This window comes from Triturus cristatus, chromosome 11 (genome assembly GCF_964204655.1).
Source record: "Triturus cristatus chromosome 11, aTriCri1.1, whole genome shotgun sequence".
NCBI lineage: Eukaryota > Metazoa > Chordata > Amphibia > Caudata > Salamandridae > Triturus > Triturus cristatus.
Window position 1 is genome coordinate 1,053,447,022 of NC_140594.1, and position 1,153,433 is coordinate 1,054,600,454.

At 45.1% G+C, this 1,153,433-nt stretch overlaps 2 protein-coding genes and 1 pseudogene across 5 annotated transcripts; 2 read left to right on the top strand and 1 right to left on the bottom strand.

Moving 5' to 3' along the window:
• Positions 1-1,759: 1,759 nt before the first annotated feature.
• On the top strand, positions 1,760-115,460 carry DCUN1D1 (defective in cullin neddylation 1 domain containing 1). Of its 2 annotated transcripts, none has more exons than XM_085635360.1 (7): positions 1,760-1,897; positions 21,667-21,883; positions 51,051-51,219; positions 62,081-62,211; positions 67,626-67,708; positions 88,812-88,908; positions 111,181-115,460. In XM_085635360.1, exons 1-7 carry the CDS (start codon positions 1,895-1,897, stop codon positions 111,258-111,260), a joined length of 780 nt encoding a protein of 259 aa, XP_085491486.1. In that variant the 5' UTR covers positions 1,760-1,894; the 3' UTR covers positions 111,261-115,460. The 2 variants fall into 2 exon arrangements, with proteins under 2 accessions (XP_085491486.1, XP_085491487.1); XM_085635361.1 differs by lacking the exon at positions 1,760-1,897 and adding an exon at positions 11,736-11,857 and having other exon boundaries at positions 111,181-114,618.
• An 85,241-nt stretch (positions 115,461-200,701) lies between these two features.
• On the top strand, positions 200,702-216,272 carry LOC146785975 (uncharacterized; annotated as a pseudogene).
• Positions 216,273-230,392: 14,120 nt separating this feature from the next.
• Positions 230,393-676,399, bottom strand: ATP11B (ATPase phospholipid transporting 11B (putative)). Of its 3 annotated transcripts, XM_085635368.1 has the most exons (31): positions 676,145-676,399; positions 594,994-595,110; positions 577,420-577,509; positions 567,417-567,497; positions 542,275-542,382; positions 542,034-542,162; positions 532,842-532,945; positions 524,480-524,527; positions 521,247-521,311; positions 512,000-512,081; positions 507,321-507,471; positions 503,429-503,626; positions 496,947-497,105; positions 495,123-495,298; positions 470,212-470,280; positions 462,632-462,705; positions 462,440-462,543; positions 456,172-456,353; positions 443,801-444,004; positions 435,156-435,309; positions 426,898-427,000; positions 424,806-424,951; positions 403,761-403,820; positions 390,166-390,293; positions 373,456-373,594; positions 351,751-351,816; positions 349,214-349,317; positions 340,049-340,214; positions 329,740-329,825; positions 296,306-296,439; positions 230,393-232,127 (listed from the first exon to the last, which is right to left on the bottom strand). In XM_085635368.1, exons 1-30 carry the CDS (start codon positions 676,169-676,171, stop codon positions 296,337-296,339), a joined length of 3,423 nt encoding a protein of 1,140 aa, XP_085491494.1. In that variant the 5' UTR covers positions 676,172-676,399; the 3' UTR covers positions 230,393-232,127; positions 296,306-296,336. The 3 variants fall into 3 exon arrangements, with proteins under 3 accessions (XP_085491494.1, XP_085491493.1, XP_085491492.1); XM_085635367.1 differs by lacking the exon at positions 329,740-329,825; XM_085635366.1 differs by lacking the exons at positions 230,393-232,127; positions 329,740-329,825 and having other exon boundaries at positions 296,078-296,439.
• Positions 676,400-1,153,433: the final 477,034 nt, after the last annotated feature.

The window sequence follows — 1,153,433 nt, forward strand, 5'->3', positions numbered from 1 at the left end:
CGTTAGGTGGGGAGTCAAGGCAATCTAGTTAAGATTTCCTGACAGGAGGTATGAACACATGTTGAACCTTACACCAACACTCTTACATCAGCATTCCCACAAACATTTCCGTTTTATTGTCAGGAAAGCTTTAAAAGCAGTTTGCTGAAACTGTCCGTATTACTGCAATGGATCACATGGTGCACAGTGGAACATTAAAAGACACAGGCAATTAGATCTGACATCCGTGGTCTGGTATTTCCCCAAATATTTTGCCTTCATACTGGCTGTTTTGGTGAATTCGTTCTTTGTTGGCTTTAGGACTGTGCACACTTTACCAATTCTAACCACTACTAAATTAGTGGAGTGGATGTGGTCCGTCGGCTAGACAGCCAACTTTCGTGCTGGAAACCAGGGTTCGAGCCTCGGGGTCGCGTCCACATCCTGTGATTCTGGGCAAATCACTTAATCTCCCCGTGCCTGAATGTGTAACGTAACCAGTGCTCATGTAAAACACTCCAATACCTTAAGGTCGAGTTCGCGCTATATAAAATCTGCACAAAAAAATAAATAAATTGCTCATGTTCTCTCCTTCAAAGATGGTAACATTGCCTTACACCTAATTAGCAGATTTAATTTACTTGTAAGTCCCTAGAAAAGTGGTACTACCTTTACTCATGATCTGCAGTACTCATTGTGCCACCCCACTAAAATGGATATCACTCAGGCCTGCTACTGCAGCCTTCAGAGCAGTTTTAACTGCCATTTCAACCGGGAAAAATAAACCCTTTGCCAGCCTTAGACCTGTCCTTTTTAATGAATATTAGTCACCCTAAGGTAGGCGCTATAGGCACATAGGGCATTGTGCATAGTATTTAACAAGCATTTGCAATGCAATAGGTTTCGCATTAACAAGAGTTTGAGCTATTGGCACTGTAGATGACAATGCCTTTTATTTGTGTTTTCAAACCTGCAAGTGGTGTGTAAACACGCACTTTGTACTTATAGTGGTTGCCTGTGAGACGCACTCTTTTCCTCCAGCCTTGCTTCTCATAAGCAAGGACTGTAAGTACAAAGTGTGTGTTTACGCCCCGCTTGCAGCTTTTCAAAACATATAAATAAACAGCACTATCAACTACAATGCCAATAGCTCAAACTCTCTCAAATGCGAGACCTATTGCAGTGCAAATGCTTGTTTTAAAATATATTTACAACACGAGCCCACACACAGCCACAAAACCGACAAACCACACCACCCAACCAACCCACACACTTACCTGTCAGACTTGCCCACCTGGCGCTGCCAGGTGGCCTCTAAAGGCCAACCTGACATTGACGTGGAATACAAACCAAATAATATAAGCCTGTCAATAAACCAGATACATTTAAACTATAATATACAGCTGTCAATTTACTTTTATATTACTTGGCATTCTCAGATGCGTCCATAAAATTAACTTTTTGTCCTGATTTTTTATTTAACCTTGTCCTGAATTTTTAGTCACTCCCCAGAATTTGCCTTCGTGCCAGGAGGTCACCGTAGTTGAAGATTTTATATTGACTCTCCCGGTGGACTTTTTGATTAAATGCAGGGAATTATAATATTTTTGTTTTTGTTGCAGTGTTCACAGGCTGCCTGGGTGGAAGAGTCGCCTGGAAGCACTGCTGTCTCCCCAGAAGGCGCCCGGTGCTGCTGTCAGCTCTGCCTCATATAATGTTTCCCACTCCAGGCGGCTGCTGTGCCGCGCTCTATCCCTTCCCCCGGTCCGGCACGGTTTGCCGGCAGGCCTGTGGTACACAGTGCGCATGAGCGAGAGCCGGAAGAGGCACCGCCGCCGAGAGAGAGGGAGCACTGCCCGTCTCAGCAGCTACCCGAGCCGGGGTGGAGGTGGAGGAGAGGAGGCCGCACAGCAACATGGTGAGTGCCCGCCGCCATGTCCACCCGCTGCCGGCCCCAACGGGCCGCGCGGGGGAGGCCTAGAGCAGGAGGGATGCATAGGAGCCATCAGCAGGGGGAAGAGATTCACTGCGACACACCGGCGGCCTCGGCTAGGCCCTCAGCGCTGGATGCAGACGCCGGGGAGGGCGGAGAGATGGGGGGCTGGGGCACTGGGTCCACCTGCTCGGAAGCACACTGTTTTCAAGGGGGAGCAGGTAGGGGCATCGTACCCCCACCCCCTCCCAGTCGAGAGGGGAGATGCCCCATCCATGCTGCACTGCAGAGGCGGGTTGTTGTTATTCATTCACCAGAGAGGTGGTTGTTGAGTCTCTCATCTTTAACGCAGAAGGGTTGCTTGCCCCCTGCCCTAGAGAAGACTGCCAGCGCTCCTCACCACCGTCTCTGCAGCAGGCCACGATTCTCCTAATGCTGACAATTAGGACAACAAACCCACTGTACAAGTTACCAGGTAACTCCGCATGTCACCCCGGACAGGGTGTTCTACTCCTTGTGTTTAGTTTAATGCATTGCCTTCTGGGAGTTGTAGTCCTTCATTTGATCCAGTTGTACTAACGTTTCCGAAAATAACGAATTGTATAAGAAGAGCACAGGACTCTTAACATTGCTGTTTGGTGACCTGGACACATCTGGTAACCTTACCACTGCGTAATATTATAAAAGCCATAAGCCCACTAAAATGGGACTGTACCATGCTCCTGTTATGGGCTGCCTCTGACCCATTTTATGAGTACCCGCGTCTATTAGTATGGATTTTTCAGCCAACAAAGCCTTGCATTCTGTGGGTTGTAATGCTGATATTTCCATAACAAGTATGAAGAGGCAGTACCCAGCAGGCAATATGTTTCTGGATAAAAAGCTAAGACTGGTTCAAGGTGGCCCATGTGACAAAGGATCAGTGCGCAGCTATATTTCCATTTCATACGGGTGCAGTTTGCTCCTTGCCTACGACTGCAAAGTGGTGCGGCCTAGTAACTACCGCAAAAAGGTAGTAAATCATACTGCCCAAGAGAGGAGCTAAGGGAGTCTCTCCATGTCACACACCACAGAAGGGAAACTGCTAGTGCCTCCCTCTACAGAAAGGAGAAGAGGCTGCTTCATGTGTCTCTCCACTGAAGAAGTGGAACGCACCTGTCTCTCACCACAGATGAATGGTACATGATTTCTCTCATATATTAAGGGAGTAGCCTTCAGTCTTCTCCCCAGACCCTCCCTGGGGTCTAACCCACACCCCCTAGTGCAGAAGTCAAGGATACTTCCATGCGTTTCACCTCAGATTCTGCCGGAGCTACAACAATATTTTATGTCCTAGGTCGACTGCCACATGCACATGTGGGTGGGCCCAGCGTTCCCTACTCAGGGGGTTTGGTCCTGTTATTCATGCCAGAAGGTACACCCATCAAGGCTTGGCTCGCACCTAACCATGAAAGGGGTTACAACACTCATTCAGATTGTAATGCTCGTTCCCTGCCTTCTTCCATGCACTACCAAATGAGACTGGTAAGGCACATACCCACCAACACAGAAGTGTAGGGGCCCTGCCTTCATACCAGTGTAATAGAGAACTGTCACGTCGTTTTCACATTAAGACTGGCCAAGCTCAACGTTGGCAGAGGAGGGCTTACCCGACCCACTCACCAGAGAGGGCCTTTGCTACCCCATACTCCTCACTAGGTGCTACTGTAACTCACACACCACCATCCAGTCCATATGCTCTTGTGTGAGACCTAGCAAAAACAAAGTTGACCATTTTTGTAATCAAACGGTGGTCAAAACAGCTTTTCATAATTTGTGTAATATGATGCAATGGAAATCTATTAGTATTTACTACCCGTCCTGTTTAGGGATCTGCTACTCATCATCTTTGAACCATTATCTCTAATGGGGTGTTCCAGGGTCCCGCTAAACCTGGGAGATGCTATATAACAACAATTAGTTCTGTAGGGAAAAGTACAATTTCTTTCAAGCTAGGTTGTTCTTATCCTGATTACATAGGATATACCAATGAATGGTGAGACACATATATTATTATAAACAACACAAAAGCACTGACACAAAAAAGTACTTTTCTCGGTGTATTAATCATATATCGTAGAGACACATAAATGCTACATATCACAAACAGGACTGTTATGCAACATAAACATAAAGTGAGGTCATACGAAATAACTGCGCTTATATGAATAATAATGATGTATAACAAACAATTGACAATGTACAGAAAACACAATCGCTCAATGGGGTGTCCGTTTATACGTCTTTAGTGTGCTCCAACATATATCCTCAATTCCTGGCGGTAGATATGTAAGATATCGGTACGGAACACCTTTTCGTATCGTCGACGTTTCGACCATCTCAACAAAGTGTGTTTGTGAAAAACATCACAACGGGTCTTCCTCAGGAGTAGAAAGTGTAAATACAGCCTGGTCATAATAGGAACATCATGTTGCTTGATGCTGGGCTCGAAGAAAAAAACTCCTCTACGTGGTGAAGAGGTGTGTAAAGGATCAAGCATATCCTAGATCAGAGAGGTTCCTAAAAAGGAACCTCTTGGAAAGAAATCGTGCAAATTCAGATTTCTTTCAAGGTAATGAATCCAATCTGAAAGGCTTTATACTTATTAGGCCCAATAAGGAGGTTTCTTTTGTCAGCTGAAAACCACGGAGATCCACAAAGTATTCTCTTGTTAACTTTCACAAGGGCAGAGTGAATGAATCCGTCTACTGCCTCGGACTGCCACATCCCCACTGAAAAGCGTTTTATATACCACTCATCATCTTTGGGCACTTACTATAACCTCATCCCTAGGTCCGCTACAGTTTCTTTTATGAAGCCCTGCTCCTTTCATTTCCACTTGTCATTTGGGTGCAGAATCGTTGAGCGGCCTGCCCTTACTTGGCTCAAGGTCTTTAAAGCCACACTTTCTTGTGACTTGTCATGCCACCTCCCACCCATCAATCAGACCTTTGATCATACAACAATTTAAATCCTTCCCTTTTGAACAGACCCTCTCGGTCCTCTTTCCCGCCCAGATGACCCTCATTGGATCTGTCCTGTGCCAAAACTATAGTAGAAGCATGAATAAGGCTCAGGCGCAGACTACGTTTCCCTACAAGTACACATATACATAGAATTCCATGGTTCTTGTTTGGAACTGAGGCAAGACCAGGAGAGACTGTGTAGGACTGTTTGCTCCTGGTTTTGCTTTTTCAGTCTGTCTGCTTTGTCTGGGTTTCATCAATCCAGGAACATGCAGCGCTTCAGCCCACCCTCCCCAATACAGTCTGTACTGGAGGGCCAGGTAGACTCCTCAGTTTCTCAGCTGACAGACTTCTAGGCAGCAGACAAACCCTCTACTCTCTAGTAAAAATGGTAGACTTCAGGTGAAGTTCCCTCACCACTAGGAGACTGGTTGTCAGGCAGAGACGAGTCCTGGTCACGCAGCAGTCCTTCGAGGACTATATGGAGCTCTCCCTTCCTTGATCATTTAGAACTTGGTCCTGGCACATTTTCTATACAGGGGATGTGATTTCATTGTCTCATACTCTCAAACCACTTTGAAGCGATTCTCTTTACAGTGTCGTCGGGCTCCTCTCCCGGCACATACTTTGTGTAAAGTAGTGCCTCTCACAGTACATAAACTGGGGCTGCAGCACTCATAGCATAGGCTCAATAAACATTAACATTTATGTACCTTACCTGTCGTCAGCCTCTCTGAAGTAGGAGTTGGGGATAGCCAGACGGGCAGGCCTGACCTAGAAACTTCCTCACCTTGCACAACCGAAACTGAAGTCCCACATATCACCCGTACCATCTGCCAAATGGCAGTTATCAGAAATAATTATTCAGCTGCCCTTGCTAAGAAAGTCTTCATGGAATTTCTAAAAAGTAGCTGTGTGTCTGTCCTCACTTCAGTGTTTGGCCTGGCATCTTCCAGTCACCAGAATTCAAGTAGTACACTTCCACAGTTGGAGGAAGCTGTCCTCTTCCTCCATCTTTACTGTGGTAAATACTGCATATGTGCTAAATTCATACTACACATGTACTCAACATGCACGCGCATGATGTCAGCGCAAGTGTTTGGGGTTTCATGTAACAGCGGAACTTTACTCAAATGGTGCCAATAAACCCCGACCAGTTCAGTTCAGTTACTTTATTCGGATAAAACATAAACATGAAAGGACAAAAAACGCACAGTAATCAATAAAACCCAAAAAAGTTCATAATGCTCATAAAAAAGATATATATAAAAAAAACAAGTACAGTACATAGTAATAAAAATATTATTTATACAGTGAACATAGTTTTATGTCTGCGGGCAGCAGTTGTCAGAAAAGTACCCACATGGAATACTAATTCATCAGCTTCCCAGTTAAGTGGAGTCCCATTCGCGTCTCTATAATGGACTGATGAATACCTTTTAAAAAGAGGAAGTAAAAAAAAAATAGCGCATTGTATGCAAAACTTGCAGAAGAATGAAAAGTGTAATGTGGTTTGACCTGAACGACCATCACATGGGCATGGCACAAGATCCAGGTTAGTATGGAAACTAAGAGGAAAACATAATAGATACTTCACAGTGCCTGCCCTAAAGCGAAAAAGGAGACCCCACTCCAAACGGCCCATAGGTTTAATCAGGTAACTGGCCGGATGTTGATCATTCTCGATGGTCATAAAGGTAGCTACAGTAGATTTCTTAGACTCTTTCGAGTCTATCCTTCCTATAATACATATATAGGGCCTCCCGAAGGTCCTTTTTAGATACCGTGTCTTAGCTCATGTGGGCTATCACAAATAAGTTCATAATTGATCCTGCAAAAGTAGATCTCAGCTAGCTATGGAGTATCCATACCTTTTTCACAATTGAAGCAGTCTATTATATTTTCTCTTGTAAGGGACACCACCATATTTTTCCATATGGCTAGCCAAAATAGAGTGGGACGGGTCCTAATGTAATCTTCAATGTAATGTAAATTTAATTCACTATGACAAACGTATTGGGATGTGGAGATTGGGGATCCCAGGAGTTTTCAACAAAACCTGTTCTCATGCTGAATATTACTACATTTGGAGGTGCCCCATATCTCGGTGCCATAAGTTGCCGTAGGTGTGCACTGAGATTTAAAAAAAAAAAATTTGATGGCTAAAATAGTCCCGACCTCCTTGGTTGGGGAAGGCTAAGTATCATGTTGATTGTATTAGAAAACTTGTTCCTGCAATATACAATATGATCAGTCCATGAACCATTAGCAGCAAAAACCAGCCCCAAATAGTGAAAAGTGCTAGTGCATTGTAAACTCTGGTTGCCCACGGCAATAACATTTAAAGCGTGCTTTCTCGGGCCACAGGCCATTATAAAAGATTTTTAAAATAAGTACATAAGTCTAAAGAGGCCATAAAATGCACAAAGTCCCACGCTAAGAGACACAAGGCATTAGGTGTCCTGCCCATTAGGACCGCGTCATTGGCATATAACAGGGCTGGGAGTATATGGCCATTAATTATTGGGACGTCTTTAGTAAGCACTGTTAAAGAGGTGTGCAAGTTATTAATGTATAAAATAAAAGGGCCAACACACACCCCAGCCTGACCCCATATTAAAACACCAATATCATTAGAAACCTCCCCATGCATGTTTTTTCTGATCCTGGCTTTTAAATCTCTATGTAGATATGCTAAAAATTGTACTAATGCATCATCCATGCCATATTCTAAAAAGATAGACCATAGACAGGACCGGTTAACATAATCAAAAGCAGAGGTCAAACCCATAAAAGCCAAGTATATTGGTGACCGCTGGGTAATTGTATACTTCCCAATTATTAAGTTAAGGTTGAGGCATTGTTCGATAGCACTCGCGTTGTTCCTGAAACCAAATTGTGAAGGATGCCGGATGGAGTTCTCCTCAGCCCAGATTTTGATCTTGTTATGTAAGACCCTTCCTAAAATTTTCAAATATCCGTTAGGCCATTCTAAAACTATGATTACAAGTTCCTCATGTATTGGTGCCCTTCAAAATTATTTATTGAATGTGATAAGTAATGCCAAATACAATATTCCTTGTTAAAATGGAGAACGACATGCAGATTTTTTAGCGTTCCATCACACACTCCGCATGTCTTTTGTAATTACTTGGCTATTTTCACCCAGTACATTTCAGCAGATTTGAACTGCCAACATTTATACGGTGAAAAATCTGACTGTTGTATTTTATCATCCGTCTCATAATTCTAAAACCTGTTCAAACAAGAGTTTGCACAGGCGTTGGAATTTAATGAGGCTTTTGAAATCGAGGCCTTACTACGTCCAGGTAAGAATCGATAAAAGTTCGACTTGTGTAATTTAATGCTTTGAGTATATAGTTGGATTCTGTGGTTTTTATTTTTTTATTTTTATCTGAGGAGTCTCTTAAATTTGGGAGAGAGAGTGAATCTCTGTTGCGTATGTGATGATTATTAGTTCCAAAACCTTGAAATTTTGCAGAGATAAAGCACTTGTGGATATTTTCTTAACCCCTTCAGTGCCCCGCCCTTTCCCCGCCCTGTGCCGGGCGTTGCATTAGCGGGCGGGGTTCATGACGAGATAGTCTCGTCATGGGCACAGCGCAACTGCGCTCCATGACGAGACCATCTCGTCATGGGCACTGAAGGAGTTAAACATGGTATATTACGAGTCCTAGCACTATTTTACTTGTCAATTGTCTACAACCACCACACGTTGTAAGCATGTGTGCTAGGTAATAGAGTTCATATAAAGTTCTTTAAAGTTGATGGTACCTGTCTGGTAGGTGCTGTGCATTTTAATTGGCAGCAATTTGAGGAGTGTCATTACTGATGTCATGTGCTCGAAATGTTCAGGTCTGGAGAGAAGTCTAACTGTATAGTATGACTCCTTTGAGAGGAACGAGACAAATTTTAGGAAGACCAGTGAGGAATGAGTTACAGTACTTTGTGTGCGATATTACCATGGCCTGAACAGTATGCTGTACGTCTACTCTCGGTATACATGGTGAACGTGCCTAATAATCTTAATTTAGCTGTTTGCATTTCTGGCCAGGGATTTTATGAGAGAATTTCATTTGTGGTAACCCATCGCCTAAACGTTTAACATACAGGCTAACGAGTGAAGACCTAATCTTGTCTCACCAAATGGGACAGGCAGAGGTTTGCAAAGAGTTCATCCAGCCTTTACAATTTGGACTTGTGTCTGAATCGCTCCATCAAAACCAATATATTCCTCAAGTAATGGTAGGAGGATGTTTTTTTTTTTGTTAAAGTATTTTATTGATTTTTCCAACCGTCACATCAATAATTCACGGGTACACACAGTAACATCGTGTATGATGCCCAATCGGCAATGCACATATCGGGAGAAACCATTGTTCAACTTTTACTACCCTAACCCCATCCCCTGCCTCCCTCTCTACCCCCCCCCCCTTGTCAGCGTGCCCGCACAAACCCCTGTTACATGTAGCCATTAGGCAGCCCAAGGTCTAAACCCACCGAACCCAAAGCAATGAAAAAGACATCAGCAATAATCGCAGAGGGCCTGAACTCCATGTCCCCCGCTATGTACACTTCCCGCTCCGACCCCAATCCCCCCAGCACTCCTCAATACATTGTGCAGCCACAGATCCCTCCCAAGTATGCTCAAGTGGCCTCATCCGGCGCAGTCTCCCCAGCGGTTCCAGAAGGCCCCTCCCCGGGTTCCACAATCCGGTCAACTTCTAAGGGATCCCTGTCCACCTCATCCACCTCCTCCAGAGAGCGGAGCCCCTCCACCAACGCTCCCCACGCCCTTGCCGCATCCAGCGCCTTATTATCCGCCCGCCGGGCCAGCTGCAGCCGAAGCATCCCTTCGCTCCCCACCCAAGACAAGAAACTCGCCGTCCACCTCCGAAAGCTCGGCCCAGCCTGTGTCTTCCAGTGCATGGTAAGCTCCCTCTTCGCCATAATCAACCCCAAGTCATAGAACTTGCTCGTAATTTTAGTACTGGGAGTGTGCGGAAACCAAAGCAGGAGGCAAGTACCCATCTCCACATCCAGCTCACGCCCAGTCACTCGGTTCAGACACGCTACCACATCCGTCCAATAAGAGCCCAATCCCAGACAAAACCAAAACATATGACCGAAATCGGCCCCTTCCGCTCTGCACCGCGGGCATAATGAGTGGGAACCTCCAAAGTAGCGCAAAATTTTTACCGGAGTTAAGTAAGCCCTGTGAAGCGTGAAAAATTGAACCAATTGAAATCTAGCTTTGCGTGTGCCCTTCCAGGCCCGTCGCAGCAGCTGCGGCCAGGTCGTCTCAGGGATGGGCCTACCAAGATCTCCCTCCCATTTACCCCGCAAGGCATCCAAAGGTATAAGCTTCTCTGTATACAATCGCCTATAGAGACAGGTTAATGGTAGGAGGATGTTGTGGTCTGTAGTAATGAATGCAGAGAAGATGCCGACAATCACTAGGAGACATGCTGTCCCCTTCCTCATGCTGCCGAAAAGTTTTCTGTTTTCCTGATCGGAGTTCTTTCGGTTCTGTGATCTAGATAAAACTCTCATATTTACATATCGCAGGTACCTGGAAATTGCCTCATAATTAGTGACATGTCCCAACACTACTATCACAGGGACATATCCACATTTGCCATAAAAATCAGTAAGTAGGCTGCAATGCCCTGAAATGTTTGAGTTGTCTTGGCTAATAGCAATAGTGGTTAGTGGCCTCGATCTGGCTTTATTTGACCCCTCTCAAGACTACTATGTTCTTCCACTACCAATTCCTTTTTTTATTTTAACATATAAGGTTTCATCATGACTGGCACTGTATTAACAGGTGATCTTTTGAAATCCAGATCCTGTGAACAATTTACTCACAGGTTTTGCCTAACAGTTTTAAATCTATGCATTGTCCAGGCCACCTCAGTTTTCTCGTTGATTTCTGACTTTGAAGTTATAATGCCCCTTCTCTCTTTATTCCTCAGCTTAGTTCTTCAGGCAGTGGATTGCCCGCATCAATCTCCAGCTAATAATTCACGCCAGCAGTTAACTTTTTAGCACACCTTCAATTCATTGGGTGTTCCAAAAAAAAAAAAGAAGAAGATTGTGAATGAGGCCCGTGTGTTTACCTTGTTTGGTACCTTGAACCTGTTGTTTCATACCCGTGAGTCACTTTCTCTCACGTTTGTGTGTCCAATAAATGGCGCTTACCTACAGTGTTCATCACTGATAAGTAAGGTTAATGCATGAAACACATGAAGGCTTGCTTCCGTGAGTTAGGGGCAATACTAGGTGGTGGGTGTCAGGGAGAGGTGTGTTGTGACACTTTATTTTTGCCAATCCTATTATTTTTTTTATTTTTTTTGTGATGAGATGGGTATTTTTATTCGCAGTCACTGAAAAATAAATTGAACGCAGGAAACTGTTTAAAATGTAAAGTGGTTCAAATAAGGACGTAATTGTCGATTCAAGCAAGGAATTGTCCGGTCTCGATAGGTGAGCTGACCCAATTTACATTCCAAAATCTGGGCGCAGTGGATTTCTAAAGGCTTAAAATGCGTATTCTTCGCATAAAAGGATCCTGCCTCCTAAAATGGGACAGTTGTCAGATGTATGTCTGTCTCGCTCGCGGGCATACCCGTCCCTACAAACTTGCTAATGTGTCACTAAAGCTCCTGACTTCAAGCGACAGAGCAAATATTGAGCAGTGACACTGCAGTTCAAACGAGGATACAACCCTGCGTTAAAAGATAACATTTTAGTGCAAGTGAAGGGTCGTTCTGGGTCTAAATGTAACATGGGTGTCCTCAATCCTTCACTGCTAGTGCCTTGGTGAGAGGGCTTCGGAGCTGTTACACGAACTGGCTATCAAAATGCAACTTAAATGTGCTGAAGCGAACCTTTTTTTGTGGATGTCAACCTGCATTCAGTGAGTAGTAGCCATCAGCTTACTGCAAATGTTATTTCCGCGGTGAAAGGATATATCTGAGCTTCAATAATGAGCCTCGCTACTTGCATTTGGTTGAAAATATAACGTAGTCTACAAATATTCTGCCTTGAGTTTGGGGTTGAAATTTTGCGTCACATTTTTAAAGTCGAGTGATTGTAAAACGTAACATTTGTGCAGTGCAGTTGTCTTATGTGCTCCCAATCCATAGTACCAATTGATCGACAAGAATTGAGTTGTATGGTTCTCACAGGTGCCTGTAGGCAATGAAGAATTAATTAAAAACAAGCAATATGACATGTGTCCTAACAGGTGAAAGTGAAGCTAGTGGCATAATACCTGAAGGTGTCTACTTTTAAACCTTAATCAGACATACCCATATGACATCAGTCACATTTTTTTCCAGGCTTTAAGCTGTGAGTGTTTGTTTTTATTTTTTAAATTCCCATAGAGTAACAAATATAATATAAATTTGTTTTGTGCACAATTTGAATTGGTATGGCATCGCAGCACTTTTGGTAATCTGGATCTGACTTTCCAAATGAATCAAAAGTTACCTTTGCAAGTAAAGTCTGATTCAGCTACTGAAGATGTGCTATGAGTAGAGTGAAAGGGTATTAATCTCTGTTAGGTGGATGTGTCATCTTCATTGCGTTGTTGGAGAATATTCTTGATGTTTGGCTGAAACCAGAGAGCTCCACCGAATTGTTGCTGCATCATCTAATACTGAAGGCATACCCGTTGCCCAATAGAAATGTGCGAAAGGCAGGTGGTGAATGTGAGAGCTGTTGGATAGCATTATAGCCAATTAATGGTTTATGTGGGCTGTATTGGATGTATGTTAAGTGTTGCCGTAGTGTATTCCCTTGTGTGATTGTGGATGTCCTGTCTAACATGCCCCGTTTGTTCCCGTGTGTATCCATGCCCAGAGTGGTTTGAAAATTGGATTAAAGCTGGAAACCATCCAAGCAAGGAAGTGATGTGAGAAGTGGGCTAAAGCCAGTGGGCATTTACCACGAAAGTAATGCTGTTAAGGTAAAAGTATGCATCTATGAGAGGAGAAAGTGGGGAAGCCGTGGAGAATGGCAGAGCAATATCAGGGAATCCCTGGAGCAGAGGGAGTCAGAACTGATGGAAGTAAGTGAACTTGCAATTTAAGAGTATAGAAATTCCAGTGATTGGTGTTCCTGAAAGTCTTTTGAACCTTAATTATGAGGGGAAACCTGTATCTTTCAGAATTCACACCATTGACCAAGATCTTATTGATCACCGGAACCAGATGGCGGGGATTGAATTTGGTCTTCTGCAGCAAGGGGCTCAGAAGTAAAAATTTGGCACTTTTTGTTTGAGCCACTGCCAGTTTCCTGTGGAATCTGGGGCTCTGTCCTGTATTCTTTATTTATTAATTTTTTTTTTTTTAATTTTTTTTTTTTTTTTTTTACAATTGCGTTCTGTAGGTGATCACTGGCCTTAGTTTCCAGGGTGAACGACATGCTGAGGATACACTCACCTTTTGGACCTTCCTAGAGAATCTAATGTCGCAGAGGTCACTGACAGCATGGAGTACAGCACTTAATGGAGGACATTTAGCTTCACCTTAATGTTGAAATAATTGGGTTATTGCTTGTTCTTTAACTTTTCTTGACCTAGCACTGGTCTAGGTTGTTGACCTGCTAACTTGGGTAACATTCCTTGCTTTCTCCTTCCTCTGTACAGTCTTTCAGCAATCTAGGTGTGGTCCAAGATAGATACCTATGTATTAGACATTTGGCCTCTTGGACCATTTCCAAGGTGGGACATGTCTTGGAGAGGGATCCTATTTACCTGCTGGTGCAAGCAGTGGTGTTCTGTAAGTTTCTAGCCGGTTTACCTTTGTACTGAAATATGTAAGCTAAGCGTATGATGCAGTTCCAGGCAGTAAAATCGTGAGCCTCTAGATTGGCTTATCTGTGGTAGGATACAATACTACCTTTTGTCATTCGTCTTGAGTGCGAGCTAAGAGATGTGCTAGTTTAACTTGAGTCTTGAGAATTTGGTTGCGCAGCACATGTAGTGGTGATGTTCAATTGATGTTTTGTGATGTGGCGGATGTGATACATGGCAGTGTGGTGGTTGCCTGTACTGGAGGTGAACCAACAGAGCAGAATCTATAGGCATCTTTGAGTACGCACTGATCATCTAGTACTAACTTATTGCCTCTTCCTCCACTAACGACGCTCTGTCATCACACACCGGCCATTTCCCTTCCTGTTATTGAGATGTACTCTAAGTCAATTGGTTATCCTCCTCTTCTCCCACACCATGACACTGCAGGATTCCCCCACACTAGTGCCTGTACCCCCAAATAGACTATTCGAGGGCTTAGCCAGGCTGCTGGAAACATTACATGCATGTTGGTCTTGCCTGTCAAAGTTGTACACTAATATCAGTACAAATACTAAGCAGGGTACCAGTACATAGCAAGGCCAAAGGCAATTTTTTTTTCCAGTGCAGGAAGTGCTTAATGCTGTTGTACAGTCACTCTTGATCAGCGTGTGGCTTGGCAACGAATGGTACTGAGGGCTGCGGTTGCGAGATCAAGTCGCACAAAAGACTGCTAACACCTTGGACAAGACTCTGCTGCTGAATCCTGTGTCGAGGGCTCACCCCCATCTACATAGTGCATCCTATCCTTCTCAGGCCTGGACAGCTCTACCCAAGCCACACATGCACAGCACTGATGTGCCTTACCATCAGAGTGCCAAGAACTAGTGGGCTTGCTTTCTGTGTGGAAAACACTGGCTTAACAGTGGTGCAATTAATGCATAAGTAGTCACAGCATTGCCTATGGAGCGTACAGACAATGACCAAATTGTTTTTATGTGCACTTTTCTTAATGCATATTTGAAACCTTACATGTCCAGCACACTATTAGAAGAAAAATATGTGTGAGAGAACCTAGTTATGGAGTTTTATGGCTCTAAGAATCGTAACCGAATTAGTGCGATTTCCCCATGTATGTCTAATATCTCATTTCCAGAGGTGTATCCTCAGACTCGTCATTTTCTTTCACATCATGTCTTCTAGATTTTAAACTGTATTTTGGAAAAAGGGCATTTTCAGCCTTTTCTTTTTTATGATTTGTTTTAGGGTTGCCTCTGTGAATATTACAAAGCAGCATTCACATTCCAAATGATGAAATGGGCGCTACCTTAGAACGCATCAAGAACCATACTCTGCACGTTCAGTGAATGTTGCAAGTGGTGCCCATATTTGTGGGAAAATAGTCTAGTAGGTTTGCAAGGTCCACTGTTAAGGACACCGTGCATCACTGAGTATCTGGGATGTCTGCTTCCTGCTCCTGATGCAGCCAACCTGATATTTCAAGAAGATAGGGGTTAGCAGGCATGTAATAAGTTGCTGCAAGTCACAGCTACATAAATGCCATTACTTAAAGACACTGCATTTTTTAAATATAACGTATTGGTATTTTATTACAAGCATTTAATTCTAAGCGACATTACAAAAGACATGGTTTGCTTCACAAATTGTATATAAGCAGTCTTGCTGATGAATGGAATATTCGTCGTAGTATGAGACCGTCTAGGTGAAGCAATGCACCTGCCAATAATGTCTGGAAAATAGAAACCAAACAACCAAAAACCTGTAACATGCTACATCTTGTAGCTGGGGGAGGGAGAAAGCGGAGTCTTAACAGACAGGGGGAGATAATCTGTGGGGCAGCAGGGATAGTCATTTTAGAAGCAGGATGTCAGATAGGGCGAAGCACAGCCGAACCTGGGAGGTCGCACAAGTGCAGTTTCTCATGGGTGCGCCAGTGGGAATATGAGTGAGGGCAGAGGGGCATGCTTCAGAGGGGTGTCCCCTGCCGGCTTGCTCAGAGGGAGCCGGCACATTCCAGCTGCTTTTTCAAGGTGGTGGAGAGTATCGTCCCTGAAAAGGTCCTGAAAGGCCACCAGTAATGCATCTCAACTCTGCACAAAGGACACTTTCGCAGTCCCCTGGCTGCCTCCCGCAGCAGTGCAAGGTGTTCATGTCTAGCCCAAACTATAACTGATTGCCGCCAAACAACTACCTGGGGTGGCGCAGGTGACTTCTAATGCTTGGTCACTAAGTACTTAGCTAACATTAAGGCAAGGTCTAAGAGGCGGGCTTTGAGTTTTTGTTTCTGAGAGCAGCAAAAGAGTCCTAATGCTCAGACCTCCCACTTGTGGAGAGCAGTGTTGCCTGTAAAGCGGCCAAGATATGAGATGACTGCTTGCCAGTAATACGAAAGGGATGAACTGGTCCATAGCATGTGGAGCACATTGGCATCATGCAAGTGACCGCATGGGTAGCAGGCCAGTGCATCTGCGAAATACTTATTCGGTTTAGCTGGGGTAAAGTAGGTCCTATGGAGGAGGAAAAATTGAAGGAGTTTGACCCCACCATTTCTGGACACCTGAGCAAGGTAATCCAGAACGGAAGTCCACTCTTTCTCTGAGAGAGCCCTGCCAATTTCTGCCTCCCACTTAGTCTTCAAGCCAGATTGGGGAACCTCTGTGTGTTCGCCAAAGCCTCTTGCTAGCCAATAGATGAAGTGTCTACCCTGTCCCAGAATATGTAGGTATTAGAGAACAGTATGCTGTGGCAGCTCCTCCATGTTCATGCCCCAGTCCGAGCGAAGCACTCTTCATCGGGGCATTGTACGTGAGGAAATGACCTGCAGTTATATTGTATTAGTTAGCTTTCTTTGCAAAGGTTAGGAGGGCCTCACCATGAAAGATCTCCAAGAGAAGTCAACCTTGCCTCCATCCAGTGACGTTGGGATGGAGCAGCCAGTGTGCTGTCAAGCGGAAAAGAGGAGCTGCTGGTGCATAGGAGCGGTCGAGGCCAAGAACTGCATTCCTCCGAAAGCATGCATACGTCACACTAGGGAAACGGGAGTGGAGCGATCGAGCCACACCATCAGGTAAGAAGAGTACCTGTGCCGTTTTAAGGATCAACGACAGCCACAGTGTAGTCGTGTCTATGAGATGGAGCTCAACAAGCCAGCGACAAATGCATTGCAGCTGGAATGCTAGATAATATTGCTCGAAGTTCCAGGCTCCCAGTCACACCATATCAGTTGGGCCCCACAGCTTTGCCAGTGCTACCTGGTAGCGGCCATTGCCCCCAAACTATTTCACCCAGAAGGGCACACAATGTGCGGAATAAGGACCAAGGAAGGAGTAGAGGTAAGTTAGAAAAATAGTATAAGAGCCAGGGCAGCACGATCATTTTCGAAGGAGCCACCCTGATGTATAGAGACAATACATTTGCATGCACACATCGCCTGTTGCTGAGATCTGTGTACAACTTGCATTGCATAGTTTGACACAACCCTGATGGGATGCAACCGGCTGATCAGTTTGTGGTGATAACATTTTGTGGCAAGACCACTGCATAGAGTGCACGCTAGTCTAGAAAATGTGAATTTGGTGCCAGATAAGAACTCCTAGGCCCCTCCTGAGGTACCTATTTCTACCTGCCCTTGAGATGCAGGCACTACATGGTCTCTAGTTTTTCTCCACTCATTCAGTACTGTTGGACTTGTGTGTTTTTCTTGTGCCTGCATTTCTGGAATTTGCAAAAGCGATTGCTTCTTTTTGCTACTCTGGTTGTGGTCTGTTTTTGTTATAGCTCAGCCTCTTTCACTAGTTGTGACCTGCATGCTTGCTGACAAAAATACTGTTGCGCCTGAAGCTCTTTCACTTGCTGTGTTTCGGATCCTAAATAAAGCACTCCTACCCGCCTACCTACATGGCTGATATTGACCAAGCTGTTGACCTGAGCCTCAGTTTCACCCAGGAGCTAGGCCAGATATTTCATTTTTAGGTCTGGTAGCCAAGACCTCTTGATTTTACTAAAATCATATGTTAAATATGCTTACTTATATCCACTTTCAACCGGCCCACTTCTTCGGGTAATTTGTTATTGTCATTCATATTTTTCTTCCACCCACTGCAGCGTACATCTTGGGCAGTAGGCCATCTCCCTTCAGCCATTGGCACACTTCACTGTAACGGCATTCTGCTATTCCACAAGGAACACATCCACACTCAGTAGTTCCCTTAAGTGCCAGGGATTACTATGACCCAAAAAGTTTTTGCTTTTAGCCAAGTTTTTTTTTTTAGATTGATGAGGGTCCAGCATCTTTCTCAGCAATAGGATTTTGCAATAACCATGACTCAACAAAAGCAGTTGAGTTTTCTCATAAATTCACACCATGTGTATACGTCAATGAAACCTTAGTCACCATTGTTGCACATACTCAACAAAAGCATTGACCAATACAAAATGCAAGCAGACCTGTTGGCCTTACCAGTGCTTGTGAGGTTTGGCTTTATGAATACTGCAAAGCGCTATTGATACATGCCAAAACCTAATGCCAGTGATACCTAAACTGGGCTTGATGCCTTTGCAGTTTGTTCATCTGTCAGCATAATTATTTAGGAACGGACATGTGCTTTGAACTTTGTTCTTTGTTTATTACTTTCCATTTTCATTGGTTTGGCGATGCTGGAAAATACATTTGGTCTCACTGAATCTCTCAAATCGTGGAGTGCATTGGCTCACTGCAGCAAGGGTCCTTCAACAATCCGCTATCATCATTCATATGTCGCATTGCATTATTTTATTGCACTGTGCTATTCGTGGCTGCAGTGTGATAAATGAAAATACTTTCGAATATTACCTTAAAAAGCTTTTCTTTGTTTAGAGTTGGGCAAGAGGGAACCTATTTTGAAGTCTACCACTGAGGCGTACTTAATGTTCGATCACAACGTCCTGCCAAGTTAGTCCACTGAAGAATTTACCCGACGTGTTCTTCACGCTGGCAAAGTAGAATTTCCTAAATTCTTCTCCTTTTGGATTTTTACTTTTAGCCACTTGGTTTTACTTGACTTACATTGATAGATATGGGGCTATGTGCAATAAATAATTATACCAAAGCACGCATCCAAGCAAGGTCCAAAGCTTATATAAAAAGTCCAGAAATCCTCAGTAGATTGAGTAATCAAAAAAAGTTGAGTAGACAAAAACGTATCGGCTGCCTATGATCAATATATGTTCCTTCCTACCTATATTCTATGGATTTGATGTTCGTCGGGAAGATTACAAGAATAAAAAGACTTCTGATTACTTCATTCTACTGAGGATTTTTGGACTTTTTATATACTCTTTGGACCTTACTTGGATTTGTGCTTTGGTATAATTATTGCAAGGTTACAGTTCTAAAGCTGGTGTTCTAGGACAATTACTTCTCCCTTGGATGGCAGGGTGGTCATACCATGTGAGCACCAGCTAGCAAAAACTTGTGCTCATTTACTACTTTGCCGCTTCATGTTGGTATCCATACGGATGTGTGAACATAAGCCATAGCCACCATTGCATTTGTAGATATGGGGCTACTTCCTTTCTGCACTTCCTTCCCTGAGGTTTTGTACATGGATCTCTTGATAGAAAATAACAAATTCACCCTAATTTGGAAATGTTCTCTGCTTCCTAATCAATTTTTTTTTTCTTTTCCTCTCTCAAAGGCTGAATTCTCCTGATTTATCACTTTTTCTATTTTATCATTACAATATTTGTAGCTGGTCCTAGAGTCTGAGGAGTCGTAAAGGTTAGCGTTAGTAATTGTTTTACCTCTCCGGGTCTTGAAGGCATAACCACTTTATGACCGCATGCCCTCAATGTGGGTGTACAACTTATAGCTCCTAAGGTCAGTGCTCTGTGTGGGTTGATGTCCAGCTGTTATTGTGATATGAACTCCAAAATAACTTCTTTTTATTGGTATACTTCATTTGAGAAAGGAAGTTTCCATCAGAAGAGGGTAGTTCTGCTGTTCATGAGGGGACCATTTGTCATATAATACAGAATAAACCAATATAAAATGCACATGGCTAGTAGTCTTTTACATTTAAACACAAAGTCCAACACATTCATTCATAGAAAACGGCTAACAACATTATTTTATTCAGTAAACAAATTAATGATTAGGTACTGATTATAGGCATGTGCTAAATGTTTTTGCCTACATGGGGCTTGACAGCCATTTTCAAACCATCCATCATGGCATCTCCTATAGCCTTTCCTACTGCATACCTTGTTCCCTTATGCTCCGCTTTGAAAATGGACAGGATTACTTTCCATCTAATATAGATCAAGTGTGTTCAATAGTTGGGCTCTAACTCTTTTCTTATGTTCAATGTATCCTTTATAAAACAGAATGAATTCTTATTTCCCTAAGTGTTACATTTGTGCTTAAGAGCGTCTCTCAATAGTTTGCAGCCTCTAAATGTAATGAAAAAATCACAGCAGGTATGAAGTTACTCCTTTGATTTGCTTTGTAATATGTATGTTCCTTCTCTCCATTGGATCAGAATTTGAGATCTAGTTATGTCTACTCTGTAGCAGTTCTATCTAGACTTGGGCAGTCTACCAGTTGAATTGCAGTGCCCTTGCCAAAAACACTTATCTTTGCTGAGGTTAAAATTAACAGTCAATGGCTAAAATAGTTATTAACTTGGTTCACATTTCTTTTGGTGTCCGATATTAAAGCTGTATCATCAGCAAATAACTGTGATTCAGTGTAAAATTATTTAACATTTCTGGTTCTTGCATAACAGCTGGACTGCAGTGTTTACCAGAGACTCCTCTACCTGTGCTGCCATAATCGGACTAATTCTCTACCTCTTCCTGGCCACAGACAGGACTGCGAGAATGAGAAAGTGTAGCTCAGCCCATCATATCATGTGCTTGGGCAAAATTCAAACTATTTGTGCCATTTCTACTTCATTTTTTGTATTGAAATGCTGCCTGTGGCAATTGAAATGCTAAATTCTTCCCAGTAAGAGGCAAAAGGTTTATTTCTCAAACCCTACTTGCGGTTAGTGTTCTGTTTGCAATCTAGCTAATTTACTCCTAATGGCTATATATATATATCTCCTTAGAGAATTCCTTCCACTCAAGGTCTGACAATGTGTTACTTCTGTAACTTAAATTACTTTGTGTCTATAAAAGAGAAAGATTTGTTCATATATTCATAGGATGTGCCCAAATATCTAATGTCCTACTTTATTGTCTGTTACCCTCGTAGTTTTCCTTTGGCTATGGCTCTGCTGCGGCTCCGTGCCCGACCTATGTTGTATAAAACTGCCACAAAAATGTCCTTTTATTGCACCCGAGATGTACACATCCAAAGTCTATGGTAATGTGTGGTCTACAAAGGGAGTTTGAGATTGCCAGAAATCCAAAATTGTCATCAGAGATATTGCTACAGTAATCTGACTCGATTCACTTTCTCAGCTTCCTGGTGTTGTGCGGTCCTACATGTGAGGTTGGTTTAGGGTATCTTGTTTGTGGCATATCCACTTGTTGCTGCTTACTGGTTGTAACCATTGCTCCACGTACTTGTCCTTCTTCAGGGCTTCGCATCCCATGCTCAAAAGTTGACACACACATCCCACTGTGACTTCCTTTGTAAAATATTTTCGTCTCTCAACCGTTTACTTGGAGAATTTGTATGCTATTCTATACAGTTTCTGCTTATTTACTGATGCTCCGAATGTGAAATAAAAATTCTGAAAATTGTCTATAAAGGTATGTTTAAACAATATTCTATGGAAGAGCCTCCAGAACAAAAGTAATAGTTTAGAATTTTGGAATGTTTGCTAGCCTAAAGTTCATAAAATAATTTTTTTTAGGCGATGAGGAAAAAAATAATTTAACTTTTTTGTAACTGTATCTTTATCTTATTCTGATTCTACTAGAACAAGTTGAAGTCGTCACAGAAGGATAAAGTACGTCAGTTTATGGTTTTCACACAATCAAGCGAGAAAACTGCAGTATGTTGTTTGTCACAGAACGACTGGAAGTTGGATGTTGCCACAGACAATTTTTTTCAGAATCCAGAACTTTATGTACGTGACAGCAGTAAAGGAACACTGGACAGGAAAAAGTTAGAACAGCTATACCACCGATACAAAGGTGAGTGCAGTGAATTTCTCAATTTGTTGCTTAGATCGTTGGTGGCCTTGTTTAATGGAAGCAAGACACAATAGCATGGCCCTTTAAAACATACTCAAAATTCATAAAAATGCAACTTGGTAAGGGGAATAGGTTTGAGGCATTCTGGTTTGTAGTATTCATGAATAGCAAACCATTATAACTTTTAGAAGTACATCTGAGACCTGAAAATTAAAACAGATTGGCAAAGGCAATTGGTCTCGCCTGTATGCAAGAGCTATTGGCTTGGCCAATATGTTTTAGCCATGTTGTGCACCAGAGTGGCTGCTGTTCAGCATGGTTAAAAGTTAGTGGGGTAAAGGAGAGCAGCATGGAGTGTCATTAAGTGGAGTGTTATGGAGTGGCATAGAGAGTTGTGTAGTGTCATGGCGTGGTGTATAGTGTTGTGGAGTGTTGTGGAGAGAGTAGCATGTTGTGAGTGTAAGGGAGTAGAGTAGAGTATCATAGTGGAGTGGCATTGAGTGGTGTAGAACACAGTGGAGTGGCGTAGAGGTTGTTGCATACTGTGGTTGAGTACAGTGGAGTAGATTGCCATTAAGTGGCATAGAGTGGAATAATATAGGAGAGTGGAGTAGAGTAGAGTATTGTAAAGTTGAGTGGCGTGGATTGGCATAGAGGGAGTTGCGTAGAGTATCATAGAGTGTTGTGGAGTATAGTTTAATTGAGTAGAGCATCATAGAGAGTAGTTTTGTGGATGGCCTTGAGTGAAGTGGCATAACGTACAGTGGTACAGAGTAGATTGGCGTAGACTGAATTGGTTTTGAGTAAAGTGGTGTAGACCGCACCGAGTGCACTGACGTAGAGTGGCATGTAGAATGGCGTATGGCACAGTGGTGTATTGTGCAGTGGCCTAGAGTAGATTGTTTCAAAGTAGAGTGAAGTGGAGTGGTGCAGGTTGGAGTGCAGAGGTGTAGAGTAGATTGCAGTAGCATGGAGTGCGGTGGTGCAGAATAGATTAGAGTGGCATAAAGTGGAGTGATGTGGAGTGTAGTGGTGTTGAGAGCATTGGTGTATAGCCCAGTGGCATAGAGTGGAACAGCAGAGTGCAGTGGCATAGAGTAGATTTTCAGAGTAGACTGAAGTATAGTGGAGTGGTGCTGGGTACAGCAGTGGTGTGGTTTTGAGTACAGAATAGAGTGGCATAGTGTGGAGTCGTGCATAGTAGAGTGGAATGACCTAGACAGTGCAGTGGCGAAGTGCAGTAGTGCATAGAAGAGTGGTGTAGAGTAGAGAGGCATAAAGGGCAGTGCCATAGTGCTGTGGTGCATAGTAGATTGGAGTAGATTGACACAGAGTGCATTGGTGATAGTGCATTGGCTGTGTGCGCGGTGGTGTAGAGTGTAGCGGCACAGAGTGGCGAAGATTAGAGTGGCGTAGAGTGCAGTGTTGCAGAGTAGAGCGTCAGGGTGCAGTAGTGTATAGTGCATTAGTTTACAGTGCAGTGGCGTAGAGTGTAGTGACATACAGTGCAGTGATGCAGAGTAGATTGGCATGCAGTGGTTTTGACTAAATTGGTGTAGGGTGCATGGGTTTTGAGTTGAGTTGTGTAGAGTGGAGTGGCGGAGAATGGAGTGGTGTAGAGTGCAGTGGTGCACAGTAGATCGATGTAAGGTGTAGTGGTGTAGAGTGGTGCAGACTAGAGTGCAGTGTAGAATGGTATAGAGTTCAGTGGTGTAGGGTGCAGTGGCATAGGGTAGATTGTCTCGAAGTGGTGCACGATAGAGGATAGTGATGTAGAGTGGAGTGGTACAGAGTAGAGTGCAGTGTGGTAGAGTGGCGTGGAGTAACATTGAGAGCAGTGGTACATAGAGTGGTGTGGAGTAGAGAGCATTGACATAGTGGAGTGGTGCAGAGAAGAGTGAAATGACGCAGTGTGAAGTGCTGCAGAGTAGAGTGGAGGAGGGTAAAGTGGAGTATGCATGTTGTGGTAGCATGCTGCCATTACAGACCACACATCTTCAATTGAAATGACCATTACATTTGCACAGACATACAGTTTTACTGATGAAAGTATACAGCACATAAAGTATAATGCGTGGATAAGTAATCACCTCACCTCGTGTATTGATTTGTCTTGATCATATTAAAATATTTGTTACCATCACACTTCATATTTACCCAAAAACTTGCTTCATTTGTGCTGTCCAAATTCTGATATATTCTGAAATATCTCCACAGTTCCTTTTAACTACATTTAAATTTTGTTATGTACTTAAAAATTATCGTACTGCCTGCATCATTGTCACATAAATCCTCTCACTTTGAAGTTAAAGAAAGAAAAGTAAACGCCAAGCACCATGGAAGACAGAGCCTGACATTTGACCTCTGATTTTGACTGCATAGCAAATCTGACAATATAAGAACACAATTTAAACGCCTGTTTACAGAAATCCAGTACTAGTGGAAGACTACATCAAATAATGTTTGGGCAAGGGAATGGTCCAACTCAAGCTGGCCAGCCTAAAACACACACAGCCAGCATATAGAAAGCAGGCAAATGTGAGTTACAAACCATAGAGCCAATGGTAGGCAATGGGCAGAATGCATTCCCCGGCAAGCTTTCCGAATGTCTGCATCGTTGGCAAACCAGACAGCTGTGCTTTCTGGTAGGCTTCGACCCAAAAAACTGTTTAACCCTTTTATTGCCGATGTGTGGGCATGGTGCGTGGTTGAAGATGTTACATTCTGTTTTTTTTTTCTTTCAGAAATGTCAATGTGGTTCAAACACATTTAACTATTTTACCATCTGTAATATTTGGGTTGCATTTGCCTAGCTCCTCGTACCCTTAACTGACAGGTAGCATGCCACTGAGTTGGGCTGCTTCTGATGGAAGAATGTGTACCCATCTTGTTGCCTTTATGGGTAGTCTTTTGATACAATATGTGAGCCTTGAGTGACGGTAGGCTTAATGCATTTGATGATAGAGTATGGATGGCTAGAAAGTGGAGGAGTATGGATGGCTAGAAAGTGGAGGAGTACAGTGTAGCTTATGTGGAGAGTGGTTTGGTGTTGTGTGTGTGTGTGTAAATGTGGTAGAGGTTGCTCAAAACTATGTTGCTGTGCATAAGTGTAAGATAAAGTATGACAATGGGTGCGGTCATGTACACAGATGTATACCATCTTGGAAGTGAAATATATCCTAAGGTTTCAAATGCTTTGAATATGAGGCATAAAATATGCCAATGGTGAAGGATGTTTCCATGGACGTACGGTCCTAATTAAGTTTAGTATATACTCTGGAGTTCACGCAGCAGAGAAGGAACCCATAGGATTTGGCTACCGGCTGTGCTATATACTCTGATAGGTCCACAATAGCGTGATAGAGGATCACCCATTATACAACCAGTTATGGTACTTGCTCTAAGAAGTTCAGCCAGGGTGACCATAAACAACCAATACATAAACCATTATACTACCATTTATAGGATATCCTTTGAGGTGTCCTCGCAGGAGTAGCATAGGATCAACTTGTTTAATGTGCACTATACAGTTTGTGTCTATGCTCTCCAGCTCCACACAGGAGTACATGAGGAGCAACCCATGGGAATGGCTGTGATACAAGCTATACACGGTGATAGTCCAACTAATATTGCTACAGGAACAGCCATTCTATAACCAGCCGTGCATTATCCCCCTGAGTTGTCCACTAAGGAGGAGTTTGGTGCAACCCAAAAGATTGTAAAATACTATGACTGCAGTGAGAATGGGATTGTGACTAATACTGTAGACCGATTACAGCAATAGAAAGGGATTGACAAGAGGATGGCATCAACGTAGGCAATATGGGATTCTGGCCCAAGCCCACTCCAGGCTCTATGAGCCCCGAACAAGGAGGTCACCATATAAAGTTGCCACAGGATTACATCCCTAAAGTTTCTGCACTCTACCTGGATTCCTGGAAGAAGAATTTAAAGTAGGCTGTAGGGGAGGGGCAGACGCCAGGTGGGGCCGGGCTGTAAACAGAAGGTAAACTACAATAGACCATGAAATCTCAATAGTTTCAGGAGTCGAGGGCATTCAATTAAAAAGACTTGAGAGGTAAAGTATACAGTATACAAACCACACACAAGCAGCAAGGTCACTGCATTTGAAGGTAGCACTGCCAAAAAATCACTACTTTATGGCACCAGTTGCACTAAACTATTTTTGGGACATGATACAGACCAAATGGTTATAATGAGCCCTGACAGCAGTTGGCTCGACAAATGTGACTCATTGCATACTATGTAGTTCAATCTTTCAGCAAACCTAAAAAACATTTGTTTGCACATAGAATATGCCGGCATTCGTGAAGCCAGTAGATCTGGCTTTAATGTGCTCATGTTTGCAAACACAGGTGTACCAAATGCTGTTTGCATGCATTAGCAGAAGCCTACATTATCATCGGCTGTTAGTAGGTGTTTCAATATTAAATTACAATTATGGTGTAGAGTACCTTTGATATACATTTGATATTTCATAACTGATGCATTACTGTTACTAGCACAATTGGATTAATTGTTTCTATAAAGATACTAGATTTACAGAAGAACGACCAAGGCAATTTATTGTCCATGCTTCTCCAACGAGTAGCTCGTGAGCTACTGTTAGCTCTCAAGCTACCTGTGAGTAGTCTCGTGTGCAGCCAATCCCATTAAATAAGAAGCTTTTACTTGTTTAAATTAATATGCGTATAACAACATTGAAAAGTGTGTATTCAAGATGAAAATGGGTGTATTTTCAGAACTGAGCTGATGGCTGAATTTCCAAAATATATTTGATCAATCATGCAGCGTTGAGGAGACTTAAAATTTATATTTTTGGGGCATTGCAGCTATGGCGTTATATATTACCCAGCAGAGGCATTCCAAAATGACAAACTCTTTTTTTAAAAAACAATTAGTGCTGTAACCCTTCCTCATAAACTGAGGTGAACACTGCTGGTAATTTTGCATATGATGGCCACTAATGTAATCTTGTCTGATATGGTCCAGATTACATCAGTAATAATATTAGTAGCTCTGGGTGATTTTCACTGAACATAATTAACTCTCATTAAAGTAAAGGTTGGAGACTCCTGAATATCTATGATCCCGTTACTCATAGAATCACCACATTGGAAAAAGGACCACAATGGCACAAAGAGTGACTGACCTTGATGAAGTGTAGTGCACAATCTAATCTTGGGAATAAAGCAGGGCCAAGCTAAACTAACGAGAAAGATCACCAAGAGAAGTGTGTAAATACTGGACAATATGTGAGGTGTAATTTTGAAGGAAATTATATTTTAAAAAACAAATTCACCTAAAAAATTATTTTCTTTAGAAAGAACCCGATTTTTTTTTTTTTTTTTTTTTTTTTTTTAAATCGTTCTTGGTTTCTGGTGTATATCAGCATAGCATTAGGCATGTAGTGAAAGCCGCACAACTGATCATTTCTGCAGTGCATATCGTAATGGCGGAGCTACATGAAAACTCTGCAGAGTTCCATGGGCGGAAATCTGTGCAGCGCACTGATTTTTAGCACCAGGAGCTTGTTCTGCGCTGCAAAATCGGAGCGAATGACACCTAGCTGCGTGCCAGATGCCGCTGCTTCTTTGCTGCTGCTCGAGTAGATTTTGTACTTGAGCGACATCGTTCTCACAGCGAATGGTCGCAGCCGCCTGTGTTGAGAATTCCTGCCAGGTCCCCTCCTAATAGCACCCGAAAATAACTCTAGGGGACGCTAATTCTCACTCACCAACTTCCTGTTGGCAAGCCACAATCAATCAGGGGTTTATATAGCGCGCTACTCACCCGTGAGGGTCTCAAGGCGCTGTGGGGGGGGGGGGGGGCAGCTCCAGATCATTCGAAGAGCCGGGTCTTGAGGTCCTACCTGAACGTGTGCAGGGTCAGGGAGCATCTGATGTTAACCGGGAGCTCGTTCCAGGTTCTGGCTGCGATGTGGGAAAAAGCTCTCCCGCCGGTTCTGTTCCTGCGGATGCGGGGGACCTCTGCCAGGGTGAGGTCGTGGAGCGGAGGTTCCTCATGAGTACGTGAAAAGATACTATTTCGTTGAGGTATTTGGGTCCGATGTTGTGGAGGGACTTGTGGGTGAGGAGTTTGAAGGTGACCCTCTTCTCGACGGGGAGCCAGTGGAGGCCTCTTAGATGATGGGTCATATGCTCATGGCGCGGTGTCCCGAGGAAGAGTCTGGCTGCGGCATTGTGAATGGTCTGGAGTCTGTGCATAAGAGTTTTGTTGATTCCGGTGTAGAGGGCGTTTCGTATTCCAGTCTGCTGGTAATGAGTGTGTGGGTGACGGTCCTTCTGCAGTTGGCAGGGATCCACTTGAAGGTCTTACGGAGGATGCAAAGGGAGTTAAAACTGGTGGAGGTGATGGCGTTGATCTGGCGGTTCATAGAGAGGGAGGAGTCGAGGATGATGTCGAGGTTTCGAGCGTGGTCTGTAGAGGTGGGTTGACTCCAGAGGGCGGAGGGTCACTAGGTGTTGTCCCAGGCGGAGGTGCAGGGGCCGAGGATGAGGACCTCGGCCTTCACCGAGTTGAGCTTTAGGCAGCTGTCCTTCATCCAGGCTGCCACGTTCTTCATACCTTCCTGGAAATAGAGTCTGGTGTCTTCGGGATTCTTCGTGAGCGAGAGGTTGAGCTGGGTGTCGTCGGTGTAGGATACGATGCTGAGCCCATGCTGTCTGACGATGGCGGCGAGGGGGGCCATGTAGATGTTGAAGAGCGTGGGGCTGAGTGATGATCCCTGGGGTACTCCGCAGTTGATTTCCGTGGGTTTGGAGAGGAAGGGAGGGAGTCTGATCCTCTGGGTTCTGCCGGAGAGGAAGGATTGGATCCAGTCGAGGGCGGGTCCTTGTATTCCCGTGTCGTGCAGTCTAGCTACGAGAGTGCGATGAGAGACGGTGTCGAAGGCTGCGGAGACGTCTAGCAGGTTAAGGGCTGCGGTGTTCCCTGGTCAAGTAGCATGCGGATGTCGCCGGTGGCGGTGAGGAGGGCTGTCTCAGTGCTGTGGTTGCTGCGGAATCCAGACTGGGAGGCGTCCAGGCTGGAGTTCTCTTCTATGAAGGCGGTCAGCTGAGTGTTTACGAGTCTCTTGGCGACTTTGGCCGCAATCGGGAGGAGAGAGATGGGCCGGTGGTTTTTCAGGTCCGTTGGGTCGGCTAATGGTTTTTTGAGGAGGGGTTTAACCTCTGCCCGTTTCCAGTCGTCTGGGCAGATGCCTGATCTGAGGGAGGCGTTGATGGTGCGCCCCAGTTCGGGTGCGATGGCGGTGGCGCCCCCGTGGAAGATGTGTGGTGGGCAGGGGTCCGTTTGGGCTCCTGAGTGTGTTTTCTTCATGGTCGCCTTGATGAGTTCGACTGTAGCGGGATCCTAGGACGTGATGGTCGGCTTGTCGGCGGTAGTGAGTAGGGGGGTAGTGCTAGTCGTTGGTTCGCTGAAGTTGTCGTAGAGGGCCTTGATCTTCTGATGGAAGTAGGAGCTGAGCTTGTTGCAGAGTTCCTTGGAAGGTGTGACGTCCGTGGCTTTGCAGGCGGGTTTTGCGAACTGCTGTATGACGTTGAACAGTTCCTTGGCATTGGTCGCGTTGGTCTGGACTTTGTCTCTTATGAAGGTCCGTTTGGTGTCTCTTATGTGCTGGTGGTATTCCTTCAGGGCGCTCTTGTGGTTGTTCCGTGGTTTTCAGGCTTCGCCAGGTTTTCTCTAGGCGTCTGCAGGAGCGTCTGGCTTCTTGAAGTTCTGTGGTGAACCAGGCGGCTTTTAGCGGGTGTTGTTTGGTGGGGTGGAGGGGTGCAAGCTTGTCGGCGCAGCGGGAGATCCATCGGTGAAATTCTATGGCAGTGGCGTTGGTTTCTGTTGTGGCGATTGGGGGGGGGGGGGTGTGACGGAGGGTGGTGCTTAGGTGCTCCTCTGTGACTTTGCTCCAGTTCCGTCGTTACGGGCGTTGAGCGGGCTTGGGCGCGCTGGTGGTGTTGAAGGTGAAGTGGACGCAGTGGTGGTCAGTCCAGATGGGTTAGGAGGTGTGGCGGAAGCGGATGTTGGTTCCTCCCGCGAAGATGGGGTAGAGGGTGTGGCCCGAACTGTGGTTGGGCGTGTTGACTAGTTGCTTCAGTCTGAAGTTGGCGAGGTGGTCGAGGAGAGTGGTGGAGTCGGGGTCGTTGCTGAGGTGGAAGTTCAGGTCACCGAGTAGAATGTAGTCCGTAGAGGTGACGGCGTGGGGTACGGCGAGCTCGGCGATGGTAGTTGCATGGTGGGTGCAAGGTCCTGGCGGTCTGCAGATGAGGGTGCCTCGTAGCATGGTCCTGGGGCTAGTCTGGATCTGGAAGTGGAGGTGTTCTGTGTTGGAGTGGGGCTCACTCGTGCTGGAAGTGGAGAGGCGTAGGGGGATCTTGTGAGCGATGGCTAGTCCTCCTGGCTGTTGTGGACTGTCCTTTCGCTGGATCTTGTAGCCTTCAGGGATGGCAGTGGCGAGGTCGGCATCGGAGGTGGCGTTGGTCCAGGTTTCAGTGAAGAAGGCGACGCGTGAGAAAAAAACTCTGCCACGCAGCGTTTGGTGGAACTAAACTCTGCAAACTCCACGCGTAGCGGAATTTATCGCTCATTTCTAATCCTAATGAAAGGAAGTGTTTAAGATTAGACATTAAGTGCCAGAGACTTCTCCAAAACAACTTAGTTAAGATACGGCAATATGTCCATAATACTTGAACTATTGTCCAACAAACCAATGGCTTTTAGATGTTTATTTTTCAAAAGTATAAAAATGCATAGAATAAATATTTTTTACGCCATAAATATATTCATTGTATAAACCTACTATAAGTCAGAGACCTATATAAAGATATTTAACACCTAATATATTGAAGAGCACCACCAACAACACTCTGAAAAAATAACAACATCTTGTACATTGAGCAACTAACAAGACGTGGAGGTTTATTACAATACAGAAACACAAAAACCAGCGAACGATAAACAATCGTAACGGACAGAGAAAAAACAAAAACCAGCAAACAATACTCAATGTATTCGGAATCACTCGAATATTCAATAATACACATTTCAGCAGAAAAAGGCGTTTTTTTTTTATATACGTCTCTTCCTGTCCAGGAGGTGAGGATTGCCAGAAGAGGAATGAGTGTAATATGATTTTTCCTTTTGTAGGAAGCAACTATTTAATCCTTTATATATGTAGATATCACTCATGAGAGAGGTTGATAAATGTTCTCTCTTCCAGTTATTCCAGCTCGTTCCTATAGATCACCCTCGGGCTCCTTGTGTGAGTCCTTGTGGTGGTTCAGCATTCAGCTGTAATGCCAATCACCCAACCGGTGGAGAAAAGGAGCTCCGTGAGGCTTTGGGTGATTGGCGTTACAGCTGAATGCTGAACCACCACGAGGACTCACACAAGGAGCGAGGAACGAGCTGGTACGTGAGGCCATGGCTCAATAAGGTCCCCGAATGAAACTCTAAGAAGTGTCCCTGACGTGTGCCAAGCGACTGTATTTGCCCTGACGAAATCGCTACAAACACATTTGGCGATGACACCTGTTGGCACTACATAATGGTATGCATATTAAGCAACCTTTTTAAGCTTTGAATTGGGTGCACATCTAAGGAAGAATAAAGTTTGAACCTATAGAGGGTGCATCTGCTTCATTTTTTACTTTCATTATTTATCCTCACTATTCAGTCGTACTTTGGTATGTGATTTCTTCACCACTTACCTTCACATTTTTGGGTCTATCTTTGTGAACACTTTGTTTAATATTTTTAGGAGCGTGATGGCAACCGATGATGACAAGAGTGGGCAGAGCTGATGAGTACCAATCAGCAGGCTCAATTGATGTTGCGCACGTGAGGTGCCATCATGCCTCGCTCACATTTTTTCTTACACACATTTTTTCTTACACACATTTTTTTCCAACACACATTTTTCCATAACTGGAAAAATACCCGGTGTATTTTACATGAGCCCTTACACCGTGAGGCTCATTGGGGAGACTGCCTGAAGTAAAATCCTTTATAAATCAAAAACTGAAGGTGGCTAGCTTGTTGGTGACTACCTCAGATTTGAAATACGGGAAGTACAAGATACCTAAAGTGATAGGGCTTGAACCACAGCTTATGGCCATTATACCTTCTAAGACCTAGGCCTGTGTAGATAAATATTGATTGAGAGGAGGGCGATCTAGGTCTTTCTCCCTCTGTAGCTCCTTATTGTGTGCATGACACTGGCTGCAGACATGCTTCCAAAAGCCTCCAAGGTGTCCGATGGGTTTGCTGCACTCTCGGCAGATTGCAAACGCACGATTTCACTGGGTTATGATCTCTGTGCACGCTTACCTTAATAGAGAAGTCTGAAATAGAAGTGTAAAAAGGCATAGATACAAGAAAAAAAATCAGTCACACCATCTCCCAGAAATGGTGGGGGCGACGTCTGTTTTGTCCGGGGTCATCTTGTTCATAGCAGACATTAAGTCAAACTCATGCAAAATAGCATTGAAGGGTATGTTCCAGGTGCAGTCCGGAATGGCGCACACATCCCATATCTTTAACCCCCCAATGCCCGAGATTCCCTCACATATGAACACTGTTATAAGGTGGTTAGAACAGTACTTCTTGCGCTGGGTCATGTTCCTCAGTAAGGAACCCAACCGTGTATTATATGCTTCTGTCGAGCAGGCTATTGCGCTGTAAAATTTTAAAGCAATAGCCTGCTCGTCCCGCTAGATAATGACATCGCCAGTAAAGTAGGAGAAATGTGGGGCAGCATAACGGAGCTGCCTAGAACTGCTAAAGAGACAAAAGTTACTGGACCCCCCTTGGCTCTTCCTGAGATAGGGAGTAGCTTACACAAAGAAAGTTTTATAACCGTCCAAATTAAATCTATTTTCAACAGCCCATGTCTCCTAGAGGCAGATCACATCAAAGCCTCTTACAAAAAGCACCAAATCTGGGTCATCAAACTTTCTCACAAGCCCTGCAATATTCCATGAAACAAACTTGTACCCCTTACAGTCTTAACCTGAACCCAAAGGCCCAACCAAACACTGTAATGAAGGGACATCTGACTCGGGCGGACCGACACCCAGTCCATCGCAACATTCTAATGAAATCAGGGGCGCAAACCTTTTAGATGTACTTATACCTGGAATTGCCTGTTGCTGGCTCCTGTAAACCACATTTGAGGACCACCCCAGGGTATTTCCAAGTAAAAGCAATGGGTGGATCAAAAGCCTGTAAAAAATAACCCAGTGGAAGTACCACAATGGCCGAGTTACGACCTATGTGGTTGAGTTGCGCGGCCTTACCTAAGATGCTAGTTACCACGAAAGGGCTGTTAAAATTAATATTAAGCAAAACCAAAGGGGGATGATGGACGGAGTGTTGAACAATGCAAGCACTCACTCCCAGTCAACTGATCTGGGTTTAATCCATCATCATTTTTTAGCTTACTCCGCCACCCCAGTTCAGACATGGCAATATGCAAATCAGTCTGAACCTGTGCCTCATGGGAACAGTCCAGCCCGAACTGCCAAGCCATGTCTTCCCTGGACCGGAAACAAGCATCCTGGGACCGGTTTCTGGCTAATCAGCCATCATCAGCCAGGCTAGCTTGAACCCAGTGGCCAAGTGAGCAAGGGACCCACGTCTGGCCATACCCTGCCAACTTAGGGCAAACAAAGCAAAACCAAAGTGGGATGATGGACAGAGTGTTGAACAATGCAAGCACTCACCCCCAGTCAACTGATCTGGATTTAATCTAACATCATTCTTTAGCTCACTCCGCCACCCCAGTTCAGACATGGCCATATGCAAATCAGTCTCCGTCCCAGTCTTTCTTGGCACTACCCAACTAATGATGATCTACGCAGCATGATGATATGGCTTTCTACCTGCGACCCTGAGCCAATGTTTAAGTTTGACCAATGGACAACTTTGTTCTTCAGTAGGTCAAAGTCTTCCTTTGCACCCGGGGCAAGTCAAGGGACGTTGGCTAAAACCACTACAAGTGGAGTTGACTCTGGTGGCAGGTGTACAGTACACAGTCTCTGGGTAGAGTTGCTAGATTCCTCTGAATGAATCCCACCCAGCCTTCCGGTAGAATCCTGTTAGACCCGCCTGCTTCAGATCCTAAGTTCTAGTACTGCTTGAGATGTGAGGAACCCCCAACATTACGAGTAACTGGCAGGGTCGATGTTAATGTCCTGTTCAGTGATGGAGTCGATGTAGATGAACATGCTGAAGGCACTTGATGGCACATACGCTGAGTTACCACTGCAGACACAGGCTTAGATAAGAGCTTGCAGCCAAGCTCCTGCACATTGCGGCAAGTTCAAGGAGGCCGACCGCTGGGGCCGGAAGACAAGTGGGCAGTACTGTAAGGTCACCTTGCAGTAAAGTGGTCTGCTTGTTCAGATTGTTTTCAATCGCAGAAGCATGGTGTAAAATGGGTTCTCGTTTAAGATCCAGGGTTGATAGTAAGGCTATCTTAAGAGCGTCAAACAAACCCATCATGTCCAGGCTGGGCTCTGTTGAGGAATCTAGGGAATTAGGGTGCGAACCAATGCATTTTAACTCTTCTCATGACCCCCTATCGAAGGGCACTTCCTCTTTGCTCTTACTCCCTTCACCACTCTAGGGCCCACCCCTGGGCTACGAACACTGTCCGAGGTGCTGATGACTGAGCGCTGTCCTGTTGAAAAGGAGTTGGGGAGGACAGGCATGCACCCCCAATCAAGGCTGGTGCCACATCTGCAGGGCCAGCAGGGGAAACTTGTTCCAGGGATGCTAGTCGTAAGGGCACAGGGGAACTCTGAATGGGGAGAGGTATGGGAGATCAGGATAGTCGACGAGTAGCCAGCTCAATTTCCTAATCCAGGACCCCTACGGCTGGTTGCAAGAAAGCGTCCATAGTAGGCATGGTGTTCACAGGCTCCTTGGCAGGAAATCCCCTCAGGCCTACGTCTCCCCATAATAGCAACCCAAGCGACTCTGAAAAATGGCCCAACTGTGCAGGCTCTTCACTGGCTCCCAGTCAAACATCGGGCGCAATTTAAAGCCCTTTGTACGGTCTACAAGGCCCTAAAGGGAGCAGGCCCGAATACTTGAAACAGCGGTTTCAATTGTATATTCCCAGATTAACCTTGCGCTCCATGGCAGCAAAACAAGTGATTGTTCCCCCAGTTAAAAAAGCTAGCTGGGGTGGCGGGAGTTTCACTACATGTGCTGCAAAAGCTTGGAACAATCTACCGTTCCACCTCAGAAATGCAACCGAGCTCCTCTCCTTCAGGAAAGGGCTGAAAACCTGGTTATTTACGCCATAGTTATTCACTCAACAGTAACTATTTTGGCTGTGCTCAGCGCCAGGACACCTTAGGGTAACAGTCGCGCTTTAGAAATCATATTAACATAACATAACTGTGTCCAACAATCTATGCCGTTGAGAAATTAAGTAGTTCCCAAAAGAAAGAATGGCCACTAGGGTGGCAGTAAATCAGAAGCTGTATACAGCAGCACTGAGAGATAACTGGTAGGCAAGAAGGAAGATAAGACTCAGGTCACGGCTCCCACCAGTTCACACACAGAGCCGAGCGTGCTCCTGAACCAAGTAAAAAAAGGGCTGGTACCTGCGCCGGAATGCCTACTATGAGCCCAAGACCCGGATCGTCCAGGAGATAATCCTAATGTGGCTTGCTCCAGCAATGCTAAAGGAGCTCCTGCTCTCAAGTTGTTTTAGAGGATGTCCATGACAAAGGACGACCAACGGCCAATAACCCAGGTCCCAAAATACAGAAAAACAAGAGGGTGACCAGCTCAGCCTCCTCCGGTCTCTGATGGGCATGGATGGGCCCACCCTTAGCCCGGGCTTTGCCCAGGCAGGGGGAAGTGATCAGCCCCTTTACAGCACGGTGTGGATCAGCTGGGTGCAGGCTCCTCCTCCTTCCGCCTGAACAGTCAGTCAAAAAGTCCTTTATTGTTTTTTTCCTAACCATAAAGCTCAATAAATAAAATATACTTTTGTCACATTAAAATCTTCAAAAGACAAAGTTTGAAAGTAGTATAATTCCCGTAAAAGTAGTTAATGTTACATTTACTATATTCGAAATGTTTTAAACTGTCCTTTATAAGGCCCTTTTGGCTATGATGAGTCCGCTTTTTGGAGGAGGATAACTAATTTGTATGAAAAGTTTTACCCCTCGGCAGGTTAAGATGTTTGATATGTCCTCCATTCAGTGGATTACGGCTTGCCTGCAGGTGCGAATACATAATTCATTAAAAATTGGTTTTAGGAGTGTCCTTCTTGAGTCCTTAACTATGGGGCATACACACATCAAGTGGCTTATGGATTCATTATGGTATCCACATAAGCAACAGTTTGCATTTTGATTTTTCCCTTTCCAAGTTGATAGCAAGTCCTTCGAGTCGTGTGCTCCTAATCGATACTGGATAAACCTCATTTTTAACTCGCTGTGCTAATAAATAGGCTTGTGGTTTAAGATGTGAGTAGGAGTTTATTACTGTCCAAGCATGTTGTCGTTTAACCAATGTGTTTTTTTGTCTTCATGGAAGAACAATTTCTCTGCAGTATCATTGCAGACCCTATTAAATCCTGCCTTGTCCACCTTGCTGTGCCATACCTCTTGGATGCCTAGTTCTGCCATGGCTGTTCTCAGGTATTCACCCCATGTATTCAATAATTTCTGGTCGAGCTGGGTCTTGATTTCTGCCCAGCATAAGCTGTTCCAAGGATCCAGTTTTTGAGGATCGAAACTTCCAACATAATTTCACGAAGATGTTCTTTCTCTGATATTTCTGGTTGCGGAGTCCGAATTCTAAACGGGTCTGTGCAGGAGACGCAGCTTTAGGAAGACCGAAAACAGCTTTTATACACCTTGGTCTGGAGCTCCTTTAGAATTTCAGTTTCCCGGCCACACCATATTTCCAAGCTGTATGTCAAGAATGGTAATATTTGCGCTGCCATCACTTTCAACTGGTGACTGTAGGAGGGGCAGCTCCATTTCTTTTCCAGCAGTTTATATGCAAAGATTAATGATTGGGCTTTTGCTCTCATTTCCCTTTTCTGATCCCTGAATGACATGCGTCGGCCCAGCCTGATTCCCAAGTATTTATGTGGGCCAATCTTTTCTACTTGTTCACCCGTTGCATACTATTTAAGTTTGCTTGACTGGGTGTCCACTAAACGCACCACCTTTGTTTTCTTATTGTTTAGCTCCAACCCTTGCTGGTCAAGGTAGTTTGTCAGATTGTTGATGACTCTTTGTAGACCGATTGGAGTTTGGCTCAGAACCACTATGTCGTCTGCGTATTGAAGGTATGTTATTGGCAAATTAAATAAACTCCGTGCCAAAACGCAGCCCTGTTTCAGGCAATGTTTGGTGTATATCTTGGCTGACACTCTACTGCCGGCTCCAACTTTCACCTTGGCCCAAGTGTCACTATGTAAAGCTACAATGGCATTGATTAGTTGTCGTTGTAGTTAGTGTGTTGGATCCATTGTTGCTAAGGAATTGTGAGTCTCCTTCCGATTGCATACTTTCCTGTAAATGGGAGCTGGAGGTTGTTACGCTAGTACCTTCTCTTGAGGTACTTCTAATTCCATAATCATCTTCAAGTTCTTGTTGTTTTGGGTGTTGTTTTGGGTGGTGTTGTACAATTTGTGGATGTGTTGTTTCAATATGTCTTCACTTATACCTGCGATTTGATGCTGTCTCGGTCCCTTTGTTAGATTGTTTATTATTCCCCAAAATTCACTGCTGTTTGGCAGTTTGCTCGTCCAGAGTAATTTCCCCCAGAGGTTTTCTTTATGTTCCTTTTTGCCTCCCTGCATTTGTCCTTGTATTTCTTCCTTATTTCTATGATTTTGCTTTTGTCCATGGTTATTCCTTTCCTTGCTGCTGCGGCCTGGGTTCTCGCCTCTCTTACAATTTTTCTTTTCTGGTCGCGCAGCAAAATGTTGTACCATGGTTCATTCCTTGTTCCTTGGGTTCCTCTGGCGTACTAGATTTCCTGGGAATTTTTTTAGTAGGATATTTCCTAGTTTTGTTAAAGTTGTTGCTCGCTCCGGGACCCTGTGTTTTTTGCATATTCATAAATGTCATCCAGGATTTGTTTTGTGTTTGTTCCACGCCACTTTAGTTTTCTTAGATTGTATATCATTTCAGTTAGGACCATTGCATTTCTTTTCTAAAGCAAATTGATGTTTATTACCAAATCTTGCGGAAGGTGGTCACTTTCCGGGTGGGGGCAAATATGAAATGCTTCAACCGTGTGGAGAAGTTCCTTGCTGACAAAAGTGTAGTCTACGGTCGATTTGCCTTTTGCTGCTCAAAAAAACAATAATGGCTGCCGGTCTGTCACCCTTTGTTTCCATTCAGAATTGGTAAGCCTAGGGCTTCCAGGTCTTGTCTTAGCTCCTAGGCCTCTGGCTTGCGTTGATTCTTTCTCTTATTCTGGGTGCTCCTTATGAAGTTGATCTCGAAGTCCCCTGAGATTATTATTTCACAGTGTTGATGGGTGGTTTGCAGCATCAGGTTTACCAGACTGATCGATTTTTCCTTCTTCCATTTTTTATCGGGGGTGGATGTATACGTTTATAATCATTAACTGCCAGGACTTTGTATGTATAGGATGTTTAAACACGAGTTTCAAAACTTGCAACCAATTTTCTCCCACATCTAGCTCTTCTGATATCCAATTAAATTTTATGATGTCATATATTGACAGCCCCTCCCCCCACTCTACCCCATTGGGTGCCCGTGGTTGGAAAATCTTTCCGCCAGTACATGATGTTCTTCATAACCTGTAATTGAATTTGATGTCAAGTTCCATGTTTCTTGCAATAAAACTAAATCGAAACTTTGTTAAAAGGATAGAGTCTCCTGGTCTTGGCCCATTTCTGTACATCCGTGAACGTTCCATGAACTGATCTTAATGCCATCATGCTTCATATGAGCTGGGACAAGCCCCTTTAGTTTTGTCCCTTTGGTTCCCCGTGCTTTCATTTGGTCCGTTGTAGACTCCGGATCTTGGGCACCCATGACCTGTCCTGATAGTCTTCTATCTGTTGTTTAGATCGCAATAGGCTTGGACTAGGTTCTCTCTGGTTTTGGACCGGTTTTTGCAGTGTGTTTGGTGTAGTGTTTCTTGCTCCCCATAGGAAAGATTTTGGACCCTTTACTGTAGCTTGTTCTGTATTTGATGCCTCTGTTTTTTGTAGTAAAGGATACGGGTATTTGGCGCGTTTGCGATGCTTTAAAGTTATGTCCCAGGCTTCGAATACAGGTCTTGTTGAGTAGATCTGGTCCACCACTCCGTTGGAAGTCCAGGTTGTTAGGGTTGCCTCTAGTTCAGGTCTATTTTCAGTTTGCTGGAATTCTACTGCTAAAAGATCTCTTAAAACAGTCTTAGTAAGTTGCCCCTGTTTAATGTATCCAGTCTCCCCTTCGTTGGGTACACTGGCACAAATATCAATTTTGATGAGATCATTGCAATGTAGCTTGAATGATTTGTTGCTTGGTTTGCACTTATTACATTATTAACGTTTTCATTATCCGTATAACTTGTTTGGCCTGTTTTTTTTCTTGGGAGGCCCTATCTTGGATAAGGATGTTGAATTTACCCTCCTTTGTGGTTTCACGAGCCGGGCTTCCTGCTTTGCGTCTGGTTCCTGCCCGTGAGTGCTCTTGCCTTTTTGGTTTTTCAGTGGGTAATTAACAGACCCGGCCTTGTTAATAATGACTTTTATTGGGTTTCTTTTGGCCTGTTCCATTAATGTTTGGTTGCCTGGCGTTTTTATTATTGGTGTTACTACCTCTATATCCTGTTTTATTGTCTGTTCATCATTTTTAGGTCGAGCCTGACCCAGCGCTTGCGCTGGTCTGGCGGACACCTTATGTAAGGAGGGCTTCAAATAATGCTACCGCCGGCTACAGCATGCAGTGCATGTGCACGTGCTCGCACTGCAGGCTGTGGCCGGCGGTAGCATTTTTCCCCCCAGCTTTTTTCTTTGTAAAGAAATAGGTGCTTGATTCTGTTTCTTTACCTTTGGTATAATCGCAGCACCGGCGCTTTACTTTTAATGTTTAAAATAAAGCGCCGGTGCCGCGATTATAGCAAAAGAAATAGAAACAAGCATCTATTTCTTTACAAAGAACAAGCATTGGCATAGCCAATAGGTCTCGCTTTTGGGACCTTTATAAGTATTTATTTATGCAGCACAATTTCTTTGGTGCAACAACAACTGTTGCATGGCTAAACACTTTCAAGGTCTCAAAGGCGAGACCTATTGGCTATGCCAATGCTTGTTATGTTTGTGCTTGGAACCACTTTTTCTTGAATTATTTCACTGTATCCAGTTAGAACTGGAACTGAAAGTTCCTTTGAATTTGAAGTTGACCCGCATATTTTGTGTTTGTTTTTTATCTCTGGCCTTGATCTTCGGGTTTCAAGCTTTGCGTTTCCTTGTTCTTTCCTATGTTTTCTTATATTGGTTTCTATGTTTTGTTTTCTCGGTTTATTTCTATTTACTTGATCGGATGAACTTGGTAATGATTTATTTGAGGTGACCGTGAGGTTTTGTATGTTTAACCCTGGACTAAGAGTGTCCATTGTTGTTTCTGTTTTATTTGTATTTCTTGAGTTGTTATGGACTGTTTAAAAAAAAAAAATAATAATAATTTAAATATCTTTTTATTCATTTTTGAAACAAAAAGGAAACGAACAATCGGCATTTGCATTGACTTAAAAAGCAGACATGGTTGAATATGGCAGTTCATTAAGGTTACAGAATTTTACATGGGAGTCAGCACTGCAATATATCAACTATTTACAGAGACATTGGTTCATCATCAGGAGGAACAGTAGGTGCAACACAGATATCTCCCCTATATGAGTTCCACTTGGCCCAAACTCGAGACCATTTCTGAGGGCAACCCCGTGCCACATACAGTCTTCTCCCGGAACATGCACCAGTCCATATTACGCTTCCACATTGTGGTAGTCGGGGGCGCTGACCCTCCCCATAATTGAGCAATGTCCCTCTTGGCCACCGTGGCACCAAGCGTGACCCACAGCTTCTCTGCTCCTACCAAGTCTGTGAGCTCCCACACATTAAGCAAACATCTTTTGACCTCAGGGCTAACGTGTTTGTGCAGGACTTCACTCATGACACTATGGATTCCTTTCCAATATCCCTGGATGTATTCACATTCCCAAAGAATATGCATGAATGTGGCCACCTGTCCACAATGATGCCTACAGTTTATACTGTCACCACGCCCCATACGGGCCAACTGCGGCCCTGTAATATAAATTCTATGAAATTTTTCAGTTTTATCCAGCGGAGACGTGCAGAGATCGCTACCTCTTTGGGGGAGGCCACCGCTTCTATCCAGTCTTCGTCATCTAATAAGAGGCCGTCTGCCTCCCATGACTCGCGCAATTTAACTAGGGGATCTGGTGCGTTGTTGACAAGTTTCTTATAGGTCAAGGAGATGGCTTTCTGAGGGAGAAGCCCGTCCAGTAACCTATCTTCCAGTGGGGAGGAATCAGGGTGGGTGGACCCCTCACTAATGGCGGTGGTCAGGGCATGACGGATCTGGAGATAGCGGAAAAACTCTTTATCCGCAAGTTCATAGTGTTGTTTCAGCTGGTCAAAACTGAGCACTCGACCCTTCACCCACCCGAGAAATGCCAATGAGGTCCCACTTATTGAAGCCTTTAGAGGAGTGAAGACCACCCAGCTGAGCTGTGTCCCACTGGGGGGTTGGAAGTGTCAATCTACGCTCCCATCCTAAACTTTTGTTAACTACATGCCACACCTGGACCGAGTGGGACGTTGGCCCAGTCAGGTGCAGGGTCTTAGGATTAGAATAAAGGGCTCGGTTGTTTGATCCGCCCGGTAGTAGCCATCTATCCATGGCATATCCGGATCTCCAAGGGTCCGATACATATCCTGGTTGATGGAAGCGAGGTGGGCAGCCCAGTAATATTTTTTTTATGTCGGGAAGGCTAATACACCCATCATACCAATTGAAGGTTAACCTATGGAGCGCAATTCTGGGTCTCCCGTCCCATAGAAGCTGCCTCTGTAGGCCTTCAATCTCTCTAAAGTAAAGCGCTGGGACTGGAACTGGGTAGTTCTGAAGGGCATAAAGGAAACTGGGAAGGGACATCATCTTAAAGAGAGCGGCACTCCCGAGCAGCGAGAGTGGAAGTGCCCTCCAGGCGGCAACATCACGTCGCAGGCGCTGCAGGGGCGGGAGCAGGTTTGTCGTACTGGAGCCGGGCGTCAGCTGTGACATAAATCCCCAAATATTGGAAACCATCGGACACTACTTGTATAGGAAGGGACGGGGTCCCGCCAGACAGGACATAGAGGAGAGATTTCCCCCAGTTGGTAGAGTAGCCCGAGAATCTACCGAAGGATGTAAAGATGTCTAAGACACATCCGAGCGATTTGGTGGGGGAAGCCAAATAAAGCAGAATGTCATCTGTGTAAAGGGAGATGAGATCCTTCAAATCCGCCGACCAACTCAAACCTCTAACAAACAAATCACGCCGGTTCCAGGTGGCCAGAGGCTCCAAGGATAGGGCAAAGAGCAGGGGCGACAATGGGCATCCCTGCCTAGTGCCCTGACCGAGAATGAAGGACCCAGATCGTTTGTTGTTAACCATGAGATGAACTGCGGGCCTAATCCGAATTTAGAAAGTACTGCAAAGGTAGGGCCATTCAATGGTGTCAAAGGCCATCGAAGCATCCAAAGATAAAATGACGGCATCCTCCTGTATAGTGCCGGCCCGCTCTATCACCCCATGGACACGTCTCAGATTTAGAGCAGTGTTGCGATGGGGCATAAAGCCTGACTGATCGGGGTGCACAAGGGAACCAAGCACTCGTGATAGGCAGGTGACTAGAAGTTTAGCAAGTATTTTGGGTTCGGCATTAATCAGGGAGATGGGTCGATAAGATGTGCACCTGTCCTTCGGGATGACTACTATCGACGCCAGCCATTGGTCGGGCGGCAGCTCTCCCGTCTCTCTGTCCTCGAACATGGCACGCAGATGCGGGGCCAACCTGTCTGGACACATTTTGTAAAGCTCAGTGGGCACCCATTAGGCACCGCCGCCTTACCCGGTCTAAGAGCCCTGATTGCTTGCGCAATTTCGTCATTGGTCATGGCGCTGTCTAAGTAGCTTCGATCATCTTCCGATAGGGACGAGAGTCTGCCTCCCTGAGGGATGACTGTGACTTGTACACTGCTGTGTAATGTGCAGCAAATTCGTCGGCGATAAGAACCGGGTCTGTGACCCTCACACCCGAGTCGGTCTGGAGTTCAGGCCCCAGGCGGCTAGCACACTCCCTCTTATCCCGCCAGGCGAGTAGTTTCCCAGCTTTGTCCCCCCCATTTATACACTCTACCGTCTCTCTCTTTACCCCAGGACTTGGCACGCTCAGTGGCAAGAGACTTATATTCATCCATTTTTAATCGCAAAAGATGTTCAGCGTCAGGTGTACCCTCCCTCCTCACTTCCGCCTCCAGGCGTATCACATCCCTTTCAACTGCCTCAACTGCCTCGAGCTCCTTGGAGTTCTCCTTCTGGATCCCAGCCACCAGAGAGGGCAGCCCCCCGAACGACTGACTTAAACGCCGCCCAAAGCATCTGAGGGGAATCCACCGAACCCAGATTCTCACAAAAATGATCAATCGCCTTCTGTAGTTCTCCCAAAACCAGTTTGGGCCACATCGGGGAGTGGTCAGATATGCCTCTCGCCAGATGGCGGACCTCATGTAAATAGAGTAGTTCAGAGGCAGGCAAGAGCAAATAGTCCATGCTAGAGGAGCTATGATGGGCTCCAGAGAAGAAAGTGTATTGCAAGTCCCCAGGGGGAAGGCCCTCCAGGCATCAGATAGGCCGAATGCCTCGATGAAGTCAGGAAGCCAACTATGGGAGGGCCCCATAGCACGTGGGGGCCGACGATCCAACTCCCCAGATGATACAGCGTTGAAGTCACCTCCCACCAGGAGAAGGCCCTCTGACAAAGAAAGGAGTAAAGTGCCAAGATCCGTAAATGTTTGAGCCTGCAGTCCTGGAGGGATAAATACTGATACCAGGGTCACTGTTCTCCCCTCCCCCTCCCACTGACCAGTGAGTGCAACATACCTCCCACGTTCATCAGCATGCGTAGATTGGGGTGAGAAGGGAAAGGAAGTTTTAGCCATAATGCCTACTCCCCGAGACCCACTAGTAAATCCCGAGTGGGCTATGAGCCTGTATCCCCATCTGTTCAGGACTTTACACATATTTCCAACCAGATGCGTTTCCTGAAGGAGGACCACGTCTGGTGAGTGCCATTTAATATACTGTAGAACTACAGTGCGTTTTACCTTGTCTCCCAGCCCATTGACGTTCCAACTAAGTAAAGTGAAACTTTTGTCCCAGTGTGGTACCATGGTGAAGTGCTAGAGTGGGGTCGTATCCCATGACCCCAAGTAAAGATGACACCATATCCAAAGCCATGAGCATCATTAAAGCTGATAAAACAACAAAGAACAACCCCATCCCCCCAACCCCGGTTCCAACTCCTCCTCCCCCCCCCCCCCCCCCCCCCCCCCCCACGCCCTACCTCACAGGCAAAAACCAGCCCAACAACAAACTGCGCAGAGTGCCTGTCGCCCCAAGAACACCAACACAAATTAAATGTGGGTAATAAGGACCCCGCCCGCCCGACCACCCCCCACTCCCCCACAAAAGAAAAGAGAACACAGTGCATTATCCCTTATCAAGGAGACCACTCCTGGGCACCATTATAGGATATACATTCAGTAGTGCCAGTATGCCCAGGTCTACGGTGGAGTACCTCCCGCATGTCCCACAGTCAGTCCCTCTCGAGCACATGTGAGCCCCATCATATAGTTAGACTACTTTCAGGCTTTGAGGAGAATCGCATCATTTGATGAAGAGAAAGACCAAGTCCAATCTCCTTCTTTTATAGTTTCTTGGGTACTGTTTTTCCCAGGAGTGACTTTTTCTAGAGGTCCTTTCTTGTCTTGATTATTGTTACTTGCCGCAGCCTTAGTTGAGTCTGATGGGAGTCACTCTAGTGCACCTGTGCAAATATTTTTATCAGTCCCCTTTGGAGGAGTTCCCCTTCTAGGGCAGGCTTCCCTGCACTTGCCTCTTGGCTAGGTTTCCGAGTATGAGGGGTACTTTCATTTGATTTAGCTAATTTGGCTTGTGGTTTTGAGATTCCTTGTGTCTGTGGACTTGCTTTTCCTGATTTATTAGAATTCTAGGACTTGGCAGACCGGGAGCTTCATCTTATGAGGCGTATATAGCAGCCATTGGGTCCTTTGAAAAGTACAATTTCTGTTTTCCTTTTTTCCCCCCGGGGTGCTGAGACACGTCTCTCTTTTTGCCTAGTTGTTTTCTTTTTTTTAACTTGAGGTGGGGGTGAGATCCTTTGAAAGTGCACTTTTCCTGGCAGATTTTCCCCGATCTCATTCTCACTCACTTCTGTTTTATTTGATGTTTGACAGACTGGTCTGCTGCCTTCGCTTTCTTTTTGGGGCAAGTGATGGAATGTAGGTAAGACCTTAGATGTCCAACTTATATACTCACTTCTTCCCACGCTTTCCCCGACTTACTCTGATTCTATTACACTTCACTCAGGTGGCCAGTAGCTTTCTTAGGCAATGTGAGTTGGTGAGAGTCGGTGCTCCAAAGCTGCCTGAGACGGCCGTCAAAGAACCTATGGACTGGGTAGGCAGCGATACTGCTGCCTTTCCTGCTTTGCTGTCCCTTACTGAAGATCGAGAGGCCACCCTTCAGCATGCAAAAGATTAGGTGGCTGGGGCTTGGACCAGGACTTGGCTTAAGCTGAAGTGTGAATTTTGGCAGGAAATGGCCACACGCTTGCTGCTTAGTTGAAAAAATGGCAGTATTGGTTGCGTTCCTAATAAGTGCACCGAGTTCGCAAGCCGCACCGTCCTAAAGGCGGCCGCTTCCACAAAAATCTGGCAGTGACCGCAGAAACCTCCTGCCCTCTTACTTCCTGATCTCGGCTCTGCGGGCGGGCGGACTGCGCTGATGAGCTATAGCGGCGGCTAACCTGTGCTGTAAGCTGGGGTGCTGCAAATGGCCAACGTCCAACGCGGGAGGGAGGGTTGTGGTGCCTCAAAAAACGGAGCACTCTGCCCGACCCGGGTATGCTGCTACAATCTGCTGCACACCAGCTCTGGAGCGCTTACGCTCACCGCTCCCTCCGACTCTGCTCCGGCGTGTTTAGGGTGTTGATGGATACTGAACCCCAAAGCCCAGCGTACAAGGCTGCTGCCGTACCCTTGTGATATCGGGTGCCGGCCCGGGCTAGTCTGTAGGAACTAAGCACCCCCTCTCCGCCTCAGACCCGATGGCTCCGCTCCTCCGCTTTGTCGTCTCGTCCGCTTCCGACCAATGGTTGAGGATATGCCACCGAAACTCGGATAGCCTAAATAGCGAGTCCCTCTCCATCACAGACAGCAACGGAGCCTCCAAATACAAAAATAACGCCCCACGCGAAGTTATCGGCACCTTTCTATCGCAGCGTGGGTCAGCTCGGTTCAGGCGCCTCCTCCTTCTGCCTGAACAGCGAGTACTTTACCACCACAGACTGCAACAGAGCCTTCAAATACAAAAATAACATCCCTTTACAAAAGCAATATACCGTTGGGTTCACTAGACTCTTCTAGTCATGGGGATAGATAGGATTTGTAGGTTTATCAGGAACCCGAGGTACCCAAAGCCAACAACCGAGCACCCCCTTACAATCTTTTTTCATTGTGCACGGAGTATACAGCAATTCATATCATAAATTAAGAAGTGAAAAATGCATATGAAGGAAACCTATGTATTTATGAAATGTATACCAGATGCTTCGTTTAGGAGCAGTGGTTATTTGTACATCTCTGAATTTCTTGGTACCCATATTAGCACACTGGCTTACATTTGGAAGGCACAAATGAAGGGGAATTCAATTGGTAATAACAAATGTTCTACATTTTGTGTTCACACGTGTCTCCCGATTTAAAATCGTTCCTCACTTGTTTGTGTCGGCCTAGTGCCCCTGATAAGTAAGGGTCCAAAACGCAAACATGGACACATCACATTTTTCAACTGAAAGCTGATCTTTTTTTCCACATTGTGGTTAGCTGTGGATTTTGGATCTTAGCTCGGACGATGCTTGGGAAACCTAGCAAACCTGCAAATTTTTTAAATGTGGTGGGGTGCCTTGCATGGCTGTCGCCAGGTGTGCTTATTGAGTAGTCCTTGCAAACCTCAAACTTTGGCTAAAACCCCACATTTTCCTCATTTCTGTGAGCAAATCATCTTTGGGGAGCCACGAATTACTTACCACCAGCATTCCCCCATGTCTCACACATTTTCCTTGTATTTCCATGACATAAACTTCCATGCAGGGATCCACAAAATTCCAACCACCCAGTGTCCCCTCATTTGTCCTGATACTCTTTCTCTGTCTCTTTCTCTTTTTCTCTTTCTTTCTTGATCTCCTTTCCCCCTCTCCCTCTCTTTTTTCTCTTTCTTTCTCCCTCTCCCTTTCTCTTCTCTCTTTTTCGTTCTTTAGTTCTTTCACGTTCTCTTTTCTCTTTTTCTTTGTTTTTCGTTCTCTTTTGTCTTTCTAAATTCTTTTTCTTTTGTTATCTTTCTCTTTCGTTCCCTCTTTCTTTCTCTCGTTCTTTCTCTTTCTTTCTCTCGTTCTTTCTTTCTTTTTCCTCTTCCTCTCGTTCTTTCTCTCTCTCTCTGTCTCCCTAAATACCCGGTTCTCTGTATAGCTTTCTCACCAGTGATTCTCTATGCACAAGGTAAGGGAGGTGCTTTGCAGCCTTTCTTATTTGCACTCTGAAGCACAAACAATGCCTCTGTCAGAGGCGCATTCAAAAGATAACCAATCCTGCCTCCTCCTCCCTTCCATCTTGAACCGTGCAATTCAGGATGGCCTTGCAGTGTTAATCACTTCACATAGTTTTCAGGACACCCGAATGGAAGATTAGTCTCTGTTGCACTTTTGTTACTTATGTTAGCTGGACTGCTGTTAACTTGCTGCTAAAATAAGATCAAGGTCTCACACATCTGTTAGCTAGCATCTCCATTATGAATTTAGTTCTCTAGGCCTTATGTGTACGTGCTCTAGAAAAACACCCTCCTGTTAGAATTCAGTTAGGCATAGTTTATATGTAACGTGTATTACCAGGAAAACATGGATGTGCGTGCAATTTACCTGACCTACACAGAACATCTCTGGGGTTCATGGTAAGTTATTGCTTCCAGTGAGAAGTTCTTCAGTTATATGCCCAAAGCATTCTTGAAATGTGCAGCAGTAGTTGCTGCATACCTTGGTAGGAGGCAGATTGTTATACATCCAATCTTGGGTAACTGGCTACTAAAGGCCATCTGCTACTGAAATTCATGCAAGATTTCCAAGTACCAACTACCACTCTCAGAATCTACGTCTCCACATAATTTACTTCCCTTTTAGTATAGAGGATCCAGTATTTGGGAGCTGTAATGGATGCAGGTAAAGTTGAGAAATAATTTAAAAGTAATTATCTTTCTTCAAGCCCTTCATGCAACGACTTTGCCTCTGTTCTCTATTGTTTGTTTATGTTGCTTCCTGTGTATTCATTGCACCCTACGCATGTTTACAACATGAGAACCCTGTTTCTTGACACTAGTGGTTCTCTTGAGTACACTGTCAGAATACTGATAGGATAATAAATTGAAGCGGTGTACAGCATCTGTCATCCTTTCCACTCTGTCAGGAGAACATGATGGAATGCCATCCCAACCGCCCTTATAAGATTATTCTTACCGCATAAATATCTTTATTCTTCTTACATTAATATCCAATTTTTTTGTGACTGCAAAAAGCTGATGCAGAGACCTTGTTTACTCAACGAAAGGGAATGCCATTTTAATTAATATGGTGAAAGATCATTCGCTTTCATTCTTTTACACTTACACCTCAGACAATCCTCATGCATATGTCAGACCATCACCAATTCCCAAGTAAAACTTGTTTTTCTTTTTCCCTGCTCTATTACTTGAACTCATTGGATTAGCGAAATACTGGTAATATGTTCTCATAAGAATAGGGTTACGTGAACAGTGACCTTCTTATTTTTTCAGATGTGATATACAATTTTCATGTAATCAGTCTGTCTCCTGGTCAGTCTTCCTTCCAAATTCATATCCTCCAGAAGAAAGGTACCTTCATGTACTGTATTTAAAAAGAGCCCTTTGTTGTTGCTCAACGAAACTAAAGAGTGTATGTAACTGTCTAACTATAGTGCTATCTTTACAGGCTTAGTAACATCAGACCGTCTATAGTATGATGAATTCTAGCTCGTATAAATATGCACATGTATTTATTTGTTTGGAAGGATTTTGAAAGGCACAAATTCTCATCTGAATCTTAAGGCACATCAGGGAAAATGTGATAGTAACAGTGGCAACATATTATTAGGTTTTAACATTTTCAGGAGAAAAAATAAATCTTTTGTAGCATTATAGACATATCCATGTTTTTCCTCTTGAATTAAGGTTCTTCCAGGCAGGTCCAGAATACATTACACGCAAGGAAAGACTGCTATTACAGCAAATATATTGTAATTCTTTATAGAATCTTCATGGAGATCAGTCTATACATGGGACAAACACTGCTGTTTGGACTTAGGCGCTGGAGCAGACACCCAAGGACAGCAAGTTTTTCCACGAAATCTGCTGGGTTAATTTTTGGTTTATCTTTTGCATAGTCTCTATCATAATGTTCCCTGGATTTTTCTCACCTTCAATTCTAAAGAGGTACCCAATCAGTTGTATTCAGCATTTATGAATCTCAAGGAATATCCCACGATTGAGAAATAAATGTTACTTACGTTCCTCCATCTTCATAGAATTCCTAAATAAGGATTCTGCCTTTCCTTTAAGTCCAACATAATGGACCTTTGAGTCTTAAGTTTAATATCCTGCTGCATGCAAAATGAACCGCCTTTCAAAGTTTCAGCATTTGGTCCTTTTCAGTCTTTGCTTGTTAAAAATGTATTTAATTTTTTTTTAACAAGGTGTTAATTCCTTTTAATGCCTGAATAGGTTTTTAAGTGTCGATGTTTTCTTCAAAAAGTGTTCTGAAAACCAGTACATAAAGAGACATTGAGTGCTTATGAATTCAACTGAAATTCCCCTCACATTTCTCTGTTGTGTAGCTGGTTTGCTTTCTTCCAAAACCTAATGATGTTGACTGTTTGAGTAGTGCATACCCTAGATGCAAATGTTGCTGTACTTCTTAATTTGCCCGAGGTTCCTTTTCTTTGTAATTGTGAACAAACTGCTATTGATCTCTGAACTGGTTATTTTCTGATGGTCTGTGGCATTCACGATTTAATGAACGTCTGCGCATTGTTATTGTGCATGATTAATATGTGCAACAGCACTTCCTTATTAAAACTAGAACGGTAGCTTAGTTACATATTAGGAGTAGCCCTATGTCACTGCCTGCCTACTCCTATTTTGCTCCCACCTATTACCAACTTTGTGCAGGAAGGTGACAGTTTGGGATTTTGAGGAGTCTGAATCAAATGGGTAGATTATTGAGGTCGGGGTTATTGTGTGCTCCTCCTGCCCATCTGTGTAAAATCCCAGTTATCCTCCTCATAGGCCCATGCTAAGAACATTGGAATACAAGGAAGGCTACACTGTCCATGAGACGTGGGCACTTGTGGCTTGAGTCCATAATATGTTGAAGAACACTTAACAGACTAATGGCAGAAGGCATTAGTACTTCATTTTCAACCAACTTTTAAGAAAATATATTTTAAAATCCTTTAGGAACGGACTCCCCAAATTCTTCTTTGTTACCCTTTAAGGCATGTTTTTAAAATGTGTACATGGGTATCTTTGTGTCGTGTTCCTGCCTTTTGCACCGATTGTCCAGTAATATGGTACCTTGCGTACAGATTTTCTGTCCCTCTTCTCAGTTGTGTTCAGCTAACCTGCCCTGATGCATTCTCCTCATGCAAGCTGCTTTAAAAAAATGTTATTGTACTGTTTATCTGTTTTTTTGTAGATCCCCATGATGAGAATAAAATAGGAATAGATGGAATCCAACAGTTTTGTGACGACTTGACACTTGATCCGGCTAGCGTCAGTGTTCTTATTATTGCTTGGAAGTTCAAGGCAGCAACACAATGTGAGTTCTCAAAGCAAGAATTCCTTGACGGAATGACAGAGCTTGGGTGAGTATCCAATCAAAATAGATAGTTGGCCTAGTAAGACTGAATAAATACTATGCAGCACCATTTTTTGACTTGTAAATAAAATAAATCTTAGTCAATGCCCAACTTTTACAGTTAGAACAAATGCTTCACAGCATGTTCTTTATAATTAGGACTACTTTTGTAAAATTCTAAAATGTCAGTTGGTTCGTTAGTTACTTTGGTATTGTAGTGGACTTACATTAATGTGATTTGTATTTTCTTTACCTCTTCTACTATTGCTTTGTTTTGCTTTCATGATGAGTAAATTTGGGCACCAAGTTTGAAGATATATTGTTTCAAGGGCACCTAGTCAGAGAGACCGCATAGTGTCCCTTCACTTATACTCAAACCTTTTGAGTATTTTTCAAATGTATCACATTCAACAGCAAGAGTAGTGAAATGGAAAAGTTGGCTGGCATCAAAATTGAATTTCTTGTAACATTTCAGAAATTTGTTTTAATTTCACACCTGAGCTTTTTAATGAATGCGTGTGTGCACCTACATATGTCTTTGGACTCTTTGCAGTCGGTTTGCTAGTTCTTGGTTTGAGGTCTTGCTCATTCTTTTGTTTTGCAACCAAAAGGATTTTCCTGAACTTTTTTTTTTTTTTTTATTCTCTAGAATTCAGGGGAAACCTGTTTTTTTGCAAAAATCTGCTTTAGTGTCAAGAGCCTAAATGCCTGTGGTTGGAGAATAAGGGCCTGTGACGCACTAGAAGCCATCACGAGTGCCCAATATGGCGAGTGGTTAAAACAAAATAGTAAAACGCTGAGACCCAGTTGCACTGTGTGATTGTTCTTCTATCTCTTATTATTCTAAATGTTAACGTTTGAGGAGCATGGTAAAGAAGATTTGATTACTTAAACTTTCACTATTCCTTTTTTGATGAGTGCAAGCTGAGTGACATCTGCTTCTTCCTTTCATCTGCAACTGCAAATTGAATTTGTGCTTGGTGATGGTCCTTGTTTTCCTTTAGATGAAAAAACTGGGTCTTTTCCTACGGCATGCTGACTCAGGTACTGAACCGCTTTCTGGCCTGATTCCTCACAGAGGGAATTGATAGAGTTTACACTACTACCTTCCATTGGCCTGATCTGTTTCAAGAGGGAACAGACATTGCACTTTCGTGCCGGAGCTCTGCCAGTAGTTTTGCATGGTTACTTTGGACTGCAGAAGTTGGTTTGCATTGCCTAGACTCCATCAACTGCTGTTGAAGTATTTTCCGGTGTCATGTAATGCCTTTAGAAAAAGCGATTACTGGCTCAGCATCATGCTCATAACGCTCCTGTCTTGTAATAGCTAGTGTCTATGGCCTTTTTTCCTTCAGTTTCTCAAACAAAACAAGAGTAACCCTCTACGTCCATGCGAACTGGGTATTAAGTTACAGCTTACAAGTGTTCACATGGAACTTATTTAGAAACTATTTTGTTTCGTCACAGATTCTGATTCGGTGTTGATTTAATCAAAGGAAAGATTGACAAAAGTCAAATAAGACGTGTCTGCCATACGGTATTATAAAGAGAAAAAAAACACATTCTCAAAACAAAAATTCTAAGGTAGCCCAATTATCTTTCCATGAATTCAGCTGAACTGGATTATATAATATACATATATCATGTATCTAGGAGAAGGAAAGTATGCAATAAAAAAAATATATATTTGACTCTGTACATGTTTTTTTACGACGCAGAAAAAAATGAGTGAGTAGTGTTTTGAAGAATAGAATTAGAGATCTAGAAACCCCAAGTAAAAGTAAGCATACCCAGACATATAGAAATATGTGACAAAGTGACTTAAAATTTGAGATCAGGTTATTGGTATATACAAGGATGTCTAATTCTAATTTCTTAATCCATGAAAGATCAGCCAGATTGTTCTCCGGTGTTCTCGTTGTTAGACTATCCTATAATAGTGCCAATTGCGTTTCAAACCTACTTGGAATGAGAGGGCCTCATCAGGACAGAGTTGACGTGGGGACTGCAGATTGCGTTGTTATTAGAACTCTCTCCAGAATAGTTACAGATAATTATCATAGCTATGGGGCTACTAAGATTGGAATGAGTGGCTTACTTAGAAGTGGACTGTTTCCTTGTGCACAGAGTAAGAACTATACGTCAGGAGGTCCTTAATACTGATCTTCCCTCATGTAGTATGAATGCCTAAGGGGGAAGGAGGGTATTGTGTATAATTCATAGTTAACAGTTAAGGGTTATAATTGTAAGGATTCCGATTCGAAACTCACTGTGAGATAATGTCCACAGACCCCGGTACATTTATGTTGCAAAGTTCAAGTATGGAATCATTTCAAGGGAATCCGGTTATTGGTTCTCCTTTTTTGTAAACCGTTAATGCCTTTGGAGAAGAGAGAGCGAAATTGGTAGCATCACTTCTGCTGATATACTTGCAGGCACAAGCAGTTATGGGAGTCAAAGGGGGGCTAATCATTTTTAGGGACTTACCGTAGGTAGTGGGTAATCCCTCTTTGCTGCCCCATTTATTTTATGGGCCCATCGGACGGAGGAAAAGGTGTGTACTCTGGATGTCAGTGACACCTGTACTCCCGTGATTCGTGCTTTTTTTCTACCGCATTTTTCCTCCGACCTCACTCACGTGACACGCAAGTACACGAGTGGAGGCATCAGACAGCGGGGCATCGGTAACCTGTTGGGATAGTGACAGGGTGTGTAAGGATTATGCGCTTACCCACAGAGTGTCGAGGATTCTTTCTGAGACCAAGTGCGGTCATCGCAAATAGTAAATTCATTATTTGGAATCATCCCTATTTGATTAATAGAGAATATTGATAGTATGCACATTATTCAATATCGGCAGGAGTAATGAATGTATCTGAGAATTTTCTCAATCAGAAGTATCTTATTTGATATCGTATGTGGAACTGAACAGATACAGCATTGAAGACCTACATATGTACAGTAAGTGACCAGTACAAGGCTGGTTCACTGATGTTTCTGAACAACACATTTGTGCATTTGAGACGCATTTGAACCAGCATGTATCAATGCACACACATTTAAGAATGTATAGATAAATATGTAAGTATTGGTACAATTAGTAACCAATCAAAATGTTTTTGATCAACACATTAGTGCATTTTGGACATATTTTAGAACAGCATGTAGCTATGAACAAATATTAGTACAATTAGTGACTCTTCGAAGACAATTAAAGGACAATTCTATGAACATTTCTCAATCAATTTTTTTACATTTCGAACACCTTAAAAAGGACATGGATATGCATTAGTATAATTAGTGATTATTGCAAAACAATTCTGATGACATGACTAGACAAACAATTTCTACATCTTAAAACATGATTACTGGTCTCATTATTATGTCAGGAGACCCAGATGTTTCCTATTAAAGTATTTCTCATTTGTTAGTCAACATTATTAAGGTAGGTACACAGACATTAGTGCAGTTAGTGACATTGATAACAATATAAGGCAAGGGAGGTTGCATATCTTATGTGCACAGGATATTAAGGTTCCTTCGTAGTGCAAACTCAGGGGCCTTCTTCTATGTGAAGAAGTGGGATCTGAACAATTTTCGTAGTTAGTTACTCTAAGTGACAAACTTTTGCCATTCTTCTATTGTGTTTAGGCCCTATCTGATCAAATTATCGGTCTATCCATTTGCACTCCAAGCTCTGTGGGATAAATGTGAGATCACCACATCTAGGTGGAACAATAACCTTCTCAGTGATTTGCCACCGCAGATCTTCGGCCACATGTTTCTTCTCTGTTCTCCTCCCTGAGCCCCACTCTTTTTTAATGTTTACATGTCCCCACTAGCACAGATAGTTGCCCCTTTTGGAATCCAACTGGTCACCTACGCAGATGACACCCAGCTCATTGTGGCCCTGAATCAGGAAGAGCAGTCATCTACCAATCTCTGCTCATGTCTTAAAGAAGTTACCAGCTGGATGAGCTTCTCTCACCTTAAGCTTAATGGTGATAAAACCAAGCTCATGCTGCTGGGAAATCAAGCAAGCTTCAATCCCAACAATTCATGGCCACCATGTATGGGGCCGCACCATTACCCAAACAGGAAATAAAAAGCTTGGGCATATGGCTTGACCATGACCTCACTTTTAGAACCCAAGCAAGAAAAATGGCCGCCACTTGCTATGGTATGCTTCGCACCTTACGGAAAGTACTCTCTCTTCTGCCTGCCCATTCAAGAAAGCTTGTGGTTCAAGCACTCGTCCTTTCCAGGTTGGACTATGGCAATGCCCTTTATCTGGGCGCGCCTAGATCAGTCATTTCCAAACTTCGGGTTGTCCAAAATTCAGTTGCCAGGCTACTCACAGGCATTCATAACCGCTGCTCAGCCAAGCCTGCCCTGAAGACACTCCATTGGCTTCCAATACAAGAGAGAATACACTTTAAGACCCTTTGTATCGCACACAAAATCCTTCATAACAAAGGCCCTCCCATCATCAAAAACTTAATGAAACCTTACAAAGCCACCAGAAGTCTCCGCTCAGACCAACTTCATCTAGCGGAGGTCCCCAGAATCAGAAGGGCTCGGTCAGGAGGCCGACTTCTTTCCTACAACGCCTCGAGACTCTGGAATACCCTTCCTCTCTCCACTCATAGGGAAGCTAATCATCTGTCATTCCGAAAACAACTGAAGACCTGGCTATTTCCATAACCCCGCCTTCTCCTTGACTCGTATCCGCAGCGCTGGGATGCCTCCGGGTAGCCATGCGCTATATAAGCATATTTTTCATTTCATTTAATTTCTGTTTGTGTTGAGCTAGTAGAGCAGTTTCACCTTGGCACGTTATGCGGCTTCTATGTTGGCCGATTCATGCCTTTACTGGTTGTGATGTCTGACCAATGTATATCAGGTTACATGGACGCCAGATGCAATAAATTATATTTGTGGAAGTGCAGATGGTGTGTTGCTGCAGAGTAATTTTTAGATCTCCATGTGTGAAATCCTTTGTGGTGTTGGTATACTGGCAGGCGATACAATTACCATATTTGTAGTGACCCTTGATGGTTGGAAGGCCCCATATTTCTTGTATGGTATTGCTGTGTTTGGAAACATAGGTGTTGGAATGTATTAAGTGGTCTCTAATGTTTTCCCTTTCGTATAAGCAAAAAGGGAAGTTCTTGGAAAATACTCATGGTATTCAAGACCGGCCAATGGCGCTTGATAGTATTGGCAGTTTTGGTAGTGTGTGGACAGAAGGTGGTAACACAGGTAGTCTTATCACACAAGCTCTTTTGTTTTTAGTATTTCTTCTCTGGAGCTATACCATTCTCTTTTCATGGAAGTCTTTATAAGTCTCTTGGGACACCCTCTTTCTCAAATTTGCAACTGAGAATAGACCCTTCATTAAAGAAGTTCTCTTTTTGAGAACAATTCCTGCGTAACCTAAGAAATAGGCCTTAGGGAAGTACGTCCTTTAGCATCCGTGGGTGAAAACTGTCATATTGTACTAATGTATCTCGTTCCGTCAGCTTCCTATAGAGACTAACAATTAGATGATCTTTGTTTTTGATTTTCAGGTCTAGGAACGGGATGCGCTCTCTGTTTATGTAATATGTACATTTCAAGAATGGCTGGATTGTATTGAGATATTGGACAAACTGATGCAGCATGTCTTCAGGTCCTTTCCAGATAATAAAAATGGTGTATATGTATTGTTTCTAACACTTGGAAGGGGTTGGTTAATGTGTTGATAAAATCAGACATAAAATGGCCAACAGAGATTAGCTAAGTTGGGAGCAAAAATTGCTCCCATTGAACTTCCAGAACATTGTTGGTAGTGCGCAGAGTCAAACAAAGTAATTCGTTGTCAAGGCAATTTCTAGAAGGTCTGTGATGAATGTCGTGGGGACACGAAAAGGTGCAGGACGTTGGTCCAGAAAACGTCTTTTCACCTTAAATGCTTTGGTTGTAAGGAATGTTAGTGTAAAGAGACTTGATGTCCAGTGTCACTAGTATCTCTTCAGAAGGGTCATCCTCCAAGCCCTCAATTAAATTAATCCTGTATGAGCTGTCTCGAAAGTATGTGTCTAGTAGTGGCACATAATCTTTGAAGGTGTTTATGTATGAGAAGAAACGTATAGCCGAAGATCTGCAGTGACCAATAACAGTGGCTATTATCCCACCTAGGGGTGAAGATCTCACATTTATCCTACAGAGCTGGAGTGCACATGGATAGACAAATGTAATTTGATCAGACCGGGCCTAAACACAATGGAAGAATGGCACAAGTTTGTCACTCTGAGTAACTAACTACGTAAATTGTTCAGATCCCACTTCACATAGGAGAAGGCCCCTGGTTTGCACTACCAATGGGACCTTAATATCCTGTGTACATAAGATATTTAATCTCCCTTGCCTGATATTGTTATCAAGGTCACTAACTGCACTAATGTCTGTGTACCTACTTTAATAATGTTGACTAACAAATGAGAAATACTTCAATAGCAAACATCTGGGTCTCCTGATATAACAATGAGACCAGTAATCATGTTTGTTTAAGATGTAGAAATTGTTTGTCTAGTCATGTCATCAGAATTGTTTTGCAATGATTACGAACTATACTAATGAGTATACATGTCCTTTTTTAGGTCTCGCCTGAGCCAGCGCATGCGCTGCTCTGGCGAGACATTTAGTGAGTGAGCTTTAAAAAGCTGGCCACAGCTTTTTGTGTGGCCTAGAACGTGCGGTTACGCGCACAGTTACGAGCAGGGCGCCATCTGGCTTTCCTCTCTCGTCATGGCTCATTAAGTACATCACTCGCGGGCACCCTTACAGCCCGCGATCACTTTCACTTTTTGTCGGCCGCGTCACTTTCACGGCCGCGCGGCCAATGCTTGTTTTCATTTTGCTGCTGCTATATACCATTTAGAAAAAGCATTTAGCTTTTTGCCAGTGCTGAGGCAAAACCAATAAGTCAAAAAAAGTTAGACCTATTAGCTTCTCTCATGTTTGTTCATGTATCGAGCAAGTGAATTTCCTGTGTTTGGGATAAAGTCTCACCTCATGCGCGGAGTAACAGTAAGGCCGACAAGGCGCTGTAGTGTCTACACTAGGCTTCTTTTGAGGTGAATACACTTTGTTAGCCTGTTGGTCTTTTTCTGTCATCATTCTCTGTGTATCAAGTCTGACACGCTCCCCTTGCAGGCGCACGGTGTGTGTGCGCTCAATATGTGACACACAAAATGTTGTAATGAGATACAAATGGGATGCTGATATGATTCACTGGAACGTGAGCGAGGGCTGGTTCTAAGAAATCAATAGTGGCGTTGTGGTTACTGGGCTGTTAATGAGTTAACTTACCTGTTCCTGTAAGAGTTTTGCCTGGGAGCCGATGAATATGCCCTCCCCTTCCTACATGCCAGGCCTGCTACCCTTCATTCTCACCAGGATCTGTCGGACACTTAAAGAGCCTGTCACCGATTTCTTAGGAGTGGTGCCGGCGGTGTTGGCTGCCTGAGTGGGGTGGATGTGGCTCCCTGGTGATATGGAGTTGGCGCGTCTGGGTCGCTGATGTAGTTCAACAGACAGCTGTGCTCGAGACAGCCCCCGGCGCTGCGCTCCAAGGGAGATGAGAGTTCGATGTTCCCTCTGCGTGCTGTTTGCTTCTCACTGGCACAGCGGCATGTGAACAGCAAGTAGGCTGGGCATTGTTGATAAAAGCACCCATGCTTTTATGTGGGAATGACAGAACACAGAACGGGGGCTCCCTATGTGTTTCATTTACATCATAATGTCCAGCTGTGGAGTGCCACGCTGGTGCAATGGCAGATTGAAACGTGTCAGCTGATTAGAGCCTCGCTGTTTTTTGTGCACACAAGAATAGTTGGGCGCGCCATTATATTTTTCAGTTGCCAGGAATGAACGATTCCGGGACCCGATAAGACTAATAGGTTTGGCCTGAATCACCCTAGATTGCCAAATAGCAACCAACTGAGTAAATTAATTCCATTTACATTAACTTTGTGTAGATGGATCTTATGAAGTTATTTGGAAAATCTGCCATGGATACAGCAATCTCGATCCATGTAGGGCTTCTATACCCTAGACAGAACAGCATGCTTTCCATGTTCAGGGTTAATCTAGAAAATATTTCATATAAGTTGCTAAGTCAGTAGTTCCAGATGAAATTGTCACTGTGGCAGAGGTAGGTGAAAACCTGCATTAGTACTTCAGTGTTGCATGTTTCTGCTGCAATATTTATAATTTTTTAAGTTTCAATGTGCAGCAGTGTGAGTTGAGAAGGATATCCATGATAATAAAAGTTTTTCATGCATTCAAAAACCTAGATGTAATTGTAAATGGTATTTATATAGCGCTTCCTACTCCTGACGGTGCGTTGCAGCGCTTTGCGGCAAGTAGAACACTACTTCAGAACCCAAGATCAGAGGTTATTAGTAGATTAGTAAAAAAAATTATTTGTGCATTAGTTGTGATAGGTTTGTGCTCTTGTTTTCTTGTGTGCTTAGTAGAGTTTGGAGTAGGGATAGAATGATGAGAATAATTTTGGAAGGGGAAGTAGTAAGTTGTTTTTGTAAGAAGTGGCTGTGTGCACTTGTTAGTTGGGTGAGTGACATGGCTAAACAAGCATTATCATAGCCAATAGGTCTCGCCTTGGGGACCTTATAAGTGTTTAGCCATGCAATGGTTCATGTTGTTGCACCAAGGATATTTTGCTGCATAACTAACTACTTATAAGGTCCCAAAAGCGAGACCTATTGGCTATGCAAATGCTTGTTAATGTGTTTGACATGTGAATAATTGATTGAGAAATGTCTGTACAGTTGTCTTGGAAGAGTCACTAATTGTACTAATTAGTGTGTGCATAGCTACATGCTGTTCTAAAATATGCCCAAAATGCACTGATGTGTTGGTCAAAAATATTTTGAATTGTTACTAATTGTACCAATGCTAACATAAACGCCTTAAATGTGTGTGCATTGATACATGCTGGTTCAAATATGTGTCTCAAGTGCACAAATGTGTTGTTCAGAAATATCGGTGATACAGCCTTGTACTGGTCACTAATTGTACTAATACTAATGTGCATATGTATGTCTTTTAATGCTGTTTCCGTTCAGTTCCACATATGATATCAAATAAGAGATACTTCTGATAGAGAAAATTCTCAGATACATTAATTACTTCTGCCAATATTGAATAATGTGCATACTATCAATATTCTCTATTAATCAAATCTGGATAATTCCAATTAATGAATTTACCATTTGCGATGACCATACTTGGTCTCAACACTGTTGGTGCGTGCATAATCCGTACACACCCTGTCACTGTCCCAACGGGTTACCGGTCTAGTGGCTGATGCCCCGCCGTCTGACGCCTTCACTCGCATATCATAAAAGCGAGGTCGGAGGTCAAATGCGCTAGACAGAAAATAGCATGAATCACAGGAGTATGGGTGTCACTGACATCCTGAGTACACACCCGTTTCTCCGTCCTAGAGCCACATAAAATAATTGGGCCAGCCAACAGGGACTATATACTACCTACTTTGAGTCAATAAATAAGATTAGCTACTTTGACTCACACAATTGCTTGTGCCTGCAAGTATATCGGCTGAAGCGATACTATCACTTCCGCTCTCTCTTCTCCAAAGGCATCAAAGGTTTATAAAAAAAAAAAAAAGGCTAACCGATATCCTGGTTCCCTTCGAATGATTCCATACTTGAACTTTACTACATACATGTACCAGGGGCTGGGGACATTATCCCACGGTGATTTTCGAAATGGAATCCTTATAATTATAACCTTTAACTGTTCTATGAATTACACACAAAAATACTCTCATTCCCCATTAGGCATTTATACTACATGAGGGAGGATCAGTATCCACGACCTCCTGATGTATAGTTCTTATTCTGTGCACAAGAAGGGAAGTACAATCCACTTCGAGGTATGCCACTAATTGCAATCTTAGTAGCCCCTTAGCTATAATTTTCAGCTGTATCTATTCTGGAGAGAGTTCTAATAACAACCCAATTTGTAGTCCCCAGGTCAGCTCTGTCCTGATGAGACCCTCTCATCCCAAGTAGTGTTGCAAACATCGTCGTCACTATTATAGGATAGTCCAACTACGAGAACACCAGGTAACAATCTGGCTGATCTTTCATAGATTAAGAAATTAGAATTCAGACATCCTTGTATGTACCAATAACCTGTTCTCAAATTTTAAGTCACTTTATTGGCCCATATTTCTATGTCTGGTTATGGTTACTTTTACTGGGGTTTCTATATCTCTAATACTATTCTTCAAAACACCACTCACTCATTTTTTTCTGCATTGTAAAAAAACACATGTGCAGAGTTGAATATATTTTTTTTTACTGCATATTCGTCTTCTCCTAGATACATGATCTGAATAAATATATGACCCAGTTTGCCTGAACTGAGGTCATGGAAAGATAAAAATATGGCTATGTTATCGTATATTTTGTTTTGAGAATGTTTTTTTTTTTCCTCTTTATAATACCGTACGGCAGACATGTCTTATTTGACTTTTGTTTATCTTTCCTTCAATTAAATCAACACGGAATCTGCGGCGAAATAAAATTGTTTCTAGATAAGTTCCATGTGAACACTTGTGAGCTTTGTTTTCCTTCAGGCCTTTGGTTTTGCACTTTTGTTGTATTTTAATAGGAACATTCAGTATGCCATGTGTTTTAAGTGCCTTCAATTGAAAAACGCGTACTCCTACAATGTCACTTGTTGGAGTACTTCTATTTCACACACAGATTGTACAGGGAGTATTCCTGTGGTGCTCGACAGCAACTTAAATGTCCATTTTGATTTTTATACAGATGTGACAGCATAGAGAAATTAAAGGCACAGCTTCCAAAAATGGAACAGGAATTAAAAGAGCAGGGGAGGTTCAAGGATTTTTACCAGTTTACATTCAACTTTGCAAAGAATCCAGGTCAGAAAGGTTTAGGTATGTATTTTTGGCAATTTTTATCTACTACAAACTATTTTAAAATGATACACTTGCTTTTACTTTCCTCACACTACATATGCTGTTAATCAAGCACAATAAAATGTAATCGTACTTTTAATGCCATGTTGACTGGTGAATATCAATTCTTCTTTTTTTTTTACAGGAAAGCTATTTTATATTCTTATTGCTATTAAGGATTGTTCTTTTGATAAAATGTCTTCTCAAGGAATGTAAAATAAGGAACAAGTTTAGCTTTTCAACAAATACCATTAAATTCACTCTGCAGTGTATTATCTTTTCGAACGTACATTAAAGTTCCTCTGGTCTGTGACATTTTCAAAAAGTGTTATGTTTATTTTCAATGAAGTCCTAAACCAGTTGCTGCTCTAGCCTCCTCATCCCTGCATATTGATTGAAGTCTAATAACTAGTTATCAATTTCTTGCAGTCTGTCGTACGCCATATGTTTTTGGCAGTCAACACTTTTATCTTTTACAGTATGGTCATAAACTATATTCCAAAGCTGAATCGAGTGCTGCCAGTATCACATCGGAGGCAGAAGTACCTTTTTATGAGCTGTGTCAGTTGCAATCGGGTACAGTGCACCTATTACAGCTAATGCGTCATCCCAGGGCAGACGGAGCCTCACTTAACCTGGGGTAAATCAGTTAAAGGCTAAGCGTCTGTTTGTAGCAGATCAGTCTTCAACAATGCAGGCACCGCTCCTACACATCATATGGAGGACAGAGTCCCCATATTTGCAGGAACGTGCACTGACTGTACCTTCTTGGAGAGGGGCTGGGAGGTTCAATGAACCAACTTTCTCCCCTTTTTAAGGGGCTTTCAGTCAGTGCGCCTTCTTGCTGCCTCTGTGCCCACATCCATATGGCACAGGCACAGAGGGTTTCCCTTAGCTAGGATCCCATGCTAATGAGGTAACGTCCTCTTAAGAGAGCGCCAGAACTTTGTGCAATGGTGCTATCTGTGTCATAGAAGTGGCTGGACAAGCCTCTGTGGCCCCTTTAATACTACATTTCCCATCTGGCACAAAATACTACCACACTCACCTGTTGAGTCCCTGGGGCACTGTATGTAAAACTGCTCCAGATCTTCTTTGACCCATTGTTCCAGGAATTTATTGGACCAAATTCCTACAGCACCCACCCTTTGATCTCCCCACCCACGAAAGGGAGATGGCATTTACCTCATAGCATATTGTAATAAATCTGTTTCTGAAATCCTAGATGCTTGACTGATGAAGATTTTGATCCGTAGCATCCAGTTGCTACTGGACTGAAATTGCAACAGTGCTGGCCTCTGTCAACCCTTTTATTTCAGAATGTGTCCGTGGCCTGCATCAGTATTCTTTATTCGATCTGCATTCACGGATTTGGTTGACTACTTCCCATGGCGACCAGTAGGAATCAAGGACAATGCAAAAATATGCTCACAGGATCTCGAAGGACTGTACTTCAAACATTTCCTAATGAAATAAGTCCACACATCTTCAAATACTGGAGTTGTTTCCATCAAAAGATAACCCCCGATTGTCTCCACTAAATGAGTTTGTTTTTTATTATCTGCAATTATGAGACTGCACTTTTGTTCCCTTTCACTTTTTGTGCTACCTTGCTAAAAGTCTCTCACTTACAAAGGTTACCTTTTATTTTTTTTGTTGCAGTTTTATATACCGCGAGGTATTTGAGTGCTCTTCATGGGTACCAGTTACATTACACAATTCATAAGTTTTAGGTCTCGCCTAGCGTTGCAGCCCATGCGTAGCTCGCTCGGTGAGACCTAAAGTGAGAGAGGATATTTCAGAAGGGGACTTGAAGCCCTGCCCATCATTTTCATTGGGTCGCGACAGCGTTTATGCTAAACTCTGGCTTCCCATTGAAAATGATGTTTTTGGGCCACTACCCTTTCTCCCTTTAGTCCGGCCCATCCGGACTGGCTCGGCTGCTGCATGGCTGTCGTGAAGCACTTTCTTATCCTTAGGGGGGGCCACCTGTTTCAAATTAGCATGACCTTAGCGCTGCCATGCTAATTAGAAACAGATGGGCCCCCCTAAAGATAAGAAAGTCTGCAGGAACTACCCCCCTCCCCCCCAACTCGGGAGAGCGCATGATGTCACTACTTCGGGGCGTGCACCACAGTGGTGAGTAAATTGCAGGGGCGTGCACGCTAAAGTTGCGTGTTCTTGTGAAAACGAAGAGTCGCTGGGTACAAGATGCTGCCTTGATTTACGTATATGTGGCGACCATCTTGAAGAGAGAACATAAGTAGTGACATCAAAAGTGAGATATATAAAAACAGGAAGTCATATATAAGCCATTCTATTTACGAAACAAAATGTGAACAAAACTATTGAGGAAAGGTGTAACAGCAAAAACACAAGTTAGAATGTCAATTTGCTCCCCATTTACTAAATTCTGCTAAAATGTGCACCCCTTCCTTCCCGCGCGCAGCCCTGCCGCCCAAGGATGCGCCTCTCAGGCTGGCATCGGCGGCTGTCTCGGCTGGGCATGCGCTGGGTGATGGCGCAGGGTACACGCACCAGCAGGGCCTGTGTTAATGCACAAAGCCAAGTGTTTCTGCCTCTCCCGTGCTCCCTCCGCTCACAACAAACAGCGGCAGCCTGCTGCTGTGTAACCCAAGCACGGCCATTGTTCTCCAAGGGCTGGCTATATTTGACTCACGGTGGGAGCGCCATTCCACACGTGCCCCGCATTGCTGGCACAGAGGCCAGGGTAGTCCTGCACCTTAGCTCCCAAAGCCTCCACCCCCTGAATACGGACAGTAAATACCTGACATGCACCTTTCGCGGGCTCTACTTAAAACCTCTTGGTATCTTTTGTAGAAAGTATTCTACTTGTTTATATAAAGAGCAAAATAGTTAAGTGACCAGTTGGGGCAAATTAATGACCGACCTAAGATATTAAATATTAACAAGGGAAGGTGGGTTTGCGAATACAACTGAAAGGCGTGTGAGGACTTGAATAATAATCCTCTCTATATACATAGCGGCCCAAGCTATCCTTCTATCACTTGTAAGCACCGTGAACAAGTATTTCTTTTACCCAATTTGAAAAACCAATTTTTTGCAAAATGAGAAGGTAGCTGGCATTGAAGGGGAGGGGCGATAATTATGATGTGTTTCATTGTACATGTGTGGTTCTGCAGTATTTGTGTGGATGGGTGGTCAGACGCGGTAATGAGCTGTGATAAAAATAAGCCTCAGTGTATGGTGTGCGACGCATTCTTACTCCGCTGTCTTCGGAGTAGCGCCTCGGCATGTAGCGCCAGATGACTCCGAGCAGCGCCTCTCATTAGCCTCCATTCACTGACATCATTGGTACAAAGTGCGCAGGTTGGCAGCACAGCATGCGCCCGGGCCAGGGACTCGCAAACCTCGACTGTCCGTGTAAAAGGGGGGTTGTACATGAGTGAAAAGCATGGAGTCCGTGGGGGAAGGGTTTGCGGGGAGAGGGGGGACGTGGGGGCTCCGAGGAAAAGCAATAGGTGTTGCCTTTGGTATTGTAAATAACAATGGCTTTTAATTTTTTTAAAGGCATTGCCATTTACAATGCCATTAGCTCCAAAATTCGCAGTTGCGAGACCTATTGCTTAAATGCTTGTTTGGTTTTGGGCACAGTGATAAAATGATTTGCCCAGGATTGCTTCTTACTTAGGCCAGGTCCAGGCAGCTGCTAAGTGTTTTTTTTTTTTCTTACTTACCTCATCCGGTTGAGGCTGTGGACACGGTTGAGGCTGTGGGGTATGTCTGGACTGAAGGGAAGTTTCTTCAACTTTAAATTTTAAGCAGACGAATGTACCACCTTCCCTCCACTTCTGAGTCTGCTGGCTGGCAAATAATCACTGGAGCGTAATGTCGTACTGCATTCACTGCAGCACGGGAAGCAGACACCTCATACCGTGCAGTGTACAAGGCTCAATTTCTCTCCTTCCTGCCTGGAACCTCTACCCCACCCTTTCCCATCTCGTCACAGGGTGGGACCCATGGGATCCCACCCCCTGTGACAAGTTGGGAAAGGGTGTAATGACTATGCTTTCCACTCCCTGATTGACATGAAGCCCCAACGCAACAGGGCTTCAGTCTAATATTCCTGGGACTCCTTTTAATCCCATGTCATCATGAGTGGAGAAAGGCCCTCAACTATTTCTTTGCCGAGCTGCTGACCTCACAGGCCTCAGGGCTGTGTGATAGTCAGCCAGGCAAATACTCTAGATTTTGGGTCTGTAGTTCTAGTGAATGCCAGCATCACTGAAACAAAAACACAGTGAGTGGCACTGTGCAGCAGGAGGCAGCCTCGGACCCTAGCAAGACAAAGTGTGTACATGTGATTTTCCTTTTTCTTTTCTTTTTTTCTTTTTTTTTAATACCCTTAAGGATTTCTTTCATTTTTGACATGTCCGGGGGGGTGAAAGTAAAGGGGGCGGTGCCCTGACGCCCTCAAAAAGAAACCGCCACTGCTAAAAACCTTTCACTGAATCATTGGAGGCAAGAATTAAATTCCAATTTGTGCTCTCCTTGTAAAGAGCGTGCTGTAGCACAGGCATAGACTACTTCTAAAAATTTGTGCTACTCAAAAGACTGGCCATATTTCTAATTTAATCAACATCTACCTTAATCCACCTGAATCTTTCAAGCAGCATTCAGATGGCAAATATGGAAGCAGAACTTTGAATAATGGATATTTTAATCATAAATAGTGTTTAGTACAGATGCTCCATTTTAAAGCATCGTATGTGATGTACTTTTTTCACACAGGTGAACTCACAACCTAACAAATACACTGAATCTCTGCAGGCAACCATAGTTTTCAAAACAACTTGTAGACCTTCTTGAATTACACACTTGGGATATGGAATGTGCTCCCTTTTCGCAGTGCTTCAAAAACCTATCCAGATCCACCTTGTTACATTCCTCCTTTCACCCACACACCTTTTACTTTCAGAACCCTTACATCCCTCTTCCTCCACTTAATATACAATCTATTGATTTTCGAACACCCAACACTGTTATGAAACCTTGCTCAATGAGCACTTATTCCTTGCTGTTAATGTACAGTGACCCTGATACAGTATGAGCAAGAAGGTATTCATTAGTTATGTTTCCTAAATCAAAGATTCAATGCCAAACTGTTCTTGACATTGTATATTTGCTTTTCTATACTATCTGAGTTCTTAATGGATTGTAATTAAACTATCCCTGTTTTGTAATGTTCACTTGCTTTAATTCAGGATTATGCATTTGCTATTCCATTAACGGAGTAGTATGGAAAGCTAACCGCACAAGTTAAGGTGATAAGTTTTCAAACAATTGAACATACTATCTTCTTATTTCTTGTTTTACGTATTTTGTTCGTGTGATACTTTTATGTTTTGCAGATTTAGAAATGGCCATTGCCTACTGGAATTTAGTACTTAATGGAAGGTTCAAATTCCTCGATTTATGGAACAAATTTTTGCTGGTAAGTTTAAATCATATGCTCCGTTTTGCTTTTATTTGGTTATTTAACTCTAAATTTCTCTAGCTTTTTGTACCCATTTAGTTGTTGGTGTTGTATGATATTTTGTCCTCCTGCAACAGCTTGTTGAAGTTATAAGGCAAAATACCTTGTCGATGTAGGCACTAAGTGCCACCATCTATTACTTATTTAGAACAGCAGTATAGGGTATATGGATTCTTACTTCATTGGAGGTGAACACTTTTACATTACAGGCAAGAACTTGAAATATTGCCAGCTGTTAACCTTTATTTTACTTGCCTTTTGCATTTTAAAGTAGTCTTTTGCATAAAACATTAATATCTCTCCTTTCGTTTAAAGAAAACTTACTGCCTTTTTCAGCTATCCTCTACTGGTGTACAAGTCGCTGTTCATGTACCTTTTCTGCTTGTACTTGTGATTTTCCTGATAGTATCTCTCAAGGCAACTGGAAACAAGAAATCATTTAGTGCCCAAGTTACTGAACTTTTCTGTTTGGCTTGTTACATCATATAATTTGGGTATTTACATTTACTGCAACGGTATAGACATGCTAATAAATGCTAGACCTGCTACAACGCAATTGCAGTGGTGACACTTGCACCTATAGAAACTTCTATACCAGATGTACTGTAGAGGGTAGTAAAGTAAGTATTGATAGTTAATAAATATGATTACAATTTACAAATCTATAGTAAAATCACAAGTTAATTAACTAAAAATACAGTGACAAACACACAGTGTAACTAGGGTACATATTGTTACAGCAAGTTACTCAGCTGGATTCTTGTGGAATATGATTTATTATAAAAAATGTTTATCAAAACCCAAAACGGAAATAAAAAATTCAAAATTCATCACTTAAATATCCATTTGATCAGTAAGCGTCTCTGCACTCTATTCAGTACAAATGCAAAGAAAATGACATAAAAACTTGATCGTCTGATACGGAAACTAAAACATGTTAATTTAAGTATGCACCATTCCTTTTGTTTCATATGGATGACAAACTAAGTTCACTCTAGAGCAAAATGAAACCGATCAAAATCAACAACTACAGATATAATGCCTACTCATGCATAGTGCTTCGAATATACACCTGTATCGTATTCCATTAGTCATATGTCAAGAGGGTTACCTTGTTCATTACCGTAATAAGAAATTACGCACCTTGAGGTTTTAAAGAGCGAGGTTGATAAATGTAAGCACCCTTCATCATAATTATGGATTCTTACCACTCAATACAAATTTGTATCTGTTCATAGTCGGAGTCCTGCCTTATTCAGGAAGAGTTTCATCCAATGCATCCTTTCGATGTCCACCTGATGAGGCGCACAAAATGAGTTAAACATATTTTGTGTGATTTACATAACAGACAACTTTTTTTAGAGGCTAGCAAACGAACACAGAACAGCTTACATTCGCTAACGGATCTAGAGTAACCCTAATCTGGTAAACGTGCTTTACTGGGGCAGGTTTTACATGAACCTGGAGATCCATCTGCCCGAGTCAGCTAATACCCAGAGTATATCCTAGATCAGTATTCCCAGAATTTGTCTTCTTCATTTTAAAATATTTGTTTTGCCTTGTCTCTTCCTTAAACCATGGATAAGGAATACCACTTTGCCACCTGAGCCAAATCTAAGCCCATCTGGGCGATATTTAGACAATGCCAACCAGAATTGTGAATATTTTCTTTTCCACTTTAATTTTGTTGCGTACAAGTCCTTAAATAGATTGAGGTGCAGCAGTACACACTCTAAAGTATGTCTTGAGAAATAGGGTCTTACTAGCCCAGGAATAACTACAGAGCTTAAACTCTAGGCTAGCCTTGTACTGGTTTTGAGGAAGACACAGAGTGATCAAAAAGCTGATCACTGCACCCTACAAGCTACGTTTAGAACATCCTAGAAAAAGCATCCAACACATATGTTGATTGTAGTTCAAGTCAAATTGATACTACGGAGAGAACCAGTGCAGCAGTGGGGCCAATACTTTAATTTGTAATCTCATAAGAACTAAGATGGAGAGATTCTTTTTTTTGTCATAGTTATGATGTTGACTTTCCACGCACTAGATCTTGAGATGGTTCTCTGTGAGTGAGTTATTGATCTACATGCTATTTATGAACCAATCAACAACTTTGCCCTAGTTATAAACTTACAGTACTTTGTGAGCACTGTTACATGGAGATATGTTTGGTACCAACATTCGGAAATGCTTCCAATGTTCTCTACCTAGTTCTGGATTCTATAAATTACAAGCATTGGCATAGCCAATAGGTCTTGCCTTTGGGACCTTATAAGTGTTTCGCCATGCATCAGTTAATGTTGTTGCAGTAAGGATATTGTGCTGCATAACTAAATACTTATAAGGTCCCAAAGGCGAGACCTATTGGCTATGCTAATGCTTGTTCCTTCTTGTGTTAGTCTCCCTCCCTCTCCTCTTCTGTCTTTCCTTATGTCGTCTTCCTCACAACTGAGTTGTGGTAGACATGAAAATAGACTACTGCAGCGGTCTCTTTAAATTTTTTTTTTTTTTTTTTTAATGAAACACTGGTATACCTTGCCTATGAAAACATACTATTTTAATTGAACAGTTATTCTGTCTCTGAGACATGTCTCAAAAATGAAGCTTCATCAGTTTGAATTTGTCAGGATGGCTTGCTTTATTTTCAAAATGTTACCTCATGATGGAATTTCCTTTGGCACGCTCCGCCATACTGGCCTCCTGAAAAACAGAACCAATAGGAGCTGTCAGTCACGCTGCTGACAGATTCCGAACAAACAAACGTGAATTCTTCACTTCGGTCTTTGCCCGTGCGTCATGACAGCGGCCTGCCTTTCTCACACCTGGCATTTCAACACTCCTAGTTATCTTACTCAAGAGCCGCCTAAGGTTAGAGGCTCATACAACCTGTGATGCAAAAAAAAAAAAAACAACTCTCCACTCCTTGTTTAAAGAAGAACGTACACTGATTCCTCCTGAGTAACATACCCAGAATCTGGAATGCTCTTTTTCATCGTGTGAGGATCTTTCTATTCCGATATTCTTACCTCGAGTAATAAGGTATTCCTTGATACACACCTTCCTGTTACTGTAGGTTCATGTCTTTCTTTTAAGTGTCTCTTGAGCTACCGCACTCCCCTTACCTTATATTACCTCTGTTAGGTTTCTCTGTACTGGTTATGAACGTACCTGGTCCAATCCTGTGTATACTAACAATCTTTAAACACGGTAACACTGTCAGTTGTGTAAGAACATCCTTTAACAGGTTGCACTGTACTCAGCACTCAGGAAACATTTAGGAAAATTACGTTTCACCCTCTCAAACAGTTATCATGCTGAGTACAATTGTTTAAATATTCCTGTTCGTTGTATTTCGTGATTCCTCACTATTTCTCTGTATGTAACCGTCTTGTTGACATCGTTAACTGTCCTTGTAAAATAACGACTAATGTGCCTGAAATGTTTCCACAGCCAATGGATAATTGACTTTTTGGTTGTTCTATACAGTAAAGCGCCCTGAAACCTGGATAGTTGAAATTTGCGAAACTTAAAACAATATAACATATCCTAGCTGTTTACCCTACTACCTTGGTGTCTAGAATCCATCTGTACAGGCTGAGCAACGAAACGCCGACCTCAACAAATCTTAGCATTGGAACAGATAATACATGGCAGCATCACTCGCGGCCCGTTCTCACGAGCATGAACATGCACAACCCACAGAATGCTTTAAGATAGTCACCTCATTGTTGTGCCTTTGTATGCAGAAGCCAGGTTAACAAGCAAAGGGGGCCGTGACGGTGGCAACGGATGAGGAAAGCCCTCGAGTGGTACGCGCACGCTTGGGAGAGCGAGCAGCCCATCTGTTTTCAATTATCGCGCCCGCGTCTGGGCACGATAATTGAAAACCGATGTGGCCCGTGCGCGTAACCGCAAGCCTTAGGCCGTGGGCGGTTACAGTGGCTGTGGAAGGCGGGACATGTGCCCGCCTTTACCCAATTGCGTGCTGTCTTTTTTTTTAAAAAGACGCACGCAAAGGGCAATGAAAATAATGCTGAAAAATCCACACAAGCATGAGCCTCTGAAAAGTGGAGTTCAGCTGCAAGAGGCCGTATCCTTAGAGCAGCACATGCGCTCTGCGCTAAGGCTCGACCTAAAAAAGCAGTGTTGTTAAAACCCTCACCTGCTTCACACCTTAATTGATAACAATCTTTAACACCTCCCTTTCCATAGCCCCATCTCTTTGTATAAGGACTGTAAAAGGCACAAAACAAAGATGGGGAAATAGTCTGATCATTTCACGTTTTCGATGATGGGGCCTTCTGCTACCCAACAAGAGACTTCTGCAATCTTTAAAGCAAACCTAGATCTGGACTTTTAGTGTGGTCAAAACAGTGTACTCTTAGTCAAAGGGATGCATGGTAGGAGATTTGCCCTCCTGTGTCCAGTCTTCCTGTTTAGCTGATAAAACAACAGCACGCATCTTAGCTTCGTTGCACAAAATGTCAGTCCGGTGGTAGTTGCTCAGATCTGAAGGTTTACCTGTTTTTAGGACCGTTAACAGTATGGAACCCCTGCATGACTGCAGAGTAAAAGCTGTTTGGAAACTCAAGATAAATATTGACGGAACAGCTCAGCTACTATATAGCCTTCTCGTTAAACAGTCTGGCAGGCAGGCCATTTGGACCTTGCATCCCAGTGAATCAACACTTTCGATCAGTTGTTCTACTCTATTAACTGGAGCAGTGGCTTTATAAAATTTGTGTTAACTCCTCCACTTATCCACTTCATTCGTTACATCTCGAGCTTATAGCTCAATACACTTAGTTTGCAGCCTTATGGGGAATTTTGTTAAGCTTGATAATATGGGCAATATTCCACTTTTAGCTCTTGTGACTTTCCTGGAATATCGGATAAGAAACCGATATGCAATCTAGAACATCCTGGCGAAAATGGGATACATTAAAACCAGTCTGCAGAGTAAAGCTCAAATTGTTTAAATCGTGCAAATAATTATGGAATTGTTCCCTCGGATAATTTTTTCCATGATCTACAGTAGAACTACTAGGAATGTCCCAAGGCCCATTCAGGCATTCTAATGCATTCTTTAGTGAAAGATTTTGAATTTAAATGATCAAAACCGCCAGGTAGTTCTGTTCAGTATTGCTACACTCTTATAATCAAACTTAAAATATGTATAAGGTGACCAATTATATATATATTTTTATTTGCATAATAGCTTAATACTAAGAACGGTCTGCGAGCCATTTTAACATCTCCTATTCTAACCAGGATCTCTGAGCACAAATAATATCGGATTAGAAAAAGTTCTGCTCAGCAATCTTTGTAATTCAGCTACCTTCCAAGAAAGCAATTTCATTCTGACATTAAAGAGCAAAAAAACATGTACCATTGTGTGGTACCTTCCTCTCCGTTAATTCTTCTGGCTACCATGCGTGACATAATAGAATGTATGACGCTATAGAAGGTTGAGATGTCATAGTGTTGTGATCTGAAGTGTAGCAGTTGGAGCTGTTCTGGGGGAGAGGTTGGATGGGATCTTCAATGGAGAATAAAGCTATCTTCAAATCTACTTTGACGTGAGCCTGCATCTTAGATATCACACATTGTTCTTACTCACACAACTAGGAAGTTTACTTACTTGTGGACTCTAATTCTGCACTGCACTCCAGTTGCCTCCCTCCTATAGTTGTCATTGAAGGATTGACAACCTTAATTAGCATTACAAAGTATTCAAAAAAGAGATGAATGTAAAGTTTTTATTTATTTAAAGTTTCATGAAACATTACAAATGCAAACATCACTTCATCAAGACGACTTGACCTATCGATTGGCATGAAGAATATTTCAAAAGAGTACATCCATTTACACAAGTACCAAATAAATTGGCAAATAAATGATACAGGTCCAGCTGAGGTCTCGGAGGTACAATAATTTCCCAACATGCCCACGAAAGTCGCAAGAAAGTCAGATAGATATGCCTCGAATGAGCAGCCCAACAGATCATGAGGTAGTCGACCATTCAACTGCGGTACAGGAGTAAAGCAAGTCTTAATCAGGGTTTAGCTGCAATAAACAGGACCGCGGGGTCCCAAAAATTGCGTGGTTTAGTAGCAATACCATAATGGGAGTGATTTGAAAAGCATGGTCTGTCATGTAGCTCAGCAAGTATCTGATTCCAAAACTTGGCTACCTACGAACAGGCCCATGCCAGATGATAAAAATCTGCTCCCCAAGCACCACATCTCTTCCATTTGGCATCATCATTCTAGAAATAACGTGTGAGGACTACTAACGTGTGAGGACTACAGGGGAGAGATACGCCCTATGTAGAAATTTATAATTAATTAATTAACCAATAATTACCGCTGGGGGACACCTCCTTGGTTGGTAGACAACAAAATTGCCATTGCTCATCCGAGATGTCCTGAAATTGATCACCCTCCCATGCCAAGTGAGCCCTAGAAGACACCATAATCAGGCAATCCAACACTGCAGTGTATAATCTTGTAATGAGTTTAAAGGGCTGTGGGTTATATCCAATAATGCCCACTCCGGCGGCTCTTTTGGAAATTTAGTCAAAAGGTGGCGGCCTTCATGGGAGATTTTACCATAAATGAGGACGTCTAGTATGGTTGTAGGAAAGTCGCCCAGATAGTCTTGGTAGGTTTTAAACGTATGTGCCGTGAATAAATCGCCCAGCATTTTAATGTGCTTCTTCTCAGGAAACATCACTGTTACTGGCGCACAGTGTAGTCGCAGGAGGTGACAATGCTGAATGGCTATCAGTTGAAGTGTATGGTACTGGAACATTCCATAAAGAAAGCGACCTATTCCAGGACCTCATAGTACACAGCGCTGTATGAATCTCCTTAGATGGTCTTGGAAGCATCACAAATGGGACCGCAGGGACTGGGGTGGGGGAGACCAAGCCCCGCTCAGGAACAACATGGGGGCATGTCGACTATTATGGAACCAGTGATGGATGAATTGCACCTGCGCCACCAAATAATAGAACTTAAAGTGGGGAGCCGCAACCCCACCCCCCTCCCCCGTCCCCAATGATATGGGAGCTGCAGCGTGTGCAGCCCAATCTGTGGCTGTCACCCAGCCCATGCCAGCTTAATCATAAGGGAGCGCAGTTGAGCAGAAAATGCCTTATTATTTTGAAACAAATAGGCAGAACAACCATTTTCAGCAGAGCCACCCTGCCCGCCCATGAAAGCGGCAGGTTAATCCAACGTTCGACTTGGGATTGCAGGATCTCCATGTAGTGCCCATAGTAGGCTCATAAGGGTGGGGATATCCATGTATACCCAGATACCTAATTGGCGCGGTTTGCCATTCGAACTGAAAGGGCATATTAGGTCTAGTGGCAGCTTTTGTATGGGGAACCGTGGTAGATCCGAAGACCAGACCAACGACCAACCTCCACAATTTCCCCAATAAATTATCTGTGGGGGTTTTTAACTAAAAGCATCATCGGCGTACATGGATAGCAGCGTATATCTAAATCCCATAACCCCCGTCTACAATGGAACTCATGCAGAGCGCATGTCTTGGGCTCCACTGTGAGAGGAAAAGAGAAGAGGTGTCAGGCGACATCCATACCGCGTCCCTCGTGCAATCATAAGCAGCTCAGATAAACCACTATTTGAGGGCAGTCCGGCTGAAGGTGCGGTATACAGTAGCTGCCCACATTTTACTAAGGTACCATCCATTCCAATTCTGGGCAATTCTTTCAGCAAGAAAGGCCATTCGACATTATCAAATGGCTTGGTGGCATCGGAAAGGGGCTTGCAGAGGAGCTCTCGTTCCGCCTAGTCCAGCCACGCCAAGATCAGTCTGTCGAGGTAGGCAGTCACATCAGCGGGAGTCACCAACGACAGCGATATGTATAACTGCTGGTGAAAAGTGACAAATTCCTTTTGGATATTCGCCGGGTCAAATGTCATGGGTCCCACAGAGGTAGTTACCTTATGAACGTGATTAGCAGCCCACTTAGGCTTAATCAATACAGCCAGAGTGTGCCCGGCCTTTCACCCTACCCACATTTCCGAGCCTGGGAATGTTTACTCAGAAAGTTCACTTCCCCATCAGCCTCATTTTGAAATTCAAGTAGGAGAGCACACATTTGGCCTATAGCTATTTTTAATACCACCGGGGAGTGGTCATGCAACATTCTGGGTAGATGCCGGATACTCTCCGTCCACTCCACCACATCCTGCGATATCACCCAGAAATCGAGTCATGAACAGGCGTCATGCACTGTTGAAGATGGAAGTATTCCAGAGTCTGGCCATACAGCGAGCCCCACAGGTCAGAGAGGTCAAATTGCATCATAGCGTCTAGAAAAGCCGCACAGCCCTGATGACCCGTCTCTCATGGCGGCCCTAACAGTCCAGCTCAATATACAGGACAAGATAATGGTTCCCCATGCCCCCTCCCCCGATAATTGTGCAAGGGTCAATGGACAAGCATTGCTTGAGCACCGATTGAAAAAAGTCAGGGCCATCCACATTGGGACCATATGTATTCACAAATGCAACGTGCGTAGTCTCAATCAGTTGCTGTACCAATAAATCTCGACCTTCGAGATCCACTAGTGTCTTAAGGTGACGAAATGGTACCTGCTTTCGTACAATGATGGCAACTTCTATAGAATAGGAGGAATAAGAGTAAAAGTACTGGTGAGGCCCCAAGAAGTAAGGAACCTCTGTTCCCTACAGGGCAACAAATGTGTCTCCTGCAAACACATTATATCAACCTTATGGTGGTTGAGGTAGGCAAGAACCGGTCATACGTTTCGGGATTTTTTAAGACCTCAGCCATTCTAAGGGACAAATCGTATTACCTGTCCATAGTGGTTATGTGTGTGCACCATAAAATAAAGGAAAAACAGTACTAATACGATTTTGAGTGCCAACCCCATGCCAAAGTGCTGCATGGATCTGTTGTAATATTGAACAACCCATTCAACCACTCCCCCCCCCCCCCCCCCCCACCCTCCCACCCCCCCCTCACACCAGGACTCAAACTCCTAGTGATACCCCCAAACCTTGTAAACAAAAGGACAAAGTATAACCGGAATCAACAATGGGCATTTTAGCAAGAAGGCAAATGCTGCAGGGTTTTTGGTGAAGATGTTCAGTTTCCCTTTCCAGGAAAAACGCAATTTAGCTGGATATAGCATGGCATACGTGATGTCACGCTCCCATAGTTTCTTTTTAACCGGAAGAAACTTTCTGTAAGCTTCTTTCACAGTTTGTGTAACATCAGGAAAAAAGATAAGGCGCATTCACTCATGGCAAATCTTTTTGCCTCACGAGCCAAAGGAACACCTTATCCCTGTCCCTGTAGTATAAAAACTCAACAATGACTGGCCTCAGAGGTGCACCAGGAATCGGCTGAAAAGCTAAGGACTGGTGCGTCCACTCAATAACAATGGACTTGGAGACACGATGCACGCTAAGCTGAGTTAGAAGCAGTAGTTAGGTCTTGCCCAGGCAGCGCATGCGCTATTTTTTTCGAGACCTGCTGTATTCAGATTGAGCTTCAAGCGCCACTCATCTACCACCAATGTATTTTTAATGGCTCATTTGACCTGTATTTTGGAAATGCTTTTTTTTCATTGGTTAATTTGTTTAGCAGTCCCTCCTTAGTAACTTCCTTTCTCCTGTTGTAACCTCCCATGAGGACTGCCCCTGTTACATGTGTTCTTGCTTTGTATGTTCTATTTACAGTTTGTGAGTGCTGTTATGTTACTGACTTTTTCATAGCTGGTGTTGCAGACGCGACCTTCTGTACCGCTTCCGCAAACCGGCCCTGGCGTCTAACTGCACGTCACGCTGCACAGGTGATAAACCTGTTGCAAGCACTTTTGTTAATACGTTTTTCTCACTTCACCAACCGTAATGCATTCACTGCGCCCGCTCCCGAGTCTCTACTGACTTGTGCATGGTCAGCCGGTCAGAGTATCCGTTTCTAACTTTGCGGAACCGGCGCTTGCAGACAAAGGAATCTCCCGCTGGCCTCCCCCTCAACCCCCCACCATCCTCGCAAGCCCAAATCACCAATGAAGAGCTTTAGCTGTGGGTTGTAGTCCAGCAGCGCCACTTGAGAACCCTCCTCTGAGTGGCCCCAACTAGCAGTGATGCTGCTGTTAAGCCGACGCAGGCGAAGCCAGCCCCCATCTGCACTACCGTCCCGCAGAGTAAGTGGGAGGCTGCGCTATGTGCCACCTCTCCCCCGGGTGATCACAGGGCTTTTCTCTACTACGGTGTAAATGCCAGGTGAGGCAAAGGCAGCGCCTCATGCTCCTTCATCTCGGTGGGGCTTTGCGCATTCTCACAGCGTGCTTCAGAGCATCTGTGCACGAAATACAAACCATCTCCCTAGTATCCAGAACACGACGAGCATCTCATTCTGTGCTGCCTCATTCCCTCTAACCCTGGATGCTCTGGGGGTCGTTTCACATATTTTTTTCAGTGCCCAGTTTGACTGCTTGTTTGACTCTTCCCTGCCAGGACATATTTTTTCCTCTCTGTTTGAAAGCGTGTTTTTTTTTTTTTTTTGTTCTTAGCTTCCTTCTCTAGGAAGAGTACAGTAGCAGAAGATATTTGCTGTTATGAGGGTTTTGAACTCTGTGTCTTGCACAAAGTACACATCTTAATGAGAGCAGTCCGAACCACATCAATTAATTCAGCACCCACCACCTCTTACTCGCCCAAGGTACATCTGCATTACTTCATGAACATGATGGCCTGTGGGATACCAGTCTTAACCAACCAGATCAAAACAGGAGGCAAGTGGTGTGTTCGTAGCTGTGTCAACTACAGCCGTGATCAAAGTGTAAGAGCGCTTTATGGACCGCATGACACTTACGCAGGGCCACTGGAATAATGCGATTCTGCAGCTGCAGTGTTTTTTGCATAATTATCGATTTGCCACATTATCCATAATATGCAGATTTTTTTTTTTTTTTTTAAAGTTTTGAAAACCTTTATTTGAAACAGTACGGTACACAGCAAAGAGCCTACAACCCAGCGGGCCGGCCGCGAAAAACACATTTGGATGCATATCTGATCACACAGCCCCATGCCGTCAACCCGGAGGTACGGCGGCGTTCATAATATGCAGATTTGAACAAAACTCTTTCCTGCTCATACGGATCAAGAGATAATAAACACGAGTTGCACTGTGGAAGGCCCTTTCCGTATAATTTAGTCAACCCTGTTGCATAATTTGGTCCTCCCAGTGCGCATAATTCCAGTGCCCATGCTCCTATGCAGCAAGATTTGTACTTACCACCATAGAGTGTAGCAGAGGCTAACTATATAGCACAATTCATATAATGCAGAAGGTGGGGTACATACAGGTCATTTGATACTTAAGGAGTTACTCGTAACAGGTTGTGAGGCCACTTTTTCGTTCCTGAGACTTCCAGTGGTTACTGGATACTGTGCTTGATCTTGCTTCATTTCAGTTCTAGCACTCCATAACCATGCATCTGCAGGCCTTCTCCTCTCCACTCCCGGCACTCGAACCACCCTGTTCCTTGCTACTGCATTTTTGATGGCACTGCTGTGTTGGAAAACAAAAAAAAAAGTCTGTTTTTCTGCATTTCTATTTTCTACACCCCTCCCAACATCCTCGCCTCTGCCCAGTGTCAGTACGTTTGTGTGTTGTTTCCATCTGGTGTCCGGGCCTCCCAGACACCCTTCACAGCACGTCTGATGCTCTTTTGGTGCTTATTAAATGTTATCACATATGCAAACATATTAAATGTGTAAATTTGAGAAAGAAAGGTAACATTGAACAACATAAGTAAAAATCATTGTCATTTACAACGCCAATAGCTCTAACTTTTACAAATGCGAGACCGATTGCATTGCAAATGCTTATTCTATGTGGCATTCTGTGTGCTACATTGTTGTGGATTCAGGGATGCCAAGGATGCAGACATTATTTCTCCTTGACCTAGCTTCTAAGCCCTCCCCCTTCAATTGTACTCTACGCAGCTCCCCTTCAGCTCCTCTATGGTTTTTGCTTGCTTTATATGCGCATCCTCTACATCAGAAATATGCTGCTACAGCAGATAGTCTCAGGTGTTGCTCATCCATTCAGTCCTTCATGTCATCCATGCATCTGGTGAGGGTATATAATTTGTAATCCATGGTCGAGAGGCTCGTTCGCATCTCCAGCTGAAACGCTTTAATGTTGAATCACTCTCCAGCATTTGGTCATTGGATGTCACTGGCAATCATGACTGCCTCAAAAGTAAGGCACTGTTGTTTCGCATCCGATTTGCCCATGTTCATAGGTATAAAGGCAGACACTCAGAATGCGTAGGGCAGAATGAGGACAGGGGACATCCCAACTGAGTAGGCCTCAGACGATGTAGTCCATGCTCACGCAACTGATTGTAACCCCATCTTGGTGCACCACCACTTCATGAGAGACACCAATGGGGTGAATCAACTGCAGCACTTATACAGGGCGCCGCACCATCTGCGCCCAAACAGCAGGCCCAAAGGATGGCGCGAAAGTGAAGCCACCCGGGTGTAGACCAGCATGAAAAGGTCAGAAGCAGCTCATATACTGGTGCAGAGATGAAACAACAAGCCAGGTCTTACTGCACATTGACAGCCGCTATGACTGGCATCTGGCTCGTTGGGGTAGATAGGGCTTATCCAGATCTATTGGTGAAACTGCATAGTACTTAGCCCACGACCAGCGACAGCATGGGCGCACAGTCATCACTGGTGTACCCGGCCGGTTCCACACTCCCCAGCAGCAACCCATCTATGCTTGAAAGATGCATCCAAACTATAGAAAACAATGTTTTCATTGCTTGCTCAACTTTTAACGTCCTTCGCTGCTTTTGCCTTTGCAATTGGTGGTTATATATAAAGCCGCTGGCATTGGGAAAGCTCATAGAGGCCATCTTAATGGAGAGGAGCAGCACTGTAAAAATACAATGGGACAACATCCAGGATTTCACCAAAGGTCCCGTCTGGCATTTGGCATTCCATGGACGAGCACTGAGGGGGAGGTTGTCAGGGGAGAGACAAGGTAAGGAAAACATCCATGGCATCATCGAGACTATCGTCCAACACCTGGCATGCCACTAATGTGCATCTAGTGTAAGGACGGGAGTGTAGAAATGGGGTGAGTCGGGTTGTGAATAAAAGTAAAGAGCCCAGGCACACTCTGCAAACCAAGACATGCAGTCCCATTAATTGCTAAACAGGAAATGAAAGAAACTGAAAAAGTAGTGCTGTGCAGTCAACAGTGGAAGCCTACACTCTAGCTAATCAAAAGCAAACAAACTGTTTGTCCAAGAATTGTGAGGATAATCACCAATTAATAGTAGGTAGCGGAGATTGACAAAGACATCTAACCATAAGTAAGGGCTGTGTGTAGCACTAAAATGCTGTCTGTAACATACAGTAGAGCTGGTCTGTAGCGAGACCTCCTAAATGGTAAAGATGACGTTTTTCTTGGTTTTTGTTATAGGGACCTTTGGAGAATTCCCAGCCATCAAACTGTGTTCTAAATGTAGTTTTTGTGTGTAATTTAGTATGTCGCCCTAAGTTGGATGGGTATGCCCAGACGTGGGTCCTGTGCACACTGTGTCACTGGAACTTAGCTGTACCCGACTGATGAGCCCATAACTAGAGTGAAAATGGTCCTGGGTTGCGTGTTCCGGTTCAGGGAGGACCTGGCATGGCCATTTTGGATGTACTATTCCAGTAGGAGCAGGCTCAAGACTGATTTGCATAGAGCAGAGTCCAAACTGAAGTGACCTGGTGTGCAACATAACGATGGATTGGGATGCGGCCTGAGTAATTAGCAATGGCTGAGATTAATTCAAGCATTCCATCCAACACTTTTATTTGTATACCTAAATGTAGGTCTGCTTGCATAATGTGTGCTCCCTTTGATCCATTGCAAAAATGCTAATAAGTCCACTTTCAAGTGGGTTTCTTAAATATTGATCACTCAGTTCAGCTGGTCAGTGTATTACAGAACATTACTTACCTGCAGGAGTGGTTTTGTGGCTTCTGTCAGTTGTAGATTTAAACCAATAAACTCAACACCCCTGTAAGGTGAAGGAGTAGCCAATAAGCATTTATTTACACCACACAACTCCCCGTAGGTATTTGACAGTTTTTGATGAATGTCAATTAGTACTGATTTACATCATGGAACGCAGTCACCTTCTTTGTTGTAGAGATATAACTGCATTTAGCTGAATACATTTTTTTTACTGCAATTAAAGGAAATAGTTGAGCAGGTTTTGATGCATAAGTAATGGTTGACAATGGGTGACTGTCACTTTATAATTATTAAAGCTATGGGTTTTGTAGGAATACGCACAGCCACTTTATTAACAAATAAGACACTAGGTGTTTAGGAATCTCTGATGAAAAATGAATACTGTTTAAGTAGGCAAACTTGTTTATATGGTTGATCAGGCTATTTATATCTTGTTATGTATGGGTTTAATCAGTGCAACTTTAATAAAACTGAAGATGTGATCATAATCCAGATACAAAGATAAAATAGAAATAAGTATAGTCATTTATGAAGATGCATTAAATAGAAATGGGAGAATAGATGTGCCAGACTGAGAAGAGAATGTTGTGTGGTATGCCAACAGTTGCACCTAAGCATGTTTAAAAAAATTAATTGTGTTAAGTGAAGATACTGTTCTATTTTTATTTTTTTTATTAAAAGGTATTGTGTATCCAAAGAGAGCAGAGTAGTCTTTTTTAAAATATTTTTTTATGGGATGTTTTTTTTAAATTTAAAGCAAGCATTGGCAAAGCCAGTAGGTCTCACTTGCGACCATTATATTTGCACAGACGTTATAGTTTTACTGATAAAACAATATAGTGCATAAACGATAATGTGTGGAAATGGCATCACATAGTGATTAATCGTATCAAAATATTTGTTTCCAGCATACTTCAGAATTATTTTTAAAAATGTGCTTCTGTAGTGCTTTCCTAGTTCTGATATATTCTGAAATAGTTGCACGGTTCATTTACAGACATTTAGATTTTGTTGTGTACTAGAGTAAAATAACTTTGTTCAGCCTTCCTCCAGTACACCCTACTACCCAGCTTGATTGTCACATAAATCCTCTCACTTTAAAGTCGGAGAAAGAAAAGTAAACACCAAGCTCCCTCGAAAGACAGAGCCTGACATTTGACCTCTGTCTTTGATTACACAGCAAATGTGACTAGAGCAAAATGTAACAGCCTGTTTACAGAAAGCGAGTACTCATGGAAGAATACAGTAAACAGGCTATGCTCCACAGGAGGGACAAAGACCTACTGGACTGCCTAAAACAAATAAGGCCAGCAAATAGAAAGCAAGCAACTGTGAGTTACAAAACGCAAAGCCAATGGTAAGCAATGGGCAAAATACATTCCCAGGGAGGCTTTCTAAATGTCCCCAAGAAGTCTTTGCAAACCAGTCAGCTGCTGGTAGTCTGGTAGAATTCAACTGTAAAAAAAAAAAAAAACTCTCCACCCATGGAAAGATGACATCAATCCAGAGGGCTTTTTCGCATTGTATTGACATAATGTGCCTTTCAAGATGCACGCATGGTAGATACTCTCAATTTTCAATGACTGAAACACAATTTACCAATACAAGCCCAATTAGTAGACCAGATTTGTGTATCTTGTATAAATTCATAATAAATACAGGCTAAAAGATTGCTGTTACCAGTTTTACAGAATACTGAAATGGATATACTCAAATAACATCAATAGGGAAACAGACCATTCAACCATACCTCACGACTACTGTGTTGGAATGAATTACTTTTATCCAATGAAATGTGTTCCAACTATGCAAAGAGTTGGAAGTTAAAATGACCCACTCTATTAATTGACTGAAAGCTGTGAAACAACTCAAACAAATCTCGGCTCATACAGATAACCATATTAATAATGATCCTGGCTGCCCTGAGTCTTTTGGACTACTTATAGCAGGGTTTAATCAAGGCAGTAATAGAAGAAATAATGAGCCGGCCAAAAGGGCTAAAGAAATGCTTTCCTTTGCTGCCATGAGGTAGTGACAACTGTAGTGAAGTATTTGGAATGGAGGAAAAGGCTTCAAACCTATTAACCGAGGAGGGTTGAACAACTACAAAAAGAATAGCAAAAAGCAGGAAATGTATTAAAGTGGCTAGTGGTGAAGCTGAACCACAAAGTAAGGATGAATCTAAAAGTGCTAGTTTATGAAATGTGTGTAGTGATCAGAACCCAAAGCAAAACAAGACAGACGAAATCCAAAGGAAATCAAGCTAAGCACTCGAGTGGTTTGAGATAAGGAGCTGAACCTTCATAAGCAAATGAAGATTCAGAAATTAACCATGCAGGAATATATGTTGCTAGATTGAGCTAAACTTTATGCTATCTTTGCCGTGACATCTGTAGTAAGTGGACGCTTTTTCCAATTCAATCATAAAAGCTAACACATCCAAACTGATGGCGGAATACGAAGGGGAAAGTCACGGTCGCGAGCATCTCATCTCAGCGCCGTAAGGAATTCCCTGATTTTCGCTCATTTAACTGTGGGCCCTGTCCTGTGTTTTTTTTTTTATCGCCATTGTGCTTTTATCTGCTACTCTGTTTTAATACAGTACTGGGCCATCCTGGGAGTTGTGCTATTGCAGAGCGGGGGTTGGTTGTTTAAAAAAGAAAACTGTATGTGGATTGACTCACCTGATTGAATTCTGTGTGCAGTCTCTGCTTCCGCGGTCCAACGCCGGCTTCTAGCCGTTTGATTGGAGGGAAGCGGACACCCCTTTCTTGCGGCCAATCACCACCTCGCTTGAGTATTTCCGGTTGCGAGACCGGAACCGAGCCCCTCCCGCGCCCGGCCAGCTATTTTAATTCATGCTGGGCCGGACGCGCGCAGCGGGCGCGCCGCCGGCATGCCGAAGGCGCGCCAAAAGCAAACCCGTCTGCGCCCGTCCGCGCCAAAGACATGACAAGGGCCGGGAATGCTGCCAGAGTACAGCCAAAGTGGGTATACAGTTCTGAGGAATTAAAAATGTTCAACGACGAGACGCAAGTGTCAAGTTGCCCCGGAAAAATTATGAGGGGGCTGTTCCTGCTATAAGTCCAGACATGATTTTCTCCTAGGCCCAACCATACTAATAAATAAGATAAGTCTACCTATCACAACACACAAAGCCACGATGCAAGGAGGCCTAATTAATGCTAGATCACTCAGCAAACATTGTCAAGATGTTAGGGACTTAATACTGGATCAGCAACTCGATTTTTTTATTTATTACAGAATCTTGGCTGAAAGAGTGGTGCAATCCGGATATAGCCATTGCACTCCCATCTAATTACAAAATTCATAGGAAGGATAGATTAGATGGCAGAGGTGGTGGCCTGGCCATCATTCTACGCGATTCACTGTCTTGCTCCACCTTGGACCTTGTCTCCATTAAGGGTGCTGAAAGCTTAGGCTTCTGTATCTCCCTTGATGCTTCATTGTCATTTTCAGGTGTCTTGATTTATCGGCCTCCAGGGCAAAGTTCCACCTTTACAGACTCGCTGGGAGACTCCTTAAGCCAGCTACTTCTCAGATACGCTAACTTTACGATGCTTGGTGATTTCAATGCCCATTTGGAATCTAGATGCTCACCAGGAGCAGACAATTTTCTTCAAACTATAGACCTCTTTACTTTTAAACAACTTGTAGAGCTCCCAACCCATCAGGCGGGTCATATTCTTGATGGGGTCTGTTCCAATTTTGCTGCACTCACGGTGAACCCCCCTATCCCGCTGATCTGGTCAGATCATTCTTTGATTCCACTCACAATTGGGATTTCGCACAAAGGGTGGTCGGATCCACCTCCCCCCGACTCCAAACCCAGACGCCAATGAGCCAAATTAATGAATGATCCTAAGCTAACTACCTATGCACAGACATGTATACCGGATTTAACAGGAAACCCCGAGCGAGACTCGTGCTGTCTCCAAACCTGGCTCTCAACCGTATGCAATGACCTAGCTCCATTAGAGAAACATGACAAAGAAAACAAAAACTCAGAAGGCACCATGGTTTACACTTGATTGAGCATCCAAGCATTGCCAGTGTAAGCAACAAGAACGCAAATGGAAAAGGTCATATAACTGCGATGAGAGAATAGCTTACAAAAAAAGCAGGAAACTCTATCATGACCATATTAAAATTGCAAAAAAAGAATACTACTAAGGAAATAATGGAGACGAATCTAGACCAAAAGGCAATCTTTAAGATTATAAAATCCTTTACTAATCCTAAAGGATTACAGAAAGAGCTACCCCCCTCACAAACCCTGTGCAATGACATTTCAAATTACTTTGAAGACAAGATTCTCAGAATTCAAAAGAATTTTCCTACTACCCCTACTAACAGAGTCCAGAGACTCTGCCCCCTGCCACGCCGCTCACTGTATCACGACCTTTAAACCTGTACCACTTGAATTAACCTTTGAGACCATCATGACCTGCAAATCAGGATCCTCATTAGACGCTTGCCCCCCCATGATCCTACACAAACTTATTGACAAAGTCAACCCGGTTATAAATCAAATTGTCAACTCCTCACTAAGTACGCGTATTGTTCCAGACGATTCGAAGCTCGCCCTGGTCAAACCTCTCAAAAAGAAGCAGAATATTGATTCCTCGGTTCTTTCTAATATCCGGCCCATTTCACTGCTCCCTGTACTGGGTAAAATCACGGAGAAATTTGTGTATAAAGAACTCTCAAGATTCATTGAATCTGCTAATATTCTTCATTTTCAACAATCAGGCTTCCGTCCTAGGCACTCAACAGAATCTGCCCTTCTGGAGGTCACGGAGGCATTAAAAACTCTAGCAGACGGGGTAGGAAAGCAGTCCTGATTTTACTTGATCTATCGGCCGCGTTCGATACTATCTCACACGACATCCTCTTGAAGAGACTCGAACGCGGCGGCATCTCAGGCACCGCTTTAGAATGGATTAAATCATTCTTAACCAACCGTAGACAAACCGTATCCTTAGGCCCCTTTCTTTCAACAGAGAAAATCATAACAGGAGTCCCTCAGGGCTCCTCTTTAAGCCCTCTGTTATTCAATATTTATATGCCCCCCCCCCCCCCCCCCCCCCCAGATATGGTCAAACCTAGGTGTCCAATTTGATTCCGCACTGTCTTTTCTCCCTCACGCGTTATCCACAGCAGGGACCTGCATTAGCTTAATAAGATCATTAAAGAAATTCTTTGATCTGATCCCATTTGCGGCGAAGAAATCAGTAGTAGTGGCCTTAATTCTCTCGCGCTTGGATTACTGCAATAGCCTCTTTGCAGGGGCTAATAAAACTACAATAAAAAGACTACAAGTGGTCCAAAACGCTGCAGCGCGCCTTGTTCTGAGACTCCCACGCAGAGCATCTGCCTCCGCTGCGCTTAAAACCCTGCATTGACTTCCAATGCATAAGAGAATCCTCTTTAAGATTCTTTTAATTACCCATAGAGCCATGCGCAGGGCAGGACCTAGGTACCTCTCAGCACGATTCTCCCCTTATACCACCATCAGGACTCTCAGATCATCCACAGCCAATCTCCTGAGACCACCCACCTTTAAACGAACCACAAAGGGAGGTAAAACTGCTGCCTTCCTGGGGTCTAAACCCTGGAACGCACTTCCGATCAATTTAAGACTACAGGAATCGGAACCCCTTTTTAGGAAGGCACTTCAAACATGGATATATAATATTCCCGATGTCCACTGCTTTGTTAATCTAAACAGATCTCATGCGGAATCCCCATTGGACCCTCCTCTTCCTCGATTCATTACCACCAGGATGCTCCTCGCGGAGTGACAGTTTGTGCTTAATAAATGCATATTTACATATTTACTTACATTACATGTCACTCGTTCCAAGAGGTGCACAGGCTTTTTTTTGTAGTCCTTTGTTGATCACCTCATCCTTGTGATAGTGTGAATTACCTATGCAAATGCCAAGGGCTGATTATCTCAGCTAGCAAGGTGCTGAACAGTTACGGCAAGTTTAGTCACTATCAGAATATTGTGCACTACCCTCGGTTTCCTGTGATTTGTTATTATTCTATGTTACTCATACCAATGGCCAAAAAAGCCATCTCTAGTCGTGCAAGCTCAAGCAGTTGACTACAGAGCAGCTTCTGCTCATTATGTTGCTGTAGAGGAACATGCCTCTGAAGTTAGAATTATTTCCTCTATTGCTCTACACTTGCAGGCTCATATGTATTAGCCTCTCAAGCCTGCAACATTAAAGCTGTTGGCTGTCACTGTGATCATACAGGCTCTTCTCTGTGACACAAGACCTCCACCAGTTGCTCTAAACTTGCAGTCTCGCACCCTGTATAGAAGGATAGCAGACTAACCACTACTCTACTCTTGGGCGTGCTACTATTCCCCTTGTCTACATCTCCACGGAGCTCACATACTTCTTTTCAGACACCATCTCACCGTTTGATGTTGATCGTTGCTCCTTGTCCACCCCTCTCACTCTCTGTGCTTCTAAAAATCAAAGGTAATCCATTTTCATCCATTGGTATTGTATTAATGCGGTTTTCTTACTATTGTTATAACTGTTAAAAACACAAAGTAGTCCTGGGTCTAGCAGCAGTGATTTCAAATTTGTAACCCCTTCACCGGCCAAATCCACTATTATTGCCAAAGATGTATTATTTAGTCAATATGAGTTCTAATATTCCTGAATTTATTAGTATAGTGTAGGGAGCAGGGTGCTGGCAATATAAACCACTGAGATGTAGTAGCTAATATTTGTTTTGTATAATTGTAGTTGTTACCTATTGAATCTCTACCAAACATCTTAGCATGCAGTAGGAAATAAATTGTTTCAAAATGACTCCTTTTGTAAATGTGATCCTTGTAAACGTGTTTAAATTTGTTTTGCTGTGCCGTTCATTGTTGGTCAGATTGTAATCGGGACTTACAAGTTAATTGTCTTCCTGTTTATGTTTTGGGCTAAAAATAATTTATTTTTAGGAACATCATAAAAGATCCATACCCAAAGATACGTGGAATCTTCTTTTAGACTTCAGTACGATGATAGCAGACGACATGTCTAACTATGACGAAGAAGGTAGGATTTTTCGACTATCAGTCTTTTTATGTTTTGCACCCTGGGTTTTGACAATTGTTAAAAGGATTCAAACTAAAATCATGAGTTTTTATGTTTGTTTTACATTCAAAGAGCCTTGATGACAGTAATTTATCTTCATATCTCTTATTTTCAAAAGTAATACAGTTTGAGATCTGCAATAATGTGCAATCAAGGTAGGTAGAGATTTGCTATCAGCACATGCTGCATCTTGTGGCATTGGTTTGTTTTTACATGGATCCATGCAAGTTAATACTTTATGTATGTCGTTGAATCCGTAATAGTTGCAGCTGATTTGTGGAAAAAATATAATTGGAGCCATATTTCAATATGCCCTCTGGAATCTGAGGCCTGGTCAACCAAGTAGCAGGAAAATATCTATGCAGCAAGATCCTTATTAAAAACCGCCATAACTTTATTTATGGAAACATTTCTAGTTACCAATACTGCCTTGTAGTGTTTGATACCAATTTGACTTTGGAAGCTGAAGTGAGGACACCATCCATATGTCCATGAGCTCACTTTCCTTTCCCATCAAGTTCGGGACGTGTGCTGCACAATGCAGCAGATCAATGGGCATGGGCTGGAACAGAGTCAGTGTGCTACCTGGGTACTGCAAGAGATGGCAACCATGTCCTGCATGGTGCCAGACTGAATGACCATGTACTTTGTCACTGGGCACTCGAAAACTGGTTGGGGAGTGTCGGGCATGCTTGTGGCACTTTCATTAAGCTCAATGGGCTGCTGCACTCTTGGCCCAGCCCTCAGTAGTTCTGTGAGAGAGATAATTGCAGGCCCTCTGACGTACAATATCTTCTAAAAGCCTTGTGTTCAAGGTTTGGTAATGGTGAGACCGGTTTGGTAAATTGATATGGTGTAGATTGGGAGAGGCAACCACCGCTTTACTGATCAAATTACAAAAAAAGAAATAAGTACAGCAGTACCCTGGCCTTTACAAAGTAATCCTTTTTGTTAACCGCATTTTACCTGGATGCCTGGAATACTAACTAGACCATTTTATGAAAATACCCAAGAAAACTCCTGTGATATCAAGTGAGAAATAATGAAAAGTCCTCCTTTCTGCCATATGTTATCTGTCCCTAGCAGCATAACACTAGGTCAGATACCGAATGAAGGAATACACTCCCTTCACTAAGGACAGCTTTTGAGCAGGAAAAATAGAAAGATGGAAATCAAAAGATTTCTGTGCGCTTCATTGGAGGAAGGAGAGGAACCAGTCTCCTCCCATGATCAGTGTGGTCCAGGCACTAATTATAGGACTTTGTCGGTGGTGCAGGCTACCATAAAATACAGAAATAAAGGAAATTGTAATAAAGACATAAACAAGTGGGAGAGAGACTCATAACTTTTACCATTCAGCATTGGAGGTGAGAAGGTGCAGAGGGTGTTGCGAATAGAGGATACCTTGAAATCACATACCATGAACTATTAGAGGTAATGGTAAAATAATGCTTGGCATGTGGTTAAATTAACCAAATTAAAAGATCAATCCCACCCAAAGGGTTATGCAATTTGGATCTTCTCAAAGAAACACAGCAAAGTACTACTAGGAGTTATTCTTTGAAAAATGTATTTCGACCCAATTTGCTATTGAGCCATCACCATGAGATATTTATTACCATGTACAGAGTGCTTCACACCCATTTACAAAAGCTCCTCCTTGTATTCATAAAAAAAAAAAAAAAGTTTCAAGGGTTGTAGAAGATAACTGTGATGTACAACTGTATGTAAACATTAATTTTTAAAAAAATAACCATTCCATAATGCAGGATATAGTACATATATTATTTTATACATAGGTTGGATATTATTTTTTAACAAAAATCTCAAAAACAAAATTACATTTAAAAAAACCTTTGAAATTCACTGAAAAAACCATAGGTTTCACACACGTTATAGTTAGGAATTAGCATTTAAAAAACCTTGCAAATTCACTGAAAAAACCATAGGTTTCACACATGTTATAGTTAGCAGGACATTTCACTCGTGAAAAACCAATGAAAATTCCCCCGTTATAGTTAGTGCAGGCAACTATAACTCACGAGACCGCAATCCTCTGCTGATGACGTCAGACATTACATCACTGATGACATATGTGTTTTTCTGGAAAAAAAATATTTGTAATATATGTATAGCTAAAAATTAATGGAAGAAGACGTGGGTAAATAAGTGTCTAAATACAGTGATGTAATATCTGACATCATCAGCAGAGGATTGCGGTCGCGTGAGTTATAGTTGCCTGCACTAACTATAACGGGGGAATTTCATTGGTTTTTCACGAGTGAACTGTCCTGCTAACTATAACATGTGTGAAACCTATGGTTTTTTCAGTGAATTTGCAAGGTTTTTTAAATGCTAATTCCTAACTATAACGTGTGTGAAACCTATGGTTTTTTTCAGTGAATACTATAGATATGTAGGCCTTTTACTAACTGGGATATTGCAGAGAATGAAGCCGCGCAACAGACCACAACCACATTTTTACCTCCTGATTTACTGAGCTAAGCAAAATATGAGTTATATCTGAAACAAACAAACAAAATATTACGAACCGCCATTACGAATTGTAAAAGCCTTGAGGAAGCCCTGGCCCTAATGACCATGTAAGGGCGAAACACATGTCGGCTGTCAAAAATCATATACTGAATATTGTAACATCTTGAAAAAAATTATGAAAATCATGAATAAAAGTATAACAGAAAATTATAATCCGAGACCTTTAAGTATTCTTAATGTATCAGTATTGAATAAGTAAAAAAAAATGCACTCATATACCTCAAACTATAGATATGTATGTTTAATTGTTTTTAATGTTCAGTCCTAATATGTCCAATTTCTGGACAGTCTGTATGTGTATCCACCAAAACTGCTGCTTTCCTGTGCAGCGTTTGATAATGTTCTTTTGTTGCCCATAAACAAATAAATAGGTTTTAAGAATATGGCCGGGTTACAGGTAGATCAGGGCTGACTAGTAAAAGGAGTGGAGATGTTTAAGACTTCAGTGGATGGGCAGTGAATTGGGCGGTGGAGAGCTCAAACACACTGCAGGTTCAGCATGAGAAAGCTGATATAATTCCAGCTGCGAAGTAGAGCTGCACATTTGCAGCACAGGGTGAGGTAGTGGAATTGAACCCCGTAATCTAATGCACACATCAGGGTTAGAACAAGTGTTAACTAACTGAAAATGTTCGATTGGAGGGACTCCAGTCATGGTAAGGGAAGGCTTTTCTTTTCCTCAAAGATAGACTAATAAGTGGAAATAGGCTTTTTAAAAACATGATTCAATACAGAAGCATGCCTAAGTCTGTGAGATCTGTTCAGCTGTACGGTGCTTATGTATAAGATTAATATCTCTGTGGAACAGGAGTTGGAATGAAGCAAATTCATTACATCTGCATCTTGAGCAAAGCTCATCTGTAAAATTTGGCCCACGTTTTCTTAGCTTCCTTACTGCTCCAAACTTTGTTCTCACTTGGTTGCTATTGGGGGGGGGGGGGTGATAGCTGAATTGGAGAGAAAAGCATGGATGTTGCACAATAAAATGGTAAACTACATGATTAGGAAAAATAATGATTTTTAGATTTCTGAAGGTGTAATCAATATGCAGATGCCAAGGTCCTTGAAATGGCAGATTTAAATTCTATTTACATCTGCTATACTTTATTCCACATACGCTGGGAAAATGTAATGGTGGAATTAGATCCGAACTTCCACAAGTGTAAAGACAAGTAAACTTTGTGCACGTAATGGCACTGTCCACCTGTGGTTAAATTTTGGAGCAGAACTTTAGATCTTCTAAGAAGTGCATAAGAGAGAGACTCTCCTGGAACCATGGTTATATGTATTGGGCATTTTCTAAAAATGTATAATACTATTATTGGTACTAGCAAAAAGATTGGTTGTGAACTGGAAGGATCCTCTGAATTTAAAGCTGTGGGAAGAAAGTAATCAAATAGAATGAGATGCGAGACGTGAAAGAGCCTTAGCAGCGGAACTGTATTCTTTGAAACATTCTGCATACATTTGTGGCATCTTTTTTCTTTTAAAAGTTTTATTCAATTGTTTCATAGCAACCATGAAACCCCAATCAAGAACTCCAATAAATTTCATTATTTAAAAAAGAAAAGTTAAAAACATCCATATAACAAGTTTTAAAAGATCATCAAAACAAATGGCATTTAAAAACACACTTTTGAAGAGCACACCAAAGGACTAGATAACGTTTGTAAAAAATAAAGTGTGGGTTTGTGCTAATAAAAAGAATATGATTTTAAAACTGGCAGAAATTTACAATTAAGAGATGCATACTATTTACAAAAGAAAATAAAGTGCACGAGTCTGAGTGAAAATCTCGTCTCTGGGACAAATTAGGATAGATGCTGAATCTTATTACTTTTTTTTTTTAATATATATTTTTATTAACATTTATCCGACCATGTTAACCATGCACTCATGACAGCATTAACAAAAAGGCAAATACTTTTAAGTCGCATGTAATACACTTAAGGAGACATGCAACACATCTTAATCTATTAAGGATACGGTCCCAGTGAAAACTTGACATAAATTCACTTCAAACATTGGTCGGATATATACAATTGTAGCTCCTGACATCAACCCCCAACATTGTAAACTGCAGCCCTCCCCTCCTCCCCCCCCCCCCCCCCCTCCCCCTGGGGTCACACGTGAGAAAAAGTTCCTTATATCGGAGGGCACTAGAGTCCATATCGTAGGCTCCTAATATATTCGCGGTCCAGAGGTTGCACCTCATCTACTCCCCCTCTCCTGATCCACCACTGTTGTTCCGTGTGTGCTCAGTTGCTTGTGAGGTGGGGTCCTCTGCATTAGACATTTCTGAAATCATAATATACCACAACCTCGCATCATCCTCCAATTTATCGTCCTGTCTAACATGCCGCATTCGTATTAACTCCTCTGTGGCCCACTCACGCGGGTCTTCTACCTTGGGGGGCTGTGAGTGCATCCAACTAATCGCATTCCTTCTTTTAGCCAACACTAGGCCCAGCTGGGTGAACTGTCGATGTCGAGTGAGTTTCTTACCTTTGGAGCTGGGAAGAAGTCCCAGAAGTACCACTCTAATGGAGTGAGACACTGACCATCCCGAGATCCTTCTCAGGCGTTCCAATATCATCCCCCAGAACAGTCACAGTGAAGAACAATTCCAAATCATATGCAAGAATTGGGCGTCTAAATGACCACACCTGGGGCAGCTAGCAGGACTGTCCGGATATATTTTCTGCAGTACGTGTGGAGTGAGGTATGTTTGATGAACAATATTAAATTGGGTGAGCTTGAATCTCACATTGGAACTAATTAGCTTAACCCCCTCGTGCACGTTTTTCCATTCTGAGTCTGTCAGAGGCACCTCGAGCAGCCCATCCTGTCTGGCCTGAACCGGGAGCGGGTCCGCGGCTAGGTCTCCTCGTAGCGCCCTGTATATGTGTGACACCAGTCTACGGCTCCCGTCAATGATAGAAGGACCTGTATAGTGGCAACAGTCGGAGGCTCCTCTGGAAACATTGGCCACAAATCTCGAGCTATCGCCGAGATTTTCGCTTATTGGAGGTGATAGGATAGGATACAGTTTTATATAGCGCACGAATGCCTTGGCGTCTTGGCGCTGGCATACATAGAGGGCGATGTAATCCTCAAATACGATCCTCTTGAAAAAGCCGTGTCTTTAACAGTTTTCTGAAAGCTCGGTGGTTTTGTGTAGATTTTAAGGAATAGGGAAGCTTATTCCAAAGTCCAGCGGCACGAACTGAAAAAGCTCTGCCGCCCCATCTAACTTTCCTGATCCGATTAATCTTGAGACTACGAGTGCTAGACCTTAGCACACGGCCAGAGGTATAGGGGATGAATAGTTTCTGAATATCTGAACATCCTTGGCACCACCTCCAAAAACGGCCTTATGTACTAGGCATATAGACTTAGTCTATGCGCTGTTGGACAGGGAGCCAATGTAATGCAGTGATTCCCCCTGAGATCGATTGATCTCTTGGGACATCCAGTAATAGCCTCGCCGCGGCATTCTGGAAAGTCTGCAACCTCCTTATCTGCGTCTTATTTATCCCTAGCAGTAAGGTGTTGCAGTAGTCCAGTCTGGATAGCACAAGACCAACTACAACAGCTTTGCGCATTTCTGAGTTAATGAAAGGGAAAATCTTACGTAATGTCCTTATCAGAAAGGAGCAGGATGATGCAAGGCTGTTAACGTGAGCTGAAAAATTTAGCTGGTTGTCAAACAGCATGCCCAGATTTCTCACTTTGGGCACGGGGCAGGGACACTCCCCAGCCCCTACCGGCCACCAGGATCTGTTCCACAGGGGACTGCCATGACCAAACTCAATAATCTCGGTTTTCTCGGTGTTAATCTTCAGGAAGCTCTCCTGCATCCAACTCATAATTTCAGACAGGCAGCTATGGAATTTAAGAGCCATGTCAGGTGATTGTTTAACCGCGGAAATTATGAGCTGGGAATCATCAGCGTAAGAGACTATCGTGAGGTCATGCTTCCTGATAAGTTTTGCCAGGGGAGTCACATAAATGTTGAACAGCCTAGGTGATAATGCTGAGCCCTGCGGAACACCACACGGCAGATGGAAGCTGTCCGACTGTAACCCATCCCATAGCAGACTTTGCTCCCTCTCTGCCAGAAAAGAAGAGAGAAGGGACAGTGCAGTCCCCCGAATGCCGATTTCCTGAAGCCTTTGAATCAACACCGCATGGTTTACGGTGTCGAAGGATGCCGACAAATCCAGCATCACTAAGATTGCCTTGCCTCCCTTGTCCACAATGTTACGAATTTCCTCTGCTGCCACAAGAAGTGCTGACTCCGTGGAGTGTTGTGCACGAAAACCGTGTGGAGTTGAGTCCAGTAGATTATGGGTACTTAGGTATTCTGTCAGGGATCTGTTTAGCTCCCTCTCCATGATTTTGGCTGCAAAAGGCAGAGTGGCGATTGGACGGTAATTCTTTAGTATAAGGGGGTCCAGTGAGGGTTTTTTTAATAGAGGTCTAATAGTTGCAATCTTCCAGCTTAAAGGGTATCTACCGGACTCAATTACCTGGTTAATTAGAAGGGATAGTTCTCCAGAAATCAGGTCTGCAGCAAGATGCATAACGGCAGGGGGGCAGGGATCTTTGGGTGAACCTGATTTAGTTAGAGTAACCAATCTGCAAGTTTCCTCTCTCGTAATGAGAGGGAAATTGCTAAGGCCAGGATGGCTCTCCATGGTGGTTGTCAGCAACTGCCTCTGACTGTCTGACCCAGGGTGCAGATTCATGAAATCCTTATAAATTACCTGCACCTTGTCTTGAAAGAACAGGGCAAGCTTCTGACATGTTTCTTGGTCTGGCCGATAAGTATTGTCCAAAGGAGGCTTAGAGAGAGCAGTAATTGTCTTAAAAAGCTCCTTGGCTAAATTCCCTGCGTCTTTGATCTTAGTCTCGTAAAATGCACTTTTTAGCTGCTATTATTGCATCTCTGTATGCTGATAGGGCATGATTGTACCTGACCTTGCCATCAGCACTATACTCCACTCTCCAAAGGCGCTCAGCCCTCTTGCATGTACTCTTCAAAACCTTAAGTTTCCTATTATACCAGGGAGCAGATGGTTTAATCCTCCTCGTGCCAAGCAACTTGTATAAACAGGTACTGTCCCCTGCCCAAGTCAAACTCCGCCTCCGACTCCTCCATAGTGAGGAACCGCTGTCCCACATACGGGTCACCCATCGTACAGCTGCCCCCATCTGTGCATTTGGTAATCGCCATAGTACGACTCATGTGTTTAAACTGTACCACTGCCCACAGCGGGGCCTCCGGGGCATATGGCGCTCGTTTCACCGCAGTTTTAATTGCGATCTCCCAAACTGTGGCCACATGCCTTATAATATAGTGGAATCTAACGGCACCCCCGATCCCATCATGAGAATGCTGAATCCTATTAACCAAGAGAACAAGCATTTGCAATGCAATGGGTCTCGCCTTTACGAGAGTTTGAGCTATTGACATTGCACATAACAATTCCTTTTATTTTTCGTTTCGTTTTTAAAACATAAATAAAAGGCAGTGTCATTTACAATGCCAATAGCTTCAACTTGCGTAAATGCGAGACCTATTGAATTGCAAATGCTTGTTATTTTAATTATGGTTATTATATGTGTTTTCCGACTGTGTGGGGAGCCTGCCTCGGCCATCGCGCACATGCCCACCTCCATCCTTCCCACCAGCAGACTTGGAACGTTTGTCCTGAGTCAGATGCGATGTGTGTTGAAGTGGGTGATATCAGCGCTGCTGAGCTCACCGCCGGGGGGAGTTGGGGGCTGGCGGAGGGCCTGCCTTGCGCACTCCGGCTGGGATACTTCAGGGATCTGTTCTCTCTCAGGCAAAACCGCCCGAGTGAGTCCTGCACGTTTTTAACTTGCATGGTGTGTTGGTCGGAGGCAGCGCCCCCTCCCACAAAGCGATTCCTGGTCCTTCACTGTGCAAAATGTAAAGACCCCTCCATGCTACTCCCAGCATGTACACCTAGCTGCAGCATAAAGACCAACCAATGTCTGCCTTTATTAACTCTTTCTGCCCTGCCGTCCCTAGCTCAGATTTAAACACTATTGTGCTCAGAAAAGCAGATTGAAAACTCAGGATTGGGCAAGGGCTGAGAGCCGAAGGTGTGGCGTAACGGCTAGAGACGCCTACTTTGGAGCTGGCGATCCAAAATTCAGTCTCTTCATCAACTCAACAGCCTGCGATTCTGGGCAAATCACGTAACCACCCCGTGCCTAGTAACAGTGCCTAGAACAGTCTTTCTTCTCGTTCCTCTTCCCCTCTCCTCTCTTTTCATTCCCCCTGTTTTTTGCCCTTTCTGTTTCCCTGCTACTCTCTCTCATACCCACATTTTGTCCCTTTTCTCTATCTTTTGCTCCCCAGGACACAGGTCTACCACAGGCAGTGGGCTTCTCATTTCCCCTCATCCAGGGTGTCCAGTCCCCCCTCGCACCCACCCATCCACGCCAAGGCCGCTCTGGTAAGAGGAGCCCCTGCCTCTGTTCGCTAATGAGTGAGTCAGGAGGAGGCCCCGCCCCGGCCTGTCTACCTGAGTCCTCGGTCCCGTCCTTGTCCGTGGATCGGGATTCCAGCCATACCTACCGCCTCCTTGACTTCTGAACCCTACTGGGAACCTGCTGGCGCCAGCTCCATCAACCCACTGCTTGTGGTTAGGAAGAGGAGAAACACTTGGATGGCAGAGGGGCCCGGAGGCTTCAAGGAGGCTGCCTGCAGCTTCAATGGCACCTCCGGCCCTGCGGGGGTGGGCGCGGCTTTACAATATGTCTATATAATGGTGCGTGTCTGCTTGTTGTATGTATGTGTGTGTGTGTGTGTGTGAGTATTTTCATGTTTATGTACATACATAGAATAGGTGCGTGCTCATATATGTTGGTATGTGATAGAGAGATGTATATAGGGTATATGTGTGTGTGTGTGTGTGTGTATGTATGTGTATATATATATATGTGTGTGTGTGTGTGTGTGTGTGTATATATATATATATATATATATATATATATATATACATACAGATTCACAAACATATAGACATGGATGTTTATTGTATGTTTCTAAAATATGTCTGGTGCACTAGCATTGCGTATAAAAGACGTGTGTTTGCATTCTATTTAAGTGTATTGCTTGTAGCCATGTACACGCGCACACGTATATATTTTGATGAGCGCCATATGCTGTCAAATGCTAAGCTATAAATGAATGTAAAAAGGCAAAGCATCGCATTTAAACAATATTTACAGGGGCTAATTAACATATACGGAGAAATGTCTAATGAAACACTAGAATGATGGGGAAAACAGAGATGACCAAATAAATGTTTTGTAGCACATTCATTGAAGCCATGTAAGGAAACACATCTTCAAATCAGCAAATTGTATAATGTTCGTGTTTTCAGCTCCTAACTAACACACAGTGGACCAAAAGCGCTCATCTTCAGCAAGGCGACCTCGGCATTATGTGAACTATATATTGCTTAGTCCGCGGCAGTGTGTCCTTGTATGTGTATATGTGCGTGTGTTCACCAGATGCAAGGACATTCGCGTTTACTTCTCTAGGTTCGAGGGTCTGCGCGAGCACTGTGCCCTCTTTTTTTTATTACCGCCTTTGATGCGTTGGTTACATTCAATTTATTGGCGCCTATTAATTTTTAATCACAGAGACCTGCGGACGGAGTCGTGGAGAACGTTCGGGCTCAAAGGCTCCGTAGAGACCACTACAGGGGTGCGCCACACACTCTTCCAGCCGTTCAACTGCTTCAGAAGGCGAAGCTTTTCCGGTAAACACTGGGACCTGCTCACCTGGAATAGTGAGGCGGGGTACGTGATGTGGCTTTGCCGCCATTTGGGAACTCTGGAATCACCGTCTCTAGTCTCGGCGTCGGCTGAACATCTTGTGATTCTGGGCAAACCACTTAATCTCCCCGTGCCTAAAACCCTTGTTTAATGTATTTGGTGCTCACGCTCCAATACCTCCGGGGCAAGTTTGCTCTAAATAAAACTACAAAACAAACTAAAAATGGGAGCAAAAAAAATGCAGTACTGCCCACGTTTATCGTACCACCTACTTTGCTTCAGTGGAGACGCGTAGAAATAGTCACGACTGCTTAGCCTTGGGATCTCGCGTACAAAGAAAATCTAGAACACGCGCGAGGATTGGGCAATCGCCAGGGAAACACCGGCGAAATATATGGGGAGTGAATGTGATAAAACAAGGAGAAAAATGCACCCCTTTCAAGCCAGGCTTTGAATAATATCATAGCATACAGCATACATCATTTTGTCGCTCTTTTGCGCTAAGAGTAGGGATTGACTCAATTTGGGCACTATATAAACTGAAATGAAAAAAAATAATCACTTACTGACCTAGGACGAACTGATTATTGACTGACTCACTAACATTCCTGTCTGACTACCCAAATGTGAAATGAAATGAAATGAATGAAAAAAATATTTGATTAAGCGCACTGCGGCCAAGCGGCTTCCTGGCGCTGGTAGCAAGAGCAACAGTCACAGAAACAGCCCGAAGGAGTTAGCCGGAGTACGCCTGAGAGAACAGAAAAGTTTTCAAAGATTTACGAAAATGGGAGTAAATGGGAATGGATCGCATGGACAGGGGAAGGCTATTCCAGAAACGGGGGGCCAAAACAGAAAAGCGTGTGCCTCCAGTTCTGGTTTTGCGGAAACGGGGGACATTAAGAAGAGCCAAAGAAGAAGAGCGGAGAGTACGAGCCGGGATGTGAGAAGAAATAAGGTAACATATGAATGCAGGGGCAGATCGAGCAAGGGCCAAGAAAACCAGACAACCCATTTTGAAGAGAGATCGCTGAAGGACAGGGAGCCAGTGAAGAGACCTGAGAACGGGAGTGATATGATGGGTTTTGGGAAGGTGAAGAATGAGACGGGCGGCCTGGTTCTGAATAGCTTGCAAGCGGCGTGATTCGTAGGCTGGAATGCCCACGTACAAGCTATTCCCGTAATCAAGACGGGAGGTAATCAGAGCCGTGATGATGATTTTGAGTGCATCTGAGGAAAAGAAGCGGGAGATCTTTCGAATAAGCCGAAGGGATAGAAAACAAGAGGAAACAACAGAGCTGATTTGTGCATGCATGGAGAGATCATGACTGACCTGAATACCCAGAGTTCTGACTGTAGAGACGGGAGTGGGAAGAGGGCCAAAAAGCAGAAGACCAAGGACTGGAAGAGCCGCCCGTCAGGACCAACTCGGTCTTGTCCGGGTTAAGCTTGAGATGGTTAGAGCTCATCCAATCCGAGATAAAGACCAAAGTAGAGCGAAATTTAGAAAAAGACAGAGGTGAGGAGGAAAGATCAAAGACAAGCTGGAGGTCGTCGGCATAGTTATACACGGAGACCCCCTGAGCAAGAAGAGCGGAGATAAGAGGGTAAATGTATAGATTAAATAGCAGAGGAGAAAGAGAGGAGCCTTGGGGAACACCACAGGAAACCAAGCGGGGGGGAGCAGAGAAGCCAGACAAGTGGACAGCCTGAGAGCGGCCAGAGAGAAAAGAGGCAAGCCAAGAGAAAGCAAGGCCCCGAATACCCGCCGCGCTGACACGGTCAAGAAGGATGGAATGGTCGACCGTGTCAAACGCAGCGGATAGATCAAGGAGAACCAGGGCTTGAGGAAGAGAGGAATCAGCCTTAGCTTTCAGCTCATCGAGGACAGCCAAAACCACTGACTCAGTGGAGTGGCCTCGACGGAAACCTGCCTGATGAGAGGCCAGGACATGGTTCTCCTCAATGTAAGCAGAGAGGCAAGAGGTGACATAGCTCTCTAAGACCTTGCCAAGATAGGGAAGAAGGGAAATAGGCCTGAAATTAGAGGGAAGTGAAGGGTCAAGGCCAGGTTTTTTTAAAATGGGCAGAACAATAGCGGATTTGAAGAAAGAGGGGACTAAGCCCAAGGCAAGAGAAGCATTGAGGAAAGAAAGAGGGGGAGAGGGACAATTAGTAAATAGAGCTCTTAAAATCCGGGCCGGTGCGCAGTCGGCTGGAGAGCCTGACTTGATCTTAGCGAGCAAAGTAAGAAATGTGTCCAAAGAAATAGGGGGAAAAGAATCAAAAGAAGAAGAAAGAACCGAAAAAGAGGAGGTAGGGGTAGGGGGAGAGAGCAGGGGGATGTTAGGTTTAATCTTAATGATCTTCTCGATGAAGAATTCATTAAGCGAAGAGCAGAGGTCTTGAGAAGGGATAGGGGTGGAGTTGGTACGATTCGAGAAAGCCAGATCTTTGACCAAGGAGAAAATCTCCTTGGATTTATTGGCAGAGAGAGCCACTTTCTCAGAAAAGTAATTTGTTTTGGCCAGGAGAACGGCCCGCTTATATTCCAGGAGGAGATGTTTATATTGGGCCCGAAGAACGGGGCAGTAATTTCGTCTCCAATGACGCTCAGAGCGTCTCAGATCTAATTTCAACGCTTTGAGCTCGGTGTTAAACCACTTATGAGCGTCATAGGGACGAACGGCCTTAGTTTTCCCAAGCGGGGCGACCTGGTCGCAAGAGGAGGACAGCCAGGTGTTAAGCGCTTCAGCTTGGGAGTCCAAAGAGAGTTCAGAAAGATCAGGAGTAGAAGAAACAAGAGAGAGAGAAAGAGAGTTGAGATCGACCCGGTTCCAGTTTCGAACAACAAGGTTTTTGGGTAGGGAGGGCCTGTCGGGAGCACCAAGAGTGATGGAAAAAGAAATAAGAGAGTGATCAGACCAGGTGCAAGGAGAAATGCTAGGGGGAGAGAGCGTACAACTTAAAGACCAAATCTGGTCAAGTGTATGACCCTGAACATGGGTAGGGCCAGCAACATGGGGATGAAAATTAAGACACTGAAGAGTAGCCGAGAAATCCTTGGAGGACAAGTCCTCCTTAGCGTCACCCGGCCAGAAATTAAAGTCCCACCATAAAGGAGAACCGAGGAATTGTTAACCACAAGTGTTGCAAGGAGTTCCTGAAGGGTGGCAACGAACAGGGGCATGTGCTGGGGAGGGCGGTACATAAGGACAACCGTGAGAGGAGCAGGGAGGTTAAGTGAACGAGCAACCAGAAAATCCACATTGGGTATAGGTGAGTGAGGGAGAAGCTGAAACTGTAAGCTGGAACGAACTATCATGGCCACACCGCCACCCATCTTGCCGTCAGGGCGATCCGACCGGAGGGCGTAATAGGAGGAGGGGAGAATGGCCAGGACGTCAGGAAGAGAGTCGGACGAGAACCAAGTTTCAGTAAGAAAAAGAAAATCAGGGGACTCAGTGTGCAAAAGGTTAAATAATTCCAATTGATGTTTCACAGCTGACCGAGTGTTAATTAAAAGAGCAGAGGCAGAATTGGGAGAGATGGAAACAGACGAAGGAGAGGGATCTAGCAAAGGGGGGGGGGTCTGAGACTAAGATGCCAAGCGAGTCCAAGTGTAGCAGCAGTGAGGGTGCAAGAGGCCGAGCAAGTTTACAGGAGTGCAGTTGAGCGGAGGTGTACACCTGCAAAGAGGCAGAGTCCATGGCCCCTGGTCCCGGCCAGTCACGGACGGGCGCAGACGGGCTTAACTTAGGCGCAACTTCGGCGCGCCTTCGTCGCGCCCGCTGCGCTCGTCCGCTTCGCTGCCGAGGAAAAAGGGGCATGTTATAGGCGCCAATGACAGTAACCGGGCGTGGCAGGGGGTGGAGAGACCAAGAGACTGCACCGCCAACCCCAGAGCGTCCAAGATGGCGAGCTCACCCACCCCGCTCCAGTGACCAGCCGGCAAAGGAGGAGAGCGAGGAGCGGAAGGCGCTCGGGAGTGCAGGCAGGTAGGAAAGTGCAGATCTTGTTTTTAAAAAAGCGCAGAGTCCACAGCGCTGGCAGAGAGACTGCCAAGGTTCCGTTTAAAAATGAAGCTGGAGGCAGGCGTTGCTCCCGGAGTCGCGTCGGGAGGTCAGGGGCGTCAATCAAGCTGGCCGAAAGGGTCGCCAGGCAACAGATATACCAGCCAGGGGGGGAGGGACCAAGAGACTGCACCGCCAACCCCAGAGCGTCCAAGATGGCGAGCTCACCCACCCCGCTCCAGTGACCAGCCGGCAAAGGAGGAGAGCGAGGAGCGGAAGGCGCTCGGGAGTGCAGGCAGGTAGGAAAGTGCAGAACTTGTTTTTAAAAAACGCAGAGTCCACAGCGCTGGCAGAGAGACTGCCAAGGTTCCGTTTAAAAATGAAGCTGGAGGCAGGCGTTGCTCCCGGAGTCGCGTCGGGAGGTCAGGGACGTCAATCAAGCTGAATGTCTCACTCACTCCTCCATCCCGCTGCTCACCATTGCCCTGTTCATTAATTCCAATGCACAGTATTTTGCCAGGGATCGCGGCTTTTTTCTGCCGTCCCACTTGGACGGCCTTGCTTGCTAAAAGGTTTGTTATCTTTATGGGGCCATGTGTTTGGCCCCATAAAGATAACAAACCTTTTGCGACTAACTTAATTCAGGCGAGCCTGTCCAAGTGGGATGGCTCAAAAAGCCGAGCAAATACGTCACAACAAGCTCTTTTCCAATGGATCGCCACCGTTTACCATAAACGGTGACGCTGGTCAATGGAAAAGAGGGGCGGGGCGGGGCTTAAAGCCCCTCAAAGAAAATACCCTTAAACATTCCATCTCGCCAGAGAGACTGCGCATGCGCGCAGCCTACGCCAGGCAAGACCTAAAAAGCGCTTGATGGTACCTAACCAAAATTTGGTAAGCAATGATCTTTCCCACGAGTTTTTCACAGGATCAATATAGGTTTCCACACCTTCACAAATTTGAATCCTAAATAGTTCCTGCTAATTGCTTTTTTGTATTCTTCGTCTTTTCGTTTTGTCCCACAGAAAGACATAAATAGTAATGCGACTGTATCGCATAACAATCAAATGTGCATCACAAGCTGGCTTAACTGGGCTCCGTGCCAATGTTATAGGCGCTTATTCAAGTTAACAGCATGTTCTGCACAAGCACATATCCTTTTGGTGTTTAATCTGGTTCGTGAAAACTATGCATTATACGCTAGCTTTTTATCTTTGTGCTCCAAACTTGCAATAGCTGACCAGGGATCACTAAATAAACTCTTGTGGGATATTAAACAGGATCCGAAATTGAACTCCTATAAGCTTATCCAGGTAGCCACAGACCATCTGAGTGCTAGAGACCTCTTGAAGATTGCTCTGCCCCCGAAAAGTTGCTGATGAAGCAAGTGAGGCTCTTATCAGCTTATGAGGACTTATGTTCCATTAATAGGAAGAAGCACGCTGACCTGAAAATTGTTTTTATGTCAACCAGTGACTCTTCCTGTGTACTTATCACTTCCTATAAACTTTACAGTCAAGTTTGAGACTTGGCTTAATACCACTCAATGCATATAAGTGCAGACACCAGACTGGCACCTCGGACGTTTCATGTACGGGCTGTAGTTTTAATCCGGAGTCACTTTTACCCTTTACTTCATGTCTGTGCTCTTTTCTACCCTCACTTGGACAACATTATATTTTTCCAATTTTCAGGCATTTGAGTGTCAGGGCCTGCAATACAGCTGTAATTGAATGCTTAAATGGTGACTCATGCCAATTGACGGCAAGATTTATTAAGTTCATGACAGTTGCCTCATCTTGCTTAAAAATGTCACACCTTTAAAGCAAAGCTTTGAATCCAATGGTTGGCAAGTGTTCCTCTGAGATGGTCCAGGTGGCCCTACGGTTAATTGGGACTGGCACTTCTTGCACTTTAACTGTGGTATATGTAGGATAAGGGTCTTTTCTTTTCTGTAGGCTGTTTTGCATTTACATTTGTTTTACAGGCACATGCATCAACCATTTTTGCGAGCGCAAATGGTGCGATTCGCAAAAAATGGCCGTTTGCGCCCACAAAAAGGGCTTTTGCGATGCATCAAGGTTAAAGGCACTCGCAATTTTTAAGAATTCACAATTAATTGCGATTTCTCAAATTGCGATTGCATTTAACGAATCTCAATCTCCCATTCATTCCTATGGTCCTGTAGGCCCATATGAATGAATGGACAGCCATTCCTTAATTGCGAGTCGCAATTAAGGATTGTTTAGGAATCGCTATTTTATATCAATTCCTACATGCATAGGCTTTTGCGAGTCCTTAATTGCGATTATTTAATAATCGCAATTAAGGACTTGCAATATCCTACCTTGATGCATGTGCCCCTAAGTCTCCCTGCGATCTCCTGCAATTGCTAGAATGAATGTTTTTTATTTTGGTGCTATTATTATCATGCGAAAATGTGTTTTTTCTTGTGCAAGGTATTTTTTTTTAATCAGCATGATAGTCTTTTAATATCTTTGTGCTCTTTTTTTTCATTGTTTGCTATGATTTTTAATTCATCGTGCAATCATATTAAGCTCAGAACTTGATAAAACTCCTCTGGTTGAGCTAAAGGGTTCAGTATGCACACCCCGATGCATACGTCATGATAGAAGTCGCCCCACTCTGAATAGCACATAAAAAATCACAAGGGGTTCAGGTAGGCCCATGTGCAACAAAATATCCCATAGCTTTGATCAGTTGACACAGTCGAAAGCGCTACTGAAATCCATAAAAGAGTTATACCGTTCATTTTTTAGCTGTAGTATACTTTTGAATAATTATGTGCAAGTCCAGATATTGCTATTGGGTTCCCAACCCTGCTGTAAATTCAAACTGCACCATATTAATCACATTGTTCTTTTTAACCCAGGCCTCAATTATATGAATAATAATGCCCCCAACTGTCTTAGCCTCTGAATCGATTAAAGAGATTTACATACAACACTTAGGGTCTCGTTTATTACCTTTTTTTAGGTCTCGGCTGGCGAAAGTAGCACGCATGCGCTGCTCTCGTCATACGAGAGCTTCTTGGAATCAATCTAGATTCCAAAGCCCTCGGAGGCTGAGTTGAAGCCCCACCCATCTTCCTCATTGGCTGGCGTTATCTGCTATGCAAAACGCTGGCTTCTGTAAAGGAGGCTTATTAGTCCATCCTTGTGCCGCCTTGTCTCCTTTTGGCCCCGCCCACCGGGATTCGATCTCTCACTTGCGGCGTGACACACGCTGCTTCATTAGCTGGGACGCACTGTTTTTCACACAATGCCGACAGCTTGTTGTTGAAGGGCAGTCAAACCGATCCTGAGTAATATGATCCATGTCCCGTAAAACCAGAAGTGGCTGCTGACCCGAGGGCATGCTTTCTCTTACTTGTTAATTATACGAAATAGGTAGGTGACTTCTATAAGTTCCTGGGACAATAATGAATTTATTTATAAAATGCACCCCGTTAACTTTACATAGAAGGAGCAGAACTGAGCACCATCCTCTGCACGGCTCAGTGTAACTCCTCCCCTTTTACTGCTTTACGTAGTCCTGCAGCTCATCAGGTTTCTTCCGGGCACGGGATCTTTCCCTTATGTGGGCTGAGCTCTTTGGATCCCCACCCGTTAAGGATTTGTATACAACCAGTGTTTTACCCGACATGTTCCATGGGGAAATGGATTAGTGGTGTTTTTTTGTGACCTTGTTTTACTCGAGGGACCCGACTCTAAAGCAAACGTACCCCTCAAGGCACCGCAGCCCGTTCTCGGGATCAAGCGAGGCGCTTTCCGAAGATGTGTGCCAAATGAGGCATTGCGGCGTCTGGCACCGCAGTCCCATAAAGGGACTCGGATGAACTCCAAGCCCCCCTCCACCGCCAGAACAGTCTGCAAGAGATTTAAAAAAATATATACAGACAAGCACTTTTCGGCTCAGCAATCGGCAGTTTCATTAATGCCTCTCTCGGACAAGGAGACAGAAATTAATTTTGCAAAAAATAACAACGAGCTCTGAAGCTGCAGGGGCCATGCTTCAACCCCCTCCCTGGAAGTCACCAGGAGCAGGGCCTAGCGCCCACGGGGGCCTGGCTGGGCACTACGGGGCGGGTGTCAAGGCGCTTAGGCACGCCTAGAAGCAGTTCTGTGGGATGCTTCTGTGAAGCGCTGCTGAGAAGGGACTTTGGATGCTTCTGGGCAGGGGGGTGTGTAACATGCATTGTTAAGAACAACGTCCTATAAAGTGCTTCTCTCGACTTCTCGGCGCCTGTCTGAAACCTGCCGATCTGTCACCAGAGGAGTTACCTCAACATAGTTTCCCCTGGGCTCCTGTTGGTCGCCAGGTGTCTTCTTGAGGCGGCTTGTTGCATCCCTCGGACCCACGGAGAGCAGGTACCGTCCTCTCTGTTTCTCTTTGGTGCTGTGTGGGGTCCAGTCCTGCATGACCCCTCGACCCTTCTGTCATAAACCCCAGTCTTGACTTACCTGCTCCTGTCATGTTTCGCTCTTTCTTTTTTTTCTGCTGATTCTGGTTATGTTTGATTCCTTCTGACAGTTTTGCTTTCCTTTGTTCTGGCCCCTGGGGTGGTGTTAAAGGGTCTGAGGCCCCGAGATACACGACTGAGCCTATCATGTGCCCAGGGACTGTGGTCCGGGGCAAGCAGCCCTTCTTACCTGCCCCTTCAAGGTCACGACCTCCCACATGTGACGTGTTGTTATAGGCCTCAAAGGCGCTCATCCACAGGCGCAGCGCTTAGCCGGCCCCCGGCAGCTTCCAGGCACTGGGAGGACAGGTCCCTTCTCCCAGCAGCTCTTGCAATATGTCTCCCCCCCCCCCTCCCCCGTCTCTGCACTCGTTAACAAATCACTTGCTTTGGAATCGGGTAACAGGTCACCTGTGTAATCCTGGCACCTTCATTTGGCCAGACTTTTGTGATCTTGGGCAAGTTACTTTTCAAGACGGCTTCTTCGCTCCTCAAGATGGTTTGTAACATGTGGGGTTTTAAGTCCAGAAAATTCCGCTGCAGCCCCTGAGTGAACCACGGACTGATCGCCTGTGGTGCTGCGCACTCTCCCCCCTCCCGTCTTCGTGCCCCCACACAGAGCTACCATTCATATGGCCCTGTGAGATGATCCCGTCTGGGGTGTGTGAGTACAAACCACATCCACACAGATACATACACCCCCACCCCTCTGCTCTCCCCTCGGTGGGGCACAGGGTTTCTCGCCACTCTTTTCGAGTGGTCATGTGATGGGGTTTGGGGGTAAGAAGGTGGCTAAAGGCTTTCGTTTCATTACAGTCCATAACAACTGCATCCCTGTGCGCTCCCCAAAATCTAACCTCTGCTGCAGACCACCAGCGACCAACCCCTCAGCGCCTGCCACAGACCAGCCCCCAACCACTCTAAACCCCTGCCGCAGACCACCAGGGACCAACCCCTGCCTACCCCTTAGCCCCTGCCACAGACCAGTCACCAACCACTCTAAACCTCTGCCACAGACCAACAACCAACTCCTGCCTCAGACCAACAGCCAGCCCCTCAGCACCTGCCACAGCCCAGCCACCAACCTCTCTAAACCCCTGCCGCAGACCACCAGGGACCAATCCCTGCCGCAGACCACCAGCCAGCCCCTGCCGCAGACCAACATCTCTAAACCCCTGCCGCAGACCGACAACCAACCCCTGCCGCAGACCACCAGCCAGCCCCTGCCACATACCAGCCACCAACCACTCTAAACCCCTGCTGCAGATCAACAACCAACCCCTGCCGCAGACCACCAACCCCTGAGCCCCTGCCACAGACCAGCCACCAACCTCTCTAAACCCCTGCTGCAGACCAACAACCAACCCCTGCCACAGACCACCAGCCAACCCCTCAGCGCCTGCCACAGACCAACCTCTCTAAATCCCTGCTGCAGACCACCAACCAACCCCTCAGCCACTGCCACAGACCACCAACCAACCTCTCTAACCCCCTTGCTGCAGACCACCAATCAACCCCTCAGTCCCTGCCCCAGACCAGCCACCAACCTCTCTAAACCTCTGCTGTAGACTAGTCACCAACCCCTCGGCCCCTGCCACCGACCAGCCACTAACCTCAATGGTGATGGCAGGGCAAGCTTCCCTGGCACCTCATCGCCTGGCATTAGAGCCACTGTTAAAGGATACTACTGAGGCCTGCAGGGGTAGAGTAGGGCTCCCTACCTCGCCCCACAGAGGGAGGCTACAGGCCAATCAGAGGCAGATACCCCCCTCATCACCCCCAGCTCTCCAGGCATCAAGAGTGGCGGGGTCAGGTCAGGTCAGTGCAGCGCAAAAACATAACTCGCTTTATACTAGCAGTTTACAAACCGCACTAAAAAAAGAAACCCCAAACAGCTGATGCTGTGGGTTGAAGCTGCACAGTATTGGATTGCCGTGTATGTAGCGCCTTCTGTCCCCTGCAATGCATCAGGGGGCTTCAGCGGAGTAGCTCTCTACTCTGGCACCTGGTGTTGGTGGTTAATTCACTGGTTATCAGTTTTAGTCTTGAGATCTCCATGTGTGCTGGCCAAGCTGAGGGAGGTGATGTGGCCTAACGGCCAGAGCTGCCGTCCTTGGCTCTGGGGAACCAGATTCGTGTCTCTGCGTCGGCTCAGCACCCTGTGATTCTGGGCAAATCACTTAATGTCCCCGTGCATACCAAAAATGAATGTGTCCTTGTGTAACGTAACTGATGCTCGTGTAAAGCGCTCTGATACCTTCGGGTCAAGTTTGCGCTATATAATGTGCAGAAAAAAAAGCATTAAAAATGCAATAGGTCTCGCCTTTCATTACGTTAAAGCCATTTGCTTTGCTATACAATACCATAAGTTAAAGCCATTTGCTTTGCTAAATCTAAGGCGAGACCTATTGCATTTTCAATGCTGGTTATAAATAGGGACGATGATAGCTGCCTGCCATGAAGTAGAAATACAGTTATTCATGGCAGCCTTCAAAACATTATCTATGATTAGCCTTTAAAATTCAATGTTCGATTCATATAGTTCCATGGGAACCCCACCAGGTCCCGAGGCCTTAAAAGATGGAGCAGCATTGATGGCATTAACAGCCTCTTCAAGTGGAAAAATTAATGTTTAGATATTATAGGGACATCCCGCGTAGCGGCGCGCCATCTATACTAAAAGAGTAAATGTGGCTTAAGTGCTTCACCCAGCCATCTGCACTAATGCCTATTGTCATTTGATGTATCACATCCACTTTTTTTTGCCATTCACCATTTTCCAGAAAACTCCAGAATCTTTGACTTTACAAGCCTTGGTGACGTTTTGCCAGGTTTCTTCCTTAATTTCTGCTTTTCGTTCCCTGATAGCTGACTCATAAATGGCTCTAGCTGTGACGATATTAGCCTGATTTCTAGCGAAGCCGTTTGGGGTAGGACGCAGCATATTATCTATTCTAAATTTATTTGATACTTGGAGAGGCGCTTTTTTTGATTGAGGAGTGACTTGGAAGAGCTTTTTTAATTTAAGTATTGTACGAGTTCCATAAATTGATTGTTATGCTAAACCAACTAGGTAATAGGGGTATTCTATAATATACTGTGATTGCTCCAAGTAGACCATTGAATGTTGTTGCGTGGGTCATTGTGTTATGCAACTGATAATCTAGGGAACAACCATAATGGATGTATATCTAGTTATACATCTGCTGGCATTCTTAGTTTGAGTTTATTTGTTTTATTTGTTAAAAAGTAAAGATTTATCATAGCACGTTAAAGTATTTACTGTACAATAATCTTTAAAATGATTTGGATAGCAACTGCTTTATTTTGACTTTTATTTGTTTTTGTTTTTTCTTCCAGGAGCATGGCCGGTTCTTATTGATGACTTTGTGGAATTTGCACGCCCTCAGATAGCAGGGACAAAAAGTACAACAGTGTAGCACTAAAGAACCTTGTAGAATGTACATAGCCTGTACAAAAATAAATACAACCGATAATTGCACAGTCAATTTATGCTGGCTGGATTGAACTGAAGAGCATTGAATCCTCTTAGTGAGGGTTGAGGCAAACCTTGCGGATGCATCTTAGACCATATCATATTTAACTCAACCAACATTGCTTTGGACTGTGACTCTTCCTTTAGGGCTGGACCTCTGACAGTCGTTTTCTAATATGGTGGATCTCATCTTATGTCTGTGGATCATCTTTGCTAATTTTCTCATAAGTTGTGGACTCTGCGCCTGATTTATTTGGAAGTTTTTCATTTTTTGGTATGAAGCACAAGGTGTCCTCCTCAATGAAAAAAGTTGTTCAACACCAATTCAGATCAAGACAACCAACATGTTTAAAAAAAAATACTCCAGAAATATTTGATTTGGGTTGGTTACAGAGACTTTACCGAGGGCTGTTCTGGAAATATTGACATTTGTTTTTGTTCCGATTAAAAGTCTTGGGTAAATTTCAGTTCATTTCCAAATGTAGTTCACAAATCTGATTAATTTCATTGCAGTAACCTGTTACAAACAAGGATGCAGTTGTTAATACAGCCCTGTGCCTATCATATTAATCATACACCATTCAGATTCAGTTGTCTGCTCATAATGAACTGTGAAAATGTGTTTACGTAAATTTTAATGTGCAGTGAAATCCAAGTTGTTAGTTGATAGTGAAGAGCAGTCACTTGAAAATACTAAAGTTATTTCTTGACTGATATTCCAGTGCCTGTGACTTAAAGAGGAACTGGAATTTTGTTTCTTATTGCCACACAATGTTTTCAAATAAAAAGTAATCCCTATATATAAATATAAGTAGATGGGAATTCTAATTGAAATTCAGTTTTAAAGTGGTGGCATGGCTTGTGCATCTATTGCCACTGACTCTGATATTAATTTGATTAAGTTGTTGCACAGTATTTTCTATTTCTGCAACACTATGCACTGAAATTTGCAATTGTATGACCTTAGAAGTTATATTTTTTTTGTGCAGCAAGCTAGAAATGAAAGGAGGAAAAAACTGTTTCCCTCCCACATTATATGGTTTTTACACCTTTTCCAATGTATGTACGTTAACATGGGCACATTTTACTTGTTTTCAAGTTTTCTTGGTTGTGCATTTTATAGTTCTGGTTCTTTTTACCAGATACAACACAATTCTGGCTGGAAATATAGATACTGATTTTAGTTATTGAATTAAAATTAACAAAGGAACATCACTTTCCTTGGCCAATATAAAAAAAAGATGTTGACATGTTGATTTCCAGAATAACTGACGAACTTAGAGACCTAAGCCATTCCTCCTTGAAAACAGCTATACCGTGTATATTTTATTTGACCCATTAGATTCTATTGTGAACAGGTTAATGAATGGATTACAAAGGTTCCCAATTTTCTTTTTTTCAAATTGCAAGAATCTGGTCCTGCCATCTATAACCATGGCTCTCTGCATTAATTGGTTAGTGGAACAGGTTAAAATGACCAACTCTAAAATCCAGCTAATACTTTTTATTTAAACAAAATGTTCCACTGATCCTTCTTGTTAATAAGCACTTTAGTTTCCGCTGAATTTTTATCTTCTTTTCTTCTAAATGGAACTCTTTTTGAGTGGGTTGAAGCCCCTGTATGTGTGAGTATTTTGGTTTTTAAAAAACCAGATTTGCTTACCTATCAAACAACCCACTTCAAAAAATGTGGGGGGGAAATTAAGACATTTTCTATTAAGAAATTCTTTGTATCTAGAGTCTGCCATCCCTGTTGATATGGGGGAAATTTGTCTTTGAAAGGGAATGGATTGTTACATTGAACTGTGCTAGCACTCACCCAGAACATGGATTCCAATGTACACAAATGTCTGTGTACAAAGTAGGGAATACAAAGGACTCCATAGGTGGGGCAGAGTATTGGTATGGCTTGAGAGGAGTTGTTCGCTTGCTCCCCACTCTTTTTAACACACTTATGTGTGTGCTGGTCTTATGCCTTGAGCTCTCAGTGTACAATGAAATACCTTGGTGCACAAAGGGAGACCTGTAGATTGTCCTGGAATATCCAGTTGATGCTGCTTTATAGAGTGAGGTTTGTTGGATTACCTTACCTTGATATCGCACAGACTAAGCTCTGTGGGAACCAACACATAATCAGCCCTGCACTGTTTCATACTTAGGGTAATTAACTATTATTGGCCTGGGGGTGAAGCATTGTACATGCTGAACGTAATACAGGCATGCAGGAGTGAGTATGTAATATAGACGTTTTCTCCCTAACTCTAGTTCCCTCAGCGAACTCCTTTAATTCAAATTTGAAATTCATGTTCATTTAAATGGAAATATCTGTTTGTCCCCATTTTAAAAACTGTCCTTGATTTCTTTTTCCCTGCACTACACTTCCTGATCATTTGCAGATGAAAATAGGCTGACAGGGCCGATTGTGTGCAACAGATCATAAAATGCTTCACAAAGCATTTAATGATCTCATTGATAAAAAGATGAAAGAGGGTTGTGTTTCAAAGTCCACTGTTTTCTAATTACTTTCTTTTATTATAAACTGGAAGGATACTTTAGCACTTCTGGTTTGCTTGACTTCAGCCTAGGAAGAAAGCCTTCATTGGTAAAAGACGTACAGTACACCACAGCTCATTTCTGTAGATTCAAGTGCTGTGTGGATCCAGGATTGTCAACCTGGCTAGGATGCCCATGCTAAGAAGAGGTCTATATTTCAATTAAAAAGTGGCCTTTAGCTGTGAGCAATATAATTTGGTCTGTTATGTTGTGCAGAGTCCCCATACTCTTAGTGCAAAGTATAAATATTTGCTTAATAATTGAAAGTGTATCACTCTCCGGACACAAAATTGAGGCCTCCACTCTCAAGAACAAGAATGCTAATGACTTGCATGATGCAAAACAAGATTATCATTTGATACTTTACCTTGTTCACATTACCCAAGGAAAAATTAGAAAATTCAGCCAAACAGCCTGAAAATGTTCTCTTAAATATTTGTATTCATCAAAGCATTTCAGACATGGTTCATAATTTTGGTAGTTTAGGAAAGCAAAGTATTTTTGGGGGGATCGCCGAGACATCAATAATTCGCTAAAAAATGTGTAGCTGTTTGCCAACCAAGTTAATCTTTCATAAAGTTCTATTCCAGTTCAAATTGCCCAGGTTGTGTTAAAAACCAGGATGTAACTTAAAGTGAATCATGCAAACGGATGCATATTCCTATTAATTCACATCCTAGGTTTGTGACTTATTTTCTGACAATAAGTAACCAATGGCAATTCTTTAAAACAAAAAAAAAAATAACAAAGTATAGCTGCTCGTGAATGAGATATTATTTTTTTCCATTGGCCATGTGCAATTAACTAAACATTACAAGCATTATTTTTAAGGTCTTTGGCACAGTCTTGATTTGTCAAAAGCTCTACAAATAGGTCTTCAATAAATATCGAACTGTTGTTTTAGCTCTTGTAAACTTTGTGTTATACCAAAACCAATTTCATCAGTGTCAACTCATGTTTTGTATTTCACGATCTGATTAGTAAGATTATATTTGTCTAAACAGATTTAAAAATCCTTCAGTGAACACCCAAGCTACTGGAAATGGCTACGCCAAATAAAAAAAAACTGTTTTGCTGCTTTTACCTTCTTTTATATTCTTTCTGGGGTTTATTGTAAATATGAATCGTGACTTGAATTAAACCTCTTTGCGATGTTTCCTCTGTACTAAAGGTTTTAAGTTGTTATACATTCTTATTATTTGAGATGAACTAGTAGGTTTGCCAGTTTGATTCGACATGAAGTCTAACTTCTATTTTTACTATAATGCAACTTTTTTCCTTTGCAAGTCTAGTACTGGTCAGTGGCCTATTGCCTTGATTATTTGAAAGAATTCTGTAAATTGAGAACTAGTGTCACTATCAGTTCGGTACTACATGTTATAATTACTGTGTAATTATAAAAATGTTATATGAAGACCATAAGTGAAGGGTAAGAGTTATTGTGACATGCTTGTAGCTTAAAGTTTTAACATAAAAGCAAGAGTAATTGACTGGTAGAAGATGAAATATTAATTTAACGTGGTGTGGTTTATTCTGCGGATAACGGCCTGGTTACAGGGAATATTTTGTGTTTATAAAGTGCTCAAATGTTTGGATGTGTGTTATTCACTTATTTATCTTTTCTTTGAGATTTCAAGCAAAATACACAGTCCACCTGGATTCATGAAAGTCCTTAGTATCCGTGGCCCTCTTAAGGGTTTTTATTTTTAAGCTGTACACAAAGGTGCAGGACATGTTTGCCAAATATCAAGAACGATGGGTGAATATATATATATATATGTATAAATATATAAATAAAAAGTGGTTTGTATTCTGTGTTTGTTTGTGTTTTTTAATGATAAAATGTGTTCAAAATGAGGAGTGCCCAGGAAAGAAAATGGGTTTGATCAAGAAAATAATTGGTTTAAATCAATAATCACCTGCATATCTACGGAAATTTAACTGTAATTTCCCTCAGATCCCTGTCATACTACCAAAAGAGGCAATAAAGTTTCAGTTCAATTGCCACGACTAAGCCTTTTCATGCAGTGTTTTAATGTGTATGCATATTTTATTCGGAGTTTTTTAATAAAAAATGTATCTAAAATATACAACCTAAGCATACTTTTTTTACTACAGTATCTCACTTGACACTTAAAGAAGTATTGTATTTGGATAAGCTGTCTTGTATCAATAGACGTGTAATCCACTGATGCTCAGTGGTACTCGATTTAATGAGTCTTGAGGATTTATCAAAAAAATCTGTGTATTTAAGTGTGTATATATATATATATTTCCACTATGCCTTTTCGTGTGTCTTAAAAGGCAATCTTGAGCCCGACTCAGTAAGCGTGAATTATTTAATTCTAAAATGGCAAACAAACGCCTGACTCGTTTACCGTGACCAAGGTGCGGGTGCACCGAAACACGTCGGGCGTTTGTTTGCCATTTTATAAATAAATAATTCACGCTTACGGAGTTGGGCTCAAGATTGCTTTTTAAGACACACGAAAAGGCATAGTGGAAATTTTGATGAGGATCGCTACCTCGCTTGAGCCCACCACCGAGAAAGCAGCAGGGAGACCAGCGAACTGTGTTTGAATATATCTATATATATATATATCATATATATATGTGATTAGTAGCATGTGTGGCTATTGATACACATGCTCTGCGTCCACCATGGTCCACAATGCAGCAGAACATGGGCTCCACCTGTTATTTTTTTCTTCCCCCACTGGGCTTGGACATTTGAGAATGCAGCTGTGGGACTGCCAGATTCTTCCGTGAGAGCTACTCTCCCTTCGAACCTCTTGACTTGAAAAAGCGTCCGTGCACGCAAAGAGATTGCCCTGCGAGGCTTGGGATTCTTCGCCAACAGACTCCGCTCATTAGCCTTCGATGCACTGCCCCTTTGGTGCTTTGGCCTTCGTGCGACCCTCGAACAGTTTTGGGTAACATCTTGGAGAAGGCATGTTGGGCAAAGGTATAGCACGTACACCCTTTTCAGTTTTGCCCCAGCGTGTAACACCAAGTATCTCTGGAGCAAAAAGAAGATCATCCGCAATCTGTGCATGCCTTTCACCAATCCACTTTGAAATCTCTTCTGACGCCTACCATAACTTCCCCTGCAAGAAGAACCTCTTCTATCAGACAAAACAGTGGTGAGCTCACCACATGATGCAGAGGCAGGTTTCCTCCAAGACTCCCGATCTCTTTAGACCTGAAGACCTGCTTGGTGCCGGAGAGGAGTATTCCTGGCCCATCTGGCATCCTGGTGGCCTGAGGAGGTGTGACTCCTGAAGCCCTGTTCTCATAAACTTCCAAGGCAGACAAAGATGAGCAAGAGCTCATGTTGAAGTAGGCGCTTACCCTGGGCCTAAAGACCATGTCAATTCCCTGAGCTTAATCATCACCTCAGGCGCCGCAAAGTCAGTCTCAACCCCCCAAAAGGCCTTCCAACAGAGGTCGAGCACTGCTTTTTAGGAAGGCCAAAAAGGAACAAACCTTCGGTACTGAGAGACCTTGAACAATACCCAAAAAACCATAGTCAAAGGCCACTGAGCAGTGTTGCTCTGAGACACCGCCTCAACCCCAATGCCCCGAAAAAGGTCCACTTCCTACTGAAGTTGATGCCAAAAACTGTGTAGCCCCTGGCATTCAAAGCAACACCACACGTCACCATCCAAAAATCCCACCAGTCCCCTCCACAATTTTGAGAGCAGACACTATTCAGGGCTCCATCTTCTGGAACCTTTCCGATAGCCTGGAAGCAAATCAGAAGGAACTTTTGATCTATTCAGACACTGGCAAGACCCTTGCCACATTCCCGGCACCCAGGACTCATTTTAATTCTGAAGAAACGCAGGCTGGCCTTCAAAGAAAAAAACAGGTTTCTAGTCCTCCACACCACCTGCTCCAAAGGTTGTTGCAGACTTTGCTACAAGCCCTCCACCTGTCCCACTTCTCCTACAGCACCTCTCCAACCCCCACGTTTCACGAGCCTAAGGACACTGACTCAAACACTGGTAGCCCTAACTGCCTACTACATCAATACGATGAACCCTCTATGTCTTGGGTTGGAGAAGACACTTAAGAAAGCCCTGTGGCTGATCCCCTGTAAGATCCGGACTTTGAACGTTATCCTGCTATGACCGCTCCTCCTAATGATACCATCACCTATGCAGTCATTCAAGCGGCTGCCTAGCACCACAAAGTTTAAATGCATATGGTGCAGGGTAAGGATGACTTTCAGGATGGAGAGGACAGTTCAGTACACTCTTGCCCAACCCCCAGTCTTGAAGGGCATGTTGAATTCAGCCATAGGCAACTTTAAGGAGCCTATTAAAGCCAGAGTTCTAAGAACTTGTGTTGAAAAGAAATGTAAGCCTGCTCCTGACAACCCTATCTATATCCATGTCATAGTTCCTACTGAAACTCTGGTAGTGCATACAGCATGCTGCAGGACCTCAGCACAGGCTGAGGTACTTCTTGCCTCAGTGGGTATGCTGCTGTACACAATATATATTGTCTCAAATTCGACAGCAAGCTGTCCAACATTCCTCCCTGCCACCACATCTGCAGGTGGTTGTTAAAGAGGTCCAAGAACTGCTTTCCAAGAGTGCCCCCACACTGATGAGGCAAAGTAGTGTACTCCTGTTACTTCCTCATCCCAAAAGGATGGATATCTCCGGCTGATCCTAGATGTCCAACCATTCATCCCCCAAACACTTAAACATGGTCACCCTGCAGAACATCATCCTGCTGCTTTGTCAAGGCTCAACTCTTGATTTGAAAGATGTGTACTTTCACATCCACGCAACATACAACCAGTACTTTTGCTTATGTTAGGTGGACCACACTACCAGTTCAAGGTGTTACTGTTTGGAGCCACTACAACTCCATGGGTGTTCATAAAGTGCCATGGAGTAGTGGCCACACACCTGTTCAGAAATACCGTACACGTCTCTACATGCCAGATTGGCTGATCAAGAGCAGCAGTTGACAATACCTAGCACAGTGTTAGACATCTGTGTCCTTACTCCACAGGTTAGGTTTCACCATCAAGAAAGCCCATCTCCAGCCCCAGCAGAGACTTATCCATTCCTAAGCTCTGTCCTATGAAAATTATAACTTGGCGAACAGAGGGTGATGGCATTTCAACAGCCACTGCCTGTTTTTCAGACATGATGGTCTTATGCATTGCAGTAGTGCTACCCACCAGGTTGTATATGCAATTGCTACAGCAGTGCCTTGTAAGGCAATAATCACAGGTGTAAGGGCACTGGAAAGCTTTAATGCTGGTAACTGCCAGGGCTTGGTAATCTCTGATATGGTGGAACAGCAACAGCCCTTTGCTCGGCAGACCGTTTCAAAGACCCTCTTGCACAGGTGACCATTACAACCCATGTGTCCCCCATGGGCTAGAGAGCTCACCTCAAAGACATAACCTTACAAGACAGTCAACAGCTCCCTACCAGGAGCTTCGAACCAACTACCTGGAAGTTCTAGCCAAATAACTCTTCAAATTAATTTGAGGCAAAACATTCATCATAAAGACAGACAACTTGACTGCTGTGTATTACATCCTAAAGCAGGGGGGGGCTCAACTCCCACTGCTCTTGGTCAAGAGATCTGACACAGTGCAATCTGCAATAACTCGCCTGCTGTTGGAACATTTGCCAGGGGTGGAGAACAAAATCTGAGACCAGCTCAACAGGACGCATCAAGTCCACAAGTGAGAACTCCTCTCACAAGTCTGCTGCAAGTACTTCCGTAGGTGGGGAACCGCAACCATTTACTTTTTCCCCACTCCCGAAAGTGCATTATGCCAAAACCTCATTGCCATGTACCTGCAACCACAGTCCATCCTCGATACACTATGGGTAAACCTTGTGAGGGATATTACCTATACTTTCCCTCCTCTCCCCGCATACATATTTATGAAGATGAGGCAAGTGTCCATGACCCTCATCGTAGTAGCACACTAACTTGGGCAAGACAGCCATGATACTTGCTCCTGGACTTGTCAATCGGCCATCCCACATGAAGCTCCTGCTTCAGTCGGACCTTATCATTCCGCATTATGGCCAACCCAGGCACCTAAATCTAGCAGAGTGGTTTCAGAGATCCTTGAGTTTGGCTACCTCAAACTTCCAGAAGACTGTATGCTCATTCTTTCAGAGGCACCCAAATCCTCTGCTTGTGTTTGTTAAGCAGCTAAATGCAGGAGATTAAAGCACTCTAAACCTTTTAAGGTATTTGTTCAGGAAATTGTCTGCTACACATATTATACAAGGCAAGCCTTGCTTACACTTCCATATGCCTACACCCAACAGCAGTTGCAGCATACTTGCAAAACAGGTAACACTCAACCCTTTTCAAATAATCTATTAATACATTTTCATGGAGGGCCTCAAAAAGGTAAAAAACACCACAGACCCATGTGAAACTTTAATGTGGTTCTGACATGACTCAAGGGTCCACCATCAGAACCACTGCACTGCTGTGACTTACAGTTTCTGTCCCAGAAAGTGGCTTTTCTAGTAGTAGTCCCCTCTCTGATGTATTAGCATACCCCATGCTATTACAATAGAAGAAGCATTTATTTAGGTTCAGGAGTACATTGTGTTGCTTCGGACCAGACACAAGTACGTGCCAAAGGTTGTCTCACCTATTCGCATGATCAAAACCATTCCGCTGCCTTCCTTCCTGCAATCAGGGTCTGTGGCTGAAAAGGCTTTTTGCACCTTGGATACTAAGAAGGTGCTCATGTATTACATTGACATACCTCAGTCATTTTGTAAGTCTAAACAATTTTTTGTAGCCTTTGCCAAACCCTAGAGGGCCATCCCATCTTTAAATCTGGCATTGCAAGATGGCTTGTCAAGTGCATCTAAATTTGTTAAGCTAAAGCCAAACACCTACTCCTTGTGCCCATCCACACACATGCAAAAAAGAGTTATAGTGTGGCTTTCCTGGGTAACCTCCTTTTAACTGATACCTGTTCACCAAGCACAACTGTGGATGTTCTTGCCCATCAACAGGTTTAGTTGGCCAAGCTTTCTGCTCGTCAGCTACCGAGTTTGGCAATAATTGCTTTTAAAGCCAGTGCAAAGCATTTGTATCTACAAACACACAGGCTAACAAACGGAATAGGTTACTTACCCTGTAACCATCTGTTCGTAGTGTGTTTTGCTGTAGATTAACATGTGCCCATCCATCTCTCAGGAAGCCCATGATCACAGATGTTCCGCTTTATTCTTTCCCTTTACAGTTCACAGAATGTTCTAAACGACACTACTCACACACTGAGTAGAGAACAATCTGAGTTGAACTTATGTCCTCCTTTCAAATAAAGGAAGTTTCTAATGCCCATGCCCAGGAGTATGCAGAGCATATGAATCTAAAGCCCTATACACTATAAACTGATGATTAGAGCTCAAGTAAAGCTGCACAGTTATATTCTCTGTATGTATATGTGTGTGTGTATATATATATATCTCCACATATCCACAACTTGTTGCTCCTTATGGAACTCCCGGACACATGAGAAGTGGCACGCATGCCAGCAGAGCATACCGGTTATAAATAATTCCACAAAGCACATTAGGCAGGCTCGGGTTACAGCCAGGTCCACACCAAATTGTTAGCAGGAAACTGTTTATTCACATAACGTGTTTCGGCTGCCCAGCAGCCTTGGTCACACATATATATATATATATATATATATATATATATATATATATAGAGAGAGAGAGAGAACACAATAGTGAATGCCACTGTGCAGTTATATTTAGGTCAGAGAAGAGTGTTTTTTGTTTTGCTAATAACTTTGGCACCTTTTGACAAATCTCCACAATACTTTCCACAAACGGGGCCCCAAAACGTTTTCCCATACTACATTTTTGGAAGCGATTCGGAAAAAGCACAATTGCACTAGAGTTGGCAGAGGGTTGGAACTTTACTCAGGTTTTTTTTTTAATGTATGTAAATCTGTTCATCTGTCTTAGAGAAATTAGCTTTTAAAATATAGTGATATCAGGACAGTTGGGCCCTGTGGAGTCCTGCCGTACTGCAAATAAAAAAAAAAACAATGGAGCGATTTATATGGCTAATTGTTGTTTCTGTCCTGTTGGTTGTTTTAGTCACGCAGTACCAGGCGAACTGATTGGCTGGCCACAACATGAAGAGAAATATGTTTTCCTCCATTACAGAGCACATGGACTCTGTCCCCATGTCCTGAACTTGTTTAAAGAGGAACTGTGAATGTGAGGCATATATATATACACACATATGAGAGGGGGTCTTCTAGAGCCCTGAAGAAGCAGTAGGAGGCCGTGAAACACGTTGGCTCTTGCGCTACTGTATAATAATCATTCTTGAACAAAAACTGGCTCGATCACTACTGTTCAGTGATCTAATTTTGAATAAAACCTGAAGAGGTCTTTGATCTAATTGGTGGTTTAATAAAAACAAAGTGTGAACTGTAGCGCAAAGATTTAATTATGCACAGATGGATTGGAGTAACTTTTATTGTTTGTATTAATGTTGGTTAAGGGTGGACACACTTTTGAAAAGTTATTGAATCATGTTCATGCTGAGGTGCTTTTATATTTATATGTAAATAAGAGAGAAATTGAAAACAGTTTTTTATTAGGAGAAATATTTTTTTTTACCATTGATGTGTGTAAGAAATGTAATTGCTCTGTAGACATTAATGAGATCAGCAATTTAATAAACCTTGAATCCTGATTAAAAACAGTGTTTGGTTATTATTTACCTTACTGATATGTGTCTGTTAAATACTTAATCTGACATAGAATTTTAAGAAACTCGCTTTACTTCTTTTCTATACATTAGCCAATGAAAAAGCATACACTACCAAGCCCTACATGCAACTCCTGTAGAATGTAAAAGTACCCTAAACATATTCCTGACATGAGCAGAATGTTGTGCACCATTATAACAATGCTCGCAATCCTAATGCTTCTAGAACCATTTCTATGTGAGTCACCCTAAAATTATTATTATTATGTGGACTTATAAAATATTCACTTTATAACTCTCCAGAATATATAGAAATTGTCTATAACACTACTTGGCAACTCTTTAACGTCTGTATGTACACAGACCTATTGCTAGTAGAAGCTTTAGATTTTCTCACATATTTTCGGTATTAGAGCTTTAAGTTAAGGCAAAACCTGTGTGAAATTTTACGACTACAACTCATGCTAGTTGCGCTTAGTCTGTACCTTACCTTAATGAGCTACTGCTTACAACTTAAACTTTCCTGGTTGCTGAAGTGTTCACTGTATAACATTTATCATACTGAATGATACTTGTGTCCAGTACTACAGTTTCTGAGAGGCAGTAGCATGGATTAGTTAATCTGTGATGTCATCAATGATGTAATTTAAGATTATCAGTGATGTCGTTAATGATGCCTTTTGAGGTCATGACTAATGTAATATTTGTTAGGTCATAAACCGTACTTGGTTTGAGCGTGAGTTATAGTTAACTCACTGAACTATATCTGGTGAATTTCACTGTTTTGTAAATTGATAGTTTATTACAACACTTACATCACTCTTTGACCAAGGTACTGAAATATGTACAACCAGAGCCCACTGAAGATCAGTTCAATTTATTATTTTATTAATGACCTGTTAAAAAGAATTCTGGCCTATAGATACACATTTTAAAAAAAAAAAAGAAGCAGAGAACTCTGAGTAGTTCCAAAGTTTAGGTCGAGAGCAGCTCCTGTAAAGAACACTAGCGACACACTGAATTTGCTTGCCTTTGCATCTTTTTTGTATCATTATGTGACACTCTAAGCCTGAAAGGTTATTGTTTTGATTTATACTAGGTGCTCCCTTGTTCTCGGCAAAGCTATAATGATAGCGAAACACGTATCGGGGGTTGCTTTTATTCATTCCAGGTTGGCTTGGATGGTATTTTACCAATGCAAAGATGTAATACTCAGCCCGGAATGATAAAAGGCATTTGCCATTTTACAGCTCTACGTGGATGGCACTGTGTTAATCCTATGCCTAAAGACTTGATGTAGAACTGGCAAAAGACTTGGGGGCATATCAGCAAGGGCTGGCGATAATTATCGCTCAGCGCGCTTAGTGCGAGGATAATTATCGCCGGTTAGCGCTGAATTTTATCGCTGAGATAGCGTGCTATCAGCAACGCTTATCTCAAAAGCGATAAAATTCCAGGCGCAAGCTGCCAAATGTGCGATTATCGCTGGAAATCCAATGATAATCGCACAACGTTTGGCGATAGCTTGCTGATAGGGCAGGGCAGACTTAATCATGATATCCACCTTCCATTGGATATTATGGCTAAGTCAACCTAAAAGCAGGCATAAGGAAAGTAGCGATAACCGCGATTAGTGCTACTTTTCTTATCGCTATGCTTGTTAGCGTGCCCAGTGATAATTGGAGAAATGTCGGCTAGCGGCATTTCTCCAGTTATTTTGGGACGGAACACACACTTTGCATCTCATTAGAGATGCAAAGCGGGCCGATGTTGTGACGGGCGCTAAGTCAGCAAAACACGCGATAGCGTGTCTTTGCTGATAAGGCGATGACATTATTGCCGCTTTTCGCCTGAAAATGGACGCAAAAGCTGCGATAATTTCATTGCGCCGCCTTGTTGATATGCCCCCTTGTCTCTTCCTAGCTCAGTGTGGATAGCACTGTGATAATCCTATGCCTATGGTGGAAAGGTGTGGTGCAGCGGCCAGGGCAGCTGACTTGGGAGCACAGGGTTCACGGTTCGAACCCCGGCTCCGGCTGCAGCTCAGCACCATGTGACTCTGGACAATAGCTCAATTAATTTCCATGACGGCCCCCAGCACCTTGAGACCGGTAAGGGTGAGTAGTTTGCGCTTTACAAATATGGATTTACATTTATGCCTAAAAACGTTGCTAGGAAAACAGACATTTGAGGTGAACTAATTCAGCGTGTTGCTGGTTTTGTAGGGTGCGCTATACAGGAGCTGCTTCACCCTCATTTTGGGACTACACTTAGTTCTGAGCTTTTTTTTGCATAATCTATGTGGCACTCCAAGTCTGAAAGGGTATTGTTGATATAATAATATCCTAGTGGCTCTTGCCACTAGGTAGTTATAGTTGGGTCTGATTTTCCATAAACTGAGCATTTTTTGTTTTGCTAATAACTTTGGCCCTGTTGGATAAATCTTCACAAAACGTTTCCAAAAATAAGTTCATCCACCACATCTCCTTTCAGGAAAGTTTCGGGGTGATCCGTCAAGCGGGGGTTAAGAAAAAGTGGGGGATGTAGGAAGCTGGCCCTTTATATAAGGTACCAAAAAGAGGTATATTGTATAGAGAGTCCTGGTATCCATTATGAGTAGATGGGGGCTTGCTTTACCAATCCCAAGGTGCTCTTTTTGTGGTAGTGTGGTTGAGCAGCCTTTGGCTTATCAAGGAGTGTTAAAAATGTGTTGGATACACACAGTCAATAAATGATACACACGCACTCGATAAGGTGATCCACACCAATTTAGAAACATAGCATCTATTTTAATATATTTTTAGACACCAAGAACTTTATTATTGGGTAATTTTAAAAATATCAGTTTTAAAGAAAACTGGTAAATGCACTTGTATTCTCTCTAATGTGGTAATGTTATCCTATGAGAAAAAACCACCCACACTGCATATGGGTACTTAGCAGAGACTCACAGGACCACTCTTCTGGAGTTAAGGTAAGTATGGAGCAAAGTCCAGGGCAGTACCAACAGATCACCTTGGTAGGCTCTGGGGCATCCAAGTGCAGAGGTGCTTTACAGCGTCAGGTGCCCCGTTGATTTCAATGGGAAATTGTTCTGGGAAAAATAGGCTGCATCCTGGGACTGGGTGCCAGTCCAGTTGAACCCACAGGGGGGGGGGGGGCTCTGTCTTTGAGAAACTCTGGCATGTAGGGGCAAAGTCAGTCCACTTCTTAGGCCGTAGGGCTCGGATGCAGTGGTGTCTTTAGGCGTTGGGTCTGTGCTCAGGAGACACTCGCCGTTGAGGAGGCCTGCACAAGCAGGCTGCTGGCGGTGATTTGAAGTCCAGTCTGGCAAACCCAAGGTGGGGTTCGACTCTGAAGGGTCTCGGGTCCTCATTGGCCCACTTCGACACGGGTTGGTGGGCACAGGTCCAGTGATGGTTTCCCGTGTTGGGTTGTCGTGGTCTGGAGTCCTCGCGGTTATTTTTGGGTGCCTGCAGGGTGTAGGTAAGTGGCTCTACTACTCCACAGGAGATGTTGGTTGCTTTTTGTAGTGCTGGCAGTCCTCCCAGGCTTTTGGAGGTAGGCCAGCTGCAGGAAGAGTAGTCTTTGGTTCAATTGTCAGGGACAGCAGGGATGGCGCCAAGTCAGTTGCTGCTCCTCAGTTCTTGCTCCTCACGGCTGTTTGGAGTCCTCCTTAGGTCGACAGAATCTACCTTCCTTGTTTCAGGGGCACCCCATAATATTAGATTTAGTGACGTTAAGGGAAGTGAAGAGTGGTAGCCAATGGACATTTTACCCTTGGGGTCACTACACACTCTTTATTACCACTTCTTGTGAGAAGTGGGCATAACATTGTTCCAGAGTTCCTATTTCTACCATCCCCAAGTTGGCGGAATTTTCCTAAGGGTGGAGGTACATCAGGTAGCTCACCTTAGGGGTTTGACTAGCCTGGTAGTGCACCACTCCTCCTGTATATCTAATTTCCTGCCTATCCTGGAGATAAACGGGGGCAGGGGGTTGTCCTCTCACCTGTCTGGGGAAGCTGTGGTCGCATATCAAAGGTGGTGGCCAAATATCTGAAGCCTCTTTCCTTGATATGCTGATTACTTAGCTGTCCTGCTTTGAGGAGGTGACACCACCTCTGGCCTGAGCAGGCATTGTTTCTGCCCTCAGAATGTAGGCTCTCACCTTCAGGGGTTCAGAAATTTGTCTGTGGTGGCAGGCTGGTCTACACCAGTCAGCCAGCACACTAGAGGTTGGTAGATTTTCAGGGGGTACCCCTAAGGTACGCTCTGGTCCATGTATTAATAAATCCACCACTGGAATCAGTGTGGGTTTATTATTACAAGATGTTTGATACTAAGTACCACAAATTTCAGTGAAGCCATCATGTAGCTGGGAAACTCGTTTGTACTTAAAATGGCGTATGTTCACTTTTGATATTTAAGAATTGACTTGGACATCACAGGGGCATATTTGCTGATGCAGATATACCCACTCATATAGTTTAGTGCTCCCTGCCTTACGACTGTAAGGCCTGATCTAGGAGTGGATTATCTATACTGCATGCAGTGTCTACAAGCATGGCACACAGGGATGTGTTGAAGCAAAAATTGCAGCAACACTGTGCTGCTTAACCAATCGCACAGCTTCAAAAGAAATAGCTTGCAAACTTTTCACGATTCCAATTCTTTTTAATTCTTGAATTTTCACAGTTCATTCAACTTGACTGGTTTAGTTCACGATAAAACTCCCATAGCTTCACACAAGGTGGTTGTGCCAATCCAGGCCTCTTACCATCTTGCGTACGGGACATGTAATTCATGCAGCACGTTATAATTTTCTAAATCCCAATGCATTTCGGGCCCTCTTGTTTGGCCCTTCTTCAGGGGTAGCTGTTAAAATTTAAACACAACATAAAGACCCAAATTAATCTTCCATAATGCAACATAGTAATATTCTTAAACACATATGCATTCTCTAGTGATGTTATCCATGTTTTGCCCTATCCAACAACCCGCATTCTCTTAATAGCGTTCAAACCCTCCCGAGAGCTTACTGCACGCAATAACTTACCCCCCTCCGTCCTCGATATTAAACCTGCCTATATATCCGCGTCGCTCAGTAAACAATCAATCCTCCCTCTTACTGTCTGTAAGCACTTATTGACAAACGTTTCTTACATTCCTGCAGCCAGACTTTATGTAATGTACCCGAGCCCAGTATCCAAGCAGTTTAACCAAATAATCTCCCATTATTCCGTTTTAGCTAATTTACCTGCTGATATTTCATTGCTATTCACGTCCTCTTTATATACACCTCTCTTTGCGGACCATTTCAACCAAATGCTCAAATGTCTCTACATGCGCGATTTTAAACTATTCATCTGGCGCCAAAACCGTCAATCACAGCTGCTTAGTCAACCTTAACTGCATCCAATAAAAGACCGCAAATCCGTCCAATCCGTTACGCTCCGTTCCCAACTCCTCCCTCATTTCCACTCTGCCTGCAATTCCCACAAACCCACAGGGATGTGTGGTGTGCCGTGTCGTGTTTTCACTTCTGTCTGCGCCAAGACAGGCAGCTTGCAATGGCAATCTGCACGAGTTGGAAGAAGGGTCCCTTAGGGTGACACAATACATGCTGCAGCCCTTAGGGATCCTGTGTAGTACCCATGCCATGGGTACTCGAGGTAGCATTTACTAGGGACCTATATGGATTCTAAAGTTATGGTCTATTGGTGGAACAATTGTACAGTTTTTAGGGATAGACATCTGGCACTGGGGACCTGGATAGCAGGAACCCAGTGCGCTTCTGTCAAAATTACAATAGGTGGGGGTGAGATTGTCATAACTATTTCCTATAGGGTATCCCAAAACATAACCTCCCCATGCATTTTCCAAAGACTTCTTTAAGACAGGTTCTATCAAAAACTGCTGAACGGAATTACACCAAATTCAGCATGAGGCTAGATCTTGGTCTACATATTGTACTTTTGTATATCTTGTGTTAATCCGTTCAGTAGGTTTTGAGATATTAAGGTAAATAATAATTGTATATTTTGGCATTCGGGTTTGCATGAGTCCCGAGAGGATACAAAATCAAAAATGGAGCCCTGTGATTGGTCGAGAAGCTTGTTTTTCCCTGTGAGCCTTCATGCTCTCACTGGAGCTCCACGAGAGCGAGTGTCCTTATTTGCTGGCTGTTGGAATTTTAGAAATGAATTGGCCGCCTTTACTGTGAAAAGTTGGAGGTGTTGTGCAAATGAAGGGAAAAAACTATATATAGGGGCAGCAGAAAGGCATGTTGTACCCCTAGATTTAGAGAGTAGATGTGTAAGGGATAACTACTGTGAAGATAATAAATGTACATTGTTTTAAGTCATTTTTATGATCTTGCAGATCTCTCACAGGATCGCGAATAAAGAGAAGTAGTACATGAGTTCTCAACACACTTTATTAGTAGGAATACATATTGTGGCCCTTGTTTTTGAGAGTGAGTGTATAAGATTTAAGTACTGTGATGAGTAGATGGTTAATTCTTATTTAAAAAAAAAAAAAAAATTACAATCTTGTGAGACTCGCTGGATCGTGAAAAGTAGAAGGGAGTAGGTGATCTTGGAATATACTGTAGTATGCCCACATGCTATGGTGGAAAGGAGTCTTACTGGAGATGGTCTTTATCAGAGTCTACTATTTACGCCATCAGCTTTGTAAGAGTTGTGAGTAGAGTATAGTCTCTTTACACACCCTACAGTGCACACCCTTTATCAGAGAGAGGGGTGTTAGCAGAGATGCCAGTCTCTCTCCACACACCGTCATCTGTGAGAGAGGTCTGAAAGGAGGACACAGTCCACGCACGCACCTTAATATGCACACGCCATTATATGCACACCTGTCATCCGTAATAGTGGTCTGGGCGGAGAGGCCAGTCCCTCCCTATTCCCTACTATGCATACCCATTATCCGAGCGGGAGATCTGCCTGGAGGGGGCAGTCGCTCTTTACTCCCTACTACGCACACAAATCATCTCAGAGAGAGGTCTCAGCGGAGAAGCCCATCTCGCTTTCCACACCCTACTACGCACACCTGTTATCTGAGAGAGAAGTCTGTAAAGAGAGGCTAGTCCATGTACACATCCAACTAAGCGCACCTGCCATCTGAGAGAGGTCTCGGCGGAGATGCCAGTCATTCTCTCCAAACCCTACTATGCACACCCATCACCTGAGAGAGAGGTCTGACAGGAGATGCCAGTCCATGTACGCACCCTAATATGCACACCCATCACCTGAGAGAGAGGTCTGACAGGAGATGCCAGTCCATGTACGCACCCTACTATGCACACCCATCACCTGAGAGAGAGGTCTGACAGGAGATGCCAGTCCATGTACGCACCCTAATATGCACACCCATCACCTGAAAGAGAGGTATGACCGGAAAGGGCAGTCAATCTCCACTCACTACTATGCATAATCATCATCTGAGAGAGGTCGCAACGGCGAGGTCTGCTTTTCTTTCCACCCCGTCACCTGAGAAAGAGGTCTGGAAGGAGAGAGCAGTATATATATGTGTATATATATGTATATATATATATATATATATATATATATATACACACCCCTATACACATATACACACACCTGTTATCTGAGATCTGAAAGTAGAGGGCAGTCTATCCATACAGTCCACTGTGGTCTGGAAGGAGAGACCTGTCACACCCCACACCTTTCTATGCACACCCATCATTTGAGAGAGATCTGACTGGAGAGGGCAGTCCCTCCCCCACATACTACTACACACATCCGTCATCTCGATGTCTAAAAGGAGAGGCCAGTCCAAGCACACACCTTACTACACTAACCTGTCATCTGAGAGAGGTCTGATAGGAAAGGCCAGTCCATGTACACTGCCTAATATGCACACCTATCATCTGAGAGAGAGGTCTGTTTTTTCATTTACCATCCAATTAACTTGTCGCTTAATGAGCCTTAACCATGCATCATGTATCCCCGACAGTAATGTAAGAAATTGTACCACTTGCACAAAACTTGAGTAGTCCTTCAACTACCGATTCTCTAATCCTTTGTAGAAAGTCTCAAATATTCCTCTGAATACCTTCATAAGTACATTCAACCATATACATCACAGAGAGCTGATCTCAGCTAAATTATGAAATGCTACCTCCATATGAATCTCCAGTTGTAGAGTATAGTAAATAATTAGTTACTTTTTTTAAGTATTTGTTTAAAAAAATGGTATTGCTAGAACTTGGCATAATCTTAATACACAGTAAGAAAAAGTCTGTTTCTTCTGTACATCAGTTAAAAAAGTTACTAGATCAAACATGTTCCCAAATTCTAGTCTGGTCGAAAGTCCATCACGCATAGCGTCTCCTTCAGGACACTGCAACTTTAAAGTCTTAGGTATTCCTTGGTATCACCTTATGAGTTTAAACCAATTACTGCGAACACCGTGGTTTGCAATTAATGGTGTTAACTCACAAAGGTGTAATCGAACAATTGTCTGTCTCAGAATTGAGGAATGATACTCACTATTTCCTCGTGCCTAAGGAAAATGGGTCCTCCAACCTATTCTTGACCTCAAGCTGTTGAACACCTATTTGAGGAAGGACCTGTTTACACATGCTCACTCTGGCGCATATTCTATGAGAATTCTGTATTGTGTCCCTGGCCTGCAGGATGCTTATTTTCATATACCCGTCCTTTAATCCAGCAGACCCTACTCGCAGTTCACAATGGGGTCAATTTGCCATGCTTCCTTATTGCCTGACTTGGATCTATCCGATGTTCACAGATCATCTACTAAGCAGGTGGGGGGATAATCTATTCCTGTACCTTTAGAACAGACTACTTAAGGCAGGCTTTCCAGTTAGTCATAGACCACGTTTGAACTGTGGCCGTCCTTTTATCAGGAGTGGCCTGTACAGGTAAGATCGGTGGGGAAGTGGGGTGGGGGATTTGAAGTGCGACGACTAGGAAAACATATGTGATTTAATTTACCCTCGTCATCGTATGTCGAATTACCCGGCGCTCCGCCTCACCACTCTTACCTGCACGGGCTGCTCCTGCCTTTTAACTGCCCTGTCATTTTCCTTAACTGCACACCTGGCCCCATGCAGAGGATTCCCTTCATAAGGGTGATCCTGGACACAGTGTCTTTCAAGTACTTTCCATTGCCACAGAGGGTCTGAGACATTTAAAATATGATCACCATGTTCCGGGCTCTATCCAGGTCTTGGTGAAGTTAATTCTATGGCTTATTTGGCTCCCAGCTTTGCATGTTCTCCTTGTCCCTTGATTGCACTGCTGGGCGCTACATTTGAACCTCATGTTTCAGTGGACTCCGCATTAAGGCTACCTGGCCGCTTTCAACCAGATCTCACAGGAGAGAGCTCAGGGACTGTTGTAGTGGCACCCCACAAGGCCTCACAATTGTAACAGACTAGTTGCTGCTGGGTTGAGGGCATCTGGGAGAGTTTAGGATCTGAGGCCCCTGGTTTCCAGTGGAGTGTCCGCTCCAAATCAGTCTGTAGTAGCTTTGCATAATCAGGCTGGCTCTAAAAGTCTTCTTGTGGACCATCAGGGGAAGCTGGTGAAAGTCCTTATGGTCAATACAATTACCATGTTATATTGAAACAGGGCAGCGCGGGGCGGTGGATCCTGTGCCAGGAGGCATTGCACATTTAGAAGTACATGGATCAGAAGCATATCTTTCTGGTGACCCCTATTGTGGTGGGGTCCCTGAAAAGCAGGGCATACGTTGGTTACTGGAACATGAGTGGTATCTTTATCCCGACATTGCACAGGGCATCTTTGTACTGTGGGGCATGCCCTGGCTACATCTGTTCGCTGTTATCAGGAACATGCAGTGTCAAAGCAAGTGCACACTGGAGTTTCCGCCAGGAAAGTCACTGGGGGAACGCATTGCGATTACGAAGGTACACTGGCCTTCTGTATGCATTGCCACTGTTCCCTCTCCTACTTCAAGCTCTGAGGAAAGTCAGGAGAGACTGGACCCAAGCCATTCTAAGTGCTCCAGACTGGGCCAAGAGAGAATGGAACCAAGAGATTTTGGGCCTGAGCATTTGTCCACTGTTCCGGCTACCTTGACAGGAACTCCTGTCTCAACAATGGTGGCGGGATATGCACCCACATCTCTGCAACCAACACCTCCATGCGTGGACAATGATCGGGAACGGAAGAGCACTATTACATTTCTGCTAGAGGGAGTAGATATTATCCTTGCAGCTGGACGTCCTTCAATGAAATTCATTTATGCTGGATTTTGGAAATGTTTGTGACCTGGTATGGGATACGGCATCTTGATTCTCTGTAGACCAAACATTCTGATGTGTTTTTATCCCTGGTTTAGCAAGGCCTTGCAGAGGGCACAGTTAGAGGCTGTAGGTCTGCTATTTTGTGTTTACCAGATCAACCTTTCCTTTTAAAATCAATGTAGTCCTCATGTTCCTTAAGTGCTCATTCTTTGACCGCATAGTTGCTCCTTACGGCTACTAACAATAAAAATAGTCTTCCTCATGGAAGTCACTTCTGCACACCAAGTGAAAGAACTGCAGGCGCTGATGATATACTCTCACTACAACACATTCTCTCCATACAAGTTGGTGCTAAGAGTTTGGGTATTCTTCCTTCTAAAAGTGGTATCGCCTTTTTATCTCGGGCAATCAATCACTTTACCAGGCCATTTCTGTGTGCCATATCCCTTGAAAAAGGAGAGGATTCATTAGCTTGACCATGAAAAGAACTTTGAGTTTTTACATTGAGCAAAAAAGTGAAAACCATATGGACTTGGACCAAGTGCCCAGAAGGACATAAGTGAGGGCTTCATTAAAGGGCAAAAGAGGTTTGGAGGTAGAAGCCGCAGGCTGAAGCACCTCTGTCAGGAGGTTAGTTCTAACTGACTGGCACCGAATAGAGCTCGAGGCCAAGGACCTCGGCTACCCTTCTCACCACCACCGCATAGGAAGCTCCCTCCTCCATAGCCACAGTAGGGGGAGAAAGCAAGCCAGTGTCAGGGGAAGGGTCCAAACCACTGGCCTCTCCTAGGTCCATCCGCCAGTCAATGGGGTCTTCAAGCTGGTCTGTCAAAGGGTTCAGCTGCCCCATTTAGTCCTCTTCACCACCTCCTGGCATAAAATCAACACCGGGACAAAAGTCCCTTCCAGCATCAGAGCCGACGTCTATCCGGCTCTATGTCCTCTGCGGGGGTGAGGACGTAGACGATGCCGGCCGGGGGCACTGTTGGCACTGGCAGTGTCACCACCGCGATCGATGTCAGGGAAGGTCCAGTGGATCGAATGACTTCGATCCGGATCTGCTAACGGATCCATGGGAGCCCTCCGGATTCGGGGTCGCACTGCTGGCGTTGAAGGCCGGTGGACCCCAACCAACTCCGTGGGACTCAATGGTGCACCAGTAGAGCCGGGCTGATCAAAAATGAGGAGCAGGGCACCATTACTTTTTTGAATCTGGGCAAGAGACACTCCGGCTCCAGGAAAAGCAGGGAGGCATGGAGGCGTCTCGGAAAGAGCCTCCAGGGACGGAGGCTCAGAGCAACGAAGCTCAGTGTCGCGTCAGCCGACTGACAGGGTTAAGTCGAAGAACACCTGTGCTTCTTCAACTTCTTCTAACCTGATCGCCTTGAGGAGTTTGAATGGGATGAGAAGTACGAGCTCTGCGACCATTCTTGGGATCTTCCTCGGACACAGGAGTGACGCAGAGCCGAGCGCTGGGCCTCCAACAGCTTTCGGAATCACTCCCGCAAAGCCTTCGGATTCATGGCTGGCACTTGGAGCACGACTTCGAGTCGTGGTCGCGCTCCAAGCACCAGAGGCATACGAGGTGCGGATCGGTCACGGACTTCATCTGACAACCGGATCTGCAGGGCTTGAAACCAGTTCTACGTTGGGAAATCCTTGAAGCACCAGGAGTCCGAGACTCAGAAAAAAATCTTGACAAAAGTCAAAAAAGGGTAAGCCAAAAAATGGCTAAGGGGTAGATCTCTCTAGATCTGCGCTTAAGCTGGCATGGAAAAAGAAAGAACTGACGTCAGCACAAACAGGTGGTGTCTATATAGGTCTGGTAATGTCATTTCCGGTGCGCAAAATGCTAACGGCGGACTCGGAGCTGGCTGAAACCGCCTACCGAAACTTGGGGGTACTGCTGATAAAAAAAATCTCCAGCTCCAGACTGACGCCTGGGGGAAATTCAAAAGGTAAGGAATCTACAACTAGAAGTCTCTATCAGATAGTTAAGTATGCAGAGAGGGCAGTATTGAGCGTTAGGTCCTGCAATACTTTTTGGTCCTCATCTGAAACCCTCTACTTTTTGGGAGGTACTGCTCTGGTATCTATTTAAAGGCTAGGAATCTGTGGTGAAAAGTGTCCATCAGCAGAACAAGTTACTTACCATCAAGTAATTCTCTTTCTGATGGATACTCTATCTAACCGCTGATTACTCACCCCCCACTAGCATCCCTGTTCTGTGGAGTTGACACATGGTGCATCATAAAAAGTTCCAAAATTAGATATCGGCACATAGTCATTGTCAATTTCCTAGGTTGTTCTAGGTCTGAGGGTGCAGAAGTGGCATAATTGAAGAATGATGTCAGCATGTAGTAATGGTGTCTATATGGAGCTGCCCTCTACCTCTTCTTGGGAGTGTAAGATCACCACAGAGCCATAAGGTGCCACCTAGCTGCATGTGGGAGGTATTGCTGGTAGAATTCTCCAGATACAGTGTGGCACCTGAGACATTCTAAAGTAGATTAATCTGTGATTAAATATAGTATCAACAAAAAGAGAATAGTTGAAGGTAAGTATCTTTATATACACGCTATAGCTGGGAAAACAATTGCAGCCGAATATATCCACACATTTATTTGTACAGTGAAAAAAAACACATTTTGTGTTATTTCCACAGTGCAGGGAAAGGAGCACAGAAAAACACTGTTTACTTTCTCACAGATTGCATGTTTCAATGACTTTGCACACTGCAACAATTCTTCTAATAGCTGGAAGGTCTCTTCAATGTGATTTAATATTAATGCAAACATTTAACCACTTACATCCTGGCTTTTTAAAAAAAACAACCTTTTTGTAAGTAAATAGAAATGGAAATTGCCATGGCATTAACAACCATTAACCATATTTGCAGATGTACAGAGTGTAATATGATATTTATTTATAGCCTCCCATGAGTCAAAGCCGTCTCTCCATACTCACCCGTCGTAATAAATAAATTCCACTCTGTACCTCTTCACATACATTATATGTATGTTTATATATATATATATTTATATATATATACACACACTTGTTTTTTCACTCTATACTATGCTACTATTAGACAGATTAAGTGGAAAAAACATGCAACTGAAAGGGGTCTATTTTCTGCAGATACTGCGATTGAGGCTTTCATCTACGCTTTCTTGAGCCAAAAAGAATTACCAAATGTTTGAGTTTAATTTTTCTTCAACCTTTCATACCGTGTGGTCTAGCTTGACAGTGCAGCTGGCACTAGACAATTTTGTGAGTATCACTAGAGAGGGGCTTTGGCCCCGCCCCCATGTTGGAGTCAGGAGTACATATTTTGATTGGGCAGAAGTTGAGTGATTCCACAAAAAAACACGCTTGCCCTCCAAACAGCTATGATCATTTTATTTAATTATACAGCTGCCTGATCTTGAACTTTCAGGGGCACAAACAGGACATTGGAATGCTGTAAAAGTGTCTTCAATAACTTATTATGTTTTTCTCTGGCGGAATAGATGAGAGGAGGACAGTCATTAACCTACATGGATTTTTGGATCTGACTCGTGTTATGGGAAATGTGAAATCATCATGCAACAGTATAAAGCATCACTCAGCTATACGTGATGAAAGAACAGTGCAGGCCAAAAACTCATGCTGATGAGAGAAAGGTGAAGAGTTCAATTGAAAGTTGAACGCATCACCTGCAAGGTTGCTGTTAAAGGAAAACTTGTGTTTGGCAAGCTTGAGGGAATTTATGACCTTAGCACAGAGGCACGTATTAAACAAGTCCTAGTGAAACAAGAATGCGATTGAAGAGTAGGAGATTGAAGTAGCCAAGAACACACAGAATCTGATAAGAGGTTTTAGGAGCAAAATGATAAAGCACACACACTAATAATAATAATACAATGACCACAAATACGCATGCATTGAAAAGTAGAATACTTCATTTTGTTAAGAATTGTTAGACCTGGGGGCGTGGCTAACCGAGCACCTCTGTGGGTGGCCCAAAGTCAAGCAGGTGGAGCAGTCCGTGCCGATGCACCGTCAGGACCAGATCTCCGCCGCCCTGTGTGGTCTCCCTCGTTGCCCGGCTCGACTGACTCTCCTGCCCAGAGGGTACGCTGCTGGACTTTGTGTGGACAGGACCCTGACTTGGTGCCCGTGGGTGTGGGCGGGCCCGGGACCCCATATCGGCCGCAGAACCGAGCGGCGGGGTGCCTGCAATGGATCCTCTGCCGCCCTGGTGCATACGGCTGGGCTGTTCTTGTCCTCGAGCCTGCGTTGGCGTGATGGGGGGCCCTCCCTGCCCCACTGCTGCGCCCTGATTTCTTTCTCTCCCTTCCGCCCCCCCCCAGGACACATTAACACTTGCGGACCTCCTGTTGGGGCTTTCGGCCGCTTGCCCCAGGTGGCACCTGTTCTGCTGTATGTGAGGGCTCGTTGGTTTACAATTGAGGCGCTGAGCGGTGAGGGCCTTCCCCCCCATGCAGTCCCACCAGGATTCTTGGCTCTGGAGGTGGGGCGACTTGGTGACTGGGTGAAAAGAACTGGGGCTCCGGCCATTGGGGCCCTGCCGGCGGTCCTGGCCTCCAGTCATCTCACCGTCCACCCTCTCCCCCGTCAGGGTCCCACTTTGTCCGGGGCAGAGGAGTCGGCCGCGTGCATCGGGCGGCGGAGATCTGGTCCTGACGGTGCATCGGCACGGACTGCTCCACCTGCTTGAATTCGGGCCACCCACAGAGGTGCGTGGGTTGCCCACTGTGGGACTCACCTGCAGGGGGCCCGGGTGCTACGGCTCTCAGAGGTGCTATCATGGGCAGGACGGACAGGTCATCGAAGGATCCTGCCACCCAAACCAAAATGGACCATTTCACTACCTTGGAGGCGGGCGCTCCTGGGGGGGCAGCGGAAGAGGAGACGCCGCCCTCAGCAGAGTTATCTACCATCCTGCAAGCCATCCATGCTTCGCAAACCTCGGTGGAGGGGAACATCGCAGAGGAGCGTGTGGACATGACTCTTATCCGGCTAGACCTCCATAATGCCAACGTCTGGATCAAACAAAACGAATCCCGTATCTCAACCATTGAAGATGACGTCCAGCAACTCAAGGGGCAGGTTGCCCGTCTTCAATCTCACGCTCAGGAGCTGCACCGCCAGGCAGAAGACGCAGAGAATAGGTCCCGGCACAACAACCTTCGCCTGGTGGGTTTCCTGGAGGGGGCGGAGCAGGGCCGCACAGCGGACTTTCTGGAGAAATGGCTCAGATCATGGGTCCCTGAGGGTTCGCTCTCCCCCTGGTTCGTGAATGAGCAGGCCCATCGGTCCCTGGCTCCGAAGCCTCCCCGGTTGGGGCCCCTGACCTATCATAATGCGGGTCCTTAACTTCAAAGAGCGGGACGTCATCCTGTCGGAAGCCCGCAAACAGCAAAAGCTCTTGTACGAAAATCGCACCATCATGATTTTCCCGGATTATACCCGTGAGGTTCAGGGCCAGCGCCGCTCCTTTGATGATGTGAAACAAAAGCTGAGGGCGCTCAATATCCAATATCGTCTTCTCTACCCGGCACGCCTGTGAGTGGTGTTCGCCAATAAGACCTTGTTCTTCGACAGTCCAGCTGAGGCCTGGACCTGGGCGACGGAGGAACGCCCGTTGCACACTGATGATCGAGCCCCGCGGCAGGAAGGGGCCGGGGGTGGTCTGGCTCACCTCCCACCCCCCGCTCTCCAGCCTCAACGAAACCACTCCCGCAGGCGCCGTGGACGGAGACAGACATGTTCAGACTCTCCACCCAGCCGCCCCCTTCAACCAACACTACTCTCTGATGAACCATCACCTGGGAGACGCTCTGGGTCATCTGACCATTTGGCTCCTGGGGACGCTTTGCCCCGTCCTTCCTTGCAGGTTCCCCCGGACACAGACCTCTCATGCAGCCCAATGCTTGCGAAAGACCCTGTTTGAAGTCGTCTCTGCCTGCCGGGCCTGGCTCCGCAGCCGAAGGGCATATCTAGTCCAATCTTATTCCTTTCTTTCTGATGGTTCGTTTAAAGCAAATCCTGAAATGAGGAGGGGTCCTCTACGCTTTCCCATTACCAAGCATTTTAGTTTGGTTGTTCACTCTTTGGCTTGTTGTTTGGGCGACAGATGCTTCCGTTCCTGAAGTGTAGGGTGGGGGTGGGGGGGCGGGATCGTTGTCCTGAGTTTTCTTCCCAGTTTTGTGTTTCTTTATGTCTCTTAGTTCGAACTCACCAGCATTCATGCAGCACCTTGACATACACCCGACGCGACAGACAGACTGGATCTCCCCCTTCAGGCTTGTAGTTCCATTGACAACCCAAGTACCATGTTTGACACGCCATTAATAAATGGCCGCCTGCGTATCATGTCTTGGAACGTTAATGGCCTCCTGGACCGCCTTAAACGAAAGGCTGTCCTCAAGTACGCGCAGCGCTCTGGGGTGGACATTTTACTTCTACAAGAAACCCACCTGCTGGGTAATCACTGTCCCTTCCTAACGCATTATGGCTATGACAGAGTGTGGCACTCTGGGTTTACCAGGGGTTCCTGGGGGGTGGAAATCCTAGTAAGACGCTCCCTTCCTCTGGTGACTGTTCAAACGACCCTTGACGCTCAGTGCACTTTCGTGGCCATTAGTGGCACAATAAATGGCAACCCGCTCAACCTGGTGTCCCTTTATTCTCCCCCCTCGATGCTGACGACGACTTTAGCTAAGTCTGTTGAGCTCCTGGCGTCACTGCCCCCCGGCCCGACATTCCTTGGGGGCGACTTTAATGCGGTCTCATCACCAGACCTCGACACGACAGGCCCCGCCATCCCCAGGTAGAATTGCGCAGACCAAGCAGCTGTGGTCTTGGTCTGCCTCACTAGGTATGTGCGACGCCTGGCGACTGTGGCATCCCCACGCTAGACAATTTACACACACCTCAGCGGCACACCATACACAGGCACGCATTTATGCCATTTTCGTTCCGTCGACGGACTGTCTTCTGATTCAGGACGTCTTGCTTCTTCCGTGAGGTATCTCTGACCACTCGCCAGTGCCGATTCGTGCGGGCCCCCTCCCGCCTCAGTCCGACAAACATGGAGGTTAAATGCCTGGTTTCTTCACATCAAAGAATTTAGGAAGGTGGTGGGGGTGGAGCTCAAACAGTACTTTCTCTCCAACGAGGGCTCTGTGTCCTCTCCGGGCACTCTGTGGGAGGCGGGTAAGGCCACGATTAGGGGGGTCGCTAAGGGCCAACTCAAGCCCCAGCGACAAACCCAGCTGGAACAGATTACCTCGCGAGAGGCGCAGGCCCTGCGCCTCGAACGTGCTGCAGCCCGGTCCCCAGATGCTTCCGATATGAGACTTCTGACCCGGCTCCGGTTGTAGATCAGTTGTCGCTGGATGCAGCTAAACTCCTTTGGCGCTCCTCCGTGGCCAGGGTATATGGCTGGGGCTACAAGAATGGCGCACTCCTTCACCGCCTGGCTACGTATCCAAGGGCGAACCGTATAATCCCTGAGATAGTGGCACCGGATGGGTTACAGTGCCGTGCCCCATTGGAAATGGCGCAGGCCTTTGCGGCCTACTACCACAGGCTATATGAGGCCCGGGCCCCAACCTTATCCCTCACGACCTGATGGACGGAGAGGGTGGCCGCCTCCCACGTATAGATGCCGCCGTCCAAGCCGACCTGGACCGTCCCATTTCCCGTGAGGAAATTGGAGACGCAATCGCTCTTGTTTCTTCTGGCAAAACTCCGGGCCCTGACAGCCTTCCTCAGGAATATTACACCCACTATCGGAATGTTCTCATCCCTCATCTAGAAGCGATGTTTCGCGAAGCCGTGGAGAAGGGTTCCTTTCCTCAAGAAACGGACATAGCCACCATTGTGGTCCTTCCGAAATCCCAGTCCCCTTCGCCGCAGTGTGCAGACTACCGCCCCATCTCCCTAATCAACACTGAGGTCAAACTATTCGCCACCCTCCTTGCTCAGCGACTCAAACCCCATCTGTCTGCTTTGGTCCACCCCGACCAATGTGGGTTTATGCCCTCCCGAGACACCCGACACTGTCTCCTCAGACTGCACTCCGCCTTGGCCCATCGCCACCTCCTCACTCCTTACCTCGCGCTTCTCCTGGTGGACTTCGAGAAGGCCTTCGACTCGGTGGACTGGGGCTTCCTTCAAGATGTTCTCGACATGATGGGACTTGGTCCCCGCTTTTGGGCCATGGTCAAGGTTCTGTATGCCCTCCCGAGGGCTCGCGTCCTAGTTACCGGGGTCCCGTCGGAGCCCTTCTCGGTCTGCAGGGGAACGAGGCAGGGTTGTCCCCTTTCCCCCCTGCTTTTTGCTTTAGTGATGGAGCCTTTGTCATCCTTGATGCGGTCTTGCGACCGGATGCGGGGATGGGAATGGCCCAGCGTTGAACCGGATAAAATCGCCCTTTACATGGATGGCGTTCTCATCTACTTGGCAGACCCTGCCCGGTCGGGTCCCCATGGTCTTCGTATCTTGCAGTCCTTCGAGCAGGCCTCCGGCCTACTTTTGAATCCCAACAAATCGGTCCTGGGTCCCTTACACCTCTCTCGAGAATGCTTTGACTGGCAGTCCGAAATACCTCTATGCTGTCAATCATTCAAATATTTGGGGATCTGGGTGACCCTGCTGCCCGAACTCAGCTGGGCCCTTAATGTCACTCCTCTGGTGAAGCGAGCCAAGGCGGATCTCCAGCGGTGGCAGTCGTTGCCCCTCAATCCCATGGGGAGGTGGCACTTTTCAAAATGATGGTGCTCCCCCGCTTCCTTTATATGCTCCAGAATACCCCTATGTGTTTTCCTAGGGCCTGGTTCTCTGAACTTGATGGCGTAACCAGTAAGTTCCTATGGGGGAAAGGTAGGTCCAGATTAGCACTCAGTACCTGCAGGATCCCCTCGTTTGACGGGGGTTTGGGGATGACTCACCTCTACTATTTAGCCACGCGACTCCTCTCCGTACACAACTGGTTTAATGGGGGGTGGTCCGACCCGGCCTACAGGCTTGAGCTGGGGGAGATGGGCCTCGACAGAATACATTCCTTTCTCTACGGGACCCCGATTCCAACCCGTCTTCCGGAGGTGACGCGTTCCGTGTTATTGGCCTGGCGGGCTGCACTGCGGCACACCAACAGGACACATACACTGACCTGGTGTACGCCCCTGTGGCGTTGGACCTGGCTCAAGGAGGTATCCGGGCTTCGGGCCTCGAGGCCTGGGACCTCGTAGGCATCACACAGCTTGGGGACGTTTGGGCGGGGGATCATATGCGCTCCTTTGAAGATCTCCAAACCAGGTACTCGCTGCATCACTTGCAATTCTTTCGCTACCTCCAGCTGCGGCATGCCATCCACTCACACCTAGCGACAGGCACACGATTGCCTGACCATAGCCCACCTGACGCACAGATTATGTTTGGGGACCTGGGGAAGGGTGGTATTTCCCGTATTTACCGCCGACTTCCTTGGACCGACTGCGGACACAATGGGAGGACTGGGTGGGCACCCTTGAAGAAGAGGACTGGCGACATGCCTTTATGGCCCCTAGAACGGTCACCGCCTCTGCTAGGCTGCGCTTAGTGCAACTCTATTATCTACATGCTGCATATCTCACCCCTGTACGTCTTCATCACGCAGGACTTAGCCCGTCCTCAGTCTGTACCAGGTGTGGCCAAGATCCCGCTGACTTCCTACACATGGTGTGGGCCTGTCCCCTCCTGGCAGGATTCTGGAAGGGCATAGAGGATGAGCTCTCCGAGGTTCTGGGGTGGGGGGGGTTCCACATGACCCTAAGCACACGATCCTGGGCATCACTGATGGGTTGGATGGGTCGCAAAATGAAAAACTGTTTTTCAATACGGCCATGGTGGTAGCCAAAAGGGATATTGCAGCCTCATGGAAGTGTCCTGATCCCCCTACCGTGGGGCGTTGGCGGAGTGGGGTGGGGTGGACTGGTACGCCACACAGGAGAAAGTTATGTACGCAGTACGTGGTTGCCCCAAGAGATACCGTAGAGTTTGGGGGGAGAGGTCTAATCACGAGGGGCTTAATTGGTTCCATCGTATCTTTGCTTCATTAATGTCTGTATGCTGGGTGGTGGGATTCTGTGACTGTAATTCTCGATCATTGAAATATGGTGTGATTTGGCTGGTGCATTCCTTCTGTAAAATGAATAAAAACTTGTTTATAAAAAAAAAAAAGAATTGTTAGACCTGCAATAAAGGATGTATAGTATATTAGGTTAAAGTTTAAGGTCATAGGGTCACAGGTGGCATGATGATTTTCCATAACTAATATATAACTATGTTGTGATTCATTGTTTGACGTTTGTAATGAATCATTTTCTAACTTTGTATAAAAGAAGCTGCCTGTGAAGCAGCAGATTGAGACCGGCTGTTTACTTGTATGGATTTGCCACTCTCCCTGTCGCGACAGTATAGAGCAGTCTTTACATTGCCAAAAGTAGTCTGTCGTTTTCTTTATTCTTGAGTTACCCTGCTGCAGTTGGCGAGCCAGACCTGGAGTCCCTCTTGCCCTCAGTTGACTGCTGACACTGGGATACAGCCTGACCCTGCTGCATAGATCATTGCGCCTCTTTGATGAGGTGAGCAGACATGTTGTCTAAAGTTCTGCCTATTCAGCGGGGAATAGGATCCGGGGTATGCTGCCTTTTAAAGGTGAGGACAATGCAGACTACGTTCCATGTTTTTTTGTATATATTGCGTGACATCTCTTTTGGCAATGGTAAATATAGATGTAGATATAATAGGTATAAGGATATAAGAGACATAAGGATATTGCATGCAAGATTCTGTAAATGTGTTGCACAATATCAGGAAAGGCGCTGCGTAACTGGTTAACTTGTTATTCCCAATATAAGGCTGGTAATGATCAATGTGGGTAATTCGGAGTTGGGGGATCCAATATGTGTTCCAATGTGGACATAGAGGGACAGCTGGCACTAAACTTTACCTCCAAGTATGATCTGAACACTCTAATTACTATGCTGGACCTAATGTCCAAAAGCCATTTAATGGTCAGCAAAACGCATGGTTTAAAAGGTTATCCTCTCTAAGCACGGAGGGAAGTGACCAGTGGTTGCCAGTTGCATTTACCGTTTGGAGTTAGAAAAAGTATTATTAATATTTAGAAGTAGTTGAAGTGGTTCTAGTTTTTAAATATGCTGATGGTGAATGCATGTGTACATATGAATTGAAATGCGGCCACAGGGTGATGGTGATGTGTAATGTTGTTGCATAATGCAATTGTAATGGATACTGTTTAATATATGATTGACAAGATACAATTGTTGAATTTTCTTGTTTATGAAGACTAGTATAAAGTTTTAAAGGAGGAGTAATATTTGACAAGACTGATAAAAATGAAAACTGTAGAAATGTTAGAAATATGAGTGATCATGGAGACTCCCTTAGAGCACCTGCAAAAAAAACTTTCCAAGCAATTGGAGATAATTACAAAAATATTGCCAGGAATGGTTTAAAGTTGCACAGAAATGCACGTATCACTGGCCAAAGGAAAGGACATTTGACAATAAAATAATAGAGCATATTATCATGCATCTTATAAGGAAATATACAGGAGCCGAACTGCAGAAGCGAGAAGCCACTTTTAACTTACGGCAAGTCTTTTGTGACAAGTCTAAGTACTCCCCGAAAGTTGATACTCCTAGTTCTCCATCTGCTTCCCCACCCCCATATTATCCTATGGGCACTTTTCCCAAGGTACCTGGCATTTAGCCACTGGCACAGCTACAGGAAGCTGCAGTGGGATTTGAGAACCCTGAAGTTGAGACCCCTCAACAATCTCCAAAAGTAATTCCTAATGTCGCCCCACAGATGTCCAAAGCACATGAGCACTCCCAGACAGCACGTAAAGGTGGGTGACTCCCACTTTTCAGGACACCTACAAGCTCAGTTTACACTGCATTTAGATTCAGCCTCTCCCCAGGAGGACAGAGATGAAGAGCAAGTTCCAGGAGAGAATGATGAGTAGTCACTTGCTTCATCAGAAACATTGCATTTGTTGCAGAGAAGAAACACACCAGGAAGGGTAGTTAGGAAGAGAATGTGTACCCGCAGCGAAGAGTAGTTGATGATACTAGAGGGAGTGACTATGTGAATAGGACTGCTATTATGGCGTGGTAGCCAGTATCCCAAGAAAGAAATAGGACTGAAGATAATCTATCACCTTGGGAGAAGGAGAAAGGGAATGTAATAGTTTCACCAGAAAGTGTTCAGGAATTGTTGTCACGAAGTGAGGATAGGGGATATGCGAGAGAAGAAAGGAGACAAGGATATTGTGATCACATTTCAGGACAAATTCAGGGAAATTATGGGAGGTTGGCAAAAGAATAGAGTCCATACATAGGCATGTAGAGAATATGGGTGAGATACTTAGATCCCCAAAGGCTGGACACTCAACTTATGATATTAGTACTCAGAAAAGGCCCCTAAATGATCTTGATCACACAAAAAGTGCAAGGGGATTGCCCACTAGCCTTTATATTATAAAAGGAGCGCAGAATATGTTCTCTAAAACTAGGAAACTCCAAGCAACAGAGCTTGAGGTATTGCGGTTCCAGGGAACACATGGCCAGCCAGACCCAAGAATGGGATGTCGTGATGCTATTAGAGGATTGACTATATGCTAGATCAGCGCAGCACAGATTTCAATGCTAGTGAGATAGTTGTGAGGGAGAAAATAGTTTGTACAGTGTTGTACCTTATGTGGATAATTCGATAGAATGGACTGAATGTTTAGCTCCATGGCTACGAGAAGGATCCTTTGATCCCCACAATATGGCGAGTGCTGAGGATTATATTCTTTATGCTGAGGGAGATCCAGACTAGGATTATCCCTGTAGGTGGAAACGTTTGCGCATGTGGCAAAACTATGCCAGATAACATCCTGCCATTCCCATATATCAGATGTCCCTGATACGCAAGGTTCCTGGGGCACCTCATTATATTCCTTGGCCACAAATGGCCAAGGAGAATCTCAAAATAATTTTACCGCCGCTTACAGAGGGAGCAGGGAAATGGATTAGGGCTTTTGAAAAGCAAACTCCAGGCATCACCTTGGCTGTAGGAGACATACTGAGTATGCTTAGCTCTCTCATAGGAGATGAAACAAACACTTTCAGAAAGCTCGAGTGAGAAATGTTGTCCTCACAGACTAGATATGATGGATCCCCCTTTAACTTGGTTAGGGACAGTAGTTTGGGATCAGCTGAGAAACATGTATCCTGACAGGCCAGACATTGGATCCCTCATGGCTCAATCAATGCATCCAAATGAGGACCCTACTCAGTTTCTTAGTAGACTGAAGGGAAAATGGACACAAGTAGGTCAGGGTTGGGAAGTAACGGGAGGAAATGACGTGTTATTTTACAACGTAGTAAAGAAAGGGTTACCCTCTGAGGTGTAAGATATTCTAGACAACATAGTGGCATTGGACGCCAACCCCTGGATAGAGATACAGGCACACATAATCCATTTTTGTAAGAAAAAGCAAGAGAAAGAAACAAACAGGAGGTGACAGATAAAGCTGTAGCCAAGTTAAAACAGCACAAATTGGCAAAGAAAGTAGCAGTGGAAGGAGCTGTAGTAGCAGCCACCACTCAAATGACAGCAATGTCTGTGGAATCGACCAACTATTGATGATGATAATTCCAAGAAAACCGATGTAGTCTTTCAGGATGACATACCGTTGAGGACAGTGATGGAAGCAAGGACGCACACACCAGGTAGAGCTTTTGATTCTGTTAGGGAAGCAGATCTGTCCCAAGTACACTTTGTGGAATAAGGGTCCCCATGATGTACGCCTTATCTGTTCTGCTACACCATTCAGAATTACATTAAAGGAAGTTGCCATCTTACCTAGAGAGAGGCAGTATCCTCTTTCCAAAGAAGCAGATGAGGGCATTGCCCCTAATACACAGGCATTCCTAGAACAAGGAGTAATTTATCCTGGAGTTTCTCCTTGTAATATCCCAATTTACCAGATTAAGAAGTCCGAATTGTTCCTGCCCCTTCTATCATTTTGACAAATATTCCTCAGGATGCTAAATATTTCTCTGTTAGAGATCTGAAGAATACCTTTTTTGGCAACCCTCTTCATCCAAACTGCCTTCTCCTATCTCAGGACTCAGCATTTGTATTCTCATTTGCCTCACGGTATTGTGGGTCCCCCTAGCAAAAATGATTTGCCAAATTTCCAGTGTGACAGTTATTCTTGCAGTATGTCAATGACATACCAATTTGCAGTCCTACAGAGCATCAGTTTAGGAAAGATACAAAGTCCAGTATTGTCAGGAGTAAGTCCATTATTTAGGACAATTACTGTCAGCTTCTGGTATATGATTAACCCCTGAAAGAGCAGCATCCATACGTCAAATGACTGACCCAGAAACTGTTAAAGGAATGCAGAAGTTTCTTGGTCTCTGTAATTATGTGAGACAATGGGTTTTTGATTACAGCACCCTAATAGAGCCTTTGTTAGCTTCTATCAAACAAACAAAAGACAGAAATGACCAGATAACCTGGATACCAGAGATGAGGGAGACTTTTCAGAAATTGAAAACTGAGATAACAAATGCTCCAGTTTTGGGAACTCATGATTATACCAAGGAGTTTGATCTATTTTGCACTGCAATGGTCAAGGGATGAAAGCTGTCCTTACGCAGAAATATCATTTAGGACACAAACCCATTTCATACTTTAGTGGACAGTTGGATTCAGTGATGTGAGGATATCATCCTTGCGAGCAAGCTCATACCACTGCACCCTTTGCAGTGTAGAAGAGAACCCCCATTGTTATGGGCACACCTTTATCGCTCTATACAGAGCATGCAGTATTTGCCATCATTCAGAAGGCTAAGACTACTCTAACTACACAGAGTGCGTCAAGATATGAGGTGATCCGGTCACTACCGACCTCTGAATGTGTGGAGTGTCATATGGTAAATCCTGCAACCTTCTTTGCACATCCCATATTAGATTCTGAAGATGATGCGCATGACTGCACTTGTATTCCTTTAAAAAAAAAAAAATTACATTTACCCAGCAATTTATCATTTAACACAGCAGACATTTCAATAGATAGTACAAAATAATTAACCACATCATCAAAATCAAACAATATTTAAACTGACCCCTCTAACCTTGCCACCTTGATCCCGCTCGGACATATAATTGATCATTAGAAAAACATACTGCACCCTGTGCACAACATTAGTTCGCAGTTCTAAGTCTTAAGTGCAGGTGCTTATTCTAAAACCAAAGAAATTCCATCATCCAGAGGTGCCAGGACCTATAATACCCAGGGATCTCAACTTTCCTATAAGTAAATCAACCAAATCATCAATACAAATAAGTCCATACAATCCAGATTCATGATCGGACCATCAGCGTAATAGCAGCAGTCAGAAACAAAACCAGTATAGAACACCAGCCCATACTATCGGCATATAATTCATAAACAGCGGCAACAATAAATACCCCCCCCCCAGCGGACAGTTGAGATAGTCATAGTGCCACAAATGCTAAAAAAAAACCAGTAGGTTCTTAATCAAGATCTAAAAATACATATACTTTTTCTAAAGCATAAAGTGCAGAATCATAGCAGCACAGGTATCCTTGCGTAAAAACAGCATTTCCATCACCCACTGAATGCCAATGGATTTATAAAGTGAAAATGCATAGTGAAGTTAGCAAACAAAAAGCAGTAATATTTTTAATAAAACATATGCCATACAGTATCAGAAACCAGTAATCAAAAGAGATGGGAGAGATTAGACAGGGCAGTTACAAAAGAGCAAATGAGGGTCAGGAGTATCACATAAGTCACCACCTTTGTTGCCCCCCCACCACTTCACTTCTCCCCTGCTGACCCTTCCATCCAAGTAGTAACTGGGGCCATAACCCCCATCGCTGTTTCTCGTGCCCTTTGCATTTATACAGGGAGATTTCCATATAATAGATTGCTAACAATCTTGACCTCCACATTAAAAATGCTGGGGGGTCCTGATTTAGTCATTCTGTCGCGATGCATAGGCAAACAACTGTCATAGCAACAAATAATAAATATGCTTCTCGCCTTAGTACATCATTGTCCTTGGTGCTGTCAAGCACACTTAAAATCATCAGCGCATAGATCATTCGAACCTGCCCACTGATAATTATCCCCCAAAAACTTCCAATCTCCTGCAAAAAATACATATAGTTGGGGCATAAAAAAGACATAAGAGTGATCTCAGCATGTTCAGAACCACACCTATTGCAATTGCCTCCAAACCTGCCACCACACTTTGCTACCTTTGCCGGGGTGTGATATAAATTAAAGATCATCTTAAAGTGCTGGCTTTTAAAAATAGCCGTCAGCAGCACCCTACTAACGAGATCTAATGATTTCCTGGATATAAAGCCCCTCCACACCACACCTAGCCTCCCATTTCACATTTTGGTGCTCTATATCATCTGGTAAGCCTTGTATCAATAGATTGAGCCAACCCTATCCTTCCACCTTATTGCCTCGACTTAGGGGATCCTCACAACTGCCTTTGCACCCTTTATGTTTTTAAAAAGAAAGTCTTGCAGCTGAAGAAATGTAAAACAATCCCCCCTGTCCAATCCAAAAATCTCTTGCTGCTCAATAAAGGAGCAGAGTCAGCCATCAGAATACAGGTCCTCCAAAACTGTGAGACCGTTCTGCGCTCACCTAACCATAATTGCATCCTGAAATACAGATGGCAGAACTGACGGAGCTATCATAGGTGTACACAAGGGTTCAAGATTGTTTATTGTTTCAGTTAGTTAAAACCACTACAAAACAATTTCTATAATAAAACTACAGTAAAAAGTTTGTTTTTGTATAACGCCTAAAAAATCATTAAAAAATCTTTTGTTTGACAATTATTAACACTGAAAATTGTATGGAAATCTTATAATTCAGTTAATTAGTTTCTTAGTAAAATACAGATATTTTCTGGGTGCATTATTAATAAGTCCGAAACCTTGATGAACTCGTAGTGTGCTTTTGTCTTATTCATCATTGTATCCCAGAAACAGGTGAAACTCAGGGCCGGTCAGTCTTGTTTGATGTTAGAGAACAATAATTTTTTAATGCTTGCGTGCGTATGGAAAATAACTTTATTAGTTTACAGTTTGGTGTAACGTCTGTTGGGTCCAAAGCCGCTATAATTGCAGATCTACACGTCCTTATACCTCTGGTATTCATGGCTTGTTTTAATAAAGAGATTCTCGCTTGTGATAATTTGGGGCATATGCAGACTAAGTGAACAAAATCCTCTTTACTACATATTCTGCATTCTTTCGGGCCTTTGTGGACCCATGTTGGCTGATCGGTGTACACAAGTTATTCTTGGGGATACCCAACGTCCGCTTGACCTGACCAGACCTCATATGCTGATTTTAAAATCTTGAATCTAGTTTTCTTATAGTAGCTAAGTTCCACATTTTTAACAAGACATCTTTTAGCTTCACTCCCCAAAATCAGCTCATATTGTTGGAGTTTCTGCCAAGTTGACCCCACCTGAACCCAATATCCCTATGTGTTGCAACATGCATGCCCAGTAGTAAAAAGTAAAATTGGGGACCGACAATCCACCACGCTACCTCAGCAGAATCATATTTGGCTGCCCTTGGCCTCCGATGTCCCCAGAGAAAGCTAAAACATGCACTTTGTAGGTTGGTTAGCCTAAATGTACTAATTTCTAACAGGACAGTCCAAAAGATATATAGCACCTTCGGCAAGATAGTCGACTACCAAAGAAGGTATGACTGTCACAATCCCCACAATGGGGGCAAATATACATAACATCCTGGATGGAGGGGGGGCTCTATACCTCAGAATCCAGCAAGAGAATTAGACGCAGCTGGCAAATTGATTGAGAGTGCTCTACAACGTCATCAAATGTCCTCCGTGGCTCCAGTCTAAGGCATACTTGGATCATTTGAATTGGACTGATGAGGAGAACCAGGAGCTAGCTGGTGGGCGCTCTAGGGGAAATTTGCTGGGCCGTGTGCTAAATGATATAAGTAGCCTGGATGGAAGAAGAGGATCCCCACCTCTTGAGGCAGGCACTGATGTTACCGGCACAGTCAGGAAGAAAAGGGCACCACAGAAAGAAAAGTCTAAGGCGGAAGCAAAAGGACTTTTCTGGGATTATTCTATTCTGAATCAGCAATCAAGTGAAACCCTGGGGTCTAATCTGAAATTTACAAAATGTAAAAAATTACAAAATGTAAAAAAATTACAAAATGTAAAAAACTGCTATATCATTGGTGGATCAAAGGATCCCAAGTACACAAGTGAAACACCGCCTGGGGGCAATAATGGGCATATCCCTTAAAAGGACGAAATCCCTCACTCACCAGAGGTGACATGCTTCATCATTGGGATTCTCCATCCCAGAGGAAACCACTAGTTCCTCTGGGGGCTACAACTCCCTCACTGTGAGGGAGGAGCTCACAGATGTTTTGTTGTTCAAATAAGTGGGATGTACCAAATCCACAATGGCGAGCTAATAGTATAAGTGAGAGCGCAGCGCAGAAAATATTTTTGTTATTTATTTGGTTTCCTCTGGGATGGAGAATCCCAATGATGAAGCATGTCACCTCTGGTGAGTGAGGGATTTCGTCCTTTTAAGGGATATGCCCATTATTGCCCCTAGGCGGTGTTTCACTTGTGTACTTGGGATCCTTTGATCCACCAATGATATAGCAGTATTTTACATTTTGTAATTTTTTTACATTTTGTAATTTTTTACATTTTGTAAATTTTAGATTAGACCCCAGGGTTTCACTTGATTGTTGATTCAGTTTTTTGGGGGGGAACAAACCCTGTGTGGTCTTCATAAATATTCTCCCTCAGACCCCCTGGTTGTTAACCTCTTCGACGCCGATGACGGAACGGTTCCGTCATGCACGTCGGTTGGGCTGTGCTTATGACGGAACCGTTCCGTCATGGCCCCGCCTGCGCTCAAAACTTTCAGCACCGCGCGGGAATCCGCGCAGCGCTGAAGAGGTTAAACCATTATTTGTATTTTGATAATTATTCTATTCTGCCCTGCTTGGAGGGGGACGCCACTCACGGGACCTCGGAGGCGCCATCACTTGAGTCAATCTACCAGAGCATAATGGCGCACTGTGAAGAAACACCAGCAGAAAGCCGCAAAAATCAGTCTGCCTGCTGCAAACGGCAAGGTGCCATTCATCGGGTCGCTAAGGCCTGCTCCGAAACTTCTGAAAGGATGGAGGAAGTCGAGAACAGGATTTTGATGCTAGAAAGTGAGTCACTGATGCAAAGGAAAGCAGCAGAAACCCCGGAGGTGCAAATGGTGTTGATATCCAGTGGAAACTGGAAGATTTTGAAAACAAACTCAGACAAAACAATCTTAGAGTTCTGGGTATCCCCGAAGGACTGGAGGCAGGTGTCTGTAAATACATTAAGGGGGTCTTTAGGTAAGCCTTCCTGGAACTCTCTCACTGGAATTGGGATGTAGAGGTCTGGCCGGCGCATAGGTTCCCATGGAGCCCATACTGTTTGCAGCCACTGTTGCCACCAGTCCGCGGGAAGCAAGTGTGCTTTCAAACCCGCCACCGATTATACATCACTTTGGGGGCAGGAACCACCTCAGTCAGCATTCCCGCATCGCCTGGGGGCAGGAACTACAGCTCCCAGGTAGCCTTGCGGCAAGGACGCCGTGGACAAACCCGCTTCGCGCCAGTAGGCACTTTTAAGCTGGCCGGGGGTCTCACAGCGCGGGCGTGCCCGGTCAAAACACGGGACAAGGGCAGACCCATCTGCGCCCGTCAGCGGTCTGCAGAGGCCGGGCTGGCCTACCCCTCTTTCATGAAGAAACCATCATCAATAAGCGCAAACCCTGTGCTCTAATGACATCATAAAGTCAAAAGCAAAAGTACCCTGAAACTGTGCCTCTATTATATCCTACCTGACAACTGCCGTGGGAGCTATAACAACTGAGATCCATAATGTTGAGGCGCAGCTGCGTTTGGGAAATGAGATAGCCTTTAGCAATATCCCCCCTTTAGCAGCTCCATGTAACGTAATCCCAGGAATAGACACTGTTGTTGACCCTGCAATGGGGGTTTGTGACTCTACTCGTGCCAATCAATCTTTATCAAACTCACATCAGGAACAACTGCCAGAAGACTGTGGAAGTCCGGAAATGAATGCTCTTATGGCACTGATCACAGCCCCTTACAAGAAAAGGATGAATAAAGGTCTAAAGCTGGGGCCCAATTCAAAGGAACTGGCAACCCAGGAGGGGTTTGGGAGACATTTGACCACGGAGGAGCGTCCACTCTCTCATCCCAATAAAACAACCACAGACTTAATTTTATCTCATATTGATACACTTTTTGGGACACTCAGGGAAGAGCTAATTAACTGTGTGAAATTTGGGGCAGATGGTATAATGAAGAAATTGTCCAGCATAGAGAGGAAGCTGGGTGGTTTGGCAGGTTCTAATGCTACGGCCAGAAAGAAGGGTGAAAAAGGCACGCAACGTGAATCATCCATTACCCATAACACACAACATACCCATAAGGTGACTCCTTTGGAGGAAGATTGTCCCAGTACCTCACAATCAGGGCCCCGGAAATCCAATAAGCTCACCTCAGGGAGTAAAACTGGTACCAGACAGCTGGACAGTAAAGGAATTCAAGGGAGGCCTGAAACCACGCTTATGGCTGGATCGGGCAAATTAGATATACAAGTGTCTGCTAAACAAGACAGGCTTCACCTACCTCCCAGGGCCACGCCATTGGTAACGGTCTTAATAGGGGTGCCCCCCTCTCAAGAAAAATACCATTGAACCACTGAAGAGCTTATACGCAAAGCCAAATTTTGGTGTAAAACACACTCTGAGGGGGGTGTTTAAAGCATCTTCATATATCATAATGGTTAGTCGGGTAGGATGGGTTGGTTACCGCCCACAACAAAAAGACGGAGATTGTGTTGTCATTAATTTTGATCCCCCAGACGTAGCGGTCTGGCTCTTTCAGGGGAACCAACACTGTGGCCCAGGTGGAATCACGGCATTGTCATTGGGCTTTTTCTATCCCCCAGAAATGGTCGAGTGGGCTAAAAACCCGACTGCTCTATTAAGACAAACCCCAGGATAAGGAAGTCATGAGTTGGGTGCTAGAATTAAGACCAGTGGTGGTTATCCCCCTCAGACGAGGATGAGCATGCATCCCATAGTCCACTCACCTTTGGTGGATGTCACAAGAGCAAGGGCCACTGATAGTAGGATGAATTTAGTAAACACATTTATTCCATTGAGCCAGCTGGATAGTAATGACTGACCAACCAATTGTTCCCTCATACATAGGCAGGAAACTGGTAGCTGCAAGGATCACAGAATTAACTCGACCAGAGGAGATGGGTCAAGCAGGGTAGTGCAAGCCAAAATACTTAGCTGGAATATAGCAGGGCTAAGAAATAAAATGGATGATGTTATGTGGAGTGGTCTATTAAGGGAGCATAATGTGATTGGGCTTCAAGAATCATGGGAAACTGATAATATTATCTGGCTGGATGGTTACACAACTTATTTTGAACCTGCAAGGCCATCTATAGCTGGTAGGCCAAAAGGCGGATTAATAACCCTTATCTTTCTAAAGGTTACAGGCAACCATTGTCAACTGGATTCTGGGTCAGTGAATTGTTAAGCGGTTGACATCATGCCTATTAACACATGCAAGGTATTAATTGTTCATGTTTATAACTCATTTGACAGAACCTCTACAAATGAACATCTGTATAGTCTCAATTGTTTTTTGGAGTCTTATAAGGAAAAACAAGTCACACCTTATTCGGTTATTATTTTAGGAGATTTTAATATACACTTATGTCCAAAGAACTGCCATGTTACTGATCATTTCGAACATTCACAACAAGGGGAATTCTTAGAGGATACTCTAGTGAAATTTGGTCTATTGTAGCCCAATAATTTGTGTGGTAAGGATGATATCCCATCTTTTAAGGGAAGGGGAAAGAACTCCTCCATTGACAATATTTTTATCAATACTGCTTTGGAACCCGATGTCATAGCATATACGGCTATATGGTCACAGTTTAGTGATCATAACCCTATACATCGTATATTGGCAGGGGGAATTAGGATCAACCCTGTGCTCTACGTTAGCCATTAAAGCAAAAGATCAGGGTCGTAGATTAAGTGGTGTAAGGTAATTCTGGACGAGCTTTGTAATGATCTAGTCAATAATGTGGGAATGGAGATAGATCTCTGTTTAGATGACATGATAAGGGATAACAAGATCCTTACAGCTTATGTAGAAATATGTAATCAGGTGGCTAGAGCACTTACATATACGTGTAAGGAACTCCCTAATAGAGGAGAGAGGTGGTTTGACCACAATTGTACAGTTGCCCATCAAAAGCTGTTGGATGCTGTAAAACAAACCACAAGAAAAACTTTCTATAGCTACCCTTAGTAAAATATATAAGTTAGCCATACACACATGTAAATTTGAAATCAAACATGAGGCATGGAACGATTTACTGTCCATTGATGTAATCGGGAACAGTGCCAAGTTTTGGGACATTGTTAATAAACCATTTTTCTCAGATACCAATGATAGCCCACTGGAATGTAATATCCCAGAGGAGGAGTGGTTTAACCATTTCAAACATATATATGGTGATCAGGGGGACCATGGACCCTCAGGTATATCATATGTAGTTGAGAATTATACTTTGGTCTTTACGGATAAAGAAGTAGCTGTGGCAGTCGTTCAAATGTCAAGTAATAAAGCTCCGGGACAGGATGGTGTCCCGTCTGACCTTTTTAAAACCAATGTAACATTATGGTCTAGACTATTGGCTAACGTTTTTAATATGGCCTGTAAATTTGGCCTGCCAAGATCATGGTCCCAGTCAGTTATAGTCCCAGTCTTCAAAAAGGGGAATAGAGGAGACCCACGATGCTATAGGCCAATCTCACTTATAGATTCTGCAGTGAAAGTATTAGAAAGAGTGGTCCTAGGCCAACTCACTGATTGGATAAATGACACTAATATACTCTTAAATTTACAATATGGGTTTAGGAAATGGAGAGGTACCACGGACTAGTGTTTAAACTTGCTTTTGCTGGCCGGGAAGTATACGATTGCGAAGAAAGAGACGTTTTATTTGGCGTTCATGGATGTTTCCTCGGCTTTTGACCAAGTAAATAGATCCAAAAAATGGGGATTGCTATTAAAATTAGGAGTGGATAAGAATATTTTAAATTTCCTGGCTGACCTACATCGGGACCGAACAGCTACAGTGAGATTTGATCAAAAGGGCATCCTTACGCAAGGCATCTGCATAATAAAGGGAGTCAGACAGGGATGCTTTTAAGCCCCACTAATATTTACTTTATATATCAACAATCTTGATTCAGTTTTAGTGGGAGCTAGTATGGACATCCTGCATGTGGGGGAGCGGTTAATTCCAGCGCTCCTATATGCGTATGATGCTGCCATACTACCTAGAATAGCGATTGGCCTGCAGCGCCTTTTAACTACCTTTGCCGATTTTATGAGATCATTGGATCTAGATGTGAATTTTTCTTAATCTCACACTATGATTATGGGTCTTAAGTCCAGAAAAACGATAATGCACTATTGTGAAGGAAATGTGATATCAAGGGTTACATCATTTACATATCTAGGTGTTTTATTCGATGAAAGGGGTACGTGGGTACCCCAAATGAAAGCAAAAAGAAATGTAATGGCCAGATCTACCTTGGCGGTCCTGGACTTTGCACGTAGATTAGGGGCAAAGCCAATGCACGCAATGTTAAATATATATAAGGCCATATCAAATTATGGCTGGCATATGGGGATATGGAGAAATCCAAATAGTGGAAAATACATTTTCAAGAAATCTGCTATCTGTGCCACAATCAACATCTTCCTATAAAATCCACCAAGAGGCGGAGTCAAGATGGCGGAGTGAGCAGACGTGCTGCTCGAGTGCTCCCGCCAGCGATCGCTCAAGCACCGGTCCGAGGACCGTCATCGGTGAACGCAGGGCAGTGCCCGAGAGCAGGAGCGACTCCGTGCTCGTCGCGAGCGACTGGGGGCCGGTTCTGGACCCAGTACGGTTGGCTGTGGGGACGTTGGAGGCGCAGTCGGAGCTCGACATCCAGCCGAGGCCTAGGGTCGCCTGGAGGCGGGGCCCTGGATTGGTGACGCCAGCCGAAGGGGAAGAAGCGGTAACCGGAGAAGACAGAGAGGCAGCCGGAACAGAGGCAGAGTCGGCGGTGCGGAGGCGCCAGAGGAGTGCTCCTGCCGCGGAACCAGTGAAGTAGCGGGCCCGGAGCAGTGGAAGTCGTGGCGCGGGGCTCACGGAGCAGCGGCGGGGAGCGAGGACGCTGTCCACAGCGAAGGCCGGGCCGGTGAGTGCACCCCTTTCTTCCCATTCCCCCCCCCCCCGCACGCGCCGACACCCCTACGGAACGGTGGCACTGACCTCTGGGGGGGGATTGGTTGATTGGGGGCCGGCGGACAAGTCACTCCTGCAACTGAGGCGGGGGCAGTGGAGAGACGGAGACAGTAGGCACACCGCTTGAGGAGGGCCAGGCCTGTGCGCGGAGAGGACCGGGAGGAAGGCCCCACTGCAACTAGAGGAGTGGACCGAGGAGCTTCGAGGGGACGCACCGGCGCCACGCCAGAGGAGTGCTCCCGCCGCGGAACCAGTGAAGTAGCGGGCCCGGAGCAGTGGAAGTGGTGGCGCGGGGCTTGCGGAGCAGCGGCGGGGAGCGAGGACGCTGTCAATAGCGAAGGCCGGGTCGGTGAGTGTACCCCTTTCCTTCCTTTCCCCCCCGCACTCGCCGACAGCCCCACGACACGGTGGCGCTGACTTCTTGGGGAGCATTGGTTGACTGGGGGCCGGCGGACAGGTCACCCCGGCAGCTGAGGCGGGGGCAGCAGAGAGACGGAGACAGTAGGCACGCCGCTTGAGGAGGGCCCGGCCTATCCGCGGAGAACTCCGGGGGAAGGGCTCCATTGCAACTGGAGGAGCGGGACGAGGAGCTTCGAGGGGGCATATCGGCGCCGTGACGATGGAGGCCGAGGGACTGACCTCAGCGGGTGATCCCGCTGGGAGGCTGGCCTGATAGTGAAAGTGGGCCCACACAACAACAGGACCAGCAAGGGCGCACCAGCTACCGGAACCACACAATCAGAACGAGACGGTGGAGGCTGGCGCTGTTGCCGCGTGCTCCGACGCCCACCCCAATAGCATCGTTGCCCGCAAGGTCACGGTGGGTAAGGATCCACCTCCCAGGCCCACTCGGCTCCTGAAGACCGACATCCCACCACGATTCGGTGGATTGGGCCGTGTGGCGCCTGCTGCGGGACAGAGGTAATGGACCCCAGAGTGGTTCCCGTGACCCGGACAGAGTAGGCTACGCCCACAGCTAAGTAGAGGCAGGGCAGGTCGATAAAAGAATTGTTTGGCCAGGGTCCGGCCGGTCAGATGGCTTCTGGGGTGGAGGCTGGTGCCTCCGGAGGAGCGGCGGCGGAGGGAGGTGAACCGGAACCCGTTACCAGGGCGTTCCTTGAATCTATGTTCGGCACATTGAGGGAGGACATTCGCACACTCAAGCAGGAATTCACCTCGGAAATGAAGGAGGTTCGTCGCAATGTGGATTCTATTGGTGAGAAGGTAGCGGATTTGGAAGGCAAGGGCGATGGTCGAGATGTGGAGATCTCGGAGCTGCAGCAGGAGATCATCCGGCTCCATGATCAACAAGTAGACCTCCAAACCCACCTAGAGGACATGGAAAACCGTTCCCGTCGTCACAATATTCGGATTAGGGGAGTGAAAGTGGATGAGGTGTCGAAAGATCTGTTCACCTACTCACAGAAGCTCTTTAATCACATTCTGGGCAACCCGCCTGAGACTGAGATCCGAATAGATCGCGCGCACAGAGTGGGCCCTCCAAGGGCGCCGACGGCTTTCCCGTCGGACATCCTAGTGTGTGTCCAGGACTATCGCACTAAAGAAACCATCCTTCAGAAAGCACGCTGTTCCAATTGCGTTCCTTGTCGCAGGCGTGTGCGATCCTGGGTCTTGATCTTCCAGATGGGGAGACCAAAGGGGAGTCTTACGCTGCGGGGCCTGAGAAATCCAGGGCTCAGTGGCGCCAACAGAGCTGCAGGCGTCGCTCCAAGAAGCCTCCGGCGGCGGCCATAGCAGAGGGCAGGAGATCCGCTCTGGAGGCCGCCTCCACTGGATTAGCATGTCCTGAACCGGTCTGACTCTGTACAGATAGCTACCTGCCAGCTGCATCCTGTATCCTCAGAAGTGGATCGTTGGCGGGAGGGGGGCTCCCGTTCCACAGTGGAAGATCTCACCCAGATGTTTTTTCACCGATCACTGACGAGTGATGGACTAAGAGTTCTTTGTAATGGTTGCGAGTTGTTTTTGATAATGTGTTGTTGGGGGTTTGTTGGGGGAGGGATCCCGATGCTCCGCGTTCATCCTCTTTGTACAACTCAAAAGTCTGATGATGTCCGCACATGTCCCCGGCGACCGTCGGACGCATTGACAGGGGTGGCGCCGAGGGGCGCCCACTTATGGTTGCAGGAGAGGAGGGATCATGCACATGCCTGACATCACACTTAAAGTTCTTACCCTTAATGTGAGGGGCCTTAATAATCCTGTGAAGCGTAGGGCTGTTTTGTCCTGTCTGGAAAACTCCCAGGCGGATCTGTGCCTTTTACAGGAAACCCACTTATTGCTGAGGGATTGCCACCGTCTTAAGTCCCGAAAATTCCCAACACAGTTATTCTCTTCTGCCGCTAGTAAGACGGAGGGAGTAGCGATACTGGTGGCTCAGAAGTTCCGGGGGGAAGTCCTTCACAGAGTGGCCGAGATCCGGGGAAGATTACTGGTCTTCCGCTTTGCCTTGGGGGGTCAGACATTTACGGTTGGTTCCCTATATGCCCCAAATGAAGACCAGGAACGATTTCTGCGATCCGCTCTGGTAGAGGCTACTGCCAGGACGGACCGTAATATTGTTCTAGAGGGGGACTTGAATCTTGTGTTTGACAATAGCAGGGACAGGTCCAGTCAACGCACCCATCACAAAGGGGCATTATCAGCGGAAGGGATTGCACACATGCGGGACCTGGGGCTCTGTGACTTGTGGCGCAGCTTTCACCCTCACTCGAGGGAATATTCATTCTACCCCAACGCCCATAAGACATACGCTCGACTGGATCATTTTTTAGCCTCTGACTCGATCCACACAATCACGAGGACGGTGGAGATTGGAGTAGCGGCCTTGTCGGACCATGCGCCGGTTTTGGCCACTCTTGCCCTTCCGCCCACATCCCGACCAGCCAGGGTTTGGCGACTTAGAGACACTCTCCTACATCGACCAGACGTTGTCCGACATATACATCAAGCTATAGACGACTACACTTTAAACAATGCAAACTCCGACACCACACTGGCAATACATTGGGCGGCCATGAAAACTGTAATCCGGGGGGAATTTATAGCTTTGTCAGCGGCGGATAACAGAGAACGCGGACTTAAGCAGGACGATCTCACACAGCGCACCCGGGAATTAGAGCAGATGCACCAGAGAACAGGAGCCCCGAGGGTGTGGCGACAGCTTAAAGCCGTGCGTCACCAGCTAGCAGCGTTGGATCAGGACAGGGCGGAATTTGCGGCATTGCGGCTGAAGCATGCATATTACACCGAGGGGGATAAATGCGATCGTTTCCTTGCTCACAAATTGCGGGAAGTACATCAGCGGCGGGGGGTCAAGGCTATCGCCCGACCGGATGGAACCATGTGTCCGAGGATGGGGCTATAGCGGAGACGTTCCATGACTTCTACACAACTCTTTATGCAGGAGATTCACTGGACAGCTCGGAGGGGGCGGCCTTTCTTGATTCCGTTACTTTACCTACATTGACTACGGAGCAAGCTGACCACTTAGATGGGGAAATCTGGCAGGAGGAGGTCATAGCAGCTATATCTCGTCTCAAACTGGGGAAGGCGCCCGGTCCAGACGGCTTCTCCGCGACTTTTTATAAGACGTATTGCGCCGTGCTTGCCCCAATCCTTACCTGGTTGTTTAACTCCTTTGCCACACAAGGGGCGATACACAGGGATCTCCTGGAAGCCTCTATAGCGGTGATTCCCAAACCTGGGAAGGATGGATCCCGTTGTGGATCGTACCGCCCAATCTCCCTCCTTAACATAGACCTCAAATTATACACAGGGATTCTAGCAGCCCGTCTTGGTCCTTATATGGCTGGCCTCATTGATCCGGATCAAGCTGGGTTCATCCCGGAACGACAAACGGCAGACAACACCAAAAGAGTTCTGCACCTCATAGAGAAAGCTACTCGGGTGACGGGCGAGTACATGCTGTTGGCCATTGACGCCGAAAAGGCATTTGACCGAGTACATTGGCCATATTTGGAACAGGTGTTGGAGAAGGTCGGGATGGGGGAACGGTTTCGCACGTACATATTTAATTGCTATAAATTTCCCACTGCGACGGTTAGGGTGAATGGCCACACTTCCTCCCGATTCCATATTGAAAGAGGCACTAGACAGGGGTGTCCCTTATCCCCCCTTCTTTTCGCCCTCTATATGGAGCCCTTAGCTCAAAGAATGCGGCAAAAAAGAGAGGAGGAGCCTAGCGCGCAACCAAGATGGCCGCGTAGGTGCGAGGCTCCCGAGGACCTCCGCGACCTCCTGAATTAATCCTGGCGATATCCTGTCCTTGTTGAGGGGACTGTGTTGGGGAACCGGAGCTGAGGCGCCACCCGTTTTTTGGGCTCGAATCGGACCCCGGACGCCGGTGGGAGCATCGATCGAAGGTTGTGGCCTTCTCCTCGCCGGCCCCCCGGATTGGAGTAGTGGGGCGATCCGGGGACAAAGTGAATAACAGCGGCGAACGGGGCTGGGCGACTGGCGTACCCCGCACTTTCACTTTCGCTTTTGCGCCCTCCTAGCTCTCAAGCGGGGTCGGACTGCGGAGCGGGGTGTGGTGGTGTGGCCTTGTCCAGGAGCCCGGCTGACCCACCGGCGGTGGGTTGACCCGCGGTTCGGTGGTCGCCCCTGCCCCCCCCCCTGGCACCCGTGACCTGGTATAGCGGCCCGTTTGGGGTGCTTGGCACGACGGTGGAAGAGCCAGCATGTCCACCAAACAAGATGGCGACCGGGCGAAGGTGAAGACGACCCGCCGTGGCACGGCGCACCAGGCCAACAGTATGGACCGCTACACGCTCCAGAAGGGTTCTCCGGAGACATCGCGTGCATCCCCGGTGGGCCCGACGGAGGCATCCGCTCATCCGGTGGATCTGACCCTCCGGGACGTCATGGGCGCCATCGCAGAGATGAAGGCCTCGGTGGACCAGCGTTTCGACACCTTAGCGCAAAAAATAGACTCGGTCCTGGTGGATGTGAGCCTTGTGAGGGCAGACTTGTCCAAAACAAACGACCGAGTCGACTCCCTGGCCCACACCACAACGAGCCTCACGACAGACGTGGTGGCCCTCCAGAAGGAGGTGCGCCGGCTTGGCCAGGCGAGCGCCCTGATGGACCGGCGACTGGAGGACTCCGAGGGTCGGGCCCGGAGGAATAATGTCCGTATTGTGGGGGTGCCGGAGGGACGAGAGGCGGAGGCGGCGGATCTTTTCGTGGAAGAGTTGATCCTGACCCATCTCCAGCCCCGGGGGCTGAGTAAGCTTTTTGCGGTGGAGCGTGCTCACCGGGTCCCCGGGGGCAGACCTAAGACTGGTGCCCCGCCGCGGCCTCTCATTGCCCGGATTTTTAATTTCCGGGACAGAGATGCTATCCTCCAGACCTCCAGACAACAGGGACCGGTCAAGCTTGACAACATGGAGGTACATTTCTACCCAGACTTTACCCCGGCGGTCCAGAAGCAGCGGCAGAGCTTTCTTGGTGTTAAACGTCGCCTAAGGGACCTGAACCTCAAGTACTCAATGCTCTTTCCAGCTAAGCTGAGGGTAGAGGTGGATGGTCGCACGCACTTCTTCGACCGGCCCGAGGCGGCTGGGGACTGGCTGGACACTCTGCCTGGAGATCGGGGCCGGGGGGGCGGGGGGGGCGCGGCTGGCGAGGAGGGCCCGCCGGAGCAGAATTGAGGGGTGACTGCATAGGCCTTGCTCTGGACGTTGTTCCTTCACCATTTATCGATTGCGTATTTTCCCCTCCTATGGAGGTCGTGCGGGGTCTGTTGGGGGCTTCCCTCCTCCTCTGGGGGACTAGTTAGTATTTTAGCTATGGGGCGACAGGCACACTGCACTTTGGGGGGGCTGTCTGGGCTCATGCAGGGGTGCAGGGAGGGGGGAGTTTTGTTGGGACCGGGGGGTGGGGGGGGGTGTTGTTTGTTAGCACCGCAGGGCAAACCCGCTACTATGTTGTTGTTTTTAGGATGCTCGATGGGGGACGACCGATTGTTTCGACGCATGATGGGGGGTAGGGATTTGGCTGTGTTGTCATGGAATGTTAGCGGCCTGGGGGATAGGATTAAGCGTGGTGTGGTCCTGCAGTACTTAAAACGTATTTCACCAGATGTTGTCTTCCTGCAGGAGACGCACCTTATAGGTAACTCCTTTCATGCAATGAACCGGCGGGGATATCGTTTGGCGGCCCATTCTGGCTTCACCTCGGGCTCGCGCGGGGTGGGGTGGGTATTATGATCAAGAACTCGCTCCCGTTGGAGATTGATGAGGTGCGCCATGATGAGAGGGGACGCTACACGGTTCTGGTGGGAAGAATGGAGGGTAGAGTGTTTATCTTTATATCAGTGTACGTCCCGCCTGGGTTACAAGCCACCACATTTGCGGACCTGGGGCGCCTCCTTCTGGACCTTCCGAGTGGCCTGCTGGTGGTTGGAGGGGATTTTAATGCGGTAGCCTCTGGGTCTATGGATCGCCATCCCCCTAGGGACCTCCCCCGGGCACAGGCGTGGCTGCCCGGCCTTCTGGATACGCTGGGCCTGGTGGATTGCTGGCGATTAAAGCATCCTGTATTGCGACAGTACACCTTCCACTCGGGTGCCCATGGTAGCCTCTCGCGGCTTGATTACATCCTTGTCCCGGCGGCCCACGCAGGGAGGGTGGGGGAGGTGCGCTATCTGGCGCGGGGTATCTCAGACCACTCCCCATTGTTGTTGCATCTCGATGTCCTCCCGAGGGGGGATGGCAGGGTGGCCCCAATCAATACATGGTATTTGCGCGACCCCACCATTCGTGCTGATTTGATCAAATCCCTACAGCGATATTTCGATGATAATGTGGGGTCGGTCTCATCGGCCATCTCCCTGTGGGAGGCTTTCAAGGTAGTCCTTAGAGGGGAGGCCCTCTCCTTTATCTCTCATGCCCGGCGGCGCGAGCGGGAGGAGGTGACCCGGGTAGAGGCCGAGATTGCAGAACTGGAGGGTGACCTGGGAAGCGGGGTAACAGACGACAAGTTGCATGTTCTACACCTAAAGCAGGCGGCCTATCGGGCCCTCGTCACGGAGGCGGCCAGGGGCCTCAGTAGAGAGCAGCAGGGGCGATTGTATGATGTGGGTGATAAGGCTGGCAAATTGATTGCGTGGTTGGATAAGAGGGAGAGAGCGAGCCGTGTGGTGCCTTTGATTGAGAGTGTTGATGGTGCGTGTGTCACTGAGCCGGAAGCCATTGTCTCCTGCTTCGCGGATTATTTCCGCGAAGTCTACTCCCCGGTTTCCCCCTGCTCGGAGGCAGACTCCCATGCCCTGCTTCGGGACATCGCACTGCCCTCCCTAACGGTGGAGGACAGGGATTCGCTGGACGCCCCTCCCACCTCGGACGAAATTGCCTTGGCTATTCGCTCGGTTGCATCCGGCAAGGCCATGGGCCCCAACGGTATTCCCATCGAGCTCTACAAGCTACGCCCGGATGTGTTGGCGCCCCACCTGCGCGGGATGTTCCTGGCGGCCCACTCGCGGGGTTCCCTCCCGCCGGACCAGCGTCTAGCCACAATTGTGGTGATCCACAAGGAGGGGAGGCCCCGTGAACGGGTCACATCCTATAGGCCGATTTCGCTTTTGAACGCGGAGCCCAAAATCCTCGCCAAGGTGTTGGCCAACAGGTTGGTTGGCGTGGTGGGCGATTTGGTCCACCAAGACCAATCTGGCTTTATACCGCACCGCAACACGGCGCTCAATCTGCGGCGCTTGCACGGGGTGCTCGCGCGTGTCCCATTTGTGCGGGAGCCGGCCATCTTGGCGTCCTTGGACGCCACCATGGCGTTTGATACGCTTGAATGGCCATACATCTGGGCGATGCTGGCAAAATTCGGGTTTGGCCCGGGTTTCATTAGCTGGGTCAAATTGCTATATTCGGGCCCATTGGCGCAGGTGGTAGTGAATGGGCGAGTCTCGGCCCCATTCGCGCTGGGGAGGGGTACGCGACAGGGCTGCCCCCTGTCGCCTCTCCTGTTTGCCCTGGCTCTGGAGCCCCTGGCGGAGTGGCTGCGGTGGCACCCTTCTATCCGTGGTCTCCGCTGGACCCCCGAGCATGAGGACCGTGTGTCCCTCTATGCTGACGATATCCTTCTGTATCTCGCCTCCCCGCGTAAATCACTGATCGTCCTGGTTGATGTTTTGCGTTCATTCGGTCGCAACTCAGGCCTGGTCATCAACTGGGCGAAATCCTGTGTATATGTGCTTTCCGGGGAGGCTCCGGCCTTACCACGGGACTGTCCGATCCAGATTGCCTCCCAAGGTTTTCGGTACCTGGGTATCTATATCACTCTTGACCCGGAGGCCCGCTATGAGCGGAATTTGTTACCCCCCCTCCGGCGTTTGAGGGAGGACGTGGTGCGCTGGCGGCGTTTGCCGCTCTCGCCGCTCGGCCGAGCGGCCTTGTTTAAAATGATGTCCCTGCCACGCTTCCTCTACGCCCTCCAGAATACTATGGACTTGGTCCCGGCACGCTATTTCCGTGAGGTGGAGGGCCTCCAGCGGCGCCTGTTCTGGGACGGGAGGCCGCGCATTGCTCTGGCTAAATTGACGCTCCCGTGGTACGATGGGGGGGTCGCCCTCCCTGACATTAAACGGTATTACTGGGCCTCCCAACTAGCTGCAATTAATCATGGCCTTTACGGGCCCGCCTTGAACCCGGCATTTGAGATGGATAAGATGCTCCTGCCCGGTGGCGATTACAATCGAGCGCTCTACGCGGGCGCGCCCGACTCCCGTTTGACGGGACCGACGCGTGTCATGGTGCGTGTCTGGCACGCGGCTAATGCAGCTATGGGGTGGAAGGACCGTTTGACCCGGGCGTCACCGCTGTATGCGTCTGAGAGGTTGGGCTCCCTGTGGACGTCGAAGGGCTTCGAGAAGTGGGACACGATCGGAATCAGCACGGTGGGAGATCTCTGGACGAGGGGGGGATTCAAAACTTTTGAGACGCTGCAGGCGGAGTTCCAGCTGCAGGGCAGTGAGTACTTTCGGTACCTACAGGTCCGCCATGCGCTGGGCTCCGTCTTCCCGGATGTCGCATCCATTCCGGAGTCTTCCCCCCTGGAGGACAGAGTCCTAGATGGCCATGTCCCGGACAGCACGATCTCCCTCATATACAAAAAACTGATCAACGATAGATCGTGCCTGCTGACTAATCTCCGCGAGGCTTGGGTTGCCGACGGGCTGGAGCTGGACGATGAGGATTGGATTTCCGCGGTGGCCTCTCCGAAAGAGGTGGCCATCCCGGCTCGCCTTCGTTTCGTCCAGCTCAAGATCCTTCACCGGGTTTACGTGACGGGGCCAAGGCTTCTGCGTATGGGTTTTGCTGGTGACGGAATGTGTAAGCGTGGCTGTGGTGCGTTGGCGACTTTCATGCATATACTGTGGGAGTGCCCGAAGGTGGAGCGATTCTGGCGTGGTGTGCATGAGGTCCTGCGTGTGGTGACGCGTGTTGCGCTGCTGCCTGAAGCGAGGAGATGCTTGCTGAATGTATGGGAACCGAATGACTATTCGGTCCCGCAGACGCGGTGGGTGACTCTGGGATACATGATAGCCAAGCGCGACATTGCTCAATTGTGGGGATCCCAGAGGCCCCCTGCGGTGTCGGCCTGGAAAGAGCATATGGATTGGTGTATGTTTCGTGAAAAGGTGGTGTATGTGGCGAGAGGTAAGCCTGGGGCGTGGGTGAAACTCTGGGGCCCCTGGAACGCCTACCGCGGGGGTATTTGTGAGCCACCACTGCTACCGGCTGCCTCGCCTGCTCCGTCTCCCTAGACGGCCCCCCTCCCTCAGCCGCGGGCGCGCGGTCCCCCAGTCCCTGATCTATTCCCATTCCCCTCTCCAGAGTTCTGCTGCTGGTTTGGATCCCCCACTTATGGAGCACGTGCTGTTATTTTGGATTGCGGGTTGTCTTGCGGGTGTGGTTTTTTGGTGTTGTTTTGTTTCAAGAAAAGGGAACCGTACTGTGGGCTTGGAGCTGTGTGGCCTGCACCATTGATTACTCCTGTTTCACTGCTCTGCACTGCCTAGAGACTTTTACTGTATGTGTGCAATATGTTTTTTGTCATTCTAGCGGCCGGCCGGATGGTTGTAGGCCCATACCTGTAACTTTTACGAACTGCAATAAACGGTTTCAAAAAAAAAAAAAAGAAAAAAAAAAAAAAAAAAAAAGAATGCGGCAAAACCCGGAAGTGCGGGGGATTAAATTCGGGGGGTTTACCCACACTATTAGCTTATATGCAGACGACGTGCTGATATCGCTCATCGAGCCGAGATCCGCGTTGCCGGCGTGTTTGGCAGAATTGGATGCCTTTGCCCGAGTTGCGGGATTCAAGGTGAACACTGATAAGTTATGGCCCTCGATCTGTCCGTGTCAGGACCTACACGGGATTATTTACAGTCTGTACTCCCCATCCAGTGGGCAACAGACACGATCCCCTACTTGGGGATTCAGTTGGCTCCCTCTCTCCCAGCGGTAGTTGAGGTCAACTATACTATTTTGCGTGGGAAAATCCGCCGGGAACTGGGCCGATGGAAACATTACCCCCTGTCATGGCTGGGTAGAGTGGCGGCGGTAAAAATGACCATTCTGCCGCAGATTCTCTATCTCTTCCATGCTGGGGGGTCCTGATTTAGTCATTCTGTCGTGATGCATAGGCAAACAACTGTCATAGCAACAAATAATAAATATGCTTCTCGCCTTAGTACATCATTGTCCTCGGTGCTGTCAAGCACACTTAAAATCATCAGCACATAGATCATTCGAACCTGCCCACTGATAATTATCCCCAAAAAACTTCCAATCTCCTGCAAAAAATACATATAGTTGTGCATAAAAAAGACATAAGAGTGATCTCAGCATGTTCAGAACCACACCTATTGCAATTGCCTCCAAACCTGCCACCCCACTTTGCTACCTTCGCCGGGGTGTGATATAAATTAAAGATCATCTTAAAGTGCTGGCTTTTAATAATAGCCGTCAGCAGCACCCTACTAACGAGATCTAATGATTTCCTGGATATAAAGCCCCTCCACACCACACCTAGCCTCCCATTTCACATTTTGGTGCTCTATATCATCTGGTAAGCCTTGTATCAATAGATTGAGCCACCCTATCCTTCCACCTTATTGCCTCGACTTAGGGGATCCTCACAACTGCCTTTGCACCCTTTATGTTTTTAAAAAGAAAGTCTTGCAGCTGAAGAAATGTAAAACAATCCCCCCTGTCCAATCCAAAAATCTCTTGCTGCTCAATAAAGGAGCAGAGTCAGCCATCAGAATACAGGTCCTCCAAAACTGTGAGACCGTTCTGCGCTCACCTAACCATAATTGCATCCTGAAATACAGATGGCAGAACTGACGGAGCTATCATAGGTGTACACAAGGGTTCAAGATTGTTTATTGTTTCAGTTAGTTAAAACCACTACAATACAATTTCTATAATAAAACTACAGTAAAAAGTTTGTTTTTGTATAACGCCTAAAAAATCATTAAAAAATCTTTTGTTTGACAATTATTAACACTTAAAATTGTATGGAAATCTTATAATTCAGTTAATTAGTTTCTTAGTAAAATACAGATATTTTCTGGGTGCATTATTAATAAGTCCGAAACCTTGATGAACTCTTAGTGTGCTTTTGTCTTATTCACCATTGTATCCCAGAAACAGGTGAAACTCAGGGCCGGTCAGTCTTGTTTGATGTTAGAGAACAATAATTTTTTAATGCTTGCGTGCGTATGGAAAATAACTTTATTAGTTTACTGTTCGGTGTAACGTCTGTTGGGTCCAAAGCCGCTATAATTGCAGATCTACACGTCCTTATACCTCTGGTATTCATGGCTTGTTTTAATAAAGAGATTCTCGCTTGTGATAATTTGGGGCATATGCAGACTAAGTGAACAAAATCCTCTTTACTACATATTCTGCATTCTTTCGGGCCTTTGTGGACCCATGTTGGCTGATCGGTGTACACAAGTTATTCTTGGGGATACCCAACGTCCGCTTGACCTGACCAGACCTCATATGCTGATTTTAAAATCTTGAATCTAGTTTTCTTATAGTAGCTAAGTTCCACTTTTTTAACAAGACATCTTTTAGCTTCACTCTCCAAAATCAGCTCATATTGTTGGAGTTTCTGCCAAGTTGACCCCACCTGAACCCAATATCCCTATGTGTTGCAACATGCATGCCCAGTATTAAAATGTAAAATTGGGGACCGACAATCCACCACGCTACCTCAGCAGAATCATATTTGGCTGCCCTTGGCCTCCGATGTCCCCAGAGAAAGCTAAAACATGCACTTTGTAGGTTGGTTAGCCTAAATGTACTAATTTCTAACAGGACAGTCCAAAAGATATATAGCACCTTCGGCAAGATAGTCGACTACCAAAGAAGGTATGACTGTCACAATCCCCACAATGGGGGCAAATATACATAACATCCTGGATGGAGGGGGGGGGGCTCTATACCTCAGAATCCAGCAACAGAATTAGACGCAGCTGGCAAATTGATTGAGAGTGCTCTACAACGTCATCAAATGTCCTCCGTGGCTCCAGTCTAAGGCATACTTGGATCATTTGAATTGGACTGATGAGGAGAACCAGGAGCTAGCTGGTGGGCGCTCTAGGGGAAATTCGCTGGGCCGTGTGCTAAATGATATAAGTAGCCTGGATGGAAGAAGAGGATCCCCACCTCTTGAGGCAGGCACTGATGTTACCGGCACAGTCAGGAAGAAAAGGGCACCACAGAAAGAAAAGTCTAAGGCGGAAGCAAAAGGACTTTTCTGGGATTATTCTATTCTGCCCTGCTTGGAGGGGGACGCCGCTCACGGGACCTCGGAGGCGCCATCACTTGAGTCAATCTACCAGAGCATAATGGCGCACTGTGAAGAAACACCGGCAGAAAGCCGCAAAAATCAGTCTGCCTGCTGCAAACGGCAAGGTGCCATTCATCGGGTCGCTAACACCTGCTCCGAAACATCTGAAAGGATGGAGGAAGTCGAGAACAGGATTTTGATGCTAGAAAGTGAGTCACTGATGCAAAGGAAAGCAGCAGAAACCCCGGAGGTGCAAATGGTGTTGATATCCAGTGGAAACTGGAAGATTTTGAAAACAAACTCAGACAAAACAATCTTAGAGTTCTGGGTATCCCCGAAGGACTGGAGGCAGATGTCTGTAAATACATTAAGGGGGTCTTTAGGTAAGCCTTCCTGGAACTCTCTCACTGGAATTGGGATGTAGAGGTCTGGCCAGCGCATAGGTTCCCATGGAGCCCATACTGTTTGCAGCCACTGTTGCCACCAGTCCGCGGGAAGCAAGTGTGCTTTCAAACCCGCTACCGATTATACATCACTTTGGGGGCAGGAACCACCACCGTCAGCATTCCCGCATCGCCTGGGGGCAGGAACTACAGCTCCCAGGTAGCCTTGCGGCAAGGACGCCGTGGACAAACCCGCTTCGCGCCAGTAGGCACTTTTAAGCTGGCCGGGGCTCTCACAGCGCGGGCGTGCCCGGTCAAAACACGGGACAAGGGCAGACCCATCTGCGCCCGTCAGCGGTCTGCAGAGGCCGGGCTGGCCTACCCCTCTTTCATGAAGAAACCCTCATCAGTAAGCGCAAACCCCGTGCTCTAATGACATCATAAAGTCAAAAGCAAAAGTACCCTGAAACTGTGCCTCTATTATATCCTACCTAACAACTGCCGTGGGAGCTATAACAACTGAGATCCATAATGTTGAGGCGCAGCTGCGTTTGGGAAATGAGATAGCCTTTAGCAATATCCCCCCTTTAGCAGCTCCATGTAACGTAATCCCAGGAATAGACACTGTTGTTGACCCTGCAATGGGGGTTTTTGACTCTACTCGTGCCAATCAATCTTTATCAAACTCACATCAGGAACAACTGCCAGAAGACTGTGGAAGTCCGGAAATGAATGCTCTTATGGCACTGATCACAGCCCCTTACAAGAAAAGGATGAATAAAGGTCTAAAGCTGGGGCCCAATTCAAAGGAACTGGCAACCCAGGAGGGGTTTGGGAGACATTTGACCACGGAGGAGCGTCCACTCTCTCATCCCAATAAAACAACCACAGACTTAATTTTATCTCATATTGATACACTTTTTGGGACACTCAGGGAAGAGCTAATTAACTGTGTGAAATTTGGGGTAGATGGTATAATGAAGAAATTGTCCAGCATAGAGAGGAAGCTGGGTGGTTTGGCAGGTTCTAATGCTACGGCCAGAAAGAAAGGTGAAAAAGGCATGCAACTTGAATCATCCATTACCCATAACACACAACATACCCATAAGGTGACTCCTTTGGAGGAAGATTGTCCCAGTACCTCACAATCAGGGCCCCGGAAATCCAATAAGCTCACCTCAGGGAGTAAAACTGGTACCAGACAGCTGGACAGTAAAGGAATTCAAGGGAGGCCTGAAACCACGCTTATGGCTGGATCGGGCAAATTAGATATACGAGTGTCTGCTAAACAAGACAGGCTTCACCTACCTCCCAGGGCCACGCCATTGGTAACGGTCTTAATGGGGGTGCCCCCCTATCAAGAAAAATACCATTGAACCACTGAAGAGCTTATACGCAAAGCCAAATTTTGGTGTAAAACACACTCTGAGGGGGGTGTTTAAAGCATCTTCATATATCATAATGGTTAGTCGGGTAGGATGGGTTGGTTACCGCCCACAACAAAAAGACGGAGATTGTGTTGTCATTAATTTTGATCCCCCAGACGTAGCGGTCTGGCTCTTTCAGGAGAACCAACACTGTGGCCCAGGTGGAATCACGGCATTGTCATTGGGCTTTTTCTATCCCCCAGAAATGGTCGAGTGGGCCAAAAACCCAACTGCTCTATTAAGACAAACCCCAGGATAAGGAAGTCATGAGTTGGGTGCTAGAATTAAGACCAGTGGTGGTTATCCCCCTCAGACGAGGATGAGCATGCATCCCATAGTCCACTCACCTTTGGTGGATGTCACAAGAGCAAGGGCCACTGATAGTAGGATGAAATTAGTAAACACATTTATTCCATTGAGCCAGCTGGATAGTAATGACTGACCAACCAATTGTTTCCTCATACATAGGCAGGAAACTGGTAGATGCAAGGATCACAGAATTAACTCGACCAGAGGAGATGGGTCAAGCAGGGTAGTGCAAGCCAAAATACTTAGCTGGAATATAGCAGGGCTAAGAAATAAAATGGATGATGTTATGTGGAGTGGTCTATTAAGGGAGCATAATGTGATTGGGCTTCAAGAATCATGGGAAACTGATAATATTATCTGGCTGGATGGTTACACAACTTATTTTGAACCTGCAAGGCCATCTATAGCTGGTAGGCCAAAAGGCGGATTAATAACCCTTATCTTTCTAAAGGTTACAGGCAACCATTGTCAACTGGATTCTGGGTCAGTGAATTGTTAAGCGGTTGACATCATGCCTATTAACACATGCAAGGTATTAATTGTTCATGTTTATAACTCATTTGACAGAACCTCTACAAATGAACATCTGTATAGTCTCAATTGTTTTTTGGAGTCTTATAAGGAAAAACAAGTCACACCTTATTCGGTTATTATTTTAGGAGATTTTAATATACACTTATGTCCAAAGAACTGCCATGTTACTGATCATTTCGAACATTCACAACAAGGGGAATTCTTAGAGGATACTCTAGTGAAATTTGGTCTATTGTAGCCCAATAATTTGTGTGGTAAGGATGATATCCCATCTTTTGAGGGAACGGGAAAGAACTCCTCCATTGACTATATTTTTATCAATACTGCTTTGGAATCCGATGTCATAGCATATACGGCTATATGGTCACAGTTTAGTGATCATAACCCTATACATCGTATATTGGCAGGGGGAATTGGGATCAACCCTGTGCTCTACGTTAGCCATTAAAGCAAAAGATCAGGGTCGTAGATTAAGTGGTGTAAGGTCATTCTGGACGAGCTTTGTAATGATCTAGTCAATAATGTGGGAATGGAGATAGATCTCTGTTTAGATGACATGATAAGGGATAACAAGATCCTTACAGCTTATGTAGAAATATGTAATCAGGTGGCTAGAGCACTTACATATACGTGTAAGGAACTCCCTAATAGAGGAGAGAGGTGGTTTGACCACAATTGTACAGTTGCCCATCAAAATCTGTTGGATGCTGTAAAACAAACCACAAGAAAAACTTTCTATAGCTACCCTTAGTAAAATATATAAGTTAGCCATACACACATGTAAATTTGAAATCAAACATGAGGCATGGAACGATTTACTGTCCATTGATGTAATCGGGAACAGTGCCAAGTTTTGGGACATTGTTAATAAACCATTTTTCTCAGATACCAATGATAGCCCACTCGAATGTAATATCCCAGAGGAGGAGTGGTTTAACCATTTCAAACATATATATGGTGATCAGGGGGACCATGGACCCTCAGGTATATCATATGTAGTTGAGAATTATACTTTGGTCTTTACGGATAAAGAAGTAGCTGTGGCAGTCGTTCAAATGTCAAGTAATAAAGCTCCGGGACAGGATGGTGTCCCGTCTGACCTTTTTAAAACCAATGTAACATTATGGTCTAGACTATTGGCTAACGTTTTTAATATGGCCTGTAAATTTGGCCTGCCAAGATCATGGTCCCAGTCAGTTATAGTCCCAGTCTTCAAAAAGGGGAATAGAGGAGACCCACGATGCTATAGGCCAATCTCACTTATAGATTCTGCAGTGAAAGTATTAGAAAGAGTGGTCCTAGGCAAACTCACTGATTGGATAAATGACACTAATATACTCTTAAATTTACAATATGGGTTTAGGAAATGGAGCGGTACCACGGACTAGTGTTTAAACTTGCTTTTGCTGGCCTGGAAGTATACGATTGCGAAGAAAGAGACGTTTTATTTGGCGTTCATGGATGTTTCCTCGGCTTTTGACCAAGTAAATAGATCCAAAAAATGGGGATTGCTATTAAAATTAGGAGTGGATAAGAATATTGTAAATTTCCTGGCTGACCTACATCGGGACCGAACAGCTACAGTGAGATTTGATCAAAAGGGCATCCTTACGCAAGGCATCTGCATAATAAAGGGAGTCAGACAGGGATGCTTTTAAGCCCCACTAATATTTACTTTATATATCAACAATCTTGATTCAGTTTTAGTGGGAGCTAGTATGGACATCCTGCATGTGGGGGAGCGGTTAATTCCAGCACTCCTATATGCGTATGATGCCGCCATACTACCTAGAACAGCGATTGGCCTGCAGCGCCTTTTAACTACCTTTGCCGATTTTATGAGATCATTGGATCTAGATGTGAATTTTTCTTAATCTCACACTATGATTATGGGTCTTAAGTCCAGAAAAACGATAATGCACTATTGTGAAGGAAATGTGATAAAGGGTTACATCATTTACATATCTAGGTGTTTTATTCGATGAAAGGGGTGCGTGGGTACCCCAAATGAAAGCAAAAAGAAATGTAATGGCCAGATCTACCTTGGCGGTCCTGGACTTTGCACGTAGATTAGGGGCAAAGCCAATGCACGCAATGTTAAATATATATAAGGCCATATCAAATTATGGCTGGCATATGGGGATATGGAGAAATCCAAATAGTGGAAAATACATTTTCAAGAAATCTGCTATCTGTGCCACCATCAACATCTTCCTATAAAATCCACCAAGAGGCGGAGTCAAGATGGCGGAGTGAGCAGACGTGCTGCTCGAGTGCTCCCGCCAGCGATCGCTCAAGCACCGGTCCGAGGACCGTCATCGGTGAACGCAGGGCAGAGCCCGAGAGCAGGAACGACTCCGTGCTCGTCGCGAGCGACTGGGGGCCGGTTCTGGACCCAGTACGGTTGGCTGTGGGGACGTTGGATGTGCAGTCGGAGCTCGACATCCAGCCGAGGCCTAGGGTCGCCGGGAGGCGGGGCCCTGGATTGGTGACGCCAGCCGAAGGGGAAGAAGCGGTAACCGGAGAAGACAGAGAGGCAGCCGGAACAGAGGCAGAGTCGGCGGTGCGGAGGCGCCAGAGGAGTGCTCCCGCCGCGGAACCAGTGAAGTAGTGTTGGGGGAGGGATCCCGATGCTCCGCGTTCACCCTCTTTGTACAACTCAAAAGTCTGATGATGTCCGCACATGTCCCCGGCGACCGTCGGACGCATTGACAGGGGTGGCACCGAGGGGCGCCCACTTATGGTTGCAGGAGAGGAGGGATCATGCACATGCCTGACATCACACTTACAGTTCTTACCCTTAATGTGAGGGGCCTTAATAATCCTGTGAAGCGTAGGGCTGTTTTGTCCTGTCTGGAAAACTCCCAGGCGGATCTGTGCCTTTTACAGGAAACCCACTTATTGCTGAGGGATTGCCACCGTCTTAAGTCCCGAAAATTCCCAACACAGTTATTCTCTTCTGCCGCAAGTAAGACGGCGGGAGTAGCGATACTGGTGGCTCAGAAGTTCCGGGGGGAAGTCCTTCACAGAGTGGCCGAGATCCGGGGAAGATTACTGGTCTTCCGCTTTGCCTTGGGGGGTCAGACATTTACGGTTGGTTCCCTATATGCCCCGAATGAAGACCAGGAACGATTTCTGCGATCCGCTCTGGTAGAGGCTACTGCCAGGACGGACCGTAATATTGTTCTAGAGGGGGACTTGAATCTTGTGTTTGACAATAGCAGGGACAGGTCCAGTCAACGCACCCATCACAAAGGGGCATTATCAGCGGAAGGGATTGCACATATGCGGGACCTGGGGCTCTGTGACTTGTGGCGCAGCTTTCACCCTCACTCGAGGGAATATTCATTCTACCCCAACGCCCATAAGACATACGCTCGACTGGATCATTTTTTAGCCTCTGACTCGATCCACACAATCACGAGGACGGTGGAGATTGGAGTAGTGGCCTTGTCGGACCATGCGCCGGTTTTGGCCACTCTTGCCCTGCCGCCCACATCCCGACCAGCCAGGGTTTGGCGACTTAGAGACACTCTCCTACATCGACCAGACGTTGTCCGACATATACGTCAAGCCATAGACGACTACACTTTACACAATGCAAACTCCGACACCACACTGGCAATACATTGGGCGGCCATGAAAACTGTAATCCAGGGGGAATTTATAGCTTTGTCGGCGGCGGACAACAGAGAACGCGGACTTAAGCAGGACGATCTCACACAGTGCACCCGGGAATTAGAGCAGATGCACTAGAGAACAGTAGCCCCGAGGGTGTGGCGACAGCTTAAAGCCGTGCGTCACCAGCCAGCAGCATTGGATCAGGACAGGGCGGAATTTGCGGCATTGCGGCTGAAGCATGCATATTACACCGAGGGGGATACATGCGATCGTTTCGTTGCTCACAAATTGCGGGAAGTACATCAGCGGCGGGGGGTCAAGGCTATCGCCCGACCGGATGGAACCATGTGTCCGAGGATGGGGCTATAGCGGAGACGTTCCATGACTTCTACGCAACTCTTTATGCAGGAGATTCACTGGACAGCTCGGAGGGGGCGGCCTTTCTTGATTCCGTTACTTTACCTACATTGACTACGGAGCAAGCTGACCACTTAGATGGGGAAATCTGGCAGGAGGAGGTCATAGCAGCTATATCTCGTCGCAAACTGGGGAAGGCGCCCGGTCCAGACGGCTTCTCCGCGACTTTTTATAAGACGTATTGCGCCGTGCTTGCCCCAATCCTTACCCGGTTGTTTAACTCCTTTGCCACACAAGGGGCGATACACAGGGATCTCCTGGAAGCCTCTATAGCGGTGATTCCCAAACCTGGGAAGGATGGATCCCGTTGTGGATCGTACCGCCCAATCTCCCTCCTTAACATAGACCTCAAATTATACATAGGGATTCTAGCAGCCCGTCTTGGTCCTTATATGGCTGGCCTCATTGATCTGGATCAAGCTGGGTTCATCCCGGAACGACAAACGGCAGACAACACCAAAAGAGTTCTGCACCTCATAGAGAAAGCTACTCGGGTGACGGGCGAGTACATGCTGTTGGCCATTGACGCCGAAAAGGCATTTGACCGAGTACATTGGCCATATTTGGAACAGGTGTTGGAGAAGGTCGGGATGGGGGAACGGTTTCGCACGTACATATTTAATTGCTATAAATTTCCCACTGCGACGGTTAGGGTGAATGGCCACACTTCCTCCCGATTCCATATTGAAAGAGGCACTAGACAGGGGTGTCCCTTATCCCCCCTTCTTTTCGCCCTCTATATGGAGCCCTTAGCTCAAAGAATGCGGCAAAACCCGGAAGTGAGGGGGATTAAATTCGGGGGGTTTACCCACACTATCAGCTTATATGCAGACGACGTGCTGATATCGCTCATCGAGCCGAGATCCGCGTTGCCGGCGTGTTTGGCAGAATTGGATGCCTTTGCCCGAGTTGCGGGATTCAAGGTGAACACTGATAAGTTATGGCCCTCGATCTGTCCTTGTCAGGACCTACACGGGATTATTTACAGTCTGTACTCCCCATCCAGTGGGCAACAGACACGATCCCCTACTTGGGGATTCAGTTGGCTCCCTCTCTCCCAGCGGTAGTTGAGGTCAACTATACTATTTTGCGCGGGAAAATCCGCCGGGAACTGGGCCGATGGAAACATTACCCCCTGTCATGGCTGGGTAGAGTGGCGGCGGTAAAAATGACCATTCTGCCGCAGATTCTCTATCTCTTCCGCACCATACCTTTGCGACCGCCAGCCGACTGGATTCGCCGGACCCAATCCGAGCTGGCCCAATTCATTTGGAACGGCTGGAAACCACGCATGAGACGGGCCTTGGCAGTGCTCACTCCAGAATTCGGGGGACTGGGCGTCCTGGATCTTTATCTCTACTCCCAGGCGGCACAGTTACGTTATCTGGTGTAGTAGAGTAGGTGGGAATCCGAGAACCACTGGCAGTTCCAAGATCAGGCGGTGCCGGCCCGCCCCTTGCAGGACATACCGTTCCTGCGGAGGCCTCACAGACCTCCTAATCTATATGCCTCATACATCACTCGAGTCCCCTTAGAGGTGTGGGATGCCACTAATGCTAAACATGACCTTACAACCTTTCCATCCCCGTTAACGCCACTGATAGACAACCCCGACTTTGTCCCGGGGATGGACAAGGCGGCTTTCTCAAACTGGGAAACAGCAGGGTGCCGGTTTTTGTATCATGTCTATGGCCCGGAAGGGGTTTACTCAAATGAAGCAGGAGTATGGGTTTCAGGAGGCAGAGAGACATCGGTACTTTCAGGTGAGGCACTGGGCGCTCCAACCACAGATCCGCGCCGGGGCAGACAGGAGATTTTCCTCCTATGAAAGATGGCTTCTCACGCGTACGTCCGATCGGAAACTCATATCGGACCTTTATAAGACACTACAGTTGTTACATGCACACAATTACAACCCCAGCAGAGAAAGGTGGGAACGGGAGTTGGGTAGAGTTCTAACACACAAAGAATGGGAAGACATATACTATAAAGCCAGGCATTCAGCGTATCACATGGGGCTCACGGAGACACTCACAAAGATAGCGACATACTGGTACTATACCCCGGAGCGCTTACACGACATGGACCATACCCAAGAAGCGACATGCTGGCACGGATGTGGCCAAGTGGGCAGCCTAGTGCATCTACTCTGGGAGTGCGCACACATTCAACCATACTGGACACAGGTGTTGGATGAGGTGGATAAGCACTTCGAGACGGAGATACCACGCTTTCCGCATACGTCCTATTGGGTCTTCCTAATCCCTTGACCTACCCATTGAAATCCCGTAGAGGGCGGCAGATCGCCATAGCATTGGGGTCTGCGACACAAAACATTTTAACACATTGGCGCACCCCCACGCCCCCAGCCTTCACAGGCTGGTTATAACGCCTGTGGTATGTCTTGGGGATGGAGAAGCTGGCGCTCACCATGGCAGGGGAGGGAACTAAATACGGGGAGCTATGGCGACCATTCCCTTCGATGTTGGCCACTGAATTCCGTGAAGTTACATGCCCCAGATATTTAAGGCTGCTACGCCTCGCGGAGGTGGATCAGGCTGGGGGTTAGAGGCATGGTCAGGGGGCCCATATATAGCTTAGAGGGGAGACGCGGGCGGGGGGGGATGTTTTATTGTTTATTTTTGTATATTATTGCACTGCGGGCTATCTACAGTTAAGACATATATACAGTCACCGCTTTTTGGTGGTATTCATATCGCATCACATGTCCACAGCTCTTTGTATGTGGTGGTGTCTCTTGGTTTTGTAAATTTAATAAAAAATATTGAAACCATAAAATCCACCAAGAAACCGGCATAGGTTTTGTGTCAGATTTATTTGGAATGGCACCTTTACTCAAATGGATAGCTATTTGGATAAACCCAGAGCTGGGAATGAACCGCAAAATTATTTGCGATGGCCTAGCACTAGATCGAGCAAGTAGCATCCCCTGGTTGAGCTATGTGAAAAGGCTTGCAACACAATTAGGAAGGCCTGAGTTATTTAACTCCCCAGATAAACTCTTGAAAGCAGTTGGAAAGAGAGGCCAGGGAATTGACAAAACCATCGGTACGAGCACATCAATTGTTAACAACTACGTGCGCAATTGCACCCTATTTAAATGTAGTAACCAACCAGCATCGCCTTTTCCTTTCAGTGAGGTTTAGATGTAATCAGTTGCACTTATTACTCGCTGAACCAAAGGGATGGAAAAAGATTGAGGACCTGGGTGCTTGTATATGTGATCATTTCTCTACCCAGAACTCGTTGCACTCTATTCTACAAGCATTTTTTGCATATTCGGAAACGGTTTATTTTACCGATCTTAAGGTGCAAAGGATTTGTACAGGCTAGGTCCGCTTTGATATACTTGCAAATGTTGACCAATGTCTGGGAAATGTTTAATATAGCTAGCTTTTTAACAGCAGCTGTCAGATTAAGGAATAAGAGAGGGATAATTATGAACTAGAACTTGTTACTCATTTTTAGGTCTCGCCTGGCGAACGCAGCGCGAAGCGCTGTCGCCAGCGAGATCTATTGTTACTGACTTGCCTCGGAAGTGGGACAGGAGATGGGCACGCGCATGGTCTCGGCGGATTTGAGTTGGTGTACGCGCTTTCAGCCACGCGGCGTGCACATCTCCTGTCTCTCTTCCCTCAGCAAGTCAGTATCCAGTTTCACTTTCTTCCTCATTAGTGTCTGTGAACGCTCATACATAGGCCCCAGCATTCAGTGACTCACATCAGCGTTTGCTTAGTTGACTGTTTTCGCCACGTTAATTTGCCTCTTGCGTTGCTACATAATTAGCATAGCTCCAAACACATTTTTACTCGTATTTACCCATTTGCGCTCTCCTACTAACACTAATATTTAAATATAGTCTATACTCCCCTGCAACCTAGCACTTACTCTATCTGCAATACATAAACACTACACTACCAACGCGGTTACTACGCCATACCTTTTCTCTTCTTACAACATTCAATCCTTTTACTTTAGCATTCTTACAACTATTTCATCATGCTAGGATTCTACGCTCCTCTTAATGTAATAATCTTTTAAGGTACTTACAGTTAGCAGCATTTAAAATAGCCTCGCTACGAGTTTCCGTGTGCCCATCCAGCTAACGTTTCCATTGTGCCTGTGTATAAACGAAAGCAAAATGCTCCCAGCAGCAATGTGCATGAGCACGCTAGCAAGGTCGTATCACGTGATATTTTTTTTTCCCAACTAGCATACGTTCAGCATGACGAACAGTTTTAAGATAAATGTTAGTTGTTATTAAAAATACTCTATAAATAAAGATATATTTTATATATTGCTTTTACGATGTTGCTCTTTCAGCAACGCACTAATTATATGCATATTTGAACACATATTGTAAACACGTGTATACGTGTTTAAAGTCTTTACTTAAAAGTGATAAACCATAACACAAAAGCATTAAACAAGCTTTTACAATGCAAAAATCTCGGCATTGGTAAACTTACAGCTATTACCTTGCTCATAACATTATTTTTGCTTATGTTTTTTTTTTAAATTCATTTTCAAAAACGTACATAGCTATCAACATTACACTGTGCATTAAAAAAATAAATGTGTAATATTTACCTTATTATTAAAAAGTTTTCGTAACACCTACTATTCAACAAAAACTGATTAAAATGCAAAAAAAATAATTAAAAATGCTTACTGTTTTTACACATACTTTGCATAATATTTTTTTTAAAAGGGCTTAAATTACAATGTGTATTAATATAACCAAATAATTATTAATGTTATAACAGAAAATGCATGTTTACCAAATAAATTTAAAAACCTATATTCTTAAGATATGCATTATTAAAACAAAAAATTAGCTGCGCAGCTCACACTGATGCACGCCTCACACTGCTGCACGCCTCACACTACTGCACGCCACATACTGCTACACGCCACACACTGCTGCACGCCACACTGCTGCATGTCACTGCACAAAACACACTACTGCATGCCACACACTGCTGCACACCTCACACTACAGCACACCACACAATAATGCACACTCTGCTGCATTACACACTGCTGCACGCCTCACAATGCTGCACCCTTAACTGCTGCACGCCACACACTGCTGCACGCCACACACTGCTGCACACCTCACACTGCTACACGCCTCACACTGCTACACGCCTCACACTGCTACACGCCTCACACTGCTGCACAACGCACACTGCTGCACATCGCACAATGCTACACAAAACGCTACTGCACAACACACACTACTGCACACCGCACCCTGATGCACGTCACACACTGCTGCACACTGCTGAAATACTCATTGCTGCATGCTGCACGCTACACACTGCTGCACGCCACACACTGCTGCACGCCACACACTACTACACACCACACAATGTTGCACATCACACACTGCTACACTCCATACACTGCTTTTATGCAAGTTTATGCTACTGACATTGTAAAAGACAATGCCTATTTACAATGCCAATAGCTCAAACTCTATCATTGCGAGACCTATTGCATTGCAAATGCTTGTTTAAATAGTTTTAATGAAGCATAACATGAACTTTTTGTATATTGATGATTAAGTTGTATGTTTCTTTGATCTTGTTGGTGCTTGTGCTACACCAGTGTCTTTTATTTCTTTTTATGTAGTATACTTTTATGGTTTTAACTAACCGAATAAAGTGAATTTGACTGACTGACTGGCATAGGTTCCCCTTTAGGCAAAACTCCTGGGCTATACTGGAAGGTATGAAGCCCAGGGCAATATTAATCTCCCTTGGCAACTTTCTGCTGCATCAGGCAATCTCAGATGTGCCACGCCCAGATCGGAAAAATTCAGCTGAGGGTGTGTACTTTCTTTGTGAGGCTGGACTTTTGGCACTTTACGGTTGAGAGGAGGTGGCGTCTTCACCAATTGATACAACCCTTTCAATATAAGAGAGTGCAGGCCTATTTAATGAATCCGGTCAAGCTTAAAGTGGTGTGGCATGATAAGTTTCATTATTCTATGTCTGAAATTAAGGCAAAGGAATTTTTGAAGTGCTTAAAAGCAAGCTTGGATGCCTAAGCCTGGCTACAGTGTACTAGGTACACTGTACTTTGATGGTTTCTCAGGTTGCTCTTATGAAATCTTGTTTTGAAGGATTATCTATAATGTTTGTTCGTGGTTACACATATGTATGAAGGAACTCCTTTTTCATTGGGACTTAGATGTGCATTAGGATAATAGGGGCTCAGTGTGTGTGGGGTCAAATAACAAGAACAAGCGGAACCGATCGCCGCCCTAGGTATTTCGGACCTGGTCTCCCTTACAAACTGCAAGCGGAGATCCATACGGCGTTCTAAATCCAGAGGATTAACTACCTCTCTACTCAAGTAACCAAAAACGGAGTTACTGTGAGTACCTCATCACAACACTCACAGCACACTTTAGGGTGTGTGCTGATACTTACACTTGGCCTATATATTATTTTTACGCCCATTCACCAAAATTATTTTTCTTCAATTTTGGCTGGTCCTGACGAAAGCCTCTAGAACTATGTTGAAGGCTGAAACTAGTTGACCTTAGTTTCTAGGGATACAAGGAAAATAACATTCCTTATTATATCCCCCCTACCTTTTTTACATTAGTCCTGGGACCCTTATAATTAAAGTTTTTTCATAGGGCATTTCCCAGAGACTTTTTAACTCTTAATCACTTCACATATAGCACTCCACTCACTGCTCATAACCCTGCTCCGCTGTATCTCAGGCGTTGTAGCACAACTGGAATGTGCTAGACAATCCAGTTGGGCCCCGATGATGAAGCATGCCACCTACTAGGTAGGTGGGTGAGGGGTTTCTTACACAGCAGTTGTGCTCTCCTTCCTTTCACGTTGTTTTCAACAATCTCAGCGAAAAAGTTTGCTTTGAGTCATGAAACTTGTCCATTTTGTTTGATCATATTGTTCTGGGGAAGAGGACAAGTTTTCCTTTTCCTCGCTCTCTTGTTGTTCTCATTTGTCAAATAACCATCAACAAACCTGGTTGGTCCAACAGTTTTCAGGAGGGGCAGGGGAAGTGTGGGGTGGGAGGCAGAGGGGGAAGGGAACTGGAAGTTAGGGTTTCTGGATGGGAGTTATGGTGAAAAGAAGGAATCTCATGATTGAGTATCACAGCAGACAGATCCAACTAAAAGGCAAAGATCTGGGGAGCATTGATGAAGTAAATGTTCTATCAGAACAGCAGCAGGAAACAGGTGTATTGGCACATCCCCCCTCTTCTTTTTTCCCTTTGGCATATCAGATATCAGAATACCATTGATCATGGGCAAATAACCGATCCAGTGACCTCTCATTCCTGGCCTATGAACCCAATCTGGGGGTAAAGGATTCACACACAAAAAAACTACTACACTAGGTGGACAAGTGTTTTATTCTTAAAAATCCTAAATCTACGACCATCTGAAACCATTCTACAGTAGTAGGACGACCTGTATCTTCGTTCATGTTATCTCATTCTTAATATCCTGCCTATATAAAATCTCTGCTGAAGAGTCTATTTTGTGGCATTGACTAAAAAAGCGCTACTTTAACACGTGTTAGTTGTATTTGGGCCGTAATCCTACACAAGTAGAGATGCAAAAGGCATAAAGCTGTGCTTAGAGGTACTTCTTTAGTTCAATGTAGCCTATTGGACCCTGTGACATGAGGAATTAAAGAGCAGAAGAAACATGATTCATTGGTACTTTCTGAACCTATGTCTGACATACGTTGATACCACACACTGATAAACTGGTATGAACATTAAGGAACATGTTAACATGAATAGAGAGTTCTCTTCACAGGTGTATAATTTTAGAACTCAAAGACATGTTGCTATAGGAGAGCACTGATAAAAAAAATTGTATTAAGAGCTGAAAAAGGAAAACAAAAATAAAAAACTTTCATGCAGTTTTTCAAAAAAAATTCCAGACAGGTGTATTTTTGCGATGAAAATCTTCTTACGCCTCTTGTTCCATTTACATTGTCTATGATGTTTGCCGTGATGCTGGATTCAGACTAATATCAGATATATAGTCCCTGCCGTAGCCGCACATATAGGAACATCTCTAGCGGTGTAGGTTGTATGGCACCAAAGAATTGGGCGGATGTGCAAAAGGTCCCATTACAGAACAGAGCTCCCCAAGTCTGTTTGTGAACACGGGCGCATAGCTGCCGAAAACCTTTCTCCTGCAGCAGCGATAGTTCAGGGTGGTATGTCAGGGGCAAGGCCGCTGAATAGATATACGGCGCTCCTACGACCCTCATAATGTAGTGCCATGCCCTTATCGTACTCGTTATTGTTGAGAGCTCCACACTACGAGGGCGGGGTTGTTCATAAATCACTCCGTCCAGGGGTATCGGGTCAGCCAACCAGTGCTCCGCCGCCACCTGCGGCATGCAAGCTGGCGGGTTCACCCAGTAGTATATGTAATGGGCCTGGGCACATGCATGATACAATTCAAAGTCCGGGATATCAAAGCCTCCTTGCGCTACAGGCCTCGTAAGTGTCGCCCACTGGACCCTCGGCTTCGTGCCGCCCCAGAATAGGCGCGCTAGTTCAGACTGCAACGTTTTAAAAAAGGCACGTCCTGGGTGATAGGGGAGGTTTAGGAACAAATATAAAAATTGCGGCAATATCACCATCTTAATCAACGAAGCCCTACCCGCCATTGATAGCGGCAGGGTGATCCATCGTGTAATAGTGGAGGTAAGCCGGCTCACAACCGTGCCATAGTTGACACAGATCATTTCCTCCCTATCTCCAGAAATCCGGATCCCCAAATATCTCAGATCCGTGTCACACCATGTTAGCGGGTAGTCGAGGGGGAATTTGTGAACCGCCGGCGTCAGGGGCCATAGCTGCGACTTCTCCCAATTTATGGAGATTCCAGAAAGTTTCCCAATTACTATGAATTCGCGCAGCAGCGGGTTCAGATTACTTTGAGGGTCTCCAACATACAGTGTCAGATCGTCAGCATAGAGCGAGATTAGTATTTGTCTCAGAGAGCATCGAAGCGCTTTTGAACAGTGTGCGGAGGTTATGGGAGATCGCCCTCCCAGGGATAAATCCTGCCTGGTCTGGCAGCACCAGTTTGTCAATCAAAAGGAGTACTCTGTTTGCAATAAGCTTCGCCAATATTTTAGTGTCACAGTTCAGGAGCGACAAGGGTCTATAAGAATCACAGAGCGTGGGCTCCTTGCCTGGTTTCAGTATAGATATGATCAAAGTCTCTCTCATTGAGGGGGGGAGCAGCCCTGCCTCCAAGGATTCCCCTCACACCTCCCGCAGGACTGGAGCCATGATATCTGTATATTCTTTATAGAACCCGGGAGGAAGGCCGAAGAGGCCCGGCGTTTTGCCAGACTTCTGCTGCATGATGGCCTCCCGTATTTCATCCAGTTCGAACGGGGCACACAGGAACTCACGGTGATGATCCTCCAACCATCCCAGTGCAACTTCCCCTAGGAAAGGTTCAAGCTCCAGACTATCCCTGCACTGTGTAGCGTACAATTTAGTATAGTGATCTATGAATGCGGCCTGTATGTCTGCTGTGTTCCTATGCGCATCCCCTGTCCCACCCAGTATCTCGAGAATAGAGGTGGAGCCCTTGGGTTTTCTGATCATATCCGCTAGCATTCTCCCTGGGCGCTCCTTTTCTCCGTATCTCCGGGCCTGCCAATGTTTTCCCATAAACCTTGCCTCACGGTTCGCCTCGGCTATATACTCCGATAATTGCACTCTAAATTCGCTTGAAGCCTGTCCTCCATCTCCCTCCGACATGCGCATCTCTAGCGCCCTCAGTTCCTCTTCCAGTTTATGGAGTTGTCTCCTAATGTCCCGAAGTACACCGAAACTTTTGGAAATACACACCCCTCTAATTGTGACCATATTGTGGCTATCGACTCTACTGAGCCCCTGTTTCTCTGGAAGAAGCTTTGGATCTCTTCCTCTAGTTCCACACGGAATACCTCATCCAACAAGGCCGCAGGCTGTAGGCGCCAGATAGGACGCGACCCTCCACCTCCTAGTATATCAATCAGTAAATGCACTGGCGAATGATCAGAGTATGTGCGCGCTAAATGGCTCACTCCCTCAATGCACGGACCCAGGCCTCTTGATGTGAAGCAGTATTTAAGTCTAGCCCATGACGGCCCTCCCGCCGTAAAATGTGTACCTTCCCTATGCTGCGGGTGTCTGTGTCTCCATGTATCTATGAGCCCGCCCTCCGCCAAAATGTCCCGCAACATTGCCTGCGAGCGAGTGTAATGACGTGACTGTGCCCTGGACCTATCCATCTGGGGATCTAAGGCCACATTAAAATCCCCTCCCCAGATGATATGCGTGGTACCCAATGCCACTACTTTCCCCCAGAGGACTGAGAAAAAGTCAGGCGCATCTACATTCGGTCCGTAACAGCGGACCAATGTAATCGTATCATTTCCCAACCTCCCCCAAACTATGGCATACCTTCCTTGTGGGTCTATCACCTCCCCCTGGGGCTGGAAGGGCACATGTCGTTTAATAAGAATGGCCACCCCTCGGGCATAAGAGGAGTAAGAGGCAAAGAGACGGTATGTTGCCCACTTACTAGCAAATAAAGTAGGGCGCTGTGGGGTAAAGTGGGTCTCCTGCAAAACAACCACGCCAATGTGAGGACGGTCCAAATAGGACAGTATCTGTCTTCTTTTCCTGGGGTCTCCCAGCCCTCTCACATTCCAGGACATAACTCCCATACATTTATTCCGCGTCATGTTGCCCTATCTGGGTAGAAGTGATGTATAGGTCTATCCGTGTAGCTGTCAACGTGTTGCCGGTATCTGTTTTCGTGTATCCTGACCTTGCGCTCCGTATCCTTGCTATACATTTGTAACGTAAGCCCCTCAACTGCCCCCCTCCCTCCACCCACTGAAACATCCCAATCATGCCAGTATAGTAAGCCCCTCCCGCCTCCCCTTCCCATGTATGCCTCCGCAACTCGGCCAGTAGGCCGTCCATAGTGAGGCTAACCAAAAGAAACAGACAGCAGGGGTTCTCCCAGGTGGGGGCTTACCACCAGGCGACGGCAAGCAACACTTACTCCCCCCAGGGGCGCGAGGCGACTCTCCGCACCCCCCAGAGGCAGCAAGGGTGCCCGGTGTGTTCCATGCATGCTCCATTAGGCCAATTACATACTATCTCGTATAACTATAGGACATGTTGACAGAGGGTCCATAGTCACTTTCGGGTCTGCCCACCGTGGCCAGAGTTGCCACTTCCTTTCTTCGCAGTCATTCAATGTCCGATGTGGTAGGTGTCCTTGATTCATCAGCAGAGCGGGGCGTTTTACTACGTCGTTTCACCTGATTCAAGTATTCCTCCGCTTGTTGCGGCCTGGTGAAAAACATATGCCGCCCCTGATGGGTGACTCTCAGGCGTGCCGGGTAGAGCAAGGCGTAGTCAATTTGCGCCTGTCGCAATTTCTGTTTCACGGGGAGGAATCGCCGTCTATCCTCCTGCACCGCTGCGGTGAAGTCCGGATAAATAGTAAAACTTATACCTTCATAGTTTAATTGTTTCTTCTCCCTCGCCACCTTAAGGGCAACATCTCGGTCGCGGTAGTTAAGGAGGCAGGCTATTATAGGTCGGGGCGTGCTTCCCACCGGGGGCCTGGGACCCAGAGAGCGGTGCGCTCTTTCCACTACGAACTGAGGGGACAGTACCTCCACCCCCACCACCGCCAGCAACAGTTTTTCTACATACAGCTCCATCTTGCCCATATTTGTGTTTTCCGGTATGCCTATGAGGCGAAGGTTGTTGCGTCTGCTCCTCGCCTCCATGTCCTCATTCTTGGCGGCAATCACTTTCAACAGCTTATCCATCTGGGTTATTGTTTTTTGCATATGTGTGGCGGTGTCTTCCGAGTCCGATATGCGTTTTTCCACTTCCTTGATCCTATCTTCATGACCGTCTATTTTGCGCACTATATTGTCCATCCTCGTAGTCATATCGTCCATTTTGGTTGCGATTGTCGCTATGCCCTGTCGCACTTCCAATAGGATAGTTTTCATATCATTATCCGATTCAGTTTGTGTCGCTCGGGTTCCCGCCGCGGCAGCTTTGTCTTCGCCCTCCGGGACTGCCTTGGAGCTCTTCTTGGTCTCAAATGGAAGCCGCGATTGTCGCGCATCCGTCTTCCCCATCCTGCGCTGGCAGCGATGAATATTTTCTATTGCCTCTGAGCGCTCGCTAGGCAGCCTCTCCCCGTATCAGCCCCCGCACCCAGGCTGGGCGGTGCTCACTTTCTTCCCCACTATCTGTGGCTTCGTTCAGTATGTCTTCGCCTTGGCGGGCCACGGCTGGGTGTCCGCTCAGCCAGGCCGCGTCTCTTCCCCGTAGCGCCGCCGCCCTCACAGGCATCCGCAGTAGCCCTCCACCAGTCGCATTGGCCCCTCTCCTCCAGTCACCAACGGTCTACTACGGGTCTTCTTTCTTGAGTATTTAGCAGTACTAGTTTCCTTCCAGGTTCGTGTCACCTAGCAGCCAGCGCACCCTTATCCTGCAATCAATGAGTCTGCAAGCGAGGTTCCAGATTATCTCTCCAGGCCTTTCTCTCCCGGACTCCCCGAGCCACAGGAGCCCTCCGACTCTGTCCCCAGGCTCCCATATAGTCTCAGGCCACACAGCACATCACCATACGACAGGGTTTTCTTACCGCTACCGCTGCGGTGCTGCGTCACATGGGCGAGTCGCTCCTCACCGGCAGGTCCCGTCGCCTCAAGTAGCGCGGCCAGGGGGGGGCCTCTGCCGGTACCGGGGGTCACAGTTCTGGTTGTGCTCACAAAGTCCGTCTTCCAAGCCGCTCCCTCAGTGGCCCTGCATTCTGGCCTCTCGCGCTTCCAGGTGCCTGTTACGCGCCCCGTCCAGCTCACCGAGGTCCACGCCCGAGCTGCAGCCCAGCCCCCGCTTCCACCGTCTCTAGTACCTCCACAATCATCGGCAAGACGTTGCTCAATATCGTGGTGCGCCGCCACCTCCGTCAGTACCCTCACTCCGCTAGGAGAGCGATTCAAGGCGAGGGGTCACAGCCTCCGCCTCGGCTCCGAGACCAGCAGGGCCCTCTCTCCTCGTGGGCGCCACGCCCTCGCGTAGGCCTGCTCTCCCCAGTCGCGGCCTCCGGCAGGACATGCCTCCTCTCCGGTCCGGTTTCAATCGCCGCTCACTGCCTGTCCGCTGCTTCGCCACTGCCCCAACTTCCACCGGAGACTCAGGGGCCCTCTAGCTTGCCTTCCCCCTCAGTCTTGTCACCGCGTTGGCATGTAGGTAGGATGATTTGTCGGATAATAAGCACCGCGCTGCGGGAGCTTCACCTAGAGGCAGCCATTCCGCACTTGCGCCACATAGCGGCGCCCGGTTTACCTGTAGATAGTTGCCTAAATATTAGGTCATCCCCTGACTGAGAGCATCCTGTCTTCCCACAACAGTTTCTCACATGGTGGAGCAGCTTCATGCAATTCTCTGGGATGTAAACACGCAGTCTCAGAATAATGAGGCATGACATTATCTGTCTTAGGGCTAGATTCAGGGGGCAAGGCAGTCTGAGCCACCAAAACAGGGACATATTGTGAACATGATGGCACAGTTGGGGGTGTGCACCTAGCTGCATCTTTAGCTACTCAGTCTGCTAGTGCAATTTCCTGAGACACAAAGTTCTGCCCATTTGTATGTGATGCACATTTCACAACTTCCACTGAATGTGCATCTATTAGAGCATCTAGGAGGTTCCTATGCATACCAGGACTTCTTTCTGACTTAAGGAAACCGCTCATACCCCATCTAATAATACTGGAATGTACAGTGATAGTCACATAAGCTGAATCTGAATACATTGTGATGACTTTCCCTCCTCCTTGCTTAAGAGTCGCTATCAATGCTATCAATTCTACTGCTTGTGCAGAACAATGTGCTGGTGGTGTTAACTGCTCTACTATGTGGAGTGTATCAGAAGAATCATGCTGTTGTGCTGTGACTACTGCTGCACCTGTGTGTCTTACTCCTATATTTTGGTCAACAGTAGAAGAACCATCAACAAAATAGACAATGCTACCCGGTATAGGATCCTCTGTTGCTTGACTAGATTCATTAGGAATGTAAGTTGTTCATTTTCAGCACATTGCACCCTCCAAATAGTGACAGGTGTCAATAGTTCATTCTATCCAGATCTTGCTTAATTTTGCCTAGCAGTGATTCCACATTTAATTCCACTAGCTTGTCTAGGCTACTGTAAGTTTAACTCCAAGGTACATTGCATCAGCCACTACCCCAGGGTCATTAGATCCCACTCTCTCAGTGCATAATACTTGGATTTTGCCCTCATTTGGCTTATACCCCGAGAATGCCCCAATGTGCGTAGCTAGATCTTTAATTTTGGGAAGTGCTACTGAGGGGTCGGAAGCAATCACTGATGTCATCCACGTATGCAAGGACCTTATATTCCACCTGACTGGCTGTAACAGGTTTAATGCGCAAGTTTCTCCCCAATTTTCATATGACGGGGTCAATAACAAGGGTGAACATGGGCAGCCCTGCCTAGTACCTCTTGAAATTCGTATAGGACCAGACTCCTTCCCGATTATACCTACATTAGCCCTCGGTATCTTATACAGTGCCTTAGTGGTCTGGATAAAGCTGTTGCCAAAGCTTTCCCACTCGAGCACCGCCCACAGAAAACCTTATGACACATGGTTGAAAGCCTTCTCAGCATCTAATAAGACTAAAACCAGTGGTGACTTATAGGCTTCTGCCATGTCCAACAAGTAATAACCTTTTTGATGTGGTCAGCCGTGCCACGGCCAAGAATAAAGCTGTATTGCCAAGATGAAACTAGTGGCGAAATAACCCTCCCTAACCTATTTGCCAATACTTTGGCATATAGCTTCCTATCACAATTTATTTAGGAGATTGACCTATAAGAGCCAGGAAGCAGTGCCGGCTTGCCTTTTGTTTAACACAATTATATTAATAGTCTCCCAGGATAGTGGGATTGTCCCAGTTTGTGCGTGAAAAAATATTTGTAGCATACCCTGTCGAAGCTCTCCGAAGAAGGCTCTAAACAATTCCCGTGGGAGGTTATGGGCAGTGGCTAAGGACTTTATTGCCTCGTCAATCTTTTCCAGAGTTATTAGCACATTCAAAATGAACTTCCTCATTCAATTTGACCCTGTCTAGGCCTGTAAAAAAGTGTTCATACCTGTCTGCCGAAGGTTCAACCTCCTCGATATAGAGAGCTTCGTAGAAGTCCTTAAAAACCCTCCGAATGCCAGACGGTGACTGATTGGTCTGCCCTGATCCTTTATAGCAGATATCCCATTTTCAATCACCTTCTGTCTAATCCGTTTGGCCAATAGCCGCCTGGTACTCTACAAATTCATAGCAATGTGACCTATACTGATGAAATTTAGCCAGCACCTCAGTACCAAAGTGTCAGTTGATTTTAATATTGCTATCTCTTGCTGGAATTCCTGCACATCCAACCCCTTCGGTAACCTCTGGGTACGTTTCTCATCAGCTAAGGACAACTGATTATACAGGTAGTCCAGTCCAGTGGGCTCATAGCACGTCCCACTATACACAACACTGTTTTTACCCTTTCCCATGCTCCAAACAGAATAAAGTTTTAGTTGAAGTGGCATGAGGACTCTCTATTTTAACCAATTCGCTCCACTTGAACGCCCTCACTTTTTTCAATTTATGATCACTACTGAAATAACCAGTGGTTCCCTCCTGGTGGAGGAAGCATAAGAGAAACCCAATGATGATGCTGTCACGTATATGACTATGGCGGAGAATCAAGATATACCACCTATCGACCTGTCTACGTGAATGAGGGTTTTCTAAGACAGATACAACTCCTGAACCCTGGTAGCAGGTACAAGTGATCCAACTATTTGTTACATCATCATTGAAGGAAAAGAACTGCAGAGTATTAAGGGACAAGTCATGGAATGACATTTCCTAAGAGTGTTGGTTGTTTAATGATTCGCAGCTTTTCTTTGGGCGCATTCTGCCGTTTGTTCAGGCTAAGTCAACAGCTCGATGGCTCCAGAAAACTCGATGGAGGCTCCTTGGTGATGGATTAAAACCATGATCTCTTGACTTGGTAAGAGTATTCTGCATCATTCAGAAACTCTGTCCATCACCACCCCCTTTTTCCCAAATCGGCTCCTTAAGTGCATCAATACTACAAAAGATGGATTTGATGCCATAAAGAAAATGCTGCGTGCTATGAGAATAATAATAATTAGGGCTCCTGGTTTCATGGTTTTTTTTTTTTTTTTTTTAACCTTGCCTTCTGTATTTATCTATATTAATTTTTTGGTTATTTTATCTGTATTTATTAATTTTGTTGTGTTTTGCGTATACATGAAGTTGTAAAACTGTACATTTCCATATTTATTTAACTGATAGACTCGTGCTCATACTTTGATGTCTGTCGTGTTTTAGATATTTAAGCTGCAAGTTATTACATAGCAATGCATCCACTGGTAAATACTAGCATTATACCACAAATGTATATTGACACATGCCGTTATTTAAAGAAATTTCATCCTGTTTTTTAATTTCCCAAGCTATCCATCTGCTCAGCCTTTGGGCTATAATTCATGAAAGGCAGCACGGAGAGTCACTTAAAAGCAGCAACATTTTCTGTATTTATCCACTTTTAAAAATAAATGCAAGCACATTGTTTTCTGTCTGTATTTATCTGTAAAAATCCGTAAAAACGGAAATTGGGAGCCTTAATGATAATACAGCACCGTTATTTACTTGACCTTATGACAGCCGTGCAAGGAAGGGTATGTGCTAAGATAAGAACTGCTTGCTGTACTTTTATCTCAGCAAATGATGCAGACATGGAACTTTGTCAGAGGCTATATAGTTTTACACATTTTGCAAAAAAGAATTTAAAAAAGCAGATGCAGGCAGTGCCCCAGAAAATCAAGTCAGTGAGTGGATGTCCCTGCTGCCATCCTGGATGTCAGGACTTTTGGGAGCCTTGTTGCCAACTATTGTGGCTCTAATAACATTTTATTGTGTTATATGATTAGTCCTAGCATGTTGTAAAAGGATAGGTACAAAGGCAGGAGGGATGTTTCCAGTTAGGACACCAACAGAAGTAATAGATTCTCAGGGCATTATATATCATCTAGTGCCAAGTGTAGACCAAGATTTAGCTCTGTTAGTTTAAATATCAACTAGAGGGGGGAATGTTATGGGAAATGTGAAACCATGACGCAACAGCAGAAAGCATCACACAGCTATACGTGATGAAAGAACAGTGCAGGCCAAAAACCTGTGCTTATGAGAGAGTGGTGAAGCGTTCACTTGAAAGTAGAATGAATGACCTACAAAGATGTAGTTAAAGGAAAACTCGAGTTTTACAAGATTGAGGGAATTTATGGCCTTAGCACACAGGCACGTATCCTGCAGCCCTAGGTAAACAAAAATATTATTGGAAATGATTGGAGAATAGGAGTAGGTTATTGAATTAGCCAAGAACACACAGAATCTGATAAGAGGTCTTAGGAGCACAATGATAAAGCGCACACACCAATAAATATACATTTACCACAAATACACACACATTCAAATGTAGAAGACTACTTAGTTTGTTAAGTATTGTTAGACCTGCAATAAAGGATGTGTAGTGAAATTGGTTAAAGTTTAGGGTCACAGGTGGCATGATGTTTTTTCCATAAATAATGTATAAGTGTGTAGTGATTCATTGTTTGATGTTTTGTAATAAGGTGTTGTCTAATTTGTATAAATGCCTGTGAAGCAGCAGATTAAGACCAGCTGTTTACTTGTGTGGACTTGCAACTCTCTCTGTTGCAACAGTAAAGCGCTGTTTACATAGCCAAGAGGAGTATGTCTATTCCTTTAGTCTTAAGTTACCCTGCAACAGATGACCGTACAACTGTCACCCGATCTTTTCACCTCTATCAATGTTCTTCTACAGTGCTTTGCTTCCACACAAATACATATCCATTCCCATGCAATCTACTTGTAATGCTTCACAGTACCATACAACAGTCCTTTAAAGCCAGACCTATTGACATTACCAATGCATGTTTTTGGAATGTGTCCTATTTAGTTTGGATTGTATTGATATTGTAGTACAGTCATTAACAATGGGGATTAAGGTTTTATCTACATTTTACCTTTATTTGTTTACCCTCGGGCCATGTCCTTGTGCTCTGTCTCCTCGTTTACATATTTTTACTTATTCCTCTTCATTTAGAGAAACCATTTCTGTGTGCTCCCACAAATTGTCATCTCTGTACCACCCCTGCAGGGAAATAGACCTCAAGCCTAGGAAGGAGGACTAGAACAACTCTAAATCCTTTTTTTATATATATTTTTTTTTTAGCAGAGTTTTATATAGCGCAAATTTGACCCGAATCCAATCAGGTATCAGAGCGCTTTACATAGCACCAGTTATGTTACATGAGGACACATTCATTTTGTTTTGTTAGGCACGGGGAGATTAAGTGATTTGCCCAGAATCACAGGAGGTTCAGCGACGTTACCGAGACTCGAACCCCGTTCCCCCAGGTCCGAGGCCAACTCCTCTCCCATCTTTTGTCAGTAGCCCCGTTTGAGAGTGAACCTCCTCTGCAGTGTGCGCTCTTTAGGAAAGTCTTACTTTTTTCTCCAACAGATCTGACCTGTGGGAAGAATCATCGGGGCATTACGCTTACATTTAGATTACCAGGGCCACCTTCATGGCTCGATATGGATAGTGTGTGGTTTGCACACTGCTTCAGCTGCCTGTCTTTTCAGTGGAACCAGTACCTCAGTAATGGCACACTACCCCGAGCATTGAATTGACTGATGAATAGCGCTAGAGATGCTTCCGTCCATATTTAGGGGGGTCTCCTGCTGCCCATTGAGGCCTCCCTCTCTGGAAGCTGCTCTGGTCAGTCATTGAAAACCAGCGTCCCTCAAAGTGTCAGACCCCTGCAACCAGCTTGTCACCTTGGCCAATTATCCCCAGATGCAGCGCTCAGCCCTAGCAGTTAGATATGTTTGCTTTACGGAAGCTAAGAGTGCTTTGGAATTGTTCACGTGACTGGAACTATGAGGGCATGCCTGGAGTCTTCCGGATCCTGGTAGGACGCTCTAGTGAGGGGACGTCTCGTGCCTCACCTTGTACTGCTTCCCATTTCCTTGCGCTCAATGCGCTCTGTTGAGGCTTTAGAAGCTGTGCACAGGGGTGTGGTGTAGAACCCTTCAGGGGGCCCCCATTCAGCCCAAGTCCAATTAATATCTGTGTGATATAGCCAATGTTCCCTCAAATTTCTTACCAATGTGTGCGGCAGTGCCAGATCTCTGTGCGCTGCATCCAATGCTATGTGCACCAAGCATGTGAGCGCAGCACACAAGTATATAAATCTGTGGCAATTACCACTCAAAACTTTTGCTGACAATGAGAACGTTTGCAAGTGCATTTGACACATATAGCTCTATTTAACCGGTCTAAAGACAATTTTGCAATGTGGATACAGACCATCATTGCATGAATAGTTTACTCTAGTTACACGTATACCCCCAATTCCCTATCAGTTGGGTGGATGGGGGCATAGAGGAGACAGTATATGGCCTGAAAGTGTGTATACATACATTGAGCATGACTGTAGGAGAAGGTGAGTGAGGGGGAGAGAGAGTGTCCCAGAAAATGTTAGTCAGCGCCTATATATTCAATGGAAATATAGTAATGCCACATTATGTGCTGTAAAAAAGCCGATGTGTCGGGTTGACTAAACTATGCAGCAAAAATAGGCAGATTATGTGGCATAATACAGCACATTTTTTTCATAGTACCAGATAATTATTTTATAATTTTGTTATACTTGGTAATCCAGTCTTGGCAATGATTTCACCTAATTGGTGCCAGTTCCTTACCGAATACAGAAATAAGCAACTGAAAGATGCCCAGCTCACCTTTGTGAAGGGCGTTCTGTGGACGCAAACACAGGTCATGTTTTTAGTAACTTTTGGTGCGTTTGAGCTACAAACCGTTTTTGGGGTTTAAATTTGCAGAATATGTGGCAGATGATGGATTATGTGGAAAATCCATAATTATGCAAAAGAAAAAAGCAGTGGCCGCAGAATCGCATAATTCCAGTGGCCCTTGCAATACCTGTGGTAACGGAGCCATCCGGCCCGTTCTGCTACGCAGGTCACGCACCCACGCACCCGGAGGGCGGGCACGCCCGAAGGCATAAATAAACGGGCGCAAGACCGCTCGTGGTCTTTGGCCCACACCAGTAACCCTGACTGCTGTGTCCCTTCCTTGTTAGCGGCGCCTACCCCCACTAGGCCTGCCCCATCCCTGTATTTCACATTGGCGACGAGAGCGGAGCCCACCCGCGCATCGCCTCTCCTGTGTACCTGCATCGAGGCGATCCGGCTGGCTGGCGGTGTTCCGGGCAGTCCGCGGAGGCGGAGCACTACGAGCCTCTACACGCGCGCCCTCGCGCTGGCTGTCTGGGCCGCTCCTGACGATCCGGAGCCCTGCGGGGAAACCCTCGTCCCGCCCACTGCCGGTAAGCTCGCCCCGGAGGGGGAAATCGACCCTCACGAGCCCGGCCGATGTCTGAGTGGGGAGGGGAGTGCCCTTAAATGGTCTGATGTGCAAGGCCCCCGCCTGCTTTGGAAAGTGCGCGCGAGGGAGGAAAGCTGCAGGGGCGTCCTCGGCAGTGCCTGCCTGGACGCTGAATCTGCCTGGAAGGAAGCAGCCAGTGGTCTCGCCTGCGCGTAGCAACAGCCAGGCAGCTCCACTCATCCCAAGCGGGGGAGGAGAGTGACAGTGGTCTCGCCCAGAGAGCGGACCTGCAGCCACGGCCAGTGAGGTGGGTGGTGACGAAGAGGTGCAGCAAGCATGACCACCCCTACCAACAGCGGAGGAGGCACCGTGCAACCGCCACAGCAGCGGGCCGCGCAGCCAGCGCCCGCCGCGCCTGGACATGGAGCGGTAGCCCCGCTGCCCCCGTTTAGCGAGCTTTCGGACCCCTCTACGGCGGCAGTGCGATGGCGCTCATGGATCGGACGGTTGGAGCACTACTTTGTTGGGGTGCGGGAGACGGATGACACAGTCAAGAGGTCCCTCCTCGTGTGCTACGGTGGCGAAGAGCTGTACGACCTCTTTGAGACCCTACCAGACAGAGGGAACGCCAACGACTATGCGGGCGCCATAAGGGCCCTAAATCGCCATTTTGACCCCCAGACGAACCCCGACTTCGAGTGGTTCAAGCTCCGCCAGGCGCGACAAGAGGAAACGGAAAGCATAGACGTCTTCTATGCCCGCCTTCGCAAACTCTCGCTATCATGCGAGCTACCGGACCAGAGAGCAGAGATTCGGGCGCAGCTTATCCAGGGTTGCCGGTCGGTCCCGTTGCGGCGCCTCATCCTACGGCAGCCAGGCATCTCCCTGGATGAGATCTTGATCCTGGGCCGGTCCCACGAGCTATCCAATGCACGGGCGGACGCGATGGAAGCAGCCCTCAACCGGCCGGCTGCGGCCCCGAAAGCGCCTGCAGTCAAGGAGGAGAGAGTGGATGTACTGCAGAGGTGACCGACCCAGCAGCGCGGAGCCACGAGGGCCCCCCAGAGGGATGCCTGCGGCAACTGCGGCCTAGATCACCCGCCTGGCGGAAGGTGCATCGCGAGAGGACAGACTTGTCTGAAGTGTGGACGGGCGAACCATTTCGCGAAGGTCTGCAGAGGCGGAAGAGTGCGCAGCAGTGCTGGGGGCACGCGAGGTGCAGCGGCGAGTGTGCGCCAACTGACGGAAGAATCCGCCGCCCAGAGAGACACCACCAAGACGGAATTCGAGGGCGAGGCGGAGGATGACGAAGTGTTCTTCGTCTCGTTTGTTGGCAGGGAAGGCACGAGGCGCAGGCCGCCGCCCATGTGTGACATCACGGTGGCCAGGTCTCCGGTGAGCGCTCTCATCAACACTGGGGCGTCGGTGAACGTAATGGATAGCTGCCAGTATGAGAGACTGTCGCCACGACCACCCCTGAGACCCTCCAAGGCCCATATCTTCACATATGACAGTGACAAGCCGCTGTCCCTGCGAGGGGTGATCGAAGTTGAAGTCGTTAGTGACGGCAGGAAGTTGGCCACGACGTTCCACGTGGCGGAAGGAAAGCGGGGCACCCTGCTGAGCTGTCACACCGCCGAAGATCTGGCGCTGGTGTTTTTCGCGAACCAGGTGCATGACCTGCACGCCAGGGAGATGTTGAAGGACTTTCCCATGCTGTTCCGAGGTCTAGGATGCCTGCGCGGGAAACAGTTCAAACTGCACGTGGACCCGACGGTCCGGCCCATGGCGCTCCGGCACCGGAGAATACCATTCCTCCTGAGACCACGAGTGGAGGAGGAGTTGAAGAAGTTGGAGGACCTGGGGGTGATCGAAAAGGTATCGGGCCCCACCCCGTGGGTGTCCCCCCTAGTTGTGGCGCCCAAACCCAAGCAGCCAGGCGCCATCCGCTTGTGCGTCGACATGCGCCTCCCGAACAAGGCAGTGAAGCGCGAAAGACACCTCACACCCACCATGGACGATATTGTGGCTGACCTCAACGGCGCACAGTGGTTCACAAAACTGGATCTCAACGCAGGATACCATCAGCTCGAACTCCACCCGGACAGCCGCAACATCACCACTTTCTCCACCCACGTTGGCCTACGGAGGTACAAGCGGCTGAGTTTTGGGATCTCGTCAGCTGCTGAGGTGTTCCAAAATGCCATACGGGAAACTCTCTCTGGACTCCAGGGAGTCATCAACTTGAGCGACGATATATTGGTGTTCTCGAAGACTTTGGAAGAGCATCATCGGCATCTTCGAGACACGCTGCAGCGGCTGGCGGACAGTGGCCTCACCCTGCACGAGGCCAAGTGCTCCTTCTACCAGGAGTCGGTCGAGTTCTTCGGCTACGTCTTCTCCAGGGAAGGCTTGAGAGTCGATCCGAAGAAGGCGGAAGCGATCCGAGCAGCCCCGAGGCCCACATCCGCCACCGAGGTCAGGAGTTTTCTAGGGATGGCAACATACTGTGGACGCTTTATTCCCAACCTTGCGTCCTTGTCGGAGCCGCTCCGGCTCCTCACGAAGAGCGGCCAGCCCTGGACCTGGGCAGCGAAGGAAGATCTAGCATTCCAGGCGGTCAAGGACGCGCTCATCGACGACAAGGTCATGGCGTACTTCAGACCACAACGGCGAACAGAGGTGGTGGTGGACGCGAGCCCCGTCGGGCTGGGTGCAGTCCTGATGCAGGAAACGGAAGCAAGGGAGTGGGTCCCTACCGCATATGCCAGCAGGGCCTTGACGGCCACGGAAATGCGGTATGAGCAAATTGAGCGAGAGGCGCTGGCCATCAAGTGGGCCTGCCAGCATTTTCATCTCTACCTGTACGGTCATGACTTCCGGGTGGTCACCGACCACATGCCCCTTGTCCCGCTCTTCGCCGGCACTGCACGGCTGAGCCCACCGCGGATCGAGAGATAGGCAGTTCAGCTGCAAGCCTACAGGTTCGAGGTTGTCTTCCGGCCCGGGGCCAATAACCCGGCGGACTTTCTGTCAAGACACCCGGGGCCAGCCCAATTGGGCCCCGATCCGTCGGATGCGAGCGGCATGGAAGAGTTCGTCCGGATGGTGTCGCAAGCGGCGTGCCCGGTGGCACTCACGCTGGAAGACATTGGCAAAGCTACGGAGCTGGACGAGTGCCTCGTCAAGGTGAAGCGCACGCTGGTGAACCGCAATTGGCGGAACTTCCTGGATGGGGTGCAAGCCCTCACTGAAGACGAGAGAGTTTTTCGGCAGCAGGTGTGGAAGGCGCAGAGTGAGCTCAGCGAGGGGCCACAGGGAGTTGTCATGAGAGGGGCCTCACTCGTCATTCCGAGGAGTCTCCAAGGAGAGGTGGTTCGTTTGGCTCACCAAGGGCATCAAGGCGTCTCCAAGACCAAGGCCAGGCTGCGGAGCAAAGTGTGGTTCCCTCGGATGGATGCCATGGTTGAGGAAGTCGTCCGCAACTGTCACTCGTGCAACATCACCGGGGGCGAGCCGGCACCACATCCGGTGATCACAGAAGACCCGTGTCTAGAACCCTGGTCCAAGCTGTGTGTGGACTTTGGATCTTTCCCTGACGGGCGACACACCTTGGTGGTAGTGGATTCGCACTCCAAATTCCCGTTGGTGGAAGTGGTATCATCCACAGCGTTCAGCCAGGTGAGAGCGGCACTGGACTGCATATTCGCCATGATGGGCCTGCCGGAGGAAGTCCGGTCGGACAATGGGCCGCCTTTTCAAGGAAGAGAGTTCCAAGAATACCTGGCAGCCCGAGGAGTCCGGCACAGGAAGATCACCCCGCAATGGCCCCAGGCCAACGGAGAGGTAGAACGGTTTATGCGCACGATGAACCGGGCGCTGAGGATAGGAGTGGACCAAGGGGAAGATGCGGATCAATGCCTCTCACAGTTTCTCAGCGCGTACCGCCGGACACCCCACTGTACCACTCGGTGCGCGCCTGCGCACCTCTTATTCAAGAAGGCCCCCAGAGACAACATCCCGGCGAGTCAGGTGTGGCAGCCTCGACCGCTGGACCAAGGGGCGGCTCAAGACAGAAGGTGGACCTCCAATGAGAACGCCAATCGGGCTAGGAGGGCCCAGGCGAAGAGTCTCTAGGTGGGGGACAAGGTCATCATGAAAGACCGTTATCCAAACTGGAAGTATCGCACCCCGTTTGAACCGGAAGTGTGGGAGGTAGTCAGGGTGCAGGGCACCATGGTGTCGGTCCAGAGAGGAACACGGGCAGTGACCCGAAACACGTCCTGGTTCAAGCAAGTCACCACGGCCCCACCAGAGACTGACCCGCAGGAGGAGGAACTGGAGGCCGGAGAAGGGGGTAGCTCACCAGGGGGGCAGGCGAGCCCACAGCGGAGCACGCCCCCACCGCCTGGCGTGGAAGAACGAGAGAATGGGTCCTCTGAAGGTGCGGTGGTGCCCAGTGGAAATGGAACCTGTGGGACCGGACGAGGAGACGTCCCCAGGAGTCAGCAGTATGGCCTCCGGCCGAATCCGGCCCCTAATCAGAGACTGAGGGACTTTGCGTGGTGTGCGCAAGAGCCGAACTGTTCCGTAGCGAGTGATCTCTATATCTGAAAGATTGGAGGGATGTGGTAACGGAGCCATCCGGCCCGTTCTGCTACGCAGGTCACGCACCCACGCACCCGGAGGGCGGGCACGCCCGAAGGCATAAATAAACGGGCGCAAGACCGCTCGTGGTCTTTGGCCCACATCAGAAACCCTGACTGCTGTGTCCCTTCATTGTTAGCGGCGCCTACCCCCACTAGGCCTGCCCCATCCCTGTATTTCACAATACCTTCTATTTCGGATGCTGCTTTGTACCATGTGCTTGTGCACGCCCACCCTGCACAGTTTCAGCCTAGTGATTCTTGTGTAACCGAATAGTGTGTTAAAGGAAGAGAAGGGAAGCACACAGATGTAGAGCAGTAGAAGTCTATGCTTTGAGTCTTACAGTACAGCTGTGTATTTCATAGCTCCCGCGGAAAAGTAGAGTGCCCGACATGGATGGCGATGGGACAGAAGTGATAGCGACAACTATTAAATAAACACATGGCATTTTTTTTGTGCAGCGCACATTCTGAATGCAAGTATTTGGAAATGCTTTCATTTGTGATAATGAACAAACAGGATACTATTATGTGCCCAGTATCACATACTTTGGTCAAACGTGGATTACTCCTAGATTTCCCAGTTGCACACTGCAATTCTGCCACCACATTTATTTTTGGGCACTTTTACATAACGCAAACCTCGGGCAGTTTTTACCAGTGCTTACATTGATGTCCTTATTTGTTGGTCTTTTCTCCCAAAAAAGGACTTGCAGCAAAATGCATCAGTGCATTATGTTACTAGGCAAGATTCCCTTTAAAGACTGGCTTTAAAAACACCCACTAAACCGTTTCAGTGCCAACCCTTGGATATCTCGGCACTGGCCACTGGCCCCTGGCCCACATGGAGTCAATATTTCGTTCTTGCAGACTGCAATCGGGGGCTTACTGACTGCTTAGGAACAAGGGGGTGGGAGGGCAGAGAACCTGGCCTGCACTGGGGGAACCGGATTAGTCTGTACAGTGGAGCACGTTCTAAAATGTAAGTAGAAAGCACCTCCGATCTAAAATGCGAACAGGTGAACTATACCAAGGGTTTACAAACCATTAACAATAATCACAGTTTGTTTCCTGTGGCATGCCCGAGCCAGCGCGCACATTACTAACTGTGCAGACTCACTGAAATGTAAAAGAGACATTTCTGGTGAATCCGTGCAGGCCCTCCGCCCTTAAGACACGAAAAGTAAATATCTATAATCCGGGCTCTGCTTATGATATTCAAAAGGCCCATGGCAAGACTAATCTGCACGTGGGCTGTAACTGCTGCTCCACCATGCGTTGTATGTAATAACCCTGGGTGGAGTTCGCGGAGTTGCGCTACCTGAAACTCCGCGAAGTGAGAAAAAAAAACTCTTGTACGCTATGCGGAGCTCCGCAAGCAGCAGAGTGCGATAGAAAAATGCAGTTCGCTGTGATTTTCAGTGCCGGATGCTTGTCCACACTGTGCATTCATCGCGAACGGCAACATGCACAGCGCAAGCAGGCGCTCCTTTCCGTTCTGCCGCTCGAGTAGATTTTTACTCAAGCGGCAGCTTCTCAATGCGTGCGGTTGCAAGCATATGCGACCACTTGCAATGAGAAACCTGACCCGCCCGTGTTGAGAAATCTCACCGGGAGGTTTATTTTCCACGCTCGTGCTCACCAATTTGATGTTTACAATCGCGAACGAGGAAAAATCTCGCTGGGAGGTGGATTTTCCTCGCTCACGCTCGCCAACATGACGTTGACGAACACGAGCGAGGAAAAAATCTCCACCTCGCGTAGAGAAATCTCGCCGGGAGGTTTATTTTCCACACTCGCACTCGCCAACTTGATGATGACGATCGCGAATGAGGAAAAATCTCGCCGGAAGTTGGATTTTCCTCGCCAACATGACGTTGATGAATGCGAGCGCTATGCGGAGTTGAGTTTTTCGGAACTCCGCAAAACGCTGAAAACTACGCAAACTCTGCGAGCGGAGCGGAGTTCACCGCCCAGGCTTAGTATGTAACTGCGCACTGCACTTGACCATCAACAAAAAGACCGACTGATCATGGCCCTCGCATTTTAAAGAGTCTTATCCTCTTGTGAAGCAGTGATGTGCGGCATTGCATGAATGAGTGTGTGCGCGCTTGGAAAAAGGTACTGTATGCACGCACAGAGAACAGTAGATATAGTGAACTCAGTGGCACAGTCTTCGTATTTCTGCAGGGGGGCTGCGGTAAGGACTATAACTAGCGCTCCTTTGTGAGTCATAGAAGGTTCTAAGGAGGAATCGGACTGTGGGCTTCAAGGGAGGGCTAGTTAGCCAGTTTTTAGGTTTTTTTTTTGCAGTTTTTTATGGCGCGAACTCGACCCGAAGGTATTGGAGCGCTTTGCATGAGCACCAGTTACAATACACAAGGACACATTCATTTTTGGTAGGCATGGGGAGAATAAGTGATTTACCCAGAATCACAGGATGTGGAGTCCAGTTGGCTTGGAGCTGTAGATGTGGCAAGAATAAACCTACGAAGATACTTCTTTCAGGTATGTCTCACTTTATTTCACTGGCGACAAGCGGAAGTCTGCCACAACATGCTGACGGGAGAGTTCTTCTGTTAAATCAAGTGACCAGAGGAGATTGCGTCCTGTTTCTTCTAAAAATTTTTGAAGGATTTCCGGAGGCTCTCTAGGGGGGAAGGTAACACAGGATACTTTATTCATCTAGCTGTATCTTGAGTTACCCTTTTCATTCCTCCTGTGCACTTTCAAGATGGCGCCCGAGCAGCATTAAGAACGGATGAATCCAAAAGCATCAGTCTTGTTTGTATTTCGGTTCTTTTTCAACACTGTATTTCAAACACCAAACACCGCAATCACTGCTACACGCAAGAGATTGAGTACAGGCACATTCAGCGTCTTAAGAAGGTAAGATTCTTCCTTGTGATATAGGGAAAAAGAGGATGCATTTTGTGCAAACACACACAGAGTTAAGGCCTGCAACTTCTATGCAGAAGTTCCAAGTTAAAAGCAGCTTTAGGCCTCAGTAGAAATACAGGCCCAGGCCTCTGAATGAGAAATAGGTCAGAAGATGCATGTTACAGGGACAATGAGTTTAGCTGAACTTATCAGGTCACACAGTTTGTTGAAAGGTCAGGAAATGGCCTGCAGTCACAAAGATAAGCTACTGCATGAAGCGTAGATCATATCTTCTTCCAGACTCGGGAAACCAGTAGTGTTTTAAATGTTGGAACTACAAAAACTACAAACCACAAGCCCATCTGTTAGTGAGCCTGAGCTGGAAGGTGTCAATCATGTCTTTTGCAATCGTGTTATTAATGCATATATCAAGCACGCACATAGGATGGACTGGCCCAGATGCAAGTCTTGCCCCTGCTCATAAGTCGCTTCAGTTAAAAACCACGTCACACTTACACAATGCTAGGCATGATGGATGAAACCACAGGTCAAGGGCCGGTAAGCATGGCCAAAAAGAGTTAGGCAAAAATATAACCACTTGCTTCACAGGAAAACAGATGTGTGTAAAAAGTAACGTATGAGAACAGGAAAACCACCGAGGAGGTTTCCACCAATATGAGATGCGAGGGCCATGTGGCCCAGCCCCATATCTATGTGTTTTGTTTTCAGGAAATTCTTGTAAACTGCTGATTTTAACCCCTTCAGTGCCCATGACGAGATAGTCTCATCATGGAGCGCGGTTGCGCTGTGCCCATGACGAGACTATCTCGTCATGAACCCCGCCCGCTAATGAAACGCCCGGCACAGGGCGTGGAAAGGGCGGGGCACTGAAGAGGTTAATCTACTCATTTGTGACATAAATCCTATGCTTGTAACTTTTTTCTCTTGTGGTTTTAGCGTATATAAGCCACTGCTTTTGAACTGTTCGTTGGACATCAGACTCCAGTCTCTGCTGAGCCTGGCTGATCTCCCCAGTTGATTAATGCATTAAACCATAATGTATTGCCAACCTGCTCCTGTGTTATTCATACAGAGATCTTTTTCCTTCAACATCGTGGTGAGAAAGCCAGGAGATCCACTTCTTGCGCTTGCCACACCCTGGGTACCGCCTGTCCTTATGGAAATGGTTTTGCGCAACTAAAAGAAGGTAAGAAGACGCCGGTTAGAAAGGTCTTCCCATTTCTCTAGGACAGGTGGGGCTTGGGAGTTGGCATTCTTCAAAGGTGAGAACAGTGCGAAGGCCGTCCCTTATACCTCACAGGTAGCATGTTGACAGTAGAATGTGTCTTATGGTATTATTTTTTTTATTATTAATGTTTCTACGTGGGGAAATGCATGCATGATTGTGTACGGACATAATAACAAGGACTAGAGCTCCGGTGGTAAGTCCGGAAGGTACTAGGGGACCTGGCTAAAAGGGCCAGAAGTGGTCAGGAAAGAGTAGGACTTTAAGCTGGACAGCCAGCGTACGTTCTGACATTGTGGCAAAGAACCAGGTGAAAAACAGGTGTTCATTGGAACTGTATTCTGAATAAGAACAGAACAATTCAAGTCATCTCAGACTTTAAGTCTGAAAGCCACAGTTTGTAGTTACAGGCAGTGAAGCATATCCTCCTTGTGAGTTCGGGAGAAGCGACCAGCTGCAGCAGTAGTAGTAGGTTTTGCCCTAGTATAGTAGTAGTTTTGCCCTGGTATGAAGTATTTGTAGTTTGTGCTGTTTATACTTAGGATTTCTAAATTGTGTGAAATACTGTAGAATTTTAGGAAAAGGATGGTTTCTTTAGGCAAATATCTCAATGGCGCACAGGTACCCAACCACAACTGATTCCCAAATTAATCATGCATTTTTATAACGGTCTCCCTGTGGCCCTTTCTAACGGTACAGACCCTGGTTGGCCAGCAATCCCAACACCATTAGATAACACTTTAATGTCAGAGGTTTGTGAGCACCTAGCTATTGATTATACATCACCACTGGGTCTCCTAACAACATACATTGATGTGACAGTAAAACGCCTATCAGATAACTAAAAAGATCAGTCCCAAAGGATTAAACACAAAGACAGTGTCGAACAAGTTACTTACCTTCGGTAACGATGTATCTGTAAGAAACATAAGTTAGTTAGATTCCTCACCTTAGAATATCCCCAGGCGTCAGACTGGATCCGGAAGATTTTTCGTCAGCAATACCCCTTGCGCGTCGCTAGGCGTCGTCTGCGGCTCCGCGTCCGTCGTCGGCGTCGTGCGCCGGGATGACGTCGGAGTACTTAGACGCCGCCCTCGCGCGCTGACGTCAGTTCTTGTACATAGCCTTCCGCGCCAGGAACGCAGAGCCATGCAAAGACCGACACTGGTGCCAAAAATAAAATCTAGGGGCCTGAAAAGGATAACCTTAACCCTAGATGTCAGTTCGCAGAACGGGGAGGATGGGTGGGTCGGTGAGGAATCTAACTAACTAATGTTTCTTACAGATACATCGTTACCGAAGGTAAGTAACTTGTTCATCTGAAAGAAACACGTTAGTTAGATTCCTCACCTTAGAATAGATACCCAAGCAATACCATCCCCGGTGGTGGGTCTGCGAACCAAGATCACACCAGAAAGTCCTGGAGGACAGAACGGCCAAAGAAGCCATCCCTCCGGACTTGGCTGTCAAGGCAATAATGCCTGGCAAACGTGTGTAGCGAAGCCCACGTCGCCGCCTGACAGATGTCCTGCAAAGGGACTCCCCGTCCCAAGGCAGTAGTAGCCGCCGTGGCCCGAGTAGAATGGGCGCGCAGCCCAACAGGAGGGTCTTTTTTAGCCAAGGAATAGCAAATTTTTATACACAAAACGACCCACCGAGAGATGGTCCGTTTGTGCACAGCTTTCCCCTTCTTAGCGCCCACGTACCCAACAAAAAGCTGGTCGTCCACCCGGAACTGTTTTGTGCGGTCCAGATAAAAGGAGAGCGCACGTTTTGGGTCCAGACGGTGGAGCCTCTCTTCCTCTTTGGAAGGATGCGGAGGCGGAAAGAAGGTGGGCAAGGTGACAGACTGCCCAAGGTGAAATGGAGTCACCACTTTAGGAAGAAAGGAGGGACGAGGCCGAAGGACAACCTTGTCCGGATGAACAGATAGAAAAGGAGGCTTTGAAGATAAAGCCTGGAGCTCACTCACCCGTCTAGCCAAGGTGATGGCTACCAGAAAAGCAGTCTTTAGAGTTAGAAGACGAAGAGGGCAATTGTGAAGAGGCTCGAAGGGAGCGCACATCAGGAATGTCAATACCAGATTCAAGTCCCACTGAGGCATTACAAAAGGGACAGGAGGGAACGTGTGTGTAATGCCTTTGAGAAAGCGTGTAACCACAGGGGACTTGAAAAGAGAAGGCTGATCAGGAAGCCGCAAGAAGGCGGAGATGGCAGCAAGATAACCTTTCAGGGTGCCCAGGGCAGAGCCCTGCCGGGCCAGAGAAAGAAGGAAGAGGAGAACCTCAGAAAGAGGGGCGGAAAGGGGATCCACAGCCTTTGCTGTGCACCATGCCACAAATTTGTTCCACCGGCAGGCGTATACCGACTTTGTGGAGGGACGCCTGGCTGCCAGAATGATATCACAGACTTCAGGAGGCAAGTCAAATGGCATCAACTGCCGCCGCTCAATCTCCACGCATGGAGGTGGAGGCTGGACAGGTTCGGGTGGAGGACCGTCCCCTGCTGCTGCGACAGAAGATCCTCCCGAAGGGGCAGACGTATCGGGGGATCGGTCAACAGACTGAGTAGCTCGGGATACCAGTATCTTCGTGCCCAATCCGGAGCCACCAAGATGACTTGGGCCCGGTCGTGCCTGATCTTCTTCAGCACTCTGGGCAGAAGTGGTATAGGCGGAAAGGCGTACAACAGACCGCAACTCCACTCGTGACGAAAAGCGTCGCCGAGCGAGTGCCGCCTTGGAAATTCCAACGCGCAGAACTGCTGACATTGCGCGTTCTCCTCGGTGGCGAATAGATCTAACCAAGGCTCTCCCCACTGCTGAAAGAGGCCTTGCGCCACTTCGGAGTGCAGACGCCATTCGTGATCCATCATGCACCGGCGGCTGAGTTCGTCTGCTCTGGCGTTCAGAGAGCCCGCCAGATGTTGAACCACCAGGGTGACGCCCTGGTGTTCCAGCCATGTCCAGAGGCGCAGAGCCTCCTGACAAAGGGTCCACGACCCCACCCCGCCCTGTTTGTTGCAGTACCACATGGCGGTGGTGTTGTCCGTGAACACCTGCACGACACTTCCCCTGACAGAGGGAAGGAAGGCTTTCAGTGCAAGCCGGATCGCTCTCAACTCCAACAGGTTGATGTGGAGACGAGACTCCGCCGGAGACCAGAGGCCTCTGATCTCCGCCTCTCCCATATGGCCACCCCATCCCAGGAGGGACGCATCCGTCACTACGACATGCTCTGGTTGGGGAAGGGAGAGGCTCTTGCCCTTGACCCACTCGCGGTCCGTGAGCCACCACTGCAACTGCTGTGCAGTGCCCTCCGAGATCAAGACATGGTCGGACAGGTTGCCGTGATGCTGGGCCCACTGAAACTTCAGGTCCCACTGCAGAGCCCGCATGCGCCGCCTGGCGTGATGCACTAGTAGGATGCAGGAGGCCATCAGCCCCAGAAGCCGCAACACTAGCCTGACCGAAACCCGGGATAGAGGCCGAAAGATGGGAATCAGGGCCCGTATATCCCGGACCCGCTGTTCCGGTGGATGGACCCGGAACTGCGCCGAATCGAGAACCGCTCCGATGAAGAGGAGCTTCTGAGAGGGACTCAAGTGTGACTTTGGCACGTTGATGGAAAACCCCAGCAAATGCAGGAGATCCGCCGTAGTCTGGAGGTGGGAGACGACTGCCTGGGGCGAGCCCGCCTTCAACAACCAGTCGTCGAGATAGGGGAAGACTGGAACCCCTGATCTGCGCAGATGAGCTGCGACCACCGCCATCACTTTCGTGAACACCCGAGGGGCACTGGTGAGGCCGAAGGGGAGCACGGTAAACTGAAAGTGCTCTTGGCCCACCGTGAACCGCAGGTAACGCCGGTGGGCCGGCAGGACGGGGATATGGAAATATGCGTCCTGCAAGTCCAACGCTACCATCCAGTCTCCAGGGTCTAGGGCAGCTAAAACCTGAGCCAACGTTAGCATCTTGAACCTTTCCTTTCGGAGGAAGGCATTGACGTTCCGGAGGTCCAAGATAGGGCGTAGGCCCCCCTTGCCCTTCTTGGGAACCAGAAAGTAGTGGGAATAACAACCACGACCTACTTCTGGACTCGGAACGCGCTCGACGGCCCCCTTGGCCAAGAGAGCCGAAACTTCCTCGCGGAGAAGATGCAAATGATCCCCCGAGATACGGTGGTGCTGCGGTGGCATGGCTGGAGGGGTCGTCTCGAAGGGGAGGGAGTAGCCCCTTCGGACGATTTGCAGCACCCACCTGTCCGATGTTATGGACCGCCAGTGGAGCAGGTGATGGCGAACTCTGCCGCCCACTGGCGTGGTATGGGCCTGAAAGCTCGGACTAGGAGGGCTTCGAGGCGGATGCTGCAGGGGTGGAAGTGGGCTGACCACGTCGGCCTCCATTTCCGCCACGGCGGAAGCCACGTCCGCGACCGCGCGCAGGTTGGTTCTGCGGCTGGTGGCTTTGCGGACGTGAGGAGGCGCCCCTTCCTTGGCCACGAAAGGGGCGAAAAGCGGAGGTGTGCGCCCGCGGAGCCGAGAGGCCCAAGGACTTGGCCGTAGCCCGGGAGTCCTTAAAGCGGTTCAGCGCACTGTCCGCCTTCTCACCAAACAGGCGAGTGCCATCAAAGGGCATGTCCATGAGGGTGGTCTGGACATCCCCGGAAAATGACGTGGACCGCATCCAGGCGTGGCGGCGGAGCGCCACCGTGGATGAAATCGCCCGACCCAGCGAGTCCGTGGTGTCAAGCCCACATCGTATGGCGTGCCGTGCTGCATCCCTCCCATCGGCCAAAGCCTGGGTAAGACGCGTCCGGACCTCCTCCGGACACAGGGGCAGCACGTCCTCCACCGTATCCCACAGGGAATGGGAATAACGGTCCAAGAGACAGGCGGTATTTAAGGACCGCAGGCCCAAACTAAGGGACGAAAACAGTTTCTTGCCAAACTGCTCGAGTCTCTTGGAATCCCGGTCCGGCGGAGCGGTCGGGAAGGAGGATTGGGAGGTAGAGGCCTGGATAACCAGACTCTCGGGGGTGGGGTGTTGGGACAGGAAACTGGGGTCGCCCGGAGCAGGGCGGTGGCGCCTGGCAACGTTCCTATCCACAGGAGGAACTGTGGAGGGCTTGGACCAGGTGCCCTGCAGAACGTCAGTGAGGGCCTCGTTGAACGGCAGCAGAGGCTCAGTGGAGCTTGCTGAGGTTTGAAGCACCTCAGTGAGGATGTTAGTCCTCACAGCCACGGCAGGCAACTCGAGCCCAAGGGCCTCGGCCGCCTTGCGCAGCACCACAGAAAATGCTGCACCCTCCTCCGAAGCCACGGTCGGAGGAGAAGTGAATCCAGTGTCTGGCGAGGTGTCCAACCCACTGGCCTCCCCCAGTTCATCTGCCCAGTCCTGAGAAAGCTGTGACTGAACAGCCAGAGGGTCCTCGAACCCCTCCCAGTCGCCCCCTTCTTCCGATTCCTGATAAACAGGAGGAATGATCGGAACCGGATTGTAGAGATGGTAGGACTCAAGCGGCGTCGGATGCGGCGTCGGTCGACGCCGTGCCGGCGCCGGGTCCGGATGAGGGCTAAACTGGGGTGTCGGCGTCAAAGGCGTCGGCGGCGCCGGTGACGGCGTCGGTGGTTCAGGCGTCGGCGCCGGTGGAGGAGTGACTAGGTCAACCGGCGTCGACTGGGGCCCAGGCATGGGCCCCGCGGGGACCTGCGGCGTCGAGACCGGAGTCGTCGACGGCGCCGGGGCCGGAGCCGCCGGCACGCGAGGTCGCCCAGTCGAGTCCGCGGGGCCCGAAGGCGCGCCAGCGGGCGTCGACGGCGGGGCCAGGCTCCTCATGGCCGAGAGGAAGGCACTGATCTCCGCCGGCGCCGCGTCAGCCCCAGGGACCGGAAGGTATGGGGGCGGACGCGGCACCTGCGGCTCCGCCGGAGCCGCGGGGGTGGAACCACCCTGACCCTCGGCCGAGTCGCGCGACCGGCGAGGGGAGTCCGAAGAGCGATGTCGCCTCTTGGACTTCTTTGAGCGTTTGGACTTACCCGACGACTTGGAGCCGGACGAGCGATGGCGTCGGCTAGGGCTCCGCGAGCGATCCTTGGACCTCCTCCTGGACCGGGATCGCGCACGACGCGGAGCCGAGTGGCGAAGCTCGAGAAGCTTGCGGGACCGCTCCCGCCTAGCCTTCGAAGTCAGGGCCTGACAGTCGTTGCACGACTCCGCGTCGTGGTCGGGGCCTAAGCAGTAGAGGCACCGGCGGTGGTGATCGGTCACCGACATCAGTCGATGACAATCCTCGCAAGCCTTGAACCCAGGCATCCTACCGGCACCAGATGTCGACAGACAAGGATCAAAAATGATCAAAAAAGATTTAGTCAAAAAAGACTAAAAGGGGTAGCTCTCCCGGATCTGCGCTTACTGGCGCGGAAAAAAGAAGAACTGACGTCAGCGCGCGAGGGCGGCGTCTAAGTACTCCGACGACGTCATCCCGGCGCACGACGCCGACGACGGACGCGGAGCCGCAGACGACGCCTAGCGACGCGCAAGGGGTATTGCTGACGAAAAATCTTCCGGATCCAGTCTGACGCCTGGGGATATTCTAAGGTGAGGAATCTAACTAACGTGTTTCTTTCAGATCTCCACATTACAGTGATTAAGAGTAGCGTACAGCAATCTCATGAACCCCACTACAAATACTGATGCTATCAATTATTATCCCTATAGTCAAACCTTAGGGCCTCCAGATTGGAGCCTAGAAGAACTATCAAATAGTATAGATGAGGACCTAAATAGCTATTATCAAGATACACATACCATAGAAGAAATAACAGATAGACTTGATAGGGACGTCCTTAATTTTCTTGCAGGCGATTCTGAACAGGACCTTTCCACACTTAAGATATTGGAAGTGGTTTTGAATTCTACAAAACCTATTGCAGTGGTTCACCCCACTGTGAGACACACCCCCGAAGGCCCCTCAAGAAATTAACTCATCACCTATGTGAGTACAAGGTGAAAAAGCCTGAATTAAATCTACCAGAATACCCCACGAGGTAGATAAGGGTATCAGGTGGAAAGTATAATAGAACTGAAAATAAGTAATATCATTAGGAAGAGTGAACATTTATAACAGTTACGCCTAAAAAATAAGACTAAACAGGGGCCAAGTGCACCACATAAATAATGGGGACCCCTTTAGAACACATGGTCAAGGTGTTCCCTGGTGACAAGAACAAAATAGAGAAATATTGTAAGGAGTGGCATAAGGCAACATCAAAATTTGAACATGCATGGCCTGAATGTCGCTCATTTGACAACATAATGTTAGATCATATAGCCACCCTTTTACAAAGCAAATATAATGGGAAGAAATTAGAAAAAAGGAAGATCATCTTAGATCAGTGGAAGGTATTTTGTGAAACACACGAAAAGGAGGATGAGATTAGGCACCAGTCCTCTCCTTCAGCTCCTCCACCCCCGTACCGAGGCACATGCAAGTTTAAACATTGCATAGGTACAGGGCATGTATACAATGCAGGCTAATACATCAAACACACCTCCCATCTGCCTGCTGTAGGATATTCAGATTCTGATTGTAGCCCACCATCAGAATCATCTTCCAAACACAGTGATTATGTCTGGCTAACGCCACCTCCAAGAATGGCTAGCACACCTTCGTAGATGTCAGGAGGAGATAACAATAAATATGTAGGAACAGTGGATGCTACCTTTACACTTCATTTAGAAGATGAAACTGCACCTACCGAGAAATATAAAAGTGAAGGTCAGCACCCAAAATTAGATTCAAAGGACACACAGAGAGGAGGTGTAACTAGGAAAATAGTCAGCGGTCCAAGGAATTCAAGCCCCGAGAGTGAGAGGAGGATAGGAAAGTTAGCCTTTACACCAAAAATACCTCCTGCAGAACGCTGGAGGCTGATAGAGAAGGATGGCGATAACAAGTGGGTCAAGATAAGGGAAAATGGACAGATGGACACAAGAACAACCTGGGGAAAAAGAGGAGGTGCCCTTGTGGCATCGGAAGACACTAGACAGGTCACAAATGATGGCACACCAAAGCTCGGAGGACTTGCTCCGTGCACATAACCTCTTAGGTGAAGAAGACATGAGGTCAGACAGATCCTACATAGGTTCAGATGGGGCGTTACAGAGCATGTTAAAAGAATGTCCATCATTAATGCCTATGATAGAGAACAGTCACGATTTGCCTGTGAGGGGGAGACACCAACAGGGGTGCTGAGGCCTTACAGAGGAGACAGCGAGAGTTAAACAGATTGAGATTTGATGGAATTCATGCACGCCCTTATGAGAAGCAGGGGGCATTTAACATGACGGGAAGAATGACATTGAGAAAAGACACAGCACGCCTACTCCCTGTGTGCCCAGGCAGGGACCTGGCACCCAATGAAAAAGTGGCTCAACAAGAACAGAGTTAGTACAATGTTGTCCCTTTTACTGACAATCTAGCAGGTTGGACAGAGGGACTAACACCACAATGACACCATGGTCACAAGATGGTTCTTTTGAGCCACGAGACATGGCAAATGCGGAGATGTGCATCCTTCACGGCATTGGGGATACTGAGTGGGATTATCCTTATATGAAGGACAACCTGCGAATATGGCAAAGATATGCCAGACAGTATGACTCACGTCACCCTACTGGACATAGGGACACGGTCCTGTCTCAACTGCCCTTAATATTTAAAGGTTCAGGGTCGCCCCAATACATACCATGGCCCCAGATGGATAAAGGAAATCTTAAAAAACAGTTGCCACCACTTGCTGAAGGGGCCGGGAAATGGATGGCTGCTTTTGAAAAACACACAGCAGGGATACCCCTTGCAATAGACGACATCAAAAGTTTATTAAGCTTATAGGAGATAAAAACAGATACACTGTTCATAAAAGCAGGAGTAAAGGACGTGACATTGACTAATTCAAAATGTGATGGGGCACACTCCAACAAAGTATGGGGAGTTGTTTGGATACAACTAAGACAAATGTACCCATATAGGCCAGACATTGGATCTCTCATGGCACAGACAACGCAGCCAGATGAAGACCCAGCACAATTCCTAAGCAGAATGGAAGAGAAATGGACACAGGAGGTAGGGGAGAAATGGGATGTGACTGGACAAAATGCAATACTGTTCTATAACATAGTGAAGAAGGGATTACCAGGTGAAGTGCAGGACAAACTAGACAACATAGTAGCCTTAGAAGCCAAACCATGGACTGAGATACAGGCTCACATGATACATTATCGTAAAAGGAGACAGGACAGGGAAATTAGTGAGAAAGATACAATTGAGAAAGCAGCAGCTAAATTAGTACAACAGAAACTAGCAAAGAGGACAGAGGGAGGAACTGCCACTGCGGCTACCCAGATGGCCGCTGTGTCTTTGGGCGTGCCACCTGTAAACACCACTTTGCAACCCCAACAATTTGCCCCCAGATTTAATAGCAGGAATGGGAAAGGAGTGCGAGGAAGGTTTGGGACAAATAGGCAAAACATATTCAGGGGCGGGCAAACATGCCACTACTGTAACACGCCAGGACATTTAATTAAAGAATGTAGGACCAAAAAGAACAACGAACAGGCAGGGTAATATATGGTCAACAAATGTTACCACCTGGTCGCACTGTGGCACAGCCTGCCATGAGCCCCCAAGTGATATATCTTCTACAGCCCCAAATGCAGCCTCAACAACAGTCCCAGCCCCAACAGGTGCAACAACACGTGCCCCAAATGCAGTATGGGCAGCAACAGGCAGTGCAGCCCACTGTACACCAGGCCTTACAAGGTGGGGTAACGGTCAGAGGAGGAAACCCCTTTCAGCAAAATTATGTGGGAGGATATGCTCAATGAAGGTGCCCATGGAGTAGTCTCATGTGTCCAGTACTATCGATAACTCACAGGCCAGACAAGGAACCCACTGTGACGGTAGTCATAAATGACAGGGAATACAGCTTTCTCATTGATACTGGGGCCACTAGGTCCTGTATCTGTGAGAGTGGACTCCCACTGTCAAATTAATCCATGGACACACAGGGGTTCTCCGGGGAAGTGATGAGGGTTCCATTCACCAAACCTGTGGAGATGGAGATAGGGGGGAGTTACGTTAACAGCAGTCTCTTATTCTCCCCCACGGCCCCAGCAAACTTGTTAGGACGTGATCTTATGGCAAAATTAAACAGGTCCATCCACTTTGAGGAGGATGGGACAATGGTTTGCTCAACACCAGGAATGTCTCGCACACGTATCATGACAGCGGTTACTCTCCACCCACATGGTGACTGAACCAGAGCTAGGCCTATAGACATCCCAGCCTTGACTAGAGCAGTGTATACCATCATAGCAGAAACACCAGAACTAAAAGGAAAGCTAGTTGAATTGCCAAGGAACTTTCTGTTCCGCCGCCAGAGCCCCTGGTCAGAAAAGCTGAATTCTGAAGTGTCAGGTAAAGATCTCATACTGGAGGTGGAAGCTGTGGAGATATCTTCCACCTGGGGGATGGTGATGGCCAGTGATTACACCTGTACAATGTGGGCCTGTGTCATCTTTCATGACCCCAATATAAAAGTAAGATGCATCAGATGACCAGTTGTTTACTGATGACCACACAAGATCAGTGTAAGTTTTTCCAAGACAGTATTCCATTGCGTAATACGCTTGAAACAAGCTCTGCAATACCAAAGGCTGTTTCTGGTCCTAGTAAGGACAATGACCTTGCGCAGGTACCCTCAGATTTGTGGACAAAAGGCCCCCACGATGTGGGCCTCGTCTGCACAGCAGTCCTATTCAGAATAACCTTGAAGGAAGGAGCAATACTACCAAGGGTAAGGCAATGCCCTCTATCCAAGAAGCAGAGGAGGGCATTGCCCCAGTTATACAGGCATTGGTAGAGCAGGGAGTCATATACCCAGGTGTATCCCCCTGCAACACCCAGATTTATCCTGTCAGGAAGGCCAAGGGTAATTCATGGCGAATGATTCAAGACCTGGGCCCCCTTAATGACATAGTGATACTGGAATTCCCTGTAGTACCTGGCCCTTCCGTTATCCTGACTATCGGACCCAAAGATGCCAAGTACTTCTCAATCATAGACTTGAAAAATGCATTCTTTAGCATTCTACTACACCCAGATAGTCAATATTTGACTGCATTCACATTTCGTGGCTTCCAGTACCTCCATTCTCGTTTACTTCAGGGGTACTGTGAGTCCCCTAGTGTCTTCAACAGAGCAGTCAAGAATAACCTCTCAAATTTTCAAAGTGACAGCACAATACTGCAGTATGTCGATGACTTACTAATTTGTAGTGCCACAGAAGAACAGTGCAGAAAAGACACTGTCTCTGCTTTTCACCCTCGCCCAACAAGGCTACAAAGTAGACAGAGACAAATTACAATATTGCCAGGAAGAAGTCCATTATTTGGGACAATTGCTATCGGCCTCAGGTCGCCGAGTTACACCTGAAAGAGCAGCATTAATTAGACAGATGACAGCCTGAGACAGTAAAGGGAATGCAAAAATATTTGGGCCGATGCAACTATTTCAGACAATGGGTTTTTGACTATAGAACCCTGATAGTCCCTTTGCTCGCAGCCATCAAACAGGCAAAGACACAGAAAGACAGAATAACATGGACTGCAGAAAATGCAAGAAACATTTCACAAATTAAAGACAGATAACGAATGCACCAGTGTTAGGAACACCAGACTACACTAAAGAGTTTTTCCTTTTTTGCCACTGTAATGGACAGGTGATGACGGCTGACCTCACCCAAAAGTATCCTTTAGGCCACAAACCAATTGGGTACTTTAGTGGCCTACTTGATCCTGTTATGAAAGGCAATTACCCCTGCGAGCAAGCCTTGGCAACAGCAGCCTTTGCGGTTGAGAAAAGCGCCCACATTGTCATGGGTTCACCTCTGATGCTGTGTGCAGAACATGCAGTGTTTGCAATAATTTAGAAGGCTAAGACGACACTAACAAAACAGAGTATGAGGCTATGAGATAATTTTATCACTACCATCTCTCAAGGTAGTCAAGTGTCATACAGTCAACCCTGCTACTTTCTTTGCATCCCCTATTGAAGGTGAAGATAGTGACCCCCATGACTGTGCAACATATATTCCAGATGAGTGTAACCAAGCAAGAGAAGGCCCCATTCCAGGTAGCGTTGTATATTTTGTAGATGGATCTTCCACTAGAGCAGGACACAGGAATACGACATACAGGGGCAGCAGTGGTCAGATCTATGCAGTATGATTCTTCAGATACTTTGCAGATAACTTTGCCATCCCATTATTCTGCTCAAGCTGCTGAGCTAGTAGCACTGGTGGCAGCCCTTAAACAGGGTGAAGGTGAAACAATTACAGTGTATTTGGATTCCACCTACGTCACAACAACAGTGCATTCCAGCATTATGCGGTGGAGCAGACGGGGATTCCTGAAATCCGATGGAAGCCCTGTCATGCATCGCCCTCTTTTAAAAGACCTGATTGTAGCTCTAGCTCTACCACATGCAGCCGCTGTAGTAAAATGCGCTGCTCACACCAATTCTCAAGACTTTGTGTCCCGTGGAAATGCCTTGGCTGATTGGGCAGCCTAGGAAGCCGGCAAACTCCCCCTAACCAATGTACCTGCCACAATTCTATTAACGACTGACACAGCAGCTAGCGACACAGATGCATCTTATGATCCCCTGGACCCTTCTAGGCATTATACAGAAACAGCTCACCTACATCTAAGAGAGATACAGGAAAATGCTCCAGACCATGAAAAGCAGTTGTGGAAATCTAGGGGATGCACACAGACAGGTACAGATTTAATATACAGACAGATATCCACAGGGAAGCCTGTCATGCCCCAAGCGCTACTACTTATAGCCTTGAACCAGCAACATTTTCCATCACACACTGCCAGAGACAACATGTCCCTCCAGATAAGCCAGGATTGGTTTGTTCCCAACTTACATGAGATGATCACAATGTACTTATACACATGCACCGTGTGTCAGCAGTACTCCCCAAATCTCACCTTCAAGGTAATAGCTTCTACAATACCCCTACCACAAGGACCCTTCTAGTTGCACATTGTTGATATGATTGACAGATGCAACCGTTACCTGTATCTCAGTTGTAGTCTGTCCATTTTCAAGGTGGATCGAAGCAGGCACTTGTGTGCACTGTGATGCCAAGTCTGCTGCCACTTTTCTAATCTGTGAGGTTATACCGAGATGGGAAATTCCCGAAGGGATCAGATCCGACAATGGCACACACTTTGTGAATAACCTCTTTTCCCATCTTACCACCTTGCTAGGAATAACACACAGGCTCTCATCAGCTTATCTCCCTCAAAGTAATGGTATTGTGGAGCGCCTTAATGGCCTCCGCAAGAACAAATGGAGTAAACTGTGTGTCACCTTGAAAAAGAACTGGTTGTACTGTCTCCCATTAGAATTATTTGCTCTCAGAAATAGCCCAGGGTCAGATCACCATTTGACCCCACACCAAATAGTGACTGGGAGGCTGATGAGTACATTTGTGCCCCCAAATAGACACAAGTTGCAAACCGAAAGTGCACCTGAAGTTGTTCAAACTGAAATGTCTGACTATATTGCACAGCTAACAAAAGCCGCAAAGTTCTTCCCTAAACAGGTCACCCAGGCAGCAGATCAGCGTGCCAACGCACTTCCAGCAGATAACCAAAGACCACCTTTGCCAGTTGGAACTCTAGTGTACACAAATAACTTCATCCGTACCTGGAAGGACAGCAAATTCAACTGACCCTTCCCAGTAACTCACAGCACAGCTACTGCGGTGAAAGTACAAGAACATAAGCCATGGTACCATCTGAGGGACATTCGCCTGGCGCCAACCTTGACATCTATCCTTTCGGACACCAAGCAGGAAAAGGGAGGAGAACAGGAGAAGCAACCGGAGTAAAGCCTCCCTCCAAAGCTTCAGCTTCAACAGACACTTATTTTAAGTTATGTACTATTCTTTTATTTTTCCTCCTCGGTGCGTTAATATTGATGACGATAGCCCTAGTCTATTTCGATTTTCTCTCTACATTAGATATTATGCACATGCGTAGAAGTGTTGAAAATGATACGGATAATCACCCTCTCCACAATGCTCTGCTTGAAAATAGTTGGTACCAGCACGTGCATTGTATAGGCCAATCTACAACGAATACCAGTTGTTATGTATGCTCCCTTATTCCCCATGCCACTGCGGTAGATAGATTGCATCACCCCAAGGAGGTACCGCCGAATGTTACGCACGGTCTTTTGCACCTCTTTTTATGTAGAATAAAAGCGCAGCTACAACCAATGAATGTTAGTCCGGCAACATACGGAGTCAATACAACCTTATTTGACACCACCCCTGGGATCCTACAAATTCTGACAGAAAATGAAGACATAGTGAAGGCAGTATCAAGAATGAAGAAAGCAGGGCAGAAAAGAAACTATGCAGTTTGGGAAAAATGGATATTACAGCGGGGCTTTTTATGAAAGTCTAATCCATCATCCGAATGTAGTAACTATTCAGCCAAACCTCTGCCCCCTGATTGCGCAGCTAGGCCAGTACTCAATGTTACAGGATCAGTATTTGTCAATGATAAATGGCACACTGGTGCCACATTCATATGTAGAGCTATATCATTGTGGAATGGCATTAAATCAAATAACCCTTTAAAATTTGATAAGGTAGTAGGACAATGTCAGCAAATATGGGATGCAAACATACAGAGATATACCTGGACAGGAACTAACACATACCCTAGGGCAGCAATAAAATTAACACAGTTTTCTCTTTGTTTTAGAGGAAATGGGACAGTAAACCGCAACTGCAGTACCACTGTGGACAACTCCGACATGCAGGGGGGCACCGCCAGCCTGATGGACCACTTTTGGCAGTGTGGGGCCCAGCTCCACCTATGCGCCCTGGTCACACTGCACACCCCCTCCCTGGTGATACCAGGAGTGGATATGAAGACATTGCACTACCATCTCATGAGCGGTCCAACGACCCTGCTGCATCACCATGTGAAGAAACGATATGCTGAGTACTTTGGCACCACAACCTGGAAAGATGTTCCGCAAGAATACAGACTTTTTAATGATACCCAGCTATTCTTTGGCAGCATTATACCATTGTTTCAGGCGAAAGCAACCGCCCGCTAGCTCCAGATCACAAGATGGGAGCTAATGAAGGCCATATATGCCACGGAAGATGGCTTCAATACCATAAAGGAAGAACTACGTTCCCTTGGATTAATGGTGATGCAGCATAGATACATTCTAGATTTAATGACGGCCATGGAGGGGGTGTGTGTGCAAGAAGATTGGATCCGCCTGCTGCACGTATGTGCCAGCCAATGATGCAGACAATGGGACATTGACCGGGGCCATTCAGACATTGCATGACTCCACAAGAAGATGGTCGAAGAGGGGGGTGCTCCGGATGAGTGGTTCAAGGGTTGGTTCGATTGGGTGCCTCCTGGATGTTGGGGTTATTCAAGGCCTTGTTGCCTCTAATTGTTGTATTGCTTTTGATGTGCCTTGTATTTCAGGTGATACCAGCCTGTTGCAAAAAGATGACAGCTAACGTGGGAGAAGCATTATTGGTCAGGAAAAGCACGACAGATGTCTTAGAACAGAGTGTTATATATGAGATGTCCTTTGAGTATGGGAGATTAGGAGAAGTAGTAGTTGAAGAATCAACTAGAGGGGGGAATGATATAGTGAAAAAGAGGATACATTTTGTACACACACACACACACACACACACACACACACACACACACACACACACACACACACACACACACACACACACACACACACACACACACACACACACACACACACACACACACACACACACACACACACACACACACACACACACACACACACACACACACACACACACACACACACACACACACACACACACACACACACACACACACACACACGGCCTGCAACTTCTATGCAGAAGTTCCAAGGTAAAAGCAGCTTTAGGCCTCAGTAGAAATACAGGTCCAGGCCTCTGCACGAGAAATAGAATTTGAATCATGTATCAACCTATCAGGTTCAATGTCCAATTAGTCCATTGTCCGATCCGGTCAGCTCGGTTGAAAACCCGCCTTCCCTTCCGTATTCAGTTCCCTCTCTGGTCCGCTATTTCAATTGACCAATTCAGAAGTCACTATTTTCAAACGGACGTTAAGACTAGCTTTTTCCTTCCATCCACCAATCCGAGTACTTGTTCACCTGTTCCCTCTCTCATCTGCTACTTCAGTACATTCCCCTTCGCCTTTTCTGTTAACTCAAGTTCCATTCGCCTATTACCTCATGAATACTTGACATGTTAACCAATCCTGATAGGTTTATACATGATTCAAATACGGGTGAGTCAGTGGAGTTGGGTTACGGCGGGATTTCCGAGACTGACAGCGAATGACGATTGGCGCTTAGACTTCGATAACGGTGAGACTATGCGGGTCGAGCGGGGATTTTTAGAAAGAAATGGAAGCAAGATTTGGGGTGGATTTTGGTGAATGTTATTCTGTTTATTATAGTAAACCTGGTCTACCAACAGTATCCAAATGAAATATATCAGCAATTTATGAAGCACGATCGAGGGTAAAGAATAAAATTGATGTGGACAACCTAAAGAAGAGTAATTAACGGTATGTGGGTGTTCACTTTGAGTTCAAATAAACTAAAATTGCATAGGTGATATTGGAATAATTATTAATTTTATCAAATTAGGAAGAATGATGATAATCGTATAATGATGAGAAGATATCAGCGGACCATTAATTAATATTGCTGATTCTGTCACAATAATAAGGTACTTGATATTGAATATTGAGCTACAGGTTTTATGCGTAATACGAAAGATTCCTAAACATTAAAGAATGAGAGGGTAATGACTGATACATTCGGGGGTATAGACACCTAGACCATGTTTATAATTATACTCTATACTTTGCAGAGTTAAAAGAACTATTCCCGCCGTCTTAAAATTCTGAGATAAGAATCTAGATGTGAAATGATAAATATTGGTACGTAGTTTTCAATTTGACACTATAGCTTAATAAATTGGGTGAGTTGTTATTCCAACCATAATCTGTTTTTACCAATTAAAAAAAAGAAGGTGGATCTATTGATAATAAGAGGTCTTGAGCATTGGATGTACAACCACTGACCATCACAAATAGAAGGTACAATCTATAATAGAGCAATGGGGTAGCATTGCAAGTAAATGGATATGATTGATATGCTCCTTTCGTTGTATATAATTTTACTTCTTTGTCTTGTGGTTTTAGCGTATATAAGACACTGCTTTTGAACTGTTCATTGGACATCAGACTCCAGTCTCTGCTGAGCCTGGCTGATCTCCCCAGCTGATTAATGCATTAAACCATATTGTATTGTCAACCTGCACCTGTGTTATTCTTACAGAGATCTTTTCCCTTCAACACTTGATACGCTCGGTATTTAGAGTTATCTAAATAGTAGGTATGTATATGCCTCAGACAGTGTTGTTCACTATCTTTCAGGAACAGCGTCTATTAATTTATGTGTTTTGATTATTCCTGGACACAAGGGGTTTTCCTTGACTAAAAAAATCTAAAGGCATCATTTCCCATTCGTTTTCACCTAGTTCCAATATGACCGCCAGCAACTTTTGAATAATATTTAATTTCAACAATTATTACCTTGTAGGCTACATCTTTGGAATAAGTACATATGAAGATTGTTCCTATAAGCACATATAGTCCTATTATTCCAAGTAAGTAGCTGCCCTTCGATTATTTAAGACTAGTAATGTCATTCATTGGGTGTTATTTGGCGAGCACGCTTATACGACACATTAGGACCAGGAAACCTTTTAAGACTTCTTTATCTTTTCTCCATATCACAGCTTTTAACTAATGAGTATCCCTCCAGCTGATGAGGTGATGGTACTATTCTTTATCTTTGTGAGCACCTCTCCACAACGTCATCCGTTAAAACATGCACAGCAATCACAAGTGCAAAAGCACCTCCTTCCTGTATATTTTTGTATAATTAAACAAGAACATCTATTGATTGTTTTTACAGTGGCCCCGGAAATGCATTGAGCATTCATTAAAACTTCATGAGAAAACCTTGTTTTTTGTTAAATAAGAAAATATGTAATGTTTTTCTTATTCGCTTATGTTGGAGGCATAGAATACATTAATGTATGACTTTTCTAAGATTGATTATTTGAAAGGGTGACTCACAGGAGTGGAAAGTCACTTCAATAATAAAAAATATATTGGAATATTTTCTTTGTTCAAGCATTATTATTTAAAACAGGACAAAGTTTGTTGGATTTATATGACCTTCTACACTTGTCATAGCAACAAAAAAAATAACTGAACCATGGAGCGTTCCTTATCTTTATTGTCTGTCCTCTGTCCTGTAAAGACAATTGTATGCCTGATCAACTTGCAAAGTTGTTATTCTTTTTTACCAGCAGTGGTAGAATACTGTCACGCACGATGTTGGTGAGCCCAGGGTATCAGGAATGCCTAGGTACTTCGAGTTGTGTGGGACCATAAACTGATATGTTTGTAACAGAACAGATGGGTAGAGATTCTGGTTTAGACCAATTAATGCAGTTGCAGAGGACAGAATTAGGGCCATCACATATGAGACAGAATCTGCTGGGTTCAACAATATCAGGAGGACAGTACAACAAAATCTTGTAAAATTCTGCAGCTGTCACAATACGATGCACCATGGGCAACTGGTGGATTCTGGTTGCCAGGCGCTCATGATTCACAATGAATACTAGAGAGGTAAGGTTCAAGTAGTAGAGCCATCAGATTTTGTTTAGGAAGCCCTTTAGTAGGCATTATTCCTATGAGATGGGCCAGTGAGATTCAGGTGTTTTGTTGTATCAAATAATTTACAAAGTTTTCAAAGACAAAGTGGTAGAAAGGGCGCGTTCAAAATTAATCACCACAATTGCTACTGATTTTCAAATTAACTGTAATATTTTTTGTTTATTTATTTTCTGTTTGTATATCACTTACCCAACCCCAGGGTATTGTATTGCCTTACAGGAGTAAAAATAACAATTCACTTGGAAGTCAAATAGTTTGGTACAGCAGAGAAAATCATTGATTAAGCACCACTTTATTAACTGTTTTCTTTGCAAACCCCAAAACACCCATAGAATTGTTTTTGATTTCCCTTAACTTAATAATTCTGACAACCGAGCTGGCAGCTTGTGGTGTTTGGCCCTTGTATCTGGGAGTAAGCTTTATTCCCACATGGTACAAGTAGGTTCATTGCTTCCTTTGTTATTAACACTCAAACAAATCTCTGCGTGGGAGAAGCACAGCTTACTCTATATAAACATAGCTTCCAATACAACTCCCCCTCTTACAAATCTTAGCATGACGCATGAGCACTGAATATGTTCACAAAATGGCCCTTGATCCTTCTGTATGAAGGGATGCAATAGGCATAGCTTTTCCACCATCACAAAGTAAACCTAAGAACAGGAGTGTTGGGTATAGATTGGGATTGCATTGATTCTGGAAGCATCCAAGACTGCTTTTATTTTTTTTCTTAGACCGACCACTTCTTGTAGCAGCCTACCATGGTCATACTTCAAAGCGCCTCCTCTCACAGATATCACCGATATACTCTCAACCATCCCTAAAGCAAACTAAAATGAAGATGATGTTCTACTCTTGTGCTTCATCAAAGCCTCACTGGAGGCACTCTTTTAACCCTGCTCACCATTATCCATATCTCTCTCACTAAAGGCATCTTCTCAGAATCTCTCAAGACAGGCCAGCTACTCCCACTACAGAAGAAATCAACACTAGCCCCCTCATGACTTTAACAAATACAAGCAAATCATTCACATAACCTTAATTGGCCAAAAAAGCATTCTATGGTCAACAATTCAAGCTCACATAAATGCCATCCATACCCTGCACAACTATGAATGTGGCTCTAGATCATGCTGAAGCATGGAGACAGCTATCTTACAAAGCATATACTGTGCCTCTCTGACAATAAAGATAACATCTGCTTCCTAATATAGCTAGATCTTTCGGTTGTTTTCAACATAGTAAATCATCCCCCATCATTTAATTCTATTTTTTTAGTTTTTCAAATTCTTTTTATTGAGGCAGTCTATTGGTGCAACATGACATAGCAGGAGAATGACAACATAACATGCATATCAGAATCTACAAAAAGCAATATGTACATATCAATCCGGGTGTGAGGCCACTGTAAAGTGCAGAATGAGTTTGAGGTGAAGGTTAAGATGCATTTGACCCCTTTGATGAGAGCAAGAATGCGTGTATGCTGTGCGATCTGGGCTAAGGGTTGGAAGGGGTGTAGTGGCTCATCTAATCATTTGCTCGTACAGGTACCTCTAAAATCATGAACTCATGGTAAGGACGGTGAAACATGGCATCAACCATCACATCCTCATTCATATACTGAAATCTTGAATGTGATTCACCAGAAACATCCTTCGCCTTATTCTCCTTATACCTATCTGACACCAGTTCATTCAGGTATGCACATCCAGGTCGTAGAAGAACCCTTTCACCAAAAGAGTTCCCCAAAGATCCATCTTGTTCCCAATCATCTTCAACCTCTATGTCGAGCCTTGGGCGCTATTCAACAATAATAGCATCAATACACACAGCTACTTGAAAGTATCCTCTGGTCCAGACATCTAATGCCTCAACTCATCCTTGCACCCCACCCAGGTTGGAGTTGCAGGACAGACCTGAAGCTTAATCCCACCAACATAGAATTCCTGTTATTTGCCAAGAACAACAAGTAACAACTAGTCTAATGACATGGACCTTGACAGATTTAAACTCCAGTTTAGACCTAATGACAAGTCACTTGGATTCATACTGGACACATCTCACCATCAAGGAAAACATTTCAAAGAAAGCAAAGGTGGCCTAGTACCAGCTCTCACTACTGAAAGAAAAAAAAGGTGAAACAGTTCATCCCATAAAGTGGCATAGAAACTGCTGTTCAAGCCATTTGTGATCTGACATCTGGATGGGAGCAATGTCCTGCTTCAAGGCCTTCTAGACTCCACGCTTTCCCCACCCCTTCTAAGTGTTAAAGAGGAGTTTACAAATAAACAATATTTGGAAAGATGAAGCAATTTTAAGTTGGGATGAATTTAGGTTTTTAAAGCAAGATCAACCCACATTACCAGTGTTTTATATGATACCGAAGGTGCATAAAAATATAACAGCACCCCAGGGAGACACAAACACACATATATATACCAAGGAGCAGTGCTTTCTGGGATATGAAGTACCATTTTGGACTACATTGGTTAAAAGATCATGTGACCTGGGGTCAGAACTTACCTTCCAATGAGGGCAATGCAGGACACTTATAAGGCGAGGGTGGAGTTATATCGCGGTAGCAGCAGCATCTGAGGAAGGCTACTAATGCCGAAATGCATCATGCTTTGCTGTCTCCATTAAACGGCTCCCGAAGGTTTCCCCGTGTGGCCTCTTTCCTTTCTCATTCGGAGGGGTGTTTCGTCTGTATTCTACTCGCGCACATGCCAGAGGTGCGCAAGAGGCCCCGTTCTACCCAGCGGCAGGAGAGTTGCTGGCACCAGCTGTTTCAGCTTTTCTTTCCTTTGAGGTATCGAATTACTCCTGCCCGCCTCGAATGTTGGTGAACCTACGGACCACTGCCAGGTGCAGCTCGTGACTGCACGAGGAGCCGCAATTACTATATTGGTGACTCATGGCCCAGCGGACGCCTATACTGGAAGCTGGATCGTTAAGGGGACCCAAGGGAGCCTGAGGTCTTTATTTTACCGGGACACTCCATTTGAATTGCCACGCCTTTCCCCTGAACAGAGATCCCTTTTCCACGCAACATCCACCAAGGAGCAGTGCTTTCTGGGATATGAAGTACCATTTTGGACTACATTGGTTAAAAGATCATGTGACCTGGGGTCAGAACTTACCTTCCAATGAGGGCAATGCAGGACACTTATAAGGCGAGGGTGGAGTTATATCGCGGTAGCAGCAGCATCTGAGGAAGGCTACTAATGCCGAAATGCATCATGCTTTGCTGTCTCCATTAAACGGCTCCCGAAGGTTTCCCCGTGTGGCCTCTTTCCTTTCTCATTCGGAGGGGTGTTTCGTCTATATATATATACATATATAGACATACATACACACACATATATAGGTGAATGTGTTACTGCTCAAATATATATATATATATTATATACACACACTTATGTATAAATATGTGTGCAAATCTGTGTGAATATATATATACACACACATTTTTGGGGGGAACCCACCAACCCCCCTTTTGAAATCCTTACCTCCCTTTACCTCAACCCAGCCCTAAACACTAAAAGCACCCTTACCTCCCTTTACCTCTCCCCAGCCTTTAACCCTAAAATCTCCCTTGCTTTATTATACACCCTTACCCACCTCTTAACCCTAAAATCAACATAATCTGCATTACCTCTAACCACCCTGAACCCGAAAATTGCCTTTACCTCTCTCTACCACCCAATGAAACCTGAAATCACCCTTACCTCCCTTTACCCCTTTCTGCAACTAAACAATTAATTTCTATAACAAAAAAAATACTTACTGGTTTGATAAAGAACTGCAGGGTGAAGGTACAAAAACTTACCTGCATGGTACATACCTGCGTGGTGGAGGATTCATGGTAAAGGCTGTTTCCTTGCAATGTCAAGGTTCAAGATCTATTTCACACCAGATTTATATACCCGGGATTACATGAATAACAAAAGTATTTTCTCAAACCAATGGCTGGTTTGTGAAAAACAGTTACGATCTCAGATGCCATCTACCTCCCCTGACACTACTAATGTAGGTTTTAGACTTTACATATCGTGTAGAAAGATTGATGCAATTTAAAAAAACAAATTGTATAATTTGTATTGAGGTAATGACATTTTTTGTACTGGCCAGTGGAGCCTTTTCAAACAAAATAAATCAGAGGCCAGAGTGCAGTTGGTTATGTAGGAGAACAGGATCCTGTGCTACAAATTTCATGTTGTCCAAGTATTCCGGCATATGAAGACAGAGTGGCTAAGGGTTATTGGAGAATTTTAAATTGGCGTTAAGTTGATAAAAAAAAAATAAACATGGATTGAAAAATGTGACCCTCCCATTGAACCGCTATTGAGCTGGAGAAGTGGAACCCGTGAGACAGGTAGTGTATCAGCGATATATAACCTTTCAATCCTGTCCCATACAAGTAAAAATTCCCATAAGTACGCTCTCATTTCCATTTTAGGTCTGGCATTTTTACTTTTTGATTTGACTAAAACCTTACATATAGGAGATTTCAGCCAGCTTTTGTCATCCATTGGTCTGTTACTGTGTCATTCACACAATTCTTCCACCCGCTACATCATACAAAATGATGCACTAAGTCAGTGTACTTCAACCATTGGCTAATTATTCTGCTCTTTCACAACACTGTAGTTCCCTTCAGTGCCAGGGATTAGTATAGCAATGTGTGCTTTTTGAGACCCAAAAAATACTTTTGCTAGTAGCCAATAGTGTTTTTTTTGTTTTTGTTTAAAGATTGACGAGGGCTTGACAGCTTCTTCAACAATAATGTTTTGCAAAAACTATGACAAGACAAAGCAAGTACTGACAACCAACTCCTGAACTATGCACAGGTCCCAATTTGCAGTGGTTACAGTGGAAACAGGACGTAGGCTAGCAGGTGGAATTGTTCATTGCTAATAGAGAAGAATTACATCTGCATACTTCATATTATGTTAAGAGGTTTGAATAAAGCTATGACGCCTTTTTAATTGTTGCTATAGACACTCAAGTAGTCCACTGTAGGTGGGAATGTGAAATAGAGGATTCATGTTCTATTGGTGTACATAAAACATGAAATCTAAACCAAATCACGTGCAATTTCCATTTATTTCAGTTTTCATTATAAAGCATCAACAGCACAGGTTATGTGGATAGTTTCCATAAACCTGTACATAAACATTTAAAAAGATGAGGTCCTTTCTTCGGTGTGCAGCTTAAATATGGTAAAACAAAGAATATTACAGAGTAAAATTAACAGAACAAGACAATTTAAAATACATTCCATCCTTTTTACTAGTCAGATGTAATCTGTCACATGTTTAACAATGATTGTTTTTAATTTAGAAATATTACCCAACACAAAAGTGCCGATCGCAAATAATTACATTTTCTGCATTTCACAATCATAAATTTAGCTGCACATAGTGAGCTAATTCAGAAGGGAGCTTATGAAAAAGTTGCATAATATTTAGGACACCACAATCGGTCCCTTTCATAGAAATCAAATGGCTTTCCAGTTTAATACATCCCCCTGTGACTACAGAACAAGTTGCATCTCATGTACTTAGTGGTGAAAGCTATATATTGAAAGGTATCTATGTAATGCAGTCATGAACCTCCAATAAATGCAAATTTATAAACTTGGCGGCCATACAAAAGAAACCTTTCAATGGGTTTTGTTACCCACGTATCAAATATACCACAGTACTATATCAGAATAAGATATGATTATGTTATTGCATAATGGAGACTACGCAAGAGTCTTTCTGAGCTATTGTTTGAAGTAACACAAAGAAGATAATCATACAGTTCCTAACTGTGTTATTCAATACTGTAGTAGGAGCATAAATAAGGTGTTATCCTTGTCTATATGCCGTCACTTGAAAAATAAATGAATAGCTCACTTTTAAAAAGAACATTGGGAGATTGTGTGGTTCAGGATTACAACAGTAAAATCCATTAATGCTGATGACAGCCATCCCTGTGAAGTATACAAGCACTGTGCTCAACACTAATGGCACAGATAGAAAATGGAAAAAAGAAAATGATAGTAACAAATTGGAACAAAAAAATCATACAAGTTGAATAAAGAACCTGACATTGAAAGAAGGCAATTGTGATCTTGTGGTTTTCACATCTAATCACATGCAAATCAATAATAACATTTACTGTTAGAGCTGATCCGCAAGGCACAAAGTGAATGATATAAACTGGAAATTCAATCGGGTAGAGAATATAAAATAGTCGTTAACATGAACTTTTGCTAGAAATCTATGGTAAAAAAAATATTTTTATAGGTGAACTTTCAAGTTAGCTAGATGCGCTGTAGAATGTAAACATGTTTTGCAATATTAATTTCCCTTTTTCTCTTGCCATTGAAGTAGTGCACAGGGAACGGTCTGCACTTTCCAAAACAGGGGTGCAACCCTTTAAATTACAAGAAAGTGCACTAGTGGCAGAATTTGGAATCTGTACAGGTTCCATAAATATTTCATTGACAGTTATCATGAAAAGGAAATGGGTAGCGTAGAAAAGGGCATCTGTATAATCAATAAATTAGGTATCATATTAACAATGTAACAAATATTTCTTTAAACCAGCAATTAAGGTTTCTTTTCAAACATAATATTAAAGTTCATCTGTGAGGCTTTTTCGATATAACCAATTTTACAGACCACTTGTACTTCATTGCCCATAAAATACTGTTGTGAGCAGATATTGAATGAAAGCCTTGAATCCTGTTAGCAGGCGGGCGATTCCATTGTGGAAAGAGTCAAGATGCTTCTGTCATTGGTATAGAAGGGATCAGTGTCACTCCACGATCTACAGAAACAAAGAAATAGTTTGACTGACTACAACCAAGACAGACATAATGAATAAAGAAACATTTGAATTTTTCATATAAAAAATAGTCTTCTATTTCAAGTGCATAATTGAGCTTAAATTGATCACACAGGAGATATAATAGATTTAATCAGCAAATATCACTAATAACTGTCTCCCCCTCTGACTTTTGAAAACCCAATTGAAAATCGAAAAAAGTAAAGAAAATCTTTTGCTCTTTAACTCCCTAACACACAAGGTAAATAGCAGCTAAAAGCTAGTTCCTTGTATTTATTTTGCTTCTTAAGATATAGTTTCCAGGGCCATAGGTACCAGTTCCTATGCCCAAAGACAGAAAGTGCCATAGAGACGAAATGCCCCCTAGGAGACTTAGGAGGTTCTGTTTTTTTCAGCAGCCGACTCCCCTTCCATCTTTAAAAACATCAACACACTAAAACCAAAAAAAGAGGAGGTTTGGGTAAGTGCCCTTTAGGCATTGGCTCATTTGGGTCAGGACTTTTCGGCAACTGCTTGATGAAAGTGTTGTGTTAAAATAGAAGAAACTGTCCACTGCCCGGTATACTCAAGTCAACCTGTTACCTCTCTGAAGCATCAGGAGCACAAACAAAACAAGACATTTGAGGCTCCAAAATTAGTATACAGGGTTGAACTGGTAAGAGGCAATTTTATCAATTCCATTTATTAAAAGGCTCAACTTAATGATTTTTTCATGTATTTTTCCGTTCTTAGTAGAATTAAAGTATCAAAACAAATCAATGTAACTCTTGACCAGTTGTCACAGTTCTTGTTTAAACTGCAGTGATTTAGAAGCTCAATAGATAAAGATGTTGACCAATCAAAGATTGTAGCCAGCACGTTTCACAGCTCTCAGGCTGCTTTTTCAAGGGCCAGTTGGTTAGTAGCAAACCGATTATAGGTACAGAAGTTTCAATTGGACATTCTAATAAATGGGTTTATCTGTAGTCCTCCTATATAACCTTCAAATGACATCATTACACACAATTAAAAACTAGACCCACGATACAGTCCCAGCAAAAGTTTCCCTCTATTCCTTTGACATCCAGGACTTTCACATATTTAAGTTCCTTTAGCAACCAGGTTGTGCATATAGGGATCATATCATGAGTCTCTCCCATCAAGTTATGTGATATGTTATGTTTATCAAATGAATTTAGAAGATATTTACATTACAGAACAGTGTATTCTGCTAAGAATATTATAAAGGGTGGTTCTATACAACTTTGGGTATGCCATCCCAATGCCTTGCTGCTGTGCTTTAAAAAAAATAATCAGTTTTTTAAAGATTTTTGGGGGATAAACATTAAAGTTAAGGATGTTGATTGTTGCCAATGGGTTCTTTCTCAAACTCGCAATTTACTTCTTGAGGAATTTCCATTGGTCACTAGCTTCCTGTTATACCTTTGTTGGACAGGGATTTCCCTAATCAGAATGCTGTATGAAAGTAATATCTGTAATGCTCATTGTATCTTAATCAATAGCCCATATTACCATCAAGAATCAGGATATGGTGACTTAGAATTTTGTTCTAAGTGTTGCTCAACAAGTGTTTGTGCTTTATTTTATTAAACCATTTTTTTTTAATTAGGAGCAAGACAAACCCTGAACGTATTTTAGGTATTACGTTATTATAGACTTAGATTGCACTTGCAAAATGACAATAGGATTCGGTTAAATTATCTGGGGTACTGAGCACTTTCATCGCATGCATCAATATAAAGATCCAGGCATAATGGACAAATGTGACACTAAATAAATTCCAATAAATTATTGAAGATGTTTTAGCCATGTGTTGTGTATTATGGTATTATGAGTATTGATTCCTTTCTAAATTGCTCATTTTCAAGGTTCAGAATATATCATCAGTTTAGTTCAACAGTGAACATCCACACTTATCACAAGATACAGAGCAAAATAATCACTTATTGATCAAAACAAAAGGCCTTTTGCACTCTGAACAAATCCCTTAGATATACGGATTGCAGGTTTATTTTTATACAAAAAGAAGAATCACAATTGAGAAAGCTTTTGAGACCTGCACAGATTTTACATATGTGTTTGTGTTTATCATCATACTGAAAATAGAGTTATTTCAAAAGGCTTGCTTTGTTTCACGCCACAGGACAATTTTTGTCTGCTACTTCTCAGGTCTGTTGGACAAAGTGTTCTTCTGTAAACTTATAATGTAATTTTGCCATCTCAGGATGAGACTACTTTTTGTGTTCCTGGATGGTCTGTGGACCAAAACATCTAAACTTTGGGAGAAGAAATATAAAAAATCATGGTCGCTAAGAACACCATGCCATAAATGCAGTGGTGGATGCCACTGCAAAACATGATACATGATTGGATATAACTCTAATCAGTTGTCTAAAGTGCTCCTCATCCCATCAATGCTGGGATGAGGAGACGGCACAGATTTATTTTTCAGTTTAAGCCTACAGGACACACGGTAACAGACATTTCACAACCCAGTATGCATCATGCTTGGTTCGTCAAGACTATCTACCTATGAACAATGTTGGAATTATAATATTACCATATTAAGGATTACAAGCTCCACATTATGAAACATTTATTAAATTTTTTTTCAACTCAGCAGCAATGAAATAATGGCATCTTATACAACAGACTATGCCCTAATAGAAAATCCAATCTAATGGCTACTCAAACATCTTTTATTGCTGTTCGATTCTCAGCAAAGAACCACAGCCTAATCGCCCTATTACTTTTTATAAATTAAATGTATTCTTTATGCTATGGTATAGAGTATTTTGTTTTCCGTTACAACTCATATTTCTCTCGTTTGTGTGAGCCATATCCTTTACATTTACTTTTCAACTGTAGTATTTGGTTTAAACCTCTTGTGGCACAAATATTTTACCCATTCCAATCTTGCCATGTATAGAATGTTATTTCAATACCATGCACCTGCGTTAATTTCACCACTCACCAACCCCATATGGTAGTCCGAAGTTGCATTTGTTAATGTGCACTGGCCTCTTGCCTTACAACAAATCACTATGTATCCTGGAGACATTCCATACAGTTCACTTGTCTTCCGGTCCGCAGTCATCAGCACAATGGTGTTTCAACAAGTGGATGGTCTACCTTCAGAAAATTGCAATTCTGGCTCAAAAGTTTATCAGCCTTGTTTGAATCACACCAATCTAATACATTTTGTGGATGGGGTTTATGGCAGCTTAAAGATATTGCATGGGACTCTGCTATTAAGTAACTCAGTTGCTTCATTTTATGGTTGATAGCACCTCCTGTCTCCTCAGACTCACATCAGAAGCCAGTCTAAATGTAGACTGTCCAGAATCTCCAGCCTGGCCTTAGAGACAATTGGTGAGATTGTATCCCTTCTTTCATCCTCTAGGCAGACCATTTTCTCCTGCATTTCTGCCACGGTTCTCTGAAAAGAGTTGGAGTGCTCCACCTTCGAAGAACCATCTCTTACACAGACCACTTTATCATGATGGCAAAGCAGGTGGTTAGACCACAACGATGTCTGGACTGTTTTCGATTCAAAACTGATCATTTGATTGGAGTGCACATCAATTGGGAGGGCAGGAGTGCACACCGTGGCAATCTACTACAGGATGAAGTGTGCCTACCTAGAAAATATTCATGCAAACTCTAATGAGCTCCTGGGGAGCGAATGCGTTAATTGCAATCCTGTAGCTTATATGAAGAGATTTCACCCAAAAGTAAAACATTCTGATAAATTCTTTGAATGCATTCTAAAACAGAGTGTTCCTGAACCAGATTGTCATGTCAGTGAAGCTGGTTCCTGTTTGATAGACCATTTAGGTGAAGTACGCAGCCTCCTAACTTTTGGTGAGATGGACATCCTTTTGGCCTGATTCATCACCTTACTGGCTCCCCCTTTGCTTGCGGAGCAGTTGTCTGGATTTGGGAAACCTCCTGGCTCTCTACTCCAGTTTCCACCCTAAACCAGATGGTGCAGAGTTCCACCTCTTCTTTGGAAGATGGTGGAAATCTATACTTGTAACGGCATGGTAGTGACTACAGTACACTGAAAAAACACTCGGACAACATGCAAACTGAGCAATGCCCAAACCAAGATGGCCTCCATCGTACAGAAAAACTGTCATGACCGAAACCTCAAGCTATTGTTAGTGCACGGCCCATGATCTCTTGAGTCTTCAAATGGTCAGGACTTGTAGCAGGATTCTGTGCAACTAAGTAACTAGCTCTGGACTACTTCGTCCAGAAGGCTCTGCATTTTACAAATCGTGAAACATCATTACATTAATCTCTGCCTACAAAGAGTGTGCTCTGCCGTGCTGCACCTCTAACCTGTGGCAGTGAATAACCCACTAGAATTTCTTTGATCACTGTTCATTTGGTTTTGAACAGAGACCTGAAGAATCTTCAGTGCACAATAACCTCATTTGTAGCCTGTGTGACCTGTTCTACATCCTGTGCCCCACCAGAGGATTTTCTGCCTGCAGTAATGCATGCTGGCTGGTACCTTCAAGACCCAACCTCTCTTGTATCTGGGATGAATACTTGGGCACGTTTGTTTACACCCCTATATCTACCCCTGAAAGCTTAAGCCTGCTACAGAGTGCTCTGGAACTAGTTAGAAATGTTCCATCAGTTCCTTTAGATTTATCTCCCAGATCTAGGGATCAGTGTTCAAATTGCATGCCCTGCTTTAGGAAACCACAATTTCCTTTTCTGGTGAGTGTGGTACCGCTGTGGCATAGGTCTTTACTATTTTGTGACTGAAGTAATGAGTGGAAGGAGGACTATTGACCTCAATCAGAGGGTTGCCCTATGAATGTGTCAGCTTGATTCAAACAACCATTTCAGATATAGCATGCATGGAGTGACTCCATAGGGTATGGATAAAGGCAGTATGAGATGCCGGATTGCTTAGGCAAAAGTGGGTGCATTTTGCACTTGGTAGATCTGCCTTTCTTCTCAAGCTGATGGAAACTTGCCATTCTGAGGAGAAGGTGTTTGCTGGTTGGGTGCACCCTCTTCTCATCACCCCTGGTTCCCCAGCCTTATTTTCTAGAATAAAACACACAATTTTCAACAAGTCCCCTGGTGAGACCTGCAAATACTGAAAACCAAGTGTAGGTGTTTTCTGAGAATGAAAGCAGAAGGAGGTCCACCAGGGCGGACTGGACCTCCTGTTTGACTCGGTGCAGGAGGGAGTTCTTAAATAAAATACTACTGGACAAAGGCGGGATCCAGATTTGTGAATTTAAAAATATCTAACAGTTCCCCAGCCGGTAGCCTTTATTAAGTGGGGACCGCAAGTAAGGTTCTAAACAGGTGGATGGTGAGGGGCAATGACTCACACAATCTCAATAGCAAGGCCAACATGCTACAATTCACTATTCGTAGGACTCTAATAACCTATTAGATGTCAGACTACTTCCTTTTTTAATGGTCCATATTTACATGTGGGTCGCATTGAGACTGGAAGCCTACACATCCCTACTTGTTTAGGTAAACCATCTATCAAATATGAACTTGTTTCCCTTGAATCTGTGGAAGATGTTCCCTCCCTGCTAGCCTCTCTGCTCTCAAACTTAAAATATGGATCACATCCTTCAGTGAGAGGACTACAAGGGGTTGAATATCATGTCTTTCTGACATGCTCCTGAGGTCTCCAAAGGGGCATGTTTGACCAGGGTCACTCGTGGCCAGGATAATAGGGTGAGTGCTACCAACAGCATATAAGAGGGGGTGAGAGAAGTGAAGACAGGGAAGTACACCAGATCACTTAGGTGAATATAGAACAAATCCCACTCTTTAGACCAGGTGTTCAAACCTCACCCAGAAACATGTGTGAGAAACTAGTTATATGTATGATACCATCAAACCCAGAAAGCGCACAACTGATCTGTTGGAGTGGGGCTGGTTTCTCTGCAAACCTAGTTACTATCAGCTGATCATGGTCCATCCATTCTAGAGGCTGGAATGCCAGAAGCTTATATATTTTTAGCACTGTCCCAATAAACTGTTTGAGAGGGTTTCAACAAGGATTATGTCTCGGACTGAAAAATCTAGATTGAGCAAAATGGTGATGGTAAACACATCTTTCTCTTAGGAGAGATCTAGAGAAGAGGCCTTCACAACCCCGTTGCCCAGTTTGAGGTACAGCCGAATTCCCAGGTGGTGGAAATGACTCACTAAAGCAACCGTTACTTAAATAAAAAATTTGGGTGCAAAGACAAATGTGAAGGGACAAACTACGAACAAAAAATTGCCATCTCTTATTGCAAATTGCAGGCTATTTTTGCCCCCATAGGCAATCGGCATGCACAAGTATGTATCTTGGAAATTAAAGTTACTAGCCAAGCTTGTGACTACAAGTCCTGCAGAACAAGATGGGAACTGCAATGAAATTAAGAGTATTAGGGAAGGTTTGGATGCACGCACACGCGCCGGCAATACCATTAGATCTACTGCTATCTGGTATTACATAAAACAAACACAGCATTTTAATTTCCGAATTCGCTGAGGAGGCCTAAACAAGCTGAAACCTATCTGGGGTATCTTGTGTTCCAGTTGAGAGAGGACGTGATCTGTTATGTTATGTTACTCGTATTCATAGATCGCACATTCACCGGAACTTTTTCTTGGTGCTTAGGTAACAGACGTAATGTGGGCTACTCAACAGTGCCTAGTCATATGATTGTTTAAAAAGCCAAGTTTGAAGTAGTTACCTGAATCTTTTGTAGCTGGGGGTGGCTCTTATCTCTGGGGGTACGGTGTTCCAGATGCTGGGGGCAAAGACTGGAAATCTGGAACCACCAATTTTCTTCTTTTTAAATGTGGGGATGGTAAGAAGGTTCATGTGGCTTGATCCTAGATTTCGGTTGGAAATGTATTGAGGGATTAGGGCTGATATGAATGCTGGGTTTCTGCCATGAAGGGTTTAAAAATAATGCATCCCGTCTTGAAGACGGTCCTTTGTTCTATAGAAGGGGTCTCCAACCTTTTCTGTAGTGATAGCTACTTCTGATCAGTGAAAATCATTGTGAGCTACAGAAGGCTAAGCAACTTGCACCTTGTTACCAGACACCCTCACGTCCAGCCTAATTGACTTTAAGTCTAATGTCCTGCGAGCCAGATACTATGGTTTAAACAAAATAATTTGACTAAGGGCACAATGACAAGACTGCCATGTGTGTCAGTGAGAGCATGGTCTTTGAGGATGTATGAACATGTGTGCGTATGAATGGAATAAATGTGTATGGGTGACTGAGAGCCTACATCATATGTACTTGTGGCACTGGAATACCTTTTGTCGTATGTGGCACAGTTACATGTAGAATACAAATATATAACCATTTTTTTAAACGGGTGAAAACGTTCTGCAAAGATGTTCATGATAAGGAACATTTTTTGCACTTAAAATTTCTCCCACTTAAAATAATGGCTGTATTTTTCAGTTATAAATATGGCACTGTGTCTACTAGCCACTGGGAACAACATGCCTCCGGTTTGTAAAGGTGACACTTTGAAATGGGAAAAAATGTACCATTTAAAAGCATTCAGAAACATCATTTTGTTCCCACACTCCAATATTGAGTTGACAATGACTTATTTAAGAGTTAAATGCCTCAGTCCTTCAGCTCTGTGCCCAGGGTCATAAATCTTACTCCAGCAATGCTCATTATCAGACCCTGCTATCTGCATTCTGAAGATAATGTAAAATAGACACATCCTTCCCTTAACTTTAAAAGGAAAATGTGACCCTTTGCTTTTATAAAAATAAACTTAAGGCTGTGAGCTACTCTGAAGGTGTCAATGAGCTACTGGTGGTTCACGCTCGACTGGTTGTAGACACCGGTACTATTGGAAGCCAGTGTAATTGCCTCTTCAGAGGGGGTATGTGGCAGTATCTGGCTGATGGAAGATTAATCTGGCTGTTTGGTTTGGGCCAGTTGGAGTCTGAGATTGAGGCCTTTGAGGAGACCATAATAGAGAGAGTGAGCGTAGTCGATTCTTGAAATGACCAAGGACAACACTACTTGGACACATTTTCCTAATTCTTCATAGCTGCAAGAAACATGTGGAAGTGACTGCTCCGAGCTCAGATCTAGCAACAAACTGGCAAATTCATAGACCTGGTAGTACAGGTCCAGCAATACCAGAAGCCATTCAAGCCGACAAAACACAGGCTATAACACAAAGGGAAGGAGAGAGCATGCTATTTTGTCCAGACTACATCTCGAAAGGCCGCTTTGACATTTTAAACAGAGGCAATATTTTGAAGAGAAAGGGGTGGGAGCACACGGTTTCACCTCCCAGCACAGTTTGCCCCTTAGCATTATGGTATATGTGAGTGGTACTGTCAACTGAGAGGATTTTGGCAGCATTTCCAGCAACCCCAGATGATTTTTCTTTGCTTTCTACAACTGCTGCTCTCTACTGATGAAGGGCTGAACCCAGAAACAAGTGTCTAGAGATATACAGCAATGTCTGCACCAACTTTGGTGAAAAACTACAGCTAATTTTCAAGTAAGCACTACTTTTGTACTGCATTTACCAGGATGCAAAGGGGCGAACTGTGCTTGGATGTGATGCAGTGGGCTCCCAACCCCCTTTCTGTTCAAAGGGCTCCCTTGAGCCAGCAAGCTGACGAGCTTTGGAGATGCACCTGTGTGCCTGTGAGTGGTACTGTCACCTGAGAGGATTTTGGCAGCATTTCCAGCAACCCCAGATGATTTTTCTTTGCTTTCTACAACTGCTGTTCTCTACTGATGAAGGGCTGAACCCAGAAACATGTGTCTAGAGATATACAGCAATGTCTGCACCAACTTTGGTGAAAAACTACAGCTATTTTTCTAGTAAGCACTACTTTTGTACTGCATTTACCAGGATACAAAGGGGCGAACTGTGTCGGGCTGTGTGGCAGTGCGCTCCCAACCCCCATTCAATATTTTGAAGCTTTGTCGCCTGATCCCCTCCCTGGGGAAATGTATCAACAAAGGACATCTTAGCAAATGAGTTGCTAAGCCCCGGTCCAGGGAATACTAGCGAGCACATCAGTCACCTGGGGCTTTGAAAAACTGGCACAGAAGGTAATGAAGGATGTGGAAAGTTTTAAGAACTGGGGCATCTCAATATCTGTTCAAGACTACTGGGTACCCCCTTCCACTTGAACGAACTTACAGCGAAGAACCCAGGTCAAGCACAACGACAAGAAGAGTTTATTCAGTCATGAGGAACGTCGTAAGTAAATCTGCGGGACAGATCATCAATCTGGCTAGAAAAATCACCCCAACATTCTCTCAACACAAGAGAATCTAAACAGAATGGAGTTGGTTAGCAGGTACACTAAATAGGACTAGGAAGCTGCCATAAGAAGGAAAATCTAATAGTACGCAGGCTGATAATTCACAAGGAATATGCTCCTGGAACATAAACTGGCTTGCTAGCAAATTGGACTATCCACAGACCATGCGGTATCTATGCACCTTTCATATGATTCTTTTGCAGGAGAGCTGGGTGCTGGAAACTGTTACTGGAGGGCTTATCAAACTTTCACTCTGGCAACTGAAGCCCTAAAACATGGGCATCGAAAAGTGTCTCTCGCAATTTATCTATCAGCATCTGCTGAAATGGAGGGCAAAAAACTTGAGGGCAAACATGAGGGTCTACAATTTGTGGAACTGGCCCTAAAAACATCCGACGGTCTCCTTCTCTCCACTGTAATAGTGAATGTTCACATTCACCCTAGGAAAAAAGTAAGATTGGTGTTTTCAACAACCCTGAGGGAAAAGCTTATGAACCTCAAAACTAAGCGAGAAAACATCTCTCTCATAGTCTCAGGAGATTTTAACATGTGTATGATGGGAGCTGCACTACCTAACGAAGTTTTGACAGCACAAGACCAGTATTGGGGCATACATCACCAAGAAAGCCTAAAACGGCATAAAAAAAGACAAAGGCCAGCTGTTACTAGGGAACCGGGAGAGTCTTGGGTCTAGGGTCCCGAACGGTCATTTTGCCAGTGACAAACCCCGGGGCATTCACATTACTCTAAAGCAGAAGCATCCCTGATAGACTACACCTTGTTGGATGTACCTCTAATGCAACATGTAATCTCGTTTACGCTTGAAGAGAAGATAGACGGCGATCACCATCCACAGGAGATAGTTTTATCAATCACCCTAGGAGAACATGAGCCCTCAGCTAATCAGGAGACTACATCTTACATAATTAGCAATAAGAGGATAAAATGGACGTCCACCTCCTTGCAAAATCTTATTCAAGGTGCAAAGAAATTACTCCACAAGTCAAACGTAACGCAGGATCCCTTGAGGAGCTGGGAAAACTTCACAGCTGAATACGCAGGACTTTTTACAACAACAGAGGCCATTCGACGTGAAGGACACCGGTATAAAGACCCCCTTCATGGTACCTTGAGGAGAAATCACCACAATAAGGGAATAACAAGGTGGGTAAACCAGCTCTGGAGAGTACTGACGAAAGCCCAGAGTGATTTGAACCTCTAGTACGACTTAAGGAAGGAAAATCAAATTAAAAAAAAAAACAGAATGATTAATTCTGGGCAAAATTTCTTTGTGACGTAAAAAGAAACAACTTGGCCAACATTTGGTGGACAGTGAATATCAGTAACAACCCTATGCCGAGGGTGGCAAGTTCCGACATCTCGGAAGCATCCTGGGCCAGCTTCCTAACCGCACACTTTAACCTGATGGGTACAAGTCACTTAAAGAGAGTATCACATTAATCTCCAGGACCATAATGAATAACTTCAAATCAAATGCCTCAGCTTGCATCTCATGTAAGCACCACGATCTGTGATGAAGGACTTGAATGGCTGAACAGGGATGAAGAACAATATACAAGGATAAATAAAGCAGTAGGCCCAAATACAACCTCAAAAACAAGTGCTACCTTGAGTCCTGAATCCTTTCACTACCTGGAAATCCAGAGACTACCTGGAAATCCAGAGAGAACTTACATTATCAACTAGTGCACAGAACACCCAGAAGAACATTTCCAAAGGGTTCTGAGAAGGGGCCCGCCCCAAATGGGTTAGTTGCAGCAATCTTTAGGGAAGAACCATCTGAGAGGGCAAAATAATTAGAGCCACTCTTCAATTTTGCCTTAGCCAGCGGTAGAGACCCCGCCTCATGGAATGGCTTGGTGATCTCACCAATATTGTTAGGGGTAGGGGGGAGAGACAAAACCAAGCCAGAGAACTACCGCTAAGTGGCATTAATTGACAATGAAGCAAAATACTTTGCAGTTCTGGAGGAACTGCTGACGTCACAATCCCACGAAAACAGACTCGATTTACCAAACAGGGTCTACAACCAAAATCATGGCCCTTTCCCTGCTAAGTGACTTCGCAATGTCTTATAAACAGCCTGTCAACCTATGTTTTATAGACTATAAATCTGCATTTGACCAGGTAAGCCGCAGCAAATTACGGTCAAAACTTGTGGATTGGAACACGCCTGGTGGCCTTCTAAGGGCACTACAAATGTTGCATAAAGACACATGGATAAGGATCAGATTGGGGTACAACTCCTGTTTGTCCAGGCATATACCAACAACTGAAGAATTAAAACAGGGCTGTGTGATGGCCCGGACTCTTTAATTTGTTCCTCTCCGATCTCCCACCCTTATTAAACAAAGTTAACAGCCACACACCAAAATTGGGAGATCTTATGATATAAAATCTGCTGTATGAAGGGACTTAATTCTAGCCAGCAGGACACAAGTGGGGGTGCAACGTCTCCTGAACACAACTTTGGAGGACTCCAACAATAATGGGCTGTCTATTAATATGAAAAAGACCCAACCACTTACATTCCTAAGGAAAAAGTTGAAAAACCACAAATGGTACCTGGGTAGCAAAAATGTGGAATCAACTAATGTGTACAAATATCTAAGAGTTCTCTTTAATCCTAACGGGAGATTTGCAGCTCAAATGAAGGAAATCAAAAGTAAAGGTAAAGCACTTGGAGCTGGCTTGGGCTTGCTGCATAGGAAGGTGAAGGGTTCTTCGCTCTGTCCAATCCTTCAGGTGGCACAAGCCAAAATCCACTCCACGTTAGCCTAAGGGAGTGAGGCCCTGAGGAGCCAGGACAGCACTGCGCTGGCATCCAGAGTTTCAAAAATCTTCACGGCTGTTTTCAATCTGCATCCCCTGCAGAAACCAGATTGGAGTTCGGCTTAGTAAAACAAACCTTGGGCAGACAGGCGTCTATTGTGAGCTGCTGGCAAAGCCTCAAGCTTGCCAAGGAGGGCTCCTTGGGCTATTATCTCTAGCTGTAAATACAAGGGAGGGATAGATCACCCATGAGAGCTTTCCTCCTATGGCACTTACCACCCTGCACCTCTCATCCGCTTGGGCCCTAAACCTGTGCCGCAGCGAGCTGACAATAATAATAAAATCAAATACCAAAGTATTGTCCCTTTTGGAGGACAACCAGTCGCTGGCAAGACAGAACCATGGGTGGCGAACTCTTTAATTATATGAAGCTATCCCCCTCAAGGTGATCTAGCAACACCGTGCAGCATCCACACAAAGCAGCAGTATCTATAATACCGACTGGGGATAATGCCAGTATCAGTACATTACCCGCCTTGGCGAAGAAAGATATATAGGGAACAGTACAGGCTCTGCGATGAAGCGCTTGAGGAAATCATTCATGTGCTGTGTCTCTGCAAAGCCACCCTAGATGAACGCCAGAAAATCCTTTACAAAGAGTTCATCAAGAGAGGGATACAATCACGTAGAGAGGTTGTTGTTGCGTGTTTCAATTCTTCAGACCTCAGACTTAACTGTGCACTGGTAAAATTTCTCAGGATTGTGGGGAAAAGGGTAATAGCCGTAGCACGCAAAAGAGCAGACATGGTCTAGTTAGCAAGATACGGCATGGCTGTTGGGGCCCTAATAGAGGAGACATGCGGGGTCTTACACTTTCACACTGTGGTGGTAGAATTGTGATGCAGTAAGGAGGCCTGGCAAGTAGGACGCAGTGTAGCCACAGGCACCGATTAGCATAACTAAAGGGGAGACACGCAGAGACACTAACAACTTTGACACATTTCTGCACTTCATCCTAATGATCTCAAGGAGACACTACACTCTTTGGGAGATGGTCAGAGGCACAAATACACTTTAGTCAACCACTCCCCCATAGCATGTCTCCCTCAAAGGCAGTCTCTGTTAGGACCTGGTCTCCATCACTACTAGAACGAACTCACACAGTTAGTGTAGCCAGTCACTACACACTCCCTTATATCTCAGCATTTAAGCCTTGGTGAATCGTCAGGAAGCTTTGTTGAAAAATGTTGGTTCTATTTGGCTCTTATTCCGTGTATATGGGCAGGATAAGCATCTTGAATTTTGTCTATAAGAATTGAATTTTTAATTGGAAACTCACCTACTGTTATGTTTATTTAAAAAATAAGCAAACGGAAGACTAGAAGTTTTAATGTTGAACAAGATGAATTTTATAGAATCATGAATTTTTTGTACTACAATGGTTTTAATTACCTAAGCAATTAAACTATACTTAGTATTTTATTAGATACAAGGTGAATTTTGTTTGCATTATGATCTTTGAGGAGGTGGGTATATACTTTCTTATAGTCAGGTGAGTAATGGCTCCGCCATTTGCATTCAGCTCTGAAACGTTCAACTTTGGCTGATCTCAGTTCCTCAATAAAACATTTGGATGCCTCGCGGCGTCTGACCTGTTTAGATTTGAGGAGGGGCATGCGTATTGCTGGCTACTGTTAGCCATTTAGTGATTGCTTCCTCGTGCCAGTCTATGCTCACGGGGTGATTAGGAAGGGTGCTGACCAATGAATCGCAGAAGGAGTTCTGGTCAACTTAGGACCAGTTTCTGGATAGAATTCCAGGGCAGGGAAAAGGTTTTGGGTGAGCTAAGCCCCTAAGTGAACATTTGATAAGATAGTGATCACACCATGTACACGGAGAGACCGAGAGATTGGCTAAGGCTAGATTAGTGGACCAGGCCTGGTCATGTGTGTGGCCCTTGATATGGGTGGGTAAGAAAATGTGTTGCTCAAAGTTAAGGCTGCTAAGCAATTTCACTAAATCTGTAGAAGATTGCTCTCTGGTGTGATCATTAGCTCAATAGTTGAGTTCACTGATTAATAGAATGTTGGCATTGTCGATATCTAAGGGAAATAGTGACTCTGAGAAGTTGTGCGAACTACTGCATATGTCCTGGGGGTCTGTACATGAAAATGCAGGTCAAGGGGGAGATAGGTTAATCAAGTTAGATCACCCATCGCTAGAAGATCAAATGAGGTGAGTTTTGTGGCGCTAAGCGGTTTCTTTATTACTGTTGCTACGCCTCCCCCTTTTTTGCCTTCAAGTCTGTTACTTTGAAGTATGAAGTAACCTACTGGAAAGGCAGCCAAGATATCAGAGGAGGATTCCTCCGTTAACCATGTTTCGGTTAAAAATAAAATGTAGGGAATTCGGCATCGAGTAGAGGGTATATTTCGAGCTGATGTTTGGCCATGGAACGAGTGTTAAGATAAGTAATCGTTAGTTGGTTGATGTTTACCTTTGTAGGGTTAGGACAAGAGTCCCTGACTGGCAGTACAGTAGAGGATTCAGTAGGTTTAATCACATCTGACACAAAGATATTATGATTTGCTAGCCCTAGATTACCTAGTTTTGAATGATAGGAGAGGGGGGTCCACTTTATAGCTTACAGAGTGGAGGTGTCTGATATCCTCTGAGGAGTAGGTGAGCTTTTGGGCATAATGGCAGCCCTTGGTCCCGGACTGGCACAGATGGGCTTGCCTTTGAGGGGATAACATTGTTACATCTACAGCCGGCGCGTATGCGCCACTGCCTCCATTAGGTGTCCGGGGAGCTCTAGCAGGCTCCTCCTGGCAAAATGCTGATTGGTTACCCCTGGGCCAATCAGCAGTCAGTAGCTGACACTAATTCAATAAACAGTTTAGCACTGTGCAGGTAAAAACATCAATTGCAACAAATTAGGAACTGGCTACGACAATTTTTAAAGGTATAGCTGTATTACTTCTGAGTAGCAACTGTATGAGGAGATCGCAGCATTACATCAGGGGTGGGCGCATCCGCTCTGCAGCCTCCATTAAGTTTCTGGGGAGCTCTAACAGGCTCCTCCTGGCACAGCGAGGATTGGTTACTCCAGGCCAATCAGCAGTCAGTAGTGCAGCAAGGCTGACACAAATTCAATAAACAGTATGCAGCCAGAGGAATTCCCAGTGCTTCAGTTCAATGTAAGCATTTCCATTCATCGCTACTGTGCTGCTATCACACTAAACAATAAGCCGGAGGTCTACCTTTGAAAGCAATGTCTGGGTCTAAAAGCTAGGTACTTGGCAACTCAGTGAGTTCATAGTTGTACCAGGTTCCTGAATCTCCAAGGACAGCAGCCATATTTATTACAAGGATTTTCTGACTGTGTTTGAGCCACACAGGTTCCCACACAGGTTCCAGAGAGCTATGCTGTCACTGGTGGCAGGATCCAGATCCTAGACAATGTAAAACACCGACTAGCAAGAACAAAGTTCTAATAATTAGGTCTCGCTTTTAGGTGTCTGTTGTGGAAAGAGCTCTTGCCTATCATATTGAAAATGAAAGTGGGCATAAATCCATCCCAATACTTACTACTGGTTGGATTTCTTGTCACTCGTTTGCTTGCGCCTCATTATACGGCTTTCCTTTCTTTTCTTGTGTTTGTCCACCACACAGTTCATAGCTTCCTTACCATCATTTTGTTTAGATGACTTGTATCCTTTCACTGCTCACAATCAGGGAACTACTTTTTCTTTCAGAAATGCATGGGAGTTCGTCCGTGTTCTGGCTCTCTTATATGCTGCTTACCCCTCAAATACCAACTTGGCCCTTGTTCCAGTATTGATCGCTCCACTCAGCACATAACTTGCTTCTCCCACACCTCCTTAACCAGATTTTTTAGGCCAATTACGTTTTGGTAATTCCGGTCACCCCTCCCTTAAGCTTAGTCATTGCTCACCCATAAATCCACTCAGTTGTTATGGTACCACTTTATTTTTTAAATCTGAACTGGATCGCTATACAATTCCTCTAGCTGCCTTATGGTGGTGGAGTGAGCCGCCAAGATGCAGGTAGAACCATGGAAGCTTGAAGGAAAATAAATACTTTGTCACATTGGGCATACTCGAATAGGCTTCTGATTAAAGTGGTGGGGGCTGCGGTTGATGTAAGTCCTCATTAAACTTTCACGCTGTTGCGATTCACGTTGCTACACTCCGGTCTGCTTTGAAGGGAGCAGTCACAGTCAGGGGTTTGGCTTCCATTGATGCAGCAGGTGCAGTTGCACCAGGGCCCAATGTAGCTTGATTATTGCTGTATTTTATAATTCAAACAGCCACCAGGTAAGCCCTTTTCCTTCCTGGCACTAGGGTCCATGACACACTTGCAACACTACCTGTAGCTGTGGCTGGTCAATGAAGGGAATTGTGCTACTATTTAAAGAAAGAAAATAGGCACATTCTCCTCGTTACTTTGTGCACAAGAGCAGGCTTGTACCTGCGCTGACTCTAAGGAAACGTTACAGCTTTTATGCTTGGGGACTTTCAGTTAGCCCACTTCATCCATCGGTCTGTTATGCCATTCACTTTTTTCTTCCCCTCACCACAGGATAAAACATAGAACAATGGTTCAGCCCACTTCAGTCACTGGCTTGCTTCACTGTAAGCGACAGCATTTTGTGCTTTCACAAAGATCACTCCACACACAAAGTAGTTCCCTTCAGTGCCACCCAAAAATAAATTTGTTTTTAACCATTTCATTCGGCAGCTCCCCAACTAAAGTTTTACAAAAACCATCACAAAACATTAATTGACAAGGCCAAAGACTGGCAAACTGTACCAGTTCTACTGGTTTTGCCAAATCTTGTTTCTTTTACTTTCTGGAACAGCTTTGTGTATCCCTGCTTCTTTACATTTTTAACAGATACCTGTGTTTGTTGTTCATTTCTTGTCCATTGTCTATTCTCTGAATTGCACTCTGATGAAGCAACATTGTTATTTTGAGAGTAGCGAAGCACGTGTTGGCTTCAGTTTTACACGAGAATGATTTTTTAGACATCAGCTCTTCAGGAGTTAATATCATTAAAAACTGGAGTTAAAAAAAAGTACTTAGTTCAAATGATTCATTGTGTCTTATTCATGAATGGAAACTTCTGAACTGGACTTCAACATCAAACTGACTCTTTGCATTTCACTCAGCCATGTCTCCCCAACATGCACTCCACTACTTGAAATGTCAGCTGTGCATTACATTAATACCACAGTCTAGCTGCCATCTTTTTTAAAGCTATAGCTCAGATTTGCGATTAAGCTAGAGCTGGGGTATGCAACCTTTTCTGTAGTGACAGCTACTTCTGACCAGTGAAAATCATTGTGAGCTACTGAAGGCTAAGTAACTTGCGCATTGTTACTAGACACCCTCAGGTTCAGCTTCATTGACTTTAACCCTAATATCCATAGAGCCAGATACTTTGGTTTGAACAAAATACTTCGACTAGGGGCACTATGACAGGACTGCCGTGTGTGTGTGTGTGTGTGTGGTCTTCAGGTATGTATGTACATGTGTGTGTATGAATGGGAAAAATGCGTATGGGTGATCGAGAGCCTATGTTTTATGTACTTGTATCAACTTATTAAAGGTGTTCACATTGAACTCATTTTTTACAACAATTTGTTACTGTCACAGAAAATTTCTGTGTAGAATATAATTAAACAAGAAAATCTTTTTAGTTGTAAAACAGAACACATCTGACGTAACTGAATTAAAGAACAACTTCTATAGCGTAATCATTGCAGTCATAAAACTCAATTCAGCCAAACTAAGTTATTTATTTTTTGTTATATTACAAAAATGTAGTTAATGTCGACAACGTTTCAACCCTGCTTGACACATGAGGGTCTCATCAGGACTTAAATGACCTGGGGACAAAGGACAGAGGACAACCAGGGATTTCTTTATGTATCCTGGAGAGGTATTGTTTTTACAGGGAGACCAGACTTAGAAGGAACATCTTGGTATCCTTCATCCCCAGGTCAATTCAGTCCTGATGAGACATACGTATCATCAGTTCTGGTTTACAGAATAACTATTTCTAGACACACGTACCACCCAACCCCCGAGACAGCTCAGTCAAACATTTAGTCAATGCATAGCACATGAGCATAATGAAGTCTGAGATCTCAGTGAGAGGCTGTCATCAACTTTACTGAAGCAATAATTGGGAACAGACATCAGGGCAGGCCTTGCTTAGAAACGTCCTTACTTGGAACAGCAGAAACTGCAATCCAACCCTCGTCCCTACCATCCACTAAACGACAGTGCTCAAAAAGAATTATTCGGTACAAAAGGGGGTGGTGATAGACGGAGCATCAGAACTAATCAAACACTCACACCCAGTCAACAGATCTGGGTTTGATCCATCACCGTTCTTTAGCCCACTCTGCCACCCCAGTTCAGACATGGCCATATGCAAATCAGTCTGACCCTGTGCCTCATGGGAACAGTCCAGCCCGAACTGCCAAGCCATGCCTTCCCTGGACCGGAAACAAGCTTCCTAGGACCGGTTTCTGGCATTTCAGCCTTCTTCAGCCAGGCTTGCTTGAATCAAGTGGCAAAGTGAGCAAGGGACTCACGTCTGAGCATACCCTGCCAACTTATGGCGAACAAAACGGTACAAAAGGGGGTGGTGATAGACGGAGCATCAGAACTAATCAAACACTCACACCCAGTCAACAGATCTGGGTTTGATCCATCACCGTTCTTTAACCCACTCTGCCACCCCAGTTCAGACATGGCCATATGCAAATCAGTCTGACCCTGTGCCTCATGGGAACAGTCCAGCCCGAACTGCCAAGCCATGCCTTCCCTGGACCGGAAACAAGCTTCCTAGGACCGGTTTCTGGCATTTCAGACGTCTGAACTGGGGTGGCAGAGTGGGCTAAAGAACGGTGATGGATCAAACCCAGATCTGTTGACTGGGTGTGAGTGTCTGATTGGTTCTGATGCTCCGTCCATTGCCACCCCCTTTTGTACCAAAAAGAATTATTCAGCAGCGTCCTGCTAAAAAAACTCCTCATGGTATTTCTAAAGGTAGTCCTGTCACTATGCTCCCACACTTCAGGGTTTGGATTGCCTACCTCCAGGCTTATCAATCACAGACAATGCCCTGTTTGGGGAAGCTGCCCCCATCCTCCATCCAGTGTCATTCTATTTCAAGGAACACCCAATACGGATCCCACTATTTTCACATACACAGTCAAGCATTCAGACACGCGTGCACACACACACATGAAGTTCTGCTACCATAAAGGTATGACCCACTCACTGTACATACACCGGCTCAACATGCACAAAGTAGGTCATCGTAAGGGGCTGGCTCCACACATAATAGCGAAACTTTACATGAGAGGGGTCAGAAGACCATACTCTCACTGACTCAGAGAAAAAGGTCCGGTCACACTATAATCATAACACGTACACCCACCACAGTTTTATGTGATGCTCCCATGAGAGAGACAATAGTCTGCTGTTGTCTTTAGGGACAAGCTTGATGCACCCCTCCAGGTCCCAGAACAGGTCTTAGGTCTTACATTGTCAGGGAGAGACCTAGGCGCCTGCGCTCACGTTACATTATTATGCTAAGACCAAAATAAAAGTCAGGATACCAGATTCACATGCAGATAGACACCCAATGCAAGGGTACATGCATATTCACCACATAGGTGACATTCCTGTTCAAACACAAACTAATCACATGGCATTTTGAAAACCTCTGAAAAACACCAGATAATCAAATATGTTCTTCAGATGGACTTGTGTTCCTGACTTTCTGGAGTCCAGAGAGATAAATGGCATTGCCCAAGCAGCATATGAAGGAATTCGTTCTGCTGGGCAAGGGTCTGTAGGTGAACCACAGACATTTACCCTACACCTGGCAGTCACACTGGGCATACCTGGGCATTCAGGACTAATCCTTGATCTCGTGAAAGACTCCTAGAACAAGAGTGGCAGCGTGGGAAGGCAAACAGAAATTTCCACAACCAGCTAAGAATGAGTGTATCCTGAAGACTGAGGCCTCAAGGTGATGGTGAATTACAAATGTATGTATACGGTCAACCCCATGCCTTCAAGATGAGATTAAAGGTTCTATATAGTCTTCTAAGATTGTCCATGCACAGGATCTGAATTCCTGAAATGTAGAATAAGAGGTTGTGCGGGAAACGGTCATGTCTGACATCTCAGTTTGCAATTAGCTGAATGGAATCCAGTGTTTACTTCCAGTTGTTTAAGTTCAAGAGGGTTGTGCTATTCATATGATCATTTTTAAGATTGTTTTAAGGCAAGGACAACATTTACTTTTAGCAATTTAGAAGGATATAGCTGACTGTTCCTTAAAGTGCTTATGAATAGGTCCCCTCAGTGGGTTTAATGAGTGACCTCCTAGGAGTCGTGTCTCATTGAGAAAATTAGTCGTTGATGGTAGAAAGGGCAAACCACCGGAAAATTGGAAGCATGTGCCCATCACGATAATAAAAGAATGAAAGATGGATTGAGCAAGACAGGCTTGGTCTGATGGTCCACTACCCGATACCAGGGAACCACCTGATATGTAGTCTGGAAATGGGTGCACTGATTTGTGAATCATTAAGAATCAAAGGCCTCTGAAACCATTAAGTGGTCTTTAAGCTTTGCTTACGGGATGAATGTATAGTCTTCCTTACAGACAACAGTAGTGCAGTAACTAGGATGGCTGCTATGAAGTCACTCTTCTGGGATGGTATGCAAAAGGATGTCAAACAGTTCTTAGAAAATCGGGGAGTGAAAGGAGTCTGAAAAATTACAGCAAAGCAGAATGCAGCCAGCTTATAAGAAGGTGCCAAGACCAGACAGATATCCAGGCTATGGTGGCAACCGACCTCAAGCGGTCTCAAATGGCAGGCATGAGAGGGGAGCAGGGTGAAGCTTGGTAAATACTTCTGGAGCAGCATTCAGGCCAAAGAGTAGCATCTTCCACTCAAAATCATAAACCCTCTTAAGTATTATTTTCACAAAAGCTATACATGTTAAACGGCTGTTAGTACTGTACTTATGCTACAGCTAGTACCTTAAATGTCAGAAGAGGGAGGGAACAGATTAAGCTTACACAGATAGGCCCTTTTTTGTAGTCCTCTGAAACCAGTGGTGGTAAAAACACTTCCCCATTTTGAGGAAATTGGAAGCTTCTGACCCATCTGGAGATGTTGAATGAGACAGAGGTATGCTTGATTACATACTAAACAGTTGTTTATAATCTAACACACCAAAGAGTCTTGTGTGGTCAGAATCCAATGATGAAAGTGGAAGAAAAACCTTTTGTCACCATTGATGGAGTGGCATGAGATTCCTGTGTTGGAACATCACACAAGCATAGCACCGACTGACTGGGAGTCAGTGAGTTGTCAGACTTCATATTCTTCTTGCTCCATGAAGACGACTGGAAGGAGAAGATACTGGCTGGAGGTTCGGAGAAAGGGAGCCAATGTCAGAGGTCATCAAGTTTCGTCCTGTGTAGTGGGAAGAGAAGTCCCTTGACAGTTTGCTTGTGGCAGGAACTGATGTGGCAAAAGTCATGCAGCAACCTTTGTTGGCAAGGAAACGGTGGCACTGCCTAAAGATGTTAAAATCTAAGCTTGGACTGCATTTCCCAAGGTGACTTGAAAGCGGCCATCTTGGAAGGGGTCTTGCTATTAATAGTGTCCTTCCCCTTAAGACTGTGCATTCAGAATTCAACTGCCTCTCTATTGAAATGCAGTGTTGGAGTTCGTGTTGGAGAGTTTGGCAGTCAGTCCATTGAGATGGCTGGACTGCTCTCACAAGAAAAGAGATGTTAAAACCAGTCTTCAGAAAATCCTAGATAGTTGAGAGGCATCCCAAGTTATCTAAATCTGTTGAAAATGCACTTGTTGAAATAGTTAGCTAAATAAAGTATTCAGGAAAGAAACTATCTCGGTGTCACAACCTTGTTTACAAGAAACAAAACTGCCACTTAATTTAGAACTTTAAAGAAAGGTCAAACACATTGACATTTTGTAATGAAGTGGAAACTTTTGGAAGCAACTGAAAAGGACCTTAACAAGGAAAGATTTTCATTTTTTTTTTTAACACTTAATGCCTCAACAATTCGATTTTGTGTGAAATGCTATTATTGTATTTTCTTTTAAAATACTCCAATTTCCAAAGTCTCTGGAAAACGACAAAAAAACTGATAATCAGAGGAACACCCACCACGCCAATTTCCAGTATGTGCTTGTTCTTAGAACCTTAAGATAAAAGTTAGTTCTACACTTTAACTCTTTATGTACAGTTTTCATTTCTGAAGAGGTATATAGAAAAACCCCTAACATTTCTTCCGCAAAAGTACAAGGGATCAAGTATCGAATAACTATGAAGTGAACAGAGTTTTATTGATTAACAGACATTTACTGTAGAGTGAGAGAGAGGAGAGTGTTATTTTAATTTATTACGTGCATGAATCACCCCAAGAAGGGTATCTCGGCGCAAATTCCAGGTAGAAAGTAACACAGATAGACTAGGTTAGTCTTAAGCACTTTCCTGAATTGGAGAGGATCCTTGTAGATTCAGATTTGGAGAGGCAGCTTATACCTAAAAAACGGGGCTAGGAAATAAACCAACCTCCCCCTGACTGGGACTTTCTGACCCTAGGAACTTTGTCGCAAAATCTTAAAAGTCTTGAGGGGGAGTAGTGAGAAAGCTTTGAAGACAGATATGTAGGTCCTTTACCAAATAGAGCTTTCTGAGTTAAACAGGAGACCTTAAAGATAATTCTGTTTCTCACCGGTAGCCAGTGTAATGCATGCAAAAGAGGAGAAGATGCGGATCCAGAAGGGAGATTGCAAATGAGTCAGGCGGAGGTGTTCTGTATCAACTGAAGTTAAGATAGCAAGGTCTCGTTTGCTGAGGCCAAGAGCGCATTACTATAACCAGATGGCTGATGACCAATGCCTAGATCAAAGTGTTCCTTGCTGCAAGTGGTAATAGAGGAAAGGTTCTTCTCAGCAAACACATCATGTGGAAGCATGAGACTACAATGGACAAAACCTGTTCTTTCATGGTAAGAGATTGATCCACCCGGACTCCCAAGTTTTTTTAAACTACTAGTTTAGGTGAAGGGGCCATACCAAGTTCTGGGGGGCACCAATCAGGCTTCCAGAGCTGTTTGGCCTTCCCAAACAGCATAATCTTCGTTTTTACAGCATTTAACTGGAAACAGTTTTCAGTCATTCGGGTAGCAATTGCCTTCATCCAGACAGAAAAAGATTCTTTCGTTTTTACCAGATTTTTGTCTAGGGAGATTAGGAGCTGTGTATCGACTGTGTATGATAGAATATCAAAGCCAAAGGCGCTGAAAATTTTGACAAGGGGCAACATAAATGTCAAAAAGTGTAGGGCTGAGGCATGAGCCCTGGGGTACCCCCTGTCCAGTGTCATGGTACAAGTACTTATAGGAACCCAGAATAACCATTTGAGTCCCGTTGGAAAGGAAATCAGCAAGCCATTGTAACACTGTTCTGTGAATACTTATCTCATGCAGCCTACCAAGTAACCTAGGATGAGATACAGAGATACAGTATAAAATGCTGTGGACACATCCAGCAGCATCAGCATAGATGGTATATTGGCATTGAGAGATCAGCTGATGTGGTCAGTGTCCGCTACCAGGGCTGTCTCTGTACTGTAGGATGTTCCGAAGCTGTACTGTGGTGAATCTAAAATTCTATTAGCCAACAGATATTCCATAAATTCTTTATATGCTTCTCCAATAGCTTCCTCAGTAAAGGGATCGGCGAGATGGTTCAATAAATGGCAAGAATGGTCGAGGTCAAGTTTGCCTTTTTTTTTTTTTTAATAGCTCTGATCTGAAAATTCCAGTCCGCTGGACTATTTCCTGTATTGATACATAAATTAAATTGGGAACAAATTGTAGGAGCAGGCTGATTGGAAAGGTCTTCCAAATTTCAGGGCGGGCAGACATCTAAGGGAGAGCCTGACTTAGCTGAAACAAGGATTTTCTGAATTGTCTCTGGTGTAGGCTGGCAGCACAATTAGGGGGAAGTGCACACAAATCGAGCTCCTCACAAGCCTGATCAAGTGGTCTGGAGAAAATCTGATAAATCATTTTGATTCTGTCTTCAAAATGGTTAGCTGAAGAATCAGAGTGTTTGTGAAGCATTTATTTCTTGGGAGCATGCATCAGGATTTATAAAAGTATTTAGCACTTTAAAAAGAGCTTTTGAAGAATTTTTGGCCTTTGCAATTTGGTTTGATATAAACAGTTTGCAGGCTTTCTTGATGTTCCAATGGTACAGGTTTAAGGATACTCTGTAAGTGTCCTTGTCCATTAGATTATTAGTCTGACGCCACCATCTTTCTAACCTCTTACAGGAGGCTTTCTCTGGTTAAAATTCTGTCGAGTACCAAGGCGTATGGGCTCTATGTATCAGATTGTCGTAAGGTTTGAGAGGGGCTATTTTATCAAAAGCAGAATTCAGAGCTCTGTTGTAGTTAGAAAGTGCTTGATCTACGTCGAAGTCATCTGAAGGGACAAACTTCAGCTCCTTGTTCCACAGAATCTGGGGTAATTTTCCACCACTGTCTAGACTTTTTTTGTGTGTTCATTTTTCCTGTCACGTTGTGCTTAGGAATCTGAAAACAGATGAGTGAGTGATCTGTCCAGAGTAAAGGTTCAGGCAGTTTCTAAGTTAATTGTGTAATGTTAGTGAAAATTAGGTCCAGAGTATGGCCTGCGACATGAGTTGATCCGTTAACTTGCAAGCGTGATGGCTGGTAGCGTGCTAGAACTTAACCAGGTTTCCCTGGGGAAACCAACCTCAGGTGATGAGGAAAATGGGTCCCAGAGTTCTACTGAATGTTTAGGCAGAGACCGAACGTTGACTAGAAAACTCAAAGCTTTTATGAGCAGACGTGTCCACTAAAGAGGGAATTGTTTGTCGATCTATTGGAGCAGCAGCCATTGGATGTTTATGGTCACTTCTTGGCCCTGAGGGCTTGTTGGTTCCTACAGAGGTCACAGAAGAGCAATGGAATCTACACTTTAGGCCGGCAACAGGGCCTTCTAATTGAACTGGAAAGATAGTATTACACCTGAGATCTGAAGGAGCATTTGCTCTATGTAAGTTATCTATTTTACGCAAAGTTTCAGAGGAATAAACAGATCTTAGAGGGTAACTGAACTCTGATGGTAAAGAAACAGGGGCCCTGGCGACGGCTGGGCGCAGACAGGCTTGCTTTTGGCGTGTGTGCCCGCTGCACGTTGATGCGGCCATCAGCTTGATATAGCCAGCTGAAGTGATGTAAGCGGCGCAGCTAGACTGCTGACTAATGCTCACTCAAGGCAAACAGGAAATGTAAGCTGAAAAGGCTTCCTCCACACAAACTGTGCAAGCCGCGGTGGAACAGGAAGCAAGGCGACGCAAGTGAACCCCCCCCCCCCCCCCCACCCCCCGGCAGCTAATAAGGAATTAAAACAATGATATTAATCATTGTGATCACCTCTTACAGGTCTTCCCCAACACACTTTTCCTTTATGGGTCTCACCTGAAACTGCAAGTTATGTTCAGTCAGTAATCTGAAGATGGGCTCTTGTGAGCCTTAAAACAACCCGGATGCTGATCAACGAGCCTTCTGATCAAGAGGGTTTAAAAGAGTCATGAAGTTTGAAACCAGAGTGGATTACCGGACAAGGACGTGTTATGCTTGGAGGTCTCTTTTGCATTTCATCCAACTCTTTGTTGCTTACATCTCACCTTTTTGTTAAAGGGAGGGAATTCTGCATTAACTTCTGAGTAACCAACACAGTAGAAGTCTTATAACCATAAAGGCTTTTTTTAGCTTCTTGCCTTGCCTTTTGGTTAAAGGGAAGCCTATCTGCCCCAACTTCTGAGTAATCAACTCAGGAGAATTCCTTAAGATGAAACAGTTTAAGGGTTTCTGGTTCCTTTTCATAGATGAATTCCCTTCCAATTTGATACACTCTTCCTGATGTTGTTTGAGTCACATCAGCAGAGATCAACTAAGGAAAGTTAGAAGTGTTTCTTTAAATGAGACAACCTTCATGATAGCTGGAGTAAAAAGTGAAATATATTAGTGAGCGTGTAATTGATGTTAGGAATTTTAGGGAGAAAGGACACAGGCTAGAGAAGTTTAGCAGACTGCAGCTTGAAATACACTTAATCATATGGAGATGTTGACATATCACAAGACCATTTGTACTTTGAAGGCTCATATTAGTGGAACTAACAGCTGAACTTAAAACATTTCAGGGATCCTGGCCTAGGATCCAAGAAGTAAGCATTCTATTTGAGTGAATGATAATAACAAAGGTAACCACATAATCAGACTATTATACTGCATTGCTATTCATGACTCCTAAGTACAAAGAGATACATGATGGAAGGAGTTTAGCTTTAAGATGTACAACTATTCAAAAGTGTATGAAATGACTCATTATGTACTCATTACATGTACAATTAATAGAATTATATAATGCTTACAGACCAGGCCTTCACCAAGACACGTATGAAGTAGTGCTACTTGAGCGAGAGGTGTCAGCTGTATCCTAAAAGCTCAGTTGTATTTGAAGACAATCTGCTGATTTACATGATGATTTCACATACTGTGAAACTACACCCCACAAACGAACCAACATTTAACTGTAACCTAATGATATAAGGCTGTATGACGTTTAGTAGCCCAATTGAATATACCAGTTCTCAAATGGGGGGGTGGAGTATATCTTGCATAAGTCACTTCATGTGAGGAGCTTGTGGCATATTTAATATTCCTAAAAGGCTATAGAGGACTGTGACAGATGTTTGCTGACTCATTCCAAAATGGTGGATTACGATTTAAGGAAATCCAATTCAGTGGCAGGTACTAAAGTGAAAGAAATTGTGGTATGCACATACTACGCTTTGAAGACCTCTTTTTTGGACAAATGATCAATTTGATGTTTACGAGTTGGATTTTCCACGGTTTCATCAACCTTAATTTTCAAAGAAATTCACAGTCCACTAATGATCTTAGTATGTCCATTAGAGAGGATTTATAATCTCTAATGAGTGCATTTTTTAAGATGCCAGACAAAGGTTTTCAAGTATTTAATTAATGATTTAGCCTCAATAAGTAACTAAAATTGAATTTCTTTATTTTTTCACCAACATAAATGCAACCTGTGAGAGTGAGCAGCTAATGAAGGACTTGGAGTCACCAAAAGAATAGAAATTTAACTTCGCATTTTACGATAACAGATCCAGGCACATCTCTCTTCAGGAACCTCTGGTACTCAAGTCTGCATAAGAACTTAGCAATGTGATTGACCAGAATCTTAGATGTGATCATTCTGATTATCAGCAAGAGTAGGATAAGGTTGAAGGTCTCTCAAGAAGGTACTGGTGGGGTGTTGAGGATGAAGGTGGACACCATAGATCCAATCAACAGTTGAGGCTCCAGTTGCAATATGCACTCCTGCAGTTCGTCCACTGTTGTGATTGGCAAGGAAGCTGCAGAACTGCTGCAGTTGTGAAGGCTCAGTCAGCTGACAACCCATAGAGAATCTGAAGGCCCAACTGCTAGTTCTTTGCTTTAAGAATCACTCAATGTTGAGTCTTTGGCAACAATAGTGGATCAGAAAGAAACTAAAAATAATACAAAGAATGCCTGGGTAGTATGAAGAGTGATAACAAATGCAAAGCGATCTGTTCCCCAGGCTTTGCCAGTGTAATAGACAGGAGAGTGAAATAAGAGCCAACCAACTATTCTGCCTGATCCAGACGTTAATGTTACTGATCTAGAAATGAAGGATTTTTTCCCTTAGCCACAGAGCTGGATGCCCAGGAGTGAAATCCACAATGTGTTCAAGATGCCATCGCGATTCATTCAGCATGGGAGAAACAGCAGTAAAGCAGTAAGAGCTGAAAATGTGTGGCTTTTCTTTTCTTGTGGTATCCCAAGTAGGCATTTGAAATCAACAGAATGGTATGCACAACAAACCGAAATTTCCTATTGAGAAAACAAAGGAAAAGCCAATTCCATTGGTGAAGACTAGACTCGTCAGGAGCATTCACCTTCCTGAGTGTGTAACGTTCAGTCAAGAAGACGCAGTAGGAAACTTCTTCAGGGTAAATTATCCAGAAAGAGCCTCCGAGTGCTAACCCCTGCTGTATATGGAGAACTGCCTTCCTGACTCCCTAAAAACTTTAAGTGCTAGTTTTTTTCTGTTACTAGCACTAGTTTGCTTTGTGTCGTACTATTTCCTGGTTGGGGTTAGAGAGCAGGGGTGGGACGAGTGCTGGAATGATGTGGCTTCGTTTTTTGATGGTGTCCCAAGTGATCATTTGAAACTGTGAGAAGAGAATAGGAACTATGCTTTCGCAATATGGTGGCTCAAGCTATCCAATGGAAACACATTTTAACTTGACTTGTACTATTTGGAAATCCAGAAGGATTGCAGCAAACCCATTAGCGACAGAAGAATTAACAGGAGCATTGATTTCCATGAGGTGCGCAACATCAGTTGTGATGGGGAGCTGCAATAAATGTTCAGAGGAATTCATTTAGTAAGTCTCCAATTGAGTGCCATATCCCGTGGGATATCCACAACTTACTTCCCAACACCGTGAAAATTTGCAAAGGTGGCTGCTCCTTTGTTAAAAATCTAGTTTGGCTTCTGCTCTGCCATTTTGGCGTTCCAGCTTACTCAGAGTCTCCGAAATCAGATGTGGTTATTTTTAGTTTTTACTCTACAACAGAGCGTTATGTAAGGAGGCTAACGTGTTAAAGTACTATATGAAAACATGTGGAACAAGTTATTAAGATTGTAGTTAACAAAATGTTCTGGGGAATTTTGATGGGGCATAATAAAATGTCTATCCTTGCATATTTCAATGCCCTTATTCACTTGTTGAAATAACGAAGTGATATTTCAGTGGTAATTTTTAGAAAAAATAACAAAAAAAGATGCACGAGTTGTGAGGTAGGAATACCTCATATTGCTATTTTGTGGATTTCTTAGTACACTAGACAGCAGATTTATATAGTAATATGTAATATGCATGAAAAGAGATGCAGCATTATAGAGAAAGCTACTGCTGCCAATTAGCAGGCAGACGTTTATAGGGAGATTATTTAATCACACATTGCATTGTGATTTCCTTCCTAGCTGTGTTACTTTGGAAGGATTCAAATAGTTTTCTTCACAAATGCAGAAACATGAACGGAAGAAACTTAGTTCCATATAGAGATATGGATGCCTGTAGTATTAATGTGCTATGAGTGATAACAGTTACCCTTGTAGTCCTGTTGCATATGCATCACATGCTGATTGGATGGTTTAAGAGAAGTGATTTTAGAATCCTGAAGCTCCTTGCTAGTTGAGGGTTGGTTGCGGAAAGAGTGGGATACTTTCTGGGGTTGCTAATCAGGTTTTCCTCCCTAGTCATTCACTGCGAGATTACTGTGTAAACCCCTCCTCAGTGTAGAACTAGCCCCCTTTCAATCATTACACCACTGCACTGATGTCAGGAGAGAGGTAGACCGTGGGAAATCTCCAGGGCCCAGGAGACATCAACAAGAAAACAGAAATAAGGGAACTCCGGTAGGACGGTGTAAGAAAGTGCCCTCTTTTTGCCTGGCTACCCCCACTTTTTTCCAAACTGCTGATGTACTTTAACTGAGTGTGCAGGGGTTCCTCCCAACTGGTACCCAGGGCCTATGTTCTTTTCCTGAAACTGCATTAAGACAAAACCCAATTGCCACTCTTTGGCCACAGGGCAGTCCCTTGTAAATGGTACCACAGGTACCAAGGGCACTGTGGCCAGGGGAGGCCTCTAAGGGCTACAGCACTGATTGTGCCACCCTTAGAGGCCCTGTACCTTCACACAGACACACTGCCATTGCAGGCTGCGTGTTTTGGTGCAGAACAAAGTGAAAAGTCGACATGGCACACACCCCTGTGTGCCATGCCTACAACCCACTGCCCTGGCATAGGTCAGCCACCCCTCTAGCTGGGTGCACTATACGAGTGGTGAGGGTACAGGTGCATGAGCCCTGTACCCCTACAGTGTCTAAGTCAATTCTTAAGACATTGCAAGTGCAGTACTGCCATTAAGAGTATGTGGTGCTGGGAGATTGTCATTACGAACTCCACAGTACCATAATGGCTTTACTGAAAACTGGGAAGATTGGTATCAACCTTCTCAGCACATTAAACCCACACTGATGTCAGTGTGGGATTTAATGAAAAAAGCACTCAGAGGGCATCTTAGAGATGCCCCCTAAAATACGACCTAACACTAGTGTCTTGGCTGAGTGGCTGCCTGCCAGCTGCCACCACCAGACACGTTTGTGGACCCCTGGGCCGAGATCCTGCTGCTCTCGGGGGCCTGACACAATGCACATCCTGGGACGAGGTGCCAAGCCTCCTCCCCCAGGATGGGCAGGGTCCACGAAGGGGTAACTTCAAAGGCTTGTCGCCTTTGTGAGCTACCCCAGCCCTTTGCTGCTCCCAGCAACTGGCTCCCACCAGTTCTGACCCCCCACTTTGGGCGGGAGAATCGGCGGGAAAACCAAGTGAGGAAGGGAGGTGTGCCTACCTTTGCCAACCCCACCACTTGGGTGGGGGAGGCGATGTGAAGCACAACTCTCAGTCTACGTCATCTTGCAGATAGGGGGACCCAGCCAACCAGAGAGAGGCATATGCCCCCCTCCCACTGGTGGGTGGCATAATAGGGGGTGTACTTACCCCAAGGAAGGGACCCATTGGTCCCAACCTTTACCTACCAGTAACGTCCCTAAATCTAGTATTTAAGGACAATCCGAACCTTGCCCCCTCAGACAACAGACCAGAAGAAAAGAAGGACCGAAGAAGCCGTACTGAAACTAAGAGGAGGATGCCCACTGACTTGGCCCCAGCCGTACCGGCCTGTCCGCACCACAAACCTGCTCCAGTGAAATCCCGGTGTGCCCTGCAGCCAGCAGCTTCAAGAACTGCCCTTCCTTCCAAACCCAAGACTTTGTCTCCCGTGAGCTCTGGATTTGCTCACCAACAGACTCTGGCCCCAGCCAAAACCGTGAGTCTGCACCACTCTGCACCCAACGCCTACAGTCCGAGTGGCCCAACATCACAAAGAGGTCTCCCCGGCGAGCCTGACCCGCGATCTGGTGATCTCTGACCTGCCTCGGCTCTCCAAACGATGCCTGTAGTCTTCCTGGAGAACCCCCACAATCGCAACCGGAGGTGGTAAGAAAACCCAACGCCTAAAGACGTCCCATGGCCTTGGGTGGATCAACCGACTGTGTCCCAACATCCCAACTTACCTCTTCCACCGGTGGTCACCTCCAGAAGATCTTCGTCCCTGAGCCTGCAGTCTTTGGTGCAACCGGAGAATCCCCGTTGAAAACAGGGCACCAGATGCTAAAACAGCCCCCTGAACCCAGCCGCCCCTGCGGGTGTACTTTGGGTGCTAATTCGGATCCCTCTTTGCCCACAAACTTGTGGCCTGCTCGTGAGCAGCCACCAACCGGAGGCCCCCTATCCCCCATTGGATAACATTGGGCCTGAGCACTCTGCACCCGGCCGCCCAAGTACCGCTGAGGGTGTTTCAAGGGTGCATCCGTGACCATAGGGGAACCCTGGTTCTAACATCAGAATACCAACTCCCACAAACAAGTACTTACCTTGAAACAGACAACCACATTTGTTCCCATAGGACTGCATTGACAGCTTTCTTGTGAAAATTGTTGTGTGGAGTTGTTTTTGTACGAGAATATGAAAAACTGCAAATATTTAAAAGTGCTTTACTTACCATTTCTCTAGGAAATGTCCCAGTGCGATATCTAGGCATATCACACTGAGTAGAAAAAGTAATCAGAAAAGTAATCAAAAGTAATCTAACTAATTTCCACTGTATTGAAAGTATTTACAAATCTGTAAAACGTCATTTTCATTCAGCATTCTTGTATTGGTCAACCTGCCTTGAAACGTGTCATTTACACTTACCTGCTCCAGGCTTGATTGGTTCTAGAAAATAAATATAACTAAATAATATTTGTATACAAACAAATTGGTCTGAGTTCAGTCTTTGAGTGTGTGACATGTCTTGCCTGAGTGTGTACAACAAATGCTTAACACTACCCTCTGATAAAGCCTTACTGCTCGTCCACACTACCACAAATAGAGAGTAAGGTGCTATCTACTTTTACCTCTGCCCACCTTTGGGGTTCCACTGGACTCTGTGCACACTATACCTCATTTTGGTATTGTATATACACAGAGCCAGCTTCCTACAGACAGCTGTTGGACTGAAATGATAAACGGGAGATTGCATCTCAAAAGATAATCAAGTGGTCTAGGAGGGTCATGAAGTCTGCAAATACAGTAGCTAAACAAAACTGGTTGATATCCCATGAAGGTCCCATCTAAGTAGAACCAGCACCATTTCACGGCTTGCATCACCCATGGGATTAAAAGAATCACCATCGGCACTAACTTATGAGTAGCCCACTCAGAAGAATTCCTTGAGCTAAAAACGGCCTATTTAAGGGTTTCTGGTTGCTTTTTAGGTCGGGCCTAGCATTGCAGCGCATGCGCTGCTCACTTTGCGAGGCATGCTGTAGTAGGGTATGTTTTAGAAGTGGTGTGGAAGCCCTGCCCATATTTTTCAGTGGCTGGCGTCATCGTCCATGGTTAATGCTGGCTTCCGATTGATAATGAGGCTTTTAGTCCGTCCTCGTTATCGCCCTGTCTCCTTTTGTGACCGCCCATCAGGACTGGATCTTTTAATTGTGGAGTTACACTGCCTCCTTCATTAGTCGGTAAGCACTATTTTTTTTTTTCATTCAGCTTTGCAAATGCTTGTTTCAAAGATTGGATGGGTGGCGCTTTTAGCCCTGGACCTTGCTGTTCATACTCTGCCAGAAGTATCGCATGTCGAGGATAGGGCCACTCCGCCATCACTTGGGTAGTCATGTTCACTGATGACCGTTAGCTTCTGACCCAGAGTGCGTGGCCTGTTGACAGTACATGCATATGCAGACGAGTCAAATTGGACAATAGTCAACAAGGCTGGAGTCAACGACTGAGTTGTTTAATGATGGGTCCTGTTTCGCAGCTGGTGGTTTTCACGCCTCGTGCCAGTTCTGTCAGTGCAGGGATAAACCGAGGCTTAGGAAACATGAGGGCCAGATCCCTGTTAGATTCCTGCTCGGACGGCGAACAAAAGCTGCTTTTCTTCCCGTTGTATGTTTTTTTTTCCCCCAGTGTCGAGGGCCAAGCCCTTCTTCCATTTTCGGCCACTGCATGTAGGCGCCCGTTCAGGTTGAAGTGACGAGGAGGGAAGGAGGCAGGCGCAAAGGGTGATCGTGGACAACTGTGACATAATGTTACTGCAGTACATTGCAGATGGGGAGAGGGCCCTGCGGGGAGGGCAGTACGTCCTTGGCTAGAGACCTGTAAACGTGTCATCAGCCGGGCACCTTTTTTTTTTTTTGGGCAGAAAGAGAAAATCGTGCGTCTTCACACTAGGGGTTTTGCAGTTGACACAGCCCTACATCCTACCGGGAGTGATAAAATAAATTACTACTTAAAGGGTCTTGAAACCCACGCCTCAATATGAACTGGAACTTGAAGGCTTGACTTCTGGTTGCGGCTTCGACACGCAACCAGACTCTTCTTATTTTCAGGTGAGCACTTAAGCTCCCTCTGCTTACAACTATCAAATCATATGTAGTGTACGTGTGCAGTGATAAAAGTGTCACGCAAACAGGTGAAAATAACAACATAATGTCTACAATCTTGATTTCTTTTCTAAATGCTACTGATGCACAGCGGTTCCGTCTCTCACACGTCATCACCCACCATACAGATGTGCTGTATTACACATACACTCATAGTTGAGCGAGCTAGGCGCTTTACGCTTTTGTCGTGTTTCACGAGGTAGCCGTGAGTTGAAGCTTTGAATAACCAGGTCAGCCTTTCAAAGCTAACTTGAGTACTGCTAAAGTGAGTAATAGTAACACTTGGTGTTTACAGTACTGTGAAGTGGCAATTTTGTGTTAACAATAACTATAACAAGCATTTGCAATGCAATAGGTCTTGCATTTACACGAGTTTCAGCTATTGGCATTGTAAATGACAATGTCTTTTATTTATGTTTTAAAAACTAAAACAAAAATCAAAGGCATTGTTATTTGCAATGTCAATCGCTGAAACTCGCATAAATGCAAGACCTATTGCATTGCAAATGCTTGTTACAAATAAATCCACTTCCAGTGGTAAATCCCCTGATGATGTTTCAGCCAGATGGAGACCAATATGACTCATGATTATGAAATTTATTTTATGAGGTGTAAACCTTCACAGGTTCAAAAGAAAGAGGAAACAGAGGGTGAAGGGGTTTACCAAGGCTTTGGCAATCAAGGGTGGAATGCCCTGCACCCTGTTACAATTCTGAACACAGGCAATGATACACCTATAAGGAAAAGGCTTGGAAATCCACCTGCCAAGGTTGTGGCCTCAGTATATTACAAAAAGCCTCTTGGAATTTCTGACTGACCTAGTTCACTCAAGATAAAGGTTTGCCAAAACCCAGGCACAAACATGGGTTCAGGAAATATGATAGACGGCAGGATTACTGATCAATACAGAAAAGCTGATCGGTCTTTCGGCAGTTGAGTGGGAGGATATCTGTTATTATTATCCTTTGTTAGGCGCAACGTATCATCCCCAAGGGGATCTCTCGGCGCCGCAGTATCAGACAACAATTAGCAAAGCAATGTCAGGTTAGAGATTGAAAAGCCAGGAAGTTTTCTAAACTGAATTAAGTTGGTGCGGGAGTGAATGTATAACGGCAGCTGGTTCCAATGGTGGGGGGACCAAGAAAAAAAGGAGCGACCGCTAAATATGGTTTTATGCATCTGTTTTGGGCATAGTAATAACTGGTCACTAGATCTAAGCAGCCAGGTGGGAGTAAAAGGCTGTAGTTTATTTTTCAGATCGCATGATCCCCCTCCATGCAGGGATTTAAAGACCGGACATAAGCGCTTAAATAGAGCACGTTTTTTTACGGCAGCCAGTAAAGGAGGCGCAATATAGGTTCAGATGGTGAGAGTGGAGGAAGATTGAGGGAAAGGCGCACCGCTTTATTCTGCACCACCTGAAACCTAGAAAAAAGGCCTTCATTCATACCAACCATTAGGGAATTACCATAATCCAGGCGGCTCACTATCAGAGCCTGGGTCAGGGATTTTCTGGCAGAAAGAGGGATCCAAGGAAACACCTTCCTAAGCATGCGCATCAGGCCAAAACACGTGCCCGATATGCTTTGAACATGCTAATCCAGGGATAAGCCATCATGCAATAGGACACCTAGATTTTTCATGCATTTTTTAGGAGTCGGGTGGTCCCAATTCTGGGGGCTTTTCCTAACTAGAGAATCTCAGACTTGTTTGTGTTGAGCTGGAGGAAATTCTCAGTCGTCCATGCAGCAATCTTTAGCATACAATTTTTAAATTTGGCCCTAGTGAGAGTAGGATTAGTGTCCATAGTGATTATCAATTGCGCATCATCAGCATAGGAGATGTCGAAACCACATGATCTGATGAGCTTTGCCAGAGAGGATAAATAAATGTTAAAAAGAGTGAGACTAAGAATCGATCCCTGAGGCACCCGTTCGTCTAGGATCATGGACTTTGCGGTAAAAGAATCCAACTGCACTACATGCATTCCTTCTGATAGAAAATTTTCCAACCATTTTAACGCGTTCTCGCAGATACCAAACTCCCTCAGTTTTTAGGTCTCGGCTAGCGAAGGCTGCGCTTGCGCAGTCTCGCTCGCGAGATTTAATGACTTTGAGTGACTTTGAGAAGAGGGGCTTGCACCCGCCCCTCTTCTCTCCTGTTCTCCATTGGCTGGCCTTTTAAATGCAGGCCAGCCACTGGAGAAGAGGTCCAGTCACTCCGTTGAAGCCCCGTCCTTTTCGGATCGGGGGGCGTGTTTTTTGCGAGAAGTCTCAGGGAGGAGACAACAGCAAAACACGCCCCCCAATCCGAAAAGGACACTCCCTTTCTCCGAGGCATTTTCTGCTGTGCCTCGGAGAAAGGCGGTGGTGTCCCGGCGTTGCTCCCTCACCTGATCTCCTTGTTTTCTCCCTCTTTACAGACTGCGATGAAAAAACATCCCGGCCCGTAGTAGCGCGAGATGTTTTCCCCTTTGTTCTCCGTGCGCTACTCACGCTTTGTTGGATCAGATCCTGTCAACATTACTGTATGAATTGAGAGATGTCGGTTGCTGCCACTCACCTGTTGTGAATGCATGTTCCTGGCTTTTAGAGACTCCTCCCTCCAGCCGCGGTCTATATATAGTGCATTGATTGTCCTGGGACCTGCAGCGAGGTCTTCGAACGGGTCAGAGTATACGGGGGAGATTGCGTCAGCAAGCTGGAATCCAGCGACCGGGGCGAGGGGAAAGGCGGTGAAAATGAAAGTAACCCTACAAGACATCTTTGCATTTGCACAGAGCTCGCCTTTATTTCTCTACTTGGGGTGTACACTTCCTTTAGAAATAAGTCTATTCCGCATCTTAAGCACGCGTCGATCTGACCATGGCTCGGGGTCATCGGCAAACTATGCCGTATGTGGCATGTCACAGACTGGGGGGTGGAAGGCGGCGGTGAGCTCTGAAACATGGCAGCATATCATGCCGGAAAACAGTCACGGGTCTGCTGTGGCCTAGGCTGCCCAGTGTTTCGGAAAGGAACGAAGCATTTCAGTGGGTTTCCGAGTCTGTAATGTGCCACTGTGCCAGTGTACTTCGCATCCAGGGAATGTTGGTGACTCGCCGGCCATTTTTTGTACGAGCTTGCGTAGCATTATTTGCATTCCAAAGTATCGGATTTATACAGCCACAGCTCGCTGAACTTTCTTGAAAAGAGCGACTCGTTGCTGTGAGTGACCGGATGTCTGTTTCACAACCGACTTAGCATTCTAAGAAATTGTGAGACACCACAAGTCACCAGAACTGTTATTTCCTAATTTATTTTCCATTAGCGAAAAAAGCAAAACAGTAAGGTGAGTCACAGCAATACACTACTTTTTTGGGCTGCAATTCTGCTTATCTAGCACCCTGAGGAGGGACACGCATGTTTAAATACAGGGTGATGTTCAGCTCAGTGTAAAGGCCGCTTGAGAGAAATGCTGTGTTGACCAGGGCGGCACTTAGAAATAACGACATATTTCATTGACGCTAATGCCCGCCTCAGGGTGGCACTAAAAGCACTATTTTTTATTTTTTTTCTCGTGCACCCTACTGCATGCCACTGTTATAGCACGGGGCGATCCCCGAACCCTGTAATGCCCCGGTTTCGTGACCCGGGAACTGAGGGAGGCTCTCCCAGCAGAGTGTGGGTTCTGTCATGAGGGGGTGATGTCCACGCGCCACTGATCGATCCTCCCCTGACAAACCACCATTCACTCCATCGATCAGCCCTCGGCTGCAGATTATTGGCAGTCGGGAACTAATGGGGTGTGCGTGAGGCTTTCCCCTCTCCATCGACGCTTCTATTAGTCCTGTCGGCGCCGCACAATGGATGGGAGCTTTGGGATCCCCTAAGGGAGCGCCTCAGAACGCTGATGTGGGGGGAGGGGCCACTAGACGATGCAAAGGCCCAGTTGTACGGACTCGTGGCCGGCTTCGCGGCGCTGTTCCAAGCTTCAGGTGCTCTGTGGTCTCAGTGCCCGGCTGCTAGCTCCTGACCTGTCTCATGGCCTGTGTGCACGAGTTCATGTGTCTGTATGTCTGTTGGCCTGTCTGCATGAGTGCATGTGGCTATATGTCTGTTGCCCTGTCTGTAGGAGCCTGATGGCCGGTCTCCATGAGTGCATGTGTCTGTTGGTCTGTCTGCAGGCGCCTCTTAGCATATGTTTGTGTGTCTATTTGTCTGTGTGTATGGGCGAGGTAGGTATGTTTGCCTGTACGCATGAGTGTGTCTGTCGGGTCGTCCTTTGGACCTGCTGGTGTTTGCGCATGGTTCCTGGAGTTTGCACCTGTGCATGCATGTGTGCTTTACATATGAGCGTGCGCAGCCTGCATGTCAGTGCGCGTGCACGCGCATTGCCGTTCTCGGACGCTTGCCCTGCGCTGCCTGGCTCAGCCAATGACATCATCTCCAGGCCGCTGACGGCTTTGGTGCGCTGCGCAGTCCCCTGGGGCCCTACCTAAGGCCGGGGCCCTTCTCCTGTCCAATCAGCGTCGGCTCAGCCTTAGGATGACGGCCAGGTCAGTGGCCCCAGCTTCCGTCGGACACAGAGGCCTGAAGCCTCGGCTTAGCCCGTCCTGAGAGCGTTGGCCCGGATCAGCGGCCCGAGGGGCTTGGAGCCGCGCTGCAATTACTGAGGCGAGCCGCAGCCCTCGATCTGAGTAACCAGCAGTTTCTTGCCGGGGAAGGCTCCCAAAAAACAAAACTGGTTCCTCACCACGTCTGGCCTGCAAAGGGGTTAATTTTCTGTGCTTCTTTCCTCAGCTCAGTGCTCACCCTGACTTGACTGTCTGTTGCTACGATGGTAGTGGTGTACTTGAAGGGGATGGCTGGATAATTATTACAATTCCGAGCCTCCGAGTTTTCACTAGCCTTCTGTGTACCATTTCGATGTTTGCAGTTTGCGTGTGAAGTATAAAAATAAATAAAAGCTGTGGAGAAATTATCTACGTTAGTCTGTAAAAAGAACAAAAACATTAGCAAGGCTTGTGATTAGGTCATAATGCTTGAAAGTGCATTCCTCTGCTCTGCCTATAAGTGCAGATTAATCCACAGCCAGTAATGGCTCCTACATTATTTTGTTATAGTTATAGCTTGTGCGCAGAGCTGGAAGTGCGGCCCCACATAGATAGAGCGGGGAGGGGAGGGTTTATGCGGAGGCACAGTTCTCATCTGAGTGCCATGGAGCGAGGGGCGGAGAACCCGAAAGAAGCTTAGCACAAGCATTTTTTTTTAAGTCACGACCCTTCCTGCAATCAGTGCCCCAGGGCCGGTGCTCCGTTTGCCGCATAGCTGTGACTGCTGCCCCCAGATCTTAAGAGATTGGCACTGAGATGTGAGGTGATAAATTAGCAACCAACGCTTGTTTTACCTAGCGTCTTATGCGATTGGTGATGGTATGTTACTGAATAATTACAAAATGCGCGAGATGCCAGATCCGTATGTGTGTCCGAGCTCCGCGATAACAAGGCACAACAAGCATTTACAATGCAACGGTCTCGGCATTGTTAAAGTTAGAGCTATTGTCATTGCTCATGACAATGCCGTTTCTTTACATGTTTTAAAAACATAAACAAAAATAATGTCATGAGCAATGCCAATAGCTCTAACTTTACCAATGCCGAGACCATTGCATTGTAAATGCTTGTTTAACTAGAATCTGATGGGAGATGGTATCAAAAGCTGCTGATAAATCTAGGAGCAGAAAAGCTGGGGCCCCTTGTCTAGAGCTAGCTTGATTGTGTCTGTGACTTCGGTTAAGGTTGATTATGTGCTATGAGAGGCACGGACGCCCGACTGAGAGGGATCTAGCGGTGTGTAAGCCTCTAAATAGGATGTCACTTGGTGATTCACCAGTGACTCCCGAGATTTTGGGGAAGAAGGGTAGTAGTGAGATGGGTCTGTAATTCCACATATCCATAGGATCGGCTGAAGAATTTTTAAGAATGGGTCTGATTCGTGCCGTCTTCCATTTCAGGGGAGGGTGGCTATCTTTAATGAGAGGTTACAGATGTCTGTGATAGGGGCTGTCAGAACAGAGGCCAGAGAGGTGATAACATGTGGGGGGGGTGGGGGGGGGATGGGAGGGGGCAGATCCAAAGGGGAACCTGCTTTAATCTTATTTAGCAGGGCCTGCACTTGGTCAGGTGTTACTGAGTTAAAAAGTTCTAGAGTAGGAGGATTAGGCTCTGTCTTAACTGCAACGAGATCGCAAGATCGCTTTAATTCATTATTATTGAATGATCTATAGATCGTATTAATCTTCTGTTCGAAATGATCTGCAAGATTATCACAGAGCCTTTGAGATAAAGGGGTTGAGGGGCTGTCTACACTTAGATTCCTAAATTCTTTGAGAATTTTGAAAAGCTCTTTTGAAAAGTTTTTTGCTGCGCTAATTTGGTCCTCCAAGTGGAATCTTCTAGCAGTATTACAATTTTGTAGATATATCCCGAATGCAGTTTTGTAGGTAAGTTTATTCTCTTCCAGTTTAGATTCCTCCATTTCCGTTCCCACTTTCTGCATGCAGATTTGTCCTTCTTTAAGGTTTCGGTGTACCAGGGTACTGGAGAGTTTTTCTTATGGATCTTACATAATTTCATAGAAGCAATGTTAGTCCCTTTTTCCTTTTGAATTGAAAAACATATGCAGGTTTTGTCAAAGGAGACTGCTTCTTGTATTGCCGCCTCACAATCCAACTGATAAAAATCACTTTCATGGCTTTGCTAAATGTTACCAGATGCCATCAGCTGAATCAGCTTATGAGCCAATACTAACAATACAAAGTTTAAAAACCAAATTGGGAGAGGCATTTTAATGAAGGATACAAGTGCAAGAACCCTTCAAATAAATAATTACTCGTCTCCAGTACGGATTAGTAAATTGATGCTGTATGTTCCTGTTGACAGTCAATCTTCAGAAATATTCCCGGGAGTTAGATACAATTCAGAAACTTATTCAAGCAATATTCACAAGCTGATGTCAGACCAATTTCTGTCATGGTGCTATCAAAATGCCACTGAATACAACTATGCAGCTAAAGACATTTTTTATCCCAGCAATGGGCACTAGGTGACGCCAGAGCAGTTTCAATAAAGGAGCTGCAAAGGTGTCACTAGATGCGACTGTTCAACTGTTATGATGTCCCATTTCATTCCCCCACCTTAGAGGCTCACAGAAAAGGACGGAGCTAGAGAATTAAAAGAGGAAAAACATTGATTGAAAAATCATATCTGTCATTACTCTGAGAAAGGAAACTGGTTGGTAAATTATATACCAGAACTTTGTTTCTAAAAGTATTAACTAAATCTAATGGAAACTTCGTCTAGCAGATAATCCAGATTTGGAATGACTCCCTAACCAGCAAACCTAATGGAGACCGTCTCAATGGAACGATTAGCAGAAGGGTGCAAGTGGCATAGAACAACAAGCTTTAGCAAAGTCAATCTGTTTTGGGAATAAAAGGTTGAGCTACAAGCCTTACCCAATGGTTTTCACCAAGCGCAGAAAATGCAAGTGTCAAAATACAAGTGCATGCATTGATGGAAATATTACAATGGTTTCTATTAAAGAAACCCATTCTAAGATGGCTGCCAATGTGCATTCATTGATCGAGGTGCGTGTGCAGGTTTTGTGGAAAAGTGTTTGCTGTGAGTCGTGCATCAAGACGGTCTGGCAGCTATTTTAAATTTCCTGTTCTAACATGGTGAACGGCCATGACAGAATGGTAAATGAAAATGCTAAAATAAGTGAATAGGAAGAATGTGAAAGTAAAAAAAAAAAAACACTTTCCAGCTGCCTGAAATAAAAGTGTGAGAGAAAGAGAGAGAGAGAAAACATACTTGCACGAATTGCTGAACAAAATAAAAAAGTCCCTTAAGTATGCAGTTGAAGGATATGACTCCTACAATCTGAATACTGTGCGACTCAAATGCTCATGGACGAGAATATGAAGGAAAGTCATTGAATCAGGAGCAGACAACTGAGAATGATACAGCTATCCAACCATAAGCAAGGGCCAACCCAAAGCCTAGTGCAAGTATGTGTGAAGTACTAGAAGAACAAGTTACTTGCCTTCGGTAACGATGTATCTGTAAGAAACATTAGTTAGATTCCTCACCTTAGAATATCCCCAGGCGTCAGACTGGATCCGGAAGATTTTCGTCAGCAATACCCCTTGCGCGTCGCTAGGTGTCGTCTGCGGCTCCGCGTCCGTTGTCGGCGTCGTGCGCCGGAATGACGTCGGAGTACTTAGACGCCGCCCTCGCGCGCTGACGTCAGTTCATGTACATAGCCTTCCGCGCCAGGAACGCAGAGCCATGCAAGAGACAGACACTGGTGCCAAAAAATTCTAGGGCCCTGAAAGGGATAGCCTTAACCCTAGATGTCAGTTCGCAGAACAGGGAGGATGGGTGGGTCGGTGAGGAATCTAACTAACTAATGTTTCTTACAGATACATCGTTACCGAAGGTAAGTAACTTGTTCATCTGAAAGAAACACGTTAGTTAGATTCGTCACCTTAGAATAAATACCCAAGCAATACCAACCCCGGTGGTGGGTCTGCGAACCAAGATCACACCAGAAAGTCCTGGAGGACAGAACGGCCAAAGAAGCCATCCCTCCGGACTTGGCTGTCTAGGCAATAATGCCTGGCAAACGTGTGCAGCGAAGCCCACGTTGCCGCCTGACAGATGTCCTGCAAAGGGTCTCCCCGTCCCAAAGCAGTAGTAGCCGCTGTGGCCCGAGTAGAATGGGCGCGCAGCCCAACAGGCGGTTCCTTTTTTGCCAAGGAATAACAGATTTTTATACACAAAACGACCCACCGGGAGATGGTCAGTTTGTGTACAGCTTTGCCCTTCTTTGCACCCACGTAGCCAACGAAAAGCTGGTCGTCCACTCGGAACTGGTTAGTGCGGTCCAAATAAAAGGTGAGCGCACGTTTTGGATCCAGACGGTGGAGCCGCTCTTCCTCTTTGGAAGGATGCGGAGGCGGAAAGAAGGTGGGCAAGGTGACAGATTGCCCAAGATGAAAGGGGGTCACCACTTTCGGTAGAAAGGAAGGACGAGGCCGAATGACAACCTTGTCCGGATGAACAGATAGAAAAGGAGGCTTGGACGATAGAGCCTGGAGCTCACTCACCCGTCTAGCCGAGGTGATGGCTACCAGGAAAGCAGTCTTAAGAGTTAGAAGACGAAGAGGACAATTGTGAAGAGGCTCAAAGGGAGCGCACATCAGGAATGTCAAGACAAGACTCAAGTCCCACTGAGGCATTACGAAAGGGACAGGAGGGAACGTGTGAGTAATGCCTTTAAGAAAGCGTGACTACAGGGGACTTGAAAAGAGAGGGCTGATCTGGAAGCCGTAAGAAGGCAGAGAGAGCAGCAAGATAACCTTTCAAGGTGCCCAGGGCAGAGCCCTGCCGGGCCAAAGAAAGAAGAAAGAGGAGAACCTCAGAAAGAGGGAAGGAGAGGGGATCCACAGCCTTTGCTGTGCACCATGCCACAAATTTGTTCCACCGGCAGGCGTATACCGTCTTTGTAGAGGGACGCCTAGCAGCCAGAATGATATCACAAACTTCAGGAGGCAAGTCAAATGGCATCAACTGCCGCCGCTCAATCTCCACACATGGAGGTGGAGGCTGGACAGGTTCGGGTGGAGGACCGTCCCCTGCTGCTGCGACAGAAGATCCTCCCGAAGGGGCAGACGTATCGGAGGATCGGTCAACATACTGAGTAGCTCGGGATACCAGTACCTTCGTGCCCAATCCGGAGCCACCAAGATGACTTGGGCCCAGTCGCGCCTGATCTTCAGCACTCTGGGCAGAAGTGGTATAGGCGGAAAGGCGTACAACAGACCGCAACTCCACTAGCGACGATAAGCGTCGCCGAGCGAGTGCCGCCTTGGAAATTCCAACGCGCAGAACTGCTGACATTGCGCGTTCTCGTCGGTGGCGAATAGATCTAACCAAGGCTCTCCCCACTGCTGAAAGAGACCTTGCGCCACTTCGGAGTTCAGACGCCATTCGTGATCCATCATGCACCGGCGGCTGAGTTCGTCTGCTCTGGCGTTCAGAGAGCCCGCCAGATGTTGAACCACCAGGGTGACGCCCTGGTGTTCCAGCCATGTCCAGAGGCGCAGAGCCTCCTGACAAAGGGTCCATGACCCCACCCCGCCCTGTTTGTTGCAATACCCCATGGCGGTGGTGTTGTCCGTGAACACCTGCACGACACTTCCCCGGACAGAGGGAAGGAAGGCTTTCAGTGCAAGTCGGATCGCTCGCAGCTCCAACAAGTTGATGTGGAGGCGAGACTCTGCCGGAGACCAGAGGCCTCTGATCTCCGCCTCTCCCATATGGCCACCCCATCCCAGGAGGGACCCATCCGTCACTACGACATGCTCCGGTAGGGGTAGGGAGAGGCTCTTGCCCGTGACCCAATCGCGGTCCGTGAGCCACCACTGCAACTGCTGTGCAGTGCCCTCCGAGATCAAGACATGGTCGGACAGGTTGCCGTGATGCTGGGCCCACTGAAACTTCAGGTCCCACTGCAGAGCCCGCATGCGCCGCCTGGCGTGATGCACTAGTAGGATGCAGGAGGCCATCAGCCCCAGAAGCCGCAACACTAGCCTGACCGAAACCCAGGATAGAGGCCGAAAGATGGGAAGCAGGGCCTGTATATCCCGGACCAGCTGCTCCGGTGGATGGACCCGGAACTGCGCCGAATCGAGAACCGCTCCGATGAAGAGGAGCTTCTGAGAGGGGCTCAGGTGTGACTTCGGCACGTTGATGGAAAATCCCAGCAAATGCAGGAGATCCGCTGTAGTCTGGAGGTGGGAGACGACTGCCTGGGGCGAGCCCGCCTTCAACAACCAGTCGTCGAGATAGGGGAAGACTGGAACCCCTGATCTGCGCAGATGAGCTGCGACCACCGCCATCACTTTCGTGAACACCCGAGGGGCACTGGTAAGGCCGAAGGGGAGCACGGTGAACTGAAAGTGCTCCTGACCCACCGTGAACCGCAGGTAACGCCGGTGGGCCGGCAGGACGGGGATGTGGAAATATGCGTCCTGCAAGTCCAACGCTACCATCCAGTCTCCAGGGTCTAGGGCAGCTAGAACCTGAGCCAAAGTCAACATTTTGAACCGTTCCTTCCGGAGGAAGGCATTGACATTCCGGAGGTCCAAGATAGGGCGTAGGCCCCCTTTGCCCTTCTTGGGAACCAGAAAGTAGTGGGAATAACAACCACGACCTACTTCTGGGCTCGGAATGCGCTCGACGGCCCCCTTGGCCAAGAGGGCCGAAACTTCCTCGTGGAGAAGATTCAAATGATCCCCCGAGATACGGTGGTGCTGCGGTGGCATGGCTGGAGGGGAGGGAGTAGCCCCTTCGGACGATTTGCAGCACCCACCTGTCCGACGTGATGGAACGCCAGTGGAGCAGGTGATGGCGAACTCTGCCGCCCACTGGCGTGGAATGGGCCTGAAAGCTCGGACTAGGAAGGCTTTGAGGCGGATGCTGCCGGGGTGGATGTGGACTGACCGCGTCGTCCTCCGGTACCGCCTCGGTGGAAACCACGTCCGCGACCGCGTGCAGGCTGGTTCTGCGGCCGGTGGCTAGGCGGACGTGAGGAGGTGCCCCTTCCTTGGCCACGAAAGGAGCGAAAAGCGGAAGTTTGTGGCCGCGGGGCCGAGAGGCCCAAGGACGTGGCCGTAGCCCGGGAGTCCTTGAAGCGAGCCAGCGCACTGTCCGCTTTGTCACCAAAAAGGCGAGCGCCATCAAAAGGCATGTCCATGAGGGTGCTCTGGACATCCCCTGAAAAAGACGTGGACCGCAGCCAGGCGTGACGTCGAAGCGCCACCGTGGTAGAAATCGCCCTACCCAGCGAGTCCGTAGTGTCGAGTCCACATCGGATTGCATGGCGCGCTGCATCTCTCCCATCGGCCAGGGCCGAGGAAAGCCGCGCCCGGGCCTCCTCCGGGCACAGTGGCAGCACGTCCTCCACCGCATCCCACAGAGAGTGGGAATAACGGTCCAAGAGACAGGCGGTGTTCAAAGACCGCAGGCCCAAACTGAGCGAAGAGAACAGCTTCTTACCAAACTGTTCCAGTCTCTTGGAATCCCGGTCCGGAGGAGCGGACGGGAAGGAGGATTGGGAGGTAGAGGCCTGGATAACCAGACTCTCGGGGTGGGGTGTTGGGACAGAAAACTGGGGTCGCCCGGAGCAGGGCGGTGGTGCCTGGCAACGTTCCTATCCACAGGAGGGACTGTGGAGGGCTTGGACCAGGTGCCCTGCAGAACGTCAGTGAGGGCCTCATTGAATGGCAGCAGAGGCTCAGTGGAGCATGCGGCAGACTGAAGCACCTCAGTGAGGATGTTAGTCCTCACAGCCACGGCAGGCAGCTCAAGCCCAAGGGCTTCGGCCGCCTTGCGCAGCACCACAGAAAAGGCTGCACCCTCCTCCGAAGCCACAGTCGGAGGAGAGATGAATCCAGTGTCCGGAGAGGTATCCAACCCACTGGCCTCCCCCAGTTCATCTGCCCAGTCCTGTGCAAGTTGGCTCTGAAGGGCCATAGGGTCATCAGACCCCTCCCAGTCGCCCCCGTCATCCGATTCCTGGTAAACAGGAGGAATGATCGGAGCCGGTCGATAGACAATATGTGTCTCTAGCGGCGTCGGATGCGGCGTCGGGTGGCGCCGCATCGGCGTTGGGACCGGACAGGGGCTGAACCGGGGATCGACGTCGACCGGAGCCGGCGTCGGGGGTGGTATCGGTGTCGGCGCCGGCGGAGGAGGCGTAACGAGCTCGACCGGCGTCCCAGGCTCGGGTCCCTCGGGGACCTGCGGCGTCGGGGCCGGAGCCTCCAACGGCGCCGGGGCCGGAGCCGCCGGCATGCGAGGTCGCCCAGTCGAGTCCGCGGGGCCCGAAGGCGCGCCAGCGGGCGTCGACGGCGGGGCCAGGCTTTCCATGGCCGAGAGGAAGGCACTGACCTCCGCCGGCGTCGCGTCAGTCGCAGGGACCGTCGGGTATGGGGACTTGCGCGGCTCCTGCGGAGCCGCGGGGGTGGAACCACCCGGACCCTCGGCCGAGTCGCGCGAGCGGCGAGGGGAGTCCGAAGAGCGGTGTCGCTTCTTGGACTTCTTGGAGTGCCTCGACTTACCCGAAGACTTCGAGCCAGACGAGTGACGATGTCGAGTGCGTCTCAGCGACCGATCCTTGGACCTCCTCCTGGACCGGGATCGAGAGCGACGCGGAGCCGAGTGGCGAAGCTCGAGAAGCTTGCGGGACCGCTCCGGCCTAGCTTTCGAGGTCAGGGCCATACACTCGGAGCACGACACCGCGTCGTGGTCGAGGCCCAAGCAGTACAGGCACCGGCGGTGATGATCGGTCACCGACATCAGTCGTTGACAGTCGTCGCAGGCCTTGAAACCAGGCATCCTACCGGCACCAGAGTCGAGAATTGACCAAAAAGAGTCAAAAAAGTTAGTCAAAAATTGACCAAAGGGGTAGCTCTCCCGGATCTGCGCTTACTGGCGTGGAAAAAAGAAGAACTGACGTCAGCGCACGAGGGCGGCGTCTAAGTACTCCGACGACGTCATTCCGGCGCACGACGCCGACGACGGACGCGGAGCCGCAGACGACGCCTAGCGACACGCAAGGGGTATTGCTGACGAAAAATCTTCCGGATCCAGTCTGACGCCTGGGGATATTCTAAGGTGAGGAATCTAACTAACGTGTTTCTTTCAGATACAATAGGTGTGCCTACACAAAGCTGAAAAAGTTTGCAACTGAGCCCTAAAATCAGTCCTCCAAATGTGGCCTCACTTTCAACATAAGTAACAAGCAAGAAATATTTAGTGATGACCAGATGGAAGTAGATATCTGAGAAGGAAACAAATTAGATGAGGACAGAAGTAATCCTCCTTCAGCGTACCATGCGCTCAGAGGCCTCAGAGACAGTCATTGTATTCACATAGCAAAGCCTTACACACGGCAGGATTCAACTTGACATTTGTGCATGGCCTTTGCCCAAGTGAATTCTATGAACAGCTGTTCACCAAAACTGAAGGTGCTACATATGTCAACATAGTGGAAATGCTCGCTAGACCCATAAAGATAAGCAGGTGGAGAAAAGCATGCCTAACATGCAACACTACAGAGTGCACCTATGGATCGCTCACATTTTGGACAGACATAGCTGCATTCAAAAATGGAATGGCTCTAAGAGAGCCCCAATAATAAGTGACAGAAATTCAAATGAAGGTGTGAACTGGAAAAGCAAACCAATTGTGGTGGCATAGTAGCATAGAGAGATATTTAACAGTGTTTTTAGGAACTGTAGAAAAAGCGGTATTCTGAAGCATGTACCTCACTTCCGAGAATGATGAATTTATTTTTATTTATTTATAGCATTTGTAAAGCGCTCTGCAACCCTACGGGCATCCTGGCGCTGTGTACATATAGCTGAAAACGCTGTGCATCAGGGGCAGAAGGGATATCTTTTGATTCTGGATAGTTAGATTTTAGGGAAAAGCCATGTTTTCACCTTTTTTCGGAAGGCCATCAGTTCATCTGTTTTCCTGATGTCAATAGGTAGTCTATTCCACAGATGAGCTGCCGCTATGCTGAAAGCTCTGCCACCACAGGTGGCTTTCCTGATCCTGGGTATACTATTGAGATTAGAAGAGGAGGATCGAAGGGACCGAGTGGGTTCATACCACTTAAATTGGAATGGGTGAAACCTCAACCATGCTAACCTTCACTATATCAAGGCTGAGCCGCAAAGAAAAGGCTGATATTTAGAATGACTGGGACTCTCCTTGAGAAGAAGTTAACAGCATGGTCAGAGTAACAGGAAAATCTTTTCCAGTGGTATGTCTAGATAGATTTAGCAGGTGCATGCTTAGCTACCTTGACCATGTCAGTCACATCTGAAAGAGGCCACCCCACTAAGGTATGCTTTTCAGCCTATATGCATGCAGTGTTACGGCCTTTATATGCTGTCAACACCCATCCATTGCACAGTATATCTGACCTTAACAGAAACAGAACTCAATTGAAGCTAGAAGAAGCTAAAAGCAGATATCCCTTGAGTGGCCCAGTGCTATTAAGATCATGACTGCATTGATCACACTAGAGAAAGAATTGAAAACAGAATGCATAATGCAGGCTCAAGTGTTAGACTAATGGGAATCCTTCCCCAAGTAAGACATTGAGTGGGAATTCCCATTAACAAAATTGTGGTCAGCTGCTGACATGCAAGTTCGATGTTTGGTGTTCCCTAAGGGGAGCAAATACTCTTCACTGCCTTTTCTTTAAGCTCCTACTGGGTGGAAAAGCCTGTCAGCCTGTTCAGAATTTCCACCTGAGCTTTGTCCAGCAAGCTAGATGAGTCCTAATCAACTAGATGTTGTAACCATTCTCCCAATTCCACAGAATCAGGTTCAATTACAAAGAAGCCAACATCTCCCCTCTTGTGACAGTGAATCACTATAGTCTTACGAGTGGAACCACACTGTGCTGCACCAAAAGAATGGAACCTTCCAGGATCAGCAAGACCATTCAGACAGTTGGGAGATTAATATAATAAGGGAAAGTACAATCTGCTAAGAGGCTGCCCTAACAAAGAGATGGGTATCTGACCACTGTGACCTGGGAACATGGCTGAGAGAGTGCAGGTTGTCTTCCAAGTTCAATGGAAGTCCACAAACAAGTCCAACGACACGGATGTCAAGCCCCCCTCCTCAGTTCCAGAAAGTGAGACCTCCATGACAACACCCTAGATTACTGCGGTGGAGGCTAAGGAATCAAGAAATGACTGAGCTGTGCTAACCATGGTGGGGAGGTAGCAGGCTGTTGATATGCTTTAGCTGCTCACTTGAGACAGTCCCAGTGCACATGTTCTGTGGAGGCAGCCTCTGCTATAACTTCCTACCAAACCCACTGGCCCTAATCTATAGCAATTGGAAGGTTCTCAAAGGAACGGCAGCACTAATGGGGTTGAGTTACATACTTTGCTTGAACTTTACGACCTGTCAGCCTGTGATCGAAAGAGTTTGTGGCTTGGAAAGAAATATCCAGCAAGTATTTAACATTCTGAATGATCTCTCAGCTATTCTTGTGAGACCCTATCATTACAACACCTGCATCTAAGGATCATGCAGTTACATCCACAAAAACCAAAGTTGAGTGGAATGTGTGCCTGGACATTACATGTAATCAGTTGTCAGTTTCTCAAAGGATGGCTGCAGGTTTTGCAGAAGATAGTTTATGACCATCTTCCGCAAAGCATGGGAAATCCTGTTGAGGTGACACTGCCAGACATTCAGCAGTAAAGACTTTAAGGTCCTTGGTATTCAGATTTTCAACGTTCTGTTCAGGAACAACTGGTACTAACAGTTTTTTTGGGTTCCTGGTTGAGGCCTGAACCACCTAGGTAAGGTGTACTCTGAGGAAGTTGAGGCTCAGAGGACAAAAATGCAGTTGTATACTGCGAAGGCAGATGAGGGTTTCTATCATATGAGCAAGATGATAGAACCTTGGCTTCACTAAAATGATGTAAAGCCTCCAGTTGCTGACTGGATGAAGACAAGACATCCATTATGACATACATTTTCATTTTAGCTGTGGTGAGGGGTGTGCCTAGTACAGCCATGCTACCACTAAAGAAACCACCATGGCACAGGAGGATAACCCTTTCAATTGGGCTGAATAAGGGACTGGATACTGACTGAGAGGTAAGCAGACCGTTTGCATTTTGTAGGTAACAACCTATCATTATTAAGGTGCGATATGGGTGGAATCCATGCTATCTCTGAAGGTGGTAATAATCCTATTCTGCTCCCTCATCAATTTGTACCAAATTCAGCAGGTCTTCACAAGCCAACGTAAATGCTAGATCATGTATTGTGATCTCACATCTTCTGCCTTAAAAGAGGAGTGTGAAGTGAAGCAAGTGTGCAGTTTCTTTTTTATTTGAGCTGTCAGTAGAGTGAAGGTTGAATTGCGAGGGGAACGGTTTCTTCATTTGTCTTGGAGCAGTACTCGGAATCTTATAGTCGGCTGGAATGGGCTACTGCTACTCCTGCTCTGTAGATCAAATGCAGGGGGCTTGCATTAAGAAGGGTTTGCCTACCTAGGATCACCCCCTATGAGTTGCAGCCTGAGAGGATCAGCCCTGATCAGTGAGGCATCTGAAGATAGGCTGTGGCCGGGTCTTCCAAGGACCCTACCCAAACACTTGACACCTCGATGGCACTTTTGTATAGCTCATGATCGAGAGGTGATGGTTCAGGCAATGAAGGCTGCATGGGAAACTGTAAAAGGATCCATGAAGGTGGCATGTGAAAGGGGAAGGTGGTAGTAAAAAAAGTAGGCAGACTTGCAGGCACAGGCTGCCTGAGAAAATCAAGGGTGATACCTGCCAGCCACAAAAGGGCAGGCTATCAGAAAAGATCATTGTAAAGCAGGATCCAAGGATCTGTATTCTCAAAAGCGACAGAAAAGGTCTGCCATATGGCCCTGAAAGGAGACACGGCCGGCAATTTACTGAAGAGGAATGCAGATTTCCCCACAAGTAAAGCTGGTTCCAATCTCTTGTACCTACAATAGTAATTCTTCATATCAATGACATCTGTGAATGTTGCTATGTTCCCATTTCTGCTTTTCTGCATGCTGCCTGAATGATGGTAAGAGCTTGAGCGTATAAGGTTTAAGAAAATAACGATTCTTCAGTTTCTGTGGGGTAATTGGGTACCTACAAGCTTTCTGTAATGTGGGGAAAAATCCAGCGCAGCCACCACAGGAAAAAATGGCCTTAATGACCACTGGCCTCCACGCAAGGACTGGCCAGAACATGGAACACTTAAACAAATTCATCAAGAAGATGGTGTGCCCTATTTGGGTGTCTCAGTGGAATTGGGAATAATATGTGTAACATGGGTTCAGGTATGGTCTTGGAGTAGAGCATTCATGGCTCCAGAAGAACAACTGTGGTGGTGTTAGAATATGTAAAAACGTAAAGCAGGCAAACAGTTAGGCCATACATGTATTGGGTTGAGTTAGAACCAACCTTGTTGTGGACAAAGCAGGAATATGTCACATACTGACTCAAAGTTCCAAGACTTTTGATGGGTCTCTATAGAAAAAGAGATCACAGATACCAGTGATCTAAGTAAGGAGGAGGCCTTTCTGCATTGGAGGAGCCTGTGGTTTGCATATGTTCGACACATGCGAAAAGGTTTTTTCAATTTGTTTAAAACAAACTGCACAAAGCACATGTGCAAGGTATATTGACATCTCAAAACATTCTGTGCATAACTGACTGTGTCAGGTTCCAAAAATGGCAACTAACTGGATCAGCATTCTTTAAATCCACAGACTTGAAGTAATGAGCCAGATCACATTAATAACATGCAAGGACGTAGGTGGGGGGGGAGGGGGAAGAAAAACCCTCTTGTTGCACAAAGCAGTAAGATGGCAGAGCAAAAGGGCTGCGCAAGCTGGGTCACGTGAACTGAAGGAAAATAGTTTCACCTCCTCAAGCAAAGAGGACGGACTGAGATTTGGGGTAGGCAGTGGATGCTATTTCTTTCTATGCTTTGTAACAGGAGGATTCCCAATAAGCCAGGAGGATGGGTGCAGGGATGAAAAAGAAAATCTCTCGATGGGTCATTCTTTGCAATAAAACTTGTTATTCCTTGGCGAAAAAGGAACCTCCAGTGGGGTTGCGCGCCCATTCCACCAGGGCGAAGGCAGCCACAACTGCTTAGGGTCGTGCAGTCCCCCTTCATGATATCTGCCAGGCAGCCACGTTGGCTTCTTTGCACACGTTCACTAAACATTACTGCCTGAACAGCCAAGTCCGGAGAAACAGCCGCTCCGTTCTTCAGGACTTCCTGATGTGAACTTCGTTCGCAGACCCACATCCGGGGTTGGTATTGCTGGGGTATCTATTCTAGGGTAAGGAATCCATAACTAATAGTCTCAGATGAACAAGTTACTTACTTTCGGTAACAACATATCTGTAAATGACATATATTAGTTATGATTCTTACCGCTCCACCCATCCTCCCCGTTCTGCAAACTGACTTCTAGAGTAAGGGACTCCCTTTCAGGGTCCTAGTTTTATGCACAAGTGGTCAGTGTCTTGCATGGCTCTGCGCTTCTGTCATGGAACGTTGTTTAAGGAACTGACATCAGTGCGCAGGGGCGGCGTCTAAGTAGATACCGCAACATCATTTCAGCGATCACGACGCCAATGACAAATGTGGAGTCGACTGACGCCACCTACAGACACGCAGGGGTACTGCTGAAGAAAAAAATTCTCCGGATCCAGTTTGACGCCTGGGAGTAATTCTAAGGTAAGGAATAAATAACTAATAGTCTCTTTCAGATATATACATACACACACATGCGCACACACACCATATATATTATTAACTGGCGGTCACCAGTAGATAGTTATAGTTAGGACCGTGTTTCCATAGGAAATCTCAAAATTCTCTTTTGAATAACTTTGGCGCCGGTTGACGAATCCTCGCAAATTTTTCAAAACTAATGGGGCGCTCCGCTCAGCTCCTACCCTGAAAGTCTCGGGGTGATTCGTCAAGCGGGGGCTAAGAAAAAAGGGGGGTCCCAAACCGCGTTTTCCCCATGCATTTTTCCACAGGACCTTTAGTCGAAGGTACAGCCCGAACGGCTGAACAGAATTGCTTGAAATTTGGCAAAGAGGTAGTCCTCAGGTCAGGCATGTGCCTTTTGCATATATGGTGTCAATCTGTTCAGTACTTCCTGAGAAAATTGCATTTAAATGCACATAAATATCTATAAGCGTGCAACGTGCGCGAGTGTAATTCTGATTGGTGGTTACATGTCAGTCAACATTCGAATCAGTCGAAATCAGGAAGTGTCGGCCGCCATTTTGAGTGTGACAGTGAAAAAGAAAGGTGGAAAACGTGAAAAGGGGGCAGGGTAGAGAGTTCCTGACCCCCTAGCCTTTGTCAGGGGGTCCCTGAAGGACCCCGAAGGGTGAAAAAAACATTTTATTCTTTTTTCAAAAAAAACGCGGGGTGCGCGCACCGTGAAAAGTCTTAAAAAAACATTTTAAACGAGCCATTCCATATTACAGGATACAGTCAATCTATAACTATATATATAGGTAGCTTATTGTAAAATAAATATATAAAAAATATAATAAAACATACATAACTTAGCATTTAAAAAACCTTACAAATTCACTTAAAAAACCATAGGTTTCACACATGTTATAGTTAGCTGGACATTTCACTCGTAAAAAACCATTGAAATTCCCCCGTTATAGTTAGTTCAGATAACTATAACTCGCGCGACCGCCACTCTATCACAAGGATGATGTCATGAGTGATGCCATGAGTGATGCCACTGACCATGTCATGAGTGATGCAATATGTGACGTCATCAGCAGTGGATTGCGGGCGCGCGAGTTATAGTTATCTGAACTAACTATAACGGGGGAATTCCAATGGTTTTTTACGAGTGAAATGTCCAGCTAACTATGACATGTGTGAAACCTATGGTTTTTTAAGTGAATATATATATATATATATATATATATATATATATATATATATACATATATATATATATATATATATATATATCACTCTTTCCTCAATTGTCCTGCCACAGTGGGAGCACTTTCTCGGTCGGTGCCCGCGTCGAGACCAGGACAAAGTCTCGCAAATTAATTTCTTCACAAAAAATAAAGGAGCGGCACTCCTCTTGGTGATGATGTTGTTTTATTTCAAGTCGTGTTTTTTCTTCCTACGCGTTTCGAACCGTAGTTCCTGATCACGGCAGTGTGTTAATGCCGTGATCAGGAACTACGGTTCGAAATGCGTAGGGAGAACAAACACGACTTGAAATAAAACAACATCATCACCAAGAGGAGTGCCGCGCCTTTATTTTTTGTGAAGAAAAAATATATATACACAAACAAATCTATACATGCACACACACACATATATATATATATATATATATATATATAAGTCCAACGCCTCCTCCAACTCAGGAAAAAGCACAGCACACTCCGGAATTCGAGGCAAGGACTTTATTGAAATAAAATGCGCGTAGTGCAGCAGTCCCAACAAACGCTAAGGCAGACGCGTTTCAAGCCTCCAATGGCTCTCATCAGTGCCTGTTCATGGGTCTTCGCGCTCTCTGTGGTGTTCAACGAGGAGCAGGTGAGTTGAAAACCGCTCCCCTTTGTGATGTCATTACCTTCTCCTCCAATGGGTGACTCACGCTTTCAGCCTGCCTGACTGAAGCATGCTGGTACATGCAGTCCTGAGGGGTGTTTGTTCTTAACAGAAACACTCCACCATCAAGTGATGTCCCAAAATACTGGATCAGGGCCACACTCCAGATCAAGAGCCCTGCAGGATGACCAAAAGCCTTACACCCGACTCCTTATTCAGGCGAAAATATCACCTCCTCTCTCCCCAAATGCAGTGTATCACACCATGTAGGCAGTCAAAACTGGTCGGGGGGGCTCCGTGTTTTTGCAGTTCGTGCAATGATTCCAAGAGAGTTGCTGGTCTTAACATGGTGCAGCAGACCGAGAGGGTGTGCTGTTAGTCAGCGACCTGCTGCTGACAAAACATGAGTCCAACGCCTCCTCCAACTCAGGAAAAAGCACAGCACACTCCGGAATTCGAGGCAAGGACTTTATTGAAATAAAATGCGCGTAGTGCAGCAGTCCCAACAAACGCCAAGGCAGACGAGTTTCAAGCCTCCAATGGCTCTCATCAGCGCCTGTTCCTGGGTCTTCGCGCTCTCTGTGGTGTTCAACGAGGAGCAGGTGAGTTGAAAACCGCTCCCCTTTGTGATGTCATTACCTTCTCCCTCAATTGGTGACTCGCGCTTTCAGCCTGCCTGACTGAAGCATGCTGGTACATGCAGTCCTGAGGGGTGTTTGTTCAGTAACAGAAACTCCACCATCAAGTGATGTCCCAAAATACTGGATCAGGGCCACACTCCAGATCAAGAGCCCTGCAGGATGACCAAAAGCCTTACACCCGACTCCTTATTCAGGCGAAAATATCATATATATACACACACACAAATATACACACACATTTTATTTTTCACTGGAAAAAATAACAAAGGTTACATGGACGGTATAATTAGGCTCAGATTTTACACACACAAAACCACAGAAATTCAGCAGTTATTGTTATCTCAAGTAACCGTAACGCATGCCCACGCCAGGCACAGTTTTCTCATCAAGAATTTTACGGCAAATCTTTCAGAGATATTATCAATGCTGTCACAGAAGATATGAGTGACATAATATGTGGGGTAATTAGCAGTCAATGGCGAGGGCCTGAGTTATATTGCATACATACACATATATATATATATATACACACACACACACACACACACACACACACACACACACACACACACACACTTTATTTTACAGAAAAAAAACAATTACAGGGATGGTATAGCTAGGCTCAGATTTTACACACACAAACCCATAGAAATTCAGCAATTGTTATCATGCCCATGCCTTTTCTAATCAATTTCACAGCAAATGTTGCAGATATATTATCAATGCTGTCAAAGAAGATGTCATGAGTGATGCAATATGTGGGGTAATTAGCAGTGAATGGCGTGGGCTTGAGTTATATATGCATACATATATATATGCATACATACACATTAATGCATACACACATATATACACTCACTTTTTTTTTACTGAAAAAAACCTAAGGTTACAGGGACGGTATAGTTAGGCTCAGATTTTACACACACTAAACCATAGAAATCCTGCAGTTATTGTTATCTCAAGTAACTATAATTCATGCCCCCGCCAGGCACAGTATTCTCATCAATAATTTCAATGCAAATGTTGCAGTGATATTTTCAATGATTTCATAGAAGATGTCATGAGTGATGTAATGTGTGGGGTAATTAGTTATAGGTGCCTTAGGGCACAAGCTGTAGTTACTTGAGATAACTAACTGCTGAATTTCTATAGGTTTGTGTATGTACACTCTGAACTTAACTTTAACAAACGTGTAACCTTTGGTTTTTACCCAGAGAATTTGTATGGATGTTTAATGCTATTTCCTAGCTATAAAGTCCCAGCAACTTGAGTGTGTGAGTGGTTGTGAGAGTTTTGTGTGGGTATGATGCATGTGTGAATGACTGTGTGGTTTTGAGAGTGTGAGTGGCTGTATGAGAGTGTAAGTGGCTGTATGGGTTTGGGAGTGGGTGTGCGAGTGTATAAGAGGGTGTGTGAAATTGTGTGGGTCTGTGCGTGGTTTTGAGGGTCTGGGAGAGTAAATGGTTGTGTGGGTGATTAAATGAGTGTGTGAGTAGGTGTTTGGTTCTGTGAGTGAGTATATTTTTTTTTAATTGGGGTCTGGATCCGCAGCTCCAGCGGAATCAGACTGAATCTTAGATTCTGCAGATCCTCACATAAAGAAAAAAAAAAAAAGGTTTTTGGACAATTTCTTGCACTTAAGGGGTCCCTCTCAGAACCCTTCATTGGTCACTTCTCTCCTGATCCCTTCTATCACTTTTGAACTTTATTTTCCCCTCTGGGAACAGAGTCCCGATGAACCAAATGCCAGACCCAAATTTCCTGCCATGTTGCGGCCAGCCAATCAATCACAGAACTGCTGTTTGCACATGGATTCACGAATTTGAGGAGGATCCGCGTCCCTAAATATAAAAATTTGGATTTCAGTTAATATCTACAAAACTACTGAATGGATTTACACCATATCACAAAAAAGTTGCTTTCTCGACCAAGATCTACCTTTCTACCAAATTTGGTGTAGTTCCATTCAGAGGTTCCCGCTGTGGTTGTGTCTAAATACCCTATAGGAATTAACATTGGAAACACACTTTTTCTCAGCCCCCGCTTGACGATCACCCTGAAACTTTCCATGCACAACTACAATGAGCGGCACACTTTTTTGGGAAAAGTGTGTGAAGAGTTGTTAAATGGTGCAAAGATATAGGCAAGTCATAAAACGCTTTTCCTATGGAAATTAGATCCTAACTATAACTCCCTACAGGCGAATATGATTATATATATAATTGGTTGCATGAAGAGACTGATATTGATATGAAACTACTCCTATTTTAAGATTAAACACCATTTATCCAAGGCAAATCTGATACTTCTCAATATTGAACATCCAATAAATTGAACAAGTTACTTACCTTTGGGAACACTCTTTTTGGTGGATACTCTCATTGCAGATTCCTAACAGCTTGTATATCAATAGGTTAGACTGAACCTAGAATTTTTCATAGCAATTATTCCTGCAAACTAACAGGTGGTGCCACCAGACATAGCGGCTTTCTCACACTTCCTTCAGAAGTAACAGGGGAATATATATATATATATATATATATATATATATATATATATATATATATATATATAAAACGACATTGACAAAGGCTTCTACACCGAAACGCGTCTGTCGGTACGGGGGGGGGGGGTTGGGGGGGAGGCAGAGTAGGGACGAGTCTGCACAATAAAGAAAACACCATGAATTGACCCGCAAGTGCGTCCTTTTGTGGCTTCTATTGAGCTGCCGTCGAGAAAAATATATATATCCCCTGCATGACTGCCGTAACTTTGTCTTGAGCCTTTCTGTGCCCTCAGGCTTGGATCAATCATGTAATATAATAGATGACAATGTACCAAATCTAACTTGGGACCTTGTTACAATCCTAGGAGTCCAAGCTAAAGAACAGGGAGGAGGTAGGAAAGTGAGAAATCTACACTTAGATAATGTATCCCGCAGAGAGAGCATTATGAAAGATTAAGTTGCTGTTTTTTCTTGTTGCTATTTTAGAAACGTATAGTTCACTCCTCTACGTTCTTTTTACTCTCAAGGGTACATAACCCTCTCCTACGCCTTTGTCTACACAACTACACACATCTCTCTTCTTCTATTCCTCTCTTTTCCTCCCTTTTTAATTCTTTTAAACCTTTTAATCTCTTAAAGCCAGAAATAGGAATGGAACATCTGTTTTTGTATTTAAATTATTTATACAATTCTCTTTCCTTTTGTAAGAAAACGGTCATCTTTTAATAATCATGAATTAGATTGTGAGAACTTTTTTAACTGCCATGGTACTTTACCATTAGTGTTGTGAGGAAAAATGGCAACCACTAATAGCCAAGGTCTGCAACAAGAACGGGGGTTAGCAGTCTAGTCTATTTTTAATTGAAACAAACAAGGGATCGGTTGCGCTATGTCACTTTAAATAGATGTTTTAGACGGCAGGACTTTATGGTCCAGTTTAAGGCAGTCGCTGAAACGCGTTGACCGTCCATTATCGCACTTATGGTGTACTAAATAAAGCACTTTTTGGATTGAAATACCTGTGGACTCTCTCTGGTGCTGTGGAGACTCTTGTCGAATGGTGGATTGGTGAGGAGTTTGGTTGAAGATATATATATATCCCCTGCATGACTGACGTAATTTTGACTTGAGCCTTTCTGTGCCCTCAGGCTTGGACCTAGGAGTCCAAGCTAAAGAACAGGGAGGAGGTAGGCAAGTGAGAAATCTACAGTTAGATAATGTATCCGGCAGAGAGAGCATTATGAAAGATTAAGTTGCTGGTTTTTCTGACAAACGATTAAGTGCAGATTGCTCACCTCCTAAATCAATACTAAAGCAGCACCTCTCAAAAGGTGGAAGGTCTGAGGAGTGAACTAATACTAGGAAGTCCAGCAAAACCGAGTGGGCAAAATGGTCCACCCCTTGGACTAGAATGTCAAGGCAATGGTGTCTGGTGAAAGTGTTTACACAACCCCATGCAGGAAATTGACAGATGTCGAGTATTTTAACACCCTTAGTCCACACCACTGTAGGATACCATGTTTTTAATGAATAGGACAATTCACCTGGACAGGGTTCAGTTCTGCACTGCATTTGACCTCATAGAATCGAAAAGGCCACAGTTAGCTGGTCACACATAAGGGACTCACTGGTGTGCTCAATGTAAAAGTTTAAAGCTCTTTTCGCATTAAGACCCCATTTGTGGTCCACTAACTGCCGTCTGCTAAATTCACCCACCCTGGTGTTCAGTGAGACTGCTAAATGATTGGCTACAAAGGAGATCTCCAGAAGGCCCAGTCCTTTGCAAAGATGCAACACCTCGACACAAGGCCCCAAAACGTCTCACACCCCACTTCTTGCAGTACCACATGGTGCTTGTGTTGTCAGTTAAGACCTAAACCAGCTTCCCCTGGCTGGATGGAAGCAAGGCCTTCAGAGCCCACTATGTGGCCTGATGCTCCAGAAGAATGTCTTGGAGCTTCCCCTATGCTGAATTGTCACTTTTCCCAGAGTACCGCCCTGACCCAGAAACAATGCATCCAGCTCTACTGTGAACGTTGGATGTGGTAGAGACAACAGTGTGCCACAAGACAAATTGGTGTCCACCTACCACCACTGAAATTCCTGGGTTGTTTATGAGATGCAGACATTGTACAAAAGGTCACACAGTGCTGTGCTCATTGAAGGTGGAGATTACACTGCAAGGCTTGCAATTGCCAGCAAGCATTTGAAACCAACAAGATGCAAGAATGAGGCCAAGAGTCTAAGAAGCCTCTGAAACATCAGCATCAGAACCAAGAAATGAGTGAAAAACATTGGTGTGTAAGCAGGAATGTCCTGAACTCGCTGTGGGGGCAGGAAGGACTTGAAATGCACCGTGTCTTAGATGGCCCCTAAGAAGGAAATCCTCTGTACAGGCATCAGGTGAGACTTTCAGCTCCCTGAAGGAAATACCACAAGACAAATGAAAGGAAACCGTAGTTAAGCGGCGGACTGCGGAAAGTTGGCAGTATGATGTGCTGATGTTTGAGTGTAAGCAAGTATGAGGAGAAGGGGTATGGATGTGAAGGGCAGGTCATAACCTATCTGATCAATCTACAACACCCACTGATCTGATGTTCTAGTGCTACAGCTGAACAGGAAGAAACAAATGATTCCCCCTAACAACCATGTGTGATCATGGGAAGGGTAAGTCAAAGTGGCTTGGCTGCAGTTGTGGCAGGCAAGGGGGAAGATGAAGACTGCTGTCCTTCAGAGTCCATGACCCGTGCTCCCACCACATCCTCTTGAGCTGCTTAAAAGAGTGCTGAAAGAAAATAACCGATGTAATTGTGCAGGGGTAATGCCTATAAAAGGCTCAAGGTCATCAATTCCGGAGGCAGTGTGAGGAGGCCCTTGAGTCTGATGGCGACACCTAGCGCATGAGGAACTGCTTTGTAACAGTCTAGACCAAGTATAGCACCTGGTGATATTAAAAATATGGAGGAACCTGCGATTAGAAGTATCCATCTGAAAAAATATATATGACTGTTTTTCAGGACTAAGATATGTTCTAAATCAAGATCTTAGGTTTGTACAAGAATACGGACCTTCAACTTTTATAGTTTGATGAACTAGTAATTGAACATAGAAGTTTCTATAATTCTCTATGTAATAATTTCAAAGCAATCTTTTTGATCAACAAGATCTCAACGTCATTAGAAGGTGGTGCAGTTTTTTTTAATTCATTTTAAAACAAATGATACTTCGTTTTTATCTAAAATATATTGAAATGTCAACCACATTTTTATAACAAAACAAAAATATAAGCAGATGTAAAACTCTACATAAATTCTTAGCCGTGTCGGTTCCATAAACTATGCTAAAGCAATCTTAAACAGGAGAAGACAGTCTAAAGTCCCATGAGAGTATATAAAATAGAGCAGCAATTATCATGGAAACCTCTACAAAGCCCTTCAAGTAGCACCAAGGAATTGCATATCATTTGTTCTGCTTTGGAATAGATTTTACCACATGACAAAATTATTCTGTTATGAATGATTTTAAAATTAAAATGACCCTACTGTGACATGCAATGGATACCTGAGAAATACAGTTTGAAGGAAGCAATTTGATTCTGCCCCATATCACGCTGAACATTAAAAAACATAATGACTGGGTAAAAAATGTGGTTAAAAAAACTTTACCGAGTGCGCTAGCTGGTTGTTTAAGCAAATGGCAACATTTTTTGGGGTTATGAATTGAGGCTGCATTATTTCTACAGTTATTACAATCTCCCTCTATTCAACAGCAACTTTAACAAGGACAGTCCCAAAATTACACATCTGTTGATATTGCTTGGAGCAATTACACAAGTAAGTTATTTGCCTGTACACATTGCTCTCTCTTTGAAAGAATCCAAGTATAATAATACTTTTCAGAGACTGCATCAGCTTTTTAAGTGAGCAAAGATGCTTGTGAGAAAAATTTAAAAGGTGAAAATGTTTTACCGTTTAGAGGACTCTGGACGATTACAAATAATGGGCTAATTGTGAACATTAGTTCAAGGGCAATGATCCTCTTGGTGACCAAAACAAACAAAGAAAACTATGAACGTGTGACTAGTCTTGTAAGGATTTACACAATGCACACTGGAATCTGAACCTTGTCCACAAAAAACATCATCAATTAACAATAGCAAATATTGGGGTGAAAAACACAACAGTTAAAAGTACAAATTACATATGAGAGACTCATTTGCAAAACACTGATTTGGTAAATGTAAAAGATGCTGTTATCAATAAAAATGACATTATATGTAAACATGCCATTTGTCAATAAATGGCATTTACAAAATAACGTCATTCAGAAATATAACCCCACTTTTCTAGCTATCAATAAACACAGTAATAATGTGTGACTTCTTTATACAAGCCTTTTGTATCGAAAGAAGCGACATTAATGAATTTACTAGCCAGGATATTGGGAAACTCATATCACAGAAATAAAAAAATTCTTAAGCAAAGTTAGAACAAAGGACAATGATTAGACCCACAAGCCATTGACAAATTACCTTGAAATTTAAATGTACCACATACAAAGGTGTACATCAAAATAGGCAAAAGTACAATTGAAAAGGCATAATTGATTCACCTGCATTTATATTTTAAAAGTAAGAAAGATGTCACATTCTTCATTTGACAATTTATAAAGCCATTATCTTAAATCCTTTTAAGGGGATGAAAATAATATATATTTCAAAACACAACATAATGAATAAGAATGCAATATCTTTCAGAAAAAAGATGGAAAGCATGATGAACAGAAGGTTTAGTTGTCCCCACAAAAAATGGCAATATGTGACTAGGGAGACTACTAACTTCACAAATATGTTTGAAATCAGCTAGTAGACTCAGGCTTGTGGTGCCTACACCAATAATCATGTACTAGCTATTCTAGAAATTTGACCTCTCAAACCAGCCAAGTTTATTTTTTCAGTTTTCAAAAGAAGATCATCAGATATAGATTCTATAAGCCGGCATGAATTTTAGAAAAATGAGCGGGATGTCAATATGTAATGATATTTTGTGCCTTATCAAGCTATGTTTATTCCAGGGCATTTATTGTTTAAAGTACTATGAATAACAGGATTGGTTTCTTTTTAGAAAACTGGCATGATCAACAAGAAAAGGGAAAAAAGGAAATGTAAGTAGTCTAGAATATATAAATAGAGGAACCAAAATAAACCCATCCTTAGCAAAAGTTGAGAAACAGATCACATACTTTGGGCCCTGATATAAACAATGCTAAGACACAGACTTACATAACTTCCCATTGGGTGATATATGCATTTCTTTGCAGAAGAAAACAGGCACCCATATTGTAGAATGCCTTTTATGGGGGACAAAATAAACTTTTTGCACATCTCAGATAGAAGCAAAGCCCACATAAGTTCAAGTCAGAGAACATGCAAAAAATATCTGAAGATAAGTCGATTTAACTTTACAGAAAATCTAATCCAATGTTGGGAAATCAAAAGGCTCACCATGAAAGAAATACTATAGCACAGTAGCAGCGCAAAGACAGATGTAAAACCCATAAAGGAATCAATTTTATCCAAGACTAGATAAATTGTATGAGAGAGTTTAAACATCCCGAAAATCAAGAAGAAAAGTAAAGTCCCTTTTAGTCTGTTCTTTTTCTCTGCTTTCACCGAAAACAGTTCCAGAAATGATTGTTGCGAAATCAACCGCAAGAAAGAACAGGTTTTGTGATTTCCAAAAGCATTTCTTGCAATTAGGTTAATAGACATCTACAGCTGTAGGTTCATCATTTTCCAGTTTATAGGAGAATCGTCTGCAGCAAACGTTATTTAGAGAAATTCCACACCTGTTGACTCGGATTGGACTACATCTTCCCATTACTCGTTCCAACATTCTTCGAGCAGGTGCGCACGCTGTTTCCCCACCTGAGAAGCAGCACATGGAGTCCAAGCAGTTGATACCTGAACTTGCCTCAGTAAGCTGGAAAAAAAATGGAGCTATTAGAATACATGAAGACACAACAACTATGTAAAGAAAAGAATGAATACCAAGTTCAAAAATGACATTGTTATGTGTGCAAAACTTTTGCCAGTTTGAAACAAACTAATCTTGAAATGTGTGGTCCGATATGTAGAACCACAACTTGAGTCACAAGAGACAAACAATGAAAAACAAATATAAGGGAACATGCAGCATGCGGGAAGGTTGGAATGAATGTTGGTTGAAGTAGCTAAATGATGAGCTAGTTTCTTTTGGGTCCTGCAACTTTGACGTCAGATGGACTATAGTATTTATCTTAACTTGCAAGACAATTGTAGCATCTTGGGACTTGTGGACATCTGCTTCAATATGGGAACCTATGTGTGATATGGAAGTTTACAGGGGCCTAAACTTTTTTTTTTATTAGGTGAAATATTATTTCTACCATCAGAGAGGAATTTCTGTACATAATATTCACTTAGAAACACACTTAAAGTAGCATAGTTACCAATTAAAACGCAGGACCACTGAAATTCACAAGTTATGGCTAGCTCCGCAACTCAAAACTCAAATAATAGCCATGCACATCATAACTCGCATATCAAATGGAATGCTCATAACCACCCCCTTTGTGTGTGACAGATACAATTATAAATGTTGTAAATAATGCTACATATACAATTACACATCCTATCACCTTCAAGACTATGAAACGCTACCATAAATATCTTATTATTTAATGGTTTGAGGAAGTGTTATTTAATTATGTTCTGCTTTTAAGTGTGTAACCTATTGGTATAAATGTTTTAAGTTCATAAGCACTGCATTTTGTGTGCAAGTTATGGTTTGCTAAGTATTATATTGACCAAACTGCCCCAGGATGAATTCTGACATAATACTCCCATTTAGTGCAGGTAAAGCTGAGTTGCATCACATGGTTAATGTGGTCATTTCTTCTTGTGGCTCTTAGTCAGCTCATTCCAGAGTAAGGTGAAGAGCATAAATTATCTGGATATTGTTTAATTCATTGTCTAATCTGTAATCTTTATTTTTTCTCCAAAGAAAATAAAATTAGAAACGCTCATCCTCTTCTGAGGTTTATGGAGGGGTCAGCATTATAGTCAATGAGATCTTCTGATAAAATCACTATTAGAAGAAATGTAGAACAGACTCTCGGGATAAGATCTTGTCAGGAAGGAAAAGGATGTACGGTGGTTGAACCCAGAGAGCTTGCAATTCTCAAACCCTTCAAGTTGAAGTAATGGTTGAAAAAGCATAATTTCCAAAAAAGGTAATTCTTTGGTACATAAATGAAACAGTTCAACTGGATTCCAACAAAAAAGGAGTTTGCCATGCCACTTCTGTTCACCCCTTCAACCTGGCAAACAAAACACTCAAAGCCCTGTAGTGAATGAGTACTTTCCCTTGTCAGGTTAGGATGGAATGCTCTTGGTACATAGTATAAAACAGAAGTGGCATTTGAAACACTCCCAAAAACTACCTGTTACTGTTGAACAGGTCCACAGAAACCGGTGTGCAGAAACGCAAGCACTGGCTGCGCCTATACTGGTCGAAAAGACTATCCTACTTGTGAGCAATTCAAAAACACTATGAACTGCATCTGCGAGAATACAATTGGAGAACCAGTGCCAACTTTCTGGCAGTAAACCCTCCTCCCTTTGTGAATAGCACAGTCGAGTGCCAGATCGATGGAGACTGTTGTTGCTGTACTCTTAAAAAAGGAAGCATGATGTAAAGTACATTCGGACAACAGAATACCAGAAAAGGTTTTGCCTAAGAGAACAATTGTGCTTGGAATCCAAACACAGAATGCAAAATGTGAAGGCGATCAGATACCACTTACATTTTTGGTAGGGTCTAACGCTTAAGGTCTTCACAGTACGTGTCTGGATCTCAAAAATAACACTTACACTATGTGTAAAGTAGTTAAATCTTTTGTCATCAGCAGCTGGCACCTTTGTGACACCACTGACCTTGGTATGACTATTACTAAATATTTTCCAAATCGAATCTCATAACTGGGGATAATTCACAGATCAGGAACATGAAGAAAGAGTTATTCATCAAAAAAAATGTATGTGGACTAATATTTGAAACTCCACTAAAGAGTAGTTTTGGCTGACTGACACTCTGGTAAAAGCTGCATTAAAAACTTTTTCTTCCTGTCGCACTGTAAAAAAAAATCCTGACTCATATCCCAAGTCTCCAAACATCTGTTCACTGCTCTTTCTATAAAGCTTTGTGCTGTATATACATACTTGTACGAAGAAAAAAAGGAGATATGGCCCTGTCTAGCACACCTTAAACCAGGAGTCTTTAAAAGTATCCCTAGGGAAAAATTTAGGACGTGTCCTCAACCCTGAGGAAAAATATGATTCCATTTGAAAATAAATGTTGCAACTCCAGTAAAGAACAAAAATGTTCCAAAGTATATGCCTATGATGACAAACTACAGAGAAAGAGAAGGGTCACATTTAAGAGGTGGCATTTGAGCCTTGGGTGTCACTTTTTCCAGAACAAAATCAATAGATAATGGGAAGAGGTCATGTAGAGGACATGAGCAACAGAATAGGAAATTAAGGTGGAAAGAGGACAAACCAAGGAGCTTATTCTGTCCTTTTGGTACCCTGTTTTTTATGTCACTTCTTTAGTCTGTATTCCACCACTTCCTTCAATTTGCTTTTTCTCCATTCCACAGCAATGCAACAGGCCAGAAACTATCTTCTAAGGATACCCATTTATTTTTTTGCAAGGGCCAAGTTCTTTGTTCTGGCACCTCTTCTTTGTCTTCCTCTCTATAGCTCTGCTAGCCATCCCAACTGCTCTGTCTGGAACACCGTCTCTTAGGCTTCTTTTTGTGCCTGACATGCCAATCTATTTTTGCTTGTTGGGCCTATCAGCCCCTCTGTTTCTTGGGACCACTACAGCCTTGGGCGTTTGGGACTCACAGAGCCTCTGTTCCTTAGCACTGCCAAGGCCCATGCTTGGACCATTAGGGGTTCTATTCTGGCCTCCAATCTCTTAGGACACCCTTCTACTAACCCAGTTTGACTTCTGGCGTCGCTATTTAATCTTGTTTTGTTGCTATGCTATACATTGCTCTGTTTGCCTCCACTCTTTATGCCCTACCCAGACTCTGCTTGGCCACTCTGAATGCCATTTCCCTCTCCTGCCCCTTATGTTTCTCCCTCTTGTATGCCCTTATAGCCATAGGTGTAGCACTCTTTCAAAGGCATGTGTGTGCTGTCATGGTAACTACATATGAATGACTCCTTTTCTTGCTTCAGCCTTGCACGAATAATATATTGCTGCATGGCTTCCTGGATACAAAAAGTCAATACTTGCAGAAATATGCACTGGACTGCACAGCAACATGAAATAAAGAACAATTGTCTGCAAAGTGAGCTTGGCGAGATATGATGTAGCTCACAGAACAAACCTACAGAGCATACAGCTTTACAGAAACCATTAGTTAAAACTATCTGCCTGTAGCTTCTCTGTCACCCAAAGAAATGTCAGTCACTGGCCCACAACATTTTCCAGACACACATTCTAGGTAAAGAATGAATGACAGAAGTGAATATAATTTTATATATAAAGTTAGATAATTAAAATTAGTCCCCTTACAAGTTAACTATTTAAGAAACATTGACATCATTCGGCATGGATTTCTCAGACCCAAAACATTTGCTGTGCTAGTCATGAACCTAAAAAAATAATATTGGGACTATTTTATGGAGTAAAGGAAGGGTTGCTTACCTCTAGCAACAATGGACCTGGAGAATACCAAGTCCTCTTGCAGATTCCCCACCTTATGAATATTCTCATGCACCAAACTGTATCAGAAAACCTTCTCTAGTAATAGGGCTCTGGTCTGGCAAGTGGGGCCATGCAACTCCAGAAGTAGCGCCACCCGCCGATAAGTGACAGCCACAATCATATATATGTGGCACTATCTGTCAGGCTCTTATTTTTTAGTGCCCATCTGAGGCGTACAGAGAGGAATCGAAATAGCTTAATGACCACAGACAATAAAACAAGTAACAAGTTTGACACCTTGAAACCTTTTTAAGAATGGCACTATTTCAGAAGGGATATAGGGAGGGCAGTGAAGAATCTGCAGGAAGACCTAGTATTTCTGAGAAATGTTGTTACAGAAGGTAAGCTACTTTTCCTTAGGGTGGATTCTTTTGCCTGCTGATTCCACACCTAATGAATGCCTAACGGGAGGTGGAACGGAGTTGTGCAGACCAACCGAGGAAAGCATGCAAAGTATCCATCACTTCTTATTTGAGCCACCAGGCAAAAATGCTTGGTAAAGGTATCCAATAAAGAACAAGTGGCCTCCCAGCAAATATCAGCCACCTTGGCACTCCTGGTCTGTGCATTCATTGCTGCCATGAGCTTCAGAGAGTCTCTAGAACACCGACCAAAGGTTTATCTTGAACACATTTTAACAGATCGTAATGTAAAGATTGACATATAGTGAAACAGTATGCTTGGTCACATATCAGCCTTTCTTAGCCACCCCCCCAAAGAAAAGCTGTTAATGCTCCGATCTTGTCGGAATGATGTGGTATGAGACAAAGCTGCTAGGATCTCAATTGTGCAACTGTCCCCCTCCATGTAAGGGTGAGGAGGTGGAAAGAAAACTGAAAAGTGTAATAGCCTGACTTAAGTGAAATGTATAACCACCATTAGAAGAAAGGAAGGGAAAGTACACAGAACAAGTTTACTTGGTTAGAATACTGTAAACATTGGCTGGATTGAGGAAGCCTTCAACTCGCCCCAACGTGTGGGGCGAATGAACACATTACGTACCTTCAGTAATACTGTTTCTGATAAAGACTAACCACAGATTCCTCACCTTTGAATTCTCCCCCAGGCGTTAGACTGGATTCGGAAAATCTTTAGCAGTACCGGTGTGTGCTGCCAGGTGACTCCAATAGCTCTGACCAGACGTAATTCGGCACGGAATGTGATGTTTGTGCCACCCATACGCACTGATATCAGTTAATTTTTCAACACTTCCGCTCCAGCAGACGTGGACCTAATCAGATTGGTCAAGTTCAGTGTGCAGATTTCTAGGTTGGGATCTTTTAAGTAAAGAGACCAGTTCACGGAACAAAGAGGTGAGAGGGTCGGTAAGGAATTTGTGATTAGATACAGCCTCTATCAATATTAGCGTTACCGAAGGCAAGTAATTGCTTTTCTGATATAGACTTTTGACCGCAGTTTCCTCACCATTGTAATAGATACCAAAGCAATATCTCCTATGCCGAGGGTCTGTGAAGTGGCTCTGACCAGAAAGTCCTGAAGAACTAAGCAGATAAAGTTCCCTTCTAAGAAGACTTGGTTGTCCAGACAATAATGCTTTGTCTGCGTTTGAAGGGATGCCCACGTCTTTGACTGGCAATGTCCAGAACTGGCACCCCGCAAGCGAATGCAGTGGTAACAGCCTTGGCTCTGGTGGAATGAGCCTTCAAGTCTTCAGGGGGATATTTTTTGGCCGGTACGTAAAAGATCTTAAAACTGAGCACGATCCAGCGCAAGATGGTCCTTTTCCTCACAGACATGCCATTTTCTGCTCCAGTGAACCCAAAAAAGAACTGTTCACCCACCCAATGGTCTAAGGAACAATTAATGTAGAAGCCAAGGCTTTTTTCAGATCCATTCAGTGAAGTTATTCGTCATTAACGGGGTGAGGCGCACAAAGAACGCCGGAAGGGTGATGTAACATGATAGGGAGTCACTACCTTTGGAAGAAAGGATGCTCGTGTCCATAGAGCCATTTTGTCTGGGTAAATGGTGGTGTAATGCAGGTTGACAGACAAAGCCTGTAACTTGCTCACCCAGACACGTTAGTCATGGTGACAAGGAATACTGTCTTGAGAGAACGGAGCCGAAGAGAGCAACTGTGGAGAGGCCCAAAAGACGCATACATGTGGAAGGCGAGGACTAAATTTAAGTCACATTGAAGCATAACTCAGAGAAGGGGGAAACCTGCTTTTACTCTTTGACGAATCATATCACAACAGGTGATTTAAATAACTGCTCAACTGGCAGCCGTAAAAAGGGCAAAAGAGCAGATAGATACCATTAAATGGTGCAAAGCAAGGCCTTGCTGGGCGAAGAACAAAAACAGAACTTCAGACAGTTTGGAGTTTAGTGGTCCAATCTGCTTAACAGCGCAGACGGCCAAAAATGTATTCCAATGGTTGGCGTATACAGATTTGGTTGAAGGACGCCTTGCTGGCAGGATGACACCCAGAACTTTGGATTAAATGTTGAAAGCAATCAACAGTCGCCACTCAATTTCCAAGCATGGAGGTGTAGATTGTGCAGGTTTGGTGCAAAACCCTGCCCTGCCGCTCAGACAGGAGGTCCTCTGAAGGGGTAGTCTGCCCAGAGGACAGATGCTCATGCCCAGGAGTTTGGGATATTATAGTCTCTGTGCCCAATCTGAGGCCACGAGGATGACTTGGGCCTGGTCGGTCCCAATCTTCTTCAGAACTCTGGACAGGAAAGGTATCATCTGGAAGGTGTACAGGAATCCAGAACGCGTCTCAGAGCGGGAGATGCCTGGGAAACTTCAGCCTGCAAAAGTGCTGACATTGTGCTATGTCATATCATTAATGAATGTCTATATTTCATTTGTTTTAGTGGAATGGATGAGAATAATTTTTTTCTTAATTTCACCAATGTAAAGGGAGGGCTCGGAACGGGAGCGAGATTGTCATGACAAAGCAGCCAGAAGCGCTGAACACAGCAGAAGATGCCCAAGAGTTGAAGGCTGTGATGCTGAATGCCTGCCAAGGGCTGTGATCGACCGTGTGAAAGGTGACAACTTCCAAGGATACTGTTTACTTTGAATAAAGAATGTTTAAATGTAACTTTTGTAAATTTTATGTGAAAGAACTGAGAATCAGACTATGGGAAAGGAAGGGGAACAATAGTATAGTCAGAATGCAAGTGAAGTCACCGTGGTGTGACATCCCGCCACCCAGAAATCAAGCAATCCCTTGTCAAGCTTCATGAAAATTTGCAACTAATGTGGGATAGACATGTAGGTTTTAAACTATAATTGGGGTGTCTTTAGGGGTGTGGTTTTGAACTTAGGCCGCCATAGGAGAAAACGGGAGATACATCGCTGTCCGTCAGTTTTGTGCAGAAAGGCCTAGCTGTTTCTATCCTGACCTATTTCCTGACTGAATCCTTGTGTTTCCTGAATACCTTTTGGGGAACCTCCACCATCTCCTGGGTCCAGGGGTGGTTTTCCTACAGACAGATAGGTTTGTATTTAGCCTATGTCGTTCTCAGCATTAATGTATTTATCTCTGAATCTTTTGTCTCTCCACCCATCCACTCCGTCAACAATATATTGAATGCATTATTTTTAGATGAACCTGTTGTTTCTTCATCTATCTCTCCGTTTGGTATTATACTGTTTCGCATAATCATTTTGCTGAACCCTTATGTCCCTTACTCTATCCACTCCTTCAATTGCATAATGTCATTGTATTGATGAGTCTAACATGAAGCTGCGTTATTTCTCTGATCGTGAGGCTCGATGTTTGTTATTGTGACCTGATGTATATGAGCAGTTACTTAAATTTCTGAGATAAAACTCACTTATTAACCTTACCGAGAGTCAGTGGTTATTTTTACAGATGTTTAGCGAGTTAGTGTCTTATCATTACCATCAACTACTCAACTAATTAGTCCATCGACCAAGTAGAGGAAGAGTTGATATTAATATTAGGTATTTAAATAAAATGTTCAAGGAGATTTATATGAGAAATAAGAAATTAATTAAACAAATTAAACCAGCACATCAGGGATTCTGGGTGAATGTGTATGGGCCATTGTAGTGGTTTGTGGAGTGTCGATCCCTGATCGCTTTTTAGTATTGGCGCTGGATCAATTTCTTGGTAGCAGAGGATGGTTTTAATTATTGATTAGTTTGGTGAGGATTATTGATTATACGTTATTAACACAAAGGGTTAGTGTCATGTTCTACGTTGTCTAGAACTCCAGGTACGGAGATACCTGAGGAATCCAGGGAAGGAATCTGCTGGAAGTAGACAGAAGAAGAGTGTGGTAAAGAAATCACACTGCAGAAGTACTTTGTCTGTTGAAATAATGCTTAAAAGCTACGGAGGGCTGTAGGTGTTATATCTAGGGAAATTCGAGTGAGAGTAGAGTGTTTGAATAGTGAAGGGTTTACTTCCGAAATTCTAGCCTTATTTCCTGGAAAATAGCAAGACTCCTTTTCACACCAAAAAGTCCTATTGTGAAATCTTGGTTTTATCCCTAGAAAAGTAATAGTTCTCCTGAATCTTGTCTGAAGGGTAAAAATAACACTGGTCGCTATTAGGACTCGTAGTAAGAAAAATCTTTTTAAGAGTGAAAACTCTCTTTACTTAGCGGAACAGACAAGGTAGCACTGCTTTATTTTGTCACTAATAGAATTTTGATTAAGGAAAATCCAGAAAAATATTGCCGTAAACTTTTGTAAAGGGAGGGTCAGTAGAAGGAGTAATTCTGATGTCAGAAAAAGCCGCGGTGACATTGGTCAGGCTGTGGGCGTGCACTGTATGGTAATTGGTTGGTGTGAGATGCGCTAGTATTGGTTAAGACTTTGCTTACGTAGCAGTGTTGTGATTAGTTGGTTGATGTGAGATGCGCTGGTATAGGACAAAAGTTAACCAATAGAGTGAGTAGAATTACGGGAAGATAGTTTTTTTTGTTTATACACAAGACCCATTAGTGGGGGAAGTCAGAAAATGAAGTTAATAAAGAAATTTAATAATTTTTTCAAGAAGGACAAAGCAACTGTGACTACAGAGGGAATACCGAGTCCGCCTCCAAAAACGCCTGCTTCTTCTATGATGTTAGAACACACGTGTATGTGGTTGGAAAATTGGATTGAGTACAAAAAAGGTGATGGTGTTTTAGCTTTTCCGCAACATGGTACATTTAATGTGAGGATATTACAAAATTTGAGGAACCAAATGAATTCCTTAGTCCCAAATCCTAGATTGACTCAGTATGAAGCATTAGAAGAATGGGAAGTGGAAGCATTTAAAAACGAAAAATACAGAATTGGTAATAGAGGTTACAGAAGTATGATGTTCAGATACCCCTTTGAGAGTCGAGATGAAAAATTAAAAAGATGGAGAAAAGCTGTCGTAACGGAAGGATTACACCCAGTTTTAACAGTTGAGGAGCAGACTGGAAGTAAATGTAAAGGAAAAAGTAACCATTTAGAGACTCCAAGTATAAGAGGTGATATGAATGATTTTGACGATGATGAACTAATAGAAGTAATCATGAATAAAAAACCTCTGCCATATGAGGAAAATTTAGGGGTTGTGACTCCAAGTGCCCCGCAATTGGGAACCCCGTTGACTCCGCAAGTTACAGATGTAGCAAAAGTAATGAGAAAGAACGAAGCAAAAATGTTGAATAAGGCCAGATTAGAACAGGTTCAGAAATTGAATCAGCTGAATTTGAATGCAGAAGCATTGACGGTACGGTAACCATTGGACCTGTAGTACCGTTGTATAGAAAGACAGAATGTAACTAAGGCTCATGCATTAGTAGCAGCGTTAGGAGCAGTGCAAGTGGTAATGAACAGGCAAATGTGAACAACGCTTTGTTAGATCTTCCGATTAATGAGCTGATAACTGAAACCCCACAGAGAAATGTTCAATTTGACCACCCAGAAGAATAGAACGAAATGATACTTCAATACCAGGGAGTTCTACATGTCCCTCACCGGAAGAGTTAAACAATTGGATAAAAGAAATGACAAATCCAAAACCACAAACAGAGTATAAATGAGAGCCAGTTAAAGGTTGACTTGGAAGAGGTGATTATTGGAACATTAAGCCCAGAGAGATTAGGAAACTATTGTGAGGAAGAATTTTTTGTTTTTGTGTAAAAGTATTACCTGGAGAGCAAAGAATTTACATGAAAAGATATCCGCAGCTGCCAGCGAGTAAGTAGTAGATCTAGAAAAATCAAAGGTGTTGCAAAAATCATACAGATTGGCTTTTACTGATAAGGACTTAGAAAGTTTGAATGCTTCAGGAAAAAGGTTACAGATAATGAATATTCTGAAGAAACAGGGAGCTGTAGATAGTTGGAAAGTTATATGGTATCTAAAAGGAAGGACGATGCAGCAAATAAAGGAGCGACTGTTTCCTGTGAAAGAAACTGAACCGATTGAAAGGGTGTGTCCAATGAGAGAGGTACCAGGTGGTGGATATGTACATGTTCCATGGTCAAGACAGGATATATTGTCTTTTACAAATGATTTTCCCAGGTTGAGAAAGAAACCGGTTGAATGGTATAAACAGGTAGATAGGTTTGTTAAGGTGTCGAAAGTTTTGTTAAAGGATTTAGATGGTTTCTTTGATATTGTTGTTCCCGCTGATTTATGGACAGAATGTAAGATTACTGTTGATTGGCCAAAAGAGGAATACCATAGGGATCCTAAAACAGGTGCACCAGCAGAAGAAGTAATGAAAAAGTATAATCAGATAATCACTTTCTTAACAGGGAAAATCTCTCCAAAAGAAACAGATTGGGTTAAGATTGACAGAATTACCCAGGAACCGAAAGAGTCAGTTCATGCTTACTATGAACGACTGCTTAACGTTTTTAAACAGTATAGTGGGTTTGAAAATATTGGAGATAAAGATATGGGACATTTTGTGTATCGCTTTGTGTTCAGATTAAGGCCGGAGATTAGCAACATGATTCAACAGCATTTCATTTGCTGGCAGAGAAAGACAGTGGATGAAATCCTACGATATGCAAAGTATTGTAGTAATGAGATTGACAGTAAACATAAAAAGTTAAAGCAGGAAATGATGTGGGCACAAGTAAAGGTAGCCGAACAAGAAGAAAACCGTAATAGTCAAACAAATGGACAGAGTCAGAATGGGAAAAATTTCAGTGGTGGTAAGGGAAAAATGAGTAAGGAAGAAGCTATGAATACATTTCCTGGTCATGTGTGCGGAAAATTTGGACATTGGAGGAATGAGTGTAGAACTGCTAAAAAGAATAATGGGGGAAATCAAAATTTAATTTCACAGATGCAGAATGAGGTGGGTGTAAATCTACAGCAGCAGCAGATAGTTACGCAACAGTTACAAGTGCCACTAGCTCCCAATTCGAGTAATGTGAATGCTCAGGTGAAAAGGTACAATGCGATCACCGGATATAACGGAGGAGACCCGATTGCTAAGAATCAAGGTGTGAGTAAGCAGTAATGGATCTTGTACCTCAGATGGAATTGCATTTCAGACCCCAGATGAGTTTAAGATGATGCTAGAGAAGCAAGGGACAGAAGTGAATGAGTTGTTTTCGCTTCTCACTGAAAATAATCTGCCTGAAGAATTAAAAAGTACAGTGAAACAAGATGTGTGGGATTTTTCAGGAAAAGAGATTGGTTTGATGACAAGAGTACATCCAATTCAGTTAACAGTGAAGAATGGCGATGTGTAACCAAACACACCACAATACAAAATGAGTCCAGAACTATTTGCAGGAGTTGTTCCAGTAATTGATCAAATGATTGAACAGGGAATTGTAAAAGAAATATTGAGCAGTCCTTGTAATTCGCCATTCATAGGTATCAAAAAGCCTAATGGGAAGTACAGGATAGTGAAGGATCTGCACAAAATAAATAAAATTGTAGTGTCCTGTTGTCAAGTAGTACCAAATCCAGCAGTGATTCTTTACCAAATTCCTTGTGATGCAGAATGGTACACAGTGATTGATTTGTGTCAAGCATTCTTTTCAATTCCTTTGCATCCGGATAGCCAGTATTTATTTGCTTTCTGGTTCGGAGACCGTGTTCTGGCATGGTGTTGAGTCCCTCAATCTTTAATCAGATCTTGAAAAAATGTTGAGACTTTAGTTATGCAAGGAAATTCGGTTTTGGTTCAGTACATTGATGACCTACTGGTGGCAACAAAGACACAAGAGGCATGGGTCACGGACACAATTGCCTTATTGAACCTACTTGCGGACAGAGGACACAATGTGTCCCCAGCAAAACTACAATTTTGCAAACAGGAAGTACAGTACCTTGGACACAGAATAGAAAAGGGAGTTAGAAAAGTAACCCCAGAAAGAATATGTGCGATCAAACAAATGTATCCACCCAAAACTCAGAAAGAGGTGCAAATGTTTTAGGGAATGGTTGGATATTGTCGCCAGTGGACATGTAGTTTCTCACTGATTACAAAACCCTTACAGAAATTGACTCAAAAGGATGTGAAAGATCCGATTGTTTTGGATGATGAAGCTATGGATGCTTTCATAAAATTGAGAAGTAGTCTTTGTAGAGCACCTGCCCTGGGAATGCCAGACTATACAAAAGAATTTGCATTGTACTGTTGTGAGAGAGATGGATGTGCACTCTCAGTCCTAACTAAGAAACATGGAATGGCACGACGTCCTGTAGCATACTTTTCTGCTACTTTGGATATAATGGCTGCGGCATTGCCAGGATGTTTGAAAGCAGTAGCAGTTACTTGCATGAGTCTGGAGCAGAGTGAACCGATTGTGATGGGTTATCCTGTCAAGGTGTATGTGCCACATTCTGTTGAGATTCTTTTGACCCGCACTAGGACCCATCACCTTACCTCTAGTTGGCTGACTAAGTATGAAAGAGTAATTGTGGGTGCTGAAAATGTGACTGTGGTCAGGTGTACAACTGTGAACCCAGCGACTCTATTGCCAAATTCACGCTGTGAGGAAGTGAAAGAGGAAGCTGATCATGATTGTCTGGATGTGACAGAGTTATGCACGAAGCCTAGGCCAGACATTGAAGAAACAGCCCTTTGGAAGATTCATTTTGCAAATTGTTTGTTGATGGGTCATGTTTGAGAAATGAAAGAGGTGAATTACGCTCTGCCTATGCTATTTGTACTTTAGAAGGAGTCATTGAAGCATCCTGTCTTAAAGGAGTAAACTCCGCCCAGATAGCTGAGCTGATAGCTCTATCTAGAGCATGTAAAGTTGCCAAAAGTCAGAAAGTGACCATTTTCACAGTCAGTATGGATTCGGAATAGTGCATGATTTCGGTCAGCTATGAATGCAAAGGGGATTTCTGACTTCTTCAGGTTCCCCCATTTGAAACGGTAAAATTGTGAAAGAATTATTGGATGCTTTACAATTGCCCAAAAGAACTGCAGTAGTCAAATGTACGGCACATCACTCAGGAGATGATTATGTGACGAGAGGCAATAGATACGCAGACCAAATTGCACGTTATTGTGCACAAAACACAATGGCCTTAAACAGATCAACTGAACAAGAAAATACCGAATGCCATCTTATGTTTATAACTCCAACAACATTAGAAACTTGGGATGAGGTAAGGCAGATGCAGGAAGAGGCAAGTGATGAGGAAAAGGAACATTGGAAACTTTTACGCTGTAGAAAGAGTAGATGATGAGCTGTGGGTGTACCAGGACGACAGACCAGTCTTGTCAGACTCTTTGCTTTCTCACATGGCCAGGGTGTACCATGGACATGCACATATTGGAAGAGACGCAATGATCAGACACTTCAAGCAGACATGGTATAATTCGAAGTTCAGGGCCATTGCAGAGAGTCTTTGCCAGAGGTGCCTCATATGTCAGCAGCGAAATCCAGGGAGGAAGACAGTTGTAAGTAGAGGACAAATTTGGAGGGCAGGAGGTCCATTTACCCGACTCCAACTCTATTTCATTGAGCTTCCCCCTTGCAATGGGCTGAAGTAGGTCTTACTCATTGTATGCTTATTCTCTCGCTGGGTAGAAGCCTACCCCACGAGAAGAAACGACAGCCTTACAGTAGCCAAACTACTGTTGAGAGAACTGATCCCTAGGTTTGGAATCCCAGTCACTTTGGAAACAGACAGAGGAACTCATTTTAATAATGAAGTAATTCAACTGATCTGTGCAGCATTTAAAATTGAACAGAAGCTGCATTATGCCTATTGACCAGAAGCCTCTGGAGTGGTCGAGCAAATTAATGGCACTGTTAAATCCAGGTTTGGCAAAGTATGTGCATCCACTTCACTGAAATGGCCTGACGCTTTACCCCTTGTGCTGATGAGTCTGAGAAGCATCCCTGACAGAAAGACTGGATTGAGTCCACATGAAATCCTCATGGGAAGGGCAATGAGACAGGCATATGTATCAGTGAACAAATTGATGAGTATATCCGATGATCTGTTGCTTGACTATTGCAGAGTATAGGCTGAACTGGTAAATTCTGTGTCCCACCAGGTTGGAGAAGATGCCACAACAATACATCAAAATCAAGCTCATGATCGGAGTCCTGGTGAGTGGGTCAACGTCAAGAAACACATAAGAAAATCGTGTTTAGACCCCAGGTGGTACGGACCTCATCAAATCATTACGGACCTCATCAAATCATCCTGGTAACGACAACGGCAGTCAAGTGTGCTGGCTTGCCAAACTGGATTCACACGAGTCACACCGAACGGACCCTAGATCCACCTGAAAGACCGAAAAAGCCACAGCCCGAAAATCAAAAACAAAGGTCAGTGGTGTGAAGCTGATGAATCTAGAGTGACAGATTCTGACGAACTTACGGATGGAGAACAGCCAAGCACAAGTCCAGTAAAGTGGACAAAGGATTCTAGGGTACCAAAGACTGTCGTTGAAATAGAAGAAAGTGAGTTCACTGACGATCCAGAAGAAAGTGAACTTCCAGCTGAACCGGAGACTGTTGTCAAAACAGGAGAGGGTGAGTTCACTGCTGATCCAGAAGAAAGTGAATTTCCAGGCGAACCTGAAATAGGTGAAAATATATTAGAACCAAAAGACAGTGAGTTCACAGTCGAAAGGGAAGTTATTGTAGGACCAGCAGAACCTGAAGAAACTGAAAAACCAGAAGAAAATCAGACAGTGGAAAGGGCAAACAAAATAACTTGTGAACCAGATGTAGAAGATGAAAATGAGGTCAAAGCAAAGAAACCAAGGAAAGGTGATAGCTTGCCAAGTGGAGTGAAAAGGTTAAAATACACTCTTGTGAAGAGAAGATTAAGTAAAAGACCAGAACAAAGTAATGTGATTACAAGTTAAACAGATCAAGAAGAGTCGGGGGAAGAATCAGTGCGAAAAACAAGAAGAGTAAGAATTCCAAGTAGAAAATACAGGGCACCTGAGTGGACTTACGTGATTTTGGAAGAATTGTAAAGTCCAGATCCAAGAGAAGGGAATGAAAATTCTGACACTGAGCAGGTTGATGAAAGCAAACTTAGACCTCCTTAAAGAACTGTGACAAAATTAAGAAGAAACCGTGGCGATTTAAAGACAATGAAATAAATATTCAAAGCAGACCAAAGAAAAGAAATAAAAGAAGGGGGTAAAGAAGAAAGCCTTGATGAGAAGGATTACACTACTAATATTTTTTTTCCTTTTAAAATTTTTTAAGAGGTATAGATAGATTTTTATATTTTATATAGAAACAAAAATGGCTGACGCAGAAGTGACTGAACTTCCAAAACCTAGTTTAAAACATAGGTGTATTAAAGCTTGCTTATGTAGTGTCTTGTTCTTAACATTTATGTGGATATTACTAACTGTTGTTCTACCTATTCTAATGGTAACTGACAAAAGAAACAATACTAATGATATAACAAGTGAAAGGATGAATGAAGTCAATAACGAAACTCCAAATACTAAAATAGTACCCTTTGATGGAAGCATTCATCATGATAAATCAATCAGTGATTTCTCGATAAATGTTTTCACCAAGTTACCATGAATGTGAGTGACTTATGTGTGTATGCAGCTGCCTTCGTCTGTCTCGGAGGGAGTAACTTCTCACCACCTTCCATTAACCTATGGTGTGTCTTGTAGTATACTTACCAGCTTATTCTATGTAACGGGGAAACTGGAATACCACTAATCTAATATAGACTTAGTATTTTCTGAAATTCCTGTCATTAAGGAACTGAATAAGGTATTTAGTGCTAAGAATTCACTAAAACTTGAGACAGAGTGCGCCAATCTACCACCATGGGACTTTAGGGAAGGAAATTATGAAAAAGGTGAAGGATACGCTGCAATGTCTCTGTACTGGTCACAGAAAGGGAAGATTTGTCTGTTTAGAACTAAGACAAATTACAATAACTACTTTATTGGTTCAAGTGAATGTGAGCATACCTTTCAAAATTACTGGAGGTTGGGGATTGAAAGGTGGAACTGATCCTGTTTTTTCGCGGATTTATTATGTGTGTGGCAAGAAAGCATTTTATAGGTTGCCTGCACATTGGTAGGGAAGTTGTTATTTTGCTATTATCTTTTCAAAGGTGTATCACATGGACCAGAGCAAACACAAATTGAATGAAATAGAGCAAGGACTAACACGCAACGAAAGAGCACGTTTCTCAGAAATAGTAGGTGATATTTGTGGTGCACTGATACCCTCAGTTGGAGTCGTTCTGAACTCTCACAAAATTCGAAAGTTATACACAGTAGTTGATCTGTTAACTACAGATACTACTGGTGGGGTTTTAATGATGTACAGAAATGGTTGCAATCAGACCAATGGTTTTACAAAATCGATTTGCCCTTGAAATCTTATTAGCAAAAGAGGGTGGAGTCTGTGGAATGTTGAAAGTCCAACATTGCTGCACTTATATCCCAGACAAAAATAAAGAGATTGAGGGATATATAAAGAATATTACTAAATTACATACAGATTTGACCCAACAGGAGGTTGACGGTGTTTGGGAGAGACTTGGTAAAGGTTTCTCCTCATTAAGTAATTGGTTGTCTACTTTTGGAAGTAGTTTATTAGGGAAAATAATAATGCCAATAGTTTCAATAGTAAGAATTGCTTTAGTAATAATAACTGCATATGAATGTTGTAAGAAGGAAAGAGAAAGAAATAGAAGTAAAGAATGAAAGAAGAGCAAGAAACAGAAAAAGAGAAGAGATAGAGTTAGAAGAGTTGAAAGGAGAGTACTATGATTTAATGAAAGGTTTAAATGAAGGTACCATAAAAAGAGAGAATAATACTGAGTTTTAAAAATTGAAATGAAGATGGTACTCGGTATGATAGGTATTTTCAATAAGCCATCAGAGGGGAGAATTGATGGAGCAGGGTTTCGCAAAGTGCTCGGATCGAGCAGGGTGCTCGGAGAGAGTACCCCCATAATATGTACTAACAGTAATTAGAAATAGTGAACTAATGTGCACCACACAAACACGAGGGAATTGCTTTGTGCATGCCTGTAATAACACGTAAATGAATAATTTGTAATATTTTTGTGGTTTGGACAAATAAACAAAGAAGTTGTATGAGTAGGCCGCGTGCACATCAGTGTTTTGCACGTGGCATCTTGCTTTTAAAAAGTTAATCATTAATGCCGCTTTGCATTAAGCTTATGCTAGGTAAGATCAATGTGGAAGTAGTGCAAGGTGGGTGGTAAACAGTGAGGGTTGCTATGTCATATGATTAATGGATGTCTACATTTCATTCGTTTAAGTGGATTGGATGAGAATCAATTTTTCCTTAATTTGACCAATGTTAAGGGAGGGCTCGAAATGGGAGCGAGACTGTCATGACAAAGCAGCCAGAATTGCTGAACACAGCAGAAGATGCCTAAGAGTTGAATGTCGTGATGCTGAATGCCTGCCAAGGGCTGTGATCGACCATGTGAAAGGTGACAACTTCTACGGATGCTGTTTAATTTGAATAAAGAATGTTTAAATGTAACTTATGTAAATTTTATGTGAAAGAACTGAGAGTCACCTATAGGAAAGGAAGGAGAGCAATAGGATAGTCAGAATGTAAGTGATGTCACCGTGGTGACACATCTCGCCCTCCAGAAATCAAGCAATCCCTTGTCAAGCTTCATGAAAATTTGCAACTAATGAGGGACGGACATGTAGGTTTTAGACTATAATTAGGGGTGTGGTTTTGAACTTAGGCTGCCAGGAGAGAAGAGGGGAGATGTGTCACTGTCCATCGGTTTTGTGCAGAGAGGCCTAGCTGTTTCTATCCTGACCTATTTCCTGACCGAATCCTTGTGTTTCCGGATTACCTTTTGGGGAACCTCCATCATCTCCTGGGTCCAGGGGAGGTTTTCCTACAGACGGATAGGTTTGTATTTAGCCTATGTCGTTCTCAGCATTAATGTATTTATCTCTGAATCTTTTGTCTCGCCACCCATCCACTCCGTCAACAATATATTGAATGCATTATTTTTAGATGAACCTCTTGTTTCTTCATCTATCCCTCCGTTGGGTATTAAACTGTTTGGCATAATCATTTTGCTGAACCCTTATGTCTCTTACTCTTTCCACTCTTTCAATTGCATAATGTCATTGTATTGATGAGTCTAACATGAATTTGCGTTATTTCTCTGATCGTGAGGCTCGATGTTTGTTATTGTGCCCTGATGTATATGAGCATTTACTTAAATTTCTGAGATAAAACTCACTAATTAACCTTACCGAGAGTCGGTGCTTATTTTTACAGATGTTTAGTGAGTAGAGTCTTATTACCACCAACTACTCAACTAATTGGTCCATCGACCAAGTAGAGTAAGAGTTGATATCAATATTAGTTATTTAAGCACCTATGACGATGTTAAAGAGAAACTTCGTGGCCTGGGTCTCCGGTATGGTCTCCTCTCGCCCGGCCCGCCTCCGGGTCGTCTTCCAGGACAAGACCTTCTTCTTTGATACACCCACCCCCCCCCCCCCCCCCCCCAAGAGGCCTGGACCTGGCTCATTGAGAAGCGCCCTCTTCAGGCGCGTCCGGACTTCCCCTCCCGGCGGCGGTGGCCCACGGCACTCCCAACCATCTCTTCCTAAACCTCAGAAACGCCGCAATCGCTCCTGCAAGAAGAACGGCCGGCAGGGAGGGGCCTCGCTATCCCCGGTGGCGAGGTCTTTTAGCCTGCCTGGTTCCTTCGGGGGGGTTCAGGCCCAATTCCGATCCCATCTGCAACGCTGCGGCCCTCCCTGTCTGACTCTAACCTATCCCGGAGCCCGGTGCGTCACGGATCTGCCGACGATGATGCTGACCGACTCCTGCGGCCCATCTGAGTGGGTCCAAGTCTGTTCCCAATCGTTCCTTGCAGCTGTTAACCTTGATGTATCCGTATGTATGGAGGGGTCCCACCTTCGCCAAGACTCTGCTTGACTTGTTGGTTTGTTGGGTACCCTGAGTAACTTGTGCTCGCTTCTTGGGGCCCTCACGGATACGCTCACATCCTGCTAAGCATTCTAGCTTAATATCTTCCCTTTTCGTTGACACAGGCTGAGACGGATACACAAGGCCGCTACGTGGCCCTGTCCGGCAAGATCGAGGAGCATCTTATTAATCTCCTAAGTGTATATGTTCCTCCCGCCACGCTGCCATCCACCCTCTGACACCTTATGAGCGTTTTTTCCTCTTTCCTGCCTGGGTTGGCGGTTGTTGGGGCGAGTTTAACGCGGTCATGCATCCACCGCACGACACATCCGGTGCTCACTCTGCGTCCTGTCTATCCTCCGCTAAGCGACTCTCTGATTGGTCCTCTGCCCTGGGTCTCTGCGACGATTGGAGGTTGTGGAATCCTCACCGGGACCAGTACACCCACACCGCGGCAGCCCATCGCACCCACTCTCGTATTGATCTGTTCTTGGTGCCAGCCACCGACTGCCAATTGGTGTCGGGGGCGGATATTCTTGCACGCGACATCTCGGATCATTCCCCGGTCTCCCTTCATCTCGGGACCTGGGGGCGTCCGTACGACCTGCCGTATGAATGCTTGGTTCTTGCAGGACGAGGACTTCGTCGAAGCTCTCGAACAGGAGCTGCTGCAATACTTCCTCATCAACACAGGCTCGGTCGACCTCGACGGCCACATTGTGGGAGGCTGGCAAGGCAACGATGCAGGGAGTGGCTAGAGGCTTGGTTTAAGCACGTAGCGCGGCTCGGGCCGCCCGCCTAGTGAAGCTGGAGGCCCATACTGCACTGATGAAGGCGGCCCAGGCCACTGCTGATACTCCTGACTCCTCCCGGCAACTTGCTTTAATACGCGAGGAAATTAGTCAGGTTTCCTTGAACTCTGCCAAAATGCTTTGACGTTCATCGGTTGCACGCGTGAATGGCTGGGGTGATAAAAATGGCAAATTGCTCCATAACTTAATTTCGTACCCCAAGGCGGACCGTGTCATCCCGGAGGTCTGCGATGCAGCCAGCCGTCACCATTCCACTTCGAGTGCCATTGCTCAGGCCTTTGCAGGGTACTACGCCAAGCTGTATGCTGCCGGGTCTCCTGCAGAATCTCTAGCGGCGGTGCTGTCTGAGACCGGGACCCGGCTGCCCCGCCTCCCCCAAGACGTCTCCCAAACCCTAGATCTTCCCCTTTCCCCAGAGGAGATTCATGGGGCCATTTCACTCCTACACTCGGGCAGGACGCCTGGGCCGGATGGGTACCCGCAAGAATACTACGCAACCTATAGAGACCTTCTGGTCCCACACCTGATGGCGCTGTTCCAGCACGTGGTGGACACGGGGTCTTTTCCCCCCGAAACGCATGTGGCCACCATAGTGGTTCTCTCGAAGACACAACCGCCCTCCCTTGCCTGTGCGGACTACCGCCCCATTTCCCTCATCAATACCGAGGTGAAACTCTTCGCTACCATCCTGGCTCAGTGGGTCCGCCCCCACTTACACACCCTGTTCCACCCGGAGTGGTTTTATGCCCGCCCGAGGCACTCGGCACTGCATACGTCGTCTCCATCTCGCCCTTGCGCACCGCCACCTCCTCACCCCGTACCTGGCCTTGCTTTTCATTGATTTTGAGAAAGCGTTTGGCACGGTTGCTTGGGGATATTTGGAGGACTTGCTGGAGTTGATGGGGTTCGGCCTTCCGTTCCGGCGCCTCGTCCGCGTCCTTTACTCCAGTCCCTCGGCGAGGGTCCCGATAATTGGGGTGCTCTTGGAGAAATTTCCCATCCGGAGGGGCACTCGCCAGGGATGCCCACTCTCGCCGCTCTTGTTCACGCTGGCGATGGAGCCCTTGGCATATCTTGTACGCCAAGACTGCGGCATCCGTGGGTGGGCTTGGGACCCTTATCGGGTCGACAAGATCTGTCTCTACGCAGACGACGTTCTTCTTTTTCCTGCGGAGCCGGAGAGCTCCGGCCCGCGTTGTCTGGCGGTCCTCTCCGCATTTGTGCGGGTCTCGGGCCTGCGGCTCAATCCGGCGAAATCCACCCTGGTGCCTCTCCACCCATCGCGGGACCGCTTTGATTGGCAGACGAACATCCCTCTGCGCAGGCTGTCCTTCAAATATTTGGGTGTGTGGCTCGCCTTACTCCCGGAACTCGAATGGGCCTTAAACATTACGCCCCTGATCAACAAGACAAAAGCGGACCTTCAGAAGTGGCAGTCCCTCCCGCTTAATCCCTTGGCAGGAGTGCCCTCTTTAAAATGACGGTTCTTGTATATTTTACAAAATGTCTCCCTTCATCGTCCGGGGAGCTGGTTCCTCACCCGGTTTCTCTGGGGGGGCGGGTGGGAGACCGCAAATGTACCTGGCGCATTGCTGTATACCTCCCTATGACGGAGGCATGGGAGTCACCAATCTCCACCTTTACTATCTGGCCATGAGACTCATTGTGATCCATGATTGGTTCGCGGGCGGCTGGTCCTACCCAGGGAAACAGGTGGAGCTTCGCTCGATGGAGTTCCCTCAACTCCAGGCTTACTTATATGGAGCCCCTATACCCCAGGAACCCCCCCCCCCCCCCAGTCACCAGGACAGTTTTCTTGGCTTGGCGCACGGCGTTGCGCCACACGAAGTGGGACCGGAAACTCACTAGACAGACGCCTCTGTGGTGTGGTACGTGGCTGCGGGAGACCTCGTCTCTTTCGGACTTTAACCGATGGGACAGCATCGGGATCTCGCTTCTCAGCGACGTCTGAGTGGGAGACCACATCAGATCCTTTGCGGACTTGCAGCAGCGATTCTCCCTCCACCCCTCTCAAGTATACAAATACTTGCAACTTAGACATGCGCTCCGCGTACACATTCCGTCTCCCATCTCCCTCCACGAAATCAGTCCTCTAGAAGTTCAGGTGATGATGGGGAATTTGGGTAGAGGAGGGGTGTCTCGGATCTACCGCTCATTGGTGAATAATGGTCCCGCATCTTTAGACTCACTGCGTGCCCGCTGGGAGGGGTGGTTGGGCCCCTTGGAGGACGCAGACTGGAGGGACGCCCTTATGTCCCCAAAAACGCTGACAACCTCCCCTAAGCTGAGGTTAGTCCAACTCGATTACTTGCACGTGGCATACCTCACCCCTGGGCGTCTCTACAGTGCCCCCCTGCGGTCCTCCCCCAATTGCGCACGATGCGATCACACTCCTGCAGACTTCTACCACATGGTCTGGCTATGTTCGGTCCTGCAAGCGTTTTGGGCAGGGGTAGAGTTGGAACTTACACTGACCCTGGGGTGGGAGGTCCCACACGACCCGGCGCGCTTGCTCCAGGGGGTGTTTGACGGCTTAGACGGTTCCCGAGCAGATAAGCGCTTTCTCAGAACAGCGGTGGCAAAGCCAGACATTACGGCACTCTGGTCTCAGGCCAAGCCTCCTAGCGTCAGGCGGTGGAAACAGGGAGTTGACTGGTGTGGGACCCAAGAGGAATCCCTCTTTGAAGCCCGCGGTTGCCCTGAACGTTTTCAGAAGGTGTGGGGCAAATGGTTCTACCTAGTTCCCTAAGGGAGTTGCAGATGTGTAGGCTCCATGTACCTTACAGGCATTACTTTACCCTGCAGTATGCCTTATGCTCCCTTGTCCCGAGTTGTGTGGCTGTAGACACTCGTCATAATGTATTTGATTCTGCTACTAATGTATTGTTTTGGTGTGTTTTTAACTCAATAAAATTGATTATCAAAAAAATATTAGTTATTTAAATAAAATGTTCAAGGAGATTTATATGAGAAATAAGAAATGAATGGAACAAATTGACCCCAGCGCACCAGGGATTCTGGGTGAATTTGTTGGCCCATTGTAGTGATTTAAGGAGTATCGATCCCTGATCGATTTTTGGTATTGGCGCTGTATCAAGTGTAACTGGAGGCAGCTGGCATTCACTGAACAAAACACCAAACTTGTAGAGGAGAAAACACTCTTGCTAAAGGCTTCTATTTTCTTTGATTCCCTGTTCGGAGGAACAGAGGGAAAACAGTTTGGGTTCACTCTACTGGCCAAAGCCTACACCACAAGAATTTGAGGAGTGGGTTACTAGGTGAGTAAGGCAGGGTTGCCTGAAACAAGGCAATCTGATCTTGTATGGGTAGACCTGAACAAAAACATCTGTAAGGGCCTCATTAAACTGTAACAGAGGCTCAGAGCTCATCTGCCAAAGGTTGCATAACCTCTGTCAGTATATTAGTTTTAACCTCCTGAGTGGGAAGGTGGAGATAAAGTACCTCCACCATCCTTCGCATAACTACAGCGAAGGAGGCATAGTCTTCATTAGCAGGTGCTGGTGGACAAACTAGACCAAATCTGGGGAAGTATCCAATCCACTGGTGGGCTGGTAATCGTCGCATCAGTTATCCTCCAGGTACGATTTGGCAATCTCATACCCAACATCTTAGCCCCGCTTGTCTGAAAAGGTCATGAAGGACCTGAGACCTTCTGGAAGGAAAAGGAACTGTGTCTAAATCAAAAGGATGATAGAGGGGTTGCACATGAGACTAACGTAGCGCACAGTCTCAGTTGAGGCAGTGCAGTCTCGACACCGACCAGAGCTGTGGATTGGCCATTGTGTCCAGAGTTGATAGCCCCTGCATCAGTGAATCGTGTTCCGGTGTAGGTCATGGAACCTGGGAGGGAACTAGAACCATAGCCAAAAATTAGTCGGAGCCTTGAACAGATCTAGAAGGCCTGATTGGCCCGGAGGGTGGGCCCTCTTTTGGGAGGCTTCTCGGCTCTTGGGCCTTAAGGTGCGCCAGTCTGTAATGTGCAGAAAAAGGCATCTCTAAATTCTTCAGTTTGTAGCGGGGTCAATGATGGACCCAGAAATTATAGCTACTGCGGGACCATGGCCAGAATTGACTCTGGAATGGACTAACTTCGGGAGCGTGACCTCGAGGCAAAATGACTCACACTTTCTAAGGGGTCCGAGAGTGGTACGGCCGGGCTAAGTCCAGCTTGGACTTCTTGCACTTCTTTTTCAAACTCCCTGAGGACTTGGGGAAGGAAAGGATCACTCACATGAGAGACCTCAGGAGCGGGACCTACATTTTGACCTCGATCGATCCTGGTGTGTGGCCTTGCAGTGCTTGAAGAGGTTAGCTTCTTAATCCTGAAGGGCTAATTGGGTGCATCAATGCTCACTCACTGCTGGTCTTGGCGTCTTGATCTGACCACAGGCAATCCAAATGTGGGTCAGTCACAGTCTTTGTTTGCGACATTACCCAAAGGGTTTAAACTCTGTAGATTTGGAGGTCACATTTTCCTTAAGCACTAAAGCACTAAACTCTGAAAATTTAGAACTAGAAAAACTCTTGAAGAGATGTGGGGTAGGTCTGAATCAGAGTCTGATGGCATGGAAGAAAGGAACTGATGTCGGCGCATTGGTGGAGCCTATATAGGCCTGTGCAAGTGACACCTGGCGAGGAGCAACGTTTGTGTCACATATCGACATGTAGAGGTACAAAAGGTGAGGAATCTTTGGTAAAAGTCTCCATCAGAAAAATCGTCTTCAGAAAGACTGTCATGTGGGTCAAAATACAAATATAACAATTGTATTGGCTTAAATGGTGTTGCCGCAAGAAAAGTCAAATCTAAGTTTAAGTCCAAATGCAGAACAACAAAAGACATGTGTGGAAACACATACAGAAAGCCTTTCAAGAAACAAGCTACCTATGGCATTCTGAATAAGGAAGGTAGGTCAGGGGCATAAAAAATGCAGACAACGCAGTAAAGTGCCCCTTCACAGTAGAAACTGCCAAATCCACTTGAGCAAGGAACAATGCAGAAAGTCAAATATATGAACTCAAACAGTGTTCAAGCCTGGATCCTGGCACAGAGGCAAACTTGTCCTAGAACACAGACTTGTCAGCCAGTTTTCAAGCCGTTGAGATAACATTCACTAGCTCTGGTGGTAAGCTGAAAGCTTCTATACAGCTCTGCTCTATCTACCCACATGTAGACTAAAAGCCAGAGGAATGGGGCAGAAGGTCGACCATCCTGCAGTGAAAGCGCATCTACTCTGCACAGGAGAAAGAGAAGGCAGAATACAGGGGTCCAAAAGATCGGTGTACCAAATCCACCTTATAATTATTATTAGCTGCGTGCATACTCTTGCGCTTTCTGCAGAACCCATCTCAAGAGGACGGTAGTCCCCAGAGAAAATCATGATGACATGTACAGGGTGAAGAAATGGACTGATGCAGGGAAGCCTAAAATGGGAGAAGATCACTCTAGTCACATTGGGGTCTAGCTCCCATTCATGATCTTCCAGAGACAGTACTCAAGGCGTTCACCTGCGTATACAGAGTGGCCCACAGATGATCTGCCCCCAGATTAAATAGTCATTCAGAACCCACAGCCTCAAACGCAAGACCTCCCAGCACAGGGTCTAGGATCCCACACATCTCTGTCTGTTGAGGTAGTGTACAGCTGTAGTATTGTCTAGAAGACCCTACACAACCCTGCTCAAGAAGGAACGCTTTCATTACTAAGGGAACAGCACAATTCCTGCACATTGATGTGAAGTCGTCGTGTGATGGTGCCCAAAGGCCTCGCGCTGTCAAGTCTCCCAGAAAAGCGTGCCACCCCGACAAGGAGGCTTCCCTGACAACTGTAGCCTGTGGCTTCGAAGAACAAATGGGAGGACGAACCCTGAGGTCGTAGAGCACATTTACCAAACGAGGTCTGCAAGAACTGAGTGAAGGATCTACCACGAGCTGAAAGGCTCCGCTGATGCTGAAACACTGCCATCTGACGGGCACAAACCAGTTTCGGGGAATATGCCTTCACCAGCCAATCCTCCATGCACAGAAATACCTGGATTCCTGACCTTTTGAAGGAAGCTGCCACCTCAGGTAACGCCAAAATGAAGATTGCAGAGCGGTCTTAAGAATAAAAAGCATGTTGGGACAGAGTTAATAGTTGGAAGGATTGGCACAGGGCAACATGCATTGTGGGAATCCAGAGACTCACTCAGTCCAGAATGGTCAGGGTCAGGAGCACCTGACTTGGGGACAGAGTCTTGAATTTTAAAAAATTGAGTGCCTGAAGTCTAGTATGGACCCTATGCCTTGGTGTTTTCTGTGACAAGATAGCAGAGGGAATATAATCATGTGCCACTCACCTCTATGGGCACCAATCACTTGTATGCTCCTTTGGCAGCAAAGCTAGGACTTCCACCTCCAAGAACAAGGAGGGGGTTGTAGTTCGCTTCCTCGTGGATTAGAGATGTTCTGGAGGAGGAGAAAATAAGGGGGGGAATATCTCTTCTTGATCAACGGAGTCAAATGGTTAAAAAAGAAGAGAGATCCTCCTGCCAATAGGAACCAATGGTGGAGGTAGGACAAATCAAAGTGGCTTTGAAATAACAGAATCAGTGGAAGGAGGAGGAGGAGGAGGTGAGTGGAATTGTTTCTGAAGTCTCCAAGATCCACCTTTCCAGTGAAAGTAGTGGAAGAATTGCTACGTCGTTTGGCTGGGAAGGTTTCTGCTGTCAGGGACGTTGTCCGCCAGAAAGCCCGAAAGAGACTGTTTTGCTTTTGGAACACCTTTGCCATGGCTCCAGGAAGTTCAATGTAGAATGTCTGATCTTGGAGTGCTCCAAGGAGGAACCTGCTTTACAGTGCATCAAATGGCATATCCATTAGGGCAGTCTTGACACCTGCAAATAATTCAGTGAGGAGAATGCAGGCATGCCTGTATAGGTAAAATAGTGGGCCTAGTGTAGGTGGAGTGTACTCCACAATTCGGAATCTGTTTTGAAATGCCAAGAATGTATTCAACCAGTTTAGAAAATGGGCCTTTTTCGTGATACAGAAAGCTGATTGCAGCCAGCATCATCATTTTCCTGCAGGGCTTTGGCACACTTGTCCAAGAAGGCATCTGGTATTGGGAATGTGTAGGGAAAGTGCCCGAAAGAAAAACATATTGCCCCAAAGAGTAAAGGTGGTAGGAGTTGCGGTCTAGTGGTGCTGTAGGAAAGACGTTGGGATTCAGTTTCACTGAAGATGCTTTAATCTCCAAGTTCTTTGGAGACTTTTGTATAAGAAGGTGCAGACCTGTTCGACCGGGCGAACAGCCTGTAAACAGCAAACCCAAAATGTGTTTTTACAGGTACCCAACAATAGTTCCAGTAGAACCTTGTTAAAAGGTAAAAGAGGTTCCCAAGTTGCCATAGATAGCTACAGAATTTCTTTAGGAATGCTCCGCAGAATGTAAGGGAAATTGAAGCATGCAAGAGCTTTATGCACACAGCCCATGAATGAGCAAACTTCCTGAAAGAAGGGGCCTGAAGGATAGAGAATTACCATCATAGCCCTGGAACCATGGGCATTCTGTAGGTCTAAAGACTAGCATTTGTATGATAAGAGGCCAGGAGGTGATCAGCCTTCACGTTATCTTCCTCTGTGCATAGAAACCCCAGGTTTAGCATATCAAGCGCATCAGACTCTGTACCAAACTGCACGAGAATCTCTGGGCCCCGAGTAGAGTGTCATTTTCAAAGGAAGCTTTTACCTTCCGTCTACCTACTCCCAAGGCCATCTTCCAATTGAGAGTGCGGAGAGTCTGGCAGCTTCAGGTCCAGAGCCGCTGGAATAGCTGTCCCAAAGGCAGGCAGAAGGGGCCCCAAATGAGCTGGGGTGACCCTGAAAGGGTCCATCATGCCTGGCAAAAAAGCTTTTATTTGAGAAGCATAGACGGATAGGGCTGGGAATTTCAGTCAATGTTTCTTAAGAACCAAAACTGGCTACAAAGAAGAGGAATACGCTGTCATCATGGAATGGAGTCACAGATTTTATATTTTTTCAGCGATGAAGAAGGGGACCGGTCTTATCCATGGTGTTTCTTGTGAGAGGACCATTTGAGGAGGGCTTCCTGTCAGGAGACTTAACTGGCTGTGGGAGAGAACGACTGCAGGGGGCATCCACACAGGTCAAAGAACAACATGGCTTCCTGCTCTCTGATCGCCTTCACATGCATGAACACTCCGTTGTCACATATTGAGGAATCCTGGTCAGACCCCAGGTACCACATAAATGTATTGTGGGAATCAGTAGGGATATTGGATGACAAATGTAGGAGAAAACTTTAAGAAATGAGATTCAACCTAATTTGCTGAATAAGCATTGGTTGAAAAATTTGGCAAAATCTAAGAAATGCTTCAGAACCATGCGGATAAGACACAGGAAAAAAAGGAACTGAAGCTAGCACACGAGACAGCACCTTATGTATGCCAGTGTTGTCACTTCCTGGTCTGATGGAGCATTACCTGGAGTGCTGGAGAGTGGTGCTAAAAAAAAAGTTTCCAGATACACTCTACACCTATGGATACTCAGAAACTGAGCAATCTGCTGGAAGAAGATTCCATCTGAAACAGACCCTTGGTATAAGAAACATTCACTTGCAAACCTATAAGGCAGTGATACTTAACATTTTGACATATGGGGCCCCTCAATGAATTCCAGCCTGTGCAATTTCTACAATTTGAACTTCAAAACAATAGATAAAAATACAGCAACAAGTATACTTCAAATACACAAATTATGAAATATTGCATTTAATTCAAGAATAGAAAAACAAAATCTAAATTTTCACTTAATTTGAAGGTTGGAGCCTTTCAAAATGTGCTGTTATTTCTAAAACAGGCCTATTACTTTGCTTTGAAACTCTTAATGCATGCTCTTTTTTGTCAGCACATTCCAGTTCTTCAGTTAAGGCCACCAATCACCCATACTAGATACAGTGTGCCCCACTAGCGCGCCTCTCATGAATCTAGCTCCACTAATATTATGTCATCTTACCAACACTGTGGACCCCCTGAGTAGGTGTCACAGACCCCCTAAATAGGTGTTGCAGACACCCTGAGATCTATGGACCAGAGGCTAAGAACTGCTGCTATAAGGTCCTATCAACTCTTGAACAGCAAGCACAATTTTACATGACTGTGGAAATCTTTGTTAGTAATTGATGTTATCGTGACAGCCAAAAATGCTAATGTTTCACAGAAAGTAATGGTCACATATTTCACAAAATAGCACGTCACAAAACATACATATTAATAAAAAAATGTTACATGAAAAGATGGTTATAACGATTATTTCAACATCATGTTGCATGTGGTTTTTACTTAACCCACAAAACATGAGGTTTATAGATGAGAACATGACAAAGTGTTTGTACTCTGGGTGCACTACCTAGTGTATACAAGTACTGTCCAGTTGGCTGGAAGCATCAGCTAGCAATTGCCTATTGTCATCCCCTCTGTGCCTGTTTTCAGCAGAGTCACATGCTGAGCTGACTGCACCTTTATCCTTGTCCATCTGGAAGGACAGAAAAGTAAAATCTCATAACACACCACTCCAAAAACCACACTTGCACAAGCCCCTTTACAGCACAATCATTAATATCATTAGACGTTTGAATGCGAATTTGCAAGGCCAAACTAAAATTACTTACATTTTTTTCTAAAATGTAAAAATTAAAGGCACTTTGTCGTGCAGTGCTCTACGCACAGACTTCCACCACACAATCTCTCCAAGTTTGATAAGTTGATCTTTAGTACAAAAATAAAAAACCCAAGTAGTAACACAGTCTCCCTTAACAGCATGGACTCCCACGTCTTGGTATTTGAATCAAAACTAGATACTGTTATTTTTTACTTTTCATTTGAAAGGCTTGATTATTTTCTCAGAAGCAGAGTATGGTTAAACATTTTGAGTAGTGAAAAGATAATGGCTTCAAAAATACTATGTCTCATGAGCAGTTTTTAGGATTGTGAGTGGACAGGAGTGATCTTCAAAATCAACAAGTCGATATGAAGTCTGAAGCCAATGGGATCTCAAACAATGAAACCTACTCTGCTTATTGCACAGAAGCCAAAATCCCAGCACAGTAGCACTTAATTGTATTTATATCAAGAAAGCCCCTAGCCAGAGACACATCAAATACCAGGATTTTTAGAGGGGGAGAAATGGGACTCTATACTGACTGACATTGTGATAACTTGTACTATTTGAAAGAATAAAGTGTCTTAGTGGAAGATTTCAAAGAATGACTAATTACTTCTGCCGCACCTTCTGTGAGTAACTTGTCTGAAAATCGTCCTCTCGGACTCCAAATCTATATGCATCAAATCTTTTGATTGGATTGCAGAACGTTACTACTCTACTGAAGCTGCAGACCCACTCTTTTCGATGGGTATGACACAAGTCGAAAGTGGAGTTCTACGAAGTCTGATTGTTACCATGTCCTCTGCTGGTTTGACTGAAGCCAAATTGTCTGACGGAACTTCAGCTTGCATAGAACATGGGGGAGGGAACACAGTGAAACAAAATGTCATATCAGATTGATTCAGAGAGGGTGAATAATTCTTGCACTAATGATTTACTCTAGCAAGAGATTTACTTGGGGAGGCTACTTAAACAGCAAAGGTCTTGAGGGATAACTCTAACATAGTCTTCTACTAGTGGCTGGTTTCGATCAACCTACTAAAGTAGTGCGATTATCTCACTGTTTACTGCTAAATAAGCTGCAGGCAGAAAAACGACGACTGAATACCCAGAATTAAAACTCCAAGGGTTAGGCATAAACAAGCCTCAACCCACACCACAATCTACAATTTTGCTGATGAAGTGAACGGTGTTTCTAATCTGTGAGGATCTACATCTTTGAGTGTTCTCCATTGAGGTCAGAATGAACGTCATTGGCAAGGGACTAATTCTGATTATTAAGCGAGTGTGGGTCGCCAACACCTTCTGTAGGAAAGCTAACTATAACAGATGATCTTTGAGTTAAGTTCATGGTTCCATGAATTGGGTAGCTTTCTCTCAAAGCTAGTCCCACCAAGACCTCAGTTCCGAATAAAGGCCCCTCATTTGGAAGCCGCTTGGGTAACAAGGGAGACGCAAAACATAGGTTCTCTGCATACAGTGAGAGACATGTCATCCTTGAGCAACACAACAGCTAGAAGAGGGTTGTTAAAGAGATGCACACACCCTCTGTTTGGAGGGACACCCTTTATTTTAGAGGGAAGACATAACTTCAATTGTATCCAAAACTGATCAAATATGAGCTGTAAGTTTATTAACAATATGAAGGAAAATTTAGCAAAATCCGTTAAAAAAACAAGTGCAAACAAATAGCGGTGTTACCGCAGCTCTTCCTTTCACATTAAATGGGTACTAATCCTGAGAAATAGGCTGTATATTTCAGAATATTAAAATTCCTGGAGTGCTGGAGATACAGAAGAAATAGAAGACCGTTTAAAAGCCTCCAGTCTCAAAATACGGAGTGAGAAGGACAGGGTTTATCATGACTTCAAGGAAAAAGAGAGCGCAATGACAACTGGCTATAAACAAAGAGAATGTAAACTTGTAATAACGCATTTCGACCAATTACACTGCGCTGGCTGGAGCTGGTGAGGATCAGAGCAAGGGGTTCCTACTTTTAAAAACACATAGGTCATTTTATGAGGGAGGAAGAAGCACGACAGTCGGAGACCATGCCAGTACAAGAGTATGCAAGACTCTGTAGGAGAGTGAAGTGCACGCAAGCTCTAGAATCCCAAAATCACACACATAGTGTGTTCATAAAATGACTGAATTGCCACAAGGATGTGCATTACATGGAAGAAAACACTGCTCTTTCCTCAAGAGCCAAGGTTTGAGCTGGCCATGTCTGCTGGGAGTTTTGTGCTTCAGGTCAACACTGCACTGTCATTTGAGACAAAGCCACTGTTTGCTGAGGATTCAAATTCGTTTTATAGTCACCTTAGGAGACAAAACTGACTGGAGACAGACAAATCATTCCAGACATCTTCCTTAACATTTTAATGCAAGTATCTTCCTTGGCTACACCATATTATTTCTGATGAACGTGAGATTTTGACACAAGCCTCTAAGCACACACAGTAGCGTGACCCAAGTTAGGAAGTGTGTACTTTTCTTTGTTGTTACTGACAGAAGAAATTAAATCAAGATCTAGCCCCTTCGCCTTCCCTATACCTCATGGAAATACCTCTAGTCCATCTTTTGGTTAGCAGTGGGATCTGTGTTGGAATGTGGGGAGTCTGATCACATTCTGTGAGACTGCTGACCAGCGGTGCTGGCCATGAAGACCTTTCCATGCTAACCCACATTTTCCTGCATATTTTTATATTCAAAGTACAATTAGAGACAGACTCCAGACTTACAATAGAGAAAGCGCTCAACTGAGCCGTGTGGTATGTAAGGTCTGCAACAGCAAACTTATTCAGCAACTTAAACAAGCAATAAAATACCCCCAAAACGTTTTGGGGAAATAATTACTCATCTAGGAAGCAGAGTAATATATCCTAATCATGGATCACAGCAAAATTTAGTTGTCATAATTGCATCCTTTGATTTCTCGACCCAAATTAGGATATTAGTAAAAAAAATGAGCATAATGATGCCTACCTAGTTCCTCTTTTTAAAAATATTTGAAAAAGTGGAACAAAAATATTGACAAACATACAAACATGTAGAGAACATTTAACATTTCTGTAAAAATAATGTACTTCAATAGTAGGTGGTCTCCCAAGTGTGCAAGGTAAGGTCTAAAGACTGAGCAACAATGAGGAAAACTAGACTTTAAAATAATGATACCCAAGATAAACCTGATACCACTTAGAATAATCAAATTGGCAACAAGCATTGAAAACAATGTTCACATTTATAAGGCACATTAAAGGCAGAAGCCTTTCGGACCATGCTTCCTAGTGTATTGCCAATATATTAAATTTGCTGCAAAAAGCATTTTTTTCAGTTACAAATTAAATATCATGCTGAAGATTTAATCAAATTTAAAAGTTAATGCATGCTATCCCTTTCAAAATGGTTTCCGGGAAATGTAGTCCAAGCAAAAAGCCATACATTCTTCTTAAGTATGATGCAAACATATAGTTCCCCATCTCCTCTCCTTTGAATTCATGCCTCTGTATACCCCTCTTCATGCTGGTTAGTGAACCTTCAGCATGCATAGGTTTACGAAGAGGTGCTCCGCCTACTCTACCTAATTTTGTTTAGTTGATTCCTTGCCCTTGACATTGGCTGCAGTGCGATGTACTCGTCACTTAAAGCAACTCTGTTGAAATACATCTACAAGTGGACAGAAAAGGGATGGAAGACACGGGGGTCAGCAGGTAGACAAGTTTTAGAGAGTCAATTACAGACATCAAAAATACTTTGCAAAGACATTAAATTAGATGGAGGATTATATTTCATAAACATAAGTAATTTGATTACATCCATTGGCAAGTACACATTCACACAAATGGATACATGGGTTTAAAAAGAATAGGTCAAACCACACGGCACACTTCCAGAAGGATGGTTTGCTTTAACAGGAATCTATTTCTTCTGCCCCCAACTTCATCCCCACTTGCACACCTCATGAAAAAATATGACTCCGTTGTATTTGTCTTGCCAGGGAAAGATAGATCTCCAAGGAACACTAACCAATGTGGAGGGTGACATACACAGGGGCTCACATAATTCTATAGTGTGCATGCACTGTAGATCAGTGTAGCAACAATACGTTCTCAAAAGCAATGCTAATCCTTCTGGCTAGTCTCATAATGCTTCATCTAGAGTATGTTTGTGTTGCTGTCCTGGAATGTTGAAGCTCCTACTTTAGTCAAAGAATAACAGATAAAACAAGAAAGCTTGTAACAGTGGAAAGGTCTGAGCAAAACATTCGATTTGGTCCTACAGTTTACAGCAGTTCCAATTCCATTAACTAGAGTGACTGTAAAGTACCATGGGTGACCAGAGTAACTTTACTAACTGGGAAGATATTAAGAAAATTACTCTGTACCACCTCTGATACTAATGTAAACCTCATGCACGTTAATGTTATCAGAGACAAAACTGAGTCCTAATGATAGTTACTTTAGTCTTATGAGTATATGCATGCTTTGCAGGCTATGTACAGTGAACTGGGAAGCTTAGTTTACTTTGTTAAGAGTGTGGAACAGGAGTGGAACCACCATTTTCTAACAGATCAGTTAATTGGATGGTGTCATCACCACAGCTTTTCCACATATGCAACACATTAACCAGAAACAAAAGGTGGAAGGTACAATGAGCAACACTACCTGTGAGTGAGTAGTCTGACTATTGTTGACCAGAGTCAAGAAATTACTTTCAGTGGGAAAAAACATGCACCTCTTTGCATGGCCTGTGTTCCAGACAGACAGTGTGAGTCGGTCAATGAATACCTGCACCTTACAACTGTAATCACAACAAGTTCAGTCAGTTCCATCTTCTTCAATTGAATGGTGCTGAAAAAATATACCTATCGTGGATTTGATCTCTAAATGCTCAGAACACAACTTCACACATTTCAAGTGGCCAAAAACTGGAAAGTGGAGCATGATAAAAGCAGATAAGTATTTGAACAGAAACAGTGGTAGAAGAGAGGGTAGATGGGGCAAACTCTGCTCCGTGGAGCTCCAACAGACTGCCCACCTTGGGCCTGTTGCCATGTGCATGCCTAAAGCGGCATGTATTGTGACTGGGATGTGCCTGGACAAGCAAGGGACCTAGTAGACCAATATGAGTATCCATGGAAGGAGTTTTTGGAAGCTGTCCCTGCTTGTGAGCAAGGATTAGCAAGATGCACCTCTTCTGTAGTGATAGTGTATAGGTGACAGGGAGCACATTGGCGAATCCAGTTCCAGGACATGCCACTTCTTTGTAGAGGGTGCCATTGTGGAAAGGATCCCAGATCAGCAAATTCTGGACAGCGAACTAATCAGGCTCAGCTGAGAGTTGGAGGCAGCGGAGCAGTTAAGTGTGAAGTTGGTAAACTACTTAATGGAAGTGAACTTGTGGCGATAGGATAACCAGTGTAGAGAATGTGGTCGATGGTGCCATGCATCCAATAACAGCCTAGAGCCATTCTTGTAAATAAGTCCTCAGACCTCTGCTCAAAACAGATGGCAAATTTAAAGCGTGGTGGACTTGTTCTTGTTTCAGATCTTACCTTCCTCTTTGCGAAGGAAACCCAGGCTAAACTGACAGCATAATGAGAAATTAAAGAGAGGTACCACTTAACTGTGCCAAAAGCAAAACATTGTTGGCCAAGGGACAGAACAAACAACAAAACACCAGAAAGCCTGGCCTGGCGGTGGTCTATCTGCTGTGCAACACACAAAACCACACATGTATCCCAAAAACAGGCTTATACAGTTTTCGTCGAGGGATGCATTGCTGCCAAGATTACATCAACCACTTCTTAAGGAAGGTGAAAGGTGTTCAGTTCTCGCAGCTCAATCTCCAAGCATGAAAGTGGAGATTGCGGGGGCTGGCTGCAGAATCTTGCCTCCATGCAGCAGCAGCAGATCCTCTGGGAGGAGAAGTCTGATAGGAGGACAGATGCTCATGCCCAGGAGCTCTCAACACAAAACTCTGTGCCCAATCCAGGACCACCAGGATGACTTGGGCCTTATCGGTCCTGATCTTCAGAACTCTGTATCCATTGGAAGGCAAACAGAAGCCCCGAGACCCCCCTTCGGCAGAACACAGCTCCAAGTGAGAGACACCTTGGAAATTTGAACATGCGTAAAAGTGCTGTCCTTGTGCATTCTGTGTGGTGGTGGGAAAACTGAGTCAGGGTTCTCCACTCTTGTGGAAAAGGCCATGCGCCACCTCTGAATATATCTACCATTCATGGTCTGCAAAAGTGATGACGGTTTAGTGTGTCCACTCGTTCAGGAAGTCCGCCAACTGGTTTATCACCCGAAAAATTCCTTAGCGATCTAGCCACGTTCAGTGATGCAAAGCCTCCTGACTCAGTTTCCAGAAACCCACCCCGTCCTGCTTGAGCCAGAAGCAAAGAATCAGTCACCACTGTGAACTCTGGGTGGGATAAGGAGAAGGTATGCAGCTGACCCAACTGCAGTCCCGCAGCCCCCACTGCAGATTATTTGCAGCCCCCCCCCCCCCCCCCCCCTGGAAATATCTCCCTGGTGCTGTGCCCACTAGAACTTTAGATCCCACTTCAGAGCCCGCATATGCAGTATGCGGTGTTTTACCAGCAAGAGACAGGAGACCATCAGTACCAGCAGCCTCAGTCATGCTCAGTGAGGTCCAGGACAGAGGATGAAACATAGGGATCAAACCCAACATTTCCTGGACACTCCACTCTGGGAAATAGGTGCGCAACTGCACAGTATACAGAATGGCTTTGAGAAAGGGGCGAGACAGCGAAGGAGTCCGGTGTGAATTCAGCACATTCATAGTGAACCTCATAGATGTCAGAAGATTCCGCGTATTCTGGAGGTAGTTGAGGACTACCACTAGAGTGAGGTCAAGGTAGGGGAAGATTTGAACACCAAACCTCCGAAGACGTGCTGCTACCACCACCACGTTTGTAATTACCCGCCTGCCATTGGTAAGGCCAAGAGGGAGTACAGCAAACAGCAGTAAACGCCAGTGGGACTGCAGGATGGGGGTGAGGAAATAAAAATCCAGCAGGTCCAGTGCTACCATCCAGTCTCCAGGGTCAAGATGAGACCAGCCCTGGGCCAGGGTGAGCATTTTGAACTTCCCTTTCTGCAGAAATGCATTGAGAGGGTGAAGGTCTAAAATAGGATGGAGAACCTTGTCTTTTTTTTGGCAGCAGGAACTAATGAGAATAATAACCACAAACAACTTCTAGTGCCGGTGCCCTCTCTTTGACCAAAATAGCCTGTACTTCCTGCTGCAAGAGTACATGGGAGTGTCCCATCAGTGAATCTGGGGACAGTATGTGGCGAGGTCCTGAGAAATGGCAAAACGTAACCCCACTGAACAATTTGCAGGACCCACTTGTCTGAAGTTACAGCCTGCCACCCTGGCAGAAAGTGACAGATCCCGCCTCCGACAAGGCAGCAGTGCGTCATCGAAGGCACGCTAAAGAGGTTTTGGCAGGGAGGAGTGGAAGCTGGGGGAAGACATGAGACTGGGATGCCTTGTCCTGTGGGTATCACGGCCACAAAAAGACCAGGGTGATTAATGCACCTACAGGGCTAGACATGGCCACGGAGAGGGTGAAACTGCTTGTCCGGAGGAACGGAAAGGCCCAGGGAGTGTGCTGTGGCCCTGCTATCTTTGAAGAGTTCCAGGGTACAGTCCGCTTTATCCCAAAAAAGTCAGGAACCTTCAAATGTGATGTCCATGATACTGGCTTGAAAGTCTCCCAAAACAGCAGTGGACCATATCCAGGCATGACTGTGAATAGCCACACTGGTGCCATAGCCCAGCCAAGGGAATTAGTGGCATCCAGCCCACAGCAGATGGTGAACTTGGCTACATCAAAACCATCTTTCATAGCCTACCAAAGAATGGCCCAGGCTTCTTCCAGATCCATGGGCAATACTTGGCCAGAGTCGAACAAAACATGAAAGTAGCTGCCTAAAAGGCAACTGGCAGTCAATAGGTGAACGGCCAAACTCTCAGAAGAAAAGACCCACTTACCAAAAGTATCTATCCTCCTTGATGCCCTGTCAGGGGTAGTAGTGGGAAAGTAGTGTGGGTTTACACCACAAAGCTTGCAGGAGTAGGGTGCTGGGCGAGGAAAGCTGGATCGCCCAGTGCAGGACTATGGCTTCCGGCTTTGCACAGGTGGAACTGAGCGAGGTTTGTCAAAGGTACAGAGTATCAGTACGAGCCTCATTGGATAGGGGCTCATAACTCAACGGAGGGGAGGGGGAGGGGGACTAGTTAAATGTCTGGGGAGGTATCCAAACTACTGCAATCTAGAAGGTCATTGTACAGTTATCCTCTAGGTAAGGCTGGGTAATCTCATCCTTCGCATGATAGCCCCCATTATCATAGTCTGTTCTCAATAAATCATGAACGACCTGAGCCAGACCAGAAGGTAGAAGCACTTCACTGGAATCAGAAGGGTGCCAAAAAGACTGCGGCTCTGGTAAAGGAGAACATGGCCTCTTTTAGTTTAGTGTTGTCCCTGCGTCGGGCAGCATTATGGGTTGGTCGTTGTCATCCGAAGTCGATGGAGCCGGGCTCAATGGATCACATTCGGATGAGAGTTGTGGCGCCGGGGAGGAACCGGTACCTAACTTGGTCCAGAGCCCTGAGCAGATTTTGAGGGTTCAACTGGCACAGAGGGTAGTCCTGCAGGCGGAAGCCCAGATGGGAGGCCTCTCAGCCCCTCGGGCCCACAGGCCTGTGATAGGGAGATAAGTGTTCAAAGTTGCTGCAGCACCCTGTCCTGTTGCATAGACAGGAGGTCCTCCCAAAGTGGTAGCCTGATAGGAGGACAGATGCTCATACTCTTAAGTTTCTGGTACCAGCCTCATTGATCATCCAAATTTCCCCATATTGGGCCAGTCCCAATGTGGGGGAAATTAGGATGATCTGAACATACTTTTTCACCTTGTTCCGAACTTGCGACAAGAGAGGTAGTGGTGGGAAGGTATTCAGGAGCCCTTTGTTCCATTCTGGCTGGAATGAGCCTTCCAACAAGTGCTCTTGTGGATACTCCAACGCACAAATTTGTTGACATTGCAAGTTTGCCCATGGCGAAAAAATCTGGCTAGGGCTCTCCCCATTTGTCAAAAACACCATATACAGACTCGGGATGTAGATGACACTCGTGAACTTCCATACGATGTCTGTTTAGAAACATTCTAGTGCTCCAACCATCTCCAGAAGGGCAGGTCACAATGATGGCATTCTGCCCTGCTTGTTGCAGTACTACATGGAAGCGTAAAAGCCTGCAAGGGGAGCACAGCAAACTGAAAATGCTCCTACCTCGTATCGAACTGTAGGTAATGCGCGAGGGACTGCAGGACAAAATGGGCACTCTGCAAGTCCAATGACATCATCCTGTATGCCGGGTCCAGTATATGAAGATCTGAGGTAAAGTGAACAATTAGAATTTGTCCTTACACAGAAAGATATTCAAGAGTCAAAGGTCCAACATAGGTTTGAGGTCCACAATCTTTTTTGGAGTGAGGAAATTACAGGGGAAAAAACCCTGCTTTTCTCCAAATCTGGTTCCTGCTCTAAGGCACCATTAGAGACAACAGGTTTTACACCAGTAGCAGGATGTATAAATGCTTCTTCGAACTTGACTCTGGTGTAGAATGAATGTTTGGTGCGGAGGAGAGAAAAAGTAAGGCGTAGCCCTTTTGAACAATCTGCAAGGCCCATCTTTCAGACATGACGGATCGCCATGCTTGGAAGATAAGTTAAATCCTGCCACTCACTGATTGGGCATGAGCAGCTGAGGACAAACTAAAGTGGTTTGTTGGCCATTGTAGCAGGGGGAACAGCAACTGGAGGGCTGCTGCGCTATCTGCAGATTCCACTTCCAAAGCCCTGAAGCAGTGAGGCTGTGGCTGCCTATATACCAGCCTCTGGAGCAGCAACTAAATTTGAGGAGCTGGTGGGGAAATTGCTTGGCAGTGGTCAAGCATCACAAGGAATGCACGATAGCTCTACTATATTTAAATTACTCTTCGATGCGGTGAGACCCATAAAACTGCATGCTCATTGCATGAGTGTACATCGACAGACAATCTGGCTGAGTTTATCCAGGCGTGTGTGCAAAGCACAACACTGGTCCCAAATGCCCTGGCAATGCAGCGTGTGGTACTGAAGCCTCTGTGGACAGCTTACTTAGCTGCTCCCTGCCAGTCATGGATCGCTTGAGCTAAAGAGGGCCTAGGGTCCAAGACCTGAAAACAAAATATCGCTGCCATATCCCATTGGCCATGTTTCAAAGGCTAGTATGACCAAAAACTCTGCATTTATGGATCTCATTCCCAGGTTGACAGAAGAAAACATTCACTTACCAAAAGGCATACATTTTTTGGGATCCTCTATACAGTGAACTTATTGGAAATGATCTAGGATTCAACTTACTGGTGGAAGCCGATTTCTTTCATTGAGGGCCTATGTGGCCAGTTATGCCACCCCCTTTTGTACCGCTATGCTGTGTTTCAAGGCAGGTCTATTCCCCAATGGTCTTTGAAATCATGGTATTAGCCATAATCAGTATAATGAGAGGGGGGGGGGGGTGGAGATAGCCAACCCAGCACCATCATCAATAACCTTAGGTGCACCATGTACTAGAACAGGACCAGTCAGACCTAAAAAGAAAATGGAGTCTCTGTTGCTAGTTATGTCAAAGGCAATGGATTACAGTTAGGTTGCATCACAAATGTCCGAAAGTTGAACATTTTGTGGCATGATATTGGACGAGCTTGATGCCATTTCGGGATTGGATTTGTGTGCCAGTGGAAGCTTTGGGCGACAGGGACCAGTGAGGCTCTCTGGATCTGATGGGAGACCTGTACAGAGTTGGCAGAGGTCCGCTAACGGATCCCAAAGGGACAGAGTACCAGAAAAGGACCCACAGGTGGTAACCAGAGTGGAGGCCCCTGTGGGTCTGTGGCCGCCAAAGGTGCACCAAAGGGAGCCACAAGCACACTAAATATTTACAGCATAGCCTCTTTGAAGGCCTCCAGTTGCCGCATAGTTTACGATGGCCCACGGAACCCAGGGCACATTGGAACTTAGAAATCAATTTCATGGCTGGTGACCTCAAGGAAGTGAGACTAAAATCTTGACACCCTTGTGCCTTCTACTTGGAGTCAATTATTTCATTAATAACATTTGTTCCGCTAAATAGCCATAAAGGTTTTACAAGAAAAAAAACTTTACAAAAAACCATAGCATGCATTATCTTATAAACATTCCTACTAGATAAAAACCTGAATATTCCAGAGATCCTCAGAGATCTTCAAACTCAAAATAATCCAATTAGCGGCTAGACCCTACAATTTGTTTTTTTCAAAGAGAAACTTCAAAAATAATAATAATAAAAAAAAGGTTTAATACACCGCAAAATCAGCTGTTAATAAATATCTAGTTGTTTATATCCCCTCCTGATATGACCAGCCCTGGTCATGACATATGTCTAGTGTTGCAAATTGTTGTAGAAAAACCACCCTGCTTTATAATGTCTGATAAATGGTGTGAAATTTGGAGCAAATAAAATGCCGCCCTTGGTGCAGAATATAATGTGCAAAACAGCAGAAGTGGGTAGTGCTTTGTCTGGAAACATGATCACATACATTTTGGTAAATCCAGAAACCAGGTTCTCTGTACCAGAAAAGCAAACAAAAAGTGCACAGTGCTCAAGAGCAGGCAAGTAAAATAAAGTAAATGAGTACTATTTGGAATTAAGACTAAATATAGATCAATTCCCACAGAAGTGGATACATCTGCATACTTTACAACTGTTTCCACGTAAAGGTATTTTTTCCTGCCGCAGGCTTGCACGAAATTATAGTACAATTGTGTCACCATTTCCTTGCAGCTGGGGACAACCGATTTGGGAGCTAAAAACCTTTCTGGTAATCACAACTACTTACAAGTCTTTCTCACATAGGCGAGACATGGAATCCGCTCCCTATTATCAAGAGCAAGGCAATCACTAAGAAATGTCCTCACCAAACTGGCCTCCGGTTCACACCAACTATTTATCCAGAGTAACAAAGGTGCTAAACCAATAAGATCTTCTGAGTAGTCTAACCATAGTTCATTATGGCAGATAAAGGTCACTTTGCTTACAGGGACTGAAAATAATCTACAGATAAATCCATTCTCAGTATGCTGCACAATGTCAGCGTGACTATACCCCCACACACCCACTCCATATGTTCCCACTGAAATAGAATCGCTCGTATAGGATTGCTACCATTTCTCTTATTGGTTTTTGGAGTAGTGATGAATGGTCTTAATGATCAATTAAAAAACCTTCCAGTTGGATAACAAAGAGCACTTGAAAGCCAGGAAAATAGGATTTGCTCTTCAGACTCGATATAAAGTAACCCAAGCAAACAACATCAGAAAGTTATGGAGCAGAAGAAAATGTAACATGTTTCTGTTTTGGTAGCGAAAAGCGAGACTGTATTACTATTTGTATAGCACTTTTCATACCGCCTGTGAGGCCTAAAGTGTGGATAAGGGTTGCATAGCTAAAAGGCCACTGCAAGAGAGGGTGTGGGCATTACAACAGTGATTAATTAATTTTCATACTTATTTTGAAAACATTCTTGGGTGCTCTATTTAGAGAACTTGCCTGTCAAGGATATTTGATGAAAAGGTCATTGAAGAAAATGTAAGCGCTTAACATGATAAAGAGAACATTATGCTTGGCAATACTTAAAGAATATTTTGCAATGAACCCAAATATTACATTCCTAATTAACAAGAAAGAATGAGAAAAATAGCAAAGCAACTACCAATTAATATGGACACACATTTACCCAAACAAGACTAATTTTGCAGGCCACTGAAGTAATAAAAACTGCAGCATAAACAAAAGGTTCTCAATCGTCCTATTGCCATAAGTGTCACATGCTAAAATCTCCTCTTACCCCAACATATGTGGGGCCATAACTTGAAAACTGTTACATAACTTGAAGTTGGTAACTGAAATTGTCGTAGAGACTATGTTCATGGCATTTAGGTTTCCCTTACTTTACCCTGCTAGATTATAGACTGAAGGAGGATGCCATCCAGCAGATGACCGTGGCAACTGAGTCTCTGCGACCTGGTCATCTTTAGAGGACTGATCTCCAACCTCACATTGAAAGCTTTGAACACCTCAAGACTAAAGCTGCATTTAAAGTTGTTTAAAAGACAAAACATTCAAACTAAAGAATAATGAACTGTGTGCGTTTATTCCTTTGAGTGCAGAACAGCAACTCCGAGCTTTAGATTAAACAAATAGATATTTTTTCATTTTTGCATTTAGAAGAATGTATAGTAGAGATGACTTGACAATTTAAAACTGCAATCAACAGATTGCACTATCGAGCAAATGCACTGCGTCTCCTTTCTAGATGACTGGGAATGCTGAAAAAGACCCTGTAACACTAAGACTTCAAATAGAAAATATACAAAAGTGCCCTTGCTTAAGCTGCAGATTTCTTACAAAAAGAAAGCACAGCTGGTCAAATCATGCTGTCTAACAGTCTAAATATAGGTGTATTTAAAATCCTTGCAATTATGTCTGGGATTTGTGTTTTTTTTAAATAGTACATTTCAAAGAATACCTACTGCCACAGTATTGTGTGTATTCATTTAATACGACTATTTATCGAGCATGATTATAAACATGTCAACCATAGTACCATTTTTCACCGGTATAAAGCAATTTTGTCCAACCTTAATGACTATTATTTTAATAGATGAAGTAAAATGCTGCAATAGAATCAGAAGAAAGTTGAAGACATATTTGAGTATAATTTGATATATCCAAATACATTGCTCATTAAACTTAACTAAGTTTAGGTTACCTGTGCCTTTTCTGTATTTGAAGGTAGCAGATTCCTGTAAATCACTTTCTTCACAACATCAAAAAACAGACATGTGGTGACTATTAAGATGATGGCAAACCAAGCTGAACCACTCGAAAGCAGCTGAACAAACACAAAGTACATGTCCTGTGTGTGGAGAAAAGGCCTGCAAATAATAAAGGCATTTTAGAACCTTAAACAAAGAATGCTAACATAGAATTTCTTTCATAGATCACTAAATTGTTTCATACATAAAGACTTATCAACAATCACAAGATAGACCTAAATTTTGAAAGGTAAATTGACATATCGTATCACAATAAAAACCACCCGACAATGCAACAAACTCTGGGAGCATAGAAGACAAAAACAGGATGAGAAGCTGCTTACAGATTATTGTACAATAGTACATATGCAAGGGAAAACAATCAATGATAAGACAGGCACATCTATTCCTATTTCTCTCCCCTATTTGGCTAGATTTGACAATATAGGAACACCTTGTTCTTTACCAGATCTCTTGAGAATGTCTCTGGTGCTGTCCAGGTGGAATATCAAAATGCCTCCCAGGAGAACAGAGAAAGGAGTGGAACAAACATCCTGTCAGCTGAAATAACAGCACTGATGGTGGTGACCCTACATCGGACCTAGGAGGAGGGCTAAAGCAGCCTAGTGACAGGTGGGCACATAGGTGGATAGTGTGAACTCTGGGCACATAGGTGGATAGTGTGAACTCTGGTTAAAAGGCAGTGCAGAACCACAGACCCCCAGAAGATTTGGACAAGCAAAGCGGAGGACGACAGAGGTGGAAGGAGAGCACAGCCAACACCCCCAAAGTCAGTCGAATAAGGATCTGGAGCTCCACAAAACAGCCAGGAGGCCCACCTAAGAGACATGGCCGGGAGAATTTAAATTCTTCTACGACAATACTCTTAATAAAATATCGGACCAGTCACCCACAAGACTTTTGCCCCGACTGTACAATCAGGTGCTGAATGCATTATCGATATACAGCAGAGGTGCACAAAATAGATGGGAGAATGATTTGGGAATAAACATCATATATGCCCTGTGGTTGTACTATTGCATGCAAACTAAGGAAATCTCCTTCATTGGGCATCAATGATTAACACATTGCAAATACATTCACAGATGGTACAACATGCCACTAGGACTCGGCAAAATGATTCTGGAGGTTGAGTATGACTGTAGACTATTGAAGCCCTGCAGCAGATTTTCAACACTGGGCAAGATGTCCAGACACCGAGAATTACAGGTTCGATTGTCAGACATAATTAATATTGAAATGATGCATACCCCTTTGCTGGCGCAGCTGGGGTATATAAAAGATGTGTCGAAATCTGGCTGGAAGTTTAAAGCTTTGCTATGTTAAAAGAAAGTTATCACATAGATGGGACACAGGACAGTGATCTAGTAGCATGCACTCTTAAAACAGAGGTGAAAGTCTTGTTGCTCCCTCGCCTGTCTACATCCAAGGAGATATAGGGTCCTTGGCACTCATATCTTTCAGGAGAGGGAGCACGTGCCAACCACTGGTTCATCCTGAACATGAGCAAATAAATCATTGTAGTGGTTGGCGGTGTGTCACACCGAGGCATAGCACATAATTAGACAAAGAAGGTAGGAAATGGTAGTTGTAGTAGTCTTGATACTTACAGACATAGCTGCTATATGTCAGATCAGGCCAACGCACCACACTAAGAGATGGAAATGTATACGAACATTGATGTCCCTAGCATTTATGTAATTTACTGCATTGTTGGACACTGTTGGTTTCTCTGTAACATCTTTCTCCTTGTTTTTCTGCTTAGCTATTGTATAATGTCTTACAAAATAAAGTTTAAAAAAATCCAAGTTTTGGTTATAGCATCACCCAGACAGGTTCTCTGGTGATAAAAGATTGCCCACGGATATTTAACAAAGAAATAGACCGATACATTATACTGTTCTATAAAGGGTCTACTACTGAAGCGGGAAGGATAGCCCTAAAAACTGTCTAAAAACTATTATGTGTATTTTGAAGATGTATATAAAGATTAGGCACTGTGACACCATCAATTGATGCTCCCTTTGAGATTTTTTTGTTCTGTGAACAAAACAATAAAAATATATATTTTGGTTTAAAAAAATACACTGACTGATTCCCCAAAATATTTTGAACTTAATGCATAATTTTTTTTCTCATATAGGCTAAGTTATATTTAATAAAAAAGCTATTCCTTTAAGTGATTCCTTTCTGACTACAATACTTTATAGACTGGCGTCGATGGAGCAATTTAATTCTTTACAACTAAATCATGAACCACTTTTTCATCAAGTCATTTCCAGCTTATAACTCAATTCCAAAGCACATCAATGCAAACCCCATCTATTGAGAGGTCGCCATTTTAAACAAAATCGACAAAACATTTTATATTTTGCAGCTGAATTAATAGAATGACCGCTAACTCAACACGGAGTGCCTGGATAACAATACAGGGTGGAAATTCAGGGCTCTTTTCATACACTTGCCTTCAAGTTGACTGAAATTAAACTGGAAGCCTAGCATAATAGCTGCACATGCATATAATGCAAGCAGAACAATGTTGGCTTTAAATGCCCCCAAGTTGTTAAACTGTACAGAATTTCTCACCGACACAGATAAAGAGCACCTTCCCATTCTTTTTTCGCTGCTGGGATTAAAGCTTGTGTCTTTTGAATGTTAATTGTCAAATTGACTGTAGAATACCAAACAGTCAAGTGATGCTGAAACTTGATTCGAGATATATTGAATCTCATTAGGGCCTCAGCATACAACACATTTTATAATGACAAAATGAACCTTGGAGAGAATCTGTGGGGATCTACGAGTGGTTTCTAGAAAGTAATGACAGAAAGAAAAAGCAGTGGTGCCAATATGTTTCACTAGTAATTAACACTAGTTACCAAGCTTGGTTCATGTTTTGTTTATCTCCATGTTCCAAGATGCCCTAACCAACATGCAGGTGTTACTTCTCTTGCATACTATGTACATTAAGGTCCGAAGAATAAAGTTATCTTAGGGTGAATCAGTTTGTCTAGTCTGTAAAATGTCTAACATTCCACATTTAGTCACATCCCTATGACCAAGAGATAGGACAGGAAACGGTGTCAAACCTGCCAATAAAACTATGCAAGACCTCAACACTTTGCATGTATGAGGACGAAAATACATCCATACCACCTACCCCTGCACAGGTGTGCACACTCTAAAAAGGAGCCTATAGGTGTGGAGTAAATAAGGGACACCTATGGCATGTACTGTACAAAAGCAGCCATCATTAATCTAGAGTCTGTTAAAAATGTCCTATAAAGTTCAAGAGAGCAGCAGCCTAAAGCATGCAATGGACATGGGGCACCACATGATGTAAAGTGTCTATTCAGAAGGAACACAAGGTAACCTGTAGGCAATCAGAGGAGTTTGTAAACAGTTAGAATCTTTAATCTAATCATAGCTGATAGACAGATAATCCACAGGCACACACTTGTTACAGATGGCTAGGGCCCAGAGGCCAGAATTGGGTGTGCAGACACACACAAAGGAATAAAGTCTAGGTAATGATAGGCTCAAAGCACGCGGCAAGTTATAGATCAAGGTAGGGATAAGGTCTATCCCTTTGTCACAGAGATGTTATTAGTGTTAGGCCGGCAGATTTTTAGACTTTGATGTGTTCAACCCAGTTTGACAAAGGAGAGGTCTATTTGCAACCACTGGTTAGGAGGGAACAAGAAATCATTGCACTATGGGGTCAATAAAGGACTAACGGAGCAGCCCATGGAAGGCAATTGTGACAACAAGCCAGGAAACATGCCGTAAATGGTCCATCAAGGGGTGGCGGAAGCATCTCACAACGTGCACTCGTTAGAGGCGGCCAAGATAATTCCTCTATGGGCTCCATTCAAATTCGAGCACGGTATCCCAAGCCAAGCCAAAGAGTTGCCTCTTTCGTATTGCTCTTCTGCATTTTTGTCTTTGTTGGGAGAAAGTTACATAGCTGCTGAGCTTTCATTGATCGAGACAGTGGGAGTCGTGTTCTGCATCAAGTCAGGTCTTCACTTACCACCTGGATTTCAGATCCTAAATCTCTACCTCCTGCTCCAGGATTCAAACATGACTTTGTGACTGAGGGATCTGGGTGGAGGTATTTGGGGAGAGGTCTGCTGAAAGGGTAGGGCATACTCCCTTTTCTTCAATTTGCAGGACACATTTTTGCGAACTCCTTGTCTTTCAGGCCTATGGAAACAAAGACATATGGCCTTACATAGGTTCCACATGTCTAGTCAAGAGTGAATTAGAGCTGATTTCGGGGTGGGGTGGGGGGAAGAGAAGGAGGAGTCTGACTGTTGAATGACATGTGCTCTCACTTTACCAGAACCCTACATTATAGCTTGAGGAGCGGATTCTGAACCGGTTGCTGAGACTAGGAGACTGTCCAAAGTTGAAACACCCAGTGAAGCCTCGAAACATGCAGAACTGCTTTTAGTCCCTTTAGGCGGTTACAGGTCAGGTTACTTAGCCTTAACTCTGCTTCAAAAGCTCCAGAGCAGATTCAGCATTTCCTAAGTTTGGAGCCATTAAAGGGTAGGTTCATTAACGTTGACTGGACATAGGAGGAAAATGCTGAAGAACGTAGCCATGCCTGGTGACAAAAAGCTACAGATGAGATCCTGACTCTTGCCACCAAGTCAGCCGAATCTAATTGCATACATTGATGAACTGCTGCTTGTTTATCTATAACAAGGTTGTAGAAATGAGTATCAATTGTCAGGCAAATTTGGAATTACCAGTTGGGACATGTCCCATAGAGCACGCATATAATGTAAAAGATGACAAGTTGCATTTAGGGAATTAAGGGTTGCGCTTCAATCTTTTTGCTGAAGGCTTTCAATGTTTAGATCCCCTTTCCAGAGGGGTAGGCAGGGATGCTCCAGACAAAAGAGTTGAGGAGCATGAAGCTTTAACTACTTAACTCTCTGGCATAGGGTAGACCAACGGAGAAAATGGATCACCAGGAGCGGGCTTATAGCATCTAGCTACAAGTCTACTTACTGCAGCAGAAGTAATAGGCTTGTCCAAGGCAGCTAGAACTGGTCGAATGAAGACTCATTAAAAAAGTAGAAGCAGCTCAGCTTCTTGAGTCGCTGATTGTAGGACCTCTGTCAGGGTACTCGCCTACACTTTAGCTGAGGGTAGTGGAAGTTCTAAAGTATCTGTGGCTTTCCTTATAAGAGAGTTATAAGATATGACTTCTGATTGAGGTGGACCAGAAGGGAGCATCTATTTCCAATTCAGGAAAAAAGGCTGTGCCACTGGCATCCATCAGTGCTTGGAAATCTGGATCAGGTGGAATAAACTGACCATCACCACTGTCATCAGTCTTGTCTAACATCCTCGAAGGTATTTGAATCAGTGCTAAAAGCATTGTATACTGCTCTCCTCTACTGGTCTGTGTGCGTCCCTGCATGACTTGTGTATTGGAGATCCAGTATCTGATGTGAGTTCAGATGTAGTCTACGTCGGTAACTGCACTGAGGGGATAAGAACCGGGGGATGCAGGAGGTGCAACCGGCGTCAATGGCATCATGGGCAGAGTTAGGATGGGGTGAATGGTGCTGATGAAAGTCCTGTTGGCAGAAGACGGTAGGGTGCCACTAAAGGTCCACTGGGGCCACAAGGCAATCCAAGGAGGGAACATGGCCCTTTGGAAGATTTTGAATAGCTCATTGAGGAAGAATGCAGGGTCTGTTCCTTGGGTGGGAAACTCTGGGTAGGCCTGAGGAGCCCAAGGCTTCTGAATTGGGTCTTGAGGCATTGACAGAGTCAGCCACAACTGGGCAGCAGGCACCAAGTCTGGTGGGTGGTATAATCAACTCTGGTTCAGAGGACGAACCCGCTGGAGACAGGGATCGCCTAGGAGACTTACCTCTGCAAGAGCGTCAACCTCAAGGAGTCAGCATATCTTCTCTTTGTACTTTTGCTCCTTTTACCTCAACATCCTCCTGTGACCTCAAACAAGTTTTAGATTTTCTTGCCAGGCAGCTGTTGCCGGCTCAGGCGTTAAAGACCGTAGCTTCCTGCACTTTATTGGCATTGGGGTGCCGTCTTAAGCACAACTCGTACAAATTCTTTTGGTGCTGCAACCCCAGACACCAGAGGCATCTCTCATTAGAGTTGGTGATAAACATTATACCATCACAATCCCAGCAGGGTTCTTCAAGTGACCTGTTTCACCTGATGGATCAAGGAAATGTTGGAGTCAATAATCACTGAAATGTCTAACTTTTTTCAGTGTTTATGGTCAGGACTCTGGTTCACTGGGCCAGATGGTTGCAGGCTGGTAATTTATCCATTTCCCACAGGTCAGGAACTCCATTTTGGACAGGTGGAGTTTAAGTGTGTTGCTTAAGTACATGTATACATGTACAGAACATGTCAGTTACTTGTCATTATTATCCAGCTGGGTAGAGACAGATGTTAGGACCTTCCATTAACAGAGTTTTCACTCATGTTTGGGGCATGAGGGTTGAAGTCATGATATATATAGCATAGCATGGTTTCCACTCCAGGATTGGTCTGATGAGAAACGGGGACCTTTGACAGTTCAGTTATACTGCACTAAGCGGATGCCTCAATGAGTCTTCCAACATGTCACTGATCAGTCAAGACAGTAACCACAGCTTTGGGCCATTACAGAGCAAAGCAGCTCGGGGAAAGAAATCTTGTCCCTTGATGATATGCTTTCTAATCACTTGTTTCTCCTAGATTCCTGCTGTACGCGTCATTGAAAAAATAAGTATTCTATACACCTCAGAATTTGACTGTTGTATGATTCCGAGTAGTTACTAGGAAGGGATATACTGGAGTGTCTCCCCTCAGGGGGAATTCTATCACCTGCAGGCCACAAAATTGTTTGCTTGATATTTGCACCTACGAAGCCATAACATTTTTTAAGTACAAGTATTTGAACAATATACATGTCAGTAACTTGTCTGGGTTGGTCTGGATTCAAGCACAATGGCAGAGTTTCTTATAGGGAAGACATGAGGATTATGGTCTAGAAATACCCTCTGTAAGCGACAAGAACGGAATATACAAAATCCAATCAATGGCGTAAAACTGTTTTTTGAAGACGTTTTTCCTGTGTCTGGCAATCGTATGCAGAGAAAAGCCATTCAGGAGAACAGATACTGGATCATGTCAAAATAGAATAACAGGTTACTTACCTTCGGTAACACTCTTTCTGGTAGAGACCATCTATCAGCAGATGCCTCGCCTTTTGAATATTTCGCAGGCATCAGACTGGATCCAGAAACTTTCTTCGTAGTACCTCTGCGCGCTGGAAGTTGGTGCCGTGTGCTCCGCACTGATACCGTTCCACTCCGGAAGTGACGTGCGGGACCTATAAAGCAGCCACTCCAATGAGCTGACGTCAGTTGCTTTTGAGATTGTCCTCAACCACATACATAGAGCCCCAAAAGGAAACTGGCTCATCAGTGTCCAAATTCTTACTGGGATCTTATTAAGAGTTGGAGTTTAATCACAGAATGGGGAAGATGGGAGGGTTGGTGAGTAGTCTGCAGCTCGATTGCCTCTACCAGAAACAGCATTACCGAAGGCAAGTAACATTTTCTTCTGATAGAGACTTCTAGTTGCAGGTTCCTCACCTTTTAAATATATTCCAAAGCAGTAGCTAAGGGAGGCGGGCTGTGAATGGACTCAAACCAGCAGGATCGAGTGGGCAAAGTGCCTGTAGGAAAGTAGTCCTTTTTCTCATTGTCACCCCCACTTTTTGCCTGGTATTTGAAATGATTTTGACTGGAAGTGCACTGCAATACCCTTGGCACTTCCTGAAAATCCCCAGTCATTGGTACCTCTGGTGCCTAGGGCAAGGAGGTCAAAGAGGGTCCTTAAGGGTTGCATCACTAATGGTGCCACCCTAAAGGACTCCTCACCAAACACATACAGACTGCCAATGCAGGCTGTGTGTTTTGGTGCAGAAAGAAAGTGAAAACACGACTGGGCACACATCCCTATGTAACATGCTGACAGACACTGCATGGAGTATAGGTTAGTTACACCTACTGAAGGCCTTACAGACCTCTGGCAGGGTGCACTATAATACAAGTGAGGGTGTGGGAGGGTTAGGCGGATATATCAATGCAGAGGCTGAATAGATTTCTTAATTTTGGTGTTGATTGTTCCTTGGCATAAAGAATAAAGGTTGGTTGCAATTATCGTTCAGGATGTGCCAGTCTTCAAGTAATCAGTCTTGGTTTGATCTGTCTTTTAAAGGGTCATACCCTCCGAATGGTGCCACCCGGAGTCCCAAGTGGACGCGTAGAACTGGATTTCCTAATGGTTAAGAACAATGGTGGATATCCCACGTACCTTTTTTAGGGAGTTAAGCATCCTATGCTTTTAAAGTAAATCACTTTTGAAAATGTGAAGTACTTACTTGCAAAAGTGCAGAGAAAAGAAATTACACACTCTTAAAATGACAGTTTTATATATGGAGACATGCTCTCTCACATCACCTCCTAGGTGATTTGAGAGACTAAAACATTTACAGCAAAAGATATTACTACTAACAAGTGTTCCACACAGTGACGCAAGGGGCACGCATACATTTTTACACAAGGCTGTGAATGTTGCCTGATTGTTTTATTTAATAAATGATGGTAAAGTAAAATGTGAGTACTTGGTCACAGGAGGTTAGATTTAGCTATAGTTGGGACTTGTTAAGGACTAGATGAAGGTTAGAAATGACCTAACGTGTATAACCACATAATGCTAAGAGAGTGTACTTTCATATTCCGCCATTGTACCTGGGCAGGAGACAAATGTGACCAACAAATATATATAGTGTTTTCTTAAAATTATGAGCACATACAAGTAATGCAAAACAAATGCAGTTTCAGTGACACCTGATTCAATCCTGCGCATATCTCTTAAAAAAGACCCTTGCTTTTGAGTGAATGGGTTCAGTAATAATTTTACACATAAGTCAGTTGTTAAACTAACCACCTTCTTTTCATAGGTTCTTCACTTTTTCTTAAGATATGTGAAATAAAACCAATAAAAAAACTAGCAGCATAACAGAAAAAAGTTACCAGCACATCACTCACCAGATGATTCCCCCATAAAACAAGGAAAATATAAAATAAAAAACAATGGAACCCCAGGTGACGAAGTGATGAATCCAAGTCCAGAAGCGAGTCTCCAAAGCCATCTACAATTGAAAAACAACATGATCAAACATCTTTTATATGCAATTTCTTGAGTACATTTGTTACTTCTAGCTAAACGTATGATTCTGTTCATTTTTGTAGGGGACAAAAAGGCATTCTAGGTAGATGTAGGCTAGGATTTAAAAGAGGGCATATTTTAGTCTACTTCTGAAGGCTTCGAAAAAACTTATTAAGAAAGCAAAAATTAACTATCTGAGCTAATGTACCAGATTAAGAGTTGAGCTGCAGGATCAACAAAAGTGTATATCCTCACACCTGAAGACAAGGTGGTTCTTCACAAGCCTGATCATCGTATGATGGGCACTGCATAGTTTTAGCATTGGCTGGAGAAAGGAGTAATTGTTAAGCAATGCGATCTTGGAGCAAGGAACACTGAATAGGAGGAAGTGATATGATGCTAGGGGACAGATGGGTAGTGAACTAAAATGGTCTTCAGATCAGATAGCTTCAGGCCAAAAATAGCTTATGGGCCAAACAGAGAGTCTTGAATTGTATTCTTTTCTCAACTGGTAGTCCGTGAAGGGTTAACTATACATCCCAAATGGGGTGGACCTGACAGAGCTTGCAGTAGTTCAACAGCACCATTTTGAATTTGCTATCATTTATTCATCAAATATTCTAGAAGACCCAAATTGAAGCCATTACAAATTGCCCAATGAGAGAAGATCATGTCAGACACAAATGTGGAGTGCTTATTGGTATGCAACAAATGATAGATCTTCCTGAGGACCCCCAGAGTCAAGACTAGTATGTGCTATAAGAGAAGAGAAGTCATTGTTGATGGAGACTCCTAATATGCTGTAGATGCGGACGGCAAAAGGGAGGAGACCAACACATATTGTTTCAGCCAAAATTAGGCTATTACTCGAGTGCATGCCATTAAGTTTAAGAACGCTCTAGTTATTTAACTGTTTCACTCTGTAGCCTAGTTGCTGAATTTGGGGCCAGGTGACATAATGAAGATCTGGGTACCATAAGCATTAAGCCCAAAAGACTTGATGAGCTGTGCAAGGGGATAGATGGACGTGTTGAATAGTATAGAAGATAAGAGGAACCCCATAGGACTCTAAAATAAATTGCTTTCTTTAGCAGTAGTGACAACAGTTGAGTTGCGTTCTACAGAAACAAATAAAATCCAGCTGGATCCCAACCTCCAAACTCCAAAACTGATCAGGCAATCACCATGAGCCTTACGTGATACCTAGGACCTAAATCTCTGTGGTACTCTATTTCGGGTAGTTCTAAATTTTCCAACTATCAATCACCTAGCACCAGCATTGGTCCCTCAGATGCCGGGTGAAGTTAAGCAGCGACACAAAATCTAAGTATGTGTAGCCTGCACACTGATGCATGGAAATGCCAACCTCATCCACCAGGTTCTGCATAGAATCCATATGGAAGTTGAAGAGCATGGGTGAAATGATACAGCATCCGACACTCATACCCTAACATATCTTCTTTAGGCCTGGCAGGAGAACTATTCTAGAGCTTATCTTCATTTCCCACCTGGTTGCCAGGAACATCAGTTAGTGACCCGTGATCAACATTATGAATGGTCAGCAAGAGATAAAGCAGAGCCAACGTATATGAGCAACCTGCACAAAGAGTGCACAAAGAGTGCACAAAAACACAATCAGGGACCAGGAAAGAGGCAGTTTCAGTGCTAAAGTCAGGTCAGATGCCAGATTGCTACAACTACAAAAGATGGTCATCTTTAACCTATTGACCAATCTGATAAGTTACCACTTGTTTTTATGTCTTACGAAAGTGGACTTGGAAATTGTGTATGATTATTACGTGTGTCTGAATAGAGGGTTGATTCATAGTCAGATGCTGCCTAGACTGACCAGAACCTTGAAACAGGGTGTCTACCCAAACAGAAAAAAATTGGCAAATTCAGAATACCTTGCCACTGAAGTGTTTGGTACGAATGAGGATGCATCCTTGGTTGATTGTTTAGTCGACAGAACCACGATTTAGTAAACTTTACTAGATTTTAGAATCAGCTCTAAAACATTGAAGCCTTAGATTGATAAATTAGGAGTGGCTTTTCCATCTTACAAACTTGGCTTTGGTTTAGATGAAGAGCAAGAACAGAGAAACAGCCACTGGGCAGCATGAGCAGTGAATGGATAAATAAAAGCACTACATTTGAACACTTCACAAATAGGAGGCCAATTGTTTTTTAAGTTCTAGCATGTATGGTGCATGGAAAACAAAACTCAACTTAGCTTCACTTCTATCAATGTAAGTGGTTCCAGTCTGGTGGGTTATTGAGCAAATTAAGAATTCATACATAAAGCATTATTAGGAAAACATTAAAATTAATCTGTTTTGGCATATTTATGTCCAAATTACCTAAAAAGCATTCATAAAAAACACATTTAAGTTTAATCAATAAAACGGGACATTACCTTCAATGTAACAGTTATAACCAAAACAGTGAAGACCAAAGTACCGAATGTCCAGTTTCCAAACATCTATGGAAAGAAAGAAAAATGCATGAATTAAGTAGTTTAAATACCGGAGGACTGTGAGTCAGTTCAAACATTTTTTTAAAACAGACTATGAAAGACATTTAGGTCAGTAACTTTGTCTAAATGGGTTTATCTCTTATGTCTAATTAGTTTCCCTAAAATGTTCTTGTAACAATACGAAACAGTAGCCCACAACATAAAAGAGTAAAACACTAAGAAATCAAATAGCACTTAATTCAGATTATGTGATAATGGTAGCAAACAACATCACTAAATGGCATCAGATACATCATGAGCAGGACACACCAGCATGTTATGGTATAGAATATTAAATATAAGATAAAGCTCACACGCTTTACCATAGCTGTACCCATGTAGGTTTTACTTGATTTTCATATTCACTTTATGTCACTTTAAACGTCTGTTGAGTGCATGGGCACCATTGATATGGCTTGGTCAGTGACCGTGGTGTTTAAGCAGTCACTGGCTGCATGAAGCTGTATGTGAACCACATAGCAACATATCTCTAGTAATGATTTACACTAGCAACAGCAATTCATTTTACCTTTAGAAAACACCCATAACATGCCACCAACTTGAATGGCAGAACAAATCTGCACAATCTTGAATCTCTCTCTATTGGCTTCAGAAGTTTACAAGCATAGCTATTAACTGAACACATGTATCGGCAAACTGCTCACCATTAGTCATACAATGTACCTTTTTTAATTCCAGTAAGAGATATGCTTATAGATATATCACGACTCAGTACAAAAACAACTGTTGTGCACCTGTAGCTAGAAGTACAGAATGACAGAACAATGTCACTAACTACTTCCACCTGTAAAGGGTATAACAATGAATCTTGGTTACTTTCTTCATTACAATACGGAAGCCACTGAAAGGGACTGCTCTCAAGACAATAGAGATATTAGCTCCTCACAATACTGAGATGCAGCTGGAGGTCAAGACGGTGACATTATGAACTGCTTGCTTGCTTGCAAAACTGCTTAGGCACCAGAGAGGCTGTGGAGGAGAATCCTGAACACTTTACATTGCATATACCAATCATTTTCAAACTACTTCATGTTTGTTTGTGGGCACTCTGGATCATTTACTAAATTTGGTAAAGATCGGTTAAAGGGTGCACAATATGTAGTGACAGTCAGAGGAAGTGTTTTTCAAATCAGATTTTCATAGACTTTCTTGTAAAGCAAGAGCACAAAATTTGCAGAGAGCAAAAATCACCAAATTCAGGATACAGGGAGTTCATTGCAATTTGTCTTCATTTTGGAGAAGAGAAAATATACTTAAATGTTGTTTCAGTATTTCTTCCCTACATAAGTCTCAACTAATAATTGTTTTTTTTTTTTTTTAAAACCTTTATTATTTGCAGTTGCTTCATCTTACAATGTACAGTCACCGTCCAGGCGGCGAATCAGTTAAACAAAGCGCACGGTTCCAGATGGTGGGACACAGCCATTCAGCCGGCAACCCGGAGGTCCGGCGGCGTTGTGCAGGTTAACATGTGTACAGGAATGAGGTGCGTACATTGTTAAAAGAACAGATACATGGGGTTTTTTCCTTTTTTCTGGTGTGTTTTTGTGGTGTTCCTGATGTGTGTTGTCAGCGACAGAGGATGGCGCTGTGGCCCAGCCCACTCCGCGGCTATGTCGGTTGCTACCTAGGCCCTGATCTGGAGTCTTACAGGACATCGCTATTACCCCAAAATGTAAAGGCCTCCGGGCAGCCTAGCGTCAGCGTCGTGCTCATAGTGTAGGCTGAAGCGCGACAAGGATGCTGCGGTATAGCTCACTGCGACATATATGACAACGTGTAGGCCCGGCGAGTCTAGTGTGCAGTTTCGTAGCCCATGGTTATGAGTGTGCTACGCGGTGCGCATCCGTCCCTCCAGCGCCGCGCCTCCCAAGCCGCCAAGTGTCAGCGTACACCCGGCATGGCACATAGTGCGCCCAGGGTAAGAGTTTGCCGCACTCTCCGGGCGTATCCGCCCCTGGTAGGGAGTGCGTGTCTACGCCACTTTGTCATCTATAGGCGGGGGCGCGCTAGGGAGGGCAGCGCCCCGGGGGCGCCGCGCGACGCATCCATCGTTTGTTATCTGTGGTGAAATGAGGATCCGATCTGGGAACTTAACCTATATATAAACTATTCCCCATGTATGTGTGGCAATAGGGGGTGTCAAGGTTAGGGTCGTAAACTCAGGTGGGGTCAAGGGGAGGGGGAGAGGAGGGAGGAGGAGATCATTCTGCGATAGAGCAGGGGGGCCATCATCCGCCAAGCGGAGCACAGTGGGACCGCGCAGTGTGCACGGGGAGCCGCAAGTCAGGGGGGGGCGGGGGGGAAAGAGGGCCGTCAAGAAGGCTGAAAGTCCCTGACGCCCACGCCCGCACCCGCCCGCCCCACGTGTAGAGCTCTCCTCTGTGTCAGAGAGGGAGAGGGAGCGGTTGGGCAGGCCATAGTGAACATGCCCTCCCGTCTGGGCCCCCCAGCCGGTCATTGTGGGCGCTTCTGCCGACTGCGGCAACAGCGAGCTCCGTGTGTGCACTACAGCTGCATAGCGAGTATATCTCAGTAACAGTCTCATGTAGGGCGGCAGTGTAGGACACCAGGGGCAAGCAGGAGGGGGCGCGAGCCATCACCTCAGTAGTCCCAGGGCTGCCGCCATCCCACTAGTAGGGGAGCGATACGCCCCAGAGACTCATGTTATCCCTCGGTCCTGGCAGGTCCTCTGAAACGCTGCGAGGAGGTTATCCCAAAGCTGGGCGATGGGGAACTTCCGGAGCCCTGCAGTCTCCTCGTGAAGAAGCACTGCGCTCTCCGCCTGCGCCCAATTGGCAAAGGAGGCCCTCCAATGTCGGATGTGTGGGGGGGCGGTTGCCTTCCAACGCTTGGTGAGCAAGCGTTTGGCCGTTATAAGACCCATGTCCCAAAAGCGTGCCTGTACTTTGTTGTCTTTTGTGCGCCTATAGAGCCCTAGTATGCATGCTTCCCATGTGTGCGGGAGTTGTCCGTCAGCGCCGCGCACGAGCAGTGTTAGTACGTCGTCCCAGTATGATAAGTCTCAACTAATCATGGGTGTAATAGGCATTTTGAAAAGTTGGCCTTACAAATCTGAAATGTGTCATATGATACTACATAGTCTCAAACTGGGCATGAATGAGAGCAGACAAAGTTCTTTTCTTTATGCTGCTACATTCTTGGACAACAGTTCTCTTTATATGAAACTATCTTCTGTTTTCGCTTTAGGCCAGAGTAGCAGAGCAGGAAAGGCCTTGAGAGAACCAGAGTTAGAAATAAGGATAGGTAGAAGGAAAATAAATTTAAGAACTAGTTTCCCTTTCTTTCTTCTGTTCTACTCTAGGGGCACCTCTTATTGCCAGCAAAAATATACAATCTCAACGTTAGTTTTTTTCCCTACTAGATGGGACTTCAGTAGGATTCTCCTTCAGTATAAACTGTAAACCAAAATTAGTTGCTTTCAATTTGTTAGCTACCCAGGATGTAAGGGTTTATGTCATTTACAAAATTATATCTCACTACAAGGGTAGTCAAGGCAACTGACAAGAAAATAACCAATATGCTTAGGGGGCTCTGGGTTTGTCAGAATTTCAGGGGAGTCAGATTTTATTTTGCCTAGAGTCCTCACACTTCCTTCAACCCTCTAACTCGACATGGCTAAGGGTTATAAGTGCGGCTGAGAATCAGCCCTCCCCAACCGATGCCTCCAAGTTTTGAGATAAGCACCCATCTGGAAATAACACGGATCTCCAGGAGGGTGGTCCAGAGCCCTCTCCTTCGGGTCCTCCTTCCCAATAATACATTATGTCTTCCTCTCTCCAGTCGCTCCCTTCGGCATCTTCCTCTTGTAGCCCATCATCACTTTCTATTCCCTCTTCTCCGGGCTTTGTATCCTGAGGAGCGAGAAACTAAAGTCTTTTTCCACTTTCTATCTACACCTTGTTTGTCCTTCCTTCCTATTAACTACGGTTTCTTCTCATCCAGGCTGGCATAAGACCTCACAGGCTGGAGCATGCCAGAACCAATCAGGTAAGTCTTCCTTCTAATCACACTGCTAAACACAAAAAGGATGAAAGGGCCAACAAATAACCTTTAGTGCTGTCCACTACAAGACCTAGCTGGCCCAAAAACAAAACAAAACTGACAGTCTGTCTCTTAAGAGGTCTGTGCTGCGCACTCCACACCAGGCGACAAATATGTCCCACAGTTGGCATAAATCCACTTTGTCGAAGGACATCTGGCAGCAGGATGACTTCCAATATTTTAGGCAGCTGCTCAATCTACACATGGAGTTATCGATGGCACGTTTTCAAGTGCAGAACCCTGTCCAGCAGCTGTGGCAAAAAATTCTCCTGAAGCCAGAAGCTCATGTCCAGAGGTTCTGGGTACCACAGTATCCTGGCCCTATCTGGAGCGACAAGATGACTTGGGACTGGTCAATCCTGATCATCTTCAGAACTTGGGGCATGAAAGGAAGAGATCGTAAAGCGTAAAGGATTCCCGAGCTCCACTCTAATCGGAATGCGTTCCCTAGAGACAGGGTTCTTGTGAACATCAGAGTTTTGACACTGAATATTTGACAGTGGCCAAAATATCCAGCCAGGGCTCTCCTCACTGTTGACCTGTACCACCTCGGAGTTCAATCACCATTTATGATCCTCCAAGCTTTGACTGAGCTCCTCCGCCCTGGCGTTTAAAGATCAGGGAGAAGCCCTGACACTACAGCGAACTCCAAAGGTGCAATGCCATATGGCACAGAAGCCAGAAACATAATCAGCTTTGCTTGTTGCACTACCACATGGTGGTGGTGCTGTCCATAAAAGTAAACACCAGTCTTCCATTGATGAACAGCACAAATTACTTCAAAGCCAGCAAATGGCCCGCAACTACAACAGGATGATTTGAAGCCGGTTTCCACCAAAGACCAGTGTCTTCTGATTTCCACCTCTCCCAGATGACCTCCACAACCCTGCAGTGACACATATGTCACCACCATAAGCTCTGGGTGAGGACGTGCAGGGTGTGGGTGGAAAGGACAGTGGACGGGGGCAGCCGCTGGGTAGGTTGCAGTCGAGTGGCGACCCCTGCAGATCCTGTGCAATCCCCTACGAAACCAGGACAACATCCAACAGGTTTCCTTGGTGCTGGGTCCACTGAGACTCAAGATTCTACTATAGAGCCCACATAGGCATCCTACCTAGTGAAGTGGACAAGCAGGATGTCGGAGGCCAACAGGCTAAGAAGCCTCAGAGCGGCTCTCACCGAGATCCAGGAGAGAAGCTGAAACACTGGGATCATAGCCTGAATGTCCTGGATTCATTGCAGTGGAGGAAAGGAACTGGTCCAAAACAGCTCCAATAAAAGGAAGTCTCTTTTTAAAGCAGTCTGGTGTGATTTTAGTACGTTGATGGAGAAGCCAACCATGTCAGCAGGTTCGCCGTCATCTGGTGGTGGTCTAGGACTTACTGTTCGCCCGCCTTCAACATCCAGTCATTGAGGTAGGAGAAAACTGGTATCCTCCACCTCGGACTTCAGGACAGGCACATGAAAGTATGCATTCTGCAGGTCCAAGGACATCACCCAGTCGCCCGGTTCGAGGACAGACAGAACTTGGGGCAGTGTGAGCATTTTGAATTTCCCCTTTCATAGGAAAGCATTTAGAGGGCGAAGATCGAACATAGGACGAAGGTCTCCATCCTTCGGCAAGAGGAACTAGTGGGAGTAACAACCACTTTCTATTTACAAGCCTGGTACCTGCTCTGTTGCCCCAGGATAGAAGCTCCTCTGGAAGCCGCTTTGATGTGGGAAGAGGTTGTGGTAGGTCAGAAAGAAACAGGAATGCGTAACCTTGCTGGACAACCTATAGGACCCATTTATTGAATGTGATGGACTGCCAACATTGGAGGAAATGAATGATTCTGCCACCCAGAGGCTAATGGTGCTTCATCAAGGGCAAACGAAAGTGGTTTGGGGGCTGATGCTGGAGGGAAGAATAGTGTTCCTGAATACCTGAGCGATGTCTGCTTGATCCCCGTCCCCAGCCACAGACGGACTGTGGTGATTTTTATGGTGGTTGGGTCTGGCTTGGTCTATATGCCAACCCGTGGAATAGACTCCACAAGGGTCGAAACTGATGATAAAACTGTCTGGCAAGGGTGGAGAGACCCGAGAAACATGCCAACTCTCTATTTTCCCTAAAGAGTTAGAGGGCCAAATCAGCTTTTTCTCCAAAGATGCAGAGCCCATCAAAAGCCTCATCCATTAGCGATGCCTGCATATCTCATGAAAAGCCAGTGGATTGCATCCAGGCATGGTGACGGAGCATCTCACTAGCAACCGTTGTTCGCCCCCAGGCAATCAGTAGTATCCTGGCCAGCCCATATTACACATTTGGCTGCATACTTGCTGTCTTCAATGGTTTGAGTCAAAGAGGCCCAAAACTTCTCCAGGATTACCAGCAAGATCTCGCAGTCCATTTCCCAGAAGTGGTGCATATAATGGCCCAATAGGCAGACTACATTGACTGACCTCAATGTTAAGTGGACCGAAAAGAGGACATTTGTTTCCCGAAGGCCTTAATACTTTTTGACTGCCTGTCTGAAGTTATTGTAGGAAATGCATTAGGATTCCCTCCTACTGTAGATGCACAGGTCATCAAAATCTTAGGAGTAGAATGCTGAGTAAGAAAATATGGATGGCCAGGTGGTGCTCTGTGGCGTCTGGCAATCTCCCTGTGTACAGGAGGACAATAGCAAGGCTTAGCCTAAGAGCCCATAAGCGTGTCAGTCAAAGCTTTCTTAAGTGGAAGCAAGGCCTCTGGTGAGGCTGGCCCAAGGTAGAAAACCTCAGTAAGGTCCTTTGTCTTGACTTCAACAGAAGGCAGCTGTAGGGCCAGAACTTCAGCAGCTTGTCTAAACACTATGGCAAATGAAGCACGCTCCTCCGCTGGGGGTCCGAGAGGTGAAATTAAACCTGTATTAGAGGAAGTATCAGGGCCACTGGCTTCCTGCAAGTTCATTTAGAAACTGTCATTATCATAATGCAGGGGCAAATCATGTTCATAACTGCTGTTTTCATTATGAGATAGAGTCAAAACCCCTGTCCGAATCTGAGCCAAAAAGATGAAGTACCCTCTAAGGACAGCTACATGGTAGAGGGAGTGTTTTCTCAGAATCAGTACATGTGAGAGCTGCGTGCACTGGAGTGGAGTCAAACCGCGACCTCGGCCAAGGCTGAAACAGGTTCGGCCCTGGATCGGATACAGGAATCAGTAGGGGATAGACCTTCTGCACCAGCAAGGTTGGGACTGGCATCATTGAAGAAGGAACTGGCGAAGCTCTTGGAGCTGAAATGGAAGTTGGCAAGAAGTTGGTGTGGAACCGGAGGGCGGTACCAGGGGCTCAGATGGCAGCGGAGATGGATCCTCTGGCAATAACCTGGCTGGGGGCCCACAGAGGATCCTGAGGGTCTGAAGGCATACCAGAGGGAGCCAGAGGGTGCCAAAAATACACAGCATGTCCTCTGTAAAGGCTTTGACCTGCTACAGGTTTGAAGATGGCTGGGGAAATTTGGCACAGCAGGAGCAGTTGTGGAATCGCCTTCTCAATCGAAGATCGCACCTTGATGTCCTCCCGATTTCTCTTTGGATACAGTTGCCGGATGGTGTTGAGTCTTGGTTCAACTTCTTATGCTTCTTGGACTTCGACTGCAAAGAAGACCTATTGTGGGAATGGCCTCGAAAACCGGAACCTGGTCCACGCCCTCGACTTCGAATGTGAATGGGAGGGGGACTTACACGAGGTCTGTGACTTCTTTCGATGTTCAACAACATACAGCTTTGCTTAACACGTCCCGAATCGCCTTCGGGTGCACAGTCTTCCTACAACTCGGAGTCATGCCGCAAGCCCCAACATCAAAGGCACCAAAAGGTACCTTTTCTGGTGCGTGTCGGCCACAGACATCTGTTTATGACAGTCACAGCACGGTTTGAACCGGCTAATGTCCAGAAGGGACAACACCATCTTCCATACTGGAAAACAACTTGGGAAAAAAACTGTCAAATGGTGAAAAGGAAGAGGAGCTCTGGATGCACATTCGAAGAAGCAGAAAGAAAGGAACGGACATGGAGGAGCAGGTTTGGTGTTAATATGTGGTGCCACTCGTTCCCTTTTGGGTGGAACAAGGTCATTACGAAGCTGCATTTTGCCACCTAGTGGCATGTGGGCGCACTGCTGTGAAAACATCCAGATCGAGTCTGATCCTGGTGCCTGGGGAATATTCTAATAGTGAGGAGTCTGTGGTTAGAAATAGCAATTAGAAACATTTCTCTCAAATGGTGCTTTTATTTTAAATTTACACTTTAAACATGGTTTTCACAGAATTTACTCTGTACCCACTGAAAAATGAAAACCCCCCACTGTTGAAATATTCATAAACAATACTTCACAATTCAATAGCAGGGCTTTTCAGATTTAAAGGCCTGTGGTTAAATAAACAAAACTTGCATGTCAACACAGTATTCCACTTCCCCAACAGGACCGGGCTGCCAATCTCCCAATTCCAGCAAATCCAGTCCCCAATACCATTCTTTTTCACCACATCCCATGCGTCTGAAATCGGCTCCTGTTACTATTCTAGCCCTCAGTGCTTACCTCCTTCAACAGGTACCCAGTCCCCACATCAACTAAGAACTTCAATAAACCTTACGTCTATAAAAGCCCCAGTGCCAGCTTAATCAACAGTTTCACCAACGCACTGCGCCCAAACCTCCATAACCTCTAGCCCAGTAGCATGTATCACAAGAAGGGAAATTATAGCTATAAAGACTAATATGTATCTTGTGTGCCTGAGTGTACAAGTGCATAGCTGCAGATCTTTCACTGTGTTAATCACAGATTACTGAAACCTAGTCAGCAGTGAAAGACTGTAGGCCATGTTTGGTGAATCTGACTGGACCAGAGCTAAACTAAGTAGTCTGCAACTTCAATCTATAAGCCATTTTCGGTTTATCACACATATGCATGACTCAAGGTCTGTAGTCTTGCCTAGGAGCTTGGTTGCATATATGAGTGGTACGGACATTTTATGAACAAAGGTCGTGCACTCTGGACCAAACAAATGCACCTAAAATGGGAGCCGCGAGAAACAAGGTGTGATAAGTTCATCAAAGTAGCGTACATAAAAACACAGAATTTCAATTCCCTGTATAATAGATAAGATGTAGTCTGTATAGCTACAGAAAAATGCAGAAGGAAGATTTTAGTGGATTGCTGCCTACTGAGATTGTGCTTGTAGCTTGGAAGTTGTGTTTTAAGGTTTTTTTTTGTTTGTTTTTTAAAGAGGGTTCCTGGATTTCCCACATGGTATAAACATTTCTAAATGTTATAAATCAGAAGGAAGATCCCATACAGAAGAAATTACAACAATTGATATTTACTAACATTGGGATTTCCTGTACCCAATATCTATGCGTCAGCCCGAGCTAGTTTTATCTTTCTTCACACAGCAAACACAACCTACTTCTCCCAAAATGTTAAACCTAAGTTAACATATGAACACAGTTTTAGAAGCGGGTGACAGTGGCTTAGATACATTACATTTTGAAGCATAACATTTAGCTGTATCTTTGATTGCCCTTCTGAGATTAGACCAACCACACAGCTGAAAATGTTTCTGCCATCAGCAAACCTAACTAAAATATAATTTCTCTCCTAGATTATTAGAAGAAATGTAGTTGCACATTTGCCTATACTGGTAGGATGTGTAACAACAATTATAGTTAAATAACCTAGAGGAGCAAATTGCATGTTTAGAGTTTGATCAAAGTATGCATGTGCTCAGGAGACCATTTGCGAAAACAATGGGTTATAGATTATATAACCATAGCTGATGGTTGTATATAAAATATACAGCAGAGGTTAAGTCCCGTTACCTGACTCAGACTTAAAGCAAGAACTACAATTGGAATGCAGGAGTTTGGCATGCATTTATTGCCATGTCAGGTCATCAACTATAAATTCCCACTGACTACAAGTTGCCAGTTCCAGCTAGAGTGCCATTCAGTACAAGGCAATGAGCTAAAAGATCAACATATAATGAGAAAATGACTTCTGCCTGCAGTACAGAAACAAAGGCTTCAATCAAAAGTAATGATAAATTAAGCTTTGCGACAAGCATTCTTAAGTTAAAATAAAAAAACAATTACTGCTGTAGCACAACACGTCTATAAAAGATTCCTTTAATTCGAGCATTGCTACATAAACACTTTATTTACAAAGTGTAAACAGACACCAATCAATGCAGCCTCATTTCAGCTGTACACAGAATAGTGGATCTTGAACTTCATGGAAAGAAACTATAACACATTTTTATTGTTACTCTGATGTTTTCTTACCAGTTGTCTGTTTGCTTTCAGTGCCTGACAGCATGCACAGCACAAAGGAGCAAGAAAAGGAAAAGGTAGAGCCAAAAGATCAAGCAGACGTACATCAGAAAGAAGACCAGCATTGCCAAACAAGCATTTTATGCGCAGATGTAAAATGAACGCGTAACTGGTAACTGTTTGAGACACACCCAGTGACTAGCCTTGAAGAACTATACTCTCCAAAAAGTTAGTCATTAGAAAAAATACAATTCGAAGAATGGGATAAGCGAGTTGTATTTCATTGTATACATTTTGTTTCACTCTACTTAATACTGATATACTCCCAAAAGGATATTATGATGATGATAATTCTGCATAGTCAACTTAGAAGCATGAATAAGAAGCAAGCGACAATTATATTTCCAAAGATCATTCCCTAAAGAGGTCCTCATTGCCTCTAGGTTTTGATATTTGAATGCAAAAACAAATACACACAACATGCATTGAAAGACCCTGGTCATATTTTTCTGGGATTTATTACCACTCGTTCTGTTACAGTATGCCCTCAAATATGAAGGAAATATCCTGTTATATTTGGAGCTATAACTAAAAAACATCTGAATGTATTGACAGGAATAAGAAAGAATGAGATAAACTACTTCAGAAAGTCACTCAACTCTTGACCATAGGTACTAGTAAATACAAGATGCATGTGTGGAGAACAAAGCACAACAGCAATTACGTTAATAAAGAAGATGGAAGGTCAATAATTGGTAAGAGTGTGAGAAAATGAAGCAGCGGGGAGAGAATCTGGAGAAAATCTAAAGCAGATACAATACTAGTGATAGAAGAGGATAGTGTTTCTATGGGAGAAATACATTACGTCCAGCTCATGCTAGTTATCTTACTCACCAATTCTGGAATTCATAGAGGAACAAGGATCCCTTTGACAAAAGGTTAACTGGTCCTGTTTAAACTACGCTCTACCCAACAGAGGCTATGTCCATGGATTCATAAATACCCATTCATACATAATACAGCCACGGAGAGTGACAGTTCAGGCCTCACAATTTAATTGAACACTTTGTGTGCAATTCAGTTACAAAAGATTGCACAAGTATTTGCAGGGGAAAGATAACCACTATTTTATCCTTGATCTCTACAGTAGGACCCATCTGTCCCTCCACCACCCAAAAGCAACCTGCAGTCACATTTCTCTGATTTGCTCCCCTTATTCTTGCAGGGTGAAACCCAACACATGTCCCATTTTTTGGCTTGCAACAGCCTACATGTGCACTTTCTCCCCAGGTCAAAGCTGTTTTTCCCCATCCCTGAAAGTTCTCTGTACAGCTATCTGCTTCTGGCTTGCGTCTGCTCCGGTGTTCTTGTACTGCATGATTTCCAACCCCAGATTGCCTGTTGCTATTCCTACTGCACATGCCTAATGCGGTGTCTGATGACCTGATGGTTATCTGTGCCTCTTCTACATGTTAATGTTCGAGTACTACTGGTGGGCAATTCTCCAGTGGTGAGTAGCTGTGGTGAACTGATTCCATACAATCAATAGTAACTCCACTGAACTTACTATGGCACCTCTCTTTTCCATAATCTCTATACTGCAGCAACCTCTTTTTGGTTCCACTTGTAGAGCTTTGCAAAACACTGTTGATAAGGCCCACCTACCCTCCTGCATATCTGAATTTGTCCATATGCTGTATATTTTAATCAATAAATGTCCAACTTTAAAGCTGATCAGCACCTTACAAGTACCTGATAAAGTCACCCGTAAAGATACAAAATGACTTTTCTTGGCTTCTTGAATATGCTCGTCAGTTTTATTCTCCATGTGTGTGTTTTGTTTAATAGTGTTTTGAGTGACAAGGTAACGATTGCTGCTGGACAGATTAAATTGGACACACACTTTATTTATTTATTATTATTTTTTTTTTCCAAAACCTTTATTTTGCAAATCAGTGACACAGCTATTCAGCCGACAACCCGGAGGTACGGCAGCTTTAGAAACACAACAGATATGAGTGCCCACATTTCACTGACAGGATATGCAAAGGTTCCATTTTAAATAAACACAAATCCAAACCAAAACACAAGCAAGGCGGTAATCACCATAAGCACCAAAAGGGTTCCCATCAGGGGGAGCGAGCCCCGTTTCGTCCAACAGACACAGATTTATAGTAAGGGAAAGGAGGGGAATTCAGGGACTCAAAAGGACAAACACATTCAGCAAAGAGATCTAGGCCGGAAAAAGGGGGCTAAGGGGAGAGCTGCTCCTCGGGCGGGTCCGGGTCTGGGGGCAGGCATATGCCCCCTCTGTACTGGTTCCATCGCCCCCATACAGAGTGCCATTTCCGAGGGCGCCCTCGAGCACAATACACTGTCTTCTCCCTAAACATGCTCCAATCCATGTTTTCCATCCACGCTGTCAATGTAGGTGGCCTATCAGAGCCCCACAGACGTGCGATGTCGCGCTTGGCTACCATATTCCCTAGGGTCACCCATTGGGTCTGTGCCGCGTCGTGGTCAGTAGGACCCCAAACATTCAGGAGACAGCACCGCGCCTCAGGCTGCATGACGATGCCCGTCACCTCCCCCATCACCTCGTGTACTCGCCTCCAAAACTCCATGATCACACCACATTCCCAAATAATATGTAGAAAGGTGCCCACCATACCACAGCCTCTCTTACATAAGCCCTCCTCAGAGAAACCCATATGAACCAGCCTAGGCCCCGTCACGTATACCCTATGGAGTATTTTAAGCTGCATCAGCCGCAGGCGCGCGGGGATCGCAACCTCTTTGGGAGAAGAAACTGCATACTGCCAATCCTCATCATCTAGTTCGAGGCCGTCCCTGGTCCATTGATCGCGCAGCCCTAGAAGAAGATCCGCCCGAACATTAATTAGTTTCTTATAAATGAGCGAGATCGTACTCTCTGGCATATGGCCGTCCAGGATCCGGTCCTCCAACGGAGAGGACTCAGGCACCTTCTCACCTTCTACCAGGACTGACCGCAAGGCGTGGCACACTTGGGCGTAGCGGAAGAACTCCGAGTTCCCTAGCTCATATTCCTTCTGCAGCTCCTCGAATGACTTTATCCTACCCTTAACCAAAAGGTCTCCAACCCTGGATATACCGATCAGGTCCCACTTCGCAAACCCTTTTGTATGCCAAAGCTTTCCAAGAATATCGGAGTCAAACAGAGGGGTGGCAAGGGTAAGCTTACCCTTCCAGCCCAGTGAATCCGTCGCCACCTTCCATATACGCACGGCCACCCTGGTGGGCCCCGTAAGGGTTAAGTCGGACGACTTCGAGTACAAAGCTCTGTGGTAATTGCCCCCACGCAGCAACCAGCGGTCCATGGCGAAGCCAGGGCTCAGCGCCAGACCATACACACCATGGTTAATCGCGCTCAACTGGGTGGCCCAGTAATAACGTAGAATGTCTGGAAGCGCGATACCACCGTCGTACCACGGAAGCGTCAACTTAGCAATCGCTATGCGCGGACGCCCTTCCCACAATAGCGCGCGCTGGTGGCTTTCGACCTCACGGAAATAACTGGCCGGGACCAAGTCAAGGGTATTCTGCAGGGCATAGAGGAAACTGGGAAGGGACATCATTTTAAACAGGGCGGCACGGCCAAGGGGGGAAAGCGGCAACCGCCGCCAGCCCGCCACGTCCCGTCGCAGACGTGCCAAGGGAGGGAGCAAGTTCTTCTCGTATCGTAAAATGGGGTCGGTGGAGATATAGATCCCCAAATATAAAAAGCCCTGCCGGGCTATCTGGATCGAGCAGTTGCGCGGGACAGGCGGGACATCCCCACACAGGACATACAAGTAGGACTTCCCCCAATTGATGACAAGACCAGAGTTCCTACCAAAAGAAGTCAAGACGTCACAAACCACTATCAGAGATTTCTTAGGCGAGGCGAGGTATAGCAGAATATCGTCGGCGTAGAGTGAAATACGGTCCTCGTGGTCAGGCGACCAGCGAAGCCCACGTATATCCGGGTGCCATCGTATCAACGCCGCCAGCGGCTCAAGGGCAAGGGCGAACAACAACGGCGACAGGGGACAGCCCTGCCGGGTGCCTCTCCCGAGCTCGAACGGTGTCGACGCCCGCCCCTTCACCACGACGCTAGCAAGAGGCCCCTCATAGAGCAACCTCACCCAGCCTACAAATCCAGGCCCAAAGCTGAACTTAGCTAGCACAGCCCATAGGTATGCTCACTCCACCGTATCGAAGGCCATCGTGGCATCGAGGGACGCCACGATAGCCGGCTCTCGTATCGTGCCCGCCCTAGCAATCACTCCATGAAGGCGTCTAAGATTCAGTGCAGTGTTACGGTGCGGGATAAAGCCCGACTGATCCGGGTGGATCAAGTCGCCAAGCACCCGGACCAAGCGGTTAGCAAGGATCTTAGCAAGGATTTTCGGCTCGGCGTTGAGAAGTGATATCGGCCGATAGGAGCCACACTTGTCCCGGGGCTTACCGTCTTTGTGTATTACCACAATCGTCGCCAGCCGTTGATCGAGCGGAAGAAACCCATTCACCCGCGCCTCCACGTACATGGCGCGCAGGTGAGGAGCCAACTTATCAGGATGGAGCTTGTACAGCTCAATCGGCAGACCATTTGGGCCCGAAGCCTTACCGGAGCGCAACGCTCGGATAGCACACGCCACTTCATCTACCGTTATATCCCCATCGAGGTCATCCCTATCAATGGCAGGAAGGCAGGGCAGAGTGATGTCTCGCAGAAGGTCACACGAGTCCTCAGTGGGCCTGTCCGAGACCGAGGTGTATACCGTACGAAAATAGTCCGAGAAACACTGAACTATACCGTCGGGATCAGTGACAACCTCTCCCCAGCCGTCGACAACTCCGGCACCACACGATTAACACGCTCTTTTTTATCCAACCACGCCAGCAATTTCCCGGCCTTATCACCAACATCGTACAAGCGACCCTGCTGCTCTCTATTGAGGGTCTTGGCAGCGTTAGTCACCAGGTCCCTATATTCCAATTGCTTCAAGCTCAAATTATGCAGTGTGGCCGGTGCAACATCCTCTCCCAAGGCCACTTCTAAAGCAGCAATCTCGCCCTCTACTTGTGTCACCTCAGCGTCTCTCCGCCGCTTGGCGGCCACTACCAAGGACAGGGCCTCCCCTCTCAATACCGTCTTAAAAGCTTCCCATAGGGATACCGCTGATTCAACCGAACCCTGATTTTCTTGAAAATAGTGGTCAACTGTCTTCAGCAACGCACTGCGCATCTTGGGGTCACGAAAATACCAGGGGTTAATGGGAGCCACCCTGCCCCCCCCCCACCCGGCCACTATCAAGACGGGCCCACACCGGTGAGTGATCAGATATGCCCCGTGCCATGTGCCTAGCCTCAGACACCAAAGAGGCGTGGGCAGCCAGTGTGAGCAAGTAATCAATCCGAGAGAGACTCCCGTGGGCCCCGGAATGGAAGGTATATTGTCTCTGAGTGGGGTGTCGTAGCCTCCAACAATCTACCAGACCAAAAGTATCTATAAAGTCGGGAAGCCACTGCTGAGCACCCCCGATGTCTCTGGGCGGGTGCCTATCGAGCGTTCCAGAGCCAACCGCATTGAAGTCACCTCCCACCACTAGCAGCCCTTCGGGGAGTTCCAACACGGCCCTGCCCAGATCAGCAAACGTGGAGGCCTGCAGGGCTGGAGGGACATAAACAGAAACCAATACCAACGTTCTACCCTCCCACCTCCCTGCCACAGCCACAAAGCGCCCCCTGTCGTCAGCAATGGTGGAGTCAACCTCAAATGGTAGGGAAGCTCTGACGAGTATGCCCGCACCCCTGGAGCCCGTGGAGAACCCCGAGTGAGCAATGAATTTGTAACCCTTTCTGTTAAGTGCATAACACGTATTCCCTATAAGGTGGGTCTCCTGCAGGAGGACCACATCTGGCGAGGTCCGTTTCAAGAATTGCAGGACGATCCCCCGTTTAATACGATCCCCTAAGCCATTAACATTCCAGCTAATTATGTTTAAGCCCCTATCCCCCATCCCTGAACACAAAGAGACCCCCACCCCCCCAGAGAACCACGATCGGACAATACTGACAACCATTGCTACGCCTTGCAAGAAAAGAAAACAACCCCCAACAACAACCCCCACATCCCGAATCCCCCCCCTCCCTGCACCCCTGCGTCAGCTTACTAAGCCCCCCCCAACTTGCAGTGTGCCTGTCGCCCAATCAAAAACAAATCTACGAAAAGGACCCCAAGGGAGGAAAGGGGTCCTATCTTCCCCCCGCCGCCCTCCCATTACTGCAGTAAGGTGCGAGTCACTGTCCGGAGCTGAGTCAAAAACCAGCCGACACCGGAGATATCACTTCTGGCCATCTCGATCTCCTTCCACTCCATCCACACTGTCCCGGCCAGGCTGTCGCCGCGGGAGCGCATCCAACCAGTCCCCTGCCATGTCCGGTGATTCGAAGAAGAAAGTCCGATCGTCATAAACCACACGTAGCCTGGCGGGAAAAAGCATGGCATACTTCAGGTCCATCTCCCGAAGCCGCCGCTTTACCCCCAAAAAACTTTGCCTCTGTTTCTGCACCATCTGGGTGAAGTCAGGATAGAAGCTCACGGAGGCATTCTGAAAAGGCACCGGGCCGGTCACCCTCGATGCTTGCAGGATAGCGTCTCGATCTCGGAAATTAAAGATCCGGGCTACAATCGGCCGCGGGGGGGCTCCCACCTTAGGCCGTCCGCCAGGCACTCGGTGAGCCCGCTCCACCGCAAAAAACCTGCCGAGGCCCTTAGGCGCAAGATGATTCACCACCAAGTCCTCGACAAGTAAATCCACGGAGTGCTCCTCTGAGGTTTCCGGGACCCCAATAAGGCGCACATTGTTGCGCCGGGCCCGACCTTCAAAGTCTTCAAGCCGGCGGGCGGAGAGGTCATTCGCGGTTCGTAACTTACGAACCTCAGCCTGGAGTTCCGAGACATCGTCCGCAAGGCCAGTAGTCTTGAGGTCCAGGGACTTGACCCTCTCATTGGTTTTGCCCAGGTCCGCGCGAATCAAGTTGACATCCACCAAGATTGTGTCCACCTTGTGCGCCAGGGCCTCAAACTGTCGCCCGATCGATGTTTGCATCCCATCTATCGCCCCCTTGATATCCTGCAATGATAACTCCGAGGCTGGGGGCGAATCGGCCTTCTGTGCCTCCAGCCACTGTCCCGATCCACCAGGTGACCCTTTCTGCTGGGCATAACGATCCATATTATTGGATTGGGTATAGCCTCCCCGCCTGGTAGTCTTGGACTTCGACCTGTCTGCCTCCGATTTGGTCGACATCCCGAGCCGCAGGACGGGCAGTCGCAAATAGATGTCCCTCACTCAGCTAGAGGAAGCAGGGTCAACTTCGGACTTTAGCAGCCAGTCAGGATCGAGTGGAGGTCTTCCAGACAACAGCGGATCCGCATGGAGCGCTCCCAACCCAGCGCAAACAAAGAGGCGAGAAAGCGAAAGTGAAAGTGCAGCGGCATCAGTCCGTCAGTTCACACCTCCCGAGGCCGCTGTTGTTCAATTAGTGGCCGGGCATCCTGCCAACGCAAGCCCCTGGCATCCTTCGGAGGTAGGCCGCAATCTTCCGCCATGCACAACTTCGGTCCCCGGTGGGCGATCTCGGCCCGGACAACGTCAATCGCCACAGCTGTGTCTCATCTGCAGGATTCCGTGCATGAAAACCAGGATTTAGGACAGGATGATTGCCGGTGGGCGCGAGGGTAGCGGGAGCTCAAGGCTCACGCGGCCATCTTGGTCAAGCGCTAGGCTCCTGACACACTTTATTTAATGCAAGAATTTTATGAACTATAAAAACGTATCAATCTATGGATTACATACACATGATAAAACAGATCTTAAGAGTCAATCAGAAATATAAATGGGTGTTACACTTTTTTTTTTTTTTTTTAAATCAAGATTTAAAAAAGCATTTTTCAATTACTTATTGCAGTGCAGAGAGTAACATCAGGGAAGGGACTCCATTTATGTGGCCAGAAAAAGTTGAATCTCTCTCCTATAAACATTGGGTGCAAGAGACAACATCTTACCTAGACCTAAGTTTACACTGGCACATGCTAATCATTTTGTGCCTGCAAATGAGACCAAGCATGTAGCCCGAGGGCTTTGAAGGAGGCAGAACTCCTAATTGAGTTTTGAAAAAAATAAGGAAAATTGCTGACAAAGATTAAGGAGGAAAGACAATGGCTCCAGGTGCCTCATCTATGACCTGCAGAGGATTGGTATCACCAGTGTCAGAAGGCACCTTTATGGCACGGTCTCACCACTTTGGGTTGATTTCCATATAGAGCGGATAATGATAATGCAGCTATACAACATGGTTGCAGGGTTGAGGAATTGGTAGAAATAGCTTCTAGATCCAGTCTGAGGACTGGAAAAGGTTCCTGATGAGGAGCCTTCTGGATGGAATATACTTCAGAAATGCTTAAATGTGCATGGGATCAAGTATGTAATTTAGATTGACTGAGGCAGACTATTTGTCTGTGTCGTTTGGGAAACTATGAAAGCCGGATTTATCAAACGCTGTGTAGTGGAAGCCGTAGGCATGGTTGAGTGCTTGCTTGATAAGAGGTGTCATGAGCTGCAAATGTTTTAGCAGTGGAGGGCGATAAAGGTATTGGAAGGGTAAGCAGGAATGTTGTCATAAGCCTCTGTGTTTTAAATCTTATTACAAACAAGTAACCTTTGATATGGACAGTACTATTGTGAATAACAATAATATCAATTTAAACAAATCCTCAGAGTCACTGGATTGAAGGATTGGTGAGATTCCTCGTTCCAGGAAATTAGGCAGAACTACTGACCACCTCCTTAGTTAACTGACCACCTATTAGTATGGGTGCCTCTCACCTTAGATGTTCTAATGGTCAGGGAAAAGACCTAATACTGGACATCACACAGTAAACAAAGTGCATTAGAGACCATAAAACGGATGGCTCTTTAGTTGCATCCAACTGCAAAGATCTGCTGGAATATCCTTTTAAATGATTCCACCATGGATGATCATTAAAACAGCAGGCCATCACTTTAATTAAACCATAGCTCAAGACGACTATGACATGCTCAAACCCAGGCGAGATAAGATTAGATATTCAACTCCGTTTGTCTGTGCAACATTTTATCAGCAAGTTCCTAGATCATGAGGAATGATAATTCAAACATAAGAAGAAACTGACACAACAGGCTCTGTTACTTTGTACAGCCCTACTTGGGTAGGACTCCATATGATCAGATTTCACTCCTAGAGGAGGTTTCTATTTTTTAGTATAAAATACTGCTCACGTGACAAGTTAACAGAAGATTGTTGGCCCGAGACCACATCAGACCAGATGGAAATGAAAAATCTTAGTGCACAAATATACTAACTGATTTACCCTAGGAATAGCTGCTGACTAGAATAGCTCTGTAGAAATTTGATCTAAACATTAACAGACAGATATGCATATTTTAGCACAGAAGCGTAAGAAATAAAGTTTTCCAACACAAAGGGTGCAATTCTATCTACAAATGTCGAGGTGTAAAACAACTATGATCTGGTTAGTCAATTCATAAAACTAATAGATCTTTCTGAAAGAGCTACAAAAATCATATCTCAGGTCCTCAATGCCAAACAGACCCAGAGTCAATTTTCACATTAATGATTAGGAACAATAGGCTGAGGATCACGTTTCATGATCCTAAATTGATCCTACTTTTCTCGCACCTCAGAGTCGGGCCTCTCTAAATACAGTGCAGATCCTGTCAAAACAAAAACTAAAGATAACTCATTGTATAAGTCTACCCCTACACTGTCATCAGTGTACTCTAACCAAAGCTGCTAGAGAAGTTTTGAATCTCAAGTGAGTCAACAACTTCAAAAAGATTTAGACGGGTCTCTCGCTGGCTACCACTCAGCACTTGAAGATGTTTTGATAGATTAACGATCGTCCAAAGTAGCCCAAATAAAGTCAGTTGCTGCACTATCCCTGAATGTGTCTGGATATAATGTTATATGCCAACTTCACATCTCTTTTGGAGTGCATATCATGAAACAGGGATGGACTGTGTATGTGCAGCTTTCAACACTCTGGGCACTTACACATGTACAATCAGATGAAAACTAACCCCTGTCGCATAGCTAAATCCTTCCACATTCTTATCCACAGGTTAGCTGCCACAATACCAAGTGATGCAGCCTCTGAGGCATGCTGAGCATATTAAGTAACAAAATCCATACAACTACCTCAAATAACAGGTATTGTGCAGTAGACAAAGCTTGCAAAATGGAAGGCTCTTGTTCATTTAACTAAATTGTACACACCAATACAAATTAACATGATTTATGCACAATTTTCTTTTTGAACTATGTTTAAATACGTACAAACGTTTCGATTTTAGGAACCTTTTAGCATGCATCACTGTTCTTTAATCATGCAGCTCTCTTTTTTGACAAGTAGTTTCAATGCCTCAAGGAAGAAAGACTGGGTGTTCATGGATCAGTCAGCAAAATTATGTAGAATTTCGTTAGTTCTTTAACATCATGATATGGGGCGATATCAGTTTGAGAATTGCTCCAAATGGAAAGTCTTCAGCTCATTTAGATTGCCTTTTTAATAGGTGCATTTGGTATGGATTCTTACCCCAATAATGAGTGTAATGTATATTCATGTCAAATTTATACGCTCAAGTGACAGTATTCTTCATATAATAGTATTATTCACATAATAAATGGAAGTGCAAGATTACTGAAAAATCAGTTGGATAGCCTTATCTGTTTACCCTGCAATATAATCATTTTTTGTTGGTTCCAATAATTCTCCCCGTGTTAAAAAGAACAGGAGTATCTTTTAAACCGAAATAGATAAAATATTTTAAGCTTGCAGTTATTAAAATATATAATTTGTCAGAGTTAATATTAGGAATGTTATGACCAAGTACTTTATACTTTACTAAAACACCCAAGAACCGGTGAATGTAGAATGGTTTTGACACACTGTTTACAGTCTGAACATGAGGTCACTATCTTACATGCCATTAACCATCATTCCCTCAGTTTTTGCACACATGAATGTGTTTACCATTATCAGAGGATCAAATTCTTTAATTAACTTTCTATGCAGCAAATATTTTGATAGACAATGAAATTATTAACTGTGAGATCTCAAATATAGAACTTACCTGTCCATTACCCAACAAAGAAGTGTCTTCGCCCATCAGGAAATATGAACCGTAAAACAAAACAAAGGCATGACAGAATCCCAGGAGAGTCCAGTACAGAAATGGCTTAAAACCAAGAAGAGCATTTTTACTAATGTCCCTGTGGAAACAAAATAGATTTTGCAATTAAGTAAGAGCGGTCTTCTTAAAAACATTTTTTGTTCAAAAGTTGTTAGTTCCTACAGGAAACCTGTTAACTATTTGCACCTTCTTCTCAGCTAAATTCAAACAAAAGCCAACTATTTTATGGTGATACTCCTCACTTTCGGCCATTTTTCACAAGAAAATAAATTACTTACCTATGTAACTTTTCTCAGATGGATATCATGCAAAAACATATTCTCTGGTTTCAGTCTGACACTGTACAGAAAAATGGTTATCAAAAAATGGGGGGAAGTAGAGGTTTAAGGTTAGGTTCACCCTCCAACAGTACATATATCATAAACAACCTGAATTTATCAGGTAAAAGAACCTAACCTGAAAATAATCAGCTAGTGGGCCAAATACATTTTATTTTTGCTCCTAGCTAATTGGTTTAAAAACGGGGTGATATGCTAAAGACCCTAACTATAATGGATAGGTGTACCTAGCATATAGTCAACTAGTTTCGAGCTTCCCCCAGCTCTTCTTCAGGACTACACCGGGACCAGCCCAGTGTGAAAACCACTCCTAGTCAACCTGATTATGGTGCAAAAGTGAGACGCTGCAACTAATAGGCATGCGTTATAAATAATACGTACGTAAATATACGTCAGGCAATATATTTTAAGAAGCAACAATGTGCCTTATGGTCAACGGAGGGGGTGTGGAGATCTCGTACACTTGTACGTGGACACCCACACTCATACACCTAATGGAGCAAAACCTCACGGACCGCATACTGATTATTTTAATTCACTTTATCCCACTCCCCTACACTCTCACTTGCACTACACATAATCTGTACCTTTTAGTGCTCCTACGTAATCCGCAAGTCGCAGCACGCCTCAGCCCGTAGAGGACTGAGAGGACCCCAATGATGAAGCATGTCACCGTGGGGAAACCCTGGTGAGTGAGGGGACTCAAGAAAGAAAAAATCTTTTTCTTTCTTTCTTTTTGGTGGACTTCAGAATCCAATAGATTTCTGACACCTTTCTCTCTTTCAGGTTAGGTTCTTTTACCTGATAAATTCAGGTTGTTTATGCTATATGTACTGTACAGAAAAAGGCAGTAGTGGGTGATAAAGCAGCTCCCGTTGCAAAGCCAACAAGGTGTACGAGTGATAGATACGCTATGCAACAATCATGATGTTTTATGTCTTGTATTTCTGAACCAGAGAGTCTAGGAGCAAGAGACCGACAGATTGAGAAACATATCTGGAAAGCATGTTACTGAAAAAAAAGCTGATCAATGCTTTGACAGGAGAGGGCAGCGTATGACTGCAAATTGGCAAGTGAAGTATCCATTAAAAAGAAAAATGTAATCTTTTCGTAACTTGTAGTAATGCTGATTCACATGCTCGGTTTACTCCTTCCATATAGTGAAGGGTGAGGATGTTTGCAATTTGTTTTTGTTCAAATAACTTTTCAGGAACAAAATACCTTAGCCGACAATGCACTAAGACAGACTCCACATCAGAAGGTTTTTTTCCCCATGAGGGACTAATTTTAGTGAAGCAAGGAGAAGGAACACAGAACAAATGTGCTGTGAGCTGTTTAAGTATACATATCTTGGGACTAATATCGTGGCACGCTACTGGGGGGTAGGGTGGGTGCATAGGACTCTATAGTACTACAAGCTATGAACAGACTCTTACAGGGTGTGTATTATTTTGTGATTGTTGCATGTGTGACAGCGGATACACATGCTGTGCACATACTAGAATGCCATCTCTCCAATAAGCTGTAACTATGGAGTGGGTGTGATGCAGACGTTTAGAACAAAGTTCTTTAAACTGTTTTGGTCAACCAAGGACACCTGATGGGACTGTATTTCTGCATAGTAATGTTTGGTAAATGTGACCGCTCTACAGATGTCTGTAATGGGAATATTTCCTAAGAATGCCATAGTAGCTAGAGCTGCCTCCATATGAGTGGAAAGAGATCTAGGTACATGAAATATAAGCTTTTCCCAGCTATACCCCTCTTAGAAATAGGATGTGCAAAGTGAGGTTCAAAAAGCAACAAACAGGGTTTTAGTTTTGAAGATGGACTTTGTTCTATCAATACATACATTAATGCTCTCCTGATACATAGTTTACGTAAGGCTTTCCCTGCCACAGTCTCTGTGGGTGGGACGAAGATGGGTATATCCACCATTTGGTTTACATGAAAGGGAAGACCACCTTGGGAAGGGTCTCTTCTCAAAACCTCTAGCCCAGTGAACCTGAATAAAATATTTTACCACAGTTAGTACGTGAAGAGGTGAAAGAAAGTTGCCTTCCTGGTTTCTAAGGCAAGAACTGCATATCACAACAGTACAATGACTTGAAAGGGGACCCATCAGCCTTGTTAAAACTATAGTCAGATTCCATGCTGGTCCTGGAGATGCTTTTGAAGGAATTACTCTTTTAAGGCTCTCCACGAAATCACGGACCACAGCTTTTAAAAAAAAAAAAATCATGCTATCCATTCTGCCTGTAAGCTGTCACGTATAATAGCATAAAACATAGCTGCAGTATTTGTTTAGCACACAACTCACCCTGGAGGGAATCCTGGCGTATGAATGAATAGAGGTGTATGACAATCCTGCTTTATAAAAATTCAATACATTGCAGATGATACCTTGAACAGATGCTTTAAGGTGATCTACATTCACTCCACTAGGAATTTAAGGTAACCAAACTTTAAGACTACAGGGCCTAAAATACAAGGTTGTTTGCATGAGGTCTGGATATTTCAGATAACTCTGATGCGTAGTCAGGAGTTTTCATCTCAGCCGCAGCTTTCCATGAGAATGCACAAACATTTCTAGCACAATTGAGTACTAAGTTTGCCTCAGCCAAGTTGGTGCCACCAGAATGAGTGTTGCGCATACCATCTCATTTTCCTCACAATGTATGGGATCAGGGGTCCAGGAAGGGAATAAAAGTGTAAGCAAGTATCCCTGACCATTTATCCATACTGCATTGCCCATTGACTGTAGGCACTTGCAGGCAAAGTTTTTGAGTTGTGCGTAGTATCAAACAGATTGACTGCCATCTGTGAAAGTACTGTTGAAGTACTTGTGCATTCTTCTGGTGTTTGTGGACTTAATGATGAGTCCTGCTTAACAAGTCTGCAAAATCATTGTCCACACTTCACTATACGGATTAACCTTTGAGTTGAAATTAAAGTTTGGAACCAAGCATCATCTTCTGTTTTGTTTCAACACTTCCGTACAAACGTTTCATTCGCTTTCAGCGAAGCATACACGGCGCGCCCAGAGGGACGTTGTCTGTTGTCAGCCAACGCATGCGACCTTTTGATTGAACACACTCCTTGGGTTATGAGAGTGATACCTCTGTGGCACCTGACAACACATTCAATGTTTTCAACCCACGGTTTGTGCACGATCCAGAATTGCTTTGAACAAACTCCAGATTCCACGTTGGGAGTAGAATGTGCTTCTGAGTGGCCCAATATCTTTTTTTTATGACTCTTTTTTATTAAGAAATAAGACATGTTACAGTTATAAGGCAGTAGTACGCAGATTGCCAGACTGATCATTCAAATAGTGGGTCCTCAAAGTATACATATCATAACATAGGGTTGATAACATTTGACATGCACATTTAAATCCCTGCAGTGATATCGTCTCTGACTCTTGGTGGTTTGTAAATTTCCTTCCCTGTAAACATTCCATGGCCCCCATATTTGCATCCATTTTTTCGGGCACCCTCTGGATTTATAAATGGATTTTTCTGTTACCATGCACCAGTCCATATCATTGGCCCAATCGACAATCTTCGGTGGGCTCTGAGCCATCCACAACCTTGCAATATTCTGTTTAGCAACCATGAGACCCAGTGTAACCCATATTCTCTCCTTGGCGTTCAAGTCTGTAGGGTCCCAAATATTCAACAATGCTGCCAGTTTAATGTTACACTGAATCTGTTGCCCCAATGCCTCCTCCTTCCTGCGGGCCACCCTTTCCCAATATTTCTGAATCGCTGCGCACTCCCAGAGAACGTGGATAAAGGTGACCTCTTGCCTACATTGTCGCACACAGCCACTATCTTGGGTGTAACCCATACGGACCAGCAAGTGCCCTGACAAGTATGTTCCATGGAGAATCTTTAGTTGGACCAGTCGGAGCCGGGGGGAAATGGCAACTTCAAGAGGGGATGCCACCGCTGCCTGCCACTCCTCGTCATCTAAGCTTGCAACATCGTGGTCCCATTTACTTCTGAAGCGGATCATGGGATCTATCATATTATTAATAAGCTTTTTGTAGATAAGGGATATGGCTTTTTTGGGTAAATCGCCGTCTAGGATCCTATCTTCGAGTGGGGAGGACTCAGGGAGGGCAGTACCCCTGGGGAAAACTGTGAGCAGGGCATGCTTGATTTGAAGATATCGGAAATACTCTGACTTGGCCATTTCATAATCCTGCTGTAGTCGGGAAAAGGGAATCACTTCGCCCGATTTCCATAGATCCCCCCCACCCCGGAGATACCAATAAGGTCCCATTTATCGAAGCCCTTAGAGCGAAACAGCCGGCCCAACTGTTCACAGTGCCAGAGTGGCGTGGCTTGTGTGAGCTTACCCTCCCAGCCCAGGCTCCTATTCGCCTCTTTCCACACTTGCACGGCATGCCAGGTCGGGCAGGACAAGGCAGGCTTCAAAGATCGCGTATATAACGTGCCCTTGAAACAACCCCCCGGGAGGAGCCACCTGTTGATCTGAAAAGCCGGGTCATCTTGGGGTCTATAACTGCATTGGTTGATTGCTGCGGGCTGCGAGGCCCAGTAATACCTCTCAAGGTCCGGGAGCCCGATGCCCCCGTCAAACCATCCTAATGTAAGTTTGTGTGTGTGTGTGTGTGTGTGTGTGTGTGGGGGGGGGGGGGGAGGGGGGGGGGGGGAAGTTTGCCCTTCCACAGCAGATCTCAAACCGTGCCGTCAAGTTCTCTAAAATACGAAGTGGTGACTGGAAGTGGGGTGTTCTGCAATGCATATAAAAGTCGGGGATGGGACATCATCTTAAATAGGGCAGCGCATCCCAGGAGTCAACGCAAGCGACTTCCAGTGTTGGACATCAGATTTAAGACGCATTAGCAGCGGTAGGAGATTATGGTCATGAAATCTAGATAAGTCTTTAGAAACCCAGATCCCCAGGTATTTGAAGCCTTCAGCTGCCTCTGTCAACTGATAACCCCAAGGAAGCAAAGGCCGCTGTCCATAGAGGACGTAGAGCACTGATTTAGACCAATTGATTGTGTATCCTGCGAACCTTCCAGATACTTGAAATATGTCCAGGACAACATTGAGACACGCCGCTGGGGAGGCCAAGAAAAGCAAAATGTCATCCGCATATAACAATATGCGGTCCTCCCAACTGGTGTCCATTTAAGGCCCCTAGTGGCGGAGTCCTGTCGGATCCACGCCGCCAAAGGCTCCAGAGCCAAGGCGAAGAGGAGCGGCGACAAGGGGCAACCCTGTCTGGCGTCCCTGCCGAGAGGAAAGACGGGGGATTTCCTATTGTTGACGACCACCTGTGCAAGCGGTTGATGGTACAAAAGTCACACCCAGTTGATAAATTCAGGGCCAAACCCCAGTTTGCGGAGCACAGCGAACATGTAAGGCCACTCAATGGTGTGAAATGCTGATGCAGCGTACAGGGATACCACAACAGCATCTTCTCTGATTGTATCTACCCGGCACAGTACTCCGTGGAGCCTGCACAGGTTGAGGGAGGTATTACTTGCCGGCATAAACCCTGACTGGTCCGGGTGCACCAGGCTGGTGAGAACCCGGAGCAAACGAGTGGCAAGGACCCTCGAGAGAATTTTGGCTTCACAATTGAGAAAAGAAATGGGCCTATAAGACGAACACTGGTTAGCAGGCTTGCCTGCTTTATGGATGACAACAATGTTGGCCAGTCTTTAATCGTCGGGAAGGTCTCCTCCCTTTTTACTTTCCCGGTACATATCAGTGAGGAAGGGTGCAGTTGGGGCCCGATGGCTTCCCCCCCCGCGCAAATCGTGTATGGCGTTTTCAACTTCAGCCACTGTGATATCGAGATCTTGGTCGGAGCACTCCTCCTCTTTGAGGAATGACATCTTAATATCGCGTAGGAGAGAGGAAGCCTCCTCCTCCGTGTGTGAAGTATAGAGTGACTGGTAGTACCGGCCAAATGCGTCTGCGATGTCTTGTGGTGCAGTAATGCGGCACTGTGAGTCCGTAGCAATCTCAACCACAACATGCTTTATTTTTTATTTATTTGGAGTTTTATATCGCACTAGCCAGACCCGAAGGTATCGCAGCGCTTTACAACATTTGTCGAATAATAGTTGGATATACAAAGAGTGGACCAATAAACACAGTGTTCAAAGATGAGTCATTGATGGGTACAAGTCATGTATCATTTGAATGCAGAGCAGTAGTGGAGGTGATAATAGTCAGGGAGAGTAATGTGCGGGCAAGAAAAAGATGATGTAAGGAGTTGTTCTTATCGTAGTGACTGGATCCTCAGTTGATGTTGGATCGGTAATTGTAGACCTTTATCAATTCAAGAGAGCTCGATTGAGGAAGAGCACTTTGAGCTGGCGTTTGAATTCTTTGCAGGAAGGGTTAGTATATGTATAGGGATGGCATTCCAAATTCTGAGTGCATTCCCAGAGAAAGACTGAGATAAGGTCTTTTGTTTGCGGGTTTTCGGGGGGATGAGTAGCATGGTGTTGGTGCTCCTGAGATTTCGTGTCTGTCCCGCTTTGTTGAGTTTGGCGGCTAGATAGGTGGGTTTGACAGTGTGGTGAGCTTTGTGGGTGAGACAGGCAGTTCTGAAGTTAGCACGCAATTCTATTGGGAGCCAGTTGAGCTCTTTGAGAGCGGGGGAGATGTGTTTGTATTTCTTTACTCCCGTCACCAATCTAGCTGCTGCATTTAGGGTAGATCTAAGAGGAGCAAGGTGTAGCTTAGCCGTGCCTGTGAGGGTGGCCTTCCCGTAGTCTAATCTGGATAGCACAAAGGATTGCGTGACTTGCTTAAGGTCATTTGGAGGGATGAAGTGTTTGATTTTGTTTAGTAGTTTTAAGTTGAAGAAGGCACATCTTGCAGTGTTCTTGATGTAAAGGTTGGCGTCTAAAGTAATTCTCAGTGACTTTACGCAGTCTGCCGGGATCAGAGTGCAGTTGAGAGCATCAATAGACTTTATCCATTCCCTGATTCGAGGGGTATGCTCCTTGTTGGCTATGAGGAGGATTTAAGTGTTGTCTTGGTTGAGTTTCAGATGGTTTTGGGGCAGCCATTTTTGGACTTCTATTAGGGTGTCATTGAGTCTTTGCATGTCCGCTCTGGTGGAGATTTCGAGGTAGATCTGGGTGTCATCAGCGTAGAAGTGGAAGGGTATGTTGGCTTTTTTTAGGACGATGGTGAGTGGCTCCATGTAAATGTTGAACAGTGCGGGTGAGAGAACTGCACCTTGTGGAACGCCTCTAGTTATAGGGTGTAGGTCGGACGTGAAGTTTCTGATTTGTATTCGTTGAGAGCGGTTATGCAGGAAGGAGGTGAACCATTGTAAGACCACCCCTTCTGCTCCTACCGTTTCTCTGAGTACGTTGATCAGTAGTTTGTGGTCAACCGTGTCAAAGGCCGCCGAAAGGTCCAGGAGTAGACAGCAGCGGTCCATTGTCAGTGATTTGTGGATGTAATCAATGACATTCAAGATGGCAGTCTCTGTGCTGCATCCTTTTCTAAAGCCTGATTGGTGAGGGTCGAGGAGAACACATTTTTCTAGTAGTTTTGCTAGGAATGGGAGATTGGAGACAGGCCTGAAGTTGTTGAGATCGTTTGGGTCAGCGCCTGCTTTTTTCAGTAATGGTTACCTGACCGATTTTGAGGCAGTCGGGCATAATTCCTGTTTTCAGGGAGCTATTTATAATCTCTGACCAGCGTGGGGTTGGGGAGAGTTTGCGATTTTTAGCCAGATGGGCGGGGAGAGGGTCTTCAATGTGTGAAGAAGGCTTGGATCCAGTAGTCAGTTCAATAATTTTGGTTTCAGTGATGGGTTTGAATGTTATCCAGTTTTTTGTGGCTTGCCTGAGTGGGATCATGTCTTCTTTGTAGAGTAGCGGGTCTTCATTGAGAGGACAGAGGTGATCCTTAAGTGAGAGCTCAATCTTTGATATTTTTTCATTGAAGAAATTGGCAAATTTGTTACTTAAGTCTTTGGAGGTCGGAATTGCAGAAGGTGATGGTTCGGATGTTTGTTGTCTGATGATATTGAATAGTTCTTTGGGCGATTTTTAGCATTATTGAGTGCACCACAGAAGAAGGTGGATTTTTCATTTATGATGTGCTTTTTATAGTTCCTAGGTTCCTTTCTGAGTTGCTCAAGGTGGGTTGTCGAAGGTTTGTTGCGCCAAATTCTTTCTGCAGCTCTTAGCTGTCTTCTTTGCAGGTTTAGGTCAGTGTTGAACCACGATCTCGATGCAAGGGTCTTGTTTTTTTCCGTTTCAGGGGGCTATTTGGTCTAGCAAGGTGGTCATAGCCGCATTGTACTGTGAGGTAAGTTCTGTTGTGGACCAGTCGCCAGCGGTGGAGGGGGGCGGGGGCGGGGGGGGGGGGGGGGAGTGTAATTAGCCTTTCTACTAGTTCTTCGAGGGGGATCTGTCAGGTTTCTCATCTGGTGAAAGTAATCATTTATGCTATGTGGTCGATGTGTCTTTTGATTGATATGAAAAAGAATGAGATGGTGGTCTGACCACAACAAGGAGGGTACAGTCGATGGTGATTGCAACTTCGTGATCTATGATGGCATCCAGGATTGAGCCTTTGTTGTGTGTTTGTTCGGTGCAGTGTTGGGTCAAATTGTTATTGTGATAGAGTTCATTTAAAGTTTGTATCAGAGGGTTGTTTACCTCATTCCAGTGAGGGTTTAGGTCTCCTAGAATTATGTAGTTCACGTCTGATAGTGAGCAGTGTGTGATCAGGTCTGCCAGATGTTCTCCAAAAGCGGTGGTATGTGTGTTTGTTGGGAGTGTCTGTGTGTGTGAGGGGTGGGCCTTGGGTGGTGGAAGTGGTGCGGTTAGATAAGATTTCATTAATACCCTGTATAACTATTTCTAGCTGGTATTCCAGTTGTGCCAATCTTTGGGCTGTACTCATGGAGGAAGGAGTGGGGGAGTTTGGTCTCGGTGTGTCCGGCGTCTGGCCTTCTATGCATGGGGGGTGCTTGTTTGTGTTCGGGGAGAGCTTATCTGTGTGGGTGAGGCTCCCTGTGCTTCTAGTATCTGTGAGATTTACGAGGAAGTCGTGGGGGTGGGTTGTGAAAGGTTGTTTCGGGAATTATGCTGCGATTTCACTGGTTTTAGTGTAGGAAGGGAGTTCGGGGCTGTTGTCTGCGGGCCGGTTTCACGCTGGGCCCCATCCCTGCGATCCAACCAGGCCAGTAACTTGCCTGCCTTATCGCACATGTCGTAGATCCTGCTGATCATGGCCCTGTAGTGTATCTTAGCCGCATCTGTAGCTAGGTCGGAGAACTCCTTGGTTTTGATACGGAGCTTCTGACACACCTCCTCAGAGTCCTGCACCTGAACTGCTTCTCTAAATGCAGAATTTCTCCCTCTAGGCGCACCATGTCTGCTTCCCTCTCTCTACGCTGCCCAGCAACTTGGCCAAATACAACCCCCCCAAATAACAGCCTTATAAGCCTCCCAGAGTACGGGACGAGCTAACCGATCCAGAGTTTTCCTGAAAGTAAAGACCTGCTTCGCTCAAGACCTTCTCTCAGATGGAGGGGGTCATGAGATACCAGGAGTTAATCGGTGCCACCCGCGGATCGTGGGTTCGCCCACTTCTAAACTACACTGAACAGGTGAGTGGTCAGAAATCCCCCTAGCCAAATGGTGTATGTCTTTGACAGTGTGAAGATGATGCGTGTTAACACAGTCTATGCGTGACATACTGTGATGAGGTCCACAAAAATAGGTGTATTGGAGCTCACCGGGATGCAGGTGTCTCTAAGCATCCACAAGGCCCATCGCGCCCAAAAAACTATGGACTCGTTTGCGGGAGGGCAGCAGATCCTTCTGGGATCAGCAGTCCAGGGAGTCAGAGACAATGGAGTTAAAATCGCCCCCAACCAACAACCTCCCATCCAGTAAGCCGAGGAGGAGATCGCCGAGATCAATAAAGGCCTGTGTATGTAAGCCTGGTAGTATATATACTGAGACCAGATTAAGTGTGGACCCCTCCCAGATCCCAGAAATGGCAGCAAATCTACCCAGAGGGTCAGTGCGGACCAATTCAACAGACAGGGGGAATGATTTCCGGATTAAGATGTCTACCCCCGGGAACCAGAGCCGAAAGCGGAGTGGACCGCTAGCTGGAAGCCCCACCTTGACAGGGCCTTCCTTTTTTTTTTTTTTTTTTAAGTTCTTTATTGTTTTAAAACAGAGACATCCCCAACCCACCCCCCACCCCCTCTCAGACAAAATAATTCATTATGATAGTATTTACACATGTCAATAGGAAACATAGAAGAACAAAAAAAAAGATATACATACATACATATATTAAGTACTTAATTCAGTATCATTAAAATTTTATCCATTGGGTTAGAGGATCCCATATCTCTAATCCTTTTAACCTCTTATTTTTCCCCTTTCTTCTATATATAGCTAATTCCAGGCTATGTGTCGCTAGCATTCGATAACGCCATTGTTGAAACACTGGTGGTGTTGGATTAACCCTGCCGAAGCTATACATAATCTTAGAGTTGACATTGAGATAAATATTAACCCTTTTATTTCACTCGGTCGATTATCATCATCAATGCCCAGCAAGATTTCCCCCACAGAGATTTCAATTTTGGTATGAAGAATTTCTGATAAAAAAATCAGAAATATCTTTGATCAGGCCCTGTAGGGTGTTACATGTAGCGAATATATGTACAATGTCTGCTTTGTAGAAATTGCACCTAGGGCATCTTGTCCCCTTTCTGGTCCCCCATTTTGATATTCTACTAGGTGTATAATATAACAGAAAGAATGTTTTGTAATATTGTGCTTGTAGTCTGGTGGACATTAATAATGTTTGAGAAAGTTCAAATGATTTAATCACTGTGGTGGCCGACATATCTAAGGTTTCCTGCCGTTTTATATAATATTTATCCACATCATCCGGACATAGGCCCAAGACGTGATTATATATTTCTCCTATTTTAGTCCACTTTCCTTGATTCACAAATTCTATGCATTGAATCTTTTTAAATTTCGATCTGCCACCGCCTTTCCTTGATATAAAGTCCCTGATTTGGAGATATTTGAAAAAGTCTCTATAACTCATCATATATTCTTTTCTAATTTCTTCGAAGGATTTTATACCTGTAGATGTAAAGAAACAGCCCAGGTGTGTGAACCCTGCTTCTATCCACCTTTTCATATATATATATATATATATCTTTAAATAACTCTGGTAGGTTGTTGTTATCGAATAGTAATGTATAATAAGAAAACCTTCCGATCCCCAATATTCTACGAATATTACTCCATGCTTTGTGTATTCCTAGAAGAGTTTTAAATCGTACTTTTTTATAGTAGCTGTCGTATAGGTGTAGCCAGAGATACCCCCTAGTATTTTCCCCTAGTATTAGTTCTTGTGGTGTTGGGATTCCGGTAGTTGGTCTATTTCCTTGGGTGATAGATAATAGCTCTCTACAGTATGTCATTATAGTTGACCAATAGTATAGTTTAATATCAGGCAGAGAAAGTCCCCCCCTATCTTTTGGTAGTGATAAAAATTTAGATGTCCTACGGGATCTCTTGTATCCCCAGATAAATAGCGAGAACATACTTTCAATGCATTTAAACCATTGTGGTTGAAAATCAAGACAGATGGTTCTGAATAGATATAAGAATTTAGGCAGATAAATCATTTTAATCATGTTGCACCTACCTATAATGGATAGATGAAGATTATTTAATCTTCTTAAATCTTTATCTGTTCGTTGTATTAGTGGATCAAGATTAATTTGAATGAGGTTGTCTAGTTTCGCTGTAATATTAACCCCTAAATATATGGCATTATCCACTACTCGAATGTCATTTATTTTAAGGTTATCATTAAGCACTATCTGTGTTTTGTTTTGGTTCAGCTTATATCCCGAGATCTTGCCAAACATTTCAGCCTCCCTTTCTATGGCCTGAATAGAGGCTGTAGGATTTGTCGTTACCACCGCTATGTCATCTGCATAGGCAAGTGTTTTAGTTTCTATATTTCTTATCTTGATTGGGTTGATTATAATATTATTTTCGAGTCGGTTGATAAACGGATCAATGAATAGTGCGAATAGTAAAGGGGAGCATGGGCACCCCTGTCTTGTCCCTCTAGTTATACTAAATTTTTCAGAGGCGGATCCATTTACCATGACTACCCCCTGAGGTTTGATATACATCATTTGAATTGCCTTGATAAAGGTTGCCCCGAGTCCGGCTCTTGACATGACTGACCAGAGATAGGTCCAGGAGACCCTATCAAACGCCTTCTCAGCGTCTAGCAGTATAAGCGCCATAGGGTCTCCTGATACCTCGGCCATGTCAAACAAGGTGATTACTCTTTGTATGTGATCCACGGTGGATCTTCCGGGAATAAACCCATGCTGTTGGAGGGACACAATCTTACTGATGATCGGAGCTAGGCGACTAGCTAGTAACTTTGAGTATATTTTAGAGTCTCCATTAATCAAGGTGATAGGGCGGTAAGATCCGAGTTCTTGGGCCTCCTTATTTTTTTTCAAAAAGATGACAATTTTTGCGTTAGACCATGACTCAGGGGGCCGTTCACCTTGAAAGACATGGATAAATAGATCAATTAAAATTCTCTTTAGGGGTGAACTAAAGGTGACATAGAATTCTGTAGGGATTCCATCAATTCCAGCTGCCTTTCCATTCATAGATAGTAGTATTTCATCCCAAAATGGTAGGTAATTAAGACTATCTAAATCCTCTTGTTCTATCTTGGTAATGGAGAGTTGATCTAAGTATTCATCAATCTTATCTTGTTGTTTACCCTCTTCCTTATATAACTCTTGATAGTATATTTGAAATGCATTTTTTATCTTATTTATATTCGTTGTGAGTCCCTCTCTTGGATCGTTTATTTCTTTTATTATATTGGCAGAGTTTTTTTGTCTGACTTGTACCGCCAGTTGGTGCCCTACTTGCTCACTTAATTCATATACTGATTCCTTATTTAATGTTGCTTTAATTATTGCTTTCTCGGTATAGATATCTATGGTAGCATTTTTAGCTATTGCCACCTGTCTTATTTGATTTTCAATATCTTCTCCTATTTGTACTGCCATTGTTAAGTGTTCCTCGGCATTTACTAGGATATTATGGAGAGTCTCCATATGTTCTTTTGCCCTCCTATTGTTATTAAATGAAAACCGAATGGTTTCCCCCCTGATTCCAGCCTTCAGGGCATCCCACACCACCTCAATCGTGGTGCTACCAAGGTTGTCCTCCAAAAATTCGGGTATCCATCTATTCATATGCTGACAAAACTCTTTATTCAACAGCAGTGCTCTTTCGAATGTCCATTTTTGCATCTCCCTACCCATTTTTCCTTTCTCTAAATTAAAAATTAGGGGGTTATGGTCTGACAGAACTCTTGGTAATTTGTCTATTAAGCAATTATCTATCAGAGAACCAGACATCAGCATATAATCTAATCTAGAGTGTTTTAGATGGGATTAGAAAAAAAAGTGAAGCCGGGGTCATCTGGATGTTTAATTTGCCAACAGTCTATTAAGCCATGTGTTTGACACATCTCTTTAAAGGCCTTATATACTTTTGGTTTCCTACCCTTATAGGTATATCTGGGGTCCGTTGACCAGTTGCATGGAAGGTTCAAATTAAAATCACCACAAATGATTATTGGCAGTGGCCATTGTACCAATTCGTTAGAGACGGTTTCCAAGACACTTGGATCGTCACAAGTGTTACCATAGATAGTACATAGTTATTTTATTACCATTCCCCTGTGTACATTCTGTAATTGCCCAGCATCCTTGATTATCAGCTATCGATTTAGAAAACTGTATCTCACCTCCTTTATATAGGATTGCCACTCCTCGTGTTTTTGATCCTTGCATTGAGGCTGTGATTAATTTATATCCCAGTGTATTTAGGAGGTGCTGTTGCGAGCCTTCGATATGTGTCTCTTGAAGACAAATAATATTGGCCCCGGTTGCTTGTAGTCCTATCGCCACCCTCTGTCTTTTACTTTGGTCATTAAGACCGCATATATTCATAGAAAGAATCTTTAGCCTAGCCATATATACATGGTTTTCTCTTTTCCCTTTTTAATGATTTTGTCTGGTGCAGTATTCAGTTGTGTATTCTGATGCAAATGTATAGGAATCTATAGTTCCTCTTTAGACCTTTGTATTACTTCCCTTTTTAAGGTTAACTTCCCATTTTTGTCTGAGATTGCTCTCCTCCACCCATAGCCCCCCTCCCCCACCCATATCTCCCCCACCACCCAAGGTGGCAATCTGGTTCAGAAGGAACCAGTATGATGACGTCTGTGCAGACGCGTGCCCGCGTCTCGCTCCCCCCCTCACTCCCATTCCACCCAACTAGATCTGTACAAATATACATATTATAGATCGTTTTCTCAGCCCTCTAATTCTTTTGAGCTATATCTATCAGTTTAAGTGTCAGCTTTACATATATCAGTTTGCGTGTTGATAGAATGTCGCTATATACAGTCTACAAGGTCCATTCTAAGATTGTTAATTATAGCTCTGTACTTTTCAGTCACTGATCATCATCCTTTTAATTTTTTTTTTATTTTTTTTCTTTCCCCCAGGGCCTTCAATACATTCCCCAGCAGGTGGGTCTCTTGCAGGAGAACAATATCTGGTAAATGTTGCTTAAGGAATTGGAGAACCACACCTCTCTTAATCTGGTCACCCAATCTGTTTACGTTCCAGGACAGCAATTTAAGGTTCTGTCTAGTCTCCGTGCCCATTACACGATTGTAAAGGTATATGGAGACCCAGAGAGGAGCACTCAGCAGGGCCACCGGGGAGAGACGTTGGCGTATTCCCGACTAGGAAAGACGTTGGCGTATGAGTGGCCCAATATCAAATCTGTTGGGTTAGTTCCGACAGTCAAGGCGAGTGAGTTCCCCCTTACCTCTGAAAGCAGTACATCACAGTCCTGTTGTCTGTCTTTATCAGGATGGTATTGCCTCAAATAATAGTGTAGAATGCTCTAAGTGCCAATTGGGTGCTCGGATGTCCAGGTATACCTGATGTGATCAAACATTTTTGTGCATATATTCACTCTGCACATTCATGTGGCTGACATGTGGTCTCTACTCAAAGAGTGAGGAGTCTGTGGTGATTGTCATTTGCGGTTATGGGTACAAAAAAGGTCTGTCCAACAACAAATTTGTTGGGCCTTGCATTTTGGCCTGCGCTCCATCAACACTATATCTTACCACTGACTACAGCTTGAGGCCCTTGCCTCACTAGGCACTCTTGAAGTGGAACCATGTGCAGTCTTGGATGCAGCACTATTGGTATGCTTGTAGCCATAATCCTCAACAGTCTGATTACTTTACTCACCATAAGGAGGACATGATATCTGAAAAAGAGGCAGCAGACTTTAAATGCCATTACCCTCTCTTCGTCTGGGTAGGCTTTCTGGCGATGGAGATTAACACAGCCCCTAATAAGGGTCATAAATGCTGTTGCACGAGATGAGATTTCTTGGCATCGACTGTAAACCCCAACCTGTGTACCAAAAACGGCTGATTCAGCTTAGAAGGAAGGATTTAGAAGAATGCAGTGAGAATTATCACCTAAATCACAAAAGGTCTGAGAAAACTTTGGCAAGGAGGAATGTTTTGAACCCCTTTAAGTGCCTGGCTCTGAAAACACCAGACCAATTTCTGAGGCTGAAAACGATCCATCTTCCTTCAGGAGACATCAAAAAATTGAAGGAAATTGAAGGGAACTGCTCATCCTGGCCATAATTTGATGTTAGTGACTTTAAAAGTCAGTGATTCAGGAATTTCTGTTAAGGTTATTAAAGTCCTATTAAACTGTATACTAATTGACAATGAACATTTTTAATCTTAAAATGTGATGCACAATTGAACAAAAGGAGACCTGTTTTAGATCCTTATAGAAAGATTTTTTTTTAATTTCAACTACATTGCAACTTGATAAACTGAGCGTTATCAAGTAATCGCAGGGCAAGTTGATATAAGTGGTTACAATGCATATTTTCCTTGGGTCCATAATGGAAAATATTTCTATACTTAAAAGCATGGCACTAAGATCATTAAAAATTATCAAACCTGAGATAATACTGAAAAATAGAGTAAATAGGCATAAAGGCAGCTTTAAAATAAGTTTGAAAGTTTAAATTCAGAAAGCGTACATATATATCCAATAGACAATGTAAAGACAATTTTAAGTAAAATCATGATACTGATAAAACCTCTACCAGCATAGGTTTACATGACATACTTACTGATATAAAACTGGTTTGCTCTGCAAAACATGTGGATGCACATGCTGTTCAAACAGACTATACATCAGGATAGGTAAGGAGGTGAAACAAATGTTGTATAAAGTCAGGTACACACTATCATACAGTGTCTGTAAAAGAAACAAAATATTGTCAGTCTTCTCAAATATGAAATTATCAGTTTTGTTTAAAGAAAATAGAGTGCACACTTGCTCACAACAAATATGGTAATGTTATTGTTTGAACTTATACTTTAAATATATTAAAATACTCTTAAAAATACCAAAGAGGAGCATTAGCTGTTGAATCTGTTTTAAGATCATGCTATGATGTAGACTGTGTATTCTTAGGATAACTATGTTATTTAAAGTGAAATGGTGTGGTATCCCACATGAACTGTGTGGATAATAAAATGTATACAAATGTACTGTAGTTAATGAGTAAGCAGGGGACTTCAGGGTTCATGCAGGTACTGAAGATGGTCATGGCATTGTCTGCTTACTCAGAGTCAACTGCAGTGATCAAAGATAGATGTGGAAGAGGAGTGTTCAAGCACATGGAACCAGATTTGAGTATTCGTGGGATGGACTGAATGACTGTGCATTGCTACTGGGTATCTTTCATCATGATGTTTAATGGCTCTAATATGTCCCTGTATTCTAATTTTCAGGCATTGCACACAGCTGCCTATGTAGATTTTTCCACCTGCAAAGCCAATCACATAAAAAACAAACTATGTGTTGCAGTTCATGAAGAAGCCAATGGTGTATTCAACGTTAGTGCTGTACCTGAATTTAGTGGTTCTATTGAGCCCTACGAGGCAGATGGAACATACTCCACACATATAAACCATTTGGTTTAACAGAAATCCAGGTTCTGGTGCCAGTTTCATTCCGCATGCTTTTAACATAGCTAGAACACAGGGATTTTGTAAGCGTAAATCCCTTCAGGAAGTGTTTTAGAGTCTAGTATGTGCCAATTTTTCCTAAGCACAACGAAAATATGACTGCTGTAAGCATTGTATTGTGTGATAAAAATCACCTCTCGCTTCTTTTTGACCCCCTTGTTATTGTGTCCTTGATTAAGAGTTTGCTTCCTGTACAGTTTTCTTACTCTTTCCTCTGCCTGTTTCAAGACTTTGGCAAGACTGTGTTAGAAATCATGCTCAATGCTCTGCAGCCTTTTGCTAAAAAATAATTTATTGACTACAATTTATGGTCTTCACAAAGAAAAAACCACAGAGGGGCAATGTTACGATGAACGGGTCTAGTCTGGAACAGGTTGAAGTTATGACCTATCTTGGTGTGACAATGGACTATAGATTACGCTGGAAAGAGCAAATAGCGGCGCTTAGCTTGAAATTTACGCGTCTGTCCGGTTGTCTGGTGAAGGAGCAGCGGAGTTCTCTGACCAAAAGGGTATTGCCCGCTCTTAAAATATATAGTGCAAAAATCAGCTCTGCCATATTATACGGGGCTGATATATGGGGTTGTGTGGACCTGGCTGTCCTTGATAGGATACAGAACAAATTTTTCCGAAACCTAGTCAGTCTTCCTCCATCAACACCCGCTCTACCACTATTGATGGATATGGGGTTCCATTCAATTAAACATCAAGCCCAGTACAGGATGGTGGCGTTATGGAGACGAATATGGTCCACACTGGAACTTGCCATGTTTGCCCAAGAGCTTCAGGATGTTAGATCACAACAGGGGGCAGGTGAAATTCCATGGTTTAAGTCAATTAGAAACACTCTTATCGGAATGGGCCTCCCCCAGTTGTGGTTTGAGCCGGGCTCTCACATCTTTCCCTCTAAGAAAGATTTTAAATCTCTCTTCTGGTCTATGGTTAAAGATGAACACGTTGCTCTTTCAGAGAAACCGAACCTGACCGGTCTGTTTCTGCTACATAAAATAGTCCCTCATACCGAGTGCTTTTGGGATGTAATCGTCAAAACCTTAGATAGGAAACTTTACTTTCAGTTCCGTCTAGGTACATTGCCATTACGGGCCTTCACCAGTGGTTGGCAGAAGCCGGCGACTTCACTTTGTCCATGTTGTACTGACCATAAAGAAACAATAGGTCATTTCTTGTTTGTTTGTAATGCTTACTGTGAACCACGCCACAAGTGGCTAAAGCCTATATGCTATAGATTAAAGACCCGGTCGAGCAGTGAAGCCTTGCTCATTCTAAGAACTAACACCTCTGAATGTCTTTCCATTGGATTGGCCAAATTCCTTGGATGGGCTTGGTTATTAAGGTCTAAGACAGTTTGTAACATACCGTCATGAAAAACCCATATAGTACGTCACTTTACTAGATTGTGTCTCCGACCAGTATTGTTGTTGTGTCTTTTTATATGCATTTGTTCAATAATAATCTTCTCTTGTCGTCTTTATGCACATATTTAATTTAATTGAGGTTTTAATCAATTTTTAATTCTTTTTGTTCTATTGTTCCTTACGCTTAATTTTCATATAATGTCATTGATTATGTAATATTGTTATTATTTATATGTATGTAAATATTTTGTCTTTTATGAAGAATATTCGAAATAAAGACGTTAAAAACTGAAAACTGACTACAAGTTCACCTTGCCTTTACCAGTTCGTCATATGGTATGGCCTCTAAGGTGGACTTCGATTGGGCACTGGTGGCATGAAGCACATTATTGCACGCAGTAGGTTTTTTAGACATCACTATGAATGGCATTTTTGCATATGTACAGACGTAGATCTAAAAAGTCAATCACCTGTTTACGGTATCTGAGAATAAGTTTTACATTAAATCTATTCTCATTCAGGAAAGCTTGATAAGCCAAGAGATCACTAACATTTCCATTCCAAATGATCAGAATGTCATCTATGAAGTGTCCATGAAAAATTATGTTATTCGCCCAATCGTGTGATTTGGGACCCCAGGGATGTTCAGTCTCAAACAAGCCCATGAAAAGGTGCTTGCATACAACAGAGCAAACCTAGAGCTCATGGCTGCCCCTTACTTTTGGAGGAACCACGCCCTTTTGTGAAGAAAAACATTTATAGTTCAGATCTTCTTGGACATTTCCAGCAGCATGAGGGGTATGTTCCAGGCGGCAGGCATTGCGTTTACACAGGTTGAAACCTGAGATCCTCTAGGTCCTGCTCCATCTGTATACATGTGTACAAGCTTTCAACGTCCACAGTGATAAAACATGAGGTCATCAGTATCCTACTGAAAATTCTCTAATTTGCTCACTATATCCTAGCTATCTCTTAGATACGAAGGCAAGTTCTTAACAAATGGATGCAAAAAACCATCCACATATTCTGCCACGTGTTCAGTGGGTGAACTGTTGCTCGAGATAATGTGCGTCCCTGGAGGAAAGGGCCAGGATTATGATTTTTAGGCAGTATGTATATACATGGGTACCTGGAAAAGTGCACCCACAGGGATTTGTGTTCATAATCTTTTAGTAAACATGATCCATGTCCATCTGTGAGTCTAGCATTGATGTGTTGTTAAATATCAGTGATGGGATTACCCTTCAATTTTTCATAGCATGCCGTGTCTTGCAGGTGCCTGTTGATCTCACCCAGAGAGTCAATTCCATTCATGTGAACAATGTCCCCCCTTCATAAGCTTCGCGTTTCACTATGCTTTGATCATCGCTCAATGTGTTTAAGACCTCTCTACCCTTTTTCCTCCTATTAAGACTATGTCTACAGCTTGCCCAAGATACTCGAGAATTACTATGGCAAGCAGGTACACCCAGAATAGCATTACATAAGCTACATGGAGGGGTATACGATGGAGGACTGGCGATACCAGATCTGTGACTCGATTACTGGGCATCACAATTGCTAGTAGTCAATGACTGGGTGTATAGGATAGAGACGAGCCAGCATACAGGGTGGAGCGAGACGATATGCCTGCAGGCAACTGCGAGCCGTTGTTATACGCGCAAAAACAGGATCTGAGCTGGCCCCAACATACAGCGGTTGTGGTGGCTTTCTGGAGGGAGATAAATCGGGCATTGGGTTGGCAGAACAAATTGACCAGTAGAACGCCACTCTGGTTTAGCGCGAGTTGCGGGAGGAGGCCTCACTTCAGGGGTTGAGGGGCTGGAAAATAATAGGAATCGAGAGACTAGGGGATGTCTGGAGGGAGGGTGCCCCGCTCCCGTTTGAGGACCTACAGAGGGAATTTACACTGGCTGAGACCCAGAGATTTAACTATTTGAGGCTCAAACATGCTCTGTTGACTCGGCTACGATGCGAGGGCCCCCTGCCGGACTACTCCCCACTGGAAGACAGACTGTTGACTGACCCTATCCCTGAGAAAGCAACTTCCACAATCTACCGTAAACTAATGAATAACCTGCCTGATCGACTATTGGCCCGACGGACAGCATGGAAAGACGACCTAGGCAATTTAGAAGATGAGGTACTCCAGGGTCCGAGGGAAATAGCAATACGAATACCCTTCTGGTTGATCCAGCTCCGGCTCTTGCATCGCTCCTATTACCCTACGACACTCTTACATAAGATTGGTAGGGCGCCATCATTGAAGTGTATCCGAGGTTGACAAGGGGAGGGCACGTTCCTCCATATCTTGTGGGAATGCCCTAAGATAGTGCAATATTGGCGCAGGGTCACGTCAATTATGACCAAGGTGGTGGGTACTGATGATCCACTCGATGTAAAATGGCTTTTGCTTATCATTAAGGGGGAGAAGGTTTGGTCCGAATATATGACACTATATGGCTTACACTGGCAGCGGGAATTGCAAAACAAAATATTGCTAAGGGTTGGGGTCGCCAAATCCCCCTGCAGTGAAGGACTGGGAGAACGACATTGGTGTCAGAGAGCAGAGGAAACAGTATACAGAAGCAGGGGTTGTGGCAAGAAATGGGAAAAAGAATGGGTACCGTGGAGAGCCTACAAAGGGTCTTTAGATGGTATGTAGTAGCAGTGGAGGCACGAGTTGACAGGGGTAAAGTGCTTCTTCGGCGGCGATTGCTCGTCATTTGATGTACGTGTTACACCCCACTCTAGCCTCTGTTATCCTTATTTATGCAAATGAAACTCCAGGGCGCATGCTGTGGACAATACTAATGCAATGTCTTTTGAGATTGTTCAATAAAAAGATCTTTTAAAAATAAAAAAAAAGAATACTCAAATCTGGTTCCATGAGCTTCAGCAAATATCAAATAATTAAAGATGTGGCAATAGAGAGATTATTATTAATAGACAAGCTGAAGGAAGGTGGATATGCCGCCTGAGGTCAGTCAATTTAGTCTTTAACACGAAAAATGAATTCCACTATTTTTTATAAAACATTAAGCACCCAGGAGGCCTTGATCATATGAAACTATTGTATATTGACCACGGTTCTCATACAAGTCTTATGGTCTGTTGGGTTTTCCCATCCTCCTTTCGCCTGAGGTTTATTATCTTAGGTTTTAGCATTAACAAGGAATTCTTTTATCCTCGTACGAGGACATTTCCTTTGAAATCTGAATTATCCAGGTTGTTATGTTACATGGAACCTTTGTATTAATTGATGTATTAGACCATAGGCTGTTACCGGCCTAGTTTACCTGGTTTCGTCAGTACCAACAATAAACCTTTATTCTTTCATATGCAACCTGGACTATGACATTTTGAATGTTGTAATATTCAGTTGCATGCTGACGTGTGAAACCACTGATTTTACCGTCCTGGACTACCTGTTCCTGGGCTAATGGCTAGATGAATCAGTGGGCTGTGCAAAGACTTGTGAGTAGATTATCCTGTTCTTTACCCGTGGTCACGATTGAAATACTAGAGCACGCTTTTCCGCTCATGAGTTTTACCAGATTTGGTGCTTTTTGTGCAGTAGTTTTTCTATTCTCACATTACTTAAACATGCCCTCCTCATCAGCATTCGGGTCGTGATTTACATGTCTGACCTGGTCGCTTCTACTCTCACATCACTGATGGCCGTCTTAACCGCAGTGGGGTAGTGATAATATACATGTCAGAACTGGCCTAGTCTACGGTATCAGTTTGGATTGTTGAAATGTGTAAAGAAATAGTTTTGTGCTTTGCCTATAGATCTGATAGAAACACTAGAGTAACGACGGCTGTCTTAGAAGAGTAAGACTTCTAGCTGAGCTCCATTACTGAGGTTTCCGTTTTGCCACACCAAGATGGACACCTTGCTTTTGCCTCTTTCTCTGCGATTGGCAAACTCACTACAGGGGAATCAAATATTTGGGCGATATTTAAACTCCACGGTAATATAAGCAGGTTTTTCGACCTGCTTTCCAACCTGTGACTTGACGTGTGAGTTGCGATACTCCAATACTCACGGGTAGGAATTAGGAATTTTAAGATTAGTGACGCTGTATGGGTGTTTTATGTTTATGAAGCAATTCATTTGGGCTTTATACCTTCATGCTACGTTATTGACCATTATGGTTCAGCTTTTTAGCTATGCATTTACTGGATTAACAGGGCTGTGTGCCACTGTATTTAGAGTATATCCCCACCACTGATTTGTCATATATCCACTTTTGTTACTTGAGAGCAGGTTTTATCCTCGCTTTGTCGCCATTTCAAGAAGGTGCCCATTCTTATGCATATACAAAATAGTTTAGTATGTACACTCTCCATGACCCGTGCTTTGTGTTTATGAGTTAATTCTTTTGATCATAATACTTTCATGCCACTTTGACCACTGTGGCTCGGGGTTTATGCCACGCTTTTGTTGAAATAGCGGGGTAGTGTGCTACCTTAGAAGTAGTGAGTCTTCACTGTATGGCCTTACCACATATTTGCCTTAGATACCATTTTGTCACCTGTGAGCGGGGCTTGTCCTCTCTTTGTTACATTTTAAAGATGGCGCTCATTCTTATACATAATGGCTAGTATGTACACTCCACGTGATCCTCCCCATCACAAGATGGCGCTTAGTCACCCACCCCCGCTTGCTCTCTGTCATGATACAGCACTTTCTTTTTCAGACGGATCACATACAAGTTATCCATAAGTACAAAATGCGAAGTGGGTCGCACACCGCTCGTCATACTAGCAAATAGCCCCATAGGATTCTGGAGAATGTAGTGACAGCGGCGGGTACACCTATGCCACGTGTAAAAAGTTTAAAATGCCATCCCTGGACACGTGTTTCGAGGTAATTGCCTCTCGTCAGCAGGGAGCAGGTACGTATGCGGGGTGCTGTAGACTGCCAAAAATTATCAGGTATAGTACCTCTCACGGCGCGCGGGTGCGGGATCCGGGCTCGTCAACCCATAGCTCAGGGAGCTTTAAATACAAAATGCGCCACACGCCACGCATACTTGCATTCACACTCGAGCATAGGTGTATCCGCCGACGCTGACCTTCAGGGACCATTTTCATTGGGGGAACACGCCTGGTAGGTGTAGCAGTGTGCGACCAATCTGGTTTAACTTTATATTCAGGCTCCCTTGAGCCTGTGGAGTCGACGGACTCATGGTTACGCACCTGCGCGCTACGAGAGGTACTAGACCTGATAACGATTTTAGCAGCTTACACAGCAACCCCACACATTTTCCTACTCCCTGCTGACGAGAGGCAACTACCTCGAAACACGTGTCCAGGGATGGCACACGCCACGCATACTTGCATTCACACTCGAGCATAGGTGTATCCGCCGACGCTGACCTTCAGGGACCATTTTCATTGGGGGAACACGCCTGGTAGGTGTAGCAGTGTGCGACCAATCTGGTTTAAAGTTATCCATAAGTAGGTGGTCTCCCCCCCTCTCACGAGCGCATGTAGTGGTTGCGCAGGGGAGTGGGGTTAGTATTTTTCTCTCTCCATCTAGGAGTTTCACATGATCATGCTCTAGGTCCTGTACAAATGGGTTCCATGCCTTGCCACACCTCGTGGGAGTTTCTGCCCCTTGTGACATTATTTCCTGACATTACTGACCATTAAAGTGATATTGGTACTGACTGGCCAAGGCTCGGCAGACATTTTTTTCATCCCTAGGTGCAAGCAGCTATCGTATGTTAATGTTTTTCGGATAAAACCAGATTTTAAGGTACTTCTCTTGTGTGTGTTAATCTGTTTAAGGCCCTTCTTTGGTTTCTGTCTTTGTGGGACTGAAAAATTCCCCAGATGTTACTGACAAAAGGACCTTAGAAAAACATTCTCTGGAATGGTTAGAAAGTTTTTGGTTACAACAATTTCTCCTGCTTTAAAATCTTGACTACATCAAAACCATTCTTATCCTTTCTCACCGCCTTCAGCCGTGGTCCTATTAGCACTGATATTCTTTTCTTTAAAAAGTGTTCAAATCTTAAATCCTAGTTTACCATATGTTACAGGACCACTAAATGAGTAAACTGAACCAGTGCCCACTGCCGTGCACTTTGCCACCTGGGGATGGAGGACCATTAGCACTCTATGATCTGAGACGTGTTCCCAGGAGTACGATTGGAAAGGCTGCGACTGGATCATTATTCTTTACGAAAACACATGAAATAAGGTATATAATTATTGTTTGATGTGGATGACCAACTTAGAAGTAGTCAGGCTCTCATTTTTCTACCATATTTTACACTATATTAACTCATGTAGTGTTTCCCCAGGTAATATTTTTCGATCCACTATACTAATGTGAAAGGGTAACTTGCAGAAACCTACATACATTGGTTTCTTATGGTCATTGTTTTCACTCTGACAGAATATGTAATATATTAATGTATTAATCGCACCGGCGATGTTCAGGAAATATGGATGAGACGTATACTAATTACCAAAGTAATGCATAGTGAGTATAGCAAAATGAGCATGAACTAATATGTCGTGTGCTGATAATTTCCATTGCATGGCCAACTACTCACAACCAGTCATGATGAAATATTGATAAAATCAGTTATTATTTTAGTTTATATGTGTGTCATGAATATTGTGCAATGTCTTTTTAAGTCTACTTTGTGCATTCATTTTGAATCGGTACATATGCGTTTTGTAGCCCTGAATAAGTCCTTTTGGATGAAGCGCGTTGACTATGGCAAAAACAGAGAAGAAAAGAAATGTTGTAAATGAAAAAAATCATGAAAAATCTACTTTATCAAGAAAAAGATTCTGTGAGGCAGTGCATTATGTAGCTTAATCATGAATTAATATGTTCTCCAATACAAACAATATTGATCTTGTGTGGGTGCCGAGTCGTATTATTTTCACAATGTTTAAACAGTTAAGTAATAACAAAGTGCCCCTGATAGATGTAATCCCTCCTCCCCACCAACAGTGAAGGTGTGATTCAAAATCACATAATGGTGCTCATTATTTAAACTGATAATCATGAGATAGCAATGTATTGGATAATGCGTTAAGAACCATCTTAATATTTTGCGTAAAACTCAAAATGTTCGATTGTTTATTGAGAACCCCAGGTCTTTAAAATGCTGATTGACTCTTCAGAGTTTTTATTTCAGAGTTTTTCAATATGTGTTTATCTGCAAATTGCCTAAATAGGGCTAACAATGGAAATCAGCCCACATTAGGTGAGCATTCTCTATAAATGGAAGCTGCTGACCTGAGATTTCCCCTGGAGCAGACAGAATTTTATGGCTTTGTTATCCCCGTCTTACCTAAACATTATCTGGGAGAATGGGGTTGAGAGGAGTGATGCTAACCCAGCGGGAATGCTGAGCATGAACCATATGTTACGGTTATGATTTCTGGACATGGAGACTGGAGTATCGTTCTTGTTTATTCTTTCTAGTTCCACATCTATCCATTTACCCATTGAGTACTTCAAACAAAGGGCCAATCTGTATCTAAGGCCTGCACTTCGGGATGGAACCAAGAAATCCTAGTCCACACTATGTTTCATAAGAAACCCCCAAAACAAAGAATCAGCTAGGAATGACTGCCCCTAAAGTTTTACTTGATTTCAATGTCTTTCTTCTAACATTACTTTCTACCCGATTTGCTTATCTCTAGGAAGTAAAACCAATAATGAAAATATTGACTGAAATTTCAGCTGCGTTAAATATCCTGTGATAGTAAAAGAGCCAGATACTGTCACATTTTCCCTACGGTGACAATTTAATTTGTTTGGTGCATAGTGGTTTGTTTGCATACAGTAAAATAAACATTATTTGAAAAGAGGTACTTGTGTCTTCCTCACCTGATATTTCAAGAGAGACACTCTAGTTGGAAGCTACAATTAGTTAGAGATCTCCCAGTAAGTGCATCATATCGTAAGGACAGTTATTGGTTGCTGCTCTTAATATATATATTGAAGGCTTCTCCCGTACTATGGATGCCATCGGCAGAAATCTAGAATGTGTAACAAGTTGGTAGATCTTTCATCGCATTCACACTTTAAAGCTATAACGAGGCTCCATCAACTCTTTTGCTCATTGTAGTCCAGTAAAGTGACTGACAAGGATTAAGACTCTTTTTTCCTCTATGGTGTTAGGACTGCATGTGTAAAGCTCTGTGTAGCATTTCAAGGGCAAGACTTCTTTGTACAGGTTGTGATCAACTTTCCCATTTCTATTACCAATTTGATTGCCTCATTTCATATTTAGTTTTCAAGAATACTTTGTTTAGCTGCATAACTTAGTGCCTTATTTTTTGTATTCCCCACCTCTGATAAGATACAAGTTTATCGTAGTTTGATGGAAGTTGTACCAATCTCCCAAAGAACTGCTTGTGCAGGATTTTTACCATCTCCAGGTTTTTTTTGCTGCACTCAAATGTGTAGCCCATATAAATAACGTTTCAGATTTTGTCAGCAATATCATTATTACTTGCAGTGACATCTTGAAATCATAATTCTGTAACTCTAGCCACCCCTTTGGCTACCTGACGATTTCTTTAGATTGTACATCAACCTCTTGGCACACCTGTCACAAATTCAAGATTCATAAGATTCCAACTGGCAATAGCAAGCATTGCACAACTACAACTTGCATAAGGTTCAAACAAAAGACACAGATTACTTTTTCATGTAATGCCACAAAAGACCTTGAAGGAGGGAATTACAGAACAGTTTAGAACAATGAAAGCATCATTAAAGAAATATTCAAAGTTATAGATACGAGGAGACTGAACGGTCTCCTGGCATTGATACTTTTAAGATGAGAGGTAGCTTGCAGCACAAGTCTCTCAGCCCATGCTTTGCGGTGGTCTTTCAGTACAGACATCCCAAGTATTGTTGACTTAGTGTCATGTCTAGTCACAGGTGCTTGCCTGTACACCAAGTCACCTCTAATCCTAGGTCTATTGGCAACCACTGCAACCCCTTGCTCAAAACATTACCACTCAGGATGTTGGTTCACACTAGCACAACAAGAGTTATGCTGCCTAAGGATTGTGTTTGTCACATTTGTGCTGCCAAGTTGTTATGCCCCGTCCCCAGCATACTCAATCCTAAAAGCTGTGATCATATGCCCCATCCGAGTGTCAGACTATAGCAGGATTCAAGAATCTACTGCAGGATTCAAAGATCCCACAGTCTATAAAAGCCGTACAGGGGCGCGTGGCCAGGTGTTAATGAAAGAAACTCTGCTTTTGATCTTCTCTTCACAGGAGTTCCTGTGCTTTGGATCAACTCTTCACCCGTGTTCCGGGCTCTCCAGTCAATATTATGGTCATGTCATCTCAGAAGCTTTGTTTGTGGTGTTTCTTGAACTTCCTTCTGAAGAATCACCTCTCAAAGACTTTGCAAACAAGCTTGGAATTATTTGACCACTCCCAACCCGGTCTTCAGAGGTCTCAGGTTAGTGCTACCTATGGATAGTTAGACAGCACTTGTTTGGGTTGTGGTACTCCTATTGGGACCTTGTAACTGTTCCCTGCATCTATGTACGGGGATTCTGCCACACTCTCAAGGTTGTGCTGTTACAACCATCTTTTGGGCCTCTGCAGTGTTGTATAGAGATTCTGTGTGAACCTTTGTTTCTGATCAGTGTTTCAAGTTGTGGAGCATTAACGAGTGCTACAGGACAGCACAACAAGACCAGTCTCACAAAGATTATTTTGACTCTAGCAATATAAAGGTACTGGGACACTGATAAGCTGAATGTTTACCACAGAGCATAGTTCACTAGGGGAATTATTGTGTCTGTTTAATTAGCTGCAGAATGTTACTATTCATGCAATAACCATGGATACGAGAGCTGAGAGTTGAAATAGACTGTTCTGTTTAATATAAAATATCACTTGTGAGAGACTGCAGAAAAGGCAAGAGAACCTCCATCTTATGTGGCGAACATTGTGACTACAAACCAATGTCCTCTCTTGTGTGCCCCCATCCACTATCCCTATTAATGGTAGCCCATTTTCGCTGTCAGCACTGAGCACAACTTTGGAAATGTTAAGCACGGTCAATGAGGATGGACTATGGCGGGTTCTACCAGGGTTTTACACACTGACAAGAGGTTAGTGGTGAAATGAGTGACACTGAACATCATTAACTGACGATTAAATTACACAGGTGTGTTTCATGCGTAGATCTGTAAGTCTTCTGTATCAAGGTTTAGATCATCCCTTTACACACACTAAAAGGATGAAAATGCAGAACGACCATGAGAATCTTATTAATCCTCTTCCTTTAGATGGGAAAACTTGTCCAGTTATGAGATCTTTGCTTTTATTTCTCCATGAACCAAGGGTCTTGGTTTTAAAACTTTAACAACTGCTACAAATGTTTACCACAAGACAATGCAGGCTGTTGTCATTAATGCCATCAGCAATATTTTACTTGAGGGAAGTGATCTGTACAAATAAGAACAATTCATCTATATTTAGAAGAAAAGTAAAAGGCACTCCCCTAAGAATGCTCCTAATCACTCAAAAGAATTATAACACAGTTCCTAAATGGTGCTAGTTGAAATAAAATGAGTACCCACAATTGTGAGAAGAATTCACTACGAACCGAAAAAAGCCTGTCTCTTCAAATACCCTGCTATTGATAATGGGGGAAAAAGTAAATCAAAATAGAATTTGTGGCGAATGCTGGTTTATTATAGTATTTTCTTGAATGAAGTGCACCTGGAACTTCAGTCATGCATGGTGTTGAAAGACTACAAAATATGTTTCTACTAACATGCCCCAGACTCTTTGCCCAATGCTCGGGACTTCTCCAACCAACTGTCAACATAGTTACAATCAAATGCTGAAGAAAAATGCATTACTCACTTTGTAATGCAGGCAACACTTGAACCACACAGTCATTAGCATTCACATGGTGCAGCATCCATAATAAGTTCAACTTTTCTGGGCAGCTCAAAATGCTAAAACTGTAGGTGTGGCTGGAGAGCCCAGTTTATACAGACAGGGCCATGGATATATGAATTAAGATCATGAAGAAACAATGCATATGTTTAAGTAGCAGTGGGACTTCAGCTTGCACAAATCAGTAATGCAAAGGAAAATATGGAAGTACCAAGGCTACAGAGCACATACGTATTTCCAGTTCCAGGCAGCAATAAATAAAAGATGGAAGTGAAAGTAAAATGGAACAGAGCCATTGATGCAATAAAACAGTTATATGAGGTGCAAAAATGATTATAGCTAATAGCCTAAGCATCACAGTCAAAACATGCAATACAAAAGTGAACTTACTTGTTGTGAAAACAAACAAAGGAACTGGTACAAAAACTGTGGTGTAATAAAGCACACATTCTGGAAAAGAATAAACAAAAACAAGTTAAAGTTTTGAAAACAAAATTAAAAGAAATCAGCTACAATGCTTGTATAGCAATATGTGACAGATTAGTTAAGATATCAGTGAAACTGTCCTTAAGAGCTGAAGTAAACATTTAGAAACAACATGCCTTAAAGGTTGCTTTCTCTATACAATTATCATTTATATCCAAAGGCCAAGCAAAGAAACATGCAGAGAACATTACCTACCTTTGGTAGAAAACTACTGCTGGATACACTGTTTTTGCAGATTCAACAGCTTTTGGATGATCGTCAAGTTCAAGAATAGAGTTGATTTTTAGTATCTACAATGAGTGCCAAGTGGTGCAATAGAAGAATCTCGAAAGAAAGTGAAGCATGAGCCCTATAAGTAGGTTGTCTAATGCCCATGCTGTTATTGTCACCACAGAGGTAAATTGAAAACAGCAGAGCTAACCAGAAAGAGTCCTATGAAGACCTCAAAAGGTGAAGGATGCGGATATTGAAAAGTTGGAACCTTAGAGAGTTCATCAAGAAAACAGCTAATTCAGAAAAATCATCACTTGTTTTTATGATGCATTTATATTTCCACAAATCATCTTTGAAAGTTCTCAAGTAGTTCCTAAAGTGATGAAAATGTAATATAGAATGCCCAGCCGTTACATCAAGAACTGTTTAAAGTTTGACATTCAAGTTTAGTAGCAATATTGGCCTATAATTGCAACATTCTTGGAAGTCAGGGTGGAAGCAAATATTAAAAGTGTTTTAAATTAAATTCAACTTGGTTTTATACGGAAGAAATATGGTCATGACAATGGACGTTTTTTATCTGATATTGAAAGAAAATATTAGAATCGAGAGAGGAAATTCACTTGTAATAGCTGTTGGTGATGAGAATGGTAAAATATTAACTGGAACGTCTTTATAGCTGTTCTTATTAAAGGGGATTTAGCGAGAAGTTTAGTAACAGTACTTACTGTATAATGCCTCATGCTGGAGTAATAGTAAATGGCATAACCTCAAAAAAGTCTTAAATACAAGAAATAACCAAAGAGGAATACCCATTATCACCTTTGCTATTTAATATTGAGCCCGAGGTCCTGGTTGTCACTTTGAGAAACTGCAATGATTTCAAAGAGATGGGATATGGGAAAGATGGTCAAAACTTTACTCTATGCAGATTAGATGATGCTATTAATTGCTGATCCTGATAGTTCAGAACCAGTTCTATTAAAGCTTATTAGTAAATTTGGGAAAGTGTCTGGCTATCGAGTGAACCGGGGAAAAACAGTTGGAATGACCATCTTAAAAAAACATAAATACAATATCTGATGTAGACAAAGGGCCAATTCAGAGCATAGATAAAGGGATTTCATATCTTGGGCTTGTAATAAAGAGGGAAAAATGACAAGATGAAAGAAAGGAGTTTAACCCCTTCAGTGCCACGCCCTTTCCCCCTCCTGTGCCGGGCGTTGCACTAGTGGGTGGGGTTCATGACGAGATAGTCTCGTCATGGGCACAGCGCAACCGTGCTCCATGACGAGACCATCTCGTCATGGGCACTGAAGAGGTTAAATCTCCACATGATCTGATTTAAAAAGAGAGCTGTAAACGTGACAGAAGGTGAAGCTTAACACAATTAAAATGAAACTTCTGCCAAATCACTTACATTTGCAACACTTTATGGATAAAGTTGCCTATAAAATATTACTTAACATTTGAAAAGATTATCTCAGGCTTTCTGTGGACTGGGGCAAAAAAAGAAAGTCTACATTTTGCTCTTACAGTTACAAACTCGAAAAAAAGAGTTTTTAGGTTTATCCAATATAAAGATTAACCATGAATGTTTCATATTATAACAAGCAAGATGGAAGAAAGTGCAGAGACTTCCATTTGGGCAATAGTAGAATTTAATAAAGAAGACCAATGTGGCATGTTTTCTTTGATCTAGATCACAGAAGTGGAAATATGCTGAGCTAAGGTAACCCATCTCCTATTTGGAATAACCGTTAAATATTAATGGACAGAAAATGTGTTAACTGTAGCACAAGGAATGAAAACGTACGTATGTATGTATGAATGAATGTATGTATGTAGTATTTCTAATGTGCGAACCTAGCAAAGAGGCAGCGGAGAGCTGTACAAGGTCAAAGATGAGCATAAAGTCAATGAGTGTTAAGTGAGGTAGCTGGATTGTGGACTGTTAACGTGTTCATTAAGGAGGTGAGTCTTCAACCTGATACTAAATTGGAGCAGAGCAGGGGCGGTCCGAATCTATATAGAGATGTTGTTCAATGTTCAATATCCTGGGTGCAGAGATTGAAATGGCCTTTTTTTTTTTTTTTTCTTTTCATTTCTTAGCATGCAGCCTGGTGGTGTCCTGGCTGCGGGTCTGTGAAGAAATCACAAGAGAAGGTGAGCTTGTCTGCAAGGTAAGCAGGGCTGCTGGTTGTGATGGCTTTGTAAATGACGAAGTCTGTTTTGCAGAAGGAATGGGCGAAAAAGTGAGCCAACGGAGTTCCATCAGGATAGGGACGAGATGTACTGCAGCATGTAAGATGCCTTTCAGGGGAGCTAGTGTGGTCTGGGAGGCCTTAGAAGAGGGCTCTACCACCATCCCGATCAAAGTGTACAATGACTTAAAAACAGTTCTTAAGTCACTTTTTGCAAAACAAACAGTTTCACTTTCCTTAGAAGAGAGATCTGGTTCAGACTGTCTTTGTCTTACAAATCAAAATCAGCTTAAAGGGAACCAAGTCCAATCTTTTTCGGAGATGTGTAAAATGTATCATGTAGAGGTATGTTAAAGACAAGTGTAATACAATAAAATAAGTCAAATCAAAGATCCATGATAAACTTATCTTAAAGATAATTATTGTGCAAGTCTAGGACGGATTTTCAAGAAAATGATTAATTTGTGTTCAGTGTGTTTTTTTATATAATGACCTCGGTAAAAATGCCTTTGACAAGTTTTCCAAATGTTAAGTAGCAAAGCTCCAAATTGCCCCAACATAAACTCCATTTCAGATTAAATTAAACACTACTAAAGATGAAGTTAAAATTAATGGAATATTGGTAATATGGGAGAGGGACAGCAGATTACAAATAAGATACTAGTGTCCCAAAAATGTATACTTTTGGAAACAGGTAATATAAACGATTAATAAAGATAATTGGTGAGACAATTTGTATTATTGCAAACATGCTTTTTAAAATGAACTTTCCAAGATTTTTTCTATAGAACTCTACATCAAATATATGGATTCAAAAGCATAATAAAAACAGCAAGAAACAGAAAGGGAAAGGTTTTATTTATGCAAACATTGATGACTTGGTTAATGGACTTTCTAACATAGCACACTTGAAAGGGTACCTTATTTTGCAATAAACATACTTTAAAATACCTAACATTAAATTAATAGGAATTTGTTTGGCTATCAGACTGTAGAGGAAATGGTGGATACGATATAGGACCTTCGCGGACAATCTTATCTGGAATCTGATACCATCAACATGCAACATACTCCTCTATACCCTAAAATCTCAAACTCAAACAAAAAACGAAAAATACTTTTACAATAAAAAGTTGGAATTACATCATATGGCAAGAAAGCATTCAATCCTCAATAACAAAAGTGCACATTGTTTTTGCTCCAAGAAAGGATGAACATTATTAAGCCCACAACTTGAGAAATCATGTGAAGCAGGCAAGGGCTCTGAAGCAGTGGGGTCTCTAGTCTTTGTGCTGCTGTAGTAAGCACAGGGTTTACAGAAGTCTTGGAAAGAGATCACATACCACCATCACAAGATCTTTTGAGCCTTCATTAAATAATGGTTTAACACCTTTAACTATACTACCATCAAATAAAACAGCCTTATGCCGGTCCTCATCTGACACTTAAGATCTTCGTAAAGTTTAATGGATGTACAGACTAGGTGCAAGAAGTGTTTGTCCCTGAGGTGGTATCTGTTTCAAACTAGCCCTTTCCAACTTGGCAAGGGAGTATCTTTTTGACATCCATCAAAATGAACAAGAACACATTATTCAATGGAAAAAAGTCACAGGACATATGAAATTCCTTACGCCCTCTAGCCCTAGAACAACTGAAAGTGGCTCAGCCTCTCCTATTCACTCTGAACCAGGCTTCAGACCTGAAGCCATTGCTCAACAGGTGACCTCCAGGATAATTCAAGACACTGTCTAAAAGAAGGCTGTATCCAGAGTATATCCTAAAAGGCTCTTGATTTCCTCAATAGAGGAAACATCATAAAATGTCTAAAAACGCCACAATTTTATCATCATATAGACAGCAAAAATAGCCCTTGCATCTCTTTTGAACGCCACCACTGGTGGTAAGCCCAGGAAATCTACAGTAGTTACTCTTGCTACAAGAGAATTGGTAACCTCAGTCTTAGTTAATAAATATCTATTTGAGAATTGGGAATCAAAATATCTGAAGAAAGATATCGATTTGGACTTTCTCTAGAGCAAAAAACAAACGGAGGAAAGAAATCCTACCAGAGGTGCAGAAAGATCACCTTTTTTAAGGCTAAAGTGTATACAAAATATATCTGGGTAAGTTTAAGTAGGATACCCACAAAAGCCATGGAGGTTTGTTTGCCCAGTTGAGGGTTTCAATAAATGACTGGAGCTGATTAGAGAACAGTTTGGATTGCTCTCCCTAAAGTCAAGAGACCTAAAGAGACCACTAAATGGGAGTTTGTACAAGCCCGTTAATTCCAATATTAAAATCTACACTTCAAACTTAAATGGTATTATAAAATTGACTGAAAGACTATAGTTTGTCTCTTGTGCAAGGAAGATCTAATTGCGTGCAACAGGCATGGCAACTATCTGGATTTCCTATATAAGGATACTTCAAATTTCCCCCAGCGATAAAACAAGCTGAATGCCGCAGTCATTGACTCAAAGTCTCCGCATTACTTAGCCAATAGGCTTGATTTCACTTCAGAGGACAGACAAACCAAACATTATTACATTCTATGCAACGTTTTCCCAGCAAGGAATAGAAAAAAAGAAGCCCTTAAGCCACTCATAGAACTATATTAAAAAAGCAAAACCGCACAAGAGTGACTCACAATTATTACTGGTGATTTTAATATCAATTTATTTTTGGGTGAAGAAAGGAATATGCTACTTACCAGTATGCATCTGTTCTTGGCATAGAGAGCTGCAGATCTACACACTGTGCATAAATCGCCATCTGGTGTTGGGCCCGGATGTTGCAGTTGTTTTTCTCTTGGAAAGTCTTTGGAAGTCACGAGGTATGTGACTCCTCCTTTGGATCATATTGCGCATGGGCTTCGGCTCCATCCTCAGATTGTTTTACGCCAGCGGGGAAATGATGGAGCTTTGTAAGAAACAGGAAAGATGCCCATTTGTGCTGTATCTAAATAAGATAAAACTGGAACAGATAAAAGTAGCCGGGGAGGCGGAGGTGTGTGTGTAGTTCTGCAGCTCTACATGCCAAGAACAGATGCATACTGGTAAGTAGCATATTCCGTTCGAGGCATATGAGCTGCAGATTACACACTGTGCATAGATTGTGTAGCAGTACCCTCTATTAGCGGCGACCACCAGTATCTGTTGCAGTTGTTCGAAACAGTGTTTGGAGGACAGCCTGGCCCACACTAGCCTGTTGCTTAGTTTGCACAATAGTGTTTAGTGAAAGTGTGCGGTGTAGACCATGTGGCTGCTTTGCAGATATCATCTAAGGGAATGTTCCCTAAAAATGCCATGGAAGCCCCTATCTTACGTGTAGAGTGGGCTTTAGGGGGAACAGATAGCGTTCGTTTTGCTTTGTGGTAGCAAATCTGTATGCATTTAACAATCCACCTAGCTATCCCAGATTTGGAGATGGGTTTGCCTTTGTGTGGTGGTGAGAAAGACACAAATAATTGTTTTGTCCTGCGAAAAGGTTGTGTTCTCTCGATGTAGTAGAGTAAAGCTCTTTTGACGTCTAGGGTGTGTAGAGCTCTTTCTGCAATGGTTTGTGGCTGCGAGAAGAATACGGCCAGTTCCACAGACTGACTGAGGTGAAAGGGAGAAATGACTTTAGGAAGGAATTTTGGATTAGTGCAGAGAACAACCTTATTATGATGCATTTGCAGAAAAGGTTCTTGAATGGTGAGTGCTTGTATCTCACTGACCCTTCTGAGGGAAGTAATGGCTACAAGGAAAGCCGTTTTCCATGTTAAAAATTGAAGCTCACATTTATGTAGAGGTTCAAATAGAGGCCCCATTAGTCTTGTGAGAACGATGTTTAGGTTCCACACCGGTGAGGGTGGCACTCTGGGGGGGGGGGGGGGGGGGGGGGGGGAATTATTCTCTTAAGGCCTTCCGTGAAGGCTTTTATGCTGTCTATTTTGTAGGTACGCTGCTATGGCAGCAAAGTGTAGTCTAATAGATGTGTAGGCTAGGTTGCATCTTTGTAGGCGTAGTAAGTAGCCTATGATGTGTTGGATAGACACATCTAAGGGATTGACATTGTTGTGACAATAAATCACGAAACGTTTCGACTTACCTGTGTAGCAAGCCCTAGTGGTAGGTCGTCTAGCTTCTTTAATGACGTTCATACAATCAGGGGAAAGATTAAGGTAACCAAATTCTAGGATTTCAGGAGCCAGATCGCAAGGTTGAGCTGAGCTGGATCAGGGTGTCTGATCTCTCCATGGTTCTGGGTTAAGAGGCGTGGAGAGAGGTGTAATTTTTGGTGCGGAACTACGGAGAGTTCCAGCAATGTGGTGTACCACGGTTGTCTGGCCCAAGTTGGAGCAACTAGGATGAGAGTTAGGGAATGTTGCTGCAGTTTGCGCACCACTAATGGAATGAGTGGGAAAGGCGGAAAAGCATATGCAAATCTGCCTGACCAGTACATCCATATCGCATTGCCTTTGGACAATGGGTGTGGATATCTGGCGGCGAAGCTTGGGCATTTGGCGTTTTCGGGGGTGGCGAAGAGGTCTATCTGTGGTTGCCCCCATGTTTGAAAGAATGGTTGAAGAACTTGTGGATGAAGTTCCCACTCGTGGATTTGCTGAGTTTGACGGCTCAACAGATCTGCAATGGTGTTTTGGACTCCTGGGACATGTTGGGCTAGGAGAAAAATGTTTTGAGGTATGGCCCACCTCCATATGGTCTGTGCTAGCTGAGAGAGCTGAAGAGTGTGTGCCTCCCTGTTTTTGGATGTAGTACATTGCTGTCATGTTGTCTGTGCGGGCTAAGACAGCCTTGCCTGAGACGTGTGTTTGAAAGGCTTTTAGGGCTAGAAATATGGCCTGTAACTCCAGATGGCGGATGTGGAGTAACTTTTGTTTAGGTGTCCACCTGCCCTGCAATGGTGTGATGTAGTAGGTGAGCTCCCCAGCCGGAGAGCGATGCGTCCGCAGTTAGAACTATTTGAGGAACTGGCTCTAGGAACGGTCGCCCTTTGGAAAGGTTTTTGGTGGTCCACCACTTCAGAGAGCGATGGGCACCACCGTCTACCAACACCAGATCTGATAATTGACCCTGAGCCTGGTTCTATTGGTGTGCTAAGCACTCTTGCAGAGGACGCATCTGGAGTCTTGCATGAGGTACTATGAATATACAAGAGGCCATCATCCCTATAAGTTGCATAAACACTCGGGCTGGAAGAGTGTTGTGGTTGAAATTTGGTGCGAAGAGCTTGTATGCTTGCTATCCTGGCAGGACTGGGGTAGGCTAACGCTCTTGAGGTGTCTATGGTGGCACCGAGGTATTGTTGTACGTGGGACAGATGCAGATGTGACTTGGCATAGTTTACTGTGAAGCCCAGGTTGTGAAGTAGTTGGATAGTGGCGTGAGTGTGTTGTACACACTGGTTGTATGAGCTGGCTTTTATGAGCCAGTCGTCTAGATATGGGAAGACGTGGATGTGTTGTCTTCTCAGGTGTGCTATCATTACTGCTAGGCACTTGGTAAACACTTGTGGCGCTCTGGTGACTCCAAAGGGGAGTACTTTGAATTGGTAGTGGTGACCTTCCACTACGAATCTGAGAAACTTCCTGTGAGTGGTGTGAACGGGAATGTGGAAATAGGCGTCCTTGAGGTCTATGGTGGTCAGGAAGTCGTTTTGGGAGAGCAGAGGAAGCACCTGCTGGAGTGTGACCATGTGAAAGTGGTCTGAGTATGTATTGGTTTAGGGGTGTGAGGTCCAGAATGGGCCTTAGAGAGCCGTCCTTTTTTGGTATGAGAAAATATAGGGAGTAAACTCCCTTGTTTTGTTGGTGGGTAGGAACTGGTTCTATTGCTTTTTTTTGTAGGAGGGAGATCCCCTCCTGCTTTAGAAGTGACAAATGTTCCTGTGACCTTGGGCGCTGTTTGGGTGGAATGGTTGGGGGGGTAGATGTTAGCTCTAGACAGTAGCCTGATTGAATTATCTGTTGCACCCATCTGTCTGAGGTGATGGTAGCCCAGACAGGAAGGAAATTGTGGAGTCTGCCCCCGACTGGAGTGGAATAGTCAGAGGGAAGTGGAGGGAAGTCACTGGGTGGGGGTGGAGGCAGAGCGGGCGGTGTTAGTTTTGCCTCTGCCTTTGTTGTTGTTACCCCTGTAACTGTCTCTTTGGTAACCCCTAGTGAAGGTGGATTGGGTAGGGGTTTTGTAGGAAGTGGAGGCGCTGTCGGAGGAGTAGCCTCTGGTGTTGCTTCTAAAGGAGGAACGGCGAAAGGAGCGCCTGGGAGCTTGCGACTGCAAGGCTCCCATAGATTTTGCTGGGTCTGTGTCCTTTTTCATTTTTTTCGAGGGCTACATTGACATTAGGGCCAAACAGATGTTTCTCATCAAAGGGGTAGTTGAGGATGGAACTCTGAACCTCAGGTTTGAACCCTGAAATGCGAAGCCAGGCATGCCTACGCAGAAGGATGCTGGTATTTATTGCCCTGGAGGCAGTGTCAGCTGCATCGAGGGCACAACGGATGGAGGTGTTGGTGATGGTTTTACCTTCTTGAATCAATTCGTTGGCCCTATGTTTATATTTGTCAGGGAGGTGTTGCATTATTGACTCCAGCTCATCATAATGTGCCCTGTCATATCTGGCTAGGAGCGCTTGGGTGTTAGCAATACGCCAGATGTTGGCCGCTTGGGACGCCGTCTGTTTGCCAGAGGCGTCTAGGAGTTTAGACTCCTTATCTGGCGATGGAGCCTAACCTGAAGCCTGGGAATTGGCACGTTTCCTTGCATTGGAGACTACCAGGTAGTCTAGTGGTGCGGGGCCTTTAATGTAGGGTGGATCTGTTGGGGTGGCCTTATATTTTTTCTCAATGCGAGGGTTAATGACCCTGGCCCTAACGGGGTCTTTAAAGACCTCTGGTGCGTGCTTAATAACCCCCTTAAGCATCGGCAGAATTGAGGTAGACCTCTGTGCAGGGTCAAATGTATCTAAGAGGAAATCCTCCTCTACGGGGTCTGTGTGGAGATCAACCCCGTGGTAGTGGGCAGCCCTATGGAGTAGCTGGTTAAATCCCATCGTGACCTCTGGGGGGGGAGGGCCTAGAAGGGTAAAGATCGTCCTGCGGGACGTTAGGGACATCTGGAATGTTGTAGTCGTCCCATGGGTCTGGGGAGTCCGTCGGAGTAGCGTCCCCTATTGGATGGTCATCCGCTCCGTCCCCCGTGTCGTCGGGAATGTCATCATCATCTTCATCTGGAGATGGTGTGGGAGAATGATGGAGTGGGGGAGGTGGAGGAGAAGGAGGAGGAGGAGGTGAAGGAATCCTTAAAGGGGAGGTGGCAAAGTCTCTCCGTTTTGGTGGGGGAGCTGGTGCAGGCTCGTCCAGTGATTTGTTTTTTGGTGCTAAGCGTCAAATGCCCATTCTTTGGATGCTTTACGATGGTTTTTTGGTAAGGATCAGGTCGAAACAGTTCCTCCGTAAGGTACAGATCCTTCGGTGCCGATGGTGTCGGAGCCGTGGGTTTCTTAGGCGTGGATTCGGCACTGGTTCTTGGTTTGGAACTGTGGGGTTTAGAAGTGTCTTTTGACTTCCTCGTTCCGAGGTGGGTTTCGGCTTTGAGGTTTGGGAGTCGAGGCTTTTCGGCTTCTTGCTCGGCTCTGGGGATGTTATCGGTGCCGAGGAGCCGGTGCCAGTCTTCGGCGCCGAGAGCTTCGGTGTCAAGCTCGGCGCGGACGAGGAAAGGGTTGTTTTCTTTTTTGGTGCTGGTGTCGATGCGATTTTTTGGGCACAGAGGGTAGGCTGGCTCGAGCCCGTGCTGCCTGAAGGCTTGATGGGCTTCTTAACCGGGCCCAGAAACGAGGTATGGGAAGCAGTCTTTTGGTTCATACCTAGGCCCGAAGGCGAAGGCGTGACCGAAGCCTTTTTCAATGGCGTGGAGGGGGGTTTAGGGTCAGGGTCGACGTCTGTACTCACGCCCCTCTGTGCCGGAGTAATGTCCTCGACGCGGAGTCGTCAGCTTCGGAGGCGCTGACGAGGCCCTCTTCGGTGTGCTGTTCCGGAACATCGACGCCTTCTTCGAAGATGTCGTCGGGGATCGAAGTCGACGAGTCAGCCATTGTTCTCCTTGCTAGTGGGTCCCGAATCGTCTTCTTCGATCGGAAGGAGGCGCAAGCTGGACAGTCCTGTGCCTCATGTTCTGGAGAGAGGCAGAGGTTGCACACCTCATGGAGATCGTTGTGGAGAAACTTCGACCCACATCGAGGACACTTTTTAAATGGCGTCCTTTCCATCAGCCAGGACCGGAGACCAGGTAGGCCCGAAGGTCTTCGGCGACGACCGGAATCGAAGACTTAGATTGTTGAGAGTCGAGTCGAGTGTGGAGAACGCGATCGAGACAATACCGTCGAAGGGGGGAGGATTGCATGCCGAACAGGAAAACTGGAACGGTTCCGAACTGGAGCGCGAAGAACACATCCGAGCCCGATGGCGGAAAAAAACCAATCTGAGGATGGAGCCGAAGCCCATGCGCAATTTGATCCAAAGGAGGAGTCACCTCGTGACTTCCAAAGACTTTCCAAGAGAAAAACAACTGCAACATCCAGGCCCAACACCAGATGGCGATCTATGCACAGTGTGTAATCTGCAGCTCATATGCCTCGAACATAAGGTTTCGCCCGCAGCTGATGATAAATATGACATCTCCGCTTGCAGTCGTCCCACTCAGCATCATGAAACATTGGGCCTTGGAAACTTAGGGCCCGATTTAGATCTTCGAGGATGGGTTACTTAGTCATACCCGAAATATAAATCTCATTATATCATATGGGATTTATATTTCGGCAGACAGGATATCTGTCACCGTTGTGACTGAGTAACACGTCTGCCAAGATCTAAGTTAGGCCATTATTGTGTTACCCTGCTTGGGTCTGCATAAACTAAATTGATGCTTTCACCAAGATATTCTTTCATGAGTCACTCCCAAAAAGAAAAGCTGTTCTTGATTAAACTTTAATCTCTGTAGAAACATTCATATTTGTACTGGATTACAAACTTAAGGTGACAGCAGGTAGAGATAGCTTTCCTCAATGGTTCTCTCTGTTCATTCTCAAGGTGATTTCACAGATTGAGTCAGCAATCCAGGCGAAGCAGAGAAACAGAGTTTAATAAAAAGGGTTTAGAGCAATAACCAATCAAATTTTATTTGGGTCAAAAATGAATACCATTTCCTAAAACCCCACTAAGTGGCATCACTTCCAGGGAAGGATTCTGGTCTGACTATATAACTGACCTACTCTCTAAACATTGGGGATAGCTTGCCTCACATAAAAAAAAATCCTTATTGCATAAATATTGTTATAAATTCTTGATACTACAGCAAATTAAAAGAAATGAAACTTGCACTAGATGAGCATTATAAAAGAACTACCAGTGCACACAAATTGAAACACAAACAAGAGGCAGCCCACAAGCATGCCCAGTATAAGAAAGCAGAACAGCAAGTAAAAGTTCAATCTAAGCACCAGAAGCAGCACCCTGGTGACGTCACTAGAGGCATATAATGCAAACCGTGGCTGTTCAATTTCAGTTAATTTTTTCCATGCAGTTAGAGGCTCAGACAAGGAAAATACTATTAATATGAGTCTGTCAGTAATCGGATTTGGATTTTTTTTTAAAGTGCGCTATGACCATGGTTCAGATGGGGGAGGAGGGCAAGATTGGTGAGAAATCTGCAGGTAAATAGATTATCCACCAGAAAGAGTACATTTTCATCAATGCAAACTTCTACCTGCAGATTCCTCACCTAATGAAGTTTCCAAAACAGTAACATTCCCAAGAGTAGGGTGTAAAGGTGTGGTCAAATGAGGACATCCTGATGCACCGAACATGCAAAAGGGCCAACCCTTCTGTAGGAGAGTAGGGTCTGCTATCCTATGGTCACCCCAAATTTCTGCTTTTTGCTTCACTGGTTTTTGACATATTGAGGCTGTGGGCCTCCTAATCAGACCCCCAGCCTGCTGTTCTCTCTAACTAAATTGACACTATGCACCCTAGGTGCATAACCAATTGGAATTGGATCACCCTGTGGGCCCCTGTACCAGTGTACACTAGGTACCCAGGGCATTGGTGTATCTAAGGCCTACCAGGGGCTGAAGCATGTATTGTGCCACCCCTGGCCTGGCCTAACAAAATTGACACAACTGGCTGATCACTCAGCTGGGGTAAGTTGGTGTAACCACCTCTTACTTAGGTGTAGTATACCTATACCTAACCTTAAATGGGACACATGTTAACCTATAAGTCACTCCTATGGCAGGCCTTGACAATCCTGAAGGCAGAGTGCTTGGTTCCATGTGAGATGGTGCTCTGGCATGAGCTGAGCCTGTCTGCAGTGGTCGGAACAACTTCCTTCTACCGTTTCCAGATATCGCCATACCATATACTCTTAAGTGCATTATGAACCTCGCGGTTAAATGCTATCTTTGGTTTGGCTTTATCAAAACATGTCGAGTAAGGTGTCATACGAATTGGAATACTAACCCCTCGCCAATTCTGGCGACGGGGTTAGCATTCCACCCTTCTAGAGGGACACGACATGTACAGTACCTGAAACCCGGGTAAAATCAGACATAGCCTCAGCTCCACAAAATGGATGCTGCCACCCCAGACAGGATTTTGTGTATTGGTCAGGTAGGGCTTGAAAGGAAACAGACATGCCTGAGGCTCACAAGGAGCCTCGGTGCATATGCCAGTTCAAACCGGTCCTGGGGCACACCAGCCCCGGACCTGGGGCGAGCTGGACAAAGGATTGGGGGTGTAACCACCCCCCTTCCTGGTCCCACCCTTAGGGAGGGACCTAGCAGGTAGTCCGGCCCCTAGAATCCGCTTAAAGGTAGGAGCTGTGTCCTAAGACTTCAGACATCCTGGAATCAACTTAACTACAAGAAGAAGACGGGAACTTCGACGCTCTGCTGCACAGAGGACAGAAGGAAATCTCCCCTATGGTCAGGGAGTGACCATCTTGCTAACGCAAGCACCAACCAGCTATTCGACGTCTGCTTTGCCGCCGCCTCCCAACAGATCCCGAGCCCAGAGCCCGACAAGACCTGGACCTCCAGACCTCTCACAGCCCGATCCACAGTCCCTGCAAAGAAGGAACCCGTGGAGGCACCGAGACACGTGGAGCCAGCCATCTTGAAAGACCGACGACAAGCTGCAAGCGCGACAACAGAGGCTCCCTCCAAGTTGTGCTTTGGGTCCTGAGAAGCCCAACATCCGAGCAGCATCTGCACCAAAGGTGAGCCTTCCAGCATCTCCACGATCTGCGTGGGGCCCCTCTGCACTTTGCATCTCGACGCGCCTGCCCGGTCCCTGGCCCGTTGGCTAGTGGCCATTTTGGCGACCTAACTTGAAATCAACGACGCTGGTCTGGTTGCTCCAGACTGGCCCCAGCTGCTCTCCAAAAGAGCAGCCCCTCTGACCTTGCTGGTCAGAACAATCAGCTTTCTTTACTTTCCACGACTCCTGCCTTTGCCAAGGCTTGTTTGCTTCTTTCGAGTCGCCGACAGCGAGAGCCTGTGTTGGACAGCTCGTGACTCGACTCCTGGACGTCGTCGACCTTCAGGGACCACGTGGCTGCGGAGACAAGCTACACCTCATCACCTGTTTGCACCCGACATCGCCTGGTACCTACCTGGTGGCACGCCGGTCACTGGCTAGTGACTGTGAACACTGTCCCCTCTGCTTTCAGGTCTTCTACAACTCCGATCCACTCTTGGATCCAACGCAGCTCTTCTGGACCGACCGCCTGCAGCATCTTTGTCATCAGGCTCCATTGAATCGATAGACGAAACCCGACGCACTTCGAGACCTATGCACCCACTTCCTGTGGGTGAGGTAACGCTGGCACTCCGGTGCCCAAGTGTAGAGAAACATCTCTAGTGTCTGTGTTTTAAGTCTTAAGTTCGTAGTCCATCCAGAAGACCCTTTCTGCAGTAACTTTTAAACTTTTACACACCCACTGAAAACCTATGGGAGCCCGCGTGTAACTTTCCTCACTGCACACGCGACCCGTGGACCTCCTGGTCACTAACTGAAGTTAGCTCCTTGTAGGCCCAGCGATTCTAGAGGCCCTAGGCCTTTTCCCTTTCCTGTTCGTGGTACTTATACCACTATTTTAGTATATGGTTTGAGTGGCCACCAGGGCCCATCCATATAAAGTGCAACTTCTGTATATTGTAATACTTTCTTGTTTAACGATTTGTGCTCCTGTGCTCATAAAGAGTCTAGGGGATACTTTGAGTAATAAATACATATATATTTTGGATATATATCTGTGTGGTGTCCTTTCATTGGTATAAAGGGGGGTTACATATGGTAAAACAGCCTGCTTAACACGCTTTAATGAGTTTAGCCTCAAAGACTGCTTAGCCTACACTACCACTAGGGCAGCTAGTCCGAAAGGTTGACTTACAACCACACCATAAGGGTTGCTTGGCATGGTACAAGGTGGTCACTTTAACTAGTGAACATCATATACCAGGCCAACTTCTCACACCTTCTCTCCAAGCAATAATGCTTAGCAAAAGTCTGAAGCCAATCTCACCACACAACAAATCTCATCCACAGAAATACCCCTGGCAATGCCAAGTTAAAGACTTTGCTTTGGTGGAGTAAGCGTGAATTCACTCCAGCTAACTATTTTTGGCAAAAATGTAACATTTGTATACACTGTGCGATCGAGCAAAACAAAAGTCCTTTTCTTGACTGCCTGGTCACGAGACCTGATCTCCTTGGTGTCCGCAATGGTAAACAACGTTTACCGCAAAACTTTGTCCCCGCAGGGAATCACAGCGCGGCCGTTACAACGACCGCGTTGTGATTCCGCATACCATTACTCCGCAAGTCGGAACGACTAGGGGGGGGGGGGGGGGGGGGGGGGGGATTGGGAGGGGAGAAGGTGTTGGATTTAAAATCCATCACCTTCCCTAGTATCCGCACAGACTGGAGTCGGAATAGTAAATTATACTATTCCAACATCCAGCACCCCCCTCTGCAAGTCGTTGTTCCGACTTGCGGAGTAATGGTATGCGGAATCACAACACAACCGTTGTAACAGCCGCGTTGGGATTCCCTGAGGGATAAAAGACTGCGGGATGAGGAGCTAGATTTGTCCTCAATATCATAAATGACTGCGCTTTTGGGGGTCAGAGAATGTAATATCTCCTCCCACCTGGTGGGATGAGGTGAGGTAAAAGTTTTGAAGGATAATGGACTGTTGCAGACGGAAGGGGTCTCAGTCTTCAGTAGCAAAGCTGCTTTTGATCTGAGGACCAATCTGTCAGGGAAGAAGCATATGAAAGGCAAGCAGTAATTACAGCTCCTTGACACACCTCTCTAAAACAGTTCATCAAAAGTAAGTGGCAAGTGAGAAAGTTCTTGAAGGGAGCACCTTTGAAAAATGTTAAAATCAGGCTTAAATCCCATTGAGCATCACAAAGGCAGTTGTATAAAATGTGAGTCAGTCCCTCAACTTGAAAAAGGACTGCTCTGGAAGGTAGAAAAAAGCAAACAAGGCTTCAATGCATCTTTTAACTGTGTCAACTGCACAGACCTACTCTGATAAGGATACAGCGAAACACAGGACCTCAGCGGGCATGCTTTCAAAGGGTTTACATTTTGCTCTGCACACGAAGCAACAAATCTGTCACACCTTCCAGAGTAAGACGGATTTAGTGGAGAGCCTACGTATAACACCGTTCTCAGCCAGTCCGGGGTGATGAGAATGGCTTGGGCCTAGTCATGACGAATCTTCCTCAGATCCAGGGATATGGTAGGAAGCACGTAGTGAAGTGGCAAACTCAACCGAAAAGCATCTCCTAAGGCTGCCTGCAATAAATACTAAAGGGCAGATAACTGTGGGGAGTTAGTATTCATATCACATTGTTAATGTATTGTTCTTCAAGGTCTGGACATATCGACAACCAGGAGAATTGTGGAATACCTCAAGGGCTAGGTATACTGGCCTCAGATTGAGAAGGTTTGTGTGAAGTCCCTGCTATTCTGGAGAGAAGCAGTTTCCAATCTCCAGATTTGCCCCTGCCTCTCAAGGATGGAGGCAGGAGGAAGATGAAAGGACGTTCGCTTATGACAGATGCTTCTCCACTGACAAGCAGCACACATACATTGCAGCTTCCTGGGAGAATGGGATGGTATCCCACACATCTTCCTTGTATTTGAAGTGCTGTCAACAAAGGCACCACTGGAGAGCCCTCATGGTATGTGTCCAAGAAGATGCAGAACACCAGTGGACCTAGCAGTTAGAGAGCCTCCAGGACTGAAACCTGTTCTCCCTCAAGAATTATCGAGATCATATCAAGGTCACCAATCCTCTGAAGAGGAGGAAAGGCTTGCAAAGAGGAGAAGTTCAGTACAGCCTCTATGAACAGAAGGTGCACAGAGGGCTCTAGGTATGATTTGGGCTCTTTAATGGAGGAGATCAAGACAAACAGTACAGACATTGTCTGTCATCCAGGCCTGGGAATACAAAGATCCAAGACCTCCCCAGATGAGCCACCCCCACCACAAGGCTTTCTAGAGAGGGATGCACAGAAAGAAAAGACGATTCTCCCGGAATGGGCCTGTGTCTTTTGTGAGCAAGAAATGTATTTGTTTATTTGTATAGCGCCAGAATCGACCCCCAGAGGGGTATCTCTGCGTCTGGCAAGATTAACAGACACTGAATAGGAAGGTCTTAAGCAACTTTCTGAATTTCAGATGTTCAGAGCACTGTCTTAGAGAGAGCGGGAGCTCATTCCAAAGGCGGGGGCCGAGGTAGGAGAGAGCTTTTCCTCCTAGTCTAACCTTTCTTATACAGGGTACCACCAAAAGATGTTTAACACTTGAACTGAGAGATCTTGGGGGGCGTATAGGGCAGGAATTTCTCCGAAAGGTAGAAAGGGCCCAGGTTGGGCAATGCCTTGTGGATAGTGCAGCATGTTTTAATTCACAGCCAGGGCCACAGTGAACTTCTTCCAAGCTGCCAAACGGGATCAAAAGTGCCTCACTGAATCGCAGCAAAGGCTCAGACGAAGTTGCAAATGCATTCAGAACTTGTGTCAAGATGTTCGCATTAGATTCCACCATTGGCAAGGACAAATCCAGCATGCCAGCTGACATTCTTAAGACCACATAAGATGAATCCACCTCCAGAGGTGGTGGTGGGATGGTCCTAAAGGACACTCCGTGTGAGTCTGTATAGAGCACTTGCATTTTGCAAGGCAAGGTAATCTGCATTGTCAGAAGAAGGTGACAGCAGGAAATGGTAAGCCTCATTGCAGTCACATGTGCCCTATTTCTGTATGGGATTCAAGTCATGACCAAAGATATCTCCAATCATTTGTCAACAATGTTGGCAAGACGAGTTCCTGTACATACCCAGTCTCTTCCACTTTTCGCTAAGAATCCCTCCTTAACCTCTTCAAAATGGTCTTTAACTTTGAGGGAGCCAGATCTGCAGGCGTTGAAAGGGCTAGCTTCGGTGGCACCAGTATCGGCACCGATATAGGGGCCACAGGAGAAAGTCTCAAAGCTGTGATGTCTTTGGTCAGCTTCAGAGGTATTCTGTGAGGAACAGCGGTGTTGAGTTGTGTCAGGGGAGTACCTGTGGGTGGTAACCCAAATGGAGCGCTTACCGGTCCCCTGGGCTTTGAGGTGTGCCAGAGGAGACCAATGAGGTCGAGAACATTGCCATCAAAAGATGGAGGAAAAAAGGCAAAATCAGCTCCTGATGCCGTGTAAATTCCAGGCAAGCCATTATGTGTGTGTGTCAGCTAACGTAGGGGCAGGCAGAGTGGCCAGAAGGGGCCTTTTGACTGGTGTCAGACTAGGCGGTGCACCTCATTGTGGTGACTTATTGACGAGCCTCTTCTTTTTGTAACCCCCCCCCCCCCCCGAGAACTCTGATGAAGGGTTTGAGCCCAATGCTTGTTGCTAGCCATAATAAATTTTGCCTTGTGCTCTTTTATGGCCTTCGATGCCTCATGCTTTTATGTCCTTGAGGTGCAGGAGGCCACACTTGTCGCATAACCTTGAATCATGCTTTGACCCCAGAAACCATAAAGAGACTTCGTAAGGGTCTGAAATGGACACCTGTCCAATAAAGGTGCGAAAGTTTAAAGCTAGATTTCTTAGGGGGTCCTTACACACAACACTGTGATTTTAGGAAATATTAAGAACACTGTGAAGATATGAAAGAAAATCGCCAAGGTGTGGGGCAAAAAGGGAACGGACGTTGGTGCACCAGGGTGGGTGCTATATTGCTCCAGTGACATCACTATGGCGGTGCTTCTGGTGCTGAGATGGAGTCAGTGCCCACTACGAGCACTGAAAAGTTATGGAAAGATCCAGTCTGGCACCTGGGGATTTTTAACAGGTGAGGAATATATAGGAAGAATTATGCACCCGAAATTCCAGAGGGAAGAATACGAGCTCTGACCGGGTCGTTAAAAATTTCATCTACATGGCTGATCAACCCTTTGAGCATAGGTAGTGTATGTGATGACCTTTGAGTGGTACTGAGGGTTTCAAAGAGGAAATCCTCTTCTAAGGACTCTTTTTGTAGCTGCACCCCATGGTACTTGGCAGCTCTACCCAGTGATTCAATGTAGCCTACATTGTCATCTGGTGGAGAGGGCTTACTAGGATATAAATCAGGATCATTGTCTATGGGCGAATTGGTATTGTAATCATCCTATGGGTCTTGCATTGGTTGATTATCATCCCCATCCCCATTGTCATCCCCATCATCCTGGTTGTCAGGTTTATGTGGTGGGGAATGTTCAGGCAAAATAGGCTGAAACTGAGGTGAAGGAAGAGAAAGAGGAAGAGGAGGAAGGGAAGGGGAAGTTTCAACCGTTCCCTTCTTTAAAGGAATGTGGTATTCTTCCTCTGTATCAGCTCCATCTTTTTAGTCAGTTTAGTCGGGATATGTCCAGTTTGAGGATGAATATACAGCACTTTGTTTCGGATCCGGTTTGTGGTTCGGAGCGTCGAAACTGTCTTTTGGTGATTTCGGCATGTCTGCCTGTTTCGGTGCCGAAGTCTTGCATGTTGATGTTTCCGGATCCGAAGTGTGTTTCGGTGCCCGACTTGTGTTTCGACCCCTAAGTTCTCAGCTACGAACTTGATTTGGAGGGAGTCTTTTCGGAGCCAGAAGGCTTTTTGATAGGCTTCGGTGCCGAGCCAGAAGGCGGGGTGTTGAAAGGATGGTCTCGGTGCTGACCGGAGCTCGAAGGCGCAGGTTGGACCGGAGCCGCCTTCTTGTGTGGAGTTGGGTCTTGGGACGAGGGGGGAGCTGTACTCGTGGTACGTTGTCCATGTGGGATGTGGTCCTTTTGGTCGGAGTCAAGCTCTGGGATGGCGATAGGCTCCCGTTTCCTCCTCGGTTCCCATGGCCTCGCCAGCCTCTTCGTCCGATTGGTGTCTGAAGAAGTCCGGAATGGAGCTTGTGTGCTGGCTCTGCATGTCGGGACGTCAAGCCAGACGGTCGCGAAGTGTCTTCTTGGAGCGGAAAGCCTGGCACGCATCGCAGTCTTGTTCTGTGTTCGGGGGCCAAACACAGATTACACAATTAGTGCGAGTCGGTGCGCGGGTATTTTGCGTGACACGAGGGCAAAATTGAAAAGGAGTTCGTTCCATTGACTGCGGGTCGGCCCGACGGCCTTCCAAGAGCTTTCGGATCTTGTATACGATACGCGATAGAAGGGAAAACGCGATCGAAAACAATACCGTTGTGGGTGAGTACCTTGCGCACAGAGGGAAACCGAAGAAACGGAGCGCAGCGATAGACGTCCAAACCCGATGGCGGAAAAAAACAAACAATGGAGTTGATGCCCATGCACACTATCATCGAAAGGAGGAGTTGCCTATCTTGTGACTGTAAAGAATTTCTCGAAGAAAAACAAGTGCAAACATCCAGACCCAACACTAACACTAGTAGATAGTGAGCTATGCACATCATGTGATCTACAGCTCACATGCTTCAAACATATACTATGCTTCTTTCATTCTGGAACATATATTGGCAGGCATGCAAACAAGGCTCAATCTGCACTTATACGATCTCAAAATTTTGCAAAGAACACACCAGTTTCTATGCTTAATGATGACAATCCTTGTACAGTTATTAGCAATAAAAAAAAAATCTGGGGGTACGGCAACATTTGCTGTTAATACAGACACAGGGAGACCCCCCCCCCCCCCGCCCTCCCAAAAAAACACCGTGGAACACACTACTGCCCCTTTCCAGTCATTAAACTAAGAATTCTTTGTACTTTGGGAAGTTAGTTAAGAACTTTTTTTAATCAGCATCCTCAGACAACTGTTAAGCTAGGTGTGAGCCTCAGGAGGCTGAATTTGGCTTTGCTTAAAGCATTACAAGTGGCCAGTGAGGACGAAGATAATGAGAGAGAATATGCATGACAACGAAGATATTAAAATGATAAAAATTATGTGTCCCTCTAAACATTCACCTAAACTGACATGCACACTTACCTTATAAAAAAAGTACTGTACAAGGGTTGCTATTCTAATATAATAAAAGTGTCCGTGCACCAAAAGCAACTTGGAGAGGAATTTAAACCTCGCTATTGCATAGTCGCTGTTTCTCACAGCTTGCCTTCCTTCTTTTCCCATGATTCCTGCAAATGCAAAAACAAAGAGGCATTACATCAAAACAAGACAATGAATGCAAAAATAATGAACTTTATTTCAACGTTAAATAGTAGGCAAACAAGATTCCAGCACTAAATACAGAAGAGCTGCATCACATGCATTACACAGCCCTAATTTATTTGTATTTCAAAAGTATTTACAAACTGGATAACACGAGATGTGCACGTTTACCTACTCCCACATCTGTGGACAAAGAGTACTATAGCAATAAGAGGATCTAGCTTTGGTTACATTACCAGTAAAAAAATAAATGAAAAAAGAAAAAAAGTCTGCAATGAATGAATGCCAGGCTTGCACCTAGCAACATTATTGTACCCACTATTATCCAGAGTACACTTGAAAGTAAAGAACATTTTACCAAGTCTTACAGCTTAAGTCAAACACTATTATACTATAAGTTGGCTCTACGTCAGCGAAGAAAAACAAGTTTAAGACCAAAGTAACAAAATGAACAAGCAGAATATGTGTCAGTGAGAGTCATTACCCCCTAACCGCTGAGGCTTAAATCTCCACCCCTACCACGCAGTCACCCCACAGCTGAGCATTTTTTTTTCCCTTCAAGTTCGCACTTAAGCCTTCATCACTAAGTTTCCACAAAGGTTACCCAAGCTTAATCAACATCCTTACCCCACCATGTTTGGGATTCTAAAGGTACCACAGGCTTGTGGCACTGGAAGGAACAAAGCAATAAGGCAAAATAAACTAATTTTTTTTAATGTGAAAAAGTGCTGTGCAAGAAAATAAAATGACATGAACAAATGTTTTGATGTGCTAAGATAACAATTTTTCAGCTTTGAGGAATGAGCAGTTGTCCTCCTCTCCCCACCCCTGTTAAATTACCACGATTTTTTAATTTTTGAAAGTGATAGCTATTTTTCCAATTTTTTGTGGTTTCTATTTTCAGTTTGTGATGAAATGAGATCTAAAACCCCTGGTAAAGGAATAAAGCAATAGATTTCTGAAAAGTAGACAGAATTTGGACTTTAGCAAGTGGCCATTTGTATAGATCGCTAAGTTTTCCAACAGAAAAGTATTGCTGAAATAAAAATAATGAAAATTTGTCGAAAAATTTGAAATAGGTGACAATGTTTTCATCTGTAATTTTTTGCTGCAACGGTTGATTTACAAAGGTAACATACCATTTCGGATTTGCTCAGAATAAAGCTTTTTTGTTATGTGGTGAAGCCAGGATTAGTAGCCAGATTTCCAGGTCTGAACCTCAAACACTAGACCACATTACCTCCCGTCATTATTTTTAAAAGGCACTTGTTTTTTCTGTTTATCAGTTTTGTTGGGTGATGTTTTGTACCCAGATATCTTTGTTAGTACTTCGTCACTGACCACCTGAAGTCCAGACACTAGTACTCTGTCGCTGACTACCTGAAATCCAGACACTGGCTCCTTTCCTAGCTCCCTTTAGTGCTGGGTCATTCTCCTTAGCAAAAGGGGGCATCCAAAAAAGTGTTTTAAAGTGAAGGAGCTAGGGATCCGAAACTATTTTAGTGTTCAGCCAGGGCACTCTAGTTTGTCTAGGGTTGCTGGTGCATCTGTCCCCATCTACCTGTGCAAAGTATGGCAGGTCTTGACAAGACATGTAGTACTGGTGCCAGGGAAAGGGGATCAGACATTGTTAAAATTAATTGTATTAACTCTAAAAGGCCTGATTTGGTCCAGTGAAGCTGTCCAAAAAGGGAAAGAGATCAAACAGATACAGTATACAATGAAAGGATAATGAATACTTAACCAATAAACTAAAAAATAGAGGTTGCAAACAAAATGTAAGAAACAATTTACTAGAGTTAATACAATATTTAATTACCATTAAAAAAAGAGGGGAAACACTGAAAACACTCAGAACATGTACGAGGCCGAACGTTGTACAAGGCCGAAAGGCTGCAAAGAAAAGACTTACCTATTCCAACATGTGCTTCCTGTATCATGCTTACATCATTAGCACCATCACCAACAGCCAATGTGATGGGCTTCTCTGGAGATGTTTTTATTAGTCGTACTACCTGCATGAAAGTGATTTTAAATTAGATATATTACACATGTTAATTTTATTTGAAGCAAATCTTTACTAGGGTATGCTGCCTGTGTGAACACACCCACTATTCCCAGTCAATAGACTCAAAAGTGCTCATCGGAAGTAAGACAAATGGTCCCACAGACTCAAAAGAAAAAATGACATACAATACCATACAACAGAGACACACATGCATGAATGGTATAGCACATATGATTATAGTTCGTGTTGTGAAATTGAGGTTTTGGTTGCAGTTTGAAAATGTATGCTACTGTATCACAAAATGTCTACCCAGGTGGATGCATTAAAACTACAACAAGAGACGGGGAGATGTTTAGATGTAATCACTGACGTACCATGTGAAGAGTATGTGTAGGTACAAGAATGTAGTTACAGAACATAGTTAACATAGCCGAAAGAAGCACCAAAGTGTTTTACAAATTCAACTTTACCCTAATTTCTAGATTCTGGTCAATCTTTATATTGACTCACGTTTTACATTTTTAAATGGTGTCCATAACTGAATACAACTTTCTAAATGCAGTCTCTTCGTGGTTTTTGATAACACAGGAAAGAGGCATTCTAAAGTTAAATATATCCTGAGAGGAAAAATTCACAAGTCAACTGCAGTAACATGTGGAGCATCATAGGCAATTCTACAGTTATCCACTCCGAATTGAGACACATTACAGAGACAGACTTCTTATTGCTCACTGAGGACATTCTTGAAGACGCTATCTTGGGGTACAAATGCCCAGTCATTGCTTTAGCTGGGTAGCAAATCTGTGGCGATTCTTATTTTTTATTTTAGTGCCTAATATGCACTTCTTTCAGTATAAACCATGATCTCAACCTGGCTAATAAAAAGAGGTATTTGGGATTTCTATTCAAATCAGCACTAACTTTTTTTCCTAAGAACTAGAGAAAGGAAATCAAAGAACAAGTTCATTACAATGGTAATACTCTTTCTTGTAGAGTATCTAGCCGCAGATTCCTCACCTTTTGAATATTTTCCCATGTGCCAGACTTGCTCTGGAAACTTTTCTGTAGTATCTCAGTGCGGCAGTAGATGGCACGGATACCATTCAATTCCAAGAAAGACGCGCAAGGCCTAACTAGGAGCCACTCCTGCACGCTCATGTCAATTGATTTCGAGAGTACCAAGCCCCCAGATGCAGAGCCTCCAATCTAAATTGATGTGACCAATGTGTAGATTCCTAGATTTTGGATCTTATTGATGGATTCGGACCACAAAAATGGGAGGTCAGTGAGGAATCTTCATGTAGAGTCTCTATCAGAAAGAGGGTTAATGAAGGTAAGCAACCTTTTCTTCTGATAGAGGCATCTAGTTGCAAATTCATCCCCTTTCGAATAGACACCAAAGCAGTACCTATTTGGAGGTGGATCTGTGAATGGATCCAAAAAAGAAAGTCTTGCTGGACTGAGTGGGGAAAATGGCCCTATATGCAAACTATGCTGTCTAGACAATAGTGCTTCATGAACATATGGAGGGACACCCATGTAGCTGCCAGGTAAATGTCCAGGAGGAGGACTTCATGAGCCAAAGGAGTGGTAGCAGCTTTGGCACTGGTAGAATGAGCACGCAGGCCTTCTTGAAGCTGTTTTTTATCAATGCGTAGCAGATCTTAATGCAACGCGCGATCCAGTGAGAGATGGTTCTTTTCTGCACTGCCTTGTTGTTTTTCCAACTGTGCAAACTCCACAAAGAGCTGATGGTCCACCCAGCATTCTTTGGTGCTATCTATATAGAAGCTCCATACTCTATTAGGGTCCAAGCGATGGTCTCTCTTTTCTCCTCCTTAGAGGAGTGAGGTAGAGCATAGAACGCTGCAAGGCAATGTTCTGGCCTTTGCAAACGATCTGCAGGAGCCACCTGCCTGAAGCTATGGCTTGTCAACCTGGTAAGAACTGTTGGATTCTGCCTCCCATTAGTTTGTTGTACACCATTAAGGGCATGCTAAAGAGGTTTTGCAGGTGGTGCAGTGGACTGGGCGTACCGTTGACCTTGACTGTAGGGACGGTGTGCACTATTGCCTCAAACGCAAAACTGCAGGGTTCCTTGCAGTGGTTGGACAGGCTGGCTGTATTGGACAGCTCTACGGCGAGCCATGAAAGAAGCAGCAGGGTCGGTACAGCTGGTGAGGCGGTTAAGCCCAGAGAACATGCAGGGGCCCTGCTCGTTTTGAATCCCTCTAAGGTAGAATCATCCTTGTCTCCAAACAGGCAAGTCTAATCAAAGGGCATGTCCATAAAGGAGGACAGGAAATCACCCGAGAACCCAGTTGATCACAGCTACTTATAGAGGCGAATTGCAACCCTGGTGTCAATGGTGGGCCCAATGGAAACCGTGATGTCCAAGCCACAGTGAATTGTGAACTCGGCCGCATCACAACAGTCTTGGATGGTTTGGGCAGGGACAGGTCAGATATCTTCGGGGATACCAGGAAGAATTTGCGCCAGAGTCCCAAAAGGGCATGGGAATAGCGTCCCAGGAGGTAGCTGGCATTTACCGAATGGAGAGCCAGGCTGGTGGAATAGAAAACTTGCATCCCAAAGATCTCGACCACTTAGGACACCCTATTGAGAGTATACCCGGAAAAGTATTTAGTTTAGATCTGCTTTTGGACGCTTGAACCACTAAAATGTTGGGAGAGGAGTGTGGAGACAGGAACGCATGGTCACCCGTGGTGGGTGATGGCATCTTGCTGTCTTGTGACTGGGGATCCAAAGCAAGACTTGGCCCAGGCTTCCAACAAGGTATCTGTTAATGTCTCTTTGAATAAACAACACTGTATTATCCCTGTGCACTCTTGGCGTGTTGAGCAAGGTTCAAAACATTTATGTTGGCGCTCCTGGTGTCACGCGGAGTCCCACCGCGTCTTTATAGAAAACAGTATGTAGTGAGGAGAGTCACCTTCTCACAAAACGAGGGCGCGCAGTAAACAACGAAACTGTCAAGTTTCTTCATCAATTTATTAATTTCATAGATTGAGTTTCAAGAAAGTTTATCCAATATAATGTGGTTGAAATGTAATTTCCAAATTTCTTTATACATAACGAAAATTATTCTTCATGAGCACATTAGACATCCACCCAATGCATTTCGGGTCAATCACATCTGACCCTTCTTCAGGGGTCTAAAAATGAATGAAACAGGACCATTAAGTTCACTATCCAGTTAAATGGTCAACATTATAGACAAAAAGACCAAAAGATACAAAATATGGAAAGACACAAAGCATAAAGTACAAAATGAGCGAGCTAGATTTAAGATGAACAAAGTGAAAAAGAGAAGTAGGAGAATAACAAAACGTGAGACAGCTGAAGTGAGAGTGAAAAAGCATGGAGGAAAGTTGGCGTGTAGTCGGAAATCTTAAGGTGACACGAATCAAAACACATTCTACTCGAGATCCAAGTGATGCGAGAATGGATGAAAAACATGTAAAAAATGGACAACTGAATGGCATAAAAACCACAAACTTACTGGAAACCGGAAGGTTTACATGTGTCTAAGGCTCTGCAGTCGGCGTGAAGATTCAACGTCGAACTGGATGACGAATCGGAATGGGATTGAAATTGGTCTGTATATGTGAACAGGGTCACGTGATGAGGAAGCAGACAGTGTGGGCCAATCGATTGCGGGATCTCATGATGGGAAATATGTACCAGCCAATGAGAGTCTGGCACGCAGTAGAGGGAGGTTGGTGTTCGCACTGAGAGACGCGCACGGAAGTTGAAATAGTAGGTAATAGCTTGGGGTGCTTTAGCTGGTAGGCAACAACTTGCTGTTGAAGGGGTGGTTTGTAACTAGATTGAGATACATTGAAGGGTTTGTATGTGAGCATAGGGGAGAAGGGAGTGGGCATCAATGTAGGGGTAACTTGAGGGTTACTGTTAGCGGGAAAACGTTAATGCATATGCGGTTAAAAGCAGTACAAGCCAACGTAGATTTTGATGTGATGTATTGATTTAAGATACGTTCTGACACCATGTTTTTAAATTGTAGAGTACCCCTGACGAAGGGCAGAACGGAGGCCCGAAATGCATTGGGTTAAGTGGATTAATGAATGGGCAACACTTATGTACCGCGCTACAAAATAAGGCCTGGATTGGCATGTTTGCAGTCGTTAAGGATTATACATAAGATGTCTCTCATGTGACAAGATGTACCAAGGACGACAAGGTTTAAGTTTGAAGAAATTTGAATAAAATGTGAAAATGGATACTATGGCATCAAAGTTATGCTTTGTGTACGCTGTGCGTCCGGTCGGGGTGAGACGTCGCCCCTACTTTGATAGATATCATTACCTACGTGGCATAGGACAAACCATGTTTTCCGGGCAAGCACGCAATCCAATCGTAAATGGAATAAAACTTCAGAAAAAAAGGAAAAAAAGATGATAAAAAGGTGTGCATGCAGTCAAACTCTTTTGTTTGCAACTATTACTATTTGCCCTGCGACGAATTGCACCCATTACTGTCAGCAAAGAAACTGGATTTCATGTCACAAGAGAGACTGGATAAAGAACTCGTTCCCAAACAATGTTCCTTTGAACTGTGCAATTTTCAAACTAAATGAATCATATTCAAATTCAAGACGGATCTATTAATACGCACGTCGGCCTGCGCATGCCGAACAAGCACATTTGTTTATGTAAATGCAAAATGTGGATATGCACAGAATGAACGTTTTGGTCAACTAAGGGTGGGCGGGGCAGTCAGAATTGATGCGTAGTATGGGAGAAGAGTAGTCCAATCAGGGTGACACACTAGGTACTGTTACACTTTAGGCGGGTAACAACAGTGGTAGTTGGGACATGTAGTTTATCAGTCTTCCTGTTTACAGCACAACCAACAGTTTTACATAAGTGGCAGCACTCCGATAAATCGAAAGATCACTAGGGTCAGATAAAGTGGTGGTTACTTGCCAGAAACAACTTTTGCTGTTCTGAATCACGAAAGTCTGTTGAGGCACAAGTAAGCAATTGCCTCACACAAAGGGAAACACAGGGTTAACGAAGGCAGTGACGTAAGAAGGAGGGTCACAAATGAGCACAGGTGGTAAAACACAGATTCAGGAAAGCACGCAGTAGAGGGAGGTTGGTGTTCGAACTGAGAGACGCGCACGGAAGTTGAAATAGTAGGTAATAGCTTGGGGTGCTTTAGCTGGTAGGCAACAACTTGCTGTTGAAGGGGTGGTTTGTAACTAGATTGAGATACATTGAAGGGTTTGTATGTGAGCATAGGGGAGAAGGGAGTGGGCATCAATGTAGGGGTAACTTGAGGGTTACTGTTAGCGGGAAAACGTTAATGCATATGCGGTTAAAAGCAGTACAAGCCAACGTAGATTTTGATGTGATGTATTGATTTAAGATACGTTCTGACACCATGTTTTTAAATTGTAGAGTACCCCTGACGAAGGGCCGAACGGAGGCCCGAAATGCATTGGGTTAAGTGGATTAATGAATGGGCAACACTTATGTACCGCGCTACAAAATAAGGCCTGGATTGGCATGTTTGCAGTCGTTAAGGATTATACGTAAGATGTCTCATGTGACAAGATGTACCAAGGACGACAAAGTTTAAGTTTGAAGAAATTTGAATAAAATGTGAAAATGGATACTATGGCATCAAAGTTATGCTTTGTGTATGCTGTGCGTCCGGTCGGGGTGAGACGTCGCCCCTACTTTGATAGATATCATTACCTACGTGGCATAGGGCAAACCACGTTTTCCGGGCAAGCACGCAATCCAATCGTAAATGGAATAAAACTTCAGAAAAAAAGATGATAAAAAGGTGTGCATGCAGTCAAACTCTTTTGTTTACCATGTTTCCATGGCATAGGAAACAAAAAAGGTCGGTGGCTGGGCCAGGCCTTTAAAGAAGACCCCTGTCAGGAAAGGGTTTGAGGCTATCGACTCCTCCAAGTCACTGCACCAATTGTTCCCATAATAGGGCTGAGCGAATTCACCCGCTGCATACTCGTTGACTGAGTCTGTGCAAAAAGAGAGTGTAAGGTATGTGTTATCCCTAGTGAAGCAGAAGATCAAGTTGAGGAAGCAGAGCCTTAACTGGGTTTGGACGTGACCTCAGTTGAGGTCAGACTAGTGCAGAGTAGGAGAGTACTATAGGTGTCTCCCCACCCGGCATCAATAGATTCGGCACAGGCGTTGTGGTTCCAGGAACAGCATGAATGGTGGTGCCAGAGGTGAGGTAAGAATCGGAGGTGAGATCAGAATCTGACCTGGAGGCATCAGGACGGGCTAAGAGGGTCCAACTAGCATTGAGGGCGAGCCTGCGGTCGTAAATCCAGATAGAAGGTTTATAGGCTCCTAGGGGCCAGACGGCGCACCAGAGGGAGTCAGCAAAGATCCGAATAGTCAGAGTATGGCCTTGCATGGAAACTCAGTTTGTGCCAGAACCATTTGCAGGATCGGATACAAGTTGACTTACTCCAGGAGCGAGATTAAGAGCCATGGTGCCACAGCTGAGCCTTTTTAGTTGAATGTGAGTGGTGAGATGGGGCGTCTTTCATTGACCTACCCGACTATTTAGATCTCAGTGAAGACTAGCCTCTGGAACACCTTCATTGACTCCTAGATAAAGAATGTGACTGAACGTTCAACTTGGACTGGTCTTGTTGCAGAGTCTTCGTGTCTTTGGCTTCACAGTTTGGGATGGGCTTTAGATTCACAAACATGCTGTCACTGCAGGCCTCAGAGTCGTGACTTGTTCCTGAAAACACACGACCACCTAATGGGATCTATCACAGACATTGGTTTGCAACAATCCTTACAAGCTTAAAACCTGCTGTTTTTGGGGGGTACATTCCCTTGCACACTGTAAAATTTAAACAACATTTCTGAGGTGTCTGACAGCACGCTCTAGATCATTGCCTGCTGGGGTGGAAAAAAAGAAACTGACGTCAGCGGGTGGAGTGGCACCTTGCACAGCATTTCCCAGGTGGAATGACACCACCTACTGGCATATGGAAATTCCTACTGAACATTTGCAGAATCCAGACTGACACCTAGAGAAATAATCAAAAGCTCAGGGATCTGCAACTAGAAGTCTCTATCAGAAATAGTGCTACCATCTGAGGCAAGGATATCCACTTACCACAAGTGCAGAACCTTCGTTCATGGTAGCACTCTCTTTTAGACAGTTACCTATAGCTTACATGCACTAAGTAAGAAAGCAGGTTGATTGACTAAAAGCAGAAACTTGCTGATGCTGTAGCCCTAATTCTAGAATCTACTAGTCTTTAAACCACCCTTGCAAACATTCTCATTCTGATGAGAATAGGCATTTGAAAGGATCACTTAACATCTCAGAAGCTATATTACCTCTCATGAAGATAGTCTGTGTAGACAGATGGTAGGTGAATTACTGTCAAAGCCTACCTAAGAATGTTCTGAAATGCTAATTTGGAGAAGCAGATGAACTGTGTATTTTTTCTGCAGAAATTTGGCAATGAGAACATAACAGTAGAAGGCTGATGAGGCTTGGGAGAGTATGGATACTAACCACGCAAATGTCCTTTGATTGCAGCAAATGAGGATGATATACTTTTTTTGTGCAAAGTAAGGTTGGCATCAGATAAAAATATGGCATTTCTGATATTTTTCGTGGTCCTTCAGAGTCTAGTACCAATACAATAACACATGCACACATACACAATTGCTGCCAGAAGAGAACAATACACATTCCAGCGTAAATTCAGGACATAAAGGAATAGTCTTAAAGGGTGGAGGGTCTCACTTAGAGAGAAAACCTCAACTCATGTCACTAAGAGACAGTTTCCAATCCTGGACTTTCGTATGTAAAATTAACGCTTCCACTGAATTAATTAGATTAACAGACTTGATAACAATTTGTAGGTGAAAAGTTCAAGAATAGAAACACTGTCCATGTAAATGCATCAATTCATGCGTTCACATCTGTTTGAGGTCAGCATGCATGCAAATCCATCAATACATATATACACACATATACATACATATAGACATACATATAGACACATATACATATACACATATATACATTTACATATATACACACACATATATACACACACACATATATATATATGTGTTCTATCTGAAATGGAAGTAGGTGCCTACCTTTGCCTTCTGCAGGGGTGCCATTCGACAACACAAAACGGCAGAACAACTTCTGGAAACATCCATGAACAGCTTTTCATGTTCCCTGAGTGCAAGAGAAAGGCTGGCTCCATCAACGACCAACCCATGCTGGATGACATGGTCTTCTTTAAGTCTTGAGGAAAAAAAGTACACAAAACCTCAAAAATAGAACTTTGCACAAATCGCACTTGTCATGTAATCCACTTACACATGTTAATTTGTCATTTTCAACAGCATCCTTCAGTAGTGGAACAACTCCATTTTATTTAGCTTTTCTAGTGGTCGCGCCTTCTACCAAAAGCCATCAGAAACGCAAGCTGCACATATATACACATAACGGGTCAGTGAAATAAGATGTGTCCCAGGAAATACACATTACCGTTACTAATTAAACCAATATGACAGAGGAAAGGTCAAATTCCTCATGATTACTACTGTGCATCCTATTTAACAAGATAACTCACCGCTTACAGACTCTCGGAATCCAAATTACGATGCCTATACTAATGACGTTGTCTTACTGCATGCAAATGATCCTGATACATTCAAACTCCACACACAAAATCGGCATGGATTAAACCATGTATGTACATTTCAAATGAGAAACATAATATTTATTTTCGGTGACAGGGGAGGAGCATCATGACCCACTCATTGGTTCCCAACCCTGTGCCAATTTCTAGACCCCACAATCAATAATGTTCGCACTGAATTTAAGTATAGCTCTCTCTCTCTCTCTCTCTATCTCTCTCTCTCTGAGGAAACATTCACTCCTCCATTGTTAAGGTAAAAGATAGTTTCACAGAAAAGTTTGCCAAATTCTAATTCCATAGGGAGCTTTGCTCCACTTGGTGACTTCTGCCACAGAGTTTCAATGGGAGAGTTATATACAGGAAAATTAAAAAAAGGGAAATTGGCTTAGAATCAAAAAGGATTGCCCAAAAAATGAGACAGATAACTGGTTGGAAGCATCATAGTTATTTTGTTACCTTCACACTTGATTGAAATCATGAAGATATTCACAATCAAAGTAGGGAAAGAATGAAACGTTGCTGCGTTTTGCTCACGAAAAATGTATGCTATACCATTCATGTTGCCGCAGGTAGACATGATGCAGCAGGCCCTTTGTTTGGAGGAAAGTGGGGGCCCTTCACTGAAAAACAAAACCCTCCAGATGTTCGCAAATATTGGTGGGCAATGAAAAAAAAAAAAAAAAAAACATAAACCACATTAGCCACCTGCTAGTATTTCACTGCCCCCAGCCTACCATTCCAGCTACGGAGAGTAATAATAAACCAGCTTTGGCAATGCCAATAGATCGGACTTTAATGTGATAAGCCGCACAACTAGCATTTATTCTTGCCTTCATTTGCATCCTGTTACCACATTAAAGACAAAGAAAATGACATGCACAGTGCCTACATAGGGGCCGACCCAGTGCGCTGACGTCAATTTCTTTTTGCAACTGTCCATGTCAGGAGCATGGGCCACTGATGTGTAAAACTCATACCTTGAAAGGGGAAAATCCCTCTCCCTGGAAATTAGTTCGCTACCAAGTAAATTGCCCATCTGATAGAGACTAGCCGCAGAATACTTACCTAAGAATAGATACCCAAGCAATATTTTGAAGAAGAATTTCATACCAAAAAGTCCTGCAGGACCAAACAGGAAAAGTGCCCGTCGCGACAGACCTAACTGTCCAGGCAGCAGTGTTTGGTGAACGTGTGTAGAGAGGCCCATGTTGCTGCCTGGGAGATGTCCAGGACTGGGACTCTGCATACTAACGCAGTGGTCACAGTCTATGCTCTGGTGGAAAGAGCACGCAAACCCACTGGGGGTTGCTTCTTGGCCAATGCATAGCAGATTATAATGCACAGCACAATCGGGTGAAAGTCTGTTTCTGCACAGCCTTCCTTTTTGGCTCAGACATATTCCACGAAGAGTTGGTCATCCACCCGGAACTCTTTTGTGCGGTCAGGGTAGAACGACAATGCTTTATTGGATCGAGAGGGTGGAGTCACTACTCTTCCTTAAAGGGATGCGGCAGAGCATAAAAGGTAGGCAGGGTTATGGACAGGCCTTCATGAAGGAAAGTAGCTCTGGGGCAAAGGACCAGCTGGTCTGGGAAGATGTTGAGGTACGGAGGCTTAGATAACAAAGCCTGGAGCTCACTGACTCTCCAGGCATGTGTTATGGTAACCAGAAAGACCGTTTTGACTGTAAGGAGCCTGATAGTACAGTTGTGTAGTGGTTCGAAGGGAGCGCACATGAGACAGGAGAATACTGAATTTGGGATCCACTGAGGCATTATAAAGGGTGAAGGAGCAACATGTCCAGGAGACTTTTCAAAAACCTATGCTCAAAAGGAGAATTGAACAGGGATGGCTGATCTGGCAACCGCAGAAATGCAGAGATGACAGAAAGCCTTTTGAGGTGCCCAGAGCAGTGCCCTGTTGGAAAAGAGAGAGAACAAACAGAAGTACCTGAGAAATGTGGGCAGAAAGGAGGTCAACCTGTTTTTCTGCACACCATGCAACAAACTTGCCCCAACGGCAGGCGTATACCGTCTAGGTGGAGGGACGCCTGGCTGCCAAGGTAACAGAGACTTCGGGCAGAAGGTCGAAAGCTGTCAACTGTCACCGCTCAATCTCCACACATGAAGGCAGAGTGTTGACCATCACAGCAAATGAGGCACCCTCCTCTGTAGCCACGGTAGGAGGGGAGACCAAGTCAGGACCTGGGGAATTGTCCAGTCCCCTGACGTCTGCCAATTCCTCACACCAGTCCATATTGGGATCTGGAGACTGGTATTCTTCAGGGTCCAGAGGCCCCTCCCAATCGTCCCAAAGTCCTAGCCCACAGGAATAAGACTGGAGGGAATGTCTCCTGTCAGCGTCAGCCCCTCCAGCTCCGTGTCGGAGATAAGTTAGGAGACAGACCCGCTGGGAGCGTCAGCAGTGGGACTGGCACTGGGGAAGGTCGAGGTGGCTCGACTGGTGCCAAGGGAGCACCTGCCGGTAGGGAGCCAGTAGGGGCCGCTTCCAAACCCACAGGTTCTGAAGGACTCCAGTGGGGATAGGCTGTCCAAATATAATATGCGTGGCCTCATAAAATTCTCAGAGTTGGGTGGGGATTGCTCTGGCTTACAGAAACTTGGGGTAGCGCGGAGTCAGCCCAGGTGAAACTGCAGAGCCAGGCCTCAAGTGACTAAGCTCCCTTGTCTCGTCACTTAGATGGATGGGGTTCAACTGTAGACCTCTGACTTCTTGCTGTTCTTCTAGTGGGACTTACTGGAGTTGGATGACTGTCGAAGATCGATGGCTCCGCCGCCGATACTGAGATCAGGACCATTGAGGAGTCATAAGCCAAGCGGCAAGGAGCTTGAGGGATCGCTCCCTCAAGGCCTTGGGAAGCATGACATGACAATTGATGCAGGTCTTGGTGCTATGGTCATGCTCAAGACACCAAAGACTGATGAGGTGCGGGTCCTTCACAGACATTTGCCAGAAACACGTGTTGCAGGGCTTGAATCCAGCGTTCCTCGTAGACACCCCTGCCACACCAGGAGGCAAGTCTCAAAAAACATTTGACAAAAAGCTGAAAAAAGAAAGTCAAAACATGACTCGGGGTAGCTTTCTCCGGATCTGCACTGACATGGCACAGAAAGATAAGAACTGCTGTCCCCAAGCTGTGGTGGCACCTATATAGGCACCAAGCACATTACTTCCGGCACGGATGACGCCACAAAGGGGTCAAATGATGTCACCAACCAGCGCACAGGGGTGCTGCTCACGAAAAATTTCTAGATCCATGTGTGATGCCTTGGGATATTTCTAAGGTAAGGAATCTGCGGCTAGAAGTCTCTATCCCATAAAAGATTTATTGGTAATGGTGGATTGTAGTGCGGTTGGTGGTCAGAGCTCCTAGTGGTAATGGTATGGTAATGTTGCCATTAATGGTGGTGGCTGTAAAGGTGGTGATGGTAATAGTAGTGCTAATAATGGCAATGTTTGTGGTAGCAATGGTTGTGAAGCACTGCACTCAAGATCTCACAAGAATATGCGTTGGCACTGCCGAACGTTTGATAAACATTAGCATGCAGGTTGGCTGTCCAAGGCTCAGTCTATAAAATGAAAGGCCTTTCAAGAGCATCAGTGGGGCTGCTATATGCTCAGAATTTAAATGAAATGAGAAGCCTAGTAAGCACATCAAAGCAGCTGGCTGGCATACGATTGGAAGAGCTGGAGCCAAGACTGCTGAGCTGTAATGGAACAGTGACAAGAAGGGCAGGGAAGAGAGGAGAATGGCACCGCCAGGAGCCACAGTAATGAGATGTCTGCAGTAAAGTATGAGCCAATATTGTGAGACGTCTTAACAGCCTGACCTTTAAATGGTGTCCCAAAATGTAAACATAGAAAAGCAATTAAGTGGTCATTTTAAGGTCAGGCTTGCAGTACTGTCCTGAAAAAAAAAGTTTAAAATAAGTCTACTGCGCCGAAAAAATAATGTAAACATTAAATATAGAACTGAATGTGTGACAACTGATTACTTTTCAGAACAAACATCGCCCCGCATGGACTTGACAGCCAGTTTAAGTATTTTTTTTTTTAATGAAAAGAGGAATTAAAAAAAGAAAAATATGCAGGATCAAATCTACCACAGACCAAAATAAAAGTGGCAAATTGTGCTGCAGAATTTGCTCTGCTCCACAGGCAAAAAATAAAAGCTAATAAAAAAAAAAGGGTGAGGGAAAATGCATAGCATTGCGTTGTGCCATGGACAGAGGAGTAAGGGGACGAGGACATGGTGACAGGAAAAAGAGCAAGAATCTACGTTAAATGTGGCCAACTACAGCACTTCTCAAATCCTGGTTCGTGAGATGAAACGTTGCACCACAAGCCGTGCTCATTTTAAGCTGATGGCATCAATTCACATACATCTCACATATCGTGAAAGAAAAAAAAAAATCTTCAATGTCAAAATGTTCGCTGCCTAAATACTCCTGACTCTGAACAAAGGAATCGAAGCATGCAGAGTGGGCAAATACGTCACCAACAGCCATGCATAGTGCATGGGCAAAGGCGACAGCACAGGTGTTTTGGAAACTGACAGAGAATAGCTAAAGGCCATTCACAGTGGAGTCCGGCCATGCATTGACTGGACACAGCCACTTCGAAATGCCTAGTCCATGATCAAAGGGAAATACTATCGCTCATCTTTCATCCATCATTGTCCAATAAGGTCTTCAAATTTGTTATAAACAATATATTTATCTGGCAATGAGCCAACATCAAGCTTTAACTGATAGTAAAAAGGAAAGACTCAATGTTTTAATTAACACAAACAGAGGAACGAAGTACTGAATATCTTTCCTTAGTCTCAATTCTCAGGCATGTCAGTTCTTCACTTTGCATTCTAGATCAATCTGTGCTCCCAATCTATCAGTCTTTTTCGGTTTTTTTGTATAGATTGGTGATGCATATGCTCTGTGACTGACTAGTGCAAAATGTGAATCTCAGCTTGAATAGTTTGTTGAGAAACTATTTCTAGGACTATTGCATTCTACTTGAAATCATCTTGCCCTGCACCAGCACAAACAAACACTACCAAGACCTATGTCTAACAGTAGATTTCTGCTACAGTTGCTTGAACGTTGGTGTACACCAGTAGTCTCTCGCCAATAAGCTTTCCCACATTTTGGTTCAGCCATTTATATCCTCTTGCATTTGGGCTTTCAAACAGGTCACCAGTGCTTACTTCAAACAAGTATTTCTCTACCTTTATTTACCACAAAAATTGCCAAATCCTTGCTATGTGAAAAGCTAGTACTTGACATAAGGTACCTTTTTTTTGCAATATCATGATCCTCAATATTGCAATTCAGGGAGCAAAAATAATAAATTGATGTGCAGGCTCACACCTTAACAATGCCTCTCCAGGTATTATAGATAAAGACTAAGACGATCCATCTACGCACATCTTCTACTATCAGCCAATGTTTCCAGTACTCTGCAATGGTGAATACTGCACACAGGGAGATTTCTTTCCAGCTGGAAGCAGAGTCAAAAACCACATCAATGTATTACAAATTGATTTGGCCTCACTCGATGCTTTTGAGGGGCCTATTAGTCGCAATGTAGGCATTTGAACTCAATATAACGTTCATTATGCATGGTGGGCGTTCCCCCAGTAGTGCTTCTGCAGAAATGCTTCTCTACATTTCAGAAGTGCTTCTTCAGCTCACACATAGCTGTCCACAAGACAACCAGCCTGGGTGTAAGATACTTTGCGCAATATGAGAGCAGAATCTCACTCGAGCAGTAACCAACAAAACCACAGTTTTTTCCAAAGACGTTACATTTTGCACAAATAAACATGTATGAATAAGCAAGGCAAAACCACACAGGCCCAGAGAAAGGAGAGTGCGGTGAATACCATTACCATACTATAGGGGTAAATACACCGGGTGTATAAAATACCTCCTGTTGAGTTTGCTATGTCTGAATTATGCATTACATGCAAACATCAATGTCTATCAGATCGATATCCACAGGTTTATTTTCCTGGCTGTGATTTGGAGAAATAAAATATATGCAAGGTAAAAACGGTATTAAATTAATTGTAAAGGCTAGGTCAAGGATCATATTTATATTACATACATAAGAGTTACAGTTAGGAAAAAAAATAACAAAATTACAAAAACTAAATTAAAAATAAAACTGAGATAGATGTAGAGGTGGCCTACGGTCCATGTTGTGGAATTGTAGTAATGTTAATTCAATTGTTAACTTATTTCAAAGATGTACTTGTCCATGCAGTGCCATCAATGTAGGTGTATGTAGATGTAAAGTTAGATGTAGATGGTTGGGCTTGCACATTTCTACTCTGGGGAAGGGTCCAGATGGTGAAAAAAGTGGTAGTGCCCTGCCAATTTCATTAATCATTCTTAGAGGGATGGACACATCTGTCAAGACTTATGTGGGCTGGGAGCAAACCTTGTCTCAAATCAGCTTAATTACATGCTGCCACAAGATCAGAGGTATTAGACAGCCACATATTAAATGTTATTACTTCGCGCATCCAATTTCACAACTGGAATAACTAGCCTCACTTCATATCTCTCCACCCCTACCTGTGCTAAAATTAGCAGGACCAATATGGGGAGACCCCTGATTTGGACACACTAGGTTTGGAAAGCCATACCAGGTAAACAGATGTGCCCAGATAACTCCACAATGCTAGGATTATGGTCTTCAGCACGGAATGTGAAGAGGGGTATGAACAGTGGAATGACAACTGCTCTGTACATTATCTTCCTGTAAGAATGATCCTCAAAACCTGCCAAGTTTGAATCATGTTTGTACCAGCATCTGTAGAGGTCACATGAATATATGGAACATGAATTGGCTGCACTGTTGCTTAAACATGATTATGGTCTGAAAAGCCAAACTCAAGTTCACATACTTTAAGTAGCATAACTGGTACTGGTACCCAGGCAAACAAAGCAAAGCAAGTTTATCCTATGATGCCTCTTGCTGGAGATGCAGGCTCCAGACTGTAGAGTAATATACAGCCCTCCTACTGTAATTCACAATTTGTCACATCTTTGGATATAGCTACTGACCTCTTATAATCCAGTGTTCTGACTGAATGCAAGCTCCCAATAGAGGTCACGCTGAAAAAGCCCTCTCATACTGCAACAGATGGCTAGCACCTCATTCACAGTTGCAAAAAACCCGTTTCCTGAGACAATGGAGATACAAAAGTGCACCCAAACTTTCCAGTAGGCTTGAAAAGTCTTCCATATAGCTTATTAAGAATGTATCATATATAGAGTGTATAACCAGTGGTCTACCTGTGAACAAACAAGGCGTTTTAAATATAGAATCTAATATATAGTTCCATATGGAGAAATACCGGCATATTGTTAATGAGATTCCAACGTATTAATGCATCACTAGCGGTGGATATACCATCAACCTTCTAATCAATTTATCAAGACAAGTCTCCTTTCCTAGACTTGAGAGTTTCCTAAAACAATTTTGCATTTCCCATTTCATACTTTGTTATCAGAAAGTTGTGACAGACCAAACAGACTGTGACGTATAGGTTATATATTGTTAGCTTACTCGAACACTAAGTATATTGTACTATCCGCATGTTTACTGCCATTTATTCTTGACCTCTCCGTTCTAATCCCCAAACTATCTCTGCATACTTCGACTCTTTTTCAGTTTTTCCCTCTTCTTCTCACTGTGCACAGAAGTTAAGTGGAACCATAATTTCACACACTGACTGAATTCCTACGGTATTGAAAGACACAGATGGGCATGTGCGCTATTTTATTTTTCAACAGCCTTACTCCTTGATTACTATTCAGATAAGATCAATGCTCTAGTAGTCCAACTTTAAGATTCTGTATATGTAATCCTGTAAAACAAAACTAATTATAAAAATGTCTATCACAAGCATTTAAATTTAGCAGGAACACAGAATGTTGCATTCACTACAGGCCATGCAGGAGTAATGTGTAGTTGCTTTGTTGTAGGCTTTAGCTGGGTTAAATTTTTACAGTTATTTTACATTGAATATACAGAAGGATATGCACCAATATACCCACATACCTCCTGGCAAGCTGTCGTAGCTGTTCTGCACATTCATGGTCCGATTTCTGCTGCACAAGCTCAAGTATATTCATAGTTCTATGGAAATGTCCGCATGATAAGCTGACACTGACTGCTGTTTCATGTTTATCTCCCGTGAGCACCCATATTTTTATACCAGCACGTCGAAGGGCATCTATTGTTTCTTGAACTTTGTCTTGAAGCCTAAAAAATACAAAAGCAGCACTATTAGAATTAAGTGAACTTGTATACAAATGTGTAAACAGGTATGAATAATGTCAAGACAACGCACACAACAATTTGGCAAATATAAGCAAATCACATAGTTGACTTAACTGCAGAGGAAGTTACTCCTGACAGATAGATTTAATAAGCTAATAGTACGAGGTGGAGCTTCGCAGAGTAAGGCAATTATAAAACTTTGTTCGAGATGCTCAATTAATACTTCTCTATTTTAGGTACACACCAGAGCAGTTTTGGATTTTATAACAATTCACTGCTGTCCTCAGCATACACCAGATGTGTGCAGTTCTATCAAGTAAGAGAGAAATCCAGATGCAAAATCTTGTGCTTATCCGTATGATAACAGGCGGCTTAAAAGCCTAGCCCTCAAATAAAGAAACATCACTCTACAATAGGGGCGTAGAAATTGATGAAGCACAACAGAAGCTGAAGTTCGTTTTTCTGATTGTTGGTTTTTACGTTCATTATATTATTTCTAGATTAAAAAGGAGTTGTTCTGGAATCATTAATTCCATGCTAAATTAGTTATTTTGGCACAATCAATTTTTACCTTTTCAAAATTAAAACTTTCTTTTAGATAGTTGGTTACACTATAATTTTAACAAAGAACATGTGCTTAGTTCCGAAAGCTTTAATGTTCAATAAATTGATCAAAATATATATGCATATCTAGTGCAAATACCGAACATATTGGTAAGAATGGTGACCAAACCTCTAAAGGAACCTGAAATCACATTTTAAAACATACAAATGAAAAATAATGTTATTCCTCAATTGTACCTTTGGTGTCCACCTTCTCTCCATTTCTTCATGGGCACTTTTTCTGGCCCTGAACTTTCATGTGACAACCTAATGCATTCTGGGTGCTGTAGTCTTGGTTTGCTTCAGTTGATTTAATCAGACTGACGCATGCTATGTAGGATTAAAGCTGAAGACTGGAAACAGTTTCTGCAATGAGATTGTGCAAAATGACCACCCTAGATGTGCTATAAATTTTACACTATGAAAACAGTCTAAACTGGTATTTACTTTAAAATATTTATGCATCAACCCTGTTATACAAGTGTGAGATGTCTCAGGAAACATTTGTACACATTTTACCATGTATAGCATTTTATTTAGCTATTCTGATTTCCTTTTGGCTTTCATCTTCCAAATATTCACATTCAGGGCTTGGCATCAGGGCCACAAATGCTACTCCCAAATTGCAGTCTATCCCTGGTAGACTTCCAGTTTGAAATAGAGGACTACAGAATAAACTCCCAAAACATATTCAGGTCATCATCAAAGCTAGAAGAACAAGTTACTTACCTTCGGTAACGATATATCTGTAAGAAACGTTAGTTAGATTCCTCACCTTAGAATATCCCCAGGCGTCAGGCTGGATCCGGAAAGATTTTTCGTCAGCAATACCACTTGCGCGTCGCTAGGCGTCGTCTGCGGCTCCGCATCCGTCGTCGGCGCAGTGCGCCGGAATGACGTCGGAGGAGTACTTAGACGCCACCCTCGCGCGCTGACGTCAGTTCTTGTACATAGCTTTCCGCGCCAGGAACGCAGAGCCATGCAAGAGACCGACACTGGGCCCTGAAAAGGATAACCTTAACCCTAGATGTCAGTTCGCAGAACGGGGAGGATGGGTGGGTCAGTGAGGAATCTAACTAACTAATGTTTCTTACAGATACATCGTTACCGAAGGTAAGTAACTTGTTCATCTGAAAGAAACACGTTAGTTAGATTCCTCACCTTAGAATAGATACCCCAGCAATACCAACCCCGGTGGAGGGTCTGCGAACCAAGATCACACCAGAAAGTCCTGGAGAACAGAACAGCCGTCTCTCCGGACTTGGACAATAGTGCTTGGCAAACGTGTGCAGTGAAGCCCACGTCGCCGTCTGACAGATGTCCCGCAAAGGAACTCCCCGGCTCAGGGCAGTAGTAGCCGGAGGACAACCTTGTCCGGATGAACAGAAAGAAAGGGAGGCTTAGATGACAGAGCCTGGAGCTCACTCACCCGTCTAGCCGAGGTGATAGCTACCAGGAAAGCAGTTTTCAGGGTCAGAAGACGAATGGGACAATTGTGAAGAGCCTCAAAAGGAGCGCACATCAGAAAGGTCAGAACAAGATTCAAGTCCCACTGAGGCATTACGAAGGGGACAGGAGGGAACACGTGAGTAATGCCTTTGAGAAAACGGGAAACAACAGGGGACTTGAAAAGAGAAGGCTGATCAGGAAGCCGTAAGAAGGCAGAGATTGCAGCAAGATAACCTTTCAAGGTGCCCAGAGCAGAGCCCTGCTGGGCAAAAGAAAGAAGAAAGAGGAGAACCTCAGAAAGAGGGGCGGAAAGGGAACCCACAGCCTTTGCTGTGCACCATGCCACAAATTTGTTCCCCCGGCAGGCGTATACCGTCTTTGTGGAGGGACGCCTGGCTGCCAGAATGACATCACAGACTTCAGGAGGCAAGTCAAATGGCATCAACTGCCGCCGCTCAATCTCCACGCATGGAGGTGGAGGCTGGACAGGTTCGGGTGGAGGACCGTCCCCTGCTGCTGCGACAGAAGGTCCTCCTGAAGAGGCAGTCGTATCGGAGGATCGATTGACATACTGAGTAGCTCAGGATACCAGAACCTTCGTGCCCAAGCCGGAGCCACTAAGATAACTTGGGCCCGGTCGCGCCTGATCTTCTTCAGCACTCTGGGCAGAAGGGGTATAGGCGGAAAGGCGTACAACAGACCGCAACTCCACTCTCGACAAAAAGCGTCTCCGAGCGAGTGCTGCCTTGGAAATTCCAACGCGCAGAACTGCTGACATTGCGCGTTCTCTTCGGTGGCGAATAGATCTAACCAAGGCTCTCCCCACTGCAGAAAGAGACCTTGCGCCACGTCCGAGTTCAGACGCCATTCGTGATCCATCATGCACCGGCGGCTGAGTTAGTCTGCTCTGGCGTTCAGGGAGCCCGCCAGATGTTGAACCACCAGGGTAATGCCCTGGTGTTCCAGCCAGGTCCAGAGGCGCAGAGCAAAGGGTCCACGACCCCACCCCGCCCTGTTTGTTGCAATACCACATGACGGTGGTGTTGTCCGTGAACACCTGCACGACACTTCACCGGACAGAGGGAAGGAAGGCTTTCAGTGCAAGCCGGATCGCTCTCAGCTCCAAAAGGTTGATATGGAGTTGAGTCTCCGCCGGAGACCAGAGTCCTCTGATCTTCGCCTCTCCCATGTGGCCCCCCCATCCCAGGAGGGACGCGTCCGTCACTACTACATGCTCCGGTTGGGGTAGGGAGAGGCATCTGCCGCTGACCCAATCGCGGTCCGTGAGCCACCACTGGAACTGTTTCGCAGTGCCCTCCGAGATCAAGACATGGTCAGACAGGTTGCCTCGATGCTGGGCCCACTGAAACTTCAGGTCCCACTGCAGAGCCCGCATTCACCACCTGGCGTAATGCACCAACAGGATGCAGGAGGCCATCAGCCCCAGAAGCCGCAGCACCAACCTGACCGAAACCCAGGATAGAGGCCGAAAGATGGGAATCAGAGCCTGAATATCCCGGACCCGCTGTTCCGGAGGATAAGCCCGGAACTGCGCAGAATCGAGAACCGCTCCGATGAAGAGGAGCTTCTGGGAGGGACTCAGGTGTGACTTCGGCACGTTGATGGAGACCCCTGCAAATGCAGGAGGTCGGCCGTAGTCTGGAGGTGGGAGACGACTTGCTGGGGCGAGCCCGCCTTCAACAGCCAGTCGTCGAGATAGGGGAAGACTGGAACCCCCGATCTGCGCAGATGAGCTGCGACCACCGCCATCACTTTCATGAACACCCGAGGGGCACTGGTGAGGCCGAAGGGGAGCACGGTGAACTGAAAGTGCTCCTGACCCACCGTGAACCGCAGGTAACGCCGATGGCCCGGCAGGACGGGGATGTGAAAATAGGCGTCCTGCAAGTCCAACGCTACCATCCAGTCTCCGGGGTCGAGGGCAGCCAGAACCTGAGCTAAAGTTAGCATCTTGAACCGTTCCTTCCGGAGGAAGGTGTTGACACTCCTGAGGTCCAAGATAGGGCGTAGGCCCCCTTTGCCCTTCTTGGGAACCAGAAAGTAGTGGGAATAGCAACCACGGCCTACTTCTGGACCAGGAACGCGCTTGACGGCCTCTTTGGTCAAGAGGGCCGTAACTTCTTCCCGCAGAAGATTCAAGTGATCCTCCGATATATGGTGGCACTGCAGTGGCATGGCTGGAGGGGTCGTCTCGAAGGGGAGGGAGTAGCCCCTTCGGACGATTTGCAGCACCCACCTGTCCGAAGTGATGGAGCGCCAGTGGAGCAGGTGATGGCGAACTCTGCCGCCCACTGGCGTGGAATGGGCCTGAAAGCTCGGACTAGGAAGGCTTTGAGGCGGATGCTGCCGGGGTGGATGTGGACTGACCGGCACGGTGTCCTCTAGAACCGCCACGGCGGAACCCACGTCCGCGACCGCGTGCAGGTTGGTTCTGCGGCCGGTGGCTAGGCGGACGTGAGGAGGCGCCCCTTCCTTGGCCACGAAAGGCGGAAGTGTGCGGCCGTTGGGCCGAGAGACCCAAGGACGTGGCCATAGCCTGGGAGTCCTTAAAAACGAGCCAGCGCACTATCCGCCTTCTCACCAAAAAGTCGAGCGCCATCAAAGGGCATATCCATGAGGGTACTCTGGACATCCCCCGAAAAAGACGTGGACCTCAGCCAGGCGTGGCGCCGGAGCGCCACCATGGTGGAAATCGCCCTACCCAGCGAGTCCGATGTGTCAAGTCCACACCGTATGGCATGTCGCGCTGCAACTCGCCCGTCAGCAAGTGCCTGGGAGAGACGTGTCCGGGCCTCCACCGCACACAGTGGCAGCACGTCCTCCACCGTATCCCACAGAGAGTGGGAGAAACGGTCCAAGAGGCAAGCGGTGTTCAAAGACAGCAGGCCCAAACTCAGGGAAGAGAACAGTTTCTTGCCGAACTGTTCCAGCCTCTTGGATTCCCGATCCGGAGGAGCGGACGGGAAGGAGGATTGGGAAGAGGAGGTCTGGATAATCAGGCTCTCGGGGGTGGGGTGTTGGGACAGGAAACTGGGGTCGCCCGGAGCAGGGCTGTGGCGCCGGGCCACGTTCCGATCCACAGGAGGAACTGTGGAGGGCTTGGACCAAGTGCCCTGCAGAACGTCGACCTCATTGAACTGCAGCAGAGGCTCTGTGGAGCTTGCTGACGGTTGAAGCACCTCTGTGAGGATATTAGTCCTCACGGCCACAGCAGGCAACTCGAGCCCCAGGGCTTTGGCCGCCTTGCGCAGCACCACGGAAAAAGCTGCACCTTCCTCCGAAGCCACAGTCGGAGGAGAGATGAAGCCAGCGTGCGACGAAGTGTCCAGACCACTGGCATCCCCCAGTTTGTCTGCCCAGTCCTGTGAAAGTTGACCTTGGAAGGCCATAGGGTCCTCAGACCCCTCCCAGTCGCCCCCGTCATCCGATTCCTGATAAACAGGAGGAACGATCGGAGCCGGACGGTAGATGAAACGTTCATCCATCGGCATTGGTTGCGGCGCCGGACGGCGACGTGCCGGTGTCGGGTCCGGACAGGGGCTAAACCGGGGAACTGCGTCGTCCGGAGACGGCGCCGGTGGTGGAACAGGCTGGATCTCTCGGGGACCTGTGGCGTCGGGACCGAAGTAGTCGACGGCGCCTGGGCTGGAGCTGCCGGCACATGAGGTCGCCAGTCGAGCCCGCGGGGTCCGAAGGCGCGCCGGCAGGCGTCGACGGCGGAGCCAGGCCCCTCATGGCCGAGAGGAAGGCACTGACCTCCGCCGGAGTTGCGTCAGTCCCAGGGACCGGCGGGTATGGAGACGGCTGCGGCTCCTGCGGAGCCGCGGGGGTGGAACCACCCGGACCCTCGGCCAAGTCGCGCGACCGGCGAGGGGAGTCCGAAGAGCGGTGTCGCTTCTTGGACTTCTTAGAGTGCCTCGACTTACCCGAAGACTTCGAGCCAGACGAGTGACGATGTCGAGTGCGGCTCAGCGACCGATCCTTGGACCGGGATCGAGAGCGACGCGGAGCCGAGTGCCGAAGCTCGAGAAGCTTACGGGACCGCTCCCGCCTAGCCTTCGAGGTCAAGGCCTGCCAGTCGGGGCACGACTCCGCGTCGTGGTCGGGCTCCAGGCAGTAAAGGCACCGGCAATGGTGATCCGTCACCGACATCAGGCGATGACAGGCGTCACAGGCCTTAAAACCAGGCATCCCACCGGCACCAGAGTCGAGTCGACAAAAGACCAAAAAGAGTCAAAAAGTTTAGTCAAAAATTGACTAAGGGGTAAGCTCTTCCCGGATCGGCGCTGTCTGGCGCGGAAAAAAGAAGAACTGACGTCAGCGCGCGAGGGCGGCGTCTAAGTACTCCGACGACGTCATTCTGGCGCACGACGCCGACGACGGACGCGGAGCCGCAGACGACGCCTAGCGACGCGCAAGGGGTATTGCGGACGAAAAATCTTTCCGGATCCAGCCTGACGCCTGGGGATATTCTAAGGTGAGGAATCTAACGTGTTTCTTTCAGATTTCAGATTTTCAATTACAAGAAATATACCAGGGTTAAATATGTGCACCTGCAAAATTCATAAAACAACAACTTACTTACCTTCAGTAACACCTTAACTGGTAGAGATTATCCAGCCGCAGATTCCTAATCTTACAATTTGCCCCAGGAACCAGACTAGATCCGGACATTTTTCTTGTGCAGTACCCCTGCACGCCAAGAAGAGCACTGACAACTGGTATGTGAAACTAGGGCCCTGAAAGGTGAGCAGCCTAGTCCCTAGAAATTTGTTTGCAGCGTGATGAGGATGGGAGGGTTGGTAAGGAATCTGCAGCTAGATAGAGTTTTACCAGATATGGCAATACTGAAAGAAAGTAACTTGTTTATCTGATATAGACTTGTAGCAGCATACTCCTCACCTTAGAACAGATAACCAAGCAATACCTCCCCAGAGGTGGGACTGCAAAACAATCTCACACCAAAATATTCTGCAGACCCGAATGGGAAAAGTGCCGGAAACCGAAGGCCCGACTCTCCAGGCAGTAGTGCTTAGTGAACATGGATAAAGAGGCCAACATTGCTGCCTGGCAGATGTCCAGGACTGGACGTCTGAATGCTAATGCAGTGGTCGCAGCCTTTGCTCTGCTGAAATGAGCATCAAAGCCCTCAGGGGGTTGCTACTAGGCCAATGCATAACAGATTTTAAAGCAGAGCCCGATCCATCAGGAGTGTGTGTGTGTCTGTACAGCCGTCCATTTTTTGGCCCAACATACCCCACGAAGAGTTGCTCGCCCACCTGGAATTGTTTTGTGCGGTCAAGGTAGAACGACAACACTCTTTTTGGGTCTAGCCGGTGGAGTCTCTCTTCCTCAGAGGAATGAGGTGCAGAGTAAAAGGTAGCCAAAGTGATGGATTGGCTTACGTGGAACAGGGTGACTACCTTCCTCAAGGAACAGTTTGTTGGAGAAAAATTAGATGTAGTGAGCCTGAGAGGACAATGCCTGTAGTTCACGGACTCTCGCGACAGATGAAATTGCCACCAGAAAAGCAGTCTTGATGGTAAGGTTCTGAAGAGGGCATGAATGAAGCGGATCATAGGGAGCACAGAAATAGCAGAGAGATAACCTTTCAAAGTGACCAATTTAGAACCCTGCTGAGCCAGGGTTAGGACAAACCGAAAAACCTAAGAAAGGGGAACAGATGGGGGATCAACCTGTTTCTCATAACACCATGCCACAAATGTATCTCGATGGTTGGTGTACACTGTTTTGGTGGAGGGACGCCAAGTTAACATTACAGACTTAGGGCAGAAGGTCAAATGTTGCAGCTTAATCTTCATGCATGAAGGCGGAGGGCTGACCGGTTCAGGTGGAGAACCCTCGCCGTTGCTGTGACAGAAGATCTTCCCAAAGGGGCAGCCTGATATGAGTACTGATGGACATGCTCAACAGCTCGGGATATCAGACTCTCCGAACACAGTCCAGAGCCACAAGGATAACTTGGGCCCGGTCATTCCTGATTTGTTTGAGAACTCTGAGCAGGAGTGGTATGGGCAGAAAGGCGTACAGGAGGCCTGCATTCCACTCACGACTAAAAGCGGCTCAGAGTGAGAGCCGCCTTGGAAACTCCAGCATGTAAAACTACTGACATTACGGATTTCCGGCAGTGGGGAAAAGATATAACCAAGGCTCGCCCCACTGCTGAAAGAGACCTTACACTGCCTTGGGTGGAGATGCCATTCATGATGCGCTAGGCATCTTTGGCTGAGTTTGTACACCCTGGCGCTCAAAGAGCCCACCAGGTGTTGAACCACCAGGGATATGCCCGGACGTTCCAGTCATGTCAAGAGGTGCAAGGCCTCTTGACAGAGTACACAACCCCACCCCGCCCTGTTTGTTGCAGTATCACATTGTAGTGATGTTGTCCGTGAAAACCAGGTCTAGGCTTCCCTTGATAAAGGGTAGATAGGCTTTCAGTGACAGCTAGATCACTTGGAGTTCCAGTAGGTTGATGTAATGTCCGGATTCCGCTGGAGACCAAAGGCCTCTGATCTCTACCACTCCCAGATGGCCACCCCATCCCAGGAGCGACATCTGTCACTACAGGTAGATCTGGTTGGGGAAGGGAGAGGGGTCTGCGCTGACCCATCCGCAGTTTGTTAACCACTGCTGCAGATCCTTTGCAGTGCCCGCCGAGATCTGGACCATGTCAAGAGAGATTTCCCGGATGCTGTGCATATTGGAACTTCAGGTCCCACTGCAGAGCCCACATACGCCAGCAGACACGTGTCACTAGCAGTATGTAGGAGGCCATGAGGTCCGGAGCCTCATAGTCAGTCTCACCAAAACCCAGGTTAGAGGCTGCAACATTGGTATCAGTCTGAATATCCTGGACTCGCCAGTCTGTAGGATAAATCCAAAACTTCACTGTGTCTAGTACACCTTTGACGAAAAGGAGCGTCCCAGAAGGAGTCTGGTGTGACTTTGGCAAGTTTATAATGAGCGCCAGGGAGTGCAGAAGGTCTGCTGTAGTATGGAGGTGGGAGACAAGTCCCTGGGACGAGCCTGCCTTCAACAGCCAGAATTCGAGATAGGGGAAGACAGGCACCCCTAATATCCGCAGATGTGCTGCAATCACCGCCATTACCCTGGTGAACACCCGTGGGGCACTGGTAAGGCCAAAGGGGAGCACTGTGAACTGAAAGTACTCATGGCCTACCCCAACCCCAGGGAGTGGAGGAGCTCAGCCGTAGTCTGGCGGTGGGAGACTACTGTCTGGGATAATCCCACCTTCAACAGCCAGTCGTCGAGGAGGGGGAAGACATCTGATCTCCGCAGAAGACTTTGGTGAACACCTGAGGGGTGCTGGTAAGGCCAAAGGGGAGCATGGTGAACTAAAAGTGTGTGTGGCATACCGTGAACACCAGGTACAGTCTGAGGGCAGGCAGGACAGAATGCATCCTACAAATCCAATGCTACCATCCAGTCTCCCGGTCACATTGGAGGTAGGAATCGTACAAGCGTAAGCATTTTGAATTTCTCCTTTTTGAGGAAGAAATTGAGAGGGCACAGGTCTAGGACAGAATGAAGGCCTCCATCTTTTTTGGGCACCAGAAAGCAGCAGGAATAGCAACCACAACCTACTTCTGCCACTGACACCCTCTCTATGGCCCCCTTGGCCAAGAGAGCCGCCACTTCCTGTAGGAGTAAGGAAAGATGGTCCACCGTCAGCAAGTAGGTGGAGGGAGTAGCCCCTTTGGACAATCTAGAGAACCCATTGGTTGGATGTTATTGACCTCCAGTGGTGCAGGTGATGGTGTATCCTGCCTCCCACTGGTTGCCCATGATGGTCGGAAGGCAAACTAAAGAGGTTTGTAGGCCAAGGATGCCGGGGACATGAACCATGGGTTCTACAGGTACTGTGTTCTTGGCCAAGCAGGGGCTGTGAAGCTTGCATGCCGTGGTGGGTGGGTGGGTAGAGACACGGTTGGAAGCCACTTCCATGGCCACAAAAGGAGCGAAAGGCGAACAGGGGTTGGCGAACAACCATGGAAAGGCCCAAGGACCTGCTATCCTTGAAACCCTACAGCGCTGAGCTCACCTGTTTCCGAAGAGACAGGAGCCATCCAAGGGAATGCACATAAGCAAAGATTGGACATCCCCTGAAAAGACAGTCATCCTCAGCAAAGCATGGCGTTGTAATACCACAGACGAAGAACCCGCTGTGCCTAGCGAGTCACTTGTGTCCAGCCCACATCAAATTGAGAACTGAGTAATGTCTCTCCAGTCAGCAATAGCTTGGGAGAGTATGACCTGGACTTTCTTTGAGACCATAGTGAGCACCTGCCCAACCGAATCCCAGAGTGAATGGGAGTAACGCCCCAAAAGGCACGTGTTGTTCACTGACCACAGTGCCAGGCTGGCCAAAGAAAACATTTTCTTGCTTAAGGTGTCTAGCCTTTTTTTTGAATGCCTATATGGTGGGGTGGTACTGAACGTGCCAGGATTTACTCAGAAAGTGGAGACTTGGACCACCAAACTCTCCTAGGTAGGGTGTTTGGTGAGCAAATTCGGGTCCCCTGGGGTGGAGAGATGGCAGCAGGCAATTTCCCAGTTCACAGGATCCCCTTTGCAGGGCTTGGACCAGGCCCAAAGCTGGACGCCTGTGAGGGCTTCATTAAATGGGGGAAGCGGTTCTGAGATGGTAACTCCCAGCTGAAGCACCTTAGTCAAGAAATTAGTCTTGACTGCCACTGAGGGCAGGCTAAGGACCAGGATCTCTGCCACTCTCCTCACCATCACAGCAAACAATGCCCCTCCTTTGTAGCCACTGGAGTAGTAGAGACCAATCCAGTATCTGGGGAGGTGTCTAGTCCACTGGCATCCTCCAAATCCTGGTATCAGGTGTCCTCATTGGAGTCTAGGAGCTGGTACTCATAAGGGTCTAATGGCCCTTTCCAATCTTCCACAAGTCCGAACCCATAGGAATAGGGCTCAGGCGTGGCTCCAGTTTGTGCCAGGTCGGACGATGCCTATCCGGCTCCGTGTCGGAGTCGGGGATTAGAATGGGGACAGCACCGCTGGAAGTGTCTACAGTGGGCCGGGGCAGGTAAAGGTGGCTCATCTGGCGCCGGTCCAGATCCATCTGTAAATCCAAAGGGCCTGATTGGCACGGAGGACGAATCCTCTAGCAGACGACCAGTAGGTGTCCCTCCTGACCCCGCTGGGCCTGAAGGCGCTCTATCAGGACAGTGTGTCCAAATATGAGGTGCATGGCCCCATAAAATTCACAATGTTGGGCGGGAGTCTCGCCAGCTCAGGGGGGCACGGAGACAGCGGAGACACAGGCTCAACCACGCAGCCGGGCCTCGAGTGTCGGTGCTCCCTCTTCTCGTCAGGTGACTAACAAACAAGGAGAAGTAGAAGACGTCTTCGAATTCTTGCTTTTCTTCTTCTTGTCAGACTTAACAGAATGGGACGACTAACTGCAACGAAGATCAACTGATCCCCTGCACCTTCCTCTCGACCAGGACTGAGACCGTCAGGGCGGCACACATCGAGTGGCAAGAAGCTTGTGGTATCGCTCGCTCAAGGCCTTGGGGTTCATGTCACGACAATCGATGCAGGTCTTGGCATCGTGGTCACGCTCAAGACACCAGAGACCGACAAAGCTGAGGATCAGTAACCAACATTTGTTGGTGATGGGAAACCGCAGGGTATCAATCCAGCCTTCCTCGTTGACATCCCTGCCACACCAGGAGACAAGTCTTAAAACCTTCGAAAAAAAGGCGAAAAAATTATCAAAAAGTGACTGGGATAGCTCTCTCCGGATCTGCGCTGACTGGCAAGTAATAACGGATGGCAGCGTGCTAGGGTGGCGTCAATATAGGCACAGTGCACATCATTTTTGGCGTAGATGACGCCATGCGGAGTTAACGATGCCACCTTCTGAGGCACAAGTGAACGTTTCCAGATCCAGTCTAACACCTGGGGAAAATTCCAACGTAAGGAATCTGCGGCTAGAAGTCTCTATCAGATAATGTTTGCTTTAAATCGATAAATACTCTTAAAAATACATACTACGCAATACTTACTTGTCTTCCACCCCAGTTGCACCAAGAATTTCAAGGTCTTTCTCTATGAAGTTGAATGCATCTCTTAATCGCTCTTCTCGCTGTTGTAAAGCTGTTCTGGCCTCGAAAAGGAGACGGTCAACTTCTTGATACTCTTCAGCACTGAATCGTCGGCAGGCCACACACAAAGTTCTAAGCCCTTTCTAAGAAAAAAGGAATGACAAAAGATTGAATAGAAAAATACAAATCAATAACAATTGTTTGATCACAATAGAAAGGGCTTACAGATACCCAAGGTGTCTTATGTTTCAATAAAAAATCTAATTCAAAATGTCTCTGGAACATTGAAGGGTTCTCTAAATACATTCCCAAAAACTAACCTATACAGGTGAAACACACTGCAATTTGCCAAATAGGCCACTAGGCAATGAGAAATTTATAAATATTCAAAGCAAGTTCATGTTACTTACAAGTACCTGACGGAGTGGGGTTTGTGGCGCAAGAACCAAACGCTTTTACAAAGCACAAGGTAACTGTAAATTGGAATTGGTGTTTGTGAAGCCCTCTTAACACTACCACCGCCTTCATTCAGTACCCTTTCAAAGTATAGTGGGTGACTCTGGGGTTAAGGGGTCTGTAAGAGTACATATAGTTATAGTTAATATGTCTAAATGTGTTATGGATTTTTAAAATTAAAAAAGCCAATTACATGGAGAATGTATACTCTAGTACTGAGCACCTTATTCTTACTCTTAGATCCAAACTCCTCACCTTCGCTTATGTAATGTAACATTACAAAACATCTATAATACAAAAGGATTATATACAAAAGTAAAGGCTTAATGAAAACAAACACAAAACCCTATCACAACTTGGCTAATATAGGTATTATTTACGGATCTAAATACATGTTGCAAACACTAAAAAGTAAGCGACCTGGATTGAGCCCTTTAGTACATGAGCTTCAAGTGGTCTAGAGGATCACATAAGGTAGAAAATTACAAGGGACAACTAGCTGAGCATTATTCTTTTATCTTCAGCCTTTTGGATTCTTACTAAGTATTGACTAAGCCAAAAAAGTAGTGATATTTATATCATATTAAGATGGAGGTAAAATGGAAAAGTTCCTTTAACTGTTATTTGGAAATTTTATTTTAAAAAGAAACATGCTGAATACAGAACTGGTGACCGTGTTAAACTAAAATATTTTGCCCCTAATGCCCTACCTTGGTTACTTTGTGACTGCCTAAAATATCTTTTTTTTTTTTTAAACAGCCTAAAATTACTACAGACTCAGCTCTCACAAGGCAGGCAGACGGGGTTAGCAAGTGAAGTGTGGGGGCTGTTCCTGATTCAAGTGTCCAGTTAAAGACTGCAAAGGCGTAGAAGCAGGTTTAACTGAATTCATTGTTAATGACTGCTACATACTTTCACATCTTACACTAGGAAAGAAGGCACTAGATACAGGACAAAATAGAGGCCTTTCCGTCAATAGAAATTTTGCCTCAACGTCTACTGCAAGGGTTGAGGAGAATAGGCCCACTAGTGCTCACAAAGTGACCTTAGAAGTACTGCCATTTATTTGCCCAAAGTCTAAAGCAGAGCTCGGCAGAAACAGTGGCATTATTTAGCATGTGCAAGAATATTCATTGAAATTTAGGGGGAGATTAAATGGGGAGAGACTACCTGATGCCTGGTCACTTCTTTTCGCCTTTTTTTCTTATTTCAATCTTTTTATGGTCAGCTAAACACTTGGTTTTATTTGCTAAAAAGTTAAAGTATTATCAGTTTTACAAAAGAAATGCATTTAGTGTCCGTAAGTCAAGTTACAGTCTTGAGAATCTCCTTGGAAGGACACGGATGAAGAGAAGAGATGGATAAACATTTCTTCTACTAATGGAGTTTTCCTTTTTCTCTGACATACACATCAATATGTGTATTGTGTTTTATTAGGCATGCTTTATTAAAGGATAAATATTAGAACCGTAATCAAAGGATCTGCGGGACAGCAATGTTAGTATTCTTTGTTTACAAGAAACCTCAATTGTTGATAATTTATATGTTCAGGATGGTGTGGGATTTTCTAAATGTGTTTACCGCTGATTCAAATGAAGCTTCTCATCCCCACAGTAAATTAATATTAATGGAGTAATATAATGCATGGATAGCAAATTCGAATTACTTAATGTCATAATTACCCTGCATTAATTAAGTTTGGGAACTAGGTTTTCACAATATTATATAATTCAAAATTCAACCCTACTACAATGGTGAATCAAACTGAACCTAGTTAAATTGAATGGAAAAACAGTAGGTCAAATCCTAGTTGTTCAACATGGCATAGACACCGTACTATATCTACTATTGACTATGTTTTTGTATCAAAATACTTAGCTATTGATTTTGCAAATCTAGAGGTCTGGGACAGAGCAAATAGTGATCATAATCCTCTTTTCAGCTCATTCAATCTAATACTACTCCTGGTTAGCAACCAATAATCAACTGGTATAACATGCTAACATATTCAGTCACTGAAAGGCTATGCAGGTCTTTAAAAACATGCCTTTCCAAAGTCTACACTAAAAGTAAAGTATTCATCCATGTAATGATAAAAAGGGTCTACCTATTAAAAAAAAAAACAAGGCACCTTAACTCAGTCAAAAGAAATATCATGCGTCTGCTTCTGTGGGAATGAAACACTTCATAAGAAGATCTTGACAACATTTTGGAAATCTGTGAAACAAGCACTTGGTAAAGACATACTGAACACACTTGTCCAAACAAACCTTTCTGGATAGTCCATTCTGATGCTTTACATGTCATTACCTTACTTTTTCTTAGTGTTGAACCATGCCTTACTCCATCAAGTCAGGGTCTAAATTATTCCCTGATCTGAACATCTTATTCTTAAATTTATCTGCCATGCAACACCATTAAAAGCATAAGGGCCAGATGAGGTCTCCACTACTTTAATCCAAAGAAACCATGGATTGCCAAGTTTGTGTGTCACTAGTTCAATGGTTTGTTTTGACGATTATTAAAAGGGGCAATACTGACCCCCTATCAAGGTATAGGCCTTTATTACATTCAGTAGGTAAACTATATACAAAATATCCTAATATCATCTGAATTGATGATCATAAATCCACGGCTTAATCTCCTTTGAACATGGTTTTTTTTGTTTAGTATTTTTAATTTCTTGACTATTAACATGCAACAAATCAATAACTGAGCTTATGCTAGAGAGATAAAATATAGGATAACAAACAATGATTCCCACCATACCTTCTTTATCAACAGTAACACATCTATCACAGCAAGTACAAACGTTTACCACACTCAGAAGCAATGCAGATGATCGACTCCCAGAGGGATACATCACTCAAGGATAGCATAAGAGACCAGTTAGATTCCTTCTCTAGCAGTATGCCCGCGACTGCACACCAATCCTGAATATCATCAGAAGTCCTTTGGAACAATGTGGTTTTAAAACCAGTTTCCAAACCATTGATAATATTTTGACTTCACGACTACTTTGTAAAAAGTATATCTTGCACCAAAAGCATCCTTTATATAGAACGTTTGTTCATTTTTACACCTGCTTTCGATATGGTTGATCACCTGTTAGTATGGAACAAGTAGGAGAAATTAGACATTTCCCCAGTTAAATGCATTAAAAACTCTATTCTGATAAATTGGTCTGGCACAACTATATATCATAAATTACTTTAGTTTCCCAGATCAGCAAGGAAAAGCTTGAAGAAGGGATTTGTTTTGATCCTATTGTTGTTTGTGCCATATCTTGCCAATTTAACATGCAATTTGAACAATGTACGTTCCTTTAGATCCCAAAATTAGGCTCCCAACCCATTACTTTATTGATGTATGGTAAAGAGATTGTGGTCGTTGAATTATTGCTAATTGGTCTCCAGATAAAATACTCATCCATCCAACAACCTGGGAATAAACACTTCCAAATACATGTCTCAAAAATAGAAATTATGGTTTTTAGTACATATTTGTTGTAGAAAAATCTTACTTGGAATATTGATAATGTTAGGAATAAAATTGCATAGAAATATGTTTTTTTCATTGGTTATGTTAGTCAGAGGAAAACATACCACAAAAGAGTACTTCCAAACCCAATGTACTAAGGCATCATTAATAGGACATGGTTTGTTAAGCTTCTTTAATATTATTGGAAGACTAGAGCATGGATATCTTGTTAGAAAATCAACACTGCTAACATTCCTTCCATAGTGACTTATTGAATAGAGTGTATATCCCTATCTGAATCTACATCTCAAGAGGAAAGGCACCTTGCAAGTGTTTCATAGCGGTATGGAAGTCTATGTTTATTGAAGCGATTTGATTGTCTGCAGGTGTCTTGCACAAATTAAACGTACTTGGAAATATATTAGGCAGACAGAGAGGGTTGTTACACAATTTTGAGGTAGTTGGGGTTCTTAAACTTACCAAATCTAACCTTTTTTCCTTACATTTACTAATTTTTTTAATTATCCAATTGTTACTTTGGGAAATAGTCTGATCTTTATTTGCCAAATTTTGATTATCAGTTTAAAACTTTACTAAAAACGAGTTGAGGTAGATCTTGAAAATGAAATGGTGGAGAAGCTGGTGGCAGCAGGAGAGACTACTGGAACGTGAACAATTCTACCTGTAGACGAAAAAGACCTTGGAGCTTATGCTCATTTCAGAGAATGTGCAACAGAAAATAGGAAGAGGGTGGATTCTTAGTTTTTTGAAAATTTTGGAATCTTTTGAGTTTTATCTGAGGTTTCAGCTGAGGCTCTGCAGGCAGAGACAGTCGTAATGACGTCTCTATATGGTGATGCAGCTAAGAATGGTTCTCCTCTTGCCTGTCAAGCTTCTGAATTTCTAAGAGACCACTTAAACCTGGAGATCTGGGCAGAGGAAAGAGATGGCTTCATTCAGCTCACAGAGCAGAGTGAACACAGTACTCCAGAATGAGATCCTGAAAAAAGGGTGAGCTATGGTGCCCTGTGGCGTCTCTTGTTCTTCCAACCTTAGAATCTCCAGAATACCCCTTAGAGTCAGTTGACAAAGTGTAATACTGCTTTTTGCAGTTGAAGGCTGCCGAGGCCTCTGGTCTACAATGAGAGGATGGCGACAGACTGATGGGGATGGCTGGTGTTGTATATCACACCTGCAAGCCTGGGGATGTATGCAGTTTATTTTTATGTCCCTAGTCAATTGTTATTGCTTTCTTTATCACTCTTCTTCTACAATGGATCTGCTATGAAATAAGTAGCCTTGAATCACAAACAGGGCAAGTGTGCATGTGGTGAGTCAGTTATAAGTACTGGAAGCACAGGAGCTAAGGGTTAACTTCTAGGAACAAGGAAGCAAAAAACTGGTATTCTGAAATCCAGTGACATGCAGCATAAATGAAATATGTGACTGACCAGAAGGAAGTCAAGTGGTAAGGGAACTCTCAGCGTAGCAATGAGAAGCCTGATATAATAGGTAAAAGAATGAGCCTATGCATATTGTGCACAGCGCAAATTCAGGGCTATATGTCCTCAAAAGCAGAAATAGGTAATTGATTAAGGAAGCTGAAAGCAAGGGTATAAAAGAACTGTGGTTTATTACTCCAAGCTTCCCCATTGTTTGAACTTTGAATAAATATCCCAGGAAGAACAAAACCAGGCTTTGAGAAAATCTGGTAACAAAAGCAACTTCAGATATTCTTCAGCATTCCTTTTAATAGCACTTGTTCCTGTGATCTAATGTGATCCAAAGGTAACAAGCCTAAATTGTAGCTCCGCCTGCTCAGTCTTCCGTCCTGATGTCAGTAAACTGATTACCAATTAACTGAGTTAACAGCAACATTGGCTAATTGAATTAAAAAGTGTTTTATGAAGCTCTTCATGTAAAACAGGCTTTAATTTATACTATATGATTATACAACTGAAAATGTCCACAGATAATTGAAAACCATATAATGCCATTCGAAAATATAAAGCCTGCTAATACCTTAGCTGAACCAATCAAACATGCTATACTGTCTGCAAAAACACTTCTCACTTCAGTTCAAATTCCATAAAAAAGCAATGAAACTACACACAAAAATCAAAACATCTACATAATGGGAATAACTATGATACCCAAAACTGCACTGCACAAAAGTGTGAGGATCTACAATGATTGTTTTTATGGAGTCACAGAAAAAAGTGCTGCTCTACACACATGCTCGCTTAATCAAAGATTATCACCACGTATCAAATTTACAAATAGTATATCTTACCAAAGCAAATTCATCTACATGGTACCTCGTTTTGTTTATTTCTCCACTCTTGGCGTTAGGGAGAATGGCAGATTCAGCTCCTTTTGTGAATAAAATCTTTTCACCTAGAAGGAAAATGGGCATAAACTTTATATAAAACAAGAAAGAAAAAAAGCATTCTCTCAGACAAATTTAGGAAATTGATTTATTTACCTGTTGGAGTCTGCACTATTACGCTCATTCGCCGTCGATTTGGATCAAATTCCAACAAATGAAGCAATTTGTACCTTAAAAAAAAGAGAGAACATGAATCATACTTCTGCTGTTTGACAACTACCTTACATATTGGCTTCAAAGGAAACATAAAATATTAGATATGAGAAGATCAGAAAAATGTCAAGGAAACAGAAATCAATGGTACTGTTAAAAATTCTCAAAACCAAGCAATCAATGCATGCAATAGGAATGAGTAATACCAAAATACACAATGACATTTATTTTATAGTCGAATGACTTTACTTTCTTTGTTATCTAGATCATTCTCAACAGCTTAAAGATACAGGAAACTTTTTTCCCCACAAGAAATCTAGTAAAGATTATTGAATATCTGATCCATTCCGTGGGGCTAACTGCTGTTCTGAGTGAGCACACAACACTTTTAGGGGCTGCTTCTGAGCTAGCCTGTAGCAGATCTTTCTGCACAGGATAATCCGGAGAGAGATGGTCATCTTCTGTACCACTTTTCCCTTTTTCACTCCAGAGATCACAAACGTAAAACTGATCATCTTGCCAGTAATCTCTGGTAAAAACTAAGAGCCAGTCTTAGGGTCAAGTCAATGAAGTTAGTCCTTCTCCTTAGAGAGAAGAGTTGGATCACAAAGGTTGGCAGAGTAATGGATTGCCCTATGTGGAAAGGTGTAACAACCTTTGGCAGAAATGTCCCCTTTGCTTGGAGGAGTACATAGTTCAGAAAGAACAAAGTGTATGGTTGTCGGACACAATGCCTTGAGTACACTCACTTGCCTAGCAGATGTGATTGTGACAAGAACCACTCTTGATGGTCAGAAGGCTTAAAAGGCAACTGTGTATAAGTTTCAAACGGCGTCCCTATTAGATTAGTGTGAACCAAAGTAAGGTCCCACTGCGGCATCACAAAAGGTGGTGGTAGGAACATGTGGGTTAGTCCCTTCAAAAAACGCATCACAACAGATGCCTTGAAGAGGGATGGCTGATCTGGTAATCATAAGAAGGCCGAAAGGGATGACATACAACCTTTACATATGCCAATAAAAAGCCTTGCCAAGCTTGTCAGACACCATTCTAGTTTGTTTTTCATTAAAAGAAACTAGAAGGATGTCTGACAAGTTTGCTTGTAATGGATGAACTTGATGGAGGGAGCACCAGGCAACAAACCTCTCCCAGCGCCCTGAATATACAGACTTAGTGGAGGGCAGACTGTCTTTCAAAATGACACCAATTACTTTTAAAAGAAGGTTGAAAGACATCAACTGTTTCCACTTAATCTCAACGCATTGAGACGTAGATTGTGCAAGTTCAGTTGCAGGACCCAGTTGTGCTTCTGCAGCAAAAAGTTCTCCCGAAGGGGCAGCGAGATTGGAGGCCCAATGATTGCGGTCAGAAATGTCAGGTAACACACTTTCCTCCCCCAGTCTGGAGCCACTGGAATGACTTGGGTCTGGTATTTCCAGAGCTTTTTCAGCAGTCTGGGTAGGAGAGGGAGGGGCAGAAAGGCATACAGGAGTCCCCATCCACAATGCAGACGGATGGCTTCTCCCGGGAAGAACTGCCTCGGGAACTCCAATGTGCAGAGGACACTGCCTGTTCTCTGCAGAGGGGAATAGATCAAGCCAGTGTTTTCTCCATTGCTGGAAAATGCGGTGTGCCACCTCCAAATGTAACTGCCATTTGTGATCCGCGAGGCACTGATGGTTGAGTTTGTCTACCCTCATGTTTAAAGATCCTGCCAGGTGTTGGGTGATCATGACGATTTCCAGAGCATTCAGCCACTTCAAAAGGTGCAGAGGCTCCTGCCACAGGACCCTCAACCCCACTCTGCCCTGTTTGTTGCAGTAACACAAGGCAGTTGTGCTGTTTGTGAGAACGTTCATTCATTCTTCTCTGATGGTTTGGAAGAATGTGTTCAGTGCTAAGTGAATCGCGTGGAACTCCAACAAGTTAATTTGGAGATGAGCTTACGGCCAGTCCTCTGGTTGCCACTTCTCCCAGACGACTACCCAGCAACGATGCATCAGTCACAGCCATTAACTCCGGCTGGGGTATGGAGAGGTGTATGCCGCCGGTCGAACAGCCACCACTGCAGCTCTTTTGTAGTCTCCCTTGACACCTGGATGTAGTCCGACTGGTTGCCTTGGTGCTGAGCCAACTGTGACTTCAGATCTCTCTGAAGGATCCGCATATGCCACCTGGAGTAGTGCACAAGCAGGATGTCCAGAAGCCTCAGAGCCACTTTCATTGAGACCCTGGTCGAGGGTTGAAACATCAGGATCATGCACCGAATGTCCTGGACGTGTTGAGGCAGAGGAATAGCTCAAAAAGCACAGTATCCCCGACTGCTCTGATAAAGGGGAGCCGATGTGAAGGAGTGAGGTGTGACTTTACTCACTGAAGGAGAAACCCAGCGAATTTAACATGTCAGCCCTCATCGGGTGGTGGCCGACTGAAGCAAGCCTGCCTTTGGTAGCTTGTCATTGAGGTATGGGAAGGCTGGCATTCTCAACCTCTGGAGATGGGCTGCAACCACCACAATAACCGTAGTGGACGCCTGAAGAGCACTGATTAGACGAAGGAGGAGCATGCAGAAATGAAAATGCTCTTTGCCTACCTGAAACCGCAGAAGGCACCTGTGTTGAGGTGTGGGATTCTCACTGTTCAATAACCTTTAGTAGCCATTGGTGCTCCTCCATCCAGGGAGTTGACAGGTGACGCTACCTCCTACTGGGCAAATGTGCACCGCCAAGGACAAATTAAAGTGGCTGCGGGGGAAGCTGGTGTGATAGTGTAAGCAGAGCATTGCCCAGTGGGCCTAACTGCTGACTCCTTGGCCTTGTCCTCGAACAGGCACAGAGGCCTGCTGATACTGTGTTGAGTATTGGCTTTACCTACCCTCATACTCCCTACCATAGCCATGAAAGGAATGTTGCTGTTAGGGGAACTGCTGAACATGCTGGAGTGGGGGGGGGGGGACAGAGGGAGGATAGAGAGAGGGAGGATAGAGAGTGGGAGAGTGGGAGAGAGAGTGGGAGGGAGAGTGGGAGGGAGGGAGAGTGGGAGAGGGAGAGAGGGAGCAGGGGGAGGGAGAGAGACTTGCTCTCCTTAAATTTCTTAAGATGCTCGAAAGGTTTCAAGCCATCAAATGCGATGTTCATGTGTGGGATTCCTGAACGTCCAATAAAAAACACCCATGGAGCAAATCCAGAGGGTGGTCGCCAAGCACCACGCAGGTCTCGACTGCTCTACCCAAGCAGGCGGTTGTGTCCATGCCTGAACTAATTGTATTTTTCGCAGTATCTTGGCCATCGAGGATCGGGCACTGGACTGTATGTCTGACATTCTCTGGAACAGCTGGCAAGGTGTCCATTACTCCGTACAACAAGGAGTGCGAATACCGTCCCAGGAGGCAGAAGGTATTGATCTATCGTACGGCAAAGGTGGCACTAGAGTAAACGTGTTTAGCTCAGTTCGTCGTCTGCTTTAATTTCTTTTCAGGTGGGGTGGTAGGAAAAGGAGTTGATGCAAAGGTGACTGGATGGTGCCTGAACCAGCGGGCCCTCCAGGGTAATATGTTGCACTAAAAAGTCTGGGTCCCGGAAGTAGACCTGTGACCCCTTTCTACATATCAATTAATTCATAAGCATGAGCCTAACTTTCCCCAGGTGCCCACCAGTATGTCTTTAAGAGCCTTGTTGAAAAGCAGCAGTGGTTCCTAGGCTGTGGCTGCCCAGGTTAAGATATTGGTTTTAACTTCCTTCATAGGCAGTGTCAAATCAAGCACTTCAGCGGCCCTGCAAATGATAGAAGATGCAGATTCCTCAGTGGGTTTGGGGAATGGAGTCGAATGTCAGGGGAGGTGTCCAATCCACTTGCATCCTGTAAGTCTTAAAAAATATTGGGCTCCCCATAAAAGCCTCCATTGTCATCATATTCATTGTCTTGGTCAGAAAAACTTTGTTCAGGAATGGGTTGAGCATCTGAATCTGATAGAACTATGAGAACATGGTCCGAAATAGGTTACATCATTGAGGCTAGGCCAGTAGTGCAGGACTCAGCACCACAAAAGGCACTGAACATTGCACTGATTTGGGCCCACAGGCTCCTATGGGATTCACAGGGGTACTAGAAATGCTCTCTTTACTAGCAGAGTTTGTATGCTGTTGCAGTCCACTTGAGGGGAAGTTCTGTAGTGTCATATGAAAGGCATAAATGGTATGGTGAAGTGGTTCTGAAAATTAAATGAATGTTAAGTAGAGACTATAATGGGTAAGGCTTGTGTGGTATAGGATGGGATGTTGTATATTTCATTTTAATATTGGTGTGCTGTAGACCGAATTGTTGTGAGGGTAGTATGTTTTGCCAAGCCTAGTGGTGCAGATGTGTAGTGTGACATTAAATGGTTCATGTATTTGCATATGTTCTTGCTTGTGGTGTGCTATAATAAGGAGTGATTGTTATTTGAACTGGTAGGATATATGATGCGTTAGGTTGCATGGTGTCTCTAGTCACTGTATGGAAACTTTGGTGCGAAGATGGAGGGTGTGGTGTCTCATGTAAAATGGTTTGTGTGTTATGTTGAATCAATAACAGAAAATGTAAAAATAAAAAATGTGTTTATATGTTTTGAAGTGTGATTTGGTTAACATGTGTAGAGATGACTGGGCTGTGTTTGTGTGGGCATATACAAGTGTTCCATTGCTCAAGGTAGTCTTACCTGGCTTTCGTATAGTGTGTTCCAGACTGGTATAGGTGGAATTTGGGGCAAGAGGCAGAAAAGAGGGGAGAGAGTGAAAGAAGTCTGGATAACCGGAGTGGCGAGATGGAAGGTGAGAAGAGTAGGAGTTAGCCAGTGGAACTTGGGAAGAGCAGAAGGAAGAGTGTGGCGATGGGCAAAGAGAAAGTAATGTGAAAGAGGGGAAGAGAAGGAAAGAAGTGACAAGAGGTGAACTAATGCTACATTGAGAAGAGGTCAAAATATTGAGGAAGGACACGATAAATGAGAAGAGGGGACAAGAGGAAGTAACGAGAAGGGAGAGAACAGAAAGGAGAGAAGGAAGCAAAAGGTGCAGGAGCAGATGCTATGTGACACCAGATTTTATGAGAGGCCAAATGACTAAGGGTTGGGAAGACGGAAGAAATCTCAGTTGGGTTGCATGAATATTTGCTGTGTCTCAGAAATCTTTAATCTATTGTTCTGAATTTAAAGGCTTTCACTTTATGAACTTAAACAGTCCTGAATTTAGCAGATCTCTGTGTGGGAGTGCATGCCACAAGTTGGCAGCAAGCACCTCCAATCAGTTCCCCTGCAGAAGCTGGTCTGGTGACATGAAGGTCCTGTCTAAATCTCAATCAGCAGGCTAGGAAGTATTTAGATACCCTAGTACAGAGGAATTGAAGCCTTGACCGCTGGAATAATCTGTGAGCCATGAAGAGAGCCTCGAATTTTACCTGCTGGACAATAGGTACATAGTTAAGTGTTCAGAGGGCTAGTGAGTTGTGTTCTCTTGGTTGGCTATGGAAAGAGCATTTTATTACCACATACTGCACACATTAGAACCTCGTAAGGAATAAATTGGTAGCCCTAAGAGTAGCACACTGGCCTAATCCAGATGAAAAAGTACATGTGGAAATAAAGCCTGAAGCATTTGGGCATATACCAGGAAAGAAGTCTACAGTTTAGAGTGAGAAGAATGAAGCAAAATTTCATTTTTTCGTGGATGTGATATTCTAGTTATGGGTCAGATACTTTGTTGCCCTTAGACTTCTCTCTTTAGAACAGATGTTAATACTGGATGGTCTGAGAAAAGGGACATACCTAGGTTATCGCTAATAAGAACTTCTGTCTTGTCTGGGTTTAGCTTTAGGTGGTCCTTGAAATACTTAGTTTACCTCAGGTAGACATTCGTGTATGCTGGGTTAGTCTGTGGCGGGTGTCCTTTGTGTCAACATCTGTATGGTTGGGGCAAATTAAAATGTTTGAGCAATTAGAGGAGACATGGTTTAAATAAAGAGGGTGGAATTAGGGTAAACCTTGCGGTACTGCATATAACTACTATACTCTACAACAAAATAGTATCAAGTATACAGTTTGCGCTATGTTAGATAAGAAGGAGACTATCCAGGTAACAGTATTGTCCTCTATCCCTTCAGCATTGAGTATGGTGGATGGAGTGCAGTGGTACATTACATCAAATGCCACCAACACATTTAGAGGGTTATGTTCTGTGTGCCGTTATTGTTGATAAGCTACACGGCAGCCCATGAAAATACTGATACTGATTATGTCCCCCTTATTAGTCTGAACCCCACTTGAACTGTGTGAGTTGACCAAAAATGTGGAAAACTAGGAGTCTTGATGCATATACTATGTTGGAGAGACATCTTTAGTTAGTGGGGTTGTGCAGGTCGAGGCAGGGTTTCTTGATTGAAGGTTGGATCATTGTAGAGAAGAGAGGGAACGTAGAGGTGAGGATGCTGTAAATGTTAGTGGAATATGAGTGATCAAGGGGACATTCTGCCCTTCTTATTGTCCTCATCAATTCTTGAAGATGAAGGTCAGACATTGAGGATGAAATTACATAGATACATTTTCCAAGTGAGTTGTCTGGTTGTGACAGATTCTAAGGTAGTAACTTGTTTGTAGCTAAAATTAGAGGTGGATTGGAGGGTATGTCAATACATTCATGAATGTCTTGGATTTTGGATGTGAAGTGTTCTACAAGTTTTTTGCAGATATCCTGTAAATGAGGAATTGAGAGGATAGGGGATTTCGGTTTCAGTGCTAAATCGACCGCTTGTGCAAAGTCTATTTTTGCTTTTGTCTCCTTCTATAGTGAAAGACCTGCATTTTGATTTTTTCTTCCTTGACTCAGATATTTAGATCTCCAATTTCATTCAAGTTTGTGACTCAAACCAGCTGTTCTATAACCAACTTAGGGTTTTTACCTTTGCAGGGAAAACAGGTTTTATTCTGCGGTAAAATAATGAGACTGTTGTATGGATTTTTGGGTAGAAAAGGTTGAGCAGCAAGGGGAGATAAGCTGCCTTAGAGGGTGACTAGATCGAGTACGTAAATATTCTTCCAAACAGGACTGTTATTTTTAAGGCTTTAACACTGGCAAGGATATGCTGCAGGACATCAACTGCAGCTTTCACTGCCTCTGAAAATAGCCATTCTCTTGTGCTTAGGTTTCACAGCATTGAGACTTTTTGTATATTCTAATGTAGGACTTCATGCGTTGCTTTCATCCATTTACCAGGCAGTGTTTGTCCTTTTACTAGATTGGTTTATTTCTCCTGGTCCTGCTGGTATATTAGATTTTAGGGGCCATTTTTGCTTTGTCATTCTTCACAACACTTGCCATAACTTGAAGTATCTGTGCTTCCTCTTTCAGCATCAACTGTCTCTTTTTAGGGTGAGGCATATATGCTCAAAAAAAGATTTATGTTGAAAAACCAAATGAACATTAGGAACAGGTATAACATTTGAAACTGATAATTAACCATATACTTTTGCATAAGAGCAGAAAAATGGTGTTTACCGCTCAGGTTTTCCACGACATTTAATTTCCATTGTTTCCCCGTCTGTTCCAGTAAATGTGACACCCATCCTGCACAAAAAAATAAATAAAAAGGAAAAAGAATAGTAAACTTATGAATATACATTACAAATGTGTACTTTAAAACTATTTCAGTACTTACTGTATAAATAAAAATGTATACTGATGTATTCCCACAAATTTAGTAAGAAATGGGTCAACTACGCGATCAATAATTGGAGATCACACTGACTCATTAAGCATCCATTCCCTTTTTTAAATACTGAATAAAAAGGGGAGCAATTGATCTGAGAAAGAATTCAAATTAATTTTAAATCCAAGGCAAGAGATGTGTTAGAAATTATCTTTCAAACTTAACCTCTCCGAAACTATGGTATCAGTCAAAGTAGAAGGAAAATGTTACAAACCTGTAATCATTATGCAGTTTTTCTGTGTTGTAAAATCATAAGTTTGGATATGTATTCCCTTATACAGTGTTGGGCTCAGAAATCTCCAACTTCTTTTTCTAAACATTTACTTGAAAGTCAACTGCAGGTGTTTCTGGAATGGAATCCTGTGATATTGCCCTTATGCCACAATGCAGTGAAACAACACTTTACCTTTAGACATATTTTTGGCCATCAAGCAAGTAGTTTATATTTTAAGTAAGTCTACTTGATATTTTGTCTCACATTAATCGGGCAGAGTAGTCCATCAAATGTGAATCTCCCCCTGATCTAAGCAGCAAACCTATGGTTACAAGAAATAAATGTTATCCTCTTGTACCATGAATATGTTGTAGAGTCACGTAAAGTGAATCAATCATAAATCAGTACTCTGTCCTGTCCCTACGGAGTAGGTTAGTATGTAATGAATGAGAATATAAAACTAGGTCCTAAGACTGGCTCATCCCACATGTGCTCACTATCATACAAAAAAAGTATTCAATGGCATCTAATATTCTAGGTGCCTCGCTAGTCAGGTTCTTGAATGCCAGATGCATGATTTTGAATGGAATCTTTCATCCACAATGTAAACATCAAAGGAGGCGAAGACTGTTAGTAGAGGAGGTTGAGGATTCAGTATACTCAACCATGGCGTATCCATAACCTAGATGTTCAATGTATTTTTGTAAAGCAATAAAGCATTCCTCTCCCTAGGAATTATACAATCACTTCACTAGTGTATATATAGTTGTACTTGTGTATTAATAGCTCTTAAAATCAACAAAGAAGCAAATTTGTTTTGCAAAACTTAATTAGAAAACTACACGCTCACAAATTTCCCCATTGTTTTGTGACTAAGACCATAGTCTTATTTGCAGAGGAATTTGGTGAAATGAAATTTATATTAAGACTAGGACATATGTTTTGATATGGGTTGGAAAAATAGGGGTTTCCGATGGGTGAGACATAAGAAAAGGAGGTTTTTTTCTGAAAAAATGAGGGGTAAGCATGGTTATAATCACAAATCAGTAGTGCAGAAACTCATGCAAAACAACATCAAATAAATAATTGCGCAAGTGCTGATTCAACAAACCTTAGATGCACACCTACTCAAGTTCCCCTCAATTTGGACCAAGTGCTTAAATAAACCAATCTAGCCTTGGTGTAAGATTACATAGAACGAAAACATGGGGGCAAATAAACTGAGTGGACTGCTGCCAGAGTGATCACCGGATGTTAAACTAATTGCAAGCATTCATCCCATCACTTTTTCTGTATTTGATGTAACACATTAAGTGTCCAAAGGAAGATATGCCCACATATGAGACCTTTGCGAATGCCCTTATGTGGGACCTTTGGCAATGCCCATATGTGGGACCTTTTTGCAATGCCTATATGTGGGACCTTTGCTCACTGTGCCAGTGGAACCAAGCTTCACCCAACTGAAGAGGCCCAACTAGACCGAAATTGATCTTGGTTGCATGTGTTCTGGTTCAGAGAGGACATGGCTTGGCAGTTCATGCTGGACTATTTTTATTGGAGGAGTACCAAGGCGGCTGCAGAAGGCTGTGTCTAATCTGAGGTGGTAGAGTGGGGAAAAATGATTGACTGAACTGCTATCCTCTGCAATCGTCAACGGTTGGACTATTTACAAGCATTCCTCCCATCACTTTTTCTGTGTTTGATATTTTCAAGTAAACTAAATCCACTCTGGCATAAAACCCAGAAAGATAAATCACACCTTCAGGTACAAACTACAGTTTACAACAAGCATATATGGAACCGCACAACCAGCAAATTACTTTCTATACCCAGATAAGTTAAGACTGACTGACTTATGGCTTGCCTGGGTGTTATATATTGTCAATTCACTTATGACCCTTCTTACTAATATTAATACAATAACACTCAGCGGATAGCAGCCAATTGTTGCTCAAACATTACATAATAGCTCCCTGATACTTCTTTCATACTCACAAGAGACATATCTGGGATGGGTCCTATCCATCGCCCAGTACTGTAGGAGCCCATACATCAACTATCAGAAACTGAATAGGCACATATGCTGGCCTGTACTCTAATCTAGTCTACCACTGCAGGTCCCAACTAGCTACCTATTAAGTCCGCTTCTTTACACCTCAAAATGACATTCAGACATGGGATGATCATAACAAATTCAATCTTCGGAGATCTTGCCACCATTTCTCTCACCAAACATTCCTGCTCAGGAGCATAAACTTTAAGCAAAACATCAGGCTGGACAACCCAGTGCAGTAACCAGTGCACTAACTATAATCTGCATGTCTCTCTCTTATGCCTCTTCATTCACCACACTTGTAAGTGCTGCATCCCATATTATTAAAAACTGCACCTTGGTGGTCCTTCGGCATGACATGGAAACATTCTCAAACCGGATCACAGGCACCACCCTTCCAACCACACCCCCTATACGGCATAGCTTGCTTCTAAAGAAGGCAAGCATTTCAGTACCCCACATAAGGGTAGTAAGCACTATATAAATGTTGCAAACCAATACAAAACTGCAGTTCATCAGCTTACCTCAAAATATTGCGCTTTGATATACGTAGCACATGTACCTGGTACACTGCACCCCTCGCACTGCAGTCATCCAAACCCACTACAAATCCGTATTGGAGTTAACACCGCTGTTAATAAATGTACAGGCAACTTGCAGTGATAGGGCTCACGCCATGCATGTACTAATTTAATTGTGAAAATGATGATAAACTGCGCCTTTTGACAGCCAACAATTTCAGTGCAATGGCATGATGGAGCCCACGGCTACATGTGGGTCAGTAAAAAGGTAACAATGCTTACATGTGCATTGTGCATGACCCCAATAACAGCACTATGAGTGCAGACACACATTTACCATGTATGCAAGTAAAAACGCACATACTGGAATTGATAGCCATTGACCGATCTTTCATCTATGGAAAAACCAACACAAATTAATTTCTTTAAGCCAGGTGACATCACATACCATCACTGTTATCATTTGCTGACCTAACATCCCTCATTATCACTCTAATACACCACCACAACAGAAGTAAAAGACCTTATCTGAAAGCACGCACTACGGGATTCTAAATCAGTCTTTTGGTGCTTGAATCGCACTGGGGGAGTGCTGATGTATTTACCAGAGGTTGTGGGCAAGACTTGTTATCTGTCCCACAGAATATCTTTGAGCCATGCCATTCCCATCGAATGCAGCCTTACAGTCATTTAAAACCCAGGACCTGCAGCAGTGAGAGGGGAAACAGATCAGAGGGTGAATGTGAGTCTCAGTCAAGAGGTCTGCTAAGAACCTCTGGCAATTGTGTGTCAATTATTATAATTGCTATGTTGGACTTGACCAGCTTCGTCATCCTGAGACACCTTAACCAGGTGCCAGACTGAATATGGAAACTTCTGATATAGCTCTCTGGCGGCAACAGGGGGCAATGACAAAGTCAATTTCAGGATTGGAGCCACAGTGATTTAATTGGAGGAACTAAGCACCCGACCCAGGGCCCTGATGCCTATTCTACTATATTTAGAAGAATGACATCACTGCAGTGCAACAACTGACGGTAGAGTTGCCTCCTGAATGGGCAGGTGGGAGGGTCAGTGAGTGATCTGCATGCAGATAGAGTACACACCAGAAAGATCACTACCAAAGGTAAGTAACTTTTTCTAATGGCAGATACTTCTACATGCAGATTCCTCACATTTGAATAGATTTCCAACAAATACTCCCCTAGTAAAAGGTTCTGAAGAAACATCGTAGAAGGATATCCAGCAGGAAACAAACAGCCGAAGTTCCCATCGCTTCTCACATTGGAGTCCAAGCAGTAAAGTTCGGCAAAGGCGAGTAAGGAAGACCGTGTTGCTGCTTTGTAATTGCCTGCCACCTGCACTCCCTGTGTTAAAGCTGTTGTAGAAGACTCAACTCTGGTAGAGTGAGCTTTAATTCCCTTGGGCGGTTCCTTCTTCACCAGAGTACCACCCGTTCACACAAGAGATAATCCAGCGCAATAATGTTCATTTGTGAATTGCGTTGCCCTTCTTGCTGCCCATGTAGCCAACAAACTGGTCATCAATTCTGATGTTTTTTGTGGGGTTGATGTAGAAATTCACCACACGTCTGCAATCTAACCTGTGAAGCTTTTCCCTTTCCTCCTCCTTGAAGGAGCGAGAGAGTATAAAAGGTTGGTAAGGTAATGGACTCTCACAGGTGAAATGGGGACATCACCTTAGGAAGGAAAGGACACTTAGTTTGGAGAACTTGTTCGCAAGGAAAGATGCACGTTAAGAGGATGCAACTCAACAAGCCAAAGTTATGACAACCCAAAAAAGAGTTAAATATATGAAGCCTCAACTTGCACCTACGCAAAGGCTCAAAAGGATTCACCATCAAGAACTTCAAAACAAGATTTGAGTACAACAATGGCTTGATAAATGGCACAAACTGGTGGATCCCTGCTTGTCAATCTTTTAAAAATCTATGCACCACCCGTAACCTGAACAGGGATGGTTGGGCTGTAGCACATTTAAAAAAAAAAAAAAAAAAAAAAAAGGACAACGTCGCCAGATACTTCTTGACAGTGGCTACTGCATAGCCCCATTAGGCTAAGGTTAGTGTAAACAGTAATATATTGGCCATAGATGCTTTCCAAGGCCTACACCATTAGTGGTACACCAGGACACATACTTGTTCCATCTCCCATAAGGACTTAGGGTCACATTGACCAGCTCTGGTGGTAACTGAAAAGAACTTGGATGGCCCCACACATCGCCAACACCCTGACTGCGGCACCAGATCCACTCTCAGTAGGAGAGGAAGAGGTGGCAGGCTTCTTGGCCAGTCTGGAGAGATTAGGATGGCTTGGGCTAGGACCTGGCTAACATTCCTCAGAAACAGAGGCATAAAGGATATAAAAGGATATATGTAGTGAGGTAGGAAGCAAACGTCCCCCTGAGGCATGCCCCACTGGAAAAATCTCTTGATGAAGAAGTCACTCAAGATCCATGAGATGCCATTGGGAGACTGTAAGCCTGACTGATGTTCAGCGAGGCATTCAGGTGGGTGGTAACCATGCATAGCTCCTGCGCCTGTGACCAGAGTCTCAGCACTTCCCAACAGAAAAGATGAGACCCTACTCCCCCGCTTCCTGATATACCACTTCACAGTTGTAATGTATTTCAAGAAGATCTGGACTGCCTAACCACGAAGGGAAGGCCTTGAGTGCTTCATAACCACCTATAGTTCTACAAGGCTGATATGCAACCTCTGCTCTTCTAATGACTAAAGTCTCAAGATTCTCCTGGTGCATGCCCCACCTAAAGGTTGAAGCTTCTTTCACCACTTTAACCACCAACAATTGGGTCCAAAACGACCTCACTCTAAAAGATTGTCTTCTGACTTCCATTAGTCCAACTCCACTGCTGCATCCACGGAGATCACTTACGGAGTCTCAAAGATCTCCCTGATTTTGGAAACACTGCCTGCGATGTACCACTGTACAGCCCTCTTGTGCAAGCATGCACAAGTGACTACAAATAGGCAGGAGGCCAACAGACCGAGTAGTAAAAGAGTATGCTCAGAGTTTACACCTAAAACCTGTACCAAATTGATTCTCGGTGGAGGTGGTAATGCTCAGAGTAGATTTGTTTCCAGTACAGGAGGCATTGGGGGGCTCCAGGTCAGACTTGGACATAATGTTGGAAAATCCCAAGTCAAACAACAGGGATCCTTTCATTTACAGGTGGTGCAACACAGTTTGTGGAGAAACAGCATTAAGGAGCCAGTTGTCCAGGTATTGAAAAATAGCGATTCCTGTCTTCCCGAGATAAGCCACCACAAATGCCATCACCTTGGTGAAGACTTTAAGAGCCAATGTGTAACCAAAAAAAGAGAACAGCAAATTGGTAGTGAGTGGTACCCTCTGCTAACTTCCTGTTCTTCCTATGTATGACTGGTATGTGCAAGAATGTGTCCTGTATGTCAAGGGACACCATTCAGTCTTCTAATCCAGCACCAGTAAAACATGAGCCAGGGGCAGCATCCAGAACTGTTCTTTGCAAAGGTACCAGTTAAGGAGCCGGAGGGCAATTATCAGACTGAGACAGCCATCCTTCTTGGGAAGTACCATGGATAGCACCCTTACTTACCCAATTTCCTGTTCTGCCACCATTTAATCGCTCCTTTCTGCAACAGGATTGCCACCACCTGTTGAAGGATCCACAAATGGTCTTGGGAAGCGTGGATTGGGCAGAGGGAGGGGGAACATTGGGCGGATGCTGACAACGGATAGGGTGTACTGTCCTTTTACTATCTGTAGGACCCAGAGGTCTCAAGTAATGGTGTTTCAGGCCTGTAAATAGACACTGTTAGACATGGCACCATTGGTGTGAGTCTCCCTCCCTTTTTTTTCGCTGTGCCTCCTCTGTTTTTCTGGTGATAGATGCTCTGGGTGCTGCACCACTGCCATTCAGTGCCGCAGCGCGTATGCTCCCTGTGTAAAGATGACATATGAATTGGAGTACCCCTGATTGGCTTATTTGGTCTACATGTTAGTCCCTAGTAATGTGGCCTGTGAGTGCCCAGGGCTGGTAAACCAAATGCTGCTGGTCGGCCTGCAGCACTGGTTTGCGCCACCCACAGAAGCAGCTTGTAAAGTGTGCCTCAGACCTGCCACTGCAGTGTCTGTGTGCAGTCTAGAACTGCCATCTTGGCTGTGAAGTGCACCCACTTCCCAGCCCCTGAACCTTCCCTTGGCATCATGTAAGCCACCCCTAGGGTAGGGTGCATTGTATGTGTAAGGTAGGACATGCTCTGATATGTGTAGCATGTCCTGGTAGTGAATTACACCCAATTTCGTTTTTCACTACAGTAAGGCTACCTGTTCTCCATAGGCCAGAATGGGAGGTTTGGCTATTACATTCTATAGTCCTAACTGACCCATAGAACATGGTAGAAAAACGAATTTAGTATGCCTGAGCTCAGAATATTAAAATACATCTTTTAGTGAAGCTTATTTTTATATTTTGTGTTTGAAAATACCACTTTTAGAAAGTAGGTGTTTTCTTGCCTAAGCCTTCCAGCATGCTCAGCGGTTATGTGTATTGGCTGTCTGGTTTTGGAGGGACAGGGCAGGCTGAGTCAGACCTGGGTTGAATAGAGAGATCTGCCTTGGTGTGAGGGGAGGGGTAGCTCCTGCACTTGAATAGGGCTGTGCCTGGCAAGGTGAATGCTGGCTCCACCTCCCACTGGGCGTCTGATGGCAGACCCCCTCTTTCTGAAAGGAAGGATGCAGCCTGGTAAACAAAGTGCTCCAGGGATGGGCAGAACTAGTTCTGGCTGGGTTCAGTGACTTGTAGCTTCTGAGAACAAAGACTTTTGGGGTATAAATATCTGTGCTGAAACCCCTACATTTTGTATTGCCCCTGGATCTCAAGACCAACCTCTGTCCGTGGCACTGCAGGAAGCTGCAGGAGAGGACTGTCCTTGTGTTGTGTGCTGTTCCCTGGATTGGCCTGCAGTAGTTGTCATTGGACTGGAAATAAGAGGGAAAAGGAGCTGTAAGATAACTTTTTAATCTTGAACCTGCAATCACCCAAGGGCTAGAGAGAGAACTAGCCTCCTGACTGAAGTCTCAGCACCAGTAGACTTCATTTTGTCGCTAAGGCCTGTTAGCGAGCCGCCGCAGCGTCAAGAAAATCATCGCGTTGCTGCCGCTGAGGGCTCGCTGGCCTGATCATCGCCCCGCACGCTTGCGGGCCTCAAAATTGTCGCTAAGGCCTGTTAGCGAGCCGCCACCGCCGCGGAGCGTCAGGAAAATCATCGCGTTGCTGTCGCTGAGGGCTCGCTGGCCTGATCATCGCCCCGCACGCTTGCGGGCCTCAAAATTGTCGCTAAGGCCTGTTAGCGAGCCGCCGCAGCCAAGAAGTGTCAAGAAATTCATCGCGTTGCTGCCGCTGAGGGCTCGCTGGCCTGATCATTGCCCCGCACGTTAGGGGCCTCAAAATTGTCGCCAACACCCGTTAGCGAGCGGCCGCGACCAAGAACGTGAGGAAAAACATCGCTATCCCGCTTAGCGGCATTTTTGTGGATTATTGACAACAACATTCCGGAACTGTGAGTAAAAGGGTCGCAGAGACCATTGCCCTGAACTGAACTTTGCATTCCCCATTTGAACTATTTTTGCAGCATCCAGAGAGAATTATTTTTTGTACAATATTGTGGCTTTCTCGTTATTTGGTCTTGTGATAAACCTATATATAAAGATAACTATTTTTTGATACCTACCTGTGTTGTGTCCCTTTGTAGTGTTCCCCACTGTATTACTGTGTATGGTCATAGACGCTTAACACACTGCCTCTGAGATTAGCCTAACTGCTTGTGCTACGTTACCACAGGGTGGAGAAGGGGTTGTCAAAGGGGTGCAGCCCTTCACTCTGACTTAGGAAGAAGGGTCCCTGCTTGGACAGTGGCAATCCACTGCCAACCAGAGACCCCCATTTCTAATAGACACCCTTCCTCCCAACAGGATAACATGCTCCTTCACAGAAGTACTCCTGCTTCCAAGGTGTTGCTGGGGATGAGGGAGAGGGCTGATGCTGCTGAGCACACTCCTTATCCCTACCACTGCATTGTCACACTAAGGGGGTTTGTTGGTGCTGTTGACCAGTTTGTCCATCCCAAATGACCTCTATAAAATGACCTGAGGTGTTCAGGTTGATCCAGACCACCAAGGAAGAAACACTCCAAAGGGCATAGGTATAACAGCCTAGTAAACATGTTGCATTTACGGAGCATAAGGCTAAGCTTTTTGCTGAAAAGGCCAGTCTTCCTACACCTTCAGATTGCTTTGGATTCCACGTCTATTGGGTGGGTTGGAACAGCATACCCTAAGTTTCAGGGTGGAGGAAGCTTGGACCACCAAGCACTTAAGAGAGGGAGGCATGGAAAAAAAGAAAGGGGCAGGTCTTTGACGACGAGATATGGTAATGGACCGCTGTTCCAGAGGTTGATTTGGGCCATGGATCTTTGACCATCTTGATGAGGGGTTTATTGATAGACAAGAGAGGCACATTGGAAGCTGAAGCGGACTGTTGCATGCCAGTAAGGATGTTTAGTCTATAGTCTACTAATGGCAGGGGGAGTTCCAACAATTCTGCAACTCATTAAAACTGTTTGAAAAGATACAATCTCAGGAGTTCGACAAGTTCAATATCTATAAACAGAGGTGTTACCAGTCATTTGCATCTTGAAGAGACATCAAATATAAAGCAGAGGCCGTGTCATGCTGAAGAGGTTATGATTACCTCCTCGAGAATATCTTAGTATTGATTTTAAACTCTGCGCAGATGGGTAAAAATCTCGGACAACCAGTGGAGGAAGCAGACCCACCATCTGCATTGAAGATAGCGCCAGGGAGCTGCAGGAACAAAGGGAGACTTCGCTTGGTGGAACCCATATGTTTCTAAAGGGACATGTGGCGTTGGAGGAACAGTGCTGACCGGACTCCCATAAGATCTCATGGGAGCAATAGGCGCTTCAGTGAGGACGGCAGACTTCCTGATATATCAATCATAGCTTGTATGAAGGATCCTGGAAACTCTGGAGATGGAGCCTGTGGCAACTGGTGGGGGACAGGGTGCTGGGATGGGCAGTTTGTTTCTCAGGAATGGTGCATAAGATATTCAAAGGTGAGAATTCTGCTGCAAAAGATCTATCAGAACACAAAGTGATGTTGGTCAAATGGTAGGTGTGGCTTTTAGGGTCACATATGGTATAGCATGTTGATACTACTTTTGTCCTGCTATTAAATTACTGTTAGAGGATTTTAAAATGAAATTTTTCACAATGTAAACTGGGGAGTGAAAAATCCACCATCAGAACATTCTGTAGTTAAGTTCTGTCAGGACCATGGGGTATCAAGAGGGTCCATGACAAACTTGCAGGCCACAACTGCTGCTGTCAGAAAGCTCTGCGGCAGAACTTCTGCCAGTGTTTTTGCCAGCAGAAGGAATATGCTACTTACCAGTATGCATCTGTTCTTGGCATGTAGAGCTGCAGATCCACACACTATGATAGTAGATCGCCATCTGGTGTTGGGCTGGGATGCTTGCACATTGTTGTTGTCTTTGGAAGAAGTCTTTGTGGTCACGAGATAGGCGACTCCTCCCTTGGAAGATAGTGCGCATGGGCATCAACTCCATCGTTAGATTGTTTTTCGCCATGATGGGAAATGATGGAGTTTGTAGAAGAGAGCGAGATGACCATGTGTGATGTCTAAGTGAGACAATGCTGGAACAGATACAGGTCCCGGGGAGGTGGGTGGGCGTGTGTGGATCTGCAGCTCTACATGCCAAGAACAGATGCATACTGGTAAGTAGCATATTCCGTTCGAGGCATATGAGCTGCAGATCACACACTAGGATAGACTATATAGCAGTATCTCCCCTAGCGGTGGTCACCTGTATCGGTTGCAGCAGTTTGAAATAAAGTTTTAAGGACAGCTTGGCCCACAGAAGCTTGTTGCTTTGCTTGCACGTCAACACAATAGTGTTTAGTGAAGGTGTGTGTTGTAGACCATGTGGCTGCCTTACAAATGTCTTCTAAGGGAACGTTCCCTAAGAATGCCAAGGAAGCCCCTATTTTGCGTGTGGAATGCGCTCTAGGGGGAACCGTTAGTGTGCGTTTATCTTTGTGGTAGCATATTTGGATACATTTAACTATCCACCTGGCTATCCCAGATTTGGAAATGGGGTTGCCCTTATGTGGTGGAGAGAAAGCTACAAACAATTGTTTTGCGGAATTATTTGGTTCTGTCAATGTAGTAAAGAAGGGCTCTTTTAACATCTAAGGTATGAAGAGCTCTTTCAGCTGCAGAGTCTGGGTTTGGGAAGAACACTGGTAACTCTACTGATTGGTTAAGATGAAAAGGAGATATGACTTTTGGAAGGAACCACTTTGTTACGGTGTAATTGTAAGAATTGTTCTTGTATGGTTAAAGCCTGGATTTCACTTACCCTTCTGAGGGATGTGATAGCGATAAGGAAAGCTACTTTGCATGTGAGGAACTGTAGTTCACATTTATGCATAGGTTCAAACGGGGGTCCTATGAGCCTAGTAAGAACAAGGTTTAGATTCCACACTGGAGAGGATGGTAATCTAGGAGGAATCATTCTTTTAAGTCATTCCATGAAGGCTTTGATCGCAGGGACTCTAAAGAGTGACAAGTGTTGTCGATTTTGTAAGTAGGCTGCTAGGTGGAGACGTATGGATGAGTATGCTAAATTACATCTTTGCAAGTGTAGTAAGTAGCAAATGATGTTCTGGATGGATGCATCCAGTGGGTGTAGATCATTGTTAGTGCAGTAAATGGCAAATCATTTCCATTTTGCAGCATAGCAAGCTCTAGTGGTAGGTCTTCTGGCTTCTTTTATAATGTTCATGCAGTCTGGTGGCAGGTTAAGGTAACCAAACTCTAGGACTTCAGGAGCCAGATTCAGTTGACCTGGATCTGGGTGTCTGATCTCTCCATGGTTCTGGGTTATTAAGGACGGGGAGAGATGCAGTTTTTGGTGTGGAACTAGAGAGAGTTCCAGTAGTGTTGTGAACCACGGCTGGTGTGCCCATGTGGGAGCTACTAGAATCAGTTTGAGAGACTGCTGCCTCAGCTTGCGTACCACTAATGGAATGAGTGAGAGAGGCGGAAGAGCGTACGCAAATCTGCCTGACCAGTTTATCCATATCGGATTGCCTTTTGACTCCGGGTGGGGAAACCTGGCGGCGAAGGTTGGGCATTTTCGTATGCGGCGAACAGATCTATGTCTGGTTGGCCCCATAGTTTGAAAAAGGGCAGTAGGACTTGGGAATGTAGTTTCCATTCGTGGATCTGTTGTGTTTGTCGACTTAACAGATCGGCAATTTGATTGTGAACCCCTGGAAGGTGTTCCAAAAGTAGGTATATGTTCTGAGGAATGGCCCATCTCCAAATGTTCTGTGCGAGCTGGGACAGCTGCATAGAATGTGTACCTCCTTGTTTTTGTATGTAATACATGGCTGTCATGTTGTCCGTCCGGATGAGGACAGTTTGCTCTGTACATGTAGTTGGAATGATTTTAGTGCTAGGAATACTGCTAGCAGTTCCAGGTAATTGATATGGAGCACTTTCTGTTGAGTGGTCCATTTGCCCCGAGTGGTGTGTACGAGGAGATGAGCTCCCCATCCTGTGAGTGATGCGTCTGTTGTCAGCACTATCTGTGGAAGAGGCTCTAGGAACGGCTGCCCTTTGGACAAGTTTGTTATGTTCCACCATTGTAGAGAGCGATGTGTGCGGCTGTCCACCAACACCAGATCTGTGAGTTGTCCGTGAGCCTGGTTCCACTGACGTGCTAGACATTCTTGTAAGGGACGCATTTGAAGTTTTGCATAAGGCACAATGAAGATGCAAGACGCCATCATGCCTATGAGTTGCATGAACACTCTTGCTGGAAGAGAGTGTTGGATTTGAAATGTTGTGATAAGAGCTTGTACATTGGCTATCCTGGCTGGGCTGGGATATGCTAGGGCTGTGGAGGTGTTTATGGTGGCTCCTAGATACTGGTGTATATGAGAGGGTTGTAAATGAGACTTGGGATAGTTGATTGTGAACCCCAAGTTGTGTAAGATTTGGATGGTTTGGTGAGTGTGTAGAACACATTTGTTTAATGACTTGGCTTTTATTAGCCAGTCGTCTAGATACGGGAAGACATGAATTTGTTGTCTTCTGAGATGTGCTGCTACTACTGCCAGACATTTTGTGAATACTCTGGGCGCGGTTGTTACCCCGAATGGAAGGACTGTGAACTGGTAGTGTTGTCCGTCCACCACAAACCTTAGATAATTCCTGTGAGCAGGATGTATGGGGATGTGGAAGTAGGCATCCTTGAGATCTAGTGTGGCAAGGAAATCGCCTTGTTGCAGCAGAGGGAGCACTTGTTGAAGAATGATCATATGGAAATGATCTGAGTGTATATACAGGTTTAGGGGTCTGAGGTCGAGTATTGGTCTTAGAGTCCCGTCCTTTTTGGGGATTAGGAAGTAGAGGGAGTATACCCCTGTCCCTTGATGTTCTAAGGGAACTGGCTCTATTGCGTGTTTTTTGAGCAATGAGAGAACCTGTTTGAGGAGCGCAAGATGGTCCGGTGACATTGACCGCTGTTTGGGTGGTATATGTGGGGAGGGGGGGGGGGGGGGGTAGTTGTGAGTTCCAGGCAGTAACCATACTGGATAATTTGTCTTGCCCACTTGTCTGCTGTGATGGAGTTCCAGACAGGTAGGAACTGTGTTAGTCTGCCCCCCGACTGGAGTGGAATGGTCTGGGGGGAGCGGAGGAAAGTCACTGTTTTGTGGCAGGGGAGTTGCGAGTGTTATTACCTCGACCTCGTTCCTTGTGGTTGTTTCCTCTGTATCCGCCTCTAAAATATCCTCTACTGGGGATGTTTGTGTAGTGGCTTTGACTATAGATGAGGTGTCTGCGCCCATATTTTTGGAGGCTCCTCTGTAGAAGGAGCGCCGAAAGGAGCCACGTGCTTGTGGAGACTGTAATGCTCCCATGGACTTAGCAGTCTCGGTGTCCTTTTTAATTTTTTCAAGGGCAGTGTCTACTGCTGGCCCAAATAGCTGTTCCTGGTTGACTAAGTATGGTAGTTTGTACCTCTGGCTTAAAGCCTGAAATGCGTAGCCAGGCATGTCGTCTAAGGAGCACACTGCTGTTAATTGCTCTAGAGGCGGTGTCTGCGGCGTCAAGCGCACATTTAATTGACGCATTTGAAATGAGCTTTCCCTCCTGGATTAGGTCATTTGCCTGGGTTTTATACTGTTCAGGCAGATGTTGTAAGAGATTCTCTAAGGTCGTAGTGTGCCCTGTCATATTGTGCTAATAGTGCTTGGGTGTTGGCAATACGCCAATGATTAGCGGCTTGTGCTGCTACTCTTTTGCCAGAGGCTTCTAGCAGTTTGGATTCTTTGTCGGGGGGTGGTGTATCTCCTGTGGTTTGGGAGTTGGCGCATTTCCTAGCATTGGAAACGAATCCAAGGGCAACTGTCCTTTGATGTAATTAGGATCTTCAGGGGCAGGCCTATATTTCTTTTCTAATCTGGGGTTAAGAACCCTGGCACGGACGGGGTCTTTAAATACCTCGGGCGTGCTTAATGACTCCTTTGATCATAGGTAGGATTTGTACTGACTTTTGAGATTGTTCAAAAGTATCTAAGAGGAAGTCTTCCTATGGTGCGTCGGAGTGCATTGTAACGCCATGGTAAAGTGCCGCTCCATTTAATAATTGGCTAAACCCTAGGTGATCATCTGGAGGAGATGGTTTGGAGGGATATGGTTGCAGTTCTGGCATGTCTGTTGGGAGAGGGAATGCCCAATCATCAAGTGGTGAGGTATCTGGATCCGTGAACAGGTCATTAGGATCACCCCCACCCCCTAGGTCATCATCATCTGGAGGTGGTGTATGTGATGGAGAAGTAACAGGTAAGGGTGGTGTAGGCAGAGGAGGTGGGTGAGAAGGCAGTATAGGAGAGGAAGGGGGCATAGGCGATGTTGTAGAGTCCTTCCTGTGTACAGGAGCTGGAGCAGCTGGTGTGTCCAGTTTCCGTTTTTTACATGGCACAGCCGTGACATGTCCAGTGTTTGGGTTAATATAAATCTTTTTCTGCCTTTGATCGATGGGATCTGGGTGAAAAAGTTCTTGTTCCTCAGGAACAGTCTTTGGTGCCGATTTTTTCGGTTCCGAGCGAGGTTTTGGCTGATACGTGTAAGTTTTGGCTTTAGGAGGTGTATCAGAGCCCTTAGCCGTTTGTTTCGGTGCCGATGATGGTTTCGGAGCCGAAGCTGGATCTTTAGGCTTGGGAACCTTCGTCGCCGGTTTATCTATGGGACTTGGCGTTTTCGGGGCCGAAGGCGTCGGAGCCGATTTCGGTGACGAGTGGTTTTTTGGCTTCGGTGCCGAAGGGGCCGGTGGGACAATGACATGCGGTTTGCTCGGTCCCGAGCTACCGGAAGGCTTGTGTTTCTTCGGAGCCGAGCCCGGAGGCGGGGTTTCTGAAGGATGTTTTCGGTCTCGACTGGGGTCAACAGGCGAAGTCTTGACCACTGCCTTTGGTTTTGGAAGGGTTGGGGCAGGGGCAGTAGTACTCACACGTTGCCCAGGAGTGATGGGGTCTGAGTCCTCTGCTTTAGAGATGATTTGGAGATCCTCTGAATCTTCTTCTGGGACATCGGGGCCTTCATCAAAGATGTCCTCTGGTTCCGGAGCTGGTCTCTGTGCCATGATGAGTCTTCGAGCCCTTCGATCTCGAATTGTCTTTTTGGATCGAAAGGATGCACAGGCTGGACAGCTGGACTCGTCGTGTTCAGGTGATAGGCACAGGTTGAAGACTTTGTGATAGTCACTGTGTGGAAGTTTTGCTCCACACTGGGGGCATTTTTTGAAAGGCGTCCTTTCCATGAGCCATAGGCCTTACGGCGTGGATAGGCCCAGCAGCCCTCGTCGACGTCCGGAATCGAGCCGATGAAATCGATGTCGAAGATGAAGGTGCTTCGATGGTTTTTGTGGAAATTTTATGCTTCGAGAAGGTTGGAATTGAGATTTCCAACCGGAGCGGAAAAGTTGCATCCGAACCCAATGGCGGAAAAAAACAATCTAACGATGGAGTTTATGCCCATGCGCACCATCGTCCAAGGGAGGAGTCACCTATCTCGTGACCACAAAGACTTCTTCCAAAGACAACAACAACGTGCAAGCATCCGAGCCCAACACCAGATGGCGATCTACTATCCTAGTGTGTGATCTGCAGCTCATTTGCCTCGAACATTCCTGTTATGTGTCATCATAATACTCTACAACTTCCTACTCCTCCAACTTGCAGTTTGTCCCCCATATTGTTCCCAGGACAGCCAAAGAGAGGAACGAGAGCACCCCAACATTATCACTGCAGAATTGAAAGATTATTGTAGAAATAGTCCTTGCAATAGCATAGCTAGTCACAGAAGTAGCTGGGCATAAGGACAATCTGAAAATCTAAGAGGCCATTGCTCATCAATGATGCACTGAAGAAATCAGCAAGTACATCCATGTGAAGGGTGCAATAAATGGAATGACCTTCAAAGTATCTCACATATGGAATGCCCAGTTCCTATTTGGCTCCTTCTAGCCCTCCAGAAAAAGCTGCATCCTTCCATTCACTTCAAATGACTCTGATCTTGTGGACCACAGCTATTCAGCAGCATGGATACCTATGGGACAACCTCATACGAAGCAAAAAACACACATCCTGACGACTTGACTATCTGAGAACTGGAAGAAGTCCTCTTCTCAACCACAACGTTTGACCCTACCCATCTCACTGTACCCGCACTGGACCAGAGTAGGTTTAGTAGGTTGTAATGAGAAAGGTGCTAGAGGCACAGACAACATGCAAGCAGCAGAATTACGATCAGGGCAAGCCTCGCAGAGAGCAGCAAAGCCCCTCGGAAAGCGCCTACGGACTTCTTGATGGTGTGGTTTGCAGTTGGAGAAAAAGTGGCCATAGGTGTAGGTACCAATTACTATGTAAGCTGGAGTTGCAAGCAGCCCAAGCCAGAAGAAGCAGAGAGTACAGGATGTCAGTAACCCAGGATTCTATGTATATTCCTGGCAACTAGTTATCACCACAAGGTCATCTTTAGCTACTACCTCAGCCGTCTTCTTATGCCCCTCATTATTCCACTCTTGTTGGCGACACATACAAATCCTGTTTAGGAATAGTGCTGGGGAAATAGCCCTTCCTGTAACAGTCTGAATTTTTCAAACAAGGGGATAGTCTTATCAATTGAGGAATGGACTTCCCACAATTTGGACACTCTTCTAGAAAGAACTGTTGTTCAGGTCTTTCTTTCTGGATGTAGGAGGGATTCTGAGTTTTAAACGTTGCAGGCTCCTGCAGAGGTAACCTGTTTCAGTGTCAGATAGGGCTTACGGAGAAAAAGGATTAGTTGCTAAAATGTTATAAGTTCTTTTAGAAACCTTCATGATGTACTCTGCACATTTTTACTAATACAAACTAACATTACTTTTAGTTATGTTAAAAAGGTAGTTATTTGACTATTAAAAACCATACATTTGAATGGTTGGTATAAAGTAAAGTGATAAACTTATAACCTTCTACTGGGCCAACCCAGCTGGAATGCTTGACCTGTACATACTGAAAAAGGACCCAAGCCCCAACAGTTATGCATTACACGCCACATGCACCTGCTTTCAGTATCCAACAGACACATCTGGAGCTAGCTATCGTTTAAACCAGTCTTGCCTTTTAGTCCTCATGCAACATCAGGGAAAATATCTCTGGAAAAAAGGTCAGTAACAAGTTGAAAAATACAATACAGCTCTACTCTATACGCACAGAAAAAGCAACTGACCTCATAGGCACCGATTGTGCCTTCTCTGAAGGCTAAAGTGACTGACACAAACACTATCCTGAAATCACTGGCATCGGAACTACAGAAATGTGAAAATACTCAGCCAAGTCTTGTGATATTTTCAAAATAGTTTCTCACAAAGAATCTGCAGTATCCATTAGAACTCAACATTAAAGAAGTAGACACACAAGCTCTTTAATTGATAACCGATAATAGGGTATGATGTTTAAGATGAAGGCGATATGTTGTAATTGATGTAGAACATGCTCTGGAAGTTACAGTTTGCTAAATATGCATGCAGCACAGCTGTACGTTGTTCCAATCTTATCTACATTAACATATAATTACAAGAAAGAATATTTGACAAATGTGCCTAGATCGAAGTAATAGTGTCGTTCACATGTCCACAACATGCCCAGCCACGTGGATTTATTTAGAAAATGTTTCTGCATCAGGAACGACTGCCAGCAATGAGTACTGCAAGCAATTATGCTGATCCGTAAAGATGGTGCATGTATATAAATGCACAATTTACTATTTTAACATTGCATTTTTAGGAAAGTTATCATTTGACAATTTAAAATCCTCCATCAGTAATTTTCAATTATTTTACAAGGAGCTGTAGAGATGCCTTTATTTTTTTAGAACATTTTCATGCTGACAATTAGGTTAGTTTACATTGTTCTGGCTACCATGACAAAAGTACCTTCAATGCTAATAATGCACAAAGAACTGTAGCTTTTTACATATTGTGTTCTACAAGGTATGTGAGGCTGTATGACTTGCAATTAGAATAACACAGCACAGTAGTTTTGTGTGATTGAGAGCTTTCATGTATATTTTTTAACAGTTGTTACACATCTGTAATAAAACATTTGGTCGGATGGTTTATTTATATTTTGTTCTTTTTTAAACAACCACTAGCTACTCTAAGGGTATAAATATTCTTTAATAACAGCATCTACTATCAATTTAATTATTAGTAACAGTCATGAAACGTGTGCTTGTACCACAGTAAACAACATCTTTTCTTCTAACACATGAATGCCAAATTCACACAGGCTCTTGAAGAGAAGGAATATGCTACTTACCAGTATGCATCTGTTCTTGGCATGTAGAGCTGCAGAGCCACACACTTAGGATAAGATCGCCATCTGGTGTTGGGCTCGGATGATTGCAGGTTTTTGTCGTCTTCGGAAGAAGCCTTTTGGTCACGAGATAGGTGACTCCTCCTCTGGACAACAGTGCGCATGGGCATCCACTCCATCCTCAGATTGTTTTTCGCCATGATGGGAAATGATGGAGTGTGTAAGAATAAAGAGAAAGGATGTCCATGTGTAATGTCTAATTAAGACAATGCTGGAACGGATACAGGTCCCGGGTGGGTGTGTGTGGCTCTGCAGCTCTACATGCCAAGAACAGATGCATACTGGTAAGTAGCATATTCCGTTCCAGGCATATGAGCTGCAGATCACACACTTAGGATAGACTATATAGCAGTGTCTCCCCTAGCGGTGGTCACCTGTATCCGTTGCAGCAGTTTGGAATAGAGTTTTTAGGACAGCTTGGCCTACGGAAGCTTGTTGTTTGGATTGCACATCAACACAGTAATGCTTAGTGAAGGTGTGTGTGGTAGACCATGTGGCTGCTTTGCAAATATCTTCTAAGGGAATATTCCCTAAGAATGCCATGGAAGCCCCTATTTTACGTGTGGAGTGCGCTCTAGGGGGAACTGTAAGAGTGCGTTTAGCTTTTTGGTAACATATTTGGATGCATTTAACTATCCACCTGGCTATACCTGATTTTTAAATGGGGTTGCCTTTATGTGGTGGAGAGAAAGCAACAAACAGTTGTTTGGTTTTGCGAAAGGGTTTGGTTCTGTCGATGTAATAAAGCAAGGCTCTTTTAACATCTAAGGTATGAAGGGCTCTCTCAGCTACTGAGTCTGGATTAGGGAAGAAGACTGGCAGCTCGACTGATTGGTTAAGATGGAAAGGGGAAATGACTTTTGGCAGGAATTTTGGGTTTGTCCTAAGAACCACTTTGCTACAATGTAGTTGTAGGAATGGCTCTTCAATAGTTAAGGCCTGTATCTCACTTACCCTTCGCAGGGATGTGATTGCGATAAGGAAAGCCACTTTCCATGTAAGGAATTGCAGTTCGCATTTGTGCATAGGTTCAAATGGAGGGCCCATGAGCCTTGTTAGAACAATATTTAGATTCCACACTGGAGAAGGTGGTAATCTGGGAGGAATAATTCTTTTGAGACCTTCCATGAAGGCTTTGATGGCTGGTACCTTGAATAGTGACAAGTGTTGTCGATTTTGTAGGTAGACTGCTAACGCTGCCAGGTGTAGACGTATGGAGGAATACGCTAAATTGCATCTTTGCAAGTGTAGTAAATAGCAAATAATGTTTTGGATGGAAGCATCCAGTGGACGTATATTATTGTTAGTGCAGTAAATGGCAAATCTTTTCCATTTTGCAGCATAACATGCCCTAGTAGTAGGTCTTCTAGCTTCTATGATATTCATACAGTCTGGTGGGAGATTGAGGTAACCGAACTCTAAGACTTCAGGAGGCAGATCGCCAAGTTCAGTTGCTGTGGATCTGGGTGTCTGATTTCTCCATGGTTCTGGGTTAATAAGGCCGGGGAAAGGCGCAGTTTTTGATGTGGAACTAGCGATAGTTCCAGACGTGTTGTGAACCAGGGTTGACGTGCCCAAGTGGGAGCTACTAGAATCAGTTTTAGAGACTGTTGTTTGAGCTTGCGTACCACAAATGGAATGAGTGGGAGAGGCGGAAAAGCGTACGCAAATCTGCCTGACCAGTTCATCCATATTGCATTGCCCTTCGACTGTGGGTGTGGAAACCTGGCGGCGAAGGTTGGGCATTTTGCGTTTTCGTGTGTGGCGAACAGGTCTATGTCTGGTTGGCCCCATATTTGGAAGAATGGGAGTAGGACCTTGGGGTGTAACTCCCATTCGTGGATTTGTTGTGTCTGTCGACTTAGGAGATCGGCAATCTGGTTGTGAACCCCTGGAAGGTGTTCCGCTAGCAGGTAGATGTTTTGGGGAATTGCCCATCTCCAGATGTTCTGTGCAAGTTGGGACAGTTGGAGAGAATGTGTCCCCCCCTATTTTTGTATGTAATACATGGTCGTCATGTTGTCTGTGCGGATGAGGACAGTTTTGTTCCTTAGATGTACTTGAAGTTCTAGGTGATTGATATGGAGCAGTTTTTGTTGAGTGGTCCATTTGTCTTGAGTGGTGTGTTGGAGGAGATGGGCTCCCCACCCTGTGAGAGATGCGTCGGTTGTCAGCACTACTTGTGGAAGAGGCTCGAAGAACGGTCACCCTTTGGACAGGTTGATGGTGTTCCACCACTTCAGTGAGCGGCTGTCCACCAACACCAGATCGGTAAGTTGTCCGAGAGCATGGTTCCACTGTTGTGCTAGACATTCTTGCAAGGGACGCATTTGAAGTCGTGCGTGAGGCACAATGGAAATGCATGACGCCATCATGCCTAACAGTTGCATAAACACTCTTGCTGTAAGAGAGTGTTGAGTTTGAAATTTTAAGATGAGGTTTTGTATGTTGGCTATCCTGGCTGTGCTGGGATAGGCTATGGCCTTGGAAGTATTTATGGTGGCTCCCAGATATTGATGTATGTGGGAGGGTTGCAGTTGAGATTTGGGATAGTTGATGGTAAATCCCAAGTTGTGTAAGGTTTGAATAGTGCGGTAAGTGTGGAGAACGCATTTGTCGAAAGTATTGGCTTTTATGAGCCAATCGTCGAGGTACGGGAAGACATGGATTTGTTGTCTCCTGAGGTGCGCTGCCACTACTGCTAAGCATTTGGTGAATACCCTGGGTGCAGTTGTTACTCCGAATGGGAGGACTGTAAACTGATAGTGCTGTCCGTCTACCACAAACCTTAGGTACTTCCTGTGAGCAGGATGCATGGGGATGTGAAAGTATGCGTCCTTGAGGTCCAATGTGGCCAGGAAGTCGTCTTGTTGAAGTAGTGGGAGGACTTGTTGGAGAGTGATCATATGGAAGTGATCTGAGTGTATGTACTGGTTTAGTAGTCTGAGGTCGAGTATGGGTCTTAAGGTCTCTTCCTTTTTGGGGATTAGGAAGTATAGGGAATATACTCCTGTACCCTGATGTTGGAGTGGAACTGGTTCTATTGCGTGTTTTTGAAGCAAGGACCGAATTTCCTATTTGAGGAGTGTAAGATGGTGTGGTGACATTGGACGGTGCTTGGGTGGTATGTGTGGGGGGGTGTTTGTGAGTTCGAGGCAGTAACCAAACTGGATAATTTGTCTTACCCACTTGTCTGTTGTAATGGAATTCCAGACAGGTAGGAACTGTTGGAGTCTTCCCCCGACCGGAGTGGAATGGTCTGGGGGGAGTGGAGGCAAGTCACTGTTTAGTGGCCGGAGAGGTACGGGTGTTGGTATTGCCCCGACCTCGGCCCTTGGTGTTGTTTCCCCTATATCCTACTCTAAAATATCCTCTGTTAGGGGATGTTTGTGCGGAGGTTTTGAAAGTGGAAGAGGTGTCTGTCCCAACATTTTTGGAGGCTCCCGTATAGAAGGAGCGTCGAAAGGAGCCTCGCGGTTGTGGAGACTGTAGCGCTCTCATTGATTTAGCAGTATCGTTATCTTTTTTCATCTTCTCAAGTGCAGTATCTACTGCGGGCCCAAATAGTTGCTCTTCGTTGAATGGCTGACCAAGTATTGTTGTTTGTACTTCCGGCTTAAAGCCTGAAATACGTAGCCATGCATGGCGTCTTAGTATGCTTGTGTTGACCGCCCTAGAAGCAGTGTCCGCGGCGTCTAGTGCACATTTGATTGATGCGTTAGATATGAGTTTCCCCTCTTGGATGAGGTCATTGGCCTGGGATTTGTACTGATCTGGTAGGTGTTGTAAAAGATCTTCTAACTGATCATAATGAGCCCTATCATATCGGGCTAATAGGGCTTGTGTGTTGGCAATACGCCAATGGATAGCAGCTTGTGCTGCAACTCTTTTGCCCGAGGCCTCTAATAGCTTGTACTCTTTGTCTGGGGGCGGTGTGTCTCCTGTTGTTTGGGAGTTAACCCGCTTTCTTGCGTTTGAAACTACTAAAGAGTCTAGAGGGAGCTGTGCTTTAATGTAAGCGGGATCTTGTGGAGCAGGTCTATATTTTTTTTCAATTCGGGGGTTAGGAACCCTAGCTTTGACAGGGTCTTTAAAGACCTCTGTGGCGTGTTTTATGACTCCCTTAATCATGAGCAAGATTTGAACTGATTTTTGAGACTGTTCGAATGTGTCTAGAAGAAAGTCTTCTTCGGGTGTATCGGAGTGCATGGTGACGCCATGGAAAAGTGCCGCCCTGTTTATCAGCTGCCCAAACCCTAGGTGGTCATCTGGAGGGGAGGGTTTGGAGGGGTATGTAGTGGGATCAGGAATATCAGGTAAAGGGTAAGCCCAGTCATCTAAGGGTGCCGTATCCGGGAGTGTGAAAGGATCATTAGGATCGTTAAGGTCATCCGGATCACCCCCTCCCCCTAAGTCATCATCATCATCCTGTGGAGGTGGTGTATGTGAAGGAGATGGTAGAGGAGAAGGAGGTGGGGGAAGGGGGGGGTGGGGTGGGAGGTGATATAGGAGAGGAAGGACGAATGGGTGAGGTGGCAAAGTCCTTCTTCTTTATGGGAGCTGGAGAAGGTGTTGTGTCCAGCTTCCTTTTCTTGTATGGCACAGCGGTGACATGTCCCGTTTTCGGATTGATATAAATCCTTTTTTGCGTGGGATCAGGGCGAAAAAGTTCTTCATTGTCCGAAAGAGGCTTTGGTGCCGACTTTTTCGGTTCCGATCTATGTTTTGGGTGATCGGTAGAGTCTTTTTGGACTTTAGACGGTTGTTTCGGTACCGATGATGGTTTCGGTGCCGATGACGATTTCGGTGCCGAAGAAGTTTTCGGTGCCGTCGGGGATTTCGGTGCCAAAGAACGTTTCGGTCCCGGTGGAGATTTCGGTCTCGATGGTTTCGGAGCCTGCTTCGGTGCCGGGAGGTGTTGCGTCTTCGGTGCCGAAGGTATTGTGGGCACTATAACATGTGGTTTGCTCGAGCCCGAGCCACCTGTAGGCTTGTATTTCTTCGGAGCCGAGCCCGGGGGCGGGGCTACTGAAGACGATTTTCGGTCGCGACTGGGGCCAACTGGCGGAGTCTTGAACAATGCCTTTTTTGGGTGGGTTGGGGTAGGGGCACTGGTACTCACTCGTTGCCCCGGAGTGATGAGGTCATCGGAATCGTCTGCTTCGGATACGATTTGGAGGTCTTCGGAATCTTCTTCCGGGACATCCTGGGCGAAGATGTCCTCTGGAGCTGGTCTGGCCATGATATGGCGTCGAGCTCTTCGGTCCCGGATGGTTTTCTTGGATCGGAATGCGGCGCAGGCTGGACAGCTGGATTCGTTATGTTCCGGCGAGAGGCACAGGTTGCAGACCTCGTGGTGGTCACTGTGGGGGAACTTTGCTCCACATTGGGGGCATTTTTTAAAAGGTGTCCTTTCCATGAGCCGTATCCGGAACCGGCCCGATTAAATTTCGACGTCGAGTAGTAGAGATTTTTTGCTTCGAAAGCTGGATTTTCAAAAGTTTTCAGCCGGAGTGGAAAAGTTCATCCGAACCCGATGGCGGAAAAAAACAATCTGGAGTGGATGCCCATGCGCACTGTTGTCCAGAGGAGGAGTCACCTATCTCGTGACCAAAAGGCTTCTTCCGAAGACAACAACAACCTGCAATCATCCGAGCCCAACACCAGATGGCGATCTTATCCTAAGTGTGTGATCTGCAGCTCATATGCCTCGAACCTATTATTTTATAAGCTGCCTAAGAATATTTAAACAATTTGCAGAGAACATAAAACATGGAGAGGGCCAACTCGATTCTATTTATTAGGAAAAATAAACACATTTTGAAGGACACAATCGCCAAAAGTTTAATACTCACCTTCTAGAAGCTTCTATTAAGGACTTCTCATCTGGTGAGGAGGCATAGTATTCCAGTTCAGATATTATTCCATTTGCATGCCAGGGGCCATCTCCTAAACCATCTGTTGCATCTTTACTTATATGGACTGTATGACACAAGGACACCGCTTTCAAGAACAGCTCTTCATTTGGACTCTAATAGAAAAAAAAAACATGGTGGCATTTCATTAGATTCTAACATGGAGTAAGAGTTTCAACTGCAATTCAATACAAAAAATATAACATAATTAAGACTACGTCATGTTGCTCATTCTGGTTACTACTGCATTTTAGCTATTTAGTCCACTGTTGAGTTCTTTCACACACCTAGGACATCATTCCTTTCGAGCACAAGGATTGAATCATCTGCAATAGCAATTCCTAACCAGTAAGATGGCATGTATGGAACTACCATGTGCCCGGTACAGCCCATTTAGATTTCCTACCTAAAAATGTTTTCCTTGTGTGATATGATATGTACAAGTAGGCACAGGAACACAGTACTGATGAGTACTCTCCTGAAAAAATGAGGTCTTTGTTAAAGTAGGGACTATGGGCCCGATTTGGAGTTTGGGGGATGGGTTGCTCGGATACAAATGTGAAAGACAACTCGTCTTTCTGTATTGCAAGTGTAATACAGCATATGGAACATGTGATAAGGTGGGCGGCTTTCCCATCTGCCAAACTCTAAATCAAGCCCTATATGTGTTACTTTGACTTTTAGGTCTTTGTATTTATTACTTCTGTCCTCAGTCCAAACACAGTTAAATTTATTGAAATCAATTATAAAAAACAAAATACAAAATATTTTAAAAATGCAGACTGTTGGGTTTGAAATACAGAATCAAAATAGAGTGACTTAGGGAGCACGACCTGGAGGTTTGACGAAGCCTTCTTGGGAGATCAAGAGTGGTGGGACAAGGCTGAGTCCCGCTTGGAATTCTTGAGCTGCTCTTGGATTTGCCCAAGGACTTAAATCGTAAAGAAGACCGGTCTCTGGAGCAACCTCGAAACCAGAACTGACCTTCAGACCTCATGGGATACTGGCATGGGTTCTTTGGGTGCTTCAATTTCTGGTTGCGAATGGCAGTGGTATGTATCAAGGAATAATAACTGCAAACCTTGGAATCATGGTCCTGCCACAGGCAAACTATATGTGGTCAGTCAAAGACATTTGTTTGTGATATTCCGCGCAGGTTTTAAACGCCTTAGATTTGAGAGGCAACATATTTACCTTGCACACTGTTTTTGAATATCATTTTTTTGTGCATCAATGTGAAAAAGGGTAGCTCCAGATCGACATCGGTTTGCACAGAAAGAAAGGAAATTATGTCATGGTGCATGTGTGGCACCTATCTAGGCCAGGGCAACTCACATCAGGTGCAGAATGTCGTTGATGCTGAGCCGCTGGCATCACCTACCAGCGTGTAGGGGTACTGCTGAAGGTTTTCCAGATCCTGTCTGACGCCTGTGGGGGGTATTCTATAGCTGAGGAATCTGAGGTTAGAGGTCTCTATCAGAAACTAAATAACACTGGTCCATCTTAAAAAAACTATTATAAAATGGCTATACGACATAACTAACTAGTTAGAAAGGAGAACAAGCAAATTTGGAGGAATTCAGAAAGAAATTGAGCACCATACAGCCCCCTGGGCATTCACTGTTCGAATATGAAGGCAGGGTTAGGCCTTTGTAAGTTAGAGCATCTACCGGCTTCTTCTTCAGGTATGCTATTTCTGCCGTGTAGACGTAACTGAAATACAGAAATGAGTAGCATGGACATTTTGATAAAAATAGTGCTTACAAGGCTCGGGAGAGATCCATCTAGAAAGTCTTCTGTCACCCCTTCAGGAACAAGTCGACCACTGATCTCCTGGTATTTAATGCCATTAATAGAGCATTCCCGAAACTGCATCTCATTTTCTGTCAAAGTACCCGTTTTATCTGTAAACACATATTCCACCTACAAAGAGACATTTAAAACAAACATATTGGAGAAATAGTCACTTTAAACAAACAATAACATATGTTAGATAAATACTGACAAGACTGGCCCAAAAAATGAATCTGACTTCATCCTCTTATTCCAGGACTGAGCACATCTGTCTTAATTCACCGAGTCAAAGACACAATCAAAAAAACATTCAAATATAATTGGCTGAAGTTAGCAGCCAGAGTATGATCTGCTCTCTAATCCAGAGCCACCCACTCACCCGTCCAGGTGATATAGATATATATATAAAAACTTACGAGCTATGAGAGGATTACCTTACCTACCAAAAAATGGAATAAGTTCCTCATCTTTCTTGGGAGAATTCGCTATCAGATAACATCTACAACAAAACACCCCCCAATAACATCTATAACACACTCCCCAAAAACATCATGGACATGGCACTTCAATTCCTACAGAACACTTCCACGAAATAGTGAAACAACTTAAGCGTACCAATTAACATAATACTCTTCCACCATATTTCTGAAAACACATTTTCACTTCTAGTGCCCACATTTTGTAAAGTGATCAATGGTTCACATCTGCAAGGTATTTTCCCCCATCATCCAGAAAATGAGGCAGATTTCACCAGTCTCAAAAAAACTGAACCTGAACCCTGACATCCTAACAAACTAAATACCTCTTACCAATCCACCATACCTAACTAAGCAAGACAATTGAGAAACGTGTATCCATTCAACTATCATCATACATAATCTAAAACTCCCTACTGGGTAACCACGGCTGCGAATGGGATACAGCACAGAAACAGTCATGCTGAAATCACCTGGCTACATCAACTGGATCCTTGATGAAGCAACTGGTGCAGCATTTAAAACCGCCGACCATCAGACACTGAATGATACCTTAGAAAAAAGAATGTGCTTCCAAAGTCTAGTCTAGTCCTAAAGTGGCAAAATCAATAAATAACACAGCATCCACACATCTGTCTCAACTACAGTTGTTAATGGAGTTCTGTAAAGGATCCATCCTCTCGCCATCACTTTTCAACTTATACTTAAGACCTTAGAGTCCCCTCCTAGAAAGTCACAGGAATCAAAATAAACCAATGTATAGAAGACACAAAAATATACCTAGTGTTCTAATCTTTACAAGACATAACCCACATTTAAACTTACCTCAGAAAATTGCAACACTTTATGAAAGAAAATGTCTTAATTTTAAATCCAGAACATAAACGGAGTACCTCATTATCACATCTAGATAAAATCACAAAATTAACAGTAATTTATGAAAAAATACTTCTGGTAGACTGCTTCGTCCCAGTTTTATTGCCCACTATAAAATCTGTAGGAAAAACGCTAGCTAACACACTGTCAGTTACACCTCATAGAAAAGGGTTACCTCAAGCATCCAGTTTTTACCTGCACGCTCTAACCAAATAAAATAACTGCTGTTGCCCATTAGCTTAAAAGAGCAGCCCATTCACTTGTTATAGTTAGTCTCAATCTCCGAAATGCTATGGTCCGAGGAATAATACATGCTTTTCCCTACTACAATTCAGTGGACCTTAAAATAAAACATTGGACAATATTACACTAATATTCAGAGAGCTTTACTAGTTACTCCTGTAAGCTCAAATCAAGTTAAAAATGTGATGTCTGCACATGCCTGGAGGGCACAAGGTATAGACACAGACAATCTCCCTGAATATGCCCCGTTGGAGGGCCGACTTAATGAGCAAAATCAAGGAATAGGCAGTCTCCCGGACATACCGAACCATAATGAATAACAAACCGGACTCTCTCTTAAAATTGAGAGCGAAATGGGAGACAAAACTAGGCGAGATTGACGAACTGGATTGGGAAATTGCACTGATGCACCCTCGGGAAGTGGCTATCAAGTCCCTCCATAGACTGATTCAGTTTAAGTATCTGCATAGGACATATTATGACAGAGCTCTACTCTACCTTATTGGGAGGGCTAACACACCCAACTGCCTCAGCTGTAACATGACCGACAGCACTTATTTCCACATAATATGGGAATGCCAACACATACAGAAATACTGGGCAGCTCTACTGAAGGAGTTAGAAGACATCCTATACGATAAGATACCCCTAAACCCCAAGTTCGTTTTGCTGGGTATACATACAGAAGTAGATCTCCCCAAAACAAAGCTACTGCTGCTTACTTTGGGACTAGTGGTGGCTAAACGAGATTTGGCACATAAATGGGGAACACCACAAAGTCCCTCAGTGGATGAGTGGAGGAGGGGAATGGACATGTATATGTCAGGGGTGAAAACAATGTACATTGCTTGAGGCTGTCCCAAAAAGTTCCAGAAAATATGGAAACCATGGATAAAACATTATGGTATCCTGATAGAAGATGCGCGGTGAGCCACCAGGGATGTGTAGTGGGGGGGAGCAGGGGGAGGGGGACCTGGGTGACGGGGGAACTGAGTTATCAACTCTGAAAACTTATTTTGACTGTCGTATATATTGCTGCTGTTAAATAACAATGTTAATGTAATGCTGAACGAGACATTGCTTTTTGGAATTCTCCACTGTATCCATGCTGTAATCACAAAAACTGGTAATAAAAATATTTTCAAAACAAAATGTGATGTCTGCGTACAGAAACATCCACTGAACGGGCACAGTTAAATGACAAACTTATTGAAAATATCGATCAAGAAGCAAATAATATCTTCAGCTGGAGACACTTAAATTCAGAACTTTCCAAGCCACAAAAATGTGCTTTAAGGAACAGCAACTGGAACTCTTCCCTCAGACAACTGAGAACACAACCTATTCCGACATCCTTCAGAAATGGGTTCAAAGCTCACTTAAAACTGTATTTGACTGCTACAACCTCACCATCTTTTTGACAGTTTGTTTCTCAAATATGAATTCCTCAAATTCTACCTCCTGGTGCTCCCTGCTTATTGGCTCTTGAATAACCTTCGTTCTATGATCAGTTGTGGTTAGCCCTTCCCTTACCAAAACTTGAATAAGATGAAAGCTTCCCTTCCCAAAGTGGTAGATTTAAGACAAACAATTTTTATATATGTGATTTTACACTATCATTATGATATTAAGTGTACAACAGCACTGCATAAAACTACAAAATAAAAGCAGATCTAATGAATAAATGTAAAAAGGGATTTCCAGTTTACCAGGAGGAATACTTTCACCAAATTAAAAAAAAAATATGGTGACTTGAAGTGTTAACAGCATCAGCATACCATAAAATGTTGATTAGTTAATAGAAGTCAAAAAGCAATTATAGTGTCTTCCATAGCCTGGCAACTGACTACGCCACACACGGAGCGCTTTAGTGAACCTCTTTATTCTTCAGAATGTAACCATTAACTGATTTGCAATTCATCACCAACTTTATTTAATCACACCTCGACACACCCCAGCGCTTATGTCATTCCAGAAGGGTCCCCGCTATACAAATATATAGAAGACACTACAGCAATCAAGAGAGAATTTTGCCTGATTAAGGGGGTATACATTTGTCTTGTGTATTTACAAATTTAACAGAATCCTTACCTATATCTTATAATCAGGTATCCAGGGTTAAGGAATCACAAATTGAAGGGGGGGAGAAGATCTGTCCATTATTTGAATAAAGGAGAGGGGCAATTTAGGAGCTAAAGACACAAAAAAGGGTGATCAACTTTGCTGGAAAATCCATCGCATGTTGGGGGCCTTTGTAGATGCCAGTGACATTACTGTGGTCCAAACCTCAGCTTAAGACAGCCATCTAGGAGGTTTTAATCTTCATCTGGCGTGATCTCCAATTACTAAAGGAGTGCAATTTTTTGGTAAAACAAAATTATATACAAACAGGAGCTTTAGACTTTTGTTCCTCAAAGATGTCAGTTCTGCGATCATAGACCCTACTGTTTTTTAACAGTTCCATGAACAATTATGTTTACTGGATCCCATTCCTCAAATCTATCTGATTTCCAGTCTGGCCATTCAGGACATCCACTCCTCACACTACTTATCAAAAATGTTAATAAATGCAGGACTGGAGTCGCACACTACATTACTGAGAAATGTTACACTCAGTTATCCAATTCCTTCGTGTCCCTCGGATCAGACTTTGTCCTCCTTTTCCCTTAGTAATTACAACAAATAAAAACCATAATTTGAAGGTTTTCCAAACAATTTATCATTTCTTTTATGCAATCTTCCGCGGATGATGTTCCTTCAAAAAGACCCAGTCAGGTCTTCATGGCATCCTGTTATCTTAATTTATACTGGTCTGTTGCTCATTGTACTCTACAAACTTGGGAGGAGATCTTATAGCGCAGTCAGCAAGATTTCTGCTTGAAGACCGAGAGGAAAAAAAACGAATAAACCGTGGTCGGGCATTATGATTTTGGACTTGTATGTGAAAATACAGTTGCATTCAGATTCTTGAAATTCTATTGTGGATAGCAAGTATAAGGGAAAATTCCGTAGTAGTAAAATAGGTGACGGGAAACCCCAATAACTCCAGCATCCTTTCCTCCAATGATCCGGGGTTGTCTAGTTTTGAACAAGATTGCTACCAACAGTTAAGTTCTCTGGCGTCTGGTAGGGTTTTCGTGTAATAATAATGTATATTATATGCAAGACAGACCTGATTGTATGCGAACATCATTTAATATTGGAGAATGTGAGCAATACGAACACGGTCTAGAAGCAGGATAACTGAACGATAACGAAAGCATGCTTCATCTGCATGTTTTTCAGTTTACAAACTCAATGTTTTCTTACTGTTAAAACTTACAGGACACAGAAGAAAAACTTTATACTTTTCTGGTGCAAGTGTTGTGAACACTTGCTGGAAGGGAGGATGACTCGGAGATCTTTCGGCAGGAAAAAATAGAAGAAGCATCCGCTTTTAATAGATTCTATGAAAGAAGGTATTGCTTGCACTTTTTGTCGAAAAATAGGTTGAGCATGAGACCAACTCACTCCATAAGAACCCAATACTAAGAAAGGTATATAAAAAAAAGGTTGCAGGGGTAGACATATGGACCAGCTGCTGAGGGCAAATGACAAAGGGCTGAAGTCCTGATGATGATCCAATGACAGTATAAGGAATGCAGGGTAACTTTGTTGCTTTACATATTTTAGGTTGAAAGAACGAATACAGTTAACTAATTGAGGCTTTCGCAGTTAACTGGCCCAGCACAGTGAACCCAAGTACATTTTCTAACCTAACGTGTTGCTTGAGGTGCACATAATTTGTCGTGTTTAGAGAATATGTGAAGCCTAAGTGATATGGTCAATTTCCTATGGGTACTACGAAGGCCATTTTGTATTGACAGAATGAATGTCTAAGTAATCCCTGCTGCCAAATGCCACCCGCCCATATTGAGGGTTTGGTGTTGCTTGTGCCTCACCCTCTATGGTCGAACAAATCATTTGACTGAAATATCCTTGATAAGGTACAAATCATCTTTCAACTACAGGCAAAAAATCTTGCTATGCTCAGCAATTACACCTAGAAAATGGAATTCAAGAAAATGTTGGGCTGGGCACAATACTTCCTGAAAACAGTTACTGTCCACAGGTAAATTAGTGGCAATTATGGCATCATAGGTTCCAAGAACAGGAATGGGCTCTTTAAAATATATATTTGCAAACTAAGGGCATTTGCTGCAATTATACAGTATTCTTCCCAGTGCAGACTATAAAAGTAAACAAATTGAGTAAAAAACACAAACGCCATAATATGTTGATGTACTGAAAATACCTGCAATTCATTTTTCCTTTTAAGCACTTTTAGCAACCAGAACTATTGAAATATATTTGGAAATTGGGTGGTCTTGCTACAACTATACAGCCTTATTTCCTGTGCATAACATGAACGAAAACAAATAGTTGTGTAGAAAGCCCAACCACCATAATATCTTGCTGCACTGAAAATAATTTAGATGTATCTTGTTTCAAGCTCTTTTAGAAACCCGACAAGAATATCGAAAGTTATTTCAAGCAGTAACATGTTTCTTGATTTCCCTAACGGGGATTCTTTTTTTCATTTTTTATTCCAGAGCATAGAAATTTATGACACCGGTGTTCAACAGTTACCTTATAAACACCCAAACTATGTGCGGAATGAAGCAATGAAACATTTTTCTGCTGAAACTGGACACCTCAGAGATATTTATGAAACCCAATTAGAGAACCAATATTTTCAATTGTGTGTCAATTTAAAAAATGTAATACTTTCTTGCTTAACAGAACGACAATACACCAGCACTAACATATACCTACAGATAAAGACAAAAATCAAAATAACTCTTTACCACTTTTTACCTGTCCCAGTTCCTCATTCAGGTCTGAAGTATTCACTTGTGCCCTCTGGTCAGTTTCTTCATGGTAAAGATCCAGATCCCAGCCAATGAAAAAGGAGCCAAGAAATTTCTGCATCTCCACAGTCACGTACAATGAAATGGGGATTATGAAATTGTAAAGTACTAGAAAAGCGAGGAAATCTGAAATAAACCTTAGAATCTAGAAAAGAGAAATACACTTATTAATTCACACAGAAGGGTTAACATTTAGCTCAGTGCTGTTTGGTAAGAAACTGCTTTAGCAGAAAGTTTTAAAATAATTAACTGAATTAATAAAACATAAGAAGTGCGTTTAAATTTAAACTAAAACAATGTTGCTGGAGTTTTGACTTGTGATAACACAAACTAAAGCAAATATAATGCAAGATTATTTACAGCTTCTGTGCCCAAATTCTCATTTTGGCTCCAGTGCCTTGTGAACGGAGTAGTTATAATAAAAGAAAGCTATTAATTTTTCTGGACAAAATCTAACCTAGTCAACATATAAACAAAGCAAAGAAGATACATAAAATAGGCACAGTTCCAACAATCTGGGCTACAGCTGAGCTTAATACGGCCCAAAAGACCTACGTGCTGCAATAAGCACTTCCACCGTGCTGCTTTCCCCTTTCTCCCAAGACTCGTACAAGTAATTCCTTTTCTTCAGCCACCAATTCTCAGACGTTGCTTGCTGAAGTCCCCACCACTGCAGGAAACAACTGGATTGATAAGTCTTCATTTCCTCCCCACCTCTAGTGTCATTTTGTGAACTCAGTTAATAATAAAACTTTCCCCCACAAAAATGGTGTACCATACGAAGGGTTTTATTGACACCATCATCAAGCCTCTCCATTCCTCAAGTTTACAAATTTGGAGTAAGTGTCAGTGCATAAGACTTGCACTTTAAACCTTGACCTCCTTTAGGCAGCTCAATAATTAAGAGCCTCTAGTTTAAATTCACATTTCAGACCACCAGAGCTAGATACAATAAGCCACTAGAAAAGTGCTCCATAATGATTGGCACAGTAGAACGTACAAGACCAGCACACGTAGCACCAATAAATCCTGAAGCCTTGCGATGTGAATTTAGTAGCTCTTCTCAAATCCCTTATAGGTCAAAGTGGGATTGCCTTGTGAAAGGCAAATGAAAAAGTTACTTCCCTTCGGTAACAATATTTTTGGTAGATACTCCATCTACCTACATATTCCTGACCTCATTCAGGTCAGACTAGTTCTGGAAACGTCCGATATAGCCCTCCAGTGCCAGTATGTGGTGCTGGCTCAATCTCAATACCAGAAGTGGAGTTGTGGTGACATCACAGTGTTAAAAAAGTGTGGCCACCCTGGCACGCCGATACCAGTTCACCATCTGTTATTATCTGATCCCTCAGCAGTGGAGACTAGGAAAGATGCCACGAATCAGAGTAGTGCAGTGCAGAAATATAATTAGGAACCTAATTAAATGGCCAAAGACCATCCTTCAGAATGGAGAAGTCGGAAGGATCAGTGAGGAATCGGCAGGTAGAGAATCTACTTCTGATGGATACTTCTAAATGCAGAATCCTCATCTCTTGAATAGTTTCCCAAGCCAAGCAGTACCCTTACCTGCTGGATGGTCTAAAGGAAGGTTGAGATGAGGAAACTGTGTGAAATGATCCTCTCCCTTCACCTCAAAATATAAACAGACAATGAACCTGCAAGGCTGGTTATTTGGTGAAACTCAACTCCACATATTTCAGATTTAATAAACTGAAACAATTTACAAAAAAATTGGATCTTATTACTTGATTTCCAGCATTACTAGACAACACCTCTAAACCAATTTCAATACACGCTTTTCAAACAAACCTTATAATTAAGCTTTTCTTTTTTCAGTTTCTATTTGCTGCAACGTCTAGTGGGATTTTTTTCAGTGCTTTTCAATGTTTTACAAAATTGTAAAAATGGACCATGCATCTCCTGATCTGTTGGAAAGTTTATTTTTCAATTTGCATATTCAAACTATTACAAATAAGTTAGGTGGATGATAACAGAGGGGTTACCGCAAAGAATGGAGCATTCTATCGGGAATTCCTTTGTTTTTTTTATATTGATCTATCCAAGAGTGACTTGGAACAAATCAGACTTTTTAAAAACCCTAATGGAACCCTTCTCGAGAAAATACCACAAACACTAAACTGGGATAGCAGAATAGCTCCATCAAACATGTAGATGTACCAGAAACAATTAATTTATCATTTGGGTGATGACACCCAAGATCTCACATCCTCCTATCAGCCACTGAGCTGTAGACATCTCTTCCAGCAATTTGAAGGATTTCAAACATCAAATATCTATTTATGGTGCTAACAGGGGTCTCTTCATGATCTTTCATGGACCTTCAAGAAATGTGTAAGATCAGAAGTTGTCCGAAGTTTGAGTGTTTGTTATATAATTTATCTCCTAAAACTGCTACTCACATTCTTCCTTGGTCCTTGAAAGTGCCATTAATCTCTGACTGTCACCTTACTTCCTCCCACTTTCTTAAATTTAAAACCAGCATATAAGGTTTGCTCCTTGTTTAGCAACTATGCATTCTACCAATCTCATCATACTACCTCTTCATACTTTGCTCATACGTAGTGTTGGTGGCCTTATCCAATTTATCCTAGGTATCCCCTACTGACCTCCTAACCTCAGTCCACTCCCATTTGTTATACCCATGAGTTAGGAACTATTCCCGCTAGCTATAACCTGTTCAGTCAGCATCAGCTCTCAGTGCAATCTAGTGCCATCTACAGACGACAAACACGTCCCCATAAGTATCACTTTCATGGCCTTCCATTCCACTACATGACTACTGGCTATCTCCTAATTATCCTGTAAATACTTAAATACTGTGTGATTGTCTCTTTGGTTTTGTCCATAAAAGAATTGTCCCACAAGGCATTCACCCTAAAACTCTTGACTGGGACCTTAGTGCTTCTCTGTTCTCCCCACAGCATCATTCACAATGGTGAGGGGAGAGACAAAAATCTGCCCACAAATTGCACTTTTTAATAATTATACTGTTCTTCACGGTCACTACAAAGTGGTTCAACCTGCTGCAAGTGTCATGGGATGCAAAACAGCAGGGGTATTCCTGGACCCCCAGAGTTAAATGATCTCCACATAGCAGAAAACTCTGCGTTTTCCACAACTTCCTTATTAGCCACAAACATTTCAAGCTTAATAGTCCACCTTGAAGGGTGTTTATCAAGGGGATTGCTCTTCATAACAGATCATATCACCCTGTCACACCATAAAGACATCCAAAAAAAGTGTTGCATCTTCTAGAACGTCTAAAACAAGTCCTCTTGATCAGTGTTCAGTGCATATATGCTGACAAGGCATAGACCACAGATTGCTACATATTCTCCATCCCATCAGAGTTGACCCTAGCGCATCTATGTGCAAATGGTAAGCTAAAGGTCACCCATGTCGTCATTCCCCTCACTAAAGTAGTGGTATCAAGAAAGTGAATTGCAAGTATTGAGGAAGATGAATCCTACAACTATCAAAATGGAGCTTTACAATGTATGTCAGAGGAGAGTAATCCAGACGGTGCTCGCAACAAGTAAGGTTAACTATTGGTTTCCATTTGTCCAATATAATTTGTATCTCAAAAGCCATACTGGCTTAACAAAAAAGAGAAACCCTTAAAACGTTAGCCGACAGGGTACACCTTCCTAAACCCAGGATAGAGCTTGTGCATGAATTTACATTTTCAAATCATATAAATTATATATTTGTTAACATTCTACAACATAAAAAATGCTTTAATGGGGGAAGATTTCTGTTCAATTTTGCACAGTGTTTCATTTTGTCTCTCTTCTATTTTCAATGATTAAACAAACCTTGCTGCTATTTCTTTCATGATCTGTCTTTTGGTTATAAAAAGGTTCATCCCATTTTTCTTCTGCTTGCCATGAATACTTCAAAATAGTGCTGAGAATGGCTTCAAAAAGGAGGATTATCAAATAAATAATCAGAAATGTGTTCATGGACCTAGCATGTAAAAAGAAATGTAATATTAGATTTTACATTATGGACAACCAGTCTTTCAAATACTGAGACTATAAATGTAATGAAGAAACAGATACTTCTAATAAATATTGTGAGAAAAACAAAATGGATGCATGATCAAACAAAATTTTACAAAACGTACTATACAGCCCATTATTAGTAATGTGCAACCAGGACAAACAACTCAGACCAGAATTACTAACGGAGCTGTGTATATAGCACAATAATGCTATAGTCAAAGAGTCAGGATTTGGGGGATTCTATGGTCATAAACTGAATTTGGCCTAGAAGATTAGGAGTGCGAAAGGGCAATTCGAGGAGTAAAACCCTGCAAAACGCACTGAATTCTTTACAACTCATAGGTTTGGTGGTATTCAAAATGATTTCCAAGTAGTTTTCACAGTGTTAAAAGACATAAGTGCTTTTTCAAGATGCCAACAGCAAGGGACCACCTCACATATCAAACCCATGTACGTAAATGGATGTCTGCATAACTGAAAGATGTTAACATGTGGAGAACAAAAATAAAAGTTACAAGTGCAAATACACATTTTGGTTTCACTTATGGAAATGTTTGCCTTTGCAAACAATTCACAAGAACATTTTACAACAAATGAGTATTCCTAGAAACCAAGACTATTTCCTTACAACTTACATACAAGACAGAAACTTCTCTTAACATAGGAGAAAACATACACAAGCATACACAAATAATTTCAGACTTTTCAAACCCCAGCTTTGTTAATTGGGTCGTCAATCAAACACTTGCATGCATGTTTCAGGAATTAACAGAACTGTGTTCCTTTAGAAATTATGGGATCTGTTAAAATAGGATGAATTCAAAAAGCCTCTGCATAAAGTTAATAACATTGGCTGCACAGATGAATGTTAAAATATGTGGATCACTATATTCCTATTTTGCAGTTAATACTGTAGTTTTCTAAATACCAACAGCAAATATTTGTATCATTCATACGTGTGAGATTGAAAATACACCATGAATTCTAACGTTGTTTAATTAAGAATGCAAATTAGTAAAATCAATCAAAAAGTGTATTGTTGATATACAAACACAACATTTTTTGCCAGTATCAGTACAAACTACAAATGCCAGAAAACGTGGGAGAATGTGCAAGCTGAATGAGAATAAAAAAAGGATACCTACACCAGAGTAGTACTCAATGTTTATATATGCCCAGATAACACTAAATTCTAATGAAGGGAATCTGGTGACCGTTGCCAAAGGTATGCATGATAAACACCTCGGACAGGCTTAAAAGCACCTGGCTAAAATTTGAAAAGGAAAAGGCAGGCAAAAGCTTGGGTCAAAACGTTTGGCCTCAGAAAAAGGGCCCTAGTTGGGCCCTCAGAAAAACAGTTACAAATACACAACTCCTGCTATCAAACTAAGGTAAAGATGAGCAGAAGTGAGAGAGAAGAAATATGCTTTTCCGGTAGCTTATTCATCAGAAAAATTGCTACCAAAGATAAGTAACCTGTTCTTTTAATGGATACACGTCTTACCATAGATGTATCAGTTACAAGGAGTTCCCAACTAAAAATTCAAAAAATTATCTCCCTATTTTGATGATTTTAGAGACTTCAAATACAGATTATTGTCATGTTACAGGTACGTAGAGGGCTGGTACATTAAGGGTCGACAAAGGTCAACCCTACTGTGATCAGTGACACATGCATGTGCAGCTGCCACTCCTGGATCCCGTGTTTTCGTCCTGAACAATACCACAGACTTGTATGAGCCATCGGACAGAAACATGTTGACAGTATATGTGGCGATGGGGTACTACTTCCCAGATCAACATATTGATTTTTCAATACCAAGTGAAACCTCCTGTGAATATAAAGGTCTGTTTAGGATATCACATTGGTTTCTAATCTTTATAGTTCACAAGTCTGTTCTTAGGTAGAAGTGCCTCCCTGACTTCAGGTGTAGGCCCCCTCTCCATCAAACTGGGTTTTTGGAGAGAGTGGGGAGCCCTATGATGAAGCATGAAACCTGGTGGTGTGTGAGGACATCTCGCCACATTTTTGTGCATGTCCAGTAGTAGATCGTTCTAGGTGGAGTCTTGATGTGTATATATAGGATAAATGAAATATTGGGTGGCTTTGTTGTGTTAAAAGCAAGAAAGTTAACATAAGTTCCCTTTAATGAAGTTTTTCGCTGCGCACACACACACAAATATATATTATACAATAGAATTGCCCATTGTATTACAGTTCAGCTGCACATTCCACTAGTACCTTCTTCAGCTAAGTTCCAGCGTGCTACGTTTCATGAAGATCCATCAACAGGGGAAAAAGAATGCTAAGGGGGAGGGTGTGAACACATGCACCATTTCCCATTTTGATTCCCATAGGAAAAGTTGCTATAGAGCAAAAACTGCTAAACAGATTTAAACCAAACTTGGTATTCAAATAGTACTATTCTCAGAAAACCTGCTTTTTTGATTTGGGAGTAATCCGTTCAGTAGTTTGATGCATTTAAATAAAAAGCTAATGTGCAGGATTTACCCACTTTAGCACTGTGGATGACCTGCTGATGTCCACCACACTACCTTTCACGGTGCAGTGAATGTCAATGGGTTGACCAATGTACAGTTAAATAAATGTGTCTGGTCAAAACACCAGAAACATTTTCTTTCACTAAATCAAACTCGGAAGGCAAGGGAAATGCTTTCCGCACATCCAAAGTTTGAATGTTTTTGTTTTGCTGTGACATGCAGCATACAGATGTCATAGCAAAGCAAAAGTGAAAGCAGACAGTGCATATGGACCAGCCTACTTTCACTTTTGATCTGTGCCAGGGGGGCTTAGCTCTACTCCTGAGCACAAATCAACATGGGCGAGGTAGTGCTGGAAAGGGGCCAATTCCCCCTTTTGAGCACTCTCTACCTAGTGGATCCCTATTTCAGGTGGCTCGACCAGATATGGAGTTGTATCCCAAGCCTACAATGGGCTTAACAGTCTTTCAGTCCTCCTGGGAGCAGACTCTGGCAGACTAACCCAATATGCTCCAAGGAGGGTGGTGGGGGCAGATAGTCAATTAGACACCTGACAAAACAAGCATTTGCAATGCATTAGGTCTCGCATTTACGCAAGTTTGAGCTATTGGCATTGCAAATGACAATGCCTATTATTGGCATTGCAAATGACAATGCCTATTATTTATGATTTGGTTTTTAAAACCTAAATAAAAGGCATTGTCATTTACAATACCAATAGATTAAACTCTCGCGAATGCGAGACCTATTGCATTACAAATGCTTGTTTATAAAAGCGCCCCAAGCCTCGCTTTTACTTTAATGGTGGCCACGCGCCTGCGCGGCCGCCATTAAAGTGAAAGCACGGTATGGGGCGCTTCTCCCAAAAAAGCGTTTGTTTAAGTTGACAAACAAATGCTCTTTTTTTTTTTTTGTAAAAGCGCCCCATGCCATGCTTTGATTTTGATGGTGGCCACGCCCTTTTCTTTAGACGCGGCTTGTCTAAAGAAAGGTGCAGTCGCAAATAAAGTGAAAGTGCGGTATGGGGCGCTTTTACAAAAAAAAAAAACATTTTTTAAACAACATAGCGAGTGCAGAAGTGCTGCGCTGTGCAGGGAGCATTTTTCAAAGATAAAGCGCAGCGTCAATGATCGGGCGCCATGCTGTCATGAAAACAGGGTGGGTGAGGGAGATACTGTTGTGCCTGCAACAGCAGCTAGATTAAAGACATTAAAGAAAATAGTGCTCATAGACTGTAAATAAAACAGACTGTGCAATAACACAATTAAAAAGTCCAGTCCTCATGGGAGGTTACAAATGCAGACAAGGCGGTAGTAAGGAGGGACTACTAAGCCTATACATGACTCAAAAGCATCAATTTAGAAAGGACGGTAACAGGAGCCAATTGAAAAGATGAGCGGAAAATGGGTGGAGCTTCAAGTCCATACTGGAATACAGCATGCCTCAAAGCGCATGCGCTGCCCAGACTCGACCTAAAAATAGTCCAAAAAAAAAAAGAAATAAGGGGCAGCACCCTCAAGGCAGATTAGGGGTTTACGTATATGGATGCTTAAGGACTGCTAGGAATAAATAAATCGTGAAGTAGGGTGCAAGTGCTTGGATTCACAATATAGAAAACCTGTTAGTAACAGAATACACCCAATAAATCAGGCAATTTTTTTAAAGCTTAGCTAAAATATGCTTTGCGCTAAGTACCTACCCTTACTACCCTAACAGAGGCAATTATTGTAGGAAAAAAAAGAAGTGCTCTATTACGTGTCTGAAGAATGTATAAAGTACTGTAAAGAGGACAGACACCCTCCTTCCAATACCCCCTCTCTCTGATGTATGTCCTGTCGAGAGAGGAGATATGGACAATGAATGTAGAACAAATATTTCCTCCGTTTAAAGCAGTAGGTGAGTCTAACTTTGGGAAAATGTCTTTTCTGATTTGATCCAAATGTGTTTAAGTAAAGTATATTTCAGGAAATACTGTACATAAAACTTACTTTTCTACAGCAGATCTTTTCTGCGATTTACTTTTGTAATTTAATGCCATTTTAGCCTCCATTCCGGTGTACACAGCAACACCTAAGAAATAAAAGACTGAAGGTTATCATTAGAGTCTTACTTGTGCATTATTTTCTGTATAGGTAAAATGCAAACATGAGAATAGGTAAAACGTAGCCTTGAATCCCCAATCGTGAAGTGTCCTAATGGCAGTCACTTACAGATACTGAAACGTAGCAACTGCTACTTTTGATCTGTCAGTCAGCCCCCCTGGCACTGCCCATGACTGCTCGGGTTTCAAGGACTAGGAAGGCAGCTCCAGGATGTTGGTTCTATGCTATTTCTCCTAGTGGCTCAGCAGGTAAAGTCACAGGACGTCAGCAACAAGTGTGTGACATCACATCGGCTTCGCCAAACAAATTGGTGAACTGAAGTCAAAGTGTCTCGGATTCACAAAGAAGGGACAAGTTGACTAAAACCTACAGCACAGAAGCCAGAACGGCCCATGACTCCTTCCCTTTCTGGGCATCAAACATTTATTACAGTGCAGCTACTATTAAAATAGTTCAGTAAATAAATCCCACCAAAACACTGAACAGTAACAGGAATGCACAAAAACAAAGTTAAAAGCATATGGTTTTTCATCAGTTGAAGCTTTGTATGGACAGTTCAAATGCAATTTATTACTAAAGTTCAAGGCAGATTCAACTACACTATTTCCACATTAAAGAACACTAGAAGAAACATTTAGCAGGGCAAATTCCAATGCAGAGTAAATGAATCTTGCACTTGAAAATGTAATTACCTAAGACCAAAATCCCACTATTATGGTCGATCTTCCATGTGAACAAATCTGCTCAGAGGTGTGTGCTTGTTGGAACTCCAAGTGGATACACATTTTAAAGTTGGGGAGCAATACAGTTGGGGAGCACCCAGAGTTTATTCACTACCTCTTTTCACCTAGTTTTCCACCTTGAATATACTTGTATTTATTTAAATAGATGTATACTTAACATACTATTTTTTTTTAAACTATGCATAACAACACAATAAGGTTCATCCTGGGGCAGGCCTAAAAGAATAATACATTTGTTAAAAAGCTCAGATTACAATATTCAAAAGGAATTTGCTAAAATGCTCTGATTACAATAATTTGGTCCCTAGTGACGTAGCATAATATAGTGGCGATCACTAGAAAAGGGGTACAACATTTTAGCAATAAAGTTATCTACTTTGTAGTAAACCGTTTTAGTTAAATAGGCATATGTGCCAACATATTTTACAATGCAAACTTTCATGACCAGCATATAACTTAAAATGATAGAATACAATTCAGTTCTTCCAAAGATTTTTGGTGGATGAGTCTCGCTTCAAACTGGTCCATAAATGTCACTGAATTTAACTGAATACGCTTGTAGATGTGCTCTTGTTAAGGCCAGTGTAAACGTCTTAAGGAAGGGAAAGTGGCGATTTTGGAGGAAAATATTTGCACTAAGGGGATACAAAGAAAATGGAATTCATAGGTTCTTTTGCATTGTCTATGCACAGTTCACCTTGCGCCTGGGTGCCACTCAACAATTTCTAGCAACTTGTCACAGATTACAAATGACACTGGATTAAAGAAGGGATGTGTACCAACACCCCTGATTTTCTCTCTGTTCCTTCACGATCTTCCTGGAGACTTTGTGAACCAAAGACACCGCCTGCCTAAGGTCGGAACCACAATCATCTGCTTGTCAATGTATGCTTAACATATTGTGAAACTAAGCACATCAAGGCTTGGACTACAGAGTTAAATGCACCAAACAGTTCAATATTGTTCAGGATAACAAGTTACTTCCTTCCAGTAACGTTCTTTCTGGTAGAGACTCTAACTGCAGATTTTCTCATCTTTGAATATTCCCCAGGTGTTAGACTGAATCCTAAAACTTTTGAGCTATAGTTCTCCGCACCGGCAGGTGGCGTTGTGCAGATCCGCACTGATGCGGTTCAGTTCTGGAAAAGATGTGAGGAGCCAATACAGGCCACGCTCGCTGATGTCAGTTGCTTTCTAGGCTGTCCACGCCCCCAGATGAAGAGCCCAGAACAACAAATTGGCTTTGACCATTGAGCAGATTCCTAGATGTGGGATCTTATTAAGGCATACAGTACAATTCACAGAACCGTGAGCATGGGAGGGTCAGTGAGGAATCTGCAGTTAGAGAAGAGTCGCTATTAGAAATATTGTTGCCAAAGGTAAGTAACTTGGTCTGCTGATAGAGACTTCTAACCACAGATTCCTCATCCTCTGAGTAGATACCAAAGAAGTAACTATTGGGAGGTGGGACTGTGAATGGACTCAAACCAAAAATTCCTATAGGACCGAGCTGCCGAGATGCCTCTCTCAGCGAACATGGCTGTCCAGATAGTAGTGATTTGTGAACATATGAAGTAACACCCACATAGCTGCCTGGCAGATGTCCAGGACAGGAACCTGATAGGTGATTCGCCACCAGGAAAATGTATGATGATCCAGCTATTTCAAAAGGCATAGTGCTTACTGGCACAGGGTCCAGCACCCCTCCTCCCCCGAACCCCATCCTGTTTTAAGCAATACCACATGGCAGCAGTGTTGTTCATAAGCACCTGGATCAGCCTTCCCATGATTAAAGGAAGGCTTTCAACGCAAAGCAGATGGACCTCAGCTGATATGGTGCCGGGACTCGGCTGGAATTATAAAGGGAAACAACGGTTCCTGTGGACTCATAAAAAATGATTCAAGCAATATAATTTGCACAATCGCATTAAAAAGAGGGTAGAATAATGTCAGAGGGCAAGGAACCACCAACACATTTGTCCAATTATGACTTGTTTTATAAACACAACCGACTTATTATATACATTGTTTAAATTTACAATAGAACAGATAGTTGTGCACTGTGTCCCAAAGTGAAAAATGGAACCTAATCGTAAGTGACAGGGTGTATATTTATATACAAGGTTTCCATAAATCTTAAAAGGCGACCATTCTTGTATAATTTCTTTGTAAACAGCAACTGTATATAATAATACGCGCTGGGCAATGGTTTGCTCTTTCAGCTTGTCGACGGTGTTTCGACCCTCTATCAGTACGAGGTCTCCTCAGGACTAGTGATGCAGGGACATCTGGATTGCTTAATGTGCAGCCTTGTGAACTAGTGATGTGACACAAGTGAGAAGTGAAAGGGAATTACTCACAAGAGGACCCGTCCGGGTACTCAGTGTGAGGAAAGGCTGGCAGTCAGGGGTACGGTTTGGCCGGCCGGCTCTTTACATCAACTCGCTATAGCCGTACCGGTATGGTTAATCCCTGGTAAGTTCTGGAAACAGTGACAATGCACTGTGTCGGTCTGGTGGATATTCTGTGCACGATGAATCACAGCATCTGTATTCCCAAGCTGCGCGAGTCAGCTTCAAGGACGGTACAATGACAGTGAGTAGGGTTCCCCTGTCCTTTCCCTTGGGACTCGGGTGGAAAGCAGAGGCCTCAAATCTCAATATACAGCAGGTGACCGCCCCAACCCAGAGGTGATGCATTGGTCACCACTGTCAGCTCTAGGTGGGGCAGAGAGAGGGAGTCTGCTGCGGACCCAATTGTGGTACAGTAACCACCACTGCAGGTATTTTGGAGTCTACGCTGGAATGTGGTTGTAGAAGTCCCCTTGAAGTTGGGCCCACTGAGACTTCAGATCCAACTGCGGAGACTGCAAATATCACATGGCGTGCTTTGTCAGCAGGATGCAGGAAATCATCAGTCCAAGCAGCCTTAGAATCAGCCTCACCAAAATCCAGGCTGAAAGATCGAGATATTAGACTGAATGTACAGAACGGCCCTTTCTGGGGGAAAGGCACGAAACTGAACCGTGTCCAGAATGGCTTCAAAGAAGTGGAGCATCTGAGAAGGAGTCAGGTGTGACTTCTCCACAGTGATTGTAAACTACAGAGAGGAAGGGAGGTTTTCCGTAGTCTGGCATTGGTTGACTTCTGCAAGGGGACAGCCCACTGTCAACAGCCAGTCGTCAAGGTAGGGGAAGACTGGGAGCTCTGACCTTCAAAAGGTGTGCTCCTACCACTGCCATCACTTACATGAACACAGAGGAGGCACTGGTGACACCAAAGGGGAGCACGGTGAATAGAAAATGCTTCTGTCCCACTACAAACAGCAGGTAGTGCGGATATACCTACAGGACAGGTTTATGGAAATAGGTGTCCTGCAGGTCCAATACCATCACTCAGTTTCCAGGATTGAGGGCAGACAATCTCTAGGCCAGGTAAGCATTCTGAATTTGTCCTTGTGGAAGAAGGCATTGAGAGGGAGCAGATCTAAAATAGGACAAAGACCTCAGTTCTTCTTTAGCACCAGAAAGTAGCGGGAATAACAGCCACAATCCACTTCTGGTGCAGGCACCCTCTCAGTAGCTCCTTTAGCCAAAAGGGCTTGTGCTTCCTGCTGTAAGACAGATAGATGGTCTTCAGTCAGTCGTTCCAGTGATGGTGGAAGGTGTGGTGGATGTGTTATTAAGGGAAGGGCGTACCCCTGTTGGACAATTTGCAGGACTCACCTGTCCGATGTTATGGCCTACCAACATGGTAAAAATCATTGGATCCAGCGGGTTGCTATGCTGCTCCACTAAGGTCATGCTAAATAGAGCCAGGGTGTGGCACAGTGGGCTGAATGGTACGATGCCCAGACCGTGGAGTCTGTGGGTGCGAGGGGCACTAAACAGCTAGACAATTTTGCTGAAGTGGGAATGGCCTTCTGAATCAGGTGCCGTTGCCAAAACTGCAAAAACAATGAAAGGATTGATGAGGTAGCTGTAATAGAGCAGAGAGGCCCAAGGACACTCTGTGGCACTGCTTTCTTTGAAGTGCTCCAGAGCAGAATCTGCTTTGGCCAAAGAGGGGAGTCATGTCAAACCGCTTGTCTATAGAGGACGTGTGGACATCGCCTGAATAACAAATCGACCATAACTAGGTGTGACAACGAATGGCTTGCTCGATGGAATCTGTGGTATCCAGTCGAGTTTTATGTGTAAACTATGCAGCAACACAACAATTCTGGATAGCCTGGGTTTGTTCAGGGCCAAGGTCTTCCAGAACACCCAAGATGACTCGAACAAAAGAATTCCAGAAGTGTGGGATTAGCTGCCCAGTTGGCAACTGGCATTGACCGACCAAAGGGACAAATTAATGGAAGAAAATATCCTCTTCCTTGAGGTCTCCAACTCTCTTGGACTTCCTTTCCGGGGGAGGAGTCGGGAAAGTTTTGGAATGTGTTCGACTGGTGGAAGCCTGCACCACTAAACTCTCAGGAGAGGGGTGCCAAGATAAAAAAGCGAGGTAGCCAAGGGCAGGGCCGAAGCACCTCTCAATTTGCCGATTTACGGGGAGGCTGGAGCAAGACCCCTAAAAGGATGCCAGTGAATGCCCCAATGAAGGGCTGCAAAGGCTTCGTTGTTGGTTTGCCTGGCTGGAGGACTTTGGTCAGAACATTAGTTTTGACCTCCAAGGCAGGGAACTGTAGCTCGAGAACGTCAGCTGCCCTTCGCATGACCACAACAAAGTAGGCACTTTCTTCAGTGGAAGGACTTAGAAGAAGAAGGCCAGTATAGTATAGGGAGAGATGTCAAGACCACTGGCACCCTGGAGGTCATCATACCAGTTTTCTTTGTGTTAGTGTTGGCCAATTTCATCTCATGCATCACAGTCATTATTGGAGTCTGTCCCGAACAAGGAATGTAGTGTATGGGACCTGCCCTGAGGATGTGGCTCAGATGGAGAAGGTTGTGGTTCAATAAGTGCTGAGCGTGACCTCGGTTGAGGTCAGAGCAGCGCAGAGTCAGAACACAATAGGTTGAGCCTCATCTTCTGCTGTCGATGGGAGTTTGCATCAGTGTTAATATTCCGGGTCCAGCCAAGACTCGAGGTGGGGTTGGCAAGTGGCAGGTGGAGCAGCAATGGTGTCATAGGGTACAACTGGCACAGAGGACAAACTCACCTGTGTTATCCTAGATGGAGACTCAGCTCCGTGGGGTCTCGGGAGCGGCAGTGGTAAGGGAAACAAAGTCAGAGCACAGCCCCACAGAACTCTTAAATCCGCCTTGGTGCCGCAGACAGCACCAGAAGCTTAGGCTGTACCAGAACAAGTTGCTGGATGGGCTCCTACATCGACTGACATCAAGAGCGAGATTGAGAGTCATGGTAATGCTCTCTAGCCCATTAGGTCTATGAGACTGGCCAAAAGGAATGTGTCCAGCTTGGATTTTTTAATGTTGTTTCTTCGACTTACCTGAAGATTTGAAGTGTGATGAGGAAAGTGCTCGGGATTGGCTTCTGGACAAGGAGTAAGAACAAGACTGACCCTTAGACTTCGACCAGTCTCAGAGTGGAGTCTACTGATGCTTAAAAAGTATAGTTTTGGCACGCTGATCAGCATGGCCATCGATGCGTAGTTACTGCAGGCCTTAGAGCCATGATCCGACCTCAGGCACCACAGATAAGCCAGATGAGTATCTGTCACAGACATTAGTTTGCAACATGCTTATAAGGTTTAAACCATATTGTATTGAGAGATGACATTTCCCCTGCACACTGTATGATTTTGAGGTAAACAGGTCTAAAAAAAGATGAGGTTTGTCCGGATCCATGTCTGGTGGCACGGAAAGAAAGGTACAGTGGCAGGGTGTAGGAGTGGCGCCTGTTTTGGATCTGCACATCATTTCCAGAGCGTAATGGCGTCAGTATGACGCGTCGCAGCGACACCTACTGGCACACAGAAGTCCTGCTCAAAAGTTTCCAGATCCCGTTTGACACCTGGGGAAAGTCATAAGGTGAGGAATCTGCTGTAAGAACTCTTTCAAAATGTGTTTTTATAAGGTATGCATTAACTTTTGGGAAAAAATAAGGTAACAACAAAAATTCTTAGATCTATGTGATGTCGGGCTTCTTGAAACGTAATATAAAGTAATCTTGAAACTACTATAGGAGGTATCATTACGTTCTACACTGCCTACAGTGGGAGCCATCCATGGAGCCATTTTTGAGGATGTTTAAAGCTGAAATTGACCCACTTATATGACTGCCTTGCAAGTATGCTGGTTTTTCAGCTCAACTTTGGGTTGAGGGCGAGTCCCTGAAAGGGGCTTTTGGCGCTTCCAGCCAACATGGCAAATCAGGCTCTAAGAGTGAAGCAGGGAGTCCAATCTTTTAATTTGATGGCATAAGCAAAGCTTTCATTTTTCTTAGTACATTTATCACGAAAGATGAACAGTTCAGTGGAAAGGCATGAGATAAGGTGAGGTAAGCTTTGATTTAGACTTTAGTTTACTTGCAAACAGCAAAACTGTGTTCTTTAATTGTCACCATTAATAAGCAGCTACTCAAAGTGTTTCCTTGACTAGCAAATCTGGATTATGCTACAAGAAGAAAAAGAAAATCAATATCTTTCTCAATATCCAAAACGTGTTCAGTCCATACTTATTGATTGTCCCTGACCATTTGAAGAGGCTGTTATTGTTAACAATTTGATTGGGTCTCCATGTTCTACCTAAAAAAAGAATCAAATATGCTGACTGCAAAATAAAAGGCTCTTAACTTTATCATTTATTATTCTGGTGTTTCAAGAACATGAAAACAGAACAGTCATCTTCACCCTTTGTTTAAAGCAATTCACCTGAAACTACATTGATGTTAATAACTTAAAGACCTGCACACGTTTGAAGCACTTCAAAGAATTTTATCTTGATTTTTAATTGAACTTTCATTGTATAATGTCGCTGTTTAAAGTTTGTTCCTTATACAGATGGGAAAGACTCGAACTCGAACTAAAAAAAAAAAAAAAAAAAAATATGGATACAAGCATTTATGGGAATCTGATTTTTATTCCCGGGAGTAAGCCAAATTCTTTCAAAATTTCCAAAGCCATCAACTCACTCCCAAGGAAGTTGTAAAAATCTGCAAATAAACTTCCAACTTTTTGGAAGACCAATTTACATAGGGTTGACGGTCAGCTGGCCTGTGCTAGCAAAATGGTGCGTGATAGACCACAATTCCTTTGAAGAATGGTTAAAATGTAAAGTATATAGTGCTGCAAAATGGGAACCTAGAGTATACCAGATTCAGATTCCCACTATGGATTGAAGACGAGGGGTCTGGAGAGCAACGTTTAATGAAAAGTAATAAGGAATGCTTGTACAGCTTGTCACAAATTATCTGATATAATGGTACTCCCTCCCTACACTTGTGAAAACTAAGAACATGTGAATCAACTATCTGCTCAAAGTGTAGATGAGTAAATGTTTCAGAGCTATTGTGGTGTTGTAAACTAACCGTAGTCCTCAGTGTTCCTTACTCATGTATCCATTTTATCACTCTTCCTACCATCTTAAGTTGTGAACTTCAGAGCAGACTTAATATCAATTTGTACCAACACGATTAAAAAAAACATTACAACCCGCCAGATTTCAAACACTCTATGCATCTACAAAGTTAGCATGGTGAGAAAAAGGCCTCCGACCTCCCTCAGAAGGTACTACAAAGCATCTTCAACAGAATCAATATTACATTTTCTGTTTACCAAGCATTCATTTATGTTTTTTCCATTGACCTATTTTCCAAGGAATAACCAATGAACATTACATGGGTGCAGTGTATTTCTTGCCTCGTTCATTCATATTACCATAGAGACAATAATGTAACTGCAGAGATTATTCTTAAAATTTGAATTGTTTTTTTGTTTTCGGATCTAATTATCTTGTGCTGCATCTGTACTTCCAAGCAAAAATATTCACTAACTACAGTCTTTTTTCATACTGAAGAAAGCTGAAACTCAGGACTTTTTAACTAGACAATCACTTCAAAACTTAAGCACTAGAACCTGAAAAATAGCTAATATTACCTGCAAGAAAATTAAATGGAATAAAAATCATTGCAAAATCACAGGTCTAAATTACAAAAATCTTAGACCCAACTATAGTGATCATAAGAATTTGTATTTTCTTTCATTCTCCCTTCTTCATACTTGGGCTAGGGTTTGTGGACGAGTGTTTTGACACATGGCTGCTGGTTTTACTGTATTGGCAGTCTTCTTAACGGCAAAGTCATTTCACACACTGCCATTACAGAAAGATTTTTTAATCTATATGATCATAACTATGTCAGAATAATAATCAGTTGTACTTTATTTTAAAAAGTTAGTTTCAACAAACATTAAAATATTGTTATACTTACCAAAAATCTCTCTGGTGTTTTTTAATCTTGCTCCGCGAAGTAGAAGATTTTCTGGGCCAAGTGGTCTAAAATCAAAATGTATATTTCCTTTTCATAATCACCGCAACAAAGTTTAAATTTTCACAATTGGAAAAACATTCTAAACATGAAATTTGTATCTTTCATGCGTAGTGTTTAATTTTTGGCCTTAAACAAGCTGACAACACTATAAAAACAGTCACAGCTCAGGATATACATATAGGTTGCCGAATACATCCAGAACCTTACTCTCGTTTGCAGACTACCCCTCATTTTTTGTCTCCGCATCCCAAGTGAAGCCAAACCCTTCTTGCAGGGTAAATTCATTGTCAAAAGTATTCCTAGTGATTAAAATAGATTTACTCAAATGAGAACCAAATCCTACGTTTTATCTAGTAGAAATTCATCATTTGAGGTGCCTTGCAGGAAGATGACCCTACGCAGAAGAAGGCAACCAGAGAATGACAAATAACATTTGAAGAGATTCAGGTCAATGCCTGAGACACTTGGGCATGTGCATCTAACTCCTCGGTTCTGGAACTATAATACACAGTATCCTTATGGGAACTGGTTGAAGAATCATTGTGAACACATAGGGTCTATGACAGTTAGCTGAGGTTCCATAAGAATCAACAGTTTCTTACATCTGCTTCTAGTTAACACAATTCACAAACAATGGGAAAATTAGAAAGCTGGAAACAAAATGCCAGTTGAAATGTCCAGAACCACCAAGCAAGCATGTTGGGTAGTGATGTGGGTACAAACTGGCTGTCAACCCTGCAACTAGTGTTCAGGGAGTATTTGCTGCACACATTAAATGAGTTATGCAAGATGGATGTTCTATAGATTATGTCAATTGGCACACGCCTCTGGAAAGTATTTGAAAGAATGGACATAGGCCTAAACTGAGTGGCACATGGAGATATCTGGCCTCTCAACAAAGGCTAACAGAAGCCTTAGATGTTGGCCATCCCATCTCAAAGCGAGTTAAGGGACTTCATATAATTATTCGACCTACCAATACAAACTTTTTATGCTACTTTTGAGGTCTTAAGTGTGTGCATAGGTACTAAGGAAAAGTACCTTTAGGTTGATTTGAAAAGTCACGAGTACAGATGGGATAACAAAGGATAGTTATGGCCTTGTGAAACACTGCATGTAGCTTCAAAAAGCAGAGAATACAACTAAGTAGACAAACGTCCCAGTGATCACCTCAAATTGAGGATGTTGCAACTGGTGACATTACAGTTAAACCAACAGATTTATAACAATAGTTCTATTCCATGCAGCATGTTGTCCCCACACAATGTGGAATTAAAGGTAAATAAGAAATGTCCCAGAAAGAATTACTTGACAAAGTCCAACATTCTATTGACCTACCAGAACCCCCATGTAAACAAGTCAAATCTTTGATCTAACTTGCGTGCAGTACGAGTGGCATTTGTTAAAAATCTGTACTTTCAGGTACTTCCAAAACTTTCCTTACTTTTGTACATTAGTAAGATGAAGAGGTTTCTCTCAGTGGTAAATGCCTTGATCTCATCTTGCTGTGACAACAATCATAGAATGCATCTAGGGTTCCGCTCCAATCTCTGAAGTATCATAACATTATAGAAAACACAGCAGAACGCATGCTATGCGCGCTATTAAATTCAGTCATTGTCTCAGTAACTATTCACTGGTAATAGCACATAGGGGTCCAAATCAATATTTTGCCTTGACAGCAACGCCTACTGAAACACTGGCCTTACCAGATGTTTTAACCTAAGTCCACACTTTACTTCTGTCCAAGCACCAAACTGATAGTGACAAGGTTGTTAGTGTTAGCTTGTGCAGGCACTTTGGCTATGGAACTCTGAACCCAGAAAACACAGAGCACCATCATGTGAAATCTGCAATACCTCTGTAAAGCTAGCTTTCATGGTTTGACTTTTACTTTATCAAGTTTTACATACTTATCAATCATGAAACCAAGGCTTCATAATATGTACATTACTTATTTACAATTGCTTGTAATTTTGAGAATGCATTGTTTACACATGAGTTAGTTCGGTTAGTTATGCGTATTTAAAATCATCGTGTAGTTATAATATTTTAAGACTGTCTTAAAATATATTGAGTCACTCAATGTGATATTTCTTTTATCATTATGTGTACTGCCAGAGGCCAGAGCTGAGAATACATTTATTAAATGTAGGCTTCAAAGTTTTTAAGTGGATCTAATGTGAACCCATTTATTTCTACTGTCATGAGTAGAATCAATTTAGACCGGGCCTTTGACACAGGTCAAAATACAAATATTTGAATCTTTTTTTATCTACTGAAACTGGGGTAGGAGACACCGTGGAGGTTGTGGACCACCTGATTGAGGAGAAGAGAGCAGCAGGAGAACATGGAGCCAACAAATGCTGTGGTTCTCACAGAGACTGATACTTTTCTAACATGCTTAGAGTTAGCAGATTCAAACCAGAACGCCATGCTCCAAGAAGCGGGACTCAAAGTAAAATAATTCAAGTCTGTTTCTCAAGCATTAGGAGTATTGAGTTATCCACACGGGCTGAAAAATGGCCAAAGGACAGCCTGTCATTAATGTTGAAGCACATTGCAATGAAAAAGGAAAGCAGAGTTTTTATTTAGCTTTCCAAATGCTTTGTGGAAGGTTTTTATACACTTAACTTGAGCGGGTGTTTTTAGTCTGTGCAGTTAAGATCAGACTCTTTCTAACATGACAGAGAAAATCTTTTAATATTTTTGAAACGTGATAAAGGCAACAAGAGCATACCACTGGAGAATAAACAGAAAGTAAACACCACAATGAATATTTTGTGATTCAGTTTTATTTTTAGTTTGTTAATGAAAAAAAAAGAATATTTACAGCTGCAGCAGGAATTAGAAAGGCATTTTCTGTTTAACTTGTTTTAAGCTGAAATTCATGGAATAGCTGTAGTTAAATACACAAGCTCAGGAAATATTATGCAAGATTTTCACGTTAATGTATTCGGTTTATAATTAATGCCAATGTGAATGAAAACCTCGAATGGATCTAGCCCATTTTGGCCCACGTTGGTCATCTCTCATCTACAATCCATAGGAGTGTCTCTCCTAAGAAAATAAGTACAAGATATCTAAAAGCATAGCAATGTCTTGAGTAACAGAGATTATTAACAACTTGATTTGAATTGTGACCTGAATAGTTAAGGTAACTAGTCACTTACTTTACAATTTCATCCGGATGATGGTTTATTGTGATTCTTCCAACAAATCTGTAAAAAGGTAAATAATTTACAGATTAAGAAAAAAGTAGCCAACAAAGGTAGCAAATGCTCTTGTTTTGATGCTTTCACACATGTGTCAATGAAAAGAAGGCACTCTGGCAGCAAAGGTCAAGTTACTCACCTTCGGTAACGCTTTATCTAGTAGAGACCTCTTTCGTGAACACCCGAGGGGCGCTGGTAAGGCCAAAGGGGAGCACAGTGAACTGAAAGTGCTCATGGCTTACCGTGAACCGCAGGTAATGCCAGTGGGCCGGCAGGATGGGGATATGAAAATAAGCATCCGGCAAGTCCAACGCTACCATCCAGTCTTGCGGGTCTAGGGCAGACAAGACCTGAGCAAGCGTGAGCATCTTGAACTTCTTCCGGAGGAAGCGATTGACGTCCCGGAGGTCGAAGATGGGACGCAGGCCCTTGTCCTTCTTTGGAATCAAGAAGTAGTGGCAATAACAACCACGACCTATCTCTGGAATCGGACCACGCTCGAGGGCCGCAACTTCCTGCCGGAGAAGTGCCAAGTGATCCCCCAACATGAGGTGGTATCCAAGGAAGCGTGCGTGGTGGCAAGACCCAAGGACTGGGCCGTAGCTCGGGAGTCCTTAAAGAGCTCCAAAGTGCTATCCGCCTTGTCACCAAAGAGGTGTGTGCCATCAAAGGGCATGTCCAACAGAGTGTTCTAGACATCCTTTGAGAAGCCAGTAGGGGTGAGCCAAGCGTAACGGCGTAGCGCCACCGTTGTGGAGATTGCCCTGCCGAGGGAGTCAGCTGTATCAAGACCACAACAGATAGTGAATTTCGCAGCATCACTCCACTGGACACTGAGGCAGCACCTGTGAGACTGCGTCCCACACCGTGTGGGAATAGCGGCCCAACAGGCACGCAGTATTCACCGCCCGCAACCTGGAACTGGCAGAGGTGAAAATCTTTTTCTCAAACGGCTCCAGTTTTTTAGATTTCATATCCGGAGGTGCGGAAGGGAACGCGCTCGGCGAGGCAGAGGCCTGGACAACCAGACTCTCCGGCGTTGGGTGTTGCGTGAGAAAACTGTGGTCGCCCGGTGCAGGGCGAGGACGTCGTGCCACACTCTTATCCACAGGAACGCCTGTGCTAGTCTTGGTCCAGGTGCTTAACAGAATGTCTAAGTGCGTCATTAAAGGGCAGTAGCGGCTCCGCAGAGGAGGTCGCAGGCTGCAGCTCCTCAGTCAGGAGATTGGTCCCAATAGGCACAGATGGGAGCTCGACATTAAGAGCCTCTGCCGCCCTACGCAACACCACAGAAAAAGTCCCAACCTCTTCCGTAGCTACGGAAGCAGGGGACAGTGTACCAGGGTGCGGAGAGAAATCCAGATCGACTGGACCTTCCACATCACCCTCCCACTCCGGTTCATCCTCGTATTGAGCTGCGATGGTCCTCAGACACCTCCCAGTACTCCCCTTCGTCCACCGGCCATGTAACAGGCCGGTAAGGACGAGGGGCCCGGGGAAAGGGAATAAACTCCCCACCTGGAATTGAAATCAAAGGATAATATACTAATCCATGGTTGACGTAGTCTGGCCCCGTAGGCAACAGCGTCGTGTCCAGCGTCGGCCCGACGTCTGAGTCGGCATCAGGCCCGGCGCCTGTGGTGCCGAGGCCGGAGCAGACAGCCACGCCGAGGCCGGAGCCGACGGAGGCGGCACGGGAGCAGAACCACCCTACGGGTCCACGGGGCCCAAAGGTGCTCCTGAGGGATCCGATGTGGGAAACAAACGGCGCATGGCCTACAGGAACACCTGTATGTCTTCCGAAGTCGCATGCGGGCCCAGGAAAGGCGCGCAAGCCGCAGGCAACAACGGAAGCTCCAGCAGGGGAGTGACCACCCGCCCCCTCCACCGTGTCCCGCGACCTGTGAGGGGTAAACGAAGAGTGCCGTCGCTTCTTCGACTTCTTGTGGCGCCTTGACTTACCTGTCTCCGATTCCGACGAACGATGGTGTCGGCCCTGCGACCTGTCCCTGGACCTCCCACGGGAGCGGGACCTTAAGCGGTGCGGAGCAGATTGCCGGGCCTCCAACAACTTTCGGGAATGCTCCCGCAAAGCCTTCGGCGCCATGGCCCGACAACCGGGGCACGCCTCGGGGTCATGGGCGTGCCCCAAGCAGAAGAGATGCACGTTATGCGGGTCCGCCACCGACATGGTCCGACGGCAGTCCCTACAGAACTTAAACCTGGGCACCCCTACTGCACCAGGAGTCGAGTACTCGACAAAACAAGACAAACAAGTCTCAAAAACCAAGTTAAAAGATTAACTAAGATTACCGCTCTCTCTCGGATCAGCGCTTGCTTGCGCGGAAAAAGAAAGAACTGACGTCATCGCGTGTGGGCGTGTCCAAGTAGCTCCGTCGACGCCATCTCTGCGACTACGACGCCAGCGACGTACGCAGAGCCGAACGACGACACCTAACGAAGCGCAAGGGTACTGCTGACAAAAACTTTCCGGATCCAGTCTGACGCCTGGGGATATTCTAAGGTAAGGAATCTATCACTAACGTGTCTCTTTCAGATTGTTGCAGTACCACATGGTAGTGGTGTTGTAGGTGAACACTTGAAAGAGCCTTCCTTTGATGTAGTGTAGAAAGGCTTTTAATGCTAATCCGATTGCTCAGAGCTCCAGCATGTTGATGTGGAGTCCCGATTCTGCTTTAGACCAGAGTTCTCTGATCTCCACCTCTCCCAGATGGCCGCACCATCCCAAAAGCGGAACACTATTGTGAGATCTGGTTGGGGAAAGCGGAGGGTCTGCCTCTGACCAAATCATGTTCTGTTAGCTACCACTGCAGGTCTCATGCAGTTCTCTCCGAGATCTGGACCATGTCGGAAAGATTCCCATGATGCTGCGCCCACTGGAACTTCAGGTCCCACTGAAGAGCATGCATATGCCATCTGGCATGCGGCACTAGCAGGATGCAGGAGGCCATGAGGCCCAGTAGCCTCAGTTAGAAATCCAGGAAAAAAGGCTGAAACATCTGTATCTTAGCCTGAATATCCAGGACACGTAGTTCGGGTGGATAGCCCTGAAATTCCAAAACACCTCAGATGAAAGGAAGAGTTTGATAGGGATAAAGTTTGATAGGTGTGACTTGGGCATGTTGATAACAAACCCCAGGTGGGAGATGAGAGCCTGTGGCGAGCCCACCTTCGACAGCCAGTCGTCGTGATAGGGAAGACTGGCACCCCTGATCTGCGCAGATGAGCTGCGATCACCGCTATCACCGTGGTGAACACCCAAGGAGCGCTGGTAAGGCCAAAGGGGAGCACAGTGAACTGAAATGCTCACGGCCTACCGTAAATCGCAGGTAGTGCCAATGGGCAGGCAGAACGGGAATGTGGAAATAAGTGTCCTGCAAGTTGAACGCTACCATCCAGTATCCTGGTTACAGGTCAAACAGGCCCTGAGCTACAGTGAGTATTTAGAATTTTTCTTTTTTGAGGAAGTAGTTGAGGGCTCGTCAGTCTAGGATAGGACTAAGGCCCTTGTCCTTTTTCGGGACCAGAAAGTAACAGGAATAGCAACCACAGCCTACCTCTGGCTGAAAGAACCCTCTCTATGGCTCCCTTGGGCAAGAGAGTCATGACGTCCTCCCGGAGGAAAATGAAATGATTCTCCGTCAGCCGGTCGTAGGATGAAGGCATGGAGGGAGGGACCCACCTCTATGATGTGATGGTTTGCCAGTGGTGAGGGTGATGGCTGATCCTGTCAACAACTGGTGATCTATGTATGGCATGAATAGGAGGGTTTGGAGGCAGAGGCGGGGTGGACTGATCGGACCTCTGGCCACCCGAACCATCAGTCAAAATGAGCCATGCCCTTGGCCGTGAGGAGGCTGTGGAACTTGCGCTGTACTGTGGTTGGGGCATGACCGAAAGCCCCTTCCGTAGCCACAAAAGGCAGACTGGGGATGTGAGGCCACAGAGAAGCCCAAGGACTTGGCCGTAGCCCACGAGTCCTTAAATCGCTCCAGCACAATTGTCAGGGTTGTCTCAGAAGAGACAGGCGCCATCAAAAGACATGCCCATGAAAGAGGTATGGACAACTCCTGAAAAGCCATAAATTCTCAACCAGGTTTGGCGTCGAACACCCATCACCGATGAAATCACTCTGCCCAGCGAGTCATGTCAAGACCACAACAGATGGTCAACTTAGCTGCAGCTCTCCAGTCTTACACTGCTTGAGAAAGGCTGGCAGGGCCTCCTCCGGGACCTGTGGCAGCACTTGCACAGCCGTTTCCCAAAAGGAGTGGGAATAACAGCCCACTAAGCATGCGGTGTTGGAAGAAAACAATTTCTTACCCCAACTAGCCAGACTCTTGGATTCCCTGTTTGGAGGAGTGGAAGGGAATGCTCCATGGGAGTTAGAGTCTTGGCCCACCAAGCTCTCTGGGGTTATGTGGGTAGTGAGGAAACTTGGGCCACTCGGAGCAGGGAGGTGGCAGCAGGAAATTGTCCTATTGACAGGAGCCCCTGTGCTGGGTTTGGACCAGGTTCCCAGTGGGATATCTGTAATGGCCTCATTAAAGGGCAGCAAGAGAGAGAAGAGGAGACAACAGGCTGCAGGACATCAATCAAGATATTAAGTCTTGACTGCCATGGAAGGGAACTGAAGGTCCAGGACCTCAGCCACCCTTCGCATCACCAAAGCAAAAGACACTCCTTCCTCCATAGCCATGGTAGGGGGAGAAATCATGCCAGTATCTGGAGAGGTGTCCAGTCCACTGGCCACACCCAATTCCTCATAGCAGTACATTTCCTGATAAGGCTGGTCTTCTAAAGGGTCCAACGACCCCACCCAATTTCCACCCCCTCCACTCATAGCCCCTCAGAATAGGGCTCAGGACTTGGAGTTTCTGTCTCAGTAGGTTAACGCAGTCCCTGCTCCGGGTCGTCTGTGATCAGAATGGGTCTGATGCCACCAACGGGTACCAGCGTGTTGGGAGCATCAGTGTCAGGGAAGATCGTGAGGTTACAACCAGCGTCGGCCCGGATCCATAGGGTGACAGAGCACCAGAGTCGCCGGAGCAGGCCCGATGGAGCCCCCCTCTGACCCCATGGGGCCTGTAGGCGCGCCGGAAGGGTCACGACGCTCAAAAATGAAGTGCTTGGCCTCATAAGATTCTTGCAGTTGGATGGGGGTCACTCTGGTTCCCGGAAAGTCAGGGAGGCGGGAAGCCGACCCCAGCGCAGGTTCAGAAGAAAGAGGCCAAGAACGCAGAGGGCCCTCCGTCGCGTCAGCTGAGGAACAGTCAAAGAACGATCCAACTGCTTATGATGCCTCTTACCAGAGTGTCCGGATGACTTGGACGAAGAGGACTGGGGACTCCTGGAGAGGCGTCCGGACCTTCCTCTTGACTAGGACCGTGAATAAGTTCTCCTACGAGTCGCGCGACGCAGTGTCGACCGCCGGGCTGCAAGTAGCTTTAGGGTTCACTCCCTTAAAGCCTTTGTAGCCATGACCCGGCAGTCGGAGCACGACTTCAAGTCATGGTCGCGCACAAGGCACTACCGGCAACCATGAGCGGGTCCGTCACCGACATGGCGTGGTGACAGGCGCAGCACAGTTTGAATCCAGAAGTCTTCTTAAACATGAGGGGGAAAAAACCTACTAATCAAAAGGAGTTTGACAAAAGTAAAAACAAAACAAAAGTAGCTCTCTTCACGGATCAGTGCTTGACTAGCATGGAAAGAAAGAGAAGAAGTCCCCGCACCGATGTGGAGCCGACCAGCGCCACCTACCGGTGCGCAGGGGTATTGCTCAAAGAAAAATCTTCTGGATCCAATCTGACACCAAGGAAATTCAAAGATAAGGAATCTGCAGCTAGATGTCTATCAGATTGTAAAAGCAACACATTAACATAAGGCAGGACAGCAGTGTATATCAATATCCTGCACAAACTGAAACAAAAAACATATTATAGACTGCTTTCTTCTTTTTTGTCTTTCACCTGGAGTTTAAGACCATTCAGTCTGTTAATGCACCTTCTCATATTTTTTTTGCAAGCTACGTTGAGAATTACAGATATTAGTTAATCATATCACCTGCAAATACTGTTGGAAACTTACACTGCCTACAACATGTGGACAGATTTGAAGCACTGGTTTAGCATGTACTCTCACTTTACATTTTAGTTTGGTGCTTTCAATTCAAGAATGTTAAGAGTAGGAATACCAATCCTCAAACCGTGACATACAAGAAGTTGGTCAGATTTATTTTAAATCAAATACTTGAGGAGGGTTACCTTATACATCTGAGGTCACTACTCTCCTATGACATCGCACTGTTTTTAACCTTGCCAATGGACCAACCATTAAAAAAAGTAGTAGGATCCGGAAGGCAATTTTAATTTCTTCTCACAGTCCCTAAAACCACATAGCCAAAGAACTCCACATACAAATGTGTTGAGCCCACCCCCCCTACACTAGGTGAGCGGGACGTGGGTCAGATGAAGCAAGCCAAGGTGGTAACTGTGGTTGAGGACCCTAAAATGGATCCCACAAGGACACTGTGTTTCCATATTGGGTGAACAATCCTACACCCGAGTGAGACAGTGGCAACGCAACATTCTGTCTTGTCGATAGTAATAGGATCCAACAAAATAAGGTAACACTCCTCAAGTATTGTTGTATATGAAAAGGGACGCTGAGGGTAAAACCTTACACATACTTCTCACTCCTCATTATTGTTGCCCCTCATTTAAATCACCTCAGACACTGTATAGAACTAAAGCTAAGGAAAGTCACTTAATTATTACAGTTGTCAATTAAAATCTATAACAATATATGACTTATTTTTTTAGCCACTGGTGAGCAATCATTCAACTCAAACCCCATTTTTAGGACCTTGGCTATATATTCCTCTTCTGTTACAGTTTTTAGGGCTAGTAAGACCTAGCCTTCTTCAATATTTGCAATGCATGTAAAAGTATCAAGCCAATGCAGAGTCTAAGACTCCTGGTGGTGGTAGAGGTCGCAAAATTAGGCCTATATGTAAATATTAATTAAAACACTGGCTTTTTAAAGAGGTGACCTAAAGTGACTACTGGGTACCATTTAAATTATAATTTTCTTTGCTTTAAAGCAGATTGGGCAATGTCTTGCATGTTCCTCCGGTTAATGTCCAAGTTTAAGGATGTTTCTACTGTAGCTAGATCACAAAGACCAATGGCTTTCCTTTCCCTACACGAGCCTGCATCCCCATGGTCTCTGACTGCGCTATATCACTTATAAGTCCACATGATATTCTCATACAAGCAAGTATTGAAAACACTTAACACTAGGCAACTGAATTATTTGGTCTTACAGCTAACTGAGGCACAAACATTTGCTCTGTGCTCTCAACAAACTTTTCTTAACTATTCCATTCAAAGAGCTCTCCTTTTGTTGAAGATCGCAGATAGCACAAGGAAGCTAGTCTGTGTTTGCAACAGAGTTTAGCATGGCTCAATAGGCAGTGAACTCCTGCAGTCCAGAAAATATGCTTATGGTATTCCTTTATAAGGTTTTACCTAAAATAGGAGCATAAAGTGTTAGTGATGTAATATGAGCTCAAATCTCCGGTTTATCTTACTGTTAGATTATTCACCGTCTCACCTCGTTCAAATATTTATGCAAATGCAGTGTGAACAACTGCTAAGGTACCACTCAGTTGGGTGTTCAGGTGCTTCTTCTGATTTGAACCAGCACACAAAATACATCCCCCATACCCCTTGCTATTCAATGAACATTTACAATTGAATGGAAATGTTTAAATTATTCCGAACAACTGTTAACACCTCTGGGCTATTGCATCATTACGAAATGGGCCAAATCTACAAACCATTTCACTCTTCCAAATGCAGAAAGGACAGAATTAGCTTGAACTAGGTGAGATACCAATTACAACATACTAGATCTACTGCTCAGTCACATTAAAGTAAACCACCTTCAAAAACTTTAATGCAATGCCGATCAAGCAAGGAACCCTACTTGGACAGTGGCTCAAAAATGATCTCTTTTTTACACCAAGCCTGCAGTCTTAGCAGATAACAACTTTTTCAGCGTCACACCCATTTAATTATGCACAATCCCAAGAGAAATGTTTCTGCATATAACCCTACCGATTGAGCCACAATTTCTCAACAGTTCTCAGAAACTAATTCAGTCAACTATTTAATCAAATTTAAAAATACATTTAAAACAATCAGTTAGTTACATAAAAACGACATCCTTTCATCATAAACAGAACACTTTCATAAGCTTTATAAAATATCCATGGTTTGCCTGGATTAGGTACCTGTAAAGGTCTGCTTCTGGCTGCTGACACTCCACAATTGCTGAAAGTGTATCCAGGTTGGAAACAGACTGTAATACTGCAGTTTCAGGAACTGCAAAATGTGTCTGAAAACAAAACAGAAATTGTTTTAAGTAGTAAGAACTTAAGAAGGTATTCATACAGTACTATGCAGTCCACTCGAACAGTAGATGCATGCTACATTCAGTGAACGAGTGCCATAACATGTCCTTACTGAAAAAAGAGCCTCCAAGACCCGTTTATAAGTTATATTTATAATTTTAGATTCAGGTATGATCAATTTGTGCCTTTTTCAACTAAGCTTCTCGATTGGGCTACAGATGCTTTCCAACAGCACAAGAGCTAGGAGGGACAGTGGCCACGCCTGTCAGCAGATCTATGAGATTCTGTCAGATGCCTCCACATTTCCAGAATCTGTGACCGCACCCGTAGGATTAACAAGCGTCACAATGAGCAGACACTAATTTTGTATATTGTAAGATACTCTGAGAAGAGGCCATGTTTGCTTCCCCCAGTAGAGATTAGAGTGTGTAAGGTTTATTATTGATAATGCAAAATACTGCACATGACAGGTTACTGAAACAGAGGCTGTAAACTAGAAAACAAATTACTCAAAGTGACGGCACACAAAGTTATAGTAAAATTATAGAAAATGAATAAATAATTATAGAGTACTCAGGAAGAATGTGTTGTAAGTAAGTCCAGTAGCCGAGATGTATTTTAGTAGGTTTATTAAGTCTTAGTTGCAGGTTAAGTTTATGTAGAGCAGCCCCACCAGGAGTAGCCTGCCTGCTGCTCAGCCCATGCTACAACTCTCAAACTTCACCTCACAGGCACCCAAACATTCCAATCAGCATCACCACAACAACATTCACACTTGCTGAGCAGCTAGGGAGAAAGTAACCAGATAATTACATAAACAGGATACTACATATTGTCCCCTTTTATTTAACACAAAAAAGAAACTGCAAACCTGAATAAGTTTTTAACAAGAAGAACCATAAAAAGAGAAATTATACTTAAGTACACAAATGCAAGCAGGAATAAAACATAAACCTGACAGAGCCATAATACATATACAATGAAAAAGCTCAGTAAGCATTAAGGAACAATATAAAGAAGATGCACTGAAAAATGTACAAGAGAAAATGAAGTAGATACAATAAATAAAAGTACAAGATAAGATGCATAGAAAAATATATGTGAGAAAGTGCCATCTTTCTTGCATGGTATGCCCCCACTTTTTGCTAAATTGCTGAATGTACTTCGATTGAGTGTACCCTGGGTTCCTGCCAATCAGGTGCCCAGGGCCTATGTTCCTTCCTTAAACCACACAAACTCCAAATTGGCAAACCCTAGCCACATGTCAGCCCCTAGTAACTGGTACCCTAGGTACCCAGGGCCTTGTGACCAGGGAAGGCCTCTAAGGGCTGCAGCACTCATTGTGCCACCCTCAGAGGCCCTGTACCCTTACACACACACACTGCCCTTGCAGGCTGAGTGTCTGGGTGCAGGACAAAACAAAGAGTCGACATGGCACACATCACTGTGTACCATGCCCATCACCTACACTGCCAAGGCATATGTCAGCCACCCCTCTAGCTGGGTGCATTACGCCTATGGTGTGGGCACAGGAGCAGGAGCCCTGTGCCCCTACAGTACCCGGGTCCATTCCTGGGCACTGTAAGTGCAGTGCTGTCACTTAAGAATACATGGTGCTGAGAGCTTGTCAAACACGAGCTCCACAGCACCATATTGGCAACACTGAAGCCTGGGAAGTTTGGTATCAAACTTCTCAGCACATTGAACCCACACTGATGCCAGTGTAGGATTTAATGTACTAAGCACCCCAGAGGGCATCTTAGAAGATGCCCCCTTACAGCTAACTTGCAATCCACGTCTGCTCTGAGGCTGCCCAGGCTGCCACACAGCAGACACGTTGCTGGACCCCTGGGTGGGAGAGCCCCTGCTCTCCCGGGCCCGCAACAATGCACATCCTGGGTGAGGTGAGAAATCTCCTCCCCCAGGATGAGCAAAGGGAAGCTTCAAAGGCATGCCGCCAGTTGGAGTTTCCCCAGGCCACTGCAACCCCCCACTCTGGCGGGAAGCTTGGCCGGAAACCCCATACAAGGACAGGGGATGTGCCAGCCTGCCCACCCCACCCCTCAGGTGGGGGAGGCGAGGTGAAGCACATCTCCGGGCTCTCGCCATCTTGAAGATGGGAGGCCCTACCCTATCAGGATTAGGCTACTGCCCCCCTCCCACAGGAGAGAGGCAGGATAGGGGGTGTACCCACCCCAGGACAAGGACCCATTGGTCCCTAGCCTTCACCTACCTGTAACGCCCCTAAATCTAGTATTTAGGGGCCCCCTGAACCTTCCTTCCGGAGATTCCAGATAGAAAAACGACAAGAAGAGCAAGAAGAACAAAGACCTGCCCTGCAGCTGCTAAAAAGAGAAGAAGACACCAACTGCTTTGGCCCCAGCCCTACCGGCCTGTCGACTCTCGAACCTGCACCAGCGCGGCATCCCACGTGGCCAGCAACCTCACCAACCCCGGAGGACCTGGCTACCCTTTAGCTCTAAGCCCCTGGGACTCCCACGAGTAGAGGCTCTACTCAAGAAACCTACTTGCTATCCCTGGCACCAGCCCGGGACCGCGGACCCAACACACTCTGCACCAGCCAAGCCTGGCCAGTGCCGGAGTGGACAAAGACCCAGAGGACGACCCCACGGCGACTGTGACCCAGAGTCCGGCACCCAAGGACCCCCCTCGACATCCCGGAAGAAGCCTGCAGCCTCAGAACCAAGTGCCACCCCAGCCGCGATCAACCAGAGGGTAAGATTCCCGACGTCAAAAGGCACCCCTGCACCCGGCGCCCTGCGACCCCCTGTGCCCAATCCCGGGGTACCCACCTAACCTACAACTACCCAACTTACCTCTCGAAGTGGTGGTGGCACCTGAAACATCCTCGTCCCCGAGCCTGCAGCCTCTTTCCAAACCGGAACATTCCCATTGATTTCCATTGAGCGCCCTAAGGCTCAAAAGCACCCTGCACCCAGCCGCCCGAGTGGCCCTGGCAGTGCCCTCTCTACTCTAACCTACTTCCCCACTTGCCCTGAGTAAGTGACCAGGAGCCCAGCTCCCACAGCCGCGTGGCTTGCCAGACAGCAGCCACCAACCAAGGCCCCCCTATCCCTCATAGGATAACATTGGGCCCAACTCTCTCTGCACCCGGCCGTCCTGAAACCGCTGAGGGTGAACCAACTGTACTTACCTGACACTGGGGGACCCCTGAGTCCATGCCCGGAATTTCAACACTACCAGTCGAGTACTTACCCTTAAACCGCTAACTTCATTTTCCTCATAGGGTAACATTGACTGGCTTTTTCTTCAAAAATCTTCTAAGTGTGAACTTTTCAAAACTGCAAAAATTCACCAAAAATCAGCCAAGTGACAAAAACGAATTTACTCACCTGCTCCTAGGTGAGCTCCCAGTGCTGGATCTTGGTGCCCAGCCCTGACTCTGAAAAGTGTTCACAACTATACTTACTTCTAACTCATTTTTCTCCCATAGGAAACCATTGTCTGCTTTTCTGTGAAATTTCTTCTAAGTGTCTACTTTTGCAAATTTGAAATATTCTTTTAAAATCGTACCATTTCTGCAAACGAAATTACTTACCTGCTTTTGATAAGGACCCCAGTCCTGGGTCTAGGCACCCAGTCCTGGATTACTAAAGTAACGATTAAGTACTCTACCTGCAATTTGAATTCTTGCCATAGAGATCCATTGAATGTTTTCTGTGAAATATTTTCCAAGTGCTAACTTTTGAAATAGCTAAATATTATTTAAAAATCATTACAGTTATTAAGTCGACTTTCATCACTTGATTCTGAATACTGACCCCAGGCTGGTTCTAGGATCCAGACCTGGAATTCCAAAAGTAATCTGAAAAGTAATTTATTACAAATAACCTGAATTTACCATTGAGCTCAATGCATTGTTATGTTTAGGAAATAGGATTGTTTATTGCAACCAACTGTGACTGTTTACACAAATTTATTGCTTGAAACAAAAGTATTTATATTCAACCTCTCATTCTGAGAAAGTATATTTTTACCCCCTTTGTGGTTCTAAAAATAAAACAAGCATATATTTTATATATACAAATTATTGGCCTAGAGTTCAGTTATTGAGTGTGTGAAACCATTTGCTGACTGAGTGTGTACAATAAATGCTTTACACTGTCCTCTGGTACTGCCTTACTGCTCGACCAAGCTACCACTTTTGAGAGTAAGGTCATACCTAACTTTGACCTCTATCAGCCTCTGGGGGACTGTGGACTCTGTACACCCTGTACCTATTAGGGAACAGTATATACAGAGCCACTTTCTCACAATATACAGGAAAGAATTTAAGAAAAAATTGAGAAGCACTGAGAAGATGCGTAGATAAATATACAAGATAATATATCACACATCCCCCACTCTATAAATTTTATAAAATATGGCATACAAATATGGCAGAAGAAACAGGTTAGCTGAACGACACAATCGCAGCTATGACTACCACCAACCACACCCATTGGCCAGACGGGAATGAGAGGAGGCACGACATAGCACGCATGAATTAGCCAAAAGAAACGCTTGGTAGACACATGTATTACATAAAAGTAATGGGTGACTAAAACCCATACAGCTGCTCCTCACCAAAGGGCAGCTAACAGAACGAGTAGCAGAAGGTGACTTACACACCGTTCCCTCATGTAAAGGTATGAAACCGGATCTGCATAAATGGGACTAGAACCCAATGGACACCCACAGTGTAAGGGTCTAAAGTGTAAATTGTAGAAATAGGACTTACACCCATTTCTCTCTCTCATGTAAGGGTGTGTAACAACAAATATAGAAATAGGTGAAATCCATCCACCTAGTGATCCCTCATGTAAGGGTAAACAAATAGACTTTGAAAATGGGCACCACCTACCTATAACACTAGTCTGGAAACAAACTAGCCCCCACACGACAAAAGGGATAACTCATCCACACTGCATGGAATCACACTAAACAACTCTGTAGTATGGACATTATAAATGAAACAAAGCAGAGCGAAGATAAAGAAGAATGACAGGATTTAAATGAAGCTTCTGGCTGTTGTGTGCGAAGAAAAAAAAAACAAAGAGTGACAAGAAAATGAGTTTATGGAGTAGAGTGTCCTGCAGCTTGACGAACTCTTGAAGCGTGAACACACACAATTGTTTGAAACAGATGCAGGTCACACAGTGCACCAAAAGACTCCTGACACTTGTTTGGAATGAGTGCTCGGCAGTTATTTCAGCAAAGCCTTTGAGTACTTGCTTTTAAAAACGTTAACCTGAGGTTACTCTGAGGCTTACCGGCTGGTGCAATATTTTTTGTTTTAGAAATGCTTCCAAGAACACCAGCTGGCAGCATAATCACAACAACGTCGGCCGAATTATCCTGGCTATGTCCGACAAGGCTGCTGGCAGACCTACATGGGTAGAACAGACTTGCGCGCTTCAACTTCCACAAGAGGGCGGCACGCACAGCTGAAGAGTGTGGGGTGACTTGAGGCGCGCTTGTGCACTGAAGGTAAATGCACAGCACGCTTTCCAGGCAGACTACAGGAGACATCACACTGTGAACAGAGACTCAGACTGATCTCTGTATGCTCGTCAGGACCTCCTCGCGCCATGGACACGAGCGTAGACTAACATGCCCGGAGGCATCCATGAGTGCATTTCTGCATCAGGTAAGCCTTGCACATGGCTCGCGCATAAGTAACAGTGATTTTTCTCTTTTTTTTTTTTGCATTTATAAAACAGCGCCAAAGAAACATAACTACGGTAAAGTACTTACATATGTCCAACCTCACGAAAAATATTGATGGCCCATACAGATTGCAAAGCGGTTTGGCAGAAGGTTTGTCAAACTTGTTAACCGCTCATCCAGGACACGTTCACACTATAAATACAGGTGCAGGTAATCTTACCACAGAATAGTTTGCTTGTTCGGCTGACAGATGATTTAAGGCATTGTTTGACGCGTTCACCGGCATGCTGCAGGTTGTATTAAAAGCGAGAGGTCCCAAACATGTACCCAACCGAACACGTCTTGGCTGGGACTATCCCATGTGAAGGACTCATCCAGGCTGCTTGTTCATGAGACTGAGTGTCAAATGATGTGGCAGGAAGAGTTTCCTTGACAGCACTAGCAGGATCTATAATAAAATGCACTTTGCCTTGTCTCAGACAAAGCATTGAAACTTGTTTCTGGACACAAGCATATCCACACAATGTAAGAAGACACATGCCCTGGCTGGGGGCCCGACCGATGTAGAGGTCACTGGTGGGGCTGGAAGGCTTTAGAGCATTGTCTCTCTCCAGTTCTTGGGTACCTTAATTTTCTATAAAAGTCCTTCTTTCTGTAACTTCCTTTGTAGCACGCAGTTTCTTTTACTTTAATCATCGCCAAAAATGTGTAGTAAGTCCAGTAGCCGAGATGTATTTTAGTAGGTTTATTTAGTCTTAGTTGCAGGTTACGTTAAGTTAATGTAGAGCAGCCCCACCAGGAGCAGCCTGCCTGCTGCTCAGCCCATACTCCAACTGCCACACCTCACCTCACAGGCACCGAAACATTCCATTCAGCATCACCACACCAATATTCCACGCGGCACATTCATACCGTACTGGCTGAGCAGCTAGGGAGAAAGTAACACGATAATTATATATAAAGGATACTACAGAATGCAACATTATAATTAAGATCAAATTGTTTTTAAAAGAAAAGTGCATAGGAAAACCTATTTAAACTACAAAACATATGTGTTTGTTAATTATTCATTTGAATGCTGTGAGCTCATGTAGAGATTGAATTAAGGGCATGTAGAGATTATATGGAGTATACAGATTATTTACGGGGATGATTCTGTTGGTTTGTGTACGGAATATATTTTGACATGCAACAAAACATTGCTACATAAAAAAAAAAGTCAAAAACATTCTAGGAATGCCCTAGATCTAATGTTTTGGCGTTGACAATGCTTATCTTGTGTTGTCATGGCTGTTGTAAAACTATTGCTGAGGGAGCTGCCAGGCCTTGATCAACGTAAGGAAAAACCTAATAACAATATTTCTAATCTCTAGAGTCTAAAAGCACATATCGTCATGGTTGTCCTTGGCTTTACTGAAGCTACTTGGAGCTGGATGTGCTCCTTGTGAATGAACAGAATGCTTGTCATTCAAATAATGACTAAAATGGGTTGATCTATTGCCCCATGCTGTAGTAGACGGAAGAAAAATGTAAATGATCCACCAACACATCAACAAATCAAAGGTGAAGAAGGCTGGCTGAAAGCCAAGATACGTAATAAAATAATAATAAAATATATATATATATATATATATATATATTTTCAATGCGCTTTTGGGATCTCAAGTACTTGTAAAATGACAGGAGTCTATGCCATTGATTTAGATATTTCTAAATCAATACTGAGAGTTTAATCACAGTTCGAGATGTTTACATGAAAAAAACTTCATCTGATTAACACTCTTGCTAAAAAAAACTACACCTAAATGGCAAACAAGTTGCCTTTCTAAACAAAATAATTTAAAACCCAATTTATAAAACTTTATTTTCTTGTTGAAATATTTCAATTTTCAGGGCCAAGGGTGGAGTGTGAAACTCACACAATATGATGGGAGGCTGCCTGCAATAAGTATAACCACTGGCAATCACTTGGAGTAGCAACCCAACCAATTGTTCTTCAGCTCACAATGCTATTTCACTTTGGACTCAGCCATATGCAAATCAGTCTTGACCCTGTCCCTCATGGGAACCTTCCAGTCCGAACTACCAGGACAAGTCCTCCCTGAACTGGAACACAAGCAGCCTAAGACCAGTTTCGCCCTAGTTGTGGACTCATCAGCCGGGTAACAGCTTGGTTCCAGTCGCACAGTAAGCATGGGACACACGTCTGGTTATACACATGACACTTAGGGCAGTACATGAAACACACAAAAGTGGCATGGGTATGCCCAGATGTGGGTCAAGACTGATTTGCATATAGCTGGGTCCAAACCGAGATAGCATGGTGAGCAAAAGAACTATGGGTTAGGATACTATCCCGAACGATTGCCAGTGGTAGACAAATTGTAAGCATTACTCTCATCACCTTACATTTGTTGCAAAGGTGAATGGTATCACTGAAGAATACATTATGTGTGGTAACCCACATTATTATTTCAGACAGCAATCCTAATGTGGTCCAATGAGGTGTCACAATTAGAGTCTCAGACCCTCTCACTAATTATGTGGCACTAATCAACAGCAGTTCAGTCCAAGCATCTAGCCTGGAGTTTTTTTCATCTCCCATGTCCTCAATGGACAGAATAAACATAGTACAGAACAAACCCCATTTAGTCCTGCAAACATCCGATTAAGCCATTAGAAGTGTTTGTAGACACAAAAGTAGTAAATTGTGGGACTATTACTTTTTTCCCCCTGACTGACTTTCAGTGTTTTCACATTTGGACTGTGTATTAATAAAAATGATGAATAATCGAGCTTTGTCAATGTCTTTCATTTGTTTTTTTTAAAGTAAGGTCTGAACATAAATAACTGCAGCCCTTTTGTGCGCGTTGTATGTGTCATGGTACCTACCAACATTTTTAGAATCACAATTACATTGAGGTGGCCTAGCAGAAGTGAAATGCAAATATTTTGAGCTTTATTAAATATTGTATGAATTCTATGTAATTAGATCAGAAGCTTCTGGGTCTAGAAAGGGTCTCTCAGCAACTGTTAATTCAGAGCATATAGAAAAATCAAGAACTGAGGGAAGAAACTCAAAAAGATAGATCAGCTTTATCTTGATAGCATTCATAAAATCTTAAAAACGGAAAAAAATTGATTTTAAAGAGGAGACCAACTTTACGGTAGGCGCAAACCATGTATACCACCTTAATCTTGCAGATTAGTGATAAGCATTGAGGTTCAATTTTGCCACTATCCAAATAGAATAAGGAAACACAAAACACATTAAAGTTAAGCCCCCTAGGTTCACTACATGCATCCCAAACAATACAATAAGCAATTGCATTATCCAAGTAAAGCAAGTGAGTGCTTAACAGAATGCTAACAATTACCAACCTTAAGGTTAGTTTCTCCATCCAAGCTAGCAGTAGTGACATGACATGAACCGTCAACTCTCTCCGAGGACAGTAGCACCAAATCGGCAGGAAAGGTCTCATCTTTGGCTACTCTGACTATATCACCAACCTAAAAACATAAATGAAAGAAAATTGTGTTAACATTTGAAGTATCACCTGGCTTAAAAGAAACATTTCTCTGTTGGATCACATAAAGTTAGTGCTGTTTCTCAGACACTCACCCTAATGTTCTTTGACCTGGTTTTAACAAGGCCACCACTTCGGACAACATACACTGGAGCTCCGTTAACTTCATTGTCAGCTTTGTGTCGTAACCAGTCTTCATAGCCCTAAACAGGCAAAACATTTTTAATACAGGTATTGCAAAACATTTTGAATACAGGTATTGCTTTGACTTGATCTATGAATAATTACTACATTTTGAGACACAGACTTTAGTAGCACCAGACATTTGCAGTGACAGAGAATCTTAGATACTAAGCAGCTGTGGCAAACAGTGAAAAATAGGTTAAATCAGAAACGGAAAAAGGCCACATTTTACAGCCATTTAAGTGTGAAGTTATCAGCAAAATAACTTTCTACACATTTTCTAAAAGTAGGGTTTGGAAAAAAAAAATCAGTAAAAAAAAAATCAAAAAAATCAGAGTACATACAGAGAACTAGTTACATGTTCAGAGAGCAACCAATGAATACGCACCTTTCATTAATCCTTCCTGCTTCAAATTTCTTAGAGCTGTATATATATTTTAGGGTGATACCATCAAAATCCAGGGTGAAATTTTCCAAGAGGTTTATCAGGTGTTTAGAACCCTATAGTTTACTATTTACTGGACAAAGGCATATGAATTAAGCACTTGGTAAGTGCTGCTGACTGTGGCAAAGACCTGTGGAGGAGAGGTGGTACCTAAATGACACACCTGACCAGGAGGTGCTCCTTGTCTTAAACGGAAACATTGGTATAGGATGATCAAATTTAATTTTCAATAGGCAGTAACACTAAAAACATGCTAATTGTTTCATGAATTCAACAAGTCAGGAATCCCAATATTTCCTATCAGAGTTAGTTGATTACAAATAAATCTCTACTTAATTGAAATCTAGCAAAACCTTTAATGATAGATTAGTACATTATCTGCAATAAACAAACTGGTTGTCAATATTTCCACATTACATTATGTCTCTCATGCAAAAATATCTACCAAGATCAGCCCGCATGACAAAAGTGCCCAATTGTAGCAGCATCAAAGTGGAAAACAATTAGTCAAGTTTGTTAAATTGTGAGTGAATGAACCCTTTGCATGGTAAAGAAGTCATTCAGTCAGGGAACTAGAATAAGGAAGAGCTAGGCCACATTAAAGTTTCTTATACTATTTGGAAAAGGATATAGGAAGATGGAACAGTCTTAGGGCGGTGACCTAGTTTGGTCAATGGTCTGAGAAGTCTTTAAGAAGCAGTTAATGAGGAGGGAAAGTGAGAGGCCACAGTTCCTTGACATGGAGAAAGCGTTTGACTCAGTAGAGTGGCCTCTTATGCATCAGGTTTTAACAAAAATTGGTCTGGGTCCGGTGTTCCTACGCATGATAGGGGTGCTGTATACGGCCCCTAGTGCAAGGATCCGGCTGGGGGATTGGGTTACGGAGGCTATATGCGTTTCCAGGGGTACATGTCAGGGTTGCCCACTGTCGCCGATACTGTATGCCCTGGTGGCGGAGCCTTTGGCATGTGCATTGCGGGAATACCACAGTCTTCGGGGGGTGAGCTTCCCCACCTATAAGATAACGGTATCCACGTACGCGGATGATACACTTTTGTATATCCGGGACCCGGAGAACAATCTAGCTCCGGTGTTGAGAGAAGTGGTGCATTTTGGGGCCCTTTCTGGTCTGCGAGTGAACTGGAGTAAGTCCATAGCTTTTCCGCTCACCTCCTGCACAACCCCCTTCGAGATGGAGTACCCGTTACAGTGGTCGGACGACGCCGTTCGGTATCTGGGGATAAGGCTACATACAGACCCTGAAATTCTGATGAGGGAAAATTATGGCAGAGCTATAGATAAGCTGGAGGATGATGTGGGAATATGGATCGGCCTCCCTCTCTCGTTACTGGGTAGGATATCGATTATGAAGATGGTAGTTCTCCCTCGTTTTCTGTTCCTGTTCACTAATATCCCTATGGTGTTTCCACGTTTTTTTTTCGATAGGCTCCATAAGCTGTTATTGAAGCTGGCATGGGCGGGTAAGCAGGCCCGAGTCAGTTGGAGGGTGCTCACATTGCCCTACCACATGGGGGGACTTGGGGCACCGGACATGGAGCTCTATTACCGGATAGCGCAGTGTGCGCTGGCACAAAGCTGGATTCATGGTGAGGAGTCGACACCTTACCTCCGGCTGGAACGGCTATTTGCCGACCCTCTCCCGCTTCCATCGATTCTATTTGATCCACCAGACCGCCGTACCGGTTATCTGGACTCCCTTAACTCTACTAGGCACGCATGGGACTGCATTCTGCGATACAAGGCTGGAGCTCTGTTATATTCACCGGCAATGCCGGTGGAGTGGGCGAGATGGCTGCCTAACTGCAGAGACGGGGGTGTAGTTCGGGCCCTTCAGGAGATGGGTTTGCGTACGATGGGCGATTTGTTTGTAGATGGCACCGTGGTGGGGTGGGAGGCTGTGGCGGCAGGGGCGGTAGCCCCGACGCCGCTGCAGCGTTTTCAATTCCATAGGGTGAGAGGGGCGTGGCGGCAACTACTGGGGGATGACATGGCGGAACCCCCGGAGGTGCCGGAACTGACGTACATTATCACGCACAAATGCGATGGAGCAACGTATACAGCAGTATCCTAAGGCAAGGCTGGCATGGCAACACGACCTAGGTATAGAGATAGATGATGCCATGTGGCTATACTGCTGTGCGGGCACGCGCAGGGTTTCGCTACATGGCAGACACAGACTACTACATTTCAAATATATAAATAGTGTATTATACGCCTGAAAGATTATGCAGATATGGGCTGCGGGAGGACGCTAGCTGCGAGAGGTGCGGTCATGCCACGGCAGACTTCATTCATTTGGCGTGGCACTGCCCGGTGGTCCTGGAGTTCTGGCGGGCGATTTTCCATAAACTAGGAGGCTTGCTGGGGTTGGAGTTGGAACTGGATCCAGCGTTGGCCCTGTTGGGATACTCCAGGAAGTTACCCAGAGCCATACGTAAAACGGTGGACATGGGGCTGCTGATAGCGAAGAGAGGGGTGGCGCTGCGCTGGATGAGAGGCCCAGGGCCCACGGTTGTGCAGTGGACCCAAGATGTGCTGTATTGCTGTACGCAAACCGAGATATTTAGCGAGCTGCTCCCACCGCGCAGTCGCCCAAAGAACTTCTGGGGGCTCTATTCGGAACACTTAAAGGGGAGAGGGGGATCCCCGGAGAAGGGCACTGAAACAGGAGCGGAGCGAGACTCTGGCGGGGAGGTGCAGTGAGAACTCTCAGGGGGGCACCCTTGGCATCGGGTGGGCTGCCTAGGGGGAGTAGCGCCGGGGCATGGATGGGCTTGTCTGATGCCGGGGGAGGTGGAGGGTAGAAGGCTCGGAGATTCAGGGGCATGGGTGTTGCAGGACAGAGGCGAGGCAGGAAGTTGGCTATTGGGACACTACGCAGCCCGGATGACTTTGTGATTGGACAGTATAGTAGAGACTTGTTCGAACGCCTCAATGGTGGGGGGGGTGGGGGCGGGGAGGGTGTTGGGGCGGTTGGTTTGGGTTGATGGGGGGGGGGGGATAAACGGAAAACTGCTGACCCCATGTGGGATACGATATAACATGGGTGACATACTGCTACACTCCTGTGAGGAACTTTGGGATGGCCTAGGGTGTTACACAGTGAAGCACGGCCTCCGGGAGGTGGGGCACGCGGTCGAGCTATGGAGCCATGTTGTGATGTGATAGCCGGCCTCCGGGTTGTAGGCAACTGATGATGTATGTCGGTACTGGTCATCTGCTAATAAAGAAATTAAAAAAAAAAAAAAGTGAGAGGCCACAGGTCTGCCGGCTGGTTCTTTGACATTTTTGAGAAACTGGTAGTGGATAGAAGCCTAATTAAAACTGTTCCCCAAATCGCAAAAGGGTTGGTTTTGAAGTGAGAAGCCACTATAACACAAGAAAAACAAGTTACTTACCTTCGGTAACGATATATCTGTAAGAAACATTAGTAGTGATAGATTCCTTACCTTAGAATTACCCCCAGGCGGCAGACTGGATCCGGAAAGTTTTCGTCAGCAGTACCCCTGCGCGTCGGTAGGTGGCATCGTGCGGCTCCGCGTCCGTCGTTGGCATCGTGGTCGCCGAGATGACGTTGCGGGCGCTACTTAGACGCCACCCACGCGCGCTGACGTCAGTTCTGTACACTACTTTCCGCGCCAGGAACGCAGAGCCATGCAAGATACTGACCACTGGTGCATTGAAACTAGGGCCCTGAAAGGGATGACCTTAACCCTAGAAATCAGTTCGCACAACGGGGAGGATGGGTGGGGCGGTAAGGAATCTATCACTACTAATTTTTCTTACAGATATATTGTTACCGAAGGTAAGTAACTTGTTCATCTGAAAGAAACAAATAGTGATAGATCCCTTACCTTAGAATAGATACCCCAGCAATAACCAACCCCGGTGGTGGGTCTACGAACCAAGATCACACCAGGACATCCCGGAGAACAGAACGGACAAAGAAGCCGTCACTCCGGACTTGGTTGTCCAGGCAGTAATGCTTAGAAAACGTGTGCAGCGAGGCCCACGTGACTGCCTGACAAATGTCTTGCAGGGGGACACCACGCCCCAATGAAGTAGTGGCTGCAGTTGCTCTAGTGGAATGAGCACGCAGCCCCACCGGAGGCTCTTTTTTAGCCAAAGAGTAACAGGCTTTGATACACAAGACGACCCAGCGGGAGATAGTCCTCCAGTGTACCGCCCGACCTTTCTTGGTGGCAACATAGCCAAAGAGCTGGTCATCCACCCGGAACTGTTGTGTGTGGTTGAGATAAAATGAGTGCGCACGTTTTGGGTCCAGGCGGTGGAGCCTCTCTTCCTCTCTGGAAGGGTGCGGAGGAGGAAAGTAGATGTGCAAGGTAATGGTCTGCCCAATGTGAAAGGCCGTAACAACTTTTGGCAAAAAGGAAGGACGGGGCCTGAGCACAACCTTGTCCGGATGGACCGACAGAAAAGGAGGTTTACAGGAAAGAGCCTGGAGCTCACAAACTCACCTAGCGGAGTTGATGGCAGCCAGGAAGGCAGTCTTCAAGGTCAAGAGACGAAGAGGACAGTTGTGAATGGGCTCGAAAGGAGCACACACAAGATAAGTAAGAACCAGATTCAAGTCTATCTGTGGCATCACAAACAGAATACGAGGTACTTGAAAAGAGAGGGCTGATTAGGGAGCCTGAGAAAGGGCGAAATGGCAAAGATAACCTTCGATAGTGCCCAGAGCAGAGCCCTGCCGGGCCAAAGAAAGAAGGAACAAAAGGACCTCAGAAAGGGGGGCAGAAAGAGGATCGACAGCCTATGCTGTTCACCATGCCACAAATTTGTTCCACCTGCAGGCGTATACCACTTTAGTGGAGGGACGCCTGGCTGCCAGAATGACATCACAAACTTCAGGCGGCAAGTCGCCGCTCAATCTCCACGCAAAGAGGTGGAGGCTGGACAGGTTCGGGTGGAGGAGCGTCCCCTGCTGCTGCGACAGAAGATCCTCCCAAAGAGGCAGTCGGATCGGGGATCGATGCTCATACTGAGTAGCTCGGGATACGATACTCTTCGAGCCCAGTCCAGGGCCACAAGGATGACTCCACAAGGCCGTTTTGCATTCGCAAACCCTGCGATTAGCAAAATCACAGGGTTCACAAGTGCAAAAAGGCTTTTTACGAGTTACAACACACCTTCTGGAAGTCTGAAAGTCTGACTGGTAAAGGGGGTTTTCAACCCATTAGTAATCGCAAGTAAGTGGAGGCGTGAAAAGAGTGCCCCTTCCTTTTTGAGAGCTGTAATGAACCATATTAATTCTTCGCTACCAAAACTGTGGTCACAAAACATTGATCAGATGCAGAAACAGTAAAAGGCACTCCTCAATACACGGCAAACTATACAGAACTCAGCGGCAAGACTTATCCCATACCTCCTTAAATGGACTCGCATCAACCCCATCTAAAGAAGCTCCACTGGCTACCCATTCAGAAGAGATGCCAGTTCAAGATGTTGATCCACACCTTCAAAGCCCTTCTCAACCATAGACCAGCATAAATCAGTCACCAACTGAACTTCCCCATCCCTCCAAAACACCTGCACTATGCCTCCCTTTGCTTTGCCCACACCCCATGCATCCGTCGCAGCAACAGTGGAGGACGCTCATTCTTCTACCTCGCCGTGAAGTCCTGGAACGACCTCCCACTTCACCAACGCACTTCACCCACGGACCTCATCGTCTCTGTTGGAATTCAGAAAAGGACTCAGACCTGGCTGTTCAACTGAGCCCTGTCAGCACCACTCTGAGTGCCTGGATAGCCTTTCTGGTGATTAGCACGCTATACAAATTCAGCTTTATTGATTGATGGTATCTGATTCCCAAAGAGGAAGCGGTTCCCGGGGGACAGCTTCCCCTTTGGTAATCTTTGGTAATCTTGCCAAGCAGCTTCAGGGTGAACAAACAATGGTATAGTAATATGTTACCAAATAAGAAATTTAAAAAGAAAAAAAAAAGTAGCACCTGACAAGGACACATGCTGCTTTTAAACTATTTTCCCCCATTCATGAAGGCTTAAATGGCCTTTGCCAGCTAACATCCCTGCATTCACAGCCATAACCAGGAAGGGGGTTACAAAGACTCCCTGTAGCGACATACAAAATGGCACAAAAGTCTAAAAAGCACGAACGGCCAAATCCCTTGCAGAAGTGAACCCCGGAAAAAGTAGCAGAGAGCATCGAGGGTGTCAGGAGAGAGATGGAAAATATTTAGAGAAAGAGGCCAAAGAGACTTGTACGACCAATGTGTGGAAAAACAGCACATTTAAGATATAGATCTCACAAAGATAATCTAACTATGGACTATATGCAGGAGGGGGAGGGCAGGAGGGAAGGCGGCTACTATAAGATAAGGTAAAGAGACCGAAACCAAGATCAATTTGAGGAACCTGAGCTGTGGGCCACAATTATGGAGGTGGTGGTTGGAAGTGAACAGGAGATGAAGGGATAGAACTAGGTTTACATTCTAGGAAGGCTGTAGATAACCGAGGATAAAGGGAGGAGGACACAGGCAGTACATGCCCTTAACCATGTTCATGCTAATTTCACTTAATGTGAAGGACCTTAATGGTGTGAACAAAAGACCAACAGTTTGGCAAAATTTAACACAACAGGATAACAACGTAATGTCTTTGCAAGAAACCCAACTCAAATAACCTCACCAATTAATAATGAGGCATTGTCATATCAGAGAGCAAATTTGGACCCCAGCTCTAACAAAGATGATCTGAGTGGCAGCATTGGTGAAAAAATCCTTAGTGAGGAGATGTGAAACATGCTTAGCCACCAAAAGAGTCGATATGGAAGGGTTTGCCTTCAGGCTGGGAGACAGGAACTTACTCTCATTCAGATTTATAGCCACAAACCTGCGCAAGGCTCTTAGCTGAGGGAGCCCTTAGAGCTACTGATGTGAGAGGCAAGTTAGTGCTGGGAGGAGAGCTGAACATTGCATGGCAAGCTGACCTTGATCTCAAGGGGGCCGGGGAGGCACAGGGGCGATTTCAGAGGAACTAAAAAGGAGGTTTTCTGAGTGTGGGCGGATTGATGCCTGGCGAGCACACTATGCAGTGAGAAAAGGATTCTCGTTTTACTCACATACACATATCATACTTCTCCATTGACCACCTCTTTATCAAACATTACTCCACCATGGAGTGCGCTCCACTCGCATAGCAGAAATATGCATCTCATATCATGCACATTTACTATTAACATGTGTGGATGAAAAGAACAGGAAATATAGAACAAATTAGTGAATGCAGACAGAAAGATTTAGGGGATCCAGCCAACAGCTGGATTCAAGGCTTCTCTGAACAAAAAAGGACAGAGTGCATACCTCCCTGGAAACCAACTGGGAAGCCTTTAAAGCCAGAAAAAGTGGAAATGCAGCTGGAAATATGCAAATAGTGAACCTCCAAAAGAAAAGTTGGCAGAGTACTTGCAAGGGCTTGAGGCACAGGACAAGACTCACTTTTCCTTTCAGAGCAGACACAGACTGGCAGAGGTGAGAGGACAGTGAAACATTTTGTAAATCAATACAGAAGCACATACTCTCCTAAACGCAGGCCAAAGATTTTATGAGCATAGTAATAAAACTGGCCCAGTGCTAGTAAGGAAAATGCATCTTACCAGTATGCATCTGTTCTTAGCATGTAGAGCTGTACACTTTTGCATAGATCGCCTTCTGGTGTTGGGCTCGGATGTTTGCTGTTGTTTTTGTCTTCTAAAAAGTGTTGTAGTCACGAGACCGGTTACTCCTCCTTCGGTGGACAATGCGCATGGGCATCGGCTCCATCGTTAGATTGTTTTTGCCCCCTAGGGCTGGATGGAGTAGTAAGAAGTAGAAAGATGTCCATGTGTGATGTATCTAAATAAGATAATACTGAAACAGATAGAGGTATCCAGGGAGGCGGGTGGGCTTGTACAACTCTGCAGCTCTAGATGCCAGATGCATACTAGTAAGTAGCAATTTGCGTTCGAGGCATAGGAGCTGCAGATTGTACACTTTTGTATAGACTATACAGCAGTTACCTCCTCAGCGGTGGCTACCTGTATCTGTTGCGAATAGTGTCTTTACTATAGCCTGGCCCACACTAGCTTGTTGTTTTGCCTGCACATCTACACAATAGTGTTTCGTGAAGGTGTGTGGTGTAGCCCAAGTTGCTGCTTTACATATCTCATCTAGGAGAATGTTCCCTGAGAGTGCCATAAAAGCCCCTAGTTTGGTTGTAGAATGAGCTCTAGGGGGAATGGTTAATGTTCATTTGGCTTTAAGGTAGCATATTTGTATACATTTTACAATCCACCTTGCAATTCCTGTTTTGGATATAGGATTACCCTTATGAGGTGGGGAAAAAGCCACGAAAAGGTGTTTGGTTTTCCTAAAGGATTTTGTTCTTTAAATGTAGTAGAGTAAAGCTCTTTTAACATCTAAGGTGTGTAGAGCCCTTTCGGCCACGGAGTCTGGTTGAGGGAAAAAAACTGGTAGTTCAACAGACTGGTTCAGATGGAAGGCAGATACTACTTTGGGTAAAGAATTTGGGGTTGTTCTAAGAAGCACTTTGTTATGATGGATTTGTAAAAATGGTTCTTGTATGGTTAATGCCTGGAGTTCACTCACTCTTCTGGGAGATGTGATAGCGACCAAAAAGGCTACTTTCCAAGTGAGGAACTGTAGTTCACATTTGTGGAGAGGTTCAAAAGATTCCACACCGGAGAGGGTGGAGCTCTTGGTGGAATTATTCTTTTAAGTCCTTACATAAAAGCTTTGATAGCGGGAACCCTAAACAAAGACAAATGTTGTCTGTTTTGTAGGTAGGCCGCTATGGCAGCAAGATGTAACCTTATAGATGTACACGCTAGGTTACATTGTTGCAGAGCAAGAGGTAACAGATGATGTTCTGAATGGAAGCATCTAGTGGGTTGATATTGTTGTGTGAACAATAAATTACGAATCTCTTCCATTTTGCTGCACAGCATGCCCTTGTGGTAGGGCGTCTAGCTTCTTTGATAATGTTCATACAGTCTGGCGGGAGATTAAGGTAGCCAAACTCTAAGATTTCAGGAGCCAGATCGCAAGGATGAGCTGAATGGGATCTGGATACCTTATCTCTCCATGGTTCCGAGTGAGAAGCTTGGGTGAGAGGTGAAGTTTTTGATGTCGTACTACTGATAGTTCCAACAGAGTTGTGAACCATGGTTGTCTTGCCCACGTTGGAGCAACTAGGATCATTGTGAGGGAATGCGGTTGGAGTTTCCTCACCAGTAATGGAATGAGTGGGAGAGGCGGAACAGCGTAAGCAAATTTGCCTGACCAGTTCATCCATAGCGCATTGCCTTTGGACAATGGGTGTGGATACCTGGATGCGAAGCTTGGGCATTTTGTGTTTTGGTGTGTAACAAACCGATCTATTTCTGGGTGTCCCCACATGTGAAAGAATGGAAGAATAACTTGAGGATGAAGTTCCTATTCGTGGATCTGTTGTGCCGGACGGCTGAGTAGATCCGCAATCTGATTGTGTACACCTGGTAGGTGTTCTACCAGGAGGTATATCTTCTGCGGAATGGCCCATCTCCAGATGCTCTGCGCAAGGTTTTGTGTGGTCCACCACTGCAGAGAGCAATGGGTGCGGTCATCCACCAACACCAGATCTGTTAGCTGAACTTGAGCCTAGTTCCACTGACGTGCTAGACACTCTTGCAATGGACGCATTTGCAGTCTTGCATGAGGAACAAGGAAAATGCAAGAGGCAATCATCCCTATTAGTTGCATGAACACTCTTGCTGGTAGTGAGTGTTAAGGCTGAAATCTCTGAGCTAGTGTTTGTATAGCACTTATCCTGGCTGGGTTGGGATATGCTAGGGCTGTGGAAGTATTCACTGCATCTCCCAGATATTGTTGTATTGTAAAGTGCCGGAGATGGGATTTGCCCAGACTTATTGTAAATCCCAGACTGTGGAGCAACTGTAGGTGTTGTGGGACTTTGCATTTATGAGCCAATCGTCCAGATAAGGGAAGACATGAATTTGTTGTCTGCACAGATGGGCTGCAACCACTGGAAGGCACTTGGTGAAAACCCTGTGTGCCGCGGTGTCTCCGAATGGGAGGACCTTGAACTGGTAGTGTTGACCATCTACCACAAATCTGAGATATTTCCTGTGAGTGGGATGAAAGGGAATGTGGAAGTAGGCATCCTTTATATCTAGAGTAGAGAGAAAGTCGCCTTGCAGTAGCAGCGGAAGCACTTGTTGTAAAGTGATCATGTGGAAGTGATCTGATTGAATGTAAAAGTTGAGCAGTCTGAGGTCCAGTATTGGCCTGAGAGAGCCGTCCTTTTTTGGGATTAGAAAATAGAGGGAATAGACCCCTGTGCCTTGATGAGGTACGGGAACAGGCTCTATAGCATGTCTGTAACATTGCTAAAACCTCCTGTTTGAGGAGCGTCAGATGTTCTGATGAGATTGGGCGCTGTTTGGGAGGAATGTTGGGAGGAATAGAAGTGAGTTCCAGGCAATAACCATATTGGATAATTTGCCTTACCCACTTGTCTGTTGTGATGGAATTCCAGACAGGCAGGAACTGTGAGAGGCATCCCCCGACAAGAGTGGGATGATCGGGGGGGGGGGGGGGGGGGGGGGGGAAGGCAGGAAAGTCACTGTTTGGTATTAGGGAAGTTGCGGGTATGGTTACCTCCGCCTCCACCCTTGTTGTTGTTCCCCCTGTAGCCTCCTCTATTGTATCCCCTGGAAAAGGAGCCCTGGTTGGGACTTTTATAGGATGAGGATGGGTGTTCTGGCGTATTTGTCTTGGAGCCTGCCCTATAGAAAGAGCGACGAAAAGAGCCTCTAGTAGATGGGGACTGTAGGGCTCCCATAGACTTCGCAGTCTCCGTGTCCTTTTTAGGTCTCGCCTGATCCAGCGCATGCGCTGGTCTGGCCGAGACATTTTGTATGCAGGTTTTTAAAGTGCTGCCTGTGGCCTAAAGCTTGCGTGCACAGGAGCGTGCACACGCGCAGCCGCCATGAGTTTCGCCGTGCTTGATCGCGTCCTTGATCATTTTCGCGGGCCGCGCGGCCGTGTCATTTTCACGGCCGCGCGCCCAAAGCTTGTTTTCTCTTGAAGGCAGAGCAGAATAATATTGCTTTTAAGTTAAACGCTCCTTTGAGCACCTCAAGGCGTAAAGCCATAGCATTTCTTTGTTCTAACAAACGAGTCGTGTCGTCTGTACGAATGTCCAATTACTGGAAAATGTTTTATTACATACTGAAACCAGTGAACGCGGTTTGCTGGCACCAGCAAAGTCTTTACAAGCGGCTTCAGTGTGCTTTGTCGGCATTTTACTAGGGAAATTCCAGGAGTGCCGGGCTGACAGACTTTTACGATTCCTTTCTTTCACAGATTTTCATGGGACCGTCTCAGCATATCAATTCAGTTTTTTATTGTAGCTGACCCTTTTGGGATGAATAAATATTAAATGTGGAAAAACAGATTTTGTCTGGTTGTTGTTTTTCTTATTCATTTAAATCTGCAGGCTCCAGACAATTTTTTCGAGTATGATAAACAGCGGGGGAAAGAAGTCCATATTTGGTTAAATAGGGGCACTCCTCGTCATCCAGAGCAGTGCAGAATGGGGCACCATTTTAGACCTTTAGAGATACACCTACAGGCAAGGCTATAAGTGGGATGCAAAAACTGGGGGGGTCTCTCAAAGGGGTGTGGCCAATGTAATTAAGGGTGTGGCTTAAAAACACAAACTACAAATCTGTGCTTAGAATTGCTTGCCGCCCGACTTGTATTTTGCTGTTTCTGTCATTGCATTCAGATATATGATACAACAAATAACATCATACCTACAACAAGTTCAGGACTATTGGCTTTGTCAATAGTTGTTTGTTGCAAAAGATGAATAAGCAGCAACTATGGCTTGTATATAATATTGAAAAAGCTTCCACTTAAAGCCCTAGTGACACCACGACAATGTTGCTGTTCCTGAGTTTCAAAAACAGGAGGGAAATCCAGAGAGAAAGTGACTCTCTTTAAAGGATTTCCCTTCCCCTACAACGCTCACCTGGCATGACGTCATGCCGTAACTTCTTCACTAGTGAGAAGTGAGCAGTGTGAGCATGCGTACATCCATGTGCCTGCTGTCACTGCAGTCCGGAAAAAAAAAAAACAGACCGCCTGTACCAGGGCACAAAACAGAGCCCGATAGAGACCCTTATCGAGGCCCCCTTTAAAAAACTTCTGGTGCTCAGACCCGGTGAGACCGGCCCACTTAAAGCCCTGTCTACAGGCGAATACTACAAAAACAATTGTGTAGATGTTTTCACCTTCAGAAACGACACATCTTTTTTGTGGCTTGGTCTGATCTAGTCAGCTCCAAGCCCACCAGCAGATGTATGAAAGCTTTATGAGAATAATGGCACACAGCCTTATGGATTTTTCAGAAAATCGTCCATGGATGCATTTCTTGCGACAAACCAAAGGTCACTGGGTTTGACATTTGAATCGCCCTCGCCTTTCCTATTGGTCCGTCCATGTGATGAATGTGCAGGCGAGGTGCACCTAATGCGGGGACTCAACCTTTTACTGTGATGAAAGGCGTGAATGCACCCCACAGCCTTCCACGGTACAGCTGCCAGTTAATGAAAAGGCTTTGGGTGCCTCTGTGGGTGAGAGCGCTAGCTGAGGGGTAATTGAAACGTTGCGCAACACTTTCCTTTCACATCCCTTGGTGACACGTCTGGCTTACGGCTAAAGCCACACTTTAAACCCTGTGAAGAGTTAACAGGCAAAGTACAACAAGCAGTGGCAAAGCCAATAGGTCTCACCAACGTGAGGTTTCACTTTTTCGATGCTTTTAGCCAAGTTGTGCTGCAGCACAGTTGCTGTGTAGCACGGCTGAATATTTAAAAAAAGCATTGGCATAGCCAATAGGTCTCGCCTTTGGGACCTTCTAAGTGTTTAGCGATGCAGCGGCTCGACCTAAAATATGTAGGTGCTCAGCTCTGGTGAGACCCGGCCCACTTAAAGCGCTGCGTTCTGGAAACTAATGTTGTGAGTATCCCTGTGTGTTGGATGTGCGCCCCGAAGCCCTTGGCACCATGTTACTGCGCATCTCGCTCCCACAGCGGATAAAACAGCCATTGTTACAGGCCGTGGTTTTAAGACTCTTGAGAAGAGGCTTTTGAAAGGGAGGACACTGCAAAACTCGTAATGTGTATTTGTTAAACGTGTACTCTTTCACTGGCTGTCGTCGAGCAATTGAATGGTCTTAAACTGCTCAATGTAGAAATCTGAGCTTTACATGGTGGTTTCAGAGTCCTGGCTGGGTGGGACTGGTTCAGCCTTCCATCCATCCTAGGTTAACGGTGCCACTGAATGAGCTCGGACATACGCAATGTAAAGGCGCTCTGGAAACGGCCGGATGGCTAGGTGAGTAAATCGCACATCGCTAACATCTGCCGTGAGCTGTAGGTCACACATTTGAATTCGTGGATGGCCAACCCAGCCTCCCACTCATCCTTCCACGGCCCTTACATTGGGTAACAGCCATACATTGTCAGTTTATTTTCTTTCTTTTACCTGTGTGGAGGCCTCGTTTTCTCTTGAGCCTCGTTGCTCTGCACCTAGTCACTTTGTCACAACAATTCTTTCTATGCCATCATGGGGCGAAGAGGGGGGCTCGATGCCAAGAGTGGCACGGTGCCACAGCGTGTGGACCGTCCCCTGGGGCTGCCATAGAAACAGATGGTTGAGCATTCCAGACTGATGCATGTACCTTGGACTAACACAGATAATACCTCGGCTGTCTCTCCCTCTCCTGGGGGTCTCTTTCTCTCCTCCGCTCCCCAGAAGCTGGCAAGGGGGCTCAGGTGGACACTGCGGGGGCTTTGGTGTCTGCACTTGGTGCAAGGCTGGAGCACTGGAACGTATGAACCGAGTATTGCACCAGGCACAGTAATAGTGTTAGAAGAGCGCCTAAACACACTTTTGTGATATCAAGTCATGCAGAGCACTTCGCACTCCGCCCTATCGATCTAAAGAAGTGGAACAGATGTGTGGCTCAGTATTAGGACCAGAGATTCTATACATTTTTAAAAGATTAGGTTTGGGGAAAAATGCTTTGATATTTTGCCTGCATTTTCTAAACCTATTCATATAAAACTGCTGGGAGATTCCAGCCCCAGTTGAGCTACAGCCTGTAACCTTTACATGTAAAAACAAGCGCAGACATGCGCGGTCGCAAAAGTGACCGCGCTGGGTTAGGTTAATAAGTAGCCTGATATTGGAATGCAGCTGGCATACTGCGCGCCGCTGCTCGCTCCCGAGACCCGTAGGCCATGGAGTGAACGTTTACAGAAAAGGCGGGACATACCCCCCGCCTTTGGCCATTTGCGTGCTTTAATTTTTTAAAGCCACACGCAATGCCAATAAAATGTGTGGGTGTGAACAAAAACACAAGGAGAAGTCTGTAGGAAGTTGGAAGTGCTTACAAGAAGCCTCCCCATAGAGCAGCGTATGCACGCTGCACTAGGCTCAACCTAAAAAGAACTATGTCACGGCCAATGATGGCAGGCCTGCCAAGTATTACTCATCAGGCGTGACTAACGCATTTCAGTGTGGTTTTCCGCATCACCGCACTGAAATGCATTGTCACACATTTAAATGCCACTGTCTCACTCTTCTCTACCAGCGCTGAATCTGGCTATGCCAGGCTGCTAGTGCGCGCGCCAGCGCCTGTGACACCTGTGGGCTCACTGACTGACTTGACGCAGGCCTATCCGGACCGGCTGCAACGTCGCGACTGCCAGCCTGATAGACTGACTACAGAACAGTAGTACTTTGGCCAGGCAGCCTGCCTGCCACTGACTTTAGTAGTGTTGTTGTCACACAGAGTGAGTCTCACACACACAGTGCTCCGTGAAGACGCGTAAATAACAGCAGCGTATCACGATGATTCATCAGCTGTTGCATGGCTAAACCTTGTACCTTATAAGTGTTTAGCCATGCAACAGTTGATGTTGTTGCACCAAGGATATTGTGCTGCATAAATACTTATAAGGTCCCAAAATCAAGACCTATTGGCTATGCCAATGCTTGTTAAGCTTTTCTAAAGATGTGTTCACTGCAGGGACAAAGGTGCACCATGTCAAAAGGTTGATTAAGGATGGTATTTTGTACCTCCTGTTTAAAACCAGATATCCTGAGCCAGGCGTGTCTGCGTAGCAAAACGCTGGTATTGATTGCGCGGGACGCAGTGTCTGCTGCGTCGAGTGCGCATTTGATGGATGTATTGGTTATTAGTTTGCCTTCCTGTATAAGGTCATTGGCTTTGTCCTTATATTGTTTAGGTAGGTGTTGAATGAGCTTTTCCAGCTCATCATAGTGGGCCCTATCATAACTTGCCAGAAGGGCTTGTGTGTTGGCTATTTTCCATGAGTTTGCAGCATGAGACGCCATACGTTTACCTGACGCGTCTAATAATTTAGTTTCATTGTCAGGAGGTGGTGTGTCACCTAACCCTTGAGAGTTTGCCCTTTTACGTGCATTGGCTACAACCAGTGAATCAAAGGGAAGTTGACCCTTGATGTATATAGGGCCAGTGGGAGCTGCTTTGTATTTCTTATCTATTCTGGTGTTAAGAACCCTAGCTCTAACTGGATCTTTGAACATCTCAGGAGTGTGTCTAATAAGACCTTTTAACGTGGGCAAGACATGAGTAGATTTTTGTGGCTGCTCAAAAGTCTCCAGCAGAAAATCCTCTTCCACAGGATCTGAATGTAATTTGACCGCATGGTATGTTGCGGCCCTATTGATTAGCTGGGCAAAACCCACACTGTCATCTGGCGGAGATGGTTTTGAGGGGTAGAAATCTGGATCATTATTTAGATCAGGATCAGTACTATAGTCATGCCATGGGTCTGGATCCTGTGGTGGGTCATCAGGATCCTTAGTGTCAACTGGTACTAGGTCTTCATCCTCCTGTCCATCTGCATCGTCACTATCCTCTGGTTGTGGAGAATGTGGGAGAGAAATTAGTAAATTAGGGTAAACTGGTGGAGGAGGTGAAGGTGGTGGTGAAGTATTAGTAGCTATGTGTATTTTCTTTGGAGGAACTGGAACATGTGGCAAATGTTCTGGTTTCCTCTTTGTGGGTAGCTTGGTGACTATATGACCAGTCTTTGGGTGAATTAGGATGGTAGTTTGTTTCGGATCGGGAAAGAAAAGCTCTTCGGGATCGATAGTTTTCTTTGGCATCGAAGATTTCTCCTTGGAAACTGTTCTTGGCTGTTTAGGGACAGTGTCCGGTACAGAAGCTTTCCCAGGTTCCGAGGCCTTTGGTGCGGGTAGTTTCGGCTCCGGAGGTGTTAGTTTAGAAGACTTAATTATAGGAGTTTTGTCCTTTAACGTTTTCGGCTCCGAAGTTTTCGGTGCCGTAGTCTTATCCGTGTGCTTCGGTGCCAAAATCTTCTGTGTGTGCTTCGGTGTTGATGCTTTATCCGGCTGCTTCGGTGCCAAGGGATCTTTTGTACGTTTCGGTGCTGAATGTTTTTCCGGTGCCGGCGGAGGAGGGCACGGCAACTCGGACGACTGAGCTTTCGGTGACGAAGATGGTTTTTCGGGACCGGACGGTTGGCTCGAGCCAGAAGGCTTTTCTTTGTCCTTCGGTGCTGGGCCCGGTGGTGGGGCGCTCGAAGTTTTCATACGGTGTGGACCTGAGCCCGAAGGCGAAGGTGTCACTGGAGCCGTTGGTATGGGCTTGGATGGGGCGGGGGTCTCAGTACTCAAGTCCCTTTGAGCCGGGGTGATGTCGTCTTTGGCGTCAGAGACATCTGCTTCGGAGTCCGGGACCTATTCTTCCTGTTATGGCTCCGGAAGGCGATCGGGACCTGGATGGAAGATGTTCGGAATGGAACCTGTGCCTCGGGACATCTCATGGCGTTGAGCTCGACGATCCCTGATGGTCTTCTTGGACTTGATGGACAGACAAGCCTCGCAATCGTCCTCTCGGTGTTCTGGAGAGAGGCACAGATTACAAACAGGATGGCGGTCCGAGTGTGGGAACTTAGCACCACACTGTGGGCATTTCTTAAAGGAAGTCCGTTCCATCAACGTCCGTCTTCACCGGCGTGGGTAGGCCCAGCGGCCTGCGAAGTTCGCAGGCGTCGAAGTTTAATGGGAAGTTGTCGAGGGTGTCCGTCGAAGGCACGCGATCAAGACGATACTGTTGGTTAACTGTGATTGCGTGTCGAAAGGGGGTTCGATAACAAGACCGACCCAAAGCGCAGCAAGTCACATCTGAACCCGATGGCGGAAAAAAACAATCTAATGATGGAGCCGATGCCCATGCACATTGTCCACCGAAGGAGGAGTCACCGGTCTCATGACTACAACACTTCTTCGAAGACAAAACAACATGCTAATATCCGAGCCCAACACCAGATGGTGATCTATGCAAAAGTGTACAATCTGCAGCTCATATGCCTTGAACAGTAGTTTCAAACACAAAAAGCCAAAGCCTTGAAAGAGAAGATTAGGGGCCCCAAACAAAAGCAGCTAACAAGGGAACGGGACATATAAGAAGTGCTTAAGAATTACTATCAAGCTCTTTACACCTCAGGAAATGAATGAATTAATGAATTCAAATTTCTAAAAGAGCAGAAATACACAAGGGTAAAGAAGAAATAACCTGCTATCTCATGTCCATACAATAAATACAAATGCCAGAGGGAGTGAAGGTGGGGGAAGGCAGGGGGGACTTATGGGAAGAGAGGAACTAGAACAGCCATAGAGGGCAGGGATTTACAAGGTGATTAAGGATATTAACCCAACAAAACGACTGGACCAGGTGAAATACCAGTCCACTTCCCTAACTTGTTCTTCCCACAAATAGCCCAACTCATGATGGATCCCTTTAATCACATAGCCCGCTTCTTCCTTGAGCAAATCTGAGATCTCACAGACTCCAAAGCCAGGCTGGGCCCCAGCAGAGTGTGGGTCATATGCACTCATTACTCTGTTGAAAAAAAACATGAAGATATATGCCACGGGGGGCTCACCCATAACTAGACTGATGGATGCCCATCTGTCAACGTAGACCAGTTGGGGTTTTTCAGAAACAGGAAGGGAGAGGATAATATCAGAAGGCTAGCACAAGCACTAGGGTGAGCTGGAATTTCCTTAGAGGGACCATAGAAAAATTGTGACTCGGCCCTAAGATGGAGGCAGAATAATGGCGGGATAAAATGACCTAATCTCAAAAATGAAAGTTAATGGTAGGACAGGGTGCAAGGCAGGGGATGCCCTGTCTGAAAAATACTCAGTGGTCAACATTCTGAAAGGCTCCCAGAGACCAGGTTTTTTTTTTTTTGTGGTTGCAGATTGGACCGGGGGGAGGGGGGGGGGGGGCTAGACTGTCCAGATACCCTGCATTATTGGTGGAGCTATCAGAAAAGAAGTTAATTTTATATACAGGGTGATAGCAGGTAGGTGCTTGTTGGACATAGCTTGGCTCCACAAAAACCGGACGTCCCAGAATGTTTACATTTCCAAATACCACTAAAATGTTCCTGGAGGCCCAGAGATCAACTTCCCAGGGAGAGTGCCCTGGCCACTTCCCCATCAATAAATACTGCGATATTGGAGAATCCAGACTGCTCAGTGGGGCGTCAAAGCACTAGCGTTTGCCAACATGTTCCATCAAAAACAAACTAAATCTTTCATGGAATACAAAAAATATTTCAGACCTATGTAGAAAGATGGAACGACCTATCTACAGAGTAGACGCTGGAAACTCCATCCCCAAAATAAAGCAGGTGTCACAAGAGACTCTCTCTTCAAAAAATGTGTGGGAATGCAGTTAGTGACAAGAGGCTTAAATCCAGGGCTATACAAAATATTCAATAACCCCAGGCAGGGGGGATGGTGGTATTACTAGAATTAATGGAATCTGCTTCTCCAAAGGGAGGTTTCAGAGAGCACTTGTGGTGGGGAATACCTAAGCAGCACAGAGCCATAGCAATGGAGGAAACATCATACAAAGTCCATTACTTATGGCACAAAACACCTGACAGGGTACACAAAATGCACAAGGAATTGTTGGACAGAGTATTGCGCAGTAATATGGAATTGGGGACAGGGATACACATATGGAGGAAGACTAGGAAAATAAAAATCTTTGGGAAGGAGGTCCTCAGTCTTGGAAAAAAAACTCTTAGGTTACCCCATCTTTGAGAAACTGGGACTGATACTGTTATGTATAGATGTTTAAGAAGACAGCACATACACTGAAATTTTTCCATCTAAAGGATGCAGCTAAAACCTTATTGCTTTTAGAGGCATTAACAATAGCCCAATAGTTTTATAAGATCTGACCTCACATACGAGAAGCTCGCACACAACTCTAGGTGCGATACTTGACACAGACACAACATTTACCTAATGCACAAGTCAGACAAAGCAGTCAAGCTTTCTGCATAGATCACAAGCAAAAGAGGGAAAATGAGCGGATACCTGAGTAGAAAGGGGGTGTATTATTCAATGTCAAACTCAAAGTAGTGAACCTGCAAAGGTGAAATAAAAGGGAAGGGGAAAGAACAAGGAAGGGTGCACTGACAGATGGAGGGGATTGGGGAAGGGGGATTTATATTGGAAAACATGTTTTGCTATTAGAATACTTGAAGGTAATGTACTGCTTTAATGGCAATGTACTGCTTTAATGGCAAACAATCAACAGAAATGAAGATAAAAAGACACAAAGTAAAGACCATATTCTCTGACTTCACAGTTAGGAGTTAACCCCTGGAGATATGCAATTTATTGACTTGCTGTGTTCCATAGCTCGTTCTGTTCACTTTTGACACAGTTCAGAGTCCCAACGCTGAACCTAACATGGTAGTTTATAAAAAACGTACCAGTTAGATAAAGTTGACAAATTCCTCTAGTTGCCAGAAGAGTGTGCCTATTTTATACATTTCCCTGATAACACATGGAGTTCCTTTTAGCTTGGTCACACCTGCATCTATTAAAATTCCCTTGTCAGGATTATTTATGTTGGCTTCACCTGCAGCCTCTGCACCTGCTGTAAAGTTCTGCTTATAATTCATTGCTATAATCTAGATGTATCAAGATGACTGAATTGAAAAAAAAATTAAATGCTCTGCTGATGAGCGGCACAAACTGCAAGGAACTCTTAACCTCTTCTGTGCCCATGACGAGATAGTCTCGTCATGGAGCACGGTCGCGCTGTGCCCATGAAGAGACTATCTCGTCATGAAACCCGCCCACTAATGAAACGCCCGGCACAGGAGGGGGAAAGGGCGTGGCACAGAAGGGGTTAAGCAAATTCATTCATTTGACTTTAACTTCAGTGTCTCCTATTTATGATTTTTTCCCCCAGTTATTTACTGGACTGTAGCACACTTAAGGATTGTTCTGGCCACAAATTTGGGGTGGGTTCAAAACATGTTGATATGCATAGCTTAAAAAATCCGTATGGTCATGGAAGATTAGTAAAAAACAGCTGGCAGGTGATACTAGAACCTATTCATCATAGCCCAGTTTGGGGGGGAAATGTCCAGCCTGTCAGGATCCGTAGTGCGGTAAGACACGGACTACGCAATATCGAAGAGAACCAGGAAGTACCCCTAAGAAACTACACTTCCCAGCGTCCTTAGCGGGAGCACGCTCCACGTGACTTCGACGCTGTTTGAAACCGGTTATAGGAACGTCAGACACTTTGGATGAGACTCATAATTCCTGCGGCTGTGGCACTCGTCTGAGACCGGATTAACCAAGGCGGTAAGGGTGACTCCCCGCACCTTGTTTCTATACTCGCTTCCTTGTACCTTGTCCTCACGCGCTGGAAAGCGGCATTTCCAGCGTTTTCAGGGCATTTGTTTTTCTGTTGGAGAAAACAGCATTTTCGTCTGTTTTCATGCAGAGAAACCTTGTGGGCAGTATTGCGCTAGTTCCTTCCGGACTGGCTGGGTCATAGCAGGACTTGCTTCTTGCTTCTTTACAGTCTGTCAGACATTTCTAGGCAGTGTGACGCTTGTGATGCAACATCGTCTCACTCCTCTATGATTCATTCCCTGTTGGCGAGACCAGAGGCTTCTGTGTTCTCATGCAGGGTGTGAATCGGTTTCTGTTTGCTATTAATTCCTGCATCATGCGGTAAACTTCGTTTTTCACTCTCTGCCTTGGAGGATTTCCAAACCTTGTTTTCCTCAGTTTTGCTCACCTATGCTCATATATTACAGCCACACGATTACTGAACTCCTCCAGGGAGACATCTTGTGACTTCTAAGTGCAGAAGGTTTCATGCACATCAGACTTGGCTTTATTCATGTATGGTCTGTTCGTGTATACCATTTTCCTAGGAGAGAGAGAGAGAGATAGAGGGCGTTTGGAGGTTCCTATATTTCTTTTGGGGTTGTTCCACGCATGATCAGGGTAGGTGGTGTCAAAACAGGTTATGCTTATAACAGAGAGAACTGTGGGGGACATGTATGTATATACTGATTAATGTTTTCTCCTCTGTGCAGCGTTTCATGTTGGAAGTCAGCAATCACCCTCTCCTCTCTTCTGGTAGAACTCTCCTTTAAATTCCTTTACAGGTAGAGTGTTATAACAAATTCCTTAAGATGTCCTCCTAGAGCGTTCTCCTGTTTCTTTATATCATTGCATCCAAGACTGAGCATTTACTTTGTTTCTTTTCATGTGTCATCCATAGGTCTCCCTCCCTGCTGTTCCTACCCTTTCGTTCCCTCGCTTAACTATCCCACTAGTCCGCGTGTATTTGTATTCCGGACTTGGGGCAGTTGAGAGGTGCACCCCTTTTTTGGCATCAGCACAGTCCCGAGGATTCTGGAAGGCGGAACCTAACACAGACACACTGAATAGGTGTAACTGTGGCACTAGAGGAAAGGATGCTACACATCAAAGTGAAACCTGAAATCACTTTTTTAAGTCTCGCCTAGGCACCTCTGTCTCTTCGTTAGGTCTCGCCTAAGCAGCACTTGCACTGTCTCTTCGAGACATGTGGTATTCAGTATATGGGCTTTTAAACAAGCCCAGCACTTTCCATTGGTTCTTACCTCTGCCTTTACAAATTCCTTTGTTTTTATTGGCCAATTGCATATATTTGTCCTCCTTTGGGCTGTTTTGTTACACCATGCAGACTGCCTCTGCTACATGGATCCTGTCACTATGGGCCACATGTTTTCTTTCAGTGCACTACTTTTTGTTTCGCTCCGTCCACGCTGCTGCTCCCAGTTCTCTTAATCTCCCCTGCCATCCAAAACCTCCCGCCCCTCAGAGCTTGTTTTTATTCTGAACAGCTGCTCTTCGCTACCTCTTCGGCTGCAGCTATCTACTCCTCTCTCCTGCTTCTAGGGCTCTTTTGTCCCCTGCGTGGCACTGTGGATGCTCCTCCCCTTGTTTAGGAGAAAGCAATTACAGCTTCTAGAGCGCGGGTTTCTCAGCTTTATAAAATAATAATGAAAGATCGGCTTCATTTGGCAGGGTCTGTTTTTTCCTCACAAGTTGGCTGCAATTCCATGAGGGCATATTTGTATATTTAAGAAATGAAATCTGAGACCTCTGTGCCCCCTACCTTCTTGACAGTCCTGCTCCCCAGGGAAAACGACTCCATGACCCCTGTGACTCCGGGTGCATTTTATTTTACAAAGCAGTCCTTGTTCACACATAGCACGAGTGACAGGAAAAGAAAAACATGCTTCAAAATGGCCAGCCTATCTCTTATGTTAGTTTCCAGATGCGTTTATTTTAGGTCATGCTCCCAAGTATAAGTATGTAGCTAAGAAGCTTGTAAAACACACAAGATGATGGACGGAATGTTGCACATTGGCAAAACATTCACCCCCAGTCACAGATCTGGGTTTAATCCATCGTTATTTTGCTCACCACGCCACCCCAGTTCAGACATGGCCATATGCAAATCAGTCTTGACCCTGTTCCTCATGGGATACAAGCTATCCTGGCTGAAGAGGGGTGAAACCCCGAAACCGGTCCTAGGATGCTTGTTTCCAGTCCAGGGAGGACCTGGCCTGGCAGTTCGGGCTGGACTGTTCTCATTGGGCACAGGGTCAAGACTGATTTGCATATGGCTGGGCCCAAACTGGAATGGCATGGTGAGCAAAAAAACGATGGATTTAGGCCCAGATCTCTGTACTGGGGTGAATGTATGACATTGTTCTGCATTCTGTCCTTCAATAGTTCTTTTTGCATTTGTCACTCCGATGGGATGGGTATTCTCAGACGCGAGTCCCGTGCTCTCCATGCCACTGGAATCAAGCCATCCTGGCTGAAGAGGGGTGAAACCCCGAAACCGGTCCTAGGATGTTTGTTTCCAATCCAGGGAGGACCTGGGCTGGACTGTTCCCATTGGGCACAGGGTCAAGACTGATTTGCATATGGCTGGGTCCAAACTGGAATGGCGAGCAAAAAAAAAAAAAAAAAAAAAAAAAAAAAGAAATCGATGGATTTAGGCCCAGATCTCTGTACTGGGGTGAATGTATGACATTGTTCTGCATTCTGTCCATCAATAGTTCTTTTTGCTAAGAAGCTTGTTCATTTGTTTTCATTAGTAACACATTTTTCTTACATTTTTGGGTGTTAATAAAATACAAATTCTGACTTCTGGAGGACTGCAAATAAAACAGCAAAAGTAAAAATCAGTCATTTTCAACGCCAACAGCTCTAACTTTAACAAATGTGATACCTATTGCATTAGCTTGTTTTATAGTGCTACAATAGAGTTTTACACCAAATTACCTACAAAAATTAATGAAAGTAACAAGTGGTGTGCATGACAGAATGTATATTCACAGAACAATATGAAAGCCAACAGCAGGTTAGAATGACCATATCAGGAAATGGTCAGCCATACAAATGTCAAAACAGGGCTTAAGAATTTTATGAAACTCTTTTGTGTACAAAGAGGAGAATGCTCCTAAGTCATGGCAATAACAAACACTGAATGTTGAGCTAAGTAACTAACATCCCTGAGTTATACGGCACGACAAGTGTCACATCGCACAATGCAATCCTCTGTCACTTCAGGAGTCATTTGTATGCTGCAGTAGTCCATTCCTGAGAGCACCTGGTTCAAATGCATGGCTACTTAATAGCATGTGCATTCACAGCTTGGAAAACACAGGTTTAACTGATTTCACCAAAACCTCAAGACATAGGGTAAGGGTAAACTGGGGCAGGAGAAGGGTATGCGAGGGACGCAAATTTGTTGTGTAACTGGAACTGAAGATTATGTACAAACTCAAACCAACTGAGGCCAACAGAATCTTTAGACTAAAGCGGCAGGCACAGAAGTATGACAGAAACCAACAGCATTATGTCAGTCACTTTTCTATGTAAAAGTTATTTTATTGTATATATTCTTCTCAAATATAACAACTCAACAGAGTTACCTATTTTGTCACTATCCTTTTATGATATTCCAAATACAGCCATTCGCCATATAAATAACAGAGAATTATTCATCCAAACAAAAAGAAAAGTAACTGATCACTTCGAATAATACTGAAATACAGTACCTGCTTGATGGCTGTCACAGTAATTACAAAGAATAATGGAAGTCCACTAGTTACAGGACTTGTAGGGGTATCAATCATTAGCTAAAGAAAGAAAACAATAGTTTAATGGGATTCATTTTGTTATACTGGAATACGCAAATATAAAAAACTTACATCAACAGGTCAGAACAGACATCAAAACTACTTGCTAGACAAGGTATATGTATGACATGAAGAAGCAAAAGTAAAACAAATTCCTTCAGCTGAACTTACCCAAAGGAAAATAATAATGCAACAGTCTGAATTGCATTTAATCATACACAAGTTTTTCAGTCACAAATATACTGGTGATAACATAAGAACAAAATATACAACTGTGTTACGGGTGATAGCATTCCACTTAACTACTTTAAACCAATGAATTGATGCGGAAAAAGTAACAGTAAAGAGTATTTTTCATAGCTGCCCTATAAACATCAACTATCCGAATTGCTGAAATGTCCCTAGACCTTGAACACTACACTTTTTGCGGTTAATCTCTTAAAATATGGGGAGGAGCCTAGCGCGCAACCAAGATGGCCGCGTAGGTGCGAGGCTCCCGAGGACCTCCGTGACCTCCTACATAAATCCTGAAAATATCCTGTCCTAGATGAGGGGACTGTGTTGGTGTGCCCGAGCTGAGGTGTCACCCGTTTTTCGTTTCCAAATTGGACCTCGGACACCGGCGGGAGCACCGATTGAGATTTGCGGCCTTCTCCACGCCGGCCCCCCGGATTGGAGTTGCGGGGCGATCCGGAGACAAAGTGATCAACAGCGGCGGGCAGGGCTGGGCGACTCGCGTACCCCGCACTTTCACTTTCGCTTTTGCACCCTCCTTGCTGCGTAGGCGAGGTTGGGTTGCGGGGCGGTGTGCGGTGTGTGGCCTCGTTGGGGTGCCCTGCTGGCCCGCCGGCTGTGATCCGTCCTGCGGACCTGTGGTGGCCCCCCCCCCCGGAGCCCGTGAACTGGTTTGTCGGCCTTTTCCGAGGTGATCGGCACGATTTGGGGACTGGAACCATGTCCACAAAGCAAGATGGCGACCGGGTAAAGGTGAAATCGACCCGCCGTGGCGCAGTCCATCAGTCCAACAGCATGGACCGCTACACCCTCCAGAAGGGATCTCCCGAGGTGCCGCATAGGTCCCCTGAGGGCCCGACTGATGCTCCTGCGCTGCCCGCGGATCTGACCCTGCGCGATGTCATGGGCGCTATCGCCGAGATGAAGGCCTCGGTGGACCAGCGCTTTGACACACTGGCGCAAAAGATTGACTCGGTCCACGTGGATGTTGGCCTGGTGAGGGCCGATTTATCCAAGACCAATGACCGGGTCGATTCTTTGGCCCACACCACCTCGGGCCTTACAGCGGACGTGGCGGCCCTCCAAAAGGAGGTGCGCCGGCTTGGCCAGGCGAGCGCCCTGATGGATCGTCGACTGGAGGATTCCGAGGGTCGGGCCCGGAGGAACAATGTCCGCATTGTCGGGGTGCCGGAGGGACGTGAGGAGGCGGCGGCGGACTTGTTTGTGGAGGACCTGATTCTCACCCATCTCCAGCCCCGGGGGCTGAGTAAATTCTTTGCGGTGGAACGTGCCCACAGGGTTCCCGGAGGAAGACCTAAGGCCGGAGCCCCTCCGAGGCCTCTCATTGCCCGGATTTTCAACTTTCGGGACAGAGACGCTATTCTTCAGACTTCTAGGCAACAAGGACCGGTCAGACTTGACAATATGGATGTAAACTTCTATCCTGATTTCACCCCAGCGGTCCAGAAGCAGAGACTGAGCTTTCTCGGAGTCAAACGTCGTTTACGGGACCTGAACCTCAAGTATGCGATGCTTTTTCCAGCTAAGTTGCGGGTGGAGGTGGATGGCCGCACGCACTTTTTTGATCGTCCCGAGGCAGCCGGGGACTGGTTGGACTCCTTGCCCGGGGATCGGGGCCGGGGGGGTGGGGGGGGGCGCGGTTGGAGGGGAGGGCTCGCCGGATCAGGACTGAGGGACTAATAGTAGGCCTCGCTCTGGACAATATTGTCTTCATTTTTGACTGTTCGTTAAGTCTCCCTCCTGTGGAGGTGGTACGGGGTCTCTTGGGGGCTCTCCCTCCTCCTCTGGGGGACTAGTTAGTTTAATCATTCATGGGGCGACAGGCACACTGCACTTTGGGGGGGCTGTTTGGGCTCATGCAGGGGTGCAGGGAGGGGGGAGTTCTGTTGGGATGGGTGGGTCGGGGTGGGGTGTTGTTTGTTTTTACCGCAAGGCAAACCCTTTCTTGTATTGGTATTTTTAAGGGGCTCTCCGGGGGACGAATGATGGCTTCTGTATGTGATGGGGGGTAGGGACCTGACTTTATTGTCCTGGAACGTTAACGGACTGGGGGATAGGATTAAGCGAGGTGTGGTCCTGCAGTATTTGAAACGACTTTCGCCAGATGTGGTCTTTCTGCAGGAGACACACCTTATTGGTATTTCCTTTTGTGCCATGAATCGGCGTGGCTATCGCTTGGTGGCCCACTCGGGCTTCACGTCGGGCTCACGGGGGGTGGGCATCATGGTGAAGAACTCGCTCCCGTTGGAAATAGACGAGGTGCGCCATGATGAGAGGGGACGCTACACTGTCTTAGTGGGGAGAATGGAGGGTAAAGTAGTTGTCTTTGTCTCAGTGTACGTCCCACCGGGGTTACAGTCTACGACTTTTGCAGACCTAGGGCGCCTCCTCCTTGACCTTCCGGGGGGGGCTTCTGGTGGTTGGGGGGGGACTTCAATGCGGTGGTTTCTGGGACCGTGGATCGTCACCCCCCTAGGGACCTCCCCCGGGCGCAGGCGTGGCTGTCCGGCTTCTTAGATACACTGGGATTGGTGGACTGCTGGCGTTTAAAACATCCCACGCAGCTGCAGTACACTTTCCACTCGGGTGCCCATGGTAGCCTCTCACGGCTTGATTATGTCCTTGTCCCTGCGGCCTATGTTGGGAGGGTAGGAGAGGTGCGCCATTTGGCGCGGGGTATTTCAGATCACTCCCCGCTCCTGTTGCAAATTGATGTCTTCCCGAGGGGGGAGGGCAGAGTAGCTCCAATCAATGCCTGGTACCTGCGCGACCCCACCATTCGCTCTGATTTGATTAAATCCTTGCAGCGGTATTTCGATGAGAATGCGGGGTCCGTCCCTTCGGCTATCTCCCTGTGGGAAGCCTTCAAAACAGTTCTTAGAGGGGAGGCCCTCTCCTTTATTTCCCATGCCCGGAGGCGCGAGCAGGAGGAGGTGACCCGGGTGGAGGCCGAAATCGCTGAATTGGAGGGTGATCTAGAGGGTGGGGTGACGGATGCTGCACTACATGTCCTACAACTTAAGCAGGCGGCCTACAGGGCCCTCGTCACGGAGGCGGCCAGGGGCCTCTATAGAGAGCAACAGGGGCGACTGTATGATGTGGGTGATAAGGCTGGTAAATTGCTTGCATGGTTGGATAAAAAGGAGAGAGCGAGTCGTGTGGTCCCGCTGATTGAGAGGACGGATGGTGTGCGTGTCACCGAGCCAGAAGACATTGTCTCTTGCTTCGCGGATTATTTCCGCGAGGTGTATTCCCCGGTTTCTCCCTGCTCGGAGGAGGATTCCCATGCCCTGCTTAGGGATATCGCGCTGCCTTCCCTTTCGGTGGAGGACAGGGTGTCGTTAGATGCCGCTCCTACCTCCGACGAAATTGCCCTCGCCATACGCTCGGTCGCATCCGGCAAGGCCATGGGCCCGAACGGCATCCCTATCGAGCTGTATAAGCTGCGACCGGATGTACTGGCACCCCACCTCCGTGCGATGTTCCTGGCAGCCCACTCGCTGGGCTCCCTCCCGCCGGACCAACGTCTGGCGACAATTGTGGTGATCCACAAGGAAGGGAGACCTCGAGACCGGGTTACATCCTACCGGCCTATCTCGCTCTTGAATGCGGAGCCCAAAATCCTCGCCAAGGTGCTAGCCAACCGGCTGGTCGGCGTGGTGGGCGATCTGGTCCACCAAGACCAGTCCGGTTTTATTCCCCATCGCAACACGGCCCTTAATCTGCGGCGCTTGCACGGGGTGCTCGCGCGTGTCCCGTTTGTGCGGGAGCCGGCCATATTGGCGTCCTTAGACGCCACCATGGCGTTTGACACGCTCGAGTGGCCATACATCTGGGCTATGCTGGCGAAGTTTGGATTTGGCCAGGGGTTCATTAGCTGGGTCAAATTGTTGTATTCGGGCCCATTGGCGCAGGTGGTGGTGAATGGAAGAGTATCGGTCCCATTCGAGCTGGGACGGGGCACGCGACAGGGCTGTCCCTTGTCGCCGCTCCTGTTCGCGCTGGCCTTGGAACCCCTGGCGGAGTGGCTGCGGTGGCACCCTTCCATCCGTGGTCTCCGTTGGACCCCCGAGTATGAGGACCGCGTGTCCCTATACGCTGACGATATCCTTTTGTACCTAGCCTCCCCGCGTAAATCACTGATTGTCCTGGTTGATGTTTTGCGCTCATTCGGCCGCAACTCAGGCCTTGTCATCAACTGGGCTAAATCATGTGTGTATGTGCTTTCCGGGGAGGCTCCCGTCCTCCCGCGGGGCTGTCCGATTCAGATTGCCTCACAGGGGTTTCGGTACCTGGGGGTTTACATTACTCTGGACCCGGAGGCCCGCTACGAGCGGAATTTGCTTCCCCCCCCTCCAGCGCTTGAAGGAGGACGTCGCGCGCTGGCGGCGCCTGCCGCTTTCGCCGCTCGGCCGGGCGGCATTGTTTAAGATGATGTCGTTGCCACGCTTCCTGTACGCTCTCCAGAACACTATGGATTTAGTCCCGGCGCGCTACTTCCGTGAGGTGGAGAGTCTACAGCGCCGCCTGTTCTGGGACGGGAGGCCGCGTATTGCCCTGGCGAAGTTGACGCTCCCATGGTACGACGGGGGGATTGCCCTCCCGGATATTAAACGGTATTACTGGGCCTCCCAGCTAGCTGCAATTAATCATGGCCTTTACGGGCCCGCCTTAAACCCGGCATTTGAAATGGACAAGATGCTCCTGCCTGGTGGCGACTATAATCGAGCGCTCTACTCTGGCGCGCCCGGCCCCCGCCTGACGGGACCTACGCGTGTCATGGTACGAGTATGGCACGCGGCTAACGCAGCTATGGGGTGGAAGGACCGTTTGACCCGGGCATCACCGTTGTACGCGTCTGAGAGATTGGGCTCCCTGTGGACCTCAAAGGGCTTCGAGAAGTGGGACACGATCGGCATCAGTAAAGTGGGGGACCTCTGGACGAGAGGGGGATTTAAAACATTCGAGGCGCTGCAGACGGAGTTTCAGCTGCAGGGCAGTGAATACTTTCGGTACTTGCAGGTCCGTCACGCACTGGGCTCAGTCTTCCCGGACGTCGCCTCCATCCCGGAGTCTTCCCCCCTGGAGGATAGAGTGCTGGATGGCCACGTTCCGGACAGCACGATCTCCCTTATTTACAAAAAATTGATTAATGACCGCTCGGGCCTGCTGACTGGCCTCCGCGAGGCTTGGGTTGCCGACGGGCTGGAGTTGGACGACGAGGACTGGATTTCCGCGGTGGCCTCTCCGAAGGAGGTGGCCATACCGGCTCGCCTTCGCTTCGTCCAGCTTAGGATACTCCATCGGGTTTACATGACGGGGCCAAGGCTTCTGCGTATGGGCTATGCTGAGGATGGGTTGTGCAAGCGTGGGTGTGGTGCTTTGGCGACTTTTTTGCATATTTTGTGGGAATGCCCGAAGGTGGAGCGATTCTGGCGTGGTGTGCATGAGGTCCTGCGAGTGGTTACGCATGTCGAGCTGCTGCCTGAAGCGAGGAGATGCCTGCTGAATGTGTGGGAACCAACTGACTACTCGGTTCCGCAGACGCGATGGGTGACTCTGGGATATATGATAGCTAAGCGTGACATTGCTCAACTGTGGGGATCCCAGAGGCCCCCGGCGGTGTCAGCCTGGACAGAACACATGGATTGGTGCATGTTCCGAGAAAAGGTGGTGTATGTGGCGAGGGGTAAGCCTGGGGCATGGGTGAAAGTATGGGGCCCTTGGAACGCCTACCGCGGGGTATCTGCGCGCCACCACTGCTACCTGCGACCTCACCAGCCCCGTCCCCTTAGTTGACTCCTTTCCCTAGCCCTGAGCACGGAATTCCCCCAGTCCTCGATTTGTTCCCCTTCCCCTCTTTAGACTCCTGTGGATGGTTGGGGTCCCCCATTCGGGGAGCACGTGCTGTTACTTTCGATTGCAGGTTGCCTTGCGGGTGTGGTTTTTGTGTTGTTTGTATAAAATGAAACCGTATTGTGGGGTCAGAGTGATGTGGCCCACGACGCTTGTACCTCCTATTTTGCTCCTTTGCAACGCCAAGTGTTTTTGTACGTATGTCATATTCTCCTGTCATTCTAGCGGCCGGCCGAAAGGTTGTAGGCCCATACTTGTATATTTTTGAGATTGCAATAAACGGTTTCAAAAAAAAAAAAAAAAAAAAAAAATCTCTTAAAATATCACTTAAAGGTTAAAAATTATTAAAACTAAGTATGTGTTTCCAAAAAGAGGGCCTATAGCATTTTAGTGAGACAAAAAGTATGCCTAGTTGTTTTTTAAAGAGCAAACAAAATCTTTCCGACACTGCTCCTAATTTTTAAATGAGTGGGGTCAGAAAATGCATGGGACATAATTTGCTTTTAATTTAACTAGTTTAACAATACTACCACTGGTATTTCGAATTATCAACAATGACTACAGCCCAAACTATTACTACAATTCATCCTCTTGTCTGAAAGTTTTTCCTCCTGCTCCTTAGCAATGGTTCACTGACGTTCATAGCACAGTTTCTTATTATGTTATTATGGTCATCTACGAAGTTAGAGCTTGTAGTTTTTGAAAGCACTGAAATTCTCCACATGAATTTTTGGTTTGCTCCCAAGATTCTCCTAGACCCAAAGAGGACCTTCTATTTGACTTGAATGCAAAAAGCGCACCCTAAAAATACAATCAAACTTTATATAATATTGCACTTCTTTAAGAGTACATTTTGACACTTCACGATCCCCAAAAAACGAAATGTGACACGTTTATTGGATTACATTAAAATAATGGGCTATTCTGGGTAAAACAGAGAACTTCATCACAATGACGGTGATAAAATGATCTGGAGCTGCAATCAAAAGTAATCTTTGAGACAGTGAAGTTGTACGCACCATACCACTTTAAATTTTTTTTAGTTCATCCAATCCAGAGTTGCTTCACTTTCAGAGAGAAAAATATTGCAAGATGCTCTGCTGCCTCTTAGACTTTAAGAAGATAAGCTAAGGTGTGGTCATTCAAAGTTTCATGTATAGTTTCTCTTAAATAAGAAGTGTGAAAAAGTGGTCAAACGGTTTTAGGTCAGAGAGACAGTTAGACCCATCGACTCCTGAATACTGCAAAAGCGTGATTCTACAACGTGCGGTCAACCAACAGCCTAAAGTTAGCAAGAGAAATATGAATTATATGAACTCTCAGACTTGTTTCTCACATACACACTAAATAAATTAGTAGGACTGAAAATTCTTGCACTATCTTGTCAAGCTCAATAGTCTTTTATAAATCAACCCTAACATCCCTTAGTTACATTTTTAATATGTATGGATCATATATCATTAGGTATTCATCAACAGAAACAGGGGCACTCCAACAGTATACAACTCTACCATTTATTTTGCATACATTGAGTCCATGTCCTCCCATTCAGAGAGGAAAAATCCTATCGAGACAGTACATCAAAACACCCGGCATTTCCTTTTCGTACTGAACAACTTCTTTTTAGACCAAAACATACAATGAGAAAAAAACTTAAAAGTATAAAATGTACTGCACAGATACAGTGAAAAGTAAACAACATTTTCCTTGCTTATCACAAAACCGGAGTAAACCTCTTTCCCCATGCTAATTTTTAGTTGTGCGAATTTCGTTATATTTCTTGCAAAAGGAAATCGGAAGAAAAAGAGCAACATGACTGTAAAGAGAACATTAGCACTTCAAACTCCCAAAAAATTGATGTGCTTTACATAGAAAAAGAGGTGTAATCAAATTATGCATTTTAGAGAAAACGTGGCTTGTGACAAAGTTTGGTGTCGACTAGTTTTTTTTGTATAAGAAATGTATCTCAAGTCACACATCTGAACTAGCATTGGCACTATAGGTTCACTGAGGTTTCTGAGTTGTAACATTATTTCTGCTGGCTTTCCAATTTGTAAAGCATCTGCTCTCTAGACTATGGGAACAACACCCTCACAGGCGCAAATTCAGCAGCAAGGATGGGCACCAGAACAAAGAGATCCGATCACTACTTCCCCTCCCCGAAAAATCAAGTATGCTGCTGCTTCCAAAATGCTTGTCTCACCCATAAGTCTCTACACACTGGCAAACCAGACTACCTCACATCCAAACGTACAAAAGCAGGCCAATCAAGAAGTCTAAAAAGCTCCAACTCACTTCTCATCCTCCCGAAAAAACAAAAAGAAAGCCCTCTCTCGCTCTGTCTCATGCAATGCACGCAAAATTTGGAACTCTCTCCCAATACATATCAGAACCAACCCCTCCTTTGTGAGCTTCAAGAGAAATTAAAAGAATTCCTGCAAAATCAGTACCTTAACCCTCCAGGAAATAACTCCTAATGCAATATGGAATACTACCACGGTATACACATATCCCTCCCAAGGTCCTTACAATGTTTCGACACGCGTCACTACAATTGTACTGTACGGTTATTGAGTGATTATGATTGGACTCTTGATATTACAATCATACTGTGTTGTGAATGACTGTTAATGACTTATGGTGCTGTAAAGTGCTCTCATACCCTTGGTTCTTGCCAGCGCTATATAAAACTCAAATAAATTGGAGTCCCAGCAATTGAAAAGCGATCTGTATTGAGTATGTGTCCATATAAATACATAAACGTATGTGCATACATATGTAAAGTTCGTTGACCTTAAATGATCATGAATAATGTATTAGGGTGTTATTATCTAAGGATCATTTTTGTTGCCAGTGGAAGATGCTTCTGGTAATCACTATGTATTTAAAGCCCGCAGAACTAACCCAATATTAGTTTGTGGTGGTTTTTCGGTTAGAGATTTACTTTCCATCCCTATGGTGGGTGCCCTCAGTGTCTCACATATTGATAGACTGCTTGTATAATCTGCAGTCAAACGTTTTCCAGACTTGGATGAATATATGATATGGTCTGTGCCCCCCCGATGGCATCAGTGTCATTCAATGTCAGCCATTCTGTCCTCTTATCAGGTTTGACTAGTTTTGCAGATCAATGTCCATTTACAGACCAGAGGGGATAATAACCAATCACTGATGATTTTAACTTTAAAATGCTGATCAAGGGCGTTAACAGTACAGTTGTACATAAAAGTGCTGAATCATTTATTTATTACTGCAACACAATGTTATGAACAGATTTACACCCAACTACAAAATAATCTATCATTTTGGGAACTCGTTCTTACAAATTTGTAGCAAACATTAACATGAGGATTTTGTATACATTGTTTTAAGTGTTTTCCTGAACTTTGAAGACCTCTCACATGCCTGAATGCTAAATATAATAGCCCTTTGTGTACTAAGGCATTTATCTGTTTACTCTGCATTAGACTACGCACTATTAGAAAAACTATGCCCAGCCCTGCTTTGGTATTATTTACGTAGGCCAATCCACAGGAATCACAATAAAAAAAAGAACCTTTCACCGCTACCCCCATTTTTATTCACATCTGATTCATTCCAATTGTCTCATGGAAGCACTAATGGCTTCAAAGTATTTACGAGGTCTGCATACTGCTTCTATGTGCATTTAAAACTTTCTCTAAAGCAATAGTAAAAAAAAAAAGGTTAATTCCATAAATGTGGAAACGTGGAGTACGTGTTGTCAAGCAATCATTAAGAAATTATCATTAAAACAAACGTTTAAAGAAGAAAATAAGAATATATAACTTACTTGAACAAGAAATATAATAAGAAAATAAAAATTGGCTATTCTTCTGAACTGCTCAAACAAATTCTTGGGCACAAAATTCCATACAGTGTACTGCAAAGAAAAAAAAGAACAATGTGTATTTTTAAAATGGTAATACAGATGTGCTAGTTATCAATTTCTTTTATTAAGCATGGTGCACATATTTTTTCCAAAATCATTCAAGAGTAAAGCGTCCTCTTACTGACTTCATCCAGGAAAACATGAAAGGAAAATTTAACAACTTACCTTGTCTTTAAATTTTCCAGACATTGGGTAACTCAAGAGGCAGAGTTTGTTTTAAGCACTTGGTATACATAAAAGGAGGAGGGAGTACATTACCTGGCATACAAGCACACAATTAGCCCAGACGTATTGCGATAAATGCAGTGTATGATAGCACTCACTTTAGTTGTAAGTGTTTCGTATTAACTAATGTTGGTGCAGCTAGTTCTGTGTATCTCTAGACATGTGCTTCAGGATTGTGGTCCTTCAGTAGATAGAAACAAGTAAAATTTGGGAGTGCTGGCAATGCTGTTGAGCAGCATTTCCAGCACGTCTAGCATTATGTGTTACTCTCTACTGATAAAGGACAACTATCCTGAAACATGAGCTTACGTCTAGAGTTAGTCAGCACTGGCTGAACCAACCATGGAGAAAACAAAAATATTTTTAACGGAAGTGTTACAATGCACTGCATTTCCCAGAATGCATCCGAGAGAACTGGGTTGCTGGGATGTCAATCAGTGTGTTCCAGTACTGTTTTTGTTTGATAAGGCTCCCTTGAGCTGGCAGAGCGGACAAGCTCTGACTGATGCACCTGTGCTCAAGGAGTGTTACAGTGGGCTGAAAAAACTGTTAAGCAGCATTTCCACTACCTCCAAATGTATGAGTTATTCTCTACTGATGAAGGACAACTATCCTGAAACTTGAGTTTATGTCCAGAGATACCCAGCACTGGCTGTGCCAACCAAGGTGAAAACTAAAGATTGTGTAATGGAAGTGTTACCATGCACTGAATTTACCAGAATACATCTGAGTGGACTGGATGCTTGGATGTCAAGGCCGTGTGCTCCCCTCCTGTACTTGGTATGTATAGATCAGGTTCATATAGATCTATGGTTGCTTGCAGGTTATTCATTGTGAGCCTTTTATTTATTTGCAGTTCTGAATCGAAATTAAGAAAATCCCCACTGTACCCCTTGCATATGTATCAAAACACAGTTTGCAACAATTCTTTAAACTTTATAACTGCCAGATACCTTTTGCTGTATTATACCATGCTGGTACATGGATCAGTATGTTTCCTTCATTCTAATGATAGCTGCCGGTTGGAGACAGTGTCAGGAGACACTGCCTTCTGGTGCCAAGGGTTTTCCCAACCCTAGCATGAGTTCTTGGTTTCAATTGCCCCTGACAAACAGTTTCTGTATTTGTTGAGAAAAAGCATAATTTCACTGTTGTGTCCAAATTATATAATTTGTAATGCCATATGTGAGGGTGTTAACAAGGTATTTGGTAGAGGAGGGGTTATGATTGCACAGCCATCCAGAGATCTAGAATTGGAGGGTTGTTTGGAAACCATACCGGCCTTAATCTTAGCATGGCTTGCATCGATCATTACAAAACAATCGGATACCACATAGTCATATGCCAAGTACCATGGACACCCACTAGGCAAAAATCTGAAATGCAAACAGTAGCATGACAGCTGTCCCATACGGCGCTGGTCTGTGACAGTGCGTGGAGGCTCTTGACACAGGACAAAGTTTTTTCCGTCAATTGCCATGTACTTCTGTGACCACTGAAGACGGCCTGGTGCTGTGCCTAGTGGGAACTTTGCACATTGTGTAGGTTGTGACCAATATCCCTACCCTCTGAGAAAGACCTTCGACCGCAGTTCATGCCAAGTATCACTTCCTGAACTAATCAATAAACAGCAGTTTTATATTCCTGCTTGACAAGTATTCCCTATGGGAATTTGAATCTGCAGCTAATATTCCAAGATCCTATGTTGACACGATTATACAGATTCATCGTATGGAATCAAAGTTAAAAAAAATTCACAGAACACTTTTATGACTGCACATAATACCAGTACCAAACTGCATCGGGAAAGAGCGTAGCATTCAACCAAGCCTCCCAGAGAGCAGATGCTGCTTTTCTGAGCAGTGGGACATCTCACTCCAAAATTGTCAAGGAACAAAAAACGTGGGTTTACCAACTTTTGGAGAAAGTCTTGAACCAGCCACGAAATTTAACAGTTTTTCCCAGAAATAAGGGACATTTTTCAACCCTCTTGGAATTGACATTGCCTACTCTAGGAATCTGGTGTACGCATCCAGGGTTTATTTTTTATAGGACAGATTTTGCAAGGTGGCTCTACGTTTGGGAAATAGCCGAGGAAGTAGACAATCAACTGATCAGACAGTCTGTTTTTTCCTCCTAGGAGCTATGCACACAATGCAATACATTTTTGCTAAGTTTTCCAAGACTGCTTACTGGATATAAATCAATCTAACCAAAAGTTTGACGGCAGATGTAGCACCACATTCAGGCCCATGATCAGTGAGAATTCGTCCAATGGTATATTTTTGCTGTCGGGTAGACCAAGAATTGAAATGACAAAATACTACTTTTAAGAACTCTTCTATAAACTGACACCACCTCCAATATTACCCAGCCTCTGCTCGCTGTCTCCGATCGAATATTGTGCGCTAAATCTTTCCATGATCAAACGTACGCAAAAGTAAACTTTCTGGGAAAAATTACATGCAGACTTGACATAAGTAGTGATTAAAATGCTTTTCACTTGATTTCAAACAAAGCTGCCATGACACTATGGCTTTCTCGATAATCAGATATTTGCTTCGCATTTAATCACACTAACAAAGGATTGCTTTTTTTGATGCCAAGAGACTCCCTGTCAACATTCTGCTGGCAGTTTTCACAATGCTGTTCCTCTCAATTATTTTTTGTGCAGTATTACTGCACAATTCTTAGACTATGAAATATACATATGTTTCAACTTTAAAATGTAATAATATCAGAAAACATGGCGGTTGCGTTGTCAAATCCAAAACAGGTAGCAGAGAGTTGATTGAGCCCTGCAGGACAGCTGTTCTTTCCATTTACTTTGAATGCATCCTTTACAGACAAGTGTCTAGTAGCAGACAGAATTTGAAAACCTCTGTTTTAATGTAACTTGTAAAGAGCATAGTATTCTACCTAACTGGCCTCTTGTGAACAAAGAGGCACTGTAACTTCGCAAATGGACGATTTAAAAAGAAGGTGTGGAGAATCAAGCCCCAATTAAACATTTATGACTCAACTAAAGGAAAAACACAGCAAGCATTTTAGAAACGTCTTATCCTACTTCAGCAATAGAGGATAGCAGACTCAAGGGTCATTTTCACAAACAGATTAAGGCTGTGGCAAAGGAAAGATTGTAATGCGGTTTGTTAAACGGTACAGCAACAATGCTGGCAAATTCCATGAACATAGTCCTGTGACCTAGCCATCTCGTCATTTGTATACTGGAAATTTGTTGGTTTAAGCAGATAAACATCACAGAGCATCTTCTGTCAGTAACTAAGGAAACCCAAACAAGTTTGGCCAGCAATGTGGGTTCAAGTGTGCTCACTGGCTCTGTAAATGTGGGATGTAACAGGGCTACTGCTGCATGGCAACTGAGGTAACCATGTCAATGTGCAAGGGTGGCAACAACACATGTCACAAAGGTAGAGAGAATGTCATGATCTGACTCGATAAAGGAACCTGAAATGGAATATTGCGTGCTTATTGTCTCTGCCAAATAGGATGTAAAAGAAGCCCTCCTGCAAAGCATTCTGAATAAGCATGGCAATGGGCAAGATTGGCAGCATGGTACGTCAGAAAGAGACAAACAGTGCAGGCAAATGGGAATAGAAAAGGACAGTGGCCAGCGAAAGGAATCAGGCCGGTGGAGGCAAGGCGGACTGGATAGGGTCCTGCAGGTAACCCCTACCGGCGTCAGAAAAACCAGACTGGCTGCGGGCATGCCAGCGAAAAAAAGACGCTGCCTGATTCGACTTGTCTTTTGAATTACAAGAGTCGCCCAATTAGAACAAAGGGCGGGGAGGCCAAAGGGGGTCTTAAGAGGGCAGGAGGCCCCCTCCTTGGCATAGCTGAACTCACCGCGTGGCAATGTTGGAACCCACATCATAAACCAGGGGGTCGTCGCAGCCGTAGGAGGGCATGAGAAAGGGGCAAGGCGGAGGCAACACAGAAAGAGAACCAGAAGGAAGAGGAACTTAGGCAGAAGAGCTGCTCAAACAGTGTCCTTGGGAGGCCTCATGGCAGGGACACGGGGGAGCAGATGACGGCACGCAATGACATCAAGAATAGACGAGCTGTTTAACCATTGTCCAAAGGGTACCACACGACAGGGACATGGAGAGCAGGCGAGTTGCCGGCAAGGGTACAAGGAAGGGAACAGCACTTGCAACCTGGGCTGGGTCTGACGGCCGCCCGCAAGATAGGTAGCAGGGTAAGCCTAGAACCCGTAAAGCCAGAGACACCTGCAAAGGGGCACTGCGCAAGGTCAGTGCTGTCAGTCGGTAATGGAGAGTAAACATTGGGACAATGTATAAGCAAGAAGTGGAATATGTAACAGATAAACATGGGTCGCGAATGACCAACCAGGAAGCTGTGATATGTATGATCCATGTTGTGTAATAAATTGCGTCCCCAGACAAACACTGAGGGAGGTAGGGGGCGGGAGGGTCGCCAGCCAACCCCCATCACACATTGACTGTTCATTTGGGCGACAGGCGCTCTGCAAACTGGGGATGTTGGAAGTGCAGGGTAGCAGGGAGGGGGGCGTTTTGGAAGGGTATTGGTTTATGTAGTTTTGTGTTTTATCTAAGTTCCAGACCCATTCTTTCCTAGCTTCAGAGACTTCAGTGCACACACTAAGCAATACATGGCCTTCTAGTGTAGGGGGAGAAAGTGGGAGGGCACAGGAGAGGAAGGGAGGATGAACACACTCTACCCATTACCAACATGACTCTAAAGCCCACAACAGTATTGAAGGTCATGACGTGGAACGTCAATCGTCTGGGAGATACAATTAAGCACACCACGGTGCTATAATACTTGCATAGGCAATGCCCAGACTTAGTTATCCTCCAGGAGACACATCTGAAGGGCTACAACTAGTTAGCACTCAATGGGTTCGGATACTCGGTTGGCACATACGGGGTTCAGATCATGCTCTAGAGGAACCTCAATCTTAGTGAAAAAAAACGGTCCCCCTGCTGCAACAATGCACACGGTATGACCGGTTGGGCATATATGTGGCGATATCAGGGTTATGGGAGGTCCGGGTCCTTAATATTTGCTCAGGCTATGTATCTCCGAGTCTACACGCAGAGACTCTCCCAGAACTCTGCAAGCTATTGTTAGATATGCCCAGGGGCACCATTATACTAGGTGGTGGCATGAATGTAACTATGTCATTAGAACTGGACAGAGAGATCATCCCTCCAAACAACAGGACCTCAACCGCTGAATGCCTTCGTGGAGGCGCTGGGACTCGTGGACTTATAGAGGTGGCATAACCCTACAGCGAGGCAATATACACACATCGGTGGCACATGGGAGTGGATTCTGTAGTACATGTTCTGGGTTTTTCTCCTTGTTGAGATTGCTCTGGGCTTGTGGAATGTTCTTATCACTATGTTCTATGTTGCTTCATGGTTCTGTGTTCTCTCCGTTGGCAGTTGCGTTTGGCTTCTGCTGTGGAGAGTCCGCTCTTGTGTTTCCTGTGTAACTTAATAAAGCAACTTTAAGAAGAAACGCGTTGTGGACCTGGTTCTATCTACAACAATTTTGGCGACGATTCTTTCATCAACCCACGTTTGGCACTACTGCCTTCTAGTCTTCATTACAAGAGCGGAACATCTCTACACCTCCACCCTCCAATATCGATCCTACTGGGCTCTCTCTTGTCTTGGTGACAACTAACAGATGAGCTTTCCTAACAGATGAGCTTTCCTGCGCGATCAGCTCTCCGCCTTCGTTTGTCTTCCCACGGATCGTATTGCGCGTCAAGCGCGAGGGAGAGTCAAACCCGTAAGAGACGATTCGCTGTGGAGAAGGTACGGACTCAGTCTAAACTGTGTAGATACACTAGCGACTCACCTTTGGGCCTTGATCTGGTTGCTGTGACCATCGGCGTGTGAGTGACAGTTGGTGCTGCAGGAGCTCCGCTACTACCGAAGGTTTCTCTCCTCTGATGACATCACGGAACCTTCGATGCTGAGTGGTTCACGGCAAGAATCCTCTGACTCACAGTAGAGTTTTCGTGTTTTGCCCAGCTGTCATCAAGCGTCTAGTTACGCTCCCACGTCTCTGCGTCATCGACGTGGCGGCCATCTTTGTTTAGTACTGTGTCCATGACAATACCTTTTCTGTCAGCCACCGAGCTACGGAACTCGGTTTTCTTGCCGATTTGGCCAGCGTTTCGTTTCAAGAAGTGACACACTTGTCATGTGTCCCATCCCACTTTCCACTGACCTGGTGTACTGAGGATTTATTCTAATTCAGGTACTGTCTTGCTGCCTTGCAGTGTTTTCCTCTCTCTGTACAGACTTCAGTTCGTCTAGCCGAATCCTCTGTTTTTGTAGAGGGCTCAGTGTGCACAGCCATGACAAATGAGAATCCATCTATTGTTCTTCCTCCCAGTTTCTTGGCCCTTCCAGGACAACCTAGCATCTCTTGGGATGATTGGTTTCCGATGTTTGATAACTATTTAGATGCTTTAGATGCGCAAGAATATTCTGCAAAACGGAGAAAAGCACTCTTACTAGGTTCTTTGGGCAAAGAAGGTCAACGCATTTTTCACTATTTACCTCAAGCACTACAAGCTAATGGGCAACCTGTTCCTGACGAGTATAAAGAGGCTATTTGTAGGCTCGAGGTAAGATATGCGAAGGAGGAGAACTTAGTCATGAATAGATACAGATTCTACACTAAGAGTCAGAGAACAGGAGAATCAATCGATGACTTTGTTGCCAGGTTGAGAGAGATGTCAGTGAAATGCAAGTTTGGTGGGATGACGGATGAACTTATTAGGGATCAACTTATTGTACAGTGCAACAACAAGAAGATCCAAGAACGTCTTTGGGCGGCGAAAAATCCCAACCTACAGACTGCGATAGAATTAGCTAAAATTGTAGAGGAGTCTCAAGGGTGTATGAAGGAACTTGAAAAGAAGAGTTCTGGTGACGTCAATGAAATTTCCTGTCAAGAATGCTCAGAACAAACTTACTCTTCTGGAGAGCAGGGTGACATAGCTGCGGTGAAAAACAAGAAGTTTGTCAAAAAAGTTCCTTTCGTCAAAAATCCCACTACACAGAAGTTGCCTGTAACGCGCATGTGTAATAGGTGCGGCAGCACTGTTCATTCTTCAGACTCTAAGTTTTGTTTTGCAGCTAAACAAGAATGTTTGAAGTGTGGTCGGGTGGGTCATTATGCGAGAGTTTGTCGTAGCAAACCTCGTTCCTCTGTAGCTTCTGTGGATAATGGTGTATTGTTGGATGAAGAAGGCCACAAAATTCTAGTCGTCGATGGTGACTCATCTATGGTGTTGAGTGACAAGCGCAAAATCAGGCCTAAGGCACTTTTCACCATAGATGGCAAAGAGATTCACTTAATGGTGGATACAGGCTCAAGGTACACCATTATTCCACATGATCTTTTCCTCCTCAATTGGGGTACTAGGCATCTTTTACCCAAAGACATTTCCCCGGGTGGATATCAGGGCGAGACTATTGATATTTTGGGGTACTTCAATGCATTCATTGTTTTCTCTTTTAGGAACATACATGGAAAAGTTTGTTTCTAGGTCTGGCCCGGCAATTCTGGGTTGGGTTCAACAGTATGACTTGGCAATTATTGTCAACCCCCGTGCTTCACCACAGGTGATGATAATTGAAGATAATGAGTTGGAGAAGATCTTGGGGGATGCTAGTGCTGTATTTAGGGAAAGCTTAGGTCAACTCAGAGGGTATTCTCATCGAATTGTTCTGAGGGAGCATTCCATCCCAGTGCAGCACAAGGTCAGGCGAGTCCCGATCGTTGTTAGACAAGAGGTTAAGAACATGATCGATGAGATGTTAGCTTCTGGAGTGATTGAACCAGTTGAAGCCTCACCCTGGGTTTCTCCCATAGTCGTCACAAAGAAATCGGACGGCAAGCTCCGTTTTTGTGTTGATTTGAGGTCTTTGAATGATTGTGTGGTTGCGGACACCTTTCCCCTTCCCAACATTTCTGAATTGGTCACTACTCTACATGGCGCTAAGGTATTTTCAAAGTTGGACCTCAGAAGTGCTTACCACCAGATTAACTTACATAAGGACTCTAAGCATTTAACTGCCTTCATTACACCTTTTGGCACGTTTCAATTTACCCGCTTGCCTTTTGGGCTCAATTCAGCTGCCAGTGTATTTCAAAGGATGGTCTCCGACCTCCTTGAGGGAGTAGGGAATACTGTCTACTTTCAAGACGACATTTTGATCTATGGGCAATCAGTGGAGCAACATAATGTCACTCTCAAGATAGTGTTAGACAGGCTTTTTGTGGCTGGCTTGACATTGCGCAAAGATAAATGCAAATTTTTGTCTGAGCGTGTAGACTACTTAGGGTACTCCATTAGTGCAAGTGGGGTGAGTCCGAAGGAGGATCTGTGTAGAGCCATTCGCTCTGCTCCACAACCTCGGGATAAAGATCAGTTGCGGTCCTTCATGGGGCTTATCGAATATTATGCTAAGTTTGTCAAGAATTTTTCCGACAAGACTTCATGTTTGAGGTCACTGCTGAAGAGAGGTGTTGGCTTTGTGTGGTCTTCTGAGGTACAAGAGTCTTTCGAAGCTATCAAAAGTGAGATTTGTGAGGCAAAGGTTCTTACCCCGTTTGACATTAAGAAGAGTTCCGTGGTGACGGTGGATGCCAGTGCCACCGGTCTTGGGGCTATGCTTTCGCAGATCTCTGGTCAGGATGAACGTACTGTTGCTTTTGCGTCACGAACTTTAACCGATGCTGAGAAGAATTACTCAGTTATCGAAAGGGAGGCTCTGGCAGCTTCATGGGCAGTCGAACATTTTCGAACTTACCTGTGGGGTTTAAAGTTCGTGCTCAAAACCGACCATAAGCCTCTCATTAAGATTCTCTCTCCGGGTGGGACGGGTAAAGGCTCGGCTAGGTTAGCTAGGCTTGCTTCCAAGCTTCAGGAATTCCAATACACTGTCCAATATATTCAGGGATGGAGGAACACTCAGGCTGATTGCCTTTCAAGGTTGTCGCTAGATTGGAAAACTGTAGGAGCTCCGCCCTCATCTGAGGATGATATTGCGGTTGCTTCTATTGAAGATGCTGTGTTTGTCGGGGAAGGCGTTTTTCAAGCTGTTGATTGGGAGCGTGAGATGTCTGCTGATGTTACGTTGCAAGAAGTCATTAAACTTATCAAGCTTGGTTCTAGGAGGGAGAGTACTGTTTCAGTTTCGGTACGTCCTTTTCTAAAAGTTTTGGAGGATCTTTCTCTTATCACTGATAATTTAATTGTCAAAGGCGAAAGGTTTGTACCTCCCGGTGGTTTGAGAAGGAAATTGTTGGCTCTGGCCCATGAGGGCCATTTGGGCCAAACTCTCACACAACGTCGGTTGAGAGATAATTTCTGGTGGCCGGGTATGGACGCACAGGTGGTGGACTGGGTGGTGAATTGTTCTACTTGTAAGGAGGGCGAAAAGAGACTTAAGGTTGGTCCCAGCTCCTTACAGACTCACATACAAAATCCTGGTTCACCGTGGCACAGTATTTGTTTGGACTTTATTGGTCCAATGGGTGAACTTCATGAGAAGGACAGGTATGCCATTGTGGTGGTTGATGTGTACTCTAAGTGGTTGGTGGTGGAATTCTCTAACAACATTACTACTGAAAGGACTATTGGATTTTTGAGTGGTTTGTTTAGAGATGAGGGTCTGCCGTCGGTGCTCATCACGGACAATGGTACCCAACTCACCTCTTTGGAAATGCAGTCTTTCCTTAAGGGTTGCGGTATTGCTCATCATCGTACCTCCTTGTACAACCCACAGGGCAATGGGATGTGTGAAAGGGCTAACAGAGTGGTGAAGGGCATTATTCAGATGGCTTCTTCTGAGGGTCTCATTGTTAGGAAGATGGTTGATGAGATGTTGTGGGCCTATCGCACTACATCCTTGGTAGAGGGGCATCAGTCACCTTTCCAACTGATGAGAGGGCGCACGCCTGGTTCCAAACTTGTTCCTGCTTGGATGAAGCGAGTTGTGTCTTTGCAAAAGAATCCCACTTCTGTTGTTTCTTCGTCCACTCGGCGTCCTTTTCGGGTGGGTGATTTAGTTAAGGTCAAGAGTGGTAGAATTGCAAGAGGGTTGTCTAAGTTCAAGGGACCTTTTACTGTGAAGAAGGTCTTGGATCATTGTGTCATCCTGAACAATGGGGAGTGCTGGAACTTTAGACGAGTGGCTCTTTATGAGAGGGGTGTGTCTCTGGCCAGCGGGTGTGAACCTTCTTCGGCGGAAGATAACAGTGGTTATCTTTTGGCGCCCTTGCCACACGAATCTAGCTCGGTGCCTCCTGCTTCCCATGTGGTTGGTGGGTGGGGGGATTCTAGTTCTTCTGGTGTTCACTCTATTCCAGATTCTATTCCTCTTCCTTTGCCTTTGCCACAGAGTCGAGTTCAAAGGTTTAGAAGGGCTCCAGCATATTTACAAGATTTTGTGTGTTAAGGTGTTTTTTTTTTTCTTTTATTAGAAAGAAAGAAGATGTGTAGTACATGTTCTGGGTTTTTCTCCTTGTTGAGATTGCTCTGGGCTTGTGGAATGTTCTTATCACTATGTTCTATGTTGCTTCATGGTTCTGTGTTCTCTCCGTTGGCAGTTGCGTTTGGCTTCTGCTGTGGAGAGTCCGCTCTTGTGTTTCCTGTGTAACTTAATAAAGCAACTTTAAGAAGAAACGCGTTGTGGACCTGGTTCTATCTACAACAGATTCCAACTAGATTATATCTTCATACACACATGGAGTTGTTTCGCGAGGCGCGACACAGGGTGCGTGGCATATCAGACCACTCACCGGTCGCAGTGCTCCTGCAGGGCCCTATTCGAGACTACACTCTCCCACCACATACAGACCAATATTATTTTAAAGACCAGTTTAGGGAGCTAACGCAACAATATTTCGATGAGACTACAGGCTGAATAGACTCGCATAGCACTCTCTGGGAGGCATACAAAGTTGTCCCTGGGGTTTTGTGCGGGCGGCAGCTGGGGCCAAGCGGAAGTAATGGCGCTCACAGTGTGAGGTGCTGAAGCAAGAAATAGTGGACATCAATACTGAGCAGGGGGTGGAGGGTAGACCGACCTATTACTGAGACACAGGCTGAGTCTCAGGCAAAGAGAACTCAAGGACCTAGAAAAAGACACTGCCCAAGCACATGCAGTAGCCACGTAGAGACGCATTTACGACCCCGGTGACAAAGTTAACAAATTGATCGCATGGCTAGAGAAGAGAGACAGGAGCCAAAACTGGGTCCCGGAGCTGGGGACTCCCGATGGCCCCCGAGGAGGTCAAGCGCTGACACAGCAGAGGCCTTCACAGCCTACTATGAAGGGCTATATACTAATCGGTCTCTGGGAGGTCAGGCAATGATAGTGTCGAACTGCTCATCAAAATTCCACTGTTGGTACTCTTGACGGAAGACGAGGAGGAAATTAACCGCGATCTGACAAAAGCAGAAATCTTCAGGGACATTGGGGGCAGTCTGGGAAGGCAGGGACCCGAACGGGCTCCCTGCAGAACTCTACATGTGTGTAGCAGAGAGAGTAGCCCTACACATGCTAAATAGGTTTCTTACTGCGAGGGCAGACGGGCAGGTGCCAGTGGATCCGAGGCTGGCAACCATCATAGTCATCCCAAAGAAAGGGGAGGCCTTCCGAGCTATGTAGCTCCTTCGGACCCATTTCCCTACTTAACTTTAAGGTTAAGGTACTGGCAAAGGTGCTAGCCAACAGACTAGGCCCGGTGACACACCGGGTAATCCACCCTCATCAGTCAGGATTTACACCGCACAGAAGCACCAGGCTGAATCTTTGCTGCCTATATTGAGTCATGCACAGGGTAATGAATCAACCGACTGAGGCCGCCGTGCTCCTGTCGCAAGACACGCAAATGGCGCTCGAAAGTATCGAATGGCAGTATCTCTTTGCGGTTCTCCCCAGAATAGGTCTCGGGCCGCAATTTTGTGCCTAGATCAAACTCCTATATTGCACCCTGCTGGTAAGGGTCTGGGTGAACGGGGCAATCTCTAGGCAATTCTAGTTGCACAGGGGCACGTGACAGGGGTGCCCACTCTCCCCTCTGCTCTTCGCGCTGGCACTCGAACTGCTGCCACGGGGGGACCCGCTTGTGCGAGGCATTGATGTAGGGGGTGGCAGGGAGGAGCGCATAACCCTATACGCGGACTACATCCTGCTCTACCCACATAAACCCTGTGAAACTTTTCACAGACTCATTCACATTTTCCAACTGTTTGGCAGCTACTCGGGCTACCAGATAAATTGGGACAGTTCCCTGGTATTCTCCCCGACAGGTGAGATTCCAGCCCTGATGTCAGAATGTGCAGCCCTAGGCCACAAAGAAGAGTTCAAGTATCTAGGTATCTGGGTCACTAAATCAGAAAAGGACTTTATGAAACAAAATGTGTACGCCCAACTGGAGAGGTTGCAGGAGGACGTGGTCAATTGGCGGTGTCCGCCTGTGTCCCTCATGGGCAGGCTGTATTGTTTAAAATGATGGCTCTTCCCCGCCTCCTGAATGCTTTGCAGAACACCCTGTATTAGATACCAGAGGCCTTCTTCAGGGTGATTGAGGCTGAGCAATGTGCCTTGCTGGGGGGGGGGGGGGGGGGTAGGTGGGGTGGCTGCCCGCGCATCGCGCTACACAAGTTGCAGCGGGGGGGGGGGGGGGGGTCTACAAGGGCGGCCTGGCAGTACCGGACCACAGGAATTACTATTTGGCGTCTCATTTCATTAACCTTAACAATTGGGTTTTCACTCCAACCTCTGAACCTGCCTACTGAATAGACCGTCTAGCTGGGGTAAATGGCAGCTATCAGACCGTGTTATATAGCAAGACTTGAGACAATTTGCTCCCGAGACACACAGACAGTAGTACGTGCATGGAAGAAAGCCACAAAATCATTAGGGTTGGATGCTAGGTTAACGGAGCAGACCCCACTCTGGGATTGCGATATGCTGAGCGAGGTTCGGCGTCTGTGAGGTTTTCATAAGTGGGAGCTCATCAGGATAGAACATTTGAGAGATGTCTGGCGCAGCCGGACAATGATCGACTTTGGGAAATTACAGATGGAATACCAGATTTGGGAGAAGGGAGGCAATACCAACAGCGGAGACATGCCCTCCATGTTTTTTAGTTCATACTTTTGGTTATTCACAAACGCACGCTAGTCTTTCTTCCAGCTTCATTTAGCCACATGACTCATTCACGAGATTTACTTTGGTTCACTACTTCCGGGTACACGATATTTAGTTCCGGGGTTGATGTTGCATGTTTTCACCCATTCGGACGAGGTTCTAGCATACCTACATCCACGGCGCCATTCAGGTATTTTAAACCGGTTATTTCCGTCATTCTTTTATACTGGATATCTTTTACTACACTCTGAGTATCACGCTATTCTTAATACCACTGGTCTTAAAGTTTCCGCTATTGGGAATTTGGAACGTATTGTCTTTAGTTTTTTTAAACTTTATTCACCTCGCGAGTGCTAACACTAAGTTCCCTTCACTTATACGTTTTGTACGCAACCAGCACCAGTTCTTTAATTGGCACGGATTCAGCGTTATTTTTCTGTTGTCACTAGCTCACTACCGTAGTACAGTTCGTGTTCTCTGCTTAGCATGTTGATAATTGGCTCACTATCTATATACAGCATAGACACTACGGCAATTGAAGCGTCTACTTATGTTTGTATACATCCTGGACCCCAGCCTTCTGTCCTCCTTTATTTCTTTCGTAGAATTCCCCCTGACGAAGGGCAAGTCCCGAAATGCATCGGGGACATTTGGAAAAAATGGCTTGTTAAAACAATGGATATAATTCAGTGAACCGTTACGTGGTCTGAACCCACTTTTGTCAGTATGAGCAGCATCATACTATTGGAACAGTCATATGAAGTAAATATGAATTAAAACAAGCAAAGAATTAAGTTACATTTTTTGTACTATTTTCAAACAGCGGATCTTCCGCATTGGAGTGCTAACGTGAGGACGTCTTTCCCTGAGACGCGTGTAGACATGCCCTCAGATGCCATGTATCGGAGGGGGAACTGCTTCCTGAACACTCCCCACTAGAGGACAGACTTCTACTTGACCAAATGATCGATAAAACTATCTCCCAAACACATTGGAAAATTATGAATAACTCCTCAGACTATATGGGCCCCATAAGGATGGCATGGGAATCAAACTTAGGGATTAAGGAGGACGATGATTGGGCGGAAGCCATACAGAACCCCAGGGAAATCGCCATAAGATCGCGGTTCAGACTGATTCAGCTTCAGATCCTACATAGATCATGTGACCCTTGGACATTGCAACATCGTACGGGTCGATGCAACTCGGACGGGTGAGCTAGGGGGTGTAGGGAGACTGGCACCTTCTTCCACATTCTATAGTCCTGCCCCAAAATCCAACAGTATTGGAGAGGTGTTGCCAGAGTGAAGACAACAGTAGGGGGCCTACAGGTTCTGGTTGACCCACGATGGCATATACTGGGAGTGACAGGAGAGATAGTTTGGCCGAAATATGCGAAAATATGGCTCAGGCTGGCAGACGGAGTGGCAAAGAGGAATACTGCACAAGCATGGAGAGCTGGCGAGTCTCCAAAAACTGGGGACTGGGAAAGAGACAGACTGGTGCCAACGGGCAGAGAGGACCAACAGAGTAGAGGCTAGGATACAATATAAGAGTTAACTCAAGGAGGGACAAATTGGGAGGGACTGGGAGGTAAGTTGTAGTGCTGAGATATAGAGGGTAGAACTAGATAGCCCTACGTAATGCCTGTATATTGCATTGTAAATGGACTCAGTAGGAGCTCTTCGAACCTCTGCTTGTCATGTTTCATTCTATCTATGTATTGTACTGCACAGTGTCTGAAGCAATTGTTTAGTAACAAATAAAGTTAAAAATGTTTTTTTTTTTTAAATGGTTCACCTTAATGGCAGGCTAAGGATACCTTATAAACATTATAAACAAAAAGAAAGGACTATAGTACAACCAAGAGGCTGACAGAATTGATAAAACGCACAATGTTGGACTTGGGAAGCCCTGTCATCAATTTATAAAGTTGTGATCATTTTAAAATGCAGTACTCTTTCTAAGGAAGGTTAGTTCAATGAAAGTAATATTTTAAGACAAACTGACCAGCTAATTTCTGAAAAACACACCCAATTTTCTAAAACTTTGAGCTGTAGTGTGTTGCAGGTTGGAGCCAGTCACCTTAATCACAGGAGGCACACTATCTACAGCCGTGAAGCCACAGACACTGTGCAGTGTCCTTTCAGTAGCCACAGATTCATATCTCTTGCTCCGGAAGTACTGGCGACAGCAAGGCACTGTTGGAGAACTTATCAACAAAGGATCGGGAGTGAGGTGATGTACTCCTCATGACTAGAAAGCCTGGAATGTATGCCAGCTGACAGACCGAGTTCAAGATTCACCTATGGGAGAGGTACTCAACTAACAGTGTTAGCGAACTGCACCAATTGGGAATCACAGGACTCTTTGAAGGAATAAGGGAAAAACATGGAGTGCCACGTTGCAAGTTCAAGCTTTACGGCCAACTAATCAGGGCCACCAGATTGACCTGGAAAGGGAGAGATACTAAACCTGGGTAATGGACTTCTGCATGATCTGTTGGTGGTGGGTGAGGACAGGAAGTACAACAGTTACTGGCAATTGCAGCCAAACCACTGACAGCATTCAAAAATACATGGGTGAAGAATCTGAAAAGGGACATAAAGGACTCTGAGTGGGACAAATGACAGTATATGGGGTCAGAACCCTTGAATAGTAAATATAAATTGATTTAAATCGATTTTCTACACCAAAGCTAGCTAACCCTGGTAAAAATATGCAGAATATTTGGTTCCTAAACAGAGACGTTATGTCTCAGATGCGCACTACATATGGATGGTGTTGGTATGTCTGACACGGACTCCTTTCGGGAGCAAAGTTTTTAAAACCATTAAAGAAGCAAAGAAGGGCACATTGGTTTCCTACCCGGAGGTCCCTCTACTGGGACTCCTCCTGCATTCAAGCAGGACAAAATAGAAAAGTACATTTGCAGCCCGGGTGCTGCGCTTTGCGAAGGGTAGAGCAGCAAAAAGGTGTCCCTTTTCCATACTGCTCCAAATTGGGTACTGCGTTCAGCCACAATTCATAGTTCAAGATGGAAATTGCATTTCTACGAGCGCCAAAGCAACACTAGTTAAGCTCACCCACAATTTGGAAAATGTTCCCATGTGACTTTCAGGGATGCCATGATGATGTGGATATAAGTAAATGGTGTGATCATGAATTGGAAGTAAAAGAGGGTGAGGCATTGAAGGAAATGTAGGTCAGGTGCCAGAGTCTCAAAAAGTTTGTTATTGCTGGAGTCAGTACTTCCTTTAATGGAGGGTGCTTACGGTGCACGTCATGTCCTAAAGATGCCCAGTGTCATTGTCTTGTTAGCCTTGTCTGAGATGCATGCTTCCACAAAGTGAATATGAAATGTGTAGTTCTAACGTATCAGAGTGAAGCTAATGATGTTGAAAGAAAATGTGAAGGAAGATTGTAAAATGAAAATTCCATGAACTTTGTTTAAAAAAAATACAATTATACTGAACTCCCCCAGCCAATCTTAAACAGGTAGGAGACTGATTCTTTGTGTGTCTGTAAACTCCCCAAAAGTTAAGCCTTTTTTAGCTAAGAATTCCCATAAATTTGGATAGATTAACTTTCTTTCCCCATATACCTTTATGATGGTGTTGACTTTGTTTTATTACTTGGAAGTTATGAATGTGAAGGGTGGATGGCTAGTGGCAGTTTAGCTTTAAGAATATGATGTCGCTAAATAAAAGTAACATTGTATTTAACATCAAGAAAAAGAGTAAAACTAAGATAGTTAGCTATTATTCCACAAATAACCACGGTAAATACGTTTTTGCACAAGTGGCTTTCAATGCTTTACTCACCTGTATACCTACTTACAGGATACAAAGCTGTGACAAACTCATCCTTCTTTAATTCCTATGTTTCTATAATATTTTTGCATCCTTAAGCCATTTGTGGAGAGCTTGAAGTAAACTCATATCAATCAATCAATAAAAATATTTTCCTATGCTCTGAAACAGAATAAAATCATTTTTTGCATGCAACATGCAGAACACTACTGGGCCAAATAAGGCAATCTTGTTCATACCTTAGATGATATGATTCGGTTATCTGCAAATTTTTGAGGTGTGTAATGGCCATGCTGGGGAAACCGGTTCGCAACATAAATAGTTCTCGTTTCACTGGGATTCGGCGGGTCAAAACCCTAAGAAGAAAAAAAGAAAAGATTACCAAGAGTAACCAAATCCATGTGTGTCCTACAGTTTCTGGTTCTTTGAATGATTAATCTTTAATCAGGGATTGTTAATATTAACATTAGTTGTAGTGCAGCAGGTTTTTACTACACTATGCTAAATTCTTTTAAATAATTACACTTTTTTCCTTTTTTGGGGTAGACGTGTCATACTTCAAGTCAAATGCATGGAACATGGGCATCTTATTTCATGTTAATGTATGTTAGAAATGACAGCTTAATTTTTGGAAAACATGCAAATACATAACAAAACATTATAGCAACATTTTATGTAGAAATGTCTGCCTGTTCATATACTTTCCTTAATTGTCGCAGAAAATAATGGACTGCAACCTTACAGAAATTAACTATGAATGTGCTTTCTAATATTAGGACTCCACATTGTCTTGACTTTAATGAGTACTGGGGATTAGGACGATATCTTGGACTAAGATCCCTCCAGAATGAGACCCTGGAGTCAATATTACTAAATCAAAAGGGCATGTTCTCTTTCTATGCCTAATGTAGAGCTACTTTGTTTTTTATTAGTGCCGGAAGCAAAGTAAAAAGAGAGAAAACCAAGGCAGATGTGATATCAACGACGCCATCAACTATTTCATTTATCATGTCATGAGTGATGTATTTTGTAAGGTCATAAGCTGTGCATGGTAGGAGCGCAAATAATAGGTAGCTCAGTATGCTATAACTTAAGAATTAGGTGTTGAAATGTGATAAAAGCGAACTACAACGGCACCTTAACATTTGGCTAATGTCCCTCACAAGTATCTCGTATATATAAATTAATATTGTTTTGCTTATTAATTTTTGAAAACTGTAAAGAACTAGTAAACTATGCAGACTGCACAATGCTTCACAGTGTAAGTCCCTTCACTCTATATATATTTTTTTTAATTCTTATACTTTGCACACAGGGTTATGTGTTGAGAAAGGGGCAACCTCTCTAAAATGGTGGAGTAATATGAAAAGTTCCAAGACTTTGTACAACGTTAACAAGGGCTGTACATTACTTTAAATTAGGAAATAGCTCTGTAGAAAAAACAATCAAAATAATTTGGAAAATCGAGATGAAACAACTTAAAAAAATATATTAAATCTGAGTATGTCAAAATTCTGTTGCGCATAATGCGAGAGATACCTGTAGTACTATCCCGCCACTGTACAGCTATGAAAGCAACAAAGAAGTACATTTCATTCAGCTACAAGGACATCTGATATCTATTGTTCCAATGTTTACTTGAGATATGTGTACCACCCAGGGACATACATTTTTCATTGCCTAGTCACCAGCCTCTGTTTTGCAAAGGAGTGTAACTTTTACTTAAAAAAAAATAAGAAATACATGTCTCAAAAGTACAACTATTCCTGAGCACAGAGAAAGCTTATGTGCACATATGTTAAAAAAAAAAAAAATTAAACTATTGTGTGAGATCGCCTGGCAGATATTCCTGCATGTCCATAATGAGGTGCCTGTGAGATCAAATGTTACGCTTTTCCCAAACTACTGCCTTTAATATGATTTTATTTTCATAATTCGTTCTACTTGACAAAAGTTGTTCAGTTCATGGCCACACAATTGGTCAATATCAGGGAAATGTTCCCTAAGTAAGATGGGGCATTCCATAGTCCGTAGCTTGCTCATACGCAACTGGGTTTATTTCATATGCTGCAATGTGTGCAGTACCCATGTAGTGTGAGGACGCAAACACGGACACTGGCTATGCATACACAGGAGGAGAGCTGTAAAAAAACTACTTTAAGTGGTGTTTCACCGTGTGGAAGGGCAGTGTCCCCGAACTAAATTCTGTTTGCCAGAGATAGAGGTGAATACATCTCAAAATCTTGTGACCGCTTACCTGATGAGCACTTGGGGGTAACTACTCCTTAATTTCTAGAATTTGAGCATTAACCCCACCCAGCAATGCTGGTCTTATTGAAATCGATTTTATATATGCCTTTGCATTGCTAAAACACTGGCTTAAGTCAGTGTGTAGCAAAAAAGGGTACCCCTAATAATGTTTCCTATATCAGGGTCTACATAACATTTATGAAAAAGATATATAGGAAACTTAATATAAAGTGAACTGGCTATTTAAACTGACATGTGCACACCCATAGATTAATGTCAAAGTTAATTTTTTATTCAATATTTCATATTTAAATGAAAAAAGAGAAAAGAAACACATAGTACATCAGATCAGAGATTTTGTATCATTCTCTCATGGAGACAATGGTCAATTGGTACAATTTTATCTCTGTAGCGTATAATCAATGATCTATACATACAAAATCATATCGATCAGGTAGATACATTCATGTTATATATTTACAATAAATATCAAACCAAGGAAAAAACCAAAACAGAATAAATGTTAAATTCTTAAACAGATGCCTTTCATGGCTAGATATAGTCTACGCGCGTTTCGGCCTTGTGCCTTCGTCAGGTAGCCATGTATTAATGAATCCTAAAGACAAGGAAAATAAATTGTAAGACAATAATAAGGGTATAACCAAAAAAGGGGAGTACATGTTCACAGTCCTAACTATACATTATATACATATAAAATACAATAGCACATAAATATACATATGTACAATTGTTATAGCATCACAGGGAACAATAATTCAAGAAAACTGAAAATTTTGAGAGAAAGGATATCAAGTTTTTCTGAAAATAGAAGAAAAACAGGAAAGAAAAAAGAGAGAAGGAAAACTGAGAAAATGTGCATAAGGATGATAACTAGAAAAGATAAGCATCATCAATAAGGAATATTCAAAGTTGTGGTCTCAGAAATTAATTTAGAGATCCTCTTAGTGGGGTCCAGTTGAATAGGGATGTAGTGTTCTATGTTGGAGAGCATTTGTTCCATATTCGCAACATATTGGTTAGTTTCCATAAGAACAATACCCCCACCCTTATCGCAGCCTTTGACTGTGATCTCTTTGTTGTGGGTAAGATTATATAGGGCTTTATGTTCCTCCTGAGTTAGATTGTATGCTGGCATAGGGATATATTTCAGGGCAGCCGTGAGTTTATTGAACACCACATGTTCAAAAATCGTAATTTCTTCATTATTATTTTTTATTGTTCTTGTTCCACACATGCCCTTGATTCCATAACATCAACCTTGTTTCGTGGACTTATTCCATTCTATTTAGAGATTGCCCGCCAGTTATTGTAATTTGGCTTATATCTGGAGCGAATGATCCCAGCGCATTTGATTCTGCCATCCCAACCTTATGGTAAATGAAATATTGTCATTGGATCACGATAGACACGAGCAAGAACTTGCATGATAAGGGCTGCACATGTGAATATATCAACGAATAACATAGATCACACTTTGAGCATCACTTGGAATCCTTGCCATCTTTGAATATTCTTTATTGATGATGCTTATCTTTTCTAGTTATCATCCTTATGCACATTTTCTCAGTTTTCCTTCTCTCTTTTTTCTTTCCTGTTTTTCTTCTATTTTCAGAAAAACTTGATATCCTTTCTCTCAAAATTTTCAGTTTTCTTGAATTAGTGTTCCCTGTGACGCTGTAACAATTGTACATATGTATATTTATGAGCTATTGCATTTTATATGTATATAATGTATAGTTAGTAGGACTGTGAACATGTACCCCCCTTTTTTGGTTATACCCTTATTATTGTCTTACAATTTATTTTCCTTGTCTTTAGGATTCATTAATACATGGCTACCTGACGAAGGCACAAGGCCGAAACACGCGTAGACTATATCTAGCCATGAAAGACATCCGTTTAAGAAATTAACATTTATTCTGTTTTGGTTTTTACCTTGGTTTGATATTTATTGCAAATATATAACATGAATGTATCTACCTGATAGATATGATTTTGTATGTATAGATCATGGACTACACGCTATAGAGATAAAATTGTACCAATTGATCATTGTCTCCATGAGAGAATGATACAAAATCTCTGATCTGATGTACTATGTGTTTTTCTTCTCTTTTTTCATTTAAATATAAAATATTGAATAAAAAATTAACTTTGATTGACATTAATTTATGGGTGTGTACATGTCCGTTTAAATAGCCAGTTCACTTTATATTAAGTTTCCTATATGTCTTTTTCATAAATAAAACACCGGCTTAAGCCAGGTGGCCCAACTCTAGGTCCTGATCAGTAATCAAGAGTGAATTCAACATGATTCGGACAAGTGTACCACAAGGTGCCGAGAAGTGTGTTTCGGTGGTGCACTTTTATTCTGTGTGCAGTGACCAAATGTGCATCTACATCCCGTATCCTAATTTGAATGATAGACAACATACCCAACTAATATTGGGACATAACTGATACTGCGAGTAATGATCTATGTACATATACATTTTTCTCATAGGTCAAAAAGAACAGATCTGGATATGCCAAACAGGCATGATAAAGGTTATTTACTGTCAGACTTAACTACACAGTCACCATTATACAGGATTGGTGTTATGGATTTAGGGGACATTCTCAGTCCTGATTATTGCCCCAGACCAGTTAGGCCAATAACAATTGGCAGAAAGATGTTTACGTAAACTGGGTCCTGCGTCACACAGTTCCCCCTAGTATAACTGTCTTAATCATTAGATTAGAAAGCTTTATTGACCCTCTCCAAGTTCCCTTCACTACATGATTTTACTTCCATTCCTAGGTCCCCCGTGACTTTATTCTTAGGAATCTGAATGTAGAACAGAGGTTCCAGGTGACAGTTTTTCCAAAAATAGCCAATAAAAAGAAATTGGAAATCAACATTAAAAACAAAATAAGGTACTCGCAAATCAATTTAAAAAACTGTCTGTAATTGTTACAACACACAGAAACAATAAAGAATAATTCAGTACTGAAGTGATTACACAACAAATACACATTGAATAATACATATTGTGTGTTAAAAACTGGCATCAGAATGATAAACATTCTAAACAATGCATAAATCCAAATCCTATTTGAATACAAGAATTTGAATCCCTTCCAAATGTCAGACGAATCGACAGCGTTTCGACCCCAAATAGTAAAAAGATGATCAGAGCAAGCACATTTTAATGAGCAAAACGTAATATCTGAAAAATCAAACAGACAAGAAGAGGTCACCTTAAATAGTAAGAACAAAGAATAGGTATAGGAAACCAGGACCAAAAAAGTAATCTAATACTCACATTGTTACGAATAACAAATTTAAACTAAAAGACAGTGCCCGCAACCAAGATATCAAAAATAAGGGTCAAACTTGTCTATAAGGAAACAGGGACATCGTTAAGAACCATAAACCGGAAAATTATACAGAAGAGTTAAAATAAATTAGTAACTCGACAGCCGGTGATAAATTTACCAATCTGATCCAACACCAGAAAAGAAACAAAAAATGTCCACTTACTCGAACCACAGATTCAGTCGGCAAACTAGGAGGCTGTCAAACAATAATTTGTATTGTAACCATCCTACAAAAAACCCGAAAAAAACTGGCTACCAATAATGCAAACAAAGAGCGACCCCAAGAAGCCGAAAGTTACCCGATAGCCATCTTATTCAGCTGTTCATGCATGACTGCATCGGACTGGAGAACTCTTCAAACTGGGTAAAGTACAAACCTAGAGCGCCGGGCATTCCAAAATAAAGAAGTCACTTGCGGCACCATTAATAGAAACAGAAGTATTGCTAACGTCTGACAGAAACTAAAGAATTAGTCTACTTATCAGACCGAAAAACGGGGGGAGGACTGAAAACTACCAAAATAAATAAATGGACCAATATTCCGATAATGCTGAGCTTCCAAAAATACAAACGCTCACAGCATCACATTTAGAAGACTTCCGGATTAGAAAGATTAGTAGGAGCAGTCCACCCTCATAAAATTATAACCAAGAATGACCTGTAATTCCTTATTAATTAAAATATTCAATACATGCATGCAATTTACATGTAAAAAATCTTTTGGGGGAAATCAGGAATTAAAGCATGATCCAATTCCATCAAATAATGATTGTCAAATTCTACTGAATAAAGACAAAACATGTTATGCATTTAACAAACTGGCTAGAAACCACAATGCTCAAGAGGCCATTAAATCAGAGTCACTGAATTACATTCTCCCATTGTATTGAGTGTCACCACGATGAGGTCTCTTGATCAACTTAATATTCTGCCACTTGATGTAATTTGTTGAATAATTTTGTTCAACAAAATGGGGCCGACATGACCTTGCGGCGAATTTTACTTTTGTGTTGTGATAACAGCGAGTAGTTTATCAAATATAAATCAGATTACAAGGACACCAAATAGCATAAACATTCTGTGAATTACAATTAGTATAATCCTTCAAGGTATACGTAATGTCACCATGAACAAATGGTTTTGTGTTATTTGTGGATTCACAGATTACACAGTCTCCACATTTGAAAGGACCAACAGTTTAATTTTGGTCCCAGAATTAAGCCAAGTCAGCTGATGTTTTCAGAATGTCTGCATGAACCCAGTGATCGCGAAGATTTCCGCCCTTCTCATAAGAAAACAAAGGTAGATCATTAGAAATATCACTGGATTTGATCAATGGGCAATGCTTCTGAATTTTGGTAATAGAATTACTCTGTGACCAGAAAGTAGTGACACATACAATTATTCTTACGCAGGTACACAATTCCACTAGGAGTACTGTACAATGGGCCTAAGCATAAACATCAGCAGGAAAACATGGACAAAATACATTTGAGCCTTGCTGCTGTTACGCTTGAGGAAAAACATTATTAAAATATATCAATCCCTATCAGGGTAATCTCAGAGGAAATCACAGTGCCTTGTCCATAAAACATTCCTGAATAGGAGGAAAGTCTTCAGGAGGGAGGACCTGATAGTATGCAGTGGCATAGCAGGAGTGCCCCACCCAGGTCGCTGTGCACATCGACATCCATGAAAACACTGAAAGAAAAGAGACTGGATGCTTCAGCGTCTTTCGGTAGGCTAGAGTGTAGTAAGGCAAGCCATCTACCTCAATCAGGGGCCAGACAGAACGTTGCAAGATGTTTCAGAGACACTTGCACTTGAGGTGCCTCTTGTAGAGCACCTTGGCTTCAAAACGACTTGCATGTGGCCTTTTGAATGTAAGGTCCCTGCCTAGGCACAGTATTGAGATCCATTTACTTATTGAAACTCATGAACTAGATGTTCTGTTCATGACGGAAACATGGACTCGCCCTGATTGCCTGGTTGATCCTGGCTTCACATGTCCTCCTGGGTATAAATTTCTACACACCCCTAGGGCTAGTGGGAGAGGAGGGGGGGTAAGTGTCATTTAAGGCATCCTGTAGCATTAAAACTCTCGTTCTAGACCCGACCGTAGGCATTGAATTGTTGGGATTATCATTCCAGGCCCTCCCTGGCATTATTGTCACCGGGATACTGTGTTATCGCCCTCCTGGGGCGTTTAGCCTCCAGCATCAACAAGCGCTCCTGGTCACCCTGACTAATATTGCACTTTCCCATCACAAACTGTTCATTCTTGGGGATTTTAACCTCTGGCGCAATGGCGCTCTCGACTCTGGTCTTAATAACCTTCACTCCTGCGCTAGTTTTGGCCTCTCTCAGTTGGTCACCGGAGCAACCCATAAAGGCGGACATCTCTTAGATATATTGTTCGCAGATCCCCAGTTAGTTGGGATGGGGGAAACCCTACCTATGGATTGGTCGGACCATTCACTTATCAAATTTTTTATACACGTGAATGATTGCCATTATATGGCTCCTGGGCTGACCAGAAAAATTAACTGTAGAGATTGGAAAGCTCTTACTCGTCTGCACTCTTCAGGGGTAGTGTTCCAGTTGGAACAAGTCTTTGATGAGAAAAAACAGGTAGATGATAACTACTCCTCACTCTGCACAGGTATGACATCTATCCTTGACGTCCATGCCCCTTTGAAATTGCGCAGCTGTAAGGGCAATGACTCCGCTCCTTGGTTCAATGAATCCTTAAAAGATCTGAAGCAATGCTGCAAACAAGCTGAGAGAAGGTGGAGACGTGACTATTCAGACACTTCTAAGGAGCTGTGGAAAAATAAAGTTCGTGAATATAAGAAACTGATTAATAAATCAAAAGTGGATTATTATTCCTCCACGATCTGTAATTCCACCAACAGCTCCAGAAACATCTTTAATATCCTGAATAGTGTCACCAATCCGGAATGCACCAAAAATTCCATCATCCCCTCGCAAGAACTCTGTGAGAACCTTGCTGTTTTCTTTAAGGAAAAAGTTGAGCTTATCATTAAGGACTTGGAAGTCTCGCCAGACTTTATCCCTCCCCCTGATCTGAGATTGGGATTCTCAGTGGACCTTCTTGTAGGTCCATCTCTGGCTTCAAACGATCTCTTACTCGAGTTTCCACCTCTTACGTATGAAGTTTTCGGCAAACTAGCCAGAGAGATTTCCTCGGGGTCGCCCTTAGACCCTGTTCCACAAAAAATATGGAAGGAATTTAAGCAAGGAACTTTTCCCATCCCTCCATCTTATTTGCAATCAATCTCTTGTGACTGGGACTGTTCCAGCTCAATGGAAGCAGGCGCTAGTATCTCCTTTACTAAAAAAGCCCTCTTTAGACCCGGACTGCTCAAAAAACTACCGTCCCATCTCTCTGCTACCATTTCCAGCCAAGATTGTTGAGAGATGGGTTAGCAACACCCTCTCCAATCATCTGGAACGCCTTCAACTACTAGATGGTGATCAATTCGGCTTCCGGCCCGCCCACGGTACCGAGACCGCCCTTATCACCGCTATGGACGAACTCCAAAGGCGTGCAGATAGAAAGCAGGCAACGTTTTTGATCCTGCTTGACATGTCTGCCGCCTTCGACACTGTGAACCATAAGATTCTGTTGAAGCGGTTGTCTGAGGCGGGAGTACGCGGGTCGGCAGTGCAGTGGTTCCACTCCTTTCTACAGGATAGGCAGCAGGCGGTGTCTATCCCTCCCTTTCAGTCAGTCTTTACTCTGATTTCACACGGGGTCCCCCAGGGCTCAGCAATTAGCCCAATTCTTTTTAACCTCTATCTTAGACCCCTGATTACACCAATTAAAAGTTTCGATATTAAAATTGTCAACTACGCCGACGACACGCAATTGATCCTCTCCTTGGAGGGTGAGGACTCTTCTTCGGTTGAGATCTTTCACAACTGCCTGCGTGCCACCTCCTGCTGGCTCAGGGACAACTCCCTTCAGTTTAACGCAGGGAAAACGGAGGTGCTCTTCTGCGCTGGAACTAAGATTCCCCGACCCTTCCCAGATAATTTCTGGCCCCCTGAAACTGGGACCACTGTCCGGCCGGTGGAATCAGTTCGTAACCTAGGGGTCATGCTGGACTATAAGCTCAGTTTGGAGACACATATCTATAAGTCTACTGCTTGCTGCTTTGCTATCCTCCGTTCCCTAAGGAAAGTCCTTCCTCTCCTCCCCCTACATGCTCGTGTTCAAGTGGTAAGATGCACCATTCTCAGCAGATTGGATTATTGCAATGCCCTTCTGCTGGGATCCCCTGGATTCTTGCTGGACAGGCTCCAAAGGGTTCAATCAGCAGCTGCTAAGATGGCCTTGGGGCTTTCGAGTAGAGCACACGGGCTCTCCTCTCTGAGTAAACTACACTGGTTGCCGGTGAGGCAGAGTGTACAATTCAAAGCCCTTTGTATAGCATTTAGGGCGCTCCATGGAACTGGCCCTGCCTCCCTACAATCGAAATTCACGTGGTACACTCCAGCCAGGCAGCTTCGCTCCTCTGAGGCCAAACTGGCAGCTGTTCCCAGATTCAAGAGAGTTAGATCTGGAGGCAGATCCTTCGAAGTAACCGCTGCCAAGCTCTGGAACTCGCTCCCAGCTGATATTAGGCACATTTCTGAACTTCTCCCATTTAGGAAAAGGATCAAAACCTGGTTATTCCCTAAAACTTCTGTCTGACAACTCTCGGTTTTTTGCTTCATTTTACGTCTCCCTCTGATCTAGTCAGCGCCAGGATGCCTGCAATGGTGACAGTGCGCTTTATAAATGCTTAAAATAAAATAAATAAATTTGTCTTGGCCCAGAATTGGGTGAATATTACAAGATATGTTTCCAGACATGCCCCATTTGCCAAAGGCCTGGTAAGCTTGGTGGTCAAACCTAGGCTTCACTGGTACCACTACGGTGGAAATGGGACACCCCCCCTCTGCTCTTTGAATACCTGATGTCTTTTGGAGCCACATCCAATTTATTTTTGGCTTCCCTTTCATGGCACACTGACCTTTATGGGAAAATACTGGGAAGGCAACACAACCTCTTGTTGACCATATATGACTCAGAAAAAGATGGCTCACTGACTGTGTAGGTACCAGCAGGGTCAGATCATTATTTAGGCCACAAACAGTACAAGTGGACCGGCTGCTGAAAAAGACCAGCAATTTTAATTATTTGAGTACACTAGTGCCACTAATGAGTACCATTTTGTGTTCTATTAGAACAAGCTCAAGTCCTGCCACCAGAGGATGAGACTTGAAGTTTTTATTATTTAAGATACGAAAAAGGAGCAGAATACACCTATCTAGGACGTACTACTAGAGGCCGAGGAAGATGGCTTCATGGAGGGATGTCAGACCTGGCATTCTTGCATGGTTTTCCCCTAACTTTTTGCCTTCAGACTTGTTTTTGCTGAGGTTCGTTTTTGCTGGCTGTAGGACTCTGCACACCTTACCACTGCTAACCAGTGCTAAAGTGCTTGTGCTTTCCCCTGAAAACATATTGAATTGGCTTATACCCAATTGTCATATTTAATTTCCTTGCAAGCCCCTAATAACGTGGGACCAGCTGTGCTCAGTGCCTGTAAATTAAATGCTACTAATGGGCCTGCAGTAATGATTGTGCCACCCATGTCTCAGGTCTGTGTGAGCAGTTTTACAATGTTATTTCAAACTGGCAAAATAAACCCTTTGCCAGGGCCAAACCTTCCCTTTTAATACACATTAGTCCCCCTTAAGGTAAGACTTGGACAGCCTCAAGGGTAGGGTGCAGTGTATTTAAATAGTTGGATATGTACTTTTAAGCTCTACATGTCCTAACATTGAAAAACTCCTAAATTCGTTTTTTTAGGTCTCGTGACGTAAGCAGCGCATGCGCTGCTCTTGTCTTACGAGGCTTCTTGGAATTGATACGTTTCCAGAAGTCGTCTTGCGGCTCCGCCTCCAAGTTTCATTGGTGCGCATCGTTTTGCGTCATGGCTGATGCAAAACACAGTGTAATGATTGCACAGGAGGCAATCATTACACTGAGGGTTGCCACCCTGTCCCCTTTTGGCCCCGCTCACCGGGATTTCATCGTTTACTTGCGGAGGGACACGGCCTCCTTCAATTACTCTGTAAGCACTATTTACATGTTAGCATGTCGGGAAAAACACAAGCGAGTCAAACTTCTTTCCGTGTCAGCTTTTGGCTCGTGGAAAAGCGAGCGCGCCTAGCTCAGAAGTGCCTATCTGTGAGATTGGTGTCCTTTACCATATGCAACTGTTAACGGAGAGCTTCTTTCGCTGTGTAGTTGTAAATAGTCACTTCAGTCACTTCTGTTCAGGTGTAAGTAAAACGTGTCCAGCACCCTGTGTTCAGATCTAAGTGGTGGCACTGTGTGCGCAGCCGTTAATAGTGACACCCCCCCCCTGCGTGCGTGTGGTTGTTAAGTGGCTTCTGTGTTTAGCTGCCCTGCTTTCGCCCTCCCTCTTCCTCTCGCCCATGCTGGATGTGTCCAGGCCCCCGGAAGCAGCAGCTCCTCGTCCTCCCTGCGGCCGATGAGCATGGGGGACTACTATGACCCGGAGCACCCTATTGAGTAAGTATTTGCACCAGTGTGGCTGTTTCTTTCTTTCCCCTGCTTGTTTTCTTAACCCTCCACAGGCAAAAAAAAAAACTTCTCCCTCAAAAAATAACGTGCATGTGTGTGTTTTTGTGGGCTGGGGCAATCATGCGGATCTGTCTTGCGTAAAATATGTCACCATATTAAACAACCTCGCAGTGCTGTTCTGTGCGAAGTTGGTTAGCGAGGCTCATTTTTATGCTTAAATCTCACAAAATTAGCGTTTTTACAAATATTTTTTAATTTACATATTTTGCTTTAGTGATTGGTGGCAGTACCGCATTTTGTAGTAGTAAACACCCCAGTTTCACACATTTACCCAAATCAAGAAAACCCACGACGGTAGTACTTTATTTTGTGGTGATTTTAAATGAACCGTCGTACGTAGGATTTAATTTTCTTCTCCTTAGACGTGTGGCAGTTGGGCATTAACATGTTTTGTTACGTGATATTCAATGCCATTTTAAACCCTTTTTGACAGTGTCCGCGGTGTTCCGCCTCTCGTGGTTTTATCTGATCTGTCTGGTTTGAGAAGCATGTTTGGAGTCTCCATTTTAGTTACTCAATATTTACAGTTGTAGAAAACATACGATTGTCGGTACACCAGCGGGCTCATTTCCCCCCCCCCCCCACCCATAAACGGAAATATTTATTTTTGACAGCCCTGTGACCTCCACACGGTCACTATTTTGTCAACGATGCGCCGACGTCGCCTGCTCAAAGCTCCGGATCCTCGGACTCGTGTGAGCTGGTCTGCCGAAGGAGGGTTTCGTTAAAAGCGAGGCGAAGAAACAGGGGTTGCCCTCAGCGTTACTACGAGTTTACCGCCGTTCTTAACCGAAATGCCTCTCTGATTTTGAACCCTGGCGTAATTTGTGACGGCAATTATTGTTGAAAATATATATTTTTTTGAATGAGCCTTTTTCTGTACAAACCATATGCATTTTAAATGGGACCCGTGCCTTAGTCCCGTAGTTTAGCCACCCGTGTTAACTACATAGTGTGACCACTAGAATACACCCTCGCCCGGTCTCGCTCAATCTGAAGTCATCTTGGTTTAGTGCACGTCTTAGTGTCAGTCACATCTTAGTGGTTCAAAGTCTTTAAGGAGCGATGCTGTGTGTCCTTGGGCAACGTGTTAATAGTTTAATCGACAAAATTAGGATTATAGAGCTTCGGGCTCTTTTAGAGCCAGCTTGGGGTTTTAAAATGGGCAATAATAAAGTTCCAATGTGAGCCTTCGACTTAATGAGTAATTGTTGTTGAAGACATGAGGCTTACACAAAGTGCTTAAAATGGTACTCCACACGTGAGGTACATGCAGCAAGCCTCTGCGCATAGATTTTAGACGGTCTTTGAATTTTATGGGTTGTGAAGTGATTCAGACTAGGCTTCAAGGTTTTAGATTCTCAAGAAGCATGGCGCCGCGGCCAGGGCGACTGACTCCGGAATCTGGGGATCACGGTTCTATCCCCTGCGCCGGCGGCAGATAAGCCCAGCACCATGTGACTCTGGGCAATAGCTTGCTTAATCTTCCCGACGGACCCCAGCGCCTAGAGACCCTTACGGGTAATTGTTCGCTCTTTACAAATGTGGATTATTATTATCAGCGGGATCTGCGCTATGGTGCAGAACCTTGGATGTATGCATTTGACTCACTGTCGTCCTGTGGCACTGTACACTAGGTGTTGTACCTGAAGCCACATTCTCTCTCTCTTTAGGATTCGTGCCATACCCTACAAAAATCTCAACCCCACTAATCTAAACACTTGGTCTGCGCCGCGTAAGTAGAGTGTAAGCTCTTGTTGAAAACCTGTCATAATGTGGAGCACCTCAGGTAGACCTACATATCCTCTATTTCACTGGTTAAAAACGTAAGGCTGACCAGAAAAAAATGAATGGGGCAGGATAATATAGGTTCTCTAGGTGACCTGTACCCACGCTACCTCACATGCACGCATTCAGGAACATGCAGAACTTTAAGTGGGCTGGGTCTCAGACCCAGTACGAATTAAAAACGGACATTGAAACGGGTCCCTATCGGGCTTAATATTAATGTCCTTAACTTTACTGCTTTACATCGGCATGATTTTACTTTTGACGTATCCAGGCCCTTTGGCATTACCAGTTCTTGTAATTGTTTAATCTCTCCCTGTGTTTGTGCATTGTGTTTTCCTTTGTGCGTTCTTTGCGCTGAAAGTGCCTAACAAATGTAATCGAATGGGGCAGTTAACCACCATGGTTTAATGTAAAGCGCCTGCTCGGCGTCGGCGCTACATTTGCTTTGTATAAAAAAAGGTGTTTAAAAATCTTCTGCAAACAAGCTTTTCTCTCACACAACACGGGAACAGTGCGCGCAAGTGTGGCGCGTGCACCACAGGAACAAGAACATAAAAAGAAAGGGGTGGTGGGGAGGGGCAGGTGCCTGGAGTGCAGGGTTAGCACTGCTTTATATCGGCATGATTTCCCAGAAATAACTTGCCCAGCCATAACCCGTTAAATATTTTTGATTGGCCGGTGGCTCAGTATAACTGTGAAACTTGAATGAGGGGCTGCAGAGAGCAGACCTGGCTGGCCCTGCAGCCGATCCGCTCCGGGACAGTCAAGAACAGCTAACTACAGAGGTGGTAAACTGCAGCGCAATGGGGTAAGGCCAGGGCCGTGAGAGACAATGCCCCCGGGCACCATTATAAAAGGGAATTAGTGATAGAAAAAAGTGGCCCATATTTGAACTTTGTAAAGACACTGGGTATGAGTGTTTTCCAAAATATTGAATAATGCGTGGGACGCGATCTTGCTGCAGGCAATGCTTGCTTTAATGTTACAGAAATTAACGTTATAAACCAGCTCAGCAGACCACTGTTGACCCCTTAGAGCATTAAAAAGGCAATAGGTCTCGCCTTTTATTAAGTTAAAGCCATTTGCTTTGCTATACAATTCCATTAGCAAAGCAAATAGCTTTAACGTAATCAAAGGCGAGACCTATTGCATTTTCAATGCTTGATTACTACTGCAAGACCTATTTCTCCCTCAGGATAACACTGGAGTTACCGGATTACATTTTAGAAAAGTAATTTCCAAAAGGAACAGGTGACCCCTTCATGTTTGTGGTCTCTGGAATCGCACTTTAAAATCCTAAGTTATGTGAAGTCGGATTTTAAATTACAATTCTGAACATGCCACTTTTTACATGTTCTTGCCTTATAACTAAACAAAAGGGAAAGTGACCAAAAAAAAGAGCAAACCTGCTCAATTACTGGGAGGTGTGGCTGATATTAAAGCAAGGCACCTGGGGAGGGGGGGGGGGTGAGAGGCCACACCTGTCAATCACATTGTTTGGAATCCTGTGTCCCCTAAACGTCTGGAGATATAGTATTGTGGACCCTATATTGAAGGGAAATTCCTACTAATTGAGCATGTTTGCTCTATTTTTGTAATTTGTTTCCTTTGTTTAGTTACAGTTTAAGTGGGAAGGACGCAATCAAGGAATTTCCTTTATCCTCTCATTCCCCTTGGACCTTTTTCCTTAATTGAAATTTAAGGTCCAGTACATTTTGTGATTTTATTGCCTTAGCCATTTGGTACCTGCAGCCTGTCCGGGTCACATGACTGGGTGTGGGTGTCAGTTGGGCTTTATGTATTTCTCCCAGACAGCCACACACAATTGGAAGCTTAGGTGTACCTGGATGGACCATTACTGCGAGGATGGGAGGGAAGAGCTGAACCCAGGCCCACTTGCACTTGAGTAGGCTGTGTCCTGTTCCCACACAAAAGGCTGCATACACTCTGTAGGTAGTCTGGAGCCAGGAAGGCAGGGTAACTGTGCACTTTAAAGGCATGCCTCTAGAAGCTTCCACCTACTTCAAAGTCACAACTGGGTATAAAAACTGGAACTCGGACACCACTACTTCATACTGCTGGACTGCTGATGTTGGACCTAAAGACCTATGGTAGCTTGGCTCAGATGGAAAGGCCTAGTTCCAGAGTAGCATGTCGTGCTTGCATCCCACTCACCGCAGCACTCCAGCGTACCACCACTATAGACGACACCAGAGGATTTAGAAAATTAGAAAAGCTTTATCTTTCCTTCTATCATGTTTTTCTTTTCCTTCAAATGAAACCAATCAGTTTTTATCTACATCACGTTAGGGTCAAAAATTTCATTGTGACTAGATTGGCATTGCATAAATATCTTAGACCTGGTATGAAATCAAGCGCACCATCTGGTGGTCAAACACAGCACAGCAAATTCCATAGCGCTTTAAATAGAGTTATTAAACATAGCGCTGCTCATAGCGCCTTAAATAGAGTTATTAAACCAAGCGCTGCACTTAGCGGTTTCATAGCACCTTAAATAGAGTTATTAAACATAGTGCTGCACATAGCGATTTCATAGCACCTTAAATAGAGTGATTAAACTTAGCGCTGCACATAGCGATTTCATAGCACTTTAAATAGAGTTATTGAACTTAGCGCTGCACATAGCGATTTCATAGCACCTCAAATAGAGTTATTAGACTTGGTGCTGCATATAGCGCTGCATCTGGCAGAACATTCGCACTTCAATTATGGGATCAATAACACGTCAGATGTGGCCCTCCAGCATAATGTAGTGATCCAGGAATCAATAGCGCTTTAACACATGGCAAGTCTTTGAGGCACCTGCTGGACCCTTCTCCCCGTGGGGCACCTCGTGAAGGGGGACCGTGGCCCAGTTCAGTCACGCTCTGGGGTCGAAGGGTGCCTCACGTTGGATCTCCCCGGGAGAGGAGCGTGCTCCGGACCTCGTGGGCCTCCCGCCCTCCTCCCCGGAGATTACCTGTGTCTTCTGCCTTTTTCAGGCCCTTGCGCCGATCTCTAAGGCTTCGGGCCCGGGCCCACAGATGTCGGCTGGGAGTCCCGCGTTGCGGGGACTCCGGCAGATCTCCCCGTCAGCTCCGCACCGGGGAAGGATCCAGCAGAGGCGCGCCCGCAGCCGCCAATGGCAGTGCGGCCTGCGGGGGCACGGCTCACAGATTGAATCCTGCAGCGGCGGGGGCGGCGTCGCGCAGTCCGCCCCCGTCACGTGACGGTGGATCACGGCTTCAGGCCTACGCGGCCTTCTTTGAACTCCGGCGGCCCTCTCCTCACAGAGAGCCGCGTCGATGAGGCTGCGACGGCAGCGGCGGGGCCCCGGTCCTCCCCGCGGGCCCCAAGGATGGCAGGAACAGGCGACACGGCCCAGGGCCACGGCAGTAAGTTACCCTCTGGGGCAGCCCAGACGGGGGTGGCACAAATTAAGGGGTGGCTATGTTCTTTGCCTAGCGCTTCCTTTTTCCTCACACAAACTAAGGGGTGGCGATGTTCTCAGCTCCTAGCGCTCCCTTTTGCCTCACACAAATTAAGGGGTGGCGATGTTCTCAGCGCCTAGCGCTCCCTTCTTCCTCACAGCAACGCCCTGGCTCAGGGCAGGTAGGTTGGGAGGTGGCAGTCCACCGCCAGAGGCAGATCAGGACGGGGGGGCCCAGGTCCAGTCAGGGAAGCAGAAGATAAGGTCGTAGGTGTCAACTCCTTTCCCCGGTTCTCTTCAGGGGTCCTGGCTAGGCGGGGAGCACAGAAAGGTTAACGTGATCCCAGGGTCAGAGGCTGACGGCAGGGATAGGTCACGAGGTAGGGGGCAGTGTCAACCGAGGGGGGAAGAAAGCAGGCCCTAAGAACAGTCAGTTTCCCCCTCCACCGCACCTACCTCCCCACTCAGGTGCCTTACTCCTGACTACATCACTTCACACCAAATGGCCGACGCACCTCACCTCTATATATAGCCTGGGACCTGACTGTCCAGAGTGGCCCAGAAGGTTCTGGAACTCCTCATGTCAGCCTATGGCCCAGTCTCTGAGGTGATAGTTTAGGCCACCATTTTGTAGAGGAGCTCTCACTCTCCCTCCATTTTAGGGAAGCAACTTGCGCCACACCATCAATTAGTGATAATGGGGCACCCAGAGCCTCCAAGTCAACACAAAAAAAAAACTAGTGGACAGAAAAATTAGAGGGTAAAGGAAGAAACATGAGGAGGGGACAGCCAAAGGGCTGGCAGGTCTAACAGCTGCCATTAAGGAACTGCTGCCCTGCTGTGCTGATTTACTGTCCTCTTGCCTGGGTGAGAAGACTGAACCTGCATCTCTTCTACCCAGAACCCCAGCCTCAGGGACACAACAGGCTTCCAAAAACCTTGCACCTAGACTCTGCTATCTGTGAATATACCTTGCCAAGTGGGGCCACCCTAGTCTTGGACTCTTGGAAGGGGGCTAAAGGTGCTATGCCAGCCTCTATGGATCAAGCGGAACCCATGCATCTCCTCTGCTGTGCGGCGCAAACCAGGCCAGAACCGACGCATCTCTGCTTCTGCATGGAATTAACCCGTCGAAAAGGCCCACATCACCACAGCCGTCCATCAGACCTACCACTATGTGGCGCGGGCCTTGCATCCCTAGTCAGCACAGCCTCAATGACGCTGCACTCCGCATCGCAGTTCTTTGGAACCAAAGCATCGTTCTAACTGCATGACCTCAACGCCACACTGCAACCCCAATTGACGGGATCCTTGACGATGACATAGGGCCTCATATCGCAACCTCGCCGCATCTCAGGACTGACGCATCTGCAACGCGGATCCTCCCAAAACTCCGCAATCTAGGAATTAAGGTACTTTGTTCAGCTGACCTAACTGGGTCCCTGTATTGGGCCTGTGCTCCATCGCAGTCAGCCTCAACTTGTGACTTTGTGTCGGTCCAGCGTGACCAGATATCCACAGTTAGCGCTTTGTGAAGCTATTTCCCCTGAAATCATTAAACTTGAATATCTACGGTACTAATTGTTGCGGGATCCTTTGTGTGTGCCTGTTGGAAGTGTTGCACAAATATTTTACACATTGCCTCTAATTTAAGCCCGACTGTTCTGTGACAAGATACCAGAGGGCTGATTGTAAGTTAATTTAGGGTTGGCTTGTACCTCACCGTGAAAAGGATTGTGGTTGCTACTTGACCAGGACCCACGCCCCAATCAACCCAATTTCTCATAAGGGAGTGAGACTTTTCTACCAGTTGATATCCTAGTAAAATGGTAAGTACAAATTCCTTTTATACAGATCCTCAAACCATTTTCAGTGTCACCTAGCCTAAAGCCCTACAATGATTACATTAACAGAGGAGAAAAGCATGCTTTTCAAGCCTGAGGCATACGTGCTGTCAACAACCAAGAACAAATCAAGGTGGAAGTCCCCAAGATGCTGAGCTTGAGAGACCGAGAACTGCACCCCTCTCCTGAGACTGGTGGAGGACAGTCCTTGAAATCTGTATGTGCAAATGAGTAGAGTGATCACTCTGACTAGCATACAAACTCGAACCATGCACCAGATTTTATATTTCCACTGATCCTGCTGGGTTACCTTGTTGGCTTGCCAGCTAGTCGAGCCGATATAGGTCTGTGTGTCCTGACCAAAGTCATATGTGGCTGTTGAATTGCACCCTTTTATCTTATCCAGGAATTGGTCTGCTTCCCTGGCATCATCACACCCAGCACCTTATGCAAGAAATGTGATAATTATTTTGTGAAGGTGACTGCCCATTTCAAGGAATAATCACAACCCCATGTCAGGGCAAACTCTTAAGTCACTAAATTAACCTGAGCTCAAACCCCTTGTCAAAGATTTTACCTTTTGACTTAGTCTTTTAAGCCCCCACCACTTCTAAGGCTCCCAGGATGTGATGGCAGAGACTCACCAGGTGTCAAGAAGAGGCAAACAGCAGAGTCTAGTCCAGGTCCAGTTGCCACTGGTCAGCTTTGTACTTCCAGGAAAGTCCTCGTACAGCTTGGTGTCTCCCTGTAACTACACCTGAAGTCAGCTGACTGAACCTTGGAGTCAACGTCTTTGTCCTGGGTACAGGAGAGAGCATGTCCAGTTCTTCAGGGCTGCTCATTTCACGGACAGCAGTGGCAGTCCTCTTCCGATCTTCTGCAGGTCCGGAAAGTGTTCTGAAGAGGGTGCCTGGGGATGCCAAATTAATGCCTTGCACTAGCTAGTGGGTGGGTTGACTCCTTGCCCCTCCCTATGCAATAGGATAAAAGTTCCTATGGGTAACCATACCCTTTTTTGACGCAGGTCCAGGTAGCCTTACTGCAAACAGGTCCAAAAGGCCAGGTGTCAGGGCATTTTCAATATGGTGGAAGCCTTCAGCTAAACTCTGGCTCTAAGGACCTGGGATGTGTGTGTGAGGAGGGAGTGTACTATGGTAACCCTAGTGTCCTCCCACATCTACCACTAAGATGCTGAGGTAGGCACTGTACCCACAATATACACAGAGAAAGAAGTCTGACAGGACAAAAAAGCAGCGTCACTCAGCAACCAGAGATGGGATTCACAAGAAAGGTCTTGACATCCTGTTCTCTCCCTTGCATGTGTACCCCAGGCGTTACATGTGGTTCAACAGACCTGTCAAGCAGTGTTTGACACTCTAGTGTCAAAAAGGATGCCCGCAACCACCACCCTGCACATTCTGTGGAGATCAGGTGAGTCACCGCTGTCAATTCAGGAAGCCTAGTGTTTGATCCTATTCAAGAATTATCAGGGGCTGAGAGCTGGCAAAGGATTATGCTAACTATTCCTCTGATAGTTCAGGCAGGTAAAGTATATCTTCCTAAAAGTTAATTTTCCTTTATATTTATTAAAGATTCGACTTCATCATTGAATTGGATTTTTAATGGCCATTATAAATAGAGGTTTCATTATGTTTCTAGTTGGTCCCATTCCTGAAATACAGAATTTGTATTTGAATCTGTGCTCTGATCTTTTACAGAGGAAAATTGGGCCTGCCGCAATGAAATTAGCGTTTAGGGCCTGGTCACTGAGGGGACATGGTAATATGAATTTTCTACATGTTCCACTTCTAAATACCATGCACCCTACTTTGTGGGCTGCAAGACCCATACAGGCGTGACTTACTATAATGTAAAAGAGGTTTTTACCGGTCAAGAAGGGTTCAGATCATACTGCAGATTTAAACTGCAGCAGTCATGCTACAACGGTAAGACTGAAGCCATGTTTTTCTTGCTACACCAACGGACGGCACAGTAAGTGCTACAGTCCAGTCCACAGGAGACCTTTAATCTCCAGGTCTTGGGTGCACTTTACACACCATATACTAGAAACTTACAGGCAAGTTAAATATATCAATTAGGTAGATCAATTCAATCATTTTTAAATGGGAAGCACAGGTACTTTAGAACTCTGTGCACCTTAACCCCATCTAACCAGTAGTAAAGCCAGGAAACATAAATAGGGTCCAGCAAAGGTGAAAAATCTAGGATGATCATGGTGAAAAGACAGACATCACAGAAAATTTAAATTCAAGACCTCTACTCACACGATAAATAAGCTGTTATTTTATAGTATTATAGCTTGAAATGCTTTGGCCTCTTACAAGTGTGACTTGTCACAATATGCTGTATCATCAAATATACCCAGTTTATTTACAAATACTACATGTCCACCATAAGTCATTTAATTAGGGAGTCTGCATGATACCCAATACTTCGAGAGGACATTTAGCAATGTTGTTTTAATAGTCTGGCACCAGCCATTAAACAAAGTCATCATCCCGTTTTAGGTTTGGTCGAGACAAATTCACCTACCAGAGTATAAACCATTGGGCAATGGGCCAGCTTGCTTCTGCAATTGTCGGACATGCCCTGTGAGTGACGACAATGCACCTGATCCCATGTGTACAACTGCATACAAAAACGTGTGCTACAGGGGCAAGACTGGTGGAAAAATACTTTACCAATGCTTTTCTTTTATCTTTTCAGATATCCTGGTGTGTTTAAACGATGTCTTCAGGAGACAATATTTCAAAGCCCACAGTAAGTTTCTTTGTCCTATTAAGAATCATATTTTCCTGTGATGTGCCCAACAATAAAAAAAAAAGGTCCTATACCAGTTTTAAGTACAACTCCATGCTAGGAAGTGCCAGGATTGTTGTATTAAAGGTCTTAGAAGATAATAAATTGTTATTGCAAGTATACGGCAGCCACGTTTAGACCCTAGTTTCCAAGATCCAGGCCTTTAGAGCTTCGGCTGCAGGATAGGGCCTGTATTTTTGGGCCATGTGTAGTGTTCAGGGCTAGATATGGCAGAATTTCAGAACACTACAAATCTAGAGTTAAGGGACAGATCTATCCAAGATTCCTTAAATACTGTTAAAGGTGACATAGCCTAGGCCTGTGTTTAAAACAGCCTTGCAAGACACAAGAATCAAATATTAATCTCCCTTAAGGTGCTGGGAACAGGCTCAAAATGCAACCCACACAGACAAATGTAATGAAGACTGCTCCACTTCCCCCAGCACTCCCTCAGACTCTAGCATAGACAAGTAGCTGGCAGTCACATCTTTGTTTCCATAAGCCAGCTGGCAGTTGAGGCTCATGCGGTGAAAATTAAAACTGCAACCGAGACAAAATTGATAAGCGTTTTACAAGTAGAAGCTCAAAGCCTAGGCCAAAATGTATTTAAAAAAAGGAGATTGAATGCAGCAAAGTAAACAAGAAAATGTTCTGGCTTGACAAAAGCAAACTTGATCACGCTGGCACAAAATCATTCCCCTATGTTTTAGACTGTACAGAATGTGCATGGTCTGGTCTTTAATCAAGTCGCGCTTGCGCCAATGAACCCTACAGCACGCTGCTTAAACATTAAGGTCCTTGAGAAGAAAAAGAACCAGCTGCAAGCCACTGTCCATTGTAGAGATTTAACAGGAAAGCAGGCAAAAAAATACCACTAAGACACTACAATTACTATAGAAACGGTGTGGCAGTGTTTGAATAACCTAAGCCAACTAAGCATCGTTAAAGGTAATAGATCTAGACCAGGCAAGCTGGTGCAGTAGCTATGTTTTACTTATTTGTTACATGCTTATGCCTGAAGTTAAAAAAGTGTGCCTGTCTAAACCCGGCAGCCTTACACTTACAGTAAATATTTTAAACCAATAATAACCATTATTAATATTTTTGCTAGAACACTACCCACGATTCATAGCAGGCAGGTACATCTAAATCAGTCAAACATTGTTTTTTAGTTGTAATGCTTATCACAGTAAAATAGGAGTTATTAGCTCAAACGGAAGGGACTATTCGCTTGAAATTACAATAACCTGAAAACTCAGAATAAACACATAATAGTGTCTAAAACAAAAAACAAAACAATTATAAGATAAATAATGAAAAGGGAAAAAAAAAACATTTGCATGGTAAATTATGGGCTCAAAAGCCTTGGCATTGAAGTGCACTTCTTTTTAGGTGGATATGCACATGTGATCGGGTAAAATGCAGAGTTTCTCAGTACAAGAGCGTCAATGACGCCACCCACAGAGCCATTTAAGTACTTGCAAATCCGTCACGCACTCCAGGCGGTGTAGCCAAAGGGGGAGGTGCTCCCAGGGTCCTCCCCACTGGAGGATCGGCTCCTTGACGAACATATGCCTAAAAAAGCTATTTCCCTCACGTACCATTAATTGAAAAACAATTCACCCAACACCCTAGTTAAGTTACGAGAGCAGTGGGACAGAGATCTAGAAGGGATGGAGGACGACGAATGGTTGGAGGCATAAGGGTCCCCCCCGAGAAGTCTATATTCGAGCCAGCTTTCGCCTCTTACAATTAAAAATCCTACACCACAGCTACTTTGCAGGTACTACCATGGGAAAGATGGGTACGGAGGCAACCCCAGTATGTCTGAGTCTTCCGGATGCGAAAGACGCAAAACGGATCCAGTGTCTCTCGACCTCCCCAGCGGCAACTACAGGCGTACCCGCCCTCTCGCTCCCCCGCTATCCTGGAGGACTCTTCACATGGCACACCCAGGCTTCGATATTTTCTGCCACAGTACAGCATCCATGCTTATGCGCTCCGTCTCAAGACACTAGAAGGTTCTCATACCCAGCACTTAGGCTTCCACGCCCACCCGCAGCACGCCGTACTCGCCGTAACGACACCTCAAGTAACATAGGACGTTTTCTCTTTGGCGGCCACGCTAGGCACCAGAGACGGTGCACCACTCACCTGAGCTTCTCCTGGCACCCATAACCGGGTCGGAATTATCACCGGTTCTACTGTACGCCATCCACCTTTTCAACAACGCCATACAGCCCTGAAGAGTCACAGGACAGTTTCCTTGTGACGAAACACGCGTCGGCTGGTTGTTTGATTCCATTCTGTTGTTGCTTTATTAAATAACTTTGAACATTACACTGATCTCGACCACAGCAATTTCGATCTAAACGAGACTACCATACCATTATTATACCCCCACCACATGTGCCCAGGACTGTGCTTACAAGACTGTTGTGGGTTCTTTGACTCACACACCAACAGGGGTTATTGGGTAATTCCCCCAACCTGGCAGCACCGTACACACTCCGAGCATAATCCACATAACGCGTACTAGTCTGAGCGGCAATCTTCCTGGTTATACTAAAAACCAGCCTAACTCCAGGTATCATAGAACAAAGTGATGTACAGAGGCACAGCACTGATTACAGTGGTGCAAAGTACAGTGCAGTGGCACAGAGTGCGGTCACATAGATTAGTTTGTTTCAGAGTAGATAGAGTGGAGCGGTGCAGAGCGAAGCGGTGCAGAGCGAAGCGGTGCACAGGGGAGCGGTGCACAGGGGAGCGGAGTGGTATTGACAGTGGCGTAGAGTGCAGTGGAGTAGAGGGCAGTGCTGGGGGGGGGAGTGGACTGGTGTAGAGTGCAATGGCCAAGAGTGCAGAGGTGCATAGTAAAGTGGGGTAGAGTGCACTGGCATAGGGTGGTGTAGAGTAGAGCGGCATAGAGTGAAGTGGCATAGAGTGCAGAGTGCAGTGGAACTGTAGATTAGTGTGGTGCAGAATGGAGCAGAGTGGTGCAGAACAGAGTGGGGCAGAGTTCAGTGGCTGAGAGTGCAGTACTGTAGAGTGGCGTACAGTGGTGCAGAGTAAGATAATAGAGTGCAACAGTGTAGAGTAGAGTGGTGTAGACTGCAATTTCATAGAGTGCGGTGGCATAGAGTCTATTGCTTTTGAGTAAAGTGGTGTAGAGTGCAGTAGTGTGGAGTTGTGTAGAGTGCAATTAAGTGGCGTAGAGTGCAGTGGCAATAGTGGAATTAGAGACTTCTTGAAATTATTGAGAGGGAGTAATCCTGTTATGAAGAGCTACATCAAAACAGACCTAATAACTTTACTCCCTATGAAGATGCATTTTAGTGTGCCCTATACATTTAGTTTGTTCTTTTGGACAACAGGAAGGCCAATTAGGAACCTTAGAATGTCCACAGACGTGTTAAGCTTCAAATTCAGCAACAACAAAACCCAGGTACAGCGATGTTGTAGTCACCTGCTCTGCATGCCCTTTTCAGCGAATTGAGGACCGGATTGACAGAGCCACCAAAATAAATGTACTCAAAGTCTGAGTAGAAAGGGGAGGAATAAATGCTTAATTAATTCAAGCATCTCACCCATCAACATTTTGTTAGGTCTAGCCTAGAGACGGCTTAGCTTTTTCACTAGCCTCATGTATTCAAAGCAATTTATAAAAACACAAATTGATACATAAATATGGAGGCTCTTAGTCAGCCTTCTTCATCCAGTGGTTTATTAAACGGTCATTCATATTTACGCTTATGCCCACAGCTATATATAGCTTAGGGCAACTGTTCAACCATCTTCAGGCATTGGCTCAGGCAGTGTGAGTGACCACATTTTTCCCCGATCATGTTTAAATCCAACTAAATAGTAGTATACTTCAGTGCCAGGACTTTTTGGCCAATATCTCCTATCACTTTTTTTTCCTATTGGCTTTTACTTTCATTTCTACTGCATAAGGTTGAAAAAAATGTATGCTTGGAATGGCCATACCCATTGCTCTTTGACAATGCTTGTTTTTACAATTTATTCTGAACTCTATTTCTTAGGTATTCACCTTCTGGGTGGTACTCTGTCAGCAAGTGAAGCTTCAAAATGTCTGTCAAGATGTCGCAAACAGTTCTATGGAAGGGACATCAAACCAGGACCATAGCTAACCTGCGCAAAATCAATGACGCTGTATACATTTAAACAGAGGCTCAGTCTTGGCTAGCTCACTGAATGAAATATGGAAAAGTGTAGTAAAGCAAAAAAGTATAGAAGAGAGAGAAAGCAATATTTCAGTTGGTAAGCACTAGTCGTGCATAAAAGTCAGTGGCTCTCATTCGTGTATAATGGTCATGCCAGACTAATAGCATGCATCGATCAGGTTTAGCTCCCCTGAATAAAGACTGATTTAGAACAAATCGGATTATATTGACTAGTATACTAAATGAAAAGATTTTGTTTTCCAAACAAAATAGCGATACTGTTTATTCGCTCCCTGCTTATACCGGCAGAAATTTATTTCAAGCATCAATTACTAAACTCGCCAAGAAAAGAAAAGGCTGGGTTTCTGGGCCGCAGGACTAGCATCACGTTTCCATTTGCTTATTGTCTGCTGTATTGTGACAGATAATTAATCAGTCTAGACTGGTACTTGTGCAATAATGGAGGCCTGCCAGTAAGTTCCAATTCCATCTGTCTCGAGGGGATGTCATGACACGACTATGCATCTGTGCTTGTGAGAACAGAGGAGCAGAGGCGCACGGCTTACGCATTACTGTTCGCCAAGTACAATTCCTCAAGGCCACCGCACAAACAACCATTACAAAACAGGGACGTTGTCTTCACTTCATAATGGCAGTCACTGCCTCCCTATACGTGGAAGTGCTGAAGACTCCAGTGCATAGAACCAAATTTCAAATCAGGAATGCAAGCATCCTGGCGTTTATTGGTATTTTTCCCCTTATAAATTAAGATATATATATAGATAGATATATATATATAATTCTTTATTTGTGCACCTTAAAAGGGGGGTACAAACATGTAATAGAAGCATATTCACCCAAAACTCCGAACATGGAGATAATTGTGGACCCACTAATTACAGTCAGCCGTAGTACTCCAAACTGCTGATACACAATTACTGCACTAAATTAACACCGGCGTGGAGTGAGAGCAGTGATAAAGTATATTTTGCACAATCCACAGGGGCCACAGGCACAAGCATTTAATCAGCAAGCAAAATAAGAACTATAATAAATTGAGGCCAATTGTACAAAGCACCACAAACCATTTGTTAATCTCCAAGTGCTTAAAAAATTTACTTACGCAGAACTCGCGTTCAGTTTTTGTTTTTCGTTTTTTCAGACTGCTGACCTTCATCCTGTTTCTTTACCATTATACACATCAGGTTTGCTTTCATTACATGGTGATCATGAGTATATGTTATCATGTTACACACATGAATAAAAAACATGAGATACAGAAAATCAAATACATGTGCTGATGCTTGCGATGATCAGTTTCTTTAAAGAAAACAATCTCTAAAAAGGGCTTTTAGCACACCAGTTACATGCCATTGGTTAGCTTCATTTTCACTAATTTCCTTCCTTCTCATTGGTCAGTGCATCCAGTTTCACTTTTTCTTCATGTGCCTTCTTCTCTTTGTTAGAGCACGGGCCAAGTACTAATTGATTTCTTTATAGGTGACCTTCTCCTGGTCGCGCTTGTATTGAGGTACTTTATTTGTCTCTCTCCCTCCCACTCCGTTGCTTGTTGACGTAAACCCTCTTGCCCAGGCCTTTTGTTTCTTTTTCCATGAGAGTGCATGTTTTATCCAGCTGTCTCCCTTGAATGCTTCTCTACCCCCATCCCATATATCTGATTTCACTTGTACAAAACCAGTGAAATTCAGCAGTTATAGTTACCCGAGCTAACTATAATATAAGGAACCCGCAATGCACTGCTTATGACCTCACATATTGCATACCTTTTGACATGGATAGTGACATCACTGATGACATCTCAAATGACATCACTGAGGATATGATCCAGTTACTGGGAGTGTTTTCTAAAGGTTTTTGTATGTTAAACATGTATATTAATGTACCACAAAAGTTAAATTAGTATACTTTTTGTACTACTACTGAGTGATTCCTTTTTTTTTTTTTTAAATAGTTTATGTGAGCTGCTGTGTGACTGTGTGCATCATGAGTGACTGGTTTTGTAGGAGTGAAATCTGAGCCCAACTAGAACATCCCTATAACCTTTGTTTTTCCCAATTATCTTTTTTTAATTACATTTCCTAACTATAATATCCTTGTAACTTTTGTTTATTCAAGTGAATCTGCGAAGAGAAAGAATTTGCAACAGAATGGAGTTTACCAGCGCGCTCACCCCTAGTCTTCATCCCCCAATAGTAGTGTGTCAGGGGGCACGTTTGTAGATTGGTTGAGAAAGGGGGTGGGCCTTTGACGTGGTCTGAGCAATCCCTCTGCAGGGGTCTTACTTGTGGCAACAATAGGTGTTATTGGACCCCAATGACCATCAGCAGCTAAGGAGGCTTCATCCCTCTACCAGCAGTGCATTAGGAGGCGCATTTACAGAGTGGTAGGGAAAGGGCCTCCGACGAGGTCTGAGCAATCTCGCTGTGGAGGACTTACTTGTGGCAACAACAGAGGTTCTTTGCCCCCAATGACCCTCAGCAGCCAAGGGGACTTCATCCTCCAACCAGTAGTGCACCAGGAGGTGCATTTACAGAGTGGTTGAGAAAGAGACAGGGGCTCCGACAAGGTCTGAGCAATCCAACTGTGGGAGACTTATTTGTGGATTTTATTTAGCCACAGGGAGGTGGTGGAGGTCCCCGGGGCTCCGCGTGGGTCCCACCTCCATTAATCTTTCTTTAGTCCTGGGGAGGGGTTCAATGAGCTTCAGGAGGGGGCCTGTATGACCTCTCCTTTACATTTTCTATGAGCCTGCATTCCCCCAGAACCTAGCCCACCCGGGAGCTAAATTGAAAGCTTTTAAAAACAATTTTCAACAAGAGTGCCGACTCCAGCCCCCAAATGTTTTTATATGATTTTTTTGCCCCAGGCGGGGTCCCTGCAGGATCACCCAAAGAGGCATAGGAGGTCAGGGTATTCCTTCCCTGCGCCCTACTCTTTAAAAAAAAAAAAAAAATGTATGGGACTTGTCTGAAGCAAAGTTCCAAGATGGCTACCAACATATCCTGGTTGAAGTGTTGGCACCCAATCACATTTCACCACGGGGACTGTTGGCTCCTCGGAGGATCTGTGGCTCTATAAATACAAACTGGGTTTCCCTTCATTTCTCAAAAACTACTAAACGGATTTACAACAAATCGGAAAAAGGCACTTCTCTGTACCAATATCTACCTTTCTGCCAAATTTGGTGTAATTCCGTTCAGTGGTTCGAGCTGTAGCTGTGTGTAAAATCCCTATGGGAAATTGCAAGGGGAAAACGAGTTTTGAGACCTCGCCTTTTTCTCACGCCCGCTTGATGGCTCTCCCCGAAAAATTTTAAACACAGCAGCTGAACTGGGAGGGAGGGAAGGATGGATGGCACTTTCTGTGAGTACAAAGGAGCATGGGCTTTATTTTGCTACCCGTGCTCTCAGGGACCATACATTATGTTTTAAAAATATAAAGTTAACATGCCTTTTATCATACCATACTTTACAATAATGGATCATACCATACTATGCAATCCAATGACCGGCCACACCATACCATACAATGACAGCTCATACCATAACATACCAAACCATACAAACAATGATAGGCCATACCATACTATAAAATGCCAAGCCATTCAATACAATTCCATACCAAACAATGATGGGCCATCCTATACTCTACAATTAAAGGCCATCACATACTATAGCATAGCTTATCATACCATAAGAGGCTACTCCATAGCTTACCATATCATACAATGACATGCCCCACCATACAATACCATACTATAGAATGAAATACCACAACATACCATACAATGACAGGTCACACCATACCACATTAACACTATACTATGACAGGCCATACCACACCATACATGACAGGTCACGATATACCATACCACACTATACAATGACAGGTCATACCACGCTATAAAAGGACAGGTCGCACCAGACAATGACATATCATCCCATATAATACCACAGCAAACAATAAGCCATGCCATAACATAACATACCACACCATACCTTGCCATAGAATGACAGGGCATAGCATACCATACTAAACACTCACAGGCCATACCATCGCATCTCATATTACAGGCCATACTGTATGATGCCAAGCCATATCAAACCATACTATAAGACAAGCCTTACCATACAACACAACAACAAAAAACAATGACAAATCCAATAGATCTCAACTAGGTGGGCCTATTGGCCTCTGCCAATTCTCATTTCAAAAAGTTGTGCAGGAAGGGAAAAGGCACACCTGGCATTGTGACAAAGTGTTGCCAATTAAACCACCTCCTTTCGTAATACATCCTTTCGTAATACATAAACTTTGGGTAAAAAACAAAACGTATTACAAATTATTAAAATAGAGTTTTATGCAGACATTACCATTTATTTTTAATGATGAAGGTGAGATTAAATGTGCTAACTGTACATAAGAACAGGAAAGATGGGAGGGCACCCTGAACAGGCAGATGACTGAGAAGGAATGGAAGAACGCACTAGGAAGCCCCAAAAAAGTGTCCAGGAATGCATCCTTTAAACTTATACAGTTTAACATACAACATAGAATCTACCTCAGCCCACACAGGTTGAATGTAGTGTATGGCAGCGATGACCAGGCCTGCGCCAGATGCTCACAAAAAGACGCCGACTTTGATCATATGGTATGGTCTTGTCCTGGGCTCAATGATTACTGGACCAGGATCATAGACACTGTAAACAGGGTTTTGGCTCGTAATATGACGCGCTCCCCAGAGGCATGCCTTCTGGGACTATTCCCGAGACCCAAATCCAAGAGAATGGGTCATAGGTTTGTAGAACTGGCCTTCCTCTTTGCTAAAAGGAGAATAGCTCTCAGGTGGAAGGCAAAGATGAATCCTTTAATAGTAGACTAGGAAAAAGAGGTTTCCTGTTGGGCTACAGCAGAGGAAAAGGCCTTGCTTAGGGAAGACCTGGGCGGACATATTAAGGGCCTGGGACACGCAAAATGCACCTGACCAGGAGTCACAGACGAGTGCCGCTGAATCTGAGGTATTAGGGGAGACACATGCCCACCTAAACGTCAGGTGACCATTGCAGAACTTATGTGATTCTGGGACCTCGGGGAGAGGGTTAGATCAGCCTTATCCTACCTGGCCGCCACTTGGATGAACCCTTCTGTAGGTTGGATACCGGTCCTTGCCCTCGTCTGCCTAAGGATCCCCTTGCTTTATCCTGGCCTTTCCCCCTCCCAATGGGGCCTCCGACTCGATGGAATAACCAACCAAACTGTTTCTGATGTATCTACTGACCGAGGACCCCTGGTAGCTTTATATAAGTTTTAGTTGAGCATTTATTTTATGGATGTACTGAGTTTGTACCTTTCATCTTTTTCTTTTTTCTATTTTCTGAGTTTTTGTATGGCAACCATATAAGCATTTTCAATACATGCACATATGAGATGGGTCCCGCTGATGGAAAACCTATCCACTCCCCATCATACACTCTCTCATAGCGGGGGTTTTACTAATAAATATTGTAAAGCTAGAGGACGATTGACATTCTAGGGCAGAATAGTACTGGGAAAAACGATGTGGGGCTACAATGTTTTGACTCAGTAGCATATAAAAACTGTAACCTGGAGATAGACGTCTGATAATGTTTCATACTCACGGCTGCGAGTATGAAACTGTATTGATTGTAATAACATTAATTTTACAAAACAGATTTTTCTTTTTTTTTTTTTTAAAGAACTGTACATAAGAACAGTACTTGAAACCATGAAAACAGCATGACGAGATTTGCAGATGTGCACACTAGGTGGGGAAGCCAATCCCTTCTTAACAGAGCCAGATCACGACACCATTACATGTCTCTGGTAAACGTAGACAACTGCAGAACAACATAACCTAAAACACATTAGGTGTGTATGAGCCTAAAAACAAAATGTTAAAAATGTCTGCACAAATCGGTGCATGCAGTTTTGAAAAGAAAAAGAACTAACTTAAAGAAGCATTGGCAAATCCAACAAGGCTCTCTTTCGCAATGAGTTAGGCGAACTTTTTCAGCTTCAGCAAAAAGCCAAAACAAATGTTTGCAGTCAATGTTAAAAAGCATTGGCAAAACAAATAAAAAATCTAAAATAGCCACCACGCGAGGTGGTATAAGAATGTGTGCAACCATCATTATGCCTACATACTTTATGACGCAGTGGCCATTTTGACTTTTTTTATTTTTTATTTAAATATAAATGGCACAGTTAAGTCATTCAGTTACACGGCAAATATTGTACATATACATTCTTATATAATATTCATCGTTCGCTTTTGCTGTTATGACATTGCTTGTATCCTGCTTCGCATTCGCACATCCGCTCATGTACTGGTTTCTATCAACTTAATGCATTTCTAGGTCATTAGTCACTGTTGGTAATAACCATATTCCTCCCCTGTAGGTGTTCCAGGCTCCCCACAGTCTTATCCACTTTTTTGGACATCCTCTACACACATATACTGTCTTTTCCGCCACCATGGCCATATTCAGATCTTTGCACAATTCCGTGTGTGCGGGGGTGGCAGCTACCACCCAGTGTTTGGCTATGTTTCTTTTTGCCAGCATCATTCCTAGTGTCGCCCATGTCTGCGCCGTGGCGGTAAGATCCGTTGCTTCCCAGATGTTTAACAGGCATTGTTTGGGTTCTGGAGGGACTGGGTTCCCGCTAACTCTCGTAATGGTGTCCATGACAGATTTCCAGTATTCCATTATGGCGGGGCAGGCCCAGAGTGTGTGGAAGAAGGTACCAATCGCCCATTGGGTATCAGCTTTGCCTATCTTATAGAGCGTGATTCTGGTGTAGTAGATTCTATGGAGGATTTTGAGCTGTATGAGGCGTAGCTTTGATGTAATCGCTACCTCTCTGGGTGATGCTAGTGCTTCTGCCTTTTTGACTTTTGACGTATGTGCGTATCTGCATATCTTGTAAATGCAGACACACGTCAAACCTGTTTTTTTAATTTCTCATTCAAAAGATCGTGGATGTCCATCTTGGAATGGTAGAGTAAAACAAAATGAGGGCATTAAAGCACCTTTACAGAAAGGAGTGTACTGGCAGCAAATTGCTGGACCCTACAAAGAAGTTTCTTAAAAATAGAATATAAAAAAAAAAAAAAAAAAACAGGATGGGGAGCAAGGGAGGACTTGAGTGGGGCAAGCATATAATATGCAATGGAAAATAGCAATGATGTGTAAAGAAGAAAGCAGTTCCTAGTGGGGGTAGCGCTTGTAGGTGGATTAGACAAAATGACCAGAGGGATCCAGGGGGCTCCGAATGATCAGTTCTGAATGCCCTCACACACCCGAATGGGTGTCAGGCCTCATCATAGGGCGCTCCTCGTCGGGCCGGCGCTGCAATGCCTGATGGGCCCCTCAATGAGGGATCTTTAGAGGAGACCTTTTGATCCTAGCCGTATTGTAACTGCAGGGGGGTATATGTATAGGTGGTGCGCAGGTGGTTAAGAGTCTAAGGGTAGCCAAGACAGGATTTAATAAAGCAGTGGTCCCTATGGCACAGTAAAAACAGGGGAGCTGCCTGTAGTAATAATGCACTAAGATACACAGATAATATAGTAGTATAAACTGTTCATCAGAGACAAGACACACGTGAAAAGGTTGTTAAAAAACATCATGAGCAGCAGTGTGGGGTGATCATGCCACTCATACCGCCAGTGTGGAATACCCCTGAACACTAACAGGGATCAAACTGGGAAATATTAAGGCAGAGGGTAGACTTACCCTATAGTAGAGTTAATGACACCCCTTAGGAAGGGCAGAGGACCACACCTAGCTGCGGGGAAAGAAATGATACACAAACATCTATTGGTAAATAGTATGCACGGTTCTGGTAGGGGGCACAAAGTATGGCCAGGGCACAAATCAAGCAGTGTGAAGTACTCACATGGACCACTTGGTTATTAACTGGGACCTACATTCCTCTGCATACCTGTTTGCCCCACTGACAGTCTGAGATACCAGACAGCCCCCTCCAATACTCGGTCAAAAACACAGGTCTGACCAGATGCTCTGCAGCCTGCATTACAGTTTTTAAAAGGAAAAGGTTGAATTCTACAGTTTACTGCCAGCAAGATGGCCGAGTGACTAAGCTCGCCTGCTGCCATCTGCAGTGAGCTGAAGGTTACAAATATGAATCCCAGGAAGCAGCCTCTGCCCTCTGTCCATCTGAGGTTGGTAAACTGAGTACCGGTAAATTGGGCAATAATATTGGTTATTTACATCACTCAGTAACATCAGAAGTGTGATTTGGCACACTATATAAAATATATTTTTCTTTATTCAAAAGCTCAAAGCAGAGCTTATTGGTACAGTTCCCAGCCGTCCATCTACAAAACTACTTGGAAATTACTATGCCATGTAGTCACATTTCTTAAAATGCATCAGAAATAATTTCGAAAACACTCATCAAGGAGATCTGGAGCATGCCATACTGGGAGCTATTTCCAAGTTTTCAGCCAAACAGCACTGGAACTGACCGATGGTTCTTAACGGAGATGATAGAAGTGCATGGGAAAAGCAGGGCTTGGAACTCTGAGATTTCATTGCTCCTCGTAAAGTGAGAATGAGCGAAACGCGTACCCTTTACGCATGTTATCCTGGCAGGCTGAGTAATGCAAGCAACTGCCAATAAATTATGCAATAGGAAAATGGATGACTTCACTTACTTAACCTCCATGAAGAAACCAGACGGGTATGGGCTTGGGGTTCTTTAGGGCAACAGACGGCCACATCATAGGAGAGGATGCAAAGCTCTCCTATCGTGAACTTCCCTTAATTCTCACAACTCTTATCGTTACCATCTGTAATCCACAAAGATTTCTCTTTGCAGGTTGAAACATTAAATTTGGAATTTTGTGCCCTTTTATGTTATTTCAAGGAAAAAAAGCAAGATCGATGGCATCCAAGTAGTTTGAAAGTCATGAAGCAAGCAGTATTAAAGTTAACTTGCGTAAAAATGGCCCAAACAATTTCAAGTCCAACTATGACTTAAGAGCAATTATTGCCAGGTAAGATAGAACAAGCATTGGCAAAGCCAACAGTTCTCGCCTTTAGGAACGATTGACTTTGCCAATGGTTTATAGCCATTTAGCATTCCCAATGCTGTGCAGCATGACTAAAGAATATACCAAAAAATAAGCTTTTCATTCTGGTAACTGATATTTGTATAAGTCATCTGTGGTTTCCAGGGAGAAGAGTAAACATATAATTTGCAGAAATAAAATGCCTGGAGAAAAGACTTTGATAATTATGTAGTACTAATCTGGAGAAGGACAATTTGCAGAATCTACAAATCCTGCAACAATGGGTGAATCTCAAGGCCACACAGTCCTGGTGTGTCACATATTGGAGTGCTTCTGGAGTAATCATACCCGATGAGAAAGGTATAATAGTTTAAAGGTTAATGGAAACCCACTTAGTAAAGCAAAGACTACCTCCATTGAAGTCCTGTGGCAAAAGCGTGGTGTGCATGGAGTAGCCCTATCATTAATGTGTGTGCATATTTAAAGGCAAGGCACTATTGTTAAAAAGTGCAAATGCATTGAGTTGCCCTCCTCCCCCTTTTGACCTGGATGCCTACCCATTAACACCAGTGATTGTAGTGTTTCTATACGGAGAGGTCAATGAATTTCCATCACAGTTGCAACAGTCATGATAAAGACCTTCATATTATAAGTGCAACTGCAGGAATTGTTAGCTATGACCTTTACATAATAGTAGTCGGGGAGAAAGACGTTTAAATATATAAAATAAGATGCGCATACATACATTGCTCAAATTGTTCCTTTCCTGCTCCCCCTTGACCACAAAGATAATATCTTTAGAGAGGCAGACCACTTGTATTGCTTATAAGCTTGACAGACATTTTATACTGCATTCTTCAAACGGGTAACATAAGACTAACTCTGGCAATTGTGAAAGCCAAGACTTGATCCTGCTAAATAGAGCTGGAGCTGAACTGTATGTTTACTGAAAAGAGTACGCCTGATGTTTACATCCCATCCCACTTAGAGACCTTCACTGAATAATGAAACGGAAGCAAGGTGTGCGAGGCAGAGCATGCACTGCTGCTTGGCAAAGGTGCCACACACGTCCAGCTTAAGGGAGTGCTCTGTCCACAAAATCTAGCTTAGCATGTTCTGGACATGATATACAACAGTGAATGAAAGGTACTATGCAATGGACCTTGCGTCTAAAATTGAGTGAATAGAGCTGCAACCTCCTCTCTTATGAGCTACTCCCATGAACGAAGGCACTAGTCTGATGTACAAGGAAAATCATGGCTGCATCTATAGCTCGTCTGGTATGTACACAGCAATACATGCTGTTAGATATGCCCTTGAATGAACGGCATTAAAACTCAGTGAGCCTGAATGCAGTGCCACTGAAGTACTGCTCGCCCAAAGCTCTTTGCCCGAATGGTGCCGTACACGACTCCTCGAAAGTAAATGAATAGTATTAATAGGATTACCCGCATTTAAAAGAATGGTGCTATTTTAAGGAATGTGTGACTAAACCATGGATGAAGGGTTGCCACAGGAAGCGGCACTATAAAGTATTAAATAATGTACAACAATAAATAATGCTTTTCAGAGTGCCCTCTGAAAAAAAAAAAAACGTGTGAAAGTGTTTTTTAATAAAGCAAGTGTGGAAAAATAAACATGGGGTGGGGAACGGAAAGAAGCTACTGGGGGTGAGAGGGGGTATTCGAAGCATTGCCAAGGGATGCTCAGCTTTGTATCTATGTGCCCATATGTAGTCTCACACATTACACAACACAGACACCTCCCAGGGACACTTGCGGCAGCCGTCGCCAACGCTCCGCAGACCGTGCCCGAGGGAGCGTACTTCTCTGCACGGGGCCGTCTGCGACCGAAAGAGGCCGGGCCACCCCTCTTGGCTGCACTGGATTTGTCCTGATTTCTCCCATTCTCCAGCATACCACCTTGTATGACAGCACCGGAAAAGAAGTTAAAGAACAAGCTCTAACCTGGACCACACCAGAAGCGCAATGCTATACTCGTTTCACAACGTCCCTTGTTTTCATGAAGCTTGTCACTTCACGCATACGCAGTTGTAAAAGAAGAAATCTGAGCTTGTATGAAGCTGGGAGCCATAGTGCACGCCGGGAAAAAGGATTAATGCTCCCGTGCGTTGCTCACTGTAACAGGTAATAATAACAAGTCATCACTGTACCTGGTCATGTTAGTGAGGGATGCCGCATCCTGTCCTGCCGGACACCGTTTAGCATAAACGGTGACGCCAGCCAATGGGAAAGAGGGGCGGGGCTTAAACCTCGCTAGTGAAATCTAACCAAACTCATTCAATCTCGCCAGCGAGATTGCGCATGTCTGCGCAGCCTGCGCTAGCCGAGACCTAAAAACTAAGCAAGGCCATAGGCAGAGGAAAAGCAGGGTGCTCCTTGGCCAAGAATTGGGATTTACACAAGACTACGCTTGTGTGATACAAACTTGATACACCTCCCACAAGCACACATCACAAGATACACTACAAGAAGATCAGAAAAGAGGCACAAGGAGCTGAGAGAAGGGCACTGGATTAGTTAACCATGAACTATAAGACAGCCAAAAGTTTAGACACTACATTCATCTAGCGTCAAGAATGAATAGTCACAACCAACATAGATCAGGCTTAAATGCTTTCCTGGATACATTGCTCCCAAAGGAGGATGAGTTGTGTTCTAGATTGCTCACTGTAAACACAAGGGTTTGCTGTTAGAACAAGCTATGTTGAAGGCTGAGCCTACTGTTTGTGCGTAGGAGTGGCTACACACCTTTGCAGAAGGCTTAGTGCATTGTTTAGAATTTTTTTTAATTACATTTTTATTACCAATCGGGCATATACAACAACATATCAACCATCCAAGGTCATGCAACAGAAAAAAGAGAAAAGTATCCACAGTTAAGGCATATAGTATACATGCCGTACTGCACTGTTCATATAGGAGAAAAAGAAAACGAACATACTAAAGGGCATCGCCAGATAGAATGAAAAAGTGTTAGCCACATATATTTTAAGGCGCAGTCAAAATCATGCAGGCCAGAAAGCCGGATTACTATTGCAGGGCGGCTGAATAGCATGGGGGAACAGTAACTTGATCGGAGTCATCCTGAGACTGAATCGATCGAGCCTCAGCCACTGTATGAAGAAGATCGGTGCGATATGGCCCCCATAATTCTCGGAGATGAGACGTGGATGGTTGCAGTAACGCGCAAGTTTCAATTCTACCATTACAAATCACCATATCTTTTGACCATTGAGCAACAGTATTGTGCAGAAAAAGTTTAGGTCAATCATAGGAGGAATGAGCAAGTCTATCAGAAGGGAATGGCATGAGCCTGACTGAATGTTGGCTCACTGGATCCATGTCCTGTCGCCTCACTTAGAATGAATTAAGGAAGGTTAACCAATTTTTTAAGTCTCGGCCACAGACCGCTTTAGAGATCTTGGGCCTCTTGCCATTAAAACACATACATTCTGTGCTTATGGTCATCCTCTTGTACTTTATTTGATGCCTTTCTTGACTATCTCATTTCCCTGCTTCCAAGATTGAGTGGCTTTGTCAATGCTTGCTCTGCATGCCACTGGAGAACTCGTTCTTTTGAGCTATGTTTTGCATGTTTTTCAGTTCGTCCTTTGAAGGCTGGAAGGGAGATGCTAATAGTGAGGGTTCTTGCTTACTGATTTCACTTGAGGAATAAAATAGCTGTTAAAGAAATACTTAGGATTTTGACTATGGAAGCTGTACATGGAGGAGGATTGAGGACAGTACATCAGAGAAAAAGGAAAATCTTGTTTTGGAGCTATTCAGGGCTCCCGAACCACATTACAGGGGTCCCGCTTCAGTGGGACCTTTTCTGTGCACTGATTGCCACACTCTGGATCCCGCTGCAAGCACATCATGCAAGATCTCTCTATTCGCCTGGAATTCCAGAAACAATTAAATATGTTATTTTTTTCTCTCTCTCTTGTCCTTCATTCACAGATCTCAGGTGACTGACCCACTTATACAGTACAGCTTACAATTATGCCCACTTTAAATTAAGGCAATGCCCATTTCTACATGATTGTTTGTCAACCCGAATCAGGGTATGCACTGACCGTTGTCATTTTGATAACTTACATTAGGCTTAGAGCTTGCCCACTGTTTACCTTTTGCTGGCATCAATGGCACCCTAATTTACTTGATTCTTATTTGATGGCTTGTGTGGATGTTACTTATGTCACGAGTTTGTTCCTCCTCTCGAGCATGGATGTATTACTGTGTCCTTACACTGCTCATTTATTTTTGTTACTTTTTTCTTTTTATTTAAGCACTCTACGACAGTGCATATGTTTTCCAGCGATCTTGTTTGTGTGCTTCCCTGCCTCCCCATCTCCTTGTTGCTATATCTCGCTGCTTGTTTCTCTGCCCCTGCCCTTGTTTCTGTATTGGTCTGTCTCCCCATGTGCTTCAGTGTTCCGCCATCTCCAGGTTGCTCGGTCTGGCCCAGTGCTTCTTTGCAACCCCAGGTCTCTCTGTTGCTCTGTCTCGCCGTGTGCTTCTATGCCCCTCCCCATGTTGTTTCCATCACCCAGTGTTGCTTCCATCCAGTGCCTCCTCATCTCATATTACTGTGTCTCACTGTGTCTCACTGTGCTTCTCTGCTCATCTTGTTACTTTTTCTCACCGTGTGCTTCTCTGCCCCGTGTCGTTTCTGTTCCCCATGTTACTTTCTCACTTACAGTGTCCCTCTATTTGATTACCCGTCCGCGCATTTTTTCCCCGTTTGCTTCCATGACCACTCCGGCGTTATTTTTCTTTTAAAGTTATGGATCCATCTCACCCGCATCATTTCTTATGGGTGTGTGGGTGCCTATAAAACGATGTGGTTGTCTGCATCAAAAGTTTTCCTACATTTTTTTAGCCATGCTGCACAGCATCAGAGAATCATATTGGGACCCCTCACAACAACTGCACAGTTGAGAGGACTGTAAGAAAATGCATCTTTTTGTATGGTCACCCCACACGTTTTTTGACTGATGCTGTTTTTTTATTTACTCAGAGTGCACTGAGGTCTGCCAACCAGACTTCAGTGCCAGTGCCCTGACCCTAAAGTGTATGTCAAATTTGCTGTACCCAAATGAAAATGACTATCTTACCTGAAAGTCTCCAGTAATTGGTACCCCGGTACCCAGGGCATGCAATTTAGAGGGATACCCCAGGGCTTGCAGCACTGATTGTGCCACCCTGGAGATCCCCCAAATAAAACATGTTCTCCAGTCCACCACTGTAGACTGGTAGAGCAGTTGTGCACTGCTAGCCCGGCTTTGACATTGAAAGCAAAGACAAAGCCACCCCTTCCCCATAACATGTGTGTAAGTCACCCCTCTGTCAGGCCTATGAAGCCCTACATGCAGGGTGCAAAACATGACACAGACAGGGCATGCAATTTACATGTTCTGGCAGACTAGGTCGCCAATTGGCGAGGGCAGGGTTACTCGCGGACCCATCAGCTGTGCTAACCCTTAAACGGTGAGACCAAAGTGGACACTCCAAGCTATCAAATAACTCGTTATATTAAGCCGGATTTGTATCTCAAGCCAAATTAATGTAACTGGTTGCAGTGTGCAGCTTTTGCAAAGCTGCCACCTAGTTGCCTTTAAAACACTTGTGCCTTCCCAGGCACATATGGAGCCTGCTCCATGAGACAGCTTTCTGCTCTCCTGGAGAGACGTGCTAATGACTCTCAGGAACTAGAACAATCGGGGATTGCAGGCCAAGGAGGTATCACCTGCCTCCTGCAGGAAGTCACTTAGGGTGTTAGCCTCAAAAGGCAAGCTTCAAAGGTTAAGTCCCCTTTGAAGGGCAGATGTGTAACACTAGAGAGAAGGGCTGTCCCGTTGTGGAGGTTCACAGACTGGCACAGGAAGCAGAGAGGGGAAACTAGTTGCAAACCAGTTTCCTCAGTGGCCTGTAGCCCTGAGGTAGCCACACCCTGGGTGTTGGCTAGGGAGGTCTGTACACCAAGAGAGGAGTCTTTCCATCTTGGGAGTGGGCAGAATGGTACATCCCGATGCCGGACTCCACAGGAAGTGATCACCAGGTGTAAGAGAACCTAGTAGCCCATTGGCTACCAATCGCATCCTGCCCTATGAACACTTTCCGAGCATAAAGAGGACACGACTGGCACCCAGACCTCAGATGTCAACCGACTCAGTAGAACCAAAGAAGAACTGCCCTGCTGCACTGAGGGACCAGCAAAGAGAGGCTGCACTGAGGAGGACTGCACCTGGTGGCTGGCAAAGAGTGTGACTGTGCCTTCTTTGTCTAGAGCCCAGTCAAACCAAGAGGACTCCATGGGCAAGCTGACTGGCCTCCTGTTTGCAGTGCAGGGACACAACAGCTGAAGAAGCCTGCTGGGGCAAGTTGGTAGGAGAAAGTCTTGAAGCCGCTACTATCGCCACCGTGCAGTACAGAGGACCAAGACCCAACGCACAGGGTAGCATCAGAATTTGCTGAGCCCGGGAGTGCTGTTGGAGAGTTGCTGTAACCCTCAGAAGCTGAGTTATCAACTCAGGAAAGACTGGCCTGTGACCGCGACAACGGACTACTGGTAGTCCAGTGGCAACTGGACTTTGGCCAGTCCGTAGAGGACCTCGTGGGATGTCAACCCTGCAACCAAGACCCCCCTCACCATCTTCGTGGTCCGGGAATCCCAACAGGAAGGCCCCCCATCGACCGCGTTGCATTCACAGCATTCTTAGAGCATCTTTAGCATTTTTCACCCCCAACATCCGGACCATTCCACAGGAATCCATTACAATGCGGATAAAGTACCTGCACTATTGAAGGACTGTTTCTCCTGTGAAGGTAACTGTTCTTGAGGACCTTGATGGTCACCCTAACAAGCTCCCTGCCACAGTTGGTCACCCCAAGTACTTCTAACTGAACCCATTGACACTTACCTACGTTTTCTTTGAAAATGTTTTGAGGTCAAATCAGTTGACTTTGCCAAGGCTTGTTAGCGGTTGAGTGAAGCTGCACAGATTTAATATTGCTTGTAAAACCTATATTGCCGGAACCTTCTGGTGGATCTTTTTCATTCTAGTGTCTAAATTCATATTAAATACAACTTATATTTATACATTGGGGTCAGATTTATTGAGTGTTGTGTCGATTCCTTCTTCAATTGTTTTGGTGCTGTCTCAATGCTGAACACTTGTTCCTGTGTGTAAGCCTTGCGCTCGGTGCCACAGCTACCCAGGATTGTGCCAATGGTTTGAAAGATGAAACCCAAGAGTCCTAAGAGAGTTGGTAAGTGAATTACATGGTGAGGTTGCACTACCACACTATATGATACACCCCATTTCCTCAACAAGAAGGATGGATGCAGGATGGATAAGAGGAAAATAGAGCAGTGTGGCTAGTTTTGACGTAGTGCACTGGTATGAAAGAGATGATGCGGTCTAGAAAGTAAATGATGGCACAAATAGTGTACTTGTGGGTACCACTGTGATGGAGAGACTCAGGTTTGCCTACAGAGTCACATATTTCAGATTCATATCGGTATTCTTTGAATCGGTACCGGCATACATTAGTTAGGATCTCTTCATCACATTAGATGAAGTTCAACAAGCTTCCTTGATTCTTCAAGACTTTGTATATGTTATGTCATGAAGTCCCCAACATGTACTGCCAAACAGGGTAAAAGAGTGTGTAGAGATTTCTGCAGGACTACCAAATGACACTGGAATCACCCACTTGAAAGGGACAATGCAGAGTACGGGTTTTTCAACCCCCTTGCAGTTCAGCAGCATTTCCAATAAATGTGAAGAGGGCCAAACCCACATCCAATCGAGAAACAACCAGAGGCGTCTAACAAAAAAAACCACAAAAAAAAAAAACACATTACAGGATAAGCCAAATGCTCATTTTGAATGGAGCTTAATTTGAGATCTTACTTCAGGGGACTGCGTAGAAGTGCAGAGCCCACAAATGTCTCTTCATGTACCCTAGAAGTACGCCCCCCCACCATCAACTACAAACAAAAAGCCAATCATACATATTTTCAATGCACTGGTCATAGGCATCAACATTCAGCTATTCATTCTCCAGCAAATCCTACCACCCGTTGGTTAAACCGAAGCATGAGAATGGGGCAGCCAGGCGACTGTGGTCTACACTTCTGCTACAAATAAAGCATCTAATAGGTTACACAGTTTTCAGAGTCAGGTGGCCATGTTTTGGAATATGACAAAGCATGGCCATGGGAAACTAGCCACTAGCCATGGTCAAAGATTAAGTTCAATACACGGCATAATGCATGAAGTATCCCTTGAAACAAAGGTTATATATAGGTACCCTTAAAAACTGGTACCGTGCTCGATATCAACCAGAAAACTAATACTGACACCCTCACAACTAATTGCTCAAGATATTTCGAGGCACAAAAGCATGGGACTTAGTTGCTGGGAGCTCAGGACTTACTCTCTGGAAAGTGTAACCACTTCTATCTTGGCAGACCAAACTGCCTGTAGTCAGAAGAAAGCTGAACTGTTGAGGCATGGACGTCATTAGGGATCACCCCCTTGCGACCCCTGGCGATACCTTTGCGACCCCTAGCATCAGCAGTGGCAAAATCAGTGCCAGGAACAGAAGCAGCTCATCCTTATGGACGTCGGGGGGGGGGGGGGGGGGGAGCTTCACTCTGAGCTTATTCTCCTGGTTTTTTGTTACATAGAATTATACTAATAGTGAATAATATTACATTATCCGCTATCAGTTTAATAAAAATGGAGTACAAATAGCTGGGATACGACTTTCCCTAACAGCTGAGGTAAGTAAAAAAAATGTTTTTTTAAATGTATGCATTTTGTGTGCGTTCTTGTAGTTTTGAGTGTGTTAATGTAAGAGAGAGTATGTGTGAATGCATGTGTAGGCGGTGTGTGTGTATGCGTAAATGCGTGTGGCTGTTTAAGCCTATGTACCTGTGAGTGAAGGAGAAGGTCAAAGGGCATGTTTAGCCACTTCCGTGAATTAATGTCCATGTGTTGAGGAGGGTATATAACCGAGGATAAAGGTTTGCTACACCCGGACTGTAATTTTAACTACATGTGATTTGCATTCATCTCACTATTCTCAGCTTCTGAGCTCTCTCCAGAGTAGCCAGAAAGCAACAAGCAGTGGACTACAATTCCTTAAAATAAATGTGTATATTATTAGTGTTTAACATTACATTTATCTGTGTTCCATTCAGACTTTAGATGTGCTCGATTCTGCTGAGAAGCGCAAGTCAACCATCTATATTAAATGTATTTCCCAACAGTGAAAATAATATCCTAAATAGAATAACAAAATGTGCACAGAAGCACTGGAAGCCAGAAGAAAAGCTGGCATATGAACTGCAGATAAGAGTTCCTTGAACCAAGAATGCCTTTTAATAGCGCTTTATAAATCCTTATCTTCCCAAATGTTGCATCTTAAAACTTACGTGATCATTAACCACATATACTCCGCAGCTGCCAACAGCCATTTTGTGAATATGTAATCACATTTACAAAAGAACCACAGGAAAGCAGAAGTGGCAACTACACACTGCATGCCTGGACTTCAAGGCCCATGCTAATAATGGGAGATGAAGAACCTCAGAAGGGGACTTCAGGCAATCCCCAGGAATGGCTGAAGGTGTCACATGGCCTGGATCCAAATGGCAGCTAAGAAAATAGCAAAGAAATAACAAAACAAAAAAAAACACACAAAAAAAAAAAGAAAACTTGATTGTTCATAACAATTTGTCGGCTAACGTTAGATGCAAAATTCATTCATGGCCATTTAATAGCCCTTTAACTGATGTGTTATTTACAGAGATGTTACTTTTATTTTAACAGCTATCGAAAGCTACGCATTAAATAATTTTTATTTCTGCATGGCACGTGCCATCACGCATCCACAAAGGACTTGGCTTTGATGCAGATTTCAGGGGCGTGGCTACAACTGGGTCAGCAGGTGCAATTGCACCAGAAAACGGAGGGCCTACTGAACTCAGCTTTTGCTTTGTTTTACTACCCCGACAGCAGTCAAAGGGGCCATTATCCTTGTTTCACTACAGACCATGGAGCGCTGGCTATCCTACTGGTTGGTGTGTTGTGAACCATATAACAAGAGCACAGAAAAGTTCTTTGTATAGAGCTCAGGAGACAAAGGAGAGGACTAAACTGTACCAATGTGAGTAAGCAACAATGGAAACTTTCACATATTTACATGGAGCAAATAAATGTGTGATTAGATGTGTTTAAACTCAAGACTACTGCATTGCTAATGCAAGCTGAGCTTGGTTCTTTACGAGTTGACTTAATAGTCAAAGTTGTCCAAAAAAAATGAGCAATTCGGACAGTTATAATAGTGCCATTACAGAAAAGTCCCTGCCCACACAACATGGCCGCTCAGAAAAGACTAACATTTCACAATAAAGAAAGTGAGAAAACGGCATATACGAATTGAGATATAGCTGAACTGTCTCGGTCATGCGGGACTCCTGGATTGTACACAAAGTACCAATTATACAGCTTAAAAATAGGAATGATCGCTTATTGTGCAAACAAAGCCAACAGTGTGACACGGGATCTCTTTAGCCGGATGCAAAAAAAGAGTATAGGATAGACATAACGGCAGCACAACATATAGGGAATTTATCATCCGAAAAGTACTCTTAAAACTAATGTTTTTAGGGTAATAGCGGGAGCTCCCTGCATAACCACTTGCAAATATTCTGATGCAAGTAAACGCCTCGGTTGAATATCCAGATGTAGAAAACTACAAGACGGCCCTTGTCACACTTAGGCCAATTTCTATATTCACTTACTCGAAGATCTGTTACTTGTGCAATTAGATGGTCATAAAAGAAGTGTGTGAACCAGCCAACCAGCTTTCTTATGCCTGTTACATAACAGTAATTTATTTGTACCCTAAACACATGTATCCATAATTTCTCTCATTCCTTGATAATGGGAAATAGAAGGGGGAAAAAAAAGTCAGTAAACGATCATATAAAAAAAATAATTTATCGCAAAAAAAGAATAAATATGTATTGCTGACTATCATACCTCCCTGCCAATGCAGTGCTAATAACCTCCCAGTGTAAACACTGTTGAGGCCATAAGGTGACTTCAACAATAAAGTGTAAGCTATGGGGGTGGGGCTCAGCCAAACCCTGCTCTCAACACCCCTACCCAAAATGTGTTCAGAGTATCTGTATAATCTGGGTATAGGGCCCGACCCTTTGGTTAGGCCAGGCATTTTCGCCCTATGCAATCCCATCCCTCATTGGTTACGGGGCCAATTCCTCTGCTTACTACCCCCTGCCTTAGAGGCGAGTTGGTTTTAGTGTTCGGCCAAGGCCAGTACACAAACACATTGTTGTTTTAAGAAATGTTTGTCTTCTGCGTACATAACACTTATCAAACAATTTTGCAGTCATTTTTGGGAGTTTTGTCATGATCTAAGGGGCATATGAACAAGCAGGCGATAAAAAATTATCGCCGCTTTTGAGGCCGTTTTCGGCCGAAAAGCGGCGATAATTTTATCGCCTAATCAGCAAGGTCACGCTATCGCGTGAAACCTTGCTTTAGCGTCAGGATTCCTAACGCCCAGCTTTGCATCTCTAATGAGATGCAAAGTGGGCGTTCCTGACCTGGCATGACAGGAGAAATGTCGCTAGGCGACATTTCTCCTAACAGCAAGCCTAACGCTATGAAGCATAGCGTCCGTCAGGAAAAGTAGCGATAACCCCTGTTATCGCTACTTTCCTAACGCCTGCTTCAGGACTGACTTAGCCATGATATCCTATGGAAGGTGGATATCATGGCTAAATTTGTGAGTCCCTATCAACTAGCTAACGTGAGATTATCGCTGGGTTTCCAGCGATAATCTCACGTCAGCCAGTTAGCACTAGGATTTTTATCGCTGATGAGATAAGCGTTGCTAATAGCACGCTCTCTCAGCGATAAAAATCGGCGCTAGCCGGCGATAATTATCCGAGCGCTATGTGCGCCCAGCGATAATTATCGCCGGTTGTTGTTGATATGCCCCTTAGTTAGCCCCTTGCCATAACACATAAAAGCTATGCATAGCCTTCGGCCAGGAGCAACATGCACATAAAACATTTGTGCCAGCCTGGGTCAAGGGGTCCTTATCTAACACTGTATGCAAAGAACCCACTCACACTGTGCACAGACTTTGGCTGTGCCTCCAGGAAGTCCTTTTGCCACCTCCTGCTCCCAGCACACATTATACCCAAATCAGCTGAGCAAGCTCCGGGTACTGGGCCTAGTACTGCACCCAGCACCAGTATCAATAGTGCACACATCTTGGCCATGTTCAGGTGTGCGGATGGGTTATTACACATTTGCAAGTCCCTTGTATAATATATGGGATGCAGCACTGAAAAAAAAACAGCCATGGCCAACCAATCAGACTGCCTGTATCGAGTCAGGTTTTGCAGATCCTACAAAGACTGTCATGAAAAAGTGCTCCCTCGTCCAATCAGATTGACTTATTTCCCCTTTTTTGATCGGGAAAAGTGAAACGTGTGTACTGGCAGTCAACATTAATCCTTCAATGCTTACTATACACCCTTTTTGCACAGAAAACATGTAATTAAATACTGAATGAATATACAAATAAAATCACAAGACACTTAAAGTTAATGTCGCTTACTAGAGAGGCTGAACGCACTGCTCCGCTTGAGAAGTCTGGCCAATGAATAGACCTCATTTTCTGAAAGCAAGGCCTCAAGAAGTGTGCCTGTAATCATTACACATCTGTACATTTTTTTCATTTTTAAACTTGCCAAACCACTGAAATGGTTTAACTTCGTTCTACTCCAAATTTCCAAACATAGTCCATGTCCGACGGGTGAACACGTGAGCATCCACACCTTAATTTATATGGTCCCAAAGGTCCCAGATAATTACAGAACGCATGTCAGGTAATCAGTTCAATGCAGAAATGGTTGGCTTAAGAACCGACTATCAAAAACTCATGTGTCTAAAAGGGCATCGGATTAAATGCTGTTCAAAAGGCATTTCAGTTGCAATCTAGGGTGAACTCTTGCGGTAGACTGCATCAAACCCCCAGATAACGAGAAAATGTCTCGGGTTGACATAATGGACATCTTTGAGGGGTGCTAATCCAGGGATTTACTCAATTGTTAATTCAGGTTATTTTCCTTATCAAGCAGAGGCCTGCTTCTCATGGGTTTGAAAGTACAGCAAACTAACACACTTCTTCATAATTCTACTCATGTAGGTAGGTGAACATCCCCAATGTTTCGTCAATGTACGAGCGGCACCAACATCACCGGCCAATGATGCCTTCATCTCCACATTAAATGATGATAGCCAGAGAAAGGATGCCACTGTCTGGCTAACTGTCTAGCATAAAATGTATGCTGAGCCATCCAATGAAAAACTCAAGCCAGTCAAACCAGATCTCTTCCCAAATCCTGAAAATACAGAATGTGGTCTGCTGGCCCTTGGAGATGCTCCTAGGCATTCGTAGAAACTACTGCGACAAATCGTCTCGCTCCTTCCCAGCCCGTTTACCCTCATACAGGCTTTTTCAGACTCTTCTACACTGCTTACTACATATCTCCCCTATGTAGGAGTAGCTTTTCAATTTCCTGACACGACTTCTCAATCCAGAAATATGTTTCAAATTCTGTATACCAGCTAAATCAGCACCATGTATTTCCTCAGGTAAACATATGGATGAAATATCCCCTCATTTACCAACACTCTCCATAAGATTTTCAAAGCTAATTGCTCACACTGAATGTTCTAAGTTTAAAAGTGCACCATGTACAATCCGATGGCAGTGTTATTATAATAGCAAGAAATTAAATCATTGTTTTAAGCTACGACAAACAGAATGACGTACACCACAGATTCCAAAATAGAAGTGACATTCTGGCAAGAAGAAAGCCTTATGCCTTTCCACTTCAACATTAACAGAAAGCTTAGCTTACTTTAACTACCTACCTCCATCCTACAAAACAGGAAACCATAATCATTTGAAAAAACTTTTCCAAAAATAAATAAATTACTTAAAAACACATAGCAAATTGTCAAAAGTGTCAAGTCTTCAAAAGCTTTCAGCATAGTATTCTAAATGTTAGACATAGGGGAGAGCGCTACACCAGATAGATATATGGAAAAAACACCAAGTTTTGTATCTTATAAGAAAAGGGACCGGAGAACCAGAGCATGTTGGAATGTCTCAACCATGTGTTTATATAAGCAATATCCGTCTTGGCTTAAATGTCTCAAATACTGAAACACTGATGTGCTGCTGGTGGGCTGCAAACTTGTTGCTTCCGGCCCAATCCATGGGAAAGGTACCCAACTCAGCATAAAAAGTTTAAAACCTGAAATTCCTATATCATTACCTAGTGTTTTAATGGGCCCGGGCATGGTTGGCACTCCTGGAATTGTTCAAGCGCTCGGCTGTGGGGTCGGGGGGGATCCGGTGGAGGATGATGAGACCCCGGCCCCTTGAGAACCCTGTAACAGGCTTCCCCCTATGCTCGTGAGGCAATTTCTGCTGTGGTATGTGGGAGGCGGATCCGACAAGTGGCAGGGGAGGCTTTGATACGCATGTAATTATGATTGATACTGGCGACATGCTTGGGTGGGTGATTAGGGTGGGGGGTATGTTGGGGGGGTTGCTGGGGGATGGGGCGGGGGCATATTGGTTATAATCGCACACTCGCTGTGGATTAATCCTGTGGATGGACTACCTCGTAGCATAGCTGTTGATGTGGTGAATGCGGTACAGTTATGATCAGTTTGGTGAACTGGTCACTGCTCTACGCTCTGAATTGGCTGGAGGGCGGAGTAATGGGGAAGGGGATTGACTGTATTCTGTTTTGTGAACCAATAAAGTCTGTTAAAAAAAAAAATCATTACCTAGTGTTTTTGGCCCAAATGAATACAGTGGTCATTTGAACAATTATTCATCTGATCCAGGTTAGCAAACTGTTCACTTTGCAGCAGGTCAGCCACTGCACGAGAATAATCAGATGGCTGGTCTGCTCAAGTTGGTAATACTGCAGTGCTTACCCCCTACTTTTAAAAAAATTGGTCCGAAAACTACAAACAATTCAGCTACACCAACAGACTTTGGTCAGTATTGTGCCGTTTGAACTATCACAAGGCAACCCTCGAAGCACAGAGCTGCATGTTTCGAACCTCCTGAATCAAACTTTAACGGCTTAACCAACCCACCTTGAAAGGAAATGTGCACCTTGCTTTTCAGACAAGGCTTAAACCACCAATGTGACAAAGCTTGGCAAATGCGCCTATAGAAAGGAAGAATTTCAACCAACCCTATGTTTATGCACAGGCACACCCACAGAACTACACTAGAAGTCCCAAAGGCCAAACACGCAAAACCCTACCTGACAACCACCATGATGAGCTTGACCTACCTGTCTGACAAGAGTTTTACCACGAGTGACTTATTCAATGTTCTAGTCTAGATACACGGAATTGGCAATTAGGGGGAAGATCAGCACTGCACAAAACAACTGAAATAAATAGGAGCATTTTTAGGGAAAGGCTCCGAATTCCCAACAAAATAACAAAACTTCACAAATGAATCTGGTACGGAGTAGAAATACAAACATTCAAGGACCCCGCCTCTACCGATGTAAGTGAATAATCTACTTGAACAATCACACTCATTTTAAGTTACAGCTCAATGTCCTATGTTCTATCTTGGGGGCAGGGTGGGTCAGAGGGGTCTGGGAAGAGGCCACCAAGATAACACAGTTGTACTACCTGTACCACAAAAGTAAAGCACCAGTGACATAATCTGTGTATAAAATTCCTTGGTGCTCGTTCATTAACAAATAAACCTTTACAGTTTCTGAACATTTCTCAAAGGCTCTGCTAGGCTCTTAATTGCAATATTAAATAGAAGTGGTTAAAGAAGGAATCCCTGTTTGTCCCCTTATCTATAACAAAACTCTCAGATTATATTTAATTTACAAATACAAAGGCTGCAGAATTATGATACAAAGACTTTCACCCGTCTGGGAGGCGATTATCCATAGTCATCTTTCTCATATTAACAAACCTGTTAGTCCCATATCACGTTACTCCAAGTTGTCTCTGCATCGAGACGAATAACGGTGCAAGGAGTTTTCAGATGAGAAGCTAAAGGAAATATGTGAGGAGCCTCGCATTATCTGGCGATTTCATTTCTTTTAAAGATCTTTACATTAGAATAGTAATTGTTTTCTAATAGAGTGGTCCAAAGTTTAGTAAGCACATTAATGTCCATATTAATAAGTAAAGCGGGATGATAGACTGAGCAGTGGAGGGTGGAGGCCTTGCCAGGTTTACAGATGGCTGTTATAATTATTTCATCCCTCTTCTGATTTGTAACTTTCATACAAGTATCATAGAATATAATTAGTATTAGTAATAATTTTGGCTTAAGGGTATGACAAAATGCAATCAGAAAACCATCTCGGAGACTTTCTCCTGCTGAGTTTAGTTATTTTCTTCTTTTAATTTTTTTTTTTTAAATTGATTACAGCTTCTGAAACTTCCTATTCTGTTTTTTTTCTTTTGTGTTTCAGCACCTGAAAAACGTGAACGCTTAATACTGCCTAAAAAGAATCAATTGCTTTATTATCTGGTATAATACAAAGCAAAGCATTTATACAGACTAGAGCAGAATTTATAAATTTTTAATGCCAATTTACCCAGAGCAACTAATGTTTTCATCAGAGCAGTTGATCAGACTGGATTTCGCATTTTCTCTTTTTTGGAAGCTTATAAACAAGTGTCCATCAGCATTTTCACAAAACTTATGTCAACACATAGCAGAAATGTCCCTGCCTTCCGGGATCTCACTGATCTCAATACTTCACGGCTACCCTCATATTTGACCCTATGTAGTCCTGCAAATGTCTTTTCTAAGACTTTCAGCGCCTTCCTCTGTTCTGAGGTCTCATTAAGTTCTTTTCTTAATGCAAATATAAAAGACTACTTCCAAAGTACGCCAACATCATCTGCTGAGTTCATATTATCAATAGGAATTCAACTTTGAACGTATAAACTAGATCTGGTTTATACAGCAATGCTATATGAAAACGTCATAAAAAATGTTTTGAGGTCCAATATGCACCCAGTACATCTTTATCAGGAATTATCATTTAAATGTATGCTTCCTATATGGATCGATATCAATGGAGATATTTAAAACATTGAAAAAGATATCCTGGAATGTATATCCCAATATTATTTGAAAATATAATTGAAACTATTTATCTCACAATTTAATGAAAAATCAAATACTGTTCGATCAGATGCTCCGCCTTAAATTAGGAACATAGAGCAAAATCAATACAATTGAAAATGAACGCAGTGCAAAAAATAGGTCCTGAGAAACATTCACCCAAATATTCCCAGGAGATATTCTTTATTATATCTATAAGATGTTAAGTGATTTCATCTTGAATTAAAAGAAACCTGAGTTTTGCCTTAAAGGGTTGCAAATTTCAGAATACCGTGGTGGGTTCGGTCTATCGAAAACAAAGCTAGATTCAGAGAAAAAAAAAAAAAGATTTCTCATGCAAGCCAATATCAACAAAAGTGTCAGAATGGGCCTTACTGTGCATCCTTCCAAGAAGGCGGGCACAGTGGATTGATTCCAAGGGCTGCTTCCCAACCCAAGATGGTTGCTGTACTTCCTGCGACGTATCTTCCCGTTTCTTTAGTACACAAACCGTATGAATTCAGAGGACGGTGCAATGCAACACATCAGAAAGTATTTTTTTTTATCACGTTCTTAGAACTAGATTTTCCTTTCATTGTTTTTTCTTCAGTATTTACCCTGGCTAGAAGAATCTTTGACAAGTCTCTCCTGCAAGTCTCCCAAATCTCAGTTCTTATCTACTCAGTCCTGGATAATTTAGCATCCAAATTTTCATCTTCCTATCAACTCAAGACCTGCTTCTCTAAACATCTTCCTCAATCAGCCTCTGGAGAATTTTTCCTTCAGACTTTTCCCTCTCTTGAAAACTTTGAGTACACCTGCTTACCACCCACTGAAGGTCTGCATAATTCTTTATGTGGCTACAGGAAAGCAATGCACTAGCATCAGGCAGCGCTGAAGTCAAGACAGAGGGGAACGGCCGGACCAACGCGGCCAGAGCCATGCGTGCCAGAACACCACAAGCGTAACCGCACCTGCCTCAACAACGCATCTGCCTTTACCACGCATGGGCGTGGTTAAGGCAGATAGCGGTCTAGTGTTCAGGATGGGTGGGGAGAAGAAGAGGAAGTGTTGGACAGAAAGTTCCGGTGGCAGACAGGTAAGTGGGGCTTTTTGGGGTGGGGGGGGTGGGGGGGGAGCTAGTTCTTAGGGTTAGGTCGCTTTTAAGACTCAGGGCAGGAGAGGGTCAGGGTACTTTTGGGAAGGGGGACGGTTTTTAGGGCTCATGGCAGGGTAGTTTTATGTGCGGAGGATGGGTTTGGGAGGGAGTTTATAGGAGTGAGGGTGGTTGTATGGCTCAGGGCGTGGGGGATCAGATCGTCTTATTTTAAATTGGGGGCATGGTTTTAGGCCTCAGGAAGGGGTTAGGGGTAGTTTTTACTGACAGCGCAGGGTAATTTTTAGGGCTCAGGGCAAGGGTCGGGGTAGATTATGGTAGGTGCAGGGTTATAGGCCGCATGGAGAGGGGAAGCTGTAGTCTTAAGGGCAGGGGTGGTTTTAGACCTCAGTGCGCGGAGGGGGCGAGATAGGGGGTTAGAATTTTAGGGCTTGGGGGGGGGGGGGTAGCGTAGGGGCGATATTAACCATGCATACTCCCTTACTGTTCATTCCTTTACAACGAAATTGCGCGGTAAAAGCACACACGGTAAAGGAATGCTTGGTTAAGTTGCATCTGTGGTTAGGGCTGCGTGCGAGAGGCACGCATGGTTTAGCCATGCGTGCCTCTGTCATACAACCCAAGACAGAAGCCTCACTTCACAACCGGACTGGATAGATGTACAATTTACTGTTCCTTGTAGTATAATTTGTTATAGTTAACTCAGGGCTGTGACGTAACCTGGATTTCGCATACATTTCCATTTTGATGCACTGCCTACGATAATATATAACAAAAATGAATAAGGCTGCTAAGAAACATTCTCTACAAGAACAATGCACCAAAGAATGCAGTAGAATTCAAATCCGATTTGGGCACTGCCATGGGGCAGGGGGTTAATTGCTCACATTACCTGGGAGGGATCACAAACTGAAATCACAAAACGCTAAGAAAATGCGGTTTAAACATTTTTACATTTTCTTATGGTAGGCCCAATCTCAAAATTCATGTGCTCGGTTAGCATCTGCATATTCACCACACCCTAGAGATTTTCGAGGCCCAAGTAATTTACATAAACATATTTGTTTTAAACATATTGAAATGACGTGCTTGTATGAGCATATTACAATATTCAGTTTGAGGGTAACTTAAAAACACGCGAGTGCCCCCCCCCACCCCCCCCCCGGAAGGATTTGTGGGAGTGAGTTTTCTCCTACGTACAAAAAAAATCCGCACAGACTAAACAAGCATAACGGTTGTCGTCAATGAAGAACAACTATAATCGGATAGCCTTGTTAATCTGTAGAAGTGACAGCTGGCCACTGTAAGTAAACAGCCTCTGAGCCAAGCAGAGATACGAGGGAACCAGGAAGGGTCCGAGTCTGGCTAAGCATTTGGCAAACGATTTTTTTTGTCGCTTCACATTTGTTTACAAACACGGTGACACACAAATAAGACTAGTGTGGGACCTTCCATTTTTTCAAATGTTGTTGAATTTATTTATATGAATATATGTGGTTGCTCAGTTAAAGAGGATTCGCTTCTTTTCACAGTGATGGACAATCTTTGTATGCAAGGAGGTTTGATCTAGTGGCCGAGTAAATACTGTAAACCAAATACGAATGCATTAAACATATACAGCAAAATAATGACAATACTTCGGATTCTATAAACTGAGGATTTGAGGACGTTGGCTGTCTAATTTACTTAGTTACTAGGGTAACAAGAGACGTGGTGTGCTGAAAAGAGACTTATGACCGGTCCGTTTGCATGAGAGATGGGCCACTGATTTTTCAACAGCTTTCCTGCATTACAACAAATGTGTGTCAATGTGGACACGGGTCACGTCCAAACAACGGCGGGTTTCAGGCTTAGCTGTTTAAACCTTTTGTCCCTCAGCTAGCTTAAGGACTAATTTTCACTCCACCAAGGCGCTCAGGCCACTAAGGGAAATGTCTCTTGCCTCATTTCCTATGCGAGAAATATAGCAGAAGTGGAGCGTTACATAAGGTATGAGAAATAAGAACATACCTCTCAACTACCCTTTTACAGGAGAAACAGTTGCACATTAAAAAAAAAGTTTTTTAAACGTTTTTAAATCTCGTGATTTTTAAAGAAAACATCTATCAAAACAAAAAGTGTTAACAGTCAAGAACTAGTGCTCGCCAGCTGGGCACTAGACGGGTCTCTTTTTTTTCCCTTCAATACCACCCCTCTTCTCATTTCCTGGTTAACCATCTTGCCTTGGGCTTCATCCAGAAGGGAGACAGTAATCTTCGTCTGGGTTCCAGCGCTGTGCTGCCTCTACTCACATGGGCTAAGGTGGAACCCTCTCTGCAGTCTCCATGCATGGGCTCTACTCCACGGCCTACGGTCTTGTAGTCAGCAAACTAGCATGGACTCCGGGTTGGTCTCGTGTAACTCACTGGCATTCTCACTAGACCCCTGAGCGATGTTCCCTTCTTGATGGGGCAAGATGGGCGCTGTCTCCTTGCTAATATCTACACAAGTGCCCGTCACCATATTAAGGCCCAGGAGGAAAGCCCCTTGACCCTCTTTTACTTGTGCCCCATGGGCCCCACCTTCACCCTACTCACAAGCGAGACTAACGCAGCACCTCCTCTGCAATGTCCAGTAAAACGGCATCCTCTACACTCAAAGAAATATTAGAACTCTAAACTGTACACTTCTACTCGACCACTCGGTTTTAGCTATTTCGCTACGACTTTGGCAAAGTCTGGTTTTGCTTAGCCAGTTTCCAAGGGAGTATAGCTCTTGCTTTGATGTCGCCTATAGATACTGGCTCCATTCTGCTCCTCTGTAAACAGTTCTGCCTTAACAGATATCAGTAAACTGCTCCCTGAAAGAAGTACCAGGCTCTTTTTCTATTCCAGTTTCTCCACTTGTCAATCAGCCAATATTAGCAAACCATCGCTCTTCCCTCAGCCCACCATCTGAACAACAACCACCATACACCAGAAAAGGAATCGCTGCCTTCCATGGAACAGCCTCTCACAACACAGCAGAGCCTCCTCCTCACTTTGAGTTTGGCAAGAAGCTGAAAACATAGCTCTTCTAATTACTCTGAGAAGACACTAACCTACCCACCTCCTAAAGCACTCTCACGGGTGATAAGTGCAATATACAAATCGACATAACATCTGAAATCACAGACACAACTCTCCAATCCTCAGCAGAAATCCCATACAAAGGTCATCATATAGACCTCTTCATTACTTCACACTCATCATTGACCACCAGGAAACTCGTGTCAGACCCAAAGGCCATTCTCACTCTGGCACAAACGCCACCCTATCTCTTAACGAAAGCTAACCACATGCTTTATCTGAGCACCACGGCTGTCCTTGTTACTCATCAAATGCATTCTTGCTCCCCATCTGGCATTTTTGAACTTTCCTGCCTTCACCCAGCAGAGCGTTTTCCTTACCGAAAGGCCTGGGTAGGCCGAATCCAATAAGCACAGCAAACAAGACCCTTTACAACCCACCCCAGCCCTGGCATTAAAACAAGTATTGTACTTTTTCTGGGTTACAAGACTGATATGCACCACACAGCTATTAGCCACAAAGTAACTTATTTTGTTATTAGGTAACTATACCAGCCAACTGCCTGACAAGTTTCAGAAATCTTTTATAACATTATCTTAGAGCAGGGGTTTCTAATTCTCGATTTGTTGCAAATGTTTAGGATATACAGGACTCTGTAGACTGCCACTTTTTTTTTTTTTACAAATAAATGCTTCCATATACTGTATTTGGTTTCTCGTGGACTGAGGAAGCCATTACCAAATTTCTTCTCCGTGACTTGCTCCACTGCTGGCACACAAAAGTTTGGTTTATTTCGCATACTCAATAAAAAAAAGTACAAAAGGCAATAAATATCTTATTGTACAAGCATTCTCTGAAGAAACACATTGTGACTACCGAGACATCGACTGATGATGGACATATAAAACATTGACACTTACACCACAAGACACCATCTTGAATTCAACAACTGAATTTAATAAGCCATGATTCACGCGAGACTGAAGTACACATATAGATCTAAGCCAGTTTATTATTCTTGGGGCCTCTTCTTGGTCACAATGAAAATGGAGCAGCTGTCCCAAATCCTAGAGCGGGCATGGTAGTTTCATGTTCCAGATGTATTCTAGTTAAAAGCACATATTTTAATATTAATGAGCTACTTTCATTACTAAGCATAGGATTACTCAAAAATAACTTGTACATTTGTAAAAAGAAAAGAATAGTTTTAGTGGACCACTATTTATTTCAGCTACATTTGTGCTGGCCCTTGCTTGTGTTTTGGTTGTTTTAGTCCTTGACAGTGACAGAAATACTAATTAAGAGTTGAAAAGAACATCAAGTACCTTTGGGTAAGAAGGATGTTGTATGACTGTGATCTGAGTTTGTCCATACGTACAACTGGTTTGTTAAAAAAGCTTTTGGAGCTAGGTGAGGAGTTCCTTAGTTAAGATATTTGCTTGGTTGCCTTTTATCAGGAATGGCTTTCTTCATAATCTATCTTTAGAGAAAGCACTATGACCTAAACTCTGTAATGACTTTTCAGAACCATTTACACAAATTGCCTCGCGTAATACAAGGTATACTGTGTGCCTCTTATCATATTTGGGGCAAGCGAAGGAAGGGGAGGTATTAGAGAGGTCTTACTGAGTACCAGTTAAACAGCTTTATCTAACAAGAAATAGCATGTGCTACATTGTTCTGGTCTCTATTTTCTGGAAATGAACAATTACATGAAATCATTGTGTTTTGTACAATCAAGTGTTGAACTAAGAAGGTTGGCAACCGTGGCAAACAGAGGCAATGTCAAATGGGGATTCCATCACCAAAAAAGCAATAAACTTTTAAAGAAGCAAATTGAATGGCAGGCAGGGCCTGGGCAGAGTCAGTAGCTGCATGTCTGACAGAACCTGGCATTTTACTGGCCTTGTTCAGCTCAACCCGACTAACAGAGTAAGTAGCATTTTGTAAAATGTCTAAATTTCGTTTTTGGCCAACGTGGTTGGGGGATGTTGATCTTACATTCTAAAGATGTTGGGTTGTGCAAGAGTCTAAAGCATCTCATATAAACTGCTTCGAAGCACTTGCCTGATGAGAACAAAACACAAAATGAGAGAAATCGGATTTTAAAAACCTCTGATTGGAAGTAAATGGGGCAAATATGAAAAATGCATTGAACGTTCAGAATACTAAAAGCAATTGTATTTATTTAATTGTATAGGTTTGCTTAATTTAAGGACAAAATGGCAAAGTAGTTTCTCTTTACAAATACCGATAGTGAGTATTTGGTGGGACAATGGAAAAAAGTATGAGAGGGGAGGGTACTTAAGTGGGGTTGGGAGTGGCATGAGAGAGCAAACTAAGTGAAGAGGATCGATGACAGTCCAACAGGAATGGGCTAGATAGGTTTACATAGCAGGTGCCTTGCCTTACGATCTGAAATTCAACTGAGGAGACAAAGCGAATGTAACAACAGTGAAGACAAACCTGTTCCTATTTTGTGAGGCAAATCAATTTTGCCTGTGTTCCACACTTAAGATTTGATTTTCTAGCATTGTGGTGCCTGCAATTGTAGGCTAGGAAACCACTGGCTGTGGTGGCAAATCCGCAGTGCGAAACTTTATAGCCACGAGCTAATTTTTAAAAGGCAATTCATTTAAATGGAAATCATTTATATTGTCTGGTTATCTTGAAATATAGCAGTGTTTTTGCTGTCACAACTCAATGTTGCCCCCTCGCCCGAAATCACAAATCAGATAAAATATAGATTTCAGCACTACTTTTAATTTTCATTCAACAAACGAAATCAAGGGGGCGTGGCCTGGTGCCGATAGAGTGAGCAGCACTGCTCTGGAGCTCCCTTCTGCCGGCCGCCATCCGCAGCCATCCTGAAGCCCTACACGGGGCCTAAAGCCCCAAAGCGCATCCCCACAACGGCCAAAACAGACGGGATGCACCGGAGGTGAAACGAACCTCCCCCGCGGCTGGGATCTGGCAGAAGCAGGCAAGGAGAACGCACCTGAGCGGAAATTCAAAATGGCGGCGCCCAGTGAACGCTGATAAGTCCAGACAGCGCGCAGTACATCAGCGCGAACACCATCGGGTGGCGGACTGTTGAGCCCCTTCTTCGGCCTCACATCAGCCACAGAGCTCAGTCAGGAGGAGCATTGGGAGCGCTAACGTGAGGAGAGAGCACACGCCGCCTACGGTGCTCAGAGGCGGATAAAATGGCGGCACCCAGGAGCGGAGATGCCTTAAAGGTTGTTATATAGCGGCCGGGGTCATGTGGTGCATCTTTCCTACCCTGGAGTGAGAACCTGCATAAGGCCTGACAGCCCAGGAAGTCAGGCTGCAGGGAGAAAGCTGCTGAGCAGCAGAAGCCGCGAACGCACCCAGAGACACGGCCAAAGAGAGGGGGCCCAGCAGGTGCAGAGGCACTTGATGGGAGTGCAGAGAGGCAGCGCAGAAGCGCGTGTGAAGAGGACTGACGGGCTCTCCCACCGGCCCCACACTGAGCACAAAGTACTGTTTGGCGGGGCCCTCTGGGCATTGGTGGAGGGAGAGTGAAAGCATTGCCTGCAGTGGCCAGATTCAGGTAAAATGGTGGCGCCCTACGGTGGAGAAGCTTGAGGAGCACCTGCAGCATGGTCTGGAGCCTGCAGCGTTTCCTTTAGGTCCCCCGAACGCATGCCACCATGGGGTCTTGGGACCTATACCGAGGAGCTAGCGGAAGACAGTGGTAAGGCCCGCCGAGCGGGAAGACTGGGAAGGTGCCAGAGGACCTCCATGGGAACTTGCGGAGCATAACTACTGCGGCATGGCCTGATTCACAGCTGCTTGGGCCGGCCCCTGTAGGAGGGGAGATAAGGGAACTGCATTACGGGGGAACCCCACAACCTACACAGGCCGAACGACGCCAGCAAGCTGAGTGAGGGGCTCAGAGAACCCTGTGTTCCTTGGTCTGAACCCCGAGAAGCGTTGGGCTGATCAAACTAGGAGCGCACACGAGGAGCCCTGAGCACAGCCCTGAACAGAGGAAAGGGCGGAGGAGCAGAGGGGTCAGAGAACACTGAGCGCTGAATTATCTAAATTATCATACCGTGCTTCGCGAGAGGAGCGGACGACATCCCATGAGCAAACGCAGTGCCCGAACTACCGTGGGGCGGGAAGACGCCATGCAAAAGCCCCCAAAACGGAAAGAAAAGGAGGCACCCATGGCGAGCAAACCCCCAGACGAGACTGAGAAATGTGGGACCGGAGCGCTCTGCGGACCCTACGCTGCAGGACATATTGCGAGCCATCACCACCTCCAGCGACCGCCTGGAAAAGAAAATTGACTCTCTCAGCCTGGACATGGGACTGCTCCGGAAGGACCATAAGAAATGAGCGGACTGGGTCACGACAAATGAGCGAACATTGGCTGACGCAATCCCGATGGTCGCAGACATGCAGCGCCGAATGACAATGCAGGAAACCAAAGTATGGACACTAGAAGACAGGGCGGAGGATGCCGAAAATCGATCCTGCAGAAGCAACCTGAGAATAGTCGGCCTGCCGGGGAAAATTGAAGGCCGCAACATGGCGGATTACCCCGAGAAATGGCTCAGGGAGGAAGTGGCACCGGCCGGCCTGTCGTACCTCTTTGCCCTGGAGAGGGCGCACTGTGTCCCGGCCAAGCCGCCCATACCAGGAGCGCCGCCGCGGATGGCAATAGCAAAACTTCTGCATTACAAGGACAGGGATCACATTCTAAATCAGGCGCAGCTCAAAGGCGACATCCAAGTGCACAACTCTGTAGTACGCATCTTCCCAGACTTCTCCCGCAAAGTACAACGCCGGAGGGGATCATACAGGGACGTGAAACAGAGATTATGCCAACTGAACTACAAATATGTGACACATTACCCAGCTACGCTGCGGGTCACCACGACGGAAGGCGCAGAATTCTCCAGGACCCCAGGGGAGATGTGACTGGATAGATCGACAAGGAAGAGCAGTACAAGCACAGAATCGGTCAGGGGGACGGAGACGAGGACTTCGTTCACGAAACTGAAGGAACGGGAAGGAAACCATGGCGCCCTCACAGGAGGAGGAACAGCTAGAGCAGCAGAGCGCAATGCAGGTGGTGGCCCTGATCAGCGGCGGAACAGAGAATCTGGGTCCTCCCGAGGGCGGCGATGAGCTGACAGAAACAGGATCGGAGAGCGGAACAAGCCACTCCGAGGCACAGAGTCTGACATTGCCAATTGTCACTCCGCAAACGGCAGACGACATCATCTAATGGCGGGAAGCGGGAGATGGCGATGAATACAACCAGACGGCCAGAAGACACCTCTGACTCATCATTAAGGTATAGGGGTAGAAGGGGAAGCGCAGCGGAGGGGCGGCACATGGAAGACTCAGTAAGGGATGGCAGCCACAGAGACTGGGAGAGCGCCGAAGAGGGGCCCCCCCTGGAGATTGACTGAACAAACTGCAAGCGGTCACTTGTAGACTTTTTGCACTGGTTTGGATGGGAGGGGTTTCCCTACTTATCCTGGGGAGAGGGAGTTTGGGAATATGTTTACTGTTAACAAAGGGGGGAAACCTTGAGTTGCACTATATGAGGAATTATGTGACAGAGAGTGGAGGGTAACGATCGGCCTGGGCAGAGGTCGATTCACTGACCCCAGAGGCAATGGCTGATAAGCAACACTATAAAACGTATGACATGGAATATTAGGGGAATGCACACAATGTCAAAGCGCCACAAAGTACTCTCTTATATCAGGAGAAGGGGAGCCCAGTTGGCCCTACTGCAGGAAACGCACCCAACACAGAAGGAAGGGCAGGCCCAACACAAAAGATGGAGGGGGCAGCTCTATTACACCACCTACTCGGCATATGCGAGAGGGGTGTCAATATGGATACAAGCGGGGGTACCGTTTCAGTTGCTAAGCTCAGTGGTAGACCCGGAGGGGCGATACGTGGCAGTAAAAAGGGAGACTAGAGGGCCGAGAGATTAGCTTAATTAGCATATATGCCCCTAACGTGGACCAATCTAGCTTCTTTGCGACACTGAGCCACAGACTAGCACAATACCTAGCGGGCACGGTCATGGCAGGGGGAGACTTCAATAGCGTAGATTATGTATTACTAGACAGGTCCCACACTCCATTGCAAAACTCCCAAGCAGCACGCGCTTCCCCAAGCATTCACCACATGGAGACAGAGTTGGGGGCTGATCGATCTATGGCGCACCCTGAATCCGCAAGGGAGGGACTACTCCTTTTTTCCGTCAGTCCACGAAGTGCATGTACGCCTAGACGCCCTCCTTAGCCCAGTAGATGTCCAACCCCTCGTTACAGGCGCTGAATACCTCGCGAGCACCATCCCGGATCACAATCCACTGATACTGTCCCTGAAATGGGCACACCTGCCAGCAGTGATCCCCACATGGCAGCTCCGCCCTGACACTCTGGAAGACCAGGTCTTCAGAGAGAAGATCAGAGACGAAACAACGCGTTACTTTCAAACTAATGGGGGTACAGCTGGGTCGCGGAACGTAGAGTGGGATGCGTTCAAGGTGGTCTTGAGACCAGTGTATATCACGGGCCACTGGGGTGAGGCGTGTCATCACGCGCGATGTAGAGGAGTCAGTGCTCAGAGAGATAGAACGCAGAAGGCCGGGGCACCCGGAATTGCATACGGCACTTTTAAGACGCTAAAGAGGAAGTGGCGAAGTAAACGGAGAGGCTTAGAAGCTTCGACTACAATAAGTATCTGGAGCGCACGCATGCCGAAAGGGACAGATCAGGTTCGCTTTTGGCATGGCGACGAATCCGACAGCCAGGGGCACTCCCTTACTGTAAATAGAGGACGAAGGGGGGATAAGACACTTTACGCCAGAAAAGATTCATGAGGTTTCTGCTCGCTACTACACTAACCTTTACACGAAGACGTGCATATGCGAACCGGCAGAAATCAGGGACTATCTAGCTGAATTGCCGCTGACTGTTATGAACCCTGAGGTGGCGGAATTACTAGGGACTGACATTACGCAGCGGGAGATACGAGTAGCTATTAAAGGGATGGCACGAAACAAGACCCCAGGCGCAGATGGCCTTCCGGACGAATTTTATGCAACATACTCAAATGAGCTGACTCCCCAGCTGGTTGCGATGTACCGTGAGGCCCGAGAGCTGGGAGAGCTGCCCGAAAGTGCCAGAGAGGCCCTTATTATCCCCATACCCAAGCCTGGGAAGGAGCCTCATGACTACACTCCCTACAGGCCACTGTCCATGCTGAACATGGATTACAAAATCCTCAGTAAAGTCCTAGCGACACGCCTCCTGCCGCACATGCCCCTACTGGTGCACCCAGATCAGACGGGATTTATACCATGGCGGAACACACCCATAAACATCCGGCGGCTCCTGGCAGTAATGGACTCAGATGGGTATGACAAGCAGGTGGCGGCAGTGTTCGCAGTAGACATTGAAAAAGCATTCGAGAGCCTGGAGTGGCATATGAGGTCCTAGCCAGGATGGGGCTGAGGGAGGGATTCCTGACGTGGGTGCGACTCCTCTATACGTCCCCTACGGCCCGAGTGCGCACAGGAAGGACTATCTCAACCAGACTGAGGGTGGACAGAGGCACGAGGCAGAGATGCTCCCTCTCCCCGCTCCAGTTTGCCCTGGCCATGGAACCGCTGGCGAGCAGATCTAGGAGCAGCCGGGACTACCGGGGCTTGGAGACGGCGAAGGGGCACCATTATATCGCACTATATGCGGACGACCTTCTGGTGTTCTTACGCAACATGGCTGAAGAGCTACAGGGCGCACGCAACATGTTGGCACGATTTGGCACTATGTCTGGTCTCCGGGGCAACTGGCAAAAATCCAGCCTATATCCAATGACACCGGATACCACCCCCCACCGCTCACGCTCGAACAACTGCGCTGGGAGCCCAATTGCTTACAGTACCTGGGAGATAAAATATATCTAGGCGCGGCAGACCTGTTGGGTGGTAATGTAGAAAGAGCTATGAGGGCTGCAAAAACAGCAATGGACTTCTGGGGAACGCTTCCCCTATCTGTGGCTGGAAGGGTGGCAGTCTTGACACTTCCGCGCTTACTATACTATTTTGGAACACTGCCGCTATGGATCCCGCAAGCAATGTTCAAGGAGCTAGACTCAAAGATAACTTCATTTATCTGGGGTACAGGCGGAGGGTGGCAATGACAATGTTGAGACGCCCCACGGCAGAGGGCGAACTGGCAGTATCGGATCGCGAGACTTATTACCTAGCAGCACAACTATACTGGCTAATACAGTGGCTAGCGGCGGATAGAGACCCGGACAGGGAGCAGTGCTTTACTGCGCCTGACACAGCCACGCTGGCGAGAATCCTCCTCCGGGTGCGTCGTACCTCAGCTGAGGACACAGCAGAGACTAGGTTGATAGTACGCTGCTGGACCAGGTACCTGAGGAAAGTGGGCGCAGCAGCTCCCTACTCTGCCGATATACCACTCACGATGTTGTGCTACCTCCTGCAGGGGGAATACTGGGCAGGACTAGGTAGAGGAAGGGCTGCGAGAGATGGGTGACTTATACCACAACTCTGCGCTCCTTCCCTTCGAAGACCTGCGGGCAGCGTATGATTTGCCTGGAGGTCACTTCCTGAAGCATATAGCTTTAAAGCGCAGGATTAGGACGCACTGGAAGACTGGAGACGGTGAGCCAAGAGCATTGGCAGGATGCAGGTATGTTGCGCTATCAGCAGGAAGGATCAAAATGGTGTCCTGCCTCTATAAAGCAATTCAGCAGGACATGCAGCAACCACTAGAGCGCCAGCGAACTCAGTGGTAAGAGGACCTCGGTAAACAAATACCGGAGAAAGACTGGGACAAAATCCTAGAACGCACCCTGAAGGTGTCTCAGAACGCGCGCTTCAAATTAATTAACTACTATGTGCTGCTTAGAGCATATTTAACGCCGGTTCGCATCAGGAGGTATTTTGGCGTAGAGGCGGCAGCCTGCCCCAGGTGTGGAGAAAGAGAAGCGCACATACTCCACATGTTTTGGAGCTGCCCCGTACTGCAAACATTCTGGGGGGAACTCAGATAGATCATAAGCGACCTGATTGACAAAGAACTCCAATTGACCCCAGAACATTTCCACTTAGGATGGTTCCCTCATACAGCCAGAAACAGGGTAACAGGAAAGTTTCAGGATCTTGCCTATATTTTAGCTAAGCGGGAAATAGCCAAGAACTGGAAAGCGCCAGGTGGGCCGAGAATCACTACCTGGAGGAAAGAGCTCGAAAGATGGGCGGGAACAGAATGGAGACTGCTACTCCGAGAGGCCAGCAAGGGAATAGGCAAGATGGAGAAAGCCAGGGCCTGGGAGGCTCTTGTGGGGGGAACTAGTAGCAGCTGATACAGATATTGGCAGCGGGGGGGTCAGGGGGAGCACCCAGAGGGCGGCAACACCCAACCCAGGCAACGGGCAAGAGGCGCAACCAGCCCCACCCACTTGAGAGACACAGTGAGGCAGCAATCGCCTATGTGGACTCTAGAACTTGATAACCTCTCCGAACACACCTTCCACATTTTACTTATTAGCACGCAACTCGAGGGGGATAGTTTTGTTAAGTACGGGTATTTGAAGACGGCACATTACAGACTGAGCCAAGATATGTACAATTGTATGCACTGTTACTGTATAAATGCCAATAAAATATGTTCTTTAAAAAAACGAAATCAAAAACAAAATTATGTTTATGCAAATCTCATTTGGGATACATTTCATGTAAAAGGACTCCAACTTGCTCTAGTGAAGGATAAAGTTGGGAAAACATTTTTGCTGCTTGCTTCAGTTCATCGCCTCCAGGAACACTCCATGTATCATTTGTCAAGACTCTTGTCTAGGTGTCCATGGTTTCTCTCCCTGTACCACTTTCTCTCTGTCCAAAACTTCATTACGTTTCCTTCTTTCAATCACAAACATCCCCAAAATGCTGTTTTCATTTTACTTATCCTCGTCAATCTGATCAGCTCTACATTTCACACACACTAGGCCAGCTCACTCAAAGTTACCACTCCCTGCCTTCCATTCACCTGTAGCAAAATGCTGCGCTTGGATTTATCTATGTGCCCTAAATGGATTCTTAGGCTACGACCCAATCGTCCATCTGAATGAAAATCTTTTACACACCCTTCCTTTAAGTCCTTCCTTGTTTGTCCCTTTTACAAACTCCAGATCAGTTACATACATTTCCTGTCTGGCTGCACAAATAAAGACCTCTAGAGACTCTTTACCCTCACAAACTCACGGGGGACATGGTGAGAGCAATGGGTGATAACAAGCAAACAAAAGACACAAATTCTATCAAATTTCTGATAGAAATCTTGATTATCAGCCATCACAACAAAAGAAGAAGCCCTACCCTGACAAATCGTCTTTTCGATACTACAGCACTTCCTCGGCATCTAGTACAGTAGTAAATCTCACTTTTGTGCTTGTATTGCTGTTCTGTCAATGACATCTAAATCAACATCTAAAACACCTTTCCCAAAAACACAGAGGCAGTTTTGAGTCTACTATGGGACCCACCTTTGTTTTAGGTACTTGTCCACATTCAGCAGCAGCAATTTCATGAATTGTATAACATTTACAAGGTTTCCCGCACATGCTTCAAACTCAGATCTTGATCCAAAAAATCATTATCATGTACCAGAACATAGCTCTGAACAACCAGAAGACGCCACATGCCCTTCAACAGCAGCAAACTAATCGTATAAAAAACAGAAAGTGTAGACGCTAAGCCATATTGCATCCTTACAAATGTTTAATATCCCTCGGAGGTTACAAATTCACATAAAAGTAATGTCTCGCTATGGAAACACCTTGTGGGAAGTGGAGTGTGGTGAAAACTTCTGAAAAGGTAAGCAACATTTCATGCATCCATGCAGATCATATAGCTTCGACATCGCTTCTTAGGTAAATGGTCAGCAGGAAGACAATTTACATTTTCTGAGTTTGTTTTGCGGTTTCACACACTTCCACCAATTGTTTAATAGTGTGTGATGTGACAATCATGCCTCTTAAAGCTGTTCATTCACAAAAACTATTAATTCAGAACCACTCTCTTGTATTTTTGGGACAAATTGTAAAAAAAATATCAGCACCAAAATGTCAAAAACATACACACTGCTGACAACATGCATAATTCGGCCACAAAAATTGCTCATTAGAACCCGGACATTGAAACAATAGCTTCCCAATAATCACAATAGATTTTTCTACAAAAACCTCTAAACCTAGCATCTGCTCCATGTTTCACAAACAACTCTTCAATCCCACCAACGTTCACTGAAGGAATATGATCATAATAAACACAATGTTCTACCGTCACACAGTGAAGTAACAATCCATGATTCCTCGATGAGCGTAACGTCACCTCGTTCATTACTGCAACGTGTACACAAAAATTTGAAAACCACAAGTTCCATTTATCAAAGGTTCCACTGATGGTCTTAAAATTTTTGAATGCCGATCCACATTTTGAAAATCCTTTCTAAAGTCCACTAGTGTTATGCACCTCAGTGTTGGTCTGTCTCTTGTTCTTCATCTCAACACTTCTTCAAATGTTTTCCCCGAAATGGCCAGCGCTCGTTGATTTCTCAACCTGACATTGGGAAATTACCAACACATAAAGCCCTCAAGTCATTCAACCATGACTCATCAGTGCACTGCTGTTTTCTTGGATATCACAGTCCTGCACATGCCAAGGCTACTTGTACCACCACCATTCACATAGCACTAGAACACTTCCTTCGTTGTCTGGGGAGAGATATACATATAGTGGCGCACAAGCAGAGTTGATGCAGTACCAGCAATGTACAAGCCATCTGCACTTTGCTAACATTACTTTCTGAAAGGAGCTTAGGCACAATGCATTCGGTCATACACTGCCCTCCCTTCACTCATTAACAGTTCCTTGAAGTGCCTCCACTCGAAACAGGCACAATATATGTAAAGATCGTATGAGCTCTGTACACTGCCAACAGTACGGGTTATTGTGTCTCCTACTGCCTTGCCAGTCTCCTATGAATACCTGCTAATGTACCATCATTTGGTACTAGGATGAAGCCATTTGTTTTTTTCATCATATTCATAATCTTGGAGAGCAAAACACCTCCACACACTTCAACAATGCCAGCACCTCCGTATCTTTATTATCCTAAAAAATACTTTAATTTCACTGACTTCAATGGGTTCATGTGGCATTGATGGAATGTAGGAATGTTGACGTTCTTCCTTTCATGTTAGAACTCTTACGAGTTTGGGAGAAAGACGGTTGAAAGGAACGGCACAAGGGGAAGCAGTGCAAGAGGGAGGCTTCTCTCTGTGTGCTCCTGGTTGGGGTATTGATAAATATATTGTACAGTAACTCGTACCTCTCTGTGTTATCTTTACACGAGCCCACAAGCCATTTTACCCAAACCTACACCATGCGGTTAGGGTGTCAGCTCTGCTATGGATGAATTTGTTTCTTAAGAAGAGGCTGCAGTATCGCTGAAGCTTACCTTATCTACGTAGTTGGTCTACGGACTGAGGGTACACGTCGGGCAAACACAGCGGGCAAGTTTCCTGCACCACCGGAGTACTTCAGAATTGCTGGTGAGGGTGTTGGCCCTATTGCGCATTCACAAGCAGCCATGGGCATTGAACGCTCATTTGGAGGTAAAACTCGGCAGCCATATTGGTAAGTTCAAGCTGCAACATCATCACGCAATGTAAAAGCCAACTTTGGACCGGGCTGCACAACGCAGACACAGTGATGCACACACCTTGGTACCTAATTTATAAATACATTTCTGAGTAGATCTATGGTGATCCACTCACCATCACTATTTAAAATACTGGGATATAAATACATGACATGGTGGACATTCATGTACCTGCAGAATTATGTGGACCCGATGATCCGCTCACCTTTGGAACCATAATAGTTGAGTGGATCTGCGGTGATTGGCTCACCTTACAATTTTAAAAACAGTAATTCGCTCACTATAAATTAAAATACTGAATACTCCATTCCTGGTAATAGTAGTTGAGTGGACAGTAAAAGATTGTAGGAAGCTTTTTCCCTGTGGATTCCTAGAGATAAACATATATTAAGTGAGTACATATGACTCTTCAAGTGAGCTTAATGTTGAATGTTGAATGTTTAAAAATATAATGAGTGTAGTGATAAGCTTTACAGGGTGCTTATTTAGTCTTGGTGTTACAGGTACGGTCAATATGAATTTCCTTCTTCCAGTTACTTCTCATTTATTTTTGTAAACATATATACACAAAGTTTCACTCTTTCACCTACTTGACTATTTTTAGACACACCTGGACCGCCCTTGATAAAATGGCTACAGTGGAAAGCATATTTTTAAAAATACATTGCTACATTGGGACAAGTGAATAAGGAAGAGTTTTCAGTCAGGAATAAAAATAAACTTTTGCTTAACACTCTGGGTCCGGAAGGGTTGAGATTGTATGACAAAATGGACAAATAACCAAGAGACAGTGATGATTCAGATGTATTAAGGCATGCATTAGAGGATCATGACAATTACTTTTCACCATCTGTACGTATATCCGTAGGCAGATTCAATTTTTTCCAACTCGTCAGAGCAGTCAAGAATATACACATGACTTTTGTGGCACAGTTGAAGAAAACTTGCAATACCATGCAAATTCGTGAATTTGCATGACAAACTAAGGGATCAAATTGTGATGCATACTAATGATTCTCCTGTTCAAGAACGTTTATGGGCTAATGGTGGCACCACTCTCGAAGAGGCCATCTCGATCGTGAAAAAAGCGGAGTTGGCTAAGCTTTCTGCTAAAGCAGCCCTGAGTAACAGTGAACCAAAGGATACGGTTGCTGCCATCAAAGCAACTATTTCAAAAATAAAAGAATCTCGGAAACCTAAAGGGAGAAGTAAAGTTTGATCAAATGCTGGAATGAGTAGCAGTAAAACACAGATAAACAGTCTTACAATAATAAGAATTATGGAAGAGCATGGTTCAGATGTGGGAGCAAGGAGCATTTGGGCTACAATAAGAAGTGTCCAGCAAGAAAACAACAACAATGCCTGTATAGGGGGACTGTAGGTCCTTTTGCAAAATTATATCGTAAGAAACGCAATACATCTGTTGTAAAATGTGTTAAACATTCAGAGTCTTCAGGACTGGAAGATGATGATGTTCACGGCATTTTATGTATAGATTATGAGGTATTCGTTTTAAATGATAGCAATAAGAAAAAACTTGCATGTAAACTAGTGATAGGAGGAGTCCGCATTAACATTGCAGCTGACTCAGGTTCGCCATACACTATATTAATCACGAAGCTTTTTTGTTAAGAGGGGTGAGAACTGTACCTCTGGAGAGTATAAGAAAGAATATTTTGTGCATTATCCAGGAGGTTCACTTAGGAATAGTCAAAAACAAAAGGAGGGTCAAAGAACAATGCTGGTGACCAGAAATTGACATGCAAACTGCAAGCATTGGATACTAAAGATACAAAAGGCTTCTGGAGGGCGGTGAATGCCCAGTTTCTGGCCCCAAAAAACCTACCTAGTACTGAAATTTCGATTTGGGAAGATCAGTGGGTGTCCCATTTTTCTAGATTGTACAGTATTTATGATGACACTGCTTATGGCGAGGATTCTGGAACAGCTCCACCATGTCTTCTCCCAATTGTTATTGATTTCAATATAAATGAGGTAATTTTAGCAATTAATGCTAGCATAGGTGGAAAAGCCCCGGGCCCAGATAACATACCAGTGGACCTGTACAAATCCTGCCCCCTGCTGTGGGGCCCATTATTAACCCTGGTACTATGGGCCTGTTGTACACAACGTTTCACCGCGACGTGGACAGAATCAATACTTGTCCCCATTTTTTAAGAAGGGTGGCCGCAACGACCCGGCCTGCAACAGACCCATCTCGCTGCTGGACTCCTTCGTGAAGGTGGCTGGGCATGTCATCTTAAATAGACTGCAGTTGTGGGCTGGGGGCACAGCTGTCATCTCCGCGTTACTGTATGGATTCCGCCATGGCCTTGGTACTATGGAACAGAGTTTGAATCTATGCCTTCTATTGAGGAAATATACACAGGCTAAAAGGGGGAGCCTATACATATGCTTTGTTGACTTGAGTTCGGCCTTTGATTGTGTTAACCTATAGAAGCTGTGGGGTAAATTAGAGGCCATAGGGGTAGAAATCCCTGTTATTAACTTCCTAAAACAGTCCTACCTAGACGCACGGGCCAGGGTCCGCTTTGGGAGAACCGGCGAAATAAGCAATAACTTCCCTGTCAGGAAGGGGGTAAAGCATGGGTGCATGCTAGCCCCATCCTGTTTACACTTTACATAAATAGCTTGGGGGATACCTTATCCAGGGAATGTTTGGATTTACCTACTATTGGTAAACGGCTAATTGGCGTGCTTCTATATGCCGACGATGCAGTCTTGTTAAACCATACCTCAAATGGCCTGCAGAGAATTGTCACGAGTTTGGCGTCCTACATGTCTAGCCTAGATCTTAATGTAAACATCGCCAAAACTTTTACGATGAAATGTAGCAAGCCCATTACCAAGTGTCAAGATATTTTTATAGCCAATATTAGGCTGGAATTTGCCACGTTTTTCTTGTACCTGTGCATCTTTTTGAAAATAGGGGCTCGTAGGTCAATGCAATTAACTCTAGGAAATTGCTCTTTGCCAAAGCTGTAGGAGCCTTGGTAAACTTCTCTAGGAAGTTACGCAAGTGCTCAAGTAACGATCTGTTGATAATCTATAAAGCCAAGTACATCTCTATTGCCCTGTATGGAGCTGGTATTTGGGGCTATGCAAATGTAGATTCTATCCAGAAACTTGAGAATAGATTTATAAAATATCTTTTAGCTGCCCCAAACAGTACCGATACGTATATTTGTCACGCCTAACTGGGACTGCCATATGTGTCCGACTTAATTAAAATGCAGCCAATATTACTATAGCATAAGGTTTGGACCGGCATTTCTACCGGCCTCACCGGGATGTGATAAATGATTGCTTGAGTTTACAAGGTGAGCTACGTATTCCCTGGCTTGCTTAGGTTAAAAAAAAAATTCGCGATATAGATCACCCCGAATATTTTGTCAATCCAGACTACTGTTTGACCTTAGTTACAAGAACGGAACTATTACAAGAACGGAACTAAAGTCATTATGTATCAACCACCTGGAGATGTTAAGACTGCCATCTAATCTTACGAAAACATTCGTCATTGCCAACCAACTGATCCTGACCCATCCAGGAATTCAACCTTATTTAACTTTTAATCTGTGTGTTTATGATAAGATGCTCCTGACTCGCCTACGTTTAGGCAACTTTCATATCATGGTCACGTTCCCCCAGATAAACGATTGGTCATGTTTTTTTGCGCACATGTCCTTGCGATGATATTTCTCCCCAGTTGACAATCCATGTTATCTTTTTCTGCAAGTTCTATTTTTTAATCAGGAAAAGACGGATTATACCTATTCTGAAATCACAAGGCCAGAGACAGTGTTGACCTGCGTTCATTAAATTGCAATTTCTAGACAATGAAATCTACACTGTTTATATTGCAGAATATTTAAAAGGGGTGGTCAGATTTAAGAATTCAATGCAAGGACCCCTTTTTTTGTAAGTCTTTACGGATTGCAATTAAATTTGGGACGTGTAAGGAAACTAGCATGATTTCTCTTTTTTAAATAATTGTTTTAAAAAATATATATTGTATTATTTATTTATATGAATAGTTATACCCCGTTTTTAAATGTCTTGTATTTTTCGATGTGCCTTTATGATTTAATTGTTTTAAATCTAATAAAGCGTAGTTTGGTTGATTGATTGACCGACCTGCAAACTGAGAAAATGTTGAGAGAATGTGTGCTGTTTAGCAGATAAAACTTAAGTAACGCTTAGACCACCTTTAGAACCTAACAAATGCCCTGAAGGTCCATGGAAAGACCTAGCTATAGATACTTTGGGGACACTGGAGAATAAGGATTGTTATAGTTGCTATATAGTGGTATTAGATCTGTTCACTAAATGGCCTTCAATTTGTGTTTCAAGAGTGGCATATTCTACAACTGTAATTCTGGATGATGTATTTTTACTTGAAGGAACTCCAAAGTCCATTCTGAGTGAGAATGGAACACAATTCAAGTCTGGCGAGTTTCAAAATTTCTTGGAAGGAATAACATTAAGTGGATGCACATGTCTGTTTGCTACCGAGCAGGGAATGGGGCGGTGGAATGCTTTAACGGGTGCTAATGGGCAGTATACATATGTCCATTAGAAAATTGTAAGAAATGGGTGTTGGAAGTGAAGAGGTTGTTGTGGGCATACCGTGCTTTTACTGCAGTCACTGGTTAAAGTACATTTGAATTATAAAGAGGTAGGAAACCTTGCACAAAGAACAAAGTAGCTTGGTTAAAAAAAAAAAACAACAACAATTGCTTTCTGGAAAGTGTAAAAAAACACTATGATGCAGGTGCAATGCACATACAAGAAATACTATGATACCAAGCATGTGGTGAAATCTGCCAAACTCAAAGGAGGAGATTTTGTCATGGTCAAAGTTCAAAGAGTGCAGAGTAAATGAAGTCCTAATTTCAAGGGTTTCAACTCTATGAAGTTATGCAATGGTGAGGTATGGCATTTTACGAAGACTACCAAAGGTAATGCTTCCAAGTGTGATGGCGGAAGTGTGGGAGGTAGAAAGAATTGATTGTGGGAGTGTGATGGTAGGGATGAAACTAGGCCTGGTACTAATATAAGAAATGCCAGAAATACTACAAATGATACTCAAGAATGTGAACAACACAGGGAGGCGTATGTTGAACAAGAAGGTGCACCATCCAGGAGCTGTACAGGCAATTGGGGTCATCTGGATAATGTGAACAGGGAAAATGCTATGAGGTGAAAATGAGACGATGTGTGACGACAGTTGTAGTATCAGAAAATTCAACAATTTTAATACTTGTGTGCGAGATGTATTATTAAGATAAATCGTAATGTGACATATTTAGGGTATTTGGCTTATGTGTTTAAATTATAATTGTTGTGTTATTACAACTGTAATTATGTTAAGGGTTAAAGGGAATTGGGTGGAAGGTTTTATTTTGTTTTTTAAAGGGAAAGAGGTGTAGTATTAATGGAATGTCAGAATGTTGTCGTTCTATCCCAGTCATGTTAGAACTCTTACGAGTTCAGGAGAAAGATGGCTGTAAAGAATGGCACAAGCGGGAACAGTGCAAGAGGGAGGTTTCTCTTTGTGTGATCGTGGCTGGGAAATTAATATAATGCACAGTAACTCGTGCCACAAAATATCTTTACATTCGCTCTCTTAAATCTGATATCATCCTCATTGAAAAGATTGACAGGTAAGCAGTAGCAAAATAAGGATAAATGCTGCACAGCCTAACTCTGGTGGGTCGCACAGAGTACGCAAGTCTTTTAGCAAGAACTTTGCTTTGTTTGATGCCAACATTTTCTGCCGCTCAGCTCAATATCTTTTTTTATTATTTATTTCAATGAACTGTATTATACATACATGGTATGAATGTGATCATCTCAATTACAATTTGTTGCTCATTTCAATATCTGAATACTGCATTAACATCGTTATACTTAGTCTTATATATCCATCTCTACTGAAATGCCACTTCCATTATTTTGTAATTCTCCTGCTCCTCCACTTCCAAACCACTCTCACACTTTATTAAGCGCAGCAGCAGAGTACTGTAATGTGCAATACCATCAGTTACTTAATTGTATCTGCTAATATGTTTGCCTGTGTCCATATCTAGATGGAGACTTTTCAGGTTGGTCTCTACTGTGGTCTTTTGACACGCATTCCAGAAGGGTTGTCCACTGGAGTCTTTATGATGCTGTACATATAATGGGTCCCAGATACTTTTATGTCTCGACTGACTGAGAAGCAGCATGCAGTACACTTTACTTTGATCATCGCAATACAGCATTTCTTTTATCCAACATTCAATCTTAAGAAGGGGTCCCTCTCCCAATGTCTTGCCACCATTCTTTTGGCTATTAAAGCCAATCCTATTTACTACTTTGCTTTATTAGGTATCTTTAGTGTGTACCCTACTTGTGCCGTCACCAGGAAGGATGCCAGTTTCATCCAGATTATTTGACATTTTCTCAAACACTCCCTCCTAAAACCTCTGTATCCCAGGACAGAGCTACACTAAAGCCCTGATTTTGAGTAGGTTGGTGTTTCGACCCCTGCACAAACTCATGTTTGCTAAAGGAATTGGAATTCAGAGTTAGGTGTTATTTAATGGACCCAGTAATCACTTGGTGCATTAAATAAATACCTCACCTTTCATTAACTATCGACAACCCTGTCGAAATTTAACAAGGGAAAAGTGTATGGTATTTACGGTATCATGCGGATTTTGGAGTGTTAGGAATCATGAGAGTAAAGCTCAGTCCAGCAGTAGCTTTTAGCGCGGAAGCCTGCCCAGAGAAACCTGGGCATTTTTTAAATATTATGTAGTGAAAGCCTTTCTGTCTCTTACTTGCCCTTCCTGAGAACGCCTCACAGGCTCAAATAAGACTGGAGTTCGGACTAATGGACCAACAGCTAGCTAAGAAAGCATCTCTCCTTAAATATACTAACTTGTTGAGGCAGGCAGAAAGCCAAACGATAAAAGCTTTTATCTGAAAGGAGTTACATTTGTGAGGGGAGCTGAATCCCTTCAGGGTCTGAGGCTGAAGCTTTGTGGGAGCTAAATTTAGCACATACTGGTTTAAAAAAAAGAAAGAGAACAAAAAAAAAAAAAAAAAGACTATCTATACAAGTAGTTTAAGGTTTTATTGAGTTAGGAATCATGCCTAAAAATACAAATAATTCATATACACAGATAATACAAAAAAACACTTATCATATTAAAACGTATACAGTTACAATAAAAAATGCGTTCTTTACCTTCCCTCATAACATTTAAAAATCAACCAATATTAATTTTACCCGCTACCTGATCAGTATCTAAAAACATTCAAATCCCTCCTATTTCTTATTCATAATAAAACAACAGACCTTAACTCCCTTACTGCAGGAATATTTGGTCTGCATTATTGCCAGACAAGGTTCACATTATCCTTGTGCAAAACACAATCTGCTAAGGTGCTGACTAGGGCAATAACATTATAACTGCAATTATTTGCATCTCTTGAGCAAGTCAGCGAGATAGACATTAAGATGGTCTATACCAAAAATGAACATTAATGTGTAAAAATCCGATTTCCCAAGTGCCAAGTAAATCAACATAACTGCAAAAATACATATACTATTATGTGGAATACTATTAAACAACTAGCTTTCCACAGAATACCCTTTCTCATATTGAGAGTATATCTAAAACAGTGACCTCAACATTTCCATTCAATATCCCTAATACTGCAAGTCTTTCTGCTTAGCTAACGGATCGTAAAAGATAGACAAGAATTTCCCTACTGCATAACACAAAGTTATGTTATCACAACATAAAATGTATTGCATTAAATGCTTTTGTATGGGGTATTTGAGTTGATCTTAAGGTTGGTAGCAACAATGTTCTTTTACTAGCAGCAAAACAGGAGCAAGTATTAAGTAAGTGCACAAAGGTCAGTGATCCCCACAGGCAGAATGAACACTTTGCTATATCCAACCCAACTTGCCGAACCAACTTCCATCGTATAAAAGCTGGTACCTGCCCCAATCGTACCTTCAGTGCCAACCTCCTTACATAGGTACTCCTTATATCCCGCAGGTAGGGTTGAATATACCCCCCATACCTTACATCCTTTAGATTACACAGATTTCTCTCTCTTACACACATCTTCTAGGTCACTCTTCTTAGAGCCTTCCATTACTAAATGCTTTACAGTTTGCTTCTGGTGTGTAACAGACAACTCTTGGAGTTGCTCGACTACTGCAACATCTAGGGATACGTTAATATCCAGTAGGTTTGCCACCCACCTGTCGGCATACTTCTCCTGCAAGCAGGATTTTATAATTTGCCTTAGGGAACACACATCCAATCTAAAAAGATCAAGACAATAGGTAAGGAGCAGTTGCTTATACTTAATAGTAAGTGGTGAGGCCCAATTTCGAGCCTCAAGGCACCATTTACAGTCCCTCTAGGTAGGCCTGGCCATTTTTTCCAAACATTCATTTCTATGGTTAGCATACTTATGTATTTCACAGGTAGAAACTCACACCCATAGAGCAGCAAACAAACAATTTTAGCATTATATGTTTCTCTAAGCACTTCGGTGGATGTAGGGCCCAATGCAGCATCCATTCTATACAATACACCTACAATGGCCTTAACTCTCCCCTCCTGGATATCAATATGTGCATAAAATTAAGATTGCATCTAAAAAGAAGGCCAAGATAGCGATAATCCTTTAACTCTTCTACTGGGACGCCATTTAACCACCACTTAGACCTTCTCTTCTGTACCCTCCCTTTCATAAAAACCATTAACTTAGTCTCTGCCATCCTTTATCAAAAAATTAGACTTGCTAAACTCAGCAAATGCATCCAATCGTCTCTGAAGGCCGACCGGCATCAAATTCAGCAAAACTGTATCACCTGCATAAAACATTACTGGAATGGCCCTAATTACCAAATTTTGGTGAAAATGATCGAACCATGCTTTATCCTACCACAGCGTCCACTATGTATATGGAAAACAGAAGCAGACCAACATACACCCCTGCCACAATCAGTTAGGGGGTATAATTTTTTCTTGTTAGTGCTCCATTTCTCCCAATTCTACTCTGGTCCATGAGCCTTCGTGCAGTTGGATAATCAGTTTTAGTAAGCCTGGTGGGCACTCCAATTTCCTCATCCTCTCCCAGAGTGGGGATCTATTTATTGTGTCAAAAGCTGTTGACAAATCAATGTATGACACGTACAGAAGTTGCTTTTTCGTAAATGTATATTTTTCAGCTAAAAGATTTAATATAAGACATCCATCCGGTGTTGAATAGTCTTTTCAAAACCCAAATTGGACTCTAAGGAGAATATTAGCTTTGCTTACCCAATGTTCTAACAACCCTAGGAGGTGTTTGCATATATCTTACAGGGAATATTGAGTTGCGTGAAAAATACGGTAATTTGACGGTAGGTCCTGCTTCCCCTTTTTTAATAGAAGGACCCTTATACTGCCTTTCCATGTTCCAGGAATACGCTGACCACTTATTATTGCTCCAAATACTGGTACTAGAACTTGGGCCCACAGATTTGGGTTATGTTTAATTGTATTGGAGGAGAGGCAGTTCAGGCCCTGGGCCTTGGAATTTTTAAACCTTTTATAACGGTTTCTATCTCCATTACTGACGGAATCCAATACCCAGCATGCCCGCTTCCTACTCCATCCTTCTCTACCTCTATGATTTTGTACAATTCCGATAAATAGCTCACCCACATTTCTACTACAAAACTTGTGGTCACCACAGCACTATTTACTATTGTCCAAAAGCCCTTTGTATTTCCTGCTCTCAGCGAGGCTATTGATTTTGTCCATATAGTCTCCTACTCTTCCCGGGCAATTCTTGTAAAGCTTTTTCCAATAGCTTTTCTTATAGCCTTTAATTAGGTGATCCCTATTAGCCCCACCTTCCTTTTAAGCCTCCCTTGTGTTCTTGTTCAATACTACATTAGCCTGTTTTTTGTACCAATCCACTGGATCCTTCCAGCCCCTACCACGCTTAATATCTTCTGCTGCCATTTTGCGTATGGTGGCAATAAAGATCTCATACTCCTGTACCATAAGCTGTGGCATCAAAGAAGATTGCGCTTTCAAGACCTTCATTTTATTTTGTGTATAATGTTTCAGCTTACCCGTCCATATTAGTCTGCACTTGTTCAAATGATATATTATAGAGCTATTTTCCCACAGACCTCTTAAGCGCGAGTCCCTTTGCAGTGTTAAAATTATAGGTTCATGATCACTGCCTACCACCAAGTACTTGATTAAACCAAAACTTTCTGTAGAGATCATAACATAATCTATTAAGGTGGACACTCTTCCATTATCGAAGGTGTACAGAGCAGGCCGGTCCCCTACGCATCTGCCATTCACAATAGTTAGATTAAAGCTATCAAGCAAGAGACCCAGTCTCCTCCCTCTCCCATCACCCTGATGATACTCCAAATGCTGGTACGGGATACCCAGAGTTATTTTGTTTCTCCCCTTGAATCTCATACTTGCTGATTTAAATGGGATTTTAGCATTAATCTCTCTCAAACAGGACAGGGACCTTTGGAAAATGTAAACTCACCCTATCCATTAGAGCTACAAGCTCCTTCAACTGCTTATCCAATTTGTTATTCAAAGTGAAGTTACAGTTGATTACTAGGAAATCTGGGCAGCCTTTTGCCTCCCTTTTGTTCTGCTGATCAGGTAATATATCACACAGTGAGACCGTCAGGAAATTAGTATATTCCTGAAATAGAACGGTCCCCTCAATCACGTGTTTTACACCAATCATTACAGCAAGCCCTCCAGCGGGCCGGCCAAACTTGTCCTTAACTGCACTGGTGCTAAAAGCTTTAAAGTCACTCATCACCACCTCATGCTCTTCCCAGGTCTCCTACAATACAATGATCATACCATTTCTGTCCTCAATAATCACCTGTAATGAGTTTAGATTCCTTCCTAGGGCAACTATGTTACATGACACCAAAAAAGCCCTTATATCCTCAAGATCTAGACAATAGGGGTCTAGAACACAACTTTTTATCATGTATTGCCCCAGCAATTAATTCCCATGCATTATCGTCTTGCTCTGCTGCTTTTTAACTGTCTGAAAAAATCTGCCTTCCCTTTTCAGAATTCACTATTGTAATATTATTGTACTCTACAGACTTGCAGAAGTCGGTTAGCAGAGCGGCACAAGGAACGCGGAGAACTTCGACTTACAGGAAGTGTCAGTTTCACCTGCGACCAACTATCGCCCTGAAACGAAATCACTGCGGTCGGCAAGGCAGCACTCTATAACTCCAGGGGCACATGGAAAATAAACAGCTTCTCCAAACACACAGGTGCCCCAGACACCGCATCAGGCAGCTGAGCGCTCAGGTGACGCTGGGTGCTTCACCGCCGAGTAGTCTTGCGGCAAGGGGCTCCTCTCCATGGGGATTAGGGCAACTGATCCGACTCAGCCGAGCCACTAGGGTAGCCCAGGGAATCCCCAGACGTAATATTAGCACCTCCTAACAAGACGGTGCACAGAGCCCGGCTCGGGGCCTCCTCCCGCTCCTCCAACAACTTACCTTACTTTCTGTCCCCGTTCACCTGTAGCACAAAGGTGCGGCCTAGCACGTCACTACATCCGCGGACCGGCTCGAAGCCGCCAGACAGACTTGTTTCTCTCCTCTATCCCAGCCATAACCACTGAAGGGTCGGAGGGCTTGACTTACCAGCTGCTGCCGGACCCAGCGCAACATCCCCCCGGCTCTTGCGGGTGCCGCCGTGCAGCTGCCCCGCCGCGGGGCTCGGGCTGGCGCTCAGCGTTCCCCTCCCATAGCGGGCTCCAGGAGACGATTATGGCGTAGGTCCGCGTCACAGCGTTCGAAGGATCCACGTTCTCCCAGGCTGAGGTACCCTCATCCTTCGACCACTGTCAGTGGACTGAGTAAACCACGCCCACTCCGCCGCTTGACGCTCCGCCCAGCAGCCAGCTCGACAGCCCCGCCCACAGTGCTATACTGACGGAAGCGTAGCCTTCTGGAAGTGGCGTCATCAACGCTATGCGGAAACGGGAGGGGAGTCCCGTGACGTTAAAGGAAGTGGTTTTTCTTTGACCTACAGTTAGAGTCCCTGCGATGCGAGGAGTGGTGTTTGTTGTTTTTAAACAACATTACTGCAAGAAAATTGTTTCTTGAAGTGGAACTTTTATCATGAGCCAGTCGCTCGTATGTTTAGGTTCTTAGAGTTCTGCCTATTTAGCGGTAGTGTTAAATAGATGTTATTAGTATTGAATGGGATTTTATATAGCGCGAACTTTACCCAAAGGTGCCAGAGCGCTTTACAAAAGGACCAGTTACATTACATAAGGGCTTCGGAGTACTATTAGCAGACATGCCAACTCTCCCGATTCAGGCGGGAGACTACCGATTTCAAGGCTAGTCTCCCGCCTCCCGATTCCTGTAAGCAAAAACCCGATTCCTCGGGGGTTTCAGCTGACAGGGCTTGGTATTGTGTAACATGCTAATTCCTCCAGCAATAGTCAGAGTGGCGATGTAGGGGCTCTAGAAGGGGTGAAAAACCAACAAAGCCCATTAACAAGCGAATGGTCTTTTAAAGACCTGTGAAGTACGCGGGGGCTGCTGTGTGTGTGTGTGCCCCCTGGAAGCTGTTTCAGCCTGGGCTGCCACACAGGGGAGGGGGGGGGGGGGGCGGTGTATGCACTGCCAGCAACCTGCCAGGCCAGTGCACAGGACTTGCATCACCCTCTCTCTGCCTGCCATTGCGCTCCATGCTTCTGAAAGGTAAGAAAAAAACGTGCATTTGCGTTTCAAATTTCCGATCCTGCAGCAGCACACTTCCATAGCCCATACATGACAGTAACCCGAATCAAGGCCCCATTCTCCCGATTTTTTTTTTTTAAATCTCCCACTTTGCTCTTCTGAAATGTTGGCATGTATGTATTAGTATTAGAGGTGGGAGAGTCTAGAAATTAACAGGGAGAAACGATGGCATGCCACTAAGTTCCCACGGCGTGCACGCATACATGTCAACACCCGTTTCAGATGGGATACTCCAAACTTTTGAATGTAAAAATGTTTGTATTTAAATATTTTAGTTGTTTGCAGCAAGGGCACACGTCGGGGGTACACGCTTGTTGACGGCGTCCACTCACTATGTTCACAGAGATGGACACCGCAGAGAGGATGTGGTCCGTCGGCTGCGCTGCCGCCTCTGGTGCAGGAAACCACGGTTCGAGCCTCGAGGTCGCGTCCACGTCCTGTGATTCTGGGCAAATCACTTAATCTCCCCGTGCCTGAATGTGTAATGTCAATACGGTGCTATGTAAAGCGCTCCAATACCTTCGGGTCGAGTTCGCGCTATATAAATATGCAAAAAAAATAAAATCTGCCAAAAAGTTGATCCCCGTTGAAATATGCTGAACTTGTCCCAGTGTAATTTTCTGACACGGAGACAGATTCAGCAGCGTCTACACGTTGTCCTCTTTCCTTACCGAGCAGCAACCTGCAGGCGGAGAGGACTTTGTTTTGAATTGAAGCGGGTTTAAAAACAAAGACCTAAGTCAAGGGGCTTTCAGGCCTCCTTTTGTTCGAGTATTCTTCTAGGAGCTATCTGGAGCCCCACAGTTAAATGCAAATGAATGGAAAGAAAACATAGGCAAACAGCTTATTACTTCACAAGGACTTAAGTCAGACTTTTCACTTTGTTCAGTTCCTGTATATAAGAAATATGTAAGAATATCAGATGTGTTGGTCTGTCCCGGTAGTTACACAAATGACAATGTAAATACCACTATTTTGTTTTATTTCTTTTATAGCACTACGCATGCCAATGCAGGGTGTCAGAGCACTTTAAAAGTACACATCATACTTTCACAACAAATCATATAAATTTGTAAAACAATGTACAGGATCTGTTAAATAAGACAGCAAGTGTTACAAGGTGTAAGAGTCACATGTCCTTCATTGCCCACTGTGCTATATTAGAAAGATTACAATTTATGAACTGCATATATCAAAGAGATGCCTGTGTTAAAAGCAGGAACTCATTTACCTAGCTAGATAAAATACAAATCTGACATCTGCATGATAGATGATGGGCCTTGTAGGAGACAAATCAACCCTCGTTGCTACTGGGACTAGCCAAAACACAGATCCCTCCAGCAAGAGCATTAGTTTCCAGAGTTATCTTACAAATATTATTATTTCCTGAGACTTACTGGGCACACAATGATCTTTGCTGCAGGTGCCTTAACCTCATAAGATATTTTAAAATACAGACTTTGCAACCAATTAAGCAGAACAGATTTACTGCCACGTCTCTCCTTGTTACCAATTTCTTTGTGGCAGAGTTTAAAAAAAAAAAAGATGTATAAGTTGAGGCCAACATTTTCCATCTGGGTTGCGTCACTTGTTTGGCACAACCCCGATTCAAAAGCTCATTTGTTAGCTTTCTTTATGCACTCACATGTAGTCATGATAGATCTGCTAAACATAAGTGTGAGGTATTAGGATCTGATGTCACTTCTTGTGATGTAATTTTCTGTGAGGCCATGTCATTTCCTGTGATGTTACTTCCAGTGATGCCATGCTGTGATGTCATTCGCTGTGATGTCATACGCGATGATGTCACTTGCATACTGCCTAACTTGGTTAGTTCCCTCACTTCTGTTTTTAAGGACTTTTGCCTTGTCTTCAGCCAACTATTGATATATTCATGTCCCCCACCCTGACAAAATACCACTGGTGCACTAAAAGGCAAGTCATTTTCCACTTATTTGTGGCCTAGATTCCTATCATGGAGCAACACTATAGAGCATTAAATCAAACACAAGAGGTTTTTCTAGACTGCACATCCCAAAGTCACGTATTGCAAGGTGTTCTTATAAGTGAAAAGAAAAAGAAGGGTTGGTGAAATAAAATACTTGTCAATGATCACACAATTTGGTGAAGTGAGAAAGCCATGATTGAGCCCAGGTTTTCTGGTACAGTATTGTGCAGTTCAGCCTTCAAACCAGTATCTCTGTCTGTCACCCATTTTACATCAAAGGTCACTGCCTTGTGTTTAATTCTTGGTGCATGAGGTTAGAGCATGGGTGGCAGGCAGGAGCCGCACTAGGCTTGGCTCATTTTGGTCTCAAGGTTTCAAGAGAACCTCCAGCTTAGCCAGTGCCAGCTATCTTGCTTAAGCTTTTAGTGTCCTGCCCATCTCTAGCTGTTATAATTGAAGCCACAAAACTCGTTGAGCAGAGTTTTGTATTCAAGACAAAAGCAGGGTTTCAGTAGCAGACTGGGTTTATTCATAAATCCCACTAAGAGAAGCAGCGACCAGCTCCGAAACAGCTGAGCTTACAATTGTTCAGTGGTAGCCAGAGTGGTGGTGCTGCTTTTAATGCACCTGCAGCTAGACTCACATTTGAAGCACACACCCAACCTGCCAGAGATGCCTCTCCCTGTATTTTGTGTCCTCAGTGCCACAGAAGCCACTATCATCTGTACTATCTGCAGCATCAATTACCAACCATGAAAGTAGCAGCGAGCCCGAACAAGGAATCAGTGGCCTCAAGACATCTGAGTGAACAAAAATCGTCTGCTGCTGCAAGTAAGTCCTATACACAAAAACAAACGAGAAAAGATCCCTTTCTCATAGGAAGTGGACAAGCCAACAACTGAACATAGCATGGTTGTCAGGCAGAAGCCAATTAAAATTTTTTCTTGGTTTGAGCTCAAGGGTCAAAGAAGACGTCAAGCTGAACTAGAGCAGGGACCTGACTTGAACTTTCAGTGGCTCATGGCCTCTACCTTCTGATATTTTATGTTATATAATGTGTATTTGTATAGAGCACACACCCAGGAGGGTGTCTTGGCACTGAAGCCGAAGCTGTATGGGCCGAGAAAGATCGGGGCTAGGTAACGAGCCACGTCTTTAGTGCATTGAATGTGTGTTTGAGGAGTTTGAAGAGTACTTGTTTGTGGCCTGGGAGTCAGTGGAGCTCTTTGAAGTGCAGGGTGATGCGAGTGTGGGGTGGGCGGTGAAAGGTGAGTCTGACTGCTGAGGTCCGTATAGTCTCTAGTCTTTTGGTCAGTTGAGCATTGACTCCAGCTTAGAGGGCATTGTCTTAGTCCAGCTTGCTGGTGATGAGGGCTTGGGTGACTGTTCTGCAAGTATTGATAAGGAACCATATGAAGACCTTCTTGAGTGTGTGGAAGCAGGATATGGAGTCTGCATTCATTTGGCTGGTGATCATGAGTTGATTCTCAGTTACTATTCAGAGGTTCTTTTCATGGGTTGACAGGAGGGGAGTGGGTCTGAGTTCGGCAGGCCACCAGGTGGTGTACCAAAGAGATCTGTCTTTGTTGAAGATTTCTACTTCCGTCTTGTCTGTGTTTAACAGAGCCAGTTGGTTTTCATCCATCCGTCGGGGTCGGTGTATTGTCAGAGATGGAGAGGATGAGGTGGGTGCCATCAGCATAGGATGCTATGTTGATTCCATGGGTGAGGATGATGCTGGCGAGTGGAATCATGTAGGTGTTGAAGGTGGGGCTGAGTGGGGATCCTTGTGGAGCTTTGCAGATGAGGATGACGGCGTCTGAGGTGAAGAGGGCCAGGCTGATCGACTGGGTGCAACCTGTCACGAAGGAGCAAATCCAGTGAAGTTCACAACTTTGGTGCCAGCTTGGTGCATTTGTTGGATAAGGATGGGGTGGGAGACAGTATTGCAGGCTCTGGAAAGATCCAGTAGGATTAGCGTCACAGTGTTACTGATGTTCATGGTCATCCGGATATTCACAGCAGCGAGCAGGGAGGTCCCTGTACTGTGGTTGTACCTGAATCTGGTTTGAGTAGTGTTTATAAGGTGTTTGTTGTTGAGGTGGGGGCTAGCTGTTTGTTTATCATCTTTTGCACGACTTTTGCTGGATAGGATACCGGGGACATTGGCAGGTAGGTGGCTAGCATCTTCAGGTCTGCTGATTGGTCCTTGGGGGGGGGGTAAGGGATTACTGTTGTGTGTTTCCAGGCATCTGGGTAGGTGGCTGCGATGATTGAGTAGTTCAGGATTGGGTTGAGGGCTGCGCTGATGGGGTCCAGTCCTTTAATGAACATGTGGTGAGGGCAGAGGTCTGAAGGAGCTGTAGAGTCTATGGACTGCATGGTCACCGCGGTTTCTTGATGGGTGATTTTGGGCCAGGTGTTCAGGGTGGTCCTCTGGGTGTTGGTAGAGATGGGCAGGAGTTCAAAGATTTCTTAGATGCTAGTGATCTCTTTGCTGAAGAATAGGGAAAGCTGCATGCAGAGGTCCTGAGAGGGAGTTACACAGGTGGAGCTTGCTGCTGGAGAGGTGAAGTCTTTCACTATGGCAAAGATTTTCTTGGTGTTGTTGGTGATGCTTTCGATGCGTTTAGTTAGTGCAGAGCATTCGGTGGCTCTGATTTCACGATGGTAGCATATGAGGAAAGATTTGTAGGTGTTCTGATTTTGTTTCCATCTTTCTCATCACTATTACTGGAAGCAGTATGTAGTGACACCGAGTTGGCTAACCAATTCAAGTCTCACCATGGCTTATTCTGCTGTTTGTTATATAGGCAGCATCTTCAAAGTGCTCGGAAGCTATTATGTGATGTGTAGAACTGAGCTACTTAAGTGTCTGAACATAAATTCTGTGATATTAGCTGTATCATACCTGTGCACTAGGTGTGGGAGAAGTTGCTTCAGCATTGGTAATTTGCCTGTCAGTTGAAGACCACATTTAATTTCTGCTAATTATAAGGTGGCCAGGTTTTCAGAACCAAAACCCAGAACAGGCTGTTAGTGTTAGCATAGGAATGTGAAAAGATTACTGACATAGCACTACCGTATTACGTAGCTCCAGAGACATTGCTCTGTACCTTTGTTTTTGTGGTGATCAAACAGTAAAAATTAAATGTAAATATGCTCTGGTTGCAAATTGGTAATTTAGGCACACACATATGAGGTTGTAAGTGAACCTAGGGTATGTGGAGCTACTGAGCCTGTAATAGCATTGGGTCTGATCTCGCTTGCTGTGTGCTCACATTTGGCCTTTTTCACCAGCAATCTCATAATCGGTGAGCGTGGTATGAAACACAAATATAATTGCAATTGGATTACACAAAAAGGCACAAGACACATTTGTTTGGCAAGCTCTACACTTACCCCTACTATTGCAGCAGTGATAAGAAAACGCTGCAACTCTGAGGGTAGGTGAGCACCCAGGTTTTTCGGGTCGATGTGTGATAGAAGGTGCTCCACACCAGTTTCTTCAATTCATTTCTGGACATGTAGCCATGGTTTTATAACAGGATAAGACTGGAATGCAAGAAAAAATACCTACCTCGCCCGGTTTATGTGAGGGGGCGGCATGTCGAGGGTGGCTCTGCGGACTTGTTTCCAGTCTACCTACTCTGGTGGGGTAGCCACCCCAGATGTTCAGGCATATTATATGGCCTCCCATTTACTGGTTCTCAACGACTGGTGGTATGGAGATCATTGGGACCCGGCATATGCGGTGGAGCGTTGGCTCCTGGGAGACAATGCTCTCCACAAGGTTCTCTATTCAGTAGCAGTGCGTCGTGAGCTACCACCTGCCACAGCCACGATCTTTCAGATTTGGAGGGCAGCGCTCCGTCAGATGGGTTGGTGGGGAAGACTCACTAAAGAAACTCCACTGTGGAACAATGGACAGCTCCCATAGTTATTACACTTGTCCGGCTTCCGGAGCTGGGAGGCCATTGGGATAGATACGGGGGGGCATGGGCAGTCATACGTGGATGTACGCTCAAGTCCTTTCTGGACATCCAGGTAGACTACGATATGCCCCGCTCGCAATTTTATCGCTATCTTCAGTTCAGACACGCATTTACCCCATACATATCTCACATAACAGAAATTCCTGAATTTAACCCCATCGAGGCGAAGGTTTTCATGGGTGACCTAGGGGATCACAAAATCACCAACATATATCGCACACTTATCAATAATACCCCCACCACACTCCATAAAACTAGGGAGACACGGCAGCAAGATCTAGGTCCCTTAGATAAAGATGACTGGATGGTGGCGTTGGAGTCCCCATGCAGCGCAGCAATTGCGGCTCGCCTGCGCCTCATCCAGTTTAAATACCTGCGCAGAGCCTACTACACCAGACACAGGCTCTGGCATGCCGGACTTATCGCATCCCCGCACTATTTGCGCTGCAGATCTATGGAGGGTACATTCCTACACATGCCCAGCACTATAAAAAATTCTGGAGGGGGTTTTCACATGCCTGTCTGAGGTTCTGGGGTGGGTTCGTACTTCTTCACCACGCCTGGCTATGCTACATATTACAGAGGACATAGGGAGTAATAGGTACCTCTTTCTCGGTTTAACACTGGCCAAGAGAGATATCGCCCGGGCCTGAAAGAATGAATTCGCACCATCGCTTGGGGCGTGGAAGAGGGGTCTAGATTTGTGTATGGGCCTCGAAACTTACGGTTTTCGAAGCCAGGGGATGCCCCCGTAGATGCTACAAAATTTGGAAGCGGTGGGCTTACTATACGGGACAGTATCTGGAACCTCCTCCCCCCCATACCTGATAGTTGCGAGCCCATAGAATGATATTGTTTAGTCGACGTATTGGTAGAACATATAATCGCTTTGCTCATCATTGGCAGAATCTCTCTCTTCATTTAGTGTTAATATATTTGTCAAGGGGAGACAAAGTAGCACAGTTAGTTGCTTTTTCTTTCTTTTTCTTATTTTCTGGTTCTCTTGCAATGTATTTTCTGTGGACTGCATCCTGTATTATTACTGGAAATGTTGATACATATATTTGCTATCATATATATTTGCATCGGGTGCCATATGAGGCACTTGTACTATTCTGGATGTCAACAATAAAAACATGTTGTGAAAGGAAAAAAAAATACCTAGACTGGGGTAGCTAGTCTCACATAGAGCTGGGAAACCTGGCAAGGCTCTGGTAAAAAGTTTTTTTGAAATGTGAACGTTATTGAGATTTTTTAAGAGACTAGACAATATTACATCCATTCTCAGGGTGCGGCTGTGGTAAAGAACGTACTTGTCCTCGTACCATACTGGACATGAAAGCGGGTCTGATAAAGGTGTGAGGATGAGTAACATTGTACACTTCATGGTTGTGCTCATCTGACTTCACAAAACTGTAACAAGTATTTTGTTTAATGCAAAATGTGAGGACATCGGGACATCGGTAAAAAAAAAGAGACTGTCCCAACAAATCTGCTGTATCTGGTCATCCTGAGAGGCAATGCTCTCTCGCTAATGCCAGCGTTCTATCCCAGATGGCTGGGCACAATCCATCCAATCACCACCAACCATTAAGTATCCATACATTTAATATTCAGTCACCACACCCAAAACTTCCCAATCGTTTTTATTCACTAATTGTCAATTTATTGCTCCAGGCACCCTTTCAGTCCCTTGAAACAATATTTCAGATGATCCCCAGACAAAACACAATGGAGGTGACCTCCAGAAATGGACAAAAACTCCTCATGTGGCACCCATAACTTGAAATAACACCCCAGCGGAGTACTGTAAAAAACCAAAATGATGGTCTGATCTCTATACTGGAACACAAAATCCATGCTGGAGGTCGCCTCTAAACACTGGACATATTCTCTCCTGATTAGGCTAGAAGCACTTTACACTAAATCCAGGCATTACATGAGACTGGACGGAGATTATTTCAAACACTGGAGATCGTCATCTACTCGCTGCATCTCTTTTCCCAGGCTATACTATTAGATCAGGGTTGAAGCCCCACAGGTATGAGGTCAGCGATTTGATTGTGCCTAGAACACAGGCGCTGAGCAGATTGCAATTTATATCAACTTAGCACGAGGGGGTAGAAAAGAGGGGCAATTGAGAAAGAAAGGGAGATACAGAAGCACATATAGGGTCATAAATGGACATATAGACATACATATATGTGTGTGTATATAAATATATATATATATATATATATATATATATATATATATATATATATATATATATATAGCGGTGAGTTCCCAGACTCCAGCAGATAACTGGAACAGGTACAGACCACCACACGCAGAGAGATATGTTTAAAGCAGGTTTATTCTTTCGAGTCAATCGTCATGACTCGTTTCGGCCGCGTTTCCACGGCCTTGATCACATGACACCTGAAGAACCAAACAATAAAGATTTTGACATATATATATATATTATCTACTGGCGGTCGCCAGTAGATAGTTATAGTTAGGACCGAGTTTCCATAGGAAATCTGAATATTCTATTTTGAATAACTTTGGCGCCGGTTGACGAATCCTCGCAAAATTTTCAAAACTAATGGGGCGCTCCGTTCAGCTCCTACCCTGATTTTTTTTTTTTTTAAATCGCGGGGGTGCGCGCACCGTGCGCGCACGGTGAAAAACCCCCCCAAAAAACAAACCATATTTTTAATACGTAGTTCATTGGAAAATAAATATATAAAAATAATAATAATACATAAATAAATTAGCATTTAAAAAACCGTACAAATTCACTGAAAAAACCCTAGGTTTCACACACGTTATAGTTAGGAATTAGCATTTAAAAAACCTTGCAAATTCACTTAAAAAACCATAGGTTTCACACATGTTATAGTTAGGTGGATATTTCACTCGTAAAAAACCAATGAAATTCCCCCGTTATAGTTAGTTCAGATAACTATAACTTGCGCGACCGCCACTCTATCACAAGGATGATGTCATCAGTGATGTCATGAGTGATGCCACTGACCATGTCATGAGTGATATAATATGTGACGTCATGAGCAGTGGATTGCGCGCGCGCGAGTTATAGTTATCTGAACTAACTATAACGGGGGAATTTCATTGGTTTTTTACGAGTGAAATATCCACCTAACTATAACATGTGTGAAACCTATGGTTTTTTAAGTGAATATATATATATATGTGTGTGTGTGTGTGTGTGTGTGTATATATATATATATATATATATATATTGCAGAACTCCTCGTAACACAAGGATGACGACGCCGTGTTCTGGCCAAGAAAACTTTATTCAAGTTGACTTGAATAAAGTTTTCTTGGGCAGAACACGGTGTCGTCATCCTTGTGTTACGAGGAGTTCTGCAATTTTACACGGACCGTGCTGGGGTGGTCCGCTTCGACGACGCACCCTCTGTTCAGGAGTGCGGTGGCAGTTACCCGAGCCGGGAGGAATAAAATATATATATATATATACACGCACACACACATATTTAGTTATTTATATATATGTAGTAAATGTTTAATAGGGTTGAATATTGGTATCCAGGTGTTTTGGTGACACCATAAACCAAAAGGGTGAATACTGAGTGGCTTATAAATGTCACCAAAACCAGCAGTGGCAATATTGGACCATATCACACATGTAATCCTTGTGTATTTTTTATATTACCTTTTTATTTTGGCTAATTAACTTGAAAAAAAAAACAGTTTTACCGAAAGTGTCTCATTGTGGGGGTTGGGATGGGGTGCGAGGCACACACCAAAACCAGAGAACTGGCACACGGTTACCAGCAATAACACAGCCCCTAACAAATGGGTACCAACACTGTCACTTGCTCACTGCCACAGGAGTTGCAATTTTGACATGGCGACACGGAAATGGCTACAGCGTTAAAAGTAGACTGACACTAGGACACTAACAAGGGGACACTATCACAATAGGTAGTGTCATTAGATTAATGACACAAGCAAATCAACTTTGACACTAGACCACTTGGACGGGAGACACAGAAACAGGAAAACCAATACTGCCATGGGAAATGAGACACTAGAGTGCTGACATGGGGCACAATCCCTAATACTGGGACACTGACATAGAGGAGTTTCTCTGAGATACACTAACACAGGGACTTTATGGCACAAGTATATTGACACTAGGACACAATACCAGTACATATCATAGGGACACTGACTGGCAGGACGAGACATTAGTGTACTGACGTATATACTGACATGGGCACAATGACACAAAGACACTAACAGGGAGACACTGACACTGAGATATTGCCACTGGGGCACAAATACTAGAAAACTAACACAGAGACACCAACCCTGACTTAGGGATTTTGACATGGGACAGTGAAAGTGTGTCGGGTCACATACATTGGCATAAAAACACTGACTTAATGGCACCCACAATCACATTGGAACCACCACCATAGGGGCAACACCGATCACACTGCAACTCTGACACAAGGACACAGTCACAGGAACACAGACACGGGAGCACCAATGCTTAAGTGGGATAGCGAACTGAAAAACGTGACGCCGGAATCCTGACGGGGGCACAAACATGAACACCGGGACAATGGTAGGGGCAGTGCAGTGATACTGGGAGACTGAAAAGGGGATATTAGAATACTAAAATACTGAAGCTTTGACACAACACCAGGATAGGGAAATGGCACAGGAGTCTAACACAAAGGCACTCACTGGAGGCTTGGCATTTCGGAATCAACTGTTCCCATGAGGCACAGGGTCAAGACTGATTTGCATATGGCTAGGTCTGAACTGGGGTGGCAAAGTGAGCTAAAGGATGATGATGATGGAGTAAACCCAGATCTTTGACTGGGGTGAGTATCTGAAAAGTGTCTGCGCCCCATCCATCATCTCCTTGTATTTGCTTTATTCGCCCTAAGTTGGCAGGGTATGCCCAGACGTGGGGTCCTTGCTCACTTTGCCACTGGATTCAAGCTAGCATGGCTGAGGAGGGGTGTTACCTGAAAACCGGTCCCAGGATGCTTGTTTCCGGTCCAGGGAAGACCTGGCTTGGCAGTTTGGGGCTGGACTGTTCCCATGAGGCACATGGTCAAGACTGATTTGCATATGGCTAGGTCTGAGCTGGGGTGGCGAAGTGAGCTAAAGAATGATGATGGATTAAACCCAGATCTGTGACTGAGGGTGAGTGTCTGAAAAGTTTCAGCGCTCTGTCCATCATCTCCTTGTATTTGCTTTGTTTGCCGTAAGTTGGCAGGGTATGCCCAGACATGGGGCCCTTGCTCACTTTGCTGCTCGATTCAAGCTAGCCTGCCTGATGAGGGGTGTTACCCCGAAACCGGGCCCAGGATGCTTGTTTCTGGTCCAGGGAAGACCTGGCTTGGCCGTTCATGCTGGACTGTTCCCATGAGGCACAGGGTCAAGACTGAATTGCAAATGGATAGGTCTGAACTGGTGTGTCGAAATGAGCTAAAGAATGATGATGGATTAAACCCAGATCTGTGACTGTCTGAAAAGTTTCAACGCTCCGCCCATCATCTCCTTGTGTTTGCTTCACACAACATTGGAATATTGATCTGCGGTTGCTGACATGGGTCACTGACACTAGAACACTGACATGGGGACATTAATTTAGACACACAAGCATTGAGTTAAAGATTGCCGTTCTGGCACACAAAGCCCTTCACTTCAAAACTCCCAGGTACCAAACGCAAACGCTTGAATTATCCCGTGATGGTAGAGACTCAAGAAGCGCTAACGCTTTCCTCTTGAAACCACTCATCCTTAGCAAAAAGAGAACTTTTCACCGAGCCTTCTCAGGCACTGCCCCACAGATATGGAATTCTCTTCCACCAGAAGTACGCAGAATCTCCTCAATGACTACTTTCAAACTGGAAGCCAAAAGATTCCTAATGAATTAACTCTTACCTTAATTGGGCTAAGTTCACCTGCTCAAAGTCATTGATTCTACAACCATTCTACCATCATTTGATACTGCTCGTCTTTACAGCATTATGTGCCCCCCTTCGCAGTCCGCTATATACATGTTTATTGTATTACTCTCCGTGACTCAATTGTCCTGTAATTATGCGATCATTCTCGTTTCTTATTCTTACTTGTTGTCGATATTGCCTTTATGTCCTTTCTTTCCACCCTATTGTAAAGTGCTCTGATATCCTTTGGGATCTTGTTCACGCTATATAGAACTTTATAAATACAATAAATAAAATAATATTGATTCTGGGACACTGTCAACGACACTGGGCATTGCATCACTATCAAGGATCCCTGCCATAGTGACACTTCCTGGGAACAAGAGGAGCTGACACAGACACTAACATTTAGATGCTGCAATTAGTACATGTACAGTGACTCAAGAGAACTGGCATGTACTGGGGTCCAATCGCTGTAGCAGAGAGCTCCTGCACTCCAATTTGAATTATGGCTTTATGAAACATCATGCACACCAATAAGCCCTTCATACCTTGGGCAAGGCTGCAAAGTATGGTCACCCATCCAGTGCTTAATTTGTGTCAGTGCTCAGCACCAACACATTTTTCTAAACAACAACATACATTTATCCACCACGTGGAAGCGCTATGTGGCAATTATTTTGATAAATTAAGGACTGGGCCCACCCAAGGTACCCCAGAGAGGTTCATGCACTCCAGTGTGTATTATAGCTTTATGATATATCCAGCACACTGATGATGACCTTTCTGTACAGCATGCTATTGTTGATCAATCTTATAAAAACTTTGATGATAACAGCCATTACCACATCTGAATCTTGGATTATATGACTGACTGATCATGCTAAAACTCACTTTAAACCCACAGGGCTATTTCAGTCACATCCATTTGCATTATCTTTCATCCAGAAAGCCAACAAATCCCTGGCTGGCCAATTTCTTTTCCAGCCATAAAACAGATTTATACAATGACTGCTAATATTTACAAATGAAAGCCCACACAGCCAGTTTCAAGTTATCTTTGAAAACAAGTCTGTTGAGTTATATTTCCCACTAATTACAACCCCAGCCATTGAGCCATACTTGCTCAAATTTCCATGCAACCAAAGGTTCTTCTACCTTATTAGATTTAGGCTGGGATTAGTTAATATTTTAGTATCATATCCTTCAAATGTATATAACAGTAACAATTTTCTTCCTTGACCAGGTAACTCAATAGCACTACAGTCACAACGCCATTTGTTCTTTTTCTGTAACTTATATACAGAACAACGATCCCGTATCTTGAGACATTTGCTGCGAAGTTTATATATACGGAAATGTAAAGAGGCATTAGAACATTTGCAGTTGCTGCAGACTGACATTGTGTGTTACACTATTTACAGATTCCTTGTCTATGTAGTTAAATGCAGGACAATTGTCAGGAAGTGAATGTACCCATATGTATAAATATCCAGTATATGTTACTAGCGAAGCCAAAATCTCTGCTTTTGTCTACATTACATCGACATAGCATAAAAAGCCATGCATCATGTACTACATTAAGAAGGGGAGGAAATATACTGCCCTGCCTGTTTTAACACACTTAGATATTTTATGCATTTTCTGTAGATTTTATCTGTTTGTTGTGTTTTTATATGAAGGTAATTGTTTTTATCTTGTTTTATTACTTATGTCTGTACTTTTATGTGTGCTTTTATGGTTTGTTATAAATGGAAGAAAGCTTTACCCAACCGAAAGTCATCTTTCTTGCAGTAAAATGTTCTTACTAAAAACAGGACCATGATGTTAATGGTCCCTCCTATAGTTACACTTGTGAAACTACTTTGTACTCAGTTTAGTGGCTTTATATGGGTTCTTTTTTTCTTTGACACACATTTGCTTTGATGGGATGTCCTCCATTAATCACAGTGTGGAGTAACTAGTCAGGAACTTTGGGTTAGGTTTAGGTTTCTGGACAAATGCTCAACATAATCATCTAATCAAATGGCCAGAACATCAATGATTTATTTCTTTATTTAGAAAGATTTATATAGCGGGAACATGGTCACCGAGGGTATCAGAGTGCTTTACAGATTATGCAGCAGGACGGGTACATGCAAACAAATATTCAACATAGCGAAAAAGTACATAATCTTAAAATGTCCAACATTCTCGTGAGCCAAGCCGCTGGGCCACAAAACAGCATCTATAGCCCCATAGTCAAGTGGGGAAGTCAGACTGAGGCAGATACTTCTTCATCCTGGTACTTTTATCAGGTTAATGGACACCTCAGTACCTCGCAGACATCCCCGTGACCTCCTCCATATCTTGGAGGGTTGGAAAGCCGACTATGTTTCAGGATGAAAACCATCGGGAAGCTACCAATTATCATTATTTGGAATGAATTTACTAAAAAATTATTCTTTGAACTGTCAGTGACATTCATTCTAAGTTGGGCTTCTAGGGCAGGCCTTGGATTTATACAAAATCATACACTAATTTCTTGATTGCCCTGGTCCATTTCAGTGCCTAGGGAAAGGGTTGGTTGTAAGACCATAATTTCAGCAAGGGGAAGGCTCTTCAGAAGAACTTTACCACCAGTTCTCCCATAGACACCCCCTGTGCGCCTATCTTTCCTGGCTCCCGTCATCTCCCCGATTGCCCTAATTAGCTCCGGAGGTGTGCTTCTACACCGCTGCTCTTTAGCCAGGTAAGAGGTAGGTTGGTTAGGCGACAGACCTGTGGAGATGTTGGTTAGGAGATAGACCTATAGGAATAAGTCTTCTCTCCCTCATTTCCTCCAGCTTCCTTAACTTAACTCCCATCCCACATTTCCTCAGCTCATGACACCACCTTCTGGCGTCACGGTGTTGGTTGTAGATTTTTTGCTGGCCTGCTCATGAACTGCCAGGCGTGTCAGCCCAACCAGGCTAGCCACCTACCCGTCACTGCTTCACAGCGCTTATTCTCAGGGCTTTAAGTGGGATGAAAAAACTGGGGGATCTCTCAAAGGGGCGTGGTCAATGTAATTAAGGGCGTGGCTTAAAACACATAAGCTAAAAATCTGTGTTTAGCATAGTGTGCCGCCCAACTTGTATTTTGCTGTTTCTGTCATTGCATCCAGATATATGATACAACAAGTAACATCATACCTACAACACTGCAGGACTATTGGCTTTGTCATTGGTAGTTAGTTGCATAAGATAAATAAGCAGCAACTATGGCTTGTTGTATAAAATATTGAAAAAGCTTCCATTTAAAGACCTGGTGACACCATGACGATGTTGCTGCTCCTGCGTTTGAAAAAGAGAAGGGAAATCCAGAGAGAAAATGACTCTCTTTAAAGGATTTCCCTTCTCTTATAACGCTCTCCTGGCATGATGTCATGCCGTACCTTTTCCAGTAGTGAGAAGAGCAGTGTGAGCATGCGCACATCGATGTGCCTGCTGTCACTGCAGTCAGGGAAAAAAAAACAGACCGCTTGTGCCTGGGCAAAAACAGAGCCTGATAGAGACCTGTTTCGAGGCCCCTTTCAAAAAACTGCCAGTGCTCAGACCCTTTGAGACCCGGCCCACTTAAAGCCCTGCTTATTCTGTAATGGTGCCAAACAATGTCCGCCAAGAAGGAGGCACCAATGTAAGTGCTCGCTTCCAAAAGCAATAAAACATATATGAGAGTTACTGAGAATGGTTACAATTGGATATGCAAGAGTGCAGCAGATGACTGAGATGTGGAGTGTGGTTTTCACCCCTGAGTTTTGTCGCATGGACAGGGTTGTGTTGCATGGATAACGCCTCTTCACATTGGAGTGCGCGTTCCTCTTTTTTTCTTTACTTTTTCTTATAACACCGGATTTTTTATGTTATGCTGGCAGCTTTTCCGGTACCATTCAATTGTAATTGGAGACCATTTTTAAATGTAATTAATTGCCTCTCTTTTGATAAGGGTGCTACTTTGACACATGCTTTGATGCTTAATCTTGGAAAGGCCAGGGTGCAAGTAATGGGATGAGTCCTATATAATTTCCTACTCACCTCGGGGTAAAATGGGGCGGTCAGCTTATTACTTGTTTCTCTTCATTCCTCCTTTGACCTTCGTGTCATTCCTCTTTCCCTTATTACCAAATCTGATAATTATTCTTAACTCACCTGTTCGATGCCTTTTGCATTCCTCAAAAATACAGAAAGTCACCTAAACAGCAGACGAATTATTAGTCCGATATAAACCAAATCCGCAGAAATGCAATTTTCCACTGGAAAATATTCAGAAAAAAGTGTTCAAAAGAGCAAAACATATCTAACTAATGTGTAAGAAGCTAGACATTATTATGACCGACATGTTTGTAAATGGTGTTCATTGTGAACGTACCACTAAAAAAAATGAATACCGAAAATACGTCACACAAATAAAACAAAAAGAACACATGATTGGTTCAAATTCTTTAAGATGTGTGTAACATATCCTGGAAAATGCACGACGTAATTTGTTTAGCACTAATTGCCTTCAGGCGACTGAGTGGAGTTCAAAACAACAGGACACAAGACGGACCAGCACATGCTATACATAGGAATTTAAAACAGGCAACACCAACACCAGTGTAAATGGGCATCCTTAGACAACTCATTTTGCATTACACAGTGTTTGATGAAAACTGCAGAGAATTCGCACATACTTGCTGAGAAAAGGCTTTCATTGGTGACTGCATTCCACCAATCCTTTGATTTGGATCCACAGTTTTCCTTCTTCACTGTTTGTTGGCACATTTCTGGTGTCACACCATGTCTCACTGGTTTCTAATGATTTTTGCCTCCTTATTTTCCTTTTTGCTCCCCCCTTCTTCAGGCTTTCCTGCCTTCTCTCTCCAGGACCTTTTTTGCCTTGCCGCCCATTGGATCAACATATATGGTCCTCTTGAAGTGCACACATTGGGCTTGATGTACAAAGGTAAATATACACATGTAGATGTACTCACATATAAATATACTTCTGCATTTAGGTCTAACGCTAAACTTTTTTCCTATTTACAATTTCGGTGTACAGAGTTACGGGGGTGGGAACATCTAAGATTGAATTTACGGGTGCAAAGGTACTAATAGTAATTTTTCAAACACAGGCACTCATCTCCACCACTGGAGCGGGGATCTCCATGTGGTAATGTATAGGGAAAAATGATAAAGTGTAATAATTGTTAAGAAATATTACAAATATTTTATTGTAAAATAAAATTGTCAATTATTTAAAATAATTATTAACCTATAACTAATAAAATAATGTTACAGCACATTAACTCATCAAAATAAATACTTAGTAAATAAATACAAATATATTGATTTAATATATAAATATTTGTTTTGAATTTAATATTACAGAAAACCACACTAGCATATTTATATGTAATTGATATTTATTTTCTAAAATTAATAGTTATGTGTTTTTGTAATAATTAGAAATAATTTACATTTTTGTTCAATAAAATGAAGGGCCTGATATAGAAGTTGGCAGATGGAGTAGTGTCTGACGGGATAGCGCAGAACATTATCTCTGTCATTCTGCGCGTACTCTGCCTGACAAATTTAGAGATGACTCCAACTCTGCTGTCAGCTCTGTGCACTGAAGGGAACAGTTGTCATGATGATTCCTTTCACTGTACTAAAAATTTGATGTACGGCTGCTGTCGGGTTTGACAGCTGCACAACAAACGTTTGAATTTTTTTGTTTTTTAAAAACAGACTCCTAAAGAGGGAGTTTGTGGGAAAAAATGAATGACCCATGGATCCTGGAGGCTTTCTCCTAGGGTTTGGGGGTTATTATTGTTTTTTTTCCCTGTACGTCATCACCAGCCTCTTCCTGGTGCTGACAGATAGGGAAAAAAGGCATTACATTGTCTTCCCCAAATAGGGCGGATAGTGTAATACCCTTCCTTCAAAGGCCCCAACTCCTTTGGGCAGAATACTAAAGGTCTGTATGCCTCTAAATGAGAAGGGCGGACCAAGGGTTTAGAAGGCAGGGTACTCTTTTGCACCTGTGACTGAGTACCCTGTCCGCCAAACTCTAAATTAGGGCTTATGTGTCAGTTCATTATTTTAAAATGAAAAAATACTTAATTCAACTTTCTAATACTAAAAGAATTATATATTTATATACATATATATATATATATTTATTCACTGAAAAAAACAAAGGTTACAAGGACGTTATAGTTAGGCTCAGATTTCACTTGTAGAAAACCAGTGAAATTCATCAGTTATAGTTACCAGAGCTAACTATAACTCACGCTCCGCAGTGCACTGCTTATGACCTCACATATTACATCACTCATGACATGGTCAGTGACATCACTGATGACATCATCCAGTGAGTGTAAGTATTTCGTAAAAGTTTCTGAGAGATAGAGATATATACTAGCTGCTGCGTAAGTTAAATTACTATTCGACTTGTACTACTAATGAGTGATACTGTGTGGAATATATGTCCTCTGATTGCACTGTGACTGATTGTATCACTGTAAGAGTGGGTGTCTGAGTGGCTGTATGGGTGTGTGAGTGGCTGTACGGGTGAATACGTTGTTGTGTGAGTAGCTGTATGGGTGAGTGAGTGACTGTCAGTGTCTTGATGGGTGGATGAGTCGATTTGTAAGTGGCTGTATAGGTGACTAAGTGGCTGTGTGAATGGTTCTATGGGTAAGTGACCGGGTGTGTAAGTGGATATATTAGTAAGTGAGTGGCTGTTTAATTGGTTGTATGGGTAAGTGTGTTAGTGTGTGAGTGGCTGTTTTGCACATTAAGTATTTGTGTGAGTGGCTGTATAGATGAGTGAGTGGGTGTGTGAGTGATTGTATTGATGTGTGAATGGGTATGTAAGTGGTTTTGTGGGTGGATGTGCAAGTGGTTGAATGGGTGAGTGAGTAGCTCTGTTAGTAGCTGAATCGGTGAGTGAGTGGCTGTGTCAGTGGCTGTGTGGGTGTGAGAATGGGTATGTGAGTGGTTGTATGGCAGTGTGAGTGTGTGGGTCTGTGAGTGAGTGTGTGAGCGGCTGTATGGGTCTGTGAGTGGGTGTGTAAGTGACTGTATGAGTGTGTACATGGCTGTGTAAGTGGGTTTAAGAGTGCCTGTGTGGATCAGTGAATGGGGGAATGGGTGTCTGAGTGGGTCTGTGAGGCGGTGCATGAGAGTCTGAGTGTGTCTGTGACTGGATGCGTGAGTGTCTGAGTGGGTCTGTGAGTGGGTGCATAAGTGTCTTTGAAAGTCTGTGAGTGGCTGAATGACTACGTGAGTGGGTGAGTGAGTGGGAGCATGAGTGTCTGATTGGATCTGTCTGTAGGTGTGTGGTAAAGAAAGTAGGGGGGCAGCACACAGGAGCAGGTCCTCAAGACAGCTCCCTCTGTGACAGTCCTCCTGTCCAGCTAGCCCGCAGTCCGCTACCCTCTGCTGCCTTTGGTTTTGTGCCTCCTCTGCTCATTTTCAACTCGTTTTTCTGCCTTTTCTCTGCACATTCCTGCCCTCTATTTTGCCCCTTTATGCTCATTCTGCCAGTTATTTTGCCTCTTTCTGTTCACCCCTGATCTTTATTCTGCACTTGCTGCTCATTTCTAACCTCTATTTTGCCTCTTGCTGTTAGTTTCTGAACCCTATTTTGTGACATTTCTGCTCATTCTGCCTGTTATGTTGCCTTCTTATACTCACTCCTGACCTTTAGTTTGCATCTTTCTGCTATTTCTGACCTTTATTTTGCCTCTTTCTACTAGTTTCTGACCTTTATTCTGCCTTTTTATACTAATTTCTGACCTCTATTTTGGCTCATTCTACTCATCTCTGACCTTTATTCTGCCTCTTTCTGATCGTTCCTGACCTCTATTTTGCCTCTTGTTTCTGAGCTTTCTTCTGCCTCTTTCTGCTCCCTTATGACCTTTATTCTGCTCCATTCTGCTTGTTTCTGACCTTTATTATGTCTCTTGCTGCTCGCTTCTGACATTTATTCTGCCTCTTTCTGCTCCCCCAAATATTTATTCTGCCTCTTTTTGCTCGTTCCTCACTTTTATTTGGCTTCTTTCTGCTCATTGCTGACCTCTAGTTTGCCTCTTTCTGCTAGTTTCTGACCACTATTCTGCCTCTTTCCGCTCGTTTCTCACCTTTGTCTTGCCTCTTTCTGCTGATGTTTATTCTGCCTCTTTCTGCTGACTACAGCAGGCCACCATCCCCGTGTGTGATGGCCATTCCCATTGGGTCACAAAATGCGACCTGCCGCATTAATATTAATTTGGGAATTGCACACAGTGTCTCGCAACTTAAGAGGCACAAAATAATGCAAATTGTGAGTTGCAAACACTGAGGGTCGTACGTTGGGGCCTATATCTTGTGCCCTAAGGTAACTATAACTCGCGCCCTCACTATGCACTGCTAATTTCCTCAAAAATTACATCACTCATGATATCTTCTATCACATCATAAATAATATTACTGCAAAATTTACAGTGAAATTATTGATGAGAAAACTGTGCATGGTTGGTGCACAAATTATAGTGATTTTAAGGCGTGAGTTATAGTTACTTGATATAACTGCTGAATTTCTATGGTTTTAGTGTTTAAAGTCTTAACCTAACTATATCATCCATTTTGTTTTTTCATTAAAAAAAAGAAAGAAAAAAAAATATACATATATATACATATATACATATATATATATATATATATATATATATATATATATATATATATATATTTTTTTTTTCTTCACCAAAGGTGCCCTGAGCATTAGGGAAGCACTCGACAGCGCCCTGCCCTCCGGCTCTTCGCTCCAGACTGCATTCACATTGCACTTCAGTAATTCTGCCGACGCGTTTCAATGTATAAACATCTTCTTCCTGGGCTGCACAAATGAAGCTTGACGCTCGCATATTTATTTCCGGCTCTTTTATTATGACAAGCCCCCCAGTGGGCGTAGCTCAGTGCAAAGTCAACTGGTGATTTGTGGGACTTGCAGTCCATGATGCGAGCGGTACAATATCCTTTAAGTAAGTTCAAGTATTCATTTGCAATTTGTGCATATGTTTGACTCCTCTAGTAGGTAGTGTTCCGTTTAGCAATCTGATTTTCATAAAGAGCACTGTGCCGACCTGTCCCAAATAGTGTGAGACATCAGCCTCACCAGCTGGCGATAACGTTTCTCTTCCCAGCAGGTGATGGTGCCTCCCCCACGGCCGGGCCGCCGTGCGTAATTGTCTTCACCAAAGGTGCCCTGAGCATTAGGGAAGCACTCGACAGCGCCCTGCCCTCCGGCTCTTCGCTCCAGACTGCATTCACATTGCACTTCAGTAATTCTGCCGACGCGTTTCAATGTATAAACATCTTCTTCCTGGGCTGCACAAATGAAGCTTGACGCTCGCATATTTATTTCCGGCTCTTTTATTATGACAAGCCCCCCAGTGGGCGTAGCTCAGTGCAAAGTCAACTGGTGATTTGTGGGACTTGCAGTCCATGATGCGAGCGGTACAATATCCTTTAAGTAAGTTCAAGTATTCATTTGCAATTTGTGCATATGTTTGACTCCTCTAGTAGGTAGTGTTCCGTTTAGCAATCTGATTTTCATAAAGAGCACTGTGCCGACCTGTCCCAAATAGTGTGAGACATCAGCCTCACCAGCTGGCGATAACGTTTCTCTTCCCAGCAGGTGATGGTGCCTCCCCCACGGCCGGGCCGCCGTGCGTAATTTTCTTCACCAAAGGTGCCCTGAGCATTAGGGAAGCACTCGACAGCGCCCTGCCCTCCGCCTCTTCGCTCCAGACTGCATTCATGTTGCACTTCAGTAATTCTGCCGCCGCGTTTCAATGTATAAACATCTTCTTCCTGGGCTGCACAAATGAAGCTTGACGCTCGCATATTTATTTCCGGCTCTTTTATTATGACAAGCCCCCCAGTGGGCGTAGCTCAGTGCAAAGTCAACTGGTGATTTGTGGGACTTGCAGTCCATGATGCGAGCGGTACAATATCCTTTAAGTAAGTTCAAGTATTCATTTGCAATTGTGCTTATGTTTGACTCCTTTAGTAGGTAGTGTTCCGTTTAGCAATCTGATTTTCATAAAGAGCACTGTGCCGACCTGTCCCAAATAGTGTGAGACATCAGCCTCACCAGCTGGCGATAACGTTTCTCTTCCCAGCAGGTGATGGTGCCTCCCCCACGGCCGGGCCGCCGTGCGTAATTTTCTTCACCAAAGGTGCCCTGAGCATTAGGGAAGCACTCGACAGCGCCCTGCCCTCCGGCTCTTCGCTCCAGACTGCATTCACGTTGCACTTCAGTAATTCTGCCGACGCGTTTCAATGTATAAACATCTTCTTCCTGGGCTGCACAAATGAAGCTTGACGCTCGCATATTTATTTCCGGCTCTTTTATTATGACAAGCCCCCCAGTGGGCGTAGCTCAGTGCAAAGTCAACTGGTGATTTGTGGGACTTGCAGTCCATGATGCGAGCGGTACAATATCCTTTAAGTAAGTTCAAGTATTCATTTGCAATTTGTGCATATGTTTGACTCCTCTAGTAGGTAGTGTTCCGTTTAGCAATCTGATTTTCATAAAGAGCACTGTGCCGACCTGTCCCAAATAGTGTGAGACAACAGCCTCACCAGCTGGCGATAACGTTTCTCTTCCCAGCAGGTGATGGTGCCTCCCCCACGGCCGGGCCGCCGTGCGTAATTTTCTTCACCAAAGGTGCCCTGAGCATTAGGGAAGCACTCGACAGCGCCCTGCCCTCCGGCTCTTCGCTCCAGACTGCATTCACGTTGCACTTCAGTAATTCTGCCGACGCGTTTCAATGTATAAACATCTTCTTCCTGGGCTGCACAAATGAAGCTTGACGCTCGCATATTTATTTCCGGCTCTTTTATTATGACAAGCCCCCCAGTGGGCAGAAGCTCAGTGCAAAGTCAACTGGTGATTTGTGGGACTTGCAGTCCATGATGCGAGCGGTACAATATCCTTTAAGTAAGTTCAAGTATTCATTTGCAATTTGTGCATATGTTTGACTCCTCTAGTAGGTAGTGTTCCGTTTAGCAATCTGATTTTCATAGAGAGCACTCTGCCGACCTGTCCCAAATAGTGTGAGACATCAGCCTCACCAGCTGGCGATAACGTTTCTCTTCCCAGCAGGTGATGGTGCCTCCCCCACGGCCGGGCCGCCGTGCGTAATTTTCTTCACCAAAGGTGCCCTGAGCATTAGGGAAGCACTCGACAGCGCCCTGCCCTCCGGCTCTTCGCTCCAGACTGCATTCACGTTGCACTTCAGTAATTCTGCCGACGCGTTTCAATGTATAAACATCTTCTTCCTGGGCTGCACAAATGAAGCTTGACGCTCGCATATTTATTTTCGGCTCTTTTATTATGACAAGCCCCCCAGTGGGCGTAGCTCAGTGCAAAGTCAACTGGTGATTTGTGGGACTTGCAGTCCATGATGCGAGCGGTACAATATCCTTTAAGTAAGTTCAAGTATTCATTTGCAATTTGTGCATATGTTTGACTCCTCTAGTAGGTAGTGTTCCGTTTAGCAATCTGATTTTCATGAAGAGCACTGTGCCGACCTGTCCCAAATAGTGTGAGACATCAGCCTCACCAGCTGGCGATAACGTTTCTCTTCCCCGCAGGTGATGGTGCCTCCCCCACGGCCGGGCCGCCGTGCGTAATTTTCTTCACCAAAGGTGCCCTGAGCATTAGGGAAGCACTCGACAGCGCCCTGCCCTCCGGCTCTTCGCTCCAGACTGCATTCACGTTGCACTTCAGTAATTCTGCCGACGCGTTTCAATGTATAAACATCTTCTTCCTGGGCTGCACAAATGAAGCTTGACGCTCGCATATTTATTTCCGGCTCTTTTATTATGACAAGCCCACCAGTGGGCGTATCTCAGTGCAAAGTCAACTGGTGATTTGTGGGACTTGCAGTCCATGATGCGAGCGGTACAATATCCTTTAAGTAAGTTCAAGTATTCATTTGCAATTTGTGCATATGTTTGACTCCTCTAGTAGGTAGTGTTCCGTTTAGCAATCTGATTTTCATAAAGAGCACTGTGCCGACCTGTCCCAAATAGTGTGAGACATCAGCCTCACCAGCTGGCGATAACGTTTCTCTTCCCAGCAGGTGATGGTGCCTCCCCCACGGCCGGGCCGCCGTGCGTAATTTTCTTCACCAAAGGTGCCCTGAGCATTAGGGAAGCACTCGACAGCGCCCTGCCCTCCGGCTCTTCGCTCCAGACTGCATTCACGTTGCACTTCAGTAATTCTGCCGACGCGTTTCAATGTATAAACATCTTCTTCCTGGGCTGCACAACTGAAGCTTGACGCTCGCATATTTATTTCCGGCTCTTTTATTATGACAAGCCCCCCCAGTGGGCGTAGCTCAGTGCAAAGTCAACTGGTGATTTGTGGGACTTGCAGTCCATGATGCGAGCGGTACAATATCCTTTAAGTAAGTTCAAGTATTCATGTGCAATTTGTGCATATGTTTGACTCCTCTAGTAGGTAGTGTTCCGTTTAGCAATCTGATTTTCATAAAGAGCACTGTGCCGACCTGTCCCAAATAGTGTGAGACATCAGCCTCACCAGCTGGCGATAACGTTTCTCTTCCCAGCAGGTGATGGTGCCTCCCCCACGGCCGGGCCGCCGTGCGTAATTTTCTTCACCAAAGGTGCACTGAGCATTAGGGAAGCACTCGACAGCGCCCTGCCCTCCGGCTCTTCGCTCCAGACTGCATTCACGTTGCACTTCAGTAATTCTGCCGACGCGTTTCAATGTATAAACATCTTCTTCCTGGGCTGCACAAATGAAGCTTGACGCTCGCATATTTATTTCCGGCTCTTTTATTATGACAAGCCCCCCAGTGGGCGTAGCTCAGTGCAAAGTCAACTGGTGATTTGTGGGACTTGCAGTCCATGATGCGAGCGGTACAATATCCTTTAAGTAAGTTCAAGTATTCATTTGCAATTTGTGCATATGTTTGACTCCTCTAGTAGGTAGTGTTCGGTTTAGCAATCTGATTTTCATAAAGAGCACTGTGCCGACCTGTCCCAAATAGTGTGAGACATCAGCCTCACCAGCTGGCGATAACGTTTCTCTTCCCAGCAGGTGATGGTGCCTCCCCCACGGCCGGGCCGCCGTGCGTAATTTTCTTCACCAAAGGTGCCCTGAGCATTAGGGAAGCACTTGACAGCGCCCTGCCCTCCGGCTCTTCGCTCCAGACTGCATTCACGTTGCACTTCAGTAATTCTGCCGACGCGTTTCAATGTATAAACATCTTCTTCCTGGGCTGCACAAATGAAGCTTGACGCTCGCATATTTATTTCCGGCTCTTTTATTATGACAAGCCCCCCAGTGGGCGTAGCTCAGTGCAAAGTCAACTGGTGATTTGTGGGACTTGCAGTCCATGATGCGAGCGGTACAATATCCTTTAAGTAAGTTCAAGTATTCATTTGCAATTTGTGCATATGTTTGACTCCTCTAGTAGGTAGTGTTCCGTTTAGCAATCTGATTTTCATAAAGAGCACTGTGCCGACCTGTCCCAAATAGTGTGAGACATCAGCCTCACCAGCTGGCGATAACGTTTCTCTTCCCAGCAGGTGATGGTGCCTCCCCCACGGCCGGGCCGCCGTGCGTAATTTTCTTCACCAAAGGTGCCCTGAGCATTAGGGAAGCACTCGACAGCGCCCTGCCCTCCGGCTCTTCGCTCCAGACTGCATTCACGTTGCACTTCAGTAATTCTGCCGACGCGTTTCAATGTATAAACATCTTCTTCCTGGGCTGCACAAATGAAGCTTGACGCTCGCATATTTATTTCCGGCTCTTTTATTATGACAAGCCCCCCAGTGGGCGTATCTCAGTGCAAAGTCAACTGGTGATTTGTGGGACTTGCAGTCCATGATGCGAGCGGTACAATATCCTTTAAGTAAGTTCAAGTATTCATTTGCAATTTGTGCATATGTTTGACTCCTCTAGTAGGTAGTGTTCCGTTTAGCAATCTGATTTTCATAAAGAGCACTGTGCCGACCTGTCCCAAATAGTGTGAGACATCAGCCTCACCAGCTGGCGATAACGTTTCTCTTCCCAGCAGGTGATGGTGCCTCCCCCACGGCCGGGCCGCCGTGCGTAATTTTCTTCACCAAAGGTGCCCTGAGCATTAGGGAAGCACTCGACAGCGCCCTGCCCTCCGGCTCTTCGCTCCAGACTGCATTCACGTTGCACTTCAGTAATTCTGCCGACGCATTTCAATGTATAAACATCTTCTTCCTGGGCTGCACAAATGAAGCTTGACACTCGCATATTTATTTCCGGCTCTTTTATTATGACAAGCCCCCCAGTGGGCGTAGCTCAGTGCAAAGTCAACTGGTGATTTGTGGGACTTGCAGTCCATGATGCGAGCGGTACACTATCCTTTAAGTAAGTTCAAGTATTCATTTGCAATTTGTGCATATGTTTGACTCCTCTAGTAGGTAGTGTTCCGTTTAGCAATCTGATTTTCATAAAGAGCACTGTGCCGACCTGTCCCAAATATTGTGAGACATCAGCCTCACCAGCTGGCGATAACGTTTCTCTTCCCCGCAGGTGATGGTGCCTCCCCCACGGCCGGGCCGCCGTGCGTAATTTTCTTCACCAAAGGTGCCCTGAGCATTAGGGAAGCACTCGACAGCGCCCTGCCCTCCGGCTCTTCGCTCCAGACTGCATTCACGTTGCACTTCAGTAATTCTGCCGACGCGTTTCAATGTATAAACATCTTCTTCCTGGGCTGCACAAATGAAGCTTGACGCTCGCATATTTATTTCCGGCTCTTTTATTATGACACGCCCCCCAGTGGGCGTATCTCAGTGCAAAGTCAACTGGTGATTTGTGGGACTTGCAGTCCATGATGCGAGCGGTACAATATCCTTTAAGTAAGTTCAAGTATTCATTTGCAATTTGTGCATATGTTTGACTCCTCTAGTAGGTAGTGTTCCATTTAGCAATCTGATTTTCATAAAGAGCACTGTGCCGACCTGTCCCAAATAGTGTGAGACATCAGCCTCACCAGCTGGCGATAACGTTTCTCTTCCCAGCAGGTGATGGTGCCTCCCCCACGGCCGGGCCGCCGTGCGTAATTTTCTTCACCAAAGGTGCCCTGAGCATTAGGGAAGCACTCGACAGCGCCCTGCCCTCCGGCTCTTCGCTCCAGACTGCATTCATGTTGCACTTCAGTAATTCTGCCGACGCGTTTCAATGTATAAACATCTTCTTCCTGGGCTGCACAAATGAAGCTTGACGCTCGCATATTTATTTCCGGCTCTTTTATTATGACAAGCCCCCCAGTGGGCGTAGCTCAGTGCAAAGTCAACTGGTGATTTGTGGGACTTGCAGTCCATGATGCCAGCGGTACAATATCCTTTAAGTAAGTTCAAGTATTCATTTGCAATTTGTGCATATGTTTGACTCCTCTAGTAGGTAGTGTTCCGTTTAGCAATCTGATTTTCATAAAGAGCACTGTGCCGACCTGTCCCAAATAGTGTGAGACATCAGCCTCACCAGCTGGCGATAACGTTTCTCTTCCCAGCAGGTGATGGTGCCTCCCCCACGGCCGGGCCGCCGTGCGTAATTTTCTTCACCAAAGGTGCCCTGAGCATTACGGAAGCACTCGACAGCGCCCTGCCCTCCGGCTCTTCGCTCCAGACTGCATTCACGTTGCACTTCAGTAATTCTGCCGACGCGTTTCAATGTATAAACATCTTCTTCCTGGGCTGCACAAATGAAGCTTGACGCTCGCATATTTATTTCCGGCTCTTTTATTATGACAAGCCCCCCAGTGGGCGTAGCTCAGTGCAAAGTCAACTGGTGATTTGTGGGACTTGCAGTCCATGATGCGAGCGGTACAATATCCTTTAAGTAAGTTCAAGTATTCATTTGCAATTTGTGCATATGTTTGACTCCTCTAGTAGGTAGTGTTCCGTTTAGCAATCTGATTTTCATAAAGAACACTGTGCCGACCTGTCCCAAATAGTGTGAGACATCAGCCTCACCAGCTGGCGATAACGTTTCTCTTCCCAGCAGGTGATGGTGCCTCCCCCACGAATTTATATATATATAAATTCCAAAAGGAACATGAACACCACCTCCACGGCCATGTATACCGGCCCATCCAAAATGCTTCAGTTCAAAAGTTCTTTATTTAAAGGCAGAACTCAGCAACATAACACGTTTCGACTTCCTTAAGTCTTAATCATATGGAATAAATACGGGCAGGCACTAATTTGATCGAATTTAAGTCAAGTTTAAAACAGTGAGGAACGGCCAAGGTGTTACTGCATTTCAAATGTAAAGTGGCAGTGGTCAGTTGTTACACAGTTCTTTAAAAATATATTGCGTGAACCCCGTGTACATTGATATTCTTCATACGCTGGTCATTCCACTCAAATAAATAACTTTGTATTCCCAAATTTTCAGGCACTGAGTTCATTTTGCGCATTGTTCGCAGTTGTCAGGACCACAACTACCATAATACTTTGCAATGGCTAACATAAAATGTCCCAATCCTTTAATGTCTTACACTTTGTTAATTCTTCACCTTTGCTCAACAGTGTAAAAATGCTCCTCACGTGCCTTTGCAGGATTAAATTCCATGTGTGGCAGAGTCATTTAGCAGCAGTATAGTGTCAAAGGAGATGCCACTCGCTTTAAAAGAACTCAGTTCTTAAATCAATTTCTGACTTGCCTTTATCCATCTATCTATCTATCTATCTATCTATCTATCTATCTATCTATCTATCTATCTATCTATCTATCTATCTATCTATCTATCTATCTATCTATCTATCTATCTATCTATCTATCTATCTATCTATCTATCTATCTATCTTTTCATGAAGCACGCTCCATGAGTAATATGCTTGTAAAAATCAGTCCTGAAGTGGTGACCACCAGTTCATGGTTACAAACCACCAAAGGATTCATGAAATGTTCAGTTTGTAAAGCATGTAAACTAGGAAGAATTAAAACTACCTATAAAACTCCCTTTCACGATGTACCTGTAACAATATCTAAAAAACTAACATGCAAAACTGATTTTGCTGTTTATGTGATGGAGTGTACGTGTGGCCTGCAATATGTGGGTAGTACCAAGTTGCAGGTTCACAAACGTATACTCCAGCACATAACGGCAATCAGTAATAATGATGCAGTGTATCCAGTAGCCAGGCACTTTAGGGAGATCCATGGCAGTTGCCTGGATCACCTAAGTTATTTTGTGGTGGATATCGTTCCACCACTCAGACGTGGTGGTGACCGAGAGGCCTTGTTAAGGAAGTTAGAAACAAGGTACATCCTCGAGTTGGACACAAAGACGCCCGATGGGCTCAACTCGAGTGAGGATTTTTTCACCTGCCTGTGAACATCCCATTTTCTGATTCATTATCTTCAGCAGATTTCAAGCAACCAAAGAGATATATATGCCTGACCTCCCTACTTGCAACGTTAGTCATTTTTAAGATTATAACAATTTTTTTATCAGCAAATTTCTTTCCCCCCTTTTTTTTAACACTAGCACATTGTGTTTTTTAAGGCAGAATAGACGCAGGACCCACTTGGGCCATATAGTTTGTTATGGATGGCGTAAGTGGATTTATTGAAAACAAAACAAAAAGAGTTTTTGTTTCAAGTTATCAAACACACGGCAAATCAAACTTGATGTTTTAGATATTTAGGATGTAATAAATATTTATTAAGGTTTTAGGATTTTAGGATAATACTAATTATTTGCACATAGAACTTGATTTTAAAAGTTTATGAATTAATACATATAGATCTAGTCTGGCAAAATGTAGGTACATATTTTTATGATATACATACCAATAGGTTAAGCATATTAGATATGGTGAAATAATGCAACAAACGCAGGTCCCACTAGGGACCTATTTTTTCCTGCATGTCATTATATTTGTTGAAAATTTTGAGCGCTGAAAGCGTATTTGCACATTATTTTACTGCCTGTCAAACCGATTATTGTCCTGGTGATTGGTGAAAATACATGCATTGGGTGGAATTCTCCGCTATTCTGATGCTTTTAAAACAGGTCCAGTGACATATGTATATTTGCACACGCTTATCCAGTACTGTTTGCCTATTTTGCACATTTAATCTAAGGCACTATGTATCAATATTTGACATTATAATGTATTCATAGTACTTACGATTGAAAATTATATATTTTTTCTATGTCTATCTGCCTCATTTGCACGTGATCTGCACTGTCACTTTAAATTTGTGGGTCTCTTCTCTCAGCGTCATGTGATCAAGGCCTTTCTAAGGCCGAAACGCGTCATGGCACTGCATGGTGTTTTGATGAAATAAAAGAACCCTGCACGAAGGTCTCTGGGTCCGTGTTCGTCTTTCCAGGTCCAGTTGGAAGTACTAGACGGAGTTCTCAGTATATATATATATAGCGCCATAACCTGGTCCTGGAGAAAGAAGCTTTATTTATAACCTGACGCATTTCAGCGAATTGCCTTCCTCAGAGGCGCTTTTACAGTGAAAGGTGAGAAAGGGAGCCGAGTGAGGGTGATGCTTCTGCTTGGCGGGTTCTGGATACAGCGCCTTATGGACATTGTGGGGCTACAACAAAGAGCTTTTGTGCACCAGTGTCTGCCCAAGCACCGTATTTACCTTCAACATCACGCTGGAGCTGACAGTGTGGCCGAACATCACTATGACTGCACGGGTATTCCACTGAGGCTCCTGAGGAATTATGGGACTTGCAGTACGGCAGCAGTCAGGCAGGTGACTTCACTATCCACACCTGGGACACTGCACACGTGATGCACCTCTGAGGAAGGCAATTCGCTGAAACGCGTCAGGTGCCTCACCATCGTTGTTGCCTGCGCCAATTGAAATAAAGCTTCTTTCTCCAGAACCAGGTTATGGCGCTTTTCTGTGTTGGATGTTAAAGTACGGGAAATGCTGTCTCCCGCATGCCACGACCGCCCTGCAGGGTTGAGGGCCCCGACGAGATATATATATATATATATATATATATATCTATACTGGAAACGTCCTGTTCCACCGAATTGGAGGGCGGAAACCACAGGCACGGACCTCCCAACTCCTTGGTGAAGAAAATAACGGACTCCCACTCCGGATTAGTGAGTAATGCGGTGCAATTTATATCAGCATGGAAAAGTGCTAGGACCAGTGTCCTCCATGACGCGTTTCGCTCCTCTTGGGAGCTGGATCATATGATGATATATCTATATATATATATATTGTTTACATAGTGTACATTATTTAATATGATTTCCTAAAGTGTGTTATTTTAAGTCCATTATTTTCTTTGTGCTCCTTGTGAAAGGGCAGAATGCCAATCCTCACTGTTAAGTTAGGCAATGGCTGAAGTGGGTTCACCTTTTGGCGCATGCTGTATGCTAAAGTGGGTGGGAGGAAAATGTGGATGACCCAATCACAGAGCAATGGATGAAGAGGGCTTTCTGAAAGCCCCAACAGAATGAATATTCTAATATAATTTTACTAAAATTAAACGGTCTTGGGTAATACCAGACCAGACCTAAAAACTAGATATAGTGGACAGGATACAAGCCTATTCTCCCAGGGCAAGGCCAAAGTATGTTATGTTCATTATATATATAGAGCTGCATATGCAAAACACAATGGTTAAATAACAAAAGACATACAATCTTAACACCTTGAAACATGAAACAACAGCTAGAACTGAAGGTTAAGAAGCCACGTCTTCATAAGTTTTTGAAAGCTGAGCAGAGAGGGTTCAGCATAGGAGAGGATGAAAGTGCCAGACAAAAGAAGAAACATAAAAAATTAAAAAAAACGACCAGAATTACCACATTCATACTATTTTACGTCCTCTTATATACATTTGTCAATCAGCCCAGAAACATCCAACTCCCTGTTAGTAAAAGTGCAAAGAGAACACAGTCCTGTTTGTATTAATTATTTATGAACATTCCCATTTTACTCCCATTTTAAATGTTTTTTGGGCCAATTCAAAAATTCATGTGAGAGTACATCAAAGAGTACATCAAAGAGTATTACAGGAGTGCTCCTTTATGTACTCCTAAACGCCTTTGTGAATAGCCACCAGGGTATGTCTGTTTTTGATTAAAAACAGAGAGGTTGATGTGTAAGGTAGAATTTGTAGAATTCATGCGGTCAGACTCTGATGTAATGCTTGCCTTGATTTTATTGAGTGCATGTCAACATTTCAGCAGTAATACTGTGGTTTATTTATGTATTCTGTCTTGTATGTAATGTTAATAATGCACCACTGTGATTTCTTTTATTGACATTTCTTTGAAAGAAGAGGTGATTGAACTTCTCAATGTCTATTAATGTGTCTAACTCTGGCAGTGTTACCGCCTGCGCAGTCATTCAATGTCCCAGTAATGATGCTTGCAAAGGCACTTCATTGGTATCAGTGCATAATTTGTAAAAAGTGCCAGGGTCCTTCTCAGAAGGCCACTGCAGCCTGCACCACCCATACCCTGCCAATGGCAGCACCAACATAACACCTAACATCACATTCCCACAAGTGTGACAATTCAGATTATTTCAGGCCACACAGAGCTATAATAATGGCATGATAGGCTAGTATTATTCGTTTTCAATGTATATGGACTTAATAAACACAATTATTGTGCTCATCTCAAAATTAAAAAAAGACAGCGCCACCATATGGTAGACTGTCACTAGAGCCGATGCTCACAATTAAGTGCCAGTGTTGAGCACCGGAACCCACTGGCACAAAATAAGGCTGATCACAAGAGAGGTGTGTCTTGTTTCAAGGAATTCCCTTTGGATAATATCATATTACACTGGCTTCCACTTTAATGAGAGGGAGGATCCCTGTGGTCTCTATATTTAAGTTCTAATCTTTCATCAGTCATCAACCCAGGAGCAACCCGCTGGAAGGCAGCGTGTATTAAACGCTACAAAACTGGTTTGAAACCAGCCTTGGCCATCTGGATGGCACACACGGCACCCGTTGAGGCACACGCTTTGATTTCTTTGGTGGGGGCACGTGCAACCACAACCCCTGTTTGCATCTCCTCTCCCAATTGGAAGGTGTCTGCTCCTGGCTCACCCATTAATCAGTGACGATCTGCATTAATGATTCTTTCTAGTCAAGGGTAGTCTTGCCTTTCCTCCAAATTAATCTCATAATTTATTAGAGAAAATATACCTCACCAACACCGTGCTCAGAATGCTTTCCCCCTCCTGATGATGACCAGAAAATAACTTGATGGTCAAAATGTTGTCAACCCATATGACCTATATCGTTGGTCATAAAGTTTTTTTTAGAGTAGGAAATGCCTGTATAATGGCCATTCATTAATCTTGACACTGCATCTAATGTTCGAGTCTAGCACCATTTCTCTATGTCTCCCAAACTTTGGGATTTATTGTTTTTTTAAGTTGTCATCATCACTTGCGTGTTCAAGTGCAGATTTATTAGCACTGCAGCTGATTATGAACTGTTTATGATACATCATATTTGATATCAAAATAATGACGATAACCAATTGATTCAGTATGCTTACCCATCTGTTACCTTCTGTTTCACTGAGGTGTGGTATAAATAACGTATGGCAGTAAGCACTTTGAATTATCTTTCTTAAATTATACCTTCTAGAAACATTGTTGATTAAAAATACTGTATGACCTCAACTTCACAATGGGTTTATGGGTCTGCCCCCGTAGAGCTAATTTATCCAATCGATAGGGCAGCATGCCCGCACTCTTTGTCATTGTTCTTGGCACAAAAGTCACACCTGAGAATCTAGGGTAGCTTTAAAACAGTTTTTGAGCTAATATATGCCCAGACAGAATCTATTTCCAAACTTCTAATGGCTAATTAAATAGTTAGTCCAGGGGATTGAATGTGAGTTAGTATCTTGAATAATGAAAATTTTCCTTGTAACCATGACGGAAAGTTTCAATTCTATTAAGGACGCGGAGGTGAGGATTATGCTCATACTTTCTTTATTTCCATAACTCAGCACTTCAACTCTCAACAAAGAACTACAAATCCCGACATTGTTGTAGTCCATAAGGCACTCCCAGCCATCCAATCAGAGGCGCCCCTGGTCCATGAGGTCGTGCTGCTGCCTACAACCTTCGTCTGTCTTGACTGCAGCCATCCGGACACCAAAGAACTCTAGTCCATTTTGGAACCTTCAGGCCCTAGGAGAAGCCAAATGAAACCAATGAAACCATTCCTCGAACTGTGTGAAGCATATCAGGTACATATCACATACTTACAGAACCATTGGATAGACAATTCAACATAGAGACATCAAAGAACTATACTTATCCCATACGTCGAGGGCAGAACCATAACCATGCTAAATTGATGTAAATACTTCCATACGGGTGGGTTCATGTCTCTTTGAGCCATGGGCGGGAATAATCCTTGCCTCCGCGTCCTTAATAGAATTGAGACTTTCCGTCATGGTTACTAGGAAATTTTTCATTCTATGGCAGGACCGGAGGCGAGGATTATGCTTGTTCAAAGCTTATCCACCACCAAAGACACCATATTTAGGACTGGTTTAAAAAAAAACCTTTTAAACATCGAGTCTGAAGACCAGACTGCAGCGTTAAGAATGTCTTCCAATCTGGCGCCTAACGTAAAAGCTTTAGAAGCCATAGCTCCTCGTACTGAGTGTGCTCCAAACTGCGAGACGTTAACGCCCGCTTCTTACATCTCCCATATGATCCAACGAGCAATTGTTGGTGGGGAAACAGCTTCGAAAGGCTTCCTTAAGGAAATGAGAAGCTTCCCGGTGGGCGATTCTCTTCTGTCATGTTCTCATATTTTTTGAGGCAGCGAACTACGCACAATTTAGGGGCTTTGTCGAAAGCTGGGTAGGATATAACCCTGGAATCAGACTTAGTCCTACGCGTTACATGAAACGTAACTTCCTCTGGAGTGAAGACGCGGCCAGTAATGTCCAATGCTCTAACATCCGACACGCGTCGACAGGACACCAAACAGAGAAGCATGGCTAGCTTGGCGGAAAGCTTCTTGTGGGAGAGGTATTTATTAGGTTGCCATGACTGAAACAGTTGCAGAACTTTATTAACATCCCACAAAGAAGAGTATCTTGGCTCCGGAGGAAGGGAAAGGCGGATACTGCGCAACAGTTTGCATATCAGAGGATGTTCCCCCACCGGGTTCCCTTCCACCGGAAGGTGCCCAGCTGAGATCGCCGATCTGTTCGATTTGACCGTGCAGTATGTCAAGCCCTGCATGGCCAGCGAGGCTAAGAAATTCATGATGGTCACCACTCCGCACTCCAAGGGATCGTGACTTCCCCTAGCACACAAACGGACCCACCTGGCCCAAGCCGATTTGTAGCGCTTGTTAGTATTGTCTGCCCAGGCTGCTTCCAACAACGCGTTTGAGCCGCAGCCGGTAGGCCAGAGATTCTCCAACGACGCCCGAAATCCACCATGCCATCAAGGGCATCCGGCCCTGCTGGACTAGAGGATGGGGATTGCCCTGAGGATCTTTCAGGAGAAAAGGATCAAAGGTAGAAGGATTGGAGAATCTCAAGAAAGTTCCAGAAGAACTGGAAACCACACTTGAGACCTCTAATAAGAGGTGATTAAGACCAACCTCGCTTTCTGCCTTCTGACCTGGGTCGTCAGCCGCAATATCATGGCAAACGGGGGAAAGGCATACCCCTCTTCCTTGGACCAACCCTGAAGGAAAGCATCCGTCGCTGTCACGAGGGGATCTGGCTTCCAGCTGAAGAAGCGCGGAAGTTGGTGGTCCAACCTGGACGCAAAGAGGTCCACTGAGAAGGGACCCCAGCATTCGTGAAGACGCTGAAAAATCGGAGGATGGAGCTGCCAGAGGCTCATGTCCGACCAACTCCTGGAGCACCAATCCGCTATGACATTGGAGTCCCCCGGGAGGTATTCCGCTGTCACAGATATGTTGTGGGACAGACAGAGAGTTCAAAAATTCTTTGCTAGGTCCGCCAATGCTTTGGACTTTGTTCCCCCTAAGTGATTGATGTATTGGATGGCCGATAAGCTGTCCGTCTTCAGGAGCACACTGCAAGCTGCCCTGTCCTTTGTCCAGCATTGGATTGCGAAGGACCCTACCATCAACTCTAAGCAGTTGATGTGGAGCTGTTCTTCGTCTGCAGACAATTTTCCTCCGGCAAAGGGGTCCCCGCAGCGGGCCCCCCAACCTGACTTGCTGGCATCTGACTCTATTACCAAGTCTGGTTTGGAGCCGAAAATGGCTTTCCCATTCCAGGCCTCCATGTGGTTGAGCCACCACGTCATCTCCATGCGAACTTCGTCAGTCAATGAAACTTGATCCGAATACTGGAAGCCTCTGCGAAGATGTGAAGCTTTCAGGCGTTGCAACGCTCTGTAGTGGAGCGGAACCGGGAAGATCGCTTGAATAGAGGAGCTCAGTAAGCCCACTAGACGCGTCACTTGGCGGAGCGAGGTGGACTGGCGTGCAAGCATCCGACGAAGCTCTCTGCGTATCTTGGATATCTTGTTAGCTGGAAGGCTCAGTGTGCGGGATATAGAATCCACTACAGAAAAGTTAGCTGCTTGGACAGGGTCAGGCTCGACTTCTTGGTATTGATGATAAACCCCAAGCTCTGGAGAAGGTCTACCGTGACTTGCAAATGCTGCGAGAGCTTGATTGGACATTGCTCTAGGAGTAGGAGGTCGTCCAAGTAAATAATGAGGCAAAACCCTCTGGCCCGTAGTTTTTCTATCACTGACTTTAGCACCTTGGTAAAGCACCATGGGGCCGACGACAGACCGAAGGGTAGGGAAGCAAATTCGAACATTCGGTTGTGCCACATAAACTGCAGGAAGCGATGGTGAGGAGGGAAGATAAGTACCACCAAATACGCGTCTTTTAAGTCTAGGCGGACCATCCAATCGTCTTGTTGGAGTAGATCTCTTAAGAGATGGATGCCCTCCATCTTGAAATGTCGGTATATCAACCACTGGTTGAATTATTTCAGATTGATTACCGGACACTGCCCTCCGTCTGTCTTGTCGACTAGAAAAATGTTGCTCAGGAAACCTCTGGGGAGGAGGTGTGTCAGGAGCACCGCTGCTTTTTGCAACAAATCGGTCACCTCTTGGTCAATGAGGGGAACCTGATCCGCTGCAAAAACCAGCAGACGAGGACGCACATCCTGAGCCGGGGAACCATAAAACTCTATATGGAACCCCTGGACGATTTGTTGTACCCAGGCGTCTGAAGTAATAGCCCTCCAGTTGTCTACAAAATATGTCAACCTTCCGCTCACCATGTAAGGGGAAAAAGAAGGAAGTCTCACCTGAGTTAGGCATATTGCCTCTGCCTGCTCCTCTTCCGCCGTGGCCTCTGGAGCCTCGTCGAGACCGGAAGAATTCCTGTCTTCCTGCATCCTGCTGCTTCCTTCCGTTGCCTTGTTGAGGGCCTTGTGTGTAGAAGCGGGCGGTCGAGCGCCCCCTGCCACGGCCGGCCCCACGAAAACCTTAGGGTTAAACACCTGCTTGATTGACGACTGCGTCTTATCAAGCGAAGTAAAGGTGGTCACGAACCTGGTTAACTCCTTTACAAAGGGTTCTCCGAACAACCCGCCGTGCGCTATAGCTCCCAACTCCGAAGTGGCGAGATCACCCAACTTCGGGTCCACTTTCATGAGGAACGAGCGTCTCCTCTCTGTAGAGAGTATAGCGCATTGAGCCCAGTTAGAGATTCTGTCGGCTGAGAGAGGGGTACCAGAGGCTTTGGCCTCTTCCGCGAGCTCCAGGACCTCTAGCAGCTTGTCCTGGCACGCCCGCCAGGAATGGTCGATCACTTTTTTGGGATAGCGGATATACTTTTGCAGGAAGGTGGCCAGTCCAGGGTCCACCTCCACGGTCAACGCTAACTTGCCCAGGAGGGCCGGGCGTGGACACTCCGCATTAAGACAAGCTCGCACCTCCTTTTCAAGAGGTTCCTTTAAGCGTCCCGCCATGAAGGTTGATACTTTAGAAGAGGGGGTCCATTCCGATGAACGGGGGTGGACAAGGTCTTCAGGGACCAGCATGTCCGATTGATCTCCGCTCTCTTGCGTCTCAGTGGCCAAGGACTCTGCGGGGCGCCAAGCCCTGGAGGGGCCGGCTTCATCCACTGATTCCTCCAAGGAATCCTCATTGTCGACAGGCAAAGGGGGGGAGGCCCGGGGTTACAGGAGGGGGGGAATCATCACCAGATCTAGCTAAAAACACCTTTTTTAGGCGTTCAAAGGCGCCCGAATCAACTGCTGTTGCACTTTTGCACTTCTGCGGGCGTTGCGCCTCAAAACCAAATGCATATTGCATTATACGCTGTTCAAAAGGCCCCATGGCCACGTTCACTGCTTGGTGGATGGATGCATCCACAGCATCACAAAATCCGTCATCTAGAGGAATGATCTGGAGGGTTTCTTCCTCTGTGTAGTCCTCCATTCGACACAATCTAAATATCAGAACCGCTGAGGAGGGAGGAGCAACCCCAACGCTCTAAGCGCTAGTAGATAACTACCTGGCAGGGGCGCCAGCGTTTTGGCGTGACAAGTCACTAGGCTGGGCACACAAAGTGTGTGCTGGGTCGGAACCCGCAGGGGCGACTCACCCTAAACTGTCTGGAGGGTATCAAGCGACTGGGCCTGCCCCAAGAGTCTCTCTGCCAGCGCTGCTCACCGCGCTAATCCCAACACTAGGGCTGTCACCGGTCTAACTGTCTGTCATACCAACCCGTGATGCGGGCGTAGGAGAGACTTTACTTATGTAAATACTGACCTGCCTCAGCAGGCGTAGTGGCTTCCAGCGCGAGAGAAGGCCGTGTAGGCACGGGGAATAATCGGAGCTCTTTGATCCCGGCATGCCTAGCCTGCCTGGCATCAACGAGACGCGGACGTGCGCCCCCTGACATCTCAGCGCCACACCGCACCTTCTGAGGGGCCGCGAGCGGAGCCACGAAAGCTCCCGCGGTCCCGCCTATACAGACTAAGACTAGTGGCAAGATAAAAATACAGTTAGGTACAGCGTATAACAGTAAAAAATAAATAAATAAGCGCATAAACAGAGAGTGAAAAAACATGTAATTAAGGGAAAGACGCCGCACTCAAGCACCGTGGTGATAATGGGCGCGCGCCCAATAAAGTAAAAAATGTTCAGATGACAACTACTTTGTTCAAAAGAAAACCATTCATCTACCGAAATATACCCGCCCCGAAGAGCAGAATAAAACGGTACTTATCTGTGGTGCCGAGCAGGAAAGAAAGAGGAAGGTTGTAGGCAGCAGCACGACATTATGGACCAGGGGCACCTCTGATTGGATGGCTGGGAGTGCCTTATGGACTGCAACAATGTTGGGACTTGTAGTTTTTTGTTGAGAGTTGAAGTGCTGAGTTATGGAAATAAAGAAAGTATGAGCATAATCCTCGCCTCTGGTCCTGCCATAGAATTGTCTTTTTCATAGCCACTCTTTAATTAACCTTGCTTTCCATTTCTAAGCTGATTACAATATTTAATAAAAGATTACATACATGTGAGATCCTGCCTTGTAATCCAAATTCCAAGTGCATCTGTCATCTATGTGTGATCTATCTTTGTTGTAAGTGAAAGACTTTTTTATAGGTCTTACACTAAGAAAGGTCTAGTGTGAAAGCAATTCTTCTTGTAAAACATTGACCATAGATGAGAGGTGATAGAAAAACTAAACATGAATATCTTCCAAGAATGCTTCTGCTGATGGACGAGGCAATTTTGTGTTAAGCCTACACGGTGCAAACGTTGAAGCAGTGCTTTTTTTTCCCCTTTAAGGTGGAATAATGAAGCCTTGTAAGAAACTTGTATGTGAGCTTTGTTTTCAAATAAATGTACGCTGTAATGTGGCTCGAACGAAGTGGTCGTAAATGCCATTGCTATTCGTCTTCTCGTTAAACTTACTGATAGACAATACTTTAGTTTTTTATTGATTAATGGCAAATTTGTAAAAGTGATTATATCAATGTAGTGCATTTAATGATCTGTGAATGCCTATTAGAGTTTGATCAAGAATGACAGTGGCAGATTGTAGAATTTGTATTTTATGTTGATCAATTCTCTCTGTGGAAACGCCCTAGCCTTATTGAGTTTGTTACAAAAGAATATGCCTGTGACTAGCATTATTTTGAAAGCTAAATGTCTTTGCTAAATAGCCAAACCCATTGATTTTAGTTTGAACTGGTGTATTTATTTTCACCTTTTTATTATCACTATTTTTTATTCTTAGTTATTTCTTTCAATCTGAAAAAAGACGTGTCGGGTCATATCAATACATGCTTGTTCTCAAAACAATTTACAAACACAATTAAATAAAACATAAATGTGCTATTCTCTAAACAATTTAGCAAACACACTTAAATAAGACATAAATGTGCAATAAAACATATATCACAAACACTTTTTATATGAAAAAACATTTCAACAAAAAAGACATCCAAGACATATATCGCTATTGGTGGTATGCTTTTGGTTATGATTCTTAAGACTCTTTAATGTCTGTATTCGATATCCAATCTTATACAGGGCACATTGTGTTTTTGAGAAAAACTGGAGATTTTTCTCTCTGATCACAAGTTTAAATTATTCAGTGACCCTCTGTATATTTATCTGCTATATATATATATATATATATATATATATAAAAGCGCAAGGCATCCTGGTCAAGGTAGTCCCAAAATGGTTGCCCAGTACTCGGTTGGCGTACTAACCCCAGTGGGTACCACAAGCTTCCATGTCTCCAAGTGGAGGGGGGTGAGGTGAGAGTGCTAGCCAGTTCCTTATTTTTACCCCGGCAGTGAGGCCTCCTGTAGTCCCAACAGTGCATGCGGTTGCATACACCCGGGATCTGCCTTTCCAGCAGCGGGACATCTACGCGGCCGGACCAGCCGCTCTACACAAAAACGCAAGGATTGCCCCAATGTAGATGTCACACCAAAAGGAGTTAGCGCACACCACCGCCGGCAGGTACTGTGTCAGCACATCACAGCGCCTCCATGTGCAGCCAAACGCGTTTCAAGCCTGTTGGCTCTTCGTCAGTGGCAAGTAAATAAATGCGGAAGCAGCGGTAAAGGTCACCAATTTATTTAAACCATATGAGTCCCGCCCCAGTGGGCGCAAGGCATCCTGGTCAAGGTAGTCCCAAAATGGTTGCCCAGTACTCGGTTGGCGTACTAACCCCAGTGGGTACCGCAAGCTTCCATGTCTCCAAGTGGAGGGGGGTGAGGTGAGAGTGCTAGCCAGTTCCTTATTTTTACCCTGGCAGTGAGGCCTCCTGTAGTCCCAACAGTGCATGCGGTTGCATACACCCGGGATCTGCCTTTCCAGCAGCGGGACATCTACGCGGCCGGACCAGCCGCTCTACACAAAAACGCAAGGATTGCCCCAATGTAGATGTCCCACCAAAAGGAGTTAGCACACACCACCGCCGGCAGGTACTGTGTCAGCACATCACAGCGCCTCCATGTGCAGCCAAACGCGTTTCAAGCCTGTTGGCTCTTCGTCAGTGGCAAGTAAATAAATGCGGAAGCAGCGGTAAAGGTCACCAATTTATTTAAACCATATGAGTCCCGCCCCAGTGGGCGCAAGGCATCCTGGTCAAGGTAGTCCCAAAATGGTTGCCCAGTACTCGGTTGGCGTACTAACCCCAGTGGGTACCGCAAGCTTCCATGTCTCCAAGTGGAGGGGGGTGAGGTGAGAGTGCTAGCCAGTTCCTTATTTTTACCCCGGCAGTGAGGCCTCCTGTAGTCCCAACAGTGCATGCGGTTGCATACACCCGGGATCTGCCTTTCCAGCAGTGGGACATCTACGCGGCCGGACCAGCCGCTCTACACAAAAACGCAAGGATTGCCCCAATGTAGATGTCACACCAAAAGGAGTTAGCGCACACCACCGCCGGCAGGTACTGTGTCAGCACATCACAGCGCCTCCATGTGCAGCCAAACGCGTTTCAAGCCTGTTGGCTCTTCGTCAGTGGCAAGTAAATAAATGCGGAAGCAGCGGTAAAGGTCACCAATTTATTTAAACCATATGAGTCCCGCCCCAGTGGGCGCAAGGCATCCTGGTCAAGGTAGTCCCAAAATGGTTGCCCAGTACTCGGTTGGCGTACTAACCCCAGTGGGTACCGCAAGCTTCCATGTCTCCAAGTGGAGGGGGGTGAGGTGAGAGTGCTAGCCAGTTCCTTATTTTTACCCCGGCAGTGAGGCCTCCTGTAGTCCCAACAGTGCATGCGGTTGCATACACCCGGGATCTGCCTTTCCAGCAGCGGGACATCTACGCGGCCGGACCAGCTGCTCTACACAAAAACGCAAGGATTGCCCCAATGTAGATGTCACACCAAAAGGAGTAAGAGCACACCACCGCCGGCAGGTACTGTGTCAGCACATCACAGCGCCTCCATGTGCAGCCAAACGCGTTTCAAGCCTGTTGGCTCTTCGTCAGTGGCAATTAAATAAATGCGGAAGCAGCGGTAAAGGTCACCAATTTATTTAAACCATATGAGTCCCGCCCCAGTGGGCGCAAGGCATCCTGGTCAAGGTAGTCCCAAAATGGTTGCCCAGTACTCGGTTGGCGTACTAACCCCAGTGGGTACCGCAAGCTTCCATGTCTCCAAGTGGAGGGGGGTGAGGTGAGAGTGCTAGCCAGTTCCTTATTTTTACCCCGGCAGTGAGGCCTCCTGTAGTCCCAACAGTGCATGCGGTTGCATACACCCGGGATCTGCCTTTCCAGCAGCGGGACATCTACGCGGCCGGACCAGCCGCTCTACACAAAAACGCAAGGATTGCCCCAATGTAGATGTCACACCAAAAGGAGTTAGAGCACACCACCGCCGGCAGGTACTGTGTCAGCACATCACAGCGCCTCCATGTGCAGCCAAACGCGTTTCAAGCCTGTTGGCTCTTCGTCAGTGGCAATTAAATAAATGCGGAAGCAGCGGTAAAGGTCACCAATTTATTTAAACCATATGAGTCCCGCCCCAGTGGGCGCAAGGCATCCTGGTCAAGGTAGTCCCAAAATGGTTGCCCAGTACTCGGTTGGCGTACTAACCCCAGTGGGTACCGCAAGCTTCCATGTCTCCAAGTGGAGGGGGGTGAGGTGAGAGTGCTAGCCAGTTCCTTATTTTTACCCCGGCAGTGAGGCCTCCTGTAGTCCCAACAGTGCATGCGGTTGCATACACCCGGGATCTGCCTTTCCAGCAGCGGGACATCTACGCGGCCGGACCAGCTGCTCTACACAAAAACGCAAGGATTGCCCCAATGTAGATGTCACACCAAAAGGAGTTAGAGCACACCACCGCCGGCAGGTACTGTGTCAGCACATCACAGCGCCTCCATGTGCAGCCAAACGCGTTTCAAGCCTGTTGGCTCTTCGTCAGTGGCAATTAAATAAATGCGGAAGCAGCGGTAAAGGTCACCAATTTATTTAAACCATATGAGTCCCGCCCCAGTGGGCGCAAGGCATCCTGGTCAAGGTAGTCCCAAAATGGTTGCCCAGTACTCGGTTGGCGTACTAACCCCAGTGGGTACCGCAAGCTTCCATGTCTCCAAGTGGAGGGGGGTGAGGTGAGAGTGCTAGCCAGTTCCTTATTTTTACCCCGGCAGTGAGGCCTCCTGTAGTCCCAACAGTGCATGCGGTTGCATACACCCGGGATCTGCCTTTCCAGCAGCGGGACATCTACGCGGCCGGACCAGCCGCTCTACACAAAAACGCAAGGATTGCCCCAATGTAGATGTCACACCAAAAGGAGTTAGAGCACACCACCGCCGGCAGGTACTGTGTCAGCACATCACAGCGCCTCCATGTGCAGCCAAACGCGTTTCAAGCCTGTTGGCTCTTCGTCAGTGGCAAGTAAATAAATGCGGAAGCAGCGGTAAAGGTCACCAATTTATTTAAACCATATGAGTCCCGCCCCAGTGGGCGCAAGGCATCCTGGTCAAGGTAGTCCCAAAATGGTTGCCCAGTACTCGGTTGGCGTACTAACCCCAGTGGGTACCGCAAGCTTCCATGTCTCCAAGTGGAGGGGGGTGAGGTGAGAGTGCTAGCCAGTTCCTTATTTTTACCCCGGCAGTGAGGCCTCCTGTAGTCCCAACAGTGCATGCGGTTGCATACACCCGGGATCTGCCTTTCCAGCAGTGGGACATCTACGCGGCCGGACCAGCCGCTCTACACAAAAACGCAAGGATTGCCCCAATGTAGATGTCACACCAAAAGGAGTTAGCGCACACCACCGCCGGCAGGTACTGTGTCAGCACATCACAGCGCCTCCATGTGCAGCCAAACGCGTTTCAAGCCTGTTGGCTCTTCGTCAGTGGCAAGTAAATAAATGCGGAAGCAGCGGTAAAGGTCACCAATTTATTTAAACCATATGAGTCCCGCCCCAGTGGGCGCAAGGCATCCTGGTCAAGGTAGTCCCAAAATGGTTGCCCAGTACTCGGTTGGCGTACTAACCCCAGTGGGTACCGCAAGCTTCCATGTCTCCAAGTGGAGGGGGGTGAGGTGAGAGTGCTAGCCAGTTCCTTATTTTTACCCCGGCAGTGAGGCCTCCTGTAGTCCCAACAGTGCATGCGGTTGCATACACCCGGGATCTGCCTTTCCAGCAGCGGGACATCTACGCGGCCGGACCAGCTGCTCTACACAAAAACGCAAGGATTGCCCCAATGTAGATGTCACACCAAAAGGAGTTAGCGCACACCACCGCCGGCAGGTACTGTGTCAGCACATCACAGCGCCTCCATGTGCAGCCAAACGCGTTTCAAGCCTGTTGGCTCTTCGTCAGTGGCAATTAAATAAATGCGGAAGCAGCGGTAAAGGTCACCAATTTATTTAAACCATATGAGTCCCGCCCCAGTGGGCGCAAGGCATCCTGGTCAAGGTAGTCCCAAAATGGTTGCCCAGTACTCGGTTGGCGTACTAACCCCAGTGGGTACCGCAAGCTTCCATGTCTCCAAGTGGAGGGGGGTGAGGTGAGAGTGCTAGCCAGTTCCTTATTTTTACCCCGGCAGTGAGGCCTCCTGTAGTCCCAACAGTGCATGCGGTTGCATACACCCGGGATCTGCCTTTCCAGCAGCGGGACATCTACGCGGCCGGACCAGCCGCTCTACACAAAAACGCAAGGATTGCCCCAATGTAGATGTCACACCAAAAGGAGTTAGAGCACACCACCGCCGGCAGGTACTGTGTCAGCACATCACAGCGCCTCCATGTGCAGCCAAACGCGTTTCAAGCCTGTTGGCTCTTCGTCAGTGGCAAGTAAATAAATGCGGAAGCAGCGGTAAAGGTCACCAATTTATTTAAACCATATGAGTCCCGCCCCAGTGGGCGCAAGGCATCCTGGTCAAGGTAGTCCCAAAATGGTTGCCCAGTACTCGGTTGGCGTACTAACCCCAGTGGGTACCGCAAGCTTCCATGTCTCCAAGTGGAGGGGGGTGAGGTGAGAGTGCTAGCCAGTTCCTTATTTTTACCCCGGCAGTGAGGCCTCCTGTAGTCCCAACAGTGCATGCGGTTGCATACACCCGGGATCTGCCTTTCCAGCAGCGGGACATCTACGCGGCCGGACCAGCCGCTCTACACAAAAACGCAAGGATTGCCCCAATGTAGATGTCCCACCAAAAGGAGTTAGCACACACCACCGCCGGCAGGTACTGTGTCAGCACATCACAGCGCCTCCATGTGCAGCCAAACGCGTTTCAAGCCTGTTGGCTCTTCGTCAGTGGCAAGTAAATAAATGCGGAAGCAGCGGTAAAGGTCACCAATTTATTTAAACCATATGAGTCCCGCCCCAGTGGGCGCAAGGCATCCTGGTCAAGGTAGTCCCAAAATGGTTGCCCAGTACTCGGTTGGCGTACTAACCCCAGTGGGTACCGCAAGCTTCCATGTCTCCAAGTGGAGGGGGGTGAGGTGAGAGTGCTAGCCAGTTCCTTATTTTTACCCCGGCAGTGAGGCCTCCTGTAGTCCCAACAGTGCATGCGGTTGCATACACCCGGGATCTGCCTTTCCAGCAGTGGGACATCTACCCGGCCGGACCAGCCGCTCTACACAAAAACGCAAGGATTGCCCCAATGTAGATGTCACACCAAAAGGAGTTAGCGCACACCACCGCCGGCAGGTACTGTGTCAGCACATCACAGCGCCTCCATGTGCAGCCAAACGCGTTTCAAGCCTGTTGGCTCTTCGTCAGTGGCAAGTAAATAAATGCGGAAGCAGCGGTAAAGGTCACCAATTTATTTAAACCATATGAGTCCCGCCCCAGTGGGCGCAAGGCATCCTGGTCAAGGTAGTCCCAAAATGGTTGCCCAGTACTCGGTTGGCGTACTAACCCCAGTGGGTACCGCAAGCTTCCATGTCTCCAAGTGGAGGGGGGTGAGGTGAGAGTGCTAGCCAGTTCCTTATTTTTACCCCGGCAGTGAGGCCTCCTGTGGTCCCAACAGTGCATGCGGTTGCATACACCCGGGATCTGCCTTTCCAGCAGCGGGACATCTACGCGGCCGGACCAGCCGCTCTACACAAAAACGCAAGGATTGCCCCAATGTAGATGTCACACCAAAAGGAGTTAGCGCACACCACCGCCGGCAGGTACTGTGTCAGCACATCACAGCGCCTCCATGTGCAGCCAAACGCGTTTCAAGCCTGTTGGCTCTTCGTCAGTGGCAAGTAAATAAATGCGGAAGCAGCGGTAAAGGTCACCAATTTATTTAAACCATATGAGTCCCGCCCCAGTGGGCGCAAGGCATCCTGGTCAAGGTAGTCCCAAAATGGTTGCCCAGTACTCGGTTGGCGTACTAACCCCAGTGGGTACCGCAAGCTTCCATGTCTCCAAGTGGAGGGGGGTGAGGTGAGAGTGCTAGCCAGTTCCTTATTTTTACCCCGGCAGTGAGGCCTCCTGTAGTCCCAACAGTGCATGCGGTTGCATACACCCGGGATCTGCCTTTCCAGCAGCGGGACATCTACGCGGCCGGACCAGCCGCTCTACACAAAAACGCAAGGATTGCCCCAATGTAGATGTCACACCAAAAGGAGTTAGCGCACACCACCGCCGGCAGGTACTGTGTCAGCACATCACAGCGCCTCCATGTGCAGCCAAACGCGTTTCAAGCCTGTTGGCTCTTCGTCAGTGGCAAGTAAATAAATGCGGAAGCAGCGGTAAAGGTCACCAATTTATTTAAACCATATGAGTCCCGCCCCAGTGGGCGCAAGGCATCCTGGTCAAGGTAGTCCCAAAATGGTTGCCCAGTACTCGGTTGGCGTACTAACCCCAGTGGGTACCGCAAGCTTCCATGTCTCCAAGTGGTGGGGGGTGAGGTGAGAGTGCTAGCCAGTTCCTTATTTTTACCCCGGCAGTGAGGCCTCCTGTAGTCCCAACAGTGCATGCGGTTGCATACACCCGGGATCTGCCTTTCCAGCAGCGGGACATCTACGCGGCCGGACCAGCCGCTCTACACAAAAACGCAAGGATTGCCCCAATGTAGATGTCACACCAAAAGGAGTTAGCGCACACCACCGCCGGCAGGTACTGTGTCAGCACATCACAGCGCCTCCATGTGCAGCCAAACGCGTTTCAAGCCTGTTGGCTCTTCGTCAGTGGCAAGTAAATAAATGCGGAAGCAGCGGTAAAGGTCACCAATTTATTTAAACCATATGAGTCCCGCCCCAGTGGGCGCAAGGCATCCTGGTCAAGGTAGTCCCAAAATGGTTGCCCAGTACTCGGTTGGCGTACTAACCCCAGTGGGTACCGCAAGCTTCCATGTCTCCAAGTGGAGGGGGGTGAGGTGAGAGTGCTAGCCAGTTCCTTATTTTTACCCCGGCAGTGAGGCCTCCTGTAGTCCCAACAGTGCATGCGGTTGCATACACCCGGGATCTGCCTTTCCAGCAGCGGGACATCTACGCGGCCGGACCAGCCGCTCTACACAAAAACGCAAGGATTGCCCCAATGTAGATGTCACACCAAAAGGAGTTAGCGCACACCACCGCCGGCAGGTACTGTGTCAGCACATCACAGCGCCTCCATGTGCAGCCAAACGCGTTTCAAGCCTGTTGGCTCTTCGTCAGTGGCAAGTAAATAAATGCGGAAGCAGCGGTAAAGGTCACCAATTTATTTAAACCATATGAGTCCCGCCCCATTGGGCGCAAGGCATCCTGGTCAAGGTAGACACAGTACCTGCCGGCGGTGGTGTGCGCTAACTCCTTTTGGTGTGACATCTACATTGGGGCAATCCTTGCGTTTTTATATATATATATGTGTGTGTGTGTGTGTGTGTGTAAATATAACAAAATTGAAAAGCAACTTTTTGAGGCATTGTCAGACTCATTAGCTGATGTTTGGCGAAAACATTGTTGAATTTCCAAAATATATCTAAAACTGATATTTCAGTGATAAATCACGCATTGGGGAGGTGTATTACTGATACTACCTTGGTCCAAGGACATTTTAGCTACACCTAATACATATTACCCAACGAGAGGCATTGCACATTGACAAAACTTGTTTTAAGTTACTGCTGACAATCGTGCCCGTTGGACTAAGGTGATCAGTGCTGATAATCCATGGTGGCCGCGAAAGTCATCCTGTGTGATGTTGTCACTAGGACAACATTTAAACTATTAGTAACTTGGGATGGTTTTCATTGAACATAAGTAGCTCTTATTAAAGAAAAGGTTGGAGACACCTACTTTAAAGTATGTGCCAGCTGAATCAATGAGGATGAAACAAATGTAGAGTCCAAAACTGTCCATCTGCCAGTAAACGGTGGGTGAAATCACTTGAGGAGATACATTTGTTGTGTCATTTAGAGTACTGATGTTAAAGTTATTAAAACAGGAGAGGATGCAGTTACTGTAAGAACTTTTTTTGTGGACCTACTTTCTTCTTTATCAACCCTCAGTTTCGCAATTGTGGTGGCAGAGAAGAGGTATTGGAAAGTTATTGTAATGTAAATTTTGAATAAAATCACCCACTATAATCATCACATGTCTTGGATGTTAAAATATTAAGATTTCAATTCCATTACAAAATCTATCGAATTTATGTTTCTGACCATGATGGTGCAAATCTATCTAAACATTGATCAGAGGGATAGAATTTTTTTTCTCCAAGCTGACACTTGTCCACTATGAAAACCTAGAACTTAAAACATGCTGGATTTATAAGAATAGTATTAGTCTAAATAAGGGTTGATATGTAAATGGAAACCTTATTTACTGTTTGTTGTAGCTGTAATAAATCTTTCCTGATAATATTCAATAGTCGAGGACTCTGTGCACCAGGTAAACAAACAATATCCAAAATTACTCAAAAATGAACTCCTATCTTATTTTGTAATAGTCTCTTTAATCGTAAAATATTTCAGCACAAAAGTGAACTGGCTGGTTGAGTGTACCGTGGAAAGGACTGAATAGGTTTATTAGCAGAAATCCGCTTGTTAGGTATGCTTTTTTTTAATGTCCCAGTAAAAAGGATGGGAGCCAAGACCAGTCAGCAATGTGATTGGAGGAGTGGGTAATGTAATGCAGCAGATTCTTTTAGATTGGTCACCAAGGGGTATATTTACTAATCTTTCACGCAACCTGGGACAGCGAGAAAAGTTGCTGCACTGCGTTGCATGAAAGGGAGAGAGCAGAAATGTTCCATATTTACAAATATATAGTTAATTTCTGCTCTCTCCTTGTGCTGGTGCACTGTGTGCTGCACAGGGCCAATGCAGAAACTGCAAAGGTGCCTGTGTTACAGGCCGGATTGTTTTTGCCTAGTAAGAGAAACCGTCCTGCATAAAAACAATCCTTAGAGGCATTTTCCCCTTTGTACATGTGCTGTGGAATGCAGCAAAAATTAAGAGGTGAAATAACGAGGAGATATAAAGATATTTCTCCTCGCTACCCCCCCCCCCCCCCCCACGGGGAATGCATAGCATTTTACGCATTTCCAGGTTTACTAGCTTTAGTACATTTGGAAATGTGCCAAAATACATGGGTGGATTCATGGTGTGAGAAAATTGGGTGTATTACATGGTGTGGTTGTGCGACCTCGCCATGTAATACACTTACCAACCCCTTTATGACCCTTAGGTTTTGTTTGTCAAACCTTCAGCTCAACCCTGGTTAGCTGTGGCTCTGAGCAGCAAGCTAGGACAAAGGAACAAGTGTAAAGCTTTTAAACAGCATCAAAACAATCGAATAAGAAATCAACAAGACATGAAAGAAATCCTGCACCAATTTATCAAGCTAGACTATATTTCAATGTATTTTTAGACACCACAACAAAAAAGATCCACCGGAGGGTTCCGGATGTATAGAATTTACAAGTTATAAGAAAACAAAGCATTTCACTCAACCGTGAACAAGCAATGGCAAATTCAACAAATTTGACATTTTGAAACTTTTTCAGCAAAAGTTCAGGTTAGCTGTAATGCGGTCACTTAGAGTCACTTTAGGTGACCAACTTCAGTAGGGAGCCAGTCAGAGGGACCAGCAAGGGCCTCAGAAAGACTTACCTCAGCAGGTGAAGCAGTTTTTAGTCAACTCGAGGCACTTTTATCCTTTGCGGGGCCTTCCTATGGAAGTGGTCCTGATGCAAGGGATGAAGGAGGCTGAAAACGCTCAAAGGATGCTGTAGTTACAATGCGGTTGAAGGGGGTCTTGCTGTGACTACTCCTCGGTCCACGGAGAGGATGAGGCGGTCCTGGTCACAGAGTCGAAGTCCCTTGAAGACCTCTCGGTGCTGGCAGAAGTCAAGGTGCAAAGTATCGTCGTCACAGGTCAATCCTTCCTGGGTCGATAACTTGTCCTCTGGCGGTCTCAGCTGCACTCCCATGACACTCCTGGGTTCAGTGAACTAGGATGTAACTTTGCGCATTGGGCCATGGTCCCTGGTGCTGCACGGCGGCGGTTGACAGCGGGTTGAAGACTTTGGGTTACCAACTTGCTCCAGCAGGCTTTTTCAGGTTTTGTGTCCCTGTGCTGATAACAGGAGGCCAGTCAGCTGGCCCTTGGAGTATCTTGGCATTGGCTGTGCTCTGGAGATGAGGCCTCCTTGAAAAGGACACAGCAGGCACAGTGCCTCTCCTTTGGTAGCCACCTGGTGCAGCAGGTGCAGTCCACAACAGTGCATCATCTTTTTGCCCATTCCACAGTGCAGTAGGGCAGTCCTTTGTTCAGTCCAGTAGAGATCTGAGTTTGGAGTGCCAGGGATGCCCTATGTATGCTCAGAAAATGCCCTCAGACAAGGATGTGATTGGTAGCCAATGGGCTACGAGGTTCACACCTACCTGATGGCTACTTCTTGAGAAGTGCGGCATCTGGGCTTCCCAGAATGCACCATTCTGCCCACTTCCTATATGGCAGGACCCCTCTCTCGGTGTGTGGAGCTCCCTAGCCCATCCCAGAGGTGTGGCTACCAAGGGGGGGCGGGGGAGGGGGGGGTTGCATGCCCCTCGAAAACCAGTTTGGCACCTGGATTTCCCTCTCCAGTCTAAAGTGCCAGCCTGCCTGCCAGAACGATGGAGCAGTCCCTCTCCCAAGTGTTACCCATTTGCTCTTCAGAGGCAGCTTCTCCTTTGAAGCTCGCCTTTTGCGCCAACACCCGTGTGGCATCCTGCAGGAGGGCGTGACACCTCCTTCCAGAGCAGGTCCCTATTGTATCCCTTTCCTGGGAGTCATTAGCATTTCCCCCCAAGAGGGCAGAAAGCTGTCTTGGCGACAAGATTCCATGTGTAACCAGTATGGGCACAGGGGGCTAAAGACAATAAAATGGCAACTTTGCTAAAGTTTCACACTGAAATTTGTAACATTAATTGCGACCTGAAAAGCAAGTCAGGCTTAATGTAACGAGCTGTTTGATACCTTGGATGACTCACATTGGCTCACTGTTCCAGAGTTAGCACAGCTGAGGTGTCAGTGTGTAACTCTGTACCTGACAATTGGGCGGCCAAGCTTTTCCACAGTAAAAACTACAGTTTTGTGTTTTTACTCTCAGAATATGTAAAATTACAACTTCTACCCATAGGAGATGTTGCACCCTGCACTAGGACTCGATAGGCCTACCATAGGGGTGACTTACTTATATATACTAGGGGGAAGTCTGGCTTTGCCATTAATTTAAATGTCAAAGTCTGATCAGCAGTTCAAACTGCTCTTCCAGTCTGCAATTGGTGGGCTGGGGGTCTCGCTTTACTCTTGTCACACCCAGGGTGGCACAACCAGTGCTTAATTTGTAAAATATGAAGTGCAGGTGCTCAAATGTTTGTCGGAGGCCACACCTACTTTTCTCCGGCTCCACCCACTTAATCCACTGGCTCCACCCACTAAATTCAGCATCAAGATGGCGCGACGTAGGACTCTGAAGCAAAGCGAGTCCTGTGAGTCTCCGGTTTTGTTGCAGGCCACACTACAGAAATATTTTTTCTACGTAGAAAAATACAGTACATTTTCACCATAACCTTGGCCTAAAAATTACAAGCATCGCTCAAAGGTGTTGAACAATCACAGACATGTAACGCCCTGTTTGGGAGCATAATGTAGCGGAGGCTTCAATAAAGGGTGAGGATTCAGCTCAAAACGTATGATTCAGACAATCTTGATGCACAAATGGGTGCAATGTCTGATATTTATGTTTCTAATCTCTCTTCATTGCTTGATTTTGCTCACTAGAAAGTGTCAGACACATTCATAGTCATTGAAATATCACTAATAATTACACTGAATTGACTGAAATTATGAAAATGGCACTTATAGCAATCTGAAACCTTGGCAGCTATTAGGCGGGCGGGTGTCAGTGTCACTGGGTGAAGGGTGCACTGCACTTCAGGGAGAGCAGATTAGGACTTCACTACCTGGCAAATGAAACTCTCCAATGTGAGCCCTGCTGCCAAGAGAAGAACACTTCCTTCCAGGCCTGGCTGTTCCCTATTTACTCATCCAGCCTCTGCCTGCGAGAGAACCAAGCTGCTTCCTGCACCAGAGATTATATCCTGCTACCAATGTCTATACTTGCTGTTAAAGGCCCCCTACCCGAGTTAAAAGCCCACCTCACAGGCCTATAAGGGATAGAGGGCGAGCCTTTAACCCCTTTGCCGTGGCGCGAATTCCGCCGCGGCGCTGGGGGGGTGCGGGGTGATCGTGGCGCCGCCATGCTCGTGACGGAACCACGCCATCATGAGTCACGGGCGAGCTGTGCTCATGACGGCGTGGTTACGTCACGACTCCGCCCACTCATTATTTCGCCCGCACAGGCGGGAAATTAGTGCCGCGTGGGCGGCGCGGCCGCAGCATGACGGAACCACACCATCATGAGCACACGCCGCCCGTGGCTCATGACGGCGTGGTTCAGTCATGCGCATGGAAGGGGTTAATAAGTGGTATTGACATACACAGAAGGTTAATAAAGCTGTTAGAGCATTTTGCCCCCAATGGTAATATGATATTCTAAAGTCACTGGAGCTAAAAGTCTTCCAAGGCAGTGAAAGCAGGCACCTCAATCCGTCGGTGTACAGTATAGGCCCCAGGCAGGCATGCATAGGTAAATGCAGAGAACAAATTATTCGGTTGTGGCCGGCCAGTGCCAGTCGGTTGATGCCAAACTACACTCACCTGCTAAAGCCCTCAGGACCCTGCTATTCTACAGAAACCTAAAGAAATGCCTCCAGGTGGCTCCATGCAAATGAGGGAAACCTTTTACTTTGTGCACTCTCTCTACGCGACCGCATGGAGATATCAGCGCAGGGCAAAGGAGCAGGCAGGGGCCACATTGTGTGCCTCATGTGAGGTGGTACACTGACGGTGGCGTGTGGCTACAACTTGAAAGGGGAGAAAAGGAGGTACCGTGGATGCCCCAGTCATTCCTCTCCAGGCAGGTGCAGTAACAGTTCATGTTGCCATTGCATTGTGAAAAGTGGAACAGCTACTTTAGCCAGTTGGCCCTTTTTTTACTAATGTGCTGCCTCCATAGCAGGTGTGAGGTCACGGCTGCTCGGGGAGAGAGGGGCAGTGGCGGAGCATTAACTGTGCACTCACCAAGTCTGCATCTGGCGCACCCACTTACCGAGGCCGGGCTTGTTCACTGGAATATTGGGCTGCAGTTTAAGTCCCATCTGTTTCTAAGTTTATCAGATGCTGATACTCTTTTATCACTCCGTTCTGGTCTGATGCTCTTGCCAAGTAGAAAACCCGCTCTCACTGGCTATGCTGCTCTGAGTCCAGCCCCACATTACCTCTTTGAGCCACAATTGTGCATTTTCAGGTTCAATGCTAAATGACTGCTCGCAGAGGTAACTCTTGTCAGTGCTAGTAATCTTACCCTTTAGTCCAACTATAGTCAGTGTTCAGCTACTGCTTTGTCACGCAGATGATGGGACTGTCGCGATGCAATCTGCATGGAGCTTTCTATTCACATGAAATGTTAGCACACCTCCCGTTTATACCACCAGCTCAAGACAAGCTCCCAACAACTGAGCAACATTATAATGAGCAGCTAGTGTTCGAATTATAAAAAGTGCAAGCAGAGGTCATGAACATGGAATTAAACACATGATCAGCAATATAAACACACAGTGTGTGAAATGGTCATGTATACGTGTGCTTTTTAAAAACTGAATTCTGTTCCTATTCAATATATGAATTTAAACGTAATTCGAAAACTCTTAACTGGAATAATAGAGCAATACATGGTTTAAGTTTGCTCGAGTTAGGAATAGGATAACAGGCGTGCCTACAAAAAAATTAATGCATACATTAACTGGTGCTCATGAAAAGCACTCCAATACCTAGTGGATGATTTCCGATGTTGTAGATTAAGACGCAGGTGCCGAGCACCGGAAGCCACCGGCACCGGCTCAAATTAAAAACTGAATATAGGTGATGTTATTAGGCATCCGGGAGGGCTCATGAAGAGAATGAAGAAAATACAGACTAGGGACAGAGAGAACCGATTTGAGGCACACATCCATTAGGGTCGGTCAGTCAGCATTCTTGAAAGTCTTCCATACTCAGAGTTGGGGATATATTAACCAGGTGCCATTACTCTACTCTGACTATTGCTGCCTCCCCCCCCCTTAAAAAAAAGCCTCAAATCATGGCTTTCATCTGGGTTGTTGGGCGCTTCCAGCTCGGCAGCTCCTTGTCTTGCAAGTGCGGGGCTGGGAGCAGGCCACGGATGGCAGAAATGTGACTGCGCAAACTGCCTGCGCGGTGTTGCAATGGTAATGGGCTATTTATAGTACTTAGGCCCGCATCCGATCGGATTGGCCTTTCCGACTAGGCCATCGCAGCACGGCACATAAACTGAAACTGCTGTTGCGCCCACAAGAATTGTTTCAATAATATAGGTCCGTTGTGTGCGCTAGGGCGATTACTAACACATTCTCGTGGGGTGGGGTGGACAGTGGACTCCGTTTGTCTGTTATTTATTTTGGAGCAGCACTGAGGGAGATTCTTCTTTTTTTGCTAAGATTTACTGTTGATCCAGATCATCCATTCCGATTGCAGTACACCATAAACTAACGCCAGTAAATAATGTTTGTGGTTTGTGCACCGGCGCAAGATAAGAAGTTCGACAGCCGACCCCCCAACCCCCTCCCCGAGCCAAGTACACAGGCGCTGGGGCAGTGCCACACCAAGAGGCGCGTTTGGCGGCCCAAGCTACGCCACAGGATGGGGGTAGACAGTAACGATGATGCGTGGCTACTACTTTTGTTTAATTTACTTTATAATACTGCTAAATTTAGTAGTACTTACAGTTACGGTGGTGGGCTAGGGCACACTGCCTTAGAGCCAGTTTATTTACTGATTTAAGCTGGCCTGCCTGGGCCTGGTGCTACACTGGCTGCCCTCAATGTCCTCGTGCTGCGGCCGCTGCCTAGAATGATGTGTGCCGGGGCGTGGCAATTCTGAATAAAATCTGCGCGTGCTGCCGCACAGCCCCTACCCCCGAACAACCAAATCCAGCCCAATGCCCCAATCTCAATGTCCCACCCACCGGCACAACAGTACACTAAACTAAGGGCCGCGGCTTGGCGGCCGTCAATGCCATCATATTTGATTTTTTAATCTTCTGTTCTGTCACTTGGCCGAATCAATGGCTCAGGTCTCTGGCTCTCACAGCTGCCGCAACACTCATCTTAATCGGGACTCGGGAGCAGAGTTGGGACTCTCAAGTTGGACTCGGGAGCAATCAAAAACAACACTGTGCCGAGTCAGTACTGGAGTGAGTTTAGCTTTATAATATATGAGTTATTAACTTATTATATATAATACATGTGTTACAAATACTGCGTGCAGCCAGCAGACTCGTAGACCCGGCCCTGATAATTAAGTGCCGGTGCTAAGCACCGGAAAGCACCGGCACAAATTAAGCACTGGGCACAACCAGTGTTGTAATCCCTGGGGTAATCCTCTAATTTACACGCCTTGGGTACTGTGGGTACCATTTACTTGGGACATACAGGTAAGTTAGTTTAGCCAGCTGGGTATGAGCCACTTCAACATACCAGTTTAAGGGTACGGGCACAGGTGCCGAGGTCTAGTTAGCAGGCCTCAGAGTTGAAAAACCAGAAGAATTAGTCCAAAAAGTAGGGTGTGACCATACAAAAAGAGGCATTTCCTTACACATGCCAAATGGTGCGCCTATCTGACCCAACAATCGTAATGAGGAGAAATGTTGATATTTTTCCTTCTTACTTCCTCTTTCCACGTGTACTGTATTCTGCAGCACACATAGATAGAGGAATATTCCTCCAAGGGTGTCCCTTCCTGCAGAAAAACAATCCTTCATGGTGCAAGGGTGCCTACGTTAGAGGGAGGGAGTACAAATGCTCTATATCTTTGTAATTATGGAGCATGTGTACCTTCTCCCTTTTACCAACGCAGCTCAACAAGATGCCTTGCTGTGGTGCGATGCGTGAAAGAATGGTAAATCTGCCCGAGGTCTGCAATCCCACTTGATTTCCACGTGACTTAAGTAAGATACTTCTTTCTCCAAATGTAAAGACATTAAAGTGAATTCAGCACTTAATATTTCATCTGAGTTTGACATTGATAGTGTTGTGATGTTTGATAGAGCAAGACAGTCATGCCATTGATGCCCACCTGGTGTGAAATATACCATCATTTTTAGATAGGCCAGCATTTTAATGAAGTGTACCATAGGCATTATCCAAGGATGGACAAAAGTTGTCAAAATCTGTTACCAATGTGTGACGGCCATCATTTTAACATGGATGTGCAATAGGCATCATCCCATGGATGCCCAGAAGTTGCGAAGATTTATCTAGTTTAATAATAATACTAATAATACTGATATTTGTAAAGCGCGAACAGCTACCTCACGAGGAGGTGTCCCGGCGCTATAGACCGCTGGGGAACCCGTCCTGGCTATCCCTGTGAGATGGTCCCTTTCTGGGTATCTCCAAGGTGAAACCAGGCATCCCCAGCGTCTGTGGGGGGCCGTTGTAGAGATGAGGCAAGCTTAATGCCCAGAGTTGCCGAGTGTGTTCCTGGTTAGAGTAGGTACCGAGGCGAGAATTATCGAGTCCGTTTTTTTGACCCTGGTCCACAACCCTGCCGCGTCGGGAATTGAACCCTGGTCCCTGGCCAATTCTCAGCTTACGGGTCTGCCGCCTCTAACCAGTGAGCCACACCTCTCATGTGAAGGGCAACATTTTTCCACTGGTGGGTAATAGGTATAATCCGATGGATGTCCGCCACATGCCAAGAATTAGCATAATCCTGCCAGGTCCAGCTTTTTGCCAGAATAGGCAGTGGACACAACTTACTTATATACTCTTCACACATGCACACACAGACACCAAAATATATGCACATGTACACAGACACACTCAGATATATATGCCCGTACACAAACTGACACACCATCAAGGCATTTTTCACTCTTGCCTTCCCTACCTTGCTGACTCCTGCTGGTGCTCCGGTCCCTCATATAGCTGGGTTGCTGTTCCAAAATTGATTCTCCCAGGAGGAGAAAAGTGGATTAGTAATTGTGTGTCTTAGGAGATGGCCATGAACCCAAACTGGGATATCAAACTTTACAAAGGTGTGATGTCGAAAAGGATGAGAGTCAACTTGGATACCTCTGGTGATCCACATGCCACTGGGTATTTTATTGAACTGAAAGGGGGAAAGGTTGAGACACTGAGAACTTTCCTGAAGATATGAGCTTACAAATTAACCACATTCCAAAATTACCAGTTTCTTCCTACCGAGCCAGCAATACATTGTAATCCGCTGTACCAAAGGCTGCAGCGACATCTAGGAGGAGAAGACCAGAAATGTCTTCCTTGGCTACTATGCATCACATGTCAACCATTCGAGACAACAAGGCTGCATCAATTCTTCTCCCATGTCACAATCTCATTTGTCCAGCAGGTTGTTGCTTTCCAAAAAGACTGACAATTGAGAAGTCACCAGTCTTGACCCTATCTTTGGCAAAAAGTGAAGATGAGTAATAGACAGTAGTTATTAACCTCTGTCCAGTCCAGATTGTCTTTTTTAACAGAGGCAAAATGATCCAGTATTTAAATTGTTAGGGGACCACCCCAGAGTTGAGAAATTGTCTCAAAAACTTTGTTTCAAAATGAGCACTGACATTTGACAGCTTTTTGAATATAAAACAGTGACAAATGTAATCATGCCAATTAATTTAGATACACCATCGGTCGTGGTGGGCGAGACAGTCATTCAATTCACAGTAACTTAGGGCTTCTTACTCTATGTATAAACCAATATCTTCAAGCTTTATTCTATCTGCGGAGAGCTGCCATGCTGATCATACTCTAAGGAATTTACCATATGTAGAGTTTCTCTGATGAAAACATTATTCTGAGAACAACAATGACCTCCTAGAAATATGGAAGATGACCTCAACATTTCTTTGACAGAGTTAAAAGTATTTTGACATTAACAAATAATTTTAGAAAGTATAGATACATCAGGAAGAACTTCTTGTGGATAACAGATTTCGCATACAATTTAGTGACTGAGAAAGCTGAGAGTGCTTATTGATATGCTTTGGCCACTTCTTAAAAATGATCCACTTGTCCCCAAACATCTGTCTATTACAGAAGCATTATACATAAGAAAGGTTGCAATTTGAAAGATAGTTTGAAATCTCGCTTCTTTACCAGCCAGCAAGGAAATTGCAAGGTACTTGATTAACCTGTAGATGGTATTATTAGGGTTGAGGATGCCAATCATGCCCCTACTCAATTTATAGGTTTGAAAGTATTACAGGATTGAACCATGGCCGGCCAAGCCGTAGCTGGCATCAGTCGTTAGCCTGGGAGGATGGAAGGGTGGGGCCCGATTTGTTACTGGGGGGCAGTTTTGCAGCGATGCTGCAATATCAGCCCCCAGTAACAAAAGCAGCAGTGCTGGGGGCAGGTTTTGTTCAGCAGCAGTGTTTGACACTTGTGCCCCCCCTCCCCCCGGGGTGGGATCCAGTCCAAAAGACCTGCCAGAGCTGCTTTGGGTTCCACCTCTGGCCCTGGATCTAACAGGAAGATTTATTAAATTAGAGGTACCAGAATAAAAGTGGCCTCCAAAGTGAATCAGATAGCTAATAAAGTGACCCACGTTTGCAAATAGGGGAAGTTTACATAGGTACTGGAACTAGAGGTAGGGAGTGCCGCAGCACCCCCACATAACCACCCTAGAGTTCCGAAGAAGAATGAGCTATAAAGATGCCTTTACATTTTATTTTTATCTTGTCACATTTTCTGTGGCTTCATAGACAAAGGTCAAATATTAGGCTATGTCTTCTGACTCATTACTGCTTATTCTTTGAATGTGGTTTTTGGTGTTTTCTTACATCCTCTGTCTGCAAGGTCAAAGGATTTTGTAAACTGAACTCTCTGCCAATCTTGCTGTGGTACAGGAAGTGTGAAAGAAAAGGCTGTGGGATGTTTTTTTCTAACACACAGCAACATTTAAAAACATGTAAATGAACTTTACAAATATTTCAAAATATATCAGTTTAGAAAGCAAAAACGATGCACATTTTTGTAATTCTAAAGTGTGAGGGAAGCAAAGATTTTGAAAGGATCAAATTAAATCAAGACAGATTAATTGGTGATATGAAAATGGTAAAAAGTTACAGAAATACAATTTCCAGAATTATCGTTAACACCATGGGTTAGTGATATATTTGCAGATGTGTACTCCAAAATACAACTGGCTACACATCACAGCTTTACCACTCTCTTGCTAAATTGGTATGGTTCATTTACTATACATGTGAAACCCTTGCATTTTTCACATTTTCCATGACTTCAGTGATGTGATACTGATGTTTAAATCTTTTAAAGGCACACTGTATAGGTGTTATGCAAGGCGTGGGTGACTGCCTACATATATGCTTGCTGCAGGAAATGTTTCTGGAAATTAGTGCTTCATTTGAGCAGGTGGTTTCCGGTGCTCAGCACCAGCACTTAAACATCAACACCAGTGGTTTTCATGAGCACCAGTTAAGGACACATTTATGGTAGGCACAAGTGATTTTCTCGGAATCACAGGATGTTGAGCTAACACAGAGACTGGAACCTGGTTCCCCAGCTCCGAAGTCGACAGCTCTGGTCAGTACGCCACATCCTCTCCCAACTTTCTTGGTTAGTAGTTGGCTCTGTTTTAGGCGGCACTAACAGGAGAAATGGGCTGGTGCAAGCTGCTTCCTGACTAGAGCCCCCACACTTAACCTCTGCTGGAAATATCATGGAAATCAACAGAGAAAACCAGCCCACAAGCACCCAAAACAAGCCAACAAATAGCCCAGTCACTGACTTGTCAGACCACCCCGTTCAGGCACTGCGGGCCCGATTCACAGAACTAACGTAAGACAAAATCCTAAACGTACTACTTTTGGTATTCACATAAGGCATTTAGTAGTAGTAAAGTTAGGATTTTGTCTTAAGTCTGTCTTAAGTTTGTCTTAAGTCTGTCCGAGGTTTGTCTTAAGTCTGTCTTAAGTCAAACTTAAGACAAAATCCTAACTTTACTACTACTACTAAATTCCTTCTGTGAATATCAAAAGTAGTAGGACAGGCTTAAGACAGACTTAAGACAGACTTAAGACAGACTTAAGACAAACTTAGGACAGACTTAAGACAGACTTAAGACAGACTTAAGACAAACTTAAGACAGACTTAAGACAGACTTAAGACAAATTTAGGACAGACTTAAGAAAGACTTAAGACAGACTTAAGACAAACTTAAGACAGACTTAAGACACACTTAAGAAAAACTTAGGACAGACTTAAGACAGACTTAAGACAAAATCCTAACTTTACTACTACTAAATGCCTTCTGTGAATACCAAAAGTAGTAAGTTTAGGATTTTGTCTTACGTTAGTTCTGTGAATCGGGCCCTGCCTGATTGCCCTGTTGGCCAGTCCAACTATGCCTAAGCACACAGGTGGTCAGGTTCTGCAGAGAGGGTAGTTGGCCTATGCTGAATGCCAAGCCTTCAGCATATGTTCATTTAACTGAAGCAGAGTTCATGTGGATGGGTACATCTCTGTGCAAGTCAGGGTCTAACTCAGGCCGCTCACAGATCCGCAAACATAGGTTTCATTTAATATGACGGTATAAGAGAGCAATCAATATATTCTCCTGTTCCACTTTTGCATAATATAATCATATTGTATTATTTAATATACAAGGCAAAATTGGAATAACTTTGTCCAACTTCGAAGATCTCTTACATCAACATTCATCAAGTGTGACTGACATCAACACTTGACAAAAACAGCAAAAACCTACTGTACACTTAGGCCCTGTGTGTGAGGTTGAGGTAAATACCTACAATTCTGTGTTTCTGCACCATTTTCTGCATGTATTGAAATGTGCTGCATTTTTGTCCATGGAAGTGAGAATTGCTGAAATTGACCATAGTAAAACTGCAGGGGGTGCATCATTACTGCACAACTCAAAATTCCTGTCTCTATACAAAGCAGTGGTATTGCTAGATTGGAGCCAGATAGAGCCTGTACCCCAGTTAATATTTGTTCTTGGCTCCACCACCAGAGCTGTTGAATGTGCGAGAGGTGGCCCAGGAAAACCAACAGACATCCACCCTGCCAAACTCATTATTTGTCAGTTTGACTTTCAATGCAAAGTGTCTGTTTTAGGTAATAAAGCAACCTACAAGTTTGCTTAAAATGTTTACTTCTTGCTCTCAATGTATGCATATATGTGAATCTTTATGTACATATTTAATTAAAGATCTACACACACATCCATACAAAGTCAGATTTACATTAGGTCTAGGTGAAATTTCCTTTACGCTGGTATAATCTTGCAAAATGTCGTGGTACACTTGTTACAAGAAATTCCCGAAATTACGCTATTACTTCATGCTACACATATATAAATTTGCTGCAAATATTTAGCAAGAGTGGGCAGGAACAACGCGAACAACCAGAACTCGAGTGGCTGCTGTTTGCGGTGTTTGTGTTTTTTGTATTTTTTTTTTTTTAGGACAGAATGCATTCTCGCGTACGAAAATGATGTGAGGATGCATTTCATGCTAAAATGTAACACCAAATTGCAATTTTTGTATTTTGCTTAATATACACGTAATTTCGGGTAATTTTTTATAAAAAGCACATCCATAATTGACATTATATGTGTGTGTGTATATATATATATATATATATATATATAATCGTAATTAATCTGTTGCAGTACGTACGCTCTCAGGAATCAGAAGAACCAATACTGTTATCTGTAGAAACTGCTGTTTATTCAAACACAACGCGTTTCGCCGTCTGGCTTGGTCACGTGTTAGAGAAAACACTGAAAGTGTCCGCTTTTAAAACAATGAACACAGAAAGAGGACATCGTACAAAAAATATATGTACATAATGCTGTTTCTCACAAGTTCTTAATATGCGTCACACTTAATGTTAAATTCACATAAATGTGGAGACGTTACAAGTTCATTCAAATTATATCTCGTATGAATATATAAGATATATAAGAGATGAATAACTAGTATACTATCGTTAAGTACTACACAGTGACGTAGGACTACTTGGCACCAATGCAAATAGACATAGAAATAGACCTGCAATCAACTGTTTGCGGCAATGTTCACTGTCACTTCTAAATAAAGTTTTGTTGCCGTCAATGTATGTGTGTATAAAATGTATGTCAATGCATTGCGAGTAACTGTCATAATCTATAAACAACAAAGTGTTTCATCCTAGGATAATCCTTCGTGTTATTACGCTCAGAAATCGCGTGTAGTATCGTGTGTCTAAAGAAAGGCTGTTAAACAGCCTGTTATGCTGGTGACAAGGGTCACGTGTCACTGTTGTGCAAGTTTATCAAGAGAAACAGTGTCACTTGGCAGGGTCCTATTTGCAAGTGCCACATATAACCAGTGAATCTGGTAATGAAATGACCCCTCCTGAATGTGTGTCCTGTTTCATGCGAACTGATTAATTTGAACAGTGTATCGTGTTCGTGAAATGAATAATAAAAGTGAATGAAAGAAAATTGTGTATAAACATATGCAAAAAATGTCATGTGCAAAAAAATGGCATGTGCAAAGAAATGTCATGTGCAAAAAATGTCACTAACATTGCTGCAAAAACAAGGTGAAGTATGGGGATCATATGGGATGTCCTCACAAGACCCCGTCCTCTTTATACCTAAAATTGAAACATAAAACCACCAATTAGATTTGTATCGAACTACAGCTGCAACAGTGTACATTTCTTGCGTACAAAATTCTCTCATTGTAACTATACAGACATGAAATCAGAGGAAGTTTAAAATTATATATACTACTGAAACAGCAACCCAAGTGGATTCATGAAATGTGCTGTATAAATCATTCCTTAAGATGTACGGACAGTTCTTCTTCCTGATTTAGCCCGCCCGGGGCCTTAGTCTGGAAGTCGATTATTAATTTAGATTCTTGTTGTCTCAACTTTAAGACTCTATTGCCTCCTCTGGGTTTTTTTTCTACCTGTTCTAGGAGGATGTAACGTAGTTCTTTCGTGTTAGAGGAGTGTTTCTCCCTAAAATGTCATGCCACAGGGTATTTGTGGTCAAAATTAGTAATGGCTCTGCAGTGCTCTAGTATACGTTTTTTTGCCATGCAGGTAGTGCTGCCAATATACCACAGTTTGCAAGTGCATTCGATGGCATATATGACATACACTGAGCTGCATGTCAAAAATTGGGTGATGTTTTTGTTGATCCCATTATACGTTACTTGTTTTTGTGATACACTGTTATTGCATGCTCTGCAGTGTCTGCACGGATAAAATCCCTCAAGGCCTTGTATGTTTGTGGTGGGTATATGGTAACGTCACTATGGACGAGCAAATCCCTGATGTTTTTGTTTCTGCGATAAGTTATGCTTGGTCTGTCTGGTAAGCTACCTCCAATCACAGAATCATTTTTTAGGATGCCCCAGTTATGCGTGATGATTTTCTTTGTACTCCTAGAGTCTGACCCAAAAGTCATAATCATTCTTGTGGTCTCCTCTTCTGTATTAGCTGTTGGAGGGGTGTCAGAGATTGTCTGGGCTCTTGGTGTTCCAGCTGCTCTTGTTAGTGCCTTCTTTAGTACCCAGTTGGGGTACCCTCTTTCTTTGAACCTGGATGTAATGTTCTGACTTTCCAATTTGTATGCCTCCTCCGTGTTACAGTTCCTTCTTGCCCTCAGCAGCTCCCCAAACGGGATACTCCACTTGAGAGTTTCTGGGTGGCTGCTGAGGGCATGAAGGACACTGTTGCCTGCTGTATTTTTGCGATACAGGGATGTGTGTACTTTGTTGTCAACAATTTCCAATTTGACATCCAAATATTCCGCCTGAGTTTTGCTGATGGACCCACTAAGGAAGATATTGAGATTGTTATTGTTGAGTTTGTTGATAAACTCTTGTGCTTCTTCAGTCGAGCCCTTCCATATGATAAACAGGTCGTCGATATAGCGAAGCCACATCGACACCAGTCTCCAATCATGTTGTAGGGATGGGTAGGAGCGTATGTTCTCCTCCCAGCTTCCCATGAAAAGGTTGGCGAAGCTGGGAGCAAAGCACGATCCCATCGCCGTTCCGTTCGTCTGTCTATAGAGGGCGCCATTGAACAGAAATATATTGTTCATCAAGCAATATTCCACCATTTTGAGGAGCATCCGCGTATGTTCACGGAATCTGATGTTCCTGTACTTTAAATAGTGCTCACAGGCCTCAAGACCCTGTTTGTGATTAATGATGGTATACAGGCTGTGAACATCCAAAATAATAAACATGCTGTCTTTATCCCACACAAGGCCCTCTACCTTCTTGAGAAAGTCTTTGGTGTCTTTAATGTAACTATCCAATGTAGTCACATATTCTCTCAGGAAGAAATCAATGTATTTTGACACGTGTTCAGCCACACTACCCCTTGATGATACTATGGGCCTCCCTGGTGGCTTAACTGGATCTTTATGTAATTTGGGGAGAAGGTATAAGACTGGGAGAACGGGATAATCTCGTTTTAAGTATCCGTATTCTTCCCACGTCAGAATCCCTTGATCTTTCCATTGGGTTAATAGTTCCCATATTGTGGTGATGCTGTCATTGTACTGTTGGGAATTGACTGTTTCATAAAATGTAGTGTCCATGAGTTGTCTGTCTGCCTCCTTGAGGTATTGCTCCCGATCCAAAATCACTATATTGCCCCCTTTGTCTGAAGGGCGTATGATGATGCTATCATCATCCATGAGTACTTTGAGAGCTTTTCTTTGTTTGACAGAAAGGTTTGAGTCACTAAGACCGCTGCGTTTATTTATGTTTTTATTCTTGCTATGTCTAGCGTCATTGAATGCCTTGCTCACGCATTCGTGGAATGTATCTATGCTATCGTGTGGTAACATAGGTATGAAGCTAGATTTAGGTTTGAAATTAGTGTTGGCAGATGCATCAGTTACTATGTCTAATTCGACTAGTAGTTGGGTTGGAGTGCTCTCATGTTCTATCTCATTGGTCCCCTGGTTAAGATCAATCATTGTATTGAGAAATTCAACATCTCTAAGGCTGAAGTCTTGGGTTTCTATGTTACTGGCCGTATTCATACCATGTTTAGCCTCAACACCCTTGATCTTATGCCATTTCTCAAGCTTCAGTTTGCGTACATATCTAAACAAGTCAATCCTGTCATTAATGTAACTTGAGGGACCAGAGGGACACAAAGATAGACCAAGGCACAGAGTTCTTTTCTCTGTTAGATTCATCGGTCTTTTGGATAGATTAACAATTGTCCTGTTTACCATTGATTCATCCATCAGTAAATTCTTTTGGCATATGTTCGGCCTCTTCCCACTGTGCCACGGCCCCTGCCTCTTCTGCCACCGTTGTCTAATTCTGATTCTGCGATTTCTCCGCGTCCTCTTCCTCTCCCCCGTCCCCGTCCTCTCTGTCCTCTTGTTTTCGGGGTTGGGGTCTCTCTCGTTGTTTGGCGGCCTCTCCGCAATGTCCGATATTCGTCTAAAAAAGTCAATTGCTTTTTATTCGGTGCTGAGGAGGTTGAGGGGGTTTCGTTCTGCGCTGACACATCAGACTCGCATTCGCTGGAAATAGCTCCCTCACTGTCCGACACTACATTGGGGGAAATCGTCTTCTCTTCTTCATGTTCGCCTTGTTGGTAGAGATGGTCATACTTGTGGCTGAATGTCAGAATGCGCCCAGAATCATAATCGGCGTAATCACGGTTCAGTTTCCTTTCTTTCCGCGCTTTTATATCTTCTTCATGTTTAGTTAATTTGTCTTTGATACTGACTAGCGCCTTATCCAAGGTTTCTTTATCCATACCGTTTTTCAGTTCGTCCATTATAGTTTTGATGTCTGCCAAGATCACATCACGGTCCAACCAGGCGTACTTGATGAGGATTTCTAGCATTCTCCTGGAGCTTAGAGCTGAATTGTTCGACCATTCCTCCAACATCTTGGGGTTAGGTTTCTCGTAAGTTGGCGTCGTGAAGATCCTTAACCCCCTAGGGACCAGCATAACAGGCTGTTTTCACAGCCTTTCTTTAGATACACGATACTACACGCGATTTCTGAGCGTAATAACACGAAGGATTATCCTAGGATTAAACACTTTGTTGTTTATAGATTATGACAGTTACTCGCAATGCATTGACATACATTTTATACACATATACATTGACGGCAACAAAACTTTATTTAGAAGTGACAGTGAACATTGCCGCAAACAGTTGATTGCAGGTCTATTTCTATGTCTATTTGCATTGGTGCCAAGCAGTCCTACGTCACTGTGTAGTACTTAACGATAGTATACTAGTTATTCATCTCTTATATATCTTATATATTCATACGAGATATAATTTGAATTAACTTGTAACGTCTCCACATTTATGTGAATTTAACATTAAGTGTGACACATATTAAGAACTTGTGAGAAACAGCATTATGTACATATATTTTTTCTACGATGTCCTCTTTCTGTGTTCATTGTTTTCTCTAACACGTGACCAAGCCAGACGGCGAAACGCGTTGTGTTTGAATAAACAGCAGTTTCTACAGATAACAGTATTGGTTCTTCTGATTCCTGAGAGCGTACGTACTGCAACAGATTAATTACGATTATTGAACAGCCGGTTCACCTCCGCCGGCGTGTACGCCACTCCCCTTGGGTCCACTCGAGTACGGAAGGAGGTATCCTGTTACATGATTACAATTGAGGACTCGAACCTTTGGTAGGACCGGCCACGAAGAAGCAACACGGGCAGCGGAGGCTGTGGTGACAACATCTACGCATAACGAGAAGACACAGGTAAGCGGGAGTCTGAGTCGTCCGTCCTTGGGGGAGCGGGGTCGGGACGTCAAACGGTGGTTGGGCGTTGTCTCCCTTGCTCTTCGGGGTTAACGGGGATTCTGTACTCACCGCGCAACCTGGCATAGTGGTATTGCTGATTATGGCATCTACAGCAGTCAAAATATTCACCATTTTCCTCAGCATTTAACCACAAAGACACCAGTACAGCCTTTTTTCCGTTGCTGCATACATTAGAGGCAGAGAGAACCTACTATTTGTAGGGGGAACATTGGAACCATCAATACGAGTTTGAGTATTAATAAAATTGAACTGCTGTGGGTCAGACATGAATGAGGATGAAGAGCGCAGATTAGCGGCACAGACCATGTTCACCAGAAGAACGGGACCAGTGACTGGAGCCAAAAACAAGGTTAATCAACCACAACCCAAGGAAGACAAACTTCGGAAATATGAAAAATTAAAAAGAAGTGAAATAACCAAGTGGTGGGAAGCAACATCACTACAGCACTATGTTGACCAGGAGAGTGTCCCTAGGGGGTTAAGGATCTTCACGACGCCAACTTACGAGAAACCTAACCCCAAGATGTTGGAGGAATGGTCGAACAATTCAGCTCTAAGCTCCAGGAGAATGCTAGAAATCCTCATCAAGTACGCCTGGTTGGACCGTGATGTGATCTTGGCAGACATCAAAACTATAATGGACGAACTGAAAAACGGTATGGATAAAGAAACCTTGGATAAGGCGCTAGTCAGTATCAAAGACAAATTAACTAAACATGAAGAAGATATAAAAGCGCGGAAAGAAAGGAAACTGAACCGTGATTACGCCGATTATGATTCTGGGCGCATTCTGACATTCAGCCACAAGTATGACCATCTCTACCAACAAGGCGAACATGAAGAAGAGAAGACGATTTCCCCCAATGTAGTGTCGGACAGTGAGGGAGCTATTTCCAGCGAATGCGAGTCTGATGTGTCAGCGCAGAACGAAACCCCCTCAACCTCCTCAGCACCGAATAAAAAGCAATTGACTTTTTTAGACAAATATCGGACATTGCGGAGAGGCCGCCAAACAACGAGAGAGACCCCAACCCCGAAAACAAGAGGACAGAGAGGACGGGGATGGGGGAGAGGAAGAGGACGCGGAGAAATCGCTGAATCAGAATTAGACAACGGTGGCAGAAGAGGCAGGGGCCTTGGCACAGTGGGAAGAGGCCGAACATATGCCAAAAGAATTTACTGATGGATGAATCAATGGTAAACAGGACAATTGTTAATCTATCCAAAAGACCGATGAATCTAACAGAGAAAAGAACTCTGTGCCTTGGTCTATCTTTTTGTCCCTCTGGTCCCTCAAGTTACATTAATGACAGGATTGACTTGTTTAGATATGTACGCAAACTGAAGCTTAAGAAATGGCATAAGATCAAGGGTGTTGAGGCTAAACATGGTATGAATACGGCCAGTAACATAGAAACCCAAGACTTCAGCCTTAGAGATGTTGAATTTCTCAATACAATGATTGATCTTAACCAGGGGACTAATGAGATAGAACATGAGAGCACTCCAACCCAACTACTAGTCGAATTAGACATAGTAACTGATGCATCTGCCAACACTAATTTCAAACCTAAATCTAGCTTCATACCTATGTTACCACACGATAGCATAGATACATTCCACGAATGCGTGAGCAAGGCATTCAATGACGCTAGACATAGCAAGAAAAAAAACATAAATAAACGCAGCGGTCTTAGTGACTCAAACCTTTCTGTCAAACAAAGAAAAGCTCTCAAAGTACTCATGGATGATGATAGCATCATCATACGCCCTTCAGACAAAGGGGGCAATATAGTGATTTTGGATCAGGAGCAATACCTCAAGGAGGCAGACAGACAACTCATGGACACTACATTTTATGAAACAGTCAATTCCCAACAGTACAATGACAGCATCACCACAATATGGGAACTATTAACCCAATGGAAAGATCAAGGGATTCTGACGTGGGAAGAATACGGATACTTAAAACGAGATTATCCCGTTCTCCCAGTCTTATACCTTCTCCCCAAATTACATAAAGATCCAGTTAAGCCACCAGGGAGGCCCATAGTATCATCAAGGGGTAGTGTGGCTGAACACGTGTCAAAATACATTGATTTCTTCCTGAGAGAATATGTGACTACATTGGATAGTTACATTAAAGACACCAAAGACTTTCTCAAGAAGGTAGAGGGCCTTGTGTGGGATAAAGACAGCATGTTTATTATTTTGGATGTTCACAGCCTGTATACCATCATTAATCACAAACAGGGTCTTGAGGCCTGTGAGCACTATTTAAAGAACAGGAACATCAGATTCCGTGAACATACGCGGATGCTCCTCAAAATGGTGGAATATTGCTTGATGAACAATATATTTCTGTTCAATGGCGCCCTCTATAGACAGACGAACGGGACGGCGATGGGATCGTGCTTTGCTCCCAGCTTCGCCAACCTTTTCATGGGAAGCTGGGAGGAGAACATACGCTCCTACCCATCCCTACAACATGATTGGAAACTGGTGTCGATGTGGCTTCGCTATATCGACGACCTGTTTATCATATGGAAGGGCTCGACTGAAGAAGCACAAGAGTTTATCAACAAACTCAACAATAACAATCTCAATATCTTCCTTAGTGGGTCCATCAGCAAAACTCAGGCGGAATATTTGGATGTCAAATTGGAAATTGTTGACAACAAAGTACACACATCCCTGTATCGCAAAAATACAGCAGGCAACAGTGTCCTTCATGCCCTCAGCAGCCACCCAGAAACTCTCAAGTGGAGTATCCCGTTTGGGGAGCTGCTGAGGGCAAGAAGGAACTGTAACACGAGGAGGCATACAAATTGGAAAGTCAGAACATTACATCCAGGTTCAAAGAAAGAGGGTACCCCAACTGGGTACTAAAGAAGGCACTAACAAGAGCAGCTGGAACACCAAGAACCCAGACAATCTCTGACACCCCTCCTACAGCTAATACAGAAGAGGAGACCACAAGAATGATTATGACTTTTGGGTCAGACTCTAGGAGTACAAAGAAAATCATCATGCATAACTGGGGCATCCTAAAAAATGATTCTGTGATTGGAGGTAGCTTACCAGACAGAGCAAGCATAACTTATCTCAGAAACAAAAACATCAGGGATTTGCTCGTCCATAGTGACGTTACCATATACCCACCCACAAACATACAAGGCCTTGAGGGATTTTATCCGTGCGGACACTGCAGAGCATGCAACAACAGTGTATCACAAAAACAATTAACGTATAATGGGATCAACAAAAACATCACCCAATTTTTGACATGCAGCTCAGTGTATGTCATATATGCCATCGAATGCAGTTGCAAACTGTGGTATATTGGCAGCACTACCTGCATGGCAAAAAAACGTATACTAGAGCACTGCAGAGCCATTACTAATTTTGACCACAAATACCCTGTGGCACGACATTTTAGGGAGAGACACTCCTCTAACACGAAAGAACTACGTTACATCCTCCTAGAACAGGTAGAAAAAAACCCCAGAGAAGGCAATAGAGTCTTAAAGTTGAGACAACGAGAATCTAAATTAATAATCGACTTCCAGACTAAGGCCCCGGGCGGGCTAAATCAGGAAGAAGAACTGTCCGTACATCTTAAGGAATGATTTATACAGCACATTTCATGAATCCACTTGGGTTGCTGTTTCAGTAGTATATATAATTTTAAACTTCCTCTGATTTCATGTCTGTATAGTTACAATGAGAGAATTTTGTACGCAAGAAATTTACACTGTTGCAGCTGTAGTTCGATACAAATCTAATTGGTGGTTTTATGTTTCAATTTTAGGTATAAAGAGGACGGGGTCTTGTGAGGACATCCCATATGATCCCCATACTTCACCTTGTTTTTGCAGCAATGTTAGTGACATTTTTTGCACATGACATTTCTTTGCACATGACATATTTTTGCACATGACATTTTTTGCATATGTTTATACACAATTTTCTTTCATTCACTTTTATTATTCATTTCACGAACACGATACACTGTTCAAATTAATCAGTTCGCATGAAACAGGACACACATTCAGGAGGGGTCATTTCATTACCAGATTCACTGGTTTTATGTGGCACTTGCCAATAGGACCCTGCCAAGTGACACTGTTTCTCTTGATAAACTTGCACAACAGTGACACGTGACACTTGTCACCAGCACGTGTTCATTGTTTTAAAAGCGGACACTTTCAGTGTTTTCTCTAACACGTGACCAAGCCAGACGGCGAAACTCGTTGTGTTTGAATAAACAGCAGTTTCTACAGATAACAGTATTGGTTCTTCTGATTCCTGAGAGCGTACGTACTGCAACAGATTAATTACGATTATTGAACAGCCGGTTCACCTCCGCCGGCGTGTACGCCACTCCCCTTGGGTCCACTCGAGTACGGAAGGAGGTATCCTGTTACATGATATATATATATATATATATATTCACTGAAAAAAAACAAAGGTTAAAATAACTTTATAGTTAGGTGAAATGTTCAATAGGAGTATAACATTTTATACTCAAACAACCACAGAAATTCACCAGTTACCTCAATTAACTACAACTTGTGCCTTGAGGTAACTAAAAAGTGCGCGACAGCAATGCACAGTTTTCTCATCAATAATTTAATTGCAAATATTGCAGTGATATTATCAGTGACATGATAGAAGATGTCATGAGTCATGTAATATGTGGGTTAATTAGCAGTGCATGGCGAAGGCGTGAGTTATAGTTACTTTAGGTCATGAGTAATAGCTACTTGAGATAACAATAACTGGTGAATTTCTGTGTTTTTTATTAGTTTAAAATATTGTGTTGGTACTGAACATTTCACCTTACTATAACGCTACTTTAGCCTTTATTTTTTTCGGTGAATCTCTAGGTTTTTTTTAAACGTAAAGTAACACGTTTTTCCATACGTAAAGTTACCCCCCGCTACCTATGCACGCAGTGCCTGGTCTGTGGCAAGGCCCTTCCACCAAGCCCGCAAGTAGCCAACGCCATGTTATGAGTTTGGCCGCAGGGCTTGGCGTGGTCAACCCCCCCACATGTAGCCAATCCCACACTGCGCATGGCCTTTGGCCATGTGCAGCGAGAGGTTGGCAGCAGTGCCTTGTCTGCAACCAGATCCTGTGGCCAAACCCACCCGAAGACAGACAACCACCCCGCCGCAGGCTGCCAACCCTACACTGTGCATAGTCTTTGGCAGGCATAGCGTAGGGTTGGCTTTCGAGCCCCGCGCCAACACATACTTTTTAAGGGGAGGGGCACGGGCAGCTCCCTCCCAAAGCCTTTTAAAGCCCCGGGGCAGAATTTCATAAAACATAGGAGGGGGCAACATGGTCCCCCTCCCTTAGCCTATTGTGGGCCTGGGGACCTTATCCCCTAGGGCCTCTTTAAATTATAGATTGGTGAAATGGTACCCAGCAAGGGGACCCACCAAACAACACTTAGATTAAGGCGAAGGAGTGTGCATACCCTTTCCTAGAGCCCCAATAATCCCAAAGGACCCCATCCCCAGGGCTAAATTCAATTTATAAAGAGGCGGGAGACCCGCAGCCCCCTCCCCAAGCCTCATTAGGCCCCAGTGACCCCGTCTCCAGGGCCCAATTCAATTTAAAAAGGGGAAGGGGCTGCACACCCCCTTACTCTAACCTTCAAAGGCCCCAGGGACCCCATCCCATGAGGCTATATATTATTTAAAAGTAGTGGGTGGCTCGCCGACTGCCTTTCCAAAGCCTAAGAAGACCCCCGGGAACTCCACCCACAGAGGCCATATTCAATTAAAAGGTGAAGAGGGCCCCCAGTCGGAGCCTCCTTAGATGCTGAGGGCCGCATTCCCAGGGCTAAATTCAATGAAAAAAGGGTAGGGGGACCCGCAGCCCCGCCTAAGGCTCAGTAGGCCCAGGAGACTCATTCCCCCGGGGTCAGATTCAATTATAAAAGGGAAGGCCCCCCTCCCCGAGTCACATTAGGCCCAGGAAACCCATCCCCTGGGGCCGTATCTTATTTAAAAGGAGAGGAGCAGCCATACAGCTGCCCTCTCCGCCCCAGGGACCCCATCCCATGGGCTTGTTTCTTAGTAAAAAGGGGAAGTGTGCATCCCCAGGTTCTCGGGCCCCAGGTACCCCATACCCCATGGCCGTATTTTATTAAAGAGGGGTGCCGAGTGCCCCCCTCCCAGAGCCTCCATAGGCCCCGGGGACCACATCCCCTGGGGCCATACCTTATTTAAAAGGGAATTCACCATTTGGCCCCCCTCCCTGAGCCTTCTAGGGCCTTCTACATACCCTGGGGCCTCTAACAAACCAACACTTTGAAGGCCTCTGGGTGTAGCCCTAAGGCCCCTGCGACCCCAGCCGGCTCCCCACACGGTGCAGGATCTGGCATTGCTCCCACCCGAGGGATCAGCTATTTATGTTTGCTCCCTCCAGGCGGGAGCAATATGTGTTCTGTTTCCATGCTCGCAGGAGTGCAGGCAGGAAAACAGGACAGAAGTCTGCTCCCAGAGGGCAGGAACATGTTTAAATCTCCTGCAAAGTGGGAGCCTAGATGCATGTTTGCTCCTGTTTGGCGCAAGATTTAAAATGCTCCCATTAGGCAGGAGCAATCATATATTTCCCTACCCGTGCTGATGAGGGCAGGGAAACTACGGTGTTGTGGGGGTGGGTTCCCTGCAACACAGTCACTGAGACGGTCCTGGGGGATGGTATCCCTAGGACCTTTAAAGGCTCAGGGAGGGAGGCAGTATGGCCCTCCCCTTTCATTATCATTTTGGCCCCATGGATGGGGTGCCTGGGGCCTCCCAGAGCCTGGCCCACACTGGTGGGTTATTTTCAAATAGGCTGTGTTGGAGCCTGCTCTTTTTATTTTTTACTTTTGCCATGTATTTGCGCGTCCTCCATGAATTTGCAGCAACATTTTTAAAAACCCAAACATTGATAAAGCCAATAGGTCTTGGTAATCCAAGATCTATAGGCGTTGTCAATGTCAATGTTTTTTAGCTATGTATTATGGAGTGGAGTGGATGTATGTGTTGTGGGGTGGAATTATGTGGGTTGGATTGGAATTGTTTGTTATGGCATTGTGTGGTCTGGAATTGTGTGATGTTGAGTGGAGTTATGTGTAGTGAAATTGTGCCGCATTGATTTGTGTGTTGTGGCATTGTGTGGCACTTGAAACTCAGTGGGCACAGCTACCACTTTGGACAGCAATGAACTGTGTAACGTTCTAAAAACGTACACAGTTTCAAAATGTGTTTCCTGCTTAAACAAAAGGAACTTTATTTACCTGCTTATTTGCGTGATAGTGGATGATAATACATCTCTCTGAGCACATACTGTATCTGCCTGAAGAAAGCCCGTAGGCAATATATCTATCTGAATTCAATGATGCAATGTTTAGTATTTATGTGACAACACAAATCTATCCTGGCACCAGCTGTGAATATAGAAACATAGAGCAATAATGAAAAACTACTTGTGCACAAAGTGAGAGTCTATTAATGTGGACTCAAAAAACACACAATCTTGTGCAATTGCCTACTTTAGCACAAAGTGACACTAAGCATCTAACTGAAAGCTCTCCACGCAGCGCTGTATGAAAACACTGAAGCTCCGGCACTGCACAGCTGATTCCCCAGGTAGGGTCAGCAATCAGTCAGGTCCTAGGCACAATCGCAACAAACGACGAACATTGGGTAACTCATAAACATAGAACGTACCAGGAAAAAAAGATGTCATTGTAAGAAAAAAACTGATTGAATGTAAAAGGGAGACATATAGTATAAATCATAAGCACAAAGCTGGCCATGGTTTTGCATCATGCCAAGAGCATAAATTACTCTCTGCAGTCTTCCTGTAAAAAGTGAGCTGTATTTGTAAGTAGAGCCTAGTGTAGCGCGCATGCGCTGCTCTGCGAGACTTTATGTAAGGGCTTTAGAAATCTCACCACCTGCTCGCACACATTCGTGCGTGTGCTTTTGGTTTTGTCCCAGGCTATTGGCCTTTGCGTGCGTCTTTTTAACAAAGACAGCACGCAATTGGGCAAAGGCGGGCGCATGTCCCGCCTTTGGTCCGCCCACAGCCTATTGCATGCGGTTTCCCGCACAGGCACCATCTAGTTTGAATTATCGTGCCCAGACGCGGGCGCGATAATTGAAACCAGATGTCTTGCTGTGGCGCGCGCGTGCGCACCACTCGCAGGCTTGTTCCGCTTCTAGTTTTTTTTTTCTACATGATATGTTTGGATGACTCTTTGGTGGGAGTTCACTTTCTTACTGCAATTCAATGTTGTTGTCACTGGCTGAATTACAATCGTGCAAAATAGCAGAACACTACTGAAATTTAATTGGAGAAAATTGTTAACTAATTAAGCATTTTTCTTAACCAGAACTGAAAACATCAATTAATAGATGTTAATTACTCCCTACCATTCCTTCTTTTTGAAGACCTAGAATAGGAGCACCATGTTGGCAAGTTTTCTATCTTTAGCCTTGCTACGACCACATAACCAAAGCCTATGGATTTAATGTATGCACCGCTCTGCACTCATGAACCACGAGCTTAGCTGGTTCTTCTCTACCACACTATTCACAGGCGATTTTTGTTTGTCTAAAGCGTCAGTTTACTTAACGCGTTTGGATAAATAAAGTGAAATATTGATATCTCGTCAAAAGACTGCCATTTCTTTTATCTTTCACATGTGACCGCAGTTCTTGAAGTTTCTTTCTGTATTTAAAGGGACAAGTATTTAATGGCGCTTGGTGTCCGATGAAGTTATCGTGTCTTAAATGTATTAAATTATTAATGATGTCAAAAAGAAATAAGATTAACTCTGCCGGTTCATGAATTGTTTGCATGGCAGGTTTTCAGTAGTATCCCACTACCAGCAGTGTTCACTTAAGTGCTCTGATGTCCGGTTTGTGTTCGTTCCATATTTTATAAAAATATGATGAGAGCTGCATTTAAAACAAGCATTTGCATAGCCAATAGGTCTCGCCTTTGGGACCGTATAAGTGTTTAGCCATGCAACAGTTGATATGGTTGCACCAAGGATATTATGATGCATAACAAAATACTCATAAGGTCCCAAAGGCAAGACCTATTGGCTATGCCAAGGCTTGTTGTTTCTATGGTGACTGTAGTACTGGAAAATGAAAATCACCCAGTTACAAGATAGTGGCTACGTTCAGTTACTTCTGGATGTGAAACAATTTGGTCTGTGTTATCTCGTAAAACAGCCTTAGTATTACATGGAAAGGGTCAAGAAGGAATACTAAGCCACTTAATTTTTTTAAATGACTAAATATACAGTATATGAGTATCTCAGAGGTCATTGCTTTGCGAAAGAAAGCTGTTTCGTTCAGTCACGTCTTTACAGTGGGATTGGTATTTAGTACAGTCTGCATTCCAAGTAGAACTGTATTGCATGGCTGCGAGACATAATAACACGATTCTCTGCCTTAGTTAATGGATGCAGTTAAATCGCATGCTTCACAGTTTCAATGCATTTTTAATCAGAAAGTGTACCAGGCCCATTCCAATAAATTGAAAGTTAAAACACGGCACCCATTGTTAGTTATAGGGTTTCAACACACAAAGAAAGCAGAACAGACATCTGGCACAAACCTGCGGTGGCATCAGCTCTCCGATCGTTGACGCATTTGTGATCAGATAAGAACAAGATTTACAATCCTGTTTACGGAAACGGAGCAATGGAGCTTTGAGTGAGCAAAAAATGAGTGCTTGTGTAAAGTGCTCCAAATAAAAGAAAAAAGTATTTCTGAAGACATGACTCGTGCATGCCTTGGACAAATGGGGAGAAAGAATATTAGAGCGATGATGGAGCCAGCAAATGCGAAGCCTATCAATGGGCTGAAGCCCACGAAGTATATACAAAATGTCTCTTTGAGACAGCACCGTCTAGAGCCAAGACCTAAAATATGGTTGTGGCCCCAGGAGGCCTAGTGGGAATCAGGCTATCCCTACCCTGCCCCCTTGTGTCTTTTTTTTCTTAGGAATCGTGATTGATTTTTGAGTCTTAAGATGGCTGCCACCAAACAGATCTCATTTTGAGATCTGTTGTGTCCGCGGATCCTTTGCAGCGTGAAATATCAAATCTTTGTAACCTTCATTTCTCAAAACCTACTGAACAGATTTACACCAAAACATATAAAGCACAATTTCTGATCAAGATCTAGCTGTCTGTCAAATTTGGTGTAAATCCATTCAGTGGTTTGGGCTGTAGCTGTGTCTAAATTTTCTATGGCAACACGAATGAGGAAAATGCGTTTTGGGCCCCCCTTTTTTCGGCTCTCTCTTGAGAGATCACCCCGAAACGTTCCTTGCGCAAATTATCCAAAAAGTAGCACTTTTTAGGAAAGTTTTGTAGAGATTCGTCAAATGGCACCAACGTTATTAGCAACCCAATAATGCATTTCCTATGGAAACATGATCCTAACCTAACCTATAACTACGCAGTAGCATGGCCCCTGGGTAATATAAATATAGGAAATGCATTTTGGGATTTGCTTATATCTTTTGGTCCGTTTGATGAATAATCACAAAACCTTGTTAAAAAACAGAAGGTTTTTCACCTCAGCTGCTAACTGAAAAGTTTTGGTAGGATCCGTCTAGCTGGGGCAGAGAAAAAAGGAGGGTCCTTTAATGTGTTTTCCCCATTCACTTTTCCACAGAAACTTTAGAAACAGCTACAGCCTAAACCTCAGAATGGATTTACACCAAATTAGGCAGAAAGCCAGGTCTTGAAAGAGTGCTTTTTATGATTTGGTGTAAATCTGTTAAGTTTTAGAGCAATTAAGGCTAGAAAACCCTGAGGAGGATTTGCAGAGCCAACAGATGTGGTTGCAGCCATCTTAGGACTTGAGACTCAGCCCTAAGTCCGAGTAAAACGCAAACAAAAGACATAAGGGCGGGGCAGGGAAGGGATACCTTGACCCCCTTGGCCTGGTGTTGGGGTCCCAGAGGGACCTTTCCTGTGGCCCAAAAAGTTCTTTTTTAAAATGTTTCCTCAAATATGCGCAGCATTGGAGGATTACCAAATGCACAGTAAAATAAAAAAAAGGAAAAATTGTGTGGGCTCCCTTGCATTTCCCTGCAACTACCCCTGGCTTGAGCCAAGGCCCTAAGGGTGCCACAAGTAACTATAACGCACATATTACATCTTCTATGACATCATCGATAATATCACTGCAGAATTTGTAATGAAATTATTGATGAGAAAACTGCATGGTGGGGGCGCGAGTTCTAGTTACTTGAGATAACTATAACTTGTGAATTTCATTGGTTTTGTACATTTAAAACTGCATTTTTTAACAGAATTTTCAATTAACTATAACATTAATTTAACCTTTGTTTTTTTCAGTGATATATATATTTATATATATATATATATATACATATATATATATCACTATGTACACATATCACATATATGCATATATGCATATATGCGCTCGTTTGTTTCAACAAAGAAGGAAAGTGAAGGCGAGTTGTTGCTGATATATATATATATATATATATATATATATATATATATATATATATATATATATATTCACTGAAAAAACCATAGGTTTCACACATGTTATAGTTAGCGGAAATTTTACTGATAAAAAACCAATGAAATTCCCCCGTTATAGTTAGTGCAGGCAACTATAACTCACGCGACCGCAATCCTCTGCTGATGCTAATACTGTATTTAGACACTTATTTGCCCATGTCTTCTTCCATACATTTTTAGCTATACATATATTACAAATATTTTTTTTTCATAAAGACACATATGTCATCAGCAGAAGATTGCGGTCGCGTGAGTTATAGTTGCCTGCACTAACTATAACGGGGGAATTTCATTGGTTTTTTATCAGTAAAATTTCCGCTAACTATAACATGTGTGAAACCTATGGTTTTTTCAGTGAATTTGCAAGGTTTTTTAAATGCTAATTCCTAACTATAACGTGTGTGAAACCTATGGTTTTTTCAGTGAATTTGTACGTTTTTTTAAATGCTAAGTTACTTTACGCCATTCGTGGCGTGCGCGCCCACTTAACGCCCACTTAACGCCCACTTAACACAGTGAGCACGCGGTGCGCCCACTTTACGCAGTTAGTGCCGTGCACGCACGGTGGGCACGCGGTGCGCTACGCGCACCGCGTGCCCACGTTACGCTAGATGGGCCATGTACGCACGATGCGCTTCGCGCACCGTGCGCACATGGAGGACATATGATGCACTTCGTTTTGAAAGGTAATATTGTAATTTTTCGTAATATTTTATACGCCATGCACAAATGGTGCCCTTCGGGCACCATTTGCACACGGGGTGGAGAGAGTGTGGATAATTTTTTTTTTAATTATTTTTTTTTTAATATTTTAGTTTATCTCATGTGTATTAAGCCATGCACAATTGGTGTCCCTTCGGGCACCAATTGAACACGGGGTGGAGAGGGTGTGGATAATTTTTTTTTTTTTTTAATTTTTACCGTACGCGTACGGTAAGCGTAATCGGCGAAATTACCGAAAAAATAAAAATTCCGTTTTTGGCCTTGGGGGATCTTTGGGGACTACCTCAACATGGCTATGTGTGTGGGAGCTGTCTAAACAGCCCCTTTACATGTTTTTGGCCTTTATATTTTAAAAATCACTCTCAGTGCGAGAGAGAAAATGGCGGCCGCCGCTTCCTGGTTTCGGCCGATTCGAATGTTTACTTAGATCTAAGAGCCAATCAGAATCGCGCTCGCGCACGCCACCGTACGCGTACGGTAAGCGTACCGTAAGCGCACCGTAAGCTGGCTCAGATATATATATTGATTTAAAGGCTATTTTCTCAGAATCTACTGAACAGATTTACACCAAACCTACAAAAGGCACTTCCTTGACCTGAGGACTACCTCTCTGCCAAATTTCTTGTAATTCTGTTCAGCCGTTCGGGCTGTAGCCCTGTCTAAAGGTCCTATGGAAAAATGCATGGGAAAAACGCGTTTTGGGACCCCCCTTTTATCTCAGCCCCCGCTTGACGAATCCCCCCGAGACTTTCAGGGTAGGAGCGGAGCATAGCGCCCCACCTATTTTGAAAAATTCGCGAGGATTCGTCGACCGGCGCCAAAGTTATTCAAAATAGAATGTTGCGGATTTCCTATGGAAACGTGGTCCTAACTATAACTACCTACTGGCGACCGCCAGTAGGTAATATATATATATATATATATATATCTAAAATCGCCAAGGTTGCCCTCGATGGAAGAGCCACAAACAGGTAGGTGATAATCCATTTATTGAGTCATGAAGGCTGTGAACCAGTTCGCCAAAGGCAGTCATCCATCTTTTTTGCCAGACGCGTTTCGGGTCTTCAACCCTTCTTCATTGGCACTGAAACGTAGAAACAAAACCAGATAAGCACAACCCATTTTATTTTCACAAAGTCTGCCCATGTGGGCGTGGCCACTCGCATGGCCTTGTGGTGTTTGTGGTTGTGCCTGTATTCCTCAAGTGAGTCCGTTTTGTGAAATCGTTTGATCAATGTTCATAAAACCCCAGTTGGGTGATGAAAAGGAATTGCAAAGAACAGGCCACATGCTTACGCCTTAATGATGAACTACCTCCCGTAAATTTGGAGACCCCGGGTGGTGTCTCCACAGGTACGCTGATTGAACAGCGGGGCTCATTCCGCGGCTGGGCCAGCCGCTTCAAACAAAATCGCCAAGGTTGCCCTCGATGGAAGAGCCACAAACAGGTAGGTGATATTCCATTTATTGAGTCACGAAGGCTGTGAACCAGTTCGGCAAAAGCAGTCATCCATCTTTTTTGCCAGACGCGTTTCGGGTCTTCAACCCTTCTTCATTGGCACTGAAACGTAGAAACAAAACCAGATAAGCACAACCCATTTTATTTTCACAAAGTCTGCCCATGTGGGCGTGGCCACTCGCATGGCCTTGTGGTGTTCCCCAGTTAGCGATGGTGCTTCTCCTCACGGCCGGGCAGCCGTGCAAACAATGAAACCAACAAATTGCCCTGAAGCATTTAGGAGAGCACTCTGCCGTTCTCAGCCCTCCAGCCTTCACGTGCAGCCATTCCGATTTCGTCCGTTTAAAATTAACATTGCCGGCGCGTTTCAGGGCTCATGGCCCCTTCTTCCTGGGCAAAGAAAGCACATCTGAGGCCTGCATTCATTTTTAACCAACTATTTATTTAAGCCCATCCCTCCTCCACTGGGCGTGTGTTTTCATCCCACACTCCCCTGGTGCATAATGGGAGATGGAGTTCGTCATGCAGGCAAAGTCTCCTTTTAGTAAGTTCATTTGTGCTCTCCCAATGTCTTTATTTGTCTCTAAGTGAGTTGCAGAAGAGATCAGGTAGGCTAAATCCGCACTTTGAGAACGGCGCTGCAATGTCGCGAACAGTTCCGACAGCAGCCTCCCTTAGCTGGCGATAGATGTATTCCCCAGTTAGCGATGGTGCTTCTCCTCACGGCCGGGCAGCCGTGCAAACAATGAAACCAACAAATTGCCCTGAAGCATTTAGGAGAGCACTCTGCCGTTCTCAGCCCTCCAGCCTTCACGTGCAGCCATTCCGATTTCGTCCGTTTAAATTTACATTGCCGACGCGTTTCAGGGCTCATGGCCCCTTCTTCCTGGGCAAAGAAAGCACATCTGAGGCCTGCATTCATTTTTAACCAACTATTTATTTTAGCCCATCCCTCCTCCACTGGGCGTGTTCTCATCCCACACTCCCCTGGTGCATAATGGGAGATGGAGTTCGTCATGCAGGCAAAGTCTCCTTTTAGTAAGTTCATTTGTGCTATATATATACACACACACACACAAACAAACGTTTTACAACTGCCCATTGCAGGTGGTCCAACCAGTTTTATATGACCCCTGTAAAAAATAAATACTGCTGCGGAGAGACCTATGGTGCTCAGAATCAGGGGCCTTAAAATCCTGCTTTTCTGTAGGCTCTATGGCTTCTTTTCAGCAGCGACTTTAACATGGTCTGTTGCAGTGATAAAATATGGAGTAGTACATTTAAGAGGATCGATTACAAAAAAAGGCCTCCCGAGAGGATGAGAAAGTCCTTTTTTTTAACCATGACCCTAAGGCATTCTTAAAAGATATAACATGATTGATTGTAGAGGCATTCTTTAATTATGACGAGCTGTCTGATCAGAAGCAATGGTTGTACAAATGTTCGCAGCGAATATCCTGGAGGGACGTTTTCTTGGGCTGAAACACGCGTTTGGATCTGTGTCTACACATCCTCATTCAGCCCAGTCTGTTACTGAAGCCATTCCACTCCAAGATGGCCGGAGGCGCGGGACTTTCACAGCTTCTCCACCCGCTCTAGAAATATATTATCACACTAATGACTGTTAGCATAAATGTATGTAGAGTTAAAACTGAACAGCACGTGAACACAACTTGGCGAATAGTAAACAGTGATCTGTTTGTGAGGAATTATGTTTCTAAATGTCAGTTTGTCAGCCTTCAGTGATTTTGGCTGCTTGCTGCTGTGCACTTCTTTGCTGAGCGGCGGTTTTCTGGTTCCTTCATATTCTTCAGTAGGCGTGGCAATGAACATTACAGTGCAGCTGACGCTAGGCCTCTGTCAGTCGGAGCTGAAATCCTAAGGGGTTCATAGAGGCCTTGTCCTAGGATTTCTTCATATGTGTCTATTTACCTGCACTGCTTTACGAGTATTACAGTATATATAGATGTGGCCACGTTGTATGGAGCAATTGTACTAATAAACATGAATGCCCACTATATATCGCACCTACAGCCCAAACCGCTTAACAAATTTACATCAAGCTTGGCATTAAAGTAAAAGTTTACTGAGAAAACACTCTTTTATGGTTTGGTGGAAATCCATGTATTCGTTTTTGAGATTTAAGTGTTTAAAAAAAGGTTGTAGAGCGTGCATTAAAGGGTTAACACATTTATATATTTGCATCTTGGTTTTTGTTACATTAAATTGTTAAAACAAATACCCTTTCAAAAATGCCATGGCATAAACCATGTTTTGCAGATCAGCAGAGAATAATATGCAAGTTATTACTTGAGGGATGGGTGAGGCAGCTTATTACTCACTGGAGGCTTCGACTCCTGTGAGTCATTGCTCCTCCCCACTCCCCACTGAGAGAGATCTGTCTGGAACCAAATAACTGTATGTCCCTGTGTCTCAGAGGAGACCTGTGGACACAGCAATGTTATCAAGACACTTGTATCGCACTTGACTGAGAACTTTAGAGTGTTGTGGTCAACTAGACTAAGCCACTGATTGGTAGGTAGGGCTGCATGGAGCAGCAGAAACAGCCACGGCCCGTGCAGATAAGAGCGGTGTGGTGGTCCGGCCGGGTGAGGGAGGATTTGCACAAACGCCCACAAAGGAAAATTAAATGAATAAATAATTTTCTGTCGTGGGCGTATGTCGAAACCACCCCCCCCCCCCCCCCCACCTGGCCCCACCACTCTTACCTGCACGAGACGCAGCTGAGCAGAAAGCAATACGGAACTGGAGAAACAAGCAGATAGAAGTCAGAGTGGACTGAGGGGGAGGGTTGGCAGTGAGAAGAATCATGGCACGACAGAATGAATGACTGGTTTTTGTATAGCTCACAGCTACTCAACTAGTGTCCTGGAGTTGGTTCATTGTCTGAAAGATTGTAGGGCTGGCAGCTCTTGTAACCCCAGCTCAAGTGGTAGTTGGAGGGATTGCGAGCCGGGGGATAGTCGTTTCATTAAATACTCAGGGTACATGCACGACAGTGGTACGAGGATTAGAGAAAGAACCCTACACAGGGTGTTGTGTTCAGAGTACACACTAGAATACCAGGGCCGGACTGGGAACAGCAACCAGCCCTGGCAGATTGATGCTTGACTGGCCGAATATATGATGTTACAATGCAAACAATAACAACACATGCCTTTAGAACGCGGGTTTTACATCGCAGCTACCTTTACACCACATGATTTTACAACGCATGCCATACAACGCATTTTTAGAAACTACCATTACAACGCTTTATATTACAACGCATACCATTACAACGCATACCATTACAACGCATAATACTTTTAGGGTAACAGTGGGGTAAGTGTTGGATAGTGTAGGGGTAAAAGTTACTATTCCCACTCCAGTGAGTGCAACAGTAGGGTAAGTGTTGGATAGTGTAGGGGTAAAATTTACTATTCCCATGTGCCCCCAAACCCATACCCACCCTAAAACTAAAAAAGACTCCATTACTTACCTAACAATGCGTTGTAATGACATGTGTTGTAATGGCATGCGTTGTAGTGACATGTGTTGTAATGTCTGCATTGTAATGGCATGCGATGTAAATGCAGTCGCACTGTGACAGCTGCAATGTAAAGGTAGTGCGTTGTAATGACCGTTGTAATGATAGTTTCCCTGACTGGCCCCGGGAGCTGGAATAGGGAGGGGTGGGGGTGTGTGCTAGTGAGATGCACCGCTCCCGCTTTTGTTACAGAGGGCCGATATTGCAGCACTGCTGCAAAACCCAACCCCCCATAACAAAACCTGCCCCCATGGGTACAAAAACGCCCCCCACCCCTCCAGCCCACCAGGGAAATGCCCGGTTCCCACTATGGCCAGTCCAGCCCTGTAGAGTACATAACAATAGGGCATAAATAGTTGCTATTGTTCATTGTGATTGACGATTGCAATACTGTTGATACTTCTGGGTAGGGGTGGGTGAGGCGAAGGTCTTTTCTGTCACCATGATGTCCTTGATATATTGGTTTGTTTCTTTGTTTGTCTGTCTTTTGAGTGCAAACAAAAATAAACACACTGCAGTAGAAAAAACACAAAATGAAATCATAAACCATAAGCATTAGGTAATATGTATAAGGAACTAAGGGGCATATGTATCAAACGATTTTGTATTCGCAAACACTGCGAATCGCAACTAAACAGCGTTTGCGAATACAAAATCGCAAAACGCGATGTATGTGACATTTTCGCATCGCATTCTTAAGGAATCGCTAATTTTGTGCTTCCTTAATTTTGCGTCAGCATTTAAGGAATCGCAAATTGCGATTCCTTAAATGCTATGTAACACGCACCCAAGTTGTGCAAATTCTCCTTAAGAAATCGCAAATTACCACCAACTTCAAGTTGGTGAAAATTTGCGATTTCTTTGAAAAATGCAATTTTTGGCATTTTTCAAAGTGCCATGTGACGCACATACATGCCCTCAGGGTATGTATGTGCGCCATATGCGCACACATGTTCATTTCAGGGGTGCATCAGGGTGTCATCATGACACCCTTGCACCTTTGAAATTATTCTCAATTTGCGATTAGGAAATTGCAATTCGCAATTTGAGAATTACTTCCCATTCATTCCTATGGGCCTCCGGGCCCATAGGAATGAATGGGAAGGTATTCCTTAATTGCGATTTCGCAATTTGCTAATCGCAATTAAGGAATATTAAGAATTCGCAAAATATGTGCGAATTTTTAAATACATCCCGTTTTGCAATTCTCAAATAGCGATTCTCAAAAAATCGCTATTTGAGAATCGCAAATACGGTTTTTGATACATATGCCCCAAAAACAATTATACAATTCTTAAATGTTCATGTAAAACCTTAAAAGCGAAAAGCTTCAGCTACGTTTAGCTACAGAATACTGCTGAAGTCTGGATTTCAAATAATACACGCAGAAATACTATTCATTCACAATTGCAGAGAATTTCTCCACCGGCCTCCAGAAACTTGCCTCCATACCTTTTAAAGCAATATGACCGATTTTCCTATTAGAGCATCACACAGACCTCAGGGAGCTATATGGTACATTGCAATCACCCAGTTCTCATAAACACTTTGGGGCACTTCCATGAATTGTATTCCAAAATCAGCATAGAAAGCGGGCTTATATTTTATATTAATTAGCTGCTACTTCAGTTCCTTAGGACTGGAAGACAAATTATGAAGATTTTACAGGCCAAATATCACTCCAAAGTATGGCTTTGTATTGCTTGAATGTGATTAATAGACTTTCTGGAATTAATTTTGTTTACCACCATGCAGTATTGAGTTTAGGAGATAATATTTTCTAGAATAGTTACAACATGATTTTATTACAGAACGTGTGTGACTTACGTTAGAAAGGGAAAATATGTAAAAAAAAGTACAAATCTTAAACTTGACAGAGACCAGCGGATTCAACTGAATTTGCTTTCAAAACTATCCCAAAACTCCTTACCAAACACCAACCTGGAGACCCAAGCTGTGCAGGTCACTGAGAAGGTAGGGATGAGGTCTGAGCATGCCAAGATCAACACCTTAGTTTTTCACTATTCAGTTTCAACCTGTTATCTTGGATCCACAGTCACGCCTCCTTCAAACATTTGTGAAATCAGTAAAATCACTATGTAAATCATATACAATCAGCAAGTTGTTCTCCTTCCTCCTGTCACTTACTGTCCTGTCTCTGGGACAGGAAGTCGTGTCTCGTAGCCCAGCTGTGGACCTGGGAGAATTCAGTGTTGTCTGTCGTATTGTCCAACAGGGGCGGCCTTAGGTATGTGCAAGCTGTGCACCTGCACAGGGCCGCCAAACCCCAGGGGCCGCCTGGCCACGAGGAATCAGATACAATACATATTCGTGGCGGCCCCTGGCAGGGATTTGGCGGCCTCCGGTTCCGCCCCGCCCGGACCCCCTCTTCCGGGGCCCCCTACCTACGCTCCCTGCACAGGGCCACCATGAGCCTAGAGCCGCCCCTGTTGTCCAAGGTATGGTCTAAGCTATATCTTGCCTTCTGCAGCCTGGAACAGGGTTTCAGTGCCAATACCTCACTATTTTTTTTAAAGTATTTTATTGGCATTTTTAGGTAACACAAGAAAAGCAAAATAACACAAAATGTCGATACATGTGATTGAGCGTGATTATTTAGAATAATCATACTTGATCAAATCCTGCTAATTAATTGTGTTACTAATACTTACTTTGGAAAATTGACTAACAGAAGAGTCTTGTGAATACGTGTAAGTTTAAAACTGCATCGTAAAAGCATGCAGAAGTGTCACAAACTGGTCTAAGGTTAAGCTGTTCATGAAAGAGAGAGAAACCTACTAATGTATCATGATAAATAGAGTGAAAAGTATTAAGGAAAATTTAAACTTTGCAAAACAATGATTATGAAAAACAATTAAGAAAAATTATTTTTGCTTATTTTTTTTTGACATGCAAATTCAAGAAGAAACTGCTTGCTCATATACATTTTAGTGAAACGTATACAGATTATGCTTATAAGTCTAATGAAATGATGCTTCACATATTATTATTATGCATATTTTATTTTCCTTTATGTTTTCAATATAAGCCTGCTTATTCATTAAGAAATGAGGATTTAGTAGTTTTCAATGTTGGCCTCGAAATACAAAAGTGTCTTATTCTTGTTCTTTTTTACGTACAGAATAGAAAAATGCTGACCTGATTGTATAGTTGCTAACAAACATTATTGTTGGAAGTTTCTTTTCTCTAGTTTCCGTTTCCTCAGTCTGAATAATAGATCTCTTCTCTGTAACTAAATAATAGTAGCTCAGAGGAGAGCGTGTTGAACGTACACTACAAGTTACGAGTGATAAATTGTGTTTCCTACTTCCGAAGGAAACAATAGTAATACATTTTCTAAAAACAAGAGAACAGTGGACAAAGATATTACGTATGTGTTCCGGACGATTTGGAATAGAAAATGATTACACCGTGGTGAAACCACAGATTCTGACCAATGGAAATCATGCAAGCTGTGAAAAAGTTATTTTGTGAGAAGGAACGGATAATGTGAAGAGGTATGATTACCCCGTAGCAAAGGGACGGTTCCTCTCGCGGTTTCTTCTGTCTATGAGCCTGACATGCTCTTGGTTTGAACTCTGATTTACTCAGCCGCGGTCGGTAGTAGGAGTAACTGCAGGGCGGTGACGTGGGGAGGGGGAGGGGCAGGGCGGGGGGGGGGGGGGGGTAGTAAACTATGGATTCCAGAGGTTTACAGGTAAGTTCACATATAAATTAATAAAACGAATTTCGTTGCGTGCACTGCATCACCAAATGCGATGCTGTGCACGCAACGAAATTCGTTTTATTAATTTATATGTCAACTTACCTGTAAACCTCTGGAATCCATAGTTTACTACCCCTGCCCTGCCCCTCCCCACATCACCGCCCTGCAGTTACTCCTACTACCGACCGCGGCTGGATTTACTCCGAACCAAACTCTCCTGATTACCCTGTACTTTACCGGCTGGTGAAGTCGAGTGGGTTTAGCTATTGTACGCTGTACTCTAGCATTCTATTGGACTCCTTTCCATGTCCTGATTCTGAAGATCTACAACCGAGTTTTGGTTTGTATGATTCCTAATTGCATTTGTACTTTGAAATGTTTTTTCTCTCTCCCTCTCGCAAATGTTATTTTTGATGATGTATTTGCTCAGAACTGTGATGTATTGTGAATTACACGTATTTACTAAAGAGATTCTTCTGTTTAAATATTTTTTATTAAGATTTTTGCACATTTTTAAAACATACGATCAGAGCAGTGCTCATGCAGCAAAAAGGAAGAAAAAGAAAAGTGATTGCCAACAGCAAAATGTGCAGTACTTAATAGCATAAGGAGAAACAGGCGAGTAGTTCACGGCAATCATATAAAGTCATGGGTCAATACCCCTAGACAGGGTGGATCAGTGCTGACGAGTCTCACCAGCGGGTGGCATGCAAACGGACCAAATATAGTGCAGTTCAAACTCAACTGGGGTCATACGGTACAACAAAATGAGGACAACATAAGGCAAGGAAGGGAAACTGGAGTCGCTTAAGACCTGCTGCCGCATCTAGTGTAGCCGGGGAGCCAGAACTGCCAGGATTTAGAGGTGATGGAGTTCTGAAACAGGAGAGCTAAATCAATCTGGAGGGCAGTGCTACTCTACGCCCTACTAAAGAGATTCTTGATTACCATAATTGACACTAATGTATTGAATTTTGTGAATTGACCATTCATCTTGAAGCTTAGATAAAGGTACTTTTAATTACTATGTATGAGTTTGTGTTTCTTTTGATGATATTATTGATATTGTGAAAGTATTATTGTTTGATTGGCACTTCTTTATTCTAGGTCCTAATGGAGGAGTGACTTCCATCTCTAATTATCTGAGTCTCTATTAGCTCATATAAAGATCTATCATAGGACCTTATGGTTGTGTTTGATGCAGGGTGTCCATGGTCCCACCCTCTATGTTATTGTAAATATTGTTACTGAGGATTGAGATTGTGTGTAAGGTAGTTTATGTCTGATGATCTGGAGGAAAATCTTACACACACTTCCGCTGGATCACATGCATGTTTGGAAGGAACATAGGCGGCGGCGGCTTCTCCGCTAAGGTGGAGAAGCATCGCCCCACTTGCAAAAAGGAAAAATAAAATAATAATAATGCAATGTTATTATCATTTTATTTTTCCGTTCTGCCCCAGTTTTTTTTTTTGTACGGGGTAGGGCAGGGCTGGGCTTTGTCACGGGGAGGAGTGGTTGATGCACCATAAGTGCGCATGATGGTTTGGCCAGCCATCTTGGGCCGGCCAAACCGTCATGCGCACTTCAGCATTTCTCCACCCAGCTGTGGTGAACAGGCGATTGGAGAACTGTTCCAGGCTCCCAGTCCCTGTCTGAGCGGCGAACCAGGTCACTCAGACCAATCACAACGCTGCTGTCATGCTGGTGACAGCAGCGTTGTGATTGGCTAGGGGAGTCTGGGAGCCTGTGTGCTTCTGTGCATCCACTAAGGTGGAGGAGCGTCGCCCCACTTACAAAAAGGAAAAATAAAATAATAATAATGCAATTTTATTTTTCCATACTGCCCCAGTATGTTTTTTAATACTGGGTGGGGCAGGGCTGCGCTGTGTCACGGGGAGGAGAGGTTGATGCACAATAAGTGCGCATGATGGTTTGGCCAGCCATCTTGGGCCGGCCAAACTGTCATACACACTTTAGCATTTCTCCACCCAGCTGTGTTGAAAAGCTGAGTGAAGAACAGCCCCAGGCTCCCAGTCCCTGTCTGAGCGGTGAACCAGGCCACTCAGACCAATCACAACACTGCTGTCATTCTGGTGACAGCAGCGTTGGGATTGGCTAGGGGAGTCTGGGAGCCTGTGTGCTTCCGTGCATCATGGACAGAAGAAGGTGAGAGTAGAGGCAGTGGATGCCATTTAAGTGACATTTTTTTTCTACCCCCACCCACCCTTAGTATTCAGTAGCAGCCGCCACTGAACATAGGAGCACAGTAATCACAAAAACACAACATAATAATATTGAAAATGTCAGGGGATCACATGCAAGTCATGTTGGGTTAGTGGGTGGGGATTGAATAAATGATAACACTCTTTTGAGATCTTTATTTTATTGTTTGACATCTGCTGCTAATTGCCATTTGTTTGAAAAACGTGACAGCCTGTCTAATTCGGCAGCCACCGAAATTGATACTTCTCATTAGTATAATTCCCAATACGAATAGTCAGCATTAGGAAGCTCCCAGCTACTGTCACACTTTTTTTAATAATATGTTCTTGTAACAAGTTTGCACATTGGGGCATATAGACCTCACTTTTGTTGTATCGTCTCTGATTTTATTAATTTTATCTCATTTAAAAAAAAAACACTTTTAACGCCCAAAGCGAAATGATCGGTGATGACCAGTTTTAAAGTCTGTACCCAACTTGTTTATTTCATTACGCGAGTTGCATGGTGTATATGCATTGCAATGGTTTTAATTAATCAAGCAATAAAATAAATACATTTGAAATTTGAATTTGAAATTTACTCTGTGTTGCCTAGCTGGCTGTGCTTTCAGTCCAGTCATAGCATGAGCTTGGATTGTAGATTAATTGCTGCCCTTTAATGGCCTGTGACGTTTTAAAAGCCTGTGTCATGTTTCATGGCTGACAGCTATATTTATTCAGATGTTGTCATAGCATATTTAAAACAGTTTACCCTACATCACAATTTTTTTTCATAATAGTCTCTGGCTGAACCTGTTTGTAAATTACTATGAATCAGAGTATGCTAATTTAAGACTAATTGCTGGAATTATTTTTCTAGAAACAGCTGTAGCACATAAATAATAAACCAGGCAATTATTTTGTGTGCAATATCAAACACCAAGCATGTGCCTTCCTCAGCAAGCATCTTCGCCTCCACACCTTTCAGATCTAAAAATAGGTCCAATATGCTTCAGATTTGCATAAACTCGGGTCAGCAGAAAAGATTCAATTACATAAATTCCACAAACTAAGATGTTTGCAGGGTAAAGTTGAAGATCCTGACATGTTGTTAACGTGTTATTCCTCTGAGGAAAACTATAGTGAACTGAAATTAGGTTATTTAATGGATAATCTTAGCATAGTTTGCAGTGGTGCTGCTACTTAATGAGGGTGGCGGAGGGGGGATAAAAGAAAGCACTTTCCTGCAGGCTGGCTGTCGCCTCTCGGTCCTCTTCGGTTGACTCCAGAAGCAGGAAGCACACAGGCTACCAGACTTCCGTAGCCAATCACGACGCAGCTGTCACCAGCATGACAGCAGCGTAGTCATTGGTCTGAGCGCCGTGGTTCAATGCTCAGACAGGGACTGGGAGCCTGTGCATGTTCTCCATCCAGGCTGTGCAGTTCAGCCGGGTGGACAACTTGCTAAGTGCGCATGTCTGTTTGGCCGGCCCAAGACAGCCGACAAAACCGTCATACGCACTTAGGAGAGTGCCCACCACTCTTTCCCGTGCTCCTATGACAGCCCGGTCAGGTCCCACCCGAACCTAAAATGTAAACCAGCTGATCCAGGACGGAAAAATAAAATTATAATAACATCGTGTTATCATTTTATTGTTCCTTTTTGAACTGCTCACGGGGCACTAGAGCGATGCTCCTCCGTCTTACCGGAGGAGCCGCCGCTGATAGTTTGCAATCCTATTCTGGAGGAGGATATTAAGTCCAATATTGACATTGTTACTGCTTTGCTTAATTTGAGTCAACGTATAAACACATTTCACAAAATATGCCATTGTGTACATCTATAAATATTATAAAAATAGGCAAATGCAGAGATTTCAGATCAGTACACATAAAAACTAAGGCCCTCACTACCAGTGACCTCTTAATTCCGAAGGGGCCTGTAACAGCAGTTTCCAGCTTCATTGCAAGTAGGAGTACTTACCTTTCAGCCAGACGAAAACTCAGGGTGAAAGCTCAGCGCAAAAAGAGGAATTGCAGATTCCCAGGTAAATCCTCATTTTTTATTGGCCTTTCATGTTCCAACTCGTTTTGCACCGGATTTTCGTCAAATCCAGAGTTACAGGTTCCGATGGTATGAGTAGCTCTGAGGTAGGGAAAATCTTTTGAATTTGCAGCACTGGCATTGAGCAGAGGGTTAACTACTAGAGGGTGGGAAGAAGAGAGTGATGTAAAGGGAGAGGAAGGGTTTTAGGAGGGTGAGTTAGCAATGGCATATTCATGCGTTAGTATGATTAATGCCCTTGGAGACCATCATCAATCAATCAATAATCTTATAGAGCTCGACAACTCACCCGTGAATGTCTCAAGACACTAGTGGGGGAGGGTCTGCAGTTTGTCGAAGATCCATGTCTTGAAGTCCTTCCTGAATTGCGGCAGCAATGGTGATTGCCTGAGGTGCTGAGGCAGGGAGTTCCATCATTGATATAGCGGCTTGGATCCTAAGCATCATCATAGGATAATTGCTGCCACCAAGCTAGGGACCACAGGGTGAAAAGTATCTATGAGATGCTGCCCAGGTAACTAGAGCTATTAGAATGGGCTCTTGTGGGTTTCGCTTGGCACTCCCAGGACCCCACAGCATTTTCTGGCTTTCTTCTAACCCTTGTATCTCCCTCTGTTACTGAACAACAGTTTGTCCAGGACCTGCACGCATCTGCTTGCACATCTCCATGTAAGGTATTATTCTGTAACTGCAGGCCTCTAGGAGGAAATGAGAGGCGGGTTGCTCCTGTAGACTTGCAAGAATAAATCAGTGTTAATTTAATTGTTTACACAAGACTTTACATTTCAGGTTGCATTGAGTTTGCAACAAGATCACAGATATATGTTAAACCTTTTCAACATGTGATTTTCTAAAATATTTTCGGAGATGGTCTACATTTATATGATCCTAAATAGTAGGATATGCACATTTTATTAGTTGATAAAGTTGTGGCTGAGATTTGAATCCTTTTCTTGTTGGGTGCACATTTGGATCGAAAAGTGGAGGCCCTGGTTCCTCCTGTGGACTCTCATTGCCTTGAGTAGTTTCACTTGATGTGGCCTCTGTCGGGCACTTTCAATTTCAACCCCTGATGGGTGCTATGAAGAATTGTTTTTAAATGCATTCCTATGGGAACCCTGAGAGACAAATGAAAGATATAGTAGCGCTGGTTGAAGAAGGTTGCCAATGTAAGAAGGATCTTCTTCAATTGTATCCTGTAAAATTTGACTTTAGAGACTCGCCATTATCTGACGGGCAGAAACTAAGATCGAGGATAATGCAAAGAGCTGATGTATTCTATTCATTTGATTGGTACATTGGACATGCTCATGGACTGGGGAATGACATCATATTGTCGGATGGTACACCAGGGATCAAATATGCCAAATTGTATCTGCAGATGCGGAAGATGTGAGAAAACCTCTGGAATGGTCACTGTTGTCTGAAATTTTTGAAGAGTCCAGAAGTCACTGTGTGTTCTCAGTTCCAGTTTGCAGGAAGAACAACAATCTGAGACCTTATAAAGGTGCTTTTTTCCAGAATACTGTTAAGAAATATATTGCCTGAAATAAACATAGTGGCCTAAATGTCGTTTATAAAGATTTCGCACCACCGGGTGTAGGTTTTGTATTACTAAGTCCAGTGGGGTGTTATTTTTGCAGTCAATATTTAGGGCACCATATTTGTATCTGCCAATATTTAGTCTGCAATAGACTTGCACCAAACCACATATGCAACCTCAGAATGAACAGGGGAACAATACCTGACCAACACACAACTTCTAGAGTTAACAGATGAACCAATGCAAGTGATACCTGTTTAGACATGACACGGAATAAAGTTATCATGTACTATTGTCTACATTATTGAAAGAGAAGTATGAGGCTGTGAACAGTCATTTGTAATATAATGAAATGTAAATTTATTTTGTATGGAGCGCAATTACCCGAAGGTGTCATCGCGCTTTCGGTATGCCACCAGAAAGTCAGTAAAGAGAGTGCAGGTCACTAAGCTTAACTGATGATGCAGCAACAAGCCAGGTTTTTAGCTGCTTCCTAAAATGCAGCAGGTTGGATTGATATCCCAAAGTTAGAGGCAAAGAGTTCCAAAGTTTACTAGCACCGAAGGAGAAATTCCTGCCACCCCATCTAGCTTTGTTTATTTTTCAAACGTGCTACTTATATTTGTTATGTACCACAAAACAATAAATTATGAATGAAACACCTTGTACAGTTGATGACACATTAGACTGTTTAAAAGGATGTTGACAGTGGTCTATCTAAACGTTAGAGGGGATATTTCCAAATTCCTATGAATCTGCAAGGTAAAGAGAAGGATCCCTTAATTTGCCTTCCTGGTGTATCAATGGCAACAACAATGTTCCAAGGTTTGATGGAAGATACTATAAAAGACATAAATCTTCTGTTAGTCCTTGTGGATCTTGATTACATCATATTTGGCAGGACTTTAGAGGAACACAATCATAGATTGGTAAAAGTACTAAACAGACAGAAATTTGGATTAAGTTCAATTTGCTGAAGAAGTGCCAAGAACATTGGACATGTAGGAGCGTATTTAGAGTTTGGCCGACAGGGTACTCTGTTTGTCACGTAGTACCCTGTCCACCAGACTTGTGGGTCACCCCCTCCATTGAAAGTCAGAGGAAGCACCGTGTTTCTGCCACTGGAGTCATAGCAGGCTCTGCTGGCAGAAACCTTTGATGGACAACACGACTGAGATTGGGCCGTCAGTCAACGTACTTTAGTTTAACCACGTTATTAAGAGCAGAAGTTCTTTTTTTCTGTTTGGACTGCCAGGGAAAGCCTGAAGGTCTTGAACAAGAATATAAATAAACGACTCCACAGCCTTTTTTTTTGTTGCTTTTTAATAACAAACTCATGCTTTGAACTTTGCTTATGAATTACAAAAAAACTTTGCAATGCGGGCTCGGCGAACAGCAAAGCTTCATTGCCTTTAGCGGGGCGTCCATGATGGTGGCTGTGCTGAAGACACAGATAACTCATCCTGCCTGGTGGAGATCTCTAAATATAGCAGATCCAAACAGGAAAAAGGGACTTCAGAACATTCCTCCTAAATAGAGTGGATAGTCTGGTATACTTTGCCTGGTCCTTCGGTCTGATGGTCAATAGTTTCCACATGTGGAGCCAGTGACAGCTCTATCGGTACAAACATGATGGTTCAGTAGACTTAAAATAGAGTGGGCAAAGAGGCACTTTGATGGAGAGGGTATTCAGATATATTTGTGGCAGAGTACCCTGTTGACCAAAATTTAAAGGTTTCACAGTCTATTGTACTTGGATACCTTGGTTGTCTGCTTAAGTTGCTATGGCAACCTGTTGCTAGGTGAGGGTGCTTGGCAACCCTTGGCTCGGTGAAGGTGTTTAGCAACCTGTTGTTGGGGAGATCTCTAACTCTTTGCTGGGTTGGTTGTTTAATCATCAGTCAGGTTGGCATGGCAACCAATATAGGGAAGAGAATATGTAAGGGATACCAGCTTAGAAGCTATTAGCGAGTAGCTTGCGTAATTATAGGTAGAACACAATTTTTGTAAACATTTATCTGTTAGAAACGTAATATCATTTGACAATATGCGCATTAGCAAATATTTCCCATCCCTGAGATGTTCTTAATATAGATAATTAGTATATGGATAATTAGTAAAGCATTCTGCCTTAAATATAGGTTACTGTTTATCATAAAGGAATGATGTAAGATGGTGCAACATCCATATTAAAAGAGAAAATATGAGATAGGAGGCTTTCAAGTGAGTAAAGGAAGGACAAATCATGGTCATCACTTTCACGTCATCGAGACTGAGGCGCATGTGACGTCACTGCCTCTACCCAGAGCATTTTGGAGAATTGACGTGCATGTCATGCCTTCCAGTTCCTGGTTAACCCCATCCCAATAATTTTTGTAATTTAATTTACATTGACGTTTTTTTTCTAATTGAGAAAAGATAACAAATATTGCAATATAAAATACAAGTACTTAATAAGTGCACTATACAAGAAAACGTCCTAATATAACTGGCGTTGTTTATACATTACGTGCCAACTTCAAAATGAAGCGTCTATAAACGAGAATGGCTGTAATCACCAAGATATTAAAATGTACTGTCAAGAAGTGCGATTAAATGCCCCCAACTATTAAAGAATCACCTCCATCATGGATAACAATTACATGTTTTAGGTACGGTGTGATAACCAATACCTCTTAATATAAAAAAATCTTACTACTAACTCAACATCTTGATTTTATTCTATTGTAATGTATTGTTATTTATATAGCGATTTCCTACCACCTGCAAGGCCCAAAAGGATTTACTGGTCATCGAATAAGTAGCAACTCTTTGAGGCATATTGGCATATTTACAAGCCCCTATCGCCACCCACAACGTCACTTTCAGTGATGTTGTGATGGCGATAGGGACACAACGTCACTTTCAGTGACGTGATGGCAATGGGGGTTTCACCTTATTTACAGGGCAGCATTAAGCAACTTAACGGTGCCTTGTAAATAAGGGCACCCTTTCATGCTGTACTCAGCGTGAAAGGGGAGGGCAAGGGGTGTTGCGGTGGGCGTTCCACCGCAACACCTATTGATTTTGACGCCACCCCCTATTTACAAGGGTGGTGTAAATAGGAGGCAGCTGCAAAATTAAGACCAGGGAAAACCTGGACTTACCCTGGCGCAACGAGGAGAAATGCTTTATTTCTTCTTGTTTTTGCTGTTTCCATGTGTGCTGCCTTGTGTAACACACGGCAAATTGCCATTGATTGTGTATGTGAGGGAAGGTGACCCTTCCTGCACATAAACAATCCCCCAAAAATTATGATTTGCAACATGTGTTGCATTAAACAGCACACATAGAAGTTTCAAAACACCATGGGTGATAGTTTATGAGCAGGAAGGGAGACCTTTGTGCACATAAACAATCATTTCCCTCAACACAGACACCATTGCTCTATGGTGCAAGGGTGCCTGCGTTGGCACTAGGCAGATGAACTCAGAATTAGGGCTAGGGGAAATGCAGGGGTGCACTGCATTCTTGTGAATACAGCGCATCCGTGCGTTTTCAGAATAAAGAAGCGTGGTGTTAGCAATGTTTGCTTAACGCCACACTTATCCATTCTGTTGTAAATATGCCCCTCGTGTGTATCATTTCTATCACGCTGTAAGGCTTAGTGAGGTCATGTAACGCTTTGACTTGCATCAGGGCCCAGGGCACTCCTGGGGTGCATGGTTGATAGAGCGTTGGCAATTATTGGTCTTGAATAGGTACTGTTGAGTGCGGTGCACGAGGCTTGTGGACACGGAAAGGTGCCTGGGGCTCGGCTGTAGTGAGAAGTGACAGATTTTCACAATACTCATACAGGAAACCTGCTAACTCTGCACCAAGCCTCCACGACAGGTGCGATAATCTACTCGGCTCTCTGTAAGGAGCGCTGCCTCTTAGTGACGTTTCATTACGTCTGCGTCGGCGTCGTAACGCACCTTTGGTTCCGGTTGCTGCTACGGGTGTTTGTATATTTATTTTACTGGGTTCCACGCCCGACTAAACAGGTTTTCGCTCGGAAGCAGGGGAGTGGAAAGGTGATGACAGGCCAAGAATGCTGAAAGACCTGTCAGCTGCCGTATATGACAAGAAGGGATTTAATGCGTCACTATTTTTATCGAAGCTTCCATGCAGGCGCGCAACACCCATTGGACTCACAGGGTGTAGACTTGTGCCATATAGTTCTGAGTGAGTGGACGAGGCAAGTGAACACCACAGCTGTTTGGGAAATTCTCCTAGCTAAGGACTTCTGAAATTATTTAATTTACAGCCTTCCTTCTCTTAATCCTTTGTCCATCTTTCTCTCCATCATTCATTCTGTTGTTTACCATCCTGCCTTCCTTCTTTCTTTCCATCCTTTCTCTACTATTTTCCATCCATCCTTCCACCTATCCATCCATCCATCCATCCATCCATCCATACATCCATACATCCATACATCAATCCATCCTTCCATCCTTCCTTCCTTTCATCCATCAATCAATCAATCAATCAATCAAAGCATTTGTATCACCCGGTGGGTCTCAAGGCGCTTGGGGAGGGGGGGTCCGCTACTGCTCGAACAGCCAGGTCTTGAGTTGCTTCCTGAAGGCGAGGTGGTCTTGGGTCAGGTGGAGGTGGGTGGGGAGGGAGTTCCACGTCTTGGCAGCCAGGTAGGAGAAGGATCTTCCTCCTGTTGAGGCTCTTCGGATGCGGGGGACGGCGGCGAGGGCGTGGCTGGTCGATCGAAGCTGGCGGGTGGGAGTGTAGAAGTTCAGGCGGTCGTTGAGGTATCTTGGGCCTTGGTTGTGGAGAGCTTTGTGTGCGTGGGTGAGGAGTCGGAACGTGATTCTCTTGTTGACGGGGAGCCAGTGCAGGTTTCTCAGGTGTGCGGAGATGTGGCTGTGTCGGGGGATGTCCAGGATGAGTCGTGCTGAGGCGTTCTGAATGCGCTGGAGTCTTTTCTGGAGTTTTGCAGTGGTTCCGGCGTAGAGGGAGTTGCCGTAGTCCAGTCGGCTGGTGACGAGGGCCTGGGTGACCGTCTTCCTGGTTTCGGTGGGGATCCACCGGAAGATCTTACGTAGCATGCGTAGGATGTTGAAGCATGACGAGGAGACGGCGTTGACTTGTCTGGTCATGGAGAGGGAGGAGTCCAGGATGAAGCTAGGTTGCGTGCGTGGTCTGTTGGTTTGGGTGCGCTGCGCAGTGCAGGAGTCGTCCCAGGCGGAGGGCGACGATCCCAGAATGAGGACTTCCGTCTTATCTGAGTTCAGTTTCAGGCGGCTGTTCATCATCCACTCGGCTACGTCTTTCATCCCTTCGTGTAGGTTGGTTCTGGCGGTGGCGGGGTCGTTGGTGAGGGAGAGGATCAGCTGGGTGTCGTCGGCGTAGGAGATGATGTTGAGGTTGTGTTGGCGTGCGATGGCCGCGAGGGGGCTCATGTAGATGTTGAACAGTGTGGGGCTGAGTGATGATCCCTGTGGTACGCCGCAGATGACTTCGGTGGCTTCTGATCTGAACGGGGGGAGGCGGACTATCTGTGTCCTTCCGGCGAGGAAGGAGATGATCCATTCCAGTGCCTTCTCCTGGATTCCGATGTTGTTGAGGCGCTGCACTAGGGTGCGGTGGCAGACCGTGTCGAAAGCCGCGGAGAGGTCCAGGAGGATTAGGGCTGTTGTTTCCCCGTTGTCGGGCAGGGTGCGGATGTCGTCGGTGGCTGCGATGAGGGCGGTCTCGGTACTGTGGTTGGCCCGGAAGCCGGACTGCGAGTGGTCGAGGGATCCATTCGTCTCGAGGAAGGCAGCCAGCTGTCTGTTGACGGTCTTCTCGATGACTTTGGCAGGAAACGGGAGGAGCGAGATGGGGCGGTAGTTTTTGAGTGGGGGTCTGCTGATGGTTTCTTCAGTAGGGCGCTGAGTTCGGCGTGCTTCCAGCTCTCTGGGAAGGTTGCGGTGTCGAAGGAGGCGTTGATGATGTCCCGTAGATGGGGTGCGATGATGGAGTCAGCCTTGTTGAAGACGTGGTGAGGGCAGGGGTCGGTTGGTGATCCGGAGTGGATGGAGTTCATCGTGCGGATGGTGTCTTCGGTGTTGATCGGGGTCCAGGCGCGGAGGGTGGTGGTGGGGGGCGTTGGAGCGGTCGTAGGGTGCGTCGGCTGTGTGCTGAAGCTGTTGTGTATGTCTGCGATCTTGCTGTGGAAGAACGAGGCGAGCGAGTTGCAGAGGTCTAGCGATGGGGTGATGTCGTTGTTTCCGGCGCTGGGGTTGGAGAGCTCTTTGATGATGTTGAAGAGTTCCTTGCTGTTGTGGGCGTTGTCCAGTCGTTCCTTGAATGCGTTTTTCTTGGTGGCGTGGATCAGTTGGTGGTGTTTTCGAGTGGCGAGCTTGAGGGTAGTCATGTTGTCTGGTGTCGGGTCTCTGCGCCAGGCTTTCTCGAGGGCTCAGCAGTTCTTCTTGGAGCTCTTGAGTTCGTCGGTGAACCAGGATGCTTTCATGCTGCCGGGTCTGCTGGGAGGGGTCCTCAGTGGAGCGAGGTCGTCTGCGCAGTTGCTGATCCACCTCGTGAGGTTGTTGGCGGCTTGGTTGGGGTTCGCTGAGCTGGTGGGAGGGATCTGGCTCAGGGATGCGGCGAGCTGGTCGGCTGTGATCTTGTTCCAGCTTCTGCGGGGAACCTGTTGCTGGTGGTGGTGGAGCGTGGTCCTTCTGAAGCTGAAGCTGAAGTGGACGCAGCTGTGGTCCGTCCAGTGGAGTCCGGTGGCGTGGCTGAAGGAGATGTCCTTGCTGGAGGAGAAGACGGGGTCAAGCGTGTGGCTGGCGTAATGGGTGGGGGTGGTCACCAGTTGCTTGAGTCAGAGGTTGGCGAGGTTCTCCAGCAGGGTGGTGGTGTTGCGGTCGTTGTTGTTCTCCAGGTGGAAGTTGAGGTCCCCGAGGAGGATGTAGTCAGCGGAGGGGAGGGCGTGCAGGTTGATGAAGTCGGCGATGTCTTCGCTGAATTGTGTGCGTGGTCCCGGGGGTCTGTAGATGAGGGTGCCTCTGAGGGTGGTCTTGGGGTCGGTGTGGATCTGGAAGTGCAGGTGTTCGGCGGCTGTGAGGGTGTCGTCGGAGTTGGTCGTGATGCGGATGGTGTTCTTGTGGACGATGGCGATGCCTCCTCCCGTCTGGTTGACGCGATCCCTCCGGGTGATCTTGTAACCGTCCGGGATGGCGATGGCGATGTCGGGCACTGAGGAGGCGTTCATCCAGGTTTCCGTGAGGAAGGCGACGTCTGGAGATGTCGAGTCGAGGAGGTTCCAGAGCTCCACGGCGTGTCTGTGGGCGGAGCGGGTGTTGAGCAGGATGCACTTGAGGTGGTTGCTGCTGGGGGTCGGCTTGGCGGGTGCGGTGCAGGTCCGGATGCAGGAGAACTTGCAGGATTGGCAGGTGAAGGGTCCGTGGGTGCGTCCAGGGGTGGCTCGGTGGCAGCTGGGGACTCGGCCTGTGTTGAGTTCGTAGAGGGAGGCGGCGTCGTAGGTCCTGCGGGTGGGCTGGCATCTGCGGGGGCCAGGGGGTCTGGCGCTGGGTGCGGTCCAGGCGTGGAAGGGCGCAGACGGGCTTGCCTTTGGCGCGCCTTCGGCGCACAATCGTCGCGCCCGCTGCGCGTACGCGTGGGCGTCATAAGTAGGGAGCTGGGAGGGAGGAGCAGCTGGGTGGCGGGAGCGGGGCGGCGAATGGGCAGGAGGGGGGCGGGGCCGCAGGGAGGCAGCGGCGGGAACAGGAGACTGGAGGAGGGCGGCTCAGCGGTGGCTGGGTCGTCCAAGGAGCAAAAGGCGGCAAAAGCAGCAAGGCTGGACGGCAGAAGCAGCAGTGCGTGGGGGCGACCTTGCCTTGTTACAGGCTCAGCGGTCGCTCCCTGCACCTCTGCGCGGTCGCCTTAAGTAGGGAGCCGGGAGGGAGGAGCAGCTGGGTGGCGGGAGCGGGGCGGCGAATGGGCAGGAGGGGGGCGGGGCCGCAGGGAGGCAGCGGCGGGAACAGGAGACTGGAGGAGGGCGGCTCAGCGGTGGCTGGGTCGTCCAAGGAGCAAAAGGCAGCAAAAGCAGCGAGGTTGGACGGCAGAAGCAGCAGTGCGTGGGGGCGACCTCGCCTTGTTACAGGCTCAGCGGTCGCCATCCTTCCAGCCATCCTATCCGTCCATCCATCCATCCATTCTTCCACCAGCCATCAATCAATAAATCAGGGAATTGTAAGCTCGCTACTCACCCGTGAGGGTCTCAAGGTGCTGAGGGGGGAGGGGGTCCGCATCCATCCATCCATCATCCATCCCTCCACCCTTCTCTTCAGCCATCCTTCCTTCCATCCATCTATCCATCCATCCATCCAGCCATCCTTCCATCCATCCGTCCATCATCCATCTCTCCTCCCTTCTCTCCAGCCAGCCATCCTTCCTTCCTTCCTTCCTTCCATCCATCCATCCATCCATCCATCCATCCATCCATCCATCCATCCATCCATCCATCCATCCATCCATCCATCCATCCATCCATCCACCCACCCATCCGTCCTTCTTTTCATCTATCACTCTATCTTTTTTCACCATCCACATATTCTTCTACCCATCCACCTCTTTAATCTCCTCTCCATCCTTATATTTAATGACGCGGGCGGCCAGTATTAATGCCGCCTCTGGTAGGACTCATTTGTGATGTTGCATATTTTAATTTTATGTTCTCTTTCCTGTCCGCTCTTTTATTATAGATTATTTAATAACTTTTGAGCTGTGTCATTTTTCGTCTTGTTAATATTTCTCGTTGTATTTGGTACAACAAGGCCTTACGTTACACATATATATGGGCTTGGGTTTTTTACCAGCCTTGATACTCTTCAGAGCTGGCGGCGGGACCTAAGAACAATTTTGGGGCCACACACGACTAAGCACACATGCCTCCAATAATTCCAAAATATACAATATTTCTGAAATACACACAGCTATGAGTGGATGCGTCACTGTGCCTAAGGGTCTTTCCTTTCGACTCCTGCTGTAACCATCTCTAATCCAACAGACGTAGAGGATGTCTGCTAAAAATAAATCCCTCATGTAATTTGTTTAGCTGGAAATGGTTTCTTATTATCAAACATAAAAAAGAAAGCAATTGAAGTAAACTCTAATAGCTTGGCCTGGTATCATTTGTAGTTAATATTAATCTACGTGCCTCATCTTTTTTATTAGCCCAGCCATAAAAGTTATTACTTTTGATGCATATTTACACTGATCCTAATCCATTAAACGTTTTTGCCGAAGTTATATTCTGACTAAAAAAAGATAACAATGCCCTATAGCAGAGACACGCTTGCTTACTAACTGGGTCAACCAATCAGAGTGAGTGAGTAAGGCATTACGCATCCTTGGTTTAACTGCTTTTAATGCTACAAACAGAACAGATCATGTTTACATGCACTTAAAATGAAGCAACAATGGAGCATGTGGAACAGCCTGACAAGCCCGATCAAAACAACTCCAGCCAAAGGGTGGGAGAAGTCCCTCACACGAACCTCCCTCTGTTTCTGACCACATTCTCAAACTCTTGACGTGACACATTCTGAGGACCAATCAAAACTAGAGAGCTGTGTAATTTAGAACCAATTGCTGTAAGAAAGTGGCTCTGTATATACTGTTCCTTAATCGGTACAGGGTGTACAGAGTCCACAGTCCCCCAGGGTTTGACAGAGGTTAAAGTTAGATATAACCTTACTCTCTAAAGTGGTAGCTTGGTCGAGCAGTAAGGCAGTATCAGAGGACAGTGTAAAGCATTTGTTGTACACACTCAGTCAGCAAATGGTCTCACATACTCAATAACTGAACTCTAGGCCAATGGTTTATGTATAAAAAATATATGCTTGTTTTATTTTAGAACCAACACTTGGATTTAAAATATACTTTCTCAGAATGAGATGTTTCATATAAATACTTTTGCAATATGCAATTGACTTTTGTAAACAGTTACAAGTGGTTGCAATAGGCAACTCTATTTTAAACACAACAATGCATTGAGTTCAATGGAAAATTCAAGTTATTTGTAACAGATTACTTTTTAGATTACTTTTGGAATTCCAGGACTGGATCCTAGATTCAGTCCTGGGTCAGTACTCAGAATCAAGTGATGAAAGTCGACTTAATTACTGTAATGATTTTTTTTTTTTTTTGAAACCGTTTATTGCATTTTAGAAAAATGTTTACAAGTATGGGCCTACAACCATCCGGCCAGCCGCTAGAGTGGCAGAAGCATATGACATACATACAGTAAGAGTCTCTTGGCGGTGCAGATTGGTAAATCAGGAGATATCAATAGCGCAGGCCACATAACTCCAAGCCCACAATACGGTTTCCTTTTATCAAAACAGAACAACACAAAAAGCCACACCCGCAAGGCAACCCGTCATCCAAAGTGACGGCACGTGCTCCTTAAGTGGGGGATCCCAACCAGCAGCCAAACTCTGAAGAGGGGGATGGGAATAGATCAGGGACTGGGGAACCACATGCCCACGGCTGAGGGAGGGGGTCGGTCAGGGGGACGGAGCTGGTGAGGCAGCCGGTAGCAGTGGCGGCTCACAAATACCCCCGCGATAGGCGTTCCAGGGGCCCCAGATTTTCACCCACGCCCCAGGCTTACCCCTCGCCACATACACTACCTTTTCACGAAACATACACCAATCCATATGTTCTTTCCAGGCCAACACCGCCGGGGGCCTCTGGGATCCCCACAATTGAGCAATGTCACGCTTAGCTATCATGTATCCCAGAGTCACCCACCGCTTCTGCGGGACCGAATAGTCATTTGGTTCCCACACATTCAGCAAGCATCTCCTCGCTTCAGGCAACAGCGCGACACGCGTAACCACACGCAGGACCTCATGCACACCACGCCAGAATCGCTCCACCTTTGGGCACTCCCACAGAATATGCATGAAAGTTGCCAAAGCACCACAGCCACGCTTACACAATCCGTCACCAGCAAAGCCCATACGTAGAAGCCTTGGCCCCGTCACGTAAACCCGGTGGAGGATCTTAAGCTGGACGAAGCGAAGGCGAGCCGGGATGGCCACCTCCTTCGGAGAGGCCACCGCGGAGATCCAGTCCTCGTCGTCCAGTTCCAACCCGTCGGCAACCCAGGCCTCGCGGAGACTAGTCAGCAGGCACGATCTGTCGTTGATCAGTTTTTTATATATAAGGGAGATCGTGCTGTCTGGGACATGGCCATCCAGCACTCGGTCCTCCAGGGGGGAAGACTCCGGAATGGACGCGACATCCGGGAAGACGGAGCCCAGCGCGTGGCGGACTTGTAAGTACCGAAAGTACTCACTGCCTTGCAGCTGAAACTCCGTCTGCAGCGTCTCAAAAGTTTTGAATCCCCCCCTCGTCCAGAGATCTCCCACTGTGCTGATTCCGATCGTGTCCCACTTCTCGAAGCCCTTCGATGTCCACAGGGAGCCCAACCTCTCAGACGCATATAGCGGTGACGCCCGGGTCAAACGGTCCTTCCACCCCATAGCTGCATTAGCCGCGTGCCAGACACGCACCATGACACGCGTCGGTCCCGTCAGACGGGAGTCGGGCGCGCCAGAGTAGAGCGCACGATTGTAATCGCCACCGGGCAGGAGCATCTTGTCCATTTCAAATGCCGGGTTCAAGGCGGGCCCATAAAGGCCATGATTAATTGCAGCTAGCTGGGAGGCCCAGTAATACCGTTTAATGTCCGGGAGGGCAACCCCCCCATCGTACCACGGGAGCGTCAATTTAGCCAGAGCAATACGCGGCCTCCCATCCCAGAACAGGCGCCGCTGCAGGCTCTCCACCTCACGGAAATAGCGCGCCGGAACCAAGTCCATAGTGTTCTGGAGCGCGTACAGAAAGCGCGGCAAGGACATCATCTTAAACAAGGCCGCTCGGCCAAGCGGCGAAAGCGGAAGACGCCGCCAACGCGCAACGTCCTCCTTCAAGCGCTGGAGGGGGGGTAGCAAATTCCGCTCGTAGCGGGCCTCCGGGTCTAGAGTAATATATATACCCAGGTACCGGAACCCCTGGGAGGCAATCTGGATCGGGCAGTCCCGTGGTAGGGCCGGAGCCTCCCCGGAAAGCACATATACGCAGGATTTCGCCCAGTTGATGACAAGGCCTGAGTTGCGACCGAAGGAGCGCAAAACATCAACCAGGACAATCAGCGATTTACGCGGGGAGGCGAGATACAAAAGGATATCATCGGCGTAGAGGGACACGCGGTCCTCATGCTCGGGGGTCCAGCGGAGACCACGGATAGAGGGGTGCCACCGCAGCCACTCCGCCAAGGGCTCCAAGGCCAGTGCAAACAGGAGCGGCGACAAGGGGCAACCCTGACGCGTGCCCCGCCCCAGCGCGAATGGGGCCGAGACTCGCCCATTCACCACCACCTGCGCCAATGGGCCCGAATACAACAATTTGACCCAGCTAATGAATCCCGGTCCAAATCCAAATTTCGCCAGCATCGCCCAGATGTATGGCCATTCAAGCGTGTCAAACGCCATGGTGGCGTCTAAGGACGCCAAGATGGCCGGCTCTCGCACAAACGTGACACGCGCGAGCACCCCGTGCAAGCGTCGCAGATTAAGAGCCGTGTTGCGATGGGGTATAAAGCCTGATTGGTCTTGGTGGACCAAATCGCCCACCACGCCGACCAGCCGGTTGGCCAACACCTTGGCGAGGATTTTGGGCTCCGCGTTCAAGAGCGAGATAGGCCTATAGGATGTGACCCGCTCACGGGGTTTCCCCTCCTTGTGGATCACCACGATCGTGGCCAGACGCTGGTCCGGCGGGAGGGAACCCTGCGAGTGGGCCGCCAGGAACATCGCGCGCAGGTTGGGCGCCAGTACATCCGGTCGCAGCTTGTAAAGCTCGATGGGGATACCATTGGGGCCCATGGCCTTGCCGGATGCGACCGAGCGAATAGCCAGGGCAATTTCGTCCGAGGTGGGAGGAGCGTCCAGCAAATCCCTGTCCTCCACCGTAAGGGAGGGCAGCGCGATGTCCCGAAGCAGGGCATGGGAATCTTCCTCCGAGCAGGGAGAAACCGGGGAGTACACCTCGCGGAAGTAATCCGCGAAGCAGGAGACAATGGCTTCCGGCTCGGTGACACGCACACCATCCATCCCCTCGATCAAAGGAACCACACGACTCGCTCTCTCCCTCTTGTCCAAACACGCAATCAATTTACCAGCCTTATCACCCACATCATACAATCGCCCCTGTTGCTCTCTACTGAGGCCCCTGGCCGCCTCCGTGACGAGGGCCCTATAGGCCGCCTGCTTGAGGTGTAGAACATGCAACTTGGCATCCGTTACCCCGCTCCCCAGGTCACCCTCTAGTTCCGCAATTTCGGCCTCCACCCGGGTTACTTCCTCCCGCTCGCGCCTCCGGGCATGGGAGATAAAGGAGAGGGCCTCCCCTCTGAGAACTACCTTAAAAGCCTCCCACAGGGAGGTGGCCGAAGGGACAGACCCCACATTCTCATCAAAATATCGCTGTAAGGATTTGATCAAGTCGGCACGAATGGTGGGGTCGCGCAAGTACCAAGCATTGATTGGAGCCACCCTGCCCTCCCCCCTCGGGAAGACATCGAAATGTAACAGTAATGGGGAGTGATCTGAAATGCCCCGCGCCAGATGGCACACCTCTCCCACCCTCCCAGCATGGGCCGCCGGGACAAGGATGTAATCCAGCCGCGAGAGGCTACCATGGGCACCCGAGTGGAAGGTGTATTGCAGCTGCGCGGGATGCTTTAGTCGCCAGCAATCTACCAGGCCCAATGTATCTAAAAGGCCGGACAGCCACGCCTGTGCCCGGGGGAGGTCCCTAGGGGGATGACGATCCATAGACCCAGAAGCTACCGCATTGAAGTCCCCCCCAACCACCAGCAGGCCACCCGGAAGGTCCAGGAGGAGGCGCCCCAGGTCCGCAAATGTAGTAGATTGTAACCCAGGCGGGACGTACACTGATATAAAAACAAACACTCTACCCTCCAGTCTACCCACCAGGACAGTGTAGCATCCCCTCTCATCATGGCGCACCTCATCAATCTCCAACGGGAGCGAGTTCTTGATCATGATACCCACCCCCCGTGAGCCCGAGGTGAAGCCCGAGTGGGCCACCAAACGATAGCCCCGCCGATTCATGGCATGAAAGGAGTTACCTATAAGGTGTGTCTCCTGCAGGAAGACAACATCCGGTGAAATACGTTTCAGGTACTGCAGGACCACACCACGCTTAATCCTGTCCCCCAGGCCGTTAACATTCCATGACAACACAGTCAGATCCCTACCCCCCATCATACGTATAAGCAATCAGTCGTCCCCCACAGAGCATCTCGAGAGCAACAATACGGTAAAGGGTTTGCCTTGCGGTGCAAACAAACAACACACCCCCCCACCCCCCCATCCCAACAGAACTCCCCCCTCCCTGCACCCCTGCATGAGCCCAGACAGCCCCCCCAAAGTGCAGTGTGCCTGTCGCCCCATAGATGAAAAACTAACTAGTCCCCCAGAGGAGGAGGGAAGCCCCCAACAGACCCCATACGACCTCCATAGGAGGGGAACATACACGATCAGTAAATGGTAAAGGAATGTTGTCCAGAGCAAGGCCTATTATTCACCCCTCAGTTCTGATCCGGCGGGCCCTCCCCGCCAACCGCACCCCCCCCACCCCCTCGGCCCCGATCTCCAGGCAGAGTGTCCAACTAGTCCCCAGCCGCCTCGGGTCGGTCAAAAAAGTGCGTGCGACCATCCACCTCCACCCTTAGCTTAGCTGGAAAAAGCATTGAGTACTTAAGGTTCAGGTTCCGTAGGCGACGTTTAACTCCGAGAAAACTCAGTCTCTGCTTTTGGACCGCCGGAGTAAAGTCTGGGTAGAAATGCACATCCATGTTATCAAGCTTGACCGGTCCCTGTTGCCTGGAGGTCTGCAGGATAGCGTCTCTGTCCCGAAAGTTAAAAATCCGGGCAATGAGAGGCCGCGGCGGGGCACCGGCCTTAGGTCTGCCCCCAGGGACCCGGTGAGCACGTTCCACCGCAAAAAGCTTACTCAGCCCCCGGGGCTGGAGATGGGTAAGGATCAATTCTTCCACAAAAAGATCTGCCGCCTCCGCCTCCCGTCCCTCCGGCACCCCCACAATGCGAACGTTATTCCTCCGGGCCCGACCCTCGGAATCCTCCAGTCGCCGGTCCATCAGGGCGCTCGCCTGGCCAAGCCGGCGCACCTCCTTTTGGAGGGCCACCACATCCGTCGTGAGGCTCGTTGTGGTGTGGGCCAGGGAATCGACCCGGTCGTTTGTTTTGGACAAGTCAGCCCTCACAAGGCTCACATCCACAAGGACCGAGTCTATCTTTTGCGCTAGGGTGTCGAAGCGCTGGTCCACCGAGGCCTTCATCTCTGCGATGGCGCCCATGACGTCCCGGAGGGTCAGATCCACCGGCTGAGCAGACGCCTCCGTCGGGCCCGCCGGGGATGTGCGCGATGCCTCCGGAGATCCCTTCTGGAGGGTGTAGCGGTCCATACTGTTGGATTGATGCGCTGGGCCACGGCGGGTCGTCTTCACCTTCGCCCGGTCGCCATCTTGTTTGGTGGACATGCCTGCTCTCCCACCGTCGTGCCAATCCCCTCGAAAGGGCCGATGAGCCAGTTCACGGGTTCCGGGGGGGGAGGGCGACCACTGGATCGAGGACGACTCACAGCCGGCGGGTCAGCCGGGCACCTGGACAAGGCCACACCACCGCACCCCGCTCCGCAACCCTACCTCGCTTGAGGGCAAGGAGGGCGCAAAAGCGAAAGTGAAAGCGCGGGGTACGCGAGTCGCCCAGCCCTGCCCGCCGCTGTTGTTCGCTTTGTCCCCGGATCGCCCCACTACTCCAATCCGGGGGGCCGGAGCGGAGAAGGCCGCAACCTTCGATCGGTGCTCCCACCGGTGTCCGGGGTCCGATTCGAAAACGAAAAACGGGTGGCGCCTCAGCTCGGGTTCACCGACACAGTCCCCTCAACAAGGACAGGATATAGCCAGGATTAATTCAGGAGGTCGCGGAGGTCCTCGGGAGCCTCGCACCTACGCGGCCATCTTGGTTGCGCGCTAGGCTCCTCCTCTACTGTAATGATTTTTAAACAATATTTATCTATTTTAAAAGTTGACACTTAGAAAATATTTCAAAGAAAACAGTCAATGATTTCCTATGGAAGAAAATTCAAGTTGCAGGCACAGTATGTTCTCGTTACTTTTGTAATCCAGTACTGGGTGCCTAGACTCAGTACTGGGACCTTTATCCAAAACAGGTAAGTAATTACGTTTTCAGATATTATACGATTTTTGAAGAATATTTAAAGATTGCAGAAATCGACAGAAGAAATTTCTCAGAAAAACAGTCAATGGTTTCCTATGGAAGAAAATTGGGTTAAGGGTAAGTACAGTTGTAAGTATTTTTCAGAGTCAGTGCTGGGCACCAAGATCCAGCACTGGGAGCTCACCTAAGAGCAGGTGAGTAATTTCGTTTTCGTTACTCGGCGGATTTTTGGTGAATATTTTAAGAGTTGAAAAGTCCACACTTAGAAGAAATTTCATGAAAAAGCCAGTCAATGTTACCCTATGAGGAAAATAGAGTTAGCGGTTTAAGGGTAAGTACTCGACTGGCAGAGTTGAGGTTCTGGGCATAGACTCAGGGGTCCCCCAGGGTCAGGTAGGTACAGTTGGTTCACCCTCAGCGACTCTAGGGCGGCTGGGTGCAGAGAGAGTTAGGCCCAATGTTATCCTATGAGGTATAGGGGGGCCTTGGTTGGTGGCTGCTGACTGGCAAGCCACGCGGCCGTGGGAGCTGGGCTCCTGGTCACTTACTCAGGGCAAGTGGGGAAGTAGGTAGGTGTAGAGTTTTCACTGCCAGGGCCACTCGGGCGGCTGGGTGCAGAGTGCTTTTGAGCCTTCGGGCGCTCAATTGATTTCAATGGGAAATCTCCGGTTTAGAAAAAGGCTGCAAGCTCGGGGACGAGGACTCTTCAGGTGCCACCACCACTTTGAGAGGTAAGTTGGGTAGTTGGAGGATAGGTAGGTACCCCGGGATTGGGCACGGGGGGCCGCAGGGCGCCGCGTGCAGGGGTGCCTTTTGGTGTTGGGAAATCTAACCCTCTGTTGATCGCGGTAGGGGGGCACCTTGTTCTGAGGCTTCTTCAGGTGTGTCAAGGGAGGTCCTTGGGTGCCGGACTCGGGGTCACAGTCGCCGTGGGGTCGTCCTCGGGGTCTTTGTCCACTCCGGCACTGGCCAGGCTTGGTTGGTGCAGAGTGTGCTGGGTTCGCGGTTCCGGGCTGCTGCCAGGGATTAGAGGTAGGTTTTGAGTAGAGCCTCTACTCATGGGAGTCCCAGGGGCTTAGAGCCAAAAGGTAGCCAGGTCCTCCGAGGTTTGTGAGGTTGCTGGCCACAAGAGATGCCAAGTTGGAGCAGGAGCAGGTTCGAGGGTCGACAGGCCGGTAGGGCTGGGGCCAAAGCAGTTGGTGTCTTCCTCTTTTTAGCAGCTGCAGGGCAGGTCTTCTTTCTTCTTGCTCTTCTTTGTAGTTTTGAATCTGGAATCTGGGGAAGGAAGGTTCAGGGTGCCCCTAAATACTAGATTTAGGGGCGTTACAGGTAGGTGAAGGGCAGGGACCAATGGGTCCCTGTCCTGGGGTGGGTACACCCCCTATCCTGCCTCTCTCCTGTGGGAGGGGGGCAGTAGCCTAGTCCTGATAGGGTAGGGCTCCCCATCTTCAAGATGGCGAGAGCCCAGAGATGTGCTTCACCTCGCCTCCCCCACCTGAGGGGTGGGGTTGGCAGGCTGGCACATCCCCTGTCCTTATTTGGGGTTTCCGGACAAAGCTTCCCGCCAGAGTGTGGGGTTGCAGTGACCTGGGGAAGCTCAAAGAGGTGGCATGCCTTTGAAGCTTCCCCCTGCCCATCCTGGGGGAGTAGATTTAGCACCTCGCCCAGGATGTGCATTGTTGCAGGCCCAGGAGAGCAGGGGCTCTCCTACCCAGGGGTCCAGCAACATGTCTGCTGGGTGGCAGCCTAGGCAGCCTCAGAGCAGACGTGGATTGTAGGTTAGGTTTAAGGGGGCACCTCTAAGATGCCCTCTGGGGTGCCGGGTACATTAAATCCCACACTGGCATCAGTGTGGGTTTAATGTGCTGAGAAGTTTGATACCAAACTTCTCAGCCTTTAGTGTTGCCATTATGGTGCTGTGGAGCTCGTGTTTGACGAGCTCTCAGCACCATGTACTCTTAAATGGCAGCACTGCACTTACAGTGCTCAGGAATGGACCTTGGCACTGTAGGGGCACAGGGCTCCTGCTCCTGTGCCCACACCATTGGCATAAAGCACCCAGCTAGAGGGGTGACTGATGTATGCCATGGCAGTGTAGGTGATGGGCATGGCACACAGGGATGTGTGTCATGTCGACTTTGTTTTTGTCTTGCACCCAAACACTCAGCCTGCAAAGGCAGTGTGTGTGTGTAAGGGTACAGGGCCTCTAAGGGTGGCACAAGGAGTGCTGCAGCCCTTAGAGGCCTTCCCTGGTCACAAGGCCCTGGGTACCTAGGGTACCATTTACCAGGGGCTGACATGTGGCCAGGGTTTGCCAATTTGGGTTTGGTTTGTTTTAGGGAAGGAACATAGGCCTTGGGCACCTGATTGGCAGGAGTCCAGGGCACACTCAGTCAAAGTACATTCAGCAATTCAGCAAAAAGTGGGGGCATACCATGCAAGAAAGATGGCACTTTCTCACAATTGCCAATCAAAGAGCCGCTTGAAGTTGGAGTGACAAGGAGGGAGAACACAAGCAATGCATTTGTCAAGGCTGGCCCGTCAGAAGCATCTCTGGGGTCCAGGTCAAAATCTTTTGCAGGCCCCCTCTGGGTTTTTATTCCAAGGAGTACCTAATAATTTGAAAACAAGCATTGGTAAATACACTAGATTTCCTCCATGTGATCAATAAAATCTTTTTTTGGGGGTAAGGTTTAGTTGGGGAGCAGTTGTGCAATATAAGATAAAGAAACTCCGTAAAAGTGTTATGACTTGGTTTTTGAGAGAGGCAATATATTGTGCAGTATCTGGTGGTCATATAAAGCGGTGCTGTACCTGTGGGTGATGTTGGCGCCAGAGTCAAACTGGCCGTAGTGGGCACCATGCGTTTTCCAGGTGGGCTGGAAGGATGGGGGTCGGTTTTGGACTGGTGAGGGCCAATTTTGGCTCAGGGGGCCGGTTTTGCTACAGTGCTGCAATATCGGCCCGCCTGTATCAAAGCAGAAGCAGTGTTTCCCACCAGCATCTCCTGCCGCGGCCAGTCAGACTTAATAGGGAGGACTGGTTTGCGCTCCCAGTCTGGCGCTATATAAAACTGACTGAAATTAACTTGTAAAAAGCAGGTTTTACTGTGTTTGGGATTAGTTACCTGGGTGCTTGTATGAAGTACCTGGTGGTAATATAAAGCGCTCCTGTACCTTCGGGTGATGTTAATGCTATGTAAAACTGACCCTAAAATAAAATTGTAAAAAGCATGTTTCAATGCCTAGGCGATTAGTTACCTGTGTGCTTGTATGAAGTAACTGGTAGTGATATAAAGCGCTTCTGTACCTTTGGGTGATGTTGGCGCAATATAAAACTGACCCCAAAATAAAATTGTGAAAAGCAGCTTTGAAAGCGGAGGCGATTGGTGGGGGTGTAGGGATCTATGCAACAGTGTCAGTGAATTTGTCTGTTGTGTTCTGTTTCAGTAAGGCAAATTAAAAGTAGATTTTGAAAGGTGGTGTGTAACAAATATTGTTGGGTGTAAGGTCCTTTTTAGTAGATGATAATGGCATACTGAAAGTGTGTTGGATGTGTGATGTGAGGACTGTCTATTGTACACTAGTTGTGAGATGAGACAATGTCCAAATTAATTCCGTTGTTTGGTTTGGTGGCTTGCTTTTTTCAGTTTTTCTCCTGTGCAAGCAGCCAAACCTACATGTGCCTGTTGTTCCTTAATCAATGCTATCAGTGCACATCCCTCTTCTTCACTGGCGCTCAACAATAATGTCAACGAGCTTTTGTCGTATGAACTTGACGACGATCAACTTTGTCTTGTTTCTACTTGTAGTAACTGATGTTGCATTTTGGCTTTGTGGGAATGGTGCGAATGCTTCTGGAATCTTCTGGCGTCCATTTTCTCTTCTTGCTGTGACGTAGTGGATTTCCTTTTTGCTTTGCAAACTGTTATCATGTGGTTCTCTTTGCTGCAACCTTTGCATATTTGTCCTATGACTGGACATTTGCCTTCATGTGGAACTGAAAATCCACATCGAAACACAATTTTGTCTTCCTTTGAGATCTCGACTTGCCTGAATGTACCTTGTGTTCGTCCTTGCTTTTCATGATCAATGCTGATTCATTTTTCGCTGTTGCAGCTTCCATGTCACAGGCTTGTAGATCTGCTCTTTCTTCTGCCCTTGCAGCCATTAGTACTTTCTCCAAGCTGAGTGTCTCTTTCAACATGTGTCTTCTGAAAGAGTCTGAGAGACCGCCATTGATGTTTTGGAGACGTATGGCCTCTTCATCATTGATATCGCTAAACTTGCAGTGTTTAATAAGCACATCAAGTCTTTCAACAAACTCATTCATCGTTTCAACAGCTTGCTGTCGTGCTTGATTGACAATGTACCTTTCATAGTCGACATTCAGCATCAGGTTGAACTTGGCTTCCAACGCTTCCTTGATTTGGCAGTATGATACTGCATCAGTTTGCAATATTTTCTTCAGCGCTTCTTTTACTCTGTCACCGGCAAGGTTCTTCAAATATTTAATGATTTTCTTATCATCTACTTCTTCTATAGCAACTATAAAATCATTGAATGTCTCGACCCATGCAATCCATTTGGTGCCAATGTTCAGCTTTTGTGCCGTGTTGAAAGGTGGTGGAGGTTTCAGAAACACAGCGGCATTGTACTTTGTGCTCTTCTCTACTGCTATTGAGAGTCTATGCTGTTCAGGTGACGGCAGCTGTTCTTCTGCGCCGGTACTTTCTGCAAGCACTGGCTTTGTGCTTTGGTCATCATGCTCGATTGGAGGTTGTAAGGTGCCATCTTCTTTTTTGGCGGTAAGTGATGGTTCTGTCTCTCATACTTGTTTGTCACTGCTTTTAGCTTTTTGCATTGTACCCGGTTGTGGCTGCCTTTAGCCTTTTGCTTTATAGCCATGATGGCTCTGTGTTATGCTGTGACGCAGTATCTCTTCTTTTGGCCTTACCAGTTGGTTTCTGGCTGGCTTTCTAATGCACTTCTCTGCAGGGCCGTCAACTTCTTCAATGGACGTATATGGGATTCCACACAAACGACCTTCGAAAGGCTTCTCATCGAAGTGAGCGCACATGGCACACACACGCCGTTTGCTGTAATGTTGCAAATTTCCCAGGAAGAGCAGTCTCGTTTCTTCAGGGCACAGATCCCGCACTCGTCACCAGTTGTAGCATTCTCCTCAGCCCAGGAGCATGCAAATGACTATTCCACACGCGGAGTTCTGCATTGTACGTCTTTATTCCTCCGCATATAGTCACACACTGTTCTCTGATTACGGCACAACCGTTACCACACCTTAACACCTCCCAGCAAGGTTTGTACTTCCTCTGTTAAGTCTGCCAAGAACCGCAAGGGTCCTAGCACACATAATCTCTTGACACTACAGCCATAAGTCTTTTTCTAGACCAAATATTTCAAGCTAGAATTCAATGAACTTATTACTTAAAAATAATCACACAAGGTTAAGCACATTAGCGTACGTGCATACCTTTAAATATACGTTTCCTATTATGGGCACCACCCCTGTTCATGGGGCAGACAGGGGTAAATGAGTTGCCTGGGGTATCATATACTTTTTAGCTTTTCACAGAAAAGCTGTTTAAGTACCACTACTGTATGGTGAAGTGTGATCATAGCATTGTCATTTAATTATGACTCCCACAGTTCATATTAAGTGTTGTTTACTGATTAAGAGACAGATGTACTTACATACTGGTCACAAAATGTGGTTGCAAAGTGTGCACTGACATTTGGAGACCAGTATTTTATTTTGTGAATCAACCTATGCACCTATACATCGGTGTGCAAAATGAGGAATCACTAGAGGTCGCAGTACAACCTGCCTAATTAATATTCATTAGGCAGGTTGCAATTTGCGACCCCCTATTATTGGCTACAATGGCAGGGATAGTGGCCTAAGAGGGACTACAGACCACCAACCCTGTTGTTGCATTTTCAAAACTGTAAACCTTTTTTAGGTGTTGCTGCTTAAAAAAAAATCTATTGTGGAATACTTCAGTGAGAATTGGCAGTTGTCTTATGTTTTACTGCTTACTCACCCTGAAGTTGCAACCCTGATTCCTAAAGGAGAAGGTGTCCAAAGCAACTTGTTCCCGTTTGTGAATCAGTTGCCACCCATAGTCAGTAGCTAATCAGTGCTATGTGTCTGGAATTATGGATGGTGGCAAACCATTGATACATAGCTTACCAAATCAAAGTTTGGAAGGAACACCCTTACACACCATTTCCAATTTTTTAATTTGATAACCATTTCTAAACCCATTTTGCAATTCTCAAAAAACTCCACTGATTCGCAAGAATTCTTTTGTACATACGCAAAATTTTGTGGTTGCAAACATTGTTTTTATATGAGTCGAAGGGTTTGCGACTGCATAAACCCTTTATATATCTGACCCTAAATGTTTTCTTTGTTCTGAACCATCTGTAGCGTGACTAGAGCGTCCCTAAAACAGACGTCAGAATGAGAATGTCCACAATAATCATTTTATTGAATGGTTTATTTTGACAAGCTATTAGAAGCCCAATGTATGTATTACTTGCTCAAATCAGTATGTTCTTAATGCACTGAATTCTTACTCCACTGAACCACCGAATCCCAGGTGCCCAGAAGTAGCACAGGTTGCGTCTGTTTCCACTGTGATTATTAACCAGCTCTATTAATTTAGAGCACTTTGGACTAAAATGCTCTTCTTTATTCATAGCCCTGAATTATTGATGCTGACAGCAGGGAGCAGGAATAAAAGCATCCTGCTTCCTAATGTGTGCATAAATTGAATTATGAGGCCCCTGTGGCATCAATGTTTAAAGGAAGATACATCTGATGTGAGATCTTCAAGCCACAGCCTTTTATTAATTAAACTGAGAGTTGTTCAACATGATGTCCATTAGGTACAATTAACATTCAGCATATGAATACCTCCCAGTGGATAGAACAAATGTCAGTGAGAATTAATCCATTTTCACTGTTGCATAGCTCTACACATCCGGTTCAGATGCCTGGCTTGTTTCTTTACTGAACATATCCCACTTTGGTTATGGCAGTGAAGCTGCCACGTCCAATGACAGCTGTCTGAAGGAAGTGTGAATCCATGTAACCTAGTTCATGGGAAGCTGAGCAGGGACAAGGTGGCATGCTGCCAGTTTACACTATAAAACATGTCCAGCTCAGTGAATCAGCAATGCCCATAAGCATGGATTCTTGCCTAATTTGCCTGCTGGGGTGTCATCTGGTATTAGCTAAACCTGAAATATTTTAGATTTGTATAGCCTCCTTTTTTGAAGGATATGTTTATTAATTTTGCCACAGGTCACAATACCTGTATTGCCGGTACTAAATTTGCAAAAAAAAAAAAAAATAACTGCAGGGCCCAAAAGTTTTTCTTAGAAGTCTGCTTCCAGCGCTGCCAAAAGCCAGGGTTGCAGAATACTTTGTCTACCTAGTTTTTATTCCTTCTAATGCTCTTTTGTCGTATTCCTAGTTTTTGGCCCTAAGCTACGTTCTCCGGGTAGCACTTCCTGGTATGAGGACCATGCATGTTTGTAGGATTTAAGTTGGTTGTACTAATGCGCAAGGTTCCGCACCAAACCACGAGTTTAGGATTTTGACTCCAAAGCCAGTGCTTACTATTGGGTAACATGGGGTATGGACTCAAGACAAAGAGAAAACAAAAGTGGTGTCTCCCTGGGGTAAGTAAGGCGTCTCAGACAGGTAAGTCTTGTCAGGCCTGGGTTCCCACTCTGCCTATATAAAGGCTAGACAAGAGAGTTGAGAATGTGCAAATATTTGTGACATGCAGAACACTCCGGTCCAGGATTTTCCAGGTATTACAAGAGGAATTCTGGAAACTAGTCAGGGAATCCTGGGGATCCCCCCCCCCCCCCCCCCACCCCCCCCTGCAACTCAGAAAACCTGAAGGACTGGAGGGAACAGTCCAGCCTGAACTGCCAGCCGAAATACCACCTTAAACCATTAGCACAAATTAAGCACTGCTTATTACTTGAACATGCACATTAACCAAAAGATTCAACATTATGAATTGTCTTCTGATAGTGCCACATGGCATTCAAGACAAGATAGTCTTCTGTTTTTACTAATGCCTTCTTCAGTACATGTTTCCAGCCATCTGCTGACTCATAATCTAAGCTCTGAGATCCAGTGACCAACAGTTACACAAGCCTTAATAATATTTCTCTGACCCATAACCTTTCTCTGACCCACAGCTTAAGCCCTGAAGGGCTGTAACATACATAAAAGTGACCCTTGGTCATCAACATTCACATATAAAGTCAGATACCTCCAGACCTAGGACATCTTCCCTTTGTGTCCGATTTCTACATTTCTTCCACTTTGAGCATTTTCGATTGTACTTTTCGCCATTCCTTCAGTAAATCTGAAACTGACTTCACTCCCCAAATATGATACAACATCCCCAGTGATTTTACTGCTTTTCCCAAAAAAGAACAGTTTTGCTGGAAGTGAAGAGGAAAGCTTTCCTTATAGGTGTCAGCACCCTCTTTCATTTCTTCATAGTTTTATTGATTTGGCGGTCGCCAGTAGATAGTTATAGTTAGGACCGTGTTTCCATAGGAAATCCGCAACATTCTATTTGGAATAACTTTGGCGCCGGTTGACGAATCCTCGCGAAATTTTCAAAATAGGTGGGGCGCTCCGCTCCGCTCCTACCCTGAAAGTCTCGGGGGGATTCGTCAAGCGGGGGCTGAGAAAAAAGGGGAGTCCCAAAACAGATTTTCCCCACAATTTTCCATAGGGACCTTTAGTCCAAGGTACAGCCCGAACGGCTGAACAGAATTACTTGAAATTTGGCAAAGAGGTAGTCCTCAGGTCATGGAAGTGCCTTTTGCAGGTCTGGTGTCAATCTGTTCAGTAGTTCTTGAGAAAATCAAAAGTAAAATCATATATATATGTGGGCGGAGCCTAACCACACATCTCATCCTGAGATCTGATTGGCTGTCAGCACTTCATCCAAGAAGTGTTGGCAGCCATCTTGGGACCAATATACATGCTAGCACCTCATTAAAAAGCATTGCAGTTAATAGAAGGTTTTAAGACTTTAGTTACATTATAAATCATTTGTTGATGGTACCATACTCATTTTAGGAGTTGTGGTATGTTCTAAGGTGATTTCACCATGTGAAAAAGCCTTCTGCTGGGATATCATGATTGAGAGAAAAATATTTTCTCATGCTTTTCCCACAGAGGTTTGGAAGGTGATCTATAAGCTAAACTGAGAGCTTATTTTCTGTAAATTCACATTATCTTTCTCAGTCATGTGAGAATGAAGTCTGACATTCTCAGTAAAACATGTACATCCAACAAGGGCAGAGACTGTCAGTTGATTCCTTTGTGTTCTACTGCAGCTTCCCAGAGTGTTCCAAAGAACAACTAGTGCGCTAACAGTCCTACTTATGATAAACGTATGGCACACCTGAAGCCATCTTGCTTGGATTAAAGTGGTAACTCTTAAAACATTTAATTTAAAAAGGAACAAAATGAGGGGGTTCATTTTTCCATAAAAAGTATGATTAGTGCTGCAGAAAGAAAAATTAGGGCACATTTTGAGTGACTTCTCAAATCCTCTTCTATTTCATTAAAAAATTCTGACATGCAGACTGAAACATGCACTTTCAATACCAGCAGCAGTTTTCCCTGGTGAGCAGTAGCTTTACTACAGTGATCTAATGAGCAAAAAGAGTGCTAACATTCTGAATTTATGGCAAATGTGTGACACATCTGAATGCCTTCTTGATGGAATCAAAGTAAAAAACTGAAAGTATTTCCTACTGAGGAGACTGCAGTAAATGAGGAAATTAGGAAACTTCATAACAAATAAGTCTCCCAAGATGGCCGCCAGAGACAAAAGAGCCCAAATGTAGCCCAAATATCACCCAGATGTAGCCCAAGTATAGCCCAATGACAGAATGTCCCAGAGTGTTCTTAAAAACAACTAGAGCGCTTACTGTCTTCATTATGACAAAAGTATGGCACACCTGAAGCCATCTTGATTGGCATAAACTGGTAACACTTAAAACATTTAATTTAAAAAGGAACAATGAGGGGGTTCATTTTGCCATAGAAATTATGATTAATGTTGAAGAAAGAAAATGAGGGCACATTTTGAGTGAGTTCTCCAATCCTCTTCTATTTCATTAAAAAATTCTGACATGCAGACTGAAACATGCACTTTTAATACCAGGAGCAGACTTCCATGGTGAACAGTAGTTTTACTACAGTGATCTAATGAGCAACTAGAGTGCTAACATTCAGAATTTATGGCAAATGTGTGACATATCTGAATACCTTCATGATGGAATCAAAGTAAAAAACTGAAAGCATTTCCTACTGAGGAGACTGCAGTACATGAGGAAATTAGGAAACTTCATAACAAATAAATCTCCCAAGATGGCCACCGGAGACAAAAGAGCCCAAATGTAGCCCAAAATCACCCAGATGTAGCCCAAATATAGCCCAATGACAGAAGTGTGCAAAACACTTATTATTTTGTGTTTTTGCAGTGTTATATAGTGCAGACTTGTCAGGTATTGGAGTGCTTTACATGAGCATTGGTTACATCACACAAGAACAAATTCATTTTGGTTGTAGACATGGGGAGACTAAGTGATTTGACCAGAATCACAGAATGTCGAGCTGAAGCAGAAACTCCAACCTGGTTCCCCAGTTGCAAAGTCTGCAGTTCTGGAAGTAACACCACATCCTCTCCCCTAAGTGCAACATTTAATCAAGTGGTCAACTGGATAAAAACAACATAAAGATAACAAATAATTGAAAAGTGCTTTGTTGCTATTTGAAAAACTCAGAAAATATGTCCTTATTTTAGTCTTTTAGAGCACTAACCATAATTTTGATGCCAATAAGACCCTCTCATATATGTAATTTCTAAAGGAAATGCTCTAGGTATTACAGTTTTGATTACATATAGATGACGTCAGGCGTTCCACACTTTTGTAATAAATATAGAATGTTAGCAATCTAGTTGTTCATTAGGATACTGTTGAGAGGCAGAGGCCAGGGGCACGGACTCTGAAAATTGAAGGCAGGTAGGAGGGTGCAATGGCAACAATTTAACCACACTGAGCAGGCAGGAAGGGCCATGGCAGCACAACAGACTATGGAGGGCAGTGGAAAGGGGGGCAGGGGCAACAAACCAACAATACAGGACTTGCAAGAGAGGCTGTGGCAATGTAATAGACCATTGTGGGCAGAAGGAAGAGGCAATGGTAGTACAACCATACATGCCAAAAGACCCGATTCAGCCAGGAAACGTCCAATGTTTTTAAGCTCAAATGGGCTTTATTTGATCTGTCTCCTGTCTACAATCTCCTCTTTTTCAATGTAACTCAAAGGGGAAAATCAATACCCCAGTTCTATTTCAAAATCTCCCTCTTACCAAGTTCAAAATGTTCGCAAGTATGGTACATTGGATCATGGAAGGAAATGGGGTAGGGACATGGACTTGGATAACAGAGGACAGGAGGGACATGGAGAGGTGCACCAAACTGACCCTGCAGGGCAGGCATCAGGGTTTGCAGCAGCACAATACACCACACAGGGCATGCGGGACGGGAGTGCAGCACAACAATCCATAGAAAGCAAGAGGGAGGGGACAGGACCATGCACATGGACAACAGAGAACAGAGGGGCAAGAGGCAATGGTAGCTAGCTGACCATAATGGACAGACAGGAGAGAAAGCTGCAGCATAACAGACCATAAAGGGCAGGAGGGATGGATCAGGGGCATTACAATGGAACAGACAAGCCAGGAGGGAGGGAGTAGGGGTCTGCACATGTAAACAGAGGGCTGGGGGCAAGGGGGCAGGGCAGGAGCAGCAAGATAGCCATGGAGGTCAGGCAGGATGGGCACTAGAAGCAAGACACACCATAAAAAGCAACAGTGAGACTGTGATGGCATACACACAGACCATGGAGGGAAGGTGGGAGGGGGTCAGGGGCAGCTAACTGACCACACAGGGAAGGTGGGAGGGGCCATGGCAGCACAGAAGACCATGCATGGCAAGTGGGAGGGTTAGTGGCAGCACAATGGCTATGATGGGCAAGAAGGAGGGTGCAAGGGCATGCACAAAGGACGATGGAGGATAGAAGGGAGGGTCAGGACCTGTGCACAGACAAGAAAGTTCAGGGGAAGGGGCCTCACAACAGACCGCACGGGGCAGGCAGGAGGAGCAGTTGCAGCACAACAGACCAGGGAGGGCAGAAGGGTGTGGCAGTACAATGGACCATGTAGGACAGGAGGAAGAGGATAGGGGCATGGCATGTGGACAGGCAGGGTGGAGGTGGCAGGGACAGGTTACAGTCATCTGACAATGCTAAGCAGGTGGGAGGGGAGGGGCAGCTCAACAGAACACTCAGAGTAGATAGGAGTGGCAGGTCCATGGAACATGGTAGGCAAAAAGGATGGAGCAGGGGCATGCACAAAGACATCGGAGGGCAGGGGGAAGGAGAATAGGGGCAGCAAGCTAAGCACAGAGTTTAAGCAGGAGGTCAATGATGGGGCATAGAATTGGGCAATGGAGGGCAGGAGGAGTGGACTGGTACATCATACTAAATTGAGGGCAGTGGCAGCACATCAGACCATGCATGGCAGGAGGGAGGAGGCTAGTCCATGGATTCACACAACAGAGGATAGGGAGGAGGGGGATGGGGCAGCAAGCTAACTGTTCAGAGAAGGCGGGTATTAGGAACTTTATTGTTTTTAAAACGTGTGTCTGTGCGAACTACTTAAAATATGAACAAGTATGCAGCATAATCTCACTTTTATTCAGGAAGAAGAGGACGTTTGTGACTGTGACTCCGGGCTCACTTGGCAGAAACACCCCCTGACCCTCCACCCCCTATCGCAAAATGTAATGCCCGTGAAAAGGGTAGGTGAACACAGTGTTATATAGAACATAGTCCTGAGAGCCCGATTGAAAATGAAAACTAGATATAGTGTATGGTATAAACTATGCACCAAAAAGTGTGATATAAGATGAACCGGGCGTGAAATATAATATGCAATACATTGTGCGCAATGACAGATTCATTGGAGAGCGCGAGATAGCACAGGCACTAGCGCGTGCTATGAGATATGCGCCTTGGAGTGTATTATGCACAGGGCAGTGTTGTGTAACCAAGCTAGTCTCTAAAGTTGTAATATAAAATATGTGCTGGGGAGTGTAACGTTGCATATGCACTGTGACAAAGATATGGATCCCGGATTGTAATATGTATGGCATAGCACTGTGCGTTATAACATAGGCATCGAGGAAGGCACGTTAGATGGGGCAATATAACCCGTGCGAAGACAAGTGTGGCATGACATATTCACGGGGTGGTGTTACAGTGCACATGGGCTAGAGAGTGTCATAGCATATGCACAAGCTAGTGGAATACAACACAGAGGTGTGTGGCACTCGGCAGGCAATGGTGGGTGTAACACAGCATTGGGCTCTGCCAGGAGCGCGCTGTGTCTCTCAAGTGATGTTCGTCCCCTTTCCAGAGAGTAAAATAAAAAGTATTACACATCCGGCAGTGGATGTGTGTTTTATTAACCGTGAGGGGGGTTTCTTGCATAGTTTTGGTCGAATTTTTGTCGAATCCCCTTTGAATGGCTTGTTGTGCATGTGTATTAAATGTGCTCGTCAATAGCTACCCATGTTTGTATAAATAAACGACAAGGGTGTCTACCGGGATTAGGCACGGTAGGGCATCAGACATGTCAGAGCTTCACTAGTGGTGTAAATACATTCCACGTGGATTCATTGTATGCATAGTCGCCTTTTAATGAATATCACGCAAATCGTCATGGTGATAGGTACGTACGGTTTGTCCAGCATGTCCTAGGTGTGTCTATAAATACATATTTTTTAAAAATAATAAAAAACAGTGGCCGGCCCTGGGGATTGGGGTCAAAAAAATATAATTAGGAGACAGGCCCTGGGGGATGGGGTCATCAGGGCCAATACATTAGAATAAGAAGGGGAACCACACAGCCCCCCTTCTTAAAAAATTAAAATAAATAAAAGACTGGCATCGTGCCGGAGGCCACGCCCCCTCCTTGCACCACTCTGCAAACGCGCCCCCTGGCGAGTTGTAAGTTGGGGAATTAATTCCTCTTCAATACTGAGGGTCCCTGAGGCCAACTAGCCCAACAGGCATCTCCAGTATGCGCCAGGGAGCTGCGCTGCAGACATGTGTTCTGAGGCCAAGCCCCTTTTTACACCTCTCTGCAACGCAGCTCTGTGGCGCTTACTGGAGGTACCTAGTGGTCTAGTTTGACCCTAGGGACCCTTAGGATTCAAGGGGACTTAATCTCTCAACTGAGAACAGCCACAGGGCGCGTTTACACAGTGGTGAAGGGAGGGGACGGGGCCTGAGGTGACGTGTGCAAACATGCACTATGGCACGTTTTTAAATTGGGGATATAATTTCCCTTCAATACTGAGGGCCCCTGGGGGCTACCTAGCCCACCAAGTGCTTCCAGTAAGCGCCCCTGAGCTGCATTGCAGAGAGGTGGTCCAGGCCGTGCCACTTTTTACACCTCTCTGCAACGCAGCTCTGTGGCACTTACTGGAGGTACCTAGTGGGCTAGTTGGACCCTAGGGACCCTCAGGATTCAAATGAACTTAATCTCCCAACTAAAAACGGACACAGGGCGTGTTTACACAGTGGTGAAGGGAGGGGACGGGGCCTGAGTTAACGTGTGCAAAAACACCCTGTGGCCTGTTTTAAGAGGTAGTTTTAATCCCCCTGCCCTATTATATACTAGGGGCTTACAGAGGAGGTCATGCTAATCACAGGGGGACCCCAACGCATAATGTTCCCTAGTGTATGTAGGTGTTTTCACTGTATTCTGAGTGTCTTTTAACATAGCACTGGCTCTAGGACTGGTTAGTCAGACTCAGTTACCACCAGTATCCGTCTGAAAAAGTTGAGGGTACAGGATGATTTTGCAACAAGGCTTCTTTCTGCTCATCTTTTTGTTCTTTCTGCACGTTATCCTTCTTCCTGCACTTTTCTTCGTCTTTGAGGACTTCTGTTGCTTCTTTCTGCACTTCTTTTTTTTCTTTCTGTGCATTTTTTCTTCTTTCTTCACATGTCCTATCTCTGTAGGCATAGTTAGAAATTAGCATTTAAAAACCTTTGAAATTCACAGAAAAAACCATAGGTTTCAGGCACGTTATAGTTAGGAATTAGCATTTAAAAAACCTCAGAAATTCACTGAAAAAACCATAGGTTTCAGGGGTGTTATAGTTAGCTGGACTTTTCACTTGTACAAAACCATTGAAATTCCCCCGTTATAGTTAGTTCAGCTAACTATAACTTGCGCGCCCGCAATGCACTGCTGATGACGTCACATATTACATCACTCATGACATGGTCAGTGACATGCTAATTTCTAACTATAACGTCTCTGAAACCTATGTTTTTTTTCAGTGAATTTCAAAAGTTTTTTTTAAATGCTAATTTTTAAGTGTGATAGTAGTTATACCTATTTTTTGTACAGATTTTCTACAGCTTTTTAACTGTTTATTTATAAATATTTTATTCATTAAATAACATTATATATTTTTCTGAAAATTGCAAAAAAAAAATAAAAAAAATTCAAACTGAAATATTGATTAATTTTCTTGTTTTCATTTTTTATTTTAATATATTTATATTATTGTCTTTTTAAAAAAAAATCAAATTTTTTTCGGAGTCGCGCACTCAAAGCGTACACATCACGGTGGGTGCGCGCATTCTAACCGCCATTTTAGAAAAGGCGTGAAGAATCCGCGTACGGTGTGCGATGGCTGCGTGTTTTTCAGTTGCATCATATACATTTAATATTACGTGACGTGCGCGATTGGTATGCGACTCCTGCTCCCGCACATTCGCGACACATGCGCATTACGGTACGAGATTCTTGCGCAGTTGCGGGTCCCACGTGACGTCAAATACATGCTGGGGCGCGCTGGGTGCGCGACTCCCGCAAAAAAAAATTATGTTACAAAATGATATGTATGTGTCTTTAATATACATATTTGGGCAAGAGATTATCTAAGATATTCATAAAAATAATATATTTGTACTTATAATAAACTTATATTATTTTTAAATATATTTTCGTGAAGTCGGGCGTGTGCATCGTGAGTGCAGAGAACCAGGTCAGCAGAGCTGCTGTAGAGCCAGAGAAACCAGGTCAGCAGAGCCGTTGTAGAGCCAGAGAACCAGGTCAGCTGAGCTGCTCTAGAGCCTAAGAAGCAGGTCAGCAGAGCTGCTCTAGAACCAGAGACCCAGGTCAGCAGAGCTGCTCTAGAGCCAGAGACCCAGGTCAGCAGAGCTGCTCTAGAGGCCGAGAACCAGGTCAGCAGAGCTGCTGTAGAGCCAGAGAAACCAGGTCAGCAGAGCTGCTTTAGAGGGAGAGAACCAGGTCAGCAGAACTGCTTTAGAGCCAGAGAACCAGGTCCGCAGAGCTGCTCTAGAGCCAGAGAACCAGGTCAGCAGAGCTGCTTTAGAGCCATAGAAGCAGGTCAGCAGAGCTGCTCTAGGGGCAGAGAACCAGGTCAGCAGAACTGCTTTAGAGCCAGAGAACCAGGTCAGCAGAGCTCTTTAGAGGGAGAGAACCAGGTCAGCAGAGCTGCTTTAGAGCCAGAGAACCAGGTCAGAAGAGCTGCTCTAGAGCCAGAGAACCAGGTCGGCAGAGCTGCTTTAGAGCCATAGAACCAGGTCAGTAGAGCTGCTTTAGAGCCAGAGAACCAGGTCAGCAGAGCTGCTCTAGAGCCTAAGAACCGGGTCAGCAGAGCTGCTCTAGAGCCAGAGAACCAGGTCAGCAGAGCTGCTGCAGAGCCAGAGAACCGGGTCAGCAGAGCTGCTTTAGAGTGTGAGAACCAGGTCAGCAGAGCTGCTTTAGAGCCAAGGGACCAGGTCAGCAGAGCTGCTCTACAGCCAGAGAACCAAGTCAGCAGAACTGCTTTAGAGCCATAGAAGCGGGTCAGCAGAGCTGCTTTAGAGCCAGAGAACCAGGTCAGCAGAGCTGTTGTAGAGCCAGAGAGCCAGGTCAGCAGAGCTGCTCTAGAGCCTAAGAACCAGGTCAGCAGAGCTGCTCTAGAGCCTAAGAACTAGGTCAGCAGAGCTGCTGTAGAGCCAGAGAACCAGGTCAGCAGAGCTGCTGTAGAGACATAGAAACCAGGTCAGCAGAGCTGCTTTAGAGGGAGAGAACCAGGTCAGCAGAGCTGCTTTAGAACCAGAGAACCAGGCCAGAAGAGCTGCTTTAGAGACAGAGAACCAGGTCAGCAGTGCTGCTTTAGAGCCAGAGAACCAGGTCAGCAGAGCTGCTTTAGAGCCAGAGAACCAGGTCAGCAGAGCTGCTCTAGAGCCATAGAACCAAGTCAGCAGAGCTGCTTTAGAGCCATAGAACCATGTCAGCAGAGCTGCTTTAGAGCCAGAAAACCAGGTCAGCAGAGCTGCTCTAGAGCCTAAGAACCAGATCAGCAGAGCTGCTCTAGAGCCAGAGAACCAGGTCAGCAGAGCTGCCGTAGAGCTAGAGAAACCAGGTCAGTAGAGCTGCTTTAGAGTGAGAGAACCAGGTCAGCAGAGCTGCTCTAGAGGGAGAGAACCAGGCCAGCAGATCTGCTCTAGAGCCAGAGAACCATGTCAGAAGAACTGCTTTAGAGCCATAGAACCGGGTCAGCAGAGCTGCTTTAGAGCCAGAGAACCAGGTCAGCAGAGCTGTTGTAGAGCCAGAGAACCAGATCAGCAGAGCTGCTCTGTAGTCTAAAAACTAGGTCAGCAGAGCTGCTCTAGAGCCAGAGAACCAGGTCAGCAGACCTGCTGTAGAGCCAGAGAAACCAGGTCAGCAGAGCTGCTTTAGAGGGAGAGAACCAGGTCAGCAGAGCTGCTTTAGAGCCAGAGAACCAGGTCAGCAGAGCTGCTCTAGCTGACACTGACTGACTGACACAGACTGATTGACACTGACTGATTGACACTGACACTGACTGAAACTGACTGACTGACACTGATTGACTGACACTGACTGAGTGACACTGACTGACTGACTAACACTGACTGACACTGATTGACTGACACTGACTGACTGACACTGACTGACACTGATTGACTGACTGACACTGATAGACTGACACTGACACTGACTGACTGACACTGACTGACTGGCACTCACTGACACTGACTGACTACTCTCTACTACTCACTCTCTACTACTCTCTCTACTACTCACTCTCTACTACTCACTCTCTACTACTCACTCTACTACTCTCTACTACGCACTCTATTCTACTCTCTCTACTACTCTCTACTACTCACTCTCTACTCTCTATTACTTACTCTCTACCTCTCTACCCCTCTCTCTATCTCTCTACCTCTCTACCTCCACACCTCTACCTCTCTCTACCTCTCTCTACATGCACACATATGCACATATATATATGCATATATATGCATATGCATTTATATATATGTATGTGTATATATACATATATATAAACATATCTATATAATCTGCATATCTATATAAATACAAATATAAATGCATGCATACATATACATATATGCATACATATGCATGTTATGTACATGATAGTTTGAAAAACACTAATACAAGCAAAGCTAAAAAGCCACCTAATTACAAACATAATTGCTTTAACTTAAACGAGGGCGAGACCTATTCCATCTTCAATGCTTGTTTACTTTGGTTCCATCAAGAAGGTATTCAGATGTGTCACACATTTGCCATAAATTCTGAATGGTATCACTCTAGTTGCTCATTAGATCACTGTAGTAAAGCTACTGCTCACCAGGGAAGTCTGCTGCTGGTATTCAAAGTGTATGTTTCAGTCTGCATATCAGAATTTTTTTATGAAATAGAAGAGGATTTGGGAAGTCAAAATGTGCCCTATTTTTTCTTTCTCCAGCACTAATCATAATTTCTATGGCAAAATGAACACCCTCATGTTGTTCCTTTGCAAATTAAATGTTTTAAGTGTTACCACTTTATTCCAATCAAGATGGCTTCAGGTGTGCCATACTTTTGTCATAAGTAAGACTTTTAGCATTCTGGTTGTTCTTTAGAACACTCTGGGACATTCTGTCATTGGTCTATACTTGGGCTACATCTGGGTGATATTTGTGCTACATTTGGGCTCTTTTGTCTCTGGTGGCCATCTTGGGAGACTTATTTGTTATGAAGTTTCCTAATTTCCTCATTTACTACAGTCTCCTCAGTAGGAATACTTTCAGTTGTTTACTTTGATTCCATCAAGAAGGCATTCAGATGTGTCACACATTTGCCATAAATTCGGAATGTTAGCACTCTAGTTGCTCATTAGATCACTGTAGTAAAGCTACTGCTCACCAGGGAAGTCTGCTGCTGGTATTAAAAGTGCATGTTTCAGTCTGCATGTCAGAATTTTTTAATGAAATAGAAGAGGATTTGAGAAGTCGCTCAAAATGTGCCCTAATTTTTCTTTCTGCAGCACTAATCATACTTTCTATGGCAAAATGAACCCCCTCATTTTGTTCCTTTTTAAATTAAATGTTTTAAGAGTTACCACTTTATTCCAATCAAGATGGCTTCACGTGTGCCATACGTTTATCATAAGTAAGACTGTTAGCGCTCTAGTTGTTCTTTGGAACACTCTGGGAAGCTGCAGTAGAACACAAAGGAATCAACTGACAGTCTCTGCCCGTGTTGGATGTACATGTTTTACTGAGAATGTCAGACTTCATTCTCACATGATTTAGAAAGATAATGTGAATTTACAGAAAATATGCTCTCAGTTTAGCTTATAGATCATCTTCCAAACCTCTGAGGGAAAAGTATGAGAAAATAGTTTTCACTCAAACATGATTCATGATATCCCAGCAGAAGGCTTTTTCACATGGTAAAATCACCTTAGAACATACCACAATTCCTAAAATTAGTATGGTACCATCAACTAATGATTTATAGTGTAACTAAAGTCTTAAAACCTTCTATTAACTGCAATGCTTTTTAATGAGGTGCTATCATGTATATTAGTCCCAAGATGGCTGCCAACTCTTCTTGGATGAAGTGCTGACAGCCAATCAGATGTCACGGTGAGATGTGTGGTTAGTCTCCGCCCAGATATATATGTGATGTTACTTTTCATTTTCTCAGGAACTACTGAACGGATTTACACCATTTAAGCAAAAGGCACGACTCTGAACCAAGGTCTACCTTTCTACCAAATTTGGTGTTATTCCGTTCAGCAGTGCGGGTTGTAGCTGCGACTAAAGGTCCCTATGGAAAATTGCATGGGGAAAACACATTTTGGGACCCCCCTTTTTTCTCGGCCCCCGCTTAACGAATTACCCCGAGACTTTCAGGATAGGAGCGGACAGGAGCGGGCCACGAGTTTTGAAAATTTCACGAATATTCGTCAACTGGAATGAATGTTGCGGATTTCCTATGGATAATAGGTCCTAACTATAACTACCTACTGGCGACCGCCAGTAGGTAATATATATCCATATATATCCAAAAGAAAGCTGCACCACAATTAAGGCGCCACACACGTGCATGTTCAAACCCTTTATTTGGCAAGTTGCAGGGGGACCAGGCTCACCTCCACAGCGAGATAACGACCAAACATGTTTCGGGCTTCCTAGCCCTCGTTCACTGGTGTCATGAGGGAGGCACCGCAGCAAAGTCTCACGCCGCACCTGCAGCGATTAAGTTATACTCCCGCCCAGTGGGCGTGCACCGCAGCTGCATACTGGTCTCGGTAGTTTACTGCTTCGTATAATCCATAATGGTATGTCACAGTGTCTCCCAATTTTCTTAAAACCTTTAGTAGGTTGCTGTTAAAAGCAAGGCTGGGTCCCTGCTCGTGATCTCACCAAACTTGTCACGCCATTCCATCGACGCTGACAACTTCACAGCGCTCTGGAGCTGCTCGTCTGCAGCGGGGTGCCTCGCGACCCGGGCAAAACTGCTATATATACAAAAGAAAGCTGCACCACAATTGAGGCGCCACACACGTGCGTCTTCAAACCCTTTATTTGGCAAGTTGCAGGGGGACCAGGCTCACCTCCACAGCGAGATAACGACCAAACATGTTTCGGGCTTCCTAGCCCTTTGTTCACTGGTGTCATGAGGGAGGCACCGCAGCAAAGTCTCACGCCGCACCTGCAGCAATTAAGTTATAGTCCCGCCCGGTGGGCGTGCACCGCAACTGCATGCTGGTCTCGGTAGTTTACTGCTTCGTATAATCCATAATGGTATGTCACAATGTCTCCCAATTTTCTTAAAACCTTTAGTAGGTTGCTGTTAAAAGCAAGGCTGGGTCCCTGCTCGTGATCTCACCAAACTGGTCACGCCGTTCCATCGATGCTGACAACTTCACAGCGCTCTGGAGCTGCTCGTCTGCAGCTTGGTGCCTCACGACCCGGGCAAGGCCGCTATATATCCAAAAGAAAGCTGCACCACAATTGAGGCGCCACACACGTGCGTCTTCAAACCCTTTATTTGGCAAGTTGCAGGGGAACCAGGCTCACCTCCACAGCGAGGTAACGACCAAACATGTTTCGGGCTTCCTAGCCCTTGTTCACTGGTGTCATGAGGGAGGCACCGCAGCAAAGTCTCACGCCGCACCTGCCGAACATAATAGTATGTCACAATGTCTCCCAATTTTCTTAAAACCTTTAGTAGGTCGCAGTAGGTGCGGTGTGAGACTTTGCTGCGGTGCCTCCCTCATGACACCAGTGAACAAGGGCTAGGAAGCCCGAAACATGTTTGGTCATGGAATCGATAAACGATATATAAACCCACGCCATCTCACCTTCTTTCCAGTGACAAGTTTCGTAAAAGTTTACCTTTCCAGTGACAGCAAGCCGCGGACACACAGTGCTTTCCAGACGGTATTTTATTCAATAAAGCAGACCAACTCGACGCGTTTCGGGAAACACTACCTTGATCACGAGTACTGTGGTAGCTACTTCCTGACATTTACCTAGTCATGTGATTAAACTTCTATAAAAAGTGAAAACAGACTTTAAAATTCCGAGTTGACTCACTCTGAATCAAAATCAAATTAATCGTGGTGTGTTTGCAAATCACAATAATTAAACATTACATAATTATAAAGATGCCTGACAACAAAACTTTAATCTGTGAAAAAATTCCCTTTCATGCACGTCCACTTTGCTGAATGTATCGCATTCTTCAAAATGTGCAAACATAGTCATGACTGTCACTGCAAGGAGGCGTTGTGCACCTCTGATCCTCAGGAGCGAAGCTAGGTCTCACCTTACCAAGAGCATAAGCAACGTGAACCAAGAGACACCCGAAGTCTTAATGCAATCTTGTTTTGTTGTTCATATTTGAAAGGGAGACATCATCCTCCAGATCAATCTTCGCAAGACTGGTGAGGAAACGCTAGGTCCTTCAACTGAATGTTTTTCGAACGATGTCCGGACGTGGAAGATCCATAAAAAAGGATTAACTGAGTTGCAGTAGTTTTCCGCAATGTAGTGTTGAAACAAAGAATAGTAACGCTCTTTGAATTGACTCACGACTGCCACAAGGTTGCCTCACTCGTAAAATGTATCTTAAGGAGAACGAGTAAATAAGTCTCTCGTATTCAAAAGAACCGGGGTTTTAGTTCGTCGTGGTTTTTTCAGGAAGGTTGCACAACGGGTACAAGGACTCTCTCTGATGCCGAACTCCTTTTGGCAGACAACTGGAATACTTTGTGAACACGGCCAAGGTTGTGCATGGGAACGCCGAGAAGGGCGTGTAGTTCTACGCCGAGATTGGCGGGCAGACAAACGCCGCGATCGGCGTGCAGACAAGCGCCGAGAATGGCGGGCAGGATAAACGCCGCGATCGGCGTGCAGACAAGCGCCGAGAATGGCGGGCAGGATAACTCCGAGGCTGAAGTACGGGAGATGCCGCACACGGCGTGCAAGAGTTTCCAAGAATCGAATATTCCAATGAAGACAACGTAGTATCCAGAACAGGCAGGGATGTCCAACGGATTGGAGAAGCCAAGCAATGAGTGAGGGGGGCGTTTCTCTATTCAAAGGCCACATGTAATCTGATTGGTTGTCAGACGTCACAAGACCAAAGGACATGAGCGTTTTGATTCGTTGCCAGGTATCCAGAGACCACACACAATTACCCTAACCATCCCAATGCATTATGGTACTAGTAGTGCTATGGGTAGAATGTGTGGTTTATTTAGGTATGGGAGGTCTTGCGGGTAACAGTTCTCCCCCTTAAAGGTGGTCTAACCGGGCGTGGTTTGTCAGGGTGGAGAGCATGGAATCTGCGTATTAGCCTAGGTGCGTGCACATGTTCAGCTAATTCCCATGTTCTCTCATCTGCATTGTAACCCACCCAATCTATCAGGTATTGTAGTTTCCCTTGATGCCTTCGGGAATCAATGATTTTCTCAACCTCATACTCTAGTTCTCCTTCCACTGTTATGGGCGGAGGTGGGGGTTCAGGACAGGAAGGCTTAATGTACGGCTTTAATAAAGAGATGTGAAATACTGGATGTATTTGCATTTCCTGGGGTAACTCGAGCTTCATCACTACAGGGGAGATAATCTTAACGATTTGGTAGGGTCCTACGTATCGGGGTTGTAATTTTCTAGGCCCTGCTAGTCGGAGGTTCTTGGTTGCTAACCATACTTGATCCCCTATGTCATATTTAGGGCCCTCTTGTCTATGTTTGTCAGCTTGTCTTTTCATCTGTTGTTTAGTTTCTTGTAACTCATCTTTTGCCTGATTCCATATGGTGTGTAAGTTTGCATGATGCTCTAGGACGGCAGGGATATCTGCTAGTGAAGGTGGTAGATCTATCGGTAAAGACTTGGGGTGGTAACCATGAGAAAAAAAGAAAGGTGACATCTTGGTGGCTGAGTGCATGGAATTGTTATATGCAAATTCAGCGAGGGCCAAGGCAAAAACCCAATCACTCGAGAGGGTACAGAGTAGACACCTAAGATATTGTTCTAGTGTTTGGTTTGTCCTTTCGGTTTGCCCGTCTGTTTGAGGATGGTATGCTGTGGACAGACGATGGTCTATATGTAATGCCTGACACAACCCTTGCCAGAATCTAGACACAAATTGAGGACCTCTGTCGGACACAATGATAGAAGGTAATCCGTGTAACCGGACGATATGTTCTATAAAAATGTTTGCTAGTTCTCGAGCCTTGGGTACATGAGGTAAAGGAATGAAATGAGACATCTTAGAGAGCATGTCTACCACAACGAGGATTGTGGTATATCCTCTGGATTTAGGCATGTCCGTGATAAAATCAAGACTAACGGAGTGCCAAGGGGTAGGTGGGATAGGTAATGGTTGGAGAAGTCCAGCAGGAGCACTGTGCACTGCTTTTTGTCGAGCACAAGTGGGACATGCCCCTACAAATGAAAAGACGTCCTGATTCATACCCTTCCACCAAAACCATCTCTTGCACATTTGAAGGGTCTTTTCTTTACCTGGGTGTCCTACTAAGGGTAGAGCATGGCACCATTGAAGGAGGGTCTTACGGAGTTCTTCAGAGGGCACATATATGCAATTGTCATGAAAATAGATGCCGTCTTTGATCGTATTGAGGGGATCGGTTAACCACTCTTCAGGCAATAGGGTGGAATATGCAATGGAGAGTTTGGTTAGCAGTGAGTCAGGGACTTCTGGATTCATGTCACCTATGGCTGCTATTTTGCTGTCAGGAACGAGGGGTACCGGATTGTCGATGTAATGTTTGGACTCAATACCCATTCGTGATAAGGCATCGGCCTTGCCATGTTTGTTTCCAGGACGGAACGAGATGATAAAATTGTATTCACTAAAGAAAGACACCCATCTCATTTGTCTTGGTGTAAGGGCTCTGGCCGATTTAAAGAATTGCAAATTTCGGTGATCTGAATAGATTGTAATCACATGAGGTGAGCCAAGGAGATAATGGCGCCATTCCTGAAAGGCTAGTTTAATGGCTAAGAGCTCACGTTCTCCAATGGTGTAATTTTGTTCGGCTGGTAATAAGGTTTTGGAGAAATACGCGATGGGGTGCATTGTTCCTGACTTGGTGTCTCTTTGAGAGAGTATTCCCCCTACTGCATATTGTGAGGCGTCAGCCTCGATGAAAAACGGTTGAGTCTCATCAGCATGACGTATTATGGGGGCAGAGGTAAATCTGTTTTTTAGCTCATGAAAAGACTTTTCTGCTACCTCATCCCATACGAAGGGTATTCCTTTCTTAAGGAGTCTTGTGAGTGGACGTGCGAGATCAGAGAAATGATCTATAAACCTCCTATAGAAGTTTGCAAAACCAAGGAAGGATTGCACTTCTTTCACGTTCTGTGGGCTAGCCCATTGGAGTATGGCAGATATTTTAGCGGGATCCATTTGTAACCCTTCCTCCGATATCACAAAACCCAAAAAGTCGACCTTTTTTGCATGAAAAAGACATTTGTCTAATTTGGCGAATAGACAATTGTCTTGGAGACATTGAAGGACTTTCTTAACATGAGAAATGTGCTCTTGTTCATTCTGGGAGTAAATAAGAATATTGTTGATGTATGCGATCACGAATACATCGAGATATTCTCTCAATACTTCATTGATGAAGAATTGAAAGGCGGCTGGAGCATTACATAACCCGAATGGCATTACACAGTACTCATACAAGCCAAATTTGGTGCGGAATGCCGTCTTCCACTCATCTCCTTCTCGTACGCGAATCAAATGATAGGCGCCACGGAGGTCCAGTTTGGTGAAGATTTTAGCCTTGCGTACTTGATCCAGGAGTGTGGAGATGAGTGGAAGAGGGTATCTGTTTTTTATCGTTACCTTATTTAAGGCGCGATAGTCCAGGCAAGCTCTTAGCCCACCTTCCTGTTTAGGTATGAAAAAGATGGGCGAGGACACCGGAGAGGTTGAGTGTCGGATGAATCCCTTCTTAAGCATATCATTGAGATATTCCTGTAAATATTTTGTTTCAGGTTCCGTTAGAGCATAGATTCTGCTAAGAGGTAACTCGGCCCCAGGGACCAGATCTATTCGGCAATCATAGGATCTGTGAGGGGGTAGTTCAACTGCCTTAATTTCGTCAAACACAGTGACAAAGTCTTGGTATTCCACTGGAAGAGTAGAGGGATAAGTAGACCCTGCGCAATACAAAGGAACATGCATATATATGTATCATATCTTTGTAACATTGTTCGATACAATAAGCTGAATTCAGTGTGATGGTTCTGTTTTCCCAATTTATGTTGGGGTTATGTTGCTGTAACCAGGGAATTCCCACAATCGCTCCATAAGGAGGAGTATCGATTAAATCAAAAACTATTTTCTCCGTGTGACCGTTGTCACAGGTCATAAGTAGCTCGGGGGTGTGGTACGTTACTAATCCAGATGATAGATCTGATCCATCAACCGCTCTTACTTTCTCGGGTTGGGACTTTCTGATAAACTCGATTCCACAAGTCTTAGCTAAGGCTATATCAAGGAAATTGCCAGTGGCTCCAGAATCCACCATTACGGATAAGGGTTTTCTATGTTGGGGAGATAACAGAAGCACCACTGATATGGTCAGATGTTTGGGTATCAGGGAACAGGTATTTGCCAAAAAGGGTGAGACCTGTGGACCTGTTGGACTTGGAAGAACGGTCTCGTTACCTTCCAAGTCTAGGCGTTTTCCGAGTGTACCACAGAGATTGATTTGTTCAGGGGAGCCTTCTTACTTGAACGAGGTTTAACCGGGCAGTCTTGGGCATAATGCCCTTCCTTCCCACAATAGAGACATAAATTCATCCTTCTCCTCTTATCTTTTTCTTCTTGTGTTAGTGGTCCTCTGACTCCTCCGATTTGCATCGGCTCACTAGTGTCTTTCGCTTCTCTTTTGTCTTGTCGGGAAGTCAGGAATCGGGGATATTCTGTTTTGACCTTTTCCCCTTTCCTTTCATGTAATCTGTGTTCTAATTTTACTACTAGGTCTATGAAAGAGGTACAATCTTCAGGGGGATCGACAATTTGAGACAAGATATCCTTTAGTTCGTCTCTCAAACCCCTATAAAATAATGAAGTTCTCTTAGCCTCAGGCCATTGAGTCTCCGTAACGAGGCGGTTAAATGTCGTAATATATGTTAGTAGATCCTTGGATCCTTGCTTTAACCCAAGTAGCTCGCCTGCATATAAGAATGTCTGGCAAAGAGGCGTCTCATGCTATCCTTAAACTGAGATAAATTATATAGGATAGGATCGTCATTTTCCACTAAGGTAACAGCCCACAATGCCGCATTCCCAGACAGGTAGGATATTATAAATGCAACCTTTGCAGCATCATCAGGAAAGGCTGCTGCTTTACTGAGAAATTGTAAGTGACATTGGTTCATAAAGACGGCAAACTTGTTGCTATCACCCGTGAATCTCTCAGGCATGGCTAATGGTGTTTGGGGAGCTGTGACTACAGTGACATTCACAGGGGTGTGTGTAGGGTTGTCCAAGGATGATGTGCTTGGAAAGGATGGAACCTGAAAGCGTGCAGGCTGGATGTAGGGTTTTTTATATGGGGTACCACTATCTATGCCTACGGGTTTCTGACTTCTCAGCATATCTATCTCTAAGACTAATCTTTGATTTTCTGTTTTAACCTCTCGGAGTTCTGTTTGTAAGGTAACTAACGCATTGGCGAGATCCGCCATGGATAGTTCAGAGGCAGCTGCTCCAGTTACCAGAGTCTCTTTATCCATACTTCGCTCGGGTGATCAATTTAAACGTGGGCTTGGCTTTCTGTCACTGCAAGGAGGCGTTGTGCACCTCTGATCCTCAGGAGCGAAGCTAGGTGTTACCTTACCAAGAGCATAAGCAACGTGAACCAAGAGACACCCGAAGTCTTAATGCAATCTTGTTTTGTTGTTCATATTTGAAAGGGAGACATCATCCTCCAGATCAATCTTCGCAAGACTGGTGAGGAAACGCTAGGTCCTTCAACTGACTGTTTTTCGAACGATGTCCGGACGTGGAAGTTCCATAAAAAAGGATTAACTGAGTTGCAGTAGTTTTCCGCAATGTAGTGTTGAAACAATGAATAGTAACGCTCCTTGAATTGACTCACGACTGCCACAAGGTTGCCTCACTCGTAAAATGTATCTTAAGGAGAACGAGTAAATAAGTCTCTCGTATTCAAAAGAACCGGGGTTTTAGTTCGTCGTGGTTTTTTCAGGAAGGTTGCACAACGGGTACAAGGACTCTCTCTGATGCCGAACTCCTTTTGGCAGACAACTGGAATACTTTGTGAACACGGCCAAGGTTGTGCATGGGAACGCCGAGAAGGGAGTGTAGTTCTACGCCGAGATTGGCGGGCAGACAAACGCCGCGATCGGCGTGCAGACAAGTGCCGAGAATGGTGGGCAGGATAAACGCCGCGATCGGCGTGCAGACAAGCGCCGAGAATGGCGGGCAGGATAAACGCCGCGATCGGCGTGCAGATAAGCGCCGAGAATGGCGGGCAGGATAACTCCGAGGCTGAAGTACGGGAGATGCCGCACACAGCGTGCAAGAGTTTCCAAGAAACGAATATTCCAATGAAGACAACGTAGTATCCAGAACAGGCAGGGATGTCCAACGGATTGGAGAAGCCAAGCAATGAGTGAGGGGGGCGTTTCTCTATTCAAAGGCCACATGTAATCTGATTGGTTGTCAGACGTCACAAGACCAAAGGAAATGAGTGTTTTGATTCGTTGCCAGGTATCCAGAGACCACACACAATTACCCTAACCATCCCAATGCATTATGGTGCTAGTAGTGCTATGGGTAGAATGTGTGGTTTATTTAGGTATGGGAGGTCTTGAGGGTAACAATGACAACTGAAACCATTAAAGTATCAGGAAACGTGCGGTCATGCCCCTGTGGGCTTTTACAACTGTAACGTGCGAAAGCAATGTTTGTTCGAGTTCTCTGAGTGCCAACCACTTAATGGATAAGAAATTATTAGAAAACACCTACGAATAAAGACAAATATTCTTTTTGCCAATTCTGACCAAGTGGGCTTCTCTCCAAGACGCTGTCAATATCTAACAATATCACCAAAAGTGCTATACAGAAGAGTGCTGTACGGTGCATATTTACTGACATTTGTAAACATTTTCATGTATAAAAAAAGGCTGCTGTCCGCAAAGTTCAAAACTGGATGCATTTCAGCCCAATTGCGCTGAGTAAAGAGAAGATATTTTTGCTCTTTAACATTCTTCAATGTGACTACAAACACGTCTTCTGAAATAAAATAAATAAAGTGCATTAGTTTCCTTACAATAAAAAAGAAAAACCCTTTACCTAAACTCAACAGAAGCTGTACTTCAACAGTGGCATTCTTATTTCAACATAATAATAATAACGGGCAAAAGGAGCTATCAATCCCTCTATGTTAATAGGCCAAACTTCGACTTATATTTGACAATTTAATTAGCCTAAATGCACTGCAAGCTCTTCATCGCAATTATAGCCTATAGGCGCTAGGGTTCTGTACTGAATAATTAACCTTGACTCAAGGCGTCGCAAGTCTTCCACACGATTACCGCCTCTTTCATTCATTTTCACTGTGTCCAACACACAAAAGCTCAAAAGATCTACATTCTGATTATGGTGGGTTTGAAAATGTCGCGCCATGGGGTATTGTTTGTCTCCGTTCCTTATGGCATGAAGGTGTTCCAACACCCTTTTCTTGGCCTTGTGTATAGTACTGCCAATGTAGGTTTTCTGAGAGGGGCAGAACAAAGCGTATACTGCATATTCAGTGTTACATGAAGTGGGTTTAGTAATCTAATAGGGCTTGCATTCAGGTGATAATGTACACTCTTTACGATTTTTACTATTCTTACAAGCTTTACACTTACGACATGTGTAGAATCCCTGTATTCCTAAGATTTGTCTGGCAGACGGCTCAACAGCTCTACAAAGTGTATCTTTCAGTGATCTGGCTTTTCTGAACGTGATCTGTGGAAAAATTTCTACATTTTCTGCTAGATATTTATCCGTCTGTAAAACTGGCCAGAATTTTTTAAGACATTTCCGTACCTCATGGGCCTGACAGTTGTACGTGGTTATGAACCTGATTTTCTGTTCCGACTTAATATTGATGTTCTCTTTCTCCACTAACAGTGAAGCTCTAGTTCTTTTGTCCACTTCTGATTTTGCTTTATTAATGACAGATCTTGAATACCCTCTCTCTAGGAATCTCTCTTTCATTACTTGCCCCTCTATGGTGTAGCTCTCCTGCGTACTGCAGTTACGTTTTGCTCGTAACAATTCCCCCAGGGGAATGCTCCTGATAAGAGAGCTCGGATGACAACTGCGCGCATGGAGGAGGCTATTGCCAGCTGTTGCTTTTCGGAAAAGTGAACTTTTCAAGCGATCTTCTTGAATGGTTAATGTCAAATCTAAAAATTCTATAGTTTCTCTAGACCACTGGTTTGTGAATTGTAGATTGAAGTTGTTCACATTGAGGTTTCTCACAAACTCATTTGCTTCTCTCTCATCTCCTTTCCGAACACAAAAGATATCATCAATGTAGCGTACCCACATAGCTACCTTATCTTTAAAGGTGTCCAATTATCTTACCACCATTTTCTCCCAGTACCCTAAACAGAGACCCGCAAAGCAAGGAGCAAAGCAGGTCCCCGTAGATGTTCCGAGGGTCTGTTTGAAGATTTTATTGTCGAAAATGAAATAGTTTTGCTTAAGACAGAAAGTCATCATCTCCACCAGCATCTCTGTGTGGAAGAGATACGAGATGGATCTTTCATTCAGGAAATATCTGCATGATTTTAATCCCAGATCATGCGGGATGCATGTATATAGACTCATGACATCGAGGGATAGTAACAAATAATCACTTCTCCACTCTAAATTCTGAAGACATCTAAGGAAATCTCCTGTGTCCTTCACATAGGATGGAAGGCTCCTTACACGTGTCTGTAAGAAGAAATCAACATACCTGGAGGTATTCTCCATACAAATACCCCTGGAAGAGACAATCGGTCTGCCAGGGGCGTTCTGTTGGTTTTTATGGATCTTAGGCAGCACGTATAATGCTGGCAACTTGGGGAATTTGCAGAACAGGAAATTGTACTCATCTTGGTCTAATAGACCTTTGTCTCTCCATTCTGATAAACCTGTTTGGAACACTCGGATGAAATGTTCATATTCCATTCTATTGCTTCTGTTGTAATTCTCATTGTCAGAAAGCTGTCTCAGACCTTCATCAATATATTTCTGTTTTGATTGCACAACGACGTTCCCCCCTTTGTCAGATTTTTTAATGACTATTGTATTATAATTTTTCAAATTCTCAATAGCCTCGCTTTGCGCCTACGTCACATTATTCCATCCACGTCATCTTCTTTTTGAAAGTTTCACTAACTCATTTGTGTGGTAAAAAGATTGATTTGGGCCTGAATCCACTTCTAGCACTCAAATCATGGGGAACATTTTCATTCAGTAGATTAATGAAGGGATCACTTTCAACCTCTCCCTCACCCGCCAGTACATTCATTGTGTGGAGCAGATCAACATCACTAATGCTTGTCGTACTCGAATAGTCTCTGCCGTTACCCACATTGCTAGATATTTTCGTTGCATACCATTTCTTAATACGCAATTTACGTGTGAAATAAAACAAATCAATGCGACTTTGTGCATAATTAAAAATGTTAGACGGGCAAAATGATAAACCCAAAGATAACAGTTCTACCTCAAAGTCGCTAAGTGTTCGTTCTGAAAGATTGATCACAGTCTTCTTATCCATTACTTCATCTTGATTTGCCCCCTTGTTCGGCTTCCCACGGGGCTTCCAAGCTCTCCTAGCGATGATGTATTTCTTTTTCCTGTGCCTCTGTTTCCTCTTCCACGACTGCGAAATCCCCCTTGTTTGTTGCCTGTCTGCCTCACTTTGGCTACTAGGCTGAATTCGGTTAAAATGCTGTTTTTTACTCCATCAAATTCTGATAAACTTGAAGTCACTTCCACTTGTTACATTTCCCTCTGTTAGGTTCTCTATACTTGGCTGGTCTTCAGCGTTGTTAGCGGGTCTTGGAGGATTTCCAGTTCTCTGCGTTGTCATTGATGTCGTGCTTCGCAATTGATCGTACTTCTTCGCGAATGTTAAAATTTGTCCTTTTTGATAATTAACTAAATCTCGCAGAAATTTTCTCTGTTTTTTCAACTTGATGTCTTCTTCTATCTTTTCCAGATTACTTTCTATCTTATCCATTTCTTTCTGGAATTCTTCTTGTCCGCATAATGCCTTTACTTGTTGCGTGATGTTTTCAATAGTTTCAGTCAATCTTTCACAGTCCCTTCGGGCGTATTTTACCAAAAGCCCCAGCATGTAAATGGAACAGTTATGGTTGTTACTAGCCCAGTCGCTCACTAAATCTGGGTCTGGGTCATTAAATGTTGGTGTGATGAAGATGCGAAACCCCCTCGGTATTCTACCGACATCAATATACTTCAGGAGGGTCGTCGCTTCCCACCATTTATTTTGCTCTTTTTTTAAGGCTTTCCATAGTTGGTCCCATAATTGCCGTTTATTTGGTGTGGTGTTCGCACTGCTTGCTGCCACATTAGTCTCCATTGCCTCATTGGTTGTAAAGTTCTCAAACATTTTGCCAGCTGCTTCCGAACGCTTTACATTTCTGGTCAATGCCATCTCGATATCGTTTGATGAACGCGATTGTCGTGTTACCGCTTGAAGCAGCGAGACTCTTACAACGGAGGTCCGCGGCGAGGAGGCAAGCCTCTTAACACAAACCCACGCCGTCTCACCTTATTGCCAGAGACAGCAAACCGCAGACACACAATGCTTTCCAGACGGTTTTTTATTCAATAAAGCAGACCAGATATATATATATCTCAGTCACAGGTGGAGCACCCAGGGACAGAGAAGGCACAAGGTCGCTGAAACAGGATCAGTTCCATTATGAAAAATGTGTAAAATAGAGGTGAATAGAAGCTGGGAGGATATCTCCCTGAATAATTAGCTCGAGGTTGGCAGGGTCCCAAGGGGACTGCGTATACTAATAACATGACTTACCAGAATACTAGCCCCAAACTCCTGGAAGAATGGTCGTTGCTGATGGCGTCCACCTGCAAACGGATGCTGGGATTATATTTTTTTTATTTTTTATTTTTTATTTTGTTTCCTCATTAGCCTCTGACCCCAGCAAACTGGTAATCTGCAGGTCTCCACTGTTACTCGCTATGGAGAAGTAGGTTTCTTAACTTTAGAAAGATTGCTCTTTCGCCAGCCTACCAGTGGTACATCTGCATCCGACCTGTTGCTAACCTCTTGTTGTTTGTAAGAGGGTGGTCATGCTCCCTTCTGATTTTAATAAAACCAGAGACCAGAGTAATGGACAGGACCCCCCTCCGAACACTGTTATCTGTTGACCCAAAGATACGGAGTGGGAAACCGGCCGTCTCAGTCAAGGAGCTTTTCCGCGAGGCCTAATCATTGGACAAAGAATATGAAAAGAAATGAACTTTACCAATTTCATAAATGAAATAGGTTATTTATTCTGTTGTTATATGGACTGAATGCCATTTTAATAAACAGTCCCAGGTTGCTTTCTTTTTGCTGTTTTTCAGTCTAGCTAAATCCATTATCGATGTTTTATATACTGATGAAAGCCATTCTGAATATATGGGAGGCTTCGCCTCTGCCCATTTTTTGCATATTTCTCATCTAGCCAGCAGAATTGCGAAGAAAAGAAAGCTTCTAAAATGTCCAGTAATTTCCATTTGGATTCCAAAAATTATTAGACTAAGGGTGATATGAACTGGCTGTTCTAAGATAGACGACAGGGTGGAAAACACTTTTTGCCAGAATTCAGAAATGTCCGGACAGGACCAAAACATGTGTGTGTCTGGTACACTTTCCTTATTACATTTTTTACATCTTGCCGGTGGATCATTAGACATCTTGATGAGTCTGGCAGGGGACAAATATGCTCTATGCGTTGTGAAGTAATGGTTTCTCCTCAGCCAAGCTGGCTTCACCACGGAAAACAGGGTGTTGTATGAAATCTGCCATAAGTCAGTATTGTCCCCATCCACAATCAACTCATCCCATAATTCACCGGCTAATCTGAAATCTCCGTCTATTGCACCCTCAATTGCCCAATAAAAAAAGGCTCCCTCCTTCTTGCCCACTGGCTTTTTGACCAGGAGTTCTTCAAGATCGTTACCCAAACCAATAGGCTTTTTGTGATTCTGGGACCAACTTTTTAGCTGTATATATTTAAATCTTGACATACCACCTTCGATTTTATCATTTAGAGTTACCCAAGGCAGTAAAAAACCATCTTCAGTTAAATCTCCACATGTTGTTAAGCCTGATGTTTTTAATGGTATGACAAGCGCATCTATGAGACAACTAGGAGACCCTGGGCTGTCCCACCACGGGACTAATCTTGAATAATACTCCAGTCCCATTAATGTTTTTATTCTAGCCCACAATTGGGCTGCTCCCCTTAAAACCTTCAACCTGACTTTCTTGAAGAATTTTTTATCTCCATATTTAAAGAGGAAGCCTTCTTGCGGATGCTCCGATTGGTCAAGCATTGCTTTAAACATTTTCCCCCTATCCGAATCATCTGGGTGTTTTAACAGCATTCATGAGTGGGTTAATTGAAATGCCCATGCATAATACTGGATATCCGGGAGTATGAGACCACCCTTTTCTCTTCTTCGTCTAAGTTTTTTCCACAAAATCCTGTTTGCCTTGTAGGCCCATGCAAATGAGTTTATAGCCTGCTGAAATTTGTCAATAAGTTGCTTGTCAAAATGTAAAGGGATAGTATTGAAGAGAAAAGTTACTTTTGGTAAAATAACCATTTTTATCAAATTTACTCTGCCCAAGGGGAGATGAGCCCAAGATTTCATTTGATTTTGGCTCTCTTTAAGAGTATTTGAAAGATTCACCGTTGCTATCTCCTCAATATTGGAGACAATTTTGACCCCCAAGTACCTCATATAGGGTAGGTAGCAACACATTTACCGATTCATAAATACCGAATTTTACCGATTCGGTATTTATGAATCGGTAAATGTGATGTAGGTAATGATTCGGTAAATTTTACCGAATCGGAAAAATTTGGTAAATATGAATCGGTATTTACCGATTCGGTAATGGGGCATACCTGCCCATTGATTCCTATGGGCCTGGAGGCCCATAGGAATCAATGGGAAGCCAGTCACCATTACCGATTCGGTAAATACCGATTCGGTAATGGTGGGAGCATATACAAGGGTGGCAGGGTGTCACATTGACACCCTGTTGCACCCCTGATTCTTGCATGTGTGCACATGTGGCGCAGATACATGCCCTAAGGGCATGTATGTCTGCCACATGGCACTCTTACATCTGGAAAATATTGCGTTTTGCAAGGTATTCGTTATTTATCACCAACCTGTATTTGGTGGTAAATAACGAATTCTTAATTCTAATTTGCACTCTTTAGAGTTCTCCCTACATTCAGGATTCGGTATTTACCGATTCGGTATTTTACCGATTCGGTAATTTACCGAATCCTGAATTATGCCTCCTACATCCCAAATAGCTAAATACCGGTCGGTAACGGGATATTTACCGAATTTCGGCCGTTACCGACCGGTATTTAGCTACCTACATGAGGCCCTTAGTCCTTAGTTTGGTAGGGACCCCTTGGCAGGTTCCACGTCATAATTTCAGTTTTTCCAACATTAACTTCACAGCCCGACACTCTGCCGAAGTCCTCTGCCAGCCTAATGACTTGAGGAAATGATATATCCAAGTCAGATGACAGAATTAAAATGTCATCTGCATACAGGGCTACCTTTCTCTCCCATTAGCCACTCTTGAATGGTACTATAGTTTGCTCCTCCCTTATACTCTGAGCAAATGGCTCTATATATAGATCGAAAAGAAGGGGAGAGAGAGGGCAGCCCTGTCGTGTTCCTCTCTTAATACTAAAAGGCTTTGTCAGATTACCATTAACTACCAGCCTTGCAGATGGATCACTATATAGAAGTTTTATAGTTCGACAAAACTTCGGGCCAAAATTAAATTTCTCCAGGACTACAGAGAGATAATTCCAATTTACCCTATCAAATGCTTTTGTTGCATCAAGGGTCATGGCCGCCAATGGAAGAGCAAAACTAGACGAAAAATCAATCGCTCCTATCAAATCATGAGTAAGGTCAAAAAGATTTCTACCTTTTAGGAACCCCTTCTGATCTAAGTTAAGGAGATCTCCAACAACTGCTCCTAATCTATCAGCGAGGATTCTAGTAAAGACCTTATAGTCAAAATTAAGGAGCGAAATGGGTCTATAAGACCCACAATCTATAGGGGATTTACCTGGTTTTAGAATCAAAGTGATATTTGCTTCTCCCCACGAAGAAGGTGGTTTAACCCCTTCTGAAAGGACTTTATTAAAAAGTGTAGTCATATATGGAATTATGACTTCTCCCACTGATTTATAGACTTCCACCGGAAGACCATCCGGCCCTGCTGCTTTGACAGTTTTACAGGCTGAAAGAGCCTTCCTGACTTCCTGCTGCGAAATTTCTGCCTCTAGATTTTGCCTTTTTGTAACTTCTAAAACTGGAAGATGAATTGAACTTAACCAGTCTATGGCTGCAGTTTTGTCTATACAGTTATCTTCGTCATATAGTCCCTCAAAGTACGTGTGGAAAGCCTCTCCTATTTTATCCTCATTAGCTGTTATTATATTAGAGTCTACATCTTGTATCTCCTTGATCAAATTTCGTTCCCTATCCGATTTAGCCTTCCAAGCTAATAATCTGCCAGCCCCCCTTCGCCATATTCAAAATGTGCTAGTTTTCTGACCGCCCATCTGCTGGAAATCCTCGCCTGAACTATGCTTTCTAGAGACACTTTGAGAGATTCTAGCTTATCAATAGAGCTTTGAATTGGTTCCTGATCTACCCCTTGGATTATATCCTTTTCCAGCTCTTTCATTTGATCCTCTAATTGTGAAATTTCCTCCCTATACTTCCTATGTTTATATGAGGTTCTGTTTTTAACCAGCCCCATCAAGAAGGCTTTTAGAGTGTCCCACACAATTACGATATCGGCAGAGCCAATATTGATATCTAAGAAAGATTTAATTTCTTGGGATAGAAAAGTAATACCCTCTATATCTAAAAGAATAGTTCGATCAAAAGACCAAACTCTTTGTTGGGGTTTCTTTATTAGATCCCATTCCATCCAAACGCCTGCATGATCCGAAAGGTGAGGAGTCAGGTAGTCTATATGTTTGATGTTACTTCTCAAATCATTACTGATTAAGATATAGTCTATCCTGGATTTGTGTCTGTATTTTTTATCATAAAAAGACACTCCCATTGGGTGCCAGACCTCTCCCTCCAGATATCAGTTAAAGCATTTTGCTTCATCATGGATTTTAAGAAGGCTCTAGATTTGGACGGAATGTTAGCTCTGCTGTTTGGTGATTTGTCCCATTGTGAATTTAAAACTATATTAAAGTCTCCAGCAAAAATCAGTTTATCAGGGAGTGAAGGGAGTGTTGTCTACTAAGATCCTTGCTATGACCCATCTGCCACTGGAGTCTGTCTTGGTGTCTTTAACGAAAACAGTGGCTTGTTTCTTAATTAATATAGCAACCCCCCTAACATTGGATAACTGACCAGAACAGAGACAATGTTCCACCCACCTAAGCTTGCAGCATATTTCCATAAATTCCTTTTTAATAAGGTGGGTTTCCTGCAGAATGATTATTTGTGCTGGTGAATCTCTCAAATATTGCAAAATTATTTCTCTTCTACATCTGACTCCGAGGCCATTTATGTTCCATGATAGACATTGTATTGTTTTCATGGCAACCTAACGGAACCGCAGTTTTAGGCCTACCTCATCCTGTACAGGGCCTACTACTAACCTACAGCTATAAAAAAGCTAATAGAAAAGAACATAGTGGGGCTAGAATTATTTTTTTTTTTTATTGAGTTTTTTATCGATTCAGCAAGAACACACTAAGTTATTGACAGACCACTATATATAACAAAGAATAGAAAACAGAGGAGAATCAAGATATACACATCTATAGTTTCTCGACATAAAAGAAACAATAAAAACAATAATACATTACTAGATATCATTGCTGTACCCAGGTTCTAATCGGCTCCCATATGGACACCCCCATTTTTTTTTTTGCAATACCTTTCAATTTATATAATGCAGATTCCGTATTATATATAGAAATAAGTTTGGCCCTCCACCTTATAAAAGACGGGGGCTCAGAATCCAGCCACTGAGATGTTATACATAACCTCAAAACTGACATACAAATAAACTTAAAACCTCTGTAAGATGCCGCTTGCCTGCCCACATCTGTGTTGAATTCTATTCCAAACAAAACCAGAGAAGCTGTAACAGAAATAGGTATTCCCAAAGATTGTAACAAAAATCGTTCAATATCCAGAAAAAGTGGCTGGAGGGCAGGACAAGAAAAAAACATATGCAACGAATCTGCTGCATAAAGTCCACATCTTGAACAGTTAGTCCCCCTTCCAGCCTTCCACTTTGCTATCTTTGCCGGCGTGTAAAACAAATTAAACATAGCCATATATGATTGGCTTCTAAGGCTGCCAGAAAGCAAAATAGAGCTGGCAGTTCGCATTACCAGCTGTAAATCCAGATTAGTTACCGGCACTTTCTCCTCCCATATTGCTTCCTGCCTAGCCAGATCATCGGATTGTATTAACATAAGTTCCATGTATATTTGCCCTATTTTGCATTTCCCTTTTAATAAATCCAAAATATGGATCTGTAGGGGCTGACATTTCCCCCCCGCAATTGCGGCCTGTAGGAAGCTTCTTGATTGCAAATATTTGAAAAAATCAGCCTTTCCAACCCCAAATCTGTCTTGCAATATTAAAAAAGATACCATCTCACCCTGCTCCAGCAAATCTCCAACTGACCTAATACCAAGCTGTGACCACCTACGCATAACCGAATCCTGAAATACCACGGACGATAAGGCAGTCGAATCCAAGGGTGTATACCATATGATACTAGGGATAGATAGCTGTTTGCGCAACCTCTTCCAGACTAAATAAGCCGCCTGGATAATTTTAAACCTAGTCTTTTTGTAGTAGCTTGGCTCCAACACTTTTAAGAGTAACCCTTGTGCTGATTCTCCCAAACACCACTCATATATAGACGGGGAGAAGGCAGGGTCCAACACTGCCGTCTTACCCCAAATCAAGACACCCATTAATTGAAATAACGAGGCTGAATAACATAAATAAAAATTTGGGAGAGCCAGACCCCCACGTTCCACTGGCAAGTAAAGCCATTTAATTGCCCTTCTAGAGCGGCGGTAGCCCCAAAGAAAGCGTGAGCACATTCGTTCTATTCTACAAAATAAATCTTTTGGAAAAAAATTTGGAATGGCCCGGAACAGATATAAAAGCTTAGGAAAAATGGACATTTTCAAAACGTTGCCCCTTCCATATAAGGAAAGATGCAACCGATTAATTCGCTCCAAGGTTTTATTTGAGGAAGCAAGTATCGGCTCCACATTGATCCTCGGAATATTTTGGGTTTGAGGTGAGATAATTATACCCAAATACGTTGCCTCTGTAGCCACCCCCACCTCAACCTCCAGTGGCAGTCCAACCTCTGAATGCAGCACTTGAGTCTTCTCCAAGTTTAATTTATAGCCGGACACTGCGCCGAAATTCTCAGTCACAGCCTCAATTCTCGGCATAGCTCTATTCATATCTGATGACAAAACCGCAAGGTCATCAGCGTATGCTAAGACTTTAACTGAATATAGCTGTGCCGTTACCGGTAGAATTTCCATGTCAGATTCTAAACTTTCAATAAGGGGATCTATGAATAAAGCAAACAGGAGTGGGGAACAGGGGCACCCCTGCCGTGTGCCCCTGTTAACCAAAAAGCTCTGTGACTCCTCTGCCCCCAACCGAACTATTGCACTCGGGGTGGAATACATCGACTGTATTGCCCGTATATACCCGTTAGGGAATGACTTCCACCTCGTTACTGCCCATAAAAACTCCCAGGAGACCCTGTCGAATGCCTTTTCGGCATCCAACAGGGCCACCCCAACAGGAACACCCATCGCCTGGGCCCAATCAAATACGGAGATAAGTCGCCTAACGTGATCCGTGGTCCCCCTCCCAGCAATAAACCCATGTTGTTGTAATGAGACAAGAGGGCCAATAACTTCCCCCAGTCTCCTTGCCAGACATTTCGAATAGATTTTATTGTCAGCATTTATTAAAGAGATCGGTCGGTATGAGGAAAGCTCCTGGGGATCCTTTCCCTTTTTTTAAAAAACTACTATCACTGTTTGAGACCAAGAAGCCGGGGGGACGCCGACAAACGCCGCTTGAAATACTAAAGTCATTATCCCCTCTAACGTCTTCCTAAATTTAATATAAAACTCTAAAGGGATCAAATCCGATCCCATCGCCTTCCCTGATGCTAACGACAGCATAGCAGTTTCGATCTCCTCCCAAGAGAGCCCCTCCGACAATGCATCTTTATCCTGTTCCTTTAACCCCAAGCAAACCTTTCCCGCTAGATACCTCTCTGCACTTGCGACTGGTTCTGGTGTATACAATTGTTCATAATATTTTTTAAAAGCAGCTTGAATCAAAGACGGGGTCTCCACCAATTTCCCATCGACATCTTTAATCTTAGCTATCCTAGAATAGACCTCTTTTTGGCGTAATCTGTTAGCGAGAACTTTCCCGACCCTTTCTCCGTACTCATAAAGCTCACTCCTATGTGTTTGATAATTGGCAGCAGCCACATTCGCATAGCCTTGATATATTTTCGCCCGACAAGCAGCGACTTCAGCTTGAACTTCCTTAACCCTACCTACACAATTTATTTCTTGAACTAATTTTTGCTCCAGCCGAGAGAGAGACGCTAAGTCATCTATAGCCCTTAGCCGCTCTGTTTTACGTTTCCTTGCAGCAAATCTTAGTGTCTCCCCTCTTATCCCCGCCTTTAATACGTCCCAGACAATATCTATCCTAGCTGATCCTATGTTCGCCTGGATAAATTCAGGGATCCATTTGTCCATCCAGATACAGTAATCCTCATTAAGCAAAAGCTTTCTGTCAAATGTCCATTTTGTGGTCCTAGCCATTAAACCCATACAGTCGAACTCCAGGACTACCGGATTATGATCCGATATAATTTTAGGAAGTATCTTAATTGAAGCCCTCTGTAAAACAGCACCGGAAACCAAAAAATAATCTAACCGTGCCATCTTCCCATGTGGGGCAGAAAAATATGTATAGCCGTCTTGACCTGGATTAAGTTCCGCCCACACATCATATAGCCCTTGGTCCTGGACCAACGCCTGCAAACTCCTAAAACCTCGCGGCTTCCTACCAAAATAGGATTCAGCTATCCTTAAATTTACCTGCGAGTGAAGATGTATATTTAAATCACCACAAACAATCATAGGATGTGGATATAATGCTAATTCTGTGTTAATCAGTTGAAAAATACCTGGGTCATTCAAATTTGGGCCATATATTGAACATAATGTGATAACTTGCTGAAAAACCACTACCTCCATTATTACCCAGCGTCCCAAATTATCAACTTTATACTTCTTGACCTTCAATAATCCCCTTTTAGCAAGTATCGCTACACCCTTAGCATTAACTGTCTGCGTTGTGCAGGCCAAAAGTTCGAGCCCTAAAGACCCGAGCCAGGCCCTATTGGTCCATGCAATATGCGTCTCCTGCAAAAAAAGAAGATCCCACGAACTTGAATATATAATTCTGGCCAACACCCGTCTTTTCCCAAAATCGTTCAAACCACAGATATTAAGCGTACAACATATTAATTTCCTCATCCTACTTCCGTATCAGATTCCATGTTTTGATCTTAGAAACATAGCATTATGACATTTCACCCGCCAGAAAAGTTTCACCCAACAGCTTGCATGACATATATACAACTGATACAGCTGATTTCTTTCAGAAACTGATACAATTTTTAATCCTAACATATATGTATCTACAAACTTTAACTAAAGCGGTCTGACATAGAATATAACATATATAGTCTGTGCTCCTCGCTGAATCGGTTACATCCTGCACCCACCACCCCCCACACCCACCCTCCCAACCCCCCCCAAACCCTCCCCCTAAACTGCCAACCCTACCCTCCCCTTTTCCCCCTGTACCACCCTCATAGAGCATTGGTAATCACTTCCCTAGTGATGATAAAGCCCAGTGCCCAACTTCCACCTCTACAGACCCACCTTCCTAATAATAGAAAAAACAAACGCTGTCCACTTAGCTACAGCCCAGGGACTCAATCATAAATCCATACCTTTCATCCTTTCATCTTATTGCCACCTTCATTAAATAACCCAGAAAGAACCCTCACAATGAAAATATAAGAGGCCTGCAATAACCCCCTCTAAATACCCTGAACCTACTAACAAAGTGCCTCCAAATCTATAGGCGTAAGGCGAAAGGCGTAAGGCATAAAGCCATATAAAATAATCAGATTGACTGAAGATATTCTTTTGCCTTAATCTCCGATATGAAAAACTGACTATGACCACCTTTAACCACCTTCAGTTTAGCTGGATTTTGGAGAAACACCTGAGCCCCCTTAGCTTGAAACCCTGGTATAAGCTGTCTAAGCTTCCACCGTTGCTCGACAGTGTCCTGGCAAAAGTCCGGTCGGACAAAAAACTCGCAGCCCTTGGCACTTCTCCTTTTATTTGGCCGTGCTAAGTCATAGAGTTCCTCTCTCGCCCTAAAGTTGCACAATGAAATCAAAATAGCCCTAGGGAACGCCGACACTTGTCCTTTCTTCTGTACAAACGGAAATCTGTGTGCCCTTTGGACTTCCCTTTGCCAGTCCCAGTGCCCCAACTCTGGGAATGCCTCTGATAGTAGCTCCACCAATAACCTTAACGGATCAGAGCCCTCTTTCCCCTCCGGCACGCCCAGCACTCTCAGGTTATTACGTCTAGACCTATATTCGAGGTCCGTCATTTTCCAGTGGAGGTCATCCCTGTATGTCTTAAGAGACCCCACTGTTTCCTTCTGAGCACATAGTTCATCCTCTAACGTAGAGATCCTTGTTTCAGCCTCGCTCATCCTTATAACCACATCCGAACAGGTCTTATCCACTCGTCTGACAGCATTCTGCAGTCGTTTGCATGCATTCTGAGTGCGTATTAACCCGGCCTGAGTCTCTGCTCTGTGAGTCATAATTAGGTCATAAATAGTAGCTAATGTAATCTCTTCTGGTGCTGGTGCTGGTGTTAAACTTTTTCCCATTGGTTGGACCTGTAAAGCAGGGGCAGCTCCGCCCGATATGACAGTAGCAGCGTAGTTAGGCGAGTTTTGTTCATCCCAGGCAGAAGAGGCTTCTGAACCCCTCCCTGCCCCTCTTCTGGGCACCTGATCACCTTGGCCCGATAGATCCACAGACCCCTCCAGATTTTCCTCCTCTTCCCCCGTACTGGCCCCTTCCAGCCAGTCCTGTACAGCACTGTCTACCGAAGACCTATCGGATAGAGAGAAGAAGTCCTCCACAGTTGAAACTTTATCTGGCAAATCACATAATTCTCTCGGCGGCTCTATGCTTCCAGTCTTTGCATTAAGATCTGATAATAAAGTGCTAGCCCCACTCTGGACAGTGATATTTGACCTCCCCTCCTTGTTCTGCCGCTGCGGCTGTTGTGCTGTCAGTTCCGCCTCCATATTTACTTGCTCTAATCCTTCCTGGACTCCATCTCCCAGAATCCCCTTTCCAGGACTTGGCGGAATTAGAATAGCCGGAGTCACTCATATCGCTTGTTGTGCTTCCTGAGTGCCCAAATTCTGCTGTGGCCCCCCCCTCGCCCAGATTTGGCGCACTGGGTGAGGCCGCGTCTCCGCGAGTTTTACCTTTTAATTTAAACATCGCTGGTATATGATGTGCTGAGCCCGAAGTATCCCCTTCCAACTCTGCCACCACAGGGACTGGGATTGCTAGCTGGGGAACCTGCTGTAAGCTATTTGCCTCCTGCCGGTTGACTGGGACCTTACCGACCTTATCAGGCACCTTCTCCGCAGGCTTCTCCCCCGCTACCACCTGCCGTGTTCTCGCCGGGGTCCCAGCAGATTGCCCGGCCCCTCTGTTGCGGCCAGATCGCGAAGGCATATTCTTCCCTGCCACATTTCTCCCAGGATTTCCTCAGTCACCACTGACTGACCCTGGGAAGCACCGCCATAAACACCGCGTATTCCGCAACTCACTCCAAGCCGCAGCGGCACAGAAGAGGCTCCAAACCATAGATGACAAGAGCGCACCGGGAAACTCCGAGGCCAGCTAGGTATGTCAGGAGCAGTCCAGACCACAGAAGCGCTGAAGTTAACACTGACGCCGATGTCCTCGGGCCGCGAACAGTTAGGTAGGTAGAAACGCCATCAGAGACTCAGGTAGATCTGCAGAGGCGGAGAGCACTCGCCTAACCGGCCACTGATGCGGCCGCCATCTTGCTCCCGTTTCTATTCTGGGTGGGGCTAGAATTCTAATGAGGATTTCTTTTTTTTTATTTTACCCCTCTGCTCCCTCCCCAGTGCCCCCTCCACCTCACCCCTTGCACCTAACCCACCCCCCTTAGAGAACCCCACCCCTATTTACCTGGAGTCTCCAGGTTTTGCTGGACAGTAGCCTCTTCTCTGCCTTTTAATTTATTATTTATTTATGTGTATTATTATATATATATATTTTTTTATATATATATATTGTTTTTAATAAATTGTTTGTGACAGTGCTGGTATATATGTACTTATAAGATACAAATTTAATTCGTAACATTTCAACAAATACTGGACCATAAAGAAGCGCTACTTAATTTATGGTGGGTGACTATAAACATAGTAATGCATTATTCGCCATAGTCTGAAGGGAACTTATTTAAAACTATCTAACAGGTCATCTGCCTCCTGCACTGTTCTTACATTGTGCATTTTGTTATTCAACATAATCCTCAGTTGAGCTGGAAACCTAAGTTGGACCACTGCCCCCAATTTCCTGAAGTCTTCCATTCTCCTCCCCAACTCCCACTGACGATCCAGAGTGGCACGCGAGAGATCAGACCTAATCTCAAAAATGAAGTCTCTTGATTTCAAAGATTTTAGTTTAAGGGCCGCCATTAGGATTTTTTCTTTTATTTCAAAAGTAAGAAAGTTAATAAGAATCTTCCTTGGCTTTGTACGATTTGGATTTTTCCTATAGGGGTCCCTATGTACCCTCTGGATATCTTGCCTCAGTTCCTCTTCTGATGTATCAATCAGCAACACTTCTTTGATGAGGGCTACAATAAAGGATTTTAAGTCCTCTCCTTCTTTCCCCTCCGGCACCTTCAAAATACGCCTAGAATAATTTTCTAGCGACTCCACTCGGTCTCTGAGTGCAGTTTCCTCTTTTCTAAGTAGAGTGATATCATCTTTCGTTGCTCCCAGTTCTGTCTTAAGCTCTTCTACCGAGTTTTCTAGAACTCCCGTCCTGGAGTTCAAAATGTCTAACTTTTTTTCTAAGGTGTCGCAAAAAAGCCTAATATCCCCCTGATGTGCTTCCGACATTGCGAAACCCTTTTTAATATCAGATGCCATGATGAGGAATAAGGACTCCAGCCCAGTACCTGAAGAAGGATCATTGCTCCCCCCTGCCCCTGTCCCCACATCTATGTTTACTTCCGACCTTCCACAGGCCACCTCAGCTTCCTCTCTTCCGCCCACAGGAAGAATCTCCAAACTCAAAATCTCATTGCCTTTGGAGGACACTAGTGCCTCTAGTTCCTGCTCACCCTGCAAGTTACTCCGCTGCTGTAACTGTAACTGTAGCTGCGGCTGCGGTTGTGGCTCCAAAGCAATGGAAGAAGTCTGGGGCAGGGCAGGAATTTTTAACCCTGACTGAGGGCTTTCGGTTGCCATGTTAGAGGGAGGATCGAGCTGCACACTGTTTGTTCGAAGTGCTTCACCCTGTCCTACCATGTCTAAAACTGGAAGTAGAGCCTTGAAGTATGACCTCAATGAGGGGGTCACCTTAACTTTAGCCCCCAAAGAGAGGCCTTTTCTTTTGGTGTCCTTTGGGCCTATACCCTTATATGTTTGACGGCGGGGATGACTTTTCAAGTTTTCTCACTGACCCCCCCTCAAATAACTGTACATTACCAAGGGACCCTTTTGTGATATTTTTTAGGCCGTTACCTTCATTAATTTCTTGTTTGGCCTGTAATTTACTTTTAACTGTTGCTGTTTGTTTTGGCCTACCTGTTTTGCTTGGGTTGCCAAAATTATTTCAGTTTTCCCCCCAGCCGCTGTCTCTAACTGCCCAACCTCCTTGCCCTTGCCCCTGCCCTTCCTTCTGAGGCAGTATGGTAAAATACAATGGCCTGGGGGCTCTCCCACTGAGGAATGCCCTAAGTCACCTTGTGCCCGGTACTGCTGCCCCCTCAAAACCGTCACTGCCGCCGCCGCCTCACCGAACTCTGCGGTAGAACTTTCCTTAGCAGCGGCGTGTTGCAAGACTGCCTCCTCGTCCAGCGTGAAACAGGTGCTGTCTCTACCGGTCGCGCACCAGGAAGCAGCTCGATGCCGTCCGACACGAACCAGCCAGCGCGCGTCAGACCTCCAGCTCCTCCTCAGCTCTGATGCGGCGACAAGGCAGCGCGCCAGGTCCTCCGAGGCTCCAACACACATTACAGTGTGTAAGTATTCACAAAGTATAGGTAGCGCAATAATGCACCAGCACAGCCATAATGCCCTAGGCCTGTACTACATTAATCCGCGACTCAAAACACATCATGGCAGGCGAGGCTTCCAGCGCAGCAAGCGGCCGCTTAGCTCACAGCCGCCATGTTCTCCTGGATGCTGGGATTATTATCCAAATTTGCAGCATTAGAATTAGAACAAGTGGGGACAGAGATCAAGAGACTAAAGGAAGCCCTGGAGAAACATACCTCACAGGATGAGATCGAGAAGCTCATGAAAAAGATGGAAGGACGACTGGCGCAATATGAGTAAGGAATCAGATCCAAAAAAAGATGGAAGTTTATAAGAGACAAAAATGACTATGCGATGGGCCGTATACTCACCTTTGGGAAAAAGTGCAATGTGGCAAGGAGGCACTTTAGACACACAGAGTCTCTGCGACAACAAGAAGCCGTGACTTCAGAGTCAAGCTCAGATGCCTTATCAGATATTGAGGAAAGGCCAGGAAACCTAACATCGTGGACAGCTCCATTTACCACCTTGGAAGAATACAGTTTTTTACAGCAAAACCAGACAGTAAAAAAGAAACCCCTGAAAGTAAGAGGAAAAAGAGAAAGCAGCGAAGGAGGAAAATTAGGAGAGGAGGCACAGGAGAAAGACAGCAAGAAGCCACATGCGAGAGGAACACGGCAAAGCAAACGAAACAATGATGGGTGAGAACAAATTAACTATAGTAAACTTAACTCCCCATGTCCTTACCCCAGATGAACGTTCTGTTATCGAAATGGGCTTGTCTTTTTGACCTATTGCTAATTTTGAATTATACCGCACTCGCATTGACATTTTTCTCTTTATAAGAAAACTGAAACTTTTGCAAATACATGCCCTAAAGAAAGATAGAGGTAACCCAGGGGAGGTTACGGGGGTCTCACGTGATCCGGTGGCAGCTGTTCTATCTATTGGGGACATTGATACACTGGCATCTCTTAGAGAAATGGATCTAGGGACGAAGGACTGGGAAAGTGACATAGAACTGCTGAACAACATGGGTATCATGACAGACCGGAAGAGCAGAAATTATTTTAAACCAAGATCGAGGTTTAACCCTGACACGCTTCATGACAATATTGATACCTATCATGAGGTGATCTTAAGCGACCTCATGGAGATATGGAAGCATAGCAAGAACCATTTTGCTAAGAACCTAACAGAGGGGTAGAGAATAGGCCTTGAATCACTTAGGAAATCTGACAACTTTGTGATTAAATCCTCAGACAAACGAGGTAACGTTGTACTATGGGATCTTGGTAAATACAGGACAGAGGCAAAAAGACAGTTAGAGCACTGTGGGAACTATGTGAGGTCTAACATGGCCCAATACAGCCGAACCATCTCCTGTTACCACAGTATCCTCAAGGATTGGCACCGACAGGAAATGCTCAGTACTAATGAACTACAATTCCTATTGGTGAAAAATCGGGTTACACCAGTGTTTTACATGCTGCCAAAAGTTCACAAGCTCCCAACTGACCCACCAGGCAGAACAATAATATCTACCAATAACAGCCTACTCGAAAACACGTCTATCTACCTTGATCATTTCTTATGCCCTTATGTTGTTAACCTCCCTTCGTATTGCAGAGACAACATGGATTTTATATCCAAGATACTAGATATCCCATGGAAGAAAACATATATACTTGCCACTGTAGATGTTGTTGCACTGTATACCTGTATTGAGAATGAACTGGGACTGGAAGCATGCAAGTATTTCTTTAGGGATAGGCCATTAGCCTTGTATGACCATTCTATGCTTTAATTGAAATGTTGAAATTTTGTTTGGAAAACAATTTTTTCTTGTTTCAAGAGCAATGGTACAAACAGCTAACTGGGACTGCAATGGGGAGTTGCTTCACTCCCAGCTACGCCTGCATGTTCATGGGGTGGTGGGAGTCAGAACACATTTGGAATGAGGTGAATGAAGATCGGTTCAGGCATCTGATCCTGTGGACATGTTACATAGATATCTTTCTCATTGGGACGGTCCACAGAAATCATTGGATGCTTTTCTTGTAGATATAGCTGATAACGATTTGAATCTGAAATTCACCAGCAAGACACACATGAATACCATTGAGTTCCTTGATGTACAGGTTGAGGTGAGAGATGAGGCCATTACCATTAGGCTATACAGGAAAGAAACAGTGGGCAACAGCATCCTGCATGCCCAAAGCAACCATCCTGATAATCTCAAAAGAAGTATCCCCTATGGGGACCTTCTAAGGGCGAAAAGAAACTGCAGCACCAGAGATGCGTATACAGCAGAGGAAAAGAGGATGGTTGTTCGTTTCGAAACAAGAGGTTATGCAGGAAAAACTATCAGGGCAGCAATTGAGAAAGCATCCAAAATGGACAGGGACAGCTTACTAACACCAAAACCCATAGAAAACAGTAAACAGGAAGTTAGACTGACCACCACTTTTAATTGTGAATTCAAAGCTATACATAAGATCATGAAGAAGCATTGGCACCTGGTTAGATCTCACATGACGATTGACAGACTGGTTAGTCCCAGTCCGCATATAACTTATTGTAAATGTAGCTACTTACGGGACATTTTAGTTCATAGCCATATGAACCACGGCGTGACCCACTCAGGATCTTGGTTGAGGGAAATCCCAGGATTTTACAAACGTGGGAAATGTAAGGCTGTGTGCCAGCAGTCCCAATGTAAAAACATGCATTCTCCCAACGAGCAATACAGCTAAGATACACAAATTCATGAACTGCAACAGTGACTATGTGGTGTACGTTCTGGTATGTGTGTGTGACCTAAGATATGTGGGTAGCACGATTTTGCCAGTGAAAAAGAGGCTATTAGAACATCTTCGTGCAATCAGGAACAAAGATATGAGCTACACATTGGCTAAACACTGTGAATTTGTGCAAGGAATTTTCGCAGACATATCCTCTAACATCTCATTTTTTGGTGTTGACAAGATCCCAAATCATGCGAGAGCGGGAGATAGAGAACGAAAGTTGAGACAAATGGACTCTGAATACATCACCCAACTGGGCAGCAAGTTCCCTGGTGGCCTCAATCACAATGTGATTGATGTAGCACAAAAATGGGGCACTGGACAAAATCATGACGAAGAGATGGTGAACTACTGTACATGATTTTTTGTTAACCTGTGCTTTAATCATGATTATTAATTATTATGGTATTCTTTCACATATATTCATGCATGTATATCAAGTTATTTTGACTATGGTGAAATAGTCTGTTTTCTCCCCAGGAAATGTACCATGTAATCTATACATTTTCCCAGGAGTCTGTCTTCCATGTTTCTTTTTGTTTATTCACTGCTTTCATAGAAAATAGAGCACGTCCGTGTGTGGACAGTGACTCTGACAAAGACCGTTGAGGTCGAAGCGCGTCAGTCCAAGTAAATACTTTATTTTCACAAGATCCTGGAGTGCGGTTCCTTCTTTGCGTTGCAGCGCGAGTGGAAAGAAAAGAAAAAAAAAAAATATATATATATATACATATATTTATCATATAGTGATATGTCAAAGATGGGCCTCTGTAAGTTTGTCTGTGATCTTTTTAGACTGTTAGAATCATGTCACTTAGGAAACTCCAGTTTCACATTTTCTTTGACTAGGTCTAGTTGTTCCTTCGACCACTGATGGGCATACCATAGGGCCAGATTAAAACAAATATTTGTAAAACTGCACCTGCAGGTTCACACCCTTGCATGGGAGCAGATGTATACATTTTATTATTCACAAACCTTTCCAACAGTAGGAAACCTTCAACAGTGGCAGGTTTCCAGGAGTACACCTGGAAAGGTTTGCTAACTTCCTAATTATGTCTATGTGAAAGCAGACATGTGCAATGTTATATAGTGTAACTGAACTGTTTTGAGGGTGGAAATGATCATGGACAAATTTGTGAATGTCTACAATCTCCCTTCCGTACATGCAAATGGATTGGTAAATCATGCCTTTAATGCCCGTCTCTTCTGCTGCCTTTGGAAAGCCAATCGATCGTATGTTGGCTTCCCTTTAATGACCCTGCAAGTGCTATGCTCAGGTTCCCAGTTGTTAGTTCTCTTTTAGTAGCAAGCTTTTTACTCCTCAGATTTGGGGCCCTCAAAACCCGTTTCTAGGAGCCGTTTTGGTGCTATATAGCAGTCCCCTCCACTTTTGCTATAATTCTTTCAAACTTCTGCATGTACTCAACAAGCTTGTCTAACTCGGTGAAGTAATTTCCTCCATTTTCAGTAGCACCCCCATAGGGTACTGTCTAAAGGGAGGATCATTTCAGTATTTCCTTCTGCCTCAACTGTATTTTTGACCCCTGGGAAGGGAAACCCAAATCCTCCCTCTTGCTGTTGACTTTCCGTTTTGTTTTTGGGATTGATACCATTACAAATTATTCTAGACTATAGGGTCAGATACCCCCAGAGTTACAAAGCCACTACAAAGATGTACGCCCTACCCCGTAAAACTCTTCAGACTGTTGTCACTACAGTGGTCTTGCTGAATAAACTTCTCAGCTTCTATCTTTTCCAAGCCTGAGGTCTACATTCCCCTATGTTCTCACCTGATATGTCCACATGGATTTAAAAAAAATCCATAGGTGTCTACTTTGGGAGGTACCACAAGTTTGTTCCAACCTGTGTCCCTCCTGTGATCTGGATGCCGGACCCAAATATCTGCCCGGGCCAATGCACCATCTTCCATTAGCTATTGGAAAGGTCTTTGGCCCACAGGCATCAAAATGTGGGTGAGAAATTCTTCCCCTGGCCTCCTCACTAGGACATCATTGGGTACCAGGCCATAAGAGACATCAAGATAAAGGATCCCACTTACTGTCACCATGTGAGGGAAACAGTGCTTCATGGAATCCTCACAACCTCTTGTTATTAATGATGTATTCCTTGTTTGGGCACCTACAACAGACTTTAAGTGATGCTGAAAAATACCTTTTTTATATTGATGGAGAATTAAAGTGAGATAAAGTTCCAAAACTTCGACAGTTGTGATACATTGGCTGATTTACCATAGTATAGGCTTCTGGTGATATTGATCAACTAATATAGAAAATGAAAGAAGATTGTGAGGGAAACGATAATCCATGAAGTTGCTAGCTGTATGAATTTTTTTCACTTTCTTTGGGTGTATGCATAGGATTGATTCAACCTGTATACGTAGAGATTCAGTTCTCGGATGGTTTCAACGAGCGGCTATGGGATGATATTTTTTTTAATTAAAAAATATATTAAACAAATTCTAATAGATATATTTTTGTATAGTCCAATATAGAATTTCTGTAATTTTTATTCTTGTGCGTTAAACATTATTTAGTAAACATATACTTTAAACACTTCACAAAAGAAACAGTTTGACCATGTCAAAATTGCAAAAATAAAATAAAATACACTAAAAATGACTTTTGAACCACTCCCGCTCCTGAGACATCCAGATCTTTATTTACCAGACATTCCTACTTCCTCTCTGCCATCTATTTCTTTTTCATCTCCTTTCTTCAGTCTATACTGAGCTTTCTGTAGCAAGTTACTTATTGTTTGGGGTGGAGGCGCTTTAGATGTTGGTGCCCAATGCTGTCAACTATGGTATGTAGTTAACTGTATGTGGCCTCACCATTTGTGGAGAAATGCAAGTGCTCATAACTTTCTGAGCTCCATCTTTAGTGTAAATGCTTGAATATGATTACGATTATCGCCTTACCTGAGTGCATCTGGGTAGCCCAATGTGAGTTAGGATCTGCATTAAATCCTTAATGGAGAAGCGTGTTGGCGGTCCCATTTCCTGGATAACCACAGTTTTGCATGTCATGCATGCTAAAGCCGCACAGAAATTATTTGCAGACAATCATCAAATTTCTGTTCCTATCTACGTCCCAGCCATGTTTTGTGGGTCCTTTCCTTGTGTTTTCTCAAATCAGTCCTGCGGCTGTGCAGACAACACTGGCACTCAATCAGAAGAATATTGTTAGAGAGCTACATAATTGATTATTGGAATGTTGCAATTACATAAATCTCAGCCTGCACTTTCTCCTCATTTCCTATGAATGATCGTTTTTAAATGTAGGTGGCATAGTGGAGGTTGGCCTGTACCGAGCATGGTGAGACATGGGCATAAAAAATTAAAACTTACCTTATTTTGCAGTGCTACATCCTCCTCCCTCTGGTGTCTTCCCTCCTCACATGAAACTGCACTACCCAATCCTGGCGTTGCTTTCACAGCATGAAAGCAGCACTAGGATTGGATAGAGCGGCCTCTCCCAGCACTCCTAAGAGCATAGGAGAACTTTAAAATACACACGTCTGACTAGCTGTCGCAAGCCAGCCAGCCAAAGGAACATGTGCTGTGACGGGCTCCCCAAGAGGCTACCCTTTTGCGAGCAAAGGAACAGGGACCACTCCAAGATGGCCGCTGGGCTACCTCTAACAGGAAGCAGCATGGACAGTCTAGGCTCTATGTATTGCCGTGGTGAGACCATGCTCATAGAGGCCGGAAAAGAAGCCGGAAGCGAGACCGGACGGAGAGCAGCGAGATGGAGCAAGACGGGGAGAAAAACGTTGCGGCTGGTGGAGGCGAGTGAAGGCAGAGCGATCCCAAGGACGAAGACAGCGAGGCGGAGCGACCCAGGATCCCGGGAGATGGCTTCCCGTTTACTATGAGTGAGACCGGCCCTCTGAGGAGAGACGAGTAGGCGGGTTCTCACCATACCAGGGCCCCGGAGGGTCGTGGATCCAGGCAAGTGACAACTGCGCGTCCGTTTTCGTTAAGGGGCTGGTGGGCAGGACTAAGGGCCACACCGACCTAAGCACCTTGACATCCCTCACTTAGGCACCACACCAATAGGCTCACTGGTGGTGGTACACAAACCCCTTTCCCCACTTCTTTTGTATAGAGGCAGTTGCCTGAATAACTTTTCTATTCTTTTTCTCCCCCCCCACCCTCTCATTGGTCCTCCCGAGTGCTGTAACCCTGATAGAAGAGCAAAGAAGACCGTGAAACCCAGGGGATCTGAGATAGAACCTGGACCCGGCCAGAGGCGAGCTGACGAACAGGGAAAGGAACATTGTGTTTTTTTGGTTGCAAACCCAGAAGGACTGAGTACATTAATAAAAACACCCCTTGACCCTAACTCACTGTCTCTACCTCATACAAGTCCAGGAGGGTGCGGGGCACGTTCCCTCAGGGCACGCTACGCCATGCGCATTTTAAAGCGCACAGCTTTCTGCTGCTGACACTTAGTTCAGGACTGGTTGCTGTAAAATAAAACGGTAATAAATTAACTTTATTTTCATTTTATTTTTCAGCTCTGGGGCTTGTGGGGCAACGCTCCTCTGCTCCAATGTTGGAACCGCCCCTGGGGCGGTCCGTGTGTTTGCAAAGTTTAGGTCATTACGCTGTACCTCATTGATTGCATACAATGAGACAGAAATGCATCTGGACGTGCTTCTGTTCTGCCCTGGACTAGTCCTAATCCAGTAGGCTGAAACTGATTTGCATGTGATAGGTCTTATCGCATATGTTTATCTGTGGACCAAAACAAAAAGTGATTATTACAAAATTGCATTGCTATAAATACAAGATTGTGTTTATTCGAATCTTGCTATGAATAATTATGAATTAATTTATTAGTTGCCAAATGTTTACAAAAACACTTGTTTGAGTATAAAGGCTGTGTAGTGTGAGTAAACAGTAATACATATCTATGCAAATCATAAAATACATTATGTTACAGATTTAAAACATATGTATATGTCTGTAACTATAACAGCAATTAATCCCCCATAAATATCTAAAAGGACCACTTGAACAACTTCAATAACCCAGATGCATTGGGGCTTGAGTATATGGACTGTTGAACCAAGGAATGGATTCAATTGTGATGCAGCAGATCAACTACAGAATATATATAACCACAGGGTCCACACAGCAATAGGCGACCAGAAACAAATAAGGGCTGTTAAAGGCAAAAATACACCTAGAAGTTATTTCTAGACGGAGTGCTATCACATTATGCTTGTCAAAATGTGCAAACATGTCACACGACTAAAATGCGTAAATTACAACCTCACACATTTGAAAAAGCCAGAACTGTTGGCTTTGTCAACATTTATGATTAAAGGTTAACACAACCTTGGAGATCTAAAACCAGTCATCCTTCTCCTCTACAGACTAAACACACCCATTCTTCCCATTTGCAAAGGGAGTTGCAGCTGACTGTGTGTCCTGATACCCATAATGCAGCGCGTCTAGTATTTTGATGTTTTCTGAACACTGCACAGCAGTCACGCTTCTGCCTTCTCCCTTGAGAATCCGCTGCAGAGGAGCCTGGTCACTCAGGTTACAGAGTATAAACATTTCAGTGTTTCTAGCGGTGACATTTTGATTTCACCTGCTCAAGTGTAATTATAGCTGTAGAAGGTAATTGGCAGTTAGAGGCAATCACACAGACACAACTACACTGACTGAATGCTTCAGGGTGTAGTAACGCAGTCAGCTTCAGACACATTGCACTGATCATTGTACACCACTGCCACTCTGACATTCAGTGCAATAAATGAGCACCGCAAAAACCCCAGCATTGGCAAGAAGTTCTTGCTCTGTAAATGTGTAATATATATTTGTCCAACCATAATCGCTTCAACTTTTCTTAAAATATATTCTTGACTGAATTTGCAACTTGTATATATGTAACTCTAACCACTAGTGTCTGAAGTAGACGTATGTACTTACTACCATTCTTATGTGATTGTAGAGTTTATCTTTTACGTAATTCATGTACTCTGAAGTCCTTATGTAATGTAACTTGTTCTATTGAAAAGCGCTCTGACACCATTGGGTAAAGTCCGCGCTATATAAAAATGCATTAATAAATAAATAAATAAACAAAGCACAACAGAAGCTGCATGAGCAGAAAAGGTGCAAAGCTACAGCGACGGTAAAACACATAAACAGAGATCAGAAAATGCAAAATGGCATTAAGATACACCCAGAGCACATTCCGTTCAAAGCCACTACACATGCATCCTCAATGGGTGGGTCACTGTTTAGACCAAGAGGAGGTAAGTAATACAGTATAAGGAGCTTAGCTGATGGAAATGCCAGAATTTGTTATTTCACATGAGATGAAAGCCTGGGATAGAATTCCTGAATCTAATGGATCCTCAGTGATATTGACCGGATTCTGTCATTTGCAATGTGATAGTATTTATTTTAAAAGAGCAAATCTTTTGACTCACCAGACCACCAAGAGACTCACATTATATAACAGAGCACTAGAATGAAACGTAAATGAGCACAAGCACACCATATGAAAACAGCAAATAACACCTAAATGAGGTGTGGGTGAAAGCAGAACCTGAAAAATGCAAACTCAAATAAAGGAACTATTTGTATCAGGAAGAAGGGTGGGTAGGAACTGCACATGCACTAGAAAGCAGCTGGATGGTAATGCCCACTCTAGACAAGGGCATCTAGGGTGGATTGTGTGCCAGTGTGGCTGGGCAACAAGACCCGCTCTCCTCTTCTGCACCATTCTCAAGTCAAAATGGCCGTTGAGGAATTCATGGAGTGAGATCACATTCACTGTGACTTATGGCAGTGAATATTTATAGTGAAATGACCAGAGCAAGGAACTCACTACAGGCAGAGGCAATCAGAGCAGAGGTGTTCTGAAGTCTTAATTTCATTGGTTGCCAAGAAAGAACTGTCACCGGCGGGTAGACCCTGGAAGATGGCCTTAGCTCTTGTATCATGACTGTCCCCCTCTGTTGGGGATTTTACTCGGAGGGAAGTTCTATCTTTAGAGCTGTTCGCCTGTGGGTTGTGTGATGCACTGGTGTGTGGCCTTAAAATCCAATCCATTCCTGAAGTGCCAGTGTGAGCGGTATTGTGGGTAGAGCATGATAGGGCATGAGCAAATGTGAATATGTGTATTTGAGGATCCCAGCAAGAGTTTTGGGCAGCCACTGGTGCCAGAAATGTGTGAGGGTCCAATGATTGAATTTTTTTACTAGGCATTCAGCACAACACTGTAAGGAGGAATCAAGACTCTCCAATGCTGGTTGAATCCTCCATGAACAAATCTGGTGTCTGTTGCAATTTCCCATTAATTCAACACAAAAAAGTTCAATCGGCCAACCACCCGTATCCTCATGTCATTAAGCTTACCTCCGTACAACTACCCATTAATCATTGCTGGTTGAAACAACTACCAGTCGCAACATTATTTTAACTATTCATTATATGCACATCATGTTATAGTCTTATCCACAATGATAACTAAGACTCACAGAAGATACTAAAAGTTTTTTGTAGGTCATTAGTTAAAGTCAAAAACAAATTCATGTAGCTATCCATTCCAAACTAGATTTGAACTCCTGTCCGCTTCAACTCTTCATCGCTCAACCCCTCACCAAACGTCTATCACGCTAGCCACACATTAAAGCCAATCATCCCCTCTCATAAAAACCTCACACTTCTAAGACCTCCAAGACCTCTCATCCCTTTGCCGCTCCACTGAAACATTTTGGGGGCAACTATTCCATCTCCATCAAATTAAACTAATTGATCTCTTGGGGCTGTTGAAAAAATAGTTCTCAGCTGTTATTGATCTTTACTCCCAAGATATTCACCATTATTCAGTATATTCCTACTGCAATCATCATCATTACCCATACATGCAAGGGGGCTTTCATAAAATTCTACCTGTATATGTCAGGATGTCATATTGATCTAAGAGATCCATGCACCTTGTGGATTTAAGGGGTGGAAAGGAATCCTGAGAAGATATGAGAAGGAACATAATGTAGTAGGAGTATCAATTTAAGGAAAAAATATTACCAAATTGCAAGGTGAGGAGAAAGCTTATATTGGTTCACGGTATGCAAATTACGTGAAGTGGCTAACCTGTGGATATTACCTGACTTGGAGACAAGGGGTGTGGTCAGTACACAGCCACTAACACAGCATCTTATATTATAGCATGTTCTTTTTTAAACATCATAATAGGAGTCTCTCGCATTCTTGTAGAAATCACTATAATTGAACTTTATGGGAATTAAGAGTGTGAACAATTGACCGTTTTGAAGACTTTCAATAAATATTGTTTTAACATTACATTTCTGGAATGTTTTGCTTTCCTCCCACAGTTGGGCTTTTAAATATGAATTGAATTACATTGTGTTTAATAGAATATTTGTAATATTTATGTTTGAATTATAGTATACGGGCATTCAGGAGCACATATGTAATGGGATGATTTGAGGTTTGAGGAATCAATATGAAATGATAAGTTGATGGAATGTATGTATGGGATATTGATCTTATGAAATTGTACTATGAACAGAGCTATGTAATTGAGGTATGAAGTGGCTGTCTCAAGTGTTTGAGTTATGCACTGTTCAAATGGAATGAGAATGAACTTCATTGTCAAGATGGTTCTCATGAATAGTGATGCGTAGCAAAGGTATGTACATGATGCGTTGGTGAACAATAAAGCGGAATATTTTACAGTATAGCGTTGATTGACTGCAGAATATTTGTTTCCTTTCATCCCTGAAGAAGTGGTTGTGTATGCCGTGAAACACGTGTTGGCTTCGACTGCATGCAATAAGATGATTCAAATAAGGCTGAGATTGATTTGATGATTGTTTTGTTTGTTAAAACTTTCATTATTGGTTTTTACGAAAAATTCATATCAATACAGTGCATATTGTCATAATCCATACATCATAGTACAGGGTCTCTATTGGAAGGATCAGTTCCTACTCTCCTCAGGATTGTCATTCTACTGGACACATTGTTGATATATGGCACTGTAAGTACATATAATAATAAACCAACTTTCCCCCATTACCTTCCCTTGTCCCTGCTCCCTCCTCCCTCCTCCTCCCACCCCATAACCCACAAACTAGTGGCACATGGGAATATCAACTAGGGTTCGAGGATGTGACTGGTATATGCTGTACGTATCAATCATAGGCTGGGATTGTGACTGTAAGAAGGGTTCTCAATCCCCCATGGACTGGCAAAGATTCACTTATTAGAATTGAAAGAGGTGAAGTGCCTGTGTTCGTGTTGGACATGCACAGAATGGGAGACCTCTAGAGAGATATGTCACCAGCAGGCCTCCGATGTATTCAAATATTTTTAAGTTGTCGGAGAGAATATCTGCTATGCGGTCCCTCGTGAGAGCCTGCCATAATTGGGCATGGCATTGCGTCAGTGAAGGCGGTTCTTTTTGCTTCCAAGCTGAAGCCACAGGCATTTTTGCAGCGCCTACACATGACCAAAGTATTGACCGATCTCCCACGGTCTGACATTTGAGGGAATCAATGTGCAGCCCCAAGAACGCAAAGCCCGGTTCACTCAGAATGTCTTTGATCTGGGCTAGAATTTTGGACCAGAATGGGCCGATCATGGACAGTCCCACCAGATGTGCCTGAAATCACTCAGCGTGCCACATGCCCTTCAACATATATCTGAGGTAGTAGGAAAGATTTTGTGCAATTTTGTAGGGTAAAGGTACCAATCATATAGTACTTTATAGTGGGCCTCTCTTATCCCATCGAATGATTGAACTTAAGTATGTCTCTCCACAGTCTGTCGCACTGCGCATCTGAGATTGTGTTACCAAGTGTCCGCTCCCAGAAACCCATGTGTTGCGTTTGAGGGGTGGTGAGGGCCGAAAGCAGTAAGGAGTAAAGAAAGGAGATACACCCACTTCCACTTTTCACAAATCGTTCAATGGGCTGGAGGTCCCTGGTGGCAGCTTCTCGAATGTTATGGCTAAGGACCAAGTGTCTAAGTTGGGTGTAATGATAGTGTTCTGACGCTGGGAGGTGAAAGTCCCTTTAGCAGTGCTCGAAAGTAAGGATAGTCCAATTATTGAAGAGGTCCGAGATGGTGAGATATGCTCCCTCCCTTCATGAACAAAGGGTCCCAGCTGTAGTGCTGAGGGGAATGCAGGGAATGTGTATATTGGGAGGGGAAGGTGGTTCAAGCAGATGTCTGGTTGACCTCATCCCAAACTCCAAGTGTAGTCTTCGTGAGCGTACTAAGATATGCATTCAGCCAGTGTTCTACTTTGGGTTTCCAAAGGAGGTCCCAGATGTATCTCCCTTCCACCGCTCTGTCCATATGGAGCCAGTGCTGGTCAGACTTCCGTGCTGACCGATGATTTTGTTTTTAACTAAATCCGGATATCGACTTTGAACATTCCAAATCAGAGTAGCACTTTAATATCAAACAACATTCGTTTCGGATATACTGTTACTTACGAATGAGAAGATGGAGATGCCATAAGAGGATATTTGTATGTCTTCCAATACAAATCTGATATATTAATATTGCCTGATGGGTGGTAGGAAATTAGCTGCCTCTGCTTTTGAAATGATTGCTTTTTAACGTATATGTCTGATGGGGTACTGACTCAGTAGGTAAGAGCTAGTGCAGGGCCTTTGTCATCTCAATACCCAAACAAGAGAAATTAATTTGTTCACAGAACCATACTGATTCAAATTAGATTTTGGCCAGTCTCTGTGGCTCCTTACCCCTAGCACTATGAAACCTCCAAGAATCGTGAAATCTTTAAAAACTATTTTACATTAACATATCAAGGCCTGATTCATGAAGGTAAACTTACACTTTTGCGTAAGTTTACTATTTTTGGGGGTATTCACAAACTATGAGGTAATAAATAGTAAGTTTACAACTGCAGAGATTCTGCAGTCGGGCTGAGAAATCCATGCGTAAAAATATATTACAGGCCATTGAGTGGTGAGAAAGTGCCCCAAACATGAATCACATATTTTTGCTGATTCAAATACCTGTTGGCACAACATTCTGGGAGCAGAGACTCTTCTGTTGACAGTCTACATATGGGGACATCTGCTGCACTCTGCTCTGCTCCCTCTGTAGTCTCACAAGGCAGTAGCGGCTACTGTCAATAACACTTGATGGGGCGGGGGGAGGCGGTAATAACAAATGACGCCTTGGTGCTCCTCTGCTCCCATCGCCTCAGTGCTTCTCTGCTCTCAGAGCAGCATCGTAATTGGCCTGAGCGGGCTGAAATGCTGCTCAGTTAGGACATGAGAGCCTGCGCTGGTTCTCCACCCGGCTGTGCAACACAGCCATTCGGAGAAATGCTAAGTGCGCATGTTTTTTTGCCGGCCTAAGACGGCCGGCCAAACAGACATACGCACTTAAAGTGCACCTATCACTCCCACTCCCTAGCCGACGACGCTGGGATAGAGAGGATGACCCCACCCAGCACTCGACTAGTCAGACTGGGGAGAAAGTTTCAAATAAAATGAGAATAAAATAGTTTTATTATCATTTTATTTTTAATCTGCTGCCTTTCGGCAGTGGGGCGACGCTTCTCTGCCATAGCGGAGTAGCCGCCCCTGTCATAATGTCTTGTGACAGCACACACACGCATGCACGCCTGCACGCATGCGCACACACACGCACACACTGGTCATTCCAAAGATGCCCTCTGGGCCACTTCCCTTAAGGCTGGGGAATATCCTACAAAAAAGAGGCATCATGGTTTCATAGATCATCCAAGATCAGATATCTGGGAATATGTGTTGAAGCTCTTGCTGTCATGTGCTGCCAGCTTGAAAGAAAACTGGTCTATATTGGTAAAAATCCATTAGAAAATCACCTACCTAAAACAAGTTTTAAAAGCAATACATTATATCTTCATACCTTGAAAAGGGTCATATTTTAAGCAAGCAAGATGATTTACCATCACATCACTTGTTATAATGCTAATGATTTTAAGTGGGTATCCCAGCCTTACTTGAAGGGGCAAGTATATCACCCATCGCACCTTTCATCTCTGAGACAAAGTGTGACCATTGGGGGGAGGGACTTTTTCCACAATCCCTCACATCTTTATTAGAACTACCGATGCCAGTTTTATATGTATATTGCACTACTTCCTTTTTTTCAGATTCCTGCATATTTTTCAACTGAATGATTGTATGTGGTAGTAGTGGACCCAAGTGGGCAAATTACAGCACCTCACAAATTGTTTTTGTTTAAATCACTTAGTTAGTGAGAAACATTCCCAGACGAATTGTAAATATAAAGGTGCTATCGCGGTTCTGACACCCTACTACCAAAGGTGACTGTTGTCCAATAGATACCTAATGTCAAACCAATATGCATACATATAAAACTGTATTCAGCACCCTCATAAACAGTTAGTACAACCATGAAGGGTCATGGATATTCTCAAACATGAATACAATATTTAATAATCCTTAAAGAACAACATGTACATCAATTTCCCTGGTAAACAAAATAACACAAGATCCAATTGTCACACTCCAAGTCTTTCACTGTTGGTTTATTCTGTATTCTGTATATTGACACGTCCAGCACAGGTCAGCCAACACGTGTTTCGTCTTAAAAATACTTTTTCAAGACAATTCTGTATATCGGATCCCAATGGTCTTGAGTGGTGCCGATAACACCACAAACGGCTGTGTTTAACAGTTGTAACAATATGCTAGTCCAGATTACTGATATTAAAAGTAAATGACGGGTATCATTCATTAACTCAAATTTCAGAAATAAAAGTAAGTTACTCAATTAATTAAAGCTCTGTTCAAGAGATCCAAAGTTTCGGTGCAGTGATAGAGAAATTTGCGGAAGTCCGTGGTAAGCTCCCTCCCCAGTGTCACACTGGAAACATATGCTAAAATGAAATATCCCTCTCTACTGATGATAGAGTTTACCACGGACTTCCGCAAATTTCTCTATTACCGCCCCGAAACTTTGGATCACTGGAACAGAAATTTAATGAATTGAGTAACTTACTTTTATTTCTAAAACTTGAATTTAAACCATATAGGCCAAGGATACTGTATATGGTTTATAATTGGATTCATGAATGATATGCAATGAGATAAGAATTATCTATTGAAATTGTATGATAGAAGTTATCTTTTAATATTTGCATCTTCTAAACGCCTAAATATTATGAAACTCTTTATTTGTGCATGCTGTTCACAATGCTGCCTTTCAAAGAAATGTTAGTGTTTATATATGAAAACTGTCATATTAAGTTTACACGTCAGTCTGCTCTATTTTTCCCTTCAAATGTATCCCATGCTGTAAATTCCTACAAAATGGATTTAACTGATAAATGTATAAAACCTTCAAAGGAGGTGAACAACTTTCAATCAAAGTATAATAAAAATAAGATTAAAGCATCACACGACAAATAATAACACATTCTCGCAAAAGACATTCATTTAATAAAAATCTAAAAAGATTTAAAATGCCATAGGGACCCCATACCAACCAGTTATTGTCTGAGCGCCTAGATAAATGTATGTACGTCCTGATCATTTGTAATATTGTTTTGTAAAAACATATTTCTTAAAAAAAATCAGGTTTGTGCTCAGTGCAAAAAGGGACATACAAATAAACTGTGATCCAGGCCCTGCATGAAATCCATACAGTAAGGACTATTCATAACTGTCATTCTTGCCTTATATCGTCTGCCCAAATTTACTTTTAGTGGGAAGCTACTTGTTTGAAGATCAATATAGAATTAGCTTAAGATATGAACCTTAGTTACAATTGTTCAATGCAGCTGTGGCTGCAACTAATTTCAGACACTTTTGATCGGAGTTATAGTTTATGTTATTAGTATAGCATAGCTATATTCTTCGATGTTCTGTAAATTCCTTCTAAACTGAACTGGTGGGTATTCCTTTTTCAGGATGGTTGAACAGTGTAAGCCTTTGACCCACAAACCCTTTGATATTTAGGTTCTGTTTCATATAGGCTGCAACGGAGCCCCTGATTGCACACAAATACCTACACTGGGTGAGTTGAGTAGAAACAGATGGTCTGGGATCATCAATGGCAGCATGAATGGCCTTGCATCATCAGTGACTTCATGAATGGTCTGGGATCATCAGTGACTTCATGGATGACCTTGTATTATCAGTGTCTTCATGGGTGGCCTGAATTATCAGTGGCATCACAGGTGGCCTAGGATCATCAGTGGCATCATCAGTGGCTTAGTATAATCAGTGCTACACAAACAAATGATGGACGGAATGCTGAATAAATCATACAAACACCCCCAGTCAAGAGATCTAGGTTAAATCCATCATTTTTTTGCTCTCCATAACACCCCAATTTAAACCCAGCCATGTGCAAATCAGTCTTGACCCTGCCCCCTATGGGAACAGTCCAGCCCAAACTGCCATCATTTGTTTGCCGAGCACTTTTTGCCCTAAGTGCGCTGTGTATGCCCAGACATGGGTCCCAGGCTCACTGTGCCACTGGATTCAAGCTAGTCTGGCTGATGAGGGGTAATACCCCTAAACCGGTCCCAGGATGCTTGGTTCTGGTCCAGGGAGGACCTGGCTTGGCAGTTCGGGCTGGACTGTTCACATAGGGAACAGGGTCAAGACTGATTTGCATATGGCTGGGTCTAAACTGGGGTAGTGAAGGGAGATAAAGAACAATTAATTTAACCCAGATCTCTTGACTGGGTTGAATGTATGACTTTTTCAGCATTCCCTTCATCATTTGTTTGCATGGCACTTGGTATAATCAGTGGCAACCTGGATGGCCATGGCCTTGTATCATCAGTGGCATCGTGGGGGGCCTGGGATCATCAGTGGCATCATGGATGGCCTGGGATCATCAGTGGCATCATGGGGGGTCTGGGATCATCAGTGGTATCATGGGGGGGCCTGGGATTATCAGTGGCATCATGGGTGGTCTGGGATCACCAGTGGCATCATGGGTGGTCTGGGATCACCAATGGCATCATGGGTGGTCTGGGGCAGTAGTGGCATCATGGGTGGTCTGGGATGATCAGTGGCATCATGGGGGGGGGGTCTGGGATGATCAGTGGTATCATGGGGGGTCTGGGATCATCAGTGGTATCATGGGTGATCTGGGACATTAGTGGCATCATGGGTGGTCTGGGATCATCAGTGGCATCATGGGGGGGGCCTGGAATGATCAGTGCCATCATGGGGGTCCTGGGATCATCAGTGGCATCATGGGTGGTCTGGGATCATCAGTGGCAGCAAAGATGTCCTTGTGTCATTAGTGGCATCATGGGTGGTTGGGGATCAACAGTGGCATCACGGGTGGTCTGGGATCATCAGTGGCATCATGCAATGCATCACTTTCTACATCAATATTGTTTAGTAGACCTTGCAAAAGCAACAGAAGAGAGATCTGCTCACATTGTTGATAAACTAAAGTATATAACGGGTAAGTTAGCTTGGTGAGTAACCGCCCCTTCCTAACACCTGTGTGAAACCTACATGTGACTTGTGCAAGGTTTGACTCACTTAGCTGATCATCCCTTTAATGATGATAAAGCATATATCACACCATTAGGTAAAAAGGGCCACCTGTTGTTTATGTTGCAAGGATTAAATGAAACATAAAAGTTATTATTATGAGTCTTCCAATCGGAAAATATAGCATACATTTTTTTTCAGTAGTTTTAAACAAAATGACTTGTACATTCAAATCTAGCTGTGCAATGTCAGAAAAGTTAACTCAGTCTTGTTATCAACCATCTAAGACAGTGGTTGTTACTAGATGTAGAAGTACACAGTGGCCTCATTTATCCAGATATATAGACTGCCTGAGTAACACTAAAAAAACACAATAAATGGAAATCTAATTTTGAGATATTGCTGCCAAAACAATGAAATACTACAATCCCTTAAACAAACAAATGATTTTATTTTTCGACTGCACAAAAAAAAAAGAATTTCATTTTAAACTGAATAGGGGAACTTTCTTTAAAAAAATTTCTGCTTAAAAAGTTCAACAAAAAAAAAGTTTGCAGTGGCGACCACCACAAACAAGGGTGTTGGGGCGTGTGGAGGGAAAGCGGGGGGAGGGATCGCGTGGAGGGAGTATGGGGGAGGGATGTGTTAGTAATAGTATATATATTAGAAAAATCTTACCTGAAGCTGCCGGATGCCTTCCACGTCACGCCTTCTGTCTTCTTCCTAATCCCAGCAGCCCCTGGTACAGACTCCCATCCAATCCCTGTGCTGCTCTCATACATGAGAGCAGCACGGAGATTGGCCTGAACGGGCTGAAAAGATGCTCCGCTCAGGCCAGGGAGTCTGTGGGGGCTTCTCCTGCCTGGCTGTTCAATGCAGCCGGGTTGGAGAAAATTAAATGCGCATATGTGTTTGGCTGCTGCTGAAAGTTTGTCTCTTGGAGATGGGGTGTTAATCCATTCACCTTTCTGACTACACTGCTAAACACTGAAGTCAGAAAAGGCAGGAATCTAATGCGCTGTGTTGAGGAAGCACCATAATGCCTTTATGGCATTCACACTGTCATTCATTATTAATTTATAAGGGATGGGAACACAGCAAGACACTCTGTTGAATGCTTCCTGTGATGAGAGGAATAATGATATTTGAAGGTTAGTGGATAAAATGCAGTCACATCTAAAGTCCAGGATTTCTCAAAAAATATATATGACCCTACTGTTGTATTTCGAGTTGAATATAACCTCTCTGAGCTAAAATATAAAAAATATTTTGTCATATGTAGTGCTTAGACCATATAGACCCTGGTTAGGCTGATGCGTGGTGAGCTGATAATTATAGTGTTCTAGAGGTCAGGAGTTTGGATCCTGTTAATCTCATTCTTCTGAGGTTGGTAAATTGAATACCATAAATTGATTAATTGTGATGTCTCTTATTTAAAGTATGTGGGGTCGGGGCACTATAAAAAAACAAGCTGTTGTGATGACACTTCTACTGCACATTAAATACATGATTTGGATTTCTAAAGTATGCAAATGTTGACAAACAGACTTGAATCTACATGGGGTACATAGGCTCAGTTGGAATCGATTAGGACCGCGTGCCTTCACGGAAACAAATCGCTGAATCATTGAGTGGAATAGAAGCACGTAGTTGTGGGTCACCAAAGAATAATCAATCAGCGTTGTTAACTATCCACAAGACCTTACTTCTTTTTCAACAGCAGAAGATCAGAACTTTGAAAAGGATCAGGAAGACATGCTGACAGTAATGCGCCCGCCATCTTGTCGACATGCTTCTGAGAACATGTCTGTTTACAGGATGGTCACATCTTCATATCTCACAATGACAATCAGATATGAGATGATATTAACAATGCCCAATACAGCAGATGGCTCCACTTCTGTCTCCCTCCAACCACGCCAACTTAGGTCCACAGCTGCACACATGATTTCTAATTGGACAACCCCGTTCAGTAACCAGATAAGCTGACTATCTAATAAGAAGTGCAAAAACAACAGTTGATGGACAGAATGCAGAACAATGTCATACATTCACCCCAGTACAGAGATCTGGGCCTAAATCCATTGTTTATTTGCTCACCATGCCGTTCCAGTTTGAACCCAGCCATATGCAAATCAGTCTTGACCCTGTGCCTCATGGGAACAGTCCAGCCCGAACTGCCAAGCCATGTCTTCCCTGGACCGGAATCAAGCATCCTGGGTCTGGTTTCTGGCTACTCAGCCATCATCAGCCAGGCTAGCTTGAATTCACTGGCAAAGTGAGCAAGGGACCCACGTCTGGCATACCCTGCCAACTTAGGGCGAACAAAGAAAACCCAAAGGGGATGATGGACGGAGTGTTGAACATTGCAAGCACTCACCCCCAGTCAACTGATCTGGGTTTAATCCAACATCATTCGTTAGCTCACTCCGCCACCCCAGTTCAGACATGGCCATATGCAAATCAGTCTGACCCTGTGCCTCATGGGAACAGTCCAGCCCGAACTGCCAAGCCATGTATTTCCTGGACCGGAATCAAGCATCCTGGGTCCGGTTTCTGGCTACTCAGCCGTCATCAGCCAGGCTAGCTTGAATCCAGTGGCAAAGTGAGCAAGGGACCCACTTCTGGGCATACCCTGCAAACTTAGGGCGAACAAAGAAAACCCAAAGGGGATGATGGGCGGAGTGTTGAACAATGCAAGCACTCACCCCCAGTCAACTGATCGAGGTTTAATCCAACAGCATTCTATAGCTCACTCCGCCACCCCAGTTCAGACATGGCCATATGCAAATCAGTCTGACCCTGTGCCTCATGGGCCCAGTCCAGCCCGAACTGCCAAGCCATGTCTTCCCTAGACCGGAATCAAGCATCCTGGGTCTGGTTTCTGGCTACTCAGCCGTCATCAGCCAGGCTAGCTTGAATTCACTGGCAAAGTGAGCAAGGGACCCACGTCTGGCATACCCTGCCAACTTAGGGCGAACAAAGAAAACCCAAAGGGGATGATGGACGGAGTGTTGAACAATGCAAGCACTCACCCCCAGTCAACTGATCTGGTTTTAATCCAACATCATTCTTTAGCTCACTCCACCACCCCAGTTCAGACATGGCCATATGCAAATCAGTCTGACCCTGTCCCTCATGAGAACAGTCCAGCCAGAACTGCCAAGCCATGTCTTCCCTGGACCGGAATCAGGCATCCTGGGACTGTTTTCTGGCTACACAGCCGTCATCAGCCAGGCTAGCTTGAATCCAGTAGCAAAGTGAGCAAGGGACCCATGTCTGGGCATACCCTGCCAACTTAGGGCGAACAAAGAAAACCCAAAGGGGATGATGGACGGAGTGTTGAACAATGCAAGCACTCACCCCCAGTCAACTGATCTGGTTTTAATCCAACATCATTCTTTAGCTCACTCCACCACCCCAGTTCAGACATGGCCATATGCAAATCAGTCTGACCCTGTCCCTCATGAGAACAGTCCAGCCAGAACTGCCAAGCCATGTCTTCCCTGGACCGGAATCAGGCATCCTGGGACTGTTTTCTGGCTACACAGCCGTCATCAGCCAGGCTAGCTTGAATCCAGTAGCAAAGTGAGCAAGGGACCCATGTCTGGGCATACCCTGCCAACTTAGGGCGAACAAAGAAAACCCAAAGGGGATGATGGACGGAGTGTTGAACAATGCAAGCACTCACCCCCAGTCAACTGATCTGGGTTTAATCCAACATCATTCTTTAGCTCACTCCACCACCCCAGTTCAGACATGGCCATATGCAAATCAATCTGACCCTGTGCCTCATGGGAACAGTCCAGCCCGAACTGCCAAGCCATGTCTTTCCTGGACCGGAATCAAGCATCCTGGGTCCGGTTTCTGGCTACTCAGCCGTCATCAGCCAGGCTAGCTTGAATCCAGTGGCAAAGTGAGCAAGGGACCCACGTCTGGGCACACCCTGCAAACTTAGGGCGAAAAAAGAAAACCCAAAGGGGATGATGGACGGAGTCTTGAACAATGCAAGCACTCACCCCCAGTCAAATGATCGGGGTTTAATCCAACATCATTCTTTAGCTCACTCCGCCACCCCAGTTCAGACATGGCCATATGCAAATCAGTCTGACCCTGTGCCTCATGGGCCCAGTCCAGCCCGAACTGCCAAGCCATGTCTTCCCTGGACTGGAATCAAGCATCCTGGGTCTGGTTTCTGGCTACTCAGCCATCATCAGCCAGGCTAGCTTGAATCCAGTGGCAAAGTGAGTAAGGGACCCACGTCTGGGCATACCCTGCCAACTTAGGGCGAACAAAGAAAACCCAAAGGGGATGATGGACGGAGTGTTGAACAATGCAAGCACTCACCCCCGGTCAACTGATCTAGGTTTAATCCAACATCATTCTTTAGCTCACTCCGCCACCCCAGTTCAGACATGGCCATATGCAAATCAGTCTGACCCTGTGCCTCATGGGAACAGTCCAGCCCGAACTGCCAAGCCATGTATTTCCTGGACCGGAATCCAGCATCCTGGGACCGTTTTCTGGCTACTCAGCCGTCATCAGCCAGGCTAGCTTGAATCCAGTAGCAAAGTGAGCAAGGGACCCACGTCTGGGCATACCCTGCCAACTTAGAGCGAACAAAAAAAACCCAAAGGGGATGATCGACGGAGTGTTGAACAATGCAAGCACTCACCCCCAGTCAACTGATCTGGGTTTAGTCCAACATCATTCTTTAGCTCACTCCGCCACCCTATTGAGGCACAGGGTCAGACTGATTTGCATATGACCATGTCTGAACTGGGGTGGCGGAGTGAGCTAAAGAATGATGTTGGATTAAACCCCGATCAGTTGACTGGGGGTGAGTGCTTGCATTGTTCAAGACTCCGTCCATCATCCCCTTTGGGTTTTCTTTTTTCGCCCTAAGTTTGCAGGGTATGCCCAGACGTGGGTCCCTTGCTCACTTTGCCACTGGATTCAAGCTAGCCTGGCTGATGACGGCTGAGTAGCCAGAAAACGGACCCAGGATGCTTGATTCCGGTCCAGGAAAGACATGGCTTGGCAGTTCGGGCTGGACTGGGCCCATGAGGCACAGGGTCAGACTGATATGCATATGGCCATGTCTGAACTGGGGTGGCGGGGTGAGCTAAAGAATGATGTTGGATTAAACCCCGATCAGTTGACTGGGGGTGAGTGCTTGCATTGTTCAACACTCCGTCCATCATCCCCTTTGGGTTTTCTTTGTTCGCCCTAAGTTTGCAGGGTATGCCCAGAAGTGGGTCCCTTGCTCACTTTGCCACTGGATTCAAGCTAGCCTGGCTGATGACGGCTGAGTAGCCAGAAACCGGACCCAGGATGCTTGATTCCGGTCCAGGAAATACATGGCTTGGCAGTTCGGGTTGGACTGTTCCCATGAGGCACAGGGTCAGACTGATTTGCATATGGCCATGTCTGAACTGGGGTGGCGGAGTGAGCTAAAGAATGATGTTGGATTAAACCTAGATCAGTTGACTGGGGGTGAGTGCTTGCATTGTTCAACACTCCGTCCATCATCCCCTTTGGGTTTTCTTTGTTCGCCCTCAGTTGGCTGGGTATGCCCAGACGTGGGTCCCTTGCTCACTTTGCCACTGGATTCAAGCTAGCCTGGCTGATGACGGCTGAGTAGCCAGAAACCGGACCCAGGATGCTTGATTCCGGTTCAGAAAAGACATGGCTTGGCAGTTCAGGCTGGACTGTTCCCATGAGTCACGGGGTCAGACTGATTTGCATATGGCCATGTCTGAACTGGGGTGGCGGAGTGAGCTAAAGAATGATGTTGGATTAAACCCAGATCAGTTGACTGGGGGTGAGTGCTTGCAATGTTCAACACTCCGTCCATCATCCCCTTTGGGTTTTCTTTGTTCGCCCTAAGTTGGCAGGGTATGCCCAGACGTGGGTCCCTTGCTCACTTTGCCACTGGATTCAAGCTAGCCTGGCTGATGACGGCTGAGTAGCCAGAAACCGGTCCCAGGATGCTTGATTCTGGTCCAGGGAAGACATGGCTTGGCAGTTCGGCCTGGACTGTTCTCATGAGGCACAGGGTCAGACTGATTTGCATATGGCCATGTCTGAACTGGGGTGGCGGAGTGAGCTAAAGAATGATGTTGGATTAAACCCAGATCAGTTGACTGGGGGTGAGTGCTTGCAATGTTCAACACTCCGTCCATCATCCCCTTTGGGTTTTCTTTGCTCGCACTAAGTTGGCAGGGTATGCCCAGACGTGGGTCCCTTGCTCACTTTGCCACTGGATTCAAGCTAGCCTGGCTGATGACGGCTGAGTAGCCAGCAACCAGACCCAGGATGCTTGATTCCGGTCCAGGGAAGACATGGCTTTGCAGTTCGGGCTGGACTGGGCCCATGAGGCACAGGGTCAGACTGATTTGCATATGGCCATGTCTGAACTGGGGTGGCGGAGTGAGCTAAAGAATGATGTTGGATTAAACCCCGATCAGTTGACTGGGGGTGAGTGCTTGCATTGTTCAACACTCCGTCCATCATCCCCTTTGGGTTTTCTTTGTTCGCCCTAAGTTTGCAGGGTATGCCCAGACGTGGGTCCCTTGCTCACTTTGCCACTGGATTCAAGCTAGCCTGGCTGATGACCGCTGAGTGCCCAGAAACCGGTCCCAGGATGCTTGATTCCGGTCCAGGGAAGACATGGCTTGGCAGTTCGGGCCTGACTGTTCCCATGAGGCACATGGTCAGACTGATTTGCATATCACCATGTCTGAACTGGGGTGGCGGAGTGAGCTAAAGAATGATGTTGGATTAAACCCAGATCAGTTGACTGGGGGTGAGTGCTTGCAATGTTCAACACTCCATCCATCATCCCCTTTGGGTTTTCTTTGTTCGCCCTAAGTTTGCAGGGTATGCCCAGATGTGGGTCCCTTGCTCACTTTGCCACTGGATTCAAGCTAGCGTGGCTGATGACGGCTGAGTAGCCAGAAAACGGTCCCAGGATGCTTGATTCCGGTCCAGGGAAGACATGGGTTGGCAGTTCTGGCTAGATTGTTCCCATGAGGGACATGGTCAGACTGATTTGCATATGGCCATGTCTGAACTGGGGTGGCGAAGTGAGCTAAAGAATGATGTTGGATTAAACCCAGATCAGCTGACTGGGGGTGAGTGCTTGCATTGTTCAACACTCCGTCCATCATCCCCTTTGGGTTTTCTTTGTTCGCACTAAGTTGGCAGGGTATGCCCAGACGTGGGTCCCTTGCTCACTTTGCCACTGGATTCAAGCTAGCCTGGCCGATGACGGCTGAGTAGCCAGAAACCAGACCCAGGATGCTTGATTCCGGTCCAGGGAAGACATGGCTTGGCAGTTCGGGCTGAACTGGGTCCATGAGGCACAGGGTCAGACTGATTTGCATATGGCCATGTCTGAACTGGGGTGGCGGAGTGAGCTAAAGAATGATGTTTGATTAAACCCCGATCAGTTGACTGGGGGTGAGTGCGTGCATTGTTCAACACTCCGTCCATCATCCCCTTTGGGTTTTCTTTGTTCGCCCTAAGTTTGCAGGGTATTGCCAGACGTGGGTCCCTTGCTCACTTTGCCACTGGATTCAAGCTAGCCTGGCTGATGACCGCTGAGTGCCCAGAAACCGGACCCAGGATGCTTGATTCCGGTCCAGGAAAGACATGGCTTGGCAGTTTGGGCTGGAATGTTCCCATGAGTCATAGGGTCATACTGATTTGCATATGGCCATGTCTGAACTGGGGTGGCGGAGTGAGCCTAAAGAATGATGTTGGATTAAGCCCAGATCAGTTGACTGGGGGTGAGTGCTTGTATTGTTCAACACTCCGTCTATCATCCCCCTTTGGTTTTCTTTGTTCGCCCTAAGTTGGCAGGGTATGCCCAGACGTGGGTCCCTTGCTCGCTTTGCCACTGGATTCAAGCTAGCCTGGCTGATGACGGCTGAGTAGCCAGAAACCGGTCTCAGGATGCTTGATTCCGGTCCAGGGAAGACATGGCTTGGCAGTTCGGGCTGGACTGTTCCCATGAGGCACAGGGTCAGAGTGATTTGCATGTGGCCATGTCTGAACTGGGGTGGTGGAGTGAGCTAAAGAATGATGTTGGATTAAACCCCGATCAGTTGACTGGGGGTGAGTGCTTGCATTGTTCAAGACTCTGTCCATCATCCCCTTAGGGTTTTCTTTGTTCGCCCTAAGTTTGCAGGGTATGCCCAGACGTGGGTCCCTTGCTCACTTTGCCACTGGATTCAAGCTAGCCTGGCTGATGATGGCTGAGTAGCCAGAAACCGGACCCAGGATGCTTGATTCCGGTCCAGGAAAGAAATGGCTTGGCAGTTCGGGCTGGACTGTTCCCATGAGGCACAGGGTCAGACTGATTTGCATATGGCCATGTCTGAACTGGGATGGTGGAGTGAGCTAAAGAATGATGTTGGATTAAACCCAGATCAGTTGACTGGGGGTGAGTGCTTGCATTGTTCAACACTCCGTCCATCATCCCCTTTGGGTTTTCTTTGTTCGCCCTAAGTTGGCAGGGTATGCCCAGACGTGGGTCCCTTGCTCACTTTGCCACTGGATTCAAGCTAGCCTGGCTGATGACGGCTGAGTAGCCAGAAAACAGTCCCAGGATGCCTGATTCCGGTCCAGGGAAGACATGGCTTGGCAGTTCTGGCTGGACTGTTCTCATGAGGGACAGGGTCAGACTGATTTGCATATGGCCATGTCTGAACTGGGGTGGTGGAGTGAGCTAAAGAATGATGTTGGATTAAAACCAGATCAGTTGACTGGGGGTGAGTGCTTGCATTGTTCAACACTCCGTCCATCATCCCCTTTGGGTTTTCTTTGTTCGCCCTAAGTTGGCAGGGTATGCCAGACGTGGGTCCCTTGCTCACTTTGCCAGTGAATTCAAGCTAGCCTGGCTGATGACGGCTGAGTAGCCAGAAACCAGACCCAGGATGCTTGATTCCGGTCCAGGGAAGACATGGCTTGGCATTTCGGGCTGGACTGGGCCCATGAGGCACAGGGTCAGACTGATTTGCATATGGCCATGTCTGAACTGGGGTGGCGGAGTGAGCTATAGAATGCTGTTGGATTAAACCTCGATCAGTTGACTGGGGGTGAGTGCTTGCATTGTTCAACACTCCGTCCATCATCCCCTTTGGGTTTTCTTTGTTCGCCCTAAGTTTGCAGGGTATGCCCAGAAGTGGGTCCCTTGCTCACTTTGCCACTGGATTCAAGCTAGCCTGGCTGATGACGGCTGAGTAGCCAGAAACCGGACCCAGGATGCTTGATTCCGGTCCAGGAAATACATGGCTTGGCAGTTCGGGCTGGACTGTTCCCATGAGGCACAGGGTCAGACTGATTTGCATATGGCCATGTCTGAACTGGGGTGGCGGAGTGAGCTAAAGAATGATGTTGGATTAAACCTAGATCAGTTGACCGGGGGTGAGTGCTTGCATTGTTCAACACTCCGTCCATCATCCCCTTTGGGTTTTCTTTGTTCGCCCTCAGTTGGCTGGGTATGCCCAGACGTGGGTCCCTTGCTCACTTTGCCACTGGATTCAAGCTAGCCTGGCTGATGACGGCTGAGTAGCCAGAAACCGGACCCAGGATGCTTGATTCCGGTTCAGAAAAGACATGGCTTGGCAGTTCAGGCTGGACTGTTCCCATGAGGCACGGGGTCAGACTGATTTGCATATGGCCATGTCTGAACTGGGGTGGCGGAGTGAGATAAAGAATGATGTTGGATTAAACCCAGATCAGCTGACTGGGGGTGAGTGCTTGCATTGTTCAACACTCCGTCCATCATCCCCTTTGGGTTTTCTTTGCTCCCACTAAGTTGGCAGGGTATGCCCAGACGTGGGTCCCTTGCTCACTTTGCCACTGGATTCAAGCTAGCCTGGCTGATGACGGCTGAGTAGCCAGCAACCAGACCCAGGATGCTTGATTCCGGTCCAGGGAAGACATGGCTTGGCAGTTCGGGCTGGACTGGGCCCATGAGGCACAGGGTCAGACTGATTTGCATATGGCCATGTCTGAACTGGGGTGGCGGAGTGAGCTAAAGAATGATGTTGGATTAAACCCCAATCAGTTGACTGGGGGTGAGTGCTTGCATTGTTCAACACTCCGTCCATCATCCCCTTTGGGTTTTCTTTGTTCGCCCTAAGTTTGCAGGGTATGCCCAGACGTGGGTCCCTTGCTCACTTTGCCACTGAATTCAAGCTAGCCTTGCTGATGACCGCTGAGTGCCCAGAAACCGGTCCCAGGATGCTTGATTCCGGTCCAGGGAAGACATGGCTTGGCAGTTCGGGCCTGACTGTTCCCATGAGGCACATGGTCAGACTGATTTGCATATGACCATGTCTGAACTGGGGTGGCGGAGTGAGCTAAAGAATGATGTTGGATTAAACCCAGATCAGTTGACTGGGGGTGAGTGCTTGCAATGTTCAACACTCCGTCCATCATCCCCTTTGGGTTTTCTTTGTTCGCCCTAAGTTTGCAGGGTATGCCCAGACGTGGGTCCCTTGCTCACTTTGCCACTGGATTCAAGCTAGCGTGGCTGATGACGGCTGAGTAGCCAGAAAACGGTCCCAGGATGCTTGATTCCGGTCCAGGGAAGACATGGGTTGGCAGTTCTGGCTAGATTGTTCCCATGAGGGACATGGTCAGACTGATTTGCATATGGCCATGTCTGAACTGGGGTGGCGAAGTGAGCTAAAGAATGATGTTGGATTAAACCCAGATCAGCTGACTGGGGGTGAGTGCTTGCATTGTTCAACACTCCGTCCATCATCCCCTTTGGGTTTTCTTTGTTCGCACTAAGTTGGCAGGGTATGCCCAGACGTGGGTCCCTTGCTCACTTTGCCACTGGATTCAAGCTAGCCTGGCTGATGACGGCTGAGTAGCCAGAAACCAGACCCAGGATGCTTGATGTCGGTCCAGGAAAGACATGGCTTGGCAGTTTGGGCTGGACTGTTCCCATGAGGCATAGGGTCATACTGATTTGCATATGGCCATGTCTGAAGTGGGGTGGCGGAGTGAGCCTAAAGAATGATGTTGGATTAAGCCCAGATCAGTTGACTGGGGGTGAGTGCTTGCATTGTTCAACACTCCGTCCATCATCCCCTTTGGGTTTTCTTTGTTCGCCCTAAGTTTGCAGGGTATTGCCAGACGTGGGTCCCTTGCTCACTTTGCCACTGGATTCAAGCTAGCCTGGCTGATGACCGCTGAGTGCCCAGACACCGGACCCAGGATGCTTGATGTCGGTCCAGGAAAGACATGGCTTGGCAGTTTGGGCTGGACTGTTCCCATGAGGCATAGGGTCATACTGATTTGCATATGGCCATGTCTGAAGTGGGGTGGCGGAGTGAGCCTAAAGAATGATGTTGGATTAAGCCCAGATCAGTTGACTGGGGGTGAGTGCTTGCATTGTTCAACACTCCGTTCATCATCCCCTTTGGGTTTTCTTTGTTCGCCCTAAATTGGCAGGGTATGCCCAGACGTGGGTCCCTTGCTCACTTTGCCACTGGATTCAAGCTAGCCTGGCTGATGACGGCTGAGTAGCCAGAAACCGGTCCCAGGATGCTTGATTCCGGTCCAGGGAAGACATGGCTTGGCAGTTCGGGCTGGACTGTTCCCATGAGGCACAGGGTCAGATTGATTTGCATGTGGCCATGTCTGAACTGGGGTGGCGGAGTGAGCTAAAGAATCATGTTGGATTAAACCCAGATCAGTTGACTGGGGGTGAGTGCTTGCATTGTTCAACACTCCGTTCATCATCCCCTTTGGGTTTTCTTTGTTCGCCCTAAATTGGCAGGGTATGCCCAGACGTGGGTCCCTTGCTCACTTTGCCACTGGATTCAAGCTAGCCTGGCTGATGACGGCTGAGTAGCCAGAAACCGGTCCCAGGATGCTTGATTCCGGTCCAGGGAAGACATGGCTTGGCAGTTCGGGCCGGACTGTTCCCATGAGGCACAGGGTCAGACTGATTTGCATATGACCATGTCTGAACTGGGGTGGCGGAGTGAGCTAAAGAATGATGTTGGATTAAACCCCGATCAGTTGACTGGGGGTGAGTGCTTGCATTGTTCAACACTCCGTCCATCATCCCCTTTGGGTTTTCTTTGTTCGCCCTAAGTTTGCAGGGTATTGCCAGACGTGGGTCCCTTGCTCACTTTGCCACTGGATTCAAGCTAGCCTGGCTGATGACCGCTGAGTGCCCAGAAACCGGACCCAGGATGCTTGATTCCGGTCCAGGAAAGACATGGCTTGGCAGTTTGGGCTGGACTGTTCCCATGAGGCATAGGGTCATACTGATTTGCATATGGCCATGTCTGAAGTGGGGTGGCGGAGTGAGCCTAAAGAATGATGTTGGATTAAGCCCAGATCAGTTGACTGGGGGTAAGTGCTTGCATTGTTCAACACTCCGTTCATCATCCCCTTTGGGTTTTCTTTGTTCGCCCTAAATTGGCAGGGTATGCCCAGACGTGGGTCCCTTGCTCACTTTGCCACTGGATTCAAGCTAGCCTGGCTGATGACGGCTGAGTAGCCAGAAACCGGTCCCAGGATGCTTGATTCCGGTCCAGGGAAGACATGGCTTGGCAGTTCGGGCTGGACTGTTCCCATGAGGCACAGGGTCAGAGTGATTTGCATGTGGCCATGTCTGAACTGGGGTGGCGGAGTGAGCTAAAGAATCATGTTGGATTAAACCCAGATCAGTTGACTGGGGGTGAGTGCTTGCATTGTTCAACACTCCGTTCATCATCCCCTTTGGGTTTTCTTTGTTCGCCCTAAATTGGCAGGGTATGCCCAGACGTGGGTCCCTTGCTCACTTTGCCACTGGATTCAAGCTAGCCTGGCTGATGACGGCTGAGTAGCCAGAAACCGGTCCCAGGATGCTTGATTCCGGTCCAGGGAAGACATGGCTTGGCAGTTCGGGCCGGACTGTTCCCATGAGGCACAGGGTCAGACTGATTTGCATATGACCATGTCTGAACTGGGGTGGCGGAGTGAGCTAAAGAATGATGTTGGATTAAACCCAGATCAGTTGACTGGGGGTGAGTGCTTGCATTGTCCAACACTCCGTCCATCATCCCCTTTGGGTTTTCTTTGTTCGCCCTAAGTTGGCAGGGTATGCCCAGACGTGGGTCCCTTGCTCACTTTGCCAGTGGATTCTAGCTCGCCTGGCTGATGACGGCTGAGTAGCCAGAAACCGGTCCCAGGATGCTTGATTCCGGTCCAGGGAAGACATGGCTTGGCAGTTCGGGCTGGACTGTTCCCATGAGGCACAGGGCCAGACTGATTTGCATATGGCCATGTCTGAACTGGGGTGGTGGAGTGAGCTAAAGAATGATGTTGGATTAAACCCAGATCAGTTGACTGGGGGTGAGTGCTTGCATTGTTCAACACTCCGTCCATCATCTCCTTTGGGTTTTCTTTGTTCGCCCTAAGTTGGCAGGGTATGCCCAGACGTGGGTCCCTTGCTCACTTTGCCACTGGATTCAAGCTAGCGTGGCTGATGATGGCTGAGTAGCCAGAAAACGGTCCCAGGATGCTTGATTCCGGTCCAGGGAAGACATGGGTTGGCAGTTCTGGCTGGACTGGGCCCATGAGGCACAGGGTCAGACTGATTTGCATATGGCCATGTCTGAACTGGGGTGGCGGAGTGAGCTAAAGAATGATGTTGGATTAAACCCCGATCAGTTGACTGGGGGTGAGTGCTTGCATTGTTCAACACTCCGTCCATCATCCCCTTTGGGTTTTCTTTGTTCGCCCTAAGTTTGCAGGGTATACCCAGACGTGGGTCCCTTGCTCACTTTGCCACTGGATTCAAGCTAGCGTGGCTGATGACCGCTGAGTGCCCAGAAACCGGACCCAGGATGCTTGATACCGGTCCAGGAAAGACATGGCTTGGCAGTTTGGGCTGGACTGTTCCCATGAGGCATAGGGTCATACTGATTTGCATATGGCCATGTCTGAACTGGGGTGGCGGAGTGAGCCTAAAGAATGATGTTGGATTAAGCCCAGATCAGTTGACTGGGGGTGAGTGCTTGTATTGTTCAACACTCCGTCTATCATCCCCCTTGGGTTTTCTTTGTTCGCCCTAAATTGGCAGGGTATGCCCAGACGTGGGTCCCTTGCTCACTTTGCCACTGGATTCAAGCTAGCCTGGCTGATGACGGCTGAGTAGCCAGAAACCGGTCCCAGGATGCTTGATTCCGGTCCAGGGAAGACATGGCTTGGCAGTTCGGGCTGGACTGTTCCCATGAGGCACAGGGTCAGAGTGATTTGCATATGGCCATGTCTGAACTGGGGTGGCGGAGTGAGCTAAAGAATGATGTTGGATTAAACCCAGATCAGTTGACTGGGGGTGAGTGCTTGCATTGTTCAACACTCCGTTCATCATCCCCTTTGGGTTTTCTTTGTTCGCCCTAAATTGGCAGGGTATGCCCAGACGTGGGTCCCTTGCTCACTTTGCCACTGGATTCAAGCTAGCCTGGCTGATGACGGCTGAGTAGCCAGAAACCGGTCCCAGGATGCTTGATTCCGGTCCAGGGAAGACATGGCTTGGCAGTTCGGGCCGGACTGTTCCCATGAGGCACAGGGTCAGACTGATTTGCATATGACCATGTCTGAACTGGGGTGGCGGAGTGAGCTAAAGAATGATGTTGGATTAAACCCAGATCAGTTGACTGGGGGTGAGTGCTTGCATTGTCCAACACTCCGTCCATCATCCCCTTTGGGTTTTCTTTGTTCGCCCTAAGTTGGCAGGGTATGCCCAGACGTGGGTCCCTTGCTCACTTTGCCAGTGGATTCTAGCTCGGCTGGCTGATGACGGCTGAGTAGCCAGAAACCGGTCCCAGGATGCTTGATTACGGTCCAGGGAAGACATGGCTTGGCAGTTCGGGCTGGACTGTTCCCATGAGGCACAGGGCCAGACTGATTTGCATATGGCCATGTCTTAACTGGGGTGGTGGAGTGAGCTAAAGAATGATGTTGGATTAAACCCAGACCAGTTGACTGGGGGTGAGTGCTTGCATTGTTCAACACTCCGTCCATCATCTCCTTTGGGTTTTCTTTGTTCGCCTTAAGTTGGCAGGGTATGCCCAGACGTGGGTCCCTTGTTCACTTTGCCACTGGATTCAAGCTAGCCTGGCTGATGACGGCTGAGTAGCCAGAAACCGGTCCCAGGATGCTTGATTCTGGTCCAGGGAAGACATGGCTTGGCAGTTCGGGCTGGACTGTTCCCATGAGGCACAGGGTCAGACTGATTTGCATATGGCCATGTCTGAACTGGGGTGGCAGAGTGAGCTAAAGAATGATGTTGGATTAAACCCAGATCAGTTGACTGGGGGTGAGTGCTTGCATTGTCCAACACTCCGTCCATCATCCCCTTTGGGTTTTCTTTGTTCGCCCTAAGTTGGCAGGGTATGCCCAGACGTGGGTCCCTTGCTCACTTTGCCAGTGGATTCTAGCTCGCCTGGCTGATGACGGCTGAGTAGCCAGAAACCGGTCCCAGGATGCTTGATTCTGGTCCAGGGAAGACATGGCTTGGCAGTTCGGGCTGGACTGTTCCCATGAGGCACAGGGCCAGACTGATTTGCATATGGCCATGTCTGAACTGGGGTGGTGGAGTGAGCTAAAGAATGATGTTGGATTAAACCCAGATCAGTTGACTGGGGGTGAGTGCTTGCATTGTTCAACACTCCGTCCATCATCTCCTTTGGGTTTTCTTTGTTCGCCCTAAGTTGGCAGGGTATGCCCAGACGTGGGTCCCTTGTTCACTTTGCCACTGGATTCAAGCTAGCCTGGCTGATGACGGCTGAGTAGCCAGAAACCGGTCCCAGGATGCTTGATTCTGGTCCAGGGAAGACATGGCTTGGCAGTTCGGGCTGGACTGTTCCCATGAGGCACAGGGTCAGACTGATTTGCATATGGCCATGTCTGAACTGGGGTGGCAGAGTGAGCTAAAGAATGATGTTGGATTAAACCCAGATCAGTTGACTGGGGGTGAGTGCTTGCATTGTTCAACACTCCATCCATCATCCCCTTTGGGTTTTCTTTGTTCGCATTAAGTTGACAGGGTATGCCCAGACGTGGGTCCCTTGCTCATTTTGCCACTGGATTCAAGCTAGCCTGGCTGAGAACGGCTGAGTAGCCTGAAACCGGTCCCAGGATGCTTGTGTCTGGTCCAGGGAAGACATGGCTTGGAAGTTCGGGCTGGACTGTTCCCATGAGGCACAGGGTCAGACTGATATGCATTTGGCCATGGAACTGGGGTGGCGGAGTGAGCTAATGAATGATGTTGGATTAAACCCAGATCAGTTGACTGGGGGTGAGTGCTTGCATTGTTCAACACTCTGTCCATCATTCCTTTTGATTTTCTTTATCTAATAAGAAGTACCATGAAGTGGCATACAGAGGTGTTCAAAGCTGCCAGCTTACTGAAAAGTCATAAACTGTGTGTCTGTTTCTCTTACACTTCATCATCCACCACACTGCTATGGACTGCATCTCATAGAATGATAGCTGCAACTCGATGGTCATCATGCATGACATAGAAACACTTCCTCACACAGGATCACAAACAACCGACGCGGTCCTTACCACACACCACCCTTTATAGAGCAGCTTGCTGCCCATGTAGGTAAGCGCTTCAGTGCTACACTTAGGGGTAGTAATCAGTATACATATAAGTAATACAATACAATGTTTATCACCAACACTTGTTTTGATCCCATTAAAATATTTGTTTCCATCAGACTTCAGAATTAAAAAACAAAATGAGTTTTACCTGTGCTTTCACAACTGCCGGTATATTTTGAAGTATTTGTAGAACTAATTTCCAGGTAATTAGATTTGTTATAAATTAGAAACAAAGTGGCATACTACAGTTTTTCGTTTTGCATTCCATGTACGCAAGGCTACTGGAATTATACAATTTTACAGCGGCAGTATTTTCCGCATACTTAGTATTTTTTCTCTTTTTGCCTCATAATCCATCATCTGCTGCACAATCTGCATATTTTAACAAAAAACTAATTATTTTTCAGTTCGAACAGATCAAAAGATTCTAAAAACGTGGTAACATGTACCGCTGCGCAGTGGAAGGTTGTTCACCAATGTTAACTGGTCACCTTTCATTTACTTATAGCTGTATTTGGATGTTGGACTGGTACTAATGAAGTGCAACCTCTGCCCAGACAGTGCTAACGTGATGAAATAATGAAGTGATACGATCACAATATGCGCCGTATTAAGCCACATCATTTGAGCATTCTCACCACATGATTTTGTCAACATTGCTGCCTAATTTGTGCCTCCTCTGCTGCGTAATTTTAGTGGCCCTGTCTGTACCCTAGCATAGTACGCGCAAAACGTAACCCTCCCTCCTCCCCCACTTCTGACCCCTTTTCTGCCCCCACCGGGCCCAATAACTTTAGGAATCAGGTTATATTGTCCAAGGCGTAGACTTTTATTCCTGTCAATTCAGGTGACTCACCACAAACCATTACAAGAGTAAAGTATTCTCTTTGGATAGATATCATTAATTCACAGCATCAGACTTTAGCGACATTAACATGTCAAAGGCAGAAAGACAATTAGGCATGACATTACATTTGAACTTCCGCTTGGCCTTACACTAGAATTAAAATTTGGCAGACTCGGCCAACCCACTCAGCTGCGCCCATTGTGCCAGCAGGCCCGAACGTGCTACAGCAAACAGTTGTATATTACGAGCAAAAAGCATTGTACTTGGATATATCATTATTCACAGCTTCAGATTTTTGCGACATCCACATATCAAAGGCCTGAAGGAAATAGGGCAAGATATTACACTTGAACTTCAGCGTGGCCTTACCCTTAAATTTGGCCGACTCAGACGACCCACTCAGCTGCGCACATTGTGCCGGCAGGCCCCAACGCGCTACAGCCAACAGTTCATTACTTGAAATCCAGGGCACCGCATAGCGTGAATTTGCCCGACTCAGTCAGCTGCGCACATTATGCCGGCAGGCCCCAACGCCCTACAAACAGTTCATTGCTTGAAATCCAGGACACCACATAGCGCACCGGCCCTCCGTGGTACCTGAACACAGGCAACCTCCCCAAAATATTACTCAGTCCATATGTTGCGGGTTAGGGCAGTAGAGTCCAGGACCACCGGCAGGTCAGTCCCCTCCCCGCCTACCCTTTGCACACTTCCATCCTACCCCCTCCTGCGATCCATCCAGTCTCTGATCCTCTATTGCCGTGCATGCCCCTTTGCTGTTATCTGTCAGCGCTCCACCACAGGTTGAGAAGGTCCCTGGCACACTCGCCCTTCCCCCCCACCCCCCGGCACTGACTGTGCTGACTAAATAACTCAGTATAGTTTGTATAAGACTTCCCGCCCTTTCAGCTGACCAGCTGCACCAGAACCCAATGGAACAAACCCTTTTCCTACCTGCAGGTAATTGTGCTGATTTGTGGCCAGTGTGGCCCCGTTTTTATGAAAACCCCTACGACCTGCGGTATTAATTCTGACCACTATATTAACGGTGTTGGTAAGTATTGTGTAAACTTGAACATGACCGCAAAGCTCAGGAAAGGGAATGTCGTCCTGGAGCCGAACTCTAATGCTCTCTACCCCATAGGAAACCATTATAAGAAAAGCTGTGTGTTGAAGATATTTCTGTTGATTTACAGCTTCCCGCTGCTGTCTGAGGTTGCTCCATATGTGTTGGATCTTGTAAATATACGGATAAAACCTGGGGCAAGCTGCCCACCCATGGGTATTACTGCTGGTGTACTTATGATATTGTACCGCATAAGGTGTAATTCTAGTGCACCGGAGATTAAACCTGTGAAGACGTTACCTTATCACCACCCATACAAAGCGGTCCAAGGCGTAGGGCCTTTTACCAGGTTAAAATATTGGACTTGGATATATATACCATTATTCCTAGTAACAAACTGTATTGACATCCACCTGTGAACGGCAGTAAGGAAATTAGGCACGATATTACATTTGAACTTCCGCTTACCCTTGTATTTGTGAGCTGTGCACATTATGTCAGCAGACCCCAATGCTCTACCGCAACAAGGTTAAGACTTGCAATCTGGGGCGCTTAACCGTCCGTTTGAATTAGTATTTGGCCGACTTGACCATTGTGCCAACAGGATTTAACGCTCCAAAGCCAACAGTTCATTACTTGCAATCTAGGGCGCGTGGCCTCACATTTGAACTTGGGAGACTTAACCGACCCACTCAGCTGCGCACATTGTGTTAGCCGGCACCAACGCGCTCCGGTGAACAGTTTATTACTTGCAATTCAGAGCACGTGGCCTATAACCACCTGAACCAAGCGGCCTCCAGAGAGGCTGGACCCGTTGTTGTGTACTCCAACTGGAACACAACCTCCTGTAAATGGCTCAGCTTATGTTGTGCTAAATTATTTTTGAGCTTGGAACGACTAGTACGTTTCATTGAACTGGTGACACGTATTCAGTCCCGTACACTTATTGCTTCTATTTAACACAAGTGCTTATCAATTGTTATTCAAAATGAGTGCCAAACAATGCGAAAATTGTGTTGCCCTTGTTGCAAGCAAGCTGTAGGGGTTGTCTATTTAATTAACTATTCCGGCCCCCTCAACTGCGCACATGGTGCCAGCAGGCCTTACCACGCTGTGCTTACTGCATCTATTCAACCCAAACACTTATCAATAGTTATTGAAAGGAAGTACCGAACAATAGGAAAAATGATGTTGCCCTTGTTGAAGGCAAGCGATAACTGAAGGATTTATGATTCATTTATTCCGGCCCACTCAGCTGCGCACATTGTGCCAGCATGCCCTGACGTGCTGCAGCAACCATTTCGTAGAGCAACCATTTCTTATGCATTCGTATTTGGTTGGTCCTGCTACTGCGCTTGCATACCGCCACTATGGCTAGTAAGGTGGCACTGAAAGTTGTCTTAACCGCCCTTGACGGAAGTAATATATTCTGTTCAACATGGTCAGGGGCTAATTGTCCCAACATTGGGAGGAAGGCGGTCGTCATGAGACCATCGCCTCGAGAAGGATTGCGCACTGGCTCTGTAGCTCTATAGACTTATTAGAAGAATCATGAGAACCCCATGAACGAGCCTCAGCGCTAACACCCCTACCATGCGTTCAGCTGCAAGCATAGGTATGGAGGCTGGTACCAAACTGACCCAGGCGAGTTAAGCCGGACCTACTCACTGTGGAGAAAATTAACCCTCATTGGCACTGGTAGGAGTAATGTGACCGAACATTTTGCAAAAAACGCCAGTAACAAAACAGCGGGTGTTATTGCTGCCGGGGCGCTCATCCCTGCAAGTTATATTAAATCTGTAAGCAAAACTTCGCTGGATCTACCGTCATAGTATTGTCTGATCACAGGTTACTTAAAGGGGCAGACCCTACACCCTAGTCCTGTCCCCGCCCATGTGAACATGAACTTAAGTTAAATTAGCCAGAATGCCTGTAGTGTTTCCGCCTTATTATGGTGCAAGGAGAGTGACTGCATGACTCTGCACAGGCCAGGCTATATTTACCTGTGAGCCCAATTGCCTCTAATGTACAAACCAATTACCACAGGGGGCACAAAATTCCTTCCCGTTCATGCCGGTACCGCTATTGTGGTTATCCTGACGTTCCTGCCAGTCGCCTGTCGTGATGTCTTCGCAGTGCACCTCCCACGATCATGTAAGGGAAGAGAATAACAAGCTATTAATGCTTGGTGTACTTCCGCCTTTATTAAACAAAATGAAACACATTTGTTTTTCCTGCAACCGAGGAGGCTAGCCCTCATGATTACCCACATATAATATATACATCTAACCTTAACATTGGTGCTCTGATTAAGTGCTGCGTCTTGAACCCTGTACTCCCAGAAGCTAACTCGGCAGGCCTGGCTGTAACTCCACCTATAGTTAATTGTGTCCATGTAATCTGAAAAATTACTGATTGCAAAATATTTCTGACAGAGTTTAAGTGTATTACGCCATTGTGCGTCTGTCTTGATGCATTAGATTTTACTCCTTCACTGCATGTAATGCCCTGCCTAATCCCAGGCTGTGCCAGCATGTTAGCGAATCCAACATAATAAAATGCAAACTATAATTACAAGATTCATTGACATTGACCAACTGCGGGAGTACCAGTTTAGCAACTATGTTAATTTAAAAGTCGGGCCCTGTTGAAAGCCAAGGCTCTGTCACACTGTCACATGCACCACTGGTTCGCCCACCATTTGTACAGCTAACGACCCGTATCTGAATTCGCCCAACCCCCCATGTTATGAAAACCGAAATAGAAATGCCCTGAACATACTGCATGTTTTTTTATTTTATTTATTTTTTATTTGTAAATTCCACCTGTCCTGCATTTAACGACCCTGTACTTTAAATATAGTCCCACTCGCCACCCATTGCAAACCAAACAATCAGCCTAACAATTAGTTGCAGGTTCTTATTTTATGTTTTTTTTTTTTATATAGTTAACATTAAGTGTCAAAATTGCGCCATTTAGAAAAACAGATTATTATTATTATTTTTGTTTAATACTCTTCCCACCTAGGCGAAGGCAGGAATCAAACCCCCTAACTGCAGACACCATTGCCACAAGCCTCCACACAGTGCCCATGACTTGGCTTCCATATTCAAAACAAAAGGACTCATTTGTACTGATACATGACAGCATCAATTACCAAGCAATAGCAAAGGGAGCAAGCAATACACCCATATCCTGGCCGTGTACAAGATGAAAAGAGCAGGAATACAAAACCCCCCCCTTCTACAAAAGAGCAGGCCATTGCATCACGGGCAGCCATGCAAGCCGAGCCTGCTCCCCGCCATGGCCCCCAAGCGCCGTAAAGCACAATACCGAAGCAGGAATCGTCCCCTACGCACCATGCATTTACTGGGGATAGTAATTGGATTGATTAGCAATAACGAGTCCCATGTAGACATACACTGCTACGTATGACCCCCCAAAAGGCTACACTTCCACTACATGTTTATGGCAGCCATTGTGAGGTTCACCTTAAGTAACAGCCACCACGCAGTCCACCCTGCCACAAACTGAAATGGACCCCCACAATGAGGACCTGTAATGCATGTTAAGGTCCTGCGAAAACCGCACCCATGCCAACTGCTGCTGCGCATGATACCACCACCTGCCAGAAAAGTCCACCCTGCCACAAACTGAAATGAACCCCCACAATGAGGACCTGTATCGCATGTTAAGGTCCTGCGAAAACCGCACCCATGCCAACTGCTGCTGCGCACGATACCACCACCTGCCAGAAAAGTAGGTAAAACTGTCACTCCAGGCTGGTATCGAGGTGCACCATAATGGACATGACACTTCAATGTCATACGTTTTGCCAAAGGAAGGGAAACTAGCCCCTTGGCAATCGAACAGTTAAAAACAGCACATATGAGAAGCAATGCGGCCTGGGGTTGGCTATGCCGCCTTATCCACACCCCTAGGCCACCCAGGCGTGTCACTTTTATCCCTCACAGCCCAACAACTCCTAATGCGGCGAACAATTTGACTATTTTGTTTATTTTTTTGTTGTTGTTATTATTAGCTGAGTATGTTACGGTATTAGTCTCTGCCACACCAGAGAAGCGAGTTTAAATTAATTAAACCACTGAGCATCTTTAATTTTGCGTGCATACTGAGCGCCACTCCGGTCCGTGCCAAATCCAAACCCTGCCAATGGAGCCACGCCCCCTATACATGAGCGCGGCCTTTACCAAACGGGACCGCTGCCGCACCCGACAAACTGAGGAGCAGAGAAAAAAAACGTAAAGTAAATTTGGCCATATCACAAGCACATCTGATTCATAACCCTGACAATGCGGGCCAACGTGCCTTGCACCAAAAAGGGACCGCTTAAAGTACAATGCCATTTCCCGCCGCACCCGGATTAACTTACACCTTTCCGGCACGAAACAGCAATAAAACCATAGCGTTCCCTGCAACAACCGTATTTTATGCAGCAAATTACAACAAAATTGATCGAACTGTAACGCCGTTAAGTCAAGGTCCGATCCTTGATTAAAACCAACTGCAATATATTCAATGTTGCACAATAAGAACCAATGCTATGCCACGGCCCCCCGAACCCACCGACCCACACTCCGTCTCGCTCTCAGACGCTCCTGCGGCTTCCCAGGGATCCAAGGAGACAAAGAGGACGAGATCCCTGGGACAACGCCTTAAATAACTTTGTGATCAGTTTCAGTTTCCTTTACGTATAGGAGACGCCCCCCAATGATTTAATTTCTTCTACCAGCCCCCCGGAAGAGGAGGCTCGGCTCCGTGGCGCGACTAAGGGCGCCCTCCCCTAGGCGGGGGGGGGGGGGGGGGGCACCTACTCAATATTGTCAATTAGTTCACTTTTACAAAATTCTCTCACTTTGAAGTCAAAGAAAGAAAAGTAAACAACATCAGTAAAAAGAATTAGCAACATTTTGTCAGAAGACCTAGCCGCACATTTAACCTGTCTTGGAACATGCAGCAAATGTAACAATGTAACATTTGGGGAGAGGATGTAGCCTTACAGCTAGAGGGGTCGACCTCGAAGCTGGGGAACTGGGTTTGAGTCTCGGCAACAAAGCTCAACATCCTGTGATTTGGGCAAAATCACTTAATCTCCCCGTGCCTAACAAAAATAAATGTGTCCTTATGTAACGAAACTGGTGCTATGTAAAGCGCTCCGATACGCGATGTCTTGGGTCTAGTTCGCGCTATATAAAGCTCCTAAAAAATCTTTTTTTTTAAGATAAAAACTAAGATTTATTTACAAGCCCATTGTGCCGCCGGTGCATCACTTTTAATTTTCGAAAAAGTAACGTACCGGTGGCGCAAGGGGCTTGTAAATAAACCCCTAAATTTAAAGGCATTTTCATTGCTCATTCACCTTCTGAACTCTCACACCTCTAAGTATCTGTGTCAGCTGCCTCGGCCATTTGGGAGGGGGTGGGGTGGGGGAGGGGAGCAAAGAAAAATATGGGCTGGCCCGGCCTCAAATGCCCCCATAGTCCCTCCTGGCTATGGCCTTGGAAATTCTTCAAATTTAACTAAGTATGTTTCAGACTTTCAGCCCGTACTTGCAGATAGCCCTTGATATCGAGAGTGACTACAAGACATGTTACTATTGGGAATAGAACCAAATGACCATTTTTAAATAGTATTGTACATGCGTGACACCATTACAATCGCCTTAAATATGCGTGACGAGTGACATTTAGCTTGAAGAACCTTTTTTCATACACTACAAATTGTTTAGCACTTTTTTTGTTATGTTGCCTGTGCCACGCTTGCTTAATGAATGTTTTATGTCAAGTACAGTGGTATTCACATCCGAGCGTCTACGCATCATGTTAATGTGGCGATTGCATCTATGGACTCTACCACGTGACTCGCCAATGCGTCCAGGCTTGCTTGTAGGCGTGGCTGATGTCAGATCCACTCTCGCGCATATTTTCTGTGAGATTTCCAGGTCTCCTGCGGCATAAAGCGTACTTCTCTGACCATCCTCAGATGAAAGTTTCTTGGGCTGGTAAAGTATGTGCGTCTGCTCCTGTTCAAACAAGTGTGTTCGACTCCAGGTGACTACACTTTTCTGGACTATAATACATTTCAAGGAATCGTAAATTTAATCATTAAGGAGGATTTGGACATGAGCCCACAAATAAAGTCACAATAATTCAAGACAAATTGTTTATTGGTTTAAAATCAGTAAGGCTTTTATGAAAAAGTCTCAGAAACACTTCCATGAGTCACTGAGGGGCATGTTTACAATGCCCCTGCGGCACTTTCTATACCGCCAGAGCATTACTTTTGTGACACTCCGGAGACGCGAAGTGCCGTCCCATATTTACAATTCCACGCAGTGTCTTACTCTGCGTGGAAGGGGCGTTCCATGGGTGTTGTTATGAGTGTTCCCACGCAACACCCATGATTTTTTACATTGCCCAAGATTTGCAACATAGCGTAAATCTGGGGCAGCGCCAAAACTAATACCTTCCCAAAGCAGGTGTAAGGAGGAGAAATGTTTACATTTCTCGTTTTCACCTCTTTCCACGTGTCCTACCTTCTGCAGCCCACATAGAACGAGAAAAATGTCTCCTTTGATTGTTTTTCTGCAGTAAGGTCACCCCTCATGCACAGAAACAATCATGCCAACACAGACACCCTTGCACCATGGACCAAGGGTACCTGCGTTGGCGCTCGGCTGCAGTTTGTGAGCCGGTGCTGGCAGACAGGACAGGAATGCGACGTATTTTGTAGATACAGCGCATCCTGCCCTTTTCTTTTGACGTAGGGCCGGTCCTGCTCTGTGCCAAATATTGTATATATGCCCCTTAGTTTGCAAATGCATCCTGGCCCAGCTTTACTGTGGCTGTGCATCAGGGTTGCAACCCTTTTGTGGCACTGCCCCAATGCAAAATAATTTTTGATATTTACTTGTGTGGATTAGTAAATACATTGTAAAGCATAGCGCTGCTTTGCGTTACTTAGGCATTTATTTTTATATATAGTGCGAACTAGACCCGAGACATTGGGTATCAGAGCGCTTTACATGAGCACCTGTTTTGTTACAGAAGGACAGATTAATTTTTGTTAGGCACGGGGAGATTAAGTGATTTGCCCAGAATCACAGGATGTTGAGCGTTGTTGCTGAGACTTGAACCCGGTTCCCCAGCTTCGAGGTCGACTGCTCTAGCCGGAAGGCTACATCCTCTCCCCATTAAATGGGCGAAGCATGGGGCTTCTCACGCATCCGCCAAGGTACTCTGACAAAAACCCAGATTAATAAAAACTTGTGAACCTGGGTTTGTGCCAATATGGTGCACCTGCCTTACACAGGCATAACAAAGAGAAATATCTTTATTTCTCCACATTACATCCTCCTTCAATGTGTGCTGAAGAATGCAGCACATATAGAAAGAGGAATATGCTCCCAAGGATTGTTTTTGGATTGTTTTTGTGCAGGAAAGTTTCCCTTCTTGCACAAAAATAATCCTTCCTGTAACTCAGACACCCATGCACTATGGTGCAAGGGTACCGCGTTGGTGCTAGGCAGTATTTTTGCTCTGTCGCTTTCATACATGCAACGTCAAATAATAGTAAATATGCCCCGTGGGTATCTTTAGGTAATGTTAGGCATTGTCTTTAGAATGTAATTATTATTACGGATTTAACCTGGACAGCACTCAGTGTAAAAAAAGTGTAAAATGCATGTCAGTTTATTAAGAAGTGAAAAACAAGATCACAGTTTAGGAATATGTACTTGTCTACCAGTTTTACAATCAGGATGTTAAATGCCACACTGATGTGTTACTATTGTCAATTTCCATTCATTGCTCAATGTACGCCACTACAGACTGATTTCAGACTGACTGGCCTCATTGGTAAGGCACACTCTACCAGGGAGGGTGGCTTGGCACTGGATAGTTGACTTTTACTTTGGCTTATAGATTGTCGAATTGCATTTTGTTTCCTGCTCTCACTCATAAAGTAATGCCAATGACTGATCACATCATAGACCTAGGGCAGCCAATGGTTTATGTCTTGGCCAGGTTGGCACTGACCCTGGTATGGCCACTCTTACTGGTGGGATTGCATAAATGATGGCCCCCCCTGCAGAATGTGAAGAGGGGCCCTTGAGGCTCCCATAAACAGTGTCATCTTAATAATTTTTGGAAGTCTGGGCCAGACATATTTTGATGCTCCCTGTTCATAGAAAATTGTAATTGTATTGCCTATATTCACGCTTGCATTAATAAAATCTATCTATCTATCTATCTATCTATCTATCTATCTATCTATCTATCTATCTATCTATCTATCTATCTATCTATCTATCTATCTATCTATCTATCTATCTATCTATCTATCTATCTATCTATCTATCTATCTATCTATCTATCTATCTATCAATCTATCTATCTATCACATGGGATTCTGTAATCCCTGCATAAATCCACATCTCTAATTTCGTTATAATCAGCGACTCGTGAGGCATTTGGTCGGGAGACATCCTTTACATCGCATGCCATTAAAACGCAGTCATCACAACGACCACGTTGTTACATCGCAAACCATTACAACGCAAGTCGTTACAACGACTTGCTGTAGAGGGCAGATTTTAAATCCAACACCTTCCCTACTGTTGCACAGACTAGAGTTGGAATAGTAAATTATACTATTCCAACCTCCAGCGCCCCCTACAGCAAGTCGCTGTGATGACTTGCGTCCGTTGTAATGGTATGTGATGTAATAACGCTGTAGTTGTAATGTCCGAGTTGTAATGGCATGCGATGTAACATTGCATATTCCACTCGGTCGCCAATTTTTAAATAAAGATGTCATAACTCTACTATTATAAGTTATTCCAGTTGAGTTCTGACATCACAATGCATTTCTGTCACAGCCAACATCTGAGGTGAAAGGGAGGTCAGGTCACGGAGCATAATTGTAGCAGTTGTTTAAAGCAACAAAAACGGAATGTTGCCTTTATTTCTTCTGCTTTTTAAAAATAAAAAAAGGAACCTGTATGCTACAGGGCTCCGTCCCGCTGACAGAGGATGTAAAGTCCTCTGCCAGGCAAATGGAGATACTCCATCTGCCAAAAATTAAATTTGGTCCACAGTCCCCATCTGCTGGGTAATATTCTTCTGGTCAGTCATAGCTCCGCAAGGCTTCTGGGCCCCTAGTCCAGTCCTTAATTTGAGCCAGTGGTTTCCGGAGCTCAGCACCATCACTTAATTGTCAGCACCAGCACTTATGACAGTCTGCCACATGGTGGTGCTGTTTGTCTAATTTGGAGATGAGCACAGCAACAGTTGTTCATGACTTCAATATACATTCAAAATGACTAATAACCGCATCCCAAACCATTCTTGTAGCTTTGAAGGCCTGGAATACTCTGCATTTTCACACATGTAGAAATGTCATAGTAGTAGTTATGTTGGTACTGTCTTTGGCAGTGCTGGCAAGGGGCAATGGGTGGTGCAAGCTGCAGTGGTGTGACGGGTGCCCTGGCACTTATTTCTTTTTACAAATTAAGCACTGCCAGTCTCTCTCCAGCCAGTTCCCTTGCAATTCTAGACCTGGTAAGCCAACTGGGCCTTCTTTGGGTCAGAAGTCCGTCTGCTTTCTGTATCCCTGAAGCAGGTAAACACGAGGCCATCCATTTGACCCTGGGAGAGCAGTTCCAGTCCCAGCAGGATTCAGAGGTCCTTAAGTCATTGTGTGAGTCCTCTTCTTCCAGCAGGTGCTAGGAATCAGGAGTCTTATCCCAATGAGGTTTTCCCAGGAATGTTCTGAGGAGGTGGTGGTGGAGGCACTAGATCTATCCTGTGCACTAGCCAGTGGCTGGAGGAATTTTACCAACTAATCCTAACAATTTTCTCACTTTCCTCCTAACTACTATTGAAGCACTTCCTCTTTGCCTTACTGTAATATTAACCAGGAACCCCTGTTTCAAGATGGCGGGACTCAACTGGCACCAGGCAGGTCTGTCTTCAGCTTTGTGGCCACTCCCATAACGGACAGGGTTAAAACTGGTTTCCCCTCCTACTGTGGCTGGATCTTAACTGTCTAGAAGGGTCCCCGTGATGAGTAGAAGAATCCCTCCTTTTCGAAGTCAAAAGAGTTAGTGTTAAAGCTGCCCTTTATTCTGCCAACTGTTCCTATCCCCTTCCAGATAGCTACTCGCTGCTTAGCAGTCAGCAGTTAACACCCATTGGTGCATCCTCGGCCCAGAGGCAAGTCACTGAACTTTGAGCCAGGGCTGTTACCTCTCCTAGTGAAATATTTCGGTTATGGAGGTGTGATGAGTGGCAGAACTGGTTATAAGCTTATTTTAGCTTAGGTAGTCCAAAGTACATTTTAACAAAGTTACTTTCCATCTTAAGTTACTAAAGATCTGATTTCACCATGAAGTCAGATTTTAAAAATGAAGAGAATAACATTGAAACATTTTTCCAGCCCGTTCTCAGGCGGAAGAGGAAAATAAAGAGTTTAATCCCACAAAGGCTTATCAGGGGGAGGTCAGGTTAGGCCTACAAAATGAAATAGATTTTGGGTTTTATTTCATTGTGAGGGTGCACTATCTTCAATGGTTAGTGTGCCCCATATCTATATATTTATGCCCTGAACTGTTTGGTTACGAGGCAATTTTAGGGATGACTTAAAAGCATGTGAAAATAAGGTTTTCCTACATTGCAAAGACATTTCCCTTGCTTTGTTTCACTGCAGTGCATTTAAACTGCAGCCTAGCCAGGACACAGTGGTGCTTTGGGCAGAAATTTATTTTTGTCATATGTGGATGGGGTAAATACAGACACTGCATCCCACATGTGACGTTTAACTTTCCATGCCATAGATGCATTTAAAACACCATTTACAATGGACATATAAGGTAGTAAAATAGACCACATAGGGAGCTCCAATGTGCAGCAGACGGTTTAAAGAATAAGCATTGGCACTTTACTACAGTTTGGCAGTGGTAAAGTGCACAGTCCTGAGCAGGCGCCCCCGCGCCTTGAGGAGGGGCGCCCTTAGTAGCGCCACGGGATCGAGCTCCCATTGGGGGCCGGTTGAGGAGGGGGACTGGCTGGTGACGTTAGTGCTTTGGGAGGTACGGTGGAAGATACGAAACTGAATCCCAAAGAGTAGGTTATTTAAGGCTATGCCTTAACCTCTTCTGTGCCCATGATGAGATAGTCTCGTCATGGAGCACGGTCGCGCTGTGCCCATGACGAGACTATCTCGTCATGAACCCCACCCGCGTGTGAAATGCCCGGCACAGGAGGGGGAAAGGGCGTGGCACCGAAGGGGTTAAGGGACTCGTCCTCTTTGTCTCCCTGGACACTGACATAGCTGCAGGAGCGTCGGCAACCACCCACCCACCCGGCGACAAAGTAAGGCGGAGCGGCGGAGCGCTGACAGTTAACAACAAAGGGGCAGGCACAACAATGGAGGTTCAGCGAGTGGATGGACCCCAGGAGGGGGTAGGATTGCCGTGTGCAGTGGGTTTGCGGGGAGGGGGACTGACCTGCCGGTGGTCTTCGACTCTACTGCCCTAACCTGCCACTTATGGACTGAGGAGAATCTTGGGGAGGCTGCCTGTGTTCAGGTACCCCGGAGGGCCGGTGCTTTATGCAGTGGCCTGGATTTCATGTTATGCAACTGTTGCTGTAGCGTGTTGGGGCCAGCCGGCAAAATGTGCGCAGCAGAGTGTTCAAGAGTATGGTCAACTTGATGCAATGCTTAACTGTAATGCCAATTTTAATTTCGTACTGCCTTGACATGTGGATGTCGCTAGAATGTGATGCCATGTATAATAATTTATATCCAAGTAGGATACTTGTACACTCGTAGTGGTTTATGGTGAGTTAACTGATTTGCTGTGAATAAAATCTATGCCTTGGACAATATAACCGGATCACGAGAATTCATGGGCATTCCTGGGCCAGGCAGGGAGTGGGTGGAGAAGAATGTTGGAAGTGGTGGGAAGGAGAGAGCGTCATGTTGTGTGCGCACTATGAAGCCAGGAAAAATAGGGTCCAGAGAAAAGCAAAAAAAAACTGTGTTGGCCATGTAGGAATGGCCAATTTGCTTCTAGTTTGAGCTCAGGGTTCTCTGTCATTAGGGATTTTGAGATAAAATTTAAATGAGCATTAACGAAGCCAATAGGCCTGGCTATTTTAGAAATGAAAATGCTTCCTCAATGATTTGTTGAATGTTGCAGTATACTCCGATGACTGCAACTCCCTCATAACATTTCCGCAGATTTCATTTTTGGCGGCCTCCTTTTTATTGAGATTCTTTTATTCACTGTGGCATTGCAGAGGAAACAATGATGTTCTGTAAAGTATGTCATTATGCCTTCATCATTCAACATGTGTTTCCTATATGTGTTCTTGTCAATGGTAGTGAATGACACACTTTGAAGCAAGACTGTATGCAAATATATCATGCCGAAAAACATTAACATGTACAACGCTGTATTCGATGCTGTATTCGAATTTTGCTATTTGTGGAAGAGTGTTTTTTTTATGTTTGCCCCTGATTTCTTTTCGGTATGGGAAGTCTCCAAGTAAGCCGCTACTGTCCCTTTCCTGCCCCTCAGTCTGTTCTTTTTCTTGTGTGGTTATGACTTTTGCCAATCATGCTCCCTGCCTTTCTTGGTCTGTTTTGCTGTTTTACTGCATGTCATGTGCTTCTTCTACTTCCATAGGAGAATCCTTTTTTTGGTTTTTCCTATTAAACTAGGGAACAGGTTACTGTAAACAAAATATGAAAATGACAACTAAATATATTTATGTTTTCAGTGTCAGCACTTTTATCTGAGGGGCTATGATTTGGCCACTGAGCAAAAACGACAGAAAGTAATTGGGCTCCTAAAACCCTCTTTTCTGTTTATTTTTTTTCTGCTGCCTTCATTTCCTATAAGACAGGTGGGAACAATGGAAGTGCCACATTCAACAAAGGGCCAGTCAAGAGTAGGGGGATACTACCCCATGTTACTTAACTTAAAGGATCTATGCTTTGTATTAGGAGGTCAAATCAATATAATTCCAGTTTGGCAAACTCACACAGTGCTACTGTGTGTCACATGGTGTTGGTATCCATCATATCTCTCAAAGAACACCCAGTGAAGAGAAGCCAATGTGAACTGGAAACCATTTCAAAATGTGTGTTTCTATCTTGTGTATGAAGGGTCTGTACTGCCATAATCCATTGTTAGTAAGGTGACCAGATTTTGAAAACCTAAATCAAAGACATTCTACAAATATATATATAAGACTACGATTTTCTATTGACCATAGGACACAGAATGGCTCAAGTGATGGCACTTGCCAACATAGAAGGCACGCAACAATCAGTTACTGAGGGAAATTAAATGCAACTTTTGCTCACAAAATCACTTCCGCTTTTCATCGCAAGTAGTGTTAATGTTAGCCCATTAGCTCTGTGATATTCCTATCTGCATTTGAAAGGCTCTCACTGCCCTCTCACCCACTGGGCAGTTTTTACCTCAAGAAAAAAGGCATAAAATCAGAAACAACATTTTATTTAGCATTTCTCTCAAGTGTGCTACAAGAAATCACCGGCTTTTCAGACAACAGCATGCCATGTCACACTGTAGTGCTTGTATTTTTACCTTAGTTTCATAATGGGTTCAAAGTCCCAGAATGCAAAGTGATGTTGGTTAAAATGCCAGAACTATCAGATGTGTTATACATGAAAAGGAGGCCACACGTCAGGTATGTATTAACTAGTTAGAAAGTATTCTAGTCCATTTCCATTTCACACGTAAAACAAAAGTAAACTTTGCTCAGATATTCTGTAAGGATTTACTCTTTCTTTCGCGTCATGCATTAAATGGAAATCCAAATTGTTTTGTCTTTTGTCAGTCAGTCAGTTTTACCTATACAAAAAAAGGGGGGAGGTAGAGGTTAGGTTTATTCTTCTTTAGATAAGTGACACACAAAAAAAGCAAATACTTTGATGAAAATCTGCACAAGGGAAAAGTGGATAATCCACTGTGATCGCTTAGCAGGAAAAAAAAAAGATTTTCCTGGAGACCCCTCACCCACCAGGGTTGCCCCTAGATGTCATGCTTCATCATTGGGGTTCATCCCAATCCTCTATGGATAGAGGCGTGCTGCGACTTAACGATTTACGCAGGAGCACTTACTGGTATTAACTAGAAATGAAGTAGGGGGAGTGGAAAAAAGTGAAGTTAAAAATACCTAACTAGTGGGCCACTATTTTATTCCCGCCCCTAGTTTGTAAGGTTATAATCAGGGGCTATTACTGAAAAATGAGACTATAATGAGTCTGATTGTCTCAGTAATAGGTAGTTAACATGTTTCGAGCAGTTCCCCTATTTACTCTTCTTCGGGACCACACGGGAACCAGTCCCGTTAGTACCAGGGTCGAGGGGTCTGTAGTCACACCTCCATCAAGACCGCCTCGGACAATACGCCTAATCTCTGCCCTGGGGACCGCATCCAGGGCAGAAATTAGGCGTATTGTCCGAGGTGGATTTGATAAAGGTGTGACTACAGACCCCTTGTCCCAGGTTTGGACCATGATGCTATAGCTTACTGTATTTTAAATATGGGATATTCAGAGACAACCGTACGTATATTAGATGCATGCACAGTGTGTGTATGAGTGGGTCCTTAATAGAGGATTTATTAGGAGTGGTACTAACGGTACTGGTTGGTGGAAGTTGAGGTGATGGTTAAAGTAAGTGGGTCCTTGGTTGTGTAGAGCCCTGTGTGTATGGGTCAGCAGCTTGAATTGACTTGTCTTCTGTACGGGGCACCAGTAGAGTTTCCTAAAGTGGGGCGTGATGTGGATTCATCAGGGAAGGCCGAAGATGAGTCTGGCTGCAGCGTTCTGTATGGTCCGAAGTCTCTGTAGAAAGTCTGCGGTGATTCCTACTTAGAGGGCATTGCCGTAGTCCAGCCGGCTGATGATGAGGGCTTGTATCACAGTGTGCCTCATGTGTAGGGATAGCCACTTAAAGATCCTACGTAGCATTCACAGACTGAGAAAATAGGAGGAGGAAATGGCGTTGATCTGTGACTTAATGGTGAACTTGTTGTCAATGATGATTTCGAGGTTTCTGGCATGGTTGGAGGGAGTGGGTGCAGGTCCTAGGTCTGATTGCCACCAGGAATCGTTCCATGTGTTGCTGCCATTGCCAAAGATCAGTACCTCCATCTTGTCTGAGTTCAGCTTCAGGAAGTTGTTCTTCATCTAGTCAGCGACATTTGTCATGCATCTGTGGGAGTTGGTTCTGGTGGTAGTGAGTTTGTCTGTGAGTGAGAGGATGAGTTGGGTGACGTGAGTGTAGGAAATTATGTTGAGACCTTGGGAACTGACGATGTTGGCCAGTGGGATCATATATGCATTGAAGAGTGTGGGGCTGAGGGATGAGACCTGGGGGACACTGCGAGTGATCTCCTTGGGTTCAGAGGTGAAAGGTGGGAGGTGGATGCTCTGGGCTCTTCCGCTGAGAAAGGAGGTGATCCATCTGAGCGCGTCCCCTTGGATGATGATGTGATGGAGTCTTTCGATCAGTGTGTGGTGGAATACGTTGTTGAAGGCTACCGAGAGGTCGAGGACAATCAAAGCTGCTGTTTCTCCTCGGTTGAGGAGGGTTCGAATATTGTCAGTGGCTGTGAACAGGGCAGTTTTGGTGCTGTGATTGCTGCAGAAGCCAGATTGGGAGGCGTTGAGTAGCTGGTTCTGCTCGAGGTGTGTCATGAGTTGATTGTTGATGATCTTTTCTAGCACCTTTGCTGGGAACGGGAGCAGGGAGATCGGCCGGTAATTTTGGAGTTTGTTGGGGTTGGCCCTCATGATTACCCACATATAATATATACACCCAACCTTAACATTGGTGCTCTGATTAAGTGCTGCGTCTTGAACCCTGTACTCCCAGAAGCTAACTCGACAGGCCTGGCTGTAACGCCACCTATAGTTAATTGTGTCCATGTAATCTGAAAAATTACTGATTGCTAAATATTTATGACCGAGTTTAAGTGTATTACGCCGTTATGCGTCTGTCCTGATGCATTAGATTTTTCTGCATCACTTCAATAATCCCAGGCTAATCCCAGGCTATGCCAGCGTGTTAGCGAATCCAACATAATCAAATGCAAACTATAATTACAAGATTCATTGACATTGACCAAGTTTAGCAACTATGTTAAATTAAAAGTTGGCAAAGGGAGCAAGCAATACACCCATATCCTGGCCGTGTACAAGATGAAAAGAGCAGGAATCTGAAGCCCCCCCCTTCTACAAAAGAGCAGGCCATCGCATCACAGGCAGCCATGCAAGCCGAGCCTCCTCCCCGCCACGGCCCCCAAGCTCCGTAAAGCACAATACCGAAGCAGGAATCGTCCCCTATGCACCATGCATTCACTGGGGATAGTAATTGGATTGATTAGCAATCATGAGTCCCATGTAGACATACACTGCGACGTATGACCCCCCAAAAGGCTGCACTTCCACTACATGTTTATGGCAGCCATTGTGAGGTTCACCTTAAGTAACAGCCACCACGCAGTCCACAAACTGAAATGGACCCCCACAATGAGGACCTGTAATGCATGTTAAGGTCCCGCGAAAACCGCACCCATGGCAACTGCTGCTGCGCATGATACCCCCACCTGCCAGAAAAGTCCACCCTGCCACAAACTGAAATGGACCCCCACAATGAGGACCTGTATCGCATGTTGAGGTCCCGCGAAAACCGCACCAATGCCAACTGCTGCTGCGCATGATACCACCACCTGCCAGAAAAGTAGGTAAAACTGTCACTCCAGGCTGGTATCGAGGTGCACCATAATGGACATGACACTTCAATGTCATACGTTTGCCAAAGGAAGGGAAAACTAGCCCCTTGGCAATCGAACAGTTAAAAACAGCACATATGAGAAGGAATGCGGCCTAGGGATGGCTATGCCGCCTTATCCACACCCCTAGGCCACCCAGGCGTGTCACTTTTATCCCTTACAGCCCAACAACTCCTAATGCGGCGAACAATTTTACTATTTCGTTTATTTTGTTGTTGTTATTATTAGCTGAGTACATTACGGTATTAGTCTCCGCCGCACCAGAGCAGCGAGTTGAAATTAATTAAACCACCGAGCATCTTTAATTTTGCGCACATACTGAGCGCAACTCCGGTCCGTGCCAAATCCAAACCCTGCCAATGGAGACACACCCAACCCATACATGAGCGCGCCCTTTACCAAACAGGACCGCTGCCGCACCCGACAAACTGAGGAGCAGAGCAAAAAAAAAACTTCAAGTAAATTTGTCCATATCACAAGCACATCTGCATCTTTAGCGTGAACGATCAACACAACCCCGGTGTGGGCTGCATCATAACCCTGACAATGCGGCCCAACGCGCCTTGCACCAAAAAGGGACCGCTTAAAGTACAATGCCATTTCCCGCCGCACCCGAATTAACTTACACCTTTCCGGCATGAAATAGCAATAAAGCCGTTGCAGTCCCTGCAACAACCATATTTTATGCAGCAAATTACAACAAAATTGATCGAACTGTAACGCTGTTAAGTCAAGGTCCGATCCTCGATGAAAACCAACTGCAATATATTCAATGTTGCACAAGAAGAACCAATGCTACGCCACGGCCCCCCTGAACCCACCCAACCACACTCCGTCTCGCTTTCAGACGCTACTGCGGCTTCCCAGGGATCCAAGGAGACAAAGAGGACGAGATCCCTGGGACAACGCCTTAAATAACTTTGTGATCAGTTTCAGTTTCCTGTACGTATAGGAGACACCCCCCAAAGATTTCATTCCTTCTACCAGCCCCCCGGAAGAGGAGGCTCGGCTCCGTGGCGTGACTAAGGGCACCCCTCCCCTAGGCAGGGGGGGCACCTACTCAATATTGTCAATTAGTTCACTTTTACCAAATTCTCTCACTTAGAAGTCAAAGAAAGAAAAGTAAACATCGGTAAAAAGAATTAGCAACATTTTGTCAGAAGACCTAGCCTCACATTAAACCTGTCTTGGAACATGCAGCAAATGTAACAATGTAACATTTGGGGAGAGGATGTAGCCTTACAGCTAGAGGGGTCGACCTCGAAGCTGGGGAACTGGGTTCGAGTCTCGGCAACAAAGCTCAACATCCTGTGATTTGGGCAAATCACTTAATCTCCATGTGCCTAACAAAAATGAATGTGTCCTTCTGTAATGAAACTGGTGCTATGTAAAGCGCTCCGATACGCGATGTCTTGGGTCTAGTTCGCGCTATATAAAGCTCCTAAAAAATCTTTTTTTAAAGATAAAAACTAAGATTTATTTACAAGCCCATTGTGCCGCCGGTGCATCACTTTTAATATTCGAAAAAGTAACGTACCGGTGGCGCAAGGGGCTTGTAAATAAACCCCTAAATTTAAAGGCATTTTCATTGCTCATTCACCTTCTGAACTCTCACACCTCTAAGTGTCTGTGTCAGCTGCCTCGGCCATTTGGGAGGGGGTGGGGTGGGGGAGGGGAGCAAAGAAAAATATGGGCTGGCCCGGCCTCAAATGCCCCCATAGTCCCTCCTGGCTATGGCCTTGGAAATTCTTCAAATTTAACTAAGTATGTTTCAGACTTTCAGCCCGTACTTGCAGATAGCCCTTGATATCGAGAGTGACTACAAGACATGTTACTATATTGGAACAGAACCAAATGACCATTTTTAAATAGTATTGTACATGCGTCACACCATTACAATCACCTTAAATATGCGTGACAACGAGTGACATTTAGCTTGAAGAATATGTTTTCATATACTACAAATTGTTTAGCTCTTTTTTTGTTATGTTACATTTGCCACGCGTGCTTAATGAATGTTTTATGTCAAGTACAGTGGTAATCACATCCGAGCGTCTACGCATCATGTTAATGTGGCGATTGCATCTATGGACTCTACCACGTGACTCGCCAATGCGTCCAGGCTTGCTTGTAGGCGTGGCTGATGTCAGATCCACTCTCGCGCATATTTTCTGTGAGATTTCCAGGTCTCCTGCGGCATAAAGCGTACTTCTCTGACCATCCTCAGATTAAAGTTTCTTGGGCTGGTAAAGTATGTGCGTCTGCTCCTGTTCAAACAAGTGTGTTCGACTCCAGGTGACTACACTTTTCTGGACTATAATACATTTCAAGGAATCGTAAATTTAATCATTAAGGAGGATTTGGACATGAGCCCACAAATAAAGTCAAATTAATTCAAGACAAATTGTTTATTGGTTTAAAATCAGTAAGGCTTTTATGAAAAAGTCTCAGAAACACTTCCATGAGTCACTGAGGGGCATGTTTACAATGCCCCTGCGGCACTTTCTATACCGCCGGAGCATTACTTTTGTGACACTCCGGAGACGCGAAGTGCCGTCCCATATTTACAATTCCACGCAATGCCTTACTCTGCGTGGAAGGGGCGTTCCATGGGTGTTGTTATGAGTGTTCCCACGCAACACCCATGATTTTTTACATTGCCCAAGATTTGCAACATAGCGTAAATCTGGGGCAGCGCCAAAACTAATACCTTCCCAAAGCAGGTGTAAGGAGGAGAAATGTTTACATTTCTCGTTTTCACCTCTTTCCACGTGTGCTACCTTCTGCAGCACACATAGAACGAGAAAAATGTCTCCTTTGATTGTTTTTCTGCAGTAAGGTCTCCCCTCCTGCACAGAAACAATCATGCCAACACAGACACCCTTGCACCATGGACCAAGGCTACCTGCGTTGGCGCTCGGCTGCAGTTTGTGAGCCGTGCTGGCAGACAGGACAGGAATGCGACGTATTTTGTAGATACAGCGCATCCTGCCCTTTTCTTTTGACGTAGGGCCGGTCCTGCTCTGCGCCAAATTTTGTATATATGCCCCTTAGTTTGCAAATGCACCCTGGCCCAGCTTTACTGTGGCTGTGCATCAGGGTTGCAACCCTTTTGTGGCACTGCCCCAATGCAAAATAATTTTTGATATTTACTTGTGTGGATTAGTAAATACATTGTAAAGCATAGCGCTGCTTTGCGTTACTTAGGCATTTATTTTTATATATAGTGCGAACTAGACCCGAGACATTGGGTATCAGAGCGCTTTACATGAGCACCTGTTTTGTTACAGAAGGACAGATTAATTTTTGTTAGGCACGGGGAGATTAAGTGATTTGCCCAGAATCACAGGATGTTGAGCGTTGTTGCTGAGACTTGAACCCGGTTCCCCAGCTTCGAGGTCGACTGCTCTAGCCGGAAGGCTACATCCTCTCCCCATTAAATGGGCGAAGCATGGGGCTTCTCACGCATCCGCCAAGGTACTCTGACAAAAACCCAGATTAATAAAAACTTGTGAACCTGGGTTTGTGCCAATATGGTGCACCTGCCTTACACAGGCATAACAAAGAGAAATATCTTTATTTCTCCACATTACATCCTCCTTCAATGTGTGCTGAAGAATGCAGCACATATAGAAAGAGGAATATGCTCCCAAGGATTGTTTTTGTGCAGGAAAGTTTCCCTTCTTGCACAAAAATAATCCTTCCTGTAACTCAGACACCCATGCACTATGGTGCAAGGGTACCGCGTTGGTGCTAGGCAGTATTTTTGCTCTGTCGCTTTCATACATGCAACGTCAAATAATAGTAAATATGCCCCGTGGGTATCTTTAGGTAATGTTAGGCATTGTCTTTAGAATGTAATTATTATTACGGATTTAACCTGGACAGCACTCAGTGTAAAAAAAGTGTAAAATGCATGTCAGTTTATTAAGAAGTGAAAAACAAGATCACAGTTTAGGAATATGTACTTGTCTACCAGTTTTACAATCAGGATGTTAAATGCCACACTGATGTGTTACTATTGTCAATTTCCATTCATTGCTCAATGTACGCCACTACAGACTGATTTCAGACTGACTGGCCTCATTGGTAAGGCACACTCTACCAGGGAGGGTGGCTTGGCACTGGATAGTTGACTTTTACTTTGGTTTATAGATTGTCGAATTGCATTTTGTTTCCTGCTCTCACTCATAAAGTAATGCCAATGACTGATCACATCATAGACCTAGGGCAGCCAATGGTTTATGTCTTGGCCAGGTTGGCACTGACCCTGGTATGGCCACTCTTACTGGTGGGATTGCATAAATGATGGTCCCCCCTGCAGAATGTGAAGAGGGGCCCTTGAGGCTCCCATAAACAGTGTCATCTTAATAATTTTTGGAAGTCTGGGCCAGACATATTTTGATGCTCCCTGTTCATAGAAAATTGTAATTGTATTGCCTATATTCACGCTTGCATTAATAAAATCTATCTATCTATCTATCTATCTATCTATCTATCTATCTATCTATCTATCTATCTATCTATCTATCTATCTATCTATCTATCTATCTATCTATCTATCTATCTATCTATCTATCTATCTATCTATCTATCTATCTATCTATCTATCTATCTATCTATCTATCAATCTATCTATCTATCACATGGGATTCTGTAATCCCTGCATAAATCCACATCTCTAATTTCGTTATAATCAGCGACTCGTGAGGCATTTGGTCGGGAGACATCCTTTACATCGCATGCCATTAAAACGCAGTCATCACAACGACCACGTTGTTACATCGCAAACCATTACAACGCAAGTCGTTACAACGACTTGCTGTAGAGGGCAGATTTTAAATCCAACACCTTCCCTACTGTTGCACAGACTAGAGTTGGAATAGTAAATTATACTATTCCAACATCCAGCGCCCCCTACAGCAAGTCGCTGTGATGACTTGCGTCCGTTGTAATGGTATGTGATGTAATAACGCTGTAGTTGTAATGTCCGAGTTGTAATGGCATGCGATGTAACATTGCATATTCCACTCGGTCGCCAATTTTTAAATAAAGATGTCATAACTCTACTATTATAAGTTATTCCAGTTGAGTTCTGACATCACAATGCATTTCTGTCACAGCCAACATCTGAGGTGAAAGGGAGGTCAGGTCACGGAGCATAATTGTAGCAGTTGTTTAAAGCAACAAAAACGGAATGTTGCCTTTATTTCTTCTGCTTTTTAAAAATAAAAAAAGGAACCTGTATGCTACAGGGCTCCGTCCCGCTGACAGAGGATGTAAAGTCCTCTGCCAGGCAAATGGAGATACTCCATCTGCCAAAAATTAAATTTGGTCCACAGTCCCCATCTGCTGGGTAATATTCTTCTGGTCAGTCATAGCTCCGCAAGGCTTCTGGGCCCCTAGTCCAGTCCTTAATTTGAGCCAGTGGTTTCCGGAGCTCAGCACCATCACTTAATTGTCAGCACCAGCACTTATGACAGTCTGCCACATGGTGGTGCTGTTTGTCTAATTTGGAGATGAGCACAGCAACAGTTGTTCATGACTTCAATATACATTCAAAATGACTAATAACCGCATCCCAAACCATTCTTGTAGCTTTGAAGGCCTGGAATACTCTGCATTTTCACACATGTAGAAATGTCATAGTAGTAGTTATGTTGGTACTGTCTTTGGCAGTGCTGGCAAGGGGCAATGGGTGGTGCAAGCTGCAGTGGTGTGACGGGTGCCCTGGCACTTATTTCTTTTTACAAATTAAGCACTGCCAGTCTCTCTCCAGCCAGTTCCCTTGCAATTCTAGACCTGGTAAGCCAACTGGGCCTTCTTTGGGTCAGAAGTCCGTCTGCTTTCTGTATCCCTGAAGCAGGTAAACACGAGGCCATCCATTTGACCCTGGGAGAGCAGTTCCAGTCCCAGCAGGATTCAGAGGTCCTTAAGTCATTGTGTGAGTCCTCTTCTTCCAGCAGGTGCTAGGAATCAGGAGTCTTATCCCAATGAGGTTTTCCCAGGAATGTTCTGAGGAGGTGGTGGTGGAGGCACTAGATCTACCCTGTGCACTAGCCAGTGGCTGGAGGAATTTTACCAACTAATCCTATTGAAGCACTTCCTCTTTGCCTTACTGTAATATTAACCAGGAACCCCTGTTTCAAGATGGCGGGACTCAACTGGCACCAGGCAGGTCTGTCTTCAGCTTTGTGGCCACTCCCATAACGGACAGGGTTAAAACTGGTTTCCCCTCCTACTGTGGCTGGATCTTAACTGTCTAGAAGGGTCCCCGTGATGAGTAGAAGAATCCCTCCTTTTCGAAGTCAAAAGAGTTAGTGTTAAAGCTGCCCTTTATTCTGCCAACTGTTCCTATCCCCTTCCAGATAGCTACTCGCTGCTTAGCAGTCAGCAGTTAACACCCATTGGTGCATCCTCGGCCCAGAGGCAAGTCACTGAACTTTGAGCCAGGGCTGTTACCTCTCCTAGTGAAATATTTCGGTTATGGAGGTGTGATGAGTGGCAGAACTGGTTATAAGCTTATTTTAGCTTAGGTAGTCCAAAGTACATTTTAACAAAGTTACTTTCCATCTTAAGTTTCTAAAGATCTGATTTCACCATGAAGTCAGATTTTAAAAATGAAGAGAATAACATTGAAACATTTTTCCAGCCCGTTCTCAGGCGGAAGAGGAAAATAAAGAGTTTAATCCCACAAAGGCTTATCAGGGGGAGGTCAGGTTAGGCCTACAAAATGAAATAGATTTTGGGTTTTATTTCATTGTGAGGGTGCACTATCTTCAATGGTTAGTGTGCCCCATATCTATATATTTATGCCCTGAACTGTTTGGTTACGAGGCAATTTTAGGGATGACTTAAAAGCATGTGAAAATAAGGTTTTCCTACATTGCAAAGACATTTCCCTTGCTTTGTTTCACTGCAGTGCATTTAAACTGCAGCCTAGCCAGGACACAGTGGTGCTTTGGGCAGAAATTTATTTTTGTCATATGTGGATGGGGTAAATACAGACACTGCATCCCACATGTGACGTTTAACTTTCCATGCCATAGATGCATTTAAAACACCATTTACAATGGACATATAAGGTAGTAAAATAGACCACATAGGGAGCTCCAATGTGCAGCAGACGGTTTAAAGAATAAGCATTGGCACTTTACTACAGTTTGGCAGTGGTAAAGTGCACAGTCCTGAGCAGGCGCCCCCGCGCCTTGAGGAGGGGCGCCCTTAGTAGCGCCACGGGATCGAGCTCCCATTGGGGGCCGGTTGAGGAGGGGGACTGGCTGGTGACGTTAGTGCTTTGGGAGGTACGGTGGAAGATACGAAACTGAATCCCAAAGAGTAGGTTATTTAAGGCTATGCCTTAACCTCTTCTGTGCCCATGATGAGATAGTCTCGTCATGGAGCACGGTCGCGCTGTGCCCATGACGAGACTATCTCGTCATGAACCCCACCCGCGTGTGAAATGCCCGGCACAGGAGGGGGAAAGGGCGTGGCACCGAAGGGGTTAAGGGACTCGTCCTCTTTGTCTCCCTGGACACTGACATAGCTGCAGGAGCGTCGGCAACCACCCACCCACCCGGCGACAAAGTAAGGCGGAGCGGCGGAGCGCTGACAGTTAACAACAAAGGGGCAGGCACAACAATGGAGGTTCAGCGAGTGGATGGACCCCAGGAGGGGGTAGGATTGCCGTGTGCAGTGGGTTTGCGGGGAGGGGGACTGACCTGCCGGTGGTCTTCGACTCTACTGCCCTAACCTGCCACTTATGGACTGAGGAGAATCTTGGGGAGGCTGCCTGTGTTCAGGTACCCCGGAGGGCCGGTGCTTTATGCCGTGGCCTGGATTTCATGTTATGCAACTGTTGCTGTAGCGTGTTGGGGCCAGCCGGCAAAATGTGCGCAGCAGAGTGTTCAAGAGTATGGTCAACTTGATGCAATGCTTAACTGTAATGCCAATTTTAATTTCGTACTGCCTTGACATGTGGATGTCGCTAGAATGTGATGCCATGTATAATAATTTATATCCAAGTAGGATACTTGTACACTCGTAGTGGTTTATGGTGAGTTAACTGATTTGCTGTGAATAAAATCTATGCCTTGGACAATATAACCGGATCACGAGAATTCATGGGCATTCCTGGGCCAGGCAGGGAGTGGGTGGAGAAGAATGTTGGAAGTGGTGGGAAGGAGAGAGCGTCATGTTGTGTGCGCACTATGAAGCCAGGAAAAATAGGGTCCAGAGAAAAGCAAAAAAAAACTGTGTTGGCCATGTAGGAATGGCCAATTTGCTTCTAGTTTGAGCTCAGGGTTCTCTGTCATTAGGGATTTTGAGATAAAATTTAAATGAGCATTAACGAAGCCAATAGGCCTGGCTATTTTAGAAATGAAAATGCTTCCTCAATGATTTGTTGAATGTTGCAGTATACTCCGATGACTGCAACTCCCTCATAACATTTCCGCAGATTTCATTTTTGGCGGCCTCCTTTTTATTGAGATTCTTTTATTCACTGTGGAATGCAGAGGAAACAATGATGTTCTGTAAAGTATGTCATTATGCCTTCATCATTCAACATGTGTTTCCTATATGTGTTCTTGTCAATGGTAGTGAATGACACACTTTGAAGCAAGACTGTATGCAAATATATCATGCCGAAAAACATTAACATGTACAACGCTGTATTCGATGCTGTATTCGAATTTTGCTATTTGTGGAAGAGTGTTTTTTTTATGTTTGCCCCTGATTTCTTTTCGGTATGGGAAGTCTCCAAGTAAGCCGCTACTGTCCCTTTCCTGCCCCTCAGTCTGTTCTTTTTCTTGTGTGGTTATGACTTTTGCCAATCATGCTCCCTGCCTTTCTTGGTCTGTTTTGCTGTTTTACTGCATGTCATGTGCTTCTTCTACTTCCATAGGAGAATCCTTTTTTTGGTTTTTCCTATTAAACTAGGGAACAGGTTACTGTAAACAAAATATGAAAATGACAACTAAATATATTTATGTTTTCAGTGTCAGCACCTTTATCTGAGGGGCTATGATTTGGCCACTGAGCAAAAACGACAGAAAGTAATTGGGCTCCTAAAACCCTCTTTTCTGTTTATTTTTTTTCTGCTGCCTTCATTTCCTATAAGACAGGTGGGAACAATGGAAGTGCCACATTCAACAAAGGGCCAGTCAAGAGTAGGGGGATACTACCCCATGTTACTTAACTTAAAGGATCTATGCTTTGTATTAGGAGGTCAAATCAATATAATTCCAGTTTGGCAAACTCACACAGTGCTACTGTGTGTCACATGGTGTTGGTATCCATCATATCTCTCAAAGAACACCCAGTGAAGAGAAGCCAATGTGAACTGGAAACCATTTCAAAATGTGTGTTTCTATCTTGTGTATGAAGGGTCTGTACTGCCATAATCCATTGTTAGTAAGGTGACCAGATTTTGAAAACCTAAATCAAAGACATTCTACAAATATATATATAAGACTACGATTTTCTATTGACCATAGGACACAGAATGGCTCAAGTGATGGCACTTGCCAACATAGAAGGCACGCAACAATCAGTTACTGAGGGAAATTAAATGCAACTTTTGCTCACAAAATCACTTCCGCTTTTCATCGCAAGTAGTGTTAATGTTAGCCCATTAGCTCTGTGATATTCCTATCTGCATTTGAAAGGCTCTCACTGCCCTCTCACCCACTGGGCAGTTTTTACCTCAAGAAAAAAGGCATAAAATCAGAAACAACATTTTATTTAGCATTTCTCTCAAGTGTGCTACAAGAAATCACCGGCTTTTCAGACAACAGCATGCCATGTCACACTGTAGTGCTTGTATTTTTACCTTAGTTTCATAATGGGTTCAAAGTCCCAGAATGCAAAGTGATGTTGGTTAAAATGCCAGAACTATCAGATGTGTTATACATGAAAAGGAGGCCACACGTCAGGTATGTATTAACTAGTTAGAAAGTATTCTAGTCCATTTCCATTTCACACGTAAAACAAAAGTAAACTTTGCTCAGATATTCTGTAAGGATTTACTCTTTCTTTCGCGTCATGCATTAAATGGAAATCCAAATTGTTTTGTCTTTTGTCAGTCAGTCAGTTTTACCTATACAAAAAAAGGGGGGAGGTAGAGGTTAGGTTTATTCTTCTTTAGATAAGTGACACACAAAAAAAGCAAATACTTTGATGAAAATCTGCACAAGGGAAAAGTGGATAATCCACTGTGATCGCTTAGCAGGAAAAAAAAAAGATTTTCCTGGAGACCCCTCACCCACCAGGGTTGCCCCTAGATGTCATGCTTCATCATTGGGGTTCATCCCAATCCTCTATGGATAGAGGCGTGCTGCGACTTAACGATTTACGCAGGAGCACTTACTGGTATTAACTAGAAATGAAGTAGGGGGAGTGGAAAAAAGTGAAGTTAAAAATACCTAACTAGTGGGCCACTATTTTATTCCCGCCCCTAGTTTGTAAGGTTATAATCAGGGGCTATTACTGAAAAATGAGACTATAATGAGTCTGATTGTCTCAGTAATAGGTAGTTAACATGTTTCGAGCAGTTCCCCTATTTACTCTTCTTCGGGACCACACGGGAACCAGTCCCGTTAGTACCAGGGTCGAGGGGTCTGTAGTCACACCTCCATCAAGACCGCCTCGGACAATACGCCTAATCTCTGCCCTGGGGACCGCATCCAGGGCAGAAATTAGGCGTATTGTCCGAGGTGGATTTGATAAAGGTGTGACTACAGACCCCTTGTCCCAGGTTTGGACCATGATGCTATAGCTTACTGTATTTTAAATATGGGATATTCAGAGACAACCGTACGTATATTAGATGCATGCACAGTGTGTGTATGAGTGGGTCCTTAATAGAGGATTTATTAGGAGTGGTACTAACGGTACTGGTTGGTGGAAGTTGAGGTGATGGTTAAAGTAAGTGGGTCCTTGGTTGTGTAGAGCCCTGTGTGTATGGGTCAGCAGCTTGAATTGACTTGTCTTCTGTACGGGGCACCAGTAGAGTTTCCTAAAGTGGGGCGTGATGTGGATTCATCAGGGAAGGCCGAAGATGAGTCTGGCTGCAGCGTTCTGTATGGTCCGAAGTCTCTGTAGAAAGTCTGCGGTGATTCCTACTTAGAGGGCATTGCCGTAGTCCAGCCGGCTGATGATGAGGGCTTGTATCACAGTGTGCCTCATGTGTAGGGATAGCCACTTAAAGATCCTACGTAGCATTCACAGACTGAGAAAATAGGAGGAGGAAATGGCGTTGATCTGTGACTTAATGGTGAACTTGTTGTCAATGATGATTTCGAGGTTTCTGGCATGGTTGGAGGGAGTGGGTGCAGGTCCTAGGTCTGATTGCCACCAGGAATCGTTCCATGTGTTGCTGCCATTGCCAAAGATCAGTACCTCCATCTTGTCTGAGTTCAGCTTCAGGAAGTTGTTCTTCATCTAGTCAGCGACATTTGTCATGCATCTGTGGGAGTTGGTTCTGGTGGTAGTGAGTTTGTCTGTGAGTGAGAGGATGAGTTGGGTGACGTGAGTGTAGGAAATTATGTTGAGACCTTGGGAACTGACGATGTTGGCCAGTGGGATCATATATGCATTGAAGAGTGTGGGGCTGAGGGATGAGACCTGGGGGACACTGCGAGTGATCTCCTTGGGTTCAGAGGTGAAAGGTGGGAGGTGGATGCTCTGGGCTCTTCCCCTGAGAAAGGAGGTGATCCATCTGAGCGCGTCCCCTTGGATGATGATGTGATGGAGTCTTTCGATCAGTGTGTGGTGGAATACGTTGTTGAAGGCTACCGAGAGGTCGAGGACAATCAAAGCTGCTGTTTCTCCTCGGTTGAGGAGGGTTCGAATATTGTCAGTGGCTGTGAACAGGGCAGTTTTGGTGCTGTGATTGCTGCAGAAGCCAGATTGGGAGGCGTTGAGTAGCTGGTTCTGCTCGAGGTGTGTCATGAGTTGATTGTTGATGATCTTTTCTAGCACCTTTGCTGGGAACGGGAGCAGGGAGATCGGCCGGTAATTTTGGAGTTTGTTGGGGTTGGCGGAGGTTTTTTTGAGTAGTTGTCTGACTTCGTCTTGTTTCCAGGTGTGATGATAGCAACATGTAAGCGTAGATGGGAGAAAGTTTGTTAATTATTGCCAAATCAATGCAACAGGAGACACACAGTAACCACAGACAACTACATAAAGTTAGTTTATTTATTACAAAGCCAAGAATAACTGGATGTAAAGACATCTCAAGATGAGAGTGTAAAAATACATAGGAATTAGCATAAAACCAAACATCCAGTGTCATCGATTGCAGCATGAACAAAACAAATAACTCACGAAATAGAATGCAGAAGATCAGAAAGCATAAGTCCAGATTTCCCTGCATCGAGGGCTCATGAATATAAAGCATTAATCTGTCCCTACGCTAACGCTAAGATGACATCCCTACTTAGGCATCTTCAGGGAAAAGATAAAGGTGTCTGGATGTGGAGTCCTCCTAAGAAGTCCCTCCACCATTGATGGGTCGGATAGCATAAAGTTATCAAAACAGAGTTCGTTCTTAGGTGCTCTCTCTCTTCGAAGGCAAGAAGAGAAGTGGGCGCTTTCCCTACTCCCAATAATCCAATATCAAGGAGAAATTGACCAGAATCCCTTTCAGGTCACGCCATCCACTCTGTGTACCGCTGTAACAGTAATTTTCTGTAGAAGAAGGGTGCTCTCTTCCTTCTATATATTCGTCCTTGGTTCCCAAGCATTCTCCTGTGTGAAATGCAATGCCCTTCCTTTATCGATTCAACTTGCACGGTGTAACTTTTCTCCCCTTGCCTGACTAGTAAAACAAAGACATAATTCTAGCGAACAAAAGCACTTCTTTCACCTGCAACACAAACATGAGAAAGAAAAACTTCTCAGCATACAGGAAATTCAAACTTTTAATCCTAATGCGAGAGCTTCCAGGGAAAATGCATTTCAGGCCTACGAAATTCAGCTAACATAAGAAACAGCATGTGAGCTTTCCAAATTGCATATGGAAATAAGGCACTCTCAGTGGTTAATTCTACCTACATGTAAACAACAGAATTAATAAACACATTTAATAAATGAATGATTGTCAGTTACACAACACATGTTTGTCCATGTTAATGTTTTCTGCTAGTTACATACACTTTCTACGTTAATTCTCTAGGTTACTCTTCAGGGTCCTAAACACATCACATTTTCACTTTATCACATTTCGAAATCCTAACACTCCATGTTAATACGACAAAGGATTATATACGGGTGCACTCAACACGTGTGATTATAATGCACCCCGACAATTAGAATGCGATTTCTACTACATTACAATTGTCAAATTAGTATAGGTGATCTAAGGCCAACATAGTCGATTTTGAAACTTGAGGAACAGGTTCTGCGCTGGGTTTTAGCACTTGATGAAATGTCATATGATTCCGGTTAAGTCGATTAACCTCCCTGTGCCAGAAAAAATGGGAAGTGGAATTTCAATATATGTGTAATGTTCGGCACGCGCGAGGCGTTCTAGCCTTCCGCGCTGCCGAGGTGCGCTAGCGCTGACGCGTGACGTCAGACGCTAGCGAGTGAATAATAAAGGGGCGTGGCCTCGGTGAGTTAGTCGGGAGCCGCGTGAGTAACGTAACGGTACCGGCTCCTGTGTATTCTTTAGCGCGCTCGCGCTGCCATGTGTTCTAAGACCTTAGAACCATTACACTGGCGACGAGGGGTCAATTGAGCCCTGTTGTGCTATTTTGGGTGCCCCACATTGCACACCTTGTCATCCCATGGTGCCTGAGCCCATGTATGCTGCTCCCCTCATGGTGCCCTGCCTGAGCCTACTGTGAGGCCTGGTGGGGGACACTGCAGATGCCCGGAGGATCCATCCTGACTTCGGAGGTGACGCTGGGTGTGCCCTGGTGCCCCAATCCACAGCCTGGAAGGGGTATGTCTCGCCCAGGTGATGCCGCACCTGCCCCCACGAGGTGTTTGACGACGGCCGCGTCCTCCTCCTGATCCAGGCCCATGCCAGGGGTGATCGCCTCGAACCAGAAGCGCCTGAGGATCCCGCGTACGACGCTTGGAGGTAGGCGCGCCCACCAGTTGGTGCAGCAGCGCGAGGAGGGCCAACACGCAACGCTCGGAGGGAGTGCACGCCTAGTGGCGCCGACGCAGAAGAGAGGAAGCTAGCCTCCACCGCGTGCTGCGCACGTGCCAAGATGGCGTCGATCCCCGCCATTGAGCCGTTTGTCGTCGATGGTGCCCCGTCATCCCTCGCCCCGCGCTGGAAGGATTGGACAGACCGCCTGCAATTTTACTTCGAAGGGGCTGGCATCGCGAGGGAAAGGCGCAGAGCACTGCTGCTCCACCTAGGAGGCAAAGACATCCACCGCATCTACAAAACTCTCGTGGAAGCCACGCCAAAAACGTACCACACACTGCTGAACGCGCTCAACGCCCACTTTGAGCCCATGGCGAACAGGGACTATGAAAGGTTCATCTTCCGTCAGGCCAAACAAGAGGCAGACGAATCTCTGGATGCGTTCCATGGCCGGCTGAAGGAGCTAGCCAGCACGTGTGGGTTCCGCGACGAACAGGAAGAGATCCGAGGGCAGATCATACAGGGGTGTTACTCGTCTAAGCTTCGCGTCACGGTCCTCCAGGAAGAAGGAAAGCCCCTGGCGGACATCCTCACCCTCGGGCGGTCGAAGGAGCTATCGCAAGCGAGAGCCTCGCACATGGAGGCAGCCCTACATCGCCCTGTGAAGACGGAACAAGTGCAAGTGGCGGAAACGGTGAACGTAGTGCGGCCAAAAGGGAGGCAAGCCGGAGGAAAACGACAGCCGGAGGCAAAGAAGAAAGACTGTGGGTACTGTGGCGGGCAACCCCACCGCATGCAAGACTGCCCGGCCAGAGGGAAAAAGTGCGGCGCCTGTGGGTGGCTGAACCACTTTGCGGCGGTGTGCCGGTCCACCAGAGCCAAGAAGGAGGCGGCCCATGCGGTACGCGAAGAGGCAGACAGTGAAGACATGGACGACGACACCGGGGAGTACCCGGTCCATTATGTGTTTGCAATCCACCAACCACGGACGAAGAAGCGCAGACTTCCGAAATGTCGCATACTAGTCCAACAACAAGAGGTAAAGGCGACAATCGACACTGGGGCCTCCATCGAGCTGATGGCCGCCAACGTCTACCACCAACTGCGAGCCAAACCCCCGCTGAGAGAGGCGAAGATTAGGGTGTTCGCATACTGCCAGAAGACGCCCATTCCCCTCATCGGGTGCTTCCAAACAGAGCTTCAACATGGCGAGAGGAGCATCAAAACCACCGTCTATGTCACGGAAGAGGGCAGCGGGATGCTGCTGAGCGGGCAATCGGCCGAAGAGTTGAGTTTAATATTGTTTGCCATGGCGGTTCTGGAGGAAGAACTGGACACCATCCTGGAAGAGTTTGGAGAAGTCTTCAAAGGCATCGGATGCCTGAAAGGAAAGGAAGTATCCTTACACATCGACCCGTCGGTCCAGCCAGTGGCGCTGAGGCACCGGCGGATTGCTTTCCACCTGCGGCAGAAGGTGGAGGAGGAGCTAGAGGCCCTGGAGAGACAAGGCATCATCGAAAAGGTCAGTGGGCCAACCCCGTGGGTATCCCCGATCGTCATCGCCAGGAAGCCGAAGCAGCCAGGACAAGTCCGCATCTGTGTGGACATGCGCCTCCCCAATGCTGCGGTCAAGCGAGAGCGACACCTGACGCCCACTATTGATGACATCCTGGGAGAGCTGAACGGGGCCAGATGGTTTTCAAAGATGGACCTGCGGTCAGGCTACCACCAGCTACCACTTCATCCGGACTCGAGGTACATCACTACTTTTTCCACCCATGTGGGCCTCAGACGATATCGGCGCCTAAACTTCGGCATTTCGAGTGCCGCCGAGGTATTCCAAAATACCATCAGAGAGGTGCTCAGTGGGCTCCCCGGTGTGCTCAACGTGAGTGACGACCTGCTCATATACGCGTCAACCGTAGAGGAGCACCACCAGCGATTGAGAGGGGTTCTCAAGAGGATTCGGGAGTCAGGCCTGACCCTGCACCGGGAAAAGTGTCAATTCCTGCAGAATAAGATCAGTTTCTTCGGATATACCTTCTCGGACCAAGGGGTGGCCCCAGACCCGGAGAAGGTGAAGGATGTCCAAGATGCCCCAGCTCCGACGAACATATCGGAGGCCCGGAGTTTCCTGGGCATGGTCAACTTCTGCGGCCGCTTCATTCCGGACCTCTCCAACCTCACCAAACCCCTCCGGGAGCTGACCAAGTCGTCCACCACGTGGCAGTGGGGCCTGGAACAGGAACAGGCGTTCCAAGCGACGAAGGCAGCCCTATCCGCGGACACGACCCTGTCATACTTCGACCCGGCAAAGCCCACCAACGTGGCAGTCGACGCGAGCCCGTTCGGGCTGGGAGCGGTCCTGACACAACGCCAGGACAATGAGGAATGGGCCCCCATCGCCTACGCCAGCCGGTCCCTGACCGAAACAGAGCAGCGGTACTCTCAAATCGAGCGAGAAGCCATCGCCATCCACTGGGCATGCCGGTATTTTCATGTGTACGTGTATGGACATCATTTCACGGTGACAACCGACCACAAACCGCTCATTCCTCTGTTCCAAGGGTCGTCCTCGAAGCCGCCGCCCCGGATTGAAAAATGGATACTCCAACTGCAAGGGTACGACTACCGGGTGGAGTACAAACCAGGGGCCACGAACCCAGCGGACTACCTGTCACGACACCCGCGGAAAGCCACGTCAGAGGAGAAGGAGGAGGCCGAGGATACAGAGGAGTATGTCCGGTATGTGACGGAGCGGTCACGACCCCTTCCAATGAGCCTGGCCGCAATAATAGAAGCTTCAGAAGGCGATGAATGCGTGAGAGCAGCAGCGGAGGCCGTCAGAGTCGTTCCTAAAGGTGAAAAGTGAGCTGTCCGTTGACGCTCAAGGATGTCTCCTGCGGGGTCCAAGACTAATCATGCCGGCCAGCCTCGCTCAACAAGCGGTGGACCTCACCCACCGGGGACACCAAGGAGTAGTAAAGACAAAGGGTAGGCTCCGAGCCAAAGTATGGTTCCCAGGCATGGATGCGATGGTGGAACAGACGGTGAGAACCTGCACGTGGTGCCAAGCCGCAGGACCGCCGGAGCACCCGCACCCAGTGGCGACCGAAGACAATCCTCAGCGACCTTGGGAGTGCGTGAGTGCCGACTTCGGACATCTCCCCGATGGGCGGTATGCGTTGGTCATCATTGACGACTTCACCAAATACCCAGAGGTCGAAATCGTGGGGAGCCAGACAGCCACGGAGGTGATTGCGAAGTTCGAAAAAACCATCGCCACTCACGGCATATTCGGGGTGGTCAAGACCGACAACGGACCGCCTTTCCAAGGACAGGAGTTCGCAGAGTATCTCAAGAGCTGGGGGATCACTCACCGCAAGATAACACCACGGTGGCCCCAGGCCAATGGAGAGGTAGAGAGGTTTATGAGGACACTTAATAAAACCATTCGCATCGCCATGGCTGAGGGATCTCCACTGGAGAGAGCGATCTACAGTTTCCTGCGCGAATACCGTTTGACCCCCCATGTCACGACCGAGGCAGCGCCAGGAACAGCCACCATGGGGAGAATCGTAAGTGACACGATCCCACACCACCATACTTGGGTTCCGGCACAAGCCACCAACGAAAAGACATTAGCCAACCGGAGGCGCTCGAACGACCACGCCAGCCTGCGAAGAGGAGCGAAGGAGTCCAGGATACAACAGCAGGATCGAGTGTATGTGAGGGACCGCTACCCAGGCAGCAAGTTCAGACTTCCTTTTGAACCTCACCCATGGGTGGTCACCCGCCGGACAGGCACGATGGTGACCGCTCAAAGAGGTGCGGAAACAGTCACGCGAGATGTGTCCTTCTTTAAAAAAGTTCACCCAGGAACACCACCACGTCCCGGGGCCGAGCCCGAGGGGCCGGATCCCGACCAGCCGAGAGGAGACCAGGAAGCGGAGGACGGTCGGAGCGAGGATGAGGGTTCCCAGCCCGTCCCAGCCACCCCAGGGGGTAACCCGCCTGGCAGCTCCCCAGCCCGGGTAGAGCCAAACACCCCAAGGCGCAGAACCCCCGAGGTGGTCCCTTCCAGAGGCAGCCCGTCCCGCTACAACCTGAGGAAGAACCCGGCACCGTCATCCCAGCTGGCGGACTATATGGTGTGACCCGTAAGGACTGGAGGACTGGTAACAGATCCATCGTTTTGCTTTAATGTTTTGCTTAATGTTTATAAAGGTTGGAAGGAGTGTAATGTTCGGCACGCGCGAGGCGTTCTAGCCTTCCGCGCTGCCGAGGTGCGCTAGCGCTGACGCGTGACGTCAGACGCTAGCGAGTGAATAATAAAGGGGCGTGGCCTCGGCGAGTTAGTCGGGAGCCGCGTGAGTAACGTAACGGTACCGGCTCCTGTGTATTCTTTAGCGCGCTCGCGCTGCCATGTGTTCTAAGACCTTAGAACCATTACAATATGCACAGTAATGTGTGTAATTCAAAGGAATAAAGCCCCACACGACGTACACAATTTCACTGCGACTCCCAATCGCTTCAATCTCACCCTCACTTTATCTTAAAGGCCACAAATACATACACTGCTAACGAACACATTGTTTGTTAAGCGTTACTCTGTCTCCATCTAGTGGACCAATTCTTTTTTGCAGTTACAATAATCTCAACATCGTTGCCTTAACCGCTTAAACGTATCTTTTTATTAACTTGATTTTGATGATGAAACTACAACCACATTTTCCGGAGTATGCTCGATAGTTTTGGAATGTAACCTTTAGTTACCCTGCCTCTAATTTCCCTCCCCTTCCTGCTCTATGCATCTTCTGCAGCAACAGGATTCTTTGAGCCGTGTGCTGCGCTGACAGCAGAGACCTTTTCTTGGTCTCCAGTGGCATCAGATGGGTTTTTACATGGGACCCAAGCTGGACAAAAGAATTCCAGGTCAGCCCAGGGCAAACAAACGTGAGGTTTTTGCCGAATTTATATATTTTTTGTGCTACTTTGGTGCAGTTTAAATGAAGATCTGCTTGGCACTTGCCCTGTCACATAAGGGTATTGTACATAGCAATGTTATTTTTGTTAATACAATGCGTACCATTACCGTGCTCCACCATGCACCCTAGATTGAGCCTTTTTAAACCCATTTCTACTCCTATTATGCTGCTTCCACCAGACTCAACGCTGGTGCTGCCTTGGAAGATGCACAAAGGCATGATGGTAGGCAGGGAATGAGTGTGTCATAGAGCACCCTGCTCCCACGGGTGATGTCCTGGAACTAAGGATATTGACAAGTTGGAGAGGACAGAACTTACAAACTAATTACAAAATATTTGCTTCCATATATTTCCCAAATTTCAGATTGGGAGAGGACAGATTAAGTGACAGTGGAAGCTTGTTCCAGAGAGAGGCTATGAAAACTGAAAACAGCGCCTGCTGGTTTAGGGTTTCTTGACTATTAAAGTGAATGTACCCACTTGACCTGTATTTCTTCTGGTACGCCTATGAAGCGCTTATTGGTTCTGTTCCCCAAATGGAATTATGCTACATATACAATGTCTTTTTACAAAACCATGTTTATCCTATTTTCTCAAGTACATTTTAAACAATTTCTTCCATGTACTGTGACACAACCATTATATCACAATGAAGAATATATTATTGTAATTTCCACAAAATCAAACATACAAAAATTCATCCCCCCACCCAACAGTCCACTCACTCTTACATACATCCAGAATCATAAACGTAAACTCTCGTACATAACATTCATACCAAATCCCAGCATACTGGACATACACTGAACAAACAACAAAAAAACAGATTTGATTTTTGGCCAGTGAATGTTGTGGGCTGGAATCACGTTTCCATGAACGGTCAATGCAAATTTCAGTGTGGGCATAAAAATAGTCCAACCACCTTCTTCAGGACCACACAACAATACAATTGTTTCCAAGGGCGGTTATATAGGGGAATGAAACATTTCAGAGCTCTGCTACATGAAGGCGTCAATACGCCACACTTGTATCTGGTTGGGGAGGCACTACCTCACTACTACTTCGGAAAAGTTTAATCAGTATCACGTTCTGCCAAGGTTGTTACATACCTAATTCCTCAGATAACTTCTTTCTGGGCCAAAAAGCATGGATGGTGATAACATCAATCGCAGTGTCCAGATACCCGTATGTAAGCTGGAGCAGTGGTGGCTCGCAGAGGTAACGCTGTTGGGCGGGGAGGCAGGACGAGGGCGGGGCTGGATGGGGGGAGGTAGTGGAATCCGACACACGACGGCACAGGTAAATGTAAATAAATATCTGCCATCGTATGTCGGACTACACTACCGCCCCACCCAGCACCGCCCCCGCCCCGCCTCCCCGTCCCACAGCGTTACCTCTGCGAGCCGCCACTGCGCTGGAGACTAATATTATGATTTCTTCATAAAAGGGATTCAAATAAGATTGGCGGATGATGATCAAAAAGGAACATCAGGAAGCAAAAGAATCCTGATACATATATAGACCCTTTGACTTCTAGTGCTTTTATAGCAGAAGAAGAGGGCTTAGAATATGCCTCTATCTTTCCTGGGAGCCAATGCAAGGCACAAAGGAGGGTTAATACAGGTTCAAGTTTCCGAGTGCCTTGCAAAAGGTGGGCAGCAGCATTCCGAATGCTTTGATGTCTGTGGAGCTGTATCGAGGATGAGCCGTCAAGACTTTGGGCCTGATTTGGATTTTTTTTCTGACAGGTACTCTGTCACACACGTGTCGGGTACCTAGCTTGCTTTACATACCTGCCAACTCACACTGTGTGACACACGATGTTGGTTCCCATCACACAGTCATCTTGTCAGGAGCGGATATTACGCGATGGCAGGGAAAACGAGCTGAATACGACTGTAAATAGTGGTTTTCTAGCTCGTTTTAAGAGAATTTGCCCTGCCGGAGTCCATTGAGGGGTGTGAAAACACCCCAGGACATCGACACCAGCCTCAGCACTCGTTTTTTTTTGGGGGGGGAGGAGGCTTGGGGGCAGGTGGGGTTCAAAAGTGTCTTGTAGGAACTTCTCGGCACAAGACTCCGCCCCCTTTAAGGCCTGCCCCCTCATCACACTGTGAGATTGTTCTTCCAGTCGGCACGTATGGCCTTATTACAAGGGTATTAGTTCTTAATGCACTTGTAATAAGGCAGACGGGATATCCATTATGTTTGTCACGGAGTACCTGTCCGCCAAACTCTAAACCAGGCCCTTATTCTTAAAAGGCGATGAACATTTCAAAACTAACATACAGTGCACACTTACCTAACGTACAATAATCTGGAAATAATATTATACTGTTCCTTACGAAAAACGATATAGGGCATTATTCTCACAAGGATTCAGTAGCTCAGTAAAATCTGATAGGTCCATGGGGAACAATCAGTCTCTCTTTAACAGGTAGCCCAAGGCCTTATGTAAGTGTTGACGGGCATCCTGTCATCCCCCACAGAGGTGGGAGGCATGACCGATGCCAGCCTGGCAGAGGACTGTCTCAGCATTTAGAAATCCCTGACTATCTAGCAAGGATCCCTCTGCTGTGAAGGGAGCCATCACCAAAGAGGCACCATATTTAATGTCTACTTCCAAAACTTTTTTGTACGGAGAAAACAAATTCCCAAACTGGGATTTGTTTTTTTCTGAGCAAAAAGTTAATGGCCCTGATGCTCAGGAAGACTTTACCTCAAGCGTTTGGGCAACTGACCATTTTCTCTGCCCATTTCCGTCATGTCTCGAACTGAGGATATGTGCAGGGAAAGTGATTGACAGCTGTGCAAAACTTAGGTGGGTGGGACGGCTGCCACTGTGACCCAGGTTTCCAGTCATGGACAGACCACTGGGTTAGGGGGAAGGCTGTGCTGATGGTAACCTAGTAGTTTCGCTGCCTCTATATAGAGTAGAGGAACTGTAGGTTTGGAAAGGGCGGAAGGGCGACAGTTTACAGCATTGTTCATGCTCTGCCAGACTCTAAATCAGCCTCAGTCCTGAATCTATACATTCTCGAAAGGGGGGTGTTAGACCTGTCAGCCCTTTGGGTGGTCCCTCCTCATCATTATTTATTTTGTCCCACTTTTGCCTCAAACCCTGTTAGTATTTTTCCTTTTTGGGAACCACCAGACTTTTTAGTATTGATGCAGATTCAGGGAGCCATTTTATCTACCCCTGGAACTTCTGTCTGAGGGCCTGGAGCACAAAATGGTGGCCACCTGTGACATCACCAGCACCCACTGGAACCTACTAGAACCTTCTGCAACATTCTGGAGCCGTGTGACAGTTGGAGGCGGTTTAGAATGTTGGGAAGCTAAGACAGAGAGTTGGCAGTTGGAGCTGGCAGTTGGCACCTGACTGGTGAAGAGAGAGCAGCAGAAACCTGAAGGAGGAAGGAGTGAGGCAGCAGGGGTGGAAACTTGTGCCTGGAGTGGGGTCCATAAACCCACCCTTGATACTAGTCCCTACTGACTGAGCCCAGCCTGGAGCCCTGTGTGGGAAGAAGCAAGAAAAACCATCTTAAAGACCTGGACAGCAGGAACAGGCCTTAGAAGCAAAGAACAGCAAAGTCCTGACCTGATTATTGGTTTTCCTGGAGTCCGACGTCGAGAAGCCTAGAGACCCGGAGCCCGAGGTGGAGAAGCGGCGCTGACTGGAAAAGCAGACGTCGTACCCGGAGCCGCCAGAGGTCGAGAGAGGGCGCCGACGGAGGTCGTAGAGAGTACCAGAGGTCGAGGAGGAAGTCACCCGAGGTCGAGTGAGCGGCGTCGACGGGGGAGTGAAGTCCGCCCTCCGGAGTCGCCGGAGACGGAGGTGAAGCGTGCCGGAGGTCGGGAGTGGAGATCGCACTCCGGAGTCGCCGGAACCTGAAGAGAACCGTGCCAGAGGTCGGGAGTGGAGATCGCACTCCGGAGTCGCCGGAACCTGAGGAGAGGAGCACCGGAGGTCGGGAGTGGAGATCGCACTCCGGAGCCGCCGGAAGTCGACATCGAGCCAAGGCCGGCCGACGTCATCGAACCTGAGGTCGCCATCGGACCGGAACCGCCCGAAGTCGACATCAAGCCAAGACTGCCCGACGTCATCGAACCGGAGGTCGAGATCGAGCCGAGGCCGCCGACATCGAACCGGAACCGCCTACCGGCGTCGTCAAGAACTGACATTGTGCTGAGGCCGCCGACATCGAACCGGAACCGCCTCACGGCGTCGACACGACTCCAGCGGCGTCGGAGCTTCAGAAAAAGGGCAGTAAGTGGAATAGAGGGCGCCTAAGGCCCTGTGGAATCCTGAGAGACTACCCTAGGGGCTAGAGAGGTGCTGGAACCAGCTTGATTGTGCCAGGGGTGAGCTGAGACTAATTCAGAGGGGTTGTGTAGAGTGAGAGAGCCAGGTCTCTAGAATTCCCCCCTTTATCTACCTCAGTTTAGGCCTCAGCCTTGTACAGGTCAGGGAATAGACACCCTCAAGCCATCCACCTAACCACAAGCTGTGCCTGGGCCAAATCAGCCCGTAATAATCTAAATGTGATCTGATTCTATAAGTGTCACTGTCAGCTTTTAATTATTTATTGAGAGCACTGTATTTATTGTATTTAACCTATTTATTGCTTCACTGTATTTATTGTTCCACAGTATTTATTGTCGCACAATATTTATTGGTTTGCAGTATTTATTGCCTCAGAATATTTAATTGCCTGTATGTATTGCACTTATATTTATGCCTTAATTATTTATGATCTCCCCTATTTATTGAATCATTAAGACAGTATTTATTTGATCTGCACTATTTAAAAAGCCTTGTATACTGTGATTGTGTTATTATTTATTTAATCAGCAACTAAGAGAAAAAGAAGATAAAGAGAGATATTTTCACAATTTTTACGGTGTAGAGTCGTTTTTGGAACGGATGCACGCATGGTTATTGTATGGGTATGACGTATGCTTAGCACGGTGCCGGATTCCTGACCACTCGAACCAAGCTACCACAGCGTGTCTGGGAGAACACCACCACCACCCTTCCGGTGTGGGAGTGGGTATTTCCAACATAATTGGTGTTGAGCGGCGGGATTGAGCTGTGCCTACGCATACTCGACAATAACTGTGGGTAGTCCATAGGCCTACACCGGGAGTTTTCTCAAAGCGGCCTTCCTAATTGTGAGTTTTTGTTTTTTCCAAATTTACTCTGGTGGTGGGAGGAGGTATTATTAAAGGTACCCCCCCTGCATTGCTTCTGTCAAAACCTGTCTTCTGTTCTGAGTGGGCAAAATGGAGTTTGTACTGGAGAATTTAGAAACGTACACTGTGGCCCAATTCAGGGAGTTTTGCCAGCGGGAGGGGGTGTATTGTCCCCCAGGAGCAAAGAAGGGTGCACTCCAAACCAGCTTAAGGGCTTGGGGGAGGCACGACGAGAAAGCAAGGCTGAGGAGGAAGACAGGGATGGAGAGCCTGACAGCGAGGGGGCTGGGTTGTACCAACCTGAGGTGGGGAACCTAGTAGCGGGGCCCAGAACCATTTCCAGGAAGGGCAGCACTGTCTCTAGCGGTGGCTTATCTGAAGTGGAGTTAACCTACCGGAGGGAGAAAAGACAGCTCACATGGGACTTAGCAAGGCTGGAGAAAGAGAAGGAGGAACAGAGGATGGCTCACGAGTTAAGGCTGAAAGAGATAGATCTTCAGATCCTAAGAGTCGGGGCACAAACTGTTCCTACTGGTGGCAGCAAAGACCAAGAGTTCACTAGGGAACCCAAACCCTACTTGCCGAAGGACATAGTAGCTAGCTATGGGGCGGGTGACGATATCGCCAAGTGGCTAGCGGCCTATGAGGTCTCGTTAAGGGCCCATGGGGTTCCAGAGAAGTATTGGGGAGGGGGATTGTACAAGTACATGCCTCCAGCTGGTAGGGATGCATTATTGGCCCTCGAGGAGGATGAGCAGACCCACTACCCCACCATGAAACTGGCGCTCATAAGAAAGTTTGGACTAACACCCGAAAAGTACAGACAGAAGTTCCGGGGTAGTCACAAACTGGGCACACAGAATTGGGTGGACTTCCTGGACTATGCAAAGAAGGCACTAGAGGGTTGGATTCAGGGCAGTGAAGTGAGGAACTACGAGGGGTTGTTTGACTTAGTACTGAAGGAACACCTGCTCGAAAAATGTTTCCCTGAACTGCGTCAACACCTGGTGGATAGCAAGCTGACCAGTCCCCGGAAGCTTGCTGAGGAGGCGGACATTTGGGCTAGTACCCGGGTGTCCACAAGGGGGACTGGAGGGGATACTCAAAAGGCCGGACAGGGCGCCCCCCAGAAGAAAGAGGGAGGGGAAAAGAAAAAGGAGTTCTCCAAAGGCCCCCAAAATAATTTCCAAGGTAAGGGAACAGGATTCACCCCTAGGGCTAACCCACCCAGAAACCCTAATCCTGGCCAGAGTCAGCAGCCAAGGGTTGTCCATTGCTACGAGTGCGGTGGCGTTGGACACTATAAGGGAGATGCGAAGTGCCCGAAACGACCACCCCCTCCCATTGGAGGAAAGACCCCCGGAGTAGCTAGTGCAGTGCTCGGGGAGGAGATGCCCTTAACTAAGGGAAGGGAGTGGGCGGGTGTCACTTTAGTGTCCCTGGGAGAACGGGAGATGGTTCCTAAGATCCAGGTGCCCGCAAATACCGTAAAGTATGGGCAGTGGGTCACCATCAACGGCCAAAGAGGGGAGGCTCTGAGAGACACAGGAGCCAGTATGACTATGGTACGTAGCCAACTGGTGTCTCCAGAGCAGGTAATTCCCGATGTACTCCACCCAGCCGCGATGGCTGACGGCAGAACAGGCCACTATCCAGTGGCCGAGGTTCCCTTTGAATGGGGGGGGTTGCAGGTTCACTTCGAGTTGCCGTAAGCCCTGCCGTGCCAGTTGATTGTCTGCTGGGGAATGACATGGAGCACAATGCGTGGAAGGAGGTGGAATACCGGACTCATACTGAGATGCTGGGTACACCTGACTGGGCCTGTGTGAGCACAAGGTCCGCGACTACCCGGAGAGGGAGTTCGTTTCGGCTGGAGCCTGGAACAAAGGCCCAGCCAGCTGCCAGTCAAGGGAAGAACCGAGGACAGGAGGAGCCTGCCTCGGCGTCCACACCCCGTAGGACGGATAGGCCACCGGAGGTGGTGGACCAGGAGTCTGCGGTGGGGGATGTCACCGAACTGGAGGACCTACCCATCCCGGCCGAGTGGCACGTGGTGGGAGGCCCGTCCAGGGAGGAATTCTGCCAGGGCCAGAGGGAGTGCCCTACCCTTGAGGGGCTGAGGCGACAGGCCGAAACCCAGGCAGCAGGGAACGTTGAAGGGAACTACAGTGTTTACTGGGAGGATGGCCTCCTCTACAGTGAACCCAAGACACCCCTGCATGGATCGTCACGAGCCTTGGTAGTCCCTCAACGTTATCGAGCCTTCCTTCTGGAGTTGGCTCACGAGATCCCCTTGGCAGGACACCTGGGGCAAGACAAGACCTTCGCCCGTCTTGTCCCACACTTTTATTGGCCTCAAATGAAAGTGTTGTCCGATACCTACTGCCGGACATGTGTGTCTTGCCAAGCCAGTGGGAAAACAGGGGTGAAGCTAAAAGCTCCCCTGGAACCACTTCCTGTCGTTAGCACCCCCTTTGAAAGGGTGGGCATCGACATTGTGGGCCCATTAGATCCGCCGACTACAGCTGGTCACAGGTTTATCCTGGTTCTGGTGGATCATGCCACACGGTACCCAGAGGCAATACCTCTGAGGACCATAACAGCACCTGTTGTGGCTAGGGCCCTGATGGGAATCTTTACCCGAGTGGGTTTTCCCAAGGAAGTTGTGTCCGACAGGGGGACCAACTTCATGTCAGCGTACATGCGGGCCATGTGGAAGGAGTGTGGAGTGACCTACCGGTTCACAACTCCTTACCACCCCCAGACCAATGGTCTGGTGGAGAGGTTTAACAAAACCTTGAAGGGCATGATCAGAAGTCTGCCTGAAAGCCTGCGGAGGAAATGGGACGTCCTCCTACCCTGTTTATTGTTTTCCTACAGGGAAGTGCCACAGAAGGGAGTGGGCTTCAGCCCCTTTGAGCTTCTGTATGGGCACCCTGTACGTGGACCTCTCAACCTGGTGAGAGACGGATGGGAAAGAACTCCCAGAAAGCTTCCCCAGGATGTGGTGAGCTACATGCTGGCCTTCCGGAGCCAAATGGCTAAGTTGTGGAAGCAAGCTTCTGACAACTTGGAAGCCAGCCAAGCAGTGATGAAGGCGTGGTATGACCACAACGCTCACCCGGTGGAGTTGGAGCCTGGCCAGAAGGTGTGGGTGATCGAACTAGGAGAGCTTAGCGCCCTCCAGGATCGCTGGTCAGGACCCTTTGAGGTGTTGGAGAAGAAGGGTAAGGCTACCTACTTGGTGGATCTTAAAACCCCTCGTCAGCCCCTACGGGTGCTGCACGCCAACCGCCTCAAACCCCACCACGAGAGGCCCGAAGTCATCTTGATGATGGTGACTGACGGAGGAGAGGACGTGGAAAGCGAGCCTCTCCCCGATTTGTTTGCGTCTCGAGAGAAGGATGGGTCGGTGGAGGGAGTGATTCTCTCCCCATCTCTAACTCCTGAACAGCGGGAGGACTGCCGCCAGGTCCTGGGACAGTACTCTTCGTTGTTCTCCCTTGTCCAGGGTAGGACTCACCTGTGCGTCCATGACGTGGACACAGGAGACAGCCCACCTGTGAAGTCCAAGATCTACCGGATGTCAGACAAGGTGAAGGCCAGCATTCACAGTGAAGTCACTAAGATGCTGGAGCTAGGAGTGATCGAACCTTCTAGCAGCCCCTGGTCCAGTCCGGTGGTGTTAGTACCAAAAGCTGCACCACCGGGTGCCCAACCGGAACTGAGGTTCTGTGTGGACTACCAGGGACTGAATTCAGTGAACAAAACTGATGCTCATCCGATCCCTAGGGCGGATGAATTGATTGACCGGCTGGGAGCTGCCCAATATCTAAGTACCTTTGACCTTACTTCTGGGTACTGGCAGATCTCTTTGACTGATGGAGCAAGGGAAAGGTCAGCCTTCTCCACGCCCAATGGCCACTACCAGTTCTGTGTGATGCCCTTCGGGCTCAAGAACGCACCTGCCACGTTTCAGCGCCTGGTAAACCAGATCCTCACCGGAATGGAGAGTTTCTCTGCTGCTTATCTGGATGACATAGCCGTCTTCAGTAACAGCTGGGAGGATCACTTGCGTCACCTGCAAGCTGTTCTCCAGGCCCTGAGACAAGCTGGATTAACGATCAAGGCCAGCAAGTGCCAGATCGGGCAGGGGTCGGTAGTGTACCTTGGACACTTGGTGGGTAGGGGAGCGGTGCAACCCCTCCAGGCGAAGATCGAGGCCATCATGGCCTGGGAACCCCCCAAGACACAGACTGAGGTCCGAGCTTTTCTGGGCCTCACGGGATACTACCGCCGCTTCGTGAAGGGGTACGGTACCATCGTAGCCCCCCTCACGGAGCTCACGTCCAAGAAACAACCTCGACGGGTAGTCTGGACGGAGGCTTGTCAGCAGGCCTTTGTGAGACTGAAGAAAGCCATGTGCGAGGCCCCGGTCTTAAGGGCCCCAGACTTTTCAAAGGAGTTCATTGTCCAGACGGATGCATCAGAACATGGTATTGGGGCAGTGTTATCGCAACTCAATGAAGAGGGTCTGGATCAACCCGTGGTCTTCCTATCCCGGAGACTACTTCCCAGGGAACAAAAGTGGAGTGCAATAGAGCGTGAAGCCTTTGCAGTGCTATGGGCTCTGAAGAAGTTGCGGCCATACCTGTTTGGCTCGCACTTCCTAGTTCAGACCGACCACAGACCCCTTCGTTGGCTGATGCAGATGAAGGGGGAGAATCCCAAGTTGTTGAGGTGGTCTATTTCCCTACAGGGAATGGACTTTCAGGTGGAACACCGGCCTGGAGTGGACCACGCCAATGCAGACGGTCTCTCAAGGTATTTCCGCCTTAGTGATGAGAACTCCCAAGGGGTTGGGTAGCTCTCCCCACTTTCAGCTGGGGGGGACGCGTGTTAGACCTGTCAGCCCTTTGGGTGGTCCCTCCTCATCATTATTTATTTTGTCCCACTTTTGCCTCAAACCCTGTTAGTATTTTTCCTTTTTGGGAACCACCAGACTTTTTAGTATTGATGCAGATTCAGGGAGCCATTTTATCTACCCCTGGAACTTCTGTCTGAGGGCCTGGAGCACAAAATGGTGGCCACCTGTGACATCACCAGCACCCACTGGAACCTACTAGAACCTTCTGCAACATTCTGGAGCCGTGTGACAGTTGGAGGCGGTTTAGAATGTTGGGAAGCTAAGACAGAGAGTTGGCAGTTGGAGCTGGCAGTTGGCACCTGACTGGTGAAGAGAGAGCAGCAGAAACCTGAAGGAGGAAGGAGTGAGGCAGCAGGGGTGGAAACTTGTGCCTGGAGTGGGGTCCATAAACCCGCCCTTGATACTAGTCCCTACTGACTGAGCCCAGCCTGGAGCCCTGTGTGGGAAGAAGCAAGAAAAACCATCTTAAGGACCTGGACAGCAGGAACAGGCCTTAGAAGCAAAGAACAGCAAAGTCCTGACCTGATTATTGGTTTTCCTGGAGTCCGACGTCGAGAAGCCTAGAGACCCGGAGCCCGAAGTGGAGAAGCGGCGCTGACTGGAAAAGCAGACGTCGTACCCGGAGCCGCCAGAGGTCGAGAGAGGGCGCCGACGGAGGTCGTAGAGAGTACCAGAGGTCGAGGAGGAAGTCACCCGAGGTCGAGTGAGCGGCGTCGACGGGGGAGTGAAGTCCGCCCTCCGGAGTCGCTGGAGACGGAGGTGAAGCGTGCCGGAGGTCGGGAGTGGAGATCGCACTCCGGAGTCGCCGGAACCTGAAGAGAACCGTGCCGGAGGTCGGGAGTGGAGATCGCACTCCGGAGTCGCCGGAACCTGAGGAGAGGAGCACCGGAGGTCGGGAGTGGAGATCGCACTCCGGAGCGGCCGGAAGTCGACATCGAGCCAAGGCCGGCCGACGTCATCGAATCTGAGGTCGCCATCGGACCGGAACCGCCCGAAGTCGACATCAAGCCAAGACTGCCCGACGTCATCGAACCGGAGGTCGAGATCGAGCCGAGGCCGCCGACATCGAACCGGAACCGCCTACCGGCGTCGTCAAGAACTGACATTGTGCTGAGGCCGCCGACATCGAACCGGAACCGCCTCACGGCGTCGACACGACTCCAGCGGTGTCGGAGCTTCAGAAAAAGGGCAGTAAGTGGAATAGAGGGCGCCTAAGGCCCTGTGGAATCCTGAGAGACTACCCTAGGGGCTAGAGAGGTGCTGGAACCAGCTTGATTGTGCCAGGGGTGAGCTGAGACTAATTCAGAGGGGTTGTGTAGAGTGAGAGAGCCAGGTCTCTAGAATTCCCCCCTTTATCTACCTCAGTTTAGGCCTCAGCCTTGTACAGGTCAGGGAATAGACACCCTCAAGCCATCCACCTAACCACAAGCCGTGCCTGGGCCAAATCAGCCCGTAATAATCTAAATGTGATCTGATTCTATAAGTGTCACTGTCAGCTTTTAATTATTTATTGAGAGCACTGTATTTATTGTATTTAACCTATTTATTGCTTCACTGTATTTATTGTTCCACAGTATTTATTGTCGCACAATATTTATTGGTTTGCAGTATTTATTGCCTCAGAATATTTAATTGCCTGTATGTATTGCACTTATATTTATGCCTTAATTATTTATGATCTCCCCTATTTATTGAATCATTAAGACAGTATTTATTTGATCTGCACTATTTAAAAAGCCTTGTATACTGTGATTGTGTTATTATTTATTTAATCAGCAACTAAGAGAAAAAGAAGATAAAGAGAGATATTTTCACAATTTTTACGGTGTAGAGTCGTTTTTGGAACGGATGCACGCATGGTTATTGTATGGGTATGACGTATGCTTAGCACGGTGCCGGATTCCTAACCACTCGAACCAAGCTACCACAGCGTGTCTGGGAGAACACCACCACCACCCTTCCGGTGTGGGAGTGGGTATTTCCAACAGGGGGAACATGTCTTTAATATGTAAAGAAATAAGTGCCAGGGCCCTCGTCAGGCGGCAGCTTGCACCAGCCCTTTTCTCCTGTTAGCGCCGCCTAAAACAGAAACAACTGCAAACCATGAAAGTGGGGAGATGGTGTGGCGTAATGGCCAGAGCTGCTGACTTCGGAGCAAGGAACCAGGCTGGATGTCGGCCCAACAACTTGTGATTCTGGGCAAACCACTTAATCTCCCAGTGACTACCATAAATGAATGTGTTAACTGGTGCTCATGAAAAGCGCTGGTGTTGATGATTAAGTCTTGTTGCTGAGAACCGGAAACAACCGGCTCAAATTAAACACTTGTGTGTGTTCGATGGTGTGGCTGGGTGCAAACAGATCACAGTGGTTTGCAAGCGAATGTCATTTTAGTCTTACTTTTTCGAGGGAGCTGAGTGCTAATGATCTGTGTGCCAGATGGGAAATCACTGTCAATGAACAGGTTGTGTGAATAGTGTAGGTGCTAGCAGGAGGGACCCTAATCAGGGCACAGCCACAAGCACACCGAGGGGATGTAAGGAAACATCAGAAAGGAGAGTGGTTGGAAGAGTCGCACAAACACATGGGAGTAAGCACTCCCACACCACAAAACAGCACAACACCACATTTCACCAAACAAATCCTCTCATGTACATACAAACATGTTCACCATGCTGCAGTCCCAGGCATAACAGACTGCACATTTTTGCAAAAGAATGAAAATGCCTACTGTGTACAGCAGAAAGGAGTGAGGACTGTAACATGAATCAGCTGCACCCAGTAGCAGCTGCTACTGGAAGGGGATGGTGCGGCGGTGGGGCGGGGGAGAGAGAGGAATGTAACAAAAAAAAAGGACTTACCTATAACGGCCGGCTGCCACCTCTCCTCTGAATCCGTCCTCGTCCTCTTCATCTTTCTGTCCCGCCCAGCTGCAGGAAGCACCTGGGCACACAGGTTCCCCTATGCTGCTATGCAGCGTTGTGATTGGTCTGAATGCTGTGGTTCAATGCTCAGATGGTAACAGGGAGCCTGTGCATGCTCCTCACCAGGTTGTGTAATGCAGCCTGGTGGGAACATACAAAGTGCATGTGAACTGTTTAGTCAGCCCATGAGGGTCGGCCAAACAGTTCATGCGCAATTAGGAAGTGCAAACCACTCCTTCCCTGCTCTGGTCAGCCCCGTCCGGCCACTGACTGCAATAGGAAAAATAAAATGATAATAATGATACGTTATTATCATTTTATTTTTCCTTTTGAGCAGTGGGGGACATTCCTCCGCCCTAGCGGAGGAGCCGCCACTGGCATCACCCAAGAGCCACTGTGGTATCCTGGTATAGGTACTATGTATCTTCCCCACTTACCTGTCTTGCTGCTCAGCCAGTGTGGATGAATAGTGGAATGTTGGTGCGTGTGAGGTAATGATAGAATGTGGAGGATGCCTGGTGGATGGATGTCAGTTGGGAGATTGGGCTGAGCAGCAAGGGAGCTGCTCCTGGTAGGGCTTTCTATATTCCTATACCTGATTCTTCTGTAATCCTGTACTAAAGATCTAATAAACCTACTTTAATCATCACTCTTCATCTACATTTTTAATTATTACATTTGGCGACGATTGGATTGAACCTACACCTGAAGAAACTTCAAGAAACTCCAAGATTAAGATCTGCAAGCAAGATAAAAGAATTCCTCAAAAGCAACTCAAGCTTACTGGCACCCCGATCAAGCCCCACCAGTGACCTTCCACTGGTCGCCCTCAACTTTGGATGTGCCAGTTACTGCCTCCATACAATTTAAGTGTGCCAGTCCCTGACTGTTCACAGCATCACGCTTCTTCCTACCTGTCTCTACTTGCCATTGAGACCACTACCTGTTCAGTGTGGAAGAGCGTCAGGGACTACTGCAATTTCCACCTGCCCACTGATCCTGCTTTGCTGCCTTCCTTCACCCTTCAGAGAAACAGAACTGAGGAAGGAAATCGGAACCGGTACAAGAAATGTCTACCGGGTCAGTGATTCCTGATCTGCATCAGAGAGACGAAACCGGAGAAAGAGACCCAAGATCAAGAAGCGAGCTGAAGTGTAAATTATGTAATTTTATTGTATACCAGCAGAAACAAGTGGTTACGTGCTGCCACCTAACGGAGGAGTCATGTTTAAGGAAGTTAACTTTCTCGTTCTACTTTCCCGTGACTGTCATCAGGGAAAAAGATCTACTGTTCCTGCATATGCTGCTGCGGCGTGAGCATTATAGGTGTTACCAACACCCCTGTGCTGTGATGGTTTGCCGGCAGCTACAGTCGTGAGGATTTGCCAAACCGGTGAGCTAATGCGTGTATCTAAGTCCATTGGCCGTGACTGTGAGTTTTATTTTATTTACTTTATTTGATGCGCTTCAGCAATTTGATGTGTTTGTGCTACGGCAGTTGAACCGCTACGGTAATTTGAATTCAATCACACAGCGCGTGCAACTTACCTGGTCCGGCTCCTATGATGCCTCTTCATTTTCTCCTGTGACGTTTCTTCTCACCGTCACCGCAACTACCCAGGAATCTTTGGAGCACTCTTCCGCCGTGAGCCATCCGGTGTGACGTCACCCGTACGTCCCGCCATCTTGTATTTGGCACACCTTCTCTTCACAGATGTCGTTCAAGTCATCTTTGCCGACCACATGTTTTTTCTCGTGTCACTTTCAATAAAGTTATTTTGTAAGACGTCACTCTGCCTTTTCATCGGCACTCCAGTGAAACCTTCACTACTTGGTGATTTGTGCTGGCACGATTCTTTGGATTACGATGTACTTGAAGGTCTGTTGGTACTTCAGTGACACGGATTTTATGAAAACAATATTTCTCCGTTCATGTCTCCATGCTCATTTCTTCCTGACTGTTCTCACCTAGTTTTACAACAGTAAATAGTATTGTGGGGATAATTTCAGTCATTTCATTTTGTTGCAGTTTTTAGTTACCAGTTCAACGGCGCTTTCAAGTTAAGAATGTGAAATATGTATAAGCTTCGGCAAAGTAGGTTCTAATTTAATGTAGTGGAAGCCACCTATGTTATTTATACTGTGGATAGTGCGCCATCTACTGGGCACGTTAATTAATAGCTAAGTTGTATTTCTAACAAGCATTTAATTCCACAGGGAGATCATTCTCTTTACAGGTTTGCCTTTCAAATGTATTGCATTTAATCCACATTGATAATGCATATCTTGTTTATGCGAATGTCCATTTTAAATTTAATTGTTAACATTCGCACCTTCACATGAATATTTGTAGGTGGAATTTTATTCACTGTTTCTGTTTAGAGTTACAGGTGTAACATTCATTTTATTGTTTCCACTTGGGCATTTATGCATATTTAATATGCGTGGATTGGTTAAATGTTTAGATCGTAATAGCTTCATGGCTATGTGACATGCCACTGTTACGGGAATTTGTCACCTATTCTGTTTTAATGGATATCCTTACAGCGTTTTTGTTTCGCAAGTTTTAGTAAGGACAGTGTTATGAATTTAGTATACATTTTAATAGTCGTCTCACTATGTGACCTTTAGTGCATGATATTACATTTATTTAATCTACAGTGCTATGCGTTTGCATATGAGCATGTGACTTTCCACCTTTCTTCAATTTAGTGCCCGTGGATTCGTCACCCACTTGTTTTCTAAATATTATTTATTCTATAGTACTTTGCATGTGACTTTCCACTTTTACTTAAAGTACTGCCCGTGGATTAGTCACCTACATGAGTCTTACATGTTTGTTCACAAGTTTCTTCATAGGAATTGTTATTAGGTTAAGTATGTGTTGGGGTAGCTTTTAGCTATAATTTTCTATAGGTGTTTTTTCACTTTCACATGGTACCTGTGAGTGACTTCGCACCTACTTATTTACTATCTATGGATTTATTTTAATGTGATTAACCTTTTGTGCTTTTTAATTTCTATTTTATCTGTTACCATCACCATGCTGGTCTGGCCAACTAGTATGTCCTGTTGGTGACATAGAAATCAATTTCTTGTTATTGTTTAAAAACAATTTGGTGCAAGATTTATGTATTGACAGTTTGACAATTACATTCCTTTATTTGATCCATAAAGGGGGATGAGGTGGTCATGTGTTGTGACATTCTTTGTTTATTTGTAGTGCATTCATTTATGGTTTTACTGTAAGGTTCAATTTTACAATGACCATGCTCTATGCTTGTATTATTCATTTGTTTGCGTTCCTTTAAGGGGGAAGGTGTGTGGTATCCTGGTTTAGGTACTATGTATCTTCCCCACTTACCTGTCTTGCTGCTCAGCCAGTGTGGATGAATAGTGGAATGTTGGTGCGTGTGATGTAATGATAGAATGTGGATGGATGCCTGGTGGATGGATGTCAGTTGGGAGATTGGGCTGAGCAGCAAGGGAGCTGCTCCTGGTAGGGCTTTCTATATTCCTATACCTGATTCTTCTGTAATCCTGTACTAAAGATCTAATAAACCTACTTTAATCATCACTCTTCATCTACATCGTTAATTATTACAGCCACCCAGGCCCTGGCCAGCCAAGTGTGACTCACGCACAGCGGAGTACTCTGTTGGGGAGCAATACGAGAAATCGTAGCCGAGACCCACTTAAGGCTCATCATATGACCTGAGTCTCCTGAGCAGGAAGACATGCAAGGCCAGCTAGAATTGATGGCTGACATGGGCTGTGGCTCTTTGCCAGGATGTGGCTTTAGTCACACCCTGGCTGCCACCACCATGCTTACCCAGATTTATCTGCACAACTGACTCTGCCTCCTGAAGGACCATGTCCAGTTTCCTACCCATGTGATCTTCAAACCACTCTTCCCTGTGCCCCATCACATGTCCCTGAACCCATTGTACATGGCTGTCAGCTGTGCACAGTTGGCCCCACCACCAAGCGCCCATAAAGCCATGCCCCTCCCAGACACACATTTTTATTATTCTTGTGAAAATAAATGTGGCCCAATAACACATTATTTGTAACAAATGTACTACTACATGCATATTCAAACATTTATCAATACAATTCAAAGGTGAAATTCTATGCCATTTGTACAGTACAGCTAAAATGACTTGAGAAAACCTGGCTTAATTTCACACAAAATCAATTTTAAAATCACTTTACAGAGACAAATCAATGGGGGTCCTACTGACAATGCCCAGTTATTGTGAGAATATCTCTATTCATGGATTTAGTCGCATATGCTTTGGTTATGGTTTAAAATCTTCCTTTGTAACAGCTGCATGTAAAAACAGCAGTTATAAACCATACAAGCAGATGTGCCGTGTAAAATGCTCTTTATTGTCATTGTTGAGGGAGGGAAGGGGAATCATGCCCACTCTCGCTTTTATAAATACCATATTGCACTCTGCACACCCATATCTATCTATCTATCTATCTATCTATCTATCTATCTATCTATCTATCTATCTATCTATCTATCTATCTATCTATCTATCTATCTATCTATCTATCTATCTATCTATCTATCTATCTATCTATCTATCTATCTATCTATCTATCTATCTATCTATCTATCTATCTATCTATCTATCTATCTATCTCTACATGGGGCAGTCACCATTGTGTAGTTAAAGTTAAGTCAAAGTTTCCATTTGTTTTGCTAATAACTTTAATGCGGTTTGACAAATCGTCACAAAACTTTCCACACAAAAAAAGTGTTCATCCACTTCAGTGCTTTCATGGACATTTTCGGGGTGATCTGTGAAAGTGGGAGCTGAGAGAAAGGGGGTGTTCCCAAATGCATTCTCCCCATTCAATTTCCCTTAGCTAATTTAAGAAGCGTTTTGAAAAATGGCTACACAAAATTTGGCACAAAGCTAGATCTTTAGTCAGAAAGTTTTCTTTTTTGATTTGGTGCAACTCTGACTTAACTATAACTACACATTGGCAACAATGTAGTAGTTTGTGATAAAATAGTGTTACAAAAGGTATCCGGAAGAATTTGAAGGGTTAAACTATAGGGAGATCTTCACCGATAAATCACGGATCAGCTGCAGATTTGCATTACCATAGAGGATACAGAAATTGTCACTCATGCTTCATTCTCATCAATTGGGCATAGGATGGTCATAGGATGCCAGTGAGGAGTGCTGGCATAGGGTACAGTCTTACAGGCACTATCCCAATATTGTGACCCAGACTATGGGGGCTGGAGTGTCGGGCCAAGGGTTCAGGCAGGTTTTCTCATCTAGGTTGTGAGGGAGGAATTCTAGGACATGGCGGGAAGTGGCAGATTTAAATATAGAACCATTAGGAGAGGAGTTTCCAAGCTTTCCACCTGGTTGGGCTTCTTCACTTGTGGAAACACTATGGAGAGAAGCGAAGGGTATGACACCGTACATCCCTTCAAATACTATGTAGCACAATATAGTTGTACGGTGACAGCGAAACACAAAGAAGTGTACTCAGAGTAACAAAACTGTAGGCTTTGGTGCAGGTGCATTAAGTTATTCTTAATGGAAGAGGAAACCTCATACACTTATTATTGTCATTCCCCCAGGGTCTCTAAAGTTTTTTAGGTCTGTGTAATATTGTCAGTGTCTTCTTCTCTTACCAGACCCAAGGATTTTGATTTGTGTTTTGATATATTGAATTGGGGATGTAATCCTGTGCAGGTCTTTAAAATTTTCCCTAGGACCCTCCCTCTAAACCCTCCTTTGTTTAGTAATATTGATATACAACAGTGGATTCAGGGAAATTCCCCACAACAAGTGGCTACGATTACTATAACATCAGGGAAAGTTCTATATACCTAGTAACAGTTTACTGGTGTTATGATACTCAATAGGTGGGACACTTTGCAGATCAAAAAACATATACATTCCTCTCAAGACATTGCTGGTGGCAAACTGATGTTAAGGAATATGTCCAAGACTGTGCAGTAGTTGCACAAATTAAAGTACCTATTTTAAATCACCAGGATTCTTAATTTCCATATTGGTATAAGGATTACACATGGTAGCTGCAGATGCCAACCCAATCTCTCATGATCCTGAATAGAAGCTTTTACTGTAGCCTTATAGCATGCCATGGTGGGCTCTACCTGCCATTAAAGGCCTGAGCCGAAGGGTAGGGCCTTTAACAAGGGAGGCTTTAATGGCTGGTAGAGCCTGCTATGGAGGGCTCGTAGGCTATTAGAACATTCCACCCCAGAGGCAAGAATGTTCAAATTTGTAAAAGAAAGGCCTCACAGAGCCCGAGGGGATTTGAAATCCCCTTGGGCTCCGTGAGGCCTTTTGTTCACAGCAACAGCTGTGAGCAAACATTGAAATGTTGATGCTCCGGGCACCTACCAGCCATTAGAAGCCCGAAGCACTCCATTGTTTTCAATGGAGCTCCCAAAATTCAAATGTTCTAATATAGGAATAAGTACTACTTATGAGACCCTGAAGAAACAGGGATAGGAAAGGAAGGAACACAGGGAACAAACTTGTGTTCTGAAATACTCTAAAGTTCCCCCCGAGGAAAGAATCCATCATCTGTTGCAGAATATATTTATATGATGAGCAGCTCTGGGTATTTAACAATAGTAATAGATCAATGTCAATATATATATATTACAGAGTGGTAGTAGGCACTCTGTAGTTGTAGTTAGGGTCACCAGATATAGGGATTTCTTTTGATTTTGTCCCTTAATAACTTTGCATCAGTTTGACAAATGTCCACAAAACGTTGCAGACCTGTTGCACCCGTTTCACTGTTGGAGGATTGAAAGGTATGCTGCGTTTGGTCAAGAGGGGGTCCCAATAAGGGCCATAGACTTTGTATTTGGCATAGCGCTAAAACAGCTAGCTAGATTTTACTGAAATTTGGCAGCATTAGATATTAGGATGCACAGATGATTCTTCTGGGTACTGCAGAAAGTAGAATAGATATGTTTTAAGTTATAAGGTTTTTTTAACTTAGTGATATCGGTTGCTGCTGTATTGTAATGTTTACGGTATTTCACAGTAGTACATAGCAATGACAAGTCATTAGGTGATTGGCTAATGACTGCCTGAACAAAAGTTAAAGGCAGCCATGTTGTTTTTAGTTCGAGTTTGCATGTGTTCTGCGCTACGCGTTCTGATCTAGGCAACTATTAGGTTTGGTATTTTTCCCATATCTATTACCACTTTAGTAAAGTGGTAATAGGTAGGGAAAAATATTTATTAGTCTCTGTAAATTTAAAAACAAACATAACAGAGTACTGCGGTACCCAAATAAATGTGAACAAATTGGAAATACACTGTAAGACACTATATTTTAAAAATATTTAAATCTACACAAAAAAGTGTACGGAGTGGCGCGTTTATCACTAAAAATAACCACATTACTTAAAAAATAATGCAGTCCCCCCAGACTGCTATTAAAAATATATTGAAATTTATAAATACCCATTTTAACCTATAACCACTTTAAAAAAGTGGTAAAAGGTTGTCAATGACAATAAAATCTAATGCTTACCTAAATGTAAGTCCCTCACACAGAACACAGTGAAGCAGAGACCGCTGAATACAGCAAAAGTGTGATAAAAACTATATGGCTGCCTTTTACCTATGGTAAACACAGCCATTAGCCAATCACATAATCACTTCTTAGCTAAATGTACCGTGGTATACTGTGAACTTAACACGGTATAATGTTGCACAAAATATAACTACATTTTATAAAAATTAGAACTTTACCACTACTTACACTATTTATATATACTACAAAAAACAAACATTTCCACATTATAAAGTATATTCCGTCCAAATAACATTTACATCCTTTCACACATTTTCACAGTATGTCTGCTTCAATGTAGACACACCACTCCACGCCGCTCCACTTTATAACACTTCACATCACACCACTCCAGTCTAAGCTATTCCACTCCAAGCCACTCAACTTTATGCCACTCCAGTATACGTCACTACAATGTACTCTAATCCACGTTATGCCTCTCCACTGTACTCCACGCCACTCCACTCTACGCCACTCCACTCAACACCACTCTCCTTTATGCTCTTATATTGTTCACCACTCTATTCTATTACACTACAGTGAATGGTACTTAACTGTATGCCCCTCTACTGTACGCATCGAAATTGTACGGTATTCCACTGTGCATAACTCTACTCTACGTATGCCATTCCACTCAGCACCACTTCATGGTTCACTAGTGCACTTGACGGTATTACACTATACCCCACTCCACTGTGTGGCCCTCCATTGTACTCAGCTGCAGTATACGCCACTAACTCTACCACAATGTGCTGTATGGTATCACACTTTTCAACACTACATTCTATGCCACTCAACTCTAAGGCACTACACTCTACGCTTTAATAGTTAACTCAATACTACTGTACAACACTGAAATCTCTGCTACTCCACTACATAGAAGTCCACTGTACGCCAGTAGACTTAACACCACTAAATTGAACGGTATTCCACTCAACACTACTTCACTGCATGCTCTCCACTGTAAGCGGCACCACTATATGCTACTCCACTTTACGGCACTGCATTCTCTGGTATTACAGTATACCACACTTCACTGTATGCTATTCTGCTGTACGCCACTCGACTGCATGCCAGTCGACTGTACGCACTCGACTGTACACTATTCCACTGTATGCTATTATATTTACGCACTACAGTATACCTCACTGCATTCTACGCAAGTTCACTCTTGATGCTTATTTTGGCATTGCTGAAGGTGTTTTGGAATTCTATATGTAGGAAAGTGGGTTATTAGTAGATGAGGGTATTTATCCTCAGCTAGTAATAATACCACAATCACAATAGGAACCGGTGAAGTCTCAGTAAATTAATCCTTACTCAACCCTTGGTAACTTGGCAAACAAGCAGTCAGGCTTAACTTAGGAGACAGGTATGCGTAAAGCATTTAATGTCACCAAAACAGTAAATAAGTAAAAACCACAACAACAAAAAAATGCAACGACAATTTATAAAATTAGAGAATATTTGTATCTTTAAAACAACACCAAAATACCAAATATACAGTGTAGGGAACTGGAGAAATGAGTTTTTAAGGTGAAATCAAAAATTGTGCACTTTAGTACCAAAAAGCTTAAAGTGCCACTCGCAGCTATCTGGTCGAGTTAGACTGGAACAAAGTCAAAGTTTTAGGCCACCCACAATGGAGCGCGGGTTGGATAGGTTGAGGGGCTAGGTTCCGGGTAAAAGTTTACCTTCTGACTTGTTCTTTTTCGTGGAGCTTTTCTCTCATCAACGCGCTAGTCTGAGGGTCCTCGGACCTGAAGTTCGATTCAATGACAGTGGCCTGCTGCAGTGCGATGCCTCTGGAAGTCTTTGTCGTTGATGGTGAGGGGCACCGGAGTGGGACAAACCAGTGCGGTTAGGACGATTCGCAAGTAGAAGACGACAGCTTGACTCTAAACGTCGAACTAGTCTCCTTCTGGTGCTTTACTAAAAAACTTTGCAGAAAGTTTCCAAACATTGAGATCTGGTTGTTTCTGAGTTCCTTGGGGGACAATAGGGGTCTAGTAGCTCCAGATAAGTGTTAAGAGACTCTGACTTGCCTCTTTGTGGCCAGGACTCAATTTCCCACAATGCACATGCACAGTCCAGGAAAAATCCAGTTGCAACTGGTCAGCTGGGGCGATCCTCTCTTTGGCTTTGCAGGAGACTTCTTCCAGCTCTATTGTACCTGTTGCTGATTAGAGAATCCACTCATTTGCCTTTAAGTTAGGCACAGTATTTTCTTTGGGGAGCCTTGTGGGTGCAGCAGGTGAAGTCTTTCTAAGTGCAAGCCTTCTGTGGTGCAACCCACGGGCCTAATTGTGCAGTCCTTTCTCTTCTGATGTTCCAGTCACAGATCTGAGGAGCTCCTACAGCTCTTCCATATTTATCCTTTATCTGGGCTGGCAAGAGGGGGGACCCCAACCATTAGGGGTAAAGTTACCCCCCTCTGCTATGACCACTTCCTGTGAAGTGTGGTATATTTTGACCCACAATGCACTGTTTTGCCAAAAATCAAAATGGAGAAATTCTCTCCTTGGTGTGTGTGTCTGTGTAACCCAAACGAAAGGTGTGGCTACTATCTGACTACACTCCCCTGCCAGCCCCTCTCCTAATTTAATTAGGGGGGCTTCCCATCTCGATGGGGATCAAGGAAGAAGGGGCTGGCCGGGGTCCTATGACATCTGTTCTCCTGCCTTTGAAGTCCAGCTTTTCTCCCCAGCCCCCTTCTTCTCCCTGGCTTCTCCAGGAAGCACATCTCCTCCCACCAAATGGCTGTATTTTTTCATCCCCAGGCCTTGTCACACCTACTCAGGGAGGAGCTTGGCACAGCTATATAAGGCTGAACAGTCGGAAGAAGCTGCTAAAGGGCTGTTTTAGGTAACTCCAGGATAACGAGTTCTAAAACGAACTTCCTGAAATAATTACGTTCAACCCAACTTTGGCAAGTCATTGTATTTAATGTGACTAGTAATTTGATACTTCGAAGGTGTTATAACTTGCCACTTGGTAGGTTCCATGTTCCCCCCCTCCCCTTATCAGCTTTTGGTACAGCTTAGAATGTTGGAGTGAAGGCAGCCTTGGAATGTTGACAGACTGCCTTCACAGATGTCATGACAGCCAGCTGCTTGGAGTGCCTGTTAATTTATGACTTAATAAAGTCTTTTCTCAACTTACCTACGGTGTACTTACTTCATCTTGGCGACGAGGAGAACTGTGGCTGTGGCAGGGACAGCGTGGCACTCTTCCCTGCGAAAATTTCGGCATGCTGGCAGCTTTGAAGAAAAGAATCGTGTGAAGGCTGGGTAACGGAGCGCTAAGGCTGTGCAGTAGTGCGCTCAACGTGAAGGAACTTTATTGTACAGCTCTGCATGAGAGGCGATCGTTGTGGTGAAATAATGCAGCCTGATTTTTGAGGAGACTTGACGCGAGTTACGCGGTCTGCAGCTGATGGACAGTGGACGTTCTGGTGGTAGCGTCTGCCTGACGGCTGTGGCGTCCCACTCCGGAGTGACCCGTTTGAAGCTGTCCGGTCTGGTGAGGCTTGTGAGGCAGCGGCTGCAGAGGCGAGAACTGAACCAGCAGCATATTGGCGTGACCTGTATCGACATATGCCGCGACACCTCAGGGGTGGTTCCTGTCAAGAGCGATCCTGGAAGAACACAGGAGACCGGCTGTGAGTAGCTGCTGTATGCCGGTGTGAGGAGCGTCTTTGCTGTGCAGCGGCCGTTGCCGTAATACCTCAGGGGAGGTCCCGGTCCCGCGCGACGTTGGAGGCACACAGGAGACCGTCCGTGAGTAGCGGTTGCATGCTGGCGTGAGGCGCGTCTCTGCTGTTGTCTCCAAGGACAGCGGTGCTTATACCACGGCGAGGGAAGCAGTCCGCGAAGGAGAGGCACCTCATTGAAGGCAGTCTGCGCTGGTATCTTTTCCTCAGGAGAACACGCTGATCTCTTCTAACGAAAGGCAGGAAGAGAGACAGGAAAAACACGAAGGGACTGCTGGGAGTCTACTGGGGAGATAGAAAGGGGACTGAACTTCAGTTAGGTATTTTTTTTTTTTTTTTTTGGTGTAGCTGACTCTCTGTGTGGTCTTTGAAGGGTGTCACCTTTGTAGAGGGTTCTATGAGCCTATTTTCCAGCAGCCATACCCCAAACCTTTAGATTCCTTGCCACTCACCTTTACAAATAAGGATAATATTATATTCTCCACTGTTTAGTTTCTTGAACATTTTAGAGTTTTCCTCTGTGTAAGGCAGTACCTGACCATGGCGGGGGCAGGAATGAGTCAACCCCCACCGTTTTTGAATGAATTAGGGGAACCTGACATCCCCTGGAGAAGGTGGGAAGGTATTTTCAAATCATACCTGATAGCCATAGGTGGAGGGAACTTCTCTAACATCAGGAAACAGCACATACTGTTACATAATTTAGGTATACAGGGAAGGAAAGTTTACGAGGACATAACAGGGAGATTAGTAGAGGACGAGGTTCAGGATGAGGATGAAGGTGTTGATGTTTATGAATACACATTGCGTAAGTTAGAAGCACATTTTAAAGTGAAAATTAATGTAGTCTTAGAAAGACACAAATTTTTCAAAAGGGTGCAAAGAAAAGAGGAGAAAGTGTCTTCATACATTGCGGTGTTGAGAGGAATGGCGGCTACATGTGAGTTTGGGGCGCTTACTGATTCATTAATCAGAGACCAATTAGTAAGGTGCACCAATGAAGAGAAGGTGCAGGAGGAGTTACTCACAAGGAATCCGGATCTGGAGGAAGCCATAAGCATAGCGAAGGGTCTGGAACATACAGCCATATGTATGAGAGAGATGAAAGTGTCAGATGAAAGGAAAGAAAAGTCTATGACTAAGGAGGCATCGGAGGGGGAAACTGTGTGCAAATTGGAGAACAAGTTCAGAGAAGGGGTGAGCAACAAGACGGAAGGTCTTAAATGTTTCAGGTGTGGGAACCACAATCATTTGGCCAACAATTGGCGATGCCCCGCAAGGAACGTCACTTGCAGAAGATGTAACAGAAAGGGCCATTTTGCCAAAACATGCAATGTAGGGAGCTCAAAGGTTCACATGGTAGATCACCCTGAAGATGTAGTGGGGGAGGAGAAAAATTTTATTTGTCAGATTGAAGACGAAAGTAAGGAACAAAGTACACAGTACCCAACTTGCGAAATAAAACTAGATGGAGAGAAATTTAAGGTGTTTGCAGACTCTTGCTCTCCGTTCACCTTAATAGACAAGCAAGTGTTCAGTGAAAAATTTGCAAAACATAACATCACTTTAGAGTCAGCTGACATAGCCCCCACAGGGTACAACAGAGTACCTATCCAATTGGAAGGGATGGTGAGAATGAGAATATCCTTCAAAGACAGGCATACTGTGGGGAAGGTATATGTTACCCGAGAAGGATCAAGTCTATTAGGGTGGAAACATCAGAAAGAATTAGGTATAAGACTTGATCCGAACAACCAGGAGCGGGTACTTCTTATAGAATCCCCGGGGGTGGGGTCTAACCTAGTGAAAGAATTTCCAGAGGTGTTTAATGAGAAACTGGGGGTACTAAAAAACTACATGCATAGGATTGAGCTCAAGGAAGGAGCAACACCTACTGTACACAAAACACGGTCCATTCCCCTGCTAATGAGAGAGCCTTTGAGAATGGAGTTGGAGAAGTTGTTAAAACAAGGGGTCATACAAGAGATAGAATGCTCTGCATGGTTGGCGCCCATTGTCATTACAAGCAAGGAAGGTGGGAAAATCATTAGGTTATGCGTGGACTTGAGGGCGCTTAACGCTAATATTGTGGTGGACAGACATCCTCTCCCAAGGATACATGAAATGTTGAGTACTTTACAGGGAGCCAAGTTCTTTAGTGTGCTCGATCTCTCATCGGCCTACCACCAAATCCGTCTGCACCCCGAATCTCAACCCTTGACCGCTTTCACCAGACCATTTGGCAATTTTAAATTTATGAGAATGCCTTTTGGGTTGGCGTCAGCGGCAGCAGCATTTCAAAGAGCCATGCAGCACGTGTTGAGGGATTGTCCTAAGTCCATGTGTTTTCAGGACGATATTTTGATTTATGGGGCGAGTGACACTGAACATGATGAAAATGTGAAAAGGGTACTCGGATGTTTAAGAGAGGTTGGGTTCACCACCAAGGAGAGCAAATGCAAAATAGGAGTTACCACAGTGGATTATTTAGGGCACACCATCTCGGAGGAGGGGATAAAGCCCAAAATAGACTTGGTGGAGGCAGTAAGAAAAGCACCCATGCCATCTTGCAAGGAGGAAGTACTTTCTTTTCTGGGTTTAGCCGAGTACATGGCTAGGTTCATAAAAAATGTTGCCATGATAGCCCATCCACTCAGAGAAATTTTGAAAAAAAACACACCATTCAAGTGGGAGAAAGATCAGGAGCTGGCCTTTGAGAAGATTAAAGAGGCTATCGTGTCGGCAACTTACATCGGAAACTTTGATGTAAACAAGGACACCGTAATCACAACTGATGCAAGTGGAAAAGGTGTGGGGGCCATGCTTTCACAGAGAGTGGATGATACAGTAAAAGTAGTGGCATTTGCATCAAGGACCTTGTCTGGGGCAGAATCCAACTATTCCACCATCGAGAAGGAGGCTCTGGCGGTGTACTGGGCAATCAAACATTTCAGTTTTTATGTCTGGGGCTTACCATTCGTAGTATGTACCGACCATAAGCCTTTGGTCAACCTGTTCGGAAACAAAGTGTTGGAGAATATTACTCCCCGCATCGCAAAGTGGGTGCTGGGGTTACAAGGCTACAATTTCAGAACTACGTATGTTCCTGGCCAACAGAACAAAGTGGCAGATTTCTTATCCAGAGCTCCAGTGGAAGGACAGGAAGAAGACCGTGAGAGGGTCTTGGAAATAAAAATCCCGGCCATGACCAGAGAGCAGTGGGATGGTCACATGGAACAGGACAATATCCTTCGAGAAGTTAAAACATGGGTAGTCAGAGGGTGGCCTAACAAATGTGGAGGCTTGCCGGAGAACTTACGACCCTACTGGAATGTACGCAATGAACTGTCAATTGAAGGAGAGTACCTCCTCAAAGCAGGCAGACTAGTTCCCCCGGAGGGGTTAAGGAAGCAAATTATTGACCTAACCCATGAAGGTCACCTGGGAAGGAGTCTATGCAAGGCTAGATTAAGATCAGATTATTGGTTCCCAGGCATGGATTCCAGCATGGAAGAGAGAGTGAAAGAATGTTACGCGTGCGAAGTTAGCGACAAGTCAAAAAACACTAGGAGATCCCCACTTAGTCCGGTGGAGGTTCCAAAGTCCCCATGGGACAAGTTGGGATTCGACATCACGGGCCCTATCAGGGCAAAGGGGCCGCAGCAATGGTACCTTTTAGTGATCATTGATTATTATTCTAACTGGGTCTCCCACAAATTTGTAACCAGCATCAACACCAAGGCTATAGTTGAATTTCTGAGTGACACTTTTTCAAAGGAGGGCATACCCTCAATATTGATCACAGACAACGGAGTCCAACTGGTGTCAGAGGAGATGAGAGAGTTCCTAAGAGACTTGTCCATAAAGCATATACGTACTCCATTGTACTGCCCGCGAGCCAACGGCAAAGTGGAAAGAGCCAACCGTATGCTGAAGGAATGTATCCAACTAGCAGTTAAGTCTGGAGGGAACATAGAAGCAGCATTGAGAGACATGCTCTGGTCATACCACACGACGCCTAGTCTATCCACGGGACACACACCCTTCGAACTGTTGAGAGGAAGGAAAGCAGGATCCAAACTATCACCTAATTGGTTGAAGACCAAGGATCCTGTGGTAGTCGATCAAGAAGAGTTTAGTAAGAAGGTGGAAGCTAGGCAAAAGATGTACAAAGATTCTTATGACACCAAATGGGGCGCCAAAGAAAGAACTTTCAGCAGAGGACAGGAAGTGTATATTTGCAAACCTGTGGCAAGGGGAAGTAAGGAGGACAAGTTCTATGCTCCAGAAAAAATAAGGGAGGTAAAGAGAAACATTGTCATCATGGAGGATGGGTGGAAGTGGAGCATGGATCGGGTTGCCACAGGACAGAGGGAGTCTGTCCAGGTGGGGTGCAGTGGGAATCTGGGAACGGGATCCAGAGCAAGGGGAACCCAAGAGGGAAGGGGATTCAGACAACGCAACCCCCCTAGATGGCTCAAGGACTTCAGAAGGGTGTGATCTTTGCATATACTTAACCTTTTTGTTCCCTCTAGGTCTGGTCCTGGTTATCGGCTTACATTCTTTTTGTAACTGTCTATATTAAAGGGGGAAGATGTGTTATAACTTGCCACTTGGTAGGTTCCATGTTCCCCCCCTCCCCTTATCAGCTTTTGGTACAGCTTAGAATGTTGGAGTGAAGGCAGCCTTGGAATGTTGACAGACTGCCTTCACAGATGTCATGACAGCCAGCTGCTTGGAGTGCCTGTTAATTTATGACTTAATAAAGTCTTTTCTCAACTTACCTACGGTGTACTTACTTCAGAAGGATATTGCTTGCTAGCGCCAATCAAAAGTTAAACTTTATTACATTTAATTAAGCCTTCCCATGGGGCTAGCAGCACTTCAAAAAAGAAAAACGACTGGCTCTTTTTCCTTACCCGGGCATATAAAACATATTTTATATTGTCTGTGCTTTTTATGACACCAGTAGCGTCTCGCTGAGGGAGTGCTGCGGCGGGGCGGGGGAGAGGCAGGGTGGGGTGTAGTAGCGTTCGACATACGGCGGACAGGCGTAAGGTAAGCAATGAAATAAATAAAACAATTTTCCTTGCGTGCCTTGCATTGCCGAGCTGGCGATGCAGCGCGCGCAAGGTAAATTGTTTTATTTATTTCATTACTTACCTTACTCCTGACCGTCGTATGTCGAACTCTACTATCCCCCCACCCTGCCCCTCCTAAAAGGTTTAACACCTATTGTGTGGTAGGATGTGGTAGCTGCAATCTTGTAACCTGTGATTTGTCTGAATTGATCAATATCCCCCAACAATGCCGGTTCTGAGATAGAGGCAAAGATGTTGTCTGGAAACATTGTTAATTTGACCATGTGAGGGCCCATCTTGAGCCCTTTTATAGCCGGATTATCTGAAATGTTTTGATCCAGGAGATCCATGTAGTGCAAATAGAAGCAGGAACAGAGAACACCCCTGTCTTCTTCCCATTTTCTTTTTCACCTTCTCCAAACTCAGGTTAAGGATTCTTATTTATGCAACTGAATGTGCATAAACTGCCAACACCCTATTCTTAAATCTACCGAATACATTCACCACCACTGTGGCAGGTTTGCACTAACCTTGTATGGAATGATCCAATGGAGGTCATGTTCATTTCTGACTCTTACCGTCTTCACCAAAGAAAACAGAGACACAGGACTCCTCCCTCAGCCTCATGACACCTTTTGTCAAGGAGGTCTGCAGGTTGTAGTAAATATGTACAAGGCAAGGGGATGAGATGCCTTAAGTAGCTTGTCATTGGAGCACTGAACATAACTGAATTGTAAAGTGATGTACCTTAGCAATATCTCTGTATAACCAACTCTCTGTCAAGCGCCAGGTAACTGGGAATTGCTGACAACTACATGTAAGGAAACATAAAAATTTTGCTATATATATCTTTGCTTAACAATTTCTCAGTGTCTAGAATATTTACCTCCAGCTGTGACTCTACACACTATTTTAGGACGATGAGTACAGGTTCTACCTGACCTCTGTAGGACCAGAAAGTAACCCCATTAACATCCTCTGATTCCCAACACTTACCAAATATACACAGACTGAAAATCATATACCTTGTACATTATTATTTATATTTATGTGAAATGTCCTCCTAGGAATCTGCTCTGTTCCTTCACAGGAATTAGTAGCAGAATAAATAAATCAATCAGGGTTTTGTAAAGTGCAACTAAGCACCCGTTAGGGTCTCAAGGCGCAGAACATATAACCCCAATCTTTATTGTTCACATAAATGAGCAAAATATATTTCAAACATTGTTTTCAAATCCCACAACTTCAGGATACTTCTCTGTAAATCAGAATGCCCATAATCTAATACTTTAGGAAATACAGATCTGATGTTTGAAAACCGACATTCGTGTTTCAAGGTAAAGCTGCAACCAAATTATTGAATGATTCCCCAGCGAGGACGCCAAGCACCATGAGGAAAGTTATACCTGGAGATTCAAGATGGCTACCGTTTCTCTAGACAAGTGAAAGTCCATGGTCACTGCCAGTGCTCTACTGTGCAGCATGTTCCAGATGAGCACACAGCCTGAATGCAATCAGCACCAACACGCTGTAATGACCGGCAGCCTTTCCTTCATTGAAAGGTACTCAGCACGGATCCACTCTATGTACTGCTTCCTTCCACTCTAACCAGACTTGATGTCAAGCTACTCCTCCAGCCCCACTTACTGGCACATTGCCTGCCTTAGAAACCCCCACTCCACTCTATTCAAGGACTTCTCTGTGTTGAGGGAGAGCAGCATTGTCTTGCTCTAGGGTTTTGGTGCCAGTTCGGTACAAGAAACCACTTTTATAGTTAAAGGACGAGTTTGAAGACCAATCAGCAACCCTCAGAATGTCCACTAATCGGACAAAATACAAACAGGTCTATGGAGCATGGACTCAAGATTGTCCTCAAGACCTGAAAGATATTTCCTTTCAACTTCCAATTACTGGAGTCCTTCAGATCGCAGGATTTTCAGTTTGTTACCACATTTACTTGGCCTAGAAGGTATTCATCTGTCACCAACAATTGTTGTTGTACGCAATACAGCCAAACGCCTTGTGTGCTCTCCATCAAAATCTTGGACCATTTGCCGCCCTGCTTGTCAATGTACTAGACAGAAAAGTTGTCCTTCCTGAGAAAATTGCAATATTTCATCCTCAGAGGAAAGATTTTATGGCAAACATGCCCGTCAATACCTCCAGGTAGTTAATATGAAAGTTCCGTTCAGTGCACAACCATCGACCTTCAGGAGAGAAGGAGCAGCATGAGAACCCAAGCCCATCTGTTGGCATCTAATTCAATGACAATGTCTGGAAGCCACTGGAAAATTACCTTGTCATTACAAGCCCCCATATGTTCTAGCTTCCAACAAGAATTCCTGTTTGGATTCCTCTGACAAAGCTATTAGGTCTGATTCAGAAGACTGTTTAGAAGATGATGGATGTCCAATCTCCTGCAGGTCCTGTCGTGAAGAGGGCCAGAAGGCTCCCAGACTGAGGTTGGAGATGCAGTGATATCAGGTTCCAGAGATGAACTAATCTCATTTCCTTATTGATAAGTCAACCTAGAGGCTGGAATTTGCAGACATGCTGTTAGAGAATCCATGCAAACCCCCGGAAACTCCACCTGCTTACAGATGTTAGTGCTGATTTCCTCTCATTTATGATGAAACCAGGGTCTTACAGGAGAGTGACTCTCCAATAGAAATGAGTCAATAACTCTTGTTGGTGCTGCAATATGAGGCGTAAGTGGTCCAGATAAAATATTGTGTCTACTTCCTTTAAACTTAAGAATTGGGGGCGTGGCCAAGATGGCGGGGTGAGCGGACGCTTCCTCCCGTAGCTCCTCCGGCCCGGCCAAGCTAAAGCCTTTTTGTTATGCTTTTCTCCCCCCGCTGAGGCTCGGCGCGGGAGAGGAGCGTGGCGGAACATCAGGGGCACACATTGGTGCTGTTTTGGTCCGGATCGCCCCGGGGGAACCCCCCCAAAAGTTCGTCTGAGATCAGGGGACGACGGCGGTGAGCCCGAGGGGCGGAGCGTATTGGAGAGCTGTCCGGGCGCCTCGGTTGGGCCTGGTGCTGAAAGCTGCGGTCTGGAGGGGATCTGGCCCGCCGCTCGACGGTGACTGAAGGAGCCTGGCGGGAAGGGGCCCGACGGTGTGGAGGGCTTGGGACGGGTGCCCCGGCACTCGGACTGGTGACGGCGACACCTGGCACTGCGGAGGCCCTGACCCCTAGCCGAGGTACGGCGGACTCCTTGTTGGGGCCGGATCATCTGGCCCCCTGTGCGTGACTAACGGGGGCCGGTGGTGGAACTTATTTCACGGCGGGGCACCTCGGAGGCCCCGGGGGTGTCGCCGGGCCTAGTCGGTGTGGCTTGCTCCGCCCGGCCGCCATTTTGTCCCCGAAGGAGCAGTGGTGGCGACCTCCGCTGAGCCCTGGATGCTGGCTGCACACGACCTCCCGATATTGCTGTCTTGACTACCGGAGGGATGAGCTGTTGGGACCCCCTCGCTGCGGCCCCCTTGGTTGTCTCACGCTAGCTCTTGCGGCTGACGGTGACCGGGCTCGGCCGCCATTTTGTCACCTGTGACGCAGCGACCTCACTTGTGGGGGATCCCCCGGCCCGAGTGCTTGCCGGCGGCTGAGCATCTCTGGGGCGCCTGGATCGGGGCCCGACTGCGGAGCTGACGATGGCTGGGAAAGGAGGCCCGAAGAAAGGGGACCGTACTCTGCCGGACATGCTTGGCAGGGCCCAGCACTTGCGGGACAGGACACAGCCCTCGCCGGGGCCCTCCCGGGCTCCGGCGGATGTGACTGGAGGGGAGCCACCCGTCACGAGGGCCTTCATGGAGGAACTGTTTAGCTCCCTCAGGGAGGACTTCCAGACACTGAAGCGGGAGGTGGCCAGCGAGGTCCGAGAAGTGCGCAGAGAGGTGGAGGGCCTAGGTGAGCGTGTGGAGGCGGTGGAGACGGAGGGCCAACAGCGAGCGGAGGAGATAGTCCACCTCCAGCAGGACGTTCTTCGCCTCCGGGAACAGTGTGTGGAGCTCCAGGCCCACTCTGAGGACCTCGAGAACAGATCTCGGAGGAACAACATCCGAGTGCGTGGCGTGCCGACTGCGGATGAGGGGTCCGATCTGGGGGGCTATCTGCGGGCCCTGTTCCGAGAAATCCTGGGGGAGGCCGCGGACTTTCCCATCAGCATCGACAGGGCGCATAGGGTTGGCCGCCAGCGCCAGCCATCGGCACCCCCACCGGACATTCTGGCCTTCCTGCCCGACTTTCCACTAAAGGAGCGTATCATGGCTGAAGCCCGCAGGAAACAGCCCCTGACCTTTCGGGATCGGCCGGTGGCGCTGTACCAGGACCTCTCTGCCATCACTCTACAGAAACGCAGGTCCTTTAGGATTGCCACTGACTTTTTGCGCGAGCATGAGACGCCGTACTCTTGGGGTCACCCCTTCCGCTTGATTTTTCGGTGGAACGGGGTATTGCATCAGCTACGCTCCTTGCAAGACATTTGTGGTGTCCTGGGGCTCACGGCAGCGGAGGAAGAGGGAGCTACGCCGTCGTGGAGGTCCTCGGAGGGACGGAATCGGCGGAGGTCATCGAGGCGGCGCTCAGCGACCAGTGCAGGGCGCCCGGACTCCCCTACCATTAGGGCGGACATGGCAGACGCCCTGAGGGCGGCGGCCGGGGACTCGATCGGCTCCTCTAGCGTGGCCTTGACGGCCTAACATACACTCCGGGGGGAGATGTCTTTAGCTTCTTAACATGCTTGGCACGGGGCGGGGGGGTTGGGGGGGAGCGGGCGGAGGTGAGTGGCTGGACGTCCACTTTGCTATTTTCTACGGACTTGCCCGTTTTGGGGCTTGACTGAGACTATGGGGTGTTTGAGTTTGGGGATGGCTAGTTGCCAAGGTTGTGTTTTGGGTGGGGGAGGGGGTTGTTTTGGGGTTGGGAAGGTCCCGTCCGATGTTGTCTTTGCCCGCTTTGTCTTGGCTTGTCCCGCGCTGCGGCCCCGCGCGCCCCACCCGCTGATTCCCTACCCATTGCATGGCGCTCCCGATCCCTGCGAGGAATGCCGGGCCTAAAGGTAGTGACCCTTAATGTTCAGGGTCTGAATAACCCGGTGAAGCGCAGGGCGATCCTGTCGTTGCTGGAGGGGACGCAGGCGGACATTTGCCTTTTGCAGGAGACACACTTATTGCCCCGAGACTGCCACAGGATGCGCTCTGCTAAGTTCCCCACCCAGTTCTTTTCCTCGGCAGCGAACAAGACGGCAGGGGTAGCCATTCTCCTAGCGAGCTCCTTTCGGGGGGAGGTGTTGCATAAGTGTGCTGAACAGAAGGGGAGGCTCCTTGCGTATCGCATGAGCCTGGGAGGCATAGCATTTACGGTTGGCTCCGTTTATAGCCCAAACGAGCACCAGGAGCGCTTCCTAGACTCCGCGCTGGTGGATGTCACTGCTTCCCCGGACCGACACGTTATCTTGGGCGGAGACCTCAACATTGTCTTTGACTCTGGGATGGACAGATCGGCGCAGCGCTTCCCGCAGACGGGGGAACTGTCCCAGGCTGGGAAGGCCCGAATTGCGGACATGGACTTGCATGATCTCTGGCGCTCCCTGCACCCCACGGATAGGGACTACTCTTTCTTCTCGCACGCACACCGCACTTACTCACGGCTGGACTACCTCCTGGTGAGTGGACCGATGCGTGCCGCTGCCACGGCGGCGGACATCGGGGTCCTGACCCTGTCTGACCACTCTCCAGTTATCGGCGTTTTCCAGTGGCCGGCGGCCTCCCCCTCTCGGGGGGTGTGGCGCCTCCGGGACACACTTCTACACAAAAAATCGGTGGTGCAACGCATCGGGGAGGTCATACAGGACTATCTCACTCACAATAGCAACACTGACACCTCGCAGGCGACACAGTGGGCGGCATTGAAGGCCGTCCTACGGGGGGAATTCATCTCTATCTCTGCAGCCGAGAATAAGGAGCGACAACTGAAGAGGGATGAGTTGACGGCTCAAGTTCGGGAGCTTGAGCAGGTCCACCGCCGTACGGGAGCGCCGAGGGTCTGGAGGCAGTTGAAGGCAGCGAGGAAGCTCCTCTCGGCTCTGGATCTTGATAGGGCGGAGTACGCCGCCTTACGTTTGAAACATGCCTACTACACTGGGGGGGACAGATGTGGCAAGCTCCTAGCACACCGGCTCCGGGTCGCGCAACAGCGCAGCGTCGTGAAAGAATTGGTGGGCGCGGACGGGGGGGTTGTCTCCGGGGACGCGGAAGTAGCGGAGTCTTTCCGCGGCTTCTACGAGGCGCTGTATGCTGAGGAGCCCTCCCCGCCACGGGAGACCGATAGCTATTTGGAGTCGGTGACCCTCCCGGTACTGGACCCGGCTCAGGCTGACCACCTGGAGCGGGACATCCATGTGGAGGAAGTGATTTCAGCTATTGCGCGGCTGAAACATGGCAAGGCCCCGGGCCCGGACGGGTTCACGTCGCTATTCTACAAGACTTTTTGCACGGCCGTGGCCCCTGTCCTTACGCGGCTGTTTAACTCTTTCTCCGCACCGGGAGCCATCCCTCCGGATCTCCTGAGGGCGACGGTCGCGGTAATCCCGAAGCCTGGGAAGGACCGGGCCCTTTGCGGCTCATACCGGCCCATCTCTCTCCTAAATGTCGACCTCAAGTTGTACACGGGGATTCTCGCAGCCAGGCTGGGTCCACACCTCCCCGACCTGGTGGAGGCGGACCAGGCTGGTTTTGTGCCCGGTAGACAGACGGTTGACAACACCAAGAGGGTGACACATGTTCTGGAGAAGGCCTCAAGGATCTCGGGGGAGCGGATGTTGTTGTCCGTTGATGCAGAGAAGGCCTTCGACAGAGTTCACTGGCCGTATCTTGAGCGGGTCCTTAAGAAACTGGGAATCGGCGATAAGTTCCGCACCATGGTATTTAATTGCTATAAGCATCCTTCAGCGTCGGTGCGGGTAAACGGGTGTAGCTCTGGTAGCTTTGCCATCGAGCGCGGCACGCGGCAGGGCTGCCCTCTCTCGCCGCTCCTGTTTGCCCTCTACATGGAGCCGTTTGCTCAGAGGATTCGTGACAATCCGGATGCTGTCGGGGTCCGGATGGGCCAGTACGTCCACACCGTCAGTCTCTATGCGGACGATGTCCTGCTGACTTTGGACGACCCTAGGAGGTCGCTGCCTACTTGCCTCCGAGAGTTGGACGCCTTCGCGGGGGTGGCCGGCTTCAAAATGAATATGAGCAAGTCGATGGCACTGGACGTGTCCCTGGCTGCGGAAACCAGGAGGGATCTTCAACGGCTCTTCCCCATGCAGTGGTCCTCGTCCACGGTGCCGTATCTGGGGATTCTGCTGGCGCCTACACTGTCGGAGATGGTTACGGCCAATTATGCCTCCCTCAGCAGGAAGATCAAGGACGAGCTTGGCCGCTGGAACAAGGGCCTGCTGTCCTGGCTGGGGCGAATCGCGGCGGTCAAAATGACGGTGCTGCCCCAGATACTATATCTTTTCCGGGCCCTTCCACTCCAACCCCCGGTGGGCTGGATACGACAAATGCAGGCTGACATCTCCCGCTTTGTCTGGCAGGGCCGCAGGCCACGCATGAAGAGGGTCCTCTCCACGCTTGCTCCGGAAGCGGGGGGTCTCGGCATTCCGGACCTCCGTAAGTACTTTCAGGCGGCACAGCTCCGCTATCTGGTGGAGTGGAGCAGGTGGGAGTCCGACAAACATTGGCTCTTCCAAGACCAGGCAGTGGCGGGCCGCACCTTACAAGAGGTTCCATTCCTGCGCCGCGCGCACCGCCCCGCTAATCTTTACGCTTCCTTTGTTACGCGGGTCCCCCTGCGTGTGTGGGACGCGGTCTGTGAGGCCCGGGGCCTTACCACCTTCCCTTCGCCGCTCACGCCCATTGCGGGCAACCCGGACTTCTCCCCTGGGATGGAGCCGGGGGTTTTCTCCCACTGGGTGCAGGCGGGCTGCAGGGCACTCTTCCAGATCTATGGCCCGGAAGGAGTGGTTCCTTTTCAGCAACTCCGCCAGGAGTTCGGCCTGACGGAGCTGGACAGATTGCGCTACATGCAAGTTCGGCATTGGGCCCTCCAGCCTCAGGTGCGTGCCGCCGCTGCCCGTCCAATTACACCGTATGAGCGGTGGTTGGCTACTCGGACCTCCGACGCTAAACTGATCACTGATCTGTACAAACACCTACAACCCCCGCCGTTTCACTACTACAATCCGGGGAGGGAGCGTTGGCACAGGGAATTGGGTAGGACACTCAGCCACAAGGAATGGGACAAAATTGCGTATCGGGCGCGGCACTCTGCATACCACACGGGCCTTACGGAAACCTTCACTAAAGTGTCCACATACTGGTACTACACCCCGGAGAGACTGTATGAAATGCATAGACACACTGACAAGGGGTGCTGGCGGAGCTGCGGGCAGGAAGGTACCCTTACACACATCCTATGGGATTGCCCAGTGCTGACCGCCTACTGGAAGGAAGTTCTGGACGAGGTGGATGAGCACTTTGGCATAGAGCTGCCGCGCCTCCCGGCGTATGTCCTGCTGGGCCTCCCCAATGACCTAATGTACCCACTGAAGTCCCGCAGGGGTAGGCAGATTGCGATAGCGCTGGGGTCTGCGGTTCAGAACATTCTGATCCACTGGCGCACATCCACCGCCCCCTCCATCACCGGTTGGTTGCACAGACTCTGGCATGTGCTGGGGATGGAGAAGCTGTCGCTTACGGTTGCGGGGGAGATAGACCAATTTGAGGAGCTATGGCAACCCTTTCTAGCGCTGCTGTCCACTGAATTCCGGGAGCTCACCTGCCCGAGGTATCTTAGGCTTCTCAGGCTGCGGCCGCCGGTGACCCCGGCGGACTAGCTTACATGTGAGATGGGGACCCCCGGCGGGGGGGGGGGGGGCTGTGCGGGGCTTCCTGGTTAGGGCTACTTTGCTGCGGGACCATAGGACGGGGGGAGGGGGGAGTGTTGTTGTTTTTGTACTGGGAGGATGGGGGATGGGAGGGGGGGGACTGTGTTCTGTTGAGGGGTTGATTGGGGGGGGTTTTATTGCTCTGCTTTTGGGTGTCGGATACGCGCGTGGGATTCCACAGCTTGTAATTCTAGCGTTCATTTACTGTGTTCTTCCCTCTGAGCCAACGCTTCACCTATTGCCAACCCTCTGGAGATGCATCCCTTCTTCTTTGACTGTATTCCACGTATCCTGCCTCCTGTCCCCCTCCCCCATGGTTTGTTTTGTCTCAATAAAAACGTTTTAAACATAAACTTAAGAATTCTGGGACTGGTTTCATTAACTTGGTGAAGCACCAAGGCACTGAAGACAGCCAAAAAGGTAGGGCTACGCTCTTATACGTTTGCCATCCCCACCAATACTGGAGTCTGCGCCGATGGGGAGGAAAAATATGTAGCATTATATATGCTTCATTGAGGTCCAAGTGACCAATTTAATTCATTTCTCAAAGCAAATCACTCAGAAGATGATATCCCCCAATCTTTAAATTGTGATTCAGAATCAAACCATGGAACAAGTGAGTTTCAGGACCTGCCTGAAACACCTGCCCTTGTTCTGTAGCTAAAGATATATTACTGAGGAACCCCTTGTGATGTGGTAGTACCTTTCAAATCGCTCCTTTCCGCAACAGATTCTTTACTTCTTTGCCGATTATGAACTGATCTTGAAGTGAAAAACACAGAGCTCCCAGAAGAGATGATTTAGAAGGAGTCCCTTAAAACTCCAGCTAAAACCATCTCCAACATCTAATAATTTTGGGTTAGAATGCACCAGTTATGTACAAACAGTGTTAGTCTTTCCTCATCCTTACTCCAGAAAAAGGGATAATTTTTACCTGAGTAGTTGGTGCCTGGAATGAAATTGCTGCAATTTTTGAAATTCTCACTTCCAACTCTGGTTCGTCTGACTTGCACTGTAGACAGGAACAATGTGCATCTACAAGATTGGTCTTTGACGAAAGTGCCTTCAAAGAAAAGACCCTTCACAACCAGACCTTTATTAGATGTTCCCTGTTCGGCCAGCTTCGGATCGATTTGGAAAAGAAGGGAATGCTGCCTTTCGATGAGATGGCACGATGAGTGTTCCCTTGGACACACATTACTTGTGTCCATCCCACTCACATGAATTTCCATATTAAAGGGAGATCCTCATCCTGGGCATGGCAAGCCAGTCCAAGGTGTTTGTCAGGATTCCAAACAGGTCGAGTAGTATATCATGACACACTTTCCTATCCATTTTTGGACCCCAGGAGAGTTATTCTTTTTTTATAAATGTCATCGGGTTCAGATTGACATCTGGAGTGACCGCTACTTTCCCTTCCAATGGAGGTCTGCAGCATTACTCCTTCGGCTGATGATGGACTTTCTAGGCTGGGCACATGCCGTGATTACTGGTGAGGGAAGCTAGTCTGTGGTCCTGGGGTGTACGATGTCTCAGGGATAAAATGTATCAGTTGCAAGGGGCCACTGGACAGATTCTGCTGCAGAAGGCCATGGCTGTCTTCCAATTATTCCCTCTTCCCTATAACTCCAGAAGAAGAAGGACATCAAGAATGCGGGAAGTCTGAATAGGTGGAGGAGTTGACTCTGAGTCTGAACCGCCTTTCCTCATGGAATTGGCCTCAGAATCAGGGCTGGACCGGAAACTTAAAACAACCCTGGCAAAAATTAACATTTCAGCCGGCATGGGCAGACGTGCTAATGTGCGCTAGAACAAGAGCAACTCTTTCAAGTTGCGGACGCGATCGGTAATGAGCACCATCATTCCTAGAGGCTGAAACCAACCTCCAAGTGACAATACCGGCCTCCTGGGGCTTCAGCCTCCCGGGAAATTGCCAGCTTGCCCGGCTGGCTAGTCCGGCCTTGCTCAGAATGTATATTCATGGAGTCCTGCTCCAGGGCGCTGTAACTATGGTTGGCTAGAAAAGCTACATTTAACCTTCCAAAGGCAACTGAATGACCAGAGCAATCTGATTTATTTTTTGCCTTCTTTCCCATCAACCAAGACCCCTCTGAATTGGAGACCAAAGGGGAACCAGGGCAGTCACCTCCCTTATTGGAAAGGGCCAAAGATGTCAGTTGCTACCTTAGGACTTGAGGGCTGGTGCAACAGCACGCTGGATGGATTACTGTACACTATTATCGAAAGCCAGAGAGAGCCCATCATCGAAGTCATAAGATGAGGAGGCTTCCTCGTAGTATTACAGACATTCACTCATCATCATCATCATAACTTTATTTCGATCACAAAGATCTTAAAAGGTACATCACAGCCATATTCATTCATTGGATAGGAATCTTCAGAGGTCTAAATCCCAGTGAATAATGCAGGCCTAGTAGGAAAAATACACTGTGAGTCAAGGGATAATTCACCCAACAGTTGTTTAATTACTGGTCACAATGGCAATTAGGTGGAGCACAGGGGCAACTTCTCCATCAGTGTTGGGGTTCTGCCCATCCCTAATTTGCTGCCCAAGGTAAACGTTTCTAATTTGTCATCAGGTAGATTAAATATACATTTTTATAAACATTACTGTTAGTGTTTTGCCTGGCTCTTGCTCCGCGAGAAGGTCAGGCAGTCAGGCACTATCCAGAAATGCATGCACAGCCCTCTGAGAATGATATCATGCCATAGGGTTTACTTGTAAACAAGCCTTGGCGCAAATCATGTGGTTTACCTAAGGTGATCAGCAACTTTCGATGCAGCCCCTGGGCCTTTCCCTTATTAGCCCAGTCCAAGGTGGGGCGTCATGTCAATCTTCTTGGTCAGATCACACCCTGCCTCAGTTATCACAGACCAGACGCATGTAAACCTGCATGACGTGCCCATACCGCCCTACAATTTCTTCAGGCCTGTCTTGATTGTGAGGCCTGTCTCCCACATGGACACAGAGTTGTCCTATCATTAAACAGGGTCACTGGAATTACGTGGGTCTGAAGCAGCTGTGTTTTCCGCATAATTATAGATTTGCTGCATCTGCCACATAACCCATCCTCTGCTGCATAATCTGTAAAATGTGTTTCTAGCTCAAACGACTCAAACGTTACAAAAAACATGGTCAAGTCTCCCTCGCTGTGGAAGGCCTTTCTCAAAAGTTGACTGGTCATCTTTCAGGTGCTTATTGTTGTATTTGGTTGTTAAACTACTACTAAGCAGCTCAAAACTTTGCACAGACTGGGTTACCATGTGTGAAAAGTACAAAATAGTGAATAATACTATCACAAAAGATGCTGCATTTTCTTGCTTCATAATTTACTCAACCCTGCCGCATAATTTGGTCTTCCCTGCCGCATAATTCCAAATGCAAACCAGCCTTCTCTGCAGCAGGGATTAATGTTTATTGTCAAGTTTCGGATTAGATCAAAGGCTCCCTGTTGAGCACAATAAGGATCAATTTATTTGTATTTAGTCAATCCCACAGGCCTCGTACATGGCACGATGGGTTTGGCAATGGAAATGTCCGCTCTTTCCCCCCCAAGTTACCCGCAGCAGACCGCAGATGAATTCAGAAGAGAAGAAAGGTTGTATGTTCGATTCGTTCCGGTGAAGGGAAACGTGGAAAAACACATTAATTTCCCCATAAATAAAATAATGTCATTCAACAGCAGGGCTTAGATTTAGATATCAAAAGTATGAGATATGGAGATGCCAGCTATTTTAGCAGCATAGAAAACTAATCTACAAACACACGCGTGCTTACTTTGTGGTATCTACAGCCTGTTCTCTCTTAAGTAAAGTGTCATCGCTTTTTAAATTTTGTTCGGAGCTTTATATGCGAACTCGACCCGAAGGTAGGTATCAGAGCGCTTTACATGAGCACCTGTTGAGTTACAGAGCACACATTCATTTTGTTAGGCACGGGGAGATGAAATGATTTGCTCAGAATCACGGGAAGTTGCACGTCCCTGCCGAAACTTGAACCCCATTCCCCAGCTTGGAGGTCGACCGCTCTAACCGTTAGGCCACATCCTCATCCCTCAAAGCACTCTGTAAACATCTGTCTCTTAGGGACCTTCGCTCAACCTTTAACTTACTTTCCTCACACCTCTGTTCTCCATTTTGTTTTGGGTGTTTTATGACAGCTCACAGAACACGGAAAGGAACAAGTTTCCATCTATTCCTGCCATTCAGCCTTTTGCGATAGTTTTTTTAAAATGTTTAGCATTACTAACTTTTTCACGCAGAATTTCATCCTTAACCTCAAGAGACTTAACCTAAAAGGTTGTCATTTTTATTCAAATTGCAGTGTGCTATTGGCTTAAATGCTTTAAGTACGCAATGAGTAAACACACATTCATTTTTACATTTAAAGTAATCAGGGTGGGCCAGTCTCTCCGGAAGCACTTGATCGAAGTGTCTCGTTTGAGACGTTCTAATTAATGTTTTTTAATTTACATCTTCTGGAGTTTTTGGAATCACCCTGCCCGCTAACAGAGCAATTTTGTCTGCAATTCCGTTCTTGATTAGCAGGCCTTGAGTAATGAGAGCGGGGGACCTCTGCGTCCTGTTCACAAAAGACATCTGATGGAAGACGATTTATTTCAAGCACCTTTTCAGAAGCACCCCCGACGCAGGAGTGCTTCACAAACATGTCACTCGCTTATTTTGTGAATTAGATTCGTTTGTACAAAGGATGGCATCTTTTGCTATGAAAAGGGCCTGGTTTGAGATGGAGCGGAAAGTCCATGTGTGGGTAAGACAACCTCTTCATGAGCCTGCACACACAGGTACTTTCCACCACACAGGTGACGAGAGAACCACCCTTGGGTTATATAATTGGCCACAACTTTTAGTGCACAAAGCTTTAAACCTCAACAGTATTAGGAAATTGTTGATCACTTTAACTGGAGCAATAAAAAACCTGGGGTCCTTATTCATGAGCCCTTTACGCTGCCGTAGCATCACTTTTTGTGACGCCGCGATGGCGTAAAATATGCGCCACACAGCGCCCTATTTACAAAGTGATGCATCTAGGCAGATGCGTCACTTTGTAAAGCCCTGCGCCACATTATACCCGAGACAGGTATAATGTATGCAGGGTTGGCGTTCCCCCACAAAAAAAGGGTCATAGAAGTGGCGCAGTGAAATCTACCAGATTTTACAACGCCACTTCTAGGATGCCACTGCGTCAAATGCTTACGCCTGCCTCACAGCAGACGTAAGACGGACGCAGGCGCCTTTAACATGGGATCTGCCCATGTGTAATGACACATTGCTGGAGTTGTGTCTGTTTTGCGCCACACTCCAGCAATGCGTCATTACTGCGCGAACAGACACGTCAGGAATACTGATGTATCTGTGACTCCTTGCGACATAGAGCGCTGTACAGTAGATACGGCGTATTCAAGGTATTGCAAGGAGGGCACAGTGAAAAGTGTTGCATCGCTGGTTTCACACAGCAATGTGCCACTTTACATAAATAAGGCCCTGGATGTGTAACATTTATAACACTGACACTTGACTAATGTTAATTTATAAAAAAACATAAGTGCCAGGGCTCTTATCAGGAGGCCACTGCAGCTTGCACCACTCATTTCCCCTGCTATGCTGCCATTGATAGTAACAAACATAGCTACTAACCATCACACTCCTACAAGTGTGACAATTAGGACTATTTCAGGCCCCCAGAGCTATAATAATGGCTTGGGTGGCAAGTAATTGTCATTTTTTTTATTGTGTACTGAATTAATAATTAACTGTTGTTGTGGTCATCTCTAAAGTATCCAGACAGTGCCACCTTGTGGTACGCGGCGATGTTGACAATTAAATGCCGGTGCGGAGCACCAGAAACCACTGGCTCAAATTAAGCACTGACACCTGACATATTGAAAACATCTTTACAGTCTTCATAGCAGTATTGGTAGAAATATCCATAACCAGCTTTACAAAGTGACAACAAGCTATAGGGTAACACCCTTGATCTAACCCAGTCACAGCAAAGTGAACATCCTAAGGCTTGAGCAAAAGGTGGGGGTCACCAGAAGGCCAACCATCACCTCAAGCCAGCCCGAATCGACATTCAAGTAATTTTACAACCACTTTAATCCATGGAACAAGCCATGTTTTCAAACATCATTTCTTGCTTACCGTTTTTCCCAACTCCACATTCTTATACCAATAACGTTTGGGAACTGGTGGGCGCGAAATTGTTGCTCAGGGTAGTTGAAGGATGATGTACGGAGGCAAAGCCCCAGCTGTGCCTACAAACCTTAGCCCAGGTATGTCCTACCCCAGATACATGTTCGAAATCCCTTTTCGGGATTAAAACAAAAGAACAAGGCACAGGGACGAACTACAATTCACCTGCAGTATGATCAAAGTGGGGTGGTGGCTGTGACGCATAAGCATAGACCGAGGTTCTCCAAAGTCAGTCCTGGAGGGCTGGATCCATGCCAGATTTTAGAAAAATGTAGGTATCTTAAAATCTGGCATGGATCCGGCCCTCCAGGACTGACTTTGGAGAACCCTGGCATAGACTAATGCAAAAGTAAATTACCTGAAATACTTATGTAGGACATGAGTTTGACGTGAGCGATTGCAGAAAATTTGCCAATTTATGGGAAAACCTTTACAGACATGATTGCGAGTTGAGTGGAGCGGGATTCCAGTGTGAAATTAGGCTTTGCTCAACCATGAGTAGGCCGTGGATTTCCCAGATGGGGAAACAATGGAACATAATTTATGTAGCCAATAAAAATTTGCCCTGCAAATAGGCTTTGTGCCCAGTCTCTTATCCCTGCTGGACACCATTTCAAGGCAAGGGGTTGAATGTAATGGTTGCCCTCTGAGGTTCCGTGTGGGACGGAACGACACTTTTGAGTGGTGACGAATATGGATGAGTTGGGTATCTACGAACCGCAAATGACGAGTATAGTGGGTGTACGCAGTTTCGCTACGCAACCACGTATGGTTCGTCTTATTTTTGGGTTTGTTCATCTGAACCCTCGGGTTCCATTTTAGATACGGCATCCATTTTGTTTCTTGCCCTCAAGTAGCCAGCGAACGGACTTTGTCCGCTTCGTGACCCTGGGACTCCCAAGCTTACACGAGGGACACGTGTTCCTTTGAGTATGACTTTTATGACGAGGGAAATGACACGACGAAGGCAGATGGCCCCGCTCAAGGCTCATCTTGCCGTGCCGGTCTATTGTTTCAGTCATGCATACATTAGACACGGGGTCTCTGATCCCGTTATCAAGTTTCCTTTACTACTCCTAACACTCTTCTCTAATCTGTTGTGCATCCTTGTCCTTTCTTTGCATCTGTTTTTGTCCTTTCTCCTAATGTGTTTACGGTCAGGATGGAATGTGTTTTATTGCAGAGAAGATATGTTTTTACAGTTGGGAACTGGCAATACTGTTGTAATTATGTTCCGGCCTCCTGAAACATGAACGCGACTCTTTTGAAGTTTATTGTGGGAACTGAGTTGTAATCTTTGTTCACCATACTGTTCTATGGGAAAAACGTGTATAAAAGGAGCGATCCACTTTTGCAACTCGAAGCAGTCTCCGAGAACCTACACGTTGTGTACTTCTTGTGACCTCTGTATCCCTGCAGTAAATAAACGCTGATCTCTGACGTCACTGGAAGTGTCCCGTGTCTCTGTGTTTGGTACGCCAGAACAGGTAACCCACGAAGGTTTCAGGTGTTGTTCCCTGGCACCGCTGGGTCTTAGAATAACCCAGTCCTTCAGTTGGCGCCCAACGCGGGGCGACATCAACGGTACCGGTCCAAAGCCCGACGATCGTGAGGAACTTCGTGTGAAATCTCCGAGGGAAGGTGCACCCCGCTTCATCGATCCAGTTGTCGAAATAAGTGGCCCGACGTCTTTTCCCGCGAAGATCCCCGCCTCCTGACGGCTGCGACGGACTGATGCCCTGACTGTCAACCTGTTTTGGCGCCTGGCGTAGTCCTTTGTACGGCGAGACGATAGACGGGCCTTCCTGGTGACGCCATTGTTCTCTCAGTTAAGTATTTGTGGGTCGCTCCCAGTGTTCCTTTGTTGTTTGCATGGTACCATAGCATTCGTGGTTCTTAGTTGTTGGGTTTTCTTTGACGATTGCAATTGCCAAAAACCGAGGGTCTCGCATTATTTTTTGCGAGGATATCTAAATTCGATAGCCCTTGAAGTTTGTAAACTCGGTTAGTGTGCGCGATGCCTAGCCGTACTACTTTGTTTGGGTTTCTCAAATGTTGCAGAATGGATTCCCGGCTGGAGGATTCATGTCCGATACCTCCGGTTGGAACTCCTATTTACGAGCTCTATAGTCGCCATGGTGTGGGTCCTATCGTGTATAATGAATATTGGGTCCGCTACACTAAAAATGATGGTGTTCTTAGTTGGCCATCTCATGGTAGTTTCGAAACTGCCGTTTTAGATAATTTGGAAGCTAAACTGTTTAAAAAGAAGGCTAGGCCGGCCATGTTTGATTCCTTCCGGTTATGGCGGAAAGAGGCCAAGCAGAAAGAAATCAAACAGAGTAAGAAGAATAAAAGAGAAGGCGTTATTACGGTGATGCGAGATGCTGAACAGTATCAGCGAGACAAAGATGAGAAAGAGCAGGAAGTTAGTGCTCGACTTCATCATATGGCGGTGGATAAATGTTATCCGGTGCTACCGTCTAATGTCGATAAATCGGGAGAAGAAGCGGTAGAGGATTCGCTATTGTCTTATCTGTTGAAATCACCACCTCCCTATGCTCCCGATACTCTGGGCCCTGTGATTCTACCTCTTCCTCCACCTGCTGTTTTGGCGGCTGCTGGTCAGCCCGCCGTTCCTCCCGCTCTCCCGAATCCCCTTGTGCCGCAGATCGTTCATCCTCTTTTACCGGCTTCTCTTCCTACTGCGCCTTTTCAAGTCCCTCCTCAGTCTGTCGTTCCCACTACTCCTGGTGCCGCGTCTACTTCTATTGCCTCCACCCCTACTGTTGCTGCGCTTGCATCTTCTTCCTCTTCTCCTTCTGTTCGTAGTCGTCTCCTGACTGCTGTTGCTACTCTTTATTCCCCGCTTTTTGGGCCAATACTCGGCTCGACTCTTTCAGATGTCGCTCAGAGGCGCAGCCAGCTTCCTGATGGTAGGGAACGTGAATCGCTGGTAAAATTGGCACGTAAATGGATTCGTAATCCTGTTAAATACACTTCGCGTGTAGTGTTTGAAACATTTTCTCAGTTTAATGCGCCCACTCAACGATTCGTGTTTGAGGAATTGTGTAATCGTTGAAGGAGGAGTGGGATCATGATGTGGTAGATAATGTACCGTCTGAGGTTTCTGAGCTCCAGCATCAGTTCACAACTGGTGTGATCGTAGGTGACAAGGTTTGAGAAGCTCTAGAACGTTTGTTATCATTTCGATGTACAGTGCAACCTCGAGCATTGTTTAAGGAAGAGACCGCAGAGTGGATGGCAAAACCTGGTCAATATCCGATGCGGGAAGTTCCCCCAGTATGGATGCCAGGTGATCCTAATGCTAACCCTGCTGTCCCAGGCCATTTTCAGAGAGTGTGGATACACCTCCCTTGGAAACGATCGGAAGTCTTACAGGTGAAGCAAACTTTGCCTGATCCCCGTAAAAATCCAGCAGGTTATTATAAGGAGCTGTCCCAATTGGTGGATGCTACTGTTATGAACCTTGCTGATATTGACATGTTGTTCGGCAATGTAGTGCCTCAGCCGATTTGGGCGAAAATTCGTCACGAGAATCACGCGGCCGAGTTAGGCGGTGACTTGGCTGCCCTTACGGCGGCAGACGCTCAGCAAGTCGGTGGGGCTAAGCCTGAGCAGCTTATTGTGGCTTTGCCCCAGAGGATAATTACCCTTATGAAAACGCTTATGCCGGCGATGCGCGTCAATTGGGACAAGTTGTCCGCGTGCAAGCAAAAGAGGGATGAAAGCGTTTCCGATTTCTTTACGAGATTCGAGGAATCATTTGTTGATCATAGTGGCCAGGACATGGGTTCAGAGGGTGGTCAGCGGCTGTTTGTTGATAAATTTGTATCGAACTTGTTGCCCGAACTTAGCAATAAGTTGAAAAATTCTGAGAGTTCGTGGGCTGTTTCTACCACTGCTCAAATATTGGCTACGGCCCAATATTACGAAAATAGGGAAAAGGAGGAAAGTGAACGTGCAGATAAGAAAACAAAGGATCTTAAAACTAAGGTCTTATTGCAGCAAGCGTATCCTCCGCGCTCGAATTTCAGTGATTCGCAACAGCCAAATCGATCGCAATCACAGTTCTCCAGATCGCAGACGCGAAATGACTCTCCCGCACCTCGTTTTGTGTTGGGATATAATCAATGTGCGTATTGTCGAGGGGAGGGCCATTTGAAGTTTAATTGTCCGGTTCTCCGTGATAGGAATAATGGTGTGTCAGCTCGAGGAGGTCGTGGTGGTCCTCAACAAGCTTCACGTGGTAGAGGTCGTGGAGTTACTCAGAATCAGGCCGAGCGTTTTGCCACTTCCTCAGACTCGCAGAATTGTTTCGATCGACGCGAACCATCGTCCGGTAGATCTGCACAGTATCATGTGGATGAATGTTACGTTGAGCGTGATGTTGATACGGATGGTATCTACTAGGACAGCCATAGACAAAGGAAGGGAGAAGTATCAGTTCCGGTTGATCAGAGAGGGCCTTATGTTGCAGTAGCCACATTGGGCGTCGTTGAGCCTTTTCTGTTGGACACTGGTGCAGCAAAAAGTTCCATTATGCATTCGAAACTCCCTGGCGCGCCTTTGTCTGGCTTAACGAATGTTTCCGTTGGATTCTCTGGCGCCCCCGTTAGCAATCCAGTTTCTAGCCCCTTGCCCCTTACGATTGGGTCTCATGAGTTAGAAGCTCCTTTGATTTTGACTACTGGTTGTGGTGAGAATCTTTTGGGCTTGGATTTGTTGAAGAGGTTACATGCGACTTTGTACTGCTCTCCTACGGGTGTGGAGCTTACATTGGGTGAGAATGTGATTTCCCCTATGTATCTATCGATCGATAAGCTCCCACCGCAATTGGGTTCTCTTCCGGTTTCTTTGTGGGCGACAGGTCCCAATGATGTGGGCCTGCTGGATATCCCACCTTATGTTGTTCAATTGAAAGTTGATGCGCGCTTACCACGCATACCCCAGTATCGTATTTCCCTTGATGGTGAACGGGCACTATTAGCGATCATTTATGATCTGATCGGTAAAGATGTTATCGAGGAGACACGAGGTAACGTGTGTAATAGTCCCGTGTTGCCTATTCTGAAACGAACTGATCCGTCCAAGCCTCCCGTGTACCGTCTAGTTATTGACTTACGGGAAGTAAATAAAATTGTTGTCCCGCAGTTTCCTGTGGTTCCAGACATTACAGCTTTACTGACTCTGATTCCAGCCTCTGCATCATGGTTCTCGGTATTCGATCTGAAGAATGCGTTCTTTAGCATTCCGATTGCTGAGGAAAGTCGTGATTTGTTCGGATTTTCGTTAGGAGGTCGCAGTTTCCGGTTCAAACGCGCACCTCAAGGCTACTGTGAGAGCCCATCGATATACAGCCAAGCTCTTAAGAGTCAACTAGATGCATTTGTGCTGCCGACTGGTGCGGCTTTGATTCAGTACGTCGACGATCTGTTGGTAGCTGCAGATACTGAACAAGTTTGCAGGACTGCTACTGTGTCACTGTTACAGCATCTCTGTGACTTACACCACAAAGTGTCACCTTCTAAATTGCAATATTGTTGTCAAGAAGTTACCTACTTAGGTCACTTATTGTCAAAGGCGGGAAGAAGGTTGACCCCTGAAAGAATCGCAGCAATTGCTCGAATGACTGTGCCGACGACCCAGAGAGATGTGCGTGCCTTTTTAGGTATCACGTCATACTGCAGACAGTGGATTCCGAATTTTTCACTGTTAGCGAAGCCATTGATAGCTCTCACGTGCAAGGACGTTTCGACTCCTTTGCCATGGACGGAGGAATGTCAGAAAAGTTTTTCTGAACTACGTGATGCATTGTGTTCGGCTCCCGTGTTAGGTACTCCTGATTACAGCAAGTCATTCACATTATATGTTCACGAGAGGGAAGGTTGTGCGTTGAGTGTTTTAACGCAACAATTTGGTGGCAAGCAGCGCCCGTGTGCATATTTTTCCTCGACCTTAGACCCGGTAGCTTGAGCGTTGCCAAGTTGCTTGAGGGCGACAGCGGCAGCAGCGGCGTCTATTCGGCAGTCCGCAGGTCTTGTTATGGATAATATGCTCATGGTGATGGTTCCGCATGCAGTTGATACTCTTTTGAATCGGACAAAGACTCAACATCTGACGAGTGCAAGGTTGTCTGGGTACGAGCTGACCCTTTTGGCAAGTCATATACAGATCAAACGTTGTAATGTACTGAATCCGGCGACATTGTTGCCGATTAATATGGAATCGGATGATGTGCCACCACATGATTGTTATTTACGAACTGAGGAAGAAACAAAAGGTCGTGTGGACCTGAAAAACACTCCCTTGACAGATCCCGATGGTACTTTGTATGTGGATGGCTCGTGCTTTAAATTGCCGAATGGCGATGTGACGACTGCGTATGCTGTAGTGACGTTGAGCACGGTTGTGGAAACTGCGAGATTGAATCAGAATTCAGCACAAGCTGCAGAGTTGATTGCATTGACAAGAGCGTGTGTTTTGTCTAAAGGAAAGCGAGTGAATGTGTTTACCGACAGTCAGTACGCATTCGGTGTTGCGCATAACTTTGGAAGACTGTGGAGAGAAAGAGGATTTATGACATCGCATGGTACGAAGATTCAGCATGGGCAGCTCGTGAATGACCTTTTGGATGCACTTACATTGCCTAAACAAGTGGCGATTGTTAAATGTAGTGCACATCGGAAAGTGACGGATGATGTTGGTCGTGGTAATGCATTTGCGGATGAGATTGCTAAGGAAACGGCTAAGGATCTTGCGACCCGAATGTATGTCACGAGTTCAGTGAGGTGGCCGACGGAGACTGGTATGTGTGAAAATACTATTGAGAGTGTGAAAGCAATTCAGAACGAAGCTACTAAAGCTGAAAAGACTAAGTGGAAAGAAAGTACGGGAAAGTTGGACATGCATGGATGTTGGGTTGACCTGACGGAATGTCAGAGGTGGATGTTACCAGATGCGTACGTATTAGCTGTTGTGACGATGGCTCATGGGTTGTCACATATCAGTGCGAAAGGAATATGTAGGTTCTTGTCCCCTGTATGGAGGAATGAGGGTATTGCTAAATGTGCTGAGAGAGTGGTTAAGAATTGTATGGTGTGTTTGATGCACAATCCTGGCAAGGGCACCCCCACTCCACCTGGTCATTTTGCTCCTCCTGTTTGTCCCTTTGAGGTTATCCAGCTGGACTTTATCCATATGGAGAGATGCAATAACCTGAAGTATGTTTTGGTTGTGGTTTGTGCGTTCTCCAGATGGATTGAGGCCTATCCTCTTAAGGATAATACTGCCCTGTCCACAGCAAAAATCCTGCTGAAGGAATACTTTCCTCGGTATGGAATGCCACGGATTGTATGGTCGGATAATGGAAGTGAGTTTGTGGGAAGTGTAATGCAGAGTGTGTGTAAGGGTCTTGGAATTCGTCAAAAATTCCATAGTGCTAATCATCCTCAGGCAGCGGGTTTGGTTGAAGGGTACAATGGTACCCTAAAACTAAAACTCGCCAAGATTCAAGCTACGACTGGTCTATCATGGCCTGATGCCTTGCCTCTGGCTCTCCTATCGACCAGAGCGACCGTACACTCTCGAGTAGGGCTTAGCCCATATGAGATTGTGTTCGGCCGCCCTGCGAATATTTGGGGGGTCCCGAGGCCAAGGGCTTTTGATAGTCTTGAGTATCCAATGTTAATTGATTACCTGCATGATTTGACCACTAAACTACGGTTAATCCATCAACAGGTCTTTGAAGCTCTACCGGCGCAGACAGAGGGTCCTGGACACCAGCTCCGGCCAGGGGACTGGGTTGTTACCCGAAATTTCGGTCGGAAACGTAACTTGGAGCCAAGATTTGTAGGACCCTTTCAAGTCTTGTTGACAACGAGGACTGCGGTTCGACTGGAGGGCCGGAAGAACTGGGTACACGCCAGCCATACGAAAAAGGTACCGATCCCCTTACCAACGGATGGTTGGGTGAGGACTGGGATTTCGGCAACGGAAACTGAGACTCCTTTGCACTTTGTGCCGTTTAGCGACGCTCAACCTGTGGGAAATGATTTGTCATTGCCAAACCCACATGTGGAGTCATCGGTAGCAGAGAGCCCAAGGTCTGACTCGTTGTCCACTTCATCGAATACTGTTGCGCCAGCTGAACAATTGTTTGTAGAGCAAACTCGACCTGGAAGAAGTCGATACTTTCTTCGTTCAAGGACTAATAAAAATTAGTTGTATATTTGCTTTTTGATGCTATGAACATTATGGACAATTATATCCTTTCTTTTTGAGTTTTTATGTACTGTTCCACGGCTAAGAGATTTGTAATAACACTGAACGTTTCAAGGAAACCTCTCCATCCGGGTCACCGTAGGGCCGTGCGGGTACTCCTTTCTGTTTAGCAGGTTTCTGACGCTAGGTCGGTTACTTTTGTCGATTCCTGGGAACTCCTGGGGATTGATAATCGCTACTCAGAACGAAGTGCGTCAAGTACGTCACGGACGGTTTGTAGAGGATGGCATTCTCTAAGCTGTTGGAAGTAGAAAGGATGTCGGCGCAGAGATCAGAATTAAGAAGAGTTGTACGTACAAAATGTTTTTTGTTTCAGGTGTTCCTACTGTTCCTGACCGTATCTATGTTATTGGTGGGTGGAGTGTATTTTGGAGTACAGTTGTTATTACCTTCTGTTTCACCTACCTTTTCTCCTAAACTAAGCTCCCTCACCACTGTTTCCCCACATTCTTTTCATCCTCTGCCTCAACATGAACAGGTTAGGCGTGCGGAATTTATGAATAACTCCTTCGTTCAACTTCTACATCAGCATCAGTTGGTGATGAATACTACCAATTGTTGGGTGTGTGGGTTAATGCCACATACCATGGATAGGGGTATTCCATATTTGGTCCTTCCTTACAGCTCCCAGGGTTCGGCTCGAGCATTCCAAACTATGTTTCGTAGTGCACTAGATTCCTATCCCAGTCGAGAGCCACGTTCTGCCAATTTTGGTTCTGGGCCGTATCACAAACCTTTGGCGATAGCGATAGCGGATTTGGATAGAGATGTTTTTGATGCATCGCTTATCCCAAATGAAGAGGTACAGGCTTATAAGGATCTGAGCGAGGCTGAGTATAGTACGTCAGTGGGTGATAGACAGCTTAACCCCTTCGATGCTGCGCAGATTCCGCCGCTGTGCTGGCGGAATCTTGCGCGGGCGGGGTCATGACGGAATGGTTCCGTCATGAGCACAGCTCAACCGTGGGTCATGACGGAACCATTCCGTCATGAGCACCGAAGGGGTTAAGAACTCGTCCCCAATATGGATTGTACCACACCTCGGTAATTTCTGCTTGAAAGGTTTGGGTCGAAATCCGAGAGCACAACTTGGGAACAGTGCTTGCACTGACACGTATGTTCTGCCGATGCTCTCCTCCCCTGTTTTTCTGACTGCTAAGAGCACTTATTTTGTATGTTATGAACGCGCATATACATGGTTACCCCGTGATTTCTCGGGTACCTGTTATATTGCGAATCTTTTACCACCGACTTTCACTGTCGCCTCAGATTATCACAAAACTAGAGTTGTGAGAGGCGTTATTAGCAAAGAGGATACTGCCGGTCAAGAAGCAGGAGACTTCTTTAAGGGTTTCTTGCCGTTTTGGGGACCTATGGTTAATAGTAGGAACCTAAGACAGTTGACACGTGTAGTTGAGTCGACTGCTAATATTACTGCAAGTGCCCTTGGTAATTTAACAGCTGAACTTCAGGCGGATAGACTCATGACGTTGCAGAACCGTATGGTTCTAGATGTTGTTCTCGCAGATAGAGGTGGTGTGTGTAAAGTTATCCATTCGAGTTGTTGCATTTTTATTCCTGACAATGCTCCAACTGTCTACCAAGCCATCTCGAAGTTACACAAGATTTCCGAGTCCATACACGTGGACGAAGGTAATTGGACGCTTCTAGGATGGTTTTGGGGCCTGATGTCAACTTGGGGTTGGAAGATTCTGATGATCGTAGGGGTTGTTGTAACGTTTCTGTTCACGTGTTGTCTTTGTGTACAGTGTGGTCCTGCCTTATGTGGCCTATGTGCTACAACGTGTATAAGACGGCCATCTGTTACCAAGGAGACGTTGATGAATAGAATGATGTTCCAGCAGCAACTGAACGATCTGATGAATATTGAAATAGATTCCGATCTTGACTAATGCTTGCCTACATGAGGGCAAAAGGAGCGTCTGAGGTTCCGTGTGGGACGGAACGACACTTTTGAGTGGTGACGAATATGGATGAGTTGGGTATCTACGAACCGCAAATGACGAGTATAGTGGGTGTACGCAGTTTCACTACGCAACCACGTATGGTTCGTCTTATTTTTGGGTTTGTTCATCTGAACCCTCGGGTTCCATTTTAGATACGGCATCCATTTTGTTTCTTGCCCTCAAGTAGCCAGCGAACGGACTTTGTCCGCTTCGTGACCCTGGGACTCCCAAGCTTACACGAGGGACACGTGTTCCTTTGAGTATGACTTTTATGACGAGGGAAATGACACGACGAAGGCAGATGGCCCCGCTCAAGGCTCATCTTGCCGTGCCGGTCTATTGTTTCAGTCATGCATACATTAGACACGGGGTCTCTGATCCCGTTATCAAGTTTCCTTTACTACTCCTAACACTCTTCTCTAATCTGTTGTGCATCCTTGTCCTTTCTTTGCATCTGTTTTTGTCCTTTCTCCTAATGTGTTTACGGTCAGGATGGAATGTGTTTTATTGCAGAGAAGATATGTTTTTACAGTTGGGAACTGGCAATACTGTTGTAATTATGTTCCGGCCTCCTGAAACAAGAACGCGACTCTTTTGAAGTTTATTGTGGGAACTGAGTTGTAATCTTTGTTCACCATACTGTTCTATGGGAAAAACGTGTATAAAAGGAGCGATCCACTTTTGCAACTCGAAGCAGTCTCCGAGAACCTACACGTTGTGTACTTCTTGTGACCTCTGTATCCCTGCAGTAAATAAACGCTGATCTCTGACGTCGCTGGAAGTGTCCCGTGTCTCTGTGTTTGGTACGCCAGAACAGGTAACCCACGAAGGTTTCAGGTGTTGTTCCCTGGCACCGCTGGGTCTTAGAATAACCCAGTCCTTCACCTCTTGTTAGCAGCATCCTCCTCACCCCTCTCCCACCGTCACCATCCCAACCAGGTTGCCCTCACACACATATACCACCCGCTGAGAGCAGGTGCTGACATATACCTTAAACCATATGGAATTGAGAAGTCTTTGAGGAATTCCACCCATCCATTAAAACAAGTTCCACACAGTTTTTCCCATTCTGTGGGGTTGAACTCATAGTATGAGTATACTTATGTGGAGGCAGTGGTCAGAAACATAAATTCTGGCCATCTGGAATCTATGCACATCCTCATTCCTAATCAGGCCTAATTAGAAGGAAAAGGCACTGCTGGAATTTCACACGCAGAAGGGATAGTTTGGTGAAGGAAATACAGCCCCTGGGTTTAGCATTTCCTCCAGAAATTACAGTATTTTTCAATTAGCACCCAACTTTACATTAGGCCCTTGCAGTCTTCCTGAACTCTATTTGGTATGTTAATCTACTCCTATATAGTTTTGAAAAAATTACTTTTGCATTTTACAAAAGGTTCTTTGAATATTTGAGCTCAGGGGAGACACCATTTTAGTTTTCAGAGTGGAGCAAGCATGACCTGAGCTTCTCATTGGCATGTCCTACTTACCATTAGTGTCAAGGTTGCCTTAGGAGAAATCCAATTAGATAAACCAGTGTGACATCAAGATTTCTAATAAGAGCCCGGTCCATCTTTAGACGCAGATAGAGACAGCTGCAGCTGTGTCCCAGAGCATGTGCCATGAACATAACACAAAGAGATGGGCAATGGGTGAGCCCCCTTCTGCCATTCAGCTCAGCGCAAGCGGGTCACCTTAAAAGTTTGCCCCCCTGAGCATCTACCGCATCAAGAGCACAGCGACACGATTTCTTTTTTAACAGCACTCACTCAGAGGCGCTCACGGCGCTCCCGCATCGCGCCTTATAGCCATTAACTCTACCTTAAATTTGTCCTGTAACATTTTCCTGTTTTAGTAGTCAGGTTGTGATACGGGGTCCTTCTCCTTTTCTTTATAGAAACCCACAACGCAGCAAGTGAACCTCCTGGTCCATGCTAATTGGTTGATATTGTCTTGGACTTTTACAGGCCACTCTACTTTATCCACAGAAGGTTTGAGGTCTTCCATGTCTCTACTTCTTCATTTATCCTAAATAGGGATGATTATCTCTGATGGTACTTTATTCACATTACAGGTGCCAACCCTCCGCTCTCAACCGAGGTGAGCCTACACCCCCCATTCATATTCCTACACCCAGATTCAAGGGTGTCTCAAGGTAATTTTAATTTTAGCTTTTTAGTCCTTTCTTGGCAGCATACAATGCCATTTAACCCCTTCGGTGCTCATGACGGAATGGTTCCGTCATGACCCACGGTTGAGCTGTGCTCATGACGGAACCATTCCGTCATGACCCCGCCCGCGCAAGATTCTGCCAGCACAGCGGCGGAATCTGCGCAGCATCGAAGGGGTTAACTTAAGACTTAGCATTGTTTCTCATTCTTCCCAGGTGCCTTTATACTCTAGTCCTGAGGAAGACCCCGCCGTAAGGAATTTAACAGCCTACTCTCAATTTGGGGTCGAAACGTCGACTGTGTTGTCGTGCTATGCCAACCATTATCAACAGTGATTTGTAACTGTGATACCTTCTTTGTTATGGCAATGTTAAACAGACTATTACTCTTTGTGGCTTACACATGCCACTTTTTATTGTAATTAATTTCGTAATTATGACAATGTAACCATCTTTTTCTTTCACCTTTATGACCCTCACTTGATGCACTTGATGCACTTTTACCTCCCCTTTGCTTTCTCCCACTGCTGTGGGGCACTTGTGCAAAGTGTTTGGAATTACATACTGACTGACCAGCACTTATCACTGTTCAATGTGGTTAAATAATATTGAACCAATTTCTTTCCATAGTACCAGTGTGATTTTGTTTAAATTGTTCTCATTGTGTACTTGTTCCTAGTGTGTTTTCACTAGGACCGCCCATTATTGTACTATTACTCATAAATGGATCAGCTCAGATTGGAAGGTGTAACTTTCAGTCATAATATTCAGGGATTTTTCTCTTTACTGTCACTGAGATCAGATAGGTATCTTGAAGAAATGTGCTGTACTGAAAACCGTCAGGTGATTGGATTTGAGGATTGCAAAGGCTGTCTTGGTGGAACAGTCTCACTTGAACTTTAGGCCGCTTGCAAGTGGCCTTCGCAAGCCAAGACCCCAGACTCTGTAACACCCCAACTCTCGCTCTGTGATTTGAACCCTCTCACTTAGGATTCTGGCGACTACATTGCTCAGCAATGCGATGTTTGTGGCTGGCGTATGCAGAGATCACAAGGGTTTGAATCCTGGTTCAGTAGGCTGAGCTTTCCAACCTTCCAAGAACTGTCAACTGAGGACCAGTACATTGGTTAATAGGAACATCAGGTTTTTCCTTTGCATTCTGGAACTTTTGGCTTAGAAGAATGCAAACAGAAAACCTAGACTAGATAAGCTTCTCACAAACAAATTTGAGAAGTTTGAAATCTGTTGACTTTTGGGTCTAAGCCACTCTTCACACATGCTAAAAACATCATTAAATAAAATAAAACGAAATAATATAAAATAAAATAAAAACTGTTCCAGGACACAGAATAAGGTTATGAACTGACCCACGTGTTACTAATGGCACAGTGCTCAGCTCCTGGGGATAACTTTGACAACATAATAAATTCTAAGAGTGTAGTCTTGATGTGCATCAATTATTCCAATTGAACTAAAACACCTTCAAACCAGTGGCTCCAGGGCATAGGCCCCCTGCCTCCTGCGAGGCCCACATTCTGCATTTTGTCCTGACGCTGAACAATACTTAATTTAGCAGTGTTCATGAAAAGACTACTTTAGTGACATTGCAGCAGGTCAGCCTTATAGGCCTCTCCAGGCTTCTGATGACAGGAGGAAGGTGCCAGGGACAGCTCCTCCACTATGGCGGAGGAGCATCGCCCCACTGCTGTAATGCAACAGGCAGGAGAAAAATTCAAAGACAATAAAACTATCTTATTGTAATTTTATTTTTGACTTCCAATCCCGCAAATCTAGGGTGGTGCGGGGCAGGGCCATGTCGCGTCAGCGGCGGTAGGGGGTGGTCAGTGGTGGTAGGCACCGAAAGTGCGCATGTCAGTTTGGCCGTCCATCCATGGCCGGCCAAACCGACATGCGCACTTGGATATCTCAGGGCACAGGCTTCCACTCCTTGCTGGAGCGTGAGACCGACCCGCTCCGCACAATCCTAGCACGGCTCTCATGCTGAGAGTAATAGCATGAGAGCAGCGTTGGGGTGCGTGGGGAATCTGGGAGCCTGTGCTACTGGGAGTGCTGGGAGAGCAGCAAGGAGCGGCCCGGAAGCAGAAGATCGCCGCGAAAGGTAAATGTATTTTTTTTATTACTATTTTTTTTCTCTGCGCTGTTCCTCCAGGTCGGATTGGCAGTAGCCGCCTCTGGAGAGCGCTGAGTGAGCAGTTTAAATACAACACCCTATACGTGGATGCCTGTATTGCGCATGTCTGACGGATGCAGTTCTACTATGGTCCCCTCACACAGGCATAATCCAATTTGTTCAGCAGACATACTGCACATGCCTCAGACAGCACAGTATATCTGCTAAAATGTGGGTTTCAGGGTGCACATCAGTGCATTCCTGAGGCCCCTTTGGCACTGTGCACGGGCAAAAGCTGAGAGCTCTTGACTGGGTCCAGAACATGGTGGCTGCCGACATGTACTTTGCAGGGGGGCTCCCTCAAGTTTCATTATGCCACTGAAAAGCCACTCAGAGCTGCTGGGGCAGGATCCCCAACTTCTTATGGGGCTGTGCTCCTGGTCCTATCAAGAAAGCAAGGGGAGGTGGGTCTTTCCCTTTTCAAACCTGCCCTTCTGCTCTGCCTGGCCCCTTGTTGGGAATCATGGCTTGCTGGTACCAATGTCCAGTGCCAGATTCCTGCTGTGCTGCTGTCATGGAGCCTCCGATATGGCAGCCCAGGAAGCAAGGTAAATACAAAAAACTGTTTCTCTGTTCATGTATGTATGTGTGTGAGAGTATATGTGTGAGTGATTGAAAGTAAATGGGATTGAGTGAAAGTGTGTTTGTGTCAATGACAGTGAAAGTGAGTGAGAATCTGAATTTGAGAATATGTATAAATAAGTGAAAGTGAGTATGTGGGAGTGAGTGACGGAGGGTGAGTCTGTTAGAATGAGAGAGTGATTGGAATATTGTGAGAAGAAGTGAGTCAGGGATGTAGCTATCAATGCAGTTGCACCAGATACTGGTAATCTTTGCCACGCATATTCCTTTACCAATCATGACTTTACCATGCATGGTAAAGGCATCCGTGTTAAAGGCATGCGTGGTAAAGGAATCCGTGGTTTAGACTAATTTGTGGTTGGACGGCGTTGTAGAGGCAAGCGTGGTTCAGCCATGAGTGCCTCTGTCATAAAGCCAGAGCCATCTGGTCACTCTATATACACACTCTTGTAATACATTAAGGTCACTCATGTCATAGTGTTAACGTTTCTAGAGCTCTCAATTTTCCCAGGTTCATGTATGAATAGCTGAGCCCGACCACATTTTTGTTTTCCATTCTGCGAATTGTCTCTCTTGCTAGCCCATTATAAAATCAGGACTACAAGTCCCATAATGCAAAGAAAATACAGGCTGGTTCAAGTACTCATGCATGAATCCCGAAAGCGAGCTCTGATGTTCCCATCCGGGGATTTAAATATATAAACTCTAAGCATGCTGGGATCTGTAGTCATTGTAGAACCACTTTCATGAAACAGGCTAAAGTTCTAGTCTGAGATGGCTTGTAGAACAAAAGGCTATACTGGAATTTATTAACCTCATACAAAATAAATACACATACCTGTAAACAGGCCTCATGTCAACAAGGTAACCTACAACGAGGCCTGGTTTTATCAAACAGCATTAAGCATGCCTTGACTTGTAGTTTCACTTGTACCATTACATGTATGGGCTTACAAGTAAACGCATGCTCAGTGCTGATAGCTAAAAAAACAGAGCTGTTCGAAGGTCACTAGAAGAACGCGGGGTCAGTCGGCAATTGGGAATATAATGCTCTAAGTACTCAGAGAGTAAACTGTGTTTTCTTATGTAGATGATATTTCCATAACAAACATAGTGTGGAAATTTAGCTTGCAAACTGAACATTATCTGCGCCATCTTGCCTCTCCCCAGCGCCACGCACAGCGAATGCACGGCCGCCATTTTAGGCACCCCACTCTCTCCCCGCTCATTCTCGATCACCAGCGCTTCCCCCTGGCGCTGCGAACATCCCCCCGCGCGCCGGCCACCCCCGCTCTCTCATACACGGGTCATAAACCCTCTCCTTCAGCGCGACCCTGCTACGGAACCACATCCGACCGACATCCCATACATGGTCATGCCGCACCTTTGATAACCCCCTTCCTCTGCGCCCCATTGTCCGAACTGGTCCCAGGCCATCACCCAGCCCTGCGGATGCAGTTTATTGCCCCTACTGTAAGGGAAACACCCCACATCAAAGGGATTACAGTGGATCAAAGCCCCTACCCCCTGAGACCCGGCCGGCCGCACACACCCCCGGGAATTGGCGGAATTCCCTGCTGCGCGATAGCCATCTCCCACTGCGGGTAGGGTGGGAACCTCTACTGTAACTATGTGTGGGATCGGATCTGAGCCGGGGCTTCAGGGGATGTTCTTTCATGCATCAAGAGAATCTCAAGAATGTACTATGTGTAATAAAGCAATAAACCGGTGTACAAGAGACCAGGTCTCAGAGATGCGGTTAGAGCACCTCGTGACGATACCTTGCTGTCTGATCTGATGTGTTCTGCTCCGACGGAATAAAACTTTGTTTCCTGCCTTCCAGTCTCCGGCGCCTGCCTCTTTCATTGGTAAATTATCGAGTGGTATGAGAGGCGATTACCGCCGGGCAATACTTGAAAGGTTATCGACTGAAACTGCCGCTACCATTTAACAATTGGCGTCCCAAACGTGGGGCCCATCAGCGACACGTGGATCCAGTGGGAGAGGTCCCGACGACAGAGTGAACGACTGCAACGATCGGGAGAGCTCCTGCCCAATAGACCCTCGTCTGGCAGCCGATCATCCGAACTTCACTGGTTCCGAGCAGACCTCTCTCGAGTGATCTACGGTCCTGACTGGGAACCATCAGGAGTGCCGCGGCAATAACGGAGAGTAGAGGACGATCGGGCGCTGGAGGCGGAAGACGAGAAACTGTCCACGCGGTCCGGGTAAGGTCGTGATACACGACAAATGGCGAAATAATTGATTGATTGTCCGAAACTTTTTGAATACTAGTATTGCTCATTGATTGTGCTCATTGATTGTTCTCTTTGAGATATTCGCTGTCTACAAACGGGGAGGAGTAGAAATACTCTCTCTCTCTCCCTTTGCAGATAGTGAAGGGTAGGTAACGCAGACTTTTGTCCCCGTTGAAACCCGTCGTGCCTATCTTTATCTCCCCACTGATTGATTGTCCGAACATTGACTGTTTTGAAGAATAGTGCTCTTTGAGATATTCTCTGTTTGCAAATAACGTAGAATAGAAATATTCTGTCTAGTCTTTGCAAATAGTGAAGGGTAGGTAATGCTGACTTTTGTCCCCGTTGAAACCCGTCATGCCTATCTTTATCTCCCATTGATTGATTGATTGATTGATTGTCCGAACACTAGTTGTTCGATATTGGTTCTTTGGAGGTATTCTCTGCTTACAAATAACGAAGAATAGAGATATTCTGTCTAGTCTTTGCAAGCAGTGAAAAGATAGGTAGTGCTGACTTTTGTCCCCGTTGAAACCCGTCATGCCTATCTTCTCCCCACTGATTGGTAGTTGGTTCTGCCCGGACCGCTTATTAGAGGTGAACCATCCGGCTCCACTGGAGGGCACCCTTAATAAGGACATGTTCACTAAATATGGACTAGTCGCCGTAGCTTATACCAAGCTATGGCATAAATATACAAAGAAGGACCCCGAGAGTCAGTGGCCACTGATGGGATCCTTCGACGACCATAAGATAGAAGTGCTAGAAATAGCCCTGCATAGCAATAAGACCACGCCTACTATGCTTGACAGTATTGGCATGTGGCGCAAAGAAGCAACGCAACGGAAAAAGAGGGAAGAAGTAAAAGCAGAAAAGGAATTACGAAAGGCAGCTCACCTTGCCGCTAGAAAGTTAGAAGAAGAAATAAAGGAGAGAAGGGAAACTAAACTAAGACAGGAGCCCGAAACATCAGGACAGTACGCTGTTAGGACCCCTTCTTTGCTCTACCCTGAGTTGTCCTCCAAGCAGCGAACGAATGACGAATTACTGTTAGGTCCCCCGATCATTTACATGCCCCCCTCCATATGCACCCTCCCAGTCAGTAGTGCAACACCCACAACCCCCGAACACGAGCGAAAGCAGCACAGGGGCCTCGGTCCTCACGGCCTCCGCGCCGGCCGAGCCTCCTGTGCTGAACACAACATCGGCAATAACGCTAGATGACCATGAGATGGGAAAGAAAGATTCCACCAGAATGAATCGATTAACGAAGGATGAACGAACAGGAATCGACAAAATAGTAAAGGCACTGGTGGGATCCTTTTTGGCCTTACAAAAACTAAAGTAACGCTAGGAGTTAGCCCTTTGTGGGACATATGAAACCAAGGGAAGGAGTCAAGCTCACGGTCGAGACGGCCACGAGGTAGCCCGACTCCATTACTCTCGCTACCTAAACCTGTCTGCCCTACTGCCCACCCCGCCCAATAAGCATGACAAAATCCCGCACAAACGGAAGCCTGCTGACACCCACCACCGACGTCACCAAACTAGGGCTAGATCGCGCGCAATTGGTCTATGTTATTTTTCCGATTGCACAGTAACCTCCTTGTGCTCGTCATCAAATTGCAAATAGGTACAAACACTCCAACGAAGTAGTATAGTTATAACATTTTAATAACTTATAAGATATAACGAACACACCAACAGGGTAACCAGGTTAAAACACGTTTTAAAACAACTATTTACATGACAGTCTGCTGCAACCTCCATCCCAAAGCCTTAACGTCCACGTGACACCATCCTCGCCTCTCCTTCCTCGAAATTGCAACATTGGCCTGTTTTGGGCGGTTCTTTTAGTCGGCTTTGGGCTATAAAAGCCATGCAAAAATCCATTGACATCAGTGGCGGACGACTGTGCGAATAGGCCGGAGGCTATACGAAGCGCCGAAGTTCTGGCAACCCCAAGGCGGAGCCCGCCACGCTGTGCGGGCCTTTCCGTTTTCTCTTCTTTCTTTAATGAGGGCTGATGCCCTGACGGGGGGGAGGCGACGCAGACGGGCCTCCCCCACCTCCCCAGGTGGAGGCTCACCAGCAGATGAGGACGCCCCAGCCATCTTTTTCATCGGCCTGCTGAATTTCACCCTGGCACGCTGTGCGGATCTTCCCGCTTTCTTTCTTCTTTCTTCAATAAGGGCTGATGCCCTGGCGGGGGGAAGCGACGCGGACGGGCCTCCCCCGCCTCCCCAGGTGGAGGCTCGCCAGCAGATGAGGGCACCCCAACCGCATCTTTCACACGTCAGCCAGCTGAGTTGTGCCCTGTCACTTCATTCGCCGTTCGGCTGAGCCGGCGCCCCTGCACGCGGCCGCCAGGCAACCACCCAAGCACAGGGTTCACCAGGACTGCCGCTAGCACCCGACGCGAGGAGTGGGCCCCCGCAGCCAGGTAATCGGGGACCCACCCCGGTGGTGATACCATCCAAACTGCTGTCGTCGCTGCTACTGGAATCACCCCGGTGGCAGTACCATCCGAACTGCCGTTGTTACTGCTGTTGGCTCCTCTCCGGTGGCTGTACCGAAGAGCTGCTGCTACTGCTGCCCTTGAACTCCGGCGGTCGGCTCCTCCGGATCCAGGCCTAAAGCCCACCGTGAGACAATTCTGGACTCGAAAGCTTGTCTGCTTGGGCATGGGCCCCACCCTTGACAAAATGCTCCCCTCAGCCTTGCAGAATCGGCTGGAGTCATTTGACACTCGACTCCCGCGGACTTCCGGTAAGGACAAAACCGCCGCCATTGCTCTTTGCCCCGGACGGCAGCCACCTTGCCTCCGCTTGGTGCAGTGAGAAAGACTGGTTCGAAGCGTCGGCGGAAGAACCCGCCTCCTGCCCCGCCCCAAGAACGAACCATGGCATTTCTACGGGGTCGCAGTGACGCCATGCTGACGCAAAATTGACGCTAACGAAAGTTCTCGAACTACTGAAAGGGATTCTGGTCCAACAGCTAATTCATGGAAAGACTTAGACTGTACTCTGGCCCGACCTCGCCCCAAGATGGCGCCGATGTGGGAGAGGCCTACACACCCTTGTGGCGTCCCAGTCACGTGACATTTGTGTTAAAAAGATATATATATATATATGCGATGCTTCCACACATGATGGTCGGGGAGGGGCAGGAAGGGAACCGAATTTATGCCGTAGTAGCGTTGCTCATGACACTCAACGCCTCCCACCACGTGGCCGGCCTGAACGGTTGTAGGCCCGTATCTTGTATGCTGACATTGTTTTAAATAAAGGGTCTCTTGAAAGAATTACGGAATCAGTGCCATGACTAATCACATAGGTTGATAAAGATTTCTTCATTTGAATAAACGATTGTTACTCCCAAGCAATAGAAAACAGATAATGCAGTCCCCACTTGCCTGAATCTTTTTGATTAACGGAATTTGTACCCACCACATCTAACTTTTCCAAGAGTTGTTAAACAATGGTCAACCATAGCTCAGGGTATATGCCGAACGCAAGGTATGGTATCTTGCACCTTAATACACGACCTGAGGAAATATGAATTTTATGATCAATTGTGTCCCCTATCTTAGACCCCAACGGCTCCATGTACATGCTACAAGTACATGTATGTTCCCTCCACTTCCAGCTATGAAGACGCAAATACATATGCGTCCAACGTTAACATGTCCTCTTTCAGATCCACCATGAATGGATCGAATATTCCGTTCCTAAGTATGCCTTGCCACCGTCTTTATATGGTGTACCTTTCACGTTTTTCAGCTCTGGCAAGTTAGGCCCTGAATTCTGCCATCGAGCCTTTTCCTGCTTTCTGCCTCTGAATGCTCCAGCCTGGACCTGCATCTGTATCCATGACCTTTGTCTTACTTCCTGCGCGGCTAACGGTGCCTGGCCCGGCCTGTTGCCTGCCAAGACTGTATTCAGCCTTCAAGTTATCTGCTCCGCTCCTCGAGAAATGCATTCCTGTCTAGTAGTTTAGGTAAACATCCTTCCAGCTACAGAGCAAAGGGCCCGGCCTTACTGTCTCCGTGCAAGTAACTCATAGCTCCTGTTGCCATGGTAGGCCCATGCCCCCTCGCATCTCATGTAGACACGTAGACGCTTATACACGCACTAGAAGTCAGTATAGGATAGCCTCTGCCTGAGAGACCTTTCCTTCCAGATAATACAGTTCCTTAAACACAAGATATTAGATACGATTTGGGATTAGGTTGTTCTGACATCCCAGACTTCTGTCTCCTCATGTAGGGCTAAATGTCAAGTCCCCTTCACCCTCCAGTTACACGTCAATCACACGTCATGCTGCCGTGTGCACATCTCTGCCATGTATTTCTGCTGACTTTGCAGGATTCTCTTATGGATCCACCCACCTGTGACATCCTCATAATGACGTTTCTAAGTACACGCCTATTGTAACGCCTTGATTCATTACGTATGTGTATTCTTATCTCTCTTCTCAACTGTTACGCCTCCTGCATATGTCTTCACTGTAAATGCATTGACTATATATATGACAACCTGTCAATAAAGTAGGCCTCTATCCCTTCCCGAACCTTCGTGGTGACGGAATCCGATTGCCTGGTTCGAACCAATTCCTTTGTAAGGAATAAATTCCCTTTTAAAACCTCAAATACCACGGATTCTGCCTCTTATTTTTACTGAGTTATTCTTATTGAATTTTACCGCATAAATTAAGTCTAGGTAATTAAAATTTACCACATAATTGGCGCCCGAACAGGGACACCTCTCACACCCCACGCGCTGGAGGTGCATTGCAGACCCGGTCTCCTGCCACAGCCGGACGGACAACTACGCGTACCCGCAGGATTTCCTGTACCTCCCTCAGGCCAACGGAGGTGACTGAGGCTGCGATCAACACCCAGACGAGGCGGTGAGGAGTGCGGAGGATCCCGACCAGAGCCTAGCTGAGAGAGCAAGATCCGAGGTATACAGAGGCCCACCAGGTTCCGAAGTTCCGAAGTAACTAAGTCACGAGTGGAGTCCAGTCCAGTCTGGTCTAGTCCAGTCCAGACTTTCCGAGGCCTTCTGTTCCGTTCCGTGCTTCCCGGTGAGTACCGTTGCTGGGGACGCATCTAGACGTGCGCATTGGTTTGTGCCGGTCAAGACGGGTTTGGGTACACAGATCCGGTCTGCACTGTTTTAGCAGTGTATCTGTACTGTTTAGCAGTACATCTAGTATTATGCAGTTAGCTAGTTTTATTCTAATTATTATTGTTCGTTTTAAAATGTTTTAATATGTTTTAAATGTCGTGGTATGGGTGATTGTTCGATCCTCATTACTGTGTTTATTGTATTAATTGTGTTCAAGTCCGAGTAAGAATCAAGTAGCAAGGTTTAAGATGCCGTTATTCTCAAAATTAAGACAGATAAAAACTAGAAAAGGGATACTCGAGGAAGCCGTTCCCATTCCACCTAGGGACACTCCAGGGTACTTTATGTACCATAAACATGGCCTAGATGCCGTATTATATCTCGATTTGTGGGTAGACTACACCAAGAATTTAGCAGAGAATCAGAGATGGCCCGCCGCTGGGACATGGGATGCAGATTGCATCATGAGAGTAGAAGAAGCATTATGGAAAAAGAAAGCCAGACAGTCACAGAAAGATGCCATTGAATTATGGCGTAAAGAATCGCATAGACGCACAGAGAAAGCGCTCAGAAAAGAAGAGAAAAGTAGGGAGGATTCAGACAAAGCCCGAGAAAACGTATTAATTGAGGAAGGTATCCGAGTAAAAGCAGAACAAGTAGACAGACAACGAAACACTCTTATGAATGGTATGTATCCTCTTCTGGCCGAGGGTTTACCTAAGACCCCCCTGGAAGTACCGAAAGATCTGCCACCTCCATTGCTTCCGACTAAATTGCACCCCAAGACTGCAAAGGACATTTTCCTTTCTTCCTATTTAGATGACGTAGCCCCCGAATATGTTAACCCCCCGCCGCCACGCACACCGCCTGCTAATGGCGCTCGACCCCGAGAAAATCTGTCCCCACTCCCGCAGCAACATACTCCTCCGTCCGTTCAAAACCTTCCGCCCGTTCCTTCACTTCTCCCTGCATCTATTCTTCCTACCTTACACCCAACGAATCCTTTTGGACCTAGCACCTCAGGAGGTGCGACAGGAAGTTTTCATACGCCGCCATCAGCGCGTCGATTGACTTATAGGGATTTAGCACACCAACGTACACCTCAAACAGCGAATTATGACATACTTAAAGAGCCTCTTACAGATTGTAGATATGATCCAGTACCAGGTAAAGACGACAGAATGATGCTATCATCAGTACGTCTACGACGAGTTGCGAACTATTTAATGATACTACCAGGAATGATTGATCATCTAGACAAAATATATCACTTTGTCCAAACAGGGCAAGGTCCTGAAAGTATTGGCGAGGCCATGGCATACCAGAAAGTTGACACGCAGAAACTGTTGTTACGCTTCTTCATAAACTGCCTGATAAGACACAGAGATAGGCCAGGTGTAGACGCGGAAGAAATGAGAGCCCTTAACAAATGGGGCCAGAATATAGCAGACGGAAAACATGATAAACAGAATAGTATAGAAAGTATGTACCGAAGGATCAGGAAAAAAGTAGAACAAATATGTGAAAAAGAACAGCCTGAAAGAGAAACAGATGCAGATAAAACCGAGTCCTCAGGGGATGAGGAACAACTAGAAATGACAACAGGACAATTACCATTACCAGCTAGAGAAACGATAGCTTATGTAGGTAAAGGAAGATCCTTTAGTAATTCAATACGTCCGATACGTCCAGAAAGTAAGAGAATTTTTCAAGCAGCTATGTCAAACCCAAAGACCCCTGAACACTTATTTCAGACTACTGATAAAATACTTCAAGAACGAATGGGGTACCATGTACTCGATTCTATGGATGAACAAGAATTAGCCAGGTCAGCAGTACAATGGGCTGACAGTCCTGATAAATATAGTGATGATGCGCTAGTACATACGTTTTTGAATCTTTCACCAGGCGAACAGCGTTTAGCTGGTATATACATGATACAACATCTCCTTATATTATATAAAGGCCAACACTCCGATCCTGGTCCCCTACCTGATATACTGATAGAACTACTCATGAATAAATGGAGAGGTCTAGGTACCGATCTAATTAAAGTAATTCTAGAATATCGACACAGATATAGTGCCTTTTTGTGTCCAGAGCTTGATCCAGCTCCCTCCATGGAAAGAAAAATGTATTACATAGACAGACAGAATCCCTTACGCGAAGTGCACCCAGTTAGAAATGATGATAATACTTTTAGACGCGTGTTTGTGTACACGCCTATAACTAAAATAGAACTATTGGAAATGAAAAAATTAGTGCCCAGTCATGACAGAGATCCAGCAGGTTTTCACCGTGAAATAAAAGACATGTTACTCATGGGTGATTATACCTATCCTGACATTATGAAAATATTAAAAGTATTATTGCCTGCCGGTATTTACGAGAAACTAAAAGAAAAAGAATGGGAGGTGGGGGAACAAAAGATTGATTGGACAGCATTAGAAAACGAAGAAAATGCCCGAACTGCAGGCCTAGGGCTTGGGGACAAAACTAAAGCATTACCAGGATTATTAGTACAAGTATTGCCACGCTTATTAACTACGAAAAAGGAAGACTGGGGAGCAATATCGGCTTGCAAACAGAAACCCGATGAAGACACTAGTGATTTTTATTCCCGATTTGAAAAATGTTTTGGTATTAATAGCGGCCTGAAAGCAAGTAGCGATTCATATCCACATCTTTTTGTAACGAAACTAGTCGAAAATTCCTTGCCTCAGGTTAAGAACAGAGTATTGAAAGTAGAGAGCTCTTGGCAAGCTAATACCCCGTCACAAATGTTACAGATGTTACAGTACCACCAGAATAGAATTAGAGAAGAACAAGAACACGAACAAAGACGTATGAAAGACACAAAAATGAAAATGCTCGTCGCCCAGTCAGTTCCAGCTGACAGTCATAAAAAGGGTGCGACACAGTCCAGTAATTCAGCGGTTCCTGTTAAAGGGACATGTAACTATTGTAAACAGCCAGGTCATTATATAAACGATTGTGCAGTTCTGAAACATAATATCTCTACGGGTAAAACCAAGGAGAGACCACGTCCACCTAGACAGGATCAGATCCAACAACAAGTACCTCAGAATGTACAGCCTATGCCAGCTTCACAACAGACCGTAGCGGTACCACAACCACAGCCTAGTGTCGCAACACAAAACACGACACAACAGATGTACCAGTATGCACAAAATGACTATCCAGAGTATCAGCGATACACATGAAACAGCCTAGAGAGGGAAGTTGTCTTACCCCTTATAGAGGTACCTGTAGATCAAGAGGGTCCTTATGTACATAGTCAAGTATTAGGGAAGGACAGAAAGTTTTTAATTGATACAGGGGCAAGCAGAACAACTATAAGTCACGACGAGGTTCCAGGGGCACCCCTCTCAGGCTCACAGAATGTTTCCCTTGGATTTTCAGGAAAACCTATTGTTAATGAAGTATCGCAACCTCTTCCTCTTGCAGTTGGTCCATTGACACGGACTACAGATTTATTGCTTACTAAATCATGCCCAGAAAACTTGTTAGGTATAAAGACACTGAAAGCTCTAGGAGCTGTAATATGTTGTTCCCCGGAGGGGGTACGACTATTTTTGCATGACTTTAAAGGTCATTATGTATTTAGAGACATGGATCACCGGTTACAGAATGTCCCTGCACATTTATGGGCACAAGGCCCCACAGATGTAGGTTGTATGCATATTACACCATATCGAGTCACACTCAAAGCAGGAGTGGTATTACCACGAATCCGACAATACAAGTTACCTCCAGATGCTGTAGTGGCTTTGCTGCAAATCATTGACGAGCTCATTGCACAAGGAGTGGTAGTGGAAACCGACTCCAATGTGTGTAATTCTCCTATTATTCCAATTCTTAAACGAACTGATCCAAAAGCACCCCCAGTTTATCGATTGATTATTGATCTGCGCGAATTGAATAAATGCATTGTACCACAATATCCCGTGGTTCCAGATATCTCTTCACTATTGACAGCTATTGATTCAGAAGCAACGTTCTTTACTGTAATTGACCTCAAGAACGCCTTCTTTAGCATCCCAATCGATCCGGAAAGCCAATATTTGTTCGGATTTAGTTTAAATGGACGAAGCTTCAAATTTGCACGCGCACCTCAAGGATTCACAGAAAGCCCCAGCATCTACAGCCAAGCACTGAAAAGACAACTTGACAGTATCCACATGCCTGTTAACACTACCCTGCTTCAGTATGTCGATGATCTGCTGATCACCGCCCGAAGCGAGCCCGAATGTGAAAAAGCATCACTGACGGTTTTACATTTCCTGGCCGACAAGGGGCACAAGGTGTCCCCTTCGAAGCTGCAATTTTGTGTTCAGCAAGTTGTGTACCTTGGGCACTTGCTGTCCAAAGGGGGAAGACAGCTCACACCTGACCGCATCCAGTTAATTGTAAACATGCCACCACCCAAGACACAAAAGGAGGTGCGGGCCTTCATAGGTCTCACTTCGTACTGTAGACAATGGATTCCCCAATACGCATTTCTAGTAAAACCACTCATTCAGTTGACAACCCAGGAGGCAGCGACTTCGACTGTCCTCCCTTGGACTCAGGCACATACACAAGCTTTTGAAGACTTAAAGAAAGCCTTATGTCAAGCACCTGTTTTAGCGACACCATGTTACAGTAAGCCTTTTACACTCTTTGTTACAGAACGCGAAGGTACTGCCTTGTCAGTACTCACTCAGGAACAAGCAGGTTCACACAAGCCGTGTGCTTACTTTTCTAGCACATTAGATCCAGTAGCCCAGGCTCTGCCTACGTGCCTGAAATCAGTCGCAGCGACAGCTTTAGCGATCAGACAAAGCGATTCCATAGTATTAGGACATCAATTGACAGTGCAAGTTCCACATTCCGTGGAAGTTCTTTTAAACCGAACTCAGACTCAGCACTTGACTATAGCACGACTGACAGGTTATGAACTAACATTGTTCCAGCCACACATAGAAATCAGACGCTGTAGTACATTAAATCCTGCCACACTTTTGCCATTAAGTGGAACAGACCCACTGGCACATGATTGCATTGAAGTCATTACTATTACGACGAAACCCAGACAAGACTTGACAGACGTTCCATTATCAGATCCAGACCTGACACTTTATGTGGATGGTTCATGCATGAGAACAAGTACAGGAGAGTTAGTGGCCGCTTACGCAGTCACGACAGACACCGAAGTTATTGAAACGAATTGTATTGACACATTGTCAGCTCAAGCAGCAGAGCTCATCGCTCTGACACAAGCCTGTATTCAAGCCAGAAATAAAAAAGTCAATATATACACAGATTCACGTTATGCATTCGGAGTTGTACACGACTTCGGAGTCCTTTGGCGAGAGAGAGGCTATTTAACTTCTCACGGTGCCAACATTCAACACGGTCCCCTCATTCAAGCTCTGTTAGATGCAATACATCTGCCTACTTCAATATCCATCATGAAGTGCAAGGCCCATACAAAAATTACCGATATCATTTCCCAGGGTAACGACCTAGCAGACCGAACAGCTAAGCAAACAGCACAGAATCGGACTCATGCAACTGACTTGACAAAGACAATAGTTCCGACATCGACACACTGCATGACAGTTAAGGATCCCGCCCTTGATGTAATCGACATACAGACACATGCTACACCAGAGGAAATCAAGAAATGGACTGAACTAGGAGGGATCCAAACAGATCAGGGATGGATGACGAAGGGAAAATCTATATGGTTTCTCCCCGACTCAATGGTTCAAGTTATCATTAACACAATACATAGTCCAGCACATCTAGGAGAGAAAGCTATGTTAGACAGTATTCAAAACATTTGGTTTAATAAACACTTACGAGCTGCAGCCAAACAGAAAGTGCGTACTTGCATGATTTGTTGTCAGTTCAACCCAGGTAAAGGTGTTCCTGTAGAGCGAGGTGGATTTCAACCTCCTGATCACCCTTTTGAAGTCCTCCAGATGGATTATATCCAGATGGAACGATGTCGAGGATTCAAATATGTCCTCGTAGTTGTATGCGCTCTTTCCCGTTGGACAGAAGCATATCCAGTCTCAGATTACACTGCCCCAACCACTGCCAAGCAGCTGGTTCGTGAATTCTTCCCACGGTATGGTTTGCCCCGTATCGTGTATTCAGATAATGGCCAACCGTTCTCATCCGAGCTAATGAAACACATTTCACTCCTGTTAGGTTATCAATGGAAATTCCACTGTGTCCGGCATCCCGAGGCAGCAGGTCTCGTGGAACGTCATAATCAGACTCTGAAAATTCGACTTTCTAAAATCTGCAGAGAGAAAGGCGTCGACTGGATAGTAGCTTTACCAGTTGCACTCTTTTACATGAGAATGATAGCACATTCTCGAACAGGGCTATCCCCGTACGAGGTGGTCTTCGGTAGGCCACCAAATATGTGGGGGACGCCTATACCTCGTAAAATCACTGATGTTGATTGTAATATGCTGACAGATTACCTTGCTTCCTTGATGTCTGCACTACAATCTTGCCGTTCACAGGTAGCTGCAGCCTTTCCCGACAACACCGAGGTGAAGCCCCATGAAGTGGTTCCCGGAGATTTTGTTTTCGTAAGAAATTTCGACAGGAGGAGCCCGCTGGAGCCTCGCTGGCAAACGCCGAAATTAGTACTCCTGACCACGATGACAGCAGTGAATATTGAGGGTCGCAAGGGTTGGCTACATTCGAGCCATATCAAGAAATTCCATGGACTACCTTCTGATTTGAACTCTCAGCCCTGCCCCCCTCCACAGACTGATTCAAAACTCCCCCTGGTCGAGAACACTGCTGCCCAAAACTATAAACTGAAACTAAGGTCTAGCAAGTCAGACAATTTGATTGTTTAAGTCCTCTCCTAGGTGAATCGGTTAAATTAGTCTCTGACATGTATCCTCTAGACCGAAATCGAGAGAGAGATAGACAGAAACAGCTCAAGAAACGTGCATATTGTAAATTACTTCATAGTCACTGTATAGTGACATTGTTGATTATGTTTTTTCTAAATCTTCTGATTAATTGCTGCAAGTATACTGTTGCACATATACTATCCTATTTTCAAGCGTGCACATTCTGCTTCCGATGTTACTGCCGAACACTCTTTTAGCGAATTACCTCCACATGAGTTGCCCTACAGACTTGCGCTGCGCAATAACACATTCATTAGTATGTTACATCACTCCCATCAGGCCAACAACGCTACAAATTGTTGGATATGTGGCCGACTCCCTCCCTATCAGAAATACAAGGGAGTTCTGCCCCTCTTTCCGTATCCATTCACACACAATGGTTCCTGTGGCGCATGGTTTAGTTTGATTAATTCTTTAGATTCAAATACCGTAGTTCACCAGAGCAACTGGGTATGGGGAAACCTGAACTTAGTTTTGCTTAAAGCCTACTACCCTAACAAGGAGGGACTTCCCAAAAGGACAGGAACTGATCTAGAAAATGAAGTATATGGATTAGGTAACTTTACACTTAACCTCATGATTCTAAATGTTGAATCCGAAGCTGCACCAGTCTTGCCTGCTATGTCCGTATTACCAGTCAAAGGTGAATTATGTGTAAGAAAGAATGGTTCAGTACACTTGGGTCATAGTAAATGTACTACTGTGATCGAATTCAGTGATCAAGGCAAGTCTACATTTAGAGCTTCCCGTCATTCCTACTTCATTTGTGGTCATACCGCATATATACGTTTACCTCTAGATTGGGATGGTACCTGTTACATTGCATTCCTTCTGCCACCTGTTTTCCTAGCCCCTCCTGATTATCATAGAAACACCCATCTAGTACACAATAGACCCCAGAGAGATCTCCCGATTGTCGACTACACTGAAACGGCATGGGAACAATATACAGACTTCAATAAAGGTCTCTTTCCCTACATAGGTGTTGTCTCTAATAGTAAACTGATACGCAGATTAACCAGAACCCTTGAAGCAGTAGTGAATGAAACTACCTCTGCCCTAGGCAACTTAACAGAGGAGCAGTCTGCGATGCGGATTGTTGTTCTCCAAAATCGTCTCGTCCTTGACGTCATCCTGGCCGATAGGGGCGGAGCCTGTAGAGTCATCGGATCAAGTTGCTGTGTTTTCATTCCAGAAAACGCGCCATCAGTATATAAAGCCATAACTCGTCTTCATAAGATTGCAAGTCAGATACACCAGAATCCAGGCACCTGGACGTGGTCCGGTTGGTTCTGGAGCATGTTGTCAGCCTGGGGATGGAAAGTCCTATCCTTCCTAGGTATTGGTCTTCTCATAGTATTCAGTTGCTGCCTGTGTCTACAATGTGGACCAGCGATCTGCGGCCTGTGTGCCACATCATGTATTCCACACTCAAGTTCTCATTCAAAATCCCGTAAGAAGAAAGAAGAACAAATGATGTTACATGAACAGATTGATGGATTCCTGAGGATCGATATCTCATGAAGGGTCCGTAGGGGACAAGGAGGGAATGAGGAAATATGAATTTTATGATCAATTGTGTCCCCTATCTTAGACCCCAACGGCTCCATGTACATGCTACAAGTACATGTATGTTCCCTCCACTTCCAGCTATGAAGACGCAAATACATATGCGTCCAACGTTAACATGTCCTCTTTCAGATCCACCATGAATGGATCGAATATTCCGTTCCTAAGTATGCCTTGCCACCGTCTTTATATGGTGTACCTTTCACGTTTTTCAGCTCTGGCAGGTTAGGCCCTGAATTCTGCCATCGAGCCTTTTCCTGCTTTCTGCCTCTGAATGCTCCAGCCTGGACCTGCATCTGTATCCATGACCTTTGTCTTACTTCCTGCGCGGCTAACGGTGCCTGGCCCGGCCTGTTGCCTGCCAAGACTGTATTCAGCCTTCAAGTTATCTGCTCCGCTCCTCGAGAAATGCATTCCTGTCTAGTAGTTTAGGTAAACATCCTTCCAGCTACAGAGCAAAGGGCCCGGCCTTACTGTCTCCGTGCAAGTAACTCATAGCTCCTGTTGCCATGGTAGGCCCCTCATGTAGACACGTAGACGCTTATACACGCACTAGAAGTCAGTATAGGATAGCCTCTGCCTGAGAGACCTTTCCTTCCAGATAATACAGTTCCTTAAACACAAGATATTAGATACGATTTGGGATTAGGTTGTTCTGACATCCCAGACTTCTGTCTCCTCATGTAGGGCTAAATGTCAAGTCCCCTTCACCCTCCAGTTACACGTCAATCACACGTCATGCTGCCGTGTGCACATCTCTGCCATGTATTTCTGCTGACTTTGCAGGATTCTCTTATGGATCCACCCACCTGTGACATCCTCATAATGACGTTTCTAAGTACACGCCTATTGTAACGCCTTGATTCATTACGTATGTGTATTCTTATCTCTCTTCTCAACTGTTACGCCTCCTGCATATGTCTTCACTGTAAATGCATTGACTATATATATGACAACCTGTCAATAAAGTAGGCCTCTATCCCTTCCCGAACCTTCGTGGTGACGGAATCCGATTGCCTGGTTCGAACCAATTCCTTTGTAAGGAATAAATTCCCTTTTAAAACCTCAAATACCACGGATTCTGCCTCTTATTTTTACTGAGTTATTCTTATTGAATTTTACCGCATAAATTAAGTCTAGGTAATTAAAATTTACCACAGACCGATTGAGAAATGCATGTATGACAAGGGAATGCGAATTTAGGAAATGAAATAAATTAGAGCATCTTTGTCTAAAAAAAAAAATATATATATAATAAAAAAATAATAGGTCTGTGATATCACCCATTCCTGCGACTAGCCTGGTACGTGGTAAGTAGAACTTTTTCGTGACTGCGCGCGCTGGGGTACTTTTAATGCTGCACATCCCCTCCCCTCTTTTTCCCCTCTATAGGTCACGGCAAAGATCCGACTGAAGAATGAAGCGGACATGGACCGTACCGAGTTCAATATCAGGTAAAATTTAGACAAACGTTGTGAGATAGTGCGTGAAGGGCAGACCACCATTGAGAACATGAGAAACTGTATGGCATGATTGTGCGTGTGTGCTATGATTACACGGTATGAATATGTGTGCATCTCATGCTTAGGTCACTTGAAGAAGGCGTCACTGTATGATTGAAGTGCTCGCCCGTCGATCAAAGGGAGGAGAATAAAAGGGTCCGACACCCCCTAGGACAAACTACAAAATACTGAAAGTACGCAGCATGCATAGGAAAGGAGGACAGGAAAGGAGAGGTCCCGATGCTCAACGTAGCCCTGAGTCTCCATCTTAAGTTTCTGCGCTTGATGCATGTACTGTCACACCCAATCTAGCATTTGTGTGTACGTGATCACCGAATTTATGTCTTTTCCCCGCTTGTGTTTTCTTGCATGGAACAGACCCATACTACTCCATGTTGTGTGTGTACCAAGTGGCCTATTATCTTCATATGTATGCCAAATAGCCTACTTGATGCACACCTATCTCTCTCTCTCTCTCTCTCTCTCTCTCTCTCTCTCTCTCTCTCTCTCTCTCTCTCTCTGTCTCTCTCTCTGTCTCTCTCTCTGTCTCTCTGTCTCTCTCTGTCTGTCTCTCTGTCTCTCTCTCTCTCTGTCTCTCTCTCTCCCTCTCTCTCCCTCCCTCACTAAAAAGCCTTCTTACCCTCTTTTCTGTTTGAATAAATTAACGACACATACCTCCTCGGTAAGTGTATAATTGGCTTGGAGCACGGTGGTGTTCGAACAAACTGACTGAAACAAAACGACCGTACTTTGCCACGTTACTACCTCTCCTTTCTACAAATATTGAGCTTAATTGGCTGAGAAAAGAAAGGACAGGTAAGACGACTGATGTCTCCCAATTTGGCCCTCATCACGGGGACTATATGTCAGTGGTTTCCGTTTTCTCAGAGCTTTAACAACGCCATCCCCACCGCCCAGAATTACCCCCGGCCAATTATCCCGGAATAGAATGTCTAAAACACCCCGTTCTCCCAAGATAACCCCAGCCCTATACTAGCCGCCTCAGAGTATTTCGTACGAAACAGCTGATGACCTTATTCACTAATAATACTTCGCCTAAACTGATAAAGGGCTATCTATTGTCGCCAGCAAAATTAATGCTTAGCTTATGTTCCTCCCCGAAATAGATACTCGTGAACACGTGACAGTAGCACCTCGCACTTTCTTTTTATAAACTTAGCAGTCCTCGGAAGGAAATATGTAATAACAAAACTTGTGTTGAGATGAACGAGCCTCTGCCGGAGAAGCCGGTTCGAATTTTTAATAGACTAAAAGGTTGACAGATGTCAGGCTTCCTGCAACCAGTATCGGGCACAGGAATCGGCACCTAGGGGGCCAGACGATGGACAGGGACACCCACAGAAACTTGCACAACAACAATAATTAATAGATTAGTAACGCACACACTAACATCAGACTTAAAAGACACCAATCATGCAGCAACCGATAAAAACATGTCCGCAACTACTCGGTGGTTGGGAGAGAGGATGAAGTATGTAAATGCCTTCCCTGCCAACTCTCTAAGACTTTTGTTTCTTGTACCCATTTAAAGATAACGTGCTGCCATCGGAAGGGAGGGGTCGGACGTGACGCACAGCCTGGCTGCAGACCACGGAACATCTATGACATCGACCAAGGGGGAGGCTACGAAGCAAAAAGGGCGTGAGACGAGACACCATTTTCAGGATGATAAGCGCGAAGGGCTACATCGAGGCCCCCTGCTCACCGACCAGCGTGCCTGAAGTCTCAACCCGTCGGGCCCGATTGATGGGCCCAGTGCTGGAAGATTCTGCTCCCCTTGGTCCACATTTTTTTTATCTGATCCCACTCCACCCCCTCTTCCCTCGGCGTCCCGAAGCACGTCACACCCCTCTCTCTCTCACCATCTTTTATATGGATTATGAATCTGACCTACCCACAGAAGAACAAAAAGCAGGTACCCTGTCTCAAAGTACCTATGGTGAACTGTGTTAAGGAACAGGGCTGTGATCGGAGAACAGTGAATGATCCCACCCTGCAACGTGAGAAATTGGATTTGAGCTGGACCTTAGCTCCACCGCCGGTGCTCAACAGTGCCAACGAAAGAAGAACAACAATGAGAGCTTACCAGTGATGGCTCTTTATAAAAAAGGACACTGGAAAGAAGAACCCATGTCAAAGTTGAAAATCCTCTCCCAACCACCTTTTTATATTAGCTATCTTCTTATCAAGTTTTCATGATGTTGCATCAATCACTTCCGACTGTACACTGAGAAGTTAAGAAAATGTAACTTTGTATAGTAACATCCATACAACACCGGCCATGTACACGACTATACTGTAACTCTGTATGTACTACCTCCTCGCCTACTTTATCACCTGTAAGTAACTATAAGCAAATGTGTCAGATTACTCCTGCATACCCTAAAAACTCTGTATCTTTAAGGAATGTACGAAAGACATTAACGATATTATAGCTGAAGGTTAACGAAGATAAATGACGGCCAGGCAAGCTGGCGAGATATGTTAAAAGGGAGGACTGTGGAAATTTAGCTTGCAAACTGAACATTATCTGCGCCATCTTGCCTCTCCCCAGCGCCACGCACAGCGAATGCACGGCCGCCATTTTAGGCACCCCACTCTCTCCCCGCTCATTCTCGATCACCAGCGCTTCCCCCTGGCGCTGCGAACATCCCCCCGCGCGCCGGCCACCCACGCTCTCTCATACACGGGTCATAAACCCTCTCCTTCAGCGCGACCCTGCTACGGAACCACATCCGACCGACATCCCATACATGGTCATGCCGCACCTTTGATAACCCCCTTCCTCTGCGCCCCATTGTCCGAACTGGTCCCAGGCCATCACCCAGCCCTGCGGATGCAGTTTATTGCCCCTACTGTAAGGGAAACACCCCACATCAAAGGGATTACAGTGGATCAAAGCCCCTACCCCCTGAGACCCGGCCGGCCGCACACACCCCCGGGAATTGGCGGAATTCCCTGCTGCGCGATAGCCATCTCCCACTGCGGGTAGGGTGGGAACCTCTACTGTAACTATGTGTGGGATCGGATCTGAGCCGGGGCTTCAGGGGATGTTCTTTCATGCATCAAGAGAATCTCAAGAATGTACTATGTGTAATAAAGCAATAAACCGGTGTATAAGAGACCAGGTCTCAGAGATGCGGTTAGAGCACCTTGTGACGATACCTTGCTGTCTGATCTGATGTGTTCTGCTCCGACGGAATAAAACTTTGTTTCCTGCCTTCCAGTCTCCGGCGCCTGCCTCTTTCATTGGTAAATTATCGAGTGGTATGAGAGGCGATTACCGCCGGGCAATACTTGAAAGGTTATCGACTGAAACTGCCGCTACCATTTAACAATAGCTGCTAAGTTTCCTGTGTCCATGCGTGACTAGTCAGTCCAGTTTTTTTTATTGAATTCTGGGACTTGTAGTTCTAGTTTTATACTGGGTTACATAAGACTATAAATCCAGATTTCTAAGAAAAACAGGAACTGGCCTAACCTGTCACACATGGATCTGGGAAACTCAGCAGCTATGAATCAAAGAAACCTGCCTTTTAATCAGAGGCAGGTTAATGTTTGAGTCTTGGAAATGGCCACGTCTGATATCCAGTGAAGATGATAATAATAAAAACATGATACAAAATACCTTTCGTTTCAGGTGATGCTTACTCGTGCAGCACGTGTGCTTGTGTTGTGCTGTAGCTGATTTATATTGGGCCTGGGAAATGTGTGCCAATGGCAGTTGCCTGAGCAATGGGTTGTTAGTTAGAAAATGTCAAAAGGTGGTTAAAGTGTTCTACTGGTTGCTAAGTGCCCTGATGTGTTGTACGACACCGTCGTTTTAGGAGACTGCAGATTAACAGCAACCCAGACAGAAAAGCGAAACTTCAAGAATCAGAACCCAAGAGACAGCTGGCTAAATATTGTACCTTAATGTATGACACATGTATGGGGTCACCTAGTGGCTGACCGTGAGGCTAGAGCCTTCAGTGATGGCAGATGGACCAAGCCGAAACCGGGTGGATCATTATGCCTACAAAAGTTCATCCTCAGTCCTTAAAGTGGTTACATTAATAATGTCTAGTCAATAGTCCTACCTCATTGGTAACAATTAATAATGGACACTTAATAATAATCCACATTTGTAAAGCGCGAACAATCACCCGTAAGGGTCTCTAGGCGTCGGGGGGCCTGTCGGGAAGATTAGGCAAGCTATTGCCCAGAGTCACATGGTGCTGGCCTAATCTGCCACGGGCGCTTGGGTACGAACCGTGATCCCCAGATTCCGGAGTCAGTCGCCCTGGCCGCAGCGCCACACCTCTTCCTCTTAAATATAGCAATTAACACCTGAAAGGTGACCAGTTAACTTCTGCAAAGTGTCTACCAGTGTGTTGCTACCAGAGGGCATGTTTCCGTTTTTGCAAAAGCTATACGTTTTAAAATTATTTTCTTTAAACCTTTATTTCACTTTTTCCATTAATACTATACATGGATGTACAATGTGTAATCACAGATAGATAGTTCTCGCAGCTTTCAAATAGAAACAAAGATTAGAATCATCTTCAACACACTTAGATGGGTCTGTACCTTCCCTCCTTTAATCTGTGTTGTAATTCTGTAATGTAGGACCTAGTTCCCTTACTTTTCTGTTCTTATACGCTCGTTCCTTTATTAATTGTTGGGCTCTGACCCTGCATGTGCCTCCCTTCTACATGTGCGCGTTGACTCATTCTGTGTTCAGCCTGGCTGTTAGATGTGCTCTGTGTGCCCTGTAGCCGGAGGTACTCTCGGAGTGGTTGCCATATATATTTGGGCCGCGAAGTGGGGGGTTGTAACTCTGCATACAATACAATACAGTGGGCAGGGCCGGACTGGGAACCACAACCGGCCCTGGAAAAGTGCTCGCCGCCCCCCAGGGGGGGTTAGGGGTGCCGCCGAGCTCTTTGCCAGGGCCGGTTTTCGGCCGATGCTGCAAAAACGGCCCTGTAACAAAAACGGCCCACAGGGGCCCAAAACCGGCCCCCACCCGTGCGGCGCACCGGTGGATTGCCCGGTGCCCGCTACGGCCAGTCCGGCCCTGCTAGTGGTGTCGCAATAGGACATGCTTTTAAGCCAGCCCTTTACAGTAGGTTTTTGCCTAGTGCCTCAGCGAAGCACTATTTCTCTTTTTACCAGTAACACTGCTATCGCTATGAATCTGCGTGTCTTTTTGGGCAGTATATCTACATAGCCCATCAATGCTATCAATGGAGTTACTGGTATGTGTGTCCCCACCATCTAAGTCTTCTTGCCAGTATGTGGTGATTGTGTTGCAAGACCAGGTCATATGAAGGAAGGGAGCTGCCTGTAAATTACATTTGGGGCACTGCATAAAAGAATTGCTTTTAATCCGAACCATTTGCTGCGGCGTAGTATAGGCCCTTTCTAAGATTCTTAAAATGTAATAATTTGTGCCTGTGGTTGCAGGGGACTAGCTTAGTCTATTTGCAGCATCCCTTCCAGATATCGTCCGTGAGTGGCTGTCCGATGTCTGTCTCCCATGCTTCTCTAACTTTAGTATCTCGCTGCGGCATTAGCGCAAGACAGATTTTATATAACCTAGAAGTAATGTGTTCTCTGCTATTGTCCGTTATTATTGTGGTAAGTGGACTGAAATCTGTAGGTTCGAGCGGATAGGTAGGGGTCGCATCTCTTAATGCGCTTTGTATACGAGCTAACGAAAAGTGTTCCGTGAACGTGGCTGCAGCAAATAGTGGATCTTCAGAGTGGATAAAAACGTGACCTCCCGGGAACAAATCTCCAATAGTTTCTAGTCCTAACTGAGCTATTGTCAGTTTGATCCCAACGTCTGTTGTGGGCGGGATCCAGGGGTCCGCTAGTAGCGGCAGAGCAGGTGAATACAGTGTGGAGCCTCCCGTTCTCATGAGTATTTTTTTCCAGGCCTAGCATGTGGTAGACATTGGTTGAATATCCTGTGGGTCACGTGGGATTCCTACCGGAAGAACTGCGTTCAGAGGAGTGGGGTGCGCCAAGTCTTGTTCTGGTTTCGCATAAGGGATTCATGCATCTGGGCGGTACCAGTGGTATGCATACCCACTTTGCACTACTAAATAATAAAGGTGCATATCCAGAACCCCGAACCCTCCCCTTTCGGGCGGAAGCATTAGAATATCCCATCGAACCTTGGGCTGCTTCCCTCCCCAATTCAATTTTAGAAGGTTTGAGCGGATTTGTATAAAAAACGGATTAGTTAATGGAATGGGGATGTTGGTTCCGTTGGTAATACTTGATCTGCTGGAGCGAAAAACATTTTTTTGTGGAAAAAAGCAAATGGTGAAAAATGTGGCAAGTACAGCAAATCCATAATTATGCGGAAAATGCCTCTGCAGCATAATCGCATAATATAAGTGAACCTATGCATAACCCATTAGGACACACATTCACCATCTTTGCACTGGCTCCTAGCCGGATGGTTGACTTCCAATCGCAAGCGGCTGTGGAAATAATTCAACTTTGTATTTAAAGCAATACATAGTACAGCTCCTCTCTAAATACATGATATGCCACACACCCCACTCCAGCACGCTTCCTGCAGTGAGCCAACTTCTGCCACCCTTCAATCCCACCTAAATTACTCCTAGGTTCAGATCATTTCATTAATTCAATCAATCAATAGATTTTTGGAGAATACTTGTCATCCGTGAGGGTATCCAGGCGCTGTGTTTGAGCTCCGTGGCTCATTCCTTTGAAATGCTCGCGCACTACAGCTTGGAGCCACCTATGAAAATTCCAGTGAGCTTTCAATCCCGCTCCTGCCCCCTAGGTCCTGGCACCAAAGCAATTCAGGAAACCCTGCACACTTCCTCCCTGTTTAGCAGGTGCTATATGTACATTTTTATGCCTTAATAAAGAAAACACTGTTTTTTCACGCTATCTGGTGGTAAGTGGTCTGATGCTAAGGCTGAGGACACTGCCGCTAAAAGATGTAACAAAAAAGTGGGGCAGTAACTTTAATAAAACTGGCCAATGTGATTTGTGTAATGGAGGAATTAAAGATTTGGTACATGTTCTATTTGTCTGTCCAAATAGTAGTTTGTTTGAGGCACGCTCTCAATTTTTAAAACCTATCTGTATAAAATATAATATTTTTAGTACTACGGATCTGATTGAGATTATAAGAAACCCTCCTGATGAATTTGTTTGTTACAAAGTTTTGAACTTTTTTAAAGTGTTATTCCTGCTATTTTAGTGATACATAAGCTAAGAACAATAATCGATTTTGCTTATAAAGAATTTTACGATATATTGTAATACTGTGGGATTGGAAATTTGTGTATATTATTTTAACATATTGTGGATCTCAGATTAGGTCTATATCAATTAATAAAACATTTCAATTTCAATTTCAAATGTCAATAATGGTATGGCCATGTTAACGGCCTTGTTATTAATGCCCCAGTTACTTACCGGTAATCTTCATTACTCCGAGTCCTAGTCTTTCTCTCCACAATATTAACACAATGAGCTTTAGTCTCCCTGCAGAAACTACCAAGAAAAAGTTAGCACACTGGTTCCCCATCCCTCTAACATGGCCTTCTTTCTAGGGTGTGTCCATGGAAGATATTTGCAGGGCTGCCACGGGGGCTAATCCTCATACCTTCATGACTCGTTACAAGCTGCAGGTTGGGGTGGTGCCTCGGTTTCTTTTGCTGCTTCTGTACCACATTCTAGTGTGGATCAGAGTACATTTGTTTTTGGATTAAACATGATTTTGCATTTCATACTTTGGTTTATGTTTTCTTTGCACATTGTCATGAAGCTTTGGTATCAGCTCATTGTGTTATTACTTTGGCGAGGCGACGGATGAGTAGTTAATGCCCCGGTTACTTACCCCCACAGTATAGTTTCGCATCCCTCCTTTCCCTGGTATGTATGGCTTCATGCGGTGGCTTGCTTTGTTTACAGGTGGAGCTCTGGGTGCACTTCCTTTTTATAGTGCATGGAGGGAGAATAAGCCAGTCATATTGGAGGGATGGGGAAATAGTGTGCTAACTTTTTCTTGGAAGTTTCTGTAGGGAGACTAAAGCGTGGTATTACTGTGGCGAGGAAGACGGACGAGGAGGTGATAATGGCGTCATGTTTGGATACATATAAAAATCTATCAATACCTTATATTGAAAACTGCAAGGCCCTGAAAAGTGCAAGGCTTGGGGCACAATGCCCCCTATGCTGCCCTTTGTGACAGCCCTGCTGGAGTGGCCAAACATCACAAGCCTAACAGGCCACCGTACCCCAACACCACCTGCATAAAGGAAACATGTATATATCTGTAAATACGAACAGGTTGTTATCGAACTGCTTATCTTGTACTACACGAGTCCTTGTAGCGCCCACAACAATACTTCTCTGCACTCATCACTTCTTTATGTGAACCGGCCATCATTTTCTCACTTGCCAGCGTGGTTACAATGCACACCACTTCTGTGAATGAGACGACCTGATTTGTCCATTTACACAAGTCGTTACTACAACAGATATTTTAACCTTATTTGCTATTCAGATAAACACTTTTACTTGCCCAGAGAGTTCACTGAAAATTTAAAAATCTACTGATTTTTTTTTTAATTAAGAAAAATGATAGAAACGTGTTTGTCAAATGTGGTTTGCAATCTGCCCATGTAGAAGGGTAAAATGAAAGTATATTTTTAACAATCAACAACATAATAACTATGTATATGTATAGCAAAACCAACTAAGGCACTGTTCCACATCAGATGTGCTATCAACAAATATAAAATAACACCTTTCCGCAAGAGTCACTCAGGGTAGCCCGATACGGAAAGATTTTTTGCTCTAACCATCAATTGTAATGCAGACTAAAAAACAATAGGTGGCAGTAAAAGCTCGATATTGAGCACTTGTGTTTGTATTTTATGAATGCAGAAAAACAAGTATCCTTTTTTTATCACCTCCAAGTCAAAACTTGCGTGTTGCTTGGGGAGAACGTAAAGCATCATAAACATAATATCGTGTTTTTTTATGTTGCAATTTTTACTTTGTTTCACAACATTTCACAACTCCGTGAATAGTAGGGGTAAAAAAGGGCCCAAAAGTCTACATTTCACATTATATACAAAAAATAACAATAGAAGTGGTCCCTATGCAAATTAAGAATAAACAACATTACAGTAAGACTATGTAATATAACCATAAAAGTTCATTAACACAGGTCAACATCAAGCTGTGACAACTGTAAATAAAACAATGTATTTTATATATGAAGCAAAGGGGGGAGGTAGAACAAATGTTGCAGAGTGGAATGGTGTTAATTATTTAATTATCTATAGTGTATGTACACATTCACACACACAAAGAAACTAAGACGAGTAGTGTAGTTCAGAAATCTAATAACGATTGATATAATAACATAGTAATACATGTTGCATTTATACATTCATGGAAGTTTAGTAACTTCCAACCTAGGAGATTCAAACCTTTGATCTGTAGGTTGCACGCAGGCTATAACAGCAGTGGCTTTGTAAATATGGTGCAGGGCATTGCGCCACCGTAGCATCGTAAAAAGTGACACTCTATATTGCATTATGTGTTTAATTAAAAGAAACGTGTTCATACAAAAACAGCCAAAACATGTCTTGCCTGGGACCCCAAACTTCTAATATGACACTGGGTAGAGACAGCAGAATCCGAGGTGGAGGTAGGAAAACTGAGGAGGAGAGTTTGAGATGGAAAAATAGAGGTGTTATGGGGAGAAAGATCAAGTTCCCAGCGGGGCTCTTGGAAGATGGGGGCCCTGGGTAAATGGCCCATGGCTTACGACTTCTCAAAATGCGTGACGTGTTTGCATGTTGAGCATAGATAGATGCACTGAAATGAGTTCTGGAGCAGTTCTTTAGCAATTTAACGTCATAAATAAGACATCATTTTCACATTTGAAGGAGTTAAGGAAGAGCTCTCTCCAAATCTTATGAATTTTCATGAAAATGAGCTCCGATGACTTGAAAGTTTATGCCCCACAAAGATGTGTTTACAGAAATTGAAAATAGAATAGAAAGGTTCAAGGGCACAACATTTAAGGACCCTAGGGCCAAATGTAATATTTACTGGATGAAAAATACTGGTTGCAATTTGCAACCAATAGGTTTGAGACCAGTAAAGAAATGTAAAAAACGACTAGTGTACTAATAGGTCAGTTCTATAAATTCTAAATAGGAGTGGGTCACAATCCGACCTATCTCATGCACGTTATTGAGGGAGGCCATAAATTGTGACTCGCTATATGTGGAGGTCATCACAGAGATGGTGGCCGTCTGGGGTCTGGAGAGCACCATGTCTGTGATTGTTTTTTAATAAAGCAAACTTTCTTTTTAAATGTGGCCCATTTTCCTTAAAGGAAATAGGACTGTGTTTAAAAAGAAAAGTTTGCTGTTTTATTTGTTTAGAAATTGGCAGTGGTGTCCTGGACCACTGTATCTTCTTTAACATTCTTTTTAAATTCCCATAGAGATAGGGGTCACAAAAGGAACCTTTCGGTTTTGTAAACGTCTTACTACCTCCTTCGAGGTGTTGGTCTCACCTTGAATATCTGGCATAGTGTCTCACCTCTAGCAATTCACATGCCGCTAGGCTGGGGGCATGACGCTCCGCAGGCTTGTATATGCAGATGATGTGGTCCTGGTGAGTAACACACAGGTGGGCGTGCAACATCTCCTCAACGCAGTGCAGGATTACGCAACAGAGTACCTCCTGGACGTAAACCTTGAAAAAACGAACATGATGACCATCAATGGTAGCAAGAATAAAAACCCTGCTTGGTACCTGGGAAAATACGAATCCAAACCACAACAAACTATAAATACCGAGGCATAGAAATTGACAAGGGGAGTCATTTATCCATGCATTAGAAAGCAATCAAGAGAAAAGGGTTTGCAATGGCAGTAATGCTGAGAAACCTTAAATTGAAGCTAATAGGCCCAGTCCTAGCACCTCTCCTCCAGGTGGCCGATCAACAATTCTAACAACAAATGGAAGTGAAGCCCTAAGAGGCAGAGACTCTAGGCAACACATTAGTTAAGGCGTACAGATTTACATTCCGTATCCCAAACTACTCTTCGGCAGCACAGATTCAGGTAGAATTTGGTCTAACAAAACAGTCCTTGGCAAGACAAGGTGCATTCATTGTCTGCTGGCATATGATCAAGAATGCAGCTGCCAAAACCCTGAATCATCTCTTATGGCAAGAGCTGCAGCACCGAAGCATGTCACCTGCCAGAAACTTTCTTCAAGAATCTCTTTTAAATACTGGGCTATCTCAGGCCTGGGATACTCCATCCAACCAGTCACCCCATTTAAAAAACTATGTGTCTGGAAATCAATAAAAAGCCTATCACTGGTAGAAGAAAAGGCCATCTTTTCAGGCTGTAGCCATGCCTGGGTGACAATCGGCTCCTATCAATCGCTCACTGCTCAAAAATATTTAAATCTAGGCTACTCGAGAAAGGCAAAGGAAATTTTCTTTTAAATACCGTTTGTGGATACTCCCCTCAATTCCGCATCTCCCGCCATGGCAAAGGGCACAATTGCAAACTGTTGTCGATTATGTGGGTTAGCAACAGAAGATCTCCTGCATCTGCTCTGTATCTGCAGTGAACCGAACGACGAATGGATGCGACTGCTCAAAACTCAGTTTAAGTTAGGAGGGATCCGCACGCGGAGACAAGATGCTATGGCCTGCGTCAGTGCAGAGGACCCGCAGCTCAACTGCAGGCTGGTAAGATTTCTCATGCTGTTGGAAAGAAAATGCTATGAGCCAGAAAATGCACTTCACCAGCAGCAGGAGTTGCTGCTATGGAGGAGCGCGACCTCTAACCCATAATCTAAAGCTGGGTTTGTAACCATCGTACTTTATTCCCATTGACCGGATCTTTAAAAATCAAACGTTGATATTTACAGGACAAAGAGATGTACTTAGTCTGCCTATGGATGTACTGCACTTATGCACCTACTACTATGCAAGTAAGAGCCCGAACACCAAAGAACGGTCTCCCTTGCCTAGAAAACTGCTGCTAAATACTTTTTAAATGAAGGGCAGTGAATTTGCACTATATTACACCCGCTCAGTGCCCTATGTTCTGACCTCTAAAGCCAAATTTTCTCATGGCCAAGACAAAGAGAAAAAATGTAGCCTGTTTTCAAATGCACTGCACTTATGCCCTTTGTAAAATTAAAACCCTGAACATTGACAAACGCCCCCTTGTCATCAAACTGCTGCTAAACACGTTTTAACATATGTGTAGTTACTGAATATTACTTTATATTATCATACTTTTTTAGACTGTTTGTATGCACTGGGTTTAATTAACTATGCAAAATAAAAATTACGACTTACTATCCCAGAGGCAACATGCACTTAAGTAACTATATTAAATTGTGCTAATAATATTATATCTATTTTAGCACAATACATTTGAATCAACTTGAATAATCATAGCTCTAAGGAAAGTCAGACATGTCTCACCTTTCGTTTTGGGAATGGAACAGTTTCCAAGTGATTATATATTGGTGTCTCTGAAACATCTCTTATCTTCCTCTGATTTCAAAGTGAATTAGAACATTGGAATGTTGGGAGTTCCATTGTAGACAATGGAGTGCTCCCTGCTTCTACGGGCAGATAAAGCCCGCAGAGCAACATTCCAATGTTTTACAAAAGCCTCTCGAACCTCGAGGTGATTTAAATCCCCTCGAGCTTCGAGAAGCCTTTGTTTAATTTGTTAGAACATTCTGCCCTCTAGTGGCAGAATGTTCTAATAGCCTTATAGCCCTTCGTAGCAGGGCTATACCGCTATTAAAGTCCCTCGCCTTCGGCTCGGGCCTTTAACACTGCAGCGGGCCTTTAATAGCCGGTATAGCCCGCTACGGCGGGCTATAAGGCTATATTAGTACATTGGAATGTTGGTAGCTCCATTGAAAACAATGGAGTGCTAGGGGTTTATGATGGCTGGTATATGCCCAGAGCTCCAACATTCCAATGATTGTCTTTGTTCACAGCTTTGGCTGTGAACAAAGTCTTCAGGGAGCCTGAGGGAATTTCATCCCCTCGCGCTCCCTGAAGCATTTGTTATATTTGTTAGAACATTCTGCCCTCTAGCGGCAGAATGTTCTGATAGCCTTATAGCCCTTCGTAGCAGGGCTATACCGGCTATTAAACTCCCTCTGCTTTGTTAAAGTCCCTCGCCTTCGGCTCGGGCCTTTAACGCTGCAGCGGGCCTTTAATAGCCGGTATAGCCCGCTATAAGTCTATAGTAAACCATTTGAGCAAACACTTGGCATTACATATTTCACTTGTTATGAGTGATCCTCAAAGAGTTCATACATGCTTATCCGAGAGGACTTTCAACATCTCAAACAATCTTCAGCTAACTAATTTGTCTTTCAGAAATTATGATAAGACCTCCTTGTTTTTTTTAAATAAATGGTCAATGTCTATGGTAGTAAAATATATCATGGTTATTCGTCCTTCAGATACCTGATATTCCAGCAAGATCCTGGCTAAGGATTTCCAGAGTCAGTTTGGTTTAACCGGGAATGCTTTATTATGAAGGAAGCAGTGGCATGTGCTTGTCACCCATGCAAAAAAAGAATACATAGAAAGGACGTAAGAGGGACATATAGGAATCTATTACCAAGAGCAGATATACAGTCTATCATGCAAACTGAGAGTAAATCATTAATGCTATTCAGAAAAAAGATTCCAAATAGTTTTCTAGCTAAAAGAAATGTTAGGGCTTCTTCAGTTTCTTTAGAATATGTTGCTCAGAGGCATCTTAGCCCATCTATATTAAAAATCACCTTACAGGTAATGATTAGGGTTATCTTGGTAAAAAAGGAGGCTCCTTATGCACCTGACTTTGAAATTATGGGTTGACTAAAGACAGAAGTAATAGTTGCCATTATGGTTACTACAAACCATTCAAGAGCAGGTGGCCTAGATAATGTAGTGATGAACGAGTGAGTCTTCACTCGTTATCTGGATGCACTGCGTAAACTTATTCACATAATCCAAGCAACCAACAAATTTATACAAATTACTTCAAAATATTTTTTAGTAACTCTTATTTGAGAAAATGTCAGCCTTTATTTGGCATGCAGTTTTAATTTTCATGCAATTTGTTAAGGAATATGTTTTACATGTTAACATCACAATGAATGAATGCAATGTAAAAATCACAATGTAACAATCACACTTTCCCTATAACATAAATCCAGTTTTGGCCATTCTAACAGCTTCGCCCAAAGCATTTCGGGATTGTCTCATCCCTTCTTCAGGAGCCTCTGTAAAAATAATGAATTCCAATTAGCACAAACATGCATGAATGAATGAATGGTACAATCAACCATACAGGGGTGTCAACTGAAGCACCCAAGAAACACATAGATAATATACCAGGTGTGGTCATTCATTGGAGTCCTTTAAGGTGGACTTCGATCTTGTGTCGTTTTTGTAGATGAATTACCAATGTATTCTTGGAAAGGAGGAATACTCAAGTATATTTATTGGAAAGTAAATAGAAATTAACCCTTTAATTACTGTTTAATGTTGCTGCTAGACTGAATAGCAAATATTCATGCCAGATCAGTATTTAAGTGCCTAATTGTATGGTCAAGAGAAAATTACTCTTAAGTGGTGTATTGTTTTGCCCTATGTGGAAAATCTTGGAAATGAGCTGCTTTATGGACTTTTGTTCGGGTTTTGATTTGGTGAACCCCAATACTTTCTATGGTAAAATGTTGAGTTGCATAGTCCTGATTGACTGTTCGTGGTTCTTCAGAGGCTGTACTCTGGCCATCCTGCTTAGTTGGAAGGTTATGCCAATGGTTGCCTTAACCCTTGTATCTCCATAGAGAAAGGCCTAAAACAGGGCTGTGCTATGTCCCCTGTGCTTTTTGATTTGTTTTTATTTGCTCTTTTCAAGGCATTGGCTGAAAGATATGTTTTTTCCCCAACAATGGGGAGTTTCACTAATCTTGTCATTGTGGACAACACACTGGTGGGGCTTTAAAGGGAATTGACAGCTTTCATTTGGCATTGTAGAACCCATAAGCAATTATTGTAGACACGGCCATGATGTTGATCTTTGCAAGAAGATCGCACAATTTCTTTTGGTGGCTTTGAATGTAAAATTGGAGCAAGTGTCACCATGTGAATACTTTAGGTTAATAATTTCATCAAACCATCTTGTCACTGGTCGAACTAGAGTGATAGCCGCAGTAAATGGTCTTTGCTGTTCTGAAATTGTGTATGGTGGGTTTTCAACGCTTATGCAGGTCAAAGCCTTTATCTGCAAAGTAGTAACTCCTTTAACATTTAGGGGTCAATTCCGATCTCATTAATTAAAGGCTCAGAATGGCATCCGATTCAGTCAAATCCGATTCGGAACACGCCATTCCGGCCGACTCGGACACGTTTCTCAATGAGCGATTACGATGGCTGGAAAGCGTTTGATCTGTCTGACTTGGTTCATAAAAGCATTGGGAGTAACCCAGTCAGACGGGGCCGATTCGTAGCGGTCTATAGGGCGTGTTTCCAGCCGAGTGTTTAGGATGCCAGATTCGGACAGCCTTTCCGAATTGGTTGTCCTGAAATTGATCGGCTGTCGGAACCTGACTTTGGGGGACTGTAGCAGGCCCCCCTTCACCCAGGGCCCTCGGAATCGGGCCCGTGAGGGTACCATGTGTCTCCCCTACCCATGCATGCACAGTGTGGCAGGCCCCATGGGGTGCCCGCCACAGGGTGCACGACTTTCCCCACCCAACCTTTTTCCAATGGGAGCCTGTGTTCACGGTCAGTGCACAGGCTTCCATTGTAGTCATTGGGAGTCCGACCGAAACGTATCTGGATGCACCAGGATGCACCTGAATCGGTCAGTCGGACTCCCTCGGTCCGAGTCGTTCGGAAAGCATTCCGGAACCGATTCAGTTGGAATGCTTTCCTGACGAGATCGCAATCGACCCCTTAGTCTTAGATGCAAGAGTCAATTGTTTACAGTTAAAGGAGTGCTGTTCGAAACCTCTATTTCAGTTGCCCACCAATAATATGGTCCACGTTTAGAGTTTAATTTCATGACTTTAACATGGTTAGTCAACCTAGTTGTTTAAGACTTGTGTAGACCTTGAGATATTGTTCAATAAAAGATATATTATCCTCTGTGTGTTAGAATACATTGGTGTGTGGATCTTGCCTGTTTGCTTTAGATTTGACTACATAAGTAAAACAAATATCGGCATAGACAGGACTCTTGATGCCAAAAGAAAATCATTCTTTAGCTGTGTAGCTGTGTTTAAATCCCACTTAAGATGCCCAGAAGATGACTACAGTAGGATTGCACTCTAGCCTACTTAGTAGTGATCTTTATCTAAATTTTTGTCTTGACTGAGACACTGTGAGTAATTTCCTTATGCAAAGAGGCTACCATATAGGGCAGAGCTCCTTCAGATTCTAGTCTTAAGGGTAGGGATTATGATTATTCCGGTTTAGCAAATTAATGGGTTGATGCCAGTAATTAAAGTGCATGAAAGGACGAGTTTGCGTAATTTGAATTTTAAATTTGTCATTAGGTATCTTTTGCTTGACTGTCCCTGTTTTTACTTTACACCCACATATATTAAGTTCTATATTAATGACATATAATATTCTAATTATTTCCAATGCTGCATGTTTGGTCCGCCCAGTATATTCTGTGGATACAATAATTGCAAGTGTTTTATTTTAAAATTATATGAAAAAGATGTGTTTTAATTGAATTTGTAAGTGTGTATAAAAAATGTGTGTTATCCTAGTTGCGAATTGTTATATAAATCTGTGTCTTGACTCTTGATGCGCTAGTAAATAAATAACAACTACCACATTCCTAGATTCACAGATTACTGATTGCATCTACTGAGCTACGAGTGTAGCCAGAGTAGTTCAACATAATATCAGAGCTATAGTTTTCACTATTTGTTTATGTGTGTAACTTGTGACAGCATTGGTACCCCAGTCACAGTGGCCTACACATTTTCTATATACCTTATGTTGTCATATTATAACCATCAATCCCTTTCTTAAATTCATACACAAAACTAGTAGCACATACTACTCAGGTCATTCACCACAAACAAATTATACAAAGTCCATTAACCCCTTGGCTGCGGCGGGAATTCCGCCGCAGCGCTGGGGGGGGGGTTTGGGGGCAGCACGGTGGCGCTGTGCTCATGACGGAGCCACTCCGTCATGAGCCACGGTTGAGCTGTGCTCATGACGGAGTGGTTCCGTCATGACTCCGCCCACTGCGCTAATCGCCCGCACAGGCGGGGAATCAGCGCAGCGTGGGAGGAGCGGCGGCCAACGGCCGCAGCATGACGGAACCACCCCGTCATGAGCACACGGCACCCGTGGCTCATGACGGAGTGGTTCCGTCATGAGCGCTGAAAGGGTTAACAACAAAAGCATTAAGTAATAACAGGTGATCTGTGCATCTTTTAATAGATATACTAGGAGTACACTGATAAAACTGTAGTGCTGTGTACACTAAAAGTACTTATTTTTTAGATTTATGCTAAGTGAGTGTTTTTGGGTATGATATTGTGATGGGTTTCTTTATAATCCTAAATAAACCAACTCTGTTTATCTCAGGTCCAGTGTGAGTAACTCATCCAGACCAGGTTTTCCCTTTGCATCCTGTAACTTGTAGTCCTTTATCCGATTGTAAAATCAGGACTGCACATCTATCAAATCAAAGCAAAAATCCTAGACTCATGCAGAGACCTGGGAAATTGGACAATTTTGGTGTAGCATGTCATATGCTTCGGGCATAGGAAGTCATAGTACTACCTAGCCTGAGGTCCATGAGTATTTGTGCTGCGAGTAGACCCAATGGAGATGCTGTGATGTGGGGCTGGGTCTTCCATCCTTCTTCCAAATTAACGCCTGTGAAACACACGTCACATTGTTATGTTTGCACAGGGTTCTCCTAGCCTATTGTTTAGCATATGGGTGTGATGGCTTGATTCGCGTATTCTCTAAGTGCTGCGTGTACAGTCCCATTGGGATTGCCCACCTTTCCACATCAGGAATGCGTCACAGATACTTTTTTTTTTTTCATTTTATTGAATAAACTCATCAACACAGAAACAACAGCAAGACAATCGTCAGCATTGTTTACTGAAGGGGTTAACACAGTCCATGCGTTAGTGTCCAACATAATAAAAAAATCCAACAAGAATAAACAAAAGAGGGAAGGGCTAGGAAGGGAAGGGAGGGGCGATTCCACTTGTGTGCTCTGTGTGTTCCAATATACCAGTTAAACTGGGGGGTGGGGGGGGGGGGGGCAACAGATTCTCTCTGTGTCGATTTCCGAAGGATTAATCTGTGTGAGCAGCTAGTACCACATTTGACATGAAGAGGAATATGTACAGGTCTAGTGCGTTGATGCAGTAGTTGGTTGTAGGGGAGCCGGGGATGTGGATCCCACTGGTGCTAGCCGGTGTGTAGCAGAGAGAATTAGAGAGGACTGTTTTGTCTGTTGTTGATAACAGTGGTAAGTATGCCAAATGTCTTTGGGTTGTGAGGTTGGGGGCTGGAGTGTTGCGTATATTTCGGTTTGCATATCACAATACAACATGCTTCGGAGCCATGCTTCTTTCATGGGACGTTGTTTGGTGACCTGTGGAAATGTGGATTTTCCTGATCAGTTATGTCCCCTATCTTGGACCCCAACGGTTCTATATGCATGTTACAAGTACATGTATGTTCCCTCTAGTTCCAGTTTCTAAGACGCAAACATATGTGTGTCTACCGTCGACATGTTCTCTGTCAGATCCGCCATCGATGGGCTGGATATTCGATTCCTAAGTATGAAAGGCCACCGACTTTATATGGCTAAGTTACTCCATTTTTACAGTTCAGGCAAGTAGGCCCGATTCTGTCCTCAAAGCCTTTCCCTGCTCTCTGTCTTTGACAGCTTCAGCTTGAGCTCGCATCTGTATCCATGAACTTTGCCCTACTCCCTGTGCAGCTAACGGTGCCTGCCTCGGCCAGTTTTCGCCTGCCTGCCAAGAAGCTGTATTTCACCTTCGAATTATCTATTTTGCTCTTCAGCCGATGCATTCCTGTCTAGTGATTTAGGTAAACATTTCCTTTAGCTCACAAGCAAAGGACTCAGCCTTTCCGTCCTCCTGCAAGTGATTCATAGCCCTGCTGCCATGGAAAGTTTTCTGCCCCTCGCATCTCATATAGACACTTAGGCGTTTGTGCACGCACACAGTCAGTATAGACTAGATTCTGTCCGAGAGTCCTTCCTTGTGGATAACATAGTTCTTTAAACATAGGATGTTAGATATGATTTGGGATTAGGTTGACTTGACTCCCCAGACTTCTCGTCTCCACATGTAGAGCTAAATGTCAAGTCCCCTTCACCCCCTAGTTGCACGTCAATCACACGTCATGCTGCTGCGCGCGCATCTATGCCAAGTATTATCTTATAGATCCACCTATGTCTGATAATCCTAACCAATCATGTTTCTTTTATTCCTTATTACGCCTAGTTTCGATTACGTACCTGTTTTGTCACTTTTCTTATCAAATGTTACGCCTTCTACATTCGTTTCATTGTAATGTACTTATTATAAAAATGCATGTCTGTCAATAAATTATTGTACTTCACTTCCTGAACCCTCGTGGTGACGGAACCTGAAGGCCGCGACTCGAGTCGGCCATTTTTGATGGAATAAAGCCCATTTAGAAACTCTTATACCACGGATTCTGCCTCTTGTTATTCTGAGCTATTTTATTTTATTTCAAGATCCCGTATGAAATTCAGTCCGGTAAAGAAGATTTTTGTTTACCACATAATGGCGCCCGAATAGGGACACTTTCTCATCTCACGCGCCGGCGGTGCGTTGCAGGCCCGGTCTCCTGCCACAGCTGGACGGACCATAAACGCGTACCAGCAGGATTTCCTGTAAGCTCCCTCCGGTCAAGCGGGGGCGACTGAGGCTGCGATCAACCCAGACGAGGCGGTGAGAAGTGCGAAGTATCCCGACCAGAGCCTAGCTGAGAGAGCAAGATCCGAGGTATACAGAGGCCCACCAGTTATTTCGAAATCCCGATGTCCAGAGGGTCCGCTGTCCGCAGTCATCGAGTCCTGTCCATTCTCTGAGGCCTTCCGTTTCAAGGAGCTACTCGGTGAGTACCATCGCCGGGGAGGCGTGTTGACGCGCACATAGGTTGTGCCGGTCAAGACGGATTTGGGTACACAAATCCGGTCTGCACTGTTTAGCAGTGTATATGTACTGTTTAGCAGTATATCAAGTATTCCGAAGTATGCAGTTATTGTCAAGAATTCAGCGTGGTGATTAGTTAGGCAGACTGTCATCATTGTCGGTCGTTGTTAAAATGTTTAATGTTTAATGTTTAAAGTGTTCAAATATTGTGGTATGAATGAGTGTTCATTGTTCACTGTTCATTATTGTGTTTTTCGTATTAAGTGAGTTCAAGAGTAAGTATCAGATCAGTTGTCAATATGCCGCTCTTCTCGAAGTTAAGACAGATTACTACCAGAAAAGGGGTGCTTGAAGAAGCAGTTCCTATTCCTCCTAGGGACACTCCAGGGCATTTTATGTACCATAAGCATGGCTTAGATGCCATATTGTTTCTTGATCTATGGGTAGACTATACCAAGGGATTGCCGGAAAGTCAAAGGTGGCCCGTAGCGGGAACCTGGGATGCAGAGTGCATCATGAAAGTGGAGGAAGAGTTATGGAAAAGAAAGGTCAGACAGTCACAGAAAGACGCTGTTGAGTTATGGCGTAAAGAATCTCATAGACGAACAGAAAAAGCACGTAGACAAGAAGAGAGGAGTAAAGAAAGTTCAAATAAAGCTCAAGAAAGTCTATTAATTGAGGAAGGTATCCGAGTGAAATCAGAACAAGTAAATAGACAAAGAAATGCTCTTATGAATGGTATGTATCCCCTTCTAGCCGAAGGACTACCTAAGGCTGCTCCAGAAATGCCAAAAGACTTGCCACCCCCATTATTTCCAATTAAGGTACATCCAAAAGGGCATCCCAGAACCGCAGAAGATGTTTTTCTTTCCTCATATCTAGACGACGCAGCTCCCGAATATGCTAACGCCGCACCACATAGACCGTCTGGTGTAGGGGTTCAACGTCAGGATCAGGTATCTGTCCCCGTGCAACAGCAAGTCCCGACGCAAGCGTCAGCAAGCACATCTGTTTCCGCATCTGTCTCCGCAGTCGATTCTACAGGGGTATCGACACCCATAGTTGCTGTGTCACGTTCAACGAACCCATTCACACCCGACGCCCCAGATGGGGCCACGGGAGGTGCTAGCATTACCTTTACACCACCCAGAATAAATAAACTTGTTTTTCAAGAGTCAGCACATTCACGTACACCTAAATTCGTAAGTGAACGTACGCTTAAGGAACTCCTTGTAAATTGTAGATATGACCCAGTGGTTGGTAAAGAGGACGAAATGGTCCTGGCATCATTACGTATCAGGCGAGCCGCAGAGTATTTAGCAAGGTTACCAGGAATGACTACGCATCTAGATAACATATATCATTTTGTTCAAACAGGACGAGATCCAGGATGTATTAACAGAGCTATGGAATTCCAGAAAGTAGAAATACAGGGGGAACTGTTACGTTTCCTCATAAACTGTGTGATCAGAAATCAAGACCGCCCGGGGGTAGACCCGAATGCAATGCTTATTCTTACAAAATGGAGTCAGAATATATCAGAAGGGAGACACGATAAGCAAAATTGTATAATAGCCATGTGCCGAAAAATCCGTAAAGAAATAGAGCGTATTCATGAAGAGAGATTGGGAACAGACGAGTTTGAGCAAGATGAAATGTCCGAATCAGGGAATTCCGCAAGACAGTCAGAGACCATAGCTTATGTAGGCAGAGGAAGATCCTGTGAAAATACTAGATGTTTTTCTGATCCCATACACTCAGTATGCCCAAATAATAGCAGAACGTATCCGACGCCTATAATAAATCTGAAGTCTCCTGAACATTCGTTTCAAGCCGCAGATAAAATATTACGAGAACGAAGGGGTTACCACTTCCTCGATTCCATGGATGAGCAAGAGTTAGCCAGATCAGCCGTTCACTGGATTGACAGTCCTGAAAAATACGGTGATGAGACCGTAGCACACACGTTTTTTAATCTCAGTACAGATGAACAACGTTTAGCTGGAATCTATATGATTCAGCAACTCCTCATATTATATAAGAGCCAACATGCTGACCCTGGTCCTTTACCTGATATATTAACGGAACTACTCACAAACAGATGGAGAGGTTCTAGTAACAAGCTAATTAAAGAGATATTAGTGTCACGTAAGCAGTATGTCCTTTTTGTAAGTCCGGATTCTCTCTCGCTGTCCCGCAGAGAAAGAGCGCCGTACTATATGGATAGACAAAATCCCCTACGAGAAGTGCACCCAATAAAAGGCGAAGACAATGAGTTTCACCGTGTATTTGTTTACACACCCATATCAAAAATGGAATTATTGGAAATGAAGAAAGTAGTACCTAGTCATGACAAAGACCCAGCGGGTTTCCACCGAGAAATTAAAGACATGTTACTGATGGGAGAGTACACCTTTCCTGATATTATGACGATATTAAAGGTGCTTTTGCCTGCTGGCATTTATGAAAAACTGAAAGAAAAAGAGTGGGAAGTGGGTGACCAAAAGATAGACTGGACAGCATTAGCAGAGGAAGAAAGGGGCCGAACTGCAGGTTCAGGGCTCGGGGATAAAGTTAAACTGTTACCAGGTTTACTAGTACAGGTACTGCCACGTTTATTAACTACAAAAAAGGAAGATTGGGGTGCAATCACAGCCTGCAAACAAAAGCAAGATGAAGACACAAGCGATTATTATGCTCGATTTGAAAAATGTTTTGGTATAAATAGTGGTATAAAAGCAAGTAGTGACTCATATCCACATTTATTTGTGACAAAATTAGTGGAAAATGCATTGCCTCCAGTAAAGAATAGAATATTGAAATTCGAGAGTACCTGGCAAAGTAACACTCCGTCACAAATGCTACAAATGTTACAGTATCATCACAATAGAATTAGGGATGAACAAGAACACGAGCATAGACGCATGAAGGATACAAAAATGAAAATGCTAGTTTCTCAGACAGTACCAGCAGATGGTCACAAAAAGGGTGTGACACATTCTGGTGATTCTGCAGTTCCTGTAAAAGGAAGCTGCAATTACTGTAAACAACTGGGCCATTATGTACACGATTGTCCAGTCCTGAAACGTAATATAGCTACAGGTATTGCAAAGGAGAGACCACGATTAGTTAGACAAGATCAGAATGAACAAGGAGCTATGCAGCATGGACAGTCCATGCCAGTTCAACAACAGTCCATGCCAGCCTCACAGCAACCCATACAGTTTGTGCCAGCTGCACCGCCGTTGCCTGCTACTGCCACACAAACCACAACACGACAAATGTATCAGACTGCACAGTATGAATACCCTGAGTATCAGCGTTACGCATGAACAAGCCTAGAGAGGGAAGTTGACTTACCGCTTATCGAGATTCCTGTAGATCAAGAAGGACCTTATGTACATAGTGAATTATTAGGTCAAGATAGAAAATTCTTACTCGATACAGGGGCAAGTCGAACAACCATAAAACGTAGTGAAGTTCCAGGGGCACCCCTCTCAGGCTCTCAAAATATTTCCCTTGGTTTTTCAGGAAAACCTATTGTTAATGAAGTATCACAGCCTCTACCACTTACGATAGGACCTTTGACACGAACTACAGATTTATTGCTTACTAAATCATGCCCAGAAAATCTGTTAGGAATTAAAACTCTGAAAGCACTAGGAGCCATAATATGTTGTTCTCCGGAAGGAGTAAGGTTGTTTTTACGTGATTTTAAAGGTCACTATGTGTCTAGAGACATGGATCCCCGACTACAGACTTTACCAGTACATCTATGGGCACAAGGCCCTACGGATGTTGGCTGCATGAACATTACACCCTATCGAGTCACCCTGAAAGCAGGAGTGGTACTACCACGAATGCGACAATACAAGTTACCGCATGATGCTGTAGTGGCTTTGCTGAAAATCATTGATGAGCTGATTGTCCAGGGAGTAGTTGTAGAAACAGACTCCAATGTATGTAATTCACCGATAATTCCGATTCTTAAACGAACTGATCCTACTGCCCCACCAGTGTACCGATTGGTTATTGATTTGCGTGAACTAAACAAGTGCATTGTACCACAATTCCCTGTGGTCCCTGATATATCATCATTGTTGACAGCAATTGATTCCGAAGCAACATTCTTTACTGTAATCGATCTCAAGAATGCCTTTTTCAGCGTCCCAATAGATCCGGAAAGCCAATATTTGTTCGGATTCAGTTTAAATGGGCGCAGCTTTAAATTCTCACGCGCTCCCCAAGGATTCACAGAAAGCCCCAGCATCTACAGCCAAGCACTGAAGAGAGAACTTGACAGTATCCACATGCCAGTCAATACTGCACTGCTTCAATATGTCGATGATCTGCTGATCACAGCGAGAAGCGAGCCAGAATGTGAAAAAGCTTCTCTGACAGTTTTACATTTCCTAGCCGACAAGGGGCACAAGGTGTCTCCTTCTAAGCTGCAATTCTGTGTCCAGCGAGTTATTTATCTTGGTCACTCGCTGTCCAAGGAGGGAAGGCAGCTTACACCAGATCGCATCCAGTTAATTGCTAACATGTCAATACCCCAGACACAAAAGGAGGTGCGAGCTTTCATAGGCCTCACTTCATATTGTAGGCAGTGGATCCCTCAGTACGCTTTTCTAGCAAAACCACTCATTCAGTTAACCACACAGGAGGCAGCCACATCGACTGTTCTCCCTTGGACTCAGGAACATACACAAGCTTTTGAAAGCTTAAAGAAAGCTTTATGTCAAGCACCTGTTTTAGCAACACCATGTTATAGCAAACATTTTACACTCTTTGTTACAGAACGCGAAGGTACTGCCTTGTCAGTACTCACTCAGGATCAAGCAGGATCACGCAAGCCATGTGCTTATTTTTCCAGTACATTAGATCCCGTAGCTCAGGCTTTGCCTGCATGTCTGAAATCAGTGGCAGCGACAGCTTTAGCAATCAGACAAAGCGATGCCATAGTATTAGGACATCCATTGACAGTACAAGTACCACATGCAGTAGAGGTTCTTGTGAACCGAACACAAACACAACACTTGACCATAGCAAGACTTACCGGTTATGAATTGACATTGTTTCAACCACACATAGAGATCCGACGGTGTAATACATTGAATCCTGCTACACTATTACCTGTAATTGGAACAGACCCACTAGCTCATGATTGTGTTGAAATCATTGAAATAAAGACGAAACCTAGACAAGACTTGACAGACGTTCCGTTGTTAGATCCAGACCTGACGTTGTATGTAGACGGATCGTGCATGAGAACAAGTACAGGAGATTTAGTGGCCGCGTATGCAGTCACAACAGACACTGAAGTTATTGAGACAAATTGTATAGATACTTTGTCCGCCCAAGCAGCAGAACTTATTGCTCTAACACAAGCCTGTATTCAAGCCACAAATAAGAAAGTTAATGTATACACTGACTCACGTTATGCATTCGGAGTTGTACACGACTTCGGCGTGTTGTGGCGAGAGAGAGGTTATTTAACTTCCCATGGTGCCCACATTCAGCACGGACCCCTCATTCATGCTTTGTTAAACGCAATACATCTACCCACTGCTATATCGATTATGAAATGTAAAGCACACACGAAGGTTACTGATATCATTTCTCAAGGCAATGATTTAGCTGACAGAACAGCTAAACAGACTGCTCAGAATCGCACATTAGACATGACAAAGCCAATAGTTCAGACACCAACACAGTGTATGACAATTAAGGATCCCGCACTTGACGTAATTGATATACAGACACATGCCACAGCAGAAGAAATAAAGAAGTGGACTGAACTAGGAGGGATCCAGACAGATCAAGGATGGATGACGAAGGAGAAATCTGTATGGTTTCTCCCTGATTCCATGGTTCAAGCCATTATAGCTACAGTTCACAGTCCAGCACATTTAGGAGAGAAGGCTATGCTAGACAGCATTCAGCACATTTGGTTCAACAAACATTTACGAGCAGCAGCTAAACAAAAGGTTCGTACCTGTATGATATGTTGTCAGTTTAATCCAGGAAAGAGTGTTCCCGTAGAGCAGGGTGGATTTCAGCCTCCTGACCATCCTTTTGAAGTCCTCCAGATGGATTATATTCAGATGGAACGTTGTCGAGGATTCAAATATGTTCTCGTAGTTGTCTGCGCTCTCTCCCGTTGGACAGAGGCGTATCCCGTATCAGATTACACTGCCCCGACTACTGCCAAGCAGCTAGTTCGAGAATTCTTCCCACGGTACGGTTTACCACGTGTTGTATATTCAGATAACGGCCAGCCTTTCTCATCCGAATTAATGAAACATGTCTCACTTTTGTTGGGATATCAGTGGAAATTCCACTGTGTCCGACACCCCGAGGCAGCAGGTCTCGTGGAACGACATAATCAACTTTTAAAAATCAGACTGTCTAAAATATGTCAGGAGAAAGGTGTGGACTGGATAGTAGCTTTACCAGTTGCGCTATTTTACATGAGGATGGTAGCACACTCTCGAACAGGGCTATCCCCTTATGAGGTGATCTTTGGTAGACCACCGAATATGTGGGGGACGCCTATACCCCGTAAAATAACTGATGTTGATTGTAATATGCTGACAGATTACCTGGCTTCCTTGATGTCTGCACTACAATCTTGTCGTTCACAGGTAGTCGCAGCTTTTCCCGACAACACCGAGGTGAAACCTCATGATGTAATTCTCGGCGATTATGTTCTCGTCAGGAATTTTGATCGGAAAACCCAACTGGAGCCAAGGTGGAGGTGTCCTAAGTTGGTCCTGCTGACGACCAGAACAGCTGTGAAGATCGAAGGGAGAAAAGGCTGGGTGCATTCCAGCCATATAAAGAAATTTCATGGACTTCCTCCTGACACAAACAGTACTCCCCGTGTGTCTTCCCCCATTGACTCAAAGCTACCTTTGGCTGAGGCCAGTAGCACCGAACTTTACAAGCAGAAACTCAGGTCCAGATCTAAACTGTCGGACGATTTGATTGTTTAAGTCCTCTCCAAGGTGAAGCGGTTGAATCTGTCCCGACATGTATCCCTTAGGTCTGAATCATGTAGAGTCCAGAATCATAATGAAACGACATGCTTATTGTAAATTACTGCGTAACCACTGTATTGTGACTTTATTAATTTTGTTTTTCTTGAGTTTTTTAGTTACTGCAAGTATATTGTTGCATATGTATTATCCTGTTTCTAAACGTGCTTTCAATATAACTGATGAACATTCTTTTAGTGAATTCCCCCCACATGAGTTGTCCTATAGACTTGCGCTGCGCAATAACACATTCATTAGTATGTTACATCATTCCCATCAGACTAGTAATGCCACCAATTGTTGGGTGTGTGGCCGACTCCCTCCCTATCAGAATAACAAAGGAGTTCTGCCTTTCTTTCCACATCCGTTCACACACAATGGCTCCTGTGGAGCATGGTTTAGTTTATTAAACTCCATAGACCCAGACACAGCAGTTTATCAACAACATTGGATATGGGGAAATCTGAATCTAGTTTTATTCAAAGTCTGTCACCCTAATAAGGAGGGTCACCCCAGTAGAACAGGAACTGATTTAGAAAATGAAGTGTATAAATTAGGTAATTTTACGCCTAATCTTATGATTTTGAATGTCAAATCCGAAGTTGAACTAATTCTGCCCACTATGTCAGTATTTCCAGTTAAGGGTGAATTATGTGTGAGAAAAGTTGGTTCCATACACATGGGCCATAGCCAATGCGTTACTACAGTAGAATATAGTGATCAAGGTAAATCTTCATTTAGAGCTTCTCGCCATTCTTACTTTATATGTGGTCAGACTGCATATATGCGTTTGCCTCTAGATTGGGATGGTACCTGTTACATAGCATTCCTTCTGCCACCTGTTTTTCTAGCTCCCCCTGATTATTATCGAAATGTTCATTTAGTACACAATAGAGAGCGAAGAGATCTCCCAGTTGTCGATTATACTGAGACGGCATGGGACAAGTATGCAGATTTCAATAAAGGTATCTTTCCCTATATAGGTACAATATCAAATAGTAAGCTGATACGTAGACTCACCAAGACTCTTGAAGCTGTAGTAAATGAGACTATAGCCGCCCTAGGCAATCTGACAGAGGAACAATCAGTGATGAGAATTGTTGTTCTCCAGAATCGTCTTGTCCTTGACGTCATCCTGGCCGATAGGGGCGGAGCTTGCAGGGTCATCGGATCCAGCTGCTGCATATTCATACCAGAAAATTCGCCATCTGTATATAAAGCTATAACACGCCTTCATAAGATTGTAAGCCAGATACACGAAAATCCAGGCACTTGGACGTGGTCCGGGTGGTTTTGGAGTGTGATATCAGCCTGGGGATGGAGAGTTCTATCCTTCCTAGGTATTGGCCTTCTTATGCTCTTCAGTTGTTGTTTATGCCTGCAATGTGGACCAGCGATTTGTGGTCTGTGTGCCACATCATGCATTCCATATCACAGTTCTCGTTCAAAATGCCGGAAGAAGAAGGAAGAAGAAATGATGCTCCATGAGCAAATCGATGGAATGATGAAGATTGATATCTCTTGAAGGGCAAGTAGGGGACAAGGAGGGAATGTGGAAATGTGGATTTTCCTGATCAGTTATGTCCCCTATCTTGGACCCCAACGGTTCTATATGCATGTTACAAGTACATGTATGTTCCCTCTAGTTCCAGTTTCTAAGACGCAAACATATGTGTGTCTACCGTCGACATGTTCTCTGTCAGATCCGCCATCGATGGGCTGGATAGTCGATTCCTAAGTATGAAAGGCCACCGACTTTATATGGCTAAGTTACTCCATTTTTACAGTTCAGGCAAGTAGGCCCGATTCTGTCCTCAAAGCCTTTCCCTGCTCTCTGTCTTTGACAGCTTCAGCTTGAGCTCGCATCTGTATCCATGAACTTTGCCCTACTCCCTGTGCAGCTAACGGTGCCTGCCTCGGCCAGTTTTCGCCTGCCTGCCAAGAAGCTGTATTTCACCTTCGAATTATCTATTTTGCTCTTCAGCCGATGCATTCCTGTCTAGTGATTTAGGTAAACATTTCCTTTAGCTCACAAGCAAAGGACTCGGCCTTTCCGTCCTCCTGCAAGTGATTCATAGCCCTGCTGCCATGGAAAGTTTTCTGCCCCTCGCATCTCATATAGACACTTAGGCGTTTGTGCACGCACACAGTCAGTATAGACTAGATTCTGTCCGAGAGTCCTTCCTTGTGGATAACATAGTTCTTTAAACATAGGATGTTAGATATGATTTGGGATTAGGTTGACTTGACCCCCCAGACTTCTCGTCTCCACATGTAGAGCTAAATGTCAAGTCCCCTTCACCCCCTAGTTGCACGTCAATCACACGTCATGCTGCTGCGCGCGCATCTATGCCAAGTATTATCTTATAGATCCACCTATGTCTGATAATCCTAACCAATCATGTTTCTTTTATTCCTTATTACGCCTAGTTTCGATTACGTACCTGTTTTGTCACTTTTCTTATCAAATGTTACGCCTTCTACATTCGTTTCATTGTAATGTACTTATTATAAAAATGCATGTCTGTCAATAAAGTATTGTACTTCACTTCCTGAACCCTCGTGGTGACGGAACCTGAAGGCCGCGACTCGAGTCGGCCATTTTTGATGGAATAAAGCCCATTTAGAAACTCTTATACCACGGATTCTGCCTCTTGTTATTCTGAGCTATTTTATTTTATTTCAAGATCCCGTATGAAATTCAGTCCGGTAAAGAAGATTTTTGTTTACCACAGACCCAATGCAGTACGATTTCCCTTTTCGCTCGCAGCGGTGCTTTGGCGATGAAACAGCTGTAGCAGAGTTTTATATCGCTGACTATTCCCAGCAAGGCCAGTTTTGGACAGGGGAGGAGCGGCAGGAAAACTACGTTAGAAAGCGTCTAGAACACGGCCGTCCAATATGCATACAGCTACTGGGGAACACGTCCATGTCATGTGTGCAAAGTCTGCATAAGAACCTTGGCATTTGGGACAATTGGACAATTTGGTGGGGTCATACTTGGTTAGCTGTCGTGGGGTGATGTAAATCTGGTGTGAACTAGAAATGGAGCAATTTATGTCTATGGTTGGGGGATACCCTCTTTAATTGTTCATGACAGTAGGCCCATTCCTTGTCCGTCAGTGGCTGACCCAGGTCTTCCTCCCACGGGCGCCGCACCCCCCTGTCCTGCACTTGTTTGAGCGCCATACACACCAGATACAACTTGGTGACCAAATGGGCCCCTTCTTTATCAATTATAAGCAGCGTAAGTGGAGTGAACTCAACAGGTGGACAAGGGAAAGGGGGGGCGGCCGAGCGGAGTGCCCGCGCAGTCTGGTTGCTACAAATTTATCCATATAGGACATATCAGTTTGCGTGGACAAGTCTGCCATAGTTATTGCCTGTCCATCGGGGAATAGGGATCCGATGGTGCATAGCTTCAATGTATTGAGAGTGCACTGTACAACCGTCTCAGAGGTGAGCGGCAGTAATGCGTCACAGATACTTAACAGAAACATGACATAAATGTGCACTTAGCATATGTATCTTGTGTGGCTTAACTAATCAATTTAAGTGTTGCACTTGACATCATTATTAAATAGTGCATTCACTGTAGGATCAGAGAATGTACTCATATAAAGTGTTTTACTCTAACTGAGTAAGATATCATCTGAAGTCTTAATGAATTAAACCTTTCTCATTTAGTAGATAATGTACTCACTATAAAGATGAAATTCAACCTTCATAATGTGTGCCTTAATATATTAACCCCTTCGATGCTCATGACGGAACGGTTCCGTCATGAGCATCGGTTGAGCTGTGCTCATGACGGAACCGTTCCGTCATGGCCCCGCCCGCGCTAGAACCCTTCAGCACCGCGGGGGAATCCGCGCAGCGCTGAAGGGGTTAAACAACACTTACTGTTTAGATAACTGGATATAATCCATCCTCATATATGTAGAATGTGATTTCACTCAAAACGATAACAAGTTTATGTAATGTGTGCATTAATATTTCATATACTTGATAGAAATGTAGTTACTAGCTATACTGACACACGATTATTTTGAAGACTTGCTGAATGTTGCATGTAGTGTGAATCTAATGCACTAGAAACTAATATTCAAATGTGTTTAAATGTGCACACGCTTATAAAATTGTCACCATTAAGCTAATGCTTAAAGCTGTCTTCAGTATGCCTGTATTTCACAACGCTGCATAAATACTGTTTTCATTTTCTGCTAACATGACATTTCTTGCAGATATTCACATGCATTGTTAGCTGTAGAATAGACACGTTACTGTACTAGAGATAGAGAAAGAGCCTGAGAAGAACACCTTGATGAAGGAACATGGGGAACCAGAGCATCAACTGAAATGTGTATTGAGCAAATGTCACAAGCTGATATGTGCGTGACAAGGAGATGTCGTTTCCATGTCTAGTGTGAGACAGTCTGCAACATGAGAAATGGACAAGAACAATGGACCCCTGATGATGCGTACAAGGGGGGTGTTACCTAGAGGACGTTGAGTGTTATAATTTGGTCTTCACACCGTTAGAGATTAGATAGATCCCTTTTGACATTCCTTCACAGATTTTCTCCCATGCATACTTTGAGCATTGAAAGGGTTAGACCTCCATGCTTTCTTTTGATTCTATCCTAAGTGTGGCTTAGTCTAACACTTACTCTCTGACCCATAGAAGACTCTTAACTGAGCTTCGGAGATGTTGACACCTTCCCTGCTTCTTTTTTTCCCTTGCTTGATATTTTCCTGTATGGAAATTCCTGATTGAAACTCTTTGGATTTTTTAACCATCCTTTAGCAAGAATCTATCCTAAGTAGTCTAGTTTTATTCATACACAGACAACAGAACTTGCGACTGTTCTCTGAGCATCGGGTGCTGCTTTAATCTTTTGTATGGCTGTGACTGAATTGCTTGTTTGCCTTAATTTCTTTCCTAGGCTAGGACTGCCTGTGGCTATTTTGGATTGCTATAGCATGGTTTTAAGAGTTGTGTATCTTAACTTGAGTCTGAATTTGTAATTAACCTTCTTAACCCATAGCTACAGATTCCTGATCCTCATTGTGAAGCCAAATGGGTTGCACTGTTAATTGAATTTGATTGATGTCAATGCTAACTCCCATCACCTCTGTCTGGAAAAAAGGTCCATCGGAGCACCAATGGTAAGCAAGTGGGCCCTGAAATGCTGGATCAGATGCATACTCAGAACAAGCATTGTTAAAGCCAGTTTGGGCTTTCATATAAGGGAAAGTGCTTTATCGATTGGCAGCTTTGTATGTGTGGATGTGAGAAAGCTTAAATAATTGCCTTAATGAGTGAAAGCATAGAGGGATAGATAAGTGACTAGATCAATGCATAAGTAATGGTCGAGAGAGTGCATGAATAGGCATTTGAATGGATGAGTGACTGGATGGAAGGATAGAAGTATGGTTGAATGAGTGTGTGGATATAAGCAGACAGGTTGCACCATTCTTATTGGCTCAAGCCTCAGCGAAATCTATGTTATTAAAATGGCAAAAATTACCACCTTTTTGCATTTGCATTTCTATTGAGAGCACACATATCTCATAGGTACACGAGGAAGCACTGCTAGACAGAACACATGCACTCTACAAGAGGTACCTCTCACTGATAGAAGGTAGTGAAAACAGAGCGAAGAGGTGGTGATTAAAAGTTGTATAATAAAAAAATAAAATAAAATAAAAAAAATATATATATATTTCTATGTATACACACACACACATACATATAGGATAAAGTATCCCTTGCCATACATGAAAAGGATTTTGCGAGTCACCAGGGAGCTTCGCTGCCATATAAAGGAACCAGGCCGAAGGCCAAGTTCGTTTATAAGGTCATGGAACTCCAACGTGACTTCCAATAACCATAATGTATGACTGGGGATACTTCATTTCTTTTAATGAATGGTCACACCATGACCCTTCCCATGAACCACCTTAATCCTTGGTCAGGTGCTCTTTCACATTAAAAGAGTTAGAGTGTTTGTACACATAAAGAATGAAATTGGAACCTCTAGTACAAAATTAAACACACTAATAAATTAGATATTTGTTACAAACAGATATTAGAATCAATTTTAATACAAGTCAGATTTACAAAACATGCAGAGAGGTTCTATGTTTCTTAGAATTACCCAAAGCATGGAAAAATAAAAACGTTGCCATAAATATTTCCTTTCTGCTTATCACTGTTCATTTAGAAAAACAGAGCAAAGGAAGGGAAAGTCAAGTTTTATTTTCATTTTTTAAACTGCAGCTTTAATTTTGCTTTGTGACCTGCCTTCGATGTGACTGTTGACTTTGGCAGCAGGCACTGTGACCGCATACCTCAATTGTAATAACTTATTACATTTGAGCAGCAATGTCAATTCTTTATTACAGATGACTAGGGAAGACACAAGTTGCCTGTAATAAGGAAATCAGAGACTGGCTTTTGTACATGGATTACAGGCTTTCATGTATTTTATTAGGAGAAACTGTTTTGATATGGATAAGTTACACACTTTGAGAATCAATTACTTATTCCGTAAGTTGCAGGCTATTGTGCAGTTAAACTCGATCGCTCCGGATCCATGTAACTCTCACTGCCCTTCTTCTGTTGGAAGAGTGATCTTCTCAACCTGTAGCTCCCCTGCAGCCATCATCCATGCTTGACCAGTTGTCCAGCTACACAGCCACACACTGCACAGATTGGGTCTTGCCTCCCTATCAAATTGCGTCAAACATTGAGATGGATTGGTGGTTGCCAACGGCTGATGCTTAGAGCACCACCCTCAATACACAATCGCCAACAACGACCACCTCAGTTACTGGTAGCCAGTGCAGTGTCTCATGCAGCCTTTTCCTCTTCTATGATTGCACAGAAACAGGGTTGGCTTGATGATGCATAGGGTGCAAATGCATCAGTGAACAGGGTGCATTACATACTGCTGGTGTGCATGTATGTTCAACGCCCTGAAAAGAGGCTGAGCAACTACATACACAATATATTGTTACTATTGAGCTAGGATCCTGGAGGCATATTTACAAGGGCATTACACCACTGGAGCATCATTTTCATCACTCTCCGGCAGCCCAATGCAGTGCTCCATATTTACAATGCGGCGCTAAGCCACCGTATGTGGCTTAACGGTGCATTGTTAATATCGTACCCTTTCACAACATTTTCTAGGTCTAAAGGATGTGCAATGGGTGTTGCTGTAGGCATTTCACCTCAAAACCCAATGATTTTTGATGCCACCCCAGATTCACAAGGATGTGTAAATCTGAGGCAGCGCCAAAAACTAACGCAATTTAAAAACCAGCTGGGGTTAGAGTGGCGCAACAAGGAGAAATACGTTTTTTGCTCTTTCTATGTGTGCTGCATTCTGCATTCTGCAGCACACTTAGAACGAGCAAATCACCTTTAATGATGGTTCATGTGCAGGAAGGTGTCCCTTCCTGCACACAAACAATCATCCCTGCAAGGGTGTCTGCGCTAGGCAGCTTTTTTAGCACCGGCGCAAAGGAAAACGCAGGGGTGCGCCGTATTTTTGTGAATACAGCGCATCCCTGCATTTTTTAAATGACACAGCACTGCGCTGCTAAATTGATTGCAGCGCCACGTCACGTAATTTCTTTGTAAATGTGCCCCATGGTGTTTTCCTCTGTATTCTTGCTGCCAGGAGGCTGAGCTCAGAGATAGTTAGTCTCACAGGATCACTGCTGGAAGGGTTTGCTACTGGTTGGCATAGGAGTCATTCAAATCAAAACCGCCAAACCAAGGTTCTGCAAGGAGTTACAGCTGGTGGAGGAAGACTCCTGTCCTGTCTGTGACACGCGCACCTGTATCTTTCTTCCATGTCTATGAGTAGCCTTTAATGCACACTGCTCGAAGAGCAGACTAGGGTTCGATAGGTGTTCTGATAGTATTCGATAGGTGTGAGTGGACTGGGCAAAAGGCATGGGTAGTTCAGCTTCTATTCTCAGTGCCACCTTTTGTTTGAAATAGTTTGAGAACAGAGCTTTAAATATCACACATTCTATTTTTGCAGGGTGTATGCATTCCGTTTTCAGTTATAAAACCGCTGGGCGAAATAGCTATGGCTGGGAATCCATGGACAGTCAATGTATGTTTGTATGGACCAGGGCCGGCTTTAGCGCTGGTGGTGCCTCATGTAACAATGTTTGTCACCACCCCCCATTGACCTCCTCCGCAGATTCCCTCCCCACCACCCGGTAACAGTGCCCCTTACGTCTCCATAACCAGTCTCTCTTACATGCATTTCTTTTGTTTTATAGTGCCACACATACCAGTGTCAGAGCACTTTATACACATTACACAGGGGCAAGAATCAAATGTTACATTAGATAGAGGACTACAAGGTGTAGGAGTCACATGTCATCCATACTGGTAGACAGTATAGTTTAAGGCTGCTTGGTCTGGAGAAGCACAAACTCAGAATTTAAAACGTAACACCATGGTTGGGGGTTGTCTTAACTGATAAGAATGTATTTCTACCCAAATGAACCCCTTTAACATTAGGATAATGAAAGACTGGGCGAAAAGTCATAACTTTCTAACCAATAGCTTGCAGTTTGCATGCAGCTCTTTGATGACAGTTAATAGCTCACTGTTCTATATTAGAATTTTAACCTATAAACTGCAAGTAACAAAAGGATCTCTCTGACAAAAGCAGTAACTCACTGAACTAGCTACATTATATGCACTTGGATTCTGTATGGTACACGTTCTTTGCAGCAGGCATATTAACCCTCTGCGCTACCTATTGATGAGTCAAAACTACCACTAAACAATACTCAGATCTCTCTCCAGGAAGAAAATTATTCACCGGAGTTATCTTGACATTTTTATTGTTGCCTCCAAATTGCTGGAAGCAAGGAACGCGGTAGCAGGTGCTTTTGAAATCATAATATACTTGAAAACACGGCGCCTCCCGAAGTCAGCGCCCGGTGCGGTGCACCAGTTGCACCGCCGCAGAGCCGTTGCAGGTATGGATAGTGAGGGGCTCTGCCAGGACGATGGAGTTTTATAGACATCACCAGTGACTGACTGCAGCAGCCCTGCTGAAGAGAATGAGAATGCAGAACAAACTGCAGGGAATCCTTAAGACCTTGCTTTCTGTTACTAAAGTCCAGCCCATGCATTAGTATCTGTTTCAGTCAATGAGTTAAGAACCATCCCTAGTGAATAGATGTGTGTCGTATGGTGGTACCTCACAGTATCAAAGTTGATAATATTAATATTGGGCAAAGTATAGATTTACTATTCTTAAGTACACATATACTTATCTCGACAATATGTAGGCACTGGATAATGTAGAGTCGATATAAGTGCAGGTTGATATTAAAACTTGGATACCATGGTAGGACACCATATCTGACACCAGAGCTTACTTATTAAGTGCCTCACCTAAGGAAGAGGTGTGGCTCCGCGACCAGGCGACTGACTCCGGAATCTGGGGCTCACGGTTCGATCCCCGGCGCCGGCAGCAGATTAGCCCAGAACCATGTGACTCTGGGCAATAGCTTGCTTAATCTTCCTGACGGCCCCCAGCGCCTAGAGACCCTTACGGGTGATTGTTCGTGCTTTACAAATGTGGATTACCTACAGGTCTTAACGAGGGGGTGCTTTAGTCGAGAAACACAGTGAGCAATCCTATTTCTTGAGCTATGTGTTGGTTGTAATGTCGGCTAGCAATGTGATATCCAATGTGTCCCAACCGATAAGACTCTCTAGGGCCATCACATGTGGTCGAAGTGTACCAGGCCACAGTGGGGTCTGCCGAGTTACTCTTTTGCTCCACCGCAGGGCGTGGAGCATCTCTTTCCATATTGTGATCACTGTTTTGATAGCTGGGGTAGATACAGATGGTAGACGGCTCAAGATCAGGGTTTTAAAAATATATAAAAAATAAGAGGTTGAGAAAAACATGGCATCGAATTTCACTTACTCAGTGACCCAGTCATTGTGTAAAACTCCTATACTTTCGAATAAATTACAGCAGTGGGTAAAAGGGTTCATTTGGGGTGAAATGTCCCTGACATTTAAACAGCTAATCAAGCACTATATGCCATCAATGGACTGCACCAGCAGTTTTAAGCAGGGCTGCTGTGCTACTGTTAAAGAGTACCTGCACCTGTGAGTATGACTCATTTACCCTTTTCTTCTCAGCAGGAAACAATTTTTTTGTGACTATGGAATGCATCTATCCTACATTTTTAGCATTTCAACTGCTCAAAGATGAACAAATATTAACATCTGTGAACTTTACATTAGTGAGATAAGTGGTATGTTATATGGTGTGGTTGTGTGAACTCAACGTGCAGCACCCTCACAATACCATCTTGGGTCCAGTCAGGCTCGTTTGTAAAACCTTAGCTCAACGCTGGGTAGCTGTGGCTTGGGCAGTCAAGCTTTAACAAATGAACACGTGCAAAGTATTTAGCAGTACCAAAACAATAAGAAAGTCACAGAACACGAAAGAAATCCAACACCAATTTATAAAAATATTTTCAATTTTTATGAATTGTTAGATACTTAAATGACAAAAATGAACAAAATCCACCAGAAGGTTACGGAGACATAGATGTTTTAGTAAAATGTAAATCACTGCTTTTCTCTGAAAATATAAAGAAGCCTTGGCAATTATGCGGTTAGCAGAGACTTTGGAAACTCTGTAAAACATTTGTGAAGTTGTGTTTGATTACTCCGGCTCACGTTGGGTGACCAACTCTGACACGGAGCAGTCCAAAGGGGCCGGTGAGGCAGTGTAGAACCTTGCCACCAACTAAAAGTCTCAAATACCATTCCATGCTCTATTGGTGAACCGACATAGACATCAATGGAGCGTTCCTGATGCAAGTGATACATGATGCTGTGTGGTCAACAGGGGGGCTTCCTTGGCTACTCCTTGGTCCACAGTCTTTATGGGGTTACTTTGGCCACAGTGATGCATGTCCCTCAAAGTCCTGGTGGAGTCCAGCAAAAGTCCAGTTGTTATTGGACTATTGGTCTCTGGTCACAATTAAACCACCCTTTACCTTTGGTGGAGGCTAGTGTGCTGCTTGAGTGACCAATCTGCTCTGCAATTACTCTCTCGGATCCAGCAGATCCGTGCGCAACTTTTTTGTTTTGGGACTTGATCTTGAGGCTTCACTTCGGTGGTCTGCGGAGATCAAGTGATTGTGGCTACTAACTTTGCCAAGGTGGCTTCTTCTGGTATTGTGGCCTTGCAGCTGTAACAGGAGGTCAGGCCACTGGCTGGTGGAGCTCACCTCTTCTGTCTGGGGCTTGGGGATGACTTTTCTCTGAGCCAAGCATCACAGGCATAGTCCTCTCTTTGTTAGCCCAAGGATCAGCAGGTGCAGCTCTGTCAGTGGTGCAGCCTCTCTTTGCCAGGTCCAGAGAACAGCAGGGCAGTATTTCCTTGGTCCTCTCTTCAGTCTGATCTGAGGACTAGGTGCCAGGGACACCATATTTATGCCCAGAAAGTGCCCTGGGGAATGTGGCGGTCACGAGCCAATGGGCTACTCTGGTCCTGGACTGATGACAACTTCCTGCAATCTGTGGCTTCTAGAAATCCCACCATGCAGTATTCTGCCCTTTCCCAAGATGGTGAAACCCTTTTCTCGGTGTGTGGAGCTTAGTAGCCCACCCAAGAGGTGTGGCTACCTGAGGGCTACACACCCATAGAAAAACCAGTTTGGCAACTGTTTTTTTCCTCTCTGTACCCAATGCCAACCTGTCTACAATGACAAATGAGCAGCCCCTCCTGTGTGTGCCCAACATGTGCCCTTCAAAGACCTCTTCTCCTCTAAACCTTTTCTTCTGGGCTGACACCCTGTGTGGCTTCCTGCCAGGGACACGTAAGGCCTCTTCCAAAGGCATGCCTATATTGTTTCCTTTCCTAGGAGTCGTTCACATGTCTCCCCAAGATGGCAGAAGGCTGCCTTGTGGTCAGCACTCGAAAACATGGGCATCTTTCTAAAGTTGCCTTTTATTCCAAAATCACATTAAATTCAACTTGGGCATAAAGTCAGGTTGAATGCAATTACTCTTTTGATACCTGAAGCATCAACTTTAGAAGTTCTATTCGAAGTTGTCAGTGTATAACCCTGCACTCGCCAATGGGGCAACTAACCTTGCCACAGTGATAACGACAATTTGGAGCTTTTACTGTTAGAACATATAGGAACACACACCCTCCTTTTTAATATACAGCTCCCTGCCTTAGGGCTTGATAGCCCAACCTTATTAAAAAGGGGAGTCTGTGCTTTGTCATTAGTCTAAATGGCAAAGTTGAGTTAGTAGTTTAAAACTGTTCTTCTCGTCTGCAGTGGCAGCCAGGGAGACACGTTTTACTTTTTCACATCCGTGGAGGCACATCAGTGCTGCAATCCATGAGAGACACTTTAACTTACAGGTCCTGGGAACTCCTGGTACCATTTACTAGGGACTTATAAGTAAGTTAACTTATGCCAATTGGATATAAGCCATTCAAACACATACTTTTAAAGGTCAGAGCACTGGCACTGAAGTCTGGTGAGCATGTGTTTGTGCAATCTCAGAGTCATTACACCAGTACCTAATAGTCACAAAGTGGGGTGAACCTATAAAAACATTTTCTCACAACATTGTATGAGAGCAAAGAACTAATAGGACTTCTTTCATGACACAGAATATGGGGGGCAGAGCAGGGTGGAAATGCGGGTGGGGTGCTGGTCTTTCATGGTGGGCGGGTAACACCCCAGAACTAATGTTGTGGTTCGACTGCCGTGGCCTGACACTCCATGTTGCAGCCCTCTGTTTTTTAATTAGTGGAGAGAGTCTACTCTCATTTTCTTTCCCTATCCCCTTTCTATTTAAAAGATGCAGGGAGCTCTTCTGTTGTTAGGGATGCAGATGGGGTGGGAAAGCAGGAGGTGAGATGACTGCTGGGAATGAGTCAGTGGCCATTATTCCATATAGCGGGTCAGTGTGATCCTAAAATATTTTGTGCATTCAAGCCTGAGTGTGTCCACTTCAGCCTAGACTATTGACCTACATGAGCACTGAAGAGTGACAGATGATACTATAAATTAATTTGAATGGTAGTTTCATTAGTACTGAAATACAACAGACACATATTTTATTTAGAGTGCAGAGTAATTATAGAACCTCTTCTATCTGCTATGCTAGGTAACAACTCACACTCTTGCACCCTGCAGAAAGACGTCCCCTCTCATTCTCTATAAGAAGGAAGCAGAGCTGTTTTTCAAGATTCAGATTGTCAATCCTTCTAACTCATTCAGGGAGGATACCCAAGTCACAAAGCACCACAGCTGTTCAGTACAACCCCCACCCGCCACTGTCTAACTCACTTTTTGCAATTGCCGGCTCCAAGCATGGCTTCTGACACCAGATATTCACCTGCGGGCATACCTCAGTACACAATGATGGAAAAATAAAGATGGCTTAAAAGAAGTCCTGAGGCACAACACTGAATTGCTGGGAGTTAGTCCACTCAATTTGAAGGCTCCGACATCACACTGATACCAAGGCATATGTCATTTAGTTCCCCAGGTAAGTGCTAAAAGGACTCCAGATAGCATTCATTTGGATCTGAGCCTTTAAACACTAATAGTTATTTGTGCTTCCTTAGTGGAGCCTTAAAGGAGCCAGCTCCTAGCTAAAAAGACACACTTTTATGTGAGGCTTGAGGTACAATATCTCCACCATTCAGATGTTCTCAAAGTGTTGATATTGGGGAACCCCATTATGCCTTGAGATGAAGAAAGGGAACTAGGGCCATCCAGGTCAAGTGCAGACATGTTGTCTTCACCAGAACCAAGAAACCGATCAGAAACTGATTCCATGCAGACTGCCAGAGATGCCATTCAGAAGAGTACACTGACCACTGGTTGTGACCACATAAAGGTAAAGCAGGACACGACTTCCACATTGAAGAGTATGGTACATGAGAATCTGAGGACAGGGAGAGGTAAAGCAGATGACATGGTGTGCTATGATATGATTACTGAGCGATACCAAAGGGGATGATGGACGGAGCGCTTGAGCAAATCAAACACTTACCCCCAGTCAACTGATCTAGGTTTAATCCATCATCATTCTTTTGCTCACTCAACCACCCCAGTTCAGACATGGCCATATGCAAATCAGTCTGACCCTGTGCCTCTTGGGAACAGTCCAGCCCGAACTGCCAAGCCATATCTTCCCTGGACCGGAAACAAGTATCCTGGGACCGGTTTCGGGTTCATAACCCTCATCAGCCAGGCTATCTTGAATCCAGTGGCAAAGTGAGCAAGGGACCCACGTCTGGGCATACCCTGCCAACTTAGGGAGAACAAAGCGATACCAAAGGGGATGATGGACGGAGCGCTTGAGCAAATCAAACACTCACCCCCAGTCAACTGATCTGGGTTTAATCCATCATCATTCTTAAGCTCACTCCACCACCCCAGTTCAGACATGGCCATATGCAAATCAGTCTGACCCTGTGCCTCATGGGAACAGTCCAGCCCGAACTGCCAAGCCATATCTTCCCTGGACCGGAAACAAGCATCCTGGGACCAGTTTCGGGTTCATAACCCTCATCAGCCAGGCTATCTTGAATCCAGTGGCAAAGTGAGCAAGGGACCCACGTCTGGCCATACCCTGCCAACTTAGGGCGAACAAAGCGATACCAAAGGAGATGATGGATGGAGCGCTTGAGCAAATCAAACACTCACCCTCAGTCAACTGATCTGGGTTTAATCCATCATCATTCTTTAGCTCACTCTACCACCCCAGTTCAGACATAGCCATACGCAAATCAGTCTGACCATGTGCCTCATGGGAACAGTCCAGCCTGAACTGCCAAGCCATATCTTCCCTGGACCAGAAACAAGCATCCTGGGAACGGTTTCGAGTTCATAACCCTCATCAGCCAGGCTATCTTGAATCCAATGGCAAAGTGAGCAAGGGACCCACGTCTGGGCATACCCTGCCAACTTAGGGCGAACAAAGCGATACCAAAGGGGATGATGGACGGAGCGCTTGAGCAAATCAAACACTCACCCCCAGTCAACTGATCTGGGTTTAATCCATCATCATTCTTTAGCTCACTCCACCACCCCAGTTCAGACATGGCCATATGCAAATCAGTCTGACCCTGTGCCTCATGGGAACAGTCCAGCCCGAACTGCCAAGCCATATCTTCCCTGGACTGGAAACAAGCATCCTGGGACCGGTTTCGGGTTCATAACCCTCATCAGCCAGGCTATCTTGAATCCAGTGGCAAAGTGAGCAAGGGACCCACGTCTGGGCATACCCTGCCAACTTAGGGTGAACAAAGCGATACCAAAGGGGATGATGGACGGAGCGCTTGAGCAAATCAAACACTTACCCCCAGTCAACTGATCTAGGTTTAATCCATCATCATTCTTTAGCTCACTCAACAACCCCAGTTCAGACATGGCCATATGCAAATCAGTCTGACCCTGTGCCTCATGGGAACAGTCCAGCCCGAACTGCCAAGCCATATCTTCCCTGGACCGGAAACAAGCATCCTGGGACCGGTTTCGGGTCCATAGCCCTCATCAGCCAGGCTATCTTGAATCCAGTGGCAAAGTGAGCAAGGGACCCACGTCTGGACATACCCTGCCAACTTAGGGCAAACAAAGAGATACCAAAGGGAGTGAGGCACAGGGTCAAGACTGATTTGCATATGGCTGGGTTCAAACTGGAACGGCATGGTGAGCAAAAAAATGATGGATTTAGGCCCAGATCTCTGTACTGGGGAGAATGTATGACATTGTTCTGCATTCTGTCCATCCACTGCTGTTTTTGCATGATATATTACTAGCCTCCAACCTCATAAGTACTCATGATGCCTTTCATGATCAGACTCTCACCCAAAGCAAGAGAAAAACAGACAAGGGACAAAGAAGGAGGAAGAAAAATATATGAAAACAGTTACAAAGGAAAAGCAGGGATGCAAAAGAGCCCACCAGTGGGAGAAGAAAAGAAGTCAAGAGTGTGGAAGAAAGAGTCATGAGATAGACTCAAAACTAAGTAGCATTTGTATTAGACAATCTGGCTATTTAGAAGGAAGAGCGCACAGCTCCTAAAAAATCTTTGGACCCCTGTACTTATTCATGTACTGATAATGTAAAAAAAAATGGTATCAAATAAAAAATTGGTTGAGGGAGAAGGATAATGACAGTTGGTCCATGGGTATTTCTTGGCTACATGAACGGTAGGAAAATGTGGGCTGGTTCATGGCGTGTTTTGGGGTTAGAGAGGGTGTTATAATTGGGGATTGGTTCAGTGTTTGCTTGGGTTGAGGAGTGTGCGCTGATGGCGATGGGTTTATAGGGTATGTTTGCATCAGGGTGTGAAGATGATGGGAAGTTATTCATGGAGGTGTGTTGGGTTCAGCTAGTGGTAGGACTGTGGTCATTAGTTGAATCAGTGCTTTAAGGGAATAAGAGCATAGTATGATAGGGTTGGTCCCATGGAGTGTGTTGGAAGGGAGTGGGTGGGATGATGGATACTGTTGCTTGTCTTGGTTTAAGAGAGAAGGAATGCACGTTAAGTGCTGTTCCACGTAAGTATGTTGGCCTAACTGTATCAGGTCTCCTGAGCATTTGCTAGGTTGCATACTGAGGTGTGCAAAATTTCAACAAGATCTGACTCACAACTTTGCAAATTTTAAAAAAAGGTTTAATCATAGACGTGGGAAGCATGCAGGGTTTTAGAAAAAAGGAGGCAACTATAGTCGCCCTTTGCGCAGTGGTAAAACTGTTTTCACTACTACACATGACCACTCATAAAAGTGGGTGGATGACTGCTGCTGGGCAGCAGTTCTATTCTACTGCGTTGAGAAAGCCCCAGCCCCAGGCAAAGCCACAAGAGTGTGGGACCCCAACCCAGGCCCAGAGGAGCTACACAACCCCACCACCATTCCCCTACACTGTCCTCTGCTGCCGTCCATCACACCTTTCCCCTCCTTCCTGCACTGTCATGCCCTCCCCGCACTTTCAACCTGAGGAAAACTGCAGGTTAAGCAATCATTTTCAGTGGCTTGTATATCCTGTGGCAGGAAATCATCCCCAGTAGCCTGTCAGGTTAAACTTTGCTTCAGGTAAAGTTGGGCAAAGCAAATAAACTGAGGGCCTTATTTCAAGTTTGGCGGGGTAGGGGGATAGTCGATAGACGACGGGATAGGTACAATTAAATTTAAAAAATAATAAAACCACTTACCTTACCGAGTTGGCGATGCGTTGAGCGCAAGGTAAGTGTTTTATATATTTTCACCTGTTCCGTCATCTGTAGACTCCGCTTCGCTCCGCCCCGCCCCACCCCACTGCTTTTACCTGTGCCAACCACACCTGTTATCCAGAATCATCTACAATAACAAACTAGGTACACATATGTTTTTTAAAACAAATTTTTGTTGGTGTGCAGATGCAAGTATTATACACAATATCGAGTACCACAAACAGTGTACCACGACAAAAGAACCACACAAAGGACCATCTAGGTTGTGCCCAAAGTAGACCATGAGTAAGCACCGCACACATTTTGAGTATAAGAAACATCAAACAACCACCCCACTCCCCCATTGGTCCAAACCCAGCCCCACCACCTCCCGTGCCCATAGATCACACCCTATAGTGCTGAATCTGCTCTTCAGAAATGAACAGAAATAAGGGTCAGACCATTGTACACTTCCCACAGAGCTCGGGGACGAGCGGAAGACTGGCCGTACCGGGCATCGGGAGTTTCCCTGGGAGGCTGGAAGGGTGGGGGCCAGTTTTGAGATAGTGGGGGGCGGATGTTGTTACTGGGGGCCGGTTTTGCAGCGGTGCTGCAATATTGGCTCCCAGTAACAAAAGCAGCAGTGCTTCACCCGGGCAGCACACGCGGCCTCCAGGGGGCTGGTCTGACAAAATTGCCAGGGCTGCTTTGTGTTCCCAGTCCAGCCCTGCTGTGGACAGCTATGCCATCAACATGTCAAAGCCCAGCCCAGGGGTCGCCTATACAACCAAATCCCCCAAAACCCAGTGGGCAAATTGTGAGTGATAAAACCCCCAAAGAACCCTCAGGGCGGGTGGGTTTCATCCCGAATAATATTTTAAAACTGTTCCAATAGTGTATCCCAGACTTGTGATATATTAAACTTTAGAAGACACGCCTGTTCCTCTTTATGCCATAGAGTACTCTCTGCGTGCCCCACAGAATCAATGTGTGGGACCAAGTAGCACTGGAGGGGGTGGAGGACTGCTTCCACGTCATAGTGACCGTGCGCTTGGCTAAAAAGAGGGCTAGATCCAGGAATCTAGTAGCGGGCCGACCAATAGATGGACGAGGGAAAAGACCATGAAGGAAGCCTGTTGGGGATTCGGGAATGACAATACAGTTGTGGCTGACAGAACATTGAGAATCTGGGCCCAGTACTGTCGCAGGGAGGGGCAAGCCCATAGCATGTGAACAAGGTCCACCCAAGGCAGTGCACACCAGGTACACATATGTAATACTTTGTCGTGTAACCACGTTAGTACACACGTGTTTAGAAGTATGGTTTCATAATGTCTTGTCGATGACCCCCAGAAAGACCATGCATAGGTGCTGTTTATGTCTCAGAGATTTCTTCTATTATTGTACAGACCCTGACCCCAGGGGCATTCTGTTATATAATAACATAACATAACATTTTTTTTTTTATAACATACTTTATTTAATGACCAGTATACCAAATCCAATGCAGTGAATATTACACAAAGGCAGTCGTTATCCACTTACAATAGATACAACATAAATATTTCGTGAATTTTAACCCCCCCCTTAGGTTGGAAATGGGGAATAAATAAGGTCAGGTGACATCTCGTATAGCTGATCATTGCAATAATGGCAGATAAATGAGTAGCATAATGTTATTACATTTCCAATTAACATAGATAACAAATTCAACTATGTCCCTTCCCTCCCTAACCCTCCCAGCCCTCCACTCCTGGTCGTTCTGTATTTTCTGTGTCCATTATAACCTCAAGGGGGAGTGCTAACAGGGTAGTACAACCAGGTCTGCGGTGATCATGCAATACGATGTATGGGTCCCAATCTTGAGACCTACTATGGAATAGGCGCCTATTCTCTCTGAGTACTTACGGGATTGGGGTACCTGGTGGGGGCAATAAGTCAAGTGATTCAAACTTGTGTAACATTACCTCCCAGTCCATTGAAATGGGTTGTTTCCGAAGCCCCCTCTCTTCCTCCCTCCGAAGGGCTGCCCCTTCTGCCTTTCCCCATTGAATCATGTCATCTTGCCAACTGGATAACGCTGGACACCTGGGGGACTTCCACCGCATAGTGAGGGCTCTTACAGCTAAAATGAGGGCTAGGTCTATGAATCTCAGTCGTACTTTCTGGACTTTCGAGCGCATAATAACATAACATAACATGTGTATTTGTAAAGCGCACGTTCACCCAGAGGCCTCTTGGCATTGAATAACAGATGTTCATCGTTACCCAAATCAATGGTACTAATGTTATCGACCTCAGATGGATGAAAGGCAGAGTGGACCCGCCAGGATTTCAACCTGTGACCATGAGGTCGAACACAGGCCCCTGCAATGGACGCATTTGTCCACTGAGCCACCAGACCCATGCTCATTACCAACATGATATGTGACATGGTGACACATTCCGGACATGAGGCAAATGCATTAGTATGTGAACTATGTCTAGACAAGTGAATAGACCATATTAATTGCCTACATGGAAGATGGAGGCGATGTGGCTTATCAGTTGGGCTACTGCATATGGAATAAGTGAACTGGAGTTTTATCCTGGTTCAGTCAATTGGACCATAAATCCTCTTATGCTGAGAATAACACTTAATTATACCGTGCCTAATTGTGTAAAATGTGTGTTATATAGTTGTGCTCTGTTTCTACCCAACTGTACTGTACTATCCTCAAACATGTGTTTTGTTATGCGTTTGTACCTACCAAGGAGCCAGTTCTTGTGTAGATTCTATCAGCTCATGAGGTTGAAGGGACTGCTTTTCATTAGGATCATAGAGTCATAGGTGACTCCAGGGTCACGCCGGGACACTTTCGCGCCGGGACACTTTCTAGAAGCCGTGCGCATTACAAAAAGAGGTTAACATAACATAACAAGGGTGAAGAGCACACACATCAATGATTGAGAAGTCTGTGCCACAAGTCTTCTAGACATTTACAGAGAGTATAGCCTCTTCCTTCTGTGAAATACTTTCTGCTTCCTTAGGAGAATCAGCTGAATGTGGGTGCAATCAATTTCAGCTCCACTGACGTCTGTTAATTTTACAGGGGCATAAATGTGATCTTTCCAAAACACAAGAGAGTCACAGGGACAGGGTAGTGTAGAACATAAAAAGTAAATAATTCCCTTTCCTTTCATGTATATATATACTTATCTATAAGTGGGAACTAGGGTTAAAAGAATATAGCATGCTACAACGCATGCTTTTACATCGCGTTCCATTACAACTCGGTCGTTACAACAACCTCGTTGTTAGAACACGATACCTTTACAATGCAAATCATTATATCGACTTGCTCTAGATGGCGCACCAACCTTATGAATAGTATAATTTACTATTCCAACTCCACCCTGCGCAACAGTAGGGAAGGTGTTGGAATAGTAAATCATACTATTCCGTAGGTCGGTGCGCCATCTAGAGCAAGTCGATGTAATGACTTCCGATGTAAAGGCATCGCATTGTAACAACGCGGTCGTTGTAACAAGCGCGTTGTAAAGGTAACGCGATTTAACAACTGCGTTGTAAAGGTTGTTTACTGGGTAACAAATTATTTAAAAAATCAAATGGACATGATCTTATACATATTCTACAAACAACAAATGTATTGAAAAGCCATTCAATAAATGTTATAAACCACAATGCTTATATGAATAAATTCTTGTTTAATTTTATTTGAAAATTGTTTTCTTTTGGTTTATGATAAATGCACAATACATTAAATCAAACATTAAAAACCAGACATATATGACTAACGAAGTACATCTTAAATGAATATCTTTCAGATGAAACCACCACCACAATATACACAGGACTATAAGGTCACCCAATATACATTCATATCCACAATTAAAAATATACAGAATTTATGTATCAATAGTTAAAAATATACTCAGTTGTCGACGCAGCATTTCGGAGAACAATAAAATGTTATATTCTTCCACCTTCTTCATGATAGACCATTTAAAACGTTTTTTTCTGTAGAAACAAAGAAGGACACACAGTACATACCAATTACTACATCCCATACTTTATTCATCAATTCAATAATTTCATATAAGCTTTGTGGTGTATGACATTTATTGAATGGCTTTTCAGTACATCTGTTTGTAGAAAATGTATAAGATCATGTCCTGTTGATTTTTAAAATAATTCTTAACCCTAGTGCCCACCTATTGATAAACAAATATATATATATATATATATATATAGATAAAGGGAATTATTTACTTTTCTTATAAATGTGCCCTTTGACAGTCTTCCACTTAGTGTAAAATACAATATATTGCTCCACCAGCCTTAACAAGGCACACGTATCTGGCAAAAGGCATGCTGGGAAATGTAATAGCAGTAGTAACGTTGTGCAGTTCAGCCATTTAGTGTTATGTGATGCACCCTGGCAGCCCTTGTCCTATGTTGTTGGCAGTTTGCCAATGATCATCATTTTACTACTTTCTGAATTGTGGCAATATCAGTGGTATCGCATTGGAATGCTCAGGGGCAGATTTACAAACACATTGTACGGGTTTGCATCACAAAAGTGATGCAAACCGTTACTAAGTGTTGTTTTGGGAATTACTCTACAACAAAAAACAAATTTGCATTGGGAAGAAGCCCTAATGTAATGCAAAATAGCGCTTTACTACTTTGCACTATTTTGCATCAAGAGGGCATTCCATGCATGGTACATGAGCGTTCCCATGAAAACACCCATCGGTGTTGATGCAAACAGAGCTTTGCGGCGCTAAAGATGAATACGTCACTGAGGAAGACATAAACTTTGAGAAAAGTTTTATGCACTGTACAGCACACATACAAAGTGAGAAAAGTGTTACACTAGGTCCAAGCACAGGATTTCGTACTGGAAGTGTATCCTCCAAGTACAAAGCCTCCCAGATTCACCCTTGCACTATAGAGCAAAGGTGTATGCAATAGTGCAGGACAGCCAACAGTGCGCCAGCGAAGGAAGTAGAGAGATGATATGGTGCTGTTCTGCTCTTTCACTTTCACGCTGTGCATGGGAGCAAGCTTGGTTGACGTGCTGTGTTGCATGAAAACATCAGGCCTGATTTAGATGTTGGCGGACGTGTTACTCAGGCATAGACATGACAGATATGTAAATGTGGGTGTACTTGTAAAGCGCACTGTGACTCCATGGAGTATCCTGGCGCTGAAGACCACTGGGGAACCCGTCCTGGTTTTCCCTGTGAGATGGTCCCTTTCTGGGTATCTCCAAGGTGAAACCAGGCATCCCTGGCATCTGTGGGGGGCCGTTGTAGAGATGAGGCAAGCTTAATGCCCAGAGTTGCCGAGTGTGTTCCTGATTAGAGTAGGTACCGAGGCGAGAATTATCAAGTCCGTTTTGACCCTGGTCCACAACCCTGCTGCGTCAGGAATTGAACCCTGGTCCCTAGCCGATTCTCTGTTTACGGGTCTGCCACCTCTAACCAGTGAGCCACATCTCTCCACCCCATCCACCTTATTGCAAATGCATTATATCCTATGGTACTTATAATAAAGCAGATGGACTATCCCTCACATTTGTCATGCTCTATATCAGGCCCTAAATAAATCTGTTAATCGGTCACATTCGTATTTTACCTGTAGTTAGAAAGGGGCTGGAGGTCCTCAATTGTAGACATACATGTTGAGTCTGTACATACTACTGCAATGCCTATTACATATAATGTTTTATTCTAAAGGCTAGAAAAACGTAGAAGCAAGTGTTTGGCAGAACATGTAAATGGATTGTTGTTATATTTTTTGTAACCATACAGTTTATATGGTTTATTTCAAACCTTGATAAACTATTCCTCTACTTCTATCACATTCAGGGACAAGATGTGTGCGGCTTCAGCATTAATGATTGTGTAGTATCAGTGCTAGCTCTAGGACAGTGTGACAGGTGCCACCGCACCGGGTGCAGAACTCGGTGGGAGTGCTGCCTTTTGACATATCTTATGGGGTCCAAAGCACTTGCTGCAGAGTTACTTGTGTGCCCAGCAACTTTACGGCAAGATACCTCTGATGATTAATTTACCTACTGAAGAGATCTCAGTTTTGTATGTTCACAGTTTTGACTCATCATAAAGGAGGGCATATGCTAAATGTGCCTGCAGCAAAGCACGCGTAACATGCAGATCACAGACCTGTATTTTATGTAGATAGCTCAGTGGGTTGCTGCTTATGTCACAGAGAATGTTTTGTTACTTTCAGTTCATAATTACACTCCTTCTAGTATGACACAATTAGCTGCGAACTATCAGAGAGCTGCATACAAACAGCAAGGCATAGATTTAGACACTTTTGTTTTCCCCTAGGGTTTGGGTAGCAATAAATGCTTATTAGTCAGACCCTCCAGGATTTCACGGTTTGCAAAAAAATCGCGAAATCGGAAGTTTTGTAAAAATGCCGCGATTTTTACAAAACTGCCCGCGAAATCCGGAAAATTTAAAGGATGTATAAATAGAACAGTGATGGGCTGGGGCGGTGCAGGGTTTGCAGTGAGGTGAGAGTGGCTGGAGGCTTCAGAAAACGCTCCTCCAGTAAGCAAGTAACAATCAGCCAGCAGCAAAGCAGCCATTCGAACCGGACGAAAAGTATCAGTCACAATACACCAAATAACCGCGGATAAACAATGTTTACCTTCTTTATAAACCTGCTGCTTGTTGCCAGGCCTGTCTTTTTTAAACCTATGGAAATGTGGATAGAATATAGCCTTACAGCCCCTGGAGCCCTGGTGGATGTAGGGAACTCAAGTGGCGTAACTTCAGGACCTGGCTCAGAGCGGAATATTGATATTCAGCCCCGCCGTGCTCCCGGTGGGTATTGTGTATCACCAACCAACCTCTAAGGTTGGCACCAACCTTCCTCTTTTATGCACCACAAACCAGAAATGAAAATGCAAATCAATCGAACAAGGTACAACTGATCAGTAAACCAATGAGTAATGTTAGCTGTTCATCCTGTCTTCATTTTAATTTGGGATGAGGGGTATCTCTTTTGTGTTTTTTGTTAGCATCTGGAAGTTTTTTTTCTTCATCCCGTTAATTTCCTTGCAAAAGCATTTCAAACAGATATGTTACACACGTCAGCCATTCTCGGCATTTTCCTACTCTTTCATCATGTATACCTTTGCTACTTTATTGCCAGTTAGGGCAAAATGTAGAATGACCTTTATCCTACTCTTGATGCGCATTTTGAAAGAAGATGTGACTGCATAGTTTTTCTCAAGGTTTGCAGGCTCCATTCACTATTGTTGTCTTTTCATACTGTAGAAAATGTGCTTTTATGGAATAGACAGATGCCATGTTAAAATATTCCATTTAAAGTTTAATTCTCCTTATATCGGAACCTTTCTTGCTTTCATGCTGAGCAGGTTGCTGTAACATAATAATTATCTATTTTATTTAGAAAAAAAATGCGCCAGCATCTCTGAAAGGCATGGTTCAGGGGATTCACTCCTTGATTTAGCATTTCCAGAAATGTGATTTTCTTTTTTCTGTTAACGCACATCTATAGGAAAGGACATCATATGGCACGATCAATCGCTGAGACACTTGCGTCTGTAGGCATAATTATAAATCGCACACACGTTGATATTCCACGTACCCTTTTAATTAAATGAGAAAAGTATTCTAACAGAAACAGTTTTCTTTTTCAACATTTTCGTAGTCTGCGCCACAAGTTATGAAGGGTATTAATAGAAAAATATATTTAGATTCAATGCATTTATTTAGGATTACGAAGTAGGGGAGAAGCAATGTGATATAACCTGCAATTTTCAGAATGCAACCAAATTTTAGTGTCTATACACACGTCATAAATAATGGTAAACATTGCAGTATTTGTAGTATTTCGAGAGATTCACTTCAGTTACACAACTCAAAATCATTCGTTTTCACTGACTCCAGGGGGAAGAGCTATGTTACAAACAAATATGCTTAAACCTGTAGAAGAATAGGTTTGAGCACTCAGGGTCTCATTTATTGGGAATTGGCACAGGGCAGCACCGCAAGTCTTCTTGCTGCGCTACCCTACGCCATTGTGAAAGGGTAGGTCTTCCCCCCTGCGCTGGCGGACAAATAGCTGCCTAGCGCCATCACAGGCACCGTTGCACCATGGTTCAAGGGTGTCTGTGTTGCATGCAGGATTGTTTTTGTACAGGAAGGGGCACCTTCCTGCACAAAAACAATCCAGAGAGGTCTTTTTCCTCTTTCTATGTTTGCTGGAAAAAACGGGGGTGTAGGGTAAGATATTACAGAGAGTTGTAAAAAGGTATGGTGTTACTTAGGGGGTCGTGTTACTGAAATAGGTATTGGGTGATATATTTCTGAGGGAGGTTTTGGGCAAGATGTTACTGAGGAGATATTGGGTAGATGTTACTAAAATAGGTATTGTGTGACAAGTTACTGAGATAGGTATTGGATAAGATATTACTGAGGGGGTATTGGGTAAGATATTACTGAGGGGGGTATTGGGTAAGATATTACTAAGGGGGGTATTGGATAAGATGTTACTGAGGGAGGTACAGGGTAAGATGTTACTGAGGAAAGGATTGGGTAAAATGTTATCGAGGGAGGTAATGGGTGAGTCTGACTCCTGGGAAACACCCCATGCATGGCAGAATCCTTACATTGTTTACTCCCATCACAAAACTTCTGCCTGCCTGCATCCAAACATCCAAATGGAATCTTGATGAGCTAATGATTACGTCTCCTTTCGAAACATAAGAGAGGATCTGATCACTCCTATAATTCAAGGTTTTGTATTTAATCTTATACAACTGGAGGTCCATGAAACTCTGGACATAATTAATCAAATAGTAGATGGTTTCACTCCTTACCTTTTTCTACCATATCTGATTACTCATGTCCGAACAGTGAGTAAGCAGGAGGTGACCTCCCTATGCAGTCTGTCACACTTATTTGGATCAGCCACTACTATCCTGCGCCCTAAGGTGCCTGAGGAAGAGGTGTCCTGACTCACGGATCCGGGAGGCAGCGGTGCCCCGACAGGGGTGCATTCATGGGCATTAGAACATCCCATGGAGAAATACTGCCCCCTCCCACAAGGTTAGGACATGGAACTGTGCTTCTGCAGAGCTGCAGACACTTTAAACATGCCTATTTGAAAGTGGAATACTGTGCTGAAAGAGTTTCCATTGATTTCAGGCTGAAAAGGAATGATTATGAGTAAAATAAAGTGCCGCTAAAATGCCGCTAAATTTCCATAACTGTGCCGCTAAATTTCCATATTTGCGCCGCTAAATTTGCTAATCCATGCCGCAATATCCTGGGGGGTCTGATTAGTGAAGCTAACCCCAACTGCTGTGCTACGTTTGTCTGAGTTTGTGCTTCTCCAGACCGAGAACTCCTAAAATATACTACCTAACAGCATGGATGACATTTGACTCCTAACCCCTGTAGTCCTCATTGTCTTATTTAACATGTCGTCATATACACTAATTTACACACTTGTATGAGTCATTATCTCTGTATAATGTGTGTGTGTGTGTGTGTGTGTGTGTGTGTGTGTGTGTGAGCGTGTGTGTGTGTGTGACGTAAAGGACTCTGACACCCTACATCGGTATGTAAACTATGAAACAAATTAAATACATGTGAGAGAGTGGCTATGGAGAGATGAGGGCCACCGTTGGAGGGTGGAAGTTAGGGAATCCTTGGAGAAGGAGGTCATTGGGGGGTACCAACAAAGGTTGTTGCACCGGGCGCCACTAGAATTAAAGCCAGCTCTGCACTTGTACTATGGAAATTCAGCCTACCTACATCTCCCTCAATCGATACTGAACTGACTACAAACAACTAAAAATGTGCTAGCCAGGGCTATCTTCAATCTAGACAAATTTAATTCAATTTCTGAATACCTGCACCCTTTTGAGGAAGGGCGTTCTCTTCCAGGCAGCTTGACTGATGTCACATTCTTCCATGACTCAGACTCATATTTCCTGTCCGGAATATGGACCCCAGTAGGAAATCTTCGATCTCACTCCCATAAAAATGTTACATTCCTCCAATGTTGATCCTCAAACTGGGGACGTGGGGTCTTCAGGACACAATCAGCTAATCTGTGGAACCAGATTCCCTTGAAAATGAGATCCCAGATGATCTATGTCCTAAAGTTCAGAACAGCTTTAAGAACACAGCTCTTTACACAGCAAAGCTAGCACGGTCCTGTTCTGTCCCCTACATACATATAATGAGCATCAAGAGACTCCTTTGGGGTGATAGCCATGCTATATAAACATCCATAAATACATGAATAAATAACGAAATAAATAAACAGACTTTGTTAACTAGATTTAGAAAGGGCAATGTACACCATCTGTTGTAATTCCAAAAGGAGTGGCCTCTATAGCAGTGTTCTCCAATGTCGGTCCTAGAGGGCCGGATCCATGCCATATTTTTAAGATAACCACGTTTATCTAAATATGGACATGCTAAAAATCTAGCATGGATCTGGCCCTCCAGGACCGACATTGACCGATAAGCACATTGCTTTGTAGAAACCATGTGCTTAAGTCCATATTAATCAATCAATCAATCAGGGGATTGTAAGCGCGCTACTCACCCGTGAGAGTCTCAAGGCGTGGGGGGGGGGGGGGGGGTACACTGGTCAGTTTAACCAAAGAGCCAGGTCTTGAGGGTCTTCCTGTAGGTGTTCAGGGAGGGGGCACGTCTAATGTCTGCTGGGAGCTCGTGCCAGGTCTTGGCTGCAATGTGAGAGAATGATCTTCCACCTGCTCTGGCTCTGTGGATGCGCAGGATTTCGGCCAGTGCGAGTTTGGAAGATCAGAGGTTTCTTTTCGGTACGTGGAAGTTGATATTTGTCATTGTCATTGTCAGTTCAGACTGTAATGCACTTGATGTTCTTTTGCAGATTTTACAGCTCAGCACATGAGAGAAGAACCTTGTCCATCGACCAAGACACAAGAAATCTGTAAAATGCAGAGGGTTTTTTTTTCTACAGATTTCATTTCTCCTTTGACTTATTATGCTGCGGGATGATTAACTTCTATTCTAATGTTTGTCTTTTGTATCTTAATTTGATGAGTTGTATTGTGTTTTGTGTTTTTTATGGTTGGATTCAACCAAAAGAAATGCTATTGACTGACTAATGCTTCCCAGAATATTAAGTCTGGACTGCTGTCTGAGTTTCATTTCATGTTATCATCCTTGCAAAGTGATTTTGTCACATCCATCTAAGCAGCAATGCTGACATGCTGTCGATTTCTTCCTGGGGTAACATGTTCACATGCATTCATCCACCTTGCGCTCTTAGTTTACAAGCTCTTGATTCCTGCAGATAGCCCCATGATCTAGAACCTCTGTTGTTTTACACTATTCAGCTCAATCAACTGGGATACTCTGCTGAGCTTCTTGTTAAATCATGGGAACTTGTTTGGCCCCTTGTTCTGTGTCATCATTATTTTGCAGAGCTGCACTCAGCAGTCCTTCCAGCTGATGCTTATGATTCCCTAATGTTGTTGCCAAAGGTGATTCTGACACTAGTTGTGGCCCCCTCTGCTACCCCATCCGGTCCATGGGATTGCTCATGTCACTTATGGATCTCAGCAAATTCTCACCTGCATCATCATTGATGGCGTTTTTCCCAATGGGCCTACCTTCTGTCCCTCTGAAGCCAGGGGTCGCAAAGGAAGTGCCAGGAGTAGCATGGAGCAAGCTAGAGGTCACAGCTGCGACTCCTGACTACCTCCAAATGACGTCCATGCCTTCCATCTTCTTCAGCCACCAACTACCTGGACCATAACTGCCTGTTGGGCTATTGCAGGATACATTTTTCATATTCTCCTGCCAGTACCATCAATAGACTCAGTTATATATTTTCCAACTTTCCTGCTACTTTTGATGCTTACAATGTGGATATTTTCATCCTGTCTACCATAGCAAGATCACTTTAGGGAACATAACAGCATCTGCCTAACAGTGTTGCCCAGCCTTTTTTTCAGCTTTTGCACCTATTTTTCCTTCCATGCTGACGAGTAGGATTTGTTGTAAATGTTGCTGCCAGTTTTTAGCATTTTATCAAAGTGCAACCTATATTACCATGCATTTTATTTAGAAACAATTACTGTCAACCTGGGAGTATCATGTGCATGCCCATTATCGTTAGGGCTTCTGGTATTATGGTATTTATTTTTTGACATTTCTGTTTTCACATTTCTGTCCGCATTTTTCCATATTTCTCTTTTGATCAATTTCACAGTGTTTATCTATGTTTAATTTAGCTGTTGTGAAAAAAGCAACTACTAAATTTCAGCAGTCATTTGTTGACTCATATTTACATTTCTGACAGGATCTAATTAACTAACAAACCATATATGATACATCGTGCATGCATTTGTAAACATGGTCCTTGTACTAGTGTTGGAATTTTTGTGCATTTCAGATTGTTGTGAACTATTAACAATGTGTAGATTGTGGATTTACTTTCGTATTTACAAGTGTACACTGACACAGTGCAATTGCCTGTTAAAGGAATGTTCTGAGACTTATAGAAGTGTGTTTTTTTCTGGCATATGTTAACTAGGATTAAACGTAAGCCTAGACGCCATCTTGGTAAAAATGGATGTCTGCTCCTGCATGTATACTGTTCATGATTTCACCAGCACACGGTCAAGCAGAGTCATGTTTGTTTATTTCCATTGACATTGTTCTTGCTTTTCTTGATGAAAAACGTTCCAGCATGGCCACAATAATGTTTCTTTTTTCAGGGACCTCCCACTAGCTCACTGAACCCTATTTATTCATAATAGTTTACTGTTGTTATTATAAATAGTTTGCTCTACCGTCGCCGGATGACATTAGCAGAAAGTGGGTTGAATCAATATTCATGTATTGGGATGTGATTAGGTGCTAAAGCAAGAGGATGTTTTTATAAAGCTGTGCTCTGATTTGCTGAGAACGTAATTCTTTTGCACACACCAGGATGATTCAGCAGAACTATTGAGTTTTTATGCAGAAGAATTGTAGAATAATACAAATTACAATCACATAACCCCTGCTGTGATGGTCCTCCATTGGCTTCCCTTACTGCCTGCACCATCGTCAAAATCTGCTGCATCATTTACAAAGCCACCACGATCAGCAATACCACTGATCTTGAAGACAAGCTCACCATCTCTGGTGGTTCTCTGCACACCCACAACCCGGACACTATCAGACTGCAGACCAAGAATCACAGAAAAGAAAAAAATGGCCTTTTCCAGCTATATATCCAGAATCGTGAACAACATCCCTGTATCCATCTGGATCATCCCAACGCTGCTCCAATTCAGGAAAGAGTTGAAGACTCGCCTCTATAAAGAACTATACATAACATTGCATTAACTGCCCACAGGCCAGCTGACTCTTGCATTCCTCATTGACTTTATACTTGTCTTTGACCACGTTGAGTGCTCTACTGCCATTTGGCTAGGTTTGCACTATAGAAATACAATATGCATACAAATGTACAATAATTCACAGTTCCACACACTCAATGGCCAGAAGCTCCGAGACTCAATCTGAGCGACCAGGGGAGTTGTGGGTGGGCTACTTTCTCCAGGTCTGTACACCATGTAGCATATTGATACTTTGAAAAAGGATGTTTTAGAAAGGTCGGTCACTTGTCTGTTTGCAGTTGGAAACCTGCCAGTCTACATCCCTTCAGGTGAAATGCCTGAGACCCTTCTGCCCCCCCTTTCCAGCCTGCGTCGACTATGGGCATCTTTCATATTGTATTATATTCTAATGCAGATGCATTTATACACTGCTTCTGATCCCTGAAGAAGACACTGGAGGATGGAAAGCATGCTGCAGTGTAGGGTGTGCTATGTTGGAAGGATGTTGGATTGCAGTTTAACTTACAACAGAAATGTTTTGGTGTTGAAAGTACTGATCAGAGTGCTGCTCTTGGCCTGACATCCATCGCCGCCCCTATGCGGGAAGTCGGGAGGGTGAGAGGTAGAATGCTTTACCTTTATATTATTTTTGTGAAATCTTGGAATGATGTGGATTGTGAGAGTGGTCTATGAATGAAAGGTTTTGTTGTCATGATTAATGAATATAGATTGCCCTTCTCATGTCACTGTGGTGGTGTCGCTTATGCTCAGATTGGAATGCGGTATATATGGAAATACGTGAGAGTTAGCTGTGCATGTAGTAGTGCCTACCATCCTGGGAGGAACAACTTCTGCTTCTTACATGGATATGGTCCCAATTCTTTTGATGTTAACACTTTCCTAGTACAGACAATTGGATTTGTTTTTTTGACTGGTGTGATCCTGCAAAATCTGTTTTGGAAGAGCCATGTTTTTACTACCTTGCTGACTTATACATGGTCTTGCATATTTCATGTCTTTGGCGGAATGCCATCATTCCACTTCTTGTATGGAGAATAATATTCTGAGGTTGTGTTTCACTTTGCTGAGGTGATGGTTAGAGGATAGATTGCAGGGTTCTGTCCTGTGTGTTTCTTTGGTGGAGCTTTACTTGAATAAAGCATGGACCCTTGCTAAAGATGACCAGTGTGGCAGATACTTCGCATGCAAAGTAGTTTTCTGAGCAGGTTCCACTTTATTTGGCCCCACTTGGAAAACATTTTTGTTTTTCTAAAGGAAAACTCCCAAAAGCAGGAGCTTGTTTTAGAAAAAGATCACTGGCCCTGACGCCCAGATAGTTTACCTAATAGGACTTCCCCTTACTGGCCATGCTTGCCTTTGCCATGTTTACCCTCTGAAGCACTCCCCTCCCTTCAAAGGCAGCAACTCCTATGGGTGGTACTGGAATAGGAGCACCACTGTCCTGTATACATAAACCACAGCACATGAAGCAGATGAGACCCGGTAGTGGAAGAGGGGGTCGTTCCTTTGCCTACTTGATGGCCAGGCTTTGGAATGCTCTGCCTCTGGCCTTGAGAAGTTGTCCTTTTGAAATGGTTTTCAGAAAAGGACTCAAAATGCTTCTCTTCAATTCTGCTCTAACCACTTTCTAACACAGTTTCTCGTATTTTGACACTGTGGAGATCCTTTCCGCTAGCACCGGGACACCTTGTTAGGTAGCTGTGCACTTTAGAAATATATAATGTGTTGTATTACAGAAGCATTGTGGGTCCCAGGCAGGACTTTGAAGTCTTGTGAGATTAGTCAGCCTTGTCCAAGGATATACTGCACTTGATGTGCCAACACCGGGTGTGAGAATTAACACTATGAGGAGTCAAACTACCGACATGCATTGGGAGAACTGATGCAGGTGGGCAGTTTCCCCCCATCCTCACTGTTTAAATTTCATAACGGGCAGAGGTAAATTAGAACAATTGAAGAAACCAAACTTTAACTGTCCATTTCTGCATTGTATAGGATTACCAGCAAAGACATGAAAAAGATGTGTTTAGCATAATAAACCAAAAATACTTGAGATGTCATGAACAGGCTATGCGATAAACAGACTTCAGATTGAGGCATGGGGACTACGCGTTAACATGTGACTTACAACTTGCATAGCATGAAGGGATGCTCTGTCTGTTAGGGAGACTGAGAACCGTGACATGGAGAAACTGTAACACAGAGATAACGGCCAACTGGTAAATCCAAAGACCATATTTAGGATTCACTGTGTTCACACATACGTAAACATTAGACCCTTTGGGATGACGTGTACTTCCAAGGGTCTGCCTGGTATCAGTTGCCTGGCTGTGGGAAGGCTCACAAGTTCCCAGGTAGATCCAGTGCATCTGAGTGAGAGGTTGGGTTAGATCCATTAGATACTATTATATATTATCTTGAGTTGCTGATTGTTAATAGGGTTGATCCTCTGTGTGTGCTTACTGTCTATGCCTCAGAGGGGAATGTATGATGGAATCCCACATGCGTTTAGCATGCATGCCTTCACAACATTGGTATTAGAAGGAACTCGATGTTATGACACGTTCCTTTAGCAAGCAAGTCGTTACTGCGACTTGCCTTGGGGGGGCGCAAGACTTTGGAATAAGATCATTTACTATTCCAACTCCAATCTGCGCAGCAGTAGGAAAGGTGTTGGACTTAAAATCCAACACCAGTCCACCAATGCACCCCCTAAAGCAAGTTGTTGTACTGACTTGCGTGCTAAATGAATGCGTGGTAATGACGCGTTCATTCTGTTGCCGGTGCTGTGAAGGCACAGCGTGATTCCAGCTTCGTTTTAAAGGACGTTTCCCCCAGAGAGCTTAGTGAAGAGTATCAGACTAAAGCAACCTGAGACCATGGATAAACGTAGACTGACTGTGAACTCCTGTCTCTTTCTCTTCATACCTTCCACTCCACTCTACTTTTCCCCACTTTATCACGTAGCATAGCATCTGTACATCAGTAGAAAGCTATTTGTTTGTGCATAGGAGAAGGTGATCCATGTCTCTCTGAGAAAACTGGAAAAATCACATGTTAGTATGTAGGTTTTTATTTTCTGACAGGTGCCGAAGGTAGCGAGTTATTGAAGGTGGTTCTTTCTGTGGAGGCACCATTAGTGGACAATAGGATATCCTTGACTAGCCACCTTCTTTCACCGCAAGATCACAGACATCCACGACAGCTTCAACTCCGACACTCCCACATCAACCGTCAACACTACCTGCTCGCAGGACCCCACCCGCACCAATTGCCTGACCTTCTGGTCCAACGTCAGCATCGAAGACACCATCAAGACCATGAACTCCATCCACTCCGGATCCCCATCTGACCCATGCCCTCACCACACTTTCAACACAGCCAGCACAGCCATCGCACCCCACCTCCGGAAGAAAATCAACATCTCCTTCGAGACAGTAACCTTCCCGAAGAGCTGGAAGCACGCCGAGATCAACGCCCTTCTGAAGAAACCCAAGGCGGACCCCAAGGACCTCAAGAACTTCCGGCCCATCTCCCTGCTCCCCTTCCCGGCGAAAGTCACAGAGAAGATTGTCAACAGACAACTGACCCGCTACCTCAAAGACAATAACATCCTGGACTCGTCCCAGTCTGGCTTCCGGAGCAACCACAGCACCGAGACCGCCCTCATCGCCGCCACCGACGACATCAGGATCCTGATGGACAAAGGAGAAACAGCCGCCCTCATCCTCCTGGACCTATCTGCAGCCTTCGACACGGTCTGCCACCGCACCCTAGCAACACGCCTCCATGACGCCGGAATCCAGGAGAAGGCCCTGGCATGGACCACATCCTTCCTCTCCGGCAGAACCCAGAGCGTCTGCCTCCCACCCTTCCGATCCAAGACCACCGAGATCATCTGCGGCGTCCCACAGGGATCGTCCCTTAGCCCAACGCTGTTCAACATCTACATGGCACCACTCGCCCGCGTCGCACGACAACACAGCCTCAACATCATCTCCTACGCCAACGACACCCAGCTGATCATATCCCTCACCGAAGACCCCCACACCACCAAAGCCAACCTCCACAAAGGAATGAAGGCCGTCACCAAATGGTTGAAGGACAGCAGGCTGAAGCTGAACTCAGACAAGACGGAGGTCCTCATCCTCGGCCCAACCCCATCAGCCTGGGACAACTCCTGGTGGCCCACATCGCTAGGAACAGCCCCAGAACCCACCGACCACGCACGCAACCTGGGGGTCATCCTCGACCCCGCCCTCTCCATGACCAAGCAAGTCAACGCCATCTCCGCATCCTGCTTCAACACCCTCCGAATGCTCTGCAGAATCTTCAAATGGATCCCCTCCGACACGAGAAAAACCGTCACCCAAGCCCTCGTCACCAGCAGACTGGACTACAGGAATGCCCTCTACGCAGGAACAACAACCAAGCTCCTGAGACGGCTGCAACGCATCCAGAACGCCTCAGCAAGACTGATCCTCGACGTCCCCCGACGCAGCCACATCACACCCCACCTGAGAGGCCTGCATTGGCTCCCCGTCAGCAAGAGGATCACCTTCAAACTCCTCATCCACGCACACAAAGCCCTTCACAACACCGGACCAGCATATCTCAACGACCGACTCAGCTTCAACACCCCCGCCCGCAACCTCCGCTCTGCCGACCTCGCCCTCGCCACAGTTCCACGCATCCGGAAAACCACCGCCGGTGGCAGATCCTTCTCCTACCTCGCCGCCAAGACCTGGAACACCCTCCCTACAAACCTACGTCAGACCCAGAACCCGCTAGCCTTCAGACGACTCCTCAAGACCTGGCTCTTCGATCAGTAGCAGCAGCAGCACCCCCCCCCCCCCCCCCAGTGCCTTGAGACCCTCACGGGTATGTAGCGCGCTTTACAAATGTTTGATTGATTGATTGATTGGCTATTTGAGCCTTGTGGGAATCCAGTGAGGAGAAAGCTGGCCCAGTTGCATAGACAATGTCCTTGATTTGGTACACAGAGAGTTGTTTGATGGAGGCCACAAAATGTCTCCTTTGCCATATCTTCTGTTAGTCCTCTTCACTGTAACCTAGTAGTTGTGCATCTTGGTCATGAGGTACTGTTCCATGGTCTTTACTTATGACAGTTTAATTTCCAATAACCTTTGCAGAAGGATCGGGGGTGCAAGATTTTGGTGGTAGTGAGAGTTGAGGAATTGTAAGATGATTCTGTGTAGCTCCTTGTAAGTGCATTTGGCTTGGGCAAGCAATTTTTGTGTGAAAATTTCAAAGCAGACACGTAATTATGCATACTTGGGTATAGAACTAATCAATCCACATTGTAATTGCTTGTCAACGCTTGTCTGTTACAAAGTCCTAGCCTTTTGCAGTTACATCATATCATAAATACCAATAGCCTTATTGGTGGAAGATTTGTAGATACTCTTGTGACATTGGAGGTATGTTGTCATTTTGGTTTCTAATGTCTTCCACTAGCACTAAAGTCTTTCTTAACTTTTTCAACTTTTTGATGGGCCAATAGGTCCTTTTTTTGTGAGTAAGGCAGTGGAATGACTTGAAGGGCATCAGGTTGTCAAAGACACCCTCTAAGCCGGGATCAACAACAATCTCACCATAAGGCTGCAGAACATCCAAAACTCAAGAGCGAGAACCACTTTCAACCTTCCACCCCGCACTCACATCACGCCGCACTTGAAGGAGCTCCACTGGCTCCACACCTACACTTTCAAGTAACTACACGGCACTAGCCCAACATACATCAACAATTGTAGCTGATTTCACAAACTTTCCGGACACCTCCACTTGTACAGTCTCCTTCTTGTACCCAACCCTCCCATATGGAAAAAAAGATCCAGTCATCAAGCCTTCTCTTTCATCGCTCCTAAAGCATGGAATGACCTCCCGCTATTCATAAAAGGCTCCTCCTCACTTGAATTCCACAATATGCTGTAAACCTGGCTTTTCAAATAGTCCCCCTAGGTTCTAGGTTTGCCTAGGCTCACACCTGCTCAGCCTGCCCAGCAGTGGCAGCCGGCATGGCTTGCGGTTGGGGGGGAGGGTGCAGGGGTGTCCCGGGGTGGATCGCTATTGCGGGAGGGAGTGTGCATAATCAAAAAAAAAACTTATCTTGCCACCAGGTCCTGCGTCTCTGCTCCTGCTCCCCTGTCTCCGACATCAGGAACAGAAAGGAGGCAGCCAGGGTACCTCCACTAAGCCAATCACAGTGCTGCAATGCAGCGTTGTGATTGGTCTGAGTGCCACGACACGGCGCTCAGCCAGGGGCTGGAGGGGTGGGCAGGAGAACGGGAAAGTGCGCATGACTTGTTTGGGCGGCCCGAGAGGGCCGACCAATCAGTCATTGCACACTTAGGAGTGGGCAAACCACAACTCCCCTACCCTGCTCCAAGAGTAGAGCAGCTCCTCCCACCCACTCGCCCGTAAAGCAGCACAAACATAAAATGATAATAACTGAAAGTTAATATCATTTTATGTTTTTGCTTCTTGCACCGCTTGAAAGCAGTGGGGCGACGCTCCTCTGCCATAGCGGAGGAGCCGCCACTGCTGCCCACGATACCCCCAGGGTGATAGTGTGCTCTACAGATCTGCATAACATAACATAACTGAGTCACTTGTGCAGCTGCTATACTTCTATTATTTATTTGTGGGGGGAGGTGATGGTGAAATGGGAGCCAAGTGCTGAGAGACAGTTTGGTCCATTGTCTATGCGCTATTTATCGGTTAAAGCTGTTGTCTTAGTTGCTGTCACATGAAGGAGAATAGGTGGTGCTAACTCCAGGTTATTGGGACGTTTCCTGTTATTGTGGTGAGTCCCGGAGGAGCTACTATTGCATCTAAGGTCTGCCCAGCCTAGTGTGTTGGTCGAGATACGCGCTGGGATAGTATTGAGGACCTCTCAGATGAACATGGGGGATCTGAGTTTGGGCTGCTGAAGCATATGTTTAGATCTCCTAGGTCCCAGAGATTATTGTGGTTTCTAAGGGGATTATTACGAGTCTGGTGGGCCACGGACTGCCAGACTCGTGGGGACGCAGCAGTGGCATTCTTCCGACCACCCTATTATGACCAGGGAGGTCAGTCCGCCCTGAGACCACCGCAACGGCCAGGGATCAGAGATCCTTGGCGGTGGTGCAGCAGTCTTGAGGCTGCAAAATGCTTGGCGGAAGCATGTTACGCGTTTCCTAACTGTCACATTTTTCATGGCGGTGCGACAACCACGGAAAGTGTGGCAGTGAGGAAAAAAGGGGGGCCTTCAGGGCCCCCTGGTGTCTCAATGTGGATGCACACAGGGGGGGTAGAACATGTGCCCTCTGTTTGCATGCACACCAGTACCTGCAGGGCATGGACTGCAACAGTCCGTGCCGTGCAGGTACTGTCTTTGACGTTTCTAGTGCGGTGCCTATTCCATAGGCACTGCACTGGGAATGCCAAAGAACAGCCCGCCGGACAGGAGGAAGCTCCTAACCTGTTGGGCGGTTCAAACACAGGTTTGGCGGTGAGGGAGCGGGCGGTCCCACTCCCGCACCGCCTAACTCATAATAAGGCCCGAAGGCATTTAACAAGGTGTCTGTTTTAAACTTTTTAAATGTTCCTTGAAAATCAATTATTTTCATTTGGCATTTAAGAGGCTTTTATTACCATGGTTAGTAATATTTAAAAGAAAACATTATCTGTGATATCAAAGTTGATGCAGGAAGTTTAAATAAGAAACATAACTTTTTTGGCAAAATGAAATGTTTTTTTGTTAATTCACCCATCTTTTATATATTACTCATAGTTAAATTTGCAGGAAATTAAGTTTACGCGTTTTGGTTTAAGCTCTGTGCAGCGTTGTTCTTGTTTTGTGTTAATCATTACAGTATTGTATTGAGTTGCACTCTGCCCTTTTGTTATTTTAAGAGCAGCAGAATGTTTTGAAATGGCTGAGGTGTATTTAAGTTTTAAAAAATAAAACTCATGCTCACATAGAGTGACAGCTGCTAACACGGCTCGCTAATTCCTCACATAGTGAATCGGCATTCTGCATCATCATAACAGCTCAGGGACAATGAAGCCAGCAGGAGTCTGTTAAGCCTGCTCTCAGTGTCAAAACAAAATGGAGCCATGTCAGTGCATGTCAGTCAATGAAGATAGTGATGCACAACAATAGCAGTGAGAGTGATACCCCTGAGTCAACAAAGGAGAAATTACAGCAGCAGTAACAAATTACAGAGTGCAAATTTAGCAAGGATGAGTTGGTCACTGTGGCTATGGGGTGCAGCGCGGTGCAGGTCAGTGTGCAGTACAGAAGGATGCATGTCTGTAGTTATGACTTTTTTTTTGCAAACTTCAGTTTTTAAACCCTGTTTGCTCTCTGTTTCTTTGTATTTATTTTGGGAGCTTTTTGTTCAGGATTAAAGATTGAACCCAATGCAGGGCACCACAACTCTGTATGGTGTGGTAGAGGGCTTTGCCATCCCTTCACTTTTACCCTTTGTAAACATAGGCTACCCTCCTCTTGTCTGGTGTGCTGCATGTACTTGAGTTCACTGAAGGGTTGTGAGGTCAGTATGGGGTCACTGTCAGCACAGGGCCCCTGCTGACAGCTCCCCCAAGGAAGGGTCTGAAGAAAGCTGATAGGCTGCGGGATTACGGCACTTCAGCTTTCCTTACCTCAGTGGATCGGGTGTTTAGCCCCTTCCGGAGTGAAGTTCAACCTCTGGGTGACCTTTGTGCTGAAGCTAGTTAGAAAGGTCACAGCCGCATGAAAACAATACAAGGTAATGGAGGGCACCTCTGAAAATGAAACCCCCTGGAGGACCGTGGCCCACAGCGAGGTTCTGCAATGCGTGTATGGTGATTCATGCACCACAATATTTAATAACTAATTGCAATGGTGCAAGGAGTGGCTGTGCAAGAGGTTGGAATTTGTAGAAGACGACAAGATTTAGCTTCTTGCCAAAGAAGAACAGGTCTGGGATGCTGTGACGGGAAGAGACAACTGTGGGCTGTTCCCTAACACTGAAAAAGGTGGAGAAACTAAGTGTACCTTGAGAAGCTCCACCCGGCTCCTACCCAGGCAAAAATCTATTTTAACGCTATGTGCATGGTGCCTCCAATTTTTACATGTTGAAAGCTCCTCATTTCAATAAACACAGATTTTCTGGCACACAATTTTTGTGTCAGTGCCCACCCTGTGGAACAATTTTCTTTTGGGGATTACAGAAAGTTTCCCTTTAGAAGACATCTTAATACATGGCTTTTCTCCAGATATTTGGGGTGCACGTGTTGTGTTAAATCATCTGCTTAATTTGTTCTGTATACCTTTGTAGAAGCAAGAAACATATCAAGGCGGATAAGCAGTATACAAAAGTAAAAATTAAAAAAAAGAATACCAACGGTAAAATATAAATTGAGTCCTAATGACGATAATCATCATAATTAGCATTTCAAAATTGAGGCTACTCTCCATCTCAAAGACGGCCTTCAAACACTAGAGTGGCTGGTGAGACTGGATCTCAAAGACTCTTACTAAACAGTTCTGATATGTTTTTCTTACAGGAAATCTCTTCCATTTTTTAAGAAAGACCAGTTGTTTCATTTTACTTCCCTTTCTTTTGATCCTTCATCTGCCCCCAGGTTTATTGGTTTAGCTCCAATCTTAGGGTGTCAAATTATTGATTATCTGAACAACATTCTCTTCATGGTCCAAGGCACATTCCCTCTTCTCTTGCAACTGCATATGTCTGTTTCACATCTGGAAAACCTAGGTTTTGTAATAAGGATGTTTTATCCTATAAGGTATTAGTAAAGGCAGAATATATTCCAGCCGTACACAAAAATGTCACGGATTGACAATCTCGCCATCACAGTTTACAGTGATTAGCCCCACTGCTTTGCAGTCTTTCACCCTTTTGACAGATTTTGGAGCCCTTTCTTGAGAAATCCATTCTTCTATTGTTTGATTGTCCTTGTCAACCCGATCCACCAGCGCTTGCCATGGATACTTTTATCAAGATCCGATTTCTGGGTGTTCATTACTCTTCAACCTCACATTCCTCATGATTTCATGATGTCAAAATTCAGAGGCAACTGGGAATTTTCTTAGCTTCCTTTCAGGACTCCCAAGTTTGGTTCTCAGATCTTTTACAACTGTCCACAGAATTTCCTGTTCTTCGTCAAGGCTACCCACATCTCCTCCTCAACCTGTCAGTGAATTATCACAATCTACTTTGTTGAGGTCATCTGGAGAGTTTTGGGCAACCTTAGACTGTCCCAAGTCTTTGTCAGACTCTGAGCGACTCATAAACAAGTCACGGGGCACCAGGTACCGCAACACAGTACAAGTCGGCCTGAGTATCTGTGGCCAGCTGGTGTTTCGTATCAGGTTCTGATCCTGTTTCATCAGATGTTTTACTCATTGCAAATTTCTTGACTTCTTTAGTCAATTTTGACAAGTCTAATAGGGCGGTTAATACCCACAGTTCTGCTATCTCACTCAGTCACATATATATAAATGGCAAACTAGTGAATAAACATCCTTTGAAATGATGACTTGTCGGTTAAGTAACCCTCCTTCTCCTAAATATTAATACTCATGGGAAATTGTTTTGATACGTCAAATGTTTAAATTTGGTTATGATAATTCCTCTCTTTCCTTCAATGTTTTGCCTTCTACGCTCACCATAATGTTATGAATGATTTCTTTCAAATAGGTATTGGATGGCAGGGTCTTGATTGACTGGCATGTCAATTCACCCTGTCACTGGCTACTTTTCATACGTTTCAAGGAAGGAAGAATTGCCCCTACTGGCGGTAAAAATTATTTTCACGCGCATCCAAAGTGATGTGTTGTACGGTATCTTGTGGAATATGATTAACATACAATCACACTAGTATCTGCCCACCAGTTACTGATTTTCTTTAGAAAACTTCTCCTACCAGTGTCTTCTGAGACTTTTCCCAGTTGGATTAAATGTGTTATGCAACCAGTGAAGTTCTTTTTTTGTGCTCATTTGCCCAGAGGTGATTGACTTCTAATGCTAGGTTGGTTGGTGCTGGGCTAGAGGATATTCTGAGAGCGGCTGATTGGCTGTCAGTTTCTACTCTTTGCACTTTGTAACATAAGCCAGTGGATCAGGCCTCTTTGCCTCTTCTTAACATATTCAAACAAATAGAATATAATCCTCATGTCTTGCCGTACAGTGTGCATTTAATTTTCTGCCTGTAGAATAAAAGCAGTGAAGTAAAGTATCAAACATCATACTCAACCAGTATCTTAAATCAAATTAAAACTTTCCTAAATGTATAGCATTGACAAGTCATGATTTTCTTTGTCCAAGGCTCAGGTAAGGTTTTATCTTCACCTGGTGGGTGATAGAAGGTGAGATATGTGTAGGTACCGTTGGAATGGCTGTATGAGGAATCCTATAGTTTGCAGCTGTGTATGGCGTGGGCAGAAATGCAGGCTGTTGTGAGGTTTTTTTGGAGGGATATTATGGCTAACCTTCCTCAACTAATCATGCTTAATTGTTAGAATGACTGTAGGCATGTAGTATTCGTAGGGCAGAGGTATGTGGGAAACAAATCAGTAGGAGTTCAATAGCATTATTTATGATGAAGTTATATACATAATGGACATGTTTGATGGCAGACTTTGCATGTACAAAATGCATTGTATTGAATTTGTGGTAGAGAGTTTTTACTTTGTCATTTATAGGTATGAACATGTATTAAGACATGCAAATTAGACCTTTTGTGCCCAAACAGAGTTTAATGCAAGTGCACGGGTGCTGTACACAGAGCAGGGCTTATGAGAACCACTAAGTGGCTCGCGGAATGGTTTATACATAAAAGAGAGTTAAGATATCTAAGTGGTCATGATTCAGTGTGCATATGAGATTTGTATTGGCCCCAGGCCACTACAGTCGCTAACCAACTCAAACAGGAGTAGCCAAAGAGCTTTTGAATACATCGTGGTGTTGATACAAGTGATTTCAGCCAATTTGAGAAACCCCTTCTGCAGCTGAGTATGGGGTAAGGCCTCACCTCATTTTTTGTGTAAAACCAGGTCCAGTGGTAGACATTGCAGTTTTCTGTAGCACAAAAACGTCCCAACTGTATTGGAAAGCTTCACATAAGGGGCAGGTTACATTTTTTTTTCTTTTCTTTTTATTTATAATAAATTTTTATACAGCAGTATCTGATTTCATAAAGAAGTTACAAAAAATAGCCAAGTTAATACAGTAAATAAAAGCAAAAACATAGCAAACCTAGATTTCATAAAGAGGTTACAAAAATAGCCAAGTTAATACAGTAAATAAAGGCAAAAACATAGCAAGCCTAGATTCCCAGATTACAGCTTCAGCATTCGCCCCGATTCAAATCCAGCCAGTTATTGGTGCCCATAATTGCTCTCCCAGCTGCTTCCTTTTATAACCCTTCAATTTATACAAAGCCATTTCCATCTGATATAAAGCAAGAATCCTAGCTCTCCATTCCAAAAAAAGGGGAGGGTCCGGACTCAGCCACTGTGAGGTTATACAAAGGCGCAGCACTGCCATACATAAAAATAAAAAAACCCTATATACTGCTAGCCTTTTACTAATTATCATATCGAACTCGATACCAAAAAGGACAAAGCCCGAATTAAGAACCACCGGTATTTCTAGGGAAGAATTAAAAAAAAATTGCAGTTCATTAAGGAAGTGGGCCAATAATGGACACAGAAAAAACATATGTGCAGCGTCCGCTGCTAACTCTCCACACCGAGGGCATTTATCTCCCCTTCCCGACTTCCATTTTGCGATCTTTGCTGGGGTATAGTAGAGATCAAAAATTGACATAAAACACTGACTTTTTAAGCTTCCAGATAGCAAGATTGAATTTGCCAATTCTAAAATCTCCTGAAGATCTATGTTCTGGATTCCCAACCTTCTTTCCCATTTTAATTCCTGCATAGAGAGATCATCTAACTGTCCTCTAGTAGCTTCTTGATATATTTGCGCCAGCTTCCCCCTGCTTATTACAGCCTTCAGTATAGGAATCCCCTCAAAAGAAAAAATATCCTTCTTAATATATTTATCTAGAAAGCTACGCAGTTGTAAATATTTGAAAAAGTCCCCCTTATCTAGTTCAAATTTTCCACTCAATGAAACATATGACATTATTTTTCCATGTTCACATAGATCCCCAACAGTCCGTATGCCAATAGTGCGCCACTTCCAAGCAACTGAGTCCATGAGCACCACATCACCACCCCCCGTCAACCCAATCGGAGTATAACAGTTAACTTCCTTAATCCTGCATAACGTGCATATCCGTTTCCAAACATAAAACGCTGCAGACAGAATTTTAAATCTAGTTTTTTTGTAGTAACTTGGCTCAATAACTCTGACTAATAAATGTCGTGCTTCTAAACCTAGAACTAATTCATAAATAGAGGGAGAGATAGCCAAATCTTGGCTAGCCGTTTCCCCATTAATCAAAATTCCAAAATATTGGAGCATCGATGCATAATAATAAAAAACGGAAATTAGGAATAGCCCATCCTCCACGAGCAATTGGAAGATAAAGCCACTTCAGGGACAGATGACATTACACATGGTAAGATTATTTTTAATTTAAGCACGGGAGATTATGTGATTTGCCCAGAATCAAACGTTTTTGATCCAATACCGGAAGTCGAACCTGGTTCCCCAGACACAAAGTCAGCATCACTGGCAATTAGGCCACATCCATATTTCTGAATTTATGTGTGAAAATCATACGCAGGTGGCATGGTTGTACACGATCACGTATAGTGGGCACATTCTCTGGTGGAATGGCTTAGTGAAGTAAAAAACACTGCAGCAACACATACTGGAAGGCTCACCGGGAGTCTTGCCTGGAAATACTTGCAAGTATTTTTGTTTTAAAACTGGACTTAGGGATGTTGGTTAGCACCTTTGCACTGGTGCACAAAGAAGGCTAATCATTTAAAATATTACTTACATACAAACCAGGACTTTTGTGGCCCGCCAAAAATCGGCTCGCCAACCACCAGTGGGACCTGAAGCACCGTTTAAGAAGCGCTGCCCTAGGAGATGTCAACTGGCACAATTCCAAGTTTTTCCAGGTTTGGGAATGCACTCACTAAAATGCAATGCTTTTCCATTAACATTTTCCTCAAGCTAAAAATTCCCAACATCTGAAACATATGCAGTGATAGACTCAATAATTTGGGCTCCTATTTGTTATATTCAGTTCTAGGATTGAAAGTTTGTGATACATGGTATATGGGGTGGAGATACTGGCTTGGAACAATAACTTTGAGCCCGGCATCTCCCTACCCAACCCACCCACACACAGTTATTGGCCATCTTGGAATAAGAAAGGACCTGAGATTGTCCTAAAAGGGAAATGGCTCAGTACTGGTGAATTGTGTGATTCCTTTTTAACAATAATGGATTTGGATGCTCCCAAAGGGAAGGGGGTCCTCATTCTGACACTCACAAATACTACAACAAAAATGTGTTCGCTTTGAGGTATTTCATTCTTATATTGTCATCAGATTAAATAGTATAGCTAGTTGCAGGATTACACAAGAAAGTTTGCTTTTGGGTGCTTGAATCCAGTCTTTGATTATTGTTTATTGAACCCATAAGCCTTTTGGTCAAAGACAGAACTTGGCCACAGAATCATGATGTTATAGACTCCGCGGATGTGCGGTGATCTCCACAAAGAAAACTTTAGGAGAAATGGAGGCAAACTTTCCTTGCGTAGGTTTCTTAACAGTATTTTGTAGAACCTTTGTGGTACTACTGTAGTACTACAAAACAGTTTGTGGATAGGCCTCTAGACTTTTAGGATTTTCCAATTTTAGTATTACCATGTGCCATTAGTGTAATAGTGTAATTGTAGCAGGTTTGGTTGAAGGAGCTGATCAGGTCTGATAAATGGGTATGGTAAGGCTTGAATAGGACTGGAGAGACGAATGCGCCTCTGGGAATTTTGCAGTGTGTGGTGAGAGGAATTGAAGTAAATGGGGGCGTGAGACAGTATTTTGTCAAACTTGGCGATAGGAGATTTAGTTTAGGATACTGCGTTGTACGCCAGGCCGCTTTAGTCTCTGTGGTGCAGTTTGGTCATGTGCAGTGTCAAAAGCCGCTGATGTGTCCAGCATTAGTAGTGTCACCACTCCATTAATGGCCAATGTCAATTTCATATCATCCCAGAATAATAATAGAGCAGGTTTGTTTCTTCTGACTGGGTGAAACCCAGGTTGGTGATCCAAAAGTAAGTTGTTTTCTTCAGTGAATTTAAAGATATGCCAGAAGACAGTTCTTTCAATAGGTTTGTCTATGATTGGGCTATTAGAGATAGGTTGGTAGTTTGCTGGGTCCAGTGCATTCAGGGATGCACAAAGGATGTGAGGAGTGCTAAGGAAAATGTATGAGAGTGTAGATTTCCTGGATCTCTGAAATATGTACATGGCAGAGACACAATGTCTTTACCAGATGAAAAGTTCTGCTTGTAAGCCTGACTTAATTAAATATGCATCTACACTTGAAAAAAAAATTGTTTCGGAATACAAAATTTATTTTTCTCGATTAAGAAACCTCTTTCCTTGAATCCAAATAAATATGGTTGCATTTGCTCCCTTTTCCTACTAAGGAAATACTCCCGGGTAAATTGGTGTGGAAACTTATACGGTTTTGGGTGATCCTCTGCAGGTAAGCTAACTTGGAAACACAAAATTGATTCTAAAACTAATTTTGCAAACAAGAAAATTCCTGATTTGTAAAGGTTCTATCTGCACCTAACATTCTAGTGAAAGGAAATGGATGCACACAAATGAGACATTTTTCACTCATTAGTTCAACTTAAGTGCATTAAATGCTTTGTGTATTAGACTTAGAGTGCTTTGACTCCTTTAGTATTACCTTTTTAGGCGTGGTTAGAGACAGATTCCTGTGTCCCAAAGCTCATCGCAACACAATATACAGAAAGGGGCTTTGGGTGAGTCCCCTTCAGCCATTGGTCACTTTTGGTGACCGCTGTTTCAGCCGCTGGTTGATTGCATTGTGTTTCACATATAAATCATCCCATCCCACTGCAGTATTGAAAAGTTACGTGTATATTTGGCAGCTGTAATGAGTGGTGAATAGTGAAAGAAATAGACTCTCTGTGGCATCGCAGAGTTGGGCAGCTAGGAGCTCTTTAGTTCTGAGACTCTTCGAATAATCAGGTCCTGGCAGAGAACTTGAACCACAGCCAGGATCACACCAGCGCCACCTGTGGTAATGAGCAGACTGCAGCTACAGAGCTCTATGCTCCACCACTAGGCTCAAGTCACACATGCACTACAAGATGCCACCTTATAATTGGCTAAACATTCATTTTAGCTAGCAAGACACCACATTGTAGAGCTTGACATATGTGCATTGCCAATCGCAATATGGCATCAATGCATTCTTGTCTTGGCTGGGTCCAGTAGCACATCAGGCTGCATAGAGACAGGCTGCCCACTCACAAAGGTGATGTGATGTATAACTCTCACTGCAATGCCAGATGAATCTGCAGTAACACTAAGCAAACACTAGTTAAACATGATTTTCAAGGCATTAAATATCAGTAGCAGAGTACGGTATGGGCACAGGCAGAAAGTACAACACTACACAGGGAAGAAACAGCAGGGTTCTGCAAATACCTGATAGCACAACAATGGGACGCCATCCTTACGGCATTCACACACGGTAACAATACTGATGACGGCAACACCTCCCCTGAAGGCAGCTAACGCAAACACCATAGCCTCAAGTCAATGGGCACGCGACATCCAACATCTCAGCTGGAACCCATAACAAAATGCACTTATGACCTACACCCACTGCCATGAACCCACCCACGACCCTAACCGATCACTTGGCGAGCCCGGCATCTAACTGTATACATGGGCCAAGGTGCCACTCTGGCGAGCTAACATAATATACATGTGCAAACTGTACATATTCAGGCCCAGCAGCGATACTATTTTGATGGCAGTTAGTTTAACAAGTTTTTAGAGGATTTTAAAAATATATATATCTTATTAGCATATCTTGCAGATTTATTAGCTTTATATGAAGGTAGACATATATACATAGCTCCAATGTGATGAATCACTATACACTCCACGTGACTGTTGAACGAAACCATGGTTGATGGGACTGTATAACTCACAGGCGCTATCACTTGTGCACAAAGGAAAAGGAGTGCCACAGAACAAGGAGGAGGTAGCGTACAATTGTTCCCCCCTTTTTAGTACTACGAATGTGGAGAAGTACCCAGCTATGTTCTGAAAATGTACTTCTGCTAAGAATATCAGCTACATGTACTCTTACACAATGCTTGCCTATATATGTATGCATATTGTTTTGAACGATTTCAGAATGTAACCAAAAATAAACTTTAAAAAATGAAAATAAAGATATTTAAGGAAAATAAATAAAATAAATATCAGTAGCAAGGACCATTTATGCATGGAACAAGCAAGCAGAATCTTCACCATATCTATTGATAGTGTAAAAGGTTAGGGGCATATTAACAACAGCCAGCGATAATTATCGCTGGCCATGCTTAGCGATAATTATATTATCGCAGGCTATCTCTGGTATTTATCGCCCTGGTAGTGCGTTATTGACAACGCATTACTCCAGGGCGATTAAAATTCCAGAGATAGCGAGGTCATCGCCCTTTTGCAGGGAACATCGCTGGCTTTCCAGCGATGTTCCCCTGCAAAAGGGCGATAACCTTTCTGATACGACCCACAGGGTCGTATCAGCATAATCCACCCCCTATGTTAAGGATGGCTAAGTCAGGATTTTAGCAGATGTTAGGTTTTGGCGAAAACGGCCGTTTTCGCCAAAATCTAATGTGTGCTAAAATCATGTGGGCTGCCTTGTAAATATTGCGATGTAAACATCAGCGATATTTGCTTGGGTACGCCCAGTAAGGCCCACTTTGCATCTCATTGGAAATGCAAAGTAAGGCGTTGGGAAAAAGGGTGCTAACATGCGATTATGCATGTTAGCACCCTCTTGTAAACAGGGCGCTGGTTTTATCTCCGCTTTTTTGGCTTTGTAAGCCAAAAAAGCAGAGATAAAGCCCTTGTAAATATGCCCCTTAGTCCCTTATCTTTTTTTTCACTATCAGTGACACACCGAGGCATGGAGGGCAATTTCAGGAAAAGCAAGTCTTTCTTCACTGTTTAGAGTACTTGGGCACAGGTTGTACCTTCAACATTCTATGATAAATGACAAGCGCCCTAAATTGCCGTAAGCACAAGACCACTCGAAAGCAGCCAGCAGCCTGTGTAGACAATTGTATGGCCGAGTTAAATAGTGTAAACACCTAAGCATTAGGTGATTTAAGGCACAGGTTACCATTAGCAGGGTGTTGTAAGGCTTATACTTTCTAAGTACAAAACTCTGCGTTTGTTGAACAACATAAACATCAAAACTGTGCAAGACTGATTCTATGCAAACTATCAGGATATGTTGGCCTTAGTCCTGCTAGCTTCCAGTACACCAGCTGTGCCCCTATCCAGGAAAGGTAACAGGTGGAATATGTAAGCTCAAAACATGAGAACCCAGACTCCCTAGGAAAGCGTGGTAACAGATCTAAATCCTTTTCGTTTGGTAACTCATGTATACCCAAAGAGGTATACAAGAAATACACAGTGTGATGTTTTAATATTTATAGAAGCATTATGATTCTTGTGTAAAATATGTGTGCTGCAATAATCAATAGAAGGAAACAAAATAGTGTGATCAGCAATACAAGAATGGTGAAGAAGAGGAATAATTCAACCATTGTGCTGTTTGCAGAGAATATATGCAATCATATAACTACTGTTACATTTTGCTCTTACCTAGCGCTACCTATCCTAGTGTGCCTAGGGTGGGTGAATCTGCAAGAATCCCTGTAGGATGATCTAACTCCCCCGTTACCTGTGGGTAGGTGTCATCAGGAAGCCTGGCTTGGTGGAGAGCTGGGCTTCATTCCTTGCATAAGGTAAACAGGAATCAGCTGGGCTGAAATTCTGGCATGGGTTGACCTCGCAGTGCCAGTGAAATGCTCCTCTAACGCAACAAGGGAGTGATGTTGTTTATATGATAAACATAACGTATGTTGCCATGCAGAAGTGCCAGTCAGGCTGCCATTATTGATTCTACCCTGACAAAGCTGTTGCAGTGCGAACAATAATAAACAACAATATTTTATGCAGTGAACTTTAGCTTTCGTACAGATCTGTCAAAGCTTCTGATTATGTGCCCACAAAGATGTGCAAATGTAAGCCCAGTTATTTCTTGGAACAGTATCCGTACAAGCACGCAAGCAAAAGTATGTCAAATGTCAAAGTTCAAGAAAAGATGTCAAGTTTAAACGTGAGCATGTGAAGCTGCTGTCCTGACTACGTCTCACCTGTATGTGTGAGGTGTGTTGCCGCCCATCCAGGGACTATATGGGATGCATTGGTAGCCCAAAAGCTCAAAAGAGGGAGCAAGTGAATTAGTCTATGTCTGTGAGAAAGGGAGAACGAGACATCTGTGGAAAGAACCTAATGATGCAGAGCTGTGAGTGTGTTGGATGTGAGAAATGGTGGTGTGAGAGATGCTGGGTGTGAGAGCAGTGTGTGTAAAAATTGTGCTAGTGATACATTCTCATTGCCACTTAGCCAATGTTCAGTGCCAACATGAAGGCATTTCTGCGTAAGGCATTGCCTGGCAAAGATCTCTAAATCTGGCCAGTAAATCCTCTGCTGATGGTCAGAAAACTCTAAGTAAGGTCCTTAGTTCTTACAGCAATTAGGCAAATGAAAGGGACATGTAAGCCTGCTTCCTCTATCTGCTACCAATGACTATGTGGCTATAGATCTGTGTGCCCCTGTAGTAGGATCACTTTGGAGAACTGACAGACCAGACAGACCCAGTGGTAATTACGTGCTCTCAATAACTAATTATTAGGTTAGTGATCTTAGAAAAAGCAGCACAAGTGGAGGATACGGGTTGCGGGATGTGATGAGTATAGTGGTGTCGATGCAATATGTCATTGACTCCCTTTCAGCCACTCTCACATGTACTCGTCCCCACACTTACTGAGTCACCCAACCATACTAAACGCAAACTTGTAGTTTCCATGATAAAAAGCTATACCTATAGACTTTGTCAATGCTTTTTTCACTTTAAAGACCACACTCTAAGCCTAGATGGGATTTGGGACTATTGTTCCAAGGGCATTACTTCCAGGGCTTGTTGTAGTCCGTATCGGTGTATCGGTGGCACAACATTATCAACCCGCATGTCCTATGGTTCCTCTTTCTCCTGTGCCACTCTCTACATTGGCATAGCCGGAAATACCATTCTATCTAACTTTCGGCTGTTTTTCCTACATGAATAACCAAAACTGTCCACTGATCTTAAAAAGATTACAATTGATGTTAATTCTGTAAATTGCTCATGGTTTTATCAACTATAATAATGGGAAACTGTTCCTAATAAACTATGCTTTTTCTCACTTTAAGGGGATATGTTACAGCTTGTGTGCCGTGAACCGTATTTCAAAATGTTTACCCATTCTACCGTCATTTTTTAGAGCTATTGGAACATTTGAAAGGAGATTTTAGCAAAAAGAGAAACTTTGAAGCCAGGGCGTCCTATTGAAAGTTGTGTTTAATGACCAGCTCATCCCCAGGACAGAGGTGCATGTTAGCAAGGAGGCACATCTTTCTGAGTGTAAGTACAAGCACAAACGAACTAAATACAAAGGGGCATTAGAAACACCACCAAAGTACATTTGTAGACGAGTATGGCTTTTGTGTTGTAATATTTATGTTATGGGAGCTCGTGGATATACTGTTCTGAAAATCTTGAAAGTGTATGAAAGTGTCATGACATAGTTCAAGCCCTAGTCTGTTGCCATTTGGGTGTCTTTTGTTGACATTTCTTTATTTAGTTTGTGTGCTACTAGTTAAATTCAATCTATCAATTTATTGGACTAATTGAGGCAAGGGTATTGCACTACCGGAAAGTCATTTTTTTCGATGTTCCAGTGGCGTAATGCCCGGCACCATATTTACAAAGTTGCGTGAAAGGGGCATGCAATAGGTGTTGCTGGGGGCATTCCACCGCAACACCTATTGCTTTTTGAGGCTGCCCCAGATTTACAAGGATGTGTAAATCTCTGGCAGGGCCAAAAACTAACACCATGCAAAAGCAGGCGTTCGATTAGCGCAATGAGGAGAAATACTTTTTTTTCTCCTCGTTTTTGCTTTTTCTATGTGTGCTGCATTCACGTAGAAAGAGCAAAACACCATTAATGATTGGTTTTGTGCAGGAAGGTGTCCCTTTAAATAATGGTGATTTAGCACACATAGAAGTAACAAATCAACATTATTGATTGTTTATGTACAGGAAGGGACACCTTCCTTCACATGAACAATCATCCCTGCAACGCAGGCACCCTTGTGCCATGGCGCAAGGAGACCTGCGTTGCCGCTCGGCAGCTATTTTTAGCGCTAGGAAAAACACAGGGGTGCTCCGTATTCTTGTAAATATGGGGCATCCCTGTGTTTTGGAAATGATGCAGCACGGCACTGCAAAAGTTGCCATGCTGCGCCCTTTCCTTATACATATACCCCCTAGCTTTTAGATGCGGAATGCATCACTGGAGCTTCAAAAGATGACATTTTAGTAGAGGTTTTAACTCTTATCATATATGATGTATTCATTGATAAAATAAATAAATAACTAACTCTGGTAGAAAGGAGACCATATTCTATACAAAGTTCTCTCTTCCCCCACGATTTAAAGTTCCACTATTATGTCATTTGAGACACGAACATAAACAGTGGTGTTACTATTTAAATTCAAGTTATTATTATGTTTTTTCTAAGTCCTGTCACTTTTAATAAAGTATAAAGTGAGCTCTCACGAGGACAACTGAAATTAATTTGGCTGCTGCCCAATTTCTACAATACCGGTCTTATCAAAGAGTAACTTTAAAAATATTGCTCCTTGAAATGTATACCATAAACTATAACATGTAGTGCGTTTGGGCCCCATTCCCCGGTTTATGCAAAACTGCAAGTGAAAAAAAGTTTTTTAACGCATGAAAGTGGCAGACCCATCAGTCACCACTAACTTCAGGTAGAACTCTCCCTGTCTGCCTATAACTTTATAGAGCAGCATCTGGTCTTTTATCAAATATGCATGATTTAGTTTTGTTTACAACGATAGCAAAATGCAAAATATTGTGTTTTAGTTTAAAAACAACTTTCACTTTTTTCTGGGAGCATAGCGGTAGCCATCAGGCTAAACTTTCGTTTTTTCCGACTTTATTTTTACAGACACTATAATTGATATGGCGGAGCAATGGATATTTTATAAGCTGCAGGTGACATTGTTCGAATCCCAAGGGGATATTGGCTTTCTGTATATAATAACAAGAAAGCTGTATCCTGACATTAAAGTCTGCCTGAGCATCCTGGAACAAAAAGGCCATAAATTAACATCAATTATGCATTAAAGTTCCAATTAACCTGGCTGACACTGATATACTTTAACAAGGTACAATTAGATAAAAGAATCGACTCTCTAATTACTTGGGACAGGACCTTTTAACCCTCTCTGTTCTTTCATCCCAAGGCGGCCCTAATGAGGGCGGAAGTGAGAGGTAGGAAACTGTGCTCAAGGCGGGAGTGTGGCACCGCCGGCTGTCCCCTGGGAGGCTCGCTCCTCTCTGAAACCCGTCAAATGATGAATATTTCATTGTTGCTGCAGCCTTTTCACCCTTCAAAGCTAAAGATATTTGTAGATTTTAAGTATGGGGACCACTGCGCTTCTTGCATTGCTGAGCAGACACATTATGTTGCTTTCTGTTCTTGTACACATTTATTGTGTTTTTAGGCGACCACGTATGTGTGTAGAGCCAGGCTTCTGTGGCTAATTTTAAAACAAGGGGAAAACACCCTAAAACAATCCAATGAAAGATCAAAGGTGATTTGTTTCGGTGGTTATTTACTTTGCATTTTCGATTTATTGTACTTGTTTCAGGAGCCGAGTTTGATTACAGGTGGTGACCCGGAACCGGATTTGGACTGCCAGCAAGTCAAATCTAGCTTTAGTTGGGCACTTACCAGTGATGCCACAGAGTGGTCTTCCAGGGTCTCACTTCTTTTAGATGTGATGAGCTGCCTGAGGCAAAACTGTTCCAAAATCTGTTTCTCAAATTTGTATTTATTCCTATTTGTTTGGGTCTACCCCCCCCCCCCCCCCCATCCCCTCCTGCGCCAACAGGACAAAGGTTTGCATAGTTGGCCTCGTATCATTCCCATGGGGCACAAAACTATGCAACAACTCTTCCTATAAGGGCTTACATGTACTTTGTATCTACCCCAGGGCCAGAAAAATGAAGAAATTGGAATAAAGCTTTTTCATTCTGGAAGGTCATGCAGAGGGCACTCAATGTCAATAAGAGTTCAAGGTAAAAATGTTGGCAAAATAATGGACCCGATTCACAGAGGACCTCCGCACTCGGGGCAGGACCTCCGTACTGCAGTTACAAATTGTGTATCCCCAACCACAAGTGGAGGCCCCCACCACGACTGCGGGCCTCCCCTTAGTGAATGAGGCCCAACATGTTGTGTGTTCTTTCCTGACGCCAAATATACCCTCCTACAAGGGCCGGATTACATGAACCTACTCATCCAAGGGCCACCAACACAGGTTCATATTTTCCCCATCTGGAAACACAAAGGCTCGCAGTGATGCTGTTTACAAACACAGTACATGATGCCCACTAGTTAAAATTGGGCTCACAACGCAATGAAATCAGTCAAATTTAATAACACTGGGTATCACCTTTGATTTAACGCTTTCAACGGCTACCACATTGATGTCAAGGTACCCATATCTACTTAGTATTTAAAGCTACTACACAGAGGTGCCTATCACGATCCGGTAAAAACCGGGTACGAACCGTCGGACGGAGCATATTCTCCGTCCGACGCGTACCCGGTCGTCAAAATTTACAAACAAGGAATTACGATTCGCACGGAACACCATTTCCGTACGATTCGTAAAAAAGCTCGACCGAACAAAATAAACCTACCAATGCGATCCGGGAAAGGGCCGACCTGACGTCGGGACGCTCGCAGCCTGCCATTCACGAACCAGGAATCACGATTCGCACCGACGTCATCCCGCACGGTGAATATTTTCCGGCTGCCAAAAACTGCCGGGAAATCAGGACGACGCGAACAAGGACCACCAGTACGCGACGGACAGACAGGACGCTGCGAACAAGGAGGACCAGTACGCGACAGGACGACGCGAACAAGGAGTACCAGTACGCGACGGACAGACAGCACGACGCGAACAAGGAGGACCAGTACGCGACAGGACGACGCGAACAAGGAGGACCAGTACGCGACGGACAGACATGGACCCGAACCTACGTGTCATCCCGGCCCTCATAGCAGTCCACCTCCTCTACAGGTTCCGACGCAGACGCTGCAGAAGGTCAGAACAACTAAGGGAGGGGGAAAGTGGGGGGGGTGGGGGTGGCAGGACCAGGGCAGGCCACAAAACCCCCACCAAAGTCACACACCACACATGCCCAGGACATACCTGACACCCATGCCCTGGTCACTACGAGGGGGTGGGGGCGTGTCCAGCGAAGCCAGCGACCGCCACAACTGAAGTCCGTCACCACGCGAACCGGCAACACAACCAGACCGGTACGTCCCGTACCCACGCCTCAAGAGCGTGGGTACGAGACGTACCACGCCCACACCCACGTCACCCCAACAATGGCGGGATGGATCGTACCCACGTGGCAAAGGCCTGGGTACGGCCCGCACAAGCATCACATAGCGTGGGGACGGATATGTACGGACCCTACCCCCACCCGCGTACGTATGGAGCGTACACCCACCCCACCAGTGTAAGTACGACTCGTACCCTCACCCGCGGACGTACGGACCGCACCCCCACACCAACATTGTAAGTACGACTCGTACCCTCACCCGCGGACGTACGGACCGTACCCCCACCACACCAGTGTAAGTACGACTCGTACCCTCACCCGCGTATGCATGGAGCCTACCCCCACCCCAACATTGTAAGTACGACTCGTACCCTCACCCGCGGACGTACGGACCGTACCCCCACCACACCAGTGTAAGTACGACTCGTACCCTCACCCGCGTATGCATGGAGCCTACCCCCACCCCAACAGTGTAAGTACGACTCGTACCCTCACCCGCGTATGCATGGAGCCTACCCCCACCCCAACATTGTAAGTACGACTCGTACCCTCACCCGCGGACGTACGTACCGTACCCCCACCCCAACATTGTAAGTACGACTCGTACCCTCACCCGCGGACGTACGGACCGTACCCCCACCACACCAGTGTAAGTACGACTCGTACCCTCACCCGCGTATGCATGGAGCCTACCCCCACCCCAACATTGTAAGTATGACTCGTACCCTCACCCGCGGACGTACGGACCGTACCCCCACCACACCAGTGTAAGTACGAATCGTACCCTCACCCGCGTATGCATGGAGCCTACCCCCACCCCAACATCGTAAGTACGACTCGTACCCTCACCCGCGTATGCATGGAGCCTACCCCCACCACACCAGTGTAAGTACGACTCGTACCCTCACCCGCGTATGCATGGAGCCTATCCCCACCCCAACATCGTAAGTACGACTCGTACCCTCACCCGCGTATGCATGGAGCCTACCCCCACCCCAACAGTGTAAGTACGACTCGTACCCTCACCCGCGTATGCATGGAGCCTACCCCCACCCGAACATTGTAAGTACGACTCGTACCCTCACCCGCGGACGTACGGACCGTACCCCCACCACACCAGTGTAAGTACGACTCGTACCCTCACCCGCGTATGCATGGAGCCTACCCCCACCCCAACATTGTAAGTACGACTCGTACCCTCACCTGCGGACGTACGGACCGTACCCCCACCACACCAGTGTAAGTACGACTCGTACCCTCACCCGCGTATGCATGGAGCCTACCCCCACCCCAACAGTGTAAGTATGACTCGTACCCTCACCCGCATATGCATGGAGCCTACCCCCACCCCAACATTGTAAGTACGACTCGTACCCTCACCCGCGGACGTACGGACCGTACCCCCACCCCAACATTGTAAGTACGACTCGTACCCTCACCTGCGGACGTACGGACCGTACCCCCACCACACCAGTGTAAGTACGACTCGTACCCTCACCCGCGTATGCATGGAGCCTACCCCCACCCCAACATCGTAAGTACAACTCGTACCCTCACCCGCGTATGCATGGAGCCTACCCCCACCACACCAGTGTAAGTACGACTCGTACCCTCACCCGCGTATGCATGGAGCCTACCCCCACCCCAACATCGTAAGTACGACTCGTACCCTCACCCGCGTATGCATGGAGCCTACCCCCACCCCAACAGTGTAAGTACGACTCGTACCCTCACCCGCGTATGCATGGAGCCTACCCCCACCCCAACATTGTAAGTACGACTCGTACCCTCACCCGCGGACGTACGGACCGTACCCCCACCACACCAGTGTAAGTACGACTCGTACCCTCACCCGCGTATGCATGGAGCCTACCCCCACCCCAACATTGTAAGTACGACTCGTACCCTCACCCGCGGACGTACGGACCGTACCCCCACCACACCAGTGTAAGTACGACTCGTACCCTCACCCGCGTATGCATGGAGCCTACCCCCACCCCAACAGTGTAAGTACGACTCGTACCCTCACCCGCGTATGCATGGAGCCTACCCCCACCCCAACATTGTAAGTACGACTCGTACCCTCACCCGCGGACGTACGGACCGTACCCCCACCCCAACATTGTAAGTACGACTCGTACCCTCACCCGCGGACGTACGGACCGTACCCCCACCCCACCAGTGTAAGTACGACTCGTACCCTCACCCGTGTATGCATGGAGCCTACCCCCACCCCAACAGTGTAAGTACGACTCGTACCCTCACCCGCGTATGCATGGAGCCTACCCCCACCCCAACAGTGTAAGTACGACTCGTACCCTCACCCGCGTATGCATGGAGCGTACCCCCACCGTGTATGTTCCAAGCGTACATATCCAGAAATAGGAGGTGTGTGTGCAGAGTCCTCCCAGCAGTGCCCTGAGACAGGAGGGGTGGGTGTGGAGTCCTCCCAGCAGTGCCCTGAGACAGGAGGGGTGTGTGCCTATCACTCCCAGCAGTGCCCTGAGACATGAGGGGTGTGTGCCTATCACTCCCAGCAGTGCCCTGAGACAGGAGGGGTGTGTGCCTATCACTCCCAGCAGTGCCCTGAGACAGGAGGGGTGGGTGTGGAGTCCTCACAGCAGTGCCCTGAGACAGGAGGGGTGGTTACAGAGTGCTCCCAGCAGTGCCCTGAGACAGGAGGGGTGGGTGTGGAGTCCTCACAGCAGTGCCCTGAGACAGGAGGGGTGTGTGCCTATCACTCCCAGCAGTGCCCTGAGACAGGAGGGGTGTGTGCCTATCACTCCCAGCAGTGCCCTGAGACAGGAGGGGTGTGTGCCTATCACTCCCAGCAGTGCCCTGAGACAGGAGGGGTGGGTGTGGAGTCCTCACAGCAGTGCCCTGAGACAGGAGGGGTGGTTACAGAGTGCTCCCAGCAGTGCCCTGAGACAGGAGGGGTGGGTGTGGAGTCCTCACAGCAGTGCCCTGAGACAGGAGGGGTGTGTGCCTATCACTAACAGCAGTGCCCTGAGACAGGAGGGGTGTGTGCCTATCACTAACAGCACTGCCCTGAGACAGGAGGGGTGCAACACATGTGTGTGAGGCTGGAAGTACCCACATGCATACTGCCTACAAGGGAACATGTCCCCATGAACTCATGTCAACAGACTCCACACACAAGTACAGTGATCACCAAGGATGCCACGAATGTTGCAGGTGGAGACATGGCCCTGCATGCATGGCCAAAGTAGAAGGGCTCCGTCACACACACAGCTCATGTAGACACAGCTCTGCGCTAAACATTGGGAACACCCTGCAGGGAAGATATCAGGGTACACAGAGGAAGGAATACACCCTGGGACAATTGCACCATGCATTAACTGCTTACATGAACAAAGAAACTTAGCTAACACCTTGTGATGGCACACAGATCCCAGGGTCCCCCAAATGAGCAGCACACTACTACATATCCCACACACCCAACACATAAACACCACCCAAAACCATGTAGCAGCCCCACCAACACCAATACCAGCATAGCAGTAGTGTTATAATGAAACAAAAATTAAGCTTTATTCAGCATGAGCACAATGTCCGTGGATCGCAGGCAGTTCAATATTCACAAAGCCCATAGGGCAGTCAATGAGTCTCAGCTGGATGGGGGACACAGTGGGATGCTTGTCCCCTACCTTGCCTGCACAGTTACATGCCATCGTCTTCCACAGGGGTGAGGGCATCATGGGGGGGGAAGCAACAGGCACCGCAGGGACATCAGGGCAAAGGGGAGGCGTTGTGGGTGCAGGGATGGAGGACTCCACCACAGGGGGTGGGGCAGGGCCAAAGGCGGAGGCCAGGATGGCACTACACACCTTTGCAAGGTCCTCCAGGGATTCCCCTGCACCCGAAGGATCCACAGGCCCCAAGGAGGGGGGGGGGGTCAGAGGGATGGGTCGCAGCGCCACCGGGGGAGGGTGGAGACAGGGGGGGAGAATCAACCACCCTGACCGAGGACTTACTTGGCCGCTTGCGTGGTGGTGTCACTGTGGGGCTCAGGGACAGAACGGCCATGAAGGAGTCCTTGGGGGAGATGTGGCCAGGAGAGCTGAGGGGAGGGGATTTGGAGGGAGTGGACTGGGTGGAATGCAGACTCCCACTATGGCTGCGTGTCACACGTTTGCCCCCCGACCCAGTGGGTGTGCCTACCTCACCCTGAGTGTGCGTGTCAGGAGGAGTGCGGTGGACCTTCCCTGCTGGTGTGGTGCCTGTGTCTGTTGATGTGGGTGCATGCCGACGTCTGGGTGTACGTGGGACAGGCATGGAAGTGGGAAGTGTGGATGGGGCAGGGGTAGGTGGGGGGAGGTCGCGCTGCAGGAGACCCACTGCTGCAGTCAGTGTGGAGTCTATGGACCTCAGCAAGTTGCGTTGGTCAGCCTGCGATGAATGAATGCCCTCCAAGTATGCCTCGATGTTGGTGAGGGTTTGGCCGTGGGCATGGAGGACATTAAGGATCGCAGCCTGACCAACCTGCAGTTGCCGCTGGATGTCCACAGACTCAGCATTGGCGGCAGCAGTGGAGACAGGGGCAGGGGGTGCGGTGCCTGGCATGAAGGAGACATGCGGTGACCGGGCACGCTGGGAAGGGACACGAGCAAGTGGGAGGCGGCTGATGGGAACTGAGGGGGCGGTGCGAGGTGTTGTTCCGCTGTCAGCTGCTGGTGCAGCCACCGCCCACTCGGAGACATCCTCCTCGGACCTGTCAGCTTCGTATTCTGACGTGCCAGTCGACAGGTCCTCGGCCGCACTATCCTCCACCTCTGTCCCACTCGATGTGCCAGCCCCGATGTCACGGCTAGCGCTGGTGCTCGGTCCCTCCGCCTTGTCTGTGTCCATGTCTCCCTCTGTGTCCCCCGACGATGCTGTGGGCAGGGTGGAGAGACAGAAATTAATCAGACACCTGTACACATCTGTCACATGAGTCCAATCTACATAGGTAACATTGCATAGCCTGAAAAGGAAGATCACTAACATCTACTAAACAAGGTACCGATGTAGGGCATGAAACACACAGTTGGTTGAGCCACCATGCCACTGAAATACCATGGAGAGCATGAGACAATAGCTAAAGACAGGAAACGGAGTCTGACATAGCATCCAGGCCCTGGGGACAATCCAGCACTGCATCTGCACCACACAGCGTTGGCGAAAATACCGATGACCAGGGACCATATCCATGAACTTGAGACACATGCTGCATAGGTAATGCTGAAAACATGCCAAACATGACTCGGTCACTGCACCTTGCGTGTGTGTCCAGACAAACATCACACACTGGCCAGACCCAGCAAGTAGAAATCAGGATTTGACATATAGGCTTTGCCCGCCCCAGCCACCCCCTACACGAGGCAAATAGTTGAGACACAGGTGGCACCAACATCTCATAGTCTGGGTGATAAACACAGGGGCAGGCAAAATGCAAGATTGGACGCCAAACAGCCAAGGTGCGCCTGTACAAATAATGAGGTACCAGTGCCCATCCTCAGATGAGTATAACAAGACACACAGGCACTAGCAACTGTGAGTATGAAGAAGGACATTCAGGTCAGGCTGCACAGTGGACACCTGTACAAAATAGCACGTCACAAGTTTCACAAGTTTAAGTTTATTATGTTTTGGCTCTCAAAGAGGGCCACATAAAATAAAGACACAATTATACAACAATACTTACAATAAAATCACAGACAAACAGATGAGAAGAAGATACATCATATACACTGGTCTGACAATTGACAGATATTTCTCTATATTTCATTCAATAAATATTTAAAAAACCTAAAAAAAAGTTAAAAACTTTAAAACAGAACATTTCATTTGGAGGACAGTAAAGTGCATGAAAAAAAGTGTTTACATTTAAAATTCCTAATTGTAAACAGATAGGTTTCAACCATTTGTAACGCAATGGGCGTAAAACAGGACAGATAAACAGAACGTGATTACGATCCTGTACAGCATTATGACAAAGATTACATATAGGAGATACACCATACCATTTAGCTAAAAGTGGATTTAGTGGAAGCAAATCTTGTCTTAACAGGTACCAAAACCTACGGACTCTGTGGGGGAAATTCCATGTGAGGTATTGTTGTGGCAGCTTTAATGTATATGTGTTTAAAAGAAGTTGCCTTTCCGATTTTCCTTGTTGGGCAATCATATCCAATTTATAACTGAGCTCCCAAGATGCACTTTTTAATTTAGATTTTAGTTCGGAGGGAGTAAGTAGGAACAGAGTACTTACATCCAGCTCTAACAGAATTACTGCTTCTCTAAAGTTTTTTACTAACAGGGAAAACTCATTGAAACTGCCCAGAAGCTCATTTTTTATGGCTTCCCGTAAGGAATCCTTTTTACCTCTAGCTATGCAAGCTACCCACCTTACCAGAGCTATCAGCCCCTGTACCCAACAACTTCTGAGTCCGAACTCCAATCTACATGAGGATACAGAACAAGCTGTATTAATGGAAGTAATTCTTCTTAATATCTTTCCTTCCATTCTATGTAAAAATCCCCAGTGTTTTAACTCTACTAATTCTAACCCATACAATAAAGTTGCAGGGATCTTTGCCCTAAATACCTCCATAAATAGTGTAAGGTGTCTCTTCCCTGTAGCCTTGTACAAGGAGCATAATCCCATACCATGGGCTAATGCTTTACGCGAGTTATGATCTGTATGGAGTTTCTCACTTAAGTTTGCCGATATTATTTTACCCAAAAAGGTGTAGGTTTTTACCACCTCTAGCTTATGTCCGCCTATGGCCCATCCGTAATTTACAGACCTACATTTTTTCTTTCCAAAAATACACATGATTTTACTTTTCGAAGCATTAATCTTCATGAAATTTGCTTCTGCAAATTGATTTAATGCACATAAGCGGTTAGACAAGCCCTTCGGAGTTAAATCTAATATGAGGATATCATCTGCATACATTAGAATTGATACAGGAGATCCTCCAATTATCGGGGCTATCCCACCGCACACTGAAATGGAAGAAGGAAGGTCTGCCGTATAGAGAGAAAACAATATAGGGGCCAATATGCACCCTTGTTTTAGCCCATTAGGTGAGGGGATAGATTGAGACAAACCTCTTTCTCCACCTTGTAATACCTTACACCACGTGTTCGAGTGGAGGGCTTTTACAAGTTCGAGCAAATATAACGGCATCCCTAGAATAGCGAGTTTTCTCCACAGGGTTGGTCGGTCGACCTTATCAAACGCTGTGGAGAAATCAATGAATGCCGCATATATTCCACCACCGCGAACACGTACATATTTATCGACAATCACCTGTAATGCTGTTAAGTTATCAAGTGTACCATGCTCTTTACGAAATCCAGTTTGTTCCAAAGGTAGGATGTCATTCGCTTCCATCCATTCGGAGATTAAAATCAAAAGACATTTTGCAAAAATTTTCCCTATCGAATCTAAAAGAGCAATTAAACGATAGTTCCCAGGGCTATCCCGCTCTCCTTTTTTGAATATCGGGATTAATATACTTCCCCTCCACGAATTAGGGACTGATCTCAGTAAAAAGCACGCACGGAATACTGGAAGGAGAATCCTACTCCAGGATGTAACGTCTTGCTTTATTATAGACATGGGCAGCTCATCCGGGCCCATAGCTCCGGACGCACTCATACTCTTTATCACCGAAGCGATCGTTTTCTCAGATGGGAGCTCTATAATAGGCTGACTATTTAGGGCTAAATCCCAGCTATCCCCCTCTACATTATTAGAAGCATACAAGCTGGATATAAATGATATCCAGACATTTTCGGCAATAGAGATAGGGATAGGGGAAGTTCTTACCCCACATCCCTTCCCTATTAGGGTCCAGAATTCTCTAGATTTATTAAAGGCCGATGCCTCTCTTAACCTGATCCAGAGAGAATCTTCTTTTTCTCTTTTTAATTTGATTCTAAGTCTAGCTCGCCTTCTTCTTAATAAGGCTATCTTATACTCATTTTCCTTAGTTCTACTAATGAACTGTTGCCTTACGAGTTTATTTATTTCCTTATTTAGGGGTAATAATAAACTAGGAGGGAGATATGGCTTTTTAGGTTTACTTAATTTCCTAGCTCTCATGGTAAGGGTTTCCTTAAGAGTTTCAAAACATGAAAATTCCCTACCCTGCCAATCATCTAGATCAAGTAAGGTTTGGGCAAGAATATTTTGTACGTCTTTCATAGTTGAAGGGTCCCAGAAACACCTTCCAGACTTGCAATGAATTGAAACACCTTTATTAATTATAGACCATGATTCAGTATCTGGGGTTTGTAATGAAACTATTATATTAATCACATTATGATCGCTCAAACAAGATTGAGAGACCATCATGTCCTGAACATAAGAAAATGAATCATAATCCGTAATTACATAGTCCAAAATAGATTCACCCCTACAGGAATTATGTGTAAACTTAGCCGGAGTGTCAGAGGGCATCCTACCATTTACAATTAACCCCTCTACATAACTAAGTTCTTCAAGTAATATCTTTCCTCTTTTGTTAGTTTTCATTTTACTAGGAAAGATTGCTTGGGGTATATTGTATGCTTCTTCCTTAAATTTACTTCTAAACAAGTCTATACTCGAAGTGGACACTTTACTATTTAGGTCACCCGTAAGTAATATATATGGGGGGTGATCGAGCTCCAGTAGTTGTTTGACATAAGAAAACATTCGCTTCAGAACGGTATTAAAAATCTCTTCAGGTGGGATATATGCATTAAGAATTACAAGAGAGGACCGTCTACCTGTGGACACTAAATTATTAATAGTAATTGATTGAAAAAGATTACTAGTGTCCTTATAATGGGAAAATTGCCATGGTAATGAGTTTGATAAAAAACAGGCTATTCCTCCTTTCGCGTGCCCTTTTCTTGAGGGTGTGGCTGGGGCCTCGAATACAAAATAATTTTTCCCCCCATAAAGAGAATCTTTGCACCATGTTTCCTGAATACATAGCACATCTGCATTCAGAGAGAACAGATAATCAAACTTCTGAGGACAATTATGTAATCCTGCAGCATTCCAGGATATGATTTTTAATTGACTGTTAAAGATGTAGAAACGGTCTTAAGTTGTTCGATGTGTTACTGGATAAAACTCCAGGAAGCCAATTCCAGTGTTGATTATCTTCTGTCATGGAAATAAGAAGATTTTCAGGGGGAGAAGGTACCTGAGAGACCATACGCTTTCCTCTAGAAACCCGTATCTTTAGATCTTTATTTTGAATAATTGGGTCTTCTTGCCCAAGTCCCAGCTCAGAAGCTCCTTTTCTAAAGAACATATGATTTCCATTATTAATAAAGGGCAGCACATCAATCCCTCTACGTTGAAATGATTCCGCTTGTTGGAGGACAAGATTCGCAATTATTTTTGAACAGAATTTTACCCTTACGCGCGGACCATTTTCAAACCCCATTATTGAAACCAAATCAATGTCGCTTGACAAAATAAGTTTTAAGCATTCAATGTCCTTGAAGGAATTCAGCAACCATGATCTATTCATATTAAGGTCTAAATCGAATAAGGGGAGAAAATCCAGTGACAAAGTATCCACACATGGGTTGGAAGTTTTTAGTGTTACAGTAGATGAATTAGTGGTCACATGCGCTAAAGGCCAAAAAGTAGATGCCGATGGATTAAGTACTATTTTTTCAATAGGCCTATTACTTGTAACTTCATCCTTTGGTTCAAGAGGTTCTATCCCACCAGCCTCAGAACAAAGGGGTCCTCCATCCAAGGTGCTGACACCGGGGGGGCCTTCAGCTAGAGGATCGGTGAGGCCACCAGCAACCTCAATAGATGAAGTCTCCTGTATTAAACTATCTAGAGTTCCTATAACATCAGTTACTTCTGTATTTACATGCTCTTGAAAGATCATTTTCCTCTGTCTTTTCTTCTTATATTTGCGAACAGGTTTCCTATTTTTCCCTTTAATCTTTCTGCTTTTTTCTATTACTGTCCCAGTAGTCACCACAATACCTTCAGGTTCTTTTTTATCCTGAATAAAAATAGGAAAAAATTCGCTTCCAGCGGTTGGGTTAACCACTGCCGATTGTTCTTCCTTCAAAATCGGTTCTAATTCTTTCCTCAAAGATGCAGAGATTGGTAAAGAAGAGGTTGAGGGCTCATGAATATCTACTTTTAATACCAACCCCGCAGATACATTTTTTCTTAATGCAATGTTACTATCAATAACGTTCTGAGCAATAGGTTCGATAGGAAAAATAGACCTGTTCACAGCATTTTTGGCAGTTAATACTTTCAATATTTCAGTAACTGAATCCATAATACAGTCAGTGCTCCCAACGAATTTATTCAATAAACCTAATATGGAGGTCAGCAGATGCTCAAGTGCTATCAGAGAATCAGAAATTGGTTTTTCATTTTTTATATATTCAGGTGCAGTAAGAGAGCAGATACCTGATAGGTTAAGTTGAGGAGATTTCAAATCGCTCTGCAGTGAAAAAATATCATTAGATGTCATAGAGGGGGTGCTACTATATAGCCGTAATCCTGAAGGCGTTGCTCCGTTTAAGGAAATACAAGGATCAGGCTGTTTCACAACCCTCTCACCCATATAACGACCACACAATTCTAGATCAATACTAGACGGAATAGAGATTTCTTTTATATCCTCCACCTTCTCTTCTGTAACCTTAGGAGTATTATACTGAAAACCTTTCAAATCTGCCTTCAGTAAGACTGAATTATCTCCTTTGGGAGGACATGCTAGGATGTCTACATCTTTAGTCAGGAGTAAGGTGGGAGAAACTTTTTCCGTAGCTGACCTAGAGTTAGTGTCGAAGGCTGCTTCTATCTGCGGTTCCGTCGTAGTTATTGTCTCATTGTCAGTAGTGACTGGAACTTCCATATATTTATTCTCTGGTTTTTCCCATAGTTTAAACAACTGCATCTGTCCCTTCAATTGTAGACTATGTTCAAAATTATTCCTCAGGGGGTTGGACCTAGTTTTAATACATGATCTCCCCCCTAAGACTCTTCCAGAGCGTAGTTTTTTGGCTGTCATTTTGTATCAAGTAAAAGGATAAAAGCAAAAAACTAATACACAATAAATTAACCAATGATATACTAAGAATCAACTGTCAATGTATAGTTTATATATGCGACCAGTCAATAGTTGTATAGTTGTATCACCCTCACCGTTTTATCGCCTTCAATAGCTGTAGAGAATGTACATGCTGTGAGCAGCAATATGGAAATAACGGGGCCCTGCCCGGCCAACCTCGGCCACTGAGGGCCACAGAGGGCCCGCCCTTTGCCCGGGCTTAGCCCGGCGTCCGCCCGCGCGCGTCCCGCGACGCGGGAGGTGTGCTTGTTTTTATGGGACCTCCGGGCGCGTGATTAGCGTCACCTGCTCCTGGGGCTGGGGATTCTGGGGGCTGAAGTTTTTCTCCTCTCGGCGGCCGCGTAGTCAGCAAAGCGGCGGCGGGAGAAATGAGAGCCAGCAGCAACCACAGGACAAGCAGGGAGGGCAGGTAACTATCTGCAGGGTTCCAATGTTCGTAATCAGCTCAGGGCAACACCCGCTCCCCCGGAGGTGTGCTTGTTTTTATAGGACCTCCGGGCGCGTGATTAGCGTCACCTGCTCCTGGGGCTGGGGATTCTGGGGGCTGAAGTTTTTCTCCTCTCGGCGGCCGCGTAGTCAGCAAAGCGGCGGCGGGAGAAATGAGAGCCAGCAGCAACCACAGGACAAGCAGGGAGGGCAGGTAACTATCTGCAGGGTTCCAATGTTCGTAATCAGCTCAGGGCAACACCCGCTCCCCCGGAGGTGTGCTTGTTTTTATAGGACCTCCGGGCGCGTGATTAGCGTCACCTGCTCCTGGGGCTGGGGATTCTGGGGGCTGAAGTTTTTCTCCTCTCGGCGGCCGCGTAGTCAGCAAAGCGGCGGCGGGAGAAATGAGAGCCAGCAGCAACCACAGGACAAGCAGGGAGAGCAGGTAACTATCTGCAGGGTTCCAATGTTCGTAATCAGCTCAGGGCAACACCCGCTCCCCCGGAGGTGTGCTTGTTTTTATAGGACCTCCGGGCGCGTGATTAGCGTCACCTGCTCCTGGGGCTGGGGATTCTGGGGGCTAAAGTTTTTCTCCTCTCGGCGGCCGCGTAGTCAGCAAAGCGGCGGCGGGAGAAATGAGAGCCAGCAGCAACCACAGGACAAGCAGGGAGAGCAGGTAACTATCTGCAGGGTTCCAATGTTCGTAATCAGCTCAGCTTATAGTCGAACACTCAAAGTCAAATAGCACGTCTATATACATGGTGCCAGGGGACAATGGCACAGAGTACAACCTACGCTGTAGACACTGAGAGTGTCCATGTTTATGATGACACATACAACACCGATGAAAAGGTGCCCGAGGGGACAGTAGTGGCCACGCAACTCCATGCTCCTGAATGGTAATGACTGCAACACACGCCACCATCCCTGCACTATGCGTATCTCACACTCATGCACATCATGTCACAGGCCACTACATAGGACATGCGCGCTGTAAGGCATGACACATGAGAGACCAACTCCCATGTCTGGACTCAGCATCAGTGCCAACTGACATGGAACCCACATGCAGTGAACTTGACAGGGCACAGCCAAGATCCCAAAACCTGTTACACACCACCCCCACACATGATGCTACAGGCATAGTTCTCGTGGACAAAGCGCCAGCCTACATTACCTTGTGAAGGAGTGACTACACACAGACCAGGGAACACATTGCAAGGAGGGGAAGGGTGGCAGGGGCGCAGCGCTATACTGGGGCAAACTGGATCTGCACAGCACCTTTAAACCCTGGCAGTGAATTCATGCTACTGTGCCCTACAAATGCCGGTGACACACAACAAACACACATGTACCTACCCCCTTCCGGCTGCTGCGTCGCCTGTAAGCGCCTATCCAAGTCTGGAAAGACCACCGGCAGCACACGCCTGTGGAGGTGGTTCAGACGGCGGCGGCCGCGGTTCTTGTGGCTCACAGGTGAGTCCCCCAGCAGGACCCGTGCAATCCTCCGCGTCCAGCACCGGATATCCTGCCAGCGTTTCCTCACCTGGGACAGGCTCCGCCTCCGACCATCCACACCCCTCACGGCACTGACGGCGGTCAGCCAGATCTGCTCCTTGGCAGTGGCGCTTACCTGTGAGGAAGAACAAGTGACACCACATCAATACACCAGCCACATGTCACAGAGAGACATTTGATAACAAATTAGCTGGTAACAACAAGGCATGTCATGCAGCCAACGCATTGCACCTTTGTCATAGGGACATGATCCTCTGGTGAGGGAAAAAGCAGTACGTGCCATAGTGGGTACACAGGTGGAATGATGGCATGTCACAATCAATTATCAAGGCTCACACTGTGCATCACACCCACCCCTCCTGTCTCAGGGCACTGCTGTTTGTGATAGCACACACCCCTCCTGTCTCAGGGCATTGCTGTTAGTGATAGGCACACACCCCTCCTGTCTCAGGGCACTGCTGTGAGGACTCCACACACACCCCTCCTGTCTCAGGGCACTGCTGTTTGTGATAGGCACACACCCCTCCTGTCTCAGGGCACTGCTGTTAGTGAGAGGCACACACCCCTCCTGTCTCAGGGCACTGCTGTTAGTGATAGGCACACACCCCTCCTGTCTCAGGGCACTGCTGTTAGTGATAGGCACACACCCCTCCTGTCTCAGGGCACTGCTGTTAGTGATAGGCACACACCCCTCCTGTCTCAGGGCACTGCTGTTAGTGATAGGCACACACCCCTCCTGTCTCAGGGCACTGCTGTTAGTGATAGGCACACACCCCTCCTGTCTCAGGGCACTGCTGTTAGTGATAGGCACACACCCCTCCTGTCTCAGGGCACTGCTGGGAGACATCAGGCACCCCCCCCCCCCCCCTGGGACCCCCCAACAGTACATGGCATGTGTGTCACACCAGGACACAATGCCAGAAGTCACAGTCACAACATAGGGACAGTCTGTGCCAGTGGCCTATGCACTCACCTGATACCCTGGTCGCCCATACAGCATGGGGTACTATGGGAGGATCACATCCAGCAATGCCATGTTCTCCTCCAGGGTGAATGGCTGTGACCTCTCCACAGCCCTTGACATGGTTCCAGGGAATCAGTAGCAGCAGCTGGGTCGACGAATTCAAAGATGTGCAGGCAAGTACTCCCTCATGGGACCTGGCTGCCTTATATGTGCCTTTCTGCCCTGTCTCATGCACAGGAGTACAGAGTGATTGGTCACTCACATTTGCATCCTATGTTTCCACCAATCCCTTCAAACCTAGCAGTCTGTGTGTACTCTATCGGTTTCATTCTCCTGCATGATGTCAGCTCCACAAACACATTGCAACAAAGTATTTTAATTCCAACTGACTACTGCTGTTCACCTTCCAGAAGAAATTCGAATTTTGAACTTGGTCTCCATGACAACCAGCATGCATGTAGGCCTTAATACTTGTCCCTCATGTGTCCCCTATGTAATTTTGAGCTTCACACACAGGTACGGTGCGTTCCGGGGCCCTAGGGCACCCCAAATGCATTGCAACGGCCCGTACACGCGTGATTACGTTCACTATCAGTATGGGTGGCCTCGCGTATGCGTACTCGTAGTGGTACGGGCCGTACACACGCCTGTACGCTCCCTATCAGTATGGGTGGCCTCGCGTATGCGTACTCGTAGTGATAGGGAGCGTACAGGCGTGTGTACGGCCCGTACCACTACGAGTACGCATACGCGAGCCCTCCCATACTGATAGGGAGCGTACAGGCGTGTGTACGGCCCGTACCACTACGAGTACGCATACGCGAGCCGACCCATACTGATAGGGAGCGTACAGGCGTGTGTACGGCCCGTACCACTATGGGTGGCCTCGCGTATGCGTACTCGTAGTGGTACGGGCCGTACACACGCCTGTACGCTCCCTATCAGTATGGGTGGCCTCGCGTATGCGTACTCGTAGTGGTACGGGCCGTACACACGCCTGTACGCTCCCTATCACTACGAGTACGCATACGCGAGGCCACCCATACTGATAGGGAGCGTACAGGCGTGTGTATGGCCCGTACCACTACGAGTACGCATACGCGAGGCCACCCATACTGATAGGGAGCGTACAGGCGTGTGTACGGCCCGTACCACTATGGGTGGCCTCGCGTATGCGTACTCGTAGTGGTACGGGCCGTACACATGCCTGTACGCTCGCCATCACGATGGGTACACATACGGCAGCACTCCCATAGTGATATGGGAACGTACACAGGCCCTCTTGGCAGCAGTACAGCGGTTTTCACACATCACAGTGGTGACAGGCGGCACACAGGTAGGGATAGGGCGGACATACTTGTCCATTAATTGACATCGAGGCATCGTCTGTGCATCACTACATGTGTGGGGCACAGGTGTGACGGCCTGTGATGTGGAACATTACTCCTGAGTCGAGAAGGCACCAGATGTATGATGAGATGTCTACAGATGTACTGTGTGATGGTGCGATGTGTGCCAGGCATGCCCTTGACTCCTTTGACATGTGTGCATGTCGTACTGCGCACTTGGGGTGAGCGTCACTGGCATGGCACGGACACCAACACACGGAAGTGTCCCCTGATGCCCGGTACAGGGGTTATGACACCTGACTTGTCACTACCCACGGTGCACAATGTGACTATGTCATGTATGTGTGGGGGCTTCCCATCAGGTTGATGTTGGAGCACCCTCAAAAGCTGCAGCCGTTGCAGCAACCAACATGTGTCTGTGTGTAGATTGTCATTGCACACTGTTCCGCACACCATGCCACATGTGGTATCGGATGTGAGGTGCACATGTATGCATGGGACACGGAGTAGCGTGACAAGGACATGTCAGCATCCTCACAAGGTATGTGTGGTGAGTCATGACATGTGCACCTTCATGGCAAGGTGTGTGGGCTGGCCTAGTGTAATGTCATGTGACCTGTGGCTCCAGTGTTCCGCTACCAATCTCTGCAATCGGCATCCTACTGCTGCTGATGTGTGGGCGTATGTCACTCCTGTGTTGTGTCTGGCTGTTCACTTGCACTGGGACACAGCTATTCCCATGGCGTGGCATGGGGAGGTTCTCAATCTCCGTGTGTAGCTGGGTCTTTGAAGGAGTGTCACCTTGCATCCATACGTGTCCTGGCCATGTAGCACATACCTGACTCCCTATGTAGCATGTGTGTATTGCCAGATTAACATGTGCTCAGTACACATGAGTTGTTGTCGTAGTGCACTCACTCTTCCTTGTCACTTCCAAATTACTGCAGAGCGCCGCCTCTTGCCCGAAGAATTCCAGACTTGGCTGCCATGCAGGAGAATGACAGCATCCGGCTCTACCGCTTCACCCAACCGTTGATTCTGGAGTTGACGGCGAGACTGGCACCACACCTGCAACCGCAGCACAGGTATCCCACGGCACTGACACCCCAGCTGAAGGTAATGGCTGCCCTACATTTTCTTGCCACGGGTACCTTTCAAAATACCATAGCTCATGTTGGTGGCATGTCCCAGAGCACGTTCAGTGTTGTGCTGCATGATTTCTTAGAGGCCATGTTGATTCACCTGGATGACTTCATCAAGTTCCCAACCCCTGAACAGATGACTGAGGTCAAGCGTGGATTCTATGCCCTGGGAGGGATGCCCCATGTCATTGGGTCCATAGATGGGACACATGTAGCTTTGGTACCACCACACGCACGGGAGGTGGCGTACCGCAATCGGAAGCACTACCACTCCATCAATGCCCTTGTGGTGTGTCAGTCCAACATGGTGATTTCACATGTCTGTGCTCGTTTTCCAGGATCAGCACACGATGCCTACATCATGAGGCGTAGCGGGATGCCTGACATGATGATGCAGCTGCGCAACGAACGGGCATGTGTTGTTGGTGGGTACAGTCTGTCTGTCCTGTATTCAGTATAGCCTACCAGCACGACCGCTTCACCACTTCTAACGATGACCATGTGCTTTCCATGTAGGGGACGCTGGCTATCCCAACATGCCTTGGCTGCTCACACCTCTCCGCAACCCCATCACGCCGGCCCAGCTCCGCTACAACACCGCCCATGGCCGGACAAGGCGAGTGATAGAGAGGACGTTTGGCATGCTGAAGAGCCGATTCAGGTGCCTCCACAAGACCGGCGGCGCACTCCCATATGCCCCGGCGAAGGTCTGCAAGATCTTCATGGTCTGCTGCATGCTGCACAACATGGCAGTTGAAAGAGCAGTGCCACTCATCCTGAATCAACATGACGAGGACCATCCACCCGTGGAGGACGAAGGGCTTGGCAATGGGGCTAGTGATGTGGAGGATGTGGAGCCGCAAGAGGACATCCGGACTCGGCTCATACGCGACTTCTTTGCATAGTGGTGAGTACCAGTGTCTGAGTGTGCACGCATTGGTCCCCGTGTGGCATGCGTTGTGATGTGTGTCTCCACCTGCATGTATGGCACGTGAGTCAGAGGTGTGTGTGGGTGTGTCACTGGAGTGATGGTGCCAGTGATGGTTGTACTTCCTCAGTCATAATTGTGACCTAGCATGTCGTCATCCATACATGTGTCGAGTAAATGCACATGCAAGTGGCTGTGCTTTTTGTGGCTGACTTCTTGTGTGTCTCTCTTCCCCAGGTACCTGCGCATGCCGTCTGCTGGTTGCATTGTTGTGGCACTGCTATTCCTCATGGACATGACATCGTGGGCTGACTCAGCGTTACAGGCACGGACACGTTTGGAAGTCTCCATGGGGTAAGGGATGCATCAGGGGTGTATTGGGTGTGGCAGTTGTTCACGATGTGTGCACACTGCCCCTGTCGGTGTTTGGTTCCTCTGCAGCCATGTCGCATCCCCATGGGACACGACATGCAGCTGTGTACACCTGAATAGATGGTCTGCCTGGTTGACAGTCATCAGTGATGGGATAGGGGATTGTGATGATGGCATCAATGTGTGTGACACTGCCCTCGGACACATTCGGTTAGCATTGGCTTGACATGGTGTGGGACTTCGACATCCGCGGATCTATGGTGTATGGCAGGCTCTCCGTGTGCAGCTGTGGGTATTTAGCTGTTAGCCGACGCTTGTGTGCCAGTTCCATGGCGAACACGCATGTGTGCTGCTGAAGGGGGGTGCCAGTGTTGGACCCACATGTTACTCCACATGATGTGTTCATGTGTACTTCGAGTTGCCTCTGCAATCCCGAATACATGACTAATAAAGGTGTCCCTATGCCTCCAAGGTGCCTCTTCTCAGTCAATGCTGGTGTGTTGCCACGGTGCATCCTGCTTGTCTGGCATGGTATTCCCTGATTGTGGCTATGTGTCAATGTGTCGAGTGGCAAGATGCAAGCTGTGTGTGTGGGCTGAGACTGTGTATTGGGCATGATGTCCATGACTGTGTGGGTATTGTGACATGTGCCATCCCCATGCATCCAACGTTGGCCAGGCCCCCATTCTCTGCATCCACCGGACTCAAGCTTGCAGGACATGTTTCTGCCACCTGTCTACACATACCTGGGTGCCCCCCAGGACACTGGACTGGATCCCTGACCTCTGCGCATGACTGTTGCTGTACTCAATGTGTGTGTCAGCACGGTTGTTCGGTAACCCCCTCAGCTGGTTGGGCCCATCACGGGTGTGTATGGTGCTCCATGTCTGTCTTGCCTAATACACTGTGACCCATGTGTCCTGTGCCAGACTCAGGCCCCAGGGTGTGGGTGGTTGAAGACAAAAGATGACTCAGGCATGTTTTGACTTTACAAGACACATGTTAGGTAATAATGCTACCAGCAGGCATCTACTCTTCATAGTGTGATTTATTATTGGGGGGGGGGGGGGGGGGGGGACAACAAAGTGAGTGTCTTTCCGGGAGTTTGGAATCCAAAGTTCAGTAGGGGAGTTGGCGTCCTTGCCATTGGATGTCCTCAGAGTCCATGCCACAGTCTTTGTCAACATTGGTCAGCCAGTGACCAGCAGGGCCATGTGGCAGAGAATGTCTCTTGATGCTGTGATGCTGTTGCTCCAGTGGGCCAGGTGCCAGGTCAGGTGTCCTGGGAGATGGTGATGTAGCGCCGACCCTCACGGTCCTTTCCGTGGACGACCCGGCCTCCTGCGGGGAACCTCAGCAGCAGGCCGTGACGACATCTGGGATGCTCCGTCGGATGTTTCCTCCTCCTCCTCCTGATCCCTCCCTGTGGGTGGTGATGTTCTCCGCCTTCTGGCACAGGGAGGGTCGGCCATGTTGTCGGCCATCCGACGGAGTGTAGCGTGAATCCCCTGGAATGCCGTCACTTGCTCAGCCTGTCTGTCCTCCATCCTCCGTTGGTGTACCAGTAGACAGGCATGTAGCTCCGCATGTTGCTGGGCCTGCTGGGTCTTTATCTCATCGAGGCTCCCCTTGATCTCATTGAGGGTGGACACAACCTGGGCCATGCCCGTGGTGTCCTGCCGGTATGAGTCCAGGATGTTACGGACATGGGAAAATACCGGATCCCCAGCCAACTGGTCAGGCTCGCGCCTCCGCCGTCCTCCACTCCCACCACCCCTGCCCACTTGCGCCTGGCCTGCCCTTGTGGGCACATCGGGTCTCCGGGACCCCTGAGGGGTGGCATTGGCGTTGTCGCCTGCCTCCTCCTGGGTGCCCGGGACACCGTGTCCCTCCTGGCGAGCCTGGCTGCATTGTGGTGTTGGGGCAGGGATCCTGGGTGTCTCCTGGGATGTGGCAGGAGTGGGGGTGGTGGTTGGCACATTTGTACCTGACGCAGGTGCTGCAGGTGGTTGGACACCAGAGGGGCCAGGTCGGTCGGGGTCGTCCACAGAGTGGTGAGAGTGGTCGCTGCCGGTGGGATCGGGCTCCTGCAGATCCGGGTCCTGTGAGTCTTCCCCCCCAGTGTTGGTGGGTGCACCACGACGTTGACCTGTGTGTGAGAGAGACAATGTTAATTTTGGTCCATGCAACATCCATGTTTCATCATTTTCAAAGTTGGCACATTTCCTCTTGGAATTAGGATCTGTCTTGCATTCCACTCACAGTGCACTTGTGCATGGGTGTGTCCCTTGGGCACCACTTTGGCCCCTTTAACTATGTGTGGCACAGTGTTACTTGCTGCGTCAAGTGTGACTGCAGTCAGCAGTGGAGTGGGCAGGTGTTGCGAGCCATGCATTGGCGCCTTCCGTGTAAAACTGTACATGTGCACATGGAGTTGTTCCACACACTTATATGATGCAGGTAGCTGTCATTGTGCTCGTGCACAGGTTGTGACATGGCCCTGTGTTTTGCCATGGAGAAGAGGGGGGGGGTTCTGGCACGGGCCACCCTTGGCTACATGCACGCAGTCTACCTGCTGACGAGCAGACATTCCCACACACCACACGGCTGATTTGCTCTCCCTGTGTCTCCCTACCTCTCTGTCCCCCTCTCCCTCCCTCTCTGTCCCCCTCTCCCTCCCTCTGTGTGTCAGCCTCCTCCCTCTGTCCGTCTCCCTGTGTCTCCCTCCCTCTCTGTCCCCCTCTCCCTCCCTCTCTGTCCCCCTCTCCCTCCCTCTGTGTGTCACCCTCTGTCACCTCAGCCCAGCTACCTGGGCACACACTGTTAGCAGATCTTTGAGTGGCCCTTGGCTTGTTGATGTGAGTTTGTTTCTGATCTCCAGGCACCCATTGGGTGTGATGTGTGTCTCTGCGCTGCTGCTGTGGTGGTGTGTGCTGCCACTCTTTCACAATGTTGGCTGTTCATTAGCTGCTGTCATGTGCAAAACAGTGCCTTCACCCCCATGTGTTGATGCAAGGCGTCCGCCATTTGCTGGCAAGTCATTCCTGTGTTGGGACACACTGTTTGTCTGGCTGTGACCTAGGCCATATGGGCAGAGTGCATTGTTGTCTGCTTCGGAGTCGCACTATGTGATTTTTGGGGCCCAGCCTCCCGCCATCCGGGTTACCGTGTCATGTGTTGTTGTCTTCTGTGGCCTGTGACTTGACATTGTCCAGCTGGGTGCATGGGGCATGGTGGCAGCAGTGGCATGTGCGTGCTCATGGAGTGTGGTTGAGTCATGCGATGGCTTGTGGTGGTTGCGTGCCTGTTAGTGATTTTGGTTGTGGATGCCGTTCCCCCCATGTGAGGTGCGTTGTTTGTGTACTCACCCGAGTCTCGGAGTCCTTCTAATCCTTCGACTGCCTCCACCGGCAGTATGGCCATCACCCTCTCCTCCCAGGGATGGTACTGTACGGGTCTGCGGGAGGGCCCTCCTCCGGTGGCGTTGGCCTGGTCGTGTTCCTCCTGCCTCTTGGCTCTGACCCTCCTCCGCAGATCGTACCACCTGTTCTGGCATTCCTGCCTGGTCCTTCTGGTGTCCGCAACAGCATTCACAGCATCGACGATGGTCTGCCACATGGCTGTTTTTGCTGCCAGGCTGGTGTTTCTGACCAATGTTCCAAAGATCTGTGGCTCGGCATGGTGAGGGGTGTGGGTGGGGATGGTGGGGGGGTGTGTGGATGTTGGGGGGGGTGTGTGGATGGTTGTGGGTGTGTGTGTGTGTGAATGTGATGAGGGGGTGCTTGTGAGGGTGGTTGTGTGAAGGTGTGCAAGTGTAAGGTGTGGTGTAGCTTGTAGTATGGTTCTGTGGTGTCTGGCAGCAGTGAGTCTGTTGCAAAGGCTCATGGTTTGTGTGTGTGGGCCCTTTTTATTGGTCCATGGGTGGGTGTGGCAGTGTTTGAAGTTTGGGTGGGTGTGTTATAAGTAGTGGTGGTGTTTTGGGCCTCTGTTTGTCTTTGGCAGTTGCAGGTCAGTGAAGGTGTATTTGTAGTGTTTGTTGGCCATGTTTAGTGGCTTTGTGCCATTCGAATGGTGTATTCTTGTGTTGTTTTGTTTTGTCCTGGTTGTGTACGTGCGTTTTGAGCGTGTGTACGGTGTGTACATGGGCCATTTGGTTGTACGGTGCTGTCCTTGTGTGTGGGTTGGTACGACTCGTACATGCGGTTGTGATGTTGGGGCCTGGGGTGCGCTCCATACTTAGGAGGTTGTGTTGGGGGTAGGACCGGAACGTACTGGGGTGTACATAGACGGTGGTGCGACACGTACAGGGGTGGGGGTAGGACTCGAACGTACTGGGGTGTACATAGACGGTGGTACGACACGTACAGGGGTGGGGGTAGGACTCGAACGTACTGGGGTGTACTTAGACGGTGGTACGACACGTACAGGGGTGGGGGTAGGACTCGAACGTACTGGGGTGTACATAGACGGTGGTACGACACGTACTGGGGTGGGGGTACGACTCGAACGTACAGGGGTGGGGGTACGACTCGAACGTACTGGGGTGTAGGTACACGGTGGTACGACACGTACTGGGGTGGGGGTACGACTCGAACGTACAGGGGTGGGGGTAGGACTCGAACGTACTGGGGTGTAGGTACACGGGGGTATGACACGTACAGGGGTGGGGGTACGACTGGAACGTACTGGGGTGTGGGTACACGGTGGTGCGACACGTACAGGGGTGGGGGTAGGACTCGAACGTACTGGGGTGTACATAGACGGTGGTACGACACGTACTGGGGTGGGGGTACGACTCGAACGTACTGGGGTGTACATAGACGGTGGTGCGACACGTACAGGGGTGGGGGTAGGACTCGAACGTACTGGGGTGTACATAGACGGTGGTACGACACGTACTGGGGTGGGGGTACGACTCGAACGTACTGGGGTGTACATAGACGGTGGTGCGACACGTACAGGGGTGGGGGTAGGACTCGAACGTACTGGGGTGTACATAGACGGTGGTACGACACGTACTGGGGTGGGGGTACGACTCGAACGTACTGGGGTGGGGGTAGGACTCGAACGTACTGGGGTGTAGGTACACGGGGGTATGACACGTACAGGGGTGGGGGTACGACTGGAACGTACTGGGTACACGGTGGTGCGACACGTACAGGGGTGGGGGTAGGACTCGAACGTACTGGGGTGTACATAGACGGTGGTACGACACGTACTGGGGTGGGGGTACGACTTGAATGTACTGGGGTGTACATAGACGGTGGTGCGACACGTACAGGGGTGGGGGTGGGACTCGAACGTACTGGGGTGTACATAGACGGTGGTACGACACGTACTGGGGTGGGGGTACGACTCGAACGTACAGGGGTGGGGGTAGGACTCGAACGTACTGGGGTGTAGGTACACGGGGGTATGACACGTACAGGGGTGGGGGTAGGACTCGAACGTACTGGGGTGTACATAGACGGTGGTACGACACGTACAGGGGTGGGGGTAGGACTCGAACGTACAGGGGTGGGGGTGCGACTGGAACGTACTGGGGTGTGGGTACACGATGGTGCGACACGTACAGGGGTGGGGGTGGGACTCGAACGTACTGGGGTGTACATAGACGGTGGTACGACACGTACTGGGGTGGGGGTACGACTCGAACGTACAGGGGTGGGGGTGCGACTGGAACGTACTGGGGTGTGGGTACACGATGGTGCGACACGTACAGGGGTGGGGGTGGGACTCGAACGTACTGGGGTGTACATAGACGGTGGTACGACACGTACAGGGGTGGGGGTAGGACTCGAACGTACAGGGGTGGGGGTGCGACTGGAACGTACTGGGGTGTGGGTACACGATGGTGCGACACGTACAGGGGTGGGGGTGGGACTCGAACGTACTGGGGTGTACATAGACGGTGGTACGACACGTACTGGGGTGGGGGTAGGACTCGAACGTACAGGGGTGGGGGTGCGACTGGAACGTACTGGGGTGTGGGTACACGATGATGCGACACGTACAGGGGTGGGGGTGGGACTCGAACGTACTGGGGTGTACATAGACGGTGGTACGACACGTACTGGGGTGGGGGTATGACTCGAACGTACAGGGGTGGGGGTAGGACTCGAACGTACTGGGGTGTAGGTACACGGGGGTATGACACGTACAGGGGTGGGGGTACGACTGGAACGTACTGGGTACACGGTGGTGCGACACGTACAGGGGTGGGGGTGCGACTGGAACGTACTGGGGTGTGGGTACACGATGGTGCGACACGTACAGGGGTGGGGGTAGGACTCGAACGTACTGGGGTGTACATAGACGGTGGTACGACACGTACAGGGGTGGGGGTAGGACTCGAACGTACTGGGGTGTACTTAGACGGTGGTACGACATGTACAGGGGTGGGGGTAGGACTCGAACGTACTGGGGTGTACATAGACGGTGGTACGACACGTACTGGGGTGGGGGTAGGACTCGAACGTACAGGGGTGGGGGTGCGACTGGAACGTACTGGGGTGTGGGTACACGATGGTGCGACACGTACAGGGGTGGGGGTAGGACTCGAACGTACTGGGGTGTACATAGACGGTGGAACGACACGTACTGGGGTGGGGGTACGACTCGAACGTACAGGGGTGGGGGTAGGACTCGAACGTACTGGGGTGTAGGTACACGGGGGTATGACACGTACAGGGGTGGGGGTATGACTGGAACGTACTGGGTACACGGTGGTGCGACACGTACAGGGGTGGGGGTGCGACTGGAACGTACTGGGGTGTGGGTACACGATGGTGCGACACGTACAGGGGTGGGGGTAGGACTCGAACGTACTGGGGTGTACATAGACGGTGGTACGACACGTACTGGGGTGGGGGTAGGACTCGAACGTACTGGGGTGTAGGTACACGGGGGTATGACACGTACAGGGGTGGGGGTACGACTGGAACGTACTGGGTACACGGTGGTGCGACACGTACAGGGGTGGGGGTGCGACTGGAACGTACTGGGGTGTGGGTACACGATGGTGCGACACGTACAGCGGTGGGGGTAGGACTCGAACGTACTGGGGTGTACATAGACGGTGGTACGACACGTACAGGGGTGGGGGTAGGACTCGAACGTACTGGGGTGTACTTAGACGGTGGTACGACACGTACAGGGGTGGGGGTAGGACTCGAACGTACTGGGGTGTACATAGACGGTGGTACGACACGTACTGGGGTGGGGGTAGGACTCGAACGTACAGGGGTGGGGGTGCGACTGGAACGTACTGGGGTGTGGGTACACGATGGTGCGTCACGTACAGGGGTGGGGGTAGGACTCGAACGTACTGGGGTGTACATAGACGGTGGTACGACACGTACTGGGGTGGGGGTACGACTCGAACGTACAGGGGTGGGGGTAGGACTCGAACGTACTGGGGTGTAGGTACACGGGGGTATGACACGTACAGGGGTGGGGGTACGACTGGAACGTACTGGGTACACGGTGGTGCGACACGTACAGGGGTGGGGGTGCGACTGGAACGTACTGGGGTGTGGGTACACGATGGTGCGACACGTACAGGGGTGGGGGTAGGACTCGAACGTACTGGGGTGTACATAGACGGTGGTACGACACGTACTGGGGTGGGGGTAGGACTCGAACGTACAGGGGTGGGGGTAGGACTCGAACGTACTGGGGTGTAGGTACACGGGGGTATGACACGTACAGGGGTGGGGGTACGACTGGAACGTACTGGGGTGTGGGTACACGGTGGTGCGACACGTACAGGGGTGGGGGTAGGACTCGAACGTACTGGGGTGTACCTAGACGGGTGGGGGTGTACATACACGGGGGTACGTGTCGGACGTACGGGGGCTGGGGGGAGTGTTGGGCGCGTATGCGGGCACATGTCTCCATGGTTGCTATAGGAGTTCGGTGCGGACGGTGTTTTTTCCATACGGTTGTAACCTCGGACGCACGGGATGGATCGTGATTCCTCGGTCGGACTTGACTTTTCACGTTTGTAAGGTAAATCGTCCGAGGACGTGTCGGACACATTTTCCGACCCGAGGACGTGTGGGGAATGATTCCCAATGCGGTTCGTATGGACTTTTTACCATGCGAATCGTGATTGCCAGTTCGTACGGCACTTGTACGATTCGTACGGTAAAAAGACCGGATACGAGTCGCACGGGGTAATTTTTTACCGGATCGTGATCGGCACCATAATCTGTAAATTTTGGGTAGTAAATTGGGAGCCACCATTACAGGAGCCTGATTAGCTCCACACAAAAAACAGATAGTAAGGTTGCAGGCATTGCAGAACCGGTGTAGGTACAGAATGCCGAGTAGGCACTATCAAGATACCTTAATATCTTATGTAACATATCAAGGCCCAAAATATTGACATGTAAGTAAAGGTTTTCTATACTTAACTGCACATATATGTAATTTAACAATATATATATCTTCAAGGTATGTAGAAGTGGAGTTAAGAATAGTAAATCTATAGTTACCTACATGCATTTACCTCCACAATATTTTCGTCCCCGATAACTTGGCTATGACATCACGGGATCGTGAATTTGCCTACTTGATATTCCATACTACAACCTGCAGAACTCCACCACCAGAGTTGTGGCCAAGGTGCTGATAGAGAACACATACTTACTAATCCCAGGAAATCACAATGGGTCCCAGGTGCCGGAGTGAAGTTAAGAACTCCAACAATACTTATTAAACAGTTTCTGGCAATATGTCATTCAGATTTCAGTTGTGCAGGCCTGTTAGAACCCTCTGTACCCCAGAAAGAATCTCCTGCATTTGCTCAAGTTCAGCCGAGCCGGAGCAGAAGTTCCTTCAGGCAGGAATGCAGGTATTCCGCTATACTTCATTTCAACCACTTATATCAGTAACCCTGGACCTCATTTATCTTTGAGGGAACCAATGAAAACTCTCCACTTCTAATCATGGCATTTGATATTTATTCTTTAGTATGCATATGCCTATACATCTGTGATGACAGATGTACTGATGATGATGTCCATATAGATATGAAGAAATTGAGTAGGAAATAGCTGAATATGGTCCTAGGGACCTGTCAAAGAATCAAACTCCATAGTGTGATTGGTGGACGGCTTTGCTGGATACTGACACTCAAGTAAGGCTTCGAATTAAAACTGGCCATTTATTCTGCGTGTGCCAACCCTCTTATTTCTTTAGCGACAGGTGTCATTGTTAACCAATGCAATGGTACTCGAGATATTGACCATTGGAGGATGAAAGGCCGAGTTCACATTGCAAGAATGAATTGAGACCAAAGGTTATGCCACCAACTTTTCCCTAAGTGGTACTTTGGACTCACATTAACCTACATTTAGATGAAATAGCGAGCCGGTCTGTCGACAAGATGGTCTTATCGTGGCCTTTTTTTAGCACTGAGAGGGGATTTTGGGAAATTTGTGTCACATACTAGTATCAGAACTTCAAAGATATTATTTCTGTGTCCACCAAGATTGGCACTTTTATTGCTGGATAGGGCGTCACTAATTGTTAGAAAATTAAGGTCCAAATGTTAACCTTTTCAAAATGACCCTGAGAACAGGCAGCAAGATATATTAATGTAATTTGTGATCACAAACCTTGCATTTCACAAAAGTACTGGATTTACAACTGCAGAATTCCCTTTTTGTCATGGACACAACCCATTTTACTATTTGAAACATTTTTCCCACGTGCAAAATGAGTTTTGCAACCCATACCGAATCGTAATTTGGAAGGAGCATGAAAGGGCCGTCCCTTTTAAATTGCTATTTCGCAACCTATATATCAATAGTTCCTGACTACAATTTCTGTTGCAAATCATTTACCAGTTACTGACTCCTCAAATGAGGTTGTTACTAATTCACAAAGTTGATGGGGTCTCTTCGGGAATGGGGCAGTCTCAGGGGTAGTAGGTAGTGGTTCAGGGCACCACTGTCTGCTCCTTCTGAAACTTTCTCAAACTAGAAACTTCTATCTTTAAAAAAAAGCAGCACTGGACCCTTTATGGATCTCTGGGTGCTTTAAAAGAAAAAAACAATTCTGTTTGGGATTGCAAAAATAGGGATGGGGGTGTGCTGTCACTTACAGGCCACCATACCTGTGTTTGCAGTTGTAAGAAACAATAGTATTAGTTGTGGGTGGTGAGAACCCACCTAAGATAATAATCATGATCCTCGTTATGGTGAACCACTGAAGTCACTAATTAGACTTGCGCTTGACCCAGGGGTAGGATGACATAAAGCAGTCTTGCTTAACTTAGAGGCAATGTGTAAAGAATTTAGGCAGCACTCAAACAGTAATAAAGTAAACACACAATGCAAGAAAAATCCCAAACTAATTTAGAAAAATAAAGAATATTTTAATAAATAAAATGACACCGTAACACCAAAAATTCAACAAGTAGAACTGAAGATGTGTTTTTTAAAGTTCTGAATTAAAAACAGTGTTAAAGAGTACAAAACGCCAACAGTGGTTATGTGTCATGCTAGACAGGGTAAATTTCAAAAGTTAAGGCCCGTTACGATGGAGAGTAGGTCAGGTACAGGGACCTCGTTCATCCAATCGTAAAGTTTACGTTCTGACTTAGAAACTATTATGGAGAAAAAGTGGCCGTTGATGAGTTGTTGGCAAGGAAAGGGGATTTTGGAAGCGACGTGCTGTGAATGCTCAGTTGCATGTCTATCGGTGGCTTGCTGTTGAGAAATACTTCAATTCCTGAAGCCTCATAGCTGTGTTTTTCTTCCTTTGTTTGAGTCTGTCACATTCTAATACTACCTTAAAGTATTTTGTTTTCATTTCTGTCAGTGAATTCATTCTGACTTAATATGAACCCTTCCCTTCACCTATTGAGTCTGGGGTGCTCCATTATTACTCATAGCTATGCTGTCCTTGTTGGTGGACCGGCTTTCTTAGCCAACAGTTTGCTTTCCATAACATCATAAATTCAGGAGTTCCATAACTCCTGCCCTTTATCCCTCACATGATGAATTACCAAAATCTCTTTCTCACTCCACCTTAGAGACCTGCATTGGCTCCCCATCAACAAGAGGATAACCTTCAAGCTCCTCACCCACGCACACAAGGCACTCCACAACACCGGACCAGCGTACCTCAACAGCTGACTCAGCCTCTACACCCCCACCCGCCAGCTCCGCTCCACAGACCGCGCCCTCGCCACCGTCCCCCGCATCCGAAGAGTGACCGACAGCGGCAGATCATTCTCCCACCTCGCCGCCAAGACATGGAACACCCTCCCCATCCACCTGCGGCAGACTGAATACCTCCTAACCTTCAGGAGACTTCTCAAGACCCGGCTCTTCGAACAGTAGCAGTGCCCCCCACCCTCCAGCGCCTTGAGACCTTCACAGGTATGTAGTGCGCTTTAGAAATACTATGATTGATTGATTGATTGATTGATTGATTGATTGATTGGTTGTGACATTCTGCTTTACATTGACTTTACCCATGCCACCTCAGGTGTCCTCCTCAATTTTGTTCATGCTAATTGTACCTATCCTTCTCGCTATGAAAGTATTTTTGCTTTTCTAATTGTGAAGCATATGTTTGCAAACAAAATAAGTAGAAAATGACCCGTCGCAAAAAAAAATAATATATGAAATGAAAGCTGAGATTGGCTAATCAGTCCTGGCTCTGAAATTGACTACTTTTTAGGGGGATGTACACAAGCGAAATGCTACCACTCACAAGGAAGAAAGCCAATGTGTAAAAACGTCTTACCAAAATTGCTTGTATGCATGCATCCTTATATGTATATTTTGATTTTCTTTAGAAAGCATGAAGCTGGTGAGGCAGCTCAAACTAATTCTAGGCCAGACCTAAAAATAATGGAAGCATATAAATGTATAAATTGATCAGGTCTTCCATCTCACTGTGATTGACCCCCACAAAAGAGAAATAAACCTATTACATTATCACCCCAAATGCTGCAAAAATGAAGCCATAGGAATATGCTATATTGTAAATCTGTGTAACTTATATATTACCTACTGATGGTCGCCAGTAGGTAGGTATAGATAGAAGATACTTTCCATAGGAAGAGCGTTTTTTTCATTTGCCAGTAACTTTGTCTTCGTTTGACGAATCTTCGCCAAATTTTCAAAAATAGTTTGACGCTCACTTCAGCTGCTGTCTTGACACTTTTGGGGTGATCCGCCAAACAGGAGCTGAGAAAAAAAGGGGGATCCCGAATCGCTTTTTCTCCATGTTAGTTTCCTTTGGAAACTTTAGACACGGCTTAAGCCCGAACTGCTGAAATTACACCAAATTCGGCAGAAAGGTAGCTCTTGGTCCAGAAATCACTCTTTTTGTTAAATGGTGTAAATCCGTTTAGTGGTTGCTGAGAAATGTAAAGAAATTCCCAGTTGTATACATAGGTTGAACCAAGTCACAAGAAAAACGGTAAAAAAAAAAACGGGGGCAGGGTAGAAACATCCTGACCCCCAAGGCCTCTAGGGGGAGGTCCAACAGGGACCCCCTAGAGCCAAAAAAGCATTTACTTATAAAGAAATTCGGAGGGAGTAGCTCTAGATCTGCGACTCCCACCCAAATAAAAAAAAATGCAGCGCAGTCTCCTGTGCTTTGTTAAGTAAGGTGTCCCTGGGTGGGCCGGGTTCCGGGGCAGTTTATACAGTAATGCGGGCGGTGCCGATGCGACACACCCTGCCCCACGGGGACCGCCACCTACTCTGGACAAGCATAATGAAAGGTTTGTGGGACCCGCATGGGCCCCGCAGCCCCGTGGACCACCACGTCCCCGGGGCTAACTATTAAAAAAGTGCAGCGGAGGCGCTTTGGCCTCCCCGCAGCCCCGGGGACCGCCACCTCCCTGGGGCTAATGTAATGGGGGAACCTCGAGGACCCCCATTCCCCGGGAACTACCACTTCCCTCGGTCTTTTACATTTTCATGTGGTGGGGCCTCACGGACGCCCCAGCCCCTGGGACCACCATCTCCCTGGGGCCAAACTGTTTTAAATAAATGGGAGGGGGGCCATGTGGCCCCCCTCCCAGGCCGTTCTAGGCCCCGGGGACTGCCACCTCCCCGGGGCAGGCCCCTACTCAAGGAAGGAGGGAGGACTGCGCGGCCCCCATCCTGGACCCGTACATGGCACAGGAGACTGCCAACTCCCAGGGCTGGCTCCAGCAATTTCCCAGGGTGCTGGCCCGCGGGACATTGCAGTTTGCTATGGCATGGTGGGAGCACTGCTTCCGCTATGCCTTAGCAAACAGTGCTCCGCTTTGAGCAAGCAAGAGCATTTCCCTCTCGCTTCCTCAAAGCGGGGCACAGTTTGCTTTTTACCCAAAGGGATCTGTATGTCAGCAGCTCCCTGTGTATAAAAAGCAATGCCAGCTCCCACAGGAGGCAGGGAGCCCGCTTCGACCGCGGAGGTCTTCAGGCTCCCCCTGCAGTCCCCAAAGTGTAAAATGTGGGTGCCCTGGGCACACACTACAGGCTGGGCCCCGAGGGATTGGGTTCCCGGGGCCAACATCAGCCTGGGAAGAGGGAGGCTGCACACCCCCCCACTTGTTTAAAAAAAAAATATATATAAAAAGGGGCAGGCCACAGGAGATGGGGTCCCTGAGGCCAAAAATGGCCCGGGAGGGGAGGCGATGAGCCCCATCCTATAAAATTAAGATTGATGGGGTCCCTGGGGCCAACATCGGGCCGGCTGGAGGGGGGCGTGGTCCCCGACCATTAAAATATATATATACATATACATACATACATACAGGGATGGGGTCCCGGGGCCAAAATGGCCCAGGGAAGGAGGGCTACGTAGCTTGACTTTCTTGAAAAATAAATGTAAAAAAAATGATAAAATCTCTGCGCCTTCTGTCGCAGTGGTGGTTGGGGGGTGAAGCCCCCTATGATGTTGAGGGTCCACAGGGTCCAGAAACCCCTTCTGTTAATTCCAGTGACACCGAGACAGTGGAACTGCTGAGAGGACTTGGAGGCCACGCCCCCTTTCTCAATCACTCTGCAAATGCGACTCCTGGCATCAGTGGCAGCTCCTCCACTAAGGCAGAGGAGCGTCGCCCCACTGCCATAAATCAGCAAAAGAAAAGAAAAAAGAAAATGTTATTAATGGTATGTTATTATGATTTTATTCTGTCCTCCTGCTGCGGCAGTTTGCGTGAGGGGGCGGGGCTGCTGAGCAGGGTAGGAGTGGTAGAACACTCCTAAGTGTGCAGTAACTGTTTGGTCGGCCCTCTCGGTGTTTCAGACTGCCTGCATGGAGAACATGCCCACCCCTCCAGCCCCTGGCCAATCACAACGCTGCAGGGAACGTGGGAGCCCTGGTGCTTCCTGTTTCTCCCAGGAATAGGAGGCAGGAGAGGTGGCAGCGGCCGTAAGTGTTTTTTTTAAAAACCAACCCCCCCACCCACCCCACTGCTGCTTCCAGGCAGTAGCCATGACTACCAGGCGCGCTAGTGGTTGGGGAATTCGTTCCACTGTATTCCTGAGGGCCTCAGGACTAAAGTGGACTTCTTCCCCCAAACCAGTAGTGCGCCAGAAAGCATGTTTGCACAATGGTGGATAAAGGAGGTGTGCCCTCTGACGACCGCTCAGCAATCCAGCTGTGTGAGTCTTCTTGAAGGTAAAAGAAGGTCTACTTGGCCCTCAAGTACCCTCAGTAACCAAGTGGCTAGAATCTACACCTCTGTTGAATTGCATTAAATGAAAATAAAGAACAGAAGAAGATTTCTGCCACAACTACAATTGTGGACTGTTCTCAAATACGTTTGGACATTTATTGCTCGGGATATTTACCTCTTTGTTTGTTATACGCATGGACTATTGTCTACGCGACATGTGACGGTGGGTGGCCTTGACTTATATCCTTTGAGCATTCTTACTTGTTAGCTGTGACTTTACACAACTCAGCGCATCTGATACCTGACCACCCGCCATCACTAATATTAAGTGCTAGTTTGCAGTGTGGCACCAGCTAATCTGGGTGCAGCTGTGACATTTGTTAGTTTATTTCCCATGTTTCCTGTATTCCATCCATTGAGTGTTTGGATGTTGGAAAGGTGTGTGTCCAGAGGGTGGGGGAGAGGGGTTTGGTGCATGGAAAGAAGACTCAGCAAAATCTGCTAACCAATAACACCACCACACCATCCCAGTGCAATTTACTATCTAATAACTAACTGTAATTTGGCTCTGTATACCCCAAGACCATTTGTCTTACAGATGTTAAGTTGAGCAATTTGATAAACCTAATAAATGAAGGAACCATTCAACGAAACAGAATTGACCAAGAGAATTTGATTAAAAAAAATAGAAATGAATTTGGCCAATTGGTGCTTTGATAACAAGATGTGACACAAGGGATTGCTACATGCATATCTTAAGGAAGCACAGATTTTTATATCTCTGTGCATTTATTTCACTTCAAAATCCAATTGAAAAAAATGTGTGGCTCGTTATTTAACACCTGCTTTAAGTGTAAATCTTCAAGACGATAGCTTAGCTGATGTCCAATTTGGTCTCAGTATTGTAAAGCAGTGTCTGAAAAAAACAGACAATAATAGACACAAAAAATCCATTCTATACAGCTAATGGGCAGGGATACATATGATCAAGACATGAACTGCAAATTCAGCAAATTCTCAGAAATTGAAAACTTTAAATGAGTTTTAGCAAGCCTCAAAGTTGTTGCCTGCAGTGAGGTGCAGATTGACACTGGAAAAGAGCACTTACACATTGATGGACAGCAGGAAATTGATTGAACTGGTTTTGGGATAATGCTATGGTTGTCTGTTTCTGGATGAGAAGGTCTCGGCTGTTGCTGTAGGGCCCTTTTTAGGTCTCGCCTGACCCAGCGCATGCGCTGGGCTGGCGAAACTTTTTGTGAGGGCTCAAAAAAGTGCTACCATGGCCAGCCTAGAGCTACAGTGCATGTGTGCGGGCGCGCGCGCCTCACTTTGATGTTTGATCGCGATCACTTTCACTTTCGCGGCCGCAGGGCCACTTTGATGTTCTCCGTGAGCCAGTTCTTTTTTTGTTTTCTGTTTATTGCTTTTATGTAGTAATGGTGGCACCCGTGCTTTAGCTTAAACATCTTAGGCTAAAGTCGGGTGCTGAGATTGCTTCAAAAGTAAAGAAATAGACAATTCTTTACTTTTGAAGCAATCTCGGCACCCGACTTTAGCTTAAGATGTTTAAGCTAAAGCACGGGTGCCGCCATTACTACAGAGCAGTAATAAACAGAAACAAGCATTGGCATAGCCAATAGGTCTCGCTTTTGGGACCTTATAAGTATTTAGTTATGCAACTGTTGCATGGGTAAACACTTATAAGGTCCCAAAAGCGAGACCTATTGGCTATGCCAATGCTTGGTTAGAGTAGATGCTGTGTTAACAGAGACCTGCCCATGACTTACAATAAAGGATAATTTCCTTTTCTAATTCCAATTCCATTTGAATCACGGTGGCAGATGTACAATTAGCCAAGTAAATAATCCTGCATTAAGCCTTGAAAGAGGATATTCAGTAGGAAAACACAAGAAATGTTCTATGGGGATGGACCACACAGTGCCCTCATTTTCCCGCAACGATAGTCACTAAACACGTCCCAAAGTTAATCAGGTTTCTATACTGATGTGACCAGAAGCAGACATGCACAGGACAGCACAATCACACTCACTCTCACACACAGACATACAAGCCCTGCTTAGGCCGATCCCAGCTAGTTGTGTTTCCTTCATGTAAGACTGACAACTCAAGCTTCTTAAAGCTGCTGTGTGTACACTTCTGAAACACACCATGGATAACACTATTTCTTATCTATCCTCTCAAATCTCTCAACTCTGCTGTAAATTATCTTCCCATTTGAATTTTAGCTCTCAGACACTCAAGTGATGGATAATGAAAAAAGGGCCATATATTGAAATACATACATGCATAATACTATTGAGAATCAACGTTTACTAAGAACCCAGTTGTCCATCTGCTAAGATTTAATGTTCCAGAGCTGTGCCTACAGTTGATGGATGTGCTGTGTTCACCTAGGGGACACTTTATATGGGGAGAGGATGTGGTCCGTCGGCTGCGCTGCCGACTTTGGTGCTGGAAACCAGGGTTCGAGCCTCGAGGTCGCGTCCACATCCTGTTGTTCTGGGCAAATCACTTAATCTCCCCGTGCCTGAATGTGTAATGTAAATATGGTGCTCATGTAAAGCACTCCAATACCTTCAGGTCAAGTTTGCGCTATATAAATATGCAAATAAATAAATAAATAAATGCATGAAAATGCTGTGGTAGATGTACATGTGGAGGCGCAAGACTGGAAGGACTGTCAGACACATTTACATGTGCAGCAATATTGCCTGTGCTCTCTCTCTAAAACTATGGCACTTCACATGTTGTATGGCCGAAATCCAAACTACACATATTTTGAGTTTGGGTGGTCTGCCAAACATGGGGAAAGTAGCCTCCTTTTTTTTAAGTTACCGAGGAGAGCAGGCCATTGCTGGTAATGTATCATTTGTTATTTTTTTTTTTTTTTAGGGTTAAGCCTGCGAGAACATGCACAAGTGCATGTGCCTCGCTTGCGGGACACTTTTGTATACAGAAACTGGCTTGGAGCATGCCCATTGCTTCTCATTTGTTGGCTTGCATGGCACTCTTCTTTACAGCCTCGTAATTCGTCAAGGCAGGCCTAACACCATTTCTGTTCCTCTCTGGGGAGCAAGGACCAAGCATTGATTCATTCAACTTAATCAGGGCCTGCCCGCTGTTCCCAACGTGATTGAGGTACTATTTTGTTCTTTTTAACTTATAGTGCCCTACAAACAGAAGGCGTGTGAGTGGAAAAAAACGTGCCCAGCAGGACAAACAAAATTGCAAAGATTTATTTTCTATAGTTTACTTCCTTTTATCTTGGCAAGTCTTCTTTTCTACTTTGCACTCATGTTTTCTTTATTTTTTGATTGTGGGCGCCGTTCTCAAAAGATGAGGATTATTTTATTGCAAAGCGACATTGTTTCTTTCTTATGTATAATTTCTGAAATAATGCTTTAACACAGTCGTGCAGTATTCCCCAATCCACACCACTCTAATCCAACCCAAACCAATCTACGCCAATCCAATCCACGCCAATCCACCCCACTTTACCCCACACCAATCCACCCCACTCAATCCAATCCACCCCAGACCAGTCCAATCTACTCCAATCCACCATACCTCAATCATCTCAACCCACGCCACTCCAAAATGCCCCACTCCAATTCGCCCTAGTCCAATCTATCACTATCTGCCCCACTTCCATCCAAAACATCTGCCCCACTCCAATCCAAAGCAATCTGCTCCACTCCAAAACAATCTGCCCTACTCCAATATGCCTCACTCCAATGCAAAACAATCTTCACCACTACAATCCAAAGCAATCTGCCCCACTCCAATCCGAAACAATCTGGCCCACTCCAATAGAAAACAATCTGCCCCACTGAGTCCAAAACAATCTGCACACTCCAATATGCCCCACTGCAATCTAAAACAATCTGCCCCACTTTGATTTGGCCCACTCCAATCTGCAGCACTCTAATCTGCCCCACTCCAATCCAAAACAATCTATCCACATCAGTCCATTCCACTCCAATCTGCCACAACCCATTTCAAAACAGTCTGCCCCACTCCAGTATGCTCCACTCCAATCCAAAACATTCTGCCTCACTCCATTCGAAAACATTCTGCCCCACTCCACTCTAGCCCACTCCAAACCAATCCATATCACCCAATCCAATCCGCTTTACCCCAAAATAACCCAGCCCACCCCAATCTAATCCACCCCACTCCAATCCAATCCACACACCCTAAGCCAATCCATTCCACCCCAATCTAGCCAAATTCAATCTACCATACTCCAATCCACCCCACCCCACTCCAATCCACCCCACCCCACCCCAATCCAATTCACCTCAATCCAATTCACTGCACCCTAATCCAGTTCACCCCACCCCAATACAATCCATTTCACATCACTGCAATCCAATCTACTTGACTTGAATCCACCCCACTTGACCAAATGCCAATCCAATCCACCCACTCCAATCCACCCCACTCCATTCCACCCCATTCCAATCCACCCCAGTCCACTCCTCCCCACTCCACTCCACTCCAAATCACCCGAATATATGACGTTACACCGCGAGCAAATACCACGCGGTAGGTTACAACGCGGTTGTTACAACGACTGCGTTGTTACCACGTGTGGCTTTACATCGCAAGTTGTTTCTAGGACTTGCGCTAGTTGGCGTGCTGGATTTAGGAATCGTATAAATTGCTATTCCTACTCCAGTTAGCGCAACATTTATACGCCACCTAGCGCAAGTCGTAGAAACGACTTGCGATGTAAAGCCACACGTGGTAACAACGTGGTCGTTGTAATGACCACGTTGTTACCTACCTGCGTGGTAACAACAGTGTTGTAAACGTTGTTTCCCAAATCACCCCACTCCAGTCCACCCCATTCCAAAACACCCCACTCCACTGCAGTCCAATCCACCCCACCCTACTCCGATCCTCCCCACTCTACCCCAATACAATCCACCCCATACCAGTTCAGTCCTCCCCACTCAATCCAGTCCGTCCAGCCAACCGCACTCGAACACACCCCACTCCAATCCATTCCACCCCACTCTACTCTAGTCTAATCCGCCCACCTCACTCCAATCGAATCCACCCCACTCCAATCCAATCCAATCTACCCCTCTCCAGTCCAATCCAGCCACTCCACTCTAATCCCCCACTCCAAACCACCCAACTCTAATCCACTTCACCCCACCACACTCCAGTTCAACCCGTCCACTCCAATCCAGCCCACCTCAAACAAATCTAATCCACCCCAATCCAATCCACTTTACCCCATTTCAATCCACCCCACTCCAATACAATCCACCCCATCCAGTCCACCCACTCCAATACAGTCCACTCTACGACACTCTCCTCCATCATATGAAGTCTATGACACTCTACTTCCCATACTCCACTCTAGCTAGGACACTCACTCCACTAATGTTTAGCTATGCTGAACAGCAGCCAAAGTGTATACAACATTGCAAAACCACAATGCCAAAGCCAATAGCTCTTGTATAGGCGAGGCCTATTGGCTTTGCCAATGCTTGTTATTTAAGCCTACTTTTATGAACTGCTCCATGCAGGGCAGCTGTATTACTTTATTTGCGGTGTTTTTTATTTACTGAAGTTATAGGTTATCTTTAATAAGCATATAGGATAGTAGGCATTGTTCCAAACTCCTATCTGCAAAATGCCCCATGCAAGATTGTAGCCCTTTGCTTGGTCTACAGTTAGATAGGAATAGAAAAAATACCTGTCACCAGTATATGCCTGACTCAAAAAAAGATAAAGTACAGATAAATATTGGAATCACGTGGCTCAATGGCTGAATGATACTCACTCCCCCAGTTTTAATAGTCACACCTTTTCCTGTGAGTTGAATACATTTCACATTCTTACCAGTTAACTATTGTAATTAATTACACCCATCAAAGATCTTGTGCCCCCTCCCCACCCTGTGCCCTACCTTCTCACAACCTGGCATATTGTGGGTAAGATGTGTGGGGCAGCAAAGTTATAATCCAAACTCAAGTGATTGCGGAAAGCCAATACTTTTTCTGCTGTATTTAGAGTATACTTTCCATTGGTGGAAACTTGGAGGTTTATCCTCCATAGCTGTGTTGGAGGAAATGAAGCATGAATAGCCAAACCCTGCCCAGCCCAACTACAAAAACTACTCAAACAACATGCCCCTGCTACTACAAGGCATGGCCTTTATCTGGCAGATCTGGATGAACAACAACACAAACACCCACTCCACAATCATATCAATAAACCACATACCCTAAGTACAGAATTCCACAATCAATTCACTGATATATGTTAGGTATGAAAATGTGCCCTATTATAATAAGATGAAATTAACACTCACAGGCTAAACTTTGCACTCATATCTTTAACTTAGGTGTAGGTATACATACCCTATGGGATGGACTACATGCGAGTCACAATAGCTCTACCTATTCCTACATTTATTTTACAAACAATCGTTTTTGTTTTTAATGTAGCCACATATACTACCACTCTGAATGTCACTTACAGGACCTTACAGCAACAATACCACTTTGTTTAACAATTGTGGGAAAAGGACTGAACTACGTCTCTCACAGTGCAACACATGGTAAAGAAAAATATCTAAAAAATGAAGTAAATGGTTATCCTGTGCAACATGTATCACATATGGCAAATACTTTATTTATTTTTTAAAACACAAAAAAGCTTCAAATAAACAACAGACAAAAAAGCTGGAAAAACTATATTATATAATAAAGGGACACAGAAATCTTTTTCCATTGGACTCAGAAATAAAAAGATTACAAATGTCAGAATACAACTAAATGTCGAAGGGTGGGAATAGTAGCAAATAGTGTCAAATTACACTATTGAAGATTTTAACCGGCATCCCCTGTTCTTACATTCTCACCGTTATGAGCAATGACCCCCTTTAGGAGGCTCTCCTTCCTCCTGGAGCTGATGTTCATTCGAGCACCTTGATTTTGGGATCAGGAGAGAATAAAAAAAAAAATGTCGGCGGGCGGGCCAGTTGGCTTTGGGGCGAGAGTGAGATGGGAATAATGGGGTTTTTGGAGTGTGGGTACGTTTTTCAGACGTGTTTTAGGGGGGTGGGGGTTGGGAACAGTTCAGTCTGGGAAGGGAGGGTGACAGGAATTGTGGGGTTTGGGGTATGGCCGGGTTTTTCTGAGGTTTTGGGGTTGGTTGGGACAGGTAGTACTGGGGAGAGAGGATGACAAGAATGGTGTGGTTTTGGGGTATGTGAATGTTTCTGTGAATGTGTCGGTTTAGGAGGGTTGTAGTGTTTGTGGGATAGGTGTAATCGGGAAGGGTGGTGTGGAGATAGAGTCAAAAAGAGAAATGGGGTGGGCTGTGGAATTGTGTCAGTTGTTGGAATGGAGCGGAGGCACTAGCTGAGACAGAACCTCTCTATAAGGGAGACAGGGCAGAGTGCATGCCACCAAGGGTGTCAATAACTTGCTCAAGTTGCTGACTGATACCCTGGACGGCATACAACAATTGCATCTGCCTTGCAAGGAGGTTTTTAAGAACTTCCAGTGCCTCCTGTGACACCTAGGTTGGCGGAAAGGATACTTTATTTGTCTTACTAAAAGTGATTATATTATTTAACACTGGTAAGAAGGTGGACAGGATATCTGCCCCATTGTTGATGGAGTCACCCAGCCAACAAATTATAAAGGTGACCCATACTTTTTGCCCAACACATTACAACTTTTTATTGCTTTGATATTGATGTAAAAAAATGATGTCTGCTGAGACTTTTTCAAGAACTCTCCTATCTGTTAAAAATGAACTACTGCAAATGGTTATTTTTGGTTATTTCAAATTATGTTGAGACCACTTTTATGCACAAGGTGTATACTCATAGACCATGCCCAATATTAACTTTCATACATATTGGAACTCAGACTTCCATGACTTTAGACCTGATGCAGAGGTTGGCTTACAGGTATTCCGTCACAAACTTGACAGATATCTTGCCTGCCTTATTTCGAGTTCATTATACCCTAATGAACGTGTAATTAGTACCTATTAGCTAAACTCTAAATCAGGCCCTATATAGACATTTTTAGTAGTGAAATTGCAAATCTATATGAAGCGGCCAAGGGAAATTATCTATAACACCTATTATACAGTCATTTACCAATCATCTTAAAAACAAAATGGTTAATATACAAAAGAACAGTTTGTCAAAATGTCTTTGTGCTGTATCAGTGAGAGTCTCAGGACACACTTGTTTTAAGGCCAGGTTGGACTTCTTTTAGCTGGCTAATCTTTCTGTACCAAATATGATATCAGCAAAGTTACAGCCACAATATTGTCACAATGCAGCATTTGGATTTTGTTTTCCCCCAAACTTTATTTAAAGATTTTGAAAAAATTCAAAATTGAAGCAGGTAGATAAAAGCATCATAAACATTGTTCAATATTACAGTCCAATAAGTATTACATATCTCACATACATTATCTTAATCACAATTTCAAGATGGGGAAAAGGGGGAAGAGTGATAGGGGTGAGACAGGGAGGGACACCCACACAACCTGCCCCATGAGTCCACAATAAGCAAGCCTTTTTTGTGTGAAAGGTTAAGCATTACAAACATTGAGATTTTCACAAGATTATTTTTAATATGTTCCCAATGGTCACTGCCTTCTCCAATATTGTCTCATCTTGACAAAAGAGAGGGGTGTAGCCCTCAAATTGTTGATCTATGTTGGACTATCCACAAATGTCCTGGACCAATTTATATCTGCCCATATTGTATTCATGCTTTAAAACGGGACCAGGTTTTATTAAATGTGTCCATTTTGTCAGCCACCATTGCTGACAATTTTTCCATTGCATAAATGTGAGCATTTATTCTTTTGAAGCTATTGTGTAACACATTTGCTATATATTTCCTGTTTGCTATGTCGTACTTATCAGTGCCTTATATGTAAATTCACATGTATAAGGTGTATTGGATATGGGTCATCTTTGGGATGGGATAGCTGTCCGGCAGAAACAAAAGGCCTACTTTATGCCCTGATTTTGATTTTTGGAGACAAGTGTGATGCATATCCCATCTGCATTATTACAGGCGCATTGTATTGTAAGGGCTTTGTAATAAAGTGGATGTGATATCGGTCACATTTTGACAGAGTAAACCCTCTGTAAAACTCAAAATCAGGCTCAAAATCTGAGCCAAAGTGTAATATGATTTGTGTGGCTTGTATTCAGAATATTGTATAAGCTTGAAAGCTCTGATTTCTATTAAACTAGATGTTTAACTCCCTCACAAACCTGTAAGATGTCACATCAGACTTTTTGCTACTGCATTATATCCTACAGCACATGTAATAAGGTAGGTGGGATGTACAGAATAATGAATAACAACATGGAAAGCTTTATATGTCAATCCATGCATTACCCCCTTGTTGCTTCTCCATGGCCCCATCCGTGTTCGGGTTGGCCACTGCCAGGATCTGCAGCATCACAGGGGTGGCAACCACTGCACATGCTTCTTTTGTTGGAAGGACCTTTCCAGTCTTTCTATAGTGATGAGTCGGGTTTGCCACCAATGGTCCTCCCACCTTTTGCGGCAGGCGATGCTGCAGCGCCTTTAAACCCCTGCTACCGCATTTGCCTAGCCGTGGCCAGCAAGATATTCTTCTCGGGGCCTGACATACAGAGAGTAGAAAAAACCTAAACAAATTACCTGCAATGTTTCCTTAAACCACAATACTTAATAAAACTACTCATGTCTACATATGTATAATTTCTAGGAACTAAAGAATGTTGTTGAATGACATTTTGTTTTACATGTCGGTTTGTCAATACACTGATGAACCATCCACCTTTTGCACGAGGATCCACCTTTTTGCACATATGGTACATATTTCCCATCTGTAAAGGCAATTCCATGTTTTGGAATTGTGATCACTGATGGGAACGATGTACCTGCTATGCAAAATGGGATTTATGCATCCCACCTGCTGATTCTCAATGATGGAACATTACAGTTGCACAAATGGATTGTCTTGTTGTATTGCATTCTAAATGATATCATTTTCACCCTGAAGAAGATCTTCTTTTGAAAAATTAAACATGTTAGCTGTAGTGTGTGTTTATTGATCATTAAGGTAATGAGTAAATAAAGTTCAAGTTAATACAATATCATGGCTGAAGGAGCGTTTTTGGATAATAAATAGGACTTTTATGAATGAACTGGATTGATACCCTGGATCATTAGTTAGTGCCTCTCTGTGATGCATTTTGTAACCCATGACTGGGCGGTGCTACACAAACGCAGCTTACCACAACAGAGGCAGACCTTGCACAAAAGATGACCTAGCTTGTTGGTAAGAGTTAACATTAGTGTTATACTAATATGTTTGGGAAAATGTAGGCCTTCCTCACATAAATAAAATTGTGTCTGCTTTTTTTAATTCTTTTTTTCAGAGCATTCAGCTTATCCTAGCCACACATGGATTTTAAAACCACTGAGGAACCCAGCAATGCCAGTCTTCAATGGTATTCATGTATGAACAAGGGGGCTTCTAGAGCTGGTGTTTGGGCTCCTGGAGGCCCAGTCCGAATGCCTGCACAAGTCTGGAGGATTACAAGATATTTGCGTTATCTTGTATGCTGCACAACATTGTCCTGTAGAGGAACGTTACCTTCATCCCTGATGATGATTACCATTGGGAACCGCAGGTGATGTTGTCAATGAGTCATCAAGATGACAGTGATAAAGATGAAGGCCCTGGCCTCAGCCTTGAATTCATTGATACCATCTTTTGTAAATGTATTCCAAAGAAATAGACATACCCTCTTTTACAATGTATGCTACTAATGCGGTAATTACTTTTCTGGTTATTTACGGACAATCTAGGAAAAAAATATTTTGTAGGTCAATTCTAATAAAAGTATATTATTATAATTGAAATGTGACATATAAAAATGTTCATGTTATACGTGAGTGCATCTGTTACAGGTCTGAATGCCACCCACACAAATAAACTCTTCAAAATAGTCAAAGAATTCTTCCACCGACAGCCATCTACCCCTCCCAAGACCTCTGCGACACCCTCTCAGACTACTTCCACAGCAAGATCACCAACATTTACAATAATTTCAACCTCCAACCCACCACCCTTATCCCCAACGACCTCAACCAACCAGCAATCACCAGCCAAAACATTACCACCTGGTCACCGCTCAACACCCTGACCACCTCAGCCATCATATCTCCATCCACTCTGGGGTGCCCACCGACCCATGCCCCCACCACTTATACAACCTAGCAAAGAACCCAATCAGTACGTAACTGTTAGACCTGGTACCATTGGTGTGAGTCTCCCTTTAATTTTTTCTGATTGCCTCCTCTGTTTTGGAGATGTTTTGCTGGTTTAGATGCTTTGGGCACTGTGCCACTGCTATTCAGTGCCACAAGTGCAAGTTCTCCCTATGTTAAATTGATGTATTGATTAGTGACTCCATGATTGGGTTATTTGATTTACTTAGTACAGTGCACCATGTGTGCCCAGGGCTTGTAAATCAAATGCTGCTAGTGGGCTTGCAGCACTGGTTGTGCCACCCACAGAAGCAGCTTGTAAAGTGTGTCTCAGGCCTGCCACTGCAGAGCCTGTGTGCAGTCTCTGACTGCCATGTTGACTGACCAAGTGCACCCACTTGCCAGTCCCTAAACCTTCCCTTTTCTTCATATCAGACACCCCTATGGTAGGCCCAAGGGCAGGATGCATTGAAACTATAAGGTAGGACATGCCCTGGTGTGTGTGGCTTCTCCTAATAGTGAATTAAAACCATTTTCGTTTTTCACTATTGCAAGGCTACCTGTTCCCCATAGGCCCAAATGGGCAGTTTGATTATTACATCTTATAATCCAAACTGACTCAGGGAACAAGGTACAAATTTGAGTTTAGTATGCCTGAACTCAGAATGATAAAATACATCTTTTAGTGAAGTTGGTTTTAACATTCTGTGTTTGAAAATACCACTTTTAGAAAGTAGGTATTTTCTTGCTTAACTGTCCAAGCCTGCCTCTGCCAGGTTGTGTATTGTGTGTCTGGTTCTGGGAATGACAGGGGCTGGGGGATTCCAGGAGAGATGGTGAGTCAGCACAGGGCTGAATATAGAGATCTGCATGTAGATGGGTGGGAGGAGCTGCACCTGGTACCTGAATAGGGCTGTGCCTTCCCTCCACAATGCTGACTCCACCTCCTGTGGTGCGTCTGATGTGTCTGCCCTGCACTGTGAAAGGAAAGAAGGAGTCTTGTCAACAAAGTGCTCCAGGACTGACCAGAACTGGTTTGGACTAGGCAAAGGCCTCTCTGCCTTCAGAGAACAAAGAGAAAAGTAGTATAAATATGGGGACCCAGAACCCAAGACCTAAGATCACTTCTGGAACAACAAGACAAACCTCTACCAAGGAGAAGAACCAAAGGAAGCTGTAGGAGTTGTACTGCCCCCATGCCAGTGTGCTGGGTTGGCCTACAGTGGTGTCGTCAGTGCCAAGGAGAGGAGAAGGAACTTTCAAAGGACTTTCATCTTCTTGCAGAATATTACTCCAAGGGCTTGAACTTGTGCTTTCCTCCTGCTGAAGTCTCAGGGACAAAAGGCTTCGCCACCAGCTCCCCTCTGAATTTCCTTGCTGGGAATTCTATCTGCAGAAGCCTGCGTGTCGCTGGGAGCTGGAAGCGCGACGCAACGAGAAGAAGCGTGTTGCTGCCGCAGCTGTAGTTGTTGCATCGCAGGAGAAGCGTGCCGTCGCCGCATCTCCCCAGAAGCATGTCTTCATCCCAGTTGTCTACTGTCGCATCCCGGAGAAGCGTGTCGCTACCGTGAGGGTCGCCGTCGCATCACCGGAGAAGCGTGTCACAGGGCCTGTCGCGGCTTCAAAGATTAGAGTCGCCGCAAGGCTGCCAGGGCGTGCACGGATCATCTTCACATCGTCGCATCACGGGCACCATCTTATCGCATCACACCGGATTGTCGCATCACGGTGCTATTTTGCCGCACCGCAACCAGGCCGCAGTACGAGAATCTACACATCACCTACTCTCTGGTAAGGATCAAGAAGCATCACCTACTTTGCGCAAGCATTGAGGCGTGACGCATCGTCTCCCCCGAAGCAAGGAACCGACGCATCTCCAACGCTGCGAGCCTTTTTTTTATTTTGCGTTACGCATCCAGGTACTTTTGTGAGAACTGTGTCGCATTTACCATCAACTTGAACTAAGTTAATTCTACCATCTTTAAGGCAATTTTGAGTACAGTAATGTGGATTTTTGTCGTTTGTGGTCTTGTGTTAAGTTTATATAAAGAATACTTATTTTTATAAAACCTGTGTGGTGTCCATCTGTAGTGTTTTCACTGTATTACTGTATGTGTTCACAAATGCTTAACACACTGCCTCTGAGATAAGCCTGTCTGCTCGTGCCAAGCTACCAAGGGGGTGAGCAGGGGTTATCCAGTAGTGTAATCCCCTTTGCCTGACTTAGAAGCAAGGGTCCCTAATTGGTCATAAGTACCTACCTCTGCCAACTAGTGACCCTTAGTGTTAACAGTAACTCACCAGCATCCTCAACACATCCTACTCCACAGCAACCTTCCCGGACAAATGGAAACACGCAAACGTCAGACTCCTCCTAAAGAAAGCCTCCGCCGACCCCAATATTCTAAAAAAATGATCATCGGATCTCCCTTCTCCCGTACCCGGCCATAGTACTCAAGAAAGCCATCAACCAGCAGCTCACCAAATTCCTGGAACAAAACCACCCACTGGATGCCTCATAATCAAGATTCCATGCCAACCACAGCACTGAGACTGCACTAATTGCCGCCACAGAAGACATCAGAACACTACTCTACTGTGTAGAAACTGTGGCCCTGATCCTCCTTAAACTCTCTGTGGTGTTTGACACAGTCTCCCACAAAACCCTCATCAACAAAATCTACAACCTAGGCATACAGCAAGACACCCTCAAGTGGATCGCCTCCATCCTTACAACACGCACACAGAGCATCTGACTGCCTCCCTTCACCTTAGCACCCAAAGACATCATCTGGTGTACCACAAGGATCATTCCTCAGCCCCACCCTGTTCAACATCTACATGACCCCCCTCGCAGATGTCATCAGATCCCACGGACTCAACATAATCACCTATGCAGAAGACACTCAACTGATCCCCTCGCTCACCGAGGACCCCTGCAATGCCAAAACCAACTTCTGCAACGCCATGACCAACGTAGCCAAATGGATGAGACACAATTGCAAGTCAACCTCAACAAAACTGAAGAACTGATCTTCGGGAAGAACACCTCCGCATGGGACCACGGCTGGTGGCCTGCAGACCTCAGACTTACACCCATTCCGATCGACCATGCACGCAACCTCAGCATTATCCTCGACAGCCAACTGACCATGAAATGACAAGTCAAGACAGTTGACTCTTCCTGCTTCCACACACTTCGCATGCTCTGCAGAATCTTCAGCTGGATCCAAACCAACACCAGAAAGACTGTCAGTCAGGCCCTCGTGACCAGCCACCTCAACTATGGCAACACCCTCTACACCAGCATCTCCACCCAGCTTCTCAGAAGACTCCAGACCATATATATTGGGGCAGCCAGACTCATCCTGGAACTCCCCAAACAAACCCAAATCACCCCCACCTGAGAGACCTCCACTGGCACCCCATCCAGAAGAGATACCAGTTCACGATCCTTACACACACCTGCAAAGCCCTCCACGACCTAGGACCGGCCTACCTCAACCATTGACTGAACTTCCACCAACCCTCCAGACACCTGCGCTCCTCTTCACTCACCCTTGCATACACACCCTGCATCCATCGCAGCAACTGCGGTGGCCTCTCCTTCTCCTACATCACTGCCAAGACCTGGAACGACCTTCCCCTCCAGCTCCATACAGCCCCCTCACTGGAAGACTTCAGAAACAGACTTAAGACCTGGCTCTTCCACAGAGACACAGTCCTTGATACCCCTGGGGGTTGCAGTGTTGTGCTTTACAAATGCTGTTTGATTGATTGGATTGCTTATTCTTTGATACAATACTAAATGGATTTTAAAATGCAATAGTATGTCGCAAACATATTAATATGTCTGCTTGATCCTTCCTAGGTCATGTCATCCTGTCATAAGGTGAGGCACTAGCAAGTCCTATGTGGGTACTTTGTGGCCTTGCTCAGAAACTGATGACGAAAAGATCTTCGGTGCAAGTTGCCTAAACATTGCTGTGATGTGTTTGCAAATAATATCCATACACCACATCTCAATCACAGAGTGATGATAATGTTAATGGGTTTTCGCTAAGGTAAATAACACATGTTGTGTCTCAAGTTAAGTCTGGGGAGAGGATGTAGCCTTACTGCTAGGGCGGTCGACTTCAAAGCTGGGGAACTGGGTTCGAGTCTTGGCAACGACACTCAGCATGCTGTGATTCTGAACAAATCACTGAATCTTCCTGTGCCTAAAAAAATGAACGTGTCCATCTGTAACTAAACTGGTGCTCATGTAAAGTGCTCTGATACCCAATTTCTTGGGTCTAGTTCGCGCTATATAAAACTAAAAAAAAAACATTTAAGAAAGTCTAGAGCGAGTTCTTTATAGGGTCATCTGTAGCATATCTGTAGAACATGGTTGCATGGTCTGACTATGTCTGAGGTTAATATTTGTGAAAAGCATGAGGGCAGGACCCAAGTGTGCTAAAGGCTCCCATTTGTGTTGCTAATGTATTTGGAGGAGCAGTATCTAACAAAATGTAACCTTGACTTTTTCACAAAAGGGGGATTTTTATCTACTTTCCATTGCTCCAAATTGTTTTTGTTTCCATTATGCATCCTAATCATTTACTAGTTGAGTACTTCCTTATGTTGTCTTTTATGCATGGTTTTCGTTTTGACAGGTGTTTGCAGACTTGGTTGATGTATACTTCTCCATTGCTGGTCTATTTTGTGCTAAGAAATGTATTGTACCACAATATTCGAATACTCCAGTCCAACTGAAATTTAAAAAAATGAGATGCTAGTTTTTTAGAAATGTGTGTTCTATGCAGCCAATAAAAGTGTGCTTAAATAGTTAACTTTATAACACAGTCTGTATTTTTAAAAGATTATTAAATACATCCTTTTGTTTTATTTGAATAAAGCACAGTCACATGATTTGTATTCATATGTATTATTATTGCAACATTATAATACAATACAATTTCACATTCTTATAAAATGTGTTAACATGTTTGTTGGATGAGAAATGAAAATTGAGCCTTTAATTGGATGGAGTACTTTTCCAGGCAACAGTCCATGAGTGCATTTCAAAATGTGTGGACAGAAGGTGGATAGAATGAACAGTCCAGACATTTAGCACATCAGGTTTTGAGTGTCTTGAACATTGCTTGTTGGGTGTTGTCCTCAACTGGGCCAGATACGTGAACTTGACTAAGAGCCACTGAATTGGCCTGAGTGTCAACTATGGAAGCGGTGACAGGTTGCTTCATGGCCACCAGTGTCCCCCTTTCAGTGGAGCTGACAGCCTGATATGTTTTTGAGACAAAGCTGGCAGTAGATGTTGCTTGACCATGGAAAGGGCCAGCTAAATTGACCGTTCTGCAGACAATGCTCTAAAGCCATCCTGCACCACCCCAGAATGTAAAGTGTACATTTGTACAAAGTGTAAAGTGTAGACACATAGATGCAGGTCCGGTAGATAATTTTGGGCCCTGTCAATCTGAATCTGAGAACCCAGGAGATCATTCTGGATCCTTAGAAGTTCTATATTCTGACACAGCTGTTCCTCCTGGCACTTAGCTGCACCCATCAGGTTTTTGCTCAAGGAGGCTACATTGGTAGCTGCACCTGGAGACTCCCTCCCCACAACACATCCTGCCCCAGCCCTGTAAAAATAGCCCTGTGACCTTGACTGGGTGGCTAGAGGTATTGCCTGTGGTTGTCACATGAGCCAGGGCAGGGGTAGCCAGAGTTGATGGTGGTGTGGGGGCCACAGGGGACTTTAGGGGGCACAAATGTATGTAATGGGGGAGGAGTGTGCTGCCTGCATATGGTGTACAGTCATGAGGGGGAGGAGAGGTATAGAGCGCTGCCCACACATACCTAATGGCCCAGGCTGCTCTTCAAGATGTTCTTCATTGGCAGGACAGCACCTCCCACCGAAGTCTTCAGACCTTCTTTCTTCAGGAAGAATGGCCAATAGAGTTGAACCTTATGACTGAGATCTTGATGGTTCACCATGAAAAAAAGAAATAAAAATAGCAAATAATAGTGTATTTATTTTATTTAATACAATAACTTCCTAACACTTGGGGCCTGATTTAGAGCTGACCAAGGGTAAGTTCATCACAAGCATGAGATATATCCACAACTGATCCAATTGAGGATCCTTGAACATGTTTTGATTTTTATTCATGGTACCACTTTTTAAATATGTTCATAATGATTGAAGTGGAGTTAAAGGTGGTTTTACAGTTTAGGGCTGCAAGTGTGTGTGTGTGTGTGTGTGAGCTTTCTACAGTAGAGTTGTTCTGAGCAGGTGGGAAATGTATGTGGGGTCAGGTGTGTGGCATAGGAGGTGTGGGAGATTTAGGGAGAGTATGGGGTAGGAGAGGGATTTTTTTTAAGCAGGGGTAAGCATTGTATACTTCTTCCAGTTAGGAAAAGATTAAATGAGACTTGTCTGCTGCTGCAGTCAAAGTCTCATGCATTTTTTTCTAGCTGCTTTTACTGGCTTGAAATATTGGATCAGGTTTGCAGAACAACCAGTAATGATCAGGTGTAGCTAAATGAACACATGCAAACATGCTTTGATTTTGCTCCACCTGGCTTGTAATTAGGACTCTATTGTATAGAAAGTGGGAGATAATTAAGGACCACTTTTTGTAATTGTGACCAATATGTTGATTTGACAAGCCAAGCCTAAATGACACACTTAAAATAACAAAAAAAAAAAACACAGGATACTGAAATCTGAGTTATGAAACATAGGAAATATGGGAAATGTAGAGAAGAATTTAGAAGACACTCTGTTTGAAAAGGGAAATCTATGTATGGATTTTTGAAACACTGCTAAATAAATCTGGTAAAAAATAACCTCGGGACACCCTCAAATAGATTATTTTCAATTAAAATAACATTGTGTACTTTCAAGTTATCAGCGGCTTATTTGCAAGCCCCTTGTGCCGCCCGTGCGTCACTTTGTATGTGTTTATTTCAATACCTCCTAGCCCGTCTTCCTATTGCCAAACCTTTCATCAGATGGGGTGCAGATCTCCTTATGTATGTGGACTGGGAGGAGGAAGGCTGAGGCTCCGGGTAATGAAGATTCGGTAAGTAATCCAGACATTTATAAAGTTAGGTTTCATTTTAAAGAAATTATTTCCATAGTGAGAATGAAGTGCTCCCCAATTTATTAATTCTTTAAACAAACCTGATTCACATTGTCTGATCTATAAATTGTATAAAAAAAAAAAATGAATTCCAATGGATTGATAATCTAGGGCTTCATTACGCTGTTAGGCAGATTTACGTCCGCCCAACACTGTTGCAGTTTGGAACTGCCCGACCTTAGGTCGGCAGTTCTGACCTCAGAACTACGATGCAACCACCAGTGGGGTGATCGCAAACATTAATTTTTCAAAATAAGCTTGTGTGGCGGGCCGAAAAGGACCGCCGCACAAGCTTCCATTGAAATATGTATGCTTGTAAACATCCCTTCACCGTGTGGCAGGCACAATGTGGGCCCATAGCAGGGGGTGAGGGGGGCCCTGCTAGGAGGCCCTAAACTCACTTTCCGACAGCCTTTCTACGTCAGAAAGGCCGATATGGAAAGGCTCTCGGAAACCAAAATCATAATATCTACGGCAGAGCCTAAACTGGCTACGCCGTCATTCAAGGGATTATAATTCCACTCCTTTTCCGACGGGCTCTGTGAGCCTGTCGGAAGAGGAGCAGAATCCCCCCCCGTAGGTATACCTCTGACCACCATCATCATAATACGGCAGTCGGAGGGAAACCCTGGATGTCAGGGGGAAAGCCTCGGACGGCCTGTCAGATGGCTTTCCTCCCGACATCCAAATCAGGCCCTTAGTTTGCAGGGGAAAGGAGCTAACGAGTACATTTTGAAAACACATAACTATTTTGTCTTCAAAGCAGCATACTTTAAAAAGTGATCAAGGAGGTGACTTGCTATACCTTTGAAAAAGGTACTTCTGTTTCATGCATGTATTATTACATAACTTAACCTCACTGCCCCATAAAAGGATTATTAACCAATGGGGCACTACTGTTCAGAGAAAGAATTCGAAGCCTTCTCCATTGGTCAGTAGTCATCCCCACATGCAATAGGCCCCTCCCAGTGGGCAGAACTCTCCAATCAGGCAGTAATTCTCCCATTGGGTAGCAGTAGCCCACTGAGGCAGTAGTGGCTTGCACTTTGAGTCGTTCATCTGTCACACAGTAGTAAGTTAACAAAAGGTAGAAGTGAGAGATCCAGGAGGCAGCAGTCTCTGACTGTGCTGTCAATCTCCAGTGACTACACAATTGTCTATTTACAGAAAAACGTTCTTAAATATAAAGCCTGTTCAATATTATGAAAATAAATAACATTTAAATGGCTAAACAAATTATTTTTCAGACACTTTGCTAAAGTGTGCCTTTTCACCTTTAAAATCAATGGCGATGTTTTTTAAAATACAGTATAAAGAGATATCTTAGTTTGCCATACAATTGAGGGTACACCATTGCTGTACTGCTAGAAAGTGAAATCCTGTAGAAGTGTACCATGAAAATGGAATATAGAATTCTGGCATTGTCCATATCTAGAGCCTAGATCTAAGTGGAAAAGAAGCGCTATACTTGATATTCAGTTCAATTATTTTGACAACACGTATGCATTGTCATTTAAATGTATGCATTTCCATATGTCCCTGGGATTTCATTTTTTACTGGAGAAGAATCCTTCTGATGAAAAAGCAGAAGCATGTATATTGAAGGATCTAATTAGTAAGACAATACCAGGCCAGCAGCAGCTACAGAAGGACATTTCTTCCATATCTAAGCAGAGATGAGCTCACTCAAGAGTGATTACCCCGAGCTGATGTCCCTGAGTTGTGCTGACCCTATCTTGTTCGAAGAGCTTTTCTAAATACATTCAGGAAAATAATGATAAATCTTCAGCGCCCTTCTCTGACACCTAACTCATTTCGAAATCATGAATTGGATATATTTTGAGCAATTTCTAGCAGTAAGAAGCTAATTTCCGTCTCTCATTGACTTCCTTGTGACAGGTAATCATTTTCAGCCAGGTCACATCTAGGTACCAGTCAGATTTCCCTTTTTACATCTAAACGAACAATATTGTAATGATAAAAAAGCTGAATTTCTAAAGTGTGCCCCTAAAGTGAGTTGCAGTCTTATTCAATGGGTGTCATTGACTGTAAATTGTGACTTTGGTGACCAAAAAAGGGCAAGATAAAATGTGGCCAGAGATGAAATGGTACATCTTGACAGACAAACCCTGCCATACTTGAAGAACGGTCAATGCCTGGTTAATCACAAAAGTTCCCCTGATCACTGATTTATTCTGTTCATGCAAATTAATCAGATTTCAAACACAACTAAAGATTCTCATACCACTCAAACAATTAGGAGAAGTTTATCTGCCGTATACTCTCTTCCTTCCAAAATAAGATGTTATATGCACTGTTGTTCACAGAACTCTGTGTGAAAATCCCAAAATAAGATGTTATATGCACTGTTTTTCACAGGACTGTCCATTAAAATCCTAAAATAAGATGTTATATGCACTGTTGTTCACAGAACTGAGTATTAAAATCCCCAAATAAGATGTTATGTGCACTGTTGTTCACAGAAATGAGTATTAAAATCCCCAAATTAGATATTATATACCCCTTTTTTTGCAGAACTGAGTATTAAATAGATGTACACTATTCCCTATTAAACAGAGGCCAAACGTATTCATTTGCCACTGAATCTAATGTTTGAGAAAATAGAATAGAACTTTTCCTAGAGCAACCAGATTAAAATTACAAGAGAGAGAAAATTCAAGAGCATTAATCTCTTGAATACCTTCTTACTCTTTGATAATTTTTTGGGCTGGAATACTGCCTTGCTAAGGTGAGGGAATGGAGTTGGAAGAATAGAGAATGGAATGCTAGACAAAGGAGAAAATAGGGATACTCGAAAAGGAACTACATGCAATCTGTAACATTAGGACCAAGGCTGCTTGTCGATTGCGGAATAGTATTGTTAGAGTTTTGATAGCAATGTTCAATGAAAGGTTGATGTGTTGTCCGGTGCATTGGATATGTGTCCAAAGAGATGCTTGTTCTATCTATGAATGCATTTCAGCAGAGGCAAACGGCCTGTGAATGTGGGCGGCTCATCTGAATATCATGTGTGCTAAATTTGCAAATTGAGTCCCAGACACATGTTGTTTCTCTGGGTATGAGAATCTGGCTGAATTCGACTTCTAACTTTGAAGAATGTACTTCAAACCCTGATTAGAGTTAGTGTCCTGATACGCTCCCGCATCTGCACATGAACATAAAGGAAGGACAAACCAATGGCGAATTGGAGGGCCACTTTGCCCTATCACACATCTTCACTGGATGAGGGAGTCTGGGTGTGCTGGGGACTGGCGATTCTTGAGGGGAACTACCACCAAATGCAAGCATGCATTCCTATGTCAGTTGCTACTCACAAAAGCACTCTCCGTTGTTTCTTTGTTGCACATTGCTATTGCTCCTTTCCATCTGTACTCTGAGCTTCTGGCTCTTGTTATATGTGACAGCTTGAGAACCTGTACCTGTAGGTTATCAATGGACAGACCCAGGAAAGTAGATCCAACTCAGCTACAGGAACAGCACATAACATAGATGTGTCATGCCCTTATGCATAATACAGCTTCTGTCCACAGTGAGGCATAGGTATGTCTTGGGGTTAGGCCTGGGGTGAGTATCCATTCCTTACTGTGGTACACACCGGAATACTTGAATCTGGCTTGTTATGAATGCCCATCAATCCCATGACCATTGCGTCCATGGATGGTGTTAGACCTGACAGCCTTAGAATGGTCTTCCCCCAAAACGTTTTGCCTTCACCCCTCTTATTTTTGCTGGTCCAGTGGTAATGTACTTGTGCTCACTCTTTTAAACATGGTCGAATTAGCTTACACCCAATTGGCATATTTAATTTACTTGTAAATCCCCTCTTCATCAGTGTGGTCAGTAACGGGCTCAGCTTTGAGGAGACCGGACAAATAATTGTTGTAGAACCCTATGTGACTGCTTCAAGAAGGTACCTCAAGGTCAAGTGCTGAGGTCCTAATTCTTTACCATGTTTGGAGATATGATCAATGTACTTGACCCTACAGTGGCAGAGCCGGCTGTTGTCCAGAGACAGCCTAAGACATTACTCATTCAAACAGTGAAGGACCTTCAGTATCCTTTGCTTATTTTCCTCAGTGATTTCTAGCGGCACTGCCTATCAAATCTAGAGTCATCTGCCAGCCCTGCAGACATCTCTAAATATTGGCAGGAACTGCTGTGATGGTGGTTCCTGTTGATATTTAAAAGTTTGATGGATGGATCAAAAGATAGTTTTTTGTAACAAACTCCCAACCTTTGCTTTTTGCTTTGAAAATTGAAAAAATAATGCCCCCCACACCGTGGGAGTTTTATTTCCTGGTGTGGTGCTCCTTATATATTTGTTTTCTGTCCCTCACCGGACAGGTGACGGACAGCAACAAAAAAAACACATAACGCCATCCACTCTAAATAGGGTGGGCAGTGTTTTGTGTTAAGCTCTGATGGTCCGTACTCGGAGTATGTCGGCGACAGAGCTGGAAAAGGATCCACTGTAATCATACTTAAGGTCTGCCCTCCAGGCAGGAGGACCTTGAGTTTGACAGAATAGATACTCTGTCATCATTGTGCTGCAATCACCCTCTCCCAAACTCTAAATGAGCCCCTTAGTTACTGCTCGATATGTAAGGCATAATGTCTTTAATATGACTCTCTTCTTTACTGAAAGCCAATGCAACTGGTGCCTGCAGGACGTGACATGCGCCGGTCAACAAAGGCCAAAAATACGTGGACCGCAATATTGTGCATACGTTTTAATTTTGCAATCAATGACAATTTTTTGAGAGCAAAGGTTATTGCAATAGTCGAGTCCTGAGATAATCAATGCCCACAAAACATATTTATTCACAATTTAGTTTTTTCAGTGTTTGGTTTTGAGGCATTGCAATACATCCAATTAGCCACTTCAGACTTGAAAGAGGCCTGACTAGCTTCCACTGCATAATTTAACCAAAAACAGGTGACCAAATGATCAAATCAATTGAGCTACAGATGCTACATAGATGTTAAACATTGAAGGGCTTAATGAAGAGCCTTGTGGTAAACCATGTTTCACTGCTTAGACCTCTGAAAAGAGGAGGCTATTTGGACCTATTCTGTAATAGTATAGCCAATTCAAAGCTAAGCTTCTGACACTAATCCCATGGAGCCTAGTTTTAGGACTTCATCAGGAATAGTGGCAAAGGTCACAGACGTTTCCAAAAGGATTAGAGGTGCACAACCTCACTGATCTAAAACCCTATAGAGTTCATCAACCACCACTGTTCTCTGGTCTCATATGCTTCTTCAAAGTACACCATGGCTTCATTGTTCTTCGGCAAGCAACAACTATAAAGGAATAATGTGGGTGTGAGCCTCCTGGATGAACCTTGCTGCTTTTAGGTCCTTCAAGAGGATCCTTAGGTCACCAGATCAAACGGAACAAGGGCATATAACACACATAGAAAGAAATGGCATTTTTCATATGGATGTTGATGACTGTACCCTTGCAGGGCAAGACGATGTTAATTCTGGTTATTAGCTTCACAACCAACTCTTCAGATTCCAGGACCATGAAATTATTGGCTTCAGTGGGCTAGAGTTGAACCTGGGTACCTCCATAGCATTGGCAGTTGACTAAGAAAATAAGTGGGTAGGTATGAAAAGGTGGTTATGGTGATGGAATGTCTCACGTGCTTGGTCACTGTCACTGAGATTGTGGACTCGGATTGCTACCCATTAACACCGGCAAACTATTCACCCAAATGCCTCTCTGCGTTATATCCATTCCTGGTGTTTAGAACAGAAAAGCCCACATCCAGGCACTGCATATTTCACCAGCTGACAGACCCCAGCAGCAATGACAAATAATTCTCCTTTGCACACTATATTTTCTCTTCACCGGCCCATTTTCAGGTGCCCTTCTCTCTTCCTCCTTTCAAAAGTATGCTTGATGCTTTAGAGGATGAATCACTAGGTTTTAAAGGTAATCAGGACAGACCAGTGTCTGTATAGGATGGCAAGTGTTTGGAAGAAAAGCCAAATGTGTCTGTAGCTGTGCATTGGCCTCTTGTATTTTTCTTCAAGGGAAAACAAGGATTCAAGTAGCCAGGTCATGGTTGATTCCAAGAACTTCTGGTGCCAGACAAGGCAGTCTTTTCAGCACTGCAGGTAGGTGTGGATCATGTCTCCTTCACTGAGGAGTGCTGGCCTTTTCAGTGGATATAAAGCACAGATAGAACAAGTAGTTGTGGGCGAGCCAGCAAATTAACAGAGACAGCCAAGCCAGAGCTGAGCCAAGAGTTGGCTCTGGCTCTAAGAGCTCATGCCCGAGCCAAACCTTGAAAATATTTGCCATGAAATCATGCAAAAAATACTGTGTTAGATTATGATAAAGTGCTTTCAAAATTTAGAAAAGTGTATTTATTTAAAATGGGGAAGAGTTGCACCTTAGTATATCAGATTATATCTCTGCATTGAGAAGTATTTGTAAGTGCATGAACTAAGAAACACTCCTGCACTAGCATTGACGCCATTAGTGAACTAAGAGGCAAGTCAGGGGCCATATGCCTGCATATGTGGCCTAGTTTCTTATTAAAGATGGAGAAACCTTATAAGTTGTTCAATCAAACACAAGTGAGGTTTGGACAGCATACATCCTGATTTGGAAGGTACTCATATCTGGATAAGTAAGAGAAAGGAGGGTAGGTGAAGTATTTGCTCAAGGTCTCACAACTAGAAAGAGATGTCCTGCTACTGAGTGAATTGAACAGTGTGAAACTGGAATAACTGGGCTCAATTCCGGCTTTCCTGCTTGACTGTTCCCAAGGGGAGCAGGGTGAAGACTGATTTGCATATTGCTGGGTTCAAACTGGGGTAGCGTGGTGAGCAAAAACAAATGATGGATTAAACTAGATCTGTGACTGGGGCTGAATATTTGATTTGTTCAGCCTTCCATCCATTGTTTGTTCTTTTGGCTTTTTTTGCCCAAAGTTGAAAGGGTATGCCCAGACGTGTGTCCTGTGATCACTGTGCAACTGGATTCAAGCTAGCCTGGCTGATGACAGGTGATACCTCAAAACCAGAGCCAGGATGCTTGTTTCCGGTCCAGGGAGGACCTGGCCTGGCAATTCGGGCTGGACTGTTCCTTGGGGAGTAGGGTCAAGGCTGATTTGCATATGGCTAGGTACAAACTGGGGTGGCGTGGTGAGCCAATAAACGATGTATTAGGCCCAGATCTGTGACTGGGGGTGAATGTTTGATTTGTTCAGCATTCCATCCATTGTTTGTTCTTTTTGCCGCCCAAAGTGGGAAGGGTATGCCCAGACGTGGGTCCCCTGCTCACTGTGTAACTGGATTCAAGCTAGCCTGGCTGATGATGGATGATACCTCGAAACCGGACCTGGATGCTTGTTTCCGGTCCAGGGAAGATCAAGCCTGGCAATTCGGCCTGGACTGTTCTATGGGGAGCAGGGTCAAGGCTGATTTGCATACGGCTGGGTCCAAACTGGGATGGCGTGGTGAGCCAATTAACAATGGATTAAACCCAGATCTGTGACTGGGGGTGAATGTTTGATTTCTTCAGCATTCCATCCATCATTTGTTTGTGCAGCATTTGTCACCCTAAGTGGGATGGGTATGCCGAGCCGTAGGTCCTTTGCTTTCTGTGCCACTGGATTCAAGCTAGCCTGGCTGATGAGGGGATGATACCTTGAAACTTTTTCCAGAATGCTTGTTTCTGGTCCCGGTAGGATATGGCTTGGCAGTTCGGGCTGAACTGTTCCCATGAGGTGCAGGGTCAACAGTGATTTGCATATGTCACAGTCCAAATTGAGGTGGCATGGTGAGCAAAAGAACAATGGATTTAACCCAGCTCTCTTGACTGGGGGGTGAATGTTAGATTTGTTCAGCATTCCGTCCATCATTTGTTTGGGCAGCATTTTTCCCTCTATGTGGGATGGGTATGCCCAGACGTGGGTGCCTTGCTCGCTGTGCCACTGGATTCAAGTTGGCCTGGCTGATGAGGGGCGATACCCTGAAACTGGTCCCAGAATGCATGCTTCTAGTCCAGGGAGGGCCTGACTTGGCAGTTTGGGCTGGACTGTTCCCATGAGGAGCAGGGATAAGATTGATTTGCATATGGCTGAGTCAAAACTGGGGTGGCATGGTGAGAAAAAAAACAATGGATTAAACCCAGATCTGTGACTGGGGTTGTCTGTTTGATTTGCTCAGCATTCCATCCATCATTTGTTCATTTTGCTTTTGTCACCCTAAGATGCAAGGGTATGCCCAGATGTGGGTCACTGAAAAAACAACCACAAAAAAGAAACCACCACCCTGCGATCGCCACATTATCGACTTGGAAATGCGGCGAGCGCAAGTTAGGTGGTTTTATCAAAGAATGTATTTAATTTTACCTATCCCATTGTCTGTTGATTCCCCGCCCCACCACTCTTACCTGTGCTGGTCGCGCCTGGTTCTTGGGTGCAGAGGGACTGTTTGCGGTGGTAGTCTCGAACACTACACGCTAAAGTCAATGGGGAAAAGTACCTGTAAGAAAAGGCTGCAAGGGGGGACCAGTCTGGAAGACCCGAAGGGGAGGCTCAGCTCTTTAGGGTCACAGGACCACAGAGACACCATTGGTGTATGTGAGCCCGGGCTGGGGAGCTCGGGTGCAGAGGTGTTTTGTACGGCAGGTCGGTAAGTTAGAGGCTCTCACGGTTCTTGATGTACCCGCAGAAAAGAGAAAATAAACCTAGCAGGGCCACTCTCTGTAAGGAGCTGGCCTCTCTTGAAGGCCCTCGATGTAAAGGTACGTTTTGGTGGCTGTGGTTTTCCAACTTAACACAAACAAGCATTGGTGCTTGTAACTGGCTCCAGTACCCCAGGTATTGGTGCAGGGTGGCTCCAAACTTGGCAGGGAGATGGATCTGACCTCCATGGGCAACAAAATTATTTTTCTGGAGTGCTCTACCTTGGTGGGCCTGGGTGGCAACAGAACGCTGTACCAGGCAGATGCAGTTGGTGCCTGCCGGTGCAGGGAAGTGGCTCCTTCACTCCAAGGCAAATGTTGCTGGGTCGAGGAAGTGCTGGGCAGACTTCCACACATTTGGGGAGGCTGTTCTGCTTCTGGATGAGTCAGTGTCGATGACTGTTGGGAGAGCAGCAGTTAGGCAGGTTTTTGAGCCAAGTTAGGTGCTGGTCTACAGTTCTCACATCTATGGTTCTTCTTTGTTCTTCTTTTTCTTTCAGCCAGATGTATCTGAGTTTCTGGTGTCAGGGGGGCCCTAAATACTAAATGTAGGTGCCTTAAGTGGAGTAAAGGACAGTAGCCAATGGGCTACTGACCTCTGGGGTTATTCCCACTTCCTGTGGGGAGTGGGCATAACCCTGTCCCAGAGTTCCTAATTCCACCAAAGACAAGATGGTGGAACCCTTCTTTCGTGGAGCACATCAGGTGGCCCACCTTAGGGGTGTAACTAGCCTGGTGGTGCATAGCTAATTTCCCACCTCTCCTGATGTCAAATGGGTCTCAGAGCAGGGGTTAGAATCTCCCAGGTCTGGGGGAAGCCAGAGTAGTATATTAAAGGGAGCTGGGGTTTTGAAGCGCCTGGCCTTGATATGCTAAATCACCAGCCATCTTTCTAGAGGAGGTGTGAAACACCTTTCTCCAGAATAGGCATTGTTTCAGACCTCAGACAGAGTAGGCTCCCACCTGCAGGGGGTCAGAAACATGTCTGTGGTAGCAGACTGGATGCTACCAGTCAGCCAGCACACTAGATACTGGTAGTTTTTTCAGGGGGCATCTCTAAGGTGCCCTCTGGCTGCATGTCATAATAAATCTAGAACTAGCAACAGTACAGATTTATTTTTTGTGTTTGAAAGCTTTATTAAAGAATTGATAACAAAAGGGAGATATCAGCATACACTGCAACAATACAGAATCCAGTGAAAAAGAAAAACTTAACACTGCTAATATCAATGATAGAAACCCAAAAAGCATTTTTAAGAGAGTTTTAACATTGAGGGAGACAAGAGAGGGGATAAGATAAGGGAGGAAAAGAGGGGGGAGGGGAGGGGAAGAGATAAAGATACTAAAACAGACCATAAGTTATCAAATAATTACGGCATATATTCAAACTATATAAATCAGCGATGCAAAATTACCATCATAAACAAACAGTAGTGTTAAATAAACCTATATGAGATAACAAAAGGAGAGGGTTCAAGTCATTCAAGGGGGTTTAAAATTTTCTGCATTGAGACGTATAGGTTTCTTCAGGGCCAAGCAATCCAGATACGTGGTGAGGGGCAACCAGAAAAGATCAACATTGCGAACAGGCTTACAAGTGGAGGCAAAGGAAACGTCCAGTCTGTGAAAATGACATAAGGAATTCCACCAGCCGTGTAAGGAAATAGTAGATAGAGATTTCCAGTTGGAAGAAATGTGTTGGAAGGCAAGAGCAAGCGTCAGGTCAAAGAGACCGTGTAGGTGAACGGATAGGTTCAAAGATTCAGAAAGACTACCCAAAAAGAGAAAGGAATTTGTGAAAGAGGAAGGGAGAGGGAAGATACGAGAGAGGCATGACCACACTTTCCCCCAGAAGGTAGAGACAACTGGGCACAGAAAAAACATATGAAAAAGGTCAGCATCAGAAGAACCGCAAGTCCAGCATTTAGAGTCAGAGGAGGGGGAAAAACGAGATAAAGAAAGAGGGGAGAGATAAAGTCTGTGATACAGATAAAATAAGGATTGAGTAAGAGAAGCAGAGCGAGAAATTTATAAAGATCTGGACCACAGCTTATCCTAAAGAGTAATCGGCCAAGTACAACAAAAATCTGTTTCCCAAGAGATCTCCACTTTAGTTTTGACACGATTCGGGTTAGGAGATACAAAAGATTTATAGATGAGAGATGCCTTAGGGAGTGTAGCAAGAATATTGAGAAGAGGAGGAGGAGGAGGCGATGATGGTGTAGAAGGGAGAGAATAATAGCGATCAAGGATAATTGCCTTGAGAGTTGTGAATTTCTGTAAAAAGGAACAAGGGCATCGAAATAAAAGTTGAAATTGGGGAAAAGAGCAAGGGGATGTACCATCAAAAAGTTGGTTGACCCACATTACGCCCTTCACCCTCCAAGATCTCCAAAAAATGGGTCTATTCTTTAGAAGAATAAGTGAATAATACCAGATAGGGGAATTTAAAATGGACGTACGTGTAACCATAGAGGGAAGAACAAAAGGACTTAAAAGAGAAAAAGTGTGTTTGAATAGGGGACAAAGAGAATAGGGATTCCTGGTAGAGAATCGTACCACCTCGGCAAAGGAGAAGGGTAATAATAAAGAGTGTTCAATGAGAAGCCAAAGAGGCGTGAAAGGAGAAAGAGTTGATGAGATCCATCTCGAGGCCTGTCGTAAAGAAAAGGACCTATGATAAAGACGGAAATCAGGGAAGTTACCCGCACCATTAGATTTGGGTTTACAGAGGGAGGCAAGAGAAATTCTGGATTTCTTATCTTTCCAGAGAAATCGAGAAAGAAGAGAATCAATTTTCTTTCAAATAAAATGTAGGGATATGAACCGGCAACATAGAGAGGGTATATATTAAAATAGGAGCAATCATCATTTTAATTGAATCCAATCGACCCCACCAGGAAAGAAAGAGGGGATTCCAGGCTGAGAGCGACTGATCAATCCTAGAAATAACTGCCGACATATTCAATTTAACCGAGGATGAGATGGAATTGGGAAACCAAATGCCAAGATATTTAATCTTGGAACTACTCCAAGCAAAACCAGTAGCGGAGAAAAGATGGGGGAGACAGGATGAGGTGAGAGGGAGAATTTCCGTTTTGTCCGAGTTGATCTTATAACCTGAGACCGAAGAGAAGAAGTTAAACTCGGATAACAAGGGGGGTATGGAGGATTCAGGATCAGAAATAAACAATAAGATATCGTCCGCATAGGCAGAAAGTTTCAATTGATTAGAACCGTATGGGAAACCAGAAATGGAAGTGTTATTGCGAATGGAAGATAAAAAGGGTTCAAGAGTCAAGACAAAGAGGAGTGGAGAGAGAGGACAACCTTGACGAACACCCCTCTGAAGGTTGAAAGACGGAGAAAGCTGTCCATTCACAAGTACCGAGGCCTTGGGGGCAGAATAAAGAAGAGAGATAAGGGATATAAATTTGACACCAAAGCCATGCCCACGCTATGAAGCAAACAAAAAAAAACAATCAACCCTATCAAAGGCCTTCTCTGCGTCAACGGAAATAGCAGCAAGAGGAGTTGAAAGTGAGGGAGCTTTATTTAGGACGTTAAGAAAAAGGAGAGAGTTGTCCGATGTAAGTCTACCCTTAATGAAGCCACATTGCTCTTTGCCAATGAGATGAGGCATAAGGGGATCAAGACGCATTGCTAGTAATTTGGCAAAAATTTTGTAGTCTACATTGACTAACGAGATCGGCCGGTAATTTTTACAAAATTGATGATCTCGACCCTCTTTGGGGATCAGACAAATGGTAGCATCTTGAAAAGAGCCTTCTGCCCTGCCGGTTGAGGAAAATGATTGAAAGAGGGTTAAGAGTTTGGGCAATAAAATGTCTGAAAAGTGCAGATAAAATTCCACAGGAAAGCCGTCAGGGCCAGGGGTTTTACCCTTAGTAAGAGAGGTCAAGGCTGTAGAGAGTTCATTTAATGAGAGATCAAGTTCAAGATCCGGAAAATTAAGCTGAGAGTTCGACGGTTTAGGAAGATTTTCAAAATAATTCTGAATAAGAGAAGGAGTGGGAGGACACTCTGGGGTGTAAAGATTCTGGTAAAACAATTGAAATTGCTCAAGGATTTCTTTGTCTTTGTGGAGAAGAGTGCCTGCAGAAGAATAAATAGAGTCAATAAGAGTGCGTTCCTTACGGGATTTAAGATAGTTAGCCAAGAGTTTACCAGATTTATTGCGACCTCCATAATACCTTGCACTACTGCGAAGAAGAACCGAAGAAGCATTGTCCGTAGTTAATTTATTGAATTCCAGCTTAGCTCCTAAGAGATCCGGTGACATAAATTTATCTGAAGAGGTATAAAACTGATGCTCCAAAAATTTTATATGGGCCAGGGAGGATTTCCGCTTTTGAATAAACTGTTTCTTTTTCCGAGAGACGAAGTCAATAATGAATCCCCTCGCAGAGGCTTTAAAGGAATCCCAAAGAGTATGGGAAGAAATACTAGGATCAGAATTAAGAAGAAAGAATTCTTCAACAAAAGAGCGAAAAGAGGAAGAGAAGTTGGGATCAGTAAGAAGTGCGCTATTAAAGCGCCACCGGGAGGGTTTAGGATGCGGTGGGAGTAGGTCAAAATCCGTTACAATGGGAGCGTGGTCCGAGATGACAATAGGTTCAATGGAAGAAGACAAAACATTCTGAGATAAAGATTTAGAGAGAAAAATATAGTCAAGGCGAGAAAAAGATGAGTGAGGAGGAGAGAAGAAAGAATAGTCCAACGTGTCAGGGTGTGCAAGACGCCAAGAGTCAATGAGGTGTGATTGTGAAATGGTATTAAGAAATTGTTTGTGAGGTTTGTGTGGTGTGAAACGGACTGTGGATTTACGGTCAAGGAACGGGTCAACAATCTGGTTGCAATCACCACCAAAAATAAATGATACATCCTTATATTGGATACATTTCTTTGTAATTAAAGGCCAAAAAGAACAATCTGCTTGTACAGGACCATAAACATTGAAAACAGTTAAAGGAATAGAGTTCAGTAGTAATTTGGCTAATATCCAACGACCTTCAGAATCCGTCTCCTGGGACAGAACTGTACATTGAAGCCTTTTGTGACAAAGGATAGCGACTCCATTCTTTTTGTTGTCAGAGGGTGAAAATAAAACTGTACCCACCCAACTTCTTTTTAACTTAAGAGACTCAACATCATTAAGGTGGGTTTCTTGCAAGAGAGCTATATCTGGGTTATAGGAAGCTAAATGGGAAAGAACCCTCTGCCGCTTAATGGGATTAATGAAACCTTTTACATTCCAGGTAACAACTTTGAATTAACAAATAACATAGAATCAAATAGGACAGGAAAAGTGAAAAAAAAGGAGCATGCATAAAAGACAAGCCGAAAAAGAGAAAACTGTGAGGAATATCGATAAAGTAGGTTGAAAAAGAAAAGTGCGGGGTAAAAAGAAATGAAGGAGAACCGGAATTGATCAACCAGTAAAGGGGAGAGAAAAGGAAAAAGGAAACAGGAAAAGAAAGAGATTACAAGGAGAGACAGCACATATCCCAAAGGGATGACTGAAGTAAACATACCTGAGGGGAGTACGAAATAGGACAACGGGGAAATGGCGACACTCAACGAGACAGATCCCCCAAGACGGGAGACCAGGCCGGATCGCACCGGAACAAAGAACATAACCGAAGAACCAGGTGGAGAGGAAGTCGGTCCATCTAGATAAATGAATAAAGAATGAGTAACATTTGAGAACATGAAGACATACTATGACGATCAAAGGGTGAAAATTCAAGAGCGACACATAAAGAAAGAACTGAGGAAGCGAAGAGCAGAGAGGTCAAAAAGGATTGTTGAAGGACAAAAACTAGACACAATTATTAAACACAGGATAGAGGGAGTTTGAAGTTAGATACAGGGGAATAAGAAAAGTATGTTAATATAAAATAATACGAAGAAACTACTAAATGGAAACAAAGATAGGGACATAAATGGATGACCTGTAAGGGAAGCAAAGGTTAGACATTTTCAAATAATCTGTAGGCGTATAGCAGTTAAACAATCAGCCACAAGAAGAGGAGGAAGTCTCCATAGCAGGATTAGAACGTATATGAAGGAAGTTTTTAAGTTCAGCAGGATCTTGAAAAGTCCATGTCTGATTTTGATGAGTAACCTTGAAAGTACATGGATGAAACAAACCATATCTAGCACCAAGAGATCTTAGAGGTGCTCGGAGAGACAAAAATTCCTTCCGTCGAGAGGCAGTAGCATTCGAAACATCCTGAGAAAGAAACACTCTCTGCCCCAACCAGGAGACTTGACGCTTGGCTCTAGCCGCTGAAAGAACGGAGAGAAGATCCGTGAATTTCAAAAAAAGAATAATGACTCCCCTTGGTTTGGTTGACGTGGAAGAACGAGCGCCGAGTCTGTGAGCTCTCTTAATGTTAAGAGAAGTGGTGGGCGGCATATCCAAAAGCTTCGGAAGAAAGGAGGAGAAAAAGAGCACAGGATCATGCCCTTCCAAAGATTCCGGCAAACCATAAACGTGTAGGTTATTCCTCCTATTCCTGTTTTCCAACTCCTCAGTGTGTTGCTGGAGCGCTAAAACAGACTTTTCCAAAGAGGTAACCCGTTGAGATGTAGACTGAAGATCCGAAATCTGTCGCTCCACAGACGTCACTCTATTATCCATGGATGACCATTTCTCTTCAAGAAACTGCATTTTATTATTTGTTTCCTCTACAAACGGGCGAAGAGCACGAATTTCTTCTAAAAGCATCTCCATGGAAATAGGGGACGGCAATTTGTCTGGTGAGGAGGAGTCGTGTTTCAGACGCTTAGAGGAAGTTGAAGGAGGTGAGGGTTTGTTGGAAGGCGGCTGCGCCGAAGAGGTGCGAGGGAGAGACACTCCCGCCATTGTGGCGTCTCTGGGGGGAGAGTCCACCGTGGAAGAAAGCGAGGCTGTTGTCACCGGAGTGCTCCCCGAAGGTATAAAGACGAATTTTGGATTGCGTAACTTGCCCATAGGAAGTTAAATGCTTGCAACCATGGAGTAGATAAGGAGACTGTAGAGCAAGGAAGTCCAGAGTATAAAGGAGCCCACTCACAAGTCACACAGTAGCAATGACCATAGGAGAGCAGAGAGAGTGGCTAGAAAAAACACCTCAAGAGTAGACAAGGCAATCCATATACGCTAGGCAAAGAAATGGCGACGTCTGCTGTGAAGGGGTTTGATGAAGAAAAATGTCCAAAAACTTGAATAAAATTAAATTACCACTGAAGGGCAAACAAGTGCAGTTCTATATCCGCAAAAATTGGTGTCAACATCTTTAGGAATGCCCAAACCAAGGCTTGATTGAGTATAGCTGGAGGAAAGCCATAGGGTCGTATTTAAGAGAGCCACAAACCGAAAAAAATTACCTCATTCCTGTGGTGTGCAGCAAAAAAGATTGAAAACTTCAGCTTCCAGATAACAAAAGTGCATCCAAACGAGTTTGAGGAGGAAGGAGAAAGTGCTAGCAAAACACGAGCAATGCACTAGACAAAATGGCGGCCGCTCTGAGGAGAGAACGAGCGTAGCCAAAAAAGGGTCATTCTGGCTCTAAAAACGGCGAAAATAGCGCTCACCAGAAGCGCGCTGCCTTCTGCCACCGGAATCCATCCTCCAGTGTGCTCGGCATGCGAGTGAAGTCGGGACCAGGATAAGTGAAAGCTCCGGTGCGCCGGAGGTCCCGAGTCAGGCGGCCATCTTTGCTGGCGCCGTGACCACGCCTCCAACAGTACAGATTTATTACGACAAGACGTTTGATTCCAAACACCATAGGTTTCAGTAAAGCTATCATGTAGCTGGAGAACTCGTCATCACCAGTGCCCAGTACATTGGCAGTAGAGGACTTCCCTGTTCACTCGTACTATCTAGAAATTTAATTAGACAGCACAGGGGCATATCTGCTCATGCAGATATCTACTCACATGTAATATCATGTACCCTGCCTTAGGGCTATAAGGCCTGCAGTATGGGTGTCTTATATATATTAAATGCAGTGACTTTGGCATGGTACACAGTGAGTCTGCCATGTTGTGTTTTCACACATGGAACCAGGGGTACCATATAGTAGGGACTTACAGGGGTGCTAAAGTGTGTGCCAATTCTATTACAATTAGACCATTTTACCTTGTTTTAGGGAAAGAGCACTGGCACTGGAACCTGATTAGCAGGCTTCAGTGCCCTGTCAGAGTTGAAAACCAGCACCTAGTAGTTCTAATGAGGGCAAAAAGCGGGGGTAAAACTGCAACAAAATTCCAGTTTCCTACACCAGGTGTTTGGAAAATCATCTTTTTCTGTACCTGAGGCCCTGAAAACCTTCATTTTGAAAAGGATCCTGACAAAAAGTTAACCCTCTTGGTGTCACCCAGAGAACCATACTTGAAATAAGGAAACACTGGTATGACCTAAGAACCCGTACTAAAGAGAAGGTGGCACAGGTGGTGGTCCTCCAAACACCCTCCTCCCACTCCAATAAATGTACTTATTGAGGGGACACTTGAACCTGAAAGTATGGTGGGAGTGTCAGACATTGACACCTCCAATCCTGCAGTCTCCAGCCAAGGTAAATTATTTTCTTGTATCAATGTTACCATAATATATTGTTTGTTAGTCTTCAAATACATAATCTTAGCTACAAAAGCTCCATTTAGATTTTTGCTGTAATTTGTCAATGCATTATGGGAGTCGTAGTACAACTAATTTCTATGGTGTACTATGTGCCAATGTATAAACTACACATATCTACATATACTTTTCATGTAAAAAACATCTAACTCACAGTATCGACAATATTACGCAAACTTAGCAACCATTGATTTACAATAACTATACACATCCATTTTCACAGATCATACCCAGGACGTGGCTGACACCATTGAGGTTGATGAAGCAATTAACACACAAGAGAAAGCTGAGGACAGCACAATTGCTTCTCCTACACCCATAACTCAGACTCCAACTACTAGGAGAGAAAATGTGGCACCACTACCAGACTTTGAGACAGGTGAGGAGGAGCAAACACAAGGCAGAAACACAATGTCTTCTGTGTGCAGGACACACAGACAATGTAGAGTCCAACAACAAACAGTTCACAATGATGATTTCACTGAGGACTTGCATCTGGAAAGGAGCTGGAGGACATATTATCATGAGGAAGAGAAACTTAAATATAAAACAGCACTGAAAGAATACTACTTGTGCTGTGTTCTATTCGGATAAAATGAGTGCTGCTCAAAATTGTCCCAAAACTCGTTTTAGAGTAGTTAAAGAGCTAACGGACCCTAGTAAGTCATCACTACCACCTTCCCTTTCACAGTCACAATGTGATGAATTGGCATGCTTCTTTGAAAAAGAGGTGGCAGACATTCAACATTTGCTCTCTACTGCCCTGACTATCAAGCCTCAAATGGATGGTATAACCATTGATACCGCTGTATCGATCGAGTGCACTGAATCTGAAACTATCAATCCAGCTACCTCTTGCCACAAATAATGTTTCTATTCATTTGCTCCTTTGGATGTCACCTCTTTTGTGTGCATTATTGCAATCCATAAAGTTGGGCTCTCCTTTAGACCCTCTCTCCGGCCAAAGTCAGTAAACTTGGCCTGGAATCAATACAAATCTTGACTACTCTTCTTAATTCCTCTCTGCAAGAGGGGCGGATTTCCCAAGCATAGAAGCATGCTATGGTCCTGCCCCTATAAAAAAAACTGCTTGTATTCCCTCTATTGGTTTAGTTATTGGCCAATCTCGCTGCCTCCAATGTTCTCTAAAATCTTGGAGAAACATGTTAAACAGCAAATCTTCTCCTTTGTTGAGTCTCATGATCTTCTCCATCAGTAGCAGTCTGGGTTCAGAGCCGGCTGCAGTACTGAATCTGCTGGGAGTTGCAGAGCACCTCAGACGGCTTTTGAATAATGGTAGCACAATGGCACTGATCCTGCTTGACCTGAGCGCGGCTACTGATACCATGTCTCATAAAAAATGTATTGAAAGTCTTGAGAACATGGGTCTCCAAACCAAAGCACTGTCCTGGATGACCTAGTTTCTGTAGGACCTCACCTTTCAGGTCTTTTCATCTGATTTTGTTTCAAAGTGTCACTCTCTTTCTTCTGCGCTTCCTCAGGGCTCTGCTCTGAGCCCAATGTTATATAACATCTCTTTTCGTCCTGTTACTGATATTGTTGAAGGTTGTGGCCTCTCTTTATTTTCCTACGCTGATAACAGACACTCAGATCATCTTTTCCTTGTCATCTGCGGAGGGTCACCATAGAAAAGTAGGATCTGCTTTTATGGTCACCCCCAATTTTTTCCTGGTGTGATGCTGTTTCTCGCTAGTCTTGCTGGGATCCTGCTAACCAGGAACCCAGCCTCTGTGCTTTCTCCCCTGAATTGGACATAGTGAGTACTTAGGTACCATCCAGATTGCCTACTGGTGAACCCTTCTAAGTCCCTAGTTTATGGTACCCAGGGCGTAGGTACATCAGGGGTTTCCCATGGACTGAAGCATGTATTATGCCACCCATAAGAGACCACTCAAATTGATACTACAGGCCTGCCATTGCAGCCTGTGTAAGCTGGTGCTAGCACCTCTTACTACAGATATAAGTTTTCTGATATCTAAGGTCACTACACTTAAAATCTATAAGTCACCCCTTTCAATCGGGAAGGCAGGGTGCTCCTTCTAAGTGTGAGGGTGCCCCTGCATGAGCGGGGCACCTTACAACTTTCGGAGTCCATTCTCCCAGGTTGTAAGTGCATCAGCCAATATGAAATATAGAGTGGCCATGCGACATTAAGCGATGACCATCTCTAAACTGGCAGTAACAAACCCTGTCATGTTTGGCATCAAAGATGTTGGAATCATACCCCCCACCATAAACGGTGTGGGAGGTATGATTCCATGCACTGTAAATCTCCTTTGAGAGGCCCTCAGTGCTCCCGGAACCAGTCGTCTAGAACAGGACAGCAAGCTAGGGCTGCTGCTGACCAGAGACATGTTTCTGCCCTCCTGCTGCTGAGCCTACCTTGAGCAGAGGAAGGCAGAACAATAGGTATCCTGTCATAGGGAGGTGTGACCACCTCCCAGACAGGGTATAGTGTACTAGGACAGGGTGGGGGCGCTGGCCAGCGCCACTGAGACTGCTTGAAGGGCACATTTGGTGCCCTCCTTGCATACTCCAGTTAAAACCAGCTCAGGGAGCCACTGGCTCCCACTCTGGCTTGAAACTGGACAAAGGACATGGGAGTATCCTCCCCACTGTCCAGCCCCTCCTCTGGGAGGTACCCCTGTATGAATCCAAACCCTTTCCTAAGGGTACTAAAGGGCTTACCTAAGGTTGGGACCTTAGATTCGTAGTGGGATTCCATTCCAATTCAATTCCACGTCACCTTCAATCGTCTGGACATCCTGACTGCATCAGACTGACCGCATGCGACTTCGCCTTGGGAATCAAGACTGCAACCCGGAAGACTCCATCTACTTCCGGTCCCATCGTCCTGCAAGTCTGCTGCAACGTCAGTGTCTGTGCTTCATACAGGTTCCTCACAGGTCCTGTGGACATCCAAGACACCGAAGGAATCTCCCTTGGAGTGAAGGAGTCACTTCCCTGCATCCGCAGGCACCACAACGTAACTGACCGGTTTGCTACTCCTGGGCTCCTACGGACTCCGACAGGTTCACTAACACAGGTGGTGGTTCTACAACTCCCTTTAGGCCTGCACTGTCTTCAGACCGAGTCTGTGGCCAGTATCCCTTGTAGGCACCGCTGGAACAGAGCCCCTGTGCACCGCGTCGGCTGGCTGTTGATAAGGCTGGGCGACTCTTGCCTCCAGAGATCTTTGAGTCCCTTCAAGGGACTTTTTTTTATTCCAGTGGGCTACCCTGCTTGCTCGTGGTGAGTCACTTGGACCTTGCTGGTCCCGACACTGCACCTTTTTCGCCTGTCACATTGGGTGCAGTTGCCAAGGCTTGTTGGTGCTCCTGACAGATACCGACGCCTCAGCTCTTGACATCTGGCATGGGACAGCTCGTGAATGGCTCCTGGTCTTCCTCAGTATCACCTGGTCCACACAGCTGCAGCTTCAAGGTCATTGTCATCTCCCATGCATTTTGCGACATCAGTGGACATTCACCTTCCGTGCCTCCTGGTCACCCCTGAGTGTCATAGAGTGTGTCCCCTCTGCTTGCAGGTACTTCTCAACTTGAATCCACCTTTGGGTTCCACCAGACACTTTCACCTTCTTCATCAGCGGCATCTTCCTGAAGTCCTCCATTGGGTTCGACGTTGGTTTCTGACGTCACTTCACACCTATGCACCCAGCTTACCTGGTGTAGGTATCCTGGTTCCTGGGGTATCCACAGGTGGGGTGACTCTCCAACCTTCTCTCTTGCACAGGGTCTTGTCAGGGTCCCCTGGGAAGGGTCCTTCTTCTTTAAAATTGCAACCGTGACTTACCCATTGACTTGAACTGAGTGCGCTGTCATGTTCCCACTCTGCACACGACCTCTGTGGGGTCCCTAAATACTCACCTTGGGTGGGTCCTCGATATTCACCAAGAAGGCGTCTTCTACATCTTCTTGAGTCCACTCTTGTCTTTAGTCGTGGTTCGCATTCCACTATTTTAGTATATGGTTTGGTCTCCCCTGGCGACCACTGTGTATTCGTGCTACTTACCTGTTTTTATTGCAAGGTATTATGTGCATTGTGCCATATCTCTGGGTAGGAGATATTATTATGTGTTAATAAATACCTATTTTTATAAATATACTGTGCGGTTCTTTTTCACTTAACCTATACCAATAAAAGATCTGGTAAAACAAGCTGCTTTACACCTCTTCTCGACTAATCCTGAAGGCTGCTGTACACAGATACCACTTAGAGAGCTTTCTAAGGTTTTCTAAGACCACTAAAATCACCATAAGGGTTGTCTGGATTAGTGCAAGGTGCTACACTTACATAAGTGAGCACCATGTACTAAGCGAGCTTCTCACAGTCACAGTGCAGACACCCTGAGCTCCTGTCTCCCTAAAGATTCAACCTGTATGAATAGTGACTCCTTAAAGTTAAACGGGGACCAGACCGAGCCTATAGTGGTGGCTAAGACCCCCTGCTGTGGGACCCTCAACTCTGTCCTAATACCCTATTAGCTCTTCCTATGCAGTCTCTAAGGTAAGGAACCTTGGTTTTTGGCTGGACGATGAATTATCTATGAAAATCTAAATTTACAATGTAGCCCCCACTTGTTTCACAGTCTTATAATGGCAAAAAAAAAATGTGGAGGCTTCCCTTTTTTGGCTCAGTGGACGATTATCCAGGCCGTGATTTTATCATGGCTGGATTATGGGAATATTCTCTATTTGGGGGCTGGCAAATCCTTAATCAAATACCTACAAGTGACTCAGAATTCTGCGGCCAGGCTACTATTTCATCTCCCCAAACATTTCTCCATGTCTAGCCTTCTGTGCAATCTCCATTGGCTTCCGGTGGAAAAACACATACAATTCAAAGCCCTATGGTACATGCATAAAGCGATGTCGAGTGTAGGTCAACGCTATCTGCAACAGTTAGTGAACCCTACCACCTCAATCACTCTCTTTGGTCGATCAACTGGAACTTCTTTAAAGGTCCCCAGAGTTAAAAACGCCCACCTGGACGGGCGTTTGTTTTCTTAAACGGGCCCTAAACTCTGGAACGCACTGTCTGATTCACTGAAAAGCTGCCAAACTTTGACCATATTTTGCAAAAACCTTCTTTCTGGCTAGTAACCTACATCTTTCTAGCGCTGGGAAACTCTTTTGGGTAGCTATGCCCTATTTAAGGCTGTATCATAATAATAGTTTGTCAGACAGTTTTTGATTGTTTGGTGGCCTTGAGAAATCAATCATCACAGTACAGTGCCTGTAAGCCAAACAAGCATGTCACATTCAATGCTGCAATTGCAGAAAGGTCAAGAGCGTTGGATTGCTGCCATGAAGAAGGAGCAACATATGCAAAGCCGCTGGCACAAGCTGCACATGCACGCTGTGATTCATTTACAAAATCAATACATCAATTGGCAGTTGCCACCACCACTCTTGCCAGGAGAACTGTGAACATCCAAAATGACATGGGGCACTGCTGCCAAGATATAGCACATGGGCTGGTCCAAGTGACCACAGCTCTGGAGAACATTCAGACACATAACATGTCTGTCCCAAACATATTACCACCACCTAAAAGTGAAGAAGGCTCTAGCCTCAGTGGCATATCTGTGCCAGAAAGATGCTGCACAAGGCAATCACGCCAACACACATCTGGCACAGGTATACCCCAACTCCACAGCCAAGTCCTGCTGAGAAGGCGACCAACACCAGAGGTCGTAAAAAGTAACTTTTGTAGGCAGTCAGATGTATGATACTAGATTGTTATGTTAGCGTTCTCAAAATGTGTTGCTTTGTTTAAACAATGACATCCTATAAGGATACAGTTGTTAATACACAATTACAATAGATTGTTACAGACTCAAAAAAAGGTTATCTTTCATTAATGGAAAAACATTACCATTATTTGTGTTTGCTATTTCTTAGATGTATGTGGTCATCATCCTTACCTTAAAAATAGTTCTTTGTGATCTCTGTACATTGTGCTTGACCCTCTGCTGAGTGGGTCCCACCTGCTGAATTTATAGAGGTGATAGTCCATCACAACAGTCTCATTCTGGCTCTGTGTTGACATTGTGAAGCCCATTCCTCATGGCTCTATTGTGAAGAATAGCACGTGGCAATGATTTTGCAACAGGTCTCAGGTCTGTAGAGTAGTGCTCCACCAGTCATATGTAGGCACCTAAAACGTGATTTCAGTAGTCCAAAAGTCTGTTCTATTATTAATCACAATGTTTTATGTGCCCTGCTGTACTGCCTTTCACTTCTGGTTCTTGGATTCAAGTATGACATCAGTGTCCAAGAGTGCAAGGCATATCACTGTCTCTTTATATGAGAAGGATAAACAATTAGAATATTTAACACACATGCTATTGAACTGTATGAATTGAGTATGTAATCATCTTACCAAGTAAAAAACCATCGCCAAATTCACCCTGAGACAGACAGTTATTTCTTTCACTGTGGTGAAACATACAGGAGGTATGTGTGTTGCTTGGGAATCTGGCTGCAAGGTTAGTTAGGATGCATTAGGCATCACACACTGCCTGAACATTGAGTGAATGGGTGCTCTTGCTATTCCTATAAATGAGTTAATTTGCAAAGGGGGGACATATGGCAATATATGTGTGCCATCAACACAACCAATAACATTTGGAATTTGTGTTACCTGATAAAACATTAGTTTTGTATGTTGTATATCTTGGGAAATTTTAGGAAAAAACATATTGGTTCAACTTGCCAACCATGATGTCCAAAAACCTATGAAGAAACCTAGAAATGCACTTTGTGACACTCCCTCTGCCACTGCTATTACTCCTTGGTAACAGCCAGTAGCTAAAAGATGTAGACAACACAATACCTGCATATGTGGTGGAATTCCATTGCTTCTGACTGTTGGGGTTTGTAGCTGAGGATGGAACTTAGCTATTAAATCCAAAATGTTCTCACTGATCAGTCTATACTACTCATAAATCTCCTTCTCAGTCTGTTCAAACAGTGTGGCCCTCACCCTAAATTTCCTCTCCTGTCTCCCCTTCGTCTCTGCCTACCAGCCAAAATCCTCATCCTCCTTGCCAAGACATACAGAGCCGCCATTCTGAAAGAGCCATATTAATTTTGAGTGACTTTTTATATCTTACACCTGGTTACCACCTGAAACACATTGATGGTATTTGCATTTCTTAAATTCCCATTTTGCGACTAATTGCAATTAGGCAATCCTTTGTTCATAGTGGTAATGCCAATTTGAGCTTCCAATTTCAAAATGTAAACAATGTGATTTCTACATGATGGAAATCGCAAATTGCGCCATTGAAAAAGTCTTTCGTACTTACTGAAACACCATTTTGTATTTCCTAACAACCTGAAATAGCGATTCGCACTGTTAGGAAATGCAAAATGGCTTTGTTCATATGGCCCTAATTCCTAGAATGGACAGTTCTGAAAGATACCACAGAAACTGCCAAACTATCTTTTTGGCCTGAAATAAAATGAATTCATCTCAAAGATAAATCTTTAGCAATAATAAATTGGAGTTCTGAAACTTAGGCCAGCAGTTCTAAAATCTGTGATCTATTTAAAGACAACAGTTCAGAGGGGAATATATTTGAACATTCCATCTTCAAAGGATCACACCTTGAGAAGCTCTCCAAATCTCTTGCTTTTCTTGACATGATTTATTCAACGTTAACGTTGTTTGATATAAGGATCTATTTCTTGTTCTTTCAGCGTCTTCCCTCTACAACTCTAAAAATTCCTCCCTGGTAGGTAAGGAAGTACCTCCGTACCATCTCATGAGCGATAAAAGACATAGCTGCTGAATTCTAATGGAGGTTGCCTCCAGACTCATTAGTAGGCACATTGAAAGGCAATGGTCTTTACGGTCAACTTGGGTAGTTAATAGATGTAACATTCATAGTAAGACATGGTGTAAAGCAGTCATTTGAGTGCTCATTTAATTTGGTTCATATTGCATGTCAATTAATGAGGCTGTAAGCCTCGGTGTGGCTTTGTTAGGCACCTCTGAAGTACTTGGGAGGGCCTGATAGGGCAAGTGGGAGCTGGTGACTATGGGTCAAATACTCCCAACACAATTCTTTGCAGCCAACCTCCTCCCCCAGCTCTTCAGTACTCTTTCCAATGCATCCTGCAGTAAGAATAATGGATTCCTAGAGGATATATCAATATATGTTAATACAATATGTTGAGGTAGCTAAGTTTTACATACAAATTAATATTTTTCCATGTTACTGTACTTTTTGTGGCACTAGACAATGGCTCCTATTCTAATTTGGAGATCAGTGGAAACTCAAAATGTGGGCACTTTAAATGGAAAGAGGGTCTGTAATCATCTAATTTCGTAATTATCTCAACATTCCTTGATTAGGCATTTAAAAAGATGCAAGATCTTACCAGCATATGAAATTATCCAGGGTAGGAGATCAGAATCTCTGTTTAGTCCATTGTAATTCAGCCTGTGGGCTAGTACAATGGTACATGTACAATTTCCCCTCTTCTGACACCTATACATGCTACCCCATATGTGGAAACGTATTCAGGTTTTTTGTATGTGTAAGGGGAGAGACAGTGAGGGGAGGATGGGCGGTCCGAAAGGTGGTTGCAGGCGGGAATGAAGATCTAGCAATGGAATTCAGACCCTGCATTGGCTTCTCCACCCACCTAGAGGAAGTCAGGTAAAGCACGCAAGAATCATTCACAAGGGAGAACACATAAACAAGATATACAATGAAAGAGTTCTTTCCTCATACTTTACGTGTGTCTCAGGAGGGAGTCGGCGAATAGAAGGATGGACGGCTTCATTGGGGGCAGCAGGAGTGAATGAAGAGCCAACACTGTCTCTTAAGTCACAACAGAAAATGATTCTTCTATGTTTCCCTGGGCAAAGCAATATGCACTAATTGATTACTTTCATAGTTTCATATCTCATTGAAATGTGTAAGTAACCACATGTGATAGCCTTTGCATTTCTTAATCTGCACAGTTATTTTCTATTGAACATGCATTCTGTAACTTTAACAATTCTTGCTGGCTTTCACAAATTGTTCACTCCATATATGTAAACTTCTGTACATTTCAAGCACCAGGAGAGAAGAACTATGAAAACAGATAAGCAACCAGTCACATGTGTAACTATAAATTAAACACATTTTATCTGTTGTGAAGTTAAGGAAGTAAACACATACCTCGATGATACAATCGATGTGGACAAATGAGATTCAGAACTCTGAGAGATTTCATATTAAGCTATGGCCACTGCATCATCGAGGGAGGTGAATAGGTTAGAACACAACGATGGTGGGTTTAGGGATGACATAATGTTTGTGTGGTCTCCCCATTTTTTCTGCCTTTAGAACTCTGTGCACTTTACCACTGCAAAACAGTAGTAAAGTGCCAGTGCTTCCTCCTAAAACATGTGCTGTGCATTGGTACTCGCTGTTTGACCTAGTTAAGTTCCCTGTACGTCTTTTGTAGTTGGTGTCTAAAATGCACCTATGGCATGAAAGGTAAAATGCCATATGTGGGGTGCAGCATGTATTTACACCGCCCACACCTATGACAAATATATATATGTTTGACAGGAGCACCACAGTGCTAAAATTGGCTGCAATCTAAAGGTACTGCAGTAACACATGGCAAGGTGAAGTGTCTTTGCCATGTAGGAATTTTTTTAAATAAGTTAATAAATGACCCTTAATGTACCCTGTAAGCCCATACGGCCAAAAATTTAGTGCATACAAAGCGACACATTATGTATATAAAAAGTGTGCCCTCACAGAGATGAAGGCCTAAAGCTTTTTTACTGTGTAGGTCCAGCTACATTTTTAATAGGGCAGGCCTAAGTGTGATTAAAATATTTTATTGTATATTTCCAGTTGGACAAATGCTAGCAAAGACCTTCAAGTGTATTTCCTGCTTAATTTCCAAAATCCGATGTAATGGTGAAATCAGATGTTTTATTTTTATAAATAAAGTGTATAAGTGACTTGAAAGTTGGCTTAAAACCAATTATGCGACTCATTACTCCTGCAGAGTCGGAATACACATTCTTGACTGGGGGAGTTAACAACCCTAACTCAGGAGACAATGGCCTGCCTCTGAGCCCAGAAGGGAATGATGGTGTTAACTGGTATCCACTTAGCAAGGATTAGACATCTGACAGTAGACAGGAAAAGCTGACAGAACTTTAGACAGCTTTTCAGCAGACGTTTGACTTGGAGGAGGGCTTCTCCTATTCATTCATAGGACCCTCCTAGAGAGCCAGACTATAGTCACAGTGGTGGACAGATGCAGTTTGGACCCTGTCAGGTGGGGAGTGGTGAAGGAGCTGAAGGCAGACCTGCTGGTGGTAGAAGGGTTCTGTCATATTGAAACATGGGCTTACGAGTAATTTTACAGTATGACAAAGAAGAAGTGCTGCAAAAGGAGTTGTGGGACTGCGAGAAAATAGTTAAGATTGGGTGGCAGAATTTCTCTATCACCGGCTAGTGCACAGGATACATCTGGCACCTCAACCACCACCTCCTCAGAACATTCCTGGACCAGGGAAGACTTCATTTGAAAAAGAAGGCCCTCTTGGAAGAAGACCCCCTACTCCTGAAAGTTGCTGGACGAACAGAACTGACTTCCTAAGGACTCCTGACATTTCTGCTAGTTCCCAGGGACTGGGTCTAGTCTCCAAGTGTCAAGTGATTGCCTCCTGTTTGCCTGCTTCAGGGACACTAACAACACAAGACCTTTTGACTCCAACAGGGCCCAGTTGACCACAGAGGACTGGGTTCTGCAGAAAACATGGATGGAGAGATCTAATGCACAAACCCATTCAGCGAGCACAAACCCTGTGATTCACTAAATTGTGCTTAAACCATTTTGAAATGTGGTAATAGGTGATTGAGAAATCCATTTTGAGATTTGGTAACTAGTTAATGAATCGAAAAATGTGTTTAGAAGTGTATCATGAATTATTTAGAAGGGTTGTGGCGTCCCTTCGAAATAGCAGTTTGTTATGGTATGTATCAAAGTTTTGCGACTGAAATCCGGTCACAAAACATTTAAATTTGACCGTATCCCAATATGAGGTGGTAGGTCATTCGCTAAATGGAAGGGTTCCACCTTTAGCGCTGGATACGGACATCCATAACAACCCTAAAAAGCTGTTCATACAATAAAAATTGCACATATGGGTGAAATGAACAATGGAAGGCATGTAGCTTTATAGTGAAATCATGCATAGACTTATCTGTAATTTTGTGACATATTTCCTGCTGGAAACTCATCAGGTATCCAAGGCCCGGGATGCACCACAGTGGAACTCCATTTTAATGTAATCAGCAGTCTTGGCTCAATTTTAACTATATTTCCATTATTTTAATCCAAGGTATATTCTTTCTTTAATGTTCCAAACAACAAGTTCAAGCACTATGTTCAATATAATGCCAATCCTGAATTTTCTCTAACAGCGCATGGGGGTTCATCAGTCCCCAAAAATCAAAGTGGGAAGTTCCTACCCAATGCATTTCGGGCCACTGCCCTTCGTCGGGGGTTGCTGCGATAAAAATAAAATCACATCAGCATAAATATTGACTGACACTTGATCAAATTGTCTCAGTAAAAAATTCCCGAAGTAGACCAGAAGTGCCCTAGGCTTAGCATCCGGGCGAGCTGGTAGTCTAATGTTAAAGGGGACTCGATGCGCTCTTTGCACTTCTTGCGCCCAGTTCCACCCTACTAGGTCAGGAAACGACCTCTCCAAAAGTTGAACCATAAAGAGGCGTGCGTCTGACCCTTCTTTCCCCTCCGGAATTCCGAGAAAGCGTAAGTTGTTCCTTCTCTGTCGATTTTCCCCTTCCTCCAATTTCCAGTGAATATCCGTGAATTGTTCCTCATGCGCTGTGGTCAGGCCTCATACAGCCGTTATATCATCCTCCAGCGCAGCCGTTCGCGTTTCCACCTCTGTCATCTGACTACTTATATCGTTGCAGGTTTTAGCGATTTTCCGAACCGCACCCTGATGTTTTCGGTTGGCATTTTGAGCGTGCTTACTTTCTAATCTGGCTTCCTCTCTGTGCACCATTACACACTGTAATATGGACTCTAAAGTAGGCAAAATGTGTTTGAAAAAGCAAGACCAGAGGCTCAGCGGGCTGCTGATGGTTTTTCCTTTTTTACTAGGCTGGATTTCTGCCACGTTACAGTAGAGCGACGATGGCATCTGCGGCAACTAATTTCTCAGTTTCAAGAGAAAGGAGCACAAGCGTTGTTCCTTCTCAGCCCGGCTCGATTGAAAGTTATTTGGAGAGATCAAACTAAGTTCTTCATGTCGGAAATTAAAGCCAAGGACTTTCTGAATGCATAGGGGCAAACCAATAATTATGGTCATTCCCCCTTTACATATCATTCGGCAGCTAATAAGACCATGTATGGCAATTATGATATATATTCTATGAGATTCTATGAGATTATGTAGAGCTGGTTATTGTTTTTTTTTCTCCTTCCTTTTTCTCTCTTGTTTCAGGAGAGTCATCTATATGAATCAAAGTATAAAATGCTTTTGGAAAACGCTGTCACTAGGGTTGGATCACCATCCATCATACACAGACCTAGAGAGGTCTGTTGCCTTATTTCACGGGGAGGGGTGTGGGGGGGGGGCAGGGGGTTTGGTGGGAAGGTAAGGGTAGTTAAGGGTGTAAAAAACAGAAAATTCAGGACAGCAATGTAGTTGGACAGAAGGTCAGACATACTAGTGGAGCCGCAGCAGTTAATGTCAGGAGGGGCCAAAAGTGGCTCGGTAAGTTTTTTTGTAAAGGCATGGATTTGAGTGTTAGGGGAACAAACAAGTATAAGCTATTATGGGTAGGTTAACTATATCTACAATTAACATTGCTGGATTAAATGATAGAGATAAAAGAAATAGGGCTGGAGAACTGCTACGAGGAATAGGGGCAGATATTATATGTCAGCAAGAGACGCACATTCCATGGCAGAATAGAGGGATTAATTTTATTCCGGGGTATGCTCTGGCTGCCTGTTCCTCACAGTCTACTAATACGAGAGGGGTGGCTATACATGTCTCTCAGCGACTGCTACCGATTAAATGTGTTAAGTCTGATAAATGGGGGCGGTGGGCCATTGCCTCCATACTAAATTTAGTTACTATGTGTACAGTGTATGGCTCTAATTTCGATGATATAGACATATGGACAAAGTTGGAAACTGAATTAGCATCCTGGCCAACACCATTAATTATATGTGGTGATTTAAATATCCATGTGGATATTGGAGGATGGGGTAAGGCAAGATACATAGGGAGGAAACCACAGGTTTTTAAAGCTATTAACGCTCTCATTGATAGTCACAGGCTGGTTGATATGTGGGCTTGTAAGAATGCAGAGGATCCAGGGTATACCTATTTTTCACATCCGCATAGGAAGTATGCCAGACTTGATTATTTTTTAGCTTCAGCCTCTCTCATTGAGAGAACAGATATTAAGACACTCCCAAAAGTATTGTCAGACCATAACCCATTAATTATGAGTATTGATGTACCGGCATATATTAAGGGCTTGCAAAAGTGGTCATTTGATAAAAAACTGCTAGTTACAGAAGGATTTATTGCGCATATTAGGGGATGGACAAAGCAGTTTTTTGATATCAATAGATACAGTACATCTAGGGAAAATGTTTGGGATGCGTACAAGGCAGGGCTTAGGGGTGAAATTACAAGCTTTGGGATATTCCACCAGAAACAACTGAGAGGGGAAATACTTGCTCTTATGGAGGAGCTGAATAGGGATGAGAGACAACATATGGAAGCCATAACCCACAAACAGATAGAGCGACAGAAGATCTTAGAATTAAAAGTAACTAGGACAAAGGCCAAACTCAATGGAATCTATAATAAAAAGGCAGCCGAAAGGTATCAAACGGCAACACAGGAGAAGTATGAATACGGGGAAATGACGGGGAAACATCTGGCGTTACGGATAAAGCAAAGGGCCACGGCAAATAATATTTTACAATTAAGAGGGGAAGACGGAACGATGGCTACAGATTTAACAGGCGTACTAAATGTGCTCACAGACTTTTATCAGGATCTGTATAGATCTAGAGGTCCGATAAGGGATGGAACGGAGATAGCATTGATTAATGAAGATTCCCAATTGTTAGAGCTTGAGGCGGATATCTCGCTGAATGAGGTTGCCGAGGCTATAAAAACAATGGCTATGGGCAAAGCATCGGGCCCAGATGGGATACCAATGGAAGTTTACAGAGCGCTACAAATAGAATTAACCCCGTTACTCCTGGATCTGTTTCTATCAATTCAACAGAAGGGGATTCCTCCACAATCTTGGCAGGATACTAATATTGTACTATTCTTAAAGAAGGGCAAAACCCGGAAGATCCTGCCGCACATAGACCAATATCATTAAGTAATGTAGATGAGAAATTGTATTCTAAGATATTGGCCTTAAGATTATCTAAGGTAATAGGGACCCTCGTCAGCCCATGGCAACATGGCTTTATCCCAGGTAAAAGCACCACGGATCATGTCCGTAGAGTTATTACATTATTTGATATCGCCGAAGCCACAGGGACACAAATGTCGATGATCTTGCTGGACGCTCAAAAAGTGTTTGATCAAGTTGAATGGGGGTACCTGGGGAAAAATTTAAGACATAAGGGATTTGGCCCACGGATTTTAACAGGTATACAAGCTATGTACTATAAGGCACATGCAAAAATACAGTTAATGGGGAAGGAATCAGCCAGGATTAGGATTACTAGGGGGACACGGCAGGGCTGTCCATGTTCTCCTATACTATTTGAACTTTATATCGACCCTTTGATTAGGTCTATATTGGAGGATCAAGCGATTAAACCAATAGAGACTCTGGGATATAGCACAAAACTCTTAGCCTATGCAGACGATGTTGCAGTAGTCACCACAGATCCGTCTGGCGCTATAAATCAGATTGAGAGACTCGCTGTCAAATTTGGGGAACAATCAGGGTATAGTTTAAATACAGACAAAACACAAATCATCTGTACAAAAAATACATGGTTTCAAGATACACGCAGGACAGAGGCAGCCACGTATTTAGGGATATCTATAGCAGCCGAGATTGGTATAATATGGGAAATAAACATGTCACCTTTAATTAAAAAAATTAAGGCGGATCTGAAGAGATTGAATAACCTACATTTATCGATCATAGGTAGAGTAAATGTCATTAAAAGGACGTTTCCTAAAATATTTTATCTTCTGCGTTGTATACCATTAGAGCCGGAAAATTTAATATTCAAGCAGATGGAGCAGATATTTAGTCAATTTATCTGGGGCTATGGGAGCATTAGAAGATCAATAAAATATATGTCCCTACCACAACATCGGGGGGGCCTCGCAGCTCCAAATATGCTATACTACTTCTGGGCAATAATGCTGCAACACATGAGTATCCTTTTCAGGCCACAGACCTTGGGTTCAGCCGGGGTAATTAGCCTTATAGAAGGGGATAGAGATACCCCACCATCTATTTATGAGCTGGCTATGGGTAAAAGTGCACCAGGTTTGGTTTTAAGGCAGCTGGAAGGTAGCTACTATAAAAAAAACTTGTTTTAAGGTAATCAAATCAGCCTGGAATGTATGGCGCAAGATTAGTAAACACATGAAAATACCCAAAATTAATAGATATTTATTATTGTGGCGCTCATCGGCTTTTCCGGCGATATTGTATGATAATATAGGTAGAATTTGGGACAGAGCAGGTATAAAAAACGTAGGCGATATTACGGATCTGAATGAGATAGTCTCGTTTGGGGACCTTCAGGAACGATTTGGAGTAGATACCGGCACGATATTTAAGTATATACAAATCAGGGCGATAATAAGTAATCTGTCCCCACAACTAAATAATCTAATTCGCATTACCCTTTTAGATTATGTGACAAAAAAACAATATAGAGTTAAGGATATATATACAATGTTGATGGAGGCTAATAGTGATGATATCCTTAAAGTAGAAAGTGCCTGGGCAGGCAAATTAAATAACCCAGACGTAGACATTAGCCGATCACTTGAGCTGTCCAAAAAAACCTTCTTGACGGCAAATCTTAAAGCCCAGACTTTTAAAACAGTGTTTAGTCTCTATTTCACTCCGGCTAAACTTTGGGCATGGGGAGAAGAAGTAATAATAAATGTCCTAGATGTGATCAGGGACCAGCAGATATAAGCCATATGTTTGCAGATTGTTACAAATTGAATAGCTCGAAGAAAGGTATTGAATGCTTTTTATGTCAAAATTTGGGGCAATCAGTATCTCTTACTCCAACCTTGTTGATACTTGGTTTTGATGAAAGTTTACATTTAGATCAACGTTCAGTTTATTTTTGTTTTATGGCAACAGCTATCTATTGCTTGCTTATATCCACTAGGTGGAAGGATACGGATCCCCCTACATACCAGGCTTGGTATGCCAGAGTATATCATATCTTTAATTTAGAGTTGGTACTCTATAAATGTAAGGGTAGGAGTGGGATGGCAAGGCTTCAAAAAATGTGGGGGCCAATGATGGAATAATTACCGATTCAGGTGGAGAACCTACGTTGGTAATATGGTTTCTGGCTAAAGGTAATCTACGCCCAGGAAGTATGGGTCTGTGATGTTATCATATTGCTTTTCGTTATTTTTTGTTTGCTTTTTTAGGTTGTTTCTGTATATTATCAGATGGAATAAGCTGTTGTAACTTGCCTGCGTGCTCATTGGTATGTATTAGAATTAATTAATGTACTATTGCTGCCTGTTCAAAATAAAAAATAAAATAAAAAAAAAGACACTTGATCAAATTGTACTCTTTGTATTACCGCATGCATATTTGGGACCACAAATAAATGAATTAATTAATAAACAAATTAATAAAAGAGTAAATAAAAGAATAAATAAATAAAATTAGTTTACCAACTTTGGGGCATAATAACAAGGAACAGGGAAAATTAACGCTAAGGGCGCTTAGCGTTAATTTTTTTAACGTCCGCTATCGCTGGATAATATCGCCTGGTTATCGCGTTATTAACAACGCTAACCGCCTAGGCAATAAAAAATCCAGCGATAGTGGCATTTTGGGAGGTTATCGC

What these genes read in the sequence shown, in the direction of transcription:
- DCUN1D1 (XM_085635360.1), top strand. An exon ending in GACGGAATGACAGAGCTTGG is followed by an intron (nt 51,220 to 62,080) that starts GTGAGTATCCAA and finishes ATTTTTATACAG; the next exon opens with ATGTGACAGCATAGAGAAAT. An exon ending in GTCTAACTATGACGAAGAAG is followed by an intron (nt 88,909 to 111,180) that starts GTAGGATTTTTC and finishes TTTTTCTTCCAG; the next exon opens with GAGCATGGCCGGTTCTTATT.
- ATP11B (XM_085635366.1), bottom strand. Translation starts at nt 676,171, where the DNA reads ATGTTGCGCTGGGTCCGGCAGCAGCTG. An exon ending in CATCCGGATGAAATTGTAAA is followed by an intron (nt 521,312 to 524,479) that starts GTAAGTGACTAG and finishes TTTTGATTTTAG; the next exon opens with ACCACTTGGCCCAGAAAATC. An exon ending in AAACACCAGAGAGATTTTTG is followed by an intron (nt 512,082 to 521,246) that starts GTAAGTATAACA and finishes TTTATTTCTTAG; the next exon opens with GTGTTGCTGTGTACACCGGA.